Source organism: Podarcis cretensis (assembly GCF_951804945.1).
Source record: "Podarcis cretensis genome assembly, chromosome: 2".
NCBI classification, from domain to species: Eukaryota; Metazoa; Chordata; class Lepidosauria; order Squamata; family Lacertidae; genus Podarcis; species Podarcis cretensis.
This window is the reverse complement of record NC_137171.1, coordinates 37,913,064-39,053,210: the sequence shown is the minus strand read 5'-3', so window position 1 is coordinate 39,053,210 and position 1,140,147 is coordinate 37,913,064. Positions and strand designations below refer to the sequence as shown.

General features: G+C 42.7%; 23 protein-coding genes, 3 long non-coding RNA genes and 1 pseudogene across 71 annotated transcripts; 15 read left to right on the top strand and 12 right to left on the bottom strand.

Moving 5' to 3' along the window:
• Positions 1-12,372: 12,372 nt before the first annotated feature.
• Positions 12,373-250,925, top strand: MYOCD (myocardin). Of its 9 annotated transcripts, XM_079965957.1 has the most exons (16): positions 12,373-12,878; positions 13,960-14,187; positions 23,614-23,689; positions 153,281-153,521; positions 218,586-218,651; positions 224,547-224,602; positions 233,578-233,653; positions 235,539-235,700; positions 237,704-237,879; positions 239,259-239,384; positions 241,832-242,091; positions 243,469-243,622; positions 244,865-245,815; positions 246,936-247,049; positions 247,914-247,971; positions 249,549-250,925. In XM_079965957.1, the coding sequence occupies exons 4-16, from the start codon at positions 153,368-153,370 to the stop codon at positions 250,115-250,117; spliced, it is 2,922 nt and encodes a 973-aa protein (XP_079822083.1). In that variant the 5' UTR covers positions 12,373-12,878; positions 13,960-14,187; positions 23,614-23,689; positions 153,281-153,367; the 3' UTR covers positions 250,118-250,925. The 9 variants fall into 9 exon arrangements, with proteins under 9 accessions (XP_079822083.1, XP_079822084.1, XP_079822091.1 ...); XM_079965958.1 differs by lacking the exons at positions 12,373-12,878; positions 13,960-14,187 and adding an exon at positions 20,315-20,431; XM_079965965.1 differs by lacking the exons at positions 12,373-12,878; positions 13,960-14,187; positions 153,281-153,521 and adding exons at positions 20,322-20,431; positions 219,251-219,299.
• Positions 250,926-255,910: 4,985 nt separating this feature from the next.
• On the bottom strand, positions 255,911-303,682 carry MAP2K4 (mitogen-activated protein kinase kinase 4). Of its 17 annotated transcripts, none has more exons than XM_079966087.1 (15): positions 303,624-303,682; positions 292,920-292,952; positions 291,033-291,098; positions 285,625-285,648; positions 284,549-284,648; positions 277,824-277,919; positions 270,854-271,028; positions 267,379-267,498; positions 265,967-266,086; positions 265,306-265,357; positions 264,491-264,618; positions 262,867-262,944; positions 261,136-261,284; positions 259,221-259,266; positions 255,911-258,514 (listed from the first exon to the last, which is right to left on the bottom strand). In XM_079966087.1, the coding sequence occupies exons 3-15, from the start codon at positions 291,082-291,084 to the stop codon at positions 258,401-258,403; spliced, it is 1,254 nt and encodes a 417-aa protein (XP_079822213.1). In that variant the 5' UTR covers positions 291,085-291,098; positions 292,920-292,952; positions 303,624-303,682; the 3' UTR covers positions 255,911-258,400. The 17 variants fall into 17 exon arrangements, with proteins under 17 accessions (XP_079822213.1, XP_079822205.1, XP_079822219.1 ...); XM_079966079.1 differs by lacking the exon at positions 303,624-303,682 and adding an exon at positions 303,003-303,417; XM_079966093.1 differs by lacking the exon at positions 303,624-303,682 and adding an exon at positions 302,629-303,122.
• Positions 303,683-306,713: 3,031 nt separating this feature from the next.
• Positions 306,714-313,069, top strand: TMEM220 (transmembrane protein 220). 2 transcript variants are annotated; one of them, XM_079966300.1, is made up of 7 exons: positions 306,714-306,904; positions 308,506-308,535; positions 309,979-310,039; positions 311,062-311,185; positions 311,781-311,840; positions 312,225-312,292; positions 312,483-313,069. In XM_079966300.1, the coding sequence occupies exons 1-7, from the start codon at positions 306,776-306,778 to the stop codon at positions 312,542-312,544; spliced, it is 534 nt and encodes a 177-aa protein (XP_079822426.1). In that variant the 5' UTR covers positions 306,714-306,775; the 3' UTR covers positions 312,545-313,069. The 2 variants fall into 2 exon arrangements, with proteins under 2 accessions (XP_079822426.1, XP_079822425.1); XM_079966299.1 differs by lacking the exon at positions 312,225-312,292 and having other exon boundaries at positions 306,728-306,904.
• A 353-nt stretch (positions 313,070-313,422) lies between these two features.
• Positions 313,423-319,252, bottom strand: ADPRM (ADP-ribose/CDP-alcohol diphosphatase, manganese dependent). Its single transcript, XM_079966189.1, has 4 exons — positions 318,422-319,252; positions 317,304-317,943; positions 315,742-315,858; positions 313,423-314,068 (listed from the first exon to the last, which is right to left on the bottom strand). The coding sequence occupies exons 2-4, from the start codon at positions 317,926-317,928 to the stop codon at positions 313,758-313,760; spliced, it is 1,053 nt and encodes a 350-aa protein (XP_079822315.1). The 5' UTR covers positions 317,929-317,943; positions 318,422-319,252; the 3' UTR covers positions 313,423-313,757.
• A 172-nt stretch (positions 319,253-319,424) lies between these two features.
• On the top strand, positions 319,425-328,461 carry SCO1 (synthesis of cytochrome C oxidase 1). 2 transcript variants are annotated; one of them, XM_079966261.1, is made up of 6 exons: positions 319,425-319,599; positions 320,840-320,930; positions 322,426-322,623; positions 325,560-325,652; positions 325,804-325,919; positions 327,624-328,461. In XM_079966261.1, exons 1-6 carry the CDS (start codon positions 319,447-319,449, stop codon positions 327,753-327,755), a joined length of 783 nt encoding a protein of 260 aa, XP_079822387.1. In that variant the 5' UTR covers positions 319,425-319,446; the 3' UTR covers positions 327,756-328,461. The 2 variants fall into 2 exon arrangements, with proteins under 2 accessions (XP_079822387.1, XP_079822388.1); XM_079966262.1 differs by having other exon boundaries at positions 319,427-319,599; positions 320,837-320,930.
• LOC307210413 lies at positions 324,138-510,680 on the bottom strand. Of its 2 annotated transcripts, XR_013835973.1 has the most exons (14): positions 510,610-510,680; positions 388,290-388,459; positions 387,649-387,754; positions 383,955-384,113; positions 373,660-373,760; positions 373,101-373,274; positions 359,304-359,471; positions 356,665-356,863; positions 355,912-356,044; positions 354,340-354,472; positions 337,047-343,930; positions 336,842-336,870; positions 335,428-335,535; positions 324,138-324,269 (listed from the first exon to the last, which is right to left on the bottom strand). It is a non-coding gene; the product is annotated as an uncharacterized lncRNA (long non-coding RNA). The 2 variants fall into 2 exon arrangements; XR_013835972.1 differs by having other exon boundaries at positions 336,842-343,930.
• LOC307210253 (myosin-3) lies at positions 343,883-375,499 on the top strand. The gene is made up of 40 exons (XM_079965854.1): positions 343,883-343,954; positions 347,924-348,135; positions 348,602-348,745; positions 348,827-348,983; positions 349,183-349,210; positions 349,324-349,438; positions 350,789-350,881; positions 351,995-352,058; positions 352,137-352,235; positions 352,446-352,549; positions 352,625-352,763; positions 353,072-353,190; positions 353,848-353,997; positions 354,395-354,565; positions 355,075-355,384; positions 355,926-356,005; positions 356,623-356,710; positions 356,797-356,914; positions 357,312-357,435; positions 357,516-357,652; positions 358,849-359,104; positions 360,491-360,733; positions 361,027-361,203; positions 361,777-361,922; positions 362,010-362,100; positions 363,508-363,897; positions 364,265-364,391; positions 365,789-365,907; positions 366,910-367,106; positions 367,628-367,811; positions 369,087-369,252; positions 370,399-370,523; positions 370,918-371,226; positions 371,453-371,656; positions 371,881-372,006; positions 373,224-373,394; positions 373,502-373,606; positions 373,690-373,785; positions 373,912-374,049; positions 375,341-375,499. Exons 2-40 carry the CDS (start codon positions 347,932-347,934, stop codon positions 375,362-375,364), a joined length of 5,838 nt encoding a protein of 1,945 aa, XP_079821980.1. The 5' UTR covers positions 343,883-343,954; positions 347,924-347,931; the 3' UTR covers positions 375,365-375,499.
• Positions 414,827-475,706, top strand: LOC307210254 (myosin-4). 4 transcript variants are annotated; one of them, XM_079965855.1, is made up of 40 exons: positions 414,827-414,846; positions 415,070-415,117; positions 418,661-418,886; positions 418,982-419,125; positions 419,216-419,372; positions 420,168-420,195; positions 420,294-420,411; positions 420,503-420,595; positions 422,111-422,174; positions 422,282-422,380; positions 422,489-422,592; positions 423,362-423,500; positions 423,952-424,070; positions 424,230-424,379; positions 424,843-425,013; positions 426,124-426,430; positions 426,539-426,618; positions 427,455-427,542; positions 428,154-428,271; positions 428,616-428,739; positions 428,826-428,962; positions 429,063-429,318; positions 430,115-430,357; positions 430,461-430,637; positions 430,723-430,868; positions 430,975-431,065; positions 431,160-431,549; positions 432,047-432,173; positions 432,958-433,076; positions 433,308-433,504; positions 434,583-434,766; positions 434,876-435,041; positions 435,311-435,435; positions 435,592-435,900; positions 435,991-436,194; positions 439,902-440,027; positions 440,136-440,306; positions 441,919-442,023; positions 442,360-442,455; positions 442,873-443,158. In XM_079965855.1, exons 3-40 carry the CDS (start codon positions 418,683-418,685, stop codon positions 443,026-443,028), a joined length of 5,832 nt encoding a protein of 1,943 aa, XP_079821981.1. In that variant the 5' UTR covers positions 414,827-414,846; positions 415,070-415,117; positions 418,661-418,682; the 3' UTR covers positions 443,029-443,158. The 4 variants fall into 4 exon arrangements, with proteins under 4 accessions (XP_079821981.1, XP_079821983.1, XP_079821982.1 ...); XM_079965858.1 differs by lacking the exons at positions 414,827-414,846; positions 415,070-415,117; positions 418,661-418,886; ... (35 more) ...; positions 442,360-442,455; positions 442,873-443,158 and adding exons at positions 447,706-447,799; positions 448,026-448,066; positions 451,050-451,285; ... (35 more) ...; positions 474,243-474,338; positions 475,275-475,706; XM_079965857.1 differs by lacking the exon at positions 414,827-414,846 and having other exon boundaries at positions 418,681-418,886.
• LOC307210256 (myosin-1B) lies at positions 488,160-511,792 on the top strand. Its single transcript, XM_079965860.1, has 40 exons — positions 488,160-488,232; positions 488,433-488,480; positions 490,062-490,303; positions 490,433-490,576; positions 492,142-492,298; positions 493,197-493,224; positions 494,160-494,277; positions 494,361-494,453; positions 494,593-494,656; positions 494,751-494,849; positions 494,942-495,045; positions 495,134-495,272; positions 497,004-497,122; positions 497,212-497,361; positions 498,155-498,325; positions 498,722-499,025; positions 499,180-499,250; positions 499,566-499,653; positions 499,736-499,853; positions 500,421-500,544; positions 500,629-500,765; positions 501,667-501,922; positions 502,556-502,798; positions 502,907-503,083; positions 503,169-503,314; positions 503,416-503,506; positions 503,591-503,980; positions 504,700-504,826; positions 505,767-505,885; positions 506,459-506,655; positions 507,415-507,598; positions 507,686-507,851; positions 508,168-508,292; positions 508,538-508,846; positions 508,940-509,143; positions 509,553-509,678; positions 509,770-509,940; positions 510,032-510,136; positions 510,631-510,726; positions 511,502-511,792. The coding sequence occupies exons 3-40, from the start codon at positions 490,100-490,102 to the stop codon at positions 511,652-511,654; spliced, it is 5,817 nt and encodes a 1,938-aa protein (XP_079821986.1). The 5' UTR covers positions 488,160-488,232; positions 488,433-488,480; positions 490,062-490,099; the 3' UTR covers positions 511,655-511,792.
• Positions 511,793-518,877: 7,085 nt separating this feature from the next.
• LOC307210255 (myosin-4-like) lies at positions 518,878-556,606 on the top strand. The gene is made up of 40 exons (XM_079965859.1): positions 518,878-518,912; positions 519,286-519,505; positions 520,138-520,281; positions 520,372-520,528; positions 521,637-521,664; positions 521,887-521,998; positions 522,305-522,397; positions 522,553-522,616; positions 522,715-522,813; positions 522,944-523,047; positions 524,773-524,911; positions 525,677-525,795; positions 526,401-526,550; positions 526,648-526,818; positions 527,784-528,093; positions 529,023-529,096; positions 529,196-529,283; positions 529,803-529,920; positions 531,944-532,067; positions 533,368-533,504; positions 534,315-534,570; positions 534,834-535,076; positions 536,972-537,148; positions 537,836-537,981; positions 538,075-538,165; positions 539,935-540,324; positions 540,416-540,542; positions 541,851-541,969; positions 542,539-542,735; positions 543,468-543,651; positions 545,136-545,301; positions 545,871-545,995; positions 547,127-547,435; positions 549,131-549,334; positions 549,762-549,887; positions 551,656-551,826; positions 552,055-552,159; positions 553,203-553,298; positions 554,608-554,742; positions 556,490-556,606. The coding sequence occupies exons 2-40, from the start codon at positions 519,299-519,301 to the stop codon at positions 556,502-556,504; spliced, it is 5,820 nt and encodes a 1,939-aa protein (XP_079821985.1). The 5' UTR covers positions 518,878-518,912; positions 519,286-519,298; the 3' UTR covers positions 556,505-556,606.
• On the bottom strand, positions 523,545-571,654 carry LOC307210447. Its single transcript, XR_013836014.1, has 3 exons — positions 571,489-571,654; positions 533,355-533,397; positions 523,545-523,946 (listed from the first exon to the last, which is right to left on the bottom strand). It is a non-coding gene; the product is annotated as an uncharacterized lncRNA (long non-coding RNA).
• Positions 571,655-571,810: 156 nt separating this feature from the next.
• GAS7 (growth arrest specific 7) lies at positions 571,811-706,547 on the top strand. 5 transcript variants are annotated; one of them, XM_079966127.1, is made up of 14 exons: positions 571,811-572,122; positions 630,312-630,432; positions 667,198-667,275; positions 669,913-669,998; positions 676,087-676,140; positions 682,653-682,742; positions 684,599-684,714; positions 688,899-688,973; positions 691,279-691,357; positions 693,638-693,766; positions 694,301-694,424; positions 696,191-696,270; positions 696,787-696,885; positions 697,268-706,547. In XM_079966127.1, exons 1-14 carry the CDS (start codon positions 571,904-571,906, stop codon positions 697,379-697,381), a joined length of 1,464 nt encoding a protein of 487 aa, XP_079822253.1. In that variant the 5' UTR covers positions 571,811-571,903; the 3' UTR covers positions 697,382-706,547. The 5 variants fall into 5 exon arrangements, with proteins under 5 accessions (XP_079822253.1, XP_079822254.1, XP_079822255.1 ...); XM_079966128.1 differs by lacking the exon at positions 571,811-572,122 and adding an exon at positions 576,147-576,289; XM_079966129.1 differs by lacking the exon at positions 571,811-572,122 and adding an exon at positions 584,559-584,597.
• Positions 609,791-617,652, top strand: LOC307210451. Its single transcript, XR_013836018.1, has 3 exons — positions 609,791-610,865; positions 615,829-616,005; positions 617,528-617,652. It is a non-coding gene; the product is annotated as an uncharacterized lncRNA (long non-coding RNA).
• A 7,757-nt stretch (positions 706,548-714,304) lies between the features above and the next one.
• GLP2R (glucagon like peptide 2 receptor) lies at positions 714,305-753,505 on the bottom strand. Of its 3 annotated transcripts, none has more exons than XM_079966113.1 (14): positions 753,214-753,505; positions 744,693-745,028; positions 730,597-730,687; positions 728,779-728,883; positions 727,880-728,001; positions 725,707-725,813; positions 724,288-724,462; positions 723,126-723,285; positions 722,526-722,586; positions 721,626-721,695; positions 720,052-720,140; positions 718,802-718,940; positions 717,415-717,456; positions 714,305-716,077 (listed from the first exon to the last, which is right to left on the bottom strand). In XM_079966113.1, the coding sequence occupies exons 2-14, from the start codon at positions 744,759-744,761 to the stop codon at positions 715,739-715,741; spliced, it is 1,569 nt and encodes a 522-aa protein (XP_079822239.1). In that variant the 5' UTR covers positions 744,762-745,028; positions 753,214-753,505; the 3' UTR covers positions 714,305-715,738. The 3 variants fall into 3 exon arrangements, with proteins under 3 accessions (XP_079822239.1, XP_079822238.1, XP_079822240.1); XM_079966112.1 differs by lacking the exon at positions 753,214-753,505 and adding an exon at positions 750,745-751,492; XM_079966114.1 differs by lacking the exon at positions 744,693-745,028 and having other exon boundaries at positions 753,214-753,503.
• Positions 751,899-766,180, top strand: GSG1L2 (GSG1 like 2). The gene is made up of 5 exons (XM_079966240.1): positions 751,899-752,420; positions 759,004-759,051; positions 762,640-762,792; positions 763,829-763,940; positions 765,440-766,180. Exons 1-5 carry the CDS (start codon positions 752,123-752,125, stop codon positions 765,729-765,731), a joined length of 903 nt encoding a protein of 300 aa, XP_079822366.1. The 5' UTR covers positions 751,899-752,122; the 3' UTR covers positions 765,732-766,180.
• A 4,406-nt stretch (positions 766,181-770,586) lies between these two features.
• Positions 770,587-774,493, bottom strand: LOC307210244 (olfactory receptor 2D2-like). Its single transcript, XM_079965830.1, has one exon. The coding sequence runs from the start codon at positions 774,107-774,109 to the stop codon at positions 773,162-773,164; it is 948 nt and encodes a 315-aa protein (XP_079821956.1). The 5' UTR covers positions 774,110-774,493; the 3' UTR covers positions 770,587-773,161.
• Positions 774,494-782,351: 7,858 nt separating this feature from the next.
• On the top strand, positions 782,352-792,657 carry DHRS7C (dehydrogenase/reductase 7C). The gene is made up of 7 exons (XM_079966233.1): positions 782,352-782,514; positions 783,055-783,214; positions 785,401-785,513; positions 786,606-786,816; positions 787,807-787,899; positions 788,773-788,928; positions 790,305-792,657. Exons 2-7 carry the CDS (start codon positions 783,061-783,063, stop codon positions 790,511-790,513), a joined length of 936 nt encoding a protein of 311 aa, XP_079822359.1. The 5' UTR covers positions 782,352-782,514; positions 783,055-783,060; the 3' UTR covers positions 790,514-792,657.
• A 13,515-nt stretch (positions 792,658-806,172) lies between these two features.
• On the bottom strand, positions 806,173-833,384 carry NARF (nuclear prelamin A recognition factor). 3 transcript variants are annotated; one of them, XM_079966135.1, is made up of 12 exons: positions 833,102-833,384; positions 830,985-831,150; positions 829,034-829,114; positions 827,527-827,670; positions 823,141-823,273; positions 821,658-821,792; positions 813,679-813,797; positions 812,028-812,157; positions 811,563-811,635; positions 810,955-811,092; positions 810,060-810,217; positions 806,173-808,452 (listed from the first exon to the last, which is right to left on the bottom strand). In XM_079966135.1, exons 2-12 carry the CDS (start codon positions 831,009-831,011, stop codon positions 808,211-808,213), a joined length of 1,380 nt encoding a protein of 459 aa, XP_079822261.1. In that variant the 5' UTR covers positions 831,012-831,150; positions 833,102-833,384; the 3' UTR covers positions 806,173-808,210. The 3 variants fall into 3 exon arrangements, with proteins under 3 accessions (XP_079822261.1, XP_079822263.1, XP_079822262.1); XM_079966137.1 differs by having other exon boundaries at positions 833,119-833,384; XM_079966136.1 differs by lacking the exon at positions 833,102-833,384 and adding an exon at positions 832,613-832,968.
• Positions 833,385-839,363: 5,979 nt separating this feature from the next.
• CYBC1 (cytochrome b-245 chaperone 1) lies at positions 839,364-848,605 on the top strand. Of its 4 annotated transcripts, none has more exons than XM_079966292.1 (7): positions 839,364-839,386; positions 840,579-840,715; positions 841,976-842,017; positions 843,099-843,172; positions 843,608-843,704; positions 844,522-844,666; positions 846,462-848,605. In XM_079966292.1, exons 2-7 carry the CDS (start codon positions 840,631-840,633, stop codon positions 846,631-846,633), a joined length of 615 nt encoding a protein of 204 aa, XP_079822418.1. In that variant the 5' UTR covers positions 839,364-839,386; positions 840,579-840,630; the 3' UTR covers positions 846,634-848,605. The 4 variants fall into 4 exon arrangements, with proteins under 4 accessions (XP_079822418.1, XP_079822415.1, XP_079822417.1 ...); XM_079966289.1 differs by lacking the exon at positions 839,364-839,386 and adding an exon at positions 839,593-839,937; XM_079966291.1 differs by lacking the exon at positions 839,364-839,386 and adding an exon at positions 839,948-840,198.
• Positions 848,606-849,938: 1,333 nt separating this feature from the next.
• On the bottom strand, positions 849,939-862,750 carry HEXD (hexosaminidase D). Of its 2 annotated transcripts, none has more exons than XM_079966132.1 (13): positions 862,639-862,750; positions 860,622-860,756; positions 859,829-859,938; positions 859,193-859,280; positions 858,558-858,722; positions 856,455-856,638; positions 855,340-855,411; positions 853,856-854,051; positions 853,158-853,240; positions 852,007-852,085; positions 851,748-851,849; positions 851,168-851,257; positions 849,939-850,466 (listed from the first exon to the last, which is right to left on the bottom strand). In XM_079966132.1, exons 2-13 carry the CDS (start codon positions 860,718-860,720, stop codon positions 850,298-850,300), a joined length of 1,437 nt encoding a protein of 478 aa, XP_079822258.1. In that variant the 5' UTR covers positions 860,721-860,756; positions 862,639-862,750; the 3' UTR covers positions 849,939-850,297. The 2 variants fall into 2 exon arrangements, with proteins under 2 accessions (XP_079822258.1, XP_079822259.1); XM_079966133.1 differs by lacking the exon at positions 862,639-862,750 and adding an exon at positions 862,602-862,622.
• OGFOD3 (2-oxoglutarate and iron dependent oxygenase domain containing 3) lies at positions 862,024-919,531 on the top strand. Of its 2 annotated transcripts, none has more exons than XM_079966227.1 (9): positions 862,024-862,142; positions 866,330-866,547; positions 880,036-880,111; positions 883,329-883,371; positions 889,562-889,626; positions 890,170-890,226; positions 903,056-903,209; positions 908,109-908,232; positions 918,558-919,531. In XM_079966227.1, exons 2-9 carry the CDS (start codon positions 866,403-866,405, stop codon positions 918,692-918,694), a joined length of 801 nt encoding a protein of 266 aa, XP_079822353.1. In that variant the 5' UTR covers positions 862,024-862,142; positions 866,330-866,402; the 3' UTR covers positions 918,695-919,531. The 2 variants fall into 2 exon arrangements, with proteins under 2 accessions (XP_079822353.1, XP_079822352.1); XM_079966226.1 differs by lacking the exon at positions 862,024-862,142 and adding an exon at positions 862,844-863,025.
• Positions 892,775-896,168, bottom strand: LOC307210332 (uncharacterized protein; the record flags this gene model as incomplete). Its single annotated transcript, XM_079966134.1, has 2 exons — positions 892,775-893,784; positions 894,706-896,168. The coding sequence occupies one exon, from the start codon at positions 896,166-896,168 to the stop codon at positions 894,750-894,752; it is 1,419 nt and encodes a 472-aa protein (XP_079822260.1). The 3' UTR covers positions 892,775-893,784; positions 894,706-894,749.
• Positions 919,532-933,816: 14,285 nt separating the features above from the next.
• LOC307210351 (urotensin-2 receptor pseudogene) lies at positions 933,817-935,308 on the bottom strand (annotated as a pseudogene). The gene has a single exon. The product of its transcript is annotated as a urotensin-2 receptor pseudogene (transcript).
• A 100,225-nt stretch (positions 935,309-1,035,533) lies between these two features.
• Positions 1,035,534-1,042,558, bottom strand: LOC307210347 (urotensin-2 receptor-like). 2 transcript variants are annotated; one of them, XM_079966182.1, is made up of 2 exons: positions 1,042,147-1,042,558; positions 1,035,534-1,037,564 (listed from the first exon to the last, which is right to left on the bottom strand). In XM_079966182.1, the coding sequence occupies exon 2, from the start codon at positions 1,037,394-1,037,396 to the stop codon at positions 1,036,287-1,036,289; it is 1,110 nt and encodes a 369-aa protein (XP_079822308.1). In that variant the 5' UTR covers positions 1,037,397-1,037,564; positions 1,042,147-1,042,558; the 3' UTR covers positions 1,035,534-1,036,286. The 2 variants fall into 2 exon arrangements, with proteins under 2 accessions (XP_079822308.1, XP_079822309.1); XM_079966183.1 differs by having other exon boundaries at positions 1,042,332-1,042,558.
• Positions 1,042,559-1,053,020: 10,462 nt separating this feature from the next.
• On the bottom strand, positions 1,053,021-1,067,763 carry LOC307210320 (sulfhydryl oxidase 1-like). The gene is made up of 12 exons (XM_079966097.1): positions 1,067,426-1,067,763; positions 1,065,748-1,065,848; positions 1,064,777-1,064,825; positions 1,063,665-1,063,770; positions 1,063,095-1,063,176; positions 1,062,074-1,062,219; positions 1,061,050-1,061,184; positions 1,060,145-1,060,274; positions 1,057,183-1,057,305; positions 1,055,739-1,055,883; positions 1,054,748-1,054,903; positions 1,053,021-1,053,289 (listed from the first exon to the last, which is right to left on the bottom strand). Exons 1-12 carry the CDS (start codon positions 1,067,688-1,067,690, stop codon positions 1,053,132-1,053,134), a joined length of 1,596 nt encoding a protein of 531 aa, XP_079822223.1. The 5' UTR covers positions 1,067,691-1,067,763; the 3' UTR covers positions 1,053,021-1,053,131.
• Positions 1,067,764-1,096,838: 29,075 nt separating this feature from the next.
• Positions 1,096,839-1,116,316, top strand: LOC307210378 (butyrophilin-like protein 2). The gene is made up of 7 exons (XM_079966248.1): positions 1,096,839-1,096,983; positions 1,109,321-1,109,476; positions 1,111,047-1,111,370; positions 1,112,375-1,112,629; positions 1,114,509-1,114,655; positions 1,115,526-1,115,570; positions 1,115,768-1,116,316. Exons 2-7 carry the CDS (start codon positions 1,109,416-1,109,418, stop codon positions 1,115,776-1,115,778), a joined length of 843 nt encoding a protein of 280 aa, XP_079822374.1. The 5' UTR covers positions 1,096,839-1,096,983; positions 1,109,321-1,109,415; the 3' UTR covers positions 1,115,779-1,116,316.
• A 6,844-nt stretch (positions 1,116,317-1,123,160) lies between these two features.
• Positions 1,123,161-1,128,331, top strand: CD7 (CD7 molecule; the record flags this gene model as incomplete). The annotated part of the gene is made up of 3 exons (XM_079966308.1): positions 1,123,161-1,123,416; positions 1,125,154-1,125,272; positions 1,126,723-1,128,331. The coding sequence occupies 3 exons, from the start codon at positions 1,123,161-1,123,163 to the stop codon at positions 1,126,831-1,126,833; spliced, it is 486 nt and encodes a 161-aa protein (XP_079822434.1). The 3' UTR covers positions 1,126,834-1,128,331.
• Between the last annotated feature and the right edge of the window lie 11,816 nt (positions 1,128,332-1,140,147).

Genomic DNA, 1,140,147 nt, shown 5'->3' with positions numbered 1-1,140,147 from the left:
TAGAGCGCATTGCAGTAGTCCAAGCGGGAGATAACTAGAGCATGCACCACGGGCAGGTAGGGTCTCAGCCTGCGTACCAGGTGGAGTTGGTAGACAGCTGCCCTGGATACAGAATTGACCTGCACCTCCATGGACAGCTGTGAGTCCAAAATGACTCCCAGGCTGCGCACCTGGTCCTTCAGGGGCACAGTTACCCTATTCAGGACCAATAACAGTCTCCGGCAAGGAGCACATGTATCTGCAGAGGCCTTTCCTGGTGAAAAGCTGCAGAGTGCCATTCTTTTGCAGAAAATAGGATGAAAGAAACTCTATGTGTAGTGATGTGGAAGAAGTACGTGGGTGTGATTATAGTGTGTGTGTGTGGTGCCCACAACAGTTTATCTGGTTCGCAGATGTGCCTCACAGGCCCACATCATATTGCTGGATTAATTATGAATCCCCAAATCTGGGATCACCTCAAAACCAGTGCCAAAGTTTTGCAGTCGTTTTGAAGCAAAACCCCTGTGTACTGCAGCACCTAAAAAACAGAGCAATAGTCACTCAAACCCAGGGGCCAAAGGGTAACCCAAAACTCAAAATTGTCTGATTCACTCCAAACTGGTGCCAAACATTGGCAACAGTTTTGCAGTGTTTTTCAGTGAAAACCCCACATTTTGCACCCCTGTACTCAAAACACTAATCTGTGTCATTGGGGAAATGAAAATCGCCTTTCACCTCATTTCCAGTTAATGCTTTTCATGTGATGCTGAGTTATGTGTGGACAGTGGATGTACAAATAGAATGAGCACCTATTGCATGGTGCCTATGGTGTCACCAGAACTGTGCAACACAAATCGCCTCTCTTCCATGGCCATGGCATTACAGAAAGTGTTTCTAGCTAATATTTTGTTTTATTTATTGCAAGGCCATATCGGCCACTTCTCCGAAAAACAACAGCATATGGGAATAGAACTTAGGAGCTTTTCAATGCAAAGGAAAGGTGGTGACAGCAGGAAGACAGTATGTATATAAATCCAATTAATAAAATGCTTTCTGTTCTGGGAAGCAGGGTTGTATGCTTTATCAGTTTGTGGTTGGTCATGAAACAACGGCAATATGCCAAAATAAGAAGTTTAAAATGCCATCTCTTTGGATGCTGACATATTCATTCATTGGTATTTTAATTTATTTATTGGAACTCCGTCTATTGACATTCAGTAGGCACCATAACTGTTCTCTTTCTGGGACCTGCTTAAAATGTTTTTGCTTAGGCAAGCCTATCCATATAGGTAGTAGTTACATGGGCTTGTTCTTGCATTCACTTTAATATGAGTAGGACACCTCATGTTTTTGGTTTTTTGGTGAGCTTTTGACCCTTGGCTTTGATTGGCCATTGCTCCGTTTCTTGGGCGCTGCAAAACACGGGATTCTTCCTGCAAAACTTTTCCAAAGTTTGGTGCCGGTTTGGAGTGACTCGGACAATGATGGATTTTTGGTGAGCTTTTGAACCCCAGGTTTGAGTGGCTATTGCTCCATTTCTGGGGCGTTGCAAAACATGGGGTTTCCGCTGCAATTTTTTTGCCAAAGTTGGTGCCAGTTTGGAGTGAATTGGACAACGTTGTGTTTTTGGCCATTAACTACAAACTTGGTTTTGCTGTATCAATTACTCTGTTTGTGGGGTGCCGCAAAACACAGGGTTTTCGCTGCAAAACGACTGCAAAACTTTGGCTTTTGAGGACACCCCAGATTTGGGGATTTGCAGTTAATGAAGCCGCTGGATGTTATCCCACACCCTGAGGTGTAAGGAGAGAGAGGAGATGTAGATTTTGCAACCAGATAGGTGACATAAAGACACAACACTTGTTTGGTACAAATCATAGCTTAGAAACAAAATCTGAAGTTTGTGCTTGCAGAATCTTGACACTGGAAGAATCATATGTAGCATGCAGGATTTGCCTTGCCTTGCTGCAAAGTTTATAGGGGCCACAAGTTTTTCCCAGCAAGATTTTGATAGAAATCAGATGAGAAGACAGTCCAGCTCCACTTGGAACATGCTGTACAACTCACAGGGTGTATACCATCCCCTAGAGAAGACTTCCTACACTCCCAGGAAGAATGGCTTCCTTGGGAGTGTGTCTGGCTTCCGCTTGCATGTCTCTGAGGGGGATAAGCCCCAACCAGGAGGCAAAAGACTTTGGGGCTGGCTTTCTCTCCTCACAGCAGCATCGGTCGCTCTGTCCCACTTTTGCCATGTTGACCAAAGCAAGCATTTGCTTCATTCTAGTGCTGGCAGGGAGCCTTGCATTCCCCAGTCTGAATCCCAACCAAGTCAGGGACGGCAAATCTAGAAATAGACATTTTTGTTTGTAAAGAAATATGCGAATCTCAAAATAACCTCCCAAAACTGGATGGAGATACTGCGTTTGGATTCAGGGACATCACCCTTCCAAGTCCGCAGAACAAACGGGATCAATCCTACCCACCCTCCTTTCTCGACCCTGACACTGTCGCTCACAGCGACAAGTGAGATTCCAGACAATTCCTCACGTAGGGCTCACCCTGGGAAAGATTCATGTCTCCAGTTACGCAGGGCTCTGAGAACACGCCCTGCTGCTTTTGCCAACGGGGAATCGAGAAATGAGTGGATTTGAACGCAGCATGATGCATGGGTGGAAAAGGGCAAGGCACATCTTGGCGTGTTGGGCTGACTGGGTGCAAAGCCAGAACAATGTGGGTCAGATAAACTCTCTGGGGCTGTGCTTAGCATAATCTCTGGTATGCAGACGTCCATCGTAAGGGGAAAGCAGCAGTGCGCTGATCTCACAAATGGCTTTTTCTGTCATTAGATTTCACAGGACAGGTTTCCCATATGGCAATTACAACTATTACCTGATAGCTGTGGTGTGCTGATACTGCTATCACAGGCATGGCTCTCTTATCATGCCAGAGAGGTGAGACAAGCCAGGAATTTTAAAATTGCTAAACTGAGAGGGGTGGGTGGGAAACGGGGACTATCCCTGATAATCAGGATACTAGGAAATGGAGCCAGGAACCCATCAGAGTTGGGTGTCATAAAACTATCCACCCTTCCCAGCATTTCCTCCTTTCTCCCCCCCCCCCCTTCATAGAAAGGGCAGGATACACTCACATACAGAGAGAGCAGCAGCTTCTTAGGAGAAATTGCCATTATCTAGTTGCTATTATGAGACTTTTATTCTATGTCCAAATTCTCTATTGGAATATTTAATGGATTCCACATTTTTCTGCAGACTGCTGAACACAAGGGAGCCACATAAGCTGAGTGTCTGTGCATCCGTGGAATAGAGGAGATTGCCTGCTATGCAAAAGTTCTCTTCCCGATAATCGGTTCTGTCTCCTTATCCTTGGAAGGGCTGTAGCTCATGGCACTGCATCTGTTTTGCATGCAGAAAGTCCTAGATTCAATACCCAGCATTGCTGAAATCCTATAACTTTTCATTCCACAAATGTTCCAGGGCTGGTGGTAGTTTGTCCCACTTTTCTTGCACTGTTGCACAAGAGTGCCCTTCCAGGCAGCAATAATGCAGCAGCATTAGGGAAGCATCACAGAACAGCTAATATAGTGGAATGATGTGTGACAGTCCAGTATAAATCCACCAATAAATAACATGTTGCAGAATACACTCGCAGAAACCAAACACACACCAATGGGGGGGGGGGAATAAGTAGAGCATTAATTCTAGGCAGGATTGTCTCTCAACAGCTCCCTTTTTATAAACCCAGCACTGCCTATGAGTGTAATAAGAGGGATGTGATCAACAATTTCAATCTTTTGTTGTTTAGTCGTTTAGTCGTGTCCGACTCTTCGTGACCCCATGGACCAGAGCACGCCAGGCCCTCCTGTCCTCCACTGCCTCCCGCAGTTTGGTCAGACTCATGTTTGTAGCTTCGAAGACACTATCCATCTCGTCCTCTGTCGTCCCCTTCTCCTTGTGCCCTCCATCTTTCCCAACATCAGGGTCTTTTCCAGGGAGTCTTCTCTTCTCATGAGGTGGCCAAAGTATTGGAGCCTCAGCTTCACGATCTGTCCTTCCAGTGAGCACTCAGGGCTGATTTCCTTAAGAATGGATCGGTTTGTTCTTCTTGCAGTCCATGGGACTCTCAAGAGTCTCCTCCAGCACCATAATTCAAAGGAATCAATTCTTCGGCGATCTGCCTTCTTTATGGTCCAGCTCTCGCTTCCATACATCACTACTGGGAAAACCATAGCTTTTACTATACGGACCTTTGTTGGCAAGGTGATCAAGTACAATTTATTAGTGCTTCATCCCGGTTAGTACATTAATACAGCCTGCAGAAACCTTACATGGGGAATGCATCAGTTTTATACCAGTTTAGCTCTCCTGATTTCCCCCAAAGAATCCTGAGAACTGTAGACGGGGGCAGAAAACTGTATAAGATCCCTTGGCCTTCTCCCTCACAGAACTACAACTCCCAGAGTATTCAGGGAAGAAGGGTCAGCAGTTAAACCAGCTGAAGACTGCAGGTTAATGCTCTGTCTCAATCCTGATCTTCCCACCCCACTCCCTCCTTCTCTCTATGTTTAGCTTGCCTGGATGGTTGAAGCTTCCTCAAGGTGGCAGCATATACTATCTGTTGGTTTAAAACTGTTCACATCTGACAGCTCTGATACTCTTCAGCTTCTCTTGGCCTAGCCGCAATGCACCTGCACTGACAGTTCGGATCTGTGCACTGAGAAAGGGAGGGCACAAAAGGGCAGTGATTGCTACACAGGGAGGGGACCACACCGCAGGACTTTTGTGAGAGACTCTTATGAAGGGGATCCCTGGACTGTAAATAGTTTTAAAGAGAAAGGATTCCTTAAGCATTGGGTTTATTAAGCATTCTTGTGCTGAGATTCTGAGGGCCAATCCAAACATTCCTTGTGTTTATGGCAAGCCTGCTTGTTTTCAATCTGGGCTGAAATAGACTTGTGGTCGTGTTAGCCGTTCCTCTGGAGCACTGTCCATACTTTTTGCCACAATTGCAAACTTTTTCTACGTGAGTTCAGCAGCAGACTTATGCTGCTTATCGTAGATGGAAGTATACTCATATGCACAGTTGGCCACAAACTACCACTTAAGTAATGCCCAGGGAGATTGCACTGAAACTAAGCATTTAGCCACCCCACCCCCCACATATAGGCATAATCAAATAGTGCTTTCCAACTTCCAACATGTTCAGGGCAAACGTCTACAGTGGAGACTCTTCTGTATTCATCAGCTCATCACATGATCTAGAACCCTGCACAATCATGGTACAAGAACACATCAGCACCCTGCACAGCAAGAGGGCTGAGGGTTAAAGCCAAGCCCGCCAATAGCCCCTCAGTATTCACATTCCCCCTTTACCGAAGTAACAATTCAATACAGCGTTGATGTTTCAGAAATGCAAGTCCAAAATATCCCTCTTAGGTGCACAAAAGTCAGAGTTCTTTAGATCTTAGCTAAAACTTGCAGCAGTTTTCAAAAGAAAAAAAGAAACAAAAAGGCTGCTGTTTTGCCTTCATCATTTCTTACGGTTCAGTAGCAAAGCAGAGTCCAAATTTCTGGCTCTCTAGCTGCCACCACCTGAGCATTTAACTCATTTAATTCACCAGATCCCATATCTTCCCCAAAAGCTAGTTATGTCTTAAGAAATGTTTGCATAGGTCTTCGTCATTCCTAAGGTTTAAAACACACTATTACCCAGCAACAGCTTCTATGAAATAAATAAGATTATGCAGCGGTTAGGGGAAAAATCAATGTTGGAAGCTGTGACGTACTCTGCTGATTTCCAACTGAGCAGGGGAATGCTTTCCTGATATGTGGAGAAAACTTCTGCCTCCTCAACACCTCTGTGCTGGGCTGCTTTTACTGATGCAGGGGCAAGGCCAGCAAGCAAGGTGGTAGCCTAATAGGTCATCATGATGGGCATTGCTATTTTCCTCTCCAGAATGCAGTCTTGTAAGTGAAGCTGGGACAGCAAAAGGATAGGTATGTGCTGGTGACCCAGGTTCATTATGGATAGCAAGGGCCCCATGAATTATAGGGTGTTCTCTGTGCATGAGGATATCAGAAGTCCTGTATCCTATAGGGGGTATCTTGCAGTGGATGATGGGCACCATCCCGATGGCACAACACTACTCAGCTAGACCCCATTTCTCCTTCTCTACTTATTCTCCTTCTCTACTCATTGTTTAATAAGCCTGCTAGTTCTGTTGGCTTCTGATCTGCTTCAGTATGCAGTCCTGGTGCAAATGCAAAATTTATATCATGTATAATGTAAAAAAGGGGTGGTTAAACTGTGGCCCTCCAAAGGCTCTTGGACTCCAACTTAGGGTTGCCACATTTCAAGAAGTAAAAATCCAGACACAGAAATTTCTGCCAATTTTTTTTTTTTAAAACCCTCTGGAGATATGCCCCTTCAATTCCTTTCCCTTAGAAGATGAATTATGAAGACTTCATGTTCTTGGGCATAGCAGACACCGCCCTGTCTGCATCGAATACAGCATTTACTAATTTCGGAATCCCACCCTTTCTCTCCCCTATGTTTTTGCAAAAGAAATTTAGATTTTACAAATAGCACTCTAGGATTCAAAGCTATTCATAAAACTGGCTTTTGCCTTTCCCTCTTCTACATAGCTCAGTCAGTAGAACACGAGACTTTTACCTCAGGTCCGTGGGTTCAAGCCCCACATTGGGCAAAAGATTCCTGCCTTGCAGGGGGTTGGACTAGATGACCCTCACTGTCCTTTCCAACTCTGATTCCTCCCAACCCTACAGCAGCTCCCTAAAACACCGCCTATGATCTTCCACACAGCAACTGCATCCCCAAATCTAATTTAATTGAATACAGAATGTTTCCACAAGGATCTCTCAATAATGTGAGTTGTAGGAACAGCAACTGAAGAACAGCAACTGGTGTCCATGGCACAGGGCTAGAGAGCCAGTGTGGTGTAGTGGTTAAGAGCGGTAGTCACGTAATCTGGGGAACCAGGTTCGCATCTCCGCTCCTCCACATGCAGCTGCTGGGTGACCTTGGGCCAGTCACACTTCTTTGAAGTCTCTCAGCCCCACTCACCTCACAGAGTGTTTGTTGTGAGGGAGGAAGGGAAAGGAGATTGTTAGCCACTTTGAGACTCCTGAAGGGGAGTGAAAGGCGGGATATCAAATCCAAACTCTTCTTCTCTTCTTCTTCTAGGAAAGCGTATGTGCTCCGACCAGCTGTTTTGGGGGATGCACCTCTGAAATCTTCCTACTGGGCCCTCCATTCTGGTTCTATGTGATACACTGAAGCATAGGAAACTGCTGCCTGCCAAGTAAAACCACTGCTACACCTAACTCAACATTGCCAGTTGCACTTCAGCAGCCCCTTTCCAACCCTACCTGGAGATTTTGGGAACTGAATTTGGGACTTGCTGCATATGAAGTAGGTGCTCTATCACCAAGCCTTACGGAGAATGGTTGAAGGACCTGAGTATGTTTAACTGAGAGGAGATATGATAGCCATCATCAAATATCTCAAGGGTTTTCACATGGAGCAAGCTTGTTTTCTCCTGCTCTGGAAGCAGTGGCGGAGCTTCATGCTCTGGCACCGGGGGGGGGGGGACAAGAGAGCAGGCAGGGCGGGGCTGGCACACGTCCTGCGGGGGCGTGGCACCCAGTGCGGGGGGGGGCAGCCGCGATGGCACCCCACTGGGATCACGCTGCCGGGGGCGGTGCGCTCCCCCCGCACTCCTCTTCCTCCGCCAGTGTCTGGAAGGTAGGACTTGAACCAGTGGCTTCAAGCTACAAGAAAAGGGAATTCCAACTAAACATCAGGAAGAACTTTCTAACAGAAAGAGATATCTGACAGCGGTTGTGGACTCTTCTTCCTTGGAGGTTTTTAAGCAAGAGGTTGAATGGCCATCTGTCATGAATGCTTTAGTTGAGATTTCTGCATTGCAGGGGGATGGACTAGATGGCACTAGGGGTCCCTTCTGACTCTACAATCCTATGATTCTATGAGCTACTTGTCCCTCAAACGAAACACCCTTCCTTTTCTGCTCTTTGGCAATTTGTACAAGTTGCTCTTATCCCAAACACAGAGCTTTCCAGTCACTACTCTATTTACTGTAATTTTAGCTCAGACACAACCAAAGACTCCCACCCTGTCTGGAAGCCTCTGTGAAGGGAAAAAAATAAAATAAAATAAAACAAGACTAAACTATTTTAGTCTGCTTTTCCCTTTTCCTCAGACTTGGGTGTTTTCCCAAGTGGCTAACTCTCTGGAGCCATGAGAAGGGTGAACCTGTCTTCTTGTATGCTACAGACTTAAACATGGCAGATATGTTAACTTTCAAGTGGGCAAACTTCCCTATGATAAGCTAGCTTGGCATTACAACTGATTGCTCAAAGAGAGGGGGGGGGGTGCTATCTTTTTTATTATTTTAAACATGTGACAGTATGGCCTGCTGGAAATACCTGCTGGAATATACCATCTCTCTGCCTTATTCTACAGGGCAACCTTTGGAGTTGTGGCATCTACTTTGCTTTTCATTAGAACCCTAAAGTCTTCCCACCAGAGCCAAGTACCCATAGCCTGGTAGGGTTGCCATATTTTGAAAAGCAAAAAAGAGGACACCTTTGCCCACTTCCACTTTTAACTATGGATTGCTATGATTACTCTGCCTATGAAAAAGAGGACGTGTCCTGGAAAAAGAGGACATATGGCAACCCTAAAGCAAGGTGCCTCTGACCACATGCTCAGCTCAGGAATTTGTTTTCAGTACCAGAACTGAGACGCAAGCTTATTGCTTTGGGTTTTATGGGGGGTGGGGAAGGGACATATTAATTGGTGTAGGATGAAACAGAAAGTTTCTTTTCAGGCATCTGTAAAGCTGCATCCTGGAACAGGAAGTCACTACTTATCTAAAATAGCTGGCGTTCCTGGAACTGAAATGCACCCAGGGAAGAAATGGCTGGTTTGGCTGTCTGAGTGGTTTGTTTATACAGTGGTACCTCGGATTACATACACTTCAGGTTACATACGCTTCAGGTTACATACTCTGCTAATCCAGAAATAGTACCTCAGGTTAAGAACTTTGCTTCAGGATGAGAACAGAGATCGTGCTCCGGCGGCACAGCAGCAGCAGGAGGCCCTATTAGCTAAAGTGGTGCTTCAGGTTAAGAACAGTTTCAGGTTAAGTACGGACCTTCGGAACAAATTAAGTACTTAACCCGAGGTACCACTGTATCCTTTTAAGCATAATGCATTACTGAATGGTTTAATCAAGGGAACCTGAGCAATATTTTGGGGAGGTAGGGGTGTTAATTACTTGCACTCTGCTTTTTAAAGACCCCTTCCCCAAAGTAGCAAAGGTATAATGCTAATATTACAAAAGTTGGACACACACACACACTGCCGAGTGGTGGGAAATCGGGTCCTCCCTTAAAGAGACCTGGTGGTGAGACCTGGAAAACTGACACCCTGTGTTGTGGGTGGGTCTGTTTGGACAGCCACAACACTTGATTGGTAGGTCCCTTGAAGCTGGGTGCAATCTGGCCAATGGGACGCAGTCCAAATGGTTCGAGGGACCTATTTATGCCTATGCACGTGACCCAGAGCTTCCCCTTTTGGCATGTGCCTTTGGAACACCTGCCCACCTCTCCCTACTTTTAGGGCTTTGCGCTTGACCTTGCTATGTCGTTGTGTGCTGTCTGTCGTTGGGACAGGGGCACAGCAGGAATTTTTCCCACATGGCTGATTGGCTGTTGCTATTTGGGTCTCGCCAGCCGCATAGCAAATCATCATAACTTGTAAGGTTGCGGATAGGCTCTGGTTCAGGTGATAGGGATGGGAGAACGATCTCGCCATCCCTATGTGAAGGGTATTCCATTAAAGGAATCCAGGGACTCGATGGTTTGGTCAACCCCTGAGAGGGGATTGTGCCCGTGCCTGTGTCCAGGGGAACATTTGGGTGGTGGAGTTAGCCCATTCCTGGCTTTCTGCTTATCCAGGTGTTCACCCTTGGCTGACCTATGCTGGAACCCTGGGTCAGCGCAACCTGCATGGCAGGGAGCTAGTCGAACCAGAGCCTATGCAACCAGTCACTTTCTGTAATCAATAAAGTTGTGGCCTAAATTCTGCCAAAAACCAAAACCAAAATTTGAGTCAAGTGTGAATTTATTTAGGGGGGAGGTTTCTGGGTCTGAACACGCAAATAACATCCGTGGCATTTTGGAGAGTAACGTAAGCAAGAAGGAAGATCTTTGCTTCAAGGATAAATTTTGACAAGGATGGAAGGGATAGGATGATGTAACATGACATGAATGTGAGAGAATGCAGGCACGTTATACTTGGGTTGTAATCATATACTGTACACAATTACTGTAGAATTTGTTGGGGCTTACTTACTACATATGTGTGCTAATAGAGGGAGATTCATTTCCTAATAACTGTGTACATTTTGCCAAACAAGACAAGCTGAGGTTTGTCTGCCTAGATATGTACTATACTGAAACTTGCTTAAAAAGAAAATTAAAAAACCTGGTAAAAATTTTGCTGAGCTTTCTTTTTGTTTAATAAAAGAGAAACAATAAAGATAAAGCTGAGTATGTGAGTCACTTGTCTCTTGCTACCAGAGGAGATGAAGGTTGCAGCTTGTTCCTCTTCATGCAGCCGAAAGAAAGACCGCTTTCCTACTAAGATATTTGCAGATTAAAAGGCAAAAGGATCAGTTTTTGGAATACTCCACTGATGTTGCAAACCCCCTTGTTAATAGACATGTCTTGGTTTGTTACCTCATTTTAATTAATCATAAAACAACGACAGCTGCCAAATATGGAGTCTGGACCCAGGCCTGCAACTGAGTTGAAACCCTTAAAATATACTATTTATGGTACTTGAGGTTTAAAGCTTCAATTTCTTGTATAAACCTTGCCTTTCCTAAGAATTATGCCATGTGTGTATAAGCAGATTTATCTTGACTTCCAGAGGTGCTCCAGCCCTCCTACAAGCAGAATTCACATTTGTATATGTTTTGAAAAAGCAATGAGGTGGCTATGTTGCTTTTTCATACAAATGGTCCTTTGCTGTCACACTGAGAAAAACAGGTTTCCTAATAATGTATATAAGGCAGGGCTTGCTTCTGACTGTATATGCCCCACGTAGCTGTATTGGCCTTTTCTTACACTTTTCTTATTTATAGAGCTGGTGTGGCAAAAGGCCATAGGAAAAGTAGATACCTCATGAGGTGCTGACAATGAGACCATGTCCTCCACCATAATGCCCATCTGTCCATTTAATAGCTGGTGCAGCATAGATATATAGGGGCATTTCTTCTACACATGCATGCATGCACACGAAAGCTTATACCAAGAACAAACTTAGTTGGTCTCTAAGGTGCTACTGGACAATGTTTTTATTTTTATTTTTATTTTGACTGCATCAGACCAACACGGCTACCTACCTGAATGGATAACTACAGTTAGCAAAGATGATTGTGCAAATATAAAGCTAACCAGTTAGCTCAGAAAAAGGGAGTGGGAATCCTCACATGAAAGGAGAGGAGGAATGGAGGGCTGATGAGAATGGTACACTCCCATTTGGCTGGAACTCATCAGAACTCAGTTCCAGCTCCTCTCAGGTGGGCACCATTGCCATTATAAGAGAAAAAGGTGGGCATACATAATGAGCTCTAGCACCTCTTTTTCTAGAAAAAAAGCACTGTGTGTAGCAGGCTGAGGCCACATGCAAATTTTAAAATTATCTGATAATCTGATAATCACAACTATTTGCTACAGTCTAGGATTTCTCAAACTCTCTAGCTGCGGAGCCCTCTTGAGAGGGATGAAGCTTATTGAGGCCTACCTCTTACAAAATGGCAGCATCTAGAGGTTTGCCACAGAAATTATTTGCCACAGAAATCTCCTTGTGGCCACACATTCTGTGGTTAAAGTTTCTTTAAGTTCCCAACTTTAAGCATATTTTGCTAATCCAGAGGGTTTTTTAAAAAATAAAATAAAAAATTGCATTACACACACCTCAAAGTATATATATATATATATATATATATATATATTCTGGTCATTTCTTCTTCCTTTCTTCGTTCATATTTAGTTTGTATCCTATTCCTCCCTCTTCTTTAACTTTCACTTTTTAATTCCTTTCCCCCGTCCCCTTTACATTCATTTTACCGCATTTCAGCAGTTTCCTTCTCAATTCTAGTTTGCTGTTGTTTAAATATTCACATTTAACTTATTTCCTTCAAATGCCAGCCCTTTCTCCTCAGGGAAGTCCCACCCTAGAACATCTTCTAAGCTCCACTTCTGTTCTTCCATCCCTATATGGGCCATGGACACACACACACACACACACACGCTCTCCAGTTCCACAGAAGAGGCTTCTTGGCCTGATAGGAGACTGCTTGTGACAGGAGAAGGTTTGGGGTGTGTGTGAGAGAGAAAGAGCACCTGGGTGTGTGAAGCAGAGGAGTCAGAAGATGCTGCAACACCAGGAAGGAAGCGAAACAGAAATTCCTGGCTCCACCTAACTTTAGACTAATGACAGTGCCACCTAGGGATTAATAAATCATAACACAGTATTTTCCTCACAGGGCCATTTCGTGTTATGGGCCTAAACAAAGAATCTCTCTCTCACACACAAACACCCACCCACATGCTTCCAGCCTTTGGGAGCAGAAGTGCCTGGGCCTCTGATTTATCACAGATTACATATTGAGTTCGCCCCTACATTTCCCTGAGGCTCTTCTGAAAACTCTCATCTATTGATCCTGAAGTACCTCACTAGGCCCAGGGCTTTTTTTGAGCCAGAATTCAGTTCCGATGCCTCTCAGGTGGCTCCATTGCCATTATAAGAGAACGAGGGAGGCGTTCATGGTGAGTTCCGGCACCTCTTTTTTAAGAAACATAACACTAATGAGACCTTTGAGGAATATTTCAGCTAAAAGACAGTTTTGCAAACTAAGGAGCCTCAGTTGTTCGCTGGGGCAGCTGGATTCTCTGACGAAATCAGTTGTGACTTTTTTTGACAGCTATGCAGCTGAGACACTGACAGTCACAGGAGCCCTGAGGGAAAAAGTTGGCAACTCAAGTAGACAGGAGGGAGCCAAACAAGGTTTCCTTTCTGTGTCTCTCGCTGACCATGCCTCAGTTTCCCCATAGCCTCCTTTCCCTGAGGCTTTTCATTCCTAACAACCTTCCACTAACAACTGTTTCTTTCGCCTCAGCCACCATGTCCTTTTGTGACATCACAGGCCATTCTCAGCCGATAGCAACAGCTAGGAGAAGCATCAGCATAACTTCCCCAGACTTGACAATTGTGGGGCACCTTAACATCAATTTATTCATTTATTACTTATGTCTCACCCAGGCAACACTTCATGAGTACTGATACCAGGCAAGGGAGTATAACATAATGTTCAGGTGTTTGATCTTCCGTTATCTGTCTTTGGAGAAAAAGATAGCATGCACACTACAGCTAGATGCATTTAGAAAGCCATTTTGTTCAGAAATATAAGCAGACTTGCTTAAGTGTGGCAGTTCTCGTCATGGCTTTCACAACTGTTCTTGAAAAAACCTAACCAACGTCAGACATCCCTCAAGGGGAAAAAAACCCAAGACAAGGAGAGGGATGGCTACCACCCAACAGCATCCCCCAGGCACCACCACTGGCTTCAGCGTGCCAACTTCCGTTGGTTTAATCTATTCATGAATACCCACCAGTTTCCTTTCACATATCACATTGATGTACATACACGTATTTGCCTCAACCATTCACCCTCCATACCTCCCATTCTCACACACAAACATACACCAGCCAGCATCCATGAAGAATGCCAGTGGACACATTCACTCACCATTCATTCACATTTGTGCCTGGCTTCAACCCACAAATATCCACCAACTTCTGAAGGTGAATTTCAATCAGCTTACATCCGCAAATATCCATCTGCTTCAGACTTGCAGCATCCACCAGCTTCTGAAAGTGCTCCAGTAGCTTTCGCCCAAGAACATCTGCCAGCTTCTGCTAAGTCCATCACTAGACATTGGCTAACTTCCGACCTTGGATATCATCCACCTTGAAGGGCGATCCCGCTCAGCAAGTGAACTGTCACACCATAGCACCCTGCAGCTAGCTGATCACCTTCACCTACCAATTCACCTCCTCCAAGAGGAAGAAGACAAGGTAATGCTGATTGTTATAGCTGAGGTTGCCATGCACTTTGCTGACATCACAGGTAGTCCATAGCCAATGGCAGCAGCTGGGGAGGCGTCATCATAAACACAGGCCTCACAGTTGTGGCTGCAATGATTTCTTTGTGTGTTTTATTATTTAAATGGTTTGTAGGCCACCCTTCATCTGTACTGATGGGGGCCTAAGTGGCGAAATGAGAGGGAAGGGAGAAAAAGAACAAGAGATGGGGAGCTGCTTCCCAGCTTGCTATCCCTCTGTTTTACAAATTTTTAATGCAAATAAGTTATTGCAGAACTTCTCTGGAAAGTTTACAAATTTGACTAAATGTGTGTGTATACAGTCCCCTCTTTTAAAAATGTCAGCATATCATTCAGATAACTGTTTAGCTGCCATGGTTTTTAGTCTGCTTTTAGCTGGATTGCCATGGGCTGGGATGGTTGTGTGAAAGCTGCCCACTTGACTTTCCCAGACCATTGCAAACCATTTGAAAATCTGTGGTTACAATGGCATATTACAATGTGATATTGGCACATCTTATAACAGGTGACTCTTGAAACCAGCTCAGTTCATGGCAGTGCAACTCAATCAGTACAGGCTGATAATAATAATAAAAAACAACCCAGGCAGGATTTACAGGCTCAGCCATTTGGCTCCTGAGCATGTGACTTTTGCAAACTCAAAAGAAACTTCAGTATCTACAGGGGTGGGCTCCATTTCAACAATTGTTGGAAGATTTATTCCTTTTGCATAAATTGTAGAGTTGTTTGTTGCAGCTTGAAGAGTTTTCTTTTTTGCCAGCCTCAGCCTATTACCTGCACCCCTTTTACGCTTGGAAATGTTCCTCATGCTGAGAAGGTAATGGGTGGAACTGCGGTTAAATGCAAGGAGTCAACCTCTTCTCCAACAGCTGGTTTCTTTACATGACAAGCTGGCATGCTGTTCAATGAGTGCTTATCTGTCTCTCATTGGCGGAGTCTTTTGCCAGGCTATCCAATTGCAACCCTTCTTTTCCTCCTTCTTTCTCAGAACTGGTGCTGCTCCTTGTGCTGTGCAAAGAGGAGATATGTGCATACTGTACATAAATCCTGGAGGTAACAACGACAGATCAATGAGCTTAGGAAACCTTATACATGTATACAGGCAGCACTTTGCCAGGGTGCTCTTTTCCTTAGAAAACTTTGGGACCAACCTAGCAAGAACTGTTTATTAAAAAGGCACATAAAACGGTTGTCTGGTTAATTGCAGGCAGATAGATCAAAGAAAGCTCTACGAATTTCAAGATTCTGGAACTGGTTCTGCAGTTGGCACTTTCTTTAATAGGAGTTAGTAATGTGTATTATTCCAAAACGAACATTATTCTCAACTCGCTGAAGTGCTGAGGGAACAAAAAGGGCAGGAAGGGAACGGAACACAGTAAGTTAGCCCAGTAGACACTGACTCTGCAAGGGCTTGATGCTAGCTTTCTTCACACAACATTAACTCAGAAAGAGTTCAGGCAATTTCCAGCTAGTCATTTTGTCTGGGAACAGTCAGAATCTTGCTGGTGTAACACTGAAAGTTTATTCTGCCTTGGTACAAACTTACATGTGGTAACTTAAACACATTTTTTATTCTTCTCAAAGTTTAATTTTAAAACACAGCTGCTCTTGAACCTATGAAGAACACCAAAGTATTAATTCTTATTATACTGTGCCAGGTTCTTATTGGTTGCTTGCCTAGTTTTCCAAGTCTTGAGATAAATTGACTCTTTGCCTGTTCTTAACTATTAACTGTCCTCCAAGCATCCATCTGACCTTGCTTTTGGCCTACACATCAGAGCATTTTGCTTTTTCTTTGTAGCAAAACTGAACTTCTCAGATCCACTTAGGGTTACTCGTGTTCAAGGATGCAACGAAATCTAGCAGAACTGTAAAAAAATGCATTTGTACATGTTTTCCAAAATTATAGATGCCCCCTCTGAGCAAATGAAAGCTGTTTACTAACTTTATTATGGAAATATTCTGTTTTTCAGTACCCTATTTCAGCTTTGCATAGCTTGGCTCATTGCTGAGAGGGTAGGTACATTTGAAATGTGCCTCTCTGGACCTTCTTTAATTAACAGCTGTCAGAGAAGGGGTCCCTTTTCATTTGTCTCACTCTTGCTTTGAACAGTGTGATTCTAGAGTTGCCCCCCCCCCATGTAATTCTAGACATTCAGCAGGTTCTGCATTTTGTCACTAGCAAAGAGAGCAGGGGAGGCTCCCACAGTATCTTCCACAAATTTGGGCAGGAATTCCAGACAGATGTTTGCTCCAATTTTGAAGTAGTACTCCAAACTCTGAGCTACATTTCCAAATATTTCTCTTCCTTCAATATTCCCTTTGTGCTCTGAACTTATGTCTATCATGGAGTTGCATTTGCAGCTGTCTTGATTTACACATTTATAATTAAGTTTTCTGCCTGGAACTCTTTCACCTTTGAGGGCTTTGCTTGCTGATAAAATGTTTTCTAAGTGCTAGATGAGCAGGAATAGTTCCTGGTCCCTAATTGTGAGCACACCTTTAGATGAACGAAATGAAATCAAACTTTTCTAGTTTGTTGGACCGTATCTACCAAAATAATACCAAATTATTTGCTCAGTAATTTACGGTAAAGTGATATGGCCAGTATAAGACTATCCAAATTTCCCCAGCTGAATGACTTAGGTCACTGTCTACAAGTGGGCATGGTTAAAATGACAATCTTGCATAAAACTAAATTAAATTTGAAGCCATGCAGCTAAATCTCACAATCACCAGGCTACTAAGGGCACCTTCAGACTATTCAGACATTTTGCAATATGGATAGTGATGGGAAAATGTGCTGCAAAGTGTGAATTTATTAATTACATTTCTATACTGCCATTCATCTGAGGACCGCAGGGCAGTTTGCAATATAAAAACACAAAAATACATACCATAGTAACAAACAGAAACAATACTCACCCCACAGTTTAAGAAGCCATAGATTGATTAATTAGCCAAAGGCCTGGGAGAAGATGAATGTTTTTGCCTGGTGCCTAAAGATATATAACGAAGGCACCAGGCGAGTCTCCATGGGGAGAGCATTCTACAAGTGGGGAGCCACTGCAGAACAGGCCTATCTTCAGAGGCAACCCTATGTAATAACACATTGTAGTAATCTAACCTAGAGGTTACCAGAACATAAATGACTGGTGTTAGGCTATCCCTGCCCAGTTGGGGGTGCAGCTGAACCACCGACCAAAGCTGATGGAAAGCACTCTGTGACACTGAAGCCACCTGAGCCTTAAGCGACAGCAGTGGATCCAGAAGTACCCTCCAGCTATGTACCTTCTCCTTCAGAGGGAGTGTGAATGCTTTCGTTGAGATTCCTGCATTGCAGGGGGTTGGACTATGATTCTATAAGAGCAGGAAACTTTCCACCCACCTAGTCAGGAAACTGACAACTGACAGTGTCTCAGTCTTATCTGTATTGCGCTTCAGTATATTGGCTCTTATCCAGGCCATTACTGAGGCAAGACAATGGGTCCAGCATATCCACTGTCACATCCGCAGATGTAAAGAAGTAGAGCTGTGTGTCACCAGCATATTGCTGACAATGTAATCCAATACTCTGGATGACCCCACTCAGCAGTTTTATGTACATGTTAAACTGTATGGGAGATGAAATTGAACCCTGAGGATTTCCACATTGAAGGCTCCATGGGGCTGAACAGCAGTCCCCAAGCACCACCCTTTGGAAATGACCATCCAAATAGGATGCTACGCACCCCTAACTCAGATAGTCGCTCCGAAAGGATACCATCATTGATGGTATCGAAAGCCACTGAGAGGTTGAGACTGAATAGGGACACATTTCCCTCTCCCGATATATGTCATAGGGTGATCAAAGCAGTTTCTGTGCCAACTGGCCTAAACCCTGATTGAAATGGATATAGAAAATCAGTTTTTTCCAAGAGCCCATGGATCTGGTCCACGACTACCTGCTCAAGAACTATGCCCAAGAAGGGGAGATTGGCAACTTGCTGGTACAGTAATTAATTAGATTTTCCAAAGGAGGGTTTATTGAGCAGTGGTTTTATCACTGCCTCCTTCAAGCAGGCAGGGGCCACCTCCTCTCATAAGGAGACACTGACCGCCTTTCTAGCCAGCCCACTGTCCCCTCCCTACTAGTTTTTATCAGCCAAGCGGGACAAGGGTCCAGAGTGCAAGTGGTCACCCTGGATTGATCTAAGCACCTTGTCCACATTCTTGTACTTAACTGACATTCATCCAACACAACATGATTAGACAGCACTCTTGTCACTTCTTGAGGTTCATCTGCTGTAACAGTGGAGTCAAGGTCATGGTGGATACAAGCAATCTTATCCTCAAAATGCTTTGCAAACAAGTCACAGCAAGCTACCATCAGTTCTGTCAGCTTCTCTGGACCAGACTGTAAAATACCCTGCACTACCTGGAAAAGCTCTGCCAGATGGCACAACGAGGATGCAATGTCTGCCTTCTTTGCTGCCTTCACTGCCATTAGGTAGGCTCAATGATGAGCCCTCATGAGTGTTTGGTTGCATTCAAGTGGAGTTTTCCTCCACTTGCATTCAAGTCATGTCCCAGCTTGTTTCCTTCCCCTAAGCTCTGGAGTATACCAGGGAGCCAAATGGGCTTCACAAAGCAGGAGAGGGCACTCAGGATGATGGTGTCAACAGCCCTACCATTTGGATGTTCCGGAGGTTGATCAAGGCTTCGACAGGAGCACCAGTCACAGCAGCTGGAAAATCCCACAGAGCCATCTGGAAACCCATCTGGAAACACCAGGGGCTGACCAGCCCCTGTAGAGCAGGGTGAAATTTGCTGTAGAGCAGTGGTGAAATTTTTACTCCATGATGATTCCACTGACACCATTCAGTACGTCCTGGTAGTTCCTCAGGAATCCACAGGGTGAAACTGAGTTTTAGGAGGCAAATACTGTGTTCCCTACATTAGGGCAGGTGACCTTGTAGGTTTCAGTGCCCATTGGCTCTTACCCTTTGCGTCACTGGCCTCATAGCTCACTACTGGTTTAACAGAGTCAATTTCTATTTCCAAGTTATTCAGCTGCCCCTTAGGTGTACACAGTGCTAGGTTTAGGGTGGAGCAGGCAGTTACCCCACACAGGACAATGAGCCAATGGGGTGCAAAAATGAGACAATAATTGAGAATATCCATTTGAGGTTGCCAATTTTTGGGCTCACCCAGGGCGCCATATTATGAAAGACTACAAAAGTCTGTCCCTGGGTGTCCAACATCTTGCCTGCTCCTTTCCCCCTTTTTTATTGAGCAGCACCCAGTCTACAATATGTCTATGTATCACACCTCACTCTGCCATCTCTTCTGGTGTGCTGCCTTAGCTGTTTTACTACACATGTGGCATGATCCTAGGCATTTTATCCAATTTAGTTCAGTGGGGCTGACACACAAGTAAGTGTGCTTAGCTTTGCAGCCTTAGTGACAGGGCTAGTCCTGTGGCTCATGAGCATCCTCTATGCAGGCAGGGTCATCTGCCAACATCAAGCAGAGAGTTAAAGTATTCTGGAAAGGCCCAGAGCACTTTTGCTGTGGCTTTTGCTGTTATCTGAGCCCTGGGAAAGGAGACTCCTCCTCTTTCTCTTCCTTAACTCTTCCAGAGGCAAGCAAGCTGCTGTTTGGTGATTTGTCCGGAGTGCTGCTATAGGCTTTCTGCACAAGCATGGCAGAAAAGCCTTCCCCAGTCCTCTTTTGTGCTTAGGAACAGACTTTTCCCCTGTGCATGAAGGACTGTGGAGGAGATGCTAATTCAGACTCCGTAGTCTTGTTGCATGTGGCATGTGTGCTGTTCCCTGTGTGCAATAAACAGACTGAGCCTTCCTATTCACTTGGTGACATAGCCAAGGGAGGGAAAAGCAGTTCTGCTAGCACTACTGTCATCTCCTGCCACAGGTAAGGAGTGTGTGTGAAGAAGACATCCTGGTATTCATTTTGCCTTCTTTCTGATTTGGATTGGAAGAAGTTAAGTTCTCGGAAAAAGCAGCTCCCAGGGTTTGTCTTATTTCATCCGCACCAGCTCCTTTCACTCTGTTTTAAACCACTTCTTCCTGTGCTTCTATTTAAAAGCAAGCACCACTGTTCTTTACTAAATGTGGGTATACTCCTTGGAGAAACCAAGAAGTCACAGCTCCAAAAGATCTGCCGAAAAACTGTTGTTCAGCTGAAGGTCCTCCCAGGTAATTTATGCTTCCTTGTAGTTTGCTTTACTGTGCCACTCATTGTTTTCTCTCCCACGTTGTAATGCAATCATAGACTCACATCATGCTTGGATCCTCTAGTTCATCTGTATCAATGAGAGCAGGAAATTTATATCAGGTGTATTGTTGCTTCCCCCCTCCCGCAAAAGTCTCATGAGTTGATCTTCCAGGTACATTGAACACATCTGAAGAAATACATTATATATTCACTTATAGAACATGCATTAGCTGTATATGGGGACATAATTATGTGAACACAGATTATACATGTACACAGTGTACAAATTGTGTACACACAGTCTTAGAGTGTATAGATGTATATATATGCATACATATTAGCATGTACACATATTGAATATAACAGACACATGCAAAGTAAGATCTATATGGGCTATTTGGGCATGGAATGCACACCTACCATTGTACATAATAGTATGTGCACATAACGGAAGAAAATATGCACGGGTTAAGTTACAGACACACACACACACACACACAAACACACACACACACACACACACACACACACAATTGATTCTGGCTTGACTGCATATATACAGGAAATAATTAAATGCCAGAAATGGCAGGAGAGAGCTGGGGAGTCCTTGCTGGCAAGGAGCTGGCAAGGAGACCCTCCCTGGAGTACGAAGAGGACATCAGTGAGGGAGGAAGAAGCGCCAAAGAGACAAAAGGTGCAGCAGGGCCTCCAGCCTCCTGCCATTCACAAAGTTTCAATTCTAGCTGTGGATATTATTGGATACAGTATTTTGGGTATGGATTGAGAGGGCATTTAAAGGGCATCAATTTCAGTTACATGTGCGGGACCCAAGAATATAAACTTGGCACAAGAGTTTCTGAGCTGCAAGCGGTGCTCTTCGTCAATATATGTAGAAGTCTCACCTTAGGCACTATGCATGATCAACATTGCTGAATGGCTAGCATACCTCTTTGATTTATCATGTTCTAAATTCAAGCAATGGATTTCATCTTCCATTGATTGACTTTTGCCATCATGGCTATCAGCATATGCCCTGGCAAACCCCTTTGTGACTCACAGAAGGAATAAACTGCTCCTTATACAACTCCCAAATCCACAGGGCTTGAGGGAATCATGTTGTTTTGTTATCATCTCAATTCATGTTTTGCCAAAGGCTTGTCAGAATAACCTTTTGCTATCCCTGGCTAAGAAGAAGCATATACAGAGATGAGGATGCTGTTAGCAGCTTGGGGAAGGAGGGTGGGCTAGTGGTGCGGGGTTAAGACTTTTGAAAGCACCGCTTCAGCATTGACTAAATATTTATATTTCGCAAACAGTTCAGTTGTGCACATAAGGAAATGTCAGGATGTGGAGTGGTGCCCCTGAGATCAGGGTCCAGCATTCAGTGTGTCTGTTAGCTTCATAGTCTGCTCCTGCTTTCTTTCAGGGGGGCTTTTATGGTGTTGACAAGTGTTCATACTCTTCCCTACTTAAAGGAAAACTTACCTTTAAATCACTAAGCTCTCCGCTTTCCTTTCCTACAGCTATGGGGAAGGGCCATGTCCCAAAGGGCAAAGCATGCAGAAAACATCTGTAGTAGTAGTAGATAAAGGTAAAGGGACCCCTGACCATTAGGTCCAGTCATGGCCAACTCTGGGGTTGTGGCGCTCATCTCGCTTTATTGGCCGAGGGAGCTGGCGTACAGCTTCCGGGTCATGTGGCCAGCATGACTAAGCCGCTTCTGGCGAACCAGAGCAGCGCACGGAAACGCTGTTTACCTTCCCACTGGAGCGGTACCTATTTATCTACTTGCACTTTAACGTGCTTTCGAACTGCTAGGTTGGCAGGAGCAGGGACCGAGCAACGGGAGCTCACCCCGCCGGGGGGATTCGAACCGCCAACCTTTTGATCGGCAAGCCCTAGGCTCTGTGGTTTAACCCACAGCGCCACCCACAGTAGTAGTAGAGATGACTGTAATTAAGCAGCATATAAATTGTCAAAATAAATTTTAAAAGGTCCCAGGTTAAACCATTGGCATCTCCATGTGGGGCTGGGAGAGACCCCTGTTTAAAACTGGTAGAGCTGCTATCAGTGAGTATAGACAATACTAAGCTAGATGGACCAGCGGTCTGATTCAGCATAAGGCCATCTCTATGCTTCTGTATAAGCATATGTAAGGATAACTTGGGACCCTAACAATCTGGAATGAGTTGCATCCTCAGTTAGTCTTCTCATGAATGGAGTTTTCATGGAAATTTTTCAAGCTTGTTATTTTTCATCCTTAGCATGCTTCAACCTGCTTGAATTATCCTTTTGTCTGCTTTTAGTTCTTGTGATGTATTTTTGAATGGTGTCCCCCAGTTTGAAGTGACCACTGGATTAATTAGGGACGCGGGTGGCGCTGTGAGTAAAACCTCAGCGCCTAGGACTTGCCGATCGCATGGTCAACGGTTTGAATCCCCGCAGCGGGGTGAGCTCCCGTCGTTCGGTCCCAGCTCCTGCCCACCTAGCAGTTCCAAAACACCCTTAAGTGCAAGTAGATAAATAGGTACCCCTTTATAGCGGGAAGGTAAACGGCGTTTCCGTGTGCTGCGCTGGTGCTGGCTCGCCAGAGCAGCTTCGTCATGCTGGCCACGTGACCCGGAAGTGTCTTCGGACAGCGCTGGCTCCCGGCCTCTTAAGTGAGATGAGCGCACAACCCTAGAGTCTGTCAAGACTGGCCCGTACGGGCAGGGATACCTTTACCTTTTTACCTGGATTAATTAAGGTAGTCATAATTACCAGGGGCCTCTTTTTAAAAATATTTATTTATTTATTTATTTACCAGGCTCTTTATTAATTTCAACCAGTTTCATAGCTGCTCAATTGTCATGGCACTAAGGAACCATGGAAATACTAAATGGACCAATGCTATAAAGCAGCTTCCCGTGTTCTTATTTACCATAATTGAATATTACTGTGGGCTGAGTTGACAGCTGTAGTGCTTCACCTACCTTTCAACCTATTCATTTTTTGCTGGCTAAATTGAAACAAGTCTGCATCTTATCTAAACCTTGATATATGTGCCTTTTTGATGTAGGGAAGGAAGCATGTGAATTTACAACTGAATAAACAATAACTGCTACTCATTGTTAGAAAGAAAGTCCATCTTCAAATCTGTATCTCTCATTCCTTCTTACAACAGGGAACTAACTACCTGCCCATTAAGATCTTTGGGTGAAGCTCTCCTTCATGTCCTGCCATCATCTGGGATTACATTGGTGAGTATACTGAGGAGGGTGATCTCTTTCTTTTGGGAGTTGTGTTTGGTCCCTTCTCTTTTTAATGTTTGATAACTTGTAAAGATGGCCTTGTATTTGGCTTTTGGCAGGCCTTTCATGGTGCTTAATTTCTCCCTCCTGGATTAGTTCATGCTGGCTGGCTCCTGTTACAGTGATCATTCTACATTATGATTATTATTGTTTATTGATGTTTTATATTTGTGATTATTATTATAGCTCTGTTTTGTTTTCAATTGCTTGTGAGCTGCTTTGGAGGTTTTCAGCCTGAAAAGCAACACAGAAATATTGGTATAAAAAATAAAAGAAAATAACACCCAAAAATCAAATCAGCCTTACAAAATAAATGTAATTTTTAAACTTGAATCCCACCCACAATTAATCAGCTAAAGTTTTAGTTGATTAAATCAATTAAAGTCTTCTGACATAAATTTAAAATATTTTAGCCACTGTAGCTGTGTGAACGAAAGGGTGGTTAGCATATCTGAAGGTTTACTAATCTTCAATAAGAGATTGTTGGAATCCGCCTTAAACTGTAATTTTCTTCTTTTTCCTCTTGTGAGAGATCATTTGTTTCCAGCTCATCTTGCAACATAGTTGGTGGATAGTATTTATATCATCTCAGGCCCGGCTGCATGCAAAGATCTATCAAAATCAGATGTTTTCCTCCCCAGGGTTAAATCAAATTTCCATCAGTCTAATTCCTAGACAGACATTGAGAACAGCTGGCATTTGCCAGTCTATATGAGTGCAGCTACTGGCCTGGTCCAAGTGTTATTGTATATAAACCTGTGTAGGTAGGTTTCTGAAGCTTACAGTGTTTGTGAGCTATCTATAGGTGGAAAGTTCTTGCCCTCTAGGGTTTACTGGGCATGTCTTATTCAAAGAGGGATTTGACAGAATGCTAAGAGACTAAATATCTTAGTTATGGCTTTGTTCTCCAGTTAACAATGAGTAGCTAAAAATATCTGACTTCATTTTACTTTCTGAAGGGGAGATGCTAAACTTAGTTTTTGATTTGCCAGATCCATGAATACACAGCCAAATAATTTCACATTTTTGCCAACAACATTTCATAAAACATGTAATGAGGATAAAACATACTGTTCTGGACGTCGGGATCTTGCTGTGCTATGATGCCAGAGCATTCCCTCACCACATACAAAGCTGCCTACTGCCACTAGGCCTCACTGCACATAGACAGAGAGACAAGCAAATACACACACACACACACACACACACACACACACACACACACACACCATTTATGCAGCTCCCCATGTTAGAGCTGTCAGATGTTCCCATTTGGACATTGCCTCATGTATCAAACTAGATGGATTTGTCCAACAATTCCTCCCTATAAACCCATAAACTATGGCTGATCAGAAGCATCAATGCAATCTTCTGCATGAATCTCTACTTTTTCTCTCTTCTAATATCAGATGACTGATTCATTGGTTTACTCCCCTCATTTGTAACTACACGTTCCTGATCCCAATCCAGCTTCTATCCAGCCATATTTTAAGCCATACAGTTTACTCTGTTAAATAGTCTTATCAGAAATCTCCTAGAGGTCAGAAGATAAAAGGTTCTTGTATGCCTTGGAAAAGCAATTTGTGCCATTTAAGTACAATATATGCATTTTATTAACTGGGAACTATATGTCAAGCACTTCACAAGCAAGTGCTCTCCAGACTGGCAAACAGGTCAATATGGTGGCTTCCAGTGTTAGAAGCGGTACCAGATGGCATGGTGGGGCATGGATGTTAACCTGACCTCCCAGGTGTCGGAATCAGAAGAGTTGACAGGGTTTAGGGAACAGAAAGACACTGCAGCAGAGTACAGTTCAGACTCCAAGGCAGAAGCAAGGGCTGGAGAGGGGCAGAGCCAGGAGCAAAGAGGCAGACAGCTGAAGAAGACAGGGAGTCTTCCCCTTCTGCTGTGACCAGCTTCTCCCTGCTCCTGGTCTTGTAAAACTCACTGAGAAATGAAATGGGCAGCGCAGAGGGTGGTTGTGTGCAAGGGCGTAGCTAGCTGCTCCAGCACCTGGAGTGGTAGGGGTGGGGTGGTGATCCAGCTAGGGGGCACCACGGCGAGATGCCCACAGAGTCCGCCTGGCAGGCGCAAGCCCCACACTGCCATTTTGGGCAGTGCAGGGCCCCGAGCCACCGTGTCACTCCCAGGAGAGACGCATGGCTCGGGAGCACTGCAGGCCCCTCTCCGTGGTAAGTGCCACCCCCGCGGTGTGCCATTTTGTCACCCCCTCAGGGATGACACCCAGGGTGGACCGCACCCCCTACGCCCCCTTCCTACGCCCCTGGTTGTGTGCAGACACAGCCTGCAACTTTGTGGGAAAGATCCTGGAGAGGAGGAGTCCTCTTGGGCACTCGCCCACTGCTTCATTGGGGCAAGACCTCATTGAAAGAATTACTGAGACCACTAGGCCGGAGCTGTGGATTATTTCCTTGAATAAAGAGTTAACTGCACTGACCTCAGGTGTTGCTAGCCTATGACTAACATAGATAACTTTTAAAATAGTAACAAATCGGTTAAAAAAGCATTACATACAGTGCATGTTTAGGAGTACACCTCCTATTTATGAAACTATCAGGTATTCTGTAGTTGCATCCTGCACTGCAGAGCCTGCCTTTAACCAGGGGTGGACCAAAGGATTTCCAAGGTCTCTTCCAAGCCCATGGTTTTTAGGTTTTCTACATTTACTCCCCATAAAATGAAATTGTGCACATTTAGCCAAGGTAACTTGGAAATGACAAACTTTCCCTATCTTTATTGCAATTATTATACCTTTGCAAGACTTTCTGAAATAGTGGGAGGTAGGGAAGGAGAAAACTTCTCTGTTCATCCTTGTGCCACTCCATCTACATTTTCGGCTCTGTCTAAAAAGGCAGGAAACAAATGGTTAAAAGTTCACTTTGTTCCATTCCCAAGTTTTCTGCTTTAACCAAGTTATCTCTCACCATCCCCACCTCGGCTCTATGCAGACATTCCAAAATAAATATCAAATCAAAGGGCAGCCTTGAATTAGCTAAAAAAAGGGATCATAACAAGCAGTAATTGAAGAGCAGGAAAGCCAGTTAAATATTTTTATTCATAGAATGGAATCTTGTCATCCATGTTAATAACTTGAGGCAAGAATTTGAAGCTGAACATCCTATTTGTAATGATAACCTATAAGTGGATGTAACCCATTGACTGGCAGGAAGACAGCCTCTGCCACAAACAAGGCAGTGATGCCTATTGGCCCTGGGGCTCAGGAGGACCCCTTGGGTTACCATAAGTCAGCAGGGTACTCAGCTCTTTAGAGTAAGCTGGAGTTTAGTTTAGAAAAGATCATGGCAGGGAATTCTAAAAGCCTAAAATTACAAAGCTTATAATATAGTGATAACTTCAGTGCTTAGTTAAGTAAGTGAGCTGAGCTTAAAATGTCTTCCAGGTTCTTCCTAAAAGGTGGGTGCAGACAAGAGTTTTCCAGAGACATAAAGGCACTACAATAAAGTCATAATTGCCCCTGGTGCATACTTCCCTTCCCTGATCAAAAAAGTGTTGCAGGTTTTTGAAGCCTGAAAAGCCTGCCAGGCCTGTTTTGCTAGAGACCACATCAGGACAGAAAATAAAAAACCTGAGTACTGTGGGCATCAGTGGCACTAACATGTGGCTGAGGTGGAAATGCTGCTATCTGTATCCAGCAGTAAGGAGGAGGAGGAGCAGGGCCAGAGCTACTAAGCAAGCCCATGGTTTTTGAACATTCAACATTTGGTGCTTGTGCTGCATTAGCTGACATGGGGCTTATTGAACTTCCCTGTGCCTGGTGAGGGTCTGTCCATAGTATATCTCTTGCTGATTTATGTGGCAGCCCAGGCCAAAAATATACTATCCTTGTTGCTTTCTTATTTAAAGCTATACACACAGGCTTATCTTGGGCAGCAAAGTGTTCCTGTTTCCTGCAAGGGATTAACCCTGCTCAGTTTGCTCCAGAGATAGAGAGGATGCAGTGATCCACTTACTGCCTGTAGGGTGCATCATGCGGAAGATTATTTAGGAAGAGCTCAATGGAGGGAGGGGACCAAGTTCAGTGTACTGTTTAGGGTTTATCCACACTTATCTTTCCTCAACTCTTTCCAGGCACAGTCCACGATTTAAAGCTGTGTGTCCAAGTGCCCCCAACCCAGAGCTTTCCCAGTGAAAACCCACTCTTTAAATCTCAATTGGAGTAAATGTCAATCCATGGAAAACCCAAATAGATTGCTCTGACTGAGCTTTAAAGAGTAGTTTTTAGATGGGAATAAAGGTAAAGGGACCCCTGATACTCAAGGCAAAAAAAAAGCCCATGCTTGGACATGGAACGTTAATGCACAGACCTCTGCTTGGAAAGAGCAGGGTAAAAGGTAAGTGTGGATAAGCCCTATGAGACCTCAGTCTTCAACAAGGAAAAGAATTTGTTGGGAATCTACCAGTTGATGGGGATGCAGCCTTGAGTATGGGGGTGCAGAGGATTTAACCACCACAAATCAGCATAGCATAATGTAGTACAGATTATGTGGACAGATCTATAAGGAGTGCTTGGTATGGAAGACCATTTCCAGCTCCACAGTTCTATGATTCTTCCTATGACATTCCATAGCTAAATCCAGAATGCATGTTTATAAATCAAGCAAAAGATGGGCCTTTGCAGTATAGCAACCTGCCAGGAGCTCTGGAATGAAGATATGCGGTTGTGCCGTTATATTTATTGTTAAGCATGTCCAGAATATCATTTAAATTAGGATATTCCCCCTGTTTGCCTGATGCATCTGTTTTTTGTATTTATTCCCGGTAATAGTTGTCTTGCAAGGCCTAACCTGGCTTGCAAGTTTGTACAGGCCCATCGCCTTACAAGTTTGTCATTGAGAAATTCAGCTTTCTGATGTCTCCAAGCTTGCTAAGAATAAACTTAATAAATTAGTGAGCACGCTTCAAGTGCACCACCATGGGCTGCTCTGGCATTTTAATCTGACGGTGAAGCTATCCAGAGTGTTCTCTTAGCGTGTGGCCAAAGCCTGAAGTATTTGCACACGGCCGTTGTCAGTACATTGAGTGACCCCTTGTGTGCCGCTCTGTCAGGCCGAGTGAATTTATAAGAATCTTCCACTGGTGAAGGTAGCAAAGCTGTTCCTTCTAACACACTAGATGGAGTTATCTCACTTAGATCACCTTCCCCTTGTCTCGCCAATCTAGCTGATGAGAGATTATTAAACAATGCAGCTGTATTTTATGCTCTCCAGGGCTGTATATCCTATTCAATGACACACATTCTTTGCAGGTCAATTGTAAAACATGTTGGAGGAAGTTGGCACAAAAGCAATCTCATACAAATCCAAGCAAATTGTTCTGCTTTTACGTGGCCATGTTTTATATAGAATGGCCTGTAACCTGTTAATGAAGCTCTGCCTAGGCAATGTCATTGCAACCCAGGAGCTTTCTCATCACTGGTGAAAGGAAAGGGAGCGTTAATCCCTTACAGGAAAGAGGTTCGAAGCCGAGAGGAAGTGAAATGAAACATCTGCTGCCAACAGAGTTGGTCCCTTAGCAATAATATCTTGCTTCAGGAACCCCATGGCAGAATGTCAGCACCTCTGAGCACAGGAAAAGCCAAACAGCATCCACTAAATAAATTGAAGATAATTCTCCAGCAGTGGCCCAGTCTTTATTTCTACCCACAGTATGCAGGCAAATGGGAAGGCAACACTGAACAAGGAGTCCACCTGGAGCATTCCCCAAGACTATGCTTCTTCCCCTCATTTCCATCATAGGCAGGGACGGAAGAAAACAAAAGGTTTAAATGAAGTGGACTGGACAAAGATGGGAGTACAATCTCACTCCAAAGCCATCCAAACATTATAAGCCACAAAATTGTGCCTAACGTGTGGCAGTGAAGGCACTAAGGAAGTCACACTTCACTATATCCATTATGTCTTTGAGGGGTCTGCTGGCAGAAGACAAGTTATCCTATAAATGTAAAACAGTTATGATGAGACAAGAAGAAGCCACCTCACTGAATCTGAGGAGCTGATCAGTGCCTGAATAGAAACCTGGCCATTAGTAAGTTCCATGATGGAAGAACTGCATGATATAAATGCTTTAAAATAAACAACTAAATCGTGTAAAACGAGTGCATTACTATCAGTGTTTTCAAATCCCCATGCATTTTTAAAGACAAGGTGGTATACCTCTTAACTTTGCTGGTACAAACAAGAGTACAAACAGCATTTGTGCAGGTGACTCCAGCATGACTAGACTATAGTTCTGCTAACTTTCACAGGCAATTACAGTTCACTTTCTTCATCAGATCATAGGAATCAACTTATTCCCCATCTTTGCCTGCTCCATGAAGTTCTCGATATAGGCTAGCCTACTGTATGCCTAGCTTACTGTAATTCATGCCTAGGTGCATGTGCTGCAGCTCTTAGCATCACCATAGTTTTTCCTCTAGGAATGTCTTCCTACTTTGTGTCTGCTGCTATGAAGCAGTACAGAACTGATAAGGAAGAAGGGAGGAACATGGCTGTTTCTTGCTTTCCTGCCTTTGAAAGCTTTGTGGAATTCCAGCATGTTTCTAAGGTGCTTCCATACTAGTTCCAGTGACAGATCACCCATTTTTTTCTGATGGATAATATTTCTACCAGGAACCTCCCAAAGCCCACATCACCATCAGAGTCTTCTCATCTTTCTTTTCTTCCTCTTTCCTCTTCCATGTTGCAGAGGCCTTGCACTGTTTTTAAGGAACCATAAAGCCTTTTTGTTTCTTTTATCCCCCAAAGTGATTAATGCATCCAGTTCTCCCCCAGCCAGGGATGAAGAAAATACTATTATCCCTCCATTACTCACATATTGTGTTGCAACATCTCTTTTGGTAACGTTAGATCACAAGCAATGATATTATTAAAAATGAGAATTTTACTCTGCACACGATGAAATCCAATCTGTATTTATTGCCTTTAACCGCCAGCCTCTAGAGTCATCCAGAATAAATGTTTTGAGTTCCCTGCAGGGAAACTCTGGCTTTTGCACTCCAGACATTGTTAATTAGACTGTACCAGCCCCCCAGCCCCATGTGCATACAGCAGGGATGTGTGAGTGACATTAATGTGACATCATGTGAAGATAACGTATGCCCATGTCTTACACCTCATTATGTCATGCCATGATGGACTACCCAGAATGCCCCGAATTGGCAAGAAGATATTTTTGTGTGCATGTGGGAGCACAATCTTTCTGCCTTAAAGAGTTTTTGGCAAACACCTGAGCAACCTCAGCACTGTCTGCATTGCTTGTAAATAGGAAATGCCTGCCAATAGGGAAGAAGCCAAGCATCTCATCTCCTCAATGCCTTGGAAAGAGACTACAAGAGTCAGAAGTGCATGCATAGTTTTGCTAAAGAGAAATTGTGACCTTAGATCCAGAGCCCACTGCCCTTATTCATAAGCACAGTAATGTGTAAAACCCTGGAGCCTGCTCTATCAGATCCTGTGCATCTTCTGCCACCTCCTCATTATATCTTTATTTCACTGTATTTGATACTGTAAGCTATGGGCATGCTTTTTAAAGCAGCCAGCATGGGTCATGTCCAATAGGGTTTCTGAAGGCTAGGTCCCTATCAAACGCAGCAGCTGGCCAGCTGCTTTCCTTAGTGATAACGAGCAGCTATACACAGCTCTCAGGACAGTGCTGTCTGCTAGCAAACTTGTGAACTCTTCAGAACATTTGGTTGGCAGGAACCTCAGGAGTTTCACTTATTTCAATTTACTAGCTAGTTGCATGGTCAGAACTACACACAGTTGTTCCCCAATGCTCACTCTGGGATGCTGTAACTGTCATGTATAATAATAATAATAATAATAATTTATTATTTGTACCCCGCCCATCTGGCTGGGTCTCCCCAGCCACTCTGGGCGGCTTCCATAAAAACCAAAAATACACTAAAATATCACAGATTAAAAACTTCCCTGAACAGGGCTGCCTTAAGATGTCTTCTGAATGTCAGGTAGTTATTTATTGCTTTGACATCTGATGGGAGGGCGTTCCACAGGGCAGGCGCCACGACCGAGAAGGCCCTCTGCCTGGTTCCCTGTAGCTTTGCTTCTCGCAATGAGGGAACCGCCAGAAGGCCCTCGGCACTGGACCTCAGCGTCCGGGCAGAACGATGGAGGTGGAGACGCTCCTTCAGGTATACTGGGCCGAGGCCGTTTAGGGCTTTAAAGGTCAACACCAGCACTTTGAATTGTGCTCGGAAACGTACTGGGAGCCAATGTAGGTCTTTCAAGACCGGTGTTATGTGGTCTCGGCGGCCGCCCCCAGTCACCAGTCTAGCTGCCGCATTCTGGATTAGTTGTAGTTTCCGAGTCACCTTCAAAGGTAGCCCCACGTAGAGCGCATTGCAGTAGTCCAAGCGGGAGATAACTAGAGCATGCACCACTCTGGCGAGACAGTCCGCAGGCAGGTAGGGTCTCAGCCTGCGTACCAGGTGGAGTTGGTAGACAGCTGCCCTGGATACAGAATTGACCTGCGCCTCCGTGGACAGCTGTGAGTCCAAAATGACTCCCAGGCTGCGCACCTGGTCCTTCAGGGGCACAGTTACCCCATTCAGGACCAGGGAGTCCTCCACACCAGCCCGCCCCCTGTCCCCCAAAAACAGTACTTCTGTCTTGTCAGGATTCAACCTCAATCCATTAGCCGCCATCCATCCTCCAACCGCCTCCAGGCACTCACACAGGACCTTCACCGCCTTCACTGGTTCTGATTTGAAAGAGAGGTAGAGCTGGGTATCATCTGCATATTGATGAACACCCAGTCCAAACCCCCTGATGATCTCTCCCAGCGGCTTCATATAGATGTTAAAAAGCATGGGGGAGAGGACGGAACCTTGAGGCACCCCACAAGTGAGGGCCCAGGGGTCTGAACACTCATCCCCCACCACCACTTTCTGAACACGGCCCAGGAGGAAGGAGCGAAACCACTGTATAACAGTGCCCCCAGCTCCCAGCCCCTCTAGACGGTCCAGAAGGATGTTATGGTCGATTGTATCAAAGGCCGCTGAGAGATCCAGCAGAACTAGGAAACAACTCTCACCTTTGTCCCTAGCTCGCCGGAGATCATCAACCAGCGCGACCAAGGCAGTTTCAGTCCCATGATGAGGCCTGAATCCCGATTGGAAGGGATCCAAATGGTCCGCATCCTCCAGGCGTGCCTGGAGTTGTTCAGCAACCACACGCTCAATCACCTTGCCCAAGAAAGGAAGATTTGAGACTGGGCGATAGTTGGCCATACTGGCCGGGTCTAAAGATGGTTTTTTAAGAAGCGGTTTAATGACCGCCTCTTTCAGCGGATCTGGGAATGTTCCCTCACAGAGGGAAGCATTCACCACCCCGCAGAGCCCATCGCCCAGCCCTTCCCGGCTTGCTTTTATTAGCCAGGATGGGCAAGGATCCAGGAGACAGGTGGTTGGTTTCACGCGTCCAAGCAGCCTGTCCACATCCTCGGGGGTAACGGATTGAAATTGATTCCATGCAACTTGACCAGACAGAGCTCTAGCACTCTCCTGCCCCGGCACTGCTCCCACGGTGGTGTCTAGCTCCTTCCGAATACGAGTGATTTTATCTGCAAAAAACTTTGCAAAATCGTTGCAGGAGATCTTGGGGTCTTTACAAGGCCCCGGTGGTAAAGGTGCTTCCGTTAAATTACGAACCACCTGAAAGAGTCTCCTGCTACTATTTTCTGCAGATGCAATAGAGGCGGTGAAGAAAGTCTTCTTCGCCGTCGCTATCGCCACTTGGTAGGCTCGACATTGAGCTCTAACCTGTGTCCGGTCAGATTCAGAGTGAGTTTTTTGCCACCGACGCTCTAGCCGTCTCAGCGATTGTTTCATCACCCTCAGCTCCGAAGAAAACCACGGAGCTGTCCGGGCTCCATGCAATCGGAGAGGGCGCTTCGGAGCCAGATAGTCGATAGCCCTGGTTAACTCCGCATTCCAGCGGGCCACCAGGGAATCAGCTGAAAGGCCATCAACATGGGATAAAGCATCCCCTACCACTCTCTGGAAACCATTTGGATCCATTAAGTGGCGGGGGCGGACCATCCGAATTGGTCCCACCTCCCTGCAGAGGGGATGGGTCGCAGAGAAGTCCAGTTGCACCAGGAAGTGATCTGACCATGGCACTTCTTTTGTTTCACTTTTACTTAGTGTCAGATCACCCACGTCACTAGAGGTGAACACCAGGTCTAAGGCATGTCCATGACTATGAGTTGGGCCAAACTTATTCAGGGACAGCCCCATGGAGGCCATGCTTTCCACGAAGTCCCGAGCAGCCCCTTGTAAGGTCGTGTCGGCATGGATGTTAAAATCTCCTAGGACAACCAAACTAGGTGTCTCCAGGAGAAAATCCGCCACGACCTGAAGCAGCTCAGACAGGGAGTCCTTGGTGCAGCGGGGAGGTCGGTACACCAAAAGGAATCCTGTACTGCCCCTATTGCCCAACTTCCAGAACATGCACTCAGAAAGCTGGATCTTCCCAGTAGGACGCCTGGTGCAAGCTAGTGACTTCCTAAAAATCACTGCAACCCCCCCTCCCCGCCCACATGACCTGGGTTGCTGTGCGTAAGAGAAACCTGGTGGGCAAGCAGCGGCAAGGACAGGCCCATCTGCTTCCTCCAACCAGGTCTCTGTCACACATGCCAGGTCAAATCCTCCATCCACAATCAGGTCGTGGATGGCAGTGGTTTTATTCATCATTGACCTGGCATTACACAGCAACACCTTCAGGTCATGTAGGTTTCCCCTCTTGATTCCAGTATCCATCTGGTCAAGGCCAGACCCGGAGGCAGGGATAGTCTTCAAACAACGACTAAATCTGCCTCCTCGGTAATGACATGGTCTGGTCTTAGCGTAACTCCGCCTCCTGCCCATGATCACCGAGATCGGATGTCCCAGTGCTTCCCCCCCTGTGGAACTTGTCCCAGCCATCGTGTTGGCTGGGGCCCCACTCCCAGGCAGCCCTGATCCCGCCCCTTAAAAACAAAACACAAACTATACAGAACCAATAAAACAACAACAACAAAAAGAAACAAAACAATTATACTAAAATTAATCCCCAACTAAATATCCATCCCACCCACCCCCAACAATGGAAAAAGGGGAAAAAAATAAAAATTTAAATTTAAATTTAAATTGCCACCGACTGCTTGAGGACATTTTAAAGCACATTAACCACCTGGAACAGGGAAGAATGGCAGAACACTTCCCACCCTTCCCAAAAAGTTTGTTCCAAATAAGTGCCTGGGCCACGCCCCCTGGGCCAGTTGGAAAAGGCCCTGGAAGGGAGCAGGCCCTGCAGTCCTCACCCAGCCGATGTTCCGAGGCCTCACTGCAGCAGGAGTCCCTTTATAGCCGGGAGAGAGGTCCTGGGCCACGCCCCCTGGGCCAGTTGGAAAAGGCCCTGGAAGGGAGCAGGCCCTGCAGTCCTCACCCAGCCGATGTTCCGAGGCCTCACTGCAGCAGGAGTCCCTTTATAGCCGGGAGAGAGGTCCTGGGCCACGCCCCCTGGGCCAGTTGGAAAAGGCCCTGGAAGGGAGCAGGCCCTGCAGTCCTCACCCAGCCGATGTTCCGAGGCCTCACTGCAGCAGGAGTCCCTTTATAGTCGGGAGAGAGGTCCTGGGCCACGCCCCCTGGGCCAGTTGGAAAAGGCCCTGGAAGGGAGCAGGCCCTGCAGTCCTCACCCAGCCGATGGTCCGAGGCCTCACTGCAGCAGGAGTCCCTTTATAGCTGGGAGAGAGGTCCTGGGCCACGCCCCCTGGGCCAGTTGGAAAAGGCCCTGGAAGGGAGCAGGCCCTGCAGTCCTCACCCAGCCGATGGTCCGAGGCCTCACTGCAGCAGGAGTCCCTTTGTAGCCGGGAGAGAGGGCCTGGGCCACGCACAAAGCACATTTCAAGAATTCAAAGCACTTTACATATACTATCTCAGTAATCTGTATAACAAGGCTGTAAGGGAAAGTCATTACAATTATATCCCCTTATTTCAGATTAAAGACTGAGCTATCATGGGTTGCCCATGCAATTAATGAATTAATAGCTGAGCAGGCATATGAATTATGGAGCCTCCTGGCTCACAGCTCACATGCTTAACTGCTTTGTTAAACTATCCCCATTATGGCAAAAGTAAATGTTAATAACAATCCATTTTACACTGGATTTGTTAAACCATAGTTTGGAGGGTCATTTGAATGCTGCCAGCATGATCTAGCAAAATGATAATTTCACTATCAGCCTATAACTTGTGCAATGTTCATATACCAGGGAACCAGGCAGAGGACCTTCTCGGTAGCGGTGCTTGCCCTATGGAATGCCCTCCCATCAGATGTCAAGGAAATAAAGAACTATCTGACTCTTAGAAGACATCTAAGGGCAGCCCTCTTTAGGGAAGTTTTTAACATGATCACATCTATACCGACGCCAAAGATCAAATCCAGCGTGTGGCCTGCTTGATGTGTGGGACCCGAAACAAACTGGGAGAGCCCTAGTATCACCATGGAAGACACCAGCTCCAGAGCCTGTGAGGAGGGAGTGGCATCAGCATGGATGTTGAAGTCCCCCAATACCAATAGGTTAGGGAACTCCAAGGCCCAGCCGGCCACCGCCTCCAGCAGGCCTGACAGGGTGGCTGCTGGTGCGCTAGGTGGCCGGTACACCAGCCAGACAGCCAAGCTCACCTCGGAGCCCCACACTAGGCCAACATATTCAATGCTGGGGATCGATGGCGATGGTAGAGCCCTGAAAGAACAATCTTCCCAAATTAATAATGCCACCCCTCCCCCCCGGCCCACAGTCTGCAACTGGTGGAGGACGGAGAAACCCAGGGGTGCCATCTCTCGTAAGGTAACAGTATCCCCTTCGCACACCCAGGTCTCCGTCACACAAGCCAGGTCGACCCCCTGCGAGATGAAGAAATCTCGCAGGGTGGCGGTTTTGTTGCCTATAGACCTGGCATTGCACAACACCAGTGACGGAGGTGAGTAATCCTTGCTCACCCTACCCTCGTCTCTCGGGATGGGGCACAGATTGGAAGGGGTACGAGCATATTCGTATCTCAATCCCCTTCGCCTGTGACATCTGCCCCCACCGCCATACCTCCCTCGCCCCTCCACAGTAGGAATCCCAAGCCTCATACTCGCCTCCATTTACAAAATATAAAAGCAAACAAACAAACAAAAAACAATTACACCAAAACAAAACCAATCCCCACCCCACTCAACAACCATCCCACCCCAACCCAAAACAAAACAAAACAAAATAAAAATACATGGATAAAAACCACCGTTTATGGTGGTACAACAAAGTAAAAAGTAAAAACATTTTTAAAACACTTTAAAATATATAAAAACATTTTAAACATTTGCTGCAGCAGCACCAGTGTCCTTAAAGTTGTGGCGGTGGGGAGTGTGGGCCCCGCCCCCTGGCCTGGTGAAGTGGGCTTGCAGGGGGAAGAGGCCTCCCCACAAACTCACGGTGAAGCGGCAGCAGCAATGTCCCAAGGCCTCCTTGGAGCCTTATATGCTGAGGTGGAGTATGGGGCCCGCCCCCAGGCCCAAGGTGGAGAATGGGCTTGCAGGGGGAAGAGCCCTCCCCACAAACTCATGGCAGAGCAGCAGCAGCAATGTCCCGAAGCCTCCTTGGAGCCTTATATGCTAAGGTGGAGTATGGGGCCCGCCCCCAGGCCCAAGGTGGAGAATGGGCTTGCAGGGGGAGCGGTCCTCCCTAAGACTCACCGGCAAAGCGGCAGAAGCTTTCCTTCGATGAAGGTGCCATGGTCTGATCACTACGCTCTGAAAGCCAGGATTGACATTCCACCCCCACCCTGCTTAGGTGGCGAGCCAATTTGGGCTCGCCCGCAGAGCCTGATGGACCCTGATAGATTCCGTCAAGCCTTGCGGGACCTTTCTCCCCCTGGCGACTCATTGACTGAGCTTGTTGAGGGCTGGAATACCCAGCTCCTGGCAGCCATCAATGAGATCGCACCTAAGCGCCCTTTGCGACCCCGCAGAAACCAGGCTCCCTGGTTTACCGAGGAGCTCCGGAAAATGAAGCGGGACCTCAGACGGCTAGAGCGAGTATGGCGGGGTGCCCGTGACGGAGCTTCAAGAACATCTTATAGGGTTTTTATGAAAACCTACGAGATGGCAGTGAAGGCAGCTAAGAAGTCCTACTTCTCGGCCTCCATTGCATCCGCTAGCTCTCGCCCGGCACAATTATTTAGTATAATTCGGTCTTTAACGTCCCTCGAAGGACAGCCAAATTTAAATAACAATTTGACACACAGCTGTGAGGCATTTGCGAGCTTTTTTGCGGAGAAGGTCCTGTTGCTCCGCCATGACCTCCCTGCCAATTTGGATACAATAAAGGAACTGGAGGCCCCTCGACTGTCCTCGGGTCCAGTATTGGACCACTTTGACCGGATATCCCCAGCCGATGTGGACAGACTCCTCCGAGCTGGAAAGCCCACCACTTGTCCTCTCGACCCGTGCCCGTCCTGGCTGATTAGAGCGTGTCCAGACGAGGTGCGGGCCCCCCTGGGGGTTATCATCAATTTGTCCCTTGGCACCAGGACATTCCCAGGGGAACTGAAAGAGGCAGTGGTGCACCCGCTTTTAAAGAAAACATCATTAGATCTCTTAGATCTATCCAATTACTGCCCGGTTTCGAATCTTCCATTCCTGGGTAAGGTGTTTGAGAGAGCGGTTGCTGAACAGCTTGGTAGGTTTCTGGCAGGCAGCTGGACCGAGGCGGGTTGGGGCTCCTGATTCTTCTAGACCTGTCAGCAGCCTTCGACATGGTCAATCACGAACTCCTGGACCACCGCCTTGCCGACGTGGGGATCCAGGGCACAGTCCTTCAATGGCTGCGCTCGTTTCTTTCTGGTCGGGGATAGAGGGTGGCGCTTGGGGGGGAATTGTCATCCCGCCACTCCTTGGTGTGTGGAATGCCCCAGGTGCGATACTCTCCCCAATGCTTTTTAACATCTTTATGCGCCCCGTCGCCCAGCTTGTCCGGAGTTTTGGGCTGGGCTGCCATCAGTATGCTGATGACACCCAACTCTATCTGTTGATGGATGGCCATCCTGACTCGGCCCCAGACACACTGATCAGATGCTTGGAAGCTGTGGCTGGATGGTTACGTGGGAGCCGGTTGAAGTTAAATCCTTCGAAGACAGAGGTCCTCTGGCTGGGATGGGACGATATGGGATTGAGGGGGCAACTCCCATCTCTTTCGGGGGTGCAATTAGTGCCAGCACCGTCCGTTAAGAGTTTGGATGTAATCTTCTATACCTCCCTCTCCATGGAGGCGCAGATTGCAGCTATAACAAAGGCGGCATTTTTTCATCTCCGCCAAGCTAAGCAGTTGGCTCCTTACCTCTCTCGCCCTGACCTAGCCACTGTGATCCACGTGACGGTCACCTCCAGACTGGATTATTGTAACTCGCTCTACGTGGGGCTGCCCTTGAGACTGACCCAGAAACTCCAGCGGGTGCAGAATGCCGCAGCGAGACTCCTTATGGGGTCTTCGCTGCGAGATCACATTCATCCGGTGCTATACCAGCTGCACTGGCTCCCGGTGGAGTACAGGATCAGGTTTAAGGTGCTGGTTTTAACCTTCAAAGCCCTATACGGCCTAGGACCCTCCCTATATGGGACCGCCTCTCCTGGTATGCTCCACAGAGGAACTTATGGTCTTCAAATAAAAACATCTTGAAGGTCCCAGGCCACAGAGAGGTAGGGTGGCCTCAACTAGAGCCAGGGCTTTTTCGGCTGCGGCTCCAACCTGGTGGAACGCTCTGTCACAAGAGACAAGGGCCCTGCAGGACTTGACATCTTTCCGCAGGGCCTGCAAGACAGAGCTGTTCCACCAGGCCTTTGGTCAGGGCACAGCCTGACTCCCTCCTTTGGCAATCTTTACAAAACTTTAGTTTATGGTTGCCATCAATTTTGATTTTAATTAATTTTTATAATGTTTTTATAATGTTGCACTATTTTAGTGTTGTTAGCCGCCCTGAGCCCGGCTTCGGCTGGGGAGGGTGGGATATAAATAAAATTTTTTATTATTATTATTATTATTATTATTATTATTATTAATGCTTGCTGTTTTATTGTGGTTTTAATATTCTGTTGGGAGCCGCCCAGAGTGGCTAGGAAACCCAGCCAGATGGGTGTGGTATAAATAAATTATTGTTATTATTATTATTATTATACCTCAAGGGGTGTGCTAGCCTGAGTTGTACTATTGGATTTGCCTCTGAGCCATTATTTTTGAAGGGGTAATACACAATTCTGCATCACCTTTTATTTTATTTCTTTTTACTGAAAGAGAACAATTGTTCAAATGCAAAATTAAGATCTGAGATGTTACTCAAGGAGCTATAAAAATGAACATCCAAAATAGCTTGAGAGTGAAGTGGAATGGAAAAATCAGCAGGAAGAAGGGCAAATCAGGGTGCAAAATTGGTAGGAAGAAGAAGAATTAACGGTGAGCATGAGGTCAAAATGGTGCCATCTTGGATTTCTGTCAGCACACAGTTTTTGTAGTAATTTGCAGCTGTCAACCTCTGTCTTTTCAAAACGGCATTATTTGAACTGTGATAATGCAGGCAGTAGCCAACAGTTCCATGATGTCTGTTTTTGCTGATATTGCAGACCAGCTGCATGTTAAAGCAACTTCCACGTAGCAATGACCCACAATAAACCTGTACTGTAGGCAAGTCCTGACTTTGAAACCCAAAATTTGCAGGGTAGATAGCAGCAGTAGACAAGGAGTCTGAGTCCTTCTGTCACATAGGGCCACCCATGCAATGAACTTCCTGTTTTCTGTTGGGCCTAGATTCAGCCAAACAGAATGTACACCAGATATGTTACAGCATGATTTACGGTCAGGAATTTAATAATTGCCTTTGGGTCTACCTGTCCTCGCCTGGAGCAACTGAGGGCTTTGGTTTGTACAGTTGCATCATTCTGCTGTTGCAAGCAGGCTTGAGAAGAAACAGCCATGGAAAAATCCCATAACATTCCACAGTTGACCCAACCAGGCGCTATCAAAGCATTGCCCCCACTGCCTTCAGCTTTGAATCTTAATCCAATAGCTTTACAGGAATTTTCTAGCATAGGCTGGGGAAGTGTGGGGTGCGGGGGGTATGTGTCTCTGTGCACCAAGGCTTTGGTGAGCAAAGTCTGGTCCGTGGGATCTGTGGGTAAGGCAGTTATCTCTAACGGAGGAGTCTGTTTGGTACAGTCTGCCTCAGTCTCTGGGGGCTCCAGTACCTAGGATTTGTGGTTCCAAGTGTGTGTTATCAGGGTCAATCCAGGCATTCCTATTACCTGTGACCATCAGTGTTCCTTTAGGATAGTGCTTCAGCTTATCTTAGGCTCTGCTTATTACCGCTCTGTTCACCCATTTGCAATTGCTCTTTCAGTCACGTAGAGAAAATTACGTCTTCCTGTGGCCCTGGCATGTCACATACCATTGCTGATCTGGAAAAGGTACATCATAAACAAGTCATGTGTCCCTTGGACTTGGCAACAGGCAGGGATGGGGTTAGGTTTTGTTGCTTGTGAGTTAAGAGCTTTTTCAACGGGGTGGATCAGTTTATTTGTTTTGATTCATACATTGGGCCTGGCCAGTCATTGCACTTGAAGGTGGAGAGCAGTTTAGTTCTAGTTGTTTTTCACTATTCCATCTAGCATGTGCTATGCATGCTAGTTTTGACCAGGATGAGTATTAATTGATCAGCATTTTATTCTATAGGTCTTGCATGGAACATGTGTGAGGAAATTTGGCCACAGACCCAGGTATACCTAAGTGGCAGCCCTGGCTTCCTTCACTGGCATGCTAACTTACCATGTGCAGGAGTCTAGCATAAGGATCTATATAATAAATAAATATATGTGACAAGGTCTCATAATGCCTACTCTGATCTGATAACTCATTTGTCCATTGTATTGTATTAATAAATCATTAAATTAAATTTGTCCATTGTATTGTATTAATAAATCATTTCAGGACTAGATCTGAGAAGCATGTCATCTCAACCAGACTGATTATTGAATATAGAGAACACAGGAAATGGCCATAAATAGGAAAGGCCTAGCTGATTTGAAGCATATGATGCTCTACTAGTGGGGCTTGGGTGGTTTCCTAGTCATTAAATAATTTTACAGAGGCAATGACAGTCCTCAATATCTTGTCAGTGACTGCTGGCTCTGTGCCAACTCTGGAAACTATTTGTATTATTGCATTTTTTGAAACTGCAAAAGTCCTTACAATGCCTTTATTTTAGTCCTTAAAACAGGCTAGTGAGAACAAAAAATACATTTCTTATTCAATGCAATTAATCAAATCTGTATTTCATTCAGGATTCAAATCCAGGCCTGCTAGGCCCAAGTCAGGGCTCAATTTAGATGAAGAGAAGCCCTAGGCTACTCCACATGTGAGGCCCCTCCTCATCCCCCACCCTCACAACTAGAAAGAAATGGAAGAGTGTTATAAACAAAATTGAGTGAAGCCAAGGATGATGATGGATATTTAAAATTCTGCAATTCACAATTTCTCCTCTAAAGGAAATAAGATATTATTGTTACCATGGTGATTTTAAAAAATGCATAAAATTAAAACTGAAAAACTCTTGCAATAACTGAACTTTGTATACTTTTTGTGGCCTGGGCAGGCTGGGCTATATACCTGCTGGGATTGACAAGGCATCTGACCCTCACCTGAATCTCATAACTCTCCTGATGAGTTCTTTGGTCTGCCCACCAGATCAAAAGTAATCAATTTTAATCTAGAATTTAAATTCTCAAAACTTTCTTATCTGTTAATTCGAGCAAGTAAACTACTGCTCTCACTTCATTACAAACAGTATTTCTACCTGCAACACACTTGAGCAAACCTGCTCCTCTTCCTTTCACAGATATTTTGTTGCCATTTGCAACTGTAGCAGCCTCTGATTAGTTATCATTTAACTTGGGGGGGGATTAGCATCAGGCATCATGGAAGTTGCCAAATCAATTAATCAACTAGAAAGATTACTGTTAATAGACCAGTTTTCCTATAACTTGATATTGCTGGATAGTTTTGATGAACTGCAAAAGCATTTTTAGTTTGCTTTCTGTTGCCACCCTGGAACTTTTCTTTATTAGTGCCACTTTGTTTTGTTTGATTCATTGCAAATGAAGGAAAACAACTTTTCTGCTTGTATATGTTGATAATATAATTTTGGTTACCGAGGACAAACAAGATTGTACAAAAACAAGATTGGGTGCAGGCCTGGCCAGGACATAGGCTCCCTGACTGTGATAAAGGTGACCTGTGTGTGTGCTTGCTTGCTTGATTAAAAGCTGTTGGAAACTTCAGGGTCCCTGAAGTCTTTGTACTGACTCCAATAGAGTCTCCATGTCAAGAAGGATGGCAAGTGGGCACCCTATCAAATGACAGGGCAGGAGCTACAGGGCACTTTCACTGGTGTATGCCTCACTCTTCCCAGACCTGCTCTCTTTTGGCCTGTATTTTGAAGCTTTATAATTTAGGAAGACTTTGGAAGAACTGGTTGACAAGTCTTATCAGTCACATCAGCGGATTTTATTTGCCGCTATTCTGGGCTTCTGGTGCATGAGGGTTTACACCAGCATAATAGAGTTGGCCAGGATGCCAGAAGGGATACAATTTATGAGCTTTCTCAATTATCTGAACAGCAGGGGGTGTTCAGTCAACAGTGCAAAGGCTGAGCTGAAGCATTCCCTGCTGGTTACCTGCTTTTAGCAATAGGGGTCGCTGTTTGGTAGTACCCAATTGGTTAGCTGTCAGATTCCAGAGCTCCCTACTGGTGACTCTTAGGCAATTCACAAAACACAGAGTCCATTCATAAAACACGGTGTTCATTCATAAAGCAGCAACATAAATATCCATTGCTACATACAGTCATACCTTGGGTTACAAACACTTCAAGTTGTGTGTTTTCAGGATACAGATGCAACCGAAACCCGGAAGTACTGGAACGGGTTACTTCCGGGTTTCGGTGCTCACGCATGCGCAGAAGACCAAATCGCAACCTGCGTGTGCGCAGATGCAGTGCTGCGGGTTTTGGATGCTGCGGGTTGCAAACGTGCCTCCCACACGGATCATGTTTGCAACCCGAGCATCCACTGTATTGGGTTATGTTTCAGCAGTTGAACGTACAGGTTTATGATCATGCTGTAGTGTAGTGCTTATGCGATTGTGAATAAAAGGTGGCTGGGCTCGTTGTTTCGGGGTTTGGGGGGAAGAGTTGACAAAACTGATTTCCAGTAAGTGCCCCCCCCCTTTATTCCCATAACAAGTCCTTGAGTCTGTACTCTGAATAGTGACACTAGGGACCTGGAAGGTGCAGGGCTTGTCAGTCCAACCCCTGCACAGTCTCATCAGGGCTGACCTTAAGGCAATTGGAGAAATTTGGCCAAATTGGGCCCCGCGTACCACTCCTAAGGGGGCCCCTGCACCAGGGCAATCTAGATGGATTTTATTTATATCTATAAGATTTTGCAGACTTTGGCTGTGAACTGGGGGCGGGGTCAAGTTGCGCCCTACTGCTTCAAATTGGGTACCACTGCCTAGCCCTGAGACTCATAGTTGCTGGGCCTGAGTTGCCCTGCCCTTGCATGAAGTCTTGGGTTTGCTATTTTGGGAGAGGGGAGACTGTGGCACTGGGGAGAGGGCAGGCTGGTGAGGCCCCCTAGACTTAGAGGCCCGAGTTGCCCTGCCCTCACATGAAATCTTGAGTTTGCAATTTTAGGAGAGGGGAGACTGCCTGCTGGGGAGCGGGTGGGCTGGTGAGCCCCCCTAGATTTAGAGGCCCTAGGTTTCAGCCTACTTAACCTATACAGTGGTACCTCTGGTTACGTACTTAATTCGTTCCGGAGGTCCGTTTTTAACCTGAAACTGTTCTTAACCTGAAGCACCACTTTAGCTAATGAGTGCTCCCGCTGCTGCCGCGCCGCCACCACGCGATTTCTGTTCTCATCCTGAAGCAAAGTTCTTAACCCGAGGTATAATTTCTGGGTTAGCAGAGTCTGTAACCTGAAGTGTATGTAACCTGAAGCGTATGTCACCCGAGGTACCACTGTATATAAATCCGGCACTGGCCCAAGTCTACCATGTACCTCACACAACAACACCCCCTCCAGTTCCACAAAGTTTGCTCTTTTCCTCCCTCTGTGCCACCGTCTTCAGCTCCATCCCCTGCTTTCAAGTGATCCTAAATTACCAGAGCTACATTGAAGGCTGTACTCCCAGAGGACATCCTGCAATTACTTACTAATACATTTCCTCAAACTCTTGCTCTGGAATATCTCATAGCAGTCTGACAGAGATATATTCACCCCTAAGTTCTCTTTATTGTCCGCAGCCGCTGTTCTGCACAGAAGATTTTTGAAATACAAAAGGTTAACAAGACCACACTTAGAGCTCACATTTGGCCAGTTTGAAGCTTGACAAGAGGCATTAGTCATATAATCCTAGAACTTTAGAGTTGGAAGGGACCATGAGGGCCATCTAGTCCAACCCCTTGCAATGCAGGAATCTTTTGCCCAGCATGGGGCTCGAACCCTTGTCTCTGAGATTAAGAGTCTCATGCTCCACCAACTGAATACAGAGCAAAGTTAGGAATTGCTGTTCTCCTCTCCCTCCTGCAGTGTTGCAGAGAACTGGCAACACTAGTTAACCTGGGTTTTTGTATAGCAGAGTATTGCATGACCTGAAAGATGTTATTGAGGATCACACCTAAACAAGAGGATGCAACATGTGTCCCTCCACTACCCACCCTTCCCCAAGTATTTCAGTGCACGCACGCACGCACGCATGCACACCCACCCACCCCCCAAATAGAATTCATGCTTTGGCCCAGAGCAGGTAGGAGAGGAAGAAAAGAGGTCAAGAGAGAAGTTGGGCAGGGGAAGCTGTGGCTATACCCTCTTCTGCTTCTGAGTCACTGTCAGAGAGGCTAACATGATCTCCAGAGTGTGACATGGCAACCCTACGGAAGAGACCCGTGCTGTTGCTGCCTCCATCACCTCCTCTGTTAGCTGCCCTGACACTGAGGAAGTGCAGATCACTGTTTATTACTGTGCACCCTAGGTCTGACATTTAGACACTGCCAGGGCTCAGAGAGAGAGAGAGACGCTTGTTTTCTGGCTTAATTTATAGAATAGATTCACTTGATGAGTCACTCTGCAACTTGATGCATTCTGTCTAGATAAATGATACTTTTTATCCCTATGATAAAAGGGGATGCATGTGATGTCAAAATAAAAGAATGTTTTCTCAGCTGAATAAAAGTTGAAGTTGACTAAAAACATCCCAAGAAAGCTGGAGTTTGGAGTCTTTACCATTTATAGTGAAAATTATCAAATGCCCTGATATATTTTTTTCTCTCCCTGTCCTCCCAAACACAATACCAGCACTGTGTGTCACCTTGGCTGAGATGTGGAGAATGGTCGTTTCTGAGACACCTTCTAAGTATCACTGGCCAGATGTACACACCAACTTCCATTCCATGCCCTTGCCCATTTAATAGGACTTTGCCAAGCCTCTGGACAAGTGTCTGTGCAAAGTGCTCTGGAAACACCAGCTTAGTGTGCTGCAGTTATCAAAAATGTCAGCACCAAACAACCAGATAGAAAGTTGCCAGTAAATTTATCACAATGCCACCTTATGAATGGTATTCTTCACACCTTGGCTTCTGTGAACAGTCCAGGTCACTTGACCATTGAGATGATACGATAGAACTAAAAGGCATATAAAAGAAGAGAAGGCTGATTAGCCAAAATAATCAGAGGGCTGCAATTACTTCTAAGTGTTGACAGATTGAAAAGATATGGGGTCCTTTTGTTAATCTACACAGTCTAGTTCTCCTGCATGCTCTACTCCATTTGTTTTAGTGGGTGACACTCTGTGTGTGTGTGTGTGGAGAGAGAGAGAAAGAGAATAAAACAATGTGCTTATTAATATGTCCTTTATTTCTGCCTGCACTGGGGTCACCACTCCCCACAGAAGTGAAAAGAATAACTTGCTGGGTGGAGGGAGAAGGGGCAGTATGCTACAGTCTCCTCTGAGTCTTTGGTGACAGATTGCAAATTGGTTCACTTTGTCCCATGTTCCCCGCATCTTTGTTGTAGAAAAGTAATATGAATAGAAATTATTAGTTATGGGAAGGGCTGTAGCTCAGTGGTAGAGGACATGCTTTGCACACAGAGAGCCCAAATTTTATTTCTTGCCACCTGTATGTTGGGCTGGAAAAGGCTCCTGTCTAAAATCCTGGAGTAACTGAGCTGGATGGGCAACCAATGGTCTGACTCTGTAGAAGGCAGCTTCCTAATGATACTGTATAAAGGGAGGTGTTATCCATCTAATCAAAATTATCAATCTGCACATTTAAAAGAAAGTACTTTTTCTACCTGGCATGTGCTCAGTCTTTAGAGCTTATAAGCAACCTAGGATTCTGGGAGGCACAGCTGGGCAACATGTGGCGCTCCAGACTGAAACCAAGGGCCCACCAACTACCCATTAGGGACTTTTTGATTTCTCTGCCGGCCTCAATTGCAGAAACAGGGCAGGGTAGCGATTACTGAGTGCTTGGCAGGCTGCATTAGGCTTGGACTTGGTGGATCACATGATGGGCAGGTCCACTGTAAGAAGGTTAAAATCATGTGAATTGGTTAAAGAACAACAAACTATGCGTTATAAACTTGTAAGTAGTTCTCTTAAGATTAGTTACTCTGTAAATTCCTTCGCTTTTAAAATTCCCTCGAAAATGTCTACGTCTGAATAAAATAAGGAATACAAAGAAAATGACATTGTGGGAGATTATTGCCTGGATGACCTCTACAAGCCCACCCACTGAATTTAAAGAAAAGTTTGGATTTGAATCCAGATCTCAATTCCACACATTTTCCAGTAGACTGCATTGGTTCTTTCTTTTTCTTTCCTTTTCCTTTTCCTTTTTAATTTTTTTTTTTTGGGGGGGGTGATTCTTAGTGCTTTTACCGATAAGCAGAAAAAAATAGGAACAACAGGAACAAACTCAAATCAGGAGCATTGTCACAAAGTTACTAAGTCCACTTTTTAATTAACTTTCTGTTCCATCTACTTTTCACTCCAAAGTATCCTTCCATAACCGTCCACCCATTATCAGTGACTGACAATCATTGCTTTGTTTCAAAGCAAATGAAAGAAAACAGTAGCATGTGGAACCAAGGTCATTGGTGCTTTGAATTCTGAGTACTTTCTTTAAAAAATAAAATAAAACTCTTTTCCACCAAGGCTAAGGTCCAAACCTGTTGATGCCACTTATCCAATGAGTTTATATTAAATAGGCTCCAGTGTCTAGTGTGGCTGCTATAAAATAAGTCAGTAAGTTCTTATACATCAGATCTGCAGCCTCGTTTTCAAAAGTTGACAGCAATGCTACCTTGGGATCCAGTTGTATTGCTTGGGTTGTCATTGAGCCTACTATTCTGGGGACATGTACCACAAACCTTTCCAACATAATAAATATCTACCACATGTGAACATATGTACCCCGCTTCCCACATCCCCTCCAACATGACACATTATTGTTATTTGTTATTATGCTAAGAGTGTCGGGTGAGAGATGCCATTGATACTTTATATTTATAGTATTTTCCCAAATTCATGCTGATGCCTACTTGAATGGTGATATCTCCCAGCTGCATTGGTTCTACAAGCAGTTTGTACCATGCAAAAAAGTCACTGTTAACCTGTAAGCTTGCTCAGCCCAGACCCTAACTTTCATTAACTTTTCAGAGAGCAGCACTTTAACTAGATAGCTGTGGGAAACAATGGATAAGAATCTGAAGGTGTGGGGTGAAGTCTGGGAAGGGACAAACCCATTTCACCTGGATGAAAACATCATGAAGAAGGGAGGTGAGCACAGACAGCAAGAAATAAAAAAAGGAATAAATTCCAGAGATGTAGACCTGCCTTGCACTGTGGAGAAGAAACAGAATGTTGGCAATTGCACAGTTATACTCGCTGAGTTGGAACCATAAACTCCAAGAAAAAAGGAATGAATTAAACAGAACAAGAGCCGAGGGATTTTAAATGCTGTCTTAGAGGTTACAGTAGATGCCTCATAAATCTAAACAATTAGGAGATGCAGTAAAGAGGCCCAGCCCAAATGTGTTTGGATATGAAGCTATGAAGCTGGAGGCATAGAAAAACAACCTCACTCGTAGAGCTCTCAAGCAAAGCTGCCGCATTAGGACAGTAGTGTGTCTTTGCTTGCTAGATGCCCTTGAAGTTTTATGTAAGTAAAAGGCAGAGAAAATGGCACAGGAGTGAGAATTAACCAGTTGCCAAAAGCATAAGCTGCGTGGAACAGAGAGATGTGATGAGTCTTTGAATCCAGGACAGCACTGTGTTGATTAGAAGGTGCCTCTACTCTAGAAGAAGCTTCTTGCTACTATATAGGAAAATCAGGGTCTCACGCTGCCCATGAGAAAAACACCAGCATGCTTGGAACAAACTGATCTGGGCATGACTAAGCCTAGCTGGCTGAAATAATTCTTACATGTGCAAGTTGATATTGGCATATATGTATTTGTTCTGTACACTTGGATATGGTCCAGCAGATATCCTGTATGACCTGAAACTTGGAGTCTGTGGTTGAAGCTTAGCTCACAGGGCTTGCTGCAAAGGATTTGCTTTAAGTTTTGCATGTGTATCAGATGGCAATTGACTTTTAGGTCCCTGTGTACACTACAAACTTGTATCAGTTTTATGCCACTAATTGTCATGGCTTCCCTAAAAGAAATAAAATTTAGCAAGGTACTGATGCTGCAATACTAAAAGTAAAAAGGTAAAGGACCCCTGGACTGTTAGGTCCAGTCAAAGGAGACTATGGGGTGCAGCACTCATCTCACTTTCAGGCCGAGGGAGCCGGCGTTTGTCCACAGACAGCTTTCTGGGTCATGTGGCCAGCATGACTAAACCGCTTCTGCTGCAACGGAACACCGTGATGGAAGCCAGAGCACACAGAAACATCGTTTACCTTCCCATGGTGGTGGTTCCTATTTATATACTTGCACTGGTGTGCTTTCAAACTGCTAGGTTGGCAGTAGCTGGGACACAGCAACAGGAGCTCACGTGGATTTGAACCTCCAACCTTCCAATCAGCAAGCCCAAAAGGCTTAGCAGTTTAGACCACAGCTCCACCTACTATACTAGGCTCAGTTACCAAGGCATAAGCCCCATTAATCACATTTTAAATTGCTTCTGAGTAGATATGCATAAGACTAAGCCATGAGAGTCTTTGCTAAACACCCCAAGCTCCTATTTCACCCTGAACTACTTTTTGTGGATAATCTGTGTAAAGATGATTATTATTAAACCATTTAAAGTGTGTAGTATAGTTCCTCACTTGTAAAACCCAAATACTAATTCATATTTTGAAGTTGATATGAAACTCACAGATAGAGCAATCCAAACCCCAAATCTGAAATGCCAGTGATGGTTTGGATGAAGTAGAGGTGTTGATGAAGTGGAGGTGTCTTTCCTCCCAGAGACCCCCAGCCCTGTCTGACTCTACCAGCCCTGCTGGCAAGGAACACCTCCACCCAGTTCTGCTCAATTCCACCAGCCCTGCCAGCAAAGAGCATCCCAATGCACAGACAGAAGCTACTGCTGGAGGCATCCATACTAGCTGTAGCCAATGGAACCACACACACCCTGGGACATTTTAGTGGAGGGAGCTGGGCTACCACAGGATCTGCTGGATGGTGATGGTGTCTTCAGCATGTGACAAAAAGTACATAATGAATGTACCAGATGCAACCTTGTGGGGAGGTAATTCCACAGCTTGAGGACTGCCATAGAGAATGCCCTCTCCTAGGCAGCTCTCCCATGAGCTTATGAGGATGATGGAACTACCAAGAGGGCTCCCTCTGCTGAATGTGAGAGGGTCCATGGGAAAAAAGGCAGCCTTTCGGATATTTGGGGCCCAAGCCATTTAGGGCTTTAAATACTAATGTCAGAATGCTGAATTGGGCCTGGAAATGAAATAATGCTGAGCTGGCCCTGCTGCCGTCATGTGATGGCAACAGTTCTGATCAGGGTGTCTTCATTGTAGGAGCAGCAAAGGGACATTATTTTACACCACACCCACCTTCTGCCCTGGGTGGTGGCAGCAGTGGGACTGTGTCTGTAGTGCTGGCAGTACCGTTCAATCAAGCCCCACTGCTGGTGGTCAGGAGTTTAGGAATGCATGCTATCTATATCTAAGAATATAAGTAAATACCTAAAATGCAGTTGTATTATTTCATCTTGCTCTAATTTTTCCTTGTTAGGGTAGAGAAGACTATCCTTCATTAGTTCACTGGTTCTCTGCTAGCTTGTTTGCATGTAAGGGCACTATGAACAATCTCTCTTCTTATGAACAACTTACTGATCTCTTGCTTTTCTTTTAACCCTCGCTTTCTAACCTACTTGGCACAATGGTTAACCCTGCCCATTGCTAGGGAATGCTGAATTCAAGAAGGCTTGAGAAATGTCTTTAACAGCCCACCTCTCTTGGGATTAGCAGAAGCTACATACAGGAAATGCTGCTGCTAAAGTCATTTTTGCTACTTGTGAGGCCTGAAGCCTACCTTGCCATAGGCTGCCACAGGCATCTGATGCGATGTGGATTTGTTTAAGGAAGCTTAAAACCAAATCTGGACCTTCTTTTTTCATTGACTCTTTCCTTCTATAAATTCAAACACCTTGAGGAGAGTCTGCCTGTGCAGTCTTCCATGTGACATTTCACCCAAACCACTTACAAACAACTTGCGTTACTTACAAGTTTATTCATTCCTTTCAGAATGTTGGCTCAGCTGTGCGTCTCCAGAGCCATCTGTTGCGGGTGAGCAGCTTATCTCAGCTATCAGAGCCCTCTTCTAAATATTATGACCAAACAGGATTCCAAGAACAACAGCCATCCTGTTGCACAGAGAATGCGCAAAAGCCGATAAACTGTTTATACATTATCAGCTAAATAAGTTGGGTTTATCTGGAAAGGCCTGCATAAAATCCCTGATGCTGGTGGCGAGGAATTCTGCTTGCCGTTACTGTTTGGCAGGGCAAGCTCTAGTGGCAGTGGCTGTTTTGTGCCCTGTCAGTCCATGGAGCTTTCCATAAATCCAGCCCTTCTCCGCATTGACAAGGGGATTTGAACAGGAAAGCCAGCCAGGAAATGAATGTGGGAGAAGCATGGGACCTTCCGTAGCCAGAGAAAAGGATAATCTGGGTGAACAGGATGAGGAGAGGTAACGTGAGAAACAGAAACATGGCATAAGGTAGGGGTTTTACCAGCAGCAAAGGACTGATAGAAAGTGTGTTGTATTCTGATGCACTAGATCCAACGTGTACTCTCCTCTTAAGAACAACTCAGACTTCAGATTCCCTTCTCTTCCAACTTAAATTAGAAGACTTCTGTTGCGGCCCTGGGTTAGGAAACCTACCAGGGTTGTTTGCAGCATTGTAAATAAATCAAAGGTAGTGTATCTCTGAACACCAGGTGCTGAGGAGCAGCAGCAGGGAGAGGGTTATGGTCTTCAAGTCTTGCTTGTGGGCTTTCCAGGGGAATCTGGCTGGTTTAACACAGTTGGAAGTAAGATGGACCTATGGTCTGATCCAGCAGGTCTGTTCTTATGGCTGTGAAGGATGGGAGTGTAGAGGGCAAAATACTTACTTTTTTATATGTCACAAAATTTATATATCACTTACCGTAACTGAGAAAGTAGCTCAAGTAGTTTACATAAAAAAATCTAACATATTCATTTAAAATACCAATAAAACCAAAGGCTAAAATTAAAATAAAGCAATGCCTATCAAAGTTATTCAGCTGTTGATACCCTCTTGGATTTTGCTACCTTTTGTTAGTCCATTGTCATATAGGTTCTGTTCTCATACATAAAGCAGCCTTATACGGAATGACGGCATACCATTGTTCCATTTTGCCTTTTGCTCCACCTTTTCTCTGACTACTGGGAGCTCTCTTGTATGCCTTGCCATGCTGCTTGGGATCCTTTTAAAATTGAGACACTATGGATTTAAATTGTGACTTTATGCATCTGAAGTATAATATGCTCCAAGACTGAGTACAGAGTTCAGTTGTAATCTAGCCAGCTAGGTATATGAAACAGAGGAGAGGACATTTCCAGTAAGCTGCAAACCAAAAGGGAAGCATCCTTTTAATCTAAGAGTCCAATCTTAGAGTTATTTGATAAACAAGAAATGTTGTTTGATAGCAAGGGACATGGGCATAGCCAGGATTTTTGTTAGGGGGGCAGAACTTCAGCGATGCATTTTCTATTGATTTTTATTGATGGGGGGGGCAGCTGTCCCTCCTTGGCTATGCCCATGGCAAGGGAGGGATTTGCTGGATTCTGAAACATCTGTTATTTCAGAAGCAATCAGTGAACCAATATTCAGCATCAGTGTGAGTTTCTTTCTTTCTTTCTTTCTTTGTTCAAATTGTTTTAAGGCAGAAATTGTTAAATGATCCACTTAGCCTAAGGGACACATAAAATTAACACAAAGAATTGCAGGATCCCATTCCTCCAGAGTGGTAGTGCAGGGAGAGAGTTGGAAAACACATTAAAAAAATAAAGTTACAAGTTTTCCACATCATCACCCGTCTCAAGCTGTTCTTTATTCTGTACAGAAAACACCAGATCAAGTGTTCCCAGTTTGGAAGGGTAAAGATTTCCTATCTCCTCCTAATCTGCAAAACACAAACTCTATCTCTGCTATTCATGTCTTCAGAATATGATACTTAACAATGGATATCTGCTAATGATGCTTACAGCAGAACACAGTGTTGTTCTCTGTCTCATAGACAAATGTGCTCTACAGGGCCAAATGTAGTAAAATCGTGTAAAGGGAGCTAGTGTCATTCAAAGAGCTGCAGACAAGGCAAAGAGACCCTTTTGCAAAGGAGCCATGCTAATTTTGCATTTTTTTGGGAACAAAAGTGGTGTAATTATACAATAGGAATAATACAGCATGGCTGCATACTGCACCCTTGTTAATGCTTACCAGTAATCCCTTCATTGGTTGCAGTTTTCTTAAGGCTGGTTCATATATGAACACTTATCATTTATTGATTGCAGAATAAAGTGATAACCTGCTTCTGTTATATTCCATATACTCCAGAGGTGCACTTAGCCAATACTAGAAACTGGGCTTTTAGTGTTGCAACTCCAGCTCTCTGGAATCAGCTACCAGCTGAAATCAGTCAGGTACGTCCACCATATAGTGTGTACACAGCCTTAGTTAGTTCAATACTCCAAACCAATATACCACACTGACTTTGGGAAATGAAAGACCTTGGTTATTCACTCATTCTCGGGCTTCATCACCACAACAGAGGAGCAATTAGCACTCACATATCTGCTGAGTAACTCCTTTAACAGTATGTGGAGTGTTTCTTAGTCCACATGAAATAGGAAATGTTTGGTATTTGGGAGGGAAAATGGGCAAGACAGGAGCCACAGCATCTCTGATAAAATTCCCTGGGCATTTTTCTAATCATTCATAGAGGAATGTGCTTCGAAGTTTCCAGCTCACAAAAGCTTAAAAGTTGTTTCTCAAATCCCACTTTATTGGGTTTGCATGAGTTTTCAAAAGCTTGTGGATTTCAGGTTTGATGGGAAAAGGAGGAGCAGGAGGTTTAACACTGTCTGAATCCTGGGATCTTCTGGTATGCAGAGAGGAGATTCACATGAAAAGCTGATGACATGGTAATAATGCCTCCTTGTGGGCATTATTATTGTGCAATAAATGTGCTTTCAGGTGTGTATCATACAAGCTACAAGGTACCAGGTAACTAGAATTAGCCTCAGCTATCCATTGTTCTTTGTGGCATCTATAAGATGGTGTGCAGTATCTGCACAAGTACAAATCTATTAATCAGGTGCACAGGGCTGTGGCCCCAAACATTTTGGTATACTCCATGTACAGAAGCTGGATGGACTGGCTGTTGAATCTTACTTCACCTCTGATAATGGGCCAGCATTCCAGTGCACCTGAGGGCAGCAGCCAAGTTTAGGGGCACAAAGGCCAAGTACTGCCAATTCCAGCAGAGGGGAATGGCCAATGAGGTATGGAAGAAAGGATAGGGGAGGGGATTTAGCCCTGCTGCTCCCCAATATCTGCCACCTAAGGCAATTGGCTCACATTGCCTAATGGTAGGGCCAGCCCTACAGGTGCACAGTGAATGTGCTGCTGCTGTATGTTGCTTGTACAAGCAGTTGCACATATCAAAGTATTAATGGGTAGAGTTGCTAATGCAATTATTAAATGAGTATCTGCTCTGAGCTAGGGACAGTAGTGATGTGATATAATCTTTGAAGAGATCTAAGCATGAAAAATACCAAGGAAACATTCACCCATGTTATCTTGGTTTAAGGCAGGGGTCAGCAACCTAAGGCCCATGGGCCACAAGCTGCCCACGGGGGTCATTTAACCAGTCCACAAGCTGCCCCCGAACCGATCAGCCCACTCGGCGAGTCCCCGCGCGCTGCGTTAAACCAGCACAGTGTAGGGACTCACTTCCGTGGTGCCGGAAATCGTGTCTGCACAGACGCCAGAAATCGTGGGTGGTCCGGCCCATGAAGGGATCTCTGCTGGAGTGAACTGGTCCAGGCAAGGTAAACCAGCCCAGGGTGGTAAAGGTTTTGGTTTTGGTTTTTTATAAGTAGCACAGTGCTTGGTTCTCTCTTTCTCACTTTGTCTCACTTCTGTCCTGCCCTTCCTACCAAAGTGCTCAATGGAGCCCATTATGGAGCCATTTCCTTTCTTTCCTCACAACAGTCCTGTGACGCAGTTTAGACCACAGAGATAGTGACTGCCCAAGGCCATCCCATTTATCCATAAATCATTGGGCCTCCCTGGGTTTCTTTTGTCCAAGCCACTGCGCCACACAGCCTCTCTCTTTTTACTATTGCTGGAAAAGGAGACAGCTTTGCATTGGGATTATTCCCTGGGCTTCTGTACACAGCTGTCTCATGTTTTAGAAATCCTTCCACACACTGCAGCCAGATAGTCGCCTGTGAAGTGCTCCAGCTGCATCATTCTTAACTTCAGCCTGGAAATATATGAAACTGGAACTAGAATCTCAGTTCCTCTGTTCCAGCACCTGGGCTGCTGGAAAGTTCAGAGCCAAATCTGGATGCTACAGCTTGGCCAACTAGGTCTCAGTGTGGGTGGCAGATATTTACTTCTGCCCCATAATGTCAGCACTTTCCTCCCCAGACAACCCGTAATAACATTACTTAGTATTTTTATAGCTTCGCATAATTTTCAGTACTCTTTGCAACAGTCCTGTAAGGTAGGCCAGTATCATTAGCCACATATTATGGGCTGAGGCCAAGTGATAGCTACTTAATTTGTTTGAACCAAGTATATGTTATATGCTACCTTAACCCTATAGTTTTCAGGCTTACTGAAGGACGTCAAGTGTCTAGGAAATTAGAAGATGTATGTAGTTGCAGTGCTGCTTACAGAGTAACACATGCAGAAGCTTTTATTAGTGCTAAAACAGGAGAATGTGAGTGGTGTGGGGCAAAGCAAAGGGGAACAGATTCTCTCTTCCTTCTGCATCATGCAACCACTTGATATTTTCTTTTTTTTCCTTTTTTTAAATGATATTTATTAGAAGTTTCAAGAATTACAAAAAACAAACAAAAGAGAGAACAACAAAAAATTAACAAAACATACATAACAGTACATCAAAAAACAAAAAACCACAAAAAACCACAAAAAACCAATACACCAATAACAATAAAAAAACCACACATCCAATATTCCATATCTCCATCCTTCATTTACTTGTTTCATCGACCTCCTTACACCTCCCTTTTTGTATTCTAGTTTAGTTATTTGTTTCAGCAAATTCTTTCCATCTTTCTCATTTTTTATTGAGTAATTTGTCTTAACAGTCTAACCTATTAGTTAACTCAACAAATCCTTTCCATCTTTCACTATATTCTGTCATTCAATTTACCTTAATTTATTTTAACCTTATCTTTCTATAAAATACCTTAAAGCTTAAAACTTAATATTTATTTGAACATAATTCCTTATATCATTTCTACTAAAGCCAAATATTTTCATTCCAACATTTTCCTAATGCTCATTAAAAATTTTTTTAAAAAAAGTTTTCTTCCAATCTTCCTCCAGCATCTCTTCTTCCTGGTCTCGGGTTATGTCATTTTCGCTATGATCACTATTGCAATGCAGCCCCCTATGGTTGAACAACTTGAAATGTGGTCCTCAGGCTGAAAAGTTTAGTTACCCCTGAAATAGAGTACAGTGGTATCTCGGGTTACAGATGCTTCAGGTTACATACGCTTCAGGTTACAGACTCCACTAACCCAGAAATACTACCTCGGGTTAAGAACTTTGCTTCAGGATGAGAACAGAAATCGTGCTCCGGTGGTGCGGCAGCAGCAGGAGGCCCCATTAGCTAAAGTGGTGCTTCAGGTTAAGAACAGTTTCAGGTTAAGAACAGACCTCCAGAACAAATTAAGTTCTTAACCCGAGGTACCACTGTACATAAATTGCACGTTGTGTTCTAGAGGCATCACTTCTGTGGATTTATATATATATATAAAATTAAAAACTTGGATAGGTTGCTTCTGGATGACTTGTTTATTCAACATTTATCCAGATCTGCACAAGTTTGCAGAGTGATTATATGACATTCGCTACCAGCCACTGATTCTGTTTTGTTTTCAAGGAAATTATACGATGTAATGTCAAGTAATTACGATGTCATGTCAAGCAGTTCATTTTTCTATCATTTTCCTCACCACAAAAAGTGATTTATTTATTTATTTTGGAAATATGCTTGTTGTGAAATAGCGCCAAATCCACTTTAATTATGCAAGTGCATTTGCTGGTATGCCACTGAATCTCCCCTAACTTAGCAACAGTCTGAAATCAGCCTCTGTCTCTGGCCATGTAGGGTGCTTCCAGATGTGGATGATTTAGCAGCGCTCAGTTGTTGTTCTGCTTTAAGCTGGAAGCGGAATAGCAACTCTGCTTCCAGACATCTAATGCTTTGTAGCCAAGTAGTACTCCCCTTTTCACCATCTCCAAATGTTAGGAGGTGATTTTCCTTGATGAGTTGTATGGTGAGGGTTAAACGGGCTCCTACCGTCACGCACTCCTCTCCTAACTGTGAAGTAAAGTGGGGGAGAAAAAAAGGAAATAAAAGCAATGATATTTGGAAAGGGAAGGGTTAGAATCGATTCAAAGAGTGCAGAGGTCGACCATAGAGAAGGAAATAAGTAAAACACAATCTAAAACATAGTGGGCAGAGAAATCTAATCATCCAGGATGGCAGCTTAGGAGGCCATGCACACCTGGGGAAATTGTGCAGTTATTCCGTAGTGTTAAGAAGTGGATATTCTGGCTTCTGGGAAGGAAACAGAACCTGAACAAAGAAAATACAAGAGGGGTGTGTTTTGTGAATGCTCTATAAAAAGTTAATGGGCTGTTCTATGGCGTGGAGGCAGTTGTAGGTTGCATGCATAGATTCTAGGATTCCTATACGCATATATTCCCTGTTCTACACAAGGCTCCATTGTGCAAGGAAGTCCGAGACCTGCGGCAGTCCTAGTTGTGGTATTACTGTCCAGCTTTGCCGCATGTGCTGGGATCAAGGTAATGCTACGTTCTTGGCAGCGGAACTGCTGGATTGTTCAAGTCCCTTGTGGCCACAGGATTAGGTAAGCAGCCAAAGAGCAGAAGCTGATGTAGGTCTGTGTGCTAACTTCTCCCATCCCCAACTCTCCCTCCTACAATTGTTTGCTGTCCTTGAGCTGTTTGTGTTGGACTATGAGCACTGTAAACAACTTTTAAATAACAACAAAAAAATCTGAGGTTTAAGGAGTAAGGAAAGGAAGAGTTTTAAAGTAGCTGTCAAACATAAGATGGAAGCATTCAATTCTGACACAATCGTACTCATGTAGAGCAGGCGCCCTTCAAAGGGGCTCCTGGTTTTGCTGCTCAGGATCTTGCTGTATTCATGGCTTCATGTAATTAGTCCCACAACCTGATTTTCACACCAGGACACACTTCTGCAACATGTAATGTAACAGAAAATTAGCAAGGTCTTCTAAGCATGTGCAGAGAGAGGTCCTGACTCCTGCCCAACACACACAGACAGGCTTTTACTTGGAAGTAACAAAGAGGTTTTTATTTGGACAAGTTATGGTACAGGCTTGGCACCAGACACAGGGCTTAGGAGTCATGACGCAGGTGTTTGGGAGCAGGGCTTCAGAACTGGATGGATGTCACCAAGATGTCCCAACAAGCTTCCCTGAACCTCCCGCCAAGCTTTTATAAATGAACCATGACACACTTGCTTGCAAGACTCTCTCACCTTGTGGGAATATCGGGATTGCAAGCAAGTGTGCTCCATTGGGACCAGTGGGTCTGCTGCCATCTGCAGAGGCAGCATCTGGTTCTATGTGACAAAACTGGACTCTCCTGTTCAGGCCCCTGTACAGTCACTACCACCACCTGTTCAAATTCCCCCAACATATCAAAGCCCCTCGCCAGCCTCCACTGGGAAGTTGGAGGAGAGAGCTGCCTTCCCAAAGCTACTGACGCTGGGATAGAAAGGGAGAGGGATCCCCTCCTTCTCCTCCAACCCAGGCTCCTCCAGTTCAGCTCCACCCTTTGTTTTTTCCTCCTCCTCCGTCAGAGCCTGCTACCCCAGGCCTGATCCGACAGTGCTGTGGGACTCATGACAAGTGCCTTTGCTCATCAGGAAAGTTAGTTCCCATACTGGAACAAGGATATCCATGACACAGGATGTGATTTCTGGATAAAGGTGATATCCAGCACAATTTAAGTATTAATGCACAATATAGATCTGGTACAGAAACATGTCCCAAAGCTTAAGAATAGGAGCATGCTATTTGTTGTGTAGCGTAACTGTCTTTTTCTTTTAGAGTATATGTGTCTTACGTTTATGATACCTTAGCCCACAATCCTAAGATCATTTAACCAGGGAGTAAGTCCCATAGGACTGACTTCTGAATAAACATGCTTAGGGTACATGCTCACATATACTGGTTTTTTTGGATCTTTTTCTTTTTCTTTCTCATTGCATTGTATTCTGCATGTGACAACCTCTTTACCAGGAAACATTCATTTTTTGTTCTGTCCATGTATACATATTTGTAAGTTTGTTTATAAACATCCCTATAAAAACAGGGAGAGAAATGGCAGTATATAAAATATTTTTTCCATAATTAAAATATGTTTTAGAGTAGAAAAATGTCCATTTTAGGTGCAGGGGACACTGACTTTATAAATAAACATTTAAGATAAACATTAAGATGGCTACCTCGTTGTTCATATGCACTTGTGTGTGCACACCCGCTTTGAAACAGGCTCCCACACGGTAATTTTAAATAGCACAAAACAAGCAAATTCTCCAAATGCTATTTATACTGGCAGTGCAGTTGATGATGTCATTGCCGCAGCAATCACAAATTTTGTTTTCTCGCAATAAATGTGATGGTTTTTCCCATTAATCGTTCAGTACTGGTCGTGTTCTGTGCAAGACTTAACAACCAGCTCATGTTCTGCTTTGGCTGGAGGCTCCCAGGGTCCTGTTCTCATCACCTCGCTTCACCCTCTGGCAGGCAGCTTCTGCTAAGGCAGGGCCCTCTGGCAGGCTGCCATATGATAGCTAGCAGACAAGCTGGGTACCCAGTTCAGACCAGGGATATTTCATACCACTGAGAATGGCTGATCAGGTGCAGAGGAAAACAGGGCAACACCACTGTGAGGTCTGGAGCTAGGCTTCGACAAATCCGTCAATTTCTGTTGCTCTCACCCTCCCCATCTTAAGCTCATTTCACCCCATTTCTGCATACATTTGCATATTTTTAAAATGTCACATTAAAATGTGTATGTGTTTTAATACATGTTTCTCCTAATATACTCATTTTTGTATGCAATTTTGCCTAGTACGTATATACATTTTTGCAAGCAATTTCCCCCTAATGGAATGCATTTTGTACATTGTTTTCCCCAATACAAGCATCTGGGTGTGTGTTTTTCAGTAGTACAGCAATTTTTGTGCATGCTCTTTGATTAGATAACTGCACTGCAAAATTCAAATTAGTGTGAATTTCAAAAGAGCTGTGTTCTGGTTTGCATGTTAGTTTGGGAAGTGCAACCCTTCCCCTCTGCAGGGAGGTGGGAACAATTCAAATGGTCCGCCCCTGCCACTTAATGGATCCAAATGGTTTCCAGAGAGTGGTAGGGGATGCTTTATCCCATGTTGATGGCCTTTCAGCTGATTCCCTGGTGGCCCGCTGGAATGCGGAGTTAACCAGGGCTATCGACTGTCTGGCTCCGAAGCGCCCTCTCCGATTGCATGGAGCCCGGACAGCCCTGTGGTTTTCTTTGGAGGTGAGGGCGAGGAAACAATCGTTGAGACGGCTAGAGCGTCAGTGGCAGAAAACTCATTCCGAATCTCACTGGACACAGGTTAGAGCTCAACGTCGAGCCTACCAAGTGGCGATAGCGACGGCGAAGAAGACTTTCTTCACCGCCTCTATTGCATCTGCAGAAAATTGTAGCAGGAGACTCTTTCAGGTGGTCTGCAATTTAACGGAACCACCTTTACCACCGGGGCCTTGTAAAGACCCCAAGATCTCCTGCAATGATTTTGCAAAGTTTTTTGCAGATAAAATCACTCATATTCGGAAGGAGCTAGACACCACCATGGGAGCAGGGCTGGGGCGGGAGAGTGCTGGAGCCCTGTCTGGTCAAGTTGCATGGAATCAATTCCAATCTGTTACCCCCGAGGATGTGGACAGGCTGCTTGGACGTGTGAAACCAACCACTTGTCTCCTTGATCCTTGCCCATCCTGGCTATTAAAAGCAAGCCGGGAAGGGCTGGGCGATGGGCTCTGCGGGGTGGTGAATGCTTCCCTCTGTGAGGGAACATTCCCAGATCTGCTGAAAGAGGTGGTCATTAAACCGCTTCTTAAAAAATCATCTTTAGACCCGGCCAGTATGGCCAACTATCGCCCAGTCTCAAATCTTCCATTCTTGGGCAAGGTGATTGAGCGAGTGGTTGCTGAACAACTCCAGGCACGCATGGAGGATACGGACCATTTGGATCCCTTCCAAACAGGATTCAGGCCTCATCATGGGACTGAAACTGCCTTGGTTGCGCTGGTTGATGATCTCCGGCGAGCTAGGGACAAAGGTGAGAGCTGTTTCCTGGTTCTGCTGGATCTCTCAGCGGCCTTTGATACAATCGACCATAACATCCTTCTGGACCGTCTAGAGGGGCTGGGAGCTGGGGGCACTGTTATACAGTGGTTTCGCTCCTTCCTCCTGGGCCTTGTTCAGAAAGTGGTGGGGGGGATGAGTGTTCAGACCCCTGGACCCTCACTTGTGGGGTGCCTCAGGGTTCCGTCCTCTCCCCCATGCTTTTTAACATCTATATGAATCCGCTGGGAGAGATCATCAGGGGGTTTGGATTCGGTGTCCATCAATATGCAGCTGATACCCAGCTCTACCTCTCTTTCAAATCAGAACCAGTGAAGGTGGTGAAGGTCCTGTGTGAGTGCCTGGAGGCGGTTGGAGGTTGGATGGTGGCTAATGGATTGAGGTTGAATCCTGAGAAGACAGAAGTACTGTTTTTGGGGGACAGGGGGGCGGGCTGGTGTGGAGGACTCCCTGGTCCTGAATGGGGTAACTGTGCCCCTGAAGGACCAGGTGCGCAGCCTGGGAGTCATTTTGGACTCACAGCTGTCCATGGAGGCGCAGGTCAATTCTGTATCCAGGGCAGCTGTCTACCAACTCCACCTGGTACGCAGGCTGAGACCCTACCTGCCCACGGATTGTCTCGCCAGAGTGGTGCATGCTCTAGTTATCTCCCGCTTAGACTACTGCAATGTGCTCTACGTGGGGCTACCTTTGAAGGTGACCCGGAAACTACAACTAATCCAGAATGCGGCAGCTAGACTGGTGACTGGGGGCGGCCGCCGAGACCACATAACACCGGTCTTGAAAGACCTACATTGGCTCCCAGTACGTTTCCGAGCACAATTCAAAGTGATGGTGTTGACCTTTAAAGCCCTAAATGGCCTTGGCCCAGTATACCTGAAGGAGCGTCTCCACCCCCATCGTTCTGCCCGGACGCTGAGATCCAGTGCCGAGGGCCTTCTGGCAGTTCCCTCATTGCGAGAAGCAAAGCTACAGGGAACCAGGCAGAGGGCCTTCTCGGTAGTGGCGCCCGCCCTGTGGAATGCCCTCCCATCAGATGTCAAAGTGATAAACAACTACCTGACATTCAGAAGACATCTTAAGGCAGCCCTGTTCAGGGAAGTTTTTAATGTGTGATTTTACTGTATTTTTGGTTTCTGTGGAAGCCGCCCAGAGTTGCTGGGAGATGAGCAGGGTACAAATAATAAATTATTATTATTATTATTATTATTATTATTAGGTTCAACTTAAAATGCGAGCAGAAATTTCCCACCCCTAGTCTGGACCACGATTGCTACAGTGTAGCCTAGACTGAAAAGGAAACAGGAAGGCAGATGCTATGGCATCCCTTCTTTTCTAAAGTTCCACATTATCTCCTTGTCCTCTGCATGCCTTACTAAGAAATGCCATTATTGTAGTCTATAAGCTTCACCACTAATGCTGCATTAATTCACAGTTGCGATGTCTGTCTAGCCTTAACAAATTCTGCCCCATCCTTCTGGTGCCCATGCACCACTCAGGGCCGCTTACTGAATTTCAGAATCGCTGTACAATAAAATATATTAAAATACAAGAACAAAACAATAAAAATACATTGGGAGGAATTCAACTCAGCACTAAGGAAATTGCTCTGGCAGCACAGACATTTCTGCTTGCTTGATGGAATGATCTGTCCTCTCTTCCCTCTGTGTGCTGTTGGGGGGGTGTGGTTATCCTGCCCCTTGCCCAAGCAAATAGGGGCATGGGAGGTAAAGGGAAGAAAAGTGGGGGGAAGTTCCATTGTGCTAGTGCAACTTTTGCATGGGCTTCTGCTGGCAGGGCTCCATAACTACACAACAGATAGAATACATAACATTAAAATCCATTTAAAAGCAACAATGTCAGAGACCACAGCGAAAAATGATCTTAGCAGGCAAAAGTCTTTCAGAATAAAAATGCTTTTGCCACATTGCCAAAAACAACTGGAGAGGAAGCCAAGGTATCTCACAATACTGGTGCACCCGCTGAAAAGGCCCTACAATGAAGCAATAAGGGGATCTGAGTAACTTAGGAAGAGTTTGTCTTAATTCTTTTTCATCAGTTAAGCATGGAAAGCTTTCCAAGGACCTTAATTCCAGAGACACCACTTGGCCTCATGTGCCAGAGGTTTTGCAATCTGGAGACATGCATGTAGCACAGGCCTCACTGAGACCTATCCTACCATCTTTGTAACTGTTCACAAAGTATTTAATGCCAAAAATCTGTTTCTGTTTAAACAGAAATGCTCACTGCGGCAATCTAAAACCCCAGCTTTGTGGCATCTTGTTTTGCTGTGCAATGTTTGGTTATTCTCAGATTGGCATATAATGAAATGATGTTGTATTGTCTCATTGTATCAACATGTTAAACATATTTGTAAGATTTTTCAGGGGGTGGGGATGCTGTCATTATCAAGTCAAATGCCTTCTAGTGACGATATAATCCGGTGTTTTTGTATTCTCCCTAAGAAGCAATAAGAGTTTAAACCATAGATAAATAGGAGATCTTGCACATACAATGCATAGTTCAAAAGCAATTGATTCCTCAAAGAAAAAATCATTTGCTACCAAACCAAACCAAATCAATCTCCCGCCTCCTATGTATGGCAGCTGTACTAATTCATTACTGATAAAAGGGCTTCAGATGTTATAATTCAAGGAGGAAGGAACTATGAATGACTGTCACTTTCTGGTGTTTGGACCTGTTTGCATTGCATTTGTTTATTTATTGTTTGACTTGCATCTGTTTTCATGGTTCTTAAAAATGTATTCTATGTTTGTATTATTATTTATTTTAATAGCGTATTTGCCACTTTTCCACTCAAAGTACAGAAAGTGGTTTACAAATACTCTGCCTAAACTATTAATTGTATTGTAAAACTACCTTGTGAGAAGACATTCTGAAAGCCAGTGTATAAATCCACAAAAAAACCCCAACCTAAGAGATAACAGTGAGGTTGGACTTAATGATTTTGTGTGTGCTTCTCAAATTCTTTTTTTACATCCCCTAGTTTCTTCAAAACATTTTTTGGCCAATGCTTGTGTTCCTTTTTGTTCCCTTCATTTGGAGAAGATTTCCATTCTTTGAAGGATACCTTCTTGTCTCTAACAGCTTCTTTTGACTCTGCTCATTAACCACACCAGCATCCTTTTGGCCCTCATACCTTTGCTGATCTGTGGTATTCACTCCAGTTAGACTTCTAATATTGTATGTTTAAAACAACTCCCAAGTATTTTGGAGTAACTTGGCCCTCTTGTCTTTGACTTTCCTTTTTACCAATCCACTCATTTTGAGGAAGCTTCTAAAAGTTGCCTTAAATCCCAGAGAGCTGCTGCCAGTCAGTGTTGATAATACTGAACTAGATAGATCAATGGGCTGACTTCCTAAAGCAGCTTCTTGTGTTCCTAAGCCCTCCATTAGTGAGGAACACTCAACAAAGTCTTTGAAAAACAAATTAGACATGATATTATTGACATCTTTAGCTCTTGTATGGATGCCCTTGAGGGAGGAAAATAGTGGGCATGCCCACCTACCACACTCTGTTTGAACCATGACAAATGGTTAAAGCACACACACATCCCGCCACCATGCCACAGGCCTGTTCTGGTGTCATCCTGTCCCACCATTTGTGGACTATAGATGGGAAGCATGTCATATCTAATTTCACCCTCAGCTGACCTCAACAGATAGCAAGCTGCTATGTACCATGTCAAACTATTTGCCCATCTGTATCAGTATTGTGTCTTTCCCAGCGTGGTGTAGTGGTTAAGAGCGGTAGTCTCGTAATCTGGTGAACTGGGTTCGCGTCTCCGCTCCTCCACATGCAGCTGCTGGGTGACCTTGGGCCAGTCACACTTCTTCGAAGTCTCTCAGCCCCACTCACCTCACAGAGTGTTTGTTTTGGGGAAGGAAGGGAAAGGAGAATGTTAGCCGCTTGGAGACTCCTTAGGGTAGTGATAAAGCGGGATATCAAATCCAAACTCTTCTTTCCCATTACCTGTTGCCTGATTTTTCTAGCTAGTGATTGCGAACGGAGAGGCCATTTAGGAAAAGTTGTTCCATAGGATATATCAAATCCATAATCTGTAGGACTTTAAAGGTTGTAAGATGCAGTTGGAACAGAGCATGGAACCAAACAGGAAGATTGTAAACAGCAAACAACAACAACAAAGCAGTTATATATCTACCTCCACAAACCTACAAGTAACTGCACTGAAATTTCCAAATACTGTAATCTTCAAGGGCACCCCACAAAGAGATCATTACATTACATTTAATAGTCCTGGTCTAGCCAGTTATTAAATTACTCATGGTGAACTCAGTCACAAGATGACTGCAAAAGTAAAAAAAGGCTATGAATCCAGACTAGAATTCTGGATTGTGAAGCCAAGAGATGTAAGTTGGCAACAATTAGCTTCTATGAGACTTTTGGAGAAAGAGAGCAGAGAGAGATGGGACCAAGGAGCTGAGCAGTAAAGAGTTTTGAGAAAAACAGGGAAAAGGTCAGCAGAATAATATTTCTTTGCACTGATATAGTACATGTCAAGTGTTCAAAGCACTTCACAATCATTCTCTCTCATAATGACACTTTAAAGTAGGCTAGCATAATATTGCAGATCAGTTGGGGTATTAGTCTTAGTGAAACCACATTTCTCTAGCAAGTACCTAGCACAAGTGAGATTTCAAATCAGGAATAGGTCACATTTTTAGTAATGGCACTGCACCAAGTTTGCAGGAAGAATATGCTATTATTGCTTGATTCCAACCAGGCATTCAGTCATGATTTCCCAATTACCGGTAATCACCTAAAGAACTGAAGCACATACTTTCACAAAGGTCCAGTGGTAAGTCTATGAAGAAAATTCCAAGTTATGCAAAATACCTCAAGACCCTGGACAGCTGCTGCCAACCAGTGTAGACAAGACTGAGCTAGATAGATCAATGGTATGATATATAAGGCATAGAGAAAATAGATGCAACAGTACTGTTCATTCAGCAAGCTAGGTCCCAGCAGGTACTTTGAACAACAATGACTACCACTAGTTTTAGTGAGATGAACTTCTAGAAGCTTCAGGAGAAAAAGAGAGAGGGGAAAAATTTCTGTGATTCACTATGATGTCTGCACATGAATATTTTTACCCTGAAGGAATGCAGATGCATTTTTGCTCTGTTAGAGCACAGTTTTTAGCAGACCAGCAATGATGCACTGTACACAGACCATATTAAAACACAGTGTTCTCCCGAGAGTTTTCCACAGCATTTTCTTCTAAGTACTTGTTTTGTAATGGGCATTTTATTTGTTTTTGCAGAGACTCTAAATAGTACATGTCTCAAGAAAATCAATGTGCTGTTCCTTTATGGGCTGGAATGCATTTTATTAAAAGTCTCTGTATTTAGTTTTTAAAAAGTATTTGTTGGTGTGCTGGACCCAGTTCATCCCTTTTCAGAATAAAATACGGTCCACCAGGTAGTCATTCCTTGGTGTTATATTAAGATGGCAATTGGAATTCCCAGTTCTCAAAGTGGTCATGCATCATGTGAAGGCCAGTGGAAACAGGCTGAATGCTGCTCCACATGGTGATCAAAACATGTAGAGTGTCCTTACTTGTGTGGAGTTTCCCCTCCCTTCACCAGACACTCATGGAAGTGCTTGGTGGCAGCATAAGGAGAAGAAGAAGAGGAGGAGGAGGAGGAGGAGGAGGAGTTTGGATTTGATATCCTGCTCTATCACTACCCGAAGGAGTCTCAAAGCGGCTAACATTCTCCTTTCCTTTCCTCTCCTCCCCCACAACAAACACTCTGTGAGGTGAGTGAGGCTGAGAGACTTCAGAGACTTCAGACTAGCCCAAGGTCACCCAGCAGCTGCATGTGGAGGAGCGGGGAAGCGAACCCGGTTCACCAGATTACGAGTCCACCACTCTTAATCACTACACCACACTGGCTCTCAGTGAGTTTCTCATAGAAACTCTTCATGATGGGCACGGTCCATGTGGCAGGCCACTGGCATATGGTGCAGCCATCATGCACAGGCGGTTTCAAGAGGCTTCCAGATGGTGGTCATAACATGCCAAGAGGCCTCATTGTTTCATAAAATATATCCAGTTGCCCTTGCACTCCCACTGTGATACAAGCAACTGAAGAAAATTACAACTCCACGAGTTACTACCCAATGCAAAAACAAAAACAAAACAAAAACCCATGTCTCTCCCATATCAGTCTCTACAGCCACAACTATAAAGTAACTCTCCAATGGTTTGACTTCATCCCAAAAGGTGCTCTGCACCATTGTCTCCCAAGACAGATGGATGCCAACCAACTGACCTTAAGAACATTACTTGTCCTATCCTACTATATCATCTCCTCAATGCAAACGTTTAGCACCTGTCCAGATGATATATCTATAGAAGGGTGAAAATTCCTCATAATAGTCAAGCAAACTGCCTAAAGTCAAGCTATGCTTTAAAGCATGGGTAAGCAAACTAAGGCCTTCTATCCAGCCCACGAACTCCCTGGGAACAAGCATGTTTTTACATGAGTAGAATGTGTCCTTTTATTTAAAATGCATCTCTGGGTTATTTGTGGGGCCTGTCTGGTGTTTTTACATGAGTAGAATGTGTGCTTTTATTTAAATTGCATCTCTGGGTTATTTGTGGGGCATAGGAATTCATTCATTCCCCCCCCCCCAAAATATATAGTTTGGCCCCCCACAAGGTCTGAGGGACAGTGGACCGGGCCCCTGTTGAAAAAGTTTGCTGACCCCTGCTTTAAAGCTCATTGGTTTCATTGCCCCGTAGTAACTCCAGGCAGGTTGTTCAAGAGATCCCATTTCTGTTCTGTGTTAAACGCCACCTTGTTTAAGAAAACCATAAGGAAATTAAAATGCTTCTCCGTATCTTGCATTGAAGGAAGCTGAAACAGATTATTCTTTATTGGTTCCAAAGATGAAACAGACTTTTATGAAGCGTTTCAATCACAAATCATTCGTCCACATCACATAAATTAAAACCCCATATACCGCAAAAGGCAGAGAGCAGTTCAGCATTTGCGCATTATGCTCCATAAGCCTACAAGCAAAATAAGAGCAGGCATATCACAGCTGCCAATTCAAGGCTGGGATTGTGTAAATAGCTGAAACTTTTCACAGAGGTTGTAAATTGCAAGCTGTAGAACCCTTTCCAGAAATAACAATGTGCTTTTCCAAATTATGACTGTTCACTTTGACGGCATCCTTTCTCCCTTCTTTTCTAATGGCGGGATGCTCTTGTCTGAAATAATGAAAAGCTTCAGAACCTCCTGTTTCTGAGCAATCTGAGAATTTCCTCTAGCCTAGAAGATTCTGTAAAGAGGTTAGAGCCTCGTAGCTAAACACCTGGTGGGAAGTCAAAGCATCAGCCTGCAAGTTCTAAATTTGATGTGTGTGTATGTGTGATAAATCTATCATATCAGGTCTATTGGCTATTTCCTACTGGACTTTTGTTCCCATCCATTTTTCACGTAATGTTCCCATCGTCTGCTGTAGTCAAAGGGTTCATCATGAGGGAAATTGTTCCTGGATCAGACTGTTGCTAGAAAGTTACACCTCTGAATGCCCCTGCATGGGAAATCCTGCCTAAAATCCCATATGTAGAACGTGAATATGTCAAGAAGCAGGCTAGATCAGAATCCTTCCTCATGTCAGTTTGGTTTTTTTTTTTTGTTTTAAAATAAGGGGAGTTCAGGCAGTCTCTGCACCTGCCTTCTGTAGTGGTACAGACCAGGAGCAGTTTACCACCCAGTTCTGAATGCTGCATTTTAAGAAGGAAATTGACAAACCAAAACAGATTCAGAGGAGGGATTACTAAGGGTTCGGTACAAAAGTTTTATGAAGAAAATTTGAAGGAACTAGGTTTGTTGGAGAAGGGAACACTGATGGCGAAGAGGGAGGGAGGGACCTGATACTACTCTTCAAATACCTGAAGGGTTGTCGGATAGAAAAGGGCAAAGATTTGTTATCTGCTACCAGCAGGAGCTGTGTGTTGAGTATTGGAGACTTAATTTTATATAAATGTGTGTAGTGGGGGCAATAAAGATAGCCCCATACAGAAAGAAAGAGGCATTTATGTGACTGCATGGATTAAAACAAGGAAAGAGAGAAACACACTAGTTTATTTGCAAGCTACGACAAGCTTGCTTTCCTTTTGAACTGTATGATACAGGTGCTTTCTTGATCCATGCATACTCTGTTCAGCAAAGGCCACTGGAATGGTATGCTAAAGTCCTTCCTTGCTTCTCCTGGTTTCTGGTAAATTATTAAGTGGATGGTCACTACACTCATCTTGAATGGAATCTAAAGCTGATAGGGATTGGTATGCTTGTGGAGGCAGGGTGCCTTGGAATGCTAGTTGCTGGGAATCACAGGTGAGGAAAGTACTGTTCTCCTCAAGTTCTGCTCAAGGGCTTCCCATGAGCCTCTGGTTGAACCACTCACTGCAAGAACAGGATGCTGGATTGGATGGGCCTTTCACCTGATCTAGTAGGCTCCTCTTGGGTAAGGCGAATCATTCAGTGCAGAAATAGGTCAGGATAGCCTCAGGTCCTACTGTACCATCCTATGATTCGAAGAAGATCTCATTATAGATAATTTTAGCAGCTGACTTAGTTGCCTCCTGTGGCATTGCCACATTAGTGCCTTCTACTTCTCTAAATAAATTCTGCACTAGGTTGCTTGAGGGTAAAGCATTCATCTGGAAAATTCATTCTCATGCACATTTCCATGCCTGTGCCCAGTGGTATAACATCAGGTCTCGGGAATTCTTCCCCACTGCACTTTTTTGGGGGTGGGTAAAGATGTTTCTATTTAATGTGGGCTGCTTTGCCCCTCCAGAACCATTTCACAAATAGTTGGTTTGTTGTGTCAATTGCTGCCCTTTGTGGAGAGGAAAAGCAGCATCTGGAGAACATAATGGGTTCTTGGCAGAGCTGTGCCTCGGGGGCCTCTACGTCACCCCAGCCTAGCGTGGCAATGTGCTCTGGCTCCCCACAGCCTTGCTCTGGAAATTGCAAAGCTGTACCCAACAGCATTATTCTGTGGTCAAAGCCAACCCCACTGCGGGAGACAAGCACTGCTGGCCTGGCACCTATCTGCATAATGGAGTACAGGCTGTTCCGTGATGACCTGTGGTCAAACAAATACAACTCTACAAAGCTGGTGAAAATTGAGCATAGGGTTAGAAATCACTGGGTGTACCCTCTGTGAAAAGGGGTGCATAAATGGACTATTGGAGGGCCCCAGATTGGTGCATCTTAGGTCACAGAGCTGGAGCTGGGGATACATTTGAACATGTGTGGAAGCCCATCCAGTGAAGGAGGTGACTGATTCACGCTGGTGGTGCAGTGGGGTTGGTAAAGGTTTCCACTCTAACTCAAAATGGGGGTGGGGAGACTATTTTCAGGAAGGTACCATGCTGGAAATTGTTAATTGGAGCAAATGGCCATCCATTTGAAGTTTTTAACACAGGGAAATATTCAAATCCTTCACTCACTCTCATATACTCTCATATATAGTCAAAATGTACATCAGACAAACCTCTCTCAAACATGCATTGGTGGATGTTTGGATTATAATTTTTTAAAGTTACAAAACACCTCTCCCGGTGTGGTGTCTGAAATACTTTTGTGAGCTTGACACCAGAAAAGAGAGAGTGCATTTTCTGCTTAGCCATGGTTTTGGATGGATTGATCAATGTAAATGCCACATAAAGAGAGGGCAATGGGATTTGAACATGACATCTTAACTGGGTGACTGGCCCTAGGGAAAATAAGTTTGGTTTAGATAGCAGCATGAAATCGTTGAACGTTTACTAGTAGAAAAACAGAATGCTGATTAATGTGAAGGTATTGTACTTCTTGTGAGGAGGATCTAAGACTGTCATCATGACAAATGACAACGAAGGCAAAAGGAACCACTTTAGCCTGTCAGGGAGGAAACTGCTTAGGAATAGTGAGTGATTGCTAATCCAACAACTGGCTAATGGAGGACAGATATGGGGAAATCCTGCCTTCCTGGTAATAAGATCTATGAGTCTGTGGAGTAATCTCCCAAGGGATGAAACGGAATCCCCATTACTGGCAGAATTTAAAATTGGAGAGGGGCTTGGGAATCTACTGCAGGAGGGAAATGTTGTGTCTGTGTGAAAATCTAGTTGGTTTAGAAAAGAGATGTTTACCAGACAGTTATGTATTTTTGTATCACTTGGAGGTGGCCTCGTTGGAAGATGAGAACGTTAGGTCAGGGAAATTAGCTGTAGTGGGCAAAGTTCACGGCAGATGGATCTTTGGTGACTTCCATGGAATTGTGTCAGGCAAGAACATAAGAACAGCCTTGATGTTAGGAATAGTGGTCATTTTAGCTTATCATCCTATCTCTGATCATGGCTCATCTGTACTGTCTGCATCTGCACATATCAGTCATGGAGTGAAATACTATTTTGCTAGAGGAATCTGCAACAAAATGTTGCAGTGTAGAATGCCCTGTTCAGGGTTCCAGGCATGCCATCTTCCAGGATATTTCACCTCACCCCCCACAATAGCCAATCAGCATTATGTGCCCACCTGTAAAGGTTTTTTGAATTTCTGCATGTCTTGGGGACCCCGTCCCCCCGCTACCTGACGGTGCCTCACCCTTGTACATGAATGGTGCCATTTTAGCTACGTAAGGATTCATAACTGGAGAATGAGCTTACTATTACCATATAGGATTTCCAGAAATGTAAGAACTGAGAGGAAAAAGAGTATCCGTATCAAACTTTATTTCAGTCACAGGGTAGCATAAGATAAAGCATACGGATAAACTGAACACATAAGAGAGGCAAAAGAAAATTGGAGGTGGAAGAAATAACCAAGATGCAAACTTGCAAAAGTGGCAAGTAGGCTCCACACTTACAAATGGTTTCCAATGTGTTATGAGCTGTTCTACTAACCATTCTGAAAAGTCTTCTAAAGGGCTTGTCCACATTTGAGCATTGTTTATCTATTAAACCACTCCCCCCCTTGAATTAGAATGGAGTTATCCACACCTGCATGCATTTGAATCTGTAAATGGTAAGTAATTTTGGTCTTTCCCATTCATACCAGAAGGCATTCCCTTTCCAAGCCTTCTAATTATGTGATTCTATTATGCCAGTTAAGTACCAACAAGGCATGTGTGCAGGTAGCTGTGTGCATATTTTATTAATATTACTTTCTTTAAAAAATCCCTGCCTAAGAAGTGTGCAAAAGTAAACGGTATTTTTTTGGTATTTTTTTTCTGGTTTTGTCCAAATCTGAAGGATAATAATAATAATAATAATAATAATAATAATAATAATAATAGTGTTCCATTCATGAATACATGAGAAATAGTTACAAGCAGAGAAAAGAAATGAAAGCATTAAGAAAATGGTGGGCATGGAAAGGGGAGTAAGAGAAAGTGACAACTGATGCACGCACCAATCGAAAAACCAAAAAGTCTGCAATCCTGAGTGGAGCAATTTGGAGCCTAATTTCCCACATCTTGTTAAATTATCCCTGTATTGAGTAAACCTGAATTTACAGAGGGAAAGCATTGAGACTGGTGTTGTTTGAGGGTCATATCATATGGGCTATGCAAATTAAATGGGAATGCAAACAGCAGCAAGCACACAGTAAACTCTAGTGAGGACAAGCCCTTAATCAAAAGCAAAGTCAGAGTAAACTTCGCTGTTATGTGAATTTATTCCTCTCTCATAAAACTAGAACCCCGAGCCATCCAATAGAGCTGAATATTGGGAGATTTTGGACAGACAGATGGAAATGCTTATTTGCACAACACATCATTAAACTATGTAATTCACTCCCACAAGGTGCAGGGACGGCCACCAGCTTGGATGCCTTTAGAGTGGGATTAGACAATTTCATGGAATATAAGGTCATTAATGGCTACTAGCCACAATAGCTAAGTTCTGCCTCTAGTGACAGAGGCATGATCTAGCAGGGTTCTTCTTATGTTCAAGAATGTGTTGTTGTTCTAAAAACATTGACTTAATGAGGAGCCACTGAAGATACTTACAAATCTTCCTCCACAGGTACATTCCGGCAACCATGTATAATATAATCTTGCATGCACATTTTACATCTTTAACAGACTATTTGGACTAACCGTCATTGATAGCAATATAGTTATCTAATAATAATTTGTACGAACCCTTACATTTGTATGTTTCCCTCCTGCTCCATCATAAGGGCAGAGTTTGGGTAAACAATATGCTTCTTATTTTATGCTTGTAACAAGCAGTGTTGTTGATGAACTCACTATTGGCCATTTCATTCATATGCTGCACATTTAGTGTGCATGTACACCTAGGATGTTCACTTTTTAATTCACCATATAACCATATAAGGCATTTAACACCACCATCCCTATCTATCACTACTTGTTTTCCTACTTTCTTTTGGTCTCTGGGGGATTTTGCCCAAACATTGCTACCATCACTTTATTAAATACTATGCTGTGGGTTGAGAAGGGCATCTGAAAAATTAATTAAATTAAAAACAACATATAATGCAAAATTCCTAACATGCTCATCGAACAATACAAGCCCTCCCCCATTCCTTTAAAAGATGAGCACCATAATAGGGGCTAACTAAAAGGGACGCAGGTAGCGCTGTGGTCTAAACCACAGAGCCTAGGGCTTGCTGATCAGAAGGTCAGAAGTTCAAATCCCTGCGATGGGGTGAGCTCCCGTTGCTCGGTCCCTGCTCCTGCCAAACTAGCAGTTCGAAAGCACGTCAAAGTGCAAAGTAGATAAATAGGTACCGCTCCGGCGGGAAGGTAAACGGCGTTTCCACGCGCTGCTCTGGTTTGCCAGAAGTGGCTTAGTCATGCTGGCCACATGACCCAGAAGCTGTACGCTGGCTCCCTTGGCCAATAAAGCGAGATGAGCACCACAACCCCAGAGTCATTCACAACTGGACCTAACAGTCAGGGGTCCCTTTACCTTTAAACAACCAAAAGCTCCAATAATCTAGCACCTAAAAACTGACAATGATGGTGTCAGGTGCATTTTCCTGGGGAGAATATTACACAAACAGGACCATCCATGAAAAAGCACCTCCTCATGTAGCCACCATTGGCACCTCCCTCAGATGAAGCACACATAGAAGGACTTCTGATAAAGACCACAGGGTCCTGATTGGTTCATGTATGAAAGAGGTGGTGCTTATGCCTAGAGTTGCCTGAGACCAAGTGTATCGTTTTACAGGAAGCTTCCATCTGCCTAGTCAGACCATTGGTCCATCTAACCTGGTATTGCTGGCACTGACTGGCAGAAGCTCTCCAGGATTTCAGGTGAGGTTCTCTCCCATCCCTACCTAGATGTACCAGTGAGTGAACCTGGGACCTTTTACATACAAAGCTTGTGCTCTGCCACTAAGCTACAACCATTCCCTAATGTCATTTGAGATAAGGTAGCTGCATTTCCCCACCCATTCCTCTTGTCTTCCTACCCGCACCTCCTTTTTGGCACACCTGCAGCCCTTCTTCCTCCAGTAGGTAAGGGAGGGAAATGATGACAGGACTGGGAAAGGGAGAGATGAGAGGGGCCAATAAGGCTGCCACATCATCCACCACATCCACCTGTGCTTACCTGTGTGTGTATGTGTTCTCAGGAATATGACTGATGCCCCAAGCACTTGTTCATCTGGACAAAGGTGTGCATCCCTGAGGGTTGTTCCTTCCCACTGACTGGCCTGCCTCCTACTGAAGATAGTGATAGTTGATTGCTCCCCAGAGTTCACACCGCACAGATGCAGAAAAGCAGGATAAGCCATTTTTCTGAAATGGGGAAGGAGGGGAGTGATGTACTCCTGTGTAAAGCTACAGCACTGCCTTCAGGGCACAGGGTGGGTAGTATCTGCTTGCCTAGCTGCCACAGGGGCTCCTGTTGCCTGTTCCCTCCTCTGGAAAACAAGACTCCGCTAGGCCCTTCCAGTTTTAAAAATAGACCCTTTGCTTATGGAAAATTAAGGATGGATAAGCGGCTCTGCAGGATGCCTCTTTGCTTCTAATTATATTGTAAATCAATTGCTGTGTTAAAGAATCCTGGCAGGCAGCTCAATCCTCGGTGCACGAGGAGCCTTTGTAACTTAAACAAGATGCTTTGGCAAATCCTTCAAGCCTGATTTTCATCAATGGGAGACCAGGGGAGCAATTGGATGATATACCAGGCAGGCTTGGACTCTAGTGGACCTCGAGTTCTGCATTGTATACAGAGATTCACATTGTCTGCTTCTCATGGCTGGCACAGGCAAAGCGTAGGCACTGTTTTGGGGGAACAGTTCACACTCTCCATCAGCCATGACCATGATTAAATACAGAAAGGTCAGGAAACACAGAGAAATGCCATGGAGAGACAGGATAAAGGGCTATGCTTTACTGGACACCTTTGCTCAGTATAGGCTTTTTAGTTTCACAAAACTATTCGGAACTATGATTCTGCTAGATGTTTTATCAAACACAAAAGTTTCTTATGTTAATGATACTATTACACTTGTCCCACTTCTCAAAATGCTTAGGTGTTCCAGGGGTGCTGTCCTTTCCTTGATTTGGGTCCCTTTGGACAGTGGTTGATGGAAGCTTATTGGCATATTGTAATATTTGCATTCATTTATAAGGTTATGCATAGGTAGAAGCATAGCTCAACACTTCAGCAAACAGCCAAAAACCACAGATTATATCAGATCTCTCAGAAGACAGAATATGCTTGCAGAGTCGAAACTCAGCTTTCTTCTCTCTCTCCATTTCTGTCTGAAACTGTGGTCTCAGTTCTTCATGGAAAGACCTCCTTAGGTGAGGGTGGGTGGGAGGTCAGATATTTTCTAGGCATTCATAAAATGTAAGGAATCAGATCCCATGGAAATACATTGCAGATATGTGGCAGTGGCTGGGTCCTCCAATATTCCGTCTGGCACCCTCCTTCCTGTCTAGGAACCAGTTGGGTTCCCATTTGATTCACCTGTCCATGCAGTGGTTTTATTCTTACCCACTCCCCACTGATGTGGAATTGTGTCATGGGAAAGCAGCTTCCATGCTTCTGCGGCACTGTGCAATGGGCAGGGAATCCTTCTCCATCCAAGAAGCTGCCGTGGCAAGTATAAGAAATGAAGGTTTGCACTATAAATTTAGATCTGTGCTAAATATCCCCCCCCCAAAAAAAAAACCCACAACCATTGGCAAGGTCATTAATTCACCACAAAGATACTGCGTGATATTTGCTGGGGGAGGGACAAAGTCCTAAGACCTTTTGAGGGCATCTTGTTGTTGTTGTTTAGTCATTTAGTCGTGTCTGACTCTTCGTGACCCCATGGACCAGAGCACGCCAGGCACTCCTGTCTTCCACTGCCTTCCGCAGTTTGGTCAAACTCATGCTGGTAGCTTCGAGAACACTGTCCAACCATCTCGTCCTCTGTCGTCCCCTTCTCCTTGTGCCCTCCATCTTTCCCAACATCAGGGTCTTTTCCAGGGAGTCTTCTCTTCTCATGAGGTGGCCAAAGTATTGGAGCCTCAGTTTCACGATCTGTCCTTCCAGTGAGCACTCAGGGCTGATTTCCTTCAGAATGGAGAGGTTTGATCTCCTTGCAGTCCATGGGACTCTCAAGAGTCTCCTCCAGCACCATAATTCAAAAGCATCAATTCCTTGGCAATCAGCCTTCTTTATGGTCCAGCTCTTGCTTCCATACATCATATATGAAAGGAGGGGGACATGGCTTAGTGATGTATTGCTTTTCAATTCCTGGTATTTCCAGGTACTGGGAAAGAACCTTGCCTGAAACCCTGTTGAGCCACTGCTCAATGTAGACCAGGGTTTTCCAAACTTGGATCTCTGGTTGTTTTGGACTACAATTCCCATAATCCCTAGCAGGACTAAAGTGGGCAGGAATGATGGGAATTGTAGTCCAAAAAAGGTGGAGGCCCAAGTTTGGGAAACCCTGGGTTAGACAACACAGAACTAGGTGCACTAATGATCTGACTCAGTATAAGGCAGCTCTTTTTTTTTTAACTTAAGAAACAAAGCTTGTTCCTTCTGCAAAACTTGGAGTTTCCTCCAAGCCTGCTAATAATCTTTTCTTGTGTGTGGATGATGCTGTTTTGACTGAGTAAGTGCCGGTACTTGCCTCTGAACTTCAGAAATCAAGGAAACGATCACAGGTTGGCTGTAACATCTCTGTGTGTGGCCATGATGTTATAAATCTAAAGGCATACATCATGGGACGTAGCGCCCCAGCTTATGTAAAGGTGACATCATCAAGGTAGAGTGAAATATATGGCGCAGAAATCTGCATTCCCCCTTGTCAGGGAGAGCTCGTTTGACGAAGAGAGCAAGTCTGTGCAGAAGCAGCAAGTGGGTGCATAATGCAGAAGCAGCCTGGAAGTGAATGGAAAAAGTGAAGTGTTTTGTGCCCTAGAGCAGACGACTCACACAGACAAAAGTACAGAAAGCTCTTTGCATTCTCAAACCATTAATAAATTCCTCACTCATCTCAATCTAAACATCTGCACAAAGGCGCACATTTGTCAGAAACTGGCTAATCCAGGAGAGAGCAGGCAGCTGCCAGCTTTAGTTGGAAGTTTCATTCAGCTGAGTATCTGAGTATCATTTCATGGCTGAGCATTTCTAGGGCCCATGCAGTGCTGGCACTATGCTTGACAAATGGATGCTGCTGTTGCCCCCTCACTCACCTGCCCTCTCCTGCTGATCCTCATTGCTGTAAAGCTGAATGGGACTGATTGGAAGGAAGATGATGAAGGGTAACAGGAAAAGTGTGTATATAGTCTGGTGTGGTTGAGAGCACAGCTTGGTGACATCACCAGCGGTGATGGCAGTACTGTACTTAAGGTGAGCAGCAGAGCAGTGGCCGCTGGTGCCCATTGGAAGGGATAGGGCAGGAGGAAGGGAGGCCAAGAGTAGGAAGAGCCAGAGCCAATGACAAACAGAGCTTCCTAATTCTGGTTTTGTCTCTACCATCCTGAATTCTACAAGGGCAACACAGAGACTAAGGAAGAGGAAGAGACAGGCACTTCCACCCCCTGGTCTTGTTGCTAAGTGGGAAGGCAGGTAGGTGAGAGCCATTAGGGCACACTGAGGTTTGTGGGACGGTCCCTCATTTGCCCTAATGGGCCAACTTCTTTTGAAGCAGACCGGCAGGCAAGCTTTGGATGTCCCAAAGTGACTTACAGCATAAGAGAAAGTAAAACTTCATTTAAACCAAACCTAAAACACAATAGGTAAACATGCTCTTCCAAGAATATTTATAAAAGGGCACACCCTCACCACTACATTAAATTATTAGCACTAGGAAGGTCAAGAAACATAACTCACTACCCATCCAATTAACAATTGAAGGTCCGAGTAAACAAAAATGTTTTAGCCTGTCACTTAAAGCGAACTATGATTGTGCCCTTTGTATTGCCCAATGCACTTTTCTTTTGTTGTTTAAGCAGCGGTTGGTAGGTTTTTAATTTCTGCTTTGTGAGAGGGTGAAAGATGCGCTTCCTGCCTCTTCTCCAAGATCTGTGGGGGTTTTCCTTATTACAAGTGCAGTGTGAAACAGCTGCTGCCAGATCCATACATCTGTGCAATCCATCTGCACAACATATGCTTAATACTACATGGCAACTGTGGTCCCAAGAGCATCTCTGAGCAGAGCAGGTAGCCATTAGGAAGCCATAAACACAACAGGAAACAGCAGCAGCCCTACTGTCAACTTGGCAGGACTTGTACCCAGCTTGTGGGAAACGACACCTCCAAACAGTGAGGCCAGAGAAAAGTGGTTATAAGAGCTGACAAATAACACTTTGGATGTTTGCTCTTGAACAGCCACCCTACTCACTTGACACTGTGGAGTTCAACAGGCCAGCACATGTTCTGTGTAATACTGCACAGGAATCTCCCCTCATAGAACCTATGTCAGTAAAAGCATATATCTGCAGAAAACTATTTGTGGTCTCCTGCTGTTAATATAGTGCGAGGTAGATCCCAAAATTTATAGGGCTATTTTTGTGCAGATGTATAAACTTTCTGTTTCTTTCTACCCACAGGATACAGAAACTGGGCAGCATAGCTATGTTTCCTCGGCTCCCCTGCTTTCCAGGGCCACCATTACTAGCTACACTCATAAATATAGCCAGGTTCATAGTTAATATGGAAAGGCCAGGTAGCAGCAACTTTCTTTTAGCAGCCCCCATTACTTGTGACTTTCGCCACCCCTTGAATTCAATTTTTCCTTGCACCCTTTGGATAGCTAAAAGCTCTGAGAAACCATGGTAATAATAGGTGTTGAGAACATGTTTCCTGAGGCTAGAGACCAAGCAAGAGTTCTTTTTTTCTTAAGGAGAATCTCTGTTGGTCTGTTGTAATGTTCTCAGACAGGCAAGCAAGCCTCAGTAAGAATTAATGACTCTCTGGCAGTTTTATGTACTTTTATTTACAAAAAACACATCCAGAGCACGACTTCTAGCATGATCTCCTTGAAGGAGTTGGTCAGTCTGAATCTCCGCCCCTCTCACAGCAGGAAGGACGCCAGATTCTCCCCTTCCCTTGTTGCCCTTCCATTGCACTCTGACCTTGTCCAGTCTTCGAGAATGGGGACTGAGAGGCTGGACTTTCCCCTCCCCACTTCCACTAGACACACTCTCCATCCCTGCCTCTCTACTGGTTGCCTAGCAACCCTCTGACTGCCTCTTAACTCTCCCCCTTCTTGAGAGCTATCTGTGTCTGTGACTTCTTTGTGAAGGGAGTTTGAGCTTCCTGTCAGCCAGCTTTCATCTGCAGAGCCGGGCCTCTCTCACACTTGGCTCAATTTCTGAGCCTGATTCTTCCCCTGCACTCGGTTGAGCCTGACACCTGTATTGTAGATAACGTCCACACTATACTGATGGGTATGTTTTTAGTTTGTTTACACTGGTGCTTGCAAGGACAAAAAAATCTTCTGCCGTACTACAGTGCAAATGTAGCAGGGAGTTCTGATTTTTGTTTTTTAAAGTAATAGCTCTCACATTTATCAGAATAGCATAGACATGCCCTGATAGAACATGAGTTTTTGGAAGTTGGTTAGTTCTTGCATTCCATGTCCTGTGTTGACAGTCTCACTCATCAGTCAAGGACTATTAACAGAACCTGCAAATGGACTCATGCCCTTTCAGCTACCCTAGGACAGAAAAGAAACAAAAACTCACTGGAACTGTTCTGTGAGTCATATATATTTTTCCTCTATTTGTTTCATGTTGAGAACCATCAGATTGGGTGGAACCTCAAGGGTCATCTATTTCAAATCCTCTCCACTCAGGCAGGATTAATTGTACCTAAACCTTCCTTGACAAATGTTTGGGGATTTTTCTTGTTCAGAACAGTGCGCTTCTTGTCTTTATGTGACAGTTTTCCATTGTCTTGCTTGGAGCATTTCCCTGGCTTTGTACAGACTAAACTTTTATTAAACCAGATATGGGGGCAAAAAAATGTGACTGCAGAGACTGAGGCTGTGGGTGTTTTTCATACGTGACACTAAGAAATGCATCTGAGCTTTTTGTGTGGATGCCGCAATCCACTCCAACCAATTTTTAAAATAAGTGTTCCGCTTATTCTTTCCTAGCAGTAACAATCACCACAGTTTTCTGTGCCATAGACTCTACGGCCTCTACAGTATAGCGCTTCTGCTCGAGGGGAGGTATTTGTACGTCTCACTGAAAATATTTTGTTAAATTTTGTAGTGGGGTATCTTTCAGACTTTAACATTATGAAAACATCTGGATGGAGGAGAAAGATAGAAGTAATCACTGATGAACTGGTACTAAATGGCCCTGGGAGCAGAATGACCTTAGTGACACGTTCAACCCTTTTTTTGTCTTTCCCACACAGTGCAAAATGACAGAGTCTGAAATGCTGCTACATATGTCATATATATAGGTTCAGTGTGCCACTGCTACGAGAAAAGTGAAGCTCAGGCTCCCTCTGATCTGCTTGGCATTAAAGGATTGAAAGGTTATGTAGAGGAAGATATTAATGCTCGTGAGTCATTGTTCTAGGAAACCAAATACTTACTTGCAATATATTTATTTCATTTGTGTATGAGCAGATATTATTCAATCTGTACAAAATGAAAACAGCCAGCATTCTCAGCCTGATTGCTCAGTTGTTAATTCAGTTCACAGTTTGACTCTTCAGCCCAAAATAAGATGGCCACATTTGCCTTTCCTAGTGAGTGAACTTTTAAAAAGTTGAAGAAAAGCATGCAAGAAGATGCACTGTTCACCTCCTGCCACATTCTCCTGCTGGAAAAGAAAGCACCTCCTCACAAACACTCCTCTGAAATCAAAGTGGCCCATCTCAAGGAAGTGGTTACTGGGAGCTTTGCTCCCTAACTGGAGAAGGAGGTAGAACAGATGGAAAGACCAGCCAATGGCTGTAACATAGACCAAATTTGTTGGTTTGCTAGAAAAACACACATAAAAAAAGAGTTGACATCATTGAGCCTCTTTTGGTGTATGTTTAGTTTAACTCTAAGGCTGTGGATCTATTTGTTCTTCTGGTAGTTGCCCTTTTTACACTTCTCTGTGTGGCGCTGGTTTGACCAGGAACTAAACCTATTTTACTTAAGATGCCAGGATGAAGAATTGAGGGTGGGATTTGGGTTTGAATCCTGAACACATTAAACTTAGTGCACAAGAGAGGGTAGAATGGAACATGTAAAACAGCTGACCCTACAAGCACTATTATGTGGATCTCATGTTAGGTTTGTGTTGGCATTATCCTGGTAGGATAGGATACCTTCTGGTCCATTGTCCTACAGCCAAGTTTTGATCTGGAAAGCAAAACAGTGACTGAATAATTTTTAGATAATTGAGCCTATATTCCTGCAATCTGTGATTACAACAAAATTACTTTATTTGAGGGGAAAAAAACCCTGAAAAAATGAATGCAAAGTAAACACGAATTACAATGCAAATATAGATTGTGCCTATATTTGTGGTGGTCTTCAGACTCATGGACATCGTACAGACTCTGGTGTGAATCTACCGTTATGATCTTCATTATGCCATATATAAGTCCCACATCTGTCTGCATTGCAGACATGAACATTGCTGTGTCAGCACAAATCTGTCAGGATAGGTGTTGGTAAAGGGTTGCCATGTACTATAGCATTTTTGTTTAAACAGGAACCATCTGTTGCACTGCTAAACTTCCCTCTTGAGCATATACAGAATCATGACACATATACACGGCCTATGAATTTGTTTATACATTACATTCCAGGGTCTGATTTGCTGTGTTTTCCTATTCACAGAACCAACAGGTATTGGTTTTGCTGTAATTACATGTGTCCATTTAGAAAGAAAGGGTAAGGAAGTGATGTGGTGCTTATACTGACTGCCATTGTACCATATCTTACCTTCCAAATATTGGTTCGAATCCCTGCCCTGGGGTGAGCTCCCGTTGCTTGGTTCCTGCTCCTGCCAACCTAGCAGTTCGAAAGCATGTCAAAGTGCAAGTAGATAAATAGGTACCGCTCCGGTGGGAAGGTAAATGGAGTTCGCCAAAAACAGCTTAGTCATGCTGGCCACATGACCTGGAAGCTGTCTGCAGACAAACGCCGGCTCCCTCAGCCAGTAAAGCGAGATGAGCGCCGCAACCCCAGAGTCGTCCACGACTAGACTTAACGGTCAGGGGTTCCTTCACCTTTACCTTTATGGCAAATGGCAGGACTCAGCTTAGGAATCTTTTTTTGACACCAGGACTGAGCTTTAGAGTATGTGAAGTACTGTAATAATGAAGAAAGGGCTTTCGAAGCAGTTGCAAGGTCCCTTTTCTTTAGTGCTGAGTTATCAAAGTTGTCCCCTCACACTTGGAGAACAAAGCACATGGCTTCCTAACAAATTTGGGCCTCAGCACCTCAGTCTTTCCAGAAAGCAGGCTCTGGCCTCATCTGTATTTATTTGCTAAGAACAGGTCCTTTCCCCCTCACACTATGTACTAGTTGCTGGTGCCCACCCATTTGTCCACAGTAAAGGTAAAGGTAAAGGTAAAGGTACCCCTGCCCGTACGGGCCAGTCTTGACAGACTCTGGGGTTGTGCGCCCATCTCACTTAAGAGGCCAGGGGCCAGCGCTGTCCGGAGACACTTCCGGGTCACGTGGCCAGCGTGACATCGCTGCTCTGGCGAGCCAGAGCCGCACACGGAAACGCCGTTTACCTTCCCGCTGGTAAGCGGTCCCTATTTATCTACTTGCACCCGGAGGTGCTTTCGAACTGCTAGGTTGGCAGGCGCTGGGACCGAGCAGCGGGAGCGCACCCCGCCGCAGGGATTCGAACCGCCGACCTTTCGATCGGCAAGCCCTAGGCACTGAGGCTTTAACCCACAGCGCCACCTGCGTCCCTTTGTCCACAGTAGAGTAGTGTATATTTGAAGGATGTATTCACTTGGCTAGCAGAATGCCAACTGTCTTTGGTGCTAGATTTTACAGGTTTTCTGATACCTACAGAATTTTGACACGCCAAATAATATAATATTTGTGTGGCATATTGGAATTATTTTCATTTTTTAATATTTAAATGCAAAATCAACTTTCATAGCAACAGAGAAATTAACATATCCAAAGTTCTGTAGTGGGACATTCCGACTTTGGGATATCACCATCTTAACATGCTATCAGAATGTGTTTTCCACTCCACTATGATGAGCTGCTTAAAAATACAATAAAATTTCCTAAAAATGGGATGAAAACAAAACTGTATAACAATAAAAACTGAGCAGAGTATAAAACAAAAATTAAAAATTAAGAGTCAGAATCCAAGAAAGCTTGGGTAAACACCCTGTAGCATCCCTAAATTATATGAGACTTTCATCTGGGCTAGTGGTTCAGTTCTATTTTGGCTGTAGTTATAGGCAGCTACGGAAGCCTTTGCTCTTGTTCGGAGATATATCCCAGTGAGACCTACAGTTTCCCCTTTTCCTTCTGGGATCTTAATCCCATCCACATTCTCTCTGTACTTTAAGAGAAAACTCGTTTCTAATTGGCAGTGTAAAACCCAATCCCCAAGACATTTTCCTTGAGACAGAGGTTGTGAAAGGATACTTTGGAGAGGGGGGGGCGTGTTGGAGGGAGTAGTGATGATGTCCTAGATTATTATTATTTTTTGGTACATGTGTCTCTATGCTTTTCTGCAGTATCTATTCTAAGGGTCTCCCATGCCAGACTCCCTGGGAAGGAAAGAAGGCCTTGCCTCCCTGGGCTGCTGGAATCCTCTGGAGACCTTGTGGCTATACACAGTGTTCCAGGGGTTCCGGTGAATGCAGATGTTAACAGGATAAGATGCATTAACTCTCTTATTCTTCGTTCTTGACAGCGGCTGGGAGTGAGTGAGATTTTAGACTTTGAAACAAAGAAACAAAAATGGACAAAACAATCTGGACAAAAACAACACATAATTGTCAAAAACTGAAATAAATCTCAGGAAGCTTTTTTAAAAAAATGCTTTTTTAAATCTTTGCTGTTCTAGATCAAAATATAAGTAGCACGACCTATTAGCACTCTAGCCTTACCTGTGCAGTAAAATGGTTGTGGTCACTGCTAAAAGCAGAGCATCATGTTTCAGGAGCACACTCAAACTGTGAACCTGGTCTTCAAGGAGCGTGAAACCCCACCTACCATATGTTGAACCCCTATTCCCTAATATGCTTAACTAGCCTAGAGTACCTCCGCCTTCTCTGGATTAAGCTTCAGTTTATTTGCCACCATTCATCACATTCCCAACACCAGAACTTTAATGTCCTGAATGAGGGAACACTGAGAGGCAAGCGTCCCTGGGTGACTGCAGATATTCACACTGACCTGGCAAGGAGGAGGACGTGTTAATAGAAAAACATCTCTGTGCAAGGATTGCCCTTTTAAGTGTGACCCTGTATTTGCAAAAACTTGCCATGTGTGTATCCTCCATACCTTCTGGAGGGACTAAATCCAGGCACACACACCTTTCTTTTTTCCTCCTAGTCTGTTCAGCAGATAGTTTACCGATAGCTTAGCACAGGCATGCAGATGCTTACCATCTAGAAGTATTTCTGGATGAGAGCTGAAGGAAGTGTGCATGTGATACAGATGTTGAAGACATGGTTTGAACTGCAAACTTGGATCACACAGCCTTCAGCACTGAGGAGGGAGAAGGGAGTACTCTCATCCCTGGTGGTGCAGTGCTATTATTGCTGTTTTATAAGCATCACCCTAAGATCAGGAGGTCTCGTGGCCTTGTTTGTGATCTATCAGGGGATCTTTTTTTTTTATAGCCCTGCGTGTGCTGCTTTTCAGCATCAGATGTAATGTTTAATCCCATTTAATAACAATAAATGTCTCTTTCACAGATGCATGCTGGAAAAAATGGGACGTATTTTACTAAAAGCAATGAATGTGAGCGGTTCATGGTCTTCTCGCATTACACAGAGATTTATCCAATCTCTTGCATAATTTAATCTTTGCATCTGTGGGACCACAAATGTTTTACATTTCTAACATTTATGGGCAGACATAGAAAACATCTGTGCAGGCCCAACACAATAAAACATCTGGAAGACATCGCTGCCTTTTTATGACACATGTAGCATGATCTTTTGTCTGGAACAAGTGTGCTGCTCTCGCTAGTAGCTTTATGTGCTTCTTACGGACTTCTTCCTGAGCTGAATGGACACTGAAAGGAGCTCCCAGATCAATCTGCTCTGCTCCACCATCAGCAGGAAGAAGTATGAAAGTAGACTCTGAAAGGGATTCTTTCCACCCCCAGCTCTACTAATGCAAAAAGTGATACGCAGAAGCTAATGATATACAACTCATTTAACTTACATTACTACCGCTGTTTAACATTTATTTCTTGGCCAGCTGTTTGCTTAGGCACTATACATTACATAGAAGTGATGTGTGGTCTCTGCCTAGAAGGATAACACGTTGGAGATATAGATTAAGAGGGGCTCCAGAGGCAGGGTGTTCAATCGTAGAAGGCAGCATTTCTGTAAAGATCTTTGTGGCTAGTTACCCAAGTAAATGCTCTGTGTCGCATCCAGTGTCTACCTTTGAAAATAACCAAACAGCTAGATTGGCAGCCCCATCCCAAACATGATGGTATGCCCCTCTGATATGCTCAACTGAATGCTTTGGATACTCATCAGAGCAGGGTCACCAACATACCACCTGAAAGTGCCCATGTGTCCATGGAGGCCTTTCCTGGTGCCTACATGGTCCCCTCTCCCCATACTCTGAAATTAGGCTTGAAAGAAACACTGTTGTAGCCAAGAGAATTAATTCTAGTGTGTGGAGTGCCCACAATATTTTTTTCCTTTTGCAAATATCCCCACAGGCCCCAAAATATTGGTGACTCTTGCATCAGAATAGTAATCATGTACTAATCATGTACTATAGCAGACTAGACTTGCTTCGAATGGCAAGCTCTGAGGAAAGATCAATACCTTTTTCTGGCAGAAGTGTTGGCTCTTCTGTCTGCAATAGAACCACTGACCGAGGGTTCTGAATTCTTTCCTTCTGCCTCTCAACCACCTCCGGTCTGGTTAACATCTTGCGCGTCTATGCTCCCACTATGTGTTCTGACATACAGACCAAGGACCAGTTTTATGAGAAACTAGAACAGGCTGTCAGGAGGATCCCAGCCTGCAGACACCTATTCCTGCTGGGAAATGTTTAATGTGTCCTTCTATGAGAGCCTGTGCAACACCATCCAGGATGATGGCTCATCCTTGGATGCCTTCCCTATAAAGAGTGGTGCGGCACAGGGCTGTGTTCTTGCCCCAACTCTCTTTGGCATACTCTTCTCCCTGTTGCTCTCCTATGCCTTCAGCTTAACTGAAGACAGTGTGTACATTCATTCAAGAAACGGCAGGGGTGTTTCAACCTGGCATGTCTCTATGTCAAGACAAAAATGTGACTGGCCCTTATCCGAGAGATGTTGTTTGTAGATGACGCAAATGTGCACTCTGAGGAAGCTCTATAGAGACTCATCAACTTTTTTGCCCAAGCCTGCATGGAGTTTGGCCTTACCACCAGCCTGATGAAGACCAACATCCTGTCAGAATTCAGGGCCGGTCAGAGGTATGTGCCTATCTCTCCAGGCACCGGCTGAATTCTTTCGACCTCCCTCCGGCGACTCCCGGTAGGAAAAACACACGAGGTCCGTTCCGGCGATTTTCCTCAGGCTGTGAGAAAAACACACCAAACTGCTTCTCCTCCTCCCTGCTCTCCAGCATATCCCCAGGGAGGGGAATCAGACTCAGACAGAAATGTATCTACATGTTTTATTCCTGTCTTCAGCAGTCATATAGAGAAAACATGTCTGCTCTCATCAACAAACAGAGAGAAACTCCAAACTCCACCCATGTACATCCTGTACAGGTCATATGACACACACACTGAGCTAACATCCGGTGCTCAGTACAGAATGGACTGCCCCTTTGTTTCCATGGCAACAGTCACATACTTCCTGTTTGGCTTTCCAGCCACAAGCAGCAGACTTGGCTGCTATAGCCTTTGCTTGCTGCTGCATTGCTGCTTTAGAATAACATACTCCCCCTAAAGTATCAATGCGTGCTGCGAGCAAAGCGTCATCCAGAGAAGAAAACAAACAGTTGTTATATTTATAACACTTCCCTGTTGTTTCAGTTCCACCCTTGGAACTACCCGCCACTGGTTTTACCAATGTACCTCTCTGGTTGTGTGACTTCCAAGGAATGAGTGCTTCTGCATTACCTTGGTTAGCAACTCTCTGTTGTGCCTTTGTCTCTGACTCAGACACAGCTTCAATTTGACCTTGGTCGTTTACAACAGCAACACATGCAATAGCTTGGTTGGCAAACTCTTTTGAATACCTCCTGGGTGGTACACCCTTCGTTGCTCTCTCAGACCTACGTAAGAGGTGCTGCTCTTCCTTGCTTTCTGGTTGAGCCTCTGAACTCTCTGAAGAACCAGTACTAAGCTTAATCAGTGGTTCATCCTCCTCTTCTGAGGGTCTAGTCATTATGTGAGATTTCCTCTCAGTGACTGTGACAACTGAGCTGTCTGAGCTATCGCTGTCATCATCAGTACTACTGAACTCAATAAGATCAAACTCATCATCATCATCATCATCATCATCACCTGTGGGAAATGTGTGAACCGTCGCTCCCGTGTCTAAAATGAAGGAATTCCCCACTTGTGGTGTGGCTTTTAGGGACATCAAAGCCTTTGCAGGCTTCGCCTGTGACTTGGCATGACTTCTGCCTGACGCCTCAGACTTCGTGGAGCTTCCCTTGGCTCCTTTGTTCTGACGTGGCTTCCTGCAGTTCCGCTGAAGATGCCCAGTCAGTCCACAATTGTGGCATCGGACAACGTTCATAGCTACAGCGTCTCCTCCAGTAGCTACAGCAGTGGGGGTGTCTGAACTCCGTTCTTGTCTCCCCCTGTCCTTGACTTCCAGGGCGGCAAGCCTGTCATGTTCGTTCAGAACCACGGCAAAGACCCTGTCCGACGTTAGATCTTGCGCTGGGAGAGACCCCAGCTGACTGGCAACCGTTTTGTAAGTCCAATTCAGGCTGTTGATCACCATGAAGCAAAACACTTCCTCCTGCAGACGGAAATTGCGTTCCACCATCTGCTGACGCAGAAATTTCATTTCCGTCAGGTGCGCTTGAACATCTCCATCAGGCGCAAGCCTCAGGTTAGTCAGCTTTTCAAAATACAGCAACGCTGAAGAACCTGCATCTCTCTGATGTGTCCTTCTCAGCGTGTCCCAAACATCTTTAGCGTGCTGTAAATCTTGTATATGAACAAGCTGAGAGTCTGACACGCACAGAATTATAGCAGTTCTGGCCTTCACATCCTGTGACTCCCAAGGACGCGTTGGTGCTGCAGGGATGGGGTTCTCAATCACCCCAAACAGTCTCTGATTCTGCAGCAAGGCCTTCATCTTAATAGACCAAGATGCATAATTGTCACTGGTCAAGAGGGGTGGAGAAGGCAAAACTCCCTTCTTGGCATCCATTTTGAGTCCTTGCATTGACTCTCAAACACAAGCCTCTAAAATCCAATAGCTGGCTTGTTTACACTCTGTGCACCTGGCAGCTCTAACACTGGCTGCTTGGAAAGTCCCTTTCCAACAGTTCCTTTGTAAAGGCCTAGTCAAAACAGAGCTGTTTTTGCTTCTCCGAGCACAGCCTGACTTCCAGCCCTTATCTTGCGTTGCTAAGCAACCACATTCCTTTCCTTGGACAGGAAAAACCACAGGAATGTTTGGAATGCAGACTCTTCTCTCTCGGAGCTGTTTTTCCCAAACGTTGCTCCCATGAAGCAGAGAATTAATCCATCTGCATTCACACTCTTAAGCCCGAAAATCTCATACCTGGGCTCCGTAGCTTGGCTTTCAGCTTCTTCTGGTCAGCTTCTAGCTGCAGAGAATCAGCATCCATCTCAGGCATCCATGGAGAGGGATGAATACAGTCTCCTTGATGCAGAGGTCGATGGATCGAAACCATCCTCTGCTACCATTGTCAGAATTCAGGGCCGGTCAGAGGTATGTGCCTATCTCTCCAGGCACCGGCTGAATTCTTTCGACCTCCCTCCGGCGACTCCCGGTGACAATTGGACTCTAAAACAAGTACCCGTGAGTAAAAATGGAAGATTTGACTAAGAAACTTATGAAATTCACGAATTAGGCAACAAAGCAGGAAGGTCTAAACAGGAAGTCCGCCTTCCGCTTTTTGTAAATAGACTGAAGTAAAGATTTTGCAAGCTAAATAGCCTGGAAAATTGATTCAAAGATTGAAATTTCCTGCATTTATAACCAACAAAACCCCCTTGACAGCAGGAGAAAGGGGGGGGGACTTTGACCGTTTAATCCTGCAGAGAAAGAGTAAAGGAATATAAGTTTCTATCGTCCCAAACCTGGGGACGGGTGTCAGGAAAGAAATGGTTGGAGATCTCCATTGATTGAAAACGGAACACTTTTGACAGATAGTTAAAAAAGAGAAACAAATGAACTTCAACGCTGCTTTCTGCATCTTTGTATTTTAAGGAAACAAAGTATTTGAAAATCGAAAGTAAATTTCCCTTTGTTGGATACTTTTTAAAGATGGACGTTGGAAACTGTGTCCCCTAGAGGGAGCTTGCCAGTTTGTTGCTGCAGTTCACAGGGAAACGTTATAGTTGTGAGAATCAGACCGTGGGACCAGCTATTTGACCTTGAACAGAAATGTGCAGGGAGGAAGTTCTATCGTCTGCCCTTGGCAAAACAATTGTTATGCTGCAGCAGTTGCATGAGAAAATGAACTTGATGAATGAAAAGTTGGATTTTATGACTGCTGTAGCCAGTAAATATGAACTAACAGGAAACAAGGACAAAGAAATTCTACAACAACGAACGCAGGAAACTGGCTTGATAAGGCAAGTCCAAGGGCAGATGAAGATGGAAGAGGTCGTGATTGCACCTCAAAAGATACGAAGGGAAAGATCCAAAGTCCTGCATGACCAAAAGCCGCAACATTGGAAGATCGAATTTGGAGTGTGTCTGGAAGTGCCTGGAGTCAAGGAAGCTCTTAGCTCTGGTGGGACTGTGAAATGTTGACAGCTACTTTTGGAATAACTACCTTTTGGATTACAAAATTAAAATAGGGGAGGGGGATTCTGGGGAATGGGCTAACTTGATGAAAGAAAATAAAGACTACTACCGTTTGGAATTCTCCGGAGACCCTCTCCTGAAGGAGAGAGGGAAGAAACTACGAAAGAAACCAACAAGGGACAGGGAAGGGTGCAAGTATAAACAGGAACAAGAAAATCTGCAGAGGGGGCGTAGAAGAGACCTGAGAGCCTCGGACATTAGAACACCAGATTGATGGACAGGATGTAATGGATAGAATGGACTGACATAATCCGAAACCAGGAAGAAGGGACGTTGGATTTAATTAGAAGAGAATTTCTTTTTATATATTTTCTTTTTGGAATTAGTGTGATACTAATGAAATATTAGAATATGTTGGAAAGGAATTAATTGGCTTTAGTAAAAAGGTTTGAAGGAGGTATGCATAAATATGGTTTAAATTTTGAAATTTTATGGTTCTTAAGGTAAGACAAGGTTAAAGAAATCAACGGTAAATTGAATAACAGAATATAGCAAAAGTTGGAAAGGATATGTTGAGTTAATGAAAAAAAAAGAGAGAGACAGATTGTTAAGACAAATTATTTAAATAAAAATTGTGAAGTATGGGAAGAATTTGCTGAAATAATGGATTAAGATAGAATACAAAAAGGAGGTGTGATGAGGTCCAAGAAATAGGTAAATGAAAGGATGTAATTTGGATTTGTATTTTTTTTTTGTTATTCTTTTTTCTGTTTTTTGTTGTTATGTTGTTGTATTTTTGTTTTTTCTTGTATTCTTTTTTTTCTTTCTGAAATTTCAAATAAATATTATTTTTTTAAAAAATATAAAAGCAAAGTGGGAGGGGTGTCAGGTGTTGAGACAGCATTGTTGCTTACACTTAGCCTTTTATCCTAGTCTCTGCTGATGAACCATTTTGAGCTTTGTGACCTGTACCATCGTTGATGCAGAACTCGTGTACTGAATACTTAAACATGGGATTTCCTGAGCAAAGTCTATGCCTTTTATCTGAGGGTGGGAGCTAGGACAATGAACATGCTTAGCTTAAGTCCATTAGTTTCAATGGGTATACTCTTGAGTAGAACTTAGTTGGAAACTACCCATACTACCGTATTTACTCAAATGTACTGTGCACCCTTTTGGGGCCAAATTATGTCGTGAAATTTAGGGTGTGCATTAAATTTGATGGCACATAAGGTTTGCATAAATATTACTCATGTTTTATATATACACACACACATATAGCATATGTCTCTTTAAAAATAATATAAAAATAACTCATAAGAATGGGGGTGAGACTGACTGCTGATTCAGTCCTTGGCCTCCTTCTGCATATGTTTCTTATGCCAGCTGCAATGCCAGCCATAAGCTGGGTACATACCACTGTCAGAGCTTTTAAAAATAATGGTACATCTGTCTTCATCCTTAGACATGACCTATCACTTTTAAATTTAATCTACCACCTCCTATTTTTATTTTAGTCAGGTCACTTTCAACCTACATGCCACAGAGTGTTTATTTCTCCATTGAAATTTCCTAAGCAAAGAGTAATTAAAATAAGCAAGTTACATTTTTCAAGAGAAAACCTTCAGATCAAATCAGAGGGCCTTTGCAAACAGAGATGGATGTGGGAGACTCCTCCGCCTTAAATAAGTCTCTCTTAAATGCCTTAGAACCTGTTTCTTTTAACATGGACATAAGAACATAAGAAGAACCTTTTGGACTAGGCAAGTGGCCCATCTATTCCAGCATCCTGGTTTTACCAACCAGATGCCCATAGGAAACCCTCAAGCAGAAGTGCAATCTTTTCCAGAGATTTTAAGCAACTGGTATAAAGTGTGATCTAGTTTTCACTACAGTTAGGGTGAGAGAATTTCTGAGATCATGGAGTCGTTAGCATAATTCAAGGGCAACTGGAGTCAGAGGGCAGGAACCAAAATCTAAATCAATGAGAATTTCTATTGCTGGACAGTATGATGCATTCAGCTATTGAAGCCATTTGAGAAGTAACTCCTAGTTATTGTCTGCATCCAAAGCCTCCAATTGCTTACTACCTGGAGACACCTCCTGATTCTGGAGCCAGGGTACAAGTCTTAAGTCTGCCTGAAAGGTTACACCCTCTAGCATTAAAATCATTTCCCCTAAACAGGGATTTGTGTATTCTGTGATTCCCAGTAACACAGGTGCATAGCTGTCAACGTTTCCCTTTTTAAAAGGGAAATTCCCTTATTCCGAATAGGATTCCTCACAAGAAAAGGGAAAAGTTGACAGCTATGCACAGGTGTACTGGGTGCAAAACTTAGCATACTGAACGGGAAATAAAGGAAGTTGCCTTATACTGAGCCAGACCATTGGTCCATCAAGATTGATTTTGACTACACTGACTGGCAGGGTCACTGACTCTTCAGAGTCTCAAGCATGGATCTCTACTTAGTCTTATCTGAAGATGCCAGGGATTGAACCTAGGATGTTCTGCATGCATAACAGATACTCTACCACTAAATTACAACCCTTCCCTCCAATTTTATATTTTCATTTAGCCACCACTCTACCCTCATGGATGTTTAAGTGAGCTTGTAAAACGTATGGTCAGTGACTGGAGAAACAGCCAAAGCTACTCAAAGTGGCTTACAAATAGAAACACAAACATAAAAGCAGCAATAGATCAACCATTAAAACACAAATTATCAAACTAAAAACTGCAGCAGGAAAAAGTCCGCCAAGGAGCAGCAGTATCAAAAGCTTGTTTAAACAATTAAGTTTCAAGCTGCTGACAGAACACAAATGAAGAGGAAGATGACCTAAGCTCTTGGGGCAGGATGTTCCACAAATGGGGCGCAACCTCAAAGAAAACCCTCTAGCATACTGCCATCAACTTTGCCTTAGAAGGCAATGGGATACACAAAAGGGCAATGGGATACACAAGCCATCTTAAAGGAGGACACCATTGGTTATGATTGCTTTTAGTTAATAAAAGAAGAATTCCCTGGATCCATAGGTCCAAACACAGGGCAGAATACTCTTCTGTAAGAAAGAGCCTCAGCAGATGTTTTAAAACACAAAACATTCAGCAAAGTAAAGCATGGGAATAAAGGCTGTTAGACCTTTTAAATATTCAGTTTTAAGTTGCTTACAGCTCCCCGCTTTCTACTCTGTTTTGCATACAATAGACCACACAGTTTGGTAAGTTAAGAAAAATATTTTACTTACAATCTTTCAAAGGTCAGCTTTGTGTGTTTTCCCATACAAAAGCAAAAAGAACACAGGCAGAAATCTTGGGTTATAAAATATGGTAAAAAGTTTCTGAACACAGGGTCCGAGCTTGGAGTGATCAAGCTCAGGTGTCCTGTCTGGTTGGGTTCACATGGTGGAAGAGAACAAAAAGGCTCAGAGCCCTGCATAGCTACGAAGCTTCCTTGTGACTCTAGGCTAGTCACTTTCTCTTTCCCTAAACTAGTTACCTCAAAGTGTTGTTGTGTGGCAAAAATGGAAGAGGGCAGCATGTACAATGTCATGATCTTCTTGAAGGAAGAGTGTGTTAAAATGTCAAATTATTAATAGTGATCTCAGTTTTCTGAGTGCAGTTACTTATGTAGCCAAAACAACACTATCTGCACACAAGTAGATATTAGCAGGCTTGAAGGAACCCCAAGGCATATGAAAAAGAGCACTCAGTAGTCATGAGTGTTGGAAAACTGGAGGCAGAAAACCAGAGAGAAGAAGCAATAGCATGGGATGGCTTAAATTCTAAACAGGGAGTGCTCTGCGTGAAAAGGCTTTGTTGGAGGGCTCACCAGAAGTGACTATATGTGCATTTTCCATTTCAGTTCCATGTAAAAATAATTTCACTGGAAACAGGATGAGTTCATCCATTCTTTCCCCCATGACTGCTAGCTTTTTTATCAGTCAGCACTGGATTGATTCATTCCTCCTTCCCAAAAGTTCATTTTTGTATCCATGTTATTAACAATAACAGCAACAACAGGGTATCCATTCTCCTCCTCCCACTAGATTGCTGAAATCAGTCTTTAAATAAGGAGGTTGTCTCTGACTGATGTGCCACAGTCACTGTTAGTTACCTCTTTCCCTCAATCCAAGGTTTCAGTGAAGCAGAAGCTGATTGGATAGGGGACTTATCACAGTGGCCAACCAAATGCTTATGAAAAGCCTTTAAGCAGAACACAAGGACAACATCCTTCTCCCCATTTGTGATTCTCAGCAATGGGTTTTCAGAAGCATACTGCTTCCAACAATGGGGACAGAACATAGCCACTGTGCCTAATAGCCACCGAAAGCCCTATCCTCCATGAATTTGTCTAATCCTTGTAAATGTGGTCATCAATGCATCGATGGTAGCAAATTCTACAGTTTAATTATGTGATGTGTGAAGAGGTTTTTCCTTTTGTCTGTGCTCTCATGTCCTCAGTCATTTTTTTTCATAAACTAAAAAAACCCCAAGGGTTGTAACCTTACCTCATAGGGGTTAGGTATTGGGTAAGCCTAAGTCATGCATGGGGGACGCAGGTGGCGCTGTGGGTTAAAGCCTCAGCGCCTAGGACTTGCCAATCGAAAGGTCGGCGGTTCGAATCCCTGCGGCGGGGTGCGCTCCCGCTGCTCGGTCCCAGCGCCTGCCAACCTAGCAGTTCGAAAGCACCTCCGGGTGCAAGTAGATAAATAGGGACCGCTTACCAGCGGGAAGGTAAACGGCGTTTCCGTGTGCGGCTCTGGCTCGCCAGAGCAGCGATGTCAAGCTGGCCACGTGACCCGGAAGTGTCTCCGGACAGCGCTGGCCCCTGGCCTCTTAAGTGAGATGGGCGCACAACCCCAGAGTCTGTCAAGACTGGCCCGTACGGGCAGGGGTACCTTTACCTTTACCTTTTAAGTCATGCATGGATGGGAGGTTGTAGCCTCTGCCTACCCCTCCCTGGTAAAGGGTATCCTATTAAAAGGATCCGGGAGGAGTGGCTTCTGTTTGGCACCCAGGCAGGGGCTAGGGCCATACCACTCCTTTGATGTACCGGTAGGTCATAGGGCACCCCCACCAATATGTGGTTTACCCTTAGATGCACTTCCAGAAGACTGGTTGGAGTAGAATAGCAATGGCTTTGCCCAAACCATTCACTGTGAAGTTCTGGCCTTATTTCAACCCCAAACCCAATATGCTGTTGTCCAGTGTCCAGTTCCTTTTTCCCAGGGAACTGCAGGGTCATGGGGCCCTGGGACACAAACAATAATGTGTATGCTTATTAGATGAGTTATCCATGAATATACTAAGGATTCAATAAGTCCCTTGATAACGCTAGTCTGGAGCTGTTTTGTTTTGCCATGTATACCATTTGCCCACTAAGTGAGTAGATGTTGTGTATGCCATTTCCATTTCTGGCAAGCCTTGAGGTTCTCCAGAGACTTGCAGCTGGCCTAAATGAACTCCCACCTTCTCAGTGGGTGTGGCTGCCTGTGTGCTGAAGTGAAAACAGATTTATAACAAACAGAGAGCAAGAAAGGCTGTTCCTGAGAAGAGGTGCCACATGACAAGAAGGCACTGAGATGGCAGTGGGAAAAGGATGCACAAAAGTGGGCAATGCTAGCTGAACAGGTTTCTGGCCTTGCCCTTGCAGTAGGAAATGGGTACTTAAAGTATACTGAATGTCCACCCTCTTAATTAATTTTAGGCTATACTGTTATGTAATATGGCTTTTTGTTGCTTTCAAATAGTTATACAAAGTGTGCGACTACAGGAATACTTGGTTATTCATCATCAATCAGTCTGGAAATATTGCTATTAGCAAAGGGAAATATATCATAATGAAAAGAAACTTGGAAATATATTGGATAATGCTGTGCTTTTGCTCTTGAATTCATATTTTACTAAGTATTCACAAGTGGCAGAGGACAGCAAGATAGATTTTGGAAAATATTTTTCAACCACTTCATGGCATCTGAAATTGATTGCCATGGTTTTTAGGAAACCTAGGTCAATAGCAATACAAATGTACAAACAAAGCAAAAAAATAACCCTGCTGGTATGGTCTAAACCCATAAACAATTGCTATCAGTGAAACATCAGTAGGGGGAAAATGTGCTCGGCATTTATAACACTTGCTGTAGCTGTTAGGATGTTAGTTGGTGATGGCTTCTTATCTGAAAATCTTTATTTGGACATGCCTTAAGACTGTGGCAAATTTCATGCTTTTATCATAAAACCCACAAGCTTTTCACAAATCTGTTCAGTCTATGAGCCGTTAATTCTTTATTCCAGAGGAAGACAATTCTCTCCTTAGTTCGTTTTTTTCCTGGCATTGTTGAACTAGACATATGGGATAATATACTTCTGCAGTGGGTGGGTTTAATGAAATAGGGTTGGATTCAGCCAAGCCAGTGTGCTAGCAGAAGCCAGGGCAAGGGTTCCTGCTAGTGCAATGAGACTTTCTTCCCTTCTCTCCCCTCAAATCCAGCCTGGAGGGTCAGTAGAACCCACAGAAGCGGGGGGGGGGGGTCGTTGTTCCGTTTGGCAAGCAGAAATGCTTCTGTCAGAAGAATGCAACAATGAGTTCCTCCCACAGTCACATATCTTGCTGTTCTGATGTTATATGCCTAAGACGTGGAACCATGCCAAAAGTGATATTTGGGGGGGTGAGGGCAAGAGGGAATTGCAAAGAATCTGTGGCCCTCCAGATTTTGCTAGATTCCAGTTTCTGTCTTACCCGACTATCGACCTTCCTAGCTAGGGTTGTTGCCATTTGTAGTCCAGCAACATATGAAGGTCCCCAGATCCCCATCCCACAAATGGCATAAATGAGACACAGTAGCACAGTTGTTTGAAGCATGGTGCTAATGACACCAATGTTGTGGGTTCAGTCCCCATATGGGCCACCTGCATAATACCTGCATTGCAGGAGGTTGGGCTAGACGACAGTTGGGGTCCCTCCCAATTCTATGTTACTAGGCAGAGGCTAGCTCAGGGGTCAGCAAGCTTTTTCAGCAAGTGGCCAGTCCACTGTCCCTCAGACCTTGTGGGGGGCCAGACTATATTTTGAAAGAAAAAAAATGAACGAATTCCTATGCCCCTACTCATGTAAAAACACCAGGCAGGCCCCACAAATAACCCAGAGATGCATTTTAAGTAAAAGGACACATTCTACTCATGTAAAAACACACTATTCCCGGACCATCCGTGGGCCGGATTGAGAAGGCGATTGGGCCACATCCGGCCCACAGGCCTTAGGTTGTCTACCCCTGGGCTAGCTTTTACAATTCATTATTCCAATATATTATTGCCCTTCTTCCACACACCCTCTTATCATTAGTTCACCCACTTCCTTGCCATGTTGACTGAAGTTAATGTTAAGCAAATTATCGTAACTACTGTACCTGACTATCCTTTTGTACTCACAAATTAAATGGAGGGGGGAGTGTTTATATTGTGACTGACAGGAATAGCAGTTATTCCTAATGAATTAATCTCAAACTGAACAGCATGGTTTTGTGAACGCATCCTAACAGCTTTGAGTGGGTGGGAATGCAGCACTCAGTGGTCTTCCTCTAATAATGACAGCACTTTCTTCACCAGCAGGGGGTGTTGAAGCAGAGGAGTGCATCTCTTGAGTATGCCTTCTCTTTGTAAAGCTTCTGGCAATTGGCTTTGGGGCCTGCCTCAATGATCTGCATTCGGGATTAGATCTAAAAGGAAAATAGTATTATTTTAATTAAATTAGTGCTCACAGCAATGCTGTTCAAAGTGGCTTGGAGAGTAATAGTTTGTGACGGAGGCACCTTTCTGCCGTCTGTGCTGTGAAGTATTAAATCGTGTCAGAAGGTCTGTTCTGAACAGCTTCAAACACTTGAGCAACTCGAAGAGTTTCTCGATTTCCAAAACAAAGCCCAGCATTTCACACAGGCTTCTTTGCAAAGCCCCTGAGAATAGCATTTGAATATACAACACAGAGTGCCAGAGAACAATTATTTGAGTCAGATTCCATGGGATTCAGGCAGCTATCTTTCAGTAGGGATCTGATGTCTTGAGTATGAGTGGACCAGCAGTTCCTTCATTGCTGCCAAACATGATAATGAAACTGCACAAACTGGTATGATAGACAATCTGCTATTTAAGCTGAGATACATTTATAACAGGTGAGTTAATATAACTCTTCACAAGACTAGGAACCATGGAGATTTCCACCATAAGGCAAATGGAAAATGTTATTTGTGATAGGAAAATCAGTCTTGTGAACATACTCGAAGTAATGAGTGCCCCCAAAGATCAATTCAGAATGAATTCACAAGCAACAGATGGGATAAAGCCTTGTCATAACTGCAGTGGCTTCTATCCTGTCCTCAAAATCAAGATTAAGGCAAGCAGTTATGGTTCAAATGTTTAAGTGGGTGCCTGTATAATTTAATTTCATGCTCATTATATCTCTCTGAAGTGGTGTACACAAGCAGTCATTTGAGAAAGGGGAACAAGCTGCCTAGGCCCTTTTGTGAAGTTGTCCAGGTTGTAATTCGCAGGCCTCCTTTGAGACCATGAGCGATAATACAGAAATCCCTCAGGGAAGGAGAAATCAGTAAAGATCCCTTGTGGTATAATGGGCCTCCCTTTATGCCTTTTGGAAATGTTGCACTTGTGTGTCAATTAATGACCCTGACTTCTGTCCCTGGTGAAGGTTTTTAAGTATTTCGCATTAGCTTGGGTAAAGAAGCTTATACAGTCTCATCTGAAAAATGTTTTGTCAGCACAAGGATCAATTGTTATTAATGATCAAAGCACAGCGGTGCTTTTGTACCTTCAGAGGGCCTAAGGCTGAGTTAGGATCTGTTTAAATGCGTCTCCCAAGGACCTCCGAGCATGTATTCAGGGCCAGCAAACATAAGAACACAAGGCCAGGCCATAGGGCTACCTTGTCCTGCATCCTGTTCTCACAGTGGCAATCAGATGCCTATCAGAAGCGTACAAGCAGGAGCTGGGTGCAACAGCATTCTCTCACCTGTGATTGCCAGCAACTCACATTCACAGGCATACCAGCCTTCATAGCTAGTAGCCTTGATAGCCTTGTCCTCCATGAATTTGTCTAGGTTTCCTTTAAAGCCACCCAAGTGTACTGCCTCCAAGAGTTGTCAGGCAATGGAGATCCTTCTAGTACCGAAACTCACTTTGTCTTACTTGTTCTGCTACCGCTACATCCCTCCAAATACCCATCTGAAGGTGAACACCATCATAAGGCTCTTTTCAATTTCTAGCCAGCAAGGAAAGGCTTTCTAGCGTAATGGATTTTTTTGAGGGGAGTTGATGGAATGTGATGGTTCAAGCTGATGGAGAAGGGTGAAATGCTTGTTGGAAGGCTGGAAGGAGATGGTCTGTTACATTGGTGTAGGTAGGAGGATGCTGGCTGGAACAAAGGGGACTCAAGACTTAAAAGTGGACGACTGTGAGGTCTGGCAATGAAGCATGGCATGATTGATGGGGGAGCTGGTACAGGGTAAATTAGACAGCACTTGCCCTTGGAAACAAGCCAAGGTATAGAACAGGTCTGTTGTCAAGGGCAAGGAGTATGTGGAATGGGAAAGGAAGCTAACAGACGAGGTCATAGATTGAAACTCACTTCAAGGGTGTGTATGAGGCAGCCAACACAAACAATCTAATTCTCTAGAAGTCAAATGTCATCCATTGTGACCAGTCTTTCTTGTTATTTTAAAATCTTTTATAACTGCTATCTGTGAACCATGAAAAAAGGAAAAAGAGTCTTCTGGTACCTTAAAGACTAACAGTGCAACTTAACCATTCCTGTTCAGAAGTAAGCCTTATTAAATTCAGTGGGGCTTAGTCCCAGATAAGTGGAGTTAGGATTGCAGCCTAACGGATTTATTGTAGCATAAGCTTTCATGGTCTAGAAACCGATTCATCCGATATTCTAGTCTACAAAAGCCAATGCCACAATAAATCTGTTAGTCTTTAAGGTGCCAGAAAACTCCCCCCCCCCAATGTTTGCTATAACAGACTAACATGGCTACTCCCATCTGGAATTTGTCTTCACTGACAAGCTAGACAAACATTGAAAGAATTAAACCACTAAATTGGAACAAATCACAGCTCCTTGCAAGAGTTCAGCTTCTCTTCCAGTTAGGATAAGTTTTATGAGAGATAAGTAAGTCAGCTAATGGCCCAATCCTATGCATGTTATTCAGAAGTGAGTTCCATTGAGTTTAATGGAGTTTATCCTCAAGTAAATCGGTGCCATTCAACTAAGTTTTACTCAGAGTAAACCTACTGAATTTAATGGACCTATCTTAATGACATTTGTTAATTTCAGTGGGCCTACTTTGAGTAAAATTTAGCTGAATAGCACCCACTGTGTTTAGGAATGCAGAGTAACTCTTTCAACAAGGGAACACAAAAACATTTACATTTTCTCTTTGCTCTTACATATGCAACTCTAATTAGGCTGTACTATATATTGTTACTACAGAATAAAGATACTACTATGGGTTCATAGCATCATAGTATTGTAAAGTTGGAAGAGACCTAGTACGTGTACTTTTGAGTACAAATAATTAATAAGATTTGCCAAGCACCAAGGCTTTTGATTTGGAATTTCCCAATAAACAGTGTTGTTTTTGATAAAGAGATTTGTGTGTTTTAGAAAATAAAGGCACCTTTTCAAGTCCAATAATCACTATTCACTAAGATTTTGAACATATTAGTGCAGCTGTTTGATGCCTGTGGTAGACATATATATTATGTTCTGGCTTTTAATTAGCCCTAACAATGAAGTATCACCTCTTTCTCCTTTCAAGATATCCATCTTTAAATCCAGGGTATTTTGCTACCAGTTAACTTTTGCCTAAATCTACTTTGCCCTTAGTTTCCGCTTAATCACTGCCTGCTATTCTCCCAAATGTGTGTCACTGAGTAATTTGTCTCTTTTCCTGAGCTCACTAAAGTCTTCAACTATTTGCCAACAGCTATCGTGTCCCTTCTTAGCTGTCACTTTCAGATGCTGTAAATATTTAGCTTTAAGAGTTTTACCTCATCAAGTAGCCCCTTGGGTCCTCTTTGAATTCCCTCTGGATTTGCCCATGTCCTTCTGGCACTGTTACACCCAGTCTGGAATGCAGAAAATTGATTATGTTGGAATGTAGGGCTTCCAGTCTAGAATCAAGGATCCCATATGTTTTATCTCTCATCATGGCTGTCACCGTGTCTTGTTGCTACCTTTCCCTTTTTCCTTCTGCATAGGAGTGGTAGAAGCTAGCCCACCAACTTCCTCTCTACCCTGAAAAACATTGTCCCTAATCTCAAATACGTGAGATCCATATAGTTACTCAGTGATGAAGGAAATGCACTCTCCAGATGATCAGGTGCAGACTGTGAATAACAATATTTTCCATAATTGACCTCTGCATTAAAAACAGGTTAGGGGATTAATCCCTAGTGAGCGTTGGCTCAGATTAATCTGCAATTTAAGCTCGTGGCCAACATGAGGTTCTGTTTCTTTAAGAAAATTGAGTATTCCCAGATGAGGAAAGACAAAGCCAAGGTTTAGGCCTGCTCTGTATTTTGTTGCCAGTAGATGTTTGACCAGCACCCTTGCACATGACATTTGTTTGTTCAAATATCGCACAATTCATGGCCTCTGGAGGAAAGTGTTGAAGCCATGACACTGAGCAGCTGATGACGGACTCCTGGGTCTGGCAGTCTCTCTGTTGTGCTGTGATATGGCCGGCTGCCAGCCCCTTACATAGTGAAGTGCACTGGCCAAACTATGCTAGCAATGCAGGTGACACAGGCCCCCTGTGCTTCTTGCTGACCCCCCATCCGTGGCTGCTGGGCTTTCGGGAATTTGTGCTTCAGAAGGCAACAGTGTTCAGTTCGTGCAGTTTCAGCCATAAAGAGATTAAATCACTTTCAATAGGCACAATTTTTAGTTTCATGGAGACGATAAACTTTTAATGAACTTGGGTGCATTGAAACGAAATGTAAGCCATAGGTGACTTTAGCATTAATTCAGATTTTCCTCAAGCCTGTAAACTCCCAGATAAACAACAGTCAACACCTAACACTTTTTATAAACTAGATTTAAGTGTATTAGGAACCTTGTTTAGAGGGCACTAAGGTCAAGGGTGGGAGATGTTTTCCCTCTTTTGGATTTAGTCTAAAGCAACTTTTCGATAGGAGCTGCTCGGTGCCCCACAGAAATGGCTAGGGACAGAGGCATAAACATAGCTAAGTACTGGGTCTTACATTGTGCACAAACAGGAAAGCAGGGGAGGGGCCACTTGGGTGTTTTACTGTAGCCATGTCTGTTAATCTGCAATATGTTTGGTCTGCCAGGGGAATTATTATAGGGGTTTATTGAAGACATGCCAAAAAATCATGTTAAATAAACTGTTTACATGCTGTAGCTCCAGGCGGGGAAGCAGTATCTGAAAGCTTCAAGCTCAGACCCTTTCACAGGTCTCAACAAAAATAAACCTCTTGACACTTTCCGCTGGACACTGCAGCTTCCCCAAGTGTGCACTGTTTGTTGAATTTAAAAGTGTAAAACAATTAGTGCCCTCACTTTCTTTTAAAGAGCTGGAGATATGGCGGGAGTAGTTTAAACTCTGCAGAACCCAGAAATCTACAGGATTGACTTATTAACCCTATAAATGCACCCTCTTAATTAATGTTGCCCAACCCTGTGGCAAGGAATGATCTTTCTGTAAAGGCTGCCAGCCTCCTGTTCTTGTCATTTACACAATGCCAGTCTGTATGTTGTTTTTATAGGTGCTTGTAAAAAAAAGCGAATAGTAAACATGCATACATTGCAGATAGCATTTCCCCCCTTGTGCACAGAAATCATTTTGCCTGGTAGAGGTATTAATGACTGAAAAGTATTTGCTGACCTGATTCTGCAGCTCTTTTGGAACTTTTCCAATAGTGCAAGAGTGAAATTATAATGAGAAATTAGAAACAGTAAAGCACTTTGATCTCTGAAGGTGATGGGCATATGACCTGTACCCACACATCTGGAAGACACAACACACAAACCAATATGGGCAGACATATTGCAAAAACTAAACCAGTACTAAAAATATGTTGGGTAAAGGGCCGTAGCTGAGTAGTAGAGCACAAGCCTTGTTTGCAAAAGTCCCCTGTTAAGTAGAACAAGGAAAGACTCCTTCAGAAGAGAGATGCTGACAATCAGGGTAGGCATTAATAAGCTAGATAGATGAGTGGTTTGACCTGGTATAAGGCAGCTTCCAATGCTTTTAGCCACCTAAATACAAATATGGCATAAGCCATGTTAACACTCACAGTGCACTTGTTTGAGGGACAGCAAAGGAAAGTGTGTAGGAGTACTCATCAAAGATCATTTGAACCAGGATGGCTGCTGAAATATATATGCATTATTTGATCAATATGGCCATTGGACAAGAATGACAGCAAACAACTCTGGGGTAAGAAATGGAAACATATGTTCCCTCCTGAGAGTGTTCAACAGTGTGCATCAGTTAAAGGGAAGTGGTTTAAGACTAAACCATGGGTAGGCAAACTAAGGCCCGGAGGCCGGATGCGGCCCAGTCGCCCTCAGAACTCCCCTCAGCCAGCACCTTCTCTCCAGGCCATTGCATTGCACCATCCCTGAGTGGCCCCAGCTACCACTGACATTTGGCCCCTGGAAAGTTGCCTAGAATTAGAATGTGGCCCCTAGGCTGAGGTTGCCCACCCTGGATTACATGGAGATTACATGGAGATATGGGTGGAAGCTGCTCCTATATGCAGAAAATAATTACCAGAAATTTTAATATTAATGTTTTATTTCCCACAAAACTCAATGCACAATATGAAAATTGTAGGATTCACTGCTGAAATAAGACTATTGTAGTTGGCTGATTTTTGAGGGGGGAGGATTGGTATCCTAACATTTTATAGAAAGGTAGCAATAAATATATCTGATTTGATACATTTATTGCTAGTTTTCTATAAAACATTAAGATACCAATAAGCATACTGATTCTGAAATGCCCTTTATCATTTATGTATCATATTATCCATCATTCCTCACCTCACACCCCAAAACCTGAGAATCCAGCCCTCCCACTTCTATTTGTCACTTAATCTGATATTGATTATTGGGGTTGGGGTGGATATTTCCAATTTTGCTGTTTATAAATGTTTTCCTGAGTCTTTGAAGCTACATAAATTCTCCAGTACTATTGGCCCATATTTATTGTTCATTGGTCATAATTTTCTGCTGAGTAATAGGATGCCTTAAAATGTATAACAAAAAAAATGAGGCTGCAGACAGAGGCACCCACAAATGGGAACGAGCACATGTTTTTTCTGCTGTGTGGGGTGAACTCTACTGCCTTCTACCTTACTCTTGAAAGTGGTATGGCAGACTTTAGCAGTGGGCTCAGTGAATAAAAGATAGCAAATAGTCAAGAACAGCTTTCTGAGTATTGACTTATATGTTATGTATCACACCTGCATGTTCCACTTGTTTCCAAGAAGGGAGCTTGGGGTACAGGCATGAGATTCTCCCATTTTATAATCTGCAACCCTGTCACTCAGGAACACCCCCCAAAGTCACCCTGCAAACTCCATAGCTAAGCCAGGATTTCATCCTGGGATTCCCACATCCAAATTCAACAATCCTACCACTCCACCACACTGACTTTCTGTGTGAAGATAGGATGGCAGCTTGGGCTTTGCTATACACATCCTTTGTCTCAGAAGTAGGCACTGGGTAATAGAAACTAGAGTCAGTGTCTCATTGCAGTGAACTGCCCCAGCCAGGACGATTCCAGATCCTCGTAAATAAGCTAAAAATCCACCAGCATTTGGAATGCATAAGTGTTTTGCTTCTTTTCCAGACACTATCCCAAATAGCCAAGCATGAGGCAGCCAACAAGGATCAAAACGTTCATTGGGAACAAGAGCTTCAAAGCAATCTTACAATTATTTTATCTGAGCCAGATCAGTGTCTAACTACAGGGTAATTTAGACTGGAGTGAGAAACGAGCGCTTGGAAACATTCTCAGAGGATGTCGGCTCCTCAGATGCAGACTCTGCTCCAAAGCCAAGCGTAAGCAAGGTAGCGCTGAGAGGTGATGTTCGGTGTCTGCATAGATGGCCATCATGTCTGACAGGTTCTCTTCTAGCCATAATGGAAACAAGAGGGTTAGCCTTTGTAGGAGATGGAAAATAGAGACCCTCTGCGAAGGATTGTGTGAGGAGGCAATGGCGTATCTGTTTCCTCCTGCAATGTGGATTCTGGCCCTTTCTTCTTACCCTAAACCACTGAAATTATTGTGGCGCTGTGGGTAAAACCTCAGCGCCTAGGACTTGCCGATCGCATGGTCGGGGTGAGCTCCCGTCGTTCGGTCCCAGCTCCTGCCTACCTAGCAGTTCGAAAGCACCCTTAAGCGCAAGTAGATAAATAGGGACCGCTTTATAGCGGGAAGGTAAACGGCGTTTCCGTGTGCTGCTCTGGTGCCGGTTCGCCGGAGCAGCGTTGTCACACTGGCCACGTGACCTGGAAGTGTCTGCGGACAGCTTTGGCTCCCAGCCTCTAGAGTGAGATGAGTGCACAACCCTAGAGTCTGTCAAGACTGTCCCGTACGGGCAGGGGTACCTTTACCTTTACCTTTACAAGTATTTATGGAGGCTTGCTAGAGATTCACAACTTTCCAGAATCATCAAGTCTGCTAGCCCCCCAGTACCAGTGGTATCAAACCTCTCAGGAAGCTCATCTCCAAGTTTTACTCCTGTTACTTTATGTTTCCAGAGGAGGGGAGAACTGCAATCCTGACTCCTACATATGTGACTTAGTTTAAATATGTTCTCCTCATCCATTTCACCAGTGTGAGCACAGTTTGATTGCCAGATCATGGAATTGGGTGGGGGGGGGGAAGATCTGCAGGTTTACAAGTCCGACACCTGCCACAAGCTATTCTAATGATTAATCCAATAATTTAGATTACAGTGCAATGGTACCTCAAGTTACAAACACCTCAGGTTACAAACGCTTCAGGTTACGAACTCCACTAACCTGGAAGAGTTACCTTGAGTTGAGAACTTTGCCCCAGGGTGAAAATGGAAATCGTGTCCCGGCGGCACAGCGGCAGCAAGAGGCCCCATTAGCGAAAGCACGTCTCTAGTTAAGAACAGTTTCAGGTTAAGAACGGACCTCCAGAACGAATTAAGTTCATAACTAGAGGTACCACTGTATGTCAAAAGTGGGATCAAGGTTCACCACACCAAAATGCTTGCAGAAAGAAAGAAAACAAATCCTCAAAAGATGCAAGCCAATGAGCTATGCTACCTGCTACAGGGCAATATGGTGTGTGTGTGTGTGTGTGTGTACATGTGTGTGTACTGGGTCACTAGCCTCTTTCACGTGGAGGAAAATGTCATGACAGTTTCTCTTTTCATGTATAGCTAGAACAGGGTTGCATATTATTTCCTGTCTATCAATCATTTCTAACAAGGTGCATGGCTCAGTCAGTAGAAACTGTGACTCTTAATCCCAGGGTCGTGGGTTTGAGCCTCACATTGGGTGAAAGACTCCTGCGTTGCAGGGGGTTGGACTAGATGACCCTTGTGGCCCCTTCCAACTCTACAATTCTGATTCTATGTATAGTTCCAAAGCATAAAATAAATTGGAAGCAAACAGGGACAGCATCAGGAGTTGCCTTCACTGAGTATCTGCCAAGGCCTGCAGCCCAGTAAGGATCCTCAGACACTCCTCAGAGCCTCCTGGTCCTGCTGCTCCACTTCTTTGTTTCTTCTGTCTGTTCCCCTGTCCTCTCTGTCTGAGCAAGCAGTACGAGGAGCTGTAAGAAGCAGTACCTCCCTATATGCCTTGCCCTTCTCCCTCCCTCCCTCTGAGAGATAGTCCTATCTGGGCCCAGAGGGAGAGACAAGTGAATGGACAGCACCAACAGTAGCAAGGAGGAGGAAGAGGTAGGTCCACTCAAAACGGGAGTCCCCTTCTGACAACAAATTTCTCAAATGTTCTTAAAAACCTGTAAGTTGGGGGACCAGGAACAATCTGCTTTTCTCATTGCTGCTGCCACCATTCAGAACAGCATTGCTGTTTTCGCTATGGAACCTCCTTCCAGACCCTGACACTTGCAAGCGGAGGAAACGGGCTCCAAATTCTGTATACTAGGTAGTGTTTGTTTTGGACCGAGAGCCCCAATCAGCAACACATCAGGAAAGTGAATGTGACATGTACACGCGTCACAGCTTGCTTGCATTTCCTGAGACAGCTCTCACCACCATCCTCTCAGGCGCAGCCGGCCTTCCATGTGCTTGTAATTAAGGCACAGATCTTAACCATCTACAGTGTTTGCAATCAGTTCCAGGAGAAAAATGGAAAAGCAGATGTTGGGACAATTGTTGAATGAATCAGGCTGTAGAGAGCATTGAAGCAGCTATTGTAGTTTTGTAACGTGGACTCCTGCAGCTGAAACAGATAAAATGACTGAACATACACTTACTCCACGCACCTCAATCAATCAATCAATCAATCAATCAATCAATCAATCAATATGATCCAGATCATAATGTGCCACAACCAGAGTGTGGGTATACTACACAAAGGACGTTATTGGGATCTTACTGGAACAGTTATTTACAAAATTTCTCCCTACTAAGGGTCTGCCAATGTTTAGGGGGCAGCGGGCAATTTGGAATTTTGAGAAAGTGCCATGGGAACCAGTCACAAGATGGCTACTGCAAGGTTGTGGCATAACAGAAAATGGCTGCCATGGGGGCATGCAAAACTCAAAATGGTTGCCACATAAAAAAAGAGACAGAAACACAGAATGGTGCAGACATATCTTCCATCGTTGAAAAAAAGGAACCCACATCAGCCACTATTGTGCTCGCTTGAAGAGCAAAGCTCTTTGCCACCTCTCCTTTGTTCAGAACAAAAGGGAGGATGGAAATCCAATCCTGGCATCCTATGAAATGTGGGCATGGTTAAAGGGGAGCAGGAAAGGGTGAGCCAGGAGCAGGAAGAGCAAACAGTCTCTTATGTATTGTAGAGTTTTGTTGTGATATTTTGCAAGTGCTATAGGAGGAGCTGATGTGCGCACTGGTACCTGTCAAGAGCTGGAGTCAGGAGTAGGTCAGCAATAAAAAACACTGGTGTCAGTGAAATCAACTATTTATTCAAAGAAACTAAAACAGGGTCTTCTGACAGTTCCCTTACTGCGAGAAGTGCATTTACAGGGAACTAGGCAGAGGGCCTTTCGGTAGTGGCGCCCACCCTGTGGAATATCCTCCCATCAAATAACAAACAGATAAATAACTATATGAATTTTTGAAGACACCTGAAGGCAGTCCTGTACAGGAAAGTTTTTAATGTTTGAGGTTTCATTGTGTTTTTAATACAGTTGTACCTTGGGTTACATACGCTTCAGGTTACATACGCTTCAGGTTACAGACTGCGCTAACCCAGAAATATTACCTCAAGTTAATAACTTTACTTCAGGATGAGAACAGAAATCGTGCAGCAGCAGCGCAACGGCAGCGGGAGTCCCCATTAGCTAAAGTGGTGCTTCAGGTTAAGAACAGTTTCAGGTTAAGAACAGACCTCCAGAACGAATTAAGTTCTTAACCCGAGGTACCACTGTATTTTGTTGGGAGCTGCCCAGAGTGGTTGGGGCAACCCAGTCATATACATATACATGTATATTATGTATATTATGTATATTATGTACATGTATATACATGTATATTATGTACATGTATATTATGTATATTATGCATACATATGTATACATATACATATATTATGTATATTATGCATATACATAATAATGATATGATGATGATGATGATGTCCCAACTGTCTATCCAAAGTTGTTCATTGATCCACTGAATTGTCCTAAATTCCCAAAAGGTTACTTCTTCCTTTTTCAGCTTTCACCATTTCTTCCTCTTCTCCAACAGTTTTCTTCCCAGGAGCTCAACTGCCATTCTCGTTACAACTCCACAAAATCCCTTTCCTTGTGATGTTGGCCATTGGTCAGGGCAAATATTTTATTGCTTTGGTACTTTTAACAGTGCATTACACTATTGCCAAGTTAAAAGCTATTTGAAGAATTCGTGTGACATGGCATTGACAGCTGTGGATACGTGATTTCTCCCTAAGGCCAGAACCAGGTTTTTGTGGGCCCTGGGAAAGAGACCTTTTGTAAGCCCCTCAATGAGCACTCTTTTTTACACACATATGACGATGCCAAAACCTAAAACAAGATGTTGAAGGGAGGGACTTGGCATCCAGGAAAGTGGTGTACTGCCACAGACTCCTGACCTGATTATAGGTTGCTCTGTCCATATGCAACAGATTTCTCCTTCCACAACAGAATGTTCTCCATCTTTCCTCAGGGTTTTCTCCCAACCTTCTGAAGCAGATTTGGGGATGGTGCAGGGTGCATACAGGGGGAGGAGAGGGGAAATTCTGTTGCATTGGAGCTAATTCTTGTGCTAGCCTAGCTATTTAATTCAATACTACTGCATCTTTACATTCCTCTCAACTTCCAACCATCCATTAGCCAGCATGAACCTGGTTGTTGCACATGGATGTCTTTTAAACATTGTCATGCAGTTCCATAGGCCCTCTACCTGTCCCTTCCACAGAGAATCAAATCCTGTTCAGTATTGCCAGCTTTTCATTCAAGAAAGTTCAGTTGTTTTTAAAAATTGAGATTTTAAAATGGCCACACCTGGCCCTACTGCCTTGGAGCTGGTCTGGTGATTGTTTTTGAGGGCCGGGAGCCCATAGCCAGCTCTGGTGTCTGCTGATATGTGAGATGTATCACTGGAGGACTCTCTTTCCAATAAGTTGCTTCCATGTGCTGGAACCATGTAGCGAGGTGCCTTTTGTAGAGTAATTTCTCTGCAGTACAACCATTGAAGGTAGTATTTGACTTTTAAAATGAGAAGTGTCTGCGTTCTTACCTGCTAGAACGTCAGCTAATGCTATTACCTCGAAATCACTTAGCTATAAATCGGCTTATTATAGTTAATCAGTGCTGAAGGAAAGGTATTTTGCAAATACGCAAATGCATTTTCCTGTTTATTACTTTACGTAGTCTGGGGTTACCAACTCCTAGCATTGATTTCAGAATGAAGGCCACCCTGGTCCAAATTAAGACCCAGTTGGTAGTGGCTTTTCTTAGCACATGCAGAAGCCCACCAATACTGCTCAGAACAATTCATCAGCATGCCCCGTAAACTCTTAAAAGCTCAGAGAAGAATTTAATGAGAAGGAAAAAACATTTAGATTGTAAACATACTAAGGCAAAAGTGCCAATAATTAGTATATTAAGTTTCTTTAACAGATCAGGAAGATCATCTTTGGCAACAGCCTTGAAGATTTATAGTGCCAAGTACCCTTATATGGAGAAGAGCTACGACTACTTGGGCCATTTTATGTTAAATAATATTGAGCGTCCTGAAATTTTAAATGAAAGATAATTATCTCACTACTATCCACAACAAGACACTGTCAGATAGTGGCATACTGAGTAGTTTTCGACAATAACTAAGTATTTTAAGTACACTAACTCTATAGGTTGCAATTGGGGGAGTCATAATTTCAACCATGAGCCAATGGAGATTAAATAATAATAATAATAATAATAATAATAATAATAATAATAATAATAATTTATTTCTATCCCGCCCCCCCTGGCCAGGACCAGGCTCAGGGCGGCTAAGACCAAATATATGATATATCAAAACACAATCAAACAATTGATTAAAATACAGCTTAAAATTAAAATCAGGATGAAATTAAATGTTAGCCCGCGAATCACAATATTCCACAATATTCATTTAAAATTAATCTTTATTGTACTATAGTCACTAATACCACTGCTGTATCTCTGTCTCCAATATTAGACATTTGCGTATTCCTGGAGCAAAATCTAGCCTCTGTAGGAAGGGTCCTTAATCCACACAGTGGAGAGTAAGCAAGAATACAGTTTGCATTTACAGGGTTCACAACTTCCAGGAGATAGCACAGGTGGTGACCATTTTGCATGCATCCAATTGATGCAGGATTGCTGACACACAGACCTGGAAGAGGGCAGGACAGGGGGCAGAATGGGCATACGTGTGTCCCACTGATGCGTTTTGGAGCCAGGAGCAGAACCCTCTTGCAAAATGGTCACCGCCCATAGCAGCAAAAAAACAAGGAAGAGGTTGTGCCTGCTAGATGCCTGCCTTGTGACAATATTGCCTCATAATGGCCAGAGTGGATTTAGGAGAGCGTGAACAGTTCGGTCACACTGGGCTTGGTGTCTTGGGGGCAACTATGATTTAGAATGGAGGGTGAGAGGGAGGGGCATGCCAAATTTTGGCACCATTGAAATTTGAGACCCCAAGGTCCACCACTGCACAGGTGTTCCTTTGACAGTATTGTAGGAGGCCACAGCCAAGTCCTGTAGAGTGTGGCTGCTTCATGTCTCCTGCAGAGCTTCCCCCTGTGGTAAGAAGGCATCTGGTATGCCACCTCATTTCCCATCTTGGCAGCCACAATTACACTAGGGACACTCAAAGACTATCATCCCTGCCTCACTGCTTTCAACATGCAAAGGGAGGGAAGCTTTAACCTTGCTGGCCTGAAAGCTCCACCCACTTTTCCACTCTTGCTCCCAGTCCTTGACACAGCTGATGCTGTTTGCCCTGTGTTAAATTTGTGATTGCAAAGCAATTGCCAGTTGTGATAGCTGTGAGAGAGGCTGGTGCTGTTTCTTCAGGATGGGCCTAGTCTGGAGTTTCTCAGAGTCCTGCCTTTCTTCAGTGGGGTATGTTTCATTGGGAAACAGGGTTGGGTGGGGGGGGGGGAGAAGCCAGCTAATGGGTGGTTGCCTTACTCAGGCCCGTTTAAAATTCAAACAATATAGAAGGAATCTGCTAGTTTTAAATCAGCCCTATGGTGAATCTGCAAAACAGGGGCAGAACAGGAATGGGCTGAGGCAGGCTTCCTCAACCTCTGCCCTCCAGATGTTTTGAGACTACAGTTCTCATCATCCCTGACCACTGGTCCTGCTAGCTAGGGATCATGGGAGTTGTAGGCCCAAAACATCTGGAGGGCCACGGTTGAGGAAGCCTGGGCTAAGGGTTTCCCTACCACAAATCCTCCATGGTCCCATTTTGCAAACATCCCAAATGCAGAGGAGAAATTGCAAGAACAACTGGACCTCAGGTTGAGTCCTAAATTCCACTGTGTCTATATGCAATAACTCCCATGTATGCTGGGAAGCAAAGGAGCCCTCTCTGCACCTATACTTTCAATAAGTGTGGGGAAGGAGGTATTTTGCAAGGGGAACCAAAATGGACCTGACTGCTCAGTGGAAGGACAGATCCTGAAGCTGACACTCCAATACTTTGGCCACCTCATGAGAAGAGAAGACTCCCTGGAAAAGACCCTGATGTTGGGAAAGATGGAGGGCACAAGGAGAAGGGGAAGACAGAGGACGAAATGGTTGGATAGTGTTCTCGAAGCTACCAGCATGAGTTTTACCAAACTGCGGGAGGCAGTGGAAGACAGAAGTGCCTGGCGTGCTCTGGTCCATGGGGTCATGAAGAGTTGGACACGACTAAACGACTAAACAACAACAACTTGATGGGGTAAACACAAGAAATCCAGTATTCTCTATCCCCATATTTTGAGCTCCATGTAAGCAGCAATTCTCAGTCCCTAGCGTTCTCCCTTTCTTTGTCTCACCTCCTTTTCAGGAGCTTGCCACCTAATTAAGCTAATCCAGATAATGAGACAATTAGATGATATTTGTCACATACACTGCAATACAAACAGGAGTCAATGGATATCTTGGTCCATTTATAGTCCTTGTGCAAATTCTCTTTCAGTGCAGTTCTTTTGCGGGGTGAATTTGAACACTGCAATAAACGAGTAGCGGTAGTATGGATGCTTGCCATATAAATGGGAGCACTCCATATAAAGTGCTGTTGGACCACATTTTGCCACCATATGGAGCAGCTGCCAATTGGAAATGGTTTCAGGCAGCTTCTACTAATCTCTGTAAGGGCAGTGGTCTTCGTTTATTCTCATAGGAAGCCTCCAGGTTCAAGAGGGGTGGGGGAGACTAAAAACTTTCTGAAATATGGTCTCCAGTGCAGAGCCAGGGGCAGCTCATTTCATTTATTCTTTCCCCCGCCCGCCCGCCCCCCACTTTTTTTTTTTTTTGGGGAGTAGGGAGGAATTCCAGGTAGTAATTTCCCAGAAAAAAACAAGGTAGGATAAACTTTGTTCATTCTCTGTCTTCCACATTAAAGGGGGCAGTTTAGAACTGATGAGCAGTAAGGAAGCACTCTGTCTAAGCTGGCAGATATCAGGAAAGAACTCTGCTTTAACACCTCCTTTTTTGAGAGCCATGGATCTTGTAAAATTTGCAAAGGGAACTAGATCTTTTCCTAAGAATAAACATTCTGGAGACTTGGGTTTTTTAAAAAATTAGAAAAACACAGTCCCCAGGAGCCCTTGTCATCCTGTCCTGCTCTTCTCTGACTAATCTGCTTTGTAAGTGTTGGGTCAGGATCAACAATGGTTTTCCACTAAGGTCATTTACTTTCTCTGTTTACACTGCTAATTTTATCACAGCTTGGAGTGGGTAATGGCATTATTTATGTGCTCAGTCGGGGTGATGAATGTTAGTGCTAAATAAAGGCCTCCTGGCAGGGCAGGTGTGGGGCTGATAATGGCAGGTTCAAAGCTGTATAGTTCAGCGGAATTAAGTTGTCTCCCAAGGAGCTTTGTATAAAGGGACAAGTGGGTGACAAGTTCATATCCTAGGGTCTCCAGTACATGCATGTGTAACTCTGTAAGCTGTGCATATGTTCTACCACTGAGGTATGGCCTCTCTTGTGTTTCCCACAAACACACACTCCAGCTACTCTTTCAACTTCTCTTTTCCAGAAAAAAAAAGTGCCTTAGTGCTTGGAAAACATTCTGCTCATAACACATTAATAGTAGAAGGGATATGGGGGCCAGCATTATAAGGTTTCTTTATCACCCTCCTTGGTTATGGCCAAACCATTAAAGAAATAAACTAAAAGGCAAAAACAAATAACAAAAAATTAAAACCAAATATCCCTAAGGCATGGAAAATGTAATTTTGAATAACTAAGGGTTGGCTTAACTTAGAGTTAGGTAAGCTTATCTGTAGACCACCCTCAGCTTTGCCTCTCCTAGTCATTTCTAGGCAACTGAGGCATGCAATTTGTCAGAGAAAGCAGGCATCAGAACTATTAGCAGGTACAGCTTAGTCTGCACAGCCTCCATCCCAATGATGTGGCTGTAATGCTTCTATTAAGAACAAACTGCAGTTTCAATACTCTTTTATGCCTCAAAACCAGCAGTCCAATATTCTGTGGTCTGCTGACCAGCTGTAGCTTTCAGTGGCTATGTTCTACCTCCAGTTTGCCTCTGATGACTAGTTGTTGGGCACCTCAAGCAGAGGGAGTTCTGTTGGGTCCTGCTTGTGAGCTTCTCTTAGTTGGCCACTCTGAGAGCAGGATGCAGGACTCAATGGGTTTTTGTCCAGATCCAGCAGAGCTCATGTTGTAAGCTAGTGTTCTATACTAGAATGTCCGTTTAGCTGGCATGGTGGGTTTACCCCCTTTCCTTCTCTGAATCAGGGTTGAATGTACCAGACAGACCCGCACTGTCCTCATTCCCCAGTCCTTCAACCCTTAGGAGCTGTTTCATGAGCAAAGGCAGGACACAGCAGCATGTCATGTTCTTGAGAAATGGGGAAACTGTTACTAGGCCATTTCTACTTTTATCACAGAACTAATGAGTTGGTGGATTTCTGTTTTGGAAATTGTTGATACAATATTTCCGGACACTCTGTTTCCAAAACAGAACACATACACAATTTTTGGACTAAAAGGAAGGAGAGGAGGGAGGGGACAGACCCTTACTAGGATGCTGGGAAAGGTACTCACTGCTTGTGAGCTTTCTGTGAAGATGTGTGAATAGCACAAATGATTATCCAACACCAATGAAGGAAGGAAAGAATGTGAGACACTATTTGTCCCATAAACCTCCACCGGCACATCTAGTTCCTTAAATACATCAGCCTGCGCATAGTGGTAGTGTTAACGTACCGTTTGCTTTATTATAACCATTTATTCTAGACAGCCCATTATCCTTTGTTGTCATAGAGACTGGTAAATATGAAGATGTGTTGCAAATTATATCAGTACGTGTTCTGTGTTATCATGATGGCTGATAAAAGTGTTGGCTCCAAAATTCAATCTCTGGGAGACGTAGCTAGAGACAGGCAGTTTACGTTGATTGATGTCCATTTATTGACGACTCCACATTTCCCAGCATGCCCTAGAAACATGACTGTGTGCTTATTTCCTGGAACTCCAGGAGGTCTCATGCTTCCTCAGTGATATAATAATTGCCATTTTGGAGTGGATGCCATTACATTTCTGTTAGCTATTAGTGATGTGTAATTCAAGTGAGTCATCACCCTTTGGCATAGTGGAAAGAAAATACAAGATCCAAATGACAATGCAAACTCCGCACCAGAACAAGAAGCCATTTGGAGTTCATTAACTGAGAAAACGTAACAGGAACACAAGTAATGATGGAGTGGTGAGATAGGGACTGGCACTTGGATTGCTTGAGGAAGATTAGAGAACAATTCTGTGCCATTTCATTAACTATGATGCCGAGTTTCTGCTTTGATTCAAGCTTCACTATATGGAGTAGTGCCAGCTGACCAGGGAAAATGCTGGAACTGCCTCTTCTTTTGCTCCCAAGTAGGCTTTGCTCTGTACTTTTTGCTGGGGGTGGGGGTGACTGGTACCATTTGCACCAAAAGGTGATGCACATGTTGTTCATGATTGTGCTTGTTATATGCCTGGCAAAAAAAAGAATGAGGGGTGGGAGGTGGGAGGTGGGCAGATCATTTCTGTTGTGGATCTTTACTACACACATAAGAAAGTTCAGCATTTCCTAAACATTCAGCAAGCAGATCCATCACCCAGGCCTCGTGCCTGACCTACAAGTGAAATAATCTTTTGTGTTTCCAAACTCATTGTGACTTATTTGTGGGCCCTATCTCTTTAAAAGCCAGTTATGGTTCCATTCTGATTGGCTCATTTTCTGGTTTGTGTAAGCAGAGGGACAGGCGTAGGCTTTTGTGGTCATCCCATTGATTTATATAGTGTCCTCATAGCTTCTTGTGAAAGCACAAGTAGCAGAAGAAGTCTCTGCTGTGTGGAACTTACAGTCTGAATTTGGACAGTGTGGGGAGAAGGAAGGAGAAGCAAGGGTAGCAAACCAGTGAGGAGTGTGGAGGAATTGGAAGAAGATAATGTACTGAGTGAAGAATGTGAGACCCTGGCATCACCTAGAAATATGTTATTTTCCATACCAATTTCATAGAGCTCCTCCCTCCTCCAAAACTATTCCACTCATCTGCCCATTTTCTCATATGATGTAGCCCAGAGGAGCAGCTGCATCTCCACATTACTGCTGCTATGAAGGCAGCTCCTTATACATGCTTCCCTTTAAATTGTCTGTGTTGGCCTCTACTTCCTTATGGGGTGAGCACAGGGCAGTGGAGCCAATGGTTTCTGCTGGAGAGGTTACAGAGTCACCTTCAATTGGGATCTGCACTTTGTTAAACTATTTGAAAGGAGAGCATTTCTGCTGTTTCCTTCTGCGAAGGGCAGAAGAAAAATGACTCTATTATGGCTGTGTCTAGCATAGGCCTTGGCTGGATGCCAATGGGATTTACAACAGCAGGGTGAAAAGTCTAAAGGGAAAACAGTTCATCCTGCTTGTGGACAGTTCGGATGGGGTCTTTGAGGAGCAGAATGGAGGCTTGTCTGGGCCTTGCCATTGAAAAGTTGTCAGAAAAGCTTCCTCTTCAGGGCATGAAGCATGATGTCACCAGCAAAGATGAAGATGGGGAGAGAGAGTTTAAAGAGAGGTGGGGAACACATAGGAAAGAGTCTGTGTATTTTAGGTCATGGAAAGACTGGGTATGGGAACTTGTTTTGCAAAGAGTGTTCCCCATTTTAAAGCAATAGTTGCAGACACTAGCAAAAGCCTGGAGAAGGTAAGATGTTGCAACAACAGATTTAGCCATCTTAACACTGTAACTTCCATTTCAGACGTAATGTCTTGCATGTTTCTGTAATGTGGGCTGGTGTTTTTACTAGCAGTAATTTAGAAGATGAATGGGAAAATGGCAGCCTACCCTGATTTGTCCGGCCCGTTCCATGAATACATGCATCAAGATGGGCATGCCCATTTTACCTTAGTGGTGGCCTTTTCTTCAGAAAAAAATGAAAAGTTGGTTCTCTGCATCAACAAGAGTGCTAGCCAGGAAGAAAGCAGTAAAGAGAGACAAAAGTAGGAGTTTGAAGTAGGAGATCTGCAAAGTTCTCAAGCAGGCATATTGTGGTTGAGTGGTGGGGGGAAAGGCAGATTCTTCCCCCCTGTTCTTCTGGGGGTAGCTGAAAGCCATATGGCAATGTGGCAGAGGGGTGGATTGTGGCATTTCTGTGCTGTACAAAGACAGGAAATGCTTCAAGCTGAAGACCTAGGAACCTAGTCTGTAATTCCCCACTACCCCATTCAAAAACTTGCAGGAAAATGTTTCTTTTATTTCAGAATTCTGAAACATACTGTGTGTGGGGGGGGGGGGGGTGATTATGGGATGTGGTACCAAACACCATGCATGTGCCTCAGCATGAATCTCTCCACCTCAAACTTTGCAGGTCACTGCTATTACAAAGTGTTTCGGTGGAGTCTGATCCAAGGAACTTAGGGCCAAAACCCACCTTCTGCCATGGCCTTGTCATATGGCCTCATGTTTCATTGTGACGATCTTTGAAAAAGGGGATTCAATAATTTAATGGATGATAAGGCTATGGATACTGGTCATTGTAGCTATATATTGACTATGGCCGCTGAATACCAGCTGGTTGAGAGCAACCAGAGGAGTCATTTGTGGCTGCACAAGTGCACTTCTTGTGGGCTTTTGAGAGTCATCTCATTGGTCAAGGTGAGAAATGGGATGTTGGACTAGATAAACCCTTTGTCCATTCTAGCAGGGCTTTATGTCCTTATGAAGTGCTTTATTATGCTTACCTGAAGGATGTGGGGAGAGAGTGGGTTTATGCAAAAGTGCATGAGGTGAGTTTGCATAGCAATTCCATGGAGCTGTGCTCTTCAAACTGTTCAGTGGAGATTTTCCTGTGGCATTGGGATGGAGGCTTGATTATTTTTTAAAAAAACAACTCTACTAAACATATTGTCCTGCTTTGATTTGCCTGATCCATAATAATCTCATTTATACTTGCCCATTATTGCAAGGCAGGATATTTCTCTTTTTAAATAATCCCACATTTTATGGAACAATATGTTTTTTCCTAGTATCGCTGTGCTCATTCACTGAAAACATAGTCAAAACAAAATAAAAAAATTCCTTCCAGTAGCACCTTAAAGACCAACTAAGTTAGTTCTTGGTATGAGCTTTCGTGTGCATGCACACGAAAGCTCATACCAAGAACTAACTTAGTTGGTCTTTAAGGTGCTACTGGAAGGAATTTTTTTATTTTGTTTTGACTATGGCAGACCAACACGGCTACCTATCTGTAACTGAAAACATAGTGTTACTCAAACAGCTATTCCTCGCTACTCTGCTACTCTGCCAGAGCCCTTCAGTGCAGTCCAGCCTTCCACATAACTCATGGGGCTGTTGCTGAGTTTTGTCATTCACAGTTATTGGCCATGCTGTAAGAATCTGATTTTTTGCTTTACCTGGTTAAAATGCATACTTCGTTTGTTCTGTTGACCAGAGGTTACTTAGCCCATGCAACACTTGTTAAAATGGAGGCACTTGTATGGATAATATTTGGATTTATTTATAATGTCTAAGTGCTATTGAACCTCTACCAACATGCAGCAAAGGGGAACCTTCCTGATCTGCTCTGCAGAAGCAGCTAAAAGAATGACTTGCAAAACCATAGAGGTAGCAATTGTCATATATCATCACAGGTTGTTATAGGAGGACACTTTGCATTTCCTGTTCAATTTCTTACGGTGTTAAGCTTAAATAAAAATATGACCCCAAAATAAAATGCTTGAACTAAATGGCAATAATTTATTGTGTTAAAATCGATGAATGGAGAGTGCCTTTATGGCATTTGGCTCCTGCTGCAAAAATATAGAAGTTCCTTTTCATCACTGTGAGGGAGGAACGGTGATCATGGCTCAGCAGGTTGTTTAGGTCTAAAAGTAACCTCCACAGGTGTGCTTCTTCAAGAGAGGAAGTTTGTACTGGAGCCAAACATGAACATGGCGGCAGACAGTTGGTTTCCTGTGATAAGAATAGCTTGGCTGGATCAGATGAGGCTGAGCAGGGCCCAGGTTTTATGTAGATCCTGTAGAAGCTTTATAGAAATAGAGGGGAGGTAGAGGAGGTTTTTTTCGCTTCAAGCTTAGTTTTATTGGTTTAAATTTTTATTGTGAGATAGAAAAATTTCTGCTGTACATCTGTTCTGGTACACACATAATACGTGAATGGAACCTTGTGACTAGGAATGCTGAATGATGATTTGTTCTATTTAGCTTAGGAAATTCCAGAGTTCACTTGAAATCTTTGTGCATCTCATCCCTACTGAATTTACATGCCCAGACAACACGCTTTACCCAGATGGCAGTGGACCACCAACTTAAATTGGTTTAATAGTCTTCCCATTTCCCCAGAGAAGCTTGGAATCATAGTTCTATAAGTGAGGGAGAGACTAAGGGTCCCTATTGATTTAATTCCACTATGATTCACTATGAAAGATCTTGATGCAATTTAACAATAAAGGGATCTCCAGACCAGTCAGCATTCACTCCAGTAACCATGAAGGCAGACCCTCCAAGTGTCTCTGTTTTCCAGGGACATCCTTGATTCAGAGAAGCCATCCCAGTTTCTGATTTGATCTTGGGATTGGAGGGTATGTGAAGGTGCAAGAGAGCTCTTCTCCACTCCTTTTGACTGCTCAACTGGGCATTGCTGGCAGAGAAACAGGATCCTTGCCCCGAGCCACAGCATCAGTCACATACTGAACCTGCTGCCTTATCTCAATAGAGATTAACCCCAGAAGTCACTGTAAAAGCACTAATCTATACTCACCTGTTCATCATCTGCCTTAAGGCCATAGGTTGGAGTTCTGAAGGTGGTTCATGGAGAATTGTCACTGCTAATATTCTAGACTTCATGGTGGCTAGGGACTCACAGTGTGCACTGAATAACTTGGAATATCAGGAAGTGTTTAGAGCCCACAAAAGGCACACCCCGGTTGTCTTTTTTAAAAAGTTTCTTTCAAGTGTGTGTGTGTGAGAGAGAGAGAACATTGGGGCAAGATCCAACATAGTGTGTGTAGCAGGACTTCTCCATCCTTCCCTCTCTCTTCATCTCCTTCTGCCATCCAGAGCAGATTTGGGGGACACTGTACTATCCTGCAGTTTCAACCCACACTGAGCCCTCAGTATTGTACCATTTAACCAATTTGCAATAAACTAAAGATTATTAAAACCACAATTCAACATTTAGCAGCAAGAACATTAACAAAACAATTTATAACAGCAAAATGCTACTGACCCCTAGCACCCAGTTGAAGCCTCCCCAAATGCATAGCCCAAAGGTAGCCAACATGGTGCCCTCCAGATGCTATTGGACTACAACTCCCATCTTCCTAAGCCATGTGAGACCTCTGTCTCAAAGAAGACTACTGTATTCAATATGAGCAATTTCATGAGAGCTGTATCAGTGAAGGGAACTGCAGTTGAAAGCCAAAATAGAAATGGCAGGGATTAGCATATTTGCCTTTTTTGTGGGCATCCTCAGCACGCATGCTGCGTGTCTAAATTGCAGATCTGATTCACAGCGCAGAAGTCAGTGTGCAAGGAAAATTCTTCAATAGTTGAAAGCATGAGTAATAACCAAGATGGCATTTAACTATTCAAACAAGAGATAAGGAGCTGAGACTGGGTTCTTATAGAGCTGCTCTTTATCTTTTTATAGATGTCACAACCAAAGAAATGGAGAACATAAAAATTATTTTTTTAGTGTTTTGTTCCTGCTATACTTTAAACACGTACTGAAGTTGTGGGCCCAAGGCATAGTGGAGCCACAGGCGGCGAGTCCCAGCTGAGATTACAATGAACAAAGAAAAGCATTTTGGGATTTAAACAGGCCACAACTTTATTGATTACAGTGGGCCAAAAATTTCCTGGTGTCAGCCACGGGACAGGGGCCAGAATGGGGAGAGGTGTTCAGCCCCTTCACCCCACTGGTTGGTCTTTGAAACTTGCACCTGCAGCCTCAGAGAAGAGTTAGACAGCTGCAGGTTGTTTTGCAATAGTCCCCTTGTGGCTGGGAATGTTGAGAGTCTTGCAGTGCACTCCTTGACCCATAGAGCTCCAAAATATGCTAGAGAGTAAGGCATCCAGAAACGTGCTCAGGGTTAGAGGATTATGCCTATGCTAGCCCTCCATCAGCCTGCACATGTGAAAGGAGTTACAGGGATCAGGTAACCAGAGGAGTTTGCAGAATAGAGTGGTAACTGCTATGTGCAAGGACATTGTCTTGACGACTAAATCCTGTTCCTTAAGAGACATGCGATATTGCAAAACATCCTCCTCATGAGGATGAGATGGGTGAGGGCCTGCTCCAGCTTAAGACCCAAGGACCTTGAAGGAAGACCACGGCCTGGAGTATGGCTGAAATGTAGTGAGGACAATGGACTGTAATACTCCCTGTGTCGCAGTGTGCTTCCACGTGCCCACAACTCCATGGGAAAGGGCCGAGCCCAAGGTGCAAGAGCTTGAAAGTGATTCTCCTGAAACCGAGGCAGAGTGTCTGCTATGCTGTTGTCGAGGCCTGGAACAAACTTGCTAAGAAGAGATGCTAGCCAGCAAGCCTGAAGCAACCTGATGAACCTGTCAGACTGGGAAGAATGTTTCACCAGGATTCTCACCACTGCCTGGTTATCACACCAAAAACATACCCTGGAGTTGCAGAATAAATCTGCCCAAATGTGTACAGCCGCAAGGATGAGCAGTCACCTCACCTGCATGCCTCATACCATGCAAATCTGCTTCAGAGGTTTGGGGGAAACCCAGAGAAGGGTTTTTTTTGGGGGGGTGTACAGTGTCATGGAGAGAAAGGGGAAGTTCTGTTGCACAAGCAGAATTTGTTCCATTTGTGCATTTACTTTGTTGTATGCAACTCAATGTTACATAGTTATTTAAAACACTGGAATATGTAAAGCGTTAAATAGCTTAAAGTTCAGGTCAAAAACATATTAGTAGTCTTTCTTTTTTTCTTTGTAAACCACCCTGGAAACTCTGCAGAAAGGCAGTATGGGAATCTAAATAAATAAATAAGTAAGTATGTATGTATGTATGTATGTATGTATGTATGTATTTTACAGCAAAACTACAAAAGACACACAAAGAACTTGCACAGGGAATAAAAGCACAGAAGTACTTTATAGTGGGTGCACTGGAGTATGAAGCAGAATTGAATGACCCCTCTTCAATCTTCATCTTCCTACTTGGCTGCCAACCAGGTCACATTACTCAATTCTTGCTTCAAAGCACACACATCACAAACTTTGTACAGTGGTACCTCAGGTTAAGAACTTGATTCATTCTGGAGGTCCATTCTTAACCTGAGGTACCACTTTAGCTAATGGAGCCTCCCGCTGCTGCCGTGATGCCGCTGCCGTGCAATTTCTGTTCTCATCCTGAAGCAAAGTTCTTAACCCAAGGTACTATTTCTGGGTTAGCGGAGTCTGTAACCTGAAGCGTCTGTAATCCGAGGTACCACTGTATATAATTTACTCTTGAGTAGCTCTGTAAGAGACCCAGAATCATTCAAGAATTTGCAGACCATAGCCCTTAATACAGGGGTCAACAACCTTTTTCAGCCGTGGGCTGGTCCACCATCCCTCAGACCATGTGGTGGGCTGGACTATATATATATATTTTTTGGGTGGGGAATGAATGAATTTCTATGCCCCACAAATAATCCAGAGATGCATTTTAAATAAAAGCACACATTCTACTCATGTAAAAACACGCTGATTCCCACACAGTCCATGGGCTGGATTGAGAAGGCAATTGGGCCGCATCCAGCCCACGGGCCTTAGGTTGCCTACCCCTGCCTTAATATCTAGGCTCTTGTTCTTCATGTCTTGCTGTGCATAATAAAATGAGTTTATGTATTATGAATCCATAAATGTACCCACATTGCTGAATCCAAATTAGTGATGTTTAAAAAAATGATTGGTAAAAGTAGCAAACCTAACAGCAGCTTCCCATTAGAAGCTTTGTTCCCTCACCTGGAGAAAGACACAATATCAATGGCTTAATACATGTCAGCGTAACAAGCTTGTTCTTCCGACAGCCTCATTCTTACCAACATCATCAGGCCCGTGGGGTGATAAAGAGCTCATTAGCTTGAGATATCCAAGTCAGAGAGCTTCTTCCTATGAACCATTACCTCACTCCCACAAGCACACCCAGGCAAGCTGCCAAGTCAGATTCGTCTAAACACGAATGGGTAGCAAATCATCTGTGCTTGCTGCACTAAGTCTCCAGCTCACTAGGTAAGTATGAGATGCAGACAGCCACCCACAGGAGCAGCTCTGATAATGCATGCAAAAGAAAGAACAAATGCTGAATCACTTTCTTGATCTAGGACATACCTGAATGCTCCTTTGGGCTTCATCTTTAATGGATGTTTAAAAATTGAGTGATTTAATTTCAGGGCAGCATGGAGTTAGTTTAGGACATTCTCTTGCAGCAGTTCAGTTTACTACGATTTATTTTATATTTCTAGTAGTGTGTCCAGTGAGCAAAGTCATCTGGATTGTTCTGAGCTTACATAATAATGGCAACTCAATTTATATTAAAAACAACAACAATAGAAAAACCTTGGCAGAATAAAAAATGAACTTATTTAATTTACACAATTCCATTGGCAATATTTGGGAATTAGAATGACTCTTTAGTGGGGCATGCCATTTGAGATGGTTTTTGAACATGCAACCACCAGTTATAAATATCCACACTAATATCATTAAATGATATTCAGGCACACTGATGGGCCTATACTCAAATAAAAATCTTCACAATATACTAAATGGTGCTGCAAGTTTCCCTTTACTCCTTATGGATCCTGCATGTGAATTCTTTGTATTTTGAATTGTTCTGTAAACATGAATTTTATCAGACAGTGAGAGGGAAAGGTACAAATTGCTTTTTTTCAAAGGCAGCAGTTGCCTGTTCTGACTGTGATTATAATGTTACTGCCATTATATGATGAATTATAAAACAGAAAATAATCACTCTGTTATAGCCAAGGTAGACCTATATATCAGACCCAGATCTGATGTCCAGCTGAAGGATTTGGAAAAGTGGCAGAACAACCTGCTACCTTCATGTCAGTTTGGGTATATTGTGCTAACAACTTCAGCTGGCATCATGGACCACAAGGAAGCTAGGTGAAAGCACACAGGAGGAAAATTATTGCAAATCTTTCTCTAAACTTGTAAAAACAGGCAAACAAATAAATTGTTCAAAGGGGGGGGATGTGAGTTCATGTCAGGTTTGTCTTATAATCTGGGACTAATCAAGTACAGGAAGTGTGGGCTTGAGGAGGATGGAGGCTCATGCAACTATGGGTAGGAGCCTACATGAAATATTTAAGTGGGTTTTCATATGCAGTTCTTCTCTTCTGGGAGTCCTGGCAACTGTGGTCTGTAAGAGGAGAATTCTCAGTACCTGCAGCAAATTCAGATTTTTCAGTAGAAGCCAAAATGGTTAAGCCAGCATAAATCTGCAGCACAAATATTCTTTCTGGGGTCTTTGAAGCTTAGTCCAAAGGCTGTTGCTCTAGATAGAGAAAACATCGCCTGCATGATGCCCAGTGAAGTTTTTGGAGGACTTGTGTTTTATGTGTAATGTATGAATATAAGTGGAAGAGAGAAGCATTTTTTTATAGTGGTGCTAGCATGGCCTTGCACACTCTCCTTTCACTGAGATAGTGCAGAACTATCTTGTAACACAAACATACACACACACACCCCTGTGCCCTGCACCCATCCCCACCAAATGCTAGTGGCACAATGCCACAACCTGGCCTTTGACTGCCATTAACTCACTAGACCTGTTTAGTGTCCACTGTTCATGCCAGCTTCTTGCATTTGCTCCACGCATCAAGGGTGACGGTAATGGAAAGACCTTTATAATTTCTCAGTAACAATGTTGGCAAACACATCACACTTTTTGAGGGTGACGGAAGCCACATGTCTGATGTGGTGCAGCTTCCAGAATCTTAGACGAAGCATTGTTAGTGCTCAAGAGCTCAGTGGGTGCATAAATGCACAGCCCCAGCAAAAGAAAGGGAGAGAGAAAAGGGTAAGCCTGCTATCATATTTGTGTCCTGATTGTGCTCATGTTATTCAACAGAAAGGGCCCTAGACTAAACTATACTACTCATAAAGATAGAGCAACACACGGCTGAAACGCATGGCCAGCATGCCAGCATTTTTCAGTCAGGTTTGCAATACTAAGTTCTCCCACAGGATATGCAAGTCGGGATTGTATTTATACTGTGTGAGTTTGTTATATAATTAAAGGCCTGGAGAGAAAAGTGAAAGGAATACTCCAGGGGGGGGGGCTTACATCTGATGGAGCAGTTTTTGCAAACCTCAGCATTTGTAATTGTTTTGTTTTGAAAGTGAAAGAGAGTAAGTTACGCATTCAGAAACAGAAAAGTGCAGTGCAATCCTGTGTCTGTTTACTTGGAAGTAAGTACCACACAGCTCAGTGGAGGTGTGCATAGGATTACAGCCTTCCCACAGCCATGTTTTTTTCTTGTGGTGCGTGAAATTATCAAATAGTAGCCTGAACCTTGAAAGCTTTCTTGTAAGCAGCGTTGGTCAATAAGGAGGACCATGCTTCCACTGTATCTTCCACCAGCTATTTTCACTGCCCTCTGTGTATTGATTAGGTTTGAAAATCAGCCATCCCTGACAACTGTGGTTCACTGATCACTAAATAAACCTACATTTTATTTTATTTTTCGTTAACACTGAGTGTGAACTAAGTGTGTACTAAGATCTGGAATAGTAGAATAACTAAGAATGAGGATTGTTTTCCCATTTGTTTACACCTGATATTTAGCAAACCATCAATTTTGCATTTAGGATGAGCTGTCATCCCAGTGATCTCATTGTGGCTTTCTCAAGCACTATGGAAAATGATCCATGGGGATCCAGACTTAGTGGTTTTGAAATTCACAGCATGTCAGACATCTAGTTTCACAAAGGTAATTCTGCACATATCACTAGATAATGGTAAAAAAATATTGATATGTGAAGTCACAATCATTTGCCTTAAATTGTGATGTGATAGGGTTTGATTCAGTAATATGATAGCTTCACCCAATGAAAAGGACACCCAATGTGTCCCTTTATTTAAAATGTATCTCTGGGTTTTTTGTGCGGCATAGGAATTCATTCATTTTTTCCCTTCAAATATAGTCCGGCCCACCACATGGTTTGAGGGATGGTGGACTGGCCCCCTGCTGAAAAAGTTTCCTGACCCCGGGTGTAGTTCATTGAGTTATCTTTCAACTTTGAAGCAGGGAGATCTCAAGTGGCCTGGATCCAGTTGCTTTTTCTCAGCATAACCTACCACTTAGAGGTGGTGTGAGGATACAATTGAGGAAGAGTGGGATTAAAATGTTGTTAATACTAAAAGTAAAATATATAGCTATTTCAAGTATTTCTGCTTATATCCTCTGTGTTTTCATATGTACAGTAAGAAATGCAGAGAAAATTCATAATTGGAATTACCTTTTTTGCCTTTTAAAAATGTAAAATTCATTTAAGGTTTCCCTAGAGGTAGCAGAGGATCTGAAAGACGGCAGTTGTATATTGATCAAAGTGCGCTCTTCAAAGCTCTTTTTGTATATGTTATGTCCATACCATTTCCCATTCATGGTGACATATTTTGTACGAGTGACCCATTAGCATTATCTGTGGCTCATTCTTTCTCTTGCATTTTGCTTCCTGTCTTGCTGTTGTATACAATGGCTGAGGAAGGCTGCAAACTATCAGACTACCTGCATGGTGAGAAGACACTAAGATGCAATTTTCTTTTTGCCATGGGCAGGTGGGCAAATAGAATAGACTAAAATACTGTGGAACTAATTATACTTCAAAATACGGTCTTCCCATCCAATACTTTTCGGTCATTCCTTGTAGCATCTCCAGAGATACTATTCTAGTAATGGGGCTTGGTGAGATACGGGGGTGTCCATTGTGTATGTTCTAAGGAAGGATGCGATTCCCTAGGAGTTGTTATTGTGAAAACATTTCCGTCTCAGGTCTTGCTTCTTATTGAGAAAAGCCAATACCCTTCATTCTGTCAGATGGCACTTAACTGCTGCCGTTACTCTGGATGAACGAACATTTGTGTTATATTTTCCAATAGCAAAAACTGGGGTCACCAGGGTGTCTGCTGTTTCTAGCCAAATCCAGATGGGGTTTTCCTATAAACAAGTGCACACAGAATATTTATACAGGCAGTGGCACCTGACGCCTTAGCACTCAGGACATTCTATTGAGTAGCCACTCATACTATAAGTCACGGCCGTGCATTAAGTAAATATTTTAATATAGCCATGTCACTGTTTATTATGGAATGGCGTGGGCCCAAATGCTTGCCTAATGCTTGGTTAAAAAGTCAGTTTACACCATCCTTTACAGTGAATCAAAGAATGCATAAACGGGACTCTTTTGTTACTCAGAGCTCTGTTTACTTTACTTTTCTGTAAACCTTTCGAAACACTTGCTTATAAGAGCTGATAGAACCCAGATTTTCCCCTGTACCAAAGGTGTCCTTGATGTCAGAAAGGTACCACACAGAGTAATCAATGGAGTTTCCACTGAATAAGCACCAGCCTTTTTCTTTGCCCCTCCGCAGCTTTGTTTAGAAAACAGAGCAAGGGGAAAGAATGAAGACAAGCTTGAAGCATGAGAGTTTAAAAAGAGCAGGAGCGGAGAACTGGCCACAATAGCTGAAGCTACCTAGGCATAGGTAGCAGAAGTGAAGTGGTGGTGGTTGATGTACCAGAAAGTTCTAGGTCTGCAAACAGAGCAACCTTCACTTCCTGGGAGATCCTGTCAGATGGCCACCTCTTTCCATTGCCTGTCTTGAATATTTCAGCATCATGATAGAGAAATAAGAGAACATGGTCCATTCACAACACATGCTGCAAACTGAAGCAGCATTAATTCTAAGTGATTTTCACCTGCTAGATTTCTGAACTTAGGTTTTCTGAGTCTGGACAGTAACTTAAGTAGCACCATTTTCTTCCAGAGTTGCTCATTATGGAAGCAAACAGAAGAAAGTGCAAATTGTATATTTATATCCTGGTACTCTCTTGTGAATTCTGCCTAACCGTATCATACATTATTTTTTATTTAAATGTGAGGTTAACTGCAGGTAAGGAACCTTTTGTGTCTTGTTTACGTATTTGCCTAATTCAGCACTCAGGAACCTTTGGCCCTTCAAATATTGCTGGACACAAATTCCCATTGGCCCTAATCAGCATGGCCAATGGTAATGGACAGAGGTAACTAGAGTCCATTCAACTCCCAATGTTTCCCATGGTAATCAACTTACAGCCATTGTTAGATGTTTCGCCTAGTGATGGATTACCAGTTGAGTGCTAGCTGAAAATCTTCTGCAGAAAATGTAAGAATTTGAATTCATTTTCATGCTTCCCCTTTGGACACATTTGTGAGGCTAATTTCATAAAGTTAGCAAGGCACTCCAAAGTTCACAAGTTTAATTGAGCACATACTGCAAATATTTACGGTTCACTATATTAAAGTTTGTATCAAACACTTGGGCTAATTTTGATGAAATTGAACAACAAGCAAAATTTACTCTACCAGGGAACACAAAAAAAGAAGATGGGATAGCAGAAGAAGAAGAAGAGTTTGGATTTGATATCCCGCCTTTCACTCCCTTTAAGGAGTCTCAAAGCGGCTAACATTCTCCTTTCCCTTCCTCCCCCACAACAAACACTCTGTGAGGTGAGTGGGGCTGAGAGACTTCAAAGAAATGTGACTGGCCCAAGGTCACCCAGCAGCTGCATGTGGAGGCGCGGAGACGCGAACCCGGTTACCCAGATTACGAGACTGCCGCTCTTAACCACTACACCACACTGGCTCTCTGCCTTAGATGAACTTTCTCCAAGGGACAAGTTTGGGGGTAAATTCATTTACCCCTGTCATGGATGCTCTTGAAGCCTACCTAGACAGAAGAGCAACAGAGTATAGGAGTGTAGCTAGCAATTTTTCATTTTTGGTGAGCTTGCAAGCAACCAAGGAACAGATTCACATTGGTGTTGAGATGTTGATGCAAGCGTATCCAAAGGATGTTGACCTTAGTCTAGTCGATGAACTCTTGTACTTCCACCTGTACATCAAACAAGCTCAACCTGAAAAAGAAAAATTCAGACACCAAGATATGTATCAAATAATATTCCAGGGGAAAATTTGGACAGCTTTTCCAAATGTGGAAACAATTTTCAGATTATTCCTTTGTTTAATGGTTACAAACTGTACTGGCGAAATATCATTTTCTAGTCTAAAAAGGGTAAAGAATGATCTATGGTCAACAATGTCCCAAGATCAGTTGTTTGATCTAATCGTTCTCTGCATAGAAAATGATAAACTGCAACTTACTGATTTTAATGATATAATTGATAAGTTTGCATCCAAAAGAGATCAAAAGAAATTGTTCTGACTTTGTATATAGTGTAATATTATAACATAGCTATGATTCACCTATGAATGATTTGTGTGAATGTCTTCATTAATTACATACTTTTGTAAACTTATTAAAGGTTATAAATTTATAAACCATATTTTTATCATTGCTAAAGTATCAGCAATGTTCTATTTTCATTGAGTAGATGAAAAAGCAATGTGTTTTTCTCATGATCAGATGCTATTGTTTGGGCTGCCCAGGGCCTCCAGTTGCTTTAATCTGGGCCTGTGTCTGGTACCTAGACCAACAGCCTCTATTGTCTGACCAATCTGTGCCTCAAGGTAACTGACATTTTGCCTTCATCTCATTCAGCTATGCCCACCATATATAAAGGTAAAGGTAAAGGTACCCCTGCCCGTACGGGCCAGTCTTGACAGACTCTGGGGTTGTGCGCCCATCTCACTTAAGAGGCCAGGGGCCAGCGCTGTCCGGAGACACTTCCAGGTCACGTGGCCAGCGTGACATCGCTGCTCTGGCGAGCCAGAGCCGCACACGGAAACGCCGTTTACCTTCCCGCTGGTAAGCGGTCCCTATTTATCTACTTGCACCCGGAGGTGCTTTCGAACTGCTAGGTTGGCAGGCGCTGGGACCGAGCAGCGGGAGCGCACCCCGCCGCAGGGATTCGAACCGCCGACCTTTCGATCGGCAAGTCCTAGGCGCTGAGGCTTTAACCCACAGCGCCACCTGCGTCCACGCCTACCATATATAGAGAAGGATAATTGCCAGCACCGTCTGGTCACTGCCTTAGAACACCTTATTATCAGGCTCCCCCTTTCATGGTAGCCAGACTGTTGGCATTGTCATCACACCAGCAGTAACCAGTCTGGGTAGGAAGTGAGGGAAACACTTTTATTCCAGAGCCATTCACTCTTACTCTTTGTAGTGCTTCATGGGCAAGGCGTGGTCAAAAAGATACAGGCTCTCTGCCTCAGCATGGCATGATGACACCAAGCCTGTTGTCTCATGTGCTCCTATCATGAAGACACCTGAGATATAGTACATAACAGTTGGCTGGAGAGGGGTCCCTATCTGCCAATTATAATGAGAACAGGCAAAGCTGAAGTAGAAACAGTTTCTGTTGATCAAAATCAGTTGTGAAGTACAGTCTGGGGTTCTTGTGTTTTCAAAAGCTGTTTGGCAGAGTAGCAACATGTGTAGGTTTCCTTCTCACTGTATCTCCATCTCCAGGAACAAAAATGGTTTTAGTGTCTAGGGTAAATGCCATCTGGAATCTCTGTGGCCTAATTTCAAACTTAATCTGAAATTGCTACCCCATATCCTTCTCCATGTATGTACATGGATACTCATGTGCCCATTCAAAGCATCTGTTTTTGCATCTTGAGTCACACTACCACTGAGGCATATCAAACACATATACTGCGCTTATATCAACAACCCAAAGCTTAGAATCAAATTAAGCGTTTATTTATTTATTTTTAAAAACTTGATAATTCCTGGTACCCCACATACAGATTGTTACAAAAATAAAAGATTGACTATATATGTAACATTCAAACTGGATGGGTAAATCTGGGCTGGATCTAGACACATCAAAGAAGTGTTTCAGTTAAACATGTAAATTTAAATAGAGAAACCAGTAGGGAAAAACGGGCCATCTGGTGGCACAGTGTTATATCGCTTATACAACACATACAAATCACTTTTTCTTTGCCAGTCTAGCTGAGTCCCTGGAGTTCAGCTTAAAAGGTGGCAGAGGTATAACAATCCTAATGCCACATATGGTGAAAGGAAAGGGGTAGATGTCAGAGAGAGATGGTGGAAATAAAATTAGGTTAGAGAGGAAATGCTGAAAAAAAAAACCCTCTTGCTAACTATTAGCTAGCATGGCTAACTTGCTTGAGAACTGGAGAAGCACAAATCTAGAAACTGGGGGGGGGGGCAGATACTATCTCTCCTAGAGCCAAGGGGTGGTGACGGAGAGGGAGACATCTTGGAATGTTTGTGGATCATCTTAGGCACCAAGCCAACAGAGCTGCTTAGACAATTTCTGCTGGGGGTTAGCTGAGTCCTGCTGGCCCCTGAAGTAGTAAGAGACTTCCTGAAATGGACCATGAAGCTGTATGCTTCCTAGAATCTTTAACTAAACTGAGTACAACAAAACAAAAACGGAAAGGAAGAAGACACTGGGGAATAGGAGGTAGAAGCAAAACAGTCAAAATGAGGAGGGAAAGGTTCAGGCTCCTGTGGGAGGTGCTTACCTAGAAGAAATGGGGAGAAGACACTAGAGGATTGAACTGTGCATACAGTTGGATTTCAGGTTTCCCCTACAGGTATTTAGTGTGAAAATAGAGTACCTTGCCTTGTGCAGATTCCTGCTGGAGGGTTCTAACCTTAAGTTATGCTTATGACTTCTTATGCAGCTATCAGTGGTGGAAGTGTTTCAGGCATACAGTTTCTGAGTCAGAGTTTTAAGTGGATGAAAATGGTGTGTGTGTGTGTGCGCGCGCATATGCACTGCCATGGCTTAGGTTAGGTGTCATGCAGAACAGAGAGGTGTTTGCATATTCTCAAGGGAGGATCCCTCACTTATAAATCCAAACTGAGGTCATTAATTTCAAATTACAGCCTTCTTTCCCTGGGTACCAGAAATCATTGCTTGATAGCCTGCTTACAAGCAATAGGATTTTCTGGGGTCAAGGTGCTAGGATTATACTTATAAAGACAGCATGGCTGAGGTTCTCAGAAGCAGCCAAGATTTCATCCCAGTACCTATTTTAAATACTATTACTTAGCTTTGGAACCTGTGTTCCAACACCTCTATTGACCAATTAACATCTACACCCAATGACCACATCTGGAATTGGCAGAAAGGGTTTCTAATTTTGTAGATCTATGCATACTTACTTGTGAGTAAACTCCATTGATGAGCATTACAGAGGATTCTGCCGCCTAGCAAAGGGTGCAGTTTTATGGCAGGCCAAAAACGTTGATTTCACGACAAATGTGGTTTCACAGGACATATGCCACTGTGAGTGAAAGTGTTGCTCCAATCCAAAGGCCACTGTGAATACAAGTCAAGGCATGGTGTGTGCTGTGGGGTGAGTGGGTGGGGGAAGAGTGGCTATACATGGAAGCTGTTTTTGCAAAGGCACATGGTCTGGAAAGCAAATCAAGCAACAGATTTGACAGCTTGAAAGAGAAAGCAGCACAGCTGTTTGTGCGGTTAATGAGAGTCTGGTGCATGTAGCAGTGGCAGTAACATACACATTCTGAGCTTGGATGGTAGTTTAGGTAGCAATGAAATATTCCCCTTAAGTTAGCTGTTCTTTTATGTGGAGCTGTATGTACCCACAGGGGTAGACTTCACCCTGGCCTCTTGTTTCTAACATCTGCTTCTGCTTATGCAGCCGAAGCTGCAGGTCTGTGTGCAATTTTAAAACATCATTTCTGCAGCTGATATGAATCAGAAAAATTACTCCTCTGTGGGTTTCTAAGGTAACTGACATTTCTCTCCTTATCGTGCTCTGATATTAACGATAACAGTAATAATACTTAGCAATGCTTCTACAGATCTTGTGTTGGAAGCATTTTATGGAGTTACAGATGGGACCCTGAGAGATCATCATATCCATGCCTCTTCGGGAAAGCAAAGTGAATTATATCTAAACCATCTGACAGATGCTTTGGGCTATTTTTAAATTTTTACAATGAAGGGGAGTTGCCAAATTCTTGGGAGTTAGTTGTCTCCCCCCCATAAGTGGTATCTACCTTTTAAAAACCTCTTACTGGCTAACACAAAAATTTATTTCTGCAAATTAGAAATTATTCCCCGTTTTCTAAGTTTGTCATTGAAGAACAGCCTGATTGACTCTATGACATATTAAAATAAATGTGATCCTTTGTCCTCCTTTCCTTGGGTTCTTTCAAAATTGCCTGAGGGATACATTTAGGAGCCAAGAAGATTGAACCATGGTAGCAATGGCTGCAAGCCATGGCTCTTCTGTGGGCCAGTTATTCAACAGCATGTGCCCCTTGATCCAAACCTGGACAGCTAATTTGTTGCAGCCTGAGCACCTCCACTTATTTCCAGAAAGATTGTTAAGACCTGATTGAAGAGATGCTACCTTTTAATAAAGGAGCAGATTCTTTCAGCCAAGATGGATTCAACCACAGAATGCACCTGGTCCTAGGGTGTCCACTATTCAACTAACAGAGCTATTACTTTAGCATGTCTTTGAAAAGACACCATTCTGTTAAAATGTGGGTTGTCAGACAGCCTTCCATCATCAGCTGTGGAAAGCTATCATTCTACAGTTTTGTGAAGCACAAGCTAGGCATTCCCCCCCAAAACCATCCTTCTTTGAAAGAATTCAGCTCTTCCATGTAATTTTTGAAAAAGGTGAACTGAAAAGCACTTTGAGGGGGTTGGGAATCTAATGCATCTGTAGATGTAAACAATACATGAATTCAAAAACAAACATCATGTGATATGGCTTAATATCTAATAAGAGGTACTGAGCCAATTTTGCCTGAAAATCATACTTGGGCCCTCTTATATGGAAGCTCTTCCCTGGTATATTGATGTGTAGAGAATCATTTTTCTTTAAGTGAGGAGACAATGATACATTTTCCTAAATAAGTCAGATTGTGATGAAAACACAAAGTTAAAAATTGTAGCCCTCCCAAGTCAAAATGTTACCAGCTACCACTGCAGCTTTCTGTGTTCCTTTACTGCTATTGGTGCCCCCCCCCAAAAAAAATCACCTCAGAACATGCACTCAAAATTTGATGCTGATATCAGCCTGCATATGACTGCTCCTGCCTCTGGCAGGTTCAGTTGAGAGCGAGGAGACTATAGGGATCACTCCAAGGCCTTCACATCCTAGGACTGATCCCACAACAGGCAGTGGCAAATACCTGCCTTTCCTATAGTGAACAATAGGGAAAATGGGGGTGGGGGAAATAATGTGCTTCACAGTTAGTGTTGACTCATTACAGAACTTGGGTATGGAAGTCCTGGGGCTCAGTAAGCAGAATGAGCAGGAGCCCCCCCCCCCCCCAAGCATCAGGTGAAACTATGCACATTACTATCTAATGCGCCTCCATTCACATATGACCATTAACTCCCATGTATGCAACTGAGTAAGTGCACCATTGCCACCAGTCTTTAATTCCTCTAGCTGCCATTCAGAGGTACAGGACAAACAGTGCTTGTACCTTTAAAGAGATTTTGATTAAAAATTGTGGCCAGGAGTGGAAATCAACTCAGCTGTTAAGAATTCTCATCCATGTTATTATGCAAAGAGAAATGGCGAGTTTCAGCATTTGTGTATGTATGCTTTGAGGGGACCAGGGCAGTCTTATTATTAAAGAATGGCCCACCCCCAAGCCTCATGTCCTTGTTATTCCTTCTGTTATTCCTTTTATCTGAACATCTTTAGCCACCCAGTTCAATCTCCCGAGGGACATCCCATCTGCATGGCTCAGAGTAGTTGTTTAGGATGTAATTTGACTTTGCGGTGTTCTTCATTCCATGCTTGCTGTATGTGGATTAGTGTAAGATTAGTGGAGTGTAAATCCTTAATCCCCTGGGTATCTGGCCTCTGAAATATATTGTTCTCCATTTCCCCCAGGGCAGCAGTGTTCCATCTTGTAATTGTAAAGTATTTATCTGGGTCACATTAAAAAGCATTTGATATAATTTTAAATTTGGCATCTCTGGGCTGCCTTTGTTTAGACCAGTGTATATAATTTGGTTAATTTTAATGGTCTTTTAAAAACTTTGCCACAAAAGGCAGGTTTTTTTCTAAAAAATAAATAAATATTTATAAGTAGTTCGTTGGAATGTCAATTGGCAGCAGGAAAGGGTGATTAAACAGGAGATGCTTAAAAATTCTCTTGAACATTGGCTTAGCTGTGTATGTGTTTTGTGGAATGGTTTCTATCTCTCCCTCTATCTTGCTGGATGACCATAGCATTGGAGCCTGCCCTAACCTATTCTATGCACTAACCTTTCACAATGCAAATTTAAACATAAGGTTCTTCCCCCGGAGAACAAAGTTAAATCTGTTTGCTTCCTGGTCTTCAGATGGTGCCAAGCAGTGTTGGAGTACATAAAGGCATTTTGCATTTTATTCATTTTAGAAGGCTATGGCTAATACTGAAGAGCATGCATGGTTTGTGTCAAAAGTGTTGCATATTGCCAGGTTATGATTTTAGCATACGATTTCTGATTTTGTTTGACTCTTTTCATAAAGACCACTCCTGGAGTCATGGAAGTATGTGACATTGAAGACTTTTATGGGCTTTTATAAAGGACAAAGGCTCTAGATTTTACAGTTATAGGAGGGTGGGGGGAGTCAACGGGGAAACTTTAAATGAGGGACTCCTAATTTGGGGTTGTATCCAGTGGTTGGATTAGCCACTTCTGCTCATTCAAGGCTGGACACTTGATTTTCACTAATTCTCCCTATCTGCTACAACTCGCACAGTCACCTTGAACAGCTGCTTCTGAGTTTGTGGCATGCCACATAGGACGTGGAGCAAGGGCTGCAGTGGGTTGGGGGGAATCAGTGAAAATGGGGTGCTGTGCCTTTTGTGAGCTGAAGTGCTTCCACTTGCCTGTTGCCACCACTGGACACAAACCATGCTTCCTTATGGTGGAAATAGACGATAGGAAATTTGGTTAGGAATACACCTCACCTCTGCCTCATGCTACCAAAATAAATTTGGCTGATTCAAACATTTGAGAAAACTCAGAAGGGTTTCTCTAATATTAAGCAGAATAATAATTTTCCATATAGACTTCAAAGCCAAAATTGTCCATGGATGTCTTATTTAAAGAAAAAATAATTTTCAGTTTTTGAAGTTGCTTGGAAGTGTTCTAGACCTGTTGGCACCTTTCTGTCACGGGAGACAATGGAGGAGTGCACCTTTGGGGTGAGGTGAAGCTGTTGGAAGGTTGCAGTGCCTGCTGTGACTGTAGGGACTGATGTGGGAGAGATGTGTTTTGTTGCAGCTGGGGCAGATGAAGGTGTCCGGTTGTGCTGTTGCAGATTCACCATTACGTTTCTTCTCTCTGCACTCCTCCCAGTGGTCATTTTTCCTCTGGTCACTGCTATGGATACAGGACTTGACTGCCTGTCTCCAGGCACTGCTGTTGTCTGCAAAGGATTCCTACATGACAGGGTTGATGTTGTCAGCCTTCATGTACCATCTGCAGACATCTTTGTAATGCAGAGTTGGTCTGCCAACAGGCCTGACGTCTGAAGCCAGTTCCTTGTAGAGCATGTCCTTGAGGATCCTGCCATCTTCCATTCTGTGGACATGACCAAGCCAGTATAGACGTTGCTGAGACAGGAGTGTGAACATCCAGGGAATATGGGCTTGGGGGAGCAGATCTTTGTTTGAAATTCTGTCCTGCCATGTAATATCCAAAATCTTCCTGACACAGTGCATGTGGATGGCATTGAGGCGTTACTACTGACAGTTGTAAGTTGCCCACAACTCACTTCCATAAAGCTGCATGCTCAACACTCAAGCCTGGTAGACCTTCATTTTGGTATTGGATGTTAGCATCACATTCTCCTATACCCTTTTGGAGAGGCAAGCCATTGCTGTAGCTGCCTTGCCAGCGCAGCATTGATGGAGAGATTGCTGGTTATGGTGGACCCAGTTAGCTAGGTACAGTGGCTCCCCTGTTTTTCAAAAGCCAAGCCATGAACCCCTACTTTTAAAAATGTCGATATCTCTATTGTAGTTTTTGTTTCATGAATGGTGATGTGGACCCCCTGGGGTCCATGGGCCACAAGTTGGGAACCACTGTTCTAGACCCATCTAGATCACTTCCTGTCTATTAATTGTCTCCATTTTTAAAATACTTTATAGCTCCATTTCTTGAAATGTTTTTGAGAAATCTGCCCCATGCCACCTACTAGCTGTCACTTCTACAAGACTAGTGTGAACATATGAGATGGATAATGAAGCTCAATCAGAGCCTTGGCTGAGTGGGATGACTTGAAAGTCCTTATAATTTTGTAGCAGGCCTAGCAGAGGACATGTAGAGACTTCAGAAGAGACACTCAGATCTGACAAAGTCCACCAAACCTCATCCAAAGGACACTGTTTTCTGTGTCTATTCACTCTGTATTTTGTTAAAAAAAGGAAATGCAGTCATGTACACAATAATTGAGAAGAAGAAAATCAAGGAGAGGAAGGACCTAATCAGTTGGTCTTATATTTCACTCATGCCTCTTAGAAGAATTGAAAGATAGCTATAGTATATTAAACAGAGGCCCAGTCATTGCAATAAAAGTAAAACGTGATGAAATGGAACTATATAGTGGAACTATAGTTCTATCCTTGTGATAGGAATGAGATGTCTACCCCTTTCCCCAATTTTCTGCAATCAGGGCATGTGTGTTGTTATCCTTGCTCTCCACAGCTTTCTTTCCAGTCCTTGATGAGCCAGTTGTCTGGTTAGATAAAGGCAATCATTTTACCACACATTGCCACTTAGAGAGTATTTCCCAGGGTAGTTTGGTCATTTGTGTCCATTCTCTCTACTGTTCTGCCAAGTAGCAGGAATAATTTCATATTGCATCAGGTGCAGATGTGGGAATAAAATGGTAGTATATGTTCATTTGAGCTATAAAGACCATGTGAGGTGACAATAACAAATAAAGTTCCTCTGCATATATGTATGAAACACGAAAGTAGCTGCCTTGGCAGTGGTCTGTTGTGTATCCTAGTTTATCAACAGCACAGTAACAGGCTGTTTCCACTGAACCTTCAAAGTATTGAAATGATTTACTAAGTCATTGATGCAAAAAAGCAAACATGTCCATGTGTACATGTGCTCTAGGGGATGGATCTTTATCAGCTGTCATTATGAATCTGTTTTTATTTATATGTTTAGCACCAATGGTGTGCTGAGCACTGCATAAAGCATACTTATTGCCCTGAGCAAGAAATACAGGAATGGATTGCATTGCGGTCTTGTACAATGGAAACAAGATGGCTAGATCAACTGTTCAATTGTTTTGGTCCTCATGAGCAGTGCTCTAATAGAAGGAGTTTCTGCCACATTTTCTTTATAGCCCATTTGGCCATCTGAGATTGGTTCAAATGCTGATTTCTAGGTTGAATTTTCCTTGCCTTTTTTACCACTGTGTCTGATTTATCCCCTAATTCAGTTCATGAATAGGAGTGTAATCTCCAGTCCTGGGCAGCAAGGCTACTTCCCTGGGCCTACAGGACAAAGCAGGTTGGTTGTCACAGCACCATGGAGAGCTCTTAGTCTCCAACAAGGGCTGAGACTAGACTGAGGCCTTTTGAGGCTGCCTCCAGCACTCTTAGACTCTGCCCTAGTTTGGAGAACAAGAGACAACCCTCTGGCACTGTGTTGGCCTTCCACCTGAAACACTGTGCTAGTGTTGGAGGCATTTGTGAAACACTTGATTCCTCAGGCCCAGGGGAAGGTGGCTGTGAAGGTCCTGACTTCGTTTCTATGTGCCCTGATGCTGTTGCACTGGTTCTGCAGACTCCTGCCTGCCAGCCTCAGGTTCAGTGGTCCCCTGATCACCAGAATTTGGCTCAGAGCCAGCTGATGACACTGTAGCTTCTGACTTAGTGTCCTGGTCACAATTGCATGGCAAGATGACAGGCTCAGGCATGTGCTGTCCATCTAAGGTTGTGTACTGAATATAGTTCAGACATTCAAGTATAGAAGAATGAGATTTTTCTTCTTGAAGGAAGCCCCAGCTGCTAAAATATTGTGATGTGATACTTTAGGCCACAGAGGGCCATGGTTTGTTATTTAGTCTGGTTGTACTGGTTGTGGAGTCTTCATATGCTTTGGAAAAAGGAATACACAGCGAGAGGTGGATGCTTTTCACCTGAGTGGTACATAAGGTGCTCCCAGGAAAAAAACCCATCTGTGTAGGTCCCCTAGGAGAATATGGGTAACCTGTCCCTCGCTCAACCTAAGTAAAGTCTCTATTCCTGGACTTTCTGGTGCTTTCTGAATATTTTTCATTATTTTATTAATCAGGTTTGTCATTGTGGCTTTTGTTTCTTCCTCTTCTTCTGGCCTGGTGTAGGAGTTATTTGCATTTAATTTTCCGTTTCAAGTCTCTGCCATGTTTTTTCCCCCCTTTCCTCCCCCTCTCTAAAAAATAATTTTGTTGTAGTAAAAAAGAAAAAGAAAAAATAAACCCTAGCAAAACAAGCGAGGAAGCAGAGGCAATTACAAAAAGAATGGCTGGACACTTAGGAAGCTTCCTAGAACCCTTAGAGATAGGAAGCTCTAGGCTGAATTATCCTAATTTTCTTTTTTATAAGAGCTATTGACAGTTATGAATGGACTGGTATCAAAAGGTGACGGATTCATACACACACAACCTTCCAAGTGACTGAGGTCTGGTGCAAATATAGTTTTACATGTGTTGTGAGCAAGGCTTCACTTGTATAGTTGTTTGTGCATGTGGTGCCCAAAGTACAATTCTCTTGGTCCGGTACAAACTTGGAGAAACATCTCTTCTGCGTCTGTTTTGAAAAATAGGAAGACTGTTTGGTGCCCTTTAGCTTTACTTAGTTCCCTTTATTTTTAAGCTCCTTGTATTTTTGTCTGACTGAGTTGTATTATAGGGATGATGAGCTGTATATGTATATACTTGAGAGACAACTGAGCTGAACAGAGCCACTTTGTTTCCCACAGTCCAAAAAACAGTGGTGGACCTTGGGGTCTCAAATTTCAGCAGCACCCTGTGTAACACCAAAATTTGGCACCCCCCAACTCTCACCTTCCATTCTGCATCACAGTTGTGGCATCCCCTGTGATGTCTCCGAGGCTCTGTGCCCAGTGTGACCGAAGCGGTTGACTCCCCTAAATCTGCCTCTGCAAACAATATAAATTTACCCTTTTCACCTATTGCCATGTGCTGAAGGCATGTTTGCATTTCAAAAATTAGATTAGGAGAAGAAGAAGAGTTTGGATTTGATATCCCACTTTATCACTACCCGAAGCAGTCTCAAAGCGGCTAACATTCTCCTTTCCTTTCCTCCCCCACAACAAACACTCTGTGAGGTGAGTGGGGCTGAAAAAGAGTCAGTCCGTACATGTGGGGGACTACTTCAAAGTCAATAATAATAATAATAATAATAATAATAATAATAATAATAATAATGTCACACAGAGGTCTTGCACAAGTACTCTTTCTCACTCTTGTGCAAGCCTTTGTCAGATAAATATTACCCTTTTGCTAGAACTGTGTGTGTTTTTGAAAAGAGAGATTGTCCCTCACCCTCAAAGCACAACCCACATTTTGCCTGTTATGAAACAGGATACCTAATGCTGTTAACATTTGCCTTTGTGCGCTTCCTCAGGATTTTTTTTGGTTAAAGGTGCATGTGCAAAGGTACAGTAATGAATACATGTACCCAGAACAGAAAAAAAGGCAGTGGATGGTAGTGGTTATTGATTGAGGCGAGGGAATAGCAATAAATGGCAATAACTGGAAAAAAACTTGGAATGTGTAGAAGCTAACGTGACAAACTCAACTATGAATGCTTTGCGTGCAATATAAGACTGCAACCTGGAAGCTGCCCAAGACTAGAATATTTCTTGTCTAATAGATGTTCATCCATTGTATGATATCACCTTGCTTCTTGTTAATTTCTTATTACCTGGGGCTAAAATGACAACAACTATCTTACATAATTATACCCCTTTGAAGTTGTGGCTCACATTGTTTGTATTTATTTGTCGTGGAATTCAATACCTGTTGTAACAGCATTCCATCTGTTGTGAGACTTCCATAGAGCAATAGTTGATGATCATTTTAGTTATGGAGCATCCAGGGCAGCTGGAAGTGCAAGGCAGGTAAGTCATGAAAGGCCTGGAGAGTTACTGTAGGTAGGAGAAAGGATAACAACTCCTCTGCTTCTAATCTGTCTGGGACTTTTTTCAACAGTCCCTTCTCCCTTGCTTTCAAGAAATCATCCCATGCTGCTTATTCTTTGGCAGTGGTGAGAGAGGTGGGCAGGCCACCTCTCTAGGGCACATAAAGAATCTGCAACTTGATGGGAAAAATGGACTATAACCTCCAGATAATGAAGCAGCCTTGCTGCTTAATGGAGGAAGCACTGGGGAGTTTAGTGAACAGAACCTTCCAAACTTTAATATTATCTATGGAGAAAAACAGCTAACCCCAATTCTACACTCCAGGAATGTTTTTCACAAGGGTAAATTCATTACTTTGTTATTCTAGGCAATAAAAAAAGATCAACTTCCAAAATGTTGATTTCCCACCCCTGTCTTCTCTGCACATATCCACCAATATCAGTTGTGGCAACTAGTCAACTTTCTGAGAATCATTGTCAGCAGGGGAAAGTACATCTGGCCCTGCCTGTCTTTCAACTCCTTAGAGAATCTGGAAGTACCCTTACTGTCTACTACACTGTAAACAACAGCTAACAAGCATAAATACCCATGTTTTTTTTATCAGCAACATTCTTGCAAGCAGAATCCCAGGAACACAAACATACCACAATAAACATGCAAAGAATGCGATAAGTTTCATCTATGTGGCTCCCTTTTCCTTCCTTTCTCTCTCCCTCCTGGTTTTTCTCTGCTGGTTTTCAATGTTTTATGGCAAGCCTTGATTACTCAATAGCCACTCACCATGGAATAGTAGGGGATGCATTTACTTCCCCTTGAATCTTTGCTAAGACAAACAGGAAAAAATGGGAGACAAGTGGATGAATGAGACATCTAGACTTACACTGTATTTGTTTCCATCCAGCAAAAAGAGTTGGAAAGATAAAGGGGCTTGAAAAAGCATATGCATTATCCAGCCAAAGTAAATCACCTAAGTCCCACTAATTTCAGTGGAAAATATTTAAACGCATGCATATTATTCCAATGAAATCAACTATAGGACTTAACTTTGACTGTGTCTCATGATTTTGATTGGTTCCTACAAAAAGCCTGGAGTCAATTTGACTCCTCTGAAGTTGTCTTCTGAAAGCCCCACTGTGTAGCCCCACTGAAGTAGCCCCACTGTGAGCATTTTGTGCTTGTAGCCAGAAATGAAAACTTTCAGATGACCAGAATTCCTTACAGGAGAATCCTTTGCATGCTTACCCAAAATTAAGTCTCACTGAATTCAGTGGGGCTTACTACCGGGTAAGTGCATAGCGTTGTAAACTTTATCTCTTAAAGTTAGAAGCATAGCATCCTGCTGAACAGTGATACAAATTTTGGGGACTGCCAAGCCCAAGGGTGGCTAACTGCTGGCCTGATGTGTCCCCCCTTACTGATTTTGCAAAAGCAGAATGAAAAAATAAAAAGCAAAATAAAAGAAGACACTGACAATGTTTCCGCTGGAGAATTGGCTAAACCTGGATGTGGCCCCAAAGCAAAAGAAAAAAGGTTAGCTACCTTTGCTCAGGCAGTGCCCAGAAACAAATGCATGATTGCTAGGTGTATGCTTGGGTTTTAGCACTGCAAAATCAAGTAAGTTCAAGTTCAAGTATAGTAGCAGCCACATTCCAATAAAGCAAAGTCAGGAAAGCTGAGGTTAGGTTCCAATGAGACAAGTCCAAGCAAAACAGATAGGACACTGAATACCTCTGGTACAATATGATACAAGCAGACTAAAATATTATTTCAACCACAAGCCAACTCAGATGGAGTCTTAAATAGAGCCACAGCTTCATATGTATGGCCAGCTCCACCTTCAGAGGCAGAAGTCTGTTCCATTAAGGGTTAGTACAGGCTTCCTCAACCTTGGCCCTCCAGATGTTTTGAGATTACAGTTCCCATCATCCCTGACCACTGGTCCTGCTAGCTAGGGATCGTGGGAGTTGTAGGCCAAAAACATCTGGTTACCTGTTTCGGTAACCATTGACTCTAGTGCATGGAGACTGGTTCTGCTGCGGCTTTGGGGTTGGAGTCTGAGAACATGGGTGCAGTCTCCTCAGGTCAGAGTCATAGTAACATGGGCTTCTCTTCCAAGGCCATGGGGGTGCCTGGGACTGGTTCTGTGGGGGAAATCCCTTTGCCAGTCTGATACTTCCTCTAAATCTTTGGCTTCATCCTCTGAAGATGGAAGGGTGGATAGGTCATCAGGAAAGGAACCAAGGTGGTGGCGGGGGGGGGGAGAGCCTCTTATTATATCACATTCTCTGCACTTGACACAACTTCCTTTGGAAGGAAACCATTGCAGGCAACAGCAAAAGGAGCTGATGGAAGAAATGTTTGTCACTTTCTTTTGCTTCTCTTTCCCTGTGTTTTTTTTTAATCACTACCTTAGAAATACCTTTTTAAATGAAAAGTTAATGAGAATGATGTAAAGGCCACATTGAAAGAAGGTCCCTTAATTGGGAAGCTTGTATTCTATGTTTCAAGTGTCTCACAAAAGATCCAGATTGGTGATGCATGCGGGGAACTACAGGTCCAACAGCTTTTGAAACATTCCAGGGGTCTAGTGTGTTTCCCTTCCTCCCCCCTAAAATATGAAATATTTCAGGTTGTTTTACAAGCATCTGGACAATTCAATAAAATTGTCCCTGTGGAAATACTGTCACTGAGTTTCTGGAGGAAATGGATATTTAGAGTTTAAATTTGCAAAGGGAAATGTATTGCATTGCTCAACCATCAAACCTGTTTAACAGAATACCCTGCCTGGTCCATATTTTCCAAAGAACAAGTGAGCCTGTAATGTATGTCTTGGGATTGTGAGTAAGAATGGATTATATATATATCAGACTTACTGCCTACCCATCTCCAGATTGCTCAGCAAGTTTCCAATGTAGGAGTTGACAAACACAGAAATTTTCAGTGCACAGAAGTGAAAGCAGGAATTCCAAGAATCAACATTAATAAAATCTGCTTCAATCTGATCCATCCCAGAGACTGTTTCGTTCTTACCTCTCTCCATCCACATGCCTAGATGAGCAAAAAACAAACAAACCCCAAACTCAAAGCTTATTTATTTCTTATTTTACTTCATAAAATTTATTTACTGCTTGATTGTAGAAAACCTCAAAGTGGTTTACAAAACAGTAAGATTATTAGTAAAAACAAATAAAACATTCAAAAAATTAAAACCAGCAATAAACTAAAAACACACCAGCATTCTAAATATGTGTAGACTTGTCTAAGCAAACATGTTTTTAGCAGGCCCCGAAAAGAGTACTGTAAAGGTACCTGCCTGATGTCAAAGTGTAGGTGCTGTCACTCAAATATTGGTTTCTTACAAGTGCAAAATGGGTATAATTTGGCGTCTGTAACAGTGCCAGTTCTGCAAGTTCTGCAGATATAAGTGGCTGAGTCGGCATATATGAGGTGAGGCAATCCTGCAAGTAAACTAGTCCCAAGCTGTTAAGGGCTTTAATTACTAGTAGTAACTCCTTGAACTTGGCCCCATAACAAATCAAGCAAAAAGCGAGCTGCGTAGAGAACCAAAGGCATGACTGGGTGAGCAGCATCAGAGACGTCTTATAGCCATGCTCACATATAGGTGGTGATTTCACAACAGCCCACCTCCAAATCCCAGAGAGGCTCAGCCAAGAAGATGAGGAAATTAAATCCTTTGAAGCTGAAGCGGAGGCTTAGTCCTTCAAGCAGAAAAGACTGTAGTGGGCCTGGGTAATTCTGTAGAATCTTATGCTGCAAGAGAGGGGACCTGCCAGGGAAAAAAGAGCCAACAGAAAGGGGGGGGGGGGAAAGGGTTAGACAGAGCTTATGTAGCACAGTGGCTAAGTGCACAGAGGAATCAGCCAGTTAGTCCAAATCACACATACTCAGCTGTGAACTCATTAGATGGCTTAGGGAAGCTGTTATCTTACGTATTTATTGTTACTGAGACAATGTATGTGAAACACTTTGAATACTGTGTATGATTAGTGTCATGGATGTGTCAAGAGAAAATATTGCTGGTTCACTAGTATTATATTTAATTCTGTAAAATATATCCTCAGTGGGCACTATATCTAAAATATATTTGTTTCATGAGAAATAGTAAGACTGATGGCTATTGGCAATAAGAGAGACAAAACAGGTCAGACATGGAAAACTTGTGGGAGGCAGGAGTTTTAAAGGCTAGCAGTTAGTGTGCTTACCTGCATCTCCATGCTCAAATTGTATATTTGTTCGAAAGGCTATTTTAAAATGCCACTGGTTTCAAAAACTCTTTCTTTACTGCTTTAGCCATAATTGTCATGATGGTCCTCAGTGCCTCGTGTGTGCAGTCCCAGTTTTATCTCAAAAGGAGTAGTCTCTCAGTCTCTAAGGCTGAGACCTCAGGTGGCAGATTTTGAATGCCATGAAAACAGGAGTGAACACATGCAAACAAAAACAACACAGCTGGAAGGGGAAATGTTGGGGCAGGGAAGCCTTAGCAATGTATATGGGGGGGGGGGAGAAAGGGGATCAAAACAACCTCTTCAGGCAGAGTTTCCCCACCCGGGTGAGACAACTGAAACGGTCTGCTTTCATGTTCTTGCTAGCCTCAGCCCTGAACTTGAAGCAGGTCCTCAGATGTTGAACACAGTGGGCAGACAGATGGAAGGTAGAGACCATTTCAAACATTAGCTGTGTGGGGACGCAGGTGGCGCTGTGGGTTAAAGCCTCAGCGCCTAGGGCTTGCCGATCGAAAGGTCGGCGGTTCGAATCCCTGCGGCGGGGTGCGCTCCCGCTGCTCAGTCCCAGCGCCTGCCAACCTAGCAGTTCGAAAGCACCTCCGGGTGCAAGTAGATAAATAGGGACCGCTTACCAGTGGGAAGGTAAACGGCGTTTCCGTGTGCGGCTCTGGCTCTGGCTCTGGCCAGAGCCGCTTCGTCACGCTGGCCACGTGACCCGGAAGTGTCTCCGGACAGCGCTGGCCCCTGGCCTCTTAAGTGAGATGGGCGCACAACCCCAGAGTCTGTCAAGACTGGCCCGTACGGGCAGGGGTACCTTTACCTTTACCTAAAACCTATTGGTGCCAACTTAAATATATATATTTATTTCATTCATTCATTTTGGTATTGGTGTGCCTAGTGTCTAGGATGCCAGTATTACAATGGGGTTGTCCTTGTTATATTAAAACTGAATCCGGACAGTTGTGGAGAAGACATTTTTCTTTCACTGTTTCAAATATTTATGGCCCCTTTGTACGTCTTGGTATTAAGCAGAATCAGAAACACTGTAGCAGAGTTGTCTGAAACTTTTACTCAACAGATTTCATCTTGCTTGGAAGAGCCCATGTAAAGCTACCATTGTAATGAGACTTTATGGGTCTTAATATTTATAGGCAGAGAAGAGACAGGACACGTCCTGTTCTGTGTATAGTCTTGCAATTTATATGTTGGCAGCAGTGTATGATGGGAGATGTGTTCTGAGGCTCACAAGTATGCTTAAGCTTTATAAATATGCTAAGTTCAAGCTGAAGTGAGGGAACAGTGTGGAATGTTTTGAGGCCAAATCTGACATGGGGGTTTGTAAGGAGGGGTAGTGAGCCCAGCCCGCCAGTGCTACTTGAGTGTGTTGTGAAAGCAGGCGTCTCTAACGGCATGTCATGACCCCCAGGCTTTCAGTGAAGCACCCTACTACAGTTAGTGAAAATTAAATGGTTACACATGCTCCAAATTTCAGAATAATGTTGTTCTACTAATATAAAAAGCCTCCACGAGGAGCACCGATGCTGGTGGTCCCAGAGCTTTGACACTGCCTTGCTGGCTCCCGCTCACTATTTTTCACAAACATAAATAATCATAATCCATATAAAACTGTCATATTGGTTCAGCACAGACGTCACCAAAGCCCTGGGCCTAATTCATCAAAGATTTAATGTTCAGCTGCACAAAGTTACTTTTTTATTTTTTTTGGTGAGCAGATGCAGTTTCCCGGATTGTCCTGTCATCACCAATAACTTTCCACTGGAAAGATGCATCACATCAAGAGTTCCAAAATGCTAAGAAAGATGAATATTTGAAAACACAAGAATAAACAGTTATTGCTAGTTGTTTCTTAATGACATAAAGAAGAGGATTTTTGATGTTTTGGATATAACTGGGGATGGATTGCCATGCTGTTGGACATATTGCATGCCAAAATTGCTCTGGAAAAAATCTTAATAAATCAGGAGGGGAATTTGTGTGGACAACTGGCCCAGCAAAGCCACAAGGGGCTATTAATGGGAAGTTACACCACTTAGGAGACATTATTATTATTATTATTATTATTATTATTATTATTATTATTATTTGCTTTAAGATGCTGTGTAGCCACCCTTATTTTTGCAGCTGAGAATCTCCTATCTAAGTTTGGTTTTTTTTTTAATAATATTTATTAAAAATTTTCCAGAATAAAAAGGAAAGATAGCAAGAAAAAAAGAAAAAACAAATATGATTTACACTTGGTTTCAATGGCATCTTTCCCGGACTTCCCCCCCCCTCCCCCTCTTGTATTCCATTTCCCTTAAATTGATTCCACAGATTCTTACCCCAAATTTTAAAACCTTATTTGTAATTTTAAATAACCCATTTATTCCAAATTAATTTATCTTATTTATCTTAATGAACCATTTCTCCTTATATTTTATATAATTCCCTAAGATCGACCCCATTTCCCTTCCACGAATTCCCCTATTTTCAAACAACAAACATGAAAAAAGAAAAGAAAGAAATAATATATAATTTTACAGCCTTTGGATTCCAAATCTCCCCCCCCCCCCATTCCCCGGTTCCAATCCCCAAAGTTCATCCATTGTCTACTGCCAGCCTGGTGTATCCACGTCTATATCTCAACTCCACTTTGCCGTCTTTTGATAGCTTTTGGCGCTGTGGGTTAAAGCCTCAGCGCCTAGGGCTTGCCGATCGAAAGGTCGGCGGTTCGAATCCCTGCGGCGGGGTGCGCTCCCGCTGCTCGGTCCCAGCGCCTGCCAACCTAGCAGTTCGAAAGCACCTCCGGGTGCAAGTAGATAAATAGGGACCGCTTACCAGCGGGAAGGTAAACGGCGTTTCCGTGTGCGGCTCTGGCTCTGGCCAGAGCAGCGATGTCACGCTGGCCACGTGACCCGGAAGTGTCTCCGGACAGCGCTGGCCCCTGGCCTCTTAAGTGAGATGGGCGCACAACCCCAGAGTCTGTCAAGACTGGCCCGTACGGGCAGGGGTACCTTTACCTTTTAATTTCAGAAAGTCCAATCTCGAAAAAACTCTCAGAAAAAGTCATTGTTCTTCCATCCAGACCTCTATGTTTAAGAGTCTAACTTAAATTCTATTTCTTGGTCCTTTTAAAGTCTGGATGTTCCAAATACTCCGGCTTCAAATTTGGTCCAGCTCTTATTCCTCAGGTTGCTTTTTCCTGTTCTGCTGCAGAAACCTTCTAATTCAGAAACTTCTTGTTCTCCACAGAGGCTTTTGTTATTCAGGAACATAACTTGCGTCAAGTCCCTTCCTTTCTTCAATAGATAAATCCATTGTCTCCTTTAGTATAGAAACCTCTGTAGACAAAATAATGCTTCGTTTTTGCAGCTTTCCCAAGAGATAACAGATCCTGCTCAAATTCATAGTATTTTTCCACTTGCTGCTACTGTTGCAATGTCCCAGCCTCCCTCTAGAGGGAATATGGTAACTTAATTTCTTTCAAAATCAGACCCAAAAATCAAATAACTTGTTGCCTTTATTTCCAATAATTTATGTCCAAATTGTAACAAATCTAACCAGCAAAGCCATCGTAACAAAGTTCTCTTTTATTTTCCTGCTTTGACAGCTACTTTGACAGCTGTCAAAGTTTCTGTGTCTCTTCACCAGTCTCTCATAGCGGATCGTTCCCGGTTCCCGGGGGGGGGGTTGCATTTTAGTTCCCACAAATCAGTCTTCTCCTCCAGCACAATTATTGTAATTTCCCTTCGTGAAGTTAAAATTCTTTTTCAGGTAAACAAGTTCATCTCTCGATCTTAGTTGTCAAATCCTTGCGTTGAGCCATCTACAACGGGGGGGGGCGGACTTCCTTTTTGCACTCCCCCCGCTCGCTCCAAATTCAAAGATCAAATTTCCCTTTTAAGTCCAATCAATTTACTCACGGGTTATTCCTTTTAGTCCAAATCCGAAATTTTCAAAGAAGAAGTCGTTGCTCTCCGCCGAATGGCATGCGGCTTCGCTGGGCAGGGGAAGCATTGGACTCACAGCACCACACACACCCCGTCACCCGCTCCGCAGCCTTTAAAAAGGCTCCTTCGCGGGTCGGGGGGCGCAAACGGTGCCCGCCGAGTCACCAAGTCCATGGGCATCTCCGCCCATGGTTTTTGAGGGTCCCCGCGTCGCCGGCACGGCAGGACCCGACCCCTACCCAGCCGACTCCCTCCGGAGCTCGGAGGGAGTCCGCCATTCGGCGATGGCGCCGACCCTATCTAAGTTTGTGAACATCTCATTGTTCATTAATTGAGGAGGAGGTTGGCAGCTAGAGATGAATACATATGCATATTGGATCATTGTTTCCAATGATAATGCATTTTCATAATTTTAAAATTTAAATCCTACATTTTTGTGATCTTTTATTTGAATGTCCATAACTTCTGTGTGTGGCAATGGTGTGACAGGTTGGAAGAGGGCTGGTGTGCTCTCAGTTTTCTGCATTTAATGGGGCAGATCAGGAAGGAAGCATTTCCAGTCCTCAAGGAAAATAATTTTTTTTTTTAACTTCTGTAACCATTCTAAACTGATACTTATATTTTCAAACCTGCACTCTTGGAACAAATGAATGAGGTTCTCCTGTGGTCATGAAAGTAGGCTGAAGTACCAAAATGGAGACCTTTATGTAAACAATGGACTATGTGGATATCTGTGTGGTATGCTTAAGCCAGTTGAACCCTTGTGTACCTCAATTTTTATCCTGTCAAGTAGTAGGTAGAGTTGGCACATTCAGGACAGTGTGGTCACACAAATACATTTTCTGCATAATCAGTAAATGTGGGCATTGGCAGCATTTTGTCTTTATCATCGTATTCCAGTAAACTCTGACCCACTGCTGGTTCAGTACTATCCAGTGGATAGTGAAGGTTATACTGTTGGATTTAGACTAGGTAGACCCAGAATCAAATTGCTCTTCACTCCCACTACCAGCCATAGTTACTATGACAGTCACTTCCTCAGTGATTTTTATTACTTTACTTGTATTACTCCATCAAATTTCAAAGTGAGAAAAACATTGACAGCTATGTGAGCTCCAGTGCACAGAGCCTTGTGGTATAATGGTCACTTATTTGGTACCTGGATGGGTGAAGGTTGAGACCTGACATGGCAGCTCTCCTGTCTTCCTAGGAGCCACACCATTTTTTGTGGCCATTGGCCCCTTCCCCTGGCTGCCGCAGAGCCAGACCCAGTTTTGAATTCTGGCAACAAATGGTTGGTTGCTGATCCACACAAATCCATTACAGGTAAAATGATATATGGCAATATAATACCGCAACTAGATAGGAAATGGAGGGGATATAAATCTTGACTCTTCTGTTGCCATTTGAACCAGTTGAAGTCAAACTGTAAGACTATTTAGCCTCACTTTTGAGACACAGAATGTGTGGCAATTATTGTGTCCTCAATGCAATTTCCATGTGTTCTATCCTGCCTCCAGTATCATATCAAGTCATATATCAACTTTTCTCCTTACAGCTTTTTGTTGGAGTCCCAGTTCTTAGAAAGCGTGGGACTTTCAAAGTAGAGGAAGAGATATCTGACAAAGTCCCTTCAGGCCTAGTGATGAATGGTGTGATTAAACAGGAGCTTTCAGGCCAGAAAAATGCACCCAGTGAAAATTCAGAAGTGTTCCTCAAGGACTGTGTTTGCAGTGAAGTGAGAGACTTGACCCTTCAGTCATGTACCCAAGTCCCTACATTTGCTGAGAGCAAGAATGGTGAGTCCTTTTCCTAAGAGATCAAAGAGAAAGAGATAAGATGCTCTGAATATGGCAGCAAGGTGCATACATAAATGCAAAAGTATGGTGCTACTTTGGCGTATGGTGAGATACCTACCTTTCTGATAAAAAAACTTTAAAACTGCAAGTTGTGAGGAAAGAAGTGACTCATAAATCCTGACTCTGTCTTCATGGGGCTGCCCTTGAAAAGTATTTGTTGGTCCCAAGTAATGTTGTCAGAATATTGTCTGGGACAGGTCAGTCAAGGAAATCATTATGTATCTGTGTGATCTGCATTTTCTGTCACTTTGCTTCTGGGCTCATTTCATGATAGAGTTTTTTTGCTTTAAAGGTCCTAAGCACCTTGCTGCCTTTTTTATTGATTAATTTTATTGGATGGTTTCTGTTAGAATTTTAATGGTTTTGATTAGTTTTTTTTATTGTTTACTGCAATACATTATCATAGAATCTTTCCCCACATAAGCCAACCTGGACTCTTTTTGTGTGCCCCCTCCATGAAAGGCCCAGAGGGGGGTAACACAAGAACAAGCCTTTTCTATGCTGGCTCCTCATTTGTGGAATGCTCTCCCTAGGGAGGCTTGCTTGGCACCTTCATTACATTTTTTAGGTGACAGAAAATGTTCCTCTATAACCAGACCTTGGGCTGATTGAACATTCTATGGCCTTTTTCTATGTTTGTGGGATGGGGTTATTGATTTGTGTTTGTTTTATTATGCATTTTGTGTTCTCGTTTTGTATTTTTATGTTGTGAACCATCTGTGATCTTCAGATGAAGGGAATAATAGTAGTAGTAGTAGTAGTAGTAGTAGTAGTAGTAGTAGCAACCACTGTGGTGTGCTTGCAAGAAGATAGGGTATACATTATATTTAATAAAATAAAATTGCATGTTATGTATGGACCATGTGCTAGATTGAGATGAAAGTAAGTGTAACTGCATAAGCGTACACTAGAGTTCAGAGGATTCAGCGTAATTATTCTTGAAAGTGAGCAGGAGTGATAACCTTCACTCACCGGGATGGCATATGTTAAGGTTATTCATGCTGCTGGCAACATAATAGTCTTTGTAATGGAAAGGTTAAGAAGTACTAGTCAGTTTTGCACCATTTTGATTGCATGAGCTAGCAGATTTTTGAATTTACCTAAATATTTCAAGGACACATCCTACATTGTTTTCCCAGGGCAGTTTTTAAAGAAGCTAAGTTAGGAATTTGTGGCCTTGGATGTGGAAAATCCAGGTTCATATCTGGAGTCTGCTGTAGGTCATTTTGGCTGCAATCCTAGGCACACTGACCTGGAAGTAAGCCTGACTGAACCCATTGCAGAAGGTCCCAGGTTCAATCTCTGACATACCCACATCAGGCTAGGTGAGACCCTTGCCTGAAACCCTGGAAGTGTAGACAATCCTGAGCTAGGTGGTCCAATAGTATAAAGCGGCATCCTATGTTTCTCAATAGGACTCAATAGGAGTCACTTCTAAGTAGAATCGTATAGAAATGATTTTTTTCTTAAGTTATAAGAGTGGCATAGTTGTTCTGCTCCATGTTCCTGCTCTTTTCCATGCCAATCCATTAATGGTGGGATGGAGTACAGTGTGTGTGTGTGTGTGTGTGTGTGTGTGTGTGTGTGTGTGTGATGGTGTCTTTCCACTGTCTTTTTGCTTGACCTGCCTCACAGGGCTGTTGTGATTCTAAACTGCCTCTTGAGCTACTTAGGCAAATGAGAGGATACAAATGTGGTGAAACAGACTCCCTCCAACTACATATTCCCTGACCCACTTGAATGAAAAACAAGAAATTGTAAGTGTCCATCTGGTTTGAGTTTAAAGTAATGTGCAGAAAAGGTTGCATGTTTTCAAGGACCTTGTGCCTAAGTAGTAGATTGTACCACAGTTTATTACACAAATTGAGCTTTTTATTGCTCAGCTTTGTTGATCTGCCAGTTGGGATAAAGAACACAACGTACCCCATGGTCCCTATCAGGCAAAATTAGAAAGCATTCAGTTCTGCTTAAACTATGAACTATCAGGGAAAGTTGTAATTAAATCCAGAGAGCGAGTGCCAGACATGCTGGTGTCTTTAAATCAATAACTATTTTGGAAAAATCTTGTAAGTTAATCAATTGGAAAATGACAAAGATGTGTGAGTCCAAAACACCAGCAAATTACAGTTCTGAGAAGGTGCACAAGGACTGAATCTTAGTAGGTTTTGAGAGTAAACCTGGACCCCACTAAGGCTTTCTCCATAGGCAAGCAGCCTCTGTGACATGCATGTGTTTCAATTTAAATCTTTATTACGCTCAGAGTGTGCTTATTAAATGATTATCTTGTCCCAAGATCATTTTAGCCTTTGTTCCACATAACCAGGTAGTAGGTGTATGTGTAGGGAGATTTTCTGCATTAGGTTTGGAGCTCAGATCAAATAAATACTGCAAACAATGTATTGAACTCAGGTGACAACTAATCCCCTGATGAGATATTGTCCCGTGGCTTGAACTTTGCAGCCGGGACTTTAATGCCACTTAAATCAGAATGTAAGAACTGAAAGAATTCCAGGAATGTGGTGATATAAATTGTATTTTTAGAGCTGTGAATGACTTGTGAGAGCGAAACAGCACGGTGACTAAAGATAGCTCAAGTCAGTTTTTCCATGATTTATCACAAGAACTTTCACCCTAAGTAAAAGTCATTTAATGTTGTGATAGCAGCACACACAGGCTGGCAGGATTTCAAACCAAGTCATTCATTGCATATTTTGTCACAGGAAAATGTTTCCATAACATACTAGAACTCCAAACTGCATTTCATCTGCATACAAGTGCCACTTGAGAGCATTGCCTAGAAACATCAACGAAGCATGAGGTAAATGGTTTGTAATTCTCCAGTGGCCACAGTCTCTTAAAAAATAAAATAAAATCTACAGAGTCATTCCCCTTCATGGTCCTAAAATACATCCCTCGGCTAGTTTTCAATACAATCAGTTAAAGATCTTGCGTCCTGCCATGGGTCAGCTTGATTCTAAGTTAGAGATCTGATGGCTCAAGTTACTGCACAAGAGAGATGTTGCCTCCGAAGCATATACCGGGATCAACCTATGAAAAGCCTGAGGAAGGGCCATAGCTTAGGGGAAAGACCATAGACCATTTGTTTTGCATGCAGAAAGTCTCAGTTTAAAACTCTAGCATCTCCAGGTAAGTTAGGAAAAGATTCCCTGCCTGAAGCCCTGGAGAGCTGCTGCCAGTCTGTGTAGACAGTACTGAACTGGATGGACCATTGGGCTGACTCAGTATAAGGGAGCATCCTATGTTCCTATGCTAGGTCAAATCACGCAGTGTCTTGCATGTAACAGCGGACGTTTAGCATGCAGCTGAATCTTCCCGTAAGGAATAAGCCCCACTGACTTCAAGGCATTCAACTAAATTTTATTCAGAGTAGACCAATATAAAGTAATATAGGTGCTAACCTAGGCATGTTCATTAATTTCAGAGGTAAAACTTAGTTGAATACTACCCAAAGGATTTGCTTCTCAAAATAAATGGTTAAGTGGTTTAATATGCACTATAAATCTGGATCCAATCCAGTGTTATTGAAGGGTTTGCAGTTGCTTGCTTGGATCGATGGAGGATAGCAAGGGCTAAGTGTGTGTTGAAACAAACGCAAAGGTAAAATTTACATCCATTGCTCTGCTACTTTTGCCTCTAGCCCTTCCCACCATTGAGCCGTGGCCCTTGGAAGGCTGTCCAAGGCTTATGAAGCTAGCTTATTCCAATAAACCATAGTCAAGACACAAAAACTACATTTTAGTGTTCAGACTTAGGACTAAACCATGGTTAATTGAAAATGAATGTGAAACAAAAGCTTCTCTCTGTTCCTCATGGTTGAGCCACGAGGATGAGGGGAGCACACAAGCCAAAGGTTGTGCATGAAATGCTAAACCATAGTTTAGCATTGCATCTGAACCCAGGTCATTGTGATTCCTATAGGACAACAGTCTGACATGACAAATCTTTAGAGCAATCCAGGTCAGTCATCTGAATCAACCCTTCTTTGGATAGAGAATAAAAGGAGGATGAGAGAAGAAACAGTTTATTCTTACAGGGTCCATGTCTCATAAGCCAGGCTGGGCTGCTGACTTCTGTGCTATGACTAAACACACTAGAGGAGAACAAGTCCTTTGTGGATCAGAGGTCTGTGTCAAGGACTGTGAATGGCTATTGTTAGCTGCGTAGTGACAGCCCTGAAGCCCAAGGTGACTGAGGATTTGCGACAGTTAGAGCAATTCTAACCCCTTCCCCAAGACTCTTTATATGAATACGACTAATGTAGCCTCTTTCCCCACCACTTAAGAGCCCTGCACATGTTGCACTGCTGTGCTTGCAAACCGCCAAAGCAGCTTTCTGAAAGGCTTGTGGTTACTAAAAGGATGTTAATAAAGCGGGAAGAATCATAATAATAGTGCAAACATGACAGATTCCTTCCTGATGGACGCACACATCCCATAAACATAATTGTCACTGCAGGGTTCTTGCCAGAATTCCTGAAGGTGTTTTCAAGTGAACTGCAGTCTTACTGCTAAGGCTTTTGGGGGTTGGTGAGCAACACTCATCTGTTTGCAATTGAAGACCAGTTTGCAAAAGCACATGAGGTGGCTGTTAGGTCAGTCGCTCCTTCTCTTGGAATAGAAATAATGGCATCCTCTTAATACAAATAGCGCAAGTGCTTAATTTCTAAAATGAGAGGTGTCTTAGCATCATACGCTTGGGCTGTCATTCCGCTTGTGTGCATGTGGGTGCCCTTGTGGCTCCAGTGATGAAAATAAGACACACTATGTATGCTCAGAAACACTGTGTTTAATTATTACTCTGTAAATGTCAGGAGTCAGGCATTGAAAAATGGATTCTGAAAATGGATTCAGATCTGGTCATGGATATCTCCTTCTCTTAACCCTTCCCCTCTCCCCTCCAGTGTTAGAGCTTTGGTATAATCTTTGGAAATGCACTTTATTTTATATTATATTTGCTACTGCGAACTCTGGATTAAATTATCGTTCCCAATATGCTAGAAAGCACAGCCCTAACCATATAGACGTTCTGTAGTCCAATAACATGAAAATATGCCATGAAGAGTATGCCTGCTATCTTTGGTGTTTTCTGCTCTGCTCTTCTTTTAATTCTCCACACATCTTAAATCTGCAATCTTATCTACACACACACACACACACACACACACACACACACACACACACACACATACACGTAAGCTCCATTGGATACAATGGTCTGACTTCTGAGCAAAAATGCATAAGATCTCTCTGCAAGTAGATATGTTATATGACACAGAGGAGCTATGACTGTTTCCTCAAAAGTACAATGGTACTGACAACTTGTCATACATGAAGAGAAGAACTGTTGTTTTTTTATTTAGAGCAATATATAAAACTGCTTATTTAAAAATCTAAACAGTGTGCTTAAAGCAATATAAAACAATTCTCAATAATATGGAGATAAAATTGGCAAAATAAGTATATGTAACAAAATTATTGCACTGCTGTTTCTGAATTACAGCAGGTTTCACATATAGTGGTGGTAGGGATTAAAGCAGAATTTGTTTCAGTTGCTTTGTGGGTTTGTATCCCTGGCACAGCACCAAAGGCGAGATGTGTGGTATATATATAAACCAGTGAGGTGGTCACTCAGTGAAGTTCAGCAAAATATTACACCTGCCCATTTATTTTTCATTGTTTTTTGTCAGGATCTAGGCTTCCAGCTGACTTGAACATTTAGGGCAAAAGTGGATGTAAGTCTGTAAGGCAGGTATGCTGTGGGCGTACCTGCCTTACAGACCCTCCAAGTGTCTCTGTTTTCAGAGAAGTCATCCCAGTTTCTGATTTGATCCCAGAATGTCCCACTTTTCTTTAGGATGTCCCTATTTTCATTGGAGAAATGGTGGAGGGTATGGAGTTATCCCCCCTCCGCCATCTGAAGGCAGTCCTGTATAGGGAAAGTTTTTTAATGTTTTTATTATTATTATTATTATTATTATTATTATTATTATTATTATTAGTTGGAAGCTGCCAAGAGTGGCTGGGGCAACCCAGTAAGATGTTTGAGGTATAAATAGTAAAATTTTCATTATGGAATGGGGCGTCCCTATTTTCATCGGAGAAATGTTGGAGGGTATGGCCTTATCCACATTGGGTCATTAAACTTTGTTTCAAAGAGAAGTCATAGCAGCACAAGGTTGTGTGCAAAAGGTTCCAGGTTTAGTCTGTGGTATCTCCACTTAAAAGGAGCAGCAGTAGGTAATGGCAGAGTCACTGTGATGCCGGGGAGCAACTACTAGTCAAAATAAACAGTAGTAAGCTGGATGGAAAAATAGTTTGACCAGTTAAGGAGCTTCCTATGTTTCTATGCCTCTCTTGATCTTCCTCACTTCCTTCCTTTTGCATTATGGAACTTATTGTTGCCACAAGCTTCTTTCCCATGCTGGCTCCAATACTCTTTTGACCACCAAGTCTACATTCAGTTTTCCTTATTTGGTAAAGAATCTAAAAGTGGCCTGATCCCACCAGGTACCACTATGCAATTTTGAGGCAGGTGCAAACAAATGGGAACTGGATCCCTCCATACCTGCCCAGCTTCGTGCACACTTTCTCTGAAGCACCGTAAGACCACTATTAAGAAGAAGCTCCTGCCAACCTAGCAGTTCAAAAGCACGTCAAAACTGTCTGCAGACAAACATCGGCTCCCTCGGCCAGTAAATCGAGATGAGCGCTGCAACCCCAGAGTCGTTCGCGACTGGACTTAACTGTCAGGGGTCCTTTACCTTTATTGTGCTAAGTATCACAAGGCAGCCCGGGCAAAGAAGCCAGGAGATTAAAACTTCATCTCTTTTTAGTAGCCGCAAGGCATTTAGCCCATTGTATCTAAGCACATTTAGCAACTCTGTTCTCTTTTGCCTTGCTATTCCATTTTGTCCCAGCAGACTTTGAAATGCGCCTTTGGCTTTTTCCTGATCAGAGTGCTCTTCTCCCTTACTCTCGCTCTTATAGATGGGTCGCATTCCTTTGCGCTCCTAATAATCGCAAATCAAGCAAACTGGGCCAAAACGAGTGTGCCTCTACTATCGAATGTCAAAATATGATCAAGCCTGGCAAGCCTCCGGCAGAGCATTAAAAATAGCTTACTAAGTTACACTGTGAAAATCACTAATATAACAAGACTTGTGTGTCTGATCCCATTAATGGGGGAAAGCTAATATGGTGATTTCATGCAATACTGATGGAAATCAATAAAAGGATATTTTGGGGGGAAGAAAGCACGCAATTCTATTATTTAAGGCATTTTGTACAAAAAGTTAGAAAATAACATTTAACTTGCATGTCTCTTGTCCAACTCAATAAAAGTTATTTTGCATTGTTAAGGCTTTTGCTCCAGTTAAACTAGAATGAGACTACAGAGCAGTTCGGTTTCTGGGCTCACCCTTCTCAGTCATGCAGAATAGTCAATTCCAAAGAGATTGGGGGGGGATCTCTAGTGCATTTTGCTATGACTTCTGATTAGTACAGTTGGGCCCAATGGATTTATGTTGTATAGATTAGAACATGGAGCCTGGCCTTTGGGTGAGGATATGGGTGTTTACAGGGGACGCAGGTGGCGCTGTGGGTTAAAGCCTCAGCGCCTAGGACTTGCCAATCGAAAGGTCGGCAGTTCGAATCCCTGCGGCGGGGTGCGCTCCCGTCGTTCGGTCCCAGCGCCTGCCAACCTAGCAGTTCAAAAGCACCCCTGGGTGCAAGTAGATAAATAGGGACCGCTTACTAGCGGGAAGGTAAACGGCGTTTCCGTGTGCAGCTCTGGCTCGCCAGAGCAGCGATGTCACGCTGGCCACGTGACCCGGAAGTGTCTCCGGACAGCGCTGGCCCCTGGCCTCTTAAGTGAGATGGGCGCACAACCCCAGAGTCTGTTAAGACTGGCCCGTATGGGCAGGGGTACCTTTACCTTTTTATGGGTGTTTACAGCTTTCTATGGTTATTTTCTGCTAAGAGAGGAATTAGCATTTGTTTTCTTGCTAACATTTGTGAAAATTTCCCAACATTGCTGAATATCATGCTTCATCAGTAGAAGAGTCCTTAGACTAAAATCTGACATACAGTGGTGCCCCGCAAGACGAATGCCTCGCTAAACGAAAAACCCGCAATACGAAAGGGTTTTCCGATTTTTTAGCGGCTTCGCAAGACGAATTTCCCTATGGGCTTGCTTCGCAAGACGAAAGCCCATAGGGAAATCTCCGGGGACAGCGGGGAAGCGCAGCGCGCCTTCTCCTCTGTTCCGGGACCTGTCCTAAGGCTTGGGTGGGAGGTCCGGGAACAGAGGACAAGGCGCGAAGGGCTCTCCTCTGTTCCCGGGGCTTGCGGTGGGAGGAGGGTTTTTCCGAACAGCCTTCTGAATGTTGGCGGTGGGGAGGAAAGCCCTCCTCCCACCGCAAGCCTTCAGGACAGGTCCGGGAACAGAGGGGAAGGGGCGCAGCACTTCTCCTCTGTTCCCGGACCTGTCTTGAAGACTTGCGGTGGGAGGAAGGTTTTCCTCCCCACCGCCAACATTCAGAAGGCTGTTCTGAAGGCTGGCGGTGGGAAGAAAAGCCCTTCTCCCCCGCCAGCCTTCAGAAGAGTTCCCGCCTAGGCTGCGGATAGCAGCCTGCTGCCCCTCGCGCGGGGCAGACATTCGCCGCTTGGGGAGCCCTGCAGGGGAAGTCTGCTTAAGAGTGCCCCTTGCGCGGGGCAGCAGGCTGCTATCCGCAGCTTGGAGAGCCCTCTGGACCTCTTCTGAAGGCGGGCGGGGGGCGAAAGTCTTTGTCCCCCCTGCCTGCCTTCCCGGGGGCTTTTAAATCGCCCCGGGACAGCGGAGAATTCATCCGCTGTCCCGGGGCGATTTTAAAATGCTGGCGGGCGGCAGCGCTGCGGAGAAGTCTCCGCTGTCCCGGGAAGGCAGGCGGGGGGAAGCAAAGACTTTCGCCCCCCCCCCCGGCCTTCAGAAGAGGTCGGGGGACAGACTGTCCCCGGACCTGGTCTGAAGGCGGTTTCCATAGGAACGCATTGATTGATTTTCAATGCATTCCTATGGGAAACCGTGCTTCGCAAGACGAAAAACTCGCAAGACGAAAAGACTTGCGGAACGAATTAATTTCGTCTTGCGAGGCACCACTGTATGAAGGAAGCAGAAGGGCAGGAGTAGTAAAGGGCATACTGTGTATCAAAATTTTCCATATTCTGTGTCAAGAAAACTCAAACTCTACAAATAGAATGAATTATGCTAGTGAACTATTTTGTTCTAGGCTTGCTTTGAGTTTTGTTTCATTTTAGTATTGCATGATCTCTTTTGCTTCCAAAATCAGTTTTCAGATAACATTCACAGGGACTCAATGAGAAGGTGAAAAGAAGGTTTGAGAATTGGAGCTGGAGTGGTATTGGGACAGAAACTTGGAGCTTTGGTTTGGAATAATGAGCTCCCATTGCTCGGTCCCTGCTCCTGCCAACCTAGCAGTTCAAAAGCACGTCAAAATGCAAGTAGATAAATAAGTACCACTCTGGCAGGAAGATAAATGGCGTTTCCATGCGCTGCTCTGGTTTGCCAGAAGCAGCTTAGTCGTGCTGGCCACATGACTGGGAAGCTGTCTGAGGACAAACGTCGGCTCCCTCGGCCAGTAAAGTGAGATGAGCGCCACAAACCCAGAGTCATCCACAACTGGACTTAATGGCCAGGGGTCCTTTTACCTTTTTTAAAGAGGCTAAACAGTGCATCAAGGTGCATCTCCTGACTAGTAGATGCCTGCCCAGATCTTATCTGGCTTTTAAAAATTCACACCTATGGCTTCCATATTCTCAAGCTTATTCTGCAACCTTGAGGGCTGGGAACTTGCTTTTTAAAATAAAGGTGAAAGTTCTGAACCTTGTACCAATTTTCTGTTTGCTTAGTAAACTGGCAGATGTGCTGAGTACACATGGCCCTGGGAATAATATGCTTAGAAGCTTGGGAAGATGCTAGAATGCCTATTGCTTATCACCTATCAAAGATATGCATATGTGATCTCCCTATCACAAATACTCCAGTCATTATCTCATCCATTTCCTTTCGCCCTTTCCACATCACAAATACGCCCAATGGTTCCTGTTGCTCAGTTTCCAGTGGCATTGCCTTACAGTTTTACTACCAACACAAGTCAACCATCTAGGTGGCAGATAGACAGCATAATAATGTGCTGTGAATAATGTGCACTTAACAGTACAGTTGTCTGAACTGATGTTCTTCTGGTCTTTTGAAAGAGTGTGTGCAGGTAGGATTTAAACTACTGCAGAACTATAAAGCCCTAAATGTCTAGGACCCAGCACACTTCCTTCTATGAAGCATAATGAGATTGGGATCAGTTCTCTCTGTTCAGGAAATAAGATATTTGGGAACAGCATCTATGGCATGCCCTCCCAAGTGACACCTTTCAGTCTTTGTCTTTGCACAGTTTTAGGATATTGCTGCTGAAACTTTCATAATCAGCCTGTCATTTGACAATCAGGGGACCTCATACATTAACAATACTAAGACACCAAACTGGCTCTTATTTTACTGTTTTAGTGTAACTGTTTCATTCTGTTGGACAATGTGTTAACTTAACTTTTCTTCCTTTCTTGGGTGCAATGAGGCAGTAAAATGTAGCCAATTTTATCCCCACAGAAGACAGATACATAAATGAACCCTTTTTAAAAAGAAATTTTCATTTTACACCTCAAGAAGGAAAAAAAGAACTATGTAGCGTTAAAGCCTCAAGATAGATAGATAGATGATAGATAGATAGATAGATAATAGATAGATAGATCAGTGTTTCCCAACCTTGGGCCTCCAGATGTTTTTGGCCTACAACTCCCATCATCCCTAGCTAGCAAGACCAGTGGTCAGGGATGATGGGAATTGTAGTTCAAAAACAGCTGGAGGCCCAAGGTTGGGAAACACTGAGATAGATAGATGATAGATAGATAGATGATAGATAGCATAATGAATCAAATCTCTGTCTGAGGTGGAATTGCATGCGTCGTCCTTACTGAGCACCTCATTTTAGAAAGATGGGGTGAAGTTGCTTCCTTGTTGCAGCTCTTCCTCATACATCTATCTTGGCTTTAATCATTAACACAAGCGGCGATGAGGACTTGTAGGTTTTTAATTCTCCAGCAGATCAACCTTCCGCCGAGTGATCTAGCTCCAACCCACTGGAGTAAGAGATGGGCACAAAGCTATCTGATTCTAGCAGAACAAAACAAATATTCTGGCCCTGCAATCTTCTGACCATATATAGACTTAACTAGCCTTTTGGAAGATATGGCTGATATCTGTGATCAGTACAAAGCAATTAGTTATGAAATGTCTGTGCCGCCAAAGGGTGGTTTATAAGGATACTTTTTTAAAACCATCTTTCCCCCTTTGTGTGCTGGCATGTACATATTTCAGCTCATGGGGACCCTATTATTGCCACTGAATGCTGGGTCATTGTAACCGAGAAGTGTTTAGTAACAATTGAATCTGGGCAGCAAGAACCAAATTGAGTAATTCTCAAATTGGAAATTGTTGAGAGAGAAATGTGAATGTAGTTATTGGGTGCTACTCTCATGGCTGTAGGAATTTCTGCAATAAAAGTGCTGATGGTTCCCATTTTAAAGTGAACAGGTTATATATATCCTGTACATTGAGCATCCTGATTTGCTTACACAAATTTTCTGCACATTTAGATTATATATGGTCTTTTGTTTTGATTTGTATGGGGGACAGTTGTGGTTCGAGGACCCGACCCACGCGAAGTGAAATGAAGACACAGGGACACGTGATATAAGGTTAATGGGCTAGAAAAGGCCACAACTTTATTGATTACAACAATGCAAAGGTATTGGCTTAGGCATTGGATCGCGAAGCAAGTGGGTTTATTCACCAGGGGTTCATCACCTGTTGATGCTAATCCAACTATAGGCTCACCCCTGATGTCACCGAGGGTCGTGCCATGGCCTCCCGCCAAGCAGGCTTCGGACGGAATACACGACCGCCAGATTCCTTTAACGGAATACCCCTAGAAATTGAAGGCATAGGCGATGGCCACACCTAGCACTTCGACACACCACAACACATTATTCCAATGCCTAACCTACCCACCAATACCACAAAAAGTTGTGACGATTGCTACGAGGTAGGCGAAAAAACCAAAAAAGACTAATGCCATATGGAAAAACTCCTACCAGGCCCCCCGGGCAACCGGGGCGACCAACCTAAGGTCCATAGCAAGGCCAATGACCTAAGCCCTAACTCAAAGGGAGTGGAGGGTGGGTGACTCACACAGGACGACAAAGAGAAATGAGGCCGGGAAGAGGCTGGCGCTGCAGCATAAAGGCTGCTGGACACGCCCCCCATGGCACCTGGTTGGACGGCCACCGGGGGGGGCGTGAGCGCCAGCCAGGTGAGCTGGAGGCAGGGGGCAACGCCCCCTGCTAGGAGTGGTGTTCGGGCTCCCGCCCACAACCACTCCCCTCTCTTTCATGGAGGAGAGTCTTTATATGGCAATCAGTCTTTGTTCTACATTAATTCAGATTTGCTTGTGTGGTGTTTATACATCTTCTGGTTAGTCTTTCATTTATCCCACACAGTGCATTTCCGCATCACTTTCCAAACCTCAAAAAACGAGATTGTTTTTTTAAATAGATTTGTTGTTCAAGGTGATGGGACTGTTTAATCTATTTTAATTGTGCAAACCTAAAGTTCTGATATGCACTTGAATCCCTTTCACAAAATTGTGACAGTCTGGAGGTAGGATGTTGGATGTTGAGCAGTTTAAATACCACCCTACTCTCTGCTATACCCAATTTTGCAGAGATAAAAGAGTCAGAAAGTAATGTTCCAATTGGAATTTTGTAAGTTTCAGTATTTTATTAAAGTGTCTAACTCTGTAGCTATCAATATTTTATTAATTTTATGTATTTTTAAATAGTCGCTTGATGTTTGTTGTTGTTGTTGTTGTTGTTGTTGTTGTTGTTGTTGTTGAGGAACCTATTGTTTCCACATAAACGGCACAATAACTCTCTGGAAGATGAATTTAGAGGAGGGTCCCAAGAGAAAGGAATTGAATTAGATAGAAAGTGAAAGCAAAGCCTCCAGGGTCAATATGCACTTTAATCTGTTACTAAGAATAACCTGTTAGTATAATATGCACAGCCTAAAAGCGAGAAGGCAATCAAACAAGTGTAAACTAATATAGTGAGCTATTGGTATAGGAGCATGTAAATTGGAAACAGGTGTTGAGGGACTGAGAGCAAGCATGTGATGACAGGGTGCTCTGAATCAAGACAGAGTGTTTCTTTGCTGAGCATCTTGTTTTGCAGTTACTCTTAGTTTTGTTTGCTACAGTTAAAATAAATAAAAGCCAAACATGAATCAGACATGAGCTGGGATCCTAATGCTACATTAAAAATTGTTTTGCTTTGGAAACTGCTCTTTGGGGTAACTGGAGCCTTGTTCTTCTGCCTACACTATCCTGTAGTAGATAATTTAAAGTTGTACTGTGTGTGGATTTGGAGTGAGTCCCAGGAGCAGAGCCAATAGCAAACATCTAGCATTAGGGACATGTCCACTCTGTAAGCTTATCCTCTGACGGATGTTCTTGCAGGCTGGATCTGGCCGGTGAATGCCAGAAAGTGATGGTGTGGACAGTTTACAAGTTGCTTGCCAGGAAATGACCAGTGAGAGTAGATCATTTTCAAATGGGTTGGTGGACTCTGCAGACAGAGGATATCTTTTAGAGAACAGCACGGAAGTGTCCGTTCAATATGTTTATTCTAAATCACTGTCTGCTACTCTATTTACACTTTCCCTAATGGCTTTGGAGCTCCTAGCAGAGAGTGTAGATTGTTAACTCAATATTTGTGCATACAGTCACTGATGCACTGATATATAGTCACTTGGGGCTAAAGGAGACCTTGTCTCCCTATAAATGCTTGCTACCATGTACAGATGCCAAAGTGTAAAATACATGTGTTAAATACATCTGCTCTGCATCAGTTATGAAGGTTCATCAGTTATGGTTCAAGAACATCTTTTCTCTTTGAAATGTAAAGCAGCTAGAGGGGAGACCCATCCCACTGATGCCCCCTGCCCCTCTTGGTACAGAGTGATGGAGCACAGCTAGGAGAGGCCACTTGCCCTGAGCCCATCAGACTCCCTGTGAGCCTCTGAGTTGCATCCTGAGGCCAGTTGAAGCTAGAACGTATTCAGGTGAGGAAAAGAGAACCCTATCTATCAATCCCTAGCAACAAAGAAGTAACATATGGACCACAGACAAAGCCTTTATTGATTAGTGTCCAAGATGGAATAGATACTGAAAGAGAAGGACATGTGTGAGGATGCCAGCTGGTCACCCAAACTGGGCTACTGGGCCTTGCTCAGCAGCTCAAGGTGTAGCAGGTGCAATGTACATGGTGGACCAGCTCCACATTAAGCACTTTCCTCTTCTACATAACTCTCATAAAGCTTGTCAGGATATAGGAGCCTGTCTGGAGCTAAGTAGGTTAATGATGAAAAGCTTTTCTCTTTGACTGCCCTTGTCCTGCCCACGATTCCTTCCCATTTCAGTTGTTCTGCTGTGGTAGCAGGGCTTCTGCTAATTCTATGTCATTGCAAACAGGGGATCTTCAGTATCTTAAGAATGTTGTGTTTGTATGTGACTTTTGAAGCAGAGCATGTTGCATATTCACAGTGCCATTCGTTCATTTCCAGCTTTTCTGTAGACCACAGTGGCCTAGAATCTTTCTTTATGCACCAGGGCTTCAATCCTCTAGATTTTATTAGGTATTTTGCCATTTATGCATTTAAAACTCTTAAAACTCCAGGATTAACAATAAACCACAATACAAAGCAAACCTTTGGGAGATACCTGGAACTTCACCACCCTCCCTTCTCCCTTAGAGGAAGTGCTTCTGTTTCAAATGTTCTCTCTCTGCCACTTGTTTTTTGTGACAGAATATCACATAATTTCTTTATTTTGTCTTGCACTTGGAGCTCATTTGTGCACAATGCTCAGACGTTATTAGACCTTTCAGTACGTTGTTCGAGTTTGCTTACTTGTTGATTGCTATAGCACAGGAATAGACTTCCTGGTGCCCTCCAGATATTGCTAGACTCCAACTCCCAATATCCCTCACACTAGGGCTCATGAAAGTTGGGGGTCCAACAGCATTTGGAGGGTTTTTGACTGCACCATGCTTCACAATTTTGGGTGCCTTTGGGACACGCCCCCCTCCAATGTTTAATTTGTTTATTTTAAAGCACTGAAAGACCACTTAGTATCTTAAAAATATCTAAACAGTATACAATATAAAACAAAAATACAGCCCAAAATCAATGGAACAGCTGTATAAAAATGAGTAAAAGTAAATAAACCAAAAGTAAATAAATTCAGGGGATTCGGTCACATAAGATAGTCACATCTTATGGGTCAGCTTTACAAAAAGATAAATTTTTACAAGATGTCTCAAGCAACTGATGGCTGCTTCTTCACATGTGGCAGAGGGAAAGGCATTCCACAGTATAGGGGCAACAGCAGAAAAACCCCATTTGGGGGTCACTGCCCTGTGATATTCAGTAGGGTGCAGTGCCATGAATAGAATTTCCACAGATGATCTACATGATCTTACAGTTCTGTGCAGGAGCAGGCAGTCTTTCAGGTAACAGAGTCCTGAGTTGTTCAGGGCTTTATCCGTAAAGAACAAAACCTTGAACATGGCTTGATAGCTGATCAGCAGCAAGTGTAGTTCCCTCCGCATAGGTGTAATATGCGCACATCCAGGTGCCCCACTCAGTAACCTGGCCACAACATTCTGAGCCGGCTACCGCTTCTGGACCAATCCCAACAGAAGCCCCATACAGAGTGCATTACAGTGGTACAGTCATGAGGTTACCAGTGTATGAATCACAGGGACTGCACTATCTCTGTAAGGCTTTTAAACGTGTAGGCTGAGATCAACCTGTGCAGCTTAGCTGTTCTTAGGTTAACGGTTACATAGACATTATAAATATATGGTCAGATGCTTGGGAAATCTGTTATTTGTTACAGACTATTTTGTGCCCAGTAATTTTTTTAAAAGCATTGACTATATTTGTGTGTTCCCATGTCCATAACTGAATTTTTATATATATATTTCTGAGGCAGTGCTGTTTTTCTTGCTCACATTTGAACTGACTGCAAGGTGAAGTAATTTTCCTCAGAGTGGATGAGTTTGTGTGACTTTGCATTTTAAGGACATGAAAAAGTATAGTGTTTTAAGTCTCCATCTTTCTTTGAGAAATGACTTGTTTTATTGATGTTTAATATATGTATAGCTGTGGTATTTCAGATATTTTGTCTAATGTCTCACAGATATTAGCTATCAGTGCACAGTCCCACTAACAATTTACATTTCCATTGATTTATAGCAGCCACAATAGTCTGAAGTATTGATCATCTCCATATGTTAAATACATCCATAATACTGACTGCATTGTGTGGTGTTCCATAGGATTTCTCAGGGAGAAACATGGAGCAGTGCTATATTTATTGATATTCTGCCTGGATGAAGCCTAATGTGAGCAAACTGGATCAGACATCTTCTATCTTAATATTCTAAATGACTTGCTTGGAAAAGATTATGAGGAAGATTATGATGGAAAAGATTTTGATGTCACAATTGCTGTGCTTCAGAGTGGCTTCAGGTAGACATCATTGTATTTTGAGGTTTCTGCCCTTTTTCTCCTCTCCACATCCAGAGAGAGGATGTGGACATCTAGGAACACGGTGTGAGTGTCTTCTTATATCTGAATGGTGAGAAGGGTTTTGCTCCTATATGCTATTTTTATTATGAAACATGGAGTAACCTGTCCCATTTCACTGTCTGAGGCAAAATGGGCAGGTGCCACCCACCTGCCAAAGCCTTGCTTACCAGGGTCACATGGCGACTGCTTCCAATGACAAGGATACTTGACTAGTAGCAATGAAGTTCTGTCTCAATGGTTTTGTTATATTGTGGAGAGTCTTTGTTGTGGGTATTTGGGATCGTGGAAATATTCTAAGCACCAGAGGATTTTACCTAGTTTCACTTTCCATTCTTGTTCATAGTTTTAGTTTTGTACATGCAGTAACCAGTGACCCTCATAATCCACAGACACAGTCTATGCAGAGCTAGTCTAACCTGATGTGCGCCAGGGGTCTCACTGATGCCCCTTCCCCTTGCAAAATGCAATAGCTTAGAAACACATTTTTAAACGCTGACTTGAGCCAAGTCCTCTTGGCCACTTCACAGGACAGAAATTATTTGAAATGTGTAGGCTACACAATACTACTTAAAATAGCCTATAACGAGTGGAAGTGGGGAGGGGGAGAGATTAATGGCTTAAAACAAAATAATGAAAAGGTCATTCAGACCGTAATTGTCAAACCCTCCCTGTGCTGTCTCATATCCATATCAATTCTGTTTGATGGTGACTCAGAAAATGATCCCTGGCATTTATCTTTCCCTCAGACTTTATGAAAAATTGATTGACTCCTTTTGCCCAAGAAGTTGCATTAAATAAGAAATAAAATGTTGTTTATGGGCAACTTTGCCTTCTAGCAATCAGAAAGGGCCAGTTTTATAAGAACAGGGCATCAATTTTTAATACCGCAAAGTACCTGCATATTTGACATGGCAAACTGAAATCTTTGGATATTATCCTCTCTGGAATGATTCCTGGAGTTAAACAGAAACAGCAGGCCCTGTTTCCCACTGTTCCCACCTCTTTTCACCCTCCAATAATACTTGTGAGCTCTGAATGAGAGAGGATGATAACATTGGGGGGGGGGGTTCTGATTAAGAGGGTGTTCGTGAGATTGCTTTCAGAGATGGGCTGGCTCCTAGGTTGGCCAGGTGCAAAAGAGGACTGTGCTTTTGAACCTTTAAGAGTTATATAAATGAGGACATATCACCCAGATATAGTTTGCATGACAATCTTTGTACACGTGTTTGGGATTTGTTAAGCAATGAACAAGCCTGCTGTAAATAGTATGAGACTCTTCCTGCAAACACTGCAGTCTATGGTAGCACAGCTTAAGAGGGCTACAGGACCCAGCTCTATGCCTGGACTGGGTTTAGGTTGTGGCTTTGACTCTTTCTTCATTTTCATCTGGTAAAGAGAAAGCTGGAACCTTCTCCTTCCCTGGTTTTGGGATAGGAAGCTGCCTCAGGTCCAAAGGCTGGTCAGTGTTGGCCCACTTGGGCATCTGAGCACAGGACTTTCTGCATGCAAAACATGTTCTGTACCACTGCGCTGTTGTTCCTCCACCCCTCCTCCCATATTTTTGTTTGTCTCTTGTGCTCACAATGCATGCATCTATAGAGACATCAGCTCTTAACGTTGGTTGAAGACGGCTGAATAGCTGTTAGCTCTCAGTGAGTTTCCTGGGAAATTTTGAAATGGAAAAAATGCCAATTCAAATTAGGGGAATTTGCATAGGGGGATTTGCATCATAATTTTTTTCAGTTTGCATCAGAAATTTTTCTGGTGTCATGGAGAGTGATTTAATTTCTCTTGCTCATTTTATTTGTATTTAGTATGTGAAGCAAAAAAATTCAAAACCGCCAAACTTTCTTAACGTTGTATTTGCAACTGGCATTCATTCATTGCTACTAATTAACTTAAGAAGTAGAAAATTTTCCACCCAGATCACTAGTGAAACTGTCAAGTTCAAATGCCCGTTAAGTTAGAGGTGCCATGAACCCTGAACAGACAAGACCTATTTTGGTTATACTTTGCCCACATGGGCTGGAGAAAATGCAGAACTTATCAAAATGTGTTGAAATGTACTTTTGTTTGTTTTGCATAGATATTCTTGACTGGAAAAAAAATCCTGCGCAAAGATCAGGTTTTGGAAAAATGAGAGACACGGCAGCTCATTTTATTTATTTGCTTGTAAACTTTATATTCTGCCCTTCATTTCCAAGCAATTCTAGGGGATGCCCATCAGTTCAACAGTTTTGAATTCTCATGGCCAACTTTAGCCAGGAGCTCATTCATGTTAGACCCAATAAAAAAGAAAAAAGAATGGAGACCTCCTCTATTTTGTCCAGATTTTCCTACTCTTACAATTTATCACCCCTTCCTCTGAGCACAGATTCACTGAGGGAGCAGCATGTGGTCAGTGTACCAACTTCAGGCTAATTTGGAAGGGCTGTGGCCTTGCAGAGCTGCCATTCTAGCACCTTGCCTCAGCCATAAACTCATTCCAACTTAAAAGGGAAAGTGACCCAGATGCATTGTTGCACACAAGTCTTCAATTATACAATGTCCTGCAAGCATCAGATAAAGCAATAACACAGAAAAAGGTCATAACAACACCAGCTATGTCATGAATAGCAGCCACAAGTAGCGGCCAGAGACTTGATCCAGTCTAGGACTAGAGCGATGAAGAGATAGAAATGCTGCTGGCTATGAGTCCTTTTGTAGTGTGTTCCAAGCAGCTGTCAACTGCTCAGACTTTGAACGACTGGGACCTCCCAAAGGAAAATAAAACCTTCAGAGTGGCCAGCTGCAAGAAAACAGTGGATCTTTGAGGATGCACTGCTGAGGGAAACATGAACAAACGTAGGAGATAATCGGGTTTATTTCTCTGCAGGCTAATGTTCTGCAGAAGGGGTAGAGATAAATAGTGGTTCATTTGAGGCGTGTCATGAACTAGATGAACTTCAGCTAATTAGTTTAAACAAATGAAGAAAAGCAGCAAAGTACTAGGTATGCAGAAGTATGAAAGTACTTTTGCGGAAGACTCTACTCCTACAGCTTGTTAGACATAATTATATTTCTTCCGCTGGCAATGGTGTCATTCTCATTTCTTGTCTCTGAGCCCCGCCGGTTGTAAAAATTAATGGCATCAAAATATCAAGGCTTGGATCCTAAGGTAACTTAAGATATCTCATGTAAGAAACGTTTCCCATCGCCTTCTCCCAACAGCAGCCACCTGTGACTTCTGAAAAGCCTTTAGGAGACCTTCCTGAAGAATGGGTCATGGAGGTTTGCTGAAGGTGGGAGGGGGCATGACACTTCCTTATGTTAGGATCCAAGTCCCCACCTTCAGCACCCTGTAGTCATTCCCACATTGTTCAGGAGGGAACCCTGAATCTCCAGATATGCTTTTGGGGGAGAGCGCAAGGAGCTGCATGTTGCAACAGGGAAAGGAAACTTTCTTTCTGTGAAATTTCCTGAGGTAATTTGCCACCTGTATTTCCTGTCTCCCTTTCCAGACTTCCCAATACAGTTTCCTCATAGTGCCCCTTGTTCCTTAGGGCAGCAGTGACTGTTGGGTCCTGTATACTCATTTTGATAGCTGGAATCTTTACTGTGGTTCAGTGGCACAATTCATAGAGATGATCCCTCAAATCATGGTTTGGAAGGATTCCAAAATGAGTCATGGGCTTCTGTGCTTCCTTCTTCAATTATTACCTGTTATGTATGAGATCTCTCTCTCTCTCTCTCTCTCTCTCTCTCTCTCTCTCTCTCTCTCTAGTGCCAGCTATTCATAATTGGCTGTCCTATCTGTGGTGGACTATGGTTAGCTTTTGCTCTCTAAATCTCAGAATTCGTTTTTCAAATTGGGGTTCTGGAGGGTGAGTGCTAACCATGGTTTGCCAACCATCACTTGAGGGAAGAAAGGAACATATGGTTTGTTCACAATCATCCAAACCAAGGAGGGGACCTGTCACCTTCCAGATGTCACCCAACCAGCAAAGCCAATGACCAGGGATGATGGGAGTTATAGTCCAGCAACATCTGGAAGGCCACAGGCTCCCCATCGCTGCTCCAAACCATGACCCATCTGTTCTGAGAACTGAATAAACTAACTATACATAGGCTAATAATAAAAAGTGTTTTACTCAATTTCTCAGCATATTCCTTCATAGCTAGGACAGAGTTCAGCTAGCCAATATGCACTGTATGTTTATTTTCCTATATGACTGATTTTATGTTCTTTCCCAGTTTCCCCTTAAGTAAACCTTTTCGATTTGTTGAAGAATATTGGGTTTTGCCTCTGGAATTCAGTATTTTGAACTTAAGCCTGCATAAGACCTACCGCTTAGCTCTATGCTATCTTGACTTTAGTCTTCAGTAGAAGTGGTTATCAGGGTTTGAAAGGTCCATTATTTAAGTAGGAAAGGTAGGTGTTTGTGTGTGTGAGAGAGAATGAAATTGCCATTTCAGTTCCTGAAGATTTGGTGTTTCTAGATATCCTACCTACTATAGCTTATCCTACCATTTGACATCAAGATGGGAATCTTTGCATGAGAAGAACATGAACTTCATGGGATCAGTCCTTTATTTTTCTTCAGACAGGGACTCTGATCCTCACATTATATACTTATTTGCATCCATTGAAATTGGAGGGGCTTACTTTATCCATAGAAAATTTTGAGTGATGGTCTCAAATTTTTACTCTTGAATGTGTCAGGCAGAACAACCCCCTCTCAGCAAGAAGTAATCCTGAAGATTTTTAACACTGGACCATGAGGGCTCCCTGGAGTCTCCCATTCTTTAGCTTTCCATCTCCACTCTGGTCAGGATCCAAGACTGCATAATAATATCACACTTGGATTTACACTTCTTCTTGGCTCCCCGAGTCATTAGACTGTTCTTAATATGCATGTAGCCTTTTCCTGTGTTTTGAATCAAGACGGCACCAAGCATTCTTTCCAAGGTGTACTGGCTCCAACTCAGCTGTTGTGTTGATCTTAATAGCCTCCAGGTTCTTTAGGAAGCTAAGGATTCTACTGCTACTGTTGACAAACTATTGTTCAAAGAATCTGGAGGCTCACTAAAAGATCTGGGTAATGAGAAACGGGCTGAACGATACCTTTTAGCTGCAGGGCCTGGCAGTAGTAATGCAACCTGAGCTGAGCAATTAATCTAGCACAATTATTTGCAGCATTCCCTTCCTACAGAACACTAGAAAGGGTCTGAATACTTCAGATACTGTAGCAAATTAGTTGCACATCTGACTCTCTAATGAAAGTCAAGAGCCATGTGCTTTGCCAGCAACCTTGTGTAATGCTATGCCTTTAAAAAAATAAAATTAACCAGGTCATGTCAACACTGGCTTGTTTACTAACTTGTCAGTGTCAATTAATCACTCTTTGCATCTAAACTTGCATATACTGAAATATCAAAGAACTGAATGACATGGTGGCTTTGCATTTCCAAGGTATTGCAGGTTAGACTTTGCTGTCTTTGGATACAAAAAAGTGTGTATGGACAGAAGTTTCGTTCAATGAATACTAAAACAGTTGGTTATCGGTATTGTCACTGTTTATGTTGAATGAAGAGGATGACTGATAAAATCACCTTCACACATACACATGTATGCAAAGAGTCACTACACTTTATTTATTAGAGGGTGGGCGGGGAAGATGTACAATGGAACCTCGACTTACATATGGCTCTACTTACATACGATTCCAGTTACGACCTTCAGTAGGTGCTTCAACTTACGAACTTTCCTCTAGATATGAACAGAGGCCTTGCCAGCAGCCCAGAGCTTGCCTGGCTGGCTGCAGGGCAGCGCTGGGGCCTCCGCCGCTGGGGAGAGGCCTTTTATGGGTATAGACTAAGTAAAACTAGTTGAACACCACTCAGGGCTTTTCCACACTTTCACTTGTTTTGTGACTAGAAAGCGTGGGTCCAAGCGGTTTTCCGTTTAACCTCCACTTCGTAGGCACAGATCTGAGAGGGTTTCCCCTTGCCCTGCTCCTTTCCTAGGGGAAATCCACTCTTCAGCTCTAAATCAAAGCAAACATCAACCTGGAGAAAACCAGAATTGCCATTTGCTCCAATTCCACACTAAGGAGCAGTTCCGCAGCAGGACAAGAGGAAGTGTGGATAAGCCCTCAGTGAGATTAAGGTTAACAGTTTGTTTGACGGGTCATATAAAGTACAGTGGTACCTCGGGTTAAGAACTTAATTCGTTCCGGAGGTCCGTTCTTAACCTGAAACTGTTCTTAACCTGAAGCACCACTTTAGCTAACGGGGCCTCCCACTGCTGCTGCGCCGCCAGAGCACAATTTCTGTTCTCATCCTGAAGCAAAGTTCTTAACCCGAGGTACTATTTCTGGGTTAGCAGCGTCTGTAACCTGAAGCGTCTGTAACCTGAGGTACCACTGTAAAAGGATTTAGACGTTTAATACTGCGATCCCAATCCCATGCATGTTTTCTCAGAAGTAAACCCTTCTGTGTTTGACTAGGTTTGTCCCAGGCTATTGTGTGTACAGGATTAAAACCACCAAGAAGTGAGAGGTTGTGTGTTTTCATGCTTCCTCTTCTACAACAAAATATATGCTGTCTCCACATTTGAAACTTCCATGTTTCACAGGTGGGGCAGGGGAGGATTTGAAAGTAACAGGCAGGAAGGCAGGCAAAGTTCTTCTTTGGTTTGGACCTTACAGAGGAGTACAGAATCAGCACTTTATATACATGAAGTAGTTAAAAGACTAATGGAGAAGATAAAGTGGAGTTTCCTTCAGCCACAGAAAATGAAACAAATGCAGACTGACAGATTAGGTACAGGTTGAATATAGGCTATGCATTTAATGCATATCCTCCCTCGCAAATAATCTTGGGAACTGTACTTAACTCCTCATAGAGTTACAGTACCCAGCACCTTTAAAAGAATTCAGTTCCAAGGATTGTTGGGTGGGTGGAGTAATGTGCTTTAAATGTACAGTATGTAAGTAGCCTTAGAATCAGCTAAAGATTGGGTAAGGTTCTGATAGAGAATGTTCAAATGACTGGTGATTTGCGTTTATTACGTATTTGAGTATGTGCATGCCTGTGCCTGTATGGACTGCTTTCAACATAACATTTTATGTTACGCTTTTTAAAAAATTGAATGGTGTGAACACGTTTGTTGAACCAGTGTGTAGAAAGTGATCGTTCACACAGTTTTTCCAGACTTAGCCCCCATTAATGCAGGGAGGGGACACAGCAGGAACCTGTCTCTATCTGGGAAATACATATATTTGCATATTGCATATTCCTAGGAACCCTTAAATCGGTCAGCATGATGCTAAACATTTGATTCTGGTAGCTTTTGAACTGTCTTTCAAACTGTATGCTATATGATTCTGTAGCAGAAATTGCCACATTTTTATTTTTGGCATGAGATCTGGTAAGAGTTTTGATCCCCCCCCCCCCCCAGTTTCCTATAATACACACTTTCTTGTACCATACTAAGACCCGTTCGGTAAGATTGTGATTGCTCAGCTGCTGTTTCAGGATGGGATTCCCTTGAATGCATTTTTCTTTCTCCACTGCAAAGTGCATTTTGTGTGTGAACAAGGATCAGTACAATGGGCAAGATGGAGAGTTTGGTTTAAGCCGCAAAGACCTGAGCTGTAATGAGAGGGGACATGTGCAGTCTCTGCTGTGATGTTCTCCTCCCCTGGCACAGCCACTTGTAACAAGTTTTACGGGAATTGATAAAGTCAGACAGCTGGATGGAAGAGCTTAAATACGCCAAACTTAAACATGCGATTGAGGACATAAATAACTACATTCCTGCTTTCATGTTTATTGTACAATTGCAACACAACCATATTTGGAATAACTGTTCTAATATTTGAATGCAAGATGATTGGAGTTTAGCTATTATGTTTTGAATAAATTATTGTGGAAATTGAATGTTTCACATGGCCGTTATTTCTTCCATATTCACCAGTGACACCAATCCATAACCTTAGGAGACAATACGGTCTTGTGGTTGGAACACAGGAGCTGTGAATATTAAGTTTAAATATTGTTTTTGACAGAGCACCCTCACTGATCTTAAGCAAGTCCCTACTTTCCTCTTTCCATTCACATTCTGAAAAACAGAAACATATCTTTGTCCAAGGAGAGAAGAACTGGAAATTTTTGGAACAGTTGTCACTCCCTTTGAAGAAGCACCATGAACAGTCAAACAGAAAGTGAACTGTTGCTTATTCTTTTCCAAGAAGTTAGAATTCCAAAGAACTGGAAGAACGTTCAAAAGAAGTGCAAATATCCAGTGCACAATGGTGATATTTACCATTAAGAAGAGCCTTCTGGATCAGGCCAATGGCCCATCTAGTCCAGCATCATGTTCTCACAGTGGCCAACCAATGTCTGTGGGAAACCAACAAGCAGGACCTGAGCACAAGAGCACTGTCCTCTCCTGTGGCTTCCAGCAACTGGTATTCAGAAGCACTACTTTCTCCGACCAAGGGCTAATAGTCATTGATAGCATATACTCCATGAGACTCTTAATCTCAGGGTCGTGGGTCCCAGTACACCTGAAATTTGTGCATTAATGCAAATCTGAAACTACTGAGTTTCTAGACACATACCAATAGCTTTCTGGGCACTTTTATAATTAAAACATCAACACCTTTATAGCTCTGTAGATGGAAGACTGACAACCCTGAGCCCTTCTCAACCCATCTCATCTCACCTTTCACTCCTTTGGCAGCTGCTTCTTCTTCCTTTCCTCTTAACCAGACTGCTGTATATGGCTCTCAGATTTCTACATCCAGTATCAGAGCATTTATGTATGGGATAGTCTACATCCTTACGTGAAATTGCCTGTCAAGAGTTCTGACTGGGTTGTCATTCTGCAGCAAGCAATGCAAAATCTATACTCTCATATTTTTGATTAAATAAATATTTTTCATTAAAGTGGGAATTTTTAAAGAGTTTTTAATTTATTCATTTGGGAATTCATTCCCATCTTATCCCAAGGACGTGAGATAATTATATTTTCCTTTGAGTCCAACAAAACTATCTTTTACTAAAGGTGTGGGAAATCTTTGGCCCTCCAGATGTTGCTGAACTACAAATCCAATAAGCCCCAGCAAGCATGGCCAGTGGTCAAGGATGATGGGAGATGTAGTTGATCAACATTTGGAGGGCCAAAGGTTCCCCATACCTAACCTACTGTAATATTTAATGCCATCCTCAGTTATCCCTTCAGGGAGGGGGAATCTATGGTCTTCCAGATAGGACTGCAGCTGCCATCAGCCCCAGCCAGCATAACCAGTGGTCAGGGATGATAGGTGTTTTAGTCCAGTAGCAGCTGGGCAACCACTGGCTCTCCATCCCTGATCTAGAGCATGTGCCCTATTTGCCCAGCTAGCTTGCCAACCTGTGTATTCATGATAATCCTCATTTTTAGTTCATGGAGCACCTAATATGGCAAAAACATATGGTAGCAAAATTAATAATAGTCAATCAGTGTCATAAATAAATGCTTGTTTTTGAGAAACGGAAAAGCAAATCAAATTGGTGATGTGGAGTGAAGCTTGGACGGGAAATGGCTTTTGCAAAAGGGTGTCAGCATTAGAGGTTTTCATTCTCCTCCTTCGCAAATAACTGATTGTGCCCATTCTTCCAGCACTGCCCTTAGTATACTTGGGCAGTTCTGCAAAATGGAATAGCACAAGTTCGATGAAAGCATTAAAGTTTAAAACATTTCAAAGAAACATCTTTTACCCTGGGAAGCAGAGGGTTAAATAGTAACCTTTTCAATGACCCTGCCTCTGTTTTCTCCACATTTTCCTCTTACTCAGACTGAAGCCAAGCTTTGGCAGGGATATCCTTTCCATTAGTGTTTAAAAGACTGAGCTCTGCAATTAATTTCCCTCATTCTATTGTCTCAAAAATGTTGGTCAACTGAGAGAATAATTAACCTTCTGGACTCGATTTCCAGCACACGCTGCAGGGCTGAGCGGCACGCCGGACTGAGGCAGGCGGACTCTAGGCCTGGCTTTCATTATGAAGGAAGTGGGACTTCATGGCATGTCAGTTGGAACCTTCTCCTGGGCAAATGCATGCACGTGCACGCGTGCACACACCCACACCCCTTTCTGACCACATTCTTGCACATGAATAGGATCTTGCAACCAACTTTGTCATGCGTGTGTTCGTGTATGCGTGAACACACACACACGCACACACACGCACAAAGCTCCAAAGTACATTAAAGGTAAAGGGACCCCTGACCCCAAAGTACATTAACTTTTGTAAATCCATTCATTCACTTTCTTCGGCTTGCAGGTATACATTTATCCATTTACTTATGCACAACTTATTTTTTAAAAAACTCCCATCTACACTCACACATTGTTCTTATCAATGCACATTCACTCACTACTATGCTGACACTACCAATTTCCCATACACACACCATTTCAAGTCTTTCTCACATTGCATTAAGAAAAGCCCCTGTTGTGAGCACACATACTAAGTGACTGTAGGTTTGTGATGTTCACACACAAATATGCCCACCAGTGGTGGCTGATGCCCACTGGGGCTGCTGGGGCAGAAAGCAGTGAGGCTAACAGTAGTTGGAGCCAGAGCCAAATCACTGGCAGAACCAAATAATTCTAGTTTTGTCTCCATCCTCTTTCCTGTTGAGTTTTACAAAGCCAACACAGAGGAGGAGGAGGAGGAAAGTAAGCAAGAAGGCAGGCAAGCAGGTAGGGGCTGGCTGAAGAGAGACTGGGGTTGGTGGGGCAGTGCTTCATTTGCACTAATGGACCAGCTTCTACTGATACCCATCAAACTATGGGTGACTTCAAGTGTTGGCAACTGGCTTTTATAACGGAAATCCACTTGTTTAATGGGATCTCCAGTTTCTCTTCTCCCCATCCAGCCCCCTGCATGCCCCCCCCAAATCTACTCCAAAAGGTCTTCCAACTCTCTGAAGCAGATTTTGGGGCTATGTGGGGGGGCTTCAGTGGGGGGGGGGGGGAGAAGGAGATTGCATCTCAACCAACAGCCTCACACTTTATACACCCACACATTATGGCAATAAATTTTCTCAAAGTATCTCTCTGTACATTGGTTATCCTTTGCCAACAGCAAGACCTGTTGTTGTGTATTGTGCATTCATTAGTGATCCTCAATGAACCCAGCATCCTTAAAATTGGACAAATAACATATCTTTGCTTGCTAACATACTTTACTGCAGCCTGACCCAAAGATATGGCAGTGGTATCAAATGCTATCCTATAGCTAATAGTAAAGCAAACAATAACCTAACTACCTTCCTAACTCTTTTAAGTAAGGTCACCACGATGGATTGCAGCTACAGACAGGCTGGACTATGGCCAATACTATAAGGTGGTAAGAAGCAAGTTGCTGTGCCAGAGAGTCATTGTGTATGATCCTGCATGACTCTTTTATCTTCCAATACTTTCCATTCCTTTTAAATATCTTTTGTACTTAGTTTTCTTTCTCCTCTGGGATGCATTTGCTTGCTTGCTTGCCTGTTTCATGGATGAGGAGGCTATGGCCCTCTAGACTTCAACTCCCCAAAGCCTCAGCCAGCATGGCCCATGGTCAAGGATGATGGGAATTATAGTCCAGCAACATCTGGAGGGCCACAGGTTGACCACCTCTGTCTTTTTAAGAAAATATTTTGTTTCCAAACCATCTTTCATCCAAGGAGCTTGAAGTGGGTCACATGGACATCCCTTCTCATTTTTATCCTCCACTGCAATTCTATAAGGTATGGTAGACTAGCCTAAGGTCACCCAGTGGGCTTCATAGCTGAGTGGGGATACGAACATGGAGCTCTCCACTCTTAGGCCACTGCTCTAACAACTACAGGCGTTGTGGAGGAAGGTGGGCATCAGGACAATAAAACTGGTGCGGATAACAAAGCAAACAGAGTATGGCAGAGGGGGTTCTTGCCCTGCTTGGCTGTTGTTTTTCACCTCATACAACTCAATAATAAATCACAGGAACTTGGGGACTTATGCCTGTTGTGCATGCAACCCTGCCCTCAGTTCTAAACACCCAGTGCCATTTCTCTTTCTGCATAGCTAACTAGCTAACTAACTAACTCAGAACAGCCAGTTGAATTTGTTGACACATCTCAGAAAGATTGCTCCGATAAATGTACTGAATCTAAAACAAAGGCTGAGAGCATGAAATCCCTAACAGGGGTTTAGATCAAAGATAACATAATAGTACACAGAGCACTCAGAGATGTTGGGAGCCCTTCCAAAACCATGTAACGTTCTTATTCGTCAGTGCTGCAGACAGCATTCAGGGGGCTGAAGGAGCTGACAAGATCTCGATTCCTGGATCTGTTCTGGTCTTCCGTACCATAACCCTACATTGTTTCCAGTACCATGTCAGTGCCCTGCTTTGATACCACAATACCATGGCCTCAGCTTAAGCACAGTCACATATATCTAGGAATGAAATCTAAAGGACACGTGCTGGTAAATAGTAGGAAACGTCCCTTTGCTCTCCCTACCCATGCATACTAGTGGTCTGTTGTAATGCTGCTTGCTTGAGTCTCTTGCCTCTGCCATGATTCTTTGTAAAGTGAGATTAGTTATGGAGGAGGAGAGAGAATGGTGTGTTTTGTGGAGACCCAAAGAGAATGGTGAATCTTTGTGGGAAGCAGGGATGAAAAATTGCTGGATAACCATGGTGGTCTTTATGAGCTGTTTACAAGTTTATGCTGTCAGAGCACAAAAAGACTAGTTCTCATATGTGACAGCCATGGCTTGATTGTGTTGGGAATAAGCTCTGCAAAAGGGGCACTGATTTGTTGCATCAGACCCTTTGAGCCAAGAAGAGATTGTTTGTCCTCACCTGCCCTACTTTCACTGCAGTTTCTTCCATTCCCAAAGTGTGAGAATTCATGATCAAAATCTGAAGGTTCCAAGGTGAGAACTGGTATTTTCAAATGTAGAATTCAAGAGAAATTTTGCAGTTCTACCCTCAACCTATTTCACATTGTTTAGGATGTGCCCATCATTTAGGATCTGCAAATGACCTGGAGGAAAGTGATTAGGCTTGATGCATCATGCCTGTATTGCTCCAAAGAATGACAGAATGAGCTTGCCAAGTCCTCAGCTAGTGTTAATGTGTGTTGCCCGGCCAGTTCGATGGGAGTAACGCTGATTGGCACCACCAGAGAATCTGAGCCATGGTCTTAATTGATATCGTGCTTTGACTTTCTCAGCGCCAGCCATTTCTACTCTCTGGCATGTCAGTTCCATTTTACTGCCTTGGCTGCTCTGCAAGGCAATCAGAGCTGTTTGCTGGGAAGCATAGTACAGTCCCTATTTTATGCCAGAACACAAGGTGAGCTGTAATTTATTTAATGCTAACTGGTATTATATTTGACTTCTTGGATGACAAGTTTTCAGTATAATTGCCAAGCCCAGAGATGGGCTCTGTTTTAACCCAATATTTGAACATTTAGGGGAGGGGTGGTGTAATGGAAGCAGCAACCATAACATATAATAATCGAGGGGGGGGGTGCTTGGTTTCTTGAAACAATATCACACAGCCAGATCTTAAACATCTTTTAAAGGGCTAGAGGCTTCCTCTGTTTATGCCCTGAAATCCTTTGGGCTGTCAGTGGTGGGCAAACAAACTAGGGAAATGTACATATGAATGAATGGCTTTCCATGGAAAATATGCTGGTCAAGGAAGATCTTTCTCTCCCCACAATCTACAGAGTATTGGACTCTCAATTTTTTCCTGTCCACTTCGTTTCACTTGGTGCTGGGAACTCAATGTTCCACTGGAAAACTTTGGAATTTTGCTATATTTGTATTAACAGTCAAGTTTTATGCCAATAAAGGTCAAAACAAAAACAAAAAAACAGTCAAGCCCCTATTGTTCTTATTGTTTGTTTGTTTTAAAATGATACCTTGCAGAAAAATGTACTACAGGAAGTTTTGCCAGAAATTTAGAGCTGTATTAAGCAGCAGCAGAGATGTTTGAAACATTTTAAAATACAAATTGTACTACATTTTGAGAAAATGGTCATTGGATCATCCTCATAGCCGATTCCACATAATGAGTAATAGAGCTAACAGAGAGACAGAGACAGAGAGGTGTTTGTGTGTTTATATATTGAAAGATAACGGCACAGATACACCGTTGGGGTTTTACTAACTGTCTCAATGCAGTTCGATTTCCCTCCCTGTGTGAGCAGTCCTAACTTTTCTCTGGTACTTGTTTACATAGAGGAATGTGTGTTGTGTTAAGTAGGAGAACATGAATTTAGGTTTGAGTCAGATAATAGTTATTTAAAAGACGAGAATGTATTGTTGTCTGTGTTGCGTGTTTACCCTTCTGTGTTGGGTGATCAGATTTTGTGATGTTTTAACAATCTGTATAATGTCTTCTTTTCTGACCAGAGATGACAGTAGGACAGAAATAAATAAACACAATGTGCAGAGAAGACCTGGCCATGAGACTTCATGAAAAAGTCTCACATGGATTTGGTTGTAGCATTTTTCTTCATCACAGTAAAATACTCTTCGGGAGCACATCACTTAAATAAGGTTTAGTATTTTTCTCTGGAACCAGCTTAAATTCTAAGGTAAAAGGTAGGATTACATATATACCCACAGGGCTCTGGCACTGGCAAGATAAACTGAGATGTTTAACTTCTCCCCTAGCTGGTGCAATATTGGGCTTTCAAACCCTACTCTTTGGCTTGCTATATTTTCAAACTGTGTTGAGTTTAGAAAAGTGAATTTCTGTTATAGCCATCACAAACATACAATGATGAATAGAACTGGCTTCGCATTAAAAATTATTTGGAAAGAAATAGGACATAAATTTAATTAACTGGAAAATTTCCCTTCCCCAACATGATAGATTCCAATATTTTCAAAATATTATAGGTTCATCCCCATTTTCATAATAAAATTTGGTTATAATTTTTGAAGGGAGAGGAGTTAATAAAAAAACCCCTACATTTTCTGCTTTCATAGAGGCTGGACAAAAATTCAGGCTATGGAGATAGTTTGCATATTATGGAATGCAGCAATGAAAATATCAATATTTTGACAAAGTACGACGTGCACAGGGGATTTCTGACTAGCTCAGTTGAAAGCTTGAGCCAATGATTTTGCATGGTTTCTGAGCAGATATGGACAGTTACAAACTCTGATAAAAAAATTTAGAAAGTGTCACTGACATTGTCAACAGCACAGGCAAAGCAGAAGTACAATTCATGAAGGATTTACAGCTTTGCTGTGGGTTGCATGCAGCCACCCAGCTCCACTGCCTGTACTTACTGCCTATATGACCCATTTGACTCTAAACACCATATTTCTCCCTTGATAATCTCTCTCAATTACTCAGGATGCTACTTCATATTCTTTCAGTTGGCACCTGAATATGGAAGCCACTTTGTTCAGCTTGGCTCAGTTTGATTTACAAAATAGCAGTGTTGGCAATTAAAATATTTTTAAGTAGCTCTCTTTTTTTTGCTTCTAACCAAAGATTATAGACAAAGGCTTTGATATTAGATCCACAAGTGTCTTTATTACCCTTGGGTGCATCTCTTCAGGCCCTGGTGATTTGGATTCATTTAAAGTAGCTAGATGTTGCCACCTCTTTTCCTATCTTGGGCTGCAGCTGCCTCCTTACATAATTTATTCTGTTATCACCAGGTTGGGCTGCTTTTTCTCTGTCACCCAATAGGCAGCAGTAACATTTAGGCTGAAGATCTTAAATAATAAGAAATGGGAGTCAAACTATATGAAAGGGAATCTCTATTTTACTAAAAGAACACAGTTTAATCACACACACACAGAGAGAGAGAGACATACAGTGCATTGACCTAGCTGCCCTGCCCTTCAAAAGCATAATTTCCTGTGTGTCAGAAATACCATGAACCTGGAACTCTAATGGCATTCCAGAAATGGAATGGTTGAAGGCAATTCTTTGTATTGTCTACAGTGTTTCACATTAAATAACAGCAATGAGCACAATGGCATATACCACATGGTATTAAAAATGTTATTAGCTTTAGTTTTTGCTGTGAACATAATGTTTTTGCTTATGGGGGCGGGAAATCTCCTTTATTTTACATTGCAAAACAGGACTATACAGGATCATGTGGTGTTCCCAATGTTCTTAAACTCATGCATGCTTTCGCTTGGGCTGGCAGACAATCTGGGAAGTGGCAATGATGTGGTGGAGGGGCTAATTGTCTTCATTGCTGTTTTTCTGTGGCCTGAGTCTTCCTTTTCAATTACTTCCCCCTGCCTTTTCCCTCCCCCCTCAATATATTTGTTCGTTTGATGGTTTAGAAAGCACATACATATTGCAGTTTTGTCAGTTACATCCACCTTTTGAACACCCCACAAGCTAAAAACAGAAATTGTAATAAGCAAAAGTATTCATTCAAAAACAGAAACTCATTCTTGTCAAAATTCCCATCTATAAATATCTCCAGAAAGGACAGGAAAGTTTAGATTGGCTGTGTAGTGTGGGTGCCCTGCTGGAGTGCCAACCTTCAGCGGTACAAAAAGGAGTCTGGTTGCATGGGGATATATAACATCCTGTTGAATGTTTAATAAAGTCAGCATTTGACACTGCAAGTACCTTGCTCTACCCAACAAGCACTAGTGCCAAGCAAAAGGCCACTGGAATGCTGAAGGAGTTTCAAACTGATTTGATTGGACTAGGTGTAGTGTATTCATTCCATAGCTTTGCCTTTTTCCAATAAGAGAGAAGTAATGTGGACCTACTTTGCATATATGCAGAATTCTCACATCCATTGAGGAGGAGGGATTTCCACACTGAGAAACTGAAGTATGCAGATACAGGGAAGACTATGAATTCCTGCAGAAGGGTTTAGTGGCCATACTTGAAATGCAGATCCTGGTATTACCGTCTCTTCTAGCCATTTAACACCTTAGACAAAATTGTCGTGTTGTTTATCGCAGGAGGCATTATGGGCAGCAATGTTGGTCTAGGAAACTTGACTGTTTTCCAAAAAAGGCAGTGGGGTCATGTTTTAGCTGTTCTTGCTGCTGTCAATCCAAAGAAGTCAAAGGCTTAATGGTTAGTAGATATATGTCGTCCTGTGATTACTGCAGGAGCCATAGAGCCAGCAAATAGTTCTCTGTACCTGCCTTCACCTGCGAGCAGGCATATTTAATATCTGATAGTCCAGAAGATTTGATTTGAAACAAAACCCACATCACACACTTAGACATGTCAGAAATTTAGCACCTTGGAAGATTGTATTGATACAATTCCCTTGTCATGTACAAACCCACTTAGCCTTAGAAACCCAGCAGCCATGGAGGTGGGGGCACTTTAGAGCAGTGTGGTTTCTGACAGGTCTGGGGTAATTATCTGCTGACATGGATGCTGCATGTGGTGAATTGGCAGAGAGCTCACACTTTTGACTCAATTGCATCTAGATGTTGTTTTTCACTAGGTAAAGCCCATTTGCTCTTTTCTAAGAAGCTTGGGGCAATTAAATGGGCTGAATTACAGCTAGTACCATTGTTGAAGAAGACTCAGGGGGGAAAGCTGCTCATTTTAAGGCCTGTTGCTTATCCTATGGGCAGCTAGATGCCCTGTTTTTACAAACTTGAAAGGGTACTATTTTGTGGCATTTTGATTGGTTCTAATAAAAGTATTACCTGACAATGGATTGTGGAATGTTTCTTATGGACCAATGCAGCTTCATTTGCTTTTTATGTTCCTCAAGCACTGCCGCCCCCTTTAATTATCTGACTGCTCTAGTGTAGTAGATGTTAACATTTTTAAAACTCCCCCCCCCCCCCGGAAATCTCTGCATGATGCTCCTTGGTAAGCCATTCAACGTCCCACTTGGAATTATTGAAATTTGTTTTCTTTGGAAGTTTTTTATGATAAGTCCTAGCACACTGATTTTTTTAAAGTAGCTTTCATGTGGATATGACTAATACATTGCATCCTGATATGATAATTCCTGAGCTCTTGATGGTGCAAAAGAGGGAATCTTAACAAAAGCCCTCATGTAACTTTACCTATAGATAAAGTGCAATGAAGGATAAATACTGCAAGCTGTGTTGCCTCAACACAGAAGGCATTTTCAGGACTCCCATTACAGAGAACTCTGCTTTTCATCACTCCTGGTTTTGGGGGGTGGGGGGTGAGGATTGGCATCCAGAGGATCAGAAACAAAAGTTTCAAAATTAGCTATTATCAATAACAGAATGGTTCTTGTATGTCTGAATACTTGTCTCCCGAAATTATTTGAAACATCACTACTTTGTGGAAGGCAGGTACTGAGTAATTTATTTGATTTGAAAGTCACTTTTTGTAAATTCTTAATAATGAATGGTTTCCATTGCAACTTGTAGCTTATAAATTGGTGCTTTGTACACTACAGTTTAGGAACAGAATATGTAGAGCTTTTACCTTAATTTGGCATTTGGTTTTTCAGTACTGAATATAAGATTTTCCTACAGGTTACAAAAGTAGCTCCAGAAACTAAGAATGTTTATCAAATTTGGATGGATCCTGAACTGAAGTGGTCCACTTCTGATAGATTCAGGGCTTGTCCAAGCTGAAGCAAACTACAGTGGTACCTCAGGTTACATATGCTTCAGGCTACATACACTTCAGGTTACAGACTCTGCTAACCCAGAAATATTACCTCAGGTTAAGAACTTTGCTTCAGGATGAGAACAGAAATTGTGTTCCGGCGGCGCAGCAGCAGGAGGCCCCATTAGCTAAAGTGGTGCTTCAGGTTAAGAACAGTTTCAGGTTAAGAACGGACCTCCAGAACGAATTAAGTACTTAACCCGAGGTACCACTGTACTGCAAACAGTGTATCTGCAGAAAATTAAGCATTTCTCCCCAAACTTACAACATAAAGAAAATAAAAGGGTTGGAAGGGAGGGTGAGCTTGTTTGTGACTCACAGGACTAGCTTCTAATTAGAAGGGATGACTTGATCAGGGCTGTTGAGTCACAGTACTTTGAGGTAGGGATGTTAAAGTAAAGTGTTGTTCTTGTTCTTATGTGTTTGATACTCCTTGCTGCATGTGCTCATTGTGGTGGCTTGGAAAATGCAGGACCTTTCAAGCCTTCTGCTTCTGCATTACATGCCCATCCACTTTCAAATCAGTTTTGTGCTTCTTTTTGCTGACTTTTGGTGCCAATTGAGCAGAACATAAACCTAAAGCTGTGAGATTTTCTTCTTTTCTTTCATTCATCATAATTCTCTGGCCCCTGAACCCACCCTTCTTGAACTTTTTCAGGTTACTTTCCCAGGGGTACCTGTACTGTGTACTCGTCCAATTCACACAAGAGATTGATTTGTTGGACATCCCTATGCCACTACATAATGGACATATAAGAACCACCTTTTATAGGAAACTGACTACTGCACATACTCACATGATTCCAGCTTACGTCACAAAACCATTGTCTACAGCCAAGCCCTGTGATACAGATGCATCTGTTCAGACTCAGTGGATAGAGAGTCACAACTTAAGCATTTCCATCAGGCATTCTTCAAACTGCAACAACAGCCCAATGAACAAAGAAAAAAGATCCATAAGGCTGGATTGGTAGCACCAACAATCTACAGGGCATGCCTAGAACAGAACATGATAGAACACCACTCACTGCCAGCTGAAACCATTCAAATGTATCATATAATAACTACAATCCATCCCGTGACTGTCCCCTTTCACAGGCCTTGAGTAGTAGACCTGTACTTGCTGATAGATAGCTCCTTCTAACCTGAAACAGCTACTCACCAGCAACAACAGGCCACATTACAGAAATATGGATGCAGGAAGCAACCCATGTGGTGGGCCCAGATAGCAACTCTATCCCCATGTGTATTCTGGCTGCACTGTTACTGGACCTAATAATGTCTGGAGGTTCTAGCAAGGGAGCACAGCTTTCATATACCCTTGACCAAAGAACGGTACACTCCTCCTATCTGGGATGGTCTTCCTCTTCCTCCAAGTGCACAGCTTCGGGAGGGATGCACATGGAGAGGTGAAGGAGGAAAGGGACACCCTCCTAGCCAGCCAGATCAGCCGAATCAACCCTGGCGATCAATGGGGTGACAGATATTGCAGCCAGATCACCCTCACATCCTGGACCTAATAATGTCATCAACAACATGAGGCATTCATTCACCTGCATATTTTCCCATGCAATGTGCAATGTCACAAGTGGCATTTTCCAAACCAAAGCAAAGCAAAAGTTAACATTAAGATGCAGATCTCTGTCCCAAGAAGCTTAAAATCTAAAAATTGACATTAGGGGAAACTGCAAATAAAAGAAGGGAAGGGCCAGGATAACAAGAGATGATGGGATCAGCAGTGTCAGGGGGTTTCTCAGAATGTTTCCTGGTCAGTGTGTGTATGTACATCACACATACACACTCATACTGCCTATGTGCCTCTTGGCAGGAGCTAATCTTCATGTTAGCATCTGCTGGCAGCTCCATGTGAAGCTGACACCTGTCACAGAGCTATCAGTGGCAGCTTCCTAAACAGGCCTCTCCTTAAACCCTTTCAGCTTTATGGCAAATGAAATGAGGCCTCCCTCGCTTATCTCCCAGCTCTGGTGAAGGGGGGAGGGGAATTTGAGGTGTGGGAAGGTGGCCTTATCATATGGAGTGACAAACAGCATTGACTAAACAAGCTACTGGGATGAGGACGAGGGGTGGGGGATTGAGCTGGGAACTAAATAGGGAAATCCCCCCAGCAGCTCTCCCCTCCCCCAAGTCTGAGTCCATGCCAGACCTCCACCTTGCAATCTACAAAATCATTTCCTCTCATATGCTGGGCAGGTTCTTCTTCACCTGCTGGTTCACATTCCAACTTAAGCCGTCCTATATTTCCCTTTCCCTTTCCTCAGCACAGAATAGCCTCTGCTTCTCCTTCTTGTCCCATTGTTCCCCATTCTTCTCTCATATGCTCAATTTTTGGTTGCAGGACACCTTTTCTATCTTGTTCCTGTGTTGATAAACCTTTCCTGCCTATGCTAGTTGGTGTCAGGCCATTAGCACTGTTAATTGCTCACCAGTGGTTTTGTCCTGTTCCCCGAATTACTTACTAGGCCATTTCAAATTAAAGCTAGTTCTCATCACATTCTGCCAAAAACTGAGCTGTAGAATCCTCCCATTCCAGCACCTAGCAAAATGTGACCCAGGCCTAATCGGAATCTTCTTTGTGCTCCTGAAATGCTCTAAATGTTTGAGGAGCAATGCTTTGATTTTTCTTCTGTTCAAGATGCTTTTCCTTCTGTGACTCTACAGCATTGTTCTCCATTCAGTTTCTATAAATCTCTCATCCTCTTCAGTGTGCTTTGGTAAAGCCATTTCTGAGCTTGGGAGGAGAGGGTGTTGCGGGCTATCCCTTCCCACACACGCGGGGGCTGGCCTTTTGCCCCCACGAGAACAGGGAATCCCCTGGTGTGCCTTCGACCCAGCCCGCCAATCGGCGGGCTGGGGAGGCGGGGCCTAGCCTATTTAAGGCCAGGCACGCCCGGGGACCGCCCTCTTTCCCCTTTCCAGCTGAGCGGTTTTTCCCATCCCACCCACCCTTTAGGCTTAGCTAGCTATGACCTTGCTATGGACTCTGGTTGGTCGCCGCAAGAGGCCTGGTAGGAATTTTTCCAATTTGGTGCACTTCTAGCCTTTTGGTTTTTTCGCCTACCTCGTAGCAAACGTCACAACTTCCATGGTATTGGTGGTTAGGCATTGGCAGGGGGTTAATTGTTAGGCAAATGATGGGGGGGGGGGAGGAAGCGCCATCACCTTCCCCCAATGAAAAGGGTAGTCCGGTAGAGCTACGATTACTCTTTAAGGGTTACCCCACAAAGTATTGGCGTGTAGCTGAAGGGGTGAAATGAAGGGACACAACAACATTTTGGGATTAAAAATGGCCACAGCTTTATCGACTTCAGGAGTAGGCAAACCTTGGCATAGGCATTGGGCATGTATCCCTCTCAGCCCCCTGTTGGGGGTCTGAGGCATGACAGGGTCAGATGGAGGGGAAATGGGGCCATCGCAAAACACAGGTTTACACAGATTGTCCCCTCCCCAGGCGCTGAGGGAAGCTCTGTGGCCCTCCGCCACACACACATGACTTTATGGATAGAAACTTCCTTCAAGACTGATAGGATACCCTGTTATCACCGCTGCAAGAAGTGGGTGAGTCACCCCTTCATCAGATGTAAGACTAAAGGATTCTGCCCAAGGCCTAAACCGCCAAAGTTGTGACTATTGCTATGGGGAAGGCAAAACCTGGTATGCAGGGAAAATTTCTTCCCGGCTCAGAAAACAGCAGCCATTATAAAACCATAGCAATCCCCACAGACCTGGAAAGGAAAAGTTAGACTGCAAATGTAAAAGCAAGATTAGAGGGTGGGCTGGGTGGGTGGTGTTCTGGGCCGACCACACTGTGGAGCGCAGGGCCAGCCCACTTAAGAGCACAGGTAACAAACCGGCCATTTTCTTCAGATGCCATTTTGGGGAGTTCTATGGCCAGTTAGTTCCCATCTGAACATTCAGACAGACTGCACATAAATTAAACAGAGGCAGTCCCAATTAAAGTCACTCAGGGTAGGCTCCACTCAGGTTCGCCATGTGAGTCCTGTCCCTTCCAGCTCGCCCGCAGTAGGTCGACTTGAATTCAACATTGTGGACAAGCCCGTCAACCCACGTAGCCACCAGAGGAATTTCCTCGTATGTTGGCCACACAGGAACAGGCAGCTCCACCACCACCCAGACTTGCCTGCAGCTGCAATGGGCCACAACAGCCACCACCACAGAAACAGTAAGTGGGCTTTCTCAGTATAGGAAAAACTTGCCCCCTGCCCTGCTGTGGATTGCTGCCCATGTTGTCTTTCAAGGTGGACTGCTCCTTCAAAACTACATTATGGCAGGCAGGCAGGCAGGAAGGAAGGGAGGGAGGGAGGGAGGAAGGGAGGGAAAGAAAGAGATTTAGGCAATTCAGTGTTATGTGTAGTTTGGCCCTTGTCTCTCAAAACTGCTCCTATCACTACAGGAAGTAGCCTTTTGAAAGCATCTTAAATAGACACACACTTCTGTTATCCTGTCTTTTTGGGAAAGCTATGAATGGGGTGGGTGAGGGACTGGAATGAGTGTTGGACCAGTGGGTGGATGGGGGATGTCATTCAGTCCTTAATGAGTTCATGCTAAACCAACAATGAAACAAGTGTCATGTATCTTTCTTTTCTTTTTTAAGTTTCCAAATGTCACTTCCAGTTCAGCCGATCTAGGCTTTTAAAAGAATTCCCACCAAATTTTACGTCAGCTATTTTAAGGAATGGTTTAAAATTAAAATCCTTTTACTAAGTTTAGACTTGAGTTTCCCGAGAGACTTGCAATGTTTAAAAAAACTCTTTTGCCATTTCAAAAAGTTCAAAAAAACATTCCAGAAGGGATCTTTAAAAATACATCCTTATAACAAGCCTGGTCTCTGGGCTTCTGTAAGGCTGTCTTGCATTTAATACCCGACATTTGTTTCTCATTTAGTTGCAAAACAGGCGCTAAAATGTAATTCTCATAATTAAATGGAATTAAGTGACACTACTGAGTAATTTACAGAGTGCAGTGAAGGAATAACTTTCAGTTATGTAACCATAACTCAGGCTTTTGGACTAGAGACACTCTTTTGTATAGCTTGTTTTTCTAATGATTGCTTCATACATGACATTTCCCTCCTGTATAAAAAGAACCTCTGCATTTAAAAAATGTGTACAATGGAATCTGAAGCTGCGTTTTTTTCAGTCAGTGCTGATGACTCTGACTGGCAGAAGCTTTCCATGGTTCTTACATTGACCTGGGGTACATCCCCAATTATGTTTATTTTGCCCTAAGTACATAGATTAATGAGGTACAACAAAAACAGAAAACAACAACAACAACAACCCTGATTGCCTCTTTAAAAAACGGACAGGAAGAGGGTGAAAAAGATTATTCTTCCCCCACATGATCACTGCTTCTCTACTTGCTTTGTATGCTCCTGGGGCCTATCTGAACTAAAAATGTAGTAGTATTAGACCAGTTTAAATGTCAAGGCCACCTGGGAATTGTAGTTTGAGGAGCGTGCTGAGAAATCTTTGTTAGAGTTCTTACAGAACTACAGTTTCCAGGGTTCCCTGTGGAGAGGGAATTAATTAAGTGTATTTAAGGTTGAAATACTAAACACACTTATGGATAAAACAGGACTTAATTGTGAATGAACATGGATAGGATCATCATCCCTTTTAGTGATCCAGAAAAATTTAGCCATTTCAGGGATTGAGAAAATAAGGCACTCTTCTGCCTTCATGACATTTGCAGACACCGCCACTGTGTGTGTGAGTAGCTGAAAGATTAATTGTCTCTAATCACATTAATATTATATTATATTATATTATATTATATTATATTATATTATATTATATTATATTATATTATGTATTTATATCCCATCTTTCTTCCAAGCTGGGATTCAAGGCAACTTGCATTTTAAAAACAAAGTAGTTAAAGGAAACTAGTTAAAAACAATAGTTGAAATTCAATAAAACACATTGAGAACCAGCATTAAAGTACTGATTGCTCTTGACATCAGCCAGTGGTCAGCGCTGTCTTCACCTAGTTTCCATGGTGGGACTCTACCTTGATTTAAAGAGAGCAGATCTTCCACGGCTGCACATGTCCTGGTAACATCTAGACTGGATAATGTACTCTATGTGCATGGAAAATGTCAGCTTGTTCAGAATGCAGCTGCTTGGATGCTTGTTGGGGCTAAGCACTTGTAATACACAACCTCTGTAGTATGCCAGTTGTGATGGCTACGATTTCATCACCAGGTTCAATTTAAGGTGTTGGTATTGACATCTAAAGCTATAAATAGTTAGTGACCAGACTATTTGAAGGATTGCCTGTAGCCGTATGAACTTGCCTAGTCTTTAAGATCAGCTCCAGAGTCCTGCTTGAGAGTCCGCCATCAGTGCTCATTATATTGGCAGACACTAGTGACAGGACCTTTTTGGTGTTGGTTCCCTGTCTGTAGGACATCCTCTCAAAGAGTTCACATATGACTGCATTTTAATTAGGTGTTTTACGCCTTCATTTTTATTAGTTTTTAAACAGACTTTGAATCTTTTGAATCTTAATCTTCTTTTTATTAAGAGTACTGTGACTATATACAGCTTTTGCTGATGATGATGTTAGATTAGTATTTGTTTATTTATTTTTATGTCTATGCCCTGAAAAGTGGCATGTAAATACTGAAAATGAACAAGGATATGCACTATCACCAACCATTATTTAAGTATTCATGCCTCCCACCAGTGCACACATGCTGATATCTCACACAAGTACATTGACTTGGTGGCTAATGTGTAAATGTATCTGCGGTTTTTTAAACTTTTACAACAGAAAGCAAAGGAGTGGAAGTCTGCCCCAGATTGGAACAGCAACAGGGGACGGTTTTAGAAACCCCTTTCTCTCATCATGCAATTGTCCTGTCAAAAATCTACCCCAAGTTGCTATTTACCCTGATTTAAAAAACAAAAGGGTTTGCCCCTGCCTCCCTCCCATTTTCCTCCATTGTACAACAATTGCTTTGATGCTCCATGGCTTGACATACTTCTGGGCAAGGAAAAAGCAGTAGCCATCAATGTTTCTCTAAGACTCTGTATACATTACTGGCTTAAAATGCTTCTGGGTTGTTCTTTTCCCCAATTCAGATCAAAGAAATGCACTGGATGCAGAATAAACAATAGTATGTACACAGCCTTCTTTGCCGTTGGGGTGGGGGGTAGTTTTCAATGTGTGTGTGTGTGTGTGTGTGTGGCGTGCGCATGCACTGGCATAGCATTTTCCATGCTGCTTTCTATGCCAGCCTCTGGCTACTGCCCCTCCTGTGAACCTAATCTTCTGTAGTCTTGTTTGGCTTTCTACTCTGGCTTCAGCTCTAAGCCAGGTTCTTGACAATTCACCGACAGAATTGTGCCCAATGGACCACTTCCAAAAACTAAACATTTCCTCTCTTTTCTACCTCTGTATGTCTTCATGCGGGGGGGGGGGGGGGAGACACTTCACGGTTGTTGTTTTCAAAGAAACAAAGTCTACAATAGGATATAGTTTTGTTAAGAGACTTGCAGGAAGCTTTCAAATAACTCTATAGTTTAGGATAATGAAATTACATGCACTGCATGGAAAGCCATCCAATAGTTTCTCCAGTCCTCTCTCTCTCCTCCCTCTCTAAACTCACTCCACCCAAAATGTTCTTTGTTTTTGTTTTTATTTAATATTTTATTTTCTGTTATCTACTTCCTCAGTTGTGGAACAAAACAAAAAAGTTGCCTTCAGGAATCACCTATTCAGCACATTCTACAACTTTGAAAATCATTAGTATTCACTGTCAAATTTTCTGTTGGAGCTAACTAAAATTATTTAGCTGTTCAGATATGGTACAACAGATTATTGAAACACAGGTTGATTCCAAAGGCTAATTCTTTGAATAGTCATCATATAAGTAAAATGTATGGTCACTTAAGTTGCACAAAATTTCTCAGTTCCACAAGCACTCCTCTTGTTTACTGTATTGGCTTCTCTCGCTGTGAAAGTCCCCCCAAGAGGCCTTGTTAAGAATTATCCTCTTGCTAGTGGTTTGCTGTATGAAAGCTTGAAAGTGTGATGTCATCTAAGTTTTCATGATGTCATCAAAGTTTTGGAATTCACTTGTTGGCAAAGGAGCTTAGCAGGTAGTACAAATTGAATAGTTCCTTTATGTAATACAATTAACTCCCTTGCTGGATTAGTCCAAGGGCTGTCTTCTCTAGTATTGTGTTTCTAGCAATGGCCAGCCAGATGGTGATGGGGAGGGAAGATGGATGGATGGATGGATGGATGGATGGATGGATGGATGGATTTGTTTGTTTGTTTATTGAATTTATATACCGCCCTATACCCGCAGGTCTCTATTAAATTTGTATGGGGGTGGTGGAAATTCCTTGCTATGTACAACTAGGCACATAGGTGTGATCCAAGGAGTTATATGTGCCTGCTGCCTAGGTATGTTCACCTCTATTTCTTTGACCCTACCTGCTGTCCCACAAGCTGGTTTTGAAACTCCCTTCAGTTTCAGAAGCAATTTGCTACACAGTGTGGTGAGCTGCAGTTGAACAAACACAAATCCCAATCACCCTACACTTCTTTGGATCCAGGCCATGAGCATATTCAAGGCATGGGAATGCACTCCTAAGAAAACTAGGGAAAAGCGATATGTGGAGGGAATATTACACAGTATAAAAGTCTCATACAAGAATACGTGATTAGAAGCCTTACCTTTTAAAAATTAGGTTTAAAACAAAACAGCCTCATTAATGCCACCTTCACCTCTTTGGAGGAAAGGTGGGATATAAATGTCATAAATATATAACACCTATTGGATTATCTGGGTAACTGGGAACTTTGTGTTCCTGGGTAGGAATACATACATACAAACATACCATTGTTACATAAATTGTAACATACATACCTTGTTACATACATGCATACCATGGTTACAAATGTAGAATCTATGCCCATGTTAAGCTGAATGTGTTGAGGTCAGGAAAAAAGAAGACATGGATGCTCATGCTGCCCAACCTTCCCCACATTCAATGGGTCGTATCCAGTTGTCCCTCATGTTGATGGAACGCTTGCATTTTGGCAGTTTCTGCTCCACATGTAGTCCTTGCACACTCCCTAATCTGCTCTGGAGAACTGAGTAGTCACCAACAACTCAAGGAATGGTAAAACTTAACTCAAGCCCTTATTCTAAGAGGTTTCATCAAGCACCTTGCACTGTCAGTTCAAGAGACACCATTGGAGATACAACCCAACATAACATGAAAATTGTGCTGGAAAGGGCCAAGCCAACATGGTGCCCTCCAGATATTGTGGACTACAATTCCCATCAGTCCAAGGCAGCATGACCAATGGTTAGGGAAGTTGTCTGGAAAGCATGGTATTGGTCATCCCTGCCTTACAGGGATATAGGGACATATACTTGCTGCAGAGTACATTCTAGCTAAGAGAAGCAGTATTCAAACTAAATCTTGAAATGAATTTGCCAACTGTGGAAGCTGAATCTTTTGGAGAATGTTGCATTTGAGCCATTGAACATTAGCATTTTCAACAGTTGAAACTTAGCAGAAGTATGGGATTTTGACTTCCTGTTTGCCTTCATACCTGCCTCCACATGGTTACATTTTGTGTGCATAGAGGTAAGAGCTCCTAACGAAGAAAGAACAAAGTTGAAAGTGTCTGTAGAAGCTTAGCCTGGAATAATTTTTCCTTCTCTAAATGCAGAGTCAGGACAGAAAGATAAACCCAAGTAAAGCTCCCGTTGATTTCAAACCTGAAGGGCCAAGAATGTGGTGAATGACTTCCCCTGGGTTATCTCAGGTTTCTGGTGTTGACAGTAGCTGTAGTTTCTTGCTATCGCTAGAAATGGTGCCCGGAATCTCTTGGCAGTAGGAAGGGTGTTTGGTGCAAAGATCAATGCTGGTAACCTTTCTAATTTTGATGGGAATGCTAGATACTTGATCCCATTTTACTGCTGAAAGAGCAAGCGGTTCACCAACTTTGCTCTGTAAATTGGGATAGAGAAAGTGTGGGAGGGACGCTGGACAAGCAGCCACCATGTACTCTGCTGGGAAAACGAGAGCCTTGGAAGCCTTATCTTTTAAACAATAAACATCAAAAATCTGTGCAGTAGATGAGAAGCAGATATGGGTGTGGGAAAAGAATTCCCCCAGAGACCTAATTTATTGGGCAATCTCCATTGAAGTGAGGAGCAAAGATTCTGAGAGGAACAGGAGGCTGAGATGCTTTTTGAGCAAGCAAAGCTGCAAGGTTATAAACCATGTTTTCAACTTGACTTTTATGGAGATCCATGATATCTCAGGGAAGTAGTGACTTCAGCATTTGTCCATGGGGAGCATGGGAAAGATGCATACAGATTAGCTTTGCAATCAGTGTGTCAATTTGCCTGATAATTCTGCTTCCATCATCCGTTGCTCTTGCATGCAGAATTTGCCTTAACCGAGCCTTCCGATATTAATTTTGAGTGGTGCTTGAATTTTGATGGGCAAATTGAGGACTCTTTCCCCTGCCCACTGTAGTTTGCTCCTGTGTGAAAAAAACAGAAGGGGGTCTCCTCTTAGAGGTTTTGTTTCATTTTGCACAGTCATCAAATGCATTTCAGCATTGTAACAGAGGCACAGGATTCCTCCAGCTATAAGAATAAATATACCCTGTCTAGTGGACAGATTGGAAGGAGTGTTGAATGTCCCAAGATTTAAAGCTATTATAAGAGAAGCAAAACACTCAAAAAACAAAGAAAAAACACTTTCATTAAAGTGAAGCAGAGGAGCTTTTTCAACACAGCAGGAGAATCCTGCTAGGTAGACTAACTTGGTGACTCAGGGTTCTGACAGATAAAGAAAACAAGTTTGAGATGGCAAGCATCCTCTTTAAAAAGTATGGCTTTGTCTGTCTCATGCAGGCAGAATACCCCTTTTAAGCAAATAGCCACCACAGCACATGTGCGCATCATCATAAAACAAAGAAAGTATGCTTCTTGCCTCAGAACTGTTATTTTTGCCCACGTGCACATTTATGGATTAAATATGAATGAGTTTAATTTATCGTCTGAAAATTCTATGATTAAATGTTATTCAATTAGGTAACAGTTCTACTCTGTATATTTATGACAAACTGTTTAGGGCAAGGGCAGCCATCATGGTGTTGTTGGATAGCAACTCCCACCATCCCTGACCATTGGCCATGCTGGCTGAGGCTGATAGAAATTGTGGTTCACCAACATCAGGAGGCCATTATGTTTGTTAGCCTTGGTTTTAAGGGCTCAAGGGTTGGTAATCAGAGCAGCATTTTGACCTAAATATCCTTGAAAAAGCTTCTTCTGTCCAAACAGAAACATAGTAGTGGAAAAGTCAGCTTTAGTGTTTGTTCTAGGGAAGAAGAGAAAATTATGATGTGGGACAAAATTGTATCAAGAAAACTGGACAATAAAAGGTCACGATACTGTATATATCCCCAGAAAGCTCCTGTTGATTACCGTCTCAGTACCCACGAAAACATGTATCTCCCACTTTGGCTATCAGTGAGAGAAATCATTTGCTGGCTAGATTTGGGCATTGAATCCCAGAGGGTGTGAGATCCTTAATCTATGCCCCCTTCTTCAGGAAACATGCCAGACTATTATGACCACAAAGCCGCAGTGAGATAATGCATCTTATCTGCCTGAGCAAATTTTAATGTGGTCCTCTTGATTAGTGTTTAGAAACCAAGCAAACAATTGATTTAAAATAATTGGTAAATTATGATTAAATAAAAATGTTTATACCAAGGAGTTTGTCATTGATATGATAAAATAAATATTTGCAGAAGGAACTTTTCCTTGGCCCAGAGCCTGGTCCATGAGCTTTGTGAGATTGACCGTGGTCTCATTTTAATAAAGACCAGAAGGCTTTCCAAGAAAATATAGTGCCTCCTTCCATTTAGCCAACCAACGTATATCAAGACCTTTGTCCATTTCCCTAATATACAATGGCATGGGTCGTCCTTTGGGTCATTCTGGTAATGCCTGTCATTTATCCTTCAAAATTGGCTGAAACTATATTACAAGTTAATAAAAGAAGACAGTTTAGTGTTTGGGTCTGGTATAAACACAAACTGAAACACTGAATACCACTCAAGCATTACTTCCAGAAGGCAGACATGGGATATGAGAGGGACTTGTGAGCTCACCATAAACATATATAAGTTTTACACCTGTTTCACTATTAGGGTAGCTACCTCCACCCCCAAAATAAAGCTTAGTTCTTATAGTTGTTCTGAGAATTTTCTTAAGATAATGATTCATAGCTACACTTCCCAGGGTTCCCTGGGGGAAAGGAATGACTATAAACCAGTTTAAGTCTGTGGTGTAGACATGCCCCACGTTTAGGTTTCATTTACTCTGGGCCTGCCTTTCAGTCACGTATCCACATGCAGAACCATCTAGCTGCTCACTGTGGCTTGTTTTGGCTGACCATCTCTGTAGCAACCACCTCTCTCTTTCTGTTAGGCGTATTGCTCCCCCAGCACCCTTCCCATGCTTCTACCACATATAAAGTACAGTACATATGAGGAGGTTTAACCAGCTGTGGACCCTTTTGCATAGAGATGACTTGGCCTCTTTGCTCCACGTTTTGGTAACCTCCACATCAAACTATTGCTGTGCACCCTATGTAGGTCTGCTGTTGAAAACACTTTAGAAGCCTCAACGGTACAGAATGCAGCAGCCAGGTAATGACTGCAAGAACACACATAACACCTGTTCTGAAGCAGCTGCACATCTTTGTTTAACTACAGTGGTACCTCGGGTTACATACGCTTCAGGTTACAGACTCTGCTAACCCAGAAATAGCACCTCAGGTTAAGAACTTTGCTTCAGGATGAGAACAGAAATCGTGCTCCGGCGGTGCGGCAGCAGCAGGAGGCCCCATTAGCTAAAGTGGTGCTTCAGGTTAAGAACAGTTTCAGGTTAAGAACAGACCTCCGGAATGAATTAAGTACTTAACCCAAGGTACCACTGTATTTTGATTGGGAGGTTGCTTTGCTTTTGCACAATGCATAATACTGTGGACCAAATTGAAGCTGGATATTTTACTCCTGCTGGTTCTCCAAGGAGCTCAGCATGACACATACTGTGTTATCATTTTTATCCTCACAATAACCCTGTCTGGTAGGTTAGGTTGAGAGACAGTGACTGGCCCTTGATTGCCTAGTAAGCTTCATACCTCAGTGAAGATTTGAAACCAGGTCTCCCTTATCTGAGTCAGACATTCTATCTACTACACACTTTGCTGGCTTGTAAACTGAGTCATAACATTCACCAGGTTGTGTGTGGTTTGTTTTTTAATAGACTGAATGTATCCCCATGCCTATTTTTGCCAGTTCAGCATTTCAGCAGCAAAATGACCACCCCATATGGGAATTAGATTTGATCAATTCATCCACCCATCTTCTTCTTTTTTTCCAGATACGTTTCATAGTCGTTAATGAGATTTTGCTGCCTTGAAAATGGTTAGCTTACATCCTCTTGGGTTGCTGTGCCTGTTTCACAGATTACTTCATTACTTGATTGCACAATGCTTTTAAGCAACAGAAGATCATTGTTTGTGTTGTGTGTTTAGACTCACTGCTGTCCAGTCAATAAAACGTTGGGTATCCTTCATTTTAAATGTTACCTGAGCTGTGGACTTGCTGGACGTTTGTGGGCAAGGCATTGTGTTTCAGGCTGTATTTCTTGTCTGTAAAATGGGGGTAATGGTAACTGACCTTTACAGAATTGCTCTGAATATGATTGAGATAAGGAAGCAAATTTGCCACAGTAATTCTCTGCTGCTCTGCTCAGTTTAACACTTTCATACTTGACAGTAACTTATAGTGGCTTCTGAATATGCGGATGCTCTTGACTGAGACTACTGACGGATCTACACATAACACTCGTGCTGTTCTTATATACCTCCCCTTTGTCTGCTGTGTGACGCTCAGGAAGTGCAGGTATGCTTAAGATCAGGGTAGGAAAATGCAGTAGTGTCAGGATGACAGCATGCTTCAGTGTGTCAATTCTGGTGCCCCAAAATCCAGCACCATAGGCGGAATCCCAGACCTTCTCCACCAACGCCCACCATGGAAGTAATTATTGCAAGAGTTGTATAACCACTGCTACACAGAGGGCACTAGAGAAAGGAGGCACACTCAGGCCGGCATTTGAACTATCCTCCTGCCTGCCTGCTAGCTTCTCTTGTATCATCAGTGTGTGTCCCAGGGAGTTCTCATGAGGACATTTCAAATGAGCCCACCAGCGTTACATTGGCCTGGAGATTAGAGAGAACACACAGTGATCTTCAAGAGGGATGGAATCTATAGTAGCAAAGCCAGCCGGCCCCACCCTGCACTCAGTGCACATTTTGCATCCCTCCCTCAATAAACACAACAGATTGCCATATTTTCTCTCTTTTTTACAATTAAATATTTACGCTAGGCAGAAAACATTTTGCATGGACTTTTTAAACAGCCATGTCATCTTGCTCTTTTCATTCTCTAATCTTTCAGTTCTGAATCAGAAGTGAAGATTTTTAGCCTATTTACTAAGAAGTAAATATTATGATGAAAACATCAGACAGCTTAGCAGTGACTTTAGGAAAGTGGAGAAAGCATTTTCTGGTAGTGCTGTCAATTGCAAAACATTCCATAGGCTACCAATGGAGGGAGTGATCTTGTTCTGGAATTCCTAATTTTCTTAGACTCTTAAGAGTTGGAATAAATACAAATCATTTCATCTGAGGGCCAGGTCTGACATTACCTTAGCAGTGAGAGTGATGCTGCATCGTATAGCTATTACACAGGATCTAGTAGCATTAGAGGATCCAGATCATAGGGGCAGCACCCATAGACTTGAAACTTCTCCCAGTATTGCCAGGCTTTTCCACTGCCCCATCTCCTGATACTGAGGCCACTGCGCATGTGCAGGTCTGAATCTTTTAGCAAAGCAGCACAGGAATAGCAGACATAGCTGCAGTTTGCCTTCCACACTTCTTAAGGTAGCATAAGAAGGACACTGTTGCTGCCTTAAGACAGGATCATTTTCAATCAGTCATAAAGTGCAGGACTCTGAGTTTGATCTCACAAAATGTTGTTGCATGGAACATATTTCAGCTGTGCTGTGCTCCACAACACAAGGTTTTCCATCCCTCCATAATGGTTAGTAAGCATTATTGGCCACTTTGCATGCTCAGTCCTCATTCAGCTATTTTGCACCACCACCCTCCAGGTTTCCCAACACACTGCTTAATTCTCTCTCTCTCTCTCTCTCTCTCTCTCTCTCTCTCTCTCTCTCTCTCTCCTTCCTTCCTTCCTTCCTTCCTTCCTTCCTTCCTTCATACCACTGCAGATTTTGGGAATTCTCCGAGTCTGCTGACAAATGACTAGTGTGTGGATAATGCTGTTTTGGCTACATAAGCTCAGATGCTTGCCTCTGAAAATCAAAGACAGGGAATTGGTAGCCTTGAACCCATTGGTGCTTAAGAATTATGAGAAACTTGTTGATGGAGTACTGAAATTAGTGGTGCCATTTTGGCTCAGTCTTACATGAATGAATGAAGCAAGCTTATTCAGTTGACTGCCTGTGGTAATTGTGGGCATCTTCGTAGAGGAATACAGTGGTACCTCGGGTTAAGAACTTAATTCGTTCTAGAGATCCATTCTTAACCAGAAACTGTTCTTAACTTGAGGTACCACTTTAGCTAATGGGGCCTGCCGCACCACCACGGTGCAATTTCTGTTCTCATCCTGAAGCAAAGTTCTTAACCCGAGGTACTATTTCTCGGTTAGCGGAGTAATCTGAAGCGTCTGTAACCTGAGGTACCACTGTACAAAATTCATTTGGGAGAAGCGGTTACTATACCAGCCACTGCATGCGTCATTGCTGCAAGTGTGCTTCTTGGCACTGTGCTTGAATCCATTGTGGAAGGTTGGTGTAGAAGTCCTTCTGCATAAAGGGCCTGCGACACACTGCCTTCTGAAACATTATGGAATACCACTATCTGTTAGAAACAGAGCTGAAGTTTTTCAGCCTCACTTACCTTACAGAGTGTTTGTTGTGGGGGAGGAAGGGAAAGGAGAATGTTAGCCGCTTTGAGACTCCTTTGGGTAGTGATAAAGTGGGATATCAAATCCAAACTCTTCCTCTTCTTCTTCTTCTTCTTCTTCTTCTGAGCACTTCTGCAAGAATTCAGCCCAAGATGTATATTGTGAGGTAATAAATTATGGGGAGTCAGAGAAACCAGCTTAAAAAGTTTTTAAAACAGAAATGTGTTAAAACAACAACAAACTCCTTATAAAGCCTGGTGAAAGTCTTTCTGAGTACATGAAACATAAAAGAGAGTGTTTCTTGTTGAATTCTAGTGCCTGGTGTCCAGCTACTTTCATAGACAGATTTATTGTATTCAAACATTAAAGTATTTTTGTTAATGTCCTAATACATTAATACTTTAACTATGCCAATAGTTGGTGAAATAGTTGGTGAAATAAACCAAATATGTTTTGACCCAACAATTTTAGCTTAAAATGGGATCAGTCTGTTGAGTCATGGAAAGCTCAAATCAAAATGCTGGGTTTGTTTGTTTGTCTTTAAACACTTAATACTAATAAAGAGTCACTGTATGGTTTTACCCTCTTGATCAAGATGTTACTCCTTATGAGGACTTTTGGGGGGCCAGACATGGCTTTGTAATGGTTTTGATTGTACTTTTAAACTAGTTTTGTATTAATAGCTTTGTTTTAAGTTTATTTCTGAACTACCTTGGACCCCCCCCCTTTAAAGCAGAATGTAAGTTTTAAATAAAAAATAATGACTATCCGAAAAGACACTTGCTATACTGTTATCCACTATCCTATATTTTTATTTTCTTCTTTTCTTTACATATGATACTTTGTCTTTCTTCAATCTCATTTTAATGAGATCAAGCAGCTACTGAGAAAAGAACTTTTGTTCTGAAGAGTCTGATACTTAAGGTAAATGTTAATTGACATCACCAGGGGAAAATCCAAGTCAGACAATTCATTACTGGAGGAAGTCTTAAATTATAATGTGTGAACAGAGAAAAGCCTCATTGCAAAGGAATATGTGGCTTTGTGGTCTCTTTTGAGTTCTGTGAATCCATATTTAAACCTTAGAGATACATGAACTGCTAAGCCAAACTGCCACCCTTTGAGAGTCAATACATGTGTATATGTCATTTATTCATAAATCTCTTGATTATTCCACACCTGGTGGCTCACAGCCAGAGCCCTTTTCAAATGTTTTATAGTGTGTTAAATGAAATTGAATCAGAGGGGCAACTCTGTGGTGAAAGTCCCCACCCCAAATCCGTGTGCATCCAATGTAAGATCTGAACATATTCTCATCTGTACAGTTTCCTTGGGCATCTTAGTGTGGAAAGACAGGGTGTACACTAACTTTGTTGTTGTTAAAAACTGCAAATGCAAAGACCTTTCACTGTGTGTTCAACAAGGCTGCTTTTCCAGGGTTCCCAACCATGCAGAGAGAGTTCTCTGAGCACATCATTATATAATCAGGACCATTTTTAGACATTACAAATATTGTGATGATACACATCCCACCATGTGCATTAATTACAACTGAAAAGGGCTCAAATATCTGAATAGACTTTACTGAAAAGCATGAATAAGAATAATTAACTAAAGTGATGCTTGTGCTGTTTTTAAATCAGCCCCTGAGTGATGTGGAATATTGTTTTGAAGGTATTTTTTAAAAGGACAGTTATTTGAGCTTGGGAACTTTGATGGAGATTTGTCAGCAGAATATAGGTGACGGTGCTTGGGATATAATGCATGGTGAGAACTTTGTCAGTTACATACTTTATGCGCTTACAAGGACCTCTGTTCTTGTTGTTTGTACTGCTAAGGTTGTGCCGCAAAGTTGTGTCCACATAGGGTGTCTGAGTTTTGTGAGTTTTTGAAGATTAGTTTGTGTTTGTGTGACATATCAATGGGTTTATTAATAGGTGATGCCTGTATCACTAGATTCACTTTAAAGCAAAAACTAACCTAACACACAGCCACTATGCCATCCAAAAACCTCCGCTGAAGTCAAGAAATCCCATCCTTGGGATGTGAGCTATTAAAATCCACTGCAGGAACCATGCAGCCGAGCCCTTCTTCTTGAATTCCTGGTAGCAACAGGCTCTGTATGCTGGAAAGAGTTAAGCAGGAGTCTGTTGATATTTCAGAGCTGCTCCGAACCCCTGCAGTCAGAGGGAGGGAAGCTCTTGATTGGCCAAGTTCCTGTTGGTAGTAATAGCGGATCAGATATCAAACTTCTGTCTTTCCTAAAGACCCTTTAGGGATAGTCTGCTCCCCGCTAGACTATGACATCAGTCAGGACACCCGGTGATGTTGCTGATAGTAAACTCTGAGAAAGGAGGGGAGGGTGGGATAGAAAGGAGGGGTCTGCTAGCTAAAAGTTAATTAGCCCAACACAGTGCAAGGGCATACAGTAGGCTTTCGCGGAGGGTCAGTGCTAGATGGGACCAAACCTTTACTGAGTTACACTTCTGCTGCTTTCTGCAATCACCTAGACTCCAAGGGAGGGCTAGATGAATTGTGATTCATTGGTCGTGATCAGCTTCTCTTCTTGGAGCCAGTTAATGGTTTGAGCATTGAGGGGCTTTCTGGCACTGGGAATTATCACAAGGCATCACCATGACACTTCTGGGGTCTGAGCATTCTCTGCTGATTCGGAGCAAATTCAGATCAGGTAGGGCTAACTCGGCAAGAATTTCTCCTAAAACTTTTCTCTACTACAAGCCTCAGCTGGAGGCTGTTTCTTATTAAGCAGCATGCAAGTAAAATAACCAGGGAGTCGTAAAGCTGTCATGGGCTCGCTCTCACAGAGGCTACTCTGCAAATGAAGAAATGCGTTTTCCTTTCTGTCTGCTCCCTCTCTTTCTGCTCTTTCCCTACTTACAATTTATGTCTGTGGCGTAGCTTACTAAAAAACAAACAAACCCAAATGCTCTACAATTCTGAGTTCTCCACATATTTGAATGAGAACTGGTCCAAAAATCCATAAGGGCTGTTATGACAAGCAGTAGATCTCCTCCCATCCATACAAGTCAGATGCTGTCCTGTATATCCTAGCCTTGATGCTTTACTCCAGCATCCAGGCAGCCAGCCTTAGGGTTCTGTGACTAATTGGACAAACATGAATTTGCAGAAAGGCATCGATTTTTTTTTTAGAAGTACAAAAAACAAATGGAACATGCAAAGTATTTAAAATGACATCACCAGAGAAATATAGCTAGAGCCAAACGACTGATTGCCATTTTCTAAAGCTTTGCAACAAAAAAACATGTACCAGATCTCCAGAGTGTGTTGAAGCCCCATTAGGGGCGTCTTCTTTGAGGACATCCAACGTGAATAAAGGTGAGTAATGGTGAATAAAGGCAGGAGACAGTCACATAGAAATCAGTCCTATTGCAAGCTTAGGGTCACAGCAACTTTAGATAAATTCAGCATTGTATAGTGTGTGTTCTTGTGTGCATGCTTGTGTTTATACGTTATTCTTATTGGGTTTGGCTATACCAATTATTATTTTAAATAGCACTCTTTGCTTGTCGTCCGAGTTGTTGCTGCGTGCATCCAGTTCTCCTGTATGTTTCACCCATCCCAGAATGTCACCCACTCAGCTTGGGGAAGGGTGGCAGTTTTTGATCTCTAGTACACCAGAGATAACGAGAAGATCAGAAACTTATCGTACTGTTGCTAATCCACTAGGGTTTTATGAAGACATTTGAGGCAGCTGGGTGGTCATTTGCAGTGTTTGCTTAGAAAATATAAAATTGGCAGCTAGTTGAAAACTCCAGAGTTGTATGTTCAAATGAAGAGACTCTGGCTGGCTGGGGTTCTACACAGTTTGGGTCCAGTACTTTGCTGTGGTTTCTCTATCACTGTAATCACATTTCATGAGAATAAGTCATTCCTCAGAATCCATTGGTGTATTATGGTAATGGTACAGTGCCATTCACTGGAAAGAAGAGGGCTTGCTCTCTAACCCAGTAATCCCAAAGCAATACTGCCACCTTCCTGAAGCGAGGAGGACACAAGGGGGATGGTTCTCCAGGCCATTGCATTCTTTTACAGTGAGCCAGTATTGTTTTTAAGACTCATTTCGGTGTTATTTTTAAAGACGGGGTGTTGGGGGTTGAGAGATTACAGAGTTGATGGTAGGATCGCATATTTTTCAAATGATTCTAGGCTAAAAGTAAACTTTATGACTCTTTTAGTCCCATAAATTTTGTTTCTTTTAGAGTTTCTAACAGAGTCGCTTTGTAGGGGCACTCTTCCAATCTCTTTCCCACATTTTAATTACCACCTCTTTGTCTTGGGGTGAAGACATACAGGGTGCTGTTGTGACTGTTACCCATCTTATTTTGGTGCTACTTTTATGAAAAAAAACGTTTTCTTGTAAGTAGAAACCTGTCCACATTGATCCTTACAGTTAGCATTTTGGAATATTAGTATAGCACTAAAAATGGGGCCACAGCAGCAGCAGGAAACGGTTAGAATCCCAAGGATATTCCCATAGACTCCCAAGCTACAGGGCAGATGTGTTTGAGTGCGCTTGCATATTGAGTGCGATAAACTGAAAAGTGTTAATTTAAATAAAGGGTTTAAACATAAGAGCATCTTTGCTCTGGTGTCTCTTGCATGATACACATGGTGATCAAACACTAACCTTGATGTTTAAAGAGGATAGACCTTAGCTGCAGCATGGAAATAGAGCACAGATCCTTCATGTCAATTTGTACTTCATCCCAAATTTTCCAAAATGGAATTGTAGCACTACATAAGCAGAATGCTTGTTGCGTATAGTACTTTGTATAACAAATATAGTCAGTATATGAATTTCTTACCACTGTGTTTGATGGGGATTACTCCCCAAAAAGTGTACGTAGGAGAGCAGCCTTTGTTTGAGGTACAGGTGGGAAGTTGTCGCTAGCGTTAACCATTGTAGGTGACAAAAATTATGGTTTCTGTATGTACAATTACCGTACATAAAATGTATGATACAGTATCATAGACTTACTATCATTGACTATTTCTACTGCCAATATAAATGATACATAAACATCCTACATGAGAATATCGGCAATGAATGTATACAGACTGAAATAAGCCATTAGCCGTGGTTCTTTCATCAGTTCAGGCGTGTACATTGCAATCCTACCTCCGGTGACCTATTTAGAGCACGTACTGAGGACCTCCTTTGGAGCTTCATCCAAGGACGTAACCATTTTCTTGTAAGCTTTGGTAACCTTTCAGCTCAAACTACTGTATTGCGCTATGTAGGCGTCTGCCTTAGGACTTCTGTTGCTTTAAAATGTAGCAGCTCACCTAGTCTGGGGCTGATCACAGAGCTGCCATGCCACTAATTCTAGGTGAGCTCTGCATGTTTCCTGGCCAAATTCAAAGTGTTGATTGTGACATTTAGAAACCTACACGGTCCTGGCATTTTTAAGGGAATGTTTCCCCCCATATTTACCTGTCCCTGGAATTAGGCTAAAGTGGAAAAATGCTGCTTCACTTGCCACCATCTTCTGGGGTAAGGTTGTTCCCTACCAAGCATAAGGCTTTATCTAGCCTCGTTCACACATCACAGTGAGCCCAACTATAGCTTACTAGGATCACAGAAACACATAGGCACTTGTAAAGGAGCTCACTTGCACTTTTCTCCTCACCAATTTTTTTTTTTTTACTCCCATAACACACTGAAATAAGCCACGGTTTGGCTAAGCATGCAACCCGATTTCGGGCCCTTGGTTATGCTCTCTCCTTGCTAACCAGATGTTGCAGCCAAGGTTTGCTCTTGTGCTTTCAAAATGATGGCTGTATAGTTTTAATGAATGTTGCAGGCTGTTTTGCATGCCTATGACTGAAAAAGTGTGTTGTTCTAACAGCAAGTAAATAAAACAAAGTATAAGGTAAAGGTAAAGGGACCCCTGACCATTAGGTCCAGTCGTGGCCGACTCTGGGGTTGCGGCGCTCATCTCGCTTTTTGGCCGAGGGAGCCGGCGTACAGCTTCTGGGTCATGTGGCCAGCACGACTAAGCCACTTCTGGCGAACCAGAGCAGCGCACGGAAATGCCATTTACCTTCCCGCCAGAGCGGTACCTATTTATCTACTTGCACTTTGATGTGCTTTCGAACTGCTAGGTTGGCAGGAGCAGGGACGAGCAACGGGAGCTCACCCCATTGCGGGGATTCAAACCGCCGACCTTCTGATCAGCAAGCCCAAGGCTCTGTGGTTTAACCCACAGCGCCATAGTTTTTCATATAATCACAGGTTGCATACATACCATACATTTAAAGCACCTCCACCCCCCCCCCCCAAAATAGAATCCTGGGAACTGTTGTTTACGCCTAACAGAAATTCCCAGCACTCTTAACTATAGTTACCTTTGGGAGGAAATGTGCTTTACAGAGTTGGAAGGGTTCTCAAAGGTAAACTAGTCCAACTCTATTACTAATCATTCCCACTAGATGGTCATCCAGCCTGCTCTTTTGCATAGCGTTCTGCCAAGGGGGGGGGGGGATAAGACTTGTTTACATTGAAAACTTGTGCCTTCAAGTGAAACTTATGGTAAAACAAGCCACTGCTCTGAGTGGAGTATAAATCTAATATGTCAAAAATCTTCAGCGATGTTGCAGGCATGTTCTCCCCTCCCACTTCCTTCTGAGTTAAGAGACTAGGATTTGTGTGTATGTTTATTTTGTCTATTTTACCAAAGATAAATGCACAAACCTGAGGTCATCCTGACAAATTCCACAGAAACAATGATTCTTTTTGCCTGCCTTCCAAATATCAATGGAATTGCCTTAAATCAAATAGGACAAAGCACGAGGGGTTGGCCCAAGAATTCTCTTGCTAAGTGTTTAACTCTTCCCAGGAAACACTATCCATGGCATTGTGTCTCCAAAAAATACAAATCCATATGTTATTGGAGTGCTGTAAATGGAAGTCATTAAACTCCTTTAGAGGTCATCTCTCACTTGCTTGGCCATCAGTGAGGGGACAGGTTGGGTAAGTTGCCACAATCTGATTGGCTGCATAAGGAAATGTCACTTCCCAGGCCCACTGCCTCAGCCTTACTGGGTAACTTCAGAGATGGGGCTCCAGAGTCTAGCATAAAATAGCTGGAGAATCTTAAAAGTTCTACTGAAAAATGATTGTTTGTTGGAAGTGATACTTGATGGTTTGTAGATAACAGAGATCTCTGACTTCCAGTGGAGCCATAATGGGAAAAGTGGGTGAGTTGGGCCACTGGTATATCAATAACTTAGTGTTGATGGCTCAAGAGCATAAAGATAGTGAAATGTTGAAATGAAATGAGTCTGGGTGTTGCTGGTGTCTTATGCTATGAATCCCATTTTGCACAATGCAGACTAGGAGTCCAGGGCTGGCTGAGAGTGTTTTGTGCCCTAGAACTTGTAATTGCAAAAGATACGAGGTGCAATTTGTTTTCGTATGGAGAGCTGCTCTGCTCAAAGCAGCACAAGAGTCCATATTTACTGCTTCTGCCTGGTTTGAGTGACCCTTAAATTGCAAAATCCCAGGTGTCTACCTGTATGATAGAGTTGCTCTCCCATGCTCATCTTCAAGTGCAACAGATGTGTAAATTATTAAAAAATACCGGTACATCTGTACTCCATCTCCTTTAGCCTGAGTATCTATGAGGCAGTGGGGAGAGACGTAAGAACTGGAGGTGCTGATTTCATAGTCTAGCAATTCAGATTTGGGTTAAATGCTAGAGCAAGTGTCTTCTTAAACGCCTAGGGTTAATGTAGAGTTTTTGTTTTAAAATTACGAACCTGGTAGGGGATCTTTTAGCAATAAGACATTGTAGTTGGAGTAAAGATCCCTCTAATGTTATGGAGAGGAATAATCAGTTAAATACAGTATTTGAAGGTTAGAGACATCTGATGAAAAGAATGAGCAACATGTGAAGTTAAGAGTAAATGCTGTTCTTTCAATTATCACTTTTGGGGTTCTAAAAATCAGAGTTGGTGGTTTTATTTTACACTCTGAATTTCAATAATTATATATATATATTTTACTGGAATTCTTACTGTAGATTCCCCCCACCCCCAGTACATTCTGCCCACTCCTCAAAGTACATTGAGGTCCTCAAGGTAGGCTAAGACTTGTCTGATTTTCTTTTTTATCCCCACTTATCTTGTCCATGATTATGTCAGGGTTGTTTCAGATGCTCAAGGAGAAAGACAACCAATTTTTAAGGTGCGGAGGGTATTGTAGATAATGTAGAAAAGTAGCAGCCATCCCTACATTGCCAAAACTGTAATCTAAGAGGAGGTGCAGCTATTTTTTGGTGGTGGTGAGATGTTGCATACATTACAGGGAGGAATGAAATACACATACTGTAAAGAAGGCAACTGGAATACTGTTCAGAATTTACATACAGATTCTTAAAGATTTCTATTGCTCACCCCACAAGAACACACTTACCTCCACCTTCTGACCAATTAAGAAATAACCTCTTGAAGTATTGATAATACATTCTCTCTTTCAACTGCTGATCTAATAATAGAAGAATACATAATTTTGAGTGAACGGACAAGGTGAAATTTTTTTGGCCTGTTTGTTTTGTGTACCTCTGGAGCTTATATCAAAGAATTATTGGTCTGCAAGGCGGTAGATGATTTTCAAACCCAGCCTCTTGCCTCAAAGCAGAAACCTTCATGCCTCAAATATATACATTACTGTAATGGCTATTAGAGATCCTGGGTTTGTTCATATTAGATTAACAATATACACAAGCATCTTATCTAGGTTCATCCTTAATTATGAGGTGGAGTGTCCAAATTAATCACACTTCTGTGACCTAGGAGCACCACAAGATCTCTGAGGGATGAAATTAACTGAGCAAAAAGAGTTAATTTGTGCCTTGTTAGCGAACTCCAAATAGCTGTGGATTAAATGTCAGCTGGGCTTGACCAGCTGTACTGCAGCTTTGTTGCTTAGGAGCAAACTTCAAATGTGAGTGACCCATACATTTTACTCCATACCCAAACACACTGGCAAGTTGCCTTAACCAACAGATCTGTGGGGTCAGGCTAACTTCTATGAAGACATTATGTGTTGATAGCTTAGTGATGCCAGTGTAGCCTGTATTTTTTTCATACTAGAAGCAATGAAACAATGATTGCATGTCCTGCCTACCATTTCTGTAACAGCCAGTTTATGTTTGTGAAATAAGCACAGGCCTTGTTTTAAAAACCCATCAGGAAAAAGAAGCCAGATCTATAAAGTATTTTCCAGTGGGCATCTTCACAACATGTCCATTCAGTAGTAATTGCCAGTGGGTCATTTGTGGATATAAACAAGGATTCCATCTTATTGCTGAAGTGTTATCCACAGTAAGTTTCTACGAAACATCCCTATAGGCACTTTATTTAAAAAACAATCAATCGTCTATCATATCTTTGCACTTACCTCTTTACCAAATACATACAATATGGAAAAGGTTTTATTCTGGACCTGTGCTTAAATGTTTTTGGTGTTAATTTTCATTGTATCGAAGTACTTGCTAGTTCTGTTACTAGTTCTGTTGGCTGATAGCACACCTGCTAGTTGAGAGCAGATGAAAGAAATCAGTTCAGTGTCTTCCAGTGATTGCTATTTATCCCTATTTGTCCATTCTTCTTCAGTTGGGTAACTTCTGTATCTTTTTATTGTGGGCCAGATTCCCTCAGGAACATTTTCCAAGGGGCTGCATACCAACAGTGGGTGGGGCTGGAGTCAGCACTGGGCAGGGTCAGAGCCAAAAATCGATCCCCCTTTCTCTCTTTTTGCCACCCCACTTTCTCTCTTGGTTTTTCCTCTTTTTTGTGACTTTTGCTGTTCTTTAGAGCACAAACACTGCAAGCAAAATCCCAATCATGAAATTAGGCATTAAATATCAGCTTTATTTTAAAAAAATAAAATCAGTAGTACCTGTAGGGTTGCCATATTTTGAAGAGCAAAAAAAGAGGACACATTTGCAGACTTCTACTTTTAACTATGGATCACTAGGACGACTCTACCCATGAAAAAGAAGCCGTGTCCTGGAAAAAAGGACATATGGCAACCCTAACATTGGAGCAACTCATCCGTAAAAAGAAATGCTTTACAACAGGGGCCAGCAAACTTTTTTGTCCCTCAGACCTTGTGGAGGGTCAGACTATATTTTGGGGGGGCAGGAATGAATGAACTCCTGTGCCCCACAAATAACCCAGAGATGCATTTTAGATAAAAGCACACATTCTGCTCATGTAAAAACACCAGGCAAGCCCCACAAACAATCCAGAGATGCATTTTAAATAAAAGGACACATTCTACTCATGTAAAAACACGCTGATTCCTGGACCGTCCACAGGCTGGATTTAGAAGGCGACTGGGCCGGATCCGGCCCCTGGGCCTTAGTTTGCCTACCCATGCTTTACAACTTTGCATTTCAGGCATTTTAAACACCTGGGATTCCAATACTCTGGTGTGTCTTCTTGGGAAGCAAATTCCGTTGAAATTCCTGGGGCCTATTATTTCCAGGGAAATGTGTTTAAGGTGCAGATCTGACATTCTTAACCACTGAAATTAAGGGATGTAATTGGATTATGTGGTGGCAGCCATTCATCCAAGCCTGCCTTCCAGACTGTGGATACTGGGCTTTGCAGCGAACGAGGAGTATTTTGATGCATTTGCAGTTAAGTTTTAGTGGCGTCAAAGCTTTGCATCTGGTTCCTGAGACTACATGAAACAGGCCATGCTTTCCAAAAAGCCCAGACCTTTGGGAGCTGCCTCTCCCGCCTCTCTATCTCTTTCCTCCCATGTTCTCCTGCCGAAGTGACATCTCTTAAGTGTGCAAGTTCCTTGACTAGCCCTGATTAAAGCAGCACGCAAACAGATGCTTTAATCCCTCTATAGTGCTAAGTCTGTGCAAGCATAAACAAATCATGAGAGCTTTTCAAGAGGGTGCTGGTGCCCCAAGGAAGCCATTTGTCTCCAGTGCTCATTTCTTAGAGATTGTTTGTGGAAATTGGAGGGTTTCCCCACCCAGTTCCTCAGAGCTTGTTCTGATGAAAAAGACAAGCTTCGTGTTCTTCACAACCCAGTATTGCTGATTTAAAGGCTGAGACCCTCTAACATATCCGAAAGGTTAAATCTTTGATCCATTAGCTAATTTGTTAAAGGGCTGAATGGTGTCTTTTAAATTATCGGATAAGTCACTGGTACAGGACCTAATTCCAGCAAAGATGAGGACATTGCCAACATGAATGAAGCATCAGATGCATTTGAATGGTTATGAAAATCTGACACTATTGTAGATTTCTTTTAAAATACATTTTACATAGAAGAGAAATGAAATACTCTCTCTTTCTCTCTCTCTCTCTCTCTCTCTCACACACACACACACACAAAATGTTTTGTATATCCTATTGAGATAATATGTATTTTTGTACACACACACACACACACACACACACACACACATATACCATTCCATTCTTTATATATATATTTCAATGGAAATTTAAAAGGGCAGATTTATATATTAAGTTAAGGGTTTGTTTATATATTAAGCTCACCGTGTGGAGGCCAGTTTAATCACTCATTGTGGAAATTATGTGGTTAGCCATAATGTGCAGTAGCTCTTTGCTTAAGTTGAGATGGGTTTGGGGGTTTTTTTTGGGGGGGCGGGTTGTTGCTGATTAAAAGTTCAGTTTTATAGAGATGAAGGGCATTTCCAGATGGGATGTTAATATGCAGAAAAAATGGTTATTATTCCACACTTTCTAGTGCAATTATGCTGTTAGTTTTATAACCACTAAAAGTCTGATAAGGAGAAAGTGATAAGAAAAGTGGTGGGAAATTGCACTGGGAAGTGTTGCATAACAGTCACTGGGGGTATTGGGTTACCTGCACGTGAATGAATGCCAAGTAAGCAGGTGATGTCATATAACTGCCACATATGTTTTGTGCACACATATGCATGCTAAATAAACAACCACTCTGGAAGCTCCCGATCTAAAATTTGGTAACGACATGGTGAAAACCATCCTGTTGCCGTGCAATCCTATGCATGTTTACTCCAAGTTCCACCATAATGAATTATTCTCTAGGAATTATGACTAAGGTTGCAGCTTTAGAATAGTAAGTCTACATGTACAATATGTGGAGCAATTTGGATTGGCCTCCTATAGTGACTGTGATGAATAAATTGACCCTCACCTGCTAAATGCCTCATATATCTACAAAGCAGACAAAAGTTTCTTTAGTTTCCGTCTTCCCTCATCACATTTTTTTTTAATCAAATGTTCAGAATACTGTTAGGTTTGATTAGAAATTTGCAGACATTGGTTGTTGTTTTTATTTGCACCCCTGATAGATATGTCAGTTCTAGAGACACAAGGCAAGTGTTTGTTCTCCAGGGCAAGCTAATGATCTGCCAAACACAAGTGGCTCTCCATCGTGCAACGAGGTGCAAAGGAGGAAGGGCATTCACTGCCCCTACAGCTAGCCTGGCTCCTAGGAACTGAAGCAGTAACAGGGGGAGCAGGCTGGACTTCATATATGTCAGAGGTGTCAAGATTAAGTTGGATTATTTATAGCTGCAGGCAGACCTGTTATGTACATTAGGCCATAGTTTCCTAGACAGTTTTTCATTTTGAGCCACATCCACTCATCACTTTCATTAAAATGGGCCAAATCTCAAGAGGATCGATTTCATCCCTACACAAGATGGTGTGCTGGTTTGCTTTTCATTTCAAACTAAATTTTTAAGAATTTGTTTAAGCTAGAATTTCAATCCAGTGGATCATCTCCTGGCTGCGCCTGGCAGAGCAAGCATATCTATTGCATATAAAACAAATCCTGTCTACCTTTTCATGTAAATGTGATCATAGATAATTCATTTTCTTTAACTCCCTTTCCTTCTTTAAGCTAATGGAGCAGCACATATCCGTGTGGACCATGTTTTCCAGATCTGCAGCAATTTTTTTTTGTAACTCTGAGTTGTTTCCTGTGGACTCTAGAATGGAAACTATTGCACAAGGCTCCTCTTCTTTCAACCCTAAATAACATGTGTAGCAGAGAAGCATTTACTCGAAAATCTTAATAAGCAGCACAGTTAGAATAGCTTGATAAATTTTCATCTTTTTGGTAATGTAGTAACATTAGCAACTGTGTCTGCTGCGTTATGAAGTTGTTAACGTCTGTGTGTGTGTGTGTGTGTGTGTGTGTGTGGAGAGGATGGAGAAAGGGAAATGGTCATTTGACCAAACTCCAGGTTAATTGGCTTAGTTTTAGTAAGATAATAAGAAAGCTGCATTCCAGTAATAGGTCAGATCTACACTGCTGTTGTAACAAGGATGACTCCTTTTTTTGGCATGTGATAGAGATCTGAACCTTCCCTCTTTAGCAGCAGAGCGGAAGGTATCTCAGCAAATGAAAAGTTTGGAGTTATTTGTGGCAGAAGTTCGAGGTCCCTTTCTGAAAGATGCACTCTCTCCCAGTTTTACAGTTGCGGCTGCAGCAGCGAAGAAGCCGAGAGCAGCTCGCCAACCAGGGAATCATGCCACGTGAGTACTTTGCTTTCTCACTTTTATCTGTTATGCACTAGCAGGCCCATGCAGCCTCAGCTGAGGGTCACACTATCCACCACCAAATAAATATAATACAACTTTGCATCATTAGGGACTGTTTCTGATTCTAAGAAGGGCAAAGCAGGCTTATACACGTACACCACTTTAGCACACACAGATCTGGTGCTATGTACCTCTGCAACTCTTATGCAGTAAGGAAATATTTGTGGCAGAGAGATAACTTCTTACATAGTGCTCACCCTGAGAAGTCTGTACTGCTGCAAAAATTACTTATTTCTGGTACAATCATAAGCAGGAGATTGAGTTGAGCAACTGGTCCGGCACTACAGATTGCATGGAATTTTTGCCATCACATACTCAGCTTGTTATTGCAATTACTGTTAAACTCGGGACTAGAAGATTACTTACACACGCATCCCAAAATCTAGGATTCTAATGAGCCTCACAGGAAAGGGAGTTTGGGCTTGATTACTCCTGAAGTAGACTATACTGTATCGTTTTCATAACTCATTTAGGATGTAGGGCACCTTGCAAAACACTATGAGGCAGATTATTGTTATTCCAATTTTTTGCAGATGGGGAAACTGAGACTGAGAGAGATAACACCTTGCCCAAGGCCACCCAGTGAGTCCATGGTCAAACTAGGATCTGAATCCAGGTCTCCCACCCCAAGCACCCACCCTCTCTCTCTCTCTGCTGGATCACACTGATTCTGAGCCACACACAGTGACTACCTAAGCCTTTGGGTGCCGCATGTTGTAGTTGGCCTCTGCTATTGCTTTCCTCTTAAGCCACCTCCTGCAAAACATTCTACATTGTTGGCATGGAATGTCTGTCGCTTCCATACGAATGGTGCATGCAGCAGTTTGGCATTTTCATGAGGCATTTCAGTGTATGTAGTGCAGGTACAGCATGTTATGTGTGACAGAGTGGATCCACATAGACTTGTTTATTTAATACATTGCCCAAAGTTCTTGGCAGGTTTAATCCTATCCCACTATCAGAATTAACTGTCATGTTCTGCAAAAATGAGGTGTCATTGGTGTTTGCCAACTGTCAGGGGATGTTCTGACACCCCATAAAGGCTGCTAGTTTACCCCCTAAAAGGCATTTTACTCCTCAAAGAGAGGGAGAAAGAAAGTGGCAAGGGGTATGGAGGCAAGAATAGCAGCATTTGTTTAGGCGTCCGAGGCAAATGGGTTACCACCATGACTCCAGACTTTTCACCTTATTTCATCTCCCCCTCTTCCACAGTCACAAACATCTTTCTTTCTAGGACACAGTGCTTGACCATGGGCTTCAACTAGTATGTGCTTAGGGCTATTTCAGATATGACATTTCCCTAGATGCATTTTGAAGGATATAAAAAACGCCCAAGGACCCATGATAAATACATGCATCTCATACCTGTCTGGTGAGTTTGACAAAAAGTGCACATCTTTGCCCATTTCTCGACTGCCTTCCTAATCGGTTTATGCAAAACTTAGAAAGGGCAAGGTAATTGCCCTTAATATAATCATGCTTCCTATGTTGTAGGAAGAGATCCCATTGATTACTTTTGTTCCTGAGCATTCACATATTCATCAGTGGTAGGTAGTTAGAGAATTACACCCAACTACATCCCATTTGCAGTCACTGCCCAGCAAATCCCTTGGGAATACATGATGTAACTTGATTGATACTAAGTGAGTGTGGACTTGGATAGGAGACCACTGAGAACCTCACAAAAAATGAGGAGCAGCATATATAAATATAGCAAATAAATCACATGTTTTCTGCACATGTCCATAGTATTAGGTCTTCCAGCCCTCCTAATTTAAGGGTGGGTTTTTGTTTTGCCTTCTCCTTTGATGCCTTTTCTCACATTGACAAGGCTCATAAGCCTATATAGAAGCCTCATTGCCCAGTTCACAATTAATATAAACCACAGTTAATGGTTTGTTGTGAATGTGGAGATCACACCTGCTTTGCTTCTCCCCTATTACAAGCATGAGCACAATCCCTGGCTTAACATTACATCTGGGGATGCTGCAGAATTCCAAGAAAAATGGAAACAGGAGTGGAAATTGCCAATGTTCACTTATTCATCCCATGTCTAAAATAGAAATCCACCTGTTGTTGTTGCTGCTTTCAGGCCACAGATGATACATAAATTATTACTTTCCCCCACCCCTACTTGCATTGTGTTTCCTTTGCGTTGAAATGAATAGGGGGGAATAACATCACGGCAACATAATTTGCATGTAAATTACATAAGATACATAATTTAACACAGTGGATGGAAATACAGATAAAGTGGTTTTTGTGGAAGACAAAGCGCAGTGGAACATAAACAGTGCTGCATGCAACAAATAGAGGTCAGAACAGAAAATGATGTTTTCTTACATCCCTAATAATATCTGAGCCAAGGATTGTGATTTGTTTCACTCAAACTAAGTTTGAAGAACAAACTTTGTTTGGAGTGAAACAAACTGCTATCTCCAATTCAGATGTAACACTAGGGATTATGTTTTGTTCTTCCTGCTAGGGAATGATCAAAACAGGAAGCCCATGTGTGTTTATGTTTAAACCATTACCTGTGTTTATGGCAAAAGCATTTACTGTGGTGTGTAAATGCAGTCAGTTAGTTAGTGGTGTTAGTAGGGGTTCAGGATTTAGTCAGTTAATTGGTCAGGTTAATAGGTTTAATTTGATCAGCTGACAAGCTGCCCCCAAATTGGTATATCTACATTATCAGTTTTTAACATAAGTACTTAAAGAAGTTTCAGATGTCAAGCAGCGTCATGTCCTTCTGTGTGTGATAGAACAGGGGACAGCTCTTCAAAGATGAGGCCTACTGTTCCACTTGTGGGCATAATTTTAAAACAAAGTACGTTTTTCTTTAGAACCGTTTTTATCTCATATGCAAATGTATGCAAGTTTAATCAATAAATTAATCAATGTACCCAAACTCATATGAACAAAGATTCATATGATTGGGTGATAGACACAGGTTTTACTCATTATTGATTTGCCACTATTTATCATCGGCAAGCAAGTCACACAGCTGACAAGCCTCTCTTAACGCCATGGTGGCACTCTCACTGGGACCCTTCCTCTCAAACCAGAGCATTCAAACTTCATGTCACTCTTTTAAAATCAAAATGGCTATAAACTATAAGATTTCAAATCTATTATTTGTCTTTTAAAATTATAGCAATTTCCTGATTTCTTTTCTCTGTGAAAACAAAACACTTCCCACCCCTATGGCCAAAAGCAGTAGCCTTTCCTGGCAGGCACAATGAGAAAGTTAATTATGTTTAATTGCAATACTCATTATTCAATGCACATGCTCTTAAAAACTGTGATAACTGAAGGCTCAGGACAGGTCTGTGTTGTGGGGCAGTATCCAGCTAACGTGGTCCATCAGCACAAGGATTTCCGCTTGCACATTGGGACTTTTTCCTCCTTTGTGTCCAACTCACTCCCCAAATCTACTCTGCTGGAGAGTTTGGAGAGCCCCTAAAACAGATTTAGGAAGCACACAAGAGGGGAGAGGAGGTAAGTCCAGCTGTGCAAGTGGAAATCCTTGTTCTGTCAGAAAATATTACTCAATGCTACTTTGGATACAATCCTATGTGTGTAATTCTCCTTTCATCATTGTACTCTCACTCCAGACTTTAACTTCTAAAGTTCCACTACTGCCACGACTTCCCTCATGGAAGAACCAACACATTCAACCCCATATTGACATAGATTTTTTCTCAGACAACCATATGCTGTTGGTTTGTCTGCAGAATTCACATCAATCCTCTTGGCAAAGGTCCCTTTGTTTTGCGTCCATCCTCTGTCATGGTCCTACATAACTTTAGCGTTCTGTAATGAGCAGAAGAACAACACTGGTTTTCTGCCTTGCAGATTACTTTTATCGGATGCTCTCTCAAAGCTCTTCCCACCATCCCACTAGCTGTGAACCAGGCCTCTCCACTGGTGCACCAGCTTCTCAGATTGCTCTTGCAATATCTGAAAGTAGGATGGTTTTCACCCTATGAAGTTTACCAGAGTCTGTTTTACAACCGTCTTTTACCCCTGAGGTGTCTCCTCTAACTTTGCCTTTGGTGCTCTGTGACACTCTTTTATTTACTCACTCACTTTAAGATTTTCTTCTTCTTTTTGTTTGGCCTTTTAGTTGCGCAGGGTTTGAGTCTTCAATAAAACAAAATATCTATCGTGCTTTAGGATCTAGTTAACTACAGGAGGCAAATAATAAATTAGCTCATCCAATTGCGTCAATGCAAAATGACTCATAACAATAAATCCGTTTGGTGACGGGAGGTAACAACTGGCATGTGGGGACTAGAGAAGCCATTTATTAAAAGCAGTTTGGGTTGTTTTGTTTATTTTATTTTATTGAAAAAAGAGGGTTTTTAAATAAATAAAAATCACACAATATATAATTCTCTTGGCCTTTGGTTTTCCTATCCCACAGTTTGACTGTGCTCCCAGTCACATTTTGTGCAAAGAAAACAAACAAACAATAATTTGACACTTATTAAAATGGAGATGAGAATTGTGTCCGCAATCTTTATTTTTGGATTCTGGACAACTTTCACTGTATAAATAACTAGGCTACAATTCAGCCATGAGATAAAGAGCTTTTGCGCAGCTTTGGGAAGAGCGATGCTTTCCTCTCATGCCCTTAACCCATGACACAGAAGAAATAGCAAGACCCAGAAATGGTTCAGAGAGTGAGACCCAAATGAGCTGGGAACTGTGTGCCAAGTCATCTTCACGAAGCCTGTGAACACACTGGGACAGCCTCCCCCTTGGTGATAAGAGTACAACGAAGTACAAATTTCCTAGTCAGTGAGAACTAGCCAACACTGATGGTAGGGAGAGGGGAAAAAGGCTCCATGATGAGACTATGCAGATAGGAAAAGGCTGGACTGCCAGTTGGGGAGTGAAGTTCAAGGAGCAGGTTTTGCCCCTACCTTTTCCTTGCTGCCATTTATTCCTGTAGGACAAATACAGAGTTGTGATTCAATCCTAACAGCATGTTTATCACTGGAGGGCGTTAAGATATGGTGGAGGAGGCGACCCTCTTTTTTTATCTCGATGGAACTGCAATCTGAAGAAACAAATATGTCCTCCAAACAAATATCCGGAATGTGGTTCAGAACACAGAGCAGGCACTGGTGGAGAGTATCAGAATTTACTGGAGCATTCTGCTCACTCTCTTATATCGAGAAGGAGATTTTGCCAATGGATGAAGGAAGTAGAGCTCATTGTTGAAAAGAATGTGAGACAGAATGGAGCAATTTATCCTTCTTGCTGATTTTGTATGTGCTGCTGACACCCATGTGATACAATGAGACTCAGACTCTCAATTTTATTAGCGGGTCTCCTCTGGACATTAATCTCACTGGTGGTCCTCTCCATAACTAGATCCTTCCTCCCCGACTGATCACTTTAGCTGGAAGTCAACTCCACTGAAACCAAGCTCCCCAAATGTGTCTAGGATTAACGTGCAAGGCTCTGTCTCTTGAGCTTCTCACCCAATGTGTTTGGATACTGGACAGGCTGCACTTTACCGCCAGGCCACTCACCTCCCTCTAAGATGCCTTAAAAAAGATGGCTGTCTCCAAACAACTCTCAGCTCTCCCCCTGCTTTAGTTACCATCTGTGTCTTTGCTCCTCTCTGCCTCGTTTCCACTGCCACAGCCTGGCCTGGGAATGTCTGTGGTTATTCCTCATCCATTTTCATTTGATGCAATAAAGGGGCTGGCTGATTTGTGTGGCTAATTTTGTTGAACTTTGTTACAATGGCACAATGCTGAAAATGTACTTGTTGCTCACTGTGCTCATTGTGCTTTTGTCTGTTTCTGATTGCAGCGCTGAAAAACCCCTCTCCCTTCCATGAGCAAAAGAAGAGCTTGGAGAGAGCCAAGGTAACCCTGGGTAGGCATCATAGGGGGTGGCTGGAGATGGCATCATGCAGGTTAACTAGCTGCTGAGAAGGTTGTGGCCATGTGCAGGAATGTGAGTGGAATGTTGGAAAATCACTGGATTCATTTCTGCAGATACTACTATACCTTTAGCACACCTTTACAGGGCTCTAAACTTAATTGGCACATGTCCCATGAGAAAGTGGCTTTGTGGTATGTATATATATATATATATATATATATATATATATATATATATATATCCCCAGTAAGAAACCTTGGGCCTGATGTCTGCAGTACACCATATTGCCCTTCTCTTCTTGTGACACTGCAGAGTGCCTTTGGGCTGTTCTTAACCTGTACTCTTGTCTCTTGCTGGCACCAGTTATCAAGCAGAGTTTAGGCGCTGTTAATTAAAGCTAATGAGAAAGATAAGATTAAGAGGCAGTTCCCCCCCACCTACCCCACTAGTGGAAGAGCTGGTGATTTGGTCTTATTTAGAGAAAGTACAAGATATTCGCAAGCTTTCCCTGCTGCAAGTCTCCAGCCAAGACTCTTACTAGAGGTGTAGCGTGGGCAGAAATTTGATTCTGTTTACATTTAAAGGCGAACCTACCTAATTTGCCATTTCAGAAATAATACGCAAACTTAAACAAGGCCATCCTTCAAAATTCATGTTTCTTTTTTTTTATAATAATATTTATTAATTTTATAAAACAAAAATCCACATAGATAACAACAAGATCTTTCTCATTAACCACGTTTCATTCACATCTTTGGACTTCCTCACATCTCTTGTTCCTGCTTTCTAAACACATGGATTTTTCTAGCAAATTATTCACTTAATTCAATTTATATCATTTAATTATCCAATATTAAATCTCAAATCTTATAATTTAAAACACTCTAGTTCTAACATATTGTTCATCCAAAATTTGTCTTTTCTTTCAGTCACATTTAAATTTATATTCTTTGTAACTAATTTGTTGGAACCATCTTATTGCGGATCTTACATCTTTCTTAACATTCATACAGTTTACAATATTTTTGTAGATAGTCCTTAAATTTCTTCCAATCCTCCTCCACCAATTCTTCTCCCTGGTCTCGGATTCTGCCAGTCATCTCTGCCAATTCCATATAGTCCATCAGTTGCATCTGCCATTCTTCCAATGTGGGCAAATCTTGAGTTTTCCAGCTTTTAGCGATGAGTATCCTTGCTGCTGTTGTGGCATACATAAAAAAGGTTCGGTCCTTCTTTTGCACACTCTGGTCAACAATGCCCAAAAGGAAGGCCTCTGGTTTCTTAAGGAAGGTATACTTAAATACCTTTTTCAGCTCATTATATATCATTTCCCAGAAAGCCTTCACTCTAGGACAGGACCACCAGAGGTGAAAGAATGTTCCTTCAGCTTCTTTACACTTCCAACATTTATTATCAGGCAAATGGTATATCTTTGCAAGCTTGACTGGGGTCATGTACCACCTATATATCATTTTCAAAATATTTTCCTTCAAGGCGTTACATGCGGTAAATCTCAGACCTGTAGTCCATAACTTTTCCCAGTCAGCAAACATAATGTTGTGGCCTATGTCCTGTGCCCATTTTATCATAGCTGATTTGACCGTTTCATCCTGTGTATTCCATTTTAACAGCAAGTTATACATTCTTGAGAGTATCTTAGAGCTGGGTTCTAACAGTTCTGTTTCTAACTTTGATTTTTCCACCTGGAATCCTATCTTTTTATCCAACTTAAAAACTTCTTTAATCTGAGCATAATGTAGCCAAACTCGCACTTTATCTTTTATTTTCTCCATACTCTGCAACCTCCAATTATCTCCGTCTTTTTCTATTATTTCCCAATATTTCGGCCATTTGGCCTCCATATTGAGTCTTTTCGGGGCCTTAGCCTCCATTGGTGATAGCCACCTTGGGGTTTTGTTTTCCAGTAAGTCTTTATATTTTATCCAGACATTGAATACTGCTTTTCTGACAACATGGTTCTTAAAAGCCTTATGTATTTTAACCTTGTCATACCACAAATATGCATGCCATCCAAAAGCATTGTTGAATCCTTCCAGATCTAAAACATCCGTGTTTTCAAGAAGTAGCCAGTCCTTCAACCAGCAGAAAACTGCTGATTCATAGTACAACCTTAAGTCTGGCAGGGCAAAGCCCCCTCTTTCTTTAGCATCAGTTAATATCTTAAACTTAATTCTGGGCTTTTTGCCCTGCCAGACAAATTTAGAAATATCTCTCTGCCACTTCTCAAAACACCCCATTTTGTCCACAATCTGTAGAGTTTGAAACAAAAACAACATTCTTGGCAATACATTCATCTTAATAGTAGCAATACGTCCTGACAAGGAAAGTTTCAATCTTGACCAGATTTCTAGATCCCTTTTAATTTCAGACCAACATTTTTCATAATTATCTTTGAATAAGTTCCTGTTTTTGTCTGTTATGCTTACCCCTAGGTATTTAACTTTTTTAACTGCATTTAATTCTGTCTCTTTCTGAAACCTTTCTGATTCTGAAGGGGTCATATTTTTTTCAAAAACCTTGGTTTTTTGCTTGTTAAGTTTAAATCCCGCCACCCGACCAAACTCATAAATCAATTGCAGTACCCTTTTGGTGCTGGGCTCTGGCTCCTGTAAGGTCAATACTAGGTCATCTGCAAATGCTTTAAGTTTATATTGTTTCGCTCCGACCTGAATACCCTCCACCAACCGGTCTCCTCTGATCATATTTAAGAGCACTTCCAGGACCGATATAAATAACAAAGGGGAGATAGGACAACCTTGTCGTGTTCCTTTTTCAATATTAAACTCTTCCGTCACCACATTGTTCACTATCAGTTTTGCCTTCTGCTCCGAATAGAGTGCCTCTATCCCATTCTCAAACCCCCGCCCCACTCCCATTCCTTCCAAGTTTTTCTTCATAAACTTCCAAGAAATGTTATCAAAGGCTTTCTGCGCGTCTATAAATATCAAAACTGCTTTTGTGTTGATGTTTGTCTGCAAGAGTTCCAAGATATCAATAATATTTCTTGTGTTTGCAAACAAATGTCTACCTGGGAGAAAGCCTGCTTGGTCCTTGTGGATCACTTCATTTAGGACTTTTTTAAATCTGCTTGCTAAAATGTCTGCAAATATTTTGTAATCCACATTCAGGAGGGAGATGGGGCGGTAATTCTTGAGTTGTGTCTTTTCGGTTTCTAATTTAGGTATCAATGTGATGAAGGCCTCTTTCCACGACTCTGGTGCCTTCTTCCCTTCCATAATTTCGTTACAAACCTCCATTAGTGGGTGCATCAAATAGTCTTTCAATGTCTTATAATACTTGGAGGTGAGACCATCTGGTCCTGGAGATTTGCCCAATTGCATGTTCTGAATGGCTTCTTCAATCTCTTGTAGTGTTATTTTGTAATTCAGGATAGTTCTATTTCGCAGAGACAACCTTGGTAGACCATTCTTCTGTAAAAATTGTTCTATCTCCAATTCATCTTGCGGCCCTTGTGTATATAATTGCTTAAAATATCTCTGGAAGCACTTTCTAATTTCTACTGGGTTCTGAATATTTCTTCCTTCAATTTCTAAATTTGTTACCGTGTTCAATTTTTGTCTCTTTTTCAGCTGCCATGCTAGCAGCTTTCCACATTTATTTGCTGATTCAAAGGATCTCTGTTTCATTAGCTTAATTTTCCATTCCACTTCCTGATTTATCAGTTTGGAATATTGCACTTGATAAAGTTTAATTTCTCTTAGAATCTCCTTTGATTTCGGTTTAGATCTTAATTTCTTCTCACCTTCTTTAATTTTCTCCAAAATCTTGTCTTTTTTCTCATTCTGTGCTTTTTTCCTTATAGTGTTCTGTTGTATCAGAAACCCCCTCATAATCGCCTTGCTTGCATCCCAGACGGTTCTTTTTTCCACCATAGTGTTCAGATTAATCTCAAAATAGTCCTTCAAAGCTTTTTGGGCCTTTTTAATAATCTCCTGATCTCTAAACAAGTTGTCGTTCATCCTCCATCCGAAGGAGCCGGTTGGAGTTAGTCTCATATCCATCTTTACAGCGCAATGGTCGGAGCAAGTCTTTGGGCAGATTTCCACTTTTTTTATCTTAGGTGCCAGGCCTCTAGTTGTCCAAATTTGGTCGATTCTTGTCCAGGTCAATTGGGCTCCAGAAAAGAAAGTTCCCTCTCTTCCTAGGGGGTTCTTTGTTCTCCAGATGTCGATCAAGTCCATGTTGTCAGTGAATTCAAAGAATGTTTTAGGTAGTCTGCCTTCTTTTGTTATGTTTTGGCTGTGTGGCTTATCCATGTTAGTTGATACCACGCCGTTCATATCTCCCATCATAATGATGTTGTCATAGTTCAGATAGTCCAGCATTATCTCATGCAACTACTTGTAGAATTCCGATTTTCCGTCATTTGGCGCATAAACTCCTAATATCAAAAACTTTTCTCCTTGGTTCTGAATCTCAATTGCCAGAATTCTTCCTTGTTCATCTTTGAATAGAAATTTTGGTGACAGGCTCTCTTTTGCATAAATCACCACGCCTCTTTTCTTAACTCGGTCAGAAGAGATAAATTCTTGGCCTAATCTTTTATTTATTAGCACTTTTCTATGAAGCCTAGTCACATGTGTTTCTTGTAAACAAATAATGTCCAATTGTTCGTTTTTCAGAATGTGGAATATCCTTCTCCTTTTTTCAGGGATGTTGGCGCCATTTATGTTCCAACTCAAAAGTTGCAGAGACATCCTGAGTAAATCTGTTATTTCTCTAGTGGTGGTATCTTTTTGTCCTGGTCTTCAGGCCCCAAGGGTGTAGGTATAGATGCAGGGGATGGTCCAGCCCCTGAAGGCTCTCCAATCCCTTTCTGAAGGTCCTCTCCATAAATATTCAAGAATTTGTCTCTGTCTTCAGCTGTTTTTATTTTCACCTTCTTCCCTCTAAACGTAAACGATAGTCCTTGTGGAAATTCCCACCTAAAAATAATTGAATTACTCCTCAGCAACCTTGTTAGTTCAAGATAGGTGGATCTAAGGTCCAGAAGTTGTCTAGGAATATCCTTGTAAATCTCTGCTCTTTTGTCCAAAATTTCCAGTGACTTTCTGTAGTGTAGTCCTAATATCTTGTCTCTTTCCTCCTTGGATCTCAAAGTGATCAAACAGTCTCTGGGCTTGTCCTTCCTTGTCAATTTCCCAAGTCTAAAAGCCGTCACAATTTTAAAGTCCTCTTCTTCCTTCAAGGGCCACCACTTAGAAAATTCCTTTGTCAGAAAGTCAATTAAATTTCCTTGTTCAGATTCAAGTTCTGGCACACACCTCAATCTTAAATTATTTCCCTGGGCCCGAAGTTCGATCATAGACAAGTAGGCCTGCTGTTCCCCGACCTGCTTGTGGAGTGGTCTTACCTCCTGCTCCAGTGCCTCAGTTTTCTGGAAAGCTTCCTCTGCCAATTTCCGGTTTTCTGCAGTGGATTCAGTTAACTTGCCAATTGCTTGTGCATTTGATGCTACTTGCTCAGTTAATTTGTTGACAGAATCTCTGGTCTGATCGATCTTAGCCGTTTGTTCATCCACTTTTTTATCTAGGCCTTCCAATTTTTCTAATATTTTGTCTAATACTGAAGCAGATCCCCCTGATGCCATTTCTTCTACCGGCAGCTGTTCAGCTCCCTCTAGTTCCAAAACATTGGGGGCAGATGATCTTCGTGGCTGCGAAACTAAAGTCAAAGTTGCTTGCTTTTTTCCTCTAGCCGCTCTTGTTTGTCTCGCAGTGCCACTCATTCCAAGTTTATCTGCAAGTCAAGGTCAAATTGAGTATGTTCCCATGGGAATCCACAAGCCCATATAACAAAGTTTTAGGAGGAAAAGAAACCAAAAGGACAGTCAAATGTAGTTGTAAATCCAAAGTCCTCTAGAGGGAGCCCACCTTTAAGATCGGGGATATATCAAATTTATAAATCTCCTTGTTTAAATCTTTAAAGTTTTCCCCGATTTTTGCACAGTCCAAACAGCCTTTGGTTTCCCAAAAGATCTTCAGTTTAGTTGTGTTTAGCAGAGTTGGTCTCAAAAGTAACAGTGTCTCAATAAGTGCAAAATGTAACAGTTCAGTATAACAGTTCCACTAAAGCTCAGTTAATAATACCTTCAGCAACAAAATATCAAAGTCTTGCAATCTGACAGCTCTGTTGTCCAGGCAGTCCCACTACCAGGGATTCTTAATCAATTTGTAAATCCAATGGAACAGGTATCAAACGGTTTGTATTCCAAACTAAACTTTTAGCAAATTGAATCCTAAAGCAGCTTAAATAGATGTAAGATGTGAGAATTGCTTGGCTTTTAGCGCCTCTTCAGAGGCTCCAAGCTTCAAAGTCTTTGCTTTATATCTTTAAGCAGTAGCAAGAGACGGACTTCCTGGTTTCGTCTCTCGTTTTTAGCCGAATTAGCAAAAATTTAGCATCCAAATCTTTCTTTCCTTCTTACTCACGAGTTGTTGATTTCCAGCCGAATAGTTCCAGGAAAAGAGGACAGCGCTCTCCGACAGCAGCTTCGCGGCTTCACTCCACAGAAAGAGCGATTGACTCACAGCACCGCACCCCCTTCCACGTTCCGAGACCTCTTACGAGGTCCCTTCTACGTTTCGGGGAGCGCTCCAGGTGCCCGCCGAGTCCCACGGCCACAGGCTTATGCTGCCTGCGGTTTTCCGGTGTGGGTCTCCGCTGCTCCGTAGCGGACGACCCGTTTCTGCGGAGCTCCCTCCTCACAGTTAGAGAAGGGCAGCCATTGCCGGACGCGCCATGTTTCTCTGAATTTTGCAGTTTGGCAAAGGGGGAAATTGGGGGACTCAGTCTGCTTAGAGAAGCCTTTTCCAAGACTGATAGCAGTTCTCTTATATAGAGAATACAATCCATATAGAGAGAGGCCTATAGCTCATTCATGAAGCTGATATTTTGCACGGATGACGACCCGGGTCCAATCCTTGGTACTTCTAGTTAAATGACACCAGCAGCAAGATTGGTAAAGAGATATGGAGATGTGCTGCTAGTTACAATAGACAACGCTGAGCTAGATGGACAATAGTATATGGTGACTTTGGAAGGTCCTGGAAACTATGACTTGATTTACTCAGAATTTGTATCAGTAGTAGTAGTAGTTGCCGTCTGTTAACCTGTCTCATTTAATGGGAACTTGTGGTGCACCTTAGCCTTTATTTCCTCTGTTTATGGCATAGGAGTTAATATGTAGAGGAAATTTAGGTCAGGAAGCCAAACAAGTGAATCCTTTTATAGTCTCTACAATTCTGTGTACATATATATTAACTTACTTTCAAAACTCTTGATGAAATTTATGTATAGGCATTTATCAAAAACCTGCACACTTGTAGAAGATGCCTATGTTACATTATTGTATATGAGTGTCCTGCACAAATTCAAGACCAACGTAAGGAAGGATGTATAGCCCCCTGTGAAAAATAAATGTGCTTAAACACTTCAAGAAGTCTGAAGTATCTTAGAAGTACCCTATATTTCAGTGTTCAGGCATAGGTTAATATCTCACAGTCTCCCTTCAAAGGCTTCTACTGGCCGATTGCCTGGAAGAAAAAAGGATTATATGAGTCAAAAGCCCTAAACTACATTTGTTTAGGGAGAAGTAGAACCAAAAATATATTCTAAGCCTTTATTCAGCTGGGGAGGGGCCTGGGGGCTGGCAGGGGGAAGCAATATCAGAACACTTCACAGCTAGTTTGGTTGAGAGGGACTGATGGGAAGCCTACTTGAAAATCTTTGTTCACACATAACATGAAACTACACCAATTTAATTGCGGTGGATTTAAAATACCTATTAACTAAAACACAACAGAGCTGCTGTTAGATGAGTTCTAGTGAAGTAAATAAATTTACTTTGATACAGCTGGGTACTTAGGGCTGAATTTTACACTTGTTTAAGATCTGTGCCGTAAGCTAAACTGAAATTGTGCTGAATATAGTGCATATTAAAAGTTGGTGTAGTATTATGATTCCTTCGTGCCAATTATAAGTTACTTGCATTCTGGGAAACCTGCCAAAAGTTCGGGTTTGCACAAATGGAGCTCTTAAAAGATCCAAGTCCTAGCCTACAGACATTCAGTATCCAGACAAAAAGTTGTGGGATAATGATAGAATTGGAAGGGACCCTGAGGGTCATCTAGTCCAGGGGTCTGCAACCCGTGGCTCCGGAGCAGCATGTGGCTCTTTTACACCTTTGCCGCGGCTCCGGGGTGGATACTAGCAAGGGGAGGAGGCGCATTGTGCGTCCCGACACTCCCCACTGTGGCGGGCGCTGTACTGGCTGTGACGTCGCATGGGGGTGGTGTGTGCGTTAGTCACGCACTGTCCCGACGTCACCTTCCCGCCCGCCCGCTACACTGTAAGGGGCATGTACGCTGGTCACTGCATTGAAAGGGGGCATGTACGCTGGTCACTGTTTTGAAGGGGAGTGAAGAACACACACACACACACAAAAAGGTAACTTGTTAATTTAACGTTTATTTCTATGAGGAGTAATTCTGAGGGGTCAAACAAAGAAATAATAAAAAGTGACAAAAAAGTTATTTTTATAATGACGAGTTTTGCGGTTCCCAGATTTTTTTCCTTCGGAAACGGGTCCAGTGGCTCTTTTTGTCTTAAAGGTTGCAGACCCCTGATCTAGTCCAACCCCTGCAATCTCAACTAAAGCATGCAGATGGCTTCTGCTTAGTCGGTTCCACTGTCAAACAGCTCTTGCCATCAGAAAATTATTCCCGATGTTGAGCTGAAATCTCTTTTCCTGTAACTTGAATCTTTTGGTGTGGGTCCTACCAGAGAAGAACAAATGTTAACTAAAATGAACGTCAGTTAGACCAAGTCTGACTGAATCCTTTTAAAGAAGCATTGCCTAATGCACTTTAAATCAAGCTAGTGAGGTAATGATCTCTGTTCTTATGTTCTGTAGACTGAAGATTATTTAAAGCACAAGACCCGAAACAGACCTGAGCGCTCAGAACTGGTTGATATGCACATTTTACAGGGTAAGATTGAATGAATAAGTTTAAGATCTTGCTATTAGCATACAAAGTCCTTAATAACCAGATTATCTTTGGGACCACCTAATCTTGTATATCCCTACCCAGTCACTTCAGTCCCTGGGGGAGACACTCTTAAAGGTGCTGCTTACTCCTGACGTTCATCTTATGTCTGCAAAAACCCAGGGCTTTCAGTATTACATCACATGCCCTTTGGAATGAGCTCCTGGTAAGGCAGGCACCTATAGTGTTGCTATTTCCGGTACCTACTTAAAACACATTTGTTTACTCAAGGGTGACCCAGTTTAGTAGTGTATATTTCTGATTTACTAATTTGTTGGTGTAATTTTGTTGTTAGCAGTGTATTTTATTGATGATTTTATGGGGATCACGACCTTGAGGTTTCTTTTGACATGTTTGGAAGTATAGAAATACACCACCGAATTGCAAATAAGCTGTTCTATGTTAATAGATAGTCTAGACTTCCGCAAGGGTTTTGGACAACTCCCATCATCCCTGACCATTGACGATGTGGTCTGGGGCTGATGGGAATTGTAGTCCAAATCCTCTAGAGGGCACCAGGTTGTGGGAGACTGCCTTAGATGTTTTGGACTTCTTGTAGTTGTGGCAAACCAACAGCAGAAGACACTTCTGCCATGTTCTGAGTAAGCCTCAGTGTTTTTTGATCCCTCTTCAGGAAAGATATAAAAGCACCTTTTATTGCCCTAAACTAGGCCTTCTTGGTAGCAATCTCCTGCTTATGGAATGCTTGAATTATTTTAGGTTTTAAAACTTTTCTAGAATGTTTGTAATCTTTGTTAGTTTGCCACCTTGGGTTCCTTCAGGGTGGGGACAAGAATAAACATCGAACTGATTTATGATGATGTTTGCATGATGTTATTCTATAAACAAATCTGGGGTGGGTTTTATTTGAGCCTGGCTGGGGCAATTGCTGCTCTAGCATGTATGGCACACACTATACAACTGGGGGAAAATGCACATCTCATGAAGCAAGTTATTCCCTCTTTTAGATACTGCTTCTTGCAATTCTCATTTAGCTCTTGAAACCAAGTTTTTACTGGGCTTGCAGAAATGACTTTCCTGCATAGGTTTCCATGCCCAGCATTGCATTTGAAGGATTGTTTGCTTGTGTGCTACCCACTCCCCAGCAAACTGTGGCTCAGCCATGCTGGTATGCAGACACACATAAAGGGTGTGGTGCACTGGGTGAGAACCTTGGAATTATTTTGTTTGGCTACAGGGAACTATTTACAGGTAATACTTTCTGTGTATCTTGAGCATTGTTAAAATTGACTGCATATCGTATCAGCAGTGAGAAAAGCTTATCTACAAGCACACCTGTCATCATTGCACTCTGTGGCTAGTTGTGGTTAAAGGTAAAGGTAAAGGACCCCTGACAGTTAAGTCCAGTTGCAGGCGACTGTGGGGTTGCGGCGCTCATCTCGCTTTACAGGCCAAGGGAGCCGGCGTTCATCTGCAGACAGTTTTTTCTGGGTCATGTGGCCAGCAGAACACCGAAACCAGAGCAGCACACAGAAACGCTGTTTACCTTCTCACTGGAGCGGTACCTATTTATCTACTTGCACTGGCGTGCTTTCGAACTGCTAGGTTGGCAGGAGCTGGGACAGAGCAACAGGAGCTCGCCCCATTGCGGGGATTCAAACTGCCGACCTTCTGATTGGCAAGCCACAGTTGTTTTATGGTTCAAGAGAAATGCTTTGTGTTACAGCTACACTCAGGTTCTAATTACTGGGAAATAACTGACATAGAATTTATCCTGTGTTTCTTAGAAGTGATAAAAGGAAAGGAGCTGTGGCACAGGCTGGTTATTTTGTGGAATGATTTATATTTGTACCATTTGGCTTTACAGATTCAGCCACAGAAGGGTCTGTCCAGGCTACTCAGATGAAACTAAAAAGAGCCCGTCTTGCAGACAATCTAAATGAGAAAATTGCTCTTAGGCCAGGTCCTCTGGAGCTGGTGGAGAAGAATATCATTCCTGTTGACTCAGCTGTGAAAGAAGCCATCAAAGGTAATACCAGTAAAGGCACCTCTGGTGCTATAACAACATCCATGCACAGTAGGCTATACAAAAGACTCGCTGTGGAGAGGGTCCCTTGCAATGTGATGTAGGGTACTTGATGTTTTCTCCATGGGAATGCCTTTGGAATAATTCCCATAAAAGAGTACAGATCCATGTTGAAGAGCTAGCAGGATTCTAGCACCCTAGAATGGTTCCTTCATTCCTGCCCTCTTCAAATCCCTCTTCACTAGCAGAGTAGGAAGAAACTTGATCAAAGCCAGACATGTCCCTGGAAAGATTACAGCGTGTAGCAGGAATCTTCCTTCCTTCCACTGCCTATTCTCTGTCTTCCAGCCTTGCAGGGGCTTTTGTGATAGAGCCTGTCTTTCCCAGCACTTTACTTATCAGCAAAAGCCAAGGGTCAAGCGCTTTTGCCTGCTATTTTGCGGGATATTGCACAGGAACACTTTCCAGAACCCACTGAGTATGCTGAGTGGCAGAGAAGCATCATCTGGCATAAGCCACATTGATTCGCGGAGAAGCAAAATGGGTCGCATCTTTGCAGCATTTCTCAAAGGAGGTTGTAGGATGAAAAAACCATGCAAGCTATTGATTTGGTGAATTGTTTGGGGGCACATTCTTGATGAGTTTCTTGGAGTATTCTCACCATAGTGCACAAGCAGCATTTGACCCCCCAATATTTTTTTTGTGGGCTTCCAAGACACACACACACACACACACACACCAATTGTCTTTTTAAAAAAATGACTGCTCCTATTTCTCCACTCCCACAAATTCCCAGCTGTGACTCCAGAATGTCAAAAGGGTTTCTTTGTAACCCCAACCTCCAAGACTCTTAAAATGTGCCCTATATTTTTTAAAAATAGAATGACCTTGCCCACTTTTACACTTTGGCCACATCCACTTTGAAATGTGCATTTAAAAACAAATTTGCATTTTTAAACGAATAATCTGAACTAATACAGAGACAATGCAATTTGAAATGGGATAACGATTGCATTCTGCAGAGTTGTGAAATTTTGGGATAAAAACAAGAGCCTTCTAATGATGTTATCCTTGAAGGTTCTGGATTTATTAAAGATCTGCTATCTTGCAGGGGGGGAGGGTCTGAAGACTGATGGGTGCAAGCTGTGGCACATATAATATAGTGCCTCAAACAAAATCATGAACATCTTCAAAAACAGTTGAAAAGAAAGAAGATCCTCATTTTTTAAAAAACAAAACCCAGTAAAATAGTAACAATCCTGAAAATGTGTGTTCCACGGAGAATCAGAACCGCATGGGAAATCAGATAGTTCCAGTAACCAATGTTTGAGAATTATTTATTTATTTAAAGCATTTGTAATCCCGTTCTGCAGCTGAAAATGATTCCAGAGCAGATTATAGAGCAATTAAGAAACATGGGAACCCTCAGGCTTCTGATCTAAAATGCAGAACTCAAAAGGAGGAAAGGATAGAGTGAGGAGGGGGAAAGCAAGCTGAAGCAGCAGTTCTTAAACTTACAAAATGTTCACAAGGGCCAGCAGGTGTGGAAACAGTTCAGGGAGAGGAGTCAAGGAGCTAGTCCCTCTCAATAGTCATGCTTCCCATCTCTCCGTCTGATGCACTCGGGTGGGATGACTGCTCCCAGGATGATGGAGAAAGGCCTGGTGGAGCTGGACCTTCAACAGAGCCAGTGGAACCAATTGCTGAATTCAGATTTTATTAGCACACCATTTACATGTTATCGAACCACTGCTTCATTAGTGGTTTTCTATAATAGTTCTCAGTTGAATGTTTGTCAACCATACTGAATTTGCTGCTTTGGTACTTGCCTTTGAGCACAAATAAATCACAGCTTTACCTACCTGACAGGAACAAGAAAGTGTACATCTGTGAATACTGTAGTGTGTTAAGATCACTTGTTTGCTTTGCTACATGTACACTTGTTAAAAACTTACTGCCATTCAGAATCATCTATCACTGAGTCTTTTTCTTCCTTCCTGCCACAGGTAACCAAGCAAACTTCTCTAAATCCTCCGATGCTTTTGCTTTTGAAGAAGATAGTAGCAATGATGGGCTGTCCCCAGAGCAGATCAGAAGCGAGGATTCCCAGGGATCCACAGAATCAGCAGCCGGAATCAAAATTTCAGAAGCAACGTTACCCACAATGTCAGGGACAACTCAGGTAAAACGGTATTTCTTACTTTTGGACAGATGAGACGTCCTGATACTTTGGATTAAATTTGCAGAACCAAGCCACACCCACCTCCCACAAGCTCAAGCCAGGTCAGAAAACATGCGCTTGGATTCAGCACAGTGAGTGTGCTTCCAAATCAGTCCCTCTCTATAAACTTTTTACGTTTGTCTTCACCCCCCGTCAGCATTCAGTACTGGACAATGAGTACAAGAGCTTCTATTAGGAAAAAATGTCTGATGCCAGAGGAAGCATATTCCTCTCCTCGGGGCTGGAATAAGAACTCGTTGTGGGTAAAAAGATGCAATGCATGCCAAGATCTCTCTGAGGGCACTGTAGCCTATGGAGGAAGCCAGCTGTAAGGTCAGCCTCTGGTGGTTACATAAAACATGGGGGTGTCCTGCAAAGGATCCTGAGCCACTGTTAACCTGAACACGACATATTCTTGGCTTGGAGTGCCCTCCTCCATTCCGGCAGTTTTGTTACACAGTGTACTTGGCATGGGGCACCTCCATTTTCCAAGCACTTATGGCACAGAGCCCAACGATTCGTCCATTTGGTTTCCCTAATAACACTAGCCTGATAAATGCGATTGGTCTCAGCTGTGTAGAAATGCCATGGCAGGGAGTCCCGAGTCACCAGCAAAATATGCTGATTGATTATGATGGAGACTGAGAAATTGGGGGCCTCCAAGGTAGTTTTTGTTGATTTTTTTTAAAAAAAAACATTTATTTATAGAATGTCCGTTACAGAAGAATTTTGCATTTATCAGTTGGTGGGTTGGATTTAGCTAGCTAGCCGTTTTAAGATCAAGTGATTTTAGGAGTGTCATTCACTGCTCTCACAGCTTGTCATCCATTTCTTTTACCTACTTCAGTGTCAAGCCCATTTTATATGGAACCTTATCCCTATGGAAGACTGCCTTCTGATGGCAATCCATGCTATTGCTTTAACATCTACCGTAGATCCTCTTGATTGCATAGAGCAGCCTTGCCCAGCCTAATACACTAAAGCTTGCTTTGAACTACAATCCCCATTGGATGTTGTGAGTTGTAGTCCAGTAACATCAGGTGGTCACTAGGTTGTTGAAGGCTGGTGCACATAGTTTCCAGGAACATCTGATGCTGGCAAGGAAACTTCCATGTTACGCTGCTCTAAATACAGATCATGGAGAGATGCCAGTTGAAAAAAGTGATAACATGTAGTCCAGTCCTAGTTAAGGCTCCAAACAAGGTCAAGATAACTGGTCCTGAGCAAGACTAGCATGGACCATTTCTGTAATAGTCTGTAAGCTGCCTGCATGTGGATAGGCTTCTTGAAAATGTGCATATTGATGTTTATTAATTTCCATGTATTTATTTTGATTCCAGGATCATTCCGTTGGCTCTGAAAATGATACGGCTGATATGACATCTCTGAGGAATGGCCAGCCAGAAAGTCCTAAACAACAGAATGGGCAACAAACACCTCCTGGCACTGTTACCACATCTGCAAAGGTATGAGCCTAACCTCCCATTACGTAGGAAGAAAAATTGCTAACATGTCTTATTGGCTAGACAACAACTAGCACTCATCTGCAGTAAGAGTGGGGGGGGGGGGACTGGTTTTAGGTGTTTGGGGAGGTGAGTTACAGTGTTGGCTTTGCTTGGAGATGGGAGTCGCTAGGAACTACCCAGACAGTACCTCCTTGTGTCACAAAACTGGGTCCATTAGAATTCTGGGGTGAAAGTACCTGCAAAAGGAGCAAGCTGAGACTTTGATGATCTGTTGAAGCCAAGTTGTTTCCAACAATAGCATCAACAGGACCTTGTGTTAGATGGCTCATTCATCTGTCTCAGGAATTGTGGAATTCTATGAAGCTGTCATGGGCACTACAAAATACCCATTTCAGAGAGAGAAAATGTCAATACTCAGAAATATTGCCCCAGACAACAGAAATAATATCCATGCATACTCCAAACCAAACACTGGTATATTTTAAACTACTAATTTCCATTTATATTTTTTTTTTAAAAAAGTTGCTTAACTTTTATGGATAATTTTAATGTATATTTAATATTCCATGTAAACCACTAAGTAACAGACAAACCACTTATGCACGTATCTCTTCCCAAAACATCTAGGGAAACTCTGCCCTTCAAAACAGACAAAATACTCCCTTGTCCCTCTAGGGCAACAAGAGGGCCCTCCGTCCCTTTTCTTATGATATTTAGAGAGAAGTTGGAAGGCAAAGCACTGCCCTATAGCTTTCCTTCTTTACTCCTTTCCTATGGAGGTGGACCCAGAGGCATTCTGGGGGAAAGGGGAGTAGCTGGGTGCTGCCCAAGTTAAAAATGAAAGAAATATTTAAAAGCCGTAAAGCAACGATGGGCAACATGGTGTCCTGCCCATGTTACAGACTACAGCTCCAATCACCCTTGAGCACTGGTCATGCTAGCTATGGATAACGGAAGTTGTAATTCCAAACACACCTAATGTTTAAAAATGGTCACCGGGGAGGTGACCTGAGGACTGCCCCATGATGTTGGGGGCAGCAGGCCTATCTTAAGGCTGCGTTACATGTTGAGATTTTATATTTGGGTCAGAGTATCCAAGTACAAAATACACCAGTACTGTGACGATTGTAAAACATGCATTAGTATATTATTAGATACATATCATTTAAAAATTCTTGGAAGTGTCATCTGGGTAAGGACCAGATTGCTGCTTCAGACTGTTTTAAAAGGAATGTGTGGCTAATAAATATATAAACATGCCCTTTACAAATGATGTGGTGCCTGTATATTTTGTTCCTTGTACTCAACTACAGAAGGTCAGATGGGAAGAAGGGATGTACAAACACGTCTCAACTGCAATATTCATTTGCACTTTCTTCTGATGTTTTCCATTCCTATGCAATTGGTTTATTTTGCAAAAGTTTGTGTGCTGTTTCATTGCCTGCTGATGTGGAAATACTTGTAATTTCTAACATTTTTTTTTATGTAGCACACATTAGACACATATATCTCAGCCATCAACAGATAACTTACAAATGAGTTACATTCCTTGTGTTTTCTGGGGGCGGGGGCGGGGGGGACCATGTTAGTATTTTGCAGCAAAAAAACTAGAGTCTTCTACTTCTCACTACCTTGATTTCACAGTTCAATATAAACTTGTCATAGAATCAGAGTTGGAAGGGACCCTGAGGATCATCTAGTCCAACCCCCTACAATGCAGGAATATGCAGTGACCTTGGTATTATCAGCACCATGCTCTAACCAGCTACGCTACATGATCATCGTATCTTGCTTTTTTCACTCTGGCATCAGGGAGGTACAGTTTAGTTGTAAGTCAAGGTAACCCCAGGAAGTGTGGTTTTCCATGTGAAAAGAATAACGAGCAATGCATTCTACTGGCTTTAAAATACACAAGAGGATACAGATTAAGTCTGAAATTGTAACCGTACTTGGAAGTCAGTGAGATTTACTTCTGAGTAGACATTGTTGGGATTGCAACATATTAGTGCATATAGGTGGCCTTAGGGTGCGAACAACACTTTAGAAACAAGGACAGTAAAGAGGCACCTGTATACGTGATGTAAATAATATATATAGCAAAGCAATTTACATATCTATTTACACATAACATGTTCATGTGGTGTGGGTTTTTTTAAGTTCGTTGTAGATAATTAAGGTAAATAGTTTCCACAGCGAGTGTCTCTGCCAGTGGGGATAAAATGGGCAGATTAAAGGAAATTTGCTTGATATTCTGTTTTCAGTGGATTCCTTCGACAACCCTAGTGAGAAGGGACATCTATTATGACCTCCCACAGTCTTGATACTATCTCCACTGACTTGCAGGCTGACAGGCCCTGGGCACGGGGGCTCACTAAACTTTCTAACTAACTTCAGTTACTCCATGTTGCAGATAATCTTATTGAAATTTTTATTTGTGCCCCATTTAGTCAAAACCATCGAGCGATAGCAAGAATCGCCACAAAAAGCCCAAGGAAATGAAGCCAAAAGTGAAGAAGCTTAAGTACCACCAGTACATTCCCCCAGACCAGAAGGCGGAAAAGTCCCCTCCGCCCATGGACTCAGCCTATGCAAGGCTCCTGCAGCAGCAGCAGCTCTTCCTGCAGCTCCAGATCCTCAGCCAGCAGCAGCAGCAGCACCGGCACCAGCAGCACTTCAACTATCCGGGGCCCCATTCCATGCAGCTGAAGTGAGTTGGTAACGGAAAGGTTTCCTAGAGTGACCTTTCCACCTTACCCAGGTTTGATTTCTTGTCACAATCAATTTGGGGCACATTCCAGCCCATTAGTCACTTTTAAGCTCTGTTAATTTAAATAGGAAATTAAAGTGTGTGTTTAAGAGAGAAAGCCTCTCCCTTTTAAGTGTGGTCAACTCTTCCAAACTTCAGCAGGATTGTACCCTTCAGGACAACAGTGGTGATGCAGTAAATTTTATTGCAGAGCAACTCAGGTTGGTCAACCCATCGCACAAGTGCTATAAAACAGGCACAGTGTAACTCCTCAGCAATAGCTCGCTTTTATTTTCAGAAAGGTGACCAAATTATACCAGCTGCTATTCAGATTTTTCAAGCTAAAGTGTCATCCCAGTTACTTTTTGGGATCCCAATATGGATAGAAGCATATAATAGTGATTTAGATAAGATACACTCAAGTTTCTTGAGATGTATCCTGGGGCTCCTAAGTTCAATCAAGTATGAGACGATGTATGCAGAACTAGGTGTACACATTATGGAATACTGGATGAAGGCTAGCACTATAAAATACTGGCTGCGTTGCCATTTTTGCTGCCAACCTTTGAGTCTGCTCTCTGACTTGCTTAAGAACTCTTATACATCCAGATCGTTCCAGCTCTTACATAGCAAAATTAGATCTATTGGTATTGACTTGGAATCCTGGTATAATTCAAGTGAGCAATATATTTATTGCAATATTCAAACAAGATTAAGGGACATTCATCGAATCAGTTGTAAATAAAATTTGCTCCCCCAAGTTCTATGGCTTAAATACACCAGATAACAGGGTCACTTAAATCTCAAAATTAATAATTCCAGCCCAACGCAGGGCCTTTATGTGAGCCCAGCTGAACATCTCCCCCTCAGCTCTTGTCAAAGGCAGATATTTAAACATCCCCAGAAATGATAGACATTGCAGAAGTTATTTGAACGTGCCAGACACTGTAGAACATATCCTTTTCTACTGTCCATTGTGCAACCAGCTATGTAAACACGTGCTATCTCCTTTTTTGGGAAGTCTAACATCATGGCACAATGAAAATATCAGATTCTATCTGTCTGACACTTATTTAGAAGTAACTGCAAAGGTGGCTGAGATTTTCTCAATAGTATCTCTTAGAGCGGTGACTGGCACTATTTAGCAGGAAGAAATCCCAATGATAATTCTTGTAATTATATATTTTACATGGCTTTTATTTGTATATATGGATGTTTTATGATGGCCAGTACTTGTAATGCCTAATAAAGGTTTGGTGAAGTAAGTAAGAATACTGATATTTAAAAAGGAGAAGAAAACAAAAGGGGGAAAATGTTCTGCACTTTTATTTTTTACAGGCAACCCAATGAGCAAATGGCCAAAACCTCAAACTCTTCCCCATCGACAGTTGCCAACAGCCCTCTTTCCCCTGGGAAGGGAAGCTTTTCAGGGCAATCCTGCATTTCGTCTCTCAAGCCAGGTCCTCTCCCATCCAACCTGGATGATTTAAAAGTGAGTACTGAATGCAAAAGTTGATGAAAAGTGTAAAACCTTCTGTGTGGTATATGAAACTGCATGTGGAGGCAGTGTGTTCCTCCAGCAAACACATGGTTAACACATGCACTTCGGTCAATATCCCAAATTAATCAAAATTCAAATATCACATAAATTGAAGCAGTCAAACACCACCATAAGATCAACAGACCAACTAGGGTCAGTGGACTGTAGAGAAGAGACCAAATTATTATTTGCCAAAGCTGACTTAGAACTAATAAAATCGGACATCGTAGCTTGTTTAAAAACAGATGGCAGAGCCAGTTCTATTTCAATAATATTCGTTGTTTAAGAATGCAAACCATTATTTTACTAACACACTGAATTAAAACAAAATTAACACAAAGGCAACCCTGGAACAAGAAAAAACCTCAAGCATTAAAAATAACATACGCTAAGAAATCAATTGAAACCAAGTTCCCTAAGCGAACACTTATATACACACAGGCACGTGCCAGAGGCACAACCTCAGGCAGCTGTTGCTGAAAATATAGGCCATCCACAGGAAGCAAAGTAATGGGAAGTTCAACAAGCTCTGGTGTTCTGCCTAGTCTTCACCTGGAGGACTTGCCTGTGCCCAAAGGGCTGCAGCTCCTAAGCAGGGACAGGAGAGTATCCTCAGGAGTAATGATGGTTGACTGGAAAGCATGCCTTCTCTTTCCCCCAAGTTTCTCAAGAAGCACTGCTCTGTCTATATCTAAAATGTAAGAAGGGCAGCCCAGGTTAAAACCAGCCACAAATTCATTAGGTGTAGGCAGTGCTATTTTTCTAGAAAAAGAGGTGCCAGAACTCACAATGAGTGTCTCCCTTGTTCTCTTAGAATGGCAATGGAGCTATCTGAGAGGTGCTGAAACTGAATTCCGGCTGAAAAATAAGCCCTGGGTGCAGATGTTCAGTCCCACTCCAGGCTTATTACAACTTGCATAATTTTAATTTGGACAGCATAGCACCTAAGGCAATAGAAATAATTAGAGATGTCCAAGTAATGTTGTGCTAAGCAGCACAGGGACAAACTGACATATCCAGTCCAATTAATAGCAGCCATTTTGGAGCCCAAACTTTACCCAGCCCAACTCTTTGTCCGTGCAAATAATCTCTGGTTTAGATTTGGGTCAGGGTCCACTGTAAGCAGGTTGCTACTTTGCCACAAAGTTGAACTGAAAAGCGACCTTGCCACTGACTAATCGGCTTTCATTCCAGGTGTCGGAGCTGAGGCAGCAGCTCCGAATAAGGGGCCTCCCTGTATCAGGTACGAAAACGGCCTTGATGGAACGCCTGCGGCCCTTCCAGGAGTGCAGCGGGGGTTCTGTGCCTAGCTTCAATGAGATAACCACCGTCACCTTCCCAGTGACACCAACCAACTCTCTCTCCAGCTACCAGTCGCAGTCTTCAGCCAGCCTGCTGTCCAATGGCTTTTACCACTTTGGCAGCACCAGCTCTACTCCCCCCATCTCCCCAGCTTCCTCAGACCTATCGGTGAATGGCTCCTTGCCAGACAGTTTCAACGAAGGACCAATGTCTTCCCCACATTTTGTCCTGCACCCTTCCCCTGTGCAAGGCGGGTGTGAAGAAAGCCTGATGGGAAGCATGAACGGCGCTGGAATCCAGCTCGACGTGGAAAGGGTTGACACAGAGAAAGACAAGATGCTGGTGGAAAAGCAGAAGGTCATCAATGAGCTGACCTGGAAACTGCAGCAAGAGCAGAGGCAAGTGGAAGAGCTGAGGATGCAGCTGCAGAAGCGCAAAAGGAGCCACGGCTTGGACGAGAAGCAGCCCTCTCCACACTTCTTCGGCTTTCCGATCAAGCAAGAAAACCCAGCGTCCAGTTGTCCCTTTGCCTCTAAGCAAGCTCCCTTGAAAGGCCAGGCTAGCAACTTGGACACACTGAGAAACTGTGGGACACCTCAGCTGCCCCATCTTGTAAATAGCCATTGCATGGAACCGTCAGGACAGAGCGGCATACTGTCCTCCACATTCCTAAGCCCACAGTGCTCTCCCCAGCATTCTCCACTAGAGGCAGCAAAGAGTCCGCAACACATTAGCCTTCCACCCTCACCAAACAGCCATTACCTCCTCCCTGTGTCCCCCAGCACTCAGGGAGAAGGACGCAGCAGCTCTCCACAGCCCAGCAGCCATCTTCGCACAGCTCCAGTAAGAAAGCTACTTAGAATCATAGAATCATAGAGTTGGAAGAGACCACAAGGGCCATCGAGTCCAACCCCCTGCCAAGCAGGAAACATGTTGTTGTTGTTGTTGTTGTTGTTGTTGTTGTTGTTGTTGTTAGGTGCAGAGTTAGGGGAGGGTGTTAAAGCAGCTCCCATTCTATCCAGATTCTAAACTGCTCAGAGCTTCAAAGGCACTTTGAACTGTGCCCAGAATCAGACTGGGGGGCAGTGCAATGTTTCAAAACTGGCAGGCTGTGTTCCATGTGTCCAGCTATTATTGCTTCTCAGTTGATGAAATACCAAACAGGAAAGGAGGAGTTTAATTGCCCATCTTCCAGTGATTAAAATATACATCTGTTGGTTTGCATTCAAGTTGCAGAACGGCATTTCAAGGATGGTGGCATACACATAAGCAGAGTAGGTTCAACTTTTTCAGAAGTCATTAAGAAACTGGACACTACCCACTCTTCCACATATACAGCTTAATTACCACCCTGGTGTCCCTGTAACTCTCTCCTGCCCATTCAAAAGAAAGCATATCACCTAAGCCATGGGTAGGCAAACTAAGGCCCGGGGGCCGCATCCGGCCCAATTGGTTTCTAAATCTGGCCCGCGGATGGTCCAGGAAACAGTGTGTTTTTACATGAGTAGAATGTGTGCTTTTATTTAAAATGTACCTCTGGGTTATTTGTGGGGCATAGAAATTCATTCATTCCCCCCCAAAAAAATATAGTCCGGCCCCCCACAAGGTCTGAGGGACAGTGGACCGGCCCCCTGCTGAAAAAGTTGGCTCACCTCTGCCCTAACCAGGCAGCCTTTACTGCAGTTTTCTGCCAGTGGGTGGGGGAATTCAATATTATTTCAAAATTCCTTTGCAGAACTTTGTAAGTGCCATTATCAATGGCAAAACTGTTATTACAGCAAGGGAGATGGGCTTCCGGAGCCTTGACTTTTTCTCATGCTTCCACTGGATTTGCAATGAGATCACCTCATTGACTGTTGATTTGTTCCCATGTGCAAGAGGTAAATTTATGGAGGCAACTGCTGAATAGCAGTCTTGGCCCAAGTTTGGCTTGATCCCTGTGATTGATTTTGGTTCCACACAGGTGCCAGCACAAGGTAGTCAGAAGTATTCCATTCTGTCTCCTGGCTTTTGCAAGTCAAATGCTGCCCTCCCAGATGGAAAGCAGCCACCACCCTACGCTGATGCTGTGAAACAGGTAACAGTCTGGTGCTTGGTAGGCTACGCTTGGCTGCAGATAGCTTGCTTTGATTGTTATGTACATCAAAGCCAATTGCAGATTTGAGAGTGTTGTGTGACCTATGAGTGAAAGCAGATGACTACCGACAGACTTGAAAACTGAATTTATTGTTGTAGAAAGAGTTATATACAGTCAATTGGATTAAAAGCAAATGCAAATTCATTCAACCTCTTATTTGTTCAGACATTGAATAAGCAGCTGAAGTGATTCAGGTGACTTCTATTGGAAGGGCCATCTGAATTTTTAGAAGAAACAGAATGATCTCTGAATGAACTAAGTTTGCAAGCTACAGCTGAACACTTGGTTCAAAAAAGTACACACAAGAGCACTGCAGGATGGCCCCTAAAGAGGTAATTGCAGTGGGTCACACAAAGTTTGTGTGGGTTAACAGGAGCCAACGTAAGCATACTTACTAGGAAGTAAGTACCAATGAATGTGGTGGGATTTTATTCTAAGTAACATTAGTTACAGGTTGAACATCTGAGTGAAGGAGGGAGTTTTCATTCCACTTTGGGAGGGCTATTGATCTTGCTTCTCTGAGGCTTTTATGAACTATAACGGTATTAATTGTAATACATAACAGCCTACTATACGCACAAAAAACTGCTCAAGTATTGTAGGAGACCTGTTTCAACTAGTTACTAAGGAATCATTGTTTATTTAACATGCCTGTCAAGGAGATTCTATCATCCTTATAGGTCTGAGGCTTCAGCTTTCTTTTGAAAGCATCTCTCAATATCCATCAAAGCTGATTTTTCTAGTATAGTAGTGTGTGGCTCCAGTACCAACTTCCTAACATCTCTTGCTTTTTTCTTGCTGCAGCAGATGACCCGAAGCCAGCAAATGGATGAACTGTTGGATGTGCTTATTGAAACTGGAGGTAGGTGATATTCCTAAGGCAAGACTATTGGTTCTGGTCAAAGCAAGTATGAGCGAAGTCTCTGGCTGCCCAAAGAGAGGGTGCACTGTGATCGCTGTGTCTGCACTAACCCCTAACCCCAATGCTTTTCATTGCCTTAAGGGTGGTACCCAAAATGGCAATTTCAGAGAATTTCCCCTAGTCATAAGGTAAAGGTAAAGGGACCCCCGACCATTCGGCCCAGTCATGGCCAACTCTGGGGTTGCGGCGCTCATCTCGCTTTATTGGCCGAGGGAGCCGGCGTACAGCTTCTGGGTCATGTGGCTGGCATGACTCAGCTGCTTCTGGCGAACCAGAGCAGCGCACGGAAACGCCGTTTACCTTCCCGCCAGAGCGGTACCTATTTATTTACTTGCACTTTGACGTGCTTTCGAACTGCTAGGTTGGGAGGAGCAGGGACCGAGCAACAGGAGCTCACCCTGTCAAGAGGATTCGAACTGCAGACCTTCTGACTGGCAAGTCCTAGGCTCTATGGTTTAACCCACAGCACCACCTGCGTCCTTACCCCCTAGTCATAGTAAGCCATAATTTGAGCCCAATGCCTACTGCTAAATGTAGCCATGGTCATAGCCCATGAAAGAAAGTGCCGCTCCCAAAGTGCATTTTCTTGATGGGCTTATTTTAAGCAACCAGATGTGGCCCTCAGACTGTCACTGGACCCCAACTCACATCAACCCCAGTCAGCGATGATGGGAGATGAAGCCCAAAATCTGGAGGGCCACAGTTTAGCCACCCTTGCACTAAAATAGATTGTGTGGTCTTAACAATCAGAATCTGATATAAGCATACAGGAATCTATCTGTCTGACATTAACCTGGAATTAACTGCAAGGGTGGCTGAGTTTTGGTCAACAGTATCTCTTAGAGTGGTGAATGGCACTATTTAGTGGGAAGAAATCCTAATGAAAGAAATCCCATTTTTATATAGTTTACATGTCTATTTATTTGTATATATTTTAAATTTTATATATCGATGTTTTATACTTGTAATGCCTAATAATGGTTTGGTGAAGTATTAGGATTCTAGTTGCTGTAGGACGTCCCATGCTCATCCGCTCATCTTTTTCCCTCTTAACAAGTCCTTGCCAACACACATATGCTTAGTGATAATTTCTTCTACTGATTTCCTTCCTGTGGTCCTTGGATGGAGCACCTACTGTGTTCCCTGACCACAATCTGCTGTTGGCTCTTCTGCGATCTTTCTGTTCTTCTCACCCAGGCATTCCTAGTTACACCTTACAGGCTCACAGAACCACAAAGTAGATTCCTGGTATGCCAAGTTACTCTAGTATAGCATCACATAAAGCTATATCCAACCAAAAGAAAAGTAGGACACACTTCTCTGACAGCAACAGCGAATTACGATGTGCTCCATTGGGTATCTCATACTGTAGACAAAGGAGTCTGCCGTCTTGACAGGCAGTAATCACTGGTGTGCAAGATGTTTTATAACATTTCAAGTTGCAGGGTGGCTTGGGGTGCACGGCATAGTAAAAGTTGTAGATCTGCTCTTGATGAGCCTTTTTTGTTTGCAAACAGAAATGCCTGCAAATGCCAAAGAGGACCGCCCTTGCCTTCAGAAGGTGCCTCAGATAACGATGTCTTCAGGGACCTCCGGGACTTCCTCGCTACTGAAGACATCTGCTTCATTTGAGCAAGGCCCCTCAGGTCAGCTGTCCTTTGAACACTGCCCTAGCAGCAACGACAGTCATCTGGAAATCTTGTTAAATTCCCACAGCCCTCTGGGACGGTCGAGTGAAATCACCCTACTGAAAGTGGGTGAAGAACCACACTTTGAAGGGGTGATGGAAGGATTTTCCAACAAAGCTGCCGATGAACTGCTGACACCCCACGAGATCCTGCCCACTCCCCTGTCGCCCATGGAGACCCAGCTGTCCCCATCTTCTGGAGAAGGAACTGGTTTGCACATGAGCTTCACAGAGTCTCCTTGGGAAACAATGGAATGGCTGGACCTCACTCCGCCTAGCTCAGCCAACGGTTTCGGTTCCCTCACCACCACTGGGCCCAGCATCTTCAACATTGATTTCTTAGATGTTAGTGATCTCAACTTGAACAGTACCATGGACCTGCATTTACAACAGTGGTGAACAGAATAAGCCTTATGTGTGGGGATGCAGCTAAACACAAACAGATTTCCATTAAAGAGACTCAGATACTTTATCAGAGAGCTCTGGTGACAGCCAGGGAGAAGAAACTGGAGTCAGTTTTCCCAGGACATTCCCCTCCCCTATTACAAATGAAATTGCCAGATAATCTCCCACACACCACAAAGCAAATCTCTGGCGCAGGAGTCTCCTCCTCAGCAAGCACAGCTAACTTTCGTAGCTTCCAAGAAAGACTCACTCTGCAGCAGAATTATGTTTGGTATGCACATCCATTTCATCCCTAACATATCTATCATCCAGATCAGGTTCTGCTATATTGTCTCTTATTACCTACTGTGGGGAAAAATTTGGTTCACTTACAGCTTGCAACACACTGCATGGCAGCCACTGCCTTTCCTCCTGATTCTATACATGAAGACTTAAAAAAAAGTCAGCTCACGAAGAAGCCATTGTCAGACCAGTAACCTCCAAGCCATCCTTTCACTAAACACTTCTCTCTCTGCCCTGTCTTACCAATTTTAAAGGCACTTGAAATAGAAGTAAACCAATCTGACTTGTTTATGTGGTGGGCACTCAGCTTGAAAAGAATGCAGAGTAATATAAAAAGCAAGTACATAAATGAAGGATTTTTAATTGACTAGAAGTCTGGGGCGACTTCTATCAATTTTCTGTTTCAGGGTACATTCCTCCCTTCATAAGTACTTTGCTCATTTCTTAATTAAATTAAAAATATAAACATATCTATAATTTGATATAGATAAATCTATAGCATTTCAACACACTATTAAAACCAACCTGTGAGTGTATCAGATCGTCATGAATAAATTTACAACAAGCAATAAAGTAATCGTAACTTATAAAAATGGAAAGGATTACCAATTTAAATTCTGTTTCAAATTCCAAAAACACTTCGAAGGACTCACATTCCTCCTCATATACCAAATAATTTATTCAGTTTAATAAACAGGCAGTCTTGAATAAATTGATAATATTGAATAATATGTTGCCCAGAGCCGATCTGAAAAAGTGACAAAGTTTAATCAGCATAACAAGTGGAGGTTGCAAATCTACGACTAAGTCTACCACGGTGGAAGAAACTGGGCAACTTACCCCTTGTAGCCTAAACCTATGGCCTTTGTCGGTCTTTAAATTAAGATATTGCCAGATCTAAGTCCGTCAGTAATGGTACAGAACGCAGTCTGGGTTTTCTCTACATGTCGCAACAGATCTGTATGCAGTATCATACATGACCATCAAGCTGCTGCTAGAATGCTCACACCTGTTACTGCACAGGGCAGACCCCAAAAAGGAGGCTGCCAGGTTTTCATCTAGGGCAAAGTCAGGCTAGCTGGTACAAGGCAGAACTACAGCAGGCCCAGCTACACAGCAACCAATTCCCAGCCCATGGGCTTCATACCAAGCACCAGATACTCATTATGTTCCTAACCATTGCTTTCCTGAGGGCAGACAAGAATATTGCAATGTATCACTCAAATATGTTGCCTCATTAAAAGAAGATGCAAATGCTGCCAGCCTGGTAGGGTTCCTTTGTTCACATGTGGGTAGGCTTCACCCAGGTGATGACTCCACAACTACATATAAAAAAACAAAGTCTGGGTAATGAGCAAAGCACTAGGTTGTGAGATATCTACCCTTTATTCGTTTTAACCATAGTTCTCCCTTTATACCACAAAGTGAGGGCCCAGCCCTCAGCCACAATTCCAAACTATACTCAGATCCACTTGAGCAACAGATCCTCACTACACCGCTGAATGTCCACAGTAACAATTGAACGTTATAATTTACCTATACAGTGGTACCTCTAGATATGAACGGGATCTGTTCCGGAACCCCGTTTGCATCTAGAAGCAAACGTAACTAGCGATGGCACGTCTGCGCATGACGTCATTTTGAGCGTCTGTGCATGCGCAAGCGGCGAAACTTGGAAGTAACACGCTCCGTTACTTCTGGGTTGCCGCGGAGCGCAACTTGAACACGCTCAACCCGAAGCGCATTCAACCCAAGGTATGACTGTAAATGATTATTAATAATTTCCTTAATGCCCAGTCAGCTTACCGTTTGTCTTCTTGCACATACCTTCTTATCTTTCATTCTAGCAAGTTCAAAACCCTTTACATTCCCCTCAGTTTTACTTTTGCCTATAGACCAAATGCTGAGTGGTTGGGCCTAGGAAGCAGATAGTTGACTGGGGGCTAAATCTTGAGTCTAGTTATGAGACTGACAAAAGAAATGTAGAAGCAAAAGTCCCAACGGCACTTAAAATGTATACTACTTGGCTCAAAGCTAGGTGGTAGTTTAAAACAAATTACACTACTGTACCTACAGTGATGGAAAGCGTATTTTAACTAAACCGGTCCCTATATGTCAGGATTTATTAATTTATTTTTAAAAAACAAAATCACTTCTGCTTCCTGTTGCAACCAAATCTGAAAATGGCAGCTGCTGTCAAAGGTGCACCATGCTTCAAAATACTAGTTAAGCAGGTGACTAAGCCTTTAAAACAATAGTCTGCTATGATGTTTATGGCCCTTGAGTGAAACTTTGCTTGAACTATACCGGTGCTATAAATTAATACAACTTAAGCAGGTGGTGAGACATATGTTGAAAGGGGAGGGCAGGTACTTATATAGGTACTTCCAAATTGGCAACTCTTAGTTGTGCACAATCATTACTCTCCATAAAGTCTTTTCCATACAGAAAAACTTTCCACACTCAGAGTTGAGGATATAGTACTTGTTTTATGTGTAATCTGCACCACTAGACATGACATAGGCATGGAAGTGGGAAAGGGACCATTCTGAACAAGCCAAATTAATTCTTTAATTTACAACAAACCACTTTTTTAAAGTTCTATTATATGGTTTACTTTTATGGCTTCTTAAAAAAAAGAAAGCACTTTTTAAATTAAGATAATGGTAAGAAAACAACAATTTTTAAAGCAATTTCAATTCTTAAAATTTGAGTTAAATTGTTTTTCATGTAAGTACAATTGTGTGATTATTTCAATTCTAGTAAATAGGCAAAAGTGTTCTAGCACAAATAAAAAGATGCTTTGAAAAGCCATACTTACAAAATTGTGCAAATGGAAAAACTAATAGGGATGGTGTGCTGAAGTAGATGACTAGCAACAGGTTCACCTGCCCAGTATGTCAGAGTGTACATAAAATCCACACAAAAAGGATAGAATAGTACTATGGTGATCTACAGCTATGGGGATCGTACTGTTGTTCTCTTTTAAAAATGGTATGAAGAGACAGAAGGAAAAACAGGATAATAATTTGATGACATCATGCTGATGTCCCACAGAAAGCGTGAAGCATTCAGCCAAAAACACCTAGCATGGAAACGTGCAGCATCACAAAGCACATTCTACTACAGCAGAATGGCGCCTCAGAACAGCAAGACAATAGCAGTCAACTGAACCAAACAGATACCTTGCAATGCACACAACACCAGTGAGAAGAATCGCCTTAAAAAATAAACCTCTACTGCCTCCTTCACGTGGTGCTGCACCTCTTTCAAGACATCCTTTCCTTCAACACACCTGTCTGTGATCTACACTACACAAGCAGCAGCCTCACTGACATCATATTCAACCTTTTAATTGCCTAAGGCTTGTGAAAAGAAGCTCCAATTTACAGTATTGTGACACAGAACTAACTGCACAGGATGCTCAAGTCCACAATATCTTCATGCCTTAGCCATTGCTTTTTTCTGGATTTCCTGCCCAGCCTCACCTGTAGTGCAGGGAGCAGAGTGAAAATCCCATGCAAGGTCTTCCAGAGAACAGCTATGAATCCACATCCAAAGAGGAGGAGCTTGTTCTTCTTGACTAGCTGGGTACTTTGCAGTACTGGCCAATTCATCAGTGTTTTTATTTCTTCTGTAAACCTCTGTGCACTGCAATTCAGAAAGGTTGCACAGTATGGAAGGGCATGTGTAAGAAACAGTTTGTGGCTGCTTTGGACGGATCTGGCCATTTCCTGAAACTGTGTAAAAGTATTGCAAACCAAAGCTAATTACAAAATTATTTACCAAATGAGTGTATTTAATATTGTGTTACTGGAAGGAGTTGTTGGAAATCAAGACAGTACAAAAAGGACCACGTGCCCTCGTGTGTCTTCTTGGCTGAAGAACAGCCTGGACCAGGAGAGCTGTCTCTACAGACCTCAATATGTGCAGAACTCCAGCCTCACTAGGGTGACTAAACTTCTGAGGTCAAGTAGGGGAAGAACGAACAACTGGTTTTAATATTGCTGCATGTTGTATAAAAAAATGTTAAGGTTTTTTTTATAAGGTCACTATTTAAAGCATGAATTTTCTATTGTACAAATGTTCACACAGTGCACTGGTAGGATAGAACAATCCTTCACATGCTTTTTTTCTTTTACTTAATTTTAATATGAAAAAAGTTAGAAGTCATTCCATTGAGGCTTTTTAATAGCACTTGAATACAGACTAGTTTTAGGTGCTACACTGCCATGCGGTACAGGGCTTTTTATCCTTATTTAAAGGGATGCTGTCAACTATATATATATATTAAAAAACCACACTGTAAATAAACACAATGCCTTACCTCTGTGATCAGCACTGCCGTACTTAATTAAAAGACTCCCTGTGATGTCACACTGAGTGCTTGTTTTGCAGTTATTTTGTCATGTGCAAGCTTTAACAATAGTAGACATTCCAAGATTTCTTCAGTGCTCTATCCATAAAGCCTGGCCAGCCTGGACTAGTTTATCTCTCATTTCACCTTTACAAGCCACTATGTGCAGAAAGTTAGGCAGAAAGTCAATAATTTGTTCAGTGAACTTCAAAGACACGTCATATCACAGCTTCTTGTCATTTAACTGCTAAAGGAGAAGTGAAAAATGCAATTTCCCCCTCTGGTCTACAAAATAAAATCTTTTTTTTAAAAAAAATGCCTCCCCCCACCCACCCCAAATGATAGAAATGGAAGAGGCTGGTAATGGTCTGGAGAACGTATGAGAATTTAGTTCAAAATGATTTCAATGAATTTATTGAAACCAGTAACATAAAAATACAAAACAGATGGAACAAGAAGCAAAAGTCCCAAATGGCAGCTACCTTGTTGGGCAGGGCTACTGATGAGAGATATCTTTTGTGTTAAATTACAAATATAACATAAATCAGCAACGTGATGCTGTTGCCCAAAAGGCAAATTCAAATCTAGGATGCACAAGTGTTATACGCCATGCATGACCCAAGTAACTGGGTCATTCATGTGGTAATGTCAGACCTCAAATACAGTAGTAGCTAAAGATGAAAAATATTATCCAATGATTTCTCCCATACGCTGATAGAAAGCTCTTTGATCCAGCAAAGGCTTCCAGCAGCAGAATGGGGTGAGAGGCAATTTTTGGCAGTTCCTCCTTCCAACCTGAAGTCCCCCAAAACATACTCCATAGGGTTGGGGGAACCCTTCAGAACAGTGCGTGAGATGGCATAGGAGACTGTGGGGGAATAACAAAAAGCACACCCCTCCCCATTCTACTGATGGAAGCTCTGCTAGATTAAAAAGCTTGCAGTCAGCATGGGGGTACCACTGTGTAAAATGCATAGACAGCAAACAAAGTAATTTGTTCAGGGGAGTAAAAAAATTGTTTAAAGGTCAAACAATGGTCAGGATCAGCTGAGCCTCTTGTATTTCAGGGGCACCCCCTCAAAGTCCCACCATCCCTTTTGGTCCTTCTTGCAAACATCAATAAATAGGAAAACTTGGCCAGAGAAAGATGGCATTTTAAAATTTCATTTTGCATTTATTGATTTCCCCATCATCATGTCTGACCTTATAGCAAGATCATATTCGGATCCTTGATTTATTACAACTGACCTGCAGGCGGGGGGTGGGGGAGAACCTATTACATTAACACTTTGATTCCATGTAGAGTATTTTAAATAGAAGAGGATGTCAAACCAGGAGAGGATAAAATAGTTGGAAGCTCTTAGAAGCTATCATGTTGTCAAACTCCATTTTACTTACAGACAATAAGGCAATATCCCCTGCACATCAGCTTCTCAATAAACTTTACATTTTTTTCTATGGTACAAGAAAAAAATTAAACCAGAGCTCACAATGTACAGTTCTTACACTATTTTCACAGCTTCTGAACACTATACATCTTTATAAACATATACTGTAATATAAATGCTGCACCTTTAATATATCAATCTATGATTAATATGCTAGAACAGTCAGTTTCTCTCAGACATCCACTGAGCCTGAATAGGAGCTACCTCCATTTGCGGTTGACCGAATGGAAATGCACTGCTAACGTACGTGAGAATAGAATGCAAAATGAAGGGAGCTCTAATTACTATTCAATTTCCAGCAGGCACAAAGAGGAAAAGCCAGGAGATATGCATATAGAGTTTGGGAACATCTGGATGAGATTGAAAATCTTCCACCTGAGTGGATTACAATGAATAATTACTACATTAAAACAGTCCCAACCAGGGACTTTGCCTACCATTGGGCAAGTGAAACAGCCGCTCAGGTGGTGGGTGCTTACCTGGCAGTTTGGTCAGCTTCTGCACTTGTCATTTGCCTCAGGCAGCAAAATGTCTTGGAATGGCCCTGGTCCCAACTGGTTCCCATTTCAATACATTATCTCTTATGGTGTTGACCAAGTTTTTGCCCCCAAATCCTATTAATCAGCTGGTATACTAGAGAAAATTAAGTTAACTGGTTATAGTAACAGGGTCTTGTTATCGCTGACCCACTCAATGGTAAAGCTTAATTCCCTTACAATTCTAGTATTACATGTTAAAAAGTGACAGTTACTGAGATTACAAATAACTTTGGATTTTAAAAAACACTACTTCCTCCCCCTTGTGACTTAGAAGATAAGATCATACTGGATGCAGTTGAGTTGACAATATAATTGTTTAAAGGGCTCCCCCACCCCACTCCCCGGTCTGGCAATATAACCTCTGGGTTTCCTTTTTTCTGTCACATGCATTTAAGAACTTAACATTCCAGTTCTCTTAGTTACCGTTGTGTTAGGAAATTCTAATAAACGAATTCATCCACAAAATGAAAGCAAACATATTTAGCATCCTCTTTGTAATGATTTTGGAAGCCCAACTATCCAACTGATGGGGATATGGGGAGTTTATTTGATCTGATGGTTAATATCAGAAATCCAAGTCATATCTGGAGCTCTGTGGGAAGTTTCTATGCAACTGGAAAACATGAAAAGTTTGATGGAGATAAATTACAAATAATTATTAACAATGTAAAATAGCTCTTCACAACTGCGAACTGTCCCGTACCCTTTCAATGGTGAAAGTTTAGCCATGAGTTGGAAATCAGGGGTCACAAGCCAGTTAAATTCAACTGAGTAGTTTAATAATTCCTCAGGTAAAAGTCTTATCTCACCAGGTAACAATTTACAGGACACCTAGTTCTACTGAAGAGTGGCTTGCTTGGAAAATGAAACAATACATTATTCTCCATGAGTTCAAACTCATACTCTCATGAGTTTAATTGTTAGCTCCTTTCAATGCAATGCAATGCATTTTTATTTTTATTTTTTGGTAAAGACATAGTCCATTTTACATGATCACTTCTTTCTCCCTCTGAAATATGAAGTTCTGCTGAGCCACAATTGTCTTCAAAACATATTGTGACTGAAAAGCAACAGAATTTCAAATCAATTAATCTATTGCACTTTGTGAAGAAATATATTTATATATATATTTATATATTATCCCCTCTTTGCCTTTGTTGGCTTCAGAAGGTAAAAGTAGCTCATTTGGCTGCATAAAAGTTTCTTTCTCCCCAAGCAGTTTATGTTCAGAATCAGATAGGCCAATGCCTAACTTCCTTTCTTTTATATTATCTGTAACAATTGGAAGAGTTTGAGAGAATAAAATCATTCCAGTAGCTGCTGAGAAGTCTCTGAGTCTAGAAATTAACTTTAGGTGCTATCCAATCATGGTCAACAAATAAAATGTTACTTATTTCCACATTTTATGAATATGTCCACAAAAAGAGCAAAATGAGGTCTCTCTTTGACTGACACTAACACTGTGATCAGGTATTATTACATGGATGCACTTTATAAGTGACAATAATATACAGACAGAATGGAAGAAAAACACCAACATTATTGCACATGGTGTCTGGGCGAGCGTTAAAACACTGCAATACGGGGTGGAGATTCTGTACATCTTGCTTTTTCTCAGCATTTGCACTAGAGTTTTGATGTAGCAGCAGTATCAATCGACATACATTGGAGAGCTCGGAGTCGTTGGCATTTGATCCAGGATTTTACAAACATAGCACGCAACGTCCACTGTTCGCTCCTCATACATTAGGATGAAGGGATGTTTCTGGTAGAAGAGAAGGGAACAAAATATAGTCTCACTTTTGGAGCACAGAAGGTGCCTCCCGAAGACGTGTGAGCTCCCAAAGGTACTTCCATGCAACTTAACACTTAACAGGTGTTATGAGTTGCTGCGCTGAGGTACCAGCTCACAAGATTCAGTAGAAGGGCTCCAAGCATCAACATGGGCATATACACACAGAGAAGGCAGGTGGGGTACAGTACATCCCTTGGCCTTACGTTTGGGAGGAAATGGATAATTGGTGAAGCAGACAAATCCCAAAATCAAATTTTAATTATACCAATTAAATATGTTGTGCAATTGCAAAAAAAAACTTTAATTCTCTAGATACACAACACAACCCCTGAATGAACTAAATAACTAAATGTGGGCTTGCTTCATTGCTCACCACAGCAAAAGACAAAATAGCAAGCCCAGCCTCACTGTTTGCACTAAACAGGTAGAATGCAGCTCATATCTCACAAAATGGGAATAGCAATGGGTGCTGCTACAGAATGCCCAATAATATCTGTTGGAAGCTGCCCAGAGTGGCTGGGGCAGCCCAGTCAGATGGGTGGGGTATAATAATAATAATAATAATAATAATAATAATAATAATAATACCAAGCTTCAAAAGAGTTAAAAGTCTTTAAAGTCCTTAAAGTCTTAGCCAGTTCTAGTCTCATGCATTCACATATCCCATCATACTCACCAGAAGCTCCTTATACTTTGGCCTTTTGGACTCGTCCTTTGTAAGGCTAAAAAGATCAGTAAGAGGATTAGGGTGACAGAACATTAGCAGAAAAACATCTGAAATTAAGTGTTGGGCAGTTAAGACACTGCACACTGTCAGAGACTGCAATTCTATCGCATGAATGCACCTATATGAATGATGATGATCATTAATGGTCATTTAAGTCACCTCTCTGTCCAAAGGCTGTGGCTATAAAACCAACTCATACAGTGATAGTGACCTGCCGTCTCTTTCACCCAGGGCAATCAGGTAAAGAAATAAATTTTAAAAAGAGGACAGGGCTTCTGCAAGCTGTATAGGACTGGGAATTTCAGCAGATGAGCCACGCAAGACAAGATGCACTATTGAAATTCCTCTTTCTACCAAACTATGCAGAAGCCCTGGACACTGTATTTTCACCTTTGTATTGCCTATTAGGCTCAGAGTATGTTGTAGGTATTGGGAATCCCAGGACTGTTCTTGGTCTGCAGGTAACCAAGAAAATGCTGCAATATAACCAGAAGCACTCTGAAGTCTGCAACCTATCAGTACGTCTCTCACTCCATTGTTTTAAAATTCTGAATGCAGGAAGTACACAGCCTTTCAACAACTTCCTGGCATCAGGGAAGTTTCCTTTTCCTTATTTCTCAAGACCTGTGCAGCATGAAATTAACCATTCATAAACAAACACAGGGGGATTCTTAAAAAAGATCCTTCTTGCACTACCATAACCAGCCATAAATGAATATAGAGAGCTCAGCAGAGAGGAAAATGCCACAGTTGCTTTTCAAGGGCCTTGGCTACTTAACACAAAACCTGCTCCCCACCTTTCTAAGGAGGAAAGAACATCACTGAACTAAAGACAGTCTGGTCCTGCCCATTTGCCTCTAAGAAATCAGCTCAAGAGGCTAATTAACTGCATTTTAAAAACACTGCAGAAATATGTCAAACCAACAGGTGGCAGCACATCAACACTGTAGTGAATTTGAAGCGACTCTTGCTTTAATCAGTTTGTAAAATGTACATTGATCATTCTCCTTTAAATACCACTCCTCCGCTTTCTCTTTTGTGTGATTATAGCCTCAAAGGCAATTGTTTCATCTTAAAGGTATCTTTAGCTATTCTAGCTCCTGCAAGGCTCCAAATCACCACTGATGTAGACTAATATACTAAACGATGTTAAATTGCTCACATAACGCTTCCTGAGCCCATTCTGGTGTGCTAAATGTAACAAGAGCAACCGACTCAGATCCACTTCGTTTTATCCACAGGACAATGTAATAATTGTGCTGCAATGAGGCAAACACAGCTTATCAAGATTCATTTAAAATATCACAGCTACAAACCTGCAGGTAGGCAAACTCCCAGCAGGAGGCACTACAAAGATATATTCTGCAGTTTACAGTGTGCACTCTATTTGATGCAATCGCTGCTCCCTCTATCATATATTGAGGAGGCAACAACAAACGGATCTCCAAGATGTAATTAGGGGCTACAAAAGGTCTTGCTACAGACACAGCCTGAGGAAAGGCCTCCCTACCATCCCAGTGCTATTTGTCAAATGTGAGAAGTCAGTAAGGAAGATCTGCGTTGCCTTCACGCTGAGTGGCAACTCAACTAGGGAAGGACATGTCTAAATCTCTCCAAGCCACCACTTCCATCACACATGCAGGAAATGTGGCATTAATTTAAGGCTTGCAAGTGGCTCTTCATACTGCAGCTTTCTCCCCCCAACCCACTTTCATCCTCAGTGGAGGAAAAATGCACCATTTCCAGCAACATGAATACTCTTGGATGTTGCTGCCACATGCAAGTTGCTGAGGGACAGAGTTGGAAGCCTGAGCCAGAACCACTTACTAATGCCCTGAAGAGCCCCAGAGCGAGGCATACTCACCACAAGTTGACAAAGTTGATAAAACTTTGGGAGAACTCCCGTTCCTCTGAGTTACTCAGCTGTGGTGGGTCTCCTTTGACTACTTGTGTCAGTTGATCAAATACACTATTCCATTTGGGATAGGGGAACCGTCCTGTGGCCAGTTCATACTACACCGAAAGGAAAAGGAACAACATGGGCTAGATTAGACATTGTAAAGTTCATGGGGACAGGAGGCTGGGAGCGAGGATTCTCCAAACAAGCCCCACCAGCAGAAGCTCTGTGCAAGGTTTCCAACTCCTTATGGTTTAACAATAGCAACCCTCCCAAATTAGCCAGCTGAAATCAAGAAAGCTTGGGGGAAAGCAGGAGATGGCTTGTACCTGAGAAATAATAGTTCCGGTACTCAAAAGAGATTCCCAGACATTGTAGCAACTTAAAAGAGCTCAACCCTCTGCATCCTAATGCCCCCTGCTCCCCACAAACATTCTTTTTTTCCTTGTCTTTGCAGCTGGATGTATTCAGATGAAGAGCCCCTTAAACACACTTTACCATTTGTGAAAAGCCCACAAGTCTGCTTTCCACAGATAGGGGAGAAATTCTATCTTGCTGCTGTAGAAGAGCTGCAATGCTTTCCACTTCTTTTGTTAAAAAGAAGAAGAATCATACGAGGTGTGCAGGCAACTGCTGGGGAGACAGTGGGCAACTTACCAGCTGCTTCAATTAAATTTAAAATGTTCACAAAACAGCAGGCAAGTACTTGACCTTTAAAACACATGAAATAATAGTGTGTGTGTTCTGCATTAACCCAAGCCCCCATTTTGCATTTGTCTCCAGTTGACGGACCTCAAGCTTCCCATAAAAAAGGCAGTGGAAACAATGTCTACCCATTCCTCATAAACATACTAGTCATACCTCGGGTTACAGAAGCTTTGGGTTATGCACTGCGCCAAAACCGGAAGTACCAGAACAGGTTACTTCTGGGTTTCAGTGCTTGCGCAGAAGCACTAAATCGTGCTTTGCACATGTGCAGAAGCGCCAAATTGCAACTTGCACGTGTGCAGATGCGGCGCTGCGGGTTGCGAACGTGCTTCCCGCATGGATCACATTCGCAACCCGAGCGTCCACTGTACACGCTAGGGCAGGGCCCAGAGGCATTCCAGGGAAATGAAGGAGGTGGTAGCTGGAGTTCCTGGTTTCCCCCTTCAATACCATTGCCACCTGTCCCCACCCCTAGTCAGCTCCACTTTGGGGGTGACTACTAGGCTAATGCTAAGGGTGTATGTGCCCAGAGAGGGTAACAGCCCCTTCGAATCTGGAATTGTCTCTGATTAGACCGAACCCTTGGTTTCTACCTTTCTGCTTCAATACACTCTTCTCCACTCCTACTAAGTTTGCTTTCTTCAGTGGTCCAAACCTAGGAAGTCTGGGCTTGCATTGGCTCTAAAGGGGCAGCAAGGAACAGATTTCCTAGCTTAAAGCATGGTTCTTTTGAGGTTTAGCATGCATTGCTGCCCCCTAGTAACAGAGTAAAGTCACTGCTGATAAAAAGTAGCCACGGAAGCCAAACTGCATAGCAGAGGAAAGCTGAGCCAGGTCTGTTATTCAGGGAGGAAATGCAGGCCCTATCACAGCGTACATGTTCACAAGAGTAATGCCAGTTTAGCTTTTACTTCTTCTAAAGCTGCTTCACAAGCTGCTTTAGGGTTTTATCTCCAGCAGCATGCAAAGCCCTTAGCATTTCTCACTTACCAATGTAATCCCTAAGCTCCAGACATCAGAGCGGACATCATATCCTTGCCTGGATGCACTGGGGTCTATCCTCTCTGGCTGAAATTAGAGGAAGAATATCAGTTATATAAGAAAAAGACAAAAATTTACTGAAGTGGGATATGGAGAAGGATTCATTTAACACCAACTGTCCCTTCCATGATCCTAATCCTAATGCAGGGCTGCATGTACTCTATTTAAAGCAAATCAGAATCCTGCAACAAGGTATGAATTATGCAAATGAAGCAAACATTAGGGGAGATTTAAGAGATTCCTTTTTTACCCACCCCAAAACTGCAAAGACTGGCCTTGAGGAGAAATCACTGCAGCTATCCTTCTGAAATTTTTGATTTCTCACTAGTGAAGGGGTAGGAAGGAATTGGACTTGGATAAACACTGAGCCAAATTAGGCAGCCCCTTAAGCATCTTTGACTGAGGCGGACTGTTTTCCAAAGTACTGAATCTGGAGTCTGAACTGAAAGCCCTTAATATGAGTCTTCTCAGGATAATTAGATCCCATGGTTCCTGCTTGGAAGCCATGGACAATTATTATATACAAGTTTCATCACAGTGAAGTATTAAACGTATTTCAATGTTTCAGGTGCCTAAAGTCTAGATATTATTCTATATAAAATTACCCTCTTATTTTATTTGTGCATTTTATGATGTTGTATTGTTAGGATTGTACTGAACCATTCAATCTTTTGCAGCACTTTTGTCCAATCTGGTTCTGCTTGGCAAAAGCATCTGCTATTAATGTCACAACTCAAGTGTATTAGTCTCACTTGGCTGGTGCCAGTATTTCTGAAAGAATATGCTTTGTTTCTCTGCTATCTGTGGCTTTGAATCTGGCATCACTTCTCCTTAAAAAAACTAACACATCCAACTAAGAACAAATGGCAAAAGAATCTGTATTTTTGGAAATCTTGTGTAACCATCTGTCTGTTATTTAAATGGCAATAGGGGGCATCCCTCTTAGACTAGTCAATTATTCTGCCACATTTGGGAACTAAAGCTGTATTTTATTGATCCGTGCTACCACAAGGCACCAACATCCTCATCAGAATGTAACTAAGCAATTCTCAGACTTAATTTACTCAAAAGGAATTTCACTGAACTGTATGTTCCCCGTTTCCCTGCACCTTTGTATGGTAACCATCATGGCCCAAAATGTCCTCACTCTATTCCTGAGCCTCTTCTTCCCAGGAAAAGCTCTGGTAGGAGCCACAGGGTTTTACTAGCTCATTATAGATTCCTCCTACAAATGACCATCTAAATGCAAACACATAGAAAATGGATGCTTCCAATACCTTCGCCAGTAGAGGGACCAGGTTACTAAAGCATGAAAGAGATTTGATTACTGCAAGAAAAGCTGTTCACACCTTGGGTGTGCAGTGATGTAATGTACTAAGATTAAGCTGGAGAAGCCTCACATCAAGCTAACTTCATCTAAGTTTTAGCTTGTGAAGCTGAAGAATGATTTCAACCTCAGCCATTCATGTACAAAATATTTACCTTCTGCCTTTACAACAAAGCAAGTAAAAGAAAGGATTCCATTTCTATTCACACCTCACCCATCACATATAAGTTTTCAAATCCCACTTACTGCCATGTAGGGCCGGCAGCCAGCATCTCTGGTTTTGGCAATGGAGTCTACAAGTTGTCCACTAATGCCGAAATCACAGAGTTTAATATTTCCGTTTCTGTCCAGAAGAATATTGGAAGGTTTAATATCTGCAACAGATGTGGGCAAACAGAAACATATTTAAGCAGATAAGCTGCAACCAAAGCACTTCAGTTTCTAACTGCTGAAAGTTACATAGCGTCAGACACAAAGTTACGACTAAAGACAGCAACTGCATGTCACAGAAAGTAGAGTCACTCCCACTCTGGAATTAACAGGAGAAATAAATCAGGAACCTGGATTCGAGCTTGCTTCCCATGATATCCGAACTCAGGATCTCGGTTTGTTGCTCCCTTACAAACCAGGATCACTAGCCAGCCTTAAACCATGGTTTGTTGTTGGCTTACAAATCCTGGCTTGTTAAGGAGTAACAAACTAGGCACCTCAGCCAGCCAAGCAACCAACCAATGGCAGCAGCTTTGGTGTGTGAGAGACTTAAATGGGAGAAACCCCCTCCCATAGGACTATACCCCTGTTCTGCACACAGAAACTTGTGACTTAAAAAATGGAACACCCAATGAGTGTTGTCAATTGGCTCCGTCCTAATGTCAGCCTCCAACTGGTAGCCCAAGAGAACCAAAGCTCACACGGACATAGTGAAACATAAAATGATCATGTGGAATACCCCAAATAGTCGGCTCACAAATGTATTTTGCATAATCTACAGGCACGCTCAGGAAGAACTGCGTGTGACAGGCATACCACACAGTAAGAAAGACAAATCCAGAAAAGCCTACCTCTGTGAATGATTTTCAAGTTTTCTTTTAAGTGGTTTAGTGCTTTCACAGTCTAGGAGAGAAAGAGAAATTTTATTGAGAACAAAAATAGTAATATGCCTCCTATTACACAATCCAAAGCCAAACAATTTAAAGATGCATCTCAGACAGCTTATAAGGCAGAAATGCAGGCGCATCCCTTTAAACATTTAATAGCTATACCATGTTACAGTGTAGCTAATGCAAACAAAATGTAATAGAAATGGTTGTGTAAGACCATGGTTTGTTTCCTGCTTGTGCTAGCAGGGGCCATGGGTGGTGCTGGGATAGGGGGCAGTGCACTCCCCAACCAAGGAGCTCACCCCCACTCTTGCCTCCCCGTTGCTGGACTCCTGTCATTGGCATCTACTGCTATTTTTCTTTCAGAGATCTTAGCATGTGGGACACAACCCACCCACCTAGAAGTATATTTTGTACATTCTGTGCCCCTCCACCACCAGAAGAAAAAAAAATTCTGAAGCCGCCCTGGCAGAGACTGAGCAGTATATGGTAAACCGTTAGGTTTCACAGCAACAAGCCTAAATAAGTCAAATCATCTCCCGCCTAGATCCTGGATTTGAAAATCTAAGCAGAAGTGTGCACACACAAAAAAGGCAGCAGTGAGAATAGAAAGAATACTTACAGCTAAAGTGATTTTGCCTAGAATTTCTTCTGGAATAACGTCATCTAATACACTATATACATATTTGTAAAATTTATCAAACGAGGTAGACATGAGCTCCATACAGATCCAACAGTCACCCTAAGAATAAAAAAGCAGTAAGCAAGACATGCTTTATTATTGTTAATCTGAAATACACATATGGGGTGGTCAATGTGCAACTCTTGCTAAGCTGTGATGGAAAGGGAAGCATAGAAAAGAAGGTCCTCAGATATACAAACCAACACCGATGCAAACCTTTGCCTTACGAAGAGAGACAAAGCAGAACATACATATTTCTGTGAACAAACTTCAAGTTGGTCTGCCTCACAAAATATTCTGCTTCCTCTTTTGTCAAATTACAATTGATCTAATCAATTACCATATGTACTCAAGTAAAAGCCGACCTGAATATAAGCCGAGGCACCTAATTTTACCACAAAAAACTGGGAAAACCTATTGACTCAAGTATAAGCCGGTTCACCACACCACAAACCTCCTAGTGGGCCGGAGAGTGTGTATGCGCATGCGCACACGGCAGAGGGGGCTTCTCTCTCTCCCCCAGCCCCTCCAGTCTCTCTGCCTACCGAGGGCAGAGGCTGGTGGCAGCAGCGTCGGAGGAAGAACGAGCAGCCCAAAAGGGCTGCTTTCAGGCTGCTCATTCCTCTTCCACCACCACCAACAACCTCTGCCACTCGCAAGGGCAGGCACAGGAGCCGTGCTTGGCAGAGCAGTGGCAGCACGAGCGGCGGCAGCAAACAGCTTGCTCCGACGAGGGGTTGCTGAAAATGCGCTCAGGTGGGACCCTCATTCGAGTATAAGCCAAGGGGGGGGGGCTTTTTCAGCATTAAAAATGTGCTGAAAAAGTCAGCTTATACGTGAGTATATACGGTAGTTAGGTGGCATGTGACATTCGAATACAATAGCAATTGTCCACCCCAAAATACAATGGCATTGCATTCCTCGTGACCCCTGGAGTAGTCAGATGCTTACTAGGCTTCTCAATATCTTGGGCCAGCTATTATATCTCAGTTTAACCTACCGGGCAGGGTTGTTGTGATAAAAATGGGGGAGAACCATGTGCACCATCCCAACCTCCTTAAGAGGAGGAATGTGATAAAAGTGAAATGTAATAAAAGGTAGAAAGTTTGAAAGCCACAAGTGTATAACACATGATTATAATGAACCTTTTGAGAAGCACTGAAATGAAATAGGCATTTTAGAGATAAAGCAGTGCTAATGTTTTCTTTACCTGCATCTCCCCCACCAAACTAGTTTACCCTTGCAAATTGTATACTGCCTGCCCTTCAGTTAATGTGCTTCATTACCCATTAAAACGTCATAAAACGTATTAACTAAATCTGTTACAAACTAAGCAGATTTTGAGTGCCCACCTCTCTGAAGAGTGCTCCATAAAACTGAACAATATATGGGCAATCACTACTTCGCATAACTACATCCAAATCCATTAAAAGCTGTTTCTGTTCCTTTTCATCCACTGTCGAACGAATTCTCTGAAAGAATAAGAAAGGAAGAGATATCATAATTAAAGTAAACAGAACTAGTTGTGTTTGCATGTCACATTAATATCTTATTATGGGCTCACCCACATGAACCATGTACTGTTCAAAAGCACCTGCTTAACTCCTTCCACACTCCAGGCCAAACCCATGGGCTTTGACATGTCATCTGAACCATTTTAATCAGCTCAGGTGATTTTTAAGAAAAATAAATAACCTCTAACCTGTAAGGAAGGTTAGGCTGAAGAACAGCAACTAGCTCAAGGACAACCAAAGAGTTACATGCCTGAGGAAGGATTCAAACCTGATCTCCAAGGTACTAGTCCAGAAGTCTAACCACCACACCTTGTCCAGTAGTTTAGGATGATAGGAAGACAGCAAGTTGGGGAAGGCTGACTTAAGCTATCATTATCATGCAACGATCCATATTTGAGGATGAATATTCCCTTTTATTAGGCAGTATTTTCTTCAGTTCAGGACTCAATTCATGGGACACATTCCAGCCTAACAAAAACATTTGAGTAGGCCGCAGTGCAAGGCTGGCCACAGGTGTGGCTTGGAGAGGAAGCATGGTCTGGAAAGATTACTAAGGACCATATTTGGTCCCTTGGCCTAAGGTCCCCCACCCCCTCCATAAAGAATATGACACGTTGGTAGCCAATCTGTGACTAAGGGCCAAACTGCATGGCACATTAAAAGTGTTTTTAGGCACTGTGTCATGTCTCTCCTTTTAGAAAAGTTAACTGCAGTGGATCCTAATCCTAATCCAGATTTTGATCCTTTACCCATTGCTATTTTCTAGGCAACCTCCTCCAGTACTACCCACAATTTGCTATCACCTTCTGGGGCAAAAAAGCTTCTGTATAGAGTGATTTTCCAGGGAAAACAGTGCAGGGCTAAACAGCTAACCTCTCTTCCAGCCCCAATCGAAAATCAGCATGAACACCCACACCCCTGTTTTTCTAAAGAAAAAGGTCAATTCTAAGCACACAATAAAAAATGCTTTGAACATTAGCACGTAATGTGGCCCCAAGAAGACACTTTACAAAAATATCCCTAGTTATAGCATAACAATATGGATCTCTATATGCTAACTGTTAAGAGTAACAAAAATACCCTCCCCCACCAAACAAATGCTGACCAAAACCACTTGAGAAAGTTATAATAGCAGGCATGGGACGGTTCTGCTTTGTTCTGGAGACACTATACAATTCTTCTGGGCACAATTATTCCACAGCTGTAAAGCCATTACACATTCCAGAGTACAAATAGTAAGCAGCTCAACTGTTTGCTTAGGAAGTGATGGGCAGAACAGAATGATCCAAGTAAAGAACTGCCTGTTACACAGAAGATGAAATGGGAACTCTAAAACACAACTGCAAATATAACACACTCCATCTGTTTTTCCTTTTTCCAGTGTTTCTTAACTCTCTGGGCAATACCTAAGCTGCATATAGGCCAATGCCCCCTAACCTTCACAATTCCCTTCAGCTTGGAACTATTCCTAGCCTTTGTATACAATACATTATCCAATCTTTGTATTCCCAAGGAATCCCATGACCAAATATGCAAAGCACTTGCCATTGTGCTCTCCTTGATTTCAAGAGCCCTGCAAAAACGCAGTTTATCTCCAGAGTTTTCTGACTTTGCTCCCATTTTCTTCTCCGGAATTCCTCTCCTAATATTTCTTTACCATATTTCCCTTTCTTCAGTGGCTGCTGGTATCTGCCTGACCTTCCTATTTTCTGTAGAATTTTGTCTATGGAATTTTAGAATTATTTCTTTTCTTTTACTTTTATTTTACTGGCCATCTATATAGAATCTTTTTCCAGCATCATTTTACCATAAAACACCCACCTATTATCAAGACTTCCCACAGAAAACACAAGCTGAGCACAAATCAAGGTAGAGTGATCCTGGGAAGATCAAACTGGTTCCAGTGATTGTGGGAACCTCCAGAAAAGCATATCTGGGGGCAGGGAGGAGATCGTCCTGTATGGCAAGCTGAGAGAATCATTATAATAGAGGAATGCTGAATTCCTCCCATAATTTATTATTATTTAGTATTTATTACTGAATACATGGGAATGGATTAAACAGCACCATAATAGCAAAGTTTGAATATGGCAATTGTGTCTATCATACAGATAAATGTATGACAGTTGCTGAGGTCAACATGGAAGCTATGTGAATCCTTAAATGTTCCAAGGACCCACTAAAGATGTATCAGGGAGATGCAATGTGATGTGTCTCTCAGGTAGCCTGTCCATTGTGTTTACAAATGTCCACCTCTGCATTCATACTTTGTGTGCTATACTGCAGCATACACAAGCGAAACCTGGCTAATCAAAGTGTGAAGCAGTCCACACTGGACGCAACTCCTTGTTGGTACCAACCTATTTACTTGGTAACAAACCTTAATTTGTTGCTATGGAAAACCCAAATATTGACCCTCAACAGGACTCAGCAGATGCATGGCTACACAGAAAAAAATATGGCATGTGCCACCCTACAAATTCAGGGAGAGGAGGGAACAAGACAGAATGGATTCCTTGTAGGCCAGAAGTCACTTATGTAGCTCACAGACACAGATGCTGGAAAAAGCAGGGTGAAGAACATTTAATATTCCATAAAGCATACGGGTCACGCCCTCTTCTACTCCTATTATACTTGATGACTAGTGGCCTACATGTTCTGAAACATGCCAGTATATTTGTTGATAACTAGACTGAGTACAGGGCTCAATTCTGCCTTCACTTCAAGTTATTTTATAGCCTAGTGTTGTTAAAAGAGTATTACAAGAAATGAGTGGGACGCAGGTGGTGCTGTGGTCAAAACCACTGTGCCTCTTGGGCTTGCCGAATGGAAGGTCGACAGTTCGAATCCACATGATGGGGTGAGTTCCTGTTGCTTTGTCCGAGGCTCCTGCCAACCTAGCAGTTTGAAAACACACTGGTGCAAGTAGATAAGTAGGAAAAATGAAAACTACTGTAGCAAGGCAACTAGCTTGTTTCACAAAGGACCCTGACCTGTCCACTGCAAAAGTGCATTTAAGAATAATAAACCTGAGCTGGATTTAAAACCAGGAACCTAGAGATAAAGGGTCTCAGTATATATACAGTTTGTGTTAAAAAGAAGCTTACGTATATTAGATGTTCTCCTTAAATTTTATAACCCATAATTTTACAAACCAGTTAAGTATTTAATAACACTAAACTACAAGGCAAAATATACAGATAGCGGGGGAAAGAAAACAACTGCTGAGCGCAAGATGGATGGATATTAAATTATCCACTATATATTGCCCCTGCAGTTGGAAAGTACAAGAATAATTACGGGCATCACCTACTTTAACAGCCATAATTTGCCCACTTGGTTTGTGGACCATTTTGTTGACAGAACCATAAGCGCCTCGTCCAATTTCTCCAAGATCTTTCAAGTCCTCCGCAGTAAAATCCCAATGTTGTTCAGGGGAAATCTTCAATTTTCCTGATGATTCAATGCTGTGTGTTCTCAGTCTCTCTCTGCCAAAAAAAAATTGGGAAGGAATTTTGCCACATTTTATATCAATTGAAAACTTTCTCTCTCTTACAGCACTGATTAAATGCATTTATACAGAGTAGTGAACATAAAGCTAATGCAATAATATACTTTCCATGAAGGATCTAATCTAGATGGAGGTAACAGGGCAGGATACTCTAAACAATTGCACCTAAAGCAACTAGATTTTTTTAAAGCTATTAATCAAGACCATCTGTCTCTTATATTACAATAACTGTATGTCTATTTCTGTGGTTGTTTATAAATTCCTGCATAAAACTGTATTATATTCCTATGAAATGCAGAAGGATAATATTAGTTATGCTACGTAACATAAAGCAACTATATTCTTCTAGAGTTAAGTTTAGGCTGGTGATTGTCTTTCTCCTTTTATTGCCTGCATTGATAACACCATAAAGAAAACCCATACCTGTGGCTGTTGGGTTTCCAAGAAGAGTTTATAAATATTAATAGAAAACAGAAAAAATGAAGGGATCATGTTAACTCCAAAAATACACGCAGAGCCAATATTCTGTCAGTGTATTTTTGAAGTAAAAGAAGATTAGTCAAAAAGCCACAAAGCCGCTGGTGCATATTTTAAGGCTAGAAGAAGTGTGCAGAATTTTGCGTCAGTAATAAAGGATATTTTTTACATTGGGTCGAACAGACTTCCACAGCTGTGTTAGGTTTCTTTTCTTGCTGACAAGTGGTTCTGCATGAAGAAATACAGTTTTTCTATTTTTGTCTTCCAATATGAACAGTGTTCATCTCAAGACAAATGTGAAAGTCTCCAGTATCTTCTACCCATCACTGTCAAATGTTTGAAAATGAAGCTTACTTTGTAAGAGGAAGGTCTCAAAGAATTCAGTAAGATTATTATTATTATTAAGCATGTTTAGGATTGGACTGTTAAACTCTGGGCTCCTCAGCTGCAATTTTAGAAGTGCTTCATAGTTTTAAAGCCCTTCCTCTCAGCCCTGAATCAAAGAACTTGTCAAACCTGATAGCTGAAAATTTAATGTGGATATTTGTACATTTATCACAAACTGTGATTATGGTAAGAGCAGAGAATACTTCAGAAGTAATCACTCAAGTAAAATTATGGGAAATTAATCAAATTACTTAGCAAACTCAACAAAGGCACTGCAATACTAGTTTTGGAATAAGTCCAAACATGAATTCAAGAAAGACCCTCTAAAACCAATGAAAGAATATTAGATAGCAAAAAGGCTTGACCTAAGGCTTTTTAGTTCCTAGACACTGGCTCAATTCAAACAGAGCCTTGGGCATGTACACACCTTCCTCCCCTTGCACACTGTTACACATCCTCTTTTGTGGCAAACCAGTTTGCAGTTACATCCAAATAGGCAAAAACAGTTTGTGCAAACCAAAGTTTGTCTGCAATCTGAAATGCAAACCATGGTTTGATCATGGCTTACAACTGCAGTTTGCCACAAAAGAGGAAATACAGAACGGTGCAATACAAAGGCTTGGCATTACGTAAGAACACCAATTTCTGAAGATGATGAAGTATCTCTCTCCCTTTCTCCATCATTCACTGATCTTGGTATGTCATCTTTAATATAGATTCAGCTATACAAGATAAATATAGAGGCAACATAATACCGAGCAAAAAAATAATCTATCAGCATCTCTGAATTCCTGTCTGTGTCATAAATAAACCACCTACAAGACCTTTCTACAAAATGTTAATGAATGAAAAAGGAAAAGAAAAGAATTTAGAAGCTGAGAGAAGCTGAAACAAAAAAGAATAAATAGATTGTAAGCTTTGCCATTTGCACCTGCTAAAGATAAAGCAATTTGTCTTAGAAATCACATTACACAGGTGTTGGGCATTAATTGCTCCCAATCTTCTAGCACATTGCAGGATACTGGTAATATGAAATACTCGTGCTTTTAAATAAACCTGAGAAAAAACAACCTATAGGGAAACAGACACCCCAGATCCTACAAAAAAGTAAACTGATGTCCTGCTAATTGTCTTCTGCAGCTACAAGGCTGAACATCCAGAACCTGTTTACAAAAACATACACTGCTCCCAAAGTCTGCTACTCCTAGGATACTGAAAATTCATACAAATAATATTGACATCATCATAGTATGACTAATTTGGGGGGGGGCATTATGGCTAGTTACTTAAATACCCCAAAATAACACACATATAACAAGAGCATAGCTCACCATCTTGCTAAGACAAGATTCCCAGGACTCAAACATCAGTGACATGTCAAAGAATTCAAATGGCTTGTCCCCACCCTGATAACCTTGGGATAGATGTGGCCAAACTGTCACAAGCCTGAGCTGCTCAGCTAGGACCCCGCCTCCCTCTAGGTTAAGTAATGAATAAAACAATATCTAACAGGTTTCCGTGGAATTCCAATATTTTTATCTTAAAGTCAAAGGCAGATACCGTTTCTGATTCTATCATTAATCAACCCTTCAGATACCTAGGTGAAAGGATCATTTGGATGCTTAGAAGATCTGCCTAATTTAGTTGTGTGTGCAAACTACTTCCATTTTCCTTTTCATACAACCAAATATTAAAATTTAAATACTAAGTAATTAATTTAGCTACCAGAAGCTTTTGGTTTTGATAAGGAGGAGAAAGGAGAGAGAAGTCATAGTAGCACTCAAAATACAATTATAAACCAAAGTATACAAAAGTAAATCAGGGTTCTGTCCACAGCGAAGGTTTAAGTCAATGTCACTGCACATCAACACAAATCCATTTAAGGTTACTGTATTTAAGTAACACCAGAACAAATCCTCATTTTCAATATGTACTGTCCTTTTGCTAGGAAAGCTGCAGGAAAGCAGAGCTTAATATATATACAACACATTTCTGTACCACTCTTAACATCATTTTAGGGTGGTGCACAACAGTGTTTAAAATATACATATCAAATTTAAATTAACATTACTGAAGAATATCCAACAAGGGAGAAAAGTTCAATTCTGTGCCTCATGGTGTCTGACATCTACGAGAAACCACTGCACAAGATTATTCAGTGTTTTTGGAGTGCTATGTCATCAGGAGTTGATAACACCCAACTCCAACTGTGTATAGGCATGAGTACAAAAGTACTAAACCACATAGAGGGACAGAAGCATGCATGCAAGCTTGACCCTCAATGTCACTGCACACGCTTCTTCCCTGCTCAGTATCCAAACCTTCCCATCTTCTATAGGGATTCTACCCACATTCACTTGTAGATGATTGATCACAAAGAGAGTTGTGCTTGCATTCACATGAGGAGAATTCCTACACAGACCTTCCCTACACAAGAGAAGGTCAGGGACTGAATGAGGGAAGTGTGCATGATGAAGTTGGGGTCAGGGCTTGTACACTGGACCCAGAATCCCTACACAATTTGGTGCTTACATGTTCAGACAAGAACCTGAACACCTCTCCCATCTCTCATTTCCATTTTAGTCCTAACAGAATCAGTGACTGAGGCTGGTAATGTATTGCATGGAGCTAAAGGAATTTAAACCTAATTCAGACAAAATTAGTTGATTAGTGCAGCTGCTGGTTCACAGCAGACCGTTCTTTTTCTATAGGCATATTGCCTGTTTGTTTTATTGTTTTTAATGTTTCTGACTCTCTGGAGGGGAGTATTTCATTTTTTCCATCTTACCTTCTGCTAGAGTAAGCCATCAGATTTGGGGAATTTACAAGGATATACCTCAGTTTCTTGTAGAACGAGAACCATATACTAGTTAATAAGGCCAATCTAGAAGGCATACAAGTTGCTAGACAGCTGCTGAAACAGAACTCAAAGGTTTGGGACAGGTATACAGCTCCAGCTAAAACCCCAAACTTTAGCATTCTTGTTCCAAGGATGATAAAGCTTTAACAAACTGTTTGTGACTCAATAAGAAATACTGACAGGGGAATTATGCACAGAGGACTTCTGTACAAATGCACCTGCAGGTGATCAGTGTTGCCAATCACACATTGCCCGTGGGATAACAGTTCTGATCACTACTGTTCCACACAGACTAATAGTACTGAGGGAAAGAGCTGTTTTTATGGTAATACCACAATAGCTCTAAATCCCCTTATCAGAAATATCATACGTTAATGCTTCCTGATTGCCATCAATCAGGGCATTATGTAGAAGGGGTCCTTGTGAATGAGAGATCTATGAGCCCAGGATCTCTGCGGAGTAGTAAAACCTTAACAGCAGCACACTGCAAGGCTACAAAGCAATATTCTAGTACAGGAAGATAACATAGCACTACCTTGCTCTTAAGGGTTTGGAAAGCCAACTGGATGGAGGGCAATTCTCACTACAACAGTTCTCAGAATTTATAGATTAACAAAATAAACCGGTTTTAATTCTTTCCAGGTCTACAGAAAATAAGTGTACGTGCTGTGGTTATAACAGTACACTTTGCAACAGACAATGGAACAATTAGTCAAATCTATGGCAAAAGAACATTTTAAAAGGCCTTCATGCTAAGGGGGCAGATTTACCATGAGAAGGAGTGCTATGGAGCTTGAAAGCCATTATTGCAACACCTGTAAGTGCTTACGCTAGTAAAATCATTTGCCACATTTTATAGTATGACAAACAAAAAAAAAATGAACGAACTACCAGCAACTGAAAGGACACAGAAATAATTTCACAGGAGTGAGACCATCAACAGCCAACAATCAGAGGCAGTATTTCTTTCCCAAGAGGCAAGGCATCTAGTAATATTGCTGCCCTGGCAAGACAACATGCACTCTTGAATCCTGCTTGATCATTCTTGTTTGCTTTGCCCAGATTTTCCAGCACTGCACAAGAGGTATTACAGATGTGCTGGTAAATGACATCCATACTGCTGCAGATGCCTAAAAACTGAAGCAGAAAAGCTTTGGGACAAAATTGCCTGTCCCTCTTCATCACAACAAAGAAATATATCAAACGATGTAAATGCATCCTGTAAGCATTGCCACTTTTCAAGGCAAAGCATCATAGTCATGGCATGAGACCCCAATCTCTGCAGAGAATAACCTTATGCATGGATGCCCAGGGAGCAGAGCCAGTGATGTGCCTGATTACATATATATATATAGGATGACATAACAAAATCAGTGATTTGAACATGATGAGTCCAATAATCTGTTTGGGATAGCAGAGTAGTTAAATTGGAATCTACTGACAGATCCCTGGGTGATGTGAAGTAGATTGACAAAGACTGGCTTTCAACTGTTGCAACTGTTGCAACAAAATGATCCCTGTGGAAACCAAGCTGGGGGGGGGGGGAATGATGTATGACAAAGTATATTTTTGTAAGGAAGCACTAGAGGCTCTTTTCAGTTCCAAAACTTAAAGGCAAATTCCTGGACTTAACACACTTCAATTATAAGTTTATGTCTTTTATACCTGTCTCCAGTTCATGGAGTCTAAGGAAAATAACAAAGTAGTCCCCCAGAGGCCTGCAGTCTTCTACCCCAAACCACTAAGTTACAATTTCACATTCAGCAAAAAATATTTTAAGGAAATAGATTCTCTTATTATAACTTTTTATGGAGTTTTAAGTCCGATCTAAAATATGGTATAAAAATACAATTTCCTTTATATGAGGATTGGTTTAATTTCCTAAATTACAAGTTTAACTATTTCTTGTCAGTGAGTATGAGGCAGGGGACCTTAGAGAAGACTCTTTATTCTCCTGGAAGGGTAAACATGGAACTAGCACAGTTATTTGCATTGTTTGGGGGAGCAGCTTTAAGGTCACACCATTTTAGTTACCCAGAAATGTACTGCATTGCCTGACTCAGAAATTTGGACCTGATGAACTGCGCCAAATTGATGAAAATATTTGATTTTCTCAGAATGTTTCCGTATCCTCCACGACTCGCTATAATGTTATGTTAAAATGTTTTAGAAGTACTCAAAGCCAATATGAATTACTTATAAATTAAGAAAATTCAGAACAAAATCTAACACCCGTGCAATGGACAGCAACTCTTCAGTTGCCTTGGGACTCATCTATACAGCTGCAAATAAAACATTTTAAGTGTGTTTTAAGTGCAATATACAATGTGACACTAGTTGGTGATGACGAGCCTTATGGAAAATTCAATGTATTTTTTTAAAAAAACACTTTTAAAAAAGCATTTCCAGAACGGTTTTTATAAGTGTGTAGATTCTACCTCAATTGTGCCTCAGGCTTACTTCACCAGAAGCATACGTTTCATTTTCACTGGTCCATTAATTGTTTGGGGGGGGGGCTGTTTTACAGATCAATAGGTGTTGGAAGTATGGCAGCTACAAAAATGAAATAATACTTCACAAAAGACAACCTGATTCACAGGTTTTAGAGCTGTTCTATCAGTGAAGGCTTTTTGGAGACAATATGCAACAACCTTATAACACCTGCATCAACTCCATCCATTATGGTCAACCATGCTTGAGAATTAAATATTTATGGTTTTAAAAGGAGAGATTTTTGTAAACTAATACTGAGTTACCCTCTGAATACCAGTACTCTTTTAAAAAAATACACTGTCTTTCTAGAGTCAATGACAGTCAGCTGGGACAGAACATTGGAAATTGCTAATACGAATGCAGCAATAAGCTTTAAACAATAATAATGAAATATATGTTGAAAGTATTTAATAATTTAAATATATATATATTAATTCACTCATAATATGACAAATTTCTGCAAGGATCTATATTGGTGTTCATGCCTTTTTCTTTCTTTTGCTTTTTCTGTTATGAAAATATCTGACAATGGGGCTAACAGACAGTTACGCTTACTGTAGCCTGCTGGAAAGTTTCACGATCATCTCCGCTTCTCTCCTTTTGAAAGTGAACGGGGCAATGTGATTACTACCCATTGTTGCTTGTGTATCACTTCAGCCAGGAAAGAGTTGTAAAAATGACAGGAAAACACAGTGCTGTTATCACATGACACAATAACACATACACACATAGTAACTGAAAAGACAGACTGCCTTTTATATACAAAATGAGCACATTTCAGTTCCTTGTTAAGGGCTAGTCTATACCTCTCTTTTTGGAAAAAGGAAAAAAAGCAAAGTGTGTGGCAGTTCATTTAAAGCCTTTTTGAACCACTCATACTAATGCATGAAAGCCATGGAAGGCTATAATCCGCTGCCACCTTACTTGAGAGTAAATCCCTCGGAAATAAATGGGGCTTACCTCCAAGCAAGACCATTTAGGAATAGCATGCCAGCCTTAATTTCAGATGCAGTATTTCCTTTTGTCCTATGAACTACATACCTGCAATTAAATTGCTAGCTAAAATCAACTAATTAGTGCCACTGACCTTCTTTGTCACAATTTGCTACATTGTTTACCACTACATTGCTTCATCATATTGTTTTGATAAAGGTAAATTTCTTACCTGAAAACTAGTGCTTGTGTCTTGGATCCACCAATCAGGAGAAGTAACTATTACCCTACTTATTTAGATTGGAGTGAACTGAATTCTTCCCTAAGAAACCGGAAGAGCTAGAAGCTAGCTTTCACTGTCCACTCTGTGATTGTGTGAGGAACAAGGAAGTTTCTGGATCCGAATCTCTCACAAGTATTTCCAGGTAAGAAATCTCCTCTTCTAACACTAACAAAACCTACCCCTTTGCAGGGGCAGGACAAACAGGGGAGGAAGATTCAGTATGTTTACATACATAAAAACCAACGGTCAAGTCAAGACTGTTAGGAAAAGGGATGCATCAAAATCTCCTTGAGTCCTCTGCTAATTAAGGAGAGACAGAGAGGGGGACACAGAGATCTGCCATGCTGCTTCTCTGATCTGCTTCTTAGGATTCCTGCCCCCCACAAAAAAGGAAAATCCAACCAGAGGCTCACAAATAAGAAGAGAGAAAGTAAATTATTCTGATCTCTCAGTAGTGTTGAGGTTTCCAATAGGAATGGGGGGTGGATACAATGACCCTTCCTAGAAATTCAAAAAAGTAAGAGAAGAAACGAAGTCCTTAAGGCATCTTCTTCAAGGATCTAAGGTGAGATACACAGGATAAATAATGCCTTAGGCAACTGCGAGGGTTGTATCACTGTTCCTAAAGCAACGTGTATATGAAAGCATCCTTCGGAAGAGTAAAATGATAAGGAACCTTGTCTAAGACAGTGGAGATGAGCTCACCATATCTGATAATCATTCCGGCGATCTCTATTGTGAAATATAGCGAATTGTAATGGTTGGCATGGAGACAGTCTTTACTCAAATATAATAATTCTATAATTCTTGTCAAAAAAAAAAGTACTGGAATTAATTCTCTCTGCATAGATTTTACTTTTCTAAATCCTGAACCTTCGTCAAGGAAAAAGAAAAACCTGAGTTGGAAGGTGCCTGCCCCAACCCTTGAGGGGAAGTTTGAAGCTGCATGAAAAGGACATGGGGGGGCCCAGTTCTCCAGCTAGAGTTTTAAAATATTCTGGGGCTGTTCAACAAAGGTACTCTGAAGAAAGCTTAGGGGGAACTTGCCAGTCTAGTACTTCCTCTTCTATTCTAGATGCACAGAATCATTAGGTACTTCAGGATTAAAGTCATGTTCCAGCAGAAATGATTTAATTATGGCCAAATCTCCCTTGCTCCGATTTTATTTCGTCTTTTTAAGACCTGAAGATTTAACACAATGCCATCCATTTGAGAATCTGTCCATGCTGCAGCCTTCAGAATCAAGAACTTTGGTTCAACTTCATCAAGTTTTGAAGTGTGTACTTTGGATCTTAGTGCCTATCTTAGGAAGCCATGCTCCAACTGCAGTAACTTATTCTTCTACATGCAACTCATCTATGTAACCTGGATGGCCTCAACAATTCTGTATTCAAAGAGAAACTAATGACTTATGAACGTAGTAAAGATGTTGATCTGGATCACTTGCAAACCCCTTTCGAGCTCTCCAGCCATATTCACTTCCCCTCAATGCTGTCAGTTTTATAGTGTATAGCAAGAAAAGTGCCGTGTAAAAGACTTAGCAGGAACTGTGAACTATTGGGGTTCAAGAATTAAGCAGAATTCTTTCTGATGAAATGTAACAAGGTGATGGTCAGCTTGAAAGTATCTGTTTGTATCTCACTTCTTGCAAAGAAATACAATCTAGAGATCTGGAGGACTTAGCTATACAGCTGCAAACAAAACGTTTTGAATGTGTTGTAAAGTGCAATAAACAATTGTGACACTAGAAGCCAACTGTGAGCTATAGCAAATTCCATGCATTTTTCAAAACGATTTTAGAAAAAGCATTTTCACAACGTTTTTAACCTGTGTGTAGATTCCACCCCAATGAATGCCAGAGCTTACCAATCTGCTTTAGCTGAAGCAGCTAAACCTCAGTAAACAGGGCAGAACCAGCTTGGGAAAAACTCTTACCTGGCCTTTTACTTTCAAGAAAGCCATGTATGTACATGCTTTCCCCACTCACTCTCTGCAGCCACTGTGCAACAAACACAGCTGCACTGCAACAGGGAAGAAGCATACCTGCTGCTGTTCTGGCAAAGTGTTGTATATCCCAGTTGTGCCTTTGGGAAGTGGAAACTCTTATGTCTGATCTTTTGCAATATGGCAGCAAAGCACCAAGGAACATGAAATATTTCTAGTCTCAATGTGGTTCACTATAGCAGCCTCCAGGACTCATTAACAGGGCTCCATAGATGATATAAATACCCAACCAGGGCTGCAACAATTGTGAGTCAAACATAAATCACCACAGTACCAGAACAGCCCCTAAGGTCTACAGATGTTATTGCGCATTCTGTATCTTACTGTATAGTTTACCTAGAATTAAGCAACAGACTCATGTGCATGGAGGACTGTATATCTACCACCTCAGCAAACTTTCAGAATAATCTACAATCAATCTAGGGAAAAATCTGACCCTAATCCATCCAAATCAGAAGAAGCCAAGCCAGAGGTAGAAAAAAGGAGGGTGAAATGGAAGAGCGAGTAGTAACAATACTGATCTATCATAGGACTCATGTGAACCTTCCCACTGTGGAAGTTGTTGCTATGTTAATATTCTATGGTGAAACTATGAAAATGAAGTACTACACTGTTTACAAAACACAAAATGAGAATCTCTGTCAATCTATACTACACAGAAGAAAGAATTACAGGCAACCCCCGATTTGTGTGGGGGTTGCGTGCCAGGTTACTGTGCACGATGGTGGAGCACACATAAGCCCACTCTGCCCCATTAAGCCTCCTTTTCCAGCCACTTCCAGGTCAATTTGATGCGCATGCGCACAAACAGGCGCAAATAAGTTGTTGCCTTTATATACATGTGGCATCTGAGGTAACTGCTAATTCAGGAGATCTAATTCAGCCTTTGGAGAGGACCTAGACACACCATAAAAACATCAAGTCAGAGTAACTAGTCTTAAATTTATCAAGTTAAAATTATAGGACCAATACAGACATATTACAATTGCATGTATGTAACATCATTTTAACCACAATGTTAGCACATAAAGCAACTTTTACAGCACACATAAAGAACTCTGCTCCTTAACTAGCCAAGGTGACAGGAGAAGGCACAAGACGGTGCAATAAAGTGTGAATAAACTCTAACCTGTTGGTGGGCACACTGGCAGCAGTTTTCCGCAAAGCTTTATGCCTAATTTACATATAGCTGCAGAACAAACCAGGCAGCTTCACCTTGAATAAAGTAGCCAACCACAAATTCTACAGAAAGAAAGCTAACATTATGCTAAAACCAGTTCTTCCTTATAAACAGAGAAGCCTGCAAGCACATATTGATACTTATCACCAAGTATATTTATCCCCTTCTGAAACCACTTTTCACCTGAACAATGTGTTTTGGTAATCTCCTCCATAGCTGTTTTCTGGGAGGCAGTTGAATTCTGGACAGAGAAAATCTTGGAATGAAGAGCTCTCCTTTCCTCAACCTGCCTGTAATAAAAGCTGCAATTTTTTATCTAAAAATTCCATCACTGAAGCCCCTGAACACAACTTGTGAACCCAACAAAGTATGCCTAAGGGGCAATTAAATGTGGGTAAGGAGCAGTATAACCAATGACTGCCATTAGCTTTAAGGACACAAAGATCAAGCAAATAGTCCAACATTTTCAATCATTTAGAAAAATATGATAAAGCCTTCAAAACTAAGCCCAAATGCCTAGCCTCCACAGAAGAAAATATCCTCTCTGAAATTTCAGCATTACCCATCTAGATGAATGGGATGACAAACTATATCCCCAAAATCTAATCAACACAGGCTGCTCTTTTATACAGAATGAAGAATAACAACCAACTCATAGAATAAAGAATAGTAACAAACTAACGAAGCACTATCTACAATGACTGGAAAACAAGATTTAATCCAATAACAGCAAATTGCCTCATTCACAGCACATATGGACTTCCATACTATGTAACAAAGTAAATATCCAACACAAGAAAAGGTGTCTGGAAGAAGAATGACATATTAGAAAAACCCACATTAGCAAAAGATTTTCAAAAAGAATTTAAGATTTTTTTGAATGTTATGACCCTTACTTGTTAACATACCAGCTCCTAAGAAAACCTTCATAAATCTGAGACATAAGATAAAAAAATTAACCACTGAACACTCGCAGTGCAATGCTAGACAAGACTACTCAGAAGTAAGTCCCACTGACTTCAGTGGGGCTTGTTCCCAGGTAAGCAGGTACAGGATTGCAGCCTAAATACTAAATGAGGAGTTTGTAAAGGTGAGGGGGACAAATGGATAAAACAAGCCTTTCCTATTTCAAAAGAACTACCCAACACAAATTTTATAAAAGAAACAGACTTCCTTTCACAGACTACATAACAAGTGTATTCTCAAAACAGATTATTGATGATGTTCAGTATAAAATGTAAGATATATTTATCTATACAGTGGGTGGTCTAGAAAAAACCCTAACACAATATTTGGGAAGCTGGCTGTTGCAGAAAAAACTTATTTCTCCCCTTGTCCAACCTACTTTATCAAAATAGTCTTAAGTTCAAAGCAATACCACCAGCTGCCTGATGAGCCTGAAATTAGGGATTTTATTATTAGATGCAAGAAGAACTGCCAGACAAGAACAGCTATTATCTACAGAAATTCCTGTTCAGAAAGTCACTGGATGAAAAATATCACTACTAAAGAAAGTCACTAGAAGGTGATGAGTTAACTTACTAAGAATAAAGGTCTTACGAAGGTGAAATCTATCAAAGAGAAAAAGTTGAAAGACAAAAGTTGTGCAGAACCACTACATAGAGAAAGGACCTATGAGGTTATTGTAAAAAGATTGTGTCCAGCTAGCTTATATATTCTAACATGGGGAGTAAGTCCTAAGTCCTTAAATTAATATGGCATTTTATAAATGGTGGTACTGCTGGATGCCAGAACTCTGCAGGCTGAACCTTGCTTCGCTTCTTTTTGGATGAGAAACTGGACATCTTAGAAGAATGTCTACTGAAATATCTGCATCTTCTGGTTTTCAGAACTGACCTTATAAGTAACAGGAATACTTTTCCAAAGTCCATCTATAATTACCTGGATAGCTTTAGAATCAAAACAAGGAAGAGTTTCTAAATAAGGAAATGAAACGGATATATTCATAGGAAATAGAAAGCTCTGAGCTATATGAACAAAGCCGCAACATACAGACACACATACATGGCAGAATTGTCCAAAGGAAGTACAAGCAACTGGAGGAATGACAGGCACAAGGCTCTGAGGATTTTTACTCTGCCGGACTTCAAAAACCTCACAAGGCAATATAAAGGAGATGCTGACTGCACAGCCTGAGAAGTTACCCATCAGTCCAGATTGGTGGATCTGAGGACACAAGGCTTGTATTTCAAGAGACATTCTGCTGCATTAAACAACCAATTGTTGGATACTCCAATTTACACTGAATCTGTATATAAGGCTGTCCGTAACACCTTTCTTGGAGACTTACAGGGTTCTAGTAACTTCTCACCACCTCTTAGATTTCTAAAAAAAAGAATCCCCTCAATTTTAAAACTAAGATGTCTCACACAAATATCTTAAAATCAAATACAGGAATAAAAACTTTGCAAACTTGAAAAGCAGCAGGCATAGGTTTAAGCAGTCCGTGAGTGAGATTAACCATAAGGCAGGAGTGGCTAAACTGTGGTTGGCAGCGTGGGGCCACATTTGGTCACGCTCATTAGGGCTGATGGGAATTTGTAGTTCAATAATATCTGGAGGACTACAGGTAAGCTACCTCTGCCATATGGAGATGACTTGCCAGCAAATGACAGGACTTTTTTTTTTTTTGGTACAGTTCAAAGGAGTAGTCTTACTTTAAGCCTTTAGGTAAAACAGCTTATTTGAAGTTCCAAAAATACATGAGAAAATGTTACATAAACAGAACATCCTACGTCTCAGTCCAGACTACAATTTTATCTTTTGAACTGCCTACAAAATTTGTGTGACAAAGGAAAGTGCTTTATCTTCCTACTTCAAAATGGTTCCATCTGGTGGAATTTCTGGCTTTATACTCACATGTGTGGATTCTGAAAAGGAACTCCAGGGTTCAAAGTAAATCGCGCTGTGGATTTGAAAGGTGGGTTTGCAAAATTCAACTTCAGTGCTCTGCGCTTACCTGAGAGATAAACACACAAAAAACACTCTTGTCGGCAAGAGAACATGTATTACTGTATTGAAAGCATCCAAAATAAACCAGAACCAAAAAATGTAACATATTCTTCCCTACATGAAACATTTCACATACACAATGACATTTAATATTGCAATATCAATAGATTAGTCATTGGACAGGGCTTCTGAACTTAACACCAAATTGAGCCACTGAGCAAGTCTGAATCTGACAAACAGCTTCTTTGGTCTACAAATGCTCTTGTTTTTACAATTATACTAAAACCCCTTCCTTTAATGCTGGTGGCTAGCCGCAAAATATTTCCCATGTATTCATATTTTTGATAATATTGCTAGGTCAAGGGTCAAAATATATCACCTCATTATTCTGAAGCACTAACATGCATAGGATGTGTACACGGTTCAATAAAAATGGGCAGGAACACAGCCTTGACTGTAGCTTGAATTACCACTACGTGATGTAGCTGGGTCACAAAATCCAGCAAAAGTAACTAGCAAAAACAAGCCCATACTGTTGCCTACTGAAGGGAGATGTGCAGGTCTGCATGCAACTGAGAAAACATTCTGGGCATGAGAAAGAATGTGTAGATCAGTGTGCATATAGGAGTATGCTAGCATATGCACATGTATCTGTGAGCCCGAATGTGTGAATGCAGGAGAGTAAGGACATACTTGCAGATACTAGTAGGTACATGTGCTTTTTTTGTAGCCAATGGGCAATGGGGAACTCCTCGCTTAAAAAGAAGAAGAATCTGCTGGCATACTAATACATATAGCATCTATAAATGTGTGTAAGTTTCCTAAGCATAAATACATTGCTGTATCTCACAACTATAACAAGTGGCAAGTTAAAGCTGCAGTTGAACTTAAAGTTGAGCCTATCAAACATTTTACTACCATGTATTCTGCAATGAAGTGCGCCGAGAACACCCCATGTTTACTGACTGTCTGGTTTTTCATACCTCCTATCTCCTCACAGCAACAGTCTTCATGTCAAGGAAGCAGGAAGCCCCAGTTTGAGAAGAAGTAAAGGAGATTAATGAGGCACCATAGCACAGATTCCACTTAGCAAACTTCAATAATAAATGTTTTGTGCAGACAGACAGGTTATGGAAATAATGTCTGGATTAAACTTGATCTATTTTAACACATTGAGGAAAAGAATTTAAATTGCCTAACTCAATAACAGAATTAAAATTCTGATGCAAAATTTGAGTATTTCTAAAAATAATGTACTTCCTTTGTTAGCAAAGGGATGAACTGACCTAAGTTTTTAAAAACAGCTTATGAACATTTCTGTTATTCAATCACAGAATTATAGAATTGCAGGGTGACCCACGAGGATCATCTAGTTCAACCCCCTTGCAATGCATAGGAATGATTGGCATATGACACATTAATACCAACACACTTTAACAAGGAAGTGAATTGATGGGATTTATTTCCAGGAGAGTAATCAACTGGACACTTCAGAAATCTGCCTGCTAGATTTAGCCTACAATCCCATAACCACTTACCTGGGAGTAAACCCTACGGAACTCAATGGGAATTACTTCTGAGTCAACATGTATAGGATTGTGCAGTATGGTCTTAAGCACCTGGGCCCTGCATCTCAGTATCTAACGTAAGCAAGAAATTCAACTAAACCAACATGGCATGCATTTTAACCTCAAGTTGTTTTTGCTGTATTGCTCTTCTGTTACCCTCATGTTCTTTCATACACACATGCATACGCACATATATAGCAGCTAATTCAAACTTTTCATTTGCACAAGCTCAAGGCATATGGCTTACCACAAAGCCTCAATCATACCACTCTACACTGACATATCTAAACAGTAGATTAAAAGCAACTGCAGGAGTGCATCTTCCTCACTGCTTTCTGCATGCTAACAGGAAAGATGGTATCAGCAACTTAGTGGTTCAGATAATACCAGAAAGGCCCAAATCAGAGGAACCCCACAAGACCCAATTAATAAACCCAAGTCTATGGATATATGACACTAAAACTAGTTAGGTAATTTCTGCTAGCTTTCGTTGACATCACACTGTTGTGTGACACCACCAGAGCCTCATACCTCCCAAGTGACTTCACAAGGAAATGAAGATGAAGGCTCTATTTCTGATGCTGCAAGAACAAGAGGATTAACTCATATACACCTGCAACATTGGGCTATTAATTCTGAAAAGCTGGGAAGCCTATCTAATTGAATGCAATTCTAGATATGCCTGGAACAGAAAACACTTCTACTTAAAAAAAAAAAAACCACTCAAAAAACCTCCATACCTATTTTATTAAAAGTCTAACCTGATTTTTGTGACTTGGCCTGTGTCTACAGATTTAAGCAGTACATATGAAATAAACATTGGGTTCAGTTCCTTGATTCTGTATACACACATTATGCACCAGGTTGGTGCACAGATAACATTATTGCAGGTCAGGGTTGCCTTTTCTGTCTTCCCCAGAAACTACAATGATGCTGTTACAAGACCAGAACCTGGTACACGAATGCCATCATTGTATTCTGTTCCAGAAAAAATTGGGAGAAACAAACAAACAAAAATGATCACATTTGAAGAATAAGGCCTTGTTGTAGGGTACTGGTTGTTGGATGCAGTACACGTACTCAATATTCACATTCAACATGGGAACTGCACTGATTTACATACTGATCTCTGCTCCTCCCAACAGTAGACATGGAGATTAGTGGTATTAAATCAATAAAAAGACAGTCCAGCCAAGAGACTAGAAAGAATGCTGTGCACAACCAACCCATATTCATACCTGTCTTCTGTGCATACTATTCCCACATTTTCTGTTTAGAATTTAGCTTTAGGACCAATAATTTAGAAGGATGCCACTTGGACATCAATACATTCTGCTGCCTGGCCCCTTTGGAGGGCAACTCTAGGGCTAAGCAGACAATTCCTTTTGTGCTTCCCAAGAATTAATGTTTTCAGTGGTGCAAAATGGGAGTTAGTGATGACAAAGACAAATAAGGCATTATAGATCTAAGAAAGAGCTTGAATCCAGAGATCCTATGACTGTAGCTCTTCTCAAAGGATTCTCCAGTAGGCAGAAGAGACATGTGATTTTATTCAAGCCTTCCTTCATTCCCCCAGAAAATCTACTCTAGAGGGTTGGGTTTTGAAGCAGCACATAGTTCAATAAAACACTTTGCTATGCAGGAGAAGGAAGGACCTCTTTTAAACCACAGTGTACGAATTTTGCTAAGAGAATCTCGTATTGATTAACAAAAATAGTACATGTAGCTGTCCTAGTTATGGATGAGCTGGGAATAAATATCAGTAGTATAACCTAAAGATCTTCAACCAAAAGGCACAATGAAGAACACTATCTCTATATTAAATGTAATGCCAGACTATACTGTTCCCCTTTACAGAAATTCTTCACAAGCTCTGATGATTTGTTTCATGAGTAGTATTGAAAGCTAAGTATTCAGACAGCAGAAAAATAGCTGTCCTGAAAGCATTCCCTAGTCCAGTGTTTCTCAAACTGTTTGATGTGGTGGACCAGCAATTCCCACCCCACTGATGTGCCAGGAACTGGTACCATATTTGGTCCCTGAAACATCCCTCCCAGCTTGGGCTGTGGTGGAGTTGTTGTGGACCAGCAGCTGATGGTTTGCAGACGAGCACAAATCCATGGACCACCACTTTGAGTAGCACTGCCCTGGTCTGCCTTTTGAGATTCCAAATAAGGGGAAAGGATAGAATGGAGTATGAAAAAGGACAAGCCTCTTCCTTAATTTGTGATGGATGTACAGAACCATCCCCACCTTCCAGGTCTTGTCCCTATGTCTCACATTTTAACTTCTAGCTCTTCTCTCGTTACTACTTTGGAACTGAAGAAACTACTTCTCTAGTCCAAAGTATATTTTAAAGTCTGGTCAATTTAAGAATAATAGGGAGGGCAGTAGGATGAGCATTCTAGCACTACTTGCTCCACCCCTTCCCTTCACCACTGTTTCAGTCATCTTACAGCAAATGGAAGGCAAATGTATAAAGTGTAGAAAGTTGTTTATATGCAGACACATGCACATTTCAGAAGCCTGGAAAGAACAAGTAACTTCAGAGCTAGTGCACTCATCTGCATTGTCCACATCATGTGTTCACATTGCCTTAATTGTACCATTTGCTAGGGCTTCTGTGTGTGTTATTTCTGGTAGTACTCTCCCCAAATACTTCTTGCAACCTATTCCTAACAACGCCTCCTTAGTGGAGATGGCACTCATCAGTCACTGATTCTCTTGAGTTTGCCAGAATTCTGTAGCTAGTCACCTTCTCGCTGCATGAAGACTTAAGTGTGTAGACAGGAGAAAGGTTTTTTTAATACCCAGCCAGGACACTACCATCATTATAGATCATGTGTGAACCAGGGACTTGCCAGATTAAGAAGAGGTTTGCTTCTTTAGAAACTCATTTGAAAAGAACTACTACAGAAAGAAGAATGGATGGAAAGATTGGGTTAATAATTTTGACATGTTTAGGGAGAATGGAAAGTAACCCTCCTGCCAAAACTAGTTATGGGAAAAAATTGGGATAATCTCTCTGGTTAGGATAACATTTTTTAAGATTGCAGGAATGGGAGCTATGTTCTTGACTGATCTAGCAGGTGTTGAGTTGTATTCAACATAGTGCTAAGGTGGAGCTCAAGTGAAGCATAGTGCTAAGGTCAGGACAAGGATTTCACCCTGTGCAATGAAATGTTCTCCCCATCTTCCGCTTGCATGCCCTCTAAATCTGTTCTGGGGTTTCTTCTCTATCCTTCAGGGATTTTGGGATGGCATGGGGTGCATGTGGGGGAAAGAAACGAGGTGAAATCCCCTTGTGCTAGCACAAGATTTAGTTGAATACTGTCCACAGAGAAAAGAAATGAGTGGTTAGGGCAGGACTGCTTCTAAATGCTTTCTCCAGTGAACCACCAACATACCCTCCATTGCGTAGGAAATCGCTGATCATCCTGCCCCATTCACAGCTTTCCATTTCTTTCATTCCGCCCCCCCCCCAAACTGGGGCAATTTAATACTATCTCTTTATTTGAGAGATTGTGTCACAATTCTGATCTTCTGGGGATTCAAAACTCTTTAATGTAGTTAGTTTTAAGATATAAAAAGCTGCATAAAATACAAATAACCAGGATAATATTTGTTTCCACAGGGAGTATTTGTTTGCAAGGAAAGACCACATTTCTAAGCCTTAAGATTAAAACCACTGTCAATTGTTAGCCACCTCCAGAATTATTACAAATATCACCAGTTTTAGAACATGTTCCCTAAAGCATACTTACATGAAATGATGTTCCACTTAAATCACTTGAACTGATTTCTAATTAAAGGTATTTAGGAAGGGAGTGCCTGCAAATTGCATTAACAGAGGCATAGAGAGTTTTGAAATGTCCAAGAACTATGACTTGACGGCCACAAGGTTTATGCAAATTTTATAAGCTTTGCTCATTATGAATAAAAATATGCAAATAATCTGTGGTCTACCTACTTATGCTACTTTTTCTGATGTGACCTTCACAGCTGCCCAAGTTACTCAGTCCCCATTTATTATTTCTGCTAGAAATATACTGCTATAGACAACTTCATTAATCTTTTAAGAAGCCATCTGCTTACCCCCCCCCACCAAAAAACAGGAGTCCTTAATGGCACGAAGTGGTGACTGTAGAATGAAGTCATAAGACAAAAGATTCAAGCAATAGGTAGAGCATAAGAAGCCAGAGGAAAAAGGAAGCTAAAGCATTAGCTCTTGTTTTACACAAGGATCTTGCTTGGAGGGACCACAACTCAGGGACAAAACAGAAAGGATGGTTTTCACTTCACTTTTAAAAAGTAAATAGGAACTAACGACTCCTACTCCTGAAAACTGGATTGGAACTACAAGATGGAGATGGGAAGCTTTAACCCTAGTGCAGGGGTCAGCAACCTTTTTCAGCCGTGGGCCAGTCCACTGTCCCTCAGACCATGTGGTGGGCCGGACTATATATATATATATTTTTTTTTTTGGGGGGGGGGGGGGGAGATGAACGAATTCCTATGCCCCACAAATAACCCAGAGATGCATTTTAAATAAAAGGATACATTCTACTCATGTAAAAACACACTGATTCCTGGACCGTCCACGGGCTGGATTGAGAAGGCGAATGGGCCACAACTGGGCCCCGGGCCTTAGGTTGCCTACCCCTGCCCTAGTCTCAACCTGGCTCCCATCCTCCTGTGGTTACCAGTAGTAGCTATGGGACCTCTTATCTAGATCAGGGCCGCAGCAGAGACAGTTCCCCTTCGCCCCCATGGGCCTGATCTGGAAGTCCCCACAGCTCCTATTTGTTTGTTTGAAAAATTACCTTCATTCTTGTTATGGCCCTCAGTTTTAAGAACTAGCACTTCCTCATCCATGGGGATAGCACTATCTGCAAGAGGCGCAAGAGAATAAAACAGCATTCTACACAACAACAGATGTGTCGTTGTGACAGGAAAATACAAGGCGCCAAAACACCATGCAAGGTATCTCAGAAACCACTTGAATCTTTTCAGTTTACGGTACTTTGTCTTGTCGTCATCGTCCCCCCCCCCCCCCCTTCTAGGTATATACCTTCACAGTGCTGCAAATATGCATTACAAACTGACTACAAAATAGCATTTCCCAGAGGAGCCCTAGTACTGAAATAGGAGGCAAACTACATTTCTGATCGTCTAGATGGCTGGTGGCGATATTTGGGGCACAAACTGTTTTGCATTTCTTGATTACCATCCTCCTACTAGGGATCATCTTTAGAACCCTTAGGCAGCAAATCACTAAGCATCAATAGTCATCTTACAAGCATTTCATCATTTCAAAATTAAATATGCATATCCATTAGCTTCAAATAAAAATGAAAAATATATGCAGCCTGAATGCAAGACGGATGTGTTTAACTATACAAGGTGTACCCAGTAGAAGGGGCAGGGGGGAATGCTAGCAGTGCTGTTTTTGTCTCCAATAACGTTCCCACTAAAGCATGGCAGGCAATCATAACGATATAATGAACATAGCAATTTAAAAAAATGAATGCCATAAGAGAATGAAACAATGAAAAAATTCATTGTGCAGAGCTTCCATTAATCATCCAAACATGGGATGATAGTGACTGACAATTTTTCCTGACTTTTATAGAGACGTCAGTTTCAAAGTGATGTATCCAGTCATGTTTTCAAAAGTTATCATTCCAAAGGTACACAGAGAGCACTACTGGGTCATTTAAATTACAACCAGAGCCCATAGTAGAATACCTTGATTCAGTTGCGGAGGACAAGCTTTGCATGACGAAAGTTAGAAGCTCGGCATCTCCACTCAAATGATCTCATGTAGCAAGGGGAAAGACTGTTCCATGAGATCTTGGGAGAGCCAGTGCCAATCAGATTAGACATTACACTACTGGATTGATGGCTTGACAGTTGTCGCATTCCCATGTAACACTAAGCCAAACCATGACTTACCACAAACATGCTAGCTCCCAGGGAAAACGCAACCGCTTTGATCATCCCTGATTATTTTAGCTTAGCACAACAATAAAGCCAAGGTTGGCTTAGTGTATCATCCACACACTGATCTATGGTTAAGTTATCTCCTCCTTAATCATGGTCTGTAGCCAAGGTTTACTCTTGACTACATCACAGTTGAGGAGCGTAGAGTTTAAGCACAATCCCACCTTCAGATGACCTGTTAAGCCAAACTTTGGCATCACTGCTATACCAAACTGACTGGTTTGGAGCAAAGTGAATGCGAACCATTGTTGGGTTTACTGTGTCACGCCATCAAGGGCAATGCAAAGCAGTTCATGCCAAACTTTAAAACAAGAGCAGAAACAAGAAGGTGACTTGGGCCCCTTCTGAAATAATCCTCTCAGTTCCTATGATTACTTTTTCACTAAGTGGTTAGACACCATTAAACCCCAAATATCTATATTTCCACTTCATTTTATAAAAGTCTTAAATCTTTCATTCATTACAATTTAGGAGCGACTATCTATGCGACCTCTAGTTTACTATCCAAGAAGTATAAGAGATACTAAAGAATTATTGACAGAACAACAGAATTAGATTTGGGTAGCAAGATGAAAAATGGAAGCTCTGCCCATGTATTAATGCATGGCTGGTTAGTTAGATCAACAGTGGACACATTCCCAGTACCAAGAATGATATAAAAATAAAGTAAAATAAAATAGCAGAATACTATAAAACATGTAGCTTACTTTGTGCTTTTTCACAGAAGTTTATCTGAAAGCCTAAAGCAAAAAAGATAAGTTCTAGTTCATTTTCTGGAAAATAGATATTTGCACAACCTTTAAAAATCACATTTCATGTTCATTTAAAAAAAACACCCTCAAACACCAAGTAAAAGGTTAAATCACTGCCTGAGTTGCAAAGACAGTACTCCAATAACCTGTTTTCTTGTCAGTATCTAATACCTTTTGGAAAAGTCAAAGTTGTACTATACAGTACTGTCCAAAACATCAGTAAAGCATTAGCAGGTGGCTGTCCAGATCAGGTCAGCTACAGAGGTTAAGTATTAGTTTGTTATTAACTTTAAACAAAATGTTAAGAACAAATGGTGATTTTGCTAGGAAGTTTCCCACATGTACTTTCCGAAGTTATATAAGTACATGCATCATGAAGGCTTCCCAATATTAGATTTGTATTTCTGGGTATACTGTACATGTGCAAGTATTACTGTCTGTTTTCACCATTCACCGCAGAATTATATCTGACTTAGTTTAAGAGACAGGCAGATGTTGTTTCTCCAGCTTGTCTAAATAATGCAGATAAACCCAATTTGCCTACTTTTCTTTTTTGCATAATTTATGTCACTTTTTCTAGTTGTAAGGAGGAGCAAGCACATATCCAAGGTACTAATACTTCAATCCCTCCCCACTGAAAATCCTGCTGAGTGAGTCGTTCTCTGGTTTCTGAGGTTTCTCTTAAGCATTCTCTGAACATAAATAATAATCCTATTTTTAAATAAGACATGAGAAATTCAGGTTGCTACATTTTGTGCCCAATATGAAGATTCATGTTTGCCCCAAAATTGTGGATAATGCATTCACAAAACACTGGAAGTCACATATGACTTTTTAAATGTAACATGCTAGTGTGTGTGTGTGTGTGTATTTTGCCACTTGCAGAAGTGGAACTGAGAAAACAGTGACTTGTTGAGGCCTGCATAGTAATCCATGAAACTATAGGGCACTTGACCCTCTGCATTCATTTCTTTCTTTCAATACACAACTAGCTGAAGCCCAATGGTCAACTGAGAGGATAGGTTTATACTAGCTGCACTCGTGAAAATTCACAGGTATATAAATGTGAATGGTGAAAATGGCAGTCTTCTGTGCTCAGTCATAATCATTGAGTACAACATAATGACCTTGCTGCAACAAACCAGTGATGTACCTAGTTCAGCATTCTGTCTCTAGTAGGGGGCAACAAGACACCTTAGGAAAGTCACAGGCAAGACATGAATGTAATAACCACACTCTGTTTCAAACCCCCCCCCCCAAGGAATCAGATAAAACTTGCCTTTAATCATGGAGCTTTCATTTAGAATGTCATCACTTATACTGATTGGCCAACTTATATTCAATTACTATCTGACATGTGATGGCCCAATTTGCACATTAACTATAGTTTATTGTGAACACAGACTGCTTTCACTTTGCTCGTCTCCTATGGCGAGCAGGAGCAACAAACTGCAATCCCTGCATTAGTATTTTGTCTGAACTGGGAGCTGTGGTTTGTTTCACTTAGGCAAACCATGGCCAGGAAGCCAAGAACAAATCTTGGCTTCACATCATAGTTTGTTTGGACTTAAACAAACCACAACCCCAGATTCAGATGCTATACTAAGTGAGGGTTTGTGGTTAACTGGTGCCAGAGGCAAGGGGAGGCGCTAAGTGGGAACCATCTGTGTGTTCAAGATAAACTATGGTTTGTTAACTATGGGTCCTGATGTGTGAATGCTGCCATTCTGTCCAAGATAAGAAGTAACTATCTGGTATGCTATAAGCAGAGAACGTTTTATTAAGGCATTGCTGATAGCTTCTAACACAGTGTCAGCTTCGTCTGTCTAAACTGAGTGTTTTTCTGCAAGTATACCGTATTTTTCTGTGTATAAGACTAGGTTGTTTTTACCAAAAAATCAGGTTTAAAATTGGGGCTCGTCTTATACACGGGTAGTGCTGAGGGGTGTTTTCTTAATTTGGAGTCCCCCAAAATAGTCTTATACATGGGGGCATCTTATACACAGAAAAATACGGTATTACCTTTCTCTTTTATGGTAAGATTCATATACAGCTCAACTTGGAAACGAGAAAGAAAAAAACACAGACACAAATGCCACCTTCTCTACTCTTTGAGTAGAGAACCTCACAAACATATTTGGAAATAAAGAGCAGAATCTAATCAAGTACTTTTGCTAGTGCAAGGACTTCTGGCTGCAAAGTGGAACTTCCCCTCTCTCTTCTCCCCCAATATCCCCACCCTTTTGCACCCGTAATGTGTTCTGAGGATTCTCCCAACCCTGCAAAGAGGATCTGGGGAGATTGCAGGGAGGGGCACACAGGGAGAAGATGGATAAGTTCTGTTTCACTAGCAGAAATCCCTGAGCTAGTGAAAACTTCACTGGACATTGCCAAAAGGTTTGAGTAGCTTTTTTATCAAATACCACAGCCCAGCTGAAGGAAAATTTGCACCAAATTCAATGCTTTTACACATGAAACAGAATAAATGAGTGACCATCTTGTCCAAGAATAGGAGTAAAAAAGTAACCCCTAGATATTTGACTGAAAAGTACAAGCAATGTCTGTTACTGTGTATACGCAATCTGGAAAAAATAATAATGAAAACTCTAGGACAGAGGGCTAACATACTTGTTCCTTTCTGATAAGATGCAGGAACAGATAAAATCTCCAGATATTCTGAAGTAAAATTTACTTAGTTTAAAAAATTGTTTTAAAAAAATTGGTTGCTGATTCTGATTGAGTTTCCATAACTAGCCCAAGAAAGAAGCCAAAACAAGTCTATGCAAATATTCAGTTGCAAGTTGAAAACAAGGGATTTGGAATCATATGCAAATCAAAAGGAAAGAATCTACTCTGGCATTTGACAACAGCTTGGAAGCACATTGAGCCTACTCATACAGCTTAACATTTGACATAATTTGCTATCCAGCACTGAAAGCTACACTTTCTAAAGTTTGGCCATCTTTTCTCGAGTCAGAGAAAAGGACCATGAATGAACAAATCCAGAAGATATGGTACTTAAGCTCAGCAAGAGCCTCAGGCAAGAAAGAAAAAAGCCAGCCAAATCAGCTAAAAAGCAAAGGACAATAGTAAAGTAACCAAGATGGTCTCAGTAAAGTAGCTGACATCCTTTCAGAATGTTCCATTCTGTTATTACAATCAATAACTTTTTGGCTGTAAAGGGAGCAATGCTTGTTTCTGCTAACTAGTTTCCTCTGGGACAGGACACATCTGAATTCTAAACACAGATTATAGAGAGCAACTGTCTTATTATTTTTATTTTATGTTAACTTCAAAATTTGGATGGGCTGAAGAAACTTGTTTTGGCCTAAAATGAAGAAATAAAGTTGTCAGATGTAAATATAGAGGGCACAAGGAACATCAGAAGCAAGCAACAAACAAAAACATAGTAGCAAAAAGATAGGTATTAAATGGCATGGTCCAAGAACAAAGAGGGTGTATTCATTAACCAATGGGAACCAATACAACATCCAATTCATTACAAGGTTTTTCAAGTCTTTAACTGGTATGCCTACATGTTTCCAATATTTTCTAAAAGCATGAGGTCTAAGAAACATGTTATGATTCTGAGCCTTCCAGAAAAACCTGCCTACAAATTATAGGTAAAGGTAAAGGTACCCCTGCCCGTACGGGCCAGTCTTGACAGACTCTGGGGTTGTGCGCCCATCTCACTTAAGAGGCCAGGGGCCAGCGCTGTCCGGAGACACTTCCGGGTCACGTGGCCAGCGTGACAAAGCTGCATCTGGCAAGCCAGAGCCGCACACGGAAACACCGTTTACCTTCCCGCTGGTAAGCGGTCCCTATTTATCTACTTGCACTCGGAGGTGCTTTCGAACTGCTAGGTTGGCAGGCGCTGGGACCGAGCAGCGGGAGCGCACCCCGCCGCAGGGATTCGAACCGCCGACCTTTCAATCGGCAAGTCCTAGGCACTGAGGCTTTAACCCACAGCGCCACCTGCGTCCCCCCCATGTTTCCAATATTTTCTAAAAGCATGAGGTCTAAGAAACATGTTATGATTCTGAGCCTTCCAGAAAAACCTGCCTACAAATTATAATCCCGTGCAAATTTAAGAACATAAGAAGAGCATGCTGGAGCAGAAAAATGACCCATCTAGTCCGGCATCCTAGTCACACAGTATGCCCAACCAGATGCCAAACAAAATTCACAAGCAGGAGCCAATCAGAAGAGCATTCAACACCACCCCATGGTTTCCTGCAACTGGTATTCAGGTGCATTACTGCCTCCAACTATGGAGCCATCATAGCTAGTTGCCATATATGCCTTATCTTCCATGACTTTGTCCAATCCTTTTTTAAAGCCATCTAAGTTAGTGGCCATCACTGCCTCCTTAGTTTAGTGAGTTCCTTAGTTTAACTAGGTGCTGCATTAAGAAGTATTTTTGCTATTCGTCCTGATTCTTCCAACATACAGCTTCACTGGATGTGCACAAGTTCTAACATTTTAAGAGAGGGAGAGATACTCCCACTTTCTTCAAGTCATGCTAATTTTATAAACTTCTATAACGTCAACTCTTACTCGCCTTTTCTCTGAACAAAAAAGTCCCAAACATGACAAGCTTTTCTCATAGTGGAATTACTTGATCCCCTTGATTGCTTTGGTTGCCCTTTCCTGAATCTTTTCCAACTCTACAAGATTCTTTCAGAGGTGAGGCATCCAGAACTGTACACAGTATTCCAAATGCAGTCACACCACAGATTTTGTATTATCACTGAGCTATCCACTACGACCCCAAGGCCTCTGTCCTGTTCTCAGACTCCGGGAACATGTGTTTAATATTAATATTTGTCGTCGTGACATGCAGCACTTTACACTTGTTTACACTGAACTGCATTTGCCATTTTACCACCCATTCAATCAGTTGGGACTTTCTGGAATATATAATATTATATTATCTCAAGTACCCTTGATAAGACTGTGGATGAGAATCAAGCCATGGAGTCATTGGGGGGGGGGGAACGACACACACCTAGTATTGAATTATCTTTCCGAGCACTAAATTCTCTTTAACCTTGGAATGCACAAAAACATTTTCCAAGTGAAGCAATATTCAGAACAGAAATAGGGTCAAAATCAATCAATATCCAACAGTTCACTCCAAGAAGAGGCTAATGCACTCTTCACATGCTTTTAGCTGGTAACACTAAAGGTCCACTTTTCTTGCATGAGGAGAACATCCACTTGAGCTCTTGACCGAAATCTTCCTATGCTGGCACTTATACAACATTTATGCAACAAAAACCTATGTTGTGGGAAATGACACAGGGGAAATGGTATGAGTGAACTGAACCAGATACTGATGTAGTATGTCACTTACCATTCGAATAAATATTGGGAAGGAGAAATACCAAACTCAACTCCACAGCATGAAAGATCTAAAGGACTGTTTCTGATGTTTAATTATAATTCACTGCTCTGATCTAAAGATTCACAGGACCTCCAATGCTCATATGGAGCTCTTAGTGATGGGTAGCTCCTTGCATGTAATGGGATGCCACCCTGCCACAGGTAAATGAGGAAGCTCTTGTGTGCATGAGAGCTACACGTTATTTACTGCTGTATCAACGCATGAACTGGCGTCTAAACAGGCCCACTGGTCTATTAATACCTTGTTGAAAAGAGAACCATAGGTTTTTCACAAGCTTATGTATCCAATACAACTCCTCAAATTCTGCTTGCGCTCACACTTCTAATCAGTGCTATTTTTCGAGAAAAAGAAGTGCTGGAACTCACCATGAACGCCTCCCTTGTTCTCTTATAATAGCAATGGCACCCACCTGAGAGGTGCCGGAACGGAGTTCAGGGGAGTTCTGGCTGGAAAAAAAGCCCTGCTTCTAATGCACTTTGATACAAGTTTTGAGTAAAAAGGAGTTGTTTAGGATTTCTTAATTCAGTAAACAAGCACAAGGAGAACCTGAAAAGATTATGATGTACAGTACTATGGCCCTACATGTCTGTTTTTTAAAATCAAGCGTAGGCACTTTCAATTCAATTCAAAATCAACAATTTTTAGATGGTTATATAACCAGCAATGAGAACACAGCTTTTTTTTACAGAACAAGTGTACAGACATGAAGCTGACTCAGACCAATGATTTAGGCTGCAGTCCTATGCACATCACCTGGACTCAGTAGATCTCAGTGAGGAGACATACACTGGACTGAATTACAAATACAAGATTCTTCCATACTGATTTAATAATGAAAATTTCCTAGTTTTCATTCATCATAGCCTTTGAACGAATTAGGTGATGAGTTTCAATAAAATCACCACGTAAATTTCTTGCCAGGAATGAATACTTACATTTCTAACACTGAAAGCAGGCAGAAAGGCAGGATAGAAGAAAACCAACTGTTTTTTGCCTTCAAAGAGAAGCACATCTGGGCAGTCTGCAGCCTGGTAAAGAGAACTGGTTCTATACAAGACTAAAGGTCATCTCCCACACTGTGATTTTACATTAAGTAATTAATGTACACCTGTAACATATTTCTGTGATCACTCACTTTGATTCAAATGTGCCTACTCATTAGAAAGACACAAGTACAGGTGATGTTCACAGAGTGGTTCAGCAAACCCTTGCAATAAACTTTTACTTTGCAACAACCAAAGTTAAGGGTTAAAAATAGATATCCTGCATATTTTAGGCAAAAGAGTGGTTCGAAAGCCATTTCCCTTACTTAACACCATAATGTGGGAACCAGCCTGAAGTCCTGCCTTTCAATGTGGGCTGTTTTCCAATATGCAGAGGAACAAACACTCTTTACCGCAAGACTACCCAGGTGAGTAATCAAAATTCAAATATCATAACATACTGGTTTACTTGAGCACCCAAATGCATGGGTATTATTGAGAGTTAACTCCTAGGTGCCCATAGTACCATTTCTACTACAAGAGTATGGAGTGTGTTCCTATCCTTCCCATGTTAACACAGAATGTTACCTGGGAATAATACTAGGAGTAGTTAACGGCCTAAAAACAAAAGGAAAGGAAAAGCCAAATAGCCTGCTATATACCAATCAACACTCTTGAGATCCCAAACTAAAACTCTAAGCAAACAAGAAACAGCCCAATAAGGGGAGTGTCTTGCTACAAGAGTTATTAAGGAGCTTGAGGATCTAACCAAGTATTAGGCCAAACATGTTAGTAGCATCTGGCAAACATTTTTCTTGTTACCCACAGAAACTCAGTGAGTGTGGTACTGCACTTCCAGGTGCTAAACAAAAAATAATATATTGCAACAAAATTGTGAGATGCTTACAGTACCATCAGAGTTGTACAATGAACAATCTACCTCTCATATAATTACCTAATCAAGAGCATTTGGAGTGTAAATAAAAAACAAACACCTCCCTATACTTGTACTTTACTCCATCTAATGCAGCTTAAGAGAGAAGTCTACATAGTTTTGCATTTATATATAACCATATATACGTAGTTTCTCAGATACTGACCTTGAACACTTTGTCTCACACACACACACACACACACACACACACAAAAGGTAGTGGTTAGTGTCCAGTGCCAACTCAGCAGTAAAGCTCAGTAACATTTACTATTCTGGTGTTTGTATGTATCTATGAAGGATACTTCAAACACAACAAAATCCCTGTGTGGGAAGCACTTCTATACATGAAATAGAAGGCAAACAACATACAGGTATTTGACAATTGCGAACATGAGCATTTTGCTGCATGTACATAGGCTGGTGCTGAAAAGTAGCAAGGGCAGCTTCCTAGCATATAATGAGCAGGTGATGATGCCTTGTACTGAGTCAGACCACCAGTCCCTCTGTGTCTTGTCTACTTTGACTGGCAGCAGCTCTCCAGATGTCTTTCAAAGTCCTCCTACTAGAGATTCCCTTCAATTGCTATCAGTTATGTCCAAAATCCTGTACATTGCAGGGCATAACAGGCTTTCCAGGTTAGCTGGTTCGAAAGCTGTATACCAATCCTGAGAACACCGTGTCCCAAGATACTGCAGTGAGTGATCATACACATTTGTGGGAGGAGAGAATTGATTATGAAGTGTTAAAACAGCATCACTGGTGTCTCACAGCACCATTCATTATTTCAACAGTACAAACCTAATCCTATTCTCATTTCACCGGATATACCACTAATTTTAGTTTCTATGTATTAAATGGAGTTGTTAGGAAAACAGTGTTGAGTTTACATTGTAAATATTAAGATATACTTTCAGCTTTATTTTGCTAAATATTTTACCAAGTACATAGGTATCAAAGTGTCCCTCTCCAAAAATTTAGTAGGTACACAGAGAGGCTTCTTAAGGGCATAATCAGAATTATGGGGTGGTAAGCCAACATCTGTTTCTCAAAAACACTTGCTCAATATGCAACAACGCTGAGAAAAGGACCTTGCACTTTCCATCCACATCTCACATTCATGCACTCTGCATCCTCCTTAATTACAAGCACACCTACTAATAATCTGATACAGTACTCCCTTTATTCGAGCAGAGAAGCACTCACTGTTATGCATTCCCCATTCAACCAAAACCACCGTCTAACTTCAATGTCAGAAAGGCCTCACATCTAATCTAACTACATATTGCACTCCTAAAAAACCCCACACAAGACCACTTTCCCCCTGCATGCCTACAGAAAAACCACTTATGGACTCCAGGCCCATCATACATTTAAAGCATACACAAACACGCCACCAACTTATGGGGACTGTAATCTGTAAAGGTGCTGGGAACTGTAGCTCTGTGGGGGTTAAATTAAGGTTCTCAGGACTCTTAGAGAGGTGCTTTAAACCTATGGGGCCTACACAGACCAAGATTTTGTTTACCCCTACACCCCACCCCCACCCCAAGGGCAATTAGGCTGCAATCCTGTACACACGGACCGGAAAGTAAATCCCCTTGAACTCAACAGGACTTACTTCTGAGCAGACATGAGCAACATGGACATGCTACCTCTACCCCCGACCTTAACGCATGCGTTCTTCCGACACATACCTTCGTTAGTCAGCCAGACGTCAGCCTCGTATTTTTTGCTTATTAATTCTGTTTTCCCAGTAGTGATCACGCCCTGGCGATTAGGCTCCCCACACCCTCCCCAGACTTACACCCCGGGATGAGTCCCCGAACCGTAGCTACTCCCATCACCCGGAAACCGCCCACATGCCCCGGGCAGAGGAGATAGAAGGCCCCGAGTTTCCCGTCACACGTACATCTAGGCACACGTATAGCCGCCACCCCCAACTGCACCCCTACCCGTGTTGCCGCCCAGAAGCGCCTGTTCACACGCACGAAGCTGCTTCGCCGCCGCCGCCCCGCTTTCCTCGTCTCCCTCCCTACACACCACACCCCCCTCCCACCCAGCGGAGCCCCACACGGGAAAGCGGCTCTTCTCGGCTTCGCTGGAGAACTCCAGGCGGCCGAGGCCTCTCGGTCTCCGGCGAGGCCTGGTCCAGCTCGGGCGCCCCCCCCCCCCGTCCCCGCAGCCAGCCAGCCAGCCAGCCAGGCGGGGAGCGTGTGGTGGGCGGCGAGGGTTGGAAGGGAGCGAAGCGCCGCGCGGCCTACAGCTGGCTCCGCGGGCGTCGCTTCGGGCCCGGCTGCCGCCGCCGCCGCCGCCGCTCCTCCCCAGGCGCGCTTCCCTTACCCTGCATGCTGCTGACTGTCGTGTGCGCCGCCTGGGACCCGCCGCCGCCGGAGCCAGAGCCGGGGCCGGGAGCCGCCATTGTGCAGCGCGCCAGACGCGGAGGGAGGGAGGGAGGGAAGGAGGGAGAAGGGGACGGACGGCAGGAGGAGGGAGGCTGCAATGCAGCAGGAGCGGAGGAGCAGCGGACCCGACCCCCTCCTTGCCCGTCCCGCGCGCCCGCCCTCGGCTCCTCGCCCGCGCGCTGCTGCTGCTGCTGCTGCTGCTGCTGCTCCCTGCCCCGCTCGCTGCTCCCTTTAGCCCCAGCAGGCAGCTGGCGGGACACCCGGAGCCGGGACGCGCGACAATAGGCGCCAGCCTCCCTGGCCCCGACCGACCCAAACCACCGCCAGTCGTCGTCGTCGCCGTCCTCCTTCTCCTTCTCCTCCTCCTCCTCCCTCTCTCTCTCTCTCTCTCTCTCGGCGCTACTGGGGCTCCGCTTGCAGCCTCCGCCGTCCGCTCGTCCCCTCCCACCCTCGCGGCATCAGGGTAACCCCTCCCAGGCAGCGGGCGGGACGGATGATGCCTCCGACGGCTTCGCCCAAAAAGACGCAGGAAGAGGGAGGGAGGCAGGAAAAGGAGGCGCGAGGAGGAGAGACCCAGCTGGATCCGGCGGCGGCGGCGGCGGCGGCAGGCCCGGCTAGTCCTGCACCCGCCGCCTCCCACAACGGCGAAGCTGATGCCCTGCCGCCGCGGCCCCGTTCTCCCCGACTCGCAGATGCCCCAGAAGCCGGTCATTCAGATGACTGGCGGCAGTAGCGACGAGAGGTAGCCATTGGCCGCCTTGTTGTTCTAATCCCCTTTCTAAAGCCGCCCAGTTTGGCGGCCATCTCTCTCATGTTGTGACAGCGAATTCGGTGGTTTTAAACGGGATGAAGAGATTCTTCCTATTGTCTGCCCTGCATCATCCCCCCAACCTCCTGTCTTTCAGATTTAATGGATGAACCCAGATCTAGTACCTGTATTATGAGAGAGAGAAACCCGCTCTCTTCTTTCTCCGCATATGAGGAGAGCCTTGCCGCATCAGACGGAAGGTCCGTCTAGTTTAGCGTTCTCTACTGCGCTTAATTTTATACACCTATTTGCTCGCCTCCCCCTGTCCTGGTAAATGAGCCACGGCAGCAAGCTTCACATAAGCAACTTACTTACATCTTTTCCATAACTCCAATTTACATCTTTTCCATAACTCTCCTGAATCTTTTGCAACTAGATAACAATGTCTCTTGAGATATAGTGATTAAAATGTGATTAAGTACCTCAAATGAGATTATATCTTAGAATTACTTCCTGATTCTTTCAAATGATGCAATGTTGAATGAAAAGACATTTCTATATAAAAAGAATCATTTATCCTCTTTGTGGGTTTAGCATTCTGGAATATGTTCACAAATAAAGCTACAAGATGTCTCTGGAAGAATCACATGGAATAACGAGAATTATGTTCACATATGACCTGCCTTTCCTGATACTAACATATGTGGATTAAAAATAAAATAAAATAGGGACAGCAATCTTTTTTTTTTTTAACCTTTTTATTGTTAGCCACCTTGATTTATTCTGAAAAACAGGTGGAATATAATTGTATTTAAATAAATGACTTGTCCCATATGCTTATGTTCCAATCCAAGCACTTCCATTAAATCCTCTTTTCTGCAAATGATTTTATCCTTCCCATTTCATCTTTCATGTTTATTCAATGAGATAAGAGGTAGTTCTTCTTTTGCATAGCTGTCAACTTACAGATTTGAAAATAAGGGACCAGCAGCCTTGAAAATAAGGGACCTGCAGCCTCACCTGTTCCAGGCACTCCAGTCTTCCTGTCCTCCTGCAGTCTGGTCAAACTCATGCTGGATAGCTTCGAGAACACTGTCCAACCAACTTTGTAACCAGAGGTTCAACTGAATAGAATCTGAATCACATGCACCACAAGGCCTATGCAGCCTCAACTTAAGATGGCTTTGCACTGCAAAGTTTGCAGCAGCACGTGCAACAAAATGGCGTCCAGCATTCAAAAGCTCCCTCAGCTTGCATTAACTAGCCACACACAAGGCATGCAAGCTCCACACCCCCAGTCGTTCTTAGACTTCTTATTGGGTGAGCAACACAGCCAAGCAACACAGTTGGAGCCTCCCTCCTCCCTGGCCGGCAGGGAGGGAAGTAGAGGAGCTGCTTCCTTTGAAATTTAAGGGACATCATTTAAGGGACATTTAAGGGACATCCATCAATAAGGGACAGCAGCGGGACAAGGCACTGGAATAAGGGACTGTTCCTTCAAATAAGGGACACTTGACAGCTATGCTTTTGTTTTCTTCCACCTTTGCAGAATTAAGATCAGCATGCCAAAACTCATCAAACCTGATCCCAAAGTTCTCAGTGGCCCCTTTTGTCTCTTTCCTATGGTACTTCTCATACTGACATAGCCCAAATGTGAGATCTTGTATGGTACCTACTTCTTCCTATCAATTTCCCATTAATTTGAATTAAGTTCATATAATACTTTCAACTTGGATGTAAGCCCTGTTTGCAATGCAATATTATGCATGCCTACCCATTGAGTTCATTGGGGCTTGCAACTATATTGAGTACAGGTTTGCAGCCCGATTCTAATATATACCGTAATTTTCCGGAAACATGGTTCTTTCAATGTGCCTGGAAGCTCCACTGAAGAAATGGCTGTATATAATTCAGCTTGGGACCAGTATGTGTTTAGGCTCATAGCATTTTCCAGTGTAATTGGCCAACACTTCCCAATTAGCTGGAATCCAGGAAAGGAAACGCAAATAAAAGCCTCAAGAAGTATATTTAATTGGTTTCATGTATATGAAAGGTCATGCCAGCATAAATCTGTCCACAGTTCAAGAACTGATGTGCCCAGTTCTCACTTGGCAGCTGCCTGAAGCAGTATGAAAATATTTATTTCATAACAGTTTTAAACCCTTTTTTCTCAAAAGGGAGAAGCTTCTAGTAAATTATACATGGCAACATATCTTTTTCATACATCCCCCTTGTTGGTGACCCAACTGCCGCTGTCACTGGAGTGATTTCAGAGAGACTTTCAGGGTTCTGGCAGTTAAGGGGCAAGGTCTGCTGCCTGGAAAGGGAAGGTGCAACCAGGTCAGCTTTGAAGTCCTAGCAAGTGGGTCTTCAGTTAATACACTGGTCTGAGCAGGGCCGGATTTAGGTTTGATGGGGCCCTAAGCTACTGAATAGGGACGTGGGTGGCGCTGTGGGTTAAACCACAGAGCCTAGGACTTGCCGATCAGAAGGTTGGTGGTTCGAATCCCTGCAATGGGGTGAGCTCCTGTTGCTCGGTCCCAGCTCCTGCCAACCTAGCAATTCGAAAGCACGTCAAAGTGCAAGTAGATAAACAGGTACCGCTCCGGCGGGAAGGTAAATGGTGTTTCCGTGCGCTGCTCTGGTTCACCAGAAGCGGCTTAGTCATGCTGGCCACATGACCCGGAAGCTGTACGCCGGCTCCCTCGGCCAATAAAGCAAGATGAGCGCCGCAACCCCAGAGTCGTCCGCGACTGGACCTAATGGTCAGGGGTCCCTTTACCTTGAAGCTACTGAATGTAATAGGGCCCTTTATATGTCCAGCTGTCCTTTGTCAACAACAAATTGTAGCTGTTTTTTGTGTTGAATACTGTATATGCTATATGGTAATTTATGAACCTAATAGGTATCTAAAGCCATTTGCACATAACAAAATATGTATTTTACAAAAGTAATTGTTGAATTTATCTTATATTTTAGAAATGTACATCTAGTCCCCCCCCCCCTTTAAATTTTTTTCGGGCCCCAAGCGAGTGGGGCCCTAAGCTATAGCTTGTTTAGCTTATACATAAATCCGGCACTGGGTCTGAAGCAGAGATTGGCAGCTGCTTTGCGTTGCTCCGCCTCCCGGTTGTGGCGCTGAACTTTCCCTCTGCTGAACGACAGCGCTCGGCGAGGACCCTGCCCGCTTCGTCAGAAGAGCGCTGCGTGGGCGGAGCATGGCAGAACTACGAGTGCAGGGCTTTGTAAGGGGCGTGTATGAGCGCGCCTGAGGTCGATCGAGCGCCTCTCTCCACTGGTGGGGCGGGAGAGGGGCGGGCACGCGAGCGAGCGAGCAATGGAGGCCGCCGCCGCTTCGTTGCCTAGGCTTAAGCGGGAGTCTCCTTCCGCGGGTGCCAGCAGCCGGGTCTGGAGACTTAGCAACTTGGTCATGGCCGTCTTCTTCGGACTCGCCGGGGCCGTGCAGGTCGGGGATGGTGCTGCGCTGGGCGTAGGAGGAGGGCGAGAAAAGTGCAAGGAGCAGCTTGGCTGTGCGGGTGGGCGAAGGTCGGTCGCAGGGTTGCAGCTGGCCGGTTTCCAGGGTGGGGCGAAGGGTAACGAGGAAAGGGCGTTCAGGGTTGCAGCTCTGGAGAGGTTTGAAGCAGGAGTGGCGCAGGCGGGAAGGGAAGATCGACCGCACACCTTTCTTTCATCATCACAGAAGGTTATGTGGGAAAAGGAGCATTTTTCTCCCTTATGTTTATTTATTTGGGGCAAAACGTATGCAAAAACCTGCTCTCCCATCGCCACCGAAACAAAGCAACCATAATCCCGTCGTTAAAAGCAAGTTAGATGCATTAAAAAGTCACTGCATCTCAACACGGAACACACTGAAAACAAACAAAACCAAGAGAACCAGGACTAAGGCATCAGAATCAGAACAGCCATGAAATCAAAAGCTTTCTGAAGACGAAAAGTGGTGGTGGCAGAAAACAAGTAGGGATGGAGATAGATAAGATCTCTCAGGGAAGGGATACCATTTTACAAGGTGCCACCACAGGGAAGGCTCTCTCATATGCTGTCACACAACGCAGAAGGCAGGGGAGCAGGCAAGAGGGTCTGTTTATTTTCAAGATATGGGCAGATACAGACAGGAGGAGATGGTCTTTCAAATAGTTTGGTCTAAGGCTCCATTTTGAAGGGTTTAATGACCATCTTGGATTATATTTAGAACAGTTTACCTATGCAGTTATGTAGCTTTTTAAAAAAGAGGGAAGAAGCTCCAGGTTACTTCTCCCTATTAGCAATCCACGCTGCCCCTCAAGAACATCCTTCTTTGATCCAATTTTCCCTTCCCCCACCTTGTTGCCGTTACTTTAATTGATTTAGTTCTGAAACTGGTTGTGATCAAGTCTAGTCTATTTCACTGCTCCAATGATTTGGACAATACTTTAGGATAAACAGGTGACATTGGGGAAATAAAGCAATTTCTCCCCCTGCCACAGTAAGACTTCATTCTCCCCATTATATTTATGTAGTTTTCAAGCTATGAATGCTGGATTAGGAAATATATCACTTATTAACAGTAAAGCAGAATCAGTCTTCTGCCCTAAAAACTGCCTAGTGGAAAACAGAATGTGCACAGTTTATATCTTCCTCAGTTGTTATTTTGGTAGAATATGCAATTCATTTATATCCTATTAGCAATCTGCTGACAGTACCTGAAAAAAAATAGCTAGACTGTTGTCCTTAGTTCCACTAAGGCTGCAGTCCCAAACACATTTACTAGAGAATACCCCCCCACACACACACACCCGTTTTACTTCTGGATTTACTCTTGGGTACAGAAATGCTCTAGACAGACAGCACTGGGTATATGTTTGGGTTTTTTAATCTGCAAAATTCCACAGGTCTCTGCTTACAGTTGCCCATTTCACACTGAGCAACAACCATTTCACATCAACAATTTATCCTGGAGTCTTCGATGTGAATGCTCAGGATTAACTGATTTACGGATCAGTTGGAAGGATTTTTATGCTACGCACAATTTAATGTTTTTAGCAGTGTTTCTTGCCTTCTTTGTTGCAGGTCAATGACCCAGATCCAGGACTCTGGATAGTGAGTATAAATTCAGAGGCTATTACGAGTACTAGAGAACTTGACATTGTCGGAGGTGTCTCGTCAGGCAGCCCCACTGAATTTCAAGCCATGTCATCTGTGTGAAGTGCTTTTGCAGTTTCCTCAAAACTCCTTCTAATTGGCTTTGGGCTGTTGCTCAGTGACATTGTGTTCTAACATGACACTTTATTTTTGTTGTTGTGGATTTACATTATATAAATATTTATAGAATAGCTTACAGATAAAACATCAGAATAGATTGCAAAAAAGACTGTAAAAGCAGCATAAAACAGGGCAATATAATTAAAGAGTTTCAAGTGCTGGGGAAATAAGACTTGGTGCTAGAGATGCAGTATTTTTTTTTACAAAACTTACCTGCTTTTTGAGGAACTTCATTCACAAAGTGGCTTACAATCTTAAGTATCAGAGTAAGCACCAGGGAAACCTCCCTGGAGAGAGGGTTTCATAGGCACAGATTGCCATTAAGAACTCTGTTGGATCAGACCAAGGGCTCATCCAATCCAACATGCTGTTCTCTCAGTGCCCAACCAGATGCCCCCTTTCCCCTTATTATCACATACTTCACTTCAGATGCCACCTGGAGGACAACCTTTGAAGATGATCTCAGTGAACTGGCAGGCTTGATTCTTCAGGAATCCAAGCTTCAAGACGTCCAGAGCTCTAAAGGCAAGCACCAGCTCCTTAAACTGTGTACAGAAGCAGGCCTGAAGACAGTGCCATTGGTTAAGCACTAGCAAGATATATTCCCATCACCTGGTCACCATTATAGTCCTTACTGCTGTGCTTTGAACCAACGTCAGCTTCCAAACAATCTTCAGAGCAGTCCCAACGTACAACACATTAGACTACCGTAACTTGGAGATTCCAGAGCACAAACCGCCTCTGTCCAAACAACCTCTGTCAAGGTGTGCATCACCTTTGACTGTGAAAGATGCTCAGTGCCACGGAGGCCACTGGGGTCTCTAATGACAACGCTGTAATTAAAACCACCCTCAAAATGCAAACCTCCTTTAGGAGCAGCCCAGCCTTGACTAGAACAGATCAAATAAACATCTTCCAGGCAACAGAACCATCAGTAGCAGTAAGCATCTCACTTGCAATCATCTCATCAGACTGCATTGTTCTCTTTATATTGATGATGACATGGGCCGTTTCTTCAGCAGACTCTTTTGCCTTTATGAATAGTTTTGTGATCCAAGGGGCTGCCTTTTTACAAATGAAACATCCTTTTCCTTCCAGGATCTCTTACACTTTCTCTTCCTGGGAAGCAAGCACCCATTCCTTCCTTATTATTCCTCGTGTGGTTATCTGGGGGCATCAGATTAGCTCTTCTATTGATCTGGTAACCAGGATGGAGTATGTTGTCTTCCTTGTCCCTGCCTTCAATTTCTACTTAGTAGATTTGTTCTATCTCACTCTCAGGTTGCCTACTCTGTACCTGCAGCTCTCACACTGGTTGTTGGCCTTAGTCCACCAATTGCAGGTACAGTATTAGATTCCCTCTTCCAATCCCCAAATCAATTGGACCATTCACCTCTTCCTCTTATATTAATTAAGGTTATAATTTGAGGGCAGGGAGGGTCTTTGTGTCTTGCCTATGTTTAGACTACTATTTAACATTTATTTAGTTCCAAAGTACTGCTAGATGCTGTACAGAAAAAATATGTAGTGAAGATGCTGGGTGGGGATATTAGACCTTCCTTTAACTTCTTTGTTTTAAAATTACCTATGGTTTAATTTCATTACTAACTTGTTCCAAATTAAGAGAAATCTGTATTTTTTGAAACACATTGTCCTACTTTACTATTCTTATTTCTCTCTCTCTCTCTCTCTCTCTCTCTCTCTCTCTCTCTCTCTCTCTGAATGATGAATTCTTCCATATCCTGATCGCTTTCTCCCAGATGTCACATCTTAACCAATTATTTTCTCAAAGTCAAAACTTCATTTGTTGTGGCGTGTCAGCTGTTTCTTCTGCTTTCTGCAATATAAAGTAATCTCTCGCATATATTAACTGTTTGCTAAATCCAGTCATTTTAGATATTTTATGCCTGCATGTAGGATCTCTCTTCTTGTTCTCTGCTTGGTGATCTTTAGTACATACCAAATATAAAATCACTTGTGGCACAATCCTATGCATGTTCAGTTCAGTGAGCCAAACTCTGTAGAGGATTACAGTTTCCTCCTCCTTATGGTTGTTTGAAGGCCCTCTGAAGAGACACATCCAAGGAAAAAGAATTCAGTAACAGTAGGTAGATCCAGACTAAGTTAGTTGAACTTAATTCCCACTAATCAGTGTGAACTAAATCATGACTAACTTGTCCAGTTGGTTTCATCAGGACCCAAGTTCAACTAACTTGGGCTACAATCCTATTTGCACTTCCTAGGAGTAAGGCCCATTGAACTCAGTGGAGCTTATTTCTGAGTGGGCCTGTATAGGTTTGCACTGTTAGTTTGGAAATGTAAATTCTATTGAAATTTGTACCAATGACTTACCACTTTTCTTAGACAATATTGTGTGGCGGAGTCTGTCAGATCTACATTCAGCTGCTTGTCTTGTGGGTTCTGCCATCTTGGGATATTCCTTGTTTACTAATGCTCAGAAAAGCATCTTCCATGAGGAAGAAGGCAGGTATGTAATAATATATTTTTTTTCTGCAGTTTCCATATTGTCAACCTTCCACTGAAATTAGAGGTTTCTTCCTAGCAGTCGGATTCTCACGAAACCCTAACTATAGGTCTGTTAAGGACCAGAAGCCAGCAGGCTAGCAGACCACCTCAAAAGCACAGGATTAAAGTTCTGAAATCCTTGGTTCAAATTCCACAGAGATGCAGTTGTGTCAAACTTCTCAACAAAAAGAAATCACAGCAGATTTTTCCTACAATCTGACCTCATTGTGGCTGCATACAGCGCACTGGAAGCAGTACTATATAACTGGGAAGGGATAGGGACTCAAAATTAAGGAAATGTCACAACCCCGTCCTCCCATTCTCTTCTCTTCCTCGTCTTCCATTACTTGGTACATGTACTAAGCTACTGCCACAGTGCTGGGCTTAGTGCTATGATAGCTTTAAAGTGAAAAACGGTTTGCTTTCCCCCAGAGAAACTGACATCTGACACTTCTTAAGGTAAGCTTATTTCTTCTTGTTCTTTGCTGAGTCTGCTTACATATGATTAAATTTATGGACAACACATTTGAATAACTTACAATCTTTTTTAAAAACAGGGAGTTATTTGGTCTGTTGATTGTTACCGTCTGGATGAGCCTTTGTCGTCGTTCAGCCAAGTGAGTCTTTTAACTTGTTTATTTCAGCATTTAGCTATTTATAATATGTGGAAGAAATAGTCTTTATCGAAGATATGGTATAGCCTTCTTCCCTCAAAATGACTTTAGTTTTGTGATGTTTTAGTTTTGTGATTCGTTTTATGCCTTAATGCCGTACAATTTTCAGTTTACAAGTCTGTAAGCTTGAGCATGTTCAAATAGTTTGCATTTTTCTATAAAGCATAATTTATAGTTATAATTCAGCATTTGTATTCCAGTTGAGGTAAAAGTAACTCTCAGCATATAAAGGAGTGATTATTCATATTTCTTGGGGGGGGGATAGTTGTTTCCCACACCGCCCCAACTTGTGCTTGAGCAAAGCACCCAATTTTCTTCTCATTGTAGCCCCTGGAAAAGCTACTCCTGGGTTTTGTGGGACCCTCTGGAGCAGTGTGGTTCAGGGGCTGCAGGAGGTAAGGATTGGCAAAAATCAGCTACTGTGCCTTTGCAGAAATACTTTCTGGTAGCACAACCATTGGGTCTGGCCCCGTAAAGTTTCAAACAAAAATCTTTTTTAAAAAAATAGATGAGATTTCAACAAGTTTGTTAAGTTCCTGTTAATTTGACTTGATTTTCAGTAAATCATCTTTTCTTTCCTTACAGAAATTCCCTGGGTAGGGTTCACTTGGCCATTGCAATCTTCCTCTCCCTTTCCCCCTTTGTAATGTGGCTGTACATCTACATGAATGCAGAGATGCGAACATCCTGGCCGTCTCACTGTAAAACAGTTATTTAAGAAGGTGGAAATGAAGGAATCTGTGTTCTAGTGCCTATTTGCCCAGCTCTGATTTGTCAGTTGTGCCAAATCAACAGCGATCACAGCCATGGCTGAGATCAGTTTGTTCCCTTGAGAGTCTGGTTTTAAATTGTCTGTTGTGTTTTTGAATCCTGGAAACTGGAGCACAATTAGAATGGAATTTTCTGGATCCTGGTTTAGATTTTCAAGGAAATAATATATCTGCAATAAGGCCACATGGGTTAGGGCTGCATTAACTACAGGCCCTTGGTACCTGCAAGGGATTGGATCAAATTAAACAGGTGCTTCTGTGGAAGCAGCTGGAGTCTAGAGGTGATTTGAACTTACTGCTGAAACCAGTGGAGCTGGAGCTGAAGCTGCAGAACAGCCTTGAAGGGACAGCGGTGTCTGTATGTTTTACAGACTGTAATTAAAACTACTTGTAATAGAACAACTGGGTCTCTGAGCAATCTGTCTGGATTTGCGTATGAATTTTACTGTCACACACCCCTCCTACCTCATTTGGACATATCTGCAGAGCACATTACAATATCCTGATGATTAGCTTGCAGTCCTACAAAGATGTGACAGAAAGCAGAAGCTGTAGTGTGTCTCAAGTAAGGCAATATAGGTTAAGAGAGAGCATAATAACCCATCAGTTTCTGTGCTAGAAGCTACTAGCAAAGTGAAATGCATTGCAAATATGATCTGTAATATTATGAGTCTTGCTTTTGGTCCAGCCTTCAAACGGTATGATAATCAGACTTGAGTAAATATGCAATTATTAATATTTTAAACAGAAGGTGTCCAGCCACTAATTTTTATTTTATGTTTGCAAATTTAAATGTATGCATTTCTAATTATAGAATTATTTATAAATTTTCAACTAAAAAAAATACATGGTATATTAAATAATTTACACACCAACATTCTAAAATCAGAAAAATATATATAGAACAAATGCCCAACACTGAATCAAATGTAATTGATTACATTTCCACACCTCACTAAGTAGTGCAGACATTTAGTTTGCTTGACACTTCAAGTTGAACATGCCAATCCGTGGGCTGAAATGAGCTTCAGGCAAATAGTTACTCCAGCATAGTGCACAATGCATTAAATAGTAATCAGACCTAATACAATCATCTGTGAAAAGTCTGATAACCTTTGTAATGCATCACTCGATCTAGAATCCTTCCTCTTCCTTCTAATACCATCCTGTCATGATAGACATGTATAGTTCCAAAAGCATGGCTTTCTGGAGGAGTTTCTATAATCCCATCAAGAGTAACATGGTGAACTCCATAAGAGTCTAAACAGTATCCACCAAAATGAAGGTGGCCTGCAAGAAAGCACACCACAGAGTGATGCGAGTGGATGACAGAAAGGGCATCTTTATAATTCCAAGCCAGGGCGACATCGCTTGTAGAATTGGGGTGGATGGGTATGTGCCCTGCAACGGAGGAAGAGAGGCACTCAAAACAGATGAAATTTCACAGTTGTTAACACAGCCCTCCAAATGCTAAAGCTGCTGAGTTCTGCATAATTTGGCAGCTTCTGCTGAAAATGGCTATAGTATTCTCTGCAATGTTCACAATTAGATAGACACCTGAAGTCATTTTTAAGCAAAATTGTTACGAATAGATGTTATGAGCTGAAGGTCCTTGATTCACATGGTAGACCAATCATGATGAGATCACTGAGTAGCAAGTAGAAAATTACAATTTCTTATGTTTGAGCACCAATTGTGGTCCAACACCTTCCAGAAGTTCACACGGTTAACTAGCCCTTCTTTACGGGGTAGTTGTAAAGGTACTGAAATAATACATGTGACACATTATGAATACTTAGGAAAGCATTCCTTGCACAACCTGAAACTGAATAAATTTAACTATAATAAATGTATCTAAAATAAAGCAATATATATATGTGTGTTCCTCACTTTGATGCACACACAAAGAGTACATTATACTTTGAATAATACTTATACTGTATCTAGTCATTTAGACATCCTTGTAGAGATGTGGAACTGGGAGAAACAGGAGTAACTAGTCCACATTTTCCAACTATCCTGTATTTCTTTTTTGAGAAAACAGCTCAAATATACTTCAGGGCTTGAAAGAATAAAATGGAAGCCAAACTGGAGGCCTGATTCTCTCTATCATGGGTTTGCAAGGTGACACGGATTCTCTTTTTATTTCTTTAGAAGATTTATATTCAGGTGTTCAACTGAGTGATTCTAAAAGCAGCTTAAAGCAAATTGTAAAACCCACACACAACCTAGCAGTGTTTGGTCCTCTGGTCAATTAGATGAGGCCACAATGCACTTCTCTTCAATCCCAGGGCAACTATCAGTTGGAACGGAGTATTCTCTCTGGCACAAAGAGGGAAGCAAACTCCCCACGGCTGCTGCTTCCCTAGGGGATAGAGCCAGTCTGGTGTATCCCTTCCTGTGATGTTCTTCCTGGTGTGCAAACTCTCACTGGCCTTTAATCTTCTAGTTGGCAGAGTATACTTTATGAAGAATGAAGCATTGTGATCAAAACCCACTACCCAAATTTTAGCATGTGTCAGCTAAAGCAGTGGAATGAGATGAAGGGAACCCTCAGTCTTTTGCCTCTAGTTCTAATGACCGAGCAACCCTCTCATAAGGCACTTTTTTCTAAGAAGTGTTCTACTGCTTGTGTTCCAGGAACTCCAAAGGAACCTGATTTCCCTATACTGTTTACCAACATCCAGCACCATTCCTTCCATAACCTCTGATTTACACCCTCTCCTTAAGGGACGGTGATTTGCAAGATCATAAATTGGACCTGACTGTGTACCAAGTTTAATTTGTTTTGCAGAGCACCGTGTGGCTAAGCACACACGATCCATTTTTAATTTGCATGCCGTAGCTATTCCTGTAGACCTCAACTTATCCTGAAAATGGATCTAGCCCACATAATGGCAGAATCAGACCACTGTGACATGAACAGAGTTCGCTCCAAAGGCCAATTTTGCGGGTGTGACTCAGGTTTGAGAAATGGCTTGTCGGAATTGTAAAAAGCAGAATTTCATGAGATATACTGTGATATTCTATGACAGTTGCTGTGCCTTAAAAAGTGAAAAATGAAAAAGTCTTACCCATAATTACAACTCTTTCTTGATTTTTGTCAGCATATGTAAGGACTTCATCAAGCCAATCCAGCTGTTCTTGACTGAATCCTCCATTGAACTGCACAAACTGACGTTCAACAAGACCTGTACAAAAAGAAAACCTAATAAAAAACCTCACCAAATAAGCCATTTATTTTTTCGGTTACAAATGTGCATTTTAGAAAAATATGCATTTTCTCCCTACAGGGACTTTTAAGTTAACCTCATTCTTAAGAATAAACTAGCATTCAAGGCAAACTTTATAGATCAGTAAAAATACTTTCTTTAAAGATAAACATAACAGATATTCCTGTTCTTTAGCATGAAAAAAATGGGACCCCACTTGTAGTTGTTTCTACAAATTTTGCATCTCTATGAAAGGGTATGTGGCTGTGCTAACGTATTGCCAAGTCTTGATTTAAAGCTTTCCCACACATTCTAGGAAACAAGAGATCCTATTTGTCCACAACATGTCTCTGTGGGGACTTTTATGCATGAGGAAGAGCCATGGGGAACCTTTGCAGCTCATAGGCAAGTACTAGCCATGCATTTTCAGATATTCATCTCCGTTCCAGACATTACTACTGCTTACTGTAGTGACTTGCAGTGTACAAATTGCAAGTTATTTTTCCAGTAATGTTTAAGAAAGTCCTAACTATCACAAGGAAATCATAGCTCAACAGGCCAAGATATGAATGAGCCTCAAGGCTGCCTACACACAGCACTCCACTCTTCCCTTTGCACAAGTGAGTGAACCAGCCAGGAAGTATTCAATTAAACGAGTTTGATGTTAGGTGTACACTAGAAAACTGTGGTTAATGGTTTCAAACCAAGCTATTGCATGAAGCCATGATTAAAGTTGGGTTCTTAGCCTGGATTTTCCCCAAGCTGTTAACCAAGCTTTCATGGTTGACAAGGAAGGGAAATGATAATTAAGTAAAGACTTCGTGGCTTGATTTCCAGTTTGCATAAAGGAAAGAACAATGCAGCTGTATGCAGAGCCACGAGGCTCATATTGTGGCTTAGGAAGCTATAATTGTTTGTACTCAGCCTATTGCTCCCAACCAGGAAACAACCTTTAAATCATACATCCTCAATCGTAGTCAAAGCATTTGATTCCCCATTTCTGCAAATTATAATGTTACCATCTCTTGCTTCCTCCAAAGTATGCTATATATATGTAAACATTTGTACATATTTGCATACATTCAAAATGTCATATTGAACATACCTGGCCTACATTCAGGCATTAAATAGTTACTCTGAGATAAGTTCTCTATCCTTTCAGGGGATTACATAAATGCCATTAATGTACAGCCCTGCCCACTGCCTAGCCTAATCTGGTAGAACTTTTTGTGTAGAAAAACTGCCACTCAAAACTGAATGTTCTTTTGTTGTAGTCCCCTTCCACACACTTTTTAAGTCAGAGAAATACATGCAGATGTGTTCATTTTTCTGAGTGGCAGGTCCCTCAGTGTAGCACAAGGTCAGGTGCTACCTCAATGTGAATCTGGAAACATACAAAAGCCCTGCTCAGCACAATACAGTACCTGATGGACTATTCAGATTCTCATTTTGATTTTTTTCTCGCAGTAGTTTTAGAGAATCTTGATATTTTTTGCTAGATGTATCCCTCCCCAGAATACTTATATCATAAGCATCAAGGATGACAAATCGAAATTTAGACACCGGGCAAAATTGATATGCATAATAGAATTCTGAAGCTTTGTCTCTAGTGGAACTCTGGTCTCTATAAGAATTGCTAAGGAAAGTCTGTTCTTGTAAGTACTTGGTGTTCAGTGAAGAATCTACTAGATAGTCTCTGCTGAAGTTGTAAAATTCATGGTTGCCCCATATATGATGGACTGGGGCCTTGAGCTTCTTAAATTCTTCCAAGACTCTTCCAAGTGCTGTCTCTGACATCTTAAGTTCAGCATTGCAGCCATCAATGATGTCTCCAAATTGTAATACGAACTGAACATCTGTTCTATTCCAGTCTTCGATTGCACTCTGGAGGTGACATAGGCTATGCTTATAATATCGCCTGTTCAGTCCGCAGAAATCATAGCCATCTTCTCGATCAGCATACTGAATATCTGTTATGACTCCAAAGGAGAAGACTGCCTCAGAAGTTGTGGCTCCTTGTGTGCAGCTACAATTATTATCGTCATCCATAACTGCTCATATGTCCTGCCAAAATGTAGCACAAAGGAAGAAAGAAAAGGATTTTGTTCAAATACTAAACTGGTGTTGGGGGGGAAGTGTGGGTGCCTATGAATGTGTTACTCAAATATAGCTTTCAGGCGGCATTACCTGTATTTTGGAGAAGCTAGTCTTCTATAAAGCTGACGGAATACAATGTAGCCATCCTGTGCATATGTACAGTACTTGGATTAGGAGCAAGTTCTACTGAACTGCTGAGTAAACATGCAGAGGAATGGGCTGCACCGGATTTAGGGATATAAGTGATTTGAACCACTTTCACTAAGAATTGAAGCCAAAGGATTTGGCAAGTTACTTGCCGGCTTATAAATCTGCAGAAAACAACCACAACCCAGACATCTGTCTGCCTAGCCCTATAAACTCACTAGAGGAGGGAGAGGAAGTGTCTGGAGAACCCACCCAACATCGTTACTATGGAAACGAGACACATACCCATACCACTCACCTCGCTTTAAAGAAGCAGACCGGGGAAACCCAAGTCCTCTTCTGAGGCAAAGCAGTGAAAGGAAATTAACCTACTCTCTGAGCATCATTTCATTTCCTGATCCATTTGCCCCTCCTCCTTGCTTGCTGCCTTCCCTCCGCCATAGAGAAATGGAAGTAATTTTTTAAAAGAAGCCCTTTTATGGTAGGCGGTGAGTGGAACCAAGGAGGCAAGTCTAGCGTCACAATCAAACTGTCTATAAAGACGAAACTTCCTGGTTATTTTTCAATACTTCCTCCGTCTCAGTCACCAGAAGTTCGGAAGCAACTGAGAAATGGGAAATTTGGGCGAAGCTGTGATTGGGTCCCAGAGAGTTTGTGCTGTATTTTAAATAGGTTTTTTTAAAAAAACACTTAAAAACAACAACTTGTCCTTGCAGATGCCAATGCAAGTCTGTTATCCTCGTACTGCGGCTGGGAAGGGGGGAGATGGTGGCTTAGGACGGCTGTGCAGCGCAGCCCCGACTAAGAAGCAGATCAGGCTCTTCAAAAATGACTGGCCGTCTCTGGATCGAGGGCTGGCGGAAGACACAAAAGGAAACCATTTCGCCCCCTGAGTAACTGAGGTGACATAACTGCACGACTCCGGCGACCCAAAACCCTCCTTCCTCCCGGTTTCAATGAAAGCCAACCCCCGCTTCCGGCGTGCTTCCGTCACTTCCTGTTCCGAAAAGCGTTTCTCCAGGACATTTCCGTCGAGCTAACTTTCAGAGAGACGAAAATATTAGAGCCGAATGCAGCACTGCCTCTATGAGCACTTCCGGGTCTACTCCTCCCCCCCCCACTTACAATCCCGAGCTAAGCACACGTAGTGATGCCAAGGGAAAAGACGAGCGTGCTCATTGTCCATGGATAATTTTTTTGAAAGAACGCCGGCGAATTCAGTTGCTGGCGAATGCCAGGTTTTTCCCGGAAATCCAACCTTTGTCACTACTCTTGCTCTTTCCTAGTTCTATGGGCTGCTGGACGGGGCGGGCGGGAAAGAGGATGGCGGCGGCGGCGGCGACCCGGCTTCGTCCTCTGGCGGTTTGGGGTCTCCGAGCCCCTCCGCCGCGCTGGCCTTCCCTTCGCTCTCGTGCTCAGCCCTTGGCTACACTGCCGCCGGGGGAGAAGCCGCGGGAAGGACCCAGCAAACCTGGGGTGAGCCGCTCCTGGGCGCATCCAGGGAAGAGCAGGGGCGCCTTCTTCCGGGGCAGGGCGGGGAGGAGGCGCACGTGGAGCCCTTGAGGGAGACAGATGGTTTTCTGTCTGCTTGATGGAGCCGCTTCTCTTGTTTCGGCCGCTGCAGGGCTGCGAAGCGACGCCTGCTGACCAGTTGCACCCCCGTTTGCATTTCCGCTTAAGTAGTGCAGGCGGAGCTACTTCTCGCCCCGCGCATGGAGGAGAAGCGAGAGCCCCTGAATCTCTTCCAAATCTTAAGTTGCTGCTTTTAGCTGCGCTGGGTTCAAGCGGTTGTCTGCCTGCGCCGGTTGAGGTATAGGCAGTGGTTCTCAACCTCTTTTTTCATGCCCCACCTAGGCATTTCTAAAATCCCGATGCCCTCCCCCGTGACATATAATTCTTATTCATCAAAAAGTGAACTCCTGTTCACGTATAGGAAGCCTAAAAGGTCACCCCCTGACCGTTAGGTCCAGTCGCGGACGACTCTGGGGTTGCGGTGCTCATCTCGCTTTATTGGCCGAGGGAGCCGGCATACAGCTCATGTGGCCAGCATGACTAATCCGCTTCTGGCGAACCAGAGCAGTGCACCAAAACGCTGTTTACCTTCCCACCAGAGCGGTACCTATTTATCTACTTGCACTTTGATGTGCTTTCGAACTGCTAGGTTGGCAGGAGCAGGGACCGAGCAACGGGAGCTCACCCCGTTGCGGGGATTTGAACTGCCAAACCTTCTGACCCAGTGCCACCCGCATCCCAAAAGGTCATTAACTTGGTCTAACTCATTCTCAAATTGCCCCCCTTAAAAATCAAATTGCCCCCATGGGGCGTGTGCCCCACGTTGGGAACCACGGCTATACAGTAAGCCCACAGTTTATGCTACATTCTGGGGATCACATCTAAAGCTGAAATTGCTTACTGTATAGTCAAAACACATTGGGTTCAGTGGTGGGTGGAATTGCCAAAGTCCCCCCCCCCCCCCGAAGCCTGTCCCCTTTTTATTATATATGTTTTTAGCTAAGCGTGTAAAACGGAATGAACACAAGTTAAATTTGTGTAAGTTGCATGCTTACTGTACTGGAGAGGAGATGGAAGGTGTAAGAAGACCGAGCTTTTGCTTACCGAAACAAGGTAGTGACGAGGAAGTTGAATGAGGAAGTTGGCTTGGTGAGCAAGTCCTTTATTTACATGTGCACTTCTTTTTCCTCCTCTTTCCCAGTAGCCTGTAACTTGGAAGACTCTGGCAATTACTTGTGCTGTTGGAGGAAGTCTGCTAGCAGCAATGAAGTTCTTCAAGAAAAAGAAAGAAGAAAGTATGTAAAACTTACCGTGTCTATTGTAGAGTCATTTTTCACCCTGCTGCACAGATGCAAAGGCTTTGCGTTCTTTCTTGGCTGTGTGAATATTTTGTGGATGTAGCTCACTGAGTGCCTATCCTCACTGCCCTTACCTGTGCTTAAGGTCTAAACTATTATGTGAGAAAAGGTTTTTGATCCTAGGAGATTATCGCTTCTCCTAGCTTTTACCCAGCAACTTTCTTACCCCTATCTTGTTAAGATGAATCCCTTAATGCTGCAGTTGATACAAAGGTAGGAGCACTGCTACCATGAAAATATATGTTGTTGTTGTTTAGTCGTTTAGTCGTGTCCGACTCTTCGTGACCCCATGAACCAGAGCACGCCAGACACCCCTGTCTTCCACTGCCTCCCGCAGTTTGGTCAGATTCATGTTTGTAGCTTCGAGAACACTGTCCAACCATCTCATCCTCTGTCGTCCCCTTCTTCTTGTGCTCTCAATCTTTCCCAACATCAGGGTCTTTTCCAGGGAGTCTTCTCTTCTCATGAGGTGGCCAAAGTATTGGAGCCTCAGCTTCACGATCTGTCCTTCCAGTGAGCACTCAGGGCTGATTTCCTTAAGAATGGATACGTTTGATCTTCTTGCAGTCCATTGGACTCTCAAGAGTCTCCTCCAGCACCATAATTCAAAAGCATCAATTCTTCGGCGATCAGCCTTCTTTATGGTCCAGGTCTCACTTCCATACATCACTACCGGGAAAACCATGGCTTTGAAAATATATGGTAAAAGATAAAAAAGCAGTGGGTCCCAAATGCATCCTGGGTGTGTAAATATTGATACCTTTAGTAGATGTTTTCTGATAACTGTTTTCAGAGTTACTAGAACTGCTTAAAGAAGTACCTGAGTATTATGAAGCTAGCGAACTTTTTAGTTGATACTTGCTTCTGATAAGGCAAAAAGTACTTCTAAGACAAATGGGAGGGAGCGTGTCCCAAAACATGTTCCAAATCCCTTGGGTGAAGAGGCAACAAGAGAAAAGAAAAATGATTGAAGGCTTTGCAGATAGATTCTGAGAGAGGCTGAAAACTTCCAGTCTTACTGACTCTTTCAGATGTTGATTACAGTTAGATTTCTTGTTGTCATTTTGGAACTTGCAGTCAAGTACCTGACGTTGCTTGCATTTATTTTGTAACACTTATTTCCCCTTGTCACTTTTGGCTTTTTTCTTGTTATTAAACCCCACCGCCCTGCCTCAAGATGCTGGGCTTTACCTATACTAATCTATAGTTAATGGAGCACCCTCATCTACAGTGAGCATGGCAATATCAAGAGTATTGGCTGGGAGTGGGGTACTCAAGCCAGATGCTAGTACTAAAGAGTGATACAAACTTAGTTGTCATAAAGGAAGTGTGGGGTGCAGGAAGAATATAGTTGCAGCTTTGCTGGCAGTGCTATAGAATCTCTTAAGCTGGAGAGGTAGGCAGGTAACCTTCCACTGTGGTTTGATTTCAGAGGCAGAGAAGGAGCGGAAAAGGGCTCTTGGAAAGCCATTGCTGGGAGGCCATTTCTCACTCGTCGATCACCAAGGGCAGCCCAAATCGGATCGTGACTTTCTGGGCCAATGGGTGTTGATCTACTTTGGTTTTACACATTGTCCTGACATTTGCCCAGAAGAACTGGAAAAAATGGTTCTTGTCATTGATGAAATTGGTAAGTAAGCCATACTGAAGCCCAAACTCTCCCTGAAATAACTCTTCATAGATAAGAATCTTACTCTGTTCTCTAGGTTAATAATGTTTTTAGCTTGTGTTGCTCAGGCAGTGGCAGATTTGGGTCTGCACAAAATTACCCCCCTCCCCCTAGTTATTAATATACATTGTAAATTGAGAAGATACCTCTGAAATGTGACTACCAACAATAAATTGCCATTGTTGAAATCATGTATTTTAGTCCGTTGCATTGCTTCTACTCTTCATTTCTCCTACTCCTTAATTAAAGTCAGTGGTAAGTAGGTTCATTACAACATGGGTGGCCAGCACAATGCCTGTGAACACCTTCATTGGTGGCCCTGAACAGGTGACATAGGTGGGACTTTGTTCTCATAGAGCTTAGTCTGAAATAGACAGCAGGAAAAATAGGAGGGTAGGAGGGGAATACAAGTATAGGGATGAAGTAACGTGATCAGAAGCTGTTACGTGTACTGAAAACTTGGCTGCAGAAAATATGGCTTTTGAAGAACAGGAGAGAGTTGGCACCGCACCCAAGTTCTTGGAGGGAGTTCCACTTGCAGGGGGCAGCAAGGAAGAGAGGGCCAGTCACTTAAAGAAGCAGGAAATCTTTAATCAGCTGTAAGTGATAAAAGTTGGAGGAGCAGGGATCATGTAAGACAGATAATTACCAGCAGTTGTGTGGGTAAAGGGACCCCTGACCGTTAAGTCCAGTTGCGGATGAGACTGGAGTTGCGGCGCTCATCTCGCTTTATTGGCCGAGGGAGCCAGCGTACAGCTTCCGGGTCATGTGGCCAGCATGACTAAGCCGCTTCTGGTGAACCAGAGCAGCGCACGGAAATACCGTTTACCTTCCCGCCGGAGCGGTACCTATTTCTCTACTTGCACTTTGACGTGCTTTCGAACTGCTAGGTTGGCAGGAGCAGGGACAGAGCAATGGGAGCTCAGCCCGTCGCAGGGATTCGAACCGCCGACCTTCTGATCGGCAAGCCCTAGGCTCTGTGGTTTAACCCACAGCGCCACAGCCTGTAAATAACTTAAGTAAATAACGTAAAGTAAGTAAAGATAACTTTACTCTGGTAATGGAAGGGGGATAAGAAGTAATAAAATATTTTGTGTAAATTGGTAGAATATGAAGTCATGTACTGTATGGAATGGAGCTCTGCCCTTTTGAGACCTGAAACTACCTAGATATGCCTGCAGTTTACTAATCTGACCTTAGTAAAAGGGAACTGCTGCCCCCTAGTGGCAGTATTTTCATTTCACTGTGTTATGGATAGCATCTCCTTGTGGCATATGAAAATTCCATTCATCTGCTGCAGAAATGGAATTTCATATTCATTTCTGGAGTTCTTGTCAAAGTGTATGGGCTGGCATTCTCTAGTACACCTGCTGGAATGTTTATTTACTAATAGAATATACAGATTACAAATAGCTAACGTGGAGCTTCTTGGATGCAACATATTTCTTTTGAAAGGAACTAGATTTATGGCTACTTTTCCTACACAATATTCTTGAAATGACAATATTCCTTTTTAAATCACTTACACTTATTTCCCAGTCTTTTCCTGTTATTAAGCAGTGCCCCCATCTCCCTGGCTGCCATCTTCTGCTCTGGGACCTGCCCTGCTGGAGGGCAGGTAATAAATTTAATAATAATTAAAATGTATATTTTTAATTTTCCATTTTACCCATTAAAATTTCTGCAGAAAATAACCAGGGTTTAATCAGACTGTGAATAGATACAGACTGTAAATATTATATGCATAGGTTCTTTTTAAAATAAGAATCTGAGTGCGCAAATATTTATTCCTGTGCATTAGGCCTTCAAGCTGTGGCCTATAATTGGGGGTCCCTGAACAATGGTTTTCAGTCTTTTCGGGACCCTCATTTAACTTCAGCCTGAAAAACAGGGCCTGTTTTTAATTTCACCTTCTATTGCTTTTTCATTGATTACACATATATATATCTCAATGTAATAAGCTCTCCATTTCCCCCTCTATTTTATGGCTTTTAAAAGACCAATAAAATCCAGATAATCTCTCTGTGCCCATCCTTCTCCATACCTACTTCAAAAGAATATTGTGGTGCCATGGATGTACCAGGTCATCTCTTGACCTTATGAGTCAAATCTCACCTGTTGCACACCACTGGTAAGAGGGGAAGCTTATGAAGTATTCATCAAATGTTGGCCATGAGCCTGAGTAGCTTCCTCTCTGGTACAGGCAACATGTTCGTCATTTAGGAACATAAGAGGGGGCTGCTGGGTCAGGCCAATGGCCCATTTAGTCCAGCATCCTGTTCTCACAGTGGCAGCAATAATAATAATAATAATAATAATAATAATAATAATAATAATAATAATAATAATTTATTATTTATACCCTTCCCATCTGGCTGAGTCTCACCAGCCACTCTGGGCGGCTCCCAATCAAATGTTAAAAACAATACAGCATTAAATATTGAAAACTTCCCTAAACAGGGCTGCCTTCAGATGTCTTTTAAAGATAGGATAACTGCTTATTTCCTTCACATCTGAAGGGAGGGCGTTCCACAGGGCGGGCGCCACTACCGAGAAGGCCCTCTGTCTGGTTCCCTATAACCTCACTTCTCACAATGAGGGAACCGCCAGAAGGCCCTTGGCGCTGGACCTCAGTGTCCAGGCTGAACGATGGGGGTGGAGTTGCAACTATATTAAAACAGCTAGGGTATGTGTTGCAACTGATAGGAGGACCCCAATATTTAATAAAGCATCCACATTACATTGCATTTTCTCCAAAAAAGGCATCCCACAAAAGCACCGTCTTGAAGATGGACTGTAATAAAATTGGCACGTTCTATGGTAATTTATGACCTGGAACGCAAAAGTAGCCTTGAGTCAGTTAGTGGGATATTAACTATCATGCTTTATGGCGACAGATGAAATCAAGTCTCTGCCAAACATCACTCCGCTCTTCATCACGATTGATCCGGAGAGAGACACGAAAGAAGCTATTGCCACATACGTTAAAGGTAATGTTAACCTCCATATCTGATATTCTACTGACTCCCTATACACCCAGCTTTGTAGAGCTGAATAGCTTTTCCAACAGTGGAAGAGGGTAATAATTTGAGCCCTCATCTTTAATGTCAGCTGATTTAACAAGCTCCATTTCTGTTCAAGAGTTTTCACCCAAGCTGATCGGATTGACGGGTACGAAAGAACAGATCGACGAGGTGGCTCGAGCCTATCGTGTCTATTACAGCTCTGGTCCCAAAGATGAAGATAATGATTACATAGTGAGTAACGTTTTTGCATATGTTACAGATTGATAACACTAGTTGGCTCCACAGAAAAGGTTTTGAACTTTCCAAATGGACAAGGTGAGTTTAGGGGGAGTTTCTCAATTAAATCTCTTCTAAAGCAGAGAATCAGAGGAAACCAAAAGAGGATGGGGAAATGGAGGGGTGGAAGTCTTGCCTAGTTGTGGGGATTTTATAGGGTTTTGGGGTGTGTCTGAAAAATATCTGGAGTTGGAGCAGCTGGTTTGTAGTTGAGTGATATTTCTGAATAAGGTGAGAGGAGCAAAGTTGTAAAAGCTAATAGGCAATTGTGAGCAAGTGTTACTGGAGGAGAGAGTACATAGTTTGTTCATAATGAGAAGGCTTTCCATGTGAGACCGCAGTGTTTCTTCATTTGCCTTTTCTGTCTGCTAGAATACAAGAGCTCAGAGGTATCCTTTTTCACATGCAGGGAGACAGTTACTGAAAGGTGCCCCGTTTAAATTGATCTGAAAAACAGCCTGGCAGTTAGAAGTAGGCCTCAATAGGTGTCTTGGAGTTTGATGTTGCTGTGTAAAGGTGCAGGATCCAAGCTTGCCTTTTCTTTTTAGCTAGTCCTGATTGGGCTATTTGGCCTGAAAAGCCCAGGTATGCCCTCTTCTATCACAAGCCAGCTTCCCTTCTCAGAATACTCAATGTGAATTCTGTGTGGGGTGTTATTTGTCATGCAAATTATTAAAACACAATTTTGCCGCTAGAGGGAGCTAGACAGCAAATGACACATGCCTTACTTATGTCCTGTTCGGCTTAATCTGCCTATGTTGTTTCAGGCAGCATTTTTAATTGACCTAGATCTTAATGCCTGTTCTTTAGAATCTAGTTATTCCAAAGTGCCAGCTTTGTGTTGGTCCCACTTCCCAAAAAGTCCGTCCTTTTGTTGACAAAATAAGATAGTGACACAATATGAATGTTTACCTATGATCAGTATTGACTAAAAGTAATATCTGAATTGGCCTCTTCCCTGTCCCGCTAGAGAATATTTCAATATTGCTCTTCTTCTTCCGTAATCTGAATGAGTAAATTCAAAGAGAGTGCTGTGTCTGCCCTGTCTTCTTGAATTTCCATCACATGATGAGCAAGGACTGTCTCTGTTATGTCAGAAAGAGCCATGGGGTCTTTGCATTTTCCTGCTTCCAAGAGGGATTCCAATAGGAGACCATTGAGTTGCATTGGGAGGGATCATTCTCTCCGCCCCCCTCAGAGAAGAGGTTTATTCTTCGCCGGAACAGAGAAGAACCTTGCATGTCATGTGATACAGGGAAGTTATGGAGGATCTTGAATGCAGAAGGCCAGTTCTGAAGTTTTAAAAATCCTTAGCTCTTAGGGAAAGTTTGGATTTCATGGAAGAGCCTTGCTTTTTTAGAACACACATACACAAGGTTCTCAAAAAGCAAACTCCTGTGAGGTTTCTTTCTTCTGCAGGATGTGGCTGCTTTCACAGCCCTCTATTGTCGCTTGCTCTCTTTTAGTTCTGTTGTCAAGTAAAGAGCCACTGTTTGAGGCACTTCTAGGCTGCCTAACAAGCTCTTGGTTTTGTGAAGAAATCCAGAGCTAGAGAGGCAGTTTGATAATTCTAGTGGGTTACCGCTGACCAGAACCTGCCCTGCTAACCTAACCCTCCTTTCCACTCTATCCCCAATTTGTCTTGTGTGTTTTCTGCAGGTGGATCACACCATCATAATGTACCTTCTTGGACCAGATGGAGGCTTTGTTGATTATTTTGGGCAAAACAAGAAGAATTCTGAGATTGCTGCTGCAATTGCTGGACACATGAGACAATATAAACAGAGCTAGGAGGTGGAAGGTTTTGCACTAGAAAGCAAGGAAGCTGCATATCAGGCAGGCTGGTCCCATGACACTAAAATGCAGCTAGTAACGTGCCATGGAGATGATTAGTTGGATGAAGTGTTGCGGGAGTAATCTGTCTTGGCAATTTCCTTAAGCACTTGAATTCTCAGCTAAGGCTATACCTACGGGCTAAGACTCAAATGGATTAAATAAGGAGCTGGACATCATACAGCAAAAGTACTTGACCAAATATTTTTCTCTGAACGTGCCTTGCTTCTTAAAGGCCTTTAGGGATGACGCAGAGGAGGTCCCAGTGAGAGGGTCACCACTGCTCAAATCCATTCACAGGAGCATTCAAATCTTTCCCTGCTCTTGTAATGTGCTTTTGTGCTGTGCTGATGCATGTACAGTGGGGTGCTAAGTTGAACTGTGCTCAAGGTATCAGTCATGAGGAGGCTTGTTTGGTATCTCTGCGTCTTTTGACTCAGTCCCACGTCTTCAACATCGCTTTCAAAACTTTCCTGACAGGCGTAGGAGCTGGGTTTTTTGCCTTTTTGAAATGATTATGGTAAGGGTGGTAGCTATATTGATCATGGATTATTGATCAGGTAAAGTGGTGTTTAATCCACAGATAATGAAATAAAGTGGAAGAAACTTAGAGCCTGTGTTCTTTGAAATCTCACGTCAATTAAAGTGAATTTCTCTCTCTGAAGTATATACCACCTGTTTCCTTCGCATGTTTTTTTATTCCTTAAAATCTAATGAACTGAAACAAAACTGGCAGGTATAGGACACATGGATGAATATGGTTGTATATCATGCACATTTAAATCTGTCAACAGTAGAAGGGGCATATCCCCCCTTCCCCCATGCAGCACTTTTCAGGTAGCACACTAAAATAAACGAGCCTTTGCCCTGACTTTGGAGTGGTAGAATTTTTTTTGTAGCCAGCTTCCTAGTTAATGAATTCTGTACCTTATATTCATAGGGAGGAAATGTTCAAGTTGAAGATGCTTACAGCATCTGAGTAATTAGAATAGATAATTTTCTCTCTCTGGGTAAATAGGTTGTATCTTATGATACAGAATAGTGACAGGCTGCTGTCCATCTTCCTTCTTCCCCCCCCCCCCGCCCCCCCTTCAAGTGTGCTTATGGATTTCTGTTTTGCGTATGCTGTGCATCAAAGAGTTCTTGGGGAATGTGCCTGGGCCAATTCCCCCCTCTGGAGAAAGTAATGTAATGTAAGAAGATTCTCATATATCTGAAATATCTTCTCTGCATCTGAGATACTGGATAGATTAAAGGAGACATTGCCTTTTTTCCAAGTGTCCACCAAGAATTTCCTTGGGTCAGTTTGCATGAAGTGCTTTTGTGACTTTGGCAGAATATAACCTTCATTCTCAGCTGTTCTAGGCAGAGGCAGCTCTTTCTCCTACTTTACACACACTCTGTATGTGTGTGTGTGTGTGAGAGAGAGAGAGAATTGCCAGAAAAAGCACCATATTTTTCGCTCTATAAGACGCACCAGACCATAAGACGCACCTAGTTTTTGGAGGAGGAAAACAAGAAAAAAATATTCTGAATCTCAGAAGCCAGAACAGGAAGAGGGATTGCTGCGCAACGAAAGCAGCGACCCCTCTTCCTGTTCTGGCTTCTGGGATAGCTGCGCAGCCTGCATTCGCTCCATAAGACGCACACACATTTCCCCTTACTTTTTAGGAGGGAAAAGGTGAGTCTTATAGAGCACAAAATACGGTAGGTAACTTAAGTTTTGCTTTTTATTTACTGTGCACGCACACACACCAGTCTACTTTGAAGGTACATTGCCAACGCTGCAAAGTGCAAATATCAACATCTTCTGATGTTTTAAAGATACTAAATTTGCTGTTGGCTGTTGGAAAATAGCTTGATGTGCCTCATCTCCCCTGTGAGTCCCAGATTTGCATTCTGTTTTAAAACACAGTGCACAAAATGGGAAGGATGTAGAAGCATAGAGCAACATGCCGGGCAGAAAGTGTGGTGGTTAAGGAGAGATCGCTCAGCTTGTGGTGTGGAAAGGAGAATGGACCATGGCTATTATCAGCTGAGCTAATGGCAGAGAGGGCTGTCAAGTCACTAGCCATGATGACTAAGCTCTACCTCCATGGTCAAAAGCAGTAGTTCTTCTGAATACCAATGGCTGGAAACCACAGCAATCTGGAGAGTGTGCTTGAGTTACGCTTGCTCATTTCCCACAGGAATCTCATTGGCTTCTTTGCGAACAGGATGCTGGTCTAGATGGACCATTAGCCTGATCTAGCGGGCTGTTCACATTCTTACAGCATTTTCTGCCACTCTGCTCAAGTTAGTGAGGCTTGGAAACGCCTTATTCAAGGGTTCCATTTCAGCATACTGTAATTTTTGCTCCATAAGATGCACCAGACTATAAGATGCACCTAGTTTTTGGAGGAGGAAAACAAGAAAAAAAATATTCTGAATCCCAGAAGCCAGAACAGCAAGAGGGATTCCTGCGCAGCGATCCCTCTTGCTGTTCTGGTTTCTGGGATAGCCGCACGAAGCCTCTTCAGGGCAGTGGGAAAATGTATACAGGATCTGCTCAGCGCTCCCTTTAACGAGCCGCATGGAGCATGTTTGCGGCTCTTGGGGGCTTTTCCCCTCTTGCTGTTCTGGCTTCTGGTTTAGCCATGCGAAGCCTCTTCAGGGCAGGGGAAGCTAAGCGCAGCTAAGCCAGAACAGCAAGAGGGATCGCTCTTGGGAAAAGCCCCCAAGAGCCGCACACACACTCCACGCAGCTCTTTAAAGGGAGCACTGAGCAGAGCCTCCCGCCTGCATTCACTCCATAAGACGCACACACATTTCCCCTTATTTTTTAGGAGGGGGAAAAGTGTCTTATGGAGTGAAAAATACGGTATTTCAACTCACAATCTGAGTGAGTGGTGTGCGTCTTTGTATCTTGACAAGAAATTAGGGGCAGAGGGAAGAAGTGCTAAGTATCTGACTCTTCTCTCAAAACCAGTTTTAGGAGGTGTTGAGGCTGTGGAGCATTTAAAAAGAGAAGTGACAAAGTAATCCATCCTGGGGCCAAGATCAAGATTTCCAAAGCACTGGGCAAGACTGTTCGCTGGGTGGTTTGAAGCTTTATCTTCAGCTACTGGAACAGGAAAGGAAACCAGATCTCTGCTACAGGAAAGGAGAATGTGATACTTCAACAAGTTGCAAGAATGGCATTGTTGACGTTGCCTGGCTTACATGAACACCACCCTACAAAGTCCAGGTTTGGCAATTCCCCTTACTGAAGTAGTGGGTGGTATTCAGCTAGGGTTTTGTCAGACTAAACCCACTGAAACTAATGGCCCTAACAGTCATGCTCATTAGTTTTGCTAGGTCTACTCTGGGTAACACTTAGTTGAATACCACCAAGTATCTACCAAAGTGTCCAGAGATGCACCTTTATAAAGAATAGCTTTTTTTATTTTGAAAGGGTGTGTGTTGGAATGGCACTTGTTCTTCAGCTAAAACCAGCTCATTCCTGTTCTCTGCCCTTTAGAGTTTCACTTTTGTCAGCACTTTCTTGGCTCAGGCTATTGGGGATCGTCTTACAATAAGGGACAACTGCTGCATTCCAAGGGGGGGAAGTGGATTCCTTCTGGCACGCCTTCCACTTTCCATAAAGTGCTACAAATAACTGGGGAGTCAAAGTCAGTAGAAAGGAGACAGATTCTTTCTCTGTTCTTTGTCTGTCAGCCTCAGTCATACCCCAAGTAATCAGAAGAGGCCACTCAAAGCCATTGAGAATTGTGGGAAAACCTAGAGCTATAATTGGTGGAGAGGTGGAGAAAATGTTGCACTGATACAGTACCTTAAGCTATTTCCATCAGAACTTCAGGGGTTTGTGGTGTCTGTGTCTGAAAAAACAAGTGCCACAAACTGTAAGATTCTTCAGCAGCTAATAATTCTCTGTATTAACGCTTGCATAGAACTAACCTGCTCTTGATACATTTCTCTGAGGTTGAAATACCTTTGTGGCTAATTCAAAAGGCTTCACCAGCAGGACTGCATATACTTAAAATATTAATAAACTTGGGTGCTCAGGTATTATGGCTATGTAGCCAAATGGAGCCACTGAGAAAGCAGAGAGAAGAAGCAGGATACTTGGGGAAACTCAGTATTTGCAGAAGAAGGAAAAAATCTTTAGCTGACGCCAACAAAACAACCCAATCAGAACGGGGGGGGGGGGGGGGCGGCAAGTGAGGCCAAATGTTTGCAAGGGATAGATGAAAAACTGGGGCATGGCAAGTTCCAACAAGAGCATCAACACTGTACCATTTTGTTGCAGGTTCAGCTTACCTGTTTTGAATGAGTTTGGGTTTCCAAACTAACTGTAGGGTATCTAATATAGTTCTCAGCGGTAGGAGGCTTGGTTTCTGAGACAACTGCTCTCTTGTGTTACAATCCTCCTTGCTTTCATTGGCTGACCCTTTTTTATATACTCTGATGAGTAATACTGCTGGATGATGGATCCAATTCAGGGTCACAAACAGTTAATTTCAAGACACATAAAACCACAGATGCAGTCAAAAATTGGTTCACTCCTTAGTTCTCCCCATGCATAGGTGCATAGCACCATTTTGTAGCATATTTTCTAATGTTTACCATCATTTTATATAACTTGTAATTAGTTTTATGAGTTTGACATAGACCAGTTCCAGCACTATTCATGTACTCCTACATGTGTCCTTTGATCAAACCTAAATTTCTTCTCCGTCTATAGGAGTGTCTCTCAACACGTACAGTGGTACCTCGGGTTACAGACGCTTCAGGTTACAGACTCCACTAACCCAGAAATATTACCTCGGGTTAAGAACTTTGCTTCAGGATGAGAACAGAAATTGTGCTCCGGCGGCACACCCCATTAGCTAAAGTGGTGCTTCAGGTTAAGAACGGACCTCTGGAACGAATTAAGTACTTAACCCGAGGTACCACTGTATTACATAACAAAAACAGGAAGAAAGTGTTTTTTGTTTTCTTTTTTATCCTGGGGGGAAGAATGATGATGATGCAGAAAGAAGTAAAAGAAGCATGAAATTGTGGGATTGACAAGAAATATCTCTTTATTTTGATTGCTGAGAAAAGGAAAGGACCTGAGACTTCGGATCTTGATGATGGCAATACTTTCTGATTAGAATGGGTTAAAGACAAAGCTTGTAACATTATATGAAGATTTAAAAAAAGAAGACCCTCTGGCCAATGGTGAATTCCTAAGTATGTAGCTTAGAAGAGAGATGATGGCTCTTGTCATTGTCAAAAGTAAGGGGATCACAAAACTCTTTTCAATTCTGTTTTAGTTTCTCTGACGATACTGTAAGAACTGCACATAGAACTCTAGGACTGACTACAAGATGCAGGGTTTTTTAAAACACTGCCTACATTTTTCTATACCGTTCCTGATATCCCTTGATATGGGTTTCATGGATGTGTGTATCCCTGCAACACTTTGAGCTAGTATTTTCAGGATAACATTCATGATTACAATATCTCTTTCTGCGCTGGAACTTATTGTATAAATGGATGGCAATTATTTTGTCATTCATATTCATATATATCCATGTGTGTGTGTATGTGTGTGTGTATATATATTCATGTGTGTGTGTGTGTGTGTGTGTGTGTGTGTGTGTGTGTATATATATATAATTGCCATCCATTTATACAATAATATATATATGCCTCTCAAACATATATATGCCTCTCATTTTACATTTGATATTATCTATAGAATTACCTAGATTTTTTTTATGGTGATACAGCTCTCAAAGCAGCTTAAAAATCATTAAAATATAAAACACTATAACATTCTAAATGATTCTTAAAACTTATGACTACATAATTTGAAGCCAAAAGGTTTCTCTTGCCCTTTTATAAAACAGTTTCCGTAACTTCTATGTTCTGGAGCATGCATTCACAAGCCCAACCTCCCCAAGACAGGAGAGAGCATTGCTCCCAAATTCAGCACACAGTTGGGTGTAGAAGAGAATATTGAATTTCATTTCCCAGAAATAAATGAATTAAAAGAAGATGAGGGAGGCAGCTGCTAACCCGTACTAAATGAGGATCAGACATGAGATGGAACTGCTGGGAGACAGAAAATCCAGCCTTATTCAATAAGCACTAAAATGAATGTTGAGGATTGGCTTACTGGCAATGGACTGAGTTTCCACACGAGCAGGTTTGCACACAGTGTGAAGTATAATTTACCTCTAATAAATAAAGTAATGGAGGAAAGAGCTTGCAGTGTACAGATTCTTTTGCATATCGTTATACAGTGCCACCTCGGGTTAAGTACTTAATGTTCCGGAGGTCCATTCTTAACCTGAAACTGTTCTTAACCTGAAGCACCACTTAGCTAATGGGGCCTCCTGCTGCTGCCGTCCCACCGGAGCACAATTTCTGTTCTCATCCTGAAGCAAAGTTCTTAACCCGAGGTACTATTTCTGGGTTAGCGGAGTCTGTAACCTGAAGTGTATGTAACCTGAAGCGTCTGTAACCCGAGGTACCATTGTATTATTTCAGCTACTATTAGCATTGCTATGATTTTGTTACTGCTCTATACATATCAGGGAATGCCCTCAAAAAAAACTTCCATTAATTTTCAGATCAAGTCTAGGCGTACTACAACTGTCCCTAAATGGTGGTTGAAGAGCTGCTGGGGAGGTGGGTCACAGGACTTATTTGAGTAGGTCTTCCAATTAATGGCATTGGATGTTGGGGAGAAAACCACACACACACACAAGAGGATAAAGAGATGTGGATGCTTGTTCAGGAAGAAGGTTGTCCAGCCGGACCTGGACAAAAGAACAAAGGTTGAATCTCCTCCGTGAAAACTTACCAAAGAAAAGAGAGTGCCAATAAACAAGGATGTTGTCTGGAAGAACAAGGGCTGGAGGAATACCCTTTCCTGTCCACGAAAACAAACTCTTACCAGCAGCCCCTTCTCACCTTGGCATTGGTGGAATCTGCACAACAGCAAAGCCATCCTGTGTGTCAGCACCTTGTTTCCTCAGCCTTGCAACAAGCAGACTCTGTAAATAATGCCTGGAGTTTCTGCAAAGATTACAAGGTGTGTTGGCCACATGAGAAGGCTCTGAGGAAAACATGAAGTGTCGATCTGCAAGGCAAATACTCCTAATTAAATCAGGATCAAATGTGGCCATGGGAATAGTCAAGGTGCCGGAGGACACTGGATAGCTGTGATAATTTAAACAACTCTATCAAACTCCCTTTCCCTTTTTTGTTTAAGGATGGGGAAAGAGAAGCTCTGGGTGCCTGCAGGAGACCTGTTTGTTGAGCATTCATCCTGATTTTCTTTAAGTGAAAGGTTTGGCTGATTTGTATTTATTTTAATTTTATTGAACATTTGTTCTGAGTTGAAATAAATAAAAAAAATTGTCCAGGAGCACCTTAGAGACCAACTAAGTTTGTTCTGGGTATAAGTTTTCAGATACACAGAAGTGTGCATGCACACAAAAGCTTATACCCTTAACAAACTTTGTTGGTCTCTAAGGGGCTCCTGGACAATTTTTTATTTATTTCGACTGTGTCAGACCAACACAGCTACCTACCTGAATTTGTTCTGAGTTGTTTGTGGGGCAGTTATATGACAATAAGCGGATTGAAAACTTACCTGAAGGCAGCACTCTTCCTGAAGAGGGTGTATCAGTCAAAGCACTTATCATTTCTAGACTACAAACAGGTTTGCACAAGGACAGATATTTGTATATTTATGTATTCCCTGGAACAGAAAAGCCTTGATGGTGTCTTTAGTAATTACAACAGTACAGAAAAAAACTGTGCATTATTAAAGTGTTTCCCTTCCAGTGCTGCCTATTTCAGATCTATTTTTAAACATCTATTTTGAAGTCTTAAAAGATATTTATGTAAAATAGCATCACTTGAGAAAAGCTGGCTCCCTATTCTCTCCCTCCACCCCTCGTTTAGCCTATGCCATCCTACGCCAGGGCATCATGACAGAAGCTCTTCTGGAATGAGATGTTGCAGTTCCATTTGTCTCCTTGAGAAGCAATTGCATTTGTGGTATGCAGCACAGAGTGCCAAAAAAAGGACCTTCTCCAATGGAATGACAATGCTTCAGCCCAAGACTAAAGGCTTGAGACATTCCAAAGGAGAAGGACAGCACAGGTGGGCATCTTTGCAGCTAGCCAATCCAGAGAGAGAGAAGCAATAGGAAAACACACTTTTATGGCAGTTCCAAAATACACTCAAGGGGGAGTGCCAGGACGCAGTGCTTTGTGCTATGTACAGCTTCAAGAAGAGGACAAGGACCAGAGTGTTGAAATTAACAGGATATAGTACTGTACTAATTTACACATGGACTGAATATTTGTGATGTGGGACAACAAATGTGACTAGTGCAAACTCCCTAATGTTACATGCAAACATCATTTCTAATTCCAAGATATTTGCTTAATAATGTTCTGGACAAAATGTCTGAAAGAAATGTAACAAAAGTTTATCTGGTAGGTACTGGTAGTAGTAGGCCATGTGGAAGCAAAGCAAGGTAAAACAAGTAATATGCAAGAAAGCTGCTGTGATAGTGAAATAATATTGAAGGTTTTATCAGGAACAAACACACTTTATTTATTTGAAACACGAGATTTTTAGCATACAAAGCATCCTGAAACAAGTTACCAGTGGAGTGTCAAACACTCTGACACTCTTTGTCGCAACTCCAGTGTTTTCCTTCACCAAGACCTTGCTTGTTAGACCTTTGCTCCTACATTCATCCCACACACCCTCACAAATACAATGAGAGTCATTAAAGTGAGCATATCAAGAAGATTTGAATCTCACTTGCTAGTGAGTTTTTAATGTAATTTTATTTTTTCTGAAATGGCTTCATACAAATATTTAAATACATAAAACAATGAGAAGTGCCTAGCCGTTGCTTTGATCGTACACTTTTATGTTGCACGACCCAGTAAGGTTGGCATGATAAATCCACATGTATGTAGCAATACCTAGACGAAGAACTGAACGATGCCAAATGATATCACTTCCCAGCAATTTTATCGCCTCACCTGAATGCCTGGAGATAGGTTGAATCCTGCTTTGGGAGGCAGTGGCATAGCGTGGGGGGTGCAGGGGGGTCGGCCGCACCAGGCGCAACATCTGGGGGTTAGGGTTAGGGGGCACAAATCCATGCGTTAGGGGGCGCAAATCCATGCGTTAGGGGGCGCAAATTACTTGCCTTGCCCCGGGTGCTGACAACCCACGCTACGCCACTGTTGAGAGGGGGGCATTTCAAGAGCAAATTGCAGGCTGTTTACCAAGTGCTTCTTTATTGAGATATCCTGTGAAATTTATTTATTTTTTAATGAAATAATCAAAACTTTAGAACCTTCTTTATCATATAATGAAAAATGGCCACTTACCATCTAATGCTAGGGAGCGGTGGTTTATAGGCCAGTGTGACTGCAATGAGCTAGGGGCTATTGTTCTGTCCCACGCAACTGTTTGAGAACATCAGTGCCTCCTATGGTTGTATGGGCTGCTGGGAGCCTGCTCAGTTGAATCAACCAATCATGAGCAGGCAAGGGAGTATGGCCATAGTGGTGGACCTGGCTGGAGACTTTGGCCTGGAACCTTCAGTCAGGTCCACCAGTTTTCTATATAATTGGGCCACACCTGGGCCAACCAGCTCAGTCAGAGTTGGACTGAGCTTATCTTGAAGTTTTGCCTGTGTCATGGCAACTGTCACAATTTATTGTTGGCAGATAAAACATTAGGTTGGATCCTCAGCCTGGGCAGGGGCTCAGGACTAGTCCCCCTCCACAACAGGAAATTGGTACTCTGCTGAAAGCGTCCAGGAGGGTTTGTCCACTTGTCCAGACGGGGGTCAACAGGCCATAGCACCCTCCCAAAATGGCAGTCCTGGAGGAATTGCCCTATTTGATGTACATTGTGGAGTGACCCTTAATCCAGTGTCAACGCACACAATCAGTCAGCTGGCTGATTCAGGATACACACCCAATGCCTTCGCCAAAATCTACATACATCTGTAATAAAAAAGTTGTGGCCTGTTTGAACCCAAGTCCTGTTTTCCTGCATCTTATTTATCTCCTCTCTTGAGGCCCTGTTGGCTGCATGCCACCTGGGCCTGGAACAGCAACTACAGCCTATTCTAGTGCCATTTAACACATAATACAGGATAAAATCTAAAATGTTATCATTTTCTGTCTCTGTATAATGTAATTTTTTTAAAAAAGACTAACTTTTATGCATAAGAGCCTGGTATCATTCACAACATTTTACAGTTAGAGGCTCTTTAGATCTATTTTTCCCTTTTCAGTAAGGCTGTATAAGATACTTGAAATGTGATTAATTGAAACACGTAATAGTTCTAATAGAGTACTGTAAGGTATTCAATGATTTAGGAGACAGTGAAGGATTAAAAAAAAACCCCTAAATTTAGAACTGCATGATTAAAAGTAAATTATTCAGCAAAGTTTCGATCACTTTTAAGATAATAGCGAGTACTCTGATCCATAATCGATGAACTTGCTCAAACCATTTGGGTTGTGTTATGTAGGATTATGTAGACAACTTTTGTCTTGTTGCTACTATTTTGTGGAGCAACTTTCAAGCAGTTTCACAAGATATTCAGTTTCTACACTGAAGGCAGTGTCACATAGGAATGAATGGGGAACCTACATGTAGATCAGAATGTGCAATTGCTGCATGTGTGCACCATTGTACATTGAAGCACAGAACCAGGTATAAATAAAACCATTAACACCAATGGTTTTGTTTTGCTGAATTGCATAGAGAATCAGAGACAATGAATACCGACTGAGGAGATGGCTGGCAGGAGCCTGTCCTACCTGGACCTCACCCCGCCTCCCAGTCAGCCGCTGATTGGCCAGCCAAAAAGGAGGCGGAGTGATGGCCAGTGAGCGATGGGGTGTCACCCAGGCTTGGGAAGTCCACACCAGGTCACAAACCCCACCCACCGCTTAGATGGGTGAGCGGTGGTTCTGTATATATAGGAATTTTGAAATGCAAGAAACAGACTTTAACTAGATTAGGTATTTAGACTTACATTTCTTCTTCTGCTACTGCTTGGAATTGATACAGCTCACAGCTATTCTTTATAACAAGGGATAGACAACATGGGGTCCTGCAGATATTTTTGGACTCCAACTCCCATCTTCCACAGCCGATATGACCAATGTCAGGGATGATGGGAATTGTTGTCTAACATCACCTGGAGGGCATCAAATTGGCCAAAGTCCTCTTAATTTAACAAATATGGATCTGAGGGTGAGACAGAGTGATTTATTTAAGGCAGAGATGGAGGTAAACCCAGGTTCCTTCCACCCTCACTCTCATGATATAAACAGGCTTGTGGTATGATCCTAAGAGCTGTCCCATTGCCATAGCAGTGCAACATCACGTAATAGCACATAATGCCAGTTTTGGAATTCCAAGCACATGACACCAGCACTAATGTTGAAAGGTGCCAGTCCCATTTAGTAAACCGGTCTAAACCGACTTAAATCCCTCATAACATTTTTAGGACTGCAGTCGTAATAGTTCAATGTCATCTAAAGAAACATACTAGGCAAATACTTTGCTGCACACATTCATCTGTGGATTTTTCATCTTGTTCTCTTTAGGTGGCTTGTTTAAAACAGGAATGGCTAACTACTGGTGCAAGGACTTCTCTGGCACCCAAAGCATTTGCCCCTTGACATATTACTCTAAAAGACCTTATTGCTTGGAGCTGACAACTTCAGGTGGAGTTGATTTGTGCACTAGAATAAATGTCTGGCTCCCAGATAAAACTTTGCTCTACTTCAAGATCCAGAAGCTGAGCTCCTCTGGTGCATATTAATCACATAGTTAGAATAGAAGACACTTCAAATAACACAGAATTCATAGCAGATGAACAGCAGTTGCTTACCATGTATATAATAGTTTTGGATACAGGCAATAATGCAGTATTGCTGAGCCAAGGGGGCCTGGTCCTTAATGGCTGTGGCCAAGGTCTGTTGCTGAGTTCTCTTCTCTAATCTTTGCTGCCCAATGGGTAACATTAACCTACTAGAAAAAAGAAGGGAGGGGTGAGGGAGCCTTAATTTGCAAAAGCAGCTCTTTGGAACCCAGATCTGTGGCTGCCGCCTGCTTGTTCTTCTATGTGGTGGGAAAGCCCCCATGTTCCCTTTCTCTCCAACCCTCGAAATCACCCTGCAAAATTCTTGTCCTCATGCTTGAAGCCTAGCATAAAATGGATGCTTCTGGAACATCTCAACTTTCCATGGACACCTAATACAAACAAGGCAGTACATTCAAAAGACGCTTAACCATGGAAGGCTGCTGCTAAAAAAAGACAAGAGCTCATTCTCCCGGCTTAGAGAGGATTCATTTTTCATGAGAGATGGGGCTGTTTATTGACCATTCTTCAGTGACCTCAAGTGAAAGAGAGGACAGCTTGCTGCTCACTCTACCTGGAGCTGGATGGAAGTGATTCTAGGCTACATCCCTGCAATCTGTAGTTTCTTCACCTGCCTCAGATACAAGCCACCATGTTGGTTAAATGGAAACTGCACAGCTGTTTGATGTCTCAAAGCAGGACTGCAATGTTGAATGCAGCCCCTGACTAAATGTTAAGGCTCAAGGCAGAATTCACATGAAGGCGTGGAAGAGTGAGTTATGCAAAGCTGGGAGATTGTACTCTGTATGAGTATCACTGGATTCCTGATGAGCTCTGCACTCGTCTGCCAATACAGTGGTACCTCAGTTTAAGAACTTAATTCGTTCTGGAGGTCCGTTCTTAACCTGAAACTGTTCTTAACCTGAGGTACTATTTCTGGGTTAGCGGAGTCTGTAACCTAAAGCATCTGTAACCTGAGGTACCACTATATACTATTGTTATGTTTAGCTTTATAGCCCATGTTATTGCTAAAATAGCTTTGGCCTACATAGGAAGTTCTACCAAGTTCCTGTGTCCCAGGTTGAAGTGGTACAGAAAGCAGTACAGATGCTTCTGAAGCATTTCTGCTTCCCACAGCATACATCTTACAATGAGGTGTTTCCTCTGGAAAATGCAGTTAGTGCAGAATGCTCCAGCACTATTGCTTACAGGAGTGAAGCTGTCAGCATATTATACCTGAGCTGAAAGGGATGAGGGTGGCACTGGGGTCATTGAGCCTCTTGGGCTTGCCAATCAGAACATCGGCGGTTTGAATCTGTGTGACAGGGTGAGCTCCCGTTGCTCTGTCCCAGCTTCTGCCAACCTAGTAGTTTGAAAACATACCAATGCAAGTAGATAAATAGGTACCACTGTGGCGGCAAGGTAAATGGAGTTTCTGTGCGCTCTGGCACTTGTCACGGTCCTCCGTGCACCAGTAGCTGTTTAGTCATGCTGGCCACATGACCCGGAAAGCTGTCTGTGGACAAACACCGGCTCCCTCGGCCTGAAAAGCGAGATGAGCGCTGTACCCTATAGTTGCCTTTGACTGGACCTAACCATCCAGGGGTCCATTACATTTTACCTATTCTTTAGCTGAGCTCAAAGATCTAAACTGGCTGCCAATTTGCCAAGGCTGAGTTCAAGTGTTACCACTGGTACACAAAGCTCATAATGGATTAGGACCAGTTACCTTGAGGAAAAGCCTTATCCCATATGAGCTGACTCACTTTGACCTACCAAACTTGCACTGCTGCTTTAGTCAGGAGTCATGCCTGTGGCAGTACCTGTGCTTTGGAACTCTATGATTATTGACAATAGCCAGGGGCCATCATTGTATTTTTTTAGATGCCTACTGAAAACATTTCTGTTTTGGTGGGCCTGTTAAGACACATGATCGGTTACATGTTTGATTGTTTTAAACAATTTTAACCGTTTTAAAATGTTTTAACTATGCTTTCATTTTATTTTTAACTGTATTTTTTATTACGGATGTATCCTTTCTTCAGCAGGAAGGGCAGGATATAAATTTGATAGGTAAATAAGTAATGCTTTGGATTCTGCTTAGACACCTTTTGAAAATGGCTCCTTAAACTATAATACCACACAATTCCTTATTGCAATAAAGACTAGGAACTCCCCCCCCCCCCCCGCAAATAAAAGTGGCTGATTTAAATATATTTATATATTCAATTGGTAGGAGCTGGGAAGGGGGCTCTGGAAAGCGCATCACATATCATGAGCCTTGATAGCAGATTTATAACTGTTTTTGATTGTAATATGCCTGAAAAATCTCCTACAAAATTTATCCCACAAAATAGATAGAATATAAATTTTTAAAACAAGTAATTCAAATGCAGTATGGGTTTGGAACCCCACTTTCTGTTAAGTGGATGACTAGCTTGGGAGTGTCCCTGCTTTAAGATACTTGCCCTTTGTTTCTCATTAGTATGTTTTGATTTACACGACGTCTGCTTTCATCAGCTGTTACCGATTCCCTCTTTGGTAGCATAGCTTTAATTCTTTGGCATGCTGCTTAGGAGGTCATGCCTGTTCAGGACAGTGGCAAGCTGATGATAAACCCTTAAGGATAAGGACAAAAGTGTCAGAGATGATAACTAGATCTTTGTTAAATATTAAGGACCTGTTCTCCTGACCTGGGATGTTGCAGGTCTTTCTTTGTTCATTCAGGGGATTCATATTTCATTTTTGACCAAAGTCCTTAAACTCTCTCCGTACAAAATTCTGGCCTTTGACAGTTAAACTATTTTGTTTTGTAGAATTCACCATTTTTGTTGCTGAATCTATACTTCCTTTTTGGTGGAATGGTATTACCTGTTTTTATAACTCTATATACAGTTTCAACCTGCCCTGGTGAAGGGCAGACAATAAACCTTACAAAGAAAGTAAGAAGGGTCTTCAAAATGGCTCGCATTTATTTATTCCTGTCTTGACTTCACTTTTTATTCAGTCACTCTTTCAAAGCTTGCCCTTCTGTACCTTCTTACCCCTCTTCCTTTTTAACACAGAAAGGGAGTTAAATCCCTTGTAGCGCAGCCTATACCATTGTAATCATGCGAGCAGGACCAATTGGGATGGCAGAAAGACCCACATGATCTCCCTCAACCAGATGGAGCATATACTCACGCACACTTTCCTGCAGTGTGTTTGTGTGTGTGAATGGACACATGACCATCTATGCTTAATTCCCAGTGTTCTGTTTTCTTACTGTCTTACTGAGGCTTTGCTTGGGCAAAACAAAAAAGAAGAGAATTTCTTTAGTGTCAACATTCCTGCTGATATTGGATGCTTCTTCACACATTACTCCAGGAAAGTACATGTTTCCACATATGGGTTCAAACTGCAGGCAAATGCATGTGTGTATATATATATATATATATATATATATATTGCACATGTGTTTGGGAATCTCAGATGTTGCATTTTAGTGTCTAAAATGTAACAGATTCTTAAAATGTAATTGATAAAATAGCTGTTTGCCAGGCTACTAAGATGCAAGTATATTTGCAGGATTTGATCCAATGAGAGCGCCAGATGGAAAAACTGTCACAAACTCTCTTTTTTAAAGGGATCAAACACCAGATCTCTCCTGCACTGGCATTACTTCCCAAGTTTAAAGAAATGGTTAGCTTCCATGCCAAAGTATCACAACTGATAAATAATGACTAAACTTGGTCATTTCTATTAATACATTTTCTGAGGGTAAATAAGTGTATAAGTGGCAAGCAGGCTTTAGGACCAGTCTCTGATTTCCAAATATAGAGAAGGGTTGAGCTAAGAGAAGAATCACAGCCTATAAAAGCTGGAGGAGATGAAAGGCTTACTGGTGGCTGCGAGCTGTGAGAGGTAAGTTTGATAATCAGTCTCTCTCCCTCCACCCCCATTCCCTACCCCTCCCTCCTGCAATATGGGCAACATACTCCAGAGCTTCCCACTTTGGGAGAGATCTCAGAGCAACCAAGTATTAACTTAGACAATAAGGGCAGCTATACTTTAGCTGAGCTTAAAGGCACTTTGCTCTGAGGAGGAATTTTAGGGGGAAGAGGGTCCATTTCTGTAGTGTATTTTGAGATTCTAAAAAATTCTCAGCTGTTGAGGATCCTGGACTCATGAATGCTTACGCTGTCTGCTCCTTTCTAGATTAGACGTCTTATTTCATCCAGTTCCTTTCTTCTTTCTGTTGGGAGTGGAAAATAAAAAGGTGAGAAGTCAAGGTGTGGCGCTATGTGTCCCACCCCTACCCCACCTCCCAAATTACATTTATTGATACTTTTTGTGTGATGCAATTTCATTTTCTCAGTCAGTCTGCTGTGGAGTGATAATAACTGCAGTGCTTCTGTGCTTGTGTATTGAGGAGAGGGAAAGTACCTCCCTCTACTTTGACTTTCTTGCCTGCAAATTGTGGGTGAAGGAATGACATTCTAAGAAATAGGTGGACCATTTTGTGGAAAAACCAATCTCCCATGCACTTATGTTATCATTTTCCGACATTCAGTATTTGATGAAGAGACTTACAGCATCTTAAAGATGAACTAATTTAAAATGGCATGAAGTTTTATGGACTACAATCTACTTCATCAGATGCATGAAGTGTTATCTTGAGTTATTAGTGCATATACACATGAGGGGGTTGTGTAAAGTGAGGTCAGAGAGAAATAAAATGTAGAAAAGTACTTAGTTATTTAGTATACCACCCTTTACCTGTAGATCTCAGGGCGGTTTGCAACAGAAAATTGCATTATAAAAAACACAAAATGCATAATGAAAATAAGAACAAAACCAAATCAATAATCCCCCCTCCTACCACACATTTAAAAAGGCATCAGATAAATAACAGTTCTTAATGACCCTGACATCGGTGAGCCAATTAACACATGTATTGTGCTAAAAAAAAATCCTTTGTCTCAATTCAGTTCACAGGTGACAGTCAATGTTTGTCACATTCAGAGTAGACCCACAGAAGTCAATGGAACTACTCCTAGCATGACTAATGTTGGATCTTTCCAAATGAAAATGTTGATAAATTGCAATTCATTGGTTTCACACAGCACTCTCCCTTTGAAGGTATTTTGTTCTAGGATGACTAGTTTAAGAACTTTTACAGAGTGTCTTGGAAGGCTGAAATGTACCCTCATTCTCTCATAGGCCTTAGGTGGTAGGTCTATATACTGACATTCAGATAGCACCCCTACCAAAAACAGCTACTTAGCAGCAACAATAGCCCATATAAAAAGATAGGAAGCAGCCCCTCTGGCAGATCCAGATGCCTTGGGTAGCTCAGCTGGTACAGCATGATAATAAATAATAATAATAATAATAATAATAATAATAATAATAATAATAATAATTTATTATTTGTACCCCGCCCATCTGGCTGGATTTCCCCAGCCACTCTGGGCAGCTTCCAACAAAGATTAAAAATACATTACAATGTTACACATTGTAAAAACTTCCCTAAACAGGGCTGCCTCTTAATCATGGGTTCGAGCCCTACATCGGGTAGAAGATTCTTGCATTGCAGGGGGACGGACTAGAGGACTCTCGTAGTCCCTTCCAGCTTTACAATTCTATGATTCTATCGCTCTCTGCATATCTACTCTGGAAACACTATCACAGGACCTAATAATGTCACTCACAACTTCAGGGGTTCATTCGCCTCCACATCTGCTAATGTGATATGTGTCATCATCTGCCAACAATGCCCACCTGCATTTTACAAATAGGCAAGTCCCTGAATTACAATACATCAGGCACTTGAATGTTATCACTTGTGGATGAAAGCGAAATAAATAATGTTTAGGTTTTTATGTGTTCACTGGCTTACCATTGCCAGGATGTCTGTGTCATCGTGAACTATTATGTGAATTACCATTGCTAAGTATGTAATTGTAACTATCTATACTTTTTCTGCATTTCATTTCTCTCTGACCTCGCCTTTACAATCCTCCCCACAAACCATGTGTGTGTGTGTGTGTGCGCGCGCGCGCGCGCGCACGCACACACACCTCCCTATAACTAAGGAGAACACTTCACACCTCTGATGATGAAATATACTCAGAGTCGCAAAGTGATTTCATGCTCTTTATTCAGCTCATGGTGGTGAGGAGGAATGAATGAATGTTCCCTCAAGGTATCTGCTTTATATACATTATTTACACAATGGGCTGCACATGATTGGCTAATTCCGGAATTCTACTGTAAGCCAATCAGGTTGTGGATTCACTTCTATCTGGAGCATGATTGGGTAGTTCCTGCCAACCAATCATACTGCTGCATTGTTCTAGGAGATGAAGTAGACTGTAATCTTTGAAAGCTTATCGCCAATAAATGTGTTAGTCTTTTAAGCAGCCACAACACTCCGTTGTTTTCACTGCAATAGAGGAACATGGCTACTCCTCCGGAAGACGTTTAATATGATCTCTTTCCCAAGTGAGATCCCTAATCTCTCATCATCAGAAGCAGCAGCTCCATCCCCTGAAACTGCCTGCGGCAGATGGTTGAAGGTTCTTTGTTTCTCACTCACAGCACATGCAGACACATGCTACTTCCCATCCACTCAACACAGAGACTGCAGAATTCAATCAACGTTCTGCTAAGCACAGGTGCCACTTCATATCTCAAGTAATATTATATTTTCACAGCCACTACCCCCTTCTCTCCTTCCTCCCCTTTCCCAGTACACAGGGACATTCAACAGCAACACAGACACAACCTGATGAAAGAAAAGGGGGCTTCCATTTACACTGAGTGCAGGAACGCTGAAAGTGGGAGTAAACCAAGTTTTCCCCCTGCCCAGGAGTTCCTGTTACCATCTTACTTGTTCATCTCATCCCATGTTCTGAGCCAATAAAATGTAACTTGGAAAGTAGGAGGCACAACAGAGGTGCTTCCTCACCAAAGAACTATGCTTAAGGAATGTGTAGAACTAAAAAAAAACCACCCACCCATCTCAGGCCTTGCTATGACAGGCAACATATGTTAGATGCCTAGATTTAAAAGCACTCAAGGAAGCAAGCAAGTCACATTTGGTCTCTTTGGGTGGGTGATCCTACCAAAAAGGGTGATCCTACCAAAGGTAATGTAAACAACTGATTTTTTTTCTGCACCAGATAGACCATTCACAGAATCATAATAATAACAATTCTATACCAAAGTAACTAATTTGACTCGAATATACAAATCAGGCTATGTTACATGCAATTGTTTTGCATAATTTCTGTTTTCTGTCAAAATTATCACAAGGCAGGATGCAATTGTGATAATTACTTCTGTATTTCATTATTTCTTTCAAATTATTATGCTTCCTTTTGAAACTTAAAAAAAAAATCAATTGCAAGGTGCTGCATTCTTTTCTAGATTCCAGATTTTGTATTTGTGCAACTATTTCATGGATGCTAAACTATCCTCACTATTGTTATTTGCTTCAAAATTGCAATTTACTTATGTTCATTCTTAATTCTTCTTGGTATTGATATTTTGCCCTTTAACAAAGTTCTTAGGACAGTTGCAGATAAAAATAAAGCAACGTAAGAAGCATATTAAGGACAAATAGGTAGACATAAGTAAGCTAGTGATCTTTCAGGAGACAGAACGATTGGATTATAGAAAACTGAAGGGAGAGTGTGCCCAGAATTTAGTGTGAGCTATCCAATGCCACATATTTAGGTGTTTTTGGACTTCACCTCTCATCATCACCACTGGCTTGAGCTGATGGGAACTGAAGTCCAATAACACCTGGGTGGCACTAAAGGCAATGACTGTTTTAAACTTGTCCATGTACATTGGCCCAAATCTGAAAGTGACCCAAAGATATCACAAAAATGTCACAAAATGGGTTGGAACGGGGTAGGAGCAGAACAGGGTGGTGCAATGTGGTCTTACATGGGCCCACTGACATGGGGGGGGGCGGTCTGGGATGTAACCCCGGTCCCTGCCTGTACATTGTATACCCCTGGCGTAGTACATAATGTCAGGATTACAGAGAAAATGGAAGTTTGTGGGAATAGCTGGACCTTCTGTTCTGCTTACAAAAGGGATCATTCACGCTGCTGCATACTCTATTAGATTTAGGAATAGGGACCATGTCTGGTATTGTCTGAACATGATGTCTCTAGTTCAAGTTTCCTAGACTTCCACAGAATAAGGACTGACCCTCCTGTCTCACGTTTAGCTGCAGCAATGAGCAGTGATGCAGAAATGGAGGTTTTTGGGGTGGCTGCCCCTTTTCTCCGAAAATCTGAGAAGGAGCGAATAGAGGCTCAGAACCAACCCTTTGATGCCAAGACCTATTGCTTCGTGGCTGATCCAAAGGAGGAATATGCCAAAGGGAAAATCAAGGGCACTGAAGGTGGCAAAACTACCGTGGACACAGATGATGGCAGGGTGAGTGTCTTAGAAGATTTGGGGTGGGATGTGGAGTCCTCCTTTTCAATAAGCATGCGCTAAGATTTTCCAACTGAATTGTTCTGATCATAATTGGGACAAAATTTGCGAAGCACTTAAACTGCTGGGATGAGCTACTGAAAACATCTCTATAATAGGTATATTAATTTTTACACAAAGAGTTTCCGGTCTTTCCTGAAGATAGGTGGTGGTATTATCATTATCATCATCATCATCATCATCATCATCATCATCCTACATTTCACCCCAAGATCCCAGGGTGGGTTACAATAATTTAAAACACAACATTAAAAAGTTTTTAAAACTTACAATTATTTTAAAAATCGCAAAATAGTTTGGGTCCTAAATATATGCCATCACTACTGAAATAATTTCATTTGTATTGCAAACTTACATTGTGGCATAGCCATTCTTCATCGAAAGTCCTTCCTTCTTTGCATTTCAGACTCTGACGGTCAAGCCAGATGACGTGTATTCTATGAACCCACCTAAGTTTGACAGAATTGAGGACATGGCAATGCTGACGCATCTGCATGAACCTGCTGTTTTGTATAACCTCAAAGATCGCTACAGCTCCTGGATGATTTATGTAAGTGGTGCTATCCTGGTCCACAGAAAGGAATCCCCAAAGGGACAGAGTCTAACAGTATTTTTATTGGTTTTCATGCAGACCTACTCGGGCCTCTTCTGTGTCACTGTTAATCCATACAAATGGCTGCCTGTATACAATCCAGAAGTGGTGGCTGGCTATCGGGGCAAAAAGCGCACAGAAGTGCCTCCCCACATCTTCTCCATCTCTGACAACGCCTATCAGTTCATGCTAACTGGTACGTATACTTCACAACTGGAAGGGGAATAAGGTGTTATAAGCAGAACGGAATTGGTGGAACAATCATGATATCATCAGGCTTAGTAAACCTTTATCACATGCCCAGATTTGAGGGAAATTAATCCAGTGGTTGAACCTATAACTCAGCATATGCCTCTACAGCATAATGAGCATGCTTCTCTCTTTCCTTTTGGCAGATCGCGAAAACCAGTCTATCCTGATCACGTAAGCAGATGCTTTGGGTTTGTCCTACTTCATATTGCCAAAGTACAATTATAACATAAATAATGGTCCTCCATTTTTCTTTACATGATGCTTGCTTGCTTTTATCATGACAGTGGAGAATCTGGTGCTGGAAAGACTGTCAACACCAAGCGTGTCATCCAGTATTTTGCAACAATTGCAGCTACTGGAGAAGGAGCTAAGAAAAAGGAATCTCAATCCAAGATGAAGGTAGGACAAGATGGGCTGGCATTAGTGCAAATAAACCTGTGGTTGTAAGCATACAAAAGGCACTGCTGAAGAACCATAGACTCTGAACAACTTCCTGATTGGTTATACAGTCATACCTTGGAATCTGTTCCGGAAGTCCGTTCAACTTCCAAAACATTCGGAAACCAAAGTTTGGCTCCTGCAGCCAATTGGAAGCCCCGTTGGATGTTTGGCTTCCAAAATTAGTTTGCAAACCGGAATAGTCACTTCCAGGTCGCGTTTGGGAGCCAAAACATTCGAGAACTAGGCTGTTCAAAAACCAAGGTACAACTGTACTCTGTTCTGTTAAGTGATCAGGTCTATAGAATTTCCTTCATCAGTTAAGAAATAATGGGGCTTACAGCCAAAGTATCACAATCCACCAAGCCCTGAGACTTCACTTACTGGATCCACATTGGATAGCCTCATGAAGATTTTTTTTAAACTATGCTTTTTCTTTAAAATAAGGGCTGTGGATTTCTAAGCAAAAATTAATTCATTCTGTGATGCCCTTATGACGCTTGCTTCTAGAGCTGTTACAATAAAAAGCTATGTAGCATACAGCATCTCAATAATTTTCATGGCAACTGCTGAAAAAGGGAAGTGGTTGAAGAGTATGTTGTTCTTTGTTCTTTTTCTTTTTTTGCATTACCTATCTTCCTCTGCACAGAGAATTACCTGCTGTTCTAGCCACACTTTTGGATCTTGTTCCAGGGAAAAAGGATGTAGTATGAAAGGCGTGGCCACAAACTGTTTCTTAATTCACCATTAGTTTCTTACAGTTTCCTGTCTCCTGTCTCTCTTCCTTTCTTTTCCTCCCTTTTTCATTCTTTCATTTCTTCATTCCCTTCCTCCTCTACCAGAGCAATTCAGAGTCAAACTTCGAAAAAAACCAAACAAACTGAGAAGGGATCATACAGTAGCTATAAGGATGCATGCAACAGACACCTTCTCACTTGAACCCTTGAGTCACTTTCAGATCCCTGCTTGGTTCAGGGAATAATGAACACATCACCTGTATCTGAATACCCAATTATGTCCTAAAATGAACATAATTATGACTCAAGGTCTATTCATGACCCAGGCATTCTTCACGTTAATCAGACTTAAGGATCTAATTAAGACTTAGTCAAATTGGAGAGTGTAACAAGTTAAGGGGTAGTTTTTCATGAAAACTAATGTGGAAAGCTAACACTTAGCTGTAGAATATAGCATTGTGAGCACAGCATTGTGCCCAAAGTCTTGTGTATTTATGCATGTACATTCAATAGCTGCTGCTTCCATTGCTTTATTATTCACTTTTCAAATATTTCTTTTCCTTTCCTTTTATAGGGGACACTTGAAGATCAGATCATCAGTGCCAATCCCCTATTGGAGGCCTTTGGAAATGCCAAGACTGTCAGGAATGACAATTCCTCTCGCTTTGTGAGTGTTGCATACATTGCAGGATCTAAAAGTCATTATCAATTTTTTAGCCAATAACATCAGCTGTCTCATTATTGTGTTTGCATTTCACATCCTGGGACTGATCATGAAGGTGTTGCCCTTGAGGAAGTCCCGCTGAAGAGATGTGGCTTGCTTTGTAGTTGCTGAGAAATTAACAGGCAATTCACATATCAGTTTTACGTAAAGATTTCAAATTCTTGTTTGTCTTTGATAAGTTGTACATCAGTACCAAGACTTTGAAGTGCTTCAGTAGCATCTTTTCATGTCTTCTAAACTTATCTCATTTTAAGAAAGCAGCTTGCAAATTGATGCATTTCAGAGAAGGAAGCTGAGCTGTGCACATCAATAAATGCAAATAGCCAAAAGCTGGGATTCAGCTCTAGCAGTAGAACAGCATTTTCTAATGTACTTGAGGTTAGCAGACTAGCTTAGGAGGCACAGGACCGGCTGTACAGCACACACAGATTTGTCCTTCAACACCTCTAGCATCAGTCCTCAACATTTGCCACCTGAAGCAGCTTCACTCCGCCTACTAAGAGGACTGGCCCTGTCTACAGAAATCATTTGTTTATTGAAACAGTTACCGTACTGGCCTGAATATAAGCCGCACCAGCAAATAAGCCGCACCTTTAAAATCAGAAGGAAAAAAAGAAAAAAAAAAGACAATACCCAAATATAAAACACTCCCTTAAAATTCCGCAGGCACTCTCACCCATAAATGGCAAATGTAGAAGAAAATCCTACAGCGATATTGTAAAAGCCAATTTTTGTAAGGTTGTGAATTTAAGCCACATTTTAACTTTGCATGGTCAGAATTTGGAAAAAAAGTGTGGCTTATATTCAGGCCAATATGGTGTATCTCATCTTTTGGTTTTTCAACTGAGCCACCAAAGCAACTAACACCTTACATTAAAAATAGAAACTTAACACAGAAATCAATGCCCCTCCCATCCAGAAACACAAGGAGCAATTCCAATAAACAAACAAGCAAAAATGTTAAAATGAAAAATCCATAGTAGATCATACCTGGTAGTTGTGTTTTCTGAAAGGACCTGGATCTCTGTTATGACTTTTTTCCTCTGTACTTTGCAGGGCAAATTCATTCGGATTCATTTTGGTGCCACTGGAAAGCTGGCCTCTGCAGATATTGAGACCTGTAAGTATCCCGATTGGAACACAGCCAGTCAAATATTAAACCGGGTATACAACCATTAAATGTGAATCTTTGTTGCAGATCTGCTGGAAAAATCAAGAGTAACTTTTCAGCTGAAGGCTGAGAGAAGTTACCATATTTTCTACCAGATTCTCTCCAATAAGAAGCCTGAACTTATTGGTAAGCAGAATTCTCATTTATTTCCTTCCTGAATGTCTCAGATTATCTGGTAAAGCAAAAGAGGATCTTATGCTAGTTGCTCAACCAGAGCTACACAGAACTGGGTGGGGAGAGGGGGAGAGAGAATTGCTCAGAACCATTTACTCTCCTTCTGTATCTTAATCTAAGATGTTATGTGGCGATTATTAGACTCTTCTAATTTCATTTCAGAAATGCTTCTCATTACAACAAACCCTTATGACTACCCATTTATAAGCCAAGGGGAGATTTCAGTACAAAGCATAGATGACCAAGAGGAACTAATAGCTACAGATGTAAGTATAAGTGCTGTTGCTAATATAAATACTGAGTAACAATTTCAGCTAATTGCTGCATGAACTATCTTACAGACGGCTATAGACATCCTGGGCTTCACTGCTGAAGAGAGAGTTGGAATCTATAAACTAACTGGGGCAGTCATGCATTATGGGAACATGAAGTTTAAGCAGAAACCACGAGAGGAGCAGGCAGAGCCAGATGGCAGTGAAGGTAACAGATCTCTGGCATACACCATTAAAAAAAAGCCAGTTTCCAGATCTCATGGTGGTGGGTAGGGAATTTTCATGTGAGGTGTGCAAAGCATCCCTGGAAAGATTTCACCTTAAAAGAGATTATATACAGTTTTTCCTCAGCTTTTGGCAATTAATCTGAATCGCTCTCCCTGTCATAATTTTAATGAGTAAATTACAATTGCAGCTACAACTTTTATTGTGACTATCCCATTCTCAAATGATTATTGCTTTCTGGCTTCCTGAAAGAGTTCCATCCATATTTGCTTCTCATATGTTGTTTTGTAGAGGCTGACAAAGCAGCTTATCTGATGGGCCTGAATTCTTCAGATTTACTGAAAGCCCTATGCTTTCCCCGAGTGAAAGTGGGAAATGAATATGTGACCAAAGGTCAAACAGTGGACCAGGTGAGGCCATGCATCAGATCAAAAACATGTATTAGCTTATGTGAGGGGCTCTTACTGAGGCAAGGTACATTTCTTCCTTTCAGTATGCTGCTTAGTAAGGATTTACAAGTTTGGGGGGAAATCTGTTTTCTTCTGGTAACATCCATCCCAGCTAGATTAATGCCACTGGAGCACTATTCAGAAAAGGTCACACCAGCAGGGAATCCATAGGGCATTTGCAATGGTTTGGGATAGATAGAGAGGAATTTCTGGTGAGATGAGACAACATGACACCCAGTACCATCATCATCTTCTTTCAAGAAGCCCTGTGGTAAAGCAACTAGTATTCCCCAACCCAACTTGGAAGGAGAAGTTTGAAGCAGAAAGACCAGATATTTAAACTACTCACCTCTTGTGGTGGGTTTCTGAGCTGGGATCATTCAGTTTCCATCTTAGCTAGTGAACACTATTATTCCTGGGTCATTCCATATCCTAGGGTCATCTAGTCCAACTCCCTGCAATGCAGGAATATTTTGCCCAACATGGGGCTCAAACTCACAATCCTGAGATTAACCATTTTATGCTATACCAATTGAGCTCTAACTTGTGCAGTGACTTCTTTCAGCAACACTGTTTAACTATGTAATGGCCGCTAATTGTCTGGACTGTTGCCTGCAGGTGCATCATGCTGTCAATGCCCTTTCCAAATCTGTCTATGAAAAGCTATTTTTCTGGATGGTACTTCGCATCAACCAACAGCTGGATACAAAGCTGTCCAGGCAACACTTCATTGGGGTCTTAGATATTGCAGGCTTTGAAATCTTTGAGGTATGTGGACCCATTGCAACTTCTTGCCTCTCTTGTAACAGCCAAATTAACTGCCTAGGCTGAACTTGTTCCAGAAAGTCGGCTTATAAATATTTATATAAATGTATTTTGCCTTGTGCACTCTGTCCCAGAGCATGGTTGTAATGGGTGATATGGGGAGCTGGGGAAGGGGAAGAAGAATTTCCCCATGCTCACAGCTTCTCTTCCCTTTTGGAGAGGGACAAGTTCCTCCCTAACCTCAAAGAGGTACCATTAATTAAGAAAATATTCCACTATTCCCTTCTGCATAGCCTCCTTCTTTCCTCTAAAAATTGTGAAGAATTAATTCTAAAAACTACTTACCTGTGTACCTTTGAAGCCAAAGCCATCATATTAACATCATATATTCTGGTGTTAGTTCAACAGCCTGGAGCAGCTCTGCATCAACTTCACCAATGAGAAACTGCAACAGTTTTTCAACCATCACATGTTTGTGCTGGAACAAGAAGAATACAAGAAGGAGGGGATTGAATGGACTTTCATAGACTTTGGAATGGACTTGGCTGCCTGCATTGAGCTTATTGAGAAGGTACATTTGCCATATTGTCTTGCAGTGGCAGACCTTGATTTTTGAGGCCCTGAAAGTTGAACTGTTATTGGGACCCCTTCACGACCAGCAACAAGGTCTGGGTAACCGCTGTTATCTTCTTCAGTGGGGTTGTTCCATGACAGATCACCACACACACACACACACACACACACACACTACTACATCTCAGATTTTGCTTAAAATTGCTGTACTGTGACACTTCACCTTTACAACATCAGTGCTACTGACTCTCAAACTTTGGAATTGTTGAAATACATACAGCAAAAAATTAATCCGTTTGAGTCATGTGACTGAAATTGGATCTACTAGACCCAATTTTTTCAAAGCAATGTGGAACAACGTCACTTCTGGGACCCCTCCGGGATTAGGGTCCCTGAAGCTTATGCTTCATTAGTTTCATAGTAGATCCACCCCTGTTGCCTTGTAAATAAATATCCACTTCATAGAAATATATATTTGAAATAAAACTTGTTTGTTTTTTCATTTAGCCAATGGGCATTTTCTCCATCCTGGAAGAAGAGTGCATGTTTCCTAAGGCAACTGACACTTCTTTCAAGAACAAGCTCTATGACCAGCATCTTGGAAAATCTGCTAATTTCCAGAAACCTAAGCCTGTCAAAGGCAAGCCTGAGGCCCACTTCTCCTTGGTCCACTATGCAGGGATTGTGGATTACAATATCGCTGGCTGGCTGGAGAAGAACAAAGACCCTTTGAATGAAACTGTTGTGGGACTCTATCAGAAATCATCCATTAAGATTCTGGCCAATCTTTATGCTGCCTTTGCTACCATAGAGGATGGTATGTTATCTTCATCTATTACAGAGTGGTCCAACACATGGCCCTCAAGGCCTTGTCTGGCAACATTTGATGCACCCCCCAGTTCTCATGCTGCCTTCCCAAAGCTGGCTAAGCAAGGCGCTGGACTTTGGGCAGGAGATGTGAGGGCTCTGACATCCTCCCTAGAGTCCTCCCTTCTCCTTCCCAAAGCCTAGTTAGTGCTTTCCTAGCTTTGGGCAGGCGGTGTGAGGGCTCTAGAACCAAGCCAAAGCCTCCTCCCCAAAGCCTGGCGCCTCACTTAGCCAGCTTTGGGAAGGCACTGTAAGGACTTGGGTGTGTGTGTCAAATTTTGGCCTCACTCCCCACTCCACCTCTGTGACAAGGCAGTGTGTGAACTGTGGGTTCCGTGTCTTTTGGCCCACTTGGTATGAAAATTTGGGCCACCCTGATCTATTATATTTGGCTTAAAACTGTGTGACCTCTTGCACTGACCATGGTTAGAAGGATGGCCAGAATGGCTGACCAGAAATATCGCTAATTGTACTTACGTCTTGCTTTGCAGCTGAAAGTGGTGGTGCTACTAAGAAGAAAGCTGCCAAGAAGAAGGGGTCTTCCTTCCAAACTGTTTCTGCACTTTTCAGGGTAAGGCTTGCAGGCATCCTCAGAAAGACAGGTGCCCCACTGCAATAAATACATTTTTGTAGATGCAAATCTCATTAATTGGATAGTCAGTAGTTTGTATATGTGGTGCCATTAGCTCAAATGGTGGACGGCTTATAGATGTGCCTAAGAGCATATATCACCCAGTGATGCATTTGACTTTGATCCTTTGTTGGAAACTGAATGCTGGACTAAACTTATCATGCATCTGAGGTGGGTACATTTTTTAAAAAAAACAACAACAACACACCCCAATAATTTTGCTTTTTTCATGTGATCATCATCTACTTAAATTAGAAAGGGATCAGAAAGTATAATAATTAGAAATGATAAAATAAACAATATTAAAGGTGTGCTTATGGGTATTAAGCTTGTATATAAAAAGGTTTAGATCTTGGAGTGGGGGTAAGTACAGTAAATGTAACAAATAAGTTAATCTTATTTCCATTTTTGGGGAGCAGACCTTATTAGCCTACACATTTCAATTTTATTTTAGGGTATGTGGAAGAAGAAGAACATTTGTAAATAAATATAATATGGCTCCTTTTATCAGAATAATAAAATTTTAACAGCATTTAATATAAATTTCCAAATTACAGGAAAATTTGAACAAACTGATGACCAACTTGCGGACAACTCACCCACATTTTGTGCGCTGCATCATCCCCAATGAAACTAAAACTCCAGGTAACTAAGACAATCTGACATCAATTTCCAGCAGGAGTTCGGTCGAGTACCAGGGAAAGCTGCTATTTAGGTTTTCTCTTCCACAGGTGCAATGGATCACAGGCTTGTTCTGCACCAGCTACGGTGTAACGGAGTGCTTGAAGGCATTCGAATCTGCAGGAAGGGATTTCCAAACAGAATCTTATATGGGGATTTTAAACAAAGGTCTCAGCTACATTTATTGTGATCTTCCTAATTTGCATTGAGGCAATTTGTTAGGAAAACACTGTCTAGAATTCTGGATAACAATGACACCTGTGCCTGCTTGAGCATCACTTTCTATACTATAATTTAGATTCAATGGGATTTTTTTGCAGAAAATATGCTTTTTAATGCTGCCCTGCCCTCACTGTTTTTGCCTGGGGAACTTCCCTTTAGGATTTTGTACAATACAAATAAATATTTGGATAAAAAGTATCATAGCCTCCTCAAACTAACCACAATCTTGCTGCCTATTTATGGGCAGTTACCTAAGCTGTTTAGAAGTGTTTGCTAGTGGGAAAGAGCTTCTTCCTTCTCCACTGTTTACAGCGCTAAAACCTGTTTGTGTTTAAATGGACAGATACCGCGTTCTGAATGCTAGTGCTATCCCAGAGGGCCAGTTTATGGACAGCAAGAAAGCCTGTGAGAAACTGCTGGGATCTATTGATATTGATCACACCCAGTACAAATTTGGACACACCAAAGTAAGCACTTCTCTGTGCTGAGAAGAGTACAAGCAGTGGCTCTACTTTGGCAGCGACTATACTTTGCCTTCTCTTTTTAGGTGTTTTTCAAGGCTGGGTTGCTGGGCCTTTTGGAAGAGATGAGAGACGAACGTCTAGCATTGCTCATCACTCGCACACAAGCTATGTGCAGAGGGTACCTCATGAGAACAGAATACCAAAAAATGGTGGAAAGAAGGTATAACATTTCTCCCCAAGTTTACACCAGGGAGCTTCACTTTACTAGATGCAGAGCCTCCCCCCCCCTTTACCTTGATTCCCCAGAAATATTAGAGGAAAGATACCCTACAAATGATATTTTTGAAACACTCCTTAAAATTTCCACTTCTCCTGCCCCCCTCTGTATTGTGCCTATGTAAACCTATCAGGCTGCTAAAATCTCCTTGGGCTATAGGAGCAGACCTCACCTCTTCTGTTATACAAAGAAATGCTGGCAAACTGAAACTAATTGCTTAAGCTGCAATCCCAACCTCACTTACCTGGCAGAAAGCACCAATGGACTTACTTCTGAGTAGATATGGTTGGGCTTGCACCAAAAGATATCTGCTACAGGTCTCTTGAAATTCTGTTATCTGTAGGTGCTAAATCAGATTTTTCAGAAGAGGGGTGATGCACACTATTTTGCTCAAGTGGGCAACCTCAGGCTTATCTGACCCTCTCCACTCATCACTGGGCCTCCTTTGCATCCTTCTGAGTGTTTTTGCCTGCCTGGAATGTGCCCTTGAACTTCATTTGCTTTCCTGGATGGAGAACAGGGTGTGAATGGAGAAACTAGCCTACTGTGCAATTGTAAAATTTTATTGCTCTATCTCAGGCATGTCCAACAGGTAGATCACGATCTGCTGGTAGATCACGGGGTGTTTCTGGTAGATCCTGGAGGATCTTTGGCCCCTCAGTGATCTCCCCCCCCCCCAAAAAAAAGAAAAGAAAGCTCCACAACTTTGTCTTCCTAAAAACAAAGCTCAAAAACTCTGGGTCCCCCCAAAAACGCTCCACAACTTTGGCATTCCCAAAAAAGCTCAACAACTGTGTTCCATCCAATGAAAATAGGTAGATCACTGCCAGTTTTTTTATACTGTGAGTAGACGGCAGTCTATTGGGAGCTGGATGTCCCTGCTCTATCTAGTTTTGCCTCTGGCCCCATCCACCCTCTGGCATGTGGTCCCAGAAGGGAATGTAGCCGCTGGGCTTAAAAGGTTTCCCCACCCCTGAGTTAAGGGAAATAAATCGTCAAGTAGTTGCATATTCATTTAATTATTTGCAGGCGAGCCTCTTGAAATTTTGCAGTTGAAGCCTCATTAAGGAGCTCCCGAGCTTTGCTTAGGAAAACTAACTTTCCGCAATGAGTAACTCTGTGAATTGGTTCCATCACAGGGAAGCTATCTTCACCATCCAGTACAACATTCGCTCATTCATGAACGTCAAACACTGGCCTTGGATGAAGCTGTTTTTCAAGATTAAGCCACTGCTGAGGAGTGCAGAGGCAGAGAAAGAATTCGCCAATATGAAAGAAGAGTTTAAAAAAACCAAAGAAGAACTTGCTAAATCTGAAGCCAAAAGGAAGGAACTGGAAGAGAAAATGGTCTCTTTGCTGCAGGAGAAAAATGACTTGCAGCTTCAAGTGCAGTCTGTGAGTAATTCACAAATATCTCCCCATGGTCAGTTTTAGGAAATGTGGTGCTCTAAGCAAATTATTAAATTATCACTATCTCATCAGGCTTTCCCCTCTCCCCATCAGTCAGCTGTCCCCAGTTGAGATCTCTAGCTTGCGTCAGCTGCTTCACAGCAAGCTCCCAGTAAGATCTGTACTCTGACATGCCGCTACTTACCCTGCTGCCCTTCACATCCATCTCAGGCTGTTCATGAGCTGCCTTTTTCCGTTATGGGGCTGTTTTGCCTCGTGTCACGCTCCTTCCTATTGCTGTCATCTTGCATTTGGCTGGTCCTTCCTTTGTTTGCACCTGGCACCCTGGGCAGCAGATGACCAGTCACCTTTGCTGTAATTGAGAAGGGAATTGACCTTCCATCAGTTATTGCAGGAAAACTTGCTACAGCTAGGTTGCCTATTGGCTGGACCCTTTTCAGATCCTTCCTTCCTTCAGCCAGAACAGTTACTTATGCTAAGTTTGAAGAACAGCCAGTTAAAGTCAAATGGTAACAAAAGCAGTTGAAAAAGCTTGCAAACATAGCCTTTATACTCTCTCTCTCTCTCTCTCTCTCTCTCTCTCTCTCTCTCACACACACACACACACACACACACACACACAGCAACCCACCATGAATTATTCTCAGTAAACAAGAGACATTAAACAGCATACAGTCTTAGAGGTCACACTGGCACCACAAAACTCCTCCCGTCTTCTTTTGTATTGCATTTCCTTTTTGGCTATATAGGTACAGCACAGATAATCCCATCTTGAACTAATGCTACAGTGTCACTTGCAATATGTGTGTGTGTGTGTGTGTGTGTGTGTGTGAGAGAGAGAGAGAGAGAGAGAGAGAGAGAGAGAAAGTGACCACCAAATCTTGAAATCAAACACAGAGATGGAAGAGAAGGTGTAAATATAGTGGGAAGGTGGAACTGATTATGATGTTGGATCTGAATGGTCCATCTTGCAAAAAGATACGCACTAATGGGCTGAGATGCAAAGACATGCTTAGGAATTTCTATGAATTTGTGTCCAGCTGGTGTGATGTTTGTTTGTTTGTTTGTTCTCTAATCCCCTGGAACAGAAGACATCCCTCATGCCATAACAGAAATTGTCTTTGAAAACCTTTCCTCCCCTTACCAGTTTTTAAAGCAGCATGTCATGTGTGGCTGTCATTTGACAAACACAAGTCTAAAGCCACCTTGATGACCTGGAATTGGTTTGGATCCCAGTTATGAAGATAAAATGGAGAGAAGTCAAAGCTTTTAGCTGCCTTTAAAGGGGGGAGCAATTTAGAAAGTGGTATACGGTTATACTGCCTGGTGGAGTTGAATGATAATACATATGATACACTTTTCTCTAACAAGGAAAGTGAAAGTTTGGCAGATGCTGAGGAAAGGTGTGACCAGCTGATCAAAACCAAAATCCAGCTGGAGGCAAAAATCAAGGAGCTGACTGAACGAGCAGAGGACGAAGAAGAGCTGAATGCAGAGCTGACAGCCAAGAAAAGGAAACTGGAAGATGAGTGCTCCGAACTGAAGAAAGATATTGATGACCTGGAGTTAACACTGGCTAAGGTGGAAAAAGAAAAGCATGCCACTGAAAACAAGGTAACCTTTAATATTGCCTTCAAAATGCCGTTTCCCGTTCTATCTGCCAAGATATTCAATTGCCATATAAAGTTTTGAAAAATTGTCACACTTTTCACTCTCATGTTACAAATTGCTAATTTCTTATGTAAAATGGCTTCCCATCTCGTGCCTCGACCTCTGCAATTAAAGACAGCAAGTTAAGGACAAAATAAATAGGAAGCTTACAATGATCCTAGTTTAACAATGTCTGTCCTTAATCAGTATTTCAGCTGATCTCAACACCATCAACAATCTTATGCTGTGTTTTGTAGGTGAAGAACCTAACAGAAGAAATGGCAGTTTTGGATGAAACTATTGTGAAATTAACCAAGGAGAAGAAAGCCCTCCAAGAGGCCCATCAACAAGCTCTTGATGACCTACAAGCTGAAGAAGACAAAGTTAACACTCTCACTAAAGCGAAAACCAAGCTGGAGCAGCAAGTTGATGATGTGAGAAAGCTAATCCCTGTCATTCTTGAACTTTGCATGATATTTTTTCATTATGACTTACTTGCTTTGGACTGGATTGTTATAAGCTGCCTTGAGTTATAGCTATGTAAAAAGGTGGTATATAAATGAAAATGAAACATCTCTAAGTTAACAAAGTTTGTTTTTGAGCCTGTTAATGTGCCCAAGTGGAGATTACACATAACAGGACACAGGGCTCTCCTGCTAACATACATGTTTTTCCCTGAATAAACTGGCTTAAAGGTCCCTGAGTTCAGAGGAGATCCTCTGGAAGCACATCATTAGCAAAACAATAGTGGATAAGGAACACTACCCTTAGTTTGTACTGATATTTGTGTGACAATGGGGAAGGAGGATTCTGAAGGGTGTTGGGTTTTTTTTGCCTCCCATCTTAGTTGGAGATACAGAAATGCTCACTTTCCTGCTAGCAAATGTCCATTCCCTGCAAAGGGACTCAATTCATACTTTGTTAATACTGAGTTTAACCCAAGGAATTAGTAATTTCCCACTATAAAAATCTCTGAGACTGGCACTAACATTAAGCTTTCGTTGCAGCTGGAAGGTTCCTTGGAACAGGAAAAGAAAATCCGCATGGATCTTGAAAGAGCTAAGAGAAAGTTAGAAGGGGACTTGAAACTTGCCCAGGAATCCATAATGGATCTAGAAAATGATAAACAGCAGCTAGAAGAAAAGCTGAAGAAGTATGGAAATCGTAAATTGTAGTTGCATATTAAAATATGTTTATGGGGTAGCTTTTTAATTAAACTGCCTCTTCAATTCCTTTATAGGAAAGACTTTGAGTACAGTCAAATGCAAAGCAAAATTGAAGACGAGCAAACTTTGGGTATCCAGCTGCAGAAGAAAATCAAAGAACTTCAGGTATAAATTGTTTTCTTCATTCTAGCATCCCAGCTCATTTTCACTTGGTAACAAGAATTAAAATGTTTGGTTATAAATAATCTTTGATACGTAAACATGATATAATGAAACATGCCCTCCTTGTAAGACTGCTTCCAGACTTTAGCACACTTTTGTGCAGATCTGCCACCCATTTGGGTAGATGCTGGTATATGCCCTTAGCACAGTAACTATGCTGAGTAAGCAGGTTGTCTGGAAGCAATGAAAGACAGAAGTTTAATAGGATTAATTTGTTTCAAGTATATGTTTGGTAGGACACAATGAATTAGGACCACAGTGACTCCATTTTCAAATTGTTGTTGTTTTGAATAGTTTGTTTTCAACAGCCTCATTACATTACATTACAATCTATTTTCAAATGTGTGTCTCTGAAGCAGCTCTTCTATGTCACTATGCTTCTCATTTCCATCCATGACCAGTACAACCCCCAACATGACTTTCTGCTAATATTTCCCAATATATCCCTGGTTTTGTCCTTTGCTCCTTGCAACTCTCTCACCCTTGATGCCAAAAGTCTCCTGATCCCTTGCACAAGGGTGTCATGTCCCATTTTGCCCCTTGAGGTGAAATAGGAAGTGCTGCCTTGCCGCTGCACTGCACCTGCTGAAGCACCCCTTTCCTATGTCACTGGAAATTGGCTCCAATGCCAGCATTACTTCTATACCAGCAGCTGTGGAGGTGTGGTACCCGTGGGGGCGCTGCTGCAAGGGCTTCCATCACCTGAGGCAGGGGTAGGCAACCTAAGGCACAGGGGCCGGATGTGGCCCAGTCACCTTCTAAATCCGGCCCGCGGACGGTCCAGGAATCAGTGTGCTTTTACATGAGTAGAATGTGTCCTTTTATTTAAAAATGCATCTCTGGGTTATTTGTGGGGCATGGGAATTCGTTCATTTTTTTTCTTTTCAAAATATAGTCTGGCCCACCACATTGTCTGAAAAAGTTTGCTCACCCCTGGCCTGAGGTGCCTGCTTCATTTTGCTTTATGGGCAGGCCAGCCCTGCTCTTCCACCAGTTTCCCCCATTTTCCTCACTGCCCCTTTTACTTGGAATTTCCTCCCTGAAAATGTAATGTCTCCAAATCCCGCCTACAAAATGCTCCCGTTTTACAAAGCCTTTGCCTTAACCTCTTGAATTCTTATTCCCAACTGCAGCCTTGTCCAAGTACATGTAACTGCATTTTCTCACAGTTATCTTAGCATCTTCCATCTCTCCACTGTTGATTTTAGATTGTGAGCTCCTGGTCTCTCCTTTCCTTATCTCTCGTTCTTTGATTTATGAACCTTTGTGAAGCAGCATCTTCACATAACCAACAACTTCATTATCAACTACTGGTAACCATAACCACTTCCTCCTCCTCCTCCTGTGTAGGCTCGTATTGAGGAACTGGAAGAGGAGATTGAGTCTGAGAGGGCAACTCGGGGGAAGGCAGAAAAGCAGCGGGCTGAATTGGCGCGTGAACTAGAGGAAATCAGCGAGAGGCTTGAAGAAGCTGGAGGGGCCACTTCGGCCCAGATTGAAATTAACAAAAAGCGGGAGGCAGAATTCCAGAAAATGAGGCGTGACCTGGAGGAATCTGCCCTGCAGCATGAAGCTACAGTAGCAACTCTCCGCAAGAAGCATGCTGATAGTACGGCGGAGCTTGGGGAACAAATTGATAACCTGCAACGTGTCAAACAAAAGTTGGAGAAGGAAAAGAGCGAGTGCAAAATGGAGATTGATGACCTGGCCAGCAATCTCGAGTCCGTTACCAAGTCTAAGGTATTTGAAAGTAAATTTCAAATTCTTCACAGTCCAGACTACAAAATGTACATTCTCAGTTGTGAACAAAAAGAAGAAATGTATCTCAAATATTCTGAAAAGGTGATCTTTTGCCCAGCAAGATCCTTGAAGCGGATGATTTTGGGGCAGAAACATATAAGCCCTAGAAGGAGGCACTTGAACCAAAACTCATTGGGCTAATTTAATAATAAACATTCATCCATTTCAGCATTTTTGAGATGTATTTTTCTTTGTTCACAATAAATTCTTCCTTTTGTGTGTGTTTCCTTTTCACTTTCTCAGTAAACACACATACATGACTGACTGCATGATGTATCCTGTTTCATTTCACTTCTTACTACCACAGGCTAATTTAGAGAAAATGTGTCGTACATTAGAGGACCAGCTCAGTGAACTAAAGGCCAAATCTGAGGAAAACCAGAGATCAGTGACTGATCTAACAACACAGAAAGCCCGTCTACAGGCTGAGTCAGGTAAGGATGAAAACAGTGGGGATGCAAGATGCGAACAAGGGCCAGGGTTTTCTTTCCATCATTTGCTTCAAGGTGAACGGTTTTTATTATTTATGTTCTGTGGAATCTATGCAATGTCTCATGTTCCTGCAACACATTTTTAGTCTGTGCTTCTGAGGTTAGCTTTCAGAAGCACCAATAAAAAGCACAAACCAGGCTTTCATGGGGCTAAACGGGTTTAAATTCAAGTATTCTGCTGGCAGAGCACTGAGGTGATAATCTGGTGGTTGAGTGTGGAGGTAGATTTTCATTTTTTAAAGAGTATTTTTGGAACTTTAGTCTAGCTTGTTGCTGAAGTAACAAGGGAAGTTGAATAACCGGTGCAATGGCAGATAAAGAGAAAACAAAATGTTAGACTAAACCTCTGAATCCGTATTGCGAATGTCAGGCTGAGCCCTGGAACATTTGGGCTAATAAAATGCAGAAGGGAGTTCACCTGGTGGCCATTTGTATGTTGCACAAAAGAGGGAACACAAATGACTTGCGCGCCTTCATTTTGTGCTTCTGGTGCAACTTGCAAGCTGCTCCTTAGTGAGAAATGAGCTGTACCCACACTTCGCTCACAACCATCTCACCATGGGAGCTGCTGTGCACACTTCTGCTTTGTAAGATGCACTGAACTTTAAAAAAAAAGAGGCATTCAAAACTGTCTCCAGCAAATTCAGAGTGAATTTCAAGCATCACTGAGCAGCAAACCCCAAGTCCAGTATAATTGGGATTAGGCTTTTATGTTGGAGTGTACATGCAGGTCCTGCTTTACGACCCCAATGCATTTCCTGGAAATTGTTAGGTGTGTAACAAGTCCACAATTTCCATTGTTTCCTATGGAAACATTTCTAACACGGGAATTGTCTGATATCTTCCCCACCTCCATGGTTTCTTCCTGAAATGGCTGCAACTCATCAGCAAAAAAGAGACAGAGGGAAAAACTGATTTGTTCTATCTCTCCTGCTCCCTGATTTGTCCTGTTTCCCCTGCTCTCTGATTCATTCAGTCTTGCTTCCCACTCTCTGTGGTTTCTGCTTGAAAATGGCTGCTGACAGCCAACAAAACACAAAAAACCAAGGAAGTGAGCTGTTTGGATAAGTGAATCTGTGGTGCATATAGCAAGGTTTGGGCATAATTTTTAAGTGCGGATGGTGGGACCTGTGTGTATTTTCTAGGAAGGTTCATGCCCTGCTACTTCTGGACCAGCAGATCTGTGAAAGAAAGATTGTTGTGGAGGGATAATTCTTAAAGGCATAAGGTTAATAGAGCTGACACTGTGAATTAAGCCTGGGAGATATGGAATCACACCTAAGGTTATAGTGAACATCACTGTTATTAGCAAATTAAGAATTTGTCTTCTGTGGTCACAGGTGAACTGGCGCGTCAACTTGAGGAAAGGGAGAGCATAATATCCCAACTTTCCAGAAGCAAACAAGCATTTACTCAGCAAATAGAAGAACTAAAGAGGCACCTGGAGGAAGAGACCAAGGTATTCATAAGCCTAGACTGCTGGGGAACATTTCTCTTGATTCATTAAAAGGAATACATTAACATAGGAAGAATTTAATTTAAATTTCCAACACTTTAGTGGACACATCTGTCAGCAGGTTCTCAACCCTTCCAATATGCAACACAACTGTACCATGATGAGCTGTCATTGGAACTATGTCTAAAAGTTGAGAGGGGATGTATCTGCTTATGGACTCAGCGGAAACCATGACTACATCATGCGAATTAATTATATCTCATGCTATCAGGCTAGGTCTACAGATGCACTGGGAATAACAGCACAATCCTATACAACTACTGAGTAGTAAATGGCATTCAGTTTGGTGGAGAAAATGGGTTTGGATTACAGCCCAAGACTCATTGAACTCACTCCTTAGCAGATATGCACAGAATTGTGCTCCAGTTTTTAATTTTCCTCATATCTGTCAAACAAAATACCAACTCACTATTTGTGAATACCAAGGTACCTTTAAAAAAAAATCTAAACATTTCAGGTGTAAGTATTACTGGCATAAACAAATATTTTAACTCACTCCAGCATTTCCGTGCACTGCTCTGGTTCACCAGAAGCGACTTAGTCATGCTGGCCACATGACACCAGCTCCCTCAGCAAATAAAGCGAGATGAGCGCCGCAACCCCAGAGTCAGCCATGACTGGACCTAATGGTCAGGGGTCCTTTTACCTTTACCTTTACCACATATTGCAGCAGTGAGTCTGCTGGTCTTGCAGGCGACATGATTAATTCACAGTAATTCAAGACTTGGAGTACTTTCTTGGGGACTCATAAGTCTCTTCAGTACTGTAAACTGCTTGAGTTTTGTGTGAATAAAGTAGCCTCTTGCTTCATCCTGACTTCTGTCAGGATAGCTTTATTCTGAGATTATACATGCAAAACACCACAGGCATTGTTCCAAGAGCACCAATGTAAGAATCTATGGAATGAATTCAGTTATAAATGGATGCATGGTTTACGGTTCTTAGGCGAAGAATGCACTGGCTCATGCCTTACAATCGGCTCGCCATGACTGTGACTTGCTCCGTGAACAATATGAAGAGGAACAAGAAGCAAAGAGTGAACTCCAACGTGCCCTGTCTAAAGCCAACAGTGAAGTGGCCCAGTGGAGAACCAAATATGAGACAGATGCCATTCAACGCACAGAGGAACTGGAAGAGGCCAAGTAAGTGTTGGGGGTGAGAAGTGGCATGCTAATAAGCCATTTTCACACATTACATTCAGCCACATTTTATGTTCATAACAGTAACCTATCCATGTGGGGATACCACTACAAACTGGGCACTTGGTTCCTCATTCTTAGATGAAGGGACAAACATTTATGATCTTCAGCATATATTTCAGCACGGTGGAAATCATGAAAGTGCTGGGATTTAGAGATGATAGTACCCATGTGACTGGATTTTAGTCCAATTAATTCTGTCACATTAAAGAATAAACTAGAATTTGACAACATAAATTTCTGATTAAAATCTGACACCCCACCCAAATGCCAGGAGGACTCACATTTTAATTAATGATGTTGCCAAAGTGCATAATAACCTGATTCAGAATATGAATTTACTTGGACTTGCCTATCAGTTCTACAAGCATGCAGGTGGCTAAGATACTGTAAACTATACTGTGCTACTAAGGGCAACCTTAGTAGTTAAAGGGGCATCATCATTACAATCTGACTTCTTTAAGGAAAAAGCTTGCTCAGAGGCTTCAAGAAGCTGAAGAACAAGTTGAAGCTGTGAATTCCAAGTGTGCTTCCCTGGAGAAAACAAAGCAGAGGCTGCAATGTGAAGTGGAAGACATGATGGTGGACGTTGAGAGAGCAAATGCACTAGCAGCTGCTCTGGATAAGAAGCAGAGGAATTTTGACAAGGTGTGTTTCTCCTCTATAGTATCAGCCCTTAGATGAGAAATAGGCACTCTTCGTCTCAAACTAGCAGATACACTCCACTTGCTTCTGAATTTGAATCTGACTCTCACTTCTACCTACTACTACTACTAATATAATAATAATAATAATAATAATAATAATAATAGTAATAATAATAATAATATTACTTATACCCTGCCCACTCTGGGCAGCTTCCAACAGGAGATTAAAAATACATTAAAACATCAATCATTAAAAAAAAGCTTCCCTAAACAGGGCTGCCTTCAGATGTCTTCTAAACATCAGATAGTTGTTTATTCCTTTGACATCTGATGGGAGGGTGTTCCACAGGGCAGGAGCCACTACCAAGAAGGCCCTCTGCCTGGTTCCCTGTAATTTTACTTCTAATAGTGAGGGAACCGCCAGAAGGCCCTCAGCGCTGGACTTCAGTGTCCGGGCCAAACAATGGGGGTGGAGACACTCCTTCAGGTATACTGAAATATTTAAGCCCAATCTCTGATGTCAGAGGGACACCAGCAATTTGGCCCAGATTTGAGGAATGAGGGCACCATGCAGAGCTCATAGCCTGTGACCCATAGCCTTTTGTGACAGAAGGATCTTATAAATGTATGTCTGTATTTGTTTATTAATGGGAAACCATTCAGGTTTCCTGATTCAGGGATGCATCACTCCTGTACTTATGCCCAGCATGCTTGACATGATTTTGGGCTGTATGACTACTTTGCTATTGAGAATTGGTCTGTGATGGCTGATTCACAGTTATGTTAAGATCCCAACTTTCTTCTATCATGAAACTTGAGGCGGCACATATAGAGTACCTAGGAGTTGTTCCATCCAGGCATGAACTAGAGTTGCTGCTTAACTTTAACAAGGTAGATGTGTCATGTGCTTTCTGACCATGCCCTGGGATATGCGTGTCACATACTGATGTTGCCATGATCGAGGGACATGTGCCCTGACCTTCTGCTCTGAGGTCAAGAGTGCTATTGGGTGTTTGGGGAAAAATTGTCAGAGAATTGCTGGGAGACAGAGAGTGGTGGCTGGTGGAATTGCAGTGTATAGTTTTATCGGCCAAGGCTTCCTGTCACTTTGGATTTCCCCTGGCACAGAAAATAAAGATAGAGAACGCCCCTGTAAACTGTCACTGCCTTCTTCCCAGTGATGTCCAGAACTGCTACTGAGAAGGCTAGTTTAGCAAAGAAAAATCATAAGCAAATAAAACGGCAACTAACTAACTAAAACACAATGGATGTTAAGATTTTGGCAGAATGGAAGACCAAGTATGAGGAGAGCCAGTCAGAGCTAGAAGGTTCCTTAAAGGAGTCACGCTCCTTGAGCACTGAACTTTTCAAAATGAAGAATGCTTATGAGGAGACACTAGATCAGCTGGAAACAATCAAGCGAGAAAACAAGAACCTACAGCGTAAGTTTCCTTTTTTGGCCTTCTTTCTATTTGTTGGTTATTTTGACTCTAGCAATGATAATTCACAGTGCAGAGGGTCTCAGGGATATGCAAGGATTGCTGACTTTTCTCTGTGCCTTTAGCACAAGCAGAAATATCCTCATCACTGCACCTCCATATCATGGAAGCTGCACTGATTCAGAAACTGTCCATCTTTGTGCAGAACTGTGACTAAAAATCAAGAGAAGACTAAAGCAGGTGTATATGTTCTTTGTCAGATCATAGCACATTCTAGCCTTAAGGACTTTAAGAAAATATTAGAGTTAAAAGTGTTCAGAATTTCCAGATCTCTGCACATTCTCATTCTTGTCCTGTGACGAGAAGGCAAGGCTAACTTGATAACACTAATGGCAGTTTTCAGAATTGACTGCCCCACACAAATCTCATAAACGTCCTTAGCAAGTATTGGCAACAGCACTTGGTTGGTTTAATTTCACACAATGCATTTTTGTCCATGTGAGCAGTTCCAACTTTCTCTGGTAAAAGGTAAAGGGACCCCTGACTTAGGTCCAGTCGTGACCGACTCTGGGGTTGCGGCGCTCATCTCGCTTTATTGGCCGAGGCAGCCGGTGTACAGCTTCTGGGTCATGTGGCCAGCATGACTAAGCCGCTTCTGGCGAACCAGAGCAGTGCACGGAAACACCGTTTACCTTCCCGCTGGAGTGGTACCTATTTATCTACTTGCACTTTGATGTGCTTTTGAACTGCTAGGTTGGCAGGAGCAGGGACCGAGCAACAGGAGCTCACCCCGTTGCAGGGATTCGAACCACCGACTTTCTGATCGGCAAGTTCTAGGCTCTGTCGTTTAACCCACAGCAACACCCACGTCCCTGTAGCTGGTGGTAATCATACGTAAAACTGACAGAATTTCCTAGGTTTGAAAAAAAAGAAGAGAGAATTTATGATGGCTCAGGCATTGTATTTGGGAGCATTTGGGATATCTTTCATCATAAAAAAGGTGTTTTGTGAACTGTTCTGAAGCAGACAGAAGAAGGCACAAGTACCGCCTCTGTTTGCAGAGCAGCTCTTTGCACGTGTGTGTGTGTGTTTCTAGTTCTAGAGGCATTTCACCCTTTATCATCTCTGTGTATGTTTAATTCTTCCTAGAGGAAATAGCTGATCTTACAGAACAAATTAGTCAAAGTGGCAAAATTATCCATGAACTTGAGAAGGCCAAGAAGCAGATAGAAGTGGAGAAATCTGATATGCAGATGGCTCTAGAGGAAGCAGAGGTAAGATGCCAAAAAACAGTAGGAAATAAAATACAAATGGCCAATAACTAGGTTTTTATAAAAGTCTTTTGGAATGTGGTAGTTGGAGATGCTCATTTGTTGCATCGGATTCCCACAAACCACATACCATTTGTTTGGCAGATGGTCATCATGGCATGATGGAATTTGTTTAAGCTAAAGGGCAATATGGATATAGGATTATCTGAAGTCACATCACACCTAATCTTTGAGAAAACTTCTATAGTGACTTCCATATTGGTGTTAAATTGTTAACAGATATTAGTTAACTATGTTTTACTACACTGTGGTAAGATCAAGAAGGAGAAAAGTAATCTAAGTTTCCTCCAACCCCAAATCTCTGTGCTGGTTTATTTCTCCAACATTTCCTCAATAGGGTGCTCTTGAACACGAGGAAGCCAAAATCCTTCGCATTCAGCTTGAGTTGACTCAGGTGAGATCCGAGATCGATAGAAAGATTGCCGAGAAAGATGAAGAAATTGATCAGCTGAAGAGGAACCACCAAAGAACAGTGGACACAATGCAAAGTGCCTTGGATGCAGAAATACGGAGCAGGAATGAAGCTGTGAGGATTAAGAAGAAGATGGAGGGAGATTTAAATGAAATGGAGATCCAGCTGAGCCATGCAAACCGTCTTGCAGCTGAGACACAGAAACACCTCAGGAATGTCCAAGGGCAGCTTAAGGTACTTATCTTTCCAATATATCCTTTATATCAAGAGTAGTTAATCTGTGGCCTTCCAGATGTTGTTGGATTACAGCTCCCATTGTCCTTGACCACTGGCCATGTTGGCTAGGGCTGATGGGAATTGGAGTCCAACAACATACTGGTGGGTCATATGTTAACCACTATTGCTTTATATGAATAATAGAAATTCAGTTCTGCTCAACACTTTCCCCTGTTGTGTTTAGGACACACAACTACATTTGGATGATGCCCTCCGAGGCCAAGAAGATCTGAAAGAGCAAGTGGCTATGATTGAGCGCCGAGCTAATCTGATGCAGGCTGAGATTGAGGAGCTCCGGGCAGCTCTGGAACAGACAGAGAGGGGAAGGAAGTTAGCTGAACAAGAGCTTCTAGATGCAAATGAACGCGTGCAACTTCTTCACACGCAAGTATGGGCTACAGTTGTCACTATAACAACAAAACTTGCCGTGCTACATTAGTTCAAATGTCCATCTAATCTCACATTTGATGTCTGACCGTGGCCACTGACATGCTCTATAGTGGTAAACAGAGACATGCTGCCTCCAAGTATGAGGAGGAATAATTGCTTAATCATTACTAGAAACTGTGGCATAAGAGATGCTAAAACATCCTCACTGTGTCTTTTGTTTAGAACACCAGCCTTATTAACACAAAGAAGAAGCTGGAAATTGATGTTTCTCAACTTCAAAGTGAAGTGGAAGATGCCATTAAAGAGGCCAGAAATGCAGAGGAGAAGGCAAAGAAAGCCATCACAGATGTAAGAGCTTCTTTTCTCTTTCAGTGGTTGCCACAAAACCTTGCTGTTATCTATAACAATTTTTGTTGGCTCATGGGCACTTGATCACAGTGATCATTCTAGAGCTGTCCAGTCCTTCTGTGAGTGGCTAATAGTTTTTTCCTTCAATATGCCTTCACAAACTGATAGAAGGAGGAAGAAGAGCCTCTATTCCTTCAAAGTGCGCCACTAAAGGGACATCCATGAAAGTGTTGCCTCAGGTGGCTTCAACCCTTATATACCTTGGAACAAATAGGGAAGGGCATTAATACTGTCTCCAGGCACTACCAGTTCCCCCAGTCCCAGTTGCTATGCTCCTTTCATCTATTACCCCTAAAGGAACAAAGCTCAGTTTCACAAGATGGCCTGCTTAAAACCCTGGTCTTTTTACTAGCATGCTATCATTTGCAAACAGTTGGATGCATTTCCCCCCTCACTGAGTTTCCATGCCATCCCTGTTGAACGTTTGCCTACCATGCAGCTGTTGAAGCGCAGAGCCTTTGCAAGAGAAAAAACAGTGGCAAACAACTCTATGTACCCCATCATACGTTTTGCACAAAGTGTCCTTCAGTCACGCAGCTAGGGCCATATGTGAGTCATTCTTCTATGACCCCAATCCCTGTGGGCTGGGGAAATGGCGTAACCAGGTGGACTGCTGATTTCAAGTGAAAGACATACATGATCAGCTTTTTCTTCTTTTTACATGATCACAACATTTCACATGCAGACCTCTATCCCAAGGAATGCCCTCACAGGAAAGCAGATCTCATGTGGTTGTGTCTGATGGGTGACACACAAACATTATGAATTTGGCTCCAATTCATGAATGCTTATGTCTTAATGTGTTAGCCTTTAAGATGCCATAAGATTCTTTGCTATGCCTTCTGCACCCAACTGACATGGCTGCCTCTCCAAGAACTATGAAATGTGTCATTCATATAGTGTTGTGTGAAGACCTTCTCTGCACCATGCCAGTGATACTGGAAATTCATAAATGTTTCCGTTCAATGTTATATAATGAGCCCAGCACCTTTGTTAATAGTTTGAATGTTAATTCATTCATTGGGATGGCTTACTTTTTGAGGTGGTCCCAGCAGGCCATTTCTGGTGGTCACAAGTTGATCTTTCAAACTCTGCTGAGCTTCTGCCCTTTGCGCTGAGTGTACCTGTTGACTGGGGTCTACTGTTTGTATGTCAAGGCGGCCATGATGGCAGAGGAGCTGAAGAAAGAGCAAGACACTAGCGCTCACCTGGAGAGAATGAAAAAGAACCTGGATCAGACAGTGAAGGATCTGCAGCTTCGGCTGGATGAAGCAGAACAACTTGCTCTGAAAGGAGGGAAGAAGCAGATCCAGAAAATGGAGGCCAGGGTAAACACTGGGGTTGGGAGCTGGTGGCAAGCACCAGAGTTCTCCATAGGTCAGAGGACCCTATATCAGAGTTGCTAAGGAAATTAATGTTTCGCTTGACCTCCTAGATCCGAGAACTAGAATCTGAACTAGAGGGGGAGCAGAAGCGAGCCACAGAAGCCATTAAAGGTATTCGCAAGTATGAACGGCGAGTCAAAGAACTGACTTTCCAGGTAAGAGGAAAAGGAAGGAGCCAGTGCTTCTCAATACTTCTTTGACAACTTGCGTATCACCTAATCAGGTGCCACTTTTCTAGGGTGAAGAGGACAGGAAGAATGTGATAAGGCTACAGGACTTGGTGGATAAGCTTCAGCTGAAGGTCAAATCCTACAAGAGACAAGCAGAGGAGGCTGTGAGTTACTGTATTTGAAAGACACAAGCTTCATTTTTGGTCATTTGTACAAAATACATAAGGTCTCAGCTTTGACATCAGAGGTATGACTTAGGGTTTTTGTGTGCTATTGCTTTCTGATTATAGGACCAACAGGCCAACGTTCACCTCTCCAAATTCAGGAAAACGCAACATGAGCTGGAAGAGGCAGAGGAAAGGGCTGATATTGCTGAGTCTCAGGTCAATAAGCTTCGGGCAAAGACCAGGGAAGTTTCTACCACAAAGGTAAGTGCCTCCACAGACCAGATGCGAAATAATTTGTCCCTCCTGAATGATGCAACTGTGTTTTTACAAATCCCTGCTGCAGCAGTGGATGTATGAAAAGGAATCTGAGCATCCAGCAAGGAGCCATTAAGAATGCTGCACAGAGTGGAAGAAGCAACACACTTAATAGCTCTGGGTTCAAATTCGCTGTGGCTTCAGCATCAGTGAAGCCAATGGAATTAAGCAAGGAGAGAATGTGGCTTCAGGCTACAGTGTATTGATAAGAGGCTTATTCAAAAAACCAAAGTGCCCCCTTGCTTTTGCAGGAGTTAGTCTTGTAAAACTCCAGTTCAAAGACACAAGTATATTATCCATTTAAGCCAGGGAGAGTCAACATGGTGTCCCCAGATGTTGTTGAACTACAACTTCCATCAGCCCCAGCAAGCACAGCCAGTGGAGAGGGATGATGGGAGTTGTAGTCCACCAATGTGGAGGACACCACATTGGCTAACCCTGATTTAAGCCCTAGTCACCCAAACTTGCACAAATGGTCAGGTCCCACATCCCCTAAATCTGCTCCAGAGGTTTGGGAGTTCCTCAGAGCAGATTTAAGGGAGAGCCTGGGGAATTGCAAGTAGAAGGAGCTTCCTTTCCTCTTCCATTGATAGAAGCCTTACCATTAGCTGAGTGGCACTGTTGGATTCAAATATATTTGGCCTTCATTTATTTAGACCATTTGCACCCCCTATTCAGCCAAAGAGGCTTCTTGAGTATTCTTAATCTTTGTTGGAAGCCACCCAGAGTGACTGGGGAAACCCAGCCAGATGGGCGGGATACAAATAAATTATTATTATTATTATTATTATTATTATTATTATTATTATTATTATTAGGCTTACATACAATGAATTAAAACAAGACAGTCTGGTTACAATATAAAAAGTGCTACAGACATGGGAAAAGGAACAGGCAGGGAAGAGGAAAAAAGCAAACTCAGGTGCCGATTGTTCAACAGTTGTTCTTGTGATGACAGCTGGCTGAGAAACAACTCAGGGCCGCAAGTGCCTCATGGAACTGGACTTTGGGAAAGGCAAATGACTTTGCTTCTCATCTTTCCTACTAAGGCAGCCTGATAGAATGTCTTCTATCATTCTGTCAGTTGATAAAGAGGAGGCCTGGTGGAGCTGGTTTTTCAGCAGTGCTAATGGTGTGAGCCCTGCTTCCCATTTCTCAAGAAGATAGTGGCTGAAGCAGCTCATTGTTTTCCTTGCATTTTAACAAGTACTGAGTTTGTTTGTTTTGTTTGTGGCAGGTAATCATAGAAAGTGAAGAGTAAATCTACTGCAGGACAGAAGAAGCTTGAAATGTATGCAAAATGCATATATGTCCCCATGATGTTGCTTGAAATTGTAGTAATCCTGTGATCTTTCCTCAATAGCCCTAATAGAAAATAAATTTTGCTTTGCTTAAAGACTTGGTAAGTTTTGCTCTTTGTGTTGTAAGCTGCAGACATAATAAAAAGTGAAAGTGGTTGCAACGCTGATACCTCAGGAGTTGCTTGGTAGATGCTACTTGCTATATTTCTTCTTTACCTAAGAGGCAGCAGCTAGCCACTGTCTATGAGGACACATCTGGATTATGTCCCTATGGTGTTCGCTTGCCAGACAATGATACCAGTGATACTGATGTGATGGGCGAGGTTACTTATCTTGCTTCTTACCTATATTCTGGCCAAACAGCCAAAGGCTACAATTTCAGCCAAGCAACAGCCAGAGGTTTTTATGCACAAGAAATACACATGCCTTTCCCTTCATATAAGCAAGAGACTCTGTTAAGTTGTGGGTGAACATATCAGACGACACAGCAATTCTTCAACAGCTCTTGTTTATTCACATGCCAGGACAAAACTGAATTGAAGGGTTCAGTCAGCCTGCTTATATAGAGCTCCAGTACAATGTAACTGTGACAATTTTCTAAAACTATACAATCACTGAACGTCACTTTCAATCCCTTATTTGCATAACTATCTACAGTATCCCCCTGCTGGCCCAGGGTGAGAACTTCAGTACATAAGAGACTCTATCTCACAGTTCAAGGACACTTCTAGACAGGCAAAAGTGAATGAAGGAGGACGTGTTGCCTGGGGGAAGGGCGTCTCAAGGGCCAGATGGAGAAGCATGGAGGAACTGCATTTGGGGCCCAAGACTTGAGACTCCCAATCCCTTCCTTCAACATATCACAACTGTTCATTGAAGTGTGACTTCTGGTGGCTGAAAAAGGAAATTGCCAAATGCAGTGTTTGCACACAAAGGCATGGACAATTTGTAGACTCTCAGTATTTTGCAATAGGGGTTCAAGTGCATACTAGAACTATAGGACTGCATTATCATTATTTGTATTAGTCACTTTTTTTAAAAAAAAGAATGACACTCAAAGTGACTTACAAACACACACACACACACACACACACACACAAAAACATTAATGGAAAGGATAAAACAAAACAGGGATAAATCAACCTGAAATGCACAAGTAATATATTGCTGCTCACTTATACAGGGTTCAGTTTCCTTGGCATGAGGGACAGTGGAGACTGTGGTGCATTTATAATATATGGTTTATTTACACACATATGTAACCTGAGCATTAACACCCCAAAAGGGTCTTGCTTCTCCCATAGCCATAGCTTTGTGAACCACCCTGGGATCTTCGGATGATACAAGTTTAATAAATAACAACAGTAAGAGAAATCAAGCATGGCTCAATCTCTTCCAGTTACCCAACTTGCCACTTCCAGTGTCTAGCTTCTTGCTCTCATAACTCAACTTCCAACTCTGATCTTTGTCTTTCTAACTAACAGTGAGTTGAGGGAGGCCCACCCATTTTCAGTCTGGCACAGCACCAGTTCCTTTGTTATCTTAATAGCCCATACTTTGAGGGCCATTATCTCACCAGGAAGCTAGCCTGGCTATTCCAGCAATCGAATCTGTGATGGATCCATGAATTAGAAGAGGGCTCAGGCATACAGCTTACCCCTCACAAACTCATAACAATATATAAAGAACAAGTAAGTGAAGCAATGCAGCACAGCAGGAAACAATACTGCCTGCATAAAAACTTAACATGCACACAGCTTCACAGCTAGCCCCAGAAAAGGCAGGCCCATGCCATGCCTTCAACACCTCTGAGAAACAGCTCCTTCAGGTGAGATCAGATTCTTTTTTTAAAATAGCATGTTAATGTTGAAATGCACTGGCTTCTATATAGCTCAATTACTCAGAAGAAAGTACTTTTCTCTAGGGAACAGATGGGAGGACAAATGTGAACGACTGTCCTCTAGCAATAGCTACAGGCCACATAAAATGTTTTGCAGAAGTTCCCCAACTAGTCATATTGCGAGAAAAGCTTTACTGTTTCTAACATAGAGGCTACTGACAACAGAGTGTTCAGTTACGAACATACTAGGAACTCTAAACTTCCATCTCCATCCTTACAGCAGTTCAGTTCTTAGTAGTGTGGGAAATCCATTGAAGTAGGACGCTCTCTTCCCAAAGAGGCCATTCTTGTGTCACTTCCATTGCAGCCATAAAGTATGGTGCCCATATAATCAGTACTCCATATCACTATCTCCCACCACGAGTCCCCACATCCTGTCCCCCAGCATAAGGCTGCCCAGAAGGTGGAATGAGGGTGTGAAGATTCATAATATGTTTGTCACTATCTAGGCAGTTGGCATGTCACAACAAGTTTCCACCTCCCCAAACCCCACTCTGGTGCTCCCAACCCGTTTGTTAGCAAAGCTGAAGATAGGACACAGAGCTCAACTCCCCTCTGCATCTGTCTGTGGCATTAAATCTCCGTAAATCATTAAAAGAATCCTCGTCACTGATGACTGAACTGTGATAATATGAGAAGAAAACAATATCACTTAGCATGGAGCCTCAATGCAGCTTGGAATCTCTGCACAAATATATGCTGGGAAACAAGAGTCTGAGAGTGAAAGCTGACACACTTGACAAGGTCCAGATGCCATCTCACTTAGGAAGGACATGTGCTTCTTCCAAAAGTCTAACTATAGACAGTCTTAGAAGAGTCTTGCTGTGGTTACATGCTCTCTTAATAAACATGCAAGGCATTCCACAGGGCCGAGATTGCCCACAGTATCCTGTTAAAAAGGACCATGATATCATGGAAGCATTGACAGCTGTACGAGATTTTAAAATGGTGGACCCTATTCATATTCCAGCAGGCTTATTGCTACTTGCACCAACTGAAATTAGGGGTTATTTCAGATGCCACAATTCCCCCCCCCCCCGCCGCCGAGTTTATTGCGTTTTTCACCCTAATGTAGTCTGCCTGTAAACAGCTTACAGTATTTGCAATAAATGTGAAGCAACCATTCTGTCTGATATGGGTAGGCATTCTTGTCCTAATTTATGGCTTCTTGATACTGTGCAATAAAAAGCAATATTGAGGAGAACAGAATAAAAAATATGGATTAGGAATAAAGTGGACAATACTTTTCTGGGTTGGATCATTTGCCATTAATAACTGTATAATAAGGCAAATTTCAGCAGGTGAAGTTTTCCCAGCATGCAGACACAGTAATGGTTCATTTGCTGAATTCCTGCCTGTCATGCAGCTGTAAAAAAGCAAAGTGGCTTTCCAAGAAAAAAGGTGGCAACTAATTAAGAACAACTTTGGTTGTGTTGTTCATACAATGTCAGAGAGCCAGAACAAACCACAGTGGACATCAGTAGGATTGTACTGAAATATATCCACAACATAGATATGCTTGTTTTGCAGTACATGAGAGAATATCGCTTTATAATGGGAGAGAAAGCAAAGGCATGTTCTAGATAGAGGATGCAGTATTGGCTTGATCAAATAAGACAGTTATTTATATTGCGCAAAAGGAATGTATAGGATTCATTCTGAGTATTTCTATGCCCATGTTGCTCCTTGCTATTCAGCTTCTAAATATGAAATGCACCTTGTATTAGTATATGTTACTGGATGTTTTCTTCCTAAAACTGGGCAACGGCTGCAGGATATACTACAAATCCCAGCAAAGTTGGCATGGAGACAGATATCTGTATGCTCAGAACTATTTTGATGAAGGCTCCTGAGACACAGAAGACTGGATAAGTCAAGTGTGAAACGAGTTACTGTCTTTCATAGCCTCTATCATTTACCATCTCTTCCTTGCTATTTCTGTACTACAAAACAGAACAGCTTTAAAATTCACAAACTGCACCCTGAACTAGGATTGGAAACAAACTGAAAACCAATGAAGTTGTTCCAAAATATGTATCATATGTTTACAATAGCCTATGGTTTATAACTTACAGGCAGCTACGTTTTAAAGCCATTTAAGGTTTCTGGATCATCTTGAGTGACAGCCATGCATGCAGCACATTACAGTAAGTCAATCTAGAAATCACAAAGGCAGAAATGAGGATAGCTAGTTATCATAGGGATGAGATGTAGCTCAACAGAGCACATGCTCTGCATGTTAAAGTTTCCCTAGACCCAATCTCTTATATCTCTAGGTAGGATTAGGGTGGAAGGATCCCATCTAGATTGTTGTCGCCAGTCAGTGTAGACAAAATTGAGATTAACAGATCAAGGGTTTGACTTGGATGACCACAGATTGTATTTCACAGGAGGGTTTAAAATGCATATCATAAATTTAAGTTTGTATAATTAATATGCTCTGCCACCCTAGCATAACAAATCTACTTTTTAAAAAACCCTGAACTTTTTGCACTTATCCTGCCTCCTTCCCATAGCTATCTTTTATTCTTATAGCTTACGGTATTTTTCGCCCTATAGGACGCACTTTTTCCCCTCCAAAAATGAAGGGGAAATGTGTGTGCGTCCTATGGGGCGAATGCAGGCTTTCGCTGAAGCCTGGAGAGCGAGAGGGGTCAATGCGCACCGACCCCTCTCGCTCTCCAGGCTTCAGGAAGCTCTCCGCAAGCTGTGGGAGCCCGTGGGACTTCCCGCCGGGCTCCCATGGCTTGTGCAGAGCTGCCTGCACCCTGAAGCCCGGGCGCGCTGAGCAGTTGTGCCCGGGCTTCGGGTAGCTCTGCGCAAGCCGCGGAGCCCTCCCACAGTTTGCGCAGAGCTGCCTCTGAGCCTGAAGCCCGGGCGCGCTGAGCATTCGCGCCCGGGCTTCGGGTAGTTCTCCGCAAGCCGCGGGAGCCCTCCCACGGCTTGCGGAGAGCAGCCTGTTCTGGGGGCTGGGGTCAGGGAAAGCTCTAGCTTGGGGGGGGGAAAGAATTTTTTTCTTTATTTCCCCCCCAAAAAACTAGGTGCGCCCTATGGGCCGAAAAATACGGTACTTAATAGATTCTGCTTTTGCCCCACTTGTTGTTTGAGTTGCTCAGGCAGATAATCTGTTGAGACTTTTTAGCAGTGTGACAGTTAAGTTTTCCCCATCTTTGTAGCTTCATGTGTGGATAGTGTGATTACATAGTTTAGTCACTAGATGGCACTGGAGTTAGTTGTATCTTGGCTGTGAGGCGCTCCCTTGTCCCGTTTTTGTTGGAGAGACAATAAACTTAAGAGTCTAGTTTCACGACTGGTGCATCCTTTGAGCCAGTAGCCTTTAACTATTTCAGACATTCCACCCGAATGTGCATTTGGGGACCACTTTATTATTAATATTTTTACTATCTATTTTTATGATGGTAGTGCCACTGTTAAGGGACGCGGGTGGCGCTGTGGGTTAAACCACAGAGCCTAGGACTTGCTGATCAGAAGGTCAGCGGTTCGAATCCCCGCAATGGGGTGAGCTCCCGTTGCTCGGTCCCTGCTCCTGCCAACCTAGCAGTTCGAAATCACGTTGAAGTGCAAGTAGATAAATAGGTACCGCTCCGGTGGGAAGGTAAACGGCGTTTCCGTGCGCTGCTCTGGTTCTCCAGAAGTGGCTTAGTCATGCTGACCACATGACCCAGAAGCTGTATGTCGGCTCCCTCAGCCAGTAAAGCGAGATGAGCACTGCAAACCCAGAGTCGGGCCTAATGGTCAGGGGTCCCTTTACCTTTTAGTGCCACTGTTGTGACCCAGCTTAGGAAAAGCCCTTCTGGCAACAAAATGTGCTCCCTGTAACCGCTCCACCACCACCTTTTGCCTCCAAACCACCCTCAAAAATCCCACAGAAGACATATAAGCAGGCCTATGTTTAGCTGCTGCAACCACCAGACTGTCAGAGTTCCCTTCAAAGAGAACAGGAGAGGATTATTTCCCAGCTCATCAGAATGGAAGAAAGGATGCATCAGACTTCTTGAACGGCTCTGCAGAGCAATACGAACCCTGTGATCCTACCTCTAGTCAGGATGCCTTTTTGATTAATAGCTCACCTTCCAGAAGGGCTAGAGACTTTCTTTGGGTTGTTGTTTTTCCCAATGAAAGCTCAGACTCTAGAGCCCCAATTGCACCATGAATAATTGGCCTTGTGGGGGCATCCCTTTCCTTATGTTCTCTACTCCATGATGCTTGGTGGTTCTTCCAAGCATTTGACTGAAATATTCACACATGGAAATATGGCAGCAAGTGAGCCATGCCTAATATGTGTGTACAGCATAAGTGCCAGGGAACACATATAATATGCACATTGATCTAAAATATGCAGTTCCTAAGCAAGAAAACGCACATATGCACATAGTACAAGATACCATAAATTCTACTTGAATTCTTAACAACAACAACAACAACAACCCAGGAAAACTGAAGATCAAGCACTACCTTCAAGTTTGAATTTTGCTTTATCTCAGATTATTATCCTCCGCACTATGGCTGTGTTTTGCTGACAATGGAAAGTCGGTAGCAGTCCCACTACCAGAAGTGAGACCAGGCACACTGCTATTTATCTTTCTTCCAGACTACATTCAAATGATCAGAAATCACTCCACAAATGTCCTCTAAATGCAATGCCCCTCAAATGCTCTGCACATCATTCAGATTACTGAAAGAAAGTTCCTTTGCCAGATACCTCGATACATTGGGAGAACAGCACAAGGCACGGTTGGTGGGGGATAACAGTGACTGACAATTATTTTTATGCAAGCAAAGAAAAGTTTACTTCTTAATGCCAGTTATGTCCACAACAAAAATCAGAGCAAATAAAAGTCCACAGAATACACAAAGGCAAAAAGGGGCATCTTGTTATATTCTGTATAAGGGGGGAGAGATTTTCTTCCCTCTTACCAGTAGAGGGACACAGAGTCCCTTGAGACACATTAGCCTGTTACTGACACTCTCTTTGGCAACCTGCCATTTTACCCACACACATTGAACTTGCGCCCAGTATCCCGGCTCCTTCACTGTAAGCAAAAACAAAGCAACAAAAACACTCTTGGGGATGGGATAGGAACACGTTCCATTCTTAATGATTTGATGCATAAACCTTATGCAGAATTCTAAATGAGAGGGTTGCATTGCCAAACCAAGGCGCTTGAAGCCATATAGCAGGATCACTTCAAATGTCACTAATGTGCACTTTAATCCAACACATTCAGAGTAGCTTCACATGTGAGTCTTCTTCCAATATCAGATACATGTTATTTAATTCTTTCATGACAACTGCAAACCATTATCATCCTTTTTATGTTTATTTCACAGCCGTCTCTAAGCGATTATGCACGTGATTTGATATTCTCATCATCACAACGGTTTGCGGTGACTGTGGGGCAGGGGCCGGGTAGGAAGTCCAGTCCTTGCCGACTCTTGGACATTTCTGCCTATGATAAGATATCACTTGCCATAGATGCAGCTTTGAGGAAACAAGGAGCGCTGAAGAGGTCATCTGACTGCTTCAGTAAATGCCCTTTGTGATGAGGGGAAAGGATAGTATATTTATATATCTATTTCTAAAATGCATATTGTTCAATAAAACAATATTAATAAATATAAGCATAATTAATATTAATGTAATTGCCTTAATTAAAAGAAAAGTATCATAGCCATAAAGTGCTAACAGCACTGTTTAGGTGTAACTATCAGGGTAGGTTTTAAAACCCTTAGTGTGTGAGTTTCACAACAGGCAGAACATGTAGCTGAGAAGTAGTGGCTTCTCAATACATCCAAAGCACACATCTCAAGAATCCTGGGAACTGTGGTTTGTTAAGGATGCTGGGAACTATAGCTCTGCACTTGGTAAACTACAGTTCCCATGGTTCTTTAGGGTGGGGAATGAACTTTAAATGCATGGTGTCTACACTGCCACTGAAAACAACTTCACAATAGACTGAAGTCTAGGATGACCTTGATGAGAAGTAATACGTGATATCTTAAACCCATCTCCACCTTGCCAATTCCCTCCACCCTCCTTCCACTCTCTCTTTCCCAGCACCTTACTGCCGCTGCACACACCCTTCAGCTCTTCACTACTTCATATTTTGTACTTCAAGTGCCTCTGCCTTCCCCTCCAAACACAAACCCTAAACATGGTTCGTTACAAAGAGTGAATCCTTTCAACCAAAGGAGTTTGAGTTAGTGCAAGCTGAACTGCTGTCAGTACGGTCTAACACATTCTGATGTCACTGGGTAGCCTTTGTGGAAGGAAACTGGGGAAGTTCAAAATGCTCAAGAGCAATTGAATGGAAATGGCCCAGTTTGCATGTAGTGCTAGGCCGAACTATGGCTTCGTGCAAACAGGCAAGTGTGCAGGTTTCCAGATAGCTGGCTGTTTTGCTCTTCCTCTGGTCCTGCTGCTGCTACGCTGCTACGAGCTAAGCCATGGTTTGACTTAGCTTTATGTATGAACCCAGGCTTGTAATTTATTCCGTCCCCGCAACAAGCCACAAATGTCACAGAACAAACCATGGCTGTACCTTGTAATTTGTCTGTAATGAAATAATTTTTCAGATGGAACACTAATGACTTACCTCACAACATGACCATGGAACACCATGACTTACCTCACAACAGTGAAGTAGTGGCAAGACAGGAGGTGCAATCTTTTCCCTGGGAGCCAGCATGTTTGTTCATGGTATGGCTTGGTGTTACATGTTAATCAGGTCACTATGAGAGTATGCTGAATCATTCAGGCAGGCAGTTCAACACAGGCAAATTCAAACCTGGAAATAACACATTGATTCTTTTCAGGGTCAGGTAGTGATGCAAATGTTTATTTATTAACCAAATTTGTATACCACTTAATTGTAAATAAACCCTCTAGCAATTTACAAAGACTCCAATCAGATGACACCTTCTTCAGAAGCTTATTGGCAATTCAGACAGTCTCCACCATCAGCAGAGATGATGGAGAGATATCCTCTACATATCTTCTTGGGGTCAGTGATTTATGCGAGGTGAAGTGGTTAGATTGGAACCTGGGATCTAATTCCAACTCTGCTGTGAAGCTCACTAAGTGATATTGGGACAGCTGCTCTCTCTCCCAGCCTAATCTACTTCCTATGGTTAGTCTGATCTCAAAGCAAAATAAAGTGAGAGCCATGTACATTGCCCTGAGCTCTTAAGAGGAAGGGCAGGATACAAAAGGAATAAATAATTACTGAGTGAATTACCCTCAATATGCTGCTGTGAATGCTCCTTCGGTACAAAAGTGAAAATGGCTTAAATAGCTAAACAGCAACGACACTCATAAAATTTTAGGAAACATGCTTTGAGCTAAAGGAATCTCCTCAATTCTGAATCATGTTACAGCAGCCATCTGGGATGCTGCTGTGGTTGGTATATGATCTTCATAGCTCCCCTGAGAATGTTAATCTCCTTAGCTCCTTGGCATGTGATTCTGTTTGAGGCTTTCTTTCTGATTATGTCAAATTGTGGGGGGAAACCCAAGCATTTCCTTCATATTGTAAATAATATTTCCACATGAAAGTCACTCAGGGCTGAATAGTGGGTAGTCTCATATGGTTGTGCATTTGAGTGGAAGAGCTTGCAAATGGATTATCAGGTTCAAGTGAAACATTAAGGAGGGCAGGATGGAAAACAGATTTCATTGCCATACATGGAGGACAGGAGTCGCTCGGCATTGACACCCTATTTCTGTACCCAAGTCTGTCCACCAGCTGGTAAGTGCTGATGCAAAGGTAACTGATCTCAGGAAAAACATGGGTCCCGAATGTCCATAAAGGAACATTACTGGGTGAAGGTTTAAAAATAGAGGCAATCAATGTGATGCACCCAAGGCTGTCCTGAGAGCAGCTCTACTCTTGTAACAGTGCTGACAGAAAAGAGTGACATGGGTTCCAGTTTTCCATGCAAGAAGTGTGCCTGTTAAGATTACCTTATGAAGGAGTGAGTGGATATTCCTTACACTTGAGCAGCAAGTTGCTTCTGTACCTGACCAGCAATAAGTCCTACAGATGGGTGATGTGGGATACCTTTCTGTTTAACTTTTATCACCTCTGTTATGGAGGCAAGCCACCTATTTTTGAGGGCTGTAGCCTTTAAACAAAAAGTAGGCAACACACAGCAGCACTGGAGGCTGGACTATTAGGGGAAGAAAGAACTGCTCCACCAACCTAAGGGCTCAGCCATACTTTATTTGCTCTGCATTTCTAGACACAGGTTTATGCTTCAAAACTTCCTGTCTTCTTCTTTGCCTCAGCATTTTCCCCACAAAAACCTACTTTTTCCCTGCAAAAGCCTACTCTTTACCACCAAATTGGAGCAAATGACAATTCACAGAAACCCTGAATTGCTGTTTGTTCTGATTCAACGTTAAAGAGCAGATTTTCCTAGAGAAAGCAGCAGAGTGGGGGAAGCAGTTGGATATGGACTGGGAAAATGCAGACATTCAGCCTCTATCTTCCTGCCTTCCTACTTATACCCAAGGAGTAGCACTGCCCATCAGCTTCTTCAGTGTCAGTGTTGGCCTTATAGAATTCAGCAGGGAGCAGGTTGGGGACAAAACTAGAATTGGCTCAGACTCCAAATACTGTTGGACTTCCAGCCTTCTGCCCTACAAGTCCCAATGGGCATCAGCCACAACCGCACTGCAGTGTTCCCTTCCAGCTTCTCACTATGGAACCAGATTTTTTCAAGCTACTACAAGACCAATAACAAAATAATAAGACCAATTACTTAGCCACTTCTTCTGGTTTTGTGATGTAATATATATAAAACACATGCGGTATAAACTGGTGATAAAAGACACAGCAAAAAATAAAGATAAGAGGGTAGGAAATAATCTAGGGCACAAATTATGTATAAGTGCAAGCAGGAGAAAGGAAGGAAGAACAACTGCAATATAAATGTGATTAAGAAGATCAAAGTGGTTTGGGTTTTTGTGCACAAAGGGCAGGCCAACAAGGAGCAGCTGTAGTATTTAATTCAATAGCGGACATGATCTCTCCTGCAAGAAAAATACCAACCAGTTCAAAGAACTCAAGGGAAATAAAGAGCAGATGATGGAAAGATAGATCTAGGTCCCGGAAACCTGCATTTGACTGGCATGGCAATGATATACACCTGTCAACTTGTTCAAGATTAAGTCCTCACAATCAACTGAAATTAAGGAAGGAGATGTTTAATCAGATTATCAGAAGAGAGCTCTAAACTGTTTCAATGAGAAGCTCAAGAACTGGTTGCCGCAGCACCACACTGTGCGGGGGCAGATTTTATGCATGCAGTGGTCAAGAAGTGGGCAGAACTCATCGATGCTGATGTTGGCTCAGCATTGCTGAGCCTCTGTAGAGATGTTTGGCAGCCTGCACCACCATCAATAAATTATGCCACTGGGATATGCAAACCATTAGAGGCTTCTAGGCAAGAACCTCCTAGATGAAGAAAGAGTCTGAAAATGTGTAGCCAGTGCTTGCTTAAAGCAGGGGTGGCACTTGGACTAATTTCATGCAGGTAAATGGGAAGAAATGGGTGGCAGAGAGAGAGGGGTGGGAGAGAAAGAAAGAGACAAAAAGAGCTACCCTTCATCCATTTATGGCTCAGGCCCATGAATCCTCCGAAGGATTGACTCTCAGAATGTTCACTTCCCAGGAGAAAAAAAGGTTCTCCACCCCTAGCTCAAAGTTTAGAAACAGGAGCAGCTATGTGGGGCTTCCTATGGTCTATAGGGTGGTCTGTCCACATGTTTCTGCAATATATCATCTTCTGCACATCCTGTATGCATCTTTTCTTCTCATCTCCATAAATCCCTATACATTATGATTCCCCTTAAACTATCATTGAAGGATGCCCACCCATGAACCCTTGGTTTGAACATTTCTGACTGATGAGTATTTTCTCACAATAAAGTGTAAGAAATTTAAAAGGAGGTTGGAGAAAAAAATGGAGAGCACAATCTCCTGCAAGCGTTCTGCCTTATCTCCAAGAATGTAAGAACCATGAAATATGGGTACATCAAAGATTCAAGCATGGGGAAATTCCATTCTTTTATTAATGAGCTGAATCCAGAGACAATGTTTAAGAGCCAAGTCAATCCACCTAGATCCTGAAATGTATATAATTTCATTGTGTACTAAACAGCAGAGATGGAAAACGTCCAATGGCAGTTTTTAGATTACAAAGTTTTGCTGTTAATGCACTCCTGTTCTACTTTTTGCTGTGCTTCTGCCTTAAGCCCCTTTCTCCACTCCCCCCCCCCGCCCCCCAGCACAAACTTCTCAGCCTTGTCATATTACTCACCAGCTGTGTAACAGGAACCCTTCAGCTGTTTTGATGTATGAGGCGTGAGCATGTCTGAGCCTCATCCTGTCCTTTTGAGACCCTGTGTCCAAATACCTGCTGCTGGCTAGAGAGACAGGAGAAGTTTATTAACCCTCCTAGCTATGGTGAATTATTTGATGTCGCTCCTTCTATATTTCCATTTCCCTGATGTTACCTCTGTTTCCATCAGGATGATGTTTTTTGGTCTCTCTCATTCTGTGACTGATGTTACTCTCACATGTCATCAGTGCCTGGTTCAAAATCCCAAACCCAGCGAAATGGTACACACATCATCTGCTGTGCTTGTGCCCATGCCCATGAGTGTGCCCAAGTGGTTAACAGTTAACACTCATGGCTAACCAACAATTTGTTAAAGAACAAAGCTTAGAACATCACAGTGTTTCCTGATTAAGTCAATTTAATGCTTTCAGTCCTACTTTTCTTGTAACAGTTATAGTCGTTAGAGGAGATCTCCTCAAGGTTGCACCAATTAAGCACCACAACATCCTGGCAAAAGGAATACAAAAAGTCGTTTTTAAAAAAGGTTAATCTAACCCAACAGTACAATCTCTGCAGGGTAAAAAAAAAATTGTTTTAAGCGGAGAAAAATCTAGCCTTACCATCTTCATGCTGCAGAGCCTGGAAGAATCCTAACAGAAGTGTGTAGAGAGGAGACATTCAGCTTGGGAGCAGGATGGCTCCAGTACTTTTTTGTTTTGTTTTTGTTTACCCAGCGCCAAGATTCCTGAGCATTCTCTGGTTACAGGACAGCGGCTGAAGTCCAAGGATGCTGTTGGAAAAAGATGATCCCTTGAGGCATTTCTACTAATACTGAAAACATGGTTGAGCACGACTCTATAAAGCTGCAAATCCCGCAGGGAATGTTTTTAGAAACACATTAATGCCTCGGCTAAATCGGAGGCAGGCCAAAGCCTCAAGTCAAAATTTCAGAGCAGTATCACAAGGAATAGGAGGCACTCAAATGCCATAATTCTACTTTTTGTGTGTGAGAGAGATACCTCAACATGGGACTTGAACACAGCAAACTAGGCTCCTCTTTCCATTACTGCCATCCCTTCCCTTAAATTGCCTCTCAGTCCTGAGGAAGAAATATGGCATGTTCTTATTCAGTGACCATGGAACTAGGCCCTTAAAGGTATAGTGTTGTATTCTGTGCTTTTTTGTGGTGGTACAAGCACTTCCTTTTTGTTGCCCATGGCAGCCATTATGTGCTGCCACCCGTGTTACTTTTATCAAGATACAAGTACCAGCACCTCGTTTATTTATTTTTTACCAGAAAAAGCACTGGTTGTAGTCAACTAAGTTTTACTCAGAGCAGACCTGTTGAAATTAATAGTTTTAACTTAGCCATGTTCATTAATCTTGCTGGGTCTACTTTGAGTAAAATATAGTTGAACACCACCCATTTTCTTTGGGATTTCCAACTGGCAACTCCACTTCTTTTTATTTTCCTGCACCCGATTTACTCTTGCTTCCCACATTTTTTTTATTTTAGCTGTTCTGATGATGTAAAAAGAACTTTGCTCCTAATTTCAAAGCAGTTAGGACCTCACCTTTTCAACTGTTAAATGAAGTGAATGGAGGAGTTTTTATTTGTCCACATACTTTCTGATTAAATTATTTATTGCTTATTTATCTGAAGAATTTTGGATCACACTCTTTAGCCCAGCAAGTCTTCCAGGTCACTACAGATGAGAGAGGCCCTGCCTTCAGGCTTGCAATCTAAAAAAAAAACCCCATGAGATTGAGAGAGAGGTGGAAATAAGCAAACTCAAGCACAAGTTCTTAATTACAAGTTCTTTTAATGACCAGCTGGGGTAGAAAAGTTCAAGGAGGGGAGGAGCCAAACATGGCTGGCTTTTCAGCTGTGTCATTGGAATGGTTGCCGTCAAATGACGAGGAAGAAAGGAGCCTGGCTTTACAGTAAATCTGATGATGGCCTGGCATCACTTTTCTTCCTTCCTCTATTACAGCCTGATGTAATGGCTGCTGCCAGGTGACAATTTGGAAAGAGGGAGGAGTCTAGATTCTCAGCACAGTTTTTGGTGACCCTGCATCTCTTCTTTTCCAGTGTTGCAAATCACATCCAGAACAGAAGTATGCTACATAAGAAGGTTTACAATTTGAATTTGGATACTTATGTCCAGGGGTAATATTCACCTTGACTTCTTAGGTAGGCCTTCAATCTGTGGATGACACTTAATGGTGGAAGGTTTCTTGGGGTGTGGGGAGGGACTAGCTGTGGAATACATGACATAGCTGGATCTGAGTTTGCAGCTCAAGCATAGGAAGCTTGTCAGTTTTCAAAATGAACTTTTTAAAATCTCTTTTTAGTCTTTTTAAACTATTTGTTGGTTGGGGTGTATCTACCAGATGATTACCTCAATCAGCTTTCACATTGTGCCTTTCTGTTGTATGATTTTTAAAATATAGTTACAGAAAAGCAGTGTTTGACAAAACAGAAAGGCAGTGTTTGACAAAAACTGTAAATGGTTCCAAATAAAGTATGTGTTAACAAGTGTTATTTCTGAATTCTTCCAAATTGCATGTACCACATAGGACAAAATTCAAATTGCAATACAATAATATACATTATCTAAGAAATAAATATTTCTTAGCGCAACACATTATAATTCCATATAAGACCAAATCCCCAAAAGCGTCTACTGGAGGGCAGGCCCACCATAACAGTAAATAGGTTCCTATTTAACTGCATTGTTTTCAGCTTTCCCTGTCCCTTGAGCTTTGAGACCAAAACAAATTTATTTTTAAGTAACACAATTAAGGGTCTGCTTATATGATCCATTATCCTGAGACAGAAAACCCGCCAACTCATTCCAACTTATTATTTATATAGGAACATAATAAGCTGCTTGGTTAGGGGTGTATTGAGCAGAAAAGCAAGTGAAATAATATGAACAACTCCTTGAAAGGGCAGGAACTTTTTTAGACTGCAGTCCTAATACCATATAGGATTAGGAGTAAACCCCATTGAATTCAATAGGACTCCTGAGTGAGCAGACATGCCTGGGATTGCACAGTTGCTCATTTTTCATTCATGAGAAATTGCTAAGCAGCAACTAGATGTGCCAGGCAGCCATTGTAAACATGGCTGGGAATTTGGATGAAGAGTAGTGGATCAATTTTGCTCCCTTACCCAAAGTTTTCAATTTCACACATATTTGGAATTCTAAATTTATTAATTTGGAGCCAGTGGTGAATGTGTTGGGTATAAGATTAGGCAGATGGTAGTTTGAGTCCCCACTTAGTCACTAGGTGGCCTTGCGCCAGTCACTATTTCTTGGGGTAAAGATAAAATGGAGAAAAGAACCATGTATGCTACACTGAGCTCCGTGGATAAAGGATGTAATAAAAAGGTAAAGGGACCCCTGACCATTAGGTCCAGTCGTGACCGACTCTGGGTTTGCGGCACTCATCTCACTTGATTGGCCGAGGGAGCCGGCGTACAGCTTCCGGGTCATGTGGTCAGCATGACTAAGCTGCTTCTGGCGAACCAGAGCAGTGCATGGAATGACCGCTCCCTGCTTAAAACGGGGGGCGCCCTTTGAGTGGACGCGCGCAGCCCCTAGATCTGGAGTGGCTCCATCAGCATAGGCTTGGCTTTGCCTTCCCTCAGGTGGGATACCTGGAGGTCTCCGCCTACCTCAGTCAGTTGTCCAATCCCACCTGGGGGAAGCGTTGCCAAGGAGACCAGGCCAGGTAGGAGAGGGATTACCTGCCCACACAATAGAGGGAGGATCTTACCTGGGAATCCTCACTTGGCTCCAGAGCCAAGTTTACCTTCCCGCTGGAGCGGTACCTATTTATCTACTTGCACTTTGACATGCTTTCAAACTGCTAGGTTGGCAGGAGCAGGGACTGAGCAACGGGAGCTCACCCTGTCGCGGGGATTTGAACCGCCGACCTTCTGATTGGCAAGCCCTAGGCTCTGTGGTTTAACCCACAGCGCCACCCGCGTCCCTAAAGGATGTAATACTCTGTTTCTGTTTCTGTTTCAGAATTTAAAAATGTAAAGCACCACTGGTAGCAAACTGAGGAGAAAACTGCAAACCTATTCCTGAAGTCAGATATGCCCCAAAACATTACATGGATCTGCTTACTCCACAATGGGAAAGAGATGACAAACAGTTGCAGTGGAGCTTAGTGGACAGGATGAATGCCTCCAGCCTGCACTGCCTGTACCCACATTGTAGAGAAAACAATCTGGATACTTTGTATTATGCTGGAAGCCAAACACTGGAGTGCGAAACGTCCTTGTTATGCGAATAACTCCCTCTTTAATAGATAGCGAGGCATTACAAATATCCTCAAACAATCCCAATGGCCTTATGTCTGGATTAGGCCTTCTCCATGTGTGTAGAATCTATTCCAAAAGGAATGCCTTTGGCTGATTCACAACACAAACATAGCCAGAGAATGCATGGCCTGTGATCCTTGTCAGCCTTACAACAATGAGCAGACAAAGGAAAACACGACGTGCTAATTGAAAGCAACACTTCATGCATTTATAGGTCAGGCTATCTACCAACTGCTAAAATGTCTCGCAGAGCAGCTTGCCCATTTCCGTGGGAATATTTTCAGAGATTTTGAACACATGCCCCCTCTTCATGTACCACTGAAAGTTTGCCTAACTTTTTATTTGTTGATCACATAAAACAAATGACCTTCTAATGTACATCACAGTACAGTGGTACCTCTGGTTAAGTACTTAATTCGTTCGTAACCTGAAACTGTTCTTAACCTGAAGCACCACTTTCGCTAATGGGGTCTCCTGCTGCCGCCGCGCCTCCGGAGCACAATTTCTGTTCTCATCCTGAAGCAAAGTTCTTAACCCGAGGTAATATTTCTGGGTTAGCGGAGTCTGTAACCTGAAGCGTATGTAACCCGAAGCGTATGTAACCCGAGGTACCACTGTATAAGTTCTGTGTGTGTGTGTTGGGGGGGGGGTATAATCAGTGGTGCCTGTATAGAACACACAAAAAGAAAAAGCAGTCAAAAGAAGACACAGATTTGGGTAAAATTTGCATATCCTGATTTATATGTATAGTCAGCAACCATTTGGCATGGGGGTTCCATTCCTGCCCCCATGTGCATCAACGGAGCATGCAGAAGCCCACTCTGCCCCATTCAGCTCTGCTACACCTCCATTCCACCCCCTGTTCTGCCTTCTTCCATGTCCAAAAGGACCTGTTTGTCAGCGACCACACGTTAATTGGACAAGCACAAAATGCTCACCGCCTGTATCAAAGCCAATTTAAAAATGATTACAAATTCAATTTTTAAAATTAAATTATACATCTCACCATAATTGGAGAAACTGTGAGCAAGTGATCCAGGTGCCTGCTTGTTTACTATCTGAGTGCAAATTATTTCTGGGCAACACCAAGGCTCCTGTTCTCCCTTCTTACAGTTATTTGCTTTTAAAACAGTTTCGGACCAATGAACCCTTCAGAGAGAGGGTTGTCCTCAGCTGTCCCCTTTATAGAAGACCGTCCTCTGTAATGTAGGACACACGGCTGCCCCTAGAAACAAGCCCGATCTTAAGCACTATTGCTGTGTTAAAAATCAGCTAAAATTGAAATTTTAATGTTTCAGGAGGGCACCAGGTTAAAAAAAACTAAAGAGGATTTACAGGGAAAGACACAGGTTGTACAAGTTACGTAAAAGTTAGTATTTATCAATCTGTAGACTTGGAAAGAGATGAAAATAATGTAGGATTCTACTTAAGATAAATTTCTCCCTGCCCAGTTTTTCTCAGGCTCAGAAATTAAGGGTTTGATGGCAATTCAGTGGCATGATCTGGAAGAAAAGAAAGTAACTGAGAAATGCTAACATCCATAGGCCTGAAGGAAGCAGAACTCATCCCAGTTATCTCAGCAGTATTCATACAAAATGAGGTTTTCAAGTAGTTAATTTGGAAATTATCTGGGAAGAATATTACATTTTGCAAGTTTCTTTCTTTTCCTTTAAAAAATAAATAAATTTGCAAGTTTCTGTCAAACATTTGGAAATATTTACTCAAATGGTGAATGACTGTAACCAGAAGTGTTGGTATAAATTGGGTATTTCATTTAATGCTGACTGCATGGCAACATGTAACTTTAAATTTTATTCTTACTGCCATAGGAGATTATCCTGAAAAAAGGAGATAAGGACATATATAAATGTATGCTTATTTCCTATTTTCAGCCTGATAGCGTTGTTCAAATTACTTTACATCACATTAGTCTTGAGCACATAATAAGCTGTATTGGTCCCAGAGTCTGAGGATGTAAAACTATTTCTGAAAAATCACATTGTGATGCATGCTAACTGCTTGCTCATAAAGAACAAGGAGTAGATGTCAAGGTTGAGTGGAATAGCCTGAGAACGGAGTGTGGAAAGGATAGGGTCTAGGGAAAGCCATGATATACTATAGGTACCATTGTGATTTTGGTCTATGTGGTTGTGCAAACATCAGGGGCACCATCTGATGAGAGATTACACAACTCGCCCCCCACCCCCGGTAATGCCATTATTTAAGTCTTAACATCCATATTTGGATGTTATAAAGGAGGCTTGCATGACTTGCCCTATGGCAAAATCTGGAGAAGCACCTTTTCAGTTGAAGTCCTCCCTCCTCAAAGTGAATCTTGGGGCTTTGCCTTAAAACCTTTGCGGAATCTTTTGGCTACGGGGGGGGGGGGGGGGGGATATGACAATTCTCTATACACTGTCTTGAGATTTAGTGAGTTTAGACTTTTAGGCAGTCAAGTGTCCACTTTCCAGTTCTTCCCCTCTTAGGTGGCAGCACACATTAACCAGCCCTTAAAAACCAACAGCAAAAAGCATGGGGTAGGATGAACAAATCTGTCGTTTTCATTATTCTGCTCTTAAGTTTAGTTTACCACATCAGTTTGTGATAAAAAAATTGTAATGAAAATTCATCAACATTTTAGTGCAATTTCTTCTAACATGCACATTTTTGTATGCAATTTTACCTAATACAGTATACACATTTTTTAAAGAAATGGTACATAATATAATGCATTTTAATTTTATTTTCACTAAGATATGAGTTCTTATGCATACTGTCCCATAATATAGTGGTTCCCAAACTCCACCCCCGCTTGAAAATTGCTGAGGGTATTAAGATCATCATCATCATCATCATCATTCCTGCTGTAGCATTTGTAATGCACTGAGTTAGATGCTGTAGGGTTAACTGTATTTTAATTGGTTCTTTTATTTCTTATATTGTATTACCATTTGAATTCCATAAAATTCAAACTGCAATGCAATAAAATATAATATAAGAAGTAAAAGATGTAAAATAAATACACTTAAGAATCCAGAGGACAGTTTAATGTTGACACGGCACAGAACACCTGAGAGAAGCTTGGGAGCCCCTGCCCTAATTTATGTACTTTTGGACACTTTGTTTTGTTAAAAGAACCTGATCCCAAAATTCAGTGAAGGATAGCCATGTTTTGGTTTGTGTACTGTTTTCAGAGGAGCAAATTAAGTAGATTCACATTTAAATATAGTGGTACCTCGGGTTACATACGCTTCAGGTTACATACGCTTCAGGTTACAGACTCTGCTAACCCAGAAATATTACCTCAGGTTAAGAACTTTGCTTCAGGATGAGAACAGAAATCGTGCTCCGGCAGCGCGGCGGCAGCGGGAGGCCCCATTAGCTAAAGTGGTGCTTCAGGTTAAGAACAGTTTCAGGTTAAGTACAGACCTCCGGAATGAATTAAGTACTTAACCTGAGGTACCACTGTATGTACCAAAACCAAAAAACCCATATCCCTAGGCAAGGGAGACAGCAGCTGGGTCCTAAAAGTGGCATATAGGGATTCATAATGAATTCACCAAATGTTACACCAAACACTTATGATAGCCAAGACCCTTGATTATGGGAGATAAGGAGTGAATTAGCTACTACTGCAATATTATGTTTCCTAATCACCTAAAAAAATGTGAACAATAATCTCTTGTCAGCAATAGCTCTCTTTGAAAGATTGCATCAAGAGCAGTTTCAGCCCTTTCCAATCAAAGAAATCAAATCTACTTTATTTCTGAGAGGTGATGATTGAGCAGTGTTTCTAAACAACACATTTTCTTAATGCGCTCACTCTTAATGAATAGAGGATGCAAAACGAGCGTTCAAAGGTCTTTTTTTACCTGCCTATCTTCATGATCAATCTGAAATGAAGGCTATTCATTTTTCCCCTCAGGCAGGCAGGAAAGCAGCCATCATTCATGGTACACATATTAAAAGGCTTCTGACCAAAGAAGGCCCTGTGCATTATACTGCAACAGCAATATCTATTCAAGGGAGACGTCTGTAAGCACTATAGATGGTCTATGTGAGGGTATCATTTCTTTAAATGAACCTGTAACATGTAAAACAAATGCATAAATCCCAGAGTTCTTATATTTGGCCCAGATCATATTCCCTCCACAGCTGATGGACACATGCTGCACTCACTCTCTTGAGAGCTCCAAACACCCACCACAAGTAATAACATGTCAGCGAAAAATAAGCTTCTTATGGCTGAAACCTAACCCTGGGGAGCAGTGAAAATGACATTGGTAAAAATAGCTTGACTGAATGTGCTCCTTGGAGATGTGCTTGTAAAGGAAATGCTGGTCCCAGGATAGGAGCACAATTTTTTATGCCAAATTCAGTTCCCTTCTAAGGGTAGTTTCTCTTTTGTGCAGGGCCTTTCCACATACAAAGCCTGTGCTCTATCACTGTACTATTTTTTGTCTTATTTTTTGCAGACAGGACATACTAATTTATCAACTGCAGAACAGTCAGAAAGTCTACAGAGGAAAGGTAGACGTGGTTTGCTAGGCTGGAAAAGTTAAAAGGCATACAGAGGGCAACTTGCCTTGTCACTCTGCATCCAGGAAATTATTAGTATACCCTTATGCTACCACTTAAACATCAATCAGCTCCTTTTAAAAAATCTCGTTTTCAGAAACAGCATTTTATATATGAGATGGGACTGTCTGGATATGCTATGTATTTGAGCCTGAATGTCAGAAACAGAGGAAATTGGAAACTCCTGCACTTTGGTTAAATTACCAAGGACCAGTGGAGGAAACCTTTGCTTTTACTAGAAGGATATTATAGCTGGTGATAATGATTAAAGTCGTTTTAGCTTTGATTTTAGTGTCTAAACTGAAGCTTAGCTCTTTGGAAAATATTACTCTCTAACTGGCAAAACACAGTGGTGCAAAGTGGAGATAACAGGCATTCTGTATCGTGTTTCAGAACTGTGTGTTCTTCGAAGAGTATCACTGGCGCTAGAATTTACAGAAGGTGCACAGAGAATCGGGCCCCTAATCTCAATAAGAGAGGGAAGCTTCAGCTCCCAAACTGCAAAACTGCTTAGGATGCATTGCTAACAGGTCCTTTCAAGAAGGCAAAGAAAAAGAATTTAAAGGGTGAAGAAAGGGAAAGGAATTTACTACAGATGCAAATTGAATCTTGGGATCTTTTTAGAAGTCAAGGGGCAGTGTGTTGATATTCTTATTTTATCTAATTAGAGGAAGAAGTTTCTTAAAGCCTGCTTCAGCTGTTAGCATATGGAAGATATGCTGTTATTCTAAAGGTCACCATTCTGCCTCATGAGCAACTGTTGTACAGTATCCTCTCAGGTCTTACTCTGACCTGACAGTCTTTCATCTCCTGACTTTGAAACTCCAAAGCTCAACAGCTTCTCTGGGTGTTCCTCTTCCTCCGGGATGAAAAAAATGTTATGCTGTGCAGCAGCAGAAATGTACTCCTTGCCATGCTTTAAAAACTGCTCAGAGTCAGCTTAGAGACTGCTTAGTTCCTTCTTCACATCACAGCTGAGTTACAATGGTACAATTCCAATATTTCCTTGAGTAAACAAAGTGTGAAAGATATATGTCAGTAAACACTTGAGGGTGTGTGCTATGGACAGCTTTCTGATGCATGTCCAAAGTGTGCTTAGGGCCATTTTGCCACCTAAAGTACTTAATTGCTTATGCTCTAGAAGAGCTCTCTCCAAACTACAGGCACAGGTTTCAGTTTGGTATCAAATCAGCTGGTGCTCTGTATATACTCTGCTTCAGATGGAACATACCCCATCACACCCCCCCCCCCATTTCTTATGAACTGCCATCAAACCAACACAGAAGGCTAAAGGCATGCTGACAGTTTCTGCTCAAGAAGAAGGCAAAAGCTACACAATTTGTATTCTGTGCATCACAAATTTTAAACACCCCACAGAACACATAATTGCATTGCATTTTATACTTCAGCCTGCTACAACATAATGCCACAACATTACATAAGTTTGCATTTCATCTAGTGTGTTAGTACAATATAGTCAAATTTATTTTATCCAGAATGGTAAACACAATGAACAAATTTCTATTCTGGGTCTTCTTAAATTACCCTGTTCCTGAGCCTTAGCAACGATGCTTGATGATGGTCATTCCCTAAATGATTCCATAACCCAATAGACCTTAGTAACTGCAATATTTATGCCTGCCAGTTGCCAAATTTATGGGGATTTATGTAATTTACTATGTCCATGGTCCATAGGATCCTAGTATATATTTGTTGTGTGAAGTCTAGGTGCATATTTTGAATTGGTGCTGGAGTTGCTACCCCAAAGCTTTACTAATGTCAGATGCAGTGATCACTTCCTTTGCCCATTTATTTATTTATATTTATACTTATGCCCTCAACTTTGGGAAGCAGTGGCTTGGACTATTGTCCCAAATTATTACTCAAATTATCAAAGTAGGGGAACTTAATGGAATCTACAAGGGTCACCTCCTAACTTCCTGCAGATTTAGCCAAAGTAAAAACAGCCTCCTAAAAACAGCAGTCCTGTTTACTTGTATCCCCTTGATTATCATTGCAGAGGGTGGGCGGAGTGTGGACAAATTAATTGCATATCCCTGTCACCATTCCTACAGTCCTTTTTGAGCTAGGAACTGACTGACTACAGCAGAAAGCCTATTTGACTCAAGTATGCTCTCTGCATGATTAACAAGCTTGGAAAGGTTCTTAGAATATGCAGGGAGATCTACTCAAGTAGTGCTTGACTGCAAACATTCAGCCCTAGCATTTGAAGTGGGCAGCAAGGATGGTGACAGGAACATATCCGAGGGAGCAGGGTCAATGGACATGTCCCTGATTTCCCATCATGGGATATGAGACCTGGGCTAGTAGGTAAAGAGGATACCGCAAAAGATTCCCTCTTCTCCCCTGCATTGCAAGCATTGTATCGCAAATCAGAACCTCCTAGTTGTATCCAGCATCCTCTGTACCAAACCATCTTTCTGTACTCCCTAATCTACATCAGGGACAGTATTGCTGCAGGAATTTGTGTATAGGTGGGGGGGGGGTTTGCCCCTCCAGCAGATATCATGCACATGCAGCCCACTACCAAAATCAGCACAATCACTTTTGTGATTTGTCCCCACAAAACACTTCACCACAGTTTCTTCCTATCTATTCAAAGTTAACAGTATAATGGATATTACCGGTATAATGCTTTCAGAAGTGCAATTTACAATGCTGAAGGAAAGGACAGGAAACAGGAGAATGTTTTTCCCCCATGGCACAAGCTTTGGTTTATCAGAATAAAGGCCAGAGAGACCAAAACTATCTCAAGGAGACCTCTTGATCATTAATATTAATTATTGCTCAGCATGACAGCTGGAAATTAGATCTATGTAATTACTATACTTTGTTAGCAACTTAAGCTAGAGCAGACAAGTCTCTTTAGCAGGCTTTTTGCAACTCCAGGCACAAACTTGGCAAAGGCGTAAGGGCCCAGTAAAAACTGATATGGTTCCCAGACTTGTCTCACAGATGACAGGTTCAGAAATGAGGTGGCTCCTTAGAGATGGTTTATGCTGAGTCTGAAGCAACTTATCCTTCTGGCAAATTTGACCAACTCATGGTGTCCTTTGCACCACTGTAACCCCATGCAATATTCTGTAATGCTGAATTGCTTGGCAGTTCATACAGAAAATAATTTGATCAGGGCTTTGTTTTTAACTCTTAGTGCCTGTCAAGCAGAAAACAAACCTACCCGGGTGTTCTTCCTTCTTTCCTTCAAAAGTCTCTGTGTGGCTCGCTTGTCAAACCCTAAAAAAATAAATCACATCTCGACAGGATATCAATGTCTGTGATACTGAGGCGATACTATGACAGACACTTTTCTTATCAATCCCAAATGAGGCCCTAACAGTAATCTAAGATCCTATTTGCCTAGGTGAAAATGTGAGAACTAGCAACACCACTGCTTATGCAAACTTACTGTATCACAGCTCTCTCCCTGCCCTGCCACCCCAATCCTCTGGCGCAGCCCAAGAAGTTGTCAAAGAAGCTACAAAATGGGATGGAAATGGAAAAAAACATTCCAGCTATTCAATAACATGTTCTTGGCATAGCTGTCAACTTTTCCCTTTTCTTGCAAGGAATCCTATTTGGAATAAGGGAATTTCCCTTAAAAAACGGGAAAAGTTGACAGCTATGGTTCTTGGTAGAAAGACTGTTGGGACTTAAGGTGGTTTTGTTTGTTTGTTTGCTCACCACATGGCTAATTAAATTTGACTAATGAAATGACATGTTAATACCAATCATATAATCTAGTACATGGAGACCAGATCACTTTATGCACAGTAGAATTGCTTCTCATGCCATTGAAATCTCAAATGTATACTCATTGAGAATGAAGTATGACAGCTATATGAAAACACAACTGCAGAGTTCCCAAGTTGACCAGTAGTGTAAAACTCCTATAAGGATTATAGATTGTACGTCTTGGGGCGCGGGGGGGGGGGGCGGTGGGCAGGGGAGTTACTTTAAACTTCATTTCAACAAGTGAAAAAAACTCTGCATAGCAAATTTTATATAATAAACAGGATAACATTCTCATCATAATTAGAACTAAACAATACATCAGAAGCCATTAGATTATTATATAATGGACTGTGAAAACGCAGGTGCTCATTGTGGAAGTGGTTTGACAGGTGACCATACCTAAACCACATTTTCTGGGGAGCACATCTGAAGAAATCACTGAAGCAAAGGTGACAATCATTGCAGTTTTGAGGGTGACAAACTAAAAATTATGGTGCTGTGATGGATGGAGAGGTTTCAGCTGTCTACTCCGGGGTCATTATTCCTCCTTAATACAGTTTGGGTAGAGGATGGGTTCTACAAATCTGGGTGTCTCTGGCAAGAGTCCACCACTGCCTCAATCATGGCACTGCATACCCTCCATGAATGTGTTGGGGTGGTGGCAGTGCAACTGTGGTTGATGACAGCATCCATATGGGGCGGGGCATGGGATGTGCTCCATGTGCGTTTGTTTGTCAGGTTGTGATGTGTTGTGCTCTTGCTATATGTGGCTATGCAATTGGCAGAGCATGTGGTTTATTCGTCCTGGGTGTGCTGATTGGCTGCCACAGTGAGCATTACTAGGGATGCACTGTACACTGTGTTCCCTGTTTGCTTGTATTCCTGTACTGGTGAGTATGAGCTGCTTTCCCCAAAAAGTGCTTGGGACCTTTCCTCTGGGTAGCAACTGGTGGGCCCTGTTTCCATGGTAATGTCAGCTCTCTGTGTTTTGATGGCTTCTTTTCACTCCACTCAGCCAGCATTTGTCCCTTCAAGGGATTCAATGGATCATGAACTAAACTGGTGTAACTTATGCTGGCTTCCCCTAGTTAGGATCGTGCTGTTAATCCTCTGCCCTAAATACCTCAATCAATTATATAAGTATAATTTGAAAGCATTCAAACAACCCAGAGTTTTTAACTTTTTACCTTACAGAACAAGAACTCTTGGACATAAGACAACATTTTAGATTCATAATAAATCAGTGAAATACTTAGGGATTTTTTTCCTGAAGAGTAAATGAACAGTGGCAGGCACTAAAATATAATACTTTGGGAAAGGAGATAAAGAAAGATGTGAAGAGATGAGAGTATCTTAAATTATCCTTCTCGGGAAGAATTGCAGCAATAAAAATGAATGTACTTCCAAAGATAAACATATTTTCATGACAAAAATAAAATGAAATTATGGCAATAGATTATTTTGATTTATTTTGAATTATGACATTGATTATTTTGTATGTGGGGGGAAACAGAAAAAAAGTTTAAAACTTTATGTATTAGTAGGGGGGAAAAGGCCCTTTCCTTACCAGATTAGAAGACTTTATTGTATAAGCTAATTGTATAAAATGAATTGCAGACTAGTATATTGAGAATATAGACTTCCGGGTTAGCGTGATCGGATTAATGGCGGATTCCCTCCGAGCTCCGGAGGGAATCGGCTCTGCTGAGGACGGGTCTTACCGCGCCGGCGACGTGGGGACCGTTAGAAACCGCAGGCGCGGAAGCCTGCGGACTTGGTGACTCGGCGGGCACCTTTAAGCGCCTTCCCCGACCCACGAAGAGCCTTTTTAAAGGCTACGGAGAGGGTACGGGGAGTGGCGTGGTGCTGTGAGTAGACCGCTACTTCAGTGGAGCGTAGCCGCGAGCCATGGCCGGAGAGCGCTGACTTTTTCCCCAAAATTCGGACTGGAAAATAAACAACCCGTGAGTAGATTGGAATCTGGACTTTAAAATTTATACCTTTGAATTTGGTACAATCGGGGGATGTGCTAAAGGGAAGTCCGCACCCCCCCTACCTACAAACGATCTAAAGCAAGGATTGGAGAACTAAGGTGGAGAGTATTGTTTTTGGTGTCAGATAAAAGATACTTCAATGAATTTGACAGAAGAAGTCTTTGTGCTGGAGAGAAAGTGAGGAATTTTGGAAGCTTTTGTGTAAACCCCCCCCCCCCCGAACCTGGGAGTGTCCTGTGCGTAAGCCGGAGGAAAAAGAATAAGGAGTTTGACAGCTGTCAAAGGAGCTGTCAAACGGGCGGTTAAAGTTAAGAACTTTGTTACTTAAAAACTCTCTGAATTAAAAGTGTTGCATTTGAACTGAGGTGGTTGGAAACAACGTAGCTATAAACAATAAGTAACGGACTGTTGGAAAAGGACTATCAAGTAATTGGAATCCCCCTAGGGGGAACTAGAGACATTACAATGGCTGCAGAGGGAAAATTACTGGCAGAGATAGAAAAAATGTTTTTTCTCGTGGGAATCCTGCAAGAGCAGAGTACGGCTATGAACAAAGAACTTATGACCTTGAATTCTAAAACAAACAACTCTGCTGAATGCATAAAGGATTTGACTAATAAGAAATCTGCAGCTGAACCAGAAGAGACATTTTTGGAACAGGTGGAGAGGAAAGAAGGAGTGGAAAAGGAAAATACCAATCAGAAGCCTATATTGTCAGGAAATAAAGAAGAAGATCTTCGGATTACAAATCTGCGAAAGATGAGAAAGATGAAGGAGGAAGTCCCTGGAGTACCTGGAATTCTGGAATTTAAAAGAATAAAGAAATATGATTGGGACTTCCTCTTTGAGTATGGGAGATCAGCTGACCTTTTGCAGCAACTGCTTTTAAGTATTTTGGATGGAAGAAAACTTGGTGTGACTGCGACTGAACTCCTTCGAGACCTGAGGACCAACAAAAAGGGTTACCAACAAAATCGGCGGAGAGAGACTGACAGAGACTTGAAGGCCTCGGATGTGAGGAATCCGGGCTAGGAACTGTTTCTGTGGACATAAGGGATGGAAACCGGGGTAGGGAGGGAGGGGAGAACAGAATTTCAAAATTTTATGATTTTTGTATTTGGCCATTATGACATATAATTAATTAAAATATAAAGGGAGAAATTCGTGGGAGGGAAATTAGGTCAACCTTAGAAAAAAGATTTAATGTTTATAAGAGCATTGGATAAGTTAAATGTGGACAAGTAAAAAGAGTTAAGTTTTAAAAATAATAATAATATGTTAAAGATGAGAGATAAGAACTTGCTGAATTAATTATTGGAATTGGGATGTATGAAGAGGGGGTGGGGGGAAGTCAAGGAAAGAGGGTAAAGAAAGTAAGAGTATGAAATTATATATGTTTTGTTTTTGTTTTTGTTTTTGTTGTGTGTGTGTGTATAAAATGTGAAAACCTAATAAAAAATTTTATAAAAAAAAAAGTATATTGAGAATATATATATTGGGAAGCGGATGGCGCTGTGGTTTAAACCAGTGTCCTGCTTGGACTTGCCAATTGAAAGGTTGTGGTTCGAGGCCCCACTACAAGGTGAGCTCCTGTTGTTTGGTCCCAGCTCCTGCCAACCTAGCAGTTCGAAAGCATGCAGTGCAAATAGATAAATAGGTACCGCTCCGGCAGGAAGGTAAACTGTGTTTCCGTGCGCTGCTCTGGTTTCGCCAGAAGCGGCTTAGTCATGCTGGCCACATGACCCAGAAGCTGTACATCGGCTCCCTCAGCCTGTAAAGCGAGATGAGCGCCGCAACCCCAGAGTCGTTTGCAACTGGACTTAACTGTCAGGCGTCCCCTTACCTTTTATATTGAGAATAAAGTTTTTGTTTAGGAGAGATTTTGTTCAGGATCCTCCAGCACAGTGGTGGAAACTGTGGCTCTCCAGAGTCTCCTATCTTCTGAGGAGGGACTGGTGGAAGTTGAAGTCCAACAGCATATGGAGGCCACAGCTTCCCTATCCCTATCCTACATAAAAATATATTTTCAGTTAGGGTAACTGTGATGGCAGCATGGCCAAGCAACTGCTAGTTACCCAGCACCACCTCCTCACTGCTTTCTCCATTGTAGCACTTCTGCTCCAACTATGTTGCCATCACCTTCTCCTCTTCCCCTTTCCAGCAATATATGGAGAGGCCCCACTCATGCACCTGCCCATTGGGACTGGTTATACTAAATGCCCAACTTCTGTAGCACAGGGGACAACTAACAGTGCATTGTCATAAGAATAGCCCTGCTTGACCAGGCCAGTAGCCTGTCTAGTCCAGCATCCTGTTCTCAAAGTCACCACTCAGACGGTGAAATTTGTAAATCCAAATTTACAAATCCAATTAAAACATCCAGTCCTCAACCCCTCCCCCCTTCTTCAGTTACTTATGTTATATCCTTCCTCACTGCACATCCGGTTTGTATCTATCTACTAGTCCACATAACTCCTGTCCTGAAAGACCTACATTGGCTCCCAGTACGTTTCCGGGCACAATTCAAAGTGTTGGTGCTGACCTTTAAAGCCCTAAACAGCCTCGGTCCAGTATACCTGAAGGAGCGTCTCCACTCCTAGCATTCTGCCCAGACACTGAGGTCCAGCGCCGAGGGCCTTCTGGCGGTCCACTCACTGCGAGAAGCCAAGTTACAGGGAAGCAGGCAGAGGGCCTTCTCGGTAGTGGCGCCTGCCCTGTGGAACACCCTCCCACCAGATGTCAAAGAGAAAAACAACTACCAGACTTTTAGAAGACATCTGAAGGCATCCCTTTTTAGGGAAGCTTTTAATGTTTGACAGACTATTGTATTTTATTGTTTCGTTGGAAGCCGCCCAGAGTGGCTGGGCAAACCCAGCCAGTTGGGTGGGGTATAAATTATTATTATTATCATCATCATCATCCCTGACATTCTATTTGAGTTATTCTCACTGCACATTTTTATATCAGTCCTGCTAGTGATTTAAGTTGTTTACAATAGTTCTTCAAATAATCAATACATTTCCCCCATTCTATAATAAAACATTTCTCTTCTTGATTTCTTAACCTTCTGGTAATGTCTTGGCGTTTCCTAATGCTAACATACGATTATGGTTGAGGCTAAGGAAGAGTAACTGAGCATCTCATATTACTGTAGTGGGTGCAGGGATGATCTCTGCAAAAGGTCGAGAGGAATGTTCTTTGAGCTTCATAACCTTTGTACAATTCGCCTGGTGGATGTGGATGTTCAGTAGTAGTAGGGTACCGGTAAATCTTTACTTGAAAGTCAGTAAGCTTGTAGGGCCCTCCAGACCATTAGTTTTGTAGTAATAATTTTGCATGCGCGCGCGCGCACACACACGCACACACACATATATGTATATGTATGGGAAAAAAATTTAGAGGTTGAAAACTGCTGTACTAATTGAGCCTTTAAATATAGTGGGAATCCTCTCCAGCATGGAAGCATTCAAGCCCTGTTTCTTCAAAGTACAACTACCACTTTCCCCATTATTATTAGGAGTTCATAGGCAAGTGAATTCAGGGGTCCTGTGTGAAACCCCTGCATTCTCAAAAATATGCTGTCAAATCAAGTGCTGTTCTCTGTGTGTTTTTGAATCTTCCCAGACTACAAAGGTGTGCCCACATGGAGATTATAGGAAAAGAAGGAATTTATTAGAAAAAATAACACGATTTTAACAATAAAGCTTAACAGTATACATTTACAGCACTAGGTACACATAACACAATATTCTAACACAAGCATGCATCTAACTTAGAAAAAAGGGAAGAAACTGTTGCAAAATTTACCTATCCTAGCACTCGGTAAAGCACTTCTGAAACTGTGTGTGTGTGTGTGTTTGTAGGTGATAGAAGAGCTGGGATCAGGCATTGAGCTCAGGAATGTATACCTAAAGTGATTTCAGATGTAATGACACTTGCAATGTGGAACTATTTATGATAATTATAAATATCCAGAATGCAGCAGCTAGACTGGTGACTGGGAGCGGCCGCTGAGACCACATAACATTGGTCTTGAAAGACCTACATTGGCTCCCAGTATGTTTCCAAGCACAATTCAAAGTGTTGGTGCTGACCTTTAAAGCCCTAAACGGCCTTGGCCCAGTATACCTGAAGGAGTGTCTCCACCCCCATCGTTCAACACTGAGGTCCAGCGCCGAGGGCCTTCTGGCAGTTCCCTTACTGCGAGAAGCAAAGTTACAGGGAAGCAGTGGAACGCCCTCCCATCAGATGTCAAAGAAACAAACAACTACCTGACGTTTAGAAGACATCTGAAGGCAGCCTAATTTAGGGCAGATTTTAATGACTGATTTTTTAATGTATTTTTAATCTTTTGTTGGAAGCTGCCCAGAGTGGGCGGGGTATAAATAAATCATTATTATTATTATGGTTATTTAACAGATAGATAAAGGTAAAAGATGCAGCAAATTTAATCTTAAACATGAAAGCCATGGAGGGAGGGAGGTCCAAAGGTTCAAAAGAACCTTGTACTTTAATGTTTGAAATGGTTATGTTAAAATGTATAAAATTATGAAAAAACCTCTCTCTCTCTCTCTCTCTCTCTCTCTCCACACACACCAAAGTGATTTCAGATCTTTATTAAAATAGGATTACAGGCATAGACCCTTCAACAAACCTTAGGTTTGAAGTCCAGTGGCAAGTTAAAGATGTTCCTGAGGTGTGCAGAGAGGTTGCTCAGAGGGAGAATAGCCCCTCAATCACTTCTGAGCTCCGGCCCCTGAGTCTCAGATGCTGTTAGTCACCTTCCCAGAAGACCTATGGATCACTGGAAACATGTAATACAGAGTACGGCATTCTGTGGCAACCATGACAGCCTATACCTATGCTAGGGCCTGCTTTTCTTTTGAAACCGTCAAGGCGTGGGTAACAGTTCAGCCCTGTGCCTCCCTCACTGGGGAGGCTGATAATCTACAATACCTCATCTCCCTTAAGGAGAAGGGGCTGGCCATCAAGACCATGGCCTGACCCCTGCAATCACTTCCACATGCACAGGTTGCTAGAAGGTTGGTGCCGAGGTCACCCTCCAGCCCTAGACACTAGAAAACCTGTCACTTATAACTGCCTTATGAATATTTGGAAAGTGCTGGGCACCCTATGTTGGTCCAAATATGAGACCCAGCTATTCCAGGTGGCCTGTTCCTTGGCATTTCTTGGCACTCTATGTGTCAGGAAGTGCACTGCTGCCCCCCATGAGCCCAAGGGGATCATGATAGGGGATGTGCACCTCTCCCACTCATCCCTCAGGGTTCGTGTGTGAACCTCAGAAAACTGACCAGCTAGGTAGAGGGGCTACAGTCCATCTGAAGGCCTCCCCCCACCCAAGACTCTGCCCTGTGGTAGACCTAAAAAAATTCATTGGTGCAAGGCCAGCCAACCATGGCCCGCTCCTAGTGCATGCAAATGGTCCTCGTCTGTCCAGGGGCCAATTCACGGCTGCACTTAAGGCCATCTTCATGTGCAGGATAGACCCTTTAGAGTATGCCACCATTCCTTCCACATAGGTGCAGCCACCACAGCCTTCTGTTGTTGTTTCTCCTCCGCCTGCACAAAATCCCTGGATCGGTGGTGCTCATCTGCCTACAGGCATTACACTGGAACTGCTGGTCTCACTCTTCCCTGTTGATGGTTTTCTGTTCAGGTGCTGGCCGTGAGAAGGTTTGGATTTGTGGCCACAGTATCATGCAGTGGGCCCAAGGGCACACATCTTCAACATCTTGGAGTGCTCAGTTTGGCTTGGATGACAGCACCCGTATCACATGGTTGGGTCAGAGGGGCATGCATTGGGATGACCTAATGCAGTGGCTTACATCTTGATTCACAGTTTGTGGTCTGTCTTGGTGATACAGCTGGGGGGGAAACAACCTAGCTGGCAGGAAGGGTATCAACCTCACCTTATCAGCAGCCTCAGACCAGGTGGTCCTTCACTCAGTGCATCCCCAGATGTTCATCCTGTGGTTGGAGATGTTGGAATGGCAGCAATGGTGGGATGTTATGGAGCCTGCATGCATAAACTGGGCATGAAAAGGATGAACGGGACAATGCTGTGTGTGGTGTTGCAATTTGGGGCTGGGTGATTTGGCACCCTGGTATAATGTTTGATAAGGCAGAACTGTATAGGTCTGATGTAGTGCACCTGCCTCCCATGGGGAATGAGGCTTGGTTGCTAGACACCGGTCATGAACACATCTGCCCCAAGTAGAGGGGCACAGCATGAGTTAGGAAGCAGCCAGCAGCAGGAAAGCTTGCATTTCTCTCAGACAGCAGATACGATGTTAGCAGAGGGTGGGATGGAGAGAAGCCAACTTGCTCAAGAAGCACAGGCAGGCTCAGAAAGCAGGAGGGGGAGCGTTTCCTCACCGGAAGAGAGGGCAATTAATCCTATGAGCCCAAGGAGTAGACGTATGGGAAAGGTATTAGACAGGAAACAAAACCAGAAATATAAGGGTCATAGGTTCAGTATATTCTGCAGAAGCAGGAAGAACTCATCAGAAGGGTCAACTGAATCATAAGGTGTGGAAGCTCCGATAGAGCGTCCAAGGCTGATAGTTTGTTTTACAATAAACCTTCCACCTAATTACAACTTGTGTGCTGTGCTATCAAGATGGCAGCCTGGGCTCCTGACAACACCTACTGGAGCCTATGTGATTGGTTGCAGATGTGAGTGGTTTGGTGGTGAGAGGTGAGAGGCCAACGCGAGTGGCAGAAAAAGACATTGGGTTGGATCCTTAGCCCAGGAAAAGTGGGTGGGTAGGAGACCAGCCCCCCTCACCACTCGTCAAAGTAAAGTGCACATCATAGGGTGATCCTTAAATCCAGGATTGAGTCTACAAGCTTAATCAACCAGCAAATGTACAGGTTAATTCAAGATCCACGCCCAGTGTCTATGCCAAAGCCTACTGACATCTGTAATCAGTAAAATTGTTCCCATTTTCATCCCAAGGCACTGTGTTGTATTCATTTCTACCTATCACATCCGTGACCTTGGGCTTACTGCGCCTGGGCCCACAATATAAAATCAACAGTGTGACACTTGATCAGAATGGATCCTACGAATCCATCATAAATGTTTGCACAACAATTGTGCATTCTGCTGACTACATCCTCCATTTGGTTGCATAATTAGCATGGAGCTGATGTATAAGCATTCTGTGGCATTGTGCAAACTGCCCAAGATGGTAACACATCAACATAAAACTGGAGCACACATGTCCACATGGATACTCCCTAAAGATTTGCACTAATTGCATATGCAAGACGATAATTCATCAATTCTAACTGTAATGTTTCTGAAGAGGGTAACAGTTACGTGCCATCTGTATTGTGGTGCTGAATAAATGGGAGAAGGCATGCACGTATTTCCTTCTTTGAGCTCTAACATGTTTGCATTTGTAAAGACTTGAAGAAAGTTGAGAAGAGCGGTAGGAATCAACATAATCTTCATTGCTAACTGAACTGTGATGTGTCTCCCTTTAATAAGCTTTTAGGATGTGATAAATGTTCATCAGCTGAGCTTCATAACATGAATATTTGATCTATTTACTCCAGCGATTGCCAAGAATGTGCGGAAATAAATAGAAGAAAAGCAATCTCTCCTATTAGTTGTTTGCAGGGTCACATGAAGTACTTGATTTTAGAAATGACAACCAGGATAGTTCTCTTAATCATAACTGATCTCCTGAATCCCCTATTATCAAGTTGATAATCTGTTTATGGGCGCATCTTCTTAGTTCTTAAACTCTGTGCTTCAAGGCCTTCTAGATGGCCCCTAGTTAAGAAAGAATTCTATGCCTTGTGCCATTTTCAACAAACCCCACTAGAGTCTCAATAGCGGCCTAGAGGCCCATTACCTCCTTACAGAGCGAAGCCACCCTTCCAAAAATTCCTTCAAACATGTGTTGAGGTAGAAAACAATGAATTCATGGAGCCTCCCACAGTTCAGGGCCCCCACTCTCATCTGTTCACTGAGTTTCTGTGGCAGAAGTCTCTTTGCCTATAGCTAGTGTAGTTTTAGCCTGGGGGATTGGTATTGTGCAGGGTCATTGAAAATAAAGGGCTGGGTTCATGGACCAATTAATCATCTCATCAGCAGTGGCAGCACCATACTGTCCCCTGCAGTATGGTGATCCATACTGAAACCAGAGCTGTCAGAACTATTGAGGGAACCCACATATCAATCTAGCAGTGGCTGATTTACATCCAGGTGCCTCGTGTTTGCAGTTCCATTCCTGGTTAGTAAGTTGTTACCTGTCCCATAAATGGCCAATATAGATTTATGCTGCTGATAGCGCCCTTTTTTTTTAGCCTTTTATGAACAGTAAGGATGGGGAGTACAAAGTTCTTCTTTTGGCTGACTTTCTTCAAAGTTAATTGATGGACTAGCAGGCACTGGCTGATCTCCCAGATGCTGAGTTACTCCAGCAACTCCAATGCGGTAAATAAAAAATTGGAAGATAAGATGGTGAATCATTACAGATAATATGAAAAGAAGAGTATGCTTCTCTCAACTTTCAGCATTCACATGGTTCACTAGATAGATGTGTTCTGGGCAAAAGATGACCAATAAGCCATGTGATTTTAATTCTGAGATGCTCTTTCAAGGGATTAGTGACTAGTTCAAGAAGCCACTCAAAGCCTTAAGTCAGTCCGTGGCACCTTTTTCTCACCCGTTCGTAGGGACGGGTTAAGCTTTTTTACCTCCATTTCAACACATTCCTGGAGACTAGCTGCCTTTGATCTTTTAGATTTTGTAAGTTTAATTGTTTGGGAACCTTGGCCTGTAGCTATCCACTACTTATTCAGAAATAGCCTCTAAGTCATGTCCTGCAGGTTTTTATATTATGGGTTGCTACAGTTCTCTCAGCTATGCTTAGGGCCACCCAGCACTCCTGGAAATGACAACAATCTCAAGCTACTTGCTGGGCTGATGGGTGGAGTTGTGCCAAAGTATCGAAGGATGCCAGACCATGCAGTCAATCTACTAGAAAATCTCATGGGGATTTCATTGGAACATAACAGCTGTATATCTGTACAATCTTTATATACAGGGGTCATTTTACATTCCCTACTCTGGAAGGAGTTAACCTCATTTTGGATTCATATATTGCCTTCAGCTCTTTAACATACAATGCTTTGGAGTAGGATTCATAGGTTCTTATATATTCATTGGTTTAAACATAAAGATGATGCCCTAGTGTTTGTTCTTCTTTAGAAATTGGAGCCATTGAATTATTTTCAAATGCTACATCATCAAGCCCAGTTAATTTGCAACTTTTGTAAGTTTATCCACTTGTAATTTGAAGTGGTCTAAAAAGGAATCATGCCCACACCTTATTTTGAATTGGCACTGTTTTATTATTGGGTAATTGGCTCTTCCAATCTATTCCCTTGCCAGAGTAAAGAACACTTTAGTATTTATATAACCAGTAACCCATCAACTTGTTCAGGTTTTTGAGTTTTTTAAATGATCCTTGTTGAAGGATTATATTACCCTTTAATGCCAGCACATTGAAGTTAGATTCCTTTTTTTATTCTGAAAAGCTTATTCAGTTGGTCCTTTTGACATGGGTACAATGTGATGAAGCCACAATGGGTTTATTTCTTAGAACTACAGTAACTTGTCCAGTGGTACATTAAGTTTCATATGCAGTTTTTTTAAAAAAAGGTAAAGGAACCCTGGACAGTTAAGTCCAGTCAAAGGCAACTATGGGATTGCGGTGCTCATCTCGCTTTCAAGCCGAGGGAGGCAGCATTTGTGCACAGACAGCTTTCCAGGTCATGTGGCCAGCATGACTAAACCGCTACTGGCACACGGAGGACCATGCCAAGTGCCAGAACACACGAAAACACCATTTACCTTCCACCACAGCGGTACCTATTTATCTACTTGCACTGGTGTGCTTTTGAACTGCTAGGTTGGCAGGAGCAGGGACAGAGCAACGGGAGCTCACCCCGTAGCGGGGATTCGAACTGCCAACCTTCTGACTGGCAAGTCCAAGAGGATCAGTGGTTTAGACCACAGCGCACAAGTAATATGTTTATTTATATATTATCAATTCAAGTATTCTCTCCACAGAGATTCTTGTGTTGTGGGTGGAATAAATGTATTTTCTGTCTCATTTATAAAGGAAAAGAATGGAAGCCAAGTTTCACCAAAAGTGTCTATTCTTGAAGTGCCTTTAAATACCCTTCTGTGGTGAGTAAGGAATTCTGATAGGACCACATTCCAAAGATTTCAAGATTTCAATTGAGATTTCTATAGGTTGCTTCCAGAATCGGGCTATTGTTATTTGGGCTGCTGATAATAATATTAAATTTAAATTTAAATTTGAGATTATGCAAGAGCAGAACTGGGTGGAAGGGATTCCCAAAATGAGTATACCATCGTGCAACTCCACCATGCATGAAAATATGAGCATATCTCCCTACAGCCTTTCGAGCTTAGGGAATAGATGCTAGTGTTTATTTGGGCTAGACGTGATGGAGCCCAGTGCCAGCAAAATAAAATTTTAAGAGAAGCCTCCTGCAAACGAGCAGAGAAGGTTCGTAGGGACGGGTTATGCCAAATTGATTGCCATTTATTATCTGCAATTATGTTCCCTACGTTCCCCCCCCCCCCATATTGTCCGGAGGCCTCCTGTATCGCCTGCGTATTGTTCTAGAAGAATGCTATAAATTAAAGACGCAGCTCCTTTTATTTCATATATTGATTTGTTACAGAGAGACTCAAATGACATAAGAGAATGAAGGCCCTCCCTCTTGCATCCCAAGTATCTTGCAAATGTGCACAATTGAATAGATTGGAACCAGGTTAATTGGGCATCATCCAGTTTCTCCATGAGCTTATGCTTAGAAATTGCTTTATCTCTAGGCAGAAGGTCTCTTATCCGATAGACGCCTTTCTCCTCAAGTTTTTAAAACTGTCCATATTCATCCTCCTGTTGGAATAATGGATGGTCCAACAGTGAAGTCAATGATGAGGGTTTGGGGGCCAGAACTGAGTCCCATCAGCACTGCTTTAAAAATGGGTTTTGAATTTTTCTCCACTCAGTTTGGGATAGTTTTAGGAAAGAAAATGCCCTTACTGACAGTGAAGAGGGAGAGGCCTCAATCTGTACCCATGGAATGTCATATTTCCCCCTAATCAAGGGGATCAGAGATTTAATCTGAAATGCTGCATAAAAGAGTCCTAGGTTGGGCAATCTGAGACCTCCCTTAGATCTATGCCTAAATAACGTTTTATAATTTATTCTAGATTTTCCCCCAGATGAAACAAAGAGAATTAGCTTTTGTTGCCATTTTTTAAGCAGAGATGAGAAAATATGGATGGGCAAAACCTGAAAAAAAAAAATGAAAACTTCGGAAGAATAGACATTTTAACCACGGCTATCCTGCCAAGCCAACTGAGATTTAAATGTTTCCATTGTACCAATTCTTGGGAAATATCTCTGAGCAGGTTTTTATAGTTTCAACGACTATGCTGTTTTAGATCTGATGTTAAATTGATACAAAGATAACTAAAGCCACAATGACCAATGCTAAATTCTGCTTGTGATATTAGTTGCTCAGAAGTCATTGTGGGTAGGTTAATTGGAAGAATGGCTGAAACCGGTACTTTATTTTGTACACAACTGTGTGATGCTTGATCACATGCACACAAATTCACAGGTCTGCTTCTTATAATGTTTGGTGAAACTTAGCATGTAACACCCCCAACCAATGGCCTCATTACATGTTAACATGTTACTAGAGTTCACCAGACATACATACTTTGGATGTACGTTAATAGCTTTGTGCTAAGCTTCATATATGCAAAAACATGCAGCCTCTGGTGTATTAAATGCTCATCCAAAGCCACCTTAAGCAACTCTATGCCCAAGCGACCACATCAATCAATCTTAAGATGGCAACTCTTTCTTATGCCAAGAACAGCAATTCCAAAAATACTTATAATAACAATATAATTTTAATTAGTTTGGAGGATTAGAATTAAATTTGCAAATACTTGTTTATAAGCACTTTACAATAGGAAACATTATCAATCCCATTTTCTTCTCTTCCCACCCACCTATCCAAAACAGAACAGAACAGTGAGATATGAAAGCAATGCTCAGGAGGTCATTCAGCAATGACAACACCAGCAATAGCAATAGCACTCAAGAGGCCCTTGTGCCATACCCTGGCTTTCTTGAATAGCCCAGATTCTCTCCTTTAAGACCCTTGTGAAATTATTTATAGGGCATTTACTCACATAGTCTGTAGGACATCAAATATTTCTAATTATATCCAGTCATGTCAAATGACAATTATGCCTTAGCCAACTTTGCCAAACAATGCTTTACAGGGAAAGGTTAGCCAAAATGCCTTGAGTGAAGAATGGCTTGGGGGTGGGAGGACAGGGGCTGGTACTTGTGCTCATCCGAGAGTATAAAAGTGTCTAGGGCCAATTTGTGTTGTCCTTCCACAGATAGTTAATAGGTAAGTGTTGGGGGGTGATTGTGGGGCTCTGGAGGGGGGGGGTAGCGCCCCTGAATTCCACTCACGCCAGGCCATTCCTTATGCCTTTGCCATTAGCTCAGGAGAATTGACTATGTCAAACGGGATTTCAGATATGCTCCTTTGCTTCCAGTCAGTAATTCATTGTTGGAAGACTCTTTGAAAAGTCACCAGTAAGAAGAGATTTGCACTTTTTGTTTTGCAGTACTGGCCGGTGCTGAGCCTGAGCACTATTCATTTCGTATACCAGGAGGTAAGACTGTGATTATACCCATTCTTGGGGAAGGGGGAAGAGGTTCAAAGAAAGTCTCCTTTTGGATCTGAGCTGAAAATACAGGTGCTGTGCCCCTTGCTAATTATGTACCGCATGAAATATTTCATGGGTATTGTGTTCAGATTTTATTGCACAGTGTCCATGTTAACTGATCATGCAGTTCTGGCATATGAGGCATTACTAGGAAGTGCTCCTCCCCTCTAAGCACATGCTAGAAGTTCCAGCTTTTAATTGCCCTCTGTGACATTATCTGATACTTCCAGAGAAAATCTAATTGCAAATTGGGCAACCATCAAAGTGGGCAACAAGTTGGCATCCAGGGCAAAGTGAATTCTCTAATGAATACCACTCTTTGGGAATGTGTACTGGAGTAGACTAGCAGCAATAACACTGTGTTTGACTGTTCCTTTATTTCAGGTTTAGTTTTGAGAAATGATAGTGAAAATCATGTCTTGCCTTCTCATTTATTTACATTATTAGTTAATATTATAACATTGGCATCTCTTAACAAATTGAACTAAAATTTTCTAACTGGGACTGCTTGAGAACTGCTTTATGATGTATATATTTAATTCCCCGAGAGCAGAATCCAAGCGGAAAGGAAGGTAATGTCTAGGGCTGAGCATGAACTTCCATCAGAATACAAAGGTTAGGATTTCTGATGCACAACCAAGAGTATACTCATCAATCAACAAGATAAGGGAGGAAAATGGAAGTTAACAGGGAGGGTGGCAGCTTAGTGTTTTGTATGAAAAGGTCCATGGTTCAATCCATGGCATCTTCAGGTGGGGCTGGGAGAGATGCCTGTTTCAAATCCTGGAAAGCTGCTGTGTGTTGGTAAATGTAATACTGAACTCGATGCACCAATGGTTGGGCTCCGTATGAGACAGCTTCCTGGGTTACTGTGATGACTGGAGGCTAATTACATGGAAGCAAGCAAGCTGGAGCTAGGAGCCAAAGAAACATATGAAGCTAGAGGCAGGAGGATAGAACAGCTTAAAACTAGAGCAAGAAATTCAGAGGGGAAACAAATTCAATATGTTCCTAAAATCCAGTTTGTCTTGCAAACTTTCAAATTCATTTTCTAGCTGCTTGAAAGTATTGGTGCAATCATGAAAAGAAATAAAACAGAGCCATTCACGATTGAGTTGAGGTGCTGTGCCAGTGTCAGATTGGACACTAGCACCACTCAGCAGGTGCAGTGACCCCTTCTGCTCACCGAATGTGTGGGCAGGTGGCAGTCAGCGGGAAGCCCTGAAATGGTGCTTTCTGTGGGCTGGCAAATGGGAGGGCCTAAGCTGGCATGGGATCCATGGGATCCCATACCAGACCCACTGCTGGCAAGTGCCCGTCCTCTGTCCCCCAGAGGGCCCAATACCTACACGAGCTCCACAAATGAGAAGTCATAAAAGGATGTTGACAAGATGTTGCGCCTCCCCCTGCCACTGAAGGGTAAAGTCAGGGAATATGGGCTACCATTTTGATGCCAACAGTGCTGTGTAGAAACAACAACAACAACAACAACAACAACAACAACAACAACAACGTATGTTCATAAATGAGAAACAGTGATGCCACAATAAACATCCACTTGGAATCACTCTTAATTATCACATTTTGGCTCTAATTCTGTTGGCATTCAACCACCTGAGTTCCATATTAGAGGGAACAAGTGGGACTTGCACCAAAATATTACTGTAATTTCTCTTTTAGAATGAGCACTCCACCTTAGGCTTCTAGCCAGCCATTTACTCCCAGCAGGGCATTTCACTCTTCCTCCTCCCCAACCAGTTTTCTGTTCCCCTTAACAACTGGCACTTAACATTCTCACTGGCTTGCTTTGGAACCTTTTTGCCTCCTTAGGTTTTTTAAACAATTCCCTGCCCCACTTCTGCAAATGTTGATGTTCAACCAAGCATGCTCCTACCACCTTGTTTCCAGTGGCCATCTTTGTCACTAGTCCTGTTGGCACTCACCACCTGAGTTTGCTACCGGACTGCTGTGATGATGAAGTTCTGTGGAGTACCATGACACAAAACTTTCTGCAAATTGTGCCAAGGTGCCCTGATCACTTCAATACAGATCCTTCACAGATGTTGGCTGCCCCATTAATTTTGATAGATCGACCAATCTATGAATTTGTTCATTTCTTTGCTTGAATGAGTGGGAAAACTTAATGTTTGTTCTGGTTTTACAACTTCTTAGCTTTGATGGATTGGCACGATCAATTTGGGGAATTTAAATAATGTGACTGTGGTCACCTAGTAGAGCACTCAGATATAGCAGGGCCAGGGTGGGAGAGTGCTAGAGTCCTCTCTAGTCAAGTTGCATGGGATCAGTTCCAATCTGATACCTTCAAGGATGTGGACAGGCTGCTTGGATGAGTGAAACCAACCACCTGTCTCCTTGATCCTTGCCCATCCTAGCTCATAAAAGTGAGCTGGGAATGGCTGGGCGCTGGGCTCCGTGGAGTGGTGAATACCTCCCTCTGTGAGGGAGTCTTTCCAGACTGGCTTAAAGAAGCGGTTATTAAAATTGAAGTTGAATCCCGGCAGGACAAAAGTACTGTTTTGGGGGGACAGAGGGTGGGCAGGTGTGGGAGACTCCTTGGTCCTGAATGGGGTAACTGTGCCCCTGAAGGACCAAGTGCACAGCCTGGGAGTCATTTTGGATTCACGGCTGTCCATCGAGGTGCAGGTCAATTCTGTGTCCAGGGCAGCTGCCTACCAGCTCCACTTGGTACAATGGCTGACACCCTACCTGCCCACAGACTGTCTCGCCACAGTGATGCATGCTCTGTTTTCTCCCACTTGGACTATTGAAATGTACTCTATGTGGGGCTACCTTTGAAGTTGACTTGGAAACTACAACTAATCCAGAATGTGGCAGCTAGACTGGTGACCGGGGGTGGCTGCCAGGACCATATAACACCAATCCTAAAGGACCTTCATTGGCTCCCATTGTGTTTCCGAGCAAAATTCAAAGTGTTGGTGTTGACCTTTAAAGCCCTAAATGGCCTTGGCCCAATATACCTGAAGGAGCATCTCCACCCTCATCACTCAGCTCAGACACTGAGGTCCTCCTCTGAGGGTCTTCTGCTGGTTCCCTCACTGCAAGAAGCCAAGTTACAGGGAACAAGCCGGAGGGCCTTCTCGGTAGTGGTGCCCTCCCTGTGGAACACCCTCCTTTCAGATGTCAAGGATATAAAGAACCATACAACTTTTAGAAGACATCTGAAGGCAGCCCTGTTTTGGGAAGTTTTTTGTTTGATTTTTTAATATATGCTGTAAGACACCCAGAGTGGCTGGGGAAACTACTACTACTACTACTACTACTACTACTAATAATAATAATAACAACAACAAACCATAATTTCAAATATATTGAAATACTTAGAACCCATGTGCCTCCTCAACAATTTCCTCTACTTCTAAGACATACCAATATTAGAAATGCAAAAGAATATATACAGTGGCATTACACAGCTGCAATTCTCATGTGGGCTGTCATTCTCTGTAACAGTGCTCCCTGCTAAGCTGCAGCCATGTCTTCGGACTCAGAAATGGCAGCCTTTGGGGCAGCTGCCCCTTTTCTCCGAAAGTCAGAAAAGGAGAGAATTGAGGCTCAAAACAAGCCATTTGATGCCAAAACATCAGTTTTTGTGGTGGATCCTAAGATCTCCTTTGCAAAAGGTGTTGTCCAGAGCAAGGAGGCAGGGAAAGTCACAGTCAAGAAAGAAGGTGGAGACGTGAGTAGAGAAACACCAACTGACATTGAAAAATTAGGAATATATTTGTCCTATTCTTTATGCTCTTTGTTGAATGGTCTCTTGTTTCCTTGCAGACTGTGACAGTTAAGGATGACCAAGTCTTTCCTATGAATCCTCCCAAATTTGATAAAATTGAGGACATGGCCATGATGACCCACCTCCATGAACCTGCTGTGCTGTATAACCTCAAAGAGCGTTATGCAGCCTGGATGATCTATGTGAGAACAGTTTAACATTTACCATTGACTTCACAATACAGATTATTATTCCACAGAGAATCAGATTTACTATCCATCTTTTCTTTACAGACCTATTCAGGTCTCTTCTGTGTCACTGTCAATCCCTACAAGTGGCTGCCAGTATATAATCCTGAGGTGGTAAATGCCTACAGAGGCAAAAAGCGTCAAGAGGCCCCTCCTCACATCTTCTCCATCTCTGACAATGCCTATCAGTTCATGTTAACTGGTAAGTAGGTCAACCTACCTCAAAGTGATTACAGAGTGACAGTTCCCCAGACTGAGTCAACAGCTTTTCCAGAAAGTCTCATGCACGATGGGGTTGCAGCTAAGAATTATTTCTATAGTCATCAAAGCTCAAAAGAAGGAAATCTCAACTCAACTGTCCTCTAAAAGACCAAAACCTAATTGCACCGTGCCAACATTTCAAGGCATTCTCTTTATTGCTTTGTTAACTTTTCATGAGCTTTATGTAGTTTTAGAACTATTTAATAGTTCAGTATTTTCTATAGCAGGCTTGCAGTTGGAAGTAAAATGCACAAGAGACATCAGGATTATAGTGAAGAGCAGTATGATGTGAATTTATGGCATGCATACTGAAATAAGTGTTGGTTATGAATAATAACTGATAACAAGTCAGGTTGTTTTCATTTTTAATGGATGTATGGGACTTCAAAATGAAAAGAAGCATTAGAAAGGGACCATCCAGATTCTGAACAATCGTAGCCTAAAATAATCAGGCTATCCTAGTGTATTTTAAATGAACATTCCTTATTTCAATAATTGGGCTCATCCACATTTCCACTTGTCCTGTGTGTCTGAGCAGTTTTCCCCTTGCCCCATTCCTTTCCCAGGGAAAACCTACTCTTTAGTGCTAAATCAGAGCAAATGTTAATCCGGACAAAACCTGAACTGCTGTTTGCTTCAATTGAGGGCTAAAGCGTGGTTTACCCTGGAGGGAAGCAGCGGGACAAGAGGAGATGTGGATAAGCTAAGTTACACTGTTGTTTCTTGATTTTCCTAGATCGTGAGAACCAGTCCATTCTAATCACGTAAGTATGCTTATGATGAGTACGATTCTAGTCAAAGCAAGCTTTGTGTGCAAAGCACTGTTTGACAAAGTGGTCTTTCCTTCTGTTTTTGTTGACAGTGGAGAATCTGGTGCTGGAAAGACTGTGAACACAAAACGTGTCATCCAATATTTTGCAACAATTGCTGCAGCTACTGATAAGAAGAAGGAAGAACCACAGCAAGCAAGCAAGCTAAAGGTGAGTTGTGTATCTAAGAGGAAGCTAACCTTTCATTTTTGTTAACTGCTGTAGTTACAAAATACATAACTTTGCAATAACACTTTTTCAGGGAACACTAGAAGATCAAATTATCAGTGCCAACCCTTTGCTGGAGGCTTTTGGGAATGCCAAGACTGTAAGGAATGACAACTCTTCCCGTTTTGTAAGTCTGGCGTTCAGAAGTATGTTTAAGAGTGTACCAGTGAGACAATTTCATTAATTAGTTTTGTGACATTTTTCCTAGCATTGGTTGAAAATAATCAGGGCCAATGTAGTGCAAGAAATAAAGTGTTGGATTTGGGCATGAGTTACTCAGCCACGAAGATCACATGAATTGCTTTAGCACTATATTTCTTCATGCTAATTCTGTCTTACACAATTACTGTGATAACAATAAATGGATTAAGAATAGTAAAGCCCTATCTAATGATAGCTAAAGATATGATAACAGAATGTATTAGAAGAGGAGAAGTATAAAAGATTACACTTTTCTTTCCTGAAGACCCACCTACATATTTAATGCCCTTTTTGTGTGGACATATAGTGTTTTGCTTTATACACAAGCTATGTTTCCATCTCAAATTCATGAAGGACACAAAGCTCTCAGATCTGCAAACTTCTACTGCTGCTGCCATCTGCAAATTATTCAATTTATTTCAAATTATTCAATACCACCACTGCACAAGGAACAGGAAAAAAACAACATGGAAATCACACAATCCCCTTACAGATTTGTATGAAATGGATTGACAAGTTTCGGAAAGCCTGCATTTGATTCCTGAGTAATATTGATGGGGCATGGGAGAGTCAGCTTTGTGAAAGTGCAAGAATGTTAAACTTTGGGTGCTCCAGGAAAGGCTTTGCTAAATAAATGTGGCTAAGATTCAAAAGGAAGCTCAAGTCAGTTCAATGGCTTGCAATAGTGCAGAGGACACCAATTTAATAAATGCACATTCTGTATAACGGTATAACATAACCAAGCTAGTCTTTGTCATTATTCATTAAACTTTGTACTTCTTAGCCAAAAAAAATGGAATGAAAATAATACAGAACTCTAAGTGTTAGTATATAGCCAGCATTTAAAAACACACTGTCCTTTTTGTCACATATAATGCTACTGAAGCGAGCCACATTCCGTTTCTCTTATTATAAACAATACCATCAATAAATTGTGAAGCTTCTCTATCACATTCAGGTCACAGACATTTTGTTTCTGAGAGACAATTGGGTTAATAAAGTATTTCCCCTACACTTCTTAAATTCTATAGAATTTGATATTATTAGTGATATCCAACTAAGCCATACTCAGAATAGGAAATAGATTTGTTTGAGTGGGTTTTACTCTGTGTATGACATATCATTGGGTAAGTCCCCATATGTCTGCAAGAAAATAACAACAACAACAACAACAACAACAACAACAACAACAACAATAATAAAACTATTAAAAACACAATGAAAAGGAAGAACCAAAAGACCTCTGGTTTACAAGACATTGTACATATAAGACATTTATGGTTCTTCCTTTTCAATATGCTTTCTTAGTGGTGGCTGGTGTACACCATTTTTGTCCCATCAGAAATGTATAAAATCAATAAAATGGCACTGTGCAGATAACAAAACACATGCAAAACATGGTTTAAATGTGTTGTAATTAAAATGCCATTTCCCCCCATAGGGTAAATTCATCAGAATTCACTTTGGTGCTACAGGAAAACTGGCTTCTGCAGACATTGAGACATGTAAGGAACTTTGCTAGACGATCACGCAGTCTCCTTCTTTCCTTTGTCTTTTCCTTCTTTCCCTCCCTCCCTCCATTTTGCTTAATTACGCTTAATTGTGTTGCCAGATCTCCTGGAGAAGTCCAGAGTTACTTTCCAGCTGAAAGCTGAAAGAAGCTACCACATCTTTTATCAGATCACATCCAACAAGAAGCCAGAACTGATTGGTAAGAAGCACTTGTTTTGGTGTAGGCTGCTGCTGCTAAAATCTTGTGTTGATGCTTGATTATTCAATGGATGAAAATAAATATGTATCTTTGCTTCTCCTTATTCAGAGATGCTTCTGATTACTACCAACCCATATGACTTTCACTTTGTGAGTCAGGGTGAGATCAGTGTTGCCAGTATCAATGATCAAGAAGAGTTGATGGCAACTGATGTAAGTAACTTGTAGAATGGAATATATGAAATTTGATCAGATCAGTTTTGGGTTGAATTTATTCAGCAGAAATTAGATTTCTTGGAGTGATGAACCCTTGCTACAATTTATTTGGGGGAGGGAAGCATTCTAGAAATGCTGGGGGTCAGGAGTCTTGCTAGAAATGGGAATGACAGCAGCCTCCCCTCTCCCAATCTCTCCATTAAACATAGTCTTGTTGCCATGAGTAGTATCTGTGGCTTGCCTTTTTTTGATCAGAATGCACCCTTGGAGCATTGTCATGATGTGTGTGTGTGTGTGTGTGTGTGTGTGTGTAGGAGGCCAGCAGAGGCTACAGTAGAGGCTACAGTAGTGGCATCCTTCCCACATACCCTTGAATTTGCCACATGTGGCAACAGCTTTCCTTGAAGTTTCCTCCCAAAATGTGCCTTGGAAAAAACGGTACATCACACTTTAGTGTTGTTTGAAGAGCATTCCCTCTCTCTCCCCCTCTCTCTCTGTGTGAAATAATAGGCCCCTCATGGCCAGTGAGGCAGACCCCAAATGCCTCACCAACAGAACGGGGCAATTAGAGGCCTGTGTTTCATCTCACATTGCCCCACTTGGAACAACATGTCATGGGCAATGTGAGACGAAACACAGGCCTCTAATTGCCAAAAAGGGTCACTCAGATTCTTTACAGGTACCTCCTTGTGGAGCAGCAAATTTGAAAGGCCAGTTGCAGTCAATATTATATCAGACAGAATTTTGACTTTGATTTGGTTGATAGGAAGCCATTGACATCCTGGGTTTCACTGCTGAGGAAAAGACAGCCATTTACAAGCTAACTGGAGCTGTAATGCACTATGGGAACATGAAGTTCAAGCAGAAGCAACGTGAGGAGCAGGCTGAGCCAGATGGCACTGAAGGTATTTGGAACACATGTGGCAGGATACTGAGATTTTAAGGGGCTTGCTCTATAGAAATTTTTATTAAAAATCCAAAACAAATTATATTATTATTGTTTATTAAATTTATATATTGCCTTTCATTCGAATTCACAGGGCGGTTTATAATAATAATAATAATAATAATAATAATAATAATAATAATAAATCTTAGACACATTTAAAAGGCCATAGGTAGTTTAATCAGCCAAAGGCCAAATGATTAACAGCAAGCAATTGAGGAGAAAGCTCATTGTTATATAGCCATCCCATAAACAAATAAGAACAAATGCTCAACGAAGACCAGGCACAATCTAACCACCACATAAACTTTGTGCAAGCAAATCAGGATGAATGCTGAATACGAAGGTTGTCTGGAGAAGCCCATAATTTGTATTCCAGTGCTGATAATCTCTCTCATGTCTATGCTTAGTTGCTGACAAGGCTGCCTACCTCATGAACCTCAATTCAGCAGATCTGCTGAAAGCTTTGTGCTACCCCCGCGTCAAGGTCGGCAATGAATATGTCACCAAAGGCCAAACTGTCCAGCAGGTATATGCCACATTAGCCAAAATGCATGGTTTGACTTAACTATCTATGATAAGAGGTGAATCACATATCATTATATCAACCATTGATTTCACTAATGATTAAATCAAACATATTTCTCTGCTATCAATAGTAACTCCTGCTGTTATCTTGTTTTCTTAGGTGTACAATAATGTAGGTGCTCTTGCAAAAGCAGTCTATGAAAAGATGTTCTTGTGGATGGTTCTTCGTATTAACCAGCAGCTGGATACCAAGCAAGCGAGACAATACTTCATTGGTGTGCTGGACATTGCAGGCTTTGAGATTTTTGATGTAAGGAAGTAGGGAGAAATTTAAAAATAATAATTGTAAAGCACTGGAGAAACAGTGTTTTGTATTGGCCAGTTCAAAACTGTATTATATACTGAAGTGTGACTCTGGCAGCTGAAACATTTCAACTTATACAAGTTGCCATTCATTGAAAACATGGAGCATTTTCCTATACTATAAAATGTGTAACAAAATGTAATTAATCTCAAAGAAAAGGCACATCTAAACTGATGCCTTCAAAGTGTTTCAGCATGCAGCACAATACTAGAAGCCACATACCATGCAGGAACTGAAACACTCAGAGGACTGAACTGAACCATACAAATGCAAAGACTAAATGAGGCTGAGAAAAAGAACCCATACAAGTCTAGTTCTGTGGGCAAATGCCTGCAGGAGAGGAAAGAAAAGTGTCAAGCTGCTGTAGGGCTGTTTCCTGTTACTGAAAATGTTTCTTGTTTTTCTGTAGTACAACAGCCTGGAGCAGCTGTGCATCAACTTCACTAATGAGAAACTGCAACAGTTTTTCAACCATCACATGTTTGTGCTGGAGCAAGAGGAGTACAAGAAAGAAGGAATTGAATGGGAGTTCATTGACTTTGGAATGGATCTGGCTGCCTGCATTGAACTCATTGAGAAGGTAACTTTCGCAGTGTGAATACTTGGTATGCTCTGAAACGTTGTAGTTACATGGGAGAACATGCATGCAATTTGCATTCCTTTCTTAAGTGCACCCCAGCAGAGGGGTTGGTTGCAGGAAATTCCAGTGTATTGAACACTGTACCATGAGAGGAAGTGGGTTGGATGTGGCAGGTGACTGGATCCTGTCCAAAGAATCGTATACTAAATCTTCACAGTTCTATACTCTGGGGGCCTTCCATGCATTCTTGTTTCATGCAATAATCATGCAATCGTAACTCAATTTATTGAACAGGATGTAGATATAGTGCCAGTTTAGTAGCACTTGGTTGCATTGAATCAAATTTCCCCACAGCTGTATAAGAAAAAATTATTTTTCTAGACCAGCCTATTTATTTTATAGCATCAAGTGTGTCCATGGTGCTTCACAAAGAACAGGCCTGGCAGCCCTACTCTAGGGAGTTTACAATCTAAAAGCAGACACAAGGGAAACAACAGAAGGTGGGGAAGGGAAATGGAGACAGGTGCAAGCAGAGAAAGACTATATTACTGTTACTCATACTTTAGCTTTTTAATGGTATGGCATTGTCAACAGAGGCTTGTTCTAAAGCAGGTGTGGGGAACCTGTGGCCCTTCTGATGTTGCTGGACTCCCACTGTCATCAACCCCAGCCAGTACGGCCAATGGTCAGAGATGATGGGATCTGAGAGCATCTGTAGGGCAATAGGTTGCCCTTCCCTGTTCCAAAGGTTTCATGGCCATGATAGCAATGGGCCAGAAACTCTGATGGTTTCTTTCATAGGGAATATTGTTCAAGAATAAACAGAAATAGGGTATACACTCTCTCATAGTAGATATTTGCTGAGATTGTCCAGCAGGATATATTATTGGAACATGTCCATACATATGCACCTTTTCGGATGTAACAATTGGTTGATCTGCATGTGGCGTAAACCTGTGTTGCAGGTTTTAATGGGACTTGTGTTTGCATATTTGAACTCAGTTCCTTCTCAACTTCTTTGCTCCAACAGAAAATTCTTCATGCTTTCCCAAAGGCAAGTGTTTCCAAAAGCTGACTAAGCAATCTCTTTATTATTGTGATTCCTTCCAGCCAATGGGCATTTTCTCCATCCTGGAAGAAGAGTGCATGTTTCCTAAGGCAACTGACACTTCTTTCAAGAACAAGCTCTATGACCAACATCTTGGAAAATCTGCTAACTTCCAGAAACCTAAGCCTGTCAAAGGCAAGGCTGAAGCCCACTTTGCCCTCGTGCACTATGCTGGCACGGTGGACTACAATATCACTGGCTGGCTGGAGAAGAACAAAGACCCTTTGAATGATACAGTGGTGGGTCTGTATCAGAAATCATCCATGAAGACTCTAGCTTTCCTGTTTGCTGATCGTCCTGTAGATGCTGGTAATCAACCCTCTGACTAATGTATATATAAAGAAACATTAATTCTAATATAAAAGTATTATTTAATAAATCTAAGGTCCATTTAATATTTTTTCATGTTAATTTTAGATGGTGGCGGCGGCAGTGGTGGCAAGAAAGCTGCTAAGAAGAAGGGGTCTTCCTTCCAGACCGTGTCTGCTCTTTTCAGGGTATAGTATAATCTTTATAACTCTTTTCAGTGCGTGAATTTAAAAGTGCTTCATGAAATGCCTGTATTTGTCAGTATTTGTGTACCAAACCATTTTGGATCTTCTGAGAGATATGCTGACTCTAACTGAATTCATGGAATAGTCTTCTTTTCAAAAAATATTACCACAGATTTAAAATACATGCCCGCATCCTTCCACATAATTCAAATATGAACAAAGTACAGTATGTAAAATATCTTTGACTGTTCTAAGTCTCTAAAAAGAGAGGGTCAGTATTGAATACAAAGGCAAATAAATCTTTATTGAAATGCTTCATGTGTTACTTTGCCTAAACGATGTGTCTGCATGCTGCTGTAATATTTATTAAAGGAAGAAATACGGAATGTGGCCCTCCAGGTGTTGCTGGACTAAAACTTCCATCATCCCTGAGCACTAGCCATACTGGTGGGGATGATGGAGACTGGGAGTTCAACAACATCTGGAAATTCACAAGTTCCCTACCAGGGGGACTAAGGATTAATTCCAAAGAAGCAGTATAAACTTAAGGGAGCTCTTCCCCTAAACAGCATACAGATAGTAATTTATTTAATGGTATGCTCCTAATGTCAAAGAGATAAGCTGCTATTAAACCTGAACAGCAACTTGTTTAACAGCCCAAACATCAAAAGCAAGCATTGACAGTGGATGTTAGGAGCTTGAAACAAACCTGATTTTTTTTTTATCTCTGTTACATTTGATGGTGCTTCCCCACCCCTATTTGCATGCACTTGTCTCCTCTGCATGCAAACATCCCTTCTTTGGACTTTTGCACAAAATATCTGCTTCTGGTCCCACAGGAGAACTTAAACAAACTGATGTCCAATCTGAGAAGCACTCATCCCCACTTTGTGCGCTGCATTATTCCCAATGAAACAAAAACACCTGGTAAGGCATATAAATAAACAAATAAAGCAGATGTCATTGTATTTTTAGCAACCAACTATCAAACAATTTCAGTGGGAAAAGCCCATTTAGTTTCTTATTAAGCATTAATCCAAGTCTTGCACAACATACAAACTTTGAGAAAAGTATAATGCAAAGCAACACAATGGATCAGGTTGGTTTTCACTTGGCATGCACGGCAAAAGGGAAACTGCTAGCGAGACATTTCACAAGTACGCCATTAAATTTTCATTCCATGTTCTGATCATGGTCTAATTTGTCATGTTTGGGTTTCCTTCTGAATTTTAAAAGTAATAGTAGAATATATTTAGCTTGCAGTTGTAAATACATTCTCCACTCCATGAAAAATGTGTAAGGTTCCCCTCACTGTTGATTATTTATATGAACATACCCTAGCAGTCTAAAGAATGCTCCTGTGTCCAGTGTGTTCTATGAGGGAAAGCATATTTAACTGAGCTTGTGTAAAAGAAGGCTTAGTTTTCTGTGCCTCAGGTGTTCAAAATATTGAGAAATCTGAACAGGAATAAATACATATGTGCAACAGTATTTGCCCTTACAAAATGGTGCTAATTCCTCTTTGATTTTTTTGAAAGGTGCAATGGAACATGAACTTGTACTGCATCAGTTGAGGTGTAATGGTGTGCTGGAAGGCATCCGCATTTGCCGAAAGGGATTCCCTAGTAGGATCGTTTATGCTGATTTCAAACAGAGGTTAGTTTGGCCCTCCTATAGAGCTCCATTCTGTACATTTCACATCTCATATGCTTTCTTGACTTTATAAAGAAACAACCCTTCATCATAAATTCAGTTAACAGCAAGATTATATTTATTCAGCGTTGATGAATATCCCAGACTAGATAACTCCTTTGAATCAAGTGTTGTTTTCTCAACATGCTTTGAATGTTTTCAGAGATCAACAACTATTTTATAATAATTCATTTTTACTCAATAATTCCTTGGCAAGTTTTTGGAAACTAATATCCACAACAATTTGCTATTCATGAAACTAGTGAATTTAATGGCAAGACACCAGCATCTTCTGTTTTCTCCAACAGATATAAGGTTTTAAATGCAAGTGCAATTCCAGAAGGCCAGTTCATTGATAGCAAGAAAGCATCTGAAAAGCTTCTTGGATCTATTGATATTGACCACACCCAGTATAGATTTGGACATACCAAGGTATAAACTATCTCTGATGCAAATACATTTTCTTTAATTAGGACAAGGTTGCATTTGTGACATTCTGCAACCTTTCTTTTCTCCAGGTGTTCTTCAAAGCTGGCCTTTTGGGTCTTCTAGAAGAGATGAGAGACGACAAGCTGGCTCATCTGATAACACGTACACAGGCTATGTGTCGTGGCTTCTTAGCAAGGACAGAGTACCAGAAAATGTTGGAAAGGAGGTATAGCCCGCACAATTATTTAGAAAAGCACTATCAGAAGGCCTGATTTGGTTGCCCTGCTCTACATGCCATTTAATATGAATCTTAACTTTGTTGACAGAGAGGCCATCTTTACTATTCAATACAATGTCCGTTCATTCATGAACGTCAAGCACTGGCCCTGGATGAAGTTATATTTTAAGATCAAGCCCTTGCTAAAGAGTGCTGAATCAGAGAAAGAGATGGCCACCATGAAAGAAGAGTTTCAGAAAACTAAAGAAGAGCTTGCCAAGTCAGAGGCAAAACGAAAGGAACTTGAAGAAAAAATGGTGTCTCTGATCCAAGAGAAGAATGACTTGCAGCTCCAAGTCCAGTCTGTAAGTGTTATTGGCGCCATTAATTAGATTTTATTCTTGATAAAATGTAGGTAGAGGAATGCACACATTGTAGGGAAAGTACACTGTGAATATTTGGGGTTATTTAGGCTATCCCCAAAATATGGCGCTGTGTGGGTGGGTGTACACCATACAATCTGGCACTGAGTATAATATATAAGACACTATGAAGACTGCATTTTGTTCATGAATACACATATGTAGGTCTAGCATACAGCTTTTTGTTTTCACACCAACATTTATATTGGATAGTTTATTTGTCCATATAAATGGAAAATCCTTTCTGAAATGTTTTTAGGACACATTCAGCCCAGTTTATTTATACCTATTGTGTGAAAGACTGAGAGAAAGGCAGTGAGGAAGTTGACGTTGTGATTACAATTATGTAATATAAAAAACACTCATGGAAGGAAAACAGCATTGATGATCATTTGGCAACACTTTGCAACTTGTTTCTTGAGTCTGGAAAATATTAGTAAAGTCACCAGCAAACGCTACTGTCTGAGGAAACATTACAGTTGCTTAGACATGATAGGAAAATGAATTTAATTCACTTATACAAATACAATTTCTATACAATTAATCACAGATTAATATAGATTAAAATTTTCAGAACACAGATTACATTCAGTAGGAAAATCTACCCAGAAATCCTACTGAAATCCTACAGAAATAAAACATGGATTATTCTCTGGAACATTACCAGTACTGTTATTCGCATTTAGAAAGTGAAAATACTGGAAAGACATTCCTTTTACATGCTACATTTTTTCCCCAGGAAGCTGATGGCTTGGCAGATGCAGAGGAGAGATGTGACCAGCTGATCAAAACCAAAATTCAGCTAGAAGCTAAAATTAAGGAGCTGACTGAACGGGCAGAGGATGAGGAGGAAATGAATGCTGAGCTGACAGCCAAAAAGAGGAAACTGGAAGATGAATGCTCAGAGCTGAAGAAAGACATTGATGATCTTGAGTTAACACTGGCCAAGGTGGAAAAGGAGAAGCATGCCACAGAAAACAAGGTAATGGTCACAATGTGCTCAGATCTGCAACCAATAGTCAGAATGTTGTATTATCATTCCAGGGTGGAATGATGCATTGAATCTGTTTGTTCATTTCTAAAAGGTGAAAAACCTCACTGAAGAGATGGCAGTCTTGGATGAGACCATTGCCAAACTGACCAAGGAAAAGAAAGCCCTCCAAGAGGCCCATCAACAGACCTTGGATGACCTGCAGGCAGAGGAGGACAAAGTCAATACTCTGACCAAAGCAAAGACCAAGCTGGAGCAGCAAGTGGACGATGTAAGCACCATCACATGCAGAAGAATAACTGTGGGGTAAAGGTATCAGTAGAGTGACAAAGTCTTTGTCCCTTCTTTGTCTTTAGCTTGAAGGGTCCCTGGAGCAAGAAAAGAAGATACGCATGGACCTGGAGAGAGCCAAGAGGAAGCTTGAAGGTGATCTGAAGCTGTCCCAAGAATCCTTAATGGATTTGGAAAATGATAAGCAGCAGCTGGATGAAAAGCTGAAGAAGTAAGTAAGGTTTGCTTCTGGAAGACCTTTTAAGAGGTCTCTATAGAACCCAACTATTATTATTTGATTTGGACTCAAAAAAATCCTTGTGTTTTGTTGTGAAAAGGAAAGAATTTGAAATCAGCCAGTTCCAAAGCAAAATTGAAGATGAGCAGGCCTTGGGCTTACAACTTCAGAAGAAGATAAAGGAGTTACAGGCAAGTCAAGCATATATCAGATCCATTGTGACTATGAAAACTACTTCCTCTGAGAATATATTGTGAGTGTTAATGGATGCTTCTCTTTCTCTAGGCCCGTATTGAGGAACTGGAGGAGGAGATTGAGGCTGAGCGTGCATCTCGGGCCAAAGCAGAGAAGCAGCGGGCTGATCTCTCCAGAGAACTTGAAGAGATCAGTGAACGTCTGGAGGAAGCTGGTGGGGCAACCGCAGCTCAGATTGAGATGAACAAGAAACGTGAGGCAGAATTCCAGAAAATGCGCAGGGACCTTGAAGAGGCCACTCTGCAACATGAAGCCACGACAGCTGCTCTCCGCAAGAAGCATGCAGACAGTGCAGCTGAACTTGGGGAACAAATTGATAACCTGCAACGTGTGAAACAGAAACTAGAGAAGGAGAAGAGTGAGCTGAAGATGGAGATTGATGACCTTGCTAGTAATTTGGAATCTGTCTCCAAAAGCAAGGTATCATACAGCAATTTCTATATATATATATATATATATATATATATATATATATATATATACATATAGCAATCACAAAATATACATATTGGATTTACATTTCTGTAGCTTTATACAGGATTGGAGTGAGGTAATTGTAATTTAAAAAGAATTTCAACTTCTGTGGGGAAAAAAGAAAAGTAATTTTTATTACATTAGCATCTCTATCCATCCATATATAATGCTGTTTCTATTTGTAAGATGACCAAATTCTATTCCATCTCATATATATATTCCTCATTTTCCCCCTTAAATAATGCATCACTTATTCAGGACTCCTTATTACATATTATTTTTCATTATTCAAGACATTCCCCATTCTTCAGTGTTATATGCTTCTGGACTTCATTGTGGCTCTAAAACATATATGAAGCGTCCATTCTGAATACTACAAAGTGTTACAATATGCAAAGTACAATGGTGTTAGTTAATGTGGTTCTTTCACTGTACACCTATAGGCTAATTTTGAAAAGATGTGCCGCACCCTAGAAGATCAGCTTAGCGAGCTTAAAACAAAAGAAGAAGAGCATCAACGTTCCATTAATGACCTGAATGCTCAAAGAGCTCGTTTGCAGACAGAATCTGGTAAGATGCTTAAACAAATTTCTAAAATGCTGGAGACATTTGTGAGAAGGACATGGCTTGTTCTGCAAAAATACAACTATGGGTGATATTTCCCATCCCGTCCCCAATTCAGCGGGAGTGGTGGTTGTAGCTCAGTTTGGTGGTTGCATGGAGAGATGGTGCTTCAGCTTTTGCAGGATAGGAAGGGTGATTTCCGGCCTCTCACAGATGGGCTGAAGCCAGGAGAGCCTGCAAGGCTTCAGGAGCCAATCGGTGCATGAGCTGGGCTCCTGAGAGGTGGGGCCTTGGAGCAGCCCTGGGGGAAGACTTCACCCTACCAGGTCCACTCCAGATAAATAAAAGGAGGTGTGTGGTGCAGGGCCCAGGAGAAATTGGCCATTTCTTTCCACTACCTCATAGCAATCTTGAATGTAGAACAACCTTGAAGGTGGAAGAGGCATTGGGCTGGATAGGGGATCCCCTTAGATGGGGATCCCCTTAAGAGTCCTTAAAGGGCAGCACTTCCCATCCAGATACCTAATTCAGGGGCTGAAGAACCACACCTATGGAAATTAAAACACTTAAGTCCATAGATTTCAGCAGGTCTTCTCTTATTATAACTAATATTGAATATCACCTTCACTTTTTTTACTACTTAATATGTCTACTGTGAACACCATCATTGTACCAAATAATTGCCCAAACCTATGCAAAAATGATTAAATCTTGGAGATTTCAAATATTAATTTTAATATATTTTTTCAATTTACTTATGTTAAATTATGTTATATATTCTCTACTTCAGGTGAACTCTCACGACAGGTAGATGAAAAAGATGCTTTGATTTCCCAGCTTTCCAGAGGCAAGCAAGCTTTTACTCAACAAATTGAAGAACTGAAGAGACAACTTGAGGAAGAGATAAAGGTGAAAATTTGGAATCAAGAATTTATTTTATCGTCTGTTATAATGCCAGAAACACTGGGCAGCTTTTTTTCACAGATTCACTACTGCAAGAATTGCCTCACCTGCATGATTATTTATGTTTTATACATCTCATTCTCTGTGTGCTTACTTCATCTTGTGGACTGGCAATTGTATGTGCTGAAGCCCACTCCAAATATTTACATAATCTACAATTCTATGTTAATTCTATAGGCCAAGAATGCACTGGCCCATGGCTTACAATCTGCTAGACATGACTGTGACCTCCTTCGGGAACAATATGAAGAAGAACAGGAAGCCAAGGCTGAGCTTCAGCGTGCCCTGTCCAAGGCAAACAGTGAGGTTGCTCAGTGGAGAACTAAATACGAGACTGATGCCATTCAGCGGACTGAGGAACTGGAAGAAGCCAAGTATGTGCAATGATGTGCTTAAAAGGGTGTTAGGAAATGCCAAACAAATAGTTGTGAGAGAAGAATTAGAGAACTCCCTCCATTAACTGGAGCACCATTTATAGGTGGAGGACCAGAACAATTAACAGAAAGGACACATTATTATTATCTGGGCTTAGCCTGAGTATGAGATAGTTCTGTGAATTTATACAGTGGTCTATGGTGTTACTCAACACTGCATATCATCATGTTTATCTTAAATCTTCATGTTTCCTGAAGAGAGGTTTTTTTTTTTGTAATCTAATGAAACAGCTGCATACAGCTGAATCTAATAGCTCCTCAATGAGTGCAATGTTCACGGTATTTTCAGATGCAGCAGGAAGAAGACAATATTTTTTAATGTAGACTGAATTAGAGAAAGCAAGTTATATTTTTATCAGAATCAGTGTACAGAATAAGTCACACATTGGTTTATGCTAGGCTCAGAGTAGGGATGTACTCCAATTTTACATGAGTCACATTTTCACTGGAGCAGAAGCAGAGTCGCTTGATCATGAGCATCTATGGCAATTTCCAAGTCGATAACTGCATTCTGAGGTGTGTGTCCCCCCCAATATTTGTGGAACCTCTTCCTGCTACTGCTGCAGAAAGAATGAGTGAATGTAGTGAATCAAATTCCACAACCAATTTCTTTGTTTCTTTGTTAGATGTGCTTTCTCACAATGTCAACGTAAATTGTGCTCACAAATTCCATGGAAAAGAAAAAGTCACCAACATCAATTCTGCAATAAATTATTTTAGGTTAAGTTGAAAGGCATTTAGTGAATTAAATGACTTAAGCCAATGTTGCACAAGGACATTTTGAAAACAATTGAAAGCAAAAAATTTCAGCAAATTGTATCCCTAGTTTAGAGTGGTAGTGAGACATGATTACATTATTACAATGTTATGTGTTAACATGGAAGGAGAAGATGATATGTCAAGACAACGTTTGAAAGGAAAAGCGAATTTGTATTATCAGTATGCATTGAATACCTTTCAGCAATTTATTATCATGGATAATTAAGAATCACTAAGTGTTGTAATCACATTTCTCTAGGAAAAAGCTGGCTCAGCGTCTGCAGGATGCTGAAGAACATGTAGAGGCTGTGAATTCCAAATGTGCTTCCCTTGAGAAGACAAAGCAAAGGCTACAGAATGAAGTGGAGGACCTGATGATTGATGTGGAAAGGTCCAATGCAGCCTGTGCAGCTCTAGATAAGAAGCAGAAGAACTTTGATAAGGTATTTTTGGCCATAATTTAAAAGAAAACTCAGCACATTGCAACAAATCCTCAGGTACACATGAACACATTTCTTATTTCTTGTGTTTCTTCTTTTTGGTGTTTTGCAGATTCTGGCAGACTGGAAACAGAAATATGAGGAAACCCAGTCTGAACTGGAAGCCTCCCAGAAAGAGGCTCGCTCTCTCAGCACAGAGCTCTTTAAGATGAAGAATGCTTATGAGGAATCCTTGGATCACTTGGAAACTCTGAAGCGTGAAAACAAGAATCTCCAGCGTAAGACCATAGTCTCTACCTAGGCATTCTTCCAAGTTTGGTCATTTTTTGGTAGTAGGATGCTTCCACTTAATTTGTATACCATTATTTTTTTCATAGCCCACTGATAGATTCATACATTCAACTGAAAACCATTCACATGAATGGCAAAAGTGTAATGCTAATTATTAAATGATTGTTGGGTTCTGAATTTGTACTCCATACACAACCCAGTGTACAGATTGCAGATCTGCTCTCTCTGACTGACATTTTAATGTGTAAACCAACAGAGGAGATTTCTGACCTCACGGAGCAGGTTGCTGAAGGAGGAAAAGCTATCCATGAATTGGAGAAAGTGAAGAAGCAGATTGAGCAAGAGAAAAATGATCTGCAGACTGCTCTAGAGGAAGCTGAGGTAAGTACACTATTATGCACATAATTATTTTGTGGCATATATCAGACAAAAAAGTTTGCAATGCTTGCACAGTGCATACAAACTAGTGGTTCTTAGTGTTTCCTATTGAATAAACTTTCAGACAGTGAGTCCATGGTATGGTATTCTTGTTTTAAGGCCTCACTGGAACACGAAGAAGGCAAAATCCTCCGCATCCAACTTGAGCTCAACCAGGTGAAGGCTGACATTGACAGGAGAATTGCAGAGAAGGATGAGGAAATTGATCAGCTGAAGAGGAATCATCTGAGAGTAGTAGAGTCCATGCAGAGCACACTGGATGCTGAGATCAGGAGCAGGAATGATGCCCTGCGGCTGAAAAAGAAGATGGAGGGAGATCTGAATGAAATGGAAATCCAGCTGAGCCATGCCAACCGCCAAGCTGCTGAAGCACAGAAGAACCTCAGGAACACCCAAGGAATACTCAAGGTACATATATATTTCTGTAATCAGGATACAGTTGTGATTGTTATTGTGCAAAGAATGGTCTCACAATAATATCTCAATATCATTTTTTAGGACACCCAGATACATTTGGATGAAGCTATAAGGTGCCAGGAAGATCTGAAGGAGCAAGTGGCCATGGTTGAGCGCAGAGCTAATCTGATGCAGGCTGAGATTGAGGAGCTCCGTGCAGCTCTGGAACAGACAGAGAGGGGCAGGAAAATTGCAGAACAGGAACTTCTGGATGCCAGTGAGCGTGTGCAACTCCTCCACACCCAGGTGAGCTTCTAGCTTGTAATGGGCACATAAAATCTCTAAGCAGAAGATGGTTCAGGTAAAGGAAAGAAGCTACTTCTATTTTTTGAAATGGCATTGTGTATTGCCCACCTGTGTTTTTGTAATTTTTATTGTTTTTTGTTTGTATTTTTTTTAAAAGGTGTTATTTTGTTCTTAAGGGGAGGGGGGTCAGGGCTGCTGGGGAGTAGGTCCCAGCCAACAAAATGGCTGGGGCATGTTCCACAGGGGGGGGATGCACTGGGACAACCGAACTCAGTGATCACGGGTAGGAGGAGGAGTTACGCTAAGACCAGACCATGTCATTACAGAGGAGGCAGGTTTAGTCATTGTCTGAGGACTATCCCTGCCTCCAGGTCTGGTCCTGACCGGATGGATACTAGAATCAGCAAGGGATACCCACATGACCTGAAAGTGTTGCTGTGCAATGCCAGGTCAATGATTCATAAGACCACTGCCATCCATGACTTGATCATGGATGGAGGACTTGACCTGGCATGTGTAACAGAGACTTGGCTGGATGAAGCAGGTGGGCCTGTCCTTGCCGCTGCTTGTCCACCAGGTTTCTCTTACGCACAGCAACCCAGGTCATGTGGGCAGGGAGGGGGGGTTGTAGTGATTTTTAGGAAGTCATTAGTTTGCACCAGGCGTCCTATTGGGAAGACCCAGTTTTCCAAGTGCATGTTCTGGAAGTTGGGCAATAGGGGCAGTACAGGATTCCTTTTGGTGTACCGACCTCCCTGCTGCACCAAGGATTCCCTGCCCGAGCTGCTTCAGGTCGTGGCAGATGTTCTCCTGGAGACACCTAGCTTGGTTGTCCTAGGGGATTTTAACATCCATGCCGACACGACCTTACAAGGGGCCGCTCAGGACTTCGTGGAAAGCATGGCCTCCATGGGGCTGTCCCTGAATAAGTCTGGCCCAACCCATAGCCGCGGACATGCCTTGGACCTGGTGTTTACCTCTACGGATGTTGGTGATCTGACACTAAGTAAAAGCGAAACGAAAGAAGTGCCATGGTCAGATCACTTCCTGGTGCAACTGGACTTCTCTGCGACCCATCCCCTCTGCAGGGAGGTGGGACCGATTCGGATGGTCCGCCCCCGTCACTTAATGGATCCAAATGGTTTCCAGAGAGTGGTAGGGGATGCTTTATCCCATGTTGATGGCCTTTCAGCCGATTCCCTGGCGGCCCGCTGGAATGTGGAGTTAACCAGGGCTATTGACTGTTTGGCTCCGAAGCGCCCTCTCCGATTGCATGGAGCCCGGAGAGCCCCGTGGTTTTCCACGGATCTGAGGGCAATGAAACAATCGTTGAGACGGCTAGAGCGCTGGTGGCGGATAAATCATTCCGAATCTGACCGGACACAGGTTAGAGCTCAACGTCAAGCCTACCAAGTGGTGATAGCGACGGCGAAGAAGACGTTCTTCGCCGCCTCTATTGCATCTGCAGAAAACAGCAGCGGGAGACTTTTTCAGGTGGTTCACAATTTAGCGGAACCACCTGCGACATTGGGGCCCAGTATGGGCCACATGATCTCCTGCAATGATTTTGCAAAGTTTTTTGCAGATAAAATCGCTCAGATTCGGGAAGAAGTAGACTCCACCATGGGAGCAGGGCCAGGGCGGGAGAGTGCTAGAGTCCTGTCTAGTCAAGTTGTGTGGGATCAGTTCCAATCTGTTACCTCCGAGGATGTGGACAGGCTGCTTGGACGAGTGAAGCCAACCACCTGTCTCCTGGATCCTTGCCCATACTGGCTTATAAAAGCTAGCCGGGAAGGACTGGGCGATGGGCTTCGTGGGGTGGTGAATGTTTCCCTCTGAGAGGGAGCCTTCCCAGACCCGCTGAAACAGGCGGTTATTAAACCGCTTCTTAAAAAACCATCTTTAGATGCGGCCACGATGACCAATTATCGCCCAGTCTCAAATCTTCCATTCTTGGGCAAGGTGATTGAGCTAGTGGTTGCTGAACAACTCCAGGCACACCTGGAAGAAGCGGACCATTTGGATCCCTTCCAGTCGGGATTCAGGCCTCATCCTGGGACTGAAACTGCCTTGGTCGCACTGGTTGATGATCTCCGGCAGGCTAGGAACAAAGGTGAGAGCTGTTTCCTAGTTCTGCTGGAGCTCTCAGCGGCGTTTGATACCATCGACCATAACATCCTTCTGGACCGTCTTGAGGGGCTGGGAGCTGTGGGCACTGTCATACAGTAGTTCCACTCCTTCCTCCTGGGTCGTGTTCAGAAAGTGGTGGTGGGGATGAGTGTTCAGACCCCTGGGCTCTCACTTGTGGGGTGCTTTTCAACATTTACATGCAGCCACTAGGAGAGATCATCAGGAGGTTTGGGCTGGGTGTTCATCAGTATGCGGATGATACTCAGCTCTACCTCTCTTTTAAATCAGAACCAATGAAGGTGGTGAAGGTCCTGTGTGAGTGTCTGGAAGTGGTTGGAGAATGGATGGCGGCTAACAGATTGAGGTTGAATCCTGACAAGACAGAAGTACTGTTTTTGGGGGACAGGAGGTGGGCAGGTGTGGAGGATTCCCTGGTCCTGAATGTGGTAACTGTGCCCCTGAAGGACCAGGTGCGCAGCCTGGGAGTCATTTTGGACTCACAGCTGTCCATGGAGGCACAGGTCAAATCTGTATCCAGGGCAGCTGTTTACCAGCTCCATCTGGTACGTAGGCTGAGACCCTATCTGCCTGCAGACTGTCTCGCCAGAGTGGTACATGCTCTGGTTATCTCCCGCTTGGACTACTGCAATGCACTCTATGTGGGGCTACCTTTGAAGGTGACCCGGAAACTACAACTAATCCAGAATGCGGCAGCTAGACTGGTGACTGGGAGCGGCCGCCGAGACCATATAACACCGGTCTTGAAAGACCTACATTGGCTCCCAGTACGTTTCCGAGCACAATTCAAAGTGTTGGTGCTGACCTTTAAAGCCCTAAACGGCCTTGGTCCAGTATATCTGAAGGAGCGTCTCCTCCCCCATCGTTCTGCCTGGACACTGAGGTCCAGCTTCGAGGGCCTTCTGGCGGTTCCCTCACTGCAAGAGGCCAAGTTACAGGGAACCAGGCAGAGGGCCTTCTCGGTAGTGGCGCCCGCCCTGTGGAACGCCCTCCCATCAGATGTCAAAGCAATAAACATCTACCTGACATTCAGAAGACATCTGAAGGCAGCCCTGTTTAGGGAAGTTTTTAATATGTGACATTTTAGTGTATCTTTCATCTTTGTTGGAAGCCGCCCAGAGTGGCTGGGGAAACCCAGCCAGATGGGCGGGGTACAAATAATAAATTATTATTATTATTATTATTATTATTATTATTATTATTATTATTATTATACTCCTGATATATATGTGCCCATCTTTTTTTGCAATGTTGCTGATTCCATTTTCTACTCCTTATGGGTATACCTTCATGATATGGTCAAGTGCCTCCAAATGACTTCATCAATTAAGTCATCTCCATGTTTGTTAAGCCTGAATCAATGCTCTAAGAACTGGAAAGTAAACATTAACTTATAATTTGAGAGCTTTCTTAAGGGTTGATGAAGGCTCCAAACATTGCATTTGCTGTTTTCTAGATAACCAAGAATGCCTCCCACACCAAAGAAACATGAATTTCATGCTGAATATATTACGGTTTGCAGCTAATAGTTACATGTCAGTTTTATTATTCTTCTACAGAACACCAGCTTGATCAACACCAAAAAGAAGTTGGAAACGGATATTGCCCAAATCCAGAGTGAAATGGAGGAGACAATTCAGGAAGCACGCAATGCAGAAGAGAAGGCCAAGAAGGCCATAACTGATGTGAGTTTGGGGGATTTTTCCTTGAAAATATTTCCCTGATTATACTTGGCATACATGGCTTTCTGATTAATAATAATAATAATAATAATTTACTATAACAATTAATAGGCAGCCATGATGGCAGAGGAGTTGAAGAAGGAACAAGATACCAGTGCACATCTGGAGAGGATGAAGAAGAACCTAGACCAGACTGTGAAGGACTTGCAGCACCGTCTTGATGAAGCAGAGCAGCTGGCATTGAAAGGAGGGAAGAAACAGATCCAGAAACTGGAGGCCAGAGTGCGTATATCTCATACAGGAGCAGTTTCCCCATGCATTTTGAATCTTGAATAATCATTTCCCACACTTTCATTCTTCACTCCCTGCTTTGCCCGCACAAGCAAGAAACATACAATCTAGGAGAGGTAGTATCTGAAAGTCTGGAAGGCAGCAATGGTAGTAGTAGTTTGCTTTTTTATATATTCTTGATGCCTTTCTTCTGGGAGAAAGTCTCCCCTTTACACACAAATGCCCATTCTCTCTGAAAACTACACAGAATAAACTTTCCCCTTTGCTTCAGTTATTACTCCTACCTCCACACCAACCTCAGACCTATTTGCATATCTAGGAACCAACATTAGTAACCATGTCAAGTAACCAGAAACACACAACACACGTTGGGTGACAGACCAGGACTTGGGGAAACAGGGGTACATATTCAGTGTCTGAGAATTTGGAGGGGCTCATGGTAGCATGGCCACAGGGATGGGCCACAGATGAATAGAAATGAAAGGAAGAAGGAATCTTCTATTATATGGTTCTATGAATTGGGGCAGCTCAGGTAAGGAAGCTGACAGAAGATAAGGTTGAAAGTTGCTATCAGAGGAATGAAAAGGGTGCCAAGGGAAAGATGGGACAATGACTGCTCCCCACTTAAAACGGGGGGCGCCCTTTGCGTGGACGCGTGCAGCCCTGGATCTGGAGTGGCCCCATCAGCATAGGCTTTGCCTTCCCTCAGGTGGGATACCTGGAGGTCCCCGCCTACCCCAGTGAGTTGTCCAATCCCACCTGGGGGAAGCGTTGCCAGGGAAACCAGGCCAGGTAGGGGGAGGGATTACCTGCTCACACAATAGAGGGTGGATCTTAACTGGTAATCCTCACTTGGCTCCAGAGCTTCTCCCACCCTACCCACCCTCAGTTAATGTCTTCTTTTGCAGGTTAACTTTTCTTCATAGGTTTTGCAGGTTAACCTGTCTCCACAGGTATGCGGGCGCTGCTACGATAAGGTCGCTGTTAAAGGGCCGGAAAGGAATTTCCCTGCATTGGCAGGTTGCGCCTTTCCCGTAGCAAAACATCACAACTTTGGCGGTATCAGGCCTTGGGCGGAATCCTTTAGTCCATCTTCCTCTTTGCGGCGGCGATACCAGGGTTCCCCGTTAAAGGGGTTTTTGAAGGGAGGCTTTGGCCGTACGCCGAAAGGTCGTCATTGCTCTCCCCTGCAGCGGCGTAACGGGGGCGGCTATCTCTGCTTGAACATATGTTCTCCAGAGCCGGCCCATCCCCCCCCCACACACTGGATAACCCTGATGCTCCCTAGGTCCCCGGCTGGGGACTAGGGAGGGAGAACGCCCAATGCCTGAGCCAAGGTCTACCCACATTTGAAATTTAATAAAGTTGTGGCCAATTTAATCCCATAGCACATTGTCTAGAGTCGTTATTCCACTTGACGGGGGGGACCACTCGGGATCTGGGGACTCCGCCTGTCCACGCAAATGTACCTAGAAAGTTTCTACCCATTCAGCTGCAGCTTATCATTACAGCCATATTTCTGTATACATCATCATGATTTAGTGAGTAGCACTTGGATTAGAATACCAGCTAAAATGCAGACGTCTTTGTTTTTGCATTTCAGGTTCGTGAGCTGGAAGCTGAGTGTGAGAATGAACAGAAGCGCAGTGCTGAGGCTATAAAAGGTGTACGAAAGTATGAGAGAAGAGTAAAGGAACTGACCTATCAGGTGAGAATGGAGACTTCCTTTTATCTAGGGTTGCCATATTCCCAAAAGTGAAAATCCGGACAAAGTTGTTGAGCTTTTCTTTTTTTTGGGGGGGGGGGTCAAAGTTGTTGTTTGGGAACATCTCTCTCCCCCCCTCACCAAATTAAGTTTTTAGGCTTTTAAAAATATTGTAAAGCATTTTAAAAAACAAAAATTGCCCTGCTTGCCATAAAATCTGCATGGAAGCCATTACCAGAACCTGATTCCCGGACGTATGGCAGCCCTACTTTTATCTGAAAATGTCGTAGGTACTTGCATGTGAGTTCACACTCTCTTCTCTTACTTTTAAACATTTAGGCTGAAGAAGACCGGAAGAATGTTCTGAGACTCCAGGATCTTGTAGATAAACTACAGCTCAAAGTGAAAGCATACAAGCGACAAGCTGAGGAAGCTGTAAGTATCACACAGAACATGGTTCAAAAGTTTTGCCTTGTATGTATTGCACCAGCACACAAAACCCTACTGAATAATGAAGTCTAGTTTTGAGCAGAACATGTTTAAATCACATACAAATATTTTGAATTTACAGCATTTCTCATAAGAGAATTTATACACTGCTCTTGTGCACCCAAGAGGTGAAGACCCCATGGAGCTCTGCGCATTCAGGAGCTGCCCTACTATCTTAAATATTATAGAATTATTCACATACTTGCAGTTTTAGCTTTAAATTGAATTGTATACCCTTCAAAATGGCCTGAGAAAAGTTAGTACATGCTATGTGTCTAGTTTGCTAAGAATTCAATCTGGTGCAGGCTGAAAAGCAGGAAGGACTTATTTCTGCCATTTTCATATCTCTCTGTCTGTTATCAGGAGGAACAATCCAATGTGAACCTTTCGAAGTTCCGCAAGATTCAGCATGAGCTGGAAGAGGCTGAGGAGCGGGCTGACATTGCTGAGTCCCAGGTTAACAAGCTCCGGGTGAAGACCCGAGAGGTGCACAAGAAAGTTGTTGTAAGCGAAGAATAAGCTCAACAAAGAGATGTAGAGTGACTGAAGAGAAGCACAAAATGTGAAGCTCTTTGCCACTTCCTGTAATTAATGTTTATTCCCCTCACTGTTTAGAAAATAAAGATGGTAGATTCCTTTGCATACTAAATATGGACATGGCTTTTCATTTTAACTTATTAGTAAGTATTAGAGACCTGGAAGGATTGTGCATTTCTGGTAACAGTCTTAACTCTGCCCTATTGTGCATTCAGTTGAACGCAGTTCTCAGTTTCATGAATATACCGGTATATGTTGACTCTCAGAAACATTATTATATAATCAGTGAATCACCATGAAATTGAAGTTTACTTGCAGTTCACATTAAGCCTTAGTTCTTATCTTTAATCACTTTGGGTTTCTCTTCATGAAGCAAAGGCAGAAAACGAATGTTAAAATAAATGAGCAAAATCTTATATGGTTAGTTTAAGTAAATGGTAACAAAACACATTGACATTGTTATATTGAGCCCAGCTGCTGAACACCAAATGGGATGAACAGGAAAATGTGCAAACATATATTGCTAAACAAGGACCTAAAATACTGTTTTTTGTTTTACAAGAAAGCACTTTCTTGAGATGAGTGTATCAACTATTTCTGAACTGTACTGTGCCCTCTAAACTAAGAATGAACCTAATGAGCACTGGGGCTTAACCATATGCAACTCTATGCTGGATTCTTGCAATGCTGTCCAAAGGGCTGTCTTGTCCTTGGGACAAACTGTAAAGATCAAGGCAGGTTGCCAAGTATGCAAAGGTTCTAAATAAGCCTTTCACTTCGTATGTAGTCATAAGATATCAAATTCAATTGTATGGAGCTATTAAATCAACAGGTGATTTTGGGTTATAAAGGTAAAGGTACCCCTGCCCGTGCGGGCCGATCGTGTCCGACTCTAGGGTTGTGCGTTCATCTCACTTTATAGGCCGGGAGCCAACGCTGTCCGCAAACACTTCTGGGTGACGTGGCCAGCATGACAAGCTGCATCTGGCGAGCCAGCGCAGCACACGAAACGCCGTTTACCTTCCCGCTATAAAGCGGTACCTATTTATCTACTTGCACCCGGGGGTGCTTTCGAACTGCTAGGTTGGCAGGCGCTGGGACCGAACGACGGGAGCACGCCCCGCCGCGGGGATTCGAACCGCCGACCATGAAATCGGCAAGTCCTAGGCGCTGAGGTTTTACCCACAGCGCCACCCGCGTCCCTGATTTTGGGTTATAATATTTTTTAAATCACTGATCAGTACTATGAAACCTCATGCTAAATAGATTCATTTAAACAAATAATATCAAGAGTATGTTACTTAGTATTCACATCATAATGTTATAGCAAAGGGATCAGCTCTAAATTGAGCACTCTTTTAGGGGTTTATTATCTGGTTCCAAACTGAAAATACATACAATGCAAATGATATGAACCCTGGATGTGAGTTAAATAGGAAGTAGCACACAAGTAAAGTAGTTCAGAATAAACTGCATGTATTTGTGCAAAAATGTAAATGAACACAACCTATACACTTTGAACAAATATTACTGGTCAGAACAGGACTTTCAATTACCATCCAGCTGTCCCCTCCCCCCAGCTTCAGAGAGCCCCCCCAAAGTTCCACAGTAGATTTTGGGAGTACACAGTGGGCTGTAGTGGGGAGAAGGTGAAGGAGAAACCTTGTTGTGTTGTGGACACCTGTTCACACTATGTTGAATCTCACCCAACATCTAAATATTGGGTTTCTGGTAAGTCTACTGTTAAAACAAATATATATAAAACTGAGATTTCTTGTCAAAAAAGTTTGCCTTGAAAACATAAAATATTTACCAGAATGTCTGGAAGGAAGTACAACAAACGTTATGCAGAGCAGACTACTGAACTACCAAATATTATAACTGGAAGGTATTTTTCTGTAGTGTTTTAAACAGTATGATAACCACACAAAATATAATATACCTCTCATTCTTTTTTTGATCAATTACTAACTCACTGGATTTTAATTCTGCTTCTGGTTTGGGCCTGTATAGGACATACATGCTACATATATAGGAGTATAAGTATACATTCTGTGTCAAGTGTTCTTAAATTTAAAGGCAGCTGCTGATTCACCCATCACAACTGTTCTATACTGTATCATTTCATATGTTGGGTTTTTTCAAGTGGGGGTTGGTGGTGCTGCTAATTCACTGTGCAGATAGCATAAACTGGGGGGGGGGGACTCTTTGTAATAACCTTGTATAAGAAGTCTGTAAAAAAGGGAAGAAACTTCTAGTAGTTGGCAATTAAATAGCTTTTCCATAGCAAATAGTTAATAGAATCCCTGAAAGACCCTAGAAAAGACATTATTTATATCACCAAAAACATCTGTACTTAAAACTACCTGTGCAGGGTCTGCAGCAATCACTGGTGATTTATTACTTAACAGAATTTATGCTTAAGTAATATTTGTATTTTCCTATAAATTAAGCATTTAACCAATAAGTAATTTTCATCTGTAATTGCTTTGTTTTAGCAAATGCTTAATTTTTTTTTTCAAAGTTGTTGTTCCTTTTCATCTTGAAGCTACAAAAAAGATTTTTGCTCCTTCCATGTAGTTCTGGATATTGTTTTACCATCTTCTAAATCCTCTCCAAATTGTTTGCATATCAAAACTGTCACCAGTATCCAGGCTGAGGATCATCTAATACCAAGCAGTGCAACGTTGCACTCTCTCTCCTCTCCCAATCTAAATTATACCAGCACAAATCAAACAGCCATTGGTTGCACATGTGGGCTTGAAACAAAATACACAAAACTGTAAGAGAGGTCCTTTCCACTTGTTTGACAATATGGTGTTACTGTGGTTTATGTGGAGTGTGCAGTCCTTGGGTGTGCAAGAAGTGAGAAACCATCTTAAAGCAATTATTATGTTCACTACCACAGAACCTAAGTCCTATAATGCATGTCTCCTAAGCTCTGGGAAATGTCCCCAGTGACCAAGTCATGTTACAACTTTTAGGGGGTGGTCATAGATTTTGATTAAGGTCAGGGAATGCAACAAAATCCCTGGGAAACCTATCTTTACAACTACTAAAACGCCACTGATAGCTCAGTGGTACAGCTCCTAGTTAGCAGCTATCGAAGCAGATGAAAAAAGACAGGAAGGAGGGACTATTGAAGGCCAAAGGTAGGTGAATGTCAAGCATGAGGGGTCTACTTCATCTTTTCCCTAAAACCTCATGTCCACCAACTAGAACCAAGTGAAAGAAAGAGGGAAGATGCACACTTAGAATTGAAGATCAGGGCATCTCTAAATTCAGCATAGTCTGTAAATTTGCTTTCAGTTCCAGAACTTTGCACAGCCTTTTTTTTGGGGGGGGGGGGAGAGTGGGAGTTGTGATTGCTGAATAATAGCAAAACAAAAATCCTTGTTGATCTACTACACTTCACCCAGAGATTATCCTGTAGATCCCTAACTACTTTCTCCTCACCGCAGTTGTAGGCACCCTCCTGGCCTTCCAAAGCTGAACTCCTGGCCTTCCAAACAAACGGGCAGTGGCTAGATAAAAATGGAAGCAAAAGGAATAGTTCCTAGATTGGGTAGGGAGAGTGCAGTGGGGTGATGTTGGGCTTCCTCTGGTCCATAATGTCCTGCAAGTTAAAGTTAAAAGAAGTTAAAGGGAGAATGCAATACACAAATAAGGACTTGGAATAGAATTATATCCAATTGTGGTGTCCCACTTGTGCAAAATATTTCTGCATGTGCATGCAAATGGGACTTACTCTTCCAGCCCCCCCCCAAACCCCATTTCTCTGGATGGTTGCAGGACATCATGGAGCAGATTATGGAATTAACGGTGTTGCAGATGAAGAAGTCCCATTTGTATCCACTGGTGCAACAGTGGATCTCACTCATAGAATCTTCAATGCAGCATAAGTGCCTCAGGATTTTTACGTCCAACTGACAGCTCATTCACTTTTCTGTCACTTTCATCTCCTTCCCAACAACCTTTGCCTTTCAAGACAGGAGTTACCCTTCACAGCCTCTTCATTTGGACTCTATTGCAGAGCACATGCTCTCTATAACTAAAATTCTAGTCATGGTCCGGAGGGTTTATGAGCACAGTAGTTGTCCAAAATTGTAATCATAGAAGGGATGCCAAGATTCTTAAGCCTCCAATTCCTTACCAATCATCACGTCTGTTTATCACTGTCTGAAAATAGTAGACAGAATTCCATATTTTCATCAAATGATTTTAAATGCTTCAAGAGACACCAACATTTGCTGTAATAAATTTTGTCAAATTATTTTTTCTAGGTGTTTTTTTAATCTGTGTTTGGTGCTAGTACTAGTGAGGAAGTTATTTATCATTTGTCCTCTGCTTAATCTTTTAATTGTTTAGCATTCCTAAGTGCAGATAAATTATTTTAAAAAATAAAACCTAACCTAAAAAACAAAAATAAACCGTGGGGCATGTTAGCTGTGATTTTCTATTTGGATAATTTCACTGAAAATATAAGAAGCCAGTGAGTCCTATAAAATATTTTTAGAAATGATACAAGCACTTGTAGTAATGGAGTGTCTTGAATATTTCTAATCTAAATATATCCAAGGATAATATGAGTAAGAATGATGCTTGCAGTCAACTTTGCCAAAACAATACTTTGCCAGAAATAATTGACCTGACCTATGCCAGAGGAGGTGCTATTCCCTGAGCAGACCTTATAAAAGAGTTCCTGGGACCTATCTTGTCTTTGATCTGCCTGCTCTCTGCATACAGCTTCAAGGTAAGTCATGTGCAGAAACAAGGGTTGCAGGGAAGGAGTAGAGGCCTGAAATTCTTCACATCCCAAGTCACTTGGTCACCTCTGGAACTAATTTATATGTGGATATTCAAACCTGCCCTGGAATTCAAACCTGTTCTTTCATCTATTTCTTCTCTCTCACCTATTCTTGGAGCTTTTTTGGCAGCAATTAAAAGAGGTTCATCTTTATTTATTTATCTTTTTTCAGTGGTAGCCAGCCTCAAGCCTGCATATAACACCTTGCACAAGGTAAGCATGCTAATCCCCATGGCATATTGAGAGTATAATATAAAGTATAAATGCTCTTGAAAAATTATATTTATAATGCAATTTATGCCAATACTAGTTACATGTCGAAAATATAATTTGAAAACTGGAATTTTTGTACAATGGTACCTCGGGTTAAGAACTTAATTCGTTCTGGAGGTCTGTTCTTAACCTGAAACTGTTCTTAACCTGAAGCACCACTTTAGCTAATAGGGCCTCCTGCTGCCACTGCGCCGCCAGAGCACGATTTCTGTTCTCATCCTGAAGCAAAGTTCTTAACCTGAGGTAATATTTCTGGGTTAGCGGAATCCGTAACCTGAAGTGTATGTAACCTGAAGCGTATGTAACCCGAGGTACCACTGTATAGATGAATTAATGTAGAAAAAGAAATGCAAATGTGCAATTTCAAATTAGTGATGATAAATAGGAGAGTGAGAGTGGTGTAATGGTTAGAGTGTTGGACTAGGTATTGGACCTGGTGACTAGGGCATGTTGAATTTTTCAACTTTCAAATCCCCCAAATGAGGGGTGCTAAAAAGTTGCAACATGACTTGTGAATTCAAAAGATATTTTGGTCACATGAGAATCGACCAAGAGAGTGGCTGACACCTGGCCACTCCCTTAAATAGGCTGGGAGTGGGCTGCTCGCAGCCCCCAAGCCCCAACCTCTGATTGGCTGAGGGGGCACTGCCCACCCTTATCTGAGGGCCCAACGCGGCAGTGCCAGCCATCCCCTCCCTCAGCTGCCCCGAAGATGGCAGCTCCCTGAACCCACCACAGCCGCCCACCTGGAGTCCTAGGTGAGCAGATATTTTGGCTAAATTAATATAACTTAGCGTAGCTTGGTAAATAAAATGTGTGTAAAATTATAAAGAAATCATGAAAAATGGTTGCCAAGTACTTGCAGTCATATTTATTTATATATTATACATATTTTACACTACCTGACACTTTCAGAAGGTAAAATTAAAATTCTTTGGTTTCCCTGAGAACAGCTTATTTGCTTCTTAATCAAACATAGACTAGCCAAGCTAAATGTTGTCCAATCACAAATATAGCTGATTTGAATTCCTCACACCCAAAAACATATTTTTAAGCCCCATCACTGAAGAAATTTGCAAAAACTAAGTTTCACCCCCTAAAATGACACACCTTACTGGGAGTCCAGGGTTCGAATCCCACTTAACCATGAAGCTCACTGGAGGACCTTGGGCCAGTCACTGCCTGTCAAGTCTAACCTACCTCACAGGGTTGTTATGAGGATTAAATGGGGAGAAGGACAAACAGATACATCACTTTGAGATCCCTGGAAGAAAAGGTCGTACAGAAATGGAATAAATAAATAGGAAGGTAGGTAGCCCAAAAATGCGTAACCCAAGGCACTATTTCTAGGTTAGCGGAGTCTGTAACCTGAAGCGTCTGTAACCTGAAGTGTATGTAAGCTGAGGTACCACTATATAGCCAAGGTAGATTCACGCATGAGGCAAGGCAAGGACGCAGAAATCCATAGGGGCAGCACCTGCTGCTGCTGTGGTGGCAGCGATGACTGTGGCACACCCCTTGGCGGCTGGCTCTGCAGCCTCCTGAGCAGCTCCTGCTTGTCTCCTCCTACCCCTAGGGAGTGGGGCTGCCTTCTGACGTTTTCTGAGCTCTGCACCTGCCTGGTGTGATTCAGAGCAGGCCCCTTCCCCACCCCCATGGCAGCTTTTGATTCCCACTTCAACTATTGGGTAAGGGTGATTTGATCCCCAACCCATTCCAGTTGTAGATCTTAACCCTGCCCCCCCCCCCCCCGCCGTTCCCAATGTAGATCTTCACTCACACCTTCTTTCTTGGAAGGAGGCCATACACCATTTTGTGGTTCACCTCAGGTGCCAAAATGTCTCGTGCCAGCCCTGCAAATATGCAAAAGGAACATTTGCTTCTGAATGCCAGTTGCTGGAAATTGCAAGTGGGGAGAGTGCTGTTGCAGTCAGGTCCTGATTGTGTGTATCTCATAGGCTGGTGAGAGCAAGATGCTAGACTAGATGATCCTTTGGTCTGATCCAGCAGGGCTTGAATTAGATGTACCCAAAACACATGTTGTATGTCACTGAATTCTTGTCTTCCAGAGTAATGCCCAATCTTCATTCTCTATTCTGCTGTTTTCTTTATTAGAAACAGAATTGGCTTTTTGCCTCCTAAATTCTCAGTATACAAGGTCTTTCTATATTATTTACATTCAACCAATACTACTCTCCTTGGAATACAGATATAGAAAGCATCTAGCCCAGGAGTCTAGTCTATTATGTCTTGAAGTAGCTCTCCAAGGTCTTCCCCATATGTTCTCTTAACTGGAGACGCCAGGGATCAAACCTGGCGCCTTCCTTATATAGGCAAAGCTTGTGTTCTGCCACTGTGGCTAGGGTAAATTTCCAGACATACAACCTCTGCCCAATGGAATGCTTGGTACTTGACACAGTAGGATCTTGAGCTCTACAGATCAGCATATGGGATATAAAAGTCTCATAAAAGCAAATTTTCATGTGTCATTGAGTAGTGGCCACAGAAAGTTATATACCCTGAGAGAAGGAAACCGACAATTCATCTTACTGAAGAGGAATATGCGTTCACGTGTGCACTTCAGGGTTTTGCGTTCATGCTGTTTTCCAACCATTCCAACAGAGGAATACAGCCCAGATGCCAATTTGTTTGTGCATGCAAATCAGATTCTCCTCACTGAATTAAACTGGGAAGCTCTTGAGTGTAGGGTGCTCTGTATACACAGATGTTGTATCCATATTTTTTCTTCCTTTAAATGAAACTACTTCCATAGGAAGAAGCATTGGATGCATCCTGAAAGTCCTATGCATGCATAAACAGTTACTAAATAAAGGTGACGGAAGGTTAAAAACAAAAACAAGTTAATACCATTGAAAGGATTATATTGATCCAATAACACGATGGAACATTTTCTCCCGTTTAGTGTTGTTGAGCTGCCTTCTATAAACTGCAGCCATGTCATCAGACGCGGAGATGGCCATCTTTGGGCCAGCTGCCCCTTTTCTCCGGAAACCAGAAAAGGAGAGAATTGAGGCCCAGAACAAGCCCTTTGATGCAAAGAATTCAGTCTTTGTGTCAGATCCTAAGGAGTCTTATGTGAAGGCCACTGTCACAGCCAGGGAAGGAGGGAAGGTCACAGCCAAGACTGAAAAAGGAGAAGTGAGTAGAAGACAACAAATGCATTGTTATAATTGCCTTGCCTCTACTTTTTAAGATGCCATAAACTTGCCTTTTGTTTCCTTGGCAGTCTGTGACTGTGAAAGAAGACCAAGTCTTTTCTATGAATCCTCCCAAATATGACAAAATTGAGGACATGGCCATGATGACCCACCTCCATGAACCTGCTGTCCTGTATAACCTCAAAGAGCGTTATGCAGCCTGGATGATTTATGTGAGTACAGTCCTTGTCTTTTATTTTTTTTTGCTTTCTGCTAATGCAGTGTTGTGGTCTCAATTAGGTAGATCTGTGTGCTAACCTCTAAAGCTCTATTGAGACCTCTGTGGATCACCGCCCTTGTTCTTCAGTGCAGCAAGAGATAGGAACAGGCTGGCTTTACCTTTGCTCTTTGAAGTGATTGTAGTCTCAGCACCATTTCTCATAAGAATCAGGAAAAGATGTGCAATAATTTTATTAAAACTTAAAAAGTTTTACTATTATCCTGTTATAATCTTGTTTCCTTCTTTGTGATTAAACATTTGTTCAATATTTTGGATTTTTGAAGAGGACATACACTTGATTTTTAGAAATCCAAAATCTGTCAAATAACAATACTGATATAAGAACGTTGCAGTTTTTATCTTTCTCCTTACCATTTATGGATAAATTACCGTAATTTTCGCCCTATAGGATGCACTTTTTCCCCTCCAAAAATGAAGGGGAAATGCATGTGCGTCCTATGGGGCGAATGCAGGCTTTCGCTGAAGCCTGGAGAGCGAGAGGGGTTGGTGCGCACCGACCCCTCTCGCTCTCCAGGCTTCAGGAGAGCCGCAGCGCCAGTCCCACAAGGTCGGGGGACAGCGGGGAGGCGGAACGCCGCCATCCCGCTGTCTCCCGATGTGGTTTGGAGGCTGACGGCGGGGAGACGCGTGCTTCTCCCGGCCGCCAGCCCCGCAAGCTCCAGGGACAGCTGGGAGGCGCAGCGCGTCCTCCCGCTGTCCCCGGACCTGATCTGCAGGCGGGCGGCGGGGAGAAGAGCGCTTCTCCCTGCTGCCTGCCCCGCAAGCTCCGGGGACAGTTGGGAGGCGCAGAGCGTCCTCCCGCTGTCCCCGGACCTGATCTGCAGGCGGGCGGCGGGGAGAAGAGCGCTTCTCCCTGCTGCCGGCCCCACAAGCGCCTGGGGGGGAAATAATTTTTTTTCCTTTATTTCCCCGCAAAAAAACTTGGTGCGTCCTATGGGCCGGTGCGTCCTATGGGGCGAAAAATACGGTATATGTTTGCCAACTTTTAGTTTGGCTGGAAGTTTTCAGAATTTAAGTCTATTTCTTACTTTATTTCCATTCATGCTTTTCACCCTCTAAAAGAAGGAACTACTTACATATTTTCCACAAGAGCAAAAGAATATAATAGTATTAATAGAAATATTACTACAAGCAGATTAATTGAACTAGTTCTGTTCTTCTTCCAGACTTATTCAGGTCTCTTCTGTGTCACTGTCAATCCATACAAATGGCTGCCAGTGTACAACCCAGAAGTGGTAAATGCCTACAGAGGCAAAAAGCGTCAAGAGGCCCCTCCTCACATCTTCTCCATCTCTGACAATGCCTATCAGTTCATGTTAACTGGTAAGTAAGTGAAAAGCTTTGGGAACAAATAATGTTTTCCTCAGAGGACCTCAGTGTCCTTTCACAATGTTGGATTAGTGCTGGTGACTGCATTCTTTATTCTGCTAATAAAATCATGAAGCTCACTCTCGCCACCATCTCCTAGCTTAATATGCCTGGCATTATGTCAGGATAAAAAAGCCGAGAATTGGAAAACACTTGCACATAGTGAATATGCTGTGCAAAGAGTACTGTATTACGTTAGAGGCTTAAACTGAAGATTTTGTGATATCATTTTCTCTTTCTTTGTTCATAAGCCTTTCCTACCTGCCAACACAGTTTTGGCTTCCCTAACATCCAGGATCCAAAACATATAGCCAATGAGGTGTTTGGATTAGGGATGGAGCAGAAATGTATTTGGCCTGCTGGTTAAAGTAAACCAACGTAATACATAGGTCCTTGATTTATATGCATGTTAGAATGCAGCTATCAATCAGATCACACAAAATGAACACAAAAGTATGTATTTTACATTAAAATGCATGAAATAATTTGGATTTTGGCATAAAAATAATCAAAAAGGCTTACAAAAATGCATATTTTATGGAAAGAATGTGTTTAACATGTATAAAAGGTATTCAACTTAATGCATTTTTGCTCATTTTAATAAAGAACTGCAAAAATCAAAAGTGGAACAGAAAGGCTGATCTACCCATCCTTAGCTTAATGAAGACCACATAGAAACCATTTTCTTAGGATTTAAAATACATGAGACTGGGAGTTCAGATGATATTTAAAATTATGGGGTTCTACTCCTCATGTATTCTTGGACAGATGTAGGTGCTTCTACACACACACACACTGCTTCATATTATTTTAAAATTAAAAATAACTTTTTAAACAATTTAATATTTTCAGATCGTGAGAATCAGTCTATTCTGATCACGTAAGTATCCTTTCTAGCTTTTTTCTGTGCAGACTTTTGAAATGGAAGCAGGGTGCTGTCATTGTATTAAGGAAAAATCATCCCAATGCTTAACATGGGACAAAACTATATTCATAACTTAAATAGCATAATAGTCATAGTTCTAAGAAACTTTGCGAATGCAGTTCTGCAATAGGAGCTACTCAGCAGTTTCCAAGATTTCTCATGAAACTGAAATTCCGAAGTCTGTTTGGGAAAAGCCATAGCAGTTAAACTGGTATAAAACCAATGTAAGTTTAAAAGTCCATAGCATATAATTATAACCATTAGAGCAGACGTGGCTAACTCTTGGTCTGGGGACCTGATTTGTGCTGTAAACAAATTTTGGCAGAGGTGACTTTAAAAGGGGGAAATTAAAATAGACCCAGCACAGGGATGGATGGAGAAATTTAAATTTCTGAATGAGATGTAAATCACTCCCTCCCCAGTCATCAGATCAATCCTTTGATGAGCAGGGAGGGGACAATAGGCCCCTCCTCAGCTGATCTACAAGGATCACCTGACGAGAGGGAGGCTGTGTGTATGCAACAATGTGTGTGCAAGAGTGCAGTAGGATGGCCACAGCTACTTTTAGCCACATATTTGGCTAGCATGCAGTCCCTGCAAGGTTGACCAAGAGTAAATGTGGCTTCAGGCAAAAAATGTTAGCCACTTCTGACCCATTGTTGACCCTCTATTGTGTGGGCAGGTAATCCCTCCCCTTACCTGGCCTGGTTTCCCTGGCAACGCTTCCCCCAGGTGGGATTGGACAACTCACTGGGGTAGGCGGGGACCTCCAGGTATCCCACCTGAGGGAAGGCAAAGCCTATGCTGATGGGGCCACTCCAGATCCAGGGCTGCACGCGTCCACGCAAAAGGCGCCCCCCGTTTTAAGTGGGGAGCGGTCATTGTTGAGAGACTTTCCCCTTGACTATTGGTTTCCTGTCCCACCTTTCATCAACAGTGGAGAATCTGGTGCTGGAAAGACTGTGAACACGAAACGTGTCATCCAGTACTTTGCAACAATTGCAGCCACAGGTGAGAAGAAAAAGGAGGAGGCCACAGCAGGCAAAATGAAGGTAAGCTTTGTGTCACAAAAGGATGAAATGTGGTTTTGATGCAGTCTCTATATAATTAATCTTACAATAATACATACATTGCAGGGTACCCTTGAAGATCAAATCATCAGTGCCAACCCCTTGTTGGAGGCTTTTGGAAACGCAAAGACTGTGAGGAATGACAACTCCTCGCGTTTTGTAAGTCATCTGCAGAACCTGAACATAATAGTTGGCCTTTAAGTGTAGTGCCTTATCATCATACACAGCAAATCTGTAGTAACCTATATGCAGAATCTGCCTCCTAGAATTTGTAATTGCCTATCTTTTCCTTTTTAAAGGGTAAATTCATCAGAATCCATTTTGGTGCCACAGGCAAACTGGCTTCTGCTGACATTGAAACATGTAAGGGCTCCTTCTTTAGATGAACTGTTTGTTTGTTTGTTTGTTTGTTTGTTTGTTTGTTTGTTTGTTCATTCTATTTCATTACCTTGCCAGATTTGCTAGAGAAGTCCAGAGTTACTTTCCAGCTGAAAGCTGAAAGAAGCTACCACATCTTTTATCAGATCATGTCCAACAAGAAGCCAGAACTAATTGGTAAGAGGCATTTGTTATAGTGGCTGCTGCTGCTGTTGCTAAAATCTTGTGCTGATGCTGGATTATGCAATGGATGAAAATCTGTGCTTCTCCTTATTCAGAGATGTTGCTGATTACTACCAACCCATATGACTTTCACTTTGTGAGTCAGGGTGAGATCACTGTTGCCAGCATCAATGATCAAGAAGAGTTGATGGCAACTGATGTAAGTAACTTATAGAATGGAATATATGGAATTTAATTAGACCAGTTTTGGGCTGAATTTATTCAACAGAAATTAGATGTCTTGGGGTGAGGCATTCTAGAAATGCTGGGGTTGATGATGTGTGTCTGCGTGGGGGGGGGGGGGATCACAGTGCACTAATAGCCGAAATGCTCTTCCTCCAAATGAAATGGTAATTTGAAGGGCCGGTTTTTGCTCAGCATTTTAACTTTTGATTGATAGGAAGCCATTGACATCCTGGGTTTCACTGCTGAAGAAAAGACAGCCATTTACAAGCTAACTGGAGCTGTAATGCACTATGGGAACATGAAGTTCAAGCAGAAGCAACGTGAAGAGCAGGCTGAGCCAGATGGCACTGAAGGTATTCACAAAGTATCTCTGTTATGGCATTATACTTGGGGCCCTAAATACAATATGGATTGTGTGTGGCTATGAAGCAGCAATTTGCATAGTCTATTAATAAGGTATTGTTCTTTATTATGACTATTTGCCTCACTGATTAACAAACATGTTGTTAGGTGGCCAAATCTTAGAATCATAGTATTGTAGAGTTGGAAGGGACCCCAAGGGTCATCTAGTCCAACCCCCTTGCAATGCAGGAATCTCAACTAAAGCATCCATGACTGATTGACATCCAGCCTCTGCTACAAAGCTCCAAGAAAGGAGAGTCCATCACCTCTCAGAATCTACTCCACTGTAGAACAGCTCTTACTGTCAGAAAGTTCTTCCTGATGTTTCTCAGAGTCTCCTTTCTTGTAATTTGAATCCATTGTTTTGGGTCCTAGCATCTGGAGCAGGAGAAAACAAGCTTGCTCCATCTTCCGTGCAACAGCCCTTTAAATGTGAAGATGGCTATCATATCTCCTCTCACTCTCCTCTTTACCAGGCTAAACATACTCAGTTCCCTCAACCACATAAGGCTTGGTTCCCAGACCCTTGATATCATCTTGGTCACCACCCTCTGCACATGTTGCAGCTTGTTAATATCTTTCTTAAAAGGTGTTGCTCAGAACTGGATACAGTACTCCAGGTGTGGTCTGATCAAGGCAGAATAGAGTGATACTATTACTTCCCTTGGGGTGTATGGAGTCTTTGGGGAGGGGTAGTACTTCTGGTTGGGGGGACATGTTGCTCCTTCTGGGGTAGTTTGTCCTCCTTTGGTCCCCAACCTAGAGTCAGCTCTCACCTGTGGCTCCTAGAAGCTGTCAGCATGCGACAGCGGCCACACCCCGAGAACAGCTTTGACTGGCCAGCTAAACCAGGTGAGGATAGCTGATAGGTCTCAAACCCTTTGAAAGTTAGGGTCTTCCCCTGCATGTGAAGACAGACTCCAGAAGATTGAACGTTCAGTACCAATAGTGGGCCCAATGGTCAAGAAGGCGGTTACTGCATGTGCTGTAGAGGGAAGTAAGGGACAAATGGGGCTCATCAACCTGGGAAAGTAGCTCATCTGATTGATAATAGTGTAAGTGAAACTGAACAATTTAGAAAAGATTCTGAAACCTATATAATTTTGAGGTTAATGATTGTCATAAGTAGAATCTATGTCAGACAAGCAAAATATATTTTGATAAATTGTGGTCTATTTGTGCTGATAATCCTTTCTTCTTATGTTTGTGTTCAGTGGCTGACAAGGCTGCTTACCTCATGAACCTCAATTCAGCAGATCTGCTGAAAGCTTTGTGCTACCCCCGAGTCAAGGTCGGCAATGAATATGTCACCAAAGGCCAAACTGTTCAGCAGGTGAAAATCTATGAAATGTTGGATGCACCACTTGATTAACTACTATTCCTCGGAGGTTTGGTCCTCTGCTTTGTATATTAACTCCAGTTTGTATCATGTTATTCTAGGTGTATAATAATGTTGGAGCTTTGGCTAAAGCTGTCTTTGAGAAGATGTTCTTGTGGATGGTTGTTCGTATTAACCAGCAACTGGATACTAAACAGCCAAGGCAATACTTCATTGGTGTGCTGGACATTGCTGGCTTTGAGATCTTTGATGTAAGTGAATGGAACCTTGTCACAACGAAGGTGGATCCCCACTCCCCAGGTCTTTTAAAATCTCCTGGAATGTTCCTTCTGAAATAACCTGGTCAGCTTGTAGCACAGGATGGCAATTCCCACAACTGTACTGCAATGGACTGACTGGACAAGCTTTGCAGGTGGTAATAACTCATCTAAGTAGCACAGATTCATAATTTCAAAAGATAGCTAGTATACAGGGAAGTCTTGAGAAAGTGTTACTAGAGAATGATGAGGTCCAGGATAGCTCCAACATTGCAGAAGGACCTCAGTGAAGCTGACAGTACACTTAAAATGGGTAGGGATGAATACACAGAAGTTCCTCTGACCGCATTAATATTACTTCTATTTATAGCATTTTTCTTCATCTGTTAGGTCCACCTATGTAGTATATTTAATCCAAGTTAATGTCTAATGGGTGGAATTCTTTCAATCAGGTTAAGGGTAGCTTAGGTAGACATGCAGGTGGAAAATAAGCATATGGGTGGAAAATATCATGAAGTACTGTACCTAGAATTGAAAGTGGGTCGCACTGAGTTGTACTCTTTAGAATAAATGTACTCTTTCCCCCACTAGTTCAACAGCCTGGAGCAGCTGTGCATCAACTTCACTAATGAGAAATGCAGGCTTTGAGATTTTTGATGTAAGGAAATAGGGAGAAATTTAAAAATAATAATTGTAAAGCACTGGAGAAACAGTGTTTTGTATTGGCCAGTTCAAAACTGTATTACATACTGAAGTGTGACTCTGGCAGCTGAAACATTTCAACTTATACAAGTTGCCATTCATTGAAAACATGGAGCATTTTCCTATACTATAAAATGTGTAACAAAATGTAATTAATCTCAAAGAAAAGGCACATCTAAACTGATGCCTTCAAAGTGTTTCAGCATGCAGCACAATACTAGAAGCCACATACCATGCAGGAACTGAAACACTCAGAGGACTGAACTGAACCATACAAATGCAAAGACTAAATGAGGCTGAGAAAAAGAACCCATACAAGTCTAGTTCTGTGGGCAAATGCCTGCAGGAGAGGAAAGAAAAGTGTCAAGCTGCTGTAGGGCTGTTTCATGTTACTGAAAATGTTTCTTGTTTTTCTGTAGTACAACAGCCTGGAGCAGCTGTGCATCAACTTCACTAATGAGAAACTGCAACAGTTTTTCAACCATCACATGTTTGTGCTGGAGCAAGAGGAGTACAAGAAAGAAGGAATTGAATGGGAGTTCATTGACTTTGGAATGGATTTGGCTGCCTGCATTGAACTCATTGAGAAGGTCTTTTAAAGAAGTTTTTGTTAATCTTGCATACAATGTAATTAAGCAGTCTTTAAAGTTTGAAAGATGTGTCCTTACTTTAAACAACAAAACAGCCATTTTATTTAATTTAAATTCATTCTTATAAAATAGTATTTGCTTGCGACATAAAAATAACGGGAAGAGAGAGGGTCAAATCTGCTTCTTAGTGTCTCATGTAAAAATGCCTTGATATGGCATTTTAGAAACTCTTGCCATACTCAAAATACAATCATTCAACAGGAAGCCTTACAGAACAATTCTTGACTGTCATTGTGCAATGAAATCCCGACCTTAAGTTACATATTTGCAGAAAGAACCTCTTGCTTTATTTCCCCTCATTAAAACCACAACACAAGGTGGCTGGCCAAAAAACCCTATCCCTATGACATTTGCTTGCAATAATATATGCTAATATTACAAGCCAACAGCACACAAGTTATAAAATCTTGCTTTCTCTCTGCTTCTTATAGCCAATGGGTATTTTCTCCATCCTAGAAGAAGAGTGCATGTTCCCCAAGGCAACAGACACTTCTTTTAAGAACAAGCTCTATGACCAGCATCTTGGCAAATGCAAGAACTTTGAAAAGCCCAAACCTGGCAAAGGCAAGGCTGAGGCTCACTTCGCCCTGGTCCATTATGCCGGCACTGTGGACTACAACATCAGTGGGTGGCTCGACAAGAACAAGGACCCCCTGAATGAAACAGTTGTAGGACTGTACCAGAAATCTTCAATGAAGACATTGGCCTTATTGTTTGCAGACCGCCCTGCAGAAGGTAATTCCTGCTGCAATTTGCAATTGGCTCATGAACATAACCCTGAATAGGAAGGAATGAACCTAAGTTCAGTAACAGCAACCATTTATTGGGAGTGCTGCAGCACCATCCGCATATGGCAAAACTCAGTCAGTCTGGTTGAAGATTCAAGAAGGGCAAAATCGCACACTGATTTTAAACCACCAAATGTTAAACCATCAAATATTTTGCATACACACCATACATTTAAAGCACACATGCAAGAATCCTGGGAACTGTAATTTAAGGATGCTAGGAATTATAGCTCTGTGAAGGGAAAATTACAGCTCTCAGGAATCTTCTTTTTTTGGGAGGGAAGCAATAGGACTGCTATAGGAGTATAGCATCTAGATCAAGGGAAGTAATAGTGCCACTGTATTCTGCTCTGGTCAGACCTCACCTGGAGTACTGTGTCCAGTTCTGGGCACCACAGTTCAAGAAGGACACTGACAAACTGGAACGTGTCCAGAGGAGGGCAACCAAAATGGTCAAAGGCCTGGAAACGATGCCTTATGAGGAACGGCTAAGGGAGCTGGGCATGTTTAGCCTGGAGAAGAGGAGGTTAAGGGGTGATATGATAGCCATGTTCAAATATATAAAAGGATGTCACATAGAGGAGGGAGAAAGGTTGTTTTCTGCTGCTCCAGAGAAGCGGACACGGAGCAATGGTTCCAAACTACAAGAAAAAAGATTCCACCTAAACATTAGGAAGAACTTCCTGACAGTAAGAGCTGTTCGACAGTGGAATTTGCTGCCAAGGAGTGTGGTGGAGTCTCCTTCTTTGGAGGTCTTTAAGCAGAGGCTTGACAACCATATGTCAGGAGTGCTCTGATGGTGTTTCCTGCTTGGCAGGGGGTTGGACTCGATGGCCCTTGTGGTCTCTTCCAACTCTATGATTCTATGATTCTACTAGGAATGTATGGTGTGTGTGCAATTGCAGGTCCTCTGGTTTTTTCTGAGGACCACTCAACTAACACTTCAGCATATCTCTGTTCCAAATATTATTTCACATTCACCCATCACTTGTCTTTAAATAATCGTACAAGAATCCTAACCTTCCAACCATCGGAGTAAATATGGTGACAATATATTATTATGCTTAGGTCTGGAAGTCCCCACCCCCACCCCCTTACTGGGAACAGCATTTGCAGCCTCATTGCAGCAGCAGGATAACACAGGGTCACATTCTGGTGTGGTTGTTTTCCTGCACCTCTCATGTAGGGAACAATGAGGCATTGCAGAAGTCAAGAAGCCAACCAGTATTAGTCTGGGCTCCCTGTGAGCTGGATTTCCAGAGAAGACCTGAGTAAAGACTTTGCCCATCTGGGTCTGCTCTGGGAGTATTTAAGAAGCTGTGGCAGGGTGAGGGTTGACCATTTAGGGGGTTACTTTGAACTTGCTGTGTTTTTTGTTGTTGTTTTTTTAAACCAGTTGCTGTTTTCAGAGCCAGGAAGGCATTTGTGCTACAGTCACTTGACTGGCCAGGTCTATGGGTTTTGCCTGCCTCATAGCAATCGTCAAACTTTATGGTGGAAGAGGGAGACCCCTAAACTTTAGTCAGTTGGAATGGTTCATCAACCAACAGGCAAGCTGACTGATCTTCCTGATAAATGCCAAATGCTTACACCAAACCTGTTGCATCTGTAATCAATAAAGTTGTCACCTAATTTGAATCCAACACACTCTCCCATCCTTGTCCTTGGTCTGTGCACTCCACTGCTGCCTCACTGAACCTACAGCCACAAAGGTAGTTTATACAGAAGAATAACACATAAAATCCCTGATGTATATGTTTTAATTATAATATGTTTTATTATTATTCAGAGGGAAAGAAGGCTGCAAAGAAGAAGGGTTCTTCATTCCAGACTGTCTCTGCTCTTTTCAGGGTATAGTAAAATCTTGGCTTAAGATATTTGTAAGGGGAGAAAATTCTGATTTCATAGGGCGGCCATATGTCCAATTTTTCCGGACATATCCGGGATTTGGGCAGCAGAAGTGGCGTCAGGGCGAATTTTCGCGGAGTCAACAAAATGTCTGGGGAAACCCAGACGTACGGCAAGCAGGGCGATTATTTGAAAGAAATGCTTTAAAAATCCTAGAAAAGCCTGCCCCTTTTTAAAGAATATTTTGGGAATATAGCAACCCTAAATTTCACAATCACAGAACACCAGCATGCCTCTAAGCACAAGAGAAACGTATTATAGGTGAAGGCTGAAATTCTGTGGTAGAGTACATTGCCTGCGTACAAATGACCCCAGTTTTGATCTTTGCTCAGGAAAGACTCTAGTCTAAAATCCTGAGGAACTGCTACCAGTCAGTGTAAACATTACTGTGCTAGACAGACCAATATTCTGACTCCATAGAAGGCACCTTTGTATGCTCTGATAGATCCATCAAGAGTTTAAGAGTCCAAGACTGCTTAGTCCTAGAACAGAAAGCATGCAACTGAGCTTCTTGGAGAATGGGCATGATAAATAAATTATACAAAACACTAGGTCACTGCATTCTAGTCTAGCTGAAGTCTCACAATGGTCTATGATCTGGAGATTACCAAGGCAAACTTGAAAGTGCCCAAGTCTTTATCACTAGAATAGTGCACAGTTTGTGAATTGGACAAGGATTATTTTTTGAAAAACCCACCTAGGTATCTAGGAGCAATCCCAAATTGTGCTCTCAATTTGTCAGAGGAAGTATGAGTCCAATCAGGTTAACCACACACCAATTTCATAGAGGGTTTTCACAGTTTTCCTCTAATTTTTCTTACTAACTATGGAAAATTTAAAGGAAGTTTTGCATGTATATGTGTGTGGAATTTGTTAACCAGGCTCTGACTTCTAATTCCACAGGAGAACTTAAACAAACTGATGAGCAACCTGAAGAGTACTCATCCACATTTTGTGCGTTGCCTAATCCCCAATGAAACTAAAACCCCTGGTAAGACACAGAACTCTACTTTGATTTTTAAAAAGAAAGATGTGATGCACCAGTTGGATACATTTTGGTATTCATATCTTCTCTTATTTTCTAAGGTGCCATGGAACATGAACTTGTATTGCACCAACTGAGATGTAATGGTGTGCTGGAGGGCATCAGAATTTGCAGGAAGGGATTCCCAAGCAGGATTATTTATGGTGACTTCAAACAGAGGTCAGACTGCCCCCCAATTATTAACCTATTGGTTGTTTGTAGTTGTTTTGCCCCCCCCTCCCCATCAATAGTTTTGAGTTGCTTTTTGGCTGTTTCTAATATTGCATTCTAGCAGTTAGCACCACGTTTGGACAAAAGGCTTAAGGGGGGGAAATGCCATCAGTGACAATTAATAGTCCTTGCATGAAGAGATTACAAGAAGGCCCCAGTTAAATTTAGCCTCAGTTAAATTTTACTAGTCTCCCTGATTTAGGTAAATGGCCATTAGGAATAATATTTGTTTAAACATTTACAATCAGATGCTAAACCGGATGGACCATTGGTCTGACCAAGTTCCATGAACATAGCATCAAATCATAAGCATCTTTATCTTCCAATTCTTCTAACAGATATAGAGTTTTAAATGCAAGTGCCATCCCCGAGGGACAGTTCATGGATAGCAAGAAGGCTTCTGAGAAACTTCTTGGATCTATTGATGTTGACCACACCCAATATAAATTTGGCCACACAAAGGTAAATTTACTTTTTATTACAAGACTGTAATATTAAGAGTTTGTTGAGACAGTGACCAATACTTTGTAATATTTTCTTTTCCCAGGTCTTCTTCAAAGCTGGCCTTTTGGGTCTTCTGGAGGAGATGAGAGATGACAAGTTGGCACAGCTGATTACACGTACACAGGCTATGTGTCGTGGCTACTTAGCAAGGGTGGAGTTCCAAAAAATGATGGAAAGGAGGTAGAGTTTTGCCATCTGTAAATAGAACTCATGACCACACTGACCTATCATGTTAATATGCACTACACAAGGATTACAAATAATAACATATATAAAATACTCTTTAGGCTACTCTCCAAATTCTGGGGCAGATTCTATGTAAAACTTGTAAGAAGTACAGTCGTACCTTGGTTCTCAAACTGAATCCGTTCTAGGAGTCTGTTTGACTTCCAAAACCATTCGAGAACCAAGGCACGGCTTCTGATTGGCTGCAGGAGCTTCCTGCAGTCAAGTGGAAGCCATGCTGGACGTTCGGCTTCCGAAAAACATTCAAAAACTGGAACACTCACTTCCGGTTTTCGATTGTTCAGGGAAAGTTTCAGGAAAACCTGAAAACTTTGAGTTGCAAGGCGTTCGGCTTCTGAGGTTCCATTGTACACCTTAAAAAAGACTGTGTGTGAAGTGGTACTAAGTGGCAGTTCTCATAGGTCTCTTAACATTTATTCAGTTTGCATTAAATTTGAGTGTAAGAAGTATAAAAATAAAGTGACAGCTATGCCAAAGAAGCATAATGAAATTTCAACTACTTTATAAAATAGTCCTATTTTTGGAAGCTTTATTTGATAAATTTCTTCATATACCCCATGTGCTCCTGAAAGTATCAACCCCTTCTTTATAAAGAAAAAAAATAATTCATTTTTCTTACTCTTTCCTTGAGATATAAACCTACACTTACTCCCAGATAAGTGTAGTTAGTGGTGCAGTCTAAGACCTATTTTGCAACTGGACAATAATTGGACAGTTCATATTTTTTACTAGGAGAGTCACAAAAGGATTTCATTAAACACTTTGATCACACTGTTGCCGTTTTCATCATCATGGTTTTATTTTGTTGTCTGGTTGTTACAGAGAATCCATCTTTACTATTCAATACAATGTCCGTTCATTTATGAATGTGAAGACTTGGTCTTGGATGAAGTTGTACTTCAAGATCAAGCCTTTGCTGAAGAGTGCTGAGTCAGAGAAGGAGATGGCCAACATGAAGGAAGAGTTTGAGAAAACTAAAGAAAGCCTTGCCAAAGCAGATGCCAAAGTGAAGGAACTGGAAGAAAAAATGGTTTCTCTGATGCAAGAGAAGAATGACTTGCAACTCCAAGTCCAATCTGTAAGCATTGTTGGTAACATACATTTTTCTTCACTCTAGACTAGTTTAGGTAGAGGAATTCAGAAATTGCAGGAGAAATGTGGCTATGTTTAATAAATCTGTATATCTTATATACATACTACATATCCTCTACGTAATAGTTCACCACAGTCAAAGTTAAATTGGACATAAGTATTTTTTTACACATATATAGTATACTGGTGAATATAGTTTATTTTGGTATTTGATATACCAACATACCCAGTGTCTATTAAAGAGTGATTTACTTGAACACTGAAAGAATATGGCCTTGGATAGCTTAACAATTAGTTTTAAAGGTGAGGCCATGTGCACATTCCTTTGTGTAAGTAGATTCTGTGCAAGAGATCTGTGTGTGCATGAACTTCTTAAGTAGGATAATAATATTATTGCTATATGTCATACATTTTCCCTGTATAGGAAGCTGATGGCTTGGCAGATGCTGAGGAGAGATGTGACCAGCTGATCAAAACCAAAATTCAGCTGGAAGCTAAAATTAAGGAGCTGACTGAACGGGCAGAGGATGAGGAGGAAATGAATGCTGAGCTGACAGCCAAAAAGAGGAAACTGGAAGATGAATGCTCAGAGCTGAAGAAAGACATTGATGATCTGGAGTTAACACTGGCCAAGGTGGAAAAGGAGAAGCATGCCACAGAAAACAAGGTAATGATCACAATGTGCTCAGATCTGCAACAAATAGGCAGAATGTAGTACAGTATTGTCATTCCAGGTTAGAATGATATATTGAATCTGTTTGTTCATTTCTAAAAGGTGAAAAACCTCACTGAAGAGATGGCAGTCTTGGATGAGACCATTGCCAAACTGACCAAGGAAAAGAAAGCCCTCCAAGAGGCCCATCAACAGACCTTGGATGACCTGCAGGCAGAGGAGGACAAAGTCAATACTCTGACCAAAGCAAAGACCAAGCTGGAGCAGCAAGTGGACGATGTAAGCACCATCACATGCAGAAGAATAACTGTGGGGTGAAAGTAGTATTAGAGTTACAAAGTCTTTTCCCCCTCTTTGTCCTTAGCTTGAAGGGTCCCTGGAGCAAGAAAAGAAACTTCGCATGGACCTGGAAAGATCCAAGAGGAAGCTTGAAGGTGATCTGAAGCTGGCCCAGGAATCCACAATGGATTTGGAGAATGATAAGCAGCAGCTGGATGAAAAGCTTAAGAAGTAAGTATGGTTTACTGCCTAGAAGACCTTTTGGGAGCTCTTTATGGCACCCAGCCCTCTTAGAATTTGACTCAAAAAACTTTGTGTTTTCTTATGAAAAGGAAAGACTTTGAAATCAGTCAGCTACAAAGCAAAATTGAAGATGAACAGGCCTTGGGCTCCCAGCTTCAGAAGAAGATAAAGGAGTTACAGGCAAGTCAAGCACATATTGACTCCATCATATGAAAATCAGTTCATCAGGGAAGACTCTGTTAATGGCTGCTTCTCTTTCTCTAGGCCCGTATTGAGGAACTGGAGGAAGAAATTGAGGCAGAGCGTGCATCTCGGGCCAAAGCAGAGAAGCAGCGGGCTGATCTCTCCAGAGAACTTGAAGAGATTAGTGAGCGTCTGGAGGAAGCTGGTGGGGCAACCGCAGCTCAGATTGAGATGAACAAGAAACGTGAGGCAGAATTCCAGAAAATGCGCAGGGACCTTGAAGAAGCCACTCTGCAGCATGAAGCCACTGCATCTGCTCTCCGCAAGAAACATGCAGACAGTGCAGCTGAACTTGGGGAACAAATTGATAACCTGCAACGTGTGAAACAGAAGCTGGAGAAGGAGAAGAGTGAGCTGAAGATGGAGATTGATGACCTTGCCAGTAATATGGAGTCAGTTTCCAAAGCAAAGGTATACTGCAGCAGTATATACTTTCCTTTAGCTTTATCAGGTGGAGGCACAACATACAGAATTCACAATCTTACATGTGGTATATAAATGTAATAATAAACACATGGTTTGGGAATATAAAGAGATTGATACGTGGGTTACAGTAGCACCCATTCAAGTACCTAAAAGCAAAAGCAAAATACTCATATTAAGCAGATGGAACAGTGTATAGTATATTGGATTTTTATGTAAGAGAGCAGCTTCTAAGTTTTTTTTAATAGGTCTACACAAAACACTTTATTTATACCTTAAATCTACAAAATGCGCTTAGAGCAAATGATCCACCTGGCTCATGCAGGGACAACCAGAAGAGTGTCTGGAGTAGCTGTCATTTGGTGCTATGTCTATAATAATACTGAATTTTTTATTTATAAAAATATTTGCATAAAGTAATTTCTTTAAAAAGAAATTCAAAGTAGTTTACAACAATTCAAAATTACAATTTACCAACTGTTACAGAAATTATTCCATAATAGCAAACATAAAGCATGGTCACCTAAATAAGCACTATCTCAGTGCTGTTGTGATAAATATTATTTATCCCTGCCCCCACTTTCCTGATACTTCTTCCCAATGTGTATCATACTGTAATGTGACGCTGCTATAGTCAAATTATTTTGATAAATTATGTGGGGAAATGGAAGAGGAATTCACTGTAGCACTAAGTGAATTGCTTCTTCAGTGCAAGCATATCTGCTTGCTATCCCTACCACCACCCTGAACCAGTTTGAGGGAGCATGCACAGGTGGAGAGGGGAAAGGCCTGTTGTGCTAGTGGAGGTCAGTGTGCAGGTTTCTGCTGGTAGGGCCAGTTAGCTAAATCTGGCCTCAGCTGTTTTATATAGCTATACACTTTATTATTTCACATCTAGGCAAATCTTGAAAAGATAAGCCGCACTTTAGAAGACCAGCTTAGTGAACTTAAAGCAAAGGAGGAACAGAACCAACGCACTATTAATGACCTGACTGCTCAAAGAGCTCGTCTGCAGACAGAAGCTGGTAAGAAACTGAAAGTTAATTATTTAATGCTGCAATTCTTAAGTCCAAAGATTGCAAAGTACCAATCTACTATGTCTGTACTATCCAATTGAATCTTAACTGCACACAAGTTTAGGGCAATGCTTTTTCCTTTTCTCGCAACACGATTTCATTATGAAATCTGATTCTATGATTGTTTGTTCGGAAGTAAGTTTCTCCAGCTGCAATAGGACTTGTTAGCAAACGAGTGAGGTTTATCTAAGTGTGGCTAATTTATAACTACTAAGAAAAATATTTTATGAATAGTGAACATAATTAATTTATTTGTTGTTACAAGTAAATTAATGCATTTGTTGTTATAACCATCAAGGTCATTTCAACCACCGCTTAAAAAGAAATATGTACATACTATACAAAATATACATAGATCTATATATACAGTAGATACATAGATAATATGTACCGGTATATATATCATTTAATCCGTTCTCTTTTCAGGTGAATACTCACGCCAAGTTGAAGAAAAAGATTCACTGATTTCTCAGCTGACAAGAGGCAAGCAAGCCTTTACCCAACAGATTGAGGAACTAAAGAGGCAGCTTGAGGAAGAGATAAAGGTGTGTATTTTGTTCAACATTCCAAGCCCTCTATCACAGTTCTAAACAACACAGGGCCTCTTTATCCTATTCAGTTATTGACACCCATGTGCATTCTGCAGAAATCCTAATTATTCTCATTTCAGAAGCTCTAAGGTTGCTCAGGAAACTTCTCTAGATATCTCCCTATGGTTGTCTCTCTATTATTTCATTCAAATGGGCAAAAGATTGCATGTGCTTATCTATCTTAGGCTGCTTGCAAACTAGGCATTTATTCTGGTATAGCTATGATTTGTTCACTCACATTTGAAGGAACAACCACATCATGACATCAACATTAAATTGCTCTCTTGTGTTTTCTGCACAATTCTTCCATCTCTTTGGAGAGTCAGAAAAGCTGACTTTGGGAGCAAGAGCAGAATACTAGCATAATAAGTGGGATGTGGTCAGGAAGATGTAAAACTGAGGCAGGGATGACATGCTGGAGATGCCCCGTCTTTCTCAATTTTTTGTGTATTTCCTCAGGGCAGCTAAAAATAAACATTAAAAATACAAATGCAATAGAAACTATGCAACATAAGAACAGACACGGGTAACACCCTGACATTCATAACTACAAAATTATTTCCTTATTTCAGGCCAAGAATGCACTTGCCCATGGTTTGCAATCTGCCCGACATGACTGTGACTTGCTCCGGGAGCAGTTTGAAGAGGAGCAGGAAGCCAAGGCTGAGCTGCAACGTGCCATGTCCAAGGCCAATAGTGAAGTTGCGCAGTGGAGAACCAAGTATGAAACAGATGCCATTCAACGCACAGAAGAGTTAGAGGAAGCCAAGTAAGTACAAGAACCAAAAGCAAGGGAGAGAAAGGGAACTCAAAAGTAGAAGAAAGTATGTCATTGTGTAGTTGGAATTGGGGGAAATAGTTATTTGTATCACTCAGTGAACAGAACAGGTCACTGAGTTATTTGTGCTAGGCTCAAAGCAACAGATATATTGTAATAATGCAATCATATCAGTGTTGACATGGAAGGAGCGGATGACATGGCAAGACAAAGTTTGAATGGAAAATCAAATTTGTTTTTGAGACCATTCTCAGTAAGCCATTTATTATAATGGATGATTAAGAACCACTAACTGTTGTAATCACATTTCTCTAGGAAAAAGCTGGCTCAACGTCTGCAGGATGCTGAAGAGCATGTAGAGGCTGTGAATTCCAAATGTGCTTCCCTTGAGAAGACAAAGCAAAGGCTACAGAATGAAGTGGAGGACCTGATGATTGATGTGGAAAGGTCCAATGCAGCCTGTGCAGCTCTAGATAAGAAGCAGAAGAACTTTGATAAGGTATTTTTGGCCATAATTTGAAAGAAAACCCAGCACATTGCAACAAATTTTCAGGTACAAATTAACACATTTCTTATTTCTTGTGTTTCTTCTTTCTTGTGTTTTGCAGATTCTGGCAGACTGGAAACAGAAATATGAGGAAACACAGTCTGAACTGGAAGCTTCCCAGAAAGAGTCTCGCTCTCTCAGCACAGAGCTCTTTAAGATGAAGAATGCTTATGAGGAATCTTTGGATCACTTGGAAACTCTGAAGCGTGAAAACAAGAATCTCCAACGTAATAACACTTTTTCATAATAGGTGCAAAAAAACTGTGAAGTTTGTTTTGCAGAGCTGAAGCAATAGATCATAAGGATGGGATATCTCATACAGTCCTTCTCCCCAAAGCTAGAATAGACACCCGTGTGCATAAGAGTTCACAATGAGTGTCTTCACAACATGCAGTTTTATTATGCAGTCTTCACAAGGCTTATGAGGAGCTTTACATCTTAGGTCATTAGGTGTTGTATAAAATTAAAAATAAAATAGGTCTGACCCACAGGGATGCAATCTAAAATTATGCCAGTATGGCATAACAATTAGAGTGCTGGACTATGAGCTGGAAGACCAGGGTTTGAATTCCCACTAAACCATGAAGCTCACAGCGTGATCTTGGGCCAGTCATCATCTCCTAGCCTAATGTACCTCAAATGGTTGTTGTGAGAATGAAATGGGGAGGAAAAGAACCATGTACACAACACTGAGCTCCTTGGAAGAGACAGGTGGTATATAAAATGTAATAAATAAATTAATATAAATGAATGAATAAATGAATAAAATAATGCTAGTACTATAATAGTTCACTCCAAATAGTGGAGCTGGGATGAATAACTGAAATCCTCCTTCCCAAACCTTCCTACATCTGTTTATTATTAGTTGCATAAACACTATTAATCTCCTTTCTCCTTTCTTTGTGTGAAACTAACAGAGGAGATTTCTGACCTCACGGAACAGATTGCTGAGGGAGGAAAGGCCATCCATGAATTAGAGAAAGTGAAGAAGCAGATTGAGCAAGAGAAATCTGAACTGCAGGCTTCTCTAGAGGAAGCTGAGGTAAACAATACAATTATGCATAATGAAAAGACACAAATTATTGATCTGTAATACTGTGAAATAATTGAAGAGGCAACCAGAAGGATGATGATAAGATAAGAACATTGCTGGATCAGATTGAAGGTCCATTTAGTCCTACAATCTGCTTTTTACTTGGAGGTCCACAAGCAGGGCATGAAGGCGATAGTCCAATCCTGTTATTGTTCAGTGTCACAAATGGGACCTGCAACAAAATGCTGCAATGTGGAGTTCTCTTGTTTAGTATTTCAATCCATCGGTCAGCAATGCCTTCTTCCATTCCATTCCATTCCATTCCCTGCCCTTCAGCCATCAACATTCTGTGGTCACTGAGCAAGCTCTGCTCTCTTGTAGGCTGCTTCTGAGTCCCACCCTTTTTTGTACTTCTGCAAACATTGCTGTTCCCTCAGATCTTCTGATACTTCCCTCTTATGTGTGGATGGTACTGTTTGGGATGAGTAACTGTTAGCACTCATGCATGGCCATTGGAAATAGAAGCATTACTGTATGCTTACTGCTATTTTTTACCCCATCCTCTTTTGATGAAGTGGAACATTTGCACCCTCATCCCTTACAGATGCTCTGTCCCAAACCAGATGCTCCCCAGTTCTTGTCAGCTTTCCCCCAAAGGTCAGTTTAAAAGCCACTCTGTGACCTTTAGAATTTTAAGTACCAGCTGTCTAGTTCTATTTTGGTACAAGTGAAGACCATCCGTTAATTCAGGTTCAACTTATGCCAAGATGTCCCCAGGTCAAGTTCTGAATACCTAGCTGAACGTGTGAAAGGTAGCATTTCTGAGATGGCTTCCTTTGAGTATGGAAATGTGGTGAATACACTGCTAAATAGTATATTCAATATAATGCTGAGCGTACTTCAATAAGGAAACAGCTGTCAAATTAAGACCATTATTAACAGCTGTTATAAATGATTTTCTTAAGGCCTCACTGGAACATGAAGAAGGCAAAATCCTCCGCATCCAACTTGAGCTCAACCAGGTGAAGGCTGATATTGACAGGAGAATTGCAGAGAAGGATGAGGAAATTGATCAGCTGAAGAGGAATCATCTGAGAGTAGTAGAGTCCATGCAGAGCACACTGGATGCTGAGATCAGGAGCAGGAATGATGCCCTGAGAATAAAGAAGAAGATGGAGGGAGATCTGAATGAAATGGAAATCCAGCTGAGCCATGCCAACCGCCAAGCTGCTGAGGCATTAAAGAACCTCAGGAACACCCAAGGAATACTCAAGGTTCATATATATTTCTGTAATCAGGATATAGTTGTGATTGTTATTGTGCAAAGAATGGTCTCACAATAATATCTCAATATCATTTTTTAGGACACCCAGATACATTTGGATGAAGCTATGAGGAGCCAGGAAGATCTGAAGGAGCAAGTGGCCATGGTTGAGCGCAGAGCTAATCTGATGCAGGCTGAGATTGAGGAGCTCCGTGCAGCTCTGGAACAGACAGAGAGGGGCAGGAAAATTGCAGAACAGGAACTTCTGGATGCCAGTGAGCGCGTGCAACTTCTTCACACCCAGGTGAGCTTCTAATATGTAATGGGCACACACAAGGACATGAGGATAATCCAGTGGGGATAAATCAGGTGTAGGCTCTGCTCCAGAAATAAAGAGATTGTTGCTAATGTGTAAATAGGCAATTAACCTACTCATCACCACACAGACTCTTTTTCTCATCATATTAAGAATCACTACTGTCAAGGGACATGAAGTGGACGTTGGTACTCAGTTAAGACCTTGAAGGGAGCTCATTTTATTTATTTAGTGTGTTTTTAGCAAACCCTTTAGCCAATAAATGTTCCAGAACAGTTTACGTAAGATCAATAACAAGCAAAATAGTCCTTGTTCATAGAAAGGTGATTTACAAGGCATGACTCAAGAAGAAAAAGGCATAAGGAGGGAAGAGGAAAACAGGCACCAGTTATTAAAGTAGCATAGTTGTTATAATGACCAGATAGAATGGAAACATTTGAGTAAGAGGAGCCAAATGAAGCTGGTCCCCTCATGGAATTGATGTAGTGGTCCTCCTTTCTATGTTTTTTTCTGATGCTGCCTGATAGAATGATAATTGCTTGGCAGCAACCTGATGAAATAACCAAGTAACAGTTGAGGGTAGGGATGAATGAAACTATCTGCTTTGATTTCTCTCTGTTTCTCATTTTTCCAATCTTCAGTTCACTAAGTTTCCTCATCAGTTTGTATTTTTAAAAAAGTAACACAAAATTCATTTTTTAAAATTATTATTGTTGTTGTTGTTGTTATTAGCAACAATAGCAGCAGCATTTTAGTGTGCCTTTCTCTTAATATGCACATTTCTGTATGCAAGCAATTTTCCCTAATATAATACATTTGGTATGTCATTCTCACTGATAAATGCATCTTTATTCACACATCCTCAATATCTTTTTCTGCACACATTTTTTGCATCACAAACTTCAGAGAAGGGCACATTTTGAAATATAGATGTATTTAAGTTTTACACATGGTTTCAGGATGTGTGAATTAAAATGTAAACCAAACCAAATTCCTCTCCCATTCCCTAGTTGAGGGAGGGAGGAGCCCAACAGAGCTGGTTTCTGCATCATAGGTATGCTGGGGAAAGGTTTGTGGCTCATTTCTGAGTACCTGCAACTGTACTCAACATCATTCTTTTGTACAAAATGCAAGCAATATGAATGACATATTTAGGCTTGGCCCTTTACGAAAACTACGATCTCCCATTCTGTATAGAATACTAGCTTGATCAACACCAAGAAGAAGCTGGAAACAGACATCTCACAAATCCAGAGTGAAGTGGAAGAGACTATTCAGGAAGCACGCAATGCAGAAGAGAAAGCCAAGAAAGCCATCACTGATGTGAGTTGGGCAGATTTTCTTTTGAAACTATAATCCTGCTTGCAGTTGGCATGGCTGGTTTCCTAAACTGGGGAAAATTTCTCTATTAATAGGCAGCCATGATGGCTGAGGAACTCAAGAAGGAACAAGACACCAGTGCCCACTTGGAGAGGATGAAGAAGAACCTGGACCAGACAGTGAAGGACTTGCAACACCGTCTTGATGAGGCAGAACAGCTGGCAATGAAGGGTGGCAAGAAGCAGCTCCAGAAACTGGAGCACAGAGTATGTATTTCTTGTAAACAAGTTCACTCAGTTCAACTTCTTGAACAAATTGACCAGCTGGGCAGCTAATGGCTAATTCCATTTTCCCCAGGTACGTGAGCTGGAAGCTGAAGTTGAGAATGAGCAGAAGCGCAGTGCTGATGCTATCAAGGGTGTGCGCAAATATGAGAGACGTGTAAAGGAACTAACCTACCAGGTGAGGACAGATATATTTTTTCTGCATCTTTTGGAGGAACTGGTGAAAGCATTTTATAATCAGATGTACTCATGTTGTTTTCTTTTCTTTTGTGAAAAAAATATCCTGCTCTGTCCAGTCTGAGGAAGACCGAAAGAATGTTCTTAGACTCCAGGACCTGGTTGACAAGTTGCAGATGAAAGTGAAAGCATACAAGAGACAATCTGAAGAAGCTGTAAGTATTATTCTGAACTTGCTGTAGCTTGAGCTAGAATTATGAAGGTAAATTTGATATAGCAAAGGTTTCATTTCTATCAATAAGTACAAAATGAATTAGTCTCCATGTGGCAGAATTAGTTGCATGAAACAGGGGAGTTTCACATAAGTGGATTGTGCCCTCAGTAACATGAACCCAAATTTTCATAATGGGAAGATTGCAGAAACCTTGCTCATATTGTTTTTAAGAGAAGATCCTTTAGCAGTCTGAGTAATTAAAGCAATATGAAATAGCAATAGTCACTTTTACATACCACTTTACTGTACACATTGGAGTTCACAATAAAAACTGTGCATTTCTGTAGTCTATTAAAGACATTATCAACTCATGTAATAGTATTAAAGTGGTAATATACTGACCAATAATATCATGGGCAGGTCTGAATGTACAAAGAACAGTCAAGCTAAACTAACCAAGGTTTGGCATTACAGTGGTGCCCCGCAAGACGAACGCCTCGCAAGACGGAAAACCCGCTAGACGAAAGGGTTTTCCATTTTGGAGGCGCTTCGCAAAACGAATTTCCCTATGGGCTTGCTTCGCAAAACGAAAATGTCTTGCAAGTTCCTGCGGGTTCCCCCCCTTTTTCCCCCTTTTCCTAAGCCGCTAAACCGCTTATCAGCTGATTGGCTGATAAGCCGCTTAACAGCTGATCGCTAAAAGCCGCTAAACCGCTAATAGCGCTAATCCGCTAAGCTGTCAATGGGCTTGCTTCGCAAGACGAAAAAACCGCTATACGAAGAGCCTCACAGAACGGATTAATTTCGTCTTGCGAGGCACCACTGTATGTCCCAATGCTGCTACTGAGATTTATGCTTTCTCCTATACTCAAAATCATTTATACTATTTAAGTGTTAAAAATCCAGTACCTTGATTCATATTTTTATCCATTTTCAGGAGGAACAATCCAATGTGAACCTGTCTAAATTCCGCAAGATTCAGCATGAGCTGGAAGAGGCTGAGGAGCGGGCTGACATTGCTGAGTCCCAGGTTAACAAGCTCCGGGTGAAGACCCGAGAGGTGCACAAGAAAGTTGTTGTAAGCGAAGAATAAGCTCAACAAAAAGCTGCAGTGACTGAAGAGAAGCGCAAAATGTGAAGCTCTTTGTCACTTTTGTAATTATCATTGTTCAGTTTCTAGAAAATAAAGATTGTAGATTCCTTTGCAAGATGACAAAAAAGATTTTATGTGTTGCTTTTCTATACAGTACTATTCTTTTCATAGCATTTCATGTACATCATAATTTCTGGCTAACCAAAGCTTTCTTAATTTCAGTAGTATAATTATTGAACTGGAGGAGAAGTCAATATAGATCTTATTGTTACCATTCTTTTGAGTCAGACAATTTTGAATGGCAAAGTCCCTTTTTTTACTCCAATTGGATTATTCTGGGCTAGGTGGTTTAAGTCTGTAATCCTAAATTCATTTCCTTGGAAGTCAATTCCATTGATTTCACTGGGACTTATTTCTAGCTAGACATGGTTAGGATGGTGGTCCAAAATCCAAGCAGGGAAGCTTAAGTGGTTTGTGGATCAAGCACTTGGTTTCCCTTTGCTTCAGTCACATTTGAGACAAATTAAATGGATTAGTACTCACAAATTTAAACATTTGAACAAGTATCCCTAAAGGAAAACAACTTCAAATGCCTGACTGAGCTGTGAACAGTCAGCTCTACTCTACAGATTATTATTATTATTATTATTATTATTATTATTATTATTATTATTATTATTACCCACCTTTTACCCTAAGGCCCCAAGACAGGTTACAACAATTTAAAATACAATATTAAAAACAGTGACCACAAACAGTGACACAAACTGTTTAGCCAGTAAGTCTTTCCTCATCAGATAATGACAAGCATGCATGTTTTTGAATTTCACAAGAGATCAAGAAAAGGTACAGCATTCTAAATTAAGCTGCAATATAAATATTTTCTGGTGGAGAGGGATGGAACCCCCATTAAAACTTGTAATATATTGATTCTTCACCAAAGAAAGTCAGTCAGGATGAGAAAACAACTTCAACTTTATTTTTTAAAAAAACACCTTTCAAAACACCAGCAAAGTGAATATAGAAGATAAATATCAAAGCATCTTGGAAGTAAGCAGGGATAATAAAATATGACATTTATCCTTTAGTATGATGCTTTCATCTATCATGGGTTGAGCCCATACCTTCCAGTATTTCTGAGATAAAAACAGGGACGTTATAGTCTGCATTAGGAAGCTTCTCCTGCATTTTGATCTCACCGCACATAAAGACGTCATATACACATACACACCTGTCACCTTGAGCAAACTGCAACCTCTCTGCCAAACCTACCTCACTAGATTGTTTAGAAAAAATGTGCAAGGGAAGTGATCGTGTATAAGACCTTCAACAGATAAATGGAATGAAATATTTTTTTTGTGGTAAGCAGCCTTGAGTCCCTGTCAGGAAAAAAGGTAGGATGTGTGCTATGCTTACAAAATGAATTTGATCTGTGTGCTGCTGCTGAGTCTTAGGCTATGTACACATTAATGGCTGAAAGCAGTGCTTTTTTTTTTCTTAAAAAATGTTTAGGAGTACTCTCATTTTGACTCAAGAAAATCACCATTTTATAGTTCAAATTGGGAAAAATAATTACAGTAAACGGACAAAAGTACAAAGCTTCACAAAATGTTTAGGGGTATGTGTACCCCTGCATCCCCCCCAGAAAAGTGTAGCAAAGTAATCATCCACCCACCCCACCTTTAAGCTACATTTCCACTTGCCATACACATCAGAGACAGGGCAGGGATGTCTTTACCAGATGCGTTTTCCCTATTTGGTTTCCCCATGCCTGCAATGCGCTTCATCTGCACATGCACAATGGATGTCCCAAATGTACATACCTCAACTTTACTGTGGCTTATGTTTTCAAATCAGACAGAAGCTGGTTTGAGGGGAAATGCATCAGACAGCATTATTTCTCAAGGGACTATATGATCCATAGCTGTCAACGTTTCCCTTTTTTTAAGGGAAATTCCCTTATTCCGAATAGGATTCCTCGCAAGAAAAGGGAAAAGTTGGCAGCTATGATCTGATCATGTGTACATTGCTTCAAACACCAATGAGGGAAGTGCACTGAAGCATCAAACCCCAAAGCAGGGAGTGCACGTTTCAGCAAAGTACCATCTCAGTCTCAGTACCCCCTGCCTGCTGCCCATTATAGTATGAGGATAATATAATACCAGTCTATCATACAAGGTGGTTGTGTATATCTAAGATTGGGATCTTCAATTTTTCTGGGCTCAGATGCACAAATGGGAATCTAAGACACTGTTGTGGGCTCAGAATCCTCACCTACAAAAAAATAAAAATAAATCCTAAGCAAAAAACCTATCCAGCAAAAAAAGAAAAACAAACGAAACATAAAAGAAAGCAAGGCAATCCTATCTCAAACAAAAACAAAAACAAAAATTCAAAACCACAAAGAACTCTTCCTTCTTTTATTAAATTCATACACCACTCTTCCTCCCAAAGGAGCCCATTTTTAAAGGAAAGGCAGCACTTAGGGGGCACCAAGGGGAGTGTTTGAGAGAGCTGTGATGCCTACAAGTGCCATATTGGAGATGCCATGTCTGAGATAATCTATATGAATTTCTCTGTGCTCTTCAGAAAGCAGTAAATCCTTGTGAGTGGGAAGCAAGACCATAGCACAACAAAAATTTCCATTTGCTTCTGGGTGCTAATTTAAAGTAACAAGAAGGATAGATCATTTTTGTGAAGGTCAAATCTAAAGCTTATGGGAAGGATGAATAATAGAATTGTAGAGTTGGAAGGGATCCCAAGGGTCATCTGGTCTAACCCCCAAATACATTTTGGATGAAATACATTTAAAAGTGCCACCTGGCTCCTGCCGTTTCTCTGCAATTCGCTGTGCCTCATTGTGGGCAATGATTCTTCAGTTTAACAGAGTATATATAGATGAGCTATGACTATATATTTTACTTATTTGTTTTATTTTTAGAACATTTCTATCCCACTTTATTACCCTCACAGGCTCTCAATCTAGTTTACAAAAGATTATCACAATAAAAATGTCATTAAAGTCTGGTACAGGAACAGAAATGACATGGTGTCTTCATGATGCCAGGGTGATTCCGCTGGCACTCATCCTTGGTCTTCTTTGGTGTTGCTCTTCCTTGGTTTTGCCCTACTAGGCAGTAAAGCCCACTGATGCTCTCTGAGACAAGAGAGTGGGGCTGCGCAGCCAGAACTCAGTCAGCCCATGATGGGCGCAAGTTCTCCTTTGCAGTGATTCTACTCCTACTTGGACGACTTGGAATTGATGCTAGAAGATTTCTTCTTGACCACTTGGAAATTATGTTTTAGTGTTTCATCTGTTCCTCCATGTTGCTTAACATCTGAATGAAAATGGGTCGAAATCATCTGGAGATTTGGACAAAGGTTCCATTAATATGCAAATGACACTCAGCTCCATCTCTCTTTTTCATCAAATCCTGGAAAGGCAGGATGTGTTCTGAGTGCTCAGGTGCAGTAATGGACTAGATCAAAGACTATAAACTAAGATTCACTCTAGACATGATGAAGGTATTGCTAGTGGACGATTCATGTTCCTATTTGAGTGGTATTCAGCATGTTCTGGAGGCATTTCCCTGCAGTTTGAGGGAACTCCACTGATCCAACATTGTCACTCAGGGCCCGAGTGGTCTCAGTGACTCAAAGTGCCTTTTATCCATTGCATCTGACAAATGAACTGTGACCCAACTTGGGGATAACCTAGTTACAGTTATCCATGCTCTAGCAACTTCCTGATTAGATTACTGTAATGCATCACATTGGGCTTCCTTCGAAAGTGGCCTGGAAACTTCTAAAATCAGAATGCAAGGTTGTTAACTGAACATTTTGAGCATATTACACCACTTCTTTATCAACGCTACTGGCTTTCCACAAACAATCCCTCCCTTCCTTCAGACATATTTTGCAATTATAATTATTTTTGTTTAGACAGGACTTTACAACATGAATTTTCTTTTTGAATCCTATCAGTATTTGATGATGTTTCTAGGAATATCTTTGTGGATTTTATATGTTGTATTCCACCTTGCCACGTGCAGATGCCCTTTTAAATGTGTTGTGGAAGGGGCGATTATTGGTTTGTTTCTATTCTTATTTTTATCATGTATTTTGTGTTTTTTTAATATTGCAATTTTATGTTGTGAACCACCCTGAGATCTATGGGTATAGGGCAGCATACAAATTTATTTAATTAATTATTAATTATAATTGATTAATTAATTGATTAATTAATTAATTTTGGGCCTATTTGACCTTTTAATCTCTACACAGCTCGCGGTCAAGCTATGTGAAGGATAATTTACTCCTAACCACCCTTTTAGCCAGGCAAGCCTTTTTAACTAGTTCTCATAGCAATAAATGGTCCAAGGCCATGGAGACTATTACTGCACGCTACTCCCTCCCAGATCTGGACACGCTGTCAGCTTGGGATCAACATAAAATCCGGGCCTGGATTCTTACTAGAGACGAGACCATGGACCGGGCACAGTCCACCACAGCTCGCCTCTCCATGTGGCTCCCTAAAGTGAAAGTGGTAAGATCACTTGCCAACTACTTGATAGACCTGACGGAGCCCAATTTGAGAAGAGCGTTTACCATGGCCCGTTTCCATTCTATACCCACAGCCTTCCTGCAGGGGGTTTACTCTAAGACCCCTATTACTCAGCGTCTATGTCCATGCACAATGAATGAAGTAGAGGACTTCATACATTTCTTTTTCTACTGCCCTATTTATGAGCTAATAAGAACTAAGCTCCTCCTCTTGATCCCGTCCACCATCACATCTAAGGAAGACTGTTTGAAATCGCTTCTTGTGGACGCAAATCCCCAAGTTACACGTGGGGTGGCAATCTTTATAGTGCAGGCCTTGAAACTCAGGGCTACTCTGACGGGGTAGTGTGTCCTAGACCTGGACCTGTCTTAATTCTTGGTGGCGCTGTGGGTTAAAGCCTCAGCGCCTAGGGCTTGCCGATCGAAAGGTCGGCGGTTCGAATCCCTGCGGCGGGGTGCGCTCCCGCTGCTCGGTCCCAGCGCCTGCCAACCTAGCAGTTCGAAAGCACCTCCGGGTGCAAGTAGATAAATAGGGACCGCTTACCAGCGGGAAGGTAAACGGCGTTTCCGTGTGTGGCTCTGGCTCTGGCTCTGGCTCTGGCCAGAGCAGCAATGTCACGCTGGCCACGTGACCCGGAAGTGTCTCCGGACAGCGCTGGCCCCTGGCCTCTTAAGTGAGATGGGCGCACAACCCCAGAGTCTGTCAAGACTGGCCCGTACGGGCAGGGGTACCTTTACCTTTACCTTTAACCTAATGTCCCGAGCCTATTTTGGGGCCATTATATGCTTTATATACATTCGCAGTAATATCGCTTTGAATTTTGTTTGGTTGTTTGTCTCTAGCATTTTTTTTTTTATCCTGCTATGGCTGTATGCTAATGCAATAAAGGTTTGATTGATTGATTGATTGATACTCCTAACCAATGATTTTTTCCTAGAAAGAAAGGTGTCGGTACTCGCCATAAAGTTGTTACAAGTAAGTGCCACACTTTTCAACAACAACAAAGATGCCGGTACTGTGTACCCTTGAGTACCCCTGGAAAAATCACTGCTCCTAACTGAACTTTGAGGTCGTTCATTCTTTGGAGTGCCACTGCCAAGTGAGATCCGGCATGTGGCTATAAGGAAGAAGGGGTTCTCTGTGTTAGCACCCCAGAGAGGCAGAGACTTCTTATTCTCTGTGGCTTTTAAATGGATTTTGAGATTTTGGCTTTTAAAAGTTTTTAAGGTCTGTTTGTATTTAACTGTATTGCTTAATCTATGCTACACTGTGCCTTAATACTGTAATTGTTTGTTATGTTTTAACAATATTTAGGTGTGCCACTCAGATAACTTTGGTTGTAAAGGTGGCATAAAAATACTGTTTATACATAAAAGAATAACATTGAGCACTATAGATTGTATGCTCAAACAATCAGAATATCCCTTTGGGTGTATTCAATTAAATAATTGTACAAAATTATTTCACCCTTCTCCTCCCTTGTGTGCCCCCCAGCCCCATCTTTTCTTCAGAGGGTTTGGGAACTCCCAGAACAGACTTAGCAGTGTGCGGGGAGAAGAGGTGGGGATGTTCTATTATGCAAGGAAAAATCTTTGTGCTGATGGAATGTTCCCCTTAGTGCTACTTTGAATATAACACTTTTGTTATGATGAATAAACATAAATAAGTCTTGAGAATGCCATTGGAGTAATACTGTCTTGCACCAGCTGAGTTTCTGAGTCTCGTCTTTTAAATTCTTAGAATGCCAAACACGTCTGTCAGATCGTTTTGTGCCAACCATGAAATCTGACCTCCCTAAGTTTCCCTAAGGCCCTGTCACTCAAATTCAGAGCTGCAGAATACATAGAGAAAGTTGATTAACGAAAGCCAGAGTCTGCAGTAAATTAAGAGTAACTCTTTTCTTCCTATACATAGAAATGGAAGGCTGTCGTTGCATTGCCCCCATTGAAAGATTTGTAGTGCTGCATGACAATCCTGGATTTTCATGGCCACAGTGGGATAGCGGAGCAAAGGAGAAAGCAGGCTGCACAGCAGTATTGGCTATCACTTGGGAGGGAGGAGGAAGGGACACTCACAGGGGGAAAGTAGTGGTTTACAACAACAGCAGAGGTGTGAGTAAAGCATGGAAGGAGAAAACATAGGGGGAAAGTGGCAATTCGAAACAATGGCAGATATTTGAATAGACGTGGTGGGGTGGGGGAGTGGCAATTTCAAATAAGGTCTGAGTACAGTGAGAAGGAAGTTGGGAAAGGCTATGTTGCATTAGCCTATTGGTGTTAGCATCTGTGTTGTACCCATCTTTGTTTCCTCCCGTTAAAGTTGTTTGCGGGGAGACATATGTCAGATAATGTGAGGAACATTATAGATATTTTGGAAATGTTAGAAGTGGACATCAATAGGAAGGTGGTTTTAATTTTTGTGGACGCGGAGAAAGCCTTTGATAACATTTGCTGGAGTTTTATGAAGAAAAATCTCCAAGGAATGGGGGTGGGCCAAGGTTTTGAAAATGGTATAGGTGCAATATACTCTAAACAAAGAGCAAAGCTGATTGTAAATAATGTGGTTACAGAAGAAATACCAATAGAAAAAGGTACACGACAAGGATGTCCAATATCCCCTCTATTGTTTATATCAGTTCTGGAAGTTTTGTTAAATATGATTAGAGGGGACCAGTTGGTTAAAGGAGTTCAGGTTGGAACCAGACATTACAAATTAAGGGCATTTGCAGATGACCTGGTATTGACTTTGCAACAGCCAGACACTAGTACTAAAAGAGTACTAGAATTAATTGAGATATTTGGTCAAGTGGCAGGATTTAAATTGAATAAACAAAAGACGAAAGTGTTGGAGAAAAATCTTACAATGGCTGAAAAAGAGAAGTTTCAGAGTGAAACAGGCTTAATGATAACAAAAAAAGTGAAATACCTGGGGGTAAACTTAACATCTAAAAATGTGAACTTATTTAAGGATAATTATGATAAATGTTGGACAGAGGTAAAGAAAGATCTAGAAATATGGTCAAGGTTGAGACTTTCCTTGTTAGGCCGAATTGCTGTTATCAAGATGAATGTGCTGCCCAGAATGTTGTTTTTATTTCAAACATTGCAGATACTGGACAAGATGGAGTGTTTCAAGAAGTGGCAGAGAGATATATCTAAATTTGTCTGGCAGGGCAAAAAGCCCAGAATAAAATTTAAGATTTTAACTGACGTAAAAGAAAGAGGGGGGTTTGCCCTGCCGGACTTAAGACTTTATTATGAATCGGCAGCTTTTTGCTGGTTGAAACAATGGCTGCTTCTTGAGAATACAGACATTTTGGATCTGGAAGGGTTCGATAATAGATTTGGTTGGCATGCATACATATGGTATGACAAGGTAAAAGTACATAAGGGTTTTAAAAACCATATTGTTAGAAAAGCATTATATAATGTTTGGATGCGGTATAAAGATTTGTTAGAAAGTAAAACGGGACGCAGGTGGCGCTGTGGGTTAAAGCCTCAGCACCTAGGGCTTGCCGATCGAAAGGTCGGCGGTTTGAATCCCTGCGGCGGGGTGCGCTCCCGCTGCTCGGTCCCAGCGCCTGCCAACCTAGCAGTTCGAAAGCACCTCCGGGTGCAAGTAGATAAATAGGGACCGCTTACCAGCGGGAAGGTAAACGGCGTTTCCGTGTGCGGCTCTGGCTCGCCAGAGCAGCGATGTCACGCTGGCCACGTGACCCGGAAGTGTCTCCGGACAGCGCTGGCCCCTGGCCTCTTAAGTGAGATGGGCGCACAACCCCAGAGTCTGTCAAGACTGGCCCGTACGGGCAGGGGTACCTTTACCTTTTACCTTAAAACTCCCAGGTGGTTGTCACCAATGGAAGCCAAAGAGGTGAAAAAACTTAATATGGAGCCTAATTGGCCAAAATATTGTGAAATTTTAGAACAAGATGGTGAAAAAGTTAAATTACAGAGTTATGAGAAACTAAAGCCTAAAGTACGAGACTGGTTACATTATCATCAGATATATGAGGCATTTAAACAGGACAGGAAAATAGGCTTCCAGAAGGAGAGGTCTAAACTAGAAACAGAATTGTTAGAACCCAATACTAAGAATTTGTCAAGAATGTATAATTTGCTGCTAAAATGGAATACACAGGATGAAACGGTGAAATCAGCTATGATTAAATGGGCACAAGACATTGGTCATGATATTATGTTTGCAGACTGGGAGCAGTTATGGACCACCGGTGTTAAATTTACGGCATGTAATGCCTTAAAAGAAAACTTAATGAAAATGATTTATAGGTGGTACATGACCCCAGTCAAGCTTGCAAAAATTTATCATTTGCCCAATAATAATTGCTGGAAGTGTAATGAGACTGAAGGTACTTTCTACCACCTTTGGTGGACCTGCCCGAGGATCAAAGCCTTTTGGGAAATGATCTATAATGAAATTAAGAAAGTCCTAAAGTGGACTTTTCCTAAGAAACCTGAGGCTTTTCTTCTGGGTATGGTTGGCCAATTGGTGTCAAGGAAGGATAGGACGTTTTTTATGTACGCTACTACAGCACCAAGAATTCTTCTCGCAAAGTATTGGAAGACACAAGAACTACCTACTCTGGAAGAATGGTAGACGAAGGTGATTGAATATATGGGACTGGCAGAGATGACTGGCAGAATTCGTGACCAGGGGAAAGAGACAGCGGAAGAAGATTGGAAGAAATTCAAGATATATCTTAAAAATTATTGCAAAATTGAGGAGTGTTAGATGTCAGGGAATAAGAAATAGAGAATCGCAGCTGTAACTAATAAGTTAAAGAAAAAGGAACGTAATGAAAGTGAATTAAATAATTAATTATTGGAGAATTGCTAAAAAAAAATGTTAAAAATAAGGATGCAATAAAAGGGAGGTATGGGGAAGTCGGAGAAACAAGGGGTATGAAAACAGGATTATGAAATTATACATGTTTTATATGTTTTTGTTTGTGTATGTGAATGTGTTGTTTGTTTTTATTTGTGTTGGAAAACCAATAAAAATTATTTAAAAAAAAAAGTTAAAGTTGTTTGCTTTGGGGTTTTTCCTTTAAAAAACCCTCAGTATCCTTCTATCCCTGCTTTACTCAAATCTCTACCATTGTTTAATGGTAAACAATTTCCCTCTCAGTGTTTCACACTGACAGGAAAACAATGGCTGTTTTAAAGTTCTCTTTCCATTATTCAGCTGCCTCATGTAAGAGGTATAATGGAAGCAAAGCCTGCAAATATTCTATTGTAACTTCCAGAAATCATGTATTTCACTCCTGGTACCATGTGTTGTGTTTAACATGAAGTTCCAGATTCAACATAGCAATTTAGAAGAGATACTTTATTAACAAGCAAGCACACATATATGTACAGCACCTATAAACCGAACTTAACATTCTCTAGCTGAATAATCTGACAGGCTTGCACAGTTCATCTTAACTGTACAGTAACATATATCAGCATGGAGTATATGTGCAAAGGGGGCTGCAGAATAGGAGATGAAGGCATGAAAATGGGAACAGTAAGAACATAGCAAAGAGAAACTAGAAATCTTTGTAAGACAAAATAATAGGCTGAATCTCAGGTTTCTCATATACAGATTTTGATGTTGAATATTTTCCAGTTATTTCCTGTATGTTAGGAATTCTCCAGATAGTTTATATATGTAATATTCCATGATCAGCAGTTCACAAAGAAGGTTGCAGTTACGACTCAAAATTAAATTCCTTCTTGTCCTTCTGCTGGCAGGTGAAGATTTTCTTGTAACCAACAGGCTTTTGGGAATGGACTGCTTTTAACGAAAGTGCTGGTGCTATGCTGTTTTACTGTCATTATTGGTAGGGTTTTAATAGATTTTATATAGATTTAATTTTATCAGTGTTCAATTGTTTTTTAATTATTGTTTTACTATGTTTTTAGCAGTTCTTATTTTTATCTGTAAGCCACCTCAAGTCCCCATGTGAAAATATAGAGTATTTATTTTTTTATTTTATTAATTAGCAGCAGCAGCAAGATGTAAGCCATATATTTTTGTTTTAAAGCATGAGAATGGTATAAAATGTAATTCTTGCATTTAGATTTGTTTGGGGATTAAGTGGTTAATTTGTTATGCCTGACCTGTCTGAGGATCAAAGGGGAGGTAAAATTCAATGAATATGTGGTGGTTGGCATACAGGCATTGTTTGTAGCTGAGAATTAGGACACTAATTTAGGGATTGCAAGTCACAATGGTGAAAGTCAGAAACTAGCTTTGGTTGACAGTTTCAAGGCAGAATCTGGGAGACAAAGGATGAGCAAATCAAGGTGTGATATCAGGTTACAAAGGGAACATAGCTAAATTTTAACCTGTGGCTTTTCATGGGTGTGTAGTACCATCTTTGAATATTTTCTCTCATTTTAGTTGACACTGACCAAAAAGGTCTTTCCATGGCTTTTTTTCTGGCCAGAACTTGCCAGAACTCAGTTCTGGCAGCTCTCAGGTATGTGCTATTGCCATTATAAGAGAACAAGGCACCTTTTTTCTAGAAAAATAGCACTGGTCTTTTTCATCCCATTGGGTGACTGTGCAGAAGAAGACTGTGAGTAGTTTCAAACCACCTTTTTTGCTTTCCTCAATTCTTTTACCATTATTGTGCTTCATATCTGCACCTCCATTTCTACAAGGTCCATCAGCTTATCATGAATGGCTTCTCTCTCACACATCCAGTGCCACTTTGCAGACCAAGAAAACAGAAACTAGAAGTTTCAGTCAAAGGATTAAGGAACACAAAAGTAAGATAGTGGATTATGAAGAACTGAGAAGCAGGGAAGGAAGAAAAATGTGGAGTGGAGAGAGGGAAAGACTGTAGGTCAAATTTGGTCAACTATGTAATATGCAACCATGTATCTTGTTTTTCCTTAAATAATTACAGGAATGGGAAAACATAATTCTTACTGGGAAAGCACCGTGGTTATCTGTCACTCCCACACCATGATCAGACCTGGGATAGCTCAGTCGGTAGAGCATGAGACTCTTAATCTCAAAGTCATGGGATCAAGCACTGCGTTGGGCAAAAGATTCCCGCAAGGCAGAGGGTTGGACTAGATGAGCCTCAGGGTCCCTTCCAACCATATGATTCTATGAAAACTGAGATTAGCCCTCCAAGTTTGGCTAGGACTCTTAGGAAAAGAGTCTTTCACAAGGCTCCTAGCTGTGCAGGGTTGCGTGTGTGATATAGAGTGTGTGTCTCTATTCTGATCATGGTGGAAATGAAAAAGTATCCCTACGTGTGCTCTGCCTTCCCAGTAAGCACTAGGCTCCCCCATGGCTGTAATTATTTAAGAAGAAACAAGATAGTTAGCAACATGCTATGTTATTTAGCAAATGTCTAGCCTGTGTATGTCTCCTAGCCTTATAAACTGTGTTTTTGCAACCAGATGCTTGCTGGAGCAGCCAAAATGAGAGTATCCCTAAACATTTTTTAAGGGGGGAAAAGCACTCATTTAACCTATAACAGTACAGTATTTCACAGTACTGTTCAATGGTGCTTAACATATGTATTTGGTGTCTGGCAAGCAACTGTATTCAGTATCTGACAGCACATGACAGATTACACACAGTGGTGTTTATTTGATGGTGTTTGATAGCTCACAGCTTGCAAAATTTCATATTTGATGCTTGCCAAAAAAGAGCAAATTTGACTAAAGTACTGACATTTCAATACTTCAGATGAATTTGAATTTTCCCAATCGAAATTTGAAAAAAGTAAAATTGGAAAAATTAGCAAATTTCAAATTACTACAAATATTTATTTCAGCTTCACTATGCACTCACCAGCCTTCTCTTCTTCTCTCCTTACCAGTTAAAACATATTTACTGCCATTCATTCTATCATAAGCATATGGGTTTCCTTTGAGCAATATGTTGCACTCCCACTGAACCCTAACAGCATCAGATGCATATATTTCTCTCCTCTACCAGAACACAAAATTGGTATCAGGATCAGACCACAATATATAGGCTGCCACCCACTCTTCCCTCCTCTTGTCAATTTATTTTTAGATTGATTCATGGAGCTGAAAGATCTAATTATATCTGTTCGCGTCAAATATGAATGGAAATCTTGCTGGGAGTTAAGGCTGCCAAAAAGGTTTTGACCGAAGAAAGAAGAGGAGGCTGCTGTGTATGCAAATCACTTCCTATATAAGTAGTCTTGGGACCAGCCTCTCATGTCCTTGCACCAACAGCTTAAAGGTAAGAGTGTGAGAAGCTCGAGTTTAAAAGGAATAGAATCCCACCCTGAATTCTTCACATCCCAGTACATTCCTGCTGCATTTGACATTTCTGAGCACAGATAGCCTGTGTCAATAGGGATTTAAAATCTGCCCATCAGTTGCTACTCTATAATTTATTACTGGACCTTTGATAAAGGATCTATCATTTTTATTTTACAGTATTGGGCAGCTCAACCCTGCTTTACAGTCCACCTGATACCACACAAGGTAAGACACTGATTTATTAATTCCCTGGGGAAAGTCAGATACATGGTAGGAAAGGATCTGCATGTTTTTCAGTGGGTTAATTGCTTCCTCCCAACCTTTATGGAACATGTATAGCTATATCAAATTTTGTTATAAAGCAGCATTCCACTTAGCAGGAGGAAGTCAATTTTGGGAACTGGCCTTGAATATACTGATTCTTTTACTATCCCCTCTAATAGAACATCTGCCATAGCACAAACACATGGGTCAAATTCTGAAAGGATGCACTATGGTAGGGAATCACAGTCTGCATCATGCTATGTATGCATAAAGGCCATAGTCTATATGGCTGTATGAATAATTTTGACATGGGGTTCTACTGTGCAGGGAGTACGCAATTCCTGCTGAAAGTTGTATGGTTTCTAATTTAATTGTAAACATAACAGTTAGCAGTGTAGAAGGGTTGTAGCTCAGTTGTAGAGCATCTGTTTTGCATACAGAAGGTCCCAAGTTTGATATCTGACAACTCCGGGTAGGACTGGGAATGTCCCATCTAAAACCCTGGACAATACTATGGACAATACTGACCTAGATGGACCAATGGTTTGACTTGGTATAAGGCAGCTTCCTAAGTTACGGTAATCCTGCTTGACAGAACTTCTTGCTTGTTGGCACACGAAAGGACACAATAATACAGTTCAAGCTACAAACTCCTGCAATTCCAGCATTCAAGTTCCTAACAGAGCGGGCTGAAGTAGCTCAATCTGGATGAGTCTGTAGGGGATGAAATCTAGTATCTGGTGTACAGAATCATTTTATAGAGGGATAGTTAGTTGTCTTGTAATAAACAGCAGTCTTGAGGCACCTTAGTCTATTGTGCACTGATAAAACAGTAAAGTGTAAGCCACTTGAACTAAAATGATAGTCTTTGGCTAGTTATAAATATAAGATACAAAAAGAGAACAATTATTATTTGTATATTTATGAATCACCTTTTGCATCTTAAGACATAAAAACTAAAATAGTTTTAAAAACAGTACAAAACCAACTGGAGATAGGCATTGAATTTTGTTTTTAATCAAAATAATATTATATTCTAACTCATATCATAAGAAAGAAAACAGTAGCCTTGCTCTGATAAGCACAGTCTAGTCACTTTAATTTTCTTCCTTATTGGCTACAAAAAAAGAATTTATGTGATAATTTATACTCTATCCTTCAACTGCAGTATCAATTCCTAGAGTGGCTTACAAAATAGTAAAAATGACCAAAGCAAACAATAAATCAACCAACCAACCAACCAACCTACCAATAAGGTAATTTGACCCTGGCAGTTCCTTCAGCTTCTGCAGTTTATATAATCTGGTTTAATGGATGACTGAACAAATTCCACAGACCTGAAAATATCTAGATTTCAGGATTCAGAATCTATAGGTGCCAAGTATGGTATTCCATATGAAAAGTAGGACCTTGGTTCTAAGTGCCAATGGAGCTGGATGTTGCCAACTCTCTGAAATACAGGATGTAACGCCAAAGGAAAAGTTGTATATTGGACGTATGTCCACATTTTCTTTACATGATTCATATTTTTCTTTCCTTCAGCTTTTCGTTTGCTGAGCTGCGTGCTATAAACCGCAGTCATGTCTTCAGACGCGGAGATGGCCATCTTCGGGCCAGCTGCCCCCTATCTACGAAAGCCAGAAAAAGAGAGAATTGAGGCCCAGAACAAGCCCTTTGATGCAAAGAATTCAGTCTTTGTGACAGATCCTAAGATATCTTATGTGAAGGCCAGTGTCACAGCCAGGGAAGGAGGGAAGGTCACAGTCAAGACGGAAACCGGAGAAGTGAGTAGAAGGAATGCATTGTTAAAATTGCCTCATCTCTACTTTTTAAGATGATATAAATTGGCCTTTTGTTTGGTTGGCTGTCTGTCCTATATTTGTTCATCTTCCATTTAATCCTTTTCCTCCCAGTCTGTAACAGTCAAGGAAGATCAAGTCTTTTCTATGAATCCTCCCAAATATGACAAAATTGAGGACATGGCCATGATGACCCACCTCCATGAACCTGCTGTCCTGTATAACCTCAAAGAGCGTTATGCAGCCTGGATGATCTATGTAAGTATATTCTGAAGTAACATGCCTCTCTCTTTTTATGGTGGAACTAGATTTTAATATAGGGGTGAGGAAGTCTGTGGCTCTCCAGATGAGACTCTAACTCCCAGAAACTCCACCTAGCATGATCAGTGGACAGTGTGTTGTAATACAGTTATATTTGGAGGGCCATAGGCAGTTCTGACTTTGGGGCAGAAGTCCAGGGTCCCTTGCAGCAAAATGCCCTCAAAGTGCAGCAGGGCTAGCTTACCACATTTTGAAGTACATGAAGTAATGCACGTTACCATCTAAAGAAGTAGCCTCATAAGACCAATGCCTAAAATTAGCTAACTGCACTTCTGGCCACAGGTTTCCTACCTCTGCTTTAAGACCTCCCAAATATCACTTTCTTCTCTCACACCACACAACCATGTTAGGTTTCTACCTTGTATCAGTTAGCCAGTATTGCTCTTTTGTGGGCAAAGTAACTATTAGCTGCCAGATCCTATATTATGTTCCTAGTGTCTTGTATCAGTCAAGGACAGGAATGTGGCAAAAGTCTACTCACATACAGTGGTACCTCGGGTTACAGACACTTCAGGTTACAAACACTTCAGGTTACAGGCTCTGCTAACCCAGAAATAGTACCTCGGGTTAAGAACTTTGCTTCAGGATGAGAACAGAAATTGAGCGGCAGCAGCGTAAGGCCCCATTACCTAAAGTGGTACCTCAGGTTAAGAACAGTTTCAGATTAAGAACAGACCTCCGGAACGGATTAAGTTCTTAACCAGAGGTACCACTGTATTTGATTTCTTTTCTTTTCTTTTCTTTTCTTTTCTTTTCTTTTCTTTTCTCTCTTCCCTCATTCCCAATAATAAACATCCTGTCCTAAGTATATATCCCTGAATATCCTGCTCAGCTCAAAGTTCCTTAGTTCGGGAATTATATACAATTGACTCACAATTTTTGAAGGGGTTACATTCTGGGGGGTTGTGCATAAAACCAAAATTGTGTATAGCCAAAACAACTCTGAAACTGCCCCCACTTTACTATCCCTACCTTTCTGAAGCCAGTGTGCCAAGCATGCCTTGCCTCCCATGCAAGGCAAAGAGCATCTAAGCTCTCCATCTTGCTTACTACGCTCTGAGAGGTCTTGGATCCTGTCAGCGCCTTTCAGAGCCTGTGTGAGACCTTCCCAGAGCCTAGTAAGCAAATTTGAGAACTCTTTTCATGCCAGGAAAACCTGCTCCAGGAAGAGCTTTAAAGCAATCTGTATTATGGGCATTTAATCTGTGTGATTTCAGCTCTCCGGTCACCAAGTATGTAAATCTGCAATTGTGCAAGTTAAATTTGTACAAGTTGTGAGCTAACTGCATTTTAAACTCTATTGGGAATAATAGAAAAATCAACAATAGGCTCCTCTGTTGGCTAGCAAGGCCGCTCTTACACCTTAATAACTGTTGATATATACTATTGTTGTACTGTGTATTTTGGGTCTATGGACCACAATAAAGCTCTCTCTCTGTGTGTGTGTCTCTGTGTTACAATAGACAGGATAAAACAAGCTAGATATGTTTTTCTTCTTCCAGACCTATTCAGGTCTCTTCTGCGTCACTGTCAATCCATACAAGTGGCTGCCAGTGTACAACCCAGAAGTGGTATCTGCCTACAGAGGCAAAAAGCGTCAAGAGGCCCCTCCCCACATCTTCTCCATCTCTGACAATGCCTATCAGTTCATGTTAACTGGTGAGTATATGGATCTCTTTGAAAGAGCGAACATTTTCTCAAGAGAAACCTTAATAACTTTCCTAGGAAATGTGGAGGTCTGTTAAGATAGCATATAGAGAAGCATTAGAAAGCTGGCTCAAAACAAATTAAGAAGTTCCCTAATCATGCTAATACATGTAGTCCAATTCCTGCTCAAAAAGTAACGTTGGCTCATTTTTTCACCAAAAAAGAATACAAAACTTAAAAATCAACAATTGTTGACAAGAAGAAAAAATACCAATATTGCTGAAATGTGATTCCATTTTTCAGTGTAAATAGAGAATATTCAGTTTGACTCTTAGAAATGAATGGTTTCATATTTTATTCTTACTGGGGAATTCATTCCTTAAACAAAATTCATGCAGAGCTATTTATAATTAATACACACATGCATAAATGGCACACAGTTTTGAGAGTCATTGGGAAAAGCAATGAATATGCATTCAAATTATGGAAAACTAATTCAGTTTCCCATTGCTACAGATATTTCATCAAATGGTTTCCACACATTTCTAAGCATACTTTGTAGCCATAGAAGCTATATACTTCCTTAAAAAAAAAAATCCCACAAGCTGTAAAAGATACAAAAGCTGTAAAAAATACAGATGAATGTATTTTGTGTGCATGGCTGAGCTCCTCTAGCATCATAGCATATACACAATCTGGGCTTTGCCCTGCATATTTCTTACCAATTATGACCTGCTTGTATGCAAGCCACTGCAAGTTCTTCAATAATTACATGCAGTATCATCCTAAGCATGTTTGTTCAGAACCAGGTCCCACTGAGTTTAATGGGACTTTTCCTCAAGTTAGCTCACACTGAACCATAGCTGCACTAAATTAATAACAAGTTCTTTTTTGTTATATATCTTTCCAGATCGTGAGAATCAGTCAATCCTGATTACGTAAGTTTATTTCCTTAATGAAATCAATGCTGACTTTGTGATACAGTACAACAGAGAATAAAGGAATTTTGTCAAAACTACCTTATCCTACCAGGGAGGAAAGATTCAATTACATGTATAGTCCTCTTAAATGCTGGTACAGTAAATCTCCAGTGATCTAGTTTTCTGAAAGTTCTACAGTTGCATTATACAAAATTTCAATTTTATTTCTATAGAAGAGGGGCATTTATCTGACCCCCTAGTTTCTTAGTAGGCTTTGAATAACATGTGCTGCTTGCTGGCTATTCCTCTCTAATATTCCTTTCTAATAATATGGGGTAAGGGCAGGGTAATAATAATAATAATAATAATAATAATAATAATAATTTATACCCGACCCATCTGGCTGGGTTTCCCCAGCCACTCTGAGTGGCTCCCAACAGAATAATAATAAGAATAAGCAACAAAACATTAAACATTAAAAACTTCCCTAAACAGGGGGACCTTCAGATGTCTTCTAAAAGTCAGATAGTTGTTTATTTCCTTGATATCTGATGTGAGGGCATTCTACAGGGTGGGCACCACTACCAAGAAGGCCCTCTGCCTGGTTCCCTGTAGCTTCACTTCTCGCAGTGCAGGAACTGCCAGAAGGCCCTCGGAGCAGGACCTCAGTGTCCGGGCTGAATGTTGAGGGTGGAGACGCTCCTTCAGGTATACTGGGCCGAGGCCGTTTAGGGCTTTAAAGGTCAGCACCAACACTTTTAATTGTGCTCTGAAACGTACTGGGAGCCAATGTAGATATTTCAGGACCAGTGTTATATGGTCTTGGCAGCCACTTCCAGTTCAGCTGCCACATTCTGGATTAGTTGTAGTTTCTGGGTCACCTTCAAAGGTAGCCCCATGTGGAGCACATTGCAGTAGTCCATGTAACGCTCTGATATGTGTTTGATCAACAGTGGAGAATCTGGTGCTGGAAAGACTGTGAACACGAAACGTGTCATCCAATACTTTGCAACAATTGCAGCCACAGGTGACAAGAAAAAGGATGAGCCGGTTGCACAAGGCAAAATGCAGGTAAGCTTTTTGTTAGAAAGGATGAAATGTGCCTTTGCTGCAATTTCTATATATTTAATCTTACAATAATACATACATTGCAGGGTACCCTTGAAGATCAAATCATCAGTGCCAACCCCTTGCTGGAGGCTTTTGGAAACGCAAAGACTGTGAGGAATGACAACTCCTCGCGTTTTGTAAGTCTCCTGCAGAATCTGAACAAAGTAGTTGACCTTCACTTTTTTAAGGGTGGTCATCATACAGCAAATCTGCAGTAATGTATTTGCAGAATTTGCCTCATAGGATTTGTAATCACATGCCTTTTCTTGTTTAAAGGGTAAATTCATCAGAATCCATTTTGGTGCCACAGGCAAACTGGCTTCTGCTGACATTGAGACATGTAAGGGATGGGATCTTTCTTTCTCTCTCGCTCTCTCACTTGCTTTCTCTTTCACTCGCTAGTTTCTTAATTGGTTGCTTCTGTTTCTTGCCAGATCTGCTAGAGAAGTCCAGAGTTACTTTCCAGCTGAAAGCTGAAAGAAGCTACCACATCTTTTATCAGATCATGTCCAACAAGAAGCCAGAACTGATTGGTAAGAGGCATTTGCTATAGTGGCTGTTGCTAAAATCTTGCGCTGTTGCTGGATTATGCAGTGGATGAAAATCTGTGCTTCTCCTTATTCAGAGATGTTGCTGATTACTACCAACCCATACGACTTTCACTTTGTGAGTCAGGGTGAGATCACTGTTCCCAGCATAGATGATCAAGAAGAGTTGATGGCAACTGATGTAAGTAGCATGAACAAGTGAGTTTTTGGCGTATCAACTAGAGGTAATATAAAAAATATTCACTCGCACATCTTGATTCAATTGTCAGAGTGCCATTGACATCTTGGGCTTCAATTCTGAAGAAAAGACAGCCATTTACAAGCTAACTGGAGCTGTAATGCACTATGGGAACATGAAGTTCAAGCAGAAGCAACGTGAGGAGCAGGCTGAGCCAGATGGCACTGAAGGTATTTACAGAATTTGCAATGGGACTATGAGCAAAAGCCTTCAACCAAAAAATGCCCTTAATCCTCAGCTGCTCCTTTCACTTGAACAGCTGAAGTCCAATGCATAAGAATGAGAGCCTAAAGTTACAGTCCGATTAACGTTTACCTGCAAGTTTCATTGCGTTCAATGAGGATTAATTTTGAGTAGACGTGTCTAGCTTTATACTATTTTATATTCATTTTCTTGTCTAAGTCAAGCCAGAGAATGTTTGAAAGTCAATACAATCTAGAAATTTGAATAACAGTGATGGAATTTTGGTTGCCATAGTCCCGCCAAATCTATCCCAACTAATCTCTTAGCCACATCACAGTGACAAACATAGGAGTCAACTCTTAGGGGCTAAGGTCCCTTTGCCGCCCTCCCAGGGGCTGTACACAACAAAAAAAGTTAATGGGCATTGCCATTCAAATGGTGTGCACGTGATGCATTTTGGGATCAATTATGCAGGGCAGTGCTTACCCAGCCCCAGCCCAATATCTGATTCAAGTTGACACCTCTAGCGACAAACGTGTAGTTTTAGCTGATTAATTTGCTATTATTTTATTTATTAAATTGGTATACTGTCCTTCATCCAAGGATCGCAGGGTGGTTCCCAGCATAGAAATACAAAGTGAGAACACAAAACTCATAATAGAAGAAAAACAAACCAATAACTCTTTTCTCCCAAACACATTTAAAAGGTCATAGAATGTTAATCAGCCAAAGGCCTGCTTACAGAGAAACACTTTTGCCAGGCGCCTAAAGATATAAACAAGGCAAGCCTCCCTAGGCAGAGTATTCAACAAATGGGGAGCCATTGCAGAAAGGCCTGTTCTGGACCTCTCATGGAGAAGGCACACAAAGAAGAGCCTCAGATGATGACTGCAGAATCCAGATAGGTTCATTATGGGGAAAAGCAGTCCTTGAGGTATTGTGGTCCTGAGTCATTTAAGGCTTTATAGGTCAGTCAAAACCAGAACTTTGAATTGGACCCAGCCACTGCAGTCAGGCCAGGATTGGTATTATAACAACAACAACAACAACAACAACAACAATTTTATTGTTTATACCCTGCCCATCTGGCTGGATTTCCCCAGCCACTCTGGGAGGCTTCCAGCAAAATAATAATAATAATAATAATAATAATAATAATAATAAAATAAATAATAATAAAATAAATAAATAATAATAAAATAATAAAATAATAAAATGTCAGACATAAAAAACTTCCCTGAACAAGGCTGCCTTCAGCTGTTTCTTAAAAGCCGTTTAATTCTTTATCTCCCAGACATTTAATGGGAGGGCTTTCTACAGAGAGGGCACCACTGCCGAGAAGGCCATATACCACCTTGCTCAAACCACCTTGCTCCAGAGAACAGCCTAACAGCCAAATTCTGTACCAGCTGAAGTTTCTAAACCATCTTCAAAGGCAGCTCTACATTAGTAGTTTCCATGTCATACACCAGGAAGTTAATTTGTGTTCAGAGTGGCAGACCTATTCTTGCTTCTAATCACTGAAAAATCAGTCACATCTTAAAAAAATTAGGGAAAGTATTTTACTACTCTGCTTCTTCTGTTTGTATTCCTAGTAAGATCTGTAGTATTTCTAGCAGTATTTCTATACAAGCAGTGTTGTTTATTCATACATTCATCCAATGTAGAAAATATTATATATTGGGCTCATAAACCTTTCCTCTTATATCTGTGCTCAGTTGCTGACAAGGCTGCATACCTCATGAATCTCAATTCAGCAGATCTGCTGAAAGCTCTGTGCTACCCCCGAGTCAAGGTCGGCAATGAGTTTGTCACCAAAGGCCAAACAGTCCAGCAGGTAATGATCTGCAGTACAAAACTCATAGTGGATGGACTCCACTTTGTCGCTCCAATTATCTGCTGACTGTTGTCATTCTATTCTTATAGGTGTACAACAATGTTGGTGCTCTGGCTAAGGCTGTCTTTGAGAAGATGTTCTTGTGGATGGTCATTCGTATCAACCAGCAGCTGGATACCAAGCAGCCTAGGCAGCACTTCATAGGAGTGTTGGACATTGCTGGCTTTGAGATCTTTGATGTAAGGAAACAGGGCCTTGATGGAACAGTGTGAGAACAGAGATGTGGTGATTCTGATAGTCACAGTAAAACCTTTAAGCAATTAAAGAGTGTAGTTCAATAATGTTCTCAATGCAAAGACAATGAAGGAGTGAAATTGTTTCCAAGCCGTTAACTGGAGAGGATGCCAGACACAGAAATATCTGGCAATGATAAGGAATTGTAGATATGATTTGGTATGAAGAGCAGTGGCATAGCGTGGGTTGTCAGCACCCGGGGCAAGGCAAGTAATTTGCGCCCCCTAACCCGGTAGGGGCAGAGAGCTGCGAGTGCGCCCCCCCCCCGATGTTGCGCCCGGTGCGGCCAGCCCCCCCGCACCCCCCACGCTACGCCACTGATGAAGAGTGTAAGCAATGTATCTGAAAGCACTGGAAGCAGTAAGTTCAGTGAATATACGTGAATTTGGGCTCAGCAAAGGAGAAAATAACGAGTAGACCTACATGTATGTCCAAAGTTCGTTTCGGGGGCCAAAACCAGCCCGCCCGATCCCAATTTTACTTTGGGGTAAAATTGTAAAAAACAACTTTGGTCGGCCCTCACGCATGTTCACTTCATCAAATCTGGCCCTCTTTGAAAAAAGTTTGGGCACCCTGTGATATGACTTTAAATTACTGTCAAGAACTGTAAAAAAAAACCATTAATAATTGCAGAAACCTGAAGAGATGTAAGGTTTTTAATATTAACCATTAGAAAACTAGAATGAAGAGTACTGTTAAACATGGTGGTCTCTTATACGATATATTTGCACTGTCTAGTTCAACAGCCTGGAGCAGCTCTGCATCAACTTCACCAACGAGAAACTGCAACAGTTTTTCAACCATCACATGTTTGTGCTGGAGCAAGAGGAGTACAAGAAAGAAGGAATCGATTGGGAGTTCATTGACTTTGGAATGGACCTGGCTGCCTGCATTGAACTCATTGAGAAGGTCTCTGAAAAATTACTTGTTTAGCACATGTGTAACTGCAAACAACCCCTGTTTTAGCAAGGTGCTTAAGCTTATGCTTAATTATAAAAATGAATAGCTCCATAATAATAACAGAAATTGTGATGATGCTTTTGTCTAAATTTCATGCAGGACTATACCATTTTGCTAAATGTACACTATGAATAGTTCACTTTTACTGTCAAATACTAATTACATTAGTTGGTTAGAGTGTGGCACTGACAACACCGGTGTTACAGGTTCAATCCCCATATGGGACAGCTGCATGTTCTTGCATTGCAGGGGGTTGGACTAGATGATCCTCAGGGTCCCTTCCAACTCTACAATTCTATTAATTAAATTTAGTAATTTTACTTTTACTCTCCTTGTTCCCTCCAGCCAATGGGCATTTTCTCCATCCTAGAAGAAGAGTGCATGTTCCCCAAGGCAACAGACACATCTTTCAAGAACAAGCTCTATGAACAGCATCTTGGCAAATGCAAGAACTTTGAAAAGCCCAAACCTGGCAAAGGGAAGGCTGAGGCTCACTTTGCCCTGGTCCATTATGCCGGCACTGTGGACTACAACATCAGTGGGTGGCTGGACAAGAACAAGGACCCCCTGAATGAAAGTGTGATTCAGCTCTACCAGAAATCATCTATGAAGACACTGGCTTTGCTATTTGCTGACCGCCCTGCAGAAGGTAATTCCTGCTGCACTTCGCAATTGGCTCATGAACATAACCCATAATTAGCAACTTAAAGAGATAGTTGCTTTAAATTCTAGTGGTATATGTTTATGTAATTCATTGAAGGATTTTAATTTCATTCATGTATTTTATAATTTTTATGTTTTAGAGGGTGGCGGCGCCAAGAAAGGTGGCAAGAAGAAGGGTTCCTCTTTCCAGACTGTATCTGCTCTCTTTAGGGTAAGCACAACTTCTGTTTGTGAAATGGGGAATAAACTTGCTTTAAATCAATGTCTTTTTCCTAGCTTATATTATGATTTGTCAAATCATAACAAAATCTGAGAGGGAAAAAACATAAACATAAATGAGATCAATATGTTCAAAATAGATTGTCTACAAAGAGTATATTTATATATCAAAATCTATTTATCTATAGTTATATCTTCAGCAGCTTCCAATGTCAAAGAGGTTGGCTGTGTCTCAGTTGAAAATTTGGCTTCTTCTTGTGTATTAAACATCAACATGCAGGTAAAACAAATATTTCTGACCTCATAGGAGAATTTAAACAAGCTGATGAGCAATTTGAAGAGTACCCACCCTCATTTTGTGCGCTGTCTCATCCCCAATGAAACTAAAACACCTGGTAAGACATTTTAGTAAACATTCTTCGATAGAGAAGGAAATTCTACCCTGTAGTGTTAATCCATACTCTAATGTTCTCTAAGGTGCCATGGAGCATGAACTTGTATTGCATCAACTGAGATGTAATGGAGTGCTGGAAGGTATCAGAATTTGCAGAAAGGGATTCCCTAGCAGGATCATTTATGGTGATTTTAAACAGAGGTCTGTATATTCCATACTATTTTACTATTATGCTTCTCAGTTCTTTAAAAATATGTTTTCAATACAATGCAGTATAATCCAAAGCACTAAGAAATAAGTCCCAATAAAGTAAAAGTAAGCCTTCAGCCTTTGTACATGTTAAACTTTTAAGAATGCTGAAAATCAACTAAGAACTCACTGATGGATGATTAGTGTATGTTTATATTGAATGTGGTTGAGAGAACTGGGATGAAATAATAAAAAGGTATATCAGGGATAGGCTGTGTACTTCCTTAATAGCTGCGTACCCCTCTGTACAGCAATGGAACTTCTTATATTGCATCAGCTTGCAGCAGCATAATTAGATAAGCTGAAAGGCCACCTGCAGTAAGATCATGTTACTAAGAAACATCTTTTCAAATGTTCATCATGTTTAAGAAAGTTTCCCTAGACATAAGTTGTACTTCACAGCCAAATTCAGTTTTTAATCTCTTTCAGATATTATTCTGTAACAAAAACAATTGTGGAAGTTAGTGCCAGCTATCATAATACTTTGGCAAAATAAAAACTGTAAGCTTTTCTCAACAGATACAGGATATTGAATGCAAGTGCCGTCCCAGAGGGACAGTTCATGGATAGCAAGAAAGCTTCTGAGAAGCTTCTCGGTTCTATCGATGTTGACCATACCCAATATAAATTTGGCCACACAAAGGTAAAATTACTTTTTATTACAAGACTGTAATATTTGAGTTTGTTGAGATAGTGATTAATACTTTGTAATATTTTCTTTTCCCAGGTGTTCTTCAAAGCTGGCCTTTTGGGTACTCTAGAGGAGATGAGAGATGATAAGTTGGCACAGTTGATTACACGCACCCAAGCTGTTTGCCGTGGTTACCTGATGAGAGTGGAGTTCAAGAAAATGATGGAAAGGAGGTAGAGTTTCATAGTCTGTAATAGGACTCATTGCGTGCCCAGGAGGAGACTCTCTGGCCCCAAGAGACCACCAGAAGGAATAATAACTTGTGACAATGTGTTATGGAATAAAAATTGGCCACAACTTTATTAAACTTTTCAGATGTAGGAAGAAATTGACTTAGGCATTGGGCGTGTATCCCTCCCAGCCCCCAGCTGGAGCTCCTCAGGGTGAATGGGATATGGGAGCATGCACAGCAAGATGCTTGTGTATGCTGGCAGCCCACCCCATATCCCTCCAATGCAGGGGAGTTCACTGACAACCTTTCAGTGTATGGCCAATGACTCCCATATATAAACCCCTTTAAGAGGGGACCCTGGAATCGCTGCCACGGGGAGGGGGGTTGAGTCACCACTTCACCCGCCACACCCCATTTAGGGAAGATAGACTAAAGGATTCCACCCAAGGCCTAAAACCGCCAAAGTTGTTACAAATTGCTTCCTGGCTCTTCAACAGCAACCATCCAAAGACGTAGCAGCACACACAAAACATTGTCTAATGCTTTTTGCAGGTTAACGAAAGGGAGGGTTGGGTGGGTGAAGCTCCAGAACCACCTCCTATTTAAGCAACTGGCCCCACCTCCCTGTGGTGCTGATTGACTGAGGTTTGGCAGGAACCTCCAATGACTAGCACAGGGAGACTAGCCCAAACAGCTGGTGGGTCCCACGTGACTGGGGTGCTGTGTGCGGCCCCGCAAAGGGTGCCCACAAAGGAAGATGTGAGCGCTCATTATCAAACTGGCAATGAGTCCAGTTTGATAATGAGTTCATCAACACATGCAGGTTTAATACAGATTAAACAAACTTGAAAACAAATTTTATTTTGGAATCGTCCTTAAGGTTTAGTTTGCTTTCTTTACAGAGAGTCTATCTTCACTATTCAGTACAATGTCCGCTCATTCATGAATGTGAAGACTTGGGCTTGGATGAAGTTGTACTTCAAGATCAAACCTCTGCTGAAGAGTGCTGAGTCAGAGAAGGAGATGGCCAACATGAAGGAAGAGTTTGAGAAAACTAAAGAAGAGCTTGCCAAATCAGAGGCCAAACGGAAGGAGCTGGAAGAAAAAATGGTGTCTCTGATGCAAGAGAAGAATGACTTGCAGCTCCAAGTCCAGTCTGTAAGCATCACTGGTAACATTAAATGTTTTTGTCCAAGTGACTCAATGCCTGACACAGATAGATTGGATACAAGAATTCAAAAAGTGCCAAGAATTTTTGGAGCTAATAAAACATATTTAAAAAGATAATTATAGATATCAAGTATATAATAAAGTGCAGGAACAAGGAAAGATAGAAAGAGAAGAAGAAAAATCCTCAGTTCCACCTCTTCATTTTTATTCATTACTTTTATCCCACATTCCCTTCCTTTGCCTGATAACTCTTGCTTCCACACATGTCTCTGTCCACTTCCTCCTTCAACCCACTGCTTAGGTTCTCCCCTGCCTCCAACCCTTGCTCATGTCTCCACTAGCTGCCTTCTCTCTATCTTCCCTATGCTAAACTTCACCTTATTACCTTCTTCCCTTGTTCAATGCACCCCTATTCTGGTCTGTTAGCAAAGGCCAAACTTCCCAAAGTCAGAAACCCCTCCCACCCACACAGTTGCATATCAATGTGCAGATTGTCACTGAATCCCTGGTAAAGGAATTTTATCAAACTTTTGCTTATGTGGTGTATGTCTCAACTAAAAACCTACTTTTTAACTCAACAAGACGAGAGACATGCATTAAAAACATGTTTTCAACCTACAGGAATCTGATGGCTTGGCAGATGCTGAGGAGAGATGTGACCAGCTGATCAAAACCAAAATTCAGCTGGAAGCTAAAATTAAGGAGCTGACTGAACGGGCAGAGGATGAGGAGGAAATGAATGCTGAGCTGACAGCCAAAAAGAGGAAACTGGAAGATGAATGCTCAGAGCTGAAGAAAGACATTGATGATCTGGAGTTAACACTGGCCAAGGTGGAAAAGGAGAAGCATGCCACAGAAAACAAGGTAATGATCACAATGTGCTCAGATCTGCAACAAATAGGCAGAATGTAGTACAGTATTGTCATTCCAGGTTAGAATGATATATTGAATCTGTTTGTTCATTTCTAAAAGGTGAAAAACCTCACTGAAGAGATGGCAGTCTTGGATGAGAACATTGCCAAACTGACCAAGGAAAAGAAAGCCCTCCAAGAGGCCCATCAACAGACCTTGGATGACCTGCAGGCAGAGGAGGACAAAGTCAATACTCTGACCAAAGCAAAGACCAAGCTGGAGCAGCAAGTGGACGATGTAAGCACCATCACATGCAGAAGAATAACTGTGGGGTGAAAGTAGTATTAGAGTTACAAAGTCTTTCCCCCCTCTTTGTCCTTAGCTTGAAGGGTCCCTGGAGCAAGAAAAGAAACTTCGCATGGACCTGGAAAGATCCAAGAGGAAGCTTGAAGGTGATCTGAAGCTGGCCCAGGAATCCACAATGGATTTGGAGAATGATAAGCAGCAGCTGGATGAAAAGCTTAAGAAGTAAGTATGGTTTACTGCCTAGAAGACCTTTTGGGAGCTCTTTATGGCACCCAGCCCTCTTAGAATTTGACTGAGAAAACCTTGTGTTTTGTTGTGAAAAGGAAAGACTTTGAAATCAGCCAGCTACAAAGCAAAATTGAAGATGAACAGGCCTTGGGCTCCCAGCTTCAGAAGAAGATAAAGGAGTTACAGGCAAGTCAAGCACATATTGACTCCATCATATGAAAATCAGTTCATCAGGGAAGACTCTGTTAATGGCTGCTTCGCTTTCTCTAGGCCCGTATTGAGGAACTGGAGGAGGAGATTGAGGCTGAGCGTGCATCTCGGGCCAAAGCAGAGAAGCAGCGGGCTGATCTCTCCAGAGAACTTGAAGAGATTAGTGAGCGTCTGGAGGAAGCTGGTGGGGCAACCGCAGCTCAGATTGAGATGAACAAGAAACGTGAGGCAGAATTCCAGAAAATGCGCAGGGACCTTGAGGAAGCCACTCTGCAACATGAAGCCACATCGGCTGCTCTCCGCAAGAAGCATGCAGACAGTGCAGCTGAACTTGGGGAACAAATTGATAACCTGCAACGTGTGAAACAGAAGCTGGAGAAGGAGAAGAGTGAGCTGAAGATGGAGATTGATGACCTTGCCAGTAATATGGAATCTGTCTCTAAATCTAAGGTATTGTACTTCAGTGCATTAGGGGAGGGATGCAAGAACTACTACATCATCTCATAAGCATTTGACACATGTTTTTCTAAGAGCTAAGCTGCCAGAACATCTCTAAACCTGACCTTAGGCTAAAGTTGAAGCAAAGTCAGATTATATACCATAAGCAAATGAAGCAGTACTAAAAACATATTCTGGATGCCAACTATATATGAAAAATACGCAATATTTTTAATGATTAGACTGTAAAAGGTCTGCTCCTAAGTGTACAGTATTTAATTGCTGCTGGGTAGCCAATGTAATTGCTAGATGAATGAATTAGGTGTTTATATATTTTATCACCTCTAAAGAATATACAGGTAAACACATTCCTCCACTGTTTCATGAAATTATGTTGTGTGTGTTAATATATTGAAGACTTTGTGTTCAAAGATTGCCTGCAAGAATCTGACTTGAGGAATGAAATCAAATTAATAGATTTCAGCACCATTATTGGATTTTAGCTCTTTGCAAAGTTTGTAATTTCCATATCAAATTGTGCCAAACTTCAGAATTTGGTTTTAAATGTATGCTGTCATTTACTTAGGCTGCAATGAAACTTACATTTGCATAAATACAAATTTATAAATTATCTGTAATGTTTTCATAGTTTTACTTTCTTTTTAAAGAATGTTCTTACTAATATATCAGTTTGAAGACTATTTCAATGTTTTTCCAATTGCCCATTTCAGTCAGCTCTTGAGAAATTATCCCGCTCCTTGGAAGATCAGCTGAGTGAGGTTAAAGCAAAGGAGGAAGAGCACCAGCGCACAATTAATGACCTGACTGCTCAAAGAGCACGTCTGCAGACAGAAGCAGGTAAGGCACATGACTGTTTAGAAATTACACACCGAAACACATTATACACACTGTGAAAGTTGTTTGTAAATTCTCGTAAGAAATGTAACTTGCAGCTGATTTTAACATCAAAGGATCGCAACATTGAAAATGTGAAGAATAGCATTATTCAACACTAAATTACGTAATTAATGTATCAAGGTTGTGATTCCAAAGTCAGAGAGTGGCACGTGGTCTCTAAGCAAGTGCTCTCAGCCAAATGTACAGTCTCTTCTACAATCAGATCATTCCACTTTTTGTAAAGTTCCAAAATTTTCACTTCTACATCTGTGGTGCAAGCTCTCCTGATCTGAGTACTTGTGTATATCACAGCAGGAAGTAAAGTGAAAGTGTATGCTTTTCTCAATTAGTATTTGAGGAATGTGGGGTTTATGTGGCATTATGTATAACCTCGGGACGCAGGTGGCGCTGTGGGTTAAAGCCTCAGCGCCTAGGGCTTGCCGATCGAAAGGTCGGCGGTTCGAATCCCTGCGGCGGGGTGCGCTCCCGCTGCTCGGTCCCAGCGCCTGCCAACCTAGCAGTTCGAAAGCACCTCCGGGTGCAAGTAGATAAATAGGGACCGCTTACCAGCGGGAAGGTAAACGGCGTTTCCGTGTGCGGCTCTGGCTCTGGCTCTGGCTCTGGCCAGAGCAGCGATGTCACGCTGGCCACGTGACCCGGAAGTGTCTCCGGACAGCGCTGGCCCCTGGCCTCTTAAGTGAGATGGGCGCACAACCCCAGAGTCTGTCAAGACTGGCCCGTACGGGCAGGGGTACCTTTACCTTTATGTATAACCTCAGACATGACTGTATAGCTAATTTTATTATTTTTAAACTCCCAGTTGCTCCATTTCTTCTTGAGTACATTTTTTTCAGTCAACTTTATTCCAGTCCTATTAAATATTCTCTTTTGCTCTTCTCAGGTGAATTTGCTCGCCAAGTAGAAGAAAAAGATGCTTTGATTTCTCAACTTTCAAGAGGCAAGCAAGGTTTTACTCAACAGGTTGAAGAACTGAAGAGGCAACTTGAAGAAGAAACAAAGGTGGACATTATGACTAGATCTAATAAATGGATTTTCAGTGCTGTATTGCAAATCCTGCATGCTGCTGTAAAGGGCTAAAGTGTTATGGAAATATTTTAGAAATTTTATTCTTTTTGTTTAAAAATTACACCGCCTTTTATCCTCCGCCTTTTATCCTTTGAGTTGCTCAAAGCAGTTTACAGTTCAAAAGCGACCATAAAAGCAACAATAATCCAACCATCAAAACACAAATTAACAAACTAAAAACAGCAACATTGTGCAGACAAAACCATATGCAATGAACTGGTATTTGAGCAGTACAGCAATGTCATGGAAATAAATCCCACCCCCCAAAAAATTACTTAGGCTAGGGATGGGGAATCTGTGTTCCTCCAGGTGTTGTTGGACTCCCATCATCCCTGACCACTGGTCATACTGGTTGAGGCGATGGGAGCTGGAAGTCCATGGGTTTTCCATCTCAGACTGCAGTCCTAAACATACTTGCTAGGTAGAAAGATCCACGGAACTCAGGAGACTTAATTTCACACAAAAAAATCTAGGCAAATCACTTAACAAATATTTTAATTTCTCCAGGCTAAGAATGCATTGGCCCATGCCTTGCAATCTGCTCGTCATGACTGTGACTTGCTCAGGGAACAATTTGAAGAGGAACAGGAAGCAAAGGCTGAGCTGCAACGTGCCATGTCCAAGGCAAACAGTGAGGTTGCCCAATGGAGAACCAAATACGAGACTGATGCAATCCAGCGCACTGAAGAACTAGAAGAGGCCAAGTATGTTGGGGAGATTGAGATAAAAAGTGTTATTCTGCTACAAAACGTTGCAATATTTTGGACTAGGAATTCAAAAATTGCAACTCTCCATTCTCGCTTGGAGTGGTTAAGAGACTGCTTGCTTGTCCACATGCACCTTAGGCTGCTCCTCTGCTGCTCTGGGCTGTTACAGAAGCCCTGTGGCCCGTTCCCCAATCAGCCAGTGGCACTATTAGAAGTGTGAGCAAAGTGCCCAGAGAGAGTGGAGCACTCGAGGGGGGTGGGGAGAGAGAGAGGGTGAGAGTTGCAGGAGGAAAGAAAAGGGAGGGAGGGGCACAAATGATGGTGGGGCACACCAATACAGCTCCTTGCCATGGGTACAAGATCATCTCGGTATGCCTCTGTTCTCATTCAGGAAGTCCCTTTCCTGCTAGCCAGTCAGTGAGGGTTGGAGGCTTCTAGGCCACCAACGTAGCACTCACTTCTTCACCAATCAGCCAGCCCATTTCATTACTACACAACACCCAGGTTTTCCCACTGATTCAGGGTTCTGTGGGTACTTAGCATTCAAAGTCCTCTCTGGGCTGTTTTGGGGGTTCTCCCGCAAGTTCTCCCCAAATGTTTTCTATACTTTTGGACACCTTGGGGTTCCCTCCTTCTGTCCCTCTATGATGTCTGTAACAGAAGTTATGCAATGCCTATGGTAGGATAATAGACCTTCCTGCTTACCCAAGCAGATTCATGCAATTTACTACTGACTTTTTTTTAATCTTCTTCAAGGAAAAAACTTGCCCAGCGCCTGCAGGATGCTGAAGAGCACGTAGAAGCTGTGAATTCCAAATGTGCTTCCCTTGAGAAGACAAAGCAAAGGCTACAGAATGAAGTGGAGGACCTGATGATTGATGTGGAAAGGTCCAATGCAGCCTGTGCAGCTCTAGATAAGAAGCAGAAGAACTTTGATAAGGTATTTTTTGAGTTTTTAAATGAACATATTGCATGAAGTTCTCAGGTCTAATGAATTCATTGCTTATTTCTTGGTGGTGTTTTGCAGATTCTGGCAGACTGGAAACAGAAATTTGAAGAAGCCCAGTCTGAACTGGAAGCTTCCCAGAAGGAGTCTCGCTCTCTCAGCACAGAGCTCTTTAAGATGAAGAATGCTTATGAAGAATCCTTGGATCACTTGGAAACCTTGAAGCGTGAGAACAAGAATCTCCAACGTAAGTTAATAATTGTATATTCTAAGAAGCAGTTTTAGAATACTATAGGCACAAAACTGAGAAGCTATGTCTTACTTCCAAAGAACCAAATAACTTCAAACAAGCCTTCTCCCTGATTCCAGGACAGACCCTGGTGTCCATAAGGTCATGCACTGTGTGTGCAGAACAACTAATCTATTCCACAAGGATGAGCTGAAATTAGAAAATAAAGCACTTTACCCCTCACCCCATCCCACCCAAATGCTGTGTATCATCATCCATATTACAACAACTAAACTATTCATCTATTTCTCTTTACTTTGTGTAAAACCAATAGAGGAGATTTCTGATCTCACGGAACAGATCGCTGAGGGTGGAAAGGCTATCCATGAATTGGAGAAAGTGAAGAAGCAGATTGAGCAAGAGAAGTCTGAACTGCAGGCTTCTCTAGAGGAAGCTGAGGTACATATATCATTCTTCTTAGAGAAAACAGGATAAAAGTTTCTTGTTCTATGATATAAAACACTTAAAGATTACTAACAGTATTAACAGAATCGTGATGGACACTTCTGTTTTGCTGTTGACTGGAGGAAAGAATGCACAAAATATTTCCTTTTAAAGATGATGTCTAATGCATTTTAATAAAATGGAGAGGGGGCACTTATTTTAGTCTATTATTAATAGCTAATATAAATGGCTTTCTTAAGGCCTCACTGGAACATGAAGAAGGCAAAATCCTCCGCATCCAACTTGAGCTCAATCAGGTGAAGGCTGATATTGACAGGAGAATTGCAGAGAAAGATGAGGAAATTGATCAGCTGAAGAGGAATCATCTGAGAGTAGTAGAGTCCATGCAGAGCACACTAGATGCTGAAGTCAGGAGCCGGAATGATGCCCTGAGAGTAAAGAAGAAGATGGAGGGAGATCTGAATGAAATGGAAATCCAGCTGAGCCATGCCAACCGCCAAGCTGCTGAGGCATTAAAGAACCTCAGGAACACACAAGGGCAGCTTAAGGTATCTAGAGTACAATGCCACACAGTTGAAAGTGAAATCCTGGACTTGCCATGTTATTAAGGACTTTGTGTCTCATAATAATTTGTTTGATAGGATACACAACTGCACTTGGATGATGCTGTTCGGAGCCAGGATGATCTGAAGGAGCAAGTGGCCATGGTTGAGCGCAGAGCTAACCTTATGCAGGCTGAGATTGAGGAGCTCCGTGCAGCTCTGGAACAGACAGAGAGGGGCAGGAAAGTGGCTGAACAGGAGCTTCTGGATGCCAGTGAGCGTGTGCAACTTCTTCACACACAGGTAAGCTTCTAATATGTAATGTGCCCCACCTCTCATTAACCAGTAGAGAAGAGCAGGCTGTTTATCTTGGGGAATGTTCTCTTCCATCCTCTTCCACCTTTAGCCATGTTACTTGAAGGAAACAAAGCTATGCCTAAATAATCTTTGCTTGCTCTTATACAAAACATCTGTGGACATGATTATTTAGCTTATTTCTCTATTATTAGACTCAATGGTATGCATACTATGATATTTCCATCTCATTTGAAACTCTGGGGATTTAGGAATAAGAAATCCCAGGCAACTATTTGAGGCAGAGCTTCATTGAGTTCATTTCTAAGTAGATGTCATTGTTTCCTGCCTTTTAAAAATTCTGTCTTGGCTGTTTTAAGGCAATTTTTCAAATACTATATGTTTCCCCCCCAAACAGAATACCAGCTTGATCAACACCAAGAAGAAGCTGGAAACAGACATTGCACAAATCCAAGGTGAAGTGGAAGAGACTATTCAAGAAGCCCGCAATGCAGAAGACAAGGCCAAGAAGGCCATCACTGATGTGAGTTGCAGGGAGTTTCCTTTTGAGATCTGAACCTGTATACATTTAGTATGGCTGATTTCTTGAACTGGTTTGGCAACTTTATTAATAGGCGGCCATGATGGCTGAGGAGCTCAAGAAGGAACAAGACACCAGTGCCCATCTGGAGAGGATGAAGAAGAACTTGGAGCAGACCGTAAAGGACCTGCAACACCGTCTTGATGAGGCAGAACAGCTGGCAATGAAGGGTGGCAAGAAGCAGCTCCAGAAACTGGAGCACAGAGTGCGTATTCCTCATATATCTGTAGTCTTTATACATTTTGAACGTAAAGAATGCAATGGAATGCAAATTCTCCCTTCTGTGCCTTCCTCAGGTACGTGAGCTGGAAGCTGAAGTTGAGAACGAGCAGAAGCGTGGTGCTGATGCTATCAAGGGTGTGCGCAAATATGAGAGACGGGTCAAGGAGCTGACCTACCAGGTGAGGGTGATAAATGTTTTTTCAATAATACAGTGAAAGAAATGCTACTGAAGTTATTGAACACTCAAACTGGAAATGTTTAATAGTAGTGAAATAGAGTGAGAGAAATTCTTTTCAAAAACATTTTCTTCATCAAAGGTTTGTAATGGGGTAAATTACATGAACTCTTTATTTTCCCCTATTACAATATGAGCAGCTCCATCACTTATATCATCATATATCATCACTTATATCATCATAAACATGTCACTGCATTCCCATGCCCTGATATCCCCAACCAACCAAAAATACGGCCAATGCACAGCCCCCTGCCAAAAAAACATTAATAGCTATTCATTTCCTCTTATCAAGCCCTTAACCTCTCTAATCCATGGAATGCTCTCCCACAACACATAGTGCAAGTTTCACTCTAGAAAAATATATTATTTAAGAAAATAAAACTGAGGAATGAATTTTAAATTATATAAACTCACTTTTTTCTTCCATTTGTTCAGTCTGAGGAAGATCGGAAGAATGTTCTGAGGCTTCAGGATCTGGTGGACAAACTGCAAATGAAAGTGAAAGCTTATAAGAGACAATCTGAAGAAGCTGTAAGTATTGCACTGAAGATGGAACAATGGTTACATTTCAAATAACTCTGATTATATTTACTGTAACGAGTTTCATTAAAATGCCTGTGGGGCAAAGTCCTAAACAGTGGCACATTATCTGATACTACAAATAAGGAAAGCAAGAATCAAAAGGAAACTGTGAGATGGAAATACTAATTAAGTAATGAACGCAAGAATATTGCATAACACAAATATGGAGAATATCATTTTTTAAAATGAGTTATAATAAAGGAGTGGATAGTTACATTTTAACAATTTTGACTTATGTGTATCTGTCATATTTTTAATTGGGAGTCTAGACTAGATTTCTCATAATTTTTTCCTTGACAGGCAGAAAATTAAGAACTGAACATTTTCCCAGCATGGAGAAAACTATATGTTGAATCCAGACTTAATTAAACTTAGAGTGGACCCATTGAAATAAATGAAACTTAAATTAGTCATGACTAAGAAGACTCTACAAGATTTCAATGGATCTACTACTTAGGCAGTCTTGCTAGCCTGGTTTATATTTTAACACTTGCTAGGATTATAGGGATGATGATGATGATGATGATTAGTATTAATTTATATCCCACCCATCTGGCTGGGTTTCCATAAACTGGTGCCCACAAACTTGTAAGAATAGTTAAATCACATAATCACATAATGAAGAATCAAGACATTAGCATCCTGCTCCCAATCACCTGGTTATGGTTGAAATAAAAGAGAAGTTGGATTTTTAATAATATGGTTTTCATAATTTTATTCTCAGGAGGAACAATCCAACCTCAACCTCTCCAAATACCGCAAGATTCAGCATGAGCTGGAAGAAGCTGAAGAGAGGGCTGACATTGCAGAGTCACAGGTCAACAAACTGCGGGTGAAATCCCGTGATGCTGGAAAGGCAGTCAAAAGTGAAGAATAAGCATGTATAGAAACTTCAAGGTGACTGAAGAAATACACAAAATGTGAAGCTCTTCATCACTTTGATGTGTAATTATTGTTTGTTCTGTCCTCGGTGTCTAGGAAATAAAGACTGTAGAAACCTTTGCATACATAAAAATGTGCCATCCTTTTTGTTAAGTTGTGGGTTGACATAGCAGACGACACAGTGATTTCTCCAAGTAGCTCTTTATTTTGTAAGCTGGAATAGAACTGACTGCAAACAGCTCAGCCGGCCTGCTTTTATAGGCAGCCGGCTGTCAACATTGTAGCAACAACAGCCCAGCGTTTCCCGCCTAAAATAACTGACGTGGACCTGAGTGAAAACTATCTACAGACCTGAGTGAAAACTATATACAGTATCCCCCTGCTGGCCCAGGGTGAAACTTCACTACATAACACTTTTTGTGAATCTCACCCTCCTGGTGTTATCTCAAGCTTTTCCTCATCTCGTGGGTCTCCAAAGTGGTGAATAAGATTAAGTGAGCACTTAGACTAAGATTAAGTAGTCAGTTGTGACTGTAGTAGTTATTCTATTCACATATAGCTGTTCTTTTTTTGTGCCTCAGTTTTCTGATTATCAAAACTAAAATGCAAGTACTGTACTTAAGAAGAGCCCAAAGGCCCATCTAGTCTAGCATCCTATTTCCTATGGTGGCCAACCAATTGATTCCGCAAAGTCAACAAGAAAGGCATCAAAATGCAGTAGTTCTCCTTTATTTGTTGCCTCTCAGCAGCTGAGTTTCAGAGGAATCACTGGATATTTTTTCATTTATTTACAATGTTCATATGCTGCCTTTCAGGCCAAAGCTTTCCTAAGGAAGCTTATGAAACATTATTAAAAGCTACAGTTCAAATTTTAAAATACAAATGAAATAATTCAAATACAAGACCAAAGCAACATCAGATTAAAACAGTTTAAAATCAAATTTACAGAATGCAGACTGAAACATTTTTCACTTCCATTTAAGAACAGAGCAAACCTATTTCTTTGGGATAGAGTTCCAAGGGTGTGTGGCCACCATCAAAAAGGCCCTGTCTCTAGGGACCCACTAGTATGAGGGACTTATGGCAAGCCAATGAGCAGGGCCCCAGAGGTTCTACCTGCCCCTTGCAGTTAACAGCAATTGACAAAACGACATAGTATATCCCTGGTGTACAGGTGTTAGCTGAGCTTCTGGCTTAGGAAACAAACAAAACAACACCCCCCCCCCAAATTAGCATCCCAGACAGGAGTTTCTGCTCTGATTCAGGACTTGTTTTACTGTATGTCCAAAATGTTATTTTTTGAACATTTAAAGTCCAACCAGTCCAGCAGTATATATACCATAGTAAGAGGAAAACAGAGTGGGAGGTGGGCAAAGCGTAGCTTTGCCAAAACCTATACAACTTACACTCACTTTACATTAAAAAACTAAATAATAATAATAAAAAATGTGATTGCAACCTTACATGAGTTGAGATTCCTGCATTGCAGAGGGTTGAACTAAGATGACCCTCAGGGTGCCTTCCAATTCTATGGTTCTATGATAATGGAGAGCTGGGAAAACCCACCATTCCCTGGTCTACATTTATTTATTTCCCAACCCTAAGCACAGTGGCTTTTCCTTGCTTCCCTGGCTTCCCACAGCCCAGTAAGCATCCTCTGTTTTGCATTGTTCTGCCATTTTGTGCCTGCACCCCTGGAACCAAACACTTCTGTTAAGTGCTAGGCAAACTGTACCTTCCTTTCACAACAAAACTAGGTGTAGGGGCTGGTGCAGAAAATTTTCATCTAATTTACTTACCAGTCAATGGTTTATTTTTTAAAGAAACATCCCATTTTACCCACACCACAATTACAAGAGCATAGGCTAGAGAGTGATTCAACACCCTACACTGCAGCACACGAAACCACACAGAGAGAACCGAATGAGATTATGGGATGTGCAGCATGGAACTGTCTCTCTCCTCAAGCCACACAAATTTAAGGTTTCTTAAGAGGAACTCTGGTGAAGGGAAGCTATGGAGAGTGCTTTGCAAAAAGTGGGACATTAGATAAAACAACGATCTGTTCCTGGGCATACAGAAGAACCAACCTTTCCCCTAAAAGGAACAGTACTATACTTACAGATAGCTGTGGAAAACACTGTTCAGCGGTGGACCAAGGAAGGCAGCATGTTTCAGAGATTGAAATCACAGATCAAAGAATCTAGCGGAGCTTATATCAAATGGCGCCCTTTACTAAACAAGCTAGCTTCAAATTCCTCTTTCTGTGTGTCTCTCTGCAGTTTGCTGGGGCACTTCCTGATGGCTGTTCACTGCTCTTGTCCTCTGTGTCACTGGTTTATTCTCTCTGCTGCTCCAGCTCTCCTACTTAGTTCCATGCTCATTTATGCAATGGGTTGTATGCACATAAGTTTTACTTAGTGTAGTAGGCCCATTGAAATTAATGGAACCCAGTTAAACAGTTGGACATTATAAATCCTCTGTGAATCTTCTACACTACAGAGAAATATGGAAGAACTGATTCCCCAAAAGAGATTTCTCCTCAGACTGACCACCCACCCAGTGGCAGCTGGTTCTAACAAGTTCTGACAGGAATTTGCTTTTACTCCATGCAGCCCTTGTTTTGACAGGCCTTTTGGCTCTTTCTCTCTACAGAGGCCTCCAGATATGGTTTTCAAGGCCTGACACTGCCAGATAATTTCCTAGGAAAATGTATCAAAGGCAAACAGTTGAAACACATAAAATTTACTGCTTAGGCTTATGTTGAAGAGAAAATCAATGTTAAATGAGGAAACTATTGCGAAAAAGGGGTATAGGATTTGATGCCTCGGCCATAAGAACAGTACACTGCAGTTTTACTAGTCATTCTGTTCCCACAGGAAATCTGGTAAACCAGTTCAGAGGGGGTGGGAGAGAGTGGATTGAAGGTACAGATCCCTGACAGAATTCTTGGCAGTCTCATTAAATTACAGCTGCCAGGATAATTTGGGGAAGCCATGGCAGTTAAATGGGGGCGGAACTAAATATAATTTGTTGCTGCGGGTATATTCAAACGGATAAAAGTTAGAAGCCATATTTCTTCCACACAGAGAGCATACCCTCCAACATTTCTCCGCTGAAAATAAGGACGTCCCATTCCATAATGATAATTTTACTACAGTATTTATACGCCACACATCCACTCTGGGCAGCTTCCAACATATATAAAAACATAATAAAACATTAAACAAAACTTCCCAATACAGGATTGCCCTCAGACAGCTTGGGGGTCGGATAACTTCATACCCTCCAGCATTTCTTCAATGAAAGTAGAGAGATCCTAAGGAAAAGTGGGACATTCCAGGATCAAATCAGAAACTGGGATGGCTTCTCTAAATCAGAGACATCCCTGGAAAATAGGGACACTTGGGGAGTCTGGGAAAGCTTACATATTTAAGAGGTTGTATGAAAGTTATAAACTCAGGTATAGCATTTCCCATTATGGATTCAACAACCTAGCCTGGGCCACTAACACCTTCTGAGAGTGACAGAACTATCTGCTGATCTCAGCATCCGATAGGGTCTTTAGGAAATGGGGTAGTGGTGTTTCAAATATTTGGGGCCTACGTCATTTAAATGGAGCAACTTGAATTGGGCCCTGAAATGAAGTTTAAAAACAGGGGTTATAGGAGATCTAAAGGGAACCCCAGTCAGTAATCTGGCAGCTGCATTTTGGACCAGTTGACGTTTCCAAAGTCATCTTCAAGGGCAGCCCCATGTAAAGGACATTGCAATAATTCAATTTGAAATTTATCAGAGCATGGAGTACAGTAGCTAAGTCATTTCAAGTTCACAATGAGATGCAGCTGGAACTGGAAATAGGCACTCCTTGCCACTGAGACCACCTGAGCCTCTAGTGACAATGTTGGATCTTAGGAGTGTTGGAACAGAGAACACATCTATCTTTTCAGAATTCAGCTTCAATTTGTTGGCCCACATCCAACCCATCACTGCTTCCAAACACTTGTTTAGCACCTCAGCCATCTCTCCTGATTCAGATGGAACTGAGAGATAGAGCTTCACTCCAAAGTCACAGTGGTTTCATACTGGTGTTACATAGCATGAGGGACAAGATGGAACCCTTCAGAATACCACAGGAAAGTTCCCGTGATATCATACAGTGATCCCCTGGCCCATAATTACCGTACTTTTCTGTGTATAAGATTAGGGATTTTAAAACTAAAAATAATGTTAAAAAGGGGGTAGTCTCCCCCCCCCCCATTTTCTTAATTTTGAGTCCCCCCAAATAGGAGATGTCTTATAGACGGAAAACAGTCCTAGAGATAGGAGCAAAACCATGGAAGAATAATGCCCTAAACCCCCATTTCCCTGAGCCAACCCCCAAAAGCTGCCAAGCGTTCAAGGAGAATGAGCAGGGTTGCGCTCCCCCATCTCTCTCCTGACAAATGTCATCAACCAGGATGACCAGGACAATTTTAGTGCCATGACTGGTCCTGAAGCTGAATTGAAACTGACCTGATATTCAGTCTCCTCCAAACATTCCTAAAACTGAACTGCTGCCACATTCTTGAGTAGGGCCACAGGACAATAGTTATTTAACAGTTCCAGGTCCAGGGAGGTTCTCTTAAGGAGGTAATGCAGCACTGCCTTCTTCAAGGTCTAAGCAGTGATTCTGAAACATACTAAAGAGTAGCAGAAAGGAGCCAAATGCTTGAGATGCATGTGTGTGTGTGTGTGTGATGTGCCTTTTACTCTGACCAATAGACATCAGAGCAAATTTCACTGCCACCACAAAATTCCTTAGGGGATTTGTATATCAATAATGCAGCAGGAATTTTAAGCTGTCTGGAACCACTTGAATTAACTCAGTTCTATAAGTTTTTGATCTGGCAAAGCAGCACTGTGCAGCAATGACAACGAAACATTATTGCATATAGCATTTTGCTGGCAGTGTGAACCCGAGAATCTCTCAGCATCACAGCAGTCTAGGTTACTCCACTATGACTAGATGGCACACAGTGGTTCCCTGTAGGCCCAGCCCACCAATTAGGCATGGGGAAGTGACCACCTCAAGCTGTAGGCTCAGGACAAGCTCAGTTGGAAGGCACAGCAGATCTGTTCCTATCACCACACACTGTGGCCCACCACTGTCCGCATCCCTCCAGGAAGAGGAAGCCACAGCCCTAGGAGAGACGCTGACTGAAAAGGCACTCAAACCTCTCCTTCTCTAAAACATTCCAGACTGCAGTATTTACCTGCCAAGCCTTTTGTTCAAAATCCCACAGGGGGCTTATTGTGTATTGAGCTTCTTTATAAGTGGCATGCTTTTTCTTGCAGATGCTTGACCTTTGTGTTGTTAATAGAGGACTAGATTTAAGAATTTTGTTGTGCCAATCAAGGTATTGCCACTATTGTTGCTCCTCACACATTGTTTTTTGTTTAAAACAAACAAAGAAACATATGCACAGACCTTGCAAAGGGCGTATTCACTCTTTAGCTTCTATTCAATTCTCAGCCCCTATCCTTCTTAGCCTCCCTAAGGGTGCTGAGCTTTTTGCAGGCCATTTTATTAGCCGCCACCCCCAAACCCCATGTGAAATTGTGGCAGGTCGGATTGGTCCTGCTTGAGATCTTACATGACTCTATGAGAATTCAGCCAGTATGTGACACCCGCCTCTGCATCCACAACCACGCATATTTAGAAGGAAATAAGTTCTGTGCTCTTCTATTGGCTCCAGATATTATTATTAGCTTGGGGCTTATTGGTATCTAAGGAGGGGTGCAATAATGGTATTAACAAGGTCCGGAAGGGTTCTTTTCATTAGACATGAAGTGACTTTCTCTTGTACAGTTCTGAGGGAATCAGTATGGGGAATCTTGAAGAACTGCTTTAACCTTGAGGAAATGAACTGACAGCTGACAGTAATGGAGAGGTAACACTTGTTTGTGAAAGAATGTGGCTGCTGATTCCTCTGATGTTACGCATTTTACTTTGAAGTTTCAGATTTGGAGTTCTCTAAAATCTCTATTTAAAAAAAATCAAAAATATTCTGAGAGATAATATCTACCCAGCCCAATTTACTGTTGTATTAACCAAGCTTAATAATGTGCTTAAAATGCAAACCGGTTTCAAACGTTTGTAAGATCATATTCTAAAATTGTAAACTAGCATCCTATCTGTGTGGGTGAAGGGATTTCAGAAGGTTAGAGAATTGATTTGCTCTCCTGCTTTTGAGTAGACACTGCTAATTTAATATGAATTAAGAAAATTAATCCCCCTTGGACCTCTTAACAAGCCATTTCTTGCTTGAGTGATGTTCCATTGGAATATACAGATTTTTCCCTATTTGAGACATCACTACAAACCCTCTAGACTAGAGTTTTCTGCATTAGGTATGGAAGCTGGCAGTGGGTGATATAATGTCAGAGGAGGAAAAGAAATTTCTGACCAGCTGACTCCTTGTAACCTTTAGCTAATCATGTCCCTCCCTTAATTAACAGAAAGAGCATGTGAGATCAGGTCTTCAACACATTTGCAACTAAAGAATAAATTATTAATTCACCAAAAATAGAGGCCTAGAATGCTGCGTTGGCAGATGGCTGTGTATAAAGGCTGTAAGGCCCAAGGCTCCTTGATTCTTCTCTAGTTCACTATCTCAAGGTAAGTCACAGTCTTTGCTGTGTTCTAAGGAAGCCAGAATGTTTGCCCTTATTCAAGGCTTTATGTGACTGCTTCTCCAGATATCCTAATATAATGCTGAGTGTCAATAGCATTAATACAGTTGTGGTTACAGTTGCAGGAATGTACATTTATTGGCCTTTCCATCAATGCCATTTTACAGATTTGTTATTGTTCCAAATTCCTCAGATGCAAACTTTAAAAAAATCCGACATGCCAAAAGAAATGCAGATAAAGTGAATATATAATATGTTTCATAATTAATAATTTATTTGTTTAAGAGTATGCTTATTAGTGATAGTTGGGGATAAATGCAAGAACAAGTCTGTATTTGAATACAAGTGTTCTTGCTCCTAGGTGGCAATATTAGTAAGAAATAGCAAATAATTTGAATTGCTGTAAAATGCAGTTTTTTCAGTTATGCCCTTTATTGCAAATTCACTGTTTTGGATTAAAATATCAAGGAAATTCAGCTATATACCAAGTCCATGCTATTTTTCGGATTAATTTCTTTACTTCTTTCTGTTCACATTCAAAAGATTCAGATCTTAATCTGCCTTCTTAGTGACTGAAGGTAAGAACCATTTCATTTTAAATTCAGCATGCATGAATGGTTACAATACAAATAACCAGTATATTTAAATACGGTGCACAGTACTGCACAGAACAAACTAAAGCAGAATAAATCCACCACTATTGCACTATCGTTGTCAAGAAGATGTTACAGAATACATTCACAATACACCATCAGTCTGGGGAGGGCCAGAATCTCTTGCTCTTTTAACATTCACAAATGCATATTTTCTTAGTGTGGGACCATAATAAGGAGAATGTAAATGTTGGAACATGATCAATAGTCAGAAATACTGGTGTTATCACTGTCAGTTTCGTTGAGCACATAAATACTGTGGGTGCAATTATACCTTAAACTTCTTTAATTCCTTCAGGCAATCTATAATCATGACCTCAGACTCTGAAATGGCTGTATTTGGAGAGGCGGCTCCTTTTCTCCGGAAACCAGAGAAGGAGAGAATTGAGGCTCAGAATCGTCCATTTGATGCTAAAGCAGCCTGCTTTGTGACAGATGACAAAGAAATGTACGTCAAAGGCACTATACTGAGTAGAGAGCCGGGGAAAATCACTGTCAAAATTGAGCAAGATGACCGTGTAAGTAGGAATTTAACCTACCTGTTTCACTGAATGGTTCTTGGTTACCTAGTTCAAGGTTGGCCAGCTTCTGCAGTCTAGGGTACCACTTTGTTTTTCCAGAAAGTGGACTGGAGACTGGGAGTAGTCAACCATTAAAAATAACCATAAACGCTTGGGAATTATGAAGCAAATATGCTAAGTCCTAGTATTACATGCCAACATGTATAGCGCCACAACACACACAAAACTCAAAAGAGATGTTTAACATTAATTGTGCTGAGATGAAAGATAAGGAGTTTTGTGAATCTTTTCAACCCTCCCTCCATTCTAGTGGTTTTCAACTAAGCTTTTAAATTCAGGACAGTATTTGTTGTTGGGTCATGTCTCTGCTGCTTCAGGAACCATTTTAATATTAATATTATGAAATCAACCTAAGTTGGAGTTCATTTAGCACTCCCTCAAAAATATCTTTCAGCCACCAAAATGTTCAGCACTAAACATTAAAATGTGGGGTCCCTACTGGAAATTTATAAATATTAGGATCAAGGTAACACAATCCCAGAGACCTCTAGTTGAAAATAATGGCCTACTTTCAAAATACTTACCTCTCCCATATTTGTTCATCTTCTCTATAACCCTTTTCCTCCCAGACTGTGACAGTTAAGGAAGATCAGGTTTTTGCCATGAATCCTCCCAAATTTGATAAAATTGAGGACATGGTTATGATGACCCATCTCCATGAGCCTGCTGTCTTGTATAACCTCAAAGAGCGTTATGCTTCTTGGATGATCTATGTAAGTTGAAACTGAATCTGAAACCTAGTTTGTTTCTTTTTCAATCCATCAACTACGTACCATGATATGCATTGTCTCCTTTTTCTTCAGACCTACTCAGGTCTCTTCTGTGTCACTGTCAACCCTTACAAGTGGCTGCCGGTATATAACCCAGAAGTAGTATCTGGTTACAGGGGCAAAAAACGGCAAGAGGCGCCTCCTCATATCTTCTCTATCTCTGACAATGCCTATCAGTTTATGTTAACTGGTGAGTACTCAGAAGTTAGTGTGCAACTATAGTGCAAAGTTCAAACCTACACATTACAGAAATATTTGAGGCATAGAAGTTTTAACAAATTACATGCACCACAACCCTCATTTTGGAGGGATATACATCCATGTAGTCTTCTTAGCCTGAGCAGTAGGACCCATTTGCCAGCATCTCTTCCAACTATCAGTGTCCATCTCCTCAGCCATTTGTTTCACCTTCCTTTTAGAGATGAGGCTAAACAGGTAAAATTCTGTCTGAGGAGATGGAGATTGATAGCTGAGAGTGAAGGAGAGATGCTGGTTGGATGAAGTTGTCCCACCCTTACCGAAGAACAAGAGGACTGAGCTTCAAGCATTTCAAAAGGAGCAAGAGAAATGGTTCACATTCCTTCACAATTCCTCCTATGTAAATTGCTTCTTTGGCATAATATCAGAAGTCAGATAAGAGGGTTTGCCTAACCAGCATAGGTACTTTTTGAGAGAGGTGCTTTAAGACATTTATCTAGTTATTTGAAGTAGGATCTTGGGTGGAAAGCTAGTGCTATAAGCTCATTGGCAGGGAAAGGTCTTCTTTTCTCCAGTTCCTGCCAACTTTCCAAAAGCAGTCAAGTTGAAGAAATTATTAGATATGGCACATGGGAGATGAGGTGGCAAGGTTCACGTTTCTATCCCAAGTCTTCTAACGCCCGCTTTCTGACACTCAACTCCTTACCTTCCAGCATCCCCATACCTGAAACACTTTCTACTATAAGACATTGGAAGAGGGTGACAAGATGCCATTCTGAAGTGATCCTCTTACATATACATAGCACAGTTTATCCATAGCATGTTTTCAGCTGATTAATCTGTAAGAAGGAGACGGACTGTAGTTCAGTGGCAGGGTACAAGTTTTGCAAGCAAATGGTCAATGTTCAGTCCTTAGCATCTCTACTTGGGGCTGCAAAAGTTCCCTATCTGAAATGCTGAGAACCACTGCTGGTCAGTTTTTATCAGTAATGAGCTTTATGAACCCTAGATCTGACTCTTCCTAAGCAGAATCCTCAGATCAGCCCTTATAGAGTTTGACTAGAAAGAGAACTGACTGGTATCTCCTTTTTACCTTTCAGACCGCGAAAACCAGTCAGTCCTGATTACGTGAGTATTTTATTTTCCAGAATAGCTAATGTTGTAGAAGCGGATAATACAATCATTGGTTGTTTCCACACTTCCAGTTGTTTACAAAACAAAATTGAATATGGAAACAGAAGTATTTAATTACTGGCAAACAAGCCAAGGGGGAAAAAAGGAGGGGGATGTAATCACCACAATAAGAAAGAAAGACTAAGATACTAAGTTTGGACTCCTTTGTTCCAACAGTGGAGAATCCGGTGCAGGAAAAACTGTGAACACCAAGCGTGTCATCCAGTACTTTGCGACAATTGCAGTTGCTGGGGACAAGAAGAAGGAACCTCAACCGGGTAAAATGAAGGTTTGTGATACTGATAAAGTTTTCAATGGCTATTTCATACTGCTGTTATTGTGGAAATATCAGTAATGCACCCCAACTTTGGCAGATGTAAAAATCAAAATTAACTGAAGACACACAGAGAGAAATGTAAGTGACTTAAATTAACCTTTTCTTTGATCCACCCCTACTGCATCCCTTCTCTTGAAGGGAGATGTCATTTTAAAGTTTTGTGTAGTTTAACAGAATGCTTAAAGCTGCCATAATGATCTGTGCTCTTCAATGCTTTCAAAGCACAATTTCACAGGAAATTTCTCATGTTATAATTAGGGCACCCTGGAGGATCAAATCATCCAGGCTAACCCTCTACTGGAAGCCTTTGGCAATGCCAAGACTGTGAGAAATGACAACTCTTCACGTTTTGTAAGTTCTGACCATTTATGTATGTATGTATGTATTTATGTATTTATGTATGATTTGCTCAGTTGTGCAGAAAATATACATGTTATAAATTAAATATGTGTTCACTTCCTACCAAATTTGCAAGAGAAGACTTATACCAATGTTCAATTCACCAGGGCAAATTTATCAGAATTCATTTTGGGACCACAGGAAAGCTGGCATCTGCAGACATTGAAACCTGTGAGTGGCTGCTCCATTTCTACTTGAAAAATAAAGCACAGTATTACAAAGAACACCCTGGACTTTGCTTATTTGTTTTTATATTCAAATTCTCACAGATCTTCTGGAGAAATCTAGAGTGACATTTCAGCTCTCTGCTGAGAGGAGCTACCACATATTTTACCAGATAATGTCAAATAAGAAACCAGAGTTGATTGGTAAGAGGAAGCAACATTTTCTTCATTCATTCAAGCTATTCAAAAGGAAACCAACATAGTTTCTCTCTCTCTCTCTCTCTCTCTCTCTCTCTCTCTCTCTCTCTCTCTCTCTCTCTCTTTCTGCTTGCAGACCTTATGCTCATTTCCACCAATCCCTATGATTTCCCATTTGTGAGTCAGGGGGAACTCACTGTGGCCAGCATAGATGATGCAGAAGAGCTATTAGCAACTGATGTAAGTCTCCCTGAGGGTGTTTGAAAATGATCATTTTATAGTGCCTTAAATGCACATTTGTTTCTCAGTTGATGAGGGAGATCCAGATATCTTTCCCCAAAGAAAGGTTCCTAATACAGAGTGATTGCATTTGCCCAGCAGTCTAATTAGCAGATGTATTGAAGCAGTGCTATGTGAAATCTGGTTCTGTGTGGTTATGAGCACTTATTGAAAGTTTGCACTGGGACAAAACGAGTTACAAATTCATTATTTGCCCAGTTTTCCAGAAACATGAAGTACCCAGAAAGATAAGTACCAGAGTAGTCTATGAAAGTGTTTTAAATTTGTCGTGGCTAAGCTTTACATTTCACGGCAAGAATTTATTACGCAAATTAAGACATTTCTGAAGATACACAGCAAAAATAATTATTGATTTGGTTTATCAGAGCTACTGACAGTGCTGCTGATCACATCTTAGGCAGAGCAAACTGTGGCTTCTGTGACACAATAGTGGGCAGTCTTACAGTGTCCTATAAGTTTCCTTTGTCAGTCTGAGCAACTTTCGTGACAAGGGCAAGATCTTCCAAAACATTCTGTGAGCATACATCAAAATATCTCAGTTGCTACCAATAACTGCAGTTGAGATCAGAATATTAAATCTTTTTTAAGAGTTCCTGGTTATTTTTCTATGCATAAGAGATTGTAATTGGATAGTTAGTTACCTGCATCCTAACACAAACTGCATCACTGTTTAATCAATTACAGAAGATAATGGTTGAGATATAGGAGTCTGTAAAATTACAGAGGGCTTTTGCATCCCCAAGTGGTACGGGATGGTCATTGCTGCTAGAGAACAAAATTCACAAGAGTTCACCTTCATTTCCTTTGGAGTGGTAAGGAGAGCTTTAGCTGATTTCACCCTGTAAAAAAAAAGAAGGGAAAAAAAAGATTGAGTTTAATCTGAACAGTAAGTTTCTTGAAAATACATTAGAGGGGATGGAAGCACATAGACCAAAATAACCAAAATAACTGTAAGGACCAAAATAACCTTACAGATAGGTAGCCGTGTTGGTCTGCCATAGTCAAAACAAAATAAAAAAATTCCTTCCAGTAGCACCTTAAAGACCAACTAAGTTAGTTCGTGGTATGAGCTTTCGTGTGTATCTGAAGAAGTGTGCATGCACACGAAAGCTCATACCAAGAACTAACTTAGTTGGTCTTTAAGGTGCTACTGGAAGGATTTTTTTTATTTTGTTTTTTCAAAATAACCTTGTTGTTATTAACACTGCTTGTAGATCATAGACACGCCTGTAAAGCTCAGAATGCTATTATGCAAGACAAAAAAACTAGGAATTGTAGATCAAGGTTTCACACATTGCATAGGGCAAGAAGGGTAATGGTGGGATCTCTGTTCTATGGAAAACTGGAATAAAGTATGTCCATTATTTCAGGTCAGCTTTGACAATTTGGGTAAGTGATGGTATCTTATAGGAAATGACATGAAAAATTTCTTCCCTGAAAAAAACAGCACTTACTTAGATGTGTGGGTGGCCTTTAACTTTTCCACTTGCAGAATCCACTAATCCACTATGGCATTGTTAATCGTTATTGGCAGGTAGTAGTGCTTCTGTCTCCTTTGTATGAATTAAGTGCTCTTCATTTTTTATTTTTGCTTTCAAATGCTATCTACCGCTGGAGACTTCCACAAACTTAGCCTCTGTATATTTTACTTGTTACTCACTGCAGAGTGCCATTGACATCCTGGGCTTCACTGCTGAAGAGAGGGTTGGAATCTATAAGCTGACAGGGGCAGTGATGCATTATGGGAACTTGAAATTCAAACAGAAGCAGCGGGAGGAACAAGCAGAGCCAGATGGTACTGAAGGTAAATGTTATATGGTACATTGTCCTCAAGTCTGCATTATATGTGTTGGCTGTGCTGTGGCCAGCTTTTTCTTTTTCTTTCTTTCTTTTTTTACAATTCTTAATTCAATCTTTATTATTTTTTAAAAATATACATTTATACAACACTCTCTGTTTTTGTTTGTAACAAAAAAGAAAATGATGGCAACTGAAGCAAAGATACTTTGTATACCTCACAATACACATGACACTACCATTTATAGGAAGAAAGAAAAAAGAAATAAAGAAAGAAAGAGAAAAGAAAAAGAAGAAAAATAAAGAAGAAAAAGTAGTTGAGATTTTAAAAAAAGACTTCCAAACATTGTCATTGTACGTTATCTGTTAAATACACTTTTACTGCACAGTTACGTTTTTCTTCTATTTTTTATCGTATCTCTATGTAGATTGTCAATTACATTTATATACTACAAGGCTCAGTCTAGGTCTGCCAGGAGATTACCCCTTATACCATGGTGGCCAGTTTTTTCTGATGACCAGATTGTATGTAAAAGCACGTTCCCAAAGTTCTGCTCCACACTTTTAACAAAAATGTACAATGACTGGATAAAAATATTAAAGCCAATTGCATCCTATATGGGTATTATATAAAGTCACCATCTCTACAGACAACTGGACGGCTTTTTTGTGGGTGTAACATGGAGTTTCTGAATGCTGTTGATGACTCCAGAGCTGATGGTGGACTGTATAGAGTTAATAATTGTTTTTGTTTTCATTTACTTATATCTAGTGGCTGACAAAGCAGGCTACTTAATGGGCCTAAACTCTGCAGATTTGCTTAAAGGTTTGTGCTACCCACGAGTGAAAGTTGGAAATGAATATGTGACTAAAGGACAAAATGTTCAGCAGGTACATTTTCATTGTGATATTTGCTTTTAAACTAGCAGTTTTGTCCTGAAGTATTTTATATATGTAAATATATGCATTAAATTGATTGTAGGCAGGCCGCGGGCCTTAGTAGGACCCTCGGGGAATGTAACAATATATCAAACCTTAATAAACTTGAAACAATATATTTGGAAAAAACAGAACAATTATAAAGCACTATAAAAAACAATGCATGTCCAAAACAGGAGCAGATTCCAAAAGACACACAGTGAAATCTGAAAAGAAAAATGAAAATGTCTCCAGAACAAACTAGCCCCAAGCTTCTTAACACCTGAAAGGCAAAATTGAGTGGTTCTTCCAAACATTTGTACAGGGGAGTTTTACAGTGAGAACATTACAATGGAGAATGTGCTGTCCTTTGTGCCAGCCAACCTCATATCAAACAATGCTAGCGGTGGGAGCATGATCTTGCTTGATGAGCAGAGCACTCAGGGAGTACTCATATAGGAAAGATTTCCTGACATTCAAGCCATTTATGGCTTTTAAGGACAATAGCACATGAAAATTAATTGGAAGCAAGTACAGCTCTTTTTTTAATAGAAATTTTCCACTTCTCATTGGGATAGGTGTACAATTCTGTGGGTGCACTCGCAAAATCTGTCTACGAGAAGATGTTCCTGTGGATGGTGACACGCATTAACCAGCAGCTGGACACCAAACAGCAAAGGCAGCATTTCATAGGAGTGCTGGACATTGCTGGCTTTGAGATCTTCGATGTAAGTGAACATTAATCCTACACAACAAAATAAAAAAACCCTTTCAAAATGTCCATGCTCATTTAAAAATACAAAAACTATTATTTTGCTTGTAAAGTACAACAGCCTGGAGCAGCTCTGCATCAACTTCACCAACGAGAAACTGCAACAGTTTTTCAACCATCACATGTTTGTGCTGGAGCAAGAGGAGTACAAGAAAGAAGGAATCGATTGGGAGTTCATTGACTTTGGAATGGACCTGGCTGCCTGCATTGAACTCATTGAGAAGGTAAGAGGGGCTTCCTGTTTTAACTCTCAGCATTTCTTGGCAAAAGGCCTGCAATTAAATGAATTTCTGCACTTGAGCAGTTCAACCTATAATTCTGACTTACTACTTAAACAGTTGTGGTATTTTTATCCCATACTAAACAAGGTGAGTGGGTGAACCATGCCATCACAAATGATGAGATGGGAATGGCAGAGTCAATAGAAAGCAAGACAAATGGGACAGGTGGGCATGAAGGGCTGAGGATCTGAGAAGAACGTTGCAGAGCCTAGACAAGTAGTAGATCATGGAAGAGCATGAAGATGAGGTGCACCTGTATACTGCACACCTGCGTGGCCTGATTCTATTCAACAAGGGAATTTTCAGAGAGAGGAAGCTGATACAGGGACACAAACAAGTTGCAGTGGAACACAGTGAGAAGATTCAGTAAGGCTAACTGGGCCCAGGATATTAAATAAGTTGAGCAGGGGCTAGGCTTAGCTCATTTCCTGGAAAGCTCTGATGATCATGATCATAATGACGATCATGAAAGTGGTATCGAATGGAGGGTGCCTTTGGTTTAATGTATTCAGTATAACCTATCTCTCCAACAGGTTTTTCGAGGCAGTTTACAAACGTGTCACATTTTGCACTCCCAGTGGTCCTGTTGCGTAGGTTAGATTGAATTATAGTAGCAAGCATTTGAACCCAACAGTGTATCTGTTGCATCACACATGACTCCACCCACCTCTCATATTTGGTGCTTTCATGACAGCAAAAACTGATTTGCAACAGAAACTGTTGGTTTTGAATCAGTAAAAAATAATAATGCCTTGTGTCATTTAATGTCAATGTATAGTTATTAACTTTACATTCAGAGGCAATAGCAATGCTCCAGAATAGTACTTGTGATGCAGAACAGCGATGCAGAACAGCGATGCATTGAACAATGTCTGTTTCTCTGCATCTGCTCTTCTTGTTCCCTCCAGCCAATGGGCATTTTCTCCATCCTAGAAGAAGAGTGCATGTTCCCCAAGGCAACAGACACATCTTTCAAGAACAAGCTCTATGACCAGCATCTTGGCAAAAGCAACAACTTCCAGAAACCCAAGCCTGTCAAAGGCAAGGCTGAGGCCCACTTCTCCCTGGTCCATTATGCTGGCACTGTGGACTACAACATCAGTGGGTGGCTGGACAAGAACAAGGACCCCCTGAATGAAACAATTGTAGGACTGTATCAGAAATCATCCCTGAAATTGTTGTCCTTCCTTTATTCCAACTATGCTGGTACAGATGCAGGTAAGCACAGTTTCTGAAAAGCATAGATCTGTTTAACATCTTTTGCTTCTTGTTTACCTCTGTTTGAATCTCTTGATTCAGCCATTCTGATAGGGAATCAGAAGAATTGCTTCGCCTGGGTCCATGTGTCCACATATCCACACAGAAGCCACATACGTAGCTCCCGTTCATAGCCCAGGCTGACAACCTGCTCATCTAATTTAGGGAATTTTAAGGTCACATGAGACCTCCAGGTATAGGGTGATATATAAATTCAATAAATTATAATAATAAATAATATGTAGGGGAAGAGAAACTCAGTAAGTTTTGGGGATACTGATTCTTGCAGTTCTGGTAAGACACTAAAGAACCAAAACAAAAGTTCTCTTGCAAACTTAGTTTTAAATTGAACTAAAAGGGAAAAGACTACTTTGGATTTCTGTGCCCATCAGGGAAAAAGGCAGGGTATAAAATAATAATAATAATAATAATAATAATAATAATAATAATAATATCTACACCAGAGGTCAGGTTTGCTGCCACTGTTTGTTGTGTCATTGAATTCAATTATCATAGATACTAGCTCCAATCCAGAGAAAGTTCGTTATCCCATTATAATCACTGGGGCTTAAATTGTGACGAACTAGTTCTACTGATTTCACTGGTATTTACATGTTACTCTTACATACAACTACTTCTCCTGGATTGTGTCCAAAAAAAGGAAACTCACTGACTTAGCAGTCATTTATTCTGAATACATGGATCATGGATCCTTTATCTTACCTTGATCTGGTGCTCTTTTCCAAGGTATATACTACCTCAACTCTTTCCCATCCATCACAGACCTAGCTGAATGAATATGTGTTTGTATGCTATTTAATATCTCAAGGGACAGGGAGGATTCTAGTTAACAGTTCAGCATCTCACATGGCTGCTGTTTTGTTTGAAAGGTGACAGCGGTGGCAGCAAGAAAGGTGCCAAGAAGAAGGGTGGCTCTTTCCAGACAGTATCCGCTGTATTCAGAGTATGTGGCACTTCTTTCAGCTCTCCCCTTTATAGTATAGATTAACATGGGAAACAGACCTGTGTGCATTTAGAACCCATTTCTTTTCTTCTGATACAGGAGAATTTAAACAAGCTGATGACCAATCTGAGAAGCACTCATCCTCACTTTGTGCGCTGTCTAATTCCTAATGAGACTAAGACACCCGGTGAGTTACTGTGTCTCGTTGTGTTGAATCATTCCCCTATCTGAAGTTGGTAAAATTACTTTATTATGAATAATTTAATGATCAGGCAAACTATATGCCTCTTAATGGCTACAAGATCTCCTTGCTCAGGAGTTCATTTTTCCCCAAACATCAGTCTCCCAAGCAAATGTGCCACTTTGATATAAGGCACTTAAGAGCTAAGTTTATTAAGTAGTATCAAAAAGCTTTCAAATTCCCAAGTTTAAACTGTAGATTCCTGCCAAGGTTATAAATCTGGCCTTTATTTTATTAATTACATTTCTATACCGCCCTTCAGCTGAGGATCACAGGGCAGTTTACAGTATAAAAACACAAAAATACATAACATAGTGGCAAACATAAACAACATTCCCCAATATTTTAGTTAAGTTCTTACGATTTGTACAACCATGTCAGGTGACCCATATTTCATGAAATGATGACCCTACCTGTAAGTTTGACATTCATTCTTAATTTCCCCTTTCTCCTTTGGTTTTAAAGGTGAAATGGACCATCACCTGGTGATGCACCAGCTGCGGTGTAACGGGGTATTAGAAGGTATTCGGATCTGTAGGAAAGGCTTCCCCAGCAGAATCATCTATGCTGACTTTAAGCAACGGTACACTTTCCTCTAACGATATAAAAAGGCTACTTTTTTTTTGCAGTTGCTGAAGTTGATATTTCATAAATATATTCTTTTGTATAGGCCGTTTCAGCCCCTAGTCAGAAAGACCCAGAATTTAGTCAATAACTGCAGAGTCTTGAAAGGAGAGATTGTATAGTTTCATTTTTGTTCCTGAACTATTTGGCCCCCTAGTTATTGCTGAAAAGAGAGTAGAAACAAACTGATATTAATGTTTTACTCTATTTTCATGGTTGTATAAATAATGATAAAACGTATGTAATGAAGGGTGTGGTGCTCTAATGGGGTGGGAATTGTGCTTTTAGGAAGTATCTGATTCCCACTTGTATAAGATATAACCATATTGGTTGTAACATATTCAGTTAGATTCTGGGCACATGGTCTATTACAGTCTTCCTCAACCTTGGCCCTCCAGATGTTTTGAGACTACAATTCCCAGCATCCCTGACTACAGGTCCTGCTAGCTAGGGATCATGGGAGTAGTAGGCCAAAAACATCTGGAAGGCCGAGGTTGAGGAAGCCTGGTCTATTAGCTGAATATTTATTTTGACAGATGATTTCTGCTAGCATATTAAAACTAGCTGCTTTTTTATACAGTGGTACCTTGGGTTAAGTACTTAATTCATTCCAGAGGTCTGTACTTAACCTGAAACTGTTCTTAACCTGAAGCACCACTTTAGCTAATGGGGCCTCCTGCTGCCGCCGTGCCGCCAGAGCACGATTTCTGTTCTCATCCTGAAGCAAAGTTCTTAACCTGAAGCACTATTTCTGGGTTAGCGGAATCTGTAACCTGAAGCGTATGTAACCCAAGGTACCATTGTATTTATCTGAGAGCCTACTTATTCCTAGTGGGGTAGTTCGTAGAAGCTACTTGTTATCACTGGGTTGTGCCTTTCACTTCCCCAATGGGACTTTGATCTCCCCTCTTTCCCTGCATATCCTCTAAATCTGTTCTAGTGATTCCCCCAATCCTCTGGAGCAGATTTGGGAATAGCACAGGGTGCATGTGGTGAGGAGGGAGTTCCATTGCACAAGCAGAGGTCATTCCACTCATGCATTTATTTAGCTGGTCCTGCATTCTCAGTTCATTTCATGAAGCACATGGCAGTTGAAAAATTCAGAAGAAGTTCTCTTCTGTATCAACAACTGTCGTAACCCTCTCAGCATGGAGAAATGTAGACTGACTCAAAACGTGTTTCAGTTCAGTCTACAGCAAAGTGTGTGATTGCATCTGGATTATAGCACTTTCATATATTTGACATTTCACCAGTTGTGAAAAGCTATGGTACAGATGCACTATGATTGCTTTACAAGTGTCTGAGCTTCAGTGGTGACTAAGTCAACTCATATTTTTACATGCTACTTAGTCCCCATGTGAATTGGATCCGAGAATGATAGATTTGTCACACATCCTCTACACACACACACACACACACACACATGGGAACTGCTTCCATGTAGTGCCTCATTACTATCAGGAAGTGTGTATAAATAATCAAAGAAATAAACAACTATCTGACTTTTAGAAGACATCTGAAGGCAGCCCTGTTTAGGGAAGTTTTTAATATTTGATGGATGATTGTATTTTAATATTTGCTGGAAGCCACCCAGAGTGGCTGGGGAAACCCAGCCAGATGGGTGGGGTATAAATAATAAATTATTATTATTATTACTACTACTACTACTACTAAGTAAAAGGGTGGGAATGATCACACTCCTTGGGTCTCTGCCACCTGAGAAACATTCTAATGGGAGGAAGGGTTCCATTTGTGTAGAAAAGAGCCCATTCACGTGTTTGGAATGCTCATTCACTGTCCAGCACTGTCCAGTAATAGTGTAGATGTCACTCCCACGTGTGTGCGTGTGTGAAGAGTTCCCATGTATATTATTCTACTGTTCTCCCTATTCGGATACTGTTTCCCCATTAAGACCCTAGTGTATTGTGTTACTGACTTCAGTTATCCCACCTCTCTGTTCCTTTCTGCCTTTCCTGCCACAGCTACAAAATTCTTAATGCCTCTGCAATTCCTGAAGGCCAGTTTATTGACAGCAAGAAGGCTTCTGAGAAGCTTCTCTCTTCCATTGATGTGGATCATAATCAGTACAGATTTGGCCATACTAAGGTAAGTACAAGCACGGAGTTTGACAGTTGTTTCCAGCAAATAAAAAATGGATGAAGTGCATGAGAGGAGAATGGTAGAAAAGAACAGGTAGTATATTTGGGTTGCCTAATTTATTTATGCATGGCTAATTCCTCTTTGGGACGCGGGTGGCGCTGTGGGTTAAACCACAGAGCCTAGGACTTGCAGATCGGAAGGTCGGCGGTTCGAATCCCCACGACGGGGTGAGCTCCCGTTGCTCGGTCCCTGCTCCTGCCAACCTAGCAGTTCGAAAGCATGTCAAAGTGCAAGTAGATAAATAGGTACCGCTCCGGTGGGAAGGTAAACGACATTTCCATGTGCTGCTCTGGTTCGCCAGAAGTGGCTTAGTCATGCTGGCCACATGACCCGGAAGCTGTACGCCGGCTCCCTCAGCCAATAAAGCGAGATGAGTGCCACCACCCCAGAGTTGGTCACGGCTGGACCTAATGGTCAGGGGTTCCTTTACCTTTTTAATTCCCCTTTAAGATATTTTTACCCATGTGAATGTAATCTCCAAAAGCATGGAAAGCAGCCACTGCATATTATGCTTCTTTCTCCATTCAATGGCAATGTGATTAGAAAGGGGTGAGCTCTCCTCAGCTCTCCTATGACTGACTGTTGGTCCCAGACAGAAGGTTGGAAGGATATGGTTGTAAACTGGACAGGGCAGACATAGTCATAGGTTCAGGTTCACCAAGATAAGATAAGCATGGCAAGGTTCAGACCTGTAGCTCTGTCTGGGTGGCTGGCTCTGCCTCTAGTAAGCACAGTCTGCTTTGTTTCCAACATCATGGGGGACCACATGGCTCAGCTGCATTCAGGGCAGGAGTCCTCAAGGGTAAAAAGACAGCATTGCAACCTCCTCAGGCTGGTGAGGTGTGAGCCATATAAGTTCTCTTGTACTGGGGCTTCCAGGGCAGAGATGGTGTTCAAGGCTGGTTCAAGGCCTGCTGATCCTTCTGAATCTGTGGCCTCATCCTCCTAAAACGATGAGCCACAACCTGGTGTCATGACACTGGCTTGGGATTTTTTCCTGAAAAACCTGAAGAAATTTCCTGAGCTAACCAGAAGTCTTGGACAGAAGTCTCTTTCTGTTTCTCTCCCCTCCCACAAACATACCAGCACCCTTTTCCTTTAACATGACAATAGTGCTGAGAGCAAGAATAAAAGATAGAGAAGGGGTAAGGATCACCCACTTCACATACCACTTTTCTCTCCCCTTGTTAGTACTATGTGCTTGTTTAGTGATATCTTTTGTTTCAAACTTACCAAAACATCACAGGTATTCTTCAAGGCTGGCCTCCTTGGGTTGCTGGAAGAGATGAGAGATGAGAAACTGGTAGCCCTCATCACCCACACACAGGCTATGTGCAGAGGTTACCTCATGAGGCTTGAATTCCAAAAGATGAATGCAAGAAGGTAACCAGCCATTTCCTTGCTGAACCTCCAGAGAGCAGCTCACTAAAACTTGTTTGTACACATTAATGTCAGAATATGTCGGTATTAAATGTATGGTCTTCTGTACAGAAGGAAGGCCATACAGTGTCATACTTAGTTCCCTGTCTCATACCTAAACTTTTGGCAGAGCTAGGATATGTATTTTTGAAGCAAAATCTGGCACTGTTACTTTCTCATCTTCAGCATTTGAATCTTGCTTTGGCAAAGCTTGTTGCTCCTTTATGCTACAAATGTAATGCAGGTGTTTTGGAATTCCCCTGCACTCTTTTTATTTGGAAACAACCAGTTTGAATTTATTGTGCTGGCCGAAGGCCCATGCCAAAGCATAGAAACACAAACAATTTCAGATACAAAATATAAATCAAGGCATCGACTAAAACAGAGTCGTCAATTTCTAGTGAGACTACAGATATAGACCCCTGAATCCCTGTTACAATTCACAACTATGTTGACCAGTTCCTTTTTCCTAATCTCTCTTGCCACCAGCATGAGAAAGGCCACTTTATAAGTCACTAAGACATTGGAGTAACCACTGAACCTGCTCCATTGAGGGATAATTGCTTCCTTGAGCAAGTAAGTTTTAGAAAGTGGCTCCTCAGGTCAAGATATAAGGGCCAATATAACGAATAATGAAGAATATATTCTACCTGTAATTGACCAGTCTGCTTTAGGAGATTACTACTGATAAAGATCAGTGCTTATTTAAGTATTGAAACATGTGCCTCTGAAATCACTTTCCGCTTAAGTCCCTTTCTTTCCATACATTCGCAGAGAATCAATTTATGTAATTCAGTACAATGTCCGCTCATTCATGAACGTCAAGCACTGGCCCTGGATGAAGTTATATTTCAAGATCAAGCCCTTGCTAAAGAGTGCTGAATCAGAGAAGGAGATGGCCAACATGAAAGAAGAATTTGAGAAAACTAAGGAAGATCTTGCAAAGTCAGAAGCAAAACGAAAGGAGCTTGAGGAAAAAATGGTGACTCTGGTACAAGAGAAGAATGACCTTCAGCTTCAAGTTCAGTCTGTAAGTAACGTGTGTTCTCCTAGTTGCACTTCTGATTACCACCATCCATTGTAGAGAAAACACTCAGTGGGCAAGCTGAGAGCAATAACCTTCAACCTGGTTACTGACAATCTTGGAGATCTTGTAGATGAGCTTCTGGAAAGAGCATACCGCCATCTAGTCCTGCTTGACAGAGGATTCAGTGGCAGTAATCACAGCAGCACTCCTGATTTTTATATTAAAAAATAAACACACGTGTCTGGCTTCTTCTTTTCTTTCTATAGGAAAGTGAAAGTTTAGCAGATGCTGAGGAAAGGTGCGATGGACTCATCAAAAGTAAGATCCAGCTAGAAGCTAAGATAAAAGAGTTGACTGAAAGGCTGGAGGATGAGGAGGAGATGAATGCCGAGTTGACGGCCAAGAAGAGGAAACTTGAAGATGAGTGCTCAGAGCTGAAGAAAGACATTGATGACTTGGAACTAACATTGGCCAAAGTGGAGAAGGAGAAGCATGCAACGGAAAACAAGGTGAAAAGAGACTACAGAATCATAGTGCCATTACGACCCCTCTCGGTTCTGTCCCCCTGCCAACATGAAAGTAAAATTTTAAATCAGTACAGTGGTACCTTGGGTTAAGTACTTAATTCGTTCCAGAGGTCCATTCTTAACCTAAAACTGTTCTTAACCTGAAGCACAACTTTAGCTAATGGGGCCTCCTGCTGCCGCCGCACCGCCAGAGCACGATTTTTGTTCTCATCCTGAAGCAAAGTTCTTAATCTGAAGTACTATTTCTGGGTTAGCGGAGTCTGTAACCTGAAGCGTATGTAATGTGAAGCGTATGTAACCTGAGGTACCACTGTAGTAAGGAAAGGAAGGAAAAGATAACTTACTTAAACTTAAGAAGTTTGGCTACTGGTTTGTTCCTTCAACTCTTGTATTGCAGCACTTGGGAGTTTGGGGTTTAGATGTTCAGCATCCAGATTCATATTTTTCAGTGCTGCCATGAAGCTCAGTAGGTGGCCCTGAGCAAATCAAATGATATCTCAGGGTTGTTGTTTTTTTACAGAGTTGTGAGTTCAAAAGGGAATGTTATACATCTTGCTTTGAGACTAATTAGAGAAAAAAATATCTAATAATGTATCAGGTTGTATCCAGTGCTGTCCCCATTCAGGGTGGACATGACTAAGGGCTCATCCACGCTTACTTTTTGCCCCATGCTTTCTAGGCACAGGCCCACACTTTTCTGGTCCAAGTCTGAGCCCTTTTTTATTTTTTTGCCCCACTGCTTCCTCCAGGAAAATCTGCTCTTTAATGCTGAATCAGAACAAACAGCAGTTTTGGTTTTCTGTGGCTTGTCATTTGCTCTGATTCAACACTTAAAGAACAGGTTTTCTCAGGGAAAGTGCCTGGGATGGGGGGCGGGGATGCTCAGACAGGGAACCTTAAAACGCGGACCTGTTCCTAGAAATGCAGAGCAGAGGTAAGTGTGGATGAGCCCTATCTTAGCTTCATTAATTCCACATTAATGTCCATAAATTGGAGAGTGCAGAATAATGAAACCAATTTTTTATTTGGTTGCAAAATATATTTAACTTTTCTGACAGAATTCTTCCTACTAGTCCTGTTGGAAGATTATGCTTGGCCCTTTGCATATTGTGAAGGGGATTTTTTTTCAACTCGTCGCATTTGTATTTTTAAATTTCATGGGCAAAAAAGAGAAAATCAGTTTTTGCCCAATCTTACTGTGTAACTCAGTGTGCTTTATGGCACTATTTCACTTTTGTAATGAAGAGGTCAGGAGGCATTTCTGAGTAAAGTCTCATTGTGTTTCCACATCTGTAACTAGTGCTGCTTGTTACATACCGTATTTTTCGCCCTATAGGATGCACTTTTTCTCCTCCAAAAATGAAGGGGAAATGTGTGTGCGTCCTATGGAGAGCGAGACGGGTCGGTGCGCACAGCCGGGCTCCCACGGCTTGCGGAGAGCTGCGCGAAGCTCAAAGCCCGGGCTCCCGCGCCTTGCGGAGAGCTGCGCGAAGCCTGGGCACACTGAGAACAGCACACCCAGGCTTCAGCATGCAGGCAACTCTCCGCAAGCTGGCTTGCGGAGACTTGCCTGTTCTGGGGCTGGGGTCGGGGGAAGCTAAAACTAGGTGCGCCTTATGGGACGGTGCATCCTATAGGGCGAAAAATATGGTATGTATAGGATTTTAGCAGACACCAGCCTTTGATATCATACTCAGAGTAGACCCACTGAAATCAATGAACAACTTCCTTACATCCATTTACTTCAGTGGGTCTACTCAGCATATGACTTAGTTGGGTATTACCCTATGTTATTTTCTCACTCATAAGACAAGGACTGCATATAATCACCCGTAATGAGGAAACACTCATAAATGGAGGTCTTTATTGTTTCTTAGGTTAAAAACCTTACTGAGGAGATGGCAGCTTTGGATGAAAACATCTCCAAGCTCACCAAAGAGAAGAAAAGCCTCCAAGAAGCTCACCAGCAGACTTTAGATGACCTCCAGGCAGAGGAAGACAAAGTGAACACTCTGTCCAAAACCAAATCGAAACTTGAACAGCAAGTTGATGATGTAAGAGAATTTTTAGTCTTGAGAGGACACAATAAAAGCACTGGGAGAAATGAAGTCTATTGGCAGTTATACACACTGGCTAGAACCAATGTTGAACCTGCTAAAGCTTTTTTTGTACCAGTCCTCAGTTCTATATCTGCCTGATATCATCGGTCCTCTTCTTCAGGCTGAGGAAAGGAGATAATAAAAAGTAGACACATAAGCTCATAATATTCTCAATTTACTAATTATTTTTATTATTACTGAAATTACAACATTAAGAAAGACTCCAAGTGGTAGATCATTTTTAAGAGCAAGGAAACTCACCTCAAAACATATTCACATATTTTGAACTAGGTAAACTTAGGAAGCTGTGTTACACCTAATCAGATCATTGGTCCATCCAGCAGCTGAGTCTTCATGGTTTCGAATGGGCCTTTCCCAGGCTGAGACCTCCAGGCTGAAAAAATACATTTTCTAACATGTTTAGTTGGTATTTATTAGTCTTTGTTATTAATAGGATATCTAAGAACTGAATTTTATTGTAGCATTGCCTTATTTGCAGGGGCTTAGAAGACTCTTCTTTAAGGCCTAAAGGGGCATCTGTAGCCCACTGGCCTTTCAAAACTCCTAATGCTTTATATTTCCTCCCTCCTCTTTGAAACAATAGCATTAAATCAGTGTCTCTTGTTCTTATGTACTGTTTAGCTTGAAGGGTCTTTGGAGCAAGAGAAGAAGCTTCGTATGGATCTTGAGAGAGCTAAAAGGAAGCTGGAGGGGGATCTGAAGATGTCTCAGGAATCTATCATGGACCTTGAGAATGACAAGCAGCAAATGGATGAAAAACTGAAGAAGTATACTGCCAAGATTTTAATATTGTGTTATTGGATCTCAAATTTGACCTTTCTCATTAAAATGCCTACTTTTCTTTTTTCCTCCTTCACCAGGAAAGAGTTCGAAATCAGCCAGGTACAAGGAAAAATAGAGGATGAACAGGCTCAAAGCTCTCAGCTACAGAAAAAAATTAAAGAGCTACAGGTAAATCATAGAAAACTTTGTGTATCTTTTGTGCCTTGGAAATCTCAGTTTTTAAGGTGGTTCTAAAATGATATTCTTCCTCAAATTGAATACCTACATACACACTTAGTATGAAGACACTAGATAAAATCACTTTAGGAAGAATAGTGTATTACTCCAGGGAGTTCAACCATTGGTCTTAAGGAACCACTGGCTGTAGGTGTATATTGTCTCCTTAATGTTTAAGAATATATTTGTGTTCATATGCAGTTCAAAGAGAACCTGAAATATTATAAGTTTATAAAATAAGTATGCATGGGCTGCTTATTATACACACATTTTAATTGAAATAATACAATGATTTAGTACTTTTAGATTACTCCTGGCCCAGCTACTGTATGGGGGTACAGACTTGGCTTAAAGCACACCCTGACTTTATAGAAACCGTTCAATCCAAGTACTTAAGGCAAATATTCTCAACGCCATCTTGTGTTTCAAACACTGCATTGCACTTGGAGGCCAACTTTCTCTCAATTGAATTACAAATTTGGCACAGGACATTTACTTACTGCCTTTGTCTGAATTTAACCCTCACTGGTCTATTACCCTTAATATTGCAAGACTGTCACGAGAGTGCTTGGACCAAAACTGTTACTCAAAAGCTCTACTCTGATTTATCACCCCAACATATATTAACACTGGGTTTCGATAAAGCAAATAATTTAATTAGGCAGCGCCTACATGACATTGAGGGACGTGCGTGGCACTGTGGGTTAAACCACAGAGCCTAGGACTTGCCGATCAGAAGGTTGGCGGTTCGAATCCCCGCGGCGGGGTGAGCGTCCGTTGCTCGGTTCCTTCTCCTGCCAACCTAGCAGTTTGAAAGCATGTCAAAGTGCAAGTAGATAAATAGGTACTGCTCCAGCAGGAAGGTAAACAGCGTTTCCATGCACTGCTCTGGTTCGCCAGAAGCGGCTTAGTCATGCTGGCCACATGACCCGGAAGCTGTACGCCGGCTCTCTCGGCCAATAAAGCGAAATGAGCGCAGCAACCCCAGAGTCGGTCACGACTGGACCTAATGGTCAGGGGTCCCTTTACCTTTACCTTTACATGACATTGAGCAACAGAATAATTTAGCCACCATAAGAAAATGTTGTCCTTGGTACTATTTTTTCCTACCTAGTCTCCTCCACATATCGGCATCCTATCTGCAAAACTTAACAGTTTTAAAATGCAGATGTGCCTTCACGTGTGCAAAACGATTATGTCCCTGCAGAGACAGCAGTATCAAATCTGTAGTGCATTTACTCCTAGCCTCTGCATACTCCTAACATCTGTGTAATGAGGTTAATACTCCTCTTCTATCATCTACCAGGCTGTTCATCCACTGCTACATTGTCCTTCCTTCTTGCAGACCAAGATTACCAGGTGACAGCAAACATCGCAAAAATTTTAGCTGGGGCAATCAGAATTAGATCTACCATCCGACTAATCTGTTTAATGCCTAGTAAAGAGTAGCCCACTTGTTTATGTCTTATTTGTGTTCAAGGAAAGTTATTAACTCTTTCATTTGTATAGCCGTGCATTCTCAGAACATATTTTGTGCAGCCAACAATCTAGCTATATCTGTATTTGATTGTATTTGATTCCTTTGCTACGGCTTGTGGCTGACGCAAATAAAGATTTTTACTTTTAGTTTATAAAATCATGAGCACAGTCTACCTAGAGTTCCTTTTCAGTTCTACTCTTTTCAGTGGCATAGTTAAACTTCTGTATCTTATTTCCCAAAGGCCCGTATGGAAGAACTGGAGGAAGAAATTGAGGCTGAGCGTGCATCTCGGGCCAAAGCAGAGAAGCAGCGGGCTGATCTCTCCAGAGAACTTGAAGAGATTAGTGAGCGTCTGGAGGAAGCTGGTGGGGCAACTGCAGCTCAGATTGAGATGAACAAGAAACGTGAGGCAGAATTCCAGAAAATGCGCAGGGACCTTGAAGAGGCCACTCTGCACCATGAAGCCACAATGGCTGCTCTCCGCAAGAAGCATGCAGACAGTGCAGCTGAACTTGGGGAACAAATTGATAACCTGCAACGTGTGAAACAGAAGCTGGAGAAGGAGAAGAGTGAGCTGAAGATGGAGATAGATGACCTCGCCAGTAATATGGAGTCTGTCTCCAAAGCCAAGGTAGACAGTTGCATGTCTTTATTGTGACTAACTGTTCTGCTGTAGATTCTGGTTAATTAAAACATTGTATTTTATTTCTCCCCTCACAAAGAGTAATCTGGAAAAGATGTGCCGGGCCCTTGAAGACCAGTTCAGTGAAATTAAGACAAAAGATGAAGAGCATGTGCGGCTGATCAATGATCTGAACACACAGAAAGCACGTCTGCACACCGAGAATGGTGAATTTGGGCATTTCTAGAAGACATGGGCATTCCTCCTTACATATATTTATCTTGAATAGTCCCATCCCACCTTTCCATAAAAATCATTGTAGACGTGTTATCTACATATTTATTATCTTTGCCTTGACACATCAGCATTAATGTTGTCTAAACTGTACCCTTCCTTGTCAATCAGATATGACCAAGTATTTCACTATGGAAGATCCCCCTTGAAATATTAGTGGGGTGCGAGAGCACCCACTGATGCTTTTACAGTCTTCATTTACTCCCATATATTTCTGGTTTACTGTGGCTTACATTGTAGGAAACTGCATTTCTGTTTCTTAAAGTGTATCTTAGAAATGTGGGTTGTCGGATAATTGGTTTCCCCCCCCCCTTTTCTGTGATGCGGAAAAGTAATGCTTATACAACTCATACAACAAATATTCAGATACAAAAACTCAGCCACAAATACTCAAAGGCTTCCACTGCCTTCTCCTTTAGACACCTATATTAGTTCCTGTTAACAGCTACAAATGCACTGTTAATGTTGAATAGAGAACTGCTCTGGTTTTTAAACATGATCTCTGTGTTTAAATCTATGAATAAGCATCAGTAGTGAAAAACTACTGTTGATAGTCAAGTGTGGGAGCATTGGGGCTGCATGAACAGCATTAGTAAGGGACACAAGTGAGAGATTCACAGCTCCATGAGAAGATTCATAAATGTTGTTCAGATTCTTGAGGCATCATGCACAGCTTCTGTTCACCCAATAGACCTTGAGCCTCGGTGTTGCTCTCCATTTCCAAAAATTATAATTGCACATGACACTTCACAGAATATGCCTTAAATAGCCTCTAGATGCAGCTCGGAGAAAATTAGGTAACCACTTAAATCCTACTGATAGCAATGAGAATAAAGCCCATGCAGCTCATTCTGGTTTACAACTCATTTTCTCCAGAGTGAAGATGTAAGGCCACCACTAAAAGTATATATGGATAGATCTAAAGCAAATGTATTAATCTGAGCAAAAAAATTATTGAGAACTAATGTTAAGTGCAGTATTTATCATAATTATTGAAAACTGTAGTATTTATTGCATTTTATTTTAATAGAATCCATACTATATTTGTTGTAATTATTGTGGACTGTAGTAACATCCATTTCAAAGAATGGGAGGCAGAGACAGAAAAATTCTAGTCGACCAAGTGCACAAATGATTTAATTCAGCATTTGCATTGCCATCAGTAAGACTACTTAGGAGCAGGTGGGGTGTTTTTGAACCATCTCAGCCTATGACTATGTGAATATTTTTTTTTCCAATAGGCGAATTTTCTCGACAACTAGAAGAAAAAGAATCTTTTATTTCACAGCTGATCAGAGGGAAACAAGCCTTTACCCAGCAGACAGAGGAACTCAAGAGGCAGCTGGAGGAAGAAAACAAGGTGATTTTCCACTTGTATATCATGCCTCAGAGAAGTGAGGAATGAATAATCCTGATAAAAAGAGGCAGGAGAGGCAGGGAACATCAGACAAAAGGCAATAAAACAATCAAAGCGGATTTCCAGCTGACATGGACTGATGGAAATTCAAGGACAAATTACAGCATGAATGCAGTAACACATGCAACATGGAGAGGTAAAACAGGTGCTTTTGCAAATTCTGCAATTGCTATTGAAAAAGCTATGATAATATTGCACTGTTTAAAAAAAAAAACCCCTCCATAAGAGTAATGTGTGGAATTTACTGCAGTGAAAGCATGACTGAAACTAAAGAATGCAAAAAAATAAAAAATAAATTAAAAAATCAGTTCTCGGAAAGTAATAATGCTTGGTTAAGTATTATATAGTCAATACTTTTATGTTGGGGTATAAACTAACTGCTGAGGAAGAAAACATCCCAGATCTCATATCTGACATAACTAGCAGACAGATGCAGAATGTCTGATTGAAACAACCTGCATGCTATTGCTACCTATGTGGTCATCATTACCATTAATATTATGAACCCTTAGGCAAAAAACGCTCTGGCCCATGCCTTGCAATCTGCTCGCCATGACTGTGACTTGCTCCGGGAGCAGTTTGAAGAGGAGCAGGAAACCAAAAGTGAGCTGCAGAGGGCTCTCTCCAAGGCCAACACTGAAGTTGCCCAGTGGAGAACTAAATATGAAACGGACGCCATTCAACGTACTGAGGAATTAGAAGAAGCCAAGTGAGTACTGGGAAGGAAATCTGGGGAGAGCTTTGGAGATGCCAGGGTATTAACCTGTGGTGTTTATTTTTGACAGCAAATCCTCTATTTCTAGTTTTGCATGTTATGCAGGTCTGTTTTTTTACCATTGCTATTTGTTTTATAAGCGTATTTATATACCACTCTCCCATAAAATATCAGGGTAGTATAGAGCAATATAAAACATGAAAAACCATTAAAAGCAGTGCAAAACAATCATTAAGATAGTTGGCTACTCAAGAAAATTGGAAACTACTGAATAGGCCTATTGCCATAAAATAGAGTCTTCAAGAGGCACCCGAAAGTCAAAAGTGGTGTTCCATAGCACAGGACCAGTGACACAGATGTGCCCAATTTCTGGTTGAGGTCAACAGTAGGAGGACAGCCAACTAACTGTGGTCTTCTGAACAATCTCATTTTACCCAATTCCCCTTTTTTTCTAGTTTTGCAGCTGATGCTATCTATTTTCTGTTGCTTTTCAATAGGTGGTCTTCTCAGTCCAGTTGGCTGCCCCTCCCACTGCTTTTGCTTCTCTTTGGTTCTGTCTCATGAAACATGTTGTCACTCCAGGCTGTCCTTTCTATGGGTCTCTCTTTTGTCACACAGAAGTCTCCCACCTAGCCAGGCTTTCTCTCACTTTCTGCTCTGCCTGTACACCAACACAGTTTGGAAAAAAACACCTTTGGTTGCATCATGGGATACTTTGCCTTTCAGGAAGAAGTTAGCTCAGCGTCTCCAAGAATCAGAGGAGCAGATAGAAGCTGTCAATTCTAAGTGTGCTTCCCTTGAGAAGACTAAGCAAAGGCTGCAGGGAGAAGTTGATGACCTCATGATCGACGTAGAGAGGTCCAATGCAGCTTGCGCAGCCTTGGACAAAAGGCAGAGGAACTTTGATAAGGTTTCCTTTTCTTATTGGGTAGCGGGCAGACATTTTGCAGGAAGGGCAAACAATTTGTGCTTGTTTACAGTTGTAATCCTGGGAACTTCCAGGGCTGTCTTTTGGCATTTCTGTGAATTTAGCACAAGGCTTCTATGAGAGTAGATCAATTCCACCCTTACTCATATGTTTGTTTGGTAGCATTGTAGCCTGTATAAAATTTATATACATGCAACATTAGACTTTTCAATAGTAGTAGTATTGAATAATATGCACTTCAGTGGTATATTTTGAGCTGTGTGAAGCAGGCACGTTCTTCAGAAGTATTAATCCTGTAGGGGGCAGGCTTATCTCTAGCTACAACAGACTACTACAGAAAAAAACACAATTCTACATTGTCATTATTAAATTGGTTGCTGTCGGCAACTCATTATAACCTCTTTGGTCTAGAAATCAAAACTGCATCCTTATGTTTGTCCCTGAAGATTGATTGAACACAATACAGTTGGACGTTGCTTATTAAACATCCTTCGTGAAAGTAGTTTGTTGTAACTGAGTGGTTGCTGAGGAACCATTCAGACAGTGTGAATGAGGTGCAGTGATTTTGAGCCCATTTGGGGGTGTGTGGTGGGGGAATGAAAGTTCAGGAGTGTTCCTCCCCACACCATTGGTGGGCCATGGCAGACTCACTTGGCAGCAGTGGCAGGCAACACTAGTCCTCTCAGCAGACTGGTGATGCCCCCCTTTTATTTTCACACAATGCTTGAGATACTAAAATTGCAGTTGTCTCAGAAACCAGATGCTGCACAGAGAACCAGCTGGGGAAGAGGGAGGGATTAAAGAGGTACCAGGCGTGGGAGCCCTAGCACCTGCTTAAGGATGCCAGGTTCCGTCACCTCTCCTGTGAAAGGCTCATATGTGATACGCAACATTTCTCCTCGGTCATAGATCCAGGAGTAGCCAGTGTGGTGGGACAGAGCCACAGAGCCAAACTTTGGACACCGGTATTGGCGGCAGGCTACCTGGATTGTGCTGGGGTGGGGAAGGTCAGCTGTGAAGCTGGGGCTGTGTGGGTGCAGTGGTGGAGCCCATCTGATGTTTCCACCAGTATGTCCAGAATACCACAACACACACGTAACTGGCTGTAAAGTAACATAACATTATAACATAACATAAAAACATATAGAAGGAACAGTGCTTTGCAATTTTTTGATATGACAATTAGATTACAGTTTCATTATATATGTTATGTTACTTTACAGCCAGTTACGTGTGAGTTGTGGTATTCTCAACATGATTTATGTAATGAGGCAATTGTGGTGTGTGTCCACCAGTATGTCAGCACAGCCCCAACCTCTCCACAGCACAGTCCTGTCCCAGCCCTATGCAGCCATGCTGCAGTAACACCAGTGTTGGGAGGGCAGCTCCACCACACCACTACTGCATACCCCTGAGTAAAGCACAATGTTGTGTTCCTGTGCTATATGAGCCTATTTGTTACCTAGGTGCTAGCAGAATGGAAGCAAAAATACCAGGAATGTCAGGCTGAACTGGAAGCTTCCCAGAAGGAGTCACGGTCCATGAGCACTGAAATTTTCAAAATGAAGAATGCTTATGAGGAAGTGTTGGACCAGCTTGAGGCTGTCAGGCGAGAGAACAAGAACTTGCAACGTAAGCTTCTTTTTCCTAGCGACTTTAATCTAATGTAAGGCATCTATAATGGTAGATGCACACGACCACTTTTCTCCTGCTTAGTAGTACTAGCTAAAGAACAGGCATGCTGCTTTTACAGGTTCAGGTTAGGGATATGTTATTCAGCAGTGCGGTAACTTCCAGCCGATTGCTGCAAAGGTCCATATCCTGCCTTTTTTCCAGACTCAAGGAGGCTTATGCAAATTAAAACACAGATAAAATACAGAAAGCTTAAAACATATAAAAATAACAGTTTACAAGTAATTAAACTGTAGTAGCGTTAAAGTACTATAAAAACAAATCTTTTAAAATATAGTGAAAACTGCAGAGCAGTGTTAAAAGCTCTTTCCTTAAAAACAACAAATATATAAATGCTGTGTGTGTGTGTGTGTGTGTAGTACAAAAGTCTTTTTATTATTAAAAAAATCTTTGCATCTACTGTCCTGTGGGGGAAGGGGGAAATCATACTTCAATTAAATTGAAACATTAGGTATCCTTTTCCTAAAGATTGTAACCATTACGATAAATTACACAATTTCTACCTGCAGAGGAAATTTCTGACCTGACTGAACAGATAGCTGAAGCTGGCAAAAGCAACCATGAATTAGAGAAAGCAAAGAAGCAGATTGAGCAAGAGAAGTCAGACCTCCAAGCTGCCTTGGAAGAAGCAGAGGTGAATATGAACACTTTAGAGACAGTATTGGGACGCAGGTGGCGCTGTGGGTTAAAGCCTCAGCGCCTAGGGCTTGCCGATCGAAAGGTCGGCGGTTCGAATCCCTGCGGCGGGGTGCGCTCCCGCTGCTCGGTCCCAGCGCCTGCCAACCTAGCAGTTCAAAAGCACCTCCGGGTGCAAGTAGATAAATAGGGACCGCTTACCAGCAGGAAGGTAAACGGCGTTTCCGTGTGCGGCTCTGGCTCGCCAGAGCAGCGATGTCATGCTGACCACGTGACCCGGAAGTGTCTCCGGACAGCGCTGGCCCCTGGCCTCTTAAGTGAGATGGGCGCACAACCCCAGAGTCTGTCAAGACTGGCCCGTACGGGCAGGGGTACCTTTACCTTTACCTTTATACATGGTGTGTCCCTGTCCCCCAGAGGTAGCACAAGGATAAGGACAGACTAAGGTGGCATATATTGGGGGGGTGGGAATCCCTAGCCCATTGCATGAAGTTAAAGTTTTGTGAGAGCAGTGTGTCAATTTTCATAGTGAAGAATTGGACTGCTACCAATCTGGAGCTTTGGGAAGGTTTTTAGTGCCACCTTCTGGTTAAAAATAGAACAAATGATTAAATTGAGAAGACCCATTAGCTACATTGCAAAGGGCAAGCCAAACTAGAAATGCTAATTGCATTTCCCCCTGATGACTGGGAACATGGACTGGGCAAACACCTAAGAATAACAGGAATTGTCAAAAGCCTTCCAGTCTTAATTGTATTATTGTTGGGTAATATTTTCATTTATAGAATCTGTTAATTTTAGAAAAAAATAGTTTCAAGATGGTTAATTTGAACAAAATAATTTTCATGGGAGGACCATTGACACTTCTTAATTACTAAGTGTTTTATTATAAATACAAAATGTTGTATTTATTATTCAGAATGTTTGGGATGTTTCCATTTTACAAGTTGCATCTATGATCTTACAGTGTGTCCATGTTTTCCCTAAAACGATATATTTTTTAAAAAATTAACTGTGCTTGGGGTATATATTTCTCTCCTGAGCTGACAATGGAATACTATGAAGCCTGCTTTCATAGTTAAATACAAAACCATAATTGAAACAAATAATGTTGTTTCATTGATGAAAGGGATCTTTGGAACATGAAGAAGGGAAAATCCTGCGTGTCCAACTAGAACTGAATCAGGTGAAGTCTGAGATTGACAGGAAGGTTGCAGAGAAGGATGAGGAAATTGAACAACTGAAGAGGAATCACCAGAGAATGGGAGAGTCCATGCAGAGCACACTGGATGCTGAAGTCAGGAGCAGAAATGATGCTCTGCGGCTCAAGAAGAAAATGGAGGGGGATCTAAATGAAATGGAAATCCAGTTGAGCCATGCCAACCGCCAAAGTGCAGAGACACAAAAACATCTGAGGAACATCCAAGGGCAACTGAAGGTCAGCCTAACTGCATACACATGTTGGGAGCTTTGTAACAATTTGCATGAATTCATTTTGTGGTGGTGTAGGGAACAGAATTGAAATTTGACTAACCTCTATACAGTGGTACCTCGGGTTACATATGCTTCAGGTTACAAGCCGCTCAGAGTGGCTGGGGAAACCCAGCCATATGGACGGGGTATAAATAATAAATTATTATTATTATTACATACGCTTCAGGTTACAGACTCTGCTAACCCAGAAATATTACCTCGGGTTAAGAACTTTGCTTCAGGATGAGAACAGAAATAGTGCAGCAGCGGTGCGGCGGCGGCGGGAGGCCCTATTAGCTAAAGTGGTGCTTCAGGTTAAGAACAGTTTCAGGTTAAGAATGAACCTCCGGAATGAATTAAGTACTTAACCCGAGGTACCACTGTAATGTGTCGTGTTAAAAATGTGTTTTTACTCTTTTTGTGCATCACAAAGAGAGAGCCAATGAAAGGGTTATTCAGTGCCAAAGGAGATTATGAAAGGTATGCTTAAAAAAAAAAACAACAAATGTGAAGGTAATACAAGTTTATCAAATGCTATTGGCCATGATGGTAAAAGGATAAAAAGTCAAGTTCCCTGAATACTTAAATTTTGTCTTCTAGGACTGAATAACAGGGAATGGACAGCCTGCTAATTAACTGCCTTGTTTCATGTAGACTTGGTTTGACTGCATTTTGATCCTTGTCATAAAGATTCACCCAGCTATTGTTCAAAGAAAACTTCAAAACTATAACGTTTGTCTCTCACCCAATGGACTCAAGTTGCATGCTAGCCTTATGGCTTGTTATAATATCCTGGTGTGCTCTGATCCTTATTGTATGCTGCCCTGATAGCTTTACTGCTTGGGTGCCCCTAAAACCTTTTGAGTAAAATAAAATGAATAAATAGCAGTTCTGTGAGTGAGGAAAACTGACTGAGACTTGTCGAGACTTGACCAAAATTGCCCAGTGAGCCTTTTGCTGCAATCCTAACCCTTACTTTGCAATGGTGGTGGAGGCTCAGATCCAGCAGATGTCCTCAACCACTGGCTTCTGCCATGACAGAGGTCCCCAGTGTAGCTGCAGAAAGCATGGCAGAGGCAGGGCTACCGGTGGCAGAGGGTCCTGCAACAGGGCGCTTGGGTTGGGTGGAACAGAGATGGGCTGCCAATGATCTGCTGTATCGTAGGCTGCTCCAGTTCCCAGAGAGGGGGTCCAATTTGGGCCTGGAACTGCAGCACAAAAAAAAAAGCATGCAAGCCAGTGTGGCCAACAGGACTTCAGATGCAGTGGGGCCTCAGCTATTCTGTCCCACCCCTGTGTTCCTGGCCAGTTAGGATTCCTTTGCCCATTGTCTGGGAATTTGCATCTTGGCTTCCTTTTTCCAAAAACAGCTGCCAAATAAATAAAATAAACTATGTGTTAAACAGCCAGGCTGGTGTTAATACCATGCTGCTCGGTATATATTTTAAAACAAAGCTGTAAAAGGGTTTAAGCAAGGGTCATGATCATTGGATTACAAACTCTCTGGCTTTGATTAAAGGGTGTGTTACAAGCCTCTTCCCCATGCTCTACCCCCAAAAGAAATTAAACAAATATGCCATGTCAGTTTTAATTTTTCACAGACAGTGGGAGTAAATCCACTTGGATATTCTGAGATGTGGTGTCTTTTTGCAAACCACAGGATTCCCAGCTTCACCTGGATGATGCTATGAGAGGCAACGATGACTTGAAGGAGCAGTTGGCTATGGTAGAACGCAGGAACAATCTGATGACGACTGAGCTTGAGGAGATGCGGGCAGCTCTGGAGCAGACGGAGCGTGCTCGCAAAGTGTCTGAACAAGAGCTGGCAGATGCCAGTGAGCGTGTGCAACTGCTGCATTCCCAGGTATATAGTCATAGGAACATAGGCAGCTGCCTTACACTGAGTCAGAACATTGGCTCATCTATCTCAGTATTGTCCCCACTGACTGTCAGTGGCTGTCCAGGATTTCAGACAGTCATCTCTCCCAACCCTATCTGGAGATGGAAATGAAGCGGGGACCTTGCCTGTGCAACTCAGATGCTCTGCCACTGAGCTACAGTCCTCCTTCCCCACAGAGTGAGAGGCCAAAACTCCCTGAGGCTGGAAGCAATACGCTTTCTCATCCCCAGCTAGTCTGAGCCAGAAGACAGAACCTGCCCGTTGATTCATCCCTGGAGAAATGCAATAGGACATGTCTCCTCACATGTCCAGTATCTCGGGTCTTGGTTGTGTTGAGCAAATGCAATTGCATTAGATAACGCAGGGGAGTAACTGCTGACTGTGCCCACAGAACACAACCCTTCTCAGCACAAAGAAGAAGCTGGAGACGGACCTTGCTCAGTTCCAAGGAGAAATTGACGATGCCATCCAGGAGGCACGGAACGCGGAGGAGAAGGCCAAAAAGGCAATTACAGATGTAAGTTCTCCATCCTGCTTGCCGCAGGCCCCATTCTACCATGTGTTGGTGACTCCATCTGGGAAGCCATTTGTATGATTTTCACAATGACAGCTGAAACGCTCATATTTTTGCATCAGTACTTAAGCCACACCCGCTTAGCTATTGCATTTGTTGCTCAAGTTAAGTCTAGCCAACCAGTGGTTTCTTCCATTTATGGAGGCAGGGAACCCCTGTTCCCAGGCTGTCCATGGTTGGCCATATTCCTCAGTTGGCTGCTACAGCTGTTGCTGCTTCTGCTTCCCACTGATCTTCCTTCTCCTGGGGCATATACATAATGTAGGGAGAAGGCGTGTTATCACAGGAATAATTGGCAATACCTCTCAAGGGAGAGAATATACCATCTAAGGCCCACTATACCCCTTACCTATCTGCCCTTTAATATTTGTTATCAAACTCAAGTGGTTAAGATTACGAATACTTCGGACCACACTTCGAAGCAACTATTCTTTCAACTCAGGGAAGTCAACATAGTGTCCTCCAGATGTTGTTGGACTACAACTCCCATCAGCCCAGCCAGCATAGCCAGTGGTCAAGGATGATGGGCATTATGATAGCTACCGCTTCTTTAACTGATGATGAATTCTGGTTTTCCCCATATCCAGTACTGGCTTTCTTGCATAGTAGAAGAAATTAATAGATGCTTGTTTGTGTGGTAGAAATCCTTTAAAATTGGAGAGGTTTCTTTCTCTCTTCTTTAGAGTTTGACTAAAGTACCAGCTGTTTCTAAAGAACAGGTTTTTGTTTTACTCCATTTATGTAGTGTGGTTAGCAGTACAGTATATACGGTGGCGCTGTGAGTAAAACCTCAGCGCCTAGGACTTGCCGATCGTCAGGTCGGCGGTTTGAATCCCCACGGCGGGGTGCGCTCCCGTTGCTCGGTCCCAGTGCCTGCCAACCTAGCAGTTCGAAAGCACCCCCGGGTGCAAGTAGATAAATAGGGACCGCTTACTAGCGGGAAGGTAAACGGCGTTTCTGTGTGCTGCGCTGGCTCGCCAGATGCAGCTTGTCACGCTGGCCACGTGACCCGGAAGTGTCTTCGGACAGCGCTGGCTCCCCGCCTCTTAAGCAAGATGGGCGCGCATCCCCAGAGTCAGACACAACTGGCCCGTACGGGCAGGGGTACCTTTACCTTTTTATACGAATGTCACTGTAGTGACACCTAGTGTCGAAATCAAGCATTACAGCAGAAATTCAGTGCACTTAACCAAAATAAAATAATAATTTTAAAAAATCACTCAAGGCACTTCCAGACTGTAACTATTTTTGGATGGAATTCAATCACATCTTGGCAAATTAAGGCTGTGCAATTGAAGCTGACGTAGCACTCTTGTGAAACAAACCCATTTCCCTAAAAGATCTGACTTTTCCCCCTGTAACTGATGCGCAAAGTGTGGGATAATGCTTGCTTGACACAATGTCATTTGATCTCCCCACAAACAAATCTGGATAAATGTTCATTAAATAACCTCTCCACAAATAAATCAGACTGAGTGCTTATTAAGCAGGACATCTGGAAGCAACCTCATATATTCTAATCCAGAGAGGATGCTCTAAAGTCTGGACCCCAATCCAACTAACCAACCAACCAACCATAGAAAGACAAACCAAATGAACTATGTAAACACACCCTGGTGAGCAGTGAGTACAGAATCTACAACACTAAAAATAATGTTGGGAGCTGTGCAGAGAAGTGTGCACTTACTGATGTTACCATCTATCTAATTAGGCAGCCATGATGGCAGAGGAGCTGAAGAAGGAGCAAGACACCAGTGCCCACCTGGAGAGGATGAAGAAGAACCTGGAGCAGACAGTGAAGGATCTGCAGCACCGTCTGGATGAAGCAGAGCAGCTGGCCCTGAGAGGTGGCAAGAAGCAACTCCAGAAACTGGAGGCCAGGGTACGCTGCCAGAGCTCATTTTTCAGGGTTGCTTGGGCTTGTCATAGTGACTGATTACAAGCAGAGGTTCATGCACAGGGCTTCCACTGGTGGGTCTGGTTAGGTGAAGCCTGCCCACACTGATTTTGGAGGTACCTTTTCAACATGATAATGCCCATTTAGGTTTTCAAAGATGTACTGACCCTTCCCCGTAAAGTTTGATCTCTTTATCAGAATATTCTGTTGTAGGTACACGAGTTAGAAAATGAGCTTGATGCCGAACAGAAGAGAGGAGTTGAGGCAATCAAAGGAGTGCGAAAATATGAGCGGAGAGTCAAAGAAATCACTTATCAGGTAACGGTGTCTTATTCCATTTATTGAACTCCTGGGATTCTCCTCCATTACTATCATTCTCTTTATCTGAGAAAGACAGAAGCAAGTCAGCACAACATATTTACCATGGAACCAGATGAGAGGCAACCCAGGACTTAAATCTTTTTCCTCCATATTTTTTTTATTGAGTTTCAAAGAAAGCATTGCAACGAGGTTAAAATACATCTAACACTCAACTGAGTGGTGTGTGCAGAAAGTGCCTTCACAGTTGGAGGCAGTATGTCTCTGAATACTAGTTGCTGGGAACAGTGGCGTCGCAACGGGGGTGCGGTGCGCCCTGGGTGCCATGTCTTGGGGGTGACAAGAAGACACCCTGCGGGGGCTCGCCCCACCGTGGCAGCGTGAGCAGCCATTGGGCCACCGCAGCCACATGTGGAGGATCCTCTGTTTGTGGCTGCAGCCGCGAGCAGAGGATCCTGGTGCCTTTGGCAAACCGCTATGTACAGCGCATGTGCGGTGTCGCACTCATGCACTGTACGTAACGCACCGTACATAGCGGTTTGCCACCGGTGCCGCTCGAGCGCTGTACAGATGGCGTGGGGTCCCTCCGTGCCACTACAGCCGCATGTAGAGGATCCTCTGTTCATGGCTGCAGCCGTGAGCAGAGGATCCCAGCACCGTCTGTATGGCGCTGGAGTGGCGCCGCTGGCAAACCGCTGTGTACAGCGCATGTACAGCATCGCTACGTACGGCACATGTATTTTATGTAGCGACGCTGCACATGCGCAGGTAGCAATGCCCTGCCCTGGGTGTCACGACCCCTTTGTTCGCCCCTGGCTGGGAGTCACTTGTGAGGAGAGTGCTATTTAACTCTGATCCTGCTTCTGGTCCTCCCATAGGCATCTGGTTGGCCACTGTGAGAACAGGATGCTGGACTAGATCAGCAGGGTTCTTATGTACCTGTTCTGCCTGTCAACTTCCAGAGGATAACCAAACTCTGATATCCTCTGAAGGCACGCTCTCAGAGCCTTATAGTGTTAGCATTCCATTTACATTCCATGCAGGCCGAAGAGGATAAGAAGAATGTTTTCAGGCTTCAAGACCTAGTGGACAAGTTGCAGCTGAAGGTGAAAGCGTACAAGAGACAAGCTGAAGAGGCTGTAAGTGCACAAATCTCAAATGGCTCCCTTCATGCTTAAACCTATTGTGACCATCGTTACTCACCCTGCGTTCCTGTGTGAGGAATGGTAGGGTACAATAAACAGATAAACGATGATACAAATAACAAAATTAAAATACACTGTCGAAAGAAACACACAGCTTGAAAAACACCCAGAACTGTTTATCTTTGTCTTGTAACCCCTTTCAGGATTGCACTAACATAAATCATGACACCTCTTCACCCCTAACCCCACACTATATAGTTAGGAAGACCCTGCCCCATAACCCCTACATCCTGGAACCACATAGAACCTCCCATTCCTTATACTACTACTTCCACCTGTCAAAGGGGTGGGGTGATAACTCCTCCCCAAACCCCAATTATATCTTATTTGTCTCCTTGACAGTGTTCCACCCACAGAAGTCGTATCAATTCTCAATCACAGAACAGCAAGCAAAACCCATGTCTCTCATGATGACACAGATTCACTCCCATGCCATTTACTGTAGCACTCAGCCACTTCCCAAAGCATTCCTGCATAACCAAGCAGAGGACAACCATCTCACACGCTTCTAATCTTCCCTTTCCTGTCAGTGTCTCTATTAGACATCATAGATCACACATCATAGATCCTTTCAGAATACAGCTGCCACTTCAGAGAAAGGGTGGAATACATGATGGTTATCCTCTGCCTCCACAGCTGGAGGCAACAATGCTTCTGAAAGCCCGTAGCTGGAAACCACAGGAGAGGAGTGCTATTGTGCTCAAATCTTGCATGCAAATTTCCCACAAGCATCTGGTTAGCCACTGCGAGAACAGAATGCTGGACTAGATGGGCCACTGGCCTGATCCAGCAAGCTCTTCTTGCTGTATGTTCTTACACAGGTATAGCTTACCTCCCACAATTTCCAGCATTCTAGTTTGCATGCTATGGTAAACAATAGTTAATTGTTTAAAACAGTAAATGGGTCAATTTGGGCTGCTTTTCCATGATCCGTGTCTTAGTGTTACGGAGATTACGTTTTGCTTCAACAAACCACGCCCGGTAAGCCAAGAACAAACCTTAGATGACTGCAGGTCATTGTTTGTCCGAATTGGAACAAACCATAATCCCTCATTCAGATGCAATGCTAAGCCAGGCATCATGGTTTGTTTCCCCTGCACAATGTCAGGGAGGAGGAAAACAGCCTGGATTGGTGCAGGATGTGAAATCAACATTGTTGTGGGACACCTTCGCTGTCCCTTATATACAATACCTTTGGCTCTGCTTGTGTTGTTGATTTCATGTCACGTTTCTGTTGTGCAAGGAGGAGCAAGCCAACACGAACTTTGCCAGGTTCAGGAAGGCTCAGCATGAGCTGGAAGAAGCTGAAGAGCGAGCAGACATTGCTGAATCCCAGGTCAATAAGCTGCGGGCCAAGAGCCGTGATATTGGGGGAAAGGTAAGTGTCTTGGTGGGGTGGGATGATGTACTGGCGTAGAAGGAAACTTTTCTCTGCACAAGGATAACACCTTCTGTCTTTCAGTTGGTATTGTTAATCTGCTTGGGTTCAAATTCCTACCTAGCTCTTCTAAGAAGTAGCCCCAATGTGAAACAATATATTTTCCTCCATGAAGTTTAAATTGCCTTTGAACCTTCCACTTGCTATTGAACACTTGGTATTTGTTAGTGGAGAAATGAACAGGAGAGCATTTGCAATGCAAATTAGTATTCCGGTCAATGTAAGTTTCATATTCACATTAAAAAGAAATTGTCACTCTAAGGCTGCACTCTTATGCATACTTACATCAGAGTAAGTATCATTGAACTCAGTGAGGCTTATTTCTGAGTCTTTGGCAATCATTCATAGCCGAGTAAGATTGTCTTCCATAAACACGGTTTTATCAATGAGTCCGTAAGTGACTGTGGAGGCCAATTCTGGATCCACACGTCCTTCCACAGTGGGGACATTGATTTCCGGGTGGGAGATGACCACAGTGTGGATTTGCAAGCGTGCCGTCCTCTTAGCACATTTCTCTCTTGCATCCTGAGTTTGAGTGTCTTCAAAGCCCATGACACCTTTGGTAAAGGCTGTTCTCCAACTGGAGTGCTCGCAGGCCAGTGTTTCCCAGTTCTCAGTGTTTATATTACATTTTTTTTTAGATTTGCCTTGAGACAGTCTTTAAACCTCTTTTGTTGACCACCAGCATTACGCTTTCCATTTTTAAGTTCAGAATAGAGTAGTTGCTTTGGAAGACGATCATCAGGCATCTGCACAACATGACCAGTCGAACAAAGTCGATGTTGAAGTATCATTGCTTCAACACTGGTGATCTTTGCTTCTTCCAGTACACTGAGTATTTCTGAGTAGACATGTGTAGGATTGCATTACACACCTAATGTGGCTGGGGCAACCCAGTCAGATGGGTGGGGTACCAGTAATACAACAACAACAAATGTAACAAGATGCCCAATGTAATTTTCCACCTTTCCACTACTTAGCTCCATGAACAAGAACACCAATGTAAAGATGTTACATTTGAATATTTGAATTCTCCTCCCTTGACTTGATAGTAAGCTTTGCAACCTATCCATCCGTTTAAGTGTAGAGAAATATTATCAAGCGCAGTCATGAGCTATCCTCCAATAAATCTGAAATGGTGAGAGATAAGACACATACATATGGTACAAATATCTTCAATAAATATTGGAGCGTTAAGTACTAACAGATTTGTAAAGCCAAAAGCAATGACTTAGATCATGTTCTCCGATTTCCTTACAAACATGTGCTACATAATTTCACGGCAGCATCTTCTCTCTGTTTCATGGCTCTTAAAACAAAGAGGAATTGTGTCCATACTAGAGTGAAATCTGGAAGCTTGGGCTACAGCCTGGCAAGGATCTTCTTCCACCTCTTCTTTTGATTTTTCTCCTTTACCTTGCTGCTTCTTCCTGATATTATACTTCTGAGCCAAGGAAATAAAAGCAGACAATTCCAGTTGCTGTGGTGGCAGCAGTCCCACCACAGTTTGTGGGGGGCAGAGGGAGAGGAGAATAAGACAGAGCAATTCTCCCACACCAGTAAAATAATGCAAGAGGGAGAATCCCTGCCTGTTAGTTCCTTGACATACTCTTGCTACCTACACTGTTCACATATAAGCTGTTCCGTTACCTCATTATCTTCTACATTTGAATTTATTTTTGTACAGAAATCGGAAGAATGAGATGAACTACTCTGGAAAAGATTCCACACAATGTGGAATTTTTCACGGTGAATGTACATGTAAATCACTGAACCTGAATAAAAATACATTTTAAGCAACATATTTCAGTTGTGACCTTTTAACGTTTCATCAAAAATCAGAGGCGCCTGTGAGAAATTGTGAAGATTCCCATGGGAATGTGGGCATCAAGTGTACTTGCAGAATTCTTGAGAGCTGGGTAACTGCAGCCAGCTGCGTGAACGGTGGCGTGCATTTGTGAACGTGTATATTTTTCTTTGTTTCACTCGTTTGCTTATTTATTTAATTTAATTTATATCCCACACCTCCATTATAAAATAATACTAGGGCAGCAATTACAAATGTATTCAAACTGATTCAACATTACCGCCCCCCGCAAAATCTGGTAATACAAAAGCAACACTAACCAACCAAACAGTGCAAGTACTAGAATAAAAACAGCGTTAGAAAGCCGGTTGAAGCAAATCTGTCTGGACACATCCATAAGACCTGTTTATTGAGCATTCACTCCAATTTGTTTGCAGGGGGGAATGCTGCATCAAAGCAAATGTTATCCCACACTTCCTAGTGCATTTCCCCATCACTTTTCTTATTGCTGAAAGCCCAATTTTTCATGAACTACGTTTGTTGCACAAGAAATCCCAGTCAACTATAATTTTGCGGCTTGAATTTGCTGGTGTGTGATTGAATCCCACCCCCCAAATAGTGGCAGTCTGGAAGTGCCCTGTATTTTGAAAGACTGAGAAAATACAGCAAGACAACTTCCGCGGGTTAGAGTGTTATTATTACTATTATTATATTTGATACTGCCTTTCATCTGAAGATTACAGGCTGGTTCACAACATAAAAATACAAAATGAGAACACGAAATACATACCATAGATTCCAGCGTATTGGGCGACTGGGCGTATTAGACCCTCCCCCCCCCATTGGCAGCTGCAATTTGGGGGTTACTCTTATAAGCCCAGTTGTCTAATACGCTGAGAGCTGCCCAGCGCGGAGTGCAGCCCACCGCCCCTGCTGCTGCTTCTGAAGCAGCAGTGGGCGGGTTCCGCACTGGGCGGCTTTCTCCTGGCGCGGCGCGGAGCCGCCACCACCGCCACAGCAGCGGGGGACAGATACCTGGCGTATAAGACTTTTTAACCCCCATCCCACGAATACATTTTAAAGCCATAGAATGTTAATCAGCCAAAGGCTATTACAAAACATTTTCGCCTGGTGCCTAAATATATTCAGTGAAGGCTACCAGGCGAGCCTCTCTAGGGAGAGCATTCCACAAATGGAGAGCCACCACAGAAAAGGCCCTTTCTTGTGTTGCCACCCTCTGGACCTCTTGTGGAGGAGGCTCTTGAAGAAAAGGGTCTCAGTTGATGATTGCAGGGTCTGGATCGGTTCCATTTCTCTAAGCACCCTTGCTGAAAATGCCAACTCTGTAGTTGCCAGAGGTGGGGGCAACCAGAGAAGGGCATACAATGAAAATATTACTGTACTGACAGGTACATATGAGGAAACACTTCAGGTATTTGAGTCCTAAGCCTAAGGCATGTGCCTCGGGGAGACAAGGAATATTTTCATCTCCACATTATCCAAAATTGCATCTGAATGGGAAGAAGAGAGAGTATCCCTGTTTAAGAACAGTGGAGTTTAATAAAGACATTATTTGGCAGAAGGGGCTTGTTATCTGCACAAATAATTGCTGCTACCATTGAAGATGCAGCTCACTAAAGATTTAAATGCTTGTTTCCATGAGCAAGGTGAATTCCAAAAGCAGAATTTCTTTTTTTAAAATAACCACTTCAGTCTACTGTGAGCAGCTCCTCTGACATTAAAATATTTACACAAGTAGACCATATGTGTTATTTTGCAGATAAATCCTGAGAGGTAACATTTGCACTCGAATTAAGGGCCATATGTAGTTGACTGCATTTTGCATTGGGATCCTGCTGTCAGTACATGTAACATTTAGTAAAATTGGTAAGCGCATAATTTTTACACTCTGCTGCCCTTTTTCCTGCTCTTATGTACACCCACATTAGAAAAACATAATGTGTGAAGAGACTTGTCCTCCAGATACGTTATAATTCTTCAAGCAGCTAAAAAAAGCAAACGGCAACAGACCAAACATAACAATGCAGCATTGTCATGACTAAATCAATTGATAATGACTCAGAATGAAGAATATTCCCTGCCATGAATATATAAACAAATACTGACTGCTGGGGAGAGTGACACAAATCCCCAGAATTCCAGAAGATGATTTATTTGGATGTTCACACCAGAACAGCACATTTCTCCTTGAGGTATAAATCATGCATGTGCCTAGGCAGGAGCTAGTGCCAAATGGAAACTTTCTCCCAACACCGTAGGCTGAAAAGCCCTCTCCATAATTAGGCTTAAGGGCTTGAAACGGACTATGCATGCTCACTGAAATGACTAACAGGGGTCTACTTTACAACCAGCGGCGCGTCCACAGATCTGATCTCTAAACATGCGGAAGCAAGAAGAGCTAATCGCTGGGTGAAAGCCACCCAAATCCCAAGGAGGAATGTCATCTAATGGGCTCTCTGAGTCACAAAGGCTCCAGGACTTATTTTGGTTCAAAACAGAGCTCAAGCTTCTCTCATGCCTTGCCTTGAACAGTGGCCAGTATTTTCAGAGTGAAATGTCTAATAAATGTAGAACACGAGCAAATAAAATTTCATGGCATACTGTAAATAAATATTTGGGGACAGGAAATGGCCATATTGGGATGTTATGCTACACATAGGTTTGCCTGTTAAAAAAAAGATGTGGAAAACTGTATTTGATTGCATGTTGTTCTTATATTCAACTAATAAAATATTCGAAAAAGAAAAAGGGGAAAAAAGAAAAAGATGCAGTGGACCTTAGGCCCGCGTCACCCTACCCTCGCCTTGTTCTCTGTGGAGCTGTGAGAAGTTTAGAAGCTTCCCCTTTCGTTTCACTTCACCACAGTTTGCACTGCCCAAACCAACAAACTGTGGTTAACGTTAACCTGTTTGTTCGAAAGGAGCCGACTTTAAACCATGGCAGAGTAGATGAGCCCCAGAATTGCTGCAGCTTATTCTCATCCTGCTAAACTTGGTTTCCTCATCGTGGCTGCAATTAGGGCCATAAACACCTCCCCTAGCACTGGTAGTACTTTTCCACTTCTCCCCTCACTTTGGAAGTAAGAGAAGAGTCATATTTGCCTTCAAAACCCTAGAACAGTTGGCTAATATTGGTCGCAATGACAGTCAGCCACCCCACCGCTGGCCACATGGACATCATCAGTGTATGTGCAAGTCTACACACACTAAACACTCATCAGACATGTACATTCACCATATACAGCATATGCAGGCACACAGCACTCTTTTCCTCTCTCACGCTTTCACACATACAGTGAGGGGGAAAAGTATTTGATCCCCTGCTAAATTTGCCCGTTTGCCCACTGATGAAGAAATGACCAGTCCATAATTTTAATGGTAGGTTTATTGTAGCTGTGAGAGACAGAATAACAACAGGAAAACCTTACTGCCATTGACAGAAATGTAACCACCATGGGATTTTATCTCCCAGTAAACATTTAACATAGAATTGAGCTAACCTCCATCATGGTTTGTCTGGTAAATGACCAATCATTTTCTGATGAATTCCAGCATAAAAATGGTAAAACAGAACAACATGTTCCATAGATTTCAGCTCTTGTTTGTTAACCTTGAGGAGAGCGAAACACCAGCATATCTTCTCCTAAACATTTTAGATGGCAGCACATTAAATCTGGCCACAGTTAAAGCACCATGAGACATGACTTTTCTACTCAAAGAGCAGGCAGAAGGCTTTATTTCCAGACATGTCAGCACTAACAAGGCTCAGTGATCACTTCAGGTGCTGACTGACACTTCTCCAACCAGCTGTGACTTTATAGTAAAATGCACCCAACTTTCTCTTGTCCAGTTGCTGCTATTCTGACAGCATTTTCCATTTTCCAGCATTTTCCACTTTTCCATTTACATCTAGTTCAAAAAGAAATGTTTGTGGGCTTTTGCAAAATCTAGCCCCAATTGTTTCCAATACTAGGAATTAGAACTCACTCTCTCTCTCTCTGTCTCAAACACACAAACACACACAGAGAGCGCAGATACAGATGATTACACAACTGTAGTAAAGCATTTTCATTGACTTGCACTATTATGCAATTAAGCAAAGAGTTATTATCCCTGATGAGATACATACAGTAAAACAAGGCAATTGTATCATTCTAATCTGAGATTTAAAAGAACTAGGCAAAGCGAGAAGAGGGCTGGAAACTAAGGAGGAGATAGATGTAAGATGGAAACTACAACCAAAGTTCTCATCAAATAATCCAGTTGTTCCAAAAAACAACCTTAAATGAGATGACATTTTGCTTGTTCCATCTATATTTATGGAATGAATGTAAACTGTCTGATCTGTTCATATGATGTGTCTTCCCTCCGCTACACTAAGAATTGTAGTGTTTATAGATGGTACTGAGAATTGTTTTTAGAGATTCCTAATTCCCCAATTGACAGCTAAAAGGATTTGGAAATGGTTTTCATTTGTAGTACAGATATGCTGTGAATATATGTCCACCTGCATGAGGACATCTTCCTGGTCATAATGAAAAAGCAACTAGATGCAGCAAACAAAACTATTGCACATATGCCTCTGCTGAGCAAAGAATTAGAAAACTGATCTGGTAGTTTAAAATTAGGGATTGCTTGGAGAAGGAGAAAAGTGAAAGAAAACTGCAAGCAGTGTCATCTCCTATCAAGAATCTGAAAGTGAGTTTGGCAGACTTTGTGGGCACTAATGCTGAGTTCAGGTGCGAGGCTATTATATAGAAGCAGATCTGCTGGACAGGATTCTCTCCCACCACCCTTCCAAATATATGTACTCCTCTGCAAATTTCTAAGGATTAAAGTTGTCATGGGGATGTTAATTCTGAATTCCTGGGGGTTTAAGAGATTAGGACCTCATCTTTACCACTCTACAAACATGGCATTTTACATTTAATTGTAAGAGACTTTCTCTCATGAGTCATTCTTGGAGAATAGCAGCTTTATGCACAGATGGCTGCAGAACAGAGACACCATTGAGGGGCAAATACTGAGACAGCTATGTCATGTAGACCCAGGCACACATCTATACATCTCAGCCACAGAAAGCTACCTATCAGCCATGATCAGTTTTGTACAGATGGAAAAGACACCACACTATTAAATTCAGGTATGCAATGTTCCCTGTGGTATCTGTAGTGTCTCACATATGGGAATGCACCAACACCCCCACCCCCCACATTATTTGAGTCCTTCTCCTTCCATTGGAGCTCCCAACAGTATGTAAAATTCTTGACACATTACTTGACTTTTCTTGACTACAGACACACATCAAGAAGAGGCTTGAATATGTGTGTAAAAGCAATTTGGCTGATTCAAAATGTTCATTATCTGTTTACTTGTTCAGCTATTCTGGGTGGGCTCCTTTCCTACCATAGTTTGAGGTACACTTAGCAATAGCACCAACAAGGCTCTCTGCAACTTTTCACCAGCCACACTAACAAGGGTGGATTTAGGGCTATGCCAATGCTGTCCACGCACTGGGGCACTGAGCCAAGGGGGTGCCATCTCAAAGCCTGGTAAGCAAGACGCTGGGCTTTAGGAAAGAGGTGGGAGGGCTCTAGGAGCCTGCCAGAGTCGTCACACCTCCTTCCCAAAGCAGGACACCTCCTTCCTTACCTGCCTTTGGGAAGGTAGCACAAGGGCTGGAGCGGGAGGGGGAATTTTGGCATCACACAGGGCACCATAGTATCCAAGTCCACCACCGGGATGCCTTGGGGAGCAATGCCACATCATGCCTTTTGTTCCATCTCTCTCATCCCCCGAGTTCTGCTCATTCTGTTTTATGGAAACATTTGTCTACTTGGCTTCTGAGATGTCTTTAAGAAAGAAGATGGTAAACAATCCTGCAAGCACAACTTCCATTCTGGCCGAATAAATCTAGCATTCACCCGGTAACTGGAAACTCCTTTTCCTTGCTAACAAGGAAATCACATCTTGTGAATTCTGTGAGTGATTTATGCAAATACGTCCTTGTTTCTCTGGAATACGTCTGATCAGAACACAGGTTTTCCTTTTTCTTTTTGTTTGATTCACTGATTTCAACAGCGTGATCCAGTTTTGAGTTTCGCTCGCCACATTCCCACCCCACCAGGTGGTGCTGAAGACAAACTCAAGCGAGGTGCCATTGCAGTTCCTCACTTGGTGCATATTCTGCTAAGGCTGCTCTTCACTAAATTTGTCCAGTATAATCAGTTTCTCCGTTGTGGAATATGCTTTCTCCCACAAATATGCACAAAGATTAATTGAACCTGGGACATCTGGGTTCAGTTAAGTGCATCATCACACAGCACATAGTAAAAGAATGACATTTGCTATCAGAGAATGTTGTGATGGATACCAAATTAGGCTGCATACACAGAATACATTTAAAGCAGATTTTAAAGCACACCTCCTGAAAAAAACAGCATGGGAACTGTAGCGTGCTCAAGGTGCTGGGAATTGTGACTATTTGAGGGCTAACTTACAGTCTTAGCCTTCTTTGTGGTGGTGGTGGGGAAGTGTGCTTTAAATGTATGGCATGTATGCAGCCTAGATGTCTTTAAAACAGGATTAGATAAATTCATGGTGTCTATAAGGCTATCAGTAACTACTACTTATGATGGCTATATATCACCTCCAGGTGAATACCTAAATATTTTATTTAAAATATTTTATTAATAATACCAGTACTGATATTAATATTAATGTTATCTTACTAGTTAAAATAGCATTTATTAATTAAAATGATAAGAATATTGATCCTTCAAAGGAGTCAAGGCTTTAACAGATTACATTTCTAACATTGTTTGTGTCTTTATTTCTTAAAATTCTATTAATCGCCCTCCCCCCATAAAGGAGCATAAGGCAAGTTACATCAAGCAAATATCAAACAATTTATAAAAGCAAAGAACAATCACACATACATACTAGGGGTAATGCAAATTGAGTGGTTAATGTGCGTAACAGCCAACCATAGTGTACATTCACCAGATCTCATGAAGAATGTGCATATAATGTGCCCATGAAGGGGAATTGTGCACATTTCCTGGTCAATATACATAATCTCCAGCAGACCTTGCGAAATGTGCATATCTCAACTGAGTTTTGTACATTCAGTCAAAAATTTGTATATTCATTATGCAAAATCTCCTGGGAGCGCCCCAGAGTGCAATCCTTTTGGGGTTCCATGGCATTAGAAATACTGTAAACAAAATCACAAGACGGTAGATCATACTCTTCCCCACAGCTGGCTCCTTTATCCTTAGGCAGAAATGAAGAACTGTGCAGCAATGACCTTGTGAACTATTTTTTGCATGCTGCAAGAAATATCATGCCTCAAACACTGGATTTATCCGGTGCCACTGCAGAATCCTGGTACCAGATAGTTTGGGAAACAACCCTACTGGAAAACTTGATCTGTAAAGTTAAGAGTGTCAAGAAGACAAGACAAAACTGCTACATTTCTCTGTGGTATGATTTTGTCACGTATACAAACACTGAGATGCAGGGACAGTTTCTTCTACCGGTTTATGAATGGATTTGATTGATCTAAATCCTTTTCATCTTTGTATCTCTCCCACCTGTAAACCAACAAAATGGAAACTAAGCAAAAGTTATATGAGTACTTTAGCACTATTGTTGGAACACCAGCTAACATACTTACCTGGTATGTAATAATATAATACTGTATAATTTAATTTTGATGTTTAATTATAATTTGACTCTGGGGATTTGTATTTTCCTTACATTTATTGAACTTTGCCTTGTCCTATTCCTTCTGTATCGTAAAAGCTCAATAAACAAAACATTTATAAGAAGAAATGTTGTTATATTGACTTGGGGGTGAATTCATATTCTCTGACAACACTTCAGAGACTAGGCATACAGTCTGTGTAACTGCAATCCAAACTCTGGCTATAAGGTAAGGCAGGGCTTAATGGAAGAGCAGAGCCACTGCCATGTTGTAGTCTGCAATTCATGCCAGCTGGGTGAAAGGCAAAGGTAGATATTATAAATTTATTGATTACAACCATTGAGCCTTCGGCTTGCCGATCGGAAGGTCGGCGGTTCGAATCCCCACGAGGGGCTGAGCTCCTGTTGTTCAGTCCCAGCTCCTGCCAACCTAGCAGTCTGAAAGCACGTCAAAGGGAAAGTAGATAAATAGGTACTGCTCTGGCAGGAAAGGTAAACGGCATTTCTGTGCGCTGCTCTGGTTTCGCCAGAAGCGGCTTAGTCATGCTGGCCACATGACCCAGAAAAACTGTCTGCGGACAAACGCCAGCTCCCTCAGCCAGTAAAGAGAGATGAGCACCGCAACGCCAGAGTCGCGACTGGACTTAACTGTCAGGGGTCCTTTACCTTTACCTTTTTAAACACAAATTGAACAGGAAAAAGCATATTTCTTTGAGACTATGTATACTGACCGCATATTATGAATATTGACTAGGGAATGTACAAAATTCAGTCAAGATAGACACATCCCTCCCTTTCTGGACAAATCTCAAGTGGCATTTTTTAAAAAAAACACATATGAAAGTAATATCTGCCTACATGGGAAATTTTGTTTAGAACAAAGTCACATTAATTCATCAGACATTTCCTGATTGGTCTCAGCTATCTCTCTTATAGCTGGATCCCAAATATTTGCTTTGGCAAATCTGCCTTCAGTAGTTTCATATCATTACTGCAACGTTGGCAAAATGGCATGTTCTCTGATGTGTTGCTCTAGCAAAACGGTTAGCATAGTTTGGCTCCCCTAGTTGGCCAACTTCCACCAGGTTGGACATCAAACATGTTTTGTATTCACCCTGTCCAGAATCCTACCTCTTCATTGCCAGGAACCCATTAAGTCCCTGGCATGGGCATCTCTAGGAATTTGTGGGGGAGGAATTAATAAATACAGTGGTACCTCGGGTTACAAACGCTTCGGGTTACAAATGCTTCGGGTTATGAAGTCCGCTAACCCAGAAGTAGCTCTTGTGGATTGCGAACTTTGCCCCAGGATTAGAACGGAAACTTTGCCCCAGGATGAGAACGGAAATTGTGTAGCGGTGGCACAGCGGCAGCGGGAGGCCCCATTAGCTAAAGCGTGCCTCAGGTTAAGAATGGTTTGGGGTTAAGAACAGACCTCCAGAACAAATTAAGTTCTTAACCTGAGGTACCACTGTAAGTGGCATCATGCTATGCTCAAAAAGAAAAATAAATGAAAATGATGTATAGATGGTACTTAACACCTAACAAATTATCGAAAATGAATAAGAAGCTTCCTAATAATTGCTGGATGGACTTGCAAGAAAGTGAGGGAATTTTGGGAAACGATACATGATGAGATTAAAAAAATGTTTAAAATTAGTATATCAAAAAAGGCTACAGTGTTTCTTTTAGGGATTTACAGGGCCAGAAATCCCCCCCAATGTTAAAGTTGTCTATGTATGTAATAACAGCAGCTAGGATTCTATATGTGCAGAAATGGAAGGAAGAAAAAATTCCAACCAAAGAAGAATGGATATGTAAGATAATGGACTATGCAGAACTAGCAAACTGAACAGCAAAATTAAGAGAATCTAATGATAAGTGTGTTATGGAATAATGGATGCCTTTTTCGGACTATTTAAAGAAATATTATAGTATGATGAGCTCATGAGTAGGATTTGAGCTATGAGCAACAGAAGTAATTAATTATAATATTGTGGTTATGATTTGATAGATAGAAGACTGGGTGCAGCAGAAGGATAGATACAATAACTTCATGGAAAAGGGGATGGGAAGTGGACAAAAATAAGAGAAAAGACAAAATTGTGTTTTGACAGTGTCAAAAATGTTGAAGCTTAATAAAATATAATTGGGGGCACAGGTAAGTGACATTCAAGAACAGGTCTACTGTTTCTGATAGATCTGAGCAGTAGCAGGGCTGGGCTGAACCTGACCTCTGAGAAACTTGAATTCCAGGTCCATCCTAGTTATTTCTTGGTGGGTAAACCTGGAATCCACAGAATGCCTTTCCACCCACTGCTGGAACCCACAATTATTTTCCTGTCTCCCTTCTTCCCCTCCAGCCCTTAATTAATTACAATGCTGTTGCAATCAACCTTATAGTTTCTCCCCAGCACATTTCCCTTAAACAACAACAACAATAATCACCCAACATGTCAGGAAAACAACACTGGACCACACTTCCTGATTGTACCAGACTACTCTAACTAGTCCTCCTCCCACCCCTGCAAAATGTGTATATATATAACAACAGTCAGCTACTTAACTGGAGGCAATTTTGTGGAGCAGTGGGTCAGTGCATCCGGCTGCTAACCAGAAGGTTGGGGGTTTGAGTCCACCCAGAGACAGCTGTGATTCTCTCTCAGTCATAGCCTTACCCCTTGCAAATAGGTATAATAAGGATGGGTTTTATCTACATTGGCATTAGCAGGCTAATTTTTAAAATGTTTACAAGCTTGGCATATTTTTTTAAAATCACATTTTTTTGGCATGAAATAAGATCTAAGTTAGAAAGATCATGAACTCTCCCGCCTTTGCTTTTGTTTATCGGAAGAAACTAGAGGCACCATCCACATAATTCAGTTCTCACTCTCATCTGGCACTTTGGAAAATCCTGATGTGGCTTTACAAGGAGCTTCATAGGCTGTCCAGTTTGGCTCAGGTTTTGTCCAAGTCTGCTTGTTCACTATCGGGATTTAAAGCAGGGGGAGCAGCTATAACCTTTCCCCCTTTTGATGGAGGTTGCTGAAATTTGCAGCTCATTTCTTCAGAGTGCCTAATTGCACGCAAGCCCAGGGCTTTTGTGTTGGGCACCCTTAAAGTTTGACCCCCCCACAAAGGAAACATCTATAATTTTACAGATTTTGAGGTAAAATTGGGTGGAGTTTTCTTGCAAGGTTATAAATTTTCAAAGGAAAACAGCAATGGCTTTTCTGTAAAGCAAGGACAGCTGTTGCAATTTTAAGGTGGTTAAAAAAGAAAGCGCTTCATCAGATTAATTAATATTGACTTTGCTTACCATAACCTGAGAAGTAGCACATCATAAACCATATGCTGACTCTTACTTCTAAATTATCAATTACAGTCATATTTCCATAGAACACAATTGGATGAATACCACCAGAATTCTAAGGGTTGCTTATTTTTGGCAGTTTAACCTTAGCCTTGAAGTAGCAGCAGCAAGGTTAACTTCCAACAGTGAGGAATTTTGGGAAAAGGAAGCATTGGTCTGAGGGGAATTTAAATAGATATGAAAGATTTTTGATTTGTGATAAGCCACTGATTTTCACATCTGTCTGATCTGTCTTGGACATATCAAGGACAAAGGCTGGAACAAAATATTCACTTCAAACAGTGTTCAAATAGCACTCAAATTCAGTGTGTTCTGGCAATTCCAAACTTTCGCCCAGGGTTCTGTCATTTGAAAACTTCTCTTAACACTGAAACTTCTTCTTTCCTTTTGAAGCATGTTAGTTTTATTTAAATTTGCTAAGTGATGCCTTCAATTATCCTAGAAGGATGTTATAATGGTTTGGATGAGGCTTGAAGTTTCTACATTTACATACAGAGCTGAAGTAGTAGATTTGCAGAGGTGATATAGTGAAGGATTGGACTATAAAAGCAAGCCAGGCAAAATCTGGAGAACAAGTGGTGCAAGTCTCACTCTGAAGCTGGCTGAACATTGGTGAGTGCACATAATTGAGCCCAGTGTTAGATAGGAAAGCTAGGAGCTAAATGGCACCTAACGCCTAGGTTATGGGTGAAACAACGGAACGTCTAGGCACCCTTTTTTTAATATAACAAGAATACAAAGCTGAAAATGAATGAACTGCAGCTAAAATACTATGTTCATTTTTCACATGGTCTAGTCCTTCCCCTGCCCAACCTCTAATATTCTTAAGAAGGGCTCTTCTCCAGTCTTCAGAGAGTAGCTGGAAACGGGGAGGCAGAACAAGGTCCGCCTTTCCTTCCACTCTGCAGTTTTAATCTGAAATCTTAGGTGCAGTACTGCACCCAGAGCTGAGAAACTGCTTGTGCTAATGAAATTCCCTGTCGCAAAATGCGCCTAGAATAATGGGAGTTTTGAACACTGATTGAGCCTACCACGTAGCAGTGTGGGCTACGAACAAGCCGAACACCTTTTACCAGCTGCACCTGGTATGACAGCTGTGGCTGTTTCTGGACTGGGAGAGCTTGACCACAGTAGTTCTGGCACTGGTGACTTTTGAGGTTGGACTACTGCATTGCACTCTGTGCAGGGCACTCCTTGAAACTGCAGTTAGTGCAGAATGCTGAAGCACAGCTGCTGACAGGAGTGAGACCAGCATATTATCCCCAGTGGCGGAGCTTCATGCTCCGGCACCGGGGGTGGAGAGCAGGCGGGGGCGGGGCTGGTGCACGTTCTGGGGGCGTGGTGCCCAGCGCGGGGGGCAGCCATGATGGAACCCCACCAGGATCACGCTGCCGGGGGTGGATAATCACTCTGCCAGTGATTATCCCTCTGTTCAGAGATCTGCACTGGTTGCTGATTTGCTCCTGGGCCAAGTTATTTCCTGTTATAGTAAATAAAGCCCTTAACAGCTTGGGACCAGTTTATTTGCTGGATCTTCTTAAATAATAATAATAATAATAATAATAATAATAATAATAATAATAATAATAGCTTATACATATTTTGCATTAGGGTAAAGACAAGCACATGCCTGAGCATACAGTCTGTGATCTGAAAACAAATACCTCAGAATTCAGTGAATGTATTTTCAAACTACTTCAACCACACTGGGGTTGTGTACACTCTGTTTACAGCTGTACAGTGGTACCTCGGGTTACATACGCTTCAGGTTACAGACTCCACTAATCCAGAAATAGTACCTCAGGTTAAGAACTTTGCTTCAGGATGAGAACAGAAATTGTGCTCCGGCGGCGCGGCAGCAGCAGGAGGCCCCATTAGCTAAAGTGGTACTTCAGGTTAAGAACAGTTTCAGGTTAAGAACAGACCTCTGGAACGAATTAAGTACTTAACCCGAGGTACCACTGTACCTGTAAAGCACACTTGAAGCATATCCCCCCCAAGGTATTCTGGGCATGGTAGTTTGTTAAGTGCTTCTGGGAATCATAGCTCTGTGAGGGGTAAACTACAGTGGCCAGGATTCTTTGAGGGAAAGAAGGTGCTTTAAATGGGCTTTAAAGGCGTAGTGTGTATGAGGCCTGAGAAGAGCCTTGCTGAAATAGACCAAAGGCCCAACCAGTATTAGTTCCATGCTACCCCACTCTCCCAAGCGTTGCAAGATACTAGGGGCTCCAGGTACTTATCCAGGGTTCAGTTTCCTTGGAATGAGGGACAACAGAGATGGTGGTGTGTTTATGATTATGGCTTATTTACACATATATGCAATCTGAGCCTACAATGGAAGTGATCACACCATCAACACCCCAGAAGGCCTTGCTTCTCCCATAGTCACAGCAGAAATCAAACATGACTCTCACTCTCTGGCTTTTGCCTGCTTCTACTTCTAGCCCAGCTCACCACCAGCCAGGTGAGGGAGGAGGCCCACCCATTTGCCCCCTGGCACAGAGCCACTTCCTTTCTTATGCAAAGGATCGTGCTTAGGGGACATTGTGGCTCTTGCCTGAAGGGGCTCAGGCATCATACAGTCAAACTGCACCCCCCCCCCCAGCAGAACAAGATGCATGTTCTAGCAACCAGCTAGATGCCAATGGGAAGCTCAGAAGTAGGGTTGCTTCCAGATTCTGTGTTATTGAAGATTCACCCTAATTTGTTGGCACAAAATTTGTGAGTAAGTTAGACAGTGCCAGCTATTTATCAAGCATTTATTCTGATTTATTCGCTGGAAAGTTAGATGATGTTATGTCAAGCAAATGTCACCCTGTACTTCTCAGTACATTTTCTGACCACTTTCCTTATTGCAAAATGTCTGATTTTGTGGGGGGAAGTGTTTTCGTTGTGCAAGAGAACTGCACAACCGGAATTTTGGGGAATGTGACTGAATTGCATCTGAAAATAGTGACAGACTAGAAGTGCTGTGAGCCATGGGTGCAATGAAATTCTCCAGGGTTTCTCAACATAGGGGTTCCTTCTGAGGTGTGCCTATCTTGAAACTTACCTGTTGCTAGTACCAGAGCAAGGCTTATTTAGGGAGTTCTTTTGTAGTTATCCTAGTTGCCTAGGGAGTTAATTTCTGTTTTATTGTGAGTTAACTTTATTTCCATAGCCATGGGAACACACAGTTTCAAACAAAACCCATGCACAAAACAGTATGAAAATTCATTATCCATAAAAATCATAAACACTCTCATCAATAGCACCTTAAAGACCAACTAAGTTAGTTCTTGGTATGAGCTTTCGTGTGCATGTACTGGAAGGAATTTTTTTTGTTTTGACTATGGCAGACCAACACGGCTACCTATCTGTAACTCTCATCAATAGTTCTTGTTGGCATCTCATAGCCATTAGAGGAAGTATAGCCACACTGCGGGAAATATCTTTACTCATTTTAATTATATTTTTTTATTTTTGCTGTCTGGCAGAGAAAAACAATTTTATGCAGGGGTCCCGCTGTTCAATGACTGCTACTGAGTCTTTAAATTTTACATGTACTGACTATGTTTTAATTTAATGATGCAATTTTGGCGGCGGGGGTGGGTAGTTTTACTATCTGTAGTGGCACCAAACTAGGTCTTCCCAACTCACCACGCACCCGGAAAGCGTGCCCGCATGACACACGTGTTCGATGAATTCACACGCATTTTGTGCTTCAACACCCTCCTCCCCCCCTCTTTTCGGTGTATATCACAACCATTTCACCGGTAAGTCCGACGCCGGATTCCCACCGATACAATGCAAGTGGGCGGCGAAGAAGCGCAAAAATCCTGCTCGTGTTTGCCAGGGGCGGCGGGGAGAAACAACGGGGGCGAAGAAGAGGCGGAGGCGCCGCTGCCCCGTCCCGTCCCGTCCCCCTCTCCGCGCGTGCAGAGAGGGCGTGCAGCCTTGGCTGGGACTCCGGTGTGCGTGCGCGTGTGAGAGGGCGGGCACGGCGGCGGTCCGCCTGTCCCAGGGGGCGGTGCGGGGAAGCGAGGCGACCAATCCGCCGGCCGGGCTGCCGGGGAGGGACGCGAGGGGGAGCCAGGCGAGCAAGCAGGCAGGCAGGCAGGCTCGCTCCCGGCAGCCAGAGGCGCTCGGCTCAGCAGCACCTGTGGCGGCCAGAGCCGAGTTAGTTGGGCAAGTCGCTGGCTGGCTGGCGAGGGGATGCCGCCGCCCGGGCAGGAGCGGGCGCTGCCGGTGCTGGGCGCGCGCTGCAGGACCCTGTACCCTTTCTCCGGGGAGAGGCACCGGCACGGGCTGCGCTTCGCGGCGGGGGAGCTGCTCACCGTCCTCCAGGCGGGGCCCGACGGCGGCTGGTGGGAAGGGGAGACCGCCGAAGGGCTCCGCGGCTGGTTCCCGGCCAGCTACGTCCAGCTGATCGAGGTGAGGCGCAGGGCAGGGCAGGGCAGGGGGGAGGGCGGTCGGTCTGCAGTTCAGCCAGGGGGGGTGTGGGGAGGGCGGCGGCGGGCTCGGGTGATGGCAACGGGGCTGCCCCGTAGGGCAGTGGGCAGACTGTGGCATGTGGAGGGGAGAAGGCGCTGGCCCCGAGTTCGGGTCTTGCCAAGTTTGCTCTGCCGTGGCTGTTAGGCGCCCCTGCGACGGGTTTCTTCACCTTGTGGGGATCTGAAGAGTTTTGGTTGGGGAATTGTTGGGGTGGTTCCATGAGGTGCCGGCGTGGGGTTACTTGATTGTTGTTGTTGCTATTATTATTATTATTATTATTGATCACGGGTTTGCGTGAGGCGTTTTGAGCTTGGCTGGCTGACTGCCTTGCAGCGAGGGAGGCGTGCATCCTGCCTGGTGGCCCTCGCTGTGGAACTTGGGCGAAGGGGTTCCCCTTGAAGTGGCATGTGGAGGCGGTGTGGGCTGCAGAGTGGTGCAGCCTCTTGTGCAGTGTGTAGAGCTGCTGCTGTTGTGTGATGTGTGCAGTGTTTGTGGGGTGCTGTGAAGATGCTCCCTTTGGTATAGATAACCAGAGTGCCTGTTTTGTGGGTGTCTCTTGTTTACAAGCAGTATGGCCAGCAGTATGGTGGGATCCTCTTAACTGCTTCTCCAGCGTGAAGAGGAGTTGCCTATTTCTTCCACTGTGTGGTTTCCACCTCACAAGAGCTCTCCACATTCTTAAGCTTTGTTTCCCCAAGGTGTGTAGGTGGGCTGCTTTCCCCATGAAGTGTTTGTTCCATGTATGAACCATGGGTGAGAAACATGCTCTGCTGAAGACCCATTTCTGCGCATGATGAGATGAGTAACTTACTCATTCCCTCCCCCTCAACCCAGTGGGAAGGGCTGCAGCTCTGTGGTGGAACCCTTCATTGGTAAACAGAAGGTCTCAGGTTCAATCCATGGCATCTCTAGGTAGGGATGGGCAATTCCATCACATGAAAAACCTTGCTGAGCTGCTACCAGATAAGAGCACATCTTGACAACACTGATCTTGATGGATTAATGTCAAAAGCTGCCTGTGAAAATGGGCCGCTTCTTCACCATATTTCCAGCCAGATGTGGATTCTTTTTTTTCTGACAGGATTGCTGCCTGCATACCATGTTTCCCTGTGGTTGAGTATGATGAATGAATATATTTTTAAAAAAATATAAAAACCCAAACAGATTATTCTATACTAATCATAAATTTACTGTCTCCAGCCTTTTATTGGAAGATAGCAATGTTTACATAAGAGGAAACTTTGGTAGACCACACCACTGATGAGAGAAGAGAAGAGCCCTCTGTTTAAAGCTATTCTAAGCACATGTGACATATATGCCAATCAATGTGCTTGAACTTTTACTTTGGCGGGATTTATTTCTTAAATAATCAGCTCAGCTCAATGCAATTTGGTTCTAGGATGTGCTCTGCTGCCCAAGTGCAGCTGAATGGTGTTGATGTAATATGGTCCCATTGCACAGCTGAGCCAGGATCATCACTTACATGTTTATTAATTTGGTGTTGTCATTTATTGCTTAGGAAGGCTGTTGGCAAAGCTTTAAGCTTGGTATGGGGCAGTCTAGTGACACCCTGGATTCCAGTTAGGAGATGTGCCAGATGTTGTGTCTATACACCATCTTTAATGATGCTTTGTAAGCATCTATGGCACAAACAATCTGTCAGGATTGTGCTTTGACATATGGTTTTCAGAATCCTAAGTATTTCCAAGTAAACTTTCAGCACCACAAATTTCCCATCTGTGTTGTTCTTAAGGGATCTGTGGATGTATCACCAAAAAATGCCAAACTCTGCTGCCAAGAAATGCAAGATTTGCTAGGCCTCTATGATCGGACTAGACAAGCCAAATAAAATAAAATGATAGATGAATATATTTGATTTCTTCTGACTGCAAAATGCAGATTTATTGGTCATCATGCAGTTTGCAGTATTTTCCTAGGGATAAAATATAATGGTGGTCAATGTGTGTGCTTTTTTAGGGAGGGCTCTGTAGATATTAGAAAGTCTGTCGCTTTGTTTTCCTGTCTGCTGTGTAAGCACACAAGGAGAAGGGCAAGTATAGTGGGGGTAATTTAGAACAGGGTGTAAATAACCACTTGTGTGGTCACCTGTGGTGAATTAGAATCAGGATCCCCTCCAGGAAACTTGACAGAGAATCTTTTTGAAACTGTTTAAAGGGTAGGTCCTTTATTCTCTTTGGCTGTCAGTATGCTACCAATGACTTGAAAAAGGTATTTGTGAACAGGTGTTCCGGTAGAATATTGGAAGTCTGGCTCAGGTGAGTCAAAAGCTTCCAGCACAATAACAGTTGCATCCTGGACATTCCAGCTTGTATTGTCAGTACTGTACAGTCCTCTTGCACTAGGTTTTCTAATAAGGACCTTGAATTGGTTGGCCAAGCTGTGGAGAAGAGTTCTGGTGTGTATTTTTTGTAATAAAGCCTGTCGTTTTGTAGAGCAAATACTCAAATATGTGCATTTCTGCCACACGGTCCTTCCCCAATTTTCTACCTTTTTGTGGAGAAATGTGCTGTTGGCATTGCTGCCACCTAAAAAATGATTCAAAGGGTTTTCCTTGCTGCATGTAATCTAGACGAAGTTGCTGTGCCTGCTCTTCAGAGTCGTGGGAGGCTGTGTTCTCATATGTGCCTCAATCCAGCTGATATGGGGGAAAGCCGCATGGATGCTGTCCCATTGGCATTTGGAGATGTATCCTGCAAGTAACAAACTGCTGGTTGGGACATGCACAGTGATGACGTGGAAAAGAGAAATTTCATCCATACACAGTTTGGCTTTGCTTTCTCAACCCAAGTTCAGAAATTCCGTTCTTTTTTCTTTGCTTATTTTTGTGCTTGCATCCATGCAGTGAAATAAATGTCTTCTGCACAATTACTATGAAGAAAAGATCACTGGTGTGTTTAACAAACCCTTGGAGTGGGGTGTTTGTTTTTTTGGAATGCTACCTTAGAACCTTTAGCTGTTTACAGTTTGCAGAAACATGTATATTTGAAATAGAGCTCTCTCTGGTAAATGCTGAAACAGTTGTAGCTTTATACAGTGTTTGATTTAAAGCACACACACATACACACCACCCCATATATTTAATCACCTTGAGATCCAAGTTGTAAGGGATACTTAAGAAAGTACATAGGTTCTTTTGCATATGAAGGGCACTTTTCCGAATAATTTGGTGTACACTGACTGTTCACTCCCTTTCCTGTTTTTGAAGCTTAAAACCCTTTTGCTGTGGCAGTAATATGTATCTCCTTATTACTGCTCCAGGCTGGCGCTGTTTCTGAAGTGGTTCTTATGTGTTGTTTGTTTCCCCATCAGAGTGTAATTGCTCTCAATGACTTCATTCCTGTTAGGCCTGTTTGAGATGACAGGGTAATAATGACCATAACCCTATTCATGCTATAAGGCCTCCAAATTCATATATAATTTGATTTGCATAAAAGAACTAGGGTATTGGACAGAAGGAGGAATGTATAGCAAGAAATCTGGGGTGGTGGGAATTTCCTCTGCAAAATATTAGTAACTGGACTTGGTTCAAGGGCAAGTATCAGGAATCCAGGCTCTTAGTTGATGAGGTGAACAGTAGCTGAATCAAAATTGTGAGGAGCAACTTGGCACCTGGCTTGCAGGAAGAATGTGATGCCTATGGCAGAAATATGATAATCCTAGATATCTGTTTATATAAATTTCTAGCCCTCATGAGAGCAGGGAGTATCTTGTAAAAATATCTGGAAACAGAAGAAGGGAGCAAGGCTGAATGTTCTTCCAACATTATGCAGATGAAAACTAGGTCTTTTCTGTAACACTCGTACTCTTACAAGTTGGTTTTTTTGTTGTTGGCATCTGTCTGTCTTGGGAGACAATGGAAGAGTGTGCCTTTGGAGGTGAAGTCAAACCATTGGAGAGTTACAGCTGACTACAAGCACCAGGCCTGTTGGCATACCAACTCAGTGTTACAAAGACGTCTGCAAACGTGACATGCAGCCTGGCAGCGTTAACACTTACAAGTATCGTTCTCTACGTGAAGTCTTCTCTCCCACTGTTGCACATAGACAAAGACTGTGTTCCACCTGCTCTGACAAAGCCTGTTCTGAGGTGAGTTGAAAGATTCACTAGTAAAACATGTTTGTCCTACAGCTGCTGTGTTCAGACACAAGGCCAAACCATGGTTCAATGCTATGAGAACATGTGGTGAGCGTCAGGTCCGCGTGCCCTTCATTCTTGAAATGAAAGTACCGTTAGTGTTCAGTGCACATAACATGTAATTACATGCACCTAAACAGGGTCCTATGGGACGCGGGTGGCACTGTGGGTTAAACCACAGAGCCTAGGACTTGCCGATCAGAAGGTCGGCGGTTCGAATCCCCGTGACGGGGTGAGCTCCTGTTGCTCAGTCCCTGCTCCTGCCAACTTAGCAGTTCGAAAGTACATCATAGTTCAAGTAGATAAATAGGTACCGCTCCGGCGGGAAGGTAAACGCCGTTTCCGTGCGCTGCTCTGGTTCACCAGAAGCAGCTTAGTCATGCTGGCCACATGACCCGGAAGCTGTACGCCGGCTCCCTCGGCCAATAAAGCGAGATGAGCGCCTCAACCCCAGAGTCGGTCACGACTGGACCTAATGGTCAGGGGTCCCTTTACCTTTAAACAGGGTCCTGCTGAATTGCAGTTTTCTCTTATGCACCTTAGGTGAAGAAGGGAACTGACCTGCAGGCCCAGCTGCAGGCTTGGGGGCAGGGTGCCCTGGGCAAGCTGCCCTTGATATCACTTAGTAGTTGATGGGAGGAGGTGCTGAGCAGAGCCCTGAACTCATATGGCATATCTGTGCTCACCAGTGCCACTAAATTATGCTGCCCCTATCCAGGATGTATGTATGTCATATGGTGAGTTCTCATGAGGTGAGTACAACTTCATGGGCTGAAAGCTTAAGATGACTGCATAGGCCCAACCGCCCCTCTGTCCCTGCTGCTACTTGGCTGTGGTGCTGCTGGCAGCCCATGGAAGGAGCAGTAGGCTCCCTGGTATGTGTTGTGGTGACACCAGGCCTCTTGGTGTGCAGAGAAAAAGGAAGGCAGTGTGTGGATTTGGCCTTCTCTGGAGAGACATCTTAGCTTCTGCAGCAGTCTATAATTTGAAAGTGACACATAACCTTATTTCACCACCTGTCCTTAATTTACTATATGTTGTTAATGCAGTGCAACCCTACACATGTTTATCTGCAGACGTCCTATTGTGTTTGTTGGGTCTTGCTCCTTAACAAACAGCAATAGGATTGCAGTACTAGTAGTAGTAGTAATAATAATAATAGTAATAATAATAATAATAATTTATTACTTATATCCCACCCATCTGGCTGGGTCTCCCCATCCACTCTGGGCGGCTCCCAACAAATTAATAATAATAATAATAATAATAATGGTAAGCAATAAAACATTAAATATTAAAAACTTCCTTAAACAGGGCTTTATTCCTTTGACATCTGATGAGAGGGCGTTCTACAGGGCGGGAGCCAATACCAAGAAGGCCCTCTGCCTGGTTCCCTGTAACTTTGCTTCTTGCAGTGAGGGAACCTCCAGAAGGCCCTCGGTGCTGGACCTCAGCGTCCGGGCAGAATGATGGGGGTGGAGACGTTCCTTCAGGTATACTGGGCTGAGGCCGTTTAGGGCTTTAAAGGTCAGCACCAACACTTTGAATTGTGCTTGGAAACATACTGGGAGCCAATGTAGGTCTTTCAAGACCGGTGTTATGTGGTCTTGGTGGCTGCTCCCAGTCACCGGTCTAGCTGCCGCATTCTGGATTAATTGTGGTTTCTGGGTCACCTTCAAAGGTAGCCCCACGTAGAGTGCATTGCAGTAGTCCAAGCGGGTGATAACTAGAGCATGCACCACTCTGATGAGACAGTCCATTGGCAGGTAGGGTCTCAGCCTGCGTACCAGATGGAGCTGGTAGACAGCTGCCCTGGGCACAGAATGGACCTGCACCTCCATGGACAGCTGTGAGTGCAAAATAACTCCCAGGCTGCGCACCTGCTCCTTCAGGGGTACAGTTGCCCCATTCAGGACCAGGGAGTCCCCCATAAATCTTATGTTCCTTTACTCCTGAAATTCTGTAAAATTTCAGTATATTATACCATTTTTAAAAATGGACTTAACGTATCAGCTGATAGTTGTCTGCATGCCAAGCCTAGGGTTGAATAGTGAGTTGACCTAGTATGGCTCACTGTTGTTGTTTGCATTTGATCCTGGAATGGTGACACCTGCACATCATTAATATCTTGCAAAGGGTTATTTGGACATTATTGGATGGTTGATGTTTCTTTGACTGATGGCTTTGGGAAATCACTTATGCAAAGAAGCAGCAGCCAATGTAAATTTTGCTCTTCTGAAAACTGTCAGGACTTTTTATAGCTACTGTCACCTCCCATAGTTGCACATCTCTCTTGCGAAGCATAATGTCTCATTCCAGTACTGAAGGAGACAGCTTGGGAATTGGAACTTCTGCCAGCACCCATCCATTTGCTGAGAGCTGCTGTTGTTTTCAGTGGGTATCAGTTTTATATATGGATTGGGGGGGACGGACAGATTTTCAAAATAGTTTTGCTTGCCAGGCATCTAAGAGATCAGTTGTTTCCTATATGCTGCCGGCACGCTCACCTTAGCAAATATGCGTGTTTGTTTTGCCACATTATTGGTGGGATATTGGGGTGACTCAGTCGTTACACAATGATATACCACTGTGGCTGCCCAAAATGGCGAGATAGGTAGTCCAGGGATTCTCTTGCTCAGTGATAAGCAGTATGTGTGGACCACTGTCTGCAAGCGTACTGCATTTATTCCCTGTGTAGTGAACTCCTGCACAGTGAACGGGTGTGGAAGTGGAGCACCAAAGGATGATGGGGGGTCCTCAGTGCCCCGGAGAAGGGAATCATATTTTAATATGCTGTATGTTCAATTTTCATCTTTCACTTTGGCCTTGAAATTACAAACTGGCCCAGGGTTGAAGAGAGTCAAGGGATTGTTGCGGCAAGGCAAGTGACCACATAAGCAAACCTTTCATACTGTTGTATCCTGTGTGTGCAGGGTCGGTTAACACTTCACTCCCCTTTGTGTCTTGGCTTTGCACAGGGTTGAAATCTGAGCTAAATGAGGGAATAACTCTGGCAAGCGGTTCTGTCTGCATCTACACTGTTTTGGAGCCCTTTGCTAGGTTTGTGCCAGAATCAGTGGGAAGAGTTCATGTTGTTAGTCCTTGTTGCTCCCTGTTGAAAATTAGTCATTAGCTGGGGCTCTTTTAAGCTTTGTTTAAAAGTCATCATAAAGTGTGATGGTTTCGTGGAGGCTAAAGTGGAACAAACAATCCTGAGAATTCACTGTGGTTTAGTTAGAAGTAGTGGGATTCAAGCCTTGGCTGAACTACACCCTTCTCACCTGAAAGTCAGGTCCCTTAATCCCAGCTGTTTAGTGTAGGCGGTGGCTCCTGAATGGGAAGGGAAAGTCAGATGTGCATGTTCAGAGGCATGACTTGGGTTGTGGGTACCTGAATGACAATCTTTTCCCCCATATGTACCTACCCACATGCTAAGATCTGGAAGCTTTGCTCTGAGTGCCTCCAACCTTCTGAAGCCTAGCTTTGCTGATAGAAAAAACATGTTCTATGTGGTTCATTTTTTGAAAGAAAGTCTTGTGTGTGAGCTTCTCCTGCTATATGACACAAGGCAGCATCATGGGATGTGGTTTCCTGTTGCAATGACACTGGTGATGTTGGTGGAAGCCAAGGGTGGGAAAAACTGGCATGAGGAACTGGGATAAAGGACATGAATGCACAGCTTTGATAACTCACGGCTGATTCAAACAACTGTTTTTCAACAAAATGAAGTCACTGTATGATTTGGCTTTCGGGTGGGAGATACTTTAACAGTGAAGCTAGGATTGTGAATGCTCAGACACATGCCAATATTAAGAACATTCATATATCCCCCCGCCATGTGAGGCCAGATGTCCAGCTCTCTGTCTCCAACAGTGGGGAGTGAAAAAGCACAGAAAAAGGTTATAATGGAGACCTCTCTCTCTGTGTGTGTATGTACGCGCACACACACGCACACACACACACACACACACGCACACATACATGCAACCATTTTTTAAAGGTACAAACTATGGTTTGGGTGCTGGTGGCGTGGGAGTTGCTACTTGTCACTAGGCTAGTAATATTGCAGGCACTATCCATTCAGGCATTCATAGTCCACAGAGCATTGCTAGGGAAGTGCTAGCTGGAGAAAATTGCATTTTTCTAGCAACAAAACATTATGGCTTGAGTGCTGGGAAAATGCACCCTGCTACTTAATTCTAAGATGTCTGGGCTGCATCATCTTCAACAACTGAGGAACAAAAGTGCTGTTTTCTGGAAAGGTATATTGGCTTGGATTCTTTACAAAAACAAATAGCTGTGAAGCTTTGTGCTCAAATCAGTAAACTGGTAAGACCCCCCAGAGTGGTTTGTTTGCGATACATTTTTTTAAAAATAAAATATCACACCATTTTCCTCAATGAAAACATTGCAGCTCCAAACAGATTCTTTTATTGTATGTATTCTCCTTGCGTGTCTTTTATAGAAAGGGGTTCATTTGCTAAATTCTATAAATCTAGAAGAATCTAGGAAAGAATAACAATGAGAAGAGGTCCCTGGGAGAGGTGCATAGGAAATACCTCTTATTTGGTAATTGTTTGGTTCAGAAAATACAAAAGTTTCCTACCCAGTATTCTATGAACCTACCTATTCCATATAGTAGTAGTATTTGGAGGAATGCAGTGTAGTCCCTAGTCTGGTCCAGTAGTATCTGGATTGCAACAGGTTTTGGAATGCTGGTGTAATGTGTGAAGTGTGGTCCTAATTCTTTTTTTATACCCTTCCTAGTAGTTTTTTTACTTGTATAAAATATGTCTGTTCAGTCAAAAAGAGAGACAGATGTCAAAATCTGGTGTTTTGCTAATAGAAAGTGTTGTTTAAGATACCTTAAGAAAATGAGCATCTCTTCCATCAAACAACTTGCACAAAACATGGGCCAATTGCAAACCATTTGGATGGCTTTGTGTGGGAAGTTGCTAAGAAAGAAACACTGAGAAGGGCTGGTGTTGCTGCACCTGCAGGTCAAGCATGCACTCGTCCCTCTCTCAGTCCTAGCCCTGGTAAGGTTTGACGGAGATTAAAGGTAAAGGGACCCCTGACCGTTAGGTCCAGCCTTGGACGACTCTGGGGTTGCGGCGCTCATCTCGCTTTACTGGCTGAGGGAGCCGGCATTTGTCTGCAGACAGTTTTTCCGGGTCATGTGGCCAGCATGACCTAGCTGCTTCTAGCGAAACCAAATTAATGCACAGAAACGCCGTTTTACCTTCCCGCCGGGGTGGTACCTATTTATCTACTTGCACTTTGACATGCATTCAAACTGCTAGGTTGGCAGGAGCAGGGACCGAGCAACAGGAGCTCACCCCGTCGCAGGGATTTGAACCGCCGACCTTCCGATCAGCAAGCCCAAGGCTCAGTGGTTTACACCACAGCGTCACCTGCTGAAAATTAGACACCCCCTGAAAAGAATGTGTACCTTTCTTGTAGGTAAGGAGATAAGCATAAGGGCAGGGTGTTTGAAGGAGGTGGGGATCATAGCTCAGTGACTCAGGGATTCCAGTTTCAATCCCTGGCTTCTCCAGGTAAGGCTCTTAATCTCAGTGTCGTGCATTCAAGTCCCACGTTGGGCAAAAAGATTCCTGCATTTTGATGTTGTATGTCTGTGTTAAACGAGCATGATGGGGGTGGGGGTGCGCCCACTAGCACTTGCATGGAGATTGGACCACTACAGTGGGAAATGGAACCCTTTAATTTTTCTTGGTTGGGGAGAAAAAACATTTCTGTTTTCTAGTAATTGTGTACAACTTTTGGCCTAAGCTGTAGGCTTGGTTTTGCAGCTTCAGAAATTAACTTTGACTGCTGGTTTGGGCTGTGTGTGTGTAAAAATACAGCAACTGTTCGCTGCTACTTATGTTCCCCTTCACTTACCCTCGGCCACAAGCTACCCCCACACCCACATGCTAGGTGTGGCTGTCTGCAAAGAAAAGCCTGCATGTGTCAGCTTTCCATGTGTTTGGGAATCCTGCACGACTGGGGAGCTTCCAGAATATGTGGAAAACACATAGGTGATCATTTGCAGACATCTGCACCTGCATCACTATGTGACCTCAGGGCCAGGGGTGTAGCCCCACAGTCCCACTCTCTGTGTGGTACCTCTTCATGCAATGCATAAATAAACTTGCAAGATAATCCTGTTTATTTCAGGCCAACCTTTTACTCCCAATGTTTGGTTGTGTATGGGTGAGGGGACAGGGAAAATAAGATTTGACCTGAGGTGTGAAACGGTTTAAGGGGGATAGAGTGCTTCCTAGAGTCATGTTTGCATGATGGTGAGAAGCAGCTATGTACAAGCATCAGCTAATGCTTGATTTTCATTGTGGGAACTGCATATGTTTGAAGACAAGTCTTCATACAGCTATGGTGGAGTACCTATTGGACAGTGGCATTCATCTGACCTCTGGTCAGTGCTGCTGCTGCTTACTGAAAAGAAGAGAGGGAGGGGCAAGGCGGGTACAGAGCCAGTCCAGCACTCCTGCTGGTGCATTTGCAGCTTGCTGCTGCCCCCCTCCCTCCAGGTAATCAGCAGTGACACCCCCCCCCAATTTCACCATCTGATACTGATGTATACATTGCAACCAGAACATTAGGCATGTACCTTTAAATGCCTTGATGCAGTGCGAGAGCGGCAGCCATGGTTTCCTGATTCTGTCATCTGCATACCTGTGTGTTACACCTAGGGCAGTGGTGGGCCTTGGGATCTCAAATTTCAGTGGTGCCCTGTGCAATGCCAAAATTCAGCACCTCACTGCCTCTCACCTTCCATACTACATAATAGTTGTGGAGCTCCCTGCAGCGCCCCCGAAATTCCATGACCAGTACAACCGGTTGTGCTCCCCTAAATCTGCCTTTGGCTAGAGTTCTGCTCACTAAAATGGATGAGGGAAAAGCAGTGGAAAACAAGATTGGGGAGGGCACTGGCAATACAGGTTTGCAGTGATTGTATTCCCTATTGGGAAGCTTGAGTGGGTGCATTCTGTGACCAAAGGGCAAGGTGGCCTCTTTTATTGTGCTTGAAGCTACAGAGGTGTCTAGAGAATTTTACTGATGTGCGGCCACATAAACTTCAATAATTATAGCAGTAAGTATCCACACCATTAACAGAAGCCTGAGATGAAGTTACAGTCCTAAACCAATCAATCCTAAGATTTCACATCTCAGACTATGTCCTGGGATTTTTAAGAAGGCAAAAAGAGGATTTCCTCTTCTGAATAAATTAAGGTTCTGTTCAGTTATGTCGGTTTCTTGAGTTGGTTTAAATCTTATAGATATGGAACGTTTAGTTTGCCAAGAAATGCATTCTCTTGATTTACTGTCAGCATGTTTTCTAGGGCAGAACTTCCTTTATGTTCACTAACCAGCATTTTGCTTTTATGGGAGTACAGTGCTGTGGATTGTGCTGTCTGAACTGGCAGTATAGTTATAATTGCAGGTATTTTATTAGGATCTACTCTTTATTTGTGCTTATAAATATGCATCATAGTAGTATGGGATTATACCTTACTTTGATTGGCACTTTGGGATTTTGCAATTCTTTTCACTTGGAATGTAACTAGGCCTGTAACTCACAGATACGAGCCTCTCTTGTGCAATAGAGCTATGGGTATGTATTTCTTTACAGCAGACAGAAGCTTGCTTAATAAACGAGTCTGTATGAGCTGACGGAAGTTACTCAGCATTGCTAATTTGATCTTCCCTTGATTATTCTTTCCCCAGCATCTAGTGTGTATATATTTGGCTGAATGACTAGCCGGATTGGTTATTGAGCAGCAGAAAATGGGGATTTATTGTGCATCATCTGGGAACTGGAACAAGCTGTGAATTTGAAGATGGTGCAACAGCTCTGTTTATAGGGAACAGAAGCTAATAGTTAAGTTGGGCTTCTTATGCTGTGCTTTTATGTGGTACACTTCAGCATCACTTCTAATGTTTAATGGGATATCGAAGAGATGTGTTTGAGAGACCTAGGAAGATCGCCACCAAGCATGTGAGTCAAGGGTGTGTGGGCACATTTTGCATTCTGTTCATGATAGGCGTGGGTGCTTGCCTACACAATAGACAGAATGCACTTATGCGACTCTTTCTTCAACGCAGAAGGGTGTTCCCAGCAATTGTCCCATCACCCCAGGCATGTGGCATATTGTTGTTACTTTAGCAAGACGTGCCTTTATGAGTTTGTGTGCTCCTAATCAAAGCACCTATAATGAAGTCCAGTCCTGGATTAAAAGTATGTAAATAATTGCATCACCCACCATAACTGTGGAAGGGTAATTGTAATGTTTTTAAAAGTATATTTTGCTTTGCAAGAGTGTGTTGTGCTATAGCATCATGGAGGTATCTGAGACATTACAGATAGGCATTTTAGATTATTTTCTTGAGGTAACTATGGACATCAGGTTTGATGTTTTGTAAAATGGGATATCACAATCTTAGTGAATAGAATTGAATTATTTTGGGGGGCAGAGCATCAAGTGTATTAATGTTGTGTGTGTATATGCATGTCTGTCTATTTGGTAACATGGCTATTGTAAAAAAAAAAATTCTTATTAGCTCCTTAGGGCTTCCAAACCTAGGGATTGGAAGACTTACAATTGTGAACAGCTAATGAAAGCAGTTCTGTTTTCTTGGAATCTCTTACGGCACAAGTTTGCATTTAACAAACACAACAATCTGTATTGTGTAATTTTGTGTACCAGTACACGGCAAGGGCAGAACAAATGATCTTCTTGTTAACGGAAGCATCATGATCAGTGATGTATAGCAGAAAAATGCAACTTTTCAAGCTGCATTGCAGTGTTCATAGAATCTGACTCAGTCCAGCATCTCATTTGAAAATGGGCAACAATGGAGCTTCAGTACAGGGGGAAAGTGTTTGTGAAGTGAGTGTTCTAGATTCAAGCAAAACCTTTCTATTGATTCTCAAAGGTGTGACATGTGGTATGCTCTGAAATACAAATTGTGCTCTAAGTAGTGTGTTTTAAAATTATTTTTTAGTTTTAAGTTTCTGGGTATAAAAGGTATACATGTTTTTTGTGCTCACCCCGCTGCACAGGCTGGGCATCATTAAGTGTGAAGACTTAGTTTGGAACAGTCTTAGTTGCCTCTAAGGAGTTGGGTTAGGCTATCACTGGCAGTCTCAATTCAGATTCTATTATCCATGAGTGGCTTCATTATATCCCTTAGATAGTTCCAGAAAAGTGGAAATTAATTAGTCGTCACTATTGCAGGGCAGCAGCAGCAGATATATCATGGATCTGGCTTTGGTGAACAGATGACTGGTAAATGGTTTGTGTGATGGCCTGGGATTCGGATTCGGATGCTGAACCTGAGGGATCCCAGCCTGCACAGGACCAGCTGAGCCAGGGCTGGGGCATGAGCCTGAAAGGTCCTCACCTGTGCTGAATCCTCAGGTGCAGGCACCAGCTGACTCTGCTCTGGCTCCTGAAGTGATGGAGGACCCATTGCCTGCAGGTGCTCCACTCTTAGCCACGCCAGAGGAAGCTGAGGTTGCCTCTGTGTCCAGTAACCCTCCAGCCTCTCCTGAGCTGCAGAGGTTCAGGGCAGAGAGGCGGAGGGAACTAAGTTCCCACAGGAGGAGTGCTCGCCTCCAGGCCAGGAGAGGCGAGTCACCTGAGGATCGGGGCTGCCCTATGCCTCGGGGCAGATAAAAGCCAGTCAGCCCCAGTCCCAAGTTGCGGGAGCAATATCGTTGGTTGTCAGTTCCTGCCTGAACCCTGTCCTGCTTTCCCGCCGGAGCTCCTGACCTCACCCGACTCCCTGTCCTGCACCCAGCTTCAACTTCTAAGGACTGCCTCCCTATTGCACCTTTGACCTCAGACTGGACTCGGACCTCGCCTCTCGGTTAGCCCATGGGGCCAGCACAGTTTGGTTGTGGTGGTTCAATTAGCCCATTGTTATGGATTTAGACTTTTGGTAGCAATGACTCCCTTCAAGGTATAGTGGATGTCTGCCGTGGAATCTGTGGGATTCCTGAATGCTTTTGGGGATTTCCCAGTTAGAATGACTGGTGCTCTTCCATAATCTTTGTCTGTATGTGGAACAGAGAAATTGAAAGGGTCATTGTGGCCCATCTGTTCTCATGGATGTAAGAAGGCCTCCTTGATTTTGGGGAGAACTCCAGGTGACCAGACAATAGCAAGTATTGTACCAAATGCATTTAGAATAGTTGAGAGTGCACTTTTGTGCCTACCATGTGGCAGTGATGGTGGTGAACAAAACTTGCTTCTCCAGCACCTTTGCATCTTCAAGAAGCTATCTGGGAAAGCTTTCCTCAGTGATGAAGGGGCTGCTACGATCATTCCACAAAGGCACCAAGCAGTTGGAGGCCTGCTGTGATAGACAGAGTCCTGAATGGTTTGAGACTCATTTAGCAGAAAGACAATACAGTATTGGAGAGATGCTCTATGTGTTGGAGAGAGGCTCTGTTAGTAGAATGGAATATTCTCCCTCGTGAGATGAGATGGGCACCGACACTGAATGGACTCCAGTTTGGGGTTACAAAGTTTATCTTTCATTGAATCTTTGAACAGTAAAAATGGTTATATAATGGTCAGATTAAGGTTCACGTATATTGATTTTTATCAGAAAAGCTTTACTCTGGGCATATTGATCCATATTGTTTTTTGTATGGTATCTGTAAGCCATTCTGAGAATGTATAGTGATGCATGGGATATGAATCTACTAAATGAATAAATGGGACTTGGTACAAGTTGGAAAACCTTATTGCCCACCTGTATTTACTGACCCATGAAGACACATCCTAGCAGTTCATACAGCCATGATTTGTCCTGAATTTCCACTTTGAAACAACCGCCTGTTTGTAGCTGGACATCAGTGTCAAGTTGGAGGTTATAGAAAGGCTTCTAAGTCCATATAAGTGGTTAGCACAAAGCAAATGTTGTTTACTGCAGTTGCGGAATTGCACTTAGACGAGTGGATTACAAGGTGATTTATAAGACTTGGCAGACATGGCTTGTGTAATGTGAAACCTTAGGTTCTCGAGCAGACGATTCCTGGGGTCTCTTGCATCCTCCCCCTCCCTTTTGGTGTATTTAGTTCACAGTGTAACACAGTGTAAGATGTGAGGCACACTTAGGAGTTGGCACAACATTTTTGCACATAGTTGCAACCAAGACCTGCAATTCAAAACAGGAGAGGGGCTCTTTGCAATCTATGGTGTCAACAGCTTCTGACTTCCTGTCTTGCGCCACCTGTGTCCTAATAGGACTAACTCTTTATCTTAAGCCAAGTAAATCACTTTCAATAGTGAAATCTTGGCAAGAGTTCAGACTCTGTCCTCTTGCATCCTGTGAGATTGGGTTTTACAAATAGTAACCTCTCAATAGGATTGTGGTAAAGTTATTAGTGCTCCTGTGATGTACACAAGTGAGTCCTAACAGTACATGCAAATGTTTGTTTTAATTGCTCATGTCTGATGGAGTCTGTGCCTGTTATGATGCAACCTTAAAAACATGTTACCACTGCTAAAAGTCATCTCCATCTCCTAAATGTAGAAATGGATAATGACTTGCAAAGGAAAGTCCTGGGTCTATTTCCTTATCTACAGTAGGTCTCATTTGTAGCATATTGTTACTGTGGTTTGCCATATCTCTTGACTGGTTCTGTATTGTTCTTTACATATCTGCTGGACTTAGATGCTTCCTTGGGACTATAAACGTGGGATACTATTAAACTTACGTTAAATATGTGCAAATACTTTAGTGTACTCCCATGTACCAAGAAATGACATGCGTGTAACAAAGGAGGAAAGGTGAACTCTGAAAAGCGGTAGTATTTGTTCCCTCTTGTTGAAGCAGCTTTCACAGATAGGCCTGACTGTAATCTTCCTAAACAGCTCAGAGATCTTTTAATGACTCCTTACTAGGGACATTGGAGAATTTCGATGGGAATGGGGAGAGAAATTGCCGAGGTTCACTTATTCATCCCTTAAATCAATCCAGCAAACACGGCTGGCACTGCTGCTGCTGTTGCTTTTCATCCACAAATGATACATCATTGATTACATGCACCCTGATTTGCATTGAGTTCCCTTTGCATTTAAATGAATGGGGTGGAATACCGTACATTGCACAATTAATTGTGTAGGTTAAGTAACAAATTGTGTAAGTTAGGTAATTTTACCATAGTGGACTGCAAGACAAATGGTGTGGTTTTTGGTAGAAGGCTAACTGCAGTGAAATGGAAACAGTGCTGCACGCAATGAATGCAGTACAGAATGAGGGCGGGGGGAGGAAGCCTTCTTACATTCCCAGCCTCTACCCACTTTTTCCCCTTGGATAGTCACTTTTCTGCAAAGGGTTGGAGAGAAATGTTTGATTCTGGCTGGCACTTTGATTCTAGGCCTAAACTGTTCTCACAGCACTTGCTGAGATGTTGTATGTTCCACGGAAAACGATTCAGCATGGGGCTTAATTTGTCTTCCTCTCTGGTGGCTGCTTGCCTAAGACATATGAGTCCTGCACATTTGGCTCACACGGTTCTGACACTGCAGCTGACACACCATGCCAGGTCTTTCCAGATGATCATTTTTATTGAGATGGAAATGTTTAGCTTGGTGGCTTTAGGCGTTTTTCATACCTGAAGCAAAAAGTCAAAATGACAGCTCTTCGTTACTAACTTAAAAAAACAAAATAAAAAGCTTGGGTATGATTCCACATGATGAGTTAGGGGAAGAAAATTGTGATTTCTTAGGAATTTGCTGCACAGAGTGCTTCATTATAAGGCTGGCTCTGGGTGTTACTGAGCTGGAGTGGTGGTTCCAGATGACATTTTCCAATGCAATTGTGATGAAATCACTTATTATTTAATGTTTGGGTGCTGGAATATGCTGTTATTCCCTGCCAGTTACTTTCCTTTCAATCACCACATGTGTGATATGCTGTGATTTGGTCTTCATTTGGTCAACCTTTGCTTTGAAAGCCTTGCCATAGGAACACAGGACTCTGCCTTATACTGTGTCAGACCATTGGCCCTGTATTGTCTACACTGAAGGGCACCAGCTCTCCCAAGTTTTCAGGCAGAGATTCTTTCAGTTCTTAATCCTCCCCCCCCACCCCTTAGACAGAGAGCTCATGTAGTCTTAGGAAACTCCTCAGACCTGGAGTGCACACCTTTTACAAGCAGAAAACTGCAACCAACCAGCCATCCCCAAGTGGAGCAATCCCTCGCAGCAATTTTTCCACACCTTCCCCCCTCCACCCCGAGGGAAATTGCTATAGCTTGGTGGTAGAGATCAAGTACTGCAAGCAAAAGGTCCCAGGTTCAGTGTAAAAAGGTAAAGGAAAAGGACCCCTGACAGTTAAGTCCAGTCGCAGACGACTCTGGGGTTGCGGTGCTCATATCGCTTTACAGGCCAAGGGAGCTGGCATTTGTCCGCAGACAGTTTTTCCGGGCCATGTGGCCAGCATGACTAAGCCGCTTCTGGTGCAACGGAACACCGAAACCAGAGCAGCACTCAGAAACACTGTTTATCTTCCCGCCAGAGCGGTACCTATTTATCTACTTTTTTTGGCGTGCGTTCGAACTGCTAGGTGGGCAGGAACTGGGACCGAACAACAGGAGCTCACCCCGTCACGGGAATTCGAACCACTGACCAGCAAGCCCTTCTCATAGCAATACCTTGCATGAAAAAACCGAGCGCCGGTGAACTGCAGTCATTTCTTTTCAATGCGTAAATCCGGCTCAGAAGCCTCTACAGTTAGCAGGAATAATACGAGCCATTGTGTATCTGGCACATTATCTGAATGTGAGATTCACCATTCTATTGTTTTCCAGCAACCTCCTGACCCCCAGTCCTGTTCACGCTAGACATTGCAGGGGAAGTTTGAACTTGCGATGGAAAATAAAAGCTTTCCTCTCCCTGCCGTTTAGGCGATGAGAGTTCAATTGCAAATTGATTTCTTTTGTATTTGCTCTGCCGAGCAGCCCCTGACCACAGGATTAGCTCTGCTTAATTAGTAGCTCAGTGATGGCTCCTGTTGTGTGAAAATGGCTTCACCTTGGTTTTGTGATGCTGAGGTTTGTGTTTCCTTCAGCCGAATGAACAAAAAGATGGGAAAGCCAGGGCACTTTTCTATTCAATACGCAAGTGCTGGAGAAAGGTTTCTTCCTGGGTGGAATTACTTGGTGTATTGATTATTTAATGTCTATACCACTTATTATGTTAAAAAATATCTCGATAAGCAGCGTACAAAAAAACCCTGAAGCAGCAGACAATCTAAAGAAAATACTTCACAAATGAAAGAGTGTCTCTCTTTGTGTTGCTCTGTGTTCAAAGCAGCCTCAGCAACTTGCATTTCTGGGCCAAGTCTGGTGCCACATGCAGAGCTATGGAAGCCCCAGCAATCAGCTGATTGTTGGCAGCCCAGGCAGTGTTGCAGGAGCTGCTGATGGGCAGTGTCTGCATAAACTCCCCTGACCACCTGTATCTGTACTTGTTATTTATGGCATGGGTATCCCTCCCTTCCTCCCGAAGAAGCTCAGAGCAGCAAACATACAAATGATACAACAATTAAAACACATCTGAAAACAATTCCAGTACAGATACATGCTGGGAAAGATCTTCAGTCAGTGCTTAAAAGGTGGTGGCACCTGCCGAATATGTAACAGGAAGTCAGTCCATAGAAGATGCCATGACACTAAAGGCCTGGGTGTAGCCCTTGGGGTGGAGGGCATGTCCTGGGTTTCACAGCTCTTGCTCTTGGTGGGGTGGGGACAAACAAAGGCTACCCAGGCTGTTGCTTTTTGTCTCTTGGCAAAACCATTGGCTGGTTTTTAAAGTGTACTGGGGAGAAATCTGGAGCTCCTTGTGGTTCTTTGTTTGTTTTAAACATCTTGGACAGCAGCTGCCTCTATCAGTTTCTCTGATTTTCATTTTTCTCCTCTTTAAGTACTCATCAACATTTTAGCACAAATTTCTCCAAATGCACACATTTTGCAAAACAACTTCCCCATATATAATACCTTTCTGTGCTCATTTTTTGCATACAGTAAGTGGCTAAGAGAGCTGTATTGCAAGATTTGGATAAATGCAAATTTTGAAAGATGGGTGTGTTTTGGTTTGGATATTGTTTCAGAAAGTTTGAATTAGGGAGCAATTAGGTACTTGAACTGAATCAAATTTCTTGCCCATCCTTGTCTTCAAGACAAGCTGTTGCCCTTCCTTCCTTCCTTCCTTCCTTCCTTCCTTCCTTCCTTCCTTCCTTCCTTCCTTCCTTTCTGATAGGAAGTAGGAAAAGAATTTTCATAGCTACATGATTACTTACTGAACCAGTTCCTGTGAGCACCACTTTAAAATTTGCAGAAGGCTGGCCAGGATGCTCCTCCTGAGATCCTGACCCCAGAGGGAGAGTGCAGCAGGATGCTGTGCCCACCATGTAGGTACTTGGTTAGGCATTCAAACAAGGCAGTGAGGAGTGATGGAAAATAAACTGTTGACAGTGGCTGTGGGAGAGCAGTTGTGCCAGGTGGGGACAGTGACCAAGGTGGTAGTGGGATATTGAGAGCACCTTGCCCAAGTCCCTCAAAGCATAGCTACTGAAAAAGAAGCCCTGCTGAATGTCACAATGTAGTTTTAAGGTAACTTTGCAACTGATGCTAAGAACTCTGTTTTATTCTCCCCTACCTCACCACCGGAAGTCAAATTTGTGAATATGGTTAATCGGCGATCACTTTTTCAAATGACCAAAGTGGCTACTAAATTCAAAAGACCTGCTGTACAAATAGATCTGGTTCAGGTGATTGTATCTCAACTCATTAAGCGGCAATGAATTCAAGCTCTTTGCTGGTATGTAGAACCCCTTCACTTGAGCTGTGCTTAAACTTGGAAGTGTCTAACCAATCATTAGTTTCCCATTTCATCCAAACTTGGAAATGATGGTCGCCAGTTTAAGAACATCTGCTGCAGCTAGTGGTTAAGGAGGAGAGAACTTAACCACAAGCCTGGGATGGGATGCCACACTAAGCCATATCTTGGCTTAGCTTCCACCCAATACTGATTTAAAAGGACCGGAGAGGCTCAAAGTGGCTGCAATCTCATCCCTGGTAGCTTGCATCTTCACATATTAGCACTAAGCTATGGTTTGGCTTGCCATTCCTGCAGATTTAGCCATTATGAGGTATACAAATAAAATAAGCTATACTGCTTTTTGCAACCTTGAGTGTATATAAGGGTATGCCTCTTAAAGCTTTCAGAAATGGTACCCTGCGCCCTACTAAACATCTTCCAAGACAACAATGCCCATTTACACCACAAAGAACTCATAACCCACCTACTTTCAGCAGCCAGAAACACCATAACCAGACACTGGAGAGACCTGTCAGGAGTAAGCATGGACCAATGGTACCAAATAGTATGGGAAACAGTCCTACTAGAAAAATTAACCAATAAACTGAAACTGACATGGGGACAAACAGAAGACACCTTTACCCCGGTATGGCTCCCCTTTATCACATACACAGCCCAACAAGAGAATGACAATAATCCACCAAGAGCATACAAATCAATATGGCTAACCTGATCCAAAACACCCATCCATCCCACTCACACACGAAAACAAAGATCACCACAGCCAGTCACAAACAAACAACCACACCCTAGGCCAACTCCAATCTCTCTCACCACCAAAGGAACACAAGTGAACAGCACAAGCAATGCTGACACCAAACCCTATATACATTAAGCATAATAGAAACATTGCCACCCAACCTCACCCCCACCCATCTTCCCTCCCTCCACCTCCCTTTTTTTTCTCCCCCTAATGTCTCAACAAATGAAACGGATTTGTAAAAATGTTACATGGAAAAAATATGAGAGACATTACACTCACTTCTGTAAAACAAAATCTTTAATAAAAAGAAGAAGAAAGAAATGGTACCCTGCATGTGTTTTTGACATTTACAATAGTAAAAATATGTAGGAGGAATAGAGATGTCATATGCATCCTGAATCTGCTATGTGGCCCCATGAAGATAAGGGGAAATATCCGTGTGCACTGTGAGATTATTGGACTGGAAATCAGCCTGTGACCTCTCCCACACTAAGAAAATGGTGCATGAAGCATTACTAAGGGCATGAAAACATCAATATATGAATGTGCAATTATTAGCATTGTGAATCATTGCTACCCAGACCCAGGAAACTTAAGCATCTCACAAGCAATATTACTTTCCAGGTGCTTTCCCTAGATGGTGGCATGTGCTACTCAGCATGTGCTGCTTAGCTTAGGTACTGCAGCTTTCAGGAAGTGATGGCCTATGGTTAGAACTTAACTTGAACCTGACTATATAGAAGTCTGGAAAGAAGCGGCAGGAGATGCAGGTCATCAGCTGGACCGAGGTGGCGGCACACCTGTGATAAGAAACCTATGAACTATATCTCGGCAAATCTGTTAATATAGCAGGTAAGGTGCAAGGCTGTGGAAAATCACAGTACAAAAGGTTGGAATTGAAGCAAGTGTAAACTGCAGGCCTAAGCATGCTTACTTGGAAGTAAGCCTCCCTGAACTCAGTTGGAGTTACATCCAAGTAAGCATGCAGTAAAGCCAGGTAATTGGAAGCCATTTAGGAGAAACTCGAGTGTAAGCAAAGAGAGAATTCTAAGGGACCAACTGCAGGATTCAGAAGGAAGTGACATTGGCTGTTTTGCCTGGATACTTCTGAAGAGTTGCCTGCTGCGATTCCACACAGAAATGGTCAGTAAATCAAGAAAGTGACATGTTGGGCATGCATTTTTGATAAGGTTCTGACTGCAAGAAATTCCTTGTAGCTGGTTTTATTAGAGTGGGGGACGAAAGTCTGGAGTGATGGAATATCCTTGAAAGATGTTGCATATCTGCTGGATGCTGTGCCATAATGCACAAATTGATAGTATGTTCTTTTTATTTGCCCTCTCCCCCATGTCTGTTTTCCTTGATCAGGCAAACAGCATTCACTTTATCAGACTGTGTTACAGCAGAGATTAATATTGGTCGCCTCCCTTTAAGCCCCATCCCTGATTTACACCAGCAAGCTTTTTCTTCTCTGTTGGACAATGGACAAGAAGAAGCATGAAGGTACCTCAACTTCCTTGTGTTTAATCTTTTCAGGACAAGAATATCCCAGCCCAAGACCTGTCACTGAAAAGCAGCTTCATAGCCTAGCCCTGGCTGCTGAAAGAATATTCCCCTTCTGATGTTTACATCTTGCTTTCCTTTTAACTAGTAGGATGCATTCCAGACTGACCCTTTTTAAGAAACTGGTAACCTTTATAGAACTAGCTACAAATCTATATGCTTTAAGAAGCGAAAAACACAGTAATCTTTAGAGGACAATATTAGCTGTGTTGCTATGGTGCAGTGTGGGGGCGGCTAATTAGACACAGATACATACAAAGTTTTCTGGTGTCCATGGCAACTATCAGGCGTAAGAAGAAGAAGAAGAAGAAAAATACAGTAACTTGAAATGGTTCCCCCCACACTTTATCCTTCCTGGATAGTGTAGCTTTTGTGTTTTGCTTCTATTGTGAAATTTTGCAATGATGTTTGAAAGGAGAATTCTACTTTCATTTCAGTAAGAGCCTTTCGACAGATGGGACAGGTTTAGCCTGTATACACTTGTCACCTCCTCCCTGACAATTGCAAGGAGACCTATTGATTACAGTAGAAAGGTAAATTTGTGACAGAGGGAGGTGACTTCGACACATTTGCACTGGATAGAATGCAGGTGAAAAGGGAGATCCCGGACTGGGGTTGAGGTAAAGCCAATTCAGGTGAGATTTGTGTCTATGTGGGGAAAAACATTTTTTTGCGTTTGTGTGTGTGGTGTTTTAATTCTAGTGGCAAATTATGACCTGTGTTCCTGAAGGTTGGTTCGTTAGGCTGCTTCATTATGCAAATAATTCTGTCCAGCCTGCAAAACACCGACTCGTCATGCACCCAGTAATGGTGTGCACTGACCCCAAGTTGCAATGAACGCTTATAAGTGAGAAGGCAAGAAAATGTGTTTTCTTCCTTTGCAGCCTACATAGGATCTATATGGAGATATAGGATTTGTTCCCTATTTCAAGCATGCAGAAAGTCCTAGGTAGCAGAACTGGGAGAGAAATGTGCCTGAGGCCTTGGGAGACCCACCGTTGGTGGGAGTTGACAATACTGGGTTAATACGTCAACAAAGAAGTATTGTGAAACTGCTGTGTGGAATTTATTAGTGGATTTGACATTGTCAGACAGGCTCAGTTGAGACTGGGAGTGGCCAGCTCATCACAGAAAGTTATTGTCTCTCTTTCGTTGTCCATATATACTTGCTTTTCTAATTCATTACCAGTCAGGAATGGGTCACACCTACTTTGATTGGATCTTTTCCTCTTTTGAATGAATCTCGTTTTCCTCTGTGTGCTTTGTAGTAATGTGACACACCCATCTCTCGCATTGCTGGGCCTCTGACCTCACTTTGTAATAACATCCACCACATTCCCCTGACCCCCATTGCCCGTACCTCTCTCTCTCTCTGTGTGTGTGTGTGTGCGTGTGTGCGCGCGCATGCTTTTATATGCCAACTGAGGATAGCCATATGTGTCTCATGGAATGGTCTGTGGCTCACATATGCTCTAGGAAAGAAGCTGAATGGCATTTAGTTCCAGATGAGTTCCAATGGCTGTGGATCCGAAAGTTGCATGATTTAACACTGTACTGCCACTTAAAAATAGAACCAGCCCATTTCTGTGGGAACTCTTTGTGCTGGAGTTTTTTTAAGTATGTGTTAATAGTTGGGCTTGTAAGGTAACTTCACAGATAATTCTGTCTCCTCCCCCCCCAAAAAAAAACCCCCTGCCTTAAAGTAGATGGGACCTTTTAATATCTTTTAAAGCCTTTGCTTTATGGAACTTTAACCAAATAATGATTGAATATACGCAGGAACCACCCTTTAAGGTATAACTGTAATTTAAATTGATAGGATGATACAGTGTTCTTGATTAGTCAGTCTGCAAAACTGAAATCCTGGACTTATTTAGGAATAATAATGGAAATGGTACCATGAGGACTTGAGCAAAATCCAGGCAACATCATAAAATATACATTGCCATTCATGGCTACTCTTTTTAAAGACAGGTTCTGTGCTGGTTGGCTCTGTTCAGTGTTGTGTAAACCATTGTGCACATTCTGATACATGAATGATCAACGTTGCAGGTAAGTTGGAAATAAAGCAGCCAGGCTGTGCTCACCTAGTAAAAAGTAAAGAGTTCTGGTTGATCAGAGCTGAGTATCGGAGACTTAGAGGGCAAGAAGTGAGTGTGTCCATTAAAGCATGCCATTTCAACATTGATTTCAAAGATCTCCATGTTTGGCTTATATGATGCAATAATCTTGTACATTATGCTAATGCCATGTGGCCTCTGCAGGTTGTGTTCCTCTTCAGAGAAAAAGTTCCTAGTTTCCAGTGGAAAGATGTGACAACATGGTTGCCTTTTGCCAGTTCTCTCCCTATTCTAAAGTTGCACCTGATGATAACTACTGCAGTGGAAAATGAACTGAAACACAGCTCTTCTTTGAAATTTGCACTTGTCCAAATTTTGCGATACAGTTCTCCAGACATATATACTGTGTGCATAAGTTGTGTGCATTTAGGGAAAGTGCATAAAAATGCACATATTGGTGAAAATAACATACAAATATGCATATTTTAGGGAAATTTATATACTATTGACCAAAATGCTTTATTATTTTTGTTTTGGATGGAGTCAAGTGATTGGGACCATTTTGGGGTGGCACATTTTTGTTTCTTTTCGGCCAGAACAAGGTGATATTTTCTTTTTTCATCCAAGTAGAAAGGTTCTAGTTTGGTACGGTTATCTATGAAAATGTGGCGCTGTTTTCTTTTAAGTTGAAGACATTCATCATCAAACCAGGTACTAGTTCTGTTTTTAAGTGCCCTGACTTTTGGTGGAGTGTTAAGCTCTTCAAACATTTTGAAGATTTTACTATATACTTGCAGAATGTCACTACGAGAATTGATGTTCTTTAGATTAAAGAGTGCTTTAGATTATGGTGCTGGAGGAGACTCTTGAGAGTCCCATGGACTGCAAGAAGATCAAACCCTCTCCATTCTTAAGGAAATCAGCCCTGAGTGCTCACTGGAAGGACAGATCGTGAAGCTGAGGCTCCAATACTTTGGCCACCTCATGAGAAGAGAAGACTCCCTGGAAAAGACCCTGATGTTGGGAAAGATTGAGGGCACAAGAAGAAGGGGATGACAGAGGACGAGATGGTTGGACAGTGTTCTCGAAGCTACAAACATGAGTTTGACCAAACTGCGGCAGGCAGTGGAAGACAGGGGTGCCTAGCGTGCTCTGGTCCATGGGGTCACGAAGAATTGGACACTACTAAATGACTAAACAACAACAACAACAACAACAACAACAACAACAGATTAAAGAGTACCTGGCTTCTAAAATCAAATGCAAGTTTTTGCCCCACTGCTACACTTATTTCCTGGGACCATTTTAGTTGGGTCATTTGCTCCTATTGACAAAAATGAGTTTTTATCAAGAGTATCTCTTAGAGTGGTGAATGGCACTATTTAGCGGGAAGAAACTCCAGTGAAAATCCTCATTATTACATATTTTTACATGACTGTTTATTTGTATATATTTTAAAATTTTATATATGGCTGTTTTATGATGTCCTATGTTTGTAATGCCTAATAAAGGTTTGGCGAAGTAGAGTATGTTTCAGTGATTTTATTGTATACAGCAATTGTATAGTTGGTTTAGAAATACCCTTATAAATAAACAATGAAATGAAATATTAGTAGAAATGTGCACTAGAATGCTGATGAATTCTCATGGGGATTTTTCTTTTATTTCTTAAATTGCAATCAGTTGTGAAAATGTGGCAAACTGAACTTAATATTGAAAAAAATGATAGTCTGAGAGAACCCCAAAATTGACAGGTTTGTCTTTCACTAGATGGAAATAGATGCTTCTGTCTTCCTTTAAAGGTGTCAAAGAAGTGTAGGAAGTGAGGATCAGGCAATGACGGCATTGTAGGGGATGGTGGCTGGAGGAACACGTGGCTGCCTTGCTCGTTAGATTCTGTGCAGAGTGTCAGATGTTTCAAGCATGTGTCTGCCTCAGCCCCTTAAGGGACTTGGCAAAGACTAAGCAGGCCAACGTGCTTGGAACATATCTGAGGTCATAGGTTTGTGAAATCTATGCATAATGCGATGCAGGCCTTGTTTGGGCTCATGCTGGTGTCATCTGGAGTTAAATGTGAGTTGTAAATAAAAGCTTCCTTTCCAATTGGCTTGTTGAACTGTGTTTGGTGATAGCAGTTTTGTGAGGTTCTGCGTTGATCTGAACTTTTGGATGCGTTCCCAGGCCTTCTCTCTTTCGCCTCTCCCACCCAGTCATGTTGTGTAGATCCTCTGTGAGTCAGGCCAGTCCACTGCCTCAGAGAGCTGAATGCCGAGTGGAGCTTTGTAGCAAACCATGGAAAAGGACTGAACATGACGGTGCCATCATTATAGAATGGTGGTGGAGAGCTTTCGCTGGAAATTGTCAACATGTCTCTCTGCTGATCTCACAAATGCCAGCATTGTATTCATTCCATAAAGGAAAAGATGACCTCCCCCTTTCTTTTCTAAATCCTGAAATCCCAGTGTTTTAAATGAGCAGGTATTGTGCTACAGGTGGGGACCAGCATGGATGTTTTGATTTTTAAACAATGGGGCTGGTGTGCTGGTGTTTAAACTGTTCACAGAAACGGTTGAATGCACATCTGTTGGATAATTTCAGGTAAATAGTGCCCGCTTATCTGGCTATCATTCACATTTTAAAGGGCTGTTTCCTGCCTTTAAGATACCATGGCAACCATGTTAGCAATTCAGAAACAAGCGAGGTAGTTGCGGGTGGGAACTTTGGCTTCTCTGGGTAGCTTGTAAAAGCAGCCGCAGAGCTAGAAGGGACTCAGAGAGTTGTTCAGTGCAGCACAAAGGCAAGGTCAGCTTCCCATAGGAACAATATGCGAAACCCCGATCCTAGAAGGTGCCAGGAGCAGGTTGCTCTACAAAATGCGAGAGGAACTTTATACGTTGTAAGCTAACATAAACTTACGAGGTGGGGCAGGCTTTGCATTTCAATACTTTGTGCAAGGAAATTCCTTTTGGAGCTGCAACAAACCTGCTCCCAGGGTCTCTGAATGTTGATGTTGTTTCCATAAGCCAAATAGTTGCTGAATATTCAAAGCCAATATCTGTGCATATTTGATTTCAGCATATCTCAGGATATTTGGCAGCCAGCAACTGATATGCAGTGGCATTTAGTGTTGACATATCAGTTATCAGTACCTGACAGTGGTTGTCAGTATCTCATAGTTTACACTTTATGGCATTGTTGTTTGACATCTTGATGAGCAACAGGGAAGTCTAAAGTACTTGGATTTAAAACTTTGATGGATTTCAAAGATATACAAAATTTCAGCCCCATAGAGTAGATTCTGTTCTACCCTTAATCCAAATGATTTATGTTGCCAGTTGATGATCCACCTTCCAGAATCACTGTGATCAGCATTGCAGGTACTCCGTGCCAAAGGGAACAAAATTCTCCTCCAAAATAAACTACGAAAACTAATCAGATTTGCAAGCATTTATTTAATTCAAATAGATGGTGAAATTGTTCTTTAAAAAGCCTGCGGGTGTTCTGTTATGGATGTGTGGGAAGAGAAGGCATGTTAAGTATTGTGGCTACAAGAAAAAGGCAGAATGATAGAGACACATAATATAAAACTTTTGATAATCCAGCAATTCAGTTGCATGACATTCTCCATTGCTCTAATGGCTGTAAATGGTTTAGAAAAGTCGCTGCAAATAAAGATGCTTGGAATTCCAGATTTCTGCAGCAGAGTCTGTGCTCATGTGGGCCAGGATCAACCTGAAGAATATCCTGAGATGACCATTGAAAACTCCTAATGAATTCTCAGAACATCAGAGAAGGTGGCTGCAGGAGGAAAACTAATTACACCTCCTTGCTCACAGTTTTGGGGTTGCAGGGCATTGTGTACTTGAAACAGGCCTAAATATAGAGCATGAGAAACTCTGTGCTTGGAGACAAGAGCTGAGCCTCCTTGCAGCTGAGCTTCACTGATGTAAAAGCTCTGTCCGTCTTTCAGCTGTAAGTAGAGCACTCTAATGGTACCTGAATCAAAGCTAGAGTTTGCTCTTGTATTTTGTTCTAGATTTCTTCCATTCTGTTGTATTCAATCATTGACTGCCAGGGTCAAGGCCTAACAATGGGATACAAGCCATTTGCAAAGTTCTTACTTCTCCTTTCCTGCGAGCAACACTGGCTCTTGAACTTCCAGTAGGGTTTTTATATTTTAAGTATGGCTCATTTTTCAAACTGGGGTGACTTCAAACCTCGTGAACTGATTTGCCCTTACCAGCTAAGTCAAAACTTATCATAGCTACAAAGTTAATCTAATTATTTCCCATGTTTTAAGTGCAATATAGCATTTCCTTGCGGTCTGTGTAGAGAAAACTTAAAAAACATTTTTTTTAATGAGGTGAACTGAATGCTGGTAAAAGTTGTTGACTCTGGAGATTTATACCCAAAGTAATCAGCCTACCCCAACTTTTATTTTTTTTTCCTAAGTCAATCTCTCTCTCTCAGTTAATATGTTGGGCATAGGTTACTACATTGAACAGTATGGCTTGCAGAGCTATTCTCATTGCAGCTACACCTGACATTCACCCTGGGTGGTATCCAACTACGGTAACTCATTTAATCAGTGCATGGATTTCCGCTTGCACAACAGAACCTTCCCTCCTTTCTTTCCTCATGCACTTCCTAGATCTGTTCTGAAAGTTCCTCCAACACCCCGGAGTAGGTTTTTTTGGGGTGGGGTGGGGTGGGGTGAGTGGGACGGGAGTGTTTCATTGTGCAAGCAGAAATCCTTGTGCTGATGGAACAAGTTAGGTGGATACTTCCTATTTATTTATTTTTTGTAGTAAATTTATTGTTTAGCAATAAGCCATAGCAGCAACAACAAAACAGGAACCTTCAGAGTTGAGCCACAAATTTAGCTCTTCATTTCCTGGTTACCAGTGCAAATAAGGGAACAAAGTAACATAGTTTTCAGATAGCTCCCCCCCCCCCCAATACCTTGTAAATTTTTTAAAGTATAGCAATATTCTTCCTGACACTAAACTCAAATATTTTTCAAAAGGATCCTTACAAAAAGGGCTCTGAGTAAAATAATGAACAATATCCTCTATAACTTTTCAACAAAACAGACAGAAATGCTGCTCCAAGGGTAATTTCTTATAGTGGCCATCTAAAAATGCAGAGGGCATGACTTTAAATTTTAATTCTGTAAACATGTTTCTACATGGAACTAAGGTAATTCTTTCTGAATAGTTACTTTTCTGATGATCTGGTTTGACACCCACATTGGATACTAGTTCTTTTCAGGTGTTTGTTTTAGCTGATAAAAGAAATGAGTAAGGATAAGTATACCTCAGATAACATCTCATTGCTTGCTTCTCTGAGATCCACTGGAGGTGCTCTATTAATGATACCACCTGTGCTTCAGACTTAGACACCAAGTGTTCAAAAGAAAGACATTCTTAGTAGTTGTACCCCAGCTATGGAACTACTCATTGCAAGCTTGTCAAAGTTGAACCATAGACATGTTTTGGACCAACTTCCTTTGATTGGCTTTGGCGCCCACAGTTAAATGAGCAAAGGGTGGAAACATGTCAATGGTGTTCTAATAGGATGTCATATAATTTGCTGTTTTCCTTTTCTTGCATTGCGTACTCTGAACTTCATGATAGTGTGTGTGGATTATAAAACAAAATACAGTGGGATGAACTTTCTGGGCTGAAGGGCAGCCATGGAAGACACAGTGGTGTGCTTGTTTTGTAGAAAAGCTTGTTTTGTATAACGCTAAGCCTAATTTATGAAGGGAATGGGTGAACCAGCCATGTGATACTACCAGTATCATTGCTATTAGGAATTCCAGACATCATACAGTTTGTGGAAAATGCCACAGCCAATATGTTTGCTGAACATGACATGAAGGACAGCCCATTTGAACAGTATATGATTTACTGGGAAGTATTCCTCTTTAAGACACTTAAGGGCTAATCATTGGAAAGAGCTTCTGAAATTCTAAGAATACAAAGATTCCAGGGTTCTATGCTTTGCATGATGGGATGTTTATATGCCCTACCACCTTACAGAGCTGAACCTTTTTTGCTTAAAACAAATCAAGATGTTTGCATGAAGCAACAAATCTTTATGCAATCCTAGGTCAACTATTTAAATCAAGAAGGCTGTCACTCTGCACACACTCGGAACCACATCAGCATTATTTCTCGGTGTGCTATTTTTTCTTCTTATTGGACATGGCAAATGAAGTCCATCATACAGTTGTGAAGTTACTAGAGCTAAAACAGGATTCTTCTATAACGTGTTGTTGTATGATTGCTGTTCTCTCTCTCTCTCTCTCTCTCTCTGTGTGTGTGTGTGTGTGTGTGTGCGCAAAGACACATGCTCCCCAGCTGCAGGGTGGGATGGGTCATAAATGCTATAATTGTTTTTTCCCCAAGACCTCCCTCCCACTGAATAGTTCTATTTGGCTGATTTTCCCCCGTAGCTGCATTTTTCCAAGCTGAATCTCATTTTGTTATTTCCTGCCCATATTTCTGACCTCTTTAGTTTCCTTTTGTGGCTTGCCTCTTGTCCATAGCACAGTTCTCTGTCTGCAGCTTTTAGTATCATCTCTGTGTACTGAGTTGATTTTTCCTAACTCTCTATGAAAATGCGAATAAAGCTTGACAGCTTCCCTTAGTCTGCCCCCACTTTGAAAACTTTCAGTCAGTTTGTACCTTGGCACTGTTTCCTTATGGTTTAGTTTAAAAACAAAGACCATAAACAGGAGTAAAAGCTCCTATCAAGTACTGCAGTGCGTGTAACTGAAACTTCAACTTTCTAAGCAGTAAACCCCATTGAACAGGGGGAATTATTTTTCAATAAACATGCATAGGATGCCAAAGATACTTTCGGTGCTCGAAAGTGCTTAGTTCACTCTAATCTTTAAGAATGTGACTTGTCCTATCAAAGGAAAACTCACCACTTATGTTTTTAGGGTAGGGATGCCCTTGAAGTTTTGGATTGGAGCCAGTTTTGATTAACTTGCCAAATACATTTTTTTTATTAAGTCACCTGTTCCACCTTGCATAAGGTTCTGTGGCAAATGTTAAAAGCAACAAAAACAAATTCTGTTCTTTTCAGTTCTGATCTCAGTAATGTCCCAGATAGGTATTAGAGAAATCATGAAACAGGAGTATAGAATTCTGTATGGCATGGGGGAAATGGATCTCTCCCTCCCCCTCTCTCTCCCTCCCTCCCTCCCTCCTATATATATGTGTGTGTGTGTGTGTGTGTGTAACTAGAAGCTTGAGGTCACTAAAATGGTGCAGATTGATGGCGGCGGCTCAGCCTTCAAGCAAGAAAAAGTATTTCTCCAAATAGTGCCTTGCTAAACTACGGAGTTTGGTACAAGACGTAATGATGGGCACCCGCCTTATGGTGGCTTTAAAGGGGTTAAAGGTAAAGGGACCCCTGACCATTAGGTCCAGTCGTGGCCGACTCTGGGGTTGTGGCGCTCATCTCGCTTTATTGGCCGAGGGAGCCGGCGGTCAGCTTCCGGGTCATGTGGCCAGCATGACTAAGCCGCTTCTGGCAAACCAGAGCAGCGCACGGAAACGCCGTTTACCTTCCCGCTGGAGCGGTACCTATTTATCTACTTGCACTTTGCTTTCGAACTGCTAGGTTGACAGAAGCAGGGACTGAGCAACGGGAGCTCACCCCGTCGCGGGGATTTGAACCACCAACCTTCTGATTGGCAAGTCCTAGGCTGGTTAGAGTACCGGTAATTCATAAATGATAAGGCTGTCCACTCTGAAGGCCAGTTACTGGGGAACATGAGTGGAGAGAGTGCTGTGGTGCTCTTAAGCTATATACGCATAGTATATTTAAAGCAGATGGACCCCCCCCCAAAAAAAAAAGAATCCTGGGAACTATAGTTTAAGGTCTGAGAACTGTAGTTCTGTGAGTGGTGATTGACAGTTCCCAGGATTCTTTGGGGTGAGTCATGTGATTTAAATGCATAGTGTGTATGATATGCAGCCATATATTGCTTGCGGGCTCCCATAGGCACCTGGTTTACTGCTATGGGAAACATGATGTGGGTCTAGATACACCTTTGGTTTGACTTAGCAGGGCCTGTTCTTACTGTTTGTTTCATTAAATTAACTATAGTACCCCCCCCCCGCCCAACTTACAGGACTGAGACTTATTTTTTTATAACCACCTTTTTGCAAAACGAAACACAAAACCGCCCACCACATCTTCATTTGAATCCTGTATTTAAATAGTTAAATCAAGAAATGCCTTGACACAATGCAGTTTCTGTCTCATGTGGTAACTTTTGAAACCCATCCAATCATTTTTAGAGTTTTAGGAAACGTTTGTTAACTTAAAAGGGTTTCTTTCTTTTTATAATACATCCTGATCTTGTTTCATCCTCATTAAAACTCTGTTAAGTAGTTTAGACTGTGACACAGAATGGCTTGTCTAAGGCCACCCAGTGAGCATTGTTTTCTCCCACGTCCAACCTCAACATATTATTTTCTACATACTAGACTGTGAGTGTAATGCTTTTTTTAAAGGTTCATAGAATTGTAGAGTGGGAAGGGACCACGAGGGTCATCTGGTCCACCCCCCCCCCGTTTTGCCCAACATGGGGCTCGAACCCACAGCCGTGAGATTAAGAGTCTCATGCTCTGCCAACTGAGTTCTAACCAGGAATTCTGTTTAGGACTTAAGGGTAAAAGGAGAATTTTATTTCAGTTCCCTCCCCTGCTCTTCTTTTCTCCAACCCTGCTTCCCCAAACAAGGGGGATGCTTCCCCACCACTGCTAATGCCGTTGAGATTTACTTAAGCCACCACAAACAGGTATGGGTAGGTTTTCACCTAGCAAATGTTCAGTATCAGCAAGCGTTCCTGAAGCATTCCTTAAGTGCTCGAAGTGGTCTTTAGGGAGAAAAATGCCTCAAGTATAAGACAGGAGAAACTAGTCTTTGAACCAGGACAAAAGCAGGTGGGGCATGGTGGGAAATATATAGGGAGCTGCTGGGAATACCTTTTTGAGGGGGAGGCAGATTCAGAGGCCTGTTTTTAGAGTTATTCAAGATTACATGACAAAACTCACTTATTATAAGAACAGAGGTTTTGGTTGTCATTATATATACCTCATATATAAACTATAGCAATGCTACAAATGAAGGCCAAGCAGACAGCACATACAAGTGAAGGTGGAATTGTATGTTAAAAGACATATGATTCCTACAGTGGTACCTCGGGTTAAGAACTTAATTTGTTCTGGAGGTTCGTTCTTAACCTGAAACTATTCTTAACCTGAGGTACCACTTTAGCTAATGGGGCCTCCCCTGCCTCCATGCTGCTGGAGCCCGATTTCTGTTCTCATCCTGAAGCAAAGTTCTTAACCCAAGGTACTATTTCTGGGTTAGTGGAGTCTGTAACCTTGAAGCGTCTGTAACCTGAAGCATCTGTAACCCGAGGTACCACTGTAATATTATTTATTTTTTGCACAGGGCATCCGTTTTCTGCTCAGTATATTGCTGCTGCAGCAGCATTGTTTATACTTCCTATTGTAGGACATCCGCATGCCAAACCTCCACAGAACAAACCCACGCAAGCCAGATCACAGAGGGGCTACAGTTGGAGAAATGTTGCGTTGCAGAATGGTGCCAATGGGGCAAATAGCTCCAGATGGTGCCAGCAATCCAAGCTGCATATTACAGGCACTTTTTCATCTCCCACTCTTGGTCGCCAAGTAGGCTAATATGATGTGTGTGTGTGTGTGTGTGTGAGAGAGAGAGAGAGAGAGAGAGAGAATGAATTTGAAGACAATGGTCTTTTCCCACTGGTGTTCCCCAGCCACTGAGATTTGGAGGCACACTGCCTTTAAACCTGGAAAGAGCACACAGGCACCGTGACTTGTAGCCCAGCAATGAATCTGAATGTCAGGCATGCTCTTTTGATTTGAGAGAGATGCACTGGAGGTGGAGGTGACAGAGAGCCAGGCAGAGAGAGGTCTGTGTGTAGTGTGTGGTTTTTGTGTGTATGGTCTGCGTGAGAAATAAATGTATATATGAAGTGCATATATGAATGAGAAAGAGATGCATGTTTGTGCATGTGCTATGTGAGGGAGAGAGTATGGTGTGACCCACTGGTATATTATTTTCCCCTGGTACTGTGGACTGCTCCCTATTGGATTGTAACAACACAGTTGTATATGTGTGAAATCAGTATTATGTGATCTCCAGGCAGGAACGGACTCCCCTTCATTGGAGGTTTTTAAGCAGAGGTTGGCCTGGGACTTATCTGTCGATTCCCAACAGCAAGCGTTGGCAGGCTGGGCTCCCTCACCCACTTGCTTGCTTGCTTACTCCAAGGCCACCACAGCTCCTGTAAACTGGCATACCCTGGTCAGCCCCAGAGGCACCATTTGCCTAGGGAGCTTGTAGCCAGGGTTGCTGCAACAAACAGCTGCGCAAGCTTTTGGGAGGCAGAGACACCAGAGGACCTCAGAGGAGGGACGGAAGGAAAGAGGGACAGAGGCCAGTGTTGCCCGCGACATCCCTGACCATCATTCAAGGCACCCCAAGGTGCCACGGCACACTGGTTGAAAACCACTGATTTGACTTATAAAATGTTGATTAAGAACCCCCAGAACCATGCATATTTTACCTCACTATGTGGTGATTTTGCCTTCTGAGGAATGTGTTCATAGTCACGTTCCTATTTAGTTACTTTTGTTGTGTCATAAGTTGCTCTCTGTTTTGCCTTTGTCCTCCTAAAGTTCAGTAAGTTGAACATACTTCATGCCATGGTGTGAGTGTAACATCAGTACCCAAACATAGCACTTTTCAATGCATTCACTCTTCAGAAATAAGATGTGTTGTATTTGAGAGGATATACTCCTGAGTATGTACTAGGGACGCAGGTGGCGCTGTGGGTAAAACCTCAGGGCCTAGGACTTGCTGATCGTCAGGTCGGCAGTTCGAATCCCCGCGGGGGGTGCGCTCCCGTTGCTCGGTCCCAGCGCCTGTCAACCTAGCAGTTCGAAAGCACCCCCGGGTGCAAGTAGATAAATAGGGACCGCTTACTAGTGGGAAGGTAAACGGCGTTTCCGTGTGCTGCGCTGGCTTGCCAGATGCAGCTTGTCACACTGGCCACATGACCCGGAAGTGTCTTCGGACAGCGCTGGCCCCTGGCCTCTTAAGCGAGATGGGCACGCAACCCCAGAGTCGGACACGACTGGCCCGTACTGGCACGGGTACCTTTACGTTTACCTATGTACTAGTTATTAACACAATTCTCAAAACACCATTATTATGTCCTAGTTATGAACACCATTCTCAAAATTGAAACCCGTGTTAAGATGCAAACAAGACTAATAATGATAGGAACGAGGCAATTTGGTGCTTGGAGATTTTTCAGAATGCTAAAATAGAGCTTATATTGGAAATCTTCCCAAAGGTACATAAAAATAATTTCTATATTGAATCCATGCATGTTTAATACTACTGATTATAACAGCTGCACTGTTGGTATTGATCCAGGACTAAATATAGCCAGTTCTAGCCATCATGTGAATTGTGCTTTAGACGAACATTTCATAAGGATAGATGGGGGAGAGTGAGGTCCTTAACTAGACTGAATACTCCCATAAACCATATTGTATATCCCTTTACTTGCTTCCCATATAATGTAACTTCTTCTAAGGCCAGAGGATCAAGATAACATAGGGGAGATGGCTAAATAAATTGGATGGGGTTTTGTTTTGTTTTTACTATCTTTTAATTTTGAAATTCTGGTTTAAAATTTAAAATACAAGGGTATAAAGGCCTAGATACACAATATCTTAAGCTGAATCATGAACAACTATCAAACAGCTGCTGTCACATAGAAAAAAAGAGAAACATGGGGCGGGTCGTAGGGGGTGACGACCTTCTGAGGTTAGCGGTACAGTGCTTTAAATATTTATTCAGAATTAGTCTCACTTAGTTCAGTCAAGTAGGTGGGTATGGGATTACAGCCAGGCTGAGCAATGGATTCTTGGCCACACATAACATGCTCTTTGCTAGTATGTACTCACTCCCCCCCTCCAAGCTTTCTGTGGTTGTAGGTGCTGTCTAGCTGGCTGGTCTCCCTCTGGACCTGGCAGAGGGGTATTTAATCTACTTCCAATAGCAGCTCAGCCAGCCTTTGGCTGACTTCAGCATTGTGTTATTTATTTATTTGTTGAATTTACAACCTGCTCTTCCTCCCAAAAGAGCCTAGGGCAGCATAATACTTTATACAGTAACAGCACAGTTCTCTATATGTGCACTCAGTAGTAAGTCCCACTTGTTTAGGGCTTACTCCCATGTGAAGACTTAGTCATGAATTGTCTTCATTGCTGTGGGCTTCTTCCCAGGCACTTCAACAGAAGCATGAGCCCATGTAGGTGATCTTGCGCTATTTTCTGCCTTCCAATTACCTGAGCTCTGCAGTGCATTCAGTTGCAAATTATAAATTCTTATGAGTTAATATTATGAGCTGCTCTGATAGTCTTCAGAGTGACAGAAGCAGAGAAAAATACTTGTAATAAATAAATATGACTCTACCAACTGAGCAGCAGAGATACTAACATTCCATTTTATAGAGGCACCATATTTTTTCCTAGTAACCATCATCTTGTGCCTCTGAAAAATCCTAGACTTAGCTGCCTTCTGTGTATGGTTACTCAGAAGTAAATAAGAGTGCATAGGATCAGTGACATTGGGCAGAAGATTTGCCAAGATGGGATATCTTTTCCAGTGCTTTATTGTTCCATGTAAAATTTTCTGTTTCATAAGTTCGTTAGTAACAAATGATTGAATGCCCTTTGCAAATACAAAATTAGGCAAGCTTGGCAGTTTCGAACGTGCAATTAATGTTTTTCTGCCAGTTCTCCCAAGCATTGCCTTTAATTATTTACAAGTACTACAAAAACATTTTGACATAGTATAACATTCAAATCATATTAAGCTTGCTTTAATTTCCCCCGCCAAATATTCCAGGTGTACTGGGACAAAATGTTAACATGGGGTACTTTTAAAGCTTTGTTTACAAATTACCAGTAAAAGAAACATACTAAATTACATCACACTTTCTAGCGCATCTGGAGATTTTCCAATGCAATTCACATTAGCCTAATTTGTATAGGATCACCACCACCACCTTGGGCAAAAAAGCTCAGATTGCTGCATAGGATTGCGGGCCCTTCAACCTTCAAAGATGTGATATTGCTTAGTGATATCTTAGTGTATATACAGAAGAAGCCAAGCAGAAATTTGTCTCTTGTCCATAAGCAGTTATCATTCTGCAGTTCATGAGAGCTGTATTATGCTCCTAGCTTGTATAACCATCATATTCAGATGCAATCCAAAATGTTTTTATGTGTTAAAAGAATCCACTAATAATGCAAATTTCTGCAGGAAGTAAATGAGTTCCAAAATGGGAAACTTAATTTAAAGCTGTTATCTAAATTAGCCTTTGTGTGTGATTTTAAATCTGGAATTTAAAATCAATCCACAGGGAAATATCAAAGAAATGAAATAAGGCTTTTAATATTTCCAGAAGGTGCCCTCTGAAATTTATCTGTTAGCCGGGCAGTGTTGTTAACTTTGTTCAAAAATGGAAGGCTGGTGGCATATGTAGGAGTTCTGTTTTTAGTACAGCTGTTGATTCCCACTTCAATATGGTATAATATGTCCTTTCTTATGGCAGATCAAGCGGAGCAGACAGCAGCAAAGGTTGCTAGGTTCTTAGCTGGGGCAATCAGAAAAAGGTCCATTATCTGACTGTTGACTCAGGACCCCAAACTGTGCTTTTAAATTTAATTTTCACTTTCTTCTGTGTACAGTGGTACCTTGGGTTACAGACGCTTCAGGTTACAGACGCTTCAGGTTACAGACTCCTCTAACCCAGAAATAGTACCTCAGGTTAAGAACTTTGCTTCAGGATGACAACAGAAATTGTGCGGTGGTGGCGCGGCGGCAGCGGGAGGCCCCATTAACTAAAGTGGTACCTCAGGTTAAGAACAGTTTCAGGTTAAGAATGGACCTCCAGAACGAATTAAGTTCTTAACCCGAGGTACCACTGTATATTGTAACGTTCTCTTGTTGCTAGGGCCATTGGCTGAGGCGAATAAAGTTTCTATTCTATTCTATGGCACAAAAAGAAGTAACATCCATTAGCACACCTCTGCCTTATGGGTCAGTAGCTGCAACATCAGAGTGAAGGGTGAAGTGTAACATGGAGTTTAAAGTATTATTTTTCTCTACCAAATCAATGGACAGGTGTAAGTAAGGCAGTGACTAGAAACTACTTTTGACACAGTTTGTTCACAATGATTCCTATCATTGCTGCACCTCTTCAAATTACTTACCAGGGGCAGTTTCCAAGGGGCAGTCTGTTACAGCAAAAACAACAGAGTCTTAAGATGGAGCAAATTTATTGTGCCATACACTATATGCCAACTGCAGTCCACTTCACCAGAGGTATAACGTTTCATCCTAAATTCTAGAGGGCATGACTGTGGTCAGTAGATTTGTGTCATCTTACAGGGTTTGCCTATCAGAAGGTTGGCAGTTCAAATCCCCACAACGGGGTGAGCTCCCGTTACTCAGTCCCTGCTCCTGCCAACCTAGCAGTTTGAAAGCACGTCAAAGTGCAAGTAGATAAATAGGTACTGCCCTGGCAGGAAGGTAAATGGCGTTTCCATGCACTGCTCTGGTTTTGCCAGAAGCAGCTTAGTCATGACCAGGAAAAATTGTCTGCGGACAAACGTCGGCTTCCTCGGCCAGTAAAGCGAGATGAGCGCTGCAACCCCAGAGTCGTTCGCGACTGGACTTAACTGTCAGAGGTCCTTTACCTTTTTTATTAGATGCCATGAGTGATTAGGCACCCCTCCCCCACCTCCAGGCACCAGTAAGTAGTTCAGTGTGAGCAGGACAAGGGTGTGCTTCACATTCTTGATTTGCATAATTTAGCCTGTTTTGTGCTACAAAGGAAAGCATGCAGTAGGTGTACACATCTTTGGGCCATGATTTCATCGAAGGCACTCTGAAGCCTAGAAGCCTGGGGCTTGAATCCCATTTTTTTTGCAACTCCCACTTCCCAAATTATGGGGAGTTTCAATTTATGTGCAACTATGTTGCAGGGACAAGAACTATGGGAAAATGTAAAAAATGTGACTACTCACTTTTTTTTAGTTGCATTAGGCAATGTTAGTTACTTAAAACAACAACATGAGGAAACTTCCTCTTAATTATGTGTTGTGCCTGCCCTTTTTGTTTCAAAGGAACGAAAGGTTCAGTCACTCTCCCAGACTCCTTCAGCTTCACTATTATGGTTTTTTTGGCAGCTGTATCGTATATATTGATCTCCCAGGAATCCTTTTTGACATTTGAGGGGTAATCACATTAAAATTTTCTCACCAAGATCTAAAAATAGCTCTTTTCATATCTGAACTCTTGCTGACTCCTGTGAATTTTCTGCTGCGGCTTTTTTCTTTTCTTTTCTTTTTTGGTTGCAAACTTCGCCATTGCATTTATGGAAGCTAAACTGAAGCCAAAAATCACTGAACATGACAGGGCTTCCACTTTGCCTTTCCCACCTGTCAGGGCTGTTGACACACTTGGGATTTGTGTTCATGATCAGCTGCCTTCCGATAATAAACCGTGAATGGGCTTCGTCCTGTCATTTTGTTTATACACCCAAGGATCAAATCAAATGCTAAAGTAAATTGAAAGAAAATCATGAACCCCTGTGAAAATCTGGAAACAATTTCTGCTTGTTTCTCAGAAATAGTAATCATGTAAAGGAGTGTAGTTAACCCCGGCAGTTTGGGGTAGCTATGGAATTCCCATATGGAATTCAGTTTCACAAAGTCTCGCAAAAGGCAGCACTTGTAGACAGTGCAATCCTGTGCATGTTTCCTCAGAAGTAAGTCCACAACTCACTCACTAATAAAGTAGGTTTAGGATGGTAACCTGAAGCTCATTGTTCACGTAGACTGGGGTGTTTGCCATAGAGGTTAAATAGATAAGAGTTGTCATATTATTTGGAATCCTCTCCATATTGGAGCCACAATTGTGTATGAATTGGGGAGGGAGAGGGGAAATTCTGACTTCCTCTTACAGCAGCATCATAAACTGAAAGTAGGCTGTTGTGTTCTTAACGATTCTTCCTCTGGTCCCCTTCTTCTCCAGCTCACACAGCAGTGAATCCCGTTGTGTATTAGTTGTCGCACTCAAAATTCATTCAGGACAGACATCTAGTTTGTCTCATCTAGTCACCACAATTTTAAACAAGTGGTGCCTTCCCTATTGTCTTTTTGTGCCATACACATGTCTGTTCAGTTGAAGCTGAAGCCTTAAAGAAACAAGCTTGTATGTAGAACTCTATTCTAGACACTGTTTTACCTTATAGCAGGAATGGGGCTCCTCCAGCCCACAGGGCAATTTTGACTCATGAGGCCATTTTCCCCAAACCATGGCCACCTACCCATCAGCCTATGTCACTGGTGACATCAGCTGATGGGTGGAAGGACAGGTTTGAATCCTGCATTGGCAGCCAAGGTAGCAGGATTTAATCCTTCCTTGTTGGCTGAGTGGGAATTAAACGCCTGTGCAAAAGCTCTCTTTGAAGTAGCTTGCTTGTGCATTTGCAGGCCTTGGGCAAGCCTGCTCCCTCCTTCTTTAAGTTACTGATCTCAGAAAATTAAGGAGGAAGTGTGGGGAGACTTGGAAAAGATGGGGGGGGGGCTTAAAAGGGGAGACTGGCAAAGTACAAGGAATTTTGAAAGCTGTCGTTTGCCTCATTGCTTTAGTCATCTGGAGCCATTGGCTTGCATGAACCTCTAGTTTCCTCCGCTTTCTGCTTCTGGCACTTTTGAATCTTGATTATTAGCTCTGCCATGGGCCATTAGGCTGTGCTGCTTGCTTGACTCTGCCCTCCAAACCCACCCGCTCATGCACAGAAGTGTCACCGCATTTCCTCTGTAAAATATTGGAAGGTAGGCAGCTGCCTCTTAAACCTAGCATGTTTTAAAGTGATGGATAATTCCTTCTCCATATTCTCTTCTCCCCCAACACCCACCCCAATTTACTTTCTCTTGCAAGCAAGCAAATAGAAAACAGCTCAGCTTTTTCTTCTCCACTCCACTTCCCCAGTGGCACAGTCAAATGAGGGAAGCAGTTGGCAATCTTCTTAGGCAGACCAAGGAAGGAGAGAGGGAGGGAGGGAGGGAGGGAGGAGGAGGAAGACGGAAGACCCTTCCTTTAATAAGGGCTACTACAGGGTGAGAAAGAGAGCAGTTGCACAGCAAAGCACTGCTGGCTGGGGCAGAGAGAACCAGGCCCTCTGCAGCCATTCAGATTCCATTTGTGCTCTTGCTTGAGGCTTGTCGGCGACACTAGGAGAAGCTACTGTGCCGCTGACCTTGTTCTCACGAACAGTAGATGTGGAAGTAAGCTTGAGTCTGGAGTGCAGGTGGGTGCTAAAATGTTTCTTTGGACAGAACTGCAAGCATGCTAAGTAAGGGGTAGCCTAGGTTACTGAATCCTTCCCACCTTTCGATCTCTACCTACCGTCTGAAAACGTATAGGCCTGCAATAGATATATTGTGCTTATCAGGCTTATCTCTCAAAAGAGGCAGCCCTGAATTGATCGCCTGTCTTTATTGTGCAAACAAACACCCTTTCCTCTATATACTGTGCTTCCAAGCCACTTTTAGTGTTTTCATATGGATTTTTGATGCGCATAAAACCAAATTTGTGTATGCACTGTTGCACAACTGAGAGATCCTTAAAATAAAATAAAATGTGGGGGTGAAGTCTTGCATATGGAATGTCTTTGCATATTGCTGGATGAAATGTATGTAAAAACCAGGCTCCTCCAAGCATACAGTGCTTTAGAGGCAAATGCTGTTTCACAGAAAGTGGACTCTCGGGACTCACCTCTGCATCTGGTTCTTTTCTCTGGAGGGCCGGTTGTATCAAAGTTTAATCTTATGCAACTCTTTCCTGATGGGCTTCCCAGTTCTGTTTAGATACACAGACAACTTTGAACCGGAGTGGAGAATCTGAAATTCCAAGCAACACCAATAACTTGACTCTTAACTTCCTATTCATACTCATCCATCTTTGTGTCCTGGCCTAATCTGTGGAAGGGTTCACCTTTGCCTCTAGTGAGGCTGGATGTAGATTTGGTGATGCCTGACTCTTCCCTGTTACTGCAGCCTCAGGGCTTTAGTCAGGCATAAGGGCCACATTCTTTAAAGGGCAATCTGTTGGGGGCCACATACTGGGCCACTCTATTTTCTCTCTTTTGGCTATCTGTCTTCTCTTTTACTGCTATGTTCTCTCTCTCTTTCCCTACGCAGCAGGCTGTGTATTGAGGGACAGGTTGCTCTTGTCAGGAGTCTTATTCCTTGCAGAGTACTTTGCCCTCCCCTTCTTTCTAGCCCTCCACAACTTCCCTCTCCTCTCCCTAAGGGGTCTCTGCTCCTGTGTGCACTAGCACTGCATACAAATTGTAGCTTTGAAGCACATTCAAAACACATTCTTCCCCTCAAAGAATTCTGGGCGCTGTTGTTTGGCCTTCACAGCATTACAATTCATAGCAACCCTTAACAAACTGCAGCACCCAGAGTTCTTTGAGGGGAGGGAATGTGTTTTGAGTGTGCTTTAAAGGTGGGCACAGCCTAAATTGGGCTGAGGGCCACAGGTTGCCCACCTCTAGCTTAAGCAGATCAATAACGCCCCAGCTGTACCTTATCATTGGTAGAATATGTCCACACGTCTTCCACAGCAATGTGTGGGACTCTTAGTAGAGGAACGGTACAGCTGCTTGCCATTCCTTAACCACTTTCACTCTGTGTGCCAAAACCTGAGGGAAAATAGCCCGCAGACAATGGGTTGCAAGCAAGCACTCTTACACTTTATCTGCAAAATAGGGGGTGCTTCCACGCACAACAGAGCACTGTGCTGCAGTGAGAGCCAGTGTGGTGTAGTGGTTAAGAGCGGTAGTCTCGTAATCTGGGGAACCGGGTTCGCGTCTCCGCTCCTCCATATGCAGCTGCTGGGTGACTTTGGGCTAGTCACACTTCTTTGAAGTCTCTCAGCCCCACTCACCTCACAGAGTGTTTGTTGCGGGGGAGGAAGGGAAAGGAAATTGTTAGCCGCTTTGAGACTCCTTCGGGTAGTGATAAAGCAGGATATCAAATCCAAACTCTTCTTCTTCTTCTTTGCGCTGCATAGGCTGCTGGCCTGGCGGCATCTGCTGCAACTAACTCGTACAAGAGAGGGTTGGCCCTGCCATGCAGCAATGTGAAGTAGTTGGCCTTGTGTTGCTGTTTTGCACCGGCACTGGCAAGAAACGAAAAGTTATCACTCAAAGAAATGAAAATCTGGAAAAGTCCTGAGGAGAGGCAGCAGGTAAAGAAAACTTGAAGTGGAACAAAGCCCTTTTGGTCTCCAGGGACTTGGAGGGCCTTTGAAAGCTCTGGCATTTGGGCTTGTGATTGAGTGTGTTTGTTATAAATGCAGGCTTAGTTTAGCGTCCATTCAGTTACTGAAGAGGACCATATAGAAAGCCATGTGCATCTAACTGCAGGTCTCCAGACCCAGGTTAAGTTGATCAACCCCGGCTTATGAAGCCTGGATGTGCCCCCTGTTGGGTGATGCTGTGGACTCCCTGAGCGTGTGATGCAAGTCTTAGAGCTCTCACTTTGCAGCTGCCCTGGTCTCTCTGCCTTGTGACTCTGACAGTCCAAGAACTGCTGAAAATCAACCAACAACGAGCCTATTCTCCAGATCTCAAGAGGGCAACAAAGCCCTTTAGAGGTGTCCTGCTAATGCCATAGAGTGTGTTTGTGGCGAGAGTGGTATGTGCAGTCTGGGCTTGGTACATCTCTCATTCATTTGGGCAAGTGACTCTTGAAAGGGTCATCAGGGGCTAAGCTGCGCCATCATGTTTGCTCCTCTTGGGTTCTCTCCAACTGTTCAGCTGCTGAATGCCACCCAGTCATAAACACTGCAGCAATGCCAGGCTTCTGTTTCTGTTGCTCGTCTTCAACACTGGCAAAACAAGCAATATTCATCCCAGGTTGGGTCCGCTCTCTGGAGCTGAGATTGCTAACAGGGTCATTTTGTTCAACTGTGAATTCTTCTACCAACTGAAAAGAATCTTGATTTGAGTAATCGTAGATAGAAGTTGTTGGTTGCTATAACAACACAAGCATATCTATTTGGGTGCTCACATGATCCCTGTTCCAGTTTCTAAATATAAGCCCAATCTCACACGGTATATCTGATGCCATGGAAACCAAATGTTCTGTAAAGATGCAAGGAAGAACCAAAATTTCAGCAACATGAACATTTGAGGGTGATTGATTGGGGGGGGAGGGGAGAGCTGGTCATTGCCACAGTCATAAACTGCATGGTACATACAGGACTGCCCATGGTTTGGGCATTCATGTTGCATGAGCACACTTTTCACGGTGTTCTTGTGTAATTTCCAAGTGTTTATCTTTTCTCCTGACCTGACCAGTATGCTATTTTATATGGAATCAAATAATTCTGGATTTATGTGCTTCAGGGACGGGAAACCTGTTTCCTCCTAGACATTTCAGACTCTCATCAGCCGCAACCAACATAGCCATTGGGATATGATGGGAGTCTAACAGTTTCTGGAGGGACCACAGGTTCTCCAGGACTGTGCTGGCAGCAGCTCTCCAAGTGCAAAAGGCCTTTCTTTTGCAGTCCTGGTCCCTGAGGCCCTTTCTTCAAGGGGGATGCTGGGAACTGAAGTTTGGATCTTCTACATACAGAGCACATGTTCTCTCTCTGTCCTGTGGTCCTGCTCAGCCCATTCAAGCACTTGGAATTATAGGCTGCAGAGGAACTAGGTCATTTAGTGCAGCTGTTTGACCTGTTTCCATTTTTCAACATCTCTTAGCAGCGCAGCCTGTGTCAGCTACATTGAACCGTGCCAAAGAGAGGGAGTTAAATGGAACCAGCTTTATCATGCTAGAATTCTCTGGAAGACAGTAACAAGTTATATGTAATAAAAAATATACTCAAGGTTTGCAGTCATTGTTTTGCTGATAAATTGCAGCTAACACAACCATGCACGATTTTGATAGGTGTTACATTTGTCTGTGGCCTTTTTTGTAACACTGTTTTCTTTTCTTAAACAAAAAAAAAGTTGACTGTTACAATGACTCATATTTTGCTTTTATTGTGCTGCTGTTATTGTATATACAGTAATACCTCCGCAAACGTCCACCTTGTCTAGTGTCCATTCCAGTGAATGTCGGCGGCAAACCCAGAAGTACAGACATGCACATAAGCACTAAATCATGCTTTTCACGTGCGCATAAGTGCAAACCACTCCACACGCAGATGCGACGCTTTGCCCTGCGTCCTTTTCAGCTAGGGGCTGGGGCTCCAGAACGGATCCTGGCCTCAAAACAAGGTACGACTGTACCAGCCAGGTATCTGTCTGCATCAGAGGTAGCCAACCACCAGAAGTTACCTGCAATCATTTTATTTATTTATTTATTTATTTAACATGTGCCCCTCCCTTCCTCCCAAAGGAGCCCAGGAGACATTAAAATATTGAAATTTAAAAATCTGTGCAATTTAAAATAAAATAAGCATATCTGTTTTGAAATGTTTTAATCTAAAAACATTTAAAAGCAATCACCTTCACAGTTAGCTAATTTCAAGGTTGCCGTGGTTAGTATCTATTAGCAGTCCAGTGCCTGGGTAAATATCAGTTTATTAAAATGTCTCCTGAAAGTGGCTTCCATGCTGATTGTAGGGCCTGGGATGGTTGATCCTTGACATACTTCAGGCGCTATGGACTCAAGCCGTTTAAGGTGTTGTGCTACTAGCACTAACACATTGAATTGGGCTCACTGGCAGCCAGTGCAAAGCTGTCAAGACCGGTGACACATTATCCAGCCAGGTTGACCTTCTTTCCAACCTAGCAGCTGCCTTTTGCAACTTCAAGGTCAGTCCCATGTAGTCTAAGAGGGAGGTCTCCAGAGCATAGGCAACTGAGGCCAGGCTCAGTCCTTCCCCTCAGTCTTAGTAATTAGTTCTAAATTTGCAGCATGCACACAAAAAATAGCTAATAACAATAATAATAATAATAATAAATTTTATTTATATCCCGCCCTCCCCAGCCAAAGCCGGGCTCAGGGCGGCTAACAACAATCATATAATCCAACATTCTAAAAACATTTCATTATAGAATTAATTAAAAACAGATGGCAACCATTAAACAAAAATTATGTGCAGGTTGCCAGAGGAGGGAGTCAGGCTGCGCCCTGACCAAAGGCCTGGTAGAACAGCTCTGTCTTGCAGGCCCTGCGGAAAGATGTCAAGTCCCTCAGGGCCCTAGTCTCTTGTGACAGAGCATTCCACCAGATTGGAGCCGCAGCCGAGAAAGCCCTGGCTCTAGTTGAGGCCAGCCTAATCTCTTTGTGGCCTGGGACCTTCAGGATGTTTTTATTTGCAGACCGTAAGTTTATTTGCAGACCGTAAGCATATGAAAAGATGTGCCCTCTTAGGTCTCCTTTCTTTGGTGACGCACTTCCTCTTTCTTCTGCGGTGAGTGAGTGTCCCTCCACCTGTTAGGATCATTTTCACAAGTTATGTAGACCCAGCACTAAGTCTGCCATGGACACTCAGTGGGGAGCTGCCATTTTACCTGATCTTTCTGATTAATGTATTTGTCTCTCTCGCTCTGTGTGTGTGTGTACACACACATGCATTTATGTGTGTTCACCTGTGTGTGCATGCACATTCCAAACACCTGTTTTTGCATTTGCACTTCACGTTTTTTGACGTAGCATATAAACCCTTTAGTTTTACATATTAAATGCACAAGGAGTGAAAAGGTCTTTTCTACAGGAAAGTTCTTCCTTAGGAGAAATTGTCACAGGAGGACTGTCTTTCTGTACTTCTAGATTTGTTTGGGTTCTAGCAAAGCTTCAGGATCTGGACTTGCTAGTGAATAGTGCAAACTGTACCCCCTTTGCACGAATAACTGTGTCAAGTGCGCAGATGTTTCCTCATCAGGATCCCTCGTTTTTGGGGGGTTTCCTGCAGTTTGTAAACGAGAAGTGGTTTTCTCTGTTGAGTAAGGCTTGAACTTTCGCCATGGACATGCATTCTTTTCAGGATGGGTCAGGAAGTCATGTGCTGCTGTCTTATGTTTCCGCAGGCAGCATAAATCTGCGGTGTCAGCTTGTGCCGCCCTAGGCATCTCCATAGGTTCACAGATGGACCACGTTCAGAGTTTAGCTCAGCCAAACAGTGGCTGTGTGGAAAGATGTATTATACTTTAATGAGTGTGTGTGTGTGTGTGTGTGTGTGTTTGGGTGTGTCCATGAGCCTCACTAAAATGTTAGCTTTGCTAGGAAGAGCTAGAATTCAGTGTTTAAAAACTCTGGGCCAATATAATTCTCATCTATTAAAGGTAAAGGTACCCCTGCCCGTACTGGCCAGTCGTGTCCAACTCTAGGGTTGCGTGCTCATCTCGCTGTAGAGGCCGTGAGCCGGCGCCGTCCAAAGACACTTCCGGGTCACGTGGCCAGCGTGCCGAAGCTGCAGTTGGCAAGCCATCACCAGTGCAGCACACAGAAACTATAAAGCGGTACCTATTTATCTACTTGCACTTAAGAGTGCTTTCAAACTGCTAGGTGGGCAGGAGCTGGGACCGAATGACGAGAGCTCACCCCGCCACGGGGATTCTCATCTATTAGACCAACATAATTAGATCTCCTTAATGTTAATCATTAAAATTACAATTCAGAATGACTCCTTTCTGGATGTCGATTTTGATGTCACGTGCATGCGCAGACGTGCCGTCGCTAGTTATATTTGCTTCTAGATACGAACGGGGCCCCGGAACGGATCCCGTTCGTATCCAGAGGTACCACTGTATAAAAGAAGGTGGGCAGGCACTGAGGTTCACAGAAGCCAAGCTATATATGGTTTATACCATTGAAAGTCCAGTCCAGACTTCACTTGTGTGAGAGACAATCCTCACATCAAGCTTTTCCCTGGAAGATCTAAAGGCTCAGACCAGAGTGTAATGGGGAAGGCATTTTTCTGGGTATCCTGGTCCCAAATTGTTTAGGGCTTTATATACCAGCAATAAAAACCATGAACATTGCTGGGTCACTGACAAACAACTAATGCAGTTCTTTAAACATAAGGCATGGGTGAGCATCCCTCGGGTCACCACTGAGCACCCTGGCTGATGTGTTCTGTACTAGCTGCAGCTTCCGAACTGAGCATAGGGGAAAGCCCACATACAGAGCATTATAGTGGTCTAACTAGGGGGTTGCAAATGTATGGACTGCAGTAGTCAGGCTATTCATTTTTTCTTAGATTTATATCCCACCTGGACAATATGAGGCAGCGCTTATATGGTTCCCAGGCCATCACCCATCCAAGCACTGACCAGAACTACATAAACCAATCCTGCATCAAATATTCTCCAAAACATATTCACATGGAATTGGGGCATTTGGCAGGGCTGAGACAGTCCCTTGCATCCTCCCCTACATTGAACCTGTCCTCTGGTTTTCACCTCCACTCTCTGCAGCAGTTCTTGTGTCACTTTTCCCTGCTAGTGGCCTCCTCACATTCCTGTGATGGTAATACACTGCCAATGCCTCTGCACCATGCACACAGCCAATCAGAGCTGCCTATGTAGTGGCATCACTAAGTCAATTCAGAGTGAATGTGGAAAGCTATGCTCTCTGTTGAGATGCTGGAGGGAAAGCTGTGGTGCAAACATTCTTGTTCTCAGTCTTGCCCTGAGAAAATGAAGCATTTGTTTATAGGGTGCTGGGGGTGCAGACGGGGAAAGAAGTGTTCATGGACACCCCCCCCCCCACTCTTTAGTTCCAAACTAATAAGTACAGCTTGTCCTCTATATGCCAGATCCCACGTCCTCACACTGCCCATTTGGTCATGTGAGTTTATGTTTCACTTTGTAGCCCTGAACGCAAGCCGGGTCAAGCTGTGTACAAAGGGTTGGCTTGATGTAAGTTCAAGGGAAAAGTTCCCCAGAGAGACAGAAATAGGGGACACGGAAGGCTAGAGAGGCGAGGACTGAACCAAGGGAAGCTTGACAAAGCGGTCCTTGTTTGTCCTGTCTGTGCATGAGGAGCTGTTGGTCAGTGGTACAGACCCTCGCTTTGTGCTCCCCCATCACCTACACAGACATTTGAAAGCTGGCAAAGGAAACGACTTTCCAGAAGCTTCACATCTGGAAAGCCTCTAGAATGGGTCCTTTTGATTTCCAAAGAACAAAATTGAGGGAAGGGAAGTGCTGAAGTGTTACACACACACACACACACACACACACACACACACACACACACACACACGAGGCCCCTTGCAGTTCATGCTCTTCCTCTGAGTTTTGACACTGGACACTGGCTGATTACTCACACACAAAGCAGAACAGGCAGTGGATAATTTCCCCACTTCATCTCGCAGAGGGAGAACAAGTTCGTGACCAGCTCCAGCTTGGGACTTAATTTCTACAAAGGACTTGGCAAAATCACCTATGGTAAGATGACATTATTTGGAGAGGAGCCAGATGCACTGATAAATGTTGATATTTGCAGATATAAATGTTTTACACCCTTCCATTTTGAATCTTGGCCATAATTATATCTTTGGTCACCTCCACCCTATTGAGCTTCCCTTTGATGCTGAGCGAGTCTGGGAAGGGCATGGGGAACTTGATTGAGTTCCAAGATTGGTCGTTATGTAACTCTTAGTGGTTTGGCTGAAAGAAACCAGAATGTCTGAAGGGGCAGGATATAGCTAATTTTCTTAATCGTTAAAAAGGCTCGCACATAGAAGAAGAAGGCATCTCTCAGAGCAGCTTTAATGAGTGCCTAACGCTTCATCCATTAAATTGTTACAATGCAGCCAGCCAAGCACAGAGAGGGTAAGCCCTGGCATTTGAAAAAAGAAAACAAAACCACGAGGTCTTGCTAAATGAAGGTAAGGGAGAAATCCTGAGAGTCTGTGTGTGGGAGAGTGGATTTCTTTTCTTTTTTTTTCATTTTGGGAAAAACACAACCAAATGTTGGGGCGAGTGTATTTATTAACGAGAAGCTGATCTTCTTGGGCTCCTAGTATGACATTTTGACTCAAAACAGTTAAGAAGGACCGGCTTGTATGTTTTTCTGCAACTGTTATAGCTGCCCAAGTACAGCTAGCTGCCACAATTCCATAGACCTTATCTGTATAGGTATAGCATCAGGGCAGAATATAAATGTTATAGTAGTCATAATAATAAGTACGTAAGTGTACCAACGCCACATAACATATCCCCTGCAGTGTTGAAAACTAAGCACACTACTGGATATTTGCATGCAGTAACCTGCACAAGAGCCCACTTCAGGCAAGTAACAGAGGAATTGCATGAAAAACGGTACAGTAGATCTACAGTATAGTAGATCTTCACAAAACAAAACAAAAGTGCATGTGGTTTTGGGCACTGGGGTGCTACATCACAGTTCATCCTTCCTTCCAAACTCACTGTATTCATCTCTGCTTGTGTGAATTCATTGTCTGTAGCAAATTACTGTGGGCAGCACCTGTTGGGGTGTGTGTGTGTGTATATATATATATATATGTGTGTGTGTGTGTGTGTGTGTGTGTGTGTATATATATATATAGAGTATGAATCTAAATATATCAAATAGTTTGCAAATTCTGTGGAATGGCCATACTTCTTCTTTAGTTAGAGCTGTTGAATTTTATATTAACAAAGGAGCCTTTTGAATGGTCATACTTCTGCATTGATATTAATGTGTGCCTCGAAGAGGAAGGTTATGTTTGGGCAGGCTTACACAACAACTTTTTTGTGGGCTACAGAAGCAAACAGAGCATGGTTTTTAAGGTGGCATATGTGATTCTCAACCACCCTGTCTAAAAAATAATAATCTGTGATCTCTGCTAGACTGCTTCTAAGAATTAAGCTGCTTTAACAACTGCATGTGAAAATATCATAGCAAATTTATATTCAGCCATCACAAATCCTTGTAAAATGTTATCTTTAAGTTCAGGACAAAAGCTAGAATTCTCTTTCTGAGTTCATTTCAAGCAAAAGCACGGCTATTCCCAAGGGAGATGAATGTATCGGTGACTAAATGTATATTATACAAAGCTTTCAGTATACTCAAGGGAACATATGCCTCAGAACAGAGCTGAAGCTTATTTTCAAAGCCAGGGTTGAATCTGGATCATTTGTGTAGTAGTTTTTTGGGGGCATGTACAACATGTCCTTCCTACATGCTGAGTACCCACAGCTAGCTTCTGAATATGAGATTAGAAGGATACAGGCTTTCTTGCTCAGAAGAATTTTCACATGCAGTTGAGCCCCAAAACACCTTGCTCTAGATTTTCGGAAGTGTAGCTGATAAATGCATCCAAGAGTAACATTCTTAGGAGGAATCACCCAGTGGAGCAGCATTGCCGCATTGCCTCCTTTCCCCCTGGCAACATGTTGGAAAACAAGAATGTTCAACATGACATGATCACTTACATAGTTGAACCTTCAGCTTATGAGGTGTTGTTTTGTTGCATATTACTGTGGTAGAGAGAAGAGGAGAGTACACAGGGTTGCTAAGTAGCATATAGTCTAGGGAGAACCCGTGTGGTGCCCTCCAGATGTTGTTGGACTACACTTCCCACCATCCATGACCACTGGTCATGCTGGCTAAGGCTGATGGGTGTTGGAGACCAACAAAATCTGGAGGGCACCAGGTGTAGTTTCTACCTTGATTTCTTGCCATCCCAGCTGTTTGCACATTGCTCACTGGATTCCTCCTGGAGCAGAAATCCTTTCCCATGTCAGCTTGGAAGTTGTACACAACTTCAGTAGCAATCTCTGAAACAGAATATTTTCTCTTAGCTGGCTGATGTATAGCTATTTGGCACACAGGCACAGCCCCCATATGGTGCTTTTGGGAAATGCATCTTACGTATAGATGGAGCTGTGTGCAAGAGAGACAGAGACAGAGATGGACGGAGACGAAGGGAGGGAGGGTGGGTTGGAGGAACTCTTACACACAAGTATTTTGTATAGAAAGCTAGATTGTTCATGGACAGATGTTCACAGATGGGTGCTTACAAAGTGCAAAATTGCCATTGCTAAATAAATAGACAATGATTTATTTTTGGTACTGTAACTCGCCTGCACTGTAGCTTTTGTAGTGTTGGATTACACAGATTTTACTACTACATGTTGTCTTGCAGCTTTGTCTGCTCAGCTTGTACAAAGTTGGGATCCTGAGATACAGGACCGTGATCTTGTTGCAGTGGGCTCCAGGTCACAGTGAAAATGTTACTGAGAACAGTTCCTGTCAATTATTTCCCCCTATCCCCACATGAGAAAGCCCTCATCCCTAGCTAGCAGGACCAGTGGTCGGAGATGGTGGAAATTGTGGTGCACAAACAGCAGGAGACCCAAGTTTAGGAAACTTGGCTTAGTGGAAGAGGACACATGTTGCACGCAGAAGGTCCTATGCTGGTGTCTTCTGGTAGCGCTGAGAAAAAACTCCTGCCTGGAACCCTGCAGAGCCACTGATAGTCAGTGACAACACTACTGAGCAAGATTGACCAGGACCAGTGGTCTGACCTGTTGATAAGCTGGTTTGATTTTCACTCTCAAAAGTTGTGTGAAGAAAACCTCACCTTCCATTCTTTCATGCGTTTGCACTACGCTGACCTTCCCACTGCCTTGTGCCTCCTCCCCTCCCTTTCCTGACAAATAGCAGAGACTCAGCTGTCAGGAGGTCAGAGAAACACCACTACCCACCATGCTATTCACTGTTATTTGTTTCTAAACACACAGTTTAGTGACTTGGGCTTACCACATTGCTCAAAGGTCTGTGTGGCGATCCTTAGGACTTCCCTTCAAAATGCCACTGAAGTACAGTGGTACCTCGGGTTATGAACTCCACAAACCCAGAAGTAGGTGTCCTGGGTTGCGAACTTTGCCCCGGGATACAAATGCAATTCCTTTTCCGGGGCCACAGGAGGGCCTATGTAGGGAATGCACGCCTTGGGTTAAGAACGCTTCGGGTTAAGAACCAACTTCCAGAACGAATTAAGTTTGTAACCTGAGGTACCACTGTAGTTCATTCTTACATATGTCTGAGGTGAAGTTTGAGTCTAACAGGATCTGGAGCTCCACAGGTTCCCCATCCCTGGTGTAGATGGACTGATTCGCTGTAAGGCAGCTTCCAGCATACCTGTGTATTTCAGACTGACTGAATAACAATAACTTCCCAAGCCTAAAGTTTCAGCCTTTTTTTAACCTCTTCCTTTCCCACTTCATCAGTGGAAAGAGTTTTGAAGCTGTCACCTGGGGGCTCATTCTTTTTTTTTTTTAATAAATAATTTTTATTAAGTTTCATATTTCCAAATTAAACACATCAAATCAATTAGTCCAAATTATAACAATACATATCATATAATCCAATTGTTTTCCAAATTATAAATTTTTGTGGGGGGTACCCATGCTTCTTGATTGGCAGGAGTCCAATCCTCGAATATTTGTTCTGCTTCCATATTAAGAATGATGTTTCCAGTCTCCTCTTCTCAATACTTGTCATTACTCATTTTCCTTTGCATTCTCCTCTGATTTGCTCCGCAAGTGGGTTGAAAAAAACAGACTTATTTGTATTTCTGTGTGGGCTTTGTGCTGCTCTCTCGTAAGTCACTCTCCTCCAACAGTCCTTTCCGCTCGAGCGAGTAATCGCCATTTTTGTCGTTCCGATGAAATACAGTCTAAAAACTCGCTCTTTAGCTTTTCCGACCTGTTGCATCGTAAATTAGTCTTTTTCCAGGAGGGCTGCCCCTTCCAGTTCGCAATCTCCTCGAAAATAATATATCTTTGGCTCGCCCTCCCCAAGACCAACTCCAGCAACACAGGTCTCTTAGTCTGCATTCTTACTGCGTCACAAGAGAGAGCCCTTCTTCTTTCCAAATCCTTCACAGAGTAAAACCTTTAAGTTCATAATTATTCCCACACAATTCATTTTTAGTCCCATTTGCAATTAATTTCTGTGACGGATCTTCAGAGGGAGGGTTATTAGTAATCACATAGAGCAAAAGAAATAAAAAGTCGTCCCCCCCCCCTTAGTTCCGGCATTCCAATCCACATACCATATCTGTAGTGCTTTGATGTAATCTTCCATCTCAGTCCCTCTCAGTCTTCTTCCTTTCAATGGTAAAATTGTTAGCAGATGAAAACCTCCTGCCTCTCTTGAAGCATGTGCGTTATCTTTCCCAATTTTTTTTCCTTTTAAGTAACGCAACTAGTTTCGCACCTGGAAGCAGCTTCGGAGGAGTTCCGAGGCCCACCGAGGGTTGGGCACCCAGTGCCTGACCCCCTCCTTCTTCCGAACTCGGGGGTGATTTATGGCAACAGTGGGTGAAAACGGCATCTCTCCCCCCTGGAGATATGAAGGGAGACTGATATACTCCCCATAATCAGCCTCTAATTACCTCGTGCAAGCTGGATAGATGTTAATATCCACCATCTTCCAAGGCGCCTGGGGGCTCATTCTTGAAGGGTGACTAGGTGTTCAGTACTCCCTGCCCTGCCTCCTAGCTGTTGCCAAATTGAAGCAAGGAGAACGAGCCTCTGGTGTTAGTAAAGTGTAGCCGAGATGGAGAGGTTTAATCGTTGCTGGAAGTTGAAGGCCAGAGCAGTGGCACTGCTTGGAGGAAGAGAAGAGCTCAAGTTTATAAGAGTACCTGCTTACTGCAAGGGGAGCCCCAGACAGTGGGATGTAGCCTTGGCAACAGTGAACTATCCAATGGTTTTCTGAATGCCGACTTAGGTGTGGAGACCTGAAAAACACCTGGCAATTGTATGGCGGCATTGTGTGCAGGAACAGCGTTGGCTTGTGTGTGGTGCATACTTTTGCAATGTGTAATGCTGTTATGCTACTATGATAATGAGACTTAAGGGCTTTGGTGTTACCTCTTTGCTGTTCCGTCGTTGACCTACTCATTTGGCAGCATATTGTTGGAGCAGGGCTGCATTACGGCGTACGTCACCCCTGACTGGTCAGAGAAGAGCTCGTTCTAAGATTCCCAGCTGTGTGTACATGGCCAAAAGCTATTCATGCACAGCTGCTTGTCATCGTCTTGGAGCCTTGCCCAGGCTTCTCTCTGCTCTGCACCTTGCTGTTTCTAGCCACTGTGATTGCATAAGGAAGTTTATAGGATGGTGAGCTGGAGATCTAATTGGGTTGCCTCCTCCACCTGGTTCCTGCTAAAACGAGGGCAGTGTAATGAGAGTGTCATTCAGATTTGTTCCTTATGACACTCTGTCCCCGTGTGACCAGGGCAGAGCATCAAATGTGTAGCTACAAGGCTAGGGTGCGATGGGAACTGTGGGTGTCAGAGACCATTAGCTGAGGCTGTGTGTGTATGTGTACGCATCTATATACAGTATATGTACACACAGCCTGCTTGAGATAAGTGGTTCTCCTAATTGCAGTGCTTTGCTTTTTTACCATACAAGTTGTTGTTGTTATTTGAATTTATATACCTCCCTATACCCAATGGTCTTAGGGCAGTTCCGGGGGTCTCAGGGCTGTTCAGTGGCATAGTGCTGTTTTCCCCTGAGTTACGGTATCAGCCTTCCCCAACCTGGTGTCCTCCAGATGTTTTGAATAGCAACTTCCATCAGCCCCAACTAGCATGGCCAATGATGAGGGAAGATGGGAGTTTTAATCCAACAACATCTGGAGGGCACTGGTTGGGGAAGGATAGAGTAAGTATTTGAGTGTGCCTTCTGTTGGTGGTTTGCTTACTCCTGTTGCGGGACGCGGGTGGCGCTGTGGGTAAAACCTCAGTGCCTAGGACTTGCCGATCGCATGGTCGGCGGTTCGAATCCCCACGGCGGGGTGCGCTCCCATCGTTCGGTCCCAGCGCCTGCCAACCTAGCAGTTCGAAAGCACCCCCGGGTGCAAGTAGATAAATAGGGACCGCTTACCAGCGGGAAGGTAAACGGCATTTCGTGTGCTGCACTGGCTCGCCAGATGCAGCTTGTCACACTGGCCACATGACCCGGAAGTGTCTGTGGACAGCGCTGGCTCCCGGCCTATAGAGTGAGATGAGCGCACAACCCTAGAGTCTGTCAAGACTGGCTTGTATGGGCAGGGGTACCTTTACCTTTACCTACTCCTGTTGCAGCTGTTCTCAGTTCTCATTGCCTCCCCTTACCCTTCCATGCTTCTCTGGCCACCATAAAACTCCCTGGTGGCCATTTGAGAAGCCATGCCCCCAGGGTCATTCGCCACAGGATTCCAGAGTGCTGGCTGGATCTAGAGGCAAAATGATGAACTTAATTTCAAGATTTGATAATTTCCCCCAAAGATATGATAATTTTCCCCAAAGCTTGGAGCTCTAGAATTTTAAATCCTTGTCCTTTATTGCTTCTGCAGGTTTGATTACTGCAAGAAAATTAAAATGGCAAGGTGGAATCTGGAATGCTGCTTTGTTTAGGAAGTTTTGGACACACATTTGGTTGATTTGGAGAGGCTTTTTTTTAAAAAAAAATCCCCTTCCAGAAGCCAAAAGGACACCTTACCTATGTTGACAGCCAGTTGTATGTTTATAGGATTGAATACTACCAGCCAAATATACCGTATTTTCCGTGTATAAGACTAGGGGTTTATTAAACCAAAAAAATTGGGGCTTGTCTTATACATGGGTAGTGCTGAGGGGTGTTTTCTTAATCTGGAGTACCCCAAAATAGGGGGCATCTTATACACGGGGGCATCTTATACGCAGAAAAATACAGTACATTTCACTGGTGATAACGGAATAATGTTGGACAATCATCATAATTGAGGAGCACCATTAGGTTGTGGGGGGAAATTCCATTTGCCATAGTATGTTTTTGCCTTTGCTGATAATTTTCATCTTGCTTGTTCTTACAGATGTGTATTACAGTCAAACCTCAATTGTTGAACATAATCCGTTCCAGAAGCTTGTTCGGCTTCTGAAATGTTCGACAACCGAGTGTGACGTCTGATTGGTTGCAGGAGCTTTCTGCTTTCAAATGGAAGCTGCATTGGATGTTCGGCTTCCAAAAAACATTCAAAAACCGGAACACTTACTTCCAGGTATTTGGTGTTTGGGAGCCGAAATGTTCCAAAATGGAGGCGTCCGGGAGCTGAGGTTTGACTGTATAGGTGTTCACTTGGTGTACTGGTGGCTTGTTGTGTTTATAATAATGATTTGTGTAACAGCATATCTATATAACAGAATAGCTGTCTGTCTATGAGCCTAATATGGACACAGAATCTGCTTATATGATTAATTCTCCTTGGAGACAGTGCTCTGTATTTCTGATTTCCAAAAGTCACATGCAATGATATGTTGGATTGCCAAAGCTACAATACTGGCTCCACAACATTCCACCATCTTCCCTGCCCTGAGGGAATGTCTGTGCTTTACAGAAGATAGTCTGAATACATTTCCCAGGCTGCACATGGGAAGATAATTGGGGTGTTTGGGTTTTTAGAAGTGTTTGCCTCTCTTATTTCCCATATCTTACCACCAGGAATAATAAAAGATACCTCAGAATTTCATACTGTACCTGTTTTGTCCAATCTTTTTATCATCCTCTGGAAGCAAGTTTTAACAGTCTTTTTCTGTTTTGTCATCAGAAACCTAGGAAGGTCATTCCTCAAGTCGGAGAAGACGCTCAAAATGGCCACCTCCCACCTGGCTGGCAGAGTTATATGTCTCCCCAGGGGCGAAGGTACTATGTGAACACTTTCACCAATGGTAAGCTTCATTTATGTGATCCTTTTATGCATAAATGTTTATCTCCTCTGAATTCTCTAAAAACTTAAGGCAGCTAATAATTTTTACTGAATTAAATAAAATAGCTTGATATTTCTCCAGTTTCTCATTCAGATTCCAATCCTGACACATTTCAGGCCTGGGTTTCTAGTATTTCCTCTTCTGCTCTCAAGTGACCACATAGTCTTAATTTGGATTCTGCAGAACAAAAAGTTTTGTTCAAGAAGATAACCCCAGGGGATGGAAGTTCATAAAAGTTCAGGAGGTTTTTAGCAAGCAACCATCAACTTGAAATAGCAGTTACTTTGCTGTTGCTGGGATAGTCAGAACTTGGAGCTGATTTTGATAGATTTTTGCATTCTTGTGGACAGAATGGACATGCTTGCAGTCCCTGGGAACATTGCCTGGACTGAATAGTGGCACCTTCTCTCCATGCATCTACATTCCTCTGTTCTTTGCAGACATAGGAGCAGTCTGTCCTCCTCCTTGTCCTTCTCCACCACACCACCTCCTCCTCCTTCATTTCCATACTGCCATGTCCTTGTCCACCTCCTCCTCCTCCTCCTCCTTCTCAGCCTCCGCCCCCATGGTAGATGCATCCACCACTTGGAGGAAACGAGCCAAAACTCCAAAGGAGGGTGTGGGTGAATGGACCAGAGCCAGGAATTTAGTGGGATAAGTTTTGGCGATACCTTATCCCAGGTTTTTGGAATAAGCCACTTTGGATTCTGACCTGGCATCCACATTACAAATTAGCAGAATGACAGACAAATGGGCTCGCTTAAATCAAAGGTTTCACTTCACTTGGCCCCCAAACCTGGGCCTTGTTCAGGTATGTCTGTGGGAACTTTGAGTGTTGGTATTTCCTCTGGGACGGTGTCTCAACACTGTGGCACTGCTCTGTGCAAGTTACCGTATTTTTCGCTCGATAACACGCACCTGACCATAACACGCACATAGTTTTTAGAGGAGGAAAACAAGAAAAAAAAATTCTGAATGAAACGGTGGATGTATCATTTTTGTGCTTCATGCTGTGGCCACAGACATGTGATTTGACGGTGAGTTTGGGGTAGCCCAATGCAAAAATCATGAGAATCCATGTGGATCTGTGCTTTGTAACCATGTTTTTGCACCATTGCAGCCCCAGGCAACAGTGGGTGCGTGATTTTTTTGGTGCAGGCTGTAGCCATGGACATGCTATGTGATCTGATGGTGAATTTGGGGTGACCCAATGCAAAGATCCTGAGGATCCATGTGGATCCGTGCTTTGTAACCACGTTTTTGCACCATTGCAGCCCTGTTTTTGCATCAGATCATTGCTATGTGATCTGATGGTGAATTTGGGGTGACCCAATCAAAGATCCTGAGGATCCATGTGGATCCGTGCTTTGTAACCACGTTTTAAGTGGGCAGGGAAGGAAAAACATAGAAGGGACAAGGAGCACGAGAGGGGTGTACAGAGAAGCAGCTGGCTAAGAATGCAGGAGAGGGGTTTAACGGAGGGAGGAAAGGAAGGCAAAAGTCCCCCCCCCACCCAAGCCAGCCCCCCCCTCTCCCCCACCTGCATGTTTTCCGGCTGCCTGGAATGCTTCCCTGGACGCAGCAGCAGCAGCACCGGAGCACGGAGAGGAATTAGAAGGAAGGACGCGATCCTTTCCTTTCCCCTCTGTTTGCCAGGAGGGGAGGGGAGGGGATTTCCCTGCTCTTTGTTCTGTTTGAGCAAACAGCAACCAGAACAGAACAGGGTGGGCAGTAAGACCCTGAGGCAGAATGCAGGAAAGCAGCAGCTTCCTCTTTTCAGGCTTCCCTCGGCGCGATATGATTTTTGCCTGATTTTTGCCCCTGCACTCGGGACAGTCGGCTTCAGGGACCACACATTCGCTCAATAACACGCACAGACATTTTCCCTTACTTTTTAGGAGAAAAAAAATCCGCGTGTTATAGAGGGGAAAATACGGTACTTTGAGTGTGTGTGTTTCATTGCTGCCTTTGGGCATTTATGGGTCGGGAATTCATTCTATCCTCAGAAGGGACAAGACCACAGGCTGGAATAGCGCTAATCACATGGAATTACCAAATAAATAACACTACAGGCCATGGGCCTGAAATAATCATTAAAAAGTCTGTGGGGCTGTGATGTTTTGCAACGATGGGTGTACTTTTGAAATATGGCCTGCCGCTTTTAAAATAAAGGACGTTTGGAAACTTTGACTTCCCCAAGCATCAGCGCAGGAAATCTGTAATGCCTTACGTGTCCATTCAGGGGGTTTTCTATGTGGTTTAGCTAAATCTTCATCAGAACAGAAGTGACTGACTGACGGGCTGATCCTTTGCTGTGGAAATGTGCATTAGACAGAAGTAGGATTTAAAACTGTGTTGCAACAGGATGCAAACCCACCTCACCCACCCACCCCTAACTCTGGTTGGGCTTGTTTGCCACACATTCCATGAAGAATTAATATTGCCCAAATAGTGAGAATTTCTGCTTCGAGCTGTGCCCTTAGCAGCTGCTCCCATTTTCCAAATGTGTAGTGTCTGGGATTGCATCCTACAGGGCGGGAGATGACAGCTAAATTAGGTTTTGAATTTTACAGGAGCCCATGGCAAATTATTTATGTTCAAACAATAAAGCTCTCCTTCTAATTGACAGTTCAGCTTGCATTGTAGCATGTCCCCTTCTCCCCAAACTTTCACAAGCAACTAATGTAAAGTAGACGCTCTTGTATTACTTGTATTGAGCCACGTGGTTTCTGCTTCCTTCTTTTTAGGATCAGATACGTAGCCAAATAATCCATTTGTCTTTTGGTGACACCTCACATTCCACAAGGGCTCTGATCTCTTAGCCTAATGCTTTCTAGGCATTAATGAATTGCAACTTCTGTTCCAGGCTTTTTGTTATTCTTTGTCATCAAACATAGGCGGGCACGGAACCAAAGTTTTGTTTTGTTTTTCGGTAGAAGAGATTTCCTTTTAAGCAAGCAAGTTAAATGTTGTGCTGTAATGTATTTATTTGTTATTCTTGCACCCGCCCTTCCTCCTGCTGGAGCTAGGTGTGAGGTAATAGGGTGCCTGTCCCAGGTGCAAGTCAGACCGAGAATGAAAAGTAGCCATCAAAGAACATGATGACAGTAATTAGAATTGCATTACGTATGGGACAGCTGTATATACCTGCATTGCAGGGGGTTGGACTAGATGATCCTCAGGGTCCCTTCCAACTCTGCAATTCTATGATTCCGTGATTTTCAGCATGGAAATACTGGATAGAAGAAAAGTAGAAGAAAAGATGTCACCTTACTTGGAGGCTTAGTGGGGGCAGCTGGACAAGCAGAGCAGCACTGCGGCAGCTTCTTATTACTCCTGCTGAACTCAGCAAATCACATTCAGCCCTTGAGTAGTCTTATCTGAGAAGGAGAAAACAAGGGGGATGTGGCCCTGGCATTCTGCTGCAAATCTGATCATAACAGCCAGCATTTCTTTATTTATTTTACTTTTTTGAACAGCAGCTCTGAGCAAGAGCAGCCTACCTGAGTAGTAACAACTAGGGAATTTCAGCAGCAGTGCCCTTGAGGGTCTACAAACCTGCCTTAGATATTAGCAAACTTTCATTTCTCCCAGATGACCCTGTATTGCTAGTTATAAACATAGCTAAAGCACTAATGAGTGCAAAGAAGGATTGGTAATATACACTGAAGGACTGTGTACGATTCTTTCTCCGATTCTATATTAACTGACGAAGCCAATGGCCCTTTTCAAATTTGTTTGAATATACTATGTAAATTGAACACAGTTTAATCGAATTCACCTCAGATATATGGCAGACCTGCTTCTGATATACCCAGCACCCTTTGGATGGACTTATTGGTCGATTCAAAAACTGTAAGGCCAGGGCTTAGACTTAAGGTGAGAATTTTATTGGCTTTGGGTACAGCATGGATTCCCACCCCCACCCCAGCCCTGCTCACATTCTTGTGAAGACATTACCTTCTAAGAGGTTTTATTTGGTTATAACCTGTAATTATTATTATTTTTTAAAAAAGTGATTCAGTCTGAAATTTAATTGAGACTTTCTGTTTGTGATGAGGAACAGAGAAAATCAAAACTGCAAAACCCCCCAAGACACTTGATAAAAATTTCTTTGTCAAAGAATTCTGAAACAGAGCTGCTGACATTTAAAACAAAAATCATCAACAGAAAAAAAGAAGCACTGTGATTTTTGGAATGTGCTGCAACATACACCCTTATGAAAGTTCTCAGTTGCCTCCTTCACTCTCACATTTTTTGAGGTAAACTTCTTTTCATTTCATAACAAACGTATACTATATTTTCTCCAGATTTCCAATTTCCAGCCATAGCTAGGCATTCCATTTGCCAGTTCTCTGTATATTGACATGAATGCAGGTGCTGAAAGAAGAGAGTGGACAGATTATACATAAAAGAAGCTGCATACACATTAGCTGCTTCAGTGAGGTCATCCCCACTCTCCCCGCACGTTGCTCAGCACGCCAGAGTAGTGAAGATGTCTTCACCTGATCTGTATTACCTGCTGGGTTTCCCTGCAACTGCAGCCCCCCTGAACTTTTATTCATGAAGCTGCCATCTGCACATACATAACGGTTATCTCAAAAACCTCAGTTTAACCAAAGTTTATGTTTTCAAATCGCATGGAAGCTGTTTTGAAGGAAAACATCAGGCAGGAGTATTCCTCCAGAGACGACAGGATAGATATGGATTGTGGCCAATGTCATGTATGCATGGCTCCAGTGTGCTTCCTGAGAACATTTTTTTGATGAAACTTGAACTATTGGGGTGTGTTTTTTTTTAATATAGATTTTAATGAGAAAAAGCAAGTTGGGGTTCCCAGCAATAACAAATTGATACTTTCCCTCTCCCACACCTGTCCTCTCTCCTCTGTTTCCCCATTATGAGTTCCTGTAGATTAAATCTTAAAAGTTTGGCAAACTAAGCCAGGAATTAAACAAACACCCATTGCATGGTAGCCACTTGCGGATTTACCTTTACCATGTGACCAAGTGGAGAGCTTTTGGCCTCACATTTAATGGTATCCAGGAACCAATCCAGGGAATTTTACTCTCTTGTGGCCAGAGACTATGGACCACTAGCTCTCCATGAGGCTTGAGCTGTCACTTAGTAAATATTCACATGAGTTCACTATGAAGATATGCATATTATAAAGATCTGGAGTGTGTATGGCCATGTTGTTAGGATTTTGCCTCCCTCCCCCCAGACTGTTTTAAAAGGGTAACACCTATTTTTATTATGAACAGCCAATGTAAAGGTCATGGAAAACCAATAGCATATCTATTATTGACTGGAAAAAATCGAGTTTTGTAGGGAGGAGAGCTTGAAGCAGAATTGTAAATTTGGGTGTTGCTTTAAAGGGGTCTTTTCGAAAGATGGAGGAGTCATTAAAAATGGTGCTAGGAGTGTTCTGAAAAGTGCTTTCAATGGATTTAACCCAGGGCGGTCCAATGTCTCAGAACCAAGTGGGCTGCAGGAGGACTTAGACACAGAACCCAGAGCCTGCACATTACAGTATATCAGAGTGGCCCACAGAGTAATTCTGGTAATGCATTTGATCTTGCTGTTCACAGCAAGCCCTGCGAGACATCCTGCCTTTCCTCTGCATTCTAATCACGCAGTGACCAAAATAATAAAATGAAACCTCCGAAAGAACAGAAAAGACTCCCATAATTTGGTGGAGGAGGGGCCTCCGCAAGTGTGAAGTGGGAGGGGGGAGGGCTACTGCTAAAAGACCCCCATGAAGAGCGGGTGCGGCTAGGCTACTGGTGTGGCTGCCCAAGCAGGCTCTGTGGCTTGCACCCACTCGTGACCCTGCCATCCCAGGTGAGCTTAGAGGGCCAGCAGGGGGAGGACTGGCATGTTTGGCCTTACAGGGGCTAAGGGATGCACACCAAGCACCTGTCTGATCTAAGTTTATTTCCTGCTGATAGTGTGGGGGTATGTTTGCACACTCCTAGTTCCTCCCTTAGGCATTGAGAAGAGAGGGTTTTTTTGACTGAGGGTTAAAGGCTGGAGCTGTCCCTCACAGCAGGCAATGGGTGTTTAAAATGATTGAAAAAGGAAATAATTGAATGCATTTTTTTCTGTTCCTTGTTAATCCAAGGTTGTTTCAAACTTGGCAGTGAAGAATGGACTGTAGCCTCTCCTTTGACACAAGATATAAATCCAAATGGATGAAATATACCGAATTGCTTGTCTTCCATAAAACCTTATCCAAACAGGATATATTTCTCTTTCATTTCCTTTTATATACAAAAGTAGTGAAGTCAACTACTAAAAATCCCTTTGTTTCTAATACATTGTTCTGTCGTTTTGGAGCATAATGGTAAGCATTGGGCCTGAACTGCCTTGGGTATCTCGCAGTCTCCAACAGTGGGCTCTTTGCAAGCCTTGTCTCCCATTACTGGGAGAGGACAGTCTTCTCAGAGATGTCTCAGGGTTTCTGGTGGCCTGGTCGCCTGGCCTAGCTTATTGCTGGTGGCATTTAGTCGTTTAGAAAATCAGTAGCTGTCAGCGATGTTTTGTCCTTCTTGGAGGAGAGTAATTGTAGCCTTTTAGGTAAATTGCCATGTGGCTTTTGTGTAGTGTTCAAAACATAGCAGAACCTGCCTATTGTGGGGAGAAAAGTCAACACTATCCTGTCAGCTGTCCCCAGCGCACAAAAAATCCTGATAATCTCCCATTCATGTTTAGTGTCTTGGTCATACATGCTATTACTTTCTTGTTAATCTCACAGTCTGGTGGGCATCCCTGATGGTTCATATGATCAAGTTGTCCTTTCCCCCCATTTCCTACAAGGAAGGATGGTGTCTGTGCTCTTCAATGGAAGGCTGTGGTACCAATTCTTGATTTGTTCTTTTAAAAAGCAAAGCTATGTAGAACCTAGAAGAACTCCTCCTTGTGAAATTCCCATAGATAAATGTGTTGTGATCTCAAGGCCCGCCTTAGCATGACCTTCCCCCAAAGCTGGAATGTACCAGCTCTTTAAGCATTTCATGCCTGCAGGATTGGCCCACCTCTGTTTCAAGATGTTAGGCTGACAAAGTTCCCATGGAATTCTGATTGTGCAACATATGCAGGGTGGTGGCTCCAGGTGTCTGTAGAAGAAAAGGTTGCTTGCAACAAGCCGGAAGGGCCATTCTGCCGCAGCTTGTGAAAAAGCTCCTGTTAAAGTAGGCCCTGTGAAGAGCCAAGATAAAGTCTCCTCTACATCCCAGGTACCGAACATTTTGGAGTGAATCCAGTGTTAGTCCTACTGAGTCCTACTGAGAGGAGTCTCATTGAGTAACTTGAGTCTATTGATTTTGGTAGGTCAGATTTCATTATAGTTCAATCTGTGTACAAATTACTGGTTTAAAACACAGTGAGGGGGTTTGTTCTTATCTCATGTTTCAAGTCAAATTTGCCCATCACTGTACACACCAGCAAGGGTTGATGTGTACTGAAGTCACCCGCTGTATGTGTATACCAGTGGGAGATACTGGACAGTGATATCTTCGTCTGATAAGAATTGGTCGTCTGATAAGAAATCTGGATGGAAAGGAAACTTTCACAGATGAGACTTGAATAAGGAAACAGTGCTCAAGTTGCATTGTGGCTGGCTTGAGGGAAACTGCATTAGAACACAGTATTTTACCAGAAACTACAGGATTGCTCTGGATCTTGGGTAGTGTCGTGTGCACATGGTTTCAAAAACGGAGCCAGAGTGAACAGTACGGTAATGTGTAAAGGTAAAGGTAAAGGTAAAGGTACCCCTGCCCGTACGGGCCAGTCTTGACAGACTCTGGGGTTGTGCGCCCATCTCACTTAAGAGGCCAGGGGCCAGCGCTGTCCGGAGACACTTCCGGGTCACGTGGCCAGCGTGACATCGCTGCTCTGGCCAGAGCCAGAGCCAGAGCCGCACACGGAAACGCCGTTTACCTTCCCGCTGGTAAGCGGTCCCTATTTATCTACTTGCACCCGGAGGTGCTTTCGAACTGCTAGGTTGGCAGGCGCTGGGACCGAGCAGCGGGAGCGCACCCCGCCGCAGGGATTCGAACCGCCGACCTTTCGATCGGCAAGCCCTAGGCGCTGAGGCTTTAACCCACAGCGCCACCTGCGTCCCATACGGTAATGTGTACACAGCCCTAATTGGATTAACCTTTTGTCTCTCATAAGTATATTACAGAGTATTAGGGAGGGAAAACACCCAAGGTTTCTGTAATGGAGAGTCAAAGTTGAACTCAAGAACTCAAATTCTTGCGGGAACTGTGAGACGCTTCCCCCTTCTATGATAAAAGTGCCCACCATGCACCTAGTGAATCCTGAACAGTTTGGGAGGAAGGGACATAGCTGCCCTTCCAACTTCCATCTTTGCTATGTTCTTCCTTAATGCTTACATGCAAACACACAGGAGATCCCATACATATGGCAGAAGCAGATTGTCTCAACTTCTGTTTCCCACCTCACTTTTAATTTACTTCTCAGAAACAGAAATTGGAAATATTTTCTAGAACTGGTCTTGCTGTGCCACTGAAGTTGATCCTGGACTGTCCTTGTTCCATAGACAAGGGAGAGTAAACTGGGAAGATACCTTGTTTCTGACAGTGCCATCTCTGAGTAGATGTGACATAACTTCAGAAGCTGTTGCCATAATGAACACTGTCTTTGTTCCAGTTCACTATGAGGAGCCTGTAACAGTCTTCCTTTTTAATTTTCAAGAGTCCTGTATTTCCCTGCCTCTCCCTAGTGCTTTCTGGCAGCTGTTACATTTGACTGTAATCTATGTGGGAGGGTTGTGTCTGGTATTCCACTATTCTCCAGCATGGTGCCCTTCAATTTTTTGGGCTACAACTGCCCAGCCAGCACAGGGGCTGTGTTGGCAGGGGATGATGGGAGTTGTAGTCCGAAACCCTCAGCCAAAAGGCTAAGATAGCTATTGTGTTCTCTTTGAATATTTCCTCAGCCATGACTACTCTTAAGGTCCTAGTGTGTCTAATTTGTTTGGGCAAAATAGATCATCCCCATATTTTACAAAATATGGCAGTATTCAAATAGAATCTTTCGCTATACTGGAATTTCAGGAACTAAATATCTCTGGGCTTGTTCAGATTGCGAAAGCTCATGTTGTGAGCAAATCGAGATTGACGTGTGCGTAACACAGTGGCAGGAATGAATATAGGAAGAGTTTGTCTGAGACAGAGTTTAGATACTTGATGATCAGTGCTGATGTCTGGATTCAAAGGCAACTTATTCCAGCGTATGTGAATTGTATACAAGGGAGAGAAGCAAGGTAAGCTCAACGGAGAAGTTAGCTCTTCTCCCCCTCCTCACTTCCATTGTGTGTTGTTGTTTTTTATGCCTTGACCATTAAGTGGAAGAAACAATTGGACAAGTATCATTGGTTGTTTCATAGACCAGTTTCAGTACGGAGGATCTTTTGTACGTCGCTTAATAGCCTGAAGTGAATAAGTGTAAATTAGTGGCTGGTGTTGTATGCAGTGTTCTTGGAATCTAATCAGCAGTTTTTGTTTGTTTGTTTGAATGGGCACAGTGATTTCCAAAGTAGATGCAGTGAAAGGATTTGTAATGTACCTTGAAATTTTTTGCTATAATTGTTGGAGGCAGCAATTATGCTTAGTCCTGTGGAGTGGGAAAGACCATTCTTCCTTGGCAATACAGTGGTACCTCGGGTTACATACGCTTCAGGTTACATACGCTTCAGGTTACATACTCTTCAGGATACACACTCCGCTAACCTAGAAATAGTGCTTCAGGTTAAGAACTTTGCTTCAGGATAAGAACAGAAATCAGGCTCCAGTGGCGTGGTGGCAGCAGGAGGCCCCATTAGCTAACTGTTAAGAACGGTTTCAGGTTAAGTACGGACCTCCGGAATGAATTAAGTACTTAACCTGAGGTACCACTGTATATTTGCAGTGATATGGTGATGAGGTTGATAGCAAGATGCACAGGAGTCCCTGATACAGACTATATTGTGTATAATAGGGGTGGTGGTAGTATCCCGGTTGCCTCCCAAACACTGTCCTATGTCTGAACCTAGGGCTGGACAGAGAGAAGGGTGGGACCCCAGGGGAGCTATCCTGTTTTTTTTTTTTAAAAAAGAGGACTATCCTGCAGTTGCAAGAAGCATGCCTACCCAGTCCTCTGGGAATGGACTAGGAATAATAATATCTTTCTTTGATGCAAGAGTGAATTGAGCATCCAATTTTAAACTGGGAGGAAAAAACCTGTGTACTGGGTATCAAAGGTTTTGGAAGTGCTTAAAATCCACAGAAAGAGAATCTGTATAGTGCCCTAAAAGTTCTTTGCCAATATTTATGTTGCCCTGTGAAAATCTGCTTGTCTTGCTCAAGGGGATTCTGTTAACTTAATGATGGGGAAGGCTGCAAATGGAAAATTTTCTTAGCAAGACACTGATGTTTTGAAAACTGGTACAATGCCACTGGCTGCAGTGTAAACGCTGCATTGATGTGATGCGCTTACATAACCTTCATATTTCACCTCCCCTTAAGCTGCCATTGAAAATGCTGTGTATGTTGGATATTAGTTAGGGCTGAACTGCAGTGCACCTCCACTCAGAGGTGGAGAGAAGTGGGGGCATGTTGGTAGTTCTGGGGGTGGGGGCTGCAACAATCACTGGTGTTGGCAGTGTGTTTCCTCACAACCACTGGCTGGCAGCTGCCATTCATGCTGCCCCCCTCGTCTTGCCTACATCACGAAATATCATTGTTTTGAGGAGAAAAATGGGGCCCACAGTATTTTCGCAGAACTCCTCTCAGAATGAGCTTGCCTTATTTAGAGGGGCTTTGTGGGGAAAATTACTGCTGCTGGCTGATTGCCTCAGGAAGAAGCTATTGCTAGAAAACAAGTAGTGACATAAAAGGTGAAAACTGTAAGTGGTTCTTTCTCAGTCCCAATCTCCCAAAAATCTAAGCCAAGAGTTCTTGCGGAAGGATTTTTGAATCAATTATGTCAACTGGCAAACTGTAGTTGGAACAGCCCTTTCAGTGTGGTGTAGTGGTTAAGAGCGGTAGTCTTATAATCTGGTAAACCAGGTTCGCGTCTCCGCTCTTCCACATGCAGCTGCTGGGTGACCTTGGGCCAGTCACACTTCTCTGAAGTCTCTCAGTCTCACTCACCTCACACAGTGTTTGTTGTGGGGAAGGAAGGGAAAGGAGATTGTTATCCGCTTTGAGACTCCTTAAAGGGAGTGAAAGGCGGGATATCAAATCCCAACTCCTCCTCTTCTTCTTTCAAGCCAGGTGAACTTCTGTAAGCAGCACTTGCTCAGGGTCCTCCAAGCCATTGTTTGGATGATGGTTTGAATGCTGTCAATAAGTTTACCCCAGTTCTTAAAAAACAAACAAAAAACTCTTAAAAAAAACAAACCCTTTCCTAACTTGGTTGGGAAATACCTTCTTGTCCGTGACTCCCTTATGAAGAAAGGTTGCAGTGAGTAAGAGATTACATTATATAAATTTATAACATTATTCATGACATAGAGGAAGTGGACAGAGAAAAGTTTTTCTTCCTCTCTAATAACACTAAAGCTTGTAGACATCCAGTGAACTGGATACTGAAAGATTCGGGACAGATTAAAGGAAGTATTTATTCACACAGTGCATAGTTAACCTTTGGAACTCATTCCCACAGAGACAGTGATGGCCACCAACTTGAGTGGCTTTAAAAGAGGATTCGATGAATTCATGGAGGAGAAGGCTCTTGATCACTGCTAGCCATGATTGCTGTGCTCTGCCTGCACAGCTGGAGGCAGTAATGCTTCTGAATATCAGTTGCTGGAAACCTCAGGAGGGGGAGAGTGCTCAGATCCTGTTTGCAGGTTTCCCACAGGCATCTGGTTGGCCAATGTGAGAACAGGATGCTGGACTAGATAGGGCATTGGGTTGATCCAGCTGGCTTTTCTTGTGTTCTTAATGTTTCCTCTGCTTCAAAGCGGTACCGCTTGTTCCATAGAAATATGGTCCCCAGTAGGCTATTCACAAATTCCATACAGAGGCTATAAATCAATCAGCTTAACTAGATGCTAGTCATTGCCAGCTCAGTGTGTGATAGCCCTTTATTTTTCAGTCGTGGGGAATCTTTTAAAGAGTGCTTCAAGGTGTTGCTGAAAATATCCCTCAATTAATTTACTTGAGTTGTACTTTGTGGGTTTAAAATACGCTTTTCGTTGTTTACCTCATCCTCTACCCCTTGATTCAGGCAATATGTTCTTAAGATTTGCAAAGGCATACGTGATGGGTTATGCTATGAGATTTATTTCATATCTGGATTAAAATTCAAATTGTTTATTTTAACATGCAAAGAAATTGGCCATCTTGCTTGTTTTGAGTTGGGGCTTCATATTTGCTATTGGGTTGCATTTGTGTGTCTCCACAAGGGGTATCTATTTTCCCACCAGATGCATGGGAGTTCATGTTATGACCGATCAGCTTGTGCCAGCCATCACTGCTGTTAAACAGTACCATGAAACTACATCACCCTTGCCACCCCATGAATTAGTTCAGACAAATGCTGGTGGCAAAAGCTGATCTAGCCACTCTCCTTGTTGAGACTCCCCCAGCACAGAAATCTGAAGTAAAACATCGGATTTCAGATGAAAACAGAGGTGGCTTAACTCTGTATGTTGTATGATTTGTATGTGTGTGCTTGGAAGAGAAAGTAGCTCTGCTTTCTCCTTGAATTAACCTCTTGTTAATGGTTAATTAGGCTACTTTAAACTCATGTCTGAGTCAGTCCCCAAGCATCCAAAATACCAGTTAAAACCGTTTCAGAAATGCAGTGTAGCTGTGTTTTGCCACCACTGTTGTGTGTGAGATTTTTTTTTTTTTGACCTTACGCAATTTAGGAAATTAACTGGTTAAAGTGTACTTTTTATGACCAATGTGTTGGGAAGCTGGCTAAGGTTTCCAATTGTGTGGGCGGTGTATTCAGCTGGAAGGCATTTGTCAGCCTGTGAAGGGCTTTCCTGCTGTTGTTGCTGATGCAATACAGCTGTGATCCTTTTCTCTTTTCAGTTGAGGAACAAGCCCTCCAGAGACCTCATCCATTCCACTTTAGATGAATTAGCATTTTTCCTGCCACTGCCAAAGATCTCTCATATTGCTGTCTGAGGTCTGGTTTACCGGATGCTTCCTTTAGCTCCGTTTGAGTCAGACAAGCAGGGGCGACACATTCTGTTCTTGCCACTCGCAGAGCATCTGCAACTCTTTTCCGAAACTGGAAAGTGGTATTCACAGTATGTGTGTGACCTGAGGAAGTATCTAATCCACGTCAACGGCTCACTCTGGAAAGACCACACTCGCTGTGCTGAATCAAGAGTGACTAACTCAAGTCCATGCTTGCCGTAGGGATCTCCAGATGCCAAATTCCCTCACCCCAAAACAAAGTTCTGCTGTCCTGTGCCTTGGCTGCTAAACTAACCTCCCACCCTCCACCCCAAAAAGTACCTGGCTGGAGGCCACCAGGTTGGCCAAGGCTGCTCTTGGCTCATGCAGCCCTTCCCTAACCAGAATAGTTTCCCATTACCAACTTCCAAAAGCAACGGTCATGATTGCTAAGTAATGAAATACTAATGCCTGCAACAACTTATTAAAACTCTTGCTTTTTTTTTCATTGACATATTTTCCTTATTTTCTACATTTTACATAATTGTTCCCTTTGTAAGGCCACCTTTCCAGGGACTGGGTGGTTTCTTCCTGGAACAAGTGAGGAATACCTAAGGGCGAACAAATTAGCCATTATTTGTGGCCATGCGCTTCACTGCGTCCTTTTGCACACATAGGAGAGAGACGATTCATGCTCTCATTTCATGCCACACAATGGGTTAGGTCAGAGAAGAAGGAGGGAGGGAGGGAGGGAGGGAGGGGAACTCTGTGCTTCTGACTGCCCTCCAACCTGGCATGAAGTAAAAGAACAACACCGTTCCTACTTCCCTTAGTCCTCCAAGGGACTTTGCCTATTCAATCCCTCTTTCCACCCACTCATGTAAACATAATTTGGTACAGATTGTTGTTTTGGAGGCTTGTAAGCGAGTCTGCATTTTCCTGTTGACTGCTTAATGTTTGCATTGTACATTTCTGGGGAGTGTCTGCTTTTGTTTAATGGTTTGTCTTTGGGTCTGATTTAGTCTGGAGAATCATATTGCAAGAGGCCCTGCCGCTGTCTACTAGGAACACAACAGGGTGTTTCCCTTACAAAACCCTGTTGCATAAACTCATGATGTTCCAGATGTTGTAACCTGTTGGTAAGAGTTCCGTCCCCCCCCCCACTCCAAATTCAGTCCCTCACTCTTCAAAAGCAGGCTTTTCTTTCTACCGATTCTGCAGAATGCCACAGTAAAATGCTGCTTCCTATTGCAATGGGTTCTCTTATTTTATTTTTCAGCGTGGCCTTGGTGCAGAGCTTTGAACAGCCAGCTTTGACAGTACCAGCCATCTGTTTTAGGAGAGAGGTACAGTGGTACCTCAGGATGCGAACAGGATCCGTTCCGGAGCCCCGTTTGCACCCTGAATAAAACGTGCGCAGGTCGCGTTTTGCCGCTTCCGCACATGCATGTGATGTCATTTTGAGCGTCTGCGCATGCGCAAGTGGCGAAACCTGGAATTAACGTGCTCCGTTACTTCAACCCAAAGTATGACATACTTCAACCCGAAGTATGACTGTAGCGGGATTAAATCTACACCCTTTCCAAATACATGATTGGCACTGTCAAACCTGGCTGTCTCAAGTGTATCTCCAAATGGACTCTATTGAATAGAGCTTCATATGACACAAACTAGCAAGAGAGATGGTGTGCACTGGCTGCTCTGTATGGGGATCCTGCAAAAGGAACTGCATGCACGGCAGAGGCTTGGACTAGGTGACCCTCAGGGTCCCTTCCAACTCTGCAATTCTTTGATTCTATAATTTAAAACCCTTTTCCCCATACTGTATGATGTTGCATGGAAGTCTTCTAGATCTTCCTTATAATACTACGCTTCATCCCTTCCACTTTCTGCCCTCTCCTCACCTAAAGAAAATGCCCAAGCCTGCTTTCATCTTAAATATTAATTCTTGCCAGTTTCAAATGGTATTAGGCATCCTGTAGCTAAAGTCTGGGTTGAGTTCTCATCAATATTTCTCCTGTCCTTCGGATATATGTATTTGTTGTTGTTTTTTTTTAAAAAAAACCTCTTCTGGTTACCAGTGTATTTCCTGTGCCCCTGCCAAGCCATACACCCTTCAGCAAGGAGTTCTGTTGCTTCATGCTAAGGGTGGGGAGTATCATGGGATGTTCCTATCATATGTGGGATAGTGCATGTGTTGCAGTGAATGTGCAATGAAGGGAGAGCAGGGTCTACACACTTGCTGGCCTTGGCCCTTGCCCCCTACATCTATTTATCATTACCGTATTTTTCGCTTTATAGGATGCACCAGACCAGAAGATGCACCTAGTTTTAGAGGGGGAGAACAAGGAAAAAAAAAATCTCTCCCTCTCTGCGCAGCGCTTCTTCAGCGAAGTGGCAGGAGAAGCGGAGCCCCTTCCATTTCTCCTCCCGCTTCGTTGAAGGGGTGCTGCACAGAGAGGAAAAGCTGTGCAGCGCCTCTCCAGTGAAGCAAAGCCAGGAGAGCAAGAGGGATTGGTGCGCACTGACCCTCTCGCTCTCCAGGCTTCAGCGAAAGCAATGCGAAGCCATGGAGCCTGCATTCACTCCATAAGACGCACACTTTCCCCCCTTAATTTTTGGAGGGGAAAAAGTGTGTCTTACAGAGCTAAAAGTACGGTACTTCTTGTACACCCAAGCTCTGTATACTCATAGGCTCTGACTTTGTGTTCAGTGATGGTAGAAAAGCCAGGATCGCTGATGACACATACAATGGGTGTTAATCAATTGTATGTATGTAGGTCTCTTAGAACCTGTGCTGAATACAAAGGGGGGGGGAGTGACGCCAATGAAATACTGCCCCTGTAGAAGCATGTACAGTACTGTCCTGTGACGTAAAAGGGAAGTCTCCGGTCAACAGCCCACTTCCTAGTGTGTGTTGGGTGGGGAAATAATTGGTGAGTTCTGGCCTTGATCAGCCAACTAACTAGTGGTGTGAGGCTGCTTTTCTTAACAGAGTAGAGCAAGGAGAAGGGAATAGCTGTTACTTTTGGTCCATGCCCCTTGCATCCCTCTATGGCAACAGTACTACCTGCCTTGGGCATGATATATCCCATTCCTCCTTAATGCATGCACTGTTTCTGCTGAGGCTTTGCTGGCACAAGCTTAGTTCATTATAAGATACTTGAGCACTTACAAACCTGGAAGTTTCTGTTTCCCCTCTTTAAGAGCTCTCTTAATTAAGTCTATTGACTCATAAGTGTGTGGCCTTGATGTTCACTGTGAAGATATTAAGTGAAGGGTTGAAGTCTATCTGTTTAGAGAAACCCTTGTTTTGTTGCAGTGTGACTGGGATATCACAGTGGTTCTCCTCCCATTACTAGGGATGGTGGTCTTGTGAGAGGTTTGTGTGTGCCATCTTGGATCTTCCACAAAGCCATTACTTAAACCGGGCAGCGTATCGTCCAACAGCTTCATGCCTGTTGCTAGAATGTGCTCCCCTCCCCCTTTTGCTCTGCACCTCACTATGCAGAGAAGTATATGCCATAGTGTTGTCTAGCAGGAAGACAACAAATATACCTTTGTGGGATTTAAAGTGTGAGCAATGCTTGGTAAGTTTGGCAGAAAGGTAAGTGTGGAGAAGCCTTAGCTGATTAATGCACTTTTATGGCGAGTTTACACCACCAGACAACATAAATATTCTTCATAAACTTCCTTCATTTCCAGTATAATATGTCTTCTCTAGATTTTACAGCAATGTGATGAGTTTCAGGTGGCTAACATGGCTGTTGGCCTGGCATTCTATAAACCATGCAGTAGTTCTTAGCAGTAGACTTGTCATCTACTCATGTGGACTCATTGTGATGATCTGATAAAATAAAAACAGGCCACATCTTGGGATGGGGCAAAAGAGACAGCAATTATTTCTCTTGAAAAGAAAGCAAGTGAGCCTTCTCTAATTAGTAGTCTAAGGAGAAAAGAATGCACACTTTATTTCTTGCACAAGACAAACTCGTATATGTTTTCAAATATGATACTGGAAAATACTGCTTCTACTTGGTGGGCGGTATAATTACAAATCTTTAATGCCACAGAATGTTAATGAGGCCTAGAGTTTAGGTAGGTGTCACGGAAAGACTTGATTTTTCTTCTTTATGGCTGAGGGCTGCTTTATGCAATTTATTTTTGCTCCAAGTGAAACAAGGCATAGTCTTCCATGGGCACGTGTGTTTACATGGAGAAATGTGAAGTGTGGGCGATGGTTTACAGATATTATCAGTGGCAGTTCCCGTGTTTGTGGTGACAGAAAAAATTGCTGCTGAAATTCTAAGAATTGTTGCTGATTATATTCGTGATCCGTGCACATTTTAATTTCTCTGTGTACCTGGCACAGTGGAACCTCGGTTGTTGAACGCTTTGGAAGTCGAATGATCGAGGTTCCACTGTATAGCAATAAAAATTAATTATGTGAACTAGCTTTAGATTTGTTCAAACTTAAGATGCCTTTACAAGTCATGAATAAAATAAGTCAGTGGGTGGTGCGTGAACTAACATCTGCCTGGTCTCCTTGTTATGGGAGAGCATATGTTTCTGTCAGTTGATAGGAGGCCAAACTGATAAAAGTGCGGCAACTTATCCATCTCATCTCACTGGGCAAACTCAACACATATTTACTGTTTGCATCTTGTAGTCAATATCAAGATCTTCCAACTGTGAACTTGTGATTACAACTAAGAGAAAGGGTGGGATTCCTAACGAACTTGTGCAAAAGAGCTCTCCCCTCTCTTTTTCCTCCCATGATCCCTGAAATTGGTTGGGGGCAGGTTCAGCAGAGCCCCTGGCAAGCTGAAATACTTTCACACACAGAATAGTTCTGCCTTATATCTTTCTTTGGAGGTATGAAATAATAATTACTGCTGCTTTTGTAGAATAGAATCATAGAATCATAGAGTTGGAAGAGACCACAAGGGCCATCGAGTCCAACCCCCTGCCAAGCAGGAAACACCATCAGAGCACTCCTGACATATGGTTGTCAAGCCTCTGCTTAAAGACCTCCAAAGAAGGAGACTCCACCACACTCCTTGGCAGCAAATTCCACTGTCGAACAGCTCTTACTGTCAGGAAGTTCTTCCAAATGTTTAGGTGGAATCTTTTTTCTTGTAGTTTGGAACCATTGCTCCGTGTCTGCTTCTCTCGAGCAGCAGAAAACAACCTTTCTCCCTCCTCTATGTGACATCCTTTTATATATTTGAACATGGCTATCATATCACCCCTTAACCTCCTCTTCTCCAGGCTAAACATGCCCAGCTCCCTTAGCCGTTCCTCATAAGGCATCGTTTCCAGGCCTTTGACCATTTTGGTTGCCCTCCTCTGGACACGTTCCAGTTTGTCAGTGTCCTTCTTGAACTGTGGTGCCCAGAACTGGACACAGTACTCCAGGTGAGGTCTGACCAGAGCAGAATACAGTGGCACTATTACTTCCCTTGATCTAGATGCTATACTCCTATTGATGCAGCCCAGAATTGCATTGGCTTTTTTAGCTGCCACGTCACACTGTTGGCTCATGTCAAGTTTGTGGTCAACCAAGACTCCTAGATCCTTTTCACATGTACTGCTCTCAAGCCAGGTGTCACCCATCTTGTATTTATGCTGCCTTTTAGTTGAGTACCAAGAAACTATTCTGGTGTGCACAGTGTTTTCAGCAGAGAATGGTAATAAAATGATGGTGCCTTTGTAGCATAGATAAATGTTTACTGGCTTGACATTTCCCTGGCATATCTTCACACTGGAGGGCTGTGGAAACCTAGTTAAGCCAAATGTGTGAAAATCCACTGTGACCTATTGAGAACTGAGCTCAATGTGCACTTAATGCAAATCTCCCCTGTGTGAATATATGGTGGGATGCAACTCAGCTTATACTTGAAGACTGGAGGTTTGCATGGGAGAAAGTAGATAAGAAAGAAGGATGGGGGCAGCGTGTCCCCTTTCACTGCTTGAGGCAAAATGAGAAGTGCCCCCCTGCTCTACCTGCCCCTCTGCCACATCACCACACACCAATGCTTCTGGCAGAAAAGTTGCACCAATTTCCAGCAAGATTTGGAGAAAATCAGCACTGATGCTGGTGGGGCAGGTGGGGCACCTGTGGTGTGCTGCCTGGGGGGCTTCCACTGCCTGATGCAGCTGCTTCACCTCACCTCTTGTGTGGGCCGGCCCTGGAGAGGAACCATCCATTCCTAGAGTGTCCTTTAACCTGGGCTGACCATCCCTCAGGTGCTAGAATGATACTCTCAGGGTTGCTGACCTCACTTCCTCCTCCTCCTCCTCTTTTATCTTGGGAGAGGAGACATTTTTGGTCTGTCTCTTCTGCAGAGATGAAAGAGCAAGCTAGTTATCTCAGATCATGTATTTTCTTTAATAAACTTAGCTTACTTATGTATCTAAACTCAGAGGCTCGTTGTGATTGCATCCAGGGGTAAAGCTCCGCCAAGCAAGGATTCATTGTTAAGCTCAACTTCTGCTGATGCATTTGAACTCAAAATGCCATCAAGACAAGCATGTATAAAGCAGGTACAGATCAGTAATGTTTCTCCAGAGCTCTCTCTCACACTGCAGTTTTCATAGTAGTGCACTTGGAGAATAAAGACCTCCTTTGATCTATTCTACCTTTTTTTTTTTTTTTTTTTGGAAGAGTTTCCAAGGAGGTGATTGGGTTTTTAGTTCTGAGTTAGGAGCTCCTGGTGGGGTTCTTCAAATTATGCTTTCCTGTGGTTTTCTTGTAAAAGCAACTTCTTTAAAAACAACTTTTTAAAACAAGGGTAGCTTCAGTGTAATTACTTAAATAGCATTCCTTTCCAAGGAGTTCAGGAATGTTACTTTAGCTGTCAGAGGTGAGTACCTTTGATCAAAGTCTAGTGGTGGCTCTTGCCATATCTACTCTGACTAAACCAGTACTGTGATCACACAGAGAGGGAAGGAGAGGGAGATGAAAATCTACCCTTCTGCCTAGTTTCATATATGGGGACAATTCCCCCCTCCCCCAGCCTTCTTGAGCTTAAATCCTCAGACTGCCAATTAATTAAAACAAAGAAGAGTTATTGTTTGCCACCAATCCAGGTAAGATTCTCTTTAGTCCTCTAGGTTACCTTGATTTCTCATATAAAACTAAAGAAGAACAGAATGGGTTAGGCATGTAGGGCTCATCCACACAGGAGTTTATTATGGGTTTGAAGCTGCTGCTCTCTCCCCCATTCTCTCAGCAGCATCCTCACAGTGTCTGCATCCAAATGGCAGCCTGCACTTTCCCCCTATTAAATTCAGATTTTCCAATTTGCGCGATTGTGGATAACCCCAATAAGAGAAGAAAATTGCATGTTACCTGGCTGTGGGTGCAGTCAAGCTGTTTGTTTGTCTTACCCTGTATTGATGTTTCACTGGGTGCCATCCAACGCTGCAACACTTACCGTATTTTTTGCTCTGTAAGACGCACCAGACGATAAGACTCACCTAGTTTTTGGAGGAGGAAAACAAGAAAAAAAATATTCTGAATCCCCGAAGCCAGAACAGCAAGAGGGATTGCTGCGCAGAGAAAGCAGAGATCCCTCTTGCTGTTCTGGCTTCTGGGATAGCTGCGCAGCCTGCATTCGCTCCATAAGAAGCACACACATTTCCCCTTACTTTTTAGGAGGGGAAAAGTGAGTCTTATAGAGCAAAAAAATATGGTAATTCCATTTTGCTTCCTGAAGGAAAATATGTAGCTTCTCTTTGTTTATAACAAAGAAAGGCTACATCTTTTTGTTTTGCTCAGGATGGCTCTTGCACAAAACAGCTGTATTAGAAATAAAATAAAACAAATTTGCCTGTTTCAGGTACAGGAGACAGGAAAGGAAAGGAAAGGAAAGGAAAGGAAAGGAAAGGGGGAGTAGACGGAAGCAGGAGCCTTTCATACCAGTTCCTTGAAATCCTTGCCTGGCTTGGAGTGAAACACTTATTTATTTATTTATTTATTTAGTTATTGACTGCTGTTCTTTGGTATGTTGCATTTTTTTAAAAAGTTTGTGTACAGGAAAAGACATGCCTGCACACATGTCTAGAATGGACCTTGGTCAGGAAGTATTAATTGAGGGAAAGAGACAGCAACACACTCTGTGAATGCATCTTCTACAGCACCACCCATCAGTGTGGACGGGGAAACTTTGAGATAGAAGTCACAGGCATAAAACTGAAAGCACTAACATGTGGGCGAAGGTGCACAAGTGCACACATGGAGGCAGCAACCTCCATACTCGTTAATGCCCTAGTGTGGATACATCCATAGACAGGCATTGTGGGTTTAAATTCATAAGCACATTAGGAAACAGAGGGGGAAACAGCATTACGTAGGAAATTGGAATCACTAGGCCTTCAAACACTTTTAGAAATGCCTTCCTAGAAAACGTTCAGTGCTGTAGGATTGAATAAAGTAGACCAGGCACATGCTTCCATAGGTTATGCGATTCTAATAGTTCTGAGCAACCTCTGTGAGGTTTGGGCACACGCTAGCTAGAGAACAAGGAAGCTTACTGGGCAATCCTCCTCCTTGCCATGTCAGTGGCCTTCAAAGTTCCAGTTTAGTGCCCAGATGATTCAGGTCCAGAGCCCCATTCTTGAATAATGAAAAGCTGCCAGCACTGGTCGAAGCGTTTTCCACCTTATGATGATGTTGGCCAAGTAATATTGTATAAGAAGACAAGCGGCAAGAGCTTGCGAAAAAGATCAATCTGGGATGTTTATACCAATAACAGGTTTCCATTATCTGTACTAATGCAGACTCTCTTATTCAATTAGTTTTCTTGGCTAGTAAACTTACTGAGCATTTATTGAATCTGTTTCTAACCCACCCTTCATCAGCTGATCTCAGGACAGGATACAATGCAAACAAATATTCCATTAGAAGAATTTAAATAAAACAGCATCCAATAAAACAAATAAAGGCCAGGAGAAATACCATAATTAAAACCACCAATCTTTAGAGGTTCACACAGAGTGGGCGTCGCACTTCTAGCATTAAAAATGACTGATTTAAATCTAATATCCTATGGATGCCTGGATGAGCAAATAAGTTTGTAATTGGCTCTGAAATGAGGGGTGGGGGGAGTGTTAGCACAAAATGTATATCAGAGGGAGGACATTTCAGAAATAGAGCTCATGGACACTTAAGTAGAGCTTCAGTCCTAACCCCTTTAGAATAATGGAATCATAGAATTGTAGAGTTAGAAGGTACCCCCTGGGTCATCTAGTCCAACGCCCTGTGGTGCTACTTACCTGGTAGTAAGCCCATTGAATTCAATGGAACTTATTTCCGAGTATACGTGTTTTGAATTGTACTGCTAAAGACCTAACATATTATGCACACTGCTCCTCTCCCTCAAATAGGAGCTTTCAACTGAAGGGTGGGAGCCCCATGGGAAAGATACGTGGTTGTCAGGAGGTGGAGCTCTCCTCTAGTTCTGTTCTTCTTGACTTCTGGTGGATCAGATTATGAGGTTTTGTCTGTTCTCTCACTGTGTTTTCGTGCTGGTGACTAACTTACAATGTCCCAGTGGGTTCATGAGAACCCATGATCTCATAAGATGCTGAGAGTGTTGCCCTGCCACAATCTTTACATCTTAACTAAAAGCAGAAGGTTTGAAGAGGGGAGAGAGTGACAGTCTGGTGATGATCTCTTTGGTACAGGGCGTATCCGTGCTTCTTTAAGTGGAGCTGGCAGACTGCCCTCCTTCAGAAAGAGGCGTTTGGCTATATATAACAATGGGCCTAAGTTCTTCTTTCCTTGCAAGCTCTCTCAGCTATGAGGGACGTGGGTTTGAGTACAAATTGTTTCTGTTGCTGCTGCTGTCAATAATGTGTTATTTTACTGAGTCGCTGAGGTGTCCTAGGGAAGAGAGAGGAGACCTTTGATATTTTTGCACGCTTTATTCCAGCTAGTAGCTATGCCGGTGTGGCCTCCGTTTGCCATAGACCACAGGAATAAAGCTGATTTCTGAAAGGTAAAGGCTTTGTGCCTTTGCAGACTCGGTCTTCCCATATTAAAAATCATTATTCAGAAAACGCCTCTTGTGATTTGTTGCTGTTGCTGTTCTTACTGCCCTTATTAGATGTGTTTTCAAAGCAGCTCTATATGCTGTAATGCTGAAAATTCCCCAATACAGGCCAATACAAGCCTTCATCACTTTTCATATGACTTCAAATTATTTAGGATACAGGCCTGCAAGTGGAGTTCCTTTGTGAGGAATAATACTGTGCTGATTGTTAAAAGAGTTCTGTAGAGCAGGCTTGCACTCCGCTTGAAGACTCAGGTTTGCAATGTTGGTGTACTCACTCCTAGATGCCCAGTTGGCAACGCTGTTTCTGTTTGCTTTTTTAAAGCCATGCTCCTACCTGGATAAGGAATGTCCTAGCCATGGTCATTCATACTTCAATCAGGCTAGATTATCATAAAGCTCTGTAGGACTGCCTTTGAAGTTTTTCTCAGAAACTGCAAATGGTATAGAATGTGATTGCCAGCTTGTTGATTCAGGTGTTCCTGAATGAATATAATGGGGCCTATTTCACAGCAACCTCACTGGCTCTTGGTTGGTTTGCAGGTCCATGTCCAAGTGCTGGCATCGATCTTTTAAAGTCCTTTGTGGCCTGGGTATAGCTTGGTCCATAACCAACCTACCTGTACTGTGCTTTTAAGCGCCTTCTCAGATGCCCTGTTCCAAGTCCATCGACTATTGGCATTAAAGCAGAGGGCTATCCAGGTTCCAACCATCCTGACAATGGAACCAAGAATAAGGAACTTCCACCTGGCTTTCTATGCCTCCTCTATATACATCATTAGAGACTAGACTTCTAATGTGGTGCTTTTTTAGAAAGCCCTTTAGACTCTTAACTTTGGTATTTTCATGTTTTGCTCCTCTCATTGGTTGTTTCCTGCTGCTGGATCTAATTAATTATCAGTTTCCTGTTGTGTTCCACTGTTTACTTTATGTGGTTTGGTTTATTTACTTCTGCAGCATGGAACATGTTAGCAGACCAGTAGACACGATGTAAATTTTTAATAAATAAAAATGCTTGTCATAGCAAAAACCTGCAGCCAGATTGCAGCCTCTTCTGTAATATAGCCTTCAGGGCTTAGCTGCAATATATAAATTAAGAAGGCCATGTGAACTTTTTAAAAAACAAAAGGTGCAGTTCAACAGCACAACTCTATAACAGCATGGGGGAACAAACACCCATTGTGTTTGTCAGATTTGGCATACAGAATGCACTCCTTTTCTTTTTGTCCAGTTCTCTGCAAAGCACCCTGTATATAATGGCATATGCTTTTAGTAATATTTATATTAATATTTGTATTTTCCCCAATTGATTTATGCAAAAATGCTGTGGTCCAAATTGGATGTCATAAATTTTCATTTTTCATCACGGTGAACTGTTTCTTCAAATTATTATTATTTTGGAACTTTTATCCCATATATATTGTACGTTGTAATCGTATTTTTGTGCTGATCATTGTGGCTTTTGGCTAGGACTGTAAAGTAAAGTGGGGTTGGGGGGAGCAGATATACATAATAAATAATGATGATAGCATTCCAGTAATAACACACTTTGTTAAATAAATAGTTTATGAAATGCTAAAATATGTGCATACTCATGAATACTGCCAAGCGCAGTCCATAACTCGGCTCCTGCCTGTGATAAAACTGACAGAGGAATTGACTAGCTCAGATTTAACAGCTAATTTGTTCTGCCCAAATTGTTTGTCTCAATGGGATGCCAGTTTTTTCACCCATTTCAGCTACATGGTCTTTCTCATATGGCTTTTCGGCTAGAAACCAGAACTAATTAACAGGTATGATATTGTATTACAGGTTTCTTTCTTTGTTAGCTTTTGGCCAAAAAGAAAGCAAGAAAGAAAAAGACCCAGACATGCATGCCTTACAAAGAATATATGCAAAAATTAAATGATACAATAAAATACAACTTACAACAAATTTAAACAAGCAATAATGTTTACAGCTAAATACCTTACACACAAATAATGCAACTTTCCCTGCACCTAAAAGCAAAAATCAGTCCCACAAATATTCCAGAAAGAACCCTCGCCCTCAGTTTACCTGGTAGAGAAGTGGGCAGGTACGGTGGAAATCCTCACCCTTGATTGTCACCAACAGTCACCAACAAACAGCAGCTCCTTATATGTTTCCCAAGCAGGGTGATGGTGTGGTGCAGAGCCCATCATCCCAAATGCAGCTTTATAAACCTGTATCTGAATAAAGAAAAATCATACCTAACATTGGTCTAACATTGCAATGCAACTGCTACAATTTTAGTGTATAAAGCAGTGGAACATTTCTGCAGGTTGTTGACTAGTCACACATTATGGTAAACCACAGTTTATAGTTTTCCTTCCATACACCAGTCATACCCTCACGTAACATGGAAGAGGGATGGGAAAGAAGCCACAATCTATGGCTTAGTGTTGAGTCTGAACTGGGAATAATGGTTTGTTTTTGCTCCAAATAAACCATGATCTGGAGGCAGGAATTATGACTTAACGATCCTGGTTTGTTGGAAGAAAACAAGCCACAATCCTCAGTTTGAATGTAATGGTAAGCCAAGGATTGCAGTTCGCTTCCGCCCCATGCTAGCAGAAAGGAGCGAAATAGGCACAACCAGTTTGTTCATGGTAAACCATGGCAGTTTTGGAACGTGCCCTACATACTTGCTTTTCTTCTGTACTCAAACACATAGCACCAACAACAAGGGAGAGAAAAACCCTTGGTCATCCCTCTGGAACAAGGCTGTCTGAAGAAACGCCTCTGCTATAGAGGTATGTTTCTAGTACCTAGTGCTACAAAAGCACTGAGACTGCTGTGAGACCCCTGCAACCCTGTGCTTTCGAAAGCTTTTGAGTGGATAGGCTATGATGACGATATCCTGGAGATAACATACATTGGCGACAGCCTTGTGATGAGAAGGTATTACAGAGCGACTCAAAGACCATGCTCATTTGACAGAGAGCCCCTGAGCAGGAGATAGGTCAGACATTATGAAAGAGACAGATGTATGTAGGAAGAAGAATCTTAGGCCCTCCAGAGATGGATAGTCAGCGTGATCTGTCGAGGGAGGAGGTTATTGGGAAGCCCAGAGCCAGAAGGGAGTGGGAGTAGAAATACGGAAGAGAGAGCTGGGTTAAAAGGTTCCACGGTGACTATAAGCAATATGTGAGCAGGCTCTGTCATTCTTGGGCTTGCCTTCCTGCTGTAGCTTTTCTTGCCATCATAGCCGTGAACTCCAGTGATATGTAGACAAGACAGGGACAAATGATACCTAAATGCAAAAATATGTGGTCCCTTAGACAGGGGATACATACAACCCCACCCCCAATTTAGCCTACGTTAGAGGAGGAAGCAGAATCATGCTAGCTTTTCACACTGACCAGCCATGTCCCTACAGCCACTCTGCTTTTGGCCTCAATGTCAACAGGTCCCATATGAGTAGGAATCTTCCTTGGCCAATCAGAATCCCCCTTCAGGTAGAGCAAAGTGCCTGTTCTTACTGAAGCCAAATGTGCAGTCACCAGACTGGCTGACGCAGCTCCTCTCTTCCCCTTTCCCAGTTTGCGCATAGTGTTGTGTGTCTGAACACCCTTATTATCTCTTGCTTAGGAGCTGCTTAGCCTCCTTAGAGGTGAATCTTCTGGAATCCATTGTATCGGTTGTTTTCCGTACCATCTTACATATTTATTTTCTCGTAATTTTCTCATTTCCTGTGCTTTGATACTGCCCTGTGCCCGAGTTCCCTAGGAGTTAAGTAGCATCTGAAATAATTCACAGGCTTGCCAAATCAGTTGAATAGAGCTATTAGTATAACATGTATTGACTGTGGGGAGAGGGAAAAAACAAAACCAGCCACCAGCAACCTGTATTTGTGCCAATTGTCTATAAGGCTTTTTTTCTGGAAAAGCAAACTGATTGACTTCTTCTATTTTGAGAACTGTAATTGTGGACTGCCTTGTTATTTTAGTTGCTGCCAGTATATGGCAGTGTAACACTGCAGGGTTGGCAAGGATTCTTATGTTACATAACAGCAAGTCAGGGATGCCAATTCCTTTCATCTTTTCATGTGTAAGAATTAAGGATGGATCAGCTATATGATTTCCTTTCTGAAAGCATGAAAATATAAGGCTGTGGGTGTTGCTGTTTTTTTGTGGCAGGAGAGGATGATTTTCTGCAACAATTTCGCTGCCTGCAACTTACACAAAGAAACAGATTTGCTTTTGTTAAATATTTCTAAATACTAAATCAGTAGTTTTATTAAAATCAGTCATATCAGATTAATATACCTCCCTCCCCAAAATCTGGATTTTGCATCATTGCTTGTTGGTTTTTTTATATTGACTGTAAAGGATAAGAATGTGTAAATATTTAGCACTGACAACTAAAACACAGAAACTTAAAAGCAGAATGGCCGTGATTCATTTGTACTTTAATGAAATTCAGTTAACATGATTTTCACAAATATTGGAAACATGACACTAGTCCACAGCTGATGGACATATTGCGCTGCTTCTGTGGAGCCATTTGTGAAGCTGCAAACTTGGTATCTTTTATTGGAGATGACTAGTTACAGATAGGTAGCCGTGTTGGTCTGCCATAGTCAAAACAAAATAAAAAAATTCCTTCCAGTAGCACCTTAAAGACCAACTAAGTTAGTTCTTGGTATGAGCTTTCGTGTGCATGCACACTTGTGTATCTGAAGAAGTGTGCATGCACACGAAAGCTCATACCAAGAACTAACTTAGTTGGTCTTTAAGGTGCTACTGGAAGGAATTTTTTTATTTTGTTTTGGAGATGACTAGTTGTTTATGAAGTTTTTAATTGACTCATATTATATTATAGGTCAGTAGGACAATACCTGAAAGTCAAGCTGGCATAACATTTTTCCCCCCTGCACTATGTTGGCATACTTCAGTCTTTCCAAAGACTTATGCAGCCTGTTGCTGGAATTCTGACAGGACCATGATATATTTATTTATTTATAAAACAAACCTTTCAAAACGGTATGTTTTCAATAGCAAAACAAAATTCAAACTCTCTTTATCAAGCAAGACATTTTGGATTGTGTAAAGCAGGAGCGGAGAGCTTGTGGTCCTCCAGATGTTGTTTGGCTGCAGATTCCCCATCCCTGGTCTGGCCTTATAGGAACAAGTTCAGATTATGCCTATGAACCCACTTTGGGGGAAGGAGTCAGAGGATGTTAATCATTAGAGAGGAGAGGAATCGCTAGGTCCCATTCCAAAATGGTTTGACAGTTGCCAAACATGGGAGTTGAGAGCAGCCGGGGGGGGGGTGTCATCGTGGGCAGGGCCAGTGCAGCCATTAGGTGGGCTGAGGCTGCCGCCTCAGGCAGCAGAAGCCCCCGAGGCAGCACCCCTGGAGGCGCCCTGCCTCTACACGCCACCTCTGTTGGGCAAGTTCTTGGCGATTTCGCCAGAGATCTCACCTGAAATTTCTGAGATATCTCCTGATACCGGCGTTCCTTCTCTGCCAGTGTTGGAGGCGGAAGGGTGGGTGGTGTAGGCAGCAGGATCAGGTGCAGGGCTGTCTTAAGCATATGCAGCACCAGGGTGCAAAGATCCACCCGGCGCCCCCCCCCCCCCAGGTTGCCCAGTCCCAGGCGCATAGGAGGGCGGAGCTGGCCAGCCGCCTCAGCGTCTTGCTAGCTCGGTCACCCCCGAACTCGCAGCTCAGAGCCGTCCGCAGCAGAAGAGCCTGCTGTGGCGCTCTGACCGACAGACAGGCTCTTCCCCGGACTCAACTTTCAGGCCCTGGACTCTCGGTCTGGCTCCCCTGAGAGTCCGGCACCCAGGTCCCCCACACCCTTAGCGCCTATGGGTAAGATGGCCCTGATCAGGTGTTGCAGTGCTGGTGGCGGCCATCGCTGCAGCGGCAGGGCAAGGCAGTACTTCCTCTTTCACCTCAAGTGGCGAACCAGGACATGCCACCCCTGATCTGTGGTCTTGACTAGGCCTCTCTGAGTTGTGGAACTGTGGTGAGGTGAGGTGAGCATAGCATGGAATAGAATTGGCGAGGAAGGCTCCTTAGAGAGTGCAAACCATTAATTTGAGTACCACTTCCTATGGAAGCCTCTGTAGTTGCTCCCTTGGAGCAGCAACTCCATGCACATTTTGTAACTTGGGTCGTGGCTCCTCACTCTTCATGTGAAACCTAGTGGCTCTCATTGCACCTAGACTAAACTTCTTTAAAAGCATGAAATATGCTAAATAAAATGTAAAAGTATATTTAAACATTAATTACAAATATGTCCAGAGAGACAAGCTTCTAGTTGCTGCAGCTAAGGTACCTAAGTATATTTTAATTTTTGACAGTTGGGGAACTAGTGTCAGAATTAATTGGGAAAATAGAAACCATTGACATTGTAGTAAGCAAAATGAAAGCTTTATTATCTGGGCTTAGAAACAGTATGTAGACTTTGGATTTATCGTGCAGAAACAGAAGAAATTCAATTTTTAGGGACAGAGCTCAGAGAATAAATCTTTAATATAATTAATGCATCAGCAACACATTGGATAATCAGACTTTATAATATTATTGAAGAACTTGGTCATATTTCATCATTGTATACAGTAATTGTCATAGTGGGGGGAAATTAACCATCCTTATTTATTCATTAATTTTCTATCGTGTGCTGTCCCAGTAAATAATAAATTTTTGAACATTCTAGCATAACTCATGTTGAGTGAATGATCCTCAATTTTTTTTTCTGAAAAAGAAAAAGCTTTATTGATAGTTTGCAGAAATAGAAATAGATGAGATGGTAAAGGCGACAATGGCAAAATGGGTCATAGATATTGGTTACAACATAGAATTGTCCGTATTGGAAAAATTATGGGGAGAAACCATAAATTTCTCTGCCTGTTATCTTATTAAGGAAAACCTACAAAAGATGATGTACTGTTGGTACTTGACACCCAGCAAATTAGTGAAAATGTATAAAAAAGCATATAATTTATGCTCAAGTGCCACAAGGTGGAGGGAACCCTGATCCATATGTGGTGGTCATGTAAATATGCTAGAGAGTATTGGGAAATGACCCACACAGAATTTAAAAAATATTCTAAAACCCACATTTCCCAAAAGACCAGAGGCCTTTCTGCTAGGGATAATAGGTAATGATATTCCAAAAAAGGCACTCAATATTTTTCTGTACGCAACTGCTGCAGCTAGAATAGTATATGCCAAAAAGTGGAAAGAGGAAGAAATAACCACAAAGGAAATTTGGTAGAACAAATTGATAGAATACAAAGAATTAGTAACCATGACCGCAGAACTAAGGATGATTTAAAGACAAGAGAAGAGTGGAAGTGTTTTGGAGATTATTTTAGAGGATACAATATACAATTTAATCTACAAGTAGGAGTTAACATATGAGCAGTAGATAGCATCAAAAGAGGAAGACTTGAAGTGGTAATGGGTGAAATATCAGGATATGCAGCAGATCAAGATTTCCCTAGAATACCACAGAGAGATGGATTGGGAAGTCTTAGGAAAAGAGATAAGTGATGGATACTGTACGATGTGTGCATAAAAGCTTTTAAAATTTCATAAATAAAAGTTTGAAAAAGAAGAAGAAGCTTTCGGTGATAAACCCATATACCAAAGAAAAGAAATAGGTTTTTTTTCCAAAAAAATTTTTTTACATATCTGTTCCTTTATTTTGTATGCGTGTGTGCGAACAATCTTCAGTTTCATTCATTGATGCAGCAGGTAGAAGAATCTGAGGAAAGTGAGATGCTGGAGAAATAGAAGGCTGTGTTATATAAAGGCTGTGTCACCATTTTGCAGGAACAATGTCTTTGGTAGACAGCCAGATTTCACACCTGTGGCAAATGTCTGAAAATAATCTCGTCAAATACAGTAAAACAGCTATAATCACTAACATTACTAGCTTTGACTCTTTTAGCCACAAGACCTGAAGCAATGTGAATTGGTTGTTTAACAGTGTTGCTGCAAATCACTGTTTTTAAAAAACATTTCATTCATCATTCTGAAAAAGAAAATGTTTCATAAGAGCTTTTCTCAGTCCATCTCCCCTCCCCCAGTTCCTAGTTTTTCTCTATGTTGGGCCTCTGGATAAAAAAACTGTGTGTTCAGAACAAAACAGATTCCTCATTATTCCACACCTTCTGAATTTCACATCTCTAGGCATCTTACAATAAACTGTCACACGGAGCAGTGCAGAGCATTTAAATTTTATATTTAGTTACAGCTGGACCTGTTGGTTTAGCTTAAGTGTGTTTGGATTGGGATCACTAGTCATAATGGTGCAGAAAGATGATGCTGTGCACACTTTGTCATGTGGTTTATTCATCAGCGATTTGTCACTTTTACATTTTCTACCTGGGGGTTTTTCACGTGCATATTTTACCGCTTTTTGTTGCAAAGCCTTGAGTAACGAATACCAGGAAAAGTATTATTATTATTATTATTATTATTATTATTAACCATTCTCTTCCCCAAGGCAGAAACTGTATAGGCATGATATGTGCATGTATGTATTGAAGGGATGAGGGGAGATGTAACCCTAAAGGTAAAGGTAAAGGTACCCCTGCCCGTACGGGCCAGTCTTGACAGACTCTGGGGTTGTGCGCCCATCTCACTTAAGAGGCCAGGGGCCAGCGCTGTCCGGAGACACTTCCGGGTCACGTGGCCAGCGTGACATCGCTGCTCTGGCCAGAGCCAGAGCCAGAGCCAGAGCCGCACACGGAAACGCCGTTTACCTTCCCGCTGGTAAGCGGTCCCTATTTATCTACTTGCACCCGGAGGTCTTTCGAACTGCTAGGTTGGCAGGCACTGGGACCGAGCAGCGGGAGCGCACCCCGCCTCAGGGATTCGAACCGCTGACCTTTCGATCGGCAAGCCCTAGGCGCTGAGGCTTTAACCCACAGCGCCACCTGCGTCCCTTGATGTAACCCTAGAAATGAAATCAGCAATTTCTTATACAATTGGTCACAATACCATTTCTATTTCTTAAAGCAAATTAACATCTGTTTTCCCTTAACCTTCTGGGCAGGTACTATCTGAGTTCTGCACAATTGTGCTTGGTAGCAGTTGCTGCGCTCCCACATTTCAGAGAAACCATTGCTGATATTTCACCTCTCTGGATATGAGTTGTTGGGTGCCTTTTCCCTTTCCTCCTTCAATGGCAGAATGCACACACAAAGTACTAATGCTTCCACGGTTTAATCAGACAGTTGTGTACTCTGCACTGCTGCGAAACCCCTGATGACTCACTGTTGCCATCCTCACATTATGCAGACATTCCAAACAAGCATAAAATAAAAGCTGTAACACAAGACAGCAAAATAGGAAATGGGATGCTAAGTAAAATAGAGCACAAAAAATATTATACTTGCTAATTGCCTGTCTACAATGCTGGTTTATATTTTTAAACCTCTTCGACTAATAATTTGCACTTGAATCAACACAATTTCTGCACCACTAAGATTGATGATTTTTTTAAAATGTGAATGTTCAGTTGAGGGAATTATCTTTTCCTTTTCCTTTTGGTAGGAGAGCTGGGGTGGGGTGTGTGTCTCGGTGTGTGTGGGGAATAGATAGCTACAAACTGGTTACCTTGTACAACATCCAGGCCAGTATGCTTGAAAAGGGCTACACTTAAGAAAACTATGCATGGAGACCATACTTTTTATAAGGAAAATGCTTGCACACAAGCAATTTTGCAATAGTATTTTATAAGGACTACAAGCTTAATTGGTCACTTACTATGTAGATGAATTCAACTTTGGGGTCAATTTGCAATTTATGTTAATGTCCTTATGCATCCTTTCTCAACCTTGGGGCCCCACAGGTTCTTGAACTACAGCTCCCATCATCCCTGACCACAGGCCATGCTGGCTAGGAATGATGGGAGTTGTAGTCCAACAGCACCTCGGAACCCAAGGTTGAGAAAGGCTGGTCCTATGTGTGACTAGTGTGTCTTGCTACATGGATTGCATTGCATTCCTGTTTCGACTGATCTTTGAACTCCAGTAAAAGCTGTGTTTTATGCAAAACCTTCTTTATGTGAGTAGAAAGCTAGCAAGTACAATTATGACACATGATGAATTGATTGATGACTCATCCGCCACAAATATGCTGTAGTTTGGGAAGGAAATGAACACATCTGATCCGGAGGATTTTGTGAATCATCCCTTAGGCCATAAGGTGCTTTGGAACCCTGTAAAAGGGATTCCGTTAGGTGACTGGGACAGCCTGTAATGATGTTGTGTGATTGACAGGTGAGCTGCTCCACCCACCTGCCAGAGTTGGTGTTACGGGAGCCAAAAAAGATTCCCCAACCCTGTGTTAGGGAATTTCCAGGTGGATCTTGTCTTTCAGTGCCATATTTGCTTTAACCTTGATTCAGTGTCAGTGATGTTTGGCTCGATTAGAAGGAACTTTGGTGCTGATGATACCAAATCTCATGTTTATCACTTTAGATATGGAAGAGGCCTTAGCTTAGTGATAGTGTCATTGCACACTTGTTTCTTCCCTGGCATTTTTAAATAAAAGGATTTTGGGCCCCGGAGGCCTGTTTCCAATCACGAGTACTATGTACTGGAGAGATTCATTGCTTTATTTATTTTACTGCTTTATAAAAATGCATTTATGCCAAGGTGTGCACTATTGCAGCATAGTACAGAAGTAATAGAATTATTGGTATAAAGCATCTCTTAATTAAATGTAAAGAAAAAGATGTGTGTAAAGAAAAAGATGTGTGTTATGTTCAAGCCTCGGGGGAAGTAAGAGGGTCACAAAACAATATTGCTGTAGGTAGTAGGGTAGCCTTGCTAGTAAACATCACCTAAAAAAAAAGTTAAAATACTATGGGTATTATAAGGAAGAGGAGCAGAGGTGGAGGAGCCACCGGCCATGGAAGCTGAGCCTGTCACGTGTGATGGTGCCGAGTGGTTGTGCCACGTCGGAGGAGACAGGAACATGATGGCAACTTAGCTCCTCCCTCTCCTGCAGTGGAAGGGAAGCAGTCCCCAGTCCACGGTGGTGGCAGCAGGAAAAGGAGGAGCCACCAGTCATGGAAGCCAAGTTGCCATGTGATGCCCAGAGACCCTGCATGCAACGGTGTCATGCCTGATGTCTGGGCATTGCGTGACGTTGTGATGTTGTGCACGCACGACCGGCCCATCCACCCCCATCTTATTCCCAAGTCAACGCTTCTGCAAGGAATTGATAATCTAGGATGGAAAACACATTATCCCACTTGCAAGAGTGCAAAGAAGCAGTGATATCCCTGTAACTAATGCAGAGTTTGAGAAGAAGCACCTGAATCCTGTGTCGCAACTGAGTGAGAACTCCCCAATTACTGTGAACACATACATGCAATTATCAATTGCAAAGCGTTCTGATTTTTTAAAAAAAGAATTACTACAGCATAAAACCAGTGGTACACAAATGAGAATGTTGTAATGGTATCACAAGGCAGCCTGCAGTGCAGTACCCTAAGCTGGCTTGGGCAGGCTTCACAAATCAGCCATTAGCACAAATCCTTTAGTGAGGAAAGAGGAATGTGTAGAAAACAGAATAATCACAAAGGGAAAGAGGAGTTTAGCAGGTGTAGTGACAATCTGCCCCAGATGCCTGGTTTGTAGTTTCAGGTGTTGCTGCTGATCGCTTACCCCCACCCCAGCCCTGATGTCACATGTTTCCTTACCTTTGAAACCCGATTCTCGTGGGGTCTAGGTGAGGTTTGACCCATTAATGCATTCTTATTTTTTTAACTTCTCCATGCTGCCTCCCTGTGCAATGTGTCCCACAGTGTGAGTTAATGTAGTTTTTGAGAATTGGCTTGAAAATTAGCTTGATGTGCTGCTTGCAGTGCCCCTTCTCACGTATTGCATGCTTGACCTGCATAGAGCCAGCATACAGAAGCTGTAGGCATTAGAGAAATCATTTTTCTACCTGCAGTCATAAAAAGAACACAGCACTGCATTGCTTGCAGCCCAGCAATTGACTTTGCCTTGTCTGTGGTTCTGCCTCTAAGCAGAGCTAATTCAAAGTTACAGCACCACCTACCGTTGGAGATTATCATTTGAAAGTGGCTGCTGTGATTCCTTGTTTAAATCTTGCTTGTTGCCCAAATCTCCCCATGCATCATGAAAACCTGAAGGATGCAAAACCTAAAAGAGAACCTACCTTCCTTCCTTCCTTCCTTCCTTCCTTCCTTCCTTCCTTCCTTCCTTCCTTCCTTCCCTCCCTCCCTCCCTCCTTCTTTCTTTCTTTCTTTCTTTCTTTCTTTCTTTCATGTTCATACTGTATATCTAAATAGAAAAGTAAGAGTCTGCAATCCATTTGTTGAATGGATGCAATTCAATGTAGGGAGGAAATGCATTCCAAAGAAAAGGAGTCCAGGAGAAAATAAATATGACTTCCAATGAACTTTGTGTGTACATGTCTTTTATACTGACTAGCAGCAGTGTACACTGAAAAAACAGTGTTTCTGTTAACCTCCAACATGTATTAAACCATGATTGTAGTTACTTGTGGTGAAGGAAAGATAGATACTCTGCATGTGGTCAATCTGCTCTTTACTCTGCATATTCCATGGGTTGTAAAACAAAATTCAAGGCCTTGGCTCTGATGAATAGTGACTCAAATTAATGATCTGCTGCTGTGAGCCAAATGTAATGTTAACTGTTAAAGCCCTGTACAGTCAAGGGCCTGGATACTTGTGGAATCTCCTTTTCCCACCCACGGACCTGCCCATACATTGAGATCTTTAGAGGAGGCTCTCCTGGTTGTGTGCTACAGCCTCCCGAAGTTCACAGTGTGGCATTCTGAAGAAACTTCTCCATAGTGGGGCCTAAATTATAGAATTCCCCTCACCTCTGAAATAAAGGAGGGAGCTCTTACGAATTTTCAGTGCCTGCTAATGTCTTATCTGTTCACTTGGGCAATTGATGGATATTAGTACTGATCTTGAGGTCATAAGTTACGGTCTCCTGGTTTTATTGCTGGAATTTCTTATTGTGTTTTTAATATGCTGATAGTATCACAGCCCTCTCTTAGATTTCTTTTAGCAATGAATAATGGATAATAAATATTTTAAATATTTTAAATGAAATAAATACAAATTAAGCATCTTCTGATAATAAGGTTGCTGAGTATCATAAAGGCACACCGAAATGGGACTTTCAGCTTTTCTGACTATCACAGACTGGGTGCTCCAGTTGTACACACCTGATAGGTATGAAACCACAGTGGTGTGTTGCTGTGGAGTGGCTTTCTCCAGTAAGTGTGAGGATTGCCTGAGGGGAAAGCCTCCAGCTGAGCACGCTCTTAAGTGATGCCATCTGAAAGGATTGGCCTTAAGTTGGGGAGCATTATATAAAACAGCACAGAACAGGAGTTAACCCTCTCTTATCTGATAAGTGTGGACATTTATTTGGTCCACTTTTTTGGGGGGGGGCAGACAGGAAATCTTTCTTGTATATATTTGTGATTCTGACTGCACTCACATCAATGTTGTTTTTGAACAGAGACTACTTGGGAGCGGCCAAGCAGTGTGCCCGGGACACCAAAGAGCCCTGTGACGCAGAAGAACTCCTTGCCTACAGGTAGGGGGCAAATTAGGCAGCGCCCATTAGATTTCCTGAAATAAACACACATACACTCTTCACGGTTTGTACCGAAGTGGCTAATACCTGTGACATCTCCATTGACTGGTATTCAAAGTGGTGCTTGGAGCGTAGTGCATGGCGCTTCCTTGGTCAGGTTATGGCACATGAAGGACATATTTTTTTCCATACTCCTGGGAGCTTGTCTTGGCTACCAACCATGTGCTTATATAAGTCTATGATTCTGATCTTTGAGAGCCAACTGCAGATTTTAGCAATGAGAAAGGTGAGGGGATGCTTCTAGATCAGTCATTAATTTCTTTCTACCATGCAATTCTGGTTTTGTTTTTACAAATGGTGTCACAGCACCCTATCCTTTCTGAGTAAGAGAATGGTAATACACCCAAAGTCCCCTACAAAATGTGTGTGGGGGATCCTGATAAGCTAAAATTGATGAATTACAGGTTGGCGGTTCGAATCCCCACAACGGGGTGAGCTCCCGTTGCTCAGTCCCTGCTCCTGCCAACCCAGCAGTTCGAAAGCATGCCAGTGCAAGTAGATAAATAGGTACCGCTCTGGCAGGAAGGTAAACGGCGTTTCCGTGCACTGCTCTGGTTTTGCCAGAAGCGGCTTAGTCATGCTGGCCACATGACCCGGAAAAACTGTCTGCGGAAGCGGACAAATGCCAGCTCCCTCAGCCTTTAAGGCAAGGTGAGTGCCGCAACCCCAGAGTCGTTCGCGACTGGACTTAATTGTCAGGGGTCCCTTTACCTTTACCTTTACAGTAATATGAATGTACTAGAGGATGCTGTCCCCACCTGCTATGCCTTCTAGCCCTTGGTCAACCCTCTTTACTAAGCCTCTTTCCCTGTCCCCACATTTCACCCAGTCCTTTGCTCAGCTTGCCCCAAACACACACCCCGTTCTGTCACAGCTTGTTAAATATTTAATGGAGAGGTGGGTGCTTTAGAGAGCCATTGCCAAACTGTTCTCTGAAGTGCCTCCTACCCTCCTTTAAATGTCACTCCAGATATTGGGGGGGGTAAAGTTTATTTCTATTTTATTTTATTTTATAATGTATATAAAACAAAGAGAACAGTTATAACAACAGACAAAAAGTAAACGATGAAAAACGAAACTATAAATTAGGCACATAGAGTGAGTGGTTGTACATGAGTTAAAATAACAAAATCCCAAGTAAAGACTATCAACTTTTATCAGATCATAAAAGTACAGTTCCAGATTTCCCAGGCTTGTGACGAGGGCTGCCTTGAAAATGACGGTTCTGCTGTCTATGTCATAAAGGAATGCCAAATCATATAAAAAGTGTCTGGAGGTTCTAGTCCTTGTCAAAATCTCAAATTATGTCTTATTTTCTACATTACTGTACACCTATATTCCAGATATATTGTAAGATTTTGGGCTCTTCTCCATTGAGTTGCATTTACTATATGTGCTGCCAAGACCAAATCTTTTGGCAACATATTTATATTGGTATCATAAAAAATACTCAGTAACATTAATTTTGGACAACATACAATTGTTTCCTTAATAATATTCATCATTTCTGTCAGAATTAAATTCCAAAAATCTTGCACCAACTGACAATTCCCACCATAAATGATAATACATACCAAGTTCATTGCAGCCCCTCCAACAATAAGATGATATAGAAGAAAACATTTTTTGAGTTTTGCAGAGGAGTACGATACTACTTTTTAAGAGGCAAGAGGTATCCATAAGCAAACTGCAAACAGATTTTAAGGGACGCAATTCCCAGATATTTTTTTCCAGGCCTTGGGAAGAATTTGTGTGCCAGCATCTAGTTCCCATATCTTTTAAAGGGGTTCCAGATATCCGTAAGCTATATTATGCAATATAGAATACATTTTAGAAATTCATCCTTTCCCCTCTCTACCCATTGTTCTTAATAAATTTTCAAGTTGTGTTAAGGTTCTCAGAGCTTTTGTTTTTACATGTTCTTTTATAATACTCCAGAGATGTATAATGGCAGGGAAGAAGGCTCAGAAAATGGTTTGCCAAGCCATCCTTCTTCTACTCACCATTAAACATTGCACCTTCCTCATCTGCTCGCCTGACTCGCCACCACCCATGCTGCTTGTTCATTCGCCTGCCTGTTGTTCTGTCATCATGCTGTAGTTGGTGTGACCTCCTGTTGGCGGCTATGCAAACTACAGCGTGATGACAGTTTTACTTTCCAAAATATAGACATACTGAATTTTATTGCATAAATTTCTTGAGATAATCAGATATTTCATTTAAAGTGGAGTTGCCTGACCTTCCTGCAGAGTTTACGGAGGCTTGTGTTTTCACATAAATAGTTGATCTATCTCAATAATGTCTTTGCAAGTGATGTGTTCTTGTTGCTAAAATTGCTGCCTGCTTGCATGTATTTCTGTGTAGATCGATGGATCAATATATTATGTATTTCTGCAGAGTGTGTTTCATGTAGACTTGCTGTATTTGTGGTGACATTTTGAATTATACATTTACACTTGGTCATGTATGCCAGGTAAATTACTTAATTTTGATGAAGAGCCTCAGAGATGGTAAACCCATTCCCCCCCCCCCATCTTTTTGAATTACGCCAGCTTCTCCTGTATCTTTTCTTTACAGTGAATGGGTATCACATACCAGGAACTTTGGTACCCCAACTAGAACCAAGCCACATGAGTCTCCGCAAAGTCAACAGTGACCCCCAGGTAAGCACAGAAAATATTCCTGGATGTAGATGAAGGCTTTTATTTTCTATGATTGTTTAGAAATAGTGCTTGTGGATACTTCCAGTGGGATGAAGGACTGAAAGCAGTCTTCCTTCACTTAGATGTGCAGCAGTGATAGTTCAGTCTTTTAGTCCAAATTGTGCTGTGAACCTCAAAGTCCTTATATTCCTGAACACGCTCTCTCCCTCTCCCCTCCCCCTTCTATTTTTATCACTGGAAGCTCTTATTGATCTTTCTCAACTTTAGCCATCTGTGATCATTTTGTAGTATGGAGTTTTTCCGGCTAGGTACCCAACGTGCTTTCTTTTTTGTCAACATTGAATTGGAATTTGTTGCACTTCTTGTAGCTGTTTAAGTGAGCATCCTCTTGCTATTGTACCATGAGACACTATAATCAAGATGATTTTTATTATCCATGCATTCTTTCCTAAATCTTGGAAGATTACAGCTATATTTCATAGCAATGCATTCCACGCTGTCTCAAAGTCTCCTTTACCCACTACAGTACTGGAGAAAAAATTCACCAACTTGTTAGAAGTTTTTTTTTGTAGGTTTTTTTTTTCTTTTTCAGAAATATGTAAGTTAAATCTTAGGTCATAAACATTCTAGAGCTTTATTTTTTCCACTCAATTCAGATATGCTGAATGTCTGTATAGCTCTACCCCTCTTACCATTATTACTATATTATTGAAGTCTGCATTAAAGCCTGTTATGTAATTTGGGCTGCTTCCACACTGGTCACTTATTGTGGAACAACCGTGCTTTGTTCACTCACTGTTTATGGGATGTCTGCATAACATAGTGATCAAACGTCCTCCTCCCAAGTTTTCTCTATTCAGCTTCCGTTTTTGTGGGGTTGGTTTTTTTAAAGAACTCAGAAAAATCTGGGTTTTTATTTGTTTGGTTTTTTTATCACAATGTAAGCACTGTGCAACATACCCCATGTAGGTGATCCACCACACAGCTGTTCTGGCTTATACAGGCCAGTTACGGCCTTCATAGATTTTGTTCTAGCAATTTCCTTCTCTATAGTCTGTCTCATCTGTCTCTGCTCTGGTCAGACCTCACCTGGAGTACTGTGTCCAGTTCTGGGCACCACAGTTCAAGAAGGACACTGACAAACTGGAACGTGTCCAGAGGAGGGCAACCAAAATGGTCAAAGGCCTGGAAACGATGCCTTATGAGGAACGGCTAAGGGAGCTGGGCATGTTTAGCCTGGAGAAGAGGAGGTTAAGGGGTGATATGATAGCCATGTTCAAATATATAAAAGGATGTCACATAGAGGAGGGAGAAAGGTTGTTTTCTGCTGCTCCAGAGAAGCGGACACGGAGCAATGGTTCCAAACTACAAGAAAAAAGATTCCACCTAAACATTAGGAAGAACTTCCTGACAGTAAGAGCTGTTCAACAGTGGAATTTGCTGCCAAGGAGTGTGGTGGAGTCTCCTTCTTTGGAGGTCTTTAAGCAGAGGCTTGACAACCATATGTCAGGAGTGCTCTGATGGTGTTTCCTGCTTGGCAGGGGGTTGGACTCGATGGCCCTTGTGGTCTCTTCCAACTCTATGATTCTATGATTCTATGATTCATCTCTCTTGGAATCAGCTCTATCACTTTAACTGTTCCCTTCTCAAATAGCATTGCTTTGGTGTTCCTTTCCTCTCTCCACAACCCTGCACATCCCAACTTGCAGTACATCCCACACAATGGTCCCAATGAAAATTGCTACACACAAGATTTGGGGTTGGGGAAGGAGTGGCTTCCCACTCGGCTGTAGAATGTTATTTGGATTCCAGACATTGCTGTCCCACCTACAGCGTAAAGCAGAACAGCACTGCTTGCATACTGCTTAATTGTCACCATCTGTAAGCACTCTTGGTTACTGATGCTTTTCCGCTGTCTAAGAAAATCTAGGGATTTACCTTAGCAAACAGCATTTGAAAAGTACAAGCTACTGTTCACTGTAGCTTCCAACAACTAATTAACATTATTTGGGGTCCTCTGGAAATCTAAGGCATGACAGCTGGACATAGCTGAATTATGAAGGGCTAGCATGTTTGAGTGAATGCAGTGTTGAACCTGAGATCCAAAACTCTGTTAAATCATTCATGTGTGTTTAAATAAATCTGGTCATTTAAAGCCATGAGCTCGCAAACAGGCTTTGGCAAGTTGCTGTTTCAAGCCTCAGTTTCTGTTCTGTAAAACAGTTTATAATAGTCATAGTATAGCTGTGAGGCAAAGCATACTGCTACCCATAGAATATTGCTTTCTCCCAGTTCTCTGTGCTTTAAGGAATCACGTAGGCCAATTTCGCAAATGATGCTAAAATTGATTTTTGCATTTCTCCTCCCCACCCCTCACTGATTTTTTGCATTTCCTGTATCTGTACGTTCAGTTTGAAAAGCCACATTAAGTCTGGGTTGTTTTTAAAAAAACAAAAACCAGCTTTCTTCACTCTTATTCTACACTAATGATGATTAAAAAATGTTCCTGAGCAGGGACTCACACATTTCTGTTCATCGCTTGATGACTGTAATATCAAGTACTTTCTTGTATTGTGCAAACAGCCATCGCAGATCAAACGGCACTTTCATATCTGCTGACATCATTTCAGCGCAATATGTTCCAGCTGTGTTTGCAGCTCATAACATTTATTTTGTTTTTATCCCACCCATCCTCCTGAGATTTGAATAAAAATGAGCACGTGCACAGCAACTCTGTGCAGGGGGGCTGGGAAGACAAGATAGTGACTTGCTCAAGACAACCCAGGGAGGAATAAAGCTGAGCAGAGATTAGAACCTGCACCTTCCCTGTATAAACCCAATACTGGAGCCACTGCCATGAAGTCATTGAACTAGCCATTCCGTGGGGAAGGGCCGTAGCACAACGGTAGGGCACCTGCTCTGCATGCAGATGGCTCCAGGTTCAATCCCTAGCATCTCTGGGTAGGGTTGGGGGAAAGACCCTCTACCAGAATCCTGGACAGCAGCTGCTGGTTAGTGAAGACAGTAGTGAGCTAGAATCTAGATGACCTAGAGGTGTGACTCTCTAGAGGTGTGAGAGCCAGTGTGGTGTAGTGATTAAGAGCTGTAGACTCGTAATCTGGGGAACCGGGTTCGCGTCTCCGCTCCTCCACATGCAGCTGCTGGGTGACCTTGGGCCAGTCACACTTCTCTGAAGTCTCTCAGCCTCACGCACCTCACAGAGTGTTTGTTGTGGGGAAGGAAGGGAAAGGAGAATGTTAGCCGCTTTGAGACTCCTTCGGGTAGTGATAAAGCAGCATATCAAATCCAAACTCTTCTTCTTCTCCTCCTCCTCCTCTATAAGGCAGCTTCCTGTGTTCCTATGGGTGAGGTGTTCGTGCATGTGTGAGAGTAGTTCACAAAAAAAAAAAAAAACTCTTAAGGGCTGACTAAAAAGTGTTGCAAAATGTCAGAGAAGAAAGTGTGCATTGACAAGACAATTATTTGTTACGTGACCATGGTTCGGAAAATGTTTCTGCTTTCAGTTCACTGAGCTCTGCTTGAGTCAAGCAGGTCATATGTGAGAACACGGAAAACTTGGTTTTAAAAGCTCTGAGGACCTTGTAGACTCTGTGGGTGCTTTTTCCCTCTTCTTCTTCCCTGCTCATTCCCCTCACTTCCTCCCCTTAATGATGTCACCAGGAAAGAGGCGAAGAATAAAACTAGATTTTGCATCGTGTCTTCACTGTCTATAAAATAAGCATATGGCTGGAGTGGGCACATCAAGAGAGTGATATTCTGAAATCTTCTCTTCCTCCCTTGCTCTCCCTGAGGCTGAGAAGCCAGTGCTAAATTGTTGGCAAAGTTGTTCTCCTTTGCCCCTGTGAGTAGTTTGTTATCACACAGTAGTGTCTTTATGAAGAGAGGCGGAGGTAGTTGAGGAAGTAATTCACCTCTGCCTTTCCTAAGCGAGAGTATACAACACATCTCCTGTAGCGTTGCATATCTCACTTTGGAAACTCTTGAACCTTGATCTGTAGGTGATTCTTGCATGAATCCACCTTGACCTGTGCTGCTGCTTCTTTGTAGTACTCTGGATGGTGATCTGTTTTGGATACTGGATCAAGAGTATCTTTGTAGGTTTAAGATCCTACTGATCTTTTCTAGTCTTACTTGAGGGCATGGCTGGTGGGTCCAGGGAACAGCTACTCTCTGACCTAATGGCTTTGCAGGTTCATAACTGGCTGCTTCAGCAGTTGTTGGGCAATCGGCCCGTAAATGAATCAGCAGCTTACAACACAGGTGAGTGCTCTTGTATTGGTTGTAGAGTGATCAGTGGGGAACCTACTGGGCCCCCTGGAAAGCATGGAGCTGAGTGAGACCAAGAATGCAGGAAAGTTGAAAGAATTTAAGGTGTGCCAGTGTTAACCAAGAAAACTTGAGTGTTTGGAAGCTCAAGGACTTAAGATTTGCTACTATGTCTAGCAGTTTATTATGAAAGTGCATTGTAGAGGGGAACTCCATAACATATCCCCCTCCTTAAAGATCAGGGGAGTCAGAAGCAGCATCATTTATTTTGGAGAGGAGATGGTGATTTAGAGTTCTTCATTACACAGTTCTTCTTTCCGCAGGTGCTAGCATCAGCTCTCCTTTTGCGGCTGGACCAATGCCAATCTGCTGTTTGGGGCATACTTTTTTTCTGCTGTGCGTGGGCAACTAATGCTAACAAAGAGGGGTATTTAAAAATTTATTTACTTGCCTTGTCAGCATGAGATTAGAACATCTGAGGGAAATGGACTCATTTTCAGATTCTGGATCAGCAAGAAGCTTCCTTTGAGGGGTATTGAAGGATTCCGTTTCACATATGTGAGGATATTTTAAAGAACAATAGCAGCTGTCGGGGGGGGGGGGGACATAAAGAGAAAGGCAAAAAGGCTTGTGTTCAAATTGCACCATAGCACGTATAGACTGCTTTCCGGGAGAGATGTCATAGCTGGTAGAAAATGGTGCCTAAAGAAATTGTGGCATTTCTAGATCTCTGGAGTTTTGCACATAAAAATTAAGGAGACATGCGGGGGGACAGGACTGTTCTCTATCAGAGAGTATTAAGGCAGTCTTCTTCCTAGAATAAAGTTGTTGTGCTATGTTTGTCCTTGAGGTATTTTTTGTTACTCTGTGTAAAACTGGACAATGTGGCATAAATATTTCTTTGTGTGAGATAACCCTGGTAAGGACTACAAAGGACAAAACCCCCATAAATAAAAGCAATAAGGTTACAATGAATGGTGAAGCAGGACATGTTCCATCATGTTGTTAACTGTTGCACGGTAGCCTCAGACAGAATGGCATGCCAAACAAACACTTTAAAATAGGTGGCTGCTGACTCCATGTGCACTATACTTCTGTTTTGGGTCATTCCATTCACTGTCAGTCTGATGCAGGTGGGTTTTTTGTTGTGTTGTTTTGGTGCTTTTGCTAATTTGCAGATGGACGCAGAAGGAAGCCTTGGGGATGCCTGCAGTGTGTTAGCAACAACACTGCAGAGACTTCCTCCTCACCTTGCTTCTCGAGTCCCAGCTTTTAAAGCTGGAATGAGGGGGGGGGGCAGTGGGGCAAGCGGATGAGATGTGTGTGCAGTTGCGATATGAACCTAACAGCAAAGGAAGCCTTTGTGTACAGCAGCTGAACTGCGTGCGAAACGTAAAACAGAGCTTCAAATAACTCTTTTAGGCACAGTAGCTAAAGAGCCCTGCTTCAGAGTTGGCACGCAGTGGAAGAGTTAAATCCAAAGCTAGGCACTGATTGGAAGGGGAGGTGTCGCCGTGTTTCGGATGAATTATCTGGCTGTACAGAGCTCGTGTGCTGCTTCGTGAGCACAGTGCAGGAGTCTCCCATGCAAGAGTTGAACTGTGACACCTCTGGGGCATGGAAAGAGGCTAAGCCAGAAAGCAGGGCAGAAAGGGAATCTACTCCAATTTGGCTTGCTGAGCACCCCTGCTTCCCACACACGCACACACAAGCACACACATACACCTTCCAGTAACTCAGAATACATACCATGTCAGATGTGGAGTGCAGTTTTGACGATGCCTCTTGCCTCTCTCCTCAGAGTCCTGGGTCCCCCTCACCTACTCGAAAGCAGAACAAGGAGACCACGTTCACGGTAAGTAGAATCCCACCGTGATGATCACCAGTCCAGTTGCTATGGTGATCTAGTCACCAGAGCAAGTAGCATTGCAGGGCAGGAGAGCCGTCAGTCCGTCTGTGTATGTGTTGGTGTGTTGAATCCGTGTGAAAGGGTCTGCCTCATGTTTTCCAGATGTAAACACGGTGCCTGCTTTCCACAGCAGTAGCTGCATTGAAGCCATTTTTAAAAGGCTGGAGCTAGCAGAGAGCCTGTTAAAGAGAGACAGGAAAGAAATGTCAGAAAGCAAAAGGAGAGAGTGGGGGCACTTCTTTCTGTTGTGATTTTTAAATTATAGTTGCAGCAGTGTTTCCTTTTGTTCAAAGTTGCTTCTGGGTAGATGAAGCAATTAATAGCCAATGAAGTCATCTTAAGAATGGAGTGTTCCTGTGGGCAGCACACACAATGATAAAAAGTTGACAGTCAGGGTTCCCCCCCAAGGCTGGCTTCCTTTGCAGCTTTGATGGATGACTGAAGGGGCTAAAGATCCATAGAAAGAAGAAGAATATTTTTTGAAAAGATGCCCCGTGAAGTTGTCGTAGTATGCACTTTGGCTGAGGTCGCGAACATGCTAGATATTTCTTAGTAGGAGAGGATGAGATGCAAGCCTTTGAATCCTGGCAAACCTCTTTTGACTCCTTAAGTCCAGAAACTTATCCATTATTGCTCAGAAACCTGGCCCAGCCATCCGGGCTCCATGGTTAACAAAATATTTGATTTGATTGCAATGATTTAAGAGAGAGAGAGAGCGAGGGGTGGGGGACATTTCCCTGTGGAAGTGTGAGGTTCGCTCTTTTGCTAGCTACAGCAGTGGAAAGGAATTTGTTGAAACAACATGACACATCTCAGTGTGAATTAGAGCACCGGGAGTGGTGGTGGAGAGAACATTAGGGGGACTAGAATATGAGGTGGTGATTAGTGTCAGTGCTGTTTTCTTTGTGACAGGATTGATGTTTGGTGCTGCCACTCAGTTTTCCCAGGTTTGAGATTTAGTTTGAATGTTTCTGCCTCCTTCACCCCCCTTTCATGGTTTGGGCTCTCTAAAACGAGAGAGAAAACACAAGCAAAAACTGCTCATTTGGTATGGGTGTTGGACTTCAGGTGTGTTTTCCCCCACGGATTTTGCACTTTATGGAAGAAATAATGCACTCTCTTAATGGCTTACACTTATTCTCAGTTGAAAGGGACGTAAAGCAGCAACCTCAGATCTTGTGAGGGGTGTCTGGGGCTGTTTCAACATTTTTTGCTCCGTACTTCACCCCATCAACATGAAACAAAACAAAACCCAGAACTTAAAGGGGGTGCAGGGGGTGTAGAACAGCTGGCTGTGTACAGAAGACCTAGCTGTGGGGATAACCCCATTCAGTCAGAGGCAGTTGAAGAAACGGAAGCAGTGTGTTTTATTACTACTGCTCAGCTGCCATACATGTAGTAACAAAACTGAAGGCTGAAAGGGGTGATTACCTTAATCCTAAGGCACAATTACATTGCAGCTGGAGTTAGGGATGATTCAATCCATTGTGGTGCCCTGGTTAGGCACCCCTGGGTTAAAGTGCTGTACTGTGACTTGGGAGACCAGGGTTCAAATCCCCACTAAGCCATGAAATTCACTGGACAGTGTTGGGCCACCCACCAACTCTCAGTCTGACCGAACTCATGGGGTTGTTGTGAGCACCTTGGAGGAAAGGCAGGATAAAATAAAAAATACTGCTCTTTGTGAATGGCTTTGTCAAGAATCATTTTTGAAGCTCTTTGAGGCTACAGTAATATTTGGAAACAGCCTCATAAGTGGGTCATCTGTATCATGGTTCTGAGTATCTGCATTAATATTGTACCTCCTGGGGGGTCAGCAACAGTGGTGCAGGTGTTTTTCTATATGGCCCATCTCATCCAAGTGTCAAATGGATTCAAATGTTGCATCTGCCATGCAGTGTCCCGACCACAGTGAAATTATTTTTTGGCAGAACCATGCCACTGAGCTTGACCAGGAGAGGAAGCAAAGAACACATACATGCACGTACCGCACCACAGGTTCCCTCCCACTCTTTTCCTCAAGCCCAGCACTTGATTTTTGAGAAGGGATTTTTATTGGATGCCACAAAGCGTTCGCTTAGAATCATAGCATTGTAGAGTTGGAAAGGGACCCCAGGGGTCATCTAGTCCAAACCCCTGCAATGCAGGAAAATGCAGGCAACTCATATGGGAATCGAACCCACAACCCCAGCACCATGCTCTGACCAACTGAGTCAACTGGAGTTGCATCTTTCTTCTGAGGAATATGTTATGAAGTGCCCTTTTCAGCTGACTGAATTCACACATAATGCCAAACTCCAAGGACTGATTGGTTCACTTCTCGCCTCCTCCTCCTCCTCTGTCTGCCCCCTGCGCATCACAGTTTAGGACTTCTTTCTGTAGTTTAGAGGCCAACCAAAGTTGGTCTCAATGTTGGAAATGCCAAATTATGGTTTGTGCTTCCGGTAAAGCGGGATTACCAGATTTGCAGGACAGCACAATTAGTCATTTGACTTTTCTGACACCGAGGCAAACTGTTGTTTGTCAATAAACCACAGTCAAAAGTCCTTCACAGCACATAGGAGTAGTCATAAGCTTGAGGGGCTCATTCCTGTTGCACCAAACTGTGGTTTAGCTGTATGTGTGAACACAGCCATGTTTCTCATGGGTAATATACAGAAGTTACTAACTTTCTGGGGGTAGTGGGTGAGAGAGGAGAAATGTTGATTGTGCTTCACAACTGAAGTAATTTTTCTCAAAATTGGGTTCCCAGCTGTTGTTGGACTACAACTCCCATCATCCCTAGCTAGTAGGGCTAGTGGGATGATGGGAGCTGTAGTCCAGCAATAGCTGGTGACTCAAGTTTGAGAGACACTGATCTAAAAAGATAGGCATGTAAGACCATTAAGTCCGAGGTCTAAAAATTACCAACTTCTTCCTGTGACACAAACGCTCCTTTATATGCTCCTCTTCCAGCTTTCTCTGCTGCAGCACACAGGACTTAAAGATCTGTCTCACATATACACTCCCCGTGTGGCATTTTCTCCTACAGCAGTTTGGATGAGAAATTGTGCTCTTAAAACTTGGTCACATCCAGTGGAAATACTCCGCTAAGAAGTTTTAGCAGAAATTCGAAACATCTGGAAATGTCTCCAAACCACGTTGTAAGCAAGTGATAATCCACCATGCAGCGACACCCTTCAGGTGCCAACAAGTGCTAAAATATATATTTAAAAACCCTCTCTGCTGAAAATGAAGCAACTTGACCTTTCTGGCAATTGACAACCACATGAGAGGCTTAGAGTTACATATGTTGGATGTGGTTCTTTGCATTCCAGTGTTTCATAACTTCTGTGATCCCATCCTACGACTTGAATGAAACACTCTTTCTTTTGTGTTACCATTCCAGTTTTCATGGATGTTAATTTTCCTCCCTGCCAAAAAATAAAATAAAAATTCTGCTTGTTGCCATTTAATAAGAGCAACTCCAGTGCACTCTCTTGTTAGCATTACCAGCAAGGACACTTCTTTTTCTGTGGTGTTCCTGTTCAGGTTATGACCAATTTCTGGCCACATTTGGATGATCATATCTATACCTAAGGAAGCCAAGTTATGAGCAAGCCTCTTGCTCACACACCCAGCACCTTTGTTCCTTTTCAGTGAGCCACAATATAAACCAGGTAGTCTCTAAACTTAGTTTTTGGTTTTTATTCATTCTGGGAAACTCCAGTTACTAGCATTAGAACAAGCCAGGGTATTCAACTATGAATTGAAGTTTGTTTAATATCCTGGCTTGTTCCAAGGTTTTCCTGGTTCAGACTTAACAGGAAACTGTAGTTAGTTAGAAGCTTCCTCATTTAATTATAGCTTGTACCAGACGGAGGGGCAAGAAAGGAGGAAAAGGCTCATTCATATCTTGGTTTATTAAACCGATATACGATTGTCTGAACCATTTCAGTCTTCATATTACAGAATCACCTTTGACTGCTGGACACCTTGACTTCTTTGTGCATGAGTTCTTTCTGGCTATCGGGTCAACCCAATTTATATGTATTTTGTAGTGTTTCAAGCTATACCCTAGAAAAGTGAAACAAATCCAAATGCATTGTCAGCACAGCTACAACAGAAAAGATATACAGTGGTACCTCTGCTTATGAACTTAATTCGTTCCGGAGGTCCCTTCTTAACCTGAAACCGTTCTTAACCTGAGGTACCACTTTAGCTAATGGGGCCTCCTGCTGCTGCCACGCCGCCAGCGCACAATTTCTGTTCTCATCCTGAGGTAAAGTTCTTAACCTGAGGTACTTCTTCTGAGTTAGCGGAGTATGTAACCTTAAGTGTTTGTAACTCGAGGTGTTTGTAACCTGAGGTACTAATGTACCTTTGACTGTCCCAGTTGTCTGTTGGGCAGTGCCTGTTGCAAGTTCACACATGCCCCTAATCTGGATAGCTTTGTCTGGGCAATTGAGCCAATTAACACAAGTAGGTGACATGGGGCTGTTCACAGTGTCCCCACTCACAGTGTCCCCTTCCCTGCCTTACCATGTCCTTGGCCTTACTGTTTTGGTTGGGAATGGCGTGAATAAGGCTTCCATCTGTGTTCACTTGAACACGTGGCACAGTTCAGGCGAACGCATGCAAATAGCCCCCTTTATACCTTCTTCACTCTGCATGGGACAGTTGGAAACGGTGAAGCTGTGGCCAGTGCATGGGGTGATTATTGGGACTGGGATGGCATGTGCAGCCCCCTGCCTTCTGCTTGTATTAATATTTCTTGCATGGGTGTATTTAAAAAGTTTATTTTTTTAATTTTTTAAAAAATGCTTTTCTTATATATATGGAAGTAGGTTTGCTCATCCACCCAAGCTGTTGTGTGGTTCTATAGAAAGGAGACAAGTCTAACCTCTCCTCCACATTTCTGAGAACATTTAGTTAAAAACACATTTTTCTTTGAACTGTGTGTTCTTTCCCCATCCATCTCCAACACTAGAGCAAGCATCTTTGTTTCAAAAAGAGAGAAGCAGGCTCTTCCTCTCCCCTGGCAGGAAAACGGTGACATTTGAACAAGGCTTCCCTTCTTTTTCTTCTTCAATGAGTGAGGTTATCAAGGTACCCCACAAAAGGACTGGGTTTAGTGCCACCATAGCAATAAGGAGATAAGCCCCTGTACATCCTTGATTTTGTCCTGGTGTTATTAGGAGAATCATACACACATGTCCCAAGTCCTCTTACAGGGCCAAGAGATTCATAGCTTAAAATAATTGTACGCAATAACTTGATCATCCTTTCCCTCCCAATTTTTGTGAGCGCTTGCAGATTATATTTTAAATGTCCCCTACAGCTTCTTGATACTGCTTTCTGTTTGTCAAGTACACTGTCAACAACACAGTAAGGGCATTTAAGGAGGTCTTTTTGGTCGCTCTCTAACTAGGAAGCTTCATCAAAGCTCAAGCCCACTAATCTCTCTAAACCGTTGAGAACTTTGCATTTTGGCATGCACTATAGTATCTGTTTCTTGTCCCAAGATGAAGCAGTTGTATGGATTATAAATTTAAATAAATGCTTTCTGTCAGGCTTCATGAATTAAATTAGTGAATTATAGATCCAGAGAGGAATAATTTTCAGTTGCGCTTTTTAAAAAATATGCATTGAAGTGCAACATCTGAATATTAGTCTAATGATTTTATTATTAATCTGGTTTTTTCTCCATTGTGTCCATTAGCTTCACTGGGACTTTCTGTGTACTTCTGGCATAGGCTGTTGTGTAAAATTTGGTTTTCCATTTGTAAGATCCCTTAGGCAGCTTTAACTCATTTAATGACATCCGATCCAAGTTAGAAATGATTTTACCTAGAGCTGCTACTAGATTTCACCAAAAAGTGAAATGATAAGGCAAACATGGAGGTTCCTGTTTGGGTGAAACATTTGAGGAATTTCCACATTTTTAGTGAAGTGGTTGCCTTTTGAATTTCATCACTAAAGTGAAATTGCAAGGCAAACATAAAGGTTCCTGTTTAAGAAGGAACATCCAAACAATTTTGAGGGTAGTAAGATTTAAACTGCAATCCTAGCCCCACTTCCCTGACCATAAACCCCATTGGATTCAATGCATGCTTGGACTTGGGCTTAGAAGTAAGTCGAGGTAGACATACCTAGTATTGCGCTTTTAGTCTAACAATAAGTACTGCACATTCTTAGTTTTATCCTCCCTCTTCTTTTAAATAAAAGAAGGAGGCATGCAGGGTTTGATGATCAGAGATCCTGTTTTGCTTAGAGTCTGCTTCCTAGATATTGCAGCGACTTTCAGCCACACAAAATCTCTTACATCTGCGTTCTATGACATCTCCTGGTTAAAGCGAGCATTACATTCAGCAAGAACCTAAGCCAGCTGCGTTGCATTTATGCAGCTTTTGTATACATGCATCTATGTTTCTGAACTGCTTTGCACGTCCAATATATTCCTCTTTCCTTTTTGTCAGATAAACTGTGTGACGTTCCCCCACCCTGACGCAATGCCAGAGCAGCAGTTGCTGAAACCTTCTGAATGGAGCTACTGCGATTATTTCTGGGTAAGTGAGCAGCCACCCATATGCTCTTTACTGCAGCAACCGGGATTCATACAGTACGTAGCATATTGCTAAAATCTCTGTTAGCAAACATGGTTAAAATCCAAGCTTGGAAGGAGGTGCATAAGATGTTGGAGAAGTTGTTTCCCCACCTCCACAACCTAATTGCATTGCAGCCATATTACACAAGACTGGGTGACTACAATGGGCTCCTATGTTGAGTCATATTCTGGGGCTTGTAACCCCGGAAGCCAGCATCATACAAATCTGGGCAGCATGTATGTGCTCAAGCACCATCTTCCTGATTTGCTGTCATCCCATCTGGTCCTCTACAAATGCATCATGTTAAAGTGTAGCCCAGGCATAGGCAAACTTGGCCCTCCATATGTTTTGGGACTACAACTCCCATCATCCCTAGCAAATAGGACCAGTGGTCAGGGATTATGGGAATTGTAGTCTCAAAACTTCTGGAGGTCTGAGTTTGCCTAAGCCTGATGCAGCCATTATTCCCCTTTCTTATCTTAGACCTTTCCAGAAAGGGGTCTGGGGTCCCCAGGATGCTGGGATGAGCTCTCTTAATAATTGTTGATTGGTTAGCCTGGAGAGCTGGATAGTAATAAGGGGGTAATAAATTATCTGAGTATGGACTTTAGTTTTGGATTACAGTATACACCTCCTTTAACTTTTGTAAAAAAATTGGAGTAGATAAGTTTTAGAGAAATAAGAGAATTCCCTGCAACTTCAAATGTAATGATAACTTTAGATGAGAATAGTATAAGGAACAAGATGGCCAAACTACTTACACTGGACAAAACTCACGAGTAATCATCACCTGAGAACCCACAGCCCAATTGGACTGGAGCCCTGTTCTGTAATAAGTGCTTAGCATAATTCGGCTCCAACATGATTTGCTTCATTCAGACACAAATGGCTGAAAGGGGAAGGGGAATTTGCAAATATTATATCAGAGTTGGATGTAGTTTTTCTACAACCAGAATATTTGTGGTTGAGGGGCAGGTGTATTTTTTTTTTTTTTGTAAACAATAAAATTAGATGATTTAGACTTTCTTGATAAAAAAAAAAAATGTGGTTGTCTTCACAAAGAATGAGGGCAGAGGGGAGTTCAATTGAGTTCCATGCATCCGAGGAACCATTTTGTTTTCTCTTTTACATTTCATGTGATATTTCCAAGTGCATGCAAAACGTTAGATGTACAGCATCAGAATTCTCTTGCACAACTAGAGGTTGCCAGAAATGGAAATCTTGCAGCACCCACTGTGCAATATTGCCCTGCAGGGATAAAGAAGCAGTAGGGAAACAACAAATAAGTGGGGGAGGGAGAGAATGGATAGAAAAGAGGTAGGAACTGTCCAGGGAGCAAGGCTTCTGTGGTAGGCCAGGAGGTATTCTGAGTAAGAGTCTGGGGAAGAGAAGCCTATATGCCAGTTTGTAAAAAAATATGTGGCTAGTTCTGACCTTGGTCATTTGTCCCTGACACAAGCATGGGTTGTTTTCTCCCTTATATTAATACTGTCAATTCCTATTAACACAGAATCTGCTGCTGTTTAACTACCTGTTTCATATATGCCAGAGCAGCCCCTAGTGGCAATGATCTGGTATTTGCTGGAAATTCTGCTAGCTCTATTGAAGTCGTCTTTGAAGATCCGCTAGCAGCTGTTGTATTTGTTGCATTAGGCAAAAATATCCTGAATAGAATTGCCAGCTTGTGACTTGGGGGCGTTTGAGGTAATTCTTAGCCCACTTTCCGATATCTGCTGCGTGCCAGAGCTGCTAAGTGCTTTGGCACATCTTCTGACGCCTCTAGTGTGGCATATATTCTAACTGCACATTTCCTTTAGACTGATAAGAAGGATCCTCAAGGAAACAGCACCGTCTCGGGATTTGAAATTCTTCTACAGAAACAACTGAAAGGAAAGCAAATGCAAAAAGAGATGGCGGAATTTATTCGGGAAAGGTAACTTGGAAATTCACTTCTTTCATTGGTTTCTGTCTCCATTAGTGAGACACCTGCTTCCGTTAGTCCCTTAGTAAATAACTTGCTTTCACTTAAGCACACCCGGTCTTGACATTTTGGAAGGCGAATACTAGCATGGATGTGTTCCTTGGCCTGTTCTGTCTTGACTACTTTATATTCCTACAGACTACCAGCAGTATCTTATTCTCACTTTCATAAGCTCATTTATCTAAAGCTTTGCAAATAGTTTATCCAAACATGAACACACGGCATTTATATTCAGCAAAAGGATCAACAGCCAACAAGTTTTTCAATCGGCATTGTGTATGGGGTTCTGGGCCAAATTCAGCAATTTGTGGCTATGTTAGCACTGTAGAAATGCTCAGTTTTAGAAACACATGCATTCATTTTTGTGAAATTCATGTAAAATAGTATATGATATCTGCTCTTGATGTTGTGGTTCACACAGAGAAGATGCTGTATGCCTACAGAGTTACCTGCCCTCCTTCTCATGTTTTCTGACATGCACCTCTGCCCAACACTTGTCCACAAGCTTGTATCACCGTGGCAGCAACAACACTTCATGCTTATACTGTATCTGTCATAGGTGGTTCAAAATAAGTCAAGTGAGTTAGTGTGTCTTTCTAAATAATAAGATGGTTTGAAATATTCAGTGGCTGCAGTTGTTGTTTTTATGAATTCATGAACAGTAAGAAGCTATTGAAGTGATGTACAATAAGGTAATATGGGATAAAATACCAAAGATACTGAGTCTTAAAAACAATGAAGCCATTTAAAAAAAAATTCAGTCAGTATTCCAGTAAACGTTCCAGTAAATGACTGGGTCACACTTCAAGGAAAGTCTTCTTAAATAAGAAGGCAGTGATAGCCACTCAGACATCAAGCAGGTGCCTAATTTCAGCTGGCAACTAATTCCAGAAGGGTCAGTTGATGGGTCTGATCCAGTTTCCCAGCCATACAATTCTGTAGCTTGGATCCTATTTTTCCTTCTGTGAAAGGAACAGAATTCACCCTCCTGGAATGGGACTTTTACATCTTCTGCAGCCTGTACCCATCAAAACCTGCTCCTGGTGATTGGAAATGGTGTGGGAAATGTTGCAAATGGAATAGGGAGACAGTAGAAGTCCCTTATCATACATGAATGGAGGAGCAACATCTATATGCCCAGAGCTGCTCTTTATAACATTTGTCCATATGCCCGGAGTTGCTCTTCTTAAATGGAAGGACTTGAGAGAAGGACCTTAGATCCAGTGAAGTCTTTGGCTGACAGAAGGTGGGGAGGCGATTTTTTAAATAAATAAATAAATAAATAAATAAATAAATAAATAAATATCCCTATATACACACACCTGGGACCCCTTCCATGCTATTCCAGAAAGTCCCCCTACCCTCTAGAGTGGATTTTCAGAGTTCACAAGGGCTGTATTGGGGGGGGGGGATGAGCAAAAATGACCTCCCCTAGTATTATTCTGCAGGATTGTCCTGTAAACAAACAAACAGAATGCTCAAGAGATCTCTATTTTCATCCCCTGTGTCTCCAGAAATCATAAAGCTGGGTTGTCGGATTTAAGAAATTCTGGTTGCAAGCTAGCAAGGCATTTAATTTTTTCATATTGTTTGATATTAGTACAATCCCTGTATTTACTAAGGGTCCATTTTAATCTTCACTGTAGAGACTTAGGAATCATAGAAGTACAAATCCTCTTGAGTTCTCTCTACTTCACGATCTTCAGTGACTTTAGCACGTCCAGGGGTGGGGATCTTTCCTCACCCCATCCGGTCTGCCTCTGCTCTGCTAGAACATAGTTTAAATAACTCAAAATATATGCAGGACATGAAAGGAGAAGGCGCGAGAGAGAAAGATAAACAGTTATTATTTATAGCTGCTCATTATTTATAACTACTCTTAGAAGAAAAAGAGCACTGTTATAAATAGCTTTCCTAATAATAATAATAGGATGGAGATTTACTTCTCTATGGCTTGCAATGGAGAACTGGAACACTGTGTTCCAAGAGTGGACTTTGCCTGGTCAGAGGACAATGAAGGCGCCACTACCATTACCCATTTCAATTGGACAGTGGTGAATTGGTAGGAAAACATTATATTGTGCCAGTGGAAAATCTTAAGCATAAGGACAAGTGGGAATCCTTTTGACAGAGTATAGATCATCAACAAATCCACACAGCTCTTGAGCACAGAAAGTAACCTTTGGCACAAAATGCCAAATATATAAATATGTGTCCATAAATATATTACATAGCTATATCGCATATCTTCCATGGAAATGGGAGAGCAGATGCCATTCACAGCTTTACAAAAGAAATAGTAGTTTACATGGATTGATGATATTCTCACGTCTTCTTGGAAAATGTCTTTATCAAGGGGGAAACTTGGAAAAGCCCCCCAAGCAGTTTTTATCAAATACAGTGATGCCCCGCAAGACGAATGCCTCGCAAGACGGAAAACTCGCTAGACGAAAGAGTTTTCCGTTTTGGAGGTGCTTCGCAAAACGAATTTCCTATGGGCTTGCTTCACAAGACGAAAATGTCTTGCGAGTTCCTGCGGGTTTTCCCCCCCTCCCCCCCTTTTTCTAAGCCGCTTATCCGCTAAGCCGATAAGCCGCTAAAAGCCGCTAAAAGCCGCTAAACCGCTAATAGCGCTAATCCGCTAAGCCGTCAATGGGCTTGCTTCGCAAGACGAAAAAACCGCTAGACGAAGAGAATCGCGAAACGGATTCTTTTCGTCTTGCGAGGCACCACTGTAGTACAACTCTGTTTTTGCTTGACACTGAGATGTTTGGTTTGGATTGGGGGGGGGTATTAAAAAAAAAAACACACAATAGCAAGCAGTTTAGGCACCTGTCTTTTTGTCAGTGTCTTTTCTATGGGTGTATTTGACCCCCTGCTTGGGAGACTATTCACTGCTCCCCACAGTGTTGGGGTGTGTGTAGGTATTTCAAATAGATACGATTTTAGCATAGTACAGAGCTCCATGATTTTAGCATAGTCCACAGACCAGAGCTGCATCAGCATCTGCCTTAAAAGGTGGATGGGGCTGCCCACCTGTCAGTCATGTAATGTAACAAATGACATCAAGTGTTTTGGTGCTTTGAAGTCCTGAAGTCAGGAAAAAAGCCTTCCTTTAGCAGTTCCTTGTTCTTTGTGAGGTGCTTTGAAGCCCTGACTTTGGCACTTCAAAGAGCAGCCAAACTGAGAAACCTTGGATGCACTCAGTGCTTTTTTTCTGTAGGTACTCAAGGGTACAGAGTATTGGCATCTTTCTTTTTCAAATGTTGGGAAAAAGTGAAAAAAGCACTGGGTACACTAGAGAGTTTCCTCAGGGAGGAGTTCTCTCACACATCCAGACCAAGCTGGACTGAGCTCCCCACATATAATCCAATGTATGAGGGGTTCAGTCCTACTTAGCACTGAGTTTGCATGCACAACAGAGTTTCTTGCAAGAGGTGCCTTTGCCTATGGAAATTTCATGGAGGGGATGGTATGGCCAGGAGGAAGAGTGGGGGGAGCCTGAGGATTTGGAGCTAGTGGAGTCTGTGAATGATCCCAATAGAGTGGAATTGGGGTCTCAAGAAGTGTCTGATGCCAAGGGAAGGCTAGGAGACCTGGAAGGGGAAGATTCAGACCCTGAGGAAGACCAAGCAGATTGTCAAAGGGCTACTTGTTCATCACACCTTATTTATCAGCCTGTTTGTATTGATGGTGCTATGTAGAACAATGGAATATCTCACTATGAGGAGTAGCAGAGAAAGATCCTCTTGCAGGTGGATCCTCTTGCATCATAAATACATTTTTTGACTTAAAGAAAACCGAAATCTTGCTTTGGCTTCTGGTAAGAGCTGGACTAGATTCAGCTGTTTTGACAAGTCGGAAAGAGCTGTCCAACCTGGTTCCACATACCAGGGAGGTGGAGCTGCTTTGTCCTGTTACACACAACCTATTCTTTGCATCATCATAGATATATGGGGTTAGGGTTGAAGACACAAGAATTGACCTGTATTACCTTGGTGAGGATTTTCAATAATGATTACTCAGCTTGTTGGGTTTTGCAAGTTGAGTTATACAATGTGTGAAAACATCTATTGTAATGTGAGATACTGTTCTTCTAAATGATATATTTCTGCTGGTGTTCTTCCGTTCTCCAGGATAAAGATTGAGGAAGAATATGCCAAGAACTTGTCCAAACTATCGCAAAACTCATTGGCTGCCCAGGAAGAAGGGTAAGGTCATATTCTTACCATTGTGAGAGTGGATGAAATCCCATGTAGCTATAAAACCTGTGCCTTTACTTAAATAATTTCTCCGCTCTTTCTTGCTTTCTGTCTGGGATCGACATTGGACCTTGGGTCCATCCTGTGTGGTTTCTTTCTTTGGAAATCAGCACAAGAATGAAAGGTTGTAATTTGTACTCTGATGGGGAAGAAGAGGATCAGTTGCTCACCTATCCATTGAAAAAATGAAAAGAAAAAAAGTGTATTGATACTTCAGTAATGTGTTAAGTGTTTGGAAGTTAGAAGAGAAAGTAAGGATCCTAGAGAAATATACCTCTTCTCTTTCCATGGAAGTTTCAATCCAGCACAACTGTATAGCAGGCCAGCTGTCAAGTAGCAGTAAGCCATAGTTAATGGTTTATTAAGACAGAGCAGTGCACACTGCCTGATTACTCCTGCTTTGTGCCTCACCAGTGGGAACAACCAGCCATGAATCATTGGCTTGTTGTTAGGTCCAAACTGGGATTCTGTTTTGTTTCTCTTTAATAAACCAGATCAACAAGCCAACAACAAACAATGGCTTTATGTCGATAAGTAGTCATGGTTTGTTAGAGTGAAACACACCACATCTCAGGTTCAGGCTTCATGGCTTGTTTCTCCCACTAGGGGACAAGCTAGAGTGGAAGCGATTGGGCAATGTGCTCTAGCACACTGTTCAGTCCAAATAAGACTTTAACCGTGACTTACTGTTATTTGCAAATGGGGTCAATGAGCATATATAATGCAGCCTTTTGATACATTTGATTTTTCTTGCGATGGGAATGTGATTTGTATTTCATTATAAGTCTTTGCAGTTCCATCTATTCTAGATTCGCTGTGGCATCTGACGAGGTGGACTCTAGTCTACAAAAATATATCCCAAAATAAATGTTAGCCTTTAAATAAATTTGTTCATCTAAGGAGTCTCTACAGACCCTTTGATGTTTCTTGCCACAGAGTATAATTGAATCGCAAACATCTGATAACTTAGTTTGCTCCCTTAACAAATTCCTTGTTCCTTTTAATGTTTGTGTCCTCCTGGAGGAGAGTATATTGATTGCAGGAATTCACAGTTTATTCATTTTCTACTCTGGAGGACAAGAGGAATTTTAATGGGGCATGCCTGCATACCAAATAGTGAATTGGGTTTCTGCTTGGATGCATTCAATTCCTGGTTCCAAAAGAGATGTAGGCAAAATAATTCCTGTCTTGTACAAAAACTTTGGATTTCAGCATGTCCGTCTATAGTATTAAGATGGCTTTCAGACACTAGCAAACTGTCCAGTATCATTTACGTTTCTTCTGTTTCAGTGGCTATTGAACTTTTAAATTTTTTGTGATATGGGGGGGAGGGGACATGTAGCAAGGCAGATTAACTTTCTTTGTCACCTGGCATTCATTACATTTATATCCTGTCTTTTTCAATGATGAAACTCGTGTAAACTTCCAGCTCATTACCTAATGTTACCTTATGTTATTATACCCTCCAGTAGACTAATTCTCACAAGTTATTGGACACTGCTTGGAGGAGCTACTAAGAGTTTGGAAGACATGTTTGAAAAGACTATTAAAAGAAATCACATTGTTTATTTTCTGTCACCTGAGAAAATTAATTCAATTCTCTGTGTTGTCATGGGCTCATTTCAATTGTTTGACATTTTGAGGCTTAACAAACAAACAAACAACTCATCCAAACGGCTCCTCATTAGGTAAAACCTTCCTAAATGTAATTGGAGTCTGATGGGAGACACTCTGGATCTAATCAGCATTTTATGGCTACTCTACATATTATGCTTCAATTTATAGTTAAGCTATCCCTTTTGGTATTTAAAAAGTATCAAATTACACACTCGAATCAGTAGCTGAAGAAGTCATTAGTTACCTCTGCTGAATTATTATAACTACAAGTAAGAGCACAGGTAGAAAAGTTGCTAGTTTGTCTCAAATGAATGGTAATTATGAGCCTAAACAGCACTAAGGGATTGTGAGCGTAATTTATTCCAGGGGGTGGATGGGGGAAATGGGATGAGATTTTGCTGAAAATAATTATGTTCATCTTCCTCCCCCCAAATGTGAATCTGAACATGAGTCTAGAGAGAAAAATTATGTAAGATAATTTACATTTTTTGTCTTTTGAGTTCAGCACTCTGAAATGCCACTGTTCCCATTATGTGTAGTATTTGGAATGCTACTGCTAACAGAAACGTACGTTTGTAATGATGAGAATTGGATGCTAATGAATGAGTAAATTTCTTACCCGTCACATATGTTTCAGGACGCTTGGAGAGTCTTGGTCTCAGCTGAAGAAAAGCCTGGCTGATGAAGCAGAGGTTCACCTCAAGTTTTCCTCCAAGGTAATCACTTCATAAGGAATCTTCTGTGTGGGGTTGAGACCAGCAGAACATGTTTTCTGAACACTGGGGTTCAGTTTTACATAAAAGCTGCATTTGCGGGATTTTCATGGGTAAACTGGATAAGATGTCTGAGGAACAGAAGGATCCCAGTGAGTTGGTTTTCCCCCAAATCAGAAGCTATTTAAGCAAATGACTGTTGTGGCCCTCTAATGCTGGTTGATAGGAAGCTGCCTTCCATCAGGACAGACTGTTGTTTACTCTGGCTGGCAGTGGTCTCCTACATAATCTGTTCTGCAATCCTTTTTTTAAGTGGGGATGCCTAGGTTTGAACTTTGAACCTTCTGCACTCAAAGCATGCCCTCTGCCATTGATCTGTGGTCCCTTCATTGATTCCTAAGAAAGCACCTAAGAATGCACACTTTAGGCATGAACCAGCCAAAGTTTTATTATTATTATTATTAAATATTTTCCGTTTTCAAAAGTTTACAGATACACATCTTACAGTCTTGTACTTCCAATACAAATACATGTCAGACTTCCCTCCCCCCCTTTTGTGGTTTCTTATTTAAATTTTTAACACTGCATTTTCCACTTTACTCCATTTCAAATTGTTCTACAATTAATCTTAATCATCCTTTTAACTTTTTGTTTTAAGTTAAGCCTACCAACATACTTAGTTGCATACCATGGTTTTTCAAATATTCCACAAATATTCCCCACTCCTTAATAATAATAATAAATTCTCTTGGTTTCTTAGCACACCTGTTAATTTTGACATTTTGGCGTAATCCATCAGTTTTGTCAACCACTCTTCCTTAGTTGGAACAGCATCCTCTTTCCATATCTGGGCAAATACCATCCTTGAACCAACCAAAGTTGATCTTTTTCAAGTACTATGAGTCAAGTCCATGAGAGAGATTAAAGCATTAAAATAGTAAAATTTGAAAGCTTTTATCGTTGAATTGCACTTCCAATTAAAAATTATAAACAGCCTTATTCAAAGGTTAGCAGCTTAGAAATAAGCAGAAAAATAGGTTAGCACATTGTGGAATTATCACTTAATGGGTGCATATCCTCTGATAGAGACAAGTTCTGCAGATAACTTTTTTCCATTTTCATCTGATAAATGTGCCAGTTTCCTTGGAATCACAATGCTCAAGGCTGCAAGCTCAGTTAATGTGGGTGGAGTTTAGTGTATGGGTTGTGTGATTACTGCATAATATGTGTGCTGGGGCGGTATTCAGTTTGAAAATCTGGGATGGGTAGAAATTAACTACCTTCAATGCTATCACAGCACTTCTTTAGAAAGAAAACTATTAGTTCAAGTGACCTTTTTTTCATCAGTCTGTGCCTGGAAGGAATCCTCAGCAGTCCCAAGACTATTGATTCAGCTGAATAACTGCCCTTCTTGTGATCAAGTTGTTAAGAGATTAGACAGCAGACAAATTTTGCCTGCTTCATGGTTTCAATTGTTGCAGACATGTTGAAATATATACTGAGTCAGTGTTTGGCTGGTTATGTAGTACACATGCATCTAAATCATCACTTGGGGTGGAAATGTCCTTCCCCTGGTTGCCTTTTTCGTTCCTGCAGTTGGTTGAGACAGAATAGGTCTGCTTTGCAGACAGTACTGATGTCGTTGTGTTTGAGAGCCAAAACAGATGTGACCGGGAAATCCATGGCCAGATCTCCCAGCTCTTTTCTCTCTGTTAAATTGGGATGTGCAGCATTTTGACTGACACACCGTTGCTGAGGGGAAAGGCTATTTTTTGAACACCCATTCCCCACCCCCACCCCGCCTGCACTTGCTAGTCCTGTTGGGGGAAATACAATACTGTTACAAGCATCTGTCTTTTTCTCTGAGGGGGGATAATAGCAGTTTCAAGGAGGAGATTTCAATCAGGAATACAGAACTTGGAGACAAGGCTAAAAATACTTTCTCCCCCGGTGCTGTTACTATTCCAATTGATGTTTGAAGTATAGTGCTCCTGGCATCCTGGAATCACCAGATGCTGTGGATGAGAAAATATTTGTAATTGTAATTGGGGGTTTTTAATTTTTTTCTAAATTGTTCCATTATGGATGTATTTGTCAGCATGGACTCCTTCAGAAGGATGGGTGGGATTTAACTTGAATGAATGAATAAACAAATAAATAAAAATAGAGTGTGTCACCCACACTATGCCATACACCTTGAAAGAATTGTGGCCAAAATAGAGGTGTATCAATTATCAGCCATTATTCCTTCCTCAACCAAATTTCCCTTGCCCTTTGTTTCAGCTCCAGGCAGAGGTGGAGAAACCCCTTCTCAACTTCCGAGAAAACTTCAAGAAAGACATGAAGAAGTATGACCATCACATTGCTGATCTGAGGAAGCAGCTGGTTAGCCGGTATGCATCCGTGGAAAAGGTAAGCCAAAGCAGTCAGATGAGTTCATTTGAGGGGGGTCAGTGGGCTGCCTGAAGGTTAGGGATAACTTGGCAATGCCACCTTCAGAAACAGACAACGATAGCTTATGTTTCTTCCCCTGCCAAATCTGTTTTGGTTTGAAGAAACAAGTGCATGTAGTTCATACTTCAACTTTTTAGCGTGCCCTATATTAAGCCAAAGTAGCTGACTTCTCAGACGAACATAGTGTAGATATTAATATTATTAAATGTTGTTTGCTCCAGCATTCCTAATGATTTAATAGTTGCCACATCTGAAGAACTACTCTGAAGAGCACCTTCAATCTTTTCTGTGGTGCTAAAACTATCACACAGAAGAGGAAGAATCTCTGTGTCTCATGGTTCATGTTCCAGGTTCATGGCCTCCAACAAGGGCATATGTTCCATATTGCAGTGATTAATTCTGAAAGAGGGGGAGGAATATGAAAAAGAGGAGGCAAATGGGTATTGTTTTTCTGCTGAGGAGGATTTCATGGCCATTTCTTTTTGTTTCAAGGCCCGAAAAGCATTATCGGAGAGGCAAAAGGATTTAGAGATGAAAACACAGCAGTTGGAGATAAAACTCAGCAACAAGACAGAAGAGGAAATTAAGAAGGCTAGGCGGAAGTCCACCCAAGCTGGTGAGTGAGGATAACGTGTGTTAAGAAGACAGGGAACAGTGGTGTAAAAAGAAAGTTAGATGGAACAGAGTCCCTGCTGTTTTAGCTAAGGAGAAAACTTAAGTTCAGGAAGCACTATTTTGTGAGAGGATAAAGAGAGCACAAATGCTGACTGGGTTACTCCACTTCCCCAATGTGATGCCCTCCAGATGTTGTTGGACTACAACTTCCATCAGTCCTAGCCAGCATGGCTAATAGCCAAGGATGATAACAGTTGTGTTCCAACAGCATCTGATGGACACCAGGTTGAGGAAGGCTGACTAACTTCCTGAATCTTAACATTTGGTGTTGATCAGGACTGAATTCATAACAGTTCCTTCCTTCTGCTTAGATCGCAAATATTTACTACAGACACCCCAAGGTTTAGGTGCTATTGATAAGTTCCAGGATTTAGCTTCTCCCCCCGCCCCCCAAAGGACCACTGTTACATACATCTGAAAGACAAGAGGAGGAAAAGTATGTAGAGCAATTAAGGAAAAGTGACCAATTATGCAGGTCTTTGTAATGCTGGAAGAGTCAGACAGGAGTTTAGTATATCAAATTGTCAACACTCCTTGAAGCTGGTTAGTCCAGTGATGTGACTTTCTGTGACTAAATTTGTCCATTTCTTCTCTGTTTCCTTGTATTAAATATGTGACTAGCAGAAAGTAGTTCTGGAGGTGCTCTCTACATTCAACACTTCGTGATTCCATGTAAATTGCATTTTATAAAATACATACTCTCTGATTTGTACACTAGATGGCAGGAGAGATATTCACTGCTGCTCGACTCAAAATCCTTGCTTTAAAAATCATATGATTTAAAAACAGCATTAGCCTGGGTCTGCTTCTGCATTTGTTCTACTTGAAAACAATATTTAGGGTCTCGGGTAGTAGCAGCATTAGAATGATCCATACTGCAACTGATAAGAGGAGCAGCTTTTCCTGCTGCTTACCAGCATGCTGCAACGTGAGGGTAGCAGTGAGGGCTAGGCAGGGGCGCTTGATTGGCTCTGCTCATATGACATCACTGCTGCCCTGCTGCACCTCCACACCATTCTGGTACATGACAGTAATTCTGCTGCAAGGAAATCAGGTATATGGTGCCACTTGTCCCTCCCTGACAGCTACTCCTGGCCAGTAAAGAGAGTTTAACAAAGGGAAGCCATAAAGCAAGCATGGATTGCCCATTTGACATAGCGAATAAATATCCAAGGCTTGGGGCAAAAACTCCATTTTGTTTCCTCACTGAACTGTACTTTTGTTTCTCAGTCCAATTGAAATTTCAAAAAGTGGGGAACAATATTTTTCCCTTTGTTCCATGGCACAGTTTCTGAATATTTTCATGACTCTTGGCCTCTGTGGCCAGGGAGACTTGGGGAGATTTCCTTGAAGGGAGAGGAGGACACACCTGGGAGGTAGGAAATCACTGGACTGGTTTGTTTCTCAGTGTTTGTCTTACAAACATGCTCCATTGTGAGGCATGCTGTCCAGCTGGATGAGCCCGTGGTTTGTGTTTGACAACTATGTTTCACTCCTATTAATAAGGATGGAGAGATCACCACTCACTTCTCTCCTAATGAGTTTGATTTAGCTACACTACATTCTCTTTGGTCTTAACACCTTGCATGTAGAAACTTGTAGATAACTGCACTTTCACTTCTAAGTAACCTTTAGGGCGAGTGAGTGGGCTTGCAAAAAAAAAAAAAAAGTTACTCACTGTTCTTTGCTTTGCTTTGTGTGTTGCAGGAGATGACCTCATGCGCTGTGTGGATCTGTATAATCAAGCCCAGTCAAAGTGGTTTGAAGAAATGGTGACCACCTCTCTGGTATGTCATGTAGGGTCTCTCCATGTTATGCTTGCAAAACTTCAGTGATAAGTGCCCATCTGGTAAACATTATCAAAAGTTCAGCTCATGCCTGATCTTGCCACAACATTCTCAGGTCCAACTCTGGGCGGCTTCCAGCATATATAAAAACATAGCAAAACATTAAACCTTAAAAAGCTATCTTGGCAAATTCAGCATACATTGTGTATGCAACAGTTTTTCTGGTCTGTGCACTGTTACAGTGGCCCCTGCATTCTGAGAAGGCTCATTACAGAGACTATCGATTGGGAATTCATAGTAGGAGCTGTGGTAGCAGGTAAAGCCCTCATCTGCTTCAGCTCTTGTTTGATCCATGCTCTCGTTTTGGATGGATTCTTTAGAGAACAATAGTGAAGTTCTTAGTCACTAAGAAATTCTAGGTGGTTCACATAAAGCAATCTCACCTTTCATTGGATGTTCAAGTATACTGCCTTATCCCCCATCTTTTAATGAAAATCTTTTATTGTTTCCTTTTAGGAGCTTGAGAGGCTAGAGGTGGAGAGAGTGGAGATGATTCGGCAGCACCTTTGTCAATATACGCAGTTGCGGCACGAGACAGATATGTTCAACCAAAGTGTGAGTCTGCTTGGCCTTTTCTCCTTTCTGAAGCAGTATTTCAGCAGGCCCTTGTAAACCCAAGGCCTTAGAGTTGCACTGAGCCCCCCAAACTCTTGCCCTCCAGTGTAGACAATGGCATAAGTACCACAGCTGACTTGAAAAAACAAACGATCTATTAAAACGCATTGGCCTCCTTGATCTGTGGTCTGCTCTTCTTTCAAAATGGTACCCTTGGAATAGCTCAAGGCCTAGTTGGAAATGTTGTCTGAGCACGGTGAGGAAACAAATCTGAAGAACTGGGAGAAGGAGGTGGGGAAGTGGTTCAGTTTTGCTAGGGTGTCTCATGAAGCATTCCCTTATGCTCTTATGGTAACACTGCTGTTGTTTCTATGTCTTTTAGACAGTAGAACCCGTGGATCAGTTGCTTCAGAAAGTGGATCCAGCCAAAGACAGGGAACTGTGGGTAAAAGAACACAAAACCGGTAATATCAGACCCGTGGATATGGAGATATAGACTGCTGTCACTGGTTGTAAGTGGTGGGCTCCTTGTCCCAGCCATGTTCGAGAGAGTTCTGTAAAGCCTCAGGAGTAGGGAAAAGAGAGACGTTCTGCTGTCAGCTTCCTTATATATTTATTATTGCCTGTAGGGACTATTTCTGTCATGTTTTATCATTATTTCATTTCCTGTTGTGCTTTGCCTTAAACATCGAACATTCCAGGTTTGAGAAGCCACACTTTGTACTTCCTTTCAAAAATGGGCTGTCAGCAGCCAAGCAGTTGCCGCACTCGTGATAAGCTGCAGGGGTTGTTTTCTGGTACAAAGAGAGTTTTGCTATTCAATTGTGATTGACTATCTCATGCTACTCCCCTTGCATGATGCTCTGTTTGTACAGCAATGCTAAGACACAATATGCCTCTGCCAAACAAACGAGACTGGTGAATTTGAACACGACTCTGGAAGGAGTGAGATCTTCCTGAATATTGCCACTTAATTGTATGGAAAGGAGGGGGGGTTGAGGAAAATGCTCCTGTCCTCCCTTTACAATTTATGAAATGGCATTCATAAAGCTAACCTACCTCACAGGGGTGTTGTGAGGATAACAGTAAAGCCTGTACAATATGTATTTTTTAACAAATCCTGACTCCCATGACTGCAGACTGCTGTTGTGAGGCCATCTGTGAAATTGTGTATTTTTCAGTACAAAAGAAAATGAGGTAATAGGTCTGGTGACCTTATGAAAAGGTTGGTCCTTCTTTATATACCCTCTCAGGTACTCACTGACTGTAGTCCACAAGCCACTTACTCTGAATGGTTGGGATTCATCTAATAAACCCTATTAGTGGAAGCCCTGCAGGAGGGCTTCTGTTTTACAGCAGGGCTTTCCCCCTTCTCTTCCTCCTGCACCCCCCAAAATTTGGTTCTTGGGAGGCAGGAGGGCCCCCCAGAACAACACGGTGGGAGGGGGGATTGTTCCATCTGGCAAGCTGATATGCTTGTGTAGGCAGAACATTTGTAACAGCGTGACAATGAATCCCACCCATGGTCTCCTTGACTTTGCCAGGGACAATTCTTGAGGAAATGTTCTGAGAATTGCACACATTTATCAGCACTCTCCAGAAGAAAAGAATGTCCTCCATAGAATAGATAATAAGGCTGCAGTGATTAGGACCCTGATGCTGTAGTCTTCAAATAACTTTTTGAATGCTTCCCTTGAAAGATTGTAGCCAAATTGAATTAATTAAGTCATTGCTTGAGCTTTACTTTCCAGCAAATAACTTACGAGTTTACAGACTATATAGATGGCAGAACTTCCTAGCTAATGTGTCTTACCTCAAACATGAGTTACCCAAAAGGTGGATTTATACAATTGCCACAGCAACATTCAAGTGGGACCTGCTCTTTGGGGAGGATTTAACAGGCCTTTGGCTCCTGAACTCCTCCATCATGGCAGCCATTTTAAAACAAGGAATTCAGTCTGTGTTAAATCTTTTCAGAAGACCGAGTTCCATGTAGCTCCCAACATGCTGTGATAGCCAAAAATCAACACAAGTAAATTAGAAACGATTGTATAAATCCAGCCAAATATGCATTCTGAAGCTAATATTCTGAAGTGCAGCTCTTTTCGTGAATGACGATGGACCCAATTGATCCTGAGGTCCCAAATGTTGAGAACTGTTGGAGAAGAACCACGGTGTTCTTTGTCCCTCTTTTTTCTTCATTTGTCTTGCCTTGTCTTGCCTTGGTATTTATACAGAACAAATATTTCCCCTCTGAGTTTATCAGATCTCTCTTCGTTCCTCATACTGCCAAGTGTTTTGTTTGATCAGCTGTCATAAGCAAATGTGAGGAGCAGATAGCCCTTTATGTCCTTCCTGAGTATTCCAATATTCTTTTTACTGGAATGCCTAAGTCTGTACTATGACTAGATTTCTCATAATCACTGAATAAATGTTTTTATTTTTTTGAATGATGATAGGTGTTGCAGATAAGTGGAGTTCTATGAGCTCACTTTGGCCTGGGTGGGTTGAGATGTAGGTGGGAGAGGAGACATTTGTTTTGTTTGGTGCTGTCAAGCAAACTAGCCCAATAAGTTATAACACAACTTCAGCTAATTTGATCATTCTTGCGTACTCTTCCCTTGCTTTACTTCCAGTGAAATATCATTTCCCCCCCCTTTCTGTGTAACATCAGGTTTCAAATAGGAAACACATTTCATCTTTCCCCCCCAAGAAACTGACCATCAAGGTTGCAAAAAGAACGATTTATCCTGTTGGTATGTGTGGGGAAATTGAGACTTGGACACATCCCAGCATTAAAAAGATTTCCAAGGCATCCGTTCAATTCTTCTTCCTGTTTTGAAAACCAGAGTCATATTTCCATATTCTGTGCATCCTTCAACCAGCTTGCCAGTGTCTGGAGCATCCCTCAACTTGCCTTTTCCTGGCCTTCTCACTTGTCACTGTTTAGCAGTCTGCTCCCTGCATAATATAGACCTTGTCCTCTCATTTTCCTTCACGTGCGTTCTCAGGTATCAGCGAAACTGCCCACACAAATTGTGAAAAATAACAGACCATCTCTCAAAATATATTTTAAGCCATTGCTCCATAAATGCTCAACAGCACCTGACAGATTTTTTTTCCTCGTGTGTCTGCTGCTTTGCACCAAATAAGAATTGTCTCATTTTCTGTAGTGACCTACCCATTATCCTCCCTCTCCATGTTTCTGGTGTCTTTCTCCTTTTTTCTTCAGAGTTTGGAGGTATCACACTGGACTCTGCTGTACCAATTTTACTTTGAGGAGCCGCCTCATTTAAAGCAAGCTCTCCCAGACATTGCTAAAGATTATATGCTGATTTAGAAGTCTCTTTTTATAGTGTGGCAGATCTATAAGTTAATTGGTAATATGCTTGTGCTAGGTTTGTTTGTTTGTTTTGCTATATTTATATACCAGATACCTTTTTCTTCAGGGCTGATACAGCCTGTTCGCACTTTAAAATTTCTGTCTTGCACCAAGTGGCACCCATTGAGTTCTAAGATTTGAGTGGCCGGTTCCATTAGGTTCAAGCCATTAGTACTACCCTCTAACATCCTCATTTCTCCTTCCTTGTTCTCCTTAAAACTCTCTTTTGCCATGTAAAGTAGATATAGGTGGCTTCAAACAGAGGAAGGGGCAAGCAGAGTGGGAGAAGGGGTTGTTGAGCCCTTTCCTTGCCCCTGATTTGCAAATCCTGAATAGACAATTAGTTGGCAAGGAACAGATTAAATGGCCTCTTTCTTTGCTCTTCTGGTTCTCTGCATAACCTGATGCAATGGATGGTTGCTTTTCATGACTTAATAAAGCCTTTCGGGGGAAACAATCACAGCATTATGCCCAACCATTTCACCATAACCGGACAGCCATTTTATGTGTAACATGTTTCTACTCAGGCTTGTCCTCAGAAACTTTCTTTGCTGTACTGCTTTATGATTTGTGCTTCGTTCTCATCTAAACTTATGGGCTCAAAACTTAAAAGGAGAGAGCTGTTCAAATGATAATGCTCTTTTAAAAGGAGACCAACAAAAAAAGTTCAGCATGCCAATTTTGTGATGTTCTTTCTCTTTAATTGAAGTTCAAAACCTCATTGCCTCTGTTGAACTCCTGTGCCATCTCAGTGTTCTCACTGGATGTCCTTGCTTTCTGGGTGCTATTGATCACATTCCTACTATTTTTATATTTTAAAAAATGACATTTGTTATATGACTTGCAGTCATGAGATGGTTCGCAAGTGCCATTCACGCTTCAGGTTCTTCTTTTATATCAGTTCATATTTAACTTGAATTTTCATTAGATTATCCATTCATGAACAGCCAATTTTTGTTGCATCTGTTTTCTAGCTGCTTAATCTCAATGTCATTTTAACACACAGTGCTCATGGCTTATACACTTGCCAACACTCAACAATATGAAATAAGTCCTAACTGATTTGTTCAGTTTTCCAGTTTCACATAGGAGAGTTTTATTGCTCTATGGGGATGTCTTTCTAACATCTCCAGTTTCTTTTCTGGAAAAGGTGTGTTCTAAGAGATAATCAGCTTAAAATAAAATAAACACTCCTAAGCGCAGTTTGGGGACTTAACAAATCTGCAAGCCATCAGGCAGTTACTATAACAGGAACTCTGAGCATATCCAGATGCAAATCTGTGTTTTTCAGTACAAAAGAAAATGAGGTAATAGGTCTGATGACCTTACGAAAGGCTTGGTCCTTTTTTATATACCCTCTCAGGTACTCACTGACTGTAGTCCACAAGCCACTTACTCTGAATGGGTGGGATTCATTTAATAAACCCTATCAGTAGAAGCCCTGCCTTTACAGCAGGGCTTCCCCCCCCCCAATCTCCTCCTCCTGCACCCCCCAAAATTTGGTTCTTGGGAGGCAGGAGGGCCCCCCAGAACAACACGGTGGGAGGGGGGGATTGTTCCAACTGGCAAGCCGATCTGGAAATCCTTGATCTGATGGGATGCTGTAATTGAATACAGCCCAGTAAGTTAAAAGATGATCCATAGTTTATGAATAAAACCTAAGCATGGTGCTTGTCTTCCATGCCAGACATCCTTGTGTAGCCATCTGCTGCTGCTATATTTCACACACACACACCCTTTGTTCTGCTGGGGCACCTGTCTCTTCATAATTGTTGTAGAATCTCATTGACTTTATTCAGGGACATACCAGTTTTGTATGCCACCTGTTCCTAAGACATAGCTTTACTCTCGCTGCTAGATGTAATCTTTTACAGAACAAATCTATGCATTTACTCAGAAGTAAGCCCTTTGTAAATTAGGGCTTACTCCATAGTATTATTGTTTTATTAAGGTTGCAATGTTTTCATAAACACAAGGCCTCCTAAGCAAGACCTGCTAAATCCCTGCTTCAATGTCTGCCCTGGTGTTTTTAGGCATTCAGGACTATTCCGTATGCTTTCAGAGTATATCGTCCATAAGCTCAATTTTGTGAACTGTGGAGAAGCTCAAGTTCTCTACAGTCATCCTTCTATTTTTTATTTCCCCACCCCCTTCCCTCCCCTACAGCAGGGATGAAGTCACTATTAAAATTCTGAATTCCTTCTCATACATCTGTTGTTCTGTTGTGTACTTTTTCCTACATCCAGTTCAGAATTTTGCCAGCTGCCCTGCCTCTGTATAGCGTGAAATGGGAAGGGAAAGCAAATTTTTCTGCTATTTTCTGTCACAGACAATGCAGGTTTGTTCTAGGCTTTGCTTAGCAATGCTACTTGGGCTGCCTTCACAGCTGCATTCTGATCCAGTGTTCCATTATTAGCCAGGCTCTGATGTGAAAACAGCACAGAAGTGCCATCGTAAGGATGGCTATGAGCACAAAAGGGCTTACATTTCCATCTTTAAAAAGTGGGAGTAGGGGGAAATGTGACAGGTGAGCATAAGGGCACGAGCCTGAGAATACAAGGACGAAAGAACATCTGATGAAATGAGCAGGCAACCATTTTGAAAGGAGCGGGGGGGGGGCGTGAAATGATTCTTAAAACTTCGTGTAGATTTAGCTTGCACAGCTACATGGCATGAGACACTCGGGATACTGATAACTGATCTAAGTTTGTTTGGCAGTTGCTGATCATAAGCTCCCTTTTGATTCCCTCCCCCCCTTTTTTTGCTTACAAATTAATTCAGCAGACCTATAGAATTTAGAGGCTGACGAGGCTATTACTATACGATACAGTGGGGCATAGGGAAGTGTAGCAGAGATGTATCCATGATGCCCCAGATTTGTTATCAAGCAGGGAAATAACAAAATACGCATCTTGCAAGGATTTTCGCCCCCATAGCTGCAACAACAGTTGTGGAGGTGGGATCAAGCATCTAAAATAATCCCTCATTGGGAAGTGTTGAGTGGGAAGCTTCTACACATGGTACATATTTCCATTAGAAACTAATAGTGATTTCGTCGTGCTAGTTTAAAAGTGATATCTTCTTCCAAAGAGCCCTGGAAAATATAGTTGGGTGAAATTATGGCAAATTCTCTGTTAGAGCTATATCTAGTCGTCACCTCAAAAGTACAGTTCCCAGGCTTACCTAGGAAGAGCAAATGACGACTGTCAGAGAGGGTGAAATCTGTAGTGCAGATATGGCCTTGATTTAGCAGTGTCAGTACTTGTGTATATAATGTGGATAAAGATATGTGAATAGTGTAAATAAGTAGACTTTGTCCAGTCCAATACCTTGAGCTCAGTATGTCTCCAACAGTGAACATTCGTTGGTTGCATGAACTCGGAACTGATTGTGCTCTATCAGTACTTGCACCAAAGGTGTTGTCTCTCAGATCCTGTCCGTAAATCACAATACCTAGTAACTAAGATGTGTTACAGTGGATTTTTTTTTAACCTCAAAGGCATAGCATGCAGTTGCATTTGGCAGGCAAAAACTTAAAAGGTTCCCAGCAATTTGACTAGTGTACATGCTCACATTTAGCATTATGTAACCATACACTGTGCCTGGAGGTGGCACTGCATGTATTTTACATTTTGCTGATCATGCATGGGGTTCTCCTGCTTGACTTTTGTGTGACTCTTGTTTCCTTCACTTTTCGTATAAGCAAGTCAACCAATGTGTTTGTAGAACTAATGGTTGTGTACGTCTGTTAAGGTGATGTTTTGAGAATCTTGCGGCCTTTGTTCATTGTGGAGCAAGACAATAGTTCTTTTATCCCATAATTGGTATGAAACAAAGAACACTGCACCCCAAAACTTGACATTCCCATATGACTGGGACTTCAACTTACATGGCAGTGAGTCTTCCTGATGTTTAGTTTGATGTCCATTCATTCTGTGCCCACTCATACATGCTTCAGAATACTTCGCTGTGGTCTAATTTCAGACAACAATTTTTGTCAGATTTCAAAGTTGGGGTTTTGTCCCTACGCCTCCTGAAAACCCTCCACCTGCTATCAGGATTGGTACAGATACTTTTTGAAAAAGTCGATTTAGGTAACTACAATTTTTTTTAAAGTGCTTGGAAATTTACTTTACAGCAAGCCTATCTTGAGCCTCTGCTGTGTATTCTACATAATTCATTGTGATATGGTGGCTCCTTTCTATGATATGTTCTCTGCTCAGCTGTCTTGGTTTGTTTATGGTGTGATCCAGAAAACCAATGGTATGCCATTGATTTCAGCAAGATACGGATCTTGCCGATACTTTCTTAGTCCTTATGCACTCCACGGTGCCAAATACTGTTGAAATCTAGCTAAATGCTCTTATTCTAACGTTTGGACCATGTAAAAATAAAAAAATAAGAAGAACCTTATTTGGAGGGGGCGGCGGCAGGAATGCCAATGTTTTGGAAGCATAGAGAATTGGAAATGGAGAGAAATAGAAAATTCCCCCCCCCAACTTATATTAAGTTGAAATATCTTGGATAAGATTGGTTTTAATCTAGAAGGGATGTAAAGAACAGACATATTTTCAGTTGTGTTCAAATACTCAATCTGGGATATTTTTTTTGGGGGGGTGTGTGTTATTTTCCTTTGCTGCTCTTATCACAAGCAAACTCCAGCAAGATCTTGCTGTAAGTCTAAAGCACAACCAGTTTGGGCATTTTGAATAAACAACAGCAAAATAATATTTTAGAGATTACAAATCCACCTCAGATTATTAGATTTTACAGTTCTGAGCTCATAGTCCACTCTTAATATAGTCCACTTTTAATATAGAATTTTTTACAGTAATAATGCTAGTGGAAAATCACATAACACTCCTTGAAAAAGTGGTGCAGGGCCTTTTATGCCCTAGGTTGTCCCGAGTTTTGAGCGAGTGCCCAGTAACATTTAAGCAGACCGATTCCAAGTTTGGCAGCATTCGTTTCAAACCGATGTTCTTCTCTAGTGGTTCTGTTACATAAGCATTGCAAGTGAAGAGGATGCTTTTAATGGAAATTGTAATGAACCTTTTGGATGTTTGGGGTTTGTAGACAGTAGTAATTTCACTCTGTCAATATTTTTAAATTGGTTGACCCTAATGTGCATTGAATACGGTTAGCAGAAAAACTCAAGACTAACTTCAGTGTTTGAGTACCCAATTCATCATGTCTATGTAGTAGCAATAATGTTTATTGCAGAGCAAGGAAGTGAAGGTGGCTACAATCTAATGAATAGCAAAGTGAATTGGTTGCAATCAATGGAGCTTGCAGTTTATGCATGTTTACTCAGAAGGAAGTTTTCCCAAGATATGTGCATAGGATTGCAGCCTTAAACATCCTTAACTATGATTGTTGACTTTGATTTCTGGCAAATATATCCTTGTGTTCCTTTCCAAAATTGGTGTACACTGAAATTTCTGTTACCTGTATTTGGTTGTCTATTTTCCCAGTGAATCTGAATTCACTGTGTGTCTCCCATGTCAGAGTAGCCTTATGAAAGCAACACTCCCTGTTATCAAAACTTGTGTTTCCAAACACTGTAGGCTTATCACAGGCTATATGGATAAGCAAATTCACAATGTATTTCTTTTTACCATCCATGAGTAAATTGAAAGTGCACAATTCAGTTTTGCAGATATAATAGATTTGGAGGGCAGATCTGGCCAGCAACTAGCTCTCCCCAAAACAGTTTTTTTAAAAAAAGAGATTTTTAAAAATGGCATTGCTTATCTCGTCTTTTTATCCTGTACCTTTTACTAAACACTTTCTAAATTTTTACAGTCAAATGTGTCCTCTACCAGCAGTAATGGCTTTGAACTTTGTAATAATACTTAGCTGCAGATTTTTGGGCTGACTAGACATTTAAAAACTTAATTCTACTGTAAGCTCTGTGTATCAATAACAGCAGTGAGCCTTTAATCATTGTGAAAACTGTTAATGTGGCTTTTTTGTCCCATGCAATTGTATGACTAAAACACTGCAGCTGAAGAGGTAAATAAATACTCGTTAAAATTTAAGGGCCTTGTTGTCAGTTCAGGTATGTCTCCTAAATGTTAATATCACTGGAGTTGCACTGATTTACCCCATTTACAGATCTAGCCCTTAAATGTTGAAAGTATTTGCTATACATTTTCCCCCGTCTTATGTACAAACATTTCCATAAACTTTGTACTTTCCTCTATTTTAGCAAGTTTGTATTATGCACTTGAAAAGCTTTGTCTCATCTCATGTAAAATAAACTGTACAGTCCATTAAATGCTGTGTTACTGAACTGTTATTTTCACTAATAAGCAGCAGGATTTCTGTGACCACACTCGAATTAATCCACATGATTATGTGCATGCGTACATCAGTACATAGAAAAGGATTAACATGCATCGGGATGCAAGGAGGCAGAATTTCAATGAATAGGAACAGGCTCACCCTCTTGGACCCTATTGAGTCAATTGCTGTAACGATACCCCTTAACCCAGTGTTTCCCAACCTTGTGCCTCCAGCTGTTTTTGGACTACAATTCCCATCATCCCTTGCCACTGGTCTTGCTAGTCAGGGATGATGGGAGTTGTAGTTCAAAAACAGCTGGAGGCACAAGGTTGGGAAACACTGCCTTAACCATCTTCCGTGGTGATACTGCAACACAGCAGAAAGCATGCTATCAGCTCCTTTTTTTCTGTTACGCTGACCCAGTGGTGTCACAAAATAAGATGTTGAGGTCATAGAATCATAGAGTTGCAGAGCTGGAAGGAACCTAAAGGCAGGCTTTATTTCACTCAGGTCCCCAATATCACAGCTAAAGAATCCCTGTCAAATGGCCATCCAACTTCGGTTAAAAAAGACCTCCAAGGAGAGACAGCCATTGGTCTGAAATCTCTGGCACCTTAAAAAGTGACTGCTGTTTCCTTGCAAAGGCGTCTTTGTTCATCAAAACTTGACCCTGCCTATAATGCTCCAAGGGAAGGCGCCACCCCAGCGTTGAGAACTATTGTACAGAAAACTCAGAAAACAGAAATCCATGGTAAAGAAAACTTCCTTTTCCTGTCACATAGAAACATGTTTCAGTGTCATTTCACATTACAGTGTCATCTGCAAAACCCACCTATACTTGATGTACACATTGCCTAGTAGTTTATGTATATTTTGGGTATTTTAGTAGGCATTCCATAGACCCACCTGGTTAACAATGTATTAGGGTTTCTTCGGGGGGTGGGGGGTGAATAAAAACTGCTACCAGCCCTGTGAGTAGGTTTTAACTAGCAGCAGTTTCTAGAGCAACCAGGAAGGCAAGGGCTGGCTGAGCAGAGGATATTCTTGTTCTGCTTTACCTCAGAAGTTCTTAAGGGTAGATTGTTGCCTCAGACATGAGTTGTTACTCATAGAAACAGTGGTATTCACTGGTCGGGTGGAAAGCATGGAGACCGACAGTAAGTGGAACCAGAGCCAATGACCAGTAGAGTCATCATATTATAGTTTTGCCACCATCTGCCTCCCTGCTGAGTTTTACAGAGAATGACATTTCTTGGACTGGGTAGCTTTTGTTTTTATTATGTATTTTGTGTTTTCATATCCTGTTTTTATGTTGCAACTACTGTGAGACCTGCAGGTATAGGACAGTATAGAAATTTTAATACTAATAACAATAATAATAATAACAAGGCAGCAAATCAGTAAAGAACACAGCAGCTGTGCTTCTGTAGAGTATTATCTTGAAATTAAATGGATTATGAAGTTGCAGTGAGAAAAGGATGTAAGGTAAGAAGTCTCTGTGTGTGTGTGTGTGTGTGTGTGTGTGCGCGCGCGCGCGCGCACGCATGTGTGTGTGTGTCTGTCTGTCTGTCTGTGTCTATGCGTGCACACAAGACTTCCTCTGGCTTACAGCCAATTATTCCAAACTGGCAATTCTGAAGTAAATTCCTTAGCAGCCTCTGCGTTTTGTCAAATGTTCTCTCAAACAGAGAGTCTGAAGAAGGAGTCTTCTGCCCTTCAAAAACTGGGAGTAATTGCTCTTCCGATTATTATATTTGCTGAGGGGATTGGTACCCTGACAGTGGCTTCATTGTCTGTTACAATTCACAGTGTCAGTTGGGGGCCATCATGTAGTGACCACGATTCACATTAAATAGTGTTCAACAGCAGGGGACGGAGAACTCATTTTGCAATGGCCAAGACTCATGTGGTGAATTCTAATTGAGGATATGGCTGGGTAGGAGACATTTACTAGGGGAAGACTGGTCCCTAAGGTGCAGAAAGCCATCCACAGCTTCCTGATAGGATTTGCTATTAAACTGCTCAGCTAAAAAGGCAGGATGACAAAGAGCAGCTTAATTTGCCACACTGGAACTGGGACGGTTGAAGGTCAGTCACAGATACTGATTTAGAACTAGACTCCAAAGTATAGGCCGGCGGGGGTGGGGTGGGGACAAGTGGGGCACTGGCCCATGGTTCAAACTTTCTGAGGAGCCCAGAGATCCACTGGCTGCTTCTAGGACCCCAGGCAATTGTACATAGAGCTGCTGCTACATCAGAGCAACCAGCAAACATTTGCTACACAGATGTTTCCAGAAGCTTCCAATAACCTGAGGTAGATAATTTTAGCAATTGCAATATTGGGTTGCTCTGCATCTCTTCTGAGTGTTACAAAGGAGAATTCAAAACATGTCTAAAGTATTACTCTTCTGCATTCATGTTCTCCAGTTTGAATCATCCTCGATATACGGCATTACTAGAAGTAATTACAAATTCTCTTCTCACCCTCACCAGTACTGAGTAAAACCTTCTTTCATTTACTGTTGTACACTGGGACAGCTTTTATATTTCTTTAAAAACAGCCCTTTCAGTATGTTTATACCAAAGTTGCAGATTCCTGTGGAATTAGACAACACTTCTTTCTGTTTGTAATAATTTTACTTTTTCCATGCATGTCATTTAAGGTATGCACTTCTAACTTCAGTATGACTATTTGTGCCCTGTTTTCTAACTTTGCAAACCAAATGCTCCATCTTCTGAAGATTCAGTATAAATTGTAACTCTGTTTACAGATCCATGACTTGATTTTGGCATTAGAGATAAATTATGCCTCTTACTTTTAAGGAATTGTTTGTGGAAGGATGCCTAAATTACTCCTTCTAGTATAATTTGTTTACTTGTTTGGCCTTGGTGACCTCATGTTGATTGTAGCAGCCTCATAGCAATGATAGACTTGAGGTGCCAAAAACATCCTAGAGACTATGTCCCAGTCAAAGATAAAATACTATGTCCCTTCAGATGCAGCCACATGGTCCAGGCTGGTTCATATAAGGAGATCCCTGAGGTTACATAGAGCGCAAAATGAGTCAAATTTCAGTTTTATGTGCTGATTTTTTATCTTTGCAGTCTGAATTAATCAAACTAGGCAGTAAGAGTCATCAGACTCTGTTGGTATCTGCTTAGAAGATTGTTGATTACTACAATCAAGTAGAACTTTAAAAAAAATGTGAATATGGTTTGCAAAATGTTGTCTTGGTTCCTGAGCCATCAATTGACTCTGGGAAATTTTCAAATCCTGAATTTGTACAAAATTTAGAATTTGTGTGATATTTCAGTTTTATGCAGGAATTATCTTTTATTTTACAGCACTTTGTTTTGCAAGTGTTTTTTCACTTAATAATACAAATAACAATAATAAATAGTTTTCTGAAGTACCGGTAATATGTTGCATGGGAAAGCTTTTACTTTAGGTATCATATTTGGTATCTTTGATGGCTTTACTTACATGGATTCAGTTGTTATGTCACTTGGCCTGCCATGGAAGTCCTTTTTGGTGGTATCCTATGATAGCATATGCTCTTGGAAGAGTTACATACATCATAGAAAGGCACCAGAGTTGGGTGGATCTGGGGCTGTAAAATGGGCTGCATTCCATAAGACCATGGTACTGTTTCATAAAGGTCATTGTGTGAAGACCTGTATGACACAGTATATGGCACTTCATGCAATTTTCTATACAGAAGTCACTTCCATGTGGGAAATTCATCTTTTGTGAAGTCTTGCAGCAGATATGCGAAGCAAATAAAATCAAGGTTGTCCCCCCCCCTTATTATTCTTCCTCTGAGTAGTAAAGAGCATTTTTAAAGACCTAAAGTGTTCTTGGTGCAGATTGTATCTAGTCCATGAGTCAGAGTAAAGAGGACACCCTAAAATACATAGAATGCAAAATGAGGCTGTTATGTGCTGGTTTTGTATCTGTTTCCTTAAAGGATATATCTGCTATGGGATGATATAAAGAAAAATGAGTGCACCATTTTATTTTCTTGAAAAATGAATGAGATGGATGGTTGTTTGATTTGGATAGGTGGAGCCCTCGCTCTAACAAGATAAACACCATCAGTCTAGTTCATGGATAAATAACAGCAGTTTCGAAGATTAAAACTGCTGATTTATACAGTTGCAGTTTTTTTCTACCGTACAGTCTGCAATCAGTTGAAATAGCCCAAAATATTATTTTCACCTGGCCTCTTGGATTTGATTATATAAGGTCACTTGATTTCCCAACTCCAACCCCTCCCAATAAACAGGGAAAGATTACAGATGCATGAGAAAGCAAAAATGCAGCTCGCCAGAGAGTCTAACAGCTTCTGCTAAAGTAGCAGTGTGGAACTTGTGACCCTCTGCAGATTGTTGGACTTCAACCCCAGTCCCTATGGAATCAGCACAATCATCTATCTAGTACAGCAGGAGCAGGGGATCTGCCTCCCCCCAATTATTGGACTACAGCTCCCTATAGTGGCTGCAGCTGATGAGAGTTGGAAGATTGGAAGATACCCGTTTTCTGACTCCCATATTACAGCACCTGTTTCACTCTGTGACCAAGCAGATGCCTCCCTCAGGCCCACAACACACACACACACACACACACAGAGAGAGAGAGAGAGAGAGAGAGAGAGAGAGAGAGAGAGAGAGAGTTGCCTTCCTCCCGAGAGAGAGAGAGAGAGAGTGAGAGAGTTGCCTTCCTCCCCCAACAACTAGCATTTTATGACATGCCGCAGTGCTGCTGAAGATGGATGTTCCACTTAGCCAGCATGACTGTCAGACATTGATAGCCTTGGTCTCTGTGAATTTGTCTAATCTCTTTTAAAGCCATCTAAGCTGGTTGCCATCCCATCTCATAGCAGTGAACACCATAGATGAACTTTACATTGTGTACTTCCTTTTGCTTGTCTTGATTATTTTGCTAATCAATTTTATTGTGTCAGCTCATTTTACCCATCTTTGAAACTTGTTTGCATTAAATCTTATTTGCCTCCTGCCCCTACATTTACCTAGTTTGGAAAGTCCCTCTTGGAGCCTTTTGTAGTCTGCTTTGGTTTCCCCCATCCTGAATAATTTGATGTCATCCTTAACTTTCTCCCTAGTCATCACAGACTTGTTTATGAGCAAACTGAATAGCACCAGATAGGGGCAGCTGAGGGGCAGCAGCAGGCTCGCCAGCGGCAGCCGATCCCACATTGATCTTTATTTCCCCCTTGTTCCTGATGTAGATCTGCAATCGCCCCTTCTTCCAAGGAGGGACGCCATTTTGGGTTTTGCCTCAGGTGCCAAAAAGTATTGGGCTGGCCCTGCCAGATACAGTACTGATAATCAGCTATTGTTTCTTGCCTTCATTGAGAACTGTCCATCTCCTCCTGCCTTCCATTCTTTAGCCAATTACTAACCCATAAGAAACCTCATACTTTTATTCTATGACTACTAAGCATACTCAGGAGCCTTGATGAGGGACATTGTAAAATGCTTGTATCAAAATAATACACTTTCCCTTTATCCCAGCAATCACGTATTCTACATTCTAATCAGACTGGGACGGTTTTGTCAGTTTCCTTTTCATCTTCTGCATCTGCTGTCTACTTTTCAAATAATGATCTCCCTTTCAAAAAAAATTCCACGTTTTAATTTATACATTGATTTGACAGTTCATACAGAAAACCCCTCTAATCAGACCTGTGAGGTCAGTGACCCTGAGTCCAGTTCTCGTATTATTCCCTTCTAAGGATTATGTTTCAATATTCTACAAGATAATAATCTGGTGCTACAGCCTGTAACTGAATAGCTAAACCCTTCTAATGCCATTTTATTACTTTTCCTAAAGGTGGGCAACTGTCTCACCTCTACCTCCACAGTTTCCAAAACCCCACACAAAATACCTCCAAACACAATGCCTGGAGGCATTGTTTACTTTTAAAGTCCCTGTTGGTTTTTGTTATGTAAAAGAAAATGGTAAAAGGCATATATAAGAGGCTGTGAAGATAAAATCTTTTTTATATATATTTGAGAGAACTATCTTCTAAAAAAAATAAGTAACTTGCATCAGCATCCGTAATAGAAGAATGGGCAGTAGCCAATGTAACACCAATTTTTAAAAGGTTTCCAGGTAATTTAAAGCTCTTAGCTTACATCTGTTTGAGGAAAACTGGTGGAAAGCATGATTCAATATAAAATCATCAAGCAAATAGAATAGGAAGTCCTGCTGAAGAAGAATCAACATGGCCTCACCAAAGTACTGTCTCACAAACCTTTTAAAATTCTTCAAGACTTTGGTATATTTATACAAGTGCCTGGTATAAATTGTGCACTTAGACTTTTAAAAAGTTTTTGGTAAGTTCCTCTCACCAAAGATTCCTTAATAAGCTTAGCAGTCATGATTAGTTTGAAGAGAGCTAAACTATTGGGCCAGGTTAGTACAACTCCACATCAAGTCATTAGCATGGTTCATCAGCAAAATGAGCAGAGAGGAGCAAAGTGGTTGCAATCTCTTTTCTGGGAGACTTTACGCTTGCACATTCATGCTAAACCATTACTTGGCTTAATGTAACATGTGAACCAGGCCTAAATCCATAAGGTTGTTTTGAAGTCATAAACTTCGATACCTGATACAGAACTTGGCATTCAACTTTCATTTTTACAAAATAAAGTTTCCACCCCTTGGATGTACAGAAAAACTTTCTTGGTTTCATTGTTTTCATCTTAACATAAGAATTGATTCCATCTTTACCTATTCTGTCTCTCTCAGGTGATAATTAAAGCGCATTGCAATCTTCATGTCTACACAGAGTAATAAGTAATAGTCCATTGGGTAATATTACTGCCTGCCTATTTAGTGTGTTCTTACAAAAGCTGTGTGCCAGAGGGCTTTGTGTACAAACCACTCATTCCCTCATAGAGTAAAAGGAAAAGTTTTGCTTATTATCTGGGGAGTTGTCTGACCAGCATAATGATATGGAACAGGGACGTGCTGGGCATTCTCCAACTTCCTTTGTGTAAACATTAATTCAGCACATCAACAGAGCGATGAATCCCAGAGTGCTCAGGCTCGTCTCAGAGGAACTGATGTTTTCTAGCATGTAGGCTGCATAAGTGTAAGTGCAATTATATGGAAATAAGTTCCATTAATTTCAGTAGGCTCTGAGTATAACTTTCCCTGGATTGCATCCAGCAGTGTTTGCAACTGGGTGGCCATTTTAGGTTCATCTCATGCAATGACACAGTGTTATTCCCTACCAAGACCTGGTCCTTGTTAGAGACTAGGAAAGAACTGCAAGAGCTATTAAAGACAGGAAGACAGGTTAAGCCAGCTGAAATTTTGTTTTAAAAAGAGCTAAAGAGCCATAAAGGGCAGGGTCTTTGTGTCAATGGAATCCTACAAAACATTTGAAAACATAGAACATCTTAGAAGGAAATAATAGCAACCCTCATGCAAGAAATCTGGATACGTACCATAAAATATACTTTGAAAGACGACTGGTCTTAAAAGAAGAATTGCACAAATGGCTGCAAAAAATCCACTGTCAAGAAGCACAGTCTAGAATGAATGGCATTTTACCAAGCCACGTTATCGCTCTCAAGGACATGGACAGTATATCAACCAGGTTTCTTGAATGATAGCTTTAGCTGATCTATAACTTGCTTGATAAGGTCCTGGAGTTTTATTTACTTCAGGATTATTATCTATATATATATTTTGAAAAGTGGCTCATCTGTTCTCCATAGGTGTGGCCACCTCCTGAGACTCAGCAAGCGGGATTGCAGAGAATGCTTGCCTTTCAAAGTTATGTATGGATTTGATCACTGATTTTTTAAAAATATACTTGTACACTGCTTAGAAGTCATTGTACATTAAGCAGCACATAAATTAAGAACTAATTACACGTGACAAAACCAGCCTTTGGATTTCACAGTGGGTACAATATATAAGGAAGGAAAACAATTTGGCAGCTTCCCATTTTTAAATCTGTGAAAATACATGTTGTAAGATCAACAGCTTGTGAAATAAAAATGACAACAGGTAACACAGCAGGCCTGGAGCTGTTGCTTGTGATTTCAAGACGGTGTGAAGCAGCTTCTGGTGGACCTAGGGTTACCCATATTTTCTCCTCCATGGGGAGAAAAGCAGCTTGGTGGAATTCTGAGGAAAGGCATGGCTGGTGGTAAAAGGAGCAAGCACACCACCCATTTGGTCCTCCACCTCACTCCCCAGGCTGCTGCTTCTTAAATAAAAATGCTGTATTGAAAAAATGTTACATGGATCTGGTTGCAAATTCTAGCTTGGCCCTTTTCTGCTTGCTTGCCTATTCACTTGTTCTCTCATTAACTCATCCTAAATTTGTAAATCACACCACACTGTCTGGCTTTTTGACAAATAGATGCATTTGGGTAATGTTGCCCCCGCTTCCCTCCCATTTTTTTTTCCATCTGGTGACTTTGAAGCTTCTCAGATTTTTCATCTCCAGTCATATCAGTTTTCTCCCTGTTAAGAGGCGATATAAAGATGTTTAAAATAAATTTGCAAAGTGGAAGTAATAATGACTCCTGTTGCAGGTCTGTTGGAAGGATAATGGAAGAAAGAACCACAACTTTGTATATTACATGTATTAAAAGAAGCATTAGCAGCTGTGCCCTAAAAACAAGTCCGTTCAGCATTTCATAATTTTTACAGCAAAGCTTGGAAAATGTGCTTATAAATATATACAATCCCACACGTTCCTAAATGTCAATCCTGTACATTTAGTCATTGTTGGAATTCAGCTTCTTGTTTAACAGTATCACTTAAGCAATGGTTGTCCTTTCTGAAATGCTGCAGAGCAGTCCCATGGGATCAGATTGATGGCTCCAATAGTGGCGGTCAATGTTGGGAAACCTAAGAGAAACAGCAGGCTCTTTCAAGGTGCTCAGTCTATTCCTTTTATTCCTGATTTCATATCTGGTTCTTGTAGGACCAAGGAGAAGCCATTTCCATGCAGTTACCAGGCTTGGCTGACTTTAATTTTGTCAGGGGGGGAAATTACCTGGGAAGAGTCAACCTGGAGGAAAATGCTAAGCAGCTATTTTCACCATCTTTTTCTTTCACGCCCCCCCCACCTACTTCCAGCAGTTCCCACATGGCACATGATGCAAGATCCCTCATTGATCTAATCAGGTATCTCAGTTTTTACTTTTGTTACAAATCGAAATCTCGCTTTCTTCGAAGACTTCCTCGGTCGTCTCCCCCATTGTGACTTCTCCTTCACTGCTGTCTGAGAGGCTTGCTCTGGGAATATGCTTTAATGCGAAGCTTAGCTCCGCTTTGCCACCTGTCCTCTGCTTTGCCACTTGTGTGCTCTGAGGCTGAGTCACCTCCAGGGAGAAGCAATTATTGTTCGAATGCTCTTTCTTGGAACATCTCCCCAGGTGCTTGATGTTCTTTCCGAGAAAGCACGGCATGCAGACAAAGGGGGATGCCAGCAAGAAATGGGACCACTTCTTGCGCAGTTCAGCTTTTACCTGGAAAAGGAAGGAAAGCAAACAGAACAGTTGAGATGGATTGCAGCATGTAGTATAAATGCTTCCTTGACCTGTCCTAGGGCTTCTGTCCTTTCAGATAAGCCCGGAACTTCTTAGTTCAGGTATGCTGTGGCTAGGTTACCCTACAGCAAGAGTAGGGAATCTTCAGGTATTGCAGAACTCCAACTCCCATCAGCCCAAGCAAGCATCGCCAATGGCCAGGGATGGTGGAAGTTAGAGTTCATTCCCTACACCGACCCAACAGGCAGAAGTCCTGACTGCTCAAGTAATTACAAGTAAAATATACTCTGAGACCTGCAGCACAAAGTACAATCTTAGGCCTCTCTGCAGTGTTTAGCACAGTACACCTGCTCCTAATGCCCCTTTCAAGAGGTCCTGATCTACTTTACATCTTTCCCCTCACTGTCCCAGTATGTTCCCACAGAACTCTGTGTGCATTTTATACAGAGAGCAGGTTTCTCATTGATATTATCACAATACAGTGGTACCTCGGGTTACATACACTTCAGGTTACATACGCTTCAGGTTACAGACTCAGCTAACCCAGAAATAGTACCTCGGGTTAAGTACCGGTACTTTGCTTCAGGATGAAAACAGCAATCGCGCGGCAGGCCCCTTTAGCTAAAGTGGTGCTTAAGAACAGTTTCAGTTAAGAACGGACCTCCGGAACGAATTAAGTACGTAACCAGAGGTACCACTGTACTTGGACAGTGTACACAGACACTTACGAATAGTTGCTGTTTAAATGACTTCAGCATGTTTTTTACAGTGCAGCAGCTGAATATTGCGAATATCACTCTGTTTATGCTGCTGCCTCCCATTCTCCACATATCTTTCTGCCATCCTTCCTTCCTACCAGTTTCTGCTCCCTGCCCTCAATGAAAAGGGGAGGAGAACACTTCCTGGAGAATGAAAACCTTCATGTAATGGAATGTTCCCCCTTCCATTTGGGCTCTGTTGCACATCAGGACAGGTTGGTGCCCCTCCTCATAATTAGAGGCGCAGGGGTAGCATCCTGGCCATTTGCTTGGCATGCATGGGCAGCTTATTGCAAGTTGATCTGTTTACATGTAGGTACCCTATATTGCTGTTTCAAGGAGCAAACTGAAAGGGGTCGTGTTCCTGGCATGATATCTCCAACTACTGCAAGGAACACAACGGAAAACTGTTCAATATATACTAACTGATATAAAATGGCTGGTGACCACCAAGAACGTCACACAGGACTAAGTGCAAGCTGCACCAGTCAGTCTGTTCTGCAACATCTTCCAAGAGAAACAAGTGGTTAGAAATGAAGGTCATAAAGGATATTTTACCTCTCCATTAGAAAAGCAGTATAAAAGTGCTACAAAGAAACCCTGGAAGGGAAAAGAGAGAGAAGGTAAATTAGATCTGGATGAAATTTGCCAAGGTACAATTCAACTACAAGCTTATGCAATCACAGAATATTGTTCCTAGAAAACACCTGAAACCTGAGTCATCATGCTGCTAAATTGAACATTAACACAACTAACTTCCTCTTGCTCAGAAATCATCTTTATCGCTCAGGTATCATGTGACGAGGCATCAGTACCTAAAACTCTGTTTTATTTTTCTTAGAACAATTTTGCTCGAGGAAATGTCAGGCTTGCAATTTTAAACCACTAAGGTTGGTCCCACGAAATAAATCACTTTGACCTAATCTGTGCATTAGATTGTGCAGGAAATATTGCATCTGAAGTTTAGGGCAAAATTACATGTATAGCTTGTGAACTTAACACTCCCAAGGATGTGATTGTGAGACCTTGTAAGAGCAGTATCAAATTTAGCCAGTTTTCCAATAGCTCAGTAGCTGACCCCCCCAACCCCACTTAGTATTGACATGCTAAAAAAGTAGTAATGCAAGAAATATACATATTGGACTGATATACATCTGACTTCTTGCACCTGGTTCCTGCTGGCAAGAATTTAAGGACATCTAAGACTCAAAGCATTTCTCCTCAGATTTATATATGAAGATTGAAAGACACTGCATAATTTCCCATTGGGAAAAAATGGAACTAATGACAACTCTTTACTTAGTCCAAATGTCTCATTCTTTGGGACCAACAAATCCCCAAGCAAATCTGTATTTAATAGTAAATGAACTAGCTGCAAAGTTCTTTATTGCATTTGTAGACTAGTACAGAATATAGTACAGAATATGGTATACCACATGTCTTAAGAGTGATGACTATTTTTAATTTCTAATACTTGCTATTCTGGAAGTTGTTTCCTGAATTGCTATTTCCTCAGCTAATTCATCGAATTACATAGTCTGTTCCCTGAATTTTCCAGCATTCGTTTGCAAACCCTTACCAGCTATTTATATTCAAGAACATTTTCCACAGAGTTCTTCTTGAGAACCATTTGTCAAAGAGTGCTCCCTCCCTCCCTCATTCACTAATATTTCCAGCAACCATGGTTTACTGATGTGACTCTAGATGTCTAAAGTTATACACAAGCAATTTGGAGCTTTCTCAGGTAAATAAGCAGTATATTGCAATAGCTGTAATATTCAACCCTATGTTGTCCTTTTCTTTGAAGATTTTTTGCTCTCTGCTCTATCTATGGTTTTAGCATGAAGATTATTATTTCTTTTCTTTTCATCATAGATATTTGTTAATGCCCTTTGTTTATTAATTAGTGGTAATAAATAATGCCCCTTCCAGCACAAGAACTTACTTGGAAGGAGCCCAGGGTCAGCTGAATGAAGACTTTTATGTGCCTGGAAAGACCATCAATTCTTTCATCCACAATGAAGTTAAAGACAATCTCGTGAATCCCAAGCAATGGTATTAACACAAGGGTTGATCTTGCCAGTCTAAAAATAATAATAACCATAAGAATGAATTCAATCCTAGAGATAAACTGCATCAAGAAATCTCAATTAATAATGATATTATCCACTCACCTCCATTTGTTTGGTGCTAGAATTAGAATGGTCAAACCTCATACATAGATATTGATATATTAATGCAGGGGTGGTGAATCTGTGGTCCTACCAATGTTGTTTGTCTCCCATCAATCCCAGCCAGTATGGCCAATTGTCATGGATTATGGAAAAACAACATGTGGAAGGCCAGTTTCCCCACCTCTGTAATTAAGGATATATTTAAGGATTTTAGTCAAACCTCCAACAACATGAAATTGTTGAATTACAATTTTATCAAGAAGTTCAGTACTGTCACTTGTGGACTGAATTGGAACAAAGGCTTTTTTACTGTACTATGTATCTGTATTACCACTAACTATCATAGACTGTACTGTGCTGAATTTCATTTCCTTCTGATTTCACTGCTTACAGCCCCTGCCCTCCAGACATGTAGATAAGGACCTGTAACTCAGGATAACACTTCATTCTTCTGAAGAAGCAGATTGTTATTCATGAAATCTTATGTCACAGTAAACTAACTTATCAGACTTTTGTTTCTTCAGTGACCGACCCCAGCAAGCCATTGCCAGGCTGGGCTTATGAGAAAGCTAGTTGGTATTGTTTCCAGCCCTTGCTAAAGTCGTGAATTTATGAGTTTGCTCAAATTCTAACCCTTCACTGATTGTAGAATTATGAAGGGCCTGCCTCCCAACTCAACAATAGAGACATGTTCTCTGACTACTATTGAAACTTTGTAAGTAAAATATTCACCTATGTGCAAAGCAACATGACTGTAATATATTCTAGCCTAAGTATGTTCCTGGTGAATGCTTGTTTAAAGGTGGATGAGGCTGTCCATGGTAAGATGTAACCAAGCATAAAAGTGCCTGGTGCAATCAGCCATTGTGCAACTCTGCCAAGAAAGAAAAATAGACATGTAGGAAATTCTTGTTTAGAATGAACTGGAACATAATCATTGGATTCTTCTTCCAGTTTAAAGTTTAAAAAGTACTGTAGAAGGCTAAGTAGATAAGTACAAATCTGAGAATGTAATATTTACCTGAATTTATAGTCACGAAAGCTCATTTGCTGGGCTTTAAGTTTGGAAAGTAGCAGCTTCACAATTTTTAGAAAGATGCAGAAGTTAACCTTCAAAGAAACACACCTCTTGGTTAGTTTCAGTAAATGCAATGGACATTTTTTGGCTAGCAATGGGGCAATCACAAGAAATTAACCACAAGCAACAATTCACAGCACAATCTTAACCGTGTTTACTCAGAAGTAAGTCCTATTGAATTTAGTTGAGCTTACTCTCAGGTAAATGTGTTTAGTATTGCAGCCTCTGAACGTGTGAAGACATTGTTTCTAGAGATTTTCTACCCATCACATTTAGACAATTTTTCCTGCTATTTCTCTTAGCTCATTCTGTCCCCACCCCTTTCTTTAGGTCATGCTTTTGATCCAAGATACTTTTGATCTTTATTAATGGTTGCTGGAACAGGGAGCATCAGTAGCGGATGGAAAAGAACACCCAGGACAAGTACCCTTGCCAAAATCTTACGTATCATACACACATAATACCTGTATACATGTTTACATGCTCTCATGTATTTGAATGGGTATCATAGCATGTACCGTATTTTTCGCCCTATAGTAGGCACTTTTACCCCTCCAAAAATGAAGGGGAAATGTGTGTGCGTCCTATGGGGCGAATGCAGGCTTTCGCTGAAGCCTGGAGAGCGAGAGGGGTCAGTGCGCACCGACCCCTCTCGCTCTCCAGGCTTCGCGCAGCTCTCCGCAAGGCGCGGGAGCCCAGCACTGGGCTCCCGCGGCTTGTGGAGAGTTGTCTGCATGCTGAAGCCTGGGCGCGCTGAGCTCAGCGCGCCAAGACTTTGCGCAGCTCTCCGCGCCTTGGGGGAAAAATAATCCCCCCCCTTTATTTCCCCCCCAAAAAACTAGGTGCGCCTTATGGGACGGTGCGTCCTATAGGACGAAAAATACGGTAATCTCTCTTTTTAAAATATAAATGCAAAAGCATTTGCCTGTTCATGTTCCCAAGATAATAATAATAATAATAATAATAATAATAATAATAATAATAATAAATTTTTATTTATATCCCGCTCTCCCCAGCCGAAACCAGGCTCAGGGCGGCTAACAACACTAAAGTAGTGCAACATTATAAAAACATTATAAAAATTAATTAAAATCAAAATTGATGGCAACCATAAACTAAAGTTTTGTAAAGATTGCCAAAGGAAAGTGGGACACTTTCTGGTTCTCATTTTTCTGATCTTCTCAATTTTGAAGCTGGTTTCAGTCCATGTATTACTTCAGGAAGTGCAGATTCGGTCAGTTCACAGTTTAATGCAAACTTCTCCCTCACCTTTAATCCCTGTCCTGCCTTGTGCCTTCCACAGCCATTTTTGTTCAATCAAACCTAGCTTTAAATTATTTAGGGTTAGTCCTGTGTCTTTATTTTGTAAAATACAGAGAGACACAAATCATGGAAAGGGCCCAAGTCAGTCTCACCCTGCTGTGCACCAGGAGATGTCTCCCCTTGCAAATAATATAACAGAAACATACCACCACAACTGTATAAAGAATTAATCAGATTTATGCCATGATGCTTACAACAATGGAAAATAAAATGGGCCCTCGAATGATCCACCAGAATGCCATGTTGTGATGTGTTGCCCAGCATCTAGGAAGTAAGTCAAAATTATTCTGTCAGCTCACATAAGCACAAATGGCAAGCCACATTATTTTTAAATAGATTTGGATAGGACCTGTGAACCTGGTTGCTTTTTTTTTTGCCAAGAGGACTAATCAGATTACTCATCAAGATTACATTTTTCAAAATCAATTGTATACAATAATCCATTCCTAAGCAAGTAATCCCAAGGCATGCATTTTCCCATAACACAAAACCATTATTCTAATGGTTGTGGCCGTAGTGGGCTGTAATGCAATTTCTTATTTTTATAATGAGCTTGCTAATGGAGGCTTAAGCAACTGATACCTATGAAAGCAAATGATGATGACTCATTTGTGTTCCACTAGGTGCATCTAAATGCCAGGTTAACTTCACCTAATTCCTTTGGTTTAGCATTAGGAACCAACAGGGTGTAGTATGAGGTCTATTTATTAATTATACTTACATCCCACTCTTTTTTTCAAAAGCTCAAAGCAGCTTGTATCAAGTTCTCAGTGGCCTCTTGTTCAAGCCCTGATCAGGCCCACATCAGCTAAGCTTTCCTATACCATTCACAAGACTGATCTTACTATGTCCACATAAACATCAATAATAGGGGGATTAGAAAATCAGAAACTGGTGGTGCTTGGGTGTGTGTATGTGTTTTAGCAAAGTCACCATCTCCACAGCCTGTTTACAAATGACCACCACAGAGCAAAATGTTTGTCTGTATCCATCCGAAGACCTTTGTTTAAACCAGCAGGCCATGCCTTCTATTGTCTTGGCAGAAACTGAAGCAACAAACCAAGCCAGAGGAACATTTGGAAACAGTCACTTACCCCTCATACTCCAGTTGGTATTTTGTTATTCCCCAGGAAGCCACAAACAGAACTGGAAAACCTGGGAAAAATTGAGATGTAGGGACAATGTGACTTCTCAATGGGCAATATGTAACAGTTGTTGTGCATGTGGACTAAATAATAATGGAGTAGCTGAAATATAGGGATGGGAGGGAATATTACTAATTTTTGTACAAGGCAAAGGCTATTAATCACAGCAACTTTTTCCCCTTGTTGATTCAGTCATACATTTTTGTAACCCTCTTTATCCAAGGACAGTCTCTGAGCAGCTAAAAGCAGCAACAAAGTTAAAAGAAGAGTATGCTTATAATAATCTGATGTCAAAATGAAGGGAAGGATTTGGATCATTTTTCAGATGGCAATTATTATTATTTATTCAGTTTATTGTACATTTATATTTTGCCTTTCTTCCCAAGGTAGCCCAGGGCAGCTGTGACATAGAGAGGGGTGGTTTATCTTCAATATAGACATGGCCTTCATGGCTGCAGCTGCCTTGGTGACATGGGTTTTAGAGTGATGCTAACCAATCCTGAAACAGTGGACTATAAGCGCTGCTGGGGGGAAAATCTGTATATTTACCCCATCCAATGAAGATGTATCTCAACAGCAGATGTTTCTCAGAGAGCACAGTGGCTACCAATAATCTATGGAGGTAAATCCCTTCCACTAAAATCCAGAAGAAATTTGCCCCAACAACATAATGCATCAAAAGCTGAGCCATCCTGCACAGGAACAACTTCTGTGGAAATGAGATAGTGAGAAGAAAAGTTAATATTGAACAACCGTCAACAGCAAAGTAAAACTTGGTACTACCAATTATCAAAATACAGCTTGGTACATACAGATATGTGGAATTTTTGTTAAGCAAGTCAGATACTTGTCAGTCAAAATGAATATTTGAAAAGCTCTATTCTTCTAAAGCAGTTTTGTTAAATGTTAATGACTACAAAGCTCTGTGGCTGGGTGGTTCTCAAATGGAGGACACTAGCAGCAGGGCCCAGATACCTTCCTTCTGCACTGCCAAGCTAGCCTTCAAACGAAACAAGCTGCTAACTTGGTCTCTGCTGCATGAGCAATGCAAATGCCCAAGAGTCCAACAGGGTCAAATTAGCCAAAGTACAATCTCAAAGTTTTCAGAATTCTGTGGGAAGAAGGCTTGATTGTTAAACTACCCTAGCAATTGTAGCTCTGCGAGGAGCATAAAGGGCTCTCCTAAAAACTACCTGCAATCCATGGCTGTCAAAGTGGTATAATTGTGCCTTAAATGCATCTGTATTGCGAGTGGTATGTGCTGGCTGCAGGCCATCTGAGGAAGACAGCATACACCTGTATAAATCTTCCGGACATATCCATCTTTTGTTCCTCCAGTTGTTTTAACATGCCATTTACCTTGTTTTTAGATATCTTGTTTTATCTGCTTTTTAACTGGCATACCACTTTAGCTTTTTTTGTAAAAATAATAATCAGTCTATAAGCTTTATGAATAAATAAATAAACGAATGAATTTTCTAGCTATTTTCATACTTGTGTGCCAGTTACCATCGTACAAAGGAAAGTATGCAGAGCTTGAAACTTGCTAGCAAAGGATGCTCAGCATGAAATGCAACGCTTTGAATGAGTTCAATCAACAACAGTTTTCTAGCAAGCTTTGCAGCTACAGAATTCAGCCATGAACACATAGAAACTCCAGGTATCATTAGATGCTCTTTCTTCCACCCACTTGCTTTTAACAATGCCATACCTCTGGACTTGAGAATGATATCCATCCATTTAGATCACTTGGCTTTTCAGAGTCCACATAAAGAAATACATAAGTGCTGTGGGTTGTTCTGTCTTTGATGAGAACTCCTGCGGCTCGTAAGATGAACGCAACGAACAGATTCATATGGATGTAGTTCCTTGTGCAGTGCAGTTTTCTGTGGAAGAAGAGAAGCATCCTCTTAAGAATCCACTGAAGCTGGTTTTATTCTGATCTGAATAACAGTATGTTCTTGCCCTGCTGTAAATGTTCTTCCTTCCTAGTGGGGGCTTAGTGCCTATGGGTGCTAAGGACACTTGGGTCAGCTAGGCCTGCACGTTGGGCCAGTAGCATAATTTCTGTCTTATCCCACATTGGGCTGAGCACACCTGACAACCAAGAGTATAGGAGTTCCCATCTCTGTTGCTCATTTTCTGTGAAGCAAGAAAGGAAAAGAGGCAGTGGGAAAGTTGGTGTGGTATGTGTGGTTTACAACATATACTCTCTGCAGAGAACTGCAGAGCTGGGGATGCCTGCTCCTAAATAAAAATGTGTGTGTGTGTGTGTCCCTCCTATAGGGCTGATGAGCAAGAGGACCTCACTGCTGCCATTGCTATTAGATGGCCCCATGTTGCAGCAGAAAAAGACAAACACTGCTTAGGGTGGGACGACATCTCTCATCCCAGCCAATAATTTGCTAAGAATGGGAGTGCTGAGACTAGTGGAACACTTACAGGAGAAGATCAGCAGAAGGGGGATGCTTAACTCATGCTGGCTACAAAGATTCCCACCCACCTCTGCCATTTCCACACTAGCTGGGTTCATCTCCAGTTTTGGAGCACAACTGCTTCTCTGGGGAGGGTTAGAAACTGCTTGTGTGAACATTTTCAGGGGAGAATCAGTAGGCAGGCAAGCATTAATAGGAATCATGTCCAATTAATTTATTCTCTCCTGTGGGCGTTGCTCATTTGTTGCAATACTTTTGTGTAGGAAACATTAGATTTGGAAGCTTGTTAGTCAACATCTAGTTTATTCCTTGCACAAGGGCCTACTTACATTATGCAATCTTTTGCCTTCTTTTATAATGCTCAGGTAACAGGTGACCCACTGATAATATCTGATCACCACTCTATCCCTCTCAGCTGCCATGATACGCAATGCAATTAAAACTGTACTGATTTCATGGTCTCATAGGTGTGGTATGACCAGGGCAACTTCAGCATTATTATTAGGTGAGCGGATCCTTTGATTGATCTGGGAAGAGGGAAGTTTCTCTCACTTTGTCCAGGATGACACCAGCCATCATTTAACGTTAGATTATAATGCAAACCCAGGTCCAAATCCCAGCTCCTGGCAACTGGAAAATGTACCACTGGGTAATTCCAGAACACCATGTTTTACTGAAAGGTAGATTATACTGACCTGAGCAGCATCAGTATGAAAAGCGCTAAGACAAGGGAAACAAGAGAAAAAGTATATCCCACAGTATAAATGTACAGGGTGGAGATCCACAATGTTTGTTCTTCATCCTAAGAACAGCAGAGAAGCAAAGGAGTTAAATTGATGTAAAGTTTGGGAAAGAGATCATGCCAGGAGAGAAAATTCTGAAGAACAGCAATGAGAAATTTGTGGTCCTCCCAGTTTTGTTGGACATCAACTTCAATCAGCCCCAGTCATATGTTCAGTGGCCAGGGATGATGGGTGTTGTAATTGAAAAACATCTGGAGGACTACAGGTTTCTCATCTCATCTGTAGAAGATCACTCTAGCACATAACTCAGGGCTCATTCAGACTTCATTTTGTGCCATGTTTTTAGGCACAGGTCCAGGTTTTAAAGCTCTGTCTCTAAGCATGGTATGTGTGTTTTTTGTTTGTCTTGGTGCTTTCCCCAGGAAAACCTGCATTTTACTGCTGAATTAGAGCCAATCGGCAATTGGGCTTTCCATGGATTGCTGTTTGTCTTGATTCATACCTAATTAACATCTCCTCTCCTATCTTTCTAAACATTCCTACAAGCCCTCACTGTTTTGGAAACCAGATGTGTTTATCAGACATTTGTGATGACCTATTATTAGTCATTACTTAAATGGAACCTCTGGTTACCTGATGCTGAGGGCAATCAATATGGCAAAATTATGATCTCCTTTATGCTGTCTTTGTAAGCTTACAAAGGTACCTAGGTATGCTAGGCTTGATAGTCTCCTCTCCAGTGGTAGTCCCCATTCCCTCAAAATTCCCAGGACCAGAGAGGCCATCCAGAGCACCACACCTTAAGGTGCTGCCAGTGAAAGGAAATCCCCCTTCTCTTGTACATATGGAAGTGCGTTCTGCTTGTAGAGCCAGCAAAGAGAGAGAGAGATGATCTGCCCATTTTGTTTTCCCTCTTCCTGAATGGACTTCCATGTGGGAATGTTGAGGGTGGCAGGAGAGGATATATTGTTTATTAATATCCTTCTTTACTTAGCAGAGTTTACATTCCCCTTCTTACTCACAGCAGAAAGCTGGTTGCAGGCTCGTTAGAACCTTTTACTATTATGCAATTCAGTCTGCCTCAGATTGAATTGTAGGTTCCTGGTAAGATCCCCTTTTAAATCTCTCCTAAAAGAATAAAGACACCACAGTCTTATTCATAAGTAACAAAAAGTAGTTTTACTTACACTCAGTGTGATCCCTGAAGCCAGGCTTTAGACTTAAAGTTACAAACATATGCAAACAGGTTTACCCCATAAGGGAGATGATCTGGAGGACTGCTTGGCTGGCAGCCAGCAGTTCAGTCCAGGAAGTTCGCAGGATGAAAGGAAGATGGAAAAGAGGGAGGGTGGCAGCATGCCTTGGCCTTTTTCCAGTTCTGGAAAGGTCAAGCCCACCCACTAGTCACATGCAAGGAAGGATGCTCCAGCCAGGTGTAACAGGAAGTTCAACTGGCTGGACCAACATCCCCTTGCATGTCCACTCTAGGAAAACAAGGAATGTTATATTTGACTGCTCCCAGTGGATTACATCCCACATTCCACACTTACATTCTGTGAATCATTTTGGAAAATGTCCCAGATGTGCTCTATCTGTGTTCTAGATTAAAGGTTATACAGTACTCTTTGTTTTGCAGAGTTCCATATTATGTGCATGTAACTCCTATCCATATGTAACTAGTAGGTGGAAAGTGTGTGTGTGTGTGTTTAAAAAAAGCTAAAATCCTCATGAGAGTTCATTACATCTCAGAGTAGTTTTATGTGGCTGGAATAGTTATAGGTGCAGATTCCCATATGAATTTGTATGTACCATATGGAAGAAAAGGTGAAAGTGAAACTTATTGCTCATTATATTTATATAGTGCCTCTCTCTTCTAGTGGCTTGACTCATTCTCCTCATATCTTTTAGAACCAGCTCAGCAGTCAGAAATCTAAGAAATTTTTGGGGGAAGAATGTGCTCAACCTAAGCATCCAGCCTGAGTTGACCCAATTCTCTCTTCTAAATAAACACACAGACTACCCATTTTCAGGTGAAGTACTCAGTGGAAACAATTTGATCAAGAGGATTTCCAGAGGGGATTAAGCAGGTTACTGTATTAAACCATAAAAAGGCATCTCTACTCACTTTTCTCTGGTAGTGGCTGTCCCCAGAACATTCAGTGCGGTTATCCCAGACCACAGTGGAGTTTTCAACTTTTTTCCAAATCCCTTGGTCCAAGCAGATTCTGTATACGTTTCTTGCACTTCCTAAATGTAAACAGACGCAGGCTCAAAGGTCAAGCCACACATTTCATTATTCAGACATGGTTTAGTGCCGTCATCCTTTCATCACTTGCCTAGAGACCCCTGAAAATGGAGACTTGGCTGGATGTATGTGGCTCTTTGTAATGTCTGTTTATTTGGGAGGTAACTGTAGAAAGCTTAATATTTATCAATGGATTAACACTGTCAAATTCTCCTAATTCCTTGTTTCTAAAGCCCCTGTCAGTGCTTAAACCCAAGGGATAAGATTGTATTTCACTTAATTCCATCTTACATGCTTTCGATTATTTGTGCTTGGGGTTGAGAAGCAGTCATTGATATTGTATTATTAACCAATTCAGGACTGCAGATTCCAAAGGAGGATTAAGTAAATCTGGCCACCTTCCCTCTTTCGTTCTTGTGTGATCTCATTGGCTCCTTTAAAGCTTGCTTGCTTGCTTCCTTGCCTCCCCATATTGTCTCCTCCTTACTACTGTAGGAGTCTGCTGACAAAATCATGTTTCTACCTTGGCTTTACATCATAATCCATACATCGTACTATGTATGGAGTGCGGCAGAATTGGATTTCTGAATATATGTCAGGAGAGATTTGATTCAAGTATTTCTTTAAGAAGCTACCCTACGCCATCAGTGTTGAAGAGTTTCAGTTAGCAGTTTCTTTGCCCGACTAGGATACCCGTACAGAACTCTAAAAGGAAAGAGAAATGTTCTCATATATATTACAGCTTTGCAATGTGCATATATTTCCAAGTCTTGCCTTACCATTTTCTATCCATGGTAAATAATGTGGGCAGGGAACCGAGACTATTCCTGGAGGTGAATGAGGCCAGCAAACAAATTCATCAAAACTCCCATTGCAGTATATTCCTGAGAGAGAGGGAGAGTCTTTTAACATTCACTAAAGGATGCAGGCAGCTGATCACCAAGGAATGCAGTGTGTTCAAACCAAGCCACACTGATAAGATACATAACTCTGCACATCTTGTAGCATTTAAATTAATACCTCTAAATGAAGTTTACAGTTTGATCATAAGCAGGGCTCAAAAGCAGGAGGGGATGCAGTTCCACTTCTTTGCAACAGACATAACAGAATCTGACTAAACTTGAAATGAAACCCTCTTACGTTCCTTTTTCTGCCACTTTGAGCACTGAACGTAAGACTTACAGTGAAGCATACCAGCAGCCACCCTTGTGCTAAGCTGCTACTTGTGCTACTTAGATAAGCATTTCAGCTAGATATAGATGGTGATTTAGATTTCAAGCAAAGTTCTCAAGAACATTTATCAATCAAACTTTGGGGACGGGGGCATGAATGGAACCAAGGCATCAAAATTACTGAAGCGAGCAACCAAAACAAGCACGAAGCTGGCTGATTATCATTTTGACTACATCATGACCACATATATCAACAGGAAATGAATGTAGGTGAGTGAGAACAAATATAACAAGATGTTCCCAAGAGGCCAAATGGTTAGTTGAAAGGATTAGAAATGAATAATCAACAAAATAATGTTGATAGCATTCATACAGAACACCTCAGTAATTATTATGAAAACATATAAATATTATTATCTTGGCCAGATCGCATCCTCATACCAAATGTCAGCAGGAAATGAATTAAGATGACTGACAGAAAATGAAACAAGATGTTCCCAAGGAGGTTCAGTAAATATTAACAACAACAAACAGACATTTGCATAAATTATCTCAGTAAACAGCCACCTTAAGGTAGTAGTAGAAAAGTACTATTATCACAACCGTATTAAAAATGAAAGACTGAGGCTGAAGGAACAGCGGCTTGTCTATGCAAGTTCTTGTTTGAGATTATATTTAAACTACTTCTGTTCCAGCTCACACTCCCAGTCTGCACTGCACCAGCTTTGACAATACTGTTGACTGTCAAACAAACAAGAACATGTCATAACAAATCCCTCTCCCTCTGATAGACTGAGGATACCAAGGGTTTAATCCTTAGGCCCTGAGAAGGATATTCTCAGGGCAACATATCCAATATTCCCACCCCCACTGCCAATGAAGCATTCATTGCCCTGACCCAACTGATGGTAGATGCCAAATGGGGACCTTTCAGGGGTGGTTCAGGGGTGAGGAAGGAGACTGAGAAAGTGACTTGACACCAAAGGATCCAAAAGCTGTTCTGATTCCGCAATATGCCATCTTAGTATATTCAATAAAATACAGCCCATTCTTCTTCCTATCCTGCTCACCAAATTTCGACCATTTCTTGCTCTTTATACTTGCATCCATTTTGGTGAGAAGCCCTACTACGCATGATCTTTTAGCTATCACAGGGCAGTATTCAGCTAATACATCCCACCAGTGCAAGGATTTCCACTTGCAAATGGGACTTTCATTTCTCCCTTCCCCAAATCTGCTTCACAGGGTTGAGGGAGCCCCTAGAATAGATTGCAGGGAAAGAGGGAGGGTGAATGCTCCACTGCACAAGCAGAAATCTTTGCAGTGACGTTAGGTTCATGTACTGCTGATTTGGATACAACACATTTCTACAAGCTTCGCAAACTATTATTTGTGCGTTGATGATGGTGAAGGTTGCTTTCTTACCTGGGCTGATCGCAGACTCGTGCAACATTTTCAAGCATGCTTCTTTATAGTTAAGCAAATTCACTCTTATTTTCTCATAAGATCCTTCAGCCTGCAAGCAAAGAAAACATTGCATATGAGCCATTTGAATATGGAAGTTAGTTGCTTCCCAAAAGGTGTGTTAAGAGGCTAGGGAGAAAGCCGTTGTTGCTGAATGTAATGTAACACAATTGGAGAGAGAGAGAGTCCCAGCCTTGCAGAGGCAACTGGATGACCATAGGTCGACGCTTGCTATGATTGAGCTTAAAGAAAAACAAACGAATTTGAGGATCAGAGCCCTACCTGAGTTGGAGAAGGAAAGTATGATAGATTTCCTCACACAGGAATTTGCTGATTTTTGGGACTTGGACTTGGGTCAAGAAGAGATTAAAACTGTGAGGGCCTTCAGACTTGGAAGAGGAGGGAAAAGGGAGAGGAACAGAGTGGGAGACTGTTGGCACTACCGGAGGAGCCTGGAGGTACAACAGCCAAGAGTGGAAATTTTTAAAGACGCCCCGAAATACCTTTTGGATCTTAGGTCTAACTACGGAGATTTGGCTGCCTTGCTGAGAAGGAATAAAATCATCTTCAGGTGGGAGTTTCCCCAAGGTCTACTCTTCAGCTTCAAAAGAAGGAAAATAAAAATAAGATCAGTAGAAGACAAAGTAAAGTTTTTGTATAAATATGAAGAAGATCTGCAGAAGGGACTTGGAAAAGAGCTAAGAGCATCAGACAGAAGATCACCAGGTTGATGGACTATATGAAACTGGCGGAAATGACTGGCAGAATCCGAGACCAGGGAGAAGAGTCGGTGGAAGAAGACTGGAAAAAGTTTAAAGACTATTTATAGAAATATTGTAAAATTAATGAATGTTAGAAAAATGTTGGAATGAAGTTATATGGCTTTAGTAGAAATGTTATAAGGAATTAAGTTTAAATAGATTATTAGAGTATTAGGGAAAAATAAGGTTAGAATATGTTAAGATAATTATAGGATAGAAAACAGAGGAAGATGGAAAGGAATTGCTGAAACAATCAACAGAAGTGGAATACAAAAAGGGAGGTGTGAGGAGGTCGAAACAAGTAAATGAAAGATATGACATTGAAATTGTATGATGTGTGTTAAACTGTTTTTGTTTTGTTTTGTTTTGTTTTGTTTATGGTGTCAGTGCTGTGTAATGTTTTTATATTGTATTGTATTGGGTTTTTTTGTTTTTCTTTTTTCTTTTTTCTTTTTTTTGTAGTGTTTAAAAGTAATAAACATTATTTATTTATTTTTTTTAAAAAAGGTGTGTTAAGAGAACGAGGTCAGCATTTTATATCTGTATTCTGGCAACAGCTCGCCCAATTTGGTTTTGAGTGCCCCAACACCACACAGTAACAACCCACACTTCTCCCACTAAGCTATTCTCTTGGGGAAACATTTCTTCCAACACGTTTCCCTCAACAAAGTAAATAGGACATGTTAATTGCCAGTTACACAATGTTTGACATGTCAGCTCTTAGGCACTGTGGCAGCTTAGTGAATGGCTGATTTTTAACATTGGACACGAAACTAAATGTTACCGGATGACAGATTGAGACAGCTAAAGTGGAGAGGCTAAACTTAAATGAGAGGTTGTCTTCAGGAGTTGCATCCAGTCAAATATAATAACCCTTCCTTTAGTATTTGAGGTGACACATTGTCAGTTTACCAGTGGTCAAGCAGTCCGAAGGACGCAAGTTCATACTGGCACCTCCATGCTCTCTTCTTACCCCGTTTTTATCCCCTAGCAAATGTTCTTTAGTTTTCTTTATTTAATTACACCCTGAATAAAATATGCCCCCCCCCAGGCAGGTAAGCCCCACCCTACATAATCGATCACAAGACACAGTGTGCACACACCATTTGAATGGCAATGCCCATCAACTCCCCACCACCACCACCTCAAATACGTTACTGGGAGGGCCAAATGTACTTTGGCCCCTAGGAGTGGCTTCTATGCACCCTGCACTCTTTAATCATTCCTTCAGGTTCTTGCATACCTCCATACTGAGAATGGGTTCTGGTGTGGTGGGAACATAAGAAGAGGCATGCTCAATCAGATCAAACACTGATCTAGCCCAGCATCATGCTTCACACAGTGGCGAACCACATGTTTATAGAAATCCTACAAGCAGGAGTCTTCTCCCACTTGTGCTCATCTGTAGCTGGAAATTCAAGGGGCCACTGACAGGCAGATTCATGGAGGGCAAGTCCAGTTGCCTTTGAGAGCCACCTACTCAGCCTTGCCCAACTTAGTAACCTCCAAATAATTTTGGAGTACAATTCCCATCATCCCTGACCATTTGCCATGTTGGCTGAAGCAGATGGGAGTTGTAGTACAAAACATCTGGAGGGCACTAAGTTGAGGGAAGGTCAGAGTAGCTGAAAGTGACGGCTGATTCTCGTTGTGAGGGATGCTGTGGAAGAGGACAGAAGATGGAATTAGCATAAGGGATATCCATATTAATGGTGTTTATAGACTTGTTATAATTTCTGGAATGTATTGAAAGACTGGAATGTATTACTGATGTCTTTGGCCTCCTTTTTGTTTCTGCTTCAAAATTTCATAGCTGTTTTCTGTGATGGTTTTGTTTTATTCTTGATTATGTATTTTAATAACATAAAAGAAGAAGAAAAATGAAGATTTTTTAGGACACTTAATATAAATCCAGTTTTCTAAGATCTCCCAGACTCAACTGTAAATAATTGCATCCGCTGTGGCTTTGCTAACTGCTGTATTTAGATAGTTGAAATCATCCTCTAAATACTAACTAGAGGTAATTCAGCAGACCTAAGCCAAAATGTCAGGTATAAGTGGAGCCTACTTTTAGACCTCTGGCAGTATTGGCATACCATGAAGTCTTATTACACCACAAAAACTGTGCCCTGACTTCTCCCTGGAAGGACAGATCCTGAAGCTAAGGCTCCAATACTTTGGCCACCTCATGAGAAGAGTATACTCCCTGGAAAAGACCCTGATGTTGGGAAAGATGGAGGGCACAAGGAGAAGGGGACGGCAGAGGACGAGATGGTTGGACAGTGTTCTCGAAGCTACGAACATGAGTTTAACCAAACTGCGGGAGGCAGTGGAAGACAGGAGTGCCTGGCGTGCTCTGGTCCATGGGGTCATGAAGAGTCGGAAATTACTAAACGACTAAACAACAATAACAACAACAAAGCGTGTGCAGAATTGTATTGTTAGTATAGCATAGATAGAGAACAGCAGTTGAACACTACCGATTTTCTTCAGTTTAAATGCTACAAAAAAATTAGTCTGTGCATACACTCCTATAGTCTTCTCTTTCACATCACTCCTATTCTTGTATTTTTCTGTAAGGGGGAAATCTGAGAAAAGCAATTTCCTACTGCATCGCCAACCAAGTGCACCACGTAATCCCATACATTCTAGAAAACGAGATAAAACAATGGATGCACTTGGAGAGACACAGACCACGCTTAAAGCATGGAAGGAAGAAGCAGGCAAACTGTCCCCAACCCCAACCCCATCCCCACTAGCTCACCACCCACTTATCCACCACACAGCACAAAATCTCCAGATAAAAACCTGGCAAGCCAAAGGCCTATATGGCCTAGCAGACCTCTACAAAAATAACAAACCCATAGTGACACAAGAAATTCAAAACAAACTAGGGGACACCCAAATACCCTGGCTAACACACCACCAACTGCACGCCTTCCTAAACAATCCAGTAGTAAAATCAACAGCCCCTAGGCCCTTGACCACCTTCTAAAATCATCTCATAACAACAGCAGGCCATGGCAAGGGGATGGTATCCACAATATACAAAACACTGCTCCAAAGCCCCACAAAACCCCTAGATGCAATCAAAAAACAATGGGAGGATGATCTAGACTACGAAATTAACTCCACCCAATGGACTAGAATGTAGTCTAAACCTACCTTTAAATCCATATCGCAAAAAGAAAAGAACTCTGAAACTCACTTACAGATGGTACCTAACACCATGGAAACTGGCGCTGATACGCCTAGGAACCTCACTAAAATGCTGGAGAGGATGCACCTCCACAAGCACATACCTCCACATGTGGTGGGAATGCCCCCAAACCCAACTCTTCTGGACAGCAGTCATACAAGAAATAAGCAAAATAACTAAACAGGTACTAGAAGACATCCCAGAATTGACCCTACTGAACATTTTCCAAAATAACAATGCCCACTCACACTATAAAGAGCTCATAACCCATCTACTCTCAGCAGACAGAGACATCATAGCCAGACAATGGAGGGGCCTGTCAGGATTAAACATGGAACCTTGGTATCAAGTAGTATGGGAAACAGACTTAAACAGCTAACCAATAGACTGAAACTGACACAAATACAGTGGTACCTCGGGTTACAGACGCTTCAGGTTACAGACTCTGCTAACCCAGAAATAGTACCTCAGGTTAAGAACTTTGCTTCAGGATGAGAACAGAAATTGTGCGGTACCTCAGGTTAAGAACAGTTTCAGATTAAGAACAGACCTCCAGAACAAATTAAGTTTTTAACCCGAGGTACCACTGTAGGGACGCAGGTGGCGCTGTGGGTTAAAGCCTCAGCGCCTAGGACTTGCCGATCGAAAGGTCGGCGGTTCGAATCCCTGCGGCGGGGTGCGCTCCCGCTGCTCGGTCCCAGCGCCTGCCAACCTAGCAGTTCGAAAGCACCTCCGGGTGCAAGTAGATAAATAGGGACCGCTTACCAGCGGGAAGGTAAACGGTGTTTCCGTGTGCGGCTCTGGCTCACCAGAGCAGCGATGTCACGCTGGCCACCTGACCCGGAAGTGTCTCCGGACAGCGCTGGCCCCTGGCCTCTTAAGTGAGATGGGCGCACAACCCCAGAGTCTGTCAAGACTGGCCCGTACGGGCAGGGGTACCTTTACCTTTACCTTTACCACTGTAGAAGAAGACGCTCCCCTTTATCACATACACAGCCCAACAAGACAACAATACGAACCCACCGACAGCATACAATTCAATATGGCTAACTTAACAACCCCCTCCCCACGCACAAACAAATCAACCATACCTTAGGCCACCCCAACCTCTCTCACCACCAAGGAAACATAACAAGCAAATAGAAAGAGAACCTACTCAAGTGACGCTGACACAAAGCCCCACACATACACTAAGTAAAAGAACATAAGCTTTACCACCCCCTCTCTCCCATCCCTCTTCCTTTTCCCCAACTCTATACTGCATATAACACCAATGTCTTACAACAAATGTAACTGATCTGTAGAAAACACAACCTGAAGAAAGAGACAATGCATGTGCTTTTGTAAACGAGGAAAATCTTTAATAAAAAATATTTTAAAAAAACAAATGTAAATGTGACACATCTGAATGTGATTCTGTGTCACGGGGGGAAACTGACATTCTCTCCACTGCTCTCATAAGACAGACAAGGGAGTTTTGATCAACTTTGACTTGAAACTTACTAGTTTCACAAACTGCTATTCCTGATATAAGTCCCTTCCACCACTTGAGCATGCAGAAACGCAATATATGCACCGCCTTCCTCAATATCACGTGAAACAGAAATGCTGACCTTGGCAATAAACTTTAATGTCTGTGAAACATCAAAACACACACACACAAACTCTACAACTTCCCACTTACATTTTTCTTTCCTTCTTTCTCTCATATTGGCCCTCCTCCCATGTTTTACCTTTTCTATCTTTCATTCCCCTTCTATTTTTCAGCGCAGAGCCAAGCTAACTGCTGACTTCTTTGGGGGAGACAGAATCTTTTCTGTTACGCACTTGACATCTTCTGTTCCTGATCAAAGCAGTTTTGGTGTGTTGACAGGTTTTATCTTATTGCTGAGGCATTGCTGTCTACTGAAATGACAGGCGTATAATAGAAACTCTTCTCTACTGGCAGCTCCACTGCCGTTGCAAGGTAGAATATTCAGAGACCTCAGACATATACATTCCTCTTTCTCAACAACTGGTGCCTCCCCTCTCCTGCTGATGTTTGTCCCTTAGTAAGTCTGTCCACTTGAACTCACAGTAATCTCATGTTCAGAATGGGAGCCCTTCCCAGAAGAGTAAACCAAAATTTACAAATGCAGGAGTGTTGATTAAAGCTGTAATCCTAAACAAACTTACAAGGCAGTAAGCCCCTTTGAGATCAATGGAACATATGACTAGGTAATCATTCATAGGTGTGCTGTAAGTGATGCTAAAAAGTGGTTCTAAAGCCAAAGGCAATATTTTGATGTTTATGTAACTTGATAATTTCAAAATTAGAGTCACCATCCCATTTTTGTCTACCCTCTAAAACTGCAAGCTAGAACAATATAACCTCACTTGGTACCATGCTAGCTGATTTATATTTAAATGGGTACTTATTTCCCAACTTTCTAGTCTGTTGAAGGGGACAAAGTTGGGAAATGTAGATTTGTGAAAGTGCAGAAAAGCCTCATGCACTCTGAGGCCATATATTTATCATCAATATAAACTGGTTTAGCTGCCACAGCTTCCCCTCAAAGAATCTTGGAATTTTAGTCTAGGGATCCTACATAAACAATTTTTCATAAACTTACAAAATTTCCCACCCCCCAGACATCCCTGATATTAAGTCTGCTGTTAAGCACAGACTTAAATGTGAGGAGTATGCATGCTTTAAAAAAAACAGACCAATTATTGAGGATTTTCTTAGGTTACAATACTACAAACATTGTTCCTACTTCCATTATCATAAAGTGCTTTCTATAGATTGGTTATGTTCGATGTGAGACTTTAATGTTGTTGAGTAGGCATGCTTATAAATTGTTGGAAGATATCCAGTTTTAAGGGCTGAATTCTCCTGCATCTAAAGGAAATCAAATTGATTGACTTGAGTGACGATACGTCTGCCTACCAACGGACACTTCCTGAAACTGGCATGGTCAGGACGTGACGCAAATTTGATGGTAGAAGGCCCCACTTAATAAAGTGAATGGAAATTGGTCATTTATCATCCATATAATATGTAATTGTATCTTGCGGGAGCAACGGTCCTGCAGGGTGGATGAGTGATGTTTTTGGTTAAAATGGTCCATTAGCGTTCTGTTGTCACACTGACTCCAAGTGTCATAACCTCTGGTTTTAAACAATGAAATATGACTGATTGTCATTAATTGGCTTGAGGGCAGCCGCCTGAGTTGCAACCCAGTTAAGGAAAAGTACTTGAGTTGAAGATGATGGAAGGGATGTCTGCAATCTAATGCAATTTACTTCTTTAAACCAATTTAACTGCTTTCGCTTTCCTCTACAATATTCTGCAGATTTTCAGCTGAGTGAAGTTGTTAAAGATCCTTAGTTTGCTTGCCCAAAGAACTACCGTTCCCTATTATACAGGTATGGCCTCTTCACAGCTGACACCCTCCAACACACACACACACACACACACACGTACGTGTACACGTCTGGAGTGGAGGGGGAGTCATGGGAAGGTGAGAAAGCCCTGCTAGATCTGGCCAATGGTCCACATAGTCCATCATCCTGTTCTCATAGTGGCCAATCAGATGCCTCTGGGACCTGAACACAAGTATTCAGTATTCAGAAGCATTACTCCTTCCAAGTGTGGAGGCAGAGCATAGCAATCATGGTTAGGAGCATGGAGTGGCTCCAGAACTCCATAAAAAGAAAAGGATCTTCAAGCACTAAAGTTCCTTTGAGGATTAGCATTGACTGTTCAACCATGCCAGTTTATACGGCAGGTGTGCCACTATTTCTGTTGACGTACACAAGGCCTTTGATTCTTTGGTTTAACTGGGATCTGGAGTACGTCGCCAGTGTTGATTGCATGTGTCATTTAATTTTTTTCATACTAAACATATTTTTTTTTACATCCATATAGGAATTGGAAGTATCCAAGAGAACCTTTGGGATGCTCTTAACCAAAAATGGAAGATGAGTTACTTTTGGACAATTGCCCAAATGGCCGGGTCAGCGTTTTGAACAGATGCCCACCTTGCAATCTCCCTTGAAAGTGACTGCCCATACAGAGAAGTGTTCCAGGGAAAAAGATGTTTGTCACAGAGCTGAATTAATGCCCTTCCCACATGTGTGCGATGTCTCGAGCTGTTAACAGCTTGGCAAATGTCCCTCCGCTGGCAGGGAGACACTGAACAAAATGCTTCCCTTAAGCTTCAGTGAGGAAGAAACTTCGTTCCAGGATTGGTTGCTAAATTCTTCAAGAGAAGCACAGAATATGAATAGAGTTATCTTTTCCTGTTTTCCTTCCAACAATTCCCTGAGCTTCACACTGTGAACTTTTGACCTCTTTGGCCAACTGTCTGCAACTTGATCATTCTGTGCCCTCCGTTTGGCAGAAACACACTCTCCTGCCATGCTCTTGTGGAGTCCAGTGGGATTTGCGCAGAAAAAGTGTCCGGCAGTTTGTGCCCTGTGTGAATGAGTGGGCGTGTGCATTCAATTTAAATGATCTTCCTCAGGCATTAAAACGAGCCAACCCTCAGCAGCTTTCTGTCTCCATCCTTCATCATGTCCCAACACTCTTTCTGACTCTCTTCCTTCTCCCAGACTCTCTGAACCAAAGCCATCCTTTCCTGGACATCAAAACCCACAGCTGGGCAAGGCCTCCATTAGGACACACCAAACTGTCACAAAACAGCAGCTAGCTTTTGAGTTCTCTGAAAGCCTTCACCAGGCAAGATGAAATAGTGGGTGGTAGGAATGGAGGACTAGGGAAAATACCCCCATTATATAAAAAAAACTAGTCTGGATGTTGTAGCCAAAAAGGTCAGCTTGAATATGGCTGCATACAAACCATTCATTTAAAGCACATGGCTTTCCCCCAAAAATCCTGGGAGGTCTTGTTTACCCCTCCCAGAGCTACAATCCCCAGGACCCTTAACAAACTGCAGGTCCCAGGATCCTGTGGGAAAGTAATGTGCTTTAATGCACTGTGTTTGCAGCCTATGTCTCTGCTACGTGCTACAAGCTTCGCAGTTTCCCATTCTCTAGTCTGGCTGCTTCTCTATTTTCTAGCCACAACCCCCACTGCTGTTTCAGTTTTAAGCCTTCTGCCACATCATCTGGGTCAGAAAAGCCACAACACCTCCAGATTTGAAGGAGAGAAATAAATCTCTCTTGCACCAAAACAGGCAGCATATAAATCTTGAGAACTGATCAGAGAGGAAAATTGATAACGCAGAGGGTCGATTAATAAGCCCAGTGTCGAGAGCACAAAGAGTCACTTGATGATCATTCAAGATAAAACTATTTACAAAAAAGTCACGAGAGAGGAATTCTCCTTTAGGGACAGGAACCAAATGGATTTTTCCCACCTACTCTTTCCCCCTCTCTGCTTCCCCGCCCCTCCCCAAATGTAAGCGATGAGAGGAGGTTTGTTGGTCAATGAACCTTGTCTTAAGAGGCATGGAATGGCGATGACGCAGTTGTTTTGTGGAAAGCTCGCTGGGCTCCGAAAACAGTTTGGCTTTCAAATGAACAAGGAGGATAGCAAGCAGCCTTGAAAGGGCAAATCAAGAGTGAGCCTACAGGTGCTCTTCATCTCCTCGGGCTTAGTGTCAAGATGCATGGGATGTTCATTGGCCATGTGTAGTGTTCTCCATGACAGTGTCTGTGCGTGGGTGTTCACAAAGTGCAAACAATTAAATGTTTTGGAAAATGTGGCTGTAGAGGCCCTTCTGTGGGTGGGTGGGGGAGAGGGAGAGGCTCCTTAACTCTATCCCACCAGTGCAAATGGGCACTGGCAAGAATTTTTCCACTGAACGCAAGGAACAGGTTAATTCCTCCAAATAATTGGAAGAATGGTGGGGATAATTTGATGTAGCACTAGGGAGATTGCTTTGTCAACACAAACATTTTTGCTTGGCTAATGGAACAACCTCCCCTCCCCTCATGTGCTGTTCTGTAGTTTCTCCCACTCCCCCCTAAGCCAATTTGGGGGTGCATGGGGATGGGGAGGGGGGGGAAAGCCCAGTTGTACTAACATAAGTCCTTGCATGGGCTTCTACTAGCAGAACTGGTTAGCTGAAACTGGGCAATCATCTGCCCATTTTGCCTCATATCTCAGATTCTAAGTATGTTTAAAATTTACCATGTGGGCTTTTTAAAGCTGGGAATCTGGGGGTTATTCAGTGGGGCAAATTTTCCCCTCCCCCTTGTGGATGCCCATGCTGTGGAGACTCCAGTTTGAAGCAGTTTGCATCAAACAAACAAACAAACAAACAAACAAACATTGGGGGGGGGGGTAAGCTCCTTAACCTTCTCTGGAGATTCCCCATCTGGAGATTCCTCATCACTGTGCTAAACATTCTTCCCCGGTAATTGCTTTCCTTGCCTTTTAAAACATGGCTGCTCTCTATTCCTTTGTTTTATTTTTAACACAGAGAAATGTCCTTACTTGCCAGGTTGCAACCTGGAGATTCTCCTTTTAACTTTTGAAATGTGTTGCTGAATTCTACTCCTTCCTCCCTTGGTGCTGTTATCCGCTTCTCTCACCTGTCCACATGTGCCACGAGGGATAGGAGAACGTGCCCATTTCTCATTCTCTCATTTTCCAATCTTAAGTTCAGCTCTGCACATTTCCACATCAGTTTCTGATTTTCTTTTTTTAAAAAAATAAAGCCCTTTTGAAAATTCATCAGCATTTTAGTGCCACTTTCTCCCGATATACACATTTTTGTGAAGCAATTTTTTTTCTGAACACAGCACATTTTTGTTTGTTATCTTTGCATTTTTGTGCATTTTTATACCCTAGTACATCTGTTTTGTACACATCACTTGGTTGGGGAAATGCATTGCAAAATTCAGAGAAGAGCGATTCCCCGCCCCCAGAAAAAGTGCAAATCAGGTGGTGCAAATGCGAATGGCATCAAATTTCTGCTCCATCCATATGTACCACCCTGCAGAAAGATAGGGGGCTCGACAGCAGAGGTAAAGGGGAAATGGTTACTGCCCTAGTCTTTCAATTCTGAAGCAAATCCAAAATAAAGGAGGGCTCTCCACATCACAATCTGGCAATCCCACGCCAGCTTCAAGAGGGTTTCTGTATTAACAAGAAACACACCGTAAGAATGGGAAACAGGAAGGGGAACCCATTCACTTCATTTTAAAAGATTTTTACGCAATAACATGCAGCCTTTTCTCTTCCGTCTTCTTGTTCTTCTGGCTCTGCTGCCTACAGAGGCTAGTTTCTCCACCAGCCATCCTCCCTACAGCAGTATTTTCAGTCCTGACTATGGCCCAGCTCTGAAGCTTCAGTTAAATGTCTAGTGCTATAGCCTGTGGGTGCAGAAGGAGCCTGCTGGCGAGGAAGCAATTTCTCTTATATTAATTATTGTGATTATGACTATCACCACCACCACTGATTTATGAATCACCTTCTAAACAACCGTCTCAATGTGATTCACAGTAAAGATTTCTTGAGGTCAAAGGCAGAGAAGAACAAGTACTGAGGGCACTTCCAGATGAACTGCTTACTGAACATGCGTCCCTATTTGGTTGCTGGGACGCCAGATGACGTTGCACCAAAGCAAGTGTCACTCCACACTTTCCGTTGCATTTTCTTGTCATCTTCCTTGCTGCAAAAAGTCTGATCCCCCCCCCAAAGCAGGTTTGCTGCACAATCTGCATGACCTCAATTTAACACTGTGTGATTGAATCCCAATCCAGAATAGTGACTTCAGAATATTCAAGGGGCCTTTCTGGGCGACAAAAGTAAATAGCACTGCTGCTCATGCTATTCTTAGCACTAGAGCAACCCTAGCCTGACCCTGAGAAGCAGTGCGCTCTTCGGTACCCTTGCAAGAGATGTGGTCAGGTTCTTCTTCCTGTACGGCATAAGAACTAGGCTGCAGGGGCATCACACACACACACACACACACACACAGAGAGAGAGAGAGAGAGAGAGAGAGAGAGAGAGAGAGAGAGTATATGAGTACTCTAGCACAGCCTCCAGCTACACTTCTTTTTTTAAAAAAAAAGGATGAGGAAAAGTGTCACAAAGTGATGGGGCAATGCTGAAACAGCAGCAACCAAAGGCTGTGGGTCCTGGCTGGCATTTCCCTCCCCATATTGTTGTCCTCCCTTCCCCATATAACATGAGTACATCTATTGCAGTGAGTCTGGCTTGGGTCATTCAGTGCTTTCTGAGTCCAGATCTATCCACTTCAGCCAAGGGGTTCTCTTGTGAGCACAAAACACAAATTCACAGCTAATATGAAGGTGTTATTACCTGGGGATAAATTGCTTTTTTAAAAGAAGGAGAAGGAGGAGAAGGAGAAGAGGAGGAGGAGGAATTAACTTTTCTGACAACTACTGATCACTTACTTCTGTGTCATCTATGTTTTAGTTGGCATTGTTAGCTGCCCGCTAAAACTTGAGAAGACTCATTAGCCCTGTGCAGGTGGTCAAAGTAGGGGCAATATATGCACAGAGCATGATGGATCAAGAACTGTGCTTGCTGGCCATGCCCAGTCTTCACCCACAGCTCATAATTTATGTGTTCAAACATGTGCAGTTTCTAAGCATACTGTGCATACCCTCCATTTTCGCATACATCCATGCTGGGGTCAGAGGCCTGCACATTACATTTTACTGCCTGAGGCAAAGGACAACATGACACTCCCCACCACCGTAACATTCTAGATACAAAAGCTGAGCAGACTGGCAGCTGAATCTTACTTTGACACGGGCAACAACGGGAGAGCATCCTCCACTGCACCTGTGGGCAGCAGACTAGCTTATGGGGCTCTTACAATGGAGGCTTCATGCAATGACAAACTCTATCCACTTTCCTGCCACTATCATCTGCCACCTAAGGCGGCTGCCTCACTCTGCCTCATGGTGAAGCCGGCACTGCATGGATGTTCCAGTCAATATGTGGAAGTCGGGTTATAGTGGCTCTTGTTTTGCCTGTGTAGCAGTGCCCATGCTGCTGCATCAGAATAAACACCTTGGGTTAACTTGTGACACCAGGGAGCATCTACAGGTAATCTTGGATTGGCATGGCAGCCATTACACCCTATCTCAGATCACAAATGCCACATTTACCAGGACTATGACTCACAGAACTCACCTCTTTGTTAAGCCTGTTGTCTGCCTTGCTTCTAATCAGCTGGTAGCTCAACAGAACAAATAATATAAATATGATGGTCCTTCCCTACCTAGGAACACTAATTGACAATCTCTCTCTCTTTCTCTCTCTCTCTCTCTCTGTGTGTGTATCTTAAAGCACCTTGCATAAACCAAGAGATGTTTTGTAATTACATCATCCATGCTGAAAGTCTTTCAAAAGGCAACAGAGCTGACTGAAATCTAGCGTTTTGAGTCAACGGGTGACGAATTCACTTGGTTCTCCATGAAAATATGGCTTTTCAAAATTTGCAGACTGGAGGCACAAAGTTATCTGAATGAGACTGCTATCCAGAAGGTGGTTTAAGGCATGACACTTAAGCAGCAACGTGAATGGAAAATGTGCATCTAGAGGGAGAATAGAGGTCTGATTAAGTGGTAAAATAAGCCAACAGTTAAATGTTCCGCACGCATATGCTGATGCTATGCATTTGTTGAAGCTATGGAATACAGCAGACTTTAATAGGTTTTTAGAGCACCTATGAAGGTTTTAGCGGTGAACACAAAAAGATATGTTTATAGACACTGTTTCTCATGTCCCCTCTGTGAAGCACAAGATGTATAGGTGGTAGAAGGGGGGCGGGGAGGATAGCAAAAGTGAAATGAACAAGTTGGAAATGGACAACATTTAAAAAATAAACCTGTGCTGAAATAAATGAAGCCTGGTCTGGAAAATCTGAAATCACACATATAGTGTCTCCAATTGCAATTGTACAGGAAAAGCAATAGCCGGCAGGGAAGAGGTAAAGAACTTGTCGTGCAGAGCCTTATAAAAACAAGAAGTTACATGCTGCACAACATACCGTTAAATAAGCTCCGCGTGTGAACATGCTGCACTGTTTTGCATATGCAGAGATGTCAGCCCAGTGGAACATTTATGTTTTAAAATGTATCATTGCTAAAACAGCAGATTTTCTTACCTGTTTGATCAGAAACAGCATTGTGATTGCAAAGACGGGTGTGGGACAAGTCCCAGAGTACAGCTTCATGGTGCAGAAGAATACTGGGTGTTCCAGTGTGATCCAGGGTGGCAAATTTGTATATTCAAGCAAATCACTGACTCTTGCAACCCAGTTAGCTTGTGATCTCCTTTAGCAATCTCGGTCACACCCGCTGTGTTCTTTGAAAATATCTCCACTTTCAAAGAGTGACTCTTTACCCATTAGAATAAGTTCCTGAATGTCAGCAAAAAGCAACAGATAATCAATCTGCTCCAACCTGCAGAGTTCTTAGAATCGGGTTTCCTTTTGCTTCTTCTGTGTTGAAAGAAAAAAAGGGGGACAGTGAGAATTTAGTATAAACTTTACAAGCACATCTGCTTTTTGTTGCCGATCCTCTCAGCCAATGAGGAATAAGAAAAGCATCACAAAGGACTCAGGATTGGAGTTCTGTTCTCATGACACTCCTAAGTGCCCACTGATTTGGAAAGGACTTGTGTCACTGGGAAACTTTATCTGGAAGACAGTTGATGAAAAGGTGGTCCTGGAGCAAATATGAGCATGGAAAGCCTATTTCTGCAGCAATCTGACAGGCCATTTCCTGAACAGCTGCCAATATGCAGGCAGCTGAGCGATATTCTTTAGCTCTGCCCCCCCCCCACTGCCGCCCCGAGGTGACTGGACAGAGACTTGAAATATGTCAGCAAGAGGAAATTAAGCCCTCCCACCCCCTCCAACCCGCTTGGGGCTGAATGAGAAGAATATATAGGAATCAATCCTGTGGACTTGTTAACTTTCTTGCATTAGAGCAGCTCAGTCTACAGGGACGTTTTGTTTACAATTGGCTTGTCCCAAGAATGCTGAAGGTGATTAAACATCCTGGTTGAAGGACCTGAATGCAGCAGGCAAGGATTTATGGCCATCAATGTATACTAACTGGAAACCAGGAAGCTTATTATAGTTATTTTAAAAATATATTTACAATATATATCCTGGAAAGTAGTGACAAAGAAAAGGATCTGAGTTCACGATGGATAACCTTGCAGAAAATACTCTTTGATCACAATGCTGTGATTTGGATTGTTGGTTCTACACTTGTGTGTAAGTCTTGCAAATCCGAAAGACTTTGGGCAGAACTAGGAGACCTTTGACCCTCCAGGGGTTATTAGACTCCAACTCCCATCAGCCCTAAGCCAGTGTGTCCAATGGTTTCCCACCCCTGAGCTCTTTTTTGCATTAGCATGGGTCTGCAGTTCAATTTACCACTTACTGGCTGCACTTCAGAGCACAAACAAATCCACACAATGCAGTGGGCACCCAACCCATACACTGATTGCTCACAGATGCAGAGCTGTTGGTGTCCGAGTGAAATCTGCATTTGCCACTCTGGTCTTCCAGCACATTTAAGAAATCTGACATGGGTTCATCTATAGAGATGAGTCTAAAGGACAGTATAATTACCAGTTCTCAAAGACAAGCACCCATGATCTGCTAGAGGCTGTCAAAGAAGATAACCCAAGAGTCAAACTAGACATACAACACGTGTGTGTTTGAAGCTTGATGGCCACTTTGCTTACTGAAAAGTAGCTTCAGGAGGGAGTGATTTAGAGCATAGAAGGTTTTTTTTTTGGAGGGAGGGGAGATTATACCCACAGGCCAATTTTCAGCTCCAAATCATGCTCATTAAAGGTGCTGTCGCTCATGCTGTGTTCCAGACCAGCAAACTTTGCTGCAAACCTGAACATGGAACTTGAAGTGGGGAGCTGGTGGGGTTTTTTGGGGTTTTTTTTTTTTTTGAAGATTTAGAATATTGTCCAAAAGAACCTATCCCATTGCTTCTCTGCTCAAAGTTGCCCCATCCTAAAGCTGCTGAAGTAGAGTCTGGCCTTGAGCACAAATCCATCATCCACTGCATATCGACTGTTTTCTATCAAATTATTCCAGTTTAGACCAGCATGATCCCAAGTATGATCAGAATCAGAGGTCCTGTCTTCCTCACTCTAGCCTTAATAGCACCCAGCAACTGAATTGCTCCCCACCATCGAACTGCTGCACACACCACTTTCCTTGGACTATTAGCAGAAAGCCCAGCTGCAAGCCTTCGTTAAGAAGCCCTGCCAGGCAGGTGTATAGAACCCTGCTGAATAAACATTGCTAGTTTCCAAAAATAACATTTAAGTACTCTTATATTTTGCAAATCAAGTGTATCTATGCAAACGTTGGGTAATTTGTATAATGTAGTCTGATGTGATTTGGGTTTTGGCGAGTGCAACAAAGTGTAGAAAGTTCAGTAGAGAACTCTGCCCTACGAATTAGTCCCCCTATATCTGTGGGAAGTCTAATGAAGCACAGTATGTTCTGTAAGCTCTTGATATGTGTCACAGCCTTAACTCCTGACTCCAAAAGGTGGGGGAAATAATTAGGTAGCAGCTATTTTTGCACTGATCTTGACTAATAGGGTGGAATTGGTTGAAAATGGAGCCTGATTGGCAAATGGGGAGAAAACATTCATTACACGAGTTTTCAAAAGAAAGGGAAGGCGTGGGAACAATGTAATAAGGAAAGCGGACATGAACAAAGTCTTTAAATGAGCAGCGTTTGAATTTCCAAAGGTCAGATTAAGGTGGTCGGGGGGGGGGGCATGGAGCAGTTCCCCCAAATAAGGTCCCCCTTCTCCGAAAAGGAACACCCAAAGTAAAATACAACGAAAGAATAATATTTTAATAAAAACTAAAATTTGTAGGAAGCACTCCATTTCCCTATTCCAGCTGATTTATATGTCCTTCTGTATCTTCACAAAAAGCCATGTGGGGTAGGTCAGGCCAGGCCATGGATGGTCCTGTGGTTTAGAACTGGAAGCTCCCACTTTCATCTCATTACTTAAATAAGGACAGTGAAGGAAGACAATCTAGGCATCTGTAGGCAACCTGCAGCTCTCAACCTAATGAGCCAGATGGGAGAGGCATGATTTTTGCATGCCCCTCGGCCTGCACCCTTGGCAGGGGCCAACCTAACCAACCCCTAGGTGTGCCCCTGAGGGTGTCCAGGAAGAGCACCTAAAACCCAGCTACCCACTTCCTTTTCTCTTTCTTAAAATGTCTTACTGGAAAGACATCTTGGCCTGAGGCAGGAAAAGTAACATGGGTGCTTATGCTCACATCTTTTCCTGACTTAATTTGGGAGTAACTGGAAATCGGCATAAGGAGATCCATCTTGTCACTTGCCACTTGGTTGGTGGACACGTTCTACAAGGTGTAACCAGGGCAGAGGTACTTTATGTGCCAGCCTGGCTGATGGTTAGGAAAACTAAATGAAAAAGCACCCACGGAAAGCATTGTCTTAATGAGTCTATGTTAAAGATGCAAAAGTGAGCATGCTTTTGTGCAGTGAAAGGAAGGGAAGGGGGGGGGGGGTAGAAAGAGACTAATGTGGCACCACCAGGAGTTTTGTAACGATAAGGAATCTCAGGGAAGACACAGAGAAGCACAGGCATAAAACGAACTGCAATTAGAAAGAGTTGTTAGCATTAGGAAGGAGGATTTTTAAAGGCACATTAAAGGAGGCTGAAGAATTGGGTGCAGGGGAATTGTATCAGATATGCCTGTGCCTCATTTCTCAAATGTTCTGGAATATGTGTTTGGTAAATCAGTACAGAGAACAGCAGTGTCATTTATCTCATGCTGCACACTGCTGCAAGCCTCTATATTGAGCGTTGAATTCATATGTTCCACAGGTCTGGGACATGTTTTCCTTGGTTTGGCAAAGGGGAAGGGGAAGGCAGCAGCCAAACGAAGCCGGTTGCTGTGTAATCTGCATAACCCACAGGGAGGCAAGGGTATTCGTGTGATCGGCATTGGCAATAGATCTACAGTGAGATTGTTATTATTCTAGTATTTATTTATATCCCTCCTTTCCCCCCAGTTTGGGATTCAATGTGGCTTACACAAATTAAACAAGCTAAAACTGTAGAAAAGACAATCAAAATGTCATTGAACCCCAACAGAATTAAAGCAATATTAAAAGATCCACAATAAAAACATCACAGCACCAGCTCTTTCCTCAGAAACATTTGGTTCCCAAAGGCCTGCTGGAATAGAAAAAGGACAGCAAGGAGGAAGCCAGTTCAACTTCTCTAGGACACACAGAGAAAGGCACACAATTCCCCCCCCCCCCCACACACACAACACAATAGCTTGGGTGAGATGCTCTAGACCTTAATAGCACTTCCACGATGCTAAATGCTCTCTGCACAGATGGCTAAGATCAGGGATGGGAACCTGTGACCCTCTAGGTGTTGTTGGACCACATCCTAACCACTGGCCATGCCAGCTGGGAATGATGGATGTTAGAGCCCAACACCAGCTGGGAGGCCACTGGTCCCTGCCTAAGAACATCAAGGGTATGCAAGATCTCACATACTTCTTTCAAGTACCATGTAGTCATACAGAAACAGAAGTGTGATACAATCTCTTTTTCTAACCAAGGCAATGGCTCACTATCTTCCTTGATTTATCTTTCTTTGTCAACTGAAGATCACCCATACTGCAGCGACCTCTTCATCTGAAAACCACAAAAAAATCTTGCGGCATCTTAAAAATGAATAGAATCTGTTGCAGCTTTAAGGTTCCACAAACCTGTCGCTTTTGCTGCAACAGTCATGGAATTGCCCCCTCCAGATAATCTGTCATTATTATTATTTTTAAAGTATATTCTCACCTTTACACAGGTTGCCCAGCTTCAGCATTGTGAGAAAATCAAGTGATCCCAGACCTGAGTAGAATTGTCACGTGAACATACCAGTAATTCAGGCTTGTATATAGCCACTTCCTGTTCACCAGTGGTGAGTAAAAATAAATTCCAGGTGACCAAGTGGGGGAGGGGCAAAGTTTTGGGGGGTTTGTCCTAATTGGAGTAATTAGCCACTCATGGTTAACAAATATATGCCTGGGTTACTTTTGTGGCTTTGTTTGCAATGCATTACACGGAGGCACACTGAATTAATTGCACCCCCTGCTGCAGACCTGTGTTAAAAGCTCCGCCAAGAAACTGAATATAACCTTTTAAAGGGCTAAATGGGCCATACAAACCATAAGCTGGAGAGGTCGGAGGGCTGACCTTTAATGTCAAATGGAGCACATGGAGAGGGGAGCAAAATCACCGAACAGCCATTTCCCCTTAGCCCCACTCCAATAATGAAAGTGAAGTGGCCTAGGGGCAGGCCCAAAATATTTTGCTGCTTGAGGCAAAGGACAAACATGCCCCTCCCTCCCTCAGTTCCACACTCAGAAATTGATTGGCATGAGCATTGAATCTTACTTGAGCACTGGGAATGGGATATTCTCGTTTGCCAGGAGGACAGCTGGTTAAGTTAGTGGAGGAAAGGATAGGCTGTTTAGCATACACAACCCTGTTCCCCAACACCTCAATGGCAGTACCACCACCACCACCACCCACACCTGATGCCTGAGGCAGCTGCCTCATTTTGCCTAAAGTGGAGGACTGGCCTTCCTTGGGGGGAAACGGCTAAACGCATCCCAGAGTAGAAAGGTCAGATTGGGAGGGAGTCAGATTTTACTGCCCCATCCCTTCCATTTGACACAAAAAGTACACAGACACTTTGTGGCCAAACAGGTCAATTCAGGGAGATTGACTGCCCCCAAATCAACTAAGTTACTAAAGCAAGTATGTGGAGGCTAAACCAAAGTTCAACACACTACACTGCCTAAATTAGCTAAAACAGCAAAAAAGAAAAGCAAAGAAAAGTTTATTGGCTTGGCATTTAATTTGAGCTCCTTTCCCCCTTTTCTTTTGGAGTCTTCCTTATGTTTGCCTCACTTGCAAATTACAGCAGGTTTTTGTTTTCCCCAGTGCCTGTACTCACTCCCACACCACCTCCAAGTTTAGGCCGTATATAACAAGAAAACATCATGTTTAAAAATATAATGCCACGGCAAAAACATGGGCATTGTACATTACTACTGGAGCAGGGAGAAAAACAGTGTTTGGTTTGTTCAAGCCGTGATGTAATACTTACACTAAATGGATAAGTGCAGAAGGAAAAGGGGATTAAACAAAAATTCCAAGGAAATGAATCTGTTATGAAGAATCCCTGATCGTCCATTACTTGAGGTGACCTTGAACAAATCAGTGTCTCTCAGCTCCGGATTTATAAAATGGGAATAGAAATGTTATTGGAATGCCTGCAATAATTAACTTGGCCCATAATCTTAAACTGATGTTTGAGGGTTTAATCAAATGGAAATGCCATCTCCCCCTGTAGTTCTAAAATCCAAGTGCTCTGACTGCGCAATTTTATGTGTGTTTACTCAAGAGGTACAGTCCATGAAATTCAATGGGGCTCGCTTCTCAGAAATTGTGCAGCAAGGCTTAACTGAGGGCAGATCCACACCATACATTTAAAAAGGACACCCAGTGCACATTGAAATTACATGGCTCCCCCTCAGCCGGGAACTGTAGTTTTCCCCTCACAGAGCTACACTTCCTAGTAACCTTAACAATCTACAGCTCCCTGGATTCTTTGAGTGAAACTGCACGCTTTAAATGTGCGCTGGATGTCCACACTCTAACTCCTACATCGCACTGGCTCTTTCCCATGCTACTTCCCTGGGCTCCAAGGTGTGCAGCAGCACCAGGACTTATGCAGAGGGTGCAAAACTTGACTTTCCAAACAAACAAAGCATTGGCACCTTTCCCAAGATAGTCAGGAAAGCAAGTCCCCCTGTGTTTACTTTGCACTTAATCTAATTCCTAAGTACCAAGAGAGGAGTGTGTGTGTGTGTGTTTTCATTCTTTGCTCCCCTTGCTCGCATTTCCTTCCTCACCTTTCCCTAGCCTGATCCCTGCCTCTGTGTGGTTTTGGGTCTCAGCTTTCCAGCGCTGTGGCGCGTGACTTGATAAAAGTGATCACTCCTGGGGCTGACGCCTGTTTGCAGCTTTTCACCTGGCTCCTTATCCCCCCCCCGTGCTTTTTTTCGGGGGAGGGTGGCTGGGTTCCCATTGTTCCGCGGGGAAAGAAATGCACTCTGTATGCTCAGAGGCATTCTTGGAGAGCCTCCTCGTGCTGAGCTCTGGCAGAAGCGGCAGGCTTTTGAGGCTCAGCCCTGTTCATTCCCGGGGGGGGGGGGGGGAGGCGTCTTGGCAGCTCTGCCCACCTGCTCGCCTCACCTTCAGAAACGGCCAGCGGCAGCCTGGTGACTGGCTGGATGCTGCGGGGGGGGGGGGGGATCGGCGATTTGAGAGCGGGGTTTTTTCCACCAGCAGGGGCTTAGCCAAGAGGCGCGCGGCGGCAGCCCGAGGGTGCCTCTCTCTCCCGCCTCCCTGCCGTGCGCCCCGTCCTGTCCTCGCTCGGCGTCGTTGGATGCAGCCTCTGCAAGGCGGCAGTCCTCAGCGCGATGGGGGTGGACCGGCGGCAGCGAGCCTCGGCGGCGCTCTCGCTCAGCTGCCTGTCGCTCACCTTCTCCATCACCGCCTTCAGCAGCAGCTACTGGTGCGAAGGGACCCGCAAAGTGGCCAAGCCCATGTGCAGCGAGCTCCGAGGGGGCACCCACTGCATCCGCTTCAACACCTCCGGGGGCCCCAACGACAGCAACGTGGTCCAGTACATCTGGGAGACCGGAGACGACAAGTTCGTCGACCGGAAATTTCACGCCGGCATTTGGTACTCTTGCGAGGAGTTGCTCCTCGGAGACGGTGAGTGACGACCTCCCCGTCGGGGCAGCAGGGACTAGTGGTGAGCCTGGGGGGGGGCTGCTGGAGAGGAGGACCGTCTGGTTGGTCTCAAGGGAGCGGAGGCTCCTTCCCGAGACGGGACTGCGCCGGGGGAGGGGAAATGGGGGTCTTTCAATGACATCCCGCGCGGCCACCGGCAAGTCACTTTGAGCCTCACTTTTCCCATCTGTAAAACGGGAGCAAGAGCTTACGCGCCCTGGGGTATTGGAGCGCAAACAAGCTATGTTGCTTCTGAAGCACAATTTGCTTTAAAAGAAATGACTACTAATGAAGTGTAATCGTCAAAGGCTTCTTTGTGGGTTAATAGGGAGGAGACGATCCTTGTAGTGGTATGGCATTCTTTGTTGAGTTGTTATCCCCCCCGCCCCCCGTCATGTCACATTTCTGTCTTAAGCTCGTTTATCACAATTCTCCTCCAATTCCGACGGGGTGGGATGAGGGATGACCCCCCCCCAGCACTGGCTCATATAGGAAAGGTTACCCCAACAATATAACACAGACCGAGGTATTTGGAGCCAATAGTAGGAGGAACACGATATTTAAAGTGTGCAGGAGAAATAGTTAAGCAGAACTCATGTGGCATTAACTCTGCTCCCTTTTAAAAAAATCAGTGGAAATAGGTTTTTAAAAGTAGTAGTAATAAATGATTCTGTGATAAATAATGGTAAACTCATTAACACGCACACAGTAGTATTATGGAGCAAAAGGGAGTCTTAAGACATGACACAGATAAAGGAGAAAACGTTTTACTTACTCAGAAGAGTTTCAGTGTGGAAAATCAGTGCTGGTACAGCAGCAAAGGATCGGCATCGTGGCTTCTTGGCTGCGCTAGGAAATCAAAAGTTTGCAACAGAGTGGGAAAATATATTACTCCTAGTTATTTTCTCCCCTATGTAAATATAACGGCTGATCCAACTACGTCTGTCTTGATGACAAACTGCCTCTTTAAACTCCACATACCTCACCAAAATATTACTAGAAGGAGCATTTCACCAGAACTGCATATTGTCCTAGGGTGGAATTAAAATTTACAAGTGCAGTGTGGGATTTCCAACCCCGTGGTTTTTTTTCAACTGCAGGAGTAGACAAGTAGGGGGTGTTTAACCCTAATTCTCCCCCAAAAATGACCCCCTCACCTGGTTGTTGTAATCATTTTTCCTGAGCGAGAGGCAAAGCTGATTTGTGGGAAGATGTCCAAACTTCTAGGGGTAAGGTTGTATAAATTTGAGTGATATCCCTTATTTCAAAAAGAAAAGGAGGAGGAAGACTATTTACAGGAAGCTTGTTTTTTGAGGTCTAATGGTGAAAGCTAACATATTTGTTAGCTGTGTGCCATTTTTTTAATAGCGCTTCCTCCAGCCACAGGAAGTCCACTCAGTTTACTTGTTCTCATGATGACACCTTTCCTGTGGGAGAACAGATTCTTTCCTGTGGGACAATAACTTGATTTGTTGCATAGAAGCGATAGTAAGCACCCTGTGCATGCCATCAATCCCCCTTAGACATCTGTCGAGATGGCATTTGTACAATGACATTCATCTTCAGAAACACCACCAGTGTAATCTTGTTTTTTTTCTTTGTTTAATTTGCTTGAAATGATGAAGAGAACAGCAGCTCTTGACAGCTACTCCAGAAACCAAATTGAGGCTTCAGAAAGAAGCAGGGAGGGGGGGGGAGAGAGCAGCATCTCTCTATCAAGAGGAAGATGTGGAGAGGAAAAGTGAAGGATCATCTCCTGTAGCGGACCACATCCACACTGAAGCATCTTTAATTTCCAAGGCATCACTGTGCTGTTATTCTACTTAAAAGGAATTAATGGCTACTAGTCATGGTGCTTAGGGACGCGGGTGGCGCTGTGGGTAAAAGCCTCAGCGCCTAGGGCTTGCCGATCGAAAGGTCGGCGGTTCGAATCCCCGCAGCGGGGTGCGCTCCCGCTGCTCGGTCCCAGCGCCTGCCAACCTAGCAGTTCGAAAGCACCCCCGGGTGCAAGTAGATAAATAGGGACCGCTTACCAGCGGGAAGGTAAACGGCGTTTCCGTGTGCGGCTCTGGCTCACCAGAGCAGCAATGTCACGCTGGCCACGTGACCCGGAAGTGTCTCCGGACAGCGCTGGCCCCTGGCCTCTTAAGTGAGATGGGCGCACAACCCCAGAGTCTGTCAAGACGGGCAGGGGTACCTTTACCTTTACCTTTAGTCATGGTGCTTATGTTCCAATAAACAGTCACTGAGAATCACAAGTGAGGAGGGTTATCAAATCTTGCATGTGGGCTTCCCATAGGAATCTGGTTGGCTGTTGTGAAGACAGGATGCTGGGCTAGTTGGAGCTTTGGCCAGATCCAGCAGGGCCCTTCTGTGTTCACAGGACAATAAATAAACACCTGCTGTATTTATTCTGAGATTCTGTGTTGCACACCTGTGTTGCACACCTCCCTCATCCTCCCAGGTGAATGTGTGCACAGCATTTTGTGGGTTGTTATGCTTTCCTGAGTCTCTGTTTCATCTTCCTATATGGGGAAAGAACCAAAGCACAATGTGTGCTCCCCATGGAGACAGGATTGTGTGTTTGTTGTTGTTTAGTCATTTAGTTGTGTCCAACTCTTCATGACCCCATGGACCAGAGTATGCCAGGCACTTCTGTCTTCCATGTCCTCCTGCAGTTTGGTCAAACTCATGCTGGTAGCTTCGAGAACACTATCCAACCATCTCGTCCTCTGTCATCCCCTTCTCCTTGTGCCCTCCATCTTTCCCAACATCAGGGTCTTTTCCAGGGAGTCTTCTCTTCTCATGAGGTGGCCAATGTATTGGAGCCTCAGCTTCACGATCTGTCCTTCCAGTGAGCACTCAGGGCTGATTTCCTTAAGAATGGATACGTTTGATCCATGGGACTCTCAAGAGTTAGATCAGCCAGTTAACTGAACAGGGCTGCTTGTGTCCATCAGTGAACTCCCTTTCCTACCAAAAGGGTCGTGCATCACAGAGAAGCACCCAGGAAAGCATTCTCCAGTCTTCTACCCCAAACCAACAAGAAAGTCAAAGACACCCCCGTCTCCAGTGAAATCCCCATGGTCATGATTCAAACAGAAGATGGCTCATTCAGTAGAACATGAGACTCTTTATCCCAAAGTCACTGGGCAAAAGATTCCTATGTTAAATGACTCTTCTGGTCCCCTTCCAATGCTACAATTCTATGGTTCCTCTTTTCTTCCTTGGCACTATCCTCTTGCCTCATACTCCCTTAATATAAATTAATAGTTGTTGTTAAATAAGTGTCCCTCATGACACTCTTAGTTTGCAAGTCTGTACCCAAGAGAAACCCCAACTGAAGTCAATGGGGCTTTCTTCTGAGAGTCCACGTGCTTTTAGCTTCTCCTAGTAGTTTTAGTGGGGAAGGGAATGAAAGAGAGAAGGGAGGTCAACTGGGAAGACTGGACAAAACATTATTACCTTTAAAGGAGAAATGGGTTGGGGAGAGAAACAATGCTTAACTTTACCTTGGATATTACAGCAAAGCTGTGGGATAAGAGTTGGATTCAGCTGAGCAACAATAGATCCTCTTGAATTCACACTATCTTTTTCATAGGATACCTGTGGTTCAGATACATATTTTCACCTGATGATGGAAACATGGTTTTTATTGTTCCGTGAGTGGGTTTGGATGTGATGTGTAAGTTGATGGCATTTGCAGTAGCATTCTGCCTAAAAATTATGAGGGTCCATGCTTAAGACCCATGTTTTTGTGCCATGGCAATGCTGGGAAGCACAAGATCCATGATTTTTACAGTATGATCTGTGAATTTTGCAGTGCAATCTGTAGCCATAGACGTGATCTGTGATTTAATGATGTTTCAGAGGAGTGGTCCCTTGTAAAAATAATGGAAATTCAAGGGGATCTTTTTTGTTTTGTTTTTGTTTAGTAGAGCCAATGTTATGGACAGCTGTGCACATATAATGTGGATGTACTTTTTGCAGAAAATTTAAAACCAAACAATCCACGCAGCTTTATTCACAGCTGTGCTGCTGAGTACGTGCACACTTAAAAATAACACACGCAAAATGAAGTGGCTGACCATTCAGCCTCAACAGCAAAGATCAAGAAATGTAGAACAATTTCTTTATTTTTATCCACAGAGCCACTCCCCCTACCTGAGGTGAAGGTGGAAGTTGCCAGAACCAATTCAGCCACTCCCACCAGCCAAGAATTAAGTCATGTATGCGTTGCTGGCTTAAAACACAGTGAGGCTGTTTTCTCTCTCACTGTGTTTCAGATTGAACTGCATGCTGCTATATATAGTGGCATAGTTTGATGTGTATTGAAACCTCTTGCTCCATGTACACACCAGTGGGTGGAGACAGGGCAGGGATATCTTAACCCAATGCACATTACCAATATTTGCCAACATTACTAGAGTTGGCAAAAATGTGTAGTCCTCTCCCCCACCTTTGTTTTTAGTCTGATTTGTGCTATTATAAACTTCTGTCACTGGTTTTAAGTAGCACTGTTCTCTGTGTACATCTATGCATAGCTTTAGAGTTGCCCTCTATTTCTCAGTGTTTTGCACTGAAACTTATCTACAATGTGCTCGAAATGTTGCTGTGCTTTGGCAACCATTTTGGGTGGTGCATGGATCTTAGCAGATCCCCAGCTTTGCTGACCTTTGTCACCACTCTGCTTCCAGTGAATTCTTCTATTTAAGAACTCAGGCCAATTCCAAACAACCTTCTGCAACTGGCATGTAACACTTCCCCCAAACAATCCTCAGAAATGTAGTTTACCCCTCCCAGAGCCGCAATTCCAAACACCCTTCACAAACTACAGTTCCCATGATTATTATGTTAAAGTGGAACAAGAGTGCTTTAAATGGATCATGTGGATATGACCTCACATAATTATAGGTGCTTCTTCAAGTAAGCACTTTTTGTTTCTTTCCTGGGCTTGCAGCTAGACTTAAGTTTGGATGCATTTATACAACACCTTCAATCTAGAAGATGTTTCACATGATGCTAGAAGTTGAGGTGCCCTGAGAAGCTTACTGCCTAAGCATTAACAGTGACAGTGATGGGGTGGGAGGGGGGGAAATGTTCAGAGCCATGTGTAGTGGTGGAGTTGAATTTGGAAGGATTAGAATTGCCCAAATTGTGTGGCGTGCCACTTGCACGAATAATTTGTCACAATGTACTCTACCCACACTGTTCCATTTCCAGCATCCGCCTACGTGGGTAACTCACTGCACAAACTGGGCCAGTGCAATGACACAATCATAGAGATGGCCACCAAGAGAGAACTCCTCAGAGGGATAAATGGGCAAAATATGACTGACACATGGGCCGGAGTTTTAGCAGGAGGGGAAAGCGGAACTCAGAAATTCTGGTGGGAAATACAGCAAGATTTGGCAAGAGCCATTTGAAGTTAGAAGAGAAGGAAGGGGTGTAGAAGGAAGCAGAACTTGTCTCTGGCAGTCAGGTTTGGTAGGGAGTGTTGGGGATCTAGGATGGTAGTCAGAGACAAAACTAGACATTTTGGGTTGGAATAAGGTGAAGTGTTAGTGGTGAAAAATAACATTTGGGAATCACTTGAAGTCAGGTCCAACGGCATTTATAAGAGTGGATAAAAAAGCATTTAGAGTGGATAAAAAAGCTCTGCAAATGTTGTCAGGTGTTTGCCCATTTAATAGTGCTCCTGAAGTTTTTTTGTATAACTTGTGTTACATAGACTGGGAGGTAATCAGCTAGACTGAGAATTCGAAAGCTGTTGGATTTCATATTGACTCCCCCAGTATTTGAACAGTGCAAGAGATGTGGCTCAGCTGGTAGTGTAGGAAAACCTTAGTCTTAGGTTTGTGGGTCTGAGCATCACATTGGGCAGAAGCTTCCTGCATTGCAATGGATTGGACCAGGTAACCCTCATGGTCCCTCCCAACTCTATAGTTCTATGATTCTATAATTCAAAGTGTATCTCTTTTTAAGATGCACGTGAACAGTGATGGAGAGGCTGACTATGTCCCTGCCCGTGTGCATTTTAAAGGGACAAGTGGTAAAAATGAAAAAAAAAAGGTGGAGATGGGCCATGGCTCAGTGGCAGAGATCTGCTTTGCATGCACAAGGTCCCAGGTTCAATCCCCAGCATCTCCAGGTAGGGAATTCCTCCTGTTTGAAACCCCTGAGAGCCTCTGCAAGAGCTGGATAGACCAATGGTCTGGCAGCTTCCTATTTTCCTAGAAGGCACAGCTTGTGGAGCATGCACAAATACGAAAATATCATGCAAGAAGCAGCCCTGCCTCTGCTTTGTTTTATAGGCACAAAGTGGGATGCCTGTTCTTTTAATTCCCCCCCGGGGGGATTGCATTCCAAATAACACTGCAGCATTTTAGCTCAGCGCGCTGGCTTCCCCTACCATCTGCTTACAGCTCCCTTCTTGTTGCTTGTGGGAGGCTGTGTTCCTATAAGCCTTGGGAAGGTGGGAAGGCTAAGCTGGCTGATGAGATGCTCAGGTTTTTTTTCCCTTCCAAACTATAATTTGAAAGTGTACATTTTATATGCCTTATAGGTGAGAAATGTAGAAGTTTTATCAGCCTGACACCCCCGGCGGATCGAGGTAATTATATGCTGTCACTAATTCAAGTTTCTGCTCTTTCTATCTTTATGTTCGGTGTTCTGAGTCATGGGAAACACAACCCTAGAATAAATATATCCCCGTTTCTATGGGACAAACAGTGGCTCAAAACCACGTATTCTGAATGTTTGCCAAATTTGGTATCTGCGCGTATTTGTGGTGGGATTATTTATTCTAGCTCTAGTGCATATTACCTTGGATAATTCCCAAAGAAACCCGAACTCAGTTTAGAAGCTGAAGCCCAAGGTGCTTGAAAAGCTTTAGGAAATGGTGGCATCCTCCACAGGGTGGTGGGGAATAGTTTTGGGAAAGCTAGCACCTTTTGCTTCCATTCATCCTTCTGGAAAATGACTCTAGCTGTGTGCATGCTCCTGTCTTCTCTGTGTCCAGTACGCTCCCACTGCTGGTTTTTTTTATAAAAATAATCTTTATTACTTTTCAAACTTACAGCAGACAAGAAAAAAGAACAAAAGAAAAAACAATACAATAAACAATACAAAACACAACCTTAACACTAAATTAAACAAAACGAAACAACAACAATTTAAAAAACATATAGCATACCATTTCATTAGTCTATCTTTCATTCCCTTATTTCATCGACTTCCTCTCACCTCCCTTTTTGTATTCTACTTCTGTTACTTGTTTCAGCAAATCCTTTCCATCTTTCTCTATTTTTATCATTATGAATGTCTTAACATATTTTTAACCTTATTTTCCATTAATACTAAAATACTTATTTATACTTAACTCCTTATAGCATTTCTGCTAAAGCCATAAAGTTTCATTCCAACAATTTTCAAACACTCATTAATTTTACAATATTTCTATGTACAAACTTTAGACTTTCCCAATCTTCTACCACCATCTCTTCTCCCTGGTCTCGGATTCTGCCAATCATTTCCGTCCATTCCATATAGTTCATCAACCTGGAGGTCTTCTGTCCGAGGCTCTTAAATCTTTTCCAAGTCCCTTCTGCAATTCTTCTTCATATTCTTTGATGCTGAAAATGCTGAAGAGCAAGTCTCGGGGAGGCCCAACCCAGCCATGCCCCCATTCCCTCTCGACAGGCCAGCCAACCCTCCACAGCCAGAACCAAGGTCCATACAATATCTCAAATCAAGTTTCAATACTCCTCCAGATCCAAAGACCCCCACAACTCCAATCACCTCCTGACCCAGATTCAGAACCCAAAGGTCAATAAATCCCTGCATGAAAGAGTCTATCCAACCTTCCTTCTCCAGTGCAGGCAGGGCTCCAATCTTCAAATTCTGACTTTTTCTATATTCATTCATAAGAGGCCTCCACTTATAGTCCTCGATTTGCCTCTGAAAGGCTGGGGCTTCCACTTGTATTACTTTAGGTTCAACAACCACAACTTTCTCCTTCTTCTCCCCAGTTTGTCCTGTCAAAGAAGTTTCCTGTATCAAATCCTGAGCAATTTCTGTATTAATGGTCACTTTTTGTCCCAAATTTATCACTTTTTGTTCCAAGTTCTCAAGTTTGGAATTCATAACATCCGTCTTTTTATGAAGCTGTTCCAGCGAGTAGCTTATCTTACATAAAACAGTCACTAAAGCTCCTTCTGTCAACATTCTTAAAGTCCAAGGTCAATCTCTGATTCTCACAGCTCTTATCTTGCAGCTGGAAAAAAACCACTCTTGTAACAGTTTCAAAAGTTCCCTCTAAAGGGAAACAGTCTCCACTTGTATTGATCCTTTCATGCGCATTCTAAAATATAAAGTTAGTTTCAATTTTCAATTACTTTTCCTCCTTTTTGAACGCAGAAGAGGACAATGGAAACAATATATTTCTCTTATTTAGCCATCTGTCAAAATGCTATCTGTTCACAGTCAATGACCTCTCCCAAAACATTAATTCTGCTGGCAGCCCTTTTCCAGGTTCAGAGCAGTGGTAATTTAATTTTTCACACTCTCCTGCAGGCTCACTAAGTCCAAAATTTTCCCCCTCTTCTCCTGCTTCCAAGGGGGGTTTTTAACAGTTTTAACTGATGGAGATTTAATCCTTTACAAAATACTTTCCAAGGCTTTAACTTGCAACGTCTTTGCTTCAATCTATTTACAAAAGAGGAAGGCGGACTTCCTGTTTAAAACCTTCCCGCTTCGATGCCAAATTAATGAATTTAAAGATCCAATTTTCCGTTCTACTCACGGGTAGTTGTTTAAAGTCAAATTGTCCACAGGAAAAAGTCAGCACTCTCCGGCAACAGCGATGCAGCTTCACTCCGTGAAAGAAGCAGTCGATTCAAAGCACTGCGCCGCTCACCCCACTTCGCTCCGGATCCCCAAATCAGGGTTTCCCCGCGAGTAGGGGAGGTGCAAAAGGTGCCAGCTGAATCCCAAGTTCACAAGCTTCTCCCGCCTGTGATTTCAACGGGTCTCCGCCTTCGCCGTAGCGGTCAGACCCTAATTTCGACGGAGCAAATTCCTCCCGAACTCCGCCATTGCCTGGAGGCGCCAACCCGGTTTTGAAAGAGATATACACACAACATTAGCCGCAATCCTTGTTTATCCTGTGCCTATCCTGTTGTTTCTTAGGAAATGCTATGTTTTGATCTGTTTTTCTCCAAACCAGCTTCAATCTGAAGTGAGAAAAAGAGCAAGCCCACTCTATTTTAAGCAGGGACTGTGCAAGCAGCCTCTGTCTTCTATAAAAAGTTGTTTCTCCAGGCTGAGTTTAAAGTAGCCAAATGCAGGAAAGATCAGGGCTCCTCCTTTTAGTAGTTTTGTAGGCATGGGGATTTCAGCGAGAGGAGCTGGCATGACAAACTACACCTGTTGAAATTCTTTCTTGTGCAGATCTGGCTCACTTGGCTAAGGGAATCTACAGTGGGGGATGGGGGATGGACCTGGCTGCTCCTCATAGCCTTCCTCAAGTTAGCGTACAGCTCAGGAGACTGAGGCTGTGTACACCTTACCAGCTAGGTAAAGTGCAGCTAGGTCTTTCTTTTTCTCTATTCAGACTGAAGCTTGTTCTGGGGGGAAACTCATCAAAACACAGCATTTCATAAGAAGGACAGGATAGATACGAATTGTGGCTAATGTCACGTGATTCCCAAGGTGGTAGTGAGAGCACCCTGGATGAGGAGTAACCAGGAATGTGCATGCAGCTGGATGTGATTTGTACTCATACTGTATTCTGATGGTCATTGGCTATAAATAATAAAATTTGTTGATTGGTTGTTTGCAGCTAGACTTCCTGTTTAAGGTAGGTTGGGATGCAAATAGAGGATCTGACATACTCAGCCCCACTAGGCTCATAATGCAGCTGTAACTGTACTGGAGTAAGTTGCTCTGTTCCATTGCACATATCCTGCCACATACCTATGGACTGGGGTTTAAGGATTCAAGATGAACTTCTCCTGCACCATCTGTGAAAACTCAGAGATAACCAGCTCCAATAAAAAGCAGTTGAAGCCACAATAAAGGGCAGGGCCACAACTGTTTTAACTTTATGTGCATATATTGGCAGCTTAATGGGTACAGAATGGTGGGGGGGAGGTCTTGGGGCATCTAGGATTCTCAGAGCTGTTGACCTTTGTTGTTCCAGGGGTCCTGTGGCTCTCCATTGCAGCAGAGCTCCTCTACATTGCTTTGCTTCTGATGGGCGTCGCTCTCATGTTGATTGAAATTTGCTATTCCATCAGCATGCTAGATGGGCTGAAGCTCAATGCGTTTGCTGCGATCTTCACCGTCTTGGCAGGTATTTTATTATTATTTATTAAATTTATATAAGCAACCTTCCTCCCGAAGGAGCCCACATCTATCATTGAAAACATCAACAACAGTATACAATCAAAACTCTTAAAAACAGTTCAGAAACAACCCTCTAAAGATCGGTTTAGAACTTCTAAGTAACAATCATTGAATGTCACAGCTAATAATTTCAGGGATGATAGGAAACAGATCTTTCAGCCAGAGTAAACAAGAATGTTTTTAGATTCTTCCTAAAAGTTAATGATGAAGTAGGCAGATGCACCTGAGACCTTGGAGAGCTGCTGCCAGTCAGAGGAGACAAAACTAGGCTAAATGGGTGAATAGTCGAAATGGTGTGAGGCTGCTGCCTGTGTCAAAATCTAAGTATGTCACTAAGTATCTAAGACATCTAAGTATGTCACTTCCTGGAATATGCCCCACGCAGCAGCTGCGACTTTGGGCTTGAATTCTGCAGTCCTTATGGTCCACTTCTCATGGTGTCATTCAGTTTGTGCAATGGCCTCATACCAAATAAATCCAGTTGGGTGGATTAGTTGTGTGCCCCTCACCTGCCTCCGTATGAGAGGGGCTTTATCTTTATCGTCCTTATTCAGTCAAGTATGAACCATCAGGAGCTAAGCCTTTTCAGGCAGACAGGCTTAAGGTCTGAAGAAAAAGGTGAAGCCTCAACATTATTTGTCACAAATCTCTATCTAATGACAACAGAATTCATTTGGTATTGAGCAGCTGAAGAGATTACTGCCTTTGAGATGTTCTGTCAACCCCCCCCCCCCGCCCACCCGCCCCTGGAATTTCACCTAGTGCTTTTACAAGCCTGGGTATACATTTGAGTTTTTAAAATGTTTTTAGATGTTCTTGATTGTATTTGTTTTATTTTTATTGCACGGTGTGTGTGTTTTAACTGTTTGCTGTTTGTTCCCTTGGGCTGCTTTGGGAGGGGAGAGGAGGAAATCAACCTGATGGATCTGCAAACGTGAATTAAAAAGAGGTTCCTGCTAACAAAGCATTGTGAAATATTTCAGGTCTCCTGGGAATGGTGGCTCACATGATGTATACAACTGTATTTCAAATGACCGTCAATCTTGGTCCAGAGGACTGGCGCCCACAGACCTGGGATTATGGCTGGTCCTACTGGTAAGCTGGGGGGGGGGCAATGGGGGAAAACATAACAACAAATGGATGAACATGACCCGCCAATCACTCTGATTGTTTGGTTAAATTAGGGGCTAGTTGTGCAAAAGAGAAAAGAAAAGGGCCTCCACACATTTGCTTTTCAAGTACCAAATAAATATGGAACCAGCTAACAGAAGTAGTTATGTAGAAAGAGCCAAGTATCATGAGGAAACTGTCTAGTCAGTTTCCTAGTCTAGACACCTATGGTTCCCTTTCTGCTTAGTCGATGAGGCGTTAGTGACCAGGGAAGCACAGAAGAAAATGACCGCTGTGGTCCTCCAGATGAAATCTTCTCCAGTTTGTAAAGAGGCAGCACACAATAGAGTTTGACACAGGCCTGGGGAGGTTTCAAACTTCCAATGGTATCCCAAAGTACCTTGGGCCAGTGTGAATATTTGCCTGTGCAGTCACTTTAGAGGAAGAGCACAGCCAGTAATATAACTGGTTGGGAATCACCCATGTGACCAGCGCAGAAAGCATTGCCCTTAGTTCAGCTTGCATTCTGATTGGCTATGTAGCAGAAAATAGCCACATCCATTGTGTGTTCTCTGATTAGGTGGGATCCTGCAGTGGATTAGAAAGAAGCTCTAAGCAATAGAAACAGCAGCAAAGGAAACGGCATTAAAAAAGCTGACACTATGGAAGGGTAGAGGTGTCTGTAGTAGGGGTTGCAGGTTCAGCCTCCCTTCTCAGAAGCATATCTTTCACATTGAAATGTTGATGGGTGGACTAGAAAGTATTACACTACAAAAGCATAATTAGTGCAGTGCTTCTGCATGGTCCTTGGGAAAGGGCTCAGTGGTAGAGCATCTGCTTTGCATGCAGAAGGTCTCAGGTTCGATCTTTGGCATCTCCAGGTAGGTCAGGGAGAGACCCCCTGTCTGAAACCATGGAGAGCTACTGCCAGTCAGTGTCCATTGTACTGAGCTGGCCTAGATAGACCCAGTGTGCTGACTCAGTATAAGGCAGCTTCTTGTGTCTGCTCTTTTGAAAATGCTCACCATACCCAGCAACAAGTTTTGCACAGGTGGTGATGTTTTTAAATGGAAGCTCCATTGTCAGCTACAGGCTGCACAAAAACTGTTACACAGCTACGTGTGTGTAGTGCAGAAGCACTTTTAAAAGCAAACAAGGTGTGCAATGGGCATGTACACATTACCAGCTTCAAACACAGGAAGGTTGTCTTTTCTCTGTGTTTCCATTTGCATGTCATTGCACACATTGGCGCAACCCAAGTTGCCTACTGACTGTCCACAGCAGCAGATGGAGTGGGGGCATGGAAGTCTTCACATGGCTTATGTGTTTTCAAATCAGATAGAAGCTTGGTTTGGGGAAAAGCATATCAAAACAGAACATTTCTCAAGAAACTATAGGTGTGGGTTGTGGTTAACATTGGGGCTTTACAAACCAGGGGTGGGAGCACTGCCATTTTATTCATGATCTTCTTGTATTCTTGACAGTCTTGCCTGGGGCTCGTTTGCCTGCTGTATGGCTTCCTCAGTGACCACAATGAACAGATACACAAAAACTATTCTGGAATTTAAGTATAAACAGAAAAAACTGGAGAGAAGTTTAAAGGCTAAATCCAAGTCTTCCGATCCAGAAAAGGCTTGGACAATGTACATCAACACCATCCACAGCACAACTGGGGACTTGATGCATCACCTGACAGACATTCACAGTCCGACTACTCCTACAACATTTGCAGAATTAAATAATATCCCCATGGCACATTGTGAAGAATATTGCTAAACTATGTGACAGAGGGTTCCCCCCTCTTATTTTTTTCCATTTTTTCTTTTTTTTGGAAGTAACCAGTGTTTACTTGATGCATTCTTCTGTATGTCAAGGATTGATGTTCTAACTGCAGGACATTTTGATGACTTGCCAAGAGAAAGCCAAGAAGAAAAACCTTCTTCCTTTTCATTTTCAATTTCCTTTGCTTCTGTCTTGATTGAGAGTAACTTCCAGAAAGCACTAAAGTTCCACTGATTTCAGTGTGGGCTGATTTAAGCACATGCTTAACATTCCTCTTGAAATCATGCTCTAAAATTGTAAGTTTGTACCTAGTGCATTTTGAATGTGTTGTTGTTGTTGTTGTTACTACACAAAGGCCAACTTTTGTACTTTTTTGGAATGTAAATGGGGAAATTATTAATGTGATTGTTCATAAGAACAATGAACAGTGAAGCTGAACTCTGCAGAGGGGTTTTCTTTTCCCTTTTTTTGAGACAAACGTTTCTATTTTATCCGTTAAGTGGTTGTACCTCTTTGCTTTAAGATGCCTTTAGGGGTTTTTGCATAAGCCTCTGTTGTTAGGACTAAGTTTGATAAACTCTGAAAACAGTTTCACCTGGTAAACTCCCATGCACTTTTTAATAACATCCTTTGAGACGTCTGAAAAAGTTCTCAGAGTGAGATCATTAAGGAAACTTCATTTTGCATTCTAACTTCCTGGTGCCAAGCAATCCCATGAGCAGGTAATTATTATCTGACTGGTAAACCTTGCCAACTGGGGTTTATACTTTTGGCTTCGGGCAAAAGTGAAGTAAACAAAGGAAGCAACTCTACATTTGGGAGGATTCAACAGCCCTGTTGTAAGGACAGCATTTCTTGGCCTTGCATGAATAGCCTAGGAGCTTATGCTAGGTGACTGTGTGACAGCAGCCATCACATGGCAGGTAGGACAAAGATGCCAAACTTGGCCATGTATCTCCAAAGTCTCCTCCTCACAAGATAACATCCACCCAGGAGAAGTGCTTCTGATCTTGGCTACTTACAAGGATGGTCCTTCTATTAGACCAGAGATAGGGGAACCTAGTGTCCTTCTGATGTTGTAGGACACAGGCTTCCATCAGCCCCAGCCAGCCTGGCCAGTGGTCAAGAATAATGAGAACTGGCATCCAACAACATCTGGAGGGCCACATTTTAGACCACCCCTGTATTAGTCTAAGGCAACCTGCTTCAGGTGGCAGCAGCTGGGTCATCATTTCAAGGACATCACATTGGCAGTTATTTAAGTAATTATATTTTTGCTAATATGTAGAGCACCATTTGGGCTTTTTTCCTCAGGCACAAAACTATATGCTATCTCCTCTGGACCTGGAACAACAAGTAAGCTCCAGAATGTCACACATGGGAAGGGAGCCTATTTATGCTTAGAAAGTGGTCCACACACTTCACATTTATTCATCTCAGTCATCTCCACAACAGGTCTTTAAGGGAGGCTAGTATTATCATCCTTATTTTGCTGATGACTTGGCATAACTACTGCTTATACTGGATTTTTGGTTCTTGGCGACAAATAATAAAATTAGATGGGATGTGTACCAGGCAACCTAGTCCCAAAACTGATTTATAAACAGAGCCCTACCAGGTAATCAGAGATAGGAGTACCATAGCTGATGTTTAAGTTGCTTAGATGTTGAGAGTGGTGATCTTAGCTGCTGTCCGAGGTCCTAGCAACATGGAGAGTAGCCTTACAACTCCAATAACCCTCTCCCTCAGCTCTTGGCCAGTGACCTTGTGCTAGTCTGTTCATCACATTGCTTGCTGGTTATTGAATTCTCTTGCAACCTGAGCAGCAAGGTTGCTTACTTAAGGAAATTGCTGTAGGCAAACAAACAAACTTTTCCCAGAATTTTGTGCATGGAGAGATGTCTAAATATGGCTTCATGAATTGCAAAGAAGAATATGTGTGTTTTTCTGTTATATCTAGGTATCATCTATCTATCATCTATCTATCTATCTATCTATCTATCATCTATCTATCTATCTATCTATCTATCTATCTATCTATCTATCTATCATCTATATCTATATCTATCTATCTATCTATCTATCTATCTATCATCTATCTATCTCATCTATCTATCTATATCTATCTATCTATCTCATCTATCTATCTATATCTATCTATCTATCTATCTATCTATCTATCTATCTATCATCTATCTATCTATCATCTATATCTATCATCTATCTATCTATCATCTATCTATCTCTATCTATCTCTATCTAGCTATCTATCTAGCTATCATCTATCATCTATCATCTATCTATCTATCTATCATCTATCATCTATCTATCTATCTATCTATCTATCTATCTATCATCTATCTATCTATCTATCTATCTATCTATCTATCATCTATCTATCTCATCTATCTATCTATCTATATCTATCTATCTATCATCTATCTATCTATCATCTATATCATCTATCTATCTATCTATCTATCTATCTATCTATCATCTATATCTATCTATCTATCTATCTATCTATCTATCTATCTATCTATCTATCATCTATCTATCTATCTATCATCTATCTATCTCATCTATCTATCTATCTATATCTATCTATCTATCTATCTATCTATCTATCATCTATCTATCTATCATCTATATCTATCATCTATCTATCTATCATCTATCTATCTATCTATCTATCTATCATCTATCTATCTATCTATCTATCTATCTATCATCTATCTATCTATCTATCTATCTATCTATCTATCTATCTATCTATCATCTATCATGTCCATACAATTCAGCAGACAGCTGTAGACCAAGGGTTAATTAGGGGGACATGCTGCATTCTGGTTCTAAGCAAGACATGTGCATGTGCATATTTAAACCCCTCCTACTCTGTCAAAGCAGTAATGGTGAGAAGGGTGAGCACAGCGTGAGGATGCCCTGATAGTCTATTTTTAACCATGAAGCAAACCCACCCATTATTTACTTCAATATAATTTAATATAACCCATTATATAGGCCTTATAGCTTATGCCAAAGTGCTGGTGAAGCCCTTTGGGCACTACTCTTTATATTTTCCAGGCGAAAGCACTCATGGATGTATAGCAGGGAGCTCCCCTGGCAAGTCATTGCTATACCAAAATATGGGTTGCAGAAAAAGGCAAAGTGTGGTAGCACAGGTAGATCTTGGAAATGACAACAGTGTAGATATTCCACAGTAGGGAAGAGTAGTCAATGTGGTGCCTTCCAAGTGATGATGTTGGACTGCAGCAGTGGTGGGAGCCGACCATTGGCCAGGCTGGCTGGCTTTCTGGGAGTTGGAGGCTGACACCTGGAAGTCTCCACATTGGCTACCCCTGTTCTGGAGCAAGGCTAGTTGCTAAGATGGTCATGCTCGTCATCCCAGATGGCCCTAGAGAGGGCAAACTTTTAGGACATGAGTGTTAACAAGAAATGAGGCAATGCACAACTGTGCTGTGTTTCCTTTGAAGCATCTGTTACTCTGCAGCAGATGATGCACTGGCCTGAGCCAATCTGATGGAGTGAAAGCCAAAAGAGACTACTTGATGTCATTGTTTATACATACTTTGCCCACACACTATAAATCTAGTATTGGAAGGCGGGAGGGGGAGAACCATGCCTATTAAATAGCTCATCTCATGTTCTTTCTGATTTCTGTCTGTTAATTCTTATCCCTGTAAGAACTCCAGTCTAGAAGTTTGGGGGAAGGTCCCCCAAATGATACAGTGTGCCAAGGGAGAACCTAGTGGTGACATGTCATTATTTGTCATGCCCATGGAGATGAGGGGTGGCTGACCTGTAGACTTCTAGATGATGTTGGACTCCAACTGCCATCTGCCCAGCTAGTCTGGCCAGTGGTCAGGGATGGTGGAAGCTGTAGTCCACCAACATCTGGATGTCCACAGGTTCCCTGGTGCAGACACTGCAGCTCATACTAGAGCAGCAAGCCATGGTCTTCTTTTTGTGTGTGTGTTGACAGGTCATGGGAGTAGCATGGCTTCCGCGGAAAGAACAGTTGCCGTTTCAGCTTTGATGGATGGCAGTCTGACATTATATGTGTTTATTTGCAAATAGTAAGTTCTGTTGGGCTTATTCCCAGATGTGTGTCTCTGTGTGTGTTGCCTTTGGCTATAAGCCTTAACAGAATGACTTGGGAGCACATCCCACTGAAAGCAGGGTATCTTAATTTTGGTAGTTAAGATCACATTGCAAAGGTCTTCATTTATACACAGGTCTTTATTTTAACCCTAAGAAAATTCCACATTCCAAAAACTGTGTTTCATTATCTCCCCCGCCCCTTTATTCGTTTTACCATTCTCAGCACCTTTTTTCAATCAAATGATCTCCAAGGCAGCTTACAACAGGAATACTAACGGATAAAAATGTACTTAATTTAGCTCCTTTATTCAACTGCAAAATCTGGGGTTTTGCATAATCTGGAATTTACTACAGTTAAAGGAAAATAACCCAATAAGTGACTGGCAGCAATGTGTTTGCGGGGGGGGGGGGGAGGGCGTGTTAGAGGGTTCCTCAGAATAAAAAGATCTTACCTTTTGATAGAGCTGGAAGGCACCTCAAGGGTCATTGAGTGCAACCCCTGCAATGCAGGAACTAAATGTCCTGAAACTCTGAACAAACCTATTTTTGCTTTCTGAAGCTACAGCACATACTATGTGATCCCATCATCTCTCTGTGCACCCTGCCCACCCTTACAACCACATGGATTAGAAACTCGGGGTAGTTTTCAAAAAAGGAATTGGGTGGCTCGGGCTGTCATTTATGCCATTCTTCCAGTTTTCAGACACAGAGAAAACTCATAAAACTGAATGCATGTGACCCAAAACTCTGTGGGTGTTCTAATATGAACAACCTACAACTGCAATGCAAGCAAGTATCCCTCCATTCATTTCAGGTCATGTGGGGTGGACATTCACATAGGAAAGCGAGCCGCAATAGCAATGAATGCATCAGAGATGCTGCCCTTGCCTCTGCTGTTTGCCGTAATCACTGAATGGCTGGGATGGCGTTTCTAAAGCAATTTGTACACTTCGTCTCTAGCAGAGAACATTTGCAGATAAGGACTGAATGTTCTATACCAATGAAATGTATTCTGTGTTTTAATGTATTCAACGGGTTCAATGCAGTGTGAATTGCCTAAGCCAAGCTTTGGGTTTCGGCACCGCAGCTAAGTCTTCCCGATAGCCACAGCTGATGTCGCTTTGCTTATGATGGGCGGGGGAACTTTGTCAGCCCAAGAGCCACATTCCCCAAAGGGCCACAATCCAGGGGCCACGTCCCAGGATGGGTGAGGCCAGAGGAAAAAAGTGGGCAGTACAAGGGATGTGACCGTAAGCTACTTTCCAGCTTTGCAAATAAGAAATAGAGAGATCTCCATCCAGAGTGTAGACATATTCAATCCAAGCAAATAGCACTCAGAGAGGAGGGGCAGTGGAGAGGGGCTGGTTGGGGAGAGGGGGCATGGCTTGGGGAGAGGGACTTTGTGATGCTTTTATTTAAGTTCCTTTTTTGTTGTTTAATCGGAGCAAGCTTTAGGTCTGGTTGCAGGGTTTTTTTTTCCAGGCAACAGCATACCCCCAAAAAATATTGATTTACAAAATGCCATAAAGCTCTGTAGCATTTGTTGTGTATCTTGTACTCAGTCACATCTGGGACGTGTAAATGCAGTCTGTCTATCCCTGGCAGCCCTCCTGTGGATCTCCAGGTGCTAGATTGCTAGACTGATACTAGTTTAAACTTGTGACGCATGCAACAAAGTGTTATACGGTATCCTCACCTCCAACCATGAGTGCTCTTGTCCAAGGTCCTAGCCAATCCGTCCTGCCCTTCTCCTTGATATTCCATTCCATTATCTCCCCACTCTCCTGATTTCTGCTGTTCTCTGCACGCCCACCCCCACCCCCGATAATATTATGTGGCTACTGAGTATACTCAGTCACTAGGCTGTGTTTTTGTTTAGTTTTTTTGTCCCCATAGGTGTTTTTTAAAGAAATACAGCTATTACTTCTGCAGACCTCAGAGTTTCCCCAAGTACCTTGATACTTCCTTCTTGTTCCTCAATAACCCTATTCAGATCCACTTTTATCAGCATGCTCCACCTGAATTTGATGCCAGAAGGGGTGATATAAAACAAAGATAAAAGTGTGTGAGGACTGGAAGGGCTTTCATGGTCAGACAATCCCTGCAGATGCTTTCTTCATCCATGCACCTGCCAGGAGTGAAGAGAATGGAAAACCTCAAAGGTGCACTTCAAATAGTTTATTTAAGGCTGCACACATTTCAGGTTCTTCAGAGGAATATATAAAGCTGATGTACAATCCATATAGTGAGAACTGCATCATTTTTTTGAGAGAAAAAATCCACATCTTTGAAACATGAAAACAACATAAAAGTCAACAGCAAAAGAATAATGTATCAAAGCCTATAAAATGGCACACAGTTATAGCAGAACAATAACATTATTTTAATCTTATTTCCCATTGAAAACACCAATTCTGTCACAAATATAGTAAAATATGTCGTGCTTATCTCCAAGCACATTTTAATGTCATGTCGGTTTTGAAAGAGTTTGTGCATTTTTAGACTTAGGGGACATGTGATGTGCTAAGCAATGGGGTTGTATATTTGTTTTATCCTTGCTTGCCCTAGAGAAGAATATTGCAAATTGAAATGAACTGCTTAAATCATTTCAAGCGCAGTGATCTATAGTTTTGGCTGGCTTTGGTAACAAAAAATGGTGGTCACCTGGTTTCTGCCCCTTCACTTCCAGCTTGGCCTCTAGAAAGCTTGGCCTTCAGTCATTGTGTAGTTGAGTACACCTCTACCAACATTGGAATTAGTGAGAGGATGAATATCTCCACACAGTTGTCAAGATAATTCCAACCCACCTCTGCCTCTTCAAAGCTGGCCATTTGGTTACACTCTCCTGGGAGGTGATAGCCCATTCAGACACAATTCCGGCAAGCAAAAAATGTAGAAGCCTGCCCTAGAGGCTCCCCCTTTATTTCTGACTATCAATTCTCTTTCTTCTTCCCTCATGACCTTCCTGGCCAGGTGTTTTGCAAGAGGTATGGCACAGAAAGCCCGTATTGGTAGGGTCTGGTGCTGGGAGACAGGGAGCAGCTAGTAAACTTTTGCCAAGTGTCTCCATAGACATACACAGAACAGGGCCATCCCTCAAGCAAAAGTACTCTAAGCCCACTTTTAGTAAAAGCCTAAGCAGAAAAACTCTGAAGAAGACTTCCCAAGTTCCTCTAACCTACCAATAAAATGTTAAAGCTATATAAGAGGATACTGCTAGAGTGGCTTTGGCTTTTGACTCAGAGTAGAGTTTGTGTTTGTGGGTGCAAGAGAGGCATGGAAATGGAAGCCTGTAGTGAGGGTCATGATGTGGGTGAGAATATTTTCCTACTCAATAGTTTTTTCAAAGCACCCTTCACCTCCTTGTTTCGAAGGCTGTAGATGAGAGGATTCATCATGGGCGTTACCACAGTGTAGAAAACAGACACTGCCTTATCCTGGCCTGAGGCTGAGCTGACAGAACTGGGCCTCATGTAAGCAAAGAGAGCTGTGCCATAGAAAAGGCTCACCACCACAAGATGTGAGGCGCAGGTTGAGGCAGCCCTGCGCCGGCCCTCAGCAGAACGTATCCGCAAAATGGCCACCCCGATGCGGGCATAAGAGGCGGCGATGAGGATGAAAGGCAGGAGGAGTAGGAGGGAGCCAAAGACAAACACAACCACCTCTGCCTCTGTGTAGTCGGCGGACGCCAACTTGATGACAGCAGGCACCTCACAGAAGAACTGGTTGATACGGTTTTGGCCGCGGTAAGGCAGACGCAGAGCAAAGGTATTGACTATCAGGGAGTTGATGAAGCCACTAGCCCAGGCAGCCCCTGCCATCCAGCTGCAGAATCGCCAGCTCATGATGGAGGTGTAGTGCAAAGGGTGGCAGATGGCCACGTAGCGGTCATAGGCCATGATGCCCAACAGCACACACTCTGCCATGCCGAAAACCAGGAAGATGTACATCTGAAAGGCGCACCGGGCGAAGGGCATGGCCTTCTGCCTGGAGAGGAGGTGGGCCAGCATCTGTGGGACGGTGACTGAAGAGTAGCACAGGTCCAGCAGAGACAAATGGAGAAGGAAGAAGTACATGGGGGTGTGCAGGCAAGGCTCAGTTGCAATCAGCATGACCATCATGCAGTTCCCCACCAGGGTCACCAGGTAGGTGGCCAAGAAGAGAACGAAAAGCGCAGTTTCTGCCTGCACCCCCTCTGCAAGGCCCAGGAGGATAAACTCAGCCACTGAGCTCTGGTTCCACTGCTCCATCCAACATGCCAGCCAGGCGGCCCCTGTAGCACTAAGGGAAGGAGGGCAAGTGAATGGAAATGACAAGAGGCTGGCGATATCAATGCTCACAAAGGCAACTGTAGTTTCGTACAATTAAATCTCATTTCACTCTGACAGTATTGCTCTCAATAACTTTAGAGGGCCATCTGTATACTATTGAATACATTATCTGGTTATTTTTGGAAGTGGCAACCATCCAAATAAAGATGGATTTTAATTAAATAGGGAAACATCTTCACATGGGCAATAAAAAGCTAGGGATGGTTCTGAAATGCTTTTACGTTCAAATTCCCCTTGGATTTCAGATTTCTTAATTGCCTGGTCTTGTTTCTGAAGTTGGTCCTGTAAGCTTAAATATTATAATTGTTGGGGGACAATAAACAATTCACATTGTTGTTGTTGTTGTTGTTGTTGTTGTTGTTCCATTCTACTACATGTGCATTCTGCTGTATTCTTCTTAAGTATATTCTATGCTTCAGCACAGCAGCTTGCAACAGTCTGAATGCTGAAAGAAATTTGCTGAGAGACATTTGGATGAACTCCCACTGAACTGTGAACTGAATGTGAAGCTAACTGGCTCATTTTGTAAATGGATGAATGTGCCTTTGGACACGTTGAACTTGAGCTAGAACATGTTCCCTTTAAAAATTAATTTTCAAGTTCTTTTCACAGCTTTGCAACCATAAGGCATCTCCCTCTGCCTTGGGTATGCTACCTTTCTGCATGGTCATCCTGTAGCAGAGAAGTCTGTGGACTGGACTGCTTGTGGCTTATTGATTTCTGTCACTACCTGAGTAACAAGGTTGTTTACTTAAGGAAACAGCTGCAGGCAGGTAAAACAACCCCTTCCAGAACCGAAGCTTAGCTGACAGTTTGGCACAGAAGAATGTACATGGAGAGACATCTAAAGGTGTGTCAATGTACTGCAATGTATTGCAAAACCAAATATTGGTGATTTAAAATTTTCACCCAAGGGCATGCAAGTACCTGCAGCTGGACTGTTTGTTGGACAGTTTCTTGCACTAACGGTCAATGGGGGGGGGGGTGCACAGTATATTCTGATTCCTGCATGACCTTAATTAAATGTAGTATGTGCATACAGATACATACATACATACATACATACATACATACATACATAGGTGAGAGAGGACTAGATGACTACAATGCTATGACCACATTGGAGTTTGTTGCATTAGTCCCCATAGTTCATCAGTGCTGTTAGCTTAGGTTGTACTAGGCCATATTGTTCCAGCTTCCTAGGGCACATGGACCGGTCATTTTGCTTGCTCCTTTCTACAGCTTCTTCTGGTCTACCACAGATTTTTTGAGATGAGGTGCCCCAAATAGTGAGAAGTATATTTCGAAAGCAGATGCACCATAGCTTCATATAAAGATGTGGTGATATTTTCCATGATATTTGCAACCCCATTCCTAGTAATTCCTAGAAGGGTAAACTAGCTGAGTGTCTTCTCCTTGTCATTACTGCCATGCTCCTATTAACTGCCTGGGGGCTGGGGGAACAAAAATTATGCCTGTACATTTCTTCCTTCTGTGGTTTATTAAAGCTACTTCACAGGGCGATTTGAGACAGGGATTTAATGGAGGAGGAGGAGAAGCTTAGACTCCCCATCCCCCATCATGTAGCCCTGATCCAAATTGCCTGCCCCTCATTTTTAAAGGGGGGGGACAGTTGACTGAATTCCCATGAAAAAAGGAATTTTTGGCCCATAACCTGCACCACTTTAGCCCCTGTTTGTGTGTATGTGAAACAGTGGTATAGTTGTGGTCAGAATAATTTCTTTTTAGATGCATTGAAATGAGGATTGTTGAGGTCCCAATCCATCTCATTTGTGGATCTATTGAATAGCCTTGGTAAGCGAATATATGTGATCCAAAGTTCTGTGGGTGCTTGAATATGGACATTGCTATACAAGCAGATGCCCCACATTCATCTCAAAGTCAGAGCAGCTGAGATGAAGATTACATATAGAGATATGGGATGAAGATTCACATATGGAGCTGAGCCAACTATGAACAGAGATGCTGTTAATCGCAGCAGAGAATGCCTGATTTCCAACAAGGAACTCTCAGGCAGTCCAGTTCAGTCCAGTCTGCCTAGCAGGGATAGAAGGATCTGAGCATTTTAGTTCTTTGTTTTTCATTTTGTTGTGCTGCACATTTCTGCATCAATTTTTGGATTTATTTGTAATCCTCATGAAAATTCCTCAGAATCTTTTTTGCTATTTTTTCCTAATTAGAACCTTTTCGTATGCAGTTTTTACTAATGTACTCATTTTTTGCAAGCATTTTCACTAATATATGCATTCTATGCACACTTTCCCCTAATATATGCATTCTTGTAAACATTGTTTGCTTGGAAAACTGCATTGCATAGTAATACTAATAATAATAAATTTTTATTTATATCCCGCCCTCCCCAGCTGAAGCCGGGCTCAGGGCGGCTAACAACAATAAAATAAGACAACATTTTAAAATTATTTCATTAAAAAATTACTTTCAATAATTCAGATAAGGGTGAACTTTGAAGGAAGTCTGTCTTTTGATTCTCATATTGCTTTGGAAAATGAGAGTTTGATAGATCGGTCTTTATATGTGAACTGAATTAATCCCCCCCCCCTCCGTTGATAAGCTTTGTCTGCGACAGTATGTGTGCTGCTTAGGCCAGAAAATAATAATCCTTTCTATTTCAATAATAGGGTTCCATTTCCCCCTTCAAAGTATATCCCTTCCATTTAATAGATACAATGGAGCACTGCACACAATTGATCATTGGTAAACTCAACATATGGGCAACTGTACACCCAGTCTGTGCTCTGCATTTCTCAGGAGTTTAATCCATGCATTTACTTTTAAATTCACCACATGTACAATCATTCACACAAACATCTGTACATGTACACAAACCCCTTGTACCTCTGTGCAGCATAACATGTGAACAGCCCTCACAACTCCCTGACATCCCTTATTTTTCAAATATTACCAACATAACCAGTATATACAGAATGAAAGGTGGAACATTAACAGAGCAAAGGGTGTCCTCCATAAACAAAAATAACTGTTGTTTACCTGCCGTTTTGTCACCTTCCGGGTGCACAGCCTTGGTGAAACCAAATGATTTTCCTGTCAAAGAAGTTTAATCTGCCGTGCATTAAAAGTGAATGGAGTGGCAAAGGCTTCCATGGAGCAGGGAGTCTCCCAATGTCAGGCGGAGCCTGTTAAAAGCTAAGGTGCTAGGCAGGAGGTCCCAAAGCCCAGTGAACGGAAGGGCTGACACATCTCTTGGGAGCCATAGACACAAACAACTTCTGATTTTTGTCCTGCTGGAGGCAACAAAAGCTAAAGAGGGATTTGCATCTGTTTTGAACTCAATAACAGGAAAGTCTGATTGGTGTATATGGACTTTGGGACTGTGGTGCAGGTGCTTATGGAAACATGTGCAGAACTATTGTGGGCTCTTCCCATTTCCTGGAGATGTATATAGTGGGAAAGAGAGACTGCTGCTGCTGGCAATTGGCAGTTTCCCTGATGGAATCATTCTGTATGACTTCTGGGGAAGGGTTCCACTTCACTGTTTTGTCTTAACCTCCTTTCATGTTGATGCACACAAATGGTGGGACTGTTTTCTTGCAGACCACTTGCAACCACGGAAATAAGCAATTTAAAGCAAATCAATTAAGTAATCAATTAAGTAACCAACAAATGGGGAAAAGTTTAATGAGCCAAACACGTAGAATCAGTTGCCAACCCTGCCCCTCAAAACACCAAGACAAGCCGCAGCACCATGCTGTCATTAATGAACATAAAAATAGTTTTCACCTGGAACCTAGATGATAATAGTGCAGGTGCCAAAGAAGCATATCTGGGGAGGGTGTTACAAGGATGGTGTCCACCTGAGAAAAAAAGCCCTTTCCTCAGTTGTTACCATCCTAGTCTCTGAAGGTGAGGTTCCCGAGGCCGGGGTCCATGGCTAGGCCTCTGTCTGACAACCTGTATCCCAGAAATCCCACTTCTTTGGCGTGAAACTGGCACTTTTCCAGCTTGACCCACAGCTGGTGCTCTTGTAGCCTCTTCAGCACTTCCCTGACGTCCTGGACATGCTGTTTTTCATTGTCCGAATAGATCAGGACGTCGTCCAGAAATGCTACGCAGTTCTTGTACAGCAGGGGTCCCAGCACATGGTGCATGAAGATTTGAAAACAGGCTGAGCCCGACTGTAATCCAAATGGCATGACTAGGTACTCAAAGGCCCCTAGGGGGGGTGAACATGGTGGTTTTCCATTCGTCCCCCTCTCTCATTCTAATCAAATTGTATGCTCCCCGAAGGTCCAGCTTGGTAAAAATCTTACCCTTCCTTACCCTAGTCAGAATATCATCAATTCTGGGCATTGGGAAGGTCATGGGTTCCGATACGAGGTTCAATTTTCGATAGTCTATGACTAGCCTTGGCTGATCCATGTTTTTCTTATCCACAAAAAACACAGGGCTGCCCCCCACTGCCTTAGATTCTCTTATAAACCCCCTTTTCAGGTTCTTGTCTATAAAGTCTCGCAACTCCTGCATCTCTCGGTCCGACATGGCATACATCTTACCCACCGGCAGCTGCGCCCCAGGGAGTAGGTTGATTTGGCAGTCGAAGGGCCTATGTGGCGGCAGCCTGTCTGCTTCCCTCTCGCTGAAGACTTCTTGTAAGTCCGCGTACTGTCGCAGCACCTCCGCTCTCTGCTTCAGTGTAGTTGCTGCCACTCTGGCCAACCTCACCCTGGGCTTCTCTCCCCCTAGACAGTGTTCCAAACAGTGCGCTGACCCGAAGGTGACTGTCCGCTGATGCCAGGCCACCACCGGATCATGTAGCACCAGCCAGCTCATGCTCAGTATTATCGGGGGTCCCGCCAGTGTGGCCACGTGAAAGGCAATGGTCTCTGTGTGCCTGGACACACTCATTCTCATGGGCAGGGTTTGATGTGTCACCTCCCCCCCCCAGCAGCTCCCTGCCATCTATCGTGGTCACTTGGAGTGGGAAATCAAGTGGCAGCAGGTGGATTTGGTGCTCCAGTGCAAACTCCTTACTAAAAAAATTACAGGAGCTGCCTGAGTCCAGCATTGCCTTCACCTTGACTGGGTGTCCATTTGGGAGTTCTAGCACCACCTCTATCGCTATAGAAACCTTGGGTGGGTCCAGTTGGGGCACTTCTGTTAGTTGTTCGCTTGGCTGCTGCGCCCCCCGGTGGGCAGTCAAGCGCTGGCGTTTCCCTGCACCTTTTCCTCTGCCCCCTCCGCCTCGTTTCCAGCGGCTCCCACCATCCCTTGCCAAGCCTTTCTTTGTGGACAGACCCTGGCAAAGTGTCCTGGCCGTTGGCAGAGGAAACATTTCTTGGTGCTTTTCCCAGCCTTTCCCTCCCTTTTGCCTCCTTGGTGGGCGCCCGGAACCTCGCGTGCGCGCGCCCCATCAATTTCCATTGGCACCACGTCATCGGAAGGCTGCTTTGGCATCTCAGGAATGCGGTAGTCAGGGCAACGCTCTCCTCTCCCTTCCCGCCTTTCCAAAGCGCGCGCTTCCTGGCGAGCGCCTATCGCCATCGCAGCTTTTGTCAGCTGATCCATAGTCTCCGGGCGGGGTGCGCGGGAAAGCTCGTCTTTAACGGCTGGGGACAACCCTTCCTCAAACAGCATCCGTATGGGCGGGCTATCTAGATCCCATTCGAGCCGGTGTATTAGCATCGCGAAGCGGGACCAGTAGTCTCTAACGGAAAGATCCCCCTGCCTGCATCTCATCAGCTCCCTCTGTGTCAGACTCTCCCCCAATTGGCTCCCCCAATTGGCTAGCGTCCATCGCCTGAAAAAACTTCCGGACGTCCTTCATGGCGGGGTTCTGCGCGGCCATTAGGGGTCTAACCCATTCCCTCGCGCTGCCCTCAAGGTGCCCCATGATATACCCCACCTGCGCTGCCTCGTCAGCAAAGTCATCATGCTGCAGCTGCAAGGCGTACTCTATTTCTGTTCAGAATCCATTATATTCCTGGGGCTTCCCCCCAAATTTGTGTACCAGTCCGGGCACCTTTTTTGCCACTGGGGTGTGTCTAACCTGCGCGTCCTGGATGCGCCTCTTATCCAGCCGCGCCATCAGCAGTGCTACATGCCGTTCCAGCTCCTGGTTCCTCTTCACTAGGTCCTGCGCCCCCGCAGCTTGCTCCGCCGCCCCGGTGCCTCCTGTCTGGCTCATGTTTCCACTGCTTGCGCACAAGTAACAGCAGAGACTGACGGACTGCTGTAATGGTTGTGAGGGGGTTACTTGTGCGTAAATTGCATTCAGATTAGTTGGATTGCTTGCTCAATCATGTTTAGGGTTAGAGCTTGCCTTCCGTGACCTGTTAGTCACTTGCAGAGTCCGTCAGTGGGCGTTTCTTGAATCTCTTCCAGCATAAAAGCTCTCCTCTCTATTGGTGTCACGCTGAATTCCTTCCCCCTTGCTGGTTCCCTCTCCGGCATCGCTCTGGAGCCCTGCCTCCGCTTCTCGCTCTGATGTCAGTTCCCTGACAGATAACTACTCCAGGAACAAACTGAAAGCTGTTTCAGGACTGGCGATATGCATTTGTTGTGGTGACTCCCTTTTAGCAACCTGACTGCTGAATTAGTTGAAGGTTTTGAATGATCTTCAATGACAGTCTCACATATAATGTGTTGCGCAGTCCCTGGAAGCAAAGCATGGAAGTAACAGAAATGGCAAGTAATCTCTCCCCCCCCCCATACCCTTTATCTGGCTCATCCTTATCAATACAGAAGGGAGATGCTCAAGTGTCATTGATTTTAAAGGTTCTTCTAAAGCTGCACACACACAAGACCTTTAAAGTAAGGTTACCAGATTTTTTTCAAAGAATACAGGGACACTTTTTTTTTTTTGAAAAGAGAAAAAAAAGTTATTAAAAAAAGGTGTGTTTTTTTTAAAAAAAATTAAGAAGTAATATCTTCTCTTCTGTGGTCTCCTCTGTCATGCAGCCTTCCTCTGGGCCCCGGCCTGCTCTCTTGGAGTGCTAGCCACTGTGGAGTAGGCTCAGGTCAGGCCAGGGCTCAGCCACGTGTCCTTGCCATCCCGATGCTTCCTCAGCGGCGGTGGCGATGGCGGCACGGCAAGGTTGGGGCTCCTCTCTTTTTTCTCCTTCCTCTTTCTTTCTCTTCCTTCTCCTTCTCCTCTCTTCCTTATCCCTGCATCAGCTCTGGGGTTTTCCTGGTCCCGGAGCGCCGCTGGGTAGTCGGCCGGGTGGCCAGGCACTCTCGCTCCTGGCTCAATTTGGGTTGGGGGGTCAGCAATTCCCCCATTTGACACACCGGGCGTCCCTGGTTCCCCCTCGGTAGTGGCAGCGGCAGCGGCAGCGACAGCAGCAGTCTCAGCAGCCCGGAGCCAGCCTGGTAGTGCAGTTGGCTCTGGCTGGCTTCAAGAGCTGCTCGCGGCCATGGTGCCCGCCTTTTTGCCTCACCAGAAGTCCCCATATGATGTATCTTGTGCTGTTGAACCAATCACGTAACATTCATTCCCTACTAATAAATCTACAACACTTAAAATATAAATCCGGGGACATTAAATGAAATCTGGGGACATTCCTGGGATGGATTTTGTCCAGGGACAGATTTGTGAATCCGGGGACTGTCCTCGGGAAACGGGGACATCTGGTAACCATACTTTAAAGTGCATTCAAATCACACACATCCACACACCAAAAATTCTGGGGAATAAGAATAAAGCACATACAGAGTAGCTGGTAAATTGTAACTGAAATCATACCAGTATTTTTAAAAGAAACAGTCTTATCACATATAGAAATGCTATTGACCATTTAGACTGGATTTCCATCACTAAGGCTGCAATCCTGTATCCACACTTATCTGAGAATCATGTTCAATTTATTGAGACTTCTGAGCAGAGCTGCAAGGGTTGCTCTCTTAGTGATTGCAGAAGTCGTTGCACATTGAAAAAAAGAAACAGATTATTTCAGTCTTGTAACATCTAGAGCCTTTTCGGAGCAAAGGGAGCTGTTACCTACATTTCCCCATAAAAATAAAGAAATGAGCAATGTCTCTTTATGACTGAGTTTGTCCACTCTTGCAGGCTGTAGAAGGACTTTGAAGCCCTGTGAAACTAAATAGGTCAGGTATGTGGCTGGGGCCATGGATACTATATTTACTTTTTAAAACTCTGTCATGCAGCTGAGCTCTATACATAGCTGCCTTTGCTCAAGGCAAAAGGCTTCGGCGGATGGAGTGCTTTTTCCTTTCCAAAAATGCCTATGCGTTTAATTAAACTTCAAGTATAAACCAGCTGGCGGGAGATACCACCTTATCAACTTGTTGACGGCTTGCAATTCCAAGTAAGTTATTGTCTTTATTATAGAACTTCTGTTGGATGTTAAATTGGCACTATTTCTTCAGAAGCTTTGCTTTAGTCTCTTTCCTTTCAATAAGAAATATGTCACAATTCATCCCCCCCCCCCTTTCTTCTTTTTCTTCTTGCATCAGGGAAATAGAATTGACTGTTGCAAACACTGGTGTGGAACAGCACTGCCCACAAATCTGTCCATAATATCTAACAATCAGTAAAGAAATGAACCCCCCCCCAAACAATTCTTAATGGGTTTTGTCATATTATGTTTGATTTTGCAATTCAAAATTGCTTTGTGTGGAGTTATTTAAAAGCAGAAAATTGCTTTGTGTACACTTTGGTAAATCTCTGTGCATTGATAGATGCTGAATAAATAATAATATAATTCAAATAATGGCTGGGAACACCTTACATGCCACAGGTTCTGCTTGATTGCATTTTGTTAATGGAGGGGGACCTTTGGCCATGTTTGCTGTAAAAGATATTGACAATCTCCTCTGTTGCCTAAATTTGTTCTCCTTTCTGCCAGGTGAAGATGGGTGTCCTAGCTGTGCTAATTCTCCCACTGCTGGTGGTTGGAATCAGTGGGATTGTATATATTTATCGGACAGTTACTCATCTGATGTCAAAATCTGCCGTGCGGAGCAAAGTTGTAGTGATCACTGATGCTCTCTCCGGTGTGGGCAAGGGTAAGCAGGTGCAGCGAATGACTAATAGCCTGTTGTCTCTCTCTCTCTCTCTCTCTCTCTCTCTCACACACACACACACACGTTAATAGAAATCTGGGTTGCTGTGATTGCATTGTGCCATCCAGTTCTCTGGCATGTGCGCCTTGAGGAACATTCAGAATCTTAAAGAATCCAGCTGACATTAAAAAGAAACATAATTTCTAGACCTTTTGGTTGTCAATGAAAGCTTGAAAATATGGCGAGCAATTGGCTCAGAAACCAATTGGACAAGAGTCAGGGCTTCAGCACTGCGAGAGACATAAAATCTATGTGTATTTGAGCAGAATGGAACCTCTCAGTGGTGATATTAATGGAGGGAATCCTTCAAATGGCCCAGTTCATTCCCACCATGGATGCTTTAGCTGAGATTCCTGTATCGTTGGACTAGATGACCCTTAGGATACCTTCCAACTCTACAATTCTATGATTCTATTATTCTATGATCCACCTGTGTCCACATTCTTTCCTGTTCTTTCCTAAACTGCATGATCCATTTCACAGAGTACCCTGTGGCCTTTGTATTCTTTCCCCTCAACTGCACCCTGAAACAAATTCACAGTTCTTCAGAAATCAAAACACTGCAATTGAACCGATTTAGTAAAGCTAAGTAAGATAGCTAATTTTGTTACTGTTTGCATTTTACTAACCCTTGTGGTGTGGAGCAGGGCAAAAAAGTGCATAAACAAATTATAGGTATTGATAGGTAAATTAACCACCACCACCCCTTTTGCCTAATTGGTTCTGCAACAGAAACTGGGTCTTTCTTCCTTGCAAAACTTAGGTTTGCTTTTGGTGCCGACTTCTGGAATCCAAGTTGATCGCTTTATATACACCAAAATGAATTAGCAATAAAAGCAGCTGCACTGTATTTATTTAGAGAATCAATGTCCACATAGCATTCTCATCATAATACTAGAGAAATGTGGGCTAGGAAGAATGACAGTCAGGTGGATCCAGAATTAGTTGGAAAGCTGCTTTTCTATAAACACTAAGTCTTAGATGAAATAAATGGGTCTATTTATAGCCGGGTGGCTGTGCTGTTGCAGTGCGATCTAATTGCACATACAGTAACTATCAGGTGGCAGCAGGGCGGTATAAATAGATTATTTCTATAATCCATAAGTTATGCACCAGTGCTGAGCTTTAAGGTTTGAGACCAGTAAGAAGGCATGCAGAAGGCTCTCTTGAAGTGAAATTGCTTACAGGCTTTGGGGCGCTAAAGCCTTGAGCAGGCAGCCACCGCAGCAGCCGTCCAGTTAACGGATGGGCTCATAGCAAAAGAAGGTATCAGAGGGCTGGAAAGTAATCCGTTTCAGCTACATGGGGTTCTCTGATCGGCTTGCTGCTCTGCTGCCTGCCAGGCTGTGGAAACAGGATATGTCAGTTGAGAAATCATCAGGGGCTCGTATGCACCATTTGGCAGATGCACTTGGGGAAGTTCACAAAGATGTTGCTGGAGTCTGGACTCTTAACTCCCATCATCTCTGACCATTAGCCATGTTAGCAAGGAAGGCTCAGCTTTATCTGGAAGGCCACAGCTTCTCGATCCCTGTGCATAGGTGAGTTCTCTCACCTGACAGTTTGTTCCATAGCATGCGTCCAGCGTGTCCATTTCTGTCTGACATTAACAGCTTCCACTGCAGTGGGAGGTGGAGGGTTTGCTAACTGAAACATCATGATTTTCTTACATCTTCAGAACAACTTCACAACTGGTGAGACTGCATTTTTCTAAGAAAACTTGGGTGCATTTCTGTTTGTTTGCACAGTTTATGGGTTTCAGACAATATATGTGGTGCAATTTCTCAACTCTCTGAAGATCCAGTATTTAAAATATAACCAATGCCCTGTGTATGTGTGTGCTGCAGTGTTAACAGAACATCTCCCCTTGATTATTTCAAATTAACAAGAATACAGGTACATGCTTTATATATTCTTTAAGCCAGGAATGGGCAAACTTGGCCCCCTAGATGTTTTGGGACTACAACTCCCATCATCCCTAGCTAACAGGACCAGTTTGCCTATGCCTGCTTTAAGCCACCCAGAGTGGCTGGGGAAACCCAGCCAGGTGGCCAGGGTATAAATAATAAAATCATCATCATCATCTTCATTATCATCTAACCTGCATTATTCACTGGTTTATCTTTCAGAATGCTCACGAGTATTTCACACAGGTGGAGCAAGGCTAGTTCTGTGTGGTAAACACCTGGACAAGTTAGAAGCTCTCTATGATGCTTTAAACAGTGTGGCTGATCCTAGAGCAGTAAGTACCCTGTAAGGGACTGTGTAACAACAGCAGGATTTTTCCCTATGAAACAAGAGAAACAGAAGATATAAGCTTGTACCTTTTTCTCATTACTTTTGAATTAGGCTTTGCTGTCTGATATGCAGGGCCATGGCGAAGCAATGATCTCAGGTGGTGGATTAGCTTCTGTAAAAGCAATTGTGCAGCAAAATTGGCTACACCTAGCAGGAAGTTCTCTGCCTACACCTAACAGGAAGTTGAGGGATTTAGCTCACTTTGAGATGACACATGTAATTCCCATTAAGAATCTAATTATTGAAGACTTGTAGATGCGAAGAAGAGGTATTAAGGCCAACAAGGCAAACCCACCACACTGAAGGTAGCAGTGAGCCTACCTTGTCCCCCAAATAAAACCCATATGTAGACAAATAGATTTAAATAGAGTTTATTACGTTCCAGGTCATACGGTGTGCCATAAGCAGAAAGCATGCATGAGATCAAAGGTGTGACTAGAAAAGGGTTAGCTTCAGTTGAATGCCTGGTGGCTGAAGCATGTCAATGTACTATACATTATGGAGCAGAGGGTTAAGCAATGTTTGGTATGGCTATCACATTGCAATTGAAAACAAGTTTTCTATGACAACAGTGTACATATGTTTTCCCCCACTGTCTTCTGAAATGGGCCCATTTTGACCATGCAAGCAATCCCAATCATCTCTGTGTATCAGCTCAGGTGGATATACAAAGTGGCTACTGGATAATCAGTCAGTAGCAATACCAACAACCTCTGAACTGGATAAAGCAATAAATTGCTACTAATTATATTCATCATTCCTTGACTCATTCAGTAGCATCCACAGGAGTGAATCCCTCAGTTTGGGGGTCAGTTTCCACAGCAATAATCCCCAGTTTGCTTTGCATTCATCTCATCTGGCGAACTCTAGTTATTCTGTTGTGTATAAGGATATCCAACTGGATGCTCCTATCTGTTTCCCTAAATGATCTGTGAACTAATCCTACCATCTAAAGCTTATGGAAGTTGTCCCATATTTCTATATTTTAAAAATGCCCTTCAAGAAAGGGCAGTAACAATTGTTTGCTTCTTTTCAGACATTTACGCCGAAGCTTGTCCTCCTAGATCTGTCTGATGTAAACTGCATCCAAGATGTAGCTAAAGAAATCCTGGATTGCTATGGATGTGTGGATATACTTATCAACAATGCTAGCACAAAGGTGAAGGGAACCGTGCAGAACATATCACTGGAAATTGACAAAAAGGTTATGGATGCCAACTATTTTGGGCCTATAACGCTCACCAAAGGTATTTGGAACTGTGCCTCCTTACGACCCTTGTATCTCCCTTTAGAGGTGGGGCATCGGGTGGGACACACTTTGGAAGCATTTCTCTTCTTGGAGAGGCTGATCACACTCATGGCATCTCTGCATTACAAACTTGCATCAGTTTTGTACTGCCTTCAAAGAATCCAGGAACTTGATGATACTGTGGAATATTATCTGTTCAAGAACTGTAGTCTCCTTGCAACACTACCATTCCCAAGATTCCTTGGGGGAAGCTAATGATATCTGTAGTGCAATATAACCTTAATGTTTAATGACTCCCATTAGTACTCCTGGACATGATCTGACCAAATGTAATCACATATAATCCCATTCGTGCACATGTACTTATCTCCCACTGAAATGCTTAATATTTCCTGTACTCATTCATACTCAGCTGTCTTAACAGCTACAACAGTCCGCTACCCACTGTATAGACACAATTGCAGCTAACACGATCATCCTAGTAGATGAATAAGGTTGCATGGCCATCTTTTCAACTAGCAGAAACTGATGCAGAGCACAATGACATCTGAGTTTGATGTTGGTGCCTACTAGTTCTCCATATATGAGCTCACTTGTGGAATGATGATGTTGACTACAGTTCCCATTGTACTCGGCCAATACTGATGGGATCTGGAGTCCAACAATACTGGGAGGGCACCATGTTGGCTACCTGCACAGTAGGGCATAGGAACTAGGTGGCTGCGCCTTAGTTGTGCAGTTTAAGAGTTTATTTTTTTAAGAGATTGGGAATAGGAATTTTCTCTTTCAATATTGGCTGCCAATAGTAGGAATTTTCATGGTATTTGGATACTGTTCTTTGAACTTGTTTTTCACTGATTCATATAGCCTTAACTATTACACAGGCATGGAAAAGAAATGTTGGAGATGTATTTAGATAAGGATCACTGCCCTGGTAATTACATTTCTCTAAAATCATTCATTTTCTGCCATCTTTTCACCCTTGCAGCCCTTATTCCCAACATGATCTCCAGAAGAACTGGGCAAGTTGTGCTAGTCAATAACATCCAGGGGAAAGTAGGAGTGCCTTTTCGTGGAGCCTGTAAGTTTACAGATTGAGAAAATAACCATTTGTTGCAACGGTGCTGAGGTACTGCCCAGCGGGCCTGATCCAGCAAGCTGAGCCTTTCTAAGTGGCCCATCAATTCCCAACCTAATTTTCTGGTGGTGGTGGCAGCAGCACTGTCCGTGAGGGAGGAATAAGTTCAGAACACCATCAGAGACTGAACAGTTTTAATCCTCATCATAGTGCTGGGCTAGACAGAGATATTTCAAGCTCTCTGTCCGGCCCAGTAACATGATGAAGAATCAAATTACCTACTCTTTGCTCATCAGATAATTGATCTGATGAACAGAAAGGGGCAATTTTAAGAGAAGTTTCAAGCTCTCCACTCAGCCCAGCACTGTGCAAATTGCTCACTGACCACACATCAGTTCAATTAACTGATGAACAAGGAATTTAATTCTTATTGCATGGACTGTTAAATATGTTGCTATCAGGCTTCCAGCTGACCACTAACCCTGAGAGTTTTCAACCCATTGAGAAAAAGCAGGTGTCAAATCTGCCCGGTGCCATTCCATTTCTCCATATTTTTCAGAAGTAAGAAACTGACGTGAGGATCCCACCCATAAGCCCAACAACAACTCTGAGTATTTCAGCAAAAACTGTCCTTTCAGTCAACACAATTTGCTTCTTCTTTGGGTTTCTGGAAGAGTTGAAAAGCCAATATTTAAAATAAAAGGCTCACTGTGAAACTGGATCTGTGCTATTGTTTGGTGCTGAAATGACGAGGAACTGGGTTTCTAGGAACCCAAGTTTCTGTATATTAGAACTGAGAGAATAATATACTACGGGGAGCGGGGTTAGATAGTTTATTTGTTTATTATATGAGGTCATCTCTTTTTTTCCTCCTAGATGCTGCTTCCAAGCATGCAGCTCTGGGCTTCTTTGATTGCCTGAGGGCAGAACTGCAGGAATTTGGTGTTTGTGTCAGTACCGTGACTCCAAGTTTCATACGTGCATCCCATGTTCAACCACAGGCTAGCAACTGGGAAGCCTCTGTGTGGAAATGTAAGATTAACCTAAATTGGGGGTGGGGATGGGGGAGCCAGAATGAAAGGTGGAAGAAGAGAAGAGTGGAGCAGGCCAGTGTGGTGGGAACCTGAAATAAGATGCAATATGAATTGCATACTAATAGTGTGTGAAATGGGGCATGGAGGGAGTTTAGACAAATTTAGGGGAATACATATATATATCCACATTTCAACAAAGGGGACTGAGGCATGCATCTTCTTGCTGTCAACATTTTTTAAACGCTCGCTTTCTAGGAACAGCAAAAGATTGAGGAGGAGGAGTATTATTCCAGTAGGAGTCTTGAACTGGTTTAAGCATTCTGTATCATCTAACTCTGATGTGACAGTGGTATGAGATGGTTTGTGGTCCGCATCTAGGAAATCATTTCTGAGCCCACCTACCAGATGCTTGAAGACAGAGTGCCTGGCGTGCTCTGGTCCATGGGGTCACAAAGAGTCGGACACGACTAAATGACTAAACAACAACAACAACCAGATGCTTACGGGATGTGCTGGCCCTGATCTGAAGTACAGTGGTACCTCAGCTTAAGTACTTAATTCGTTCTGGAGGTCCGTACTTAACCTGAAACTGTTCTTAACCTGAAGCACCACTTTAGCTAATGGGGCTTCCTGCTGCTGCCGCGCCGCCGGAGCACGATTTCTGTTCTCTCTTTTTTTTTTTTAATAATATTTATTACCTTTTTCAACAATTTAAACACTACAAAAAATAAAAACAATACAATACAATACAATACAAAAAAACAAAAAAAACCTACATTACACTAACAAAACACTAACATTAAACTAACAAAACAAAACAAACACAGTTTAAAACACATCAAATAATTTCAATATCTTATCTTTCATTCACTTATTTCCGCGACCTCCTCACACCTCCCTTTTTGTATTCCACTTCTATTAATTTTTCCAGCAATTCCTTTCCATCTTCCTCTATTTTTAATCCTATAATTATCTTAACACATTCTAACCTTATTTTCCCTTTAATACTCTGTTAATCTATTTATCCTTAATTCCTTATAACATTTCTGCTAAAGCCATATAACTTCATTCCAACATTTTCCTAACATTCATTAATTTTACAGTATTTCCGTAAATAGTCTTTAAACTTTTTCCAGTCTTCTTCCACCGACTCTTCTCCCTGGTCTCGGATTCTGCCAGATTTCTGTTCTCATCCTGAAGCAAAGTTCTTAACTTGAAGCACTATTTCTGGGTTAGCGGAGTCTGTAACCTGAAGCGTATGTAACCTGAAGCGTATGTAACCCGAGGTACTACTGTAATAGGTAACTAATTTCAGAGCAGGGTCAGTGTGTCTCAGCTTGCCACTTGAAGAGAAACATTGTTTCCCTCTTTCAGTCTTTTTCAGAAAACTGGCCAATGGTGTCCACCCTGTGGAGGTAGCGGATGAAATTCTCCGGACAGTGAGCAGGAAGAAGCAAGAAGTTTTCATGGCAAATCCCATTGCAAAGGCAGCTGTTTACATTCGCACGTTCTTCCCAGAGTTGTTTTTTGCTGTTGTGGCCGCTGGAGTGAAAGACAAACAGAAAATAGAAGATGAAAAATGATTTGTATCCTGCTCATCTAAGTTGGCTGTAGGGTTGCCAGAAGATCTCTATTATATGGGCTGATCCATTGGGAAGCTAAAAGCAGGGATGTTAGCAGAAGATCATACAACTCAAAAATGAAACAATGAAATGTTTCTGGTTTGAGGATTTGGAGGCAGTGGAGTTGGGAATGGTAGTCTTTTCAACTACTATTAAAGGTGCACTCCCGGGCTCTGGAACTACAATCCCCAGGGTGCTTTGTGAGCCTTCGGAAACACCTGTGCTTTGTCTCCTGGGAATTGCAGTTACACAAGAAAGTTAATAAAACGGAGGAAGAGGCTATGCTCTGCATGTTGGCTCTTGTAGTCAGAGAGGAGTCGTGGAAGAAGGGAGACCTAAATAGACAGAATCAGAGAAAATGAGGAGGTTCAGGCACCAAGGGTAACTGGAGAAATAGTTGGGGTGAGTTTATGTGTTTGTTAACAAAGTGTTGAGCTGGTAGGAAGCAAACTCGATTTAGTGAAGAGGAAATCCTCGGGAAGCAAAAGTGAAGTGCCTTGTCAATGTTTGCACAAGAATTATCCCTCTTCCAACTTCAAAGCCCCAAGATTATTTCAATAGGTTCAAGTAGGGTTGATTCTGATAACTTGTAACTGTAAAGAATTATGGAAACACTGGGTAAGCAGAGAAGCATTCCGTGTTTCGAAATAGAGAAATCTGTACATCTCCAGGTTTTAGGGCAACCAGATGATTTTTGAAGCCCCAAATAGGGATGAGGGAGAATTCAATTTTGTTTGCAATTTAATGAGAAACTACTTAATTTGTAGGGACGCGGGTGGCGCTGTGGGTTAAACCACAGAGCCTAGGACTTGCTGATCAGAAGGTCAGCACTTCAAATCCCCGCGACGGGGTGAGCTCCCATTGCTCGGTCCCTGCTCCTGCCAACCTAGCAGTTCGAAAGCATGTCAAAGTGCAAGTAGATAAATAGGTACCGCTCTGGCAGGAAGGCAAACGGTGTTTCCGTGCACTGCTCTGGTTCACCAGAAGCCGCTTTGTCATGCTGGCCACATGACCTGGAAGCTGTACGCCGGCTCCCTCGGCCAATAAAGCAAGATGAGCACCGCAACCCCAGAGTCAGTCACGACTGGACCTAATGGTTAAGGGTCCCTTTACCTTTACCTTTACCTAATTTGTAAGGATAAAATGGGAAGGGGGAGAACCATTTACACAACTTTGAGCTCCTTGGAGGAAAGGTGGGATACTAATGTAATAATAACTTAAATGGATAGTAAATATTTAAAAATGAGCATAGCAAGGTCAAAAACATGTTAGCTCATGTTTGTGTTAGCCTGTGATGCATTTAAAAAGGTGAGACTTTTCATAAAGTTCAGCTGTAGCAGAGCTGGGGTAATTATTAGAGGACAATGTTGGAAGGAAAAATGAGAGGCGGTCAGTTACGAGCATGGTTGCACTTGCACTGATTTTGGGCTTAGGTCTGTATATGTAATATCTCCTGCAGTACACACTGTGCTACATCCTGGCCCTAGCCCTGCATGTTTGCAATGCCAGCAGGCATACACTATCTGTATGGTTGCAAGAGCAATGTCTGCACAGGGGGATAATATCATTGCATTTGTATTGGTTGTAGCGGGAGTGTGTGGAGGTTCTTAGATTGTTTGAGCAACAGGCATGCCTCACGTACTGCTTGAAGGAAACTGAGGTGAATGCATCCATTCTGAAGACATAGTGTGTGCATGTGAACGAGGGGAGGGGGCCGAACTGAAGAATGGCTGCTGTTAGGCTTGCATTTGCTGTAGAACTTTCAGCTGTTGGGGCCCAAACAGTGCACATAATGGAGGTGTGCTTGTCTCCTCTTCCCTGTCCCAGTGTAGGGATGGGAGACAAGCCCTACAAGGTCTTCCCTGACTCCACTGCCTCTTCCTTTATTGGCCCACCAGCTTAAATTTATAGCACATGTGCTCCCTTCAAAAAGAGAATCCACTTCCTCAAAACACCTTCCTAGGTGTACACAATAGGAAAAACATATAACAAATGAAATTAGGAATATTTGAAAAGGATATGTATTTGCATTTCCCAGATTTCTAGGTTTCAGATCAAGCAACCCTACCCAGAAGTGATATAAATAAAGTCCTTGTTTCAACTTTGTTCATTGATTTCTTGTCTACCTTTCGCTAGAGGTTGGAAATAATGATTACTAAAAAAAAAAGCTATAGCAGTGACAAAATATTAGGACTAAATTCCAAAATGGAACCATCCTTTCATGAGATTTGCATTCCAATGCTACACAATCAGAGGGGGAAGTTGCCAGCATGAGACCCAGGTGAAACAAAGACAAAGAAAGAGGGAGATTGCTGGGGTGTGGTGCTGCCCAGTGGGTCCATTGCTCAATCACTGTTGCTGCTTTCCTCCTAACTGCAGGGTGAAATATGTTTGGGTAAGCACTTGTTTGGACCTTTCCAATAGGTCATTTGAATCCTTCCTCCTTTTTTGTGACCTAGCACTCTGACATCCTTTAGGAAATAAACAAGAAATCTCAGAATGGATAAGAAAGGCCCTGGAGCAGTAAGAGACCCTATGGCTTCAGCAGACGAGGTGGCCGAGTGGTGAAGGCGATGGACTAGAAATCCATTGTGCTCTGCACGCGTGGGTTCGAATCCCACCCTCGTCAGCCTTTTGGCTTCCCATAGCAGATTCCTGGAGAACATAGCTGGCGCAACACAGAGGCGTCAGATCCTACCCCATGCTCTACACTACAGTTCTGTGCCATGCAAATTCTATCCATCATCCTTTGTTTCAACTTGCTATCTGATGCCATGCTGGGGGGTGGAGAATTACTGGCATGGGGTCCAGATTAAATAGACGAAGAGAGCAGGGGCCTGGAAGAAACCTGGGGAAATGGGTCTTGGCTATAGTTGCTGCCTATTTTCCTCCTCATTGTGAGGTGACATGTCCTTGGGTAGCTTCTCATTTAAACTCTCCCAAGAGGGCTGGTTGTTGTGTGGACTTCAGTAACAAAAAGGATGAAAATGGAATGAAATAGAGAAGATCAGCATGGCCCTGCTGAAGGATGATACTGAACTTTGTGAAGTGTTCCTTTCCATGAAGCTGTTTTGCCATGTGAGACAAAGCTGTTGGGTGAAGGGGAGCTGAGAAAGCTGCTTCATGGTTTCTGCCTAAGCTGCCTATTAGGTGCTCATGGGATCTGGAGTTTGTCACTCCTGGGGCTCCATGTTGCTAGGGAAAGGTGACCCTTTAGAAATTCCATAAACTTTGGGGGGAGAAAATGTTCCACAGCTTGGCCTATCCTATCACAAGTACTGTGATGCAGAACACAACCACTCTATCATCCTTCAGGTAATGAACAAGCAGGTGCTGACTGGAATACGAAAGTCCTATAAGAGTGACAGGTTCTTCCACTATTACAGGTGAGGTGGCCGAGTGGTGATGGCTATGGACTAGAAATACATTGTGTTCTGTATGTGTGGCTTCAAATCCCATCCTTATTGCCTTTTGGCCTCACACAGCAGAGTCCTGGGGAAGAACAATGGCTGGCCCATTAGAAAGGCCTAGTCTCCAGCCTCATGCACTACAGTTTTGTGCCATGCAAATCCACCACCCCCATGACAGGAGCGGGTGTAGGAACTGGTCAACAATAAATCACATAGATGTGATGTTAACTCTTTGTTAGAAGAAAGAAGGGGCCGTGGACTGGCTGGACACAGAAGAATGCTGGGAGGCACCAGCTGGAGAATCCCCAAGGGGAAGAAGGCTCAGAGCCAGGGGATTGGTGGTGAGATGACAATAAGTGGTCAGAGGGAGCAGACTGAGAGAAGCAGATGTCGGAAGCTGAAGAGGTAACAAGGTTTAGTGAGCAGGAAGAGTCTGTGGCAGAGAGCAGTCCAGAATCAGAGGCTGGAGAGGAGGGGGACAAGAGGCAGTGAGGCAGTTATGGGGACTGAAGTTCCCCAATTCCCACAGTTCCCTAAGTCTGTTCCTCCCCTGGACCCACAACACTGAAGGCACAACTCCCTGTTGACATTAGTTGTGCTTCTTGCCCAAGGGAAACCACTAATAGTGCTCTCCCTGATTATCTCAGTGATCGCCTTGTGGTGTACAGGGCACAAAGTATTAGGGTGGTTCCTGTGCAAGGATGACAAAGAATATCCATATTTCTTTGAAGTCTCATTACAACGCACGATGAGGTGGCCGAGAGGTGAAGGCGATGGACTTGAAATCCATTGTGCTCTGCACGCGTGGGTTCGAATCCCACCCTCATCGGTCTTTTGGCCCTATAGAATAGAATGGAGGGGCACTTAGCCATCGGAGCACTGACACCTCCACTGCTGCTCTGTGCAGTGCACCTCTCCCCCATCATTCTTTGCTGTAACTTGTATTCCAGTGTTATACTATCAAAGGAAGGAATTACTGGCATGTGGTCCAAATGAAACAAAGGCAATGGAAGAAGGGGTCTAACAGGAACCCAGAGATGGGCCCTATCCATAGTTGCTATCTACTTTCTTTCTGTTAGATGAAATACCCTTGAGTAACCTCCCATTTATGCCCTTCCTAGAGGGCTGCTTTTTGTGCTCACTTTGGTAATATACGGGAGTTGGAATGATACAGAGATTAACATGGCCTTGCACAAGGATGACATGGAAATTCATGAAATGTGCCATATATGTGTGCATGTTCATGTATAACCATTCTTTGAAATCTCACTGCGGGGTTGGACAAACCTGCTGAGCAAATAGGAGCTTGTAAACCTTTTTTCATGGCTGCTGTCATGAAGTGTTGGTCTGCTGTATAGGATTTGAGTCCCCTGGAGCTTCTCACTGCCAGAGGAGAGTGGGTCAACGTATCTTTAGAATTTTCCTCAATCTGATTTTTAAAAAAAACCAAAAAACTTCCCCAAGATTCTTCCTCTTACGACCCTTTTGTCTTGTGACGGAGGAAGCAAATGTTCCAACATTGTTTATGAAATGCACAAACAACTGCAGAGCATCCAGGAAAGACCAGAAAGGTGTAAGAGGACTTGCTGCTATGGTCACCTGTTGTCTAAGGTGGCCAAGTGGTGAAGGCAATCAACTAGAAATCCTTTGCGCTTTCTCTGATTGCATAGGTTCAGATTCCACCCTCATGGTGTTTTGCTGCTGACAAGGGAGGGCTGATAGTCTGCATGCCTGGGATTCCTGATCCAGCATGGCCTGTTTGGAAATCATGAAAATCATGGACAAGGTGGCCGAAAGGTGAAGGCGATGGACTTGAAATCCATTGTGCTGTGCACGTGTGAGTTCGAATCCCACCCTTGTTGGTCTTTTGGCATCACATAGTAGATTTTTGTTGGTTATGTGTGGGGAAGGGGAGGGAAAGATTTGGGAGAGGTCAGGGTGTAGGTTGTCTATGGTTGTTATTCCCTTTCCTCATAAAAAGGTGAAATTTCTTTTGGTGATTGCCCTACCCAAAAAGGCTTGTTCTTGGGCGGACTTCAGTGACACTAAAACTGAAAGAACACACAGAAAATGAGCATGGTCCCTGCACAAGCACAGAGAAAAGTTGTGCACCACTCCGTCATCTGCTGCTCCCCATTTCTGCAAGTCCTAGCCCAAAACGTCCTATCTGAAACTCATGAAAAGCTGCTGGTGTGGATGAGTTGGCTGAGAGGTAAAGGTGATGGACCAGAAATCCATTGTGCTCTGTACGCATGGGTTCGAATCCTTCACTCATCGGACTTTTGGTCTTATATAACAGATTCCTAAGGGACAGCTCCCGAACCCCTTCACTGCTGCAAAGAGATCCTGCCATTGGGCAGACAGTTAGAGGTGGCTGTGAGGTGATTGCCAAGGACTAGAAATCCATTATGCTCTGAGCAAGTTGGTTCAAATCCCAACCTCGTGTTTTTACTGGCAAGAAGGAAGGACTAATTGTCTGTTGCCCCTTCTTTCTGGAAGCCCCTGCCCAATATGGCCTATTGGGGAGTTGTGAAAAGCCACCAGTGTGGACAAGGTGGCTGAGAGGTGAAGGCGATGGACTCGAAATCCATTGTGCTGTGCACGCATGGGTTCGAATCCCATCCTTGTCGACCTTTTGGTTTCACATAAGAGTTTCCCGGGTGAGAACTTAACTGGCACATCATGGAGGCCTTGTCCGTGGTCCTGTACTGAACTCCTCTGTGCTGTGCATGCTCCGCTCCATCCATCATCCATCAGAGGAAGGAGTTACAAGTGCAGGGCCCAGATGAAATAAAGATACAGCCAAGAGCCTGGTGTGAGACAGGGGCAGCCCCCCCCCCACAGTTCCTATTTCCCATTCCTTCTCACTGAAAGGGGAAAATATTTGGGTAGCTGTTTATTTAAACTCTTCCAAGGAGCCTTGTTTCTTATATTAAAGGTAAAAGGGACCCCTGACCATTAGGTCCAGTCGCGGATGACTCTGGGGTTGCGGTATTCATCTCGCTTTACTGGCCGAGGGAGACGGCATACAACTTCCGGGTCATGTGGCCAGCATGACTTATATTATATTTATATTATATATTATATTATATATTATATTATATTTCTTATATTAAATAGCACACAAATTTGTGAAGTGTTTCATATATTTAAAAACTTATTTTGATGCTTTGCTGCCAAGTGAGAAACATCAGCTGAGGGATAAAGAGCTTATTCAGAGAGCTTATTTGTGCCTAGAACCTCTCAGATGTGTCTCAGGTCTGAAACAGAGTCCTCTAGGGTTTCTTGCTGCCAGACAGCAGGATGTTGTTCCTTAAAATCTGTCCTGTTCTGGGAAAGTGTTTCACAAATCTATCTATCACAGATAAGACCACACACTGTCCTGCTTTGTTATGTGCTCCAAAATCCTTTAGGAAACACAAATACCACCACAGGTAATGGGCTCAATTCGATCCTGATATCGTGGCTGGCTGTGGCTATGATGTAGACGAGCAATGAAGGCAAGGGATTGGAAATACACTGGACTCCGCACAGTGGGTTCCAGTATCACCCTTGTTTGTGTTTTTACTACTGAGAAGGGACTGTGAGTCATCTGCTCCTCCATGTCTGGAACTCCTGTCCAGCATGGGCTGTTTGGGGAACATGAAAAGCTGCTCTTGGTGTGGCCAAGAGAAGAATGCGATGGAACTGAAATCCATTGTGCTCTGCATGTGTGGGTTTGAATCCTACCCATTGCCTTTTTGGCTTCATACGAGAGTTGTGGGGAGGAACTTGGCCTGCACAGCACAGAGGCTTCTTCTCATCAGAGTGGCCATCTTTTGTGTACCTTTGCTATGGATTTGTATTCTGATGCCATGTAATTATGAGGCCCACATGAAGCAAAGATGAAGGCAAGGGGCAACTGGTGCCCTATCCACGGTTAGTATTTGCCTTTCTCCTCACCATAATAGAAATATCTTTGCTCACCCACTCATATAAACCTTCCCGAGAGAGCTTCATTTTGTGTCTGTGTATGCAGAAACAGGAGAGGAACGCAATTCCCCTCCCCTTATAAATTACATGGTTGAAATAAATCACAGGAAGGGTTGCTGCGTGGAAGGACTGTGACCTCAGGGATACTCAATGCAAATTCCTGTCCTTAGCACCTGCTCAGAGGACACCCTGTTCTTTAGTTTTAAGTGTCTGCACCTAGATCCAGATGGTGGCTCTTGGGGGTTCCAGGAAAATGCAATTCAGGTCCTGCAACCCTGAAGCCTGCCCTCCCCTCCCCTGTTCGGTTTTCCTGTTTTGGGGACACCAGTTGCAAAGGAGGGTGGGGTTTGTCTTCTGGAATTCTTTGAAACTCCCCTCTTTTGTGACATGGAGTAGTCTTCCTCGTAAGTAAGGTAAAAACAAGGTAAAGGACCCCTGGACGGTTACATCCAGTCTAAGGTGACTACGGGGTTGCGGCGCTCATCTCGCTTTGCAGGCCGAGGGAGTCAGCATTTATCCACAAACAGCTTTCTGGGTCATGTGGCCAGCATGACTAAACTGCTTCTGGAGCAACATGACAGAAGCCAGAGGGCACAGAAATGCCGTTTACCTTCCCACCGCAGTAGTACCTATTTACCGTACTTTTCCATGTATAATTCCCTAAATTTTTGAAGTTTAAAATAAGGGGTCATCTTACACACAGATAGTGCATAGTGCATTTTCTTTATTTTGGGTTAAAAAAAATAGGGGTCATCTTATGCATGGGGGCGTCTTATACACAAAAAATTACGGTTTCTACTTGCACTTGTGTGCTTTTGAACTGCTAGGTTGGCAGGAGCTGGGACAGAGAAACTGGCGATCACCCGTGGCAGGGATTTGAACCACAGACCTTCTGACCGGCAAGCTCAGAAAACAAGCTAGAGTCCAGTGCTTCTCAGAGTCACAATGGGCTACCACCTTCCCTCCCGATGGGCGTTAATGGAGGCTGGCATATAATTAAGAAGGCCTAGGTGCATTAAGAGCTTTTGCAGTACTAAATATGTAATGTCAAGAGTCTTTCTCATGCAAAGAGGCTGCTCATTTTTTTTCTCCGGCACAAAAGGGAGGGAGAGAAAGCCTCTCCCTCACTCTGGATGTGTTCCCCCTCTTTTCTATATAGTCTTTTCCTATATAATCTGTGGCCCATTTAGGAATTGAAGCCTGCCAGTCCCGTTTGGGCGGGAAGATTCCGTCGGCTCCTCCCTCAGCGCTAGGTCTCCTTTGCCTCAAAATGGCCGCCGCTCTAGTACGCCTGTTTCAAAGACGGCGGCGTCTGCTCATGCTCATGCTCCCTGACGGAGCTCCGGGCTTAGAAGGTTGCCTGAAAGGTCGCCCCTCTCGGGCAAAACGCAAATTTCAAAGAAGTTTTTCCTCTCTCCTAGCGAAACGAGGCGCTCTTGTTTTACACCCCACCTCCCCTTATCCAAATAACGGCGCCTTTTTCTGCCCAACTGCTGGGCTTTCTTCGTAAGTGCGAAGGATCTGTCAGCCGAGCGCTCCCTCCAGCGCCCAACCTTCGTATTTATTATATAAATAAATTATATATTATATATTATAAAACGATAAGGAGCTACACAGAATCGATATATATATCTCGATTCTGTATCTGGGCAGGAAGCCCCGTGGAAACACCGTGAGGAGGCTGATTTCTGGGGAGACGGTGGAATAAGTGGATAAGAGATAGGTGGTCGCTAATCGGCTAACGTGTTTTTTTCGGGGCGGGGGGGCATAAATCAAGACTATTCGCCGCCGCCGCGGTTTTAAAATGATCCTAGTTATTCTGGTACTGGAGCTTTGTGTCCCGTCCCCCCCCGCCCTCTCCTTACAGTAAGTAAGACTTATTCCTTCAAATCTTTTCGAAAGAGCAAAACGACTCAGTTGGTTAAGAGAGGGTCTTGGTAGGCTAGTGTGAATAAGTATTGAACGAGCGCCAGTTCGGGACGACTGGTTCCATGGTGTAATGGTTAGCACTCTGGACTCTGAATCCAGCGATCCGAGTTCAAATCTCGGTGGAACCTGCGGATCCCCTAGTTTTTTTGCGGCGGTTGTGGGCGGAAGAGACTCAAAGGTTTCTTAAATAAATAAAAAATACGGAAAACATTTTTTGCGGGGAGGGGGAACGAGGAAGAAAGGGGAATGCGCCATTATTTTCTCTTTATGTTGAGGCTTATGCTTTTACATAATGGTAACGTTTTGCTGGGGGTGAGGGGCTTAAAAACGTCTAAAATTTCAGAATGTATTATTATCCATTATATATATATATTATATATATATATATATATATATATGTAATCGGAAGCTTGTCGGTCTTACAAAAGGGCATTTAAGATGACAGGTTCACAGTCGTCGTCCCCCGTACAATAATATATATAATAATTATGAAGCAGAAATCCATACGCATTAATGTGAACGTAATAGAACCTTGGGAACGTGCTAGTAGAGAACTTTTCAGCCAGCAGGGCTGCCGTGTGGTTCTATGGTGTAATGGTTAGCACTCTGGACTTTGAATCCAGCGATCCGAGTTCAAATCTCGGTAGAACCTGTGTGTGTGTCCCAGGTGACATTTTAGAGACGCTCAGCTTTTTTTTTACATATATTTTTTTAAGAAAACCTCCCTCCCCTTATTTATTTATTTTTGCTTCTCTATTGAAAAAATAATAATATTTGGAGTGGTTGAAAGGTGCAGTTTGTTTTGAGGAATGGGGGTGGGGGGAACCACGTTGTTCGGGTAGGATTTAAAAGAGCTGGTCGCCGGTTTTGATTAAATGCGCTTTCCCTTGCCTTGAGTAAAAATAAAATATACAAAAATCTACGCTGTCAGACAGAAAATGAGTGTCTCCAGGGAGCAAACTGCCCGCCCCGTATTTCGTCAGGAGTGCATGGATGGGTAGAAGCAGAAAGATGGACTCCAAAGGGAAAACAAAATTAATGCCTGTGCGAAACCATTCCTCTTTTTTGCTTCCTGCCCAATCAATGCGAAGAGGCGTCGTTTCCTTTCACAGGACGCTTCTCTGTAGTATATAAGGAGAAACATCCGTCTTGCTGATTCCAGATCCTTTTAGTTTCATATTTATTTCCTCACCTCAAAGGCCACGTGGTGAAATGGGACGAGCAAAAGCTATGCAGGAGTCCCTTTCTCTGTTTAACAATCCGAATTATCGCCCTAATAATCCTCAAATGGGGAAGACCATAGAGTTGTAGAGTTGGAAGGAACCTTAAGTGTCATCTAGTCCAATCCTCTGCGATGCAGGAACCACAGCTAATCACAGATGTGGGCAGGGAGTGGCAGTGGCGTAGCGTGGGGGGTGCAGGGGGGCCGGCCGCACCGGGCGCAACATCTGGGGGTTAGGGGGTGCAAATCCATGGGTTAGGGGGCGCAAGGTTAAAGGTAAAGGTAAAGGTACCCCTGCCCATACGGGCCAGTCTTGACAGACCCTGGGGTTGTGCGCCCATCTCACTTAAGAGGCCGGGGGCCAGCGCTGTCCGGAGACACTTCCGGGTCACGTGGCCAGCGTGACATCGCTGCTCTGGCGAGCCAGAGCCGCACACGGAAACGCCGTTTACCTTCCCGCTGGTAAGCGGTCCCTATTTATCTACTTGCACCCGGAGGTGCTTTCGAACTGCTAGGTTGGCAGGCGCTGGGACCGAGCAGCGGGAGCGCACCCCGCCGCAGGGATTCGAACCGCCGACCTTTCGATCGGCAAGTCCTAGGCGCTGAGGCTTTAACCCACAGCGCCACCTGCGTCCCTATTAATCCATGGGTTAGGGGGGCGCAAATTACTTGCCTTGCCCCGGGTGCTGACAACCCATGCCATGCCACGCCACTGGGGAGTGGATTTGTGTGTCTCTGGATGGGGTTGCGCTCCCTCCGAGGTAGCAGGTACTTGATCTGGGAGTTTAAAACTTGAAATCCTGCTCCACCACACAGTCAATTTGGGGGGATTTTAGTTTTTAGCTTTTTAAACAAAGGTCACATGCATTGTGCTGGGTCAAACCTATATCTTGACATGCTCTTGGCCGCTATGAGAATCTGCAGTGCCAGCAGGGCTCTTATAATGTTGGTCCACATAAGGCAGGAGAGTGAGATGGAGGAAGAGGGCTGCATCCTCTGAGTGTCTCACTTGTAGTCAAAAGTTATAAGAATTGTCCCAAAGGAGGTGGCAACATTAGCACCAGTCTAATTGGCCTGACTGGTGTCTTTTAGAACAATTTAGCCCTTTCAAATGAGTTAGCTGTGGTGCACTCCAGAAAATGTTGGATTACAGTTCCCATCATCCTTGATCATTGGCTATAGTGGCTAGGGCTGATGGGAGTTTGAGTCCAACATTTTCTGGTGGGCACTCTGCTACCCCTGTGGCTTACAATGGAATCCTAGACACATTTGCTGAATTTAATGGTACTTAGTTCTCCCAGGTCCAGTGTTGGAGCCTTAGTGCCTTTGTAAGTGAAAGAAGCTCTTAAACGATGAGGAGCTGAGGAATGAGGCAGCCTAGATGTAACAAGCGATGAGTTGGTCCCACCATTAGTAGCCTTGCACAGGCAGCAAATTTTGGGGCACCATGAAAGAGAGCAAACTGTCAATCATGGATGCTGAAAGAAGCCTGACTGAAAACACTAGAACTTACTTTTGAATAACCACTGTTAGGATCAGACTATTTGTTATAGAAGTACTTCTGTCTCTGGTATTCAACAATAAATATTGCATCACCTACCACTGTGTTCTGCAGGAGAAAGTCTCCTGCAGAAAGCACCTCATCAGGAGGGGCATTATTTCATTCCATGTAGGAAACTAGTGTTTAGTGTGCCAGCTTTTACTCTTTGGGACTAACGTCTGTTACCCATCCGACACAGGCTGCCTCTTTGGCCTTTTAGCATTTTATTGAACACCTTCCTCCTTCAACAAGGCTTTCAGGTGGAGGGTGTTTTTTATCACAGTTTGTTTTTGCAAAGGATTTGAAATTGTTTTTATATATGAAATAGCTTTGATTTTAAATATGACTCTACATAAGTTTTTATTGTTGGAAGTTTTACTGTTAAATTGTTTCAATATGTTTCACAGGAAGCAACTCACAAATGGAAATAAACAAATGCAGTAAGCATACTTAATATAAAATACTGTTGCATTTCATTTTATTTCAGCCATTCAAATTCATACTCTATTAGATTATTGAATATTGTCCAGGTACAATCATGTTGAAAAGGCAGAGATCAATGCAAACATCTTATGTTAAAATTTTACAATATCCTTTGGCTCTGAGGTCCTATCAGAAAATTTCTGTAATATTTATTGTTCCCTTTTTAAAGACCCCAAGTGAATAAATACATAGTCTGGATATTCTCCATACTAAACTTCTAGAATAGGATGCATGTACCATCATTCAGAGCATATTATTCACTTTATACCAGGCCTCATTCCTAACCTCGTAATAAATTCCTATAAATCCTGTTGATTTTCATGGATGCATGTTTCTCAGGAAGTAAATCCCATTAAGTTCAGGGAGATTTACCTTGTGAGTAACAGGCCTGCAGTCAACACCCACCATACTGGGCAGACACCTTACCTGATCGCTCCAGTACCCATTGTTATTTGACTTCCATCTTCGTACACAGGAAGCTGCCTTATACACAGTCAGATCATTGGGACATCTAGCTGAAGTCTGTCTACAATGACTGGTAACAGCTCTCCAGGATTTCAGACATGCAAAATTCACCACTGAGCTATTGCTGTACCCACTGCTCTACCACTGAGCTGCAGCTGTGGCACTGCTCTGGTGCCATGCTTGTGGCTTACCCAGTGATAATGGGGCAGCAGTAATGTAGCCCCACGCATGAAGGAGAAGATGGCAGTTTCTCTACCCTCCTGGGCTTACACAGCAGTGGTGTTACAATGGGCTGGGGAGTTGAGTAGCCCACTTGCCTAATGCACAAAGGCGATTTTGCAGTCCTGCGGTTATCAGTGGGTCCATGTGGCGTGGGACCATGGACAGACTGAGCAAGGTCCCCCTAAATCTGGAATGGGTTTCTCAAGTGAGCATGCCTAGGATTGGCATTTACAATGACAGCATATTTTAGGGCATCATAGACACCAAAACATCTAGACTGAGTTTTAATCTCTTTGATATCTAAAAAAACCTCTTTTTAAAAAAAGCTCATGTACACGAGCCCATCCACATACTCTTCACATTCTGTGTGTCCAGAAAGGAACTGTACCAAAACAACATTCAAATGAGAAGCAAATCACTATGGCTGGATTTCCACAGTGGCTGTAACAGGATGCGAAACAGCAAGCAGTAGCTACAAGATGGGAAGCATATTAAGTTACTACAATCACGGGACAACTACTTTCCAAAAAAACACCAGATTATACCTACTTGTGACTGTTGAGCATTCAGCGCTTCCATAAACACCCTGTCACAATGAATTGCATCCGTAGCTGGCAAGTGGGAGCCTTCTGCAGTACATTGCAATCACGTAATCAAGTACCTGGTAGTACTATAATGACCACAAAGGGAGCTGCTTTCAAGTACGGTAAGTGGCTTGGGTCCCACATGGGTCCACCTTCGGATGAGTGTGTGCTTCCCATGCCTCTAACCTAGATGGACCCTAAGGTTATTCAGGGCTTCAGTCCTTGACAGACTTCCCACCTTTTTCATGAGTGCTGATGCCACAAGACACATGGGTCTGTGCAGATTTTGGAGTCTGCCATTGGAAATTTGTTAAGTTCTGCAGCTTCATTATTAATATACCCCAAAATGAGGTGTGTGTGTGTGTGTAATGGAAAAGCTCTTTGTCAGCTCTATGAGACTAGGTAAGTGAAACTAGTGGCATGGTCCTTCTACATTTAGGTCATCCCCACAGTGTGTGGAGCAAAGGCCAACTAAAGCTTCTACTATCTGCCAAGGGGCTGTCAAATTAGAGCTTTGAGCCTGAAGTTCCTGAAGAATCCTTCTCATTGTTTGGTCTCCAGACAGGGCCATGTTCTGTGTTATCAGCACAAAGGCCACACCAAATGGTTTAAATGGCGAGAAGTGTTGTGTTAAGTAGGAGAGTGCATATTTGTATATTAGAATCTTTTACCATCTTGTTCCTGTGACTATTGATCAGCATGGGTATCACTGCCAGAATGCAGTTTTAACCAGTTGCAAAAGGTTACTTGGGAACATAGATGGAACTTTTCTCTAACCACTACATACACACTTGGAAGCTTCCATTTTGGCACAGAAAATTAGCTTCTTTCCTAAAGGGGAGGCAACACAGGGCTTGTAAAAGTAAATTCAAAACCTATACCAAGTAGCATGATATTTCTCAAGATCTGTCACATATACACATTGCTCACAAACAACTTAAAACCTATACAGTGGTACCTCTAGTTGCAGACTTAATCTGTTTTGGGGTGCCGTTTCGCACCTGAAAAGTCTGCAACTAGAGCGCTTCTTCTGCGCATGTGCAATCTAGTGCTTCTGTGAAGCACGCAGATTGCTTCTGTGCATGCGCAGGTGGTGAACCCGGAAGTAAACACTTCCGGGTTTGCCGCTTTCGTAAGCTGAAAGTCCATAAGAAGAGCAGAAGGCAACACAAGGTATGACTGTATACAAAACTGCAGGGAAAAGAATTTTTTTAAAAAAGATAAAGGATTTTAACACAAGATATCCTCCATGTGTATCTACAAATAAAAACTATACAGTGGACTTGTAAGGCTAGAATTGCGCTCAGCGCATTTTGAGGGCATCCTAATGAATGAAGCAAAATTAAAATAAATTACATTGTCAGCATAACTTGAAGACACTGAAGGCTGTGCTTATGCCTCACTACAGGAATTTGGACATTGTGCGTACATCCACATGGAAGTTTCTCTTGCTTCTGTTCAGCATGGCAGACCACAACAGGGTACGTAGAAAAATATCCCTAGGAAAGGCCACTATCTATCCCCCTCCAGGATGCCCTCATGATGAAACTGGAAGCTAGTTGTGCATCCTACATGCCCACCCTGATTTCACAATAGGCAGAAATATTGTGTGTGTGTTTGTGTGTGTGTAGAGATACTGAAGGGAACTGCAATAAGGCATCTGATGCCCTGAGAATGTGCCATGTGGACACACCTTTTCTATTTTAATGCAGTAGCATGCCCAGGATCCCTCGGCCATTCTGAGCACCTTTCCTAGCACAGAGGTAGGTTTCAAGAAGTGTTTTACTTCTGCACCAGTTTTAAGCTTCATTTTATTCTTTTTATACAGACGCAACTATAAGATGATTGAGATATATACAATCTTATTTTATGTATGTATTCAAATCCATGCACACGGAACACAGATTACACCTCTTCTATGCTGCAAAAGGAGATGAGACCCAAATGTCCAAATCATAGGACTGCCCCATGTCAGATATTGAGTCCATTTATTGTGACAACATATCTCACACCTCTCTACTAGTCAGCGTCTCCCAGGCTCAAGGATTTCATTGCCTTTCCTGGGAGGCAGGCTGAGAATTCAGACAGACACTTTGAGAGGAGTGAAGCACCAATGTCCTCTAATCAGAGGTTTATATTTTTACCATGCACAGATCAGAGCCTTAAGGTCTCATCTTGCTTGTGTGGGTTTTTTGCATGATGGTCATTAAAGATTTGCATTTCTCTGTAAAAATTACAACAAAGCATACCCGTATTTTTGTGTGTTAAGATTGGAAAACTAAACAAAGGAGGAGCTATGGAAGAAGCCAAAGCTATAGCAAAAACTTAAGAGACGGGTGGGGGGGACGATCATTGTTGAAATATTTGATAAAATAAAAGAAATAATGGAAGTACAGACAAAGACCTCATCTTTTGTTTTGTTTTTGAACAGTGCAACCAAGTGGGATAATATTGCAGGAAGCGAGGAAATTGTACCCCAGAACAGAATAAGGATACTGTTTAGAATTACAGTTTTGTGGCATGATCCGTCCAGTACTGCTGGTGTACAGCCTCCATTATATTTCAGTGATCATGCATTGGTCTCCCCCATTTATTCAAAGCCTGTACTTTGGCAGTGCTTGGTAGTTATGTAGTTACTTACAGCACAGTTCTATGCATGTCTACTAGGAAGTAAGTCACACTGAGTTCAATGAGAATCCCAAATAAGGGCAGCCTTAGTCACTCATCAAGAAATCTCATGGGTGTAATCCGATTAGTCTTGACAGATATCAGGGTCTGACCTAAGCAGAATCTGCCAATGAGTGGGTTTAATACCAGTGTAAGAAGTTGCTGAAACATCCTTGCCTTAGGTGTCACATAGGACTTTGCTATTAGGCAGGCTTGAGTGCCAAAAAGTTTATTAACTTCCTGGACTGGACTTGGCTGCCTTTGTGTCTGAATAACTTAATCTCTAGTTCCACTGGATTAGACTTGCTCACCTCTGCAACTTTGGCCCAGTGATCCTATATGAACCTGCTGCCTTACCTTTTGACCACCTGGATTGATAATTTCCCCCATGACTGCTACCATCTTCAGCCACCCATGTGCCTTGCTCTTTCTAGATGACCAGGATCCCTATTTTATCTCCAAAGCAGACCAGAAATATCCACAGAAGCAAGGCAATTAAATGAGAGAACAGGAAGCAGTTTCTACTTTTTCAAAGGAATCATACAAGATGACATTAAAGCTGATAAAAAGGAAATTAATTACTGGTAGGGGGCAAAGTTTCTTTCTTTGTGCCACCCAATCTGACTGGCATCAAAGTAGTAAATGTTAACAGAGGTGATGCGGTAGGAAATGGCATCACTGGTTAGTTTGTTTTGTCATATTTTGGTAGCATATGATGTTTGGTAATGATAAAAAGCCTTAGATAAACTGTAAACCTAACACAACACCTTTCTGAGAGCAGTAAAATCCATGGCACTGGATTCTTGGCATAGAGATTTGCGTACTAAGTGTCAGGATCAAAGCACATTGCAACATGCCCTGATTCTGGTAAATTTATTCTATACCTATGTACCTCTGTTGGGAGTTTAGAGACTCGCTGTGCCTCTTAAAAGGTCCTCAGACGCACACACAGGCAGTATCGGGCTCCGATTAAATAAAGACATTCCAAATATACACAGACTCAAGCAACAATTGAACTCTACACAATTCCAGTGGAGAACAAAGGCAGTTCCAGTTCTTTGTAATGTTCACATATTTAAGCAGTACCTCCGTCTCCAGTTGCATAGAATAGCTGCCGGCACTCTATGTACAACAAACCTACTGCAAGTCTTGTCCTTTGATTGGTCACCATTTGATATCCAAATTGTTGGCAGCTGGCTTTTCCGTGCTGTATTTTGTATGTAATGATTCCTGGACCTTCATGGAGTCCATCCCATCCAGCCATTCCTGGTAGAGCTTCTGCACCTGCCTATTGGTTTCAGGAAGTCGGACAGGAACTGCGGTGTAGACATCTTCCATCTGCCTGAGGAGGGCTTTGTCTGGTTTTCCGTCTTCAGTCTGAGCCTGACCCTTTCCATTTAAGCACCCTAAGAGTGGAAGGCCAAAGCCGGGAGAGAGAATTGGCTTGCTTAGGTAGAGAAACACATCGGCCTGGATCAGACAACAGCCGTCTCTGGTCTGGCATGGTGGGGAGCAAGAGGGTTCCTTCCTTGGCCATGCATTAGGTCTACCTGCACTTCTGGCATCCCTGAATGTCCACATGAGGGTGTCATGTTCAAAGGGGGTTTGCACCCAAGATCCAATACGCACAGTCTCAGATTGTGCTGTATAGCCCAAATAAAATTCAGGAATCGACCATATGATCCGAGCCCATGTATATTGGACTTTATGCACATAGGCCTTTATTTGAGCATGACACCCTTGGGTGGGTGTCTAATGATGTCGCAGGTGAGGCAGGTGTAGTAGGTGGGTGGGGAAGGAAGGCAGGGTCTCACTTCCCATCATGTCTACAAACCAGCAACAGACATTGTTCATTCCAGCCTTTTATACCTTTAGCACACTTTTTGGAGAAACTAAGCTTTACTGATTTAATAATGACAATGGTTAGGTTTCCCTAAAGCAGTTTCCCTCTTCTCCTCTTTTCCATCTCTTCCCATTTACCGTATTTACTTGAATCTAATGCGCACCTCAGTTTTCAGAACCTTGAAACCAAAAAAATATTTGCTGGTGAGTGTAAATGTGCCATCGAATCTAATGCACACCTTAATTTTCACAATGTAATTTGGCCAAAAAAGGTGAGCATTATATTCAAGTAAATACAGTATTTATTATAAATTTATTTATTTATTCAATACATTTCTGTACCACCCTTCACAGTAAATAACCCTCAGGACTGTTCACACACTTAAACTTATTGTTATAATGATAAAATCCTACAAAGCACAATGTAAGAAGTCCAGTATTAAAATCATGCCAAACCAGCTGCCACAAATCATCTACCATTACAAATGGGGAACACTGATCAACCACCTTTCTACATTTTCCAACACCAAAACCCAGTGGAAATTTAGTATTGGAGTATATCAGATGCTGTTCTTTTATTGCTTTGCCATAAATGAGGCCACCACACAACGCTGTGTCCACTTAGTGGCACTGCACACAGCAGCCCAAATGCTGAGTAAAATAGAATTCTAGATATTTTTTAAAAAATGAACAGCTACAAAACATGTAGCAAAGGAAACATAATATACGTGAATAGCAAAATCTGGTGCTCAGTTAAGACTGCTCTGTGGCCAAACCAGGGCTACTGAGAAATGAGAGGGGGTGGGGAGTCCAAAGTTTGCCCAAAAATATTTAGGGGGGAGGAAACCCTAAGGGTGCAAAAAACAAAACAAAGGGTCCAACCAGGACTGAGCATGCTCAGTGACTATAGAATATTAAGAATTGGAGAGGGGGACATTGGAGTATCTTGAGAAAGGGTTCAACTGGCTGGCTGGACAGGAACACTCCACACTGCCACGCTTTGTTACAGGTCCCAGCTGAAGATAGAATGCAGCGTTTTCACTTTGAGCAGGGTCTTTGAAAAACCTGCAATCCATCCAAAACCAAGGACAGAAGCTAGAACCTTAATCTGTCTATTGTACACCTGCAGGGATGGGGGGGGGGGGGCTAATCTCTTAAGATTTGTTGTTACCTCCAGGACAGGCCAAAACTTCTATGAAGTGGTAGGAGCACTTCCCCTTTTTCAACTTCAGGACCATATTCTGAATGTTTCGAAAGCCATACGCAGCTGCAAAGCGTAGCACCGTCTCGCCATCCTTTTCCAATGTGACCTCCTGGAAGTCTTTGTTTCTGAAAAGGCACACAGAGAAGATGCTCTATGCTACTGTCTGCAGCATTAGTTTGGGGGACAACTGGAAATTCTTGGCTGGGTCTTCCACACAGAGAGGGGGGTCGCCGCAGGTATGTGGATGAAAAGGGTGGACTTCGCATAGCTACGTCTGGCCTTGATGGTCAGGAATACTTTTTATCTGGGGAAAAGGCCGCCTTTTTCCGGCCTGGAACATAGCCACGATTGGACTGCAGGGCCCTTGATAACAGGGTTGCCCACTGATGGCTGACACCATTGATGGTTCAACAGTACGGTGGTACCACGGGTTACATACGCTTCAGGTTATAGACTCCGCTAACCCAGAAATAGTGCTTCAGGTTAAGAACTTTGCTTCAGGATGAGAACAGAAATTGTGCTCTGTGCGGCGCGGCAGCAGCAGGAGGCCCCATTAGCTAAAGTGGTGCTTCAGGTTAAGAACAGTTTCAGGTTAAGTATGAACCTCCGGAATGAATTAAGTACTTAACCAGAGGTACCACTGTATATATAAATGTTTAAATGCCTAGGTTAAATAGGAAGGTCTTCCCCTGACATGTGATACACCCTTAGTGGTCCACGCACCAGGACAGGACATCATTTTCTGCTGTGTGTAAAAGTTGTAAAAAGCTACCTTTGTTGCAATGCAACATGTGCAGAGGCCAAGTGTGCCAATTATCTGAATCAGCTTTTCTGATAAACTTAATTCAGATGTGCAACTTACTTTAACGCTTTGTATACGACATCCTTCACTTCGGTATCAAAGAGCTCCTTGGCAGCATATTTAAATATGTGCTCCAGGTAACCATCAGACTTCCTTCCATCATGACGGATTAACTCGGCCTCCTTTACCCCATCAAACCTCATAAAATAAGGGAGGAAAGCAAGAAGGTGAAGAGCAGGCTCACCTTGAAGAAATGGAGATCCCACAACAGAGCTTAATGGGTGTATATCTGTGCTCTAGTGGTTACCAGCCAAGAACTAAAACCATTTAAGTATATTACTAAACCACAGAGAGGGAAGAGAATTGCTGCAGCACTGTAGGTGGGGAGCCCAAATGACAGGGGGTGGTTGGCAGTAGGAGACAGAGTCACCCAAGTCAACGTGACCAGGGCCACAAAAAAAACCTGGAGCTGGCTCTGCGGATACACAGCCTTTTTACAATAACAGGCTGAAGAAAACCACTTTGCCATGTGTCCTCCTTCCAAGATCACAAAATTATAGCCTGTCAAAAAATGTGATAAGTGTCTATGATTTTATGTATGCATATATATTTAAACTAATGTAAAGATGTTTTCAGCAAAACAAAAGCATCTCACAAATGCTACTTACAGGGTATCAAAGGCCACCTCAGCTATTTCTCTCAAAGATACTTTGCTCTGCTCCATTATCTGGAACACTTCACCTGTAGAGGGGAAATATGCTTAAGCCCACAGAGATACAACCAGGAATGTGGGGGAGAATCAGTTTTCTAGAGGCAGTAAATGTGACACTCCAGACATTCTAGATCTGCTCTGATATATTAGCTAAGGACATAAGAAGAACTCAACTGGATCTGACCAAAAGCCCATCTAGTCCAGCATCTCGTTTTCTACAAAGACCTACCACATTTTTTCCACAACAGGGGCATTCCTCCCCATATTTCCCCTGGTGCCTCTCAGCTCCCTCCCCAAACACCCTGCTCTAGCTGTGGAGGTGGCTCTGTTTGGTTTTAATTTCATTGCCTGTGTAAAAAAAAAGAGAGGAAAAAACCTGAATAAAATAGCAACAGGAGCATGTTGGATGCAAGATGCCTACCTGACGTCAAAACACAATCAACATCTTGAGAATTGTACAGAGGGGTGTGGAAATCTTCTCGCAAGGCTTCTAGCTTCTTGTCATAGCAAGGTGCCACAATTATGTGGAAAATTTTATCAGGGGTCAGATTCTGATGGATTAAGAAAACAAACATATTGAAAGAAAAGCAAAAAGCATTTGGGGACACACTGGATTAAAAACACCTTTCCAGGATGCTATTCACACAGTTTGGACATATTAGATTGGAACTTTGTGTGCCTTCCCAGAATACTGTTTCCTCATACAGCTGTTACTCAGCTGCTATAGGAATACCCCAACTGTCTTTTCTCTCAGCCAGCATATCTGTTGTGGAGAAATCACATGCTCCCATTAATAAAACAATTTATCAGTGGGAAAATGCAATTCTGCCTCCTCGCTAACTTATCTGAGACTCTTGTCATAACCATGTTTCAACTGGTTAAGGGGGTATTCACAGGCACCTATAGCAGGGCTGTGTGAATGTACAGTGGTATGTCACAAGTTGATTGCTGACTTCTTAGTACAGAATCTGGGCCATCTTGGTATAGATATTTGGTTTTTGTATCTGTGGCCTCAATGATGTAACCGATGAGGATTATTAACACACTCTCCTTTCCCTTATTTTGTAGGTTAACCAAAGGTTATTCTACCTTTTTCTTTGAAGTGCAACATTGCCTTTTTAAAAAAACAGAATCAAGCAAATATCCCATGCATTTCACAGATTAACACTTCAGAGCACAACTTCCTCAAACTGGATTTTTTTATAATAAAAAGCCTGCTTTTGCTAGTGGAAGTGAAACTGGAAAAACTATATCAAAGCACCTCTAGAAAAGTCAGCTGATCCGGAATGCGGTGGCACCGCTTTTGCATAAGGTCGCTCATAGGACACTTATAACCCAGTTTTATGTCAGTTCCTTTGCTTTTCCAGTCAGTTTGCAGGCTAAATCCATGGTGCTGGTTTTGACCTTGAAGGCCGCACATGGTCTGGGATGCCTGTTGGATGCCTGTCGGAATCTCCGCTCGGCCTAGCTGATAAAGCCTCATCTTCCTCTGAGCCGAGCCTTCGGAATCGCCTCCCGACGTGTTTAACGACCTGAGCCTTTGATGAGGCTCCAAGGCATGTTCCCTGAGTCAGCAGAGTTTCCAGCACAGGAAAGAGACGAGAGGTTTGGGCTACATTGCAAAGAGTTTTATTTCTAAGCTACGCAGACAGAAAACACATCCTCTCTCTATGAAAGCAGAGAGCAACTGAACAAAGGAACAAGGAAACCACTAACATCACACCCCGTCTCCCTTCCCGTGAGACTTCCAATAGTATGGAATCCCAGGAATGTAAACAGAGTCCTGTGACTCCAAGCAGCTGCTCAGTGGCAAAACAGGAACTAACAACACCTTCTCCTATAAGGTTCTCACCTGCTCAACAACAGAGGGCTAGTTCAGAGAACATAGTGTGGGTGCCACAACCAGGGGCGCCAGGAGGCCCCCAAGACTGAGGGGGCCTGGAGTATGTTGCACAGTTTGGAGGAGGCCAAGCACTCTGGAGGAGCCAGCTGCTGAAGCTGTGACACCCGTCACACAACACATGCAATGCCACACCTATCAGTCCAGAGAATACCAGGAATAGTTAAGTTACCTGCTGCCTGGCAAAATAACCTTTGACAAGGGAGCCCATGATCTGCTGTGGTGACTTTGCAGTACAAATGTGTGGCGTCACTAGACTAGAGAGGACTCTCTCGGCATACTGGATCCAGCCTAGAATTAAGGGAGCAGAACCAAAAGAAGGAAAGGTTAAGAATTATAGCAGAAACTTCATCAGTCAAAGCAGGATAAATAATGAAAAATGGAGGAATGATAACATGAGCTCCCTTATTGACTAAACATTTAGCCAGTGCTTTAGAAAATTCCTCACTTGACTCACTTTATTATGCTGACCTGATAATGAGGTTCGTGGAATGTAATCTTTTTTGCTTTCCATAACTTTTTATCTCCAATGTCATTACATAGCCTTGTTCACTTTTAAGAAGGACTTCAAATCTCACTCCCCACCCACCCCATGATAGAACCTCAGTATATAAAAACATGTACAAATGTCAACGTTTGAAGTACAGTGTTAAGTGCATCCGGTTTGCCCAATTTGAACCCTGGGGACAAAAAAACTGCAAGGGCAGAAGTGCTTTCCTACATAAGCAAGGTGTCCCTGGATCTGAGCCTTTGTCTGCTCATATTTTGTGAGGACTATTGTGGGGGGAAATGAGGTATGCCTCCACCCCAAATCAATTGTGGATGCTTATTGGGGAACAGTGGTACCTCTGGTTACAAACTTAATTCATTCCGGAGGTCCGTTCTTAAGCTGAAACCGTTCTTATCCTGAGGTGCACTTTTGCTAATGGGGCCTCTGGTGCGCGATTTCCATTCGCATCCTGGGGCAAAGTTCACAACCAGGAGCAGCTACTTTTGGGTTAGCAGAGTTCGTAACCAGAAGCGTTTGTAACTAGAGGTACCACTGTACACTACTGGGGTGAGGTGTGGACTGTACCAGCTATTCTTGGAGTACATCCCATGCAAAAGAGCTGCTATGTTTTGCTCTATCATTGGACAAAGTGAGGCAAAAGCTCCAGGCAGCAGATATTTGGGGGGCGGCAGCAGCAGTCCTCTGGTTCCTCCTCTTAAGTGCCCCAGCCTTTGCCCCTGTGCCCCACCTGCTTCTGGAGGATGTGTAAACTACATGGTCTTTCCTGGCCCCTAGTGGCCTTTTGTCCTCAATGGCCACAGAGTGACAGGATTAGGGCTGTGCTAAATTTTATCTGCAAACACTCTGGAGTGAAAAATTTGTTTACAAGAGGAGTGGCAAGTCCCCCAGAAATGTGATCTTTCACATTTCCCCCATGCCTGTTTATAGATTTGATCCACTGCTCCTTTGGTACCAATTCTTAGGGCCTCTTCTTCCTTCACTGCAAGATTCCACATAATCAGGGACCACATAGTGAACATGATGCAACAGCATGACATAGCCAATCAGATCTATCAATTGCATTGCTCTCTATCTGAAAAGTGGGTGGAAAGCATTTGTCCCTATTGCACAAGAGCCAGGCTAACATTTTCCTATCTTGTCTCTCTGCAGTCTGGTGCTGCCATTGCCACAGGACACCATGATGGAACAGAGAGTGCAGGTTTGGTTGTCTCATTAATGGTGGCATCTCCTATTACCAGAACACAGCAAAGTAGGGTCAGGCAGATGATGGGGCTCCAGTGCCCCAGAAGGACCCACCATGATAACTGCCCAGGGTCTACCTTAAAAAACAAACAAACAATTTTGTACCTTTAAAAAGTGGCACAGCTGAGTGGTTTCAGCTGTGTTTCTATGGTGCAGCCACCTCCCACCCAGCTCCAGAATGGCTTAACTTCTGGGAATTCATGGCAAGGCTAACATGGCAGCTGGAACCTGTTCACTGCTGGATTATTGAACATTAACATTTTGTGGAAGGGAGAATCTATCCACCAATGGAGCCATCCCCCTCATGTGACAGCACTGGCTGGATCTGATGGGAGCTGAAATCCAGAACATCAGGAGGAGACCAGGTCAGAGATGGGTGCTGTGAAAGCTACGATTAACAGTCAGCAGCAGCTTATCTGAGCACCACACTCTGCTTTCCTTATCCCTCATCCTAGTCCTTTTCGGCTGCAGCCTCCCATATCTACAGGCAAATGAATTCCTTGACCTCTGACATGTCTAGATATATAGCTGTATGTTAAGACGCACACAAACCCCTGAACAAGGGTGAGATGAATTCAGACAATTGTTTTCTGGCTGGTGTCATTTTAGACCACAGGTCTCCATCAGTGCACTATCAGGTCCTGCCATTTGCAGCACGACTCATCTTGGTGCTATGCCAATGAAGCTGGGTTCTTTCTTTTTTCTTTAAAAAACCCTCTGTGCCTTATTATAACGTGTTTTATAATCTAACAAACCTTGGTGGAGTTTAATGAGCCAAAGCTAAGCTTTCCTGTTTATAGCATGAGTCATTTCATAGGTTGGTTGACCTCCACGTATCTATTTTTCAGGAAGAAAAACAGACAGAGTTCAGTCAATTAACTCCAGCCTCGCAGTCTGCCTTAGTCATTGTTTAGATATGCAAATAGACTTGGAGCATGAGCCTCGGGGCCCCAGGAGACTTTTATCTGCTCCCCACACAAACGCCTAGCCTAGGACCTTTCTGCACAGTCATTGACTAAAGAGCTGAACTTGAAAAATCCAGTTGCAGGGAAGCTGGAGTGCAGAGGACTTGCTGGAACCAGAGCCCTCCTGCTTTTGCCCATAGCCCCACACTGCTGCTATAGGCACAGTCACACACAGACAAACTGCGAGTGAAAGAGGAGAGGGGAGATTCAGCATGGAAGTCGCAATCTAAGACCACAATCCATTCATTCGAAGCACTGTTATACCTCTTTAACAGTCATGGCTTTGCCCAAAGATTCCTGGGAACTGCAGTTTCTTAAGGGTGCTGGGAAATACAGCTCTGTAGAGGTCTCTGAACAACTACCAGCATCCCCAACAAACTACTGTGGTACCTCGGGTTACATACGCTTCAGGTTACAGACTCCGCTAACCCAGAAATAGTACCTCGGGTTAAGAACTTTGCTTCAGGATGAGAACAGAAATCGTGCTCCGGCAGCGCAGCAGCAGCAGGAGGCCCCATTAGCTAAAGTGGTGCTTCAGGTTAAGAACAGTTTCAGGTTAAGAACAGACCTCTGGAATGAATTAAGTACTTAACCCGAGGTACCACTGTACAGTTCCCAGGATTCTTTGGGGGAAGCCATGACTGCTGGAATGGCACAGAAGCGCTCTGCATGGTGTGGATGTGACCTTAGTTTTTGTGTAACAAGGAAATATTAACTAACTCAGAGGGATTCTTAACAATAAAGACAGCAGTGCTATGCATGCAGGAGTGGGATCTTCCCCCAAAGACACTCAGATTTTTAGGAATCACCCACTTCTTTTTGTGATGTGGATGATAAAGCTTTGACTATTCCAGGCAATTACTCACTTGCTGTTTTTGCATAGGTCCCATTCAAATGACCAGGATTTCTTAGCAGTGCTTGAAACACTGCCGTTTATCTGCTCCAAAGTAGGCAAGTGGTCTTTCACTCACCAGCTGCAACTTAATGCAGAACCATAAAAGAAAAAATATATGCACAGACAGATCTGCAAATTAGGATGTAATTTACAGTCTTTGCCTTTCATTCCTTTATCTGCTCCCCCTTATTTCAAAATATACCTAGAGTGGAGTAGAGTCAATGTATTTCCTTCTGTGTGGTGCTTCCTGTGGCATGATAGGCAAATATATGTTGCTGAAAATTAGTACATTTCATCTGCATCTGGAGAGTGAGACCCGGACGGAATTAAGGAACATTTTAACATGCAAACCTCCTTCCAGATGAACTAGATTTCTGGCGTGTTTACATAATGATGTCTTTATTACGGTGTTGTATAATGGCACATTTGTTTGTTGAGCTGCCATGGCAATCAAGGAGCCAATGTCAACATCATGGATATGGTATATATGTGTTGATCGGGGGTTGACAAGATCGTGCTAGTCTTTCTAATTTAGATTTTTATTTTTTAAAAAAAGAAGGCCCTAGGAAGATGACAGGAAACCAGAACACATAGTCATGCTCCCTGATTGTCTTGCAGTAAAACCAACACATGCAAGTAATAGATATGCTTTTGGGTGGGGGTGATGGTGAGATATATATTGCACCGTAAGCACAGTGGAGCAGCAGCACAAGACTTTCTATCAGTCACGAGTTTGGGGCTGCACACCTCCTGGCTGCAGAAGTGAAACTGGCCCCATGCTTCGTAATGGAAAGACAGGGGATTTTCCTGGCCACAGTATAATCCAGGGACCCAGAACACAGAAGTAATAATAATAATAATAATTTATTATTTATACCCCGCCCATCTGGCTGGGCCTCCCCAGCCACTCTGGGCGGCTTCCAAAAGAATATTAAAATACTATGATACATCAAACATTAAAAGCATCCCTGAACAGGGCTGCCTTCAGATGTCTTCTAAAAGTCTGGTAGTTGTTGTTCTCTTTGACATCTGGTGGGAGGGCATTCCACAAGGAGGGCGCCACTACCGAAAAGGCCCTCTGCCTGGTTCCCTGTAACTTGGCTTCTCGCAGTGAGGGAACCGCCAGAAGGCCCTTGGTGCTGGACCTCAGTGTCCGGGTAGAACGATGGGGGTGGAGACGCTCCTTCAGGTATACTGGACCGAGGCCGTTTAGGGCTTTAAAGGTCAGCACCAACACTTTGAATTGTGCTCGGAAACGTACTGGGAGCCAATGTAGGTCTTTCAAGACCGGTGTTATATGGTCTCGGTGGCTGCTCCCTGTCACCAGTCTGGCTGCTGCGTTCTGGATTAGTTGTAGTTTCCGGGTCACCTTCAAAGGTAGCCCCACGTAGAGTGCATTGCAGTAATCCAAGCGGGAGATAACCAGAGCATGCACCACTCTGGCGAGGCAGTCCACAGGCAGATAGGGTCTCAGCCTGCGTACCAGATGGAGCTGGTACACAGCTGCCCTGGACACGGATTTAACCTGTGCCTCCATGGACAGCTGTGAGTCCAAAATGACTCCCAGGCTGCGCACCTGGTCCTTCAGGGGCACAGTTACCCCATTCAGGACCAGGGAATCCTCCACACCTGCCCGCCTCCTGTCCCCCAGAAACAGTACTTCTGTCTTGTCAGGATTCAATCTCAATCTGTTAGCCGCCATCCATCCTCCAACCGCCTCCAGACACTCACACAGGACCTTCACCGCCTTCACTGGTTCTGATTTGAAAGAGAGGTAGAGCTGGGTATCATCCGCATACTGATGAACACCCAGCCCAAACCCCCTGATGATCTCTCCCAGCGGCTGCATGTAAATGTTGAAAAGCATGGGGGAGAGGACAGAACCCTGAGGCACCCCACAAGTGAGAGCCCAGGGGTCTGAACACTCATCCCCCACCACCACTTTCTGAACACGGCCCAGGAGGAAGGAGCGGAACCACTGTAGGACAGTGCCCCCAGCTCCCAGCCCCTCAAGACGGTCCAGAAGGATGTTATGGTCGATGGTATCAAACGCCGCTGAGAGATCCAGCAGAACTAGGAAACAGCTCTCACCTTTGTCCCTAGCCCGCCGGAGATCATCAACCAGTGCGACCAAGGCAGTTTCAGTCCCATGATGAGGCCTGAATCCCGACTGGAAGGGATCCAAATGGTCCGCTTCTTCCAGGCGTGCCTGGAGTTGTTCAGCAACCACTCGCTCAATCACCTTGCCCAAGAATGGAAGATTTGAGACTGGGCGATAGCTGGCCATCGTGGCCGCATCTAAAGATGGTTTTTTAAGAAGTGGTTTGATAACCGCCTCTTTCAGCGGGTCTGGGAAGGCTCCCTCACGGAGGGAAGCATTCACCACCCCACGAAGCCCATCGCCCAGTCCTTCCCGGCTAGCTTTTATAAGCCAGGATGGGCAAGGATCCAGGAGACAGGTGGTTGGTTTCACTCGTCCAAGCAGCCTGTCCACATCCTCGGAGGTAACAGATTGGAATTGATCCCATGCAATTTGACTAGACAGGACTCTAGCACTCTCCCACCCCGGCCCTGCTCCCACGGTGGCGTCTACCTCTTCCCGAATCTGAGCGACTTTATCTGCAAAAAACTTTGCAAAATCATTGCAGGAGATCATGTGGCCCGTACTGGGCCCTGATGTAGCAGGTGGTTCCGCTAAATTGCGGACCACCTGAAAAAGTCTCCTGCTGCTGTTTTCTGCAGATGCAATAGAGGCGGTGAAGAAAGTCTTCTTCGCCGTCGCTACCGCCACTTGGTAGGCTCGACATTGAGCTCTAACCTGTGTCCGGTCAGCTTCAGAATGAGTTATCCGCCACCGGCGCTCTAGCCGTCTCAACGATTGTTTCATTGCCCTCAGATCCGTGGAAAACCACGGGGCTCTCCGGGCTCCATGCAATCGGAGAGGGCGCTTCGGAGCCAAACAGTCAATAGCCCTGGTTAACTCCACATTCCAGCGGGCCACCAGGGAATCAGCTGAAAGGCCATCAACATGGGATAAAGCATCCCCTACCACTCTCTGGAAACCATTTGGATCCATTAAGTGGCGGGGGCGGACCATCCGAATCGGTCCCACCTCCCTGCAGAGGGGAAGGGTCGCGGAGAAGTCCAGTTGCACCAGGAAGTGATCTGACCATGGCACTTCTTTTGTTTCACTTTTAGTTAGTGTCAGGTCACCAACATCCGTAGAGGTAAACACCAGGTCCAAGGCATGTCCGTGGCTGTGGGTTGGGCCAAACTTATTCAGGGACAGCCCCATGGAGGCCATGCTTTCCATGAAGTCCCGAGCGGCCCCTTGTAAGGTCGTGTCGGCATGGATATTAAAATCCCCTAGGACAACCAAACTAGGTGTCTCCAGGAGAACATCCGCCACGACCTGAAGCAGCTCGGGCAGGGAATCCTTGGTGCAGCGGGGAGGTCGGTACACCAAAAGGAATCCTGTACTGCCCCTATTGCCCAACTTCCAGAACATGCACTCAGAGAACTGGGTCTTCCCAATAGGACGCCTGGTGCAAACTAATGACTTCCTAAAAATCACTGCAACCCCCCCTCCCCGCCCACAAGGCCTGGGTTGCTGTGCGTAAGAGAAACCTGGTGGACAAGCAGCAGCAAGAACAGGCCCATCCGCTTCATTCAACCAAGTCTCTGTTACACATGCCAGGTCAAATCCCCCATCCATGATCAGGTCATGGATGGCAGTGGTCTTATGAATCATTGACCTGGCATTGCACAGCAGCACCTTCAGGTCATGTGGGTATCCCTTGCTGATTCTAGTATCCATCTGGTCAGGACCAGACCTGGAGGCAGGGATAGTCCTCAGACAACGACTAAACCTGCCTCCTCTGTAATGACAGTAGATTCAAAAAAGCAGAAATGAAGCTTCAAGACCTCCGTGTCTTCAGCATGCCTAAATGAGCCAAACAACATCCATCTGAACTGTGACCCCTTGAAAAGAGCTCTAGCCCTATATTGATGACGGGAGGTTGGCACAAGTTAACATGGAGTTTTAGCCAGTGGGCTCTACCATAGTGGAGACCCCAGGAATATTCTGGCTGGCAGAATGCTACCAATGGCTGACTGAGCACCTGGCTGGAGGACAGGTTAGAGTATCAGACTAGGATCTGGGAGAGCAGGGTTCAAATCCCCACTCAGCCATGAAACTCACTGGGTGACCTTGGGCCAGTCACTTGCACTTAGCCTAACCTTCGCCGCAAATTTGTTGTGAAGATGAAATGGGAACGTGAACTAGGCTGGTACACAAATGTCAATAATAGTAATAGTGGTGGTGTTTTTCAGGCCAGCAGCAGCAAGCAAAAAGGCCTCAAATGAGTTATTATGGAGGTGGAGCAGCTGCATAGTGAAAAAGAAGGAAGAACTCCCACCCTGTCCAACAAACAAGCCCATCTTCTGCTCTGGCCAGTTCAACCTGACAGGGTTAGGGACAGATGGTGGATTCACTGTTCTGTAACACTTAACAATGTGCCTAAGACGTCCTTTCTCACCTGGGCAAGCTGAAGCAAACATGGGTATGGCGTGCTCTTCTTGGTTCTGATGGCGGTACCGTTGCACAAACTCCTTCTGGCTCTCCAGAATACTAAAATCAGCAGCTATTGTAGTGTCAAAGACATAATGCACTCCTAGAGGGAAACGGGTAAGAAAGGCAAACAATAAAACAGCACCAGATTAATTTTCAGAACATGTTACTGTTTAAAAAAACCAGTTCATTTTGAAATAGATATGTTGTTGCCTTGCATAAATTCTATACGTTCTCCAGCCTTTTTATCATATTTAAAAATAAAGAGTTACAGTCATACCTCATGTTACGTTTGCTTCATGTTATGTTCTTTCAGGTTACGTCCCGCGGCAACCCGGAAGTACCAGAAAGGGTTACTTCCAGGTTTCGCCACTCGTGCATGCACACAAGCGCCAAATCACGCCGCGCACCTGGCAGATACAGCGCTTCAGGTTGTGCTCTTTTCATGTTGCGAACGGGCCTCCAGAATGGATCCCGTTCGCAACCAGAGGTACCACTGTATAGCTCTTTCCCATAATTTGTGGTCTGAGAACCTATTCAACCAGAGATGCAAGGCACTGAACCTGGGACCTTCTGCACACAGAGCACTTGCTCTACTACTCAGATCTGGTCCTTAAGTACTGAGTTGACATGAGAATCATGCACAAGAACACAAAGGTGCATGAGAGGCAGAAGCTCATTCCTGACCTCTGGAATCCCTCTCCTTCTGGTGTTTGAAGCACCAGTGCTGGAGAATTATAACACAGCAGCAGAGGAGGACTGCATCTCACAGAAAGGCATACAAGGCCCCCTTGCAGATGTCTTCTTGAACTGAGGGAGGTTTGATGAGGTGGTTGGGTGGAGGCAGCAGATACCATCCTGATGTTTCTCCCTCTAGGAGAAGAGCCATAGCTTAATGGTAGATGATTTGCTTTGCACACAGAAGGTCCCAGGTTCAATCTTTGGCATCACCAGGCATGGCTGGCAATGTCTCCTGTCTGGAACCCTTTAGAACTGCAGCCAAATACTGAACTAGATAGACCAATAGTCTGTCCCAATATAAGGCAGCTTCCTGTGTTCTTGAATGTACATCCCTGCACTAGTTGATGATCTGCACAGGAATCTCGTGCGGATTCTAAATTCCACACTAGAGATAGCTTCCTTCCACATCCCTCACTCAGTTGCAGCATAGGAGACTTTTACATTCCCTGTTTATAAGCAATACCCACAAAAAACTTGCTATGTTCTGTTCTCACCCTTTCTTCACTCTCCTAAGTGCCCTGTTATATCACAGTGTGTTAATGACTGAGGTCACACACCCATCCATGAATCCCTTGCTCAATTGTTTCACAATCCTATATTTTACCAAGCTGACACATGCTGTAAAAGTTTGCCAAGGAAGCAAAATGAAAAAATGAAAAACGCTGTGTTTGGCTTTTTTTTTTGTTTTTTTCTCACCATAACAAACCTACCAAGACTTTTGAGGAAACCACATAGCCTCTGGGCTGCTTCGGTAACAGTAAGACTGAATTTTGCAGCAAAATAAGGCAAGGACTGAGGACATATAGACACTGCCAACACTTTGTGTTTTGAGGTATCACATTTCTGGAAAACAATACACAACAAAACATACAGGTGCATTACAGCAACAGTTCAGGATATAGTTTTTGCATCAGATGACTTCCTTGCATTGTATTAGTTGCTCTCTGACACAGGTTAATCCAGCTTTTCAAAAAAGCTTTCAAGGAAGTGGGCAATTTTCCATCTCATGTCTCCCTCTCCCACCCACACCCTGCTTTGTGGGAAATGGAGTACTGTGCTGAAGAAGCACTGCTTTCGCCCACCTCCAATATTAAGGAAAGGGGAGAAAAGAGGAAGAACACCTTAACTGGCAATTACTACAATATAGCAAATTGTTTCTTCACACAGGGAAACAGTGCAAATGTTACAGTAGCAACTGGTCTCCTTTCTATCTCTCTCCCAAACTGCTGGTGGTAGCAGTGAGCGGCCATTTTCATTTCCCATAATGCCCCAATAGAATGTTGCTTTGGGGCACTGTGTGAGATTCAAATGGCGGCTCCCCACTGTGGGCTGATATTTTGATTTCCCATGGTGCCTCTGGAGCACTGCTATATTGGAGGCACTGCAGGTAAGTTCAAATGGCCAGCTACCACCAGGTAAGCCTCACCGTTGCATAACCTCCAACATTTCTCCGATGAAAATAGGGATGTCCCATTCCATAATGATAATTTTACTATTTATATCCTGCACATCTTATCAGGTTTCCCCAGCCACTCTGGGCAGCTTCCAACATATATAAAAACATTATAAAACATTAAACTTTTTTTTAAAAAACCTTCCCTATATGCAGAGGTTTTCAACCTTTTTGAATCCACGGCTCCCTTGACCAACTGCCTTCTTTCTATGGCACCCCTGTGGGGCTCAGGAGCCCAGTTATGTCACCCCTTGCCTGCCGATTTGGCAGTCTCTCATGCTTTTTTGAACACCCTCCCTTGTGGAGTGTTCCCTCAGCCTCTTCTCCTCTTTTCTCTCCCCTCTCCTTGGGAGTCCCCTGGGCAGCTGCTGCTGCCACCCCTGATCTCTGAGGTCCCCACCACACCACACCCCAACGACAGGTACCTCCTCACGCTGCCCCACAGGGATCTGGGCAGAGGATGCCCCTAGCCTTACCAAAGGTGAATGTAAGACCTTACCTTGGGAGGCAGCAGTGACGGCAGCAGGGCTGCTACAACAAACAGCTACACAAGTTTTTGGGAGGCAGAGACATGAGAGGGCATTAGAGGAGGGAGGGGGAAAAAGAGGGACAGAGGTTAGTGGCTCTCCAGGGTGCCACTGCACACTGGTTGAAAACCACTGCTATACAGGATTCCCTTCAGACAGCTTGGGGGTTGGATAATTCCATACCCTCCAATATATATCCAATGAAAATAGGGAAATCCTAAGGAAAAGCGGGACATTCCGGGATCAAATCAGAAGCAGCGGCGGCTTCTCTAAATCAGAGAAGGAAAAAGGGACACTCGGAAGGTCTGCTGTTGCTACTGCTCCTACCACCACCAGTTAAGCCTGCAGCCAGAGGCCCACCAAAGTAGAAGGGGGCCTAGAAGAGGCTACTTTGCTGAAGGACCCCTTCAGAACTGGCTCTCTCCCTTTGCCTTAAAACCTGAAATGGGCACATAGCAGTCAAGTTCACACAGCTGAGGAGACACAGTGCAGTGGCCTGGTGATGGAACTGATGATGCCCTCTTTCCCTCTAGATACATCACTCTCCAGTGTGAAGGATCTTGGCTAGTATTTTGATGCCAACATCATCATGCGGATGCTGCGAAAACCTTGAACGCATGAGCAGCGCTAATCCCATAATAAACACCTGTCTGGAAGCACCCTCTGTCTTCTGACCTTAAGAGAGCTAAAGGCAAACAGCTAGACAGAGCTGTGAGTTTTGTGACTGGAAAGCCACATGGTGCTTCCTCCAACCACAACTCGTTAGGAAATGAAATCACACTAAAATAAAGAGGACTATTGCTGCAGCAGGAAAGAATACCAGCCGGAGAACAGAAGTCACAAGTGCTGTCTCAGGAATCTATTAAAAAATTGCTGCCCTCTTACATAGAACAGAGCTTTTAATAAGGGGAAGGATCTAGTCTGTCACATGTCTTAACTGAATAAGAAAATCTCTTGAAGTTTGCAGTCTGCTCAAAATATATAGGGCATTTAATTCTTCATTATTATTATCCTTTTTAAAATGATAGTACTTTTGGGGTACATTTAATTGAAAGGCACAGTCAATACGGCACCTGTATGACACCTGCGCCTGCAAAATGTGTTGGTTGTGTTTGCATAGTTCATATATTTTCAAGTATACACATTTGTTATTTTTAGGTATACACTTAGAGTACCTACAAAGCCTAAGCTATGAAGCAATACCTGCCACAGACTTTCATTTAAGGATAAGAAACAATAAGAGATCGTGGAGAGAAAAGGAGAAAAAGAAGATCAAGCAGAGAAATTGGAGAAGGAGAATAGGCCTTTTAAAAATGATAACCAAGGGAGAGCTGTCTGGATGTCAGAAAGGAACAAGAACCAAAGTTAAAGAGCAGTCAAAGCAAAAATGCAAGGAGTGGAGGTGGTGGTGAATATCGGGCAATATCTAATCAATTAGCGCAAGTATTTCTATTTTCCCCTCCTCTCCCTGCATGTACCCTCACCAAATCTGCTCCAAAGGGTTGAGGGAACATCTAGAACAGATGTAGGGGATGTAGTGGGGGGGACGGGACAGGGTGAGGAGATTTCACCCCTCCCATATCCAAGAATCTACTGATGAGTCTGGTGATTTTCCAGAGAGGAGGGGCGGTGTTCTGCTCTCTACTTATTCCGCTCCAGCCTAACATCAGTCAGTCAGTCAGTCAGTCAGTCAGTCAGTCAGTCAGTGTGTTGGAGAGAGAGAGACTGAGTGTTAGAGATTGTGTGTATAGATAAGGTTGCTGCTAAGAGCAGCTGCAGACACTCAGTGCAGTTCAGTTTTTTTTCGTTTAGACCTCATTTAGCTCTGTATATAGTTGTGTATTATAGTTGCAGATAGAATAAAAGAAGATATTCGACAGAGCTGCTCTCCGAGTCGTTTATGCTCTGCTATACTCTGCTGTGTGACGACTGTCTTCTTCGTGGAAGTGAATCCGGTGCTCACAACTCTAAGCTGTGAGTCCACAGCACTTTGACCTGTTTCTGTGGAGAAAGTGGTCTCTGGAAGTGCTACCCAGCTCGCCTAGCCCAGTCGGGGCTGAGTGGATGAGTCCAGTTGGTGGCACTGGCTCAAAGGCGATGCTGACACAGGGCAAGGAGAGGGAGGACAAGTTCCACTATGCAGCCCAAAGTCCTTGCACTAACACAAGAAGGGTAAAGAATACTGTCCACTCGGTTTCAGAAGATTGCCATAAGAATGAAGAGGATAATAAGGTGCAGAGAAAGAAAGAGGATAGGTAAGGCAGAGCCAGGACATTTTTTTTCCAGCTAGAACTCACAGGAACTCAGTTCCGGCACCTCTCAGGTGGGTGCTATTGCCATTCTAAGAGAATGAGGAAGGTGTTCATGGTGAGTTCCGGCACCACTTTTTCTAGGAAAAAAGCACTGGGTGGAGCAATTAATGAAAATATCTGGATATTAAGTTATCTGCAGCTGAATGCCAGAAGAGAGAGGGAAGCAGTGTCAAGACCTGAAGAAAGGAGAAGGAAATGAACAATAAAAACAAGAAAGGCATCAGAACTTATGATGGAAGCCAAAGATTTTAGATCAGAGACGGTTGAGACCAATAATGTCCCAATAACCCAGATGAGATATAGAGAATTCACAAGAACTGTAGTAGTCAGATAAAAAGGTGGGTGTTGGGATGGTTAGAAAATGGAAACCAATGAGACTGAGCAACAAGCTGGATCTATGGTAGGAAAAAGGAGAGAATGAAAAATGCCACCCAGACCATGTGCCTGGGGAAAGGAAGGGATTATACTATTTCTAAGACTTAAAAAGGAAGTCAGTGATCTAGTTGGGAACAACACTTTTTTGGGGGGCGGGGGGACTAAAACAGGAGAAGACAGGCAGGAGATGTTTTGTAAATAGGTAAAAGGAGAGGCTGTTAAGTAGAGAAGACGTGAGAAGTGCTTTAAGGTTGGGAATAAAGAACTCAGAGGATTAAAATGTCTCGAAATAAAGGCAGAAGACATGGAGCGAGAGAACTTGGGAACAGGAAGGGGGGATTCATGGGAACAAGAAATTGTTTAAATCTTCCCTGTTAAGATTGCATGTTTTCTTTATACGCATGTACCTGCAAGCACCATTCCTTTTACCTTATTGAGGTTCAGTACATGGAAGAGCTCTTTCTGATTCTGCTGGAACACTCGGACTGCTTCATCCGATGTTATGCAGTTGTCACAAGCTAAGCAATCGCTAAGGAATATTTTAGCGTTAGCCAACTTATGGAATTCACTTTTCTGAAAAGGAAAAACAGCAGTAAGTCAAAGACAGAGCTAGCTTAATTATTCTCAAAATGGTAAGGAAGGCTTTGCCAACATATGTAGGAGCTTAGAGGGTGATGCTTGAATTGTGGTAGAAAAGGTAAAGGAGCCCATAATAAAATCCATAACCAGCCCCTCTTCTTGACACTCCTGTCCTCACTGTCAGTCATGGCTTCTGAAAAAGTTCTCTGAAAATAGTTGCTATGAGGCCAGGACAAAAAGGAAGAAGGCAGAGTCCCCTCTGCCCTGTAATTCAGGTTACTGTGTTTTTTTCTTCTCTTTAACCTTCACAACAACCCTGTGAGGTAGGTTAGGCCTAGATTTAGTGATCAGTCCAAAATAACTCAGTAAGCTTTGTGGCTAAGTGAGGGTTTGAATCTCCACATCACACTGTCACTCAAGCATATTACCCATAAGTAAAATAATACTATTTTCAAGAGATACAAGGCAGCCATACTTAGCATTTTTATATAGCTCTTGTATTTGTCAGTAATACCATTCTGTGCCCAAGTACAGATTTCTCTACACCTGTGAGGCCCTTACAGCTAAGTGGCAGATACTGAGCCTGACTACTCTGGGAGATGGGGACAGGGGCAAGTTGCTCAGCAAAATACACTCCTAGCCCCTAGACAAATGCGTGGGGTTCGGCTGGCCCTCAAGAATACAGAAGTGAGGCACCTCTGGCATTAAGGATAGCTTGTAACCCTGTGATGATAAGAATGGCAGCTCCTCCTTTATGTAACAGATTGTTTTGTACATAGAGAATTGTTTCAATTATTATTATTATTTTTAAAATAGCAAGTACTGTTGTCAATGAAGCTCTACAAATTAATTTAGTGCGAGGAGCTGAGGAAATGACATCTTAGATGGTTTAGGTGAGCCTTTGCCAACCTGGTGCCATCCAGATGTTTTGCACTACAACTCCCATCAACCCGAACTAGCATAAGTGTTATTCAGGGAACTCAAAATGTGGAACCTTAATCGTAAATCCTCTAAACATTTTGGAATGTGCATTTGCCTTATGGATCATCTCATCATTGGGATGTTAACAGTTGCAACATTTCAACAGTGTAAAGCACACTCTAATAAGCACACAATCTAACCAAAAAACACAATGTTTTCCAGAAACCAGCAGTGTGCAAGGAAACAGGGGGGACCCACAATAGCTCCAAGACAACAAAACTCATCATGGCTAAGTTTAAGAGGATTGGGAACAACATGATATTGGATCCTATCCTCACACACTTGAGAGTGAGGCCCATTAAACCCAAGGGTGCTCACTTCTGAATAGACATGTACATTTAGATTATATTGCTAAAAATTAAACCAAAAGTGTTACCTCTTCATTTTCATCATTTGAGTTGAGAACATCAGCTGGTGTATTTTGCCGGTCTTCATTCCTCTGTTTATTACTACATTCCTGAAACAAATCATAGACTTTAGTTGGGAACGAACAAACAAAATCACTTATCAAAGCAGCTGCCCAGAACAAGATGGGATGGAACATTGCTACGCCTACCCTCATTTTGTGGGAGCTACATTTTCCCAGTACAGCGGAACCTCGGTTTTCGAGTGTCTCGGAAGCCAAATGTTTCAGTTTTCGAACGCCAAAAACTCAGAAGTAATTGCTTTGGTTTTCAAACGTGCCTCAGAAGTAGAATGGCTTCCACTGCATGTTTTTGAATTTTCACTATTGAAATTGACATTCTCCCTTAGCGCCTTGGTTGTCAAACATTTCGGAACTCAAACCGTCTTCCGGAACAGATTACATTCGACAACTGAGGTTCCACTGTATGCTTAGACCAAATGACAGGTAGAAGTTTACATGTCTGATTATTGTTGTGGTTATTTAGGGTGCTTTACATAAGTAAAAAAGAAAAGAAAAAAAGATAAGCCTGTGCCCCTAATCTCAACAGAGAGGGTGTCAAGCGGGGGCGGGGGAGGGAAGGGAGAAAAGACAGAGGAAAAGAGACCAGTCTAATTAGAAGTCTAGGTGCAAGTCAAAGTGGAAATGAGTGAAAACAGAGAAGCAGAGAACTCAGACAGGTTGACAGTCCTGAATAATAATAGTAACAAATTCTGTGTTGAAAGAGAAAAGACTCTTGGCGTACTTTAAGCCAGCAAAATTATTATTATGACAATCTTCTCCAGTCCATAATAAATGCAAATCTTTAATGTGCCTTCTTGTTTGTTTTGCTGCAACAAACCAATATAGTTACCCCCTCTGCAAAGTATAAGTTATTATTCCTGGGTGATAAAAACACTCTAAACACTTAAGGCATAGCTTTCCGAAAAGGGGTATTTGTCCTCCGAAGGTGGCTGCACAAGATAGGGAAGGTGGTGCAAAGTAGGCTGCCCTATCGAGCTCCTGCGTGAACAGTACATATTTTCAAAGTTAAGCCATACATACACAGAGGTACTGTTTGTGAGCAAGTTTGGTTCTCGAGAGGCCCCGGGGCAAAATGCAAAGGCACAAAATGCAAAGCCAGCACATAAGTGTATATCTAGGAATCTGAACACTCAGCCCTGTCAAAGCTAACTGATAATAAAGTAACTAAGAAGGCGATTTGGAAAGAATCAGCAAAATGGGCACAGAAATAGTAATGAAATAGCCTAAAATACTGTTAAAAACTTATTATAATACAGCACGGCTGGCTGCTAAGATAGTGTAGGACTGACACTGGAAACACCTTTTCTCCTGCAGATAAGAGGGTGATTGCTTAAAATTCTGAAATGGACAGACTAACTGACATATTTCATTGAAATTGTGAGGCAAACAACTTGATTGAAAAATGGACTCTTATTTCTTACTAGAACATGTCAACAGTAACGATATATACCTGTTTTTGTATTTTCAATAGTACTGATACTTTAAAAAAAATAAAAATATTGTGACTTTCCCAACTCCCTTTGTATGTAGAAGGACTGCCTTAATTTAGAAGGGAATCTTAATTTATTTGAGAGTCGGGACAGGTGACGTGATAGAACTCCTCATCGCAGCCTAGTAATAAGGTTTTGCTTTTTAGATAAAGCAAAAGGTGAGGAATCCAAAACAAAACCCTTACATCCAAGTAGTCTGTGAAACTTGCTGGAATCCTTTGACTGCACACTTGGAAATATGTCTCACTGGGTTCTGTGGGGCTTTCCCCAAGTTAAGAGTACACAGGATTACAACTGCAAAGCCCAGCACTAGGCATGTTTACTCAGGAACAAGTCACACACAGTTCAAGGGCACCTACTTCTCTGCACATGTGCAACCTTAGAATTATATAAGGAAATGACCGACTCACCTTTTTGGTGCAATTTTCACACTTCATTTGTAGGTCTCTTTGTGTCGATTTTCTTTGGTGTGTGGTTTATATGCTGCTAAGCCGAGCCTCACGCCAAACGTTGCTGGATCGCTTTCTTATATTTGCATCCAAGAAGAGGAGGCAGATGCCTCTGCTTTTCACCTGCCTGAAACAGAAAAAAGCACGAGAAGAAGCGAGATGGTGGTTGCCCTTTACTTTACATTGCCTTCCAGCCCTCTTATAAACAATACTTCTTTTTGAACAAGGCTTCCTGGAACCAATGAGAAACTGAGAAAGAGGGACGTCTTGACTGCTCAGCTGACAGCCCTACCTCTTTCGCTTTTGAAAGGGGGAAGTTTTTGATCCTTCAATACTGCAGAACTGACTAAAGGGCACTAAGTGCCTGCAGTCAACTTATCTGACATGGAAAGGCGATCACAACGCAATATGTTTCGTGTCCTATCAGTGATTAGCTCCAGCGTGGCATGTTTTTATTGTACGATATAGACAATGGCAACAACGTGCTTCTCTTGCCATGAAACCAAGACAAATATTTAATTGGATAGCCATAATATGTCTCTCTGGAGCTGAGAGAGAGAGAGAGAGAGAGAGAGAAAGGAGATGGTTTTCAGACATTGTGGCAGGAGCACTGCATGAATGAGACACAGGGTGACACAGGTGAGTCAGGAAGATGCAGAAGTGTGTGTGTGCGCACCACCTCAGATATATACAACTTTGCCTTGCTCAGTGACTATAAGGAACTTGGCAAATCCTCTCCCATATGGATAGCACAGCTTCCTTTCGAAATGTAGAATGTGAAAAATGCAAATCAAGAAGACATCTCTGGGAGTTCACTAAATGCCCGCCACTCAGTTTGGCATGTTTTTACAGCAGCTGCTTTCTCTCCCAAGGGTTCAGAGCACCAGGCTAGCAATTGCCCTTCACTTCTGCCTTTAAAAGGGTTCTCTATTATGTGCGTTTCGAGCTGATGCTACCAATGGCTACAATTCCCAGGTATCCCTTCTGCCACAGAAAACGTCTGATGCCCTTAATTTCAGAATCTCGCATCCCCCCCCCCACCTTACGAAGGGGGAAGATCTAGTACAGTTCAGCAGTCTCCATCATCTTGGAACGTTGGTTGGTGGTAAGAGTCATTTATGACAACTCATTGCTTGCCGGCATTTATTTAGCACGTGGGAGGTACCTAAGTGAAGAATTACACCCGCCCCCACTGGAATATAAACGTTCCCAGGGTACCAGGGCTGCTGGTACCTGCCTGTTTGCTACAACCAATATCATCTGCTGTTCCCTGGCCAAGTCTCTTTTACCTCTGGCCAGCAATAGCCAAGGTTAAGAGATACCTGGACCAACTGAGCGATAGATGCAATGGATACCTCTGGGGAAAACCCATCCGTAATGCAAACATAATTTGGTGCACAAACTCATCATACGTTCGGAAATATGGAGCAGAACGACCTGCCCTGGTTCCCTTAATAACGAGGGCTATTTATGCCACATGTCCTCATGGGAACCTGCGGGGTTTACCCACATGCATGCATAAGACACGTCAGTCTGTCTGCACGACAAAGCAACCCTGCCTTCAGCAGCCCAACCCTAAACACGTTTACCTGCAAGTAAAGAGCCGTTAAACCATGCTTTGGATCCCAGCTTAACTGGCCTCTGCCTCCCATGATCAAACCAGATCTCCTGCATTCTGTGGGGTCTCCTTTTCGGTTTAAGCATTTAATATCTGCCTCAAAAGAATAGCCAAGCCTGGTTAACAGTTGATCTCAGGGATTACATAACGAGACTGGCTGCGTGTGTGGCAGTTTGTGGGAGTCCCGAGTTCTGATCCTCCTTAATGGAGACTGGCACAAATTCAGAGCAATCTACTCCTTATCATTATCGTCATCATGGCAAATTCCGCATAAAAACCAGCAATTATAACATCTTAAGCAACCAGCAGACAGGCACTGCTTCTCGCGGCTGCAGATGCAGAAGAACCGGGGGGGAACCCCTTAAAACATGAACAGGAGCCGCGCTTCGCTGCAACAGCAGGACGACCACCATGCAAAGGAATGGAGGGGGGGAGAGGGAGAAAAGCAGAGGCACCGTACCTTGTTGCAAAACTCACTTAAGTCACAAAGGGCATCCCTAGGAGAAAGGAAACCTCGCCAGGGCAAAAGGCTGGTGCATGAGGCTAGGACAAGAGAGGAAGCGGGGAAGCGCCCCAGGACACAAGCGCGGGGTCCTGAACGGTTCCTAAGTAAGATGCAGAGAGCTCTTCTTCTTTCCTCCTGTTTTTGGGATAGTCCTGTTTGTCCTCCCTCCTCCTCCCCCGCCGTTTGCAAGCGTTCATTGTAGACTTGAGAGCTGTCACGTAGTCCCAAGCATTTGGGTGGAAACGCGAGAGGGGCGACGCCCCCGTGCGGCAGAAAGGTGCAATTTCAATATGTCCTCATGCACCGTGCTATGGTATTTTTTCTCCCTAGCTGGCAACGCCAGGAGGGTGGTCCATCCGAGGATTACGGTATGATGCCAACAACAGCAGCTGGGTCTCACGCCCGACTTTGATCTCTCCGCCCCCCCCCCCCATTAAATTCCGTTCTGGCATTCTGCTGTTGGCTTCTCCTGTGCTTTTTTTTAATTTTAATCAATCTAATCTATTTTAGACTGCCAGCCGCCAAGGATGCTTCAGGTGCAGAATATTCCTGTCTGCTGAGCTCAAAGAATTTGCCCAGATGGCTTTACCATCTCTCATATGCTTCTGATGCTCCGTCTTTTCCTCTGCTTGCTGTTGCCAACCAATAGCAAATGCCCAGAGGTACCAACTTGAAAAAAAATATACCCTGCATAATCCATCACAAGATGTGGCACATGCACACCATTTGAATGACAATGCCCATCAACTTGGGAGTGGGGCTATTTTATTTGGGAGGGCAAAGGGACCTTGCCCCTAGGAGTCAGTTCCTATGGCAATGCCAGAGGCTTGAAAGCTTGAGTTTCTTAATTTCTTCTGGAGACAATCCAGGATATGATTCTGACTACCCCCACTCCACCCCAAACGTCCTTAACTTTTAGTCTAACATTTGAGCGTCAAAGCTGTTGTGCTCTTTAGAAAGGCCCCCCTTTTTAAGGGTATTATTTCTTATTGGCACTTATCTGATGCAGGTCTAGGTGTACATGGTGGAAGAAATTACTTGGAAATATGCATGTCGCCCATGCATACATTTTAGATCAGACGGTCGGCGGTTCAAATCCCCACGACGGGGTGTGCTCCCATTGCTCGGTCCCTGCTCCAGCCAACCTAGCAGTTCAAAAGCATGTCAAAGTGCAAGTAGATAAATAGGTACCGCTCCAGCGGGAAGGTAAACGGCGTTTCCGTGCGCTGCTCTGGTTCGCCAGAAGCGGCTTAGTCATGCTGGCCTCATGACCCGGAAGCTGTATGCCGGCTCCCTTGGCCAATAAAGCGAGATGCGCACCGCAACCCCAGAGTCGGTCACGACTGGACCTAATGGTCAGGGGTCCCTTTACCTTTTTTATCAGAAGAACACATAAAAGTCCTACTGGACCAGGCCAAAGGCCCACATAGTCCAGAATCCTGTTCTCACAGTGGCTGACCAGATGCCTATGGAAAGACCACATGAAGGATATGAGCATAATAACACTCTCCCCACAAGTGTGTTTCCAGCAACTGATATTCTGATGCTTCCTCTGACAGGGGTGATAGCCATCCTGGCTATTAACCATTAAAAGCCTCATCCTCTGCAATAGGCTTATCCTGTCTCCTAAGATGTTGCCAGGGCAACCTCCAAAGAATCAAAATACAGTTGAAACATGCAAACAACATACTTAGAAGTGGTAAAACAGCAGCCTAAACCAAGTTCTGCTGATCCTCATCTTTACATGTGTAGTTGAATTTCAATGAACACAAAGCAGGAATGGCAATCAGGAAGATTGATGCCATTAGAAGAGCCCACCTATCCATCATTTAATTGTCATCTTGCCCCTGCTTAATGCTGTTTCCCAACACAGAACTGGGCAGAGGAACTTCTGTGTTCCTTGGAATTGGGTTCATGAGTACTGTATTTGATAAAATAAAGTACGTAAAACAAAACAAAACAAAACAAAACAAAACAAAACTGATAGGAAAGCAGATTGAAAATTTGACATTGGATTTTGTTCACTAGTAATGATACAACTTTTGTAAACTGTCTGGAGGTATTTTGTTTCATTTTTACAAACAAGCGGTAGATAAATTTTGTTAAATAAATAAATAAAATGTAAGCGTGCACATTTGTTCCTCATAGCATTGAGTCAAAACATCATTTTCAGTAAACCTATTGAGAACTACTGTTTTGAGATTTCATGTTTTAAATTCACAAAGTGATCAGTAGGTGTTAATGGGCATTTGCCATCTCACATATACACAGAGATGTTTTGCATTTCTTTATTTGACTTCCAGGACTTCATTTCCTTTGGTTATATGACCAGTGACCCTGAGATAACCTTTTCATGTAGTGCATGCTGTACTTTATTACATGGGTAAGAATTTAATCAGAGGCTCAAGTGAGTTGAAAGTAAGGAGTCCTAAAAGGTAGAATATCTCTTGAGGTATCCTATAAAATGTTATATAGGGATTGAGGAATTTTCTGCAAGAACACAACCATCCAAGGAGTGCAAAGGAGTTGGACAAGGGAGAGTAGCTAAAACATCCTGGATTTCCAAGTGTAAACATGGGTTGTTGACTTAGGATAGCAACCCCAGATTAATAGCTTCTGAACAACCTTGAGCTGCTCTGACACGGAGAGGCTAAGTTGAGGCTGATATAAAACATCAAAAATAGGAATGTTTACTTTTTTCTGTCTCATCAATAGGAACACTTAGGGAAATTAAAATGGAATTGCTTGTTCATTGTGCATAATTGTAGAGCTATTAGATGAGCTAGTGAAACCTTGTACAACATTATAACAATCCTATTATGTTCTAATCAGCTGTATGTGAAGAAGCCCTTCCGAGATGCAATATAAAGTTCATATTTGCATCAAGCTCTCCATTTAATCTAATTTAAGAAATGCTTGGGGGGGGGATCACTTTCTCCAAGTTAGATTTGTTGGTGATCTTTCTTTCTTTCTTTCTTTCTTTCTTTCTTTCTTTCTTTCTTTCTTTCTTTCCTGATGTCTCCTGGTTCACCTGCTTAAACGGGCTGGGAGTGTTGTTAAATGTAACCTTTGCTCAACAGGCACTTCTAGGCAGGTGCACTTTGGACTCATGTGTTCTCTGGCTGCCTTATGGCATGCTGAGCAACAGTCTGGTTGATCACATGCCAATATTTCCATTGTAAAGATACATCTGTAAGCAATGTGTGGCTGTGGCCTGTAGGATGTTGAGCCCAGGCAGCCCTACCATTCCTAGATTACATGCAGATTGCAGAAAGAAGCATCCGCTTTAAAGGCAATGAATGTTTACTTTAAAGGAACAATTTTGGTCTCAAGACAGCAGACCTTAATGGGCAGGAGGGTGTAAATGGAAAAGCAATGCCAGCCCAAGGCACTTTACTACCTGAAACAGATTCCAGTGCCCTCACTTGCTACAAGGCAACACTTTTAAAACTGTTGCTGCATCAATTAGAAGCCAATTAGTGCCGTCATCTATTCCCCCATCCAGTGTGCAGCCTACTTCACCCTCTGCTATGGAGGAAAGATGCTCCTTGAGATAATCTGGACCAAGCTGTTGAAGTTTACTGCCAAGAGTCTAACTAGTGAGTGGTAATGATAAGTCCCTGGTTCAAATCTCACCTCAGTCATTAACCTTGCTGGGTGCAAGGCACTCTCTGTTCAGCCTTAGTGCATGCTGGAGAAACAGATGATGGGTTAATTGGTTTCCTAATTGTACAGCAACAGTGTTAAATGAGGGGAGGCTACTGGAATACAAGGATGATAATGCTGGCTTATCTCAGGCATGCAAATGAAATCAAAACACTTCCATTGCATTCCTGCAGTAATTAGCACAGCATCCCTGTAAGGGGCTAGACTTGTCTGTTGACCTGTGACAAGTAAGATCAATGGCAGCCTGAACAACTTTCCTAGCTTGCCTGCTTAGCTATCCCCATGAATTTGTAATTTGTGGATCATGACACAATCTGCTTTATTAAAGTTTTGAAATGTAGCTTAGATTCCCCCCTTACTGTTACCTATGTTTGACTCATTATTCTCTCTCTGGAAAGGGCTAGAATACTACATGATTACAATGGAGTGAACCACCACGCATTTCTGGATTCCAGTACTTGATGTTAGAAATCCCTGAAATAAAAGGATAAAAGCATTATGCCTTGGCTAATTATATAAATTGATGCCTCTTATTCAGTGCCGGATTTATGTATAGGTGAATTGTAGAATTTTAAATACCCGTCATCATCCTTGGCTTCACTCAATTTTGTTTATAACACTCTTCCATTTTCTTCTAGTTGTGAGGGTGGGGGATGTGGAGGGGCCTCACAAGTGGAATAGCCTAGGGCCTCTTCATCTAAATCCGGCGCTGCTCTTATTCCATGCAATGGCTTGAACTCAAGTGTGCTACTTGAGTATTTGTCTTCATATTGTCTCCTGGAAATGCATGCTAAAAGGTAATTATGTACTTTGTTCTGTTATTCTGAGAATTCAAATTTAATTTGTTAAATGTTCAGAAAAAGTCAGAAGCCCAAGGCAGTATAAGTTCCTCAACTATGTTTATTCAACATTTGGGAGTGACAACAGCTCACTCATAGGAAAACACGAACTGAACTGACTGGACAACACAATGCCGAGCATGAACTGACCATTGACAGTTGAAAGTGCATGTGCTTACTTGCCATTAGAATGTTCGTCTACCAACGCTTATACGATTGGTTAGAACCCGCCTTGTAACATAAAATGTGTTAAACCCAATACATAACACTCCTTCCCCCCACCTTCCTAACAAAAGGAACAAACATAGTCATCAAGGTGTGTCAGCCTTTTCCATTCCTGCTGGGACCGTCACAGTTCCTGTGCCCAAGTAGGTGACCCAGGAGGTTCCTCCGGTACGGTCAGCGAGGCCGGCTCCGAAGGCGTCACTGCTGATGGAGCCACTGAGGATTCCAGCCTGAAATCGCCTTCTGTTGGGATAACTCAGTCACCGGCAACCCGTCTGGTTCCCACCCTGGCCTGGGCACAGAATCTCCCGAAGTACCCATTTCTCTGTCCTCTGGTTCCACTTGAAGTTCCGCGTTCGAAGGTGCCCTGGCTATGATCTGGTCGAGGTGTCTCTTCCAAACCAGTCCCCCCTCCAACCCTACCTCATAGGAAACCGGACCTGTACAGCGGGTAAGGATACCAGGGAACCAACCCTGTCTGGGCCCATAGTTTCAGACATACAGTGTCCCCCGGGGAGAACCCTCTTGGAGTCCCCCATACCACAGTGGATGGCTGTTGCTCAAGAGCCCGGTCAGGTGCATATGATCAAGGAGGGTAGTGAGCCTCCTCCCCATAAGCAACTCCGCAGGGCTCCGGCCAGCCACTGCTCTTGGAGTGATGTGTTGGGCCAATAAGAACTCTGCTAAGCGGAGAGTCCAGTCTCCATGCACTATGCGCCTAAGCACATCTTTGGTAGTTTGGACCATGCATTCAGCTTGGCCATTAGCGGCCAGGTGAAAAGGAACGGAACGAATGTGGCGGATTCCATTCTTGGTTACAAATTTTTTGAATTCTGCCTAAGTAAAAGCAGTCCCATTATCACTCACCAGTGTGTCTGGCAAGCTGTGTGCCGCAAATAGCTTCCTGAGCGCATTTATAGTTGCTCTAGCGGACACAGCTTGTCTTCATATTGTCTCCTGGAAATGCATGCTAAAAGGTAATTAGGTACAGTACTTTGTTCTGTCATTCTGAGAATTCAAATTTAATTAAAACAAAAACTCTTCAGTACCGAAACTCCATGATGATGATTTTTTTTTTAATACTGTATTTATGCCCAACTTCAATTGGACTAACCAACGATGATTCAAGGGGGAAACGCCTCCTCGAGACGAGCAAGGAGCTACGCCGCCTCTGTAGTTTTCTCTTGTGCATGTTCTAGTGTGGGACAAGGAGACATAGGAGCCCATGCAAAAACCTCATATGCAACAACAGTGAGGTGGGGGGGGGTGAGGCACAGTCTGCTTTTCATTGCGGTGCTGCGAAACAATCGCACATCTACCCTAAAAAGAGGAAGAAGATTCTCCTCCGTGAGAGCTTTCTAATAGATATAGATCTATGGTGTTCAAGGGATACGCTCTATCTCTCCTTTTCCCTGTCCTCTCTATGGTTGACTGTGTAGGACTCTCTGGTTTACGTCTATGGTACTGGAGCATTTCCCGCCCGAAAAGAAGTTGGGAAGCGACGTCTTAGTAGGTGAGCCAGAGAGAGGGAGGGTGGAAGCGGCTGCGCGGTGGGAGCATCGGGAGTGGGGCGGAAAAGGAGGGGGCCGAAGACTGAAAGGGGGTGGCAGTTAGTGGGAGCGAGAGGGCGAGATGGGGGGGGCGGGGGCGGGGGAGCGGGACCGGAGACCGTTAACGGGGGGGGGAGAGAGGGGGGAGAACGTCTCTTGCATAGGAGGAGGAGGCTGGGCAGGGGGGACCTGGTGTGGTCCAGTTCCCAGAACTGTTTTCTGACTGCATAGCACACACACACAAATGGTCAATGGAGGGGGGTAAGTGCCTACGCACACTTCCCTTTTTGTCCCTTCCACTTTTAAAATCATGTGCGCGCTGCTCAGTGGTGATACTTGCAGCGATGCAATTATGCACAAGGCAGAAAGCGAACTTTAGATTTCTTAAGTGCTTTGGTGGGGTGGGTTTTTGTAAAAAAAAAAAAAAGTCACAAAGTGCTTTTGCATTTAATGAAGTTGACGAAACTGGAAAGCTCTCTTTCTGGTCTCCTGCTTGTGTTATAAGTAGAAGGTGCGGTTCCCAAGTCTCAATTTGCCTCTGTTTTATAATATTCCCGTACGCTTCCTGTTTTTGCCACAGTGTGATCTTACATTGGTTCTGGTGGATGTGTTTTTGTTTTGGGGGTATTATAGATGATAAAGATGGATGACTACTTGCTAGTTGCTTCCTTTACCCACGCACCCACTTCATTTGTGATACTACATGCCATAGCGTTCTCTGAATATAGACCTGAGAAACTAGTGTGTGGTGGACCTCCTCCTAACTCCACATGTAAGAATAACCATTCACTTGTCCGACTTTCTTTGGGCTTAGATATTGAGAAAGGTATAAAACAAAAGTTTAAACTTTGGTTTTAAAAGTTGGAAAATTGAATGTAGGTTCTGTTTGTTAAAGTTAAAATAAGCATATGACTGAAAAAGCTACCACTGACTTCACCTATTCAGATGTTGAGAGTGCACATTCTGCTTTAAAGTACACAAATTTGATTGGCCTATTACTAGGTATATGCATTTGTACTTTTCACAGAATTTCTGCACTTGATAATAAAACACCACATAAATTTAACATGGGACTGAGGTACGCCTCAAAGTATGAAGGGCAAGGGTCTGTAAACAGTGTCTCAATTGGTTTTGTTCCCTGTCATTCTGTAGGTGGCTTCTGTGAGTTTTCAGGAGCTCTGTAGATTTGCCCCTACTTCCCAAGATGTATATGTTGGTTGAAGACCACTCAGACTCTGTTCTTCATTTGACGAGATCACCTGGTATCAGATCTTGGTCTCTCCTTGTAGGTAAGTCTTCAGTTTTGTATAGGCTGATACTCCCTTTTTAAAAAATGAGTTAAAACAAATCCAGATTAAAAGCTTGCTGAACAGCAATAGTGGTGACATAGTGGTCACCGGTGTGGTGACATAGGTGGGACATTGCTGCCCTCCTGGCTTCCAAACACAGTCTGTTCCCAGCACTTACTGAAGGGGGAGGTGTCAGGATCCAGATTCAGTGTGCCGGAGCCAATCCGCCACCAACCATTACTAGTTAGGCCAGTAAGCACTAGTGATGTGCTCTGTTTGGAAGCCGGGAGAATAGCAGTGTCCCTCCTTTGCCGCTGCACTGGCCACTACTGCTGGAGAGGACATTTTACTTTTGCCTTTATGGTCTCTTAGGTCAGGGAAATCTCTGGTGAATATAGAGAGTGAGGCTTGGATTTCATGTGATGGGCAGGAACTTTTAACAGGTGGGATTAGATTTTACATATTGAGTGGAATATTACTTTGGTTGCAAGCCAATATTTCATAATGTAAAGGGGGTCCAAAGCTCAGTAACCTAAGGTTGTATCCACCCATCCTTTATTCAGAGTAGAACCAATGAGAATTAATGATCACGGCTATCTCAGGCCCTTGGATTCCAGTGGTTCTACCCTGAAGAAACGTTATTTGAATACAACCCTATTCCCCCCCACAGTATTTTTCTGCTCCACTCCCACCAACAGTAATTGCAATTGATTCTGGAAATCCTCAGTAGCCAGTAAGATAATGCAGTTGTTGCAGATGAATGCATTTGGTTTGCTATTGGCATCACACTATATTTCCAGCTGTCTTTCCATATCACACATTATAATCTTTGAGAAAGTCCTCTAAGCCTAATCAAGACAGATTGCAATGGTCTTCCAAAAGACCACAGGGGGATCAGACATATAACAAGTTGTAATACACAACTGGAAAAACTCTGAAGGCGTTCTGAAAGTTTCATGATGATATAACAGACTTAGAGTCATTAGTGATGTCACGCAACTGGCCTAATTTGATATCTGGCTCCTTATTCGGATTTCAAGTAAGATTTTATTCTCACTTGCCTAAATGGATCATTGTTATAGCGTTCAGTGGAATAGTTAACTCAAATGTATTGCTATTGTTATTTACGAAAAATAACACTGAAATTTAAAAGGCCTATCAGCACATGCATAAAACTTGTTTTTCTAAGAGCAAAGTGCTAAGAATATTTAAGTAGCTGAAAGTAAATTCTAAATTCATATATCTCCTTTCTCTTTCTAGGGATCTCCTCTGTAGGTCTGGCTGCTGCTTACTATAGTGAAGGTAAAGCTTAATAATTTTGCTAGAAGCTTATAGCTGGATCTTACTTAATTAACCGAGGAAAACAATGAAAACAGCTGAACAGTAAAATCCCAAGCATCATGATTAAACCTAGCAGTAGCTAATCAAAATAATTGTAGTTAAAAGAACAGTTTATATGTCATATTGGAAAATAAAGTTGGTTAAATAAAATATTTGCCTGGGGCTGAAAGGACATCTACTTCGGTCCTGGGTAAGCCTCATGGGGAGGGCCTTCTGTCGTGGGGAGATGGGAGGTGGCAGGATCACAGCTGAAAAAGGCTCTGTCTCTTTGCACTTAGCTTCAGAGCACTCCAACATTAAGGTTTTGAAAGCCTGTAAAAAACAGGATCTTGCTTAAAAGGGGGATATCTACATTTGCTGCAAAGCTGTAGCTGACAGAAAGTTGAATGCCTCTGCCTGGCACAGTGTGTGCAACGTACTGAAATAATTGCTTCATTACCAAACAGGTGACCTCTTTAATTTACAAAATGTGTTTGCTTTTACTGTTCTTGAGTTTATTTATGAATCTGTTCCTATGGAGGTGTCACAAAGCAATTTACAAAATAGTAAAAATATATGTACAAATATACATATACAGCAACCCTTAGAACAAATGCATATGTACAACAATTAAAGACAATGGTATACAGCTGTACCTTGGTTGTTGAACGCACTGGCACTCATAGGTCTTGGCTCCTGAACGATAGAAACACGGAAACGAGTGATCCAGTTTTTGAACATTTTTTTGGAAGCCAAAAGTCTGATGGGGCTTCTGTGGCTTCCAATTGGCTGCAGGAGCTTCCTGCAGCCAATCAGAAGCCGCCCTTTGGTTTCCGAACGTTTTGGAAGTCGAACGGACTTCCAGAACTGATTCCGCTCGACTTCCAAGGTTCGACTGTGGTTTAAAACAATAGCACACACATACTCAGTACAGATACTAGCTGAGATAAAGAGCTCAATTTAGAAGGATTGTTGAAATAAGATACTAGTTCTAAGGGTGGGTGTGGTTTAGATGTTTGCAACTAATTTGAAATATTTGAAATTTGAAATATTTTCTGTTCAGACAGCTTGGGATGGAAACTCTTTTATCTTGCCGGCTGTCTCTTCGTAGCTGTGCAAAATCTGGAGGAGTGGGAGGTAAGCAGCGTGTTAGGAATTGCCTTGGTTGCCTTAGCCAAATGCTTGCTCAGATTGCTTTCTCCATACTGTTTTGTTAATGTTGCTTGTCAGTATCCCAGAGGAGGGCCAAAGCAAGTTCTCAGTTAATCTACCAGAGTATATGCCGTGAGAGAAAGCAAAAGCATCTTAAGCCTTCCTGTGAAAAATGTGAGATTTGGTAGGTTTCACTTTGGGAGAAGGACCTGGGAACAAGCTTATTTGGTGTAATCCAATAATGGGACAGCAGTGAACATCTGTTATTATGTATTTACTTAACTGCTACAATAATTGACGTTAATAGTGGGATACTTATCCTTGCCCTTATCTTTGCCTTTCAAAAAAGCAATTATTTTCCCACACTCCCACAGTTGATTCTATGCTGTGACATGGTGGTTGGGTTTTTTTTCTGCATAGGAAGCTATATTTCAAAAGGATTCAGGAAAAGTTTTCCTAAAGACATTCAACCTTTACAAGAAGCTGCTGACTCTGTCAAGGGCAGGTCACGAACAAGGTAATGCCACAAATGTAGCAGTATGACCCGTGTTGTGCAGCAACCAAATATATACCATCTCGAGTCCAGGACTGTGTGTACACTGTACTAATGAAAATCTGTTAGTTATGGGGAAGGGTGAAGAGTTTATCCTGGATAATGAAGAAGCTAGCACCAGGATGTTGGGAATCTAAGCTCAGTGTCTCATTCAGCTTCTGAAGCACAACCCTTTCAAGACATTGTTGTGGAGCCAATTTTTCAGTGTCACAGCACATACATAATGCTTTAGAACTGCCTTTTAACGTTTGGCAGGCACCCTGACTAGACCATTTTAGACTCATGATAAAAATGATTTTTATTTCAGCAAGTCTATCCAGATTCATAATTGAGTTTTACACACTTTTTAATATTTGCTGCTTCTAACTTTGTATCACTGATTAGTGTTTTATATTTTATGTACATTGTTTAGAGGGTTTTTTAATGAATGGTTTATATATATATTATTCTGAACAAACAATTTTTACTGCCATAAGGGTTAAACGTTGGGTTTATTGTTTTTAATGGATGTTGAGACTGAGGTTGTAAGAAAAAAACATTCTGTGCCACTAATTATTGGTGAAGGATTTGGAAAACCTAACTTTCCATTGCCTCAGTTGCATTTTCATTTAGTTCTGTTGGTCCTTAAAATAATGATAGGCAGTTGGCAGCAGCATGAAAGGAAGGCTGGACTGTTTTTACTACCGTGAGTGTAGGATATGGGAGTGTAATGTTTCAGAGAACACAGCAAGTGTTGCTTGGAATCACAGTGCTAACAATAATCTGATTCTTTGTCAAATAGTGGTGGTTCCATTGGATGAAATTCGGGCTGTGAATGTGGAAGAGGAGAAAGTACGCTACTTTGGGAAGGGCTACCTAGTTGTCCTGAGATTTGTCACTGGGTTTTCACACCCTTTGACGCAGAGTGCAGTGATGGGCTGCAGGAGGTACAGTATGAATTTTCTCTTCTGTGATGGTTCAGGATTTGTGAGAAAGCATTAGTGAACCTTAAGCAGACAATATGACTTTCAATAATTAGTTGACCTTGTGCCACTTACAGTTCTTGAGTTGTGGGATGCAGGTGGTGCTGTGGTCTAAACCACCGAGCCTTTTGGGCTTGCTGATCAGAAGGTTGGCGGTTCGAATACCCATGACGGGGTAAGCTCCCACTACTCTGTCCCAGCTGCTTCCAACCTAGCAGTTCGAAAGCACACCAGTGCAAGTAGATAAATAGGTACTGCTGCAGCGGGATGGTAAACGGCATTTCTGTGCGCCCTGGCTTCTGTCACTGTGTTCTGTTGCGCCGGAAGTGGTTTAGTCATGCTGGCCATATGACCTGGAAAGCTGTCTGTGGCCTGAAAGCGAGATGAGCACTGCACCCCATAGTGGCCTCGACTGAACTGAACAGTCCAGGGATCCTTTACTTTTATCTTTTCTTGAGTTGTATATGATGGCCTCAGTTGCAGCTGGGGCATGCAACTTCTTCTGCACCAATTCCTCACTGTTGAAATATGCCACGAAGCTACTAACTTGTATATTTTGGTTGGTATTTAACAAGCTGGGGTATATTTTCATGATTGTAGTACATTCTAACCTAAACTGCAGTTGATGAACATGTTGCATGCATACTGTTCTGGCACTATGAACCCTAGGTGTGGATAACATTGAAGTTGACATGTAAAAAAATAAATTGAGACAGTTCTTCAAAATCTGAGTTTAAAAAAGAAAACTTAAGAGCCCTGCTGAATCACGCCAGCGTCCCATTCCCACAGTGGCCAACCAGATGCTGATGGGAAGCCTGCAATGGCCCTTGATCGCTTTATCCTTTTTGAATTTGTCCAAATCCATTTTAAAGCCATCCAGGTAGTGAATTCCATAGTTCAACTGTGTGCTGTTTGAACAAATATTTTCTTTTGTCCTAAATCTTCTAACATCAAAAATAATGTGGATCTTTTATTATGTTGTCTTGTTATTGAACTTTGTATACAAGGACAAGATTCTCTCTGGATAGAAGTTATCATTCTAAGAGCTATGGAGCCACATAAGTAGCTACCATTGAAAGCACCATACATATTAAATGCCTTTTAAGCCTTGTGCACCCACAGCTCCTTCACTGCTCCCTTAGCATGAGCTAAGAAACAAGGCAGGGTGTCTGTTAACTAAAACATCCAAACTAGGAAAGCATGCTTATGGCTTCTAAACAAGGCAGGATAAGAAGCCATGCTTTAATGTTGGCTTAATTATCCTGGCTGGTTTGAAAGCCATTAATCACAATTTGCTGGTTCAAACATAACAGGGAAACTAACTGAGACTTCCCAGCTTGTTTGGTTGCTTGTGTGAAGGGAGGAGTGAAGCAGCTGCGTGTGGGGGAACAAGGCATGCTCATGTCTTTGCTTACTAAGGGAGATATGCTTGTCTGCATGCAGCCACTATGTGATTAGAACACAAAAGCCTTGCACATTTTGAGTACGCACCCCAGTCTGAGAGCTTAATAAACACCATCAGGACCACCGCCACCATCGCCAGGGGAGTAATGAAGCTAATGGGGAACACAGTGTGAATTGCCCTGAGCCCAGCATCTCTCCTGCTCTGTGGTCGGGCCTGAGTGGAAGGGATACTTAAGGAGTACTTTTAATTTTGCTGCCTCCACCACCCCGTGATATTTTGTATATTTTGTGCACTTTTGTGACCACCTCAAGTGGGCACATGAATTGCTAACTCTTGCTTGTGCCTTTTCAACAGTGATGTAGAAGCTGTGGCCAAGCTCATTACTGGCTTTCTGGAGCTGAACAAAGTTCCAGCAGACAAGTATATTGAGAACAGCAGTGAAACAGATGTCAGTGATGAAGAGGAACCCTTCTCAGAAATCTACGGTAGCAGCTGTTTAGAGGGACCAGAAGAACCTGATTTTTAAAGCCTTCCTTTCATCCCCAGTGAAATGAATCTTTTATTAGAATTTCCTTACATGTGGTTTTAGAGAAACAAAACTGAGCAAAGCTATTGGCCTGGTTTAGATGATCACCTAGGACAGCCTTGAATTTGAGCACTTCCACTTTACCTCTGTGTGCGAGAGAGGAGTGAAAGCTTTTGTTTTCATGTTAGAACAAACCAAAGTTTTGAATTGCATTGGGAATTGCGACCTGTTCTGAAACTATGGTTTGAGCCGGATTGTTGGTGTTGGTTTTTTTTTTTTTTTTTTTAAGAACAAAGCACTGTTCATAAATAATGTTGACCTGTGGTTTTAAGTGTAAGCTTTCACTCTCCTCTTGGGTGTGAAGGAGAAGAGAGACAAGAGGAGCCCAAGGTACAACGCAGTTTGTTCCTGTTATTTTAAACCATGGTTTAGATGATCTCTCGAACCCAGACCTTTAAGTTGCCTTACACATATGTCTTCAGAAGACTTGTTAGCTCATTGGTGAGAGACTAGTATCTTCATTTTTATATTTTGCCACGAGTTTGGTGACAGCAGATGAACTTTCTATTACTGCTGTAGAAGTATGGTTTTTATGTGTGAACATTTTAAACTTTTTTTTTACTGTTTTTCAAAGGAAATTTCCAGTGTAGTAATAAGATATACAAACTATGGATTTTTTTAATTTAAGAAACCCCACACAACAATGGAAGAGCTTTTTGCATTTTGGGCTGTAGGTACGAGTCCAGCCTTTCAAGAGGTTACTTTTTTAAAAAAAATGGAAGATGGGATATTTCAAAGTGATTTAGACAGTAAGGTTTTTTTTATTATGAAAAAGTATTAAGATCTATGCCAGGGTGGAGATTTTGTGCCCATCTGGATCTTCCAGGACTCCAGGTCCAACAAACCTTTGCCAGCAAGGCCATGCTGGCTGGGGCTGTTAGGAGCTTGGGAGTCCAGGAACATTCAGAGGGCTGCAGATTCCCTGATCTGCCATTGGTTTTAAGCCTTTTTCAAAAATATATACCTCATTTTATAAGATCTTTTAAATGTATTGATTTACATGTATCCTTTTGTTTTACTGTTCATGGTAGATAATTTATGAGCAGCTAAGGGTAGAAGATTGTAAACGCTCGTCAAGCAGAAATTTTACTTCTGATCACTCGCGCTACTCTTAAGTATTCTTCAGGTGTCAATTGCAACAGTAAAACTGTTTTATAAAGTGGCATTTCAGTCTTTATACACTTTTTTGTAAAGCTCCCTGTACTGTTTGGAAATCCAGTGTTAATATTTCTTATTGGATCCTTGATTCTTATGGAACTTTCTTCTTTTATATTTCCTTTTAACTATAACATGTATATGTATATTTGGCTTTTAAATTTACAAAGGTTGTAAGAAGATAAAAAAAAGCTTCCTGCAGGTACTTGTACATTTCACATAGGGCACAATGAATGGAGAAAAAGAATGCATCATTTAAGTACACAAAGCTTGTAACTCTTAAAATAATACGTGTAATTGTAAGTATTCTATAAAATTTGAGAGGCTATATTCAGTTGTATTGCAATTTTATCATTACAGTAGATAGAAGGAATTTTAATTTAAATCAATTATAATGTCATGTTTCACTATTAAGTGGTGTCTCCCCAAACACTTGATTCATGGTCTTTGGATGATCATGGAGCCTCAGTTGCATCTGGAAATTAAGGTTGAAATGGTAGTATCTGGAGCAAGCAATTCCACCAATTCTGGTCCTCATTTTTCTGTTGGAGATTCCATTCCACCTTTTGGTTCAGACATGGAACTGTTACGTGTCACATGTCTGTTTACATTCCAGCAGTGTTTGCTGGCATAAGCGGAACTTCCGCTGTCTTTTTTTTTTTTTGCTTTTGACTCTCTCTCTGAGAAGACAGCAAGGAGAGACGACATGTTTCTTTGTCCTGATTTATGTTTAATAAACCCGTAGTTATAGTATGTATCCACAGCCTCAAGCCTCTTCTGTTTGTGCAATTTGCTCTGCTAGGTAAAGTGCCCATGTCAGCAGACCTGGGTCACTGATAAATGTTGGAACCAGAGGTTGAGGGATCTTCGCAGCGTGACGGCTGGAAGGAGATGATCCAGCCGGGGGCTAGCTAGCTGGCCGTTCGACCCCTGGATGCCGACACTCACCTGAAGGCTTTCCTACTACTAGGTACTCTGTGTAGGTATGCGCTTCCTTCAGAAGATGCTGCTGGAGACAACCTAAAGTCTGAGGCTTTGAGTTCTGACATTCCAGACCTAGAAGTGCAGTTTTAAATAAATAAGCAATCCTATTTGAACTCCCAAGGACCACTTTCTCATAGGAAGCCTTTTACTCTTCACCATGTGCCTGTGTAGAAATATAGAAATACAGTCATACCTCTTGTTATGTTTGCTTCAGGTTGAATCTTCAGGTTGCATCCTGTGGCGACCTGGAAGTAACGAAATGGGTTACTTCCGGGTTTTGCCGCTCGTGCATGTACAGATGCTCAGAATGATGGCATGCGCAGGCGCGGCAAATCGCGACCCGCGCAGACGTGGGTTGCATTCTGCTCATGATGCGAACGGGGCTCCGGAACGGATCCTGTTTGCATCCAAAGGCACCACTGTACATATGACATTCCAGAGGGAATTGATTTATTTTACCATGCCACCGACCAAAGCAGCAGCAAGCTTACATGTATTTACCTGGGAGTAAATTCCACTGAACTGAGTGGGGTTTCCTTCTGATGAGAGGTGCATAGGATTGCAGTGCAAATATCTTTGCTGAACTGTGTTTAATGTTCTGGCTTGCAAAGTGCACTGTTTACGATCTGATCCATTCCTCTTGATTCTGTTGGCAAGCTTTAAACCATTAATTAGACCAATGAATGTTTTGGTAGCACGTAAAATATTAAATGTGAGGGATAAGTTGTTTCATCTGATGAAATCTGAGATTGTTTCTTAGCAGGAAAAAGATGCTTTTATCTAACTCCTGGCTACTTTTAGACAAGAGCTTAGATGTCCTCTTGTGGTTTCACTCGTGTTCCCACCTTCTTACACTGGGTACCTGTGGGATCATTAGTTTAAGTGTGCAAAACAACCATCCAGCAGCAGGGGCTGTGCAGAGCCAACACCATCTGCAGCCCAGCTCATGGGAGCAGCAGGTGTTGGGGCCAGAATGAAGAAACTAAGAACATTTGCTTCTTCTGCTTTGGGCAACTTATTCCTGCTTCCTTCTTGAGAAATCTGTTTGAGGGCATAATGAGGCTTCCCCAACATACCAGTGGAGATGTTCAAAGCATACTAATAAATGGATTGTGCAACTTTTTTGATTTATTTAAAGTGTCTGTGCACAGGTTTTTAAATTGTAAAAGTCTGCAATCAATCTTAACAAATCCATGAGAAATCTTGGAGCTCGCTCTCACTTCTACCCAGTGTGACTCTATGCACACAGAGTGATTGCTGGTACATTTTCAGAAGAAAGGGAAAGACCCGAGGCAGTCTGTATCTCTTCAAAATTTCTTTTTAAGATTAATTCCAAGCCTGTTAGCGCAACAGACTCATCTCTGCACCTGAACAGCATCTCCCCGGCCTACACATGCTAATCTAGTTGCATGATGCTAGCTGTACCATGCTGGGCTTCAAATCTGCAAAGCTGTCTGTAAGAGTATTAGGATAATTCCTGTATTGCTCTGTCCAGATCATCGACTGTTCCCTGAAGTCTTTGCAGGCTGGGTTGGACATTCTCCTCCATCCATTCTTCTGCAGCAGATACAAAGAATGTCTTTTCCATTGCTGTTTGGAGCTCCTGCGTCACAGTAGTCCACTTCGTCAAAAGTCTAAAAAGAAATCGGCAGCAGAATTTAATATATTGCCATGTGATGTAGACCTAACTAAACCAAAGATCAGGTTGATTCTTAAGAGATGTTAAAAGTTACTGAAGGCTACATTTAAAACTTCCTACATCCTGTGGGAAGAGGGAGCCTTTCACAATACTGCAGAGAACTAGTGGGTAAAATCCAGTAAGGAAAACTACTTGAATACGTACGTACGTGTGTGTATTTGAGACACGTATAATAAGATCCTACTATTGCCCATAGTTGCTGTATTTAATTTTTCTTTTTTTTGCAAATACAAAAACCTACAGCCAAATTAGCCAAAGTCACCAGCAGCTAAAACCATAGCACCTTTTGTGATCATAAAATCAGGTTAATTTTATGGTCTACATGCAACACACCAGCCGTAGATAGATTACTTCACAGCAGTTCAGCCAATGGCTGGAGTGGCAGGAAAACAATAAGGTTTTAGATCTATTTCCTTGCTTTGGTGCTGTTGGTGTTCTAATAAAGTAATGATTGAACATTTGACCGTTTGTGAATTTGAGTGAGAGAGGTACTTAAATGCACTGTCCTAAACGGCATCCTCAACATAGAAATTTCTGACGCCAATGGTTGAGAATAAGATCATGAACTTTTAATCTCCCTGTCCCAAGATAATCTTCAAAACACAAACTTTGCAAGGAATCATAGATTTTTGTTACCTTAGTGCATCTGGCTGAAAGTGATGAATCATTATAGGATGGATCTTCTTCCTCTTTCTGTGGTAGGGGCTGAACCAGCCTGTGACATACCTAAAAGTGATAAGCCATAAATAGATGTGGGAGGGCGAGTATTGGTTTGTTTTCATTTTTATTATGTATCTTGTGTTCTCGTTTTGTATTTTTTTATGTTGTGAACTGCCCTGTGATATTCAGATGAAGGGCAATATACAAATTTAATAAATAATAATACAAAAATAATTAAAGAACATGTGGCCGTGAATGGAACTGAAAAGCTGCAGGGCAGACTTGAGATATCACATACTGTAGATCCAACTGTAAGATTTAACATAAGAGTAGTATACTCTTTAACATCATGTAAGCATCTAGTAACAAGTGCAGTTAGGATGGTTAAAATGATATGGTAGAATTCCCTCCCCTCCCAGTTCTTGCTTATGCAAGGAAAAATAACTTTTAAGTCCTTAAGTTAATACACAGTAAAAAGATAAAACATTTTATGTGGCAATAAGATTGATTATAGCTCTACATGATGGAGTGTCAGCTCCTCCTCTTTGTTCCTCACCTGTTGTTTTCCAGAAGTTCATCCACTGAGGGCTTGAGGTAGAATGTAATTTGGGTCACCAGCGAGAGAATTTCACTTCCAGGGAAAGTCCCTGAGATGTCACTGTTCAATAAGAGAATTGGGCAAGAGTGAACTTTGTCCCTAACCCATTGGGCCTGATACCCATGGAGCCTGAAAGCAAAAGGGGCTTGCACATTCCCCACTCCCCATAATATTGCTTCCAGAAATGCTGTTGCAATCTAGAAGTTGGGGCTATTACCTCATATAAGTGTCTATTTCCAAACTGGAGATCCCCAGGGATTTTTCTACATCTTCTTTCACCTTTTCTGAATAGCCACCTTGGGAGGACCAAAGAGAGAGGAATTGCTGCTTTTGTTTTAAGTGTAAAACCTTAAACGGGACACAAAACTGGCCTACTGATGTGTGTGTGTGTTCCTGCATGTATAAAACCCACCGCTATTAAAGGATGAAATTATGACCCTAGGTCACCCAAGTTTAAAAAACACAGTGCGATTCCTAGCGGTCTTAGAAGGATTTGTGTCATGAAGGGTGGGATGGAAATCATTGTAATAGGTTTCATAAGTTAATGATGGCTCAGAACCCAGCCAGCTATTTAGAATGGAGAAAAGGCAGCCTAGTTTTATATAGATAGGTGGGTTTTGATTTAGGGTGTGATTCTGAGCATACATTGTTTTGAAATCAAGTTGCAATAAAGCTGATGGAACTGGGGAACACAAAGCTTCCGCCCAGCATCGCACCTTCTGAAGCTTTTCCTTTGGCCTGTACTATTCAATGTTGCCACCTTGTGGCAACTCACTCATAGCCTGGTGCTTGTGACTCAAAAAGTTTTCTCAGAGGAAACTCCTGACAAGTTAGTCTGCAAGCCTGACATTTCCCACCTCTGCCTTAGGTGAACCAGCCATGTTTTATGGAATCTCTAATAGACAGAGAGATTATAGCTTGCAGAGGCGGGTGGGTGGGTAGGGAATGGACACAAGTATAAAGAACTGTTTTAACTATTTAATACTGTTATGTATGGGCATTAGTCATGAAGTATGCTTGACTGGTCTTAGCAACTATTATTATCTAGAAACCAGTATTGATATCAGATGTGAAAGGCTGAAGGTCATGAAGAGTCCTGGACTCCTTCAGGGCAAATCACTTTGGCCACTGAAAAAAGAATACCTCACAGGTTCTTGTTAATCACAACATGAGACAATGTATGAAGTAAAGGAACTTGGCTATCCATTCTAGAGTATAGCTCTAATATATTCGTGGGCAATTAGGGGGAATTTAAGTTAAGCAGCTATTCCAAAGGAATGTACAAATTCTGATGCTAATAATCTTGCAGTGTTTTCAGGATCCCGTGCACATGGTTTAGATCTGACTGAGGAGAGAGTAATTCTATACCGTTCTTTAGTGCCTGGAGACATACGGCTAATGATGGGATTCCTACAGGCAGAAGCTCACACAGAACAGAGAAGTGGTCATACCTAGAGAAGAAAATGCAGAGCGATTCAGTGAGAGGCGATATAAGCAAGGGACTGAAGCAGTGCAGGCATCTGCAGTCGCCCCAGAGACTTTAGGAACTTTATTAAGACCAATCTATGGAGCCCACAGAATGTAAGGAATATAGCTGCATGGAAAACATCAGCAGTTTGAGTAAATGATGCACCTGTATATAAACTGAATTTGAGTCATATGATCTGTTCCTCTTGCAGAACCGTTCATTCTTTTAGGATGAAATGATGAAATGAAAAAGGAAGTCTGGAACTTTAGTTAATTTGAAGAAGGTGGGGAAGGAGTTGGGGGGGCGGGAAACATAGAAAATAAAATGTAAGGCAGCTTCCACAATGGGGTGGGAAGCAGAAACAACAGAAGCCAATGGTGAGAGGAAAAGTTCCTCCACAAGCTGATGAGTCTCCTCCTGTTTCTGAAATTTCTGCATTTTAAAGCTTTCGCCTCAGAATTTATTTGGTCTCAAAAAAAGTGTGTGCTGTCCAAGTTCAACTCTTGGCTTCAGAATCCTTAAGAGGAGAGATTCTGTAGTGTTCAATGTATTCATAATGCTATTGCTCCCTTAATCCCCTTGTGTAAAGTTTCATTACCTTTGCCAACCAGTCAGGATGATTCCTTGGATGATACCGGCAGGACTGCTTTCAGCCACTTTCAACCACTGCTCATGGTTTTTAAGGTGGTGTCCAATGAGGGTCAGACACTGGTTGACTCCTGTGGCCCCTTTAAAAGCACTAGCAAACCACAGCTTTGAGAAGTTACACTTCTGGTACTTTTTTATGAGAGTTGCTGGAAGTAAAGGGAGAGACAGGAAAGTCCACAGTTCAATGGCAGTGTATAAACAATCTTCTGCTGATACAGGACTGAGTCCAACTTGTACCAAGTGGAAAGAAGAGACTGGCAGACTCGTGATAAAAAAAAGACAATGTTCCTAAACGCAACTATATTTGCTAGTAAGACTCACATAAGGATAATGTACGTTTCGTAAGGTCAGCCTCATTAGCTAGAAAAGTTAAAACTACTCACAACCTATTTATTGTGAGGTAATGCTGAACCAGTCTCAGATTTCAATTACATTGGAGAAAGTAATACATGGATAATTGTCCACACATTACTTTATCTGGTGTGCTCATGTTTAAAACAGATAAATCAAATGTCCTAAATTAAAAATGATAAAAATGTCCTATGCTATTGTCTCACTGGGAGAATTCTGCTTTGTTATCCCCCCCCCCCCGCCAAATTCCTTCTTTGGGCGCTGAAGAATATCTGCTAGCACTGTTGAAGCTCCTTTGTCTTCAGAATAAGAAATAAGCCAGTGAGGAGGAATGTCAAACATCACTTGGGTGGATGTCAAAATTGTGTCTTCGGAATATAAATAAAAATAGCTTGTGATAAGTACATTCCACATGACCAAACTGGAGTGACTTCATGCCACATCGCTATCATTTTTTCAAAGTACCCATAAGAATGTCCAATCAATACTCCTTACTCCTCTCCCCCCCCCAGTACCCCAACTTTGGTATGGTCTTGACATTTAAATCAAGATGGCTGCTCCTCAAATAAGAAGACAGGTTCACTCTCATTCCTTGACAATTTACTAAAAGACTCAACATTGCTTATTTCCTGTTTCCAGTGTCTGCTGTTACGTTTTCCTAAACTTTGCCACTAGCCACATTAGCATAGCTGTCAACCTTCCCTTTTTTTGCGGAAATTTCCTTATTCCAGTGCCGTTTCCCGCTGCTATCCTGGATTGGTAGATATCCCGTAGACTGTCCCCGGGACAGGTGAGGCTGCTGATCCCTTATTTTCGAGGCTGCTGATCCCTTATTTTCAAATCTGAAAGTTGACAGCTATGTACATTAGTTATATTCTACCTCCACTGTCAAAGGCCATGTGCCTCTGTGTACCAGTTGTTGCGAATCGCAAGTGGGGAGACCGCTTGATTCTGCTCTGGTTCTGCTTGCAGACTTGCCATAGGCATCTGGCTGGCCGCTGTGAGAAGAGGAGTTATTCTATACTTCAGACAATGACTGAACACATTTCCCTTTTTCAAGCAAAATCACAAAGCAATGCAAACCTTTACTATCCACATCAAGGTCCGGGGAGTAGTCCCAGATCATCAGCTCCACAAGCTGTGCTATCCCAGACTCTGGAAAGAAACAGAAATATAACATTGTATTTCTCAGTTGTATTTGTGTAGAGATATGTATAAAGGAAATTGGTTGGTGATAATTTCAAACAACACCCAAAGACTTAAGAAAAAATATGTATCAAATTCCCAGTCCCTCCTAATGTAGTGGGCCAATGATAAAGCCCAGAACAAGCAGTACACTAATAAGACCTTAAGTGAGGTCCAATCCCACAGTTCATTATTAACCTGGCACATAACTTTCCCTGTGATTCAACACAAAAACTGGAAATATTGGTACATTTATATCTTATTCAGATATATTTAATTAGGCTACGCTAAGCTTCTATTGTAAATTTTCCTGTTCTTCCTTGCCATTTTAAACTGGAGTACTTTAATATGTATATATTTGGAAAATAATTAATTAACATCAACATCAAACAATCTTTCCATTGCTGGTTATAATCATTAACAGGTTTACATCCTATAATTTTAATGCAAACAAGTTCTATATCTTTTTGAATTTTTCATTTCCCCCGAATAATTAAAGTTCAAACCACAGAAATTTGACCTGGCACAGCTTTTTAAAATTAGTATTTGCACTTAGTTTTTTTAACCTATTAATTTTCTCTGAGGATCTCAATCCCCCAAAATACAGCACAGTTCTGTGTGGACATACTGGATGAGGATATTGCAGCAAGTATATCCTTGCTGAGCACCCACCCAATGTTATTGAGCTCTGAAATTTTAGGGGAGCACCCACCTTCTCTTCTTCACTCCCACCGCACAGCCCCCACCTTAAGGGTTGCCAGTATGCACCAAAGTGGTGCCGTAACTCAGTTCTGGTGAGTTTCAGCTGAAGAAAAGCCCTGGTTATAGAGTGTTTTATTTTAAATGCTCAAAGTGCTTCTTTGTGGCATTTAAAAGCATCCGCTCCCCAATAAAGGTGTCTACCTTTCAATACATCTGAAACTAACTCTGAAACCACAATGAATTCTGACCTGCCAGAAATGAATTATGTTGCTCAATTTTTCTGTGAGACTCCCTTTCTGGTGACAACATACCTCTCAGTGTTTTTTCGCTCATTCCCCTCAGCATGTCATCCCACACAATAGGTTTCACTGTAGGGTAGGCTGAGACTACATGGCTGGCCACGGCTTTCATGTGGGACAGGCACAGTTTTTCTATTGTATTTTCTTCTTCCTGCAGCCACTGTTTGGACTCTTCTCCTTCACCCAGATAATACACCTGGAGACACCAACCAATGCATTCTTCGTTTACTGATATTCTGATAAGCGCCATTTAGCAATTCATTTATTTTTCAGCACCAACAACATACTAGTTACTGGCCTGATTCACATGTCGCATTAAGCTATAGTTTAAAACAAACTATGGTTTGATGTCAACAAGCAGCATGATGGTGTATGCTGTTGTCAAGTTCCCTCTTGGACCTCTCCCATTTTCAGTTCCTACTGTGCCATGGAGGAAGCAAGCAGGAGTCTGACTGGTCATGTTGTCCAAACCTGAGCTTGTGATTTGTTTCCCTCAAAGCATACACACAGAGCCATGGTTACCACTTGTGGTTTGTTTGGAGAGAAACAAACCTTGGCCCTTGGTGTGGACGTCACGACAAGCCGAACTCTGGCTTGTTTCATGGTGGCACCGTAAAATAAAGAGCAGAGCACTGTATATTGAGTACTGCACAACAATATGAACCACCACACTGCTCGTTTGCAGTTTGTTTTGATCTATGGCTTAATATGAAGTAGAAATACAGGCAGTTCTCTCACAAGGATATTCCTGCTCCAATGATGGCTATCACAGACTTTGGGCTGGAGCACACAAAGCAGTTACTAAAGTTATGCCAATGAAAACAGTTTTTCCTTGACAGCGGATCACTGCCCACTCCATACTATTTAGAAGCACTTACTGTGCATTCAGCCATCCCTGCTGAAAGTCTTCATGCCTGCTAGGCAAGTGGAATGAGGGCTATGTGCTTCAAAGCACTGGGTGGGGATCAATCACCCCAGGGGAGCCATTTTGAGTTGTATTCCCATAGCGATTGTATGCTTTTTCTCCATACAACAGAAAGGAAAGGGGGGATACAGCTGAGAGAAATTAATGGGTGGTGTTTGAGAGTCATGAGGCAGAGAAGGAAAGAGCACAGTAAACTCCCCCTCTGCCTACAATTTCCCAGCTAGCCTTTTTATAAACATTTCTTGGGAGCTAAAACAGGCATACAGGAGCAATAGCGCTCCTGTTGACTTTTACAAGCTGGTTTGGTGCACAGCAGTAACTTAGAAGAACTCTTTGGGATGCTGGCCTTGCAACCTGTGGCAAGATTATAATGCACTGCTATGCCCAAGATACAGCTTTTGGCATGCCACTGCAAACACCACCTTTTCAGCATCTACAGTGATGTAACAAAAATGGCACATATGTATGATTGAGTGGCTATCTCCTATGTGATAAGCACAAACACAAACCCAAGATGATTCACGAGTGGACATTCATTTCAGCAAGTCCACCACATCTACCACAGATTTCAATAGGCCCTAATAAAACGCAGTATAAAAGGACCAGCCAAATTCTTCCAACCTGATTTATTCCACTGCATGATTTATTCCAAATTATAATGTGTTGCTTCTAACAAAACACCTGACAATATAAAACAACTGCCCAAAGCTAGGAAGTACAAATGAGCTAAAATCAGATCATGAATCCAAAGACTCACTCATTGCTCTGTACTCTAGTCAGCCAAATTCTCTTTTCCTTTCAGTGGCCCAGTGATGGCTGAAGAATGCATAGGAGAGCCCTTGTAAGACATCTGTGTTTATTTCCCTATCATTAAAACATCAGGAAGCAGTCACACAAGTAGAAAGGTTATCTTTTAACTATAGTAATTACTAAAAAAAAATGTTCAGTATGCAGAGCTATAAAGGCCTGATACACTAAAAACTCATAGTAAGGATTTAAACACACACACACACAAACACTTAAGTACCAAAGAATTTAAACCTCTGTGCATCTGAATAAGCCAGTGTGGATCATGCGATGATGATGTTTATCTCGTGATTAAGAGAATTTGACAGCCCAGCATGCCCAGGGTCAAGGAAGACATCATGACTGCATTGGAAATGATTCCAGCCCCAGGTCCCATACTATACCTCATCACAGCCGATGTGAAACCATCGAAGATCATCATGCAGTGCTACCACTTGTTCTATCATTGTGCTGACCAGCTTCAGGGATTCCTCTTTATGGGGATTCACAGTATTGGGGAACATTGCCATTTCCCGTAGGTGACAGAATTCTTTGTGCTTCAGGACAAACTGCAGGAGAAGCAAGACGTAATGGGTGTGGTCACTAAACTGAAGCAAAAAGGGTGACCAAAGACATAAGCAAAGGACTTCTGCAAGTGTTTACAGATGCCCCAGCTGAATAAGCTAGGGCCAAGTAGGGTGAATTATAAAAGCCCTTTGTATCTGGGTGTATCTGAAGTGTATCTGAAGAAGTGTGCATGCACACGAAAGCTCATACCAAGAACTGACTTAGTTGGTCTTTAAGGTGTTACTGGAAGGAATTTTTTTGTTTTGACTATGGCAGACCAACACGGCTACCTATCTGTAAAAGCCCTTTACTGTACCATCACACGAGCTGAAGTCAGATTGTGTCCCACAACTCTGCTCCACTACATTGGTTGCTATTGCACTACAGGCAGCAAAACAAACAGCTCCCCCCTTACCCAAAGCAACCCCCCTCAAATTCAAGTGTGTGTGACATTTGACATCCTGGCATTTACCTCCATATGTCCAAAGGTCTGGACCAGAGGGACAACCTCTAGCTCATGTAACTTTGCCAGCTTTAAAATCTCTTTAATCTCAGAGGAACTAGAAAACAATAAAAAACAACTTTGTTAACAATGCTATATTTCAACATGTTAAAAATTTCACTATTTATACACACAGGCAACTCCCTGTTTGTGCGAGGGTTGCGTTCTGGGTCATTATGCACATAAGCCCATTCCGCCCTGTTCCATGGCAAAAAATGACACGTGTGTCAGAGGCTGCACATCAATCTGCTGTGTGCAAAATGGTCACCACCTACACAAACACACACACCCAGTTGCACTAACCACAAGATCCAGTTAAGATCCCAATTTGGAACACAGTCCAACTTGGTCCAACTGACTGATGAGGTTTAGCATATTGAAATCTGCTTTATTATCCCCACCCCAAAATTGGGAAATTTTAAAAATGGCTATGGATCCTCGCCCCCTGCTTGAGGGAGGTATGGGTGAAATTTACAGACACAGTAGCAGTCCCAGCGCAGGTTAAACATTCCAAATTACAGGCAAATATGTTCATGGGTTTATGTGCAGGGCAGTTTTTATTCTGGCCAGCCAACTGCAATTAGAAAACCTTACTATCTACCTTACCTGTATGCATCATTTGCTTGAAGTGGTTTCAGTTCCCCATCATAGGGGAACATATCCTCATATTCAAGGAGAATGCCATTTGCACCCAGGGCATGGAACAATGGGAAGATCTGTTGGTTGCACAAAACATGTGAAATATCCAGCTAGTGTGGAATTTAGTTTTGTAAAACATTAACACATCTTAGGGAATGCTTATATTGTTATTTCCTGCTCTCGTGCGTGAGAGATAGCCCTGCTCCAAGCGTACTCCACTGCTCCAATCCCTTTTTCTTTCCTGTCATGTCTTTTAGATTGCAGGCCTGAGGGCAGGGACTGCTTTAGCATTGACATTTGTAAGCCATTCTTGGAACCTTTTTTTTTTTTGGCTGGGGTAAAAATGCTTCAATAAATGCAATCCTTTTGCCGTATCTGAAACACTAGAATATGTATGACATAGAATAGAGCCCTTTCTTTGTAGGCCTCCTTAGGGTAGTCCACTAAAGCCTGTTACTGCTCATCTTTAAATATATATATATATATATATATATATATTTAAATTATGCAGTAAGACACCTTAGTTTTCACAGCAGGCATTATCAGGAAGTGGCAGTTATAAATACCCCTGCTTTAGGGGGTGAAGCAATTGAATCTTTTCATGTTGGAGAACAAAACGGAAATGCAATTAAACCTACAACTCAGACTACATGGCACAAGGCAGTGGAAAAATTAAACTCACTGGATGCAACTAACTTCAACCAAATCAACATCAGAAGAGGTTCAACTCTCTGATTTACATAGACCAACATTGTGTTACCTCTGCCAGGTATGAGACCTTTGGTGGGGCTCCCTTGAGATCTAAGTGCACCAGGTGCAGTTCAAATGGAGAAGAAACCATCACTCTGTTTTCTTCCATGTTCCAGATGTGAGTAGCAAATCCAAGTGCTTATACCTGGAAAAGAAGGAAAATTGTGAAGATACTTATTTACTCACATAACCGAACAAGAATATAAAAAAAGGAAGCCTCCCATGGAATAATTGGAATCAAGATGAAAATCTGGTTCCTTATAAATTGCATATTCTTTATTTTCATATAGGCAATAATCACTACTGTGATATACACACAGTTATTCATTACATGTATACTGCACCTTTCTTCCAATGAGTTCAAGGCAGTGGACATGGCTTCCGCACCATTTCATCCTTCGCTATTCACTCTAATGGATGTTGTTCATTTCCATGAAAGAGAGGTGCATATGCACTTTCTCTTACCTCAGCCTTTCTGAGTGATCCCTACATGTCAAAATAATCTGAGCTGCAAACTGACATTTAAGGAAGGAAGGAAGGTCCCATAGCTTTTCACTGTACCACACACATCATCATCACAATAATAATAAATTATTTATACCCTGCCCACCTGGCTGGGTTTACCCAGCCACTCTGGGCAGCTTCCAACAAAAGATTAAAAATACATTTAAACATCAGTCATTAAAAACTTCCCTAAATAGGGCTGCCTTCAGTTGTCTTCTAAACGTTAAATAGCTGTTTATTTCTTTGACATCTGATGGGAGGGTGCCACTACCGAGTGGTGGGTGCCACTACCGTGTGGTGGGTGCCACTACCGAGAAGGCCCTTGGCGCTAGATCTCAGTGTCTGGGTAGAACGATGGGGGTGGAGACGCTCCTTCACACACACACACACACACACACACACACACTTCAGCATTGTCTCTACTGACTATCAGTGATCCTTCAAAATTTCAGAGAGGGTTTGTCCCTACCTGGAGATGCCAGAAACTGAACCTGGGGCTTTCTGCATGCAAAGCATCTACATTAGCACTAAGCTATGGGTCATCCTCAAAAAAGGAAATATTTAAAACAATGCACAGGCAACAAGAAGGTCACCAATAAATCCAAGTCCATGTATGATGATGCAGGTAGATACTGTGTTTAAATGTACCCTTAACTTAAGTATCCATCTATGAAACTGCTAATTTTGACTGCAGGATGACAAGCGAGCATTCATTCAAGATGCAGGGGCCAAGACAGTGTGGCATCTGCCCGTTCTGTTTGGGGGTCAATTTCAGCACATGGGACTGAAAAGACCCCTTGCCCCACCACCCATCAATTTACTGGCTAAACACCCTGGCAGCAAAACAAGTTTCCACCTAAAATGCCAAACCCTCCCAGCTGCCACACACGTGACCCTCCCCCCTCTCCTTCCCAGACGTGGCCCAGTAGCCACGAGACACGTCATGGGAAACGGCAACCACATCAATAGTTGCTGCTTCTGGGGCAGGTGACGGATTTAGGTTTGATGAGGCCCTAAGCTACTGAAGGTAATGGGGCCCTTTATATGTCCAGCTGTCCTTTGTCAACAACAAATTGTCGCTGGTTTTTGTGTTGAATATATGCTATATGGTAATTGATGGACCTAATAAGTATCTAAAGCCATTTGCACATGCAGAATGTAGGCACCCTATACATAGAAATGAGCAAACCAGTGATGTTTTAGGGAGCAGGTAAGGCCCATTACTTACATCATAGGAGCCTACACAACACAAAACACTGCTGCTGTGTGTAGGTTTTATTTTATTTTTTATCCTATTTTGGAAATGTACATCCAGTTCTTTTTTTCTTTAATTTTTTGGGGGCCCCCAAGAGAGTGGGGCCCTAAGCTATAGCTTGTTTAACTTATACGTAAATCCTGCCGCAGGTCGCTCAGGCCCCACCATCCCTCTCGGGTTCCCTCTCCTCCCCCGGGGAGCTGCCCCTCTTCGCCGCGCGCGCCAGCCCACCTTCTTCCACAACAACAACAACTCCGCTCCTTCTCACCTCCGCTCCTTCGCGCTCCATTCCTCCTGCAGCCTCGATTAAGCTTCCCTGCCCTTCCGCGCTGCTCTCTCTTTCCGTCATCGGCTGCTCCTGCCTGCACATTCTTCCCTCTGTAGCTTCCGCTCCGGGAAAGGAGGATGCCGATTGGTCGCCACCTTTCCCCCTCTCCTCGGTGTCTCGCTCTCGCGCGCTCCCTCCCCCCGCCCCCCCGCCTTCTGCTCCCGGCTGCTTGGAGTGGAAGCTCTGAGGCTGACACATCCTCGCGCCCCGTGCGCAGCTGCTCAGTTCCCGCGCGATGGCTCCGCAGCGGCGAGCGGGTTCCCGCACTCCGGAGAGCGGCGGGGCTGGCGCAGGGGCTCGGGCGGAGGAGCGCCGCCGTCTCAGCAGGTACCTCCTTTTGTCCGGCGAGCGCCGCGTGGCCACGGCCGGAGGGGACCGGGGCTTGCGAGTTGCAAGCAGAGTCAGGAGGGTGGCGCGCGTCTTTTGTCCTCCTCTCCCTCCAGGGGCTGCGCTCCCGGGAGAGCGCCCTCAAACCTTGCACCCCCCCCCCATGCTAAACGCTTGGTCCTCATCAATGCCGGCATCCTGCCCGTATATCAATAATCTGATGTGATGGTAGGGAGGCACTTTTTCCAGTTGGTTTGGCTTCGGAGTGTGTGCCTGCAATCCTAGCGTGCTAATCTAGGAGCAATCTTCAGATGAATTCAATGGGGCTGCTTTTCAAGTAACCCTGTGTGCATGGGGTTGGGGTGTGTGTTGCGTGTCGGCGCAGGGAAATCCATCCTAAGTTGTGGTCTCAGGCCCAGGCTGGGGACAGTAAGCAGGAAATACGGCTTCTACTACTACGTTGTAATCCTATATGAGCGCCCAACCCTATAGTCGCCTTTGACTGGACTTAACTGTCCAGGGGTCCTTTACCGTTTTTTTTTACCTATGACACTCACTGGAGGAAGATCCGTTGAGCTCGGTGGAGCTTGCTTATTCCTTGCTGCGTGGGGTCAGGAATGTTGGCTTTTCCCCCAGTTGATGCCTGAATCTTAGAAGGCGTGGCCTTCGGTTGCCTGCCACATGTGGAAAACACTACAGGGCCATACATGTCCATATGTAAAGTTCAATGAGTGTAGGGTCTGTGTATAATAATAGAGCAGTAAAAACAAACAAATGTACTGTACACACTTTCACACAAGCACTTGTAGTGAAATGATACCTTGTACTTCTGTTCAGTGTGATGGGTGAAGATGACAGATGGATACATTGGGGGAAAGTGTGTAACTAGTAGTACACTGAATGTGAATTTTCTATAGAACTAACCCTCCCCCCATTTTTGCTGAGTGTTAATTATTTTCTTGAGTATTCTTCACATAGTACTTTCCTGGACTTGAAACCCCTGTAGCAAGCTTGCTAGCATTGACTCATTGCATTACTTTAGGGTCATTATGTTCCTTTTCTTTAACACACACTCAATTATTGCCTAGTAGCAGCAGTTGCAGTGTTGGCTTTAGACCAAGGGAGAAGCCTGAAGCTCACTGGGTAATTGTGGACCAGTCACAGATGTTCATCCTAATCTGTCTTGCAAGTTGTTGTGAGGAAAGAAGAGAAGACCATGGGTTGCATCTAACTAAGCTCTATTCAGAATAGACCCATTGCAATTACACAAATTAGGCATGTCCATCTATTTCAGTGGATCTGCTCTGAGTATAACAAATATTGGATTCAACCCCATATTCAAGGGGAAGGACGGCACAATAAAGCATTGAGGGTATGCAGCATTTCATATAAAAACACCCTTTCCGTCTCCACTACTGATTATGTTGATTCAGAGAGAACAGTTGGAGCACAGGTGTTCAGAGTCTCTATGGAATTCAGAGGAGCAGATATTTATAGTAAAGCATGTCTTATTAATGAAGAGTGAATTGTTCGGGATGAATTTTTCAGCAGCTTCAGGCTGTTTTCCTCACAGCTGAGATTGGATGATGGATTTGGAGCTCCATCTGAACAAGGCTTTTGAGTCAAAGGTATACATTGGTACCTCGGGTTACATATGCTTCAGGTGACAGACTCCGCTAACCCAGAAATATTACCTTGGGTTAAGAACTTTGCTTCAGGTTGAGAACAGAAATCGTGTTCTGGCGGCGCAGCGGCAGCAGGAGGCCCCATTAGCTAAAGTGGTGCTTCAGGTTAAGAACAGTTTCAGGTTAAGAACGGACCTCCGGAACGAATTAAGTACTTAACCCGAGGTACTTTGATAGGCTTGTGCTGGAGTTCACATGTACTTGGCCCATGGCATCTGGTTCTTTCTGTGCCCATGTGTGTTTAGAACAAGGATGGGGAGGTGGCAGTGGTCGGGCAGAGGGGGGGGGGAGAGATCCTAACAGGTCACCTTCCTGTCAATCACCTGATGACCAACTTTGGCACATGCAATTTGAATTCAAAGTCTGACTGTCAGTGCTTGCAAAGCCTGGTGCATAGCACACCACAAAACATGCCAATCAGCTAATGGATGGAGAGTCGGGTATACAGTGGCTTGCACAGGTCTTTGCACTTGTAGGTATCATTCATCAGCTCTTTTGGCCCAGCTGCATCTTTACTTGCCCTACACCTGACATCATACATGGCATGAGGTATAGGTTAGGTGAGTGTAGCTTGGCTGAAATGACTGCATGGGCCAAGTAGTGAGGCATGGCAGGCCTAATAAGGGCCAGAGGTTCTCCACTGCTGTTTTCGAGGGTGAAGATCTGTAAATGGCTGAAATGATGACAAGCCAGTACTCTCCTAGGTAATCTTGTAGTAAGGACCAACTTCTAAATACTATGAATTCTGAACTCCTTTTGCCTGGCTTTTGGTTAATGTGCACAGTCTGTTTAATAGACTGCAGAGGTGACCCACAAAGTAAGATTTTCAGTTTATGTCCTTCATTTATAAAGTACATGTTGCAAATCAGATTTATAGATGCTTGGAATGGAATTTGTCATACTAAATTGACCATTTTGTCAGTGCAAGAATGTTTGCTTGCAGGATGGAAGGGTGTCCCTCCTCCCCCATCATGCACTGTTCTGGGGTTTCTTCTGATCCTCCATACTGGATTTGTGGGAGGCCATGTCTGTGTGGGGAGAATCCCCATTACAGTGGTGCCCTGCAAGATGAACGCCTTGCAAGACGGAAAACCTGCTAGACGAAAGGGTTTTCCGTTTTGGAGGCGCTTCGCAAAATGAATTTCCCTATGGGCTTGCTTTGCAAGACGAAAATGTCTTGCGAGTTCCTGCAGGGTTTTTCCCCTCCCCCCCCTTTTCCTAAGCCCTAAGCCGCTTATCAGCTGATCCGCTGATAAGCTGATCCGCTAAAAGCCGCTAAACCGCTAATAGCGCTGAAAAAACCGCTATACGAAGAGCCTCACGGAACGGATTAATTTCGTCTTGCAAGGCACCACTGTACACTAGCAAGAGTCTTGTGCTGGCTTCTGCTAGACCCTGGGTTAGTCGAATCTAGCTCTCTGTCTACACTCTTAAGTCAGATCACTGGCATGTTCCTCTTGCTAGTGCCCATTTCACTTGCTCCAATAGCCTTCATTTCTGCAGCTGAGGATTAAGCATGAACTTGCTCCCCAAATAATACCTCTTTATTAAAATGCAACACCGTGGTTGGAGTTGCTGTTCTCTTACAAGGGGATTTTGTTTTGTTTTTTCATTTTCAGTGGCGTGAAAGGCAGTGTCCAGAAAGACTCACGCCGGAAGTGGCTGAAAGTGGCATTCCTCCTGTCATCTGCCATGCTCGGCTACCTCCTGAGTGGCAGCTACTTGCTTGGTGAAGACGGAGTTACCGAAGTACTGGCTCATCAAGGTGAAAGCCTACAATACAAATTCATTGAAGTACCCTGCTCAGAGGACTATGACAGCCACAAACGTTTTGAAGGTATTTGTGCATCATGACTTGTGCTAGTGCAGTGCTGCAGAAGTCTTGCCAAAAAACAGCGAAGTGTAACTCTAAACTATCACAGGTCTCCTGTCACCTCAGAAGCAATAGCTGTCACAGGCTCGTTGCTGTAATATCACTGTACATCTGCCCCCTTCTACTTGAGCAATGAAGGAAAGACACAATTCTGGATAAATCTTATGCTTTCTTCTCCTGCCTGCATTGATGTCCCCACAATTGGACTAGATTTTGCCTCTTTTTCTGAGGTTTCTATTGCACATGAGGAGATGGTTAGAGAGATCATAATTAAGAATGTCAAAATCGAACCGACCAGAGGGGAGGCAAACCCTGGACGTAATCCCAAGTGACACATAAGATCTGGCAGTGTTGTTGCGTCAATGAGAAATGGGTGGTCATTGTACTATCAAATTCAACATATTTCTAAGTGGACAGTTGCCATGGAAATCCAAACTGATCACATTTGGTTTCAAAGGGGGGGAAACATCTGAAAAATGAGGGGTTGGTAAAAAGGCAACTGAAAAGGAAAGTCAGTAGGGTGAAGAAACTGCACAATGCTTCGGTGTTGCTCAAAACCATAGAAATGGATTCTCAGCTAAAATGTATACCACGAGTCAGGAAAGCTACTACCAAATCAAAGAGGATGTCTGCATGGTTCATGAGTAGAGTCAAGGAAGCCAGAAAATGAAAACTTCCTACAAAAAAAAGAAAGCTTTGCACAAATGAATGAGGGAAACAAAAAGTAAACAAACAAACAAACAAACAAACAAAACACTAGCAAAGGAAATGAAAGCAGCCAATAATAATCAGAGGGTAGCAATTTTAGGAACATATTCCTAAAAATATATTCCCCCCCCCCCAATCTTTTTCATACTTCAGAAACAGGAAATCAGTTTGTGGGTAGGTGGGACTTCTAGACAACAAGGAGGTTGAAGCTGTCCTAAAGGAAAATAAAAAGTTTACAAAGAAGCTTAATGAATTATTTGCATCCGTTTTCACAGTGTAAGATGTAAGGTGGGTGGATACTTGGGCCAGTAGATAACCTGTGCTTGAACAGAGATTTCCAAAAAGGGGTTAGGAGTGTTGAGGCAAATACTGAGACGAGATTAAATTCCAGTTTACCAGCAAATTAAAAAATTAACAAATTTAGGTGGTTCAGACAGTTCAGGTGGTTCATGAAGGACTGAAATGGGAGATTGCTGGTGTTATAACATAAACTCGACCTTCATAGTTGGCCTCCATACTTGAGGACTGGAAACTGACCAGGCTTTTTTAAAGGGACCAGTGGAAATCCATGAAATTATGGGCTGGTCAAATTTACATCTCTGGGTAAACTGGTGGAAAGCATTGTTAAAGGTACGATTATCAGGCATATAGAATGGTGGGTGTTTTGGGACATGCAAACAGAAATGCTGCTTCACACAGCACATAGAGAGAATCCCATAGTTTAACTGTCACAAGATGTAGTGCTGGCCACCAACTTGGATGGCTTTAAAAGGGGATGAGACAGATTCATGGAGGATAAGCCTTACAATTGACTACTATATGGCATGCATCTTGGAGGTAGTATGTAGATCAATTGCACCATTCCTTTGAATTGGTGTCCCTGGGGAATGGAAGCAAGAGAGTGCCCTCATCTTCTGTATACGGGATTCTTAAAGTCATCTGGTTGACCACTGTAGGAAACAGGATGCTGGACTAAGTAGGTTTTTAGTCTGATCCAGCAGGACTCTTCTGTCCTTGCTTTTCATTTCTGCTGCTTTTCTCTGTCCTGTGTTACCAAGTTCCCACTTGAGGGCACTCTTGAGATGCTTTATGATGTTCTATTCTGTATGTATCCTGCTCTTGGAAGTGAGAGCTTTCTGCACTTTCAGGAAGCTTCTGATTATCTCTCTAGATAAATGTTTTGTGTCCAACTTGGTGATTGCCCAGATCTAATCCAGTATGGTGTTCTCGAGGAGAGGCATGGCAGTTGTAGTTTATATCCTGCCTGTTTCAGAGTTGATCCATTGCTGTAATTGTTGGATCAGTGCTGCTTCCTATCTCTTGCCTGGTGTCACAGTGTAGTTGTGTCTGTTTGATGAGATTACCACACTGGTGCAAGCTAGTTAGCACACTATTTTGAGATTATTCATTGATTTTGACATGATTAAAATCCAAATCAAGGTGGCTTAGAGATTAAAAACACAAGTCACCATGAAATTTTAAATGAACCTCTCAATAAAATAACAGATACACGGAGAAGTAAAAACAGCACCATATGGACCATACCATCATTTTATTTGGCTAGAAAATGCCTGCTGGAATCATAGAATCTTATATGCCTGTTTTAAAATGGCCAAAGGTGAAGGGACAGACCAACAGCTATTGGGAGGCTATTTCACATTTTATGGCAAGAAATATACATCTCCCTGTCACCTTACTGGTATCATGGTTTCAACTTAAGAAGCAGAAAAGGATTCCTTCTTTCTCCCCCAATATTTTAGCAGTTGGCATCTTTCTTTACCCCATTTCTCCCCCCCACCACCCCAACCATTCCCTCCAATTAACATCAGAATGTACCTTTTGCCCAGTCATAAACATAACTTTATTTCATTTCTCCATCCCAGCCTAAACACCTGCAGGGTTTTTTGTTCCTGAATGATGGGGGTGGGGAGTTTTCTGCCATTGCTTTTTTAATGTATTGGCTCCCTAGTGGCAATTGGCAAGCAGATAAGAGGGCGCAGAGGGTCAACCGCTTCACATGCACCCAGAAAAAGCCCCCTCCCTCAATTTGAAGGGGAGAAGTCACTTCCAACTCTTGTCTAATGTTTGAATGGTAATAAATGGTCCTACAAAGTTAAGAGTCACTTTTTACTTAAACAAAATAGAACTCATGGTTTTCTGTATTAATAGTATATTCCTTTTTATTTTTATTTTTTCCTTCTGTCATGTGAGGAGAATCAGAACTTACAGGGTTAAACAGTTCTGTGTGATGTCTCACATTCTGAGGCGTGGTTTGGTTCACATACGGGAATCTTTCTTTGTGTGTGAGTTTCCTTTCGTTTTTGGCTGAGAGACGAAAGGATGTCCGCTCTCTCGCCTTCTCATTAAAGGCTGTTGGAGATTAGCAAGAAGCCTGCATTCAGTCTGATTTATTATCCACACACAAGGCAACACTTTCTACCGCTGCAGAACTCTGCTAAGGACTCTGCTAAGAGAGCTCAAGTTTTTTCTATTGGCACAGGCGTCCATCGGCACAGGGGAAGTGTGCCGGGCGCCATCTTATCTCATCAGGTTATGGAAGCTAGCCAAGCTTTGGAAGCTGTTGCCACGTCGTGCCTGTATGTGGGGGAGAAGCCAGCTGGAGCTCCTGCCTAACGTTTGAGGCAGCGAAGCTTGCTGGGGAGGATCTCATCTTCAGGACCAGGTGCCAAGAGGAGCTGCTGTTACGTGAGTAGGCTCAGCCCCGGGGGAGAAGATCGCGGATGGACAAGAGTCATTCTCAGTACCCTTTGAAAAAATAAATGGGAGCAACTGGGAGGAGTGGTCAAGGAAGCTGAAGGCCTGGCTGGTAGCCAAGGGTCTGTGAGAGGCGATCCAAGGGCCCCCACAGCAAGCTGCAGCCGGAGATGCAGCAGCGGTTGCTGCAGCTGCCCAAGCCTCACAGAGGAAAAACCAGAAAGCCCTAGGAGCTATAGTGCTCAGTTTGGAGGGCTCACAGCTACCTTTGGTGGAGGGTCTTGAGACTGCTCATGAGGCCTACCAGGCACTAGAGAGAGGGCACCACAGGACCACAGCTGGGGCAAAGATCCACACCACCAGAAGCTTGTTTGAGCTGAAGCTGCGTTCTGATGATAGCATCAGACAGCATGTGACTAAGATGCTCTCTGTTTTCAACAAGCTGAGACTGTTGCAAGTCAACTTTACTGAGGAACTGAAAGTTTATATTTTGCTCAGCTCTTTGGACAAAAGTTATGACAATTTGTGTCTAACTTTGGAATCGATGAATCCAGCGGATCTTACGCTGCAGTATGTGACTGGTCGTTTGTGTGACGAGGAGGAACGCCGTCTCAGAGAGGGCCAAGCTGGCGCAGGGTGCCCTGCCGGTAACAGAGGGGGGGCCAAGCCAGAAGGCACAGTTCAGGCTTTTTCCACTCTTCGTTGTTTTGTCTGCAGGTCTGTTGAGCACCTGTGTCGGTCCTGTCCGAGGAGAGTTAGAGAGGCCGGGCAGGATGTCTCCAAGGTCGCTTCCCATGGCAGTCAGCCAAGTCCTCTTGGCAGCCAGCCAGGTTTCCATGGCAGCCAGTCTAGGAGAGGAGGCCAGCGTGGGAATGCAAAGGGAGGACGTGACAGAGGAAGTGAGAAGGACGGTTCTTATCACCTAGCTGCCTCTATGGCAACGCTGAGGGACAATTCCAGTGAGGGCAGCATGCTGCGTTGGGTCATCGACTCAGGAGCCAGCCATCACCTGATGCCATTGCCATCTAATGGTGAAATGTGGAACTGCAGGGCTGTTTCAACTGGGAAAACAGTCACTCTTGCTGATGGCTCACAGTGACAATTAACCACTGTTGGCAATGTGTTTGTTTGTTTTTTACAGGCAGAGCTGGAAGTCTACATTGTGCCAGGAATGAAGTGTTGTCTTTTATCTGTATCTCTTGTAAAGGAGGGTTATAAGGTTTGCTTTGAAAATTATGTCTGTTCTATTTCCAGGGGTGGGAAACAACTGGTCAATGTTGCATGTCAGAACAACCTCTTTCTTCTGGAGACACCTCTGGAGGGTAAGGGGGACGCTGAGACAGCACAGGCGCTGTGTGCTAACGTTCCCACACATGATTCATGTGCTCACTTGTGGCACAGGAGAGTGTCGCATAGCTGCTGGAAATATATCCAGAAGTTGCCAGAATGCATTGAGGGTTGCAAGATGAAAGCATGTGATAAATTCTTAGATTGTAGGGCATGCAAAAGAGCAAAGATAAAAAGGTGCAGTTATCCCAGATCGGAGAGGGTAACCACAAGGCCTTTTGAGCTTGTGCATACAGACCTTTGTGGACCCATGCCAGTGCCGAGTCTGGGCAGGGCCAGGTATGCGCTCACACTGACAGATGATTTTTCGAGGAACGGCTGGGTTTTCTCACTGAAATGGAAAAGCGAGGCGGCGCAACTGATCAAAGACTGGGTTGCGGTGGTGGAACTACAGTTTTACACCAAGGTGCAGAGCTTTCAGAGTGACCGAGGCGGAGAGTTCACCGGGTCTGCTCTGCAGAGTTTCTTCCACCAGAAGGGGATAAGTCACAGGTTGATGGTTGTTTTTTCTCCTCAGGAGAATGGTGTAGCGGAGCGCAGGAACAGAACACTAGCTGAGGCAGCTGATGCTCTACTGTTTGACTCTGGTTTGCCTCAGAGCTTTTGGGCCGAAGCTTGGAAAGCTGCCAGCTTCACTTTAAACAGGTCTTATAGCTCTGTTGTAGGATACAAGCCCTATTTTCTGCTGCACTGGAAGAAGCCCAAGGTGCATTTCTTCCGTGTGTTTGGTTCCGAAGCTTGGGTGCTTGTGCCAAAGGCTCAACGCAAGAAAGGTGACCCGAGGTCCCGGAAAATGATCTTTTGTGGGTACGAGCCTGGGACAAAAGGGTGGAGGTTTGCCTATCCAGAAGGCGATCAGTCCAGGATTCTAGTCAGCAGGAGTGCTGAGTTCTGTGAGCAGAGTGGTTGGTCAAAGATCCATGCAAATTCTGACGTTCTCTCAGAGTGTCTGTCTGATTCTGCTGAGGAGGGAGAGTTAGAAGCTGAACCTGTTGATGAGGACCAGGTCTCTGACCAGGGTCAAGAACAGGGAGGGGCATCTCCACAGGTTGTCAAAAGAGAGCCCAAGAGTGAGCCTTCGTCTCCCGTTAGTCAAGTGCAGAAGGCCAGAAGATGCAGTAAGTCAGAGGGGGAGTCTTCTGATAACAAGGACACACTTGCTTGCCCCAGTGGGTCAGAGGGAGCACCTGAGACAGTGCTCAGATGTTCCACACGCACTACAAAGCTGAGAGGTTTGAGGTCACCAGCGTGTGGGTTGGTTTAGCGCAGTGTGAACCTGAGAGTTTTGAGGAGGTTCAACAGTTGCCTGAAGCAGAAGCCAGGAAGTGGCAAGAGGCAATGGGAAAGGAGTTGAACTCAATGAGGTCCTTAGGTGTGTTCTCCACCACGAAGCTGCCAGAGGGCAAGCAGGCTGTGAGCTGTCGTTGGGTTTACAGGATTAAGCCCACAGCGTCTGGAGAACCACAGTACAAGGCGAGGCTTGTAGCCAGAGGGTTCACGCAGAGAAGGGGGCTGCATTACACCAAAGTGTATGCTCCTACTTCCCGGAGTGAGACTCTGTGCGTGCTTTTAGCAGTAGCTGCTCAAAGAGGGCACCAAGTGCACCACGTGGATGTGGCTTATTTGAACTTGGATCTGAAGGAGGATCTGTACATGTTACCTCCTCCAGGGTTTGAGGGCAATGAGCCAGGTGTTGTGTGAAAGCTGCACAAGTCAATTTATGGTTTGAAACAGTCAGCCAGAAATTGGAACATGTGCCTGAATGAAGCTCTGGAAAGTTTGGGTTTCCGGAAGAGTCTTGCAGACAGTTGCCTGTACCTGAAGGGGTCAGGAGAGACACAGGAAGCGATTCTGGTGTTTGTAGATGATATTCTGTATGTGGCACAGACAGGTAGACAGGTGCAAGGTTTTGCCAAAGAGCTTGGTAAGAAGTTTAAGCTCAAAAACCTTGGTCCCGTTCAGGTTTATCTAGGCATTAGGATAGACAGGTCTGAGAACGGGAGTTTCTTGCTCAGTCAGAAAGGCAAGATTGAGCAGTTGCTTGAGAAGTTCCGGATGTCTGACTGTGCAGGGGTCAGAACGCCCATGGAGACCAACTTTGTGAAGGACAGTCAGCTTGGGGAGCGTTCTGGGTTCGAAAACCCTGAGGTGTTTCAGTCAGCGCTAGGGACTCTGTTGTATCTCTCTCAGTGGAGCAGACCAGACATAGCGTTTGCTGTGAATCTGCTCAGCAGGGAGGCTACAAAGCCCAGTGTGAATGCCTGGCAAGGCATCAAGAGAGTGTTGAGGTATTTGCAGGATACCCAAGATTTTTGCCTCATGTCAGCTGAAGGTGACGCACGGCTTACATGCTGGAGTGACAGCAAATGGGCTTCTCTTGGGGACAGGAAGTCCGTGTCTGGGCTGGTGGTAAAGTTCGGGGAATCCCTGGTTGGGTGGAAGTCCTGGAAGCAAAGTCTTAATGCACTTTCTTCCACTGAGGCTGAGTTCAGTGCGTTGTCAGATTTGTGCAGGGAGTTGGACTTCTACCGGTGCTTGATCCAAGAGATCTGTGGGGATTGTTACTTGCCCATAACTGTTTGGGGAGACAATCAACCTTGTCTTAGGTTGGCAGAATCTGGACAGTTCAAGTCCAGAACCAAGCATTTTGACATACGTTTCCAGAATGTATGTCAGAGTGTCCAAGCAGGTTGGATACGGCTCAAGTATTGTTCGAGCCGGGAGAACCTAGCTGATGGGTTTACTAAACCCTTGACCTTCCAGCGACATGGGGAGTTCTGTGAAGGGTTGTGTTTGGGGTGAGTTATACTCACAGTTTCCCTCAGGATGCGAGACGAGAGGGGTGTGAGGAAAATCAGAACTTACAGGGTTAAACAGTTCTATGTGACGTCTCACATTCTCATGGTTTGGTTCACATACGGGAATCTTTCTTTGTGTGTGAGTTTCCTTTCGTTTTTGGCTGAGAGACGAAAGGATGTCCGCTCTCTCGCCTTCTCATTAAAGGCTGTTGGAGATTAGCAAGAAGCCTGCATTCAGTCTGATTTATTATCCACACACAAGGCAACACTTTCTACCGCTGCAGAACTCTGCTAAGGACTCTGCTAAGAGAGCTCAAGTTTTTTCTATTGGCACAGGCGTCCATCGGCACAGGGGAAGTGTGCCGGGCGCCATCTTATCTCAGCATGTCATTCTTACACTTAACTTTTTCCTCAGCCTGAAGGTTCCTTAATTCTCAGAGGTCTTATTTATTCCCAAATATCAACCTCATAACTCAGTATTTGTTGCTTACTTCATTTGAAGTTTAATCAATGTTTATTCCCCTGCTTCTGTCTGAAATGTTGAGATGGTGTTGTAGATGTCAAAGATGTAAAAATAAGTAGGCAGAACAGATTACTAATATGAGCTGTTTGCAGTACTTGCACAGAATAAGAAAACTTGTGTTAAAGATGATTGTCTTGATTGTTCAGTTGATTGGAATATTTCAGACATAATATGTATTTATGTACATATTATGTACATGTTGAGATCTACTGTGGATTTCTGGGTGTTTCATACATTTTATTTTCTCCAGGATTGAAGGAATGATTAAAGATGAGTAAACTGGTTTCAAACCGACTTTATCATTTTCAAAGTCAGTTTAAACTCTGTTATGGGAAAGAACCTCCAATCTGCTAGAGGTCTTAAGTAATCCAAAATTCTTCCAGAGATTCTGTATGCAAACATCTCAAGCAAGCTGCACATTCCCCCAAGTGTATCAAGTCTATTTCTTTTGATGGATTAGATAATAGATTTGTTTCATGGAAAGCAAGGAATATATATATGTAAGAATTTGCATGCTTGCTTTTGAAACTTAATCATTTCAAAGTGTACAGGCTTCCCTGTAGTATGTCTGATGAGAACAGAGATGGGGAGCCTTTTGCTCCCCAAAAGCTGTCGGGACACCAACTTCCATCTACCCCAGTCAGGATAGCTAAGGATCAAAGGTGATGGGAGCTGGAATCCAACACCATCTGCAAGGCCATTCTTTCTCCAACCGTGGACTTAGAATGCCACAGTCTCTTGCTTATGTATAACAGCCAGAAGACAATAAAGCAACTCAAAAAATAAGTAATATTGCTTTCCATGACATATAAGAACCACTGGGCGAATTAAGTGACTATATTAACTGACATGGGTGGGTGTCAGAAGTTTCATACTGAAACTTTTTCATCACCCAAAAATTCAGCATTTGCAATCAGGTAACGTTCACTTCCGGGTTTTTTTTTTTGGGTAAAGTTCTTTGTTGAAAGAAGGCAAGGAGAGAAACAAAGAACATATCATTAACTGTTGGTTATAAGGAAACGTGAATTCAGGGTTATGGTGATGTGAAGAATTATAGAATGCAAAAGTCCCATAATTGTGGCTCAGGTTTGTGGGTCATTTCCAGTGGCTTGATTCAAGGTTTACTCTCCAGCCATGAGGATTAGAAACATGTTTATCATTGGTAGCTTAAATCTGTTATTCTAAAGCAGCAATGCTGCAGCAAGCAAAGGCTATAGCAGCTCAGTCAGCTGCTTGTGGCTGCAAAGCCAGACAGGATGTATGTGACTGTTGCCATGGAAACAAAGGGGCAGTCCATTCTGTACTGAGCACCGGATGTTAGCTCAGTGTGTGTTATATGACCTGTACAGGATGTACATGGGTGGAGTTTGGAGTTTCTCTCTGTTTGTTGAACAGAGCAGATATGTTTTCTCTGTACTGAAGTGAAGACAGGAATAAAACATGTAGATACATTTCTGTCTGAGTCTGATTCCCCTCCCTGGGGATATGCTGGAGAGCAGGGAGGAAGAGAAGCAGTTGGTGTGTTTTCCTCACAGCCTGAGGAAAATCGCCGGAACGGACCTCGAGTGTTCGCCGGAGGGAGGTCAAAAGAATTCAGCCGGTGCCTGGAGAGATAGGCACATACCTCTGACCGACCCTGAATTCTGACACTGGTAGCAGAGCTGCTGGTTTCTACAATCCATGGAAGTCTGCAGGAATAGGAGCAGGGCTGCTATTTTCATCCCTCTCCATTGAAGCCTGAGATGGAGGCTGCTTCTCTGCAGCTAGAAGCTGACCAGAAGAAGCTGAAAGCCAAGCTACGGAGCCCAGGTATGAGATTTTCGGGCTTAGAAGTGTGAATGCAGATGGATTAATTCTCTGCTTCATGGGAGCAACGTTTGGGAAAAACAGCTCCGAGAGAGAAGCGTCTGCATTCCAAACATTCCTGTGGTTTTTCCTGTCCAAGGAAAGGAATGTGGTTGCTTAGCAACGCAGGCCAGTTTCAAGATAAGGGCTGGAAGTCAGGCTATGCCCAGATAGGCACAAACAGCTCGTGTTTTGACTAGGCCTTTACAAAGGAACTGTGAAAGGGACTTTCCAAGCGGCCAGTGTTATTGCTGCCAGGTGCACAGAGTGTAAACAAGCCAGCTATTGGATTTTAGAGGCTTGTGTTTGAGAGTCAATGCAAGGACTCAAAATGGATGTCAAGAAGGGAGGCCTGCCTTCTCCAACCCTTTTGACCAGTGACAATTATGCATCTTGGTCTATTAAGATGAAGGCCTTGCTGCAGAATCAGAGACTGTTTGGGGTGATTGAGAACCCCATCCCTGCAGCACCAACGCGTGCTTGGGAGTCACAGGATGTGAAGGCCAGAACCGCTATAATTCTGTGCGTGTCAGACTCTCAGCTTATTCATATACAAGATTTACCGCACGCGAAAGATGTTTGGGACACGCTGAGAAGGACACATCAGAGAGATGCAGGTTCTTCAGCATTGCTGTATTTTGAAAAGCTGACTAACCTGAGGCTTGCGCCTGATGGAGATGTTCAAGCGCACCTGACGGAAATGAAATTTCTGCGTCAGCAGATGGTGGAACGCAATTTCCGTCTGGATGAGGAAGTGTTTTGCTTCATGGTGATCAACAGCCTGAATCGGACTTACAAAACGGTTGCCAGTCAGCTGGGGTCTCTCCCAGCGCAAGATCTAACGTCGGACAGGGTCTTTGCCGTGGTCCTGAACGAACATGACAGACTTGCCGCCCTGGAAGTCAAGGACAGGGGGAGGGAAGAACGGAGTTCTAACACCCCCACTGCTGTAGCTACTGGAGGAGACGCCGTAGCTTTGAACGTTGTCCGATGCCACAACTGTGGACAGACTGGGCATCTTCAGCGGAACTGCAGGAAGCCACGTCAGAACAAAGGAGCCAAGGGAAGCTCCACGAAGTCTGAGGCGTCAGGCAGAAGTCATGCCAAGTCACAGGCGAAGCCTGCAAAGGCTTTGATGTCCCTAAAAGCCACACCACAAGTGGGGAATTCCTTCGTTTTAGACACAGGAGCGACGGTTCACATGACCCATCGCAGGGATTTGTTTTCGTCGTTTAAGAAGCAAAGCTTCGTTGTACAACAAGCCAACGGTCGGGAGCTGGAAGCCACCGGAATTGGGACTGTGTATCTTAAAAGTCTGAACTTGACTATAAACAATGTTTATTTGGTTCCAGAGTTGAAGTACAATCTGCTCAGCGTTTCGCAGATTGCCAAGAAGGGACTAAAACTGTCCTATGATGATCAACACTGCGAGATCTACAAAGATGGAGAGTTGTATCTTTCTGCCAAAGAGAAAGATGGACTGTATTTGTTGACTTTTGATCAAAGTGATTACATGGAATGTAATTCTTGTGATTCTAACATGATTTCTTTTGCAGGTGTAGCCAAGAAGAACGCCAAGCAGGTCACCTCGAGGGTCAACAGGGCATTTCAGCGGGTGTATGCTGATGTGATTGGTCCTTTAGCACCATCTAGAGGCAATGCAAAGTATTACCTAATATGTGTTGATTCTTTTACAGGTTTTGTCTGGATTTATCTTTTGGAAAGACCGAAAGAAGCCTTAGAAAGGTTTAAAGAGTTTTGTGACAAGGTTAAAAATATGCATGATGCTGACATAGATTGTCTTTGTACAGATGAGAAGCCAATTTTTCTCTTACAGGATTTCCAGAGGTTCCTGAAGAAGAAAGGGATAAGACACAAAATTGCAGCTTCCGAAGAAGCTTGGAAGAGATGTATCTGTGTTAGGGTGAACAAAGAATTGCAAAAGGGAATGCATGCGCAATTGCTTAGTTCACATCTGCCACATGAGTACTGGGCTGAGTCACTAATGTCATTTTGTTACACGTGGTTGAGAAAGTTTTCAAATGAATTGGGATGTTCTCCTTTTGAGAAACTGTTCCACAGAAAACCTTCTGTTGCCCATTTCAAGGTTTTCGGGTCTCATGTGAGAACAGAAGCTCCAGGTGGAGTAAAGAATGCCAGAGGCATTTTTGTGGGTTATGAAAAGGGTCTCTACAGAGTAATTTTGTCTGAATCTGGTAAAGTGATTCTCACAAAATTTCTAGAGAGTGCTCCTGAACAGGAGCGAGTGATTGTTCACACATTTCCCACAGGAGATGATGATGATTCTGATGATGATGATGATGAGTTTGATCTTATTGAGTTCAGTAGTACTGATGATGACAGCGATAGCTCAGACAGCTCAGTTGTCACAGTCATTGAGAAGAAATCTCACACAATGACTAGACCCTCAGAAGAGGAGGATGAACCACTGATTAAGCTTAGTACTGGTTCTTCAGAGAGTTCAGAGGCTGAACCAGAAAGCAGAGAAGAGCAGCACCTCTTACGTAGGTCTGAGAGAGCAACGAAGGGTGTACCACCCAAGAGGTATTCAAAGGAGTTTGCAAACCTAGCTATTGCATGTGTTGCTGTTGTAAACGACCAAGGTAAAATTGAAGCTGTGTCTGAGTCAGAGACAAAGGCACAACAGAGAGTCGCTAACCAAGGTAATGCAGAAGCACTCATTCCTTGGAAGTCACACAACCAGAGAGGTACATTGGTAAAACCAGTGGCGGGTAGTTCCAAGGATGGAACTGAAACAACAGGGGAGTGTTATAAGTATAACAACTGTTTGTTTTCTTCTCTGGATGACGCTTTGCTCGCAGCACGCATTGATACTTTAGGGGGAGTATGTTATTCTAAAGCAGCAATGCTGCAGCAAGCAAAGGCTATAGCAGCTCAGTCAGCTGCTTGTGGCTGCAAAGCCAGACAGGATGTATGTGACTGTTGCCATGGAAACAAAGGGGCAGTCCATTCTGTACTGAGCACCGGATGTTAGCTCAGTGTGTGTTATATGACCTGTACAGGATGTACATGGGTGGAGTTTGGAGTTTCTCTCTGTTTGTTGAACAGAGCAGATATGTTTTCTCTGTACTGAAGTGAAGACAGGAATAAAACATGTAGATACATTTCTGTCTGAGTCTGATTCCCCTCCCTGGGGATATGCTGGAGAGCAGGGAGGAAGAGAAGCAGTTGGTGTGTTTTCCTCACAGCCTGAGGAAAATCGCCGGAACGGACCTCGAGTGTTCGCCGGAGGGAGGTCAAAAGAATTCAGCCGGTGCCTGGAGAGATAGGCACATACCTCTGACCGAGCCTGAATTTGACAAAATCACTGATGTTCTGCAAACCACAGCAGATCCCATGCTTTGCACTACAATCTTAGTAAATTTCCCGAGAGAGTAGAAGTTGTTGTTGTTATGGCACATGTAAAAGCAGACGAAGAAGGTGATGGATGTTTGGACTTTCTTTTCTGTCTCTCTCCTTATGTGTCTGTTCTAGGCTGCACTCCTCGGAAGTGTGGAAGAGGGATAACAGATGCCATAATCAGCAGGGAGGAAGCTGAGAGAATCCGTAGGTAAATTTTCTTTTCAGAAATCGTCTTAAAGGCTTTAGGATAATGCTTTTGTTTTCCTTTTTGAAAGTTGACACCATTGTTGCTATTTTTGTGCCTTTCAGACGGGAAGAAAGGATGGGTGTTTATATCTCGGCAGGGTCCTTTCTTTTCTCTGCCATATTATATTTCAGGGGTTCACAGCCAGTGTGGACACTGCTTCTGTGCAGGATAATGGTTAGGGGTGCCTGTATACAGTAAGTGCATCCAACACCTCTTGACCCAATATCAATTACAAGATCTTCAGGTGATCATGAAGATGGATAAGAGGCACTTAAGAGATTGTCTCTTCAGGTCCGATGCAACCATGATCGCCTCTACCAAAAGTTCACCATGGTTCCCAGTTATCAAAACGGAGCACATCTGAGCTAGTTATCTGACAAAGCTCCCACTTGCCTTACTAAGAATCGCTTTTACAGAATTACGATTCCAATCGATGCCCTTGGCGGTGGTGGGTGGTCGGTACGGCAAAGTACAGTACAAGGAGAGACTTTGTCTGTGTGGGCAACCTTGCGTAGAGGACCTGTATCACTATTTGTTGCAATGCCTGCTATATATAGAACCAAGAGACCGATTTATAAAACTCCTGCTTACGAATGGAACACACTCGAATAGGGTGGAAAGGGTGAAATGGCTGCTGAGTGATACTGATGACTTATAAAGTAGCACTATATGCGTGGCCAGCTGAGAAGATCAGGAGAAAAGAACTAGATAAAATAGCGGTCAATTGCAAAGGTGATTCGGACATTTAAGCTGGCACATTCTATCTGCTATTCTATCGTATGCAACAAATAATTTCTAGGAGACGTGACCGTGGTTTATTGTATTTGCAGTGCCTGATGTTTTTATGGTTTTTATGGTTATTGTTGTTGGGTTTTTTTTGTTTCCTTTGTGAACGATGCCATGGCCTTTGGCTAGTGCAATAAAGTTTATGATGATGGTATACAGTAGGTGAAAGTCGCCTGAGTCAGGCTCAAACTAAATTTAGGGGCAAACTCCCATCCCACTTGGAACTTGATCCAACCTGAAGGATAATGCCATCCACCTCTGCCATTTGGCTCTGTGGGGAAGGTTAGAAAGGGGATACAGAGCCACCCACGCCTTCTGAATCTGCTCTGGGAGCTTCCTTGCAGTCCCCATAGAAATTAGTGAAATAGCTTCCAGTGGAGGTGGGAAGTAGGAGGAGGCTGCAGCATCAAATTTAGGGGGTGGGAAATTGCAGAGTTGGAAGGGACCCAAAGAGACATCTGGTCCAACCCCCTGCAATTCAGAGATCATAAGAGTCTAGTCCCCAACACAAAGGGACTTCAGCTCCCTTCCTGCCCTCCTGGTTTTTGACCTGCAGCCTTTTTCTATCTTTTACCCACATACAGTACTTTGCTTTGCTCCATTAGGTTGTGAGGTGGCAAAGATGCTGCAAGGACAGGTGCAAGGGCAGGTGGGGAAAGGTAATTGTTTAAGGCTTCCATTGGTTTGGAGTTACCTAGGTTTCCCCCCATTTTTTTCGGGGGGGGGGGAGGGACTTCCAGTAATATATCAGTTAATCTGAGGCAAGTTTACTACAGTTCACACATCTCTTAATTATTAGTGAGCACTTCTGTAGAGCTTTTTAATAGGAAAGATGTTTCATGCTTTTATTGTGAGCTTGCATTCAGTGCCATTGTGAGAGGGGTCATTGTTCCCATTTATAAATTGGGGGCTGAGGGTGAGAGAACAAGTTGATCAAGGAGTCCATGGAACATTTGCAAATTGGGATTTTGGAGATGTAAGGCTCCCAGCAGCCTAATAATGGATAAGCAATTTATGTGTGGGCCATGGAATTAACGCTTGCTTTTGGACTGTGAATTCTTACCAATTGCCTTAATTACAGTTAAGTGGTATGTTGGCAGCAGCATTACGAGTGGTTAAGTCTACTCAGAGTTTTAAACCAAGGCTCCAAATCTTGCATCCCACTCCCAAATGCTAAGCAATTGAGAGCTTGGAATCCAGGTCTCTAGAAGCCTGTTTTCCACCAAAATATGCATTTGCTTTACAAGTGTTTACTGCAAATACACAGGCTAGAAAGCTTCTGTATGGTGTTGTGCTTGCCTTCACTCTAGGCCAAGTATTTGCCATGACCAAGAATAGCCATTTAGTATGTTCTCTCACCCCTTCTGCTCACATCCAACCTTGACATAGTGATTTGATTAGCTAAAGCTATTGTTACCTGCTATTCCTGAAATTCCTTAAGTGTTAGTTTACTTACCAGGATGTTAAGCTATGTGTAAACTGCAATTTTAAGATTCTGGTTAGTAAACTGACATTAAATCACAGCGCCTAATTTTAAACACAGTGGGGACCAGAAGTTTAAGCTAACTGGGACTGGCATCCTGTGGAGGCGGGTGGGGTGGGGGGAACGGACTGTAAAAGTGCTTGTTCCTGGCTGCTAAACTATGGTTCAGAAAGCTGGGAAATGTGCATCTGAACCAGGGCATTGTGTAAATATTCTGCAGTTAGCAATAGGAAGAAGTGGGGTTAGTTTAATTCACTGTGTTCCCACTTTGCAGCAGTTTCTGCAGTAAGGTGGGGAATCTTCTTTCACCTCAACTGAGTCATTAAACTCTTTCATTCTGCATGCAGGGTTTTGCATCCTGACAGAGCAGTATTTCAGTGCAACTGGAGTAAATGGTCTTAACTTTGGTCATTTGTCATTAGCAAAAATTCCCAGACTTCTGGACTAAGAAAAATAGCATTTGCTTTCACTTCTTCCCATTGCCTGGAAATGATTGGGATAAATCTGGGCTTTGTATTGTCTGGCACGCCTTGGCACTGAGGCAGCTAACCTTTTAAGGGCACAGGGCTGCACTGAGCAATGGTCAACCCACCAGAAAGTGTCAAAGTGGATGTAGCATTTTTAAAAATTACAGATCTGAGGGAACCAGATTTAGCTCACTGACTACAGGTCAGCCACCTCTGCTTTGCAATATGACTACTTTTTCTGCTAGGAAATGCTCTGCCTCTGTTTTTCCCCCCTAGCTGGGTTCTGTGTGTGAAGAATTCTGATTTGCCCACTGTTATGCCAGTGTAAGTTGACCTTTCTGTTCCTCCTGTGTCAACTGTGACAGGTCTTTTTTGACAAGTGGCATTAAACGGTAAAAGGCTGTGCTGCAGTTCTGATTTGAAATTGTTGTGTCGTCCACAGAATAGCAGAGAAGGGACTCTCCCTTGGAGGATCAGACGGAGGGGTGAGCAGTGTCCTGTTACCTTTTACATTCTTCTGGTATCCAGGCAAGATTCTTTAGATTTTTGTTTTTTAAATGGGTTTTGGGGAGGAGTGTCAGGAATGGGGAAGAAATGTAGGACTCTGCCCTCATCCCCGTGTGGCAAAATATACATTTTGCTTGTCTATAGTTATTCTAGACTTCCCTTCAACTGATCCAATGTTGATTGCTCCTAACTGCAAATTAAGATTGTTTTGGGCAAGGCTGAGCTTGAAGAGGAGGAACTAATACATGGTGCTTTGAGAGTGAGGGGCAGGCATTGTACTATGGTGGGTGGTGAATGAGTTAGGCAGCAGCTTGGGTCAGGGAAAAGGAAGCATGCAGAGCAAAAAAGAACCTTTTCCACTTGCTCACAAGGGAAAGTATCCTCATGTAGTTTCTGATCCTGTGTTTTCCTTACCCCCCTCCCTTTACGCCAACAAGGCCTCCCATTTTGTGCATCCAAATGGGATTGGGTGTTGGACTTCTAGGGAAACATGGGGAAGGATTCACCTAATCCCATACACAGAACCCTGCACGTGGACTTCCACTTGCGCAAAGTGGTTCCCCCTTCATGCCCCCCTGAAATTGCTGGAAGGGGAGGAAGAACCCCCAAAACAGTGCAGTGGAGCGCAGGTGGGAGAGGAGGGATTGTTCCATCTGACAAGCCGAAAATCTTGTGCTGGTGGAACATTCGCCTTAGAACAATGGTGAATTTCTCCCATGGGCCTGAATCCCAGCTTGGCCATAACCTTCAACTGGTAGTCATTGGCAAGACATTGCCACTCAGTCTAATCTATCTCTCTTGACCTTTTGGAGAGGGATCGTGGAAGATGCCTGAGCAATCAGAGGAAAAATCTGCATCCTCCAGAGGGGAAAAAAAAAGAGTTTGAGGAAAGATGCCTAATGTAGAAGGAGTATGGGATGGAAGATCAATGTGACCATCCTTCAGTAGAATGTGAAGCATCACCAGACTTTGCATAGTTAATTGTCAAATAAGTGAAGGTGGTATACTTAAAAAAAAAAGAGAGAATATTTTTGTATCTAAGCTTTTAAAAGTTGTGTTACAGACTATATGCCATCTCAGTTGTGTCATCCCTTAATCCTAAATACATTCGCTTGGGAGAAAGCACCCTTGCTTTCTATGGCACTTTCAAGTAAAAGGGTTTGAGACCAAGGTCTCAATAACCTTAAAGGTAAATGCTCCAGCTTCAGTGCCCTGTTGTACTTGCAGTGCCCCAGGGCCTCTCAGTGCTGTGTGTCCCAGTGAACACTCTTTCAAACACTCTCGCAGCCTCCATAGGTGCCAACTCCCTGGGCCCTGGGTGCCCGAGCACCCACAAAATTCCCCATGAAGAGGCTGGGCACCCACAAAATTCGGTGCCAGGTCGATGCATGCTGCATGGCACCCACAGCCCCGGACACCCACGGCTGCAGGGCCAAGTTGGCACTCCTGTAGCCCACCAATACAAAGTGAGCTACCTTTCCATTCTGCCCACAGAGACAGGCAGCAGTCTTTCACAGTAAAAGACTGTTCGATAGAAGGACGTTCTTTTTACTATTCCTGTATTTCATTGCATTCTGTAGCCTACTGAGAGCTGAAGCAGCTCTTTGTTCAATATGGAATGTAATTGCTTTGAGTGCAATCCAATCAGCTCGATTGACAGGTGTCTCTGCAATTGGCCATGGACTGTTCATGACGTAAATCGTGTTGATGTCTTGGGACCATTTGCTAGATGCAGAGAAATCAAAAGTAGATTTAAAATGCTAGTCTGTTGAAGAACTGAAGTTTTGATTTATGGTTTGCAAAGGTGCAATGAAAATGACTTTCCAAAATTTAGCCCCCAAATGCATCAGACCGGCTTTGAAATCATAAATGCTCATAATTGCATTTAGCCTTTGAATGCAAGTTTTACAATTTTCCGTTCAGTTTCTATCCTTTTATGTTGCTTTACTTTTTGTAATATAAGGAGCTAAAATTCCATTTACCTTCTGAGTAAGTACAGGTGGTAAAATAATTGCGCACCAAGGATCCATAGAAAAGTTTGTTTCTAAAGCTCCCCCTTCCATGATGGTAGAGCCAAAATTGGGAAGATATGGAGTTTCTGATTGGGGCTAACAGGAGGGGAGCTTATTTCAATTCATTGACTCTTGTGAGTGTTGGAAGTGCAACAGCAGAAATCGTTCTGCATGCTATTTAACGGTGGTGTTATTAGTGCTAGTCAATGGCCCAAGGGGCTTGTGGTGGTATTACTTAGCAACCAGTCAGAATGGCATGAACTTTCCTGAGGTAGCATGTGCTCTGATTGGCTGTGTAGTTCTATGGGAGTTGTTCTTCTGCATGTTTGGTTGAAGGTCTCCCTGCTTTGTACAAGGCCTGAACTAAAAGACAAAGCCTCTGCGTATTTCTGTTCAAAATATACACTGTTTTGCTCAGTTTCCTCAGTAAAGTGTTATCAGAACTTTTCTCTCTGGACTCTGTCTACATTATCTTACTGACATTGCCAACAGTGAATATACTTTTGGAACATGAGAAGAAAGTGAATGGCATTGCTACAAACCTGCTACCAGTGAAGCTGTTTTAAAATGAGGGTTTAAAATGGAACTCCAGCCAGTAATCTGACTGTTATAGTTTGGACCACTTGAAGTTTCTGAGTCATCTTCAAGGGCAGTCCCATGTAAAGTGCATTGAAATACTTCAGTCTGGGAGTTACTAGAGCATGGAGTACTGTGGCCAAGTCATCTCTATCTAAAAGGGGCAAACCACGTGAAGCCATTCAATACAGGGCTTGTCTTCCATTACCTTTTCCAGCTCTTCCATATGCAAATTGTCTTCTTTCCATATTGATGCTATGCAGCATGATCCTACTTATGAGAGGTGTAAGGACTGAGTGAATGCGGTTTCTGACATTTGTATTGTTTCTTGCTGCTCATGTTCCCTCTGCTATGAGTCACTTGTACTTTGTTTCTGCAGAGTCTAAGAGTTTCACCTTAATGGAATTAGTTTATTCACAACTGGCTGTCTCGCCTGTGCTTTTCAAAATTAACCTTAGCAGCTACCTAAATGGCACCTGTATATTTTGATCAGGATGATGATGGAGGATTCTACTCCTCCTAATAGCACTTCAAGAAATCAAATGAATGAGGCTTTTGTTCTCTGTTTTCTTGTCATTGTACATCTCCATTCTGAATAATTCACGAAGGACTTCATTGCAGCGAGCAAAGGGTAGGAGTCAAAACAAGATAACGGTCCTTGATTCTCTGCACTTGATTCAGATGCAAATGTGCCTTGACTAAATCTGATGGCAAGCAATTTGTCAAGGCTATGCATTCTTCAGTCTATTTCCAAATCTCCTCTTGCTACAACATTAGGCCACCATGGGGGATTATAATAGGCTTAAATTTGGGGGTTCATTCAATACAGGTAGGTTCCTTCCACCATAATAGAGAGGCAACTGCTTTTCAGATACAGATTCACAATCTTTATGTAGATTTTCTGCCTCAAAGAAATTAGCAGCGGTCACACAGTTTATGTGCTGGGGTGATTTCAAGAGACAATGGGATAAAAATGGTCATGGCTGCAATTTTCCAAGCCCTAGTAGTGAGTCATGTGTTGCCTTTGGGAAACCAATGGGCTATAGAGAATAGGTGTAGGGTTTGTGGCTTGTAATGTGCAGTGAACAGAGCCAAGGAAATAATCTTGACAATCTCAACTTTAAAGAAAAAAGTTAGGATTAAGCCCTTAGGTTTCAGAGGAAAAAGTTGACAGTAACTGTAGGCTCAAAAGTCAGAAGGCAAACATTTATTTATTACAGTGGCTTAGATCCCACCTTTCAGGATACTGATACTGACAAGTAACTTCAATGTGCATTTAAATATGAACACAATAAGCAATATCAACATGTAGCAAGTCAACAGGAACCTTCTTGCAGGGCAGCTCACAATAGATGGTTGGAACAGGTCCTGATGTCTTCAGCTGCCTGTCCCACTTTCTTGGGAGTCCTTCCAATGGACAGTTAGTGGTAGTTGGTCCTGGAAAGAGGAAAGTTCACCTGCAGCAGTCTAGGGTGACTCCCCCCCCCCCATTCTCGAAAGTACAGCACAGTCATAGCATTACTTTCTCATGCAATCACTCCCCCTGCAGACCTTTGCCTCAAGTGCAGGGCTGGGTGGGCTTGTGACAATGGCATCAAGAATGAAGAGGGATGACGTTTGCCATTGCATCTCAGTTTCAGAAACTGGTTTGCAAACCATAGTTTGTCCTAAAACTGAAATCCAACTATGCACATAATGCTAAACCATAGCTTACTGTTGCATCTGATGATGAAATCCAGGGGTGGAGGGTTTCTCTCTCTGCATCCAAGGGCTTTCTTCCCAAGTGAATAGCTGTGGCTTGCCCAATATTCTGTCCTGTTGCCAAGGCCATCTGGGAGCATCTTTACCCAAATCTAGGTCTAAACTATCTACAGTTAAAGATACTTGAGGTCATTAAAGTAGAAGTTGCAGGGTAAATCATAACAAGCAGAAGGCACTAAGTACTGCTCCCTTGACCAGGCAGAGCAGAAGACCAATGCCCTAGTGTTTGACCAGAATAATCCAAAACAGAAATGCCCCCTACCCCAGTTGTTGCTAGATTCCAACTCTCATCCATCACAGCCAACATGGCCAATTGTCAGGAATTATGGGTATTGTGGTCCCCATCCCTGATCTAGAGCCTACCAATTACAAGGGTCAAGGATGCACATTCATGTTTTGTGATGCTGAATTTCATTCAATCTATGAGGGTCCAGTTTGGGTAGCTGGTAGCCTCACTAGACATATTTTTTATTAAAAAACTTTAGCGTCAAGAACTCTAAGCAGTTGTGACAGTTCACAAATCCTGATTCGAAAATTGAGGCTTTAGTGAATTTGTCATCCTTTGGTCCACATTACCAAGGAATAGAACATGGACCCAAAAATATCTGCTGTGAGATTTTTTATTTTTTGGTGCAAAAGCAACTGCTGTTTATTTCTTTTCCGCACAGCCATTTAGCAAATACAGTGGTACCTTGGGTTACATACGCTTCAGATTACAGACGCTTCAGGTTACAGACTCTGCTAACCCAGAAATAGTACCTCAGGTTAAGAACTTTGCTTCAGGATGAGAACAGAAATAGTGTGGCGGCGGTGCAGCGGCAGCGGGAGGCCCCATTAGCTAAAGAGGTGCTTCAGGTTAAGAACAGTTTCAGGTTAAGAATGGACCTCCACAACAAATTAAGTTTTTAACCCAAGGTACCACTGTACAGTCTCTTGTTACTGTGGTCCATTCAGCACCTGACATTTAACCTCTCATTTCCCAGCACATTTAAATCTTAAGCATTTACCCTTTAGGCCTACATTATTGCAGAGTTTTCTTCCTGTCTGTGTGGTTTTGCTGTTGTTTGTTTTTTAAAAAAACAAGCTCCTGAAAGTCCCATTAACTACCCTTCCAGTATAATTGCCTTAATAATTTTCTTTCCCCTGCAGTGCTCCAAACTTGTGCTGCTTCAGAAAGCAGAAAGGTCACTTCTTTAGCTGCTAAAACAGTGGAAATATGGGACTGGCCAAGTCACAGGATAGTGTGAAGTGTATAGCCTTTTGTAATGACTGCGGTTTAAAAAGGCCAGCAGTTTTTCTGCAGGTCAAAAGAAGAACCTTGAAAATGAGTTCTTGGTCATGCATGAGCATAAGAGATTCATCTTTCCCTCCTCTCCCAGCCTTAGTGGTAAACTGAATTGCTTTAGAACTATATAGGAATCAATGCAGGAAAAAACATGTTATGGATAATATTCGAATATTTGCATGCCAGGTCCTGAAACGTGAATATACACCACTGAATTCTAGGGGAAGATATAGCTGAAGAGGGAAAGTTAACACTAGATAAGTCTATTGTGCCTTGATTTCTGACTCTTATATATGTATAAACTAGCACGACTTTAAACCAAGAGTGCTGTATCTCCTGTCCCCTGGAGCAGATTTTGGGAGTACACAGTGGGGGGAGGAAACAGAAGTCCTGTTGTATCAGCCAAGCAGTTTGTGTGGAGCGTTGGATACAACCCACCATCTGAGATTGCACAGAACAGAGACTTAGTCTCCTTTTAATAGTCTTCCTTTTGCTGATTTGTTTCTTCTTGTTTGGATTTCCCTCCCCTCCCAGGCTTCAATTCTGGACTTGCACTCTGGAGCTCTTTCTTTGGGGAAGCATTTTGTTAACATGTACAGGTAATGTAGAGTTGCACCTTGGCATTCAGTGCCTTGGATACAGGTGATTTTAGTGCTCTTAGGTTCTTCAGGATGGAATAGACATTTGGGTGGGGGAAGAGAAAAAGCTCTGATGCTGCAGGTTAATTAATGGATTCTTCAGCAGTTTGCTGGCCTTTGCAAAAAGCTGTGATACTAAGTGTTGTTAGCAAGTGGTGTTAAGCTGGGCCTGTAGGAGAGATATAAATATTTGCTGTCTCAGTAGATGCTGGATGTAAGAGTTTCTCCCACCACAGTTTAGATTTGTAATGTAATGCAGAAAGCAAAATAATTTGTGCCCTCAAGTGGTGATCAGTTTTCCTGCAGAATTAATAGTTTTCCTATCACCATAGCATCCTTTAAGTTATCAGAGTGCTTCTTGTTTACTAATCTTTAATAACTGCTTGGGATAAAGTTGGTTTGAGTAAATTAATTTGCAAAGAAAAGTTAAGCACCAGCTGCTGCAGGGATTTAACTTGCACTTTGTATTATTTATTTCCGTCTTTGAATTGTCTTCCCCCACAGATACTTCAGTGATAAAGTCCATGATACCTTTACGGAAGAAGATTTTCATTTATATCGGTAAGAAAAGAAAACCCCATTAAGGGTATTTATTGTCTTCCAAACTGCTGTCAAATACAGTGGTTCCTCAGGTTACAAACACCTCAGGTTACAAACACTTTGGGTTACAGACTCTGCTAGCCCGGGAGTAGTACCTTGGATTAAGAACTTTACCTCAGGATGAGAACAGAAATTGTGTGCCGTTAGCACAGCAGCAGCGGAAGGCCCCATTAGCTAAAGTGGTACCTCAGGTAAAGAACGATTTCAGGTTAAGAACGGACCTTCAGAACAAATTAAGTTTGTAACCAGAGGTACCACTGTACAACTTTAATTGTGTGGATGAGGACAATTTGTAATGTGTCTCTTTGAAGAGGTGTGTCTAAATGCAGCATGATACTTGAACTGCTGATGAGATATATTGCTTGTTAGATGGCTAAGAAGACTGCTTAACAGTCAAACATACCCTTCAATAGTGTAGGAAAAAGAGGCATGTGGCACTGGCTGCATTTCATAGAAATTGGTAGCTCAGCCTTTATTAAATCAAAGGTTAAACTCCCATTAACCTATGCAATCCAGATCACACTGTGCCACAAGTAGGGAGCAGGTGCACTGCAAATGAATGAAAGAGTAAGCTGCAGAGGAAGGCAAAATACCACCGAAGTTGCTGTCTATACAACCTTGGGGCAGGGGTATATTTTTAAAACTCCCATCCCACCCTGTGACAACCACTCAGGTCTTGTGTGAGCACAACCCATTCATCAAGTTACCCCAAGAAAACTTTAATGGGTTGATCTCCGCATTGCCTAACATCCTGTCTCTGGTTGCCCTAGGCTAGAGGAAGGGGTGGTGAGGAGGAAACCCAAGACTTCACGCAGAGAAGAGGAAAGCTATTTTGGCCATAATTAAGTGTTCAGCAAAGCAGTTGTACAGTATTCTTCATATACTTGTTTGACCAGCCTAGTAAGGTTCTAGTAAGGAACCTTGTAAGGTTCTAGTAAGGTTCTTTAACCCCCTACTATTGTTCCATTGGACATCTCTAAGATTTAGGCACTTTCTTCTATTTCCTAACCAAAATCATGTTAATATATTGTCATATTTTACTCATAGCTGCCTTTCTCTTGCCTCCCTCATTTGTGGTACCACTTCTAAAACAAGTGGAAAGGCCGCAACTTTCTTAAGAACTCTGCTTGCAAGAAAAATTGTTCTACTCCTTTCAACAGTCTAGTTCTTAGTTCTACATGCATGACCTTGAATTAACCCTTATCAGGCATATGTGACCAAAATAGGATGTTTTATTCTAAATGTGAGCTGACTGGAATGCCTTCTGTATTGTACAACGGTATTGTGTTGTACTTCTCTACCCTATCATATTAGCTCTGTTCATTGACAAAGGACGGAGACAATTCAACCACTCTTGACATCTACAGGGTGCCATTGAAAAAAGAAGAAGCTAGCAATGTTAAATTTATTGTGGATTTGTCCAATGGATTTAAGAATTTAGAATAAAAAATCAGGAGTGAGGGTCAGCACTATTCATGGTCTTTCATACTGAGGTGGGAGAGTGGCAGTTTTACTCCGGGGGGGGGGGGTGAGGGCGGATGACAGAGCAGAGGTTTCCTAGACTAGTTCCCAGTTAAATTGCTGTGGTTAGCAGAAAGCCAGAAACCTATCTTCACCAGCCCTCCCTGTTTACTGTAGACAGCCACTGTCTCTGCTCATTCTAGTTATCCAGCTTGGACCTCTGCCTTTGTGTTTCATGGGACTTGTGTATTTTGTGGTGGTGGTGTGATATTTGCGTGGCAAGTTCCCGCCCCCCACCAAGATAAATAAACACACGAGACACCATAATTAAGGTTAATTGGGCGAATTAGGCCACAACTTTATTGAATTCAGGAATGAGAGGCATTGGCTTAGGCATTGGTCCTATCGACTATCCGGCTCCAGCCCATTTGCTGGAGACACGGGGAAGGGTTAACACTAATTGGGGGAGTCTCCCGCCGAGGCACGTCGACTAGGAGCTCCCCCGGGTCACCGCTCTGGGGCGTGCCTTTGGCCCACACCTCCATAGGCTTCGGACAGGGCCACGCCCCCCGGAGTCCTTTAACGGACCACCCTTCGTTCACTGGGGGGAGGTGATGGCGTTCCTCCCCCCACACACATCCTCTTAACCCCTTCTTACCAATGCCTACCGCCAATGCCGAAGAGTTGTGACGAGTTGCTACGAGGTAGGCGAAAAACCAAAAGGCTGTAAATTGCCAATTGGGAAAAATTCCTACCATGCCCCTTGCGGCGACAGACCGAAGTCCATAGCAAAGTCAGACCTACCTAAAGCCCAACTGAAGGGAGGGAGGGTGGGAAAAACGTGGGGGCTAGCCGGAGAAGAGAGGGCGAGCCCCCTCCGCTCCAGCCCTAAATAGGGCAAGCCACGCCCCCCCCCCAGCCAGCCGATTGGCTGGCTGGGGAGGCGTGGATGGATGGGATTCCCTGTTCTCGCGGGGGCTGAAAGCAGCCCCCGCTCACGTGGGGAGGGCGTGATACCCGCAACCCCACCTCCTGGGCAGGCTAGGAAGTGGCTTTGCGTGGCAAGTTCCCGCCCCCCACCAAGATAAATAAACACACGAGACACCATAATTAAGGTTAATTGGGCGAATTAGGCCACAACTTTATTGAATTCAGGAATGAGAGGCATTGGCTTAGGCATTGGTCCTATCGACTATCCGGCTCCAGCCCATTTGCTGGAGACACGGGGAAGGGTTAACACTAATTGGGGGAGTCTCCCGCCGAGGCACGTCGACTAGGAGCTCCCCCGGGTCACCGCTCTGGGGCGTGCCTTTGGCCCACACCTCCATAGGCTTCGGACAGGGCCACGCCCCCCGGAGTCCTTTAACGGACCACCCTTCGTTCACTGGGGGGAGGTGATGGCGTTCCTCCCCCCACACACATCCTCTTAACCCCTTCTTACCAATGCCTACCGCCACCGAGCAGTCGCTCGCCGCCAATACTCTCATGCCTGAATCCACTCCCTTATCCCCTTTGCAATATCCATCAGCCAAACATCGTTACCAGCATCCGAAAGATGCACGCCATCATACCGGTAGAGGGCCTCAAGGTTGAAACGAATGCCCGGGTGGCCAATGAACCTCCCACCCAGGGCTGCCACTCTACGCACCACCGCCCGATCCAAGGCTTTCCTAGCCCTATTCATAGCTATCGGGTTCCTGCCATCTCTCCAAACCCGCCTCTCCATCAGTGAGGCCCAAATAATTGTGACATTCGGGTAAGCGGCCTTCAGCTTCTCGAAGTCGCTAAAAATGTGCCACTGCAAATCCACTGCCTTCCTGTAGGCTAGGTCGTTTTCCCCCAATTGTATCAGTAAAGCGTCTGGGGGGCCCTCCGCTGCTGCTCTGGTCTTAAATGCGGGCAGCATCTCGGCCCAGCGCATTCCCCTCCGGGAGACCCAGGAAATGGTGATGTCAGGTGGAAAGCCCAGGCGTGGCCCGAGACCGGAATTGATGGCGCGGACCCTGGCCCAATGCACAATACTGTGGCCGATAATCCAGACGCGCACCCCCATGTCACCTGTAGGAAATTGAAAGAACAGGCCATGGTCAGCCACCGTCACAAATTCTTTCTCAAATAGCGTTTGTACGCGTCAGATTTCCAGCGACCTAAGTCCCTAATCCTTTCCGTCGTAAGACCCAGGTGCATTGCCGTGGTGGCTGCTCCTATCCTGAAAGAGTGTGATGCAAAATCTGCTGCGGGGATGCCGCATGCTGCCAGTGCTAAGCGCATGACCCGAGTGAACTGGTGACGCGTCAAAGGTAAGCCATCTGCGTGGATCAATAGAGGCCCTGCCGAGTTGACCCTCAGGGATAAGAAGCGCCTTGTGTCTTTAACTGGACATGGGCCTGGACCGTCGGTGGCCATAAGCTGAACAAGAGCCCCCCTCCCGTACTGGTCTGTTTTAGAGCTGCGTATCCGTATTACCAGGTCCTCCCGTGACAGGGTAACATCGCTTAAAAGCAAGCCCCGGGAGAAACCATGCCGACCCGCTTCATAAACTACCTCACCCACGCGCAGAGCTCCAAAAAAGGCAATGGAGTAAGCCGCTGAAAATAAGCGTGCTTCATACTTTGACCAGCATACTGTTCGCAATTTTTTATGGATTTGGGAAAGGATGTCGAGTGACATCGGCCTTCTCATATCGCAGTTTGGGGGCTGTAGCCTGCGCCAACCCTCTAACGTCCTTCGTATAACAAAATCGTCACAAGGATCTGTGGAAAATATTGCCTTGCAAAAGAATGAAATTGCTGCGGCTTGAAGGTTGAGGGTTCTAGGGGCGCGGCCCAAGCGTCTCAGGTAAACTAGGTAAGACAGCACCTCTGGCTTGACGGGAGGGGCATTGCTTCCGATGGCGTGGGTTTTGTTGCGGAATTTTAAAAAATCCGACCAAGCCCTCTTATACGATCTCAAAGTGGAAGGTGCCAATGAGGCCATTACTCCCTGAATCACTTCTGGCTCCCAGGACTCTGGTCCCCACGCCTCTAGTCCCCGAGACTCCACAGATGTTCTGGGAACGGCTGCGGCAGCAGCTCTGCATCCGGTGCTAACGAGCGGAAGCGGTCCATCTGAAAGCGAGATAGGGCGTCCGCAATGTCATTATTTACACCAGGCACAAATTTTGCAGAGAAGTGGATGTTGAGCTCTAAACACCGGAGAACGAAGGAACGCAGGAGGACGCCTACCCTTGGTGACTGTGCGACCTGCCTGGAAAGTACTGCCACTACAGCCTGGTTGTCGGTGTGGAAGCATACCCTATGGCTAGCAAAGGTTTCAGGCCACAAGTGCACCGCCACTACAATCGGAAAGAATTCCAGGAAGGTTAAATCTCTGGTAATGGGGCCCCCTTGCCAGGCAGTGGGCCAGCGCTGAGCGCACCATTGGCCCCTAAAGTAAACGCCAAACCCCAGAGAGCCAGAAGCATCCGAATGGACCTGGAAGTCAACCTGCAGCGACAAGTTGTCCTGCCACAGAGAAATGCCGTTGTAGTTCTGCAAGAACTTCAACCAGACTTCCAGGTCGGACTTCACTTCCTTGGATAGCCGAACCCTATGATGAGGGGAACGCAGTCCTGCTGATAACTTCGCGAGGCGGCCGCAGAATGGGCGGCCAGGGGAAACCACGCGGCAAGCAAAATTTAAGTGACCTAACAGTGACTGGATTTGCCTGAGCGTAACTTTTCTTAGGGGGAGCAGCTGCCGAATAAGGTCGCCAAGCGCGATGAGTTTTTCCCTGGGAAGTTTTGAGGTCTGAGCGACAGTGTCCAGCTCAATACCTAAGTAAACCATTGTCGTAGCCGGACCCTCCGTTTTGTCGGCGGCTAGAGGAACCCCCAGTTCCCCCGCTAATGATGTGAAGGCTTCAAGGAGCTCTGAGCACTTAAGCCTGCTATCGGCCACGAGGATAAAGTCGTCCAGGTAGTGCGACACGCCCTCGGCGCTGGTTCTAAAGCGAAGCGCCCAGTCCAGAAAGGTGCTGAATGCCTCAAAGGCTGCGCAGGCCACAGAGCAGCCCATGGGCATTGCCTTGTCTACAAAATACGCCCCTTCAAATTTGAAGCCAAGCCACCGGAAATCTTCCGGATGAACTGGCAGGAGTCTAAAGGCCGACTCAATGTCACATTTTGCCAGCAGCGCCCCCCTGCCGAACTTGCGTATGAGCTGTACCGCTTGGTCAAACGTGGCATATCTAACTGTGCAGAGTTCCTGTGGTATCGCATCATTGACGGACCCCCCCTTTGGGTAGGAAAGGTTGTGAATCATGCGATACTCACCGGGCGCTTTTTTGGGGACTATGCCTAATGGGGATATATGGAGGCCCTCAATTGGAGGGACTAGGAAGGGGCCGGCTACCCTTCCTGCTTTAATTTCCTTACTAATTTTCTTTTGGGCAACCTCGGGCATCTCCCTCACAGATTTTTGGTTTGGAGGATCACCTGAATTGGGGTGAAAGGCTACTGGGATCCTGAAACCAGTACTAAAGCCTTCCCATAAATACTCTGCTGCCGTCCTGTTAGGGTAATGGTCTAAAAGGTTTTTTAAAGGGGTCAACTTGATGGGGGACCAGGCTAGGCCCAGACTCAAATTACTGCCTGCTTCCCTGGGGTCCAAATGGTGCTCCGTGGCCACCTCTAGGTCCCTGGTTGTAGGCGCCTCTCCCACCCCGAAAGGGCTGCCTCCCTTTAATGCAGGCAGTGGCTGGGTGGTTACCAAGGCATTTTTCGCACTCGTGGCTGTACTTACAGACAGCCCGTGCACAAACCCCCTTGTTGTACTCCCAACACAGTCGCCTCTGCTTCACAGCGGTCTTCCAAGATTTTGACGACTCCTGGGGCTTTTTTTCCACGAAGGGACCCACGTGCTCTGACCAATAATTTAGGTCCCTCAGATCCCAGCGCGTGGACGACAACAGTGATGCATTTCTGCGGAAATCTTCGTCATAATTTAGGGCAGCAATATCTCCCGCTAAATCTCGCGCCCTCCTGACATGAGCCAGGTACGCAATCAAGTGCATCGCCCGCTTTGGATAAGCCGCACTGACGACACCCATGAACACCTGGAACCCATCCAGCCAGTTGTCAAAAGTACGTTCGGCTCTAGGTGTCCTGTACCTGCGATTACCATACTTGCGCCTCTTCTCCCCTTTACCCGTAAGCTTTGCTGGAGGTAGCAGTCTGAATATATCTATAAAGTCCCCATTGAGGATCTTATTCCTCTTTCTCTGAGATAAATGAGAGCCTACGATGAAATCCGTAGACAGATTAGTGGACGTTTTAACATCCTGAACTAATGCGCCATCCTTCCATTCAAGGGTCCCGTTAAAGGATTTTCTGTAGGAATTGGCCCTTCTCTCATGCACCCATAAAGGAAGACCCACACAGTCCTCCCCGTGGCCCCAGTACTCCTCCCTAGGAGCATCGCTATCCGAATCGGAAGAAGAAGAGGTACCTGAATCATCCTCTGAATCCGAATGCCTACTCTTCTTACTCTTCTTTGAGGTGTGTTTCCTCTTCTCCTTCCTCTTCCCGGACTGGCTCTCGGGCATGGCTTGATCCGGAACGGTGATCGCCTGCACTGCTTGCGGCCCTAGGGCTTCCTCATCGGAAGAAGAACTTGAGGCACCCTCGACTGGTGCCGCCTGCAGTGGCGGGTTCTGAAAGAGACTCGGAACACCTGGATCCTTTTGCAGATTAGTAGCCCCAGGACAATGAACGCAAGCCTTACCCTTTCTGCCTCCCCTCGGGGCCCCTTTTGCCTTGCCCGGTGCGGCTGACTGTGCCCGGGTATTCCTTTTGGGCCGAGGTGTTGACTCCTTGGCTGCTTTCAGCGCTGCCACCGTGGCCGCAGAAGTGCCGGGAAGTTGCACCGCGTTGAGTTGTGTATCCGGAATGTAATCCTGTGTGAACGCTCTTGGTGCCTCCGGTACAGATACCGCCACCACCGGAGCTGCTGCCGATGGTGCCCCTGGCGCCGGCACTGGTGCCGCTGGTGCTGCTGCCGCTTGTGCTGCCGGTGTTGCTGCCCCTTGTCCTGAAGACCTATGCCTATAGAAGTCCTGAAACGCCGTGAAAAAATCTGCCAGGGCTTGAGGGTTACTTGGGATTACAAAGGGTTGGGGCTCCTCCTGATTACCCTGAGGCCCCCCAGATGCGGTGGAGTTTACTTGGTTTCCTTGACCAGACATAATGTGATCTAGACTCTTGCTTACCTTGATCAATGAAACACCAGCCACGTAGCACAGCTAATGTGCGTAGTTCAGTATCGTCTGCACTGGCAAAACTTAAATGGAAAGATAATTAGTACACCCTACCAATCCAGTTCAATATTGTGCACACCAGTAAAACTCCAACTGGCGTCAAAATTTACTGGTCTAAATAGAGAGAGGATGCAAATACCAGCAAAGCAGACAGGAAAATTAGCTGAACTTAATTTAGACAAGTTATTTACGAATTATTTCTTTCTTTATGCTTCAAAATTGTTTGTTTGTTTAGTTAGTTATTTATGCTTCAAAATTACTTAATTATTTACCAATTTCAATTCAAATTAGCCCTGTTTTAAAAGTAGGAATCAGAAGCCGACAGTAAGCAGAGCAACCCAGTTGAAGAATAGCTATGCGTTTAAAATTATTGTTGTTATTGATATACGTCAAGTTTTATCTTTGTTTTATTTTATCTTATTTTGAATATTATTATTTTTTATATAATGCGTTCAACTGTTTTTAGAAAAGAAGGGGTGGGCACTGTAGGCGGGGGGCAGTAACTGCCCTTGCTCCTGATCAACCAAATAAATTTAAAGTAACCACCAAATAAAATGAGTTGGTCTAATGAACCAACTTCCAATTAATTTAAACGGAATTAAGCAATTAAATTGGTATGCAATAATATATACTGTTTATTAACAACACACTAAGGCAATGAGGTAAATTAACTAACCAAAAGACTTAAATCAACCAAATGAATCTAATCACCAATTAAATTAAATTGATATACTATCAGAATCCAGCAGCAATTGATTTGCCCCTTCTCTTAGTCAACCAAATGAATTTAAAGTTCCAACCAATTGAATTAAATTACCAAAATGAATCCACACTCGATAAGTTTAAATACCATTGGAATCAAGCAATAAGTTGACTGCTGCAAGCACTTGTTAAATCAATCAAATTAATTATATTTCAGGATTGCATATATGTCCTTGGAGCGCTGAAGCCTTAATTAAAGCGCTTTAATATAATAACACGAAGACTTGACTCCACTCAGAGTCAAACCTCTATGAGCTCTTAAAACGCTTAACTTAAATAACTTGTTCTCTTCCAATCCACCAATTGAGCTATATTGTCACCTATAAAGCCTAAAGGTTATGAAAATCAGCCTCCTGTGCTTAGCTTTAGAGAAATAAACAGCAGAAGCACTCACACTGAGCACTGAGTATCCAATTCCCACAACAGAGTGCCTCACCTAAAATGGCCGCCGGGCCAAACCACGTGGTTTAGCTCAAAATGGCGGCCGCTACTTCCTGGTTACCAGGCAACACAGCTATCAACTTCCTGTCCCTGGCTGCCAGCGTCCTGCCCCTGTGTCTGAAACAATAACCCTCAACCAGGGCGCGCTGAATAAAAGCCCCCCACAGCACCCTTTGGGAGCCGGCAAATCAAATCACACTACACCATACACACCAGTCGACAGGCACACCCCTCACTCCCCTTTCCAATGCTTCAATTAGAAGACCTGTACTGATTTAAAGGAATATTCCCACAAGAATTGCCCCTACTAAGATGGCGGCCGTCCCCCTGGTCACGTGGCTCCTTAAAGGACTATCAGGAAGAGATCGTTACTAAGCAACCCTGCCGCCCCTTCTCACCGCCGGCGTGCTGCTAAAGGATCCCCTGGATTATCCCAGATTTTTTTACTCACGTGTGTTCCTTGGCGCAGAGGCAGCCGGTGCACAATACCTCCTAGACAAGGACACGTCTCACCTGGCAACCATGCAGCTGCTACCGTTGCCTTTACCTCTCCTAATCCGATGTGGAGAGAAGCTGCGCTGAACTATGCCAAGCAGCCTCTTTCAGATGAAAGGACCTATGAGAATAAAGCCCACCCCTGTGGTGCGAGTGATTTCAGCCCGGGAAAGCTTGCAACTGAAGCTGCGCTGCGAGTGATTTTAGCCCCAGAAAGCTAGCAGTTGAAGTGGAGCTCGGACTCCAGAAGGAATTAAATTTCCTTTAGTGATTTCAGCTCGAAATGCGAACAGCAGCTGCAGCTTTGCCTGGAAAGATCAGCGCCTGCTGCGCTTAAGCTCCACGTGGTAGAAGAAAAAAGGCTCCAACGACGACAGGATCAGCTGGAAAACGTGGGGGCTAGCCGGAGAAGAGAGGGCGAGCCCCCTCCGCTCCAGCCCTAAATAGGGCAAGCCACGCCCCCCCCCCAGCCAGCCGATTGGCTGGCTGGGGAGGCGTGGATGGATGGGATTCCCTGTTCTCGCGGGGGCTGAAAGCAGCCCCCGCTCACGTGGGGAGGGCGTGATACCCGCAACCCCACCTCCTGGGCAGGCTAGGAAGTGGCTTTAACAGAAACAAAACTACCATTATTGAATCTAGACCAGGCATAGGCAAACTCAGCCCTCCAGATGTTTTGGGACTACAACTCCCATCATCCCTGACCACTGGTCCTGTTAGCTAGGGATGATGGGAGTTGTAGTCCTAAAAACATCTGGAGGGCCGAGTTTGCCTATGCCTGATCTAGACTCTGTAGCAGAGAAAATGTTTGTCTGCCAGAGAAAACCTGCAGGCTTTCTCTGCCGAATCTTCTTTTCACAATGGCAACACTTTTCTCCCAGTGTCTTGCATACCTTAAGGTTTATGCTAAACACACTCTTCATCATGACTTACTTGTGTTAAGCTATGAAGGACTTAAAAAACCAAACTCACAAAAATAACACCTTGTTGAGGGCTCATTAAGAAGCAGCACTGCTGAGCATTCCAGGCATTTTCTGGCAGCAAAGTAGTGCTGACATTCTGAACTAGTGAATGTGTATTTTAAACTCTGTTAAAACAGCAGCTGCTTGTGGTGATGAAATATAGTTTGACTTCTCTCTTGTGTTATGCTCAAGGTGGGTAATGCTTGGACTGGTTATAGTATTGTGCTGTTTCACGTAGTAAGGAGGAGGGATGCTTTTGGTTTAAAACCAACCACTTTAATGAATTCAGTGTAATTATTTAGGGCGTTACTCAGCTAAGTTTTATTCAGAGTAGATCCATTGAAATAAATGAACACAATGCTATTAGATATCTTAATTTCAATGAGACTACTCGAAATGTTCTTGAATACCACCCTTTGCTTGCAGTGCATGGTTTGTTTGTTTTTTACATTATCAGAAGCTACATTTTAGTATATCTGATGCAATAAAAGGTTTATACTTTGAATAGCTGGAAAAATCATAACATCAGAATCATGGGTTGATATTAAAATACACACATTTTCATCATATCAAATGAAAATGGTTTGCATTAAGGAGTGCCATTTCATTATAGATATAATGAGAAGTATTGCATAGAGCGCAGGATAAATTCTAAAAAGGAGTTCTCAATACAATACAGCCGGTGGATTGGTCTGCAGAATGATAGCTCAAGGGAACAGCAGTAAAAGAGGCTTATTGTCTACCTGAATGGCTGGATTGATTTTTCAGAGATAGACAGTGCACACAGAAGCTGTCGTCACCGAGCAAGTTTTCAAAATGAGCTGCAACACTTATTGAAATAAAATGCCTGAGACTTTAAAAAACTGATTTGCTTGGGTAGCTTTCCTTCTGAATGAACTTCCATTTTCCTTGGCTGGTAGACCTAAGAAATAGGAAAGTGGCATTTTGGTGACAGATGGAAACCGTATTACTATAATAATTCATGTGCAGCTTGGAAGCTGGCCATATTTCCTGCTAGGTCCTGTTATTCCCACCAGGTATGCTGGCCGAAAATATCTTCAGGAAGTCTTTCTGTCTTGCTCCGAAAAAATATGCAAGCCAAGTAGTACCAGCATAAACCAGCTCAATAAGATGAGCCTTGCACCTTTCTGAAGGTCATCACGTCAGGGTACCTGTACAGCATGTTTAGCAAGCTGCGCATGTGCAAATATGTGGGTCTATTTGCTTCTAAATTTCTCACTGATGGAAATTTAGGACAGTCAGAAGCAGCATTTTTGCTTATCTTTTTTCCAGTAAAGAGACAGCTTGCCAGATAACCAGGTACAGAGCCTTGCTGGGCTTAAGTCTATTAAAAGGCAGTATATTCTTCTTTCCTTTGATCTGCTGAATCTAATGTTATCCCAGTAATAGGCATTAGGAAGAGATATCCTTTCTGCATCCTGAGCTCTTTAATGTAGAGCAACTTCTCTACCTATTTTGAATGAAACTCTTCTACTAGCTTATCCAGTGCAGAGTGATTTAATGTAGGCATGCAGATGAACTGACACACGTGCAATCAGGTCAGGAAGGCCAGAGAATATTTCCAAAGGTGGCTGAGCCACTTGCTCAGCCACAAGTGACAGTGCAGCTAGAAAAGCAGTTTAGTCTATTTCTGAGTGATGAGTTGCTCAGTCAGAGGATCTCAGCCAGAGTCTGCTGCTTTGTTAGGGCCAGATGGGAGCCTCTTGGTTCCTTGCGTCACCTGATGCTGGGTGGGCTGGAATTTGTAGTATCAGTGTTTGGTCATAGAGTGGTGGTTCTGTAGCATAGCTGAGAGCAGGTCAGCAATCCCTGTGAAGCACCCTCCCATCAGAAGTCAGGGAGATCAGTAAATATACAACCTTTAGAAGACATCTGAAGGCAGCCGTGTATAGGGAGGTTTTTAATGTTTAATGTTTTATTATGTTTTTGTATGCGCTGGAAGCTGCCCAGAGTGGCTGGGGCAACCTAGTCAGATAGTAGTGGGGATACACGGCAATGTCTTGTTGCAGGACCCAGCTTCACTTTTCTCAGGAGTCCTCATGTCAGTAAAGACAATAATGTTGTTTGATGGCTGAGTACTAATCAGAAAGTCCGATTCTGATCTTGCCTCTGCTGAGGACTCACTAGGTGATTTTGTGCAGGCCACACACTCTCAGCTCACCATTTGCAATACATAATATTAGTGGACTGCATCACACAGAGTTGTTTTTTTTAAAGGATTCCTGAAAATATTTACGTGAAGCATTTTGAAAACGCTGTATAAATGCTTAAGCATTATTATAGAAAGAAAATACTGTTGAGTCCTATGCCATTGTACAGCGTCCCAGTCACTTAAGATGCTGTTTTCTCCTTTGCAGTGATGTGAGGCAGAGAATCCAACAAAAAATAGCTCTCACTTTTGGTATCAGCTCCTCTTCCATGTATTTGACGAAGCCAACCTTCTTCTCTAGAATAAACAACTCAGAAGCCAAGACAGCTCATGATGAATACTGGCACCCACATATTGATAAGGTAAGTGGGTTTTTCCCCTTCTACTCCAATAACCCTTCATATCTGTTCTTTAATTATAGTGTGCTATTGTCTTAGTAAATGTAGACACTAGAACAGTAATTACTGCATTACTACAGCAAGTTATTGTGATTAATACTTCAGTTCCAAGTATGTTTACATAGAAATAACTCTTACTGAGTTTAACTCCTGAGTAAATGTGTATAGGATCTAAATTGCTAAATTGTTAATTCCATTTTCCAGTTGATAAACTTAGCAAATTAATTCTTTAGCAGAGATTTGAACCCAAGTGTTCCTTGTCCAAATCATATATTCTTCCTGCCCACATTGGTCTTGCTTGTCTGGTTTGTTTCATACATTCTGCCAGATTTACATAATCCTTCCAGATGAGAATATACTAGATAAACTCAGATTGCTGTATCACATGGATTTCAACATTTGTAACTCTTTGTCCTCCATTAGCAGTAAGATTGGGGAAAACCCCACTTTTTAGCTTTTTACGTTTCTGTATAGTGGGGACTGTAAATTTGTGTAATACACGAGCAGTTAAGGCTTACCATGCTTGGCCGTCTGTGGCTGTAGCTGTAAAAACAAGCAAGCAAAAGGGCCAAAACAGAAACTGAAAGATAACAGGCCAACAGTCGAACTGTTTTGTACTTATGTAAGAACTTCCAGGAAAATAAATTACAGCTACAAGAAATCTTGAAACTTAGGCATGTATGTTTGTGTACAGAACATGCACCCCGATTTAGTATTTGCAAAATGTCGCTCCTCCTTTGAATAACACCAGTGTTTATAAACTTCCTTGTCTTTAAAGTGGTTTTATTGGGTTTATATTTTACAACTGTGTGAAAGTATCTTTCTAAGCAGTGTTAAATCCTTAGAAAAGTTAACTGTTTCTACAGGTACTGGATTTTCTCTCCCGAATTTTTTTTTTCATGTTGTGAAAAATTAATCAGGGTGCATCACTTTAACACAGTGATGGTGAACCTTTGGCTTTCCAGATGCTTTTTGGACAATGACTTCCATAATCCTTGACGGTTGGCCACATTAGCTGGGACTGATGTGTGTTGGAGCCAAACAACCTTTGAGGAGCCAAGAGTTCCCCATTCCTGCTTTTTTTAGCACAATAGTTGTGTTAGACAGTCTAGCAGCAGAAATTTAGTGACTGGCGTATCTCTGTTTTTCTTTTGAATGATGTAGTCACTGCGTGTTGTTGAGTCACTTTTCCTTTTTTTAAAAAATAGTTTTTATTAAATTTTCCATTATACAAATTTGCCTTATCAAATAATTTTCACAAATTTCGACTTTTGGGACTTCCATCAGCTTCTCTGCCAATCATCCATATTTTCCCATTTTTACACATTTTCTAAATTTAATATTGCATTTTTAAATTACCCTTACTGTCCTTTTTCTGTTTGACAATACTCCTCTCACTTTCACAAAGCCTCTTTAAATCCCACTAGCGTTATTTGTTCATCACATATACTTTTCAGATATTCTGCAAATTTCCCCCAGTCCTCGATGAACTTGATATCTTATCTTCCCGGTTAGTTTATCCAGTTCTGCATAGTCTATGAGTTTCATCCTCCATTCTTCAAGAGTCGGTAGTTCCTCCTGTTTCCATTTTTGGGCCATTAAGATTCTTGCTGCTGTTACTGCGTATTGGAAAAGTTTATAATCACTTCTATTTATCCCTCTTCCTGTTATTCCTAACAGAAAGGCTTCTGGTTTCTTTACAAATGTATATTTCAACATCTTCTTCAACTCATTATATATCATTTCCCAGAAACCCTTCACTTTCTTACACTCCCACCACATATGATAAAATGATCCTTCTTTTTCTTTACATAATAATTAATTAATTATTATTAATTATGTGATCCAATTCTCTCTCATATTAATTTTCTTTACACTCATAACCTCTAATGGAGACAACCAGTGTGGGACTTTAGGTTCTAATACATTTTTATACCTATCCCATATTTCAATTAAAGATCTCCGGAAGATATGATTCTCAAAACCGTTATGATTTTTCTTCTTCTCCAGCCATAAATACGAGTGCCATCCAAATCTGTTATCAAATCCTTCTAGATCTAACAATTTGTTATTTTTTAATTTTATCCATGCCTTCAACCAACAGAGACAAGATGCTTCATAATATAATTTCAAGTCTGGCAGGGCAAAGCCTCCTCTTTCCTTCGCATCTGTTAATAACTTAAATTGTATTCTTGGCTTTTTACCCTGCCAGATATATCTTGAAATTACTTTCTGCCACTCTTTAAAAATCATAGTCCCTTTGATTATAGGAATCATTTGAAATAAGAATAACATCTTTGGAAGTACACTCATCTTGATCGTTGAGATTCTACCCCAAAAAGAGAGTTTCATCCTTCCCCATACCTCCAGATCTTTTTTAATTCCATTCCACACCAGTATATAATTATTTTGGAATAAATCAATATTTTTTTAAGTCAACCATATTCCCAAGTATTTTACCTTCTTTGCCACTTCAATTCCTGTTTCTTGTTGCATTATTTCTATTACATTTTTTACAATTGCTTTAGTTTTTTTCTTATTTAATATAAACCCAGCCACCTTACCAAATTGATCAATCTCCTCCAGCACTTCATTTAAACTTTTTAATGGATCTTCTATCGTTATTACCAGATCATCAGCAAAGGCTTTAACTTTATATTCATTCTGACCTACTGTCACCCCTTTTATTAATTCATTTTGTCTAATTGAACTCAGAAGGACTTCCAGGACCATTATAAATAGTAGTGGAGAAAGAGGACATCCCTGTCTTGTACCTTTCAATATCTTCACTTCTTCCGTAATTACATTGTTCACTATCAGTTTTGCTCTCTGTTCTGTATAAATCGCTCTTATTCCATTATAAAAATCTTTTCCTACCTCCATATATTCTAAATTCTTTAACATAAATTCCCAAGATATGTTATCAAAGGCCTTTTCCGTATCTACAAACATCAATATAGCTTGCTTCTCATTCCTAGCAGTCAGATATTCCAAAGTATTAATTATATTTCTCACATTATCTTTCATCTCTCTGCCAGGAAGAAAACCTGCTTGATCTTCATGAATAAATTCTTGCAATACCTTTTTCAGTCTTTTTGCTAATATTCCCGTAAAGATTTTATAATCAGTATTCAACAATGAAATCGGCCTGTAATTCTTAACTAGTGTGCTTGGGAATAAATGTAATAAAGGCTTCGTTCCACGTTTCCAGAATGTCCTTTTCCTTCAAAATATTTTGTTGAGTCACTTTTCCATCTGTTGGAGCCCTAGACAGATAGAAAATGTATCTCCACTTTTCCTGTTTTTCCTCCCCACGCTGTCTGTCCCTTTGCTTCACCAAATAAATAACATAGCAGAGTAATCCCAAAAAGCATATGCTGGTTTATGGAATCCCCCCCATGAATTTTCAAGTTAGCCTTTCAAATCTCCCTTGATTTTCACCTGAGGAACTTTTTTCTTCTGTGTTTCCCTCCCAGAATTGTGTGGTGGTATCTTGGCAATGCTAAATATATTTCCTGGTATTTGTTTTTAAAGGTTAGGGTTAGGACTCGGGGAATTGGGGGTTTTGGTATAGAATTCTAAATCCTGACATGAATGAAAGTTCTTGTTTATTTCGTGGGCGAGGCTCTAGCACAGGCATAGGCAAACTCAGCCCTCCAGATGTTTTGAGACTACAATTCCCATCATCCCTGACCACTGGTCCTGTTAGCTAGGGATGATGGGAGTTGTAGTCCTAAAACATCTGGAGGGCCGAGTTTGCCTATGCCTGCTCTAGCAAATTAACAAAACATTATTTTACATTGCATCAGCCACGTTCAAACGGTCCTCTCATATCTGAAATATGAAACTGTGACCTATGCTGAAGTAAAAATCAATTTCTAAGGGAAACATTCTGTTGTTTGCTCAGAAATCCATTTAAAGTGCTCCAATAACATTGAATAATACAGCATTTTATAAGAGGTTGCCAACCATGACCTATAGGGAAAATGTTGCAGGGGATTTGAAAGGCGTCATTTCAGATGGCACAATGAATGGATTTTCTTCCTTAGGACGATTTCAAGCTTGCTTTAACAGTAATTGTAAATACAGTTCGCCCACTCTGTTGCAGTTAGTAAATGTTTGTCAAATGGGGAAAGTGTTTATCAGATCAAAAGAATAATAAGCAGTGTTGCAAAGATGAAGTAGTAAAAGGACAGGAATGCACAAATTCTTTGTGGGGACCAGGGGAATTGAGTGTTGCTGATATCCCAATACTTGTAAAAGAAATGTCACAAAATGAAACTTTCTGATTTTAAATATTGGAAAAAGGAAGTGAAAATTAGGTACCTTTTGGATCTATATCTGCTATACGAAGGTACATTTCCTAGTTGCGTTTATTTTAGTTCTGTTTGGCTGAGGTATTGACATGGGGCCAGCTAGATAACAGTCTGAGACCCTGCTATATAGCTGCACAGTTCACAGGGGTGTGAGAGCTCAAAGTCGTATCCATTTCTTCTGAGAGATGCAATCCAACAGAGTTGGACAAGATTGGTTCTCAAGAAATAGATATCTACAAATCTTTATTTATTTACAAATACAATTACAAAACAGTTTGAGATGTTCTTCGCCTTAAGTTGTTGTTTAAGTATAATATCCCTAGAAGAACTTTTGTCTGTTTTGCAAGTGTTTTAGTCTTGTTTTAAATTTATTTGTGTGGTTCCCCCCCCCCCCAATTCAAACACTTTTTAATAAGAGTAAATTGCCTGCTTGTTAAAAGGCAGTTAATAAATCAGTGGTGATGATGATAACTCCCAAGATCCTCAAACTTGCACAGAGAAACCCCTATGGGACTGGATATTTTTATTTGATGGTTTTATTTCCTAGGTGACCTACGGCTCTTTTGACTACACGTCGTTGCTTTACCTCTCAGACTACACAGAAGACTTTGGAGGAGGACGGTTTGTCTTTATGGATGAAGGGGCAAACAGGACTGTAGAACCCCGAGCAGGTTAGAGTTATCTTCACTGTATAACTACCAGCAGTTCATACTTGAATCTTACATATGTTACACTCACATAACCTATGTATCTGGTTGTTTCCGCTCTGAGCTGATTATCCAAGGATTTCACCAGCAATATCTGCTGAGCATCTGTTTTGGTGCCTTTGATTATGGTTCACTCTTTAGAAATATGGTGCTAATTTGGTGATAGGAGGCTCAAGTCCTTATTTTTTGCCTTTGCAAGGGTAAATGTGGGGCGGTTATCTCATCAATTGCTACTTTTTGTAAAATCCCATTGAGAGTGGTAGTGGAAGAGAAGCAGTCTAAGATGCTACAGAAAATTTATGAAGGTGGTATTCCAAGAAATATTGTACATCAAGTGTGATTGCTGAATGTGCAGCTGTGGAGGAGAATGTTGACTCCTTCCCAGCTGTTAAACCCCTCAAAAAGCTTTGTCTAATGCCAGTGAAGGGTGTTGTGTACAGGCAGGGTGTGTGTGTGGGGGGGTGAGGTGGGAATGGATGGAACTCTGCAGGCACATGCCTGCTTCCAGGGTTGTGTTGGCGATCGCATGAGCTGGCCAAACTATTTTGTGAAAGCTGTTGCCTAAGTACACACAAGGTCTTTCCAAAGAATACTGCTGTTCCTTCTAGTCCCCTGGAAACAATACTCACAGCCTTCAAGAGCACCAGCTTTTGTGTCCTGTTCATCCCATTGATGACTCATGTTTATATAGCACATTTTTCTGTTTCAGAGGTTATCTGTAAGTGTTCTTGTATAGACAGACATTAACACTAATCTTTTATCTGCACATTTCTCTATTCATTCCAACAGCAAAGCTTCTGTCCTTGGTGAGTTTAATCGCTTTTGCAAGCTGAATGCTTCTGCTCATTCACTTCATTTTGTCCTTTTAGTCTACATGTTTAAATAGTTATTTAAACTTACAGTAATAACAAGTTCTTCTCTGCTGTTGGAAGGAAAACTGGAAAAGGCTATGTCAACATGCAAAAACTGGTGCATTGACTGTTGGTTAAAGCTTGGTGCCGATACTGCTAAGGTTGCAGGTTTGATCCCCGTATGGGACAGCTGCCTATTCCTATTGTTTCTAAAGCACTTTCTATCATTTTAAAGCAAATTCTTTTTTATGGTTTAACAATACATCTGAACCAGCCCCATAAGTCTCTAGTGCTCACTTGTTCAAAGTAAACTGGATCCTGTAGTGCTGTTCCTCATGATCTACAGGGAATATTTAACGCTGAAGTCAGTGGGCTTTAACAGAGGTCCCCAAATCTCAACCTAGCTTACTAGCTAAGCCTTTTTGTCCTCACTGCCAACCACTGGGCTTTTCTAAGTCCCCTGGCTTGTGTGGAGGGCTTGAGGGAGCACCAGGGCAGAGATTTTTCTTTATTTGCACTCTGTTAAGGAGAAGGTGGGACGCAGGTGGCGCTGTGGGTTAAAGCCTCAGCGCCTAGGACTTGCCGATCGAAAGGTCGGCGGTTCGAATCCCTGCGGCGGGGTGCGCTCCCGCTGCTCGGTCCCAGCGCCTGCCAACCTAGCAGTTCGAAAGCACCTCCGGGTGCAAGTAGATAAATAGGGACCGCTTACCAGCGGGAAGGTAAACGGCGTTTCCGTGTGCGGCTCTGGCTCGCCAGAGCAGCGATGTCACGCTGGCCACGTGACCCGGAAGTGTCTCCGGACAGCGCTGGCCCCTGGCCTCTTAAGTGAGATGGGCGCACAACCCCAGAGTCTGTCAAGACTGGCCCGTACGGGCAGGGGTACCTTTACCTTTACCTTTAAGGAGAAGGCGGCACTGTGGTCTAAACCACTGAGCCTAGGGCTTGCCGATCAGAAGGTCGGCAGTTTGAATCCCCACGACGGGGTGAGGTCCTGTTGCTCGGTCCCTGCTCCTGCCAACCTAGCTGTCTGAAAGCACATCAAATGCAAGTAGATAAATAGGTGCCGCTCCGGTGGGAAGGTAAATGGCGTTTCCGTGTGCTGCTATGGTTTCACCAGAAGTAGCTTAGTCATGCTGGCCACATGACCCAGAAAAACTGTCTGCGGACAAACACCAGCTTCCTTGGCCAGTAAAGCGAGATGAGTGCCGCAACCCCAGAGTCGTTCATGACTGGACTTAACTGTCAGGGGTCCTTTACCTTTACCTTTAAGGAGAAGGCAAGAAACAGGAGAAGTCTAACCATGATGGCTATGCTTTACCTTCACAATTGGAAGCAGCAATGCTTCTGAATACCAGTTGCTTGAAACCACAGGAGGGAATAATGCTCTTGTGCTCATATTTTGCTTGCTGGGTTTCCCTCATTCGTATGGTTGGCTACTGTGAGAGCACAATGCTGAATTAGATGGGTCCAGCAGCCTACCCTTTGGTTCTCCAAGCTGCTATACAAATGAGAGGAAACTCTGCTTCTTTTTCCAAACACCACAGAATTTTCTAAACCTTCTGTGTCTTGCCAGGCCAAGATGTTCCAAGTAGGGCAATGGCCTTATGGGCTGCAAATTTGAAGCCTTTTTCTTGCAGCTGGTTCTTGCACACCGAGATATGCAGCAAAAGGGCATTCTTGCAAAACCATTACAGATGGCTGTACTCTCAAATTAATTTTCTGCAAGGCATTTCAAGGGAGAGATACCTTAATGTATCGAAGAGCTCAGCCATGCATACTTAGGTTAACAGCACTGAGGAGGCTGCCCATCGGTGGCTGTAGAATGAGCCTGTAACTAGGATGAGGTTGTTATCTGAGGCTGCAAGGAAGAAGACAAGGTGGAGGACTCTTAATTTTTTTTCTGCAGCATGGGAGTGAAGAGACTTTGGGTAATTAGTCTGATCTTTTGACACCCTGACCTTTGCTGGATACAACTACTTCTGTCAGTGATTATGGTTCCTATAGAAATAGAAACTTGTTTCTGATTACCGTATTTTTTGCTCTATATTTTTTGCTCTATCTCTATTTTTTGCTCTATAAATTTTTTGCTCTATAATTTTTGCTCTATTTTCCCCTCCTAAAAAGTAAGGGGAAATGTGTGTGCGTCTTATGGAGCGAATGCAGGCTGCGCAGCTATTCCAGAAGCCAGAACAGCAAGAGGGATTGCTGCTTTAACTGCGCAGCGATCCCTCTTGTTGTTCTGGCTTCTGAGATTCAGAATATTTTTTTTCTTGTTTCCCTCCTCCAAAAACTAGGTGCGTCTTATGGTCTGGTGCATCTTATAGAGTGAAAAATACGGTAATTAGGTCTTTGGATTCAGAACAGTTTTTTTAAACGATGTAAATAGTTCTTTCACTGCTTTTCCACCAGGATAACATGCCAGTGTGGGAGTTGAGTAAAATCACAATGGTGCTTCCCTAACGATCTTCAGGATTTGTTCCATTTCTTCGGAAGGAATACTAAAATAGGATTACTGAAATGCCAGTTAGTCAAAAGAGATTCTTGTGGCAAGGTGGTCTACTGAAATAATGGGCTTTTGCTGCCCAGGAGCAGTTTTGTCAGGTGCAGCCATTTAAACTAGGGCACAAACTGAGAAATTTTCTCCGGTTTGAATTTTAATCCAAGCTGGAGCAGACTTCAGCAGCTTCCAGTGCTCCTTTCAGCTGAGCACTTCTGAACCCATGGAGCTAATTTCTGGGTCTGAATCCAGCTTCAACATTCTAAAGTTCAGTGACTGTGACCTCTTGTTGTTGTTGGGTTCTCTATAGACAGTTTAAAATTAGTTTAAGAACACAGAAGTAGAGTTTGATTCATTGTCTTATGGGGTGCAAGATTTATTGAATTATTTTTTCAGGAACAGAAAGTACTTATGGAAATATAATTGGATTAATTAAACTCGTCCTGCATAGTACATATTGGATATGTTTCAATACTCTTTCTCCCAGTAGTGTGAATAATAGTTTTGAGTTAGCTTATGACTTATGAAGAAGTATCTGTAAATACACATGTCTTACATATGTTTATCGGCTTTGAATTTCAGGGATATGTACATATCCATTGTTTACATCTGCTGTATTACTGCTGATGAAATCAGTAGGCTTCCTTCTGATAGACACCAGTGTTACTTTTAACTGACATGTTTTTGAGAGTGAACTATAGACATTTTATCAAATATAGAACTTTACCTGCTTGTTGTAATAATAGGCTGTATCCAATAAATCCATCCTGTTAGCAGAAGAACTTGCATCTGTGCAATGAGACTTCCTCTCCCTGTGCCTCACCAAACAGTTCTGGGGTTCCCCCAACCATCTAAAGCTGGTGGGTGGGATGCAGGGAGAGATGGGAAAGAAAAATTTTTGCACAGATGGAATTCCTTGTGCAGATGGAATTACTTTGGTGGATGACTTTACAAACAAAAAGGCAAAGGATTTCCTTAGTAGATACATTTGAGTGGTTGCAAAATAACTACCATGATATGTATTTGTGGCTTTCAATAAACCAAACCAACCATTGTGGAATGTAGTTCTTGGGAAGTTGGTAACATTTTTTTTGAAACCCGCTTGACCCTAATATACAGGGCTTGGAGCTAGGTGCAAATTTGTGAAATTGTGGTTCATTGTCTTGATAATTTTTTCAGTTCAGTTGTGATTGATTCATTAGAAGGTTAAAAACATGTTTTAGAATAATTATAGACAATAAAAGAACCATGCAAATTAAAAACTAATTATTTTTAATAATACAACTGATTTAGTTCTTTTATGGGCATTAGCAGTATTCGTGTGGATGACACATTTCTTAAACTTTTAAGAGATCTCTAATTAAAATACATTGAAATTAGGACAATGTAATAGTTACTTAAAAGCCCAGCTCTAGGAATATTATAAGAGAACCTGGTGGAATGAAGATGTACTTCGCATATTGAATATTCACATATTCCTACTAAAGGAAGCTCTTCTGGTACCCACTTTGTTGTTTTTAATTATTTTAAGTTGCTGTGAGTTAATTAGATACGGTACTTATACTATGCTATTTTGTGGTTTGTGTTAATAGGTTTTATAGTATTTGTACTTTTAACTACTTCATAATTGACTGGTGAAGGGCAGGAGTAAGCAAGCACATGCAAAATTTGGGAAGTGATGAATTGAAGAGACTTGGATTAATCAGTGATTTTAGATATCTGGCATCAGCACCAATTCCACTTGCATGTGATGTGGGCAATTAGGAGTATTGCAAAAACCTGGATATTTGTATATTGTAGCAATTGTATACAGAACGGTGTGTATGTTTTTTGTTTGTGAATTGCTTCATAAGCTTTCACTTATCCTTAATTTCTGATACTTTCCTTGGGTGTAGGATTTGAACATTTTGTTACAAAGACAAGTGTATAATACACAATGTATTCTTACTTCACTGTTCTCTCAAGCAATATGCAGTTGCAACATTTTCTTCTGCAGACGTTTCTGCTGTTATTTTTTAAAAAAGTAAGATCTTTGAGTAGTGGTTTGTATTCAAGTTCTCTGGAATACCCTGTGGATTTAAAATTGAAAGAACTGGGGGCTGCGTGTTAACCTGAATGTGATGTTTGGAGTTTGTTAGCTCAAAAGCTTCTGGTGAATACTCCGAAATGGATATACGTGAACTAATATAAACCCTGAATGTGTCTATATTTTGTTACACACATTTGCCTGTATTCTCTTCCTCGAAAGCAAAAAATACGCTTTCTAAAATAAAAAGCAGGTACTATTGTGTCAAAGTGCAATGGCCAGGAATTATTTGTAAAGATTTGGCAATATGGGAAAGAACACAATAATGGCCTCTCAGAAGGGTGTTTGGAAGGGTTTTGTAGCAGACACTGGACTCAATCTGATTAAGGTAGTTATGCTTTATAGAACTAAAGTTTGTTGCTACTAATTTGACCCATTGATTTCAGTGGGATTTATGTGCAACTAACTTTTGTTAATTACCATGGATAGGCATTAGTGTTGCTTTTTGTCGGTACTTTGGCACCATTGACAGTTAGCCTACAGCTTTTAAACGCAGTCAAGTGAGGAACTCGGAAGCCTTTTGTATCAATCTGCTAAAATCTATTCCGGACTTGTACAATACTTCACACTGGCCTGTTGCTGATACCAATACAAGAAGCACTTTTACCACTTTGAAATTCAGTTTGCCAGAAAGGTAGCTGCATGTTTTACTAACCAGCTGCGGTGTGTTGGAAACCGGTTTTTCCCCCATAACAGTGCCAGCCTTATTGAATCCAGCATCTTTTACAAAACTTTAGTCACTAGAAGGGAGTAGAAGATTACAAACCATACCAGCATGTTTAGAGAAGCCCAATGTGTATTTTACCACAGATACCGTAGCATGCTGTGAAGTGTCTACACACTGTAGTCTTAAACTAGTTTTACAGTCATCCTTCTCAGCAGGGCATTGTAGTTTTGTAAGACGATAGACATTACTTATTATCAGCACTTGATCAAATAAAACATTTCCCATGGTTATGGAGAAGCTATGGCTGTTACAGTGTGTGTGTATGTGCTAAAGTTATCATTATAGTTGAATTAGATGTTGTTATCCTGGGAGGAAGAACTGTGTATAGATCTGACAAAGTGGCCTTCCTCCAGCTGTTCAGTTTCCCTTCTTTAATGCTTGTGGTTTCAAAGCACCAACTGATAATTCTCCTTAGGATGTTTGATAATAAAGCAGCATTTTTGCCTTTCAAGCTCACATCTTCGGAAAGCCACATCTTAGCACTGCTTCATGCAAAATCCATTAAGTTATATTATAGGTAAACTCATAATAATAAACAACAGTATATCTTACCCTTTTCAAGTTTGTAGCTTTGTTGTGCTTTGAAGCAACCACATATTATGATGAATTCTCCAGAGTGATAATGATCTAGTAGCTTTCTTGGTAAATATTTATCAGCCAGAAGTGACAAGAAGACCTTCAGCTTGTTTTGATATTATTTTTTTAGGACTGCCTGTATAATCCTTCACAGCTACAGGCAAAAATGAAAATGGTGGCTGCAGAATCTAGTTTTGCACTCTGTCATTTCTGTTTGTGACCACCCAATTATGACCAGATGCATGATTTCATTGCATATTTTATTAAATTTGATTAGCTTTGAAATTTTGGTCTTAAAAAACAAACATTTGATTGCTTCATTGTGGAGGATCTTTTTTTAAGTATGCTGCACAGGCTTGCTATCAAAGTATCTGCAATTCAACTCCATGTATAAGGGAGGCCCTTGGGCCTTTTAATAGGGATGTAGCAGGGGCACTGTTAGTGGGTGTGCTTCCTCCTGCCATTACTGTGGAGTGATAGGAAAGCTTGCTTTTGTAATGAAAAATGGTTAAGGAGAAAGTCTGGGGTAGGGAGCCTTTATCTTCCCTCCCATCAGCTGACTGGGGCTGATGGAAGCTGGAGCCCAAGAACATGGGTTATCTGAATATTGGAATGCACAATTTGATTATCTGCCTCATTATTCAAAGAATAACCAAGGCTTACCAGCTGAAACATCACAATGTCCAAGATTCAAAATAAGCTGCATGCTTAGAGGTGGTGTGTGGGGTGGGGAGCTTACTAATTCCATTTGCGACAACAAATTGCACCCATTTGTGTTGTCCTGGTAATTTCAAAATATCTAGAGAGTATAGATCTGGAGTCCCCAGTGTGCCATCAGATGCCTACCCATAGTGCCCATCAGGGACCCCTGCTTTTCCCAATATTTAAAACACTTTTTAAAAAAATAATGAGGCTTTTATTGGGCTAGAGGCAAGACATTGGGGGGGGGTTCTTTGGAGGTTGCCTGCTTCTTATTTGTTTTGGTGTATGTGCATTCTTACCTGTCCAGAGGCAGGGTGATAGTGGTTCTGAGCATCACCAGCGTTTTTTGTTGTTAAAATGGGTTATTTGTGTTGTCTATGGCAGTTCTCCAGATGTGGCCCCGAGGCCCAAAAAAGGTTGGAGACCTCTGCTATAATAAATGGCATGATAGAGAGAAAGGGGGTAAGGCACCTCACTGCTAATTGTGTTTGCAATTATGTTTTAAGGAGCTACAGGAGTCCTGTGGGGTTTCTGTATCAGCTACCAAGTTTGAAGCCAAATTGCCTTTTCTTACACATTAGCAACACACTTTTGTCCTCAGGCAATCATTCAGTTTCTGTAGTGGTTGTAAATAATCATTTTGGCCTGCTTGAGGTGTTGGGGGATCCTTTCGTTTCTGACCCTGCAAAAATGGGATCCGAGCCATATGCTGAAAATCTTCCAAACTTTAATGTATCTTAAAGTATGAATTAGCAGAAAGTAAAGCTGCTTGCTTGTCGCACCTTCCCCAAAGACAAGGAACATTCATAAACCATTTGTGGGTTTATATTCTGATTTTATCATGTGAACCGCCCTGAGACCTATGGGTAATAATAGTAATAATAATAATAATAATAATAATAATAATAATAATAATAACAACTCATGTTCCATATAAAAGCTGCTGTTCTTGCATAAACACATTTTAAAAAAATAAATAAATTGAAGTATTGCACTGAAATCTTGTTTAGTATAATATAGGCATTATACTTTGTGTGTTAGTAAGCATTTTATAGTTAGGGAATTGTTATTTTGGAATGTGAATAAGACCTTAAGAGTGTAGTTAATAAAGCCCTGGCATAAACTATTTTTAACAATGAAAGAATAGCTGGACATTTTACAAGTAGCATGGCAGAGAGCACTTCTTAAAACCAGATACCCGTGCTGCAATCATGCAACTTCAGCCATATGAGAGTTCCCCCAGCCCTTTGTTGCCTAGGAAAGAGATTTTTCTTGCTTAAGCAGCTCCAGACATCTGCCCTTGTTCTAAGAGTCAGTAAAAAGCTGGCCACTATTCAGCACAACATTCATTTGGGCAAATGCTTATGCCACTCTTAAGTACCCGGAAAGCCCAATATGCCTTGTGCCACCTACCTCACCCATATAGTCCTCCTTCCCAGTTGGCAATGTTTGTATCCGTTGGTGAAGAAAGTAAACTAACAGATAATTTAGAAACCTGCAATTCTTCTGAAATTACAAATTCTGTCACCGTTCAGGCATTTGTTTCTTGTGGGTTGATTGTCTGAAACCAAAAACGGCAACAACATCCTGAGTTCAAACATGCCAGCTCTTTATTTTTTGTGGTTGCTGGGTTTTTCCAAATAGTAGATGGAACTAAAATCCTTGAATGTGCATTCAAAAATTCACTGTATTAGCAACAACATGTTGTACAGAAAGATTTGGCCCTACTGACTCTGAACAGTTAACTTTGCTTAAACAGCCAGGTGTGAAATCCACTTTCAGATGTTGGCTGTGCACTTCCGCAATTTTTAAAAGAAACTCAAACACTGTGCATTTTAATTGGCAAAATTGGGCACCTGAGAAGGTTCTGCTATGAAAGTGCATGTGCTCTGTGCGCGCTTGCCTACGTGCAGAAATGTTTTCAGCTCAGGGGGAATTTGGTGTATAAACCTAATTATGGCCTCAGCACTCACGACAGCTTTCCTGTTTATTTATATTTCAGTCTTTAAAAGTGCTGGTGTGCTCAGCGGAGGAGCTAATGGGGGAACTCGTGCAGAGCAAGCTCCTCTGGGTTTTCTCACAATGTGTCGTCAGTTCAGTAGCTGGCTTGAGTTGTGGCTGGTGCACCAGTGCTGGCAGCAGCCTTTATCTTTCTGTGCTTCCCTTTTAGGATGATGTTCGTGCTCTCATGAGATGACACACGAGAGGGGAGGGGTGCATCCCATAGCAATGGGGCCTTTTGTCTGCCTCACCATGACTGTGAGCTATGCAGTAGGCTAAGGCAGATTCTTTATTTTACTGGGCCCTTCGGTCAAATAAACAAGCTCTTTAGACATACCGTATAGTGCACACTTCTGGGTTTTCTTACTGCAAGCTTGGTCACTCATTTGGTAGAGAGGGGTGGTATTCCTTACCGAAACGGCTGTCAAACAGCTTTGGTCTGTAGAACTCAAGAATGGTAGAAAATAGCCAAGCCAAAAATCTCATTTTCTGACAGCCGGGGTTTGAATGTTACTAGTAATCTGCATAGCAGCAGCATTCACTAGACCTTGTGCTCCATGGCAGCTGTGTTACTGCATGTCTCTGCCCTCCAGAACAAAGTATGGTTACATGGAAATAAATAAATCCATTAAATAAAGCAGTCTTTCATATTGCAGTCTGTCTATGTGCATCTTAAGTAGCATGATCTTGTTCTTTGGGGACCAGGTACCATGCTTTCGGATAGCATTCAAATCTTGAATCTGTAGATGTCCCAGGGTAGGCATGGGATAGCAGTATCCTAAGTACTGGCCACTGGGCAAACAGCATGCATCCTTTCGCTCTCCTGACTGTACGTTCTTCTCTTTGCAGGCCGGGTTTCCTTCTTCACTTCTGGCTCCGAGAACCTCCATCATGTGGAAAAGGTCCACTGGGGCACCCGTTACGCCATCACCATTTCCTTCACCTGCAATCCGGACCACGGTATCGGGGATCCTGTTTTAACATAATGGGACAGGTGGCTAGATGGATTGACAACAAAAGCCCTGTGCAGAAGATGGGGGGGGGGGAGTTTTAACTTCACATGTAAATTCCCCTCCACAGATCCTTCTAAACTTTATTTAATGTGAGCCGTTTTCTCACACTCATCTCCTTTTTAAGTGTTGCAAACAGTGCCTTAGGGATCACCTTTCTAAGTCTCCTGTAACCATTTTGCTTTTTGCAAGGTAATAGTCATAAACTGCCCCCCTCACCCCACACATTTAAGGGCACGTCAGAATTCAGAGACTGCAGAACATGCCACATGCACTGTCATTCCTCTAACACCGAAGATCAAAATGTAGTCACTTCAAATATTCCCTTCAGTTGTTGCTCTCAAAAGCACTATTTGGGGAGTCCCATGGAATAGTTTGTGGGCAGATAAACACTCAGGAACATGTTGTGAAGGAAGACTTTTCTAATAAACCTGTTGAGCTTTGTTGCCCTCCCCACCTATCCCCCACTCCTCCTTTCTTCTGTTATATGTAAATTCTGGAAAATAAGTGGGGCATTCAATTTACAGTCTTGAGCATTCGCACATTTATACACACTAGAGTACCATGCTTCAAATTCTATGTACATATAACCCAGAACTACAGAATTTTATGGACATTATCCATGTGTCAAGTGTTGTTTTTCTTTAATGTTACTGCAATGTTTCTCCTTGGAAACAAAACATGTGCTTTGACTACTGGAATGGACTGTTCTGTGCAAAACTGTATGTGAACTGAGAGATGGATTCAAATGGTCAGATAGGAGGAGAATACTCAAGTGATCTCAGGATCCATTAAAGTTTGCTTTGTTATGAACTCTTTGCCTTTGTCGTACTAGTTATTCACCTACCAAAGTGAGTCTGAAATAATTTCATAGCTACTCTAGGGCTGTCATCCCTAGCTAGCAGGACCCATGGTCAGGGATGATAGTTGTTGTCTAATAATAGCTGGAGATCCAAGTTTAAGAAATCCTGCAGGGCTTCAAGAATAATGAGCCATGTTTTCTTTAGGTAAAATTGAAATTGGATGAACTTAAGGAAAACTTAAAATCTATCTAGGATAGGCAAAAAAAAATTGATTCAAGAGTTTTGTACAATTGTGAAAATGTACTTTAATCAAATTGTGTAAGAAAATGTTAAGTTGGAAACATCACTGGGTAACCTGTCACTTTGCATGCCGTTTTAGCACAGAGGACACAAACTTCTTACATCACACAGATTTCCAAGTAATGAAGTAGCAAGCCCTAGTGGGCTACATTCCATTCATCTTCTACAAGATGGATAAAAAAGGGAGCAGTATAAACCAACTCTGTGCCCAGTCAGAAATAACAGCACATAAAACACCTGTCCTAAGTGTTGAAGAATAGATGTTCTAACAGACCTGAAATCATAACCGCCTCCTTGGATAAGCACTGTTGAATTTGCAGTGTCCCGTGCACAGCAGAATGATGAGGAGTACGTGCCACATAGTCTATATTACTTTATTTACACTTTAAAGCTGGTAGGTTACAGAAAAACATCTTGCCTCTGCCGGAGCAGAGAAAGCATCCTCTCTCCTCTAAAGCACGGAGAGAACAACAACTAGAACAGTGAAAAACAGGAAACCAGTGTACGTCACATCCAGTCTCCTTTCCCGTGAGAAACTCCAACAGCAATTGACTGTGGAATGTAAACATTGTCTTGTGACAAGCATTTCGCTGCACAGTGAAGAGAGCAGAAACCAACATCCTCCCCCTTTCTGTGAACATCACTGGGCAGCGTGTTCGTACAATATCAGTACAAACCCAACTTCTGCACATAGGTACAGTGTTGATCCCTTGATACAATCTTGGACAATACATCAGCAGGAATTTCATTACCTGGCATATAGGACACCATTACGAGTCCCTTCTGAATACGTTCCCTAGCATGTTGCAACTTCAATTGCAAGTGCTTCGTGCTTTGCTTACAACCTTCAGAATTCAGCAAAGCCAAACATGCTTTGTTGTCCTGGTAAACCTGGATTGGACATTTGACAGGAATTTTCATGTCTTTGCACAATTGTAACAACCATTCACAATCTTTGAGTGAATAAGACAGTGCATTCAGTTCAGCTTCACAAGTACTTAAGCTAACTGTTGTTTGCTTCTTGCATGACCAATCAAACAGACCCTGATTGTACATATAGCAAACTCCAGACGTGCTTTTCCTGTCTGTAGTGTCACTTCCAAAACTTGCATCTGCAAATATCAACAGCTGTTACTGCTATCTTAGCAAATTCATCAGCAAATCTCTTTGGAGGTCTGCCTTTTGTGGCTCTTTGTGACCTACGAATTAGCCTTAGGTCTTCAACACTCTCCTCTTCTTCCTTAGGAGAAAAGTGACCTATTGTGAACAATGGTTCTTCCAATTCTTGATCAGAGCTTTCAGAGGGTCGCATAGAGGCTTTCGCACTCTTGAAATCCTCTGAATCACCCGATTCAGTTTCAGAGTCAGAATCAGAACCTTCATCAGTGGGTGTGGGTTGCTGTGGCTGCTTTTGACTATCCTCAGTCTCATCACTGTCATCAGGATAACATTGGAAAATTCCCACATTTCGCTGCACAGTGAAGAGAGCAGAAACCAACAAGCACAAGGCTTTTATCTAAAAGAACAACTACTGGGGTGAATAAAAGAGATGGGGAAGCGGTTTTTAGGTCCACTGGCTTGGAGTGACCCATCTCCTGTCAAGCCTGGGGAGGGCATAGAGTGATGACAGATAGGCATCCTCCTGTTGCCGAACCCCCCTTTGACCAGCAAACTATGGTGATCTTACAATGATACACAATATTTTCCACCAGCACTCTCCCACCCAGAATTTCCTTGAACTCCAAGCTCAAGATAGGCATTAATAAAGGGTGCTGTTGCCAGAAAGGCCTCTAGAATGTGGGGTATGTTTTGCCAGGCATTTCACATAAAATAATCCACAATACAACCCATGTGGCAGTCTTTGTCATGGTTCTGTGTAAAACTGCATTTTAAGTATTCACTGAGGTACAATGTACATTAAGATTTGTTATTCGTCATCTGAATAACTTTCTTTTGAAAAATGAAAATGAGATTCACCAGTATACAGGGTGCGAAAGTAGGGAAACTTTTCAATGTGCTTGTAGGAGACTTGTAGCAAGTTACTCAGTGTGTTCTGTTTGCAGCAGAAAAGAAAGAGAGAAGAACCTATTTTCAGTGAAAAGCATCAGAAAAGAAACTTAACTGGGGAAGAAGAGGAGAAGAGTGTAATAATCCTGAAACATGTTGGATAGGCTTCTAAATTTAAAATCAAGTATTCATTGGCATTTTTGGAATATTTACCTCCTGCTCTAAGTTGCCTTTCAGCAAGACACCCAAGTACCAGCGAAATATTTACTATTTTGAACTGAATGCTTCTCATTTTCTACTGGGTTCAGGACTTAGCTTTTCATATACCCATGTGCCCTATATTATAAAATTGTTTTCTAAATAGATTTTAATTTGCTTCAACAACAACAGGAAACACTGGTGTCGTGTCATTACCATTTTCTATTCCAGATGGTATAAATTCCATGGGCACACATAAAAATCATAATCAACTTGCTCAAAATTTGTGTGCCGTTTAGATGTTCCTCTTAACACTTAACTGATGCTTCACAGCACACAGACCCAGTGGAGGAAACAAACGTGTTTCTTCCTCACCAACCAATTTGTTCCTTGAAATTAAGAGGAGGGTTCTTTTTAGCATTAGAGAGCTTCTGTTTTCATGTAGATTAAAAATGGCTTAACTTGAGTGGGTCACAAAAAACAACAACAGTGAAATGAAACACTGATGATTAGAACTGCTTTTAATAGCATGATCTAACTAATGCTTTGTAACCCTTAAGACTGATATTGAAGTTAGGGGGGAGGACCCAAGCCTGCTTCTGGGCCATTTATGATGGCATGTTAACATATACAGAGTGCAACAGTAAGAGGATAACTTAATTTATGCCAGAACCCCTGCAGGCTAGTGGTGGCTGGATCGCAGCGGAATGTAAGTTCAGCTTTGGAATAAAAGTGCAAAAAATGCTGATGTCTCAAGCTATTTATTTTAAGAACTGGCTAAACATGGCAGCTAGCTGGCAGTAATGATTTCATGGGTGACACTTGAACTCACTCTAATTCCGCTTGTGAAAGCAGCCAGCTTGATTGCTTATTTTGGTTGAAGGAAGCTGAAATCCATTTTTTATTGATGTTGCTATGCCAGGCCAGCATCTTCCGCTGTAGCCCAAGAGGCTTTTCTTGTTGCAAGCAGCCAAACCTCCCAGCTACAAAACTGCAGCAAGTTAGCAAAGCCAAACTTTTCATGCCAAGCTAATTCATTACAGGAAACCCATTGAAGGAAATACCCACCCACCCACCCACCTACCCACCCACCCACCAGGGGAGCCCAGCTATAGAAGCTTAACATGTCGAAACTGAGCATTTTGCCCACTGTACCTGCAAGTACAACAGGGAATACCTGAGGGCCAAAAGCAGCAGGGAAGTTGAGGGCAACCTAGAACCGAGAGGCATTTTAAAAAGCATTTTGTAAGCCACCCTAGGAACCTGTTGCAGGGTGGAAATGTAAATAAAACATTGCACATTCATGTGTCTGTTCTGTTCATATATAGTGGTACCTCGGGTTACATACGCTTCAGGTTACAGACTCCGCTAACCCAGAAATAGTACCTCGGGTTAAGAACTTTGCTTCAGGATGAGAACAGAAATCGTGCTCTGGCGGCGCAGCAGCAGCAGGAGGCCCCATTAGCTAAAGTGGTGCTTCAGGTTAAGGACAGTTTCAGGTTAAGAACGGACCTCCGGAACAAATTAAGTACTTAACCCGAGGTACCACTGTACAAATGTGAGGAGGGTGGGTTGCCTAATTTTTGTAACAGAAGGTATGCATGGGTGAGCGAAGCTTCACTTTCTCTCTCTCTTTCGCCCCTGTCCCTTTTCACCGTAGGGAGTTTTCTCCTGGTACAGAACAGCAGTGAGCCAGGCTTGGAAGAAAAGTCTGAAGCAATGGGAGACATCTTGTACTCTGGCATACCTTTTAGTGCAAAAATCACACATGAATATACCAAGGTAGCTGCCCCATTCACATACCCATTTGGCTCTGAGTTGGTAATGAGTCTGATCAATCATTTGGTAAATATACAACTGTTTTCTCCTGTTGATTCTGGAATGGAAGCAATGCCAGTTTAAGCCTTTGAAGTCTTGGCCATCATTCTCTTTTCTCACTGTCATAACCACTACTGAAATCATTGCCATTTTAGGCTGCAATTCTAACCAAACTTCCAGGCAAACCCCACTGAATCCAGGAGAACTCTTTGTGTTGTCTCTGGGAAAAGTAGGGCAGTCAAGTAACTACCTCCTTTATGTAGGCAGAGGAGAAGCTCCCGTTCCTCCAAATTTAACATCGTGAGAACAATTGATCATGGGAAACCAACTCAGCAAATGTACTGCAGCAAAATATGGAAGAGAAACTTCTACTGAGTGGAACAACAGTGAAGCTTTTGGCTTATAGATCTCAAGAGGTCTACATTCTATTCCATTAATTCATTTGGTAGCCTCTGGTACTTTGCTATGTACATGTCTGAAGCAGATTGGCATCAGCATGGGAGTGTTGTTAAAAACAGCAAAGTATCGGCATCCAGCCATTCCACTCTCTTACCTTTCTCCACAGCTGAAGGGTATACCTTGGGTTTCCAGACTTCTGAAACTCTTCAGAAGAGAAAAGGAAAAAGGTCCTGCTACTGCCTGATAATTCTCATATATATATATATATATATGAGATATATATATATATATATATATATATATATATATATATATGAGATATATATATTGGGGGGGTGTTTGTCTTATCTGCATTTCTTAGGTTTATTGGCATGGGGGTGGATTTGCCTGCTTTCTTTGTTGAGTTGTGCTGGGGGGGGTCACCTACTTTTTGTGTTTGGGGTGTTTTGTCTTTTCTCTTTGCTAGAGTTGCCTAAGGGATTTTTTGTGCTGTCTGGCTGAGGTGGTGCTTTGCCTATTTTTTTGGGGGGGAGCGGCTAGGCATGTGTTTGGGCTGGGGTTGTTGTGGTTCAGAGCATTTGCAGTTTTCTTCTGTGAAATAACTGTTTTTGTGCCCATGAAAAGTTTCTCACATTTCCGAATATGTCCCTAAGCCAAATAGATTGGGGACTCCACCCTAGATTTCTAATAGGCCATCAAAATAAAACAGGCACTTATGTAAAGTAGCGCATGACACTATTCATGTTTGGTTTGTCCATTCCCTTACACCCATGATGTAGCAAAAATTAGACTTCAAATCCTCTTCTGCATACTACCCACACTCCTATGCGCCTTCACTTATAAGATAAAAATCCCATGGTTTCACTAACAGAACATTCCAGCATGAAGAAAATATATCTTATCCCCCGGTTCCTTGTACATGTCCTGACAGAAGTAATGAAGTGCTTTTAAAATGCTCCCCCCCCTTAAAAGCATCCTGCCTCATTTACTAATGGATGAACTCCCTCCCCAGGAGACAAGCTTCGCTTTACAAACTTCATTACTCAGGCCTGTAGCTTTGAAAGCAAGGCGCTTCCCGCAGCGTTCCCTGCGGACTTGAAGAGGATGTGAAGATGACAACTGCTGTGTGCTAAGGAACTTAAGGCTGCTATGTATATACACTGGTGGCTGCAAACATGATGCCCACTCAGAAGCCTTTGCTGGTGCCCTCGGGGTCCCCTCTCCCCACTGAAATCAGCCTCGAAAGAAGCATTATAGGGTGGCCAGTAGGTTACAATGTGAGCATGGTTGCGGTGTGCTGCCCACAAGTTTCTCCAGTTTCTAAATATGCACACACACTAGTCTGAGAGCTTGCTTCTCCCCAGATGCACAGGATTGCCGTGTACGGCATTCTCTTCCTCCCTTCATAAAATTGCATGGACACAAACACTTGCAGATCATGACAAAGTTTGAAGGCCCTAGACCCTTTCTTAAGAAAAATCCCAACTGATAAAGCTCAATGTGGTCATGTTAGCAAGAACTTCCCATGCAATGTAGCTTGTCATACAAGCAACACCTGCTGGAATTTCCTCTTCTACACAACTATTCAATGGTGCAGAAGCCCTCTACCAATTCTGCATCTGGCCACCCTAATGGAAGATGATTCTTTCTCAGTTCTAACACTGCAAGCCAAGGAAATGGACCTACAAACACAGTTTAGTGCTGTCGTGTGGTTAGAAGATCTGCTACATTCTTATGCTTGTATGAGAAGAACTTTCCCAACTGTTTCTGTTAAAAGTTGGCACTTCTCCCTTGTACTGTATTTGTAAAACTACTTTTGCTTCCACCACCATTTTGTCTTGCAGCCAAAAAGGAAACTGTTTCCAGTCTGCAACATGAAATGCTTAAAAATGTGCATTGGGGACTATCATTAAGGTTGCCAACCTATCAGAACAAAACTGGCATAGCCTATTCTTGTCCTTTTAAGAACTGCTTGCTGTTTAGAAGTTAGCAGATGAAGCTGTTCACACCTCAGCAGTAATCATGATCATGTACAGCTACAGTGGCCACTGAAAAAGTTGGCAAACCTGGTAGGCATCTTTTCTGGTTACAAAATTCAACAATTGGGAATTGACAGAGTTGTAGGATCCTTCTCAAAGATTTGCCCCTGGTTAATTTGCAGTAATAGCCAGCCTGATTCTGATGTATGATCCCCATAAGTGCCAATGCTATACTGAAATAAACTATGTATACCAGCTGTGCTTTCCAATCCCACTAGTAAAGGTAAAGGTAAAGGTACCCCTGCCCGTACGGGCCAGTCTTGACAGACTCTGGGGTTGTGCGCCCATCTCACTTAAGAGGCCAGGGGCCAGCGCTGTCCGGAGACACTTCCGGGTCACGTGGCCAGCGTGACATCGCTGCTCTGGCGAGCCAGAGCCGCACACGGAAACGCCGTTTACCTTCCCGCTGGTAAGCGGTCCCTATTTATCTACTTGCACCCGGCGGTGCTTTCGAACTGCTAGGTTGGCAGGCGCTGGGACCGAGCAGCGGGAGCGCACCCCGCCGCAGGGATTCGAACCGCCGACCTTTCGATCGGCAAGTCCTAGGCGCTGAGGCTTTAACCCACAGCGCCACCTGCGTCCCTGCACCACCTGCGTCCCACTAGGCAATGCATTTATTCCCAAGCCTGAAAAGCAACACTCTGTAGTGTACTTTCTTGGGTAACTGCACAGCTGCAGCCTTAATGTACTTCAGTTATGAAATTAACACCTTGTAATTACAGAAGAATCAAAGCGAGAGAGAATGAATTCCAATCATCACACAGCAAAACAAGGCTTCCTGGAAACACAGGAATTCTCTCCACTGTCTCTAGCACAGTAGGCTCAAAAGCAGTCACCTGAAATTCAGTTCAGTATCTCCTTTGCAGTCCATTGCCTTAGTGTGGTTTCTCTACCAAGCCATACATGGAGAAAATGCATTCTGCTATTGTGCTTTTGTTGCTGAAAAGTGTTCAACTGCAGTAACACAGATTTGTAGATATCCCTTCAACTTGTCTCCTGAAATAGGAGTGTGTGAGGCTTCCATTGGTGCACTTATGAAGCCCTGACCTTGCCGCTGCCACCTGATCCCATCTAGGAAAGTAGCAGCAAGACTGGTGTCGGGAGGGTGGCTCCACACCACCCCCTGCTACTGGTCACCTGAAAGAAGTTAGAATTGTCCTCTACTCTATTTGGGCTCCCAGGACTCTCCCTAGGACAGGCTTCCTCAACCTCGGCCCTCCAGATGTTTTGAGACTACAATTCCCATCATCCCTGACCACTGGTCCTGCTAGCTAGGGATCATGGGAGTTGTAGGCCAGAAACATCTGGAGGGCTGAGGTTGAGGAAGCCTGCTCTAGGACAACTGCCTTTCTGCTTCTGATCTGCAGCCTCCTCACTTGCTTTTGCATAGCTGCAATGTGTCCTTTAGCCAAGTCACTCTGCTTGATTGGATGCATAAAGGTTGGAGAGGTGTGTATGCAGAAGCCTCTGATTTTGTGTTGCTGGAATGTGTTCTACCACCCAACAGTAAGAATCACACCCACTGCTTCGCACACTCTTGTCTCTGGCCTGCCCACCTCTGGAATGCGGCCTCCAGAAGGTTGCTCGTGACAGCATGTGGCCCTCGATGCTATAAAGGCTTCCCAGCCTTGCTCTATTGCAGGATTCCCCAAGCTTGGGTCTCTAGCTGTTTTTGGACTACAATTCCCATCATCCCTGACCACTGGTTCTGCTAGCTAGGGATGTAGTCCAAAAGCAGCCGGAGATCCAAGTTTGGGAAACCCTGCTCTAGGGCAACCAGGCTGAGAAGATTTGGTAAATGGGAAAAGAGGAGTTTTTGTTTCCCAGAGGATCTATGTAACATAAAATCATCAACAATGGTATACGTTTTCTCAGGAGTCGGCCAGTTGAAAACAAACAAGCAAAAACAACAAGGCAGCGCTCTGGTGCATTTAACAGTTCTGCGAAAGAGGGAATTTGGACAGCCACTGCTTATTATGAAGGGCTGAAGATAAACAACATCCATTGAAATTCCCTCTTCTGGACAATCATTGTGCAGGAAGAGCTCTGTCTTCATTTCAACTGGTTACCGTCGAGAATCATAAAGGGAGTTCTCAAAGGGTTCCTTCCTCCTGCTGCTATCTCATATTTGGTTTGGATGATTTGCCTCTTTTCTGCTCTGATTAACTCAACAGGTCTAATCCACCCCTCATCCTAATTCCAATGTTAATATCAGCCTGTTCAATAGACCGGCTAAATAGACTGAAGTTATAAGAAATGGCGTGCAGCACAATTTTATGCTTGTTTACGCGCAAGCGAGTCCCACTGAGTTCAGTGGGGACTACTGCCAAGGAAGTGTGCACAGAGCCTCGTCTTGAGAAGTCTCTGAGCAATTTGATTCAGCAAGTATTCAGTACACCCAAGAACCCGCCAATCCCCCATGTCGTGTGCTACTAGCTTTGAAGCAATATGCAAGTCATTAAAAATGTACAGTTTTTATGTTCAATTATGTATAGGAACATTTATTTTAAAACACCGGGGGGGGGGGAGAATGATAAAAAAAAAGTGTGTTTTCCTTTCCTTTAAAAAGCAAAGCATCAGCAGAAACCCATCAGATTCATAGAATCATAGAATCATAGAGTTGGAAGAGACCACAAGGGCCATCGAGTCCAACCCCCTGCCAAGCAGATTCAAACGTGTTCCTCTTTGCATGTAAGGATAAAAACTCTCTAAATATGCTTGAAGGGGCCAGCTCTCTTTTTTAAGAGAGGGAGGGCTAAAAATCCAGGACCCCCCCCCAAAAAAAAACGTATTTTGAAAGATGGTATAGATGTCAGGCACCATATTGGCGTCTGGCCTTCTTCACTTGGTCGCAAGTGGCCAATAGCCAGGTGCAAAAGGCTCCTAGCACCTGGCGAATTTTGAACGCTGACCCAAAGGCTGATTCACGTATCATACCAGCCGCATCAAGGACACCATACAATGGCGGCTTTGTACCATGGCTATAACCTCTGTAATCAGAACACCAGCGGCACCTGTCCTTTCATAAAGGGGTGACACCATTCCACCGCTGCTTAGTCTTAGTGGTGGCGGGCCACTTTGAAAGTTGTTCCTTTTATTGAGTAAATAGGCCAGCGTGCAGAAGGGTTTCTTTGCCATCTCATAGGGTGCCATCATGTATGCAGAAGTCCTAAATGGCTTAAGGTGAAAAAGATCACAACTAGCTTTGACACTTTACTAACTCCAAGCTGCTGTGCCTTTCAGTATAGGAAGGTCAGCAGACATTTGACTGCTGTAGTCTTCCGTCTGGGAAGGAAAACGCTTAATCACTTAGCCCTAGTTCCCTATAAGAGAAAGGGAGAGCAGCATGGGTCCATTTGTGCATGGAAATATTCCCTTGATCTTTACAGCAACAGTCAGCAGCAGAATCTCAATGAATTAGGTTGGGGGTAGAGGACGGAATGCAATCCACCGCCCTCTCCAAATTAAGCCACGCAGTGGTACGTATAAATGCAGTAATACATACCAAATTGAATATGGATGTTTCTGAAATGCCAGGGCACTGCTATTTAGAACACTTGCTACCTCACAAGAACAAGCCATAAATGTGCCTGCCCCTTTCATTTTCTTATTACAGACGTAATTCTCCAGAACATATTTATGAAGTATCTGTAATGGAAATTTGCCATTACCTAGGCTGTGCAGGGGAATGGGATCATTATGACTTCAGGAGCACTACACCAAGAACAAATTTGCCTCATTAAGTCTAATTCAGATGCCCTGGACCATTAAGCAGTATCAACCCAAAAGCATTGGTGCTTTGTGTTAAGGGATTTTGTAGTGCTGGAGGAAACTCCCAAGAGTGACAAGGTGAGCTGTTGTGATGTCACAGAATGCTCACAGAGAAGCAGAGGTTCACATGGGTTACATGACCCATAATAGCGCTTGCTCTCACAGCTGGGAAGCCTACTTGCACATACTGCTGTGCGCTTACCGGATCCGTTCTCACAATCCACCCAACAGAGAGATTGGGTGTTGGGTCAGCAGGTGAGTGGGACCAGTGGCCACAAACTATCCTGCCACTCGTACAGTGAAAGTGTAGACCAGAAGCCTAAGAACAGGCCTGATGTGCTAAGCTAAATAAGCTCTGGACAACAGAAAGGTGATAAGCTCTGGATAACAGAAAGGTGATAAACAGGTCAGTTTTTATAGGGAAGTAGAAGTCCATCTGACCACCACCAATGAGAAAGCTGAGTGGGAAGAGATCCCAGGCAATAGGGAAATGAAGGAACAGGCAGCCCAGAGACATGGGTCACTGAGTGAAAGGTGCAAAGAGACAGAAGCCTGAGGATAAAGCAGGTGAAGGAGAAAGAGGCCTAGGAAGAAGTCAAGTGCCAATAAGAAAGGAGGCTGAGGAGTGGGGACCCAGCATTACTCAGAGCACAAAGGCAGAAATGGCTGTTGACTGAAAGGAAAAACAGGAGCATTCTCCCTTTATCTGACAAGGCAGCTTTCTGAGAGTGCATGTGGACAGTGTTAGAAACTCAAATATATAAGCTAGGTGCCAAATGGCTCCTTAAATCAAGGTTGCAGTCACCAAAACAGAATGTCTAGGTACCATTTTTTGGCAAGATGGCTCTAAAGTCTTATCCCTCAAAAGACAGACTGACTGTTATTGATTCTCAGTTAAACATCTGGCTAGGTCAGATGACAACCTTGAGCTAGGTTAAGAGCTTTGAGAACTTAAAGAAGAAAAGTCACTTGATCCTGGGACAGTCCACATATATACTGGCCTATTCCAACCTCTTTTTCTTAACAGTGACTGCTCCTCCTCAGGCTGCACAGAAAAAACATTTTGGTTCCCGAAATTCATTCTGACTGTGCAGATAAAATATAACTGATTGAATTCTACAGGATGGGGTATTAGTGTGTGAAAATGGTCAAGATCCAATGATCCCCAGATGGTGAAGAAGTCAATCGCCATCCTAGTGACCGGGCATCTTCACTTGGTCGCAAACGGTTGAAAGCTAGGTGCAAAATGCCTGGCTAATTTTGAACACTCTGTGTGGCACACGGAATTGGCCAGCGTAAGGAGGAAAAGCCTGTTGGAAGGTGTAGGCTTAAGATCAGGGGCCTAAGGAAATGGGTGGTGGGAAAAAGGTGGGACCAAAGAGAAGAGTGTGCAGGGGAAATTCTCCTAGCCTAGGTGTGGGGAATTGCATACAATCATCAGGAAAGGAGGCAAGAATGCTGTGGATGAGGCTTGGTCACCTTGGGATACAATACCAAGAGGCCACAGGGTTGCCAGACTCCTGTATCATTAAAAGTTAGAGTGGAGAATTTTTCCACATGGCTTCTCTCATCACAGCTCAGCCATAAGGAGGCAGGGAGAGCCAAGGGACAGGAGGAGAAGGCTCATGGCGCTGAAATGAATTTCACATGATTCGACAAACCAATTCCTTTATCGACAGCCTTTTAAAGTGTGGGTAAGCAGGTGTTTAAGTGTCTGTGGAAAGCAATTGTCAGGATACTTACAAAGGATGGTATTCAACTAAATAACCGAGTGAGTGCAAGGATTACTGCTATCGCAAAATGACTTGTTCTACCCCCAAATACGCTCCAGAGGGTTGGAGGAACTCCCAGAACAGATTTAGGGGTGTGTGGTAGGAGAGGATTTCTCATTCTGTGGCACAATGAGAAATCCTGGTGCTGGTAGAACATTAGCCTGAGGTTTGTGTTGCATACAACCCACAGAATTTATTTCTGTGGGACTGCTGTGGATCAAAGAGTTTGAGATTTCTTAGCTCCTGGATATCATTTATAGTGGGAGCAGTTTCACTTCTCGCCAGCATTCATTCCAGGCTAACAGTTATTTAAAATGTAGCTTTCACATACTCTGGACTACCCTGAGTTTTCCTTACCATTCCTTATTGTTCCTCCAAGGTGTATTATGTTGAGGGGGACGGACGGACAAAAACACACTTTATTCCCAGGAAAAGTACATATATATTTAAAACTTCTATCCTATTGCTTGGGTTATGTAGCAACACCCCCTCCCACACTGGACTTTTCTACATACAGTAGATGAATGTAAAAACAAGTATTAATAAACGGTCCTGACCTTGCAGAAGCAGCAATTTTTTCAAACTATTCCAGCATTAGCTTCCAAACAAAGATAAAGACTTTCCACTTATCATTTAGTATCCAAAAGGCAGATTTTGGGCATATAGGCTATTTTGGGGGGGGGCATTGGCCATTTAGAAAGACTACAGAGACTGCATGTTTTTCAGGGACTATCAGCCTCAAAATCAAAACTAGTGTAAGGTGTTCTGGAGCTTCAGGCATACCAGTAAAAACAACCTGTGATTGCACATTGTTTGTCCAACCCTAATTAAAGAAATCACTGTCTGAATGGACTTTTATTCTGGCTATATTAATAGTAGAAATTAATTAAGAGGGGTGTATATTTTGTATGGATACAAAAATTAAATTCTTCTAAGCCAGCAGGTTTCAACCTGTTCAGGTATATGGAACATCTTCATCTCCCTTCTCAATATTCTCCTCCTCCTCTCAAATTTCTGCCTTCACCACATTCACCAAAAACAAAATGGTAGTGGTGGCCTAGTTTGGTTGCATTTTTATTTGGGTCCAGACTCCAGATCCACTAGCAAAACTCATATTCAGCCCAATTCTAACCCTATCCAGAAACAAAAGTCTTTCATAATGACACTCTTTTAAAAGATTACCTTAGTCTAAAGAAAAAGACTCGCAGCTCTCTGCCCCTACCTAAAATCCACGGGTTAGGTGGCGCAAATTACTTGCCTTGCCCTGGGTGCTGACAACCCACGCTACGCCACTGCTTTCGATATAGGATTAAATCATGTAACTCCTCCCCCCCCCACACACCTGAATTCTGAAATTCTATAGTTCTGTGAGAACTGTACCAAGTGCTCTGTTTCATTCTGAATGTTTGAAGGGAGTCCAGTGTCATTCCAGGCCTTTTTATATTTTTTGTTAAGAGGTGGGGGAGAGAATTTGATCAGAAGTTGGGATTGTCTGGACTAGAATATTTGGGTTGGTGCCACTTTTTCCTCTATGGCCCAAGTCAGCAATAGTTTTGCCAGAGCAGAGATGCTCTGAGAAGCAAGTGTGAGGGACCAGTGCTTCATCTTAGCAGCCTGCTAGCAGGTCTCTTCTACATCTGTTCTAGCTCCCAAATTTATTTCCCCCTTTTTTACAACTGCACAGCCTGTGGACTTAACTTTGAGGGGCACAATCAGAGGTTTTGTCAACTGCTGATCCTAGGGACCACTCAGAGATAGGTTTAGATATGCCAGATTGAAAGCATCTTTACACAAGTGATACTTGAATAGGCTTTTGACAGAAGCAAATAAAAAAATCTAAAAAATCCCGGGTTTTCACTGTAAAGACAAATCACACATGAACCAGGATGCCCAACTACTTTAAATAGGGCATACCTTTTATTTTTAGTCCACTTTAACAAGATTCACAACTGACATAATCTAATTTAAGTCTGCATGATTATGCACGCCTATCTAGGAGTAAAGCCCACCAAATTCAAAAGGGAGTTTCCATTTTATATGAACAGCATTGGGCTGCAGTGCCATCAAGGAAGACTTCTGAATTAACAAGCTTATTGTACAATGCTGCACATATTTACTCCAAAGTTTCACCAGTGCTTAATGGAACTGTTGGTAGCTGGCACAGTTAGGCTAGCAGTACTTGCTTGGAAACAAGTCTGGCTGAAATCAAAAGGATCTACTTCTGAGTAAGCAAAGCTAGGCTCATTCTACACAAGCCTTTCTTTACTTAAGTGTCCCTCCTTGGAAGTGGGCCCAACTCCTCCCAAACTTTAGTCAGACACATAGGAGGCCTTACCTTGCCCAGGCCCACCTGGATCTCGGAGGTGTTTTCAAGCTGCTCCTAAGAAACCGGGGGAAGAGAGTTCATTTGCAGTCCCTTAACGTGGCCATGCTCAGGGCCTCGGACCCGGACTCGCCGTGGGTGCCGGAGGAGGTGGATCGCCTCCAGGAGCAGTGCAGGCTGGAGCCCCTCTTGCGGAAGGACGACGTGAAGCGGTAGAAGTTGCTGTGCCTGTTGCGCAGGTACTCGCGGTAGTTCCTGGTGAGCAAGGTGTAGAGGAAAGGGTTGATGCAGCTGTTGCTGTAGGTCAGGCAGGTCACCAGGTAGTTGATGCACTTCTGGGTGTGGGGCGCGAGCCCGAGGGGCCCGTGGTAGAGGGGCACCAGCTGCCAGATCCAGAAGGGCAGGAAGCAAGCCCAGAAGACCAGCACGATGGTGAAGACCAGGATGAGCACCTTCTGGCGCGGGGAGCGCTTGGGCTCCTTCTTGCGCGGAGGGTTCCTCTGCGACTCCAGGTAGGTGGTGGCCAGGCGCGCGTACAGGCAGCCGATGATCAGCCCCGGGGCCAGGATGCTGGTGCTGAAGAGCACCGTCAGGTAGAGCCGGTAGGCGTCGGGGCTCCAGGTGGGCGCGCAGATGTGCTTGCCGTCCTTGCTGCGGCTCAGCGTGACCATCAGCATCATGGGCAGCGTGAGCAGCAGCGACACCCCCCAGACGGCGCCGGCCGTGGCTTTGCTGAAGCGCCGCGACCGCTGCCGCGTGGCCAGCGGCCTGGTGACGGCCAGGTAGCGCTCGGTGCACATGACGGTCAGCGTGAAGATGCTGGCGTGCATGGTGAGCAGGTCCAGGCTGAGCAGCACGCGGCAGCCCAGCTCGCCGAAGTACCAGTCCTGCGCCACCGACGTGCCCACGATGAAGGGGATGGAGCACAGGTAGAGGAGGTCAGCCAGCGCCAGGCTGGCGATGGAGCCCGACAAGGGCGCGCCGCGGGCGCACCGCCCCGAGCGCCACAGCAGACCCAGCGTGTACACGTTGCCCGCCACGCCGGCCACATACATCACCGACAGCACCGCGCCGAAAGCCCACGCGGCCGCCGCCTCCCCGGGTGCGCTCGACGAGGAGCCATTGCCCGGCCCCCCGACGGCGCTCCAGTTGCGCTCCATGGCGGCCGGGCGCACGCGGAGAGAGTGGGGCAGCCCGACCGTCTCCCGCCCAACTTGCAGCGCGCCGCGGTCCGGGCAGCCAATCGCAGAGCCCGCGTCCAAGCTCTCTCTCTCTCTCTCTCTCTCTCTCTCTCTCTCTCTCTCTCTCTCTCTCGGGCCCGCCCCTCCCGGCGTAGCCTCTCCCCTCTCCGAGCGCCGCAGTTTCTCTCCGAGGAGTCCCACCCCGGGAAAGGCAGAGCTGCGCAACGACGGGGAAGGCATGCTAATAAATGGACTCGGAGGAGGGCAGGCGCTGTGCAGGTGGTCCGGGCGCTTCCCGCTAAGCGAAAGCAAGCGATGGTCTCCTGGAGCCATTAAAGACTAACACATTCCATCTGGCGTAAACTTTCCCGGGACTGCAGTCTGAGTCTGCTCCATCAGCTGCCCGGGTTGCGTCTGTGCGCGAGGGGAGGGAGCGCAGGCAGTAAGGTCAGGAAAGGCACAGACAGGGATAACGTTGCCACCAGTCCTATATAATACAGGGCTGTCGCCTATTTCAAATGCTACATCCTATATTGATGGAATTTTGTCCTGTATTTCAGGTCTCTCTCTCTGCCAAGTTAGGGATCTTCTCCAAATGTATGTGTTTGAAAGGCTGTGTGAAGGTTTATTCATTTAAGCTCTGGGTAGCCAAGCACAGACAGATTAACGAATTCCAGAGGGGCCATCCTGTTAGGCTGCAATAGGTTGTAATGGATCGCTTTGAAGTCACTACAGCACGAGATAATTTAAAAATTGCAACGCCCCACCCTGTATTTTGCCAGAAGAAAGGTGGCAACCCTAGGGCTGATTCACAAAACAGTTGGTTGCTAGCAGGCATTTTGGCACCAGTGAGCCAATTACCACATGTTGTGGTTTGATAATAATCCATCATGCCAATGGTAGCATTTCACCTCTTGGATGGATTTTGCTCTTTAGCTCCAGGGTGGCCACCTTAAGCTCAGTTACAGAGAAATGTGCCCCAAGTTCTTGGTATACCGCCATTTCTGATGTCAGATTTGTGTCTGTTTCTTCTCTTGCATAGAGACTGGCCTGTCTATCCTACATAGAATGCAGAAGGGCGTTATTGGCAATCCTCATAAAAGGTTTCTTGTCAGTGAGGAGGCAAAATTACAACCTCTTGTTTGAAAGTGGAAGAGGAGAGTTGGTGGACCTTCCTTAAAGGTTTTTAATCAGGTTGCATGGTCATCTGTCATGTATGATTAAGTCGAGATTCCTGCACAGCAGGGGGTTGGACTAGGGGACTCTTAGGATGCCTTCCAATTCTACAGTTCTATGAATCTATAAGATACAGGAACTCGAGTCCTCATTATGCCAGGAACTGGAGCACTTGGAATGATCCACCCCATTCCCTACAGAGTCCACACATGGCTGGAAGACAGGAGCAGGGTGGAGTTCCACCCCAACCAATAGTGAGTTTTGGTAGTATAAGCTGGGAAAGGGAAGGTTTGCTGCTAAATGCATATCAACCAAAGCAGGATTCACCTGGTGGAGAAGGTTGTCAGAAGGAGGACTCTGGAATGGGAGGCTTCTCATTCTTATTTTTACTATCAGACACAATCCAACCTGCACCCATGCTAGAAAGTTCTGAAAATGTGAGCCATGAGTAAGCCTCAGGGGAGGAAATGCAGCCTGGTGTTGTCATGCCCACACAAATGACACCCAGAAACCTCTAAGTCACTCTACTTCTTCATGCCTTTTGGATTTTGGAACAAAAACTCTCAGTACACATGCACATGAAAGCTCATACCAATAACTAACTTAGTTGGTCTCTAAGGTGCTACTGGAAGGAGAATAAAGGGTTTATGGCACAAACTGATTTGCTTCTAGATAAACTGTTAAACATAGAATTAAGTTTTTTCTTCGCTGTTTCACTTGGACCTTTTCCTTTTCTTCAGACATCTCTTTGGCAAATCCTTACTACTTGAATGAATTGGAGCAGAATACATAATGTGCACCAATACAGAAAAAACAGATGTCATTCATTGTTTTCCTCAGCTAGCCAGTACATAATGTTCTGAGGATATTCAGAGCTGGATCTATACTGTGGCAGGCAGCATTCAATATTCTGTACAGATATACCGCAGCCTTCTCGTCCTGAATGGCTGATTATTGGGTGTGTGTGTTTTCCTCATGATATCTATTATCAGATTTCTACCCCCTTTCTTTTCCCTTGCATTTTACTATTTTTTATTTCTCATCTTTACAGTATCATCCCCATATATTTGAAATTGCATTTTTAAGGGTCAGACAACCAGGGCCAGCCCAAAACATTTCGATGCTTGAATCAAAGGACAATATGGCGCCCTGTCTTGTTTCCATATACAGAAGACATCTGGACTGAAAGCTCAATCCTACTTCAACACTTGTGAAGGGCTAGAACCCTGCTAAATACAGCATCTGAGGGCAGCAGATGAGTGGAGTGGGTGGGGCAGGACACATGTGTAGCACACACAGCTCTGTCCAACAAGAGGAATAGCTGAGAGGCCTAGGTGGAACTGCCAGGGGACTGTTCCCTAGCATCTACTGCATGAAGTGGTCACCTCACTTGCCTAATGGTAGGACAGGCCCCGCAGGCTCCTCCCATGTAAATACAAGGATTTTTTTTGAGAACAGCTTAGAAACAATGTCTAGTGTTGTTCAAACAAAATAAAAAAATTCCTTCCAGTAGCACCTTAAAGACCAACTAAGTTAGTTCTTGGTATGAGATTTCGTGTGCATGCACACTTCTTCAGATACATCTCCTGAAGAAGTGTGCATGCACACGAAAGCTCATACCAAGAACTAACTTAGTTGGTCTTTAAGGTGCTACTGGAAGGATTTTTTTTATTTTGTTTTGACTATGGCAGACCAACACGGCTACCTATCTGTAACTAGTGTTGTTCATGCAGACTTCTGCCTTATTAGTTCACCCTTAGCACCACCAGGGTCATTATCAAGTTCATTACACATGACTTCTTCCTGTTTTGGTCCAGTAAGTAGAACACAGTTTGATAAAATGGTTTGCGGTATCCACCCATGGAGAAAATAGTTTTCATCCTTCAAGCATCCTTCTGTCTTTCTGGTCTAATCCGTATTTCCTGTCCACCGAGTATCTGAAAATTATCTCATACAGATTAGGAGCAATTTATAGTCTTTTCCCTTTGTGCACCAAGGATGGCCTGCAAGTCAGAAGTAGTCCTTGTGACATTTCATCTAGTCCTTGAATCTGCTAAATCTTCATTAAGTTATGATAATAAGTTTGCGTACAATTCACACTAATATTTTTTCGTGTTGTGAGAAATAGAGACCTTCCACATGGTGACATTATAGCTGTTATCTGGGTTTGTTCATGTAATATAATTGTCTGAATTGCTGTATATAAGTGCTTGTGCTCCATAATTTTTAAGCCTAGATTCTGAAATGACTCCAAGTTGTTCATGCAGCACAATCACTTGTGTAGACAGGGTCATTGTGTGCAGAACAATGTACTTCCAGGCCCTGGAACATTGAATGGAGAACAGGGCAACCTTCCAGATACTGAAATTGGCCATTTCCAAGGGTACCCCTTCACCTCTCACAACTTCAGTCACTCTGTTGAAGTAGAGCAGAACCCCCTATCATTCCTTCATCTGTTTAGCAATATCAATTCACATCATTATGTAAGCTTATGTAAACAGTACTAATATTTATACTAGGATCTCATCTTGTAATTGCCACGCATGTTCCCATTAGACTATTTGGATAAATCAAATTGCACTTCATTTCCAGGCTTTTCCTTGGTTGCTAATTACACTTATTCAAAAAACATTATGTTGACTTAAAATGGACTAAACGCCAAATTTTGAATCCCCCTCCCCCGGCCTGTTGGGTTACGTGATTCAAAATGACCACTGCCTGAAGCCATGAGCAGGAAATTTCTAATGATCTTATCACATGTTGCTTAAGTCTTGGCCTTAGGTAACTGTGAATTTATGACAGTTGACAACCATGTGTTTTTCATAATATACTGGAACGTAACAGCTGCCATCACTTGAGAAATGAATGGGAAATGTGATAAGTACTGTGGCTTGCAGTTTTTTTTCTTTTTAAAATGCTATTTTCTGGGCTTGGTGAGTCAGACCTGTTTGTAACAAAATTTGTATATTATGCTTGCTTGTATAAGAAAATATAATTAAAAGTTAAGCCTGTAAAAATAAGATGTAAATACAGCCCTTAGAGTCAGATTTTATTGTCTATGATGGTTTATTAGAATCTGGAAACCCCTGAAGAGTGTGTCAAAAACCACTCAGAGCTCTCTTAAGCAAACTGAAATAGCTGCATTGAACAGATGGATTTAATTAAAGGTTCCTGAAAAATAACTTTGATCCCCATACGGTTTAGATGAATCCTTGGGGGAGATAAAACAATAATTGCTTCCATGCTGAATTGCATTAGGTTTTGAAAACGATTTTTAAAAACAAAAGCAAACTAATGGCTTCAATGAGAGATGGTCCAGCTCCATCTGTTTCAAGCTTAGCGCTTTGTACTCACCAGTTTTAGCATCATAGAGATAGATTTTTAATTGGGTATAAATTGCTGTGGGTAAAAATATTTCCTTTTTCTATCTGGGGAAAACCAGGTTAAAAAATCCTGAACTCAAACTGCTTTCTCTTATCCAGAGCTGTAGCTATTGGGGGGGGGGGGGGTAGCCAGGTTTTTTTGCCCCAGGTAAGGTCTCCAGAGGGGCACCATTGAGGCTTCCAGCCTGTGTGTGGGATGTGAAACTGGGTCTTTGACCCAGGTGAAATAAAGTCTGGTTTTTCACCTGTTTTATCCTGTGTTGCCAGTCTACATGTCAAACCTTGCCTGTACTTTTCACCACCATTGTCATCAGATGGCCCCTTCCTATTCTGTATCTGGTAGACGTGGCCTTAGTCATTCTTTTTTGCCTCCAAATCCTACTCCAGAATCTCCTATTTTCTTGTTGGAAAGATAATGCATGGTCCTTTGAAAAGTAAACCCATATCAGTCCAGAAGAAAAGATTCCAAAGTCCACATTAAGGTAAAGGTAAAGGGACCCCTGACCATTAGGTCCAGTCGTGACTGACTCTGGGGTGCGCTTCTGGTGAACCAGAGAAGTGCACAGAAACACTGTTTACCTTCCCGCAGGAGTGGTACTCACCCGTTGTGGGGATTCGAACAGGGCTCTGTGGTTTAACTCACAGCACCACCCGCGTCCCTCTAAAGTCCACATTAGCAGTGTCTTTATTAGGACTGTCACAAAATAGGATCAAGCATTTGAGTTCTTCAGAACTCTTCCTCAGGTTGTATTGTGATGCAAAGCAAGGAGGAGGGGGAAATGGATCGAATTTTGTGGGAAGGGGATGCCACTCTGTTCTGCCTTATTCATTTGCGCTTCAGCACAGGACACACAGAAAATGAGGACTTTTGAGCATATGAAAATGCTGTTGATTACATCTTATTTTGAATTTATCTGTCTCACTGTGTGGCCTCAGAAAGCAGCTTATGAATAGCAGCTTGATTAACAGCACATGTCTACTCAGAAGTAAAGGATATTGAGTGCAGTGCGGCTTTCCCTCAGGTGAGCAGATAAAGGATTGCAGCCTCAATTCTCCAACATTTTCTAGGGTTCTGTTTTTAAGAGGCACAGCATGTCAGCATCGCCCTTGAGCCAGTGTTACCAACTGGACTCATGCACTTCAACCCCAACTGGGCTAGGCGAGCTGGGTAGCACTTCCAGAGACCACCTTCTTCAACTGGAACAGGTCAAAGTGCTGTGGACTCACAGCTTAGAGCCGTGAGCACCGGATTCACTTCCACAATACAGTCGTCCACAGCAGAGTATAGCAGAGTCTAGCAGTGTATAAACCACCCGGAGAGCAGCTCTGTAGAATATCTTCTTTTATTCTATAACTATAACTATAATACAAAACTATATACAGAGCTAAATAGGTCTAAGCATAAATGAATGCTACACTGAGTGTCTGCAGCTGCTCTTAGCAGCAACCTTATCCCTACACACAATCTCTAACACTCAGTCTCTCTCTCTCTCCGACACACTGACTGACTGACAGACTTGGTGCTGGAGCTGAATAAGTAGAAAGTAGAACACTGCTCCTCCTCTCTGGAGAATCAGCAGACTCGTCAGGAGATTCTTGGATATGGGAGGGGTGAAATCTCACAGCAGACCAAAGCTGGGAAAACTATGCCTCCCCCCCACCATGTTGCTGAACTATCCTGACCATTACCTATGTTGGCTGATGGGAGTTGGAGTCTAACAATATTATCTGCAAACCACAGAGATTCCCCAGCCCTGCACTAGAGAGTGACAGGATGTGACAGCAAAAGATTGGCTTGTGATTTACTTCTTGGCTTGCAAAATATGATGACATCTGTTACAGAACTGGTGGTCTTTGTGACATGACCCCGGCCCTGCTGTTCCTACTGCGTTCTGACCACTGGAAATAGACTTAGGAAAGGTTGGGCGGGTGCTGGCAGAAAAGGGGGAGCTGGGTCTCAAATAAAACATTGAACCTCTTTTGGATTTCTGCATTAGGTTGTTGCTGTGTCAAATGCTTGATGTTTTTACTCGTGCAAATAGCTCTTTATTGAGGGAGTGGGAGAAGTAAGTCTTTTTACCATCTCAAGGTTTTCTCATTTTCTGACAGTTACTGCATTGTCTTCAGTGATACACATCACAGAGGACTTCTAAATATACTCGTGTTACAACAATTTGCTGTACGGATTTGCCTAGCATGAATTCCGCCTTCCCCTTATCTTGATGGAAGTGTCCCTGCTTTGTCGCTTAATCTTTTGCAAGCCATAGTGCAAAATGAGCAGCAACAGCATCCACATCACCTCCACAGCCGGTAGGGCCTGTCCTACCATTAGATAAAATGAGGCAGGTGCCTCAGGTGGCACATACTCTCCCCCATGCCTTCTGATCCCTACAGTTGTCTGCACCATGGCGTCTGCATGGCTGCAATCCCTTGCTTCCTTCAGGTGCCATGGAAGAAAGCTGAAGTAAGCTTCAACTGCTGGTCCAGTCAGTTTTTGTGTATCAAATGGGGTGCAGAAGGGAGGCATCTTGTCCTTTGCCTCAGGCAGCAGAGTGTATTGGGCCAGCCTTGGAAGCAACTGAAGTGGGCAAATCCACCCATTTACTACTGCCACTTGGGACAGTATCACCACACCACAGCTACTTTGGATTTTTTTTTGGGGGGGGGGAGAAAACCAATATAAAAATGCTAATAACAACAAAATGGATGTATTTACATTATCATTATGTATTGCTATTATGTCCATTGCTAAGATTGCCTGTAATCTAAACTGTGTTAGGACACAGAGATGGGCTAAGATAGCAAATGCAGGGCAATAACCTTGACACTCTGCCTAAATCTGAGATTTTTGTGATAGGATGGCTTGTTTACATGGCTTCAGTTCATAAACATCTGCAAACATACATCCCAGCCATAAGGAGGCAGGGAGAGCCAAGGGACAGGAGGAGAAGGCTCATGGCGCTGAAATGAATTTCACATAATGATTCGACAAACCAATTCCTTTATCGACAGCCTTTTAAAGTGTGGGTAAGGAATGGTAAGGAAAACTCAGGGTAGTCCAGAGTATGTGAAAGCTACATTTTAAATAACTGTTAGCCTGGAATGAATGCTGGCGAGAAGTGAAACTGCTCCCACTATAAATGATATCCAGGAGCTGAGAAATCTCAAACTCTTTGATCCACAGCAGTCCCACAGAAATAAATTCTGTGGGTTGTATGCAACACAAACCTCAGGCTAATGTTCTACCAGCACCAGGATTTCTCATTGTGCCACAGAATGAGAAATCCTCTCCTACCACACACCCCTAAATCTGTTCTGGGAGTTCCTCCAACCCTCTGGAGCGTATTTGGGGGTAGAATAAGTCATTTTGCGATAGCAGTAATCCTTGCACTCACTCGGTTATTTAGTTGAATACCATCCTTTGTAAGTATCCTGACAATTGCTTTCCACAGACACAGGCAGGGACTTTCTTGTTTTTAATTCTCGGCACATAGAAAACATTAGGTAGTTTGGACATACAGTGGTACCTCAGGTTACATACGCTTCAGGTTACAGACTCCATTAACCCAGAAATAGTGCTTCAGGTTAAGAACTTTGCTTCAGGATGAGAACAGAATTCGTGCTCTGGTGGCGCGGCGGCAGCAGGAGGCCCCATTAGCTAAAGTGGTGCTTCAGGTTAAGAACAGTTTCAGGTTAAGAACGGACCTCCGGAACGAATTAAGTACTTAACCCGAGGTACCACTGTAATTTTAAAACAACACCCATTCTTTGTATAAAGTCCCGTTGCCATCAGCAAGGTTTGGATTCCTCACGGTAATGGTTGTGAACCAGAAGCCTTTTATCTCCAGCATATTTCTGCTTCCAGCTGTGAAAAGGTAATAATTATTTACCTTCAGGGACGTGAGGAAGCCCATGGATTATCCGTGGATAAAAGCGTGGAAGAAATCCTACAAAATTTATGCAGCTTCTCTAGCTGCATTGCCTGTGTTGAAGTAGTTTGGGTGATAATAACAGGAGCTGCTTTGTAACACACCCATTGGGAAGTTCATTGGCATTCAAAGACCCATGTAATAACTAGGCATTTAATAATCATATAATCATATATATAATCATATAATCACCCCAAACAATCCTGTGCAGCTGGAGACAGTGATATTGGGGCCTCTCGCCACAACTGCTATGCTTTATCAGGTAAATGCCCTAATAGTTTTCTAGATTGCCACAGTAAGAATGGCTATGTGTTTAAATACTGCAGTATCTAGGAAACTCAGCCACAGATCTGGACTCTGACGAACCACCCAATTAGATTTTCCTCAAGAAAATTGACAGTGTAACTAAATAAACTATTACCAAACCCCATCTAAATATCATTAGGTTGGCAACAAGGCAGATCAACAGAGCTGGCTCCAGCATGCCTGGAGATCTGCGACAGATGAGGCATTGCCCAGCTGCTACATTGGGCTATTGCCCCAGACTGGCATGAAAGCCATCCTAAGGAAAGAAGGCGCTTGTGGAATCACATGCTTAGCAGTTCTTCCCTCAGTTCCAACTAAGCTTAGAGATAGAGTGGCCATGTGCCCTACTTTACACATGACAGCCCTCTCTTTGAAAGCATCCTCTATTTGAATGACTGACCAGACAAAGCCTAGCTTAAAGATGAAGAAAAGAGGTATAGTGGTGAGATAAGGAGCAGCATGGTGTAGTGGCTAGAGGCCTAGGAGATCAGAGTTCAAATCCTGACTTTCTTGTTTTTAGGATAATATGGAGTAGGAGGATATATAGGGGAAAGGGATATAATTGCAATAATAAATTAACAAGGGAGAGCAGGGGCCTTGAAGTTGCCCATGAATGACCCAGCACACTGGACTATGGTCAGGTGCATGGTATAAATATCCATCTATACATATAAATTAGCACATGTGGATTTCATACAAATCTCTGTCATCTTTCATCCTCTACTTTGATTAATCATTTCCTAATTTTTGGTGATGAATAAGTGGCAGCCCTAAGAAGAAGGGAAAACATGTCACCTGCACAGTTTCCTCCTTTTCCTCCATACTCCTCATTGTTCTCATGCCATGGTTGTGCATGGGGATGTTATGGGAGCAAAGGGTGAAATGCCTTAAAAGTAAACACGGACAGTTAGAGGACAACATTAAAGCAGTGGAAGTCTTTGGTTATGGCCTGTGCTTGTTCTAAGAATATTCACAGTAAACATTACATTCTTGACACCACAATCCAAGACATGTCCTTGGAAATAACTCCCATTGATTTCAGTGCCTTTTTCTTCCAAATGTCCCTGTTTAGGATTGAAGTTCTCTAGAAGGGTAAAGCATTTCCCAAAAGACCTGAAGCCTTTTTGCTGGGAATGACGGGCAAAGAAATCAAAAAGGAAGACAAGACGATATTCCTCTATGCCACCACAGCAGCGAGAATTATGTTGGCACAATACTGGAAAGTGGAAACCATCCCCAGCATAAATGACTGGCAGATTAAAATGGTAAATTATGCTGAGCTTGATAAATTAACAGGTAAAATAAGAGATCAAGATGAACAGAAATATCTGAAAAATTGGAGTAAATACTGGAACTATATTGGAATAAATGTCTAATGTGAACTGGCGGGGTTAGAACAATACTACCAGCGAGTGAATTTAGGATTATAGATTAAAAATCAAATACGTAATGGAAGTAGATATTCAATACTTACCAAAAGGGTGGAAGGGAGTCTAGGGTGTTTTTCTTTTCTTTTCTTTTTCTTTTCTTTTTCTTTTCTTTTTTATTTTTTGCACGATGTAGCTAAATTATTTTCTTTGTATAGTTGGAAAAAGTAAAAAGTTGGCTTGTATATCTCTGTTGTAGTGACCCCATTTTTGTAATCTTTTCTGTATATATATATATATATTTCTTTTTTATATGTCTGTTTTGTGTATAACTTTAATAAAAATGTATTCAGAAAAAAAAAGCATGGAAACTGGAGAAAGAACTCATTTCTTGAACTTGCTTTCTACAGAATAGTACAGTATGTATTATACATAGTGATAGGCTCACCCTACTTCTCTGAATGGTGAGACATTCCAGAGGCATAGCAGTTCCCTTTGGAAGAATGCCAGTGGAGGCTTACTGTGGTTTATTTACAACTATACAAATTGATCACGGTTGGAGGAAAACTTTAAACTCTTCAACAGGCAGGCAATGTCCACTGTTCCCACATCAGACCTTTTGGGAGATGGCCAACCCCCTAAGATGCTTGCACTGCCCAGCCCTCCATCCTTTGTTTCCTTCACAGATACCTAGACTACATCACCCTTAGTTGGAGAGGGTGTGCAGGAAGGGAGAAGGGTGTGTTCTTCCTGCAAAATGGTTCTTACCTTCAACTATTAGTAGTTACAACTTCCTAACACAGCTGCTCCTCTGGAAACCATTTACTATTCATTGTGTACTGTTTACTTGAAGATTCCCTATCAAAGGAAGTACTTGGCATTTTGCTAGGACTGTTATGGCAGATGCCACCAGCACTCCCGGGCTGACTAACCTTCTCCTTTCCAAATTTCTACTGTAATAACAGTTCCAGTGCAGGGCCTTCCAATTGCTGTTGGACTACAATTCCTATCAGCCCTAGCCAGTGTGGTCAGAGATGATGGGAGTTGTAGTCCAACAACATCTGGAAGTCTACAGGTTCAATCTAAGCCCCATTTTACTCCACTCATTTCCTTCATCCTGCTTTGTGTCCTTGGAGGATGAGGAAGTGGCCTCATGCCTTTCCCCGTACTTCTGTGGCTCTCTCTCACCACAGCAGGCAAAACTAAAATTCCTGACAACGCAAAGTTATTTCCAAGTTCTTCCTGTGACTATAGCAGGGCTGGATTTAGGTTTGATGAGGCCCTAAGCTACTGAAGGTAATGGGGCCCTTTATATGTCCAGCTGTCCTTTGTCAACAACAAATTGTCACTGGTTTTTGTGTTGAATATGTGCTATATGGTAATTTATGGACCTAATAGGTATCTAAAGCCATTTGCACATAACAAAATATGTATTTTATCAAAGTAATTGTTGAACTGAAATTCAGTTATGAAGAAGTATATTAATAGTGATAGTGATATTTTAGGGAGCAGGCTAGCAGGCGGGGCCCATTACTTACACCATAGAAGCCTACACAATACAAAACACTGTTGCTGTATGTAGGTTTTATTTTATTTGTTTTTTATCTTATATTTTGGAAATGTACATCCAGGTTGTTTTCCCCCTTTACATTTTTGGAGGCCCCCAAGAGAGTGGGGCCCTAAGCTATAGCTTGTTTAGCTTCTACGTAAATCCAGCACTGGACTATAGCCACCATGTTCTTACTGGGACCATAGCCACCATGCATACTGAGCTCATTAGGCATCTTTGTACCCTGATTTGTGATGTAGACATTGAGAAGGCATTTTAGCTGGGGGGGGGGCAGGATTTGGGAAAGAGCCCTCTTTGTTACACAATGATATCCTAAGAATCACTTCATTGGGTAGAACTGAGTATTTTTTCTCTAATAGCAGTGGCTATGTTTGCTCAGTTTGACGGAACTGTGGTCCAAAACTATCTTGATTTAATTCCAATTCCCCCCAACCGATCTTGTTGATCGTGAAAAGAAAGTGAAAGAGTTGGTCATAAAATAACCATCAGCAGCATCGCTGGGATTGTTTTTGCTGTTGTGTCTGAATTATGCCCATGCAGTTACTAGAACATGTACTAATTAAATAGGACAATTCATCATTATTATTAAATTGAGGATTGCATTTTTACTGGTGCAGAAAATACTGATTGATTATTCCAAAGAGGAGAGGATTTATGTTTTAATATTCAGTCAATTTTGCTAGGCAGCTGATTGGTATGTAAAGCGGAGAGTATCGAGGAAGGCTTTTAAAAGACAAGCTGCTGGCATGAAACATGTGGCTGAGTTGCAGGCGTTTTAATCTTTGGGCTATGACTCATGGATGTTTCCTGTTGTTTGGCCTTTTTTTTTAACCCTCCACAGTGGATGGTTTGCTTTGCTTCAGACATACTCCAGACATCACACCTCCCAGCCAGCCTCCTTTAAGCCATTCAAGGCTCTGTGTCCCTGGCAGAGTATTTTATCAGCAAGTTCCTAGAACACAGGGGAAAACAATCAAAATCCACACGAAATATCTGACACTTGAAATATCTAACTTCTCTTCTGATTCAAGAATGGTCCTGAAGGTTCTTTTACAAGACAGAAACATAAGCTGCAGTCCTATCTGCTGCTGCCACCATCACCAACTCTCAGTTCTCCAGAAGATCAACAAGGGCTCACAGAGACAGCAGCATCCCAGGTGTCCAGTTCAACATTGTCATACATGAACCTGTATCTTTCCCCCTGACTGGGATAAAAACAACTGGGAGCAAGGACAGGGCCGGATTTAGGTTTAATGAGCTACTGAAGGTAATGGGGCCCTTTATATGTCCAGCTGTCCTCTGTCGACAACAAATTGTCACTGTTTTTTGTGTTGAATATATGCTATATGGTAATTTATGGACCTAATAGGTATCTAAATCCATTTTCACATAACAAAATATGTATTTTATCAAAGTAATTGTTGAATTGAAATACAATTAAGAAGAAGTATATTAATAGTGAATTTTTTGGGGGGGCGCCAAGAGAGCGGAACCCTAAGCTATAGCTTGTTTTGCTTACACGTAAATTCGGCACTCAGCAAGGATTATTTTGAGCTGGAAAATGGGAGGAGGCGGAAAGGTTAAACAGCTCCTTGCCCTGTTCCTCTGATTTCATTTGTAGGCCTTCCTTTCTTTGCTTAATGCTTCGCTTGGCCCTTAGGGAAGGGTTAAGCAATGACTCTTGAAGTGGGGAAAGAGATGGCCAGAAAACATGGGTGAAGGCTGTTCCAAACGTACTTTGAATTATGTATTTTTGCTGAAGCGCCTTAATTGTTTATTAAATAGTTTTTGTTTTACTGATGTTACTGCATTTTCGATACGCTGTTATACTATTGGAAACATTACTTCATGTTGACCTATTTTTTTGTCTTTGTTTTGAGCCTCTATGAAAAAGCTGCATGCAAATCCAACATACGGAATGGTATGACATCAAGAACAGAAAAGGTGAATACATAATACAAAATAAGTGGGGGGGGGAGGGAATTCTGACTGTATTTTTGCAGAATGTAATGAGGTATGAAGAAAGATGAGAAAGGAGGAAATGTCAGAAAAACAGACAGCTTTAACAGTAAGGACTAGACGCCTGTTGTAGAGCATGACAGTGAGCCAACGCACCAGTGGAATTTTTTTTTTTTACTAAATAGAGGCCCTGCTCACAATCCTTATCTCTCAACTGATCCACTTTTGTTGTTGTTTTGCACTTGTGAATCAGAGTCTTTGAAGCGACAAAAGATATTAGCAGGTTGCATTGATATCTGACTTTGCTGGATGTTTGAACATCAGTTCTCTCCTGCGAAATTCATTGGGAGAACAACATTTTAGAATTCAAAAGCAGTTTGTGTTAGAATAAGAACTCTAATAGTCTTGCTGTATTAAACATTGGAACAAGCTGTTGTTGTTGTTGTTTTTTAAATGATATTTTATTAAATTTTCACAATAAAGAAATTATAAGACAATCAATAAAAAAAAACACAAAAACACAAAGATACAAAAATACAAAAATACAGACAATTAACATTAAAAAAAAGAAAAGGAAAGAGAAAAGAAAAAGAAAAATCCCTCTTTTTTTTTAGCATCTCCTCTTTAGTTAACTTATTTTCCTGACTTCCTCACACCTCCCTTTTTTGTATTCCACTTAAAAATTGGTTCAGCAAATTCATTGAACAAGCTGTTGTTCCCAAGAGTTTTAGGCAATTGTTGCGACATTATATGAAAGATCATAATTTCGGAACAATTGAAATTTGTAAATGAGGCATTATTGTGTTTTGCTTACTGCTTGTGGTTTCTTTGGGGAAGACAAACCACAACTGTGGGTCTGCATGTAATGGTAGTGTGGCGACAGCAGGATCAGGAGGAGCAAAGCGGCTGAGATTTTCTAAATGTACAGCAACAGCAGCAGCATACTTCCTCATTTATTCTTAACATTGCATGCAAACTGAACCAATATTTTCAAGCAAGATCTCAGTGGAGACCATTAGAGTTCTCAGAAGTAAATTTCTATTGGCTACTCTCACTTGGTTTAGCCAGAATGACTTTGTCAGAATAAAATAATTCCATAAATTATTTTTAAAAACATTAGAAATACTTAATTAACAACTTTACACTTTGTTGTTGGAAACTAATTAGCACCAGTGTTTAACAGCATTGCATTGCCTTTTTAATGCTGTGGTAAGGCCTATTGCATTTCTGTTCTGTGGACTGAAGTATGCAACTGGAGATGCAAAGTGGATTCATTTGTAATCCTCTTGAGATATAATGATCTTATACAGTCATTGGCTTTGTTTCATGCTTCAGAGCAGTAATCCGATCAACTATCATGTTAATTCAAATGTCCACAGACTCTGCTGGGGAAAAGCTGCTCCAGTAGTATCAGAAATGATAGTGAAATGCCAATAGAGCTTCTCATCCAGCTGCACATGCAGATGTTTAAAGGGTGGCTTTGAAATTAGATTGGAAAAGAATTGTTAGCATCCAACAAATGTTTTTGGAAGGGCAGCGGTGCAAGAGGAAGGGCTGAAACTCAGTGGTGGCACTTCTGTTTTACATGCAGATGTTCCTAGGTTCAATTCCTAGCATCTCCACTTAGGGCTGGGAAAAAGACATCCCTGAAACCATGAAAACACAAGAATTACCAACAGTGGAAGATTGGCAGATGAAGATGATGGACTTTTCAGAGCTAGCTGACCTGACTGGAAGAATCCGCGACCAAAAAGGAGTTTCAAGAGGACTGGAGGAAATTCAAGGACTATTTGAATAAATATTGTAATATAAAAAATCAGAAATTACTTGAAAGAAACAAATAGACCTAGGATTAAATTAAGTCATAATTAAATAAATGGGATTTAGAATGTTAAGAAAAGTGAATAAGATGGACTATAATTGGAAATTATTTTAGTTTAGTAATGATATTGGAAAGCTGTTATTTTTAATTACAAGGAAACTCAGAAGGGAGGGATTTGAGGAAGTCAACCAAGATGGTTAAAAGGCTGGATTTGTGAAGAATTAAGTTTATTGTTATTGTTTATTTGTTTATTGTTCCCCCCTTCCCCCCTCTTTTTTCTTTTTCTGTTTTTGTGTCTCATCTTGCCTTGTAGTTTGTGTTATCATGGTGGAAAATTTAATAAAATTTCTTTAAAAAAGAAAGAAAGAAAAGAAAAGGCTATAAAATGCTGAATTAGCTGTTCCTCTGTGAATCCTTGCGTGTGAATTCTTAGCTCTGAATTACTGCATCTGACCAGCATATGGCGCTGTTAAACTGAGTAGCACAGCACAGTGTGTTAGGGGAGGATGTCAAGACATGGCTTGGCCATCACACTAGCATGGATCAACAGGCACACTACACAACACTGTCTCTTGCACAGCATTACATAACACAGCAGTTTCCTTAAACGAGCATTTAAAAAATCCTACTGGGAATGAAACATATGTTGCATTCGTTTTTACAAAGCGGTAAAGTGGGTACAACTTGGGCAAAAGCCTAATGTCTAGAATCCAAGCAAGCAATGCTGGAAGTCAAAACCTAAAGCTGTCACAAAACCATCCTTGGATTTTCAAGAGAGGATGCACAGACAATTTCTTCAAAGCCCCGCAGCTTCATGGAAATGTAGCACTTGTAGAGGATTTTGCATCAACTCCATTTTTTCATCAATGGCAAAAAAGCTCAGTTTTTGTTTTTTTAAATAAAAAAATCACATGTATTAAGTGAATGCACTTCTATTAACCCCCTGTCAAGATACTTAGCAGCCCACCATAATCAATAAACTCTTGCTTGAAGAATTTTGCGCATTGAATGATATTTTTCAGATCAGCACCATGATTTTTAAACATACTTACTTATTCAGCAGGATTTATACACAGCTTTGGGCTCATCCAGACTTCCACTTTCCCTCGGGGAAACCCGATCTCTACCTCTGCATCAGAACAAATGTCAACCAGGTTTTCCACGGGGTTGCATTTGAAGCCAGTAAGGTATACACAACCCCCTACAGATAGGTAACCGTGTTGGTCTGCCATAGTCAAAACAAAATAAAAAAATTCCTTCCAGTAGCACCTTAAAGACCAACTAAGTTAGTTCTTGGTATGAGCTTTCGTGTGCATGCACACTTCTTCAGATACACATCTGAAGAATCTGAAGAAGAATCTGAAGTATCTGAAGAAGTGTGCATGCACACGAAAGCTCATACCAAGAACTAACTTAGTTGGTCTTTAAGGTGCTACTGGAAGGAATTTTTTTATTTTGTTTTGACAACCCCCTACAGTTGCTCCTTGAGAATAAAGTGACAGCTTGTTCACAATCAACAGTTGGTGGCTTTACATGGGACTTGGTCATGATTAAGAAGTAATTAACAACAAAAAATATATTAATTACATTTGATTTATGACAACAATAATTTTCAGCTTTCTGGTTGTCATGGGGACTTGCCAGTAGGAAGGAAATTAGTAATAATCACTATCATGGCTCAACAATAGGCCCACTGATGAGCAGTGCTCAGTTTAACTGGGGTTTGGGCTGTACAGCTCATTTACTCAATTTATAGTAATTATACTATAGTATACTAATTATATTAATATAGCTATAATAATTATGTTTTATAAAAAAAACCACCAAGTGCCATTATTTCATTGCATAATACTGAATTTAAAAAATCCATATAAAATGTTTATTTCCATTTTCCTTTCTCCCACACACTTCATACATTTTGGAAGGATTAGGTAATGATAATGACTTCTGTACACCCAGAAGCATTTCTTTCATTTTTTGTTTTCAGTTGCAGTTTTCCTTCTGGCAGGAAGAGTGAAGGGGAGAAATACTTTCTCTTCTTCATTCCTCCCCCCAGCCAGCGGTGGAAGTGATGAGGAGCCCTGGGATAGGGGAAGCGTGTTTTGTATTGTTTGTGTGTTTTTTTGGAGCGGAGAGTTGTGAGGGGAGGGGTTGGGTGGTTGATCTGATGGGGCAGAGGGTTTGGGTGACCCATGGGTGGGGTTGGACAAGGTGTAAAGGGATTGGGGGTTGAGCAGAGTTACTTAACACTAATCTAACTTGTTCACAGTTTCAAATTAATAAGCATCTTCCGTGCAGAGTACAGGCTGCCCTATGACTCCTTCCCGTACCAAAAGTTTTTAATGTAACCATAGTCAAGAATATGCTGCAAGCGGGGGCCCTTGGTTTTAAACCTACCCCAATTATAGTTTATCACCTGCCCTGTGAGTTGGGCTGTGCTAATGATCCCATGCAATGTAATTCCATGAGTACACAGTCTTGTTCATTTCCAATTATTTGTACTGTCAAGAGTAAGATTTGGGTGTCTGCAATATGCCAAATTTACTGAGCCCTCTATGGTACAAACATTACATCTGCACTATTTTGCAAGGAATGCAGCATCAGTACAATCATATCCTTGAATTAGGCTGGCTGGCTGAGGATAAGATGGTGACTTAATATTGTATGCTGGTGCAAACTCTGGTAAGGTACTGGCCATTTGAACAGGACCATAGGACAGGACTGCCTCATACTAACTAGAACAGGGATAAGGACCTCGTGACTCTCTGTATTGTTCATTCCTGGTCATTGGCCATTGCTGGATGGCTGGGATTAATAGGAATTGGAATCCAACAGCATCTTGAGGGCTACAGATTCCCCACCCCCAAATGGAAGTATGGAATAAACAGCAGGGGATGGTGCTTCTTTATATTGCTCTCTGTGATTATGACTGAAGAAGGCTATATCAGATCTCTGAGGAGTTGGAGATTTCCCAAGTACCCAGAGATTTCTTTAGAAAAACCTTTTGAATAAGCAGACTGGAGCAATTGGACTGCTTCTTGGAAATGTTTCAGTCATCATTGCCGGAGATGGCATTCTGTGACTGATAAAGATGTTTCAGGATTATCCAAATGCTTTTGAAACGGAGCAGAATTCTACAAATACTTTGTCATTTTAAAATATCACCTGGGGTGGGGACGACATGTTAGTAACTCTCTAAAGAACAAAAGGACATATGGGTCTACCAAACCGCTCAAAATATTATTACTATAGTCAAATGTTTCTGGCAAGATTTTGTTTCAATCCAACCAGCAGATGGGCCATGGAAACAATTTTGTGCTTGATTTCTGATGGCAGCGGATGGTATGGAATCTCAAAATGGCAATCTCAAGCTATGCCCTTTCTTCTCATGAACTCTGCACAGATTGATCTGAGTGAAACAGTTACTGAAATGTTCATGTTACAACAAAAATGTATTATAATTGTGTTTCATTTCTCCATTTAGACAACACCAAATGCCAAATAAGCTTCTAAACGGATTACAAGTCATAAAATCCAGTTACACAAATATTAAAATATGAATACCCATAACTGAAATACCCAAAGCAATCCTATTATAACAACACATAAAAATAAAACAGGAGTCACGCTGAGAGATCAATAGGATGTCTGTGCAAATGTGTGTTGTCAAACGTTGCTGAAATGCTAGTGTAGATGGTGACTCACCTATGGATAACTAGTTAGGAGCGGGGATGGAATGGAATATCATGGAGGAAGACCTGGCTAGCTGGCTGGCCAGTCCACATAGCAACCTTTCACATTCCTTAATCTTATACTTGCATGGTCCTTTAATTCTCTGTCCATTTGTTATTCTGAAGCCTTTGTTTCCTATGTTCTGTTCAAACCATTACTTTGATCATTCCAGCTGTAATTACTTTTGCAAGTTCCACCCACCACCACCACCTCAAATATTGCTAAATTAGGGGACTAAAGAGAGCAATTGCTGAAAGCGTCAAATATTGGAATGCTGATTTCTTGCCACAGAATGATGGCTGAAAGGCTTTTATAATAGAAAGGCCAGCAAATTTTGTAATAAATGGCAGCTAAGCCCTCCTTACTGCTGCAATTTTGAGGAAGTACAAGACAACTGATTAGAAAGGCTGATTCACAGTGAATGAAACACAGTGATTTCAAATTCATGTGTACCCCATGGAACACAGGCCCTGCTCCAGTAAAAGAATAAGTTTATTGATTTTCTTTGGATGAAACCCAATACAAAATTATACACTTCACATCCTGTTTGATACGCTTTACTGTGCAAAATGTGGGCGACTTCTCACAGAATTTATCCTCACTAACATATAAAAGAGAGTGGTAAGCATTGTCATCTGAATCAAAAAAGGTTGAAGAGTATTTACTGGAAGAAACATCAAACTCGAAGGGGCAAGACATTTCTTTGCAATTTAACAGATGATTAAGGTGAAGTTTATGATTATTTGAATAAAATGCTGCCCTCCCCAATCCTCTAGAAGCAAACACAGAGAAATAGCTGCACAGGAGTTTGACTTTATTAAGTATTTCTAAACCACTTTTGCAACAACCAAGTTGAGTTCAGGACAGCTCAGAACAATAGCAGTTCAATAACAAATTAAAATAACGTTTCCTAATGTGAAATAAGGTCCATGGGGTCACGAAGAGTCGGACACGACTAAACGACTAAACAACAAGAAGATTGTGAAATAAATATATAATGAAAATACAGTAAATGAGTCAAAATAATATAAAATAGCAAAAATACAAATCAATCACATTGGGTATGCGTTAGGAGTGTCAAGCAACTGAAGCAACAAACAGGAAAACCATAAATCAAGCCACCACCTGGAATGTACACACTTCCCTCCTGTCTCTTAACAAGTGGGATGGGTCTTACCAACAGGCTCTCACGCTGAGGGAGAAACCATTTTTCTCTCCCAGAGAAGTCAACCATCTAAAAAGTCAGTGGGTGTAGGAAAAAAACATGTACAATGGAAGTCACAAAGCTGTCTTTGGGCAAAAAGAACAACTCACCGAACTGTCATGTCTTACCTTACCTCGCAGGCAACTCATGGATGGAGAACCTGTAGCCTTATACTACTCCCAACATCCCTGACCCTTGGCCATGCTGGCTGGGGCTGATGGGACTTGGGAGTCCAAAAACACCTGAAGGTCCCTGCTGTACTGCATGTTTTTGTTCAAAGTGGATTTTTCATGGTATACATCCTAAGCTGCTGAATATGAAAAAGTTACTATGTGGTAGCAGTTTAATGCAGTTGCCATGTGCCAGCTCTAACATAAACCAGACCTTAGCCACATTTAGTTACTTGCACTGGGAGAGGTTCCTAAAATATATTTTTTCTGTTGGCTAGAACTCATGTGTGGAGTGTGTATGGTTTCCTCTAATTAAGTCTGAGAATCTTTGTCAAAACGTGAGGAACACTTGCTTCCCGTTGCATGCAGTTTTCCTGCCTCCCCTCAAATAGTCCTTATTATCCAAAGTACTTTTTTCTCTAAATTAAAAGAACAAAATATTCCAGCCAATAGACCAAATAAATGTTTCATCTGACCCAGGGCACACCACAGCATATTTGAAATGCGTGGCTTAGTCATGAAAATGTGAAGTAAAAATCTCTGTTCATGTGCAGAGTTCATCACAGCGGAGTAATTATAATCAACCTCCATTAAGTCTGAGATTTGAGAGTATATCTTTCAGGCTTGGGGAAGGATGTGGAGTCATATCCAGACAGACACAGAACCCAAACTTCTCGTTCTAGAAATTCATTGACAATCTCACAAAAGAGCAAGATAGAAATAATAGTGACAGACTTTTCCTTCATTCATGTGCGTTCAAGAGCTATCTGCAGCTAGGGAACGGTCTTGTTGGAACTTCTTTTCTGGAAACACTCTGGAAAATGCTCAGGAATTGCCAGTGACCCAGATCTACCTTACCTGCCCTGTCTCTCCCAGTAGCAGCTGCAGCTTTAAATGTGGGGATACGGTTAATACAGAGCTTGTTGCAGCACATACACAAGTTTGCTAAGGCTCCTGGGAACTGTAGCTCTGCAAGAGGTATACTACAACCCACAGGATTCATTGGTGGTAGAAGTGTGATATAAATGTATGGTGTGTGTGCAGCCTTAGCTGCACTGGAACATGGAGATGATGGTTAATTGGGCAGGATATTTTAACAGCTAACCATGTCTCTCTGTGGGACACAGGTGGCGCTGTGGGTTAAACCACAGAGCCTAGGACTTGCCGATAAGAAGGTCGGCAGTTCGAATCCCTGTGACGGGGTGAGCTTCCATTGCTCGGTCCCTGCTCCTGCCAACCTAGCAGTTCGAAAATACGTCAAAGTGAAAGTAGATAAATAGGTACCGCTCCTGCGGGAAGGTAAACGGTGTTTCCGTGCATTGCTCTGGTTCGCCAGAAGTGGCTTAGTCATGCTGGCCACATGTCCCGGAAGCTGTACGCTGGCTCCCTCGGCCAATAAAGCGAGATGAGCGCCGCAACCCCAGAGTCGTCTGCGACTGGACCTAATGGTCAGGGGTCCCTTTACCTTTATGTCTCCCTGACATGCCCCCAAACTCCTGTTTCACCCCCCCCCCCCATTATCCGTAGTGTTTCTGTCTATGAAGCAGCAACGGCCTGCCTCTCCCCTGGCCTGGCTCTCTTATGCTTCCTGAAAATAATCAGAAGCTTTTATATATGGTGTACAAGCAAAGTACCATACAAGGAAAGCTGCTTCTCATCCTGGGATTTGCACCCAGAATGGAATGTATTTCATAAAAATGCAAATGATCCTGTATCAGATCTATTTGAAAGTGGTGCTTCATAATAGAATAAAATGAAAAATATTCATTACTTGGTTGTGCATAGGCCACAGTGCCTTCTTTTTACTTACGTTATTGGAAGGTTTTTAGCTAATCACAAGTGAAACACAGTTAAGACTACCAATATGAACTGACAAGGAAAGTAGGATCAAGCAAGAGAATTTGGTCCAGCCTCTTATGCGCTTTCTTTATCTTAGGAACAAGTAGAAATATTGAAGTCGCAAGCGTTTTCTCCTATGAGTAAACGGATGAATTAGTTTGACTCTGCATCTTAGGAGAGTGGAGAAAATAATGTTATTAAAACATCTGTTTTGTTAGATGCTAGTCACAGCTGTTCAAAACAAGTTCTGCCATTATTTTAGGATGTTGCTGTAGCATGGGGTAATAAAAAACATTCTTGAATTTACACATATGTAAGGAGAAAGTGACTCGATGCCATAGAAGTCGTTGTCCCCCCTTGTAGCCTTTGATTTTGGTCACCTTTCTCCTTGTTATGGCAACAGTCAGAATATTTGTAGCATGTGTTACTAACTAGGCAGCATCTAGTTTCTGAAAATGACAAAACCACCTGCTAATTGAATCCCTTAGAGAAATTAGGCAAACCTATGTGCTCAATTCAACTGCATTTCTATGGGCATTTGTTTCACACTGTAATAGCTTTTGGAGGACATTGCATGATCTTTCACAGATATCAGGGGGCACTCATAGACAGTATCTTATATATTTCACGCAACTCTACAATCTGAATCAATTATTTGATGTGTGTATGTGTTTTAACAAACTATTAATGAGCAAAACAGCCCCAGCTTTCAGTCACAGCAAATCCCAACCTGGTGTCTTGATAGTTGTGTTCAAAACATCCGAAGGACCCCAGGATAAGGAAGGCTGTTCCAGAAGAACATTCAAGGTGCAAGTGCCTGCAAAGAGAGACACCAGCAGAGGGTGATGTTTCAAGGAAAAATGGACCAGAAATAAATAAATGGAAATTGTGAGATCATCAAGCATTAGTATTACTAAGCAGCAGAGAACAGAAGAGAAAAAGATAACATTAATGTAATCATATAAGCAAAGTTTAGAATGGCCACTATGTGGGAAAGAGCCCGCAGAAAAGGATAATTGCCAAAGTGAAGAGCAAGGAAAGAAGTAAATCGGTATTGGAAAAAGGCAAGAGGTAGAAACAAAGATTTGGTAGCATGCAGTAGAGAGCATAGGGACGTGGGTGGCGTTGTGGGTTAAACCACAGAGCCTAGGACTTGCCGATCAGAAGGTTGGCGGTTTGAATCCCCTTGACAAGGTGAGCTCCCGTTGCTCAGCCCCTTCTCCTGCCCACCTAGCAGTTCGAAAATATGTCAAAGTGAAAGTAGATAAATAGGTACCGCTCCAGTGGGAAGGTAAACGGCGTTTCCGTGCGCTGCTCTGGTTCGCCAGAAGCGGCTTAGTCATGCTGGCCACATGACCCGGAAGCTGTATGCCGGCTCCCTCAGCCAATAAAGCGAGATGAGCGCCACAACCCCAGAGTTGGCCACAGCTGGACCTAATGGTCAAAGGGTCCCTTTACCTTTTAGTAGAGAGCATTACAGTAGTCGAGATGAAACAGAATAAGTGAATCAGATGTATGCATGTATTTATTAAATGTATTCCCCACCCTTTATTCCTGAGCATTCCTGGGACACCTGGCAGGCAGCATCCCTTAAGCACACACACCAAGGAGAAAGGTCCATGAAACAAAGTGGTACGTACTTCTCAATATAGACACATAGGATATTGTTGTTCTCCAGAGTCTGCATAGCTGTGTCAAAGAGAAATGGGGGAAATTTAGAGGTGCTGCATAGTTGATAATGGCAGGGTTTAACTGTAGCACTAATCAAAGATGAAGGGGGAGGGAGAGAATAAAGGAGCCCAATCCAGCCCAGAGTTAGGCACACTAAAGTTTTGTTAATTTCACTTTGGGGATGCAATGATGGCAAAGATGCATCATTTCCTCACTGCTGCCATGGCCACCAAGTTGACCTGATAATGGTCCCCCACTGGGGCTTCCTCACACTTTCTGCACCATCACTTTTGCTCCAGCTGTCCCCAGTCTGCTTCATTACACGCCAGGCTTGTTGGTTAAACCCTGGGACTGAAATATACCTGGGAGTATATTTCACAGCAGTGGCTGGAAACACAGGAAGATCATTGCCCCTACTGCATTTCAAGCCATGTTTGCATGGAGATGTTCACGTCACAGAAGGGTGGGGCTGTCTTCACCTGACACACAACCTTTTGGGTTTCCTCCTCCCAGCAGCCCCCTGGAGCTCCTATTCACTAAGCTCTCATCTGTGGTTGCCCAATGGCTGTTAGGATACATTAATATTCCTGCTTGTTTTGCATCCAGTTTTTTGGATCGATATGGGTTTTTGGCTAATGTTGTATGAATGTGGCTTCAAAAATTAGCACTGGGAGAACACTGGATACGGAGTAAACGGTACTGCAAACCTAGCCTAAACAAAGAAAAGAAGAAAGGGTGTGTGAGAGCAGGGCATTTAGCTTAAGAAATACAGCACCTGAAATATTATTTGGGGATTTGTTCCAACTCCAATCCTCTCTTTACATCTAAACCTTGCCTGCATTTCTATTAAGAAGCTGCACCTAAGCACTGAGAGCCTCTGGGTAGGTTTCAGCATAAGCAGGATCTTAAACCTTGGGGGATTTTTGGAGACCTCATTCACATCTGCTTTGGATTTATAATTCAAGGCTGTTGTGACTGGGGACTCAGCTATACAGCTGCAAATAGATATCCATAGACGATTCCTTATAAGGGTCTAAACTTTATCAAATATAGCAGCCCAATCAAAGCCAATAGAACTCTCTAGGGTATGTGGTGTGCGGCTTGCAGCTGAAGCATGCTGTAGGCACCCCCAAAGCCTCATTAATAAACAAATTGATGCAGCGATGACACACTTCACAGATGCCAGGCTGAGAAATTGTAAATGCTGTGATAGCTGTCAAGTCAAATTTGGGCATTCATTCAAATGCATTCATCTCAGGATTCAGGTTTTGCATTCCCCTCCTTTGCCTGACAATATTGGCTAGGTTGGGTTTTTCCACCCCCGCCCACTCGGATTTGCATTTGTGTTTTTTAATTTCACAATGTCACTCTGGGTCATTTGGATGGGATTAAAATTACTAGGAGCCTGGCACCTGAATGTTAGTGTTAAGTGCAGGCAAATTTGTGCCAGGTAGCAGCTGGTAGTTTTCTCCAAGCTAATGGTTCTGCTAAATTACAGTCAAAATTGTGGATTCATCCTGTATGTTTTTTGGGTTGTTTAAAAGGAGTTCTACTGCTTGGGGGTAGGGCAAGGGAGAGCTGCAACTGGGGCTGTCTGTTTCAGAGGCTCCCCAACTTTAAATGCTCTGTTTAAGGCTTCCAAATATTTGCTGCATTTGAGGCTTTATCTCTTTGTCTCTGATTTCTTATTTAGACTTGCTGCTCCACATGCAAATGTATTCATTCTAGACTATGATAAACTGCAAGAGGTAGGAATTGGGTGAGACCATATCAGGCTGAAAATGTATCAAGTGCAGAACGGCTGGGTCTTAACACTACCTGGCTACAAACCAGAGAAAGGAAAGACCTATAATTTTAAGAGACTGGCTTCTCCATGCTCTGGAAATGCACATTAACCTCCCACACTAGGTTCGATTGAGACAGGATCGAGCAGGTGGATGGAGGGGGCTCAAGCAGATTTCCCAACTGTACAAATTCCCCATCAGGCACCCCAAACTAAAAAAAGAAAATGCCAAATGAACACTAAATGTGCTTTGCTCCTTGTTTACACCCAGTATTAGTGGTAATCTCTCCACAGCAGTCAGTAGTTCTTACCTAGTATAATGTGATTTATAGGACAACCCAATGGCTCTTATAGTGATGTAAATCCCAACTCAGTGACACTTACATTGAAGCAAGGGCCTTTGGACCACCCTGAAAGTGATCTATCTATTCCAGCTGCCTTATCAAACTTGTGCTGGCAAAATCGCTACCTTTCAAGCACCTGGGCTTTTCCAGTAGTCAGCAAGAATTCCTGCTAAGCACAGCTCTTGCTGGTGGCTGCAGGTCAATAGGGCCTGCAGTGCAGACTTTCAGCACTGGCTGCTGTTAGCTCACAAGGGAAACAGGGCAACTCCTGACATAATCTATCATTGTTTGGGTGTTTGTGGGCTTAGTGCATGGCACTGAACCTGGAAGTAGCCCTGAAACGTCGTGAAGATGTCATGAAAAAGAGCATGACAGGGGCGGAGCGGGCTTATGTATGTGATGATCCAGAAAAGAACCCTTATGCAAAATGAGGATTGCCTGTACAGGACCACATCCTATAAGAGACTATAGGAAGGCAGAGGATGGTGCAAATGCACATTATAAAACTTGTTTTTAATTAATATTTTCTTAATTAGATTTTACATAACAAATTTCAATTTAAACATATCATTTACCTTCACATTTAGGATTCTCAGAATCCCTTGACTTCCTACCGCCCTTCCCTGGTTTCTGTAGTCAATCCCTTTTTCCTTCAGCTTATCCTATTTTCTCCAATTTGTTAGAAATATTATTAACCATTTTTCCATTGTATTTTGTACATTACAAGCATTACTCTAATCCTTCCAAGGTTTTTAGTTGTTTACAGTCTTCTCTTAAATACATTATAATTTCTTCCCATTCCTTCTTGAATTTCTCCTCTTCCTAGTCTCTGATTTTCCCAGTCAATTTCACCATTTTGGCATAGTCCATTATCTTCATCAGCTACTCCTCTCTGGTTGGAACTTTGTCTTCTTTCCATCTCTGGGCCAGTAGTATCCTTGCTGATTAACCTTGACTGGCAACTGTTATAGCACTGGTTCTAATAGGCATGTTTAATATAACAGAAATGCTAAGCCACTTAATCAGTGTCTCAATAAGCACTTTTTGCTGGTAGAACATATGGCTTATTTGTTTAAAGGTAAAGGTAAAGGGACCCCTGACCAGTCGTGATCGACTCTGGGGTTGCGGCGCTCATCTCACTTTATTGGCCGAGGGAGCCGGCGTACAGCTTCCGGGTCATGTGGCCAGCATGACTAAGCTGCTTCTGGCAAACCAGAGCAGCACACGGAAACGCCGTTTACCTTCCTGCCGGAATGGTACATATTTATCTACTTGCACTTTGACCGTGCTTTCGAACTGCTAGGTTGGCAGGAGCAGGGACCAAGCAATGGGAGCTCACCCCGTTGCGGGGATTCGAACCACCGACTTTCTGATCGGCAAGTCCTAGGCTCTGTGGTTTAACCCACAGTGCCACCCGCATCCCTATTTGTTTAGTTCACTGTTATTTTGTATTTAAAACATTCATAAGCTATTGAAGAAGCATTTCCTTCTGCAAATGTTGAGAACATATTCGAAATGGTCACAAAACATTCTGAGCTCAAGTGTGATCACTAAGGCTGAATATGAAAGCATCCACATGGTCGTTTAGAGAATATTTTTGTAAGCAAAAAGGAGTTCCAGCATTTAAGTTGACTGAGAGATCAAGAAGAATGCCAGGTTATATTTAGTTGACACTGAGAAGCTTTGTTGCTGGTTAAGGATGAAGTGACACTGCCAAAACCAGTGATGACAGGTTTCTAAAAAAAAAAATAAAAAAAATTTCTGCAATGTCAAGAGCTATTCACCATCACTAACCCTCTCTATCTCATGAACTCCAAGATCAATGGAAAACATTTTTAGAGCATGGGAATAAACCACTCTCTCCAAAACTCTGCTTTATATTTAATTTCCTCTGGCAGATTACATGTAAACATCACTGAGAGAGATGAAAATTAATTTAAATCACAAAGCAGCAGTTGAAAACATTTCAACCCTTCCATTTTTGTTTTGTGACTGTCTTGAGTTGGCTTTCAGGCCACCTGCTCACAGAGCCTTTATTATCATGTCCAGCAGTTTAAGGGCTGTTGGCTACAAGCACGTTTTTGTTTTGATTTAAAGTTGCTCTTAGTTGGGCAATAACTTCAGTCATGCTGTTCGCTTAAGGAGAATACTGCAAGCTTGGTTGATAACAGGCTTTGAGCTGAAATAAATGTTCTTAGATCAGTGGTTGAGCACTTGTAACTCCAAAAAGAAGGTTGCTGTTAAAGTGAAATTTAGAAACCAGCACAGTGGTTCCAAAAACATTTCTGCATGGACCACCTGGAAAACTGCACTTTGAAAATTGAAGTGGGTCTTAGTGGACTACTTAATTATTTTTCTGTCTGTTGTAACAATTATAATGCCACATGCTAGATGCAGTACTATTTTAATTGGATTTTTACAGGCACCCTGTGGAGTGGCTGAATGAAGTTCATGGGGCACAATTTGGGAACACAAGCACCAGTACATTAGAGACAGTCAAAATTGCAAGTCTCTACATACTGAGTTCAATGGGGGTTGCTCCCAAGAAAGTAGGTATAGAATTGCAACCTTAAGATTTCAATTACTGCAATGTTTACACATACCAGTCCCAAACATTCAGCACTGCGCAGTGATTTGCAGACCAAAAATTCAAATTTTGCATCAAGGAAAACTAAATTCTGCCTGTTATCAAAGCTACACTATTCTGTGCATATGTGCTTACTTTACATAAATTATTTTTTTACATTGCTATCCAATTTTTTCTCCAATAAGCTCAAGGTAGCGCATGTGTTTCCCCACCCTATTTTATTTTCACAACAATCCTGTGAGATAATGATTGCCCCAAGGTCACTCTATGAAGTGCTCAGCTAATTGAGAACTTGCACCCGAGTCTCCTCCAGTTCTAGTTCAGCAATCTCCACATTGGCTCCTATCCATTTGCTATAGTCATGGAGATGGGATTGGCACAAAGCCAGACAGGCAATGAAACCTTGTCCCAGGGCTAGGCACCTGCTGAGAAGTCTATTGAACAGCCCCATGTCAAGTGCTTATTTCATCAGCCTCCAGCAAAGGTCTCAGAGCTGACTGTCGCGAAATTCCTCGCGGCGCTTTCAGCAGAAACGCTCAGAGTCCCAGGTTTTTCCCAGCGCAGTCTTTTAATGTGAGGTATATACAGGTATTTACAAAAACAGTCCAAACAGAGTACCTGCTCCTTAAGGCAAACGAATACTCTCCACACAGCATCACCACACCACAGCACAACCACCACTACAACCACGCCCACTGTTAAACAGGCTTTCCTTTTTAAAACAGGTGATAGCCAATCACATTAATCACACTCCTGCTGAGTCACTCTGACCCAGCACTTCACAGAGTATTGCATCATCCTGTTGAAGCCTGCAGACTTATTCAGTATCCTGTGAATCCCAACACTCCTCCTTAAGTCAAAGGCTTGAGACCTAATAATTCTCTTAAGTCTCGAAATTTAGGAGCATCCAAACATTTTGTATACAAATCTGCCACATTACATTTTGTGCTACAGTGCTGTACCTTTAACACATTTCTTTCCAAAGCATTTTTCACATTTCCATATCTTATAGCTATATGTTTACTTTTGCTCTTAAAGTTCTGTTGGTTAGCAAGCTGTTGTGCAGCCATGTTGTCACTTAGCACAGTGATTGGCATTTCAGAAGGTATTCCAAGTTCTTTTGTTAGACAAGCAAACCACTCTATTTGTGACACACATTCGCTTATGGCTGAGTACTCTGCTTCATAAGTACTTGTGGCAACAAATGTTTGTTTCTGGGATTTCCACTGAACCAGGGCATTTCCAATATATATGGCATATCCAGTGGTAGACTTTCCATTTTCTCTGTCCCCCCAACTGGCATCAGCGTATGCATACACTTGCTGATCATATCCTGTATCCAGCACCAGTTTGTAATCTTTTGTGCCTTTCAGATACCTTAGGATTCTTTTAAGTTCTACCCAATCTCTCTGAGCCAGGTCTGCACTTCTTTGGCTTAACATGTGCACTGCCAATGTTATGTCGGGTCTTGTCCAACAATTTAAATATAACAGAGAACCCAACAGAGAATGAAACGCTGTTGCATTCTCACATTTTTGCCCTTCTGGTTCATTTTTTACTGGGTAGTTATGGGAGTGTCAACCTCATTTGCCCTCTCCATTCCATATGTCTTCAGTAACTTTTCAATTTTTTCCTTCTGACTCAGAGAGTAGACGCCCTCTTCATTTCTCTGAACCTCTACTCCTAAGTAATTCTGAATCTCTCCCAAATGCTTCAGTTTGTATTTGTTACCTAGGCTGTTTATAAACCAAGACACTTGCTTTTGTGCAGTTGTTATTAGACAGATATCGTCAACATACAAAAGTAAATAACAAACACTTCCTTGCACCATTGCTGAATATAAACAGGAATCAGCCAGGCTTTGTTTGAATCCCATCTTTTTCAAAGTTGTGTCTATGCATTCATGCCATAGACGTGCACTTTGGTGTAAACCGTATAGTTCCCTTTGCAGTTTTAACACCATGCTGTCTTTTTCCAGCTCATAACCTGGTATTTGCTGTAAATACACCTCGGTGTCAATAGGAGCATTTAAATATGCTGAGGCAACATCAAAATGATTAACTTTTAACCCTCTCAGACTTGCCATTGCTAAAACTGATTTTACTGTTTCAGCCTTTGCTGTTGGGGCAAACACTTCATCATAATGTATCATTTTCTTTGTGTAAAGCCCCTTGCAACCAACCTGGCTTTCCTCTGACAACTACCATCAGCCAGCTTTTTCACTTTAAAAACCCACTTACAGCTTATGGGCTTTTTACCTTCAGGCAATTCTGTAGGTACAAACACATTGTTGTTTAGCAGAGAGTTATACTCTGCCTGCATTGCCTTTAACCACGGCTCTTTCTCTAGAGTAGGTAACTCTTGCACTTCTTCAAAGTTTTCTGGCTCAGTTACACAAACCTGGTTTATGGTGGCTGGGAACCCATAACGGTCTGGAGGTTGACCTTTATTACTTCTTGCAGACCTCCTTGGTTGATTAACCTCACCCCCTGGGCTACCTTCAGGACTGCTTTTGGGGTGGATTGATTTACCTCCTCCTGTCCCTGTTGCACTCTCTCTTCCCACTTGCTCCATGCTAGCAGCTGGAGAAAAATGCTCAACCTTTACCTCCTCCCTTTCAGTTTCTATGGGAGAGCTGCCAATTCTTAGCTTTGTTTCAACTGCCTTATCAGGTACGCTCGGCAGTAAAACTTTTTCTGGCAGCAGGCTTGCATGTATCTTGGGCCAATTTCTTTGCTCATTAAAGTTGGCTGATCGACTATAACTCAAAAGATTTTTATCATCTTCAAACCTGTAGGCTTCCGTACCACTTTCATACCCAAGAAATAGCAACTGCTGTGCCCTTTTCCCACCTTTTCTTCGGTTCTTTACAGGTATGTCAACCCATGCCTTTGTCCCAAAGATTCTCAAATGTTGCAAACTGGGACTTTTGTTATAGAGAATCTTATAGGGTATGTCATCTAGTACCCTTGACCACAAGCGATTCCCAATATAATTCGCGGTCTTAATACTCTCAGCCCAGTACTTAATTGGAAGATTTGCATCTGCTAACAATGCTTTCATTTGTGTCTGCAAGACACCTCCCCTACGCTCTGCTACTCCGTTCTCCTGAGGCGTTGCCACATTGGTAAGTCTATGTTTAATCCCTTGGGAACGCAACCAGTTTCTTAGGGAGCTTGCCATAAACTCTCCTCCCCTGTCTGTCTGAATAGAGCACACCTTTTCGCCAAGTTGCCTTTGTACCCTTCTTACCCAGAACGTCAAAGTTTGGGCAATGTCAGACTTTTGCTTTAATGGATAGACCCAGCCAAATCTAGAATAGTCATCCACTAGGATCAAACAGTACTTGTTATGGGAGACACTTGGTGGAAAAGGACCAGTTACATCAGCATGAATCAACTCCAGTGGTTTTTTGGTTTCTCTCTGGCTTGCCCTTGCTACTGGGCAAGCCCTGCTTTTAACCTCCCTGCAGATATTACAGTCTAAGTAATTATCACAACTTTTAATGTTTCTCATTCCCCCACACAACTCCAATGTTTTGTTTAGCACCTTATAGCTAGCATGAGCCAGTCGCCTGTGCAGGAGATGAATACACATATCATGGGTTGGGACATTTTGCACATTAGCAACCTTAGACTCACACTGCAGTACATACATATTAGTTCTAAGGTTAGCATTTGCCAACACTGCCCCATTTTGCTTTATCTGGCACTGATCTCCCACAAAGTTTACTTCAAAGCCTGCTTTTGCCAAGTCAGGAATGTTCAGGAGATTGTTTTGCAAACTAGGCACACACAACACATTCCTGAATGTGTGTCCCAGTTGTGGGAACACAACCTCCCCCTCACAAACCACATTAGCTTTCTGGCCCGTAGCAAGACTTACATGTTTTTTGTTTGAGGCCCTAGCATCAGTTAGCAATCCTTTTCTTTTACAAAAGGTTTGAGAAGCTCCACTGTCCAGAACCCACAGCTCTTCATTTTCTTGACCATCTGCAGACACCCAAGCGGTAGACTCTCTCTGCTGCCTCCTGTGCTTCTGCTGTTTTTGTTGTTTTCTCGGGCAGTCCCGCAGCAGATGTCCACTGGACTTGCAGCAAAAACACCTTTTTACTTTGTTGACCACCGGTTGGTCTGCAGCAGCTCCTCCTGGCTGTTTCTCTGGCTCCCGACACCTCTGGTCTTCCTGGCTGTTGTTCCCTCTAGGATGCTCCAACAGCTGGGCTGAGGTCATCTTTCGCTCTGCACGCCTGTCCTCCTCTGCATACAACTGTCCAGTTACGTATTCCAGAGTCAGCTTATCAGTCTCTACAGACTCGAGGGAATTGACCAGCATATCATAGCTGTCATCAAGGGAACTCAGGACTATAAAGACTTTGTCCTCTTCCCCTACAGGCCTCCCTCTTAAGGCTAGCTCCTGGAAACAGCCTGTTAGGAATTTTAGGTGGTTTACCAGGGAGTCCCCCGGTTTCTTCCGACACCGGTACAGTCTCCTGGTCAGTGTTATCAGTGAGCCACCTGTCTCTCGCACATGGACAGCCTTGAGCGCATTCCACGCCTCACTTGCCGTCACCTTATCAGCTACGTAGACTAGCTGGCTGTCGTCCACTCCAAGGATGTTCGTAGCCAAAGTTTTCTCATCCTTTTCTAGCTGGGCCTCTGCAAGTGCCAGCTTTTCATCATCCTCATCCCACTCAGGGGGCTGCGGTGTAGTTTCCACCACCTTCCACAGGCCCTCATGCTTGAGGAAGTGTTGCATGCGGACCGACCAGGTGCTGTAGTTCGTGGCCGTCAGCTTCTCCAGCAACACGCCACTTCTGGACTGCTCCATCCCTGCAGCTCACCTCCAGCACACACGGCTAGATAACTGTCACCTGTACTCTTGCGCAGCAGAAGCGTGCTGGGCCCATAACCCTGTCGCGAAATTCCTCGCGGCGCTTTCAGCAGAAACGCTCAGAGTCCCAGGTTTTTCCCAGCGCAGTCTTTTAATGTGAGGTATATACAGGTATTTACAAAAACAGTCCAAACAGAGTACCTGCTCCTTAAGGCAAACGAATACTCTCCACACAGCATCACCACACCACAGCACAACCACCACTACAACCACGCCCACTGTTAAACAGGCTTTCCTTTTTAAAACAGGTGATAGCCAATCACATTAATCACACTCCTGCTGAGTCACTCTGACCCAGCACTTCACAGAGTATTGCATCATCCTGTTGAAGCCTGCAGACTTATTCAGTATCCTGCGAATCCCAACACTGACAGCTTGATACCTAGAGACTTCAAAGTTGGCCTACTCCTTAAGCCAAAGGAAAGAAGAGACTGGATCCAGTTCACCAAAAATATTTTAGGCTTCCCAAAGATTATCATAGAAGTGGCACATGAACAGTAAGGATAGTTATGTTGACCCAGAAGAAAAGATCAAAAATCCATATTAGGTCAATATCCTTACTGTACCAGCCAATGTCACAAAATAACATGCAAGCTTTTGAAGTTTCCAGAACTAAAGTCTGATGAAAAGTTCTGGAGAACTCAGAAGCTTGCACACTATATTGGCCTGCCTGAAGTTTCCTCTAAGCAAAAGGGCAGACCGCAAGAACAACATATTTCCAATTGAAACGGACAAAAAGTGCCTAAAAACCATATAACACTGGACCTGAAAGACCTACATTGGCTCCCAGTACATTTGCAAGCACAATTCAAAGTGTTGGTGCTGACCTTAAAGCTCTAAACTGCCTTGGCCCTGTATACCTGAAGAAGCGTCTCTACCCCTATCGTTCAACCTGTACACTGAGATCCAGCTCCGAGGGCCTTCTGGCAGTTCCCTCACTTAGCTTCACTGAGAGGTGAAGCTACAGGACCCAGGCAGAGGGCCTTCTTGGTAGTGGCGCCTACCCTGTGGAATGCCCTCCCATCAGATGTTAAGGAGATGAGTAATTACATAACATTTAGGAAACCTCTGAAGGCAGTCCTGTGTAGGGAAGCTTCATAAGGTTTAATGTTTTACTATGTTTTTATATATGCTGCAAGCCACCCAGAGTGGTTGGGGCAACCCAGTCAGATTGGCAGGGTAAAAATAATAAATTATATGATTACTATAGCTAATTCATCAATATTGCCTTTTCTACAATGCATCCTAGAAACTATAATAAGATATTAGAAAGTGCCATTATTGGATAAAAAACCTAAGCTATCAGGATGACATCATAAGAAACCTGCCAAGTCTGCAATGAACAAAGAATGGAATGACAACTGAAAATGAAACAAACAAGAGCTTTACAACTTTTTGAAGTTGTACACCTTTGTACACACCTTAATAGGCACATTTTTATTCCCAGCCCATAAAACATTGGCAAGAAACTCTGCCTTGGCAGCAGTTCAACATCCAATGCACAAATCCATCTAATTAATTGCTCAGCCAGGACATATTATCTCAAAATGGTCAATTGACTCTAGTTAATGGAAGCAGAAATCAAACAAATACCCTTGTTGCAAAATACAATGTTTTTAAACAGCATATAAATCCCAGGAAAAAGGAATCAACACCATATTCAAAAATGCTATATATATTCCATATGTATATGTGTGTGTACACATATAAAAGGGAAGGGGTGAGAGAGACAGAGACAGAGAGAGACAAACAAACAGAGAAAGAGAGAGAGAGTGACAGAGATCCCCTTTGAAATTATATCTCCAAAATGTACTTCTGAACCTTTGTTATTAAACATTTTGGGTACCAAGTCCAATTGGAATAATACTTTTCATAAAGCCTTTCCTACAGTTTAATTCTATGCATGTTTACTGTGGTCAGTTGAACTTAGTCCAGATAAGGGTGTACAGGATTGCAGCCTTAGAGTAACATTTAAATTAAATGTTTCCTTGACATACGCTGGCTACTCTTTGTACAAGGCGATACACATGCATAATTCTACTGGCTGTTTATCATTAGTTTCCAACTACATTTCCTCTGATGACTGAAGAGGCTGCTAATTTGGAATCAACAGGGTCCACCACAGGCATATCATCTAATATTCCACATAGTGCTCCTTTTGAATAGGCCCAGTGCAACAAATTGCACTGCCTGAGGCAGGTGGTTGTTCTACCCTCCCATCCTCTTCTGCCCTTACCCCATGCCCTGTATTTGTGGTGGCAGCAGTACCAACACCATATTCTTCTTTCCTACGGCCGTTCCCCATTTCTTCCACTCCTTTACTTCTCACTTAAAACAAAAACAATTTTTTTTTTTGTCCCTTGCCTTGCTGGGAGACTGGATGGCTGACCAGCCATTCAGCAGCCAAACTAATCATGAGGTGACTGGAGAGATGGGATGGGTAGGGGCAGCACAGGGTACCTGAGACAATTTTCTCATTCTGCTTCATTAATTCATTTAAATGGGTGAAAGGTTGTAAAAACTGCAAAATCGGGGATGTCCATTTGTAGAATACTGGTTTTTGGAACCTTGTTCTCCATGGAACAAAATGGCTTCTCCCATGACAGTAACTCTGAATGTAATCAAAAGTCATGAGTGTCTGTATTTGTCAGGAATTTTCCAGGGGGTTGAAGTAGGAACCAGTGCTTTTTTCCTGGGGGTACGCATGGGTAACCATTTTGTGAATCTAACGGGAGAAGAAACCGAAAATTGTAATTTTTTTAGTTTCTTCTCTAGCACCGTGAATCATCAGTTCCATTACTACCCCCCGATGGTGGCCTCATTTCCTGTCATGGGTGTTTCCTGAGTCTCAGATGGAATGAGAGCACCCAAAAAAAGAAAAAAAGAAAAAAAGAAAAAAAGCACTGGTAGGAACCTATGCTAGTGAGTGAGTGATCATGGACTGAATATGCTTGGATCTCACAGACCATTTCATGGACAGAAGGGAAGGAGAGTATGTGACATTAGCTGCTAACATTAGCAGATAGTGTGAAACTTCCCCCCTGGGCAGGCCTGGTAATAATATTAAGAGCCTGGCATCTTCCACCCCTCTCACTGCCACTCACTTGACGAGGGATGAAGAGCTGCTTGCTGCATCACAGGCCTGAGTTCATGCCACTGATATCAGTGGTCCTAAAATGGAGATCTTCCTGGTCTAAATCCAGGGGCACATCAGTGGTCCGAAACCATCCTGCCTCACTCATTATACCTTTCTTTGGTCCCAACTCTGCATGCCACAGTGATTATTAAAGTCAACAAACACTGCCTAGCTGTGGCTGCCTTTTTCCAGTAAGCTTTTGTCCACTCCTCCTTCCTGCTTTGATTTCCACTGTGAACACTCAGCTACTGGTAATTCTAATCACAATACCTCCTCTTGGGCTATCAATAGATCTTTGGTAAGTACAGGAAAGAGGCAGGCAATTAATTGCACACATTTAATTATGATCCCTCTACTGGGAGGCACCTTCTGGTAGGACAGTTATTAGGCAGCTGCCAAAAGCAAAGCACTTCATGTTGCTTCTTGTGTAAATGCATCCTCTGGTGATGCAAAATTCACATCACTCCAATTGTTGAAGAGCTTGCTTGGTTTCAATTTGTTGGAAAAGAGGAGTGATGGATAAATAAAGCAGCACAGTGAATTCTGTAGATTCGTAGAATTAAAGGAGAGGTGTTGATAATCAACAAGCAGCATAGAAGCTTTAAAAGTTAAACTTTAAAAGTATAAAAGCCTTGGGAAATTGTTACTCTTTGTAACAGAGAAACTATTGCGGATCTGTTAGTCTAAAGGTTCTGGAAAAGGAAGAAAGAAAGAGAGAGATAGAGAGAGAGGGAGAGGGAGAGGGAGAGGGAGAGGGAGAGGGAAAGAGAAAGAGAAAGAGAAAGAGAAAGAGAAAAGATTAACCTGATGACTCTGGAAATTATTCTATATTGACTTAAAAGCTGGTGGGGCAAGGGAGAATAATGGATAGACTGATCAATATTGCAGGTTAAAATAGTCTGTACTTAGGTGTCAGAAGAGGGAAGACCAGATGAGCTGTTCCTAATGTTAATCAACCTAAAAGTAATATGTAATCACAGGATTATGAACAAGAATATAGACCATTACTTGATCTTTTAGTCCCCTGCCTTAACTTGAGGCAGGATCCTCTTCATATAGGAAAGTAGAAAATTCAGATGGGTTAATTCTGCAATGAGTTGTGCTGTGAATTAGGAGACAAGCAATAGGGCACACCTAAAGGTGGGATTGGGGTCAGTAGAAAGGGCTGCTCACCACATCACACCCTAACTCAAGATGGAGTGAGCATTTAAGTGATGGCGGGCAGGAATTCAAAATGCAACCCAATTTGGGTGAGCGTGTAAAAAGTGAGGAATCTTTATGGAACTGAACTATTGCTAATTTGTTACAATGTATCTTTTGTCATTTTGTAACATTAAAAATTTAAAATGCTTTGTTCTGCAGGTAAAGCTTCAAAACTTACATTTTGATGGTTACCCCTCATTGTGCAATTTGTCTGTTTACATGTTTACAAAGGAGAATTATGAGTAGAGAAATGCCACCCCTGTTTTTGTGAGCATTCCTTGCAGTTGCTTGCAAAACACTTCGAGGACTTCTGAGTCCTTGTGAGAAATGCTTGCAAAACCACATATTGTTATTTGTAACAGGCCAGGGGGAACCAATTTTAAAACTTGCTTCAAAATGAATGAAGTGAAACTACTAATTGTTTAAAATGCCTTTGCCCCTCATCAGTAAGTGCGTCATAAGAGCTCCTTGGAGAATAACATGGGCTATGTTGGATATTTTGATGAAGTTGATGATGCTGAAATGGGCATTGGGATGTTGTAGCTCTTCCCTGGTTTAGTACAGTATCTGCATGTTTATGTCCTTGTTTCTTTTTTTTGGCTATCTACAAGAGCACAGCCTTGGCTGTGTTACATTGCTAATCAGATTTTAGTTGATTGGGTTTCAACCAATTATTAGACCATCTTATTCCTGATAGCAGAGCTGATAAGGATGCTATATGGTGTAATGGAGGGCCCAGGCTGGAGCTGCACAGCTGATATTAGCTAAAAATGACTGGAGTGGGCAGCAAGAGACTTTGATGCAGATAAGCCTAATTGCTCACTGAGAGGAACACCTGCAGCCAAGGCAGCGAAGTTAATTATCCCATGAAGGAAAACTGCAGGGATTATTCTGTTGAGAATGATGTTGGTGACAAGAACTTTATTTTTAATTTTTTAAAGCAGGATTAGCAGTAAGAAGAAAAATTGGACAGTATTGTATCTATGTTTTTTGTATTTCTTGAAGAGAACAAAATGAAAACGAAAACTTCTGTCCAACCAGCTTGGAGTATCTTCTTGCATCTCCCAATCCTACTTGGACCTGCCAGGAATTGAACCTGGAGTCACCTGCAGAGGAAGCAGATGCTGTTCCATGGGGCTTTCCAAAGGAAAGTTCCCCAGATATTCCCCAAAGGAACAAGCAGGATCAGCAAAGGCAGCACAGAAAAGAAGCACTGATTGTGACTCATAGTACATACTCTCAAGTAAATGAGTTGTTGTTTAGTCGTGTCCGACTCTTCGTGACCCCATGGACCAGAGCACGCCAGGCACTTCTGTCCTCCACTGCCTCCCCCAGTTTGGTCAAACTCATGCTGGTAGCTTCGAGAACACTATCCAACCATCTCGTCCTCTGTCGTCCCCTTCTCCTTGTGCCCTCCATCTTTCCCAACATCAGGGTCTTCTCCAGGGAGTCTTCTCTTCTCATGAGGTGGCCAAAGTATTGGAGCCTCAGCTTCACGATCTGTTCTTCCAGTGAGCACTCAGGGCTGATTTCCTTCAGAATGGAGAGGTTTGATCTTCTTGCAGTCCATGGGACTCTCAAGAGTCTCCTCCAGCACCATAATTCAAAAGCATCAATTCTTCGGTGATCAGCCGTCTTTATGGTCCAGCTAATCGGCAAGCCACTCCAGAATCCCTGCCAAGAAAACTCCATGGACAAAGACAACAGTAAATGAGTACAATCTAGTTAAGTGGAGCTTATTTCTCAGTAGGCATACATAGGATAGTACTGGATATCTCATGGGTAGGCAAACTAAGGCCCAGGTGCCAGATGCGGCCCAATCGCCTTCTAAATCCAGCCCACGGATGGTCTGGGAATCAGTGTTTTTTTACATGAGTAGAATGTATCTTTTTATTTAAAATGCATCTATGGGTTATTTGTGGGGCATAGGAATTCATTCATATATTTTTTTTCAAAATATAGTCCGGCCCCCCACAAGGTCCAAGGGACAGTGGACTGGCCCCCTGCTTAAAAGGTTTGCTGACCCCTGGGATATCTCTTCTTACAGGCGCTTCCAAGTTGCTGGAGAAGCTGAAATCTGGGAGAACCCTTAAGCAGGAGCTGCTTAGCAGTGCTGTTTACACAGGAAGTATGTTTACTTAAAGTCCATTAACTGCTGATTAGTGGCTTTCTGTTTACTTAAATAAAGCCAAGCTCAGAAGTGCCCCACTGGGAGAGCCCTGAAACAAGCCAAGGCTATTAGCCTTGCTATTCAGGAGGCTGTTATCTGCAAGATCAATCAAACCAGGTAAATTTTTTTTTTCTTGGCAGCTCTGACCTGGTGCTTTAGACATATTTTCTTTCTTCTTGCAAATGCAAGTCTCTTCTATATGTTTATTTCAATGAAATGTAATCATGTAAGATTGCTATTTACATTTAGTATCTTTAAGTGCACTCAGTTGGGGGCTTTGCGATGAAGCACAAATTATAAATTTGCCAAATAAATATAACAAACTCCTCTCTCTCTCTCTCTCTCTCTCTCTCTCTCCTTGCATCTTCTCTGTGCAAATGTTTAGGAACAGTTAATAACTGTAATAGTATCATCTAGACCTGTAAAAGCCTTTCTTAGGGATGATACTCCCTACTCTTTGAAATCAACAAAAATGTGTCTAGTAAATGTTTCAAAGCATGTATTTTTGCAATGTGCAAATGGCCAGCTATGAGTCTGAGGGTTGCTTTGTATTTTACATTTTGAATTGTGTACATAGTTTTATGAATAGTGAATGTGTAAAAAAAATATTATCTTCCAAGCAATTGTTTCAAGGCAATGTACAATAAAACGGGGGGGGGGGGGAGTTTAAGACACACACACACAAAGAAAATAAATTTAAAACTTAAAATAATACAAAATAGACACTCATAGCAAAGATGCATTTGTTAGCTGAGAAAGCCAGTCAGAACAAAAATACCTTCGGTTGTTTCTGGATAGTAGGCTCCTGTTGCATCTCAACAGAAATGTGCAAGCACCTGATGCCTTATCTCTTATGATTGAATCCTCTCCACCAGGGGCCATGCCATTCCCGACCCACAATCACTGGAATAGAAGAGGCATCCTCATTTCTACCCAACCCTACACTTCACAGGCACATACTGAAGAGAAATACACAGCCAGCTATTCAGTACCAATAGGTTTTTGACCAATCCATGCCAAGAAACCACAGACAAGAGACACCTACTGCATAAATCATTGGACTTTAACCTATTCCCAGCTCTCACCTTGGGCTAAAAAAACCCACTCCCCATTGTCTCCCAGACAGGATGGGCACAGATCCATGCTAAAAAGGACTCACTCCAGGGTTCTGAAATTGAAATTAGGTGGGGGGTTTTTTTTTGGGGGGGGGTGTTATTGCGGGCAAAGCTTTTATTCCTTTTGTTTATAACCTTCCTAATTGATGCCATGCTGAATAATTATTTTATTTGACGAGTCAACTTCCAGCTACAAAATGCATCACCTGGTCCTGAAATATGTACGGTAGATGCTGGTGAAGCCTTCTAGAGTTTGGCCAAGGGATCGGCTTTCCTGGGTCTCTCATGCATATGTAACAAATCCCTCAGGATGGCAAGGATATTTTTGCTGGCCTCAGAGTTCCCAGCACTTCTTTGCAAAGCCTGAGAAGTTGCAGCTGGCTGCTTGCTGCAAACGGAATTTGTCAGATGAAAAAGCACAAGCTTTGAAAACGAAGAATGGATAAGGACAAAGAACTTCTGCCCTCTGGAGATCAAGGGGAGTCAGAAGAAAATGATTTTCCACAGAAAAGATGTATGTACAGCTCTTCCTGTAACTGTTATCTAGTGAACTCTGCTCATTTTGAACTAGCAAGAAAATTGAATGCAGGAATTGCTTTCCATGAAGTCACAATAATGTATCTCATTTTGCTCTCAGACACTGCTAAACAAAACTAGGAGTTATCCAGTGGTTTATTCAAAATGCACTTTAATTTAATTCAAAAGCGGATAGCATGGTAACCAGTCCACATGTCATTGCTGGGGATCAGGGTGAGAGAACTTGTACACAATAAGAAATGATGGCATAAGTGGTATGCTTACAATTTTCTATCAGCAGCAAATGGATTCATCTGATAGCAAAGCTGTTTGCGGTAAATATATACACTGTGCAAATATTGTATACTATTTGGTGTCTTACTTTACCCAGCTAGAAGCATTGAATATACATAGCTTGCCTTTGCTCAGTTTCTAAGGGAAGTGGCGTATGACACTTACTATGTAATTTGGCTACCCGGCCATAATTTGTAACCTATCCTATCCAGTATACTTTGCACAGTTGTTTCATCAGGTCCTTTTGGTAATTTCATTTGGTAGGGATTAATATGAATATAGCTTTCTAAGATCAGCTAGGGATTCAGATGTAAGCCACCACCAGCTGGTATTCTTCCTATCTCTGTGCTGTAAGGCGTACCAGTTGCTGGTTTCTGAAATAATTTCTGTTCTACTTGTCTCTGCCTTTGGCCCCACTGTAGAAGGCCCCTCCCTTCCAAATACACCCATGGAGGTATTTGTGATTATCTTTCTGACAAAGTGGATTCTAGCCCATAAACAACTAGTTGCATTTATTTATCCTCAGGGTTGCTAGTTCACAAGGGCTCTTGAAGTGGCTTAAAAGATATAAAATTTAGACATGATTCAGCCATAAAAGTTAACAGCGTCAGCAAGCCAATTCCTCAAAATACTAAGTATGCCGCAGGAGTCTTTTTCTCCATCCAGGATCCTAAGGGTGACCTAATTTGAGAAAACACATGGATACAGAATCCATACAGCTTTGTGTGTGTTTGCTATATTGAAATGTAAATGTTAAAAATACAAGTGTATTATGCTTCTTATTTAGGGACGCAGGTGGCGCTGTGGGTTAAAGCCTCAGCGCCTAGGACTTGCCGATCGAAAGGTCGGCGGTTCGAATCCCTGCGGCGGGGTGCGCTCCCGCTGCTCGGTCCCAGCGCCTGCCAACCTAGCAGTTCAAAAGCACCTCCGGGTGCAAGTAGATAAATAGGGACCGCTTACCAGCGGGAAGGTAAACGGCGTTTCCGTGTGCGGCTCTGGTTCTGGCTCTGGCTCTGGCCAGAGCAGCGATGTCATGCTGGCCACGTGACCCAGAAGTGTCTCCGGACAGCGCTGGCCCCTGGCCTCTTAAGTGAGATGGGCGCACAACCCCAGAGTCTGTCAAGACTGGCCCGTACGGGCAGGGGTACCTTTACCTTTACCTTTATGCTTCTTATTTATCCTCTTGCATGAATATTGGATATTAGTTGAAATTATTTATTTCCAAAGCTAATGTTATGTGGTGTATTATTTTTTGAGGGGGTGGGAAACAATAAAAGGTAAGGTGGGGACAATGTTATATGATGGTATGACCTGCTCCACCCCCACTCAGCTGACTTTGGAGTATTAAATTCTGAAACTTTTGTTTCTGTGGTCATATATATATATAGAGAGAGGGGGACAAATGCTCCTTTCTCCCTAGGAATATTTTGCTTGGATTTGCACTGCAAGCTCTGAATATATTTATTGCATGGTGGTGTAAAATAAAACAGGTTACCAATTTTTAAAAATAGCAAGGATGCTGCAGAAATACCTGCTGCTGTGTTAGACTCCATTACAGCATTAGTCTTTTCTTTAAACAGCACAATCCTATACACGTCCAGTCATAAGAAAGTCCCATTACATTAAATGAGACATACTCTCAGGGATGTGGGTGGCACTGTCGGTTAAACCACAGAGCCTAGGGCTTGCCGATCAGAAGTTCGGCAGTTCGAATCCCCGCAACAGGGTGAGCTCCCGTTGTTCGGTCCCTGCTCCTGCCAACCTAGCAGTTCGAAAGCACGTCAAAGTGCAAGTAGATAAATAGGTACTGCTCTGGCGGGAAGGTAAACGGTGTTTCCGTGTGCTGCTCTGGATTTGCCAGAAGCGGCTAAGTCATGCTGGCCGGAAACTGTACGCCGGCTCCCTCGGCCAGTAAAGCGAGATGAGCTTTGCAACCCCAGAGTCGTCCGCGACTGGACCTAATGGTCAGGGGTCCCTTTACCTTTACCCTCAGGGAAAGTGGGTATAGGGTATTTCAACCTAAACAGTGACTTTTCCACCTCAATAAGCTATAAAATTTGATCAGGGATGGTGGTTAAAGTGATACTTTGACTTTCCAAAAAGCTCCATATTGTAGCCCTTTACAAGGCCACGCTTCCCTTAAACTGTTGGATTGACGATGGTCAGATTCCAAGTACATCTTAAACAGGCAATCACAATTTTATAGGCTTTTAAAGCAATCTGTTTACATTTGCCATCTGTTTTGGCTTAACTTATGTCTCTGTCCATTCCCTTAGTCCTTGCAAAGAGCAACCATTTAGGAGAAGAAGAAGAAGAAGAAGAAGTTTGGATTTGATATCCCGCCTTTCACTCCCCTTCAGGAGTCTCAAAGCGGCTAACATTCTCCTTTCCCTTCCTCCCCCACAACAAACACTCTGTGAGGTGAGTGGGGCTGAGAGACTTCAGAGAAGTGTGACTGACCCAAGGTCACCCAGCAGCTGCATGTGGAGGAGCGGAGACGCGAACCCGGTTCCCCAGATTACGAGACTACCGCTCTTAACCACTACACCACAGGAGGACATGAGATATACTTTAGTAGCTTCTTTTAACAGTGTGTTTGAATAATGAGAATGTAAGAGTACTCACATGGGGGTTAATAAATTGTTGGATACTATTGCTTTCAAAGCAGCCCGAGTGGTAATTTTAGTGCAACTAAAACTGGCCAGGGTGGGACCTTTACTTTTAGAGAAATAGTGTCTTCCACCCAACCACCCTATCTCAATTTTATCTCTTTTCATAAAATATCTGCAATCACTGAAGTGGTAGTGAGTGGAAGCAGGATTGTACTGACTGCCCCAACTGATGATTTTCACATATACAGTTAGAGGTACGAATGGAACCTACACATACCAATGTATGCAAGCAGTGTCTGTACATATAATGAAGAATCCTGCCTTTTGCAGTGCTTCTGCTCACATCATAGGAGCCAACTCCTAGGGACCAAGTTCCCTTCAGCCCCCCCCTAAAATATTTGAGGGGGCTACCCCCCTCAAGTTGATGGGTATTGCCATTCAAATGGTGTGCGCACGTGCCATGTCATGTGTTGTTATGTGGGGTGGGGCTTACCTGCCCCAAATATTTTATTGAAGTTAGCACCCCTGGGTCACTTAGAGAGGGAGAGCCTCCATACATACACAATTCTATTCACACTATCAATGTGAAGATCAGGAGCAGGTGCTGTCTTGTTCTCTCACCCATTCTGGATTCAGTGCACGTGTGAAAATGTCTTCTATTATTAAAACAACAATGATGATCTGTTGTTGTCTTTTCTGGGTAAGTTTTGACCACAGGAAAACATGGTTTTGAAGAAGACAGCACCTACTGGAATCCCTACCCAGGCTCTAGCTCTGCCTAGGAACATCCTGCCTCCCCCCCCCCGCCCCCCATGTGCTTAGGTTTAGTCAAGAGTGACATTGGCTTCCACTCTTCCTGAGCAAATGCAAAGTTCTTCTGTTATAGGGTCAGACCTGCTAAAATGAGGAGATTTTTCCATTCAGCAGAATCAAAGCCTGCCATGTGATCCTACCTTAGGGCCTTGGAATGAATCCACATAATAAATCTTTTGAAAACCAATTCTCCCCAGGTGGTAGCAAAACAGAAAAGAAAACGAGATTGGCAAATGCAATGCATAGTTCACAGGCAGTTCCAAGCCAGGCTGCACGTGGTAGGATCATACAGCTGAGCTATGTTTGCAAAGCAAGCCCTTGTAAAAAGGAACAAGCCCCTGTTAAGAGACCAAACAGCCATCAATGCAGAACGGTTATGCCTGCCATATTTGACTAAATGACTTGCTCCATCTAAACCCTTCCATGTGCAGCTAAAATAAGGAACAATGGCTTGCAACTTCACAGTGTTTTCATTTCAGTGCCTATCAGGGGTGCTGGCAGGATTCTCTGGTCCCAGTGCACATTATGTGGATCGGGGCCCCTAGCCCATTTGCAAAAGAGTACACAAGGGACCTTCTGCAGGCACCATCAGAGCAGCAAGCCCATATACTGTATATGCTATCACATTCCCGACTGTACCAATGTATTTCTCTTTTGCTCCATGTGGAATGGCCACATTTTTCCGCTGGCTAGGTTCAACTCTAATCCTTCTAACCTCCTTTGGGGTAGGTTTGCGGGTTTGGCAGAAGGAGATAGGATCTGCCCATGTGATGCCCACCTGGTGGAAACTCTAGCTCACATGGCCCTTAAATGTAAAATGTATGATGATCTCCACCAACAATTTCTAGACCATCTATGTATTCCAACATGGAAACCAGAGATGGAGGATATGCGCTTCTTATTACATGGGAGAGACCAGGAGTTCACCAAGACAGTAGCTAAGTTCCTCTATTTGATTTTTTTGTCGCCAAAGTATGCTACAGGACCCTGCCCTTGCTGGAAACCCACAGATATGAGGCGGATTGCTCGCCTCTTCTGCGCTTTGGCGGGTTAACTGTGCCGTTGGGTTGGCGACGAGATCGCACTGGCTTATCTATTCTGAATGTATTCTGAATGTTCTTATGTGATGTCAATAAAGGTTACTTGACTTGACTTGGAATGGCCACATGTAACCAAGCCTACATCACACTGAGCTCCCCGTTGCCTTGCCCCTCCCTTTCTCAGGGACCAGCAGCAACACAAGCCATTGAAAATCCAAGTCAGCAGTGCAGCTTGCCTATCTGCCCCCCTCCCCCTGGCCTCTACTGCCTGAAAGGTGGGCTGCAAATAATTGTAACAATTGTTTACCATTATGTACCCCATTCCATATAGTTAAAGCTATGGTATTCCCAGTAGTGATATATGGAAGTGAGAGCTGGACCATAAAGACAGCTGATCGCCGAAAAATTGGTGCTTTTGAATTATGGTGCTGGAGGAGACTCTTGAGAGCCCCATGGACTTCAAGAAGATCAAACCTATCCTTTCTGAAGGAAATCAGCCCTGAGTGCTCACTGGAAGGACAGATCCTGAAGCTGAGGCTCCAATACATTGGCCACCTCATGAGAAGAGAAGACTCCCTGGAAAAGACCCTGATGTTGGGAAAGATGGAGGGCACAAGGAGAAGGGGATGACAGAGAAAGAGATGGTTGGACAGTGTTCTTGAAGCTACCAACATAAGCTTGACCAAACTGCGGGAGGCCATGAAAGACAGGAGTGCCTGGCGTGCTCTGGTCCATGGGGTCACGAAGAGTCGGACATGACTAAACGACTAAACAACCACAACAACCACAACCCCATTCCAGAAAGACAAGGGACTCCTGACTATTGGTAAACTGAGGCAGGGTCCACCATTAGACCATGTGAGATGACCCACCCCAGCTGGTACAATTTGAGAGAACATCAACAATTGCCAAATATTTAAATTATTATATGTTTTTTTATCATAGCAAGGTGGTGGTGATGGTTATTGGTTTGAATTTTCTGTGTCTGGCATTAAAACATTTTGGACTGTCTTTGAATTAAAGTGAACTTATTAAAAAAAATACATTTATTTCTCCAGAGACATCTTGCCTCTGTTGCCAGCAGTACACTTGGCTGTATGGTATCCTCCTGTGTTAACTTTTATATTCGTCACTCAGCTATATCTGTTGGCAGTGATGGTGGCCTACAGCTCTCTTTACAAGGTCCACAGGGGAGAGCAATCAGAGCAATCTCTTCCTGTCAAGAAGCTTTCTCGACCTGTCATTTCCATTTGTGAAATACGTCTAGTGATTGACAGGATGAATAGAACGGACAGAAAGGCTGAGGCAACGCATGTAGCAGTGCCTTGTCTAACAGCATGTTTCTGCCCATCAGCATGGCTTGTTTTCTTATAAGAGTTGAGTTTTGTATTTGTTTTTTTAAAATCCTCATGGAAAATGTGTACATTAATTATATTGTGCGGAGGAAATATCTGTAAAGTTAATATTGCTAAACAGAGGTGGGCCTTGACGGTGCCTAGTCCTTCAAAGAAACAGCTGGATAAAATGTAATAAATATAGATGCTCTTCCTGATATAATAACTGATAATCTTGCTCGTACTTGAAGGGCTAGACAAAGGTGTGTCATTCCCCTCTCCCTCAGGCCCCATTCTGTTTACAAAGTAGCCAAAGCACCCCATTCAAAAAACTTTTTCTTGAGTTACTAGTCCATGCTCCTGAAAACTGCATTTTGTTTTTGCAAGTTGGGAGACGTTATTTACCAAGAAGTAGATATTTGGTCTGATTGAACAGGGCTCTTCCTATCATTCTCAACATGTGTGCCTATTGGAAGAATGATTCTGCTGTGTTCCTCTGCCTTAATCTGCTAAAAGATCAGTGGTTTTTTTCTAGAAAAATAGGGGCTCGTACTCATCATGAAGTTGTTACAATAACTGTCACACTTTTTAGCCAAAGAAGAAGAAGAAGAAAGAGGTGCCAGTACTCACTAGGAAGTCGTTACAGTAAGTGCCACACTTGTTAACAACAACTAAAAGTGGTGACAGTACTGTGTACCCTTGAGTACCCCCTGGGGAAGCACTGTGAAGGTTTAATATTCATGCTCCTTTCCCAGAGTCACAATTTGCTTCATAATGGCAAGCAGGTAATACAGCGATAGCATCCCATCCAATTTACTGTATCTCTGCCTCCATGTGTCTCTCCTTTAGGCTAGTGGAACCAATGAGGAAGGAGTGGGCAGGTGTAGTTTGTCTGAATTTAGAGGCAAAACCTGTTTCTTTACATTTCCACTGTGAAAAATAATTAAGATTAGGCCAGAGTCCTCCAATGAATTATTTTGCTCTTGTGCAGCCTCTGTACACCAGCTGTCTGCCTGCCTGCATTCAAATTACATTCCACTACACACGTAACAATACCACTTCCACCCATCCCTGGCATACAAACGACAAATCTGCTGATCTAATGCTCAGTTTCCCAAATGCTGCCCTCGCCCCATGTTCTTTGTCTCATTGAGTTTGACAGGATGTGACCTGAGCTGCCAGGAAATGGTGTTTGTGAAAGCTATGCCAGCTCTTGCAAATATGCTATTGCTGCTGGATATACTGTGAGGAATACAGCTGGTCGCAGGGGGTTCTTTGCTGGGAGAGAAGGCATCTTGGTTGTGGCCTGTTATTCTTGCCAAAGTTCATCCACACTTTTGCAAGTGGCCATTTGCTTACTCCACTAGTCCTTAATGGAGAGGAGGGTTCTTGCAGTTGACCTCCAGAAGCACTTAGTGTTTTCTTGTCCTCTCTTTGCTCTGGTCTCCCACCTGCTAAGGTTTCATCACAATCTGTTCTCTTACCCCCTCCCAGATCCTGAAATCTTATTCTGGTGTCAGTGTATCCAGATTTGAGTTGACTGTGGGTACCATACCCTGCAACCAGCTTCCAGGCTCTGGTTGACGTCAGCAGTAATTTATGTCCTGTAGTGTTCTGGCCTGATTTCTTGCATAGTCTAGCAGTTCAGAATGTACAGTATGTATTCCTCACTGGAGGGTCATAATTTTGCAAGAATTACTCAGTACATTGCCCTTCCTTCTGGAGGGTTCCTGCTGGTACTCCCAACATCATTGATGACACTAATTGCTTCTCCAAAATAAAGTTTGGAAAGATCCTCTCCATACCCAATAAATTAATGAATCTAGCTAATATTTGGGATAGGAAGGGGGAAATGCTAGCTACAGAACTGTTCCAGAGAAGGAATCCCTGGGGGCAGCTTATACAAACCAGCCTGGCTGCTAGCTAAGCGCAGAGCCATTAAGGAACAATGGGGAAATAGGTAAAGGTAAAGGTACCCCTGCCCGTAAGGGCCAGTCTTGACAGACTCTGGGGTTGTGCGCCCATCTCACTTAAGAGGCCAGGGGCCAGCGCTGTCCGGAGACACTTCCGGGTCACGTGGCCAGCGTGACATCGCTGCTCTGGCGAGCCAGAGCCGCACACGGAAACGCCGTTTACCTTCCCGCTGGTAAGCGGTCCCTATTTATCTACTTGCACCTGGAGGTGCTTTCGAACTGCTAGGTTGGCAGGCGCTGGGACCGAGCAGCGGGAGCGCACCCCGCCGCAGGGATTCGAACCGCTGACCTTTCGATCGGCAAGTCCTAGGCGCTGAGGCTTTAACCCACAGCGCCACCTGCGTCCCTTGGGGAAATAGGTACTGATCCATAAAAAGCTATTGGCAATGCAAAAGAACTGTCCAACCTCCCCACCAACATTGGAGAGAGAAGGGAGGGGTGTAAGGTGACAGGGGGGGTGCTAGAAGCAGAAGGGGAGGAGATGTTTTCACCAAAGACTGCCTGGAAGAAGGAGGAGGAACCATTTTGGCTGCTAACTGGTGAGAGTGCAACTGATAGACTGGGGAGCATAGCTGGCTGCTGTGGACTCAAGCTTGGCTGAAGCTATGAGAGAAGCAAGGAAAGACACTCTGGAGATGTAATACTGTGGAATGTCTTCCTTTCCGTGTAGATCCAGGTGTATATAGGTGTGAAATAAGCCATATATCTTAAAACACTGCAATCTCCACCATGCCCAGAATTCACAACAGAAACATAAGCCTGGGGTGAGCGCTTAGAACCCCTGCAATCCTGCTACCAATCAACAGATTGGGGTGGCATGTACATAACAATATGCAGCTTTCATTTATCAATGGCAAACATGCAGCAAATTGCAACACATCAAAAACAGTTGCACAGCATTCCAATGGCTTTCTTTTTAATTTGGGCTCTTGCCATGCTTCAGTGACCTTCAACAATAGGTGGACCTGATGGAATTGTTTGGCTCTTCATATTAATGCATTTCCTTTCTGAAAATTAGCTAGGAAATGATGGATGGTTTCAATTATGCAAAGTGCTGTTTTCCCCTCCCCAAGCTGGTGTAGTATCCCTTTCAAAGTGACAGCCTTTCTTGTTGTATTATGAATAAATAAAGGCTGCTTCAGTTCATTATTATTTTGTAGCTTTGTGACATTTGTACAGTCAATAAGTAAATTAGGAGTAGTCAGTGTAGTACCCTCCAATGTCCTGGATTACAACTCCCACCATCCCTCATAATTGGCCATACTAGGTGGGACTGATGGGAGTTGTAGTCAGCATCTGGAAGGCATGGCATTGGCTACCCCTGAAGTAAGTCATACTGTGCTTAATGGGTACCACTCCCAAAGTTCAAAATACCTTATCTAGCCTCCCAAACAGACTAGAGCCTGCACCCTACAACACTGGTGAGCTCTGGTAGGCTTACTGGTGGTGGAGTATCAGGACCAGTGGTGACTGGAAGCAGTGCTGGAATCACCATTTTAATGTCTCACAATCCTTTGATAAGTGTCTCTCCTGGGCACTGTGAGGAATTAAAACAGCAGACTAGTACCAAAACAAAGAGCTGATATCAATGAATGGGAGTACCAGAGTATTGGGGCCCACAGCAGCTGCCTGAAGATGCTGAATGCAGATGCTGGGTGTCATTGTTCCCTCTAAGCACCCTGATTTAGACCAGGAGTGGGGAGCACTTGAGAACGAGGACTTGGAATGGGAGAAAGGGGTGAAGGGATTATGCTGCAGATCCCTCTTGATTTAAGACCTCCCCCGCAATGTCCCTGAACTTGCCCAAGTCTATGGATGAGGTATGAGACCCAGGACCTGCTCCTGCCCCACCCATGGGGGAGGGCTCAGTGGTGTGGCCTGCTCTGAAAGAGCAGGAGGATTCAGAAAGGGTCTAGTGATGTCTCCTAGGGAGAAGCAGACCATCAAGAAAAAGAGTAGACTCTACCTCCTAGGCCCTCAGTCAGTGAAGCGAGATGAGTGCCGCAACCCCAGAGTTGTTTGCAACTGAACTTAACTGTCAGGGGTCCTTTACCTTTAATTAAGTGGCACATAAATTATTGAAACAATACAATACAGATAAAATCAATGAATAGCGAACTATAAAATCAGAAATGTCTTAAAATGCCTCCTGGGGGAAAAAATGTCTTCACTAGGTGTTGGAAGTTCAATTGGGTGTACAATACCGAATTCATGGTTCCTGGTGGAAACAGTCAGGGATATAGGAAGTCAGGCAGTCCTTAAGGTATCTGGGACTCACAATTATTATAAGAACCTTAAACCTGGCCTGGTACCTGGCAGTCAGTTTTAGCTTTTAAGCACCAACTACCACTGAACCACAGTCCTTCCCCAAACAACTGGGAGATCTTTTGTTTCTGACTGTGGCAATACAGACAAACTTTGTGAATTTCTATACTGATTCGCATCCTTGGGACTATGGATGTAGATTTCAGTGGCCATGATCTACATTGTGAAGCTACAAAGAAGGCTAAAGAGTGATGTAAGAACACATGCTTCTTTCAGATTCCTGACATTTCCCAGAAACAATCCATTTTTTAAATGGGGGGGGGCATCAGTAGTGATGGCCAACCTTTAAAAGGTTCAAAGAGCTTTACCTATAAATGGCAGGAAGTCAGCACAGTCAAATTATAGCATGTATACTGTGAAGGTTTTCCCTGAGTAACTAAGATGGCTTTACTGGTATTTCTGCTAGATTCTGAACGGAGTTTGCTGTTGCTGAAATGTTCAGAACCCATAGGAGAAAAAGTATAATTTCCCTTCTTAAAGAAAACAAGGTTCAAATTGAGAGAACTATGTGCTTTTCTAATTACCAAGGCACATTGTGTATTAGCTTATCAAATGGTTTGCCATGAAAAATATGCCTTAATTGGAAATGTGACTTTAACATGTCATTGACAATCTCTTTATCTTACATCTTATTAATTAGGAAAAGAAAAGTTTCTGTGGAGACAGGATAGCTTATTTTAATCGGAACATTTAAACAAATGGACAATAGAGGATTTAAATGCAGTCATTCAGCCACTCATTAATGTTAATTATATTTCTTCCAGTAGCACTGAGGCTGTGTCCATGTATTGCATCTATTTGCTTTGAGTAAACACATGCCTTTACTGAATAATGTGAAGCAAAGGGGAGATTTGTAGCTGGAAAACATGGTTCAAGGACTAAAGAAGCAATAGAAGTCTGCTTCTTCCAAATTTATCCTTGGAGTTACAGAACCTTACAGAACCTTAAGTCCTGTTTCTTACGCATAGAGTTGCAGTTCTGCCTCAGTCTCTTGCCTTTCAAGTCTGCTGCCACTGCTGCTCCTATGCAAATTGGAGCAAAGAGGGTGAAATTTGCAACAGAGAAGCTTTGTGCAGGAGGGAGATGTTTAACCTTAACTGAGAGCCAGCCTGATACAGTAATTGGAGCAGGGCTGGGGAACCTGTGATCCTCCAGGTATTTTTGGACTCCAACTCCTATCAGTCGCAGCCAGTGTAACTAATGGTCAGGAATGATGGGAACTGTGGTCCAACATCATGAGCGTCCTAGCCAATGCCCCATTCCTGAGTCAAGAGGGTTTGACTAGGACATAGGGAAACCCATATTCAAATTACAGTGGTGCCTCGCAAGACGAAATTAATTCGTTCCGCGAGTTGCTTTGTCTTGCGATTTTTTCGTCTTGCGGAGCGCGGATTCCCCGGGTATTAATGGTTTTACAAAAAAGGAAGCAAACTCTCAAGACGTTTTCATCTTGCAAAGCAAGCCCATAGGGAAATTCGTCTTGCGAAGCACCTCGAAAAATGGAAAACCCTTTCGTCTAGCGAGTTTTTCGTCTTGCGTGGCATTAGTCCTGCGGGGCACCACTGTACCACTCAGCTCACTGAGTGGCATTGAGTCAACTGAAATCCTCAGCCTGGAGTTCTTCACAGGGTTGTTGTGAGATTAAAATAAGGGTGAGACATGCAACGAGTAGCACAGATGAAAGACAAAGTATAATATAAATAATTAACTCCTCTAAACCTCCTAGCACCCCCTGCCCCAGAACTTTTAGCCCAGGTTACAGAACTGTTTTTGCAGTGGAAACAGAGATCTGGCCTGGAACCTGGGCTGAGGGGCAACAGGTGTGTAAGAAAAGGAATGTGTCTTTTCTCATGCCCAAAGTTTCTGTGCTGTAAATCACACCTTCCCAGCCTTGTTTTCTTACTGCCCTGGAATTGTTGGGGGATTTTTTGTCTATGGTTTTTTGTGTGAACGCCTTTTAAAATTCGTGTTTATTCTTGCTCTAAGCCTTCCTGAGATTTTGCTTTATAGGGTGGCATATAACACCTTAAAGAACATATAAAATAGATAAGCAAGGCCTTGTCACATAGCAGCTTCCAGGCTTTAAAAGCAAGAGCTAAAGGTGGAACATGTAGTTAGAGGAAGAAAAGAGGGAACAGGTCATTCACATAACAATGAATGTGCTTTTCTGTTTGTGCGAGCTAAAATATTACCATCATCCAGTTTAACAAAATATATTGCTGGTAGTTTGGGTAACAGCATCACTTGTACAGGTATTTAACACCACTGCTATTTCTTTTGCACTTGTGGTACATCAGCATTCTTGCTCTTGGAAACATATACTTGGTAAAAAGCTATTGATGATGTAGCTTTTAGCCCACTGCAGCCAATGGAAACACACTGAAACATTGATTCTGTGCACGAGAACTTTTGATTTATGTGAGCAGATGCTCTAATAATTTACTCTGTAATAGCTATTTGCCCCAAGTTGACAAAGAACCCCCTAGAAATATCTGATAATTGCTTTGCTATTACTATCCTATCATGAAAATCAATTTTCAGTGAAAGCTAAGGAATGGATGAGCTCATTTATGCACAACATCGCACACACCAAGAAAATAACTCATAAAGATTTAATTTTATAAATGTTCATGAAATACTGTTTATGTGGGGAGACCAATTTTCCCTTGATGGACTATGAGCACAGAGAGTTATTCGTTTTTCACATCAACAGTGTAGGGAATGCTGAGCTATGCATTTAAAAAAATCTGAATGGATATTACTGGTGTTGTTGTTGATGATTTGAAGTAGGTTCAAGTTAAAAATAAAGCCAAGCTAATGAATGTTTGCATTCAACTGCACAATGGTAATGCATTTCTTCTTTCCCTGTATACTTCAATAACACTGGATGAAGTAATATCATACATCTAGCATAGCATTACTCTTTTAAGCATATAGTGCTGTCACCGCTAAACAAGTAGGGGATGCAAAGCTTTCTGTGTGTGCTAATATAGCGGTCAATCTTTTATTAGTGTGTGGACAATATTATTTGAGTTTAGCTTTCATTGGATCCATACAAACATGAGCCAAGGTGATGTTCTGGGCGTATCCACGTTTCAGCATTATGTTGATGTTTATCCACACTCCCACCACGCAAATTAGATCATAGTCATCCATACCCACATGTATTTGAATTTGTGCATGAGGAGCAATGTCAACTTTTCCTGTTGAAACCAGTGATAGTTGGGCGCCATAACTCTGCAATGGGCACATCATGTACATAGCTGTCCACAGTCTGCTGAGTTGCTGAGCCTATATAATCATGTTCACACAATCTCAACCACAAGGCTGTTTATGTCCAAAGACCCAAACCCAGCCAATCATTGCCAAGTTGGCCTCATGAGGAAGTTACACAAATTTAGCAAGGGCTGAAAATAATAATGGGTATTTGAGTTGTAACACTTCACTGAATGTGAAGATTATGGTTGGGGCAGCTCCTCAACTAAAACAATAAATTTAACCCTAGCCTCCTTCATTCAGGAGTTAGCAATTGTAAATTCTACTGGCACATACATTTCAGATTAACTTGCTATGTAATATTTAGGGTAGCATTTTTTTTACTGTGATTTGCTTGTGCAGTTTCCGGGTTTTGCACAAATGTTCTCCAGCAGAAAGAATGGACCAATTTCTGACTGTTCTCTCAAAGTGTTGGGGAGAGACCCAACTTTGCATGGAAAGAAGTTTGTTCTGTGAAGTGGGCGCCTTGCTCTCAATTGCCTGCCATGCGCTTTAAGGGCATAAACAGAAAGCTGCAAGCCGCCTGCTGCACTAAAGAACTCATTATCTCTAATGATAATTGCAGGACAGGCACTGCCATTTTAAGCAGCAATTACCCATCTTATTTCATGGTGGGAGGAGGGGGAAGACTGCGCTGAGGGAGCAGGAGCTGAGGGTGGTGGCAGTGGCAGGGGTGAACAGTGGCAATGCAAATCATGCCAATCACAAACTCTGAAGAGAACCTTAGGTAACTACTGAGAAAGTACAGATCCTAAAAAAATCCCACTTGGGGTGGGAGCACAGAGTGTGAAAATCTAAGTTACATCCTCTTGCGATGTGTTTTAAGAAACAATCACAAGCAAATGTTTGACAAAAATGAAAGCGAGAAGTCCCTTTACCCCCCATGCAATGTGGGCACTTCTCCAATTCTTTTTGGGGGTGGATGGGGTGCGGAGCAGAGATCATAGAAGTGTATAATTTTTTAGCAAGCTGGTAAGCGTGCAAACTGCACTTAGGTGATTATCTCATAACTTTAAATCAAACGAATATCCTCACAGCTAATAATTTCTAGGTTGCCGGAATTTATTAGGTCAGTTGGTAATTGATTAGTTTGGAAATGCTTGTACGTAAAGTTTTAACTTGTATGGAAAATAATTTTGAATAGTTCAATGTGCTGCCAATTTAAGCTATTATACTTGTATTTAAGGTAAAATACACCTTGTGCTGCATCCAAGGAAGTTAAAGCACTTGGCTATTTGAAGCCAGTGGGATTAAATTCCATTATTCCACCTTAGCCAGAGTGTGTGGCAGGGTCACTAGCCTAAAGGGAACACGATCAGCTTAATTACAATAACATCATTAACAGGTACCCCTGTTTGATTCCACTCCCCCATCCCAGTTTAGGTCAGTTCCTCCTTGGGAATATTATATTTTGACATCTCACATAAAAGTAGCTTTCTTAGGCAGAGCAGGTGTAGCTTTACCTTATGTAAAAAACTGTTTACAGCAGTGGTTTTCAACCAGTGTGCTGTGGCACCCAGGGGTGCCACAATCAACACTGGCCTCTGTCCCTCTTTCCTTCCCTCCTTTCTCTGATGCCCTCTTGTGTCTCTGCCTCCCAAAGGCTTGCACAGCTGTTTATTGCAGCAGCCCTGGCTATAAGCTCCCCAGGCAAATGATGCCTCTGGGTGGCACCTCTCTTTGGGGCAGCGGCAGTGGTGGGGTTCATCTCAGAGACCAGGGATGGCAGCAGCTGCCTGGAGGACTCCCAAAGAGGTAGAAAAGAGAAGAGGCTGAGGGAACACTGCCAGTTCTGCAGGCAAGGGGTGACATAACTGGGACCCTGAGCCCCACAGGGTGTTGCAGAAAGAATGTAGTTGGTTAAGGGAGCCGTGAACTCAAAAAGGTTGAAAACCTCTGGTTGACAGCACAAAATAGATTTCCAAGCGTGTACTATTGATTGCATTCACTTCACAGCTAATGCCAAGCTGTGAGCTGAACAGCCTCTGCATGGGAATGTTTTTTGCAATGCCTTTAGCCAGTGCAATAAGATAAATAAATGAGAATAATTTTAAAAATCAAGCTCTAGCTGGGATGTTTTAATTTCTCATTGATTGTGGCCCTGGTGTATTTTCTGAATACTATGAAAATAAATAGCATCATGGAACATGACAGCACAGAATTTGAAAAATGCTGGTAAGCAAAATCAAGCAGCAGCTCAGCTGAAGTCTTCAATAAACCTGTCAGTTGAAACTTAACAAGATGATTTAGAAAATGGCAGCCTGTGCATCATTGTTCATATGGGGGGTGACATCTTATTTTTTAAAACACATTTCTATCCTGCCTCTCCACAGGTCTAAGTCAGTTTAAAACAATTCAGTAACAACATGATCTCAAAAGAAAATAGTAACACAAAATGCAAAACTACTAGCAAGCAAGCATATATCCAATAAACATTTGTTTTTTTAAAAAAACAACAACCCAGTTATTCACTGTTCAAGTGTCCACTCACAGAAGTGTTATAGGTTTAAGGCAGGGATCAGCAAACTAAGGCTCGCAGGCCGGATCAGGCCCAATTGCCTTCAGGATCCCAGCCTGCAGACTGTCCGTGGATCGGCATGGGGATTCTGTTTGTTCGGGTTGTGCCATTTCCCCCCCCCCTGCACCATTCTGTCCCCCCTCTTCCTCACACACACCGTGGCGGTACCTCCTCCCTCCCTCCCTCCCTCCTGGCTTCTCCCTGCCCTGCCTAGAGGAGGAAGGGGGCTGGGCTGAGCTGGCTGAGCACCATTTTAAGCAGCCAGAGCCAGCCCTTTCGCGCTGCTCACCTTTCCTCCACTGCTGCCACCGCTGCCCTGGTGCTCCTGTGGGCCAGAGAGTGGAGCAAATGAGCTTGCTCTGCCTACCCACGAGAAGCAGCAGCAGCAGCAGTGGTGGTGGTGGCTGCAGCCCCAGGGAAGGTAAGTGCAGTGGCTGAGGCTGGGGCTGGGGGGTGGGGAGGAGGACTGCTTGCCCTCCTCACCTCTTCTTCTAGCTCCCCCCCCCCGGTGCCGCTTCTCCAGCCTGCCACAAGGTCTGAGGGACAGTGGACCGGCCTAAAACTTTTTTGCCGACCCCTGGTTTAAGGGGTCAGTATGGATGATATTTGTGGATCCCTTCCAGGCTTGTGATTCTCTATCTAGTATAGTGTACAATCTAGCAGAAGAAACCTGATGGAAGGGTCAAACAAATTCCTTTGTTAATGGGCTTGGGTAGCCTCATCAGCATCTTAAAGAGTTAGATAAGAAGAGATGTGTTGCCATAGTGACAACTGAAGACACTTCTATTTCCTCCTCACCTAGCTGGAAGCCACATCATCCCAAGGAGAACAAAAGGCAATGAGAGTTAATTTTTTTATGTGAGTTTGGCTGGGCTGGAAGCTGGACAGTCTTGTCTTGCTCTGTGCTAAACCTGAAGCCATGGGAAAACCTAGAAGCCTAATGAGGAAGCAAGATCTTATGGAGTGTTAATGCCACAAGCCCTTCCATCCTATGACCAACTTGTATATATGTGTAAATAAAACCATAAAGCGCTAAAGACTCATCAATCTTTAGAGACCTTCATTTCAAGGAGACCAAACCTGGGTAAGCACTGGAATCCCGGGAGTCTCTTGCCACTGGGGTGCACACAACAAGACATTGCCTCATTTTTCAGGACCCCCCCCCTCTCTGTGATGTTTTCAGACTGCAAGCTTAAAACCTTGCCCTGTCCACTCTTTAAGCTGCTCCATTAGAATCCTGGTGTTGGGTTATGTGTTGTCCCCTTTTCTATTTGGAAAAAGTAACACTTAAACAATAAGAATTAACACTAATATTCTCCAGCTTGCCAGATGGAATGACCCCCCCCCCTTCTCTCCCTACCCTGCATGCTGTTCTAGGGGTTCCCCTGACTCCTCAGAACTAATTTCAGGTGGGGGGGCATACATGGAAAGGAGGATGGAAAACCCTTTTGCACAAGCAGAAGTGCTTATGCAGGGCTTTTTTGCTAATGGGTCTCATTAGTTGAATCCTTGATTTGTTTGCAGTATCCAAGATTAGTTGATGGGAAGGTGCAGATGAAATGCACAGTTTTAGACCATGGCTGAAATAAATAGCACCTTTTCAGTTTACAAACAATTTATATGTATGTAGCCTTTCAATGAACATATGAATGTGTTCATATCTTCATTGGAACAGGTTGATGAGTTTTAATTCAGTTAGACTGCTCATCGAGAAAATGAAGAAAATGAAGTTGACACCATCCGATGTAGAAAATCCCTAGACTACAACAAACTCATCAGTCATTCAGTCTGTTACTGCTTTTGTTGGGTATGTGATACACTATTATCTAATTAGAATTTCCACACATTTCATGGCACTAAAACATTACTGTACTGGACATTATCCTGAATACAACAGAAAGGAGGTGTTTGGAAAATGTTTCTGTGGCAGCTGAGAAACATGATATTGTGAGGTGGTACTAGGGAAGGGAGGGAGTTGTTAGCTAGGCTGATGTAGCAAATGGATTGGCACAGGTTGGATCTGAATAACATCTGGTTTCTCTAAAGCTCAAAAATTAACAGTGGGAGCACACTGGATGTGGAGTAAGTGGCAATGTGGACATATCCTAAATCCTATGTGTCAGCCCACTCTTGGTGAGGGGATGACTGGAGGAGAGAGTGAAGTGCCTGAGATGGGAGGTTATAATATTGCTCAGAACCCAGTGGGGATGCTTGTGGAACCCTGCTTGGGAAATACTGGCTTAGGTTCCATTTTTCACTCACAGGAATGGGTTTGCACTGCCCTTTGAACTCTGGGCCTGGGTACTGTATCCATTCTCTCTGCCTCATGTTTGGGTCCTGCCGTTGTACCTTTATAGACAGCTTCACAAGATCAATGACGAGCTGTCCATAGTTTTACTGGGGGAAACCTGAATTCTGATTTGGTATGGGAGCATGGCGCAAGCAGAACAAAACCTAGTCCTAAGTTCTGAAATAATACTTACGCTTCAAACTGAAAGCACATTGGGACTTGGGAGGATCATCTTTTCAAGATATTTCCTGTATTGCCTCATCCAACTTCGAAACGAGCCAGTGGCATGAATAGGTTCTGTCTGGGGCATTTTTTAAACAAAATTAATTTTGTTATTTGTCTTGGTCTCTGTTTTCTCTCTTGTAAATCCATGTGCTAGAAAGGACACTGAACCCATGCACAATATATCATATCTTTAAAAGCCAGCTCTTTCTTATTTCTTTCTCATTATGTCATGTTGGACAGACAATGGCAAGGACTGAGAAGCTGGCTGGAAAGTTTTTCTGAACTAAGCTGCATTACCCATCCTCCCTCAGCGCTCTCTCTCTCTCTCTGTGTGTGCTTGGTTGGAGTGCTCTAAGCCTCACATAGTTCAGAAGACGTGGGGATAGGGTCTCCCTATGAACATTGGGCTTGGAACACTCTGAGCCCAATATAGCCACTGAGAAGGCCTGCTGCCACTTTCTTCCCCTCTCCTTTACTACCCTTACCACATCTTTCCTCTGCCACTGGGTTCAAATAAGCTTCAAAATAGCAATGGTTGGCCAACAAGATTACTTGCTGAACTAGCACCCAGCATCATCCTGAAGTCCTTACATTACACCAGGGGCATGGAAAACACTGTAACAGGACTCTTTACCCCTTACTGGTCTAAGATGAGAAGCTACAGACCAAATGGGAGGAGATCAAGCTGAGGCTCCTCCCTGTGTTAACAACCAGTTTCTAGCAAGGTAAGGCTGGTATGGCTCCTCCCACACTATGCAGGACTTGTGTTGCGCTGCCAGTGTGAAAAGGAACTTCACTGCAGTGGTTCCATGTGTGTCCTCCTACCTTTCCTTGGAACAACAAAGAGGCAGTGGCAGCTGTATGTTAGCATCTATTCAGTCTAGCTTTATAGCAGCTGAAATATCAAAGGGCACCAGTATGGTACTGCTAGTGAGGCTGTAATCACCAGACAAATTGATATGCCATTGATGATGATGATTAGATGCCAATGACTTGTTTTTCTGGAATGGGAGGCTAAGCTGAAAATGCATCATCATGAGCAGAGGGCAGCAGCTAATTTTTGTTACCAGTTTTTGTTTGCTCATAGCACTTGTGTTTGTTTATAACATTTGCAAAGATCTAGCCGCCCCTGCAAATGGACACTTTGCAATTTTCCTGGATTTTCAATTTTGGAAGGTCCCGATCGCCTTCCACAATTTGGCGGGTGGTATTCTAAGCAATAGTGATGTCTGATTTTTGCCTCGGCTCCCAACGTTCCTTTTCTCTCCTGGAAGAATGCAGAATACCATGAGTGTGGTCCATGATGGGCAAAGATTTAAAATGTGATTGATTCCCACCATTCCTTGAGTGCTTCCTTCACCAAGTATTTTAGTGGGCTAGTGTAGTCTGGTTAATTTATTGACGGTTGTTGCTCTTTGACCATCTCTTCTACTACTTGGCCCCCAGGAATTCTTGTGAGCAACTTTTCCTTCTCTTGTTTCAATAGTTGAATGACTTTCTATACCCGTGGGTCCCCCTCTTCGAGTGGTTGCATCAATAACTTGAAAGCAGAAACATTATTATCCTGAGGTAAATGCCAAACAGTTCATTTCAAAACAAAACCCTTATCTCTGCCAAAGCTATATTTAATTGTCACTTTGACTCTGGTATGCAATTATCCCCACAATATTGGGAGCACGCAGGGCTGCCCCATGGCTTTGAGCCAGCCTTGTGTGGAGTTGCTGCTTCCATAAATCAGCCTCTGCATAGTTTTGCTATACAACATGAACACCGCTATCCCCATCATAGTGATGCCTCAAGAAAAGTGCTATTACAATCCTAAGAGTCAGGATCTTTATATCCACCTGGAGATGCTGGTTTACACACAGGTGGTGTTTCCCATCCAAGGTGCTCATTGTGTGGGGGCTGTCACATGTCTGAACCAGCCTCATGCTGCAACCCTGCCATTTACTTGGAAATAATCATATTTCCACAGTGGATGGTGCTGTGGGGGACGTGGGTGGCGCTGTGGTCTAAACCACAGAGCCTAGAGCTTGCTGATCAGAAGGTTGGCGGTTTGAATCCCTGCAAGGGGGTGAGCTCCCATTGCTTGGTCCCAGCTCCTGCCAACCTAGCAGTTCAAAAGCACGTCAAAGTGCAAGTAGATAAATAAGTACCACTCCGGCAGGAAGGTAAACGGCGTTTCCGTGTGCTGCTCTGGTTTGCCAGAAGCAGCTTAGTCATGCTGGCCACATGACCTGGAAGCTGTACGCCGGCCAGTAACGCGAGATGAGCGCCGCAACCCAGAGTCGTCCGCGACTGGACCTAACTGACAGGGGTCCCTTTACCTAATCATATGAAACTAATGGACTTACTTCTGAGGGTCAGAATGTTATATCTACAGTTAGTTTTAAAAGAAATAACATAACAGATGTAAAGACCAGGGAGATATACAATAAAACACTCCAGTGTTTCTATTCAGATTTCAAGCTCTTCAATTTCCCCTCTCCTGGCTTTTCTGTCCAATGTTCCCCTTTGAACATTTTTTTAAGTGCACATTCTTCAAACGTACTAAAGCTTCATATGCAGCTTCAAAATCTTGAAGAGGCACTTAGTACATAATTAGCACAATCATGTTATAATGGATGCTTCTGAACAACCATATTCTAAGAATTGTTACGCACAACAAACCAAAGATCAACCTTTGCCGGTGCAAACAAGGGAAAGCCTGTGGGTGGATTGATTTGGAAAAGGAAGAGCAGTTTTCATTGAATAGATAGCTTATTAAGTGAGGAGAAGTGTAGAGGCACCATGATTTACAGGGGCAAGAGAGATTGTAGTACATGATGGTTGTCTGAAGAGTGAAAAGTACCTCATGAAGGGTCTCCTGTAGAACATTGTGCAGGAACCTGAGCCTACAGGTAAAAATATGCACATTCAAATTCCTGAAATACCATATTCTTCGCTCTATAAGACGCACCAGACCATAAGACTGGGTTACCCAAGCCACTCTGGGTGGCTTCCAACAAATATAAAAGCATAATAAAACATCAGACATTAAAAACTTCCCTATACAGGGCTACCTTCAGATGTCTTCTAAAAGTTGTGTAGTTATTCATCTCCTTGACATCATTTTCCATTACAGAGCCTGACAGTGATGTGTATTGCAAGATGTTCAGTTCCCTCCCTTGGTGTCTGGCATTGAGTCTTTTATTTGTCAAGTTTCCCTCATTCATTATCAGACTGTATTACACCCACACACCCACACACCTTTGTTGGCTGTAACTGCTGTACCATACAGCACCTTCTCTGATGCTACCAGCTGTTCCTTGTGTAGCAATTTGGCATGTGCTAAAAGAATAAAACTCAAAAGAAAGAAATGTGAGATAAATTAAGAGGCTTGCATAAGAAGCTTGTCAAAATGTTCAAATGCACGTTTCCTCGGCTTGGGAAAATGTTCATTTAATGTGTGTGTGTGTGTGTGTGTGTAGCCCATTCATTTAAAATAGAAATTAATCTTCAAAGGAAAAAATGGAAGTCATTACCAAAAAGTGGAGGGGTGTGCTGAGAAGGGAGTATCAGTAGGGAATAGGAGTTAATGTCTCCTGTTATGGGGTCTACTAAGGTGGTGGTCATATATTAAAAAGCCCTATGTATGTCCTCAGCTTGCGTGTGCTTGGTTTGTATTGCAAAAAGCCTAACAAGCCCTGACTAGGAGCACTGCACAAAATGTGTTGGAAGGTAAATGTGTCTCCTGTGTTAGACTGAGAACTTCAGTAGTCCGAACCTCTAAAATTTATGGAGCAAATAATGGTGGCAGATTGTACTTTGGCTTTCTCTTGCATGCTTGATTCCTCATTACTGATCAGGCTTGCTTTAAACACGGTTGAGAATGACTAGCGAGGCTCAATGCAGTGAACCATTAAAAAGGTTCATTTGTCCCCTTTTCTAAGGAGTGGTTTTTCTAAGGAGGTTTTTAAAGGGAGTGTTGACTCTTAATTCAATGAGAAGCTCACATTCTTTTTTGTGTGTGGGTCCAATAAGCTTTTATTAGCCTTTAGAGCCATAAGGCATTTCTGACTTCTTTAAGCAATTGCACTGCAGTTATGCTTCCTGTATGCAGCCCCGGAGATACATTGTTCAAACTTCTTGTCTAAGCATTATATTTTCTCCCTTCTCCTCTTCCCCACATCTTTGGGCTCTAGTTTATATTCACAGTCGTTGGCTCCCTTTTCCAGTTATTGAATGATACCCCAAAAGGCCCTTTCCCAGTATTAATGTGGCAAAAGGCTCATTCATCTTTCAGTTTCATAAGCCACAAAATGATCATTTGAACGCAGGCACTGTGCCAGACAAAACCAGGATGCTTGTCACGTATGGAGGTACGGTGGAGTAGTTATCCTCAAACGAAAGCTGAGCTGTAGCTATTGCAATTAATGTAGCATGTATTCCAGTTGCTTGATTCTAGGAAAAGAAAATGTAAGCAGCTAACTAGACAGCTATGCCCTGTTTCTTCTTCTTCTTTCGACCTCTTTCCACAGCTACTTTTTTTTTTTAATGATGCAGATGACTAGCTTCATAGTGGAACCACCTCAGGGTCTACTTTAAAGAAGCTTTGACAGTGCTCAGGTTGGCCATCTTTTCTCTGTCTCATTTGTGTAGTTCTCAGATTCTTTCTGGGACCCTTCACATGAATGCTGCAGACAGCGTGTGTCTGATTCTGCAGTGCATTGTTTTGTGCTTTGTTCTCCGTTTCCTGCCCCGCCCCCCCAAAGAAGCTCTCCTTTACTACTGTCCTGGAAGGAAGAAGGGGAAATGGGCACAGTTATCAGTCATTATTACCGTGTAACATTGTGCTACGTTTTAAAATGCTGCTGCTGCTGCTACAACTAATACTCTGGATTCCCCCCCCGAATTTGCCTCATACTGTGCCTGAGGAGGAAGTGGAGACTAAACCATTCATAGCTTTTAATTCTTTTTCTGTGTTTCATTCTCCCAGAGCTCTATTTCAGTCTCCTGGACTACATTTATCATCTTTTATGCATGATATTCAAATGGGTTTTCATTCTACACCTGATCCAGGATGACATGTTATCTCAAATTTACTACGTCTATAATTTAAGCCTCAATATTCTGTTTTCCATTACCTTCTATGGTTATGTTGGAAATAAAATATTTCTCTCTGGCTTGTTGCTGCCACATAGATCCTAGCCTAGGATATGGCTCTATATGAATGACAGAATGAAAGGTAAACAACACATCATTCTATAAAAGAAAAGAACTACACTACACTACCAATTCCTGTTAAACAAAACCAAAAACACCATGAAAGCTCAAGAGGCTGTGACTGTGGAGTGCGCATAGGACAGAGCTCCTATTTTATGTGCAAAAGAGGCATTTTGAGGGAGCTCACTTCCTCTCTGATTATCTCAGCAAAACTTAAAATCCAGCAACAGGAAGGTCCCAAAGGGTACTTTAGGGTAAATATGCAATAATTGATTATTCAAGTGAGAACTTAACCAGCAAACTACTCTTTGAGAAGCTGCATTTTCATGGTTGCAACATTTCCCTCAGGAAGACAGCTGGCCTTAAAGGCAACAAAAGGTGTTACAGTGGTACCTCGGGTTACAGACGCTTCAGGTTACAGATGCTTCAGGTTACAGACTCTGCTAACCCAGAAATAGTACCTCAAGTTAAGAACTTTGCTTCAGGATAAGAACAGAAATCGTGTGGTGGCGGGGTGGCGGCAGCGGGAGGCCCCATTAGCTAAAGTGGCGCTTCAGGTTAAGAACGGACCTCCGGAATGAATTAAGTTCTTTACCTGAGGTACCACTGTACTTCTCAAAACACCACCATAGTGCAATCTTCAGTGTAGATTGAAGCAAAGGATTCATTTAGCTTTCCTGTGATTCCCTTGTACTCTTTCAGTGCTCCTTTTGCAATATTATCCTCTTAAGAATCCTGATGGCTGGCTGCTTTTCTTGCTTTTCCTGGATTTAAATAAATCATTATTAGCTTTCATATCTAGGAACCTGCACCTTGTGACTTCACATCTGTTTTGGAGAGCCTGTAGTTTTAATTATTTTTCCTCATTTGGGGGCATGACTTCCACTTTTCTAGAACTGTTATCATTTTTTTTGCTTTACTATTTAAACACATTGTTATCATTTTAGACTCATATCTCTTAAAGAACAGAACATCCTATTTCTACCCTTTTAAAGAAATCCACAGCAGCCTTTATAACCTGGCGCTCCAGTAAACGTTGGAGCCAAAGTAAGTGATCATCTCTGTTAGCAGCAGAACTTAAATTCCAGGCATTTTAGTGTGTAAATGGGGGACAGGAATGCAATTGCCATGAATGTTAACATTTTATTCAGTGGGCATTTAAAGAGGAACATATCAAAACCATTAACAGAAGCTTATTTATTAGCTATTAAAATGTTAACTAGTAATGCATTACAGCCTCTAGTTACATTTACAATTTCATGTGCCTTCACATTCTGTAGTTTTGTCAACGCTTGGTGAATTAGGATGTAGTATATCTACAGCCACCATCATGAGCTGGAAAATGGACTGAGTGCACCAGAGCTCTCAGGTGGGGTGGCAGCACTGTAAAAATTAGAAGTCATCTACCCTTTAAATGCTATTTTGGGGGGGTGAATCTTACAGCTGTCAGTGACACATTGCCCATCCGTTTTGGTAGAGTTGGGATTCTGTCCTGACTTTGCATAGTGTGGGAACGCTAATTGCAGTCATTCAAATATTTCAACCAAATGTCTTTAATTTAGGGTTAGGGTTTATTTTTAACTGGAAATGAAATTTTCAGACCACCACAAAACAACTTGATTCCCCTCCCCCCATTTCCAGCCCCAGAATTCATTTTATGTATGATAAATAAATGAATTTTGTAACAAGCAGCATCAGAAAAGACATTCAATATGAATGTAATCTCCTTTGAAGTAAATAGGTTTTTCAATAACAAACAAAATACAGAATGCTGATGACAGACCAACATCTCATTTACTAGTGTAAATTCATGCAAAAGTTTGTTCAAATCAATAGTCCAACAAATGATAGGGGAAGGAATATTTTATACAGCGGTAACTCAGGTTACAGATGCTTCAAGTTACAGACTCTGCTAACCCAGAAATAGTACCTCAGGTTAAGAACCTTGCTTCAGGATGAGAACAGAAATCGTGCAGTGGCAGCAGCAGGAGGCCCCATTAGCTAAAGTGGTACCTCAGGTTAAGAACAGTTTCAGGTTAAGAACGGACCTCCAGAATGAATTAAATTCTTAACCCGAGGTACCACTTTATTGCTTATACAAAAAGGGCTACCAAAGTGTAGACAAGCAAAGTGTCATCGAATTATGTGACTCCCACCCTCAACCAGTCTGCACTTCTCTGGTAGCAATTCAATACAATCAGGAATGGCTAAATTTATGGTAAATAAAGCACCCCCTAGTGCAGAAGAGTCTCCCTTCTAATAGGAAAGTTGGATGTTCTGTGGCAGTGGGCAAGATACACTACATCTCTTTACCCAAACAGAACATGTCTCATCCATAGAGTTTCATACTGTGACAATTGAGATCAGAACCACACACCATTGTGTATATCCAGGAGGTATTTAACCATCCTCTCCAATAGCAATTGCAGAGTCCTAATGAGCACTCCCTGCTCCCCACAGGTGGTGAATGGTGCTGTGAGGCTTAAACTCAAAAGCATTGCAGATAAGCACTGACTCTTCTCTGGGGCTGCTGGTTGGAAGGAGAAAATGCAGGCAAATTCCTGGTGGGCACTCTCGCTGCAGCCCCAAATATTCCTATTCCATGCAGTCTGGTGAAACTAGGAGGCCAGTCCAGTTCTTGCGACTTAGTAGCTCCTAGATTAGCTGGTGGGCAACGTGTCACTGAGGGAGGCTACCAGGTTCTTCCACTGTCTTGCCAAACTGCTTTGGCTTGTCCACTGCTCAAGGTATTTACATACCCTTCAGCCGAGCACTTGACACAGCAGAAGATTAAGTTAGCTGGGTTTTTAAAAAATTCTCTGTCTCTTCCAACTTGGAGTTACCCAAGATACATAGTGCATGCTCTTTTTTTGTGTCTTTTTTTTTTACAGAGTGCAAATAAAAATGAAAAGGTATAGAAAGATTTTACAGCATTTCCTGCCCCGGTGTCATGTCCTTCCCTGGAGTTGTGCGAGTTGCTTTTATTCATTCATTGAACCTGCGCTCTGTGATGCACAACCAAGTACGTTTCCCCCCAGACCTTGCGTGGCGATCCATTCATATAAAAATATCTCAATGGTCTCCATGGGAACTGTGAGCTGTGCAATGAGAGATGCTCACTGAACAAATACAGAGCACATCTGCCTGGGATCAAGAATGAGGGCTGCCTCCACAATGAACTGTGAAGCACAGCAGGTCAACAATGAGTATGAATCTTCTTTAGGAGTCAGAGCTGCACAACAGACTTCGTACAAAAGTTTCACTCTTTTCTCTCCAGTGGTATTTGTACCAGGTTAGAATGTGACCCTCATTACCCCTCCTTTCTGAAAAGAGATAAATTAGTAAAACTCATTTTATCAAAGTGTCCATAAATTTTCATAATTTCAGGCTGCTTCTTCTGCCATCTCTGTCTGCTTTGGTCTACTAGAGGAGGGCAGAATGTTCCAGATTTTTCTGGCTTTAACACAAAGAATCATATACTTCAGTCAAAGGATTCTGAGGATTCTCCACTCCCCTGCATTTTATTTTTTAGTTAGAAGTAACGAAGAATAGGAAAGTGGCTAACACATACTGATTTATAACCTTTGTTGGCCAGTCTTTTCTCCAGCTGACTTCTGTTGACCTGAGCTGGACTCTAGGACTTCAGAAGTTCTCACTTCACCCCACAATCCTTCATCCAAACCAGTTTTACTGTCCTCTTTTCAATACAAGGAAATCGAAGTATGAGGGCTTTCTAGAAATGTAAATCATCTACATGCCAGGGGCAGACTTTGGTCTTTCAAATTTCAGCATTGCCCTGTGCAAGGCCAAAATTTGGCTTCTCTCCCGCCTCTCGCCTTCCATTCTGCTCAATTCACTACATAGTTGTGACACCCTGCAGCACCCCCTAGGCTCAGCACTAGTGAGGCAGAACACTGCCCTAACCTTCTTCTATAAAATAAATGCAATTTAAAGCTCAGTCCTTTGGAGTGCTGTTTGGGCTAGAACTCCCATAGCAAAACTCCTTTTTCCCTAGGCATCCTCTTGATAGGGGTCATCATTTAAGAGAAAGCAATCAGATTTATTCATTCCAGGGACATTTCTTTGGATCTAAAGCAGAGGTGGGTAACCCCCAGCCTGATCTAGCTGTCTTGGCAATTTTTTCCTGGTCTCCCAAGACCAGGAACTCAGTTCCAGCACCTCTCATTATAAGAGAACAAGGGCGATGTTCATGGTGAGTTCCGGCACCTCATTTTCTAGAAAAACAGCACTGGGAGTTTCTATGATTATCTCCTGCGCCTACGTCTCATGCTATCACTGGCATGAATAATTCAGGGTTCAATTAACCCTGACAAAAATCGTTCAGCAGTTGAACAAAGTTATTTTCGTATTTGGCTGCTTACAGGCCTGATTTTAATTTGACAAATAAGCTAGGCTGATTTGCAGAAAGAAAAGCACACCATGAACTTTACTATTCGGCAAGGGAAGGATTCACCAACTAGGAAGCTTTTACCTATTGATACAAAACTGCTACCCCCTGATGGTTCTTCAACCGAGGTGAAAGAGAGACCATCAAAGAAACATCCGCTCTAGAACTAGAATGAATATTTAGGCAAGCAATGCACTGATGATGAATATAGTTTACAGAGTTTAATCCCGCACCATCCCTGTAGCACTTCATTGTCAAATAGATATGCACAGAGTGGTGTTATACTTTATATAAATGCTCTTATTTGAAAAGTGACTTACCCAATTCAACAAAAGGCAGCTTTTCTAGCCAATAGAGCACCAACACAGAATCTGCAGAAGACATTTCTCAAATAATAGAAGAGGTGCGCTTCTCAGGGGTTTGCAGCTATGGATTTCTAATCCTTCTAATTTGTTTGTACTTCCAGTGAGAAGTGGGGAGAAGATGTAAATCAATATTTGAGTTACATAAAAATCTGCTGGTGATCACAGATGTGACAATTCACTGAGATCATGTGTTAGCCATAACTTGGAGCGCCACATTTCACCTGTCCATAAATCAGACTTGATCTTCTTGAAGTCAAATAGGCATACAAGGGCAGTCATGCTGAAATACATTCATTTTTCTCCCTAGTCCAATACTTGACATTTGCCAAGCTTACAGAAAGCATGGGAATTATATGCCTCATTCCAGGCAACTTACAAATATTTTCATTTTCCCACAGTTACAGAAACAATAACTGCTTGGCTGTTTTCATACTGCATGCAAGCCATTATAGCCTGGATGGATGGAGACCCAAAAAGAGCTTAGCCCAGAGACCAGTATGCTCTTCATGTGGTGGTGTTCTCAAAAACATGCTGCAGCAGAGCTTCAATTTGCTGGAATTCTGATCTGTAATGCCCTTAGGTGGTGTACACACTACAACTGCAAAGTACATTCTAAACTCATTCTGTCTTTCAAATAATTCTGGGCACTGTAGCTTACCCCTCATGGATTTACCCCTCCAGGCAACGTTTAACAAACTACTGTGCCCAGAATCCTTCAAGTAAAAGAATGCGCTTCAAATGTGCTTTAATGTTATAGTACATGTGTAGCCCGAGTTTAAGATCTGATTGAATGAAAGTGATGATGATGGCTGTTTGCACCAGAGGGTTGGCTGTGGAATGACACCAAGGATTTCTAATAGAATGATGAGGGGAGGAAGAAAGAGGGAGTACATTCACGTAAACTGCATCTCCTTTGGGGAGAAACCAGGGGTATCAAATATTTGCAGTACAGCATTACTTTTTGTTATCTGCTGCCTAAATGCGATCCCCCCCGTAACTGCTTTAAAGGGATGCAGCCACGGGTTGGAATTCAACATCTGTGCTATTATAACGGTTTGATCGGCACAAGTATTCCTCCCTGCCAGATGGAATAATCACCCCTCTTCTCTCCCTGAGTGCAGGTACATTTCACAGCCGGGTGTGCCCTAAAAGCTCATCCATCAACACCTAAAGCCCTCACATGGATGAGCTTTAAGAAACTGTTCATGCTGACCTTTATGCTTGTTTGTTTTTTAAGTGAGGCGCAAACAAAATCCCACTGCACCCATCAGCCTTATGCAGGAGCCTCAAACAACAGAGTGATCTAGCTCTCTTTCACCCATCTAGACTTGATGGGTGGTCACGAAGCTTCTGTGTGGCACTGTCAATGAGAGGTGGCTTCTTCATCTACAAAGCTGTCATCCTCCAGTGTCTTTGCAATACTTCCATGCCAATTACAAACCTCCAAGGTAGAAATATCCTGCCCTGTTTTATCCATTAGAACTGTTCTCCAGTGAATTACAAAGTGCAGCTCAGCTGAAAGCAATTATTATCCTATATGTAACCTGAGTGGACCATAATTACACTTGTCACTTAAGAGGCGGTATATAAATTGCTCCTTAACTGCTACTCTTCAGGTTAATAACTACCTAGTTACTCCCCCCCCCCCACTTTGCTCATGCAGGTGCACATATGCACACACCTTATGTTAGTGGCCTTTCTCTTTCTGATAGAAAAGTTTCAATTTGCCCTCTTTTAGTCCTGAAACATAACTATCCGTGATTACGCTTCCTTTAAAATGGTCACAAAAATAATCACAAGACGCTTTACCAAACTGGATCAGTAGCATCAAATAAGTTGGCACCAAGGGTGCCACTATAAATTTCAGTGACTGTGAGCAAACAGATTTCAGGGGAGATAACAAGATCTAGGGCTGCTACCAGGCTGCAGAAGTTGCTTTAAAGCCCAGGAACACAGAGACCAGTAAAATGATGGCAATTCTAGCAAGGTGTTGTTGTTAGATGCACTCATGATGCAATGCATGTGTCTGTGGTACATGAAGGAGTCCCTAAGCCTCCAAATATCCTTACACGGACATTGGCAGATGAAGAACTTCTCTCCAGCTCACATTTCTCTCTACCCAATTCATTCTTTCTGCCTAAAAACCATCCTCTGTCAGTTTGGGGCAGCCAACATGACAAAAGAAGAAACTGAAACTCTCCCATATCTTCCCTGTCTAGGCAAACCATTTTAGCAGAGATTCTTACGATCAACTTGAGATGGAAGGGGTATGTGGAGAACTGGGGTACCTGAATTGTTCTAAGACAAAATGGCAGGAAATTGGTGGTCCCTTTGTCTAGAAGTTGAGGGGGAGGCAAGTGCCACACACTGCTAAGAAGATTAGAGTGCCTGTAAGGAATTCTATAGCAGGTGCCTGGGTGCACTTTTATTTCCTTTGTGTCCCTTTACCTTTCAATTAAACACTTTATGTGAATTTGGCTTGAAGAGGTGATTGCATTACTTGGAAAGTACATTTTAAAAAGGAGCTGGTTAAAATTTATCCCTTCCAAAAATGAATTAGTTCCAGTTAAAAGTCTGTACTTTAAGAAAGTTAACTAGTTCTGCTCAAGGTCATCAAAATGACAATTTTTTTAAAGTTCATAGAAAGGTTTATTCTCAGTAATTTCTCCCCAGCATTCAGAATGTTATTAGCTGCTGTATGGGATCTAAAAGTAAATCGGGACCACACACAAGAAATTAAGAATGTCAACAACTGAGGCTTACCCTGTTTAAATTTTGTCTGCCTCACAGCTGTTACAGGCATCATTCCCTTTGTTCCAGTACTTGTATTTATCACTGCAAGCTGCTCCTGTTGGGAAAAAAATGTATCTTTTCAGCAGGGAAAATTCAGGAAATGACTCACATTTCTTCCTTCTGATTGCTTGGCAACAGTGATTAAGTGACTAAGTGACCTTAGCATCGGCAGCACCTGCATATCTGCCTAATAAGCCTTAGAATGTTGCCTCTACTGTTTGCTTTATAACTTTCTTTTTATATGTCCAACTGACTTACTTTTTAAAGAAAAGAAAGTTAAGCATTCAGGCTCCCTGCTGGGGTGACATGTGTGTGAATATGAAGACGAACTACAAATTGTTCAAAGGTTGATCCCAAAATGAGCTTAATTTACACTTCGTTCACCTGGCAATTATGGGAACTACTTTCAGGTGCTATTTGGAAATTTTGTGAACTAATTCAATGAACTTTGTTCAAGCACACTAGTTCATTTCGGCTACTGGATGATTGGTTAGGGATGAGGAACCAAGATAAGCTATTAACTTTTTAGGGTGTTGCATTCTTTACAGGGGCAATGCTCCTTTTCTGATTCTCCTCAAGCACACCAGGAGACTTGGGAGAAGGGCACCACAGGTACTGCTGTGGTCCCTGAGCAGAGTTTGCTTGCACTTTGAGCACCTGAGAGACAAAATCCATGATGAGATCTGCAGATGAGTTGGAAAGCTGAGTAAATGTTGCTGTTTTCCTGATCTAAATGTCCCCCATAGCTTAGATGTGCTCCACAGGTGGGTTATATGGGGTGGGATTCAACTAATGAGTCCCAATAGCAGAGGTCAGTGCAAGATCTTCTGCTAGCACAGTGGGGCTTTGACCCTCTCCCCTGCCTCCCTGAATTTGGCTTGGGGTCTGGGTGGGGGTTGGAAGAACTTCTAGAACAGTGCATGGGGAAGGAAAGAGGATTGTTCTGACTGGTTAGCTTAAAAAAATGCACTGACAGAACAATTTCCATGGTCTGATGTTGAATCCCTCCCATGGTGTCTTTATGCTTGCTCTTGAAATTATATCGCTTATAGTGTATTTACAGCTGTAGTTGTATTTACAGTTGTAAATGTGTTTATATACATACAGTGCAGATGATGAGTTAATAAACAGCAGCTGATCAAGTTCAGTAGCTCCTGGAATGAGTGCCTCTAGCCAGAGATTTCTTTTACGCTTTTGTATTGACAAGCCAACCAGCTGGTATGATTATCAGTCTGTGCCTCAGAATTCAGTTGAGAACCAGATGTGGTAAACGACAGCATGTTCTTATGTGAGAAATAAATGCAAGGCTTTGTGGATAGTACATAATATGGAGGGATGTGCTACTGTTCACCTCCTACGACAGGCCAGAGGGCCACGTGTGCTCAGTAAAGCGAACAGTAGGAGCAGGGGTAGTTGTTTTGTTTTGCATCTCAGTCTCTGTTTATTTTCAAAAATAGGCCCACCCCTTGGCAATGAGACTATGCAGTAATCCTGTTTTTAAATTCTAAGCAAGCCATTTTTGTGCTGGTTTATGTCATCACAGGTGGACAAAGTGTTCTCAGCAACAAGGCAAAGTTTTGTGTTGTAGCCAACCTCTGACAGCTTGCCTTTACCTTTGCACAATCATGTTCAAGATACGGATGCCAGCATTCTGTGTTTTCCACAGAGTTGGGCTTTTCTTTGTCCTGAAAAGCTGGCTTAGGAAGTTGAATCACAGGTGCATAATAACATACACATGCACGACACTCGTGGTGGGTACCAGCACCCTCAAAACAGGGCTGTCATTTTGTACACACAATCTGGCATTAAAAGGTAAAGGTAAAGGTACCCCTGCCCGTACGGGCCAGTCTTGACAGACTCTGGGGTTGTGCGCCCATCTCACTTAAGAGGCCAGGGGCCAGCGCTGTCCGGAGACACTTCCGGGTCACGTGGCCAGCGTGACATCGCTGCTCTGGCGAGCCAGAGCCGCACACGGAAACGCCGTTTACCTTCCCGCTGGTAAGCGGTCCCTATTTATCTACTTGCACCCGGAGGTGCTTTCGAACTGCTAGGTTGGCAGGCGCTGGGACCGAGCAGCGGGAGCGCACCCCGCCGCAGGGATTCGAACCGCCGACCTTTCAATCGGCAAGTCCTAGGTGCTGAGGCTTTAACCCACAGCGCCACCTGGTCCCTTTAATCTGGCATTAGGGAAGTCTGAAAACGAAGGCCTCCCTGCTTCAAATGAGGCCTGCCTCACAACAACAGCCAACACTTCAGAGCAAGCCAAAAGACAGATGGCAGAACATTGCTCTGCTGTGGTAATTCTGTTTCACCCTTTCCTACACTTGAATTGGCTTGAAATTGGGGACACAGGGATGTTTCAAGTGGCAGCCAGAAATGTAACCATGGGTAGGGAGTGCAAACTAAATTTGCTACTCTGCAACTGTTGGCCTGCATACATATGTTTTACATACTGTTACCTAACCATGCATGGGATGTGACAGTATTTAAAGCATGTTGAATATGGGTGATTCTTGAAATGGAAAAGTGCTAGAGTCCACGCCTGCATGAAAATCTTCTCAAATGCATAGAAGTTATCCTTTGTTTACTTCCCAGAAAGAGATTCTGAATAGGCTCATAAGCACAAACTTCGCATAGTCTTAACACTAAAATATGTCACCAAAAACCAATATTATGGCAAGAGAGAGAAATCAACATTTTTATGATTAACATGATGTTGACAATTTCATGAACCAAAGAAGCATTTTTTTAAAATTGTGTTAGGAGTTTGGGGGTGCCAGACTCCTCTAAATTACCAGATCCAGTAAGTGCTAGAATTTAACCAAGCCTCTTGAACCTCTGGATCCAGCAAGGGTTCAAATATAAGCCAGGACAGTTTCCTGATAAGGTAACCATCTGGGAGATAAGCCATTTAGAAAATAAAGACAATGTAATTGGCCATTTAAGAAAGCCAAGGAGAGTGGACTCTGTGGTGGACAGCTGGGTGGGGCCCCTTCTCCAGCTCAGAGATAGAAGACAAAGTTTGAATTAGAATATTTGGTGTTGGCTGTGAAATGACCTAAATTAAAAAGGTTGCAGGCTGGTGGTGGCAAACTGGATAGAGAGTCAGAGCACGATGGTGGATTTCTGTTTGCATTCAAGGTTGCAGCTATGGGAGAAGCAAGACCCTCATGGGGTGCCAGTGCTATGAAACCCTCCATCGTAGGCTCAGGTTGTATATATGAATAAATAAATCAAATATCACAAAGATACCACAGTCTCTGCTATGCCTCTTTTCCAACAGGAAACATGAACCCTGGGTGAGTACCTGGAATCTTGCAGCACTCGGAGATTGAGGTGGCACACAAGAATAGTATGCTCTAATTCAAACAAAAATGCAGTGTTCAGGAAGTTCAACGCACACTTCCACAGCTTAATGAGGAGCAACTCACACAGATGTTGTCATGGACTCAGGTGGAAGATACTACCAAAGGGACAATCGGCTAACACTGAAGCTCATCTATTTCAATGGCTCAAGTCTCTGAGGTGAGGATACACAAGCAATTTGCCTCTTTCCCCCTGGGTACCACAGACAGAAATTGAGGAACTATTTCATGTACAAAAGGGAGCATATTGCCAGTCATCTTTTTTCCTGTTTGTTTGTTTGTTTTAAATCCTAGAAACAGAAGCTTTGAGAACCAGATTAGGACACTGATGGAACATCATTGTTGTCTGCAGTGTTAATTGATGGAAAACCTACATATTTGTAAAGGTTTTGCAGCAAGAGAGAACACCACAGACAGCATTTCCCATCTTCCCTGCCATCTTTCTACCCCATTAACACACTGACAGGATTTCAATAGAATATGCTTCTTCTAATCAAGTCTTAATGGAAGTGCTGAAATTTCCATGTCAGTAGCACTAACTACCAAGCCAGTTCTATATTTTCCTCCCTCCCTGATTCATCCCATCTCTTATTAGCTCAGGAATGAGGGTTAAAAGGCAAGAGATGCTTGTCTCAGCAATTAAAATAATTATATCCGTTTCTGCTTTGAACTAATTTTGATGAATTTATTTAGAGAAGAACAAATTGGGAGATTAAGGACCATGAGCACCGGTGGGGGGAGGTTTGGGAAAGAGGAGAGGGAGGGTGCATGTGACACTTTTAATGATCCTATTAAGAAGCCATTCATTCCAACGTCCAAACTGATAGCCCAGCAACCTCATTAAGTTCTCTGGGAAAGGCAGATGTGAACGAAGATACACTAAGAAGAAATTATATTGCGCCAATGGAAGCAGTGCACTCAGATCTAATGTTTGTATAGATCTATCCGTGCAAATGCAAAAGCCTATTTCAATTAACGCTTTGAAGAGCAATGCAGAGGCTACTAGCTAGAGACATTTATACCACACAGAATGTGCTCTGTGTGGGTGTTCCATAGCAGTACTGGAAGCATGATGAGATGCTTGCGGTAAGTTCAACGTGTGTGTTAAGTGACACCGGTTTTCCAAGGTCCCATCTGCACCACGATAGGTGGTAGTTTCTTGGTTTTGTTTTTTTTAAATAGTTTAGTAGAAAAGATCCTTCTCCATTTATATTCAAAGAACACAAGAATCCCAATAGTGGGATGTTTAAAATGCAGTCAAACTAATAATTCATGTTTTGCTGATAGGCACATGATAGGAAATGAAGCTCAGAGTTTCCCTGTAAACTTGCTGGAGAGAACTCTGTGAGAGACATTCCCACTGTCCCTGACAGGAAAAGGGTATAGCTATATATTCTCCTACCTACCTAGGAACATGTGGCTAGAAACCTTATGCTTTGTAATGAGACACATGGTGCATGAATAAGGCCATGACTATGTATCTTCGTGGATGGATGTGATCTGTGGCTATTAGCCTCCAGTTCAATATCATATCATTTGTTTGGCCATTGTACAGAGATAGTACTGTATTATCACATCATACAAAAGCTAGGACATTAAAGCAGCAAAACAAGGGCTACACTTTACAGAATGACTTGATAGTTCCAAAGTAGAGATGAGTGAATATGTCGATTTTGATTTACCGTATATTATTATTATTAATTAGATTTGTACAACGCCCTTCATCTGAATATCCCAGAGCCATTCACAATATAAAAATGCAAAATGAGAATACAAAATACATAATAAAACAAGAACAAACCAATGACCTTCCTCTCTTCCTCCCATAAGCCGTATTTAAACACATTAAAAAAGCCGTAGAATGTTAATCAGTCAAACACCTGGTTGAAGAGAAATGTTTTCGCCTGGCACTTAAAGATATATAATGAAGACACCAGGCAAGCCTCTCTGGGGAGAGCATTCCACAAGCAGGGAGCCACCTCATTTCACCCTGTTTCTAATATTTCCATTAAAGTTTAGTTTTCTACCTTTCGACATCCAGTCTGCAATATTTATTAAAAAGTTCTCATGAAAATCCATCAGCTTCTAAGACCAGATGAGACACGAAGGATGAAGAATGGAGGAAACACAAAGGGCAACTAGAATATGTGAGCTAATGTATGTATAATAGTCCCTCACAGTTGAAGTGAGCCTAGTTACAGGCTCTACCTGTAACTAGTTATCTCTTTTTAGGTGATTCCTAGCTAGGTAGACCTCAGTATTTTTTTAATCTATCGTTAGGAAGCTTGGATTAATTTTGCACCCTTCCTGAATTATTTATACTTGGAGCTTCATACCCAGTATTGCTCAGGTATTCTAAGAAGGCCCCACCCTCAAACCAGTGCAGTTTTGAAAGATCTGGTCCACCATATTGATTCAAAAGAGCACCCAACTGTGGACAAACATAGACAAAGCTTGCTCATGGATATCAGGAACCAACATGCAAAATTTGGTTATAAAATCTTAAGAGGTGCCCAAATGCACAGTGAAAAAATAAACTATGTAGTAGATAATATTGAAATTAATTTTCCTTCTAGTCAAGTCAGGAGACTTGTACAATCTTTCTAACTTTTTACGTTCTGCTCTAAATAAGTAGGTTTGTGACACGTGCATGGATACAAAAAAACCAAAAACTATTTAGAGGCCAGAGATGTCTGGAAAACAAACTTTATTGAATCCCTGATGGGAAAACTGTAGAATAAATGAGTCGCTAACATTGACTCACCATCTGTAAAGATAATTTAGTTGGTGTATGTCATTTGATGGCAAAGCTATTATTCAGTTGCATTCTCCAGGATACAGTTTCAGCACATATTATTGGCGTATTCAATTTCTGCTGGCTTTCCATGGTGCCTTGAATATTATTCACTGGGTGGCTGTTAGCAAATTGGTAATGTCTCCTTAGAAAATGTAAAATAATAATAATAATAATAATAATCCTGTTCTTTCCTTTCATCAACTTTGAATGCATAATTAAGATACTGAGGGATGGATTCAAATTACCCATTGTTACATCGGTAAATAGGCAAACCTTCCTCTTTAGGGCTTGACATGTTGAAATGTTCTTCTTGACATGAACACACTCAGTGACCATGGAATGCTGAGCAACTTGGTGTGGGAGGTTGTAAAACTATGTTTGTATGGAATATCCTAGAAGAAGACATGGCTGGCTGAAACCCTGAGTGGAAGCACACATTACTGAAACGTTGAGGGCCAGATTTAACCACCTAGTTCTGTTAGCACAGTAGCGGACCTTGGCATCTTAACTTTCAGTGGTGCAACACCAAAATCCAGCACTTCCCTGCCTCTTTTCTTCCATTGGAGTAATAGTGGCATTGCCCCAGAAGCTCCATGCCTGGTGCAACCACACTGATCGTGTTCCCTTTAGAGCCACCTCTGGTTATCAGAAGCCAATGCAAAGCCCCCTTTTAGCTCAATAGGACCTTCCACTCTCTCCTCCCCCAGCATGCCTGCGCTGAAACTCCTTTGGATAGTCAGGAGAACCCCCAGAACAGTGTGCGGGGGGAGGAGAATGGAGATCATTTTGGCAGTCAAGCCAAACTGCTTGCTCTGATGGAACGAGCTCCTTAGCACTACACTGAATTTCACCCTCGGTTGCATGCCTCGGTTGCAATTGTCATAATATTGTCGTTATGAAGCTCACTTGTTTTTCAACAAAGTTAAGGATAATTTATTTAATGAGGTTCCACATTAAAGGTTAAAGCACCTGGTAATGTGAGTAAGAATGCCTTCAGGGCAGAGGGGGTTGTGAAACAAGGAGATTTACAAAAATCAGTTGTTGTTGTTTTAGGCCAGTAATTTCATGCAATGCAACTGTTTTCAGGTAGAGAAGCCACCTTGTATCCCACCTTTCTTTCAGTGTGAATCCCTAGATGGCTTACAATATATAAATATGCAAACAGAGTATCCGATTGGTAAAATTTGGTGGTGGGGCTCGTCAAACAAATACCTGATGAAATACAAAGAAGTCTGTACTTGTATCTTAAAACTACTTACTATGGGGACCAATTGTAGTTAATCAGAGAGGGAGTTTCAGAGGTGTGGGGGCAGGGTTTGAGGCTATGGAAATTCCCTGTCCCATGGCCCCATGGCGGTGTGATCCATCAAGACATTCACAAGAGCATCTGTTAAATGGCATGCAAAATTGGTTTTGTAAATCAGCTCTCTTTCCTGGACTATGCTGATATTTTACAGCTCTAATCTATGATTTCCAGACCTTGAAGCAAACAAAATTGCCAGCAACAGAAACAAAGCCAATAGCTGCTTGAAGAGAAATGCTACAGACTATCACAGACAACCTGGCCAATGCTTAAAGTTGTAAGCTTCAGGAACTGCTTGCTGGTTTTTCCCTCAGGGGGTCTCTGCTGCAAATTGGAAGACTTTCAACCATGGATGTTGGTGGTAACAACTTAGCTACTTGTTCTGCTGGAGTTAATTATTATTTAGCTCGTATTTCAGCACGGTGTATTTAAGCTGATTTTTACTGTTTAAATGCTGCTAAATTTCTCTTTACCTTTTCCAACAAAAGGGGGCTGTAGGCTGAGTGGTATGGTATCTTGCACGTTAACTTGGAGTATTCCCATGGGCATTTGAAGGGCAGAAATGGGAAAACAAGGAAGAGGAACCTGGTGGTTTAGCAAGATGAAAGCTGATGGCTTTGGATGTTGCCATCCTAAATGAATACTCTATTCATTTTTGCAAACAGTTCCTGATACTCTTGGGAAAAGGGGATAGGAGTTGTGGATCTCAATCATTTGTAAAACTTAAGGTGCACAAATTGCTAGAATATTGTAATATGTATGCTGCCTTCCATTCTGAAACATAAGAAGCCCGTGGCCAGTGACTAACTTTCCTTAGTAAGCATTGGTAGACAAAGAGGCCTGAGGACCAGAGCTTGTCAGTATAAGAACTCCATTCTACCTCCCAGGACGGCTTAGCTGTGGTACGGGATCTGGTATGTGCATGACTGCACACATGCGCATTGCGTTGAACCTGGAAGCGACCCGGAAACCTCACAAAAATGTTACAAAAAGGGGTGGAATGTGGTGGGGGCCGGGTGGAACTGGGTGTTTGCATGCTTTTTCAATGGTGTTTCAAATATACATGATTTCAGTTAAATGCACAGTGTCTTGGAACATAACCCCTGCACAAATTGTGAGTTGCCGGTGATGGAATTTTAAAATGTCACAACCATAATTAGACTTGACTTTGTATCTCATGTTGAGTTGGGATGAACTAACCAGTCACAAGTTCCAGCATTTAAAAAATGTAGAAGGCAGAGATAAAAAGGAGATGGATTGCGACAGATGCCTGGAACAATCCAGAATTCCTGAGAACAAAGAGAACAGGGGAGTAGAAGGTTTGGCTGGCTGCCTGCTTCTCAGGGTAAATTATACACAGACACCAAATTCTTTCCAGTGCTTACAGACCATGACATAAACCTTTTGGAGCTTGGATGTATGCTCTTTCTTGCTTTCTTTTTGCCATCTGCTTTCTCACTTCAGTCTTCAGAATTCAAAGGCTGCTCCTCTTTCTGTGGTTGATTTGGGGAAATAAGCTATACCAAACAACCCACTGGAGACTCTGAGTCAGGAAAAATACTGGAGTGAGTGTTATGATTTTTTTTTTTAAAAGCCATCAATGTGCTGCTAATTGCACTGCTTGGCTAATGTACATTCCTGTTTTATCACTCCTGAGATTACAGTATTATTATTTTGACATAGTGGTAACTCTACATATAATGGAGGGTTTTATCCAATGAAGCTGTTCCATTTGCACAAGGATTTCTGTTTGCTCAAAGGAAATTCCCATCTGTCTCTGCTCCCCACAAAATCTGCTCTATGTTAGGAGAACCCATAGAACAAATTTTAGGAGTTGGGAAGGGAGGAGTGAGAGGGGAAGTTCCATTGCACAAGCAGAAGGCCTTGCATGGACAGAAAGACATGGTTGGATACAACCCAGAATATGTGAAGATTTTCATGAGATGAAGAAGTTATCCCTCACTTCCCAGAATGCATATGCAAGAAGACCAGCAGACAGGGGCAATTGTTATGGCGAATGTGCTCATTTTTTCCCCTTGGTTTCCTTAAATGAACTTTAAGCTCTTATTCTGAAAAATTCAGGTTCATCACACTATTGAAGGCTGGGTATTGGTCTGGGTAGTTGGCTTCTCTCCCCACCTAGTGGAAGAAGCTCCTTTGGTTAAAAGGATGCCTTGCCTGTTTCACCACTTGTTGACTTCTAGGGAACAGAAGTTGCGGAGGGTTGTTGTTGTTGTGCATTTCTTTAACAAGTCTAGGTTCTTTTACTGCAGAGTCAAAGGAGTCAGTTTTCACCATCTTTGTGTTTCTGTTGACCTTTTCTTTTAGCTCTCATGATCATATCAAACAACATTCTGCAATTCAGGTGTTGAGGTTTGGGCTGGGATGTTTTGTGATACAATAGTTGGATACTGGGAGATGGCTTCTTGAGGTTTAAAAGAGAGTCCTGCAGATTTAAAAGAGACTCTGTCAGCAAGCAATCCTTAATTTCTTCTGCAAAAGCACCATCCCGTCTAAGTCACCTAAAGCCAGCAATCGCTAAACCTGTCACATGAGAAAAATTCTGGAATAACTTTTGCCAGCTGGTGATCACTGAACTCATGCAGAAGTAGAAAAGCAGAAGCACATCAAAGTTAATAAATGTATCTTCCACCTGGCAAGAGAATACAAGTATAATCCAGAGACAGGAATGTAAATAAAATGCCCAGAACACTCCTATGAGCATTAGCCATTGTTTATTTGAAATAATTTTATTCCTTCTCCCTTTTCTTGTGCAGTTCAATGTGGATACAAACAGGAATGAAAACAACAAAGGGTGACAAAATATAGGGACAATAAAATATAAGGACAATGAAGCATAAGAATATAAAGGGCAATTTACTGGTTTTAAGTTTCAATTAAAGACTATGCTCCTATTATGATCCAGCCAGACCCTTCTCCTTCCATATACAAAAGTCTTGCCATTTTGTTAGCATTTTCCCCAATACTGTCATTAATTTCCCTACTGACAATGGAGCCAACACATCAGGTCTCCAAAAGCTCAATTACAGAACACAAACCATTCCAGATGATTATGGTATGCCAATTTGAATTCTTGACAGAATATAAATATTTATTAATATCAGCAAGAATACAATTTTTAAAATCACCATAAGTGGTTTCTAGCCCAATCTCTTAATAAGAAGTACTAACCTTTCTGTTGCAAACACAATTTGCTATGATGATAAATAAAGAAGTGGAGTGGAATATTAAAAAGTTAAGACAAAGAAATTTTGAATTCGCTAATAAATCTGGTAAATGGCTTGCCTGGCAAATTAAGAAAAGAAAAGAACAAATCACAATCAACAAAATCATGGTGGAAGGAGAAGAGATAAATAATCCGAATGGTATTTGAAAACTGTATAGAAGCAAAGAAAAGAACAATATGAGAAAAATATGTTTCTCACATGCCTCTAAATTAACTTCTAGGTAGGTTATTTCATAGTAAAGTAGGGAAGTCATCTCTCTATCAGGAGATTATGCTCACTAGGTTACATTTTTTCATAAAATATGTGCAATTTCAAAACTTGTGAAGTGAAGGAACTACTTTCCTTTTGAAAATCTTGATAATGAATTCATGCAACAGAAACTATTACAATGAGATGGAAATCCTAAAGACTGATAATTTAAATAAATGTGGTTTTTCTGAGAATAAATTGTTATTGAGGGTTTGTTTTTTAAAGCTTATACAGAGGCAACCCAACAGTCAAGGGCCAAATATATCCCTGTATTATTTCTCTCTAATAGACTGCAGGACCTCTTAAGAATGAAAGTGCCATGGTGTAATGTTTTGTTTTTATCATAGTTATCTTTTATGCAAGTGCCAAATCACTCTTTATTTGTAGGAACTTCTATACCGCTTGACATATAAGACACCAGAGCAGTGGACTTTTTAAGACGTGTAAGTGTATGCAAAATAAAATATAGAAAAATAGTGAAACATCTTCAGTAGTATGGACAACATGGCTGGGTCACACTACAGGGAAGGCCTAGGTGAATAAGATAGCATTAAGCAATTTTTTGTGTCTGAGTCTTGATGGCAACTACCCTCATGTTCAACAGTTGTCTCCTGCACAGACAAGATGGTCAATGTGATTCTCTGCTGTACTGGCAAGTGGTTAATTATCTGTAGGACAGTCTAGGAGAAGATCCAACTGGTGTAAAATAAGAGCAAATCCACAAGTAGATTTTGAAGGTGGGCAGTGAAGAGTTAACTGAATCTTCAGATCCTGGAGGCTAGGGATCTGGTCAAGAAAACATTGTTTCAAATGAGAGTTGGTTTAATTAACTCTTTTAATGAGCAACCAATTATTTAACTTCACCTTTACCTGAACAGCCTGAATATCAAGGTACTGATAAGATCACATTGTAAAAGAAGAGTTTCTAAAGAACGGCAAATAATGGCTTTATTTGATAGCAGTGTAGCTGCTTCTCTACAGAGGATTCAATTCCTCCTCCTTCCTCCACTGAATTTCTATCTTTAGCCAGGAACAGCTCATTCCAAGCATCTAGCAGTTTTACTAGTTATATACCTTCATTAGATGGTAAAATATAAAAACGGGTCACAAGATCAATTTCCTCTAAATGCCAAGTTCTCTTCCAGAAAATGACACACTTGTTTCCTTTGTATTTTCAAGAATGCTAAATCAGTACCACAATAATTTAGCACGGATATATTCCTATGAAAGCATCCATGGGCCTTGGCAGTTATCTCAGAGAGGCTTAGGAGTTTCTTCCTGATTCCAGGGCATTTTTTTCCTAGGTCAGGACAACACGAAAATCTGTTCTAAAAGTTCTCTTTTCTCCTAGGTCATTCTGACAAATCCCAAGAATTGTTGCATAATGGATGAAATTGAAGATAATTTTGAGATAATCGTTTTCAGTGTTTTTCCCCTTCGTGAAGCTACTGTAGAAATGTATCCAGAGGCAATGTGTCGACAACATTTACCTTCCCCCATTTCTTGAGACTGATTCTTTGTTTTTAGCCTGGGCATATTATCCTGCAAGTTGCTGGCAGGTCCGGAGGGTTGGTGGTGATCGCTCTGCTTGCCTGTGATGACCTTTCTTCTCCTCTTCCAGCTGATTCCTCCTGTTTAACTTTCCTGACCTTTTTACCTGCCGAGCCTCAAGCTATTCGTCATCCAGCCACACAAGTAAAAGGTTGCACTACACAGCCTTTGACTGCCTTGCAAACGCAGCAGTTGCCTACAATATCTCTGCTTCCTGCAGAGGGTTTCCAAATGTTTTCCTGGGGCAGTGCATAATCTGAGAAGGAGTGCCAAGAATTTGAGATGCCAATGAGGGAACACATAGATGTAGGGGAGCACATTTGCGCTCAGTGAAATTTCTTTGGGCTGGAGGCCGTTGTATTTGTCAGCTGTTCACTTTTCTGGTTGTCCAAGTACACTGGTACCTCAGGTTAAGTACTTAATTTGTTCTGGAGGTCCGTTCTTAACCTGAAACTGTTCTTAACCTGAGGTACCACTTTAGCTAATGGGGCCTCCTGCTGCCACCACACCACTGGAGCACAATTTCTGTTCTCATCCTGAAGCAAAGTTCTTAACCTGAAGCACTATTTCTGGGTTAACGGAGTCTGTAGCCTGAAGCATCTGTAACCTGAGGTACCACTGCATCTGCAAAGATTGAATTGTGGGAGTGAAGAAAAGACATCAATTTCAGCACTCTTTTTGGAGGTGTGTGTGTGTGTGGGGGGGAATTCACAATACCCACCATTATATAAACCAGTTGTATCTGCATCTTAAACTGCATGTATCTCTCCTTCCCAGTCCTGCAAAAAAAAGAAAAAAAGGGGGGGCAGGAATTAGCTGAAGCCCACACCAGGCCATATCCAAGGGTAGGTGTGCTGCATTGAAGCAGCAAGTAGGACTATGTATATACTAACTCTATCTGCCCAACAAAACCATTGAACAGCTAGAGTGCCTGGCAAATGGCAAATGCTAGAGCCTGTGGTGAAGTGGTTCCTTTCCCCAAGCTGCTTTCTCATATGCACTAAACTTGTTAAGGGGGTTGGGGGCTGTGCTTGCTAACCCCACCCCCAATATCTATGAGATTAGCATTTGGAAACGGGAGCATATCCAGCTGTATATGTTGGCTCCCCATTGGGGGCAGGCCATCTGACATGATGTCACAAACAAAGCCATAATAATGTATGGTCCTGCACTCCCCATATTTACCGTATATGTAGAGGCAGATTATGGAAAGGATTGTAGAAGCAATTTATAGGTCAATAATTTTGGGGGAAAGTTACTAGGGTACAAATACTTAACTGTATTAAGGCACTTAGTAAGCTGAGCAGAAGGATTCACTGTTTGTTCAGCTGAGGGTGCTTCAGGAAGATTCGCTCCTCACAAGATTCATTGCTGGAATAACAGGAATGCATTCGGAAAGTCCAAGAATGAATGACATGAATATGCATAACTATTTGTTAAAACAGGCCCCATATCAACAAATCAAATGGTTTCTAAAGGCCACAGCTTTCCATGTTCTTGACTGGGCATTGTAGGGCATTACTGGGGATGAGGGAAGTGTATCAGCTGTGCAGCCTAGACCACCTGACCTAGACCAACCTGGAAAGCTCAGTTGGTTAGAGCATGGTGCTGATGATAATGCCAAGGTTGCAGGTTTGATCCCCGAATGGGACAGCTGCATATTCCTGCACTGCAGGGGATTGGACTAGATGATCCTTAGGGTCCCTTCCAACTCTACAGTTCTATGATTCTCTCTCTGCCTCATCATTTCATGTAGGAGAAGAAGCCATAACACTTTCTGCTTTACTAAAAAGGGAGAAAGACACACAAATATGTTACCAAACCATTCAGAGACAGAAATTAATCAGTCTTCCAGATATAGTTGCAGAAAGAACTTTATTCTTACAAATACGTTTCTAAGAAAAAGTTTGACTAAGTGCCTCTAGCTGTGAAAGAGATGGGATTAATGAGCACGACTTGGCTTCCCCATGCATCTCTAACATTCCAGCTCCACATACAACCCTGTTATCTGGTAATTAGTTAATGGGAGCTTATGCTAAATGTCTTTGCCCATGCAGACAGACTTTCCCACCCACCATCAGTGGTATTTTATATACTTTCTCCCCCAATAAGAAATGCACAGAAGACAATAAGAGCAATAAACTCTTTCTTTGCTATCTCCAATTCACTTTGGTCACATCCACACCATACATTTCAAGGACATGGCTACCCTCAAGGAATCCTGGGAACTGTAGTATACTTCTCACAGAGCTACAGTTCCCAAGATTCTTTGAGAGAAGTTATGTGCTTTAAGTGGATTGTTTGGTTGTGGCCTTTGTTTCTACATTGTCTGGTGTGGGCAGCTCTTAATTTTTCAGCTGAGGCTGCCTATACACCATACCTTTGAGGCTGCCTATACACCATACCTTTGAGGCTGCCTATACACCATACCACCCCCTGGGCACTGTAGTTTACCGTGTGACATCATGTACATGGTGCAGTGAGATGCCACACCACAGGAGGCCTGACAGGGCTTCCTGCAGCTGTGGGAAGGCCCAGCAAGGCCCACCACTGCAGCAGGTAGATCCATTGGTGCCCATCGTAGCCACGGGAAGGCCCGATGGGGCCTGTCGCAGCCATGGGAAGGCCCATCAGGTGCCACTATAGGCTTGCAATATTGGGGGCCCAGTCCCCTCCTTGAAAATTTGGGGGTCTCAGCTTCCCACCCCACAGGTGGGTGCCTCTGGTGTGAGCCTGAGTTGTCAGGTGTCATTTGTGTTTCACTTATGTTACACAGAACATAGGGAAAGACTTAGGCTGCAGTTTACACACCACTTCACACCTGAGTACTTGGATCAAAACTGATGTCAAGGGACTACTGCACTGAATTTTGCATTACAAATATGCTTAGAAGTAAATCCATTTTAAATCACTGGGGCTTAATGCCAGGTAACTGCGTTTAGGATTGGTGCATAAATCTCAAATCCAAACATTCTAGACTGTGGGTAGTGTGCGTACTATATAAAAAAACCATATCGGAGCAATGCTTGCTGGATGCACAGAGGGAAGCGGCAACTGTATTCAGCTGGGCTTTCTGCTTGAGTGCCAGTCTCCTCTCACTCTCACAGACAGGTATTTCAGCCTTGCTCTTGCTGGAGGTGTAAGCCAAAGGGCACAAGAGGCTCTCAGTTGAGGGCAACCCAGGGAAAGATGATCTTCCTTTGCATTCCGGATGAGAGGTGGATGATGAGGATCATCTGAAGTGCTAAGGAGGAGTTTAGAACCACTGGCATGCTGCAAGGACTGAACTCATGGTCATGGTGATATTGATGCTTGTTTTGTGTCTACTGCCCTATCTATGTGTTTTGTGGTCCCCCTACTGGTGTTGTTTATTTGACATGAGGTAGGGCTGCTCCATACTACGTGTGGTATGATTCTGTGTACACAATAGTTGAACTCTACCCATCAGCAAGTGCATACTCTTTCACACGAAAACTTGTACCTATGTGGAGACTGATTGTGCCTCCGTTCAGTGTAGTATGTGAATAAGCCTACTGGCATTCCTATATTCGTAATGTGACTCCATGATAATGGGATTTACTTCTAGGGTTCAACTACTTTCTCCTACTTTCCATCTTTTAAAATTTCAGCCATCTTCATCAGCTAATGGCAATGATGGCAACGTCCCAGAACAATCTAATGAGCACCTCACTGCATCTATTCCCAAAGCGGCAGAAAGTGGAAGAACCTGCGTTTACAAAAAAAGGTTTGGAGTCCATCAAAGAGCAAAAAGCATTTGGCCATCGTAATTCGGCTTCCTAAAATCTTCACTCTCCCTATAATGGATTTCTATGGTCACTGCTTCCTTGTAAATTAAAAACAGAGAACGATGTTTCAAATGCAGTCTTGCAGAAACGTTGCAGTGTCCAGCTCAGCAAGTGCAGTGAATAAAGACCTTTTAAATGCCTTCCAAGTTCAGAGATAAATGGGATGAGCAAGTGGAATGGAGAAGCTTTCAGATCAGCTCCAGATCAGAAATTCAGGCTATTATATATAGTAAACATAAATGTGAGAGACAAGACTTACTTAATTCAGAGTCAATCTGCCAGCTTCAGCCTGGGCTTTGCTAAGGCTAGGGCTATAGCCAGCCTCACTGTGTGGTAGTTTGGCTAGCAGAGCTAGAGGAAGGAAGTACGGTAGTTGTTTTAATAATATGGTTTCACTCTTGATTTCGTTGGTTTATAAAATAAATAGTGACTGAGATGCAGCACACATGGTCTTTGGGCCTATTTCACACAGTTGTTTCTGAGAATGACTATTGCTTTTAAGTTGTTCAATGTAGGCTCTGCTTTCTCTGACCCTTAGTGAGACAGACACTGCTCTTACCGGTACATTAAATGGGGCTTCTCTCAAAAGCTGCAGAGGAGACACAGAATGCACAACGATCTACCTCTAATCAGCTTAAGGTTTCAGGACTGGAAACTGTCTTGGTCTGGTGCAGTCGGAAACATTGTTTTGCATTATCCTATGTACATAAGCATGGAATGTTGCAACATCTATTCTAGAGTTGTCAGCTGAAACAACAAAAACCATAGATGCAGAAAGAAAGAACTTGCCAAGAATTAATCACATCTCGCGAAGTCCTGTTCTGTGTTCTCCACTTCACTTCAGAAAAAGGAAGTAGCTGTCAAGTAACTTAGCCTGTGTGTGTTTTTCTTTCACTGAAAAGAGCACGCTTATAAATATCCCTTCGGCACCTGAGAGTGATGCCAAAGATAATTGCATGCTCCTTTGTGCCTGACGCATGCAAGTGGAGTGTGCACCTCATCCATCTCTTATCGTCACAGCAACACAAGAGGCTGTTCCATATTCACAGAGTAATGAACATACCGTAATAAAACTTTTCAGGCCTTTGGGGCATTTTCTAGCATGCCATGGAGATGATGGAAAGGGACCAGGGATTTCCGTAATATAATAACATTCTTCAGCAGATGCCATCACTATAATGACCTTTGTGGTATCTCCTGGTCTGTGCTAGCCAGCTAAGTGTTACTTTCCTGAGTGAGGTCCATATAGAATCCACATAAGCTGGAAAAAAAATCTTAGTCTTTAGCCCCAAACCCTTGCTGACTCTTGGACATCATTTCCTAGTCATTTGCTGTGTACAAATGCAAACTCTTAAAAATGCCCCCCAAAATCTTGTGTCTGCATGTGCATGTGCATACATTCACACACATGCACACATGCAGCTCCTATTCATTTCAGTGGAGTTCCCTGGTGGAGTCTGACTCGCATTCAAGGCAGAGATCAGGGTGGTTGGGATTCCATTTGGATGTTCTACTGTGGGTACCAAAATTACCCGAGCGAACCTTGTTTATGAATTGACCCCCTATCGTTTGCAGATAGATGCTGGTAGAACCAGTTTCCAGGATGTTGGAGTGGTTATTGTAGCTGAAGGTAGGGATGGTGTCAGTGGGGCCCACAATGATGCATGCAAAGTCGGGCTGGGTGAATGGCTTTTTCAGCATTCTGTCATTACAAAGCATGTAAATTCTGTTCCTGATCATATGGTGACAGTCTGTCCCATCAGTAGAAAATTTGGCATGGGAAATCTACTTTTCCGCTGGAGAAGCAACGGTTTCTCTGGGGACTTCTCATTTTGCTATTGTGTTATTTTAAGATGCCAAAGAGCTCAAATGGGAAATGCCAGCAAATTGATCTCTGCTCCGTTTTGTTATTTGTTAATTTTAGTTCCAGGCAGGCTGTGTCCCTGCTCCAAGCACTGGAGCATTAATCTAGCCTTATTAAGGTTTATTGTTGAACAAAGTGGGCTGAACACAGCTACCCTGCTTCAAGTTTAGTAAGGGCCAAAATAGATGTGTGCTTAAAAGATAGACAGTTATAGATCCTATTTCTCTTTAATTCAGGGGTGGGGAACCTCAGGCCAAGGGCCAAATGCAGGCCTCTTTATCTGGCCCTTGGGACCCTCCCCATACCACACCTAATTTTTCCAGGCCACACCTCTCACTGGCTTTGCATTGCAGCCTCTGTTAAGTGCTTTTTCCTGGCTGGAACTCTAGCTTCTCTGGACAGACAATAGAGATGGGTGTGTAGAATGGGAGTCCCTTCCAAATCTATACAGTAGCTCTGTGATTCAATGAAATTGTTGTGGAGCTCAGTGGTGACAAGTTCCTCCCCCGTCCCTATTATAGAGAAAAGAAAACTACCTACATTTGTTTTTGCAGATGACATTTTTTGTATTCCCTTATTCTCAGGTGGGTTTATGTAGCAGGCTGCTAGCAACTCTGTTTTGTAAAAAGAATTCTCTCTATACTAATTATTCTAAATTAGGATGCAACGAAGGAGGATTTTATTCATTCAGTGTTTTGGGAATAAATAAAAAATCACTGATATGATTTTACTCATCTAGTGTTTTGGGAATAAATATTCCCAAAACACTAGATGCATAAAATCATGTCAGCATCTTATTTGCCAGCTCAGGGAATTGTAAAAATTATCGCAGTGCTGCTAAAGAGAAGGTTCAGTTGTCTGTATAACATCCAGTCTGAGGTTCTGGAGCATCAGTGGATTGAAATAGAAACATAAAATAAGATCAAAACTTTATAACAATTGTGGGGATATTGTTTTTGTTTGTTACTATGCTATGTATTTTTGTATTTATATTGTAAACCTTCCTGTGATCCTTGGATGAAGGGTGGCATAGAAATTTAATAAATAATAATAATAGTAACAACATTTCCCCCCAAGCAAAAACTGGAACATGGTGTCCCACGCAGTACAGAAATAGCATTAAATGGAAACTTACAAACTCAACTAAATTCAACCCTGACTTACAGTGTGAAAACCCATGCAACATAACAGAGCAGTGCTTGCAAGGGGTCAGGCCAATCCAAGCAGCAAAGCCATTGCTGCATCCAGAGCCCTGCCTGCTTCTGTGCTCGCTTCGGCAGCACATATACAGAGCCCTGCCTGCTTCTGTTTGTCAGGGTGCAAGGTTGGGGTGTGGCTTTTTTGCTGTGCAAGCTCCTGGCTGGTGCAGCAGAAGGGCCTCAGATGGGTCCATCCTGGAACAGCTTTGGATCCAGCATGCCTAATTCCAACCAGAGGATTGGAGAAGATCAGTCTACATCCCAATCCCAAAGAAGGGCAGTGCCAAAGAATGCTCCAACTACTGCACAATTTCACTCATTTCACACACTAGCAAGGTTATGCTTAAAATTCTACAAGGAAGGCTCAAGCAGTATGTGGACCGAGAACTCCCAGAAGTGCAAGCTGGATTTAGAAGAGGCAGAGGAACCAGAGACCAAATTGCAAACATGTGCTGGATTATGGAGAAAGCTAGAGAGTTCCAGAAAGACATCTACTTCTGCTTCATTGACTATGCAAAAGCCTTTGACTGTGTCGACCACAGCAAACTATGGCAAGCTCTTAAAGAAATGGGAGTGCCTGATCACCTCATCTGTCTCCTGAGAAATCTCTATGTGGGACAAGAAGCTACAGTTAGAACTGGATATGGAACAACTGATTGGTTCAAAATTGGGAAAGGAGTACGACAAGGCTGTATATTGTCTCCCTGCTTATTTAACTTATATGCAGAATTCATCTTGCGAAAGGCTGGGCTGGATGAATCCGAAGCCGGAATTAAGATTGCCGGAAGAAATATCAACAACCTCAGATATGCAGATGACACAACCTTGATGGCAGAAAGTGAGGAGGAATTAAAGAACCTTTTATTGAGGGTGAAAGAGGAGAGCGCAAAATATGGTCTGAAGCTCAACATCAAAAAAACGAAGATCATGGCCACTGGTCCCATCACCTCCTGGCAAATAGAAGGAGAAGAAATGGAGGCAGTGAGAGATTTTACTTTCTTGGGCTCCATGATCACTGCAGATGGTGACAGCAGCCATGAAATTAAGAGACGCCTGCTTCTTGGGAGGAAAGCAATGACAAACCTAGACAGCATCTTAAAAAGTAGAGACATCGGCCGAAATATTCTGAAATTTTAGAACAAGAAGGTGGTGAACTTAAATTACAAAGTTATGAGAAAATAAAGTCCAAGGTATGAGATTGGCTCCATTATTTTCAAATAATGGAGGCTTACAAACAAGACAGGAAAATTGGTTTCCAGGTGGAGAAATCGAAACTAGAAACAGAACTGTTAGAACCCAATACTAAGAATTTATCAAGAATGTATAACTTGCTGCTGAAGTGGAATACAATAGATGAGACAGTGAAGTCAGCCATGGTTAAATGGGCACAGGACATAGGTCATGACATTATGTTTGCTGACTGGGAGCAGTTATGGACCACAGGTATTAAATTCACGGCATGTAATGCCTTACGAGAAAACATTATGAAAATGATTTACAGGTGGTACATGACCCCAGTCAAGCTTGCGAAGATTTATCATATGCCCAATAACAAATGTTGGAAATGTAAAGAGACTGAAGGTACCTTTTTCCACCTTTGGTGGACCTGCCCAAAGATTAAGGCCTTCTGGGAAATGATTTATAATGAGATTAAGAAAGTGCTTAAGTGCACCTTTAACAAGAAACCAGAGGCATTTCTCTTGGGTATGGTCGGCCAGCTGGTGCCGAAGAAGGATAAGAATTTCTTTTTTACGCTACTACGGCAGCAAGGATTCTTCTAGCAAAGTATTGGAAGACACAAGAGTTACCCACGCTGGAGGAATGGCAGGCGAAAGTGATCGACTTTATGGGACTGGCAGAAATGACCGGCAGAATTCGCGACCAAGAGAAAGAGACTGTGGAAGAAGACTGGAAGAAGTTTAAGATGTATCTTAAGAATTATTATAAAATTGAGGAGTGCTAAAATGCTGAGGGAAAGGAAGACGTAGAATTGCAGCGGCAAACTGTGTTTAATTTTAGGGTGGAATTGAAAAGGAGAATGAATTTATATTTAACTGGCTAAGAAGGGTTGCTGAATAATGGTTTAAAATCAAGGATGCAAAAAGGGGAAGGTATGGGGAAGTCCGGGAAAAGAGGGTTATGGAAATAAGGTAAAGAAAATATGATTTTTTGTGTTTGTTTTTATGTTGTTTTTGTGTATGTTAAAAATTTGGAAATTAATAAAAATTTTATTTAAAAAAAAAAAAAAAAGTAGAGACATCACCTTGCCAACAAAGGTCCGTATAGTAAAAGCTATGGTTTTCCCAGTAGTGATGTATGGAAGTGAGAGCTGGACCATAAAGAAGGCAGATCGCCAAAGAATTGATGCTTTTGAATTATGGTGCTGGAGGAGACTCTCAAGAGTCCCATGGACTGCAAGAAGATCAAACCTCTCCATTCTGAAGGAAATCAGCCCTGAGTGCTCACTGGAAGAACAGATCGTGAAGCTGAGGCTCCAATACTTTGGCCACCTCATGAGAAGAGAAGACTCCCTGGAAAAGACCCTGATGTTGGGAAAGATGGAGGGCACAAGGAGAAGGGGACGACAGAGGACAAGATGGTTGGATAGTGTCTTCGAAGCTACAAACATGAGTCTGACCAAACTGCGGGAGGCAGTGGAAGACAGAAGTGCCTGGCGTGCTCTGGTCCATGGGGTCACGAAGAGTCGGACACGACTAAACGACTAAACAACAACAACAATGCCTTCGTTTGCTAATATGAAGGAGTACAATACAAAAGGGAGCCAATTCTTTGCATTTTTGCAAGACATGTGAATTTCCTCCCACACTCTACAGCACTTACTGTTGTGAAAACTGTACACAGTACACAGAACAAATACAGTTGTGCCTCTCAGTTTGCCCTTTAGTTTTGTCACCGGCACTTATTTATTAGTGTTACTGTTTGGTAACCAGGTCATCATTCGATTTTAAAAAGATAGCTTTTAAATGAGCTCATGTTGAGGCATGGTAGATGGATGAGTATTTTATAAATAAGCGCAGGTGGCGCTGTGGGTTAAAGCCTCAGCGCCTAGGGCTTGCCGATCGAAAGGTTGGCGGTTCGAATCCCTGCGGTGGGGTGCGCTCCCGCTGCTCGGTCCCAGCGCCTGCCAACCTAGCAGTTCGAAAGCACCTCCGGGTGCAAGTAGATAAATAGGGACCGCTTACCAGCGGGAAGGTAAACGGCGTTTCCGTGTGTGGCTCTGGCTCGCCAGAGCAGCGATGTCATGCTGGCCACGTGACCCGGAAGTGTCTCCGGACAGCGCTGGCCCCTGGCCTCTTAAGTGAGATGGGCGCACAACCCCAGAGTCTGGCAAGACGGGCCCGTACGGGCAGGGGTACCTTTACCTTTACCTTTAAAGTGCTAAAGGTGGGGTGGTCGAGGGTTGCTGGCATAGAGAAGTGCAGCTGCTGCGACCTCTGCTGTAGCAGAAGCCCCAGCTCTGTGCACAGCAGCTATTAGAAAGCCCACCCCCACATAAGGCATTTAAAGGTTTTTTTTGCACTGTTTTTAATATTGTGCAGTATTGCATTTTTATATTACTGTTGTGTTTTAATTGTTGTAACCTGCCGTGGGACATTAGGGTGAAGGGTGGGTATTATTACAGTTGTACCTTGGTTATCGAACACCTTGGTATTCAAACGCCGCAAACCCCAAAGTAAGTGCTCTGATTTGTGAACGTTTTTTGGAAGCCGAACGTCCAACGTGGCTTCCGCTTGACTGCAAGAAGCTCCTGCAGCCAATCAGAAGCTGCACTTTGGTTTTCAAATGGTTTCAGGAGTCGAATGGACTTCCGAAACGGATTAAGTTCGAGAACCAAGGTATCACTGTATTATTATTATTATTATTATTATTATTATTATTATTATTAGGCAGAATGGGACACCTAGAGATTTACGATCCTAAGTCCCATGGTTCCCTGGAGGGGGCCAATCATCAGGAGTCTGGTGTAATGAAAAGATCTCCAGAAGCCAGTAGAACTTCAGAGATAGGCAAGGAGAAAGTGGGTAGTGCGTGCTCAGCTACTCTCGTAACGTTTACAGTATTTCTTCTAGTCTATGGATCTACTTATACTTGGATGGTTCTTCTCTCCTTGTTGGCAGTGGGATAATTCGGAAATGCATTGTTCCAAATTCGACTAAGCGAAACACTTGGTGAAAATACCTATCGACCAGTTTTAAGACTGAACGATTCTTCATCTGTTATCGTCTCTGTAAGGGCTTAGACATCCTTTGCATTGCTATCTGCAGTTCTAATCATGGAGCAAAACAAATCCCTTACTCAAGAACAGAGTACCAGTGACTCAAAAGAAATCCTAGATGCAGCAATTATGTTTGGAAAATACTGCCTGTTCTTGATTTATTGGTCTCAACAACTCTTTGGCACAGGAAGCTGTACAAAAAAAATTGAGGGCATAACAGTGTATTTTGGCATAAACAAAGCTCAGAAAATATGGGCTGAGATCACTTGAAGCTAAACTGTGGAAGTAATGTGATCAAGCCAGATGGCTGTCCACCCTTTTGGTCATTTTGAAGCCTGCACACTCAGTGTATAAATGAGATAGGTGAGCTCCCCAGCCTGATTGAGACTACGCATTCTGTGCCTAGAAGTTGCTCCTTCTGTTAATTCCAAGTGTGTGGGTTCTGGTAGGGTTTATTATTATTATTATTATTATTATTATTATTATTATTATTCTACCCTTCTCATCTGGCTGGGTTTCCCTAGCTAATCTGGGCGGCTTCCAGCAAAACATTAAAAATCCATTACATCAGTCATTAAAAACTTCCCTAAACAGGGCTGCCTTCAGATGTCTTCTAAATGTCATATAGTTGTTTATATCCTTGACATCTGATGGGAGGGCATTCCACAGGGGGGCGGGGGGAGCTACTACTGAGAAGGCCCCCTTCCTGGTTCTCTGTAACTTCACTTCTCGCAGTGAGGGAACCGCCAGAAGGCCCTTGGTCCTGGACCTCAGTGTCCAGGTTGAACGATGATGGAGACGCGCCTTCAGGTATACTGGGCTGAGGTCGTTTAGGGCTTCAAGGTCAGCACCAACACTTTGAATTGTGCTCAGAAACCAATGTAGGTATTTCAAGACCAGTGTTATGTGGTCTTGGTGGGAAACATAACCTGTGGGAAACATATTCTTTGAATACTTAAGGAGAGTTTCTTATTATTTCAATATTCAAGGCCTAAAACATAGAGCTTCAGCTTAGTAAACCCAGTACTATGGGGTTTGCAATGTTAAGCAATATGCGTCGAGGAACTCATGCTATGCTGTTAAAGAGCATGTAGCATCTAGACATATTGTTTGAAAATTCTTTTGGGTCTCTTTTCTCATTTACTTAAAAAAAGACCCTACACTGTAAGAAGTGCAGTCCTTCATTCTTGGTATTCTTAACTTGACCTTCAGTTCTGTTCCTTGGCATTCCTCCACAGGACTATGGACAAGGATGTGAGAATCAAATGCCTGATCACAGAGGAAAGAGGTGTGCATTGAAACCAGTGTGACAGTGACTCCCAAACCTTTTACCCCATGAGCCACTTGAAAATTGCTGAGGGTCTTGGCAGACAACTTAATGACCTTTCTGCCCATTTCAGGATTTGTAACGCAGTGTGTTAGATGCTACATGAATAGTATCTCCACTGCTTCTTCCCCCTGCCCCCTCCTTAGATTGCATTTTATGGTATTGCAATCTGAATTCCTCAGAATTGGCCCTTCTGAATGAAGCTCATGGACCCCATTTTTTAATCCACTGTTATAAGGAGTTATTGCAATAGGGAGGTTGTGATGCTTCTCCAAGTTAGTGTTTTTACTACAACCTTGCTGCATTTGTTGACATCGAAACATGCTGGTAATGTGCCCCCTGCTGCTCATCATCCAAAGCAGTCTTATACATGGGGGGGGGGTATCTTCTGCAAGAAATAATTTGTGTGGAGAGGAAGTAAAGAAGGAAATGGTGAACGACACTGCAATTCTGCACCTAAGGGTCCACTCAGAAGAAGTAAGCCCTATTGAGTTTGGTGGGACTTACTCCCAAGGAAGTGTATATAGGGTTGCTGTCTAACACTCTTATTCCTGGTTAGACACACATACCTTCACCTGCACACACTGTGTGTATACAACGAAGCACCCTTCTTCTTTCTGTCCTGCAAAGAACTGAAAAGCAGAGGTGACATGCTGACATTCCTGCCTTTTATATTCTGGGGGGAAGCATGAGAAAGTAAAGGCACAGTCTTAGATGTTTGAAAGTAGATTCATTTTACCAGAAATAACTAACTGATAAGGTGCAATAATTATTTTGCAATGCCTTTATCCAAGCTATTCATCTCTGCAGACAAGGAGGCAGGCATCTCTTTTGTCAGGCTCCAGTGACTGTGCAGTGAACATTTCACCGACTGGGGCTACAGTTCATATTTTCAGTTCTTTAAAGTGAGTTATGGCGAAGAAACCATTTTCAGCTCATACATTCTCCACCCCCCTGAGCTAGCCCATAAAAGAGAAATACCAGGAGTGGGGGGGGGGGGGCAGGGAGGCAGTGGCGGCAGTGTAGTTTGTGACTGACAGCTGTAGCTTCAGGCCAGAAAATTATTTTACCAGGTTTCTGCCATTCTTTAACTTCAAATATGGCTTTGTGTGACTGATTAACCATGTTTATATGGATACTTAGTGCTGACAGCTTCTACCCAGCTGATCTTGAGGTACAGAGAGGAATGATCTGGTGTAACTCTTAAATAATCTGTTCTGACCAATAAACATCAAGCATATCATAGAATCACAGAATTGTAGAGTTGGAAGGTACCCTGAGGGTCATCTAGTCCAACCCACCACAATGCACATGGTTCCCCATTCAGTTTGAAACCATACCCAACCCTGCTTAGCTTTGCAAATTTGCTAGCAAAGCTGCACCTGAATTGTTTTCCCTGCCTTAACAAAACTGCATTTGTTTGGCATGTTTTGGCTTGACCCTGGGTAGCTCTAAGTCATGCCTCTCATAATGTCATCATGTCATGTTAAATCTGATATGATAAGAGAGATGTGGTTGGTTGAAAAAGGCTTTAATGAGGAAGGATTGTGCCAGCCAGCTATTTATTTACTTGCATTTCTTTCCCGCCTTTCTCCCATCATGGAATTCAAGGCAGTGTATGTGTGGTTTTTCGGCAATTTCCCATCCAGGCATTGAGCAGACTTAGACATGCCTAGCTTCAGCAAGCTGCTGTCCTTGTGTGCCTAGCTATGGAAGCTGAGGAACCTCCTTGGGTGTCTGGGTGAGGTAGTAGCAGGGCTGCTAAACAGAGTAGGAAAAGTATCATGCACCCAAACCTGAAACTAGCCTCAATGTACTCAATACCATTTTCCCCAAACTCAACTGCTATGTTGGTTCTCAACCGCAACAAGACACACATGATCACAAACTGAAGTCTTAGTTCTTTATTGATTTCACTTATTTCCCCAAACAACTGCTTGGGTGATATACTGTACTTCAAAACAACAGTAATAAAAAAAAACTTTTGACAAACAATGGTTCAATAATTTAAGTTGAAACGCCATGGGGTAGTTGGGGTGTATTACATGTTTTTTGTGAGTGAGTGAGTTAACCCAAAGTTACATCTAAGGCAAAAAGCAGTGGATTGGGAACTCTAGGAGACATAAGAGGCAACTCCTAGGGGTTAAGGTCCCATTGGCTCCTCCAATAAAATATTTGAGCCCCTCCCCCAAGTTGATGGGCATTGCCATTCAAATGGTGCGCACACACTGTGTCTTGTGATTGATTGTGAGGGGCAGGGCTTACCTGGGCCCCTCCAATATTTTTTTGAAGTTGGCATCCCTGCTAGAAGATCATACTCTTAAGTCAGGACGTGTCTATTTTATGATACCCATTTGATACTTTGCATTGCATCCAACGGAGCACTAAGTGAATCTTCTGTCAGCACAAGGATTTTTGTGAGTGTTTTCCTCCTCCCCATGCACACCCCCTAGATCTGTTCTAGGGTTTCCGCCAAGCCTCTGGGGGAGGAGAGGGGGGAAAGACCTACTGTGCAAGCAGTGATGCTTGTGCTGATGGAACATTTTAGTTGAATGCCACCTTTGGTGGTTCCCTGCTTCTCTGCTTTTGCCATTTGACAACACAGCAGCCTCTCAGTCCAGGCTCCCATGAGGCTAGCCAGTGCTTGGAGGTGTCCCTCCCCCCTTCAGGGACTGCTGTTTCCTCCAGGAATGGGAGGGAGCACAAAGGTCTCTGTGTAGTGCTGGCTGCTTGTGGACCACGATCTCCCAGAGATCCTCTGGAACCTGCTTCTCCTCTGGAAGTAGCCACCGCTGCTGTTAAAGGATCGCTGCCTGTTCCTCAAGTACTCTTTGTAGTTTTTGGTCAGCAAGGTGTAGAGGAAAGGGTTGATGCAGCTGTTGCTGTAAGTCAGGCACGTGGTCAAGTAGTTGATGTTCCTGGTGGCGTTATGAGACACTGGGAGGGGGTCGATGTATTGGGAGAGGAGGTGCCATATCCAGAAAGGCAGGAAGCAGGCCCAGAAGACCAGCACGATAGTGAAGATCAAGTACAGCACTTTTTGGTTGGGCAGCCTCTTGGTCTCTTTCAGAGAAGTCGTTTGGGACACCCAGTAAGTCCTTGCCAGCCGGATGTAAAGATACCCAATAACAACCCCGGGACCCACAATGCTGGTACAGAAGAGGATGGTGATGTAGATCTTGTAGGACAATTTGCTCCAGGTAGGGAGGCAGATGTTCTTGTCCTCTCTTACAAGCTGGATCATGATGAGCATCGGGAGGGTGAGGAGCAGAGACACAACCCAGATGATGACGGCAATGGCTTTCCGGTAGCTCTTGGACCTTTTCACAGTGTCCAGGGGCTTCAGCACTGCCAGGTATCTCTCTGTGCTCATCACCATCAAGGTGAAAATACTGGTGTGCATGGTGAGGAAATCCAAGCTGAAAAGGATCCGGCACCCAGCTTCTCCAAAGTACCATCCCCTGGTGAAATATGTCCCAACAATGAAAGGGATGGTGAGAAGGTAGAGTAGGTCTGCTAGGGCAAGGTTGATGATGTAGATGTACATAGAGGCAGAGTATCTCAGATAGTGGCACATCACCACCAAGGTGTAGATGTTGCCTGTCACTCCAATAACGCACATGATGGAGAGGATAGTCCCGATGGTGCAGGTGGCTATGAAGTCCTCTGTGGAGGCCCCATCCCAGGTTGTATTGTAGGAAATGTTGGGGTTGCTTCTGAGTAGGTTGCCCTTATCTGTGCCCACCCTCACTGTTGAGGAGACTGTGTCCTCCATCCTCTTAAATGATCTAACTCAGCAGCCCATGAACAGTGGAAAGTGAGTTCTTCTCAACTGGGTATTCCGGACACCATAAGGAGGGCAGAGCAGGCTTCATTTTTCAGCTGTTATCGCTTGTGCTGAAGCAGAGGCAGCTTCCCCAAAGTTTACACCAAGTGGTTTATTCTAGAGAAAGGACATGAAGAAACAGTGTTAGGGTAGGGAGAATCACAGAACGGGAGGGCTGCAAAGGTGGAAGTTTCAGCTACAGTCTTTATTGTGAGTCTGGATAAGTGACAGGGTTGCAAACTGGCAGGCAACCTGAGTTTCATTAGCTAGTTAGGAATTTGGCCCCTTCTCATTCTGATTTTCTGAACAGCTAGTCCAACTATCTGCATTCGTAGAATGAGAGATTTGCTACCTTAGATACCTTAGATGCCTTAGGTGCCACCAGCAGATTACAGACATGTGCACTGTCCAAGGTGCCAAAGGTGCCCTATAGCAGGGGTGGCTCCCCCTGAGCAAATGTTTTTGGTCCTCCAAGACCCAAGCAACTTTTATGGTGATGGCAAGAGGGAAAACATTATAATAAACATGGCTCACTGTGCTCTCCTGGAGCACCCTCTGCTCATCAGACCCTCATCAATTGTATTTATATGTTGTGATCTTTGGATGAAGAGTAGTATACAAAATTTAATAATAATAGTAATGCTACTACTAATAATGGGACACGGGTGGTGCTGTGGTCTAAACCACAGAGCCTGGGGCTTGCCGATCAAAAGGTTGGCGGTTCGAATCCCCGCGACGGGGTGAGCTCTCGTTGCTCGGTCCCTGCTCCTGCCCACCTAGCAGTTCAGAAGCATGTCAAAGTGCAAGTAGATAAATAGGTACCGCTCTGGCGGGAAGGTAAACGGCGTTTCTGTGCACTGCTCTGGTTCGCCAGAAGCAGCTTAGTCATGCTGGCCACATGACCCAGAAGCAGTACTGCCTCAGCCAGTAAAGCGAGATGAGCGCCACGACTGGACTTAATGGTCAGGGGTCCCTTTACCTTTACCTTACTACTAATAATAATGTAATCAGCAGAGAGGGGGGATTTGTGTCCCCATCAGCTGAGAGGAGGGGGCTTATTGTCTCCTCCCCAGACGACAAATGATTGATCTGATGAGCTGGTAGGGGATGGTTTGCCTCCCCATTAGAGTGCTGTGCTAGACAGAGAGATTTAAATCTCTCCACTCACCCCAGGATTATTATTATTTTTTCCCTTTTAGCCCAGCACTGTGATGGGGATGGAAACCAATCCACTGGTCATCAGGCCAGTCATTTGACGAGGCGGGTGAGAACCCTTTCTTCTGTTAATCTGCACAGATCAGCTGAGGAGGGGGAACGTGTGTGTGTGTGTGTGTGTGTCTTTTGTCAAACGGGTATACATGTGCACATGCAAGAATGTGGGATAGTCACACCTACTGCTGGCATTCAGACTCCAGAGTGTTGGCCAAGGATGAATGCAACTCTTGCAAAAAACCAGCAACAACATAAGGCAACCACCCTGGCTCTATAGACGAAGAATACATTTTACTAAATTGAACCCCAACAGCCTTTGGTAAACTGTTCACATTCTTTAATAATGAACCACCAATAATGAATTGTATTTCTATGTGGCTAAAGAAATGGCCACATGATTCAGCCTCCATTTTCAATGAGCCCAGGCTGACTTCCAGGCTTGTCATCAGTTTGGGATGAGGTGGCAATCGCAGGCATGCTGCTACTCAGTGGTTCGTCTTGGCATAACATTCTCATGTTGAACCATCATTTTTAAAACAGGCACATTTTCGAAACCTATGTGTACTGATTTGTTTTCTATCTTTTTTAAAAAATAGGAGACATTGGTTGGGACCCGGTCAAGAGTTTCTGATGGCTGGTAATGGCGCACTGGTAGAAGTGTGCAACTGGGGTTCTCACTGCCAGTTTCCTACAACTCAACCTCCACAGACTTCTCTTAAAGCCCTTTCAGCAAGAGTCCCTCATCTCACCTTGTGGAAAAGAATTTCACCAATTTGTTGCACACTGTATGAAGTTGATTTGTGGGATTGGCTACTGCCACAAAGCTGGGTGATGGTTTCAGAAGGGTGTCAAAGTGACAAACACTAGAAAAAGAGGTCTTGTCAGCCTCAAGAGTCAGACGGGCTGCTCAGAAGAACAGCAGGGGAGGGCCATTGCCATGTGGCCATCAGGTTTGGCATGGTGGGGAGCAGGATGTTAGGTAAGAATATACCAGCGAAAGTGATTTCCATGTTCACCCCGAGCAGCAGGGGTCTTCTGTGGGCACATTTGGAATTTTGAGATGGTGTAAGGTGGACTCACAAAATGAATGCTGCAGGACATGGTATAGCGCAAAAATGGATGCCATGTGGGGCAGGATGCAACATCAGATGGCTGCTGTGGGGTGGCATTAATGGCTGTCACACCTGAAAGAGCAGGAAAATAAAAAATGCCATTGGCATGCCCTCCCTCATCACCTGCCCCCTATCTATAGGCAGCACGGAAAGGTGCCTATACCATCTGCCACCACTCACAGAGAGAAGCTCTTTGCACCTTGCTTCTTTTCAGAAGAGATGAGCTGTTTGGTGCCCAACCCTGGCAGCCTATGAAATGTGAGCGTGTTTAAGGGTGGAGGGGTGTTTGATGTAGGAGATGCTCAGCCAGTGCAAACAGGCAATGAGCAGGAAGAGGAAAGAGGCTGCTATGCATTGTGGATTTCTGAAGGCATATTTATTGAGCCCTTTCACATAGGAATTACCAGAAGAAACATACCATGTACAATTGACACCAAGTCATTTCTGCAACTGCATAGTTGGATTTTTGTGGGGAGCCACTGCGACCACAGCAATTTAGCACAGAGAGAACACGTCACCAGTGCAAACCATGTTTCCCACCATGATCTTGTACATCGGGGGGGGGACCTGTGGCCCTCCAGATGTTGTTCGATTCCAATTCCCATGATCCCTGATGACTGGCCATCATCAGTGGAGTCCAACCACATCTGGAGAGACACAGGTTCCCCATCCTGGTTGTACGTAAATGGGACAAGGTTGCTTGGAGAAAGAAAGGATTTTAAAATTGTGTGACCTCACCCTAAGTTCACATTTAGGTCCAGTTCACATAAATGTAGGCAATAATAAGTGATTTTTTAAATGGTCTGTACTGCCCGATGTTTGTTTTTGCATTTCTTAACAATGTTTCCTGAGAAGGCTGAAAGCGGGTCACAAAAATATAGAATCATGCATGAAGTTTTGACAGACCTCCAAGACAAATTTGCTCCTCCCCACACTCTCTACTGATTTGGAGGGGGGGGCACCATTAATATATTTTGTTAATATTTCTGAGGAACAAATGATAACAAAGTCCTTTCAGGCTTTTGCCATGAAGGAAAATATCTGTGCTGGAGACAGCAGATGTTGAAAGTGTCACCAGCCTGGCTTGAGCACAGATCTGCTGCCCAGCGCCCAGCACAATTCCTTATGTTACAAAGCAATGTGGCACAGCAGGGGGCATTTTTGTCCAGACTCGGTAAAGGGTAACATTTTAAACTGAGGCTTGCTTCTTAACAGATGTGGAAGGAGGGATTCAAATTATCTTGTTTGCCTCTCTTGGGGACCACACACTTCTAAAGTTCCTCTATCCTTAAGACAAGCAGTTCAGTCTTCATCAAAGAACAGGTCTGTGAGGCACTTCAGGCAAATTAGATCAATGCATTCATAGACAAAAAGACTGAGACGGCCCGTTTGCTTTGATGCATATAGTACTACTCCAAGGATTCAGGCAGCCTAGTCCTATGCCTTTTACCTGTAATGTAGCCCCACTTTGTATTCAACTTGCAGCTTTGACAAAATGCAAATAGCATTGGTTGGTGAGCTATTATCAGTATCATAGCAGGTATGGAAGGGGGATGTAACTGTTTCCTCCCCTGCTGCAGTACTGAGGAAAATCCCTGGTATTTGTTTTGATGGTGAAATATCCCATTGGAGTCAAATTCCACTTACACACACACACACAAGCTGCACATTCAATAATAACACTTCTAATTTGACCCAAGATATCAGCCCTAGTTTAGAAGTGGCACAAAGATGCTACTTCTAAAGTACCGTATTTTTTGCTCTATAAGACTCACTTTTTCCCTCCTAAAAAGTGAGGGGAAATGTGTGTGTGTCTTATGGAGCAAATGCAGGCTGTGCAGCTATCCCAGAAGCCAGAACAGCAAGAGGGATTGCTGTTTTCACCGCGCAGTGATCCCTCTTGCTGTTCTGGCTTCTGAGATTCAGAATATTTTTTTCCCTTGTTTTCCTCCTCCAAAAACTAGGTGCATCTTGTGGCCTGGTGCATCTTATAGAGCGAAAAATACGGTACATCTTGATGTGTGCTCAGTTTGGAAACAGGCTAAAAACACCCAGATGACAACGTACCTTCCTAACAATGAGAAAACACAAAAGATGCTCCTGAGCTGAGGGTAAGAAGAAGAAAAAAAGACACAATTTTCATCAGCATGTCAAAAATGAGGTGCAGGCACACACAAGCACATACATACCATGTTTGCATTTTGATATCAACTGCCAATGCATAATGCAGCCCTCGGAGGCATTAAGAAATAAGAACTACCCTTCCTGACCTTCAGCTACATCTTACATCTCAGGTGAGCAGCACACACATTTCAAGGAGTTGCCCCAAAAAGATAAATAAATCCCATCCAGAAATGGAAATTCCAGATCCAAACCTGACTTCTGTGAAATTCCAGCTGATGAAGTTTCTTCTTGCGTGAGTGGAGTAAATAAATAATGGGTAGCTTGGTGAAAATGTCTCCAGAGGATCTTCCTAGACACGAGGAAACGGTGCAAAACCCAGTGCTCAGAGCATCTGGGATGACTGTGTGAAAGAGAGCGAGAGAGCGAGAAACCTCACTAAGTATGTTTGAAATGTGTGCCCTCCCAATCCTTGCATTCACTTATGCCTGCTATTTATGCTGCTACCCGTGACGCTCAACATTGTTGGACTGCAACTGCAGCAGGCGAGCTAGCCGGAATCCTCTCTCATTATTTTTTTTTTAAAGAAGCAGCATTTCAAAAACCAAAGCTGGTTGCTAGCCCAAGAGACAGCAAGCCATGCATTGCACATCAGGACTGTTTCTTCCTGACTGAAAGGGCTACTTATATATTCCTTGAAACATTCTTAGCCTTTCCCCAAACAGATCTCTGTGTAGGGAGGGGAGGGGATCCAATATTCTTTGCAGAAGCTTGGGAATAAAAAAAACAGGTCTGGGGTTTGTGTAAGAAAGGGTTAAATCCTTCTGGGGAAGGTGCCAGCGGGAGACTTGGCATTGAGATTTAATTCCAAAAGGGAGCTGTGAATTTGTTTGGGTTGGAGGATTTATTGACAGCTGATCTACTACTCGGGTATCATAAGTGACACCTTTAAGACATGCTGTCCTGATGATAATAAACAGCTGTCCAACTTGTTTAGGGCTCTCTGCTAATTTCTCTTTCGACTTGGGATGACTGTGGCAAACTAAAGGGAAAAAGATGAGCGGACTGATTTGAAAACGAAAACTTTTTAGGACTGGGAGAAGCTGCTTAATGAAGATGAAAGAAAAAGGAGCTGAACGCAGGTAGGGGCTGCAGATGCCGGGCCAAATCACTTGCTCCCATTCCTCTCCTTCAAGAAGCATTCATTGTTGACAGAATCATTCTCTGTTGGACCCTTTCCTGGAAGGTGGAAGGTGGAACCTCTCCTTATACTGCCTTATTTTAAATTATTAAGCTTTGGAGCCTCTCAGAGTGCCGAGCCCAAATTTTCACAATAGTGCACTTTTCTGTAAAACTTCTTTGTGGACTGATTAATAATGATCATGTTCAGATGTGGAGGTGTGTTATACTGGTGAGAGGATACACATGGCATGACATAACAGTGACCGATATAAGAATGGTGCTCTTTTTTCACAAAGCATCAAATTTATACTATATTATTGACTAATGCAATAATGTGTGGTATTGCAAATCTGTACATACAGATATGCAGCCAATTTAAATAATTCTTTTCTTTGAGAATGGTATAGCAAACAGTGAGTAATATACAACACAAGATATGAAGGCAATTCATAAAACCCTTCGGAATACCAGGATAGTTTTTGAAAAACCCTACAGTTGTACTTTATAGAAATGTTCAACAATATACACATCTGCACAAATATTTGAAATTGTATGTCTCTTAGCTACATTTAATATTTCACACGTTTGTAGAAATGAAGTGGCACTTTGGGCACATGTTAAAAAGCTACAAGGGAGCAGTTCATGGCAAGTGTGGGGAGCATCTGCGAGGGTTGTTGACAGGGGCTTGTATAGTCCATCATCTTTCTGAATCCAGCCCCAGCTTGCTCTGAAAGGAAGGGCAGGCTTGGACTCTATAGCTCTTGGGCAAAGTCAGTTGGTTCGGCTAAGAAATTGGTTGATTTGTGGGTTAGCACAACAAACTGTTGAGCCAGTCTTTTGGTTGCATCCATTGTTGCCTCACTTCAGTCTTATTGTTAACACATCTTCATAATCCAGGGCTGCCATATTTCAAACAGTGAAAATCTGGACAGAAAAGTTGTTGAGCTTTTTAGGCAAAATCGCTAAAAAAAAATGCTGTTTTTGAGCTATTTTTATGGAAAAACGGCAAAGATGACATTGCCGACACTGCCAAGTCATAATCTAAATTATCAACCTATGTGCGTCAGTATTAATACAAAAAAAAAAAAAAAAAAAAATTCCTTCCAGTAGCACCTTAAAGACCAACTAAGTTAGTTCTTGGTATGAGCTTTCGTGTGCATGCACACTTCTTCAGATACACACATCTGTATCTGAAGAAGTGTATCTGAAGAAGTGTGCATGCACACGAAAGCTCATACCAAGAACTAACTTAGTTGGTCTTTAAGGTGCTACTGGAAGGAATTTTTTTTTTGTTTTGACTATGGGAATTTTTTTTTTGTTTTGACTATGGCAATTTTTTTTTTGACTATGGCAATTTTTTTTTTTTTGACTATGGAATTTTTTTTTTGTTTTGACTATGGCAGACCAACACGGCTACCTAGTATTAATACAGTGTGGTGTGAAGCAGAGTGGTAATTTAATGCTTTGTGCTTTGTATTGTATATAGTAAATAAGCCCTGTTAAAGGGCAACTTGGTATTTCCTTTATTGCCCACCTGAGTCCCAAAAAGAGCCCCATGGCAAGACCATCCCTGAAACTGGAGTTGCCTCAATGAGCCCTGACTCTTTCTTCCATGTTCTGCTCAGTTCCTAGGTTCTCTTTTTCCTTTTCATCTCACTGCCTCCAATTGGGAACACTGCACAGGTCTTCTATTCACTCATTTTGATCTGGTCTGTTGGTCTTCAGTGCTTAAGGCCTTTTCATTTTAACTTACCCTTGAATATGTTGGGTATATTAATTGGAGAACTATATGTGAGCGGGGGTGGGGGTGGGATTTAAACTTCAACACAGCCATTAATTTATAGGGCAGCCTGAAGACATCTGTAAGAGGGAGTGTTAGCACTGGCTTATGACTATTGATGTGTCACAAGCATTTAGTTCTTAGGAGAAGTACTGAATATTATTATACAATGTTATAATTTGTGGCAGGGGGAGGAAAGCTGACAGAAAGTGCATTTAAAAGCACCGGGCATCACCAGCAGAGGCTGATCTTTTCAAATATATACATACCTTTTAAAGCCAAATAGAGTTAACTGCATTCTGAGTGGGTAACTGAGATGTAATAAGAATATGGGCTTAAACTGGTGGGAGGAAGAGCTAGTTTAAATATGGGAAATAGTTTGCTAACAAATCTGGACTAGAAGAAATATTTTATGGTTTATTTTGTGTGGCTTTCTAACATTTGTTACAGGCAGCAAAGCCAAAAAATAAAACATTAATTAGCAATAAAATATCAGTAGTTGAAGCACTTTCACCAGTATAGCCATCCAACAGGGATAGCTTTGGGATAGATAGCCTTGAATTTGTGCAATGGTCATAGACTGGCCTTTTAATCTCCCTCATCCCTCTTGCTACAGCATCATCATTTTGCCTTGGCCATGTCATTCTGCTTCCTCAACACCCTTTCCCTTCCTGTACATGCTTGGATCTTGATAAACATTGGGCACGGTTGTCATGATGGTGCAAGTGCTGCTCGCTCATTAATGTGTGAGATTTACCTGGGGAGGGATATAATCCCTTGCCTGCTTAGCTCTGACCTGAGGCTTAAGCCAGCATTTGCAAACCACTCATAGATTGTTTCACTGTGCTTCAGTAGAACCAAATTATGCCATGCTAATAAGTCTTTTCATCAAAGCTCTCCTGCAGTCTTTGCAGCAGAAGCAAACTTGTCATTGCTGCTGTTGGCATTTGGAAGATGGTTGTAGACAGATTTTCTCAGGGACCAGGTGGCTTCTGGTGTCAGTCAAACTAAATTAGGACTCTGCATTGTTTTCCACATTCACATGCCAAGGGGAAGGGAAAGGTATGCGATATCATGATTGCTACACTGCCCTCTTTTGAGCTAAATGCATCTCACCTGCTCCTATGTTTTGTATGTAATAAACTGTGGAGTGTTGCTAAAAAGAGGAAAAGGGGGTCTCCAAGCACCTTCCTTGCCTAACCACTACAAACCATTCTCAGACCTGTTAGGATTTCTGAGTCCTTAGCACATAGCAGAGATTTTTTTTTAGTATTAGGAGGGGTAAAAAGTGTTTATGTGTCCAAATGTGTGTTTCAAACTACAGTGGTACCTCTGGTTAAGTACTTAATTCGTTCCAGAGGTCCGTTCTTAACCTGAAACTGTTCTTAACCTGAAGCACTACTTTAGCTAATGGGGCCTCTTGCTGCTGCCGCACCGCCAGAGCCCGATTTCTGTTCTTATCCTGAAGCAAAGTTCTTAACCTGAAGCACTATTTCTAGGTTAGCGGAGTGTGTAACCTGAAGCGTATGTAACCTGAAGCATATGTAACCTGAGGTACCACTGTATATGAAACTGATATTGTGAAATAGAAGATCGGTTTTATGTGTTAGCAGAAATTGCAGTGGTTGATTCTAGTTACTTGGTTTCCTTCCTTGCTGGCTTAAAAATCACCCTACAGCTCCATTCCCATTGTTTCAAAGTAATATAGCAACAAGGGAAGATGCCTTATTCAAAGTCGGGCAATTGGTCAATCTCGCTCAATATAATCTACACAGGCTGCTGCTGGTTTTCTCCAGGATTTCACACAGCGTTACCTCTCAGTCCTACCTAGAGATGCCAGGGGATTGAACCACACAGATGTTCTACCGCTAAGCTATGGCAGGAACCCCTTTGCAGAATATATGGTGGCAAGACAACCAGAAGATGGCAGCTTCAATGATGCAGAAAGGCATCAGCTTCACTGCCAGTTTCAGATGTATCTGCAGCACTTTGGCCAGCCTACATTGGACAGGCTGATGCTTCAATTGCATAGCAACCATGAATCAGTTCTAAAACAACAATAACAACATGGGGAGGACAGTACCAAAACCACAGGCATTTGAGGAACTGGGTTCTCTGTTAAGAGTGAGTGAAGGATGACAGTGCTGCAGAGACAGGACAGCATGGAAGCAGACTTTTGAAAAGCCCCCTTTCTCAGGATATAGTGATCTATACGTTGTCTCAACCTTCTCTTCATGGCTAACAAAATGCTAGAGGGCACCTAAGGTTGTATCCAACTTTGGTCCTATTCAGATTAGACTCAATAAAAATTAACAGCTAACTTAATGGGTAGGCTTTCGTTGGATACAAAACCTATTAGCCCAAAATGGCCAGTTGTCCACTGTAGTTGTTTCAATGGCTGAAAGCCCAGTTTATGAAAATTTGCCATCATGGATTAAAAGGCCACCATGGATTTCTTCGGACAGAGTAAAGAAGAGAGGTGTGGTCATATATGCAAAAGAGAGCCTGTCACCCAAATTCCTATTTAAAGACGAACATGGAAGAATTTTGGCAATTGAGATACAACATCAAGGAGAGAAACTTTTGATATTAGGAATCTATGCGCCAAATGAGGGGAAATTGGAATTTTATAAGAAGTTGCGTGAGACCATGCTGGATTATCTGGACTACAACAACATCATTTTGATGGGAGATATGAACGGGGTCGTATCAACCAACATGGATAAGTCACAAAGCCAAAATGTTACAAAAGATGGCAGACTACCAAAGACCTTTTTTGAACTGACAGACAATATGGATTTGATTGATATTTGGAGGACAAAGAACCCCTTGGGAAGAGAGGGAACATTTTTCTCTGAAGCCCAACTGACCTGGACAAGAATCGACCAAATATGGATATCTAGAGGTCTGGCACCCAAGGTCAAAAAGGTGGAAATCTGCCCAAAGACCTGCTCCGACCATAATGCAGTAAAGATGGACATGACACTAATACCAACCGGCTCCTTTAGATGGAAGATGAATGACAATTTGTTTAGAGATCAGGAGATTATTAAGAAGGCCCAAAAAGCTCTAAAGGATTATTTTGAGATAAACATGAACACTACGGTGGAAAAAAGAACCATCTGGGACGCAAGCAAGGCAGTGATGAGGGGGTTCTTGATACAACAGAATGCTGTAAAGAAAAGGACACAAAATGAGAGGAAAGATAAAATCTTGGAGAAAATTAAAGAATTAGAAAAGAAGCTAAGATTAAACCCGAAGTCACAGCCGACGCTGAGAGAAATTAAACTTCATCAAGCACAATATTCTAAATTGATAAATCAGGAAATAGAGTGGAAGATTAAATTAATGAAACAAAAAACTTTTGAATCGGCGAATAAATGTGGAAAACTGCTAGCTTGGCAGTTGAAGAGGAGACAAAAACTAAATACAGTTACAAATTTAGAGATTGAAGGAAGAAACATTCAGAACCCTGTGGATATTAGAAAGTGCTTCCAGAAATATTTCAAAAAATTATATACCCAAGGGCCGCAAAATGAGATTGAGATTAAACAATTTTTGGGAAAAAATGGATTACCAAAACTGTCACAAGAAAATAGATAAATCCTGAACTGTAAAATAACACGACAAGAGATTGAACAAGCCATTCAGAATATGAAATTGGGCAAATCTCCAGGACCAGATGGGCTGACCTCCAAGTATTATAAGACACTAAAAGACTAATACAACCACTGATGGAGGTTAGCAATGAAATTATGGAGGGGAGGAGGGCGCCAGAATCGTGGAAAGAAGCCTTCATCACATTGATACCAAAATCGGAAGCTGAAAAGACACAACTTAAGAACTATCGTCCCATCTCTCTTTTAAACGTGGATTACAAAATATTTGCAGATATTCTGGCAAGTAGATTTAAAAAAGTTTTAAACGAGGTAATTCATAAGGACCAGGCGGGCTTTCTCCCAGGTAGACACTTGTTTGCTAACACAAGCAACATTATTGACATTTTGGAACTTTTGCAAACAGACATAAATACAAAAGCAGTGTTAATTTTTATAGACGCGGAGAAGGCCTTTGACAATATCTCCTGGAAATTTATGAAGGGTTTTGAGAATGGGATTGATGCAATATATTCAGAACAAAAGGCTAAATTGATAGTTAACAATGTGGTTACAGAAGAGTTTAAAATTGAAAAAGGAACACGACAAGGCTGTCCTATTTCCCCTTTGCTATTTATTTCGGTTCTGGAAGTGCTCCTGAATATGATTAGAGGGGACCGGTTGGTGGAAGGAATTCAGGTCGGAGCGAAACAATATAAACTCAAAGCTTTTGCAGATGACCTAGTTTTGACCCTGCAGGAGCCAGAATCTAGTACGAAAAGAGTACTACAATTGATCCAAGACTTTGGTCGGGTGGCGGGATTTAAACTAAACAAACAGAAAACCAAGGTATTGGGAAAAAAATTGACAGATACAGAGTCAGAACGGTTTCAGAGAAAGACAGAATTAAATGTGGTTAAAAAAGTAAAGTACCTAGGGGTAAATATAACAGCAAAAAATCTGAGTCTATTTAAGGATAACTATGAAAAATGTTGGTCAGAAATTAAGAGAGACTTAGATAGTTGGACAAAATTGAAACTTTCTTTGTTAGGCCGAATTGCTGCTATTAAGATGAATGTATTGCCAAAAATGTTGTTTTTGTTTCAAACACTACAGATTGTGGACAAGACGGAGTGCTTCTGGAAGTGGCAGAGAGATATTTCTAAGTTCGTCTGGCAGGGCAAAAAGCCCAGAATTAAGTTTAAGATATTAACCGATGTGAAAGAGAGAGGGGGCTTTGCCCTGCCGGACTTAAAGTTGTATTATGAGGCCGCAGCTTTCTGCTGGCTAAAAGATTGGCTACTTCTCGAAGACACTGATGTATTGGATTTGGAAGGTTTTAACAATGCTTTTGGTTGGCATGCATACTTATGGTACGATAAGGTTAAAATCAATAAGGCCTTTAAAAACCATATTGTCAGAAAAACAGTGTTCAATGCCTGGACAAAATATAAAGACTTATTGGAAAACAAAACTCCAAGGTGGCTATCACCTCTGGAAGCTAAGGCCCGAAAAAGACCCAATATGGAGGCCAAATGGCCAAAATATTGGGAAATTTTAGAAAAAGATGGAGACAATTGGAAATTGCAGAGTTTGGAGAAAATGAAGGATAAAGTGCGAGACTAGTTACACTACGCTCAGATTAAAGAAGTTTTCAAAAATGACAAAAAGTTAGGGTTCCAGGTGGAGAAATCGAAATTGGAATCAGAACTGCTAGAACCTAAGACTAAGGTACTTTCAAGAATGTATAACTTGCTGTTAAAATGGAACACACAAGATGAAATAGTTAAATCGGCTATGATAAAGTGGGCACAGGACATTGGGTATAATATCATGTTCGAGGACTGGGAAAGGTTGTGGACCACTGGGTTGAACTTCACTGCATGTAATGCTTTGAAGGAAAATGTAATGAAAATGATATATAGATGGTACATGACCCCAGTTAAACTTGCCAAAATATACCATTTGTCTGATAACAAATGCTGGAAATGTAAAGGGAATGAAGGAACATTCTTTCACCTCTGGTGGACGTGCCCTAGAGTGAAGGCCTTCTGGGAAATGATATATAATGAGTTGAAAAAGGTATTTAAGTATACTTTCCCCAAGAAACCAGAGGCCTTTCTCCTGGGTATCGTCGGCCAGAGGGTGATAAAGAAGGACAGAACTTTTTTCCTGTATGCAACAACAGCAGCAAGGATACTCATCGCCAAGCACTGGAAAACTCGAGATCTACCCACACTGGAAGAATGGCAGATGCAACTGATAGACTATATGGAATTGGCTGAGATGACCGGCAGAATCCAAGACCTGGGAGAGGAGAGGGTTGAAGAAGACTGGAAGAAATTTAGGATTTATTTACAAAAATACTGTAATTTGGTTGAATGTTAAGAAGGATGCCAGACCATAAATAATTGAGCACCACTAAATTAGACGTAACCTGGATGATAAGTGAGATTGAGGAAATTATAAACCTTTTGGAGAATTATTAGACTAAATTAAATGAATGAGATTTAAGAATGTAAACAAGATGATAAATTGCTGGAAAAAGTTTACAATGATGTAAGTGGGAGCGGGAGACGTGAGGGAGTCCAAAGAAGCTTTGAAAATATGTTACGATACATGTCATATTGTTTATTATTTTTGCATTTTGTATTTAAAAAATCTCAATAAATATTTATAAAAATAAATAAATAAAAGGCCACCATGGATTTAAAACACCCTCCCCAATCAATATACTTATTTTTTTTTGTTTATTGTGCTATTGATTATGCAATATAGCACTACTATGGAAACAAGAATTTGGAGAGGGAATTCTTTCTTGAAGCAGTGAGTATTTTTGCACAGAATATTTTTACACTATCCTGACCAGAGCTTGTAGTAGAAATATCATCATTAAAGAGGCTTTTTTTTTGTCTCCAAGCAGAGTGTCTTTCTAATTTGTCCCATGCCAAAGGATATGAACTTTCCTGCTTATTAACAATGCTCCCCTAATGCTGAGATTTACTTGTAAAGGGGAACGCAGAGTCTGTCTACTTTTCAAATATTTGACATCATGCCTTCTTTTCAGATCTCAGGAGTCTATGCAGAAGCTTCCCAATATCCCACTCACACAAACACATTTTTTTTCTATTTACAGCAACTATCAGGATCCTTCTTGAGCTCTTTTAGTCTTTAACCCCGCCCCCAAAAGCCTCTTGAATCCTTGGATAATGGGAACTGAACAATTCATTGGAGAGTGTGTGCTGACTGCCCTTGGCAGACAGGGGTCATTGGTTGGCTGTGAATACAAAACCCTAGTTTCAGATTTAAAAGCACAAAGGATACTGCAGATGTGTTGATGCTCTTTTTAATGCAGTTGTGTTGATGCTCTATTGTCAAGTGCCTTTTCAGTAAGTTATAGAAAAATAGCCATGGAAAAAAAAATGTTGGGTGTGTGGCTCTGTAAAATAATGTTTAATTTTTATAGGGCTGGTCGTGGTCTTTTCAGAGGCAAAAAACAAACTAACAGAGCCAAGAAAGTGACAGGATGCAACTCTTTTAAAAAACAACTTTTCCCCAGTTACAGTGTTCTCTGTCCAATTAATATTTCAAAAGTACCATTTTGCTCCTGCTCCCAAATTGGCCACAATAACATACATAGAAAAACTACATATACAAAAACCAGGCAGAGGCCCTTCTTGGTAGTGGCACCTGCCCTGTAGAATGCCCCCCATCAGATGCCAAGGAAATAAACAACTATCTGACTTTTAGAAGACACCTGAAAGCAGCCTTGTTTAAGAAAGTTTTTAATGTTTGATATTTTATTATGTTTTTAATATTCTGTTGGGAGCTGCCCAGAGTGGCTGGGGCAACCCAGTCAGATGGGCAGCATACAAATAAAAAAAAATCCATTACTGTTGTTGTTGTTGTTGTTGTTGTTGTTGTTGTTGTTGTTGTTGTATTTTGCCCTCTGATTCTTGGAGTAGGACTATAAAATGTCTCCATATGTGACCAGAATGTTTCAAGCTAACTTAGAGACTATAAAATTTAAGAACTCTCTCTAGCCTGTGGTGTCAGCATAACTAAAAAGTCTGTTTCCTTGACCACCAGAACCTAATGGATCTCAGATGACAGAGATGCCTATCAATTAACGTCAGAATATTTTATTCACCACTGGGCAGGTTCATGTGGAAGCAAGTGGCCAACTTCTCACTTGACAATTTACACTTTTGTATAGATATGCAAAGGCTAAACACACACACACTTACATGCTGTGAAGGTCTGTCCTAGATGGACACAGGGAGGTCACAGCCTGAGTCTACTGAACTGCTTATGCAAATATTGCAGCATGCAGTTTAGTTGCTCACCAGCCACACAAGGTAGCTGCACACAAACTCAAAAGCCTCAGCAGCTCTTGATGATCTTCTGTGAAGGTTTGCTTATTTTTGCTGCCTTGCTCAGGTAAAAGCAGCAGTCCAAAAGTGCAGTAGTCGGTGTCTTCTATTATTTAGGGAATCAAGCAATTGATTGATTGATTGGTTTATTACGGCCATTGGCCCATATCTAAAAACAATACATCAAAATTTATCCAAGGGAATCAAGCAATATGTATCCTGTTTCTTTGGATGGTTTATGTGTGAGTAAATTTGTTTATGTGTGGTTTTGGTTTGAAGGTAGCATTGAGGAGTTGGTTCGGGAAGCCCTAGGAAATGTTGTCCATTGAGAAATGTTTCTTGAGGAAGTTCAAAACAGCTGCCTTTTTCCACATAATTTTCTCATTCACGATTTCACTGCATGATGGACACAAGTCTTGGGAAGGCCACAGGGTCCTGGGAATTTCGTCGTCCTTGCTTTCAGCACCTATGCAATGTAAAGCAAAAGTGAAGTTCATTATATTACCACCACAAAGCACAAAAGGACATTCTTATGTAGTTGAAACTGGTTGAAACTGAATTGTCTTCCACACCAGCTGCTGTTTGTAATACTATGTTAGGCATTCCTAAAGTATGGCCCGGGGGCGTAATCTGCTCTGTCAAATCCCAAAAAACTCAACAACAGCAACAATCCACAAAAAAGCTCAACAACTTTGGGTGGCCCTCATGTATGTTCACATCATCAAATCTAGCTCTCTTTGTAAAAGTTTGGACACCCCTGTACAATGTAGATGAATGGCATTCTTCAAATGTAAGAGTTTGCTTTCCTTTTTTTAAAAAAATAGGGATGGGGAACCTGTGACCCTCTACATGTTGTTGGATTCCACTTCCCATCAGCCCTGGTGTGCACAGACAATAGCCAGGGATGATGTAAGTTCTAGTCCACATCTGATGGGCCACACGTCAGAGACATAGTTTACAAAGTTTGAAGAAATCTGATTTTGAAGAGAGAGAGAATGATGTGAATAGAATGATAGCTGCCAACACTCAGATTTTAACTGGTTTGCAGTGCAGTTCTGTACAGTGTGTACAAAACTCTAGTCTAGACTGTAAAAACAAGGCAAAAATTAAACCTATTAAATTCTGAGAGAAATTTAAGTAGGGTATTCTTGGATAACCCTTCTATCTAAAGAATATATGCATAACAAGTTGTTGCGAACATAAAGGACATCATTGATATGCAAAAGTACCTGAATAAATTACAGGAGAGATAAAGTCGTAAAGGAAAATCTGAAAAAGTTGCTTTAAGAGAAGACAGGAAACTTGGAAGAATAGATATGGACAAAGACTTTTGCTGCAAACGTACACATTTTTCAGTCAGATTTTGTAACTGTTTCAAACCGAGAGAGTCAATAATGATTAATTATCAAGATGACTCTGTTGTTAAGAACATTTAATATCTTTAAACACATCTTAACTATGGAAAGTTTATGTTTCTATGAAGAGCTGCATTGGTGTAGGTTCATATTTTCAGCAATTCTTTATAAGTCTCCTTTCTAGTTTATCTTTCCAAGATCTCAGTTTCTCCAGAGGCTACAGATGCTGACAGCAGCAATAAAACCTGTGACTCAATATCTTGCCCTTCTTTTACTTTCTCCCTCCTTTATTCAAGGACATGATTAACTTAGGTCCATTAACTTCAATGGTCTACTCTGAGTAGAATTAACATTGGCTACAACCTCTAGAGACTAATTTTTGTCATTAAATAAGTCCAATATGCAATTATATTAAAAACAAAGCAACAGAGGCAGATGGAGGCAACTAAAAAAGATAAACAAAGGGGAATGTTGTAAACAGTCACTAAAAAGAAAACCCCAAAGCCTGAGTTCAAGAGGTATATCTTCAACTGCTGCTGAAATGAAAACAACAGAGGTGCTTGACATACCTGTAAAGGTTGACCACAGCTGAAAAATAGCCTCATCTTGGTCCTTCACTTCGGTGATGAATTCTGCTGGCAAACTTGCAAAGCGCTTTGCAGCCGGTGAGTAAAAATAGAAGTTTGTCATGAATTCTCTTGCTGCAGGAAAGACTTCTGATGATGCTAAGGGAAGGCAGAACAGAGAGAAAGGGCAAGGATGTCACCATGAGAACCACAGATCAGTAAGGTGGTGGTGGAGGAAATTAGCTTGACCACACATACAAAACATCTTAGGCCTCGCAAGGTGAATTCAGAAACAGGCTCTTTACTTTCCTCAAGGACAAATACTTTGCAGCCACTGCAGATAAGAAGAGCAACAAGATGTGTGGTGAGTGCTTTTCCACCTCTACTCTTGAACAGCAATGGTTGACTTCAGCAGTTACGTACTTCATTTCTGTATCAATTCACTTCTGCATTGTCCACACCACACTGCCAAACACTATTTTTTGTATCTGAGGGAAGCACAAGGGAAATGACTGCAGAACCTTTTCCCTGCCTGCCATTCTGGACAATATTTCTGTTAGGCTGAAGGGAAAAGAGGCAGAGCCATGCACCTGGCCTCCCTTCAGCCATGAGCTTACCTGGAGGGACAAGGCAATGGGAGCCTGGTGCAGTAGGAGTACAGCAGCAGAAGCCCATTGGACGCTCCCTCTGCTGTGCCCACACCACACTGACCTCTCTGCCACCTCCTTCCTCCCCCTCTGGGTAAGCAATAATACGGCTGAGGGGAGGCCATGTTTTCTGGCACAGTACCAGAGGCCCCTTTTCAAGATAAGAAGAGGGCTTTCCTCTTCCCCAATTTTGGTAGAGGCTTGGTGGGCCACTAGGCGTGGCTCTGTGAGTCTGATCTGCCCTACAGGCTGCAGGTTTGCCACTCTCTGCTGCCATAGCTCAAACAGTACCTGGAGGTTAGCTAGAGCTTCAATATGGGTAACCAAACAGAAGGAACTTTGCTTACGGTTTGCCCCATCACTTTTCAGTGCTTCCTGCACTGCCAGCAGGTGGAAGATAATCCGGAGAGAGCATAAATAACTTTCGAACCCGGGTATGTTTCCTTGACATCCCACACACTCTGGAGTCTCTGGAAAGCTGGCATTCAGACCCTGAAAAGCATGAGGAAGCTCTTTTAATGTAATAGTATAGTGGAGGGTGAGCTTTGTCATCGCTCCTCATCTCCCCCCCCCCTCTCTCTCTCTCTCTCTGTGTGTGTGTGTGTCACTTGGCACATTGTTTTTTTCTTGCTTTTATTGTTGAGTCAAGAAATCTGATGCAAAAAAGAAAAATATCCTGAAGAGAACAGAAAGAAGAGGGAAAGAATATGCATAACATTAGCCCTTTCTTCTGCCTTCCAATATATTATGTCGAGTGAGCTGTTCTTGTTGAAGCATCAAAACAAAAAGGAAAGAAATTATAAATGCCACTGTTGATCACTTAACTTGTGATTCATGGGCATAATGCTCTGTATGTGTGTGTGTGTGTGTGTGTGTGTGTGTGTGTGTTCTTTAAAGTGAAAAATCTCATTTATAATATTTGTAGCTAAATTGTATCTATATTTCTTCTTTTTAATTTACAAGGTAACCTGTGGGAGGGGAAAGGACTATGTACACAACCAAAAGCAACAATTCAATTAACAGGAGTAGGTATGAGAAAGTAGCTATTTTCACTGCCTTATTTTGTATTATTGTTCTTTTTCTTGTCATTTCCACATTTTTGCAGCTGTTGAAGACGTGATGGGGTGGGGCACAGAATGCATATCATTCTAATTCAGATAAAATCTCCTAGTTTCTCTATTTCTCTCATTCATCAAACTTTGTGTGTAATTATTTTAGCCTCTGCAATTTCCCACACATCCCACAGGATATAATTTCCATCCTTTATATTTTGACACCACAACAATTTTCTCTGGTTTTTATTTTTGTTTGTGTCTATAAGTAAGATGAATTAAAAAAAATAAGAAGATTGAACAGCTCTCCATACATTTCTCAACTAGAATAAGTTAAGTGAAGATATTCTTTGGGTATAATCTATGTTTCTCTCAGTCCAGGCAGTGATGGTCTCAGTGATGGTCAGGACCTGACACACATGAACGTGAAGCCAATGTGGTGCCTTCAACTACAACTCCCATCATCCCTAACGATTGACTATGCTAGCTGAGATGAGAGAGGTGTTCAAAACAGGCTTCTGCTGCCATTGAATATTCCCCCAAGAACCCCTGTACGTTGCAGAGGACATTCCACAGCAAAGATATAGAAGTTTCTTGGCACATGGTGGTGTGGGGAAAGTTTTCTGAAGATAAATGTTTAAAAGCTACTCAGTTAGAAATTCTGGAAAATGGGGGTTGGGAGAAGAGATGCCATGGACACAACTTGGCTGGAAAGAATCTCCTTGTTTAGTTCATGTACCTCTTTTGCAGCCTTTAGAGCTTCTATCCATTCTTCCCGTGAAATATTTATTGACAAGTTGGACTCCTGCCACACTTCCAGTTTGTGAAGGTAGTTGTGGACCGCAGAGCGCTCAGGAAAATACTGAAACAAAGCAATAGGAAACAAGATTAACAAGAGGAGCCCAGTAAACTTCTACCTGTGATGGAACTGAATGAAAAGTGGTGTGTGTGTGGGGGGGTGTAGCTCTGTAGGTTATTCACTGGGCTGTGTACATACTGCAGGGTTATGTAAAAACAAAGTACTGGGTTGTACACCACCAAGTCATCCCCAAAGAGCAAGGATGTCAACCTGCATAATTTGACTTCCTCTCTTTGCTCCCTGCCCCTACAATGTGCTCCCAGGGTTCTACCAACCAACTTGGGCAGACTGGGGAGGGGCATGAGAGAGCAAATTGGAAGTTCCAATGCACTTGCACTCAAGGGAGAATTTGGCTGGACACAGAGTTCAGGTACTTGAGAATCTTAGTTTTTCTTTCTTTCCAAACCCCAAACTCCCCTTGTACCCAGGTAGGTGTATGTACTAAGAGCTCAAAGGCACAATTTAACTTTAAATGAATATCAGCTTGACACATTGTATGAACCAGGAATCCTGTTCCTGATACAAAGGAGCCAAGGTTAAGAAAGGAGCCATCTTGAGCTGCTATTATCAGAAAGCTGATTACGTCCTTGGATTTAACTATTCCACCAATACCGCCTTTTGGAATCTACCTTCCAGGTAGAAACACAAGGCACTGGTACCTGAGGTAGCCCAGGATGATAGTGGTCCATGGTGCTGAAAGTGTCATGCCCCCACCATTATTTATTAAATAAATAAATGTTGCTGGGGATTGAACCTGGAGCCTTTTGCACACAAAGCAGATGCTCTAGCACTAAGCTATGGCCCTTCCTCACTCCTGTTAAGACTCTCCTGGCACCAAAAGTTGGATATCTCCAACACGAGGTCCAAGAGCACCTCTGTCTGCTCAGGCAAAGCAAGGTAGACAATACAGTGGTGCCCCGCAAGACGAACGCCTCGCAAGACGGAAAACCCGCTAGACAAAAGGGTTTTCCGATTTGGAGGCGCTTCGCAAAACGAATTTCCCTATGGGCTTGCTTCGCAAGACGAAAATGTCTTGCGAGTTCCTGCGAGTTTTCCCCACTTTCCCCCCCTTTTCCTAAGCCGCTAAGCCGCTTATCAGCTGATCGGCTGATAAGCCGCTTAACAGCTGATCGCTAAAAGCCGCTAAACCGCTAATAGCGCTAATCTGCTAAGCTGTCAATGGGCTTGCTTTGCAAGACGAAAAAACCGCTATACGAAGAGCCTCACGGAACGGATTAATTTCGTCTTGCGAGGCACCACTGTACAACCAGAGATTCAGTCCTCTCTTCCATGCTTTACCCAAAGACTGGGTTCATACACTGCAAGGGGTTATTCTCACCGGCCCTGTTGTTGTTTTTTAAATCAGGCCCTTGCCATGCAACCCACACACCAGAAGCATAGCATCAACCATATGTTTAATTCATCACATTAAGCAAAGAAGAATTACATTAGAGCAGTAGGGACCCTTTCTTTCCCTCCAGGTGTCTCTGGCTCCTGTTTCTTGCAAGTGAGCAGCTGCAGTAATTCAGGCAGTTGCTCAGTAGCCTGGATGCTCAAAGCCTCTAAGTAGATCAATCAATCTGAAACATGGCTCGCCATCACAGCATGAGGATACAATACAGAGTGTTAAAACCACTCCAGTGTCACAATGCAGCTTTCTCTTCAGTAGTTCAGCAGACAGACACCTCCACCTGAGCTATTCTTCCTCTGTTGTCTCTCCTTCTCTCTGCAGGTTAATTTGCTCAGATTTGCAAGCTCAGCGTGCTCAAGATGGATTAGGAGCTCATGGAGCCTTCTCTGAAGAGCAGCAATCCATTTCTTAGCCTAGTGATTTTTTTTCAGGCAACTCAGTCAATAGCTCTGTGATCTCAGCCCACAACCAGGAACAGGCTCACAATCCCTTCTAAAGTTCCCAACAACTCTTCCCTTTAATCAAACCATGTTGTTTCAGAGGAGGTAGTTTAAGGCCTTCCCTCTAGAATGCTGACTCACATTTCAAACAGTCTAAGTAGCATACCAAGCAGGAAACTGTTCTCTAGTCTAGCCCAAACTCCCATAGTTCTTTTGTATTCTCTTCCTAGTATTAATTTTTTTTTGCGGGGGGGAGGGGGGGAGGAACCCCACTGCTAGTTTGTATGCAGGAACCATTCTACTATTCACACTATGTCTTCCTTCAAAGCCTTACATCCAACTTCAGGTACACTCTCTCAAAATTAGATTTTTTTTCCAAGTAGGAAGCTCAGAGTCTGAGATGGAACTCTGATAGATTTATGACGTTTATATTCTGCATGTGGTTGCTAACAGGCAGACAGAAAGAGAGAGAGAGAGAGAGATGGGAAGAAAGAGGGAAAAGTAACTGGAGAAATGACAGGTTGACCAGGGGATGGGCTGAGTGGGACAACAGATGGAGAGGAAATGGGGAAACTGGCTTGTTTTAATTGTGTGTAGAGCAACACTAGGAAAAATTTGCTTGCTGATACCGTCCACTGCAGAGTTTCAAACATAAAAGCCACTTCCCCTCTCAAACGAATCTGCCTTTAGCTAAGGGAATATCACAAGGCTAGGCCAAAATTATGCAGGAATGCAAAAGAACAATCTTACACAGTTAAGTTTTAAACTTGACCATGTCTAAAAGCCACCACCAGCCTACTTCTGGAACTGTTTTACTCCTCAAAACATAGCTTAAAAATAAAATAAAATAAAAGGACCAAGTAATCGCTCACAGAGAACTTTTGAAAATGAGAGAGCCCAAAAGAAAATTAAAAGATCTCGCAAAACGTTCAAAAACGGAGTCGCTACTATACCAACAACAGAGAAGCCTGGATATATGTAGAAAACTTACCTTGGCCAATATATGCACATACTGCTTCAATGCAGAGAGCCTCTCTTCAGTGAAGTTGGCTAATCTTTCTTCAGTTCTGTGCAGGCTGCAAAGCACGACATACTCCAGGTCAGCCATGCACAGCTGTGTCCTGTGACAGATAAGAGGGTGGAAAGATAACCTCATCATTGAAGCAGCCATATCATTTATATCACAAGAGGGCAGACTTCAGGGGTCATCTGTGTTTTTACCAGAGATGAACCAATTGGAGCCTAGTGCAAAAGACACCCTAAGGAATTTTTAGGCCTAGAATTTGGTTTTTTGAGCACCAGAGCCAGAGGCGTACCTAGGGGTTGACTAGGTTGGCCCCTGCCAAGGGCACAGGCCTAGGGAAATGCAAAAATTGCACCTCTCCACTCTGTCTTGGCTCCTTTGCAAGGTCGCAAGTGACAGGGGATGGGGCGCCAAGGGCACAAGGGAACCTAGGTATGCCTCTGACCAGAGCAGAATGGAGTTCACAGCCCTTCCACAGAACAATCCGTTCCTGGTTTCCTTAAGCTTTTTTCTATTTCCATAGCATCATTTATGGTAAAGAGAGCATTTTGGTTTTGCTGCTGGGAGTCAGAAGTACTTGCCCATCTATTGGAAGTTACCTAGAAATCTATACCACTCCTGATCTACCCTGCAGGAATCAGGAACTGGTTCAGAACCAAATCAGGGCCCACTTTGGCACCACCTGGACCACAACTCAGGTTGATGCTCAGGGACTAACAGAGTCATCTTCAGTAGAAGGCCTTCTTCCCTTCTGCTCCCAAAGCTGTGCCTGATCAGCTACTGAATGCTCACCAAGTGTCAAGGATGACCAGTGTTACATAAATACAGTGAAAACAGAAAGGGGGGGTACTAAAGTGGCTTTTGCTTCTTACCTGTCTGCTACCTCCCAGGAGTCAGGGGTAGCCTTTGTTTCTGCTATTGGTGGCTTAGAAGTGTCAATGATTTCTCTCTGGACCCCAGGTAGTGTCCGCAGGAAGTCTGTATAGAAGGATCTTGAATTGTTTGCCCTATGATGGAAGTAAAATATGAGAGGAGACTCTACTCTAAGATGGCGGGCAATTCTGACCTTCTGATGCAGGAGGTCTCGCTTTGCTACAATGCCATGGGCCATGCTGGCTGAGGCTGATGGGGGTTGGACTCCAATTGCAACTGCAGGTCACCATGTGGGCTATCCTTGTCCTAACCCATTTCATGCAGCCTCTTCAGTTCAGATGTCATAAAACCTGTACAACCCCATTCAAGGTATGCAAGAGAGAAACAGTGCAGGGCACTCCATTGCGTAGCATCAACATGCACCTATGCACACAGCTGCACATCTCTGGCACCACTGCCAAAAAAGATTTTGTGTTAAAGAAGTCCAAATCTGCTCCCAGAATGAGGTATACTACCCATTATCTAAAAACTGGATTGTGCAGAATCATAGGGCTAGAGCAGATCCTGTCAGGTTGCAATTTGACATGCAATTCAGCATATGTAGTATGATATGGACCATGTATTTCCCCCCAAAAAAATCCTGATGCACATCATTGATTTTAGTGGCTGAACTTTAGTGGCCACTGAGTTCCTTCAGATGATGAAATTTAGGATCTTTTAGTTTAGAACTCAAGACACACAGGCCCATTCTGCACTATGCATTCAAAACAGTATTAAACCATTTAAAACTGCGATGGCTTCCCTCCGAAAGAATCCTGGGAGCTGTAGTTTGTGAATGGTGCAGAGTCATTGGAGACCCCTATTCCCATCACAAATCAACAATTCCCAGAGTTCGCAGGCTGTGTAATAGGAAGACATAAGTAATTGCTCATAAGTAAAATCATATACACAAGCACCATGAACACTGTTATGCAAAAGCAGCTCATATATGTATGTTGTTTATGGATACCAGCAGCAACTCACAGGGGGATGGGTGTGCAAGAGCCTTTGCTTGAATACAGAAAGCCAGAAGGGAAGGTGGTGACCTTGCATCTAGTCACTAGCTCCGCATTGCTCTTCAAGACTCTCCTCACAACAATGTTTTCATACTGGGCCATGTCCAATATGACCTAAGATCAGAAGTGCACATTGCATTACAAATGGAGTTGCTCTTTTAGATTCACAAGCAAACCGTTCCTCCTCTTAATGCTTGTCTACCAAGTGATCAGATCATCTCTGTTGCACCTCAACAGATTCTTAGTACCTACTTCCTTGAAGATGGTGCCGCTCTGGGCAATGTGCATGCCTCATATGGTTCCTTTACAAACAGCTGAGGGTGTGGAAGGGCAGAAACAGCAGAAGACAGTGTTTATGCCCTTTTCTCCCAGAGAAAGCCCAAGATGGACCAGTTAACCTTTCTTCACACAGAACTACAAGAAGTATTAACTGCTTACACTGTGTAGAAGTTTAGGCAAGAACCTTAATCTACAGCTGCCCTTTTTGTGTGTGTGCATGCCACCCAAGTGGCCTCTGTAAGGTAAATCTGCAAGTTTCTTAACTTCTCGTTGAAACTGAAGGCATTTTAATCCTACAACAATCCTACGATTAATGTGAGTAAAAGTTACTTGTCTCTAGCTGGTGACTTATTTATAGAGTTATGCAACATGCAAGTCGAAACATATTTACAAGCCTAGTACACAGACTTCAGACATAAGGGGGTTTACTTTGTTTTTCACAAAACCCTTGAGATCCACCAACTAGAGATAAATTTCTGGACTCATAATTCTTTTATTTTGAGTATCAGAACTTAAAAAACCTCATGGTCATAATTCCATAATTCATTCCCAGTTACCCTAATCTTTCTCCATCCAGCAGTATGGGGTCATCTTGTTGCTGATATTGTTGAACTGCCCAGAGTCCAAAAACTTGGCCGATCTACTGTGAATCACACAGATCTAGATCTACTCTGTCCAACCCTGTTTTTAATCAACCAATTAAAAATCACCTCTCTGCCCAAAAAGGAGTCCTCCCCCTCGAATATCAGGGCCACCTTCCTTCCCTGAATGGAGTCAACAAATTCTGTTGTACTGTAAAATAGCAAAGAGAATAGCAGGTTAAACAAAATTTGGACAAAGCCCCACATGAACATTCTTTTCATGCAAATGCTGGTCCTCCCAATAGCTCAACAGTTATTCCTGGGCATAAATCATGCACTGATCCCTTGACGTAGCTGGATTAGGCATATTGACATGTGACACTGTGGGAGATTAGAAAATTAAAATGTGTTTTTTAAATTTATGTATAAAGGCATTTATATACTGCCAACCTGTGTAAAATATCAAGGCAGTGTACCAGATATTCAATAAAACATAACACATCACCAATGATTGGCTAATCAAGAAATGTAAACAACTGTCTGCATAAAAGATCTGCCAAGCCTGAAAGTCAATAATAAATATGCTTGCCCAATTTTTGCTGGAAGAATATTCCATAGCATGGGACTGATGACACTAAATACCTGACTTCTTAACATATTTTGTGAAGAAATTGATTGAAAGATGCCTAAAATAGTTACCTGAGTGGAGCCAACAGTGGGGCGTCAGGGGACCACCAACTAGTTAGATGACTCTCTGCAAAGGTGATTATGGCTTCCCTCAGGCTCTGAGGGTCATCCTTAATTTCTATGAGGGGAGGAAAAGGCTGATCATAACTCTGAGGACAGTCCTTGTGCATTCTCCAACCCAAACACCACTCACAAACAGATGCCATGTGCCAGCAAAGGCTGCTTGCAAGCCAGATCCAATTTCTAACACATTTTGAACATGATCTTCCCTTTGGCCTTTAAACTTTATTTACAAATATTTATATCCTAATCTTCATCTCAAAATCTCAGGGTGAGGAACATTTTTTAAACAAACCCATTAAACAATAAAATCACTATTCACACCAAGTAAAAAAACAAACCCTGCACAGCAGCGTCCTTAAAAATCCCAAGCTGAACACTAAGAATTTCCAAAAGCTTGAGTACATAGCCATGTTTTCAGGTTGCTTTGGAACAGAAACTCTGAGAAAAATAGTGCTGGATTTTTTTTAAAAAAAACCAAACCATCCCTAAAATATACTCTGGAAACCACTCTGACTTTACCTTCTTTATGGGTATTGGGTTGTAGGCTGCGTGTGCCTATTTTGGTTCTAAAACACATATCAGGAAGTCAAGTTCATCTTGCCTTCAGGACCAGAACATATATTCCTGTGACTTATCTTAACATATATAAATATTTGTGCAGTGTGCATGAATTTCCAATTTGCTAATATATTCCCATACAAGAGTGTGAACTCCAAGCTGCTGATTGTCAGAAGAGTGGCAGGCTATTCTTTTAATTGCTCACTAAATGTGAAACATCACAAAAAGAGAAAAAGTGGGGAAGGCCGGAGAGATTGTGTCTGTCCTAGCCATTTGCACTGAATAACCACCCTCCACCATGGACAACCATGGCTCTGTAAGGCTTCCGTATGACCATCTATTTCATCTGGGTGGAGAATGGGGAGGAGGGAGCCAGAAGCTCAGTTCTTCCTCCAGCTAGTCGCAGCCTAGCAAATTAACCTCTGATTCTCACTTCAGCAGTGAGAGCTCTAGATTCAAATAAATAATTATGTGAGGTTTAGAATCAATTTCAGGACACATACCTTCAAGCTTTATGCCATCGCCAGCATATGTAGAGGATGGCTTTAAAAACTGGAAGGAAACAAACCAGAGCATTAGGTTTTGCTTTGGGTGTCAAATGTTCAAGTCTGCTACAGTGCATAGGGTAGGCACCATACTGCCTAAGCACAAGGTTGCAAGTTGGGGACTGCACCCATCTGTTTAGAAGATCTGGCAAGGAGGATGAAGTCCTTTTTGGACATTTTGGTGCTGCTGGATTCTTCTGGTGGTGACTAACTGGATTGTTCTGGCAGCCTCATCTTCTTCCTCTCTTCTTTTCTTATATTGCTTTCTATTTGTTATTGCTGCATATTGCAATATGTACACAGCAGTTGTGAATGTTGCACATCTATAAGGGATGTACAGGGCCAAGGTCAGGGAATGGTAGTGTCAAGGACCCTAGGAACCCAAGAAGAGCAGCGACACCACTTCCTCCTTGATCAGCTGCTACCTGCTCTCTCGTCCATATGGAAAGCATAGGGACAGTGGGACCCAGTGCTACTGCTGCCAGTAAATAAGTTAGACCTCTGGTCTTCAGAGTGCAGCAGAAGGTTATCTACAATAAATGAATGACCCAGGAAGGTGTGGGTGTATAAATGAATACATTTGCATTTTGCAAAATGTTACGGGGGAAAAAGAAAATCAATCAAAAGGCATCCTTACAGTGTTGGCAGAACTTCCCCATAGGCTGAAACAGAGCTAACATTATGAAAATCACAAAGTGATTAACTTTTGTTACAATTTAAGACTATTGCTCATATAAGGATTTCAACAGCTTTTGAAGGAAATACAGAGATATGAAAAAGGAGGAAGCCAGTACAGTAACACTGGAATTGTAATTATGGTGTTGTATACTACATTTAAAACAGAAGAACGCCTGTCCCCCATCAAAACAAAACAAAAATCAGGTGGATCTCATCAAACTACGTCATCCAAATTTTCACATTATCATTACCTTCACAGTTGGGTATGTGGTGACTTCAAAGTCTGAACACATTTTCTCATTGCACATCTTGCCACAATCTATCACACCCAGCTTCAAAGTAGGTCTCCAGTCTGAAAAGGCAGATAAAGCCATATGGGATGGGGAAAAGATTTAATAGGGGATGGCTGCTTAATCTATCATAGAACGCAAAGTTAAGAGCACTCAATGAACGCAGCAGCTTTTAAACATAAATGTGTCAATAGCATACACACATACATCACAGTCAAAGAAAGGAGATTGGAAAGAGTGAGTGTTCCGAAGAACAAGGGGATGAAAGGGCCAGAGGGTGGAATCTGAAAGAAAAAGAAAAACATAAGAATCTGCCTTCTACTCAGTCAGACCATTGGGCCATCTAGCTCAGTATTGTCTACTCAGACTGGTAGCAGCTGTCCAGGATTTCAGACTGGGGTCTCTCCCTTGATACCTGGAGTTTCTGGGGATTGAACTAGGACCTTCTGTATGCCAAGGCCCTCAGCTGCTGAGCTACAGTTCTTCCCCTGAAAAAAAAGGCCATGGAGACAGGACAAGCAAAGAAGGGGTGCATGCACCTGCAGAGATGAAGGCTGACGTCTACATCAAGGGTGCTGCCAACTTGAATTAAAAATGGGGGGGGGCGGGGAGAGATAAGCCCCACTCTGCATATCAAACCTAGGACATGGTGCACACATAGCATTTGAATGACCATCAACTTGGGGGGTGGCGCCCTCAAATATTTTATTTGGGGTGGCGAAGACCCCTCAGCCCCTAGGAGTTGTCTCCAATGCCTTACAAAGTGGTGTACAGTGCAAAGTAAGAGCCATTAGCTGGGGTAAAGGGACCCCTGACCATTAGGTCCAGTCGTGATGGACTCTGGGGTTGTGGTGCTCATCTCACTTTATTGGCCAAGGGAGCCGGTGTACAGCTTCTGGGTCATGTGGCCAGCATGACTAAGCCACTTCTGGCGAACCAGAGCAGCACATGGAAACGCCGTTTACCTTCCCGCCGGAGCGGCACCTATTTATCTACTTGCACTTTGAGTGCTTTCGAACTGCTAGGTTGACAGGAGCAGGGACCGAGCAACGGGAGCTCACGCCGTCGCGGGGATTTAAACCGCCAACCTTCTGATCGTCAAGTCCTAGGCTCTGTGGTTTAACCCACAGCACCACCCGTGTCCCATTAGCTGGGGTATCTAACCTTTTTTTGCCTCAAGGGCCACACCGACCCATGTTCTATGGGGCTGGGGTTGTCAAAGTGGGCATGGTCACTGTGTGCTAGCATTCAGAGACCACCTACTCAAATGGAAGAAGCAAGAGAAAGGGTGGCTCAAGCGGGAAATACCATGGGAACGTCACGGAGCTTAAACTCAAGGCAGAGAGCTGTCTGGTCTCTTCATGGTTGAGCAGAGAAGGGAGAATGCACGGGCTCCTGTCCCTTAAGATGCAGCAGTAGCCGCTCTCTCTGAGTATGACATGGGCTTTCTCTAAATAAGTTGGAGGGGCAGCCTCGACGCCCTGATAACCCTGCCTTGAACAGCGCGCAATGCGACTGTTCAAGAGAAAGAAAATCTCGGAGCATGCACAGAGGGTCCTTCCGTTACATTCCCCAGCCACCAACGCCAAATCTGACGGTGAAGGGGTGTGTGAGAGACAGGTATGCCGGCTTGCCCTACCCTTTATATCCTGGGCGAGCGCTCGCCACGTGGGGGCGAAGGCGGCGGAGGCGGCGGACCAGCGCGCGTAAAACTGGACAACCCAGGCGCTGCGAGAAAAGAAGAGGCTTTGCAGCGTGTCCGGCTGCAGCTCCACCACGGGGTCGTGGGGCCCGTATCGAGAGACGCCGCAGGCCTGAGACAGCGGGGAGAAGAGGCAGGCGGCGGCCAGGAGGACCAGGCAAGCGGGCAGCCCTGGCCCGACTCGGGGGAGACGCCTCGGCATGACGAGCAGCAAGATCTGGGTCGTTGGGAGGGAGAGAGGCGCGCACACTGCTGGGTGTGCAGCGGGGGAGAGCGAGGGGCTTTTAATGGAATCTACCAGGCCCGCCCCCAGACCCCCCCCTCCATCATGCCCACCCTCCAGACTTTGGAGGGCGCACGATGGGGCGGGACCCTCTGCGACTCCATCCAGTCCCAGAATTGGAGGTCTTCTGTGCCAGTGTCCCCGACGTTGTTTGCCCAGTGCGTCGAAAGCAAACTCGGCGCGACGCCGCTTCGCGCTCAAAGGGAGGGAGAGGAGGAGAAACTAAGTTAAAGTTGTTCTATTACCTTATTGGAGACAAAGGGCAAGAAGCATGGACGTAGCTGGGGGGGGGGGCAGGGAGGGACAGCTGCACCCCATCAATAAAAATACATAGCAAACTGAGGTTCTGGCCCCCTAATAAAAGGCCTCCCCACTCCCCAACAAAAATCCTGGCTATGCCCATGGCAAGAAGTATGCAATTCTGTTGGCCTAAGCAACACAAGAGACACAGGTGCATGCTGTTCAACAGTCAGGACACTGCAATAAACAGAATGTGCAACCTAATGAAGGAGCTCCCAGGATACAACACCTGTCTTGTGGGAAACAGCATGTAAAGAGAAAAGAAAAATGCCCAGGATACGGACAGCATATGGACAGTGTGTGGCAAGCTGTGCATTTGTATCAACCCTAACCTTTGAACAGAGTACTATAACACATTCATTACCCACTACCAACCATTGATGATGTAACCTATTCTGAGCCAATGTTCTCTCATGGTTTCCTGTAAAAAAAAAAAAAAGGATTCTGGAACATGCAAATTGACTCAGAGTCAAGTTACCTGACCGCTTTTGCAACTCGTGTTGGCAGATAACGTTGGCTTCAGTCCAGCCCCTGAAGTATTTCAGCACTGATATTGAATCAGGAGCTAGAGATCAGGACAGTCAGAGAGAGTTAGGAGTTAAAGAAAGCTTGTTGGATTACAGTGGTACCTCGGGTTAAGAACTTAATTCGTTATGGAGGTCTGTTCTTAACCTGAGACTGTTCTTAACCTGAAGCACCACTTTAGCTAATGGGGCCTCCCGCTGCCGCCGTGCTGCCAGAGCACGATTTCTGTTCTCATCCTGAAGCAAAGTTCTTAACCCGAAGTACTATTTCTGGGTTAGCGGAGTCTGTAACCTGAAGCGTATGTAACCTGAAGCGTATGTAACCCGAGGCACCACTGTATAGTTCTTTGTTTTACTATACACCTGCCCAATCCTTAATGAACACCACCACAAGAAACATTCCCCACTTGCTGATTCCCATAAGCATTCAGATGAATACTGCCTCCAACACTAGGTACAACATAGCTATCATGGCGAGCAACCACTGATAGCCTTGTCCCCTACGCTGACTCTTATTCCTCCCCATAGGGATTGGCCTCATATTATAATATATCAAATTCACGAGAACTTTCATCTTCTGAAGGATCTGGGGGTTGGGTTAAATCAGCATCCCTCTGAATCTGAAAACTCTCTCACACACAAAGCCTTCCTTTTTCTTCCAAATCTGTGACTGGTGTGGAAACAGAGCAACTGAGCATCTGAACTGCAGCAGAGCAACTTAACGTCTTGGGAGATTCTATGGCATCACTGGGGAGCTGAGTGGGGCAGTTTTGGGACTGCCCTGCTGTATGCCCGCTTGTGGTGCTGACAAGGGAGAGTTGCTCCATCAGCCTGCATGTTGCTTTTATCTTATCAGATTCCCATTACAAATGACGGCTTTCAACAATACAGTGGTACCTCGGGTTACATACGCTTCAGGTTACAGACTCCGCTAACCCAGAAATAATACCTCGGGTTAAGAACTTTGCTTCAGGATGAGAACAGAAATCGTGCTCCAGCGGCACGGTGGCAGCAAGAGGCCCCATTAGCTAAAGTGGTGCTTCAGGTTAAGAACAGTTTCAGGTTAAGAATGAACCTCTGGAACAAATTAAGTACTTAACCCAAGGTACCACTGTATAGTAATTCCTATTCCTCCATCCTTGCTTAATAAAAACTTTATAAGCAGTGCATTAAATGTTATGCCTAATAATCACTTGTCATAATATAAAACAGAATGGGATACTAATAAAACACATGTGCAATGTATTTTCCTGAAACTGGACAGGAAGTTGAAATTACATTTATTTCAGGGAAATCATGGGTGCTTGATCTTTGTCACCAATGGGCAAGGTACAGCAGACCAAGTTGAACTAGGTTATGTGGGTGGCACAAGGCAGAAGTTAGGACAGAAGAGGAAGGATCAACCCAGAACTGAAGTCCAACCAACAGATACAGGAATGGAAAGCTCTTGTTGTTCAAACAAGACTTTACTGGAAGAGGAAGCCTTCTGAAAGTCCTTTCTGTCCCAGAGAATCCGATAGCCAGCCTAGATGGACAGAGCCACGTCACAGCCTAAGGCTACTGACCTGCTTGTGCAAATATTGCAACATGCAATTTAGTTGCTCACCAGGTACACAGGGTAAGGTAAAGGTAAAGGTACCCCTGCCCGTACGGGCCAGTCTTGACAGACTCTGGGGTTGTGCGCCCATCTCACTTAAGAGGCCAGGGGCCAGCGCTGTCCGGAGACACTTCCGGGTCACGTGGCCAGCGTGACATCGCTGCTCTGGCGAGCCAGAGCCGCACACGGAAACGCCGTTTACCTTCCCGCTGGTAAGCGGTCCCTATTTATCTACTTGCACCCGGAGGTGCTTTCGAACTGCTAGGTTGGCAGGCGCTGGGACCGAGCAGCGGGAGCGCACCCCGCCGCAGGGATTCGAACCGCCGACCTTTCGATCGGCAAGTCCTAGGCGCTGAGGCTTTAACCCACAGCGCCACCTGCGTCCACACACAGGGTAGCTGCACACAAACTCAAAAGCCTCCTAGTTCAAGCCGCAGCAGCTCTTGACAATCTTTCATGAAGATTTGCTCATTTGTGCTGCCTTGCTCAGGTAAATACAGCAGTCAGAAAATCTTTGTCGTCCCTCCCCCCAAAAAATATTGTTTGTTGTTTACTGTTTCACTGGATAACATGGATGAGGAGGTCACAGTTATACACCTGATTGGCAGCAGCAAAAGAGCACACCATGGCTTAGCTGAAATGTCAGCAGCAATTCCAGTCCTTTAAAAAATGGTTTGTTCTTTCTTATCTTTCATACCAATGAATTTTAATTTTGCTGTAAATGAAGATCCTGCACTATTGTCCCAAAGTTCACTAGGGTTACAAGTAAGCAGGAGATTTATCATCATCAAACCTTTTACTGGCATGACATACAAACATAAAAAAAATAATAATCAACACAGAATGACCACTTCCCCAGTGGCACAAAACATTTGCTGAAAGAAAGGAGGCAGAGCTGTCTATCGTCACATCTCTTGGTCTCCAGGGAGATCAGACATCTGCAGTGTATTTCAATGACAAAAAACCAAATAGAGATATTTAGCCTCTAACTTGGTGAGCTCCTGATCATTCCCCAGTAATAGAAAATGTATGACCTCCAACTCTGGTTTCCATTTGGGGATACAGAGTTGATCTAGAAATTGCTGACGGAGATCAGCATATAGTTTACAATTAAGAACCATATGTGCCCAGGTGGTCTTCACATGGGCAAGTTCTTTCTCCTTCCACCCTGCCTGAGAACCTTCCCCAAAGGAGGTTTGGTGGATTTGAATGAAACCTGGCCAGTGAAAATGCCCTTCTTTCTTGAGGGTTAAGCAGAAATTCAAGGTAATTGTGGTTAGTTTCATGTGCCCAAGAAAGTTGAAAATAAAGAGGGGAACATGTTTTCTCTGCTGCTACTGTTAGTTCTTGGCATTCAATATCCCACAACCTAGTTTTTATTATAGCCTTGGCAGATGGTAGAGGCATTGATCACAAAAGTTCCACTGACAGTCTGAGTTGCTGTACCTTCTTGTTAAACTGTTGTAGCCCTGGGGGAAAGAAAGGAGTCTAACTAAACTTTGCTGAGGAGAGGATCTTTATCTGATGTAAGGCAGATGTTTAGCCAGCATAGACAAAATCTAGCCCAGGTGACAGTCTCTACCTTGTGTTGATCTCCCTCTAGACACAAGGCTGCATAGGGTACACGGTGTGGGACAGTAAAAATCTTGAAGAGGAAAGCTGCCTGCACTCATTCTACCAACTGGGTAAACCCTGGCAGCCAGACTGGAATACCATAGAGCAACTGAGCCATAATTTTGGCATTGAAGACCTTAAGGGCAGAAGGGATATGTGAATTACCTCTTGTTATGAAAAAACACATTATGGCCTGCATAGACATCTTACTGGCATTCACCGGAGTTGCACGGTACGTGGACCAGAGAAGCCTATGATGGAATGTAATTCCCAGATAGTTGAATTTGAATTCCAAGCAGGAGATTGTGTTGGGTGTTGAGTTATAAAGGTAGTGCTTTACTTCCCCATGTAGAAAGAGCCCTTGAAATTTAATGGGGTTCCATATGAAAGGCTAAACCAGGGATGGGGAATGTTATGTACTGAAGTTCTCACCGTGGGCCAGCAGGGGGATACTGTAGATAGTTTTTACTCAGGTCCACATATGCAAATAAGGGATCGAAAGTGACGTTCAGTGATTGGATAGTTACAGAAAGTTGTTACAGTTACGTTGTACTGGAACTCTATATAAGCAGGCTGGCTGAGCCCTTCAGTTCAGTTCTTTTCTGACCTGTGAATAAACAAGAGCTGTTTGGAGAATCGCTGTGTCGTCTGATATGTTCACCCACAACTTAACAGGGAACCTATAGAACACTCTCAGTTTCTATACTTAAAACAAATTACCCAAACCATATGAGGACACCTATTTTGTGTGGGGGGGGGGGGAGAGGGCAAAACCTCTTATTCACCTTCATCTTTGGATAGATAACATTTTGTTGCTCCCATAAAGTACTCCTGTTTTTTGCACCTTAGAGCTATATTGTACATGCTGCTTTCCTACAGCCAATGCAAAACAGCTGGTTTGAGGTCTTGCTTAACATATTAGAAGTGGATATCAAGATAGACATTTTCTGTTCCCACAGGTAGCTGAGCCCTGCTTTTACTTTGCTTGCACCTATTTAGTTACCAAAGTATTTATATGCCACTATATCATAAAAAATCAAAGCACTTTACATCAACCACATTAGAATAGAATAGAATAGAATAGAATAGAATAGAATAGAATAGAATAGAATAGAATAGAATAGAATAGAAACATACAATAGAATCCAGGTGAAAATTTAAGAGATCATCAATGAACTGCTACAGAAATAAGTTTTCTTAATTGCCTGCATAAGCTTTGCAGTACAGAAATGTTTTCAGATGGCCCTGAAGGATTAAAATAGAAAGCACCGGCTGGATTCCACTGGAAAAGCATTCCACAGAACAAGATGTATATAAAACAATAGCACATCTTTGCAGTGCATTATCCCTTCCTCTGCTTTAGTATGTGACAAACCCAACTGCCGGTGGAAGAAAAGTGGAGACCCACGAGGAGAGTAACTGCAACGCCAGCTTCATAGGCCCAGAGAGGGGGAAATTGTTTAATGAGCCATGAGTGCAGATGCTCCGCTGCATCAAAGAACCATTGATTTGATGTGTACTTCCAGCATAAATAGAGCAGCAAAGAAATGGAAAATGCACTATCATATCAGAAGCATGGAGTACCCTTTTGAGGAAAGGGCCATATCTAAGAGAGAGAGCTGTGGCTCAGAGGTGGAGGACTTGCTTTGACTGATCAAGTCTCCTTTATGCTCCCAGGTTCAATGTTTGGCATCTTCAGGTAGGGCTGGGAAAGATTTCTGTAGTTCGTTACAGGATAAACAATACAGTGGTACCTCGGGTTAAGAACTTAATTCGTTCTGGAGGTCTGTTCTTAACCTGAAACTGTTCTTAACCTGAAGCACCACTTTAGCTAATGGGGCCTCCTGCTGCTGCCGCGCCGCTGGAGCACGATTTCTGTTCTCATCCTGAAGCAAAAATTCTTAACCCGAGGTAATATTTCTGGGTTAGCGGAGTCTGTAACCTGAAGTGTATGTAACCTGAAGCGTATGTAACCCGAGCTACCACTGTGCTGAACTCTTGCTTTATTTAACAAAATGTATATACCCCGTACTGTAGCAGTAAATTCAGAAGGACCAATTTCCCTCCTTGATAGTCACAGGCACATTCCCTCACATCTATGCTACCTTTGAAGAATATACAAAACTTTTTATAAATTTACAATAATAATAGTAATTAGGTATGTATTTCACTGATCAATGCAGATCTCTCTGTGTTACCTTTCAGCTAGATCTACAATTTTCTGAGCATGTAAATGGGCAAGTGATTTGGAGTGCTGCAATATCTTCTTTCAGAGTGACTTAAGTTGTGTTTTGCTTAAGTCCCCATTGTATGTCACAGAACTCGCACACCATTCACTTGAAACTGAGACACCTTGTGTTTTCGGTGCTTCCAAATGCTTAGCTTTTAAGCATATAGAATAACTCCTCGGTGTTCTTCTCGCATGCCTTCTCCAGGGTGACCCTAGAAGCCAATCTTCAGTGGCTGACTTGACTCCTTTCACTCTGAACATAGGGAGAGAAGATTTCTTCTCAGTTGCTAAAAAGTTCCCCTTTCATGCTGACTGGGTAGCTGTAGGATGCTGGAGATCAGTGGTGCCAACTTTAATAAAATAAGAGGGGGGGGGAGAAAGCACTGCCCTGCATAACACTGGTCAACAACAAATTTGTTGTCTGCGTTTTTTCAGTTGATTTAGGATGAATCTGTTGTGCTGAATCAAAAAATCACATTGGTTTTTCTCAATCAGGTCAAGTTTTTGAGCTATGGCCACATGTCATTTTTTTTACGTTTTTGTTCACATGTACGCTTGTGTGGAGCATTTTAGAAGAAGTTGGTGGGGGTAAAATGCCATGTCAAATAATTGTTTTGATTGGAAATGATTATTTTAATGACAAGAAGTATTCAGGTCCGATAGTTCTGGGTGATTATGTCGAAAAGGGATCAGTTTGAAGTCATAAAACCTCGAAATCTTCCATAAATTGGTGCGGCAAAGCATAAAGTTGGGGGATCAAAACTAAGTTAATGCGGCAGCCACCCCACGAAGTATCCTGATCTTCAATCAGCACGTCGTCCTGTAGCTCATTGTGATGAAATTCCAGTGCCTATCTTCGGAGAACTTCCTGACACCAAGTACCCATGTTTTCTGTGCATGTGGGATAGTAGGGACTGTGCTCAGCATTACACGAAGAAGGACTGGCCTGTGTGGGAGGAATTGGTGCCTTGCAGAGAAAGGAACATCATCAACGACCCTCTGGTGGACAGAGACAGAATACGCTTCCCACCACTGCACATCAAGCTCGGCTTAGTCAAGCAGTTCACCAAGGCCCTGGACAAGGATGGTGACTGCTTCACTTACTTGTGCCAGGCTTTTCCAGGATTGACCATGGAGACATTGAAAGCTGGTATCTTTGACGGTCCTCAGATCCGTCAGCTCATCAGAGATCCAGAGTTCGGAAACTCAATGAACGAAGTGGAACTGGAAGCGTGGAAGGCATTTGTTCTGGTTGTGAAGAACTTTCTTGGCAACAATAAGGCCAGAAACTACGCAGAACTTGTCAACAACATGCTGACTGCTTTCAGAAACCTGGGCTGCAACATGAGCGTCAAGATGCACTACCTATTTTCACATATGGACCGGTTTCCTGAGAACCTGGGTTCAATGAGTGACGAGCAGGGGGAGAGATTCCATCAGGACATGGAAGAGATGGAGACCAGGTATCAGGGTCGCTGGGATGCAGTCATGATGGCTGACTACTGTTGGACTCTGAAGAGAGACCTCCCTGCCGCTGAGCATTCCAGGAGTTCCAAGAAATGGAAGTTCAAGCCCTAAAGTTTGAAAAATGGTGAAGCAACATGCAATTTACGTGTACTTACCTTTATCAATGCCCACCATTCAGTTTACAGTAAACCTGACCTGATGGAGAGAAACGGATGCCATTTCCTGATTCAGCAGTGCAAAAATACCCTAAATCAGTTGTAGAAATCTAGACAACATTCAAAAAGTAAAAAATTGTTGTCCAGTGTAATCAATCACATGACACGGTGTGTGGGCACCATTTGAATGGCAATGGCCATCAACTTGGGGGGGGCACCTCAAATATTTTATTGGGGGGGCAAAAACTCCTTGGCCCCTAGGAGTTGGCTCCTATGCTAGAGATAGGGACAATACAGCAAAAGTAGTAACAGGTCTTTGACTTCCTGCGACCCAAAACCACTTGATTGTAAGAAAACCTCTCAGTGGTTTATAACTAGATGGAACAATGATTTTACTTGGGATAAGGGAGCTTCCTGGGTCCCAGATAAGGAACTGTATATAGGAAAATATGCAGGTTTGTGTATTCATATAATTGATCTTACATGCTTGTTGTTAAATACATTTCATTGTCTGTTTTTTTCTACATTACATTGGACAAGCATGCTCCTTGAATCGGTGACTACAAACAGGATAGATGGGATGAATTGTGCCTGCACATGACCTATGAGCAAAATGGTTCTGCTGTCCATGTGGTATTCTCCCTCCATGTCAAAGTACATCTTGGAGTCTTCCAAAACTTCCAAAACTGGACTGATCTTTCAGCACACCAGATTGGGCTACAGATGTGCAAGAGTTTTGCCAGACATGGTCATCTGGGCAATTAATATCCATAGAAGGCTCAGTCTCATTATCTGTTGATGTTCCATCACAGTACTGTAGTCGGGTTGCCAACCTGAGCTTTAGGACTGCAACTCTCATCAGCCCTGGACAGCATATTTATAACTAGCAAAAACACTATAAACCATAAGTACCCGGTGACCTCTTTCCAAAGGAAACTAAATCTGGGTAAGTAGCCCTGGAACTTCTCACCACTCAGAGAACTGGGGTGAATATAATTATAGTACTTCTTGGCTTGGAGTTGACATTGTCCCATTGATGGAAGGCATCCTTCATCCCAGGGTCACTCCAGTAAACAGTGCTGGTAACAACAATGGTATAACATTGCTATACTAACTAATTTTGTGCTCTACCATAAGGGTTTGGGTTGCATTCTTACTGCTATCTATCTAAATTACTTGGGAACAGGCACACTGTTAGTCCTTCAGTTCCTTTCCTTTGCATTTCTTCCTTGTCTATGCCCAGCATTTACAGCATATTTATCAGGTTTTCCTTCTGTAGAGAATTAATGAAGGGAAAGGCTTCTCCAAGAAGCGTGCAGCAAAATTTAGCCAAAGGAAAGCACTTTTCATTAGGTGAGTTGAGCATATGCTTACATCTCTGCCAATGAGATCAATGGGACAAGCAGCACAATCCTGTATATGTCTACTCAAAAGTAAGCCCCATTGAGCTCAAGACCAATCATATTTGCATTTCCCTGGGTGTAAGTTCCATTTAACTCAATGGAATTTACTTCTGTATAGACATTCATGCCTAAGATTGCTTTGAACAGCATCGTGGGCCTTGTTTTCTAAGGCTTGGAAGAGGCTCGGTTTCTTAATTGCACTTTATTGAAGGATATTGATAATGGTTATGCCAATTATTCAACATTAAGATCTGAAAAAGATCAAAGACTGAAATAGAGAGGTACAAAATTGGCAAGCTGTTCTGTGAAAATAATGTATTGTCTCTGTTTTTGTTTTTTTAAAAAACAGGTAACAGAAAATAGCTTCCCCACACTGTAAAAATGATCAAAGCCAAGATAGAATTTCTTGTAATTTGATGAGATTTTGCTTTCCATCACAGCACCAGATTATTCCCATATGTACCCAGTTGGACAGGCTCCTTTCAATTTCTTCTCAACACTGCGTACAGATGCAGTAAGCTGAAATTCTGCTCTGAAGGAGTTCACTGTGTTTTTATTTATTTCTGAAGGTTTCTGCTGCCAAAAAATGAAGAGCAAATGATTCAGGGGCTGGTTTTGGGTCATGGCTCCATTTAAAATTTCTAAAAGTTCTTTTGCATCCCAAGTCTTGCCCCCCCAAATTGCAGCATTAATGCTCAGACAAAACACATACAACCATGGATATGAGTCCTAGATAACAGAGAATTGCTATTTTAATTGACAAAAAAGTCTAAAGAAAGATAGAAAGAAAAAGGCAAGTTTTTGCAAGCATTCTCAAAACAAACAAACAAAGAAAGAAACAAAAACCTTTTCTGTCTGGCAAACCTGTAAGCTCCCAGATATAAAATGACAGGAATACATCCAATGGGGTGAAATGCAATCTCACTCCCAACAGCAACTGTAGATAATTTTCTCATTATAAAACATGATGGAACAAAGGTATATCATTTTAAGATGGACATTTCACCAAGACACTTTTAAGATTCAAACAATTGGTCATGCATACTTGTTGTTAAATACATTTCATTATCTGACACAACCTATGAAAGTTCATGTTCTTACAATAAAACGGTGCTCCCGCCTGAGCCCTTTGCACATTTACTCAGAAGGAAGTCACACTGTGTTCAGTGGTGCACACTCCCACATAAGTGTGTGCAGGATTGCAAATTTAGTCTTTAAGCTGCTGCAAAGACCGACTATTTTATAGTTCTAATAGAGATCCCCAAGCCATCAGGGCTGAACTAGGAATGCAAAAAGGCACCATTTTCTGCTCCACCTCGTACCCACCATATGCAGTGTTGTTTCTGTGCTGCTGCAGTTTGGTTTCCGTGGTAAGAATGTTACGCGACTCACAAAGTTAATAATGTAATTGGTTACATTACTGTTACACAATTCCATACAATCCATTACAATGGGGGTGGGCGGGATATCATCAATAATTGGGGGCGGGGAGAATGATGACAGTGAATATCGATCACATTCACTCGCTTGATTTCTGTTCCTGTGTGCCGATGAACACCAAACTGATGCAGTTTCTGTTTCCCATTTTGACAGAATTCTCTAACATCTCTACTCTTAAATTCAACTTAACTCCTCTGTGGATTATAGACTTATTTTATGAGAAGGTTTTACATCATGCCAGTGATTTAGAGTTTTGTCCCTCTAGGGCAGGGGTAGTCAACCTTTTTATACCTACTGCCCACTAACACATCTTTCTTGATGGTAAAATTTCCTTACCGCCCACCAGTGCTAAATGGAAGGAGGATTCAGCTTGTGCTGTAGAACCCCCTACCGCCCACCTAGAATCCTGAAACGCCCACTAGTGAGCAGTAGGGGCCAGGTTGACAACCCCTGCTCTAGGGTAATGTTAATTATCTGTTGTGTTCTTTTCTTGGCTTAAGAATGGACTATCCATGGGTTTCTTTAACAATATCAGTGGCGGTCAAAATGCCTGCCATGCCTGCCAGTGTTCGGGTTTATCTATTGATCAGCTGATAAAAGGGCAGAAAGGGCAGACTGGAAACTTCCTGGCTTTACAGGCTGCACTTGTAGCCAATTTATTTTACCAAGGGCCAGATATAAATTCAGAATGAACTTCTGGTGCAAAGCTGACATTATATTAATAATAGAGGAGTGTGTACAATAAAACTCCAGGGCTTATTGTTCATGTATGTGAAAAGGCCCTTTTACTTCAGCTTTTCCAACATCGCCCAGGAACTCTGGCTTTCAAGAAGTGTGGTGTTAATGATGATCCTGGACATTAATTTCTTTTAATGAACAGACATTAGGTGACTGCTAAGCAGAAAAAGGTACTTGCAACTCTGGAAAGTTTCTTGCAAAGAACAAATGGTGAGAATTATCAGCCTGCTAATTTGGATTCCGAAACAGAAAGACTTTCAATGAAAAAACAGACACCCTATGGATTCCTAAATGGCATAAAATAAACTAGAATATTAAATAAATTTAAAAGGTAAAGCATTAAAGCTAATAACAAGAGAATACAGTAATAACAAGTACAGTACTTTATTATGAGACTGCTTAGCAATTCATAATGCTTAGCAGGTTGACCATTATACCAGTACAAGCCAGAACACACAAAAGTATACATTTCCTACAAAGAAACAAAACTTTTGATTCTTGAGCATACAGTGTACCTGAAGAAGCGTCTCCACCTCCATCATTCTGCCCGGACACTTAGGTCCAGCGCCGAGGGCCTTCTGGCGGTTCCCTCGCTGCGAGAAGCCAAGTTACAGGGAACCAGGCAGAGGGCCTTCTTGGTAGTGGCACCCGCCCTGTGGAACGCCCTCCCACCAGATGTCAAAGAGAAAAATAACTACCAAACTTTTAGAAGACATCTGAAGGCAGCCCTGTTTAAGGAAGCTTTTAATGTTTAATAGGTTATTGTATTTTAGTGTTTTGCTGGAAGCCGCCCAGAGTGGCTGGGGAAACCCAGCCAGATGGGCGGGGTATAAATAAATTATTATTATTTATTATTATTATTATTATTATTATTATTATTATTATTATTATTCAAAGTGGGTTCCCCTCAAACCCACCCCCTTGAGGTTTCTCAGAAGACCAGGCCACTCTTGCTCCAGAGTGTAGCACCCTGCTTGTGGTTAACGCTTAGCTGGAATGAAATATTCAACGCAGCAATAGAGAAATTAAAATAATAATTTATTTGTCAGACAAATAAATGAGAGGCACAGTGGTATATGGTTACCAAGCTCTGGCCTGGCCTCCTGCCATTATGGCCAGCACTTATATTTCCTTAATCCAGCCCCCTTGCTCCTCCTGTGGCTGCCTCTGTCCAATCAGCCTGGTTGAAATTCCTATTGGCTGTTTGCTAGAACCAATCACAAAAGATACACCCATTTCCTTTTGCCTTTTATGGGAAACAAAAAGCTATATATTCTTCTATCTATAAATGACAAATAAGTAGTCATATATCTTACATTTGTCTCAACAAGAAACCTTAATTACCAGCTCACCTCTTGCCCTCCTTGCCCTATTGCGCTCCAAAACAGATGGTTTAATAGTTTTAAATTTTTATCTTATCTTGAGTTCACATCAACATTGAAAGATCTCCTTCTTTTGGAGGTCTTTAAACAAAGGCCTGACAACCATATGTGTGCTCTAATGATGTTTCCTGCTTGGCAAGGGGGGCTGGGCTGATGGCCCCTGTGGTCTCTTCCAACTATATGAAATAAGAATCTAGCATAAGGATTTAACATTTCTTGGTTTCTAAATCCTTTGCATAATTACATTTAAGCTAATATATTTCATACATTATCACAGATAGCCTTTTAGAAGAATAAACCTTCTCAAAGTAAAAAAGGAAGGAACATTTTACAGTCTCAAAATAAAAATAGGAAGAAAACCTCTTCTTCTGTTTACACTCCCTTCTCCAGCCATTTGCTCTTGGCCTTTTAACCTTAGGAAAATATGGCTCAAGTTTAATGGGAGGCACATGGTTTTATTTTACTATTTACCAAGTCTTAATTATGTTTTCTCAGCCTTTTTTAATATTCTGTAATATGTAGGGTCAGTGTAACCTTGGCTCTCAGCCTGTAATTCCCTTTTTACGACTTTGAGAATTGTTTTCTGCTATAAATCAGGGGGCCCCCTTGTCCAGGAGGATAAACATCTTGCCAAAGTACTTAGGCAGCTGGTCTTCTGCCTGGCATGAAACATTTGAAAATCTTTAAGCTCTTTTTAAAATGCAGGCCCTGATCAAAAATATAAGCCTAAGTAAAATGCAGGCTATGATTAGATGCCTCAAGAGTAGACCTGGTGAACCCATTGGTCTCGGAACTCAGGAATCCAGTTCATGACAGGACTCTCCAAAGGGCTTCTCTTAACTTCTTGCATTTAAGTCTCAGTCCCTTTCTTCTACTTGGCTGGTACCATCAACACAGGAAGCACTACCGCTCCTTCGTTTACCCTAGCAACCTTTCCCTTTGTTCCCTAGGGATTGAGGTTGCTACCATCCTACTTGGCCTGCCATTGGCAGCACTGAGGCAGAGGGAGCCACCCTCTTCTGTGCCCATCCGTTTTCCTATAAGCATCTATACTTTGAGAAGGTTGGGGGTTTTTTTGCAGCTGTCTCCTCCCCTCTTCTCTCTCTCTCAAGCCCACACCGTTTCTGTTTCATCTCTGTACACTGAGAGAGGAGGGGTGCCATTCATTCAGAACTTGGTCGCTAGAGAAGCGTTCTGCAAATACAGAGGCAAGAGCTGATTACAGATGAGGCTGCACCTCAACAACAGAGCATATCCTTTGCTTACAGATATTTCCTCGTTCAATCCTTGGCATTTTCAATTAAAAACAATCCCTCCCTAGGGAGTTGCCACAAACCAGAGGAGACTCTGCACTCAGTAAACAATACTGGGCTGGACAGACGGATAGTCGCTTCATATTTTTACACTTGGAGCTTTTTATGTGGAGCTCACTTATTTAGTTGTTCCTGGTTAAAGTTAAATCAGAGCTTAATAAAACAAGGGAACGTGGTTCTTTATCTTTCCACACACTAAATGGTTAAGTGCTACGCAGAATTTCTGTCAAGGATGCTAAGCTGTCACTGATATTCTCTTGTAAGGCTAAGTACAAGAAAACAATCTGTTCCTATCTTTATATGCTGTTCAGTACTTATATGCTTAGCTTTCCATTAATTATTATTTGATTGCGATAAGTAATCCTTACACTGAACTTTAAATCCTCCAGTGGTTACAATTAGCTCCCCTTTGCTGGATCATAAAGCATTTTCTGATTTAGCCAGTTGTGAGCCCCGAAGGTCAACGACAATTCTATTTAATACTGAAAATAAATAGGAAAAGATGCAAGAAAGCTATCACAGAGACGCTGTAATGGCCTGGGGATTCGGAGACATACAAGGAAGACATTACAAAGACGATAAAGGTACAGGGGAAAGCTTTCAAAATAGAAACAAAATAAAAGCAGAACTAGCGAAACATATACTGATTTTGAGGCAGTGGCGTAGCGTGGGTTGTCAGCACCCAGGGCAAGGCAAGTAATTTGCGCCCCCTAACCCATGGATTTGCGCCCCCTAACCCGTGGATTTGCGCCCCCTAACCCTAACCCCCAGATGTTGCGCCCGGTGCGGCCAGCCCCCCCGCACCTCCACGCTACGCCACTGTTTTGAGGATAACAGGCGTCCTGGCATGGGTGATTTTGTGGATAGTAACATTATATTGTTTAGTTACTAAGTGGCTCTGGATTTACAGCCCATCAGGTCTGCTGTTTTATTGTGGTTGTCACTGCTGCATTAATAGTGCATTTGAAGTTATACTGGAGCCTCTACACATCGTCCTGCCTTATCAGTTGTCCTGCAATGCGTCCCCAATGTTCCTGCATTACTGCATCTACGCTTTAACTCTGCCCATTCTGTTGTCTGCATTCCCACCATCCCCAATCCCCCCTTTCATCCCAACTGCAAGTTAGTTGTGCTACGCTGCCATGCCACCACACTTCCATTCAAACACTTTTAAAGTTTTTTATGTTTAGGCTGTTGTGGTTGGGCTAAACCATGCTTGTTTGTGGGGGGTAACCCACAGGAATGGCCACATCCAGCAACAACTAGAAGTACCGGTATATAGGAGTGGTGGAACAGCACACATTTCCCCCTAATTTTTTTATTGATTTTCCACATTTTAAAACAAACAAACAAACAAACAAACAAACAAACAAACATCATAACTAAACTTAGTCCAATACAGTATTAATATCATAGTTAAATGACTTCCTCAAATTCCCTTGACTGAATTTCATTATATATATCATTGTAACAGTTTTCCAGAACAGTTTCTCATAAAATTAACTTACTCCTTAACAACTTTGTCTCTTTTCATCTTAACTTTAAACATATTGTTTTGTAATTTCACATATTTAAGTCCTTAGCCTATCTGTTATTTTGCAAGTGTTTCTATTTAAGGAACAGCACACATTTAACCTGCTCCCACCCCACCAGCAAAAGTTACCAGTACTTGTGCTATACCACAGTTCTTCCATTTTCACACTTTGTTTTCAAGTTCAGCCTCTGTTTGCTCATTTTCATTTTCATTCACACACACACACACACAATCCACAGGGATGATATTTTCTGGCATCATCAGAAAGCACGGGGCTGTGACTGTGTCACAAAGAAGCAGGTGCATTTTGACACATTGCTAAAGCGTTCAAACTATAGTGCATTAAAAGAGAGAGTAAAACAGGCACAGCAACATTTGTTGCAGGAAACTATGAAAAACTCAACAATTACAGTCAAAGCACTATAAGTGCTTTGAAACATTTGCAGATTCAAAAGGTGTTGAAAGCACCTGTGTATGACCATCCCAATAGCATCACGAGCACAACTCATGATGAATGCACGATAAAAAGATATCTGGAGGGAGCTCAAAGTTACATGTTGCTGTTCTGTTCTTGATGGGAAAAGGTACATTTGGCTGGAACTGCTGACTGATGTTCTTCTTAAGCCTCCCATGATAAGCAAGTTACTATATTTGCTGCTAAAACAAGCCTGTTTTGCCCACGAAATGAAAGCTAATAACGGCTAGTCTTGTTTCTTGGATGTGTGGATGGGTGTGTGTATAAGAGAGGGATAGAGGGTGCACAATACATTTGACCATGTTGTCCCAAGAATCTGGGGTGCTGATTGTATTCCTCTGAATTATTTCATGATTAGCTTGCAGCCCCTGTGATTCTGTAGCTCCAGGCAACTGTATGTATACTGCTTGCTGGGTTGGGCTAGCTCTGACTTTCACAAATGAGTATAATGCCATTAATCTGGGCAGAGAAATTTGCAAGAGGAGAATTTTCCTGTGAAGGCTAACTCCCTTCCCATGGGCTCCCAGTGTCCATCCTGTCTTTAGAGGCAACTCATTCTGCATACACATCCAATACATGGAAATCACTGAATGGCTAAGTCTGCTTTGACATTTTAAGGACCAAGCAATGTGTGCTCTGATGGTTCTGTTTCCTACAATCAGAGAAGCGGTCATAGTTGGCTAAACAGGTACATTTTGTTTTTGTTTTAATGAGGGCAGAGCCCATTAAAATGAGCTTTATCTGCTTAATTACTTTAGGATTCAAGGAAGCCTTAATTGGTTTTTTGTTTTTTTAATGGCTTCAGGCAGGCAATTATTATTGTTTCGGTGAACATTCTACTTTTTCTTGCATAAAGCTCATATGTATGCAAAAAGGAAGGAAGGAAGGAAAAAAATAAGAGATTAGTGGGGATCATCTTCTAAAAATAGGTGCTGGAGTTCAGGTCTGGCCAGGTGCCATATATTCTAACCCAAACATCCTTGTCCCCTACTCCCAGATGTGTGGAATATGACTGCGGTTATTCAGTAGTAAGGGAAATACACTCTGAAAATGCTCAGACACTTCTTAAAGTTATTTCTTAAAGTAAGACTTAAACTAGCGCCTATCAAGGCCACCTCTGTACATTTTTTCCCCTTAGAAAGCCCCCAAGCTATTTGCTTTTAAAGTAGAATAATACTGTACAATTTGCATCCTGCATAGATCTGGCGAGAATAAAAGAACCAAACTTTTATCTAAGCTTCACAGCAGACAATGGTCTGAGAAGCACATTTCATCATTCCTGTCTAGACAGTTTTCCCCAAGCACTATGCACTGAATGTGTTAGATTTAAATCTACCCCATTGTAAGGGACAGGCCATAAATGCTGTATAGAGCATGTGTTATGCAAGCAGGAAGTGCCAGATTCAACCCTCAGCATTTCCAGGTCGGGCTAGGAGAGACCTCTGCTTGGGACCCCGGAGAGCTGCTTGTGGTCAGTGTAGAGCTCAATGGTCTGACATAAGAGCTCAATGGTCTGACATAAAAGGCAACTGCCTGTGCTCCCACTACTGGGCACTTGTAGTTTTGGACCAGACTTGTTGCCCCCATGCTTGGAATACACTGACTTGAAAGGCTGCATTAAAGCAGGGGTCGGCAAAGTTTTTGTGGCTTGGGCCGGTTCACAATCCTGTAAACGCTGCGGTGGGCCGGAGTGTGCGCGTGCACATGCACATACGCATGCAGAAATGCTATTTCTGGTGCTCCTTCCAGCATGGAGGAAGGGTGTGCAGCTTCCCATTGGCTGCAGGAGCTTCCAGTATATTTCTGGCCAGCTTCCTGCAGCCAATGGGAAGCTGGTCAGTGTCACGGAAGGTGGTCCGTGCTCTGCTCCATGCTGGTTTAGCTGACCGAGATGGTGGTGGGGGTCCCTGAGCGGGCAGCAGGGTTCCATGGGCCAGTTAAATGACCCCCATGGGCTGCTTGTGGCCCATGGGCCTTAGGTTGCTGACCCCTGCATTAAAGGGCTGTGCTGTCCACCCCTCACCCAAGCCAATGCACTTAAGTGTTCTGCTTACCAGTAAGCTTTAGCAAGCTGAGTTCACTGCTGCTGTTTTAAAGAGAGAAAAGCAAATAGGAGCAGGAGCTGGTGTGGGGAGGAGGAGGAGATACTCTAAAATATATTTCTGGCCAGCTCCCCATCTGAGAGTCAAAGATGCAAATAAACAAGCAAAACACACCAAAACATGCTCATTATTTTTGCTGTTCAGATCAATCCAATGAGAGACAGGATGCAACTCTTTTGGCGCTTCATTTCCTGCCAGCTTTTGCACAGGGTTATCGCTTTTACAGTGGGATATGACCTGGATTTTAGGCCAGTGTTGACAATGATTCCCCACAAGAATCCTTATTCTTAAAGGGGTAGTGCTGTCTACTGCAAACGACATGGAGAAGAAAAGGATGCACAGTGGTAAACAGTTCGCTCACTTTTGAATGCATGTGTATTTTACTCCTCACGGAGTTGCAATTCCCAGCAATGCTTCGCAAACTACATTGACCAGAATTCTCTGAGAGGAAGAGTGTGCTTCAAATGTGCTTTAAAGGTATAGGGTGTACACAGCTATAGTGAGCCACATTTGCCATTTTATTACCTATTCACCGATTTTGGAGAGATCTTTCCGAAGCTCTCTGCAGTCCCTTTTTGTTTTTACCACCCTGAATAAGCTGGCACTGGCAGCAGATTTGGTTCCCTCACTGCTCACTTGTGATCGTAGTTATTTATGAGCAAGTAAAATTTAATCCCGATAATTTAGCTCATTAGTTTAATGTTTTTCCAATGTTCTCCCAGAAGAGGGTTTTCTTAGTGTCCAGGTCACTGAATCTTTATGGTTGATACTCATCGAATTATCACTAGGGTGGTCAACAATATTGCTGGGTGCTTACTAACACTATTGCTGAACAGATGTCACTGTTTCCCTGTGATAATTCCTAATAGCACCAGCTAAATGCATCAAAACAGTGTTTAATATGAATAATTTAGTAGTATACAGATTCAGGTGTGCCATTTGTGAATGGTTCAAACCTTCATTTGTAGTGTAAAATGTGCTTCCAATTCTGTGCAGCAATGGGGTCATCTAGTGGATGTTTTGGGTAAGCAATTGTCATTACATTTCCATTTTTCTGCCTCTCTTTTGCAGTTGCATTTTTCTGACTGTCTTCCAAGGTGGAAATCCTGCTGTCTTGAATTTCCTTTCAAGAAGAGCTGCTGCTAATATTCAGCCCTGGTGGGTGGCAAGAAAGTTTGCATCGTAGGCTCCAACAACTGCCGCATGGGCAGGGCTGGGGGGAGGCTGCTAACTGGCTGCAGTTCAGTTTGGACATAACTATAAATTAAAAGCAATGCATAGTTATTTTCAGTTTACTTATGCAGATCATAACCCACTTGCACTAGTTTCACGATCCACCTGTGGTTCAGGATGTGCAGGCTGGGAAACACCAAGAGAGAAGATTAAATGTATTTGGTGGCTTTTATTATGTTTGTTTGTATATTCGTAATGTGTATGTATAAATGTATTAATGTTGAATTATTTTAATAAAAAATATTATATTAAAAATATTTTTAAAAGTAAAAGAAATGAAAATGGTTTCTTCTAAAACTGTTTACACTTGCATTTTTTTACCAGGGTTTTTTAGGAGGTGGCTCACAACTTGTATATAAATTAAAAGTTGTTAACCTTTTCATAAGTGCAGACTGTGACCGACTAGAAGTCAGGCTCCACACATGAATCATGGGCGTATTATATTTGGATAAGCACAGGTGAGATAATTGATTGACTTTTGCAGTGGGACCAGATACACTAATAAAGGAAACTAATCCTGAGGTTTTGGCTGTATGTCCTGCCTGTGGCAATACAAAAGGAGGTTGTCACTCTAGTTTGTTGGAAATGTAGAATGCAAACAAACTTTCATATACCTACTGCCTACTGCTATGGCTTTTACATACCTATTGCCTACTGCAAGTAGCATAGCCTGTCAAAATGGATTGAAGAAGTTTGGATTTGATATCCCGCTTTATCACTACCCGAAGGAGTTTCTCAAAGCGGCTAACATTCTCCTTTCCCTTCCTCCCCCACAACAAACACTCTGTGAGGTGAGTGAGGCTGAGAGACTTCAAAGAAGTGTGACTAGCCCAAGGTCACCCAGCAGCTGCATGTGGAGGAGCAGGGAAGCGAACCTGGTTCACCAGATTACGAGTCTACCACTCTTAACCACTACACCACACTGGCTCTAAAATGGATTGTTAGTCAATGGCCCTGCAAAACTCCTGCAGATCTGTGGCAAAATCTTGAGAGTCTCTGTCCTATTTGCACAAGTGGAAGCTGTGGAGAGAAACTGGGATGGTATGCAACAATATTATATATCATTGATTAACAATATCTATAACAATATATATCAATCATTGATTAACAGAGGCAGAAAAAAGCAAAGGGTAAAGAACTTGTGTTCTTGAAAGAGAATGGCAAGCAATAGGGAAAGGATGGGCATCTCTAACATGAATTCCAACAGCCCTTGGACATTACTTCTTCCAGTGTGTCCCAACTGCATTTCCCTGCCCAAACCTACAGAGAGATTGGACTGCTATGCCTTGGCCCAGTTCACCTGAAAGAATCTCCACCCACATCCTTCAGCCTGGACACTGAGGTCCAGCGCCAGGGGCCTGAGGTTACAGGAACCAGGCAGAGGGCCTTCTTGGTAGTGGCACCTGCCCTGGGCAGTGGCGTAGCGTGGGTTGTCAGCACCTGGGGCAAGGCAAGTAATTTGCGCCCCCTAACCCTGGATTTGCGCCCCCTAACCCTATCCCTAACCCTAACCCCCAGATGTTGCGCCCGGTGCGGCCGGCCCCCCCTGCACCCCCCACGCTACGCCACTGGCCCTGGGGAATGCCCTTCCATCAGATGTCAAGGAAATAAAAAAACTATCTGACTTTTAGAAGACAACTGAAGGCAGCCCTGTTTAGGGAACTTTTTAATGTCTGATGCTTTTTAATTATTATTATCATTAATTCTGTTGGGAGCCTTCCAGAGTGACTGGGGAAACTTGGCCAGATGGGCGGGATATAAATAATAAATTATTAATGAGGGTGAAAGAGGAGAGCGCAAAATATGATTTGAAGCTCAACATCAAAAAACCTAAGATCATGGCCACTGGTCCAATCACCTCCTGGCAAATACAAGGGGAAGAAATGGAGGCAGTGAGAGATTTTATTTTCTTCGGCTCCATGATCACTGCAGATGGTGACAGCAGCCACAAAATTAAAAGACGCCTGCTTCTTGGGAGAAAAGCAATGACAAACCTAGACAGCATCTTAAAAAGCAGAGACATCACCTTGCCAACGAAGGTCCGTATAGTAAAAGCTATGGTTTTCCCAGTAGTGATGTATGGAAGTGAGAGCTGGACCATAAAGAAGGCTGATCGCCGAAGAATTGGTGCTTTTGAATTATGGTGCTGGAGGAGACTCTTGAGAGTCCCATGGACTGCAAGAAGATCAAACCTCTCCATTCTGAAGGAAATCAGCCCTGGGTGCTTACTTTAAGGACAGATCCTGAAGCTGAGACTCCAATACTTTGGCCACCTGATGAGAAGAGAAGACTCCCTGGAAAAGACCCTGATGTTCGGAAAGTTGGAGGGCACAAGGAGAAGGGGACAACAGAGGACGAGATGGTTGGATAGTGTTCTCGAAGGTACCAGCATGAGTTTGACCAAACTGCGGGAGGCAGTGGAAGACAGGAGTGCCTGACGTGCTCTGGTCCATGGGGTCACGAAGAGTCGGACATGACTAAATGACTAAACAACAACAACATTAGTAGTAGTAGTGGTAGTAGTATATTTTCCTCTAGTCAGATTTCCTGAGACAGGAGAAAAAACACAAAAAACAGAAAACAAAGGTGACAGGAAGTTGTTTTTCCTTCAGTGTGTTTCACAGCTCTTTCTGCACAACTGTTCGCATCAGTGTGACTTCAATTTGTTTCTGTTCACATACACACCAGGCAGCCTTGACAGGGTGTGAATGTCTTTGTGCTATTCAAAAGTGTTCACATCTTGGCTAGAGACGAATCAGGATTGCTTCAGGACTCCAGTCAGAGTGAAGCTGGTTTGAGAAACAACAATTCCAATAGTAGTATTTCACAACCAACTACAGAATACGCCTGTGTTTTGGCTGTTTGAACAAGGATTAAAAACCGAGCAGTGGAAATGCAGTGAGTGCATGGTAAACGAGAGTGTGAACACAGGCTAAGGTGGAAGAAGGGTTATAGCTGGATTAGAAAAAGTACGTCCACATGCAAGTAACCCATCATGCTAGCAGAATCTTGTGCAAGGGTTATGGCTGGCGTAACAGGACTTTCCCAACTCTCCTCCTCCTCCATTACCCCTTGCTTCCTTCAAATCCACTTTGAGGAGTCAGGAGAAGGCTCCATAACAGTGTCTGGGGTGCATCACTGGCAAGCAGAAATGTGAAGATGGAATGATCAAAAGGGTGTCTTTAATAGAAATGGACAACTGAGGGACAATCTAGAAAGTGTAGCCTGACAGGCTTGTCTTTTATCTGATTAGGATTTTTAGTGAAACGAATAGTGGGACGGAGGGCTAAACTGCCCCGAACTGCCGCTACCGCTGTTAACACACACTCAGGATTACAGACTCTGCTAAACTATTTCTCATTTGTTTGTTTTTTAAATGCTAAGGCTCTTTTACATATTTAACAATCTTAAACTCCCCTTCAGTGTTGTTTTGGGAAAGAAACGTGAGGAAGCAGGCCCCTCAAACACAACTGTCCTTTATTGCTACATAAGAAAGTGGAAAAAGAAACTAACTTTGGAGCTTTGCAGCAAGCTAAACAAAAGGAACTCAGGAGGTTCAAAAAGTATTACACTGAAACAAAGAACCCCCTGGCATACATAACACTCAGCGCTTATCCAAGTACTGTACTTCCTTTATTGTGTGTGAGGGGGAGTGGGCTTGCCATTTACACCAGAAAAACCTCTTTAACACTGAATTAGAACAAATGGCAATTCAGGTTTTCCGCATATTACTGTTTGCTCCAAGTCAGTGGTATAAAGTGGATTTTTGTGGGGAAAGCATCCACCAGGGCAAAAAAGTAAAAAATAAATAAAAAGTCATTGGATATGAAGCTTTAAAGAGCAGCCCTGTGCCTTGAAATGCAGCACAAAAGGAGGCCCCCAGTGTGTGTGGATTAATATAACTTTCTGTTCGCTTTGCAATGGAGTTTCATGGTGTGCAGTCCCTCAATTTATTAAACAGAATAAAGTGTAGGAGCTGGCCAATGAGGAACAACCTCTGTGCCCAGGGCCAGATTTAGGTTTGATGAGGCCCTAAGCTACTGAAGGGAGGGACGCGGTGGTGCTGTGGGTAAAACCTCAGCACCTAGGACTTGCCGATCGCATGGTCAGGGGTTCGAATCCCCGCGGCGGGGTGAGCTCCCGTCATTCGGTCCCAGCTCCTGCCCACCTAGCAGTTCGAAAGCACCCTTAAGTGCAAGTAGATAAATAGGTATCGCTGTATAGCGGGAAGGTAAACGGCGTTTCCGTGTGCTGCTCTGGTGCTGGTTCGCCAGAGCAGCTTCGTCACGCTGGCCACGTGACCCGGAAGTGTCTGCGGACAGCACTGGCTCCCGGCCTCTAGAATGAGATGAGCGCACAACCCTAGAGTCTGTCAAGACTGGCCCGTACGGGCAGGGGTACCTTTACCTTTAAGCTACTGAAGGTAATGGGGCTCCTTAGATGTCCCGCTGTCCTTTGTCGACAACAAATTGTTGCTGTTTTTTTGTGTTGAATATGATAATTTATGGACCTAATAGGTATCTAAGCCATTTGCACAAAACAAAATAAGTATTTTTTCCAAGTACAGTAATTGTTGAGAGCTGAAATCCGGAATGGGTGAAGTTTGAGAACCAAGGTACCACTGTATATAGAAATGAGCAAACCAGTGATATTTTAGGGAGCAGGCTAGCAGGCCGGGCTCCTTACTTACATCATAGGAGCCTACACAACACAAAACACTATTGCTGTATGTAGGTTTTATCTTATTTGTTTTTTATCTTATATTTTGGAAATGTACATCCAGGTTTTTTCCTTTAATTTTTTTCTAGAGTGAGTGGGGCCCTAAGCTATTGGTTGTTTATCTTATACATAAATCCAGCACTGCCACAGGATGAGAGTGGTAAAGTTCAAGTATTGTTCATAATAAACAGAACTTGAGCTCTAGTTTCCTTATTGCCTTGTTTATAATGCAAAAGGGCAATCTATTAGTTTAAGGGTTTTAAATTCAGAAAGTAAAGGTGAAAATACACATTAGCAGCTTAATGTGCAGTGAGGTCATTTTCAAGTCACATTAGCATATCTGCTTCCTGGTAACTGCTGTTTTCAAATGGGATAGCAGCTGGTTTGAGAAGAAAGCACATCAGACGAGTATTTCTACAGGTTACACATGGATTGGGGCTAGTATCATGTGCAAATGGCTTCAAACACCATTGGTGGGAGCCCACTGGAGCCAGAGTAAATGGTTATATGTACACAGCCATAGTTAATCTTGAAGTAGGGTTTCACATTGAGGATATTGCTACAACCATTTTTTGTAGCACCTGCTGAACATTCCTCCACTCCAGTTTCACTCAACCTTGCATTTTTATGTTCTTCTCTCTCACAGACACATCCCATGCTCTCATTCTCCAATCGTATTTGATGCAATTCATGTTTATTTTGTATGTAGTCAAGTATAAACAAGCAGCATATAAAGGAGCCCTTAGAGCCATTTCTGAAAACACTTCTGTCTACTTGCCTGTAGGGCAAGTGGAAATTGTGTTTTTCAGTAAGGATTTTTTACATGGGAAAAATACAGAGTAGACCTATGGAAACTAATGCATATATTTCTATCTACATAAAGAAGAAGAAGAAGAAGAAGAGTTTGGATTTGATATCCCGCCTTTCACTCCCTTTAAGGAGTCTCAAAGCGGCTAACATTCTCCTTTCCCTTCCTCCCCCACAACAAACACTCTGTGAGGTGAGTGGGGCTGAGAGACTTCACAGAAGTGTGACTAGCCCAAGGTCACCCAGCAGCTGCATGTGGAGGAGCGGAGACTCAAACCCAGTTCCCCAGATTACAAGACTACCGCTCTTAACCACTACACCACACTGGTGTAGAAGTAATGTTGTCATTGTATAGCCCCCATTGGTACCACATCCGCTGAGACCATATAACACCGGTCTTGAAAGACCTACATTGGCTCCCAGTACGTTTCCAAGCACAATTCAAAGTGTTGGTGCTGACCTTTAAAGCCCTAAACGGCCTCGGTCCAGTAACCTGAAGGAGCGTCTCCACCTCCATCGTTCTGCCCGGACACAGCTGATTGAAAAACAACACTTATCTAGTCGCTGGCTGGGTTTGCAGGAACAAAGTCCAAATGCCACACCTGCTTCCCAAACTCTCCCTCCTCCCATGGACCACTTGCTGGACAGGTCTTAACAGACTACTACTTATTTATTTATTTACTTAGGGTTTTTTCCTGCCTGTTTCAGCAATTGTAATGCACTGAGCTGCATATTTGTGGTGGGATTCACTGTCACGCTATTACAGACATTCTTCCTGCACGAGCATTGCAGCTTGCTGGATGGAACAATCTCTTTTCCCCTCCTCCCGTGTGCTGTTCTTGGGGTTCTCCTGACTCCCTCTCCCCGAACCAATTGCAGGTGGTGTGGGGGGTATGTGCGGCAAAGAGAGGAGGCAAAGCCTTATTGCACAGGTGGAAGTTCTTGTTTAGGGCTTCTGCTGTTGCGGTGTGTTGGGTGAATCCCACCCTACATGATTGTTAATCTGTGTGTGTGCATGTCTACACACTTCATTCATATTTGATTGCAATTTGAATTCTGTTGAAATAAAAGAAGCAATAAAAAGACAACTTGAAATATAAATATTTAATGTGGTGGTTGTGTCATTGCCTGTCTTTAACCGCAAACCCACAAACTTGCCACAAACCACATGAATGAAGTCTGGGATCACCTGATCCATAGGAGCCAACTCCTAGGGGGCCCCATGATAAAATATTTAAGGAGGCTGCTCCACAAATTGATGGGCATTGCCATTCAAATGGTGTGTCTGCACTGCATCATGTGATTGATTATGCAGACTGGGGCCTACCTGGGCCCCCACAATATTTTATTCAAGCTGCACCCCTGTCCTGATCTAGCCACTTGTCATTCGTAGACAGACTATGTTTTTTTAAAAAAATAATAATAATAATAATGCACAACCAGGCCAAGATAAAGCTTTTAAAGAACAGAAATACATTTCAAGAGAGGGGCTGTGACAACGAAACGTCTTGTGGCACCTGAAAGCATAAGAATTTTTTTATGGCATAATCTTTTGTGAAGCGGAGTCCACTTAATCAAATGCATAGAATATTATTTATCTATCTATTTATTGAAAGCATAAATAAAGTGCATTTTTTTTTCTTTAAGGAAACCCCTCTAATCTGTGTGCAACATTAAAACAATAAACCAGGGGTCGACAACCTAGGGCCCATGGGCCAGTAGTGGCCCATGGGGCTCATCTATCCGGCCCATGGCAACCCCTGCCACGCCCCATGCCCTACTCTTACCAGCACAGTGTGGGGACCGACTTCCAGGTTGATGGCGCCTGTGCGCATGCTCACGGGTGCTCCTCCAACCCGGAAGAGCGTGCGTGTGCACACGCTCCGGCCCATCTTCTGATGGACAGATCGTGGACCGGCCCATTGTTCGCTAAGCTTGCCAACCCCTGCAACGAACCATCACCATCATAATTTTTAAATAATAATTTTATAATTTGTACCCCGCCCATCCTTTTAATGCTGATGAAAGGAGAAATCTGGGAAGAACAGCTTCTCCCATTATGCCGCTGGCAGCCTCTCCTACACCGAGTGCAGCCATGACTCGCTGCTCCAGGAGGGACAGGCTGGTCTCAGACTTCATTGAATGGGAATGGACTCCTGATTATTGAGAGCAATATGGGCAATGGCACCTGGGCAGGCTACAGGTGTCAGCATCCACCATATCACTGGTGGTAGTCCCAAGAACTTCACTATCTCCACCAGCCAGTGCAGCATCTCACTGAGCTGCATTAACAACAGACATTATGTGTATTTTATGTGTACAGTGGTACCTTGGGTTAAGAACTAAATTCATTCCGGAGGTGTGTTCTTAACCTGAAACTCTTCTTAACCTGAGGTACCACTTTAGCTAATGGGGCCTCCTGCTGCCGTGGCACAATTTCTGTTCTCATCCTGAAGCAAAGTTCTTAACCTGAGGTACTATTTCTGGGTTAGCGGAGTCTGTAACCTGAAGCATCTTTAACCTGAAGCGTCTGTAACCCGAGGTACCAGTGTATTTTAATGACCAGAATAGAGTGAAAGATTATGAGTGGCCAGGGCCAGATTTAGGTTTGATGAAACCTTAAGCTACTGAAGGTAATGGGGCCCTTTATATGTCTAGCTGTCCTTTGTCATCAACAAATTCTCTCTGTTTTTGTGTGTGTTGAATATATGTTATATGGTAATTTATGGACCTATCCATGCAAGCAGTCCATGCAGAATGTAGGCACCCTATATATAGAGATGAGCAAACCAGTGATATTTTAGGGAGCAGGTTAGCAGGCGGGGTTCATTACTTACATCATAGGAGCCTACACAACACAAAACACTGCTGCTGTATGTAGGTTTTATTTTATTTGTTTTTTATCTTATATTTTGGAAATGTACATGCAGCTTTTTAAAAGGTTTTTTTTGGGGGGGGCAAGAGAGTGGGACCCTAAGCTATAGCTTGTAAATCCGGCACTGGTCATGGCATCAAAGAGAATGTGTGTATGAATTTAGCAGTGCTTAGTTTATTTTTTTTAGTTGCTGTCCTCTTAATGTTGTTAATACTGTTTTATCGATTACAAATGTCATATTGATTTGTCGCTCATACAGTATGACTTTTGCTCTCATTGTGGTTTATCTTACAGATAGGTAGCCGTGTTGGTCTGCCATAGTCAAAACAGAATAAAAAAATTCCTTCCAGGAGCACCTTAAAGACCAACTAAGTTAGTTCTTGGTATGAGCTTTCGTGTGCATGCACACTTCTTCAGAAGTATCTGAAGAAGTGTGCATGCACACGAAAGCTCATACCGTGAACTAAATTAGTTGGTCTTTAAGGTGCTCCTGGAAGGAATTTTTTTATTTTGTTTTGACTGTGGTTTATCTTATTTTTTTAAGTTGCTGCTTTGTTGACAGTGTTTTATAGACCACAATTGTTTTATTGATGACTTGTTAATTATTTTATATGATGTTCTGCTATGTTCCTGTTGTTTATTGTTTGTAATCTGCTTTGGAATTCATTTGAACGAAAAGCGGGATAGAAAGACAATCAAGGTAATTTGTTGGCTGCAAATTTTGGTGTGTGGGGGGGAAATGTCTGCTTCTCTGAAAGGGAAGCATTATCTGTCTTCCTAACATGCTGCTGTCAGAGGGAAATGTCACTGTTAAAGGGAGCCTTTTGCAGCAGAAGTTTGCAATGTATGAAAGAACCTGAAACGTCTAAGATAAGCAGTCAGGTCATACCTGGACTAGGACCAACTCAAACCTAACGAAAGCGACTCAGCTACGCTTGGCAAAGAAAAAGCGCTTTATATGCGTTGAATACGCATTCTAACAATTGTGACACCAGATGGCGCTGTGGAGTTCTGTTTTTGCCAACCCGATTTCTCATTCAACAACGACGGGTTTAACCAAAACGCTTCTTTGATGTGTCTAGATCCAGTCCAGAACACGTCGTCGAGATGTGAAACAAGTGGGGTGTAGTGAAAGTGGGTAGCCTAAATGCTCAAATCCCTTATTTCCGGGAGGGTGGACTCATTGAACTTAATCCCTCATACGAGAAGTGAAAGCACTTCTCCGTGTTTTCCTTTCGTTTCGTTCTTGCTGCTGGCTCATAAGCGGGGATTGCATGCTTCTTGATGCGCTTTCTACTTCTCAGGTAAGGCTTTTCCCAGTGGTGTTTTTTTTGGCTTCGGTCGCCCGTTTGAGAAAGCTGCAAAGGTCTTGCGAGGCTGGAGCGAAATCGAGTTCCTCTTGCAACGACAGCGCTTAGAATCCGGAGTGGGAGAATCCGATCCAGGCTGCATGGCGTCAAGATTCATAGCTGTCAACGTTTCCCTTTTTTTAAGGGAAATTCCCTTATTCCGAATAGGATTCCTCTCAAGAAAAGGGAAAGGTTGACAGCTATGCTGAGGGTGCCTACTAGAGGGTGTACTTCGGGATGAACGCTGTCCGCTTTCCTTTAAATCCAAAACAGATTCTGGATTGGGAGCCGGGGAGCTGCGGGGGAGAGCAGAGTCCCTTTCTTTTGCCAGCCATTTCCCTACTCAAAATCACCTCCAGGTGCAGTTTAAGAATGCCTGGAGTGTACTCGCTGGATGCCAGTATTGATTTCGGCCGAGTTGCTGTTGTTGTGTAGTCGTTTAGTCGTGTCCGACTCTTCGTGACCCCATGGACCAGAGCACGCCAGGCACTCCTGTCTTCCACTGCCTCCCGCAGTTTGGTCAAACTCATGCTGGCTCAGTTGCATCTTGTGGCAAATCCGTTCGGCTCTGCTGTACACAACGGGGTTCCTCTTTCCTAAGAACTAATGCACAGCTTAGCTATTGATTGAGTTTCTTCCAGAGAACCATAGTTGGCAGGGAAAGGGGGGGTGGGGTTCAGGAAGGAAGTGATTGGACGCCTTAACAACTCTTCCCCCCACCCCCGTTCCTAAAATAATGCAAAACAGTTTATCCGGAAGGGGTGCTTCTTGGTTTTTTGTTTTTGCAACGTGACAGTTTTGCTCCTTGGGGTGCAAATACTGTACATGGAGTGGTTGGTATTCACATCAGTTTGACTTAGAGTTAACCCACTGAAATGAATGGGCCTGGGTTAATTATGCTCATTAATGTTAATAGCTGTACCCTGAGGAAAACTGAATTTGAAGACAACATCCTTTGAATTACTGCCCATCTCCTAAATGAAAGGGTTTCTTTTCCTGAAGCCTTTTATTTGCCCTGTAGGGCAAAGCCTAGCCAGTTATTATAAGGAGGCAGCTGAAGAGCATACTCTCCATTGCATAAGGAGTTTTGTTTACGTGGGAATGACTTATCTGACTTTGGACCTGGATCAAACTGAACTTGATGGTAATGATACAAAGGTTGTGAGCCATCCGCAATCTCTGCCCAAGATCCCATGTGGTTCCAGGTGCTCACCCAGGGTCGTGTTTCCATTGAGAACGAAACGCAGTGGAGGCTGCAGTGTCTTTAAGAAATATGACTTAATTACACATTTTTATACCTGAGTTTTTAGAGACGTGGGTGGCCCTAGGACTTGCCGATCAGAAGGTCTGCAGTTTGAATCCCTGCGACAGGGTGATCTCCCGTTGCTCAGTTCCTGCTCCTGCCAACCTAGCAGTTTGAAAGCACATCAAAGTGCAAGTAGATAAATAGGTACCTCCCGGCAGAAAGGTAAATGGCGTTTCCGTGTGCTGCTCTGGTTCACCAGAAGCGGCTTAGTCATACTGGCCACATGACCCAGAAGCTGTATGCTGGCTCCCTCAGCCAATAAAGCGAGATGAGTGCCGCAACTCCAGAGTCGTCCGCGACTGGACTTCATGGTCAGGGGTCCCTTTACCTCTACTCCTGAGTTTAGATGAAGATGGTGCAGATCTTACAGCACTGTCAACTCAAGAGCCCTTTTCTTTTTCTAATTGTTGTTGCTGGGTTGGGAGAGTCTGGTTGTTTGTGTGCTTATTGCTGTTGAGCACTCAACAGAAGGTCTCTCTCTTCATCACGGTAAAAATCAGATTGGCCTTGGATGGCCAACAGATCCGTATGCTGATCTTGCAGACAAGGTGGCACTGTCCAGAAGAGCTAAAACTGAGGGACTGTAATGGAGGGAGGATGGACTTGTTACACGTAGTTAGCAAATGTTTGCTTTAACTGATTAACATTTAAATTAATTCCCCCAGATTACAGCTCTGCATTTTCCTTGTACATTTCTCCGTTTCCTTTTAAAAAATAAATCAGCTCAAGTTGTTCAGCTTTTAAAAAATAACGGAGAGGACGAGTAAGACAACTTCCCTCTAATGTTCTACTATAAAAAAATAAGGCTTCTGCCTCTCTCAATATTCCCATGCAATCTAACAGAGTTGCCTCACTCCATTAGACTGCATAGGAGGTAGAGATACAGATGGAATCCCCCAAACCCATGGAGACAAAAGTGCTCACCTCCTGCAGAGGAGCCATGGGACACCCCCATACCATGCAGAGTTTCAGGGGTGCATCCTCTTTACTACCAGGTGCTGTGAATGCACCTGGACTTTTTCGAAGCTTGTGAATGGGGCTGCAAACCTAGAGGGTGGAATTTGGGGCCAGCATCAGTTTTCACTATAATTCATGCACTTTGTGGAATTTGTCTTTCAGTTTTATGTTCCCAGAAACAGTATTATTTTTTTAAGCATCTTTGATTTTTCAAGTGGCTTTGCTTCTTAACTTCCTTCCTTAACAAGTGACATGCCTCTCTCCTGAGGTTTGACTTGTGGTTAACAGAACAGCATTAATCCTTCGGGTCCATGCCTGCCGAAATTAATTTGATTCGGTTTCATTTTCTTCACCCCCCAATGCTTGGCTAAGGACCAGACCTGAAAGGAAGGGCCGGAGGTAAATTGTAGATCATCTGCTTTGCAGGCAGAAGGTCCCTGGTTCAATTCCTGACGTCTCCAGGTAGGGAATGTGCCTGATCTGAACCCATGAAAAGCCACTGCCAGTCAGTTAGATGGAATAATTGTTTTATTCAGTATGAGGCAGCTCCCTATGTTTCCTATGCTGGTGGGTGTTTGTTTATTATTTATTTAATTTATATACCACCATATACTCAGAGGTCTCAGGGCATTTCACAGAACAAAATCAAAATATAAAACCACAAAAGAAAAAATAAAATAAAAAACAACAGCCCAATAACTGCTCCCCCAAAAAAACATTTTAAAAGGGCATCAGATGTTAATTAAATCAGTCAAATGCCTGGTGTTCCAGAGGTCGGTCAGGGCTTCAACAGGGGTGCTAGTCATATCAGCCAGAAAACCCCTCAGAGCCATTTTGAATCCCACTTGACCCATCAGCCTCCGAGGGCTAATAGATCCCCTGCCTCTGTGGAGGGGAGAAGGTGCTGACAACCTACCGTATTTTTCGCTCTATAGGACGCACTTTTTCCCCTCCAAAAACTAAGGGGAAATGTGTGTGCGTCCTATAGAGCGAATGCAGGCTGCGCGGCTAAGCCGAAAGCTTGGGGTTAGCTGCGCAAAGCCTCCACAGGGCGGCGGGGTGAAGGCACCCCGCTGCCCTGCGGAGGCTTCAGAGGCTGTCCCCGAAGCCAGAATAGCGATACAGAGCGCTGCGTAGCTTGGGGATGGCTGCGCAACTCCTGCTGCACTCTGGGGGCTTCAGGCAGCTATCCGCAAGGCTTTGGAGTGCAGCAGGAGTTCCCGCTGCGCTCTGGGGGCTTGCAAATAGCCTCCTGAAGCCTCCAGAGCGAGAGGGGTCAGTGCACAGCAATCCCTTTTGCTCTCCAGGCTTCGCTTTGCTGGAGAGGCACTGCACAGTTTTCCCTCTCTGCACAGCACCCCTTCAGTGAAGCAGGAGGAGAAATGGAAGGGGGTCCGTTTCTCCTGCCGCTTCGCTGAAGGGGCGCTGAGCAGGGAGGGGGAGATTTTTTCCCCCTGTTCTCCCCCACCTATGGTCCGGTGCGTCCTATGGTCCGGTGGGTCCTATAGAGCGAAAAATACGATAAATCTCAACAGAAAGTGATCTGAACATGACTGATGTCTATGTCCCACCCCTTCAAATCACTGTCTTCCTGCCCAGTCGAGAAAACAAGGTCCAGAGCCTGGCCTGCCGTGTGCATTGGGCCAGCGACATGTTGGGAGAGCCCCATGGTTGTCATGGGGGCCATGAGGTCCTGAGCCGCCCCAGAACCAGCTGCCTGGGCATGGAAGTTGAAGTCTCCCAGTACCAGCAGTCTGGGAGTCTTCAGCACCACCTCTGAGACCAGCCCAGTCAGTTCAGACAGGGAAACTGCTGGGCAGCAAGGCAGGCAGTAAACCAGCAGAATCCCTTATCTGTCCCTGATTGCCCAACACCAGGAACACCCACACACCCGACTGGACAGAGAGTCTGGAGATGGAGAGACTCTATAGACCACAGCAGCTCCCCCTCCTCAACCCTTGAGTCTGGCCTGATGCTGTACTGAGTACCCAGGTGGGCACAGCGGGGTGAGATCCACTCCACCCTGTTTTTTGTTTTGTTTTGTACTGTACTGTACTTTTAAAAATATATATATATTCAAAGTTATAACAAGACATATTATCCAAAAACATATCCTTATTCCCCCCATTTTTCCTTTTTTTTAAAATGATATTTATTAAAATTTCAAAAAAGTTACAAGAATAAAAAAAAGAAAAAGAAGGAAAAAATACAAAACACAAAAAACAATTAAAAGCAATCAACCTTTCCATATCCTGACTTTCATTTGCTTGTTTCCCTGACCTCCTCACACCTCCCTTTTTTGTATTCTAGTTCAATTAGTTATTTCAGCAAATCCTTTCCATTTTTGCTTTTATCTTAATAATTTATCTTAATATATTATAACTTTACATTATCACCTGTTTACAATCCATCTTTAAATACTCCTTTATAACATTACTGCTAAAACCACATAACTTCATTCCAACATCCTTCTAACATTCCTTAATTTTACAATATTTCTGTAAATAGTCTTTAAATTTCTTCTAATCTTCTTCTACCGACTCTTCTCCCAGGTCTCGGATTCTGCCAGTCATTTCCGCCAGTTCCATGTACTCTGTCACCTTCATCTGCCATTCTTCCTGTGTGGGTAGATCTTGTGTCTTCCAATACTTTGCGATGAGTATTCTTGCTGCTGTTGTGGCATACATAAAAAAAGTTCTATCCTTCTTTAACACCAATTGGCCGACCATGTGTAAATGCAGTTGCAGATGAGGCAGAAGGACCAGATGTTGATGCTCTTCGCTGAAAAGATTTCCTAGACTTCGTTGTTTTGTCTTGGAGCAAGTCTACTTTTTCTTTTCCATCTGCCATAACACTTTAGCTGAGTGCCCAAGGTCAATCCCACAGCCACAATGTGTTTTGAAGTGGAAAATTCCTCTGGCCCAATTGTTGTAACAAATTCAAAAACTTCCTCTAGGGGGACACAGTAGCAGTCTGTACTTGTTGCAGTAAAAAGTAGCACTTTTAAACCCCCATTTCACAAAGTAAAAAACAGTTTCAAATTCAGTTACTTTTCAGTTACTTCCCCTTCTTTCAAGATCAGGAGAAGACAGCCAAAAACAATGTATCTCCCTTGCAGAGCTGACTGTCAAAAAGTACTCTATTCACAAACAGTGCATTTCATAATGCGGCATTTTTCTCTCTCTCCCCCCCGCCCCCCCAATAATGTACCTTCGGCCTCTTTACATTTCCAGCATTTATTATCGGGCAAATGATATATTTTTGCGAGCTTAACTGGTGTCATGTACCACCTGTATATCATTTTCATTATATTCTCTCTTAAGGCATTACATGCCGTGAATTTCATACCTGTGGTCCATAACTGTTCCCAGTCAGCCATCGTAATATTATGTCCAACGTCTTGTGCCCATTTAATCATAACAGATTTCACTGTTTCATCCTAAGTATTCCATTTCAACAGCAAGTTATACATTCTTGACAAGTTCTTAATTTTAAGTAAAGGTAAAGGTACCCCTGCCCGTACGGGCCAGTCTTGACAGACTCTGGGGTTGTGCGCCCATCTCACTTAAGAGGCCAGGGGCCAGCGCTGTCCGGAGACACTTCCGGGTCACGTGGCCAGCGTGACATCGCTGCTCTGGCCAGAGCCAGAGCCGCACACGGAAACGCCGTTTACCTTCCCGCTGGTAAGCGGTCCCTATTTATCTACTTGCACCCGGAGGTGCTTTCGAACTGCTAGGTTGGCAGGCGCTGGGACCGAGCAGCGGGAGCGCACCCCGCCGCAGGGATTCGAACCGCCGACCTTTCAATCGGCAAGTCCTAGGCGCTGAGGCTTTAACCCACAGCGCCACCTGCGTCTTAATTTTAGGATCTAGCAATTCTGTTTCCAATTTTGATTTTTCCACCTGGAAGCCAATTTTTTTGTCCAAATTATATGCCTCCATTATCTGTAATAATGAAGCCAATCTCGCACTCTATTTTTTAGTTTTTCAAAACTCTGCAATTTTAGTCTGTCTCCCTCTTGTTCCAAACTTTCCCAAAATTTCGGCCATTTGGCCTCCACATTGAGCTTTTTCTGAGCCTTCGCTTCCATTGGTGACAGCCACCTTGGAGTTTTATTTTCAAGCAAGTTCTTATATCCAAACATTAAACAGTGCTTTTCTGACAATATGGTTTTTAAACGCTTTATGTGCTTTGACCTTATCATACCACAAATATGCATGCCACCCAAAAACATTGTTAAAACCTTCTAAATCCAACACGTCAGTGTTCTCAAGAAGCATCCATTCTCTCAGCCAGCAAAATGCAGCTGATTCATAATAAAGTTTTAAGTCTGGCAGGGCAAATCCACCTCTTTCTTTAGCATCAGTTAATATCTTGAATTTTATTCGAGGCTTCTTGCCCTGCCAGGCAAATCTAGAAATATCTCTCTGCCACTTCTTGAAACACTCCATTTTATCCAAAATTTGCAATGTTTGAAACAAAAACAACATCCTTGGCAATACATTCATCTTTATCACAGCAATTCGGCCTAACAATGATAACTTCAGATTTGACCATATTTCTAAATCCTTTTTCACTTCCATCCAACATTTTTCATAATTATCCTTAAATAGGTTCATATTCTTAGAAGTCATATTAACCCCTAGGTATTTCACTTTCTTAACCAGTGTTAATCCTGTCTCCCTCTGAAACCTCTCTCTCTCAATCACTGTTAGATTTTTCTCTAAAACCTTAGTTTTTAACTTGTTCAACTTAAAGCCCGCTACCTGGCCAAATTCTTGAATTAATTCCAATACTCTTTTGGTACTAGATTCTGGCTCCTGTAATGTCAAAACCAGATCATCAGCAAATGCTTTCAGTTTGTACTGTTTGGCTCCAACTTGTATACCTTTAACTGTTGTTTTTTCTGGGAGTGACAAGTCTATTTTTTCTTTCCCATCTGCCATAACACTCAAAAAATCCAAGGTCAGTCCCACAGTCAGGCAGTTTTGTTTTTCTAATGGAAAATCCCCCTGATCCAGCTATAACAGTTTCTAAACCTTCTTCTAGGGGGAACCGTTACAATCCGTATTCATATTAATCCAAAATAACTCCTTTTAAAGCAAACTTAAGCAGAAAATTTAGTCTCAATTTTTAGTTACTTTCTTTCTCCCTTTAGAGTCAGAGGGAGACAGTTAGAAACAGTTAGAAACAGTTCAACACAATGTATCTCCCTTTGACAGCTACCAGTCACAGCTTCAGACACAGCAGCCTTATTGTTCTATTTGCAGTCCATTCCCAGGTTCTGAGCAATGAAATTTTAGCTTCCTTCCCTCTCTCTCACAGGTATAAATAGTCCAAAACTCCCCCCCCCTTTCTTCTGCTTCCAGGGGGGGGGGGGCGGATTTACTATTTTTGGAGGTTGAAATTAATCCTTTCCACTCTGCTTTCCAGGACTCTAGCTTGAAGCCTCTTTGCTTTGTTCTATTTACAAAAGCAGAAGGCGGACTTCCTGTTTATGCCTCCCCGCTACGATTCCGAATCGAGTCTTTCTTCTTTTAAAAGTTTCCAATTTGTTCTACTCACGGGTAGTGTCTTTTAGAGTCCAATTGTTCACAGGAAAAGGTTGGCACTCTCCGGCAACAGCTGTGCGGCTTCACTCCGTGGAAAAAGCAGTCGATTCACAGCACCGCGCTGCTCACCCCACTTCGCTCCGGAGAGCCAAAAACGGGTTTCCCCGCGAGTAGGGGAGGCGCAAAGGGTGCCCGCCGAATCCCACGTTCACAGGCTTCACCCGCCTGTGATTTCTGAAGGGTCTCCGTCTTCGCCGTGACGGCCAGACCTGATTTTCATGGAGTAAATTCCTCTTAGTCAGAGGAATTCCACCATTACCGATGGCGCTAACCCGGAAGTCCCTGGATTCTCCATTCATCCTTAAAGTCACAGTTATCCTTGTCCCATAGCTTATATGTCAATTTTGCCAGTTCTGCATAGTCCATCAATTTCTCTTGCCATGATTCTTTAGTTGGGTCCACCGTGTTCACCCACCCAGGTTTCAGTGATACATGCCAGGTCAGCCTCCTCATCCATAATCAGATCATGGATGAGGGAGATTTTATTCTGGGCAGACCTGGCATTCAACAGCAGCAGTTGCAGACCCGAGGGCTGGCTGATATGACAACAACAATTCCCTAGGTTGAGGGGGGGGGCTGGCACACGGCATGGTCACTAACTGCCTGTGCCGTATGCCCCTTACCTGACCTGCCCCTCCTCCCACGCCATACCTCCCTCTACCCAGTGGCGAAGCTGCGTGCTCTACTACTGGGAGCGGAGAGCAGGCAGGGGCATGGCTGGTGCCCCCGGGGGCATGGCATGCCTCCCAGGGGCGTGGTACATGGGGGCAGTGTGCAGCGCGTGTCCAGGAGGGCTGCCATGATAGCAACCTACCAGAATGGTGGTGTTGGGGGCGGTCCGTTTCCTCTGCACTCCTGTTCCTCCGCCAGTGCCTCTATCCGTAACCACTTTTATTGGGTCTCCCCCCCGCCCGCCCACTCTCCCCTGCTCCTCTCCTCCCAGGCACATCCCACAAAATGCCCTTACAACTCAGTTAAAAACAGTTAAAACACTTAAAAAAACCTTTAAAGGATATAAAAAACAATTTAAAAGCAATTTAAAAGAAGAAGCCCTCTCTGCTGAGCAGCAGCAGCAGCAGCAGTCCTTATAGAACCTGTCAGGACCCGCCCTGGGCCAGGTAGATAGAGGCAGGAGCAGGACCCTAGGGCTCTCAGCAGGGTTTTAAGCAATAGCTGGGCTGGGGAGGAGCCAGATTAGGTTTGTGGCATGGGAAGCCTTTAACTGGGTTGCGGGTGTTTTTTTTGCCCTGAATACAGTCCCCAATCAGAATTTGACTCTGCCCCTACTGCTCTGGCATTTTCCTTTTATAAGGAATAGCAAGTGCACAATTTGATCCAGCTACACAAGACCAAACTGAGTGGCAAACCTCACAATCAGGATAATGTACAGTGGTACCTCGGGTTGGAAGTCTGTTCTTAACCTGAAACTGTTTTTAACCTGAGGTACCACTTTAGCTAATGGGGCCTCCCACTGCCACCATGCCACCACCACTCTATTTCTGTTCTCATCCTGAAGCAAAGTTCTTAACCCGAGGTACTATTTCTGGGTTAGCAGAGTCTGTAACCTGAAGCGTCGGTAACCTGAAGCATCTGTAACCCGAGGTACCACTGTATATAGGATTGTTCCTAACCAGGTTCGGTCACAGAGGTCAAGTGGGCATAAAAACCCAAAGCTGGCCTATTCAGTTTTTGTTTCTGTTTCGAATTTTTGGTCATTTGCCCAAAAATGTCAAGGACAAAGGCCAGGATTTCCTGCACAATCTGTCTTTTAAAAAATGCTGTGCACTTTCGGAGCTGGGCTCCACCTCTGGACCTCTGCCAAGCCTCCTTCGCCTCTCTGAGGACCTCAGTTCAAGGATGGGAATTTCCTGATTTGGTGTTTTCATGCATCTTATCGTTTGTATTTGTATTACTGGGTGGAATCTCCCTTTCAGCTCTTAGATAGTTTGAGAGCAGAGTTTGCTGTGATGTGACCTAGAGATAAAGCTGCAGGCTGGAGAGCCAGAGAAGTAGAGCACAATATTTGATTTCTGCTTGAATCTGAGGCTGCCGCTATGGGAGAAACAAGACCCTCTTGGGGTGTTAATGCTGTGAGCCCCTCCATCCTAGGCTCAGGTTACATATATGTGTAAATAAACCATATTTCAGAAAAGCACCACAGTCTCCACTGGGCCTCATTTCCAAAAGGAAACATGGACCCTGGCTAAGCTCCTGGAACTCCTGGGACCTCATACCGCTTGGAGATTGGGGTGGCATGCAGCAATATACTGGAAATCTGCATCCAATTATTTTTTCATGTTTCTTCCTGTTGCAAACTTAGTAACTGGTGATAAGGAACTGTGAACAGGATACTCTTGTCTTGTCTGTAAGATATGAGCAGCACCCCCTCTGTTGGTAGAAAAGATAATGACATGGTAGATCCTTATTCAATAGCAGAATGGACCTATGCTATTTTTTCTGGCAAGGAAGTTGCTTCAGAGCTAGTGTTCTGGGATTCAAACCTTAGGAATTGTTGTTATTCATGTTTATAGCATGATAACCTAAAGTCTAAATTGTAGGGAGTTGGAATGCAGCCTCTTGGGTCTCGTTGGGTCACCATCCTCTTGCCCACTGGAGCAAATAAAGAACCTCATGTTCAGCAGGGAATGTAAGAAAATAATGTAGAGAGAATTTCAAAATGGGTCCCTACCTGTAGTAGTCTGAAGCCATACAGCCATCTTCTGCCATCTTAGGTTTCTGCCACCTCATTTGCATAGAGGAGGCCTGTGCTTGGCAATGTTTCTACGTGCTGGATATGAGCAGCCTTTATATGAATGTTGGTCTTGCACTGAGGTTGGTAGACAGCGGCCACAGAGCACTGTTGTACGAGTCATGGTTCTCCCCAAAGAATTTTGGAAACTGTAGCTTGTTCCCCTGTTTCTTTCACAGAGGGCTTTAACAATTAATCCCTCTTGCCAGGAAACCCTGGGAATTGTAGTTCTGTGAAGGGCATACAGTCATATTTTGGATCTCAAGCGCCTTGGCTCCTGGACAAATTGACTCCCGAACAATCGAAACCCGGATGTGAGTGTTCTGGTTTTCAAACGTCCAGTGTGGCTTCCAATGGCTGCAGGAGCATCTCCTGGCTGCTCCTGCAGCCAATCGGAAGCTTCACCTTAGTTTTCAAACGGTTTCGGGAGTCGAACAGAGTCCCAGAACAAGGTATGACTGTAGAGTTCTCTTAAGAACTCTCAGCACCTGTAACAAACTATGCTCCCAAGGATTCTTCAGGGGAAGCTGTGACTGTTTAAAAGGGTATAACCAGTGCTTTTTTTCTAAAAAAAATGTTTAGGGGTAGTCTCATTTTCCTACTCATATTGAAATACTGCCCCTCAATGAGGCCAAATGTAAATTAACAAAATGTTTAGGAGTATGCGTCCCCCCAGAAAAAAACCACTGGGTTTAACGGTGCTTTAATGCAAGAGGATGACGTGGCCGAAATATCCCAATATGATCTCAGTTCCTCACAAGACTTTACTGGATGTATGTACACGCAGATATGATAAGTATTTCTCAGGAGACTATCACAAAGGGACAGCACTAAAAAAGTAGGGATGGTCAACGAGGGACACTGTTGAATTGATACATTAAGAGAGGTTGACACCAGCACCGCCAGCCCCCCCCCTCTAGGCCTTCCATACTTTGCAGTTTTAAGAGCTGGTTGAGTGTAACTTGTAAAACCCTGTAATTTAACCATAGTGCCCTCTTTTGCCCAAGTTTCTTGAAGAAAGATGATATCATGTGTTTGTAGACAGGAACAGAAATCACTGTAAATCAATGCAAGAGGATGATGTGGCCAAAATATCTGTGCCCCACTGGATTTGAAGGCCTCCATCCCCAATGGGTACCTTTCAAATATATGAGCAGGTTTTGTTTTTTTATGCCTCCTTCCAGGAATTTTTTCCCTTCCCCAAGAAGTAGGGAAGACTCCCTTCTGTGACTGACACCCAGTCACGTTCATGCTTGCTGATTGCCAGTCCCTTCATATTATGAAGCAGTAGCAGACAATGCGGTGATGACATTTACCTGACTTCCCAAAAGGGAAGCCGCTTACTGGGAAGGAGAGAGCAGCACAATGCAGACATACCTGCAAGAGCACCAGACTGGCTTTGCTGGTGCATTTGCATTGTGATGGCAGTGACTCACCTGCTGGGAGGTCAGGTAAGCACCTCCATACCATTCACTACTGTTACAAAGTGATTTCACACTTATCCAACATGTTCTTTGTTCTGCAATATTTTTTGTGTTGTTTTTTTAAAGGATGAATCAACTTCAGAGGTAGAATGTGAAGGACTCTGTTGGAAGTAGTCTTCTTTCAAATCCGTTTCAACTGCATGAAAATGGAGGAGGACTCTCACAAATCCTCTTTTCTCAACAGGTGAACAACGAGGTCTTTCTCAGGTGTGCGACATGGTGTCAGAAACCTCTTCCAGCAGCAGGGCTGGCCTGTAGCACTATTTCAACATCATCCCGATGGCATCCCTCCAGCTCTTACCTCTGTGCTTCCTATTAGTAACCACTCAGGAATCTAGTGGTAAGCATTCCTATGCCCATTGGTGACTGTGGGGTGCTTTGAAATTATCTTTTGCTCTTATTTTTGCCTTTCATTGCATAGGGATAGGAGATAGCCCCTGCTTTCAATACTAAAAATATGTACCAGCTGCTCTGTGTTCAGGTATTTTGAGCTATTAAGCACATTTATGAAAAATGAGAGCTGTATTTTCTGCATTTCAGTAATATTACACAAATCTTGGTACAACTACAGCCATGGTGCATAAATCCTGATTAAGTACAGCTGTGTAAATTCTCTTGCCATGTGTACCTCTCTAAGGGATGCTGGACAGAAAAATGAGGCTGGTGTTGACCTCCAGAGGTTGGACTACAGGTCCCATAATCCCTCACCATTGGCCATGCTGGTCAGAACTGATGGAAGTTGGAGTCCCACAATATATTGAGGAACACAGGCTCTGCTCTCATCAATGGGTTGTGCTTTGCAGATTGTATACAAAGTGGTCCTTATGTGCTAATTTATGCTTCCTACCTGTTGCTGTTGGTGATGGATTATATACTTTCCTGGCCAGTGCTCCTAACCGGATTTAAATGATTGAGTATTATAAATTCAACACCCTTCTAGCTTGTCTCCTGTTACTATTTTCTCCACAGCTTTATACTCCGACATGCATTTGTACAGGAGTAAGATGTTCAGCCCAAACCCACTCAGCATTTTATGGTACAAGCCTACACGTGTCTACTCAGAAGTATGCACCAATGAGACTCCTTCTTCCCCAAATTTATGCCTTCCAGGTGTTCTGGACTATAGCTCCCATCAGTACCAGCCTGCATGGCTAATGGTGAGGGATTATGGGAGCTGTAGTCTAACTTCTGGAGGTCAGCATTAATCTCATCTTTCTGTCCAGCATCCCTTAAAAAGGATGGAAATTCCAGGTGGAGGAAGGCTTGTTTACGTTAACTGGTGGCAGTTTATTATGCCTTAGGATTGTACCTTTTGCCAGCCTTAGGGTACAATCCTTATCTCAAGGGCTAAAACAGCCTTCACTAAACTTCCCTCCAAATGTTGTGGACTACAGCTTCCATCAGAGAGGCCAAGAGGAGGAGATGAGTCAGGCTGGTGAAGAGTCATACTGTAGGTGTCTTTCCCTCCTGCTCTGACAAATTCCCATCCCCCCCCATCTCCCAGAACCAGGATAGGCATGAAAGGGGAGGAGCAAAGACAGGCACACAGGTGCAGTCTCTGATTGCTTGTGGGGGGGAATCCCGGAGGTGAGGGGACTTTCGCAGCTGTGGGGAGGTGGGGGTCTTCAGTCTCAACAACTGCTTCACAGGAGTAAGACCTACTAGAGATGAGTCGCTGTGCTTATTAGGCCTGACACTCCTGTGCAGATTATAATTTTGGTAATAAAGAGTTAATTCCAACTTTCACATTGTGATTTACTGCTGGTTTGCTTCTGACACTGAGCTACAGCCATCCCTGACTGACGGATGCAGCTGACCTTGGCTGTCATAATAGTGCCTTTTAATCACCTGTTTCAGTGCTTGAATCAACTGATGCATTTGCTATGTCTCCCCACCCCATTTTCTCTCAGAATTCCCAAATTTCACATGTGTCGAAGATGTTACTGCAGCACTTGGGAAAACCGTCAACCTTACATGTGAGAACAACAAAGCAATGCTAAATGCAACAGTGAAGTTCTGTCATAATGAGACAAGTTGTCCAAAGGAAAGTGACCTCAACTCAATAAGCAATAAATATATTACCGACAATGGAAGAATTTCATTGATGGTGATAAATCAATCTGTTATCCTCAGTGTCCACAAAGTAAAAATATCTGACCAAAGACATTATAAGTTTTTTTTGGAAGCTGTTAATGGAGATGATCACAACAAATTTATATATCTAAAGGTTGTTGGTAAGTTTAAGCGAATGAACAACGGACATCAAGAACTCTGGGTTTGATGGGTTGGGGCTGGTGTCAAAAGCAAGGTGATATTAAAGTAATGAAAATGCATATTGGAGGAAGTGTGGGCATGCTAAACATATAGCAAACCCAGTTCTGTTTCTGAAGAAATAATGACCTTTAGCTGAATGTGGTCCATAAGAGTCTGGGAACAATTTCTTTATTGTTCTATTTACATACGTAGGTACCTGGCTGCAAAATTTTCTTCCACCCCAGATAAAGCTGGTGCCAACCTTTATAAAATTCTAGTGCCAGTTAAAGGTCTATTTATTACACAGAATCATAGAGTTGGGAGGGACCCTTAGGATCATCTAGTCCACCCCCCCTGCAATGCAGGAATAGGCAGCTGTCCCATACAGGGATCGAAGCTGCAACTTTGGTGTTATCAATACCACACACTAACAAATTGAACTATTTCCTGAGGCTTTGTGGTGAATTGTTGACTGCTGAGCTTATTATGTTATTTTAGTTTTCTTCAGTCAGCCAGTCGTTTGTTTGTTTACTTATTTTTATACCATCCTTCATCCAAGGATCACAGGGCAATTTATGATATAAAAACACAAAAATACATATCACAGTAACAAACAAAAATAATACCACCCCTACACACACACACACACACACACACACAGAGAGAGAGAGAGAGAGAGAGAGAGAGAGAGAGAGAGAGAGAGAAAGTTTAAAAGGCCATAATTTATCTTGGTTGGCTGGTGGTTTAGTTTATGTACATGAGATGTCTTCAACTAAGTCCTACTCAAAGTAAATTCAACAGAATTAATGAACTTAAGTTTGTAATGTCCATTAATTTCAATGTGTCCACTCTGAATAGGAATATCTTATGCTTTTAACTTACTGATATTGTAACCCACTTTCGGCTTCTTTTTCATAATGCAAAGTGGGGCTAGAAATATTTTAATTAAATTGATTAAATAAGTTACCACCTACATATTTTCCAGCACCATATTCTGAACCTCAAATCAAAATTCAGAAGGACACTGTGGTGTGCACAGCATCGGGAGGGCATCCACAGAGGCAGCTCTATTGGTTTGGTGACCATGGAACCAACCTAACTCACAATTCAAAACTTGTGTCTTTGAAAAATGAAGATGGCTTATTCTCTCTCATCAGTACTCTTCAGCGGCATTCTCTTGATAGTGGCACGATATGCTGCTCCATCTTCAACAACAACACAAATTGTGATAATCCCCAGGGTGAGTTCAACAAAAATGTCTTGTTGCCTACAGACTAAACTGTCCAGAAAGCCATGGCAGTGACGCTGGCTTGGATCCATTTGAAAATCAACTTTAACTTGTACTGTAGTGGAAGATTTTTGGAAGGGGAGTATTTTGAGGGCAAATTAACTGACAGGAAACTGGTTGTGATTTTGATTATGTTGTGAACTGCCCTGAGATCTATGGATGAAGGGTGGTATACAAATTTAATAAATGAAGAATAAAATAATAATAATCTAGATGGAATGTGTTTTTGGGGGAGGGCTGAATTGGAAATAAATGATTGGTGGGTTTAATGTTTGGAGCCCAGAGCCCACTCTCTGCTCTGTACTGGAGGTCACTTCCAGAGAACCTGTTTATTGAGCATTCATCCTGAATTTTTTTTTTTAAATTTTTTTTGTGGGGATGTTAAGCAATCAATGATGTTGCATCAAGCAATCATTATCCCACACTTTCTGGTGTGTTTTCCTGTCAGATTAAGTCAGAATTGTGGGGTGGGTGGGTGGGTGGGTGGGTGAGTTTGTTATGCAAGAGCTCCCGATTAAGTTTAACTGAGCAACCTGAATTCCCTGTGTCAAGAGCCCAAGCTGCCATCTTGATAACACAGCATGCAAGTCGTAATTAGCTAGAAGATTTATTGCGATACAAAAAATTAGTCTCGGACGTCTAACCAAGCCTTAGGAGTCAGTTGACCCTTCTGAGGAGTGCATCCTGGTTCTGCAGAATATCCTGAACCTATGACCCTTATGTCTCTGGGTTTGTTTCCTGTCTAATACCTTTCCCATACGTCTACTCTTTGGGCTCAGGGGATTAATTGCCTCCTCTTCCAGTGAAGAAATGCTACCCCTTCTGCTTTCTGAGCCTGTGCTTCTTGAGCGAGTTGACTTCCCTCCCTCACACTCTCTGCTAACACCTTATCTACATTCCATTCCTTGTCAGGAGGAGGGGGAGGGAAGCTGCTCCCAGCTCTCTGACTGCTTCCTAACTCATGTTGTGTTTCTCTGCTTGGGGCAGATGTGTTCACAACATCCTGGTATATGATTGAATCCTACCCAAAATAGCAGTGGTCTCCAAGTGCCCTGAGTTTGTAGCCTTAGCTAGTCACTTATTTCGAGCTAATCCAACACTGCTCCTTGCAGTAATCATTTCATACCCTCCAACATTTTTCAGATGAAAATAGGAACGTACTATTCCAACATCATCATCATCACCACCATCATCATTTTATTATTTATACCCCGCCCTTCTGACTGGGTTGCCCCAGCCACACAGAGCAGATTCCAAGTTATATAAACATTAAACAACTTCCCTGTTGTTTAATGAGATGTCTTCTATAGGTTGTATAGTTACTTATCTCCTTGGCTCAGGGGTTGGATAACACCATACCCTCCAACATTTTCCTGATGAAAATAGGGATGTTGTAAGGAAAAGCGGGACATTCTGAGATCAAATCAGAAACTGGGACGGCTTCTATAAATCCAGGACTATCCCTGGAAAATAGGGACACTTGGATGGTCTGTCATTTGCACATCTCCAGGAATCTTCCAAGCAGGATCCAAGGACCACGGCCTTTCCCTCTGACCTGTCTCCGGCATCTGGTATTCAGGGGTCTACTGCCCCAGAACATGGAGGTTTTATAGGAGGGACTTCCACTGACAGATTCATGATGGAGGAGTGGAGCTGAGGAAAGGGATGTTGGCAGTGGTTTTATGATTATTTGTAGCTTCCTCACTTTTTTGAGGTACTGGTGGCTTGATTGTACCTGAGGCTTGAATATTTGCACATTGTCACAGTCAGTTGTGTCCAAAGAGACAATTCACTCCAGATGTTGCTTTTCCCCCCTTCCCCTCCTATACAGGTTCTGCTCTTGTTCGTGTTGGAAATGAAACAACTACCAATAAAGTATCACAAGATGCAGAAAAGAAAATATTAATTCCAGTTTTCATCGTTATTATCCTGGCAGCCATTTGTGCTGTTACGTTTTTTCACTGCAGAAAGAAGAAAGGTCAGTTTTTATAAGAATTGGCTGCGGATTCATGTTTTTCTTCCCAGGATATCATTTGGAAACCTTCCTATGGGGGAGGAAACTTCTCCAGGGAGCTTATATATATGTGTGTGTGTGTGTGTTTGTGTGTGTATTACAAGAAAGATCTGTGTGGAGCATATAATTTACTTATTAGAATAATTGTTTTCCCGCAATCTTTGGGACTCAACACTTCAGTTTTGCCTATAATAAGCCTACCCAGGCACCAGATGATGCTTGGTGTAGCATTTAAATTTCTTCAGCTTGAATCCAGAGGAACTACCACACAGTCCAGCCATGCACCCCAAGTCTGCCTCAAGGTGAAACTCTTCCAGTGTGAAGTGTGCCTGGGCTGGGGTGGTGCGAAGGTAGGCATTCCTCGTTGAGCCTTGAGCTGGGTGGCTGTCCTACTGCAGAGTTTAGGCTGGAGAAGTTTTTGCTGCCATTATGAAATCACTACAAAGGCAAAATGTGCTTGCTGTTTTGTAGATGCATGCGCAGGAGTTTGCGGGGAGGACAGAGAAGGTCCCCCTCTCCAAGCACAGCCACATAAAGCGTTTTCATTTTCATGGAGTTCAAGCCAAGATTTATGCATATGTGCAGCAAAAAGGTAATACAAACCACAACATTTCTGTGAAGAGCCCACAACTTGACTTTGAGTGAAAATGTTTAACAATGGTTTAGATGAAGTTTCAGCAAAGTATATAAAAACAGTGGCTACCAGGACATAGATGCCTTATTTTCTAAAGAGTGGAATGGATGGGGTAAAAGTAGACAGAAAAATACATAATTCTTCCTCTCCTCCCATCTGATTTGTCTTTTCTGGTTTCCCTTTGTTTTGTCATTCCTCAGGTGCAATAAGGAATACATATCTCCAGCGGCTTTTCCTATTTGAAGGTAAATATCTATTAAGTCTGCTAGTTAGTACTGCAGTTAATAATACAGGAAGAAAGGTGTATACATTGCTCTGGCCTTTTCAACATTGGCATGTTATAGAAAAATATTTTATATATTATGCTGATAGGCGAATGATTTCTTAATTCATTGCAATCAGTGGCATTCTTGCTGTCATGATTATTCTTTCTTTCTCCTAGACATGATATAGGAACGTCAGTGACAAACCAAATTGAAGCAAATGCAGTGACTGTGTAAAGAAACACATGGAAAACTGTAACACTGCGGGACTCTGCAATTCAGATTGCGAAAGCAAGGGACTCTGTGTGACCTTCTGCTCTGCAAGCCCATCTTACGACATCTCTAAGCCATTTTAGTGTCTTATTAGTCAAGAAAGACTTGCCTTTCACGTGAAAGAAGCAGTCTGCTATTTGGATTCCACTTCTTTCTCCAGCATAATACAATGCATCTTTCTTCAGGTTTTGAGAAGGGTTGTTTTCCTGCAGCACTCCTTTATATAGCATCTGTAGATAGTCCTCTCTGTAATAGTTGCAGCAGACTAGGTATATTAATGTGGCAGCAACAGTATAGTCATCTGCATTCAAATTTCACCTTTGTTAAATAAATACCTTCTGAGAAGCCTTGGACAAATCATGTGTCAGAGTTGTGATCTAAAGGTGCAAATAACAGATGATATAGATAGATAGATGATAGATAGATAGATAGATAGATAGATAGATGATAGATAGATAGATAGATAGATAGATAGATAGATATAGAGATAGATAAATGATAGATAGATAGATAGATGATAGATAGATATAGATAGATGATAGATAGATGATAGATAGATAGATGATAGATAGATAGATAGATGATAGATAGATAGATAGATAGATAGATAGATAGATAGATAGATAGACACCGTATATACTCGAGTATAAGCCGACTTTTTCAGCACATTTTTTATGCTGAAAAAGCCCCCTTCTGCTTATACTCGAGTGAGGTGGGTGGCGGAGGGACAAGCGGCCCGAAAGGTGCCTCGGCTTATATTTGGGTCGGCTTATATTCGCGTATATACAGTGTGTGTGTGTGTGTGTGTGTGTGTGTGTGTGTGTGTGTGTGTGTATTGTAAGTGCTATCGTTTTGTCTTTATTTTTTAAGAAGATATTTACCATACTCATTTGAAGAGGCCTTGTGATTATTACTTTTTTTGAGGGAGGGTGTGTGTCTTCAAATAAAAATACCTGAACTGTGGAAGAATAATACTACTGAATTATTTTAGTAAACTCCCCCTGCCCCCAGAACTGCCCCCAGCTTAGTCTACCAGCTCCTGAAAGGAGTGTCTTAGCAAAGTAGCTGAGAAGTGGCACAGCCAACTATACAACTGTTGGTCAGTTTTGGTTTCAGCCACACTAAGCCCTCAAATTTAGGAGTGAAGCCCCATTGAACAGAATGGCAATCTCATTTTAATGTGCACTTATGGGACCAGTCAATTTGATCTCTAATTTAAAACCTGGGGTGGTGACAAAGTTTACCTAACTTGGGCTCATATACAAGCTCTGGGAACTGCACAAAAAGGGAAAATCTTTATAATCCTATGAGTTCTTCATCAGCTCATATTAAAATCCAAGCTGTGGAAAAAACTTCTGCCTCCTCCTGCCAGCTCCACCCACCCATCTTTGAATTTAGCCTTCACAGCACCCTCATTTCAGTTCCCATGTCAGCTAATACAGCAAATGACTACTGTACATTCCTTTGTGAAGAGGAAGGAAGAGGGGTAGAATAAAGAGTCTGTTAGACGCACATAACTCACCCCCCACCACCACCTGATATGGATAGTGGCTACATCTGAGGATTGGGGGAAAGGAGGTATGTGTGCTTTTAAAAGTTTATTTTCATAACTTTGGTTAATTTTCAAATTACAGTGGTACCTCAGGTTACATATGCTTCAGGTTACAGACGCTTCAGGTTACAGACTCTGCTAACCCAGAAATAGTGCTTCAGGTTAAGAACTTTGCTTCAGGATGAGAACATAAATTGTGCTCTGGCGGCGCGGCGGCAGCAGGAGGCCCCATTAGTTAAAGTGGTGCTTCAGGTTAAGTACAGTTTGAGGTTAAGAACGGACCTCCGGAATGAATTAAGTTCTTAACCCGAGGTACCACTGTAATTGGAGCAGAGTGATGGCAAGCTTGCTCCTTGCTTCTGAAAGAAAGAAGAAGAAATGTCTCTCTTGTTAGCTTATGTTAGTGCGAGTTCCATTCTGTGGCAATTGTGCATGATCTAATCCTCACAGATTAACAAACAGAATTGTTATTTTTTTCCCATTTTTGGCTGGCAAGATGGTGCCCTGGAAGCACAGCTGCTGGGACAGAGAGGGGACATTTTGTCCTGGGTTGGGGGAGAGTGTAAGGATACAACATCTAGGAGCAACAGCCTGACCACATGAGAGAGGCACGGACTCCATCTCACATGGCATCCATTATAAATAGCTCTAGCTCCTCCATCTTATAAGATATTCAGGAGAACAGCAGGTCCAGTAACAGATGGCGGTGAGAGCAGAGCAAGCACTGCACATGTTACCCTGCTCTGAGGTGGTGTCTAGTGGGGGCCCCAATTACTGTATGTTACTTGTAACTCACTGCATCCCTTTCAGATGCAAAAGAGAACAGGGCTCTGCTGTGTAAAAAAGGGTATTGCACTAGGTACACCTTATGCCAAATACACCTGCTGAAACCCCTCTTTTCTACACTTAACAGGTGCACTGTGGGAGCCTGTCTTCTTTTGCATCTGGCCTCCCTACTTCCTATAGCATCTAATATATGCACTGTTGTGGCTGGGTGCTGGTCTACTTGAACAAAAGCTTTGCCTTCAGAAAAACACAAGACTTGCAGCTCCCCAGACATATAAAGCACAAACAATTCTGAACCCCGAGCCTTGAAAATGTTTCATTATCTATTTATTTTCTTACCCACATACCCATCACACTTACAAGCTCAACATGTCCCATGTGACTTGTGCTGTGGTTAACATCAGTCCTCAGGGTTGCTGTGTTTTCAGTTCAGAATCAGTTCAGTCACTTCAGCAACAAGCCAGTTCTGCTGCAGAGTTTTAAGAGAGTCATTCTGCAAAATGTCCAATTGGGTGCTTGCCATGCATGTTCTCTTCCTGCTTCCCCATGGAACATCAGCCTCCGATGGTAAGCATAAGAAAACTACTATTTTTTCCTGACTTTGCTGCATTGTATCTGTATCTGTGGAGGGGAGGGGTTGCCTCCTTAATTTCCCCCCTAAAGTCCTCCCCCTCCCCATTTCTGCAACTAGGGTTCTACCAATAACAATACTGTTTCTTGAGGCGTTTCTAGGTAAGGTAAAGGTAAAGGTACCCCTGCCCGTACGGGCCAGTCTTGACAGACTCTGGGGTTGTGCGCCCATCTCACTTAAGAGGCCAGGGGCCAGCACTGTCCGGAGACACTTCCAGGTCACGTGGCCAGCGTGACATCGCTGCTCTGGCCAGAGCCAGAGCCAGAGCCAGAGCCGCACATGGAAACACCGTTTACCTTCCCGCTGGTAAGCGGTCCCTATTTATCTACTTGCACCCGGAGGTGCTTTCGAACTGCTAGGTTGGCAGGCGCTGGGACCGAGCAGCGGGAGCGCACCCCGCCGCAGGGATTCGAACCGCCGACCTTTCGATCGGCAAGCCCTAGGCGCTAAGGCTTTAACCCACAGCGCCACCTGCGTCCCTTGAGGCGTTTCTAGACTGTTGCTATTTTCAGATGGGATTCAGTCACATACCAGCAAATTTAGGTTGTGCAATTAAATTTGATTTGGAGCTCTTGTGCTCCCCCTGCTAAGAAAAACAAACAAACCTCCAGACATTTTGCTGAGGAAGGTGATGGAAAAATGCACTAGGAAGTGTGGCATAATGTTTGCTTGATGCAATGTTCTCTAACCTCTCCACAAACAGAACAAATGCTCAAAAATACAATCGGATTGCAAACTTTTTGAAAAATTATTAAGGTGAATGCTCAATAAACAAGTTGTCTTGAAGTGAACTCAGAGCAGGGCTGGCTGACCCATGAAGCCCAGTGAAGTGATCACTTAGGGCAGAAGGATTCACAGGGGCAGGAGATCCCATTGTGGATCCTTCTCTCCCCACCCTCATTCTTGATGTAGATCTTCACCCCTTCTTCTCTGGTGGGCAAAGGGACACCATTTAGTAGTTTGCCTCGGGTGCCAAAATGTATTTGACTGGTCCTGCTTCAGAGGCTCTCTTTTGCCTACATAGCCATCATAGCTGTTAAAATCATACAAGTAGAAACTGCTCATGTCTTTTAACTCTTGAAAAATAACATTATCCCCCACCCACCCCAGTTGAAAGTCCCATGAATCCCAAAATGTATATCAAATTTGAAATTCCCATTTTGAAATCTTTACGTTTTTGAAGATTTTTGGATTTGGGAAATCATAATCTACATGGCCCAAATGTATGACCCTGCATACATGATGCCATTTACAGTGAATTTACATGTTAATAATTTCCTACTAAAAAATCTCACCCCGACCCAGCTGCTATTTTGCACTCAAAGGTGGTGTTGATTGTAAGCTACTGCAGGATTTGATGTGGGTCAGATTCCAGATCAGGATCATATAGCTGCTTTTTCTCAAAATAGAAGGAGCCAGTTTACAATGCTTTCTGAAAAGTGTGTAGAAGGTAAAGTGCAGTTTGACCCCTTTTTGAGATCAAATGACTGAGCTAGGGTCAATTAACATGGCATTTGACAGGGATTTTTGTTTGGGGTGTGTGTGTGTGCGTGTGTGCCAGTGAACAAAACACTGTTTGTGTCTGCAGAAAAGAAAAATACTGCTGCAGGCAATGTTAATAGTCTATTATTAATTTTGAAACCTGAGTGTATGAATATAATTAGTGGCTACATGGTGGTTTAAGCTAAATTTATATATAAAAGATTAAGAACTCTCCTCAAAGCTCTCTGAGAACTAGTCCTCATCGTGCCTAATTCTCCCCTCCATAAATGTTGAGTTCTCAATGGGGGGGAAAAGACAGTAAAAGATATCAAATATTCAAATGAAAACAGCAGAAAAAAAGTTATCTAAGTTATCTAAACTAAAAACTAAACTAAACTAAAAGTTATCTAAACTAAATGATTTTGGCTGTATCAAAATAAGGTGATGATGGGCTCTGGTAGGCCTCTCTATGACGGTAGGCAGGGTGGGTGGATGACAGTTGTCAGGAACTTTGTGCATTTTCCTATTAACATAATGTTATGGGGCAGATGCTGAGAAATGTAGGTTTTCTGCAGTGAAAGTGAGCGTCTTTAGAAAATACTGCAGCAACAGTTCTCCGGTTTCCACACATCACTAAATCTTGGTTTACTAATGGCTTAGAATTATGTGTGAACCCTTTTTGGTGGATTGGCTATGTTTGCTTACTGCCAGCAAATCGCAGTCTGAAACCACGGTTTATTGTTTGTTGTATGAATCTTGATTTGATGGTATATGTGAACTCGGCACGCTTTGTAAACCATGGTTTGTTTGACCACTACACTCCAGACACTCACCAAACAACAAAGGCAAGAGCAGCTGTAAAACAAAGCAAGCTTTAAAGAAACAATTCATGGTTTATTTCTCAACTGTGCTTAACTTTGTTAAACAAACCATGGCTAGGCATTATGCGTGAAATTGGCCAGTGTGAATCCCTGGCATCTCCAGGTAGGGCTAAGAAACCTTGGAAAGTCGTTGTGAGTCAGTGTAGACCAGGGGTTGTCGACCTGGTCCCTACTGCCCACTAGTGGGCGTTTCAGGATTCTAGGTGGGCAGCAGGGGTTTCTACAGCACAAGTTGAATCCTCCTTCCATTGAGCACTGGTGGGTGGTAAGAAAATTTTACCATCAAGAAAGAAGCATTAGTGGGCGGTAGATACAAAAAGGTTGACTACCCCTGGTGTAGACTATGGTGGTTCAACCTGTGGCCTTCCCGCCAGATTCAAGAATGATAATCTTAAGCTCTTAAAAAATTATCATTTGTGTCATGGGCTGCTAACAAAAGTGCATATATTAAATTTGTTTAATAAATCAATTGATTAAATATATTAATTGTGTATTTAATTATATATTTAATTAAATATATTGTGTATATTAAATGATATTAAATATATTGTGAACACTTTAATTCACGATATGGAAATTTAATTCAGTGTGTGGGCTGCAGGTTCTGTGCTGAAGTACTCTTTTGTCCCAAATAGTATGAAAAGTTGGACCGCCTTTATATAGAAGATATTTCACTAGATGTCTCAGTGGTCTGATTCAGTATAACAAAGCTTCCTAAATTTCCATGTGGGGGAGCAGTCTTACTACAGAGAGACTGGACAAAGAAAAACATGCTCATACCTTTAAGCAGGCAAACAAATAAAACTGGAAGGGACATTCTTCAGTGCTGTGTGTGTGTGTGTGTGTGTGTGTGGTAGGTACAGTCTTCCAGGATGAAGAAACCAAATAAAATAATAATCTCAAGTGGTAGGGATTTCTTCTGGAGGGGTGGTGGTGGTTCTCTTGCTCAAATTCTCCATTATTTTCTCTTAAAGGTCACATGCAGCAGATAACTCATTGCCCACAACATTAGAATACGCACCCAGAAAAATGCTAAAACAAGAACAAGCATTTTTTAATTTTTTTAAAATTAAACATCCCTGTGTTGTATCTGTCTCCTGCAAACAGTGATATTTTAGGGGCTACGGACAACTGCAGACAAGCACATTCATATCTAAAACTCAAAAGCATGTTGGTGCTAGTAAGGAAAATCTGATTTCTCCAGGAACTAGTTGCGGTGTGAGTGCTGAATTCCCAGAAGCAGTAGCACATTCTGGAAGAATATGTATCCCCTTTATCTCCCAAGGAAGCCTTGCTTCTCAAAACAGTGCACAAACTGAAACACCAGTATCCTTTGGAATTTGCATTTCCAAACTTTGCAACACAGTTCTCTAACCAAAATATTTCTGAAGAAATTTCTTTATTAGGAAAACATGCATTAAAATGCATGCACTAAGGAAAATAACAAAATACACTGCAGAAATATACAAGCCGGGGAAAAGAACATACAAAAACATGTCTGTTAGGAGAAATGCACCCTAAAATGTGGACGTATTTTCATGAGGACTTGCTTTCTGAAAGAATGCAAATGACGCAGAAATGTGGCAAACTGAACTAAAGACCAGGGAGCTAAGAAACTGGGAGTCACTGAAATTGACTGTGCAGTCCATTCCTACTCAAGAGTGAAAGGGCTTCCACCATTTCAGAAACTGGAAATGATTGTATCCACTCTCAGCTCCTGCTGGTTTCAGCATTTGAAACCTGTTGCAATCCATCATTCTTAAAACCCACTGAAGTCAATTGTGCAAGTGTATAGGTAAGTCCCATTATTTCACAGCAATACGTCCAATATCTTCAGAGTCTCACCTGTCCTGTATGCCTGTCCCTCCCCCTTTTTTTCCCTTTAAGAAAACAAACCAGAACTAATAGTTATCACTGCTGAGGAAGGGGAGTCTGTCAACATTACTTGCAAGTTTGACCAACTGGCGATGTCAGGGCTGCGTTTGAGACGGACACTTGTGAAAACTATGGATGTGCTATATGTGAAAAAGCAGGGTCTATACATGACCAAAGCTCCTGAATATGCATATCGCATGGAGTACTTTGAGCTGAAGAACGCATCGACGATAATGCTGAAGCATGTGAAAAAGAATGACAGTGATGGGTATTTGTGTGGTGGCACCCTGATAATTAACCAGGAACCCAGGATAATGAATTTCAGCACTATCATCTTGGCAGTGAAAGGTGGGTCAGGAACAATCATTACTTCAACAGTTAGAGGGAATGGCAGCTCGATTTGTTGGCTACAAAGAGAAAGACAAGTATCTAGCAAAATGTGTCTGTGCATGTATATGCAGTGGTACCTTGGGTTAAGTACTTAATTCGTTCCGGAGGTCCGTTCTTAACCTGAAACTGTTCTTAACCTGAAGCACCACTTTAGCTAATGGGGCCTCCTGCTGCCGCTGCGCCGCCGGAGCACGATTTCTGTTCTCATCCTGAAGCAAAGTTCTTAACCCGAGGTACTATTTCTGGGTTAGTGGAGTCTGTAACCTGAAGCGTATGTAACCTGAGGTACCACTGTACGCACAACTCATACCATCAGTGCAGTAAGTTGTCATGGACTGGCTGGATGCAGAGGAGTGCTGGGAGGCACCAACTGGGGAATCCCCAAGGGAACCCCCAGTGGAAGAGCCAGGGGATTGGTGGGGGGACGGGACGGATGATGAGTGGCCAGATGGAGGAGAGGGAGCAGACCGGAAGGAGGAGGTGTCAGAAGCTGAAGGGGCAACAGGGTTTAGTGAGCAGGAAGAGGCTGTGGCAGAGGGCAGCCCAAACTCAGAGGCAGGGGAGGAGGGGGGCCAGGAAACAGAGATGAGGCAGAATTCAGGGAGTCTCCCTCTTCTGGACGATGCCCTTAATAATAATAATAATAATAATAATAATAATAATAATAATAAATTTTTATTTATATCCCACCCTCCCCAGCCGAAGCTGGGCTCAGGGCGGCTAACAACAATAAAACAGTACAACAGTACAACACAACACAACACTCTAAAATCATTCATTATAAAATTAATTCAAATCAAACCAATGGCAACCATTGGGCCAGAGCTCCGCGAAGATTGCCAAAGGAAGGAGTCAGGCTGTGCCCTGGCCAAAGGCCTGGTGGAACAACTCTGTCTTGCAGGCCCTGCGGAAAGATGTCAAGTCCCGCAGGGCCCTAGTCTCTTGTGACAGAGTGTTCCACCAGATCGGAGCCACAGCTGAAAAAGCCCTGGCTCTAGTTGAGGCCAGCCTAACCTCTCCGTGGCCTGGGACCTTCAAGAAGTTTTTATTTGAAGACCGTAAGTTTCTCTGTGGGACATACCAGGAGAGACGGTCCCGTAGGTACGAGGGTCCTAGGCCGTATAGGTCTTTAAAGGTTAAAACCAGCACCTTAAACCTGATCCTGTACTCCACCGGGAGCCAGTGCAGCTGGTATAGCATCGGGTGAATGTGATCTCGCAGCGAGGACCCCGTAAGGAGTCTCGCTGCAGCATTCTGCACCCGCTGGAGTTTCTGGGTCAGTCTCAAGGACAGCCCCACGTAGAGCGAGTTACAATAATCCAGTCTGGAGGTGACCATTGATTGGATCACAGTGGCTAGGTCAGGGCGAGAGAGTAAGGAGCCAACTGCTTAGCTTGGCGGAGATGGAAAAATGCTGCCTTTGTTATAGCTGCAATCTGCGCCTCCATGGAAAGGAGGCGCAGATTGCAGCTATAACTCTTTAAGGACAGTACAGATAATGTTAATTAAGCAAACATTAATTCTTCTGTTCATGATAGACATTAATATCTTAGGGCATGTTTGGAGAAAGACTTGTAAATGGCAAAACTTGCATCCACAACCGTAGGATAGCAATTGGGTTCCTGATTTGCTCTTCTTCACCATAGGCTTGTGTGGAAAGTAACAAAACATGTTCCTCTCTTTCTATCTCTAAAGAGACCTCAGCTATGAAGCTAACCGAGTGTCCTTCATTTCTCTGGGTGCCATATATCCTTATCTTCATGTCACTGCTTTTGCTTGTTGGACTGGGATATTTTATCCTATCTCGTATACATGTGAGTATGACTAACACTTTCCTTTATGTTAGCTGAGTTCCATCAGTCTTCCAGTCTCCCTCCTAAAAGATTTGCACCTCACTGAGGAAATATTCCCAAGTATATAGCATCAGAATCTCTCTCCCCTTCCCCATAATTGCTAACTTGTTGGCATAATAACGTGCTTCTTCATGGGTCTGTATGAATGAGATGGTCTCTTGGACTCAGTATGATAGTTATTTCAGGACTGAATGGGCTCATGCAATCTCAGTGCTGAAGAGAAAAGAAATAGACTGAAGATTCAAAACTACATCAAAGCATGTTGACAGACTGAGTATGCAGAATTATCCCAATTTAACAGAATAGAAAAGCACACTAATGTTTTTTTCTCTGCAATAATTAAAGCAGAGTAATACCAGTGATGACTTTACCTAAAAGATAGGTGCTCCCATGATAGCTTTTCTCCCCACAGAATTGATGCCATCCACAACAGCATGGGCTTTTCCGAGTAGTTTTCTGCTTGATCCATGCTTTCTAGACATGGATCCCTTGCCTGCTCCTTTCCCAGGGAAACCCAACTCTTCAGCTCTCAGTCTGGTGAAAATCTGAATTGCTGCTTGTTCCTAGCATGGTTTTCCCCAGAGGAAGGCAGCAGGATAAGAGGAAGTGTGGAGAAGCCCTGTATCTCTGAACACATAGGTAACGTTCATTCTAAATTGTTGCATTCCTGAGTTTCCCCCACAAAGACATTCTGCCTTATACTGAGTCAGACCATTGGTCCATCTAGTTCAGTTTTGCCTACACTAGCTGGCAGCAGCTCTCCGGGTTTCAGATGGCGGCTCTTTCCAAACCTACCTGGAGATGCTGGGGATGGGACCAAGGACCTTCTGCATGCAAAGTATTTGGTCTCCCAGTGAGCTAGGGAGCAACATCTGCTGCCCCTGCTTCCAAGTGCTAATGTATCACAATCCTGTGCTAAATTTTGCTTCCATTACAATTGCAGCAAAATACTTTCAGGTGTTCTGGTTAGCTAGAAGCGGCTTAGTCATGCTGGCCACATGACCTGGAAGCTGTACACCGGCTCTCTCAGTCAGTAAAACGAGATGAGCACCGCAACCCCACAGTCGTCCATGACTAGACCTAACGGTCAGGGGTCCCTTTACCTTTACTTTTACCTTTTAGGTGTGAGTTGCCTAGTGCTATTGTTTCAAAGTCTTTGTCAGTTGAACCAGGCTTCTCCAGACTGGCACAGATGTCTTCAAGCAGCTATAGCAGTGATCTGTATCACTGCTTGGGTATAGAAGAGGCCAAAGCTCTCCCTTTCTATACCCTATTTTTTCCAACACACTGGGTATCAGATCAACACATGCCTACCCATCCCTCCCTTTATCAATATTGACTCCAGCCCTTTGGGATGGATCCTTGTGAGCAATGCATATTAATTGCTGCCTGCTTTCTCCCCCTTTAACAGATCAAGAAATGCTGCAACAAAGGAAAGGCAGCAGAAACACAAAATATGGTCTATGAAGACATGACGTGCAGCCTGAGGCGCAACACTATGAATAATGTGTATAATAATTAGAAGTGATCTCTTGCCAGATGGAATAATCCCATCATTCTCAGACCCAGCAAAATCCACTGCTGCAATATTTACTGTACACAATGAATAACAAAGCTCGAATCTGCTAAGAATCAAGATCAATTATTGTTATTATAACCACTTTAATTGAAGGAAGCACGTCACTGTCTGGAAAAAAGGCATTTAAATAATACTTTTAAATTAAACTTTTTAGCAAGAGTACCACCCACCCTGCTTACCTACTAACCCCTTTGCCACTCCCCCTTTCCCGACACTAGGCCAACCCCGCTTCTCAGTTTACACCCGAACAACCCCTTCACTTTACACACCACCCATCCCCTTGCCTACTCTCTCACAGCTCACCCCAATCCCTGTCCTCACAGCTCTTCCAAACCCTCTTTTTAAGGAGTGATTCACACACTTCAAATCGTGGTCTGCAAAACCTCCCACTCTCCTTTAAACAGCTCACATGGGCAGGCTGCCCCCCACCCTGCTTGGGTGTGGGTTTTTTTCTTCCTTGCTGTTCTGTAGTCATGATGGAGTTGCAGCATTATGTCAGCCTTATAATGTATAGTAAGAAGTAATAATTTTGTATTTTTAGACATTTGCATAGGTTTTTTGACTTTGTGATTTTTTTTGTTTCCTAGAACATAATTTCCCAGGGTTTGATACTGTGTATTTGACTCCCGATAAAAAGTGAGCTTAGCAAGACTTCTAAGTTTATGAGTATATAGGAATTTAGGAAGCTACCTTTTACTGAGTCAGACCGTTGGTCCATCTAGTTCAGAATTGTCTATGTCTGGTAGTGTCTTTCCTGGTTTTCAGATAGCAGTCTTTAACAGACCTACCTGGAGATGCCAGGGATTATACCTCCGACCTTCTGCACACAAAGCAATGGTCCTTTCCTCAGGCCTCTGTTGCCAGAATGAGCGATAAATATTTCAGTCAAGAATGTGCTATAAACACAATCAATCTCCGTGAAAAGGTATTTTTTTTGAGGCATCTCTCACCACAGGATATCCTCCTCGCACAATTTTGGTTTACATTCCAACACTAACATTTCCTAATGTTACCATACATCCTAGAAAGACAAGAAGATATGTGGTGCGCATTTGTACAACAAATGTTCTTACCAGTCAATGAAATGTCTCCTCCTACTGTCTTTCAGCTGCCATGATATTCATGGTTTTCTCTACTCCTCCTTCTGGGACTAGTCATCCTAGGAGTTTGTTTATGTATACTTTCTTGCAACCCACTCACTGATGTCACCTGAGGTTCCACACATGCCCTGGAATTCTGTTGTTATCATACTTTGACCTGGAGAGCCTATTGGTAATCTGGTTTATGATTATATGATGTATTATACCCGGTACTTTTGTCTCCATGTCTGCCTTCCAGCAAATACTATGGTAACTGGAATGCCGGTTAAATGAATGAGTGACAGTGATTCTTGGAAAGCTTGCAGAACTGTTTACTTGGGGGAGGCACAAACGACATAGCTGGGCAAAGTTTCTGCCCATACATGACGACCATTATTCAAACACTGGGTTAATGTAAGATTTGTAGGAACAAGTTTTGGTGTAATGGGTGAAGTTATCAATCTTTTAATAAGTAAATAAATGAATTTATGAAGAAAGCAGAATGATTTATCTTTTTTAAAATGGTAAGCAAATAAATCATAGTATTTTATAATACTTACAAGGGGCTGTTAGAATCATAGAATCATAGAATCATAGAGTTGGAAGAGACCACAAGGGCCATCGAGTCCAACCCCCTGCCAAGCAGGAAACACCATCAGAGCACTCCTGACATATGGTTGTCAAGCCTCCGCTTAAAGACCTCCAAAGAAGGAGACTCCACCACACTCCTTGGCAGCAAATTCCACTGTCGAACAGCTCTTACTGTCAGGAAGTTCTTCCTAATGTTTAGGTGGAATCTTCTTTCTTGTAGTTTGGAACCATTGCTCCATGTCCGCTTCTCTGGAGCAGCAGAAAACAACCTTTCTCCCTCCTCTATGTGACATCCTTTTATATATTTGAACATGGCTATCATATCACCCCTTAACCTCCTCTTCTTTCCTCATAAGGCATCGTTTCCAGGCCTTTGACCATTTTGGTTGCCCTCCTCTGGACACGTTCCAGTTTGTCAGTGTCCTTCTTGAACTGTGGTGCCCAGAACTGGACACAGTACTCCAGGTGAGGTCTGACCAGAGCAGAATACAGTGGCACTATTACTTCCCTTGATCTAGATGCTATACTCCTATTGATGCAGCCCAGAATTGCATTGGCTTTTTTAGCTGCCACGTCACACTGTTGGCTCATGTCAAGTTTGTGGTCAACCAAGACTCCTAGATCCTTTTTACATGTACTGCTCTCAAGCCAGGTGTCACCCATCTTGTATTTGTGCCTCTCATTTTTTTTGCCCAAGTGCAATACTTTACATTTCTCCCTGCTTGCTTTACATTGTTCCCCTGCTTGCATTGCCTGCCAACTCTTTGTTCCCCTCCCCTGTGTCAACAAGGGGAGCATGGATGCAGCAGCAATTGGGGAGGGGGGACACAAAAAGGAGACTTTCTCCTTTTTGTTCCCCTTCCTCCTGCATCAGCGGCTGAAATGATCACTGTGGGCCAGGCCTGTCCTGCCTGTTCATTTGCAGTGCAGGGGGCTGCCTGGTGATGGTGGAAGAAGCAGCAGCAGCACAGGAGGCAGGGCATTTGGCCTCAGGTGGCAAACTGTCCTGGGCTGGTGCTGGAACTCACAGATTTTAGGAACACTAGAATTTCTGTAAAGTGAAGGGGTTGGCACACAGAATGGGAGCCTTATATGTGGCACCTCTTTTGGTGAGCATACAGCCTAGCAAGGTGTGCAGGTGCTGTGCACTCTAATGACAGGCTTGAGCAACACTGAGCAAAACAAGCTTCCTGGGTTCAGAGCCACTGAGAAGACCACAGACCCCACTTTCTTGCAAATGCTCCTGTCTATAGCACACTCTTTTTGCTCAGGAAATGCACTGGTGGGGGGCAGCTGCAGTGTGGTTGAGAGACATTTATAAGGTTGTTTTGACACCTGGACTGTAAGATGGTTTAGAAAAACAATAATCAGTGGCTGGATCTAGACACATCAATGAAGTGTTTCAGTTTAAAGCCATTGTAAATTTAAACAGGGAAAACAGGTAGAGAAAAACGGGACTCCACATTGTCATTTGGTGGCACAAAGTTATATCGCACATACAACACATATAAATCACTTTTTCTTTACCAGTCTAGCTGAGTCCATTGTGATATTTGGCCAGCTGAGCATATACTTTAAAAATCCATTCCGGTTTCTAGATTGCGAAGAGTGTGGTAACTCATTGCTTATTTATTTAAAGTATTTCTATAACACCCATCAGTAATATTCCTGGAACAATTCGCAAAAAAAAAAAAGCACTGTAAATTTGAACAAAAGCTGCACAATTTAAAAAGCAGTTAGCAGGATTGAAATGACACCTGAAAAAGCTCAGGAAAATAAAAAGGTCGTCACCTGGGACAGATAAGGGTATATCGTAAGCGGCAGATAAAGGGAGAGCATTCTGCATTTGTGGTGCCACCAGTGAAAAGGCCACCTGCGTCTCCTAAGATAGCAGGGACACCTTCATGAGGCCTATGGCTGAAGCTCTTCATGACTCCATTCATGGTGAGATACACAAGCTTCAAGTTAGAAATGGCACATTGCAAACTCGGCCTCTGATGTTACCCCTGAATTGGTGTCAATCGTTTGGTGGGTTACTATGTAGCCAGATGTGGATTCATATCCCTGGAAGGAGTGAGTATTAGCAGTGTGCATATCACATGCATATTTCTGGTACTAAGTGAATACCTTTTTGTTCACCCAGGCCTTCTAAACATGTGCTCCAATACAACCCCTAGGCTGCTGTTTTAATGTGCTTGTAAAAACAAAACAAAACAAAACCCTAATGCTCACTTAGTGTGGTGTTATGATGAACTCTGTTTGGTTTTATTGGATGCCTGCTACAGAAAAGTTTTACATAGTTCATGGTCAAGATGCCAAGGAAAATAACAAAGGTAAAAAAGCAACAGCACAACATTACATAGCTTTAAAACAAGACATTAGATTAGATAATACTATAGCAACATTTTTCTAGTAAATGACCTTCATGGTCCATTCCAACTCTACAATTCTATAATTCTAAGCTTCTCTGGCTCCAGATGTCACTGCAGTAGAGAAAGCTTGTATTATATGCAGAGCCCTAGGTAGGACTTTGGAAATAACAGTGAAGAGAAATTCTGTAACTTTCAAAGATGTCTTGGCAAACCTTTTCTCAAGGTTTTTCTCTGCTGTTGAGTCAAAACAGTCTGCACAATCAAATCAGTAACCTAAATAAAAATAACATCCTGAAAGTTTAGTCAATAGAGAGTTGTTGTTAACCACAGTAACCAAAGAAATGCTTTGGCGATTGAACAATTGTTCATGGTTTGGAGATAAGACATAGGTTGTGTGTACATACTATACTAAAACACATTCTTTCCCTCAAAGAATTTTGGGCACTGTACTCCTCACAGAGTTACAATTCCCAGGAACTCTTAACAAACTACAGTGCTCAGAATTCTTTGAGTGTGTGTGTGTGTGGGGGGGATGTGCTTTGAATGAATAGTATGTCAGAGAGAATGAAAAATACATGTTGCCATGGCTCTGAGGAAATCCAGTATCAGATATGGGAAAAGATTTCCTACAAAGAATGTTCTCAACACAAGCTGCATGTTTGTTTTCTTTTATAAAAAAAAAGTATTTGAAAGCAAACCATGTTTGTTGCTGCTGATCCTCTCAGGCACTCTTTGTGCTTTTCTAGCTGGCTATAGGCACACCTTTTCCGTGGTCTCATGATGGTGGTCTTTGTGGTAGGAGAGAAAGGGCTGGGCTGTTTGCTGCAGAGGCCCTTCAATGAGTTATTTTTAGAGCTCAGTTTACCTGCCAATATTCTGCAAAGCAAAGCTCAGGCTCACCAACTCACGAACTCACAAGAGGGAACAGCATATAAATATTCATTTCAGCTCAGACTTCCTTGCAGGGATAAGTCAGTGCTAAAAAGCAGAGGGGCTGGTGTGTGTGCTCACTTTTTCCCTCAAGTGGTAGGATCCAAACAGTGAGCTGGCAGCTGGAAAGAGATGCTTGAGACAAGGAATGCTCTCTCTGATGTACAGTGGTACCTCTGGATGCGAACGGGATCTGTTCCAGAGCCCCGTTGGCATCCTGAAGTGAACGTAACACGTGACTGTGCTTCTGCGCATGCGTGGGTCACGTTTCCTCGCTTCCGTGCATGCACGTGATGTCATTTTGAGCAACTGTGCATGTACGAGTGGCGAAACCCGGAAGTAACATACTCCGTTACTTCTGGGTCGCCGCGGAGCGCAACCCGAAAATATTCATCCCGAAGCTACTTTAACCCGAGGTATTACTGTACTTGTTTCTGCATTGATACACCTAGGGTAATACTGTTTAAGTTGTCTAATCAAAGCCACAGAGTTGTAAATGTTGATGGATCTCAACCAAAACTCTCTGCTACCACGCTGCTTAGTCAGTGTAGCCAGGACGACTCAGGCAGTGGCGTAGCGTGGGGGGTGCAGGGGGGGCCAGCCGCACCAGGTGCAACATTTGGGGGGGGGGCGCTCGCACTCGCAGCTCTCTGCCCCTACCTGGCTCACTCTATCTCACTGCAGTGCTGGCTGTCCGAATCCGATCTGAGCTGCCGGGTCGCCGCCCACTGTGGAGGAGGAGGGTGCCAGGCGTGCGTTGTGGTGCGGAGCGGAGAGAGAGCGAGGGAGGGACTATCTGGGGGAGGGACAGTGCAGCGGCCGCCCAGTGCAGCGCTGAGCGCGGGAGAGAACCACACCCGACCAGCCCAGGCAGCAGCAAGAAGAAGCTGGCAGCGGTGACAGGTTAGGGGTTAGGGGCGCAAATTACTTGCCTTGCCCTGGGTTAGGGGGCACAAATTACTTGCCTTGCCCCAGTTGCTGACAACCCACGCTACGCTGCTGGACTCAGGAACATAACTTCCTGAACGGTAACTTGATTTGTATTTGCTTTTATAATAAACAGAGTATAACGCAGCTTTGTACAAGTTACTATATACAGACACAATTCAAACTCCACACACCAATCTCTGAACACCAGACTGCTGTGTCATGCTGCTTATAAGGGAAAACCTTTAGCCAATCAATAAATAACCTTTCTATCTAACTCTTTATAGAATCATAGAATTGTAGAGTTGGAAGGGACCCGAAGGTTTTCTCTTGAAAGTCAGTTAATGATGTAGAAATGTGCATCTCACAAGGTGTTGCAACCATTCCTCTCTCATTGAAGAACAACTTTCCATTTGATGCTTAACTAAAGGTGTTTCCATACTGTCTCTGTTTTCTGGTGGGATTCAACCATATACTGGCAGATTCAGATCATGCAATTGTAGTTGATTGGGAAGGTCTTGTTCAGCTGACTCACTTCCTCTAAAGAACTTATTTTGGGATAATAAAAGCACCCTGGAAAGAGTGGTAGGACACTTGCTTTGACACAACATCATCTAACCTCCCTGCTCAGAATGAATGCCCATTATAGACAGTGCCATCTAATCAGGATGAATTTTCATTAACGAACAGCTTGTCTGGAGCACCTAGGATGGACCATATTATGTGCAGGCATAATATGGTGGGTCCTGATCGTTTCTTTTCAAGTGCACTCTGCAGTGGACTATGTTTGAATTTAGAACTGAATGCAAGCCACGCTGCTGATACACCCAGGCACTCATTTAAGGTCTCAGTCCCAGAAGGTTCCCAATCATCCCTTCGCAGACATCCCTTCACAGTGTGGTGTAGTGGTTAAGAGCGGTAGACTCGTAATCTGGTGAACCAGGTTCATGTCTCCACTCCTCCATATGCAGCTGCTGGGTGACCTTGGGCTAGTCACACTTCTTTGAAGGCTTTCAGCCTCACTCAGTCACAGAGTGTTTGTTGTGGGGAAGGAAGGGAAAGGAGAATGTTAGCCACTTTGAGACTCCTTCGGGTAGTGATAAAGCGGGATATCAAATCCAAACTCCTCCTCCTCTTCACCTGACCCACATGTGACATCAGGAGCTGTCAGGTGACTGCCAGGTGGGTGTGGCTGGAGAATGGCTTTGTAGCACAAATTAGGAGTCTGGCAGCCCTAATTTGGTCTGTGGGCCAGAGGTTCCCTATGCCTGTATTACAGCATAAGCTTTCACATGTGTAAGAAGCTGGAGTTAAACAGCAGAGGAATGCAAAAAGTACAGTGGTACCTCTGGTTACGTACTTAATTCGTTCCGGAGGTCTGTTCTTAACCTGAAACTGTTCTTAACCTGAGACACCACTTTAGCTAATGGGGCCTCCCACTGCTGCCGTGCCACCGCCGCACAATTTCTGTTTTCATCCAGAAGCATAGTTCTTAACCCGAGGTACTATTTCTGGGTTAGCAAAGTCTGTAACCTGAAGCGTATGTAACCTGAGGTACCACTGTACAGCCTGTGGCAATTAAAATAGAGCTCAAACACGTTCAAAATAAATGCAGGGATCCTTGCAAAGAGTGGTCAGTGACAGCAAGTAGCTACAATGGCCAAATAGGAACCTCCACATTAAAAGGTAATATGAATTTCATCACCAAAAGTTGGAAACAAATTCCCTTGTCTATGTCCTGCTAATTTGGTTGGTTGCAGTTAGAACTAGTGTGCTGGCATAGCAAGTGTTCTGCTATGTGTATAGCTCTTTGTTTTTGTGTGTTTTAAAGCCTAAAGAGTCATTTGTGGTGTTGATAGCAGAGCTGTGGTTATGTGACATTTTGTCTTCTTTGAAATGTGGCATTTTATCGGAAAGGCTGCTGCAGATCACTTACCACAACTATCGTCTTGGGTCATTCAATACAATGTGAGCAGAGTCTTGTGTGGGTGGACTGAATATTAATTAAAACTCTTGACAGGAAAGGAAGCTATGTGTGCTCTCACCAAAGTGAATTTAACTAAGTTGTTTTGGCCTAAGCCTAACTGTAATCCCCTTTAGACATTGCACATACATTTTTGTCAGGTCTTCACATCTTAATTTGCATGGAAACATGGGCGATCATTGAAACAAGCATGTTGTGGGCTATATACACATTTTTAAATGTCCATGGTATCTGAAGAAGTGTGCATGCACACGAAAGCTCATACCTAGAACTAACTTAGTTGGTCTTTAAGGTGCTACTGGAAGGAATTTTTTTTCTTTTAAATGTCCATGTGCAGACATCTAGGCAACTTCATTAATCCAGGTTCCCCAATCATTTGTATGGTGGTAGTTAAAGATGGATGCATGGTAGCAGGGACTTAATGTTCAAGTGTTATGTATTTGCTGCTCAAAACACCAGCATGACATTTACGGTATATTTTCTGCAGCAAACCATAAAGAGTGGAATGGACCTTACCCTTTGTTAACCCCAACTTGTGAAAATTTCAAATGCGAAACTTTCCTGGTCTAATATCTGCCAACATTTGCTGACTTTTAAAATGCAGCAAATTCACAGACAACAACCATCCACACATGGAAATGCATTAAACGAAAACCTGTTGGTTTGAAACCTGCATTGTATTGCATTGCAATAAATACAGGCTAAGTTTCATGTACAGTGGTACCTCGGGTTAAGTACTTAATTTGTTCTGGAGGTCCGTTCTTAACCTGAAACTGTTCTTAACCTGAAGCACCACTTTAGCTAATAGGGCCTCCTGCTGCTGTCGCGCCACCACTGCACGATTTCTGTTCTCACCTGAAGCAAAGTTCTTAACCCGAGGTACTATTTCTGCGTTAGCGGAGTCTGTAACCTGAAGCGTATGTAACCTGAAACATATGTAACCCGAGGTGCCACTGTACTCAACTATAAATAACTGTACCTTAAACTCTTAGCAAAGAAAAAAAACTACATTACAAAGTAACATGGTACAAACCAAGTTTGCTGTCTTTTCACACGGACACAATTGTTGCCAACTACAACATGTGAAGTGAATGGTAGCACTCTGCAACAAATTAAAGAGGAAGCATAAAATGAAATGCATACATGTCAACAGCTCAACTAACCAAAATGCAGGCAAGAAAGAAAAACTGTCAAACGAAAGTTAAGTTGCTTCAGCTGTGGCTAGATGTGTACATTGCAATATGCTTTATTTAGGAACACAGGAAACTGCTGCTTTATACCAAGTCAGCCCACTGGCCCATCTAGCACAGCATTGCCTACACTGACTGGCAGCAGCTCACCCGGGTTTCAGGAAGGAGACATTCAAAACATTACCTGGAGATGCGAAGAATTGAACCTGGGACCTACTGCATGCCAAGCAGATGGCACTAAGCTACTGTCCATTCGCTCCATTTAGATATTTCCTTTTGTAAAGTTTTGGTTGCAATTTAATATGATGAACTAAATCAAACTTAATATAAAGTGGGTTGTGAAGAAACAGGATTTAAAATTTAATACAGTGGTACCTCGGGTTACATACGCTTCAGGTTACATACGCTTCAGGTTACAGACTCCGCTAACCCAGAAATAGTGCTTCAGGTTAAGAACTTTGCTTCAGGATGAGAACAGAAATCGTGCTCCGCGGCACGGCGGCAGCAGGAGGCCCCATTAGCTAAAGTGGTGCTTCAGGTTAAGAACAGTTTCAGGTTAAGAACGGACCTCTGGAACAAATTAAGTACTTAACCCGAGGTACCACTGTACATATCATTTTGTGTGAATTTTTAATCCCCAATGTGGGAACCATAACTCCGGGTCTCCACGGGCATGAGGACTAGAGGCTATATTTGAAAAATAAGACTTTCTCAGGAACCCAAAGCTAATTGCCCAGTCCTAAACATAGGGACGTGGGTGGCGCTGTGGGTTAAACCACAGAGCCTAGGACTTGCCGATCAGAAGGTCAGCGGTTTGAATCCCCGTGATGGGGTGAGCTCCTGTTGCTCGGTCCCTGCTCCTGCCAACCTAGCAGTTCGAAAGCATGTTAAAGTGCAAGTAGATAAATAGGTACCGCTCTGGCGGGAAGGTAAACAGCGTTTCTGTGCACTGCTCTGGTTCGCCAGAAGTGGCTTAGTCATGCTGGCCACATGACCTGGAAGCTGTACACCGGCTCCCTCGGCCAATAAAGCGAGATGAGCGCCGCAACCCCAGAGTCGGCCACGACTGGACCTAATGGTTAGGGGTTCCCTTTACCCTTACCTTAAACATAGGTATCCAGAGCTCTATTTCTGACAACAGATGAGTAGATCCAATATATTTTATGGACCCTGGGATACCTTCCAAAGAACTATAGATTACATCCTCAGTGTACTTCATCCATGGAGACCCTTAAGGTCAAAACTCAGGATTTAGCCATGGAGGTAGGGACAAGAGGAAAGGGAAAGGGCGAAGGATGGGATATTAGGGATCATCCTCCCTCCCTTTTGCAGATCAAATGCCTGCTTTATTGCAGAACAGAACCACAAAGTAATGCATTTCTCAAACAAATCATACTTTGTTATGAAAATTTTACTTGCCAATCAAAAAAACAAGAACAAATTACTTCTTATTAACTCAAATCCCCTAGAAGTCCGGGGTTGATGGAAGATTGGCAAAAGCTATGAAACAGCATGAGATGGCTTAATCTCCTTTAATGCCTTTGCAAATAAAAAATAAAAAAAATCTTCCTCCATGAGATTGGAGGAGAATTTTATTTAATGAAATAATTAATTAAAACATTTATTAAGGCTTTAACAATTGAGCTAGCTGTAGATACTCATCATTTACTGAACTGAAAAATCTGTAATAAATAAGGTTTTCCCTCTTCTATAATCAAATGTGGCATAATTAGCCAATACTGAAAGAGGCGTTATAATAAATACATTGAAGAAGACTTGCCCTTATAATTAAGAGTTAATCAACCAATTCCTGTATGTTCATTTAATAGCTGATTATTTCTACATCTATTTATTAAGGATTAAAAACTAGTCACAAATACTTAAATCCCTATGTATTAAATATGTGTTTCATTTTCAAATGCTATTTAATATCCAGTAATGAGCTGATTAAATCTAAATGGGATACATACTAGAGAACTTGGGTTTTATGCGTGTGAACCTTCCATCTGGTTTATTCCCTTTCTGAGGGCTGCATGTCGCAGCACAGCTTTAAGACCTTTAATGAAATCCCTCTACAGAAGTCCCCAGCTCTGCTTTGGAATCTCTCTGACAACAGCATCAGTGGAGAATCCACAGCAGGGATGGGGAACCTGTGGCTCTCCAGAAGCTGCTGGACTACCAATTCCCATCAGCCCTAACCATTGGCCATGCTGGCTGGGGCAGGTGCCAGTTGTAGTCCAACAATATCTGGATTGCTGCGGGTCTCCCACCCATGAGCTACAGAATTGGCTCCACAGCCACTAAACTTGGTGTGCCATGGAAGACTCGTGGCCAATCTGATCCAAAGACCTACTCATGTTGCCGCTTCAGAAAACAACAATATGTCAGGAGAGAACTTGGAGCTTAGCCCAGGGAAGTTCTCCTCTGAAGAGGAGAGGAGAACCATAAAAGGGAGAGGCACAAGGGCCTTGAAAATGTCCCTCAGTACGAAAGAAGAATGGCAGATGATATTAATGGACTATGCAGAATTGGACAAAATTACAGGGATTCAAAACCCGTGGGACCAGAGATTTACAGAAGATTGGAAGAAGTATATGAATTATTTGAAGAACAACAAATTATGCTAGAAGGACTACAAGAAGTTTTGTAAGAAGAAATATACAAAGTGTTACAAAGTAGAAAAAGATAGAGATATTGGTTATGAGTTTGAAATTTAATAGGGAAAATAAGAAATGCATACTAAGAGATTAGACTGGAAAATTTTCAGACAGGACTGATGGAAATAAAAAAAAAATTGAATAAGATGTAAAAGTATGTTTAATCACTGTTGAAAATGGTATGTTAAAAAACTAATAAAAAATTATATATAAAAAGAAAATGTCCCTCAGTATTTAGCAGCTGGACAGCACACTGAGCAGAAACACAGGTCAGGCACTGTCAGGAACTAACTTGATGAGGAAGAGTGGTAGGAGCCACCGACCCAAAAGCCCCCCAAAGAAGATGGCTTAGGTCCCAGATCCTAGTGGTGGGACACTGAGGGGCAGTTTGATAAGCTGGGAGGTACTAGAAGCAATCAAGAGGTATCAGGAAACAGGAGGATGTTCCAGGATAGGGTTAGAGGCTGAGAGTTGCAGTGTGAACACAGACTCAGATAGAGAAGAGTCAGAGGTTGGCCTTGCTATGCAGCAGCAGGACAGTCGCAGACCTGCTGGCTCACCTCTGACACCTTGATTGAGGAGAGTCCTGAGCAACAGGCCAGACAGGCCAAGAGGAGGCGAACACCCCCTTGACACAGCCTTCGTCTGCTTAAGATGGATCCAGAGTGAAAGGCTAGTGGAGGAATGATGGAGCTAGTGGTCAGCTTCATCAACGTCAAAGGCAAACCAGAGTGCTGTTAATAAAGAGCTAATTGAATTCTGTGCCTGCCAGGTGTGTGCCTGCCCTGTGGTTGACATAGCTCCTTGACAGTCACTGGTCATGGTTTTTCCCACTATGGTGAGGTGTCTTGCATTTCTACTTCGGTTATAATTGTTATTTCTAAATATCCTTGCAATAGCAATAATGAGTCTTGGCTGAAGCTCAGGTCTAGCAGTGATGCAATGCTCAGCTAGTAGCCCAAGCCCTCCCATCGATCAGACCTATTCAGTGATAGTCAATGGATCGTTTGTTTGCTTGCTTAACAGGCAAGCAACACTTAATAATCAAAACCTCTCAGCAGTTTGCATAAAGTGTTACTCAGTGGGTGCAGGATGCTATATATGTGGGACAACCAGGAACTGGTTCATAATATGAGCAAAAGTTGAAAGAATGTTTTGTCGAGAGAGGATAAATTGAAGGGGAGCGAACAGGCGGATTTTGAAAAGCTAGACAATTTTCGGTGAATTTGGTTGGCCTAGAGAAACAGGCAAAGAAGCTTTACGCCTGTAACCGAGGAAAGAATACACAGCATGGTTGTTGAAAGGCTGCAAGGAAAACAAATAGTATATTATCTACCACACTACAGGAAGCTATTACAGTCATTAATTCCTTTCCTCGGGGAACCCTGGGAATTCTGTAAGGAGAATTTTCAGCACGGCTGAGATTGGGAGAGATTGTGACAACAAAAATAGCATAAAGCCACACATATCTCTAAACAAGCAATAAGAAATGCACCCAGGAATGTTGTGGAATCCCTTTTACCAGGA

What these genes read in the sequence shown, in the direction of transcription:
- MYOCD (XM_079965957.1), top strand. Translation starts at nt 153,368, where the DNA reads ATGAATGGTGTGATTAAACAGGAGCTTTCAGGCCAGAAAAATGCACCC. An exon ending in ATTTGCTGAGAGCAAGAATG is followed by an intron (nt 153,522 to 218,585) that starts GTGAGTCCTTTT and finishes ACTCTCTCCCAG; the next exon opens with TTTTACAGTTGCGGCTGCAG. An exon ending in TGTGAAAGAAGCCATCAAAG is followed by an intron (nt 235,701 to 237,703) that starts GTAATACCAGTA and finishes TTCCTGCCACAG; the next exon opens with GTAACCAAGCAAACTTCTCT.
- MAP2K4 (XM_079966079.1), bottom strand. Translation starts at nt 303,402, where the DNA reads ATGACCGGCTTCTGGGGCATCTGCGAGTCGGGGAGAACGGGGCCGCGG. An exon ending in CTTCTGTGAAAAAGCACAAA is followed by an intron (nt 291,099 to 292,919) that starts GTAAGCTACATG and finishes CGCCTCTTGCAG; the next exon opens with ATAGTGCTATCCCCATGGAT. An exon ending in TTGCTGTGAGGAGATAGGAG is followed by an intron (nt 284,649 to 285,624) that starts GTATGAAAAACC and finishes TTTATCTCTCAG; the next exon opens with GTAAGCGCAGAGCACTGAAG.
- TMEM220 (XM_079966299.1), top strand. Translation starts at nt 306,776, where the DNA reads ATGGAGGCCGCCGCCGCTTCGTTGCCTAGGCTTAAGCGGGAGTCTCCT. An exon ending in GACTCGCCGGGGCCGTGCAG is followed by an intron (nt 306,905 to 308,505) that starts GTCGGGGATGGT and finishes TCTTTGTTGCAG; the next exon opens with GTCAATGACCCAGATCCAGG. An exon ending in CAGATCCAGGACTCTGGATA is followed by an intron (nt 308,536 to 309,978) that starts GTGAGTATAAAT and finishes TCTCACTCTCAG; the next exon opens with GTTGCCTACTCTGTACCTGC.
- ADPRM (XM_079966189.1), bottom strand. Translation starts at nt 317,928, where the DNA reads ATGGATGACGATAATAATTGTAGCTGCACACAAGGAGCCACAACTTCT. An exon ending in GAATCTGAATAGTCCATCAG is followed by an intron (nt 315,859 to 317,303) that starts GTACTGTATTGT and finishes CTTTTTGTACAG; the next exon opens with GTCTTGTTGAACGTCAGTTT. An exon ending in AGAAAGAGTTGTAATTATGG is followed by an intron (nt 314,069 to 315,741) that starts GTAAGACTTTTT and finishes CCTCCGTTGCAG; the next exon opens with GGCACATACCCATCCACCCC.
- SCO1 (XM_079966261.1), top strand. Translation starts at nt 319,447, where the DNA reads ATGGCGGCGGCGGCGGCGACCCGGCTTCGTCCTCTGGCGGTTTGGGGT. An exon ending in TATTGCCACATACGTTAAAG is followed by an intron (nt 325,653 to 325,803) that starts GTAATGTTAACC and finishes TTTCTGTTCAAG; the next exon opens with AGTTTTCACCCAAGCTGATC. An exon ending in ATGAAGATAATGATTACATA is followed by an intron (nt 325,920 to 327,623) that starts GTGAGTAACGTT and finishes TGTTTTCTGCAG; the next exon opens with GTGGATCACACCATCATAAT.
- LOC307210253 (XM_079965854.1), top strand. Translation starts at nt 347,932, where the DNA reads ATGAGCAGTGATGCAGAAATGGAGGTTTTTGGGGTGGCTGCCCCTTTT. An exon ending in ATGACAATTCCTCTCGCTTT is followed by an intron (nt 350,882 to 351,994) that starts GTGAGTGTTGCA and finishes TGTACTTTGCAG; the next exon opens with GGCAAATTCATTCGGATTCA. An exon ending in CAAAGAAAGCCATCACAGAT is followed by an intron (nt 372,007 to 373,223) that starts GTAAGAGCTTCT and finishes TTGTATGTCAAG; the next exon opens with GCGGCCATGATGGCAGAGGA.
- LOC307210254 (XM_079965855.1), top strand. Translation starts at nt 418,683, where the DNA reads ATGTCTTCGGACTCAGAAATGGCAGCCTTTGGGGCAGCTGCCCCTTTT. An exon ending in CCGTGTCTGCTCTTTTCAGG is followed by an intron (nt 426,619 to 427,454) that starts GTATAGTATAAT and finishes CTGGTCCCACAG; the next exon opens with GAGAACTTAAACAAACTGAT. An exon ending in ACACCCAAGGAATACTCAAG is followed by an intron (nt 435,901 to 435,990) that starts GTACATATATAT and finishes ATCATTTTTTAG; the next exon opens with GACACCCAGATACATTTGGA.
- LOC307210256 (XM_079965860.1), top strand. Translation starts at nt 490,100, where the DNA reads ATGTCTTCAGACGCGGAGATGGCCATCTTCGGGCCAGCTGCCCCCTAT. An exon ending in TCAAGACGGAAACCGGAGAA is followed by an intron (nt 490,304 to 490,432) that starts GTGAGTAGAAGG and finishes TTTTCCTCCCAG; the next exon opens with TCTGTAACAGTCAAGGAAGA. An exon ending in AAGAAAATGATGGAAAGGAG is followed by an intron (nt 500,766 to 501,666) that starts GTAGAGTTTCAT and finishes CTTTCTTTACAG; the next exon opens with AGAGTCTATCTTCACTATTC.
- LOC307210255 (XM_079965859.1), top strand. Translation starts at nt 519,299, where the DNA reads ATGACCTCAGACTCTGAAATGGCTGTATTTGGAGAGGCGGCTCCTTTT. An exon ending in ATCTGCAGACATTGAAACCT is followed by an intron (nt 522,617 to 522,714) that starts GTGAGTGGCTGC and finishes AAATTCTCACAG; the next exon opens with ATCTTCTGGAGAAATCTAGA. An exon ending in GCATTGAACTCATTGAGAAG is followed by an intron (nt 526,819 to 527,783) that starts GTAAGAGGGGCT and finishes TGTTCCCTCCAG; the next exon opens with CCAATGGGCATTTTCTCCAT.
- GAS7 (XM_079966127.1), top strand. Translation starts at nt 571,904, where the DNA reads ATGCCGCCGCCCGGGCAGGAGCGGGCGCTGCCGGTGCTGGGCGCGCGC. An exon ending in GCTACGTCCAGCTGATCGAG is followed by an intron (nt 572,123 to 630,311) that starts GTGAGGCGCAGG and finishes TTTTGTCATCAG; the next exon opens with AAACCTAGGAAGGTCATTCC. An exon ending in TGTGAACACTTTCACCAATG is followed by an intron (nt 630,433 to 667,197) that starts GTAAGCTTCATT and finishes GTTTTTGAACAG; the next exon opens with AGACTACTTGGGAGCGGCCA.
- GLP2R (XM_079966113.1), bottom strand. Translation starts at nt 744,761, where the DNA reads ATGAAGCTGTACTCTGGGACTTGTCCCACACCCGTCTTTGCAATCACA. An exon ending in TGCTGTTTCTGATCAAACAG is followed by an intron (nt 730,688 to 744,692) that starts GTAAGAAAATCT and finishes CTTTGCTTGCAG; the next exon opens with GCTGAAGGATCTTATGAGAA. An exon ending in ATACATCTTCATTGGATGGG is followed by an intron (nt 722,587 to 723,125) that starts GTAAATATACAG and finishes AATTTTTCCCAG; the next exon opens with GTTTTCCAGTTCTGTTTGTG.
- GSG1L2 (XM_079966240.1), top strand. Translation starts at nt 752,123, where the DNA reads ATGGGGGTGGACCGGCGGCAGCGAGCCTCGGCGGCGCTCTCGCTCAGC. An exon ending in GGAGTTGCTCCTCGGAGACG is followed by an intron (nt 752,421 to 759,003) that starts GTGAGTGACGAC and finishes TATGCCTTATAG; the next exon opens with GTGAGAAATGTAGAAGTTTT. An exon ending in GACACCCCCGGCGGATCGAG is followed by an intron (nt 759,052 to 762,639) that starts GTAATTATATGC and finishes TTGTTGTTCCAG; the next exon opens with GGGTCCTGTGGCTCTCCATT.
- LOC307210244 (XM_079965830.1), bottom strand. Translation starts at nt 774,109, where the DNA reads ATGGAGCAGTGGAACCAGAGCTCAGTGGCTGAGTTTATCCTCCTGGGC.
- DHRS7C (XM_079966233.1), top strand. Translation starts at nt 783,061, where the DNA reads ATGGGTGTCCTAGCTGTGCTAATTCTCCCACTGCTGGTGGTTGGAATC. An exon ending in GTGTGGCTGATCCTAGAGCA is followed by an intron (nt 785,514 to 786,605) that starts GTAAGTACCCTG and finishes GCTTCTTTTCAG; the next exon opens with ACATTTACGCCGAAGCTTGT. An exon ending in AGTGCCTTTTCGTGGAGCCT is followed by an intron (nt 787,900 to 788,772) that starts GTAAGTTTACAG and finishes TTTTCCTCCTAG; the next exon opens with ATGCTGCTTCCAAGCATGCA.
- NARF (XM_079966135.1), bottom strand. Translation starts at nt 831,011, where the DNA reads ATGAAGTGTGAAAATTGCACCAAAAAG. An exon ending in GAGGTGGCCTTTGATACCCT is followed by an intron (nt 811,093 to 811,562) that starts GTAAGTAGCATT and finishes TTATTTTATGAG; the next exon opens with GTTTGATGGGGTAAAGGAGG. An exon ending in AGTTTTGGCCTGTCCTGGAG is followed by an intron (nt 808,453 to 810,059) that starts GTAACAACAAAT and finishes TTCCACTCTTAG; the next exon opens with GGTGCTTAAATGGAAAGGGT.
- CYBC1 (XM_079966292.1), top strand. Translation starts at nt 840,631, where the DNA reads ATGTATATGTTGGTTGAAGACCACTCAGACTCTGTTCTTCATTTGACG. An exon ending in ATCTTGGTCTCTCCTTGTAG is followed by an intron (nt 840,716 to 841,975) that starts GTAAGTCTTCAG and finishes TTCTCTTTCTAG; the next exon opens with GGATCTCCTCTGTAGGTCTG. An exon ending in GCAGTGATGGGCTGCAGGAG is followed by an intron (nt 844,667 to 846,461) that starts GTACAGTATGAA and finishes CCTTTTCAACAG; the next exon opens with TGATGTAGAAGCTGTGGCCA.
- HEXD (XM_079966132.1), bottom strand. Translation starts at nt 860,720, where the DNA reads ATGGAAGAAAACAGAGTGATGGTTTCTTCTCCATTTGAACTGCACCTG. An exon ending in TTCACATCGGCTGTGATGAG is followed by an intron (nt 856,639 to 858,557) that starts GTATAGTATGGG and finishes TGGTGTCTCCAG; the next exon opens with GTGTATTATCTGGGTGAAGG. An exon ending in TTTCAGCCAGATGCACTAAG is followed by an intron (nt 850,467 to 851,167) that starts GTAACAAAAATC and finishes ATTTCTTTTTAG; the next exon opens with ACTTTTGACGAAGTGGACTA.
- OGFOD3 (XM_079966226.1), top strand. Translation starts at nt 862,934, where the DNA reads ATGGCTCCGCAGCGGCGAGCGGGTTCCCGCACTCCGGAGAGCGGCGGG. An exon ending in GGCACCCACATATTGATAAG is followed by an intron (nt 903,210 to 908,108) that starts GTAAGTGGGTTT and finishes TTTATTTCCTAG; the next exon opens with GTGACCTACGGCTCTTTTGA. An exon ending in GACTGTAGAACCCCGAGCAG is followed by an intron (nt 908,233 to 918,557) that starts GTTAGAGTTATC and finishes TTCTCTTTGCAG; the next exon opens with GCCGGGTTTCCTTCTTCACT.
- LOC307210347 (XM_079966182.1), bottom strand. Translation starts at nt 1,037,396, where the DNA reads ATGGAGGACACAGTCTCCTCAACAGTGAGGGTGGGCACAGATAAGGGC.
- LOC307210320 (XM_079966097.1), bottom strand. Translation starts at nt 1,067,690, where the DNA reads ATGCCGAGGCGTCTCCCCCGAGTCGGGCCAGGGCTGCCCGCTTGCCTG. An exon ending in CCACTGTTGGCTCCACTCAG is followed by an intron (nt 1,063,177 to 1,063,664) that starts GTAACTATTTTA and finishes GCTATTTTACAG; the next exon opens with TACAACAGAATTTGTTGACT. An exon ending in GAAAAGTGATGGGGCAAACC is followed by an intron (nt 1,054,904 to 1,055,738) that starts GTAAGCAAAGTT and finishes GCCTTCCCTTAG; the next exon opens with CATCATCAGAAGTCTTTCCT.
- LOC307210378 (XM_079966248.1), top strand. Translation starts at nt 1,109,416, where the DNA reads ATGGCATCCCTCCAGCTCTTACCTCTGTGCTTCCTATTAGTAACCACT. An exon ending in AACCACTCAGGAATCTAGTG is followed by an intron (nt 1,109,477 to 1,111,046) that starts GTAAGCATTCCT and finishes ATTTTCTCTCAG; the next exon opens with AATTCCCAAATTTCACATGT. An exon ending in AAATTGTGATAATCCCCAGG is followed by an intron (nt 1,112,630 to 1,114,508) that starts GTGAGTTCAACA and finishes CCTCCTATACAG; the next exon opens with GTTCTGCTCTTGTTCGTGTT.